The sequence below is a fragment of the Candoia aspera genome, chromosome 1 (assembly GCF_035149785.1).
Source record: "Candoia aspera isolate rCanAsp1 chromosome 1, rCanAsp1.hap2, whole genome shotgun sequence".
Taxonomy (NCBI): domain Eukaryota; kingdom Metazoa; phylum Chordata; class Lepidosauria; order Squamata; family Boidae; genus Candoia; species Candoia aspera.
In genome coordinates, this window is record NC_086153.1 from 38688871 (window position 1) to 39779520 (window position 1090650).

At 40.3% G+C, this 1090650-nt stretch overlaps 21 protein-coding genes and 1 long non-coding RNA gene across 54 annotated transcripts; 16 read left to right on the forward strand and 6 right to left on the reverse strand.

Annotated features, from left to right (window-relative positions):
• The first annotated feature begins 4210 nt into the window (after positions 1-4210).
• Positions 4211-199560, forward strand: ZC3H6 (zinc finger CCCH-type containing 6). Of its 3 annotated transcripts, XM_063302280.1 has the most exons (13): positions 4211-4898; positions 13242-13425; positions 14093-14215; positions 16049-16280; positions 20955-21067; positions 21915-22034; positions 22706-22817; positions 27016-27125; positions 28623-28876; positions 30493-30962; positions 32484-32726; positions 33662-35166; positions 199549-199560. In XM_063302280.1, exons 1-12 carry the CDS (start codon positions 4807-4809, stop codon positions 35158-35160), a joined length of 3552 nt encoding a protein of 1183 aa, XP_063158350.1. In that variant the 5' UTR covers positions 4211-4806; the 3' UTR covers positions 35161-35166; positions 199549-199560. The 3 variants fall into 3 exon arrangements, with proteins under 3 accessions (XP_063158350.1, XP_063158342.1, XP_063158356.1); XM_063302272.1 differs by lacking the exon at positions 199549-199560 and having other exon boundaries at positions 33662-35993; XM_063302286.1 differs by lacking the exon at positions 199549-199560 and having other exon boundaries at positions 21918-22034; positions 33662-35993.
• TTL (tubulin tyrosine ligase) lies at positions 63894-82911 on the forward strand. The gene is made up of 7 exons (XM_063302242.1): positions 63894-64669; positions 72881-72959; positions 76390-76622; positions 77621-77756; positions 78035-78304; positions 79514-79657; positions 82608-82911. The coding sequence occupies exons 1-7, from the start codon at positions 64513-64515 to the stop codon at positions 82720-82722; spliced, it is 1134 nt and encodes a 377-aa protein (XP_063158312.1). The 5' UTR covers positions 63894-64512; the 3' UTR covers positions 82723-82911.
• POLR1B (RNA polymerase I subunit B) lies at positions 93589-116204 on the forward strand. The gene is made up of 15 exons (XM_063302253.1): positions 93589-93817; positions 94996-95163; positions 95835-95981; positions 96497-96629; positions 98036-98172; positions 98733-98956; positions 100530-100701; positions 102313-102484; positions 104017-104298; positions 105513-105646; positions 105979-106149; positions 107486-107642; positions 111798-111994; positions 112690-112937; positions 114212-116204. The coding sequence occupies exons 1-15, from the start codon at positions 93641-93643 to the stop codon at positions 115089-115091; spliced, it is 3399 nt and encodes a 1132-aa protein (XP_063158323.1). The 5' UTR covers positions 93589-93640; the 3' UTR covers positions 115092-116204.
• On the forward strand, positions 127816-130077 carry PTCRA (pre T cell antigen receptor alpha). Its single transcript, XM_063291044.1, has 4 exons — positions 127816-127897; positions 128184-128507; positions 129069-129110; positions 129938-130077. Exons 1-4 carry the CDS (start codon positions 127816-127818, stop codon positions 130075-130077), a joined length of 588 nt encoding a protein of 195 aa, XP_063147114.1.
• Positions 139072-146716, forward strand: CNPY3 (canopy FGF signaling regulator 3). The gene is made up of 6 exons (XM_063302261.1): positions 139072-139280; positions 140882-141005; positions 141312-141408; positions 142030-142152; positions 144250-144367; positions 146064-146716. Exons 1-6 carry the CDS (start codon positions 139160-139162, stop codon positions 146291-146293), a joined length of 813 nt encoding a protein of 270 aa, XP_063158331.1. The 5' UTR covers positions 139072-139159; the 3' UTR covers positions 146294-146716.
• On the forward strand, positions 160530-172585 carry GNMT (glycine N-methyltransferase). The gene is made up of 6 exons (XM_063302322.1): positions 160530-160863; positions 164941-165068; positions 168733-168846; positions 169645-169787; positions 171317-171438; positions 172301-172585. The coding sequence occupies exons 1-6, from the start codon at positions 160658-160660 to the stop codon at positions 172470-172472; spliced, it is 885 nt and encodes a 294-aa protein (XP_063158392.1). The 5' UTR covers positions 160530-160657; the 3' UTR covers positions 172473-172585.
• Positions 174235-204027, reverse strand: PEX6 (peroxisomal biogenesis factor 6). 5 transcript variants are annotated; one of them, XM_063302295.1, is made up of 17 exons: positions 202936-203966; positions 199872-200035; positions 198876-198959; positions 198427-198529; positions 197666-197802; positions 193396-193507; positions 191100-191308; positions 189417-189609; positions 188528-188604; positions 187485-187617; positions 186562-186767; positions 186421-186482; positions 179939-180047; positions 177072-177188; positions 176270-176347; positions 175679-175818; positions 174235-174714 (listed from the first exon to the last, which is right to left on the reverse strand). In XM_063302295.1, the coding sequence occupies exons 1-17, from the start codon at positions 203851-203853 to the stop codon at positions 174605-174607; spliced, it is 2952 nt and encodes a 983-aa protein (XP_063158365.1). In that variant the 5' UTR covers positions 203854-203966; the 3' UTR covers positions 174235-174604. The 5 variants fall into 5 exon arrangements, 3 of the variants coding, with proteins under 3 accessions (XP_063158365.1, XP_063158370.1, XP_063158377.1); XM_063302300.1 differs by lacking the exon at positions 174235-174714 and having other exon boundaries at positions 175688-175818; positions 177076-177188; positions 202936-204010; XR_010067893.1 differs by lacking the exons at positions 174235-174714; positions 175679-175818; positions 179939-180047 and having other exon boundaries at positions 202936-204026.
• A 5201-nt stretch (positions 204028-209228) lies between these two features.
• Positions 209229-714931, reverse strand: LOC134496728 (cullin-9-like). 4 transcript variants are annotated; one of them, XM_063302446.1, is made up of 31 exons: positions 714716-714931; positions 711008-711616; positions 709279-709433; positions 708171-708680; positions 707684-707819; positions 704338-704522; positions 703195-703570; positions 702112-702307; positions 700722-700929; positions 699891-700084; positions 699368-699576; positions 698834-699059; positions 697181-697286; positions 696182-696409; positions 695698-695788; positions 695421-695592; positions 694923-695028; positions 691172-691267; positions 690861-691036; positions 690400-690533; positions 690107-690289; positions 683141-683256; positions 682403-682585; positions 677718-677875; positions 677127-677358; positions 676801-676972; positions 675815-675960; positions 674332-674440; positions 673910-674106; positions 672077-673826; positions 209229-209243 (listed from the first exon to the last, which is right to left on the reverse strand). In XM_063302446.1, the coding sequence occupies exons 2-30, from the start codon at positions 711597-711599 to the stop codon at positions 673542-673544; spliced, it is 5877 nt and encodes a 1958-aa protein (XP_063158516.1). In that variant the 5' UTR covers positions 711600-711616; positions 714716-714931; the 3' UTR covers positions 209229-209243; positions 672077-673541. The 4 variants fall into 4 exon arrangements, with proteins under 4 accessions (XP_063158516.1, XP_063158509.1, XP_063158524.1 ...); XM_063302439.1 differs by lacking the exon at positions 714716-714931 and having other exon boundaries at positions 711008-711758; XM_063302454.1 differs by lacking the exons at positions 209229-209243; positions 672077-673826; positions 714716-714931 and having other exon boundaries at positions 674086-674106; positions 674332-674385; positions 711008-711763.
• On the forward strand, positions 224020-278792 carry PPP2R5D (protein phosphatase 2 regulatory subunit B'delta). Of its 6 annotated transcripts, none has more exons than XR_010067895.1 (16): positions 224020-224136; positions 227825-227911; positions 243187-243391; positions 244879-245078; positions 247057-247167; positions 249749-249841; positions 250969-251099; positions 252194-252253; positions 252520-252628; positions 256619-256672; positions 262029-262199; positions 263084-263211; positions 263711-263812; positions 268022-268084; positions 272315-272387; positions 273810-273828. XR_010067895.1 is itself a non-coding variant. In XM_063302330.1 (16 exons), the coding sequence occupies exons 1-16, from the start codon at positions 224110-224112 to the stop codon at positions 275806-275808; spliced, it is 1806 nt and encodes a 601-aa protein (XP_063158400.1). In that variant the 5' UTR covers positions 224020-224109; the 3' UTR covers positions 275809-278792. The 6 variants fall into 6 exon arrangements, 4 of the variants coding, with proteins under 4 accessions (XP_063158400.1, XP_063158406.1, XP_063158426.1 ...); XR_010067896.1 differs by lacking the exon at positions 273810-273828 and adding an exon at positions 268793-269064; XM_063302330.1 differs by lacking the exon at positions 268022-268084 and adding an exon at positions 275671-278792 and having other exon boundaries at positions 273810-273926.
• MEA1 (male-enhanced antigen 1) lies at positions 277127-282683 on the reverse strand. 2 transcript variants are annotated; one of them, XM_063302373.1, is made up of 4 exons: positions 282566-282683; positions 280599-280881; positions 280378-280483; positions 277127-279230 (listed from the first exon to the last, which is right to left on the reverse strand). In XM_063302373.1, exons 2-4 carry the CDS (start codon positions 280869-280871, stop codon positions 279067-279069), a joined length of 543 nt encoding a protein of 180 aa, XP_063158443.1. In that variant the 5' UTR covers positions 280872-280881; positions 282566-282683; the 3' UTR covers positions 277127-279066. The 2 variants fall into 2 exon arrangements, with proteins under 2 accessions (XP_063158443.1, XP_063158436.1); XM_063302366.1 differs by lacking the exon at positions 282566-282683 and adding an exon at positions 282494-282534.
• Positions 284184-643120, forward strand: KLHDC3 (kelch domain containing 3). Of its 6 annotated transcripts, XR_010067900.1 has the most exons (12): positions 284195-284323; positions 307139-307393; positions 317725-317901; positions 321803-321918; positions 323485-323556; positions 323735-323948; positions 324216-324302; positions 328811-328919; positions 346247-346320; positions 346500-346578; positions 347941-348665; positions 643111-643120. XR_010067900.1 is itself a non-coding variant. In XM_063302570.1 (11 exons), the coding sequence occupies exons 2-11, from the start codon at positions 307240-307242 to the stop codon at positions 348005-348007; spliced, it is 1149 nt and encodes a 382-aa protein (XP_063158640.1). In that variant the 5' UTR covers positions 284184-284271; positions 307139-307239; the 3' UTR covers positions 348008-349319. The 6 variants fall into 6 exon arrangements, 5 of the variants coding, with proteins under 5 accessions (XP_063158640.1, XP_063158613.1, XP_063158606.1 ...); XM_063302570.1 differs by lacking the exon at positions 643111-643120 and having other exon boundaries at positions 284184-284271; positions 347941-349319; XM_063302543.1 differs by lacking the exon at positions 643111-643120 and having other exon boundaries at positions 284195-284724; positions 347941-349319.
• On the forward strand, positions 365020-391184 carry LOC134506553 (neuronal PAS domain-containing protein 4-like). Its single transcript, XM_063317187.1, has 8 exons — positions 365020-365129; positions 372803-372969; positions 379588-379748; positions 380179-380284; positions 384159-384411; positions 386999-387108; positions 388431-388569; positions 390221-391184. The coding sequence occupies exons 1-8, from the start codon at positions 365020-365022 to the stop codon at positions 391182-391184; spliced, it is 2010 nt and encodes a 669-aa protein (XP_063173257.1).
• On the forward strand, positions 393811-434342 carry RRP36 (ribosomal RNA processing 36). 2 transcript variants are annotated; one of them, XM_063302580.1, is made up of 9 exons: positions 393811-393974; positions 396525-396989; positions 417427-417565; positions 429152-429218; positions 429531-429635; positions 429718-429792; positions 429961-430078; positions 430926-432075; positions 432734-434342. In XM_063302580.1, exons 2-8 carry the CDS (start codon positions 396557-396559, stop codon positions 431063-431065), a joined length of 1077 nt encoding a protein of 358 aa, XP_063158650.1. In that variant the 5' UTR covers positions 393811-393974; positions 396525-396556; the 3' UTR covers positions 431066-432075; positions 432734-434342. The 2 variants fall into 2 exon arrangements, with proteins under 2 accessions (XP_063158650.1, XP_063158657.1); XM_063302587.1 differs by having other exon boundaries at positions 396529-396989.
• On the reverse strand, positions 475038-476812 carry LOC134487849 (transmembrane protein 121-like). Its single transcript, XM_063289942.1, has one exon. It carries the CDS (start codon positions 476810-476812, stop codon positions 475865-475867), a length of 948 nt encoding a protein of 315 aa, XP_063146012.1. The 3' UTR covers positions 475038-475864.
• Positions 515577-670787, forward strand: LOC134496759 (phosphofurin acidic cluster sorting protein 2-like). 4 transcript variants are annotated; one of them, XM_063302473.1, is made up of 25 exons: positions 515577-515870; positions 616379-616466; positions 635783-635872; positions 636308-636433; positions 636625-636787; positions 643471-643562; positions 644773-644853; positions 645213-645272; positions 648803-648954; positions 651823-651916; positions 652426-652497; positions 654012-654139; positions 654669-654801; positions 655022-655126; positions 657714-657820; positions 658191-658345; positions 658621-658731; positions 658852-658954; positions 662560-662592; positions 663240-663282; positions 663790-663832; positions 666205-666346; positions 667734-667957; positions 668166-668279; positions 668664-670787. In XM_063302473.1, exons 1-25 carry the CDS (start codon positions 515674-515676, stop codon positions 668777-668779), a joined length of 2772 nt encoding a protein of 923 aa, XP_063158543.1. In that variant the 5' UTR covers positions 515577-515673; the 3' UTR covers positions 668780-670787. The 4 variants fall into 4 exon arrangements, with proteins under 4 accessions (XP_063158543.1, XP_063158549.1, XP_063158555.1 ...); XM_063302479.1 differs by lacking the exon at positions 662560-662592; XM_063302485.1 differs by lacking the exon at positions 652426-652497.
• A 2143-nt stretch (positions 714932-717074) lies between the features above and the next one.
• Positions 717075-728629, reverse strand: MRPL2 (mitochondrial ribosomal protein L2). Of its 2 annotated transcripts, none has more exons than XM_063302605.1 (8): positions 728433-728629; positions 727602-727690; positions 726649-726814; positions 723640-723781; positions 722841-722956; positions 719319-719429; positions 718147-718220; positions 717075-717343 (listed from the first exon to the last, which is right to left on the reverse strand). In XM_063302605.1, the coding sequence occupies exons 2-8, from the start codon at positions 727668-727670 to the stop codon at positions 717131-717133; spliced, it is 891 nt and encodes a 296-aa protein (XP_063158675.1). In that variant the 5' UTR covers positions 727671-727690; positions 728433-728629; the 3' UTR covers positions 717075-717130. The 2 variants fall into 2 exon arrangements, with proteins under 2 accessions (XP_063158675.1, XP_063158667.1); XM_063302597.1 differs by having other exon boundaries at positions 727602-727693; positions 728433-728627.
• Positions 728630-729774: 1145 nt separating this feature from the next.
• Positions 729775-795141, forward strand: KLC4 (kinesin light chain 4). 5 transcript variants are annotated; one of them, XM_063302510.1, is made up of 17 exons: positions 729775-729900; positions 757316-757405; positions 758597-758861; positions 759948-760178; positions 760524-760602; positions 760802-761027; positions 761261-761348; positions 761946-762047; positions 762349-762522; positions 762641-762740; positions 763295-763347; positions 773566-773633; positions 775339-775447; positions 777476-777634; positions 791911-792035; positions 792827-792884; positions 794254-795141. In XM_063302510.1, the coding sequence occupies exons 3-17, from the start codon at positions 758613-758615 to the stop codon at positions 794329-794331; spliced, it is 1899 nt and encodes a 632-aa protein (XP_063158580.1). In that variant the 5' UTR covers positions 729775-729900; positions 757316-757405; positions 758597-758612; the 3' UTR covers positions 794332-795141. The 5 variants fall into 5 exon arrangements, 3 of the variants coding, with proteins under 3 accessions (XP_063158580.1, XP_063158574.1, XP_063158588.1); XM_063302504.1 differs by having other exon boundaries at positions 729808-729951; XM_063302518.1 differs by having other exon boundaries at positions 729808-729951; positions 777476-777607.
• Positions 795142-796566: 1425 nt separating this feature from the next.
• LOC134496669 (heme-binding protein 1-like) lies at positions 796567-808522 on the forward strand. Of its 2 annotated transcripts, none has more exons than XM_063302389.1 (6): positions 796567-796612; positions 800468-800638; positions 803549-803634; positions 806462-806603; positions 806738-806921; positions 807274-808522. In XM_063302389.1, the coding sequence occupies exons 2-6, from the start codon at positions 800494-800496 to the stop codon at positions 807446-807448; spliced, it is 732 nt and encodes a 243-aa protein (XP_063158459.1). In that variant the 5' UTR covers positions 796567-796612; positions 800468-800493; the 3' UTR covers positions 807449-808522. The 2 variants fall into 2 exon arrangements, with proteins under 2 accessions (XP_063158459.1, XP_063158452.1); XM_063302382.1 differs by lacking the exon at positions 796567-796612 and adding an exon at positions 796783-797204.
• Positions 808523-814929: 6407 nt separating this feature from the next.
• PTK7 (protein tyrosine kinase 7 (inactive)) lies at positions 814930-921143 on the forward strand. Its single transcript, XM_063302399.1, has 20 exons — positions 814930-815089; positions 893230-893523; positions 895677-895779; positions 896171-896361; positions 897300-897450; positions 897869-897999; positions 898254-898523; positions 898897-899030; positions 900903-901038; positions 901582-901701; positions 902100-902249; positions 902714-902864; positions 904974-905101; positions 905531-905734; positions 908195-908350; positions 910502-910734; positions 915104-915184; positions 915983-916134; positions 916234-916412; positions 918816-921143. Exons 1-20 carry the CDS (start codon positions 815041-815043, stop codon positions 918974-918976), a joined length of 3174 nt encoding a protein of 1057 aa, XP_063158469.1. The 5' UTR covers positions 814930-815040; the 3' UTR covers positions 918977-921143.
• On the reverse strand, positions 893445-900907 carry LOC134496696 (uncharacterized). The gene is made up of 4 exons (XR_010067897.1): positions 899846-900907; positions 898321-898484; positions 894414-894618; positions 893445-893568 (listed from the first exon to the last, which is right to left on the reverse strand). It is a non-coding gene; the product is annotated as an uncharacterized LOC134496696 (long non-coding RNA).
• A 26196-nt stretch (positions 921144-947339) lies between the features above and the next one.
• On the forward strand, positions 947340-1019742 carry SRF (serum response factor). Of its 3 annotated transcripts, none has more exons than XM_063302428.1 (7): positions 947340-948036; positions 972049-972315; positions 999111-999372; positions 1011225-1011344; positions 1013865-1014056; positions 1015087-1015163; positions 1015804-1019742. In XM_063302428.1, exons 1-7 carry the CDS (start codon positions 947509-947511, stop codon positions 1015897-1015899), a joined length of 1542 nt encoding a protein of 513 aa, XP_063158498.1. In that variant the 5' UTR covers positions 947340-947508; the 3' UTR covers positions 1015900-1019742. The 3 variants fall into 3 exon arrangements, with proteins under 3 accessions (XP_063158498.1, XP_063158484.1, XP_063158491.1); XM_063302414.1 differs by lacking the exon at positions 1015804-1019742 and adding an exon at positions 999998-1000186 and having other exon boundaries at positions 1015087-1015419; XM_063302421.1 differs by lacking the exon at positions 1015804-1019742 and adding an exon at positions 1000001-1000186 and having other exon boundaries at positions 1015087-1015419.
• A 3493-nt stretch (positions 1019743-1023235) lies between these two features.
• On the forward strand, positions 1023236-1083127 carry LOC134496897 (cullin-9-like). The gene is made up of 41 exons (XM_063302616.1): positions 1023236-1023311; positions 1027063-1027659; positions 1037164-1037318; positions 1038822-1039355; positions 1040550-1040688; positions 1041577-1041767; positions 1042410-1042782; positions 1042981-1043173; positions 1046041-1046248; positions 1047030-1047223; positions 1047573-1047781; positions 1048265-1048502; positions 1049429-1049534; positions 1050461-1050688; positions 1051133-1051223; positions 1051406-1051577; positions 1052370-1052475; positions 1053502-1053597; positions 1054268-1054443; positions 1055147-1055280; positions 1055378-1055563; positions 1056240-1056355; positions 1056900-1057082; positions 1057296-1057453; positions 1057765-1057999; positions 1058158-1058326; positions 1061042-1061187; positions 1061981-1062089; positions 1062524-1062720; positions 1062811-1063070; positions 1063163-1063526; positions 1064800-1064940; positions 1068445-1068609; positions 1068696-1068859; positions 1070823-1070916; positions 1071312-1071386; positions 1071818-1071928; positions 1074274-1074391; positions 1080804-1080937; positions 1081120-1081211; positions 1081632-1083127. The coding sequence occupies exons 2-41, from the start codon at positions 1027077-1027079 to the stop codon at positions 1081834-1081836; spliced, it is 7548 nt and encodes a 2515-aa protein (XP_063158686.1). The 5' UTR covers positions 1023236-1023311; positions 1027063-1027076; the 3' UTR covers positions 1081837-1083127.
• Positions 1083128-1090650: the final 7523 nt, after the last annotated feature.

The following is a 1090650-nucleotide window of genomic DNA, read 5'->3' on the forward strand; positions in this document are numbered from 1 at the left end:
GCGGACCCTGCCATAGCGCGGGAAAAATGCTAAGAAGAAGATATATCTGTATCTATATCTATAATAACATGATATCTAATTAGATCTAATTACAATATTTACACAGACAGATGTAGATATAAAATTAAAGAGCAAGCAATGTTGACCACTGCATTTTGAACCACTGAAATTTCTGAGTCCAGACAAGAAATAAGGGCATGAATTACCATCACTAAGTCCTCCAGCTCCAAGTAGGGCCACATCTGGCACACCAGCCACAGACTCTGCCAGTTGTTTAGGCAGTAGCCATGAGTCCCTTCCCAAGAGAAAGAGGACTGAATGCCACCAGAGAACTCAAAGGCTTCTGGCTGAACGGTAATTCAGTTTGGGGGTTTAGGTTCAATCATTTCATCCCATCCAGATTTTGACAGTCTCTAGTCATCTGGACAAAACCACCACTGCCTCTCTTACCCAGCCTGGGTCTCAATGTACAACTGGTATCATCTGTATTGATGACACCTTGCCCCAAACTAATAAATGATTTCTCCTACTCTGCCACACAGATGTTGAATACCATGGGGTGGGGGCACGCTGAGCCCTGCAGTACTTCATCCAGAAAGGAGCAGGGAGTTGAGCTTACCAAGTCTTCTAATATCATTCGGAACTGCCCACTCAGAACAGAGCAGAACCACTATTATACAGACCAATCCTAATAGATGGCCTAGAAAGATGCTACTGTATGGCTGATAGCACCAAAGGCCTTTGAGAGATCTAGAAGGATCAGGAGAGCCACAATTCCTTCATCCAGGTCTCAGTGAAGGTCACCCACAAAAGTGACCAATGTCATTTCAGTTCCATATCTGGTCTGAACTCTATCACTTGCGGTCCTATCAACATCTCCAAAACATTTCCTAAAGTAGCCTTTGTAAAGAAGATTCGAACTATGTGATTGAATCTTCTGACTGACCAGTTTAACAAGACACTAGTATCTATTCAGATGTTACCAATTAGAGCTGTGCAGCATTTCAGATTTGATTCCAAAAAAGTGCTTTTGACTGTGTAGTAGCATGTATGTAGCACCTTTCTTCAACTCTTTAAAGCAGCTACATTTTTTTCCTGGGATTACATGGCATCAGCAGAGGGTCAAGAGGCCTGGATAATGACATGAAATGATTGTATGGAAAGGGTCTTATTTATATGGAACTTCATTCTTTATTATCTCCGACAACCTGTGACATTACAGATCGGGCAAATGTATTATGGAGTGAAATGTCTTTAATGATATTTTTTTGGAGCACAATGCAGCCTGAATAATAATTAGAAGAAAAAATAAATAAAAGGATTGTACAGTGGGCAGATACAGCAACTAAAAGAATATACCAAATAAATGTACACTCCTTGTGAAACACAGCTTTTCTAATTAAAAAAGCTTTCATTGACTTCTGAAAGACTGTTAAAGAAGATTCTAATTTAGCTTTCTGAGGCAGGGTTCCACAGTTCAGATGTGGCCACTGTCTGCATCAATTGGACTCTACCACAGGTGATACAGCTTCTCCATGAGATATCAAGATGTTCAGATGTTAGAATTTGGATGAGCAACCACCATAAACCATAAATTGGGGGACCCTTCAAACAGTCACTCATGCCCTGGTCACCTCACAGCTTGACTACTTAAATGCACTCTACATGGAGCTGCCCTTGAAGATCACCCAGAAGCTTCAACTGGTCCAAAATGCAGAGGTATGAGCAGTGATGGGCATGCCATGGTATTCCCATGTAACACCTCTGCTTTGTGAGCTGCACTGGTTAACAGTTTGCTTCCAGGTGTGATTCAAGGTGCTAGTTGTTACCTATAAAGCCCTACATGGTACAGGGCCTGGTTACTTGAGGGAGTTACTTGAGTCTCCCAAAATATCTGCCCAGCCAATCTGTCAGAGTTGGCGCATTCCAGGTTCCTTTGATTAAACAATGCACGCATTGGGACCTCGGAAGCACAACTTCTCTGTAGCAGTGTCTTCCCTCTGGAATGAGATTCCCCTGAGAACAGTCCCCACCCTACTGGTGTTTTGAAGGGCACTGAAGACCTGGCTCTTCACCCAGGCCTTTGGCAAGGGTCATTGAAACCCTCTTTAGATTGTGGGAGTTGTTTTTCTTGTTCCCATCCAGTTTTGTAATTTCTGTCCTCCTTATTCTTTTTTTGTTTTTAAATGTTTTTAACTATTTGTAAACTGTCCAGAGTTGCTGGGAGTCAGGCAGCATATAAATTTAATAAATAAAATTAAAACGATCAGGACTATAGGCTAGACTGGAAAGTTAAAAAAAACATCCTGGAAGAAGACAATGGCAAATGCCAAAAAAATCATATGAAAGTGTTCATGAAGTCACCAGGGATTGAGTTTGCCTCAGAGATATAACCTTTACTAGATAAGCATGTACAGGTAGTCCTCGCTTAATGATCACAATTGGGACTGGATTTCTGGTTGCTAAGCGAAGCGGTCATTAAGCAAATCTGACCCGATTTTACGAGCTTTTTGGCAGTGGTTGTTAAGTGAATCACTGTGGGCAATAAGCAAACCACATGGTTGTTAAGCGAATCATGTAGTTCCCCATTGATTTTGCTTGCTGAAAGCTGGCCAGGAAGGTCAAAAATGGTGGTCACATGACCACAGGACACTGAGATGGTCATAAATGCGAACCAGTTGCCAAGCGCCCACATCGTGATCATGTGACCATGGGGACACTGCAACGGTGGTAAGTGTGAGGACCAGTTGTAAGTTTTTTTTCAGCACTGTCATAAGTCTGAACAGTCACTAAACGAATGGTTGTTAAGTAAGGATTACCTGTAGCACTTTTATAACCTGAGTTTTGAGTGGGCATTTACAGGTCTGAGAAGGCAAATTGCATACCCCTGCAGACATCACATGACAAATATACTGCTATGCTCAGAGCCAGGGTTTTATATACTTATCTCCCCCCACCGATACCCCATACCTTCTCTCCATCCTGTGCATGCCAGTTCTGTCTTGTGAACTGCAGGTAAGTTCCATGCCTTTGTGGTAGAAAAATTCAGGGTTTAGTCTGAGGTTACCTACATGGACATACATTTACACTGATCTATCTATCTATCTTAACACCATGAATATATATTGATTCTTGCCTCATGCAGTGAGTGCACTGACTTGTCTTGAGCCTCCTCCGATGGCTCTATATAAACTAGGGATGCCTGTTTTTTAGGATTTTAGGTTTAAGGCTGCACTTGGCCTTTGAATTACATGCCAGGAACCAAAAAGTAGCAATTTGGCCCTTAATAAGATTTATATTTTATTTCATTTTAATGTGGTTAAAATTAAATAGTTAGATTATTCTCCAGTCACATACTTAATAATCTGTCATTTCAAAAGTTACAATTTGGTACAACTTTTAGAGGACTAGGGGTTGAACTGAGTCAGAGGCCAAGCTGTGTACTTGTGATATAAAAATGTATAAAGTTGTGCATTCAAGTCTCAAGTTCAGCTACTGGTGACAGGATGGTCACAAAAATGTTGTTTACTTGACAGCAATACTGAGGAGTTTGCCCGTAGCTCCTTCCAAGGGTATTTTTTGTTTTCTCAGTCCAGCCTACAGCCCTGAGGTTTCCTAGTGGTCTCCATTCAAAGACTAACCAAGCTTCACCTGCTTAGCTCTTCCAAGTCAGCCAAGTTCTACTACTGAACGTTCTGCCCTGCTCTTTTCCGAACACCAGAGCGAACCCATTTCCCCTTTGTCTGTGGGGTCCTACCATTACTGAGCGTGAGTAAGAACTGATAATGAGCTAAGCAACTTGATGCTCCTAATCAGTTTCCCTGCTTTTCCGTGTCGAGCGCCGTTCCCTTCTCCTCCTCTCTCAAGCCCACGTCAAGGCGCCGCCGGGAAAAGCGCAAGAAGCTTTCGCGCGCCATCTCCTCAGAAAGCTATTGCGCCATCGCCGCGTGGGTGCGCGCGCCTTTCGCTTTCCTTTTTTTTTCCTAGCGCGCCCAACGGGCATCTTGCTCTCGGCGGCGTGAACCAATGGCGGGCGGGGAAGCCTGTCCGATGTCCGATGACGACAGCGAGGCACAGAAGAGCGCGCAACCAAACGCCGCATCGGTCACGGCAACCCGAAAGGTGCCAGGGAGAAGCTGGCTGTTGTTTTCCTTCCTAGCCTTCCTCGGTGCTTTGTGAGCGACTCCATCTGCCGCCATTTTGTGAGCGTGTCCAGCCTCCGCCCCCACCCCCCCATTCCGCGCGCGCCATTGGTCCCCCTTTTTTCCCGTCTTTCTCTCTCTCTCTAGTGGCGAGCGAGCGGGCGGGCGCCATGTTTGTAAGGAAGATATAACCAGAGCAGCTCATCTCTCCGGCCAACGTATTCCGTGTTCCTCCCTTCCGCTCTGCCTGTTTCTTCCTGCCGCCGCCTTCCTCCGTGGTCTGTGTGTACTGAACTCCTCCTCATAAGCTGCCTTTATCTCCCTTTTTTTTTTTTTGGTGAGGCGCAGGACAGCCTCCCCTTGAGTGGCCGTTAAAAAAAGTGCCTCTCTGTGTATATGTTGGTGTCCCCCCCCCCATTCAGTAAAACCGTGAGTGAAATCTCCGTTCGCCGCTGCACCGAGGGGACACCTCACGACGTCCAGCCCTGTAGACGCAGCGCTGCTGCTCCCCCGTTGAGTGTGTGTGTGTGTGTGCGCGCGCGAGTGCGCGCCGCCTCCACCTCTCCCAGCGCCCTACCACTGGCAGCAGCGTCCTGCCTTCCTCCCCTCTTCCTTCTCCTCCTCCTCCTCCTCCTCCTCCCTGCACACAGGCACAGCCAGCACAATGGCCTTTGAAAGCCTATTCTCCAAGCCCCCAAACCCAGTTCTTGACCAAAACATGCCCGACTCTGACAGGCAACATGCAGGGGACGAAAGGTCGAGTAACGTTCTTCTCTTTCTCTTTCTCTCTCTCCGCTTCTCAATGGTGATAATTAACAGTGATAATAACTAAGAATGATGGTATGCTATGTGATGATGATGATAATGGTGGTAATAACGATGTCTTAAATGTGCCTAGGTGGATTTAAGGAAAGAAAATGTCTGTAGCATTGTATGGGGGAAAGTCACCTTCAGACTGAGGTAGGGGTGGGTTTTTGTTTTTTTTTAAGTCTAGATACATGGATGTTTTTAAGGGTGGGTGATAACTTCAAGGTGCATTTTGCATGCATTTCTCTTTTTTACATTTCCTTTTTTTTACAAAATCATTTTTTCATAAAATGCACTTTACATTGGCTGTCTGTGTAATGTCACTGTTGTTCTTAATCCCCTGTCCCATTGCCATTTGAACTCCAAGACAGGCTGCATCCCCTCATATATGTAACATATGAAGCTGTATAACAATGTATACACCTTACACATTAACTGGAACTCTTTCTTTTATGTGTGTGTATATATGAAGTTTTATCAGATTTTCTCTTTGCCAGTTTACAATTCTAATTCCATAATCAAACAAACCAGAGACATTTGGCATTTTTCTGGTTTGAGGTCCTGCTCCTTCTCTCTCTCTCTTTCTCTTTTTCTGTGCAAACGTTTGTTTTCATACAGATATGGCTTCCTTCACTAATTTGTTTTTAAACATGTGGAAACCTGAAATTATTTCTCCAACATTCTCCAACATGTATGCAAAATCTTTACATCAAGGTTTGTAATGGTGGTCCCATTAACAGACAAGTCTGCCTATGGTCCCAGTGTCCCTCCACAAGTATGTACAATGCTGTTTTATCAAAGTAATACAAAACATTACATAATCCCTAATTCATGCAGCAACACAGTAAGTAGAATATAGCCTGTTCCCCTCTTCTGCAAACAGGAATACAAAAGAGAATGGAAATTCAAATGACTTGCCCATAGCTACAGTGAATCAGGTCTGGGCCTTGTATATCATGTCTTCAAATCAGCAGTTCTTCACTAACATAGTTATAGTGTTTTAAATTGTTGATATTTGAAAATGGATACTGTAGTTCAATATTGTTACTTTTAACAATGTTAGTCAACCTGAGCTGAGCTGTCCAGCAAGATATGCTTAGATTAAAAAAAAACAAAACAGTTTGTATGGTGTTAAATTAATAGAGCCAGAACAAATTATCCTATGACTTCCATGTTAAATTACAAAGTGTAATAATAAATACAAGATGCATGCAAGACATAACAGTGAAACTTATTTTTTTCTATAGAGATGAACAGATTTTTTAAAAAATAATTCATATAGTATATCAACATTGAGCAGCCAATCTAAATATGTTTAGATGATCTATTTAGATAAATGGAATTATACTAAATAGGCTGAGAAAGACACCCAAAGCTTAGAAATTGTATGGCTTTGCAAAATAACAGCTCCTAAGGAAATTATTTCTGTTAACCATGAAAAATGCATTAATGCTTTCTTATACTCTTTCCTTTTAACTTCCAAGATGTCTCTAATAAATGAAACATATTTTAGATGGATAACTTTAAAGTTGGAGTCATTTAATTATTTTTGACAGAATAACAGGCAAGAATCATACTTCCTTATTTTGAAGTGGTAAGCAGAGTATATTCTCTCTCTCTCCCTCTCTCTTTGCAAAAGTATTAGAAAAGTCATGAATCTCAAAACAGGTAGTGAAAGTCCACATTCAGCTATTTAAAATAGAATGAAATATCTTGTCCACTGACTTCCATGTAACATTTTGAAGGAAATAATAAAAGGGAATGGGCTCTTCCCAGAGAGCTCTCATTTTGTTTTGTTAAAATGACCTAAGAGACAGAGACCTCAATTATTTAACCTGTGGTGATGACCCATCTTAGTTCTTAAAGATCCAGCTGCCCATTCTCCTGTTCCATTTTTGCACTGACCATAACTAAATATAAAAGTCTGAAACTGCATTTCTTTACCATTTCTCTACTTGAGAATTCATAAACAAATAGAGTTAGTACACAAAGACTTAAATATAAATATAACTTATTCACATGTGTTTTATTATTCATGCTTATTTTATCACTAAGTATGTTAACATTAACTCAAATGCTTTTAATTTCCCATTTCATAATACACCTCCCAAAACATGCATACATATATCTTATCTTCTTAATATAAAATAACTTGGAATTTAAGATACAAATGAAATTCTATTAGCATCTCTTTTCACAAGAGTAGCATTAGCAATGACAACCTCAAGTATTTTATTCCAGAGAAGTTTATGATACCCAAGTCTTAGAATGTATCATTATAAAAATTTACAGCTACATTGGAATATTTGGTACTTCTGATAGTTGTCAAAGTTAAAACTAACTTCCTTTTTGAAAGTGAGTACACCACCAATTGCAAGAAGTATGCCACAACTGCATTTATAGTAAGTGGTAATTGGAATCAAGTTTTGCTGATCTGTTTACTATTTTTCATATATTTTATTTTATTTTTCAATAGTTGATTAAAAGTTTGGTTAAAGTGTGCAATTAAAAGTTTGGAAAGAGACTTTCTCACTTTGTTATGCATTACCACATTTTAGTTGCTTAGGTAAAATTTTTTATGTAGTTTCAAATGTCAGATATAAAACTTCATACTGTAGTTTTATGGAGTTCAGTTGAAATAATGGGAAAGCAAATATATTTTTGCATCTTCATTGTATTAGGTAGCTTCTGTTTATTTTTTAATCTTTACTTATTAATAGGATGATGTTAAAAATGAAGTTTTGGAAATTTATCTTCAAAGCAGTGTTATTCTCTCAAAGCAAGAGCATAAGATATACATTCTTGTTACACTGTTACTCTGTCTTTGTAGTATGGGTTTTTTTGGATATATCAGTATGGCAAAAGTATACTTTGTAATTTAAATATATAAAGTTCTTGTATGTCTAAATTGTAGATAAAAATTACATCAGTTAAGTTCCTGAGGCTAGCATATTGTTAAATATTTAACTATTAAATTACAGGCATAATTATAGCATCTTGCATTTTGAAAAGGTCATATTGTTTAACCTCGGTTATGAAGCTGGATATTCTATATATTAAACGCATCTGAATATTTATAGATTAAGAATCTCATGTAACTATAGCCTGAAAACTGCCAAATATGATTTCATGTATACGTTAGGGAGCTTATTGCATGGCTGAACAAAGTCACTTTTCTGAATACATCCTGTTTCTGCCAGCTGTGCCAATGTTTCCATTTGGCTGTGTTGCATTTCATTTTGTTTTTTCTTTGTTCTAAAGTTTCCACGGACCCTAGTTCTGTGTGCATTTTAGATCGGCCTTCTTCCACCTGGCATTCTCCAGAAGTATTTGATTACAAATCCCAGATGTTGATATGGAATTCTGGGAATTATAGTCCAACACATCTAGGCAATGCCAATTTGGGGAAGGCCAATTTAGGTGAGTATGTAGAGTAAAGGAATTAAACTTCAGTGTATTATTAAGACATAAACATTTGAAGTATGAAGTGTTCTATCATTGTAGCTTTAACTCTGTATTACTAGTTGGGAAATGAAGGATATCTGGGAGCTGGAGACCTTTGCTCTGAACATCATACTAGCTTTTGCTACAGATTCAGGAATCATTTACTAATGTGTGAGATATATGCCTAGTTTATTCAAACAGCAGTTAATAGATTTGTTTTTGGAGTACACTATTTCAAACTGTATGGCATGGTTACATTCTGCATGACCAGTTTGGTGCCTGTGGGTAACAGTGTACCTACTAACACATTTATGATGACTACCAAATTCCCTAACCCACTGATTTTTCTAAAATGCTATTTTAAATTTAAAAAATGAATGGTAGCAAATGTGGTAAAATACCAGCTGCAAACATACCTTGTATTTCTGGCAGTGCCTCAGGGCCCCACATAGACCTCCAAGGGCATTCTCAGAAAATAAAACGGTAGTGGCTACAGATCAATGTTTTATCTGTCTTTGGATGTCTTGTGATTGCTTTGTTTTTTTTAAAATATAATTTTTATTGAAGAATTTTTAACAAGATAAAAACAGTACAAATATTAGAAAAGAAACAAAGAAAATAAGTAAGAATAGTGAATAAGTAAGAAAGAAAATAGAAAAGATTATAAAGAAGCGGCTTCCAATCTTTTTGACAGCTGTGATAAACACATTTATATTTTACTCTCTCTCTCTAAGGTAACATCATAGTTTATTTCTTTCCATAAGCTTCCCTTTTTAATCTCCAAACCCATAAATCACAAGTTCATTTTTCTCTTTTTTTTCAGCAAAAAGTCCATAAGGCATTTCCAGTCACTGATAAATGTATTTGTTGATCTTTCTCTAATCAAACAAGTAAATTTTGCCATCTCTGCTAGTTCTTCATGTTCACCAACCATTCCTCCATTGTAGGTATGGAGGAAGTCTTTCCATTTTTGCTCATATAATAGTCTTGCAGCAGTAATCATACATAAAAGTAATTTCCATGGCTCTTTTCTAATTGACTGTCCATTAATCCTAGCAAGAAAAATTCAGGTTTCAGTTGAATTATATGTATTTGAACCCAGAAATTTCTGGCTGTTTTATAAGCCTACCAAGCATGATAAAATGACCCCTCATGTTGTCTACATTTCCAACATAAATTTGAAGTACCTTTATACATTCTAGACAATTTTTCTAGAGTCATTTATCAACATTTATCATTTTATAAAAGTTGTCTTTTAAGTTACAACTTAATGTAAATTTCAGTTCTTTTAACCACATATTTTCCTACTGTTCCATCAGTATATTTTGTCCATAGTTTTATTTTATCATACAGTCTTTCACTTGTTCTTCCATTTCAAATTTCAACAAAAGTTTATACATTTTAGCAATTACATATTCATCATTTGTACATAGTTCAACTTCAAATTCTGTCTTCTGCTGCTCAATTTCAAATGTCCTATTATCTACCTAAATCTCTTAACTGTTCATATGAAAATGATTGAAAATTAAATCCCTCTGCAGCCTATTGCTCTCTTGATTTCATTTTATATTCTCCATATTCTTACTCTAACAACTCTTGATAAGTTAACCGTTTTTCTTTACCTACTTTTTCTTTCCTGTAAAATGCTTTGTGTGCTGAGGCCCATAAAGGCATTTTCGGGCACAATCTGGGTTTATATCTGTTCCATATTCTCAATATGGCACTTCTAATACAATGATTCTTAAAATCTACATTATTACATTATTTATAACTTTATTGCACCATAGAAAACCATGCCATCCAAATCTCAGATCGTGCCTTTCTAATTCTAAAATTCTGTTATTTCTCAGCAAAACCCACTCTTTCATCCTGACTAAACATCAGGCTTTAAAATACAATTTCAAGTCAGGCAGCCCCAGTCCTCCTTGTTCCTTTGTATCTTGAAATATTTTATTTTTAACTCTTGGTTTTTTCCCTTGCCATACAAACTTAGATATATCTTTCTGCCATTGTTTAAATGGTACATCAGTTGTCCTAATAGGTATTGTTTGAAACAAAAACATCATTCTTGCCAAAATATTCATTTTTATCACAAAAACTCTCCCCAACAATGACAGTTGTAATTTCTCCCATCTTAACATATCCTTCTTGATTTCATTCCATGTCTTAACATAATTATTCTGGAATAACATACAATTTATGTTAGTCATAGTGATGACTGACTTTTTTCTCAATCATAAAACCAGTTTTTTCCATAGATTCTATTTGTTTTTCCATTTTCATATTCTTCGTTAACAACTTCATCTTATCACCAGGTTATCAGCAAACACCCATAATTTATGTGTTTCCCATTTAATCTTCATTCCAGCAATTCTCTCATCTCATCTTATATCTCTGTTCAATACTTGCAAAGCTAAAATAAATAGCAATGGTGACAAGGAGAATCCTTGTCTAGTTCCTTTCTGTATCTCACAGGATTTTGTTAATTCAATTATCTGTTCCTTTTGTGAGGTGCAAATCAATTTTTCCCATTTAATAAAATTCCTGCCAAAGTCCATATCTTCCAAAACGTTAAACAAAAAATCCAGTTCAAATTATCAAAGGCCTTTTCTGGATCAAGAAAAATCAGTGCTGCTTGCTTTCCATTATCCTGTTCTAAGTATTCCAAAATATCCAGTACCTTTCTAATATTGTCCCTCAGCTGTCTTTTAGGTAAAAAACCACATGGCTCTTCGTGAATAAAGTCCTGTAAAACCATCTTCATTCTCTCAGCTAAAATCATTGAGAATAACTTATAATCATTTTTTAGTAATGATATTGGGCAATAATTTTTTGGTGAAGTAAAGTCTTCACCACTTGTCCAAAAAAGTTGGGTGATCTCTGCATTATATTTGGTTTTATTTATTTATAAAATATATTAAATTGCCCTGTAACTCAAGGCAGTGTACAATACAAACAAAAAGAAAAGTTACAAATAAAATGAAAAGCAATACAATAAAAAGACAGCATTCAAGAAGGGCAGAGAATGCAAGGTAGAGCAGAAATATGTGAGAACTAAAAGACCTAAGAGACTGAAAACATTGGTTTCTGCCGAAGTATGATGTTGGAGGTGAACGTTTATGAGTGAGGATATTCCATAGCTACCAGGCTTCTGCTAAAAAAAAACCCTCTAGTATAGTGGCTTGTTCCAAGATAGCCAACCATTATATGCTATATGCTAGCATGAGAGCATTGGAGAAGACTTCTATGTAGTTTTTCATAATAAATGTTCCTTGTAGGAAATTGGCATGTCATGGAAAAGGCGAGTACAGAATCTTTTTCTAGGAATATGTAGTTTGCTTTATCCTTTTGCATGAAGATTTGTTCAGCTATGTGATCTCAACTTGCAGTCCAAAAACAAGTTCATAGCCTCATTTCCTATTTTCAGTTTCAGCCAATATTCAGAACAAATGGGCAGCTGTGTGTCCTTTAAAACATTTTAAATTTGTGGAGAACCCCCTTTTATGGTGTTTTTTTATTAAAAGGACATGTATAGGAGTAGGCTTAGCAATTTCACTAGCATATGAACTACATTTTTTTCAGTATTATAAGATGTCACTATCAGTTGTTGACAGTTTTGCTTAGGGACAAATAGGCAACATATTAAGCATAGCTAGGTACACTAAATCCAGTTTAAATCCCTTTTTCTAATATTTGCTTTATTGAGCAAGAGCCATAAGCCTTAAGAGAGTTTTAGGAGATTTTTCTGTCATTTTCAGACCAAAATGTTCCCTTAATACAATTTTAAAAGAATAAATTATAAACAGCCATGTTTTAATTTTCAAAAGACAAACAATTTAAAATTGATTGAGTCAGTTTGGTATAGTGGCTAAGGTGCTAGGTAGAAACCAGGAGACAGTCTTCTAGTCTTCCCTTAGGCATGAAAGTCAGTTGAGTGACTTTGGATCGGCCAAGCTCTTAGATTGTTGTGGGGAAAATCGGGAGCGGGAGCATTAAGTATATTCATTGTCTTGAACTGAGCAAAAATAAAATAAAATAATACATAGCTATAATTTATGTAAAGTAACCTTCAAACAAAGGAAAGAGAAACATGTAATAGCGTTATTTTAAATACCATTTGGCCCATTTAACTGGGTAAACAAATTATCAATTTATAATCTATAATATTTCATAATTATATATATATTGGCATATATTGTAATTATACAATTATGTTATAAAATGAATGGATAATTCATTTAGTTAATTTTTTTTTTACCTTTAGTATTTTTATTTGGTATATGTTTATAACAAATGCAGTACAAAGTCTCTTTTTGCCCCACAGCAGCTTTGTGATGTGGGACTGGGAGTGGAATAGAAGCTGGATCTCCCCGCATCTAGTCTCACAGTTTAATAACTGCACTACATTGTCTCTAAAAACATTTCTTCCAGGTTTTAAATCAGAATATCTTGCCCATCAAGCAGATGTTATAATGATTGTGCCACTGAGGAAGATCTAATTACTGATTTATAATGTTGGATTTTAGTGCTTTATTAGTTTTGTCTCTTTCTGCTTTCCTCTATTGGTTCATTAATATATTTTTATATAGAGATGGGTGCTTAGGAATTTTATAGTTCTGAACTACTTTGAGAATTAGTTATAAAGCAATATATATTTATTAAAATAATACTAAGACTGTTGCAATTGAAGTTGTATGGTCTTAGATACTGCTAGTTGCTAATTTATGCTGAGCATATTTAAACGCATGTCATTATTTTGACTAATAGACACATGAACATAAAATTTTGTACTGACTACTTGAATTTTCAAAATTCTTATTTTATCTAAACTATACCTTTCTTAAGCAGAGAGGATGGTGAACTTGAAGATGGTGAAATAGATGATGCTGGACTAGAAGAAGATAAGGAAGAAAAAGGCACAAAAGTTGAAGATAAACCTAAAAATGAAAAATCTCAAAGAAAATCACGAAAGAAGCGCAAAAAAGAAAAAGAGAAGAAAAAATCAAAAAGGAGAAGACGAGATAAACACAAGGTTTGAAGTGTTCTTCAACAAGCTATGCAGTTTATGTCTAAATAGTAAAGATTTTTCCATTTCACACAAAATGTAAAACTATACTGGAATGGCCTTGCATTAATTAGTTCACTAAATATTAAATCCTTGGAAATGTGAGGCTCCCTACAGACTACAAGGTAACCAAGAGAAGCAGTCCACTGAGCTATCATCACATGCTGCTTCTAACATTCTTACTCCCATGTGAACTGAAAGGTGTACTGGCAAGGCTCATTAAGTGTTCCAGTACTGTATAAAGCTATATGCACAACCTACCTTAATTGGTGATAAACTGGCCCTTATGCTAATTTGCCTTGTATAACCTAGCTTGCACTCATTTTTGTTCAGATATACTTGTCTGTAGCAATTTTAATCATACGCATAGACATGTACACACACACAAACACACACACACAACACTGTACAATCATACTACAGCATACCAGAGATGCTCCCGTAGTTTAATCATTTTTAATTAGCATCTATGCCTTGGAATATATTACTTTGAGAACATTGTTTTATTGTATTTTAAATTAGTATTTATGCTTGTTTTATTGTAAACCGCCCAGAGTTGCTCTTTGAGTGAGATAGGCGGTGACTAAATTTGAAATATAAATAAGTTGTATAAATGAAACTTCTTGCTTTGCAGCATAATTCACCTTCTAGTGATGACAGTTCTGACTATAGCATTGACTCTGATGCCGAACGTACAGAAAGATCTCATAAGAAAGGAGCTGGTTTCTATAGAGATTATGAGTCTTCATTCCTTCAGGTACAGCTTTCAAAATGAACTTCATTTTGTTTGTTTTTCCACAGTATTTAATAGGTACTTGATCTTACCCAGCTAGCGTCCATTTTTCTTAGAAGATGTGAATTATTCTTTGGAATTATATTGGATTAATTTAGACATATAACTGTACTATGTTGTTTTCAAAATATATAATTCCAGTTTCTGGTTTGTTACTTTTTTTTGTAATGTGGATATAAGGGGTATATGAAAGGATGTAGCCTATTTCAGGTAAATAAAATTCCCAGTCAAAATGAAACTATTTTTATTTCTGCCCTTTTCCCAATGGGTTTAAAAATCTTCCATTTAGTTCATACATTTTGAAAGGAAATTGATATCCCCTTGGATTTCTGATATCTCCACCATCTTACTTTTCATAATATTGAAAGGTATAGTGAAGCTGTAGATACATGTTGTCTAAATAAGCTTCCATGAATACTGTTCAGCTGCTTGCTGCACATGTATGATATTAATGTTAATATGACATAATAGATGAACTAGTCTGGTAAATCTCTCTTATGGAAAAAAGAGACATTTTAAAGCTTCTTACATTCCTCAGTTTACAAGGAATCTTTTTCCATTATTTACATAAAATAAGTTGGGTGGGACATATAGTTTCACTTGATTAGCCCAAGAAGATGCAGAATCATAAACTATTTCTTTAATATCTGACTAATTTTGGATGGAACTTGATTTAACATAGATTAATGAATTAAAATTAAAAGTGCAATAAGAGTTTGATTTCAACAAATTAATTTAATTGAGTGAAATCACTTCTATTTAACATTGTTAGCAATCACATGAAAGCTTAATATGGTTGAAAGTAATGTCAACATTTAAAAGAATTTAAAAAGGGAATCCAGAATGGTGGAAGGAAATTTTCCAGACAGTGTAGTGTAATATTGATCTTTTTCTTGTTTCTGGAATTCATCAAATTGGCTATTTTCCATGTAAAAAAAAAGAGGTGTAGCAGGGCTGAAGAAGAGATGGACATGGAAGAAAAGAAACATGAAAGTAGAATGCCTCCAGGAAAAGAAAGTACAAGTCTTGTATATGTATTAATCACCCACCAGAATGAGTGGAAAGAGGATATAAAGAAAAAGGATGTGAAAGCTGCTCGTACCAGAGCTGCTTGTATCCATAATCCTGTGATAGCTTGAAGCTTTAAAGTATTTTCTTTATTCTCTGCAGCTCTAATTTTACTGCAACAAAATGATGCACTAAAATTAATGTTCAATAAAGTCATGTAATTTTGGCCTCAAAATATTGACTCAAATCTGTTAAATCTGTGTCTCAGATGAGCTCTTAACTACTTTTAAGACTTTCTCATCCAGCTTAATTACTTGCATATATACAGTTGGCTTCATATGGAGACAGAGTTAGTGCTCTGCTTAAAAAAGTGCTCTCTGCTGTAACCCCTTTCACATGAATTATATATACAGTGTTGGGGGGAAAAAACATTGATTTTTAAAAAAGAGACATGTGGTAATCCAACTATACTCATTTTATCTTCGAATCTTTCAAGACCAGTATTTACCCATAATCAAATGAGCAGATATCTTACCTCAGTAACTGTCAATTTAGGGGTAATCGTGCACTAGAAACATTTTCCTCCTACTTTTGAAAATTTGTAGGAATAGTATAATAGTGATAGTATGTTTTTTAAAGTTATAGTAAAGAAAACATTAGTAGGGTAAATTCTATATATGCTGGTAATCCCAGGTAGAATCTTGATATGTCTTGTTACATCATATCTTAAGAGGTTTGTTTTTAATTAGTATCCTAATATGCTTCTAATTATCATTATGTTTTATCCAGCATGGACATATTTCAGGAAAATACACCCCTTCACAGAAGACACAGCATAATAAAAAATCAAAAAGCAAAGATTATGATAATTACAGTGATGATTTTGGCTACAATGAAGATGAAAAAGAAGGTTTTGCTGACCAGTTAAAGCAGTATAGGCAAGCTAAAGAAACTAATGATTTAGAAGCACCAATTTCAAAAGAACCAGGAAAAAAGCAAGGGATGAAAGGGATTCACAAAGGTAAGGCAGTAGTCAAAGAACAGTTAGATCTGAGTTGGTACATTCCTATGAAGAATGGTATAGTAACAGTGGAATATAGAGTCACATTTATTATTCCAGTATTTAATTATTAATCCATTAACAGTAAAACTGTCAATAATCACCTCACCGTTAACCATATCACCATTACATTTCGTGTAAGTTAATTATACTTTTATAGGTTCATTAGGCCTATGGCTTTTTTGTTCCAGTCTAGACTGCATTCCTATATCCAAAAAGGTTCACTCTGTTGGAAAGAATGGGAAATTTCAACATAAGAGAACACGGAAAACATAGTTATATTATTCCAGTATGACAATTACATGTTAATAAAAAGAGGAATTATATGTGCTAATGCTTTTCCCTCAAGTCCAGTTAATGTAATTTTTGTGTGTAAGCTTATTAATTTAGGAATGGCTAGTTTTATTACTTCCATTGATACATACTTTTTGATGTCTTTCAATGAAATGTATGCTTTTTCTTAAGAAAAAGAGAACTGCGCCCAGTTGAAGATCAGGTGTAAAGCAGAGAATTCCTTTATCTTTATTAAAAGAAAGGAAAAAGTGGTAGGAGTAGAAAAGTCCCTCTTCCATACAGTTCTTGAATTCAGTTCTGTGTGCAGGTTCCACATAAATTAAACATGGGTCATGGATCTGAAAAGATTGAAACTTTGGGGATTAAATGAATTGGCTTTGCAACTTCAGTCTCATTTGTAGCAGTTGGTTAAAGGATCTTGTGGTAAAGGATTCCAAACTGTTTCTCAGCTAATACTCAAAAGAAGCATATTAAAAGCACAATTATGTTTTTCCTACCCTGAAAATACTTGTTTTACTGTTTAACCAAATTTAAGTTGCCAGAACTTTGAAATTGGGAATGGACAACCTCTGTATTTTCAGAAAGCACTCTGTTTCTTAGATGGTAGTTTGATTACATTTAATTACATAGCTGGTAATCAAAACCCCTTCAAGTAGGCTCAGTGATAACATTAATTTGTTTATTTAGAACATATCTATTCCATTTTTCCTTGGTAGGATCCTCAGTAGCTCCCAATAAAAATACATAAACAAAAAGCAACAAACCAGTAGAGAATTACTAAAGTAGCAATAAAAATATTACAATAAAATAAAGAAAGATTATACATGGAGTGAGATTGTGTCCATCAAAATGAAATTATAAAGCTTAGATATAAGTTATCAAAAAGATATTCTTAATTCCAGCCATACAGATTGTGGAGTTGAGATGTACAAAGAATTCTCTGAGAATTATCTCAACATACAGGATTCATACAGAAGCAGTCCATTAAATATTCTGTCCATAAACCATTCAAGGCTCTAAAGGTCAGTAATGCCAGTACTTTTGATGAAATCCAGAAACAAATTAGAAACCAGTGTACCTATTTTAGCAAGGGAGTTTTACGCTCCATTTATGAAGCATTTGGTAGTAAATGAACTGCAGCCTCCTAGACCAGTTCATTGTCAAAGGCAGCTTTATATGAAGCACATTGCAGTAGCCCAGAAGTAATGTAATTAAAGCATATATTTGGCCAGATAAGCCCAACATTGCCACATAGCAGTAGATCTGTCTGTCTGTCTATAGATCAAATTTATATACCTGCCCATCTCATGGATATGACTCTGGGTGGCATACAATTGAAATAAAACAATTAAAAACAGAGCCTTAAAAACAAAGACATAAATATAAATGGGAGAATGAATGGGAAATGCGTTCAAGGTCCACCTACAATATAATCATTTCACAGGCTTCCTATTTCCATTGGATCCCCAACCCTGCTGACAAAACCATGCTTTAAGGGATTTCCAGAAACTCAGTAGGTCTGGGCCAATCTCACTAAAAGGCAGGTGCTACAGCGGAGAAGACTCATTCCTGGGTCCTGTCAGATGGAACTCCTTAGCAGATGGGATCTGTAACATCCTCCTGCCAGACCTGATGGGATGGGTAGATGTAACCAGGGAGAGGTGGTCCCTCAAAGGTCAAAACCAGCACCTTGAATTGAACTCAGAAGCAAACTGGCAACCAGTGCAGCTCATGGAGCAGAGGTATAATACGCAGTTCTAGGAGCTGACATAAACACACACTGCTGTATTTTGTACTAGTTGAAACTTCTGGATACTTTTCAAGGGCAGCTCCATGTAGTATGTGTTATAGTAGTTCATTCGGGAGGTAACCAGGGCACGAGTAACTGAGAGTAGAGCCTCCTGATCCAGGAACAGGCACAACTTGGCATACAACACAAAGTTATGCAAAGGCCCTCCTCGCCTTGACTGCCACCTGCTCTTCAAGTAGGAGTGATGAGTCCAGAAGAACCCCCAGATTGTGTACAGTGTCTGTTTGGGGCAGTGCAACCCCATCCAGCACCAAAGATGGTAAATTCTCAGATCCAGAAGGCCCCCAAACCTCAAGCCACTCAGTTTTGCCAGGGTTCATCTGAAGCCTTTTGTTTCTCATCCAGTCCCCCACAGCCTCCAGGCACCAAGACAGGAACCAGCCGTACCACTTAGTTCGCCAGGGGCAGAGACGTATAATTGGGTATCATCAGCATGCTGATGATACCTCACCCTGTGGCAACAGATGATCTCACCCAGTGGCTTCATGTAGATGAAGTGGAGAGAGTACTGAATCTGTGGAACCCCACATAGAAGGGACTGAGGATGGGACCTCTAACTCTGAATCAACACCAACTGGTGTCAGCTGGGGAGGAAGGGAGAGAACCAGCACAACAGAGTGCCAACCACTCCCACCCTAGGGAGCTGATCCAGAAGGATACCATGGTCGATGGTATTGAAGGCTGCCAAGAGGTCAAGTAGAGCCAAGAAGAAGGCACTATACTCATCCTGCTCCTGCCAGAGGTCATTCAAAAGCACGATCAATGCTGTTTCAGTCCCATGCCCAGGGCTGAATCCTGACTGAAAGGGGTCCAGATAATAGATATTCTGTTATGGGACATCCAGATCTGGGGACATAACATTTAAGTATGGAATAACTTAAAAAAATCTTTTTCTTATACACAGATTATAGGCAATATTTTGCAAATAGGGTCTAAACTTGCCACAAGTTGCCAAAATTAGTTAAATTGTTTTATGAACTGAATTTTGACCATTTTCCTAGTGACTTTCTGGTCCCACACATAGAGTCGTGCAAAGCAAGTCTTTTCAGGGCTGCCTTGACTCCAGTCACTCAAATGAAGTGGTGATTCAGCATGGAAAAATGAGGTGCTCAACCTTGATACCTCCAATTGAATTGTTGAGGCTGGCCACTTCACCTCATCTGAAATTTTTAGAAGGCCAGTTAAATGGCTGCTTCAGTATAACCTGGCAGCCCCGGTGGGATGATTAGAAGCAGGGTGCTGCTTTGCTTCGGAGAGCCATGTTGAAGGAGTGCTTCACTGAAGGCTTGTTCAGAATAAAAACCCCTAACACAATGCAAAACTCTTGTCTGTTATACATAAACTACAGTTTGTTCAGTAAATTATCTTTTTTAAAGTATCTCAAATTCAGAAACAATCTGTTATTTTATAATCTTAGAAATCTTTAAAAAGTCCTTTATAGAATTACCTTAAAACTGTTGTGCATGTGCTGGTAGCCTCCAGGCCTGATTATTGTAATGCACTGTATGTGGAGATACTTTTTGACTAGTTTTGAAATTTTATTTGGTACAGAAGTCGTCGGTCAGGTTGGTCTCTGGAAGACCACAAAGAAAATGTATTAACACTGCTGCTTAAAGCACTGCACTGTTTGCCAATTTGCTGGTTGTTACCTTTAAGACTGTACATGGGTTGGGCCAAGGCTATTAGAGAGAATGTCTTTTTCTAGATGAATTTCCACGGCTAGTGAGTTCATCTGAAAAGACTTGCCTACAGTTGCTGTAATCTATCTGCTGGCATTTGGGGTCAAGCCTTTTATGTTGCTGCCCCAATTCTTTGGAATGCAGTCCCTTGCAGAATTGAAGGATATACTGTAACATCCTTATTAATTTTCAAAAGGTCCTTAAGTCACCTTTTTGAACAGGCTTTTAACAGTTACATTAATGGTCAATTTTATCAGTGAATATTGTTTACTTCATATTTTAAATTGTTTTTAATTATTTTAAATTTGTTTTTACAGTGAACTGCCAAGACACTTTAAAGTTGGCAGTATATCAAGTTTAATGAATAATCACTACATAGAAAAGTATAAGTGGTGTCAGAATCCACGATCAAAGAACTGGTAGATTGTTTGATCGTGTTCTCTGCCAGTTTGAGCCAACACGTGTCAAGCACCAGAAAGAGTGGGAATTCAGTGAGAGTGAGAAAGCATAGTGTTTGGCCTAATGATGGGATTCAAGGTCGTATCAACTGGAGACATTTGGAAGTGGAATGCCGGACTGCTGGTGCAAAGGGGAAGGAATGTGGAGGGGGGGTTCTGGCTTGCCTGTTTTCTTTTAATTAGGTAGTTTGAGGGGAAATCTTTAGTTGTGGTTTTTCCTTTATTCTGTACACATCTTCAATAAATCTAAATTCTGCATTTTTCAATGGATGCATGAGTCAGGACATTATTGAGATAATTGTGTCAGATTCTTACAAGTGGTATGTATTATATAGTTTCTGTTCTGGACCATAATATCTATATTATATTCAGCCTGAAATATGTAATCTTTTAGGTGCTACACAAACAAGCAATAGTTATGGTATTGGCCGAGGGCGCAGCATGCAAAAGAAATTGAAGCGCAAAGACCGTGGAAGAGGAAGAGGAGTAAATAAAGGATCTGAGGAGGTAAGTGAAATGTAAATGGTTTATTGCATTAAAAGTGGTGGTTTTTCTTAAAGCTCAATATAAAACTGTACGGTGTGAAGTGCTTTACTTTGCCTTCAGTGGCCTTAGTAGTGCAACCTAAGATATCTGCTTTATGAAAGTAAGAGTAACATAACTAAAATAAATATTAACAGTCAGTGATAGCTGCATTTGCAAAATCAGAGTAATACAAATATAATCCTAGTGAACTTAATAGAAGGAAAATGTTGGTTGGAAAACAGCCAGTGGTTGAATTGTCACTTTCATATCCCTGCTACTTAAGACCAAAAAATAAAAAAAACTTCTCAGTCTTTATTGTGTTTTGATTTTCAAGATAGCTATTTATTGCTTGAGAGCCAGTCTGCTGTAGTGGTTAGGGCATCAGGAGACCGTGAGTTCTAGTCCCGCCTTAGGCACAAAGCCAGCTGGGTGATCTTGGGCTGGTCACTCTCTCTCAGCCCTAGGAAGGAGGCAATGGCAAACCACTTCTGAAAAACCTTGCCAAGAACACTGCAGGGACTTGAATCAGACGCAGTTGAACGGAGATAGCTAGCTAGCTAGCTCATAAAGTTGGGAACCTTCTGTTACAGCTGTACCCAAGATTGGTATCTTTTACAATAAGAATATTGTTCGTATGTATGTATGTATGTATGCATGCATGCATGCATGCATGGAAATTGTTTAGCCGTAAAAGATTTTGAGAAGTTCAAATAGATAATTTCTCTTGCCATTTGCTATAACTATAATTTCTCTTGCCATTTGCTATAACTATTCTGATTTTGAATGACATTTGAGGAATTACCACATTTAAATGGGGCATTTGTTTTAGCAGGAAATGAAGCCAGTAAAGAAATGGCCAACTATGAGTCAGGCATTCATAAACCAGCATACGGTGGAACACAAGGGAAAACAAATTTGTAAATATTTCTTAGAAGCCCGGTGTATTAAGGTGAATATATAATTGTACTTTTTTCTGTAAAGAGAGTAGGCAGTTTATAGATTTTATTCCAGCTTGTTCAGAGTTGAATTATTTATCACATCATTTTTACCCTGCCGAATCCATAAATTCTAGGTGGCTTACAATAATCAAAAACCAACTACAGTAAAAAAAAATAATTACATTAAAAATTATATCCAGCATTTATTAGATTTTTGGGAACTTTTCATGTATTCGGCATAAACAATACTAGAGAAAAAAATTAGAATATTACAGAGGTTGGTGCATCTGTTTTGTTTGGCCACAATATTTCTAAAATCTCACATGTGATCTCATATTTAGTATTGAACATACACAGCATTTATTCTACTAGTTAGCTCTTAGATATTTTTTCATAGTGCAGTGTTGCATCACTGAATACAGCTGCTTTAGCAGTTTTATCAATATGTGAATACAGAGACTGTTGATAGAATCTGTGCAATTGTATTATGACAGTGAAGTCCTCGTTTCATATCCTTTGTGTCATTTATGATTCATTTTATCTTTTTGGTGTAAAATTAATTTTTAATTTTCTTTGACATGTGGAGGGAAAATAAAAAAACAAAGAATAGTATTTTGCCATTGTATATTCAGCATGAAATGTAAAAAGTCACTATTGAAACTGATATCTCTTTATGTTACAGGGAGACCAGTGTAAATTTGATCATGATGCAGAAATAGAAAAGAAAAAGGAAATCTGCAAATTTTACATTCAGGGTTATTGTTCCAAAGGAGAAAACTGCATTTACATGCATAATATCCTTTAACAAAAACATTTCAGTGATATTGTGATCAAAGCTATAGCACTTAAAATACTCCATTTAAAATAGCATATAGATGTTCCTAACAACTATAGGCTTTACATCTTACATTTAATGTAAATTAGATAGCAGTCTTAGGAATTTATTCTTTATAATTTATAACAAATTTTTAGAAAGATACACCAGATTAAAGATACAAAAAACAAAGTAGAAAAAACAATTAATAATAAAACATAAGTAAAAGCATTATGGAAAAACTTTTTTGTGGTGCATTCTCCCCTTCCCTTTTATTTATTTCCCTAACTACTAACCACTGCTTAAATTCACTTAAACTTCTGTTATGAATATACACTGTCAGTATTGCCACTGCTGCATATTCTCCAATTTTAGTATCCTAGCTTTGTATTGTTGGCAAAGTTTTTTTCCAATGTTATGCCAAATTTGTTCTTACAGCAAGTATTTTAATAAATTTGTCAGCATGTATTTTAATCAATTGTTATATTTTTCATGAAAGTTTGCTAGAATCAGACTTAATAGAAATGTTTGTGGTTTTAGTTCAAAATTTATTTTTAGAACTTTCTGAATATTTGATGTATTCCTTTCCAGTACTTTTGAATTTTTCACATGACCATCACATATGATAAAATGTTTCTTTGTTGTGACATTTCTAACATTCGTTGTTATATGATTTGTCTGTCTTGGTAATTATTGACAGAGTTATATACCATCTGTTAAACATATCATTTTTCTCTTAAATTGTAGCTTGGAGTAAATTTTATTGATTTTTTTCCATAGCTCTTCCCATTGTTGTCCTGTGATTTCTTCTTTGAAAATTTGCATCTACTTTATCATATAATTTTTGATTTATTCCATCTCCAGGTCATATTTCAGTAACAATCTATATATATCCTAGCAGGTGATCTTAATTTTGTATAAGTGTTTCAAATTTCATCATCTTTCTAAAGGTTCCTCCTTTTTTAAGATCACATGTTCTTCTATTAGCAATTTGTAAATACGTCAATGATACTAGATTTCTACCTTCATTTAGCAGTTCTTTTTGTGTCTTTAGTCTGTTTACTGAGTCTGCATGTACCATATTGGTATATGTGATTAAATCTTTCTTGCTATAATGACTATAATTACCTCTGAAATAAAAGGCATTTAACTCAAAAGTCACCAGACTTATTCTCAGAAGATTCCGTATTTTTAGCAAACTTTGTCTTACAATCCCTGGGACGCGGTGGCACTGCGGCTTAAACCGCTGAGCTGTCGATCGGAAGGTCGGCGGTTCGAAACCGCGCGGTGGGGTGAGCTCCCGTTGTTAATCCCAGCTCCTGCTCACCTAGCAGTTCGAAAACATGCAAATGTGAGTAGATCAATAGGTACCGCTTCGGCGGGAAGGTAACGGCGTTCCGAGTCGTCATGCTGGCCACATGACCCGGAAGTGTCTATGACAACGCCGGCTCCAAGGCTTAGAAACGGAGATGAGCACCGCCCCCTAGAGTCGGATTCGACTGGACTTTATGTCAAGGGAAACCTTTACCTTTACTGTCTTACAATATGTCCTTCAAGTTCTTCTTTTGTTTCTTTGTAGCATAAATACCTATTAAGTTAGCTCCTTCTATGATTGATGTTTTGCTCTTTGAGGATTTTACTCATTCTGTTATCCATGATAGACAACTTGCATGATAATCTAATTTAAGTATAGGAAATGCAAACCTGCGTCTTCCTTTTGAGTCTTGCAAAATTTTGAATCTTACCCTGATTTTTTCCTGCCCCATATAAATCTGTTGATTATTCTTTGCAAATCTGCAAGCTTTTGTCTGAGATTGGAATTGATTCCATTTATAGTAGGAAGTTCATCTTGGGTAGTATATTCATTTTTACTGTCTCAATAAATCCTAAACATGAAAGTTTTAGATTTTTCCACCTATCAATATCTTGTTTTATTTCCTTCCATAATTTATAATAATTGTTCTGAAATACGTCTTTATTGTATCCTTTCAGATAAAATCCCAAATGTTTGCTGGGTTTTTTGTTACCTTGCAACTAGTCCCTTTTTTCCCAAAGTTGTCTATTTCTGGGGTTAAATATCTTGTTATTATCTTTGTTTTCTTTATATTAATTTTGTAATGAGATAATTCACCAATCTTTGATTGTTTTCATCAGTGGTTTTATAGAGCTCTGTGGTTGCATAATATTTAACATTACAGTGTCTGCATAACATTTCATCTTATATTCCTCTCCTTGAATTTTGATTCCAAATATTTGTTTGTCATTCCAAATCTTGTCCACCAAAACTTCTGAAGAGTAAGAGAGTGGACACCCCTGCATTGTACTCTTTCTTATTGGAAAATGTATGGTGTGTGTTCCATTTGCTATCATGGCTGCTGTTTGATGTTAATATATACTCTGTATCCAAATTTTAAATTCTTCTCCTGGATTCATTTTATTTAGAATGGCTAATAAAAAAGGCCATTCCGGATTATCAAAAGACTTTTCTATTATTATTGCCACCTTCTTTTACTTGTTATTGATATATTCTGATGTATTTATTATAAATCTGTTGTCCTGCATCTTCCTCTTAGGAATGTAACCTGTTTGATCTGTATGTATTATTTCAGAAATGCCCTTTGTCTGACATTCATCCAGTACTGTGCTGAATATCTTAAAATCAACATTCAGTAGAGAAATTGGTCTGGATGACTGAAGTTTCGCCAGATCATTCCCCTCTTTGTAGATCAAGGTTATGTTTGCTTCTTCCCATGTCTTCAATAATGTGTTTGTCTCTTTAATTCCATGCATTGTCCTTAGTAATAGCTCCAACAGTTCTTTCCTTCTCTTTTCTAATTTGATATGCCCCCCACAAAAAAATCCTGGTTTATTTGCATTCTCAAAATGATTTCATTTAACGTGTTTTATCTTCTTTTAGAGCTTTTCCATTTCTAGTAAGTCTAATTGTTGTTTAGCTTAGTTTTATTTAATTCTCTTAATACCTGTGGTTTTGGATTAGTTTTATGAATTTGTTCTAGTTTTATTTTTTCTTCTCATTTGTACTTTCCTTCTGTTATATTCTTTTCTGTTTTTATGCAACCCTTATAAGAATTCCTTTCATATAAGCTTTATTTGTCTTCTACATGGTTGTCTCTGACATCCCTGGAGTTGTATTTGTTAAAAAAAAAGTTTTTTCTTTGCAATTCTGTAGTATATCTTCTTGGAGTAACAGCCTATCAGTGATCCTCCATTTAAAAGTAGTTTTTAAGCTCCATTTAAAATATGCTTTTTCTCCTTTTTCTCCATTTAAAAAGTAGTTTTCTCCTTGAAACCATGTTATTAAAATTGGTTTGTGATCCATATTTGTCATTGGAAAATTACTTCCAAACAATCATTTGCTCCACTGTCATAGTTCTCTATGATTCATTGGCATTCACAGAGGCAGTTCATTGGCAAATAGTATGATTAAAGCCCACAAGTCACTCCTTTAAGCAAACAGTGTAATTATTCCAAGTCCAAATCAGACTTCTGTATCAGCTCAACAGAATCTATATTCCAATTCTCTATTCCAATTCTCCACTTACTTCCAACTCCAAAGCTCATTCCAACTAAAAAAAAAAAACTTTATACATTGGTGACAGTTTTCAAATCAGCTTTGGTGACACAAAGCCTTTTTCTGCTTCATTTAAATCCCCCCTTTTCTCAATATGGTGCAGGAGCAGTTAGGATGATTAAGAAAGTTGTAGTTAAAAAGGCCAGTACAGGAAAGCAATAATCCAGTGGTTAGTTCTTGCAAAAGTTTTTCTAATGGTTCTGCTAGTATAGAGGAGGGAGGGGAGGGAGAAGTAAAGTAAATAAAATTACCTTTGGGTGGTCAGCTTAAAAAAAAAATGCTTCTGTTGGATGTTAGTGGTGTTGGATGTTTCCAAGCAAAGGTGCAGCTTAAGGGGGTCCAAGGCTCTCCGGCCACACTTTCTTAGCTAAACTCCTGGATAAAATACCTTGGAGTTAAGGAAAAGTATCCCAAATCACAAAGCAGGACAGAAAAGACTTCTCTTGGCAAGCTGCCATAGCTCTGCCTCAGGAATTTATTCTTAAGCATATGTTACAATAAACCTTCTTAAGAAGGTAATACCAAATGATGGGAATTCCACTAGCATTACGTATGATCTTGTTTAGATTCCTTAATATTTGTTCACATGAATTTCCTTGCAAGTTCTATCATACAGGAGCAAAATGCTACCATGGTGACAAATGTAAGTTTTCTCATGATCCTCTAACTAAAGAGACAAAAGAGCTGCTTGATAAGGTAAGTAATGCTATCCAAATCAAACTTCGTATTTCAATTATAAGTGGTTATTTCATTTTTTAAAATAAAAAATGCTTCCAGTTTTCCAAGAAAGCTAGATAAGTTTTTGAGAGTCAGTTGCACATGAGATGCACCTAAACTATTGTGAAAAACAGGACTATTTTTTGTTCTTCCTGTGAACTGTTTGCTACAAAGCAAGAATAACAGTTTATATATTTTGGTGGAAGATGCTGTGCTTTGCCTTAAACTCTTATATATTTAATGAGACTACAATCATTCAGGAAGTCTAATGTGTTCCAAAGACTTCTGCTTTTCCATCACAAGTCAGATACGTAATGAAAGAAGACAGAGTCCTATTGTGACTTTCTAAAACAAAATCATAATGTCCTTCAGTTATTATTTTTTGTCTTTTGTAACATGTGAGCGTGTGTATGTTAAAGCAATCTACAGTCCTGTATGTGAGTTCATGTATGCATATAAAATGGAGGATGTGTGACAAACAGATCTGTAACTGGAAGGGACCTAGGATGTTTGTCTGTGCAGAGGTAATCCTCTTGCAGAAAGCAGACTTGCTTATGGTTGTTTGCTTGTGCCCATTGACTGAAGAGCAAAACATATTCATGTTCAGTTGAACTTGGGGTGAGGAGGAGTGGTGTGCATTCAGCAGGTTATTCCTTTGCTTTGCCTCCAGCTTTAGGGGGAAAAAACTATTTTGGCTTTGTGATGTTTACCAGAGTATGGCTCTACTCTTGCCAGGTCAAGAATGATGAGTGAAATTGTTGAATTCTACTCAAATAGGAAATTACTTGAAATACTTGTTTTCTGATGAAACACTCTGTTCCTCCACAGTTTTGGAACATTTTCTTAGTTGAATACTGGCAGTACTGAGAATTTGGATGGTGGTCTGTAGAGTCAAGTTTGAGAAAGGGATGGAAATCTCTAGCCTGCAAAACTTCTTCATAAAGTCATGTGCTCATTTCCTTCCCCCCTTGCCCAATCATTTTCATTTGGGAAAAGTACAGGGCAGGCAGTAGCTAAATAACTGTTTGTTTGAAAATATTCCCAGCAGAAATTATTCTTAAATGCCTCTACTCAGCTTCCCTTGGGTCTACCTCCAAAGCATCTGGATGACATAGGGAGAGGCAGAATTTGTACTTTGTCCCTTGCCATATATAATTTAACTCATGGGCCCAGTACTGTTCTGTACTCCAGTTTAGGCTAAATGATGCCTGTACGTTTGTTAAATGTTCATACATAGGGATTCTGAAGAATGATTCCAAATTACTTTAATAAGTGCTAATGTTTTAATGTTGTTGGATGTCCTGCATTTTTGTTTTGAAGGCATCTGTTTCGAAGTATTCTTATTTAATATGACCTATATAGAGTAGGTATTACAGATTTCAGTAAGTGCTTTTGCTATGAAGTTCTAGAATAGCTGCCAGAATTACCCAGCTGAAGCCCATATAACCTGATTATATTCCAATGTGGTGTTTTTAGGTACTGAATACTGAAGATGAGCCTCAGAATGATGATGAAAAAGAAGTGGAAGAACTTAGGAAACGTGGCATAGTTCCTCTTCCAAAGCCACCTCCAGGAGTTGGACTTTTGCCCACCCCACCAGAGCCATATTCATTTATGGAGGAAGATGCAGAAAACTTTCAGGATCCCTCTGGAGAATTCAAGAAAATTCCATCTCTCTTTGAAATCGTTGTGAAACCGACTGTGGATTTAGCACATAAAATTGGGAAAACGTAAGTCTAGGAATTTTTAAAACTGTACATTAAGTTTTAATGAGAAAATGAAGTTCAGAAAATTGATGGTTTTAAAGGAACCTTACAGTAAATGAATTCAGAATGGATCACAGAACATAGCTAGGATAGCTCTTCTTTTTGCTGTCTATTTCTCCTCTCTCGTTTTGGTATATCTGTACAAATATATGAATCTCTTTTATTGATCTTTTATTTATTGCCAGATTGGGAAAAAGGACGCAAGTGCACGTAGAATAATACAAACAGTGCTTCAACTAAGTTCAGTAATGCATTCTTTGCTCACTTTCCTTGTGGTTCTGCTTTTTAAACTTTGCTTTCTGGCTACTGTTTGGTTATTGACTGTTTTAAAGAACAAGATAATAGCAAATACAGTAGCCATTAAATATATCATATTGATGAACAGGTATAGTTTGCTACCTTGTACTCAGCTAGGATAACAGATACTTTACTAATGTCAGTAACAATCTGAAAAGCTACATGAAATACTTAAAATAATCGTGCCAAACAAGTTTATAATTGCTTTTGTTATAAACGACTTGACGGCAACTAACAACAACGTGTCTAATCGAAAAATGAGACCTATAAAAACTTCATTCAATAATTGCCTGCCTATTTGAATTTAAAACCTGGCCTGTATTTAAAATCTGATTGCATTTTGTTGAAATCCTATGGAGACATTAAATAGACGGTTGGTTATCTAATAAAATTTCATTTTAAATAATTTTTGCAGCTCTCTTACTATGATAACATCCGTGTGGTGCTTATAGTATCATAATATCCACAGCACCCGTAGATTATGCCCATTGATGTCCAACTTTTATTTTAAAAATTAAACTCAGAGTGCTTGAAATCTCATTGTATCTGTGTTTACACACTTCTTATTTAAATTTTTGTCTTTTTACCCATTGGTGCCTGTCATTTGACAAGGTGGCTGACCCCTATCTTATATGTCAGCAGGAGTTTATAAAGGGATTCAATTTTACTATTTTACACAATTACGAACCTGCAGTTTTTACCTATATTGTTTTGTTCTGAAACAATAAATGCTTTCTATTCTTTTTATTGGCTTTTTAAACATTTGAAGACTATGAGATGCTATTATCAAATTTATTTACTAGTACTAGAAGCCATAAGAGCCAGTTTGGTGCAGTGGTTAAGGCACTAGGTTAGAAACTGGGAGAGCGTGATTTCTAGTCCCACCTTAGGCACAAAGCCAGCTTGGTGACCTCGGGCCAGTCACTCTCTCTCAGCCCTAGGAAGCAGGCAGTGGCAAACCACTTCTGGAAGAAAAAAAAAACCTTGCCAAGAAAACTGCAGGGATTTGTCCAGGCAGTCGCCAAGAATTGGACATGATTGAATGGTAAAAAAAAAAAGAAGCCATAGTAGTAAAAATGATTATACACTAGAGTAATCTAGTATGAAATTAAAGAAAACATATTGAATAGTAGTAATCTCCTTTAAAAATACCTAATTTTGGGAAGATAGTATACATTACCATTCCTAGATATTTTTTTTTTACCATTAGTACTACTTGTCAACTGTGGTCTAATTTTAATATTTGTACAGAAATGTACTTGACCTAGCTTTCTTTTTTACAGTCCACCAGCATTCTATAATAGTACATCACCACCTGGACCAGAGTTTGAAGGAAATGATCCACACATGTATAACACAGAATCAAGCCCAGGACATAATGGACCAGCAGGGCACCCAGCTTCTCCTGGTCATCCCTGTATTGGTCCAGTGGTGCCACATAGTCCACCTTTGCAGCCAGTTCCTGCAGGATACTTAGGACCACAGGGTCAAGCCAGCGGACCTATGCATGGAAATCAGGGTGGCCCACCTTTAACACCACCTGGTGTGTCATACAACTGTGCAGTTGCTCAAGAACATATGGCAAACATGCCCAGAGACAATCACTGCCCACCTGGTCCACCATATCAGCACATTCCTGGTGAACGGCAGCCAAATCCTGCATATGAGACTCTTCAGAATCCAGCTAACTTCTATGACAACTATTATTCACATCAGGCTGTGCATAATTTCCAGACAACCAATAATGCTAGTGGTAAGTTTTAATTTGTTTTTAGATTTTTTTATCCTACCTTTATTCATATGGGTATTTCTGATGGTAGGGAAAGAATATCCACATATTTGACTACTTACAAGTCTCTCTGCAATCAGGAACCCTGCCTTGCTAAGCTTCAGTTGTAGGAAAATCTGTAAGTGAATGTAGCTTAAACACACTTACTAAACCTCTGCAGATTGTGGGAACTCCATATATCAAGATTAGTAGATAAGTTTAAAAGTTCAGCAGTTTGGAGTGAATGGTTGCAGAGGGCTCTTGTCTTAATCCTTAATCAAAGATTTATATTCATTCATTCATTCAATTTGTCTCCTCCCATCGGGGGACTGGGCGGTTATATGTAAGTGTTTTCAAAATGCAAATACTTTATAATAGGGAATATTATGGAACCAAAGGTGTGGTACTTATTTATGTACTCAACATTGGAACAGTTTCATCCCTTTCTAGAACTCTTGTTAATCGGATTTGGAACATCCTGGATAAGTGTAAAGCATGTATTATACACTCACTTGTAAAAAAAATTGTGTGTGTGTGTGTGTATTTATCTATCTGTCTGTCTGTCTGTCTTCAAGTCATTCTTGACTCCTGGCTTGGACAAGTGGCTTGCCACTGCCTTCTTCCTCGGTCTGAGAGAGTTACTGATCCAAAGCTGGCTTTATTCCTAGGGCAAAATATAGAACTCATGGTCTCCTGGTTTTTAGCCTGTTGCCTTAAACCACTACACCAAACTAGATCTCATATTATGTATACATTTATATTTTCCTATAGGAGTATATTGCAATGATTCATTTCCATTCAGGAGCCTATCATTTCTGCCTCAGCAAGTAAAAACGTTAGTCACCAACTCCTCATGCTGCAGGCTATGCATTGGCCTTTCTTAAATGCTTGGAGTGCCTCAGAGCAGCAGCATGCAGAACTTGCCTGCTTCCCCCAGCCCAATGGAAGGGGATGTATGCCTGCTTGGGTGCTGCTACTTTGAATTGAAAAGTTGGTAAGAAGGGGAGTGGTGATAGCTTAGGAATCACTCCTTGAAGACAACCTGAATTTCAGTTCTCCCCCACTGGGCCTTTCCTGTATCAGAGCAAAAAAAAAAAAAAGTTCAACTTGGTTCAGAGTACTCTAAATGCCTTTCCTGCATTGCTGCCAAGGAACCACAAGCTATCCTCAGTTTTGGAGGAACTGTCATACAACTGTTGAGACAGTTCCTATCCACACCTACACATTTGGGGAAAAGACTGGTTGGTTGTCAGATATACTGTGGGTACCATGCTAATCATGAGGAGTGGAATTGTTAAACCTTTATGTATAGAATAAAGATGGGCCCTAAATCTGCTCCATTATCTCTCATAATCATCAGCCATTGAGAATTAATTCTGTACAGCCTCGCCTCTAGTTTCACTTTGGTTATGTTTTTGGCTACTTGATTTTTTGGAGGGTTTATTAAATGATATTAAGTAACTTCTGAAGTTTCATAATAAACACTATTTGTAATACTTAATGCAGATGCTACATGGCAAGGAGAATTTACAGAACACCAGTCTTACATGAATTCTTCAGATTCACATAACAGTGGAAATGAATATGAATCAGATTGTGCTACTACAGCAGGGCACAATTCGGCGATGAATGTACCTGATTTCCTTCCTGCAATGCAGAAAGCCCTTTTTGTAAGGCTCAGTCAAAAACATCAAGATGATGGAGAACAGATGAGCAATCAGTGTCAAAGGTCACTGAGTCGAGAAGAAGGTATTTTCAGATTGTGCATTGTCAAATACAATTTTGTATGTTGTATTTTGTATGTTGTTTCTTTTTTATTATTTTTATTAAGATCACCATTTATATACTTCATAATCAACTCCCAGTTGGTCCAAGAAGAGAGGGTTCTGTGGCTGAATCTCTTATGAACAGCATGCACATACCTGCTACAGAACAGTCATACAGAAAGACTGACTGGTTCCCCCTCACATATTGGCATAACATTGAGCTACATTTTTTCTGCTTCTGTAGTCCACCCAAACAATATAAACTGAACTGGACTGTAGCAGGATAAAACTGTGTCCTCAGTAATGCTGGCAGCTCTTCTTGAGGTCAAGTGAATGCTGAATTTCTATTCAGATTTCATTACCCAATACAGAGAGTTCTGTGACTGAAAGACTAGTGGTTGATACCATAAATGATTCCTTTGCTCTATGAACAATTTTGCTAATAGCTAACAACAATTTTTACATTCAGAGTATAACTATGTAATTCCTCCCAAATATAAATTGCCTGAAATTTTACAGGATTTTGGTGATCTCAAGACCTTAGTGATGTTTTAATTATTTTTTAAACTTAGGATTATGCAGGCACTGTTCTGGATTTCTTATGTGCTCTTCTGAGCATCTCAAGAGTGCTTAAAACCCAGACTAAGATATTATCTGAGCAATTATACAACCCCAATGTTTTTAAAAGTGTTTAACTTTTTGGAGTTGAATTTTGCTAATTACAAGATAAGAGACTACACAGGCATAAAACTAAACCATTTATCTTCTTTTCATACTGTATTTGTCATTCTAATAGAAACTCAAAATTCCATAATAGTGCCTTGCAACTTTTATTCATATCAAATGATGGAATCTTATTTTAGACAATATATAAGCATGCTCCTGAGGTTTATTTGGTGATCTCCTTTTTCCTTCTAGATGATAATGTACATTGGTACTCTAGTAGTGAAGAAGAAGAAGGAAGCAGTGTTAAATCCATACTGAAGACCTTAAAAAAACAAAGTGAAACATTTCGAAATCAGCAGTCAGCTGATCAGCAACTGCGTGTTATGCCGGTTGACCCAAGACTTGCTAAGGAACGTGGTTCAGGAAACCATGCTGTTGATCCAAGACTCAGATCAGCTTCAAAATCAAATGCTAGGAAATCATCAGAATCTGGAGTCTCGGACCCAAGGCTTGCACGAGATCCGAGAACCTTAAAGGGTAATGAAAGCAGTCATGGAAGCTCCTCTACTAGTGGAGCAAAACTGGAGGGGCATTATCCACACCCTGTTGTCAAGATCATGCAGAAAGGACTGGATGAAGATGATGAAGATGTTGAAAGGGAGTTAAGAGAGAGAGCCTTTCTCATACCATTGGAACCTCTTCCTGGAGTAACATTACGAGATCCACGATCTCAGCTTAGACAGTTCAGCCATATTAAAATGGACATTGTTCTTAGCAAACCCAATTTTGCTAAGCATATTGTATGGGCTCCTGAAGACTTACTCCCAGTACCTTTGCCAAAACCAGATCCAGTATCTTCAATCAACTTACCCCTTCCTCCACTTATAGCTGACCAGAGATTTAATCAATTAAGGAATAGCAAAAGTGATTCTGCTCCAGGTACAGTTCCATCTGATCCACGACTAGCAGCAAAAGCAAAAAATAATACAAATTTAGCAAACAGAAGTGGATCTTTGGAGCACTCTACAGATTTGCATCCTGGTAATATAAGCAAACTAGGAGATCCTCGCTTACAAAAATCCACTGACCCCAGGCTCCATAGACTGTCCAGTACAGACTCCCATCATGGAATAGTGAAGGACCTTTTGCCTTCAAAAACTGATCCCAGGTTAGCCAAATCCAGCACTAGTACACCCCAGTCCTCAGAAGCTGCAATCTTCCAGTCTGAATCAGATGCATTGCCTCCATATGCACCTAAGTTGTCATCTGCAAGTGCCAAACTAGGCACCTCTAGTTCAATAATAAGTGGCATTAGTTTGTATGACCCAAGAAATCATACTGCATTGGATTCTTCTCCAGTTAATTCAGGAGAGAATGGAGAGAACCAGAAAAAGGGTATTTTGAAAAACACTAGCCAGAATGAAGTAACCCCCTCAGAAGAACAGCTGCCTCAAAAAGGATCCCTGCATGTAGAAAAACATGTGGAAGCATTTGGAGAAACCAATTCAGAGAAAGTAGCTAATGTCAACAAATCTCAGGCTAAACACTCCAGTGCTGCTCCAGCAGTGCACAACCTTCCCATCCAAGCTTTATCAGGGTTAATCAGACCACAGTACAGTGATCAGAGGCAGGTAAGGCAGCCTGGGCAGATCACTCAAGCACTAGAAAGTGATCCAAATGGGGAATCAGATGACAAATCACTGAAAGATGTTTTCAAGACTTTTGACCCGACTGCTTCACCTTTTTGTTAGCTAATTGTTAAGACTTTTTACCATTGTGAATAATGCCGGTTTCTGCAGTTTTGTAACTGGTTTACCTCTATGCTTTATTTATTTTTAAATTATAACCAGAAATACTTTGGGGCTGCTATTTTCAGAACCACATGCAGTAATACAGTATACTATAGTGTTTGCCAATTTGGTATTTTCTATATAAGTTTCCCATTTCAGGGATATGAATCATTGATCCGTTTAAATAAAAAAGTATATCATGTTAGATCTGAAAGAAGCACTTTCATTGTAAATTATCATTAAGGGATTCAATTCAAAGACTTGTATATGTGTAATGTGTCTTTTCAAAATCAACATTTTATGTTTGCCACTTTTGTATGATTGTACAGTTTCAAGCAATATAATGTACATTACTATGCGAAACATTATTTAAGATGACAATTATCGAATCTTCTTAAGCCTAACTTGCTAAGCATTTGACACAGGGCAATGTTTTTTACTCATGAAACTAATATTCTTAGCCTAAAAGATACTGTATTACATACTGAGGAGCTGAAAAAAACTTTTTAAAGTATTTTATTCTATGCTGTATATATAAAAAAGGCAAAGGACATAACTGAAACATTATTGTTAAAATAGAAAACACCTAGGTTGTCTATAAAATGTATTTACTTTTTCATGTATACACTATTCTCTATTTGTGTTATGTCACATTGTGGTGTTCATGTATTCAATGTATTTTTGTATTCAGCTGCTTAATTTGTATTGCTTTTTTGTATTGATGTAATGACAGTAACATGTATTCATGTGTCTGGCATTTTTAACAAATTAAAAGAGTGAAATCTCTGACTTTCCATGGGCTCATGTGGTTTCCTTAGATATGTGATTTCATGAACAGAAAATTTTATGACTTTCTACTGTAACTCTGACCGCTGTGTTGCCAACTACCTCTGGTGAAGACCATTTTAGATAGCCTTCTGCCCAAAATATTCCAGCTGACCATTTATTTTGTGTTACGAAAATCAAAAGCTTCACTTTTGCAAGTCACCAGAGGGCAGCAGAAAGTAACTGGGGCAACTGATTGAGGGGGAAAAGTTTACTAAGCAAACTGAATAAATGTTGTGTGGGGTGGGTTAACCTCCAAATGCTAAACATTGAGGTGCAGGCATTAGAATTATGAGCAATGGGAAATCTGTAGAAGCCTCTTACGCTGCTGTCTCACCCAACCAGGAGTGTCAGGGTTAACACCTCCCCCATCAACAATAAAATTGTGGGTGTGATCAGGCAACTGAAGCTCCTCCCCCTTTTAACACAAGTGCAATTGATTCCCACCCCCATCAGACACCCCTGCACTCAGTCTTACTGGCAGCTGTTGGATGAGGAGAATAATCAAGCCCGTAGAAAGGATTAATGTTTTGAGCTATTATCTCTGTATTTAAAAAAAAAACACTAAGGTGACACTGTTAGCTAAGTCATGAGCATATCACTTAACAGCTACATTCAGACCTTTTGAAGTATTCTCCAGGACATCTGTCTCCTGGGGTCTTAGGCACATAATACTATCTTTAAATTATTCTCTAAAGCAAAGACTGTATTTTACTAAAACAAATCTATTAAAGGTTAAAACAAGCTGATTTTTATGTTAGTTTAGCTTAGCATTCCTGTTATGCTACTATCAAGGCTTATAACAATATTTACTTGCCAGATCCATCTGAAACACAAAGAGAAAATTAGCTGTCCATTTCAAATAGATGAATGGCCTCTGTATAAGTCCTTTTTAATATTTTCTCAGGGATGACATACACTACATGGAAAGTAACCTAAAATAATATCTTCATTCCCAAATCAAAATGTTGGAGGCTAAGCAAACCAGGTATGATTAGCATAGGGAAATACAAATACTGTAGGCTAGATGGGGTTGACAAACATCCTGGAAAGAATGCAAGTCGTAAACCAAGAGATTGTCAAAAGGTGAAGAAACTGAAGAAAGCGAACTGGATATCAGAAAAAAATGTGGAAATTGCCGAGAAGAGAAGCCAGAGTCAACAAAAATCTCAGGAAATCAAACAGTTTCAGAGAACTGTTAGAAGAGATAAGCGGTATTACAACAACATATGTAAAGACATCTAAGATGGAAACACATGGAAAAACAAGGAAAGTCTTTCAAAAGATCTCTGAACTTGGAGGTTAAAGGGTTAGGGTTTAAGGTATGTTAGCTAATGGACAGATAGTAACCAATTCAAAGGAGATCAAAGAAAGATGGAAGGAATATACTGAAATATAATAGAGATGTCAACATCCAAGTACCTTAGAAGATACTCCCTACTTAAACTGTACTACTAGAAAATGAGGTTAGATCAGCACTCCAGTCATTACCAAATTGGAAGGCTACAGGAACTGATGGAATATCCACAGAAATAGTGCAAGAAACAGAAGAATGAATAAATGTTCTAGCCAAGGTATGGCAGCAATTCTGGAGAACGAAGCAGTGGCCAACAGATTGGAAGAGGTCAATCTACATTCCAATACCAAAAAAAAAAAGAACCCCAGAGTGTGCAAACTATTGTACAATATCTTTAATTTCACATGCTAGCAAAGTAATGCTTAGGATCATCAGATTAGAGCCCTACATGGAAAAAGAGATGCCAGATGTTCAATCTGGCTTTAGAAAAGGCCAAGGAACACAAGTCATTATTTCTGATGCATGCTGGATAATTGCAAAAGCCAAAGGAGACCAAAAAGAAGTCAGTATGTGGCTTCATTGATTAAAGAAAGGCCTTCAGTTGTGTCAATCACACCAAACTATGGAATGTTCACAGAAAAATGGGAATCCCAGAACATCTCATTGCCCTCATGAGAAACTTCTATACAGGTCAGGAAGCCACAGTATGGATAGAACATGGTGAGATAGACTGGCTCCAGGTTGGCAAAGGAGTGAGACAAGGCTGTATACTCTCTCTTATTTATTCAGCCTATATGCTGGTTAAGGGAAGCTGAACTGGAAGAAGATGAGCATGGATTTAAAACTAGAGGAAGAAACATCAATATCCTGCACTGTGCTGATGACTACTCTACTAGCCAAAAATGCAAAGGATCTGCAAGGTCTAGCAATAAAAGTCAAGGAGCACAGTGAAAAAAATGGGACTAACATTAAATATAAAGAAGAACAAACTAATGAGAACAGATAAAACAATCAGCCTTGGGACTGATAATGAAGATACTGAAGTGATGGATAGCTACTGCTTTTAGGATCAACAATCAACAGTAAAGGAACGAGCAGTCAAGAAATACACCACAGACTAGCACTTGGTAGAGCAGCCATGAAGGCCCTGGAGAAGATATTCAGATGCTGTGATGTGTCTAAACCTACAAAGATCAGAATCATGCAAGCAATGATATTCCTGGAGACACTCTATGGAAGCGAAAGCAAGTGCAGACAAAAATAAGTGATCCTAAAGGCTATGGAAAGCAGAAAGCATATTGTATCTGGAAACCCATTCCTTCAACTACAGTTCTCCTTTAGGATCATAGAGGTGAAAGTGGGCTGGGCCACAGTCCTGTTTGTGGAGTCCCAACTCATCTTTGTCTGAGTTCAACCTTTCCTTGGCCCCATGCCAACGAAGACTCTTCCTCCATTGGCTGCAAAATGCAGTTATATTTGATTCTTCTGTATCAGGGGATGGGTGCTGCAAACCCTGAAGGAGGGGAAAACCAGAAAAATGTTATGCAATCTTACTAAAACAGTTTGTGGCAAAATGCTTTAGAATTATACTATCCCCTTAGAAAATGTCCCATCAAAATACTTCACCATCTAAGATGGGACACAAAAACGAAGGTTCAGAAAACCGATCAAGACTCCAGAAGAAGCTACAGGGGGATACTTACCTGGCAGGGGAGATACTTTGATCATGAAGAATAGCTACAGGGGAGATTTTGATCACTGCAGCAGTACTGTGGGAAGGGGAGAAGTTAACTCATTGTCTTCTAGCCCTGAAGTCCCCCTCCAGCTCCAAACCTCCTTGTATTTCTTTCTGAAGAATTCCTATTATCTATTTATTTAATTTATAGCCTGTATGTCCTCCAAAGACACAAAGTGGCATACATGGCTCTACTTCTTCCTCTGATTTGATACCAAAACATGTGAGTAAGGGTGAGTTAGGTTGAGAGGTGGTGGCAGTGTTCACTTGGCAAGCTTACGCCACGGTTACTGTACCACAAACCATCTACTGGACTGCACTGTTTACAGTGCAATGGATCTACATTCGTAGGAAATAACATCTGGAATATTATTTATATTAAAGACGGGGCCCAAACATACAATGGAACATTTATGGCACCCCTGTTCAGAGGGTTTTATGGACAAGCATCTGTTTACAGAACTTTAGTAAGTTTGAGTCAGTACTCTGGTGGGACACTATTTTATTTGTAGAACCAATGCACACAAACATTTGCCTAATGGATGGGGCTGAAGGTTGTTAAATTAGTAGCATTTATTCTGCCATGTGATAAGCATTCCAGTCACCCAAACAGTGAAGTAAAAGAGCAATAACTGAGACAGAAAGTTTGCAAATCATGGAATAGCACAAGGAATCATGTTTGCAAATTATGGAATAGCACATACAATTAAGGAAGTAAAGAAACTGGGTTGTCTTTTAGAAGAAATAGCAAATGACACTGTACAAGCTATTAGGGACATAGATAAAGAGGTTACTGCCATTAGATAGATGAGCCACAAAAACACACTTTTTACTAAACTACATATTGGCAGCAAAGAGAGGTGTTTGTGTCCTAGTAAAACAAAAATAATGTACCCTTATTCCTGATGCTATTAAATGTTCATGAAGTTCAGCATGAAACAGGATAGAAAGAAGAGACTTGTCAAAAGATCCTATCTGTGTACACAATCCTCTGTCATGCACTCTGTTTTCTCCAACATCCCTTGCATTATCTGGCTAGTATCACAAAGCTTGGTAAGTATGTAGTGTGGCTTAAATAACTAATCAGGAAAGCTAAGAGGTTAATAGATATTCTCTCTGTGTTCTCATTACTGCATAAACCCCCAAAGTTCACATCTGAAATAGCAGGATGGATATGTAAGCATGTACACACATTGGTGCACCAGATCTGGTCTGCAGCAATCCAAGCAAGTTCCGTTTTGGTACCTCTTTGCTGCCATATAGTGGTATCCCTAACCCTAAATAGAAATGGAGTAGACACAGATAAAAGCCTGTCAGGTTGGAAGTTAGACATTTATACTAGCCTTTCCCAATCTGGCAGCCTCCAAATGTGTTAGATTGCAAGTGCAATCCTGGGGAATTCTGATAATTGCAGTTACCAGAATTAGGGGGTGCCAAGTATGGAAGATTCATTTGGACTTTCAAGTTCTTATTAAGACTTGCTACATAATACATTCTAAAGAATACAGCATCTTACTTACTTTGACACAAGCTGCTTCTGCTGCCACAAACATTTGAAGAACTCCCTGGATCAGATTTTGAGCATTGCTTACAAGGTGTTCTGCAGATGACCTGCAGCTACCTGTTGATGCAATTACCCTTGGAAGTAAAGAGAGAAAACATTATGCAATGCCCAAAGGACAAAATAAGTGTAACCAGAAAAAAAAATAGATTTGGTTACAGGAATCTTGATAACTAAATACTTTCACTTTTAGAACACAATATATCTTTGAGTTTGTTAGGGAAAAGCTTTCTTTATTCTTTTGGTAATAACCCTTTGGTGAACAGAAGAGCTAGCTAGCTGCTTCCAGATAATAGAAGTCTGTGCAGATGTTCTGAAGTTCCCATGTTTTCCAGACCTCCCTTTTCTTTCCCAGGCACTGAGAAGATCACAACACCAGTATTTATTCAGCACACACAACTAAAATAGTCTAATGAGGATTGAGCATGCTCAACTATGCTCAACTGATTGGGTGGGGCACAGAATAAAGGAAAATTGAGTTTGCTGGAAATAGGCTGACTGGCTAGAAACTTTTTCTGTAAGTTTCACACTGCAATTATTTTATTGAAGGCCTCACTTATGAGTTGAATTCAAATTTGGTCATGAATTGAGCACTGAAATCTATGGGGCTTAAGTTAAATTATGACTAATTTAAGTATCACTAATTTCAGTTTAACTATTCTAAGAGTAATTTAAAATAATAATTATTCATGATATTATTAATCTGAAACCAGATTAAGTTAGTTGAACTAAAATCTTACTTTTTTTTTCATATCAGAAGCACCTACCAAGGCACTTCTGTATTGAAAGGATTTGCCAGTGACATCACCGTTGCCCAGGTGACACCTGAGGGGGCTCCTTTCATGTCCCTGTTATTTTCCCACCAAAGTGGTACCTATTCATCTACTTGCATTTGCATGCTTTCAAACTGCTAGGTTAGCAAGAGCTGGGACAAGTTGATGGGAGCTCACTCCGTCACACGGCTCATGCTCTCGGGTTTTGAACTGCCGAGCTGCCGACCTTAATGGTCCTCTGACTCAGCGTCTTAACCACTGAGCCATTGCAGCCCTTATTAAAGCTTACTTAAATCAATGGGACAAATCAGATGTTTAACTTAAATTACTTTAAGTTCAGTGAAAATTATGTGTAACTAACAGTCTGGATCCAAGATAATCTAATGATATTTTTTGGCTGCCTTTAGAAAGTCAGCACTTATTTAACTTCATTGACACAAATAAAAAATAGAGAGTGGTGGTACAGATCTCCAATACCACTTCTGCCTGCACCATTCAATGCCTTCCACATTCTTGGATTACAACTCACATATTCTCCAATTATTAGCCATGATGGCCTGGGCTGATGAGGGTTATTTTGAGTTATAGGTTATACTAGAGATATGCAAGTAACTTGGCACTAGAAGGGAAAAAAATAAGGATATAATTCAAGTTGTTTCATCTTGTGTGTGGCAGGGGGGGGAAATATTTCAAAAATCTAGTTACCGGGTGATGATGCTTAGTTGATAGTTAATTGTTTCGGTTTTCTCCAAGGCACACAGCAGTTCACTTGCACATCTTTCATCTAAGCAATTCTTTGCAATTATGCCAGCAAATTTCACAAGTGCTTCCCCTCCAGAAATAACCTGTATAGCAGCGGCAATGACTTGGTCTTTGGTCTAAGTCAAAAGCAGTAAAAAAACAAACAGAAGTGAATGAAAATCATCTTACTCTCCATTAATACATTCCTACCCTTCATCTGAAGAATTCAAGCCTGTGGCCTGAAGCCAGTTTACACAACTGGTACACTCCAATGGTACACTTTCTGATCATGTGGCAAGGATACTGCATTCCTCTGTCATTAAAAAAACAACTTCCTGCATCTAGAAAGATAGGAGACCAAGAAGAAGACTAGGCTGAACTGTTCTTGATATGAAAGGCAACAGAAGAAACCATGTAGCTACCATACAAAAGCTTAGTGAAGTCTGAAAAGAAAAATGGATACATATAAAGAAAGAAGAGGTCACCAAAGAAGAGCATGTTGGAGGTCCCAGCAAATCAGCATGCCTCATTAGCATGTGGATGAGTTCATTCTAGGATGCAATTCTCTACATGCTTCTGGAGGAAGCTGTTTGTTGTCCCTCCCACATTTCCTTAGTCCTCCACCATCTGGGAAGGGAGCATGCGGCCGCTGCTCCTTCCATCCTGGGTGCCATGCATGGCCTGGAGTCAGGAGGTTCCCCCTTTCTGCATGCAGCCTTTAGCTAATTCAGTTTAGGGAAAGAAAATGTCCCAATGCCCCGTTTTTGTCTCAAGGAAATATGGTCAGCCTATGTAATGATTAAGATGCTGCTGAACTGGAAACTGGGAGTCTACAAAGTCTAGTCCTCCCTTATGCAGCAAAGCCAGCTGGGTGACTTTAGGACACTCTCTCTCAGCCCAATTCACTTTACAGGGTTGTTGTTGTGGGGAAAATAGGAGAAAGGAGCATTATGCATGCTGCCTTGAGTTGTACAAAAAAAAGTGGGATATAAGCAAATAAACAGCCTGCCATTGTAGAAGCAATGTCTGAATGATCTGAGATGGTAATGAACGCTAACAACAAAAGGTATTTCAGGTATCTTTAAAATAAAAGACTTTGTATTTCAGCTGCTCAATGAAGACATCAAAATGTTAACAGATAAAAAGATGGAATTATTCAGTTCCTATCCTGGCTCAGTGTTCCACTATGAAGTACGAAAAACAGGATGAAGAGGTAGCATGATGAATACCAATTAACTTTGAATGAGTTTTAATCTCAAGTGCCATATGAATTGCAACCTAGCATACTGAAGGATGGTGATGATGTGCCCAAACCTTTGTTGCCTTTAAAAAATCCTGGAGAATCAGTAATGTACCAGATGACTAGAGAAGGACAAGCATTGTTCTGATCTTCAGAAATGGGTAAAAGGAGGGTCCAGGAATTACCGACCAGTCATTCTTCCCAATACATGGGAAGATTCTAGAGCAGATCACAAAACAATTGAACTGTAAGTAATTTGAAAAGAATGAAGTGATTCAGTAAGTCATTATGAACTTATTAAGAATGTTTCCATGGCTGGGAAAACAGTGCAGGTTTCCAACCACCTCTCCCGTAAGTCTTCAGGATCTACATACCATCCTGCTTTGGTGTAGCTCTTTGGTAGGTACTTGACACATCTTCCAGGAGTGCCTCACCTGGCATCTTCTTCCAAACTCTGGTGGGTGAAAAAGTCCTACCCAATGGTACCATCTTATTAATAATGGAGAGGTAAAGATAAGTAAATAGAATTCCTATAATGCAACCTTCTGGCCCCTGTAGCATAAAGCTGAGGCAATGTGACTAGTGGGCTCAGCTGTTTTCTCCCCCCTTGGGAAACAAATCAACCTTGCTAAAGATAAATGATAAACCCTAAGCTTTACTAAAATTAATAACAGCTATAGGCTAGATCAGTGTTTCTTAAAGTGTGGTCTGAGGATCCCTGGGGGTCCTCCAAGACCCTCTCAGGGGTCCACAAAATCAAAATTATTTGCCAGATATTGAAGACATTTGCAAATACTTAAAACAATGTCACTCTTCTCATTGTTTTTTATTTGTTAAAAATATATTTTCATGAAAAATATTTTATTTCTGTTAATATCTAATGGGTTTAATATTGTTATTTTTACATGATTCAATAAATAACCGCCCAGAGTCCCTCTTCTGGGGGAGATGGGCGGTAACAAAATTTGAATAATAAATAAAATAATAAATAAATAAGTATTCTATGAAATACCTGGCAACATGACCATGGAAGTGTCTACGGACAAACGCCGGCTCTTTGGCTTTGAAACGGAGATGAGCACCGCCCCCTAGAGTCGGACACGACTGGACTTAATGTCAAGGGAAACCTTTACCCTTACCTATTCTATGAATGTGTCAATTTTAATTTTTAATACAGTAAATATCAATAAATATAACCCATACAAACAAAAGGTCTTTTGGGGCCCTCCATAATTTTTAAAAGTGGGAAAGGGTCTTCAGACCAAAAAATTGTAGAAACCCTGGGCTAGATGAAGTTCAATTGGGAAAGCAATACATGCAATGCTTTTGGCAGACCACAGGATGGTGCTGGTCCACCATATTTAGTGACCATGGGAAAGAAACCACCTAGAAGAAATTAATAAAGAGAAAAGAAAATACTGAACTCAGTCTGACATTACACAGAATGCCTTATTTGAACAGAAAAAATAGGAATAAGAGAGAATAAAGTTTCTAACATGTTTTTAAAAACGAAATTAAAAATTTAACCTAGACTCCTGGTTAGATTTTACCCATCTCTACTGAAATAACCTGAATCCTGAAGTTGGGCCACCTGCTTCTTTTTCCCTGGATCTTCTACCCAGCTCCTTGGGGCAATTCCAGCTATTTCTCAGAGGTGTGGGGAAGCTGCTACACCCATCTTCTTGCTCCATGTCCTTGGACTTCTGCTCTGTTTTCTAAAAGGACCCCAGATCCCTTCTTCTGGCAAAGAGGAAGGATTTGAGGGAATCTGATTCTTTATGAGAATAGTAAGAGTCTGGTAGACTAACATATTTTATTTAAAGGTGTAAGCTTTCATTAGCTACAGCTCACTTCACGAGATGCATTAGATGATGATGAAGCAAGTGGTTGCTCACAAAAACTTAGGCTTTGAATAAAACTCGTTACTCTAAAAAAAGTGCTACCAGATTCCTTCTAATTTTTGGCTACCCTAGGCTAACACAGCTATCCTCCTATGATGATTCCATTTGCGCTGATGCTTGATCACACCTGAGAGAAAATACTGATTCTGAGACAGTATGACGGGTTTCCAGGCAGGCTTTGAGGGTGAAAGTGGAGCTGGGGGCTTGCCTGCCTACTTCCTACAATCATTCTATTCTGGGGGGGCAAATAACAGTTGACTGCTATAAACATCAGATATCTTAACCTTAGCAAAGCAGCTGACAAAGTGCATTATTTTGTTGTGAATAGAAAAGCAGGCCTGTATGAGTGAATGGCAGTTAACGGGATACCTAGCTTACAAATTGTTTCAAAACATGCTTATCAATTTGCCAAACAAGGGATGTTTCACATAGGGTGCCAAAGGGTTCAGTCCAAGGCTCTACATTCTTCAACATTTTCATTAATGATTTAGGTGAAGTGGTGAAAATTCTTGTCATATCGCTGATGATCCAAGCACTCCCTCCTCCTGCGTTCCCCACAACCACCACTCTAGGAAGTAGGTCGGGCTGAAAGTGGCTGGCTCAAAGCCACCCAATGAGCTTCCATGGCTGAGAGTGAACATGAATCGGTCTCCCTAGCCCCACATCCAGTGCTTCAGCCACCATGTCACTGGGGTTCAGCGCTCCAGCAGGCTAGCATTGATTATCTCACAAACATTTTGTTTTATTTACAAAAAAGTAAAGACGCCTTCAGGTTCAGCTTCATTCCTGTTGACTGCAAGGACACATCCATGCAGTTTTTGTTGCAACAATATGGAGGTGGTTTGCCATGGCCTTTTTTCCAGGATGTTTTTTTCTTACTTCTACTTTAGCCTTCTGCTTTGGAATTCCCCGCTGATCTCCATTTATATATGAACCAGGCTTGACCCTGCTTAGTATCCAAGGTTGGCCTGATGTAAATCTGCTGAGACTTTGTATATCTAAGAAGACTTAAATCATTCTGGGATATTCATGCACCAGCTCTTCTTGGAGCTGCTCACTGGGCACAGGGCAAATAGAGTTGCCATGCATCTTTCCTGGACTATGTCCTCATTGTGCTTTTCAGCCCTGAAGAGGCTAGGCTTGGAGAATTTCTGCCCTGTCAATATTAGCGGTGGCAGGCAACATGGACATCATCTTATGTCCTGCACCTAAAAGCATGGGCCCCAACCCAGTTTAGAAGGCAGAATGAAATGGTTCAACTATTTAAAGAAATAACCGGCTCAAAGATAGCAAGAAAAAGCAAAACCGATGTGAGTTCCACATGGGCTTGGGATTTGTTTTGTTTTAAAATATGGGGCTTTTCCAGTTGTTTGTAAAGAGGGGGAAAAAACTGTGGAGAAAGTAGACAAAATGGAATCAATTTTATACTCATTATAAAAATGTTGTGGCTGTGGCTGAAGGGGATTTTTTCCATTCTTCCAATCATTCCCTTCTCCTTTGGTATCCTATCTTTACCAGAAGCCAGAGGACAAGGAATGCCCAGTTTGCAAGAGACTCTGTGTTGTTTATTCGTTTAGTCGCTTCCGACTCTTCGTGACTTCATGGACCAGCCCACGCCAGAGCTTCCTGTCAGTCGTCAACACCCCCAGCTCCCCCAGGGACGAGTCCATCACCTCTAGAATATCATCCATCCATCTTGCCCTTGGTCGGCCCCTCTTCCTTTTGCCTTCCACTCTCCCTAGCATCAGCATCTTCTCCAGGGTGTCCTATCTTCTCATTATGTGGCCAAAGTATTTCAGTTTTGCCTTGAATATCATTCCCTCAAGTGAGCAGTCTGGCTTGATTTCCTGGAGGATGGATTGGTTTGATCTTCTTGCAGTCCAAGGCACTCTCAGAATTTTCCTCCAACACCACAGTTCAAAAGCATCGATCTTCCTTCACTCAGCCTTCCTTATGGTCCAGCTCTCGCAGCCATATGTTACTACAGGGAACACCATTGCTTTAACTATGCGGGCCTTTGTTGTCAGTGTGATGTCTCTGCTCTTAACTATTTTATTGAGATTTGTCATTGCTCTTCTTCCAAGGATTAAGCGTCTTCTGATTTCCTGACTGCAGTCAGCATCTGCAGTAATCTTTGCACCTAGGAATACAAAGTCTTTCACTGCTTCTACATTTTCTCCCTCTATTTGCCACTTATCAATCAAGCTGGTTGCCATAATCTTGGTTTTTTTGAGGTTTAGCTGCAAACCAGCTTTTGCACTTTCTTCTTTCACCTTCATCATAAGGCTCCTCAGTTCCTCTTCACTTTCAGCCATCAAAGTGGTATCATCTGCATATCTGAGATTGTTAATGTTTCTTCCAGAGATTTTAACTCCAGCCTTGGATTCCTCAAGGCCAGCTTGTTGCATGATGTGTTCTGCGTACAAGTTGAATAGGTAGGGTGAGAGTATACAGCCCTGCCGTACTCCTTTCCCAATCTTAAACCAGTCCGTTGTTCCGTGGTCTGTTCTTACTGTTGCTACTTGGTCGTTATACAGATTCTTCAGGAGGCATACAAGATGACTTGGTATCCCCATACCACTAAGAACTTGCCACAATTTGTTATGGTCCACACAGTCAAAGGCTTTAGAATAGTCAATAAAACAGAAATAGATCTTTTTCTGAAACTCCCTGGCTTTTTCCATTATCCAGCGGATATTGGCAATTTGGTCTCTAGTTCCTCTGCCTTTTCTAAACCCAGCTTGTACATCTGGCAATTCTCGCTCCATGAACTGCTGAAGTCTACCTTGAAGGATCTTGAGCATTACCTTACTGGCATGTGAAATGAGTGCCACTGTTCGATAGTTTGAACATTCTTTAGTGTTTCCCTTTTTTGGTATGGGGATATAAGTTGATTTTTTCCAGTCTGACGGCCATTCTTGTGTTTTCCAAATTTGCTGGCATATAGCATGCATTACCTTGACAGCATCATCTTGCAAGATTTTGAACAGTTCAGCTGGGATGCCGTCGTCTCCTGCTGCCTTGTTATTAGCAATGCTTCTTAAGGCCCACTCAACCTCACTCTTCAGGATGTCTGGCTCTAGCTCACCGACCACACCGTCAAAGCTATCCCCGATATTGTTATCCTTCCTATATAGGTCTTCTGTATATTCTTGCCACCTTTTCTTGATCTCTTCTTCTTCTGTTAGGTCCTTGCCATCTTTGTTTTTGATCATACCCATTTTTGCCTGGAATTTACCTCCAATGTTTCTAATTTTCTGGAAGAGGTCTCTTGTCCTTCCTATTCTATTGTCTTCTTCCACTTCCGCGCATTGCTTGTTTAAAAATAATTCCTGATCTCTTCTGGCTAACCTCTGGAATTTTGCATTTAATTGGGCATATCTCCCCCTATCACTGTTGCCTTTTGCTTTCCTTCTTTCTTGGGCTACTTCTAGTGTCTCAGCAGACAGCCATTTTGCCTTCTTGGTTTTCTCTTTCTTTGGGATGTATTTTGTTGCCGCCTCCTGAACAATGCTGCGAACTTCTGTCCATAGTTCTTCCGGGACCCTATCTACTAAGTCCAGTCCCTTAAATCTATTCTTCACCTCCACTGCATATTCCTTAGGAATATTAGTGAGCTCATATCTAGCTGATCTGTGGGTCTTCCCTAATCTCTTTAGTCTGATCCTAAATTGTGCAAGAAGAAGTTCGTGATCTGAACTACAGTCAGCTCCAGGCCTTGTTTTTACCGACTGTACAGATGTCCGCCACCTTTGGCTGCAAAGGATGTAATCAATCTGATTTCGGTGTTGTCCATCTGGTGAAGTCCATGTATAAAGCCGTTTCTTAGGTTGTTGGAAGGGAGTGTTTGTTATGCAGAGTGAATTGTCTTGGCAAAATTCTATCAGCCTATGTCCTGCTTCATTTTGTTCTCCCAGGCCATGCTTACCTGTAATTCCAGGTGTCATTTGACTGCCCACCTTAGCATTCCAGTCTCCCGTGATGAAAATAACATCTCTTTTAGGCGTGTTGTCCAGTAGGTGCTGCAGATCCTCATAGAACTGCTCTACTTCAGCTTCTTCAGCATTTGTGGTTGGGGCGTATATTTGGATCACTGTGATGTTAGATGGCTTGCCCTGAATTCGAATTGAGATCATTCTGTTGTTTTTTGGGTTGTATCCAAGCACTGCTTTAGCCACTTTACTATTAATTATGAAGGCTACTCCATTTCTTCTGTGGTCCTCTTGTCCGCAGTAGTAGATCTGGTGGTCATTTGATGTGAAGTGGCCCATTCCAGTCCATTTCAGTTCACTGACACCCAGAATGTCTATCTTTAATCTTGACATCTCACCAATAACCACATCCAATTTGCCCTGGCTCATAGATCTTACATTCCAGGTTCCAATGGTGTGTTGATCCTTAGAACATCGGATTCGCCATTCACCACCAGCACCGTCGGCCGCTAGCCGTCCTTTCGGCTTTGAGCTAGCTGCGTCATCATGTCTGGGGCTAGTTGAGCTCATCCTCTGTTCCTCCCCAGTAGCATTTTGACCATCTTCCGACCTGGGGGTCTCATCTTCCGATGGTATACCGACATATCTCTGGTTGTACTGATCCATTTAGTTTTCACGGCAAGAATACTGGGGTGGGTTGCCATTACCTTCCCCAGGGATCGCATTTAGTCTGACCTCTCTGTCATGACCTTCCCGTCTTGGGTGGCCCTTCACGGTTTAGCTCATGGCATCACTGAGGTGCTCAAGCTCCAGCACCATGACAAGGTAACGATCCTTTGCTGAAGGCAAGAGACTCTAGGACAGTGTTTTTCCCAACCTTGGCATCTTAAAGATGTGTGGACTTCAACTCCCAGAATTCCCCAGGCAGCAAACTGAAACAAAAATATAATGATTTCCCCAACACATTCCCTTTCATGCAAAACTGTTAAAGAGGAAATACCATGATTGGCCCTTTCCTTTTTAGAAACTGGGCCATGTATGACACCTGAATTCTCATTTTCTCAGTTATTTGTGAAATAGGACAGGCATGGTTCTCCAAGTCTCCCAGTGAGGAGGTTGGATTGGCTCTCAAGCTGCATTCAGAGTGACCCGGCTGGAAACCACTTGGAAGATCTTCCCAATTCTGTGGAGATAACAAAACAGTTCACTCACCTCTCAAGCTCCAGGATCTCCATATGCTAACAAAAAGGTTTATGCTATGAGGCAAACCCCGACCCCAACACGGCAACCTCCAGAAATTATGGTAGCATGCCTGCAATTTGGCCATGCTACCTGAGAACTGCTGACATTATCAGGATTGCGAGGCCCCAAGCAAGGGCCCTAAGACATCATGTGTGCACACTGCCTCTCAGTGCCTCTCCTCCCTAGTTCTGCTGCTGCACTCCAGCAAAACATAGACAGTAAGAGAGGGAGAACAGATAGGCCACCAGTTACGAGGCTAACATCAAAAGCAGATTAGTTGGTCTTACAGAGTTGCATGTTTCAAAGAGTGATCAAAATCCAGTCAAAAGCCCCCCACCCCAAGCAGTACCAAATATGAAAGCTCTATGCTAGAGGTATAATTAGAGTTCAGGCAAGAGTCAAGAAGTCCAGTATCTCCCCCAGATATTCTCAGATTCAGTTGTGCTCAGGATTGTTTCCATATTGGTCTTATCTGTTTCTCACCATGTTTCCCTATACAACCAATGAAGAAAACTATGAAATGCAAATGGGCAGAATCATCACTCTTGTTTTACACCTATAGTTCCTATCTTTATAATCTCTGAGCCTCCCAGAATTGTTGAAATCTGGTGACAAACTGCCACATAATCATGGTAAGGTTTTGTTGTTGCTTTTTGGTTAAAGCAAGTAAAATAGCTGCCCCAAACCTCTAATGTTTAGTAATCCTGTTTTGTTTGTTTTTTTAAAGAAAAATCATAAACATCGTTTTAAAAGGGTTGAAAATTCTGTTCTTGCCCATTCCAGTGGTATTAGTGTCACTGCTATGCCCCCTGTAATTCTCAGCACTCCAAAAAGATAATAATTAAAAACATCAGCATCCACTATTAAACCTAATGATTCAAAAATCGTGAAAAGTGCATTGTGACCTCACAGTGTAAATTCTGCCCTTCTATAACTGTCTTCATACTAAACACAAGGATATAAGTCACAAGATTTTGCCACACTCCCTCCGTGGTTGTCTATAATCTAAAACAAAGGTCTAGTTTTAGGAAAAGAGGTCAATATTACCATGGTAAGTTTGTTGCTGGCAGAAAAAAATCCTTCTCCAGTCTTGATGGCTTTGTGTTCTGGGGATGAGACATTCTGAAGCCATGTGCAATCTTCTTCCTTCAGTGATGAAGGCTGGCTTGAATAAATATGTTCCTCATCATTTTGCAAGCACCTTCTAACAATGTGCAGAACTGTTTCACTGATGCCCTTCATGGACTGAAGCTGTCTCACAAGATAACCAGCTTTAGCAGACCACTCATACAGAAGACTATCTACCAGGTGATGCTCCTGGTCTAGTTGGCTGTGGAATTGTCCAGCTCGTCCCATAATTTCATCAGTAAGGACAAGAAGGTTGCCTGCAGTGGTGAGTAAATTCTTTCTAAAGTTGGATGGCTCCTTCAGTGCATCCCGGATGACCTTGTCCACCATTTGGATATTTGCCTTGAGAGAGGCTGCCTTTCCTCCAAAGGTCTCCTTTTGGATGAGATCATTGTTACTTCCAGTGCCATGGGGTATCAGTTGGCTTAATCTGACAACATTCTGGATGCTGCTCAAGTATTCTCCATTGAGTCCATTCAGTTGAAGCAAGACGGCTTTGGCTGTTACAGCAAGTTTTCTTTGAAGAAGCTCAAAATGAACCAACAAATTGGGGGCAGCTATTGGAGAGACTGCCAGAGCATTTGCAATTTGAATCAGAGATTCTGTCAATATTTTGATCTGTTCTGTTTGAGATGGAATCTCATTCTCAGTACCTTGTCCAGCACACAACAGAAATGACAATTTAGCAGCTTCCTGTATTCTAAGGGAATTTTCGGACACTGCTGCCAGAGCACTCGGCAAGCGAAGCTGGTATTTCATTTTAGTTTGTAACTCTCCTAAGGCCAACACATCTCTTCCTATAAACTGATCTACAATATTTAACAATGCTTGGATGGTGACAGACCATAGAATGCAGTTTGCATCAAAACTCTCCTGTTTAATTAAGTCAGGGTGAGATTTATTAATATCCAGTGCTTTTTCAAGCAGGTGTTTTGTCCTGGCTTGTACACAAGTGAACTTAGTTTGAACTCGCAGGAAAATTTCCTGAAGGCTGGGATGCTCGGGGAACAATTTTCTGCTATCTGGATGGATGACTTTGCCAATTAACTGAACAACAGTCTCTAAAATCTCCATGCTCTCATCAAAACTTTGGATATTGTCATGAGAATTAGATGAAGGCATAAAGCAAATTAACTGCTTTGCCAGCCTGTACCAAGAACTTACAACAAAAGTCAGACTGTGCTTTGTCTCATCAATCTTCTCAGAAAGCAAGATAGCTGTCTGCAGCAGTTGCTCTGAGTTGAGAACAAGGTTTGCCTCCACCTCTCTAGCTAATCCAATAAAACAAGGGATTAAAGCTACTATTTCTTTGTAATGCAACAGTTTATCAGACATAGGTGACCCAACAATTCTTAAGGCTTCTTTAGCTGCCTCAATACAACAGTTGGCAAGCTCCAGCAACTCAGCACAAAGGCCATTCAGACGTATGGCATCATGTATTCTTATTGCTGTTGTGAGCTCACTAATCAGTGGGTGTAAATCAACTCTTCCAACTGCATCTTCCAGAAATAAAATACTTCTGGGAAATTGAGAAGGACAAAAGGCTGGAATAAATTTGTCCAAAGACTCTACCAGCGATTCTGAATTGTTTGGGCTACTTTGTTTTATGACACTTTGTGTACTAAACTCTATAGGATCCTGTGAAGCAAGGACATGTGGAAAGTCTCTGGAAATATTGTAATTACGGACACCATCCCGAAGCGGACTGAAAATATCTGGGTGATTACATTCATCTAGCCCCTTTTGGACATCGCAAGCAAACTCCACCAATTCCTTTGCCTTCTTAGAATATTCTTCTTTAGCTTGCAGATTAGTCATTCTGGCCATACACCAATTTATGGTAACTTCTGTCTGTTGTACACCATTTTTCAGTTGTTTAATTAAAACCAAGAGTCCATTCCGGAAAATGGGATCTCTGGCTTTGTCCACATGTCTACTACTAAACTCAACTATCTGTGTTGCTTGTCTGCACAGTCTAGATGTATGCCAAAAAAAGTGTTCCAAGTGCTGCATATCTAAAGCTTTTTCACTCGCCTCTTTGTGTCTCACCATCTCCTGAACAGAAGCATCAAGGAATTCATGCAAGTCAAGTACTTTGTCCAAACACATCATCAGACTTTCTGCTGTGCTTGACCATATTTGAGACAAGAAGTTTAATTTTTTAGACACATCACTATTTCCTGGAAAAAGGCTCATTTCACTCAGGAGAGCAGGAACTGTGGCAAGAAGTCTATTAAACTGGTCTATACACTGTTCAATGTCTTCAACAATTTCCCTTTCAGTGCATGTAACAAGAATCAAATTGGCTGCTTTAAGCATCTGTGTGGAATGGCCAAAGAATGTGGTAATCAAAGGCTTCAATTTTCTTAGGAGGCCTCCCTTTCCAACATGAGAACATGGTTCTACAGCAGCTTCCATGAGTCTTTTCATGGGGCCTTTAATATCAGCCAGATTGTCCAAAATCTGATAGATAACAGCAGAACGTACTACTTGATTAAGATGTTCCGATTTGGTTTTCATGGCAAAACATTCCTCCTTTATATTTTCCTTTGGAAAGCCATCAAATGTACTTACATCCATGGCAATCACTTTTCTAAATTTCAGTAGATGATGACAAAGTTGGATTAGCTCTTGCTTTAGAGTTGCTCTTGATGAATCAGCAAACAGCATGCAATAGAAAATTAGAACTTCTACAAGGAAGCTTAATTTATCTTCACGAAGATCAATTGGCTGTGGACTAGTTATAAGGCCCAGAAATTGATGCAAATGCTGAGAGAAGAGGCCATACCTTTCATGCAGTTTTTTTGTTCTTCCTATGTTGCTCTGCAACAGGTATATCAGTTTTCTTACATTGCTTTTTGCTAAGTCAAAAATATAGTTTTTTGATAAGTTCATTTGCTGTTCATGGGAATACTGAAGATGACTGACTTTTGCTGTGAATAACATAGCAACGCTGTTTTTGAGGATCTGCAGGGTTTGAGCTAAATGTTTCCGATGCAAAGATTCTTTAAGATCCCAAAGGAGCCTTTCTGTCAGATTGGTGAGTAACAGCAGAGCCTCTGAAAAAGGGTGAAAAGCACTTAGCACTGCTGATACATCTTCAGCAGAGTCCAGCATTAGCAGGCAGTCTAATAGCCAATGAGCAGCTTGGATTATCCGCCTGATGGTGGCATCATCTTGTGCCTGGAGAACCTTGAAAATTAAATTTTAAAACAAAATAGTAACATCAGCATTTGTTCAAAACAAGTCTCATCTTTCAATGGTCAAGATTACTGCAATAGTTTATTTGGCAATGTTCCCAATGCTTTTATCCTAATGCATCAACAGTGTCATTTAGGGCCTTTCTCCCCGGCTAAGTTAAAATGCCATCCACCTATCTTTGAGTCGTTTGCTGCCCCCCTGCCAATTCCTATCGTGCCTCTGATTATAAGGATGCAGTGCATGATAGACAAAGTGATTGGTTGATTCCACCATTCATCGCACACACCCCCAGTGGAAAAAACATCCATCTTTCATAGCAGCCCAGCAGGAATGAGGCAAGTCTAACTGTAGGACTGTCCGTCATCACTAGGCATCTTCCTGGGCTCGTCTTCCTCTTCCATCCTATTCTGCTATAATGCTACCTGAATAAAGATTTTAAAAATCAGATCAGTCATGAATGAGGCTTGGCCACTTTCATTTGTGATTTCTCTGCCCTTCCTTTCCATCCTTTATGTAACCCAGAAATGCTAACTTCTAGATGCCTCTGTGTTCTGTTTAGGAGGCAGCTGGGGGGTGGGGGTGGGGTGGGGGTGGGGTGGGAGTGCCCTATCATCCTACTATTATGTTATTTCACCTTGTTCTAATCCTGAAAGGGCAACACAATTAAAACACTTAGGAATATAAGCAGCCTAGTGATATTGCAAAAGGGACGCGGTGGCGCTGCGGGTTAAACCGCTGAGCTGTCGATCGGAAGGTCGGCGGTTCGAAACCGCGGGGCGGGGTGAGCTCCCGTTGCTCGTCCCAGCTCCTGCACACCAAGCAGTTCGAAAACATGCAAATGTGAGTAGATTAATTGGTACCGCTTCGGCGGGAAGGCAACGGCGTTCCGTGAGTCATGCTGGCCACATGACCCGGAAGTGTCCTATGGACAACGCCGGCTCCAAGGCTTTGAAACGGAGATGAGCACCGCCCCCTAGAGTCGGACACGACTGGACTTTACGTCAAGGGAAACCTTTACCTTTACCTAGTGATATTGCACAATTCTGACAGACCACCATTTAAATTTACCTGCTGCCAATTGTTTCCATCTTTCTGCAGAAAATGTAAAATGCTGACATCTTTGTAACATATTGCAAGATAATAAAGAAAGTGGAGTCTTCTCTGAAGAACAAATTTTCACAATTGATAAAAGAGAACAATAATCCTGCTTTCCCTTTCTATAGTGCATTCAAAGCAGATAACAAACTCCCTTGATGTTAATATCATTAAAGGAAGAGAATCTGAAAACCTTCCTATAATCCAGTAAATCATTAAGTAATATACAAGTAGAACTACTTTCTCTGTACACATACAGTCCACATGCTAGTACTATCAACCCCACTAAGTAGAGAGCAAACCAAGAAATCAACTCCACGAGAAGTCTAAAACTACTTTTATTGAGATCAGCTATAATAACAGAATCTTGCAAGTCTGATTGTATTGTACTTCTTCCTCCTTTTTATGGTTAAGTAAATTAGGGAGGTGTCTGAGCCACTTCCAAACATAATCTCCATTGTGGCCTTAAAATATCTTTCATCCCCCCATCGTCCTGGCAACAGATCTTGTATATCTCCATCAAGGTCATCTTCCTTAATCTCGATAACTACTACTACGACTAATAAAAACATGGCTGCATTGCCACATCAGGAAGATATGGGTGCAGTACATATGCACACATTCCAGTGGAGATTATTAGATCAGTACAGGTACTGCATGACATCTATGCAATGAGTTGTCAACTTCTCAACTGGGTTCTGAGGTTATGTTTTTGGCAGGAATTTTGGATTTTCAACAATTACCAAGTAAAGATCTTTGTTGCATGGAGATAATTATTGCTATAACTGGAAAGTATTCCTACTCTCCAAGAATCTATGGAGCCCCATAGATTCTCTTTCTACTCCATAACTCCCCTCTCACCCCTCAAGCTGAGATAACAGAATGAGGTCCCTGAGATAATGCTCTTTTGGATCCAACAAATATCAATTGATAGCCAAGGATTTTCTGCTTATGTATTCTAGCAGAAGCTAGGCATAAGTAATAGGTAGAGATTATTTATTTGTCTTCTTCGTGGTGTGGAATGTACTGGCAGAACACTACTGTATCATCATTTCTGAACTGCTACAGATCTAGCCATCGTTAAAAGCATACAGATGAGTGCGGGGGAGATGGGTGGTCATAAAAATATGATAAAGATAGATAGATAGATAGATAGATAGATAGATAGATAGATAGATAGATAGATAGATAGATGAAGACTTGACAGCCTATACGTATGTGAGGTTTTGCCGTTTTCAGTAGCTTAAATACCCATTCTGAGACATAAAGCAAAGAGAGTAGATAGTACAGCAGAAATCAGCAATGTTCTACTTTTTTTCTATCAAAAGCTTCAGAAGCAACTGAACAGAAGGCAAGGAAGATCTTACTTTAGCAACAAGCTTTCATAAATGCTCTGTATATCCCTGACTAGCTGCTATGCCAAACATGCAAAACTATGCTTCAACAGATAGAAATAAGTTTAGTGTACTTTTATGGTTCCCACAAGAATCCTTTTGGCAGATACAGCCAGTTCCTCTATAGAGCTGCAAGCATCGTGTTGAATGAGAAGCTTCTGAACACCAAGAAGGATGTTTTTCCCTGATATCAGGAGAGTCTGAGCTGCTGGCACCATCTCCCTCTCCAGGACCTCATCACCAGATTCTTCAGCCAGTCTAGAAGGAGACAAAAGATGTGGCACTCAGCTCAGTTAATGGGTGCTGGTACTGTAAATGAAACCGGTCTTTGAGGTCATGTGCACATGCCACATACAACATTGTTGTGCACAGCTCCCTTTTGAGTTGCAAACCTACATTTCCTTCCTGTAATATACAAATTACTTGATGGTTAGACTGAGCCCAAATTTCACATTAAACAGCTTCTATTTTAAAATAAATATTACCTTCTGGCAATACAGCCAAGTTCTTCAGTAGCTTTGGCTAATTCTTCTGCAGTTGTCTCTAAATTGGCAAACGCTTCATGGGTAATTTCTCTCTGCTCAATTGCTATTATTAAATTGTAAAGTTCAGCAATCATGGGCAAAATAATTCGCTGTGTGGATTTGGTATAAACAATAGCACTGATGTCATACAGGGAAAAGCATTCTATTGCTTCTGTTTTGGAAATAAAAAACACAATTATCTGAGTTATATTTATTAAATAAATACACTTAAATATTATGATACATAAAATTATAAAGTTCTGAAGGATATTTCAGAGGCAAGCTCTTACAAAAGACCATAATAGAAGCAAGTCTATACTTTTTGTATCCAATCCCCACAGATATCTCAATTTTAGCCAGCTCTAATTTTTAAACTTCCTAATTCTTTGTCTGATGCTACTGGCATTTCTCTCAACAGTGGTGGATGTGACACCCCAAAGGAGGAAGACAAATCTTCATAAGGCAGTTAAATCCAAGCTGTACAAAAATCTATTGAAAAGCCATTCAAAACAAATCTAATTAGCCAAATTGGTAATAGCAATGAGTGTTAAAAGTTGATACTCCTGTAGATCAAATAATCTCAAAAATCTTTTTTAAAAAAGGAAAGCCAGTAATGAATTGCTTTTGCACTATAGACACTGTGAATGGATAGCACTGTTTTGGCTAGATCAGCAACATCTCTTACACGAGAACATCATAAATAGAAAGAATAACAAAACATGTAGTGCTATTTACTATACTCTAGCTAACAAAGGCTATCAATAATATCATAAACAATTTTGAAAATTAGAGAGCTGAAAAGGATGTCTCTTCAATTGCATGTCTTCTGACATGCTTTGCAAAAGAAAGTGCTTTTAAAGTTGCTTATCACACAGGAATTAGCAATTATTTCCTAGGATCATCTCAAATATTCTTCATTTGCCAAACATATTTTAAAATCTAACTATACACATCAAGAAACTCTAATGGACCCAGGGAAAAATCTGCATGTTTATTTTAATTATTTATGCAATTTATCTACCACCTCAGTGCAAATGGTATGTAGGCAATTTTCAGAAATTAAAACAGACTTTCCATTGAGGAGATTCTCTCCATTTCCAGGCTTAAATTCTTCTCCCGCCAATACCAGGCTTCCCCCAAAGTTCCCTACCAGATAATATATCTAGCAGTTTCCCCACTTTTGTAGACCTACCATCTCCCCTTCTAATGTTACTTTTCCATCTTGGAAGCAGCTCTGGCTATCAGGGAGATGCCCAGCTCAGACCCATGAAGCTGCAATCCTACATGGGGATAAATCTTACTGAATCCAGTGGAACTGATTTCTGGATAGATACACACATTGGAGTAAGCATATGTTACACTGCCAGTTAAAAAGGCTGTTCTTAGATATATGAGGCATTTCTTAACTAACATTTTGATCCCTGTCTATATACATGTCCTACCAATTCTCTACTTTACCGGTCTTTGCCATCTTCTCCCCATGTGTCATTCCTTGGAGCATAAAAATTTTTCCAGTCTTGCAGTCCATTAATTAGAAAGCACGGCCTGGAAAGAAAATGAAATAACACACTTGGAGCAAGGGAGGAAAAAAAGGATGAAAAGGAACTGGAGTATAAGAATAGACAAAAAGAGACTCTAAAAGCTGCTTTCTTCCTCACCCAAAGAGCAGTAAGTTCAGATTACTATCAGGATGGAGGTCAGGAGAGCTCAGTGAACACATACTTTGCAAATAGAAAGTCCAAGTTCAGTCCCTGATATTTCTAGGACAGTTTTCTAAAGACTTGTTTAATGTGAAGAATTCTCTCCTTGACAATGTGGAGAGGTTTTGCCAGTCAGAGATGACAAAACTGGACCAGATAGATAAATATTCTGATCAAGTATTGGGCAACTTCCTCCAAATAGATATATTCCATTTTCTTGATCTATGAGAACACTTAAAAATAAGGTTCAGATCAGCCTGAAATACAAAGACTCATAGACTGCTGAACCATGGATTCATTTTGTAATTCTCTTTTCAGCATGAAAAGTAAAAATGATAAGCCAGATTGTCTTCCTTTTCAAGGAACCATTCAGATAGACACCAGCTCAAGGGAGATGCCTGCAACAGAGAAAAAGAGTGAGACAATAATTTCCTTTGCTACTTAAGGTGGGTTCTGGTAGGTTCTGAGCATGCACTTTTCATTGATACATGCAACATGAGAGGTCAGCTTTTATAAATAATTTACATAGGCTTATTTACTAGTAATAGGAGCCCTCAGAAGATGAGATGCGGTAAATTTCCAAATCCCAAATGATCAGTCAGTCATAACTGTGGTAGAAATAACCCATGTTTACTATTAAAATCCACACACACAAACACCCACAAGGAATAGAGAAAAAGAGGCAATAAGCTTTGAATCACATAGTGATGGCCTGGTGTGTAGATTGTTCCATATTATATCTGATGTTCAGCAGGAGAAGGGCCTGAACAATGGGCAAAGTGTTGGTTAAAAACTTTAAGCTTTAGAACTCTATACCAACAGTTGAGAAATTAGCAGGGGAAAACAGAAATCAATATTGCTGTAATGACTGCAACACTCTATCACCATTAAATCCAATTCATACATAAATACAGTAGAAATCTCTTTAATGGAAGAAGCGTACAGAATGGCAGAAAAGTTGCAAATGAAGGTTCCCATGTATTCCCTAACTTAAACAGTCCAATGAGTGCATGATTCCCCCTCCCTCGCTCTGGTATGCAACCCCCCTCTCCCCAGTTCATGCCAGTCTCTTGACTCCCTGCAGGTGTCTTCAACGGCTCAGCCAGTTGACCTTGGGCATGAGAGATAGTCCAAACATGATGTATTCTCACTCCTGAATGTTCCCCCTCCCACTCTACCAACTCACAAGTCTTGACACGTGTTGACTTCATTCATGCATGCAAGTCCAATCAGATGTTCTGGGAACATTTGATCAGGGAGCATGACAATTGCACCCTTTCATGTATTGTAGACTCCTTGGTGCTCTCTGAGCTTGATTGTTTGCTTGCAGATGTTTCATTACCCAACTAGATAACATCATCAGTGCTTTTGAGGGTGAGGTTTGCTTCCTGTTTATACACAGCAGCTTGCCTTGCCAATTTGGTGGGGGTAGTGGGTTGAGTGGTCAGACACTTTTTTGATAAAGTTGTGTGGGTATCCATTTTGTTGGAAGATGCTGTACAGATGATCTGTTTCCTTCTTCTGGTGTTTCGGGTTGCTGCAGTGTGTTTGTGCTTGTCTGACTAATGTTCTTACACAACTCATGTGGGAGGTTGGATTGTTACTTTGGTAATAGAACATTTGGTTTAAGTAGGTAAGTAAGTAATAATGTTTATTCGGTCAATGACCAGCAACATAAAATTAATAAAAATAACAAATAAAATCGAAATAAGTGAAATGAGTACAATTATATATAGACAACTGGGAACATTTGGTTAGTGTGGGTTACTTTTTGATAGACTTGTGTTTCTAATTTGCCGTTGTTTCCTCTGTTGATGAGGATATCCAGGAAAGGTAGTTGTTGTTTTCTTCTTCCCTTGTGAGTTGTATTCCTTTGAAGGTGTTGATTGTTTCATGTGTCTTCTCTAGTTGTTTCTTTTTTATTATGATGAAGGTGTCATCTACATACTGGATCCATGCTTTTGGCTGCATGTGTGGGAGCGCTATAGTTTTTAGACGCTGCATTACGGTCTCTGCTATGAGCCCTGAGAGTGGAGATCCCACGGGTGTTCCTCTGATCTGTTGGTCTATTTGTCCATCGAACTGAAAGTAGGTAGTGAGGCAGAGGTTGATGAGCTCCATTATCCTGGGTATTTTGATCATAGCGTATTATTCATGTAAGCAAAGATACTACAAGATGGGAAACTCATCTGTTCTTTGTATACCATGGTCTGAACACTCAACTTTTTCTGTATCTTAAGAAACTTTTCACGATCAAGAGTCCCCTATTAGGGAATTTGAATTCCACACACTCATTTAAGTAAAATAATTTAAATATTACTCATTTAATTGTAGAACGAGAGCCAGTTTGGTGTAGTGGTTAAGGCACTGGGCTAGAAACTGGGAGACTGTGAGTTCTAATCCCACCTTAGACATGAAGCCAGCTGGGTGACTGTCATGTTCATTGTTCCAATGTACTGAATACATCGTAACGTTTCGCATGTCAATTTCCTGATCCGTGTCTCACGTTTGCTGGGAGGAGATTTTCCGCCGTGCCAGGCTGTAATCTCCTTACTGTAACTGAGGAATGTATGTTTGGGTTATTGCATGTGTTCAAGGTTACTTTCTCAGGCCGATGTGTGATGGTTGCCAACACCTGGGAGGGGGTGGTTGCTAAGTGGGAGCTAGGGCGGGATCGGGTTTGAAGCGAGGGTTTTTAGTTTGTATTTGGCGCGCTTTTGCTCATTCCCAGCTTTCTTTGTATTTGCACACTATTCTTTCAATAAACCAGTTTTCCTTAAGCACCTCCGTGTGAGACTGAGTCTGTTAGAATAGGCAACCCTTGGGCCACTCACTCTCTCTCAGCCCTAGGAAGGAGGCAATGGGAAGCCACTTCTGAAAAACCTTGCCAAGAAAACTGCAGGCAGTCTCTGAGAATTGGACACGATTGTACAGTTTTTAAAAAATTGTATCGCATAACATGAATATGTAAAACTAGTTTTGCTTAGTACATAAGAGATGCATGCTTTGTGTTGCCTTCCTTCCTTCCTTTTTTTTTTTTGCATATAACAAACATCTTTAATTTTTAAAAACCTAGAAGAGCCCTGCTAGGTCAGACCAAATACTTCTTTAGTCAAGCACTACATTCCTTCAGCAGCCACCAAGGAAGCCCACAAGCAGGACAGAAGTAATAGCCTCCACCACTATTGGTACCCTGAAATTCTTACTAACAGATACACTGCCTTCGATCCTGGAGGCACACCACAGTGCCAACTTTTTGCAGTGGGTAAAAGTGTTTGTATCTTTGTTTTGGAGAAAAAGTGTTTATGTGGTTGTTCAGAGTCAACCCCAACTTGATGGCATATGATCAATCAAGATCAGTCTCCCTCTGTCAACAGCCAAAGACCCCAGGAGGCAGTGGTAGGGATAGGATGTCACTGGAGAAGATGGGGACAGAATTTTAAAAATTTGGTCCTGTTCCCTTTCCTCATTATTTTTTAAAAAATTAAATTAGCTGCATTAAAGCCTATCAGAGGCTTAGCATAGCTATTTTTGTCCCTGAAAAAAAGTTGAAAATCGCGCGGTCATCCTTGCCAGCTTGAAACAAATCGAAGTGGCACATTTTCTGGGGAAAAAAAGGCACACGAGCCATGGCATCCCTCTGAACCACCTATGGCAGCAGTGCTTTGAAGGGAAGCTAGCCTTCTATTTGCCTAACGCCCTTTAAAGCCGCCCTAGCAGCTGGTGCTCGTCCGCGCATTAACAATGGAGGCACGAAGGCAGACTCCCATAAAGTCCCTTTGCAGCCGAGCTTTACTGGTTGCCTCGCCTTCCCTCTTTCTAATATCCTGGGGGGAGACGGGGGGGGGGGCTTCCAGTTATGTCTCCATCGTAACTCCCAGGCCACACCCATCACTGTAGTGGGATGAAAGAGGAGGACGGGCACTCCCCGTGCCTTTTCTCTGCGCTCCAGGCATACGTTTAAGCATCTCCTTTGCTCCGTTCCCCACCAACTCTAATCGAAACCCAGCAACCCTGGGCCAGTCGGGTCTTTGCTCTTTTTTACGAGGATCCGAAAGAGCCCATGATCCGGGCCAGACTGCTGCAAGATTCCTTCGGCTTGCTGAGGGTCCCCTTCTTCGTGTGCTTCTTCCCCTCTGAATGCGGGTGGTGGTGGTGTGATGGGCCGGGCAGCAAAACTCAAAACCTCCTGCTCCACGTTATTGGATGCCGGATAGAGTGTAAGTATTTTTCGTTAAAACCAGCCTAATGCAGGCCGTCACGCTTCCATCCTGCCTGAAACCGGATAGGTTCAGAATCGACCGCGCGCAAAGCCTCCGGTGAGCTAAGCGGGCGGCCGGCCAGGGGGCGCAGCTCGACTATTCGTTTTACGTTGCGAAGCAGCCGCCGAAGCTCGGTCCCTGTTGGACCCGCCTCTTTCTGCGCTCAGCGGCGCTGGCCCAGCTGGGGAGGAGTCGACATGGCAATGGGCGAGGCGCTGCCCCCAGAGGAGCGAGGGAGCCCGACCGAGAGGCGGTTGCCCGCCTGCAACAAGCGGAGCCGAAAGTTTGGGCTTGTCAGCGTCCGCCGGATGATGGGGGAGCTGGAGGGATTCGACGGGAGCTGTTCTGCACCAGCCACCGCTTCTGGATGCTGAGCCGCCGCGTCGTCAGCATGCCGGCAGCGCTGCAGGAAGTGCTTGGGAGTTCATGCGAGGAGCCTCCGCTCTGAGGCCGTGCTCGCCAAGCGGCTTTCCTTCTGGCGCGGCTCTCGGAGGAATCGGGCCGATAGCGACACTTTCTTCTTCCGCCCGGGGACGCAGCTGCCGGGCTCACCGGAGTAGCCGGCAGCCCGCGACGCCTCGCCAACCCCAGCTGCAAAGGAGCGCCTCCTTAGGCGATGCCCGTTTTAGGTTCCCCTGAAACCAGCCGAGAGACGTCGGCTTGCGTGAATGGGTGGGATTTATGCCTTTTTGATTAGGGGTTTCAGGCTCGATCTTCCAAGCGGCCGGTGGCTTTTTCATAAGGATAGCCCTACGGTTAAAGATGTACACGTTTGTGGTGCGAGATGAGAACAGCAGCGTCTATGCTGAAGTCTCTAAAATTCTCCTCGCCACTGGACAATGGAAGCGACTCAAAAGAGACAATCCCAGATTCAACCTCATGTTGGGCGAGAGAAACAGGCTGCCTTTTGGGAGACTGGGTAAGCAAGCCGCACGCGCGAACCAGGGCACGCCCGGGCGGGCGGACGCAAAGCAGGAGCACAACCCTTCTGCGGAGCTCGCCGGGAAGAAGGGGGGTCCTGGCCTTTTCGAAGCCCCGCCGCCCGATCGGCCTCCAAGCCCCGCTGGTCTGTATGCGGCGGCTGAAGTTTGGAAGCGCTGGCGAGAGGGGGGCGGTGGGGAACGTTTGCCAAAGCGGGGTCTGCAGATGTTAGGAGGGGGGTGTTGTCTGCTGCAACACGGGAGTGACTTCGCCCTTAGCAAGCCAGTGAGACTAGCTGGATGCCAGGTTGTGAAAAGGGTGGATGTATATCTGTCTGGGTCAGAGAGTATTGCAAGGAAATAATACAGGTACTGAGGTGTTTTTTTGCATTTCTTGTTTGAACCGGGGTAGAATCATCTGTTAGCATTCTTATTGATATTTTTATTTTTGAACAATATATTTATTCTCCAGGAAAACATATCTGAAATTAAAATAAAATTATACTAATATAGTTTCTACAGCTTTCATAACAATTGATGCTGTATTTAAGTCTGTGTTACTGATTTTTTCCAGTTTGAGTGCAACTCCACTCCTCTGCATTCTACCTAGCCACGATTCGGATGCTCATCATGTATTTAACATTTGCTGACTCCTTTTGGCATTGAAAAAAAATACCTTTTTTGCTTTTGCACTAATATTTTATGTTGCTCACCAATAGCAAACTATTGAGCATGATTGTGTCAAATGTCAGGCATCCAGCTCTCTGTCTTCAAGTTGGTTTGAACTGGGTGCAGGGTATATTTAAATGGCCCACAGACTGGGTTCTCTATGAGTTCTGAATTTTAAAGACTGGATATATTTGTTGAAATGATTCATAACGAAAGGAAAGGGGAAAAATTCTGAGCATAAGTATTTCCAGTTTCCATAACCTGTTGAGAATATCATGGTATGCACAGACACAATGATCATTATATATTTACTCAAAGACTGCAGTCCTCATTCACTTGGGAGTAAGCTCCAGGAATCTCCAATGGGATTTGGCTTTGAGTAGATGCATGTAGTAATGTGCTATGTGCCTCTGTTGGATTGTGACTGGGGCCAGTGTTATGAATATTCTATAGTGGATTTTTACAGTGATTTTTATTTTCCACTCTGGGGAAATCTTTGGGAAATATTAACAATTATTCAATAAAAAAAAGCAGTTACTGTAATTCGTATAAAAAAGCAACAGACTTATTTAACTTGGCATCTGCCACTCCAACTCCCTAAATTCTCAGTATGGCATAAAACTTTGAATTGAATTGTTCAAAGTTACTGGTTCACTTACATGGACGCTAGTCCAAATTTCAGTGGAAGAAAATGGATCCTGAAAATTTTCTCTTGCTATAAGTTAGAGTATTGTTATTTTCTTCAAGTGGGCTATTTTAGAATGCTGTTCATGGAATCTGCATTAGTCTTTCAAAAGCACAGAAGAAGAATAGCTTGCTTCTGTATAGGGGCTTCTTATATTATTGTGATGTTAGACAGTCACAACAGTCATTCCAGCTACTGTTAAATGCATTCATGTTTCACTGGCATCAGAAGGAGAGATTCAGTCCTTGGCTGGACTCAGAAGCTGAGTAGGACTGAGCCTGGTCAGAACCTGGGTGATACCTCTACAGAATTCTAGGGCCATAGGCCAGACTGAAGTCCCCAAAACCACCACCACCACCCCGCCAAGGCAGTGGCAAACCACTTCCATACTGTTGCCAAGAAGATGACTTGCTTATTCCACGTAGGCACAAGGAATTGAGTTCAATTTGAAAGAGGTTTTGCCTTTACATTTATATGCATAATTAACCTGGAGGTCCCATTGGATGTAGTCTTCTTACATAACTAAAGATAAGTCAGTTGATTGGCATGGCTTCTAAGCACTGTAAATAAATATAAATGAAGTATAAGCTTTATTTATATACAAATTAAAATTGATTATTCAAGAAATTAGGGCAGTTCCTAAGAGAGGGGCTGGGCATCCCTCCTCTGAATGTGTTTAAAGCACTGTTTCTCAACCTTGGCAACTTGAAGAGGTGTGAACTTCATCTCCCAGAATTGCCCAGCCAGCTTGGTTTAGAGATTGGACAACTATCTGTCAGAGATGCTTTAATTTGGATTCTTGCATGGAGTAGCAGATTCTTTCAGTTCTACAGTGGTGTGACTTGCTGAATGTTGAAAATGACCTGTAATGACTGGAACAGGTGGACCAAGTCCTGTGAGTATGTTTAGCTAAGGACATTACAACTCAAGGGAATAGCATGGCCATTTTCAATTAAACACTAGAGCAAATCTGCCCTGTTTTGCTCCTCCAGACTTCCCCAAGTTTGTGTCCTCCTCATATGTGAATGGACTACAACTCCAGTCTTGCTCACTGATAATGATGTGACTGTTCCTCAAAACATCTCAAGAGCACCAGTTTGGGGAAGCATGCTCCAGAGGGTGGGATCTGAACCAATAGACTGATACTTAGTCAAACATCCTTTTTAAAATATTTGGGGAAAAAGTCCTGATAGTCTGTTGCACTGTCAAACAGCTTCTGCTATTTCTGAAGATGGTGGATTCTTCTTGTTAAACCCTTTAAGCACAGGTTGGATGATCATGGATGCTGTAATACTGGATTTTTTACATTGCAGGGGATTGAACAGGACAGCTTCTGAAGTTTCTTCCAGTTCTTCTAGGGTGGAGTAAAACTAAAATTAAAAAGTGTAAAAGTGCTTTGTGTACTGAAGGTGTAAGTTAAGACTAACCTATTCTAGCCTGTAATAACAAGGGGGCAGGGGAGCTCGAGTTTTTTAATTCTGTGGGGAAAATTAGAGGAGGAAGCAAACTGTCCTAGAAAATGCAAAGTATTGCAAGAACCAGCATGAAAGTCACGAATCACACCCAGAGTCCTGCTTTAAAGCAACAAAGGAGATTTGTGGTACCTCAAGGACTAACCGATCTCTAGAACTGTTTTTTACCTTTAGTTCCTGAAACATGATTCATTACATTTGGGTTAGAAAGATATAACTGATTAATTGTTTTCATGCAACTTATAGATTTCTATTCCATATAGGCACACCTCTTGTTTTTCAAACACTGTTCTTGTGGAGTGTGTTTAGCGTGGTTTAACACTAGTATTTCTCTGCAGCCCTTGGGTTCGTTGACAGAAGAACAGTTCCTCTTTCCTCCTGTTCTAGTAAACAGAACATATCTATTCAGAACAGACCTGGCTGTGTGGATGTTACATTGCAGCCATAATTTATATACTGAATTGGAACCTGCCTAAGCAAACCAAACAAGACCCTTTGATCCACCTGTTGAAAGAAGGGGCAGAATCATGGAAACTGCCTTGGGGTATTGTGCCCGTGTGAGACTTCTGCGTTGCTCTGCTCCCTTGCAGGCACCCCTTCTCTAGGAGTATCTACTCTGTGATTTGCACCTGCCGTATATCTTAGCCATGATTTCAAAAAGGGTAAACATTACATTTCCTCCTATTTTTGAAGTTGGAATGAAGTAGACTGGTAACGGATTGGACTCTACCACCGTAGTCAGCCTCTCTGTCTCCCCAGGCCAGTATGTTGCCTGGAAATAGGAATTATAGTCCAAAACATCTGGAGGACATCAAACTGGAATAGGCTGCTAAGTGATGCTAGCAGTTGTTTAATTTAGAATAGGATGGTTGCTCCAGCAAATGCCAGGCTGCATAATGTCAGAAACATTCTGAATGTGTAACAGGTATGGGCTTTTTTGTGCTGAAGGCCATTATTCAGTGTTGGGAGTATATGAGTAGGCAAAGTAAGATGCTACAGTGGAAAGTTTAATGTTAAGAAAAGCATGCTTATTGAAGGGAGGTATTTACTATACAGGAGTAAAATTAGCTAAAGTTAGCAAATTATTAACCACCTTTGCAGCAGAAGGTGAAATCTTGTGGAACATTTATGCTACAAATTATTTTTTGATAGTATAATTTTTTGTGTGGCTCCTTTGTCTTACAGTCCTAGGTCTATGTGGCCCAAAACTGGAACTACTCCAATTTCTGGGCCAGGAAGGATATCTGTGTTAGTCTCTGGCAATAAAAACAATTCCCTTTTTTTCTGACATGTATCTACTCTATCTACTGTTAATGATACCTAGGCTGGAGATAGAGAGAGAGAGAGATTTCTTCGGAAATTGATTTCTCTTTTAAATACAGCAGCCCCGCTAGCAAGGAACTAGTTAGGCTCCACTACTACGGGGCTTTTGCTGAGTGTTATCCTGTGCCTGGTAACAGTTTTGTCTCTTCCCCAAAGTCTGCCTCGACATTAAAACAAAACAAAACTTGAGGATAATGGGCTTGGAAGCCCTCACTAGCGGAGCAATTAGCAGGCTGCCTGATACTGAAGAAACAATTACAGGCAGTGACTTCTGGTTCAGGTCGACTTTGCTACTCCTGATCTAGGTTTCTCTTGATCTGGGAGGAAAAAAAAAAGATTAATCTTGCTTAAGAGATAAGAAGGGACTGGCATAGGCATAATGCTTAATGATTTTCTTAATTAAGACCTTTATGTAATATATGCAGAGTTCTGGGTTTGAAGCAGAAATACATGAACATGGCACTGTTTTGCAACTCCTTAAACATGGGATCACACCACAGCTGTGGAGGGCCAAGGGCAGCTTGTCATCTTGGCAAAAGGTAGGCTGCTTTGAGGAGTTGCTAACAGATGCTCTGTGAATGCTGCATGTGCTCCACAGCAGCTTTGTGCCCTCAGATTCAGAGCACTTCCCAGCCATAATACTGATACTTTACCACTGCTTAACCCAGTACGTTGCCCCACATGTTTTAGGACTGCAGTTCCCAGAATTCCTAGCCAGCATAGCTAAGTCTAACAAGTGGTTAGGCCACAAGATTTTGTGAGGCCAAGCTGGCTGCAGATTTGTGAAAATGTTCCAGTGTATCTGGAGACTACCAGGTTGGAAAAGCTGGCCAGGAGGGTTTTGACAGATCAACAAATAAACAGTTTTTTTATCCATTATGAAAACTTGAAGAAAAATCTTAGTCAACTGGAGAAGGCATGGCAAGGTAATGAAATTATTAAAAGCAAAGTCCAAGCAGCTAGCCAGAAGAATTGAGACCAAAGCCATTAGGACGGGATTAAGCAACATGAGTCAGCAGTGGGAGAGGACTGTTTAAAAGACGAATGGCCTGCGTTAGCAGAAGCTTTCGGTCCATCAGCATCGTAGGCAGGGAGCAAGTGATGAAATTGCATTTTGAGGTCATGATACCAACCTTGTGACTTACATACTTGTCTCTAACGTTAAGACACAAGTAGGAAAGGATGGAGATTGTGTCCTGACGTCGCTGCATGGATGTCATCTTTTTTTATACAATTGTGGTTATCTGTTGGTGTCCACATTTCAGGAATGGCACTGGTTTTACTAGTCTCTGACTAAGGGCTCAGATGTCGATGCACTTTGTCCAGGTCTGAATACCCAGTTAGAAAGAGACGATCGCTACTTTGGGGTTTTCCAGACATCATTCATTCATGCCCAGTTCCAAACAAGGAGTATTAATGCTTCACGATACCTTTATGTAATGGAAGTGAGAGACATTTATGGGAAGGAGGGGGAGATTGGGTTGCAGGATAGGTAAGACTGGTCTTTTAAAAAGAGAGCAGGGTTCTAGCACTGTAAAAGTGGAATTACAACCTCCAGGAAGTAAAAACCTAGAAAATATAAACCTGAAGAAGAATAACAATCTTTTAGGGATTTTTGGAATGACAAGCAAAATATTTCGACTGCAATGATTTATTTCTTCTGCTTTAAGAAAAAGATGAATAGTTGTAGTTTTCCCTGTCTTAATTGACAAACCCTAGTCTTTGCTTCTAAGATTTCAATTCACCAGAATTGATTAAGAAAGCAAAACAAAATAAAAGCTCTCTGGCAGGAATATGGTGTATCCTTCTGAAGAATACCAGGCTCTAGTGTTGCTGTGTTTTAGGTGAAGTTTAGACAAATAATAATTACTTTTATCAACTGAATTTACTATACATTTTTAAAATTTTTCTTACAGAATGGAACTCTAAACTCTGGAAACATGGGATCTCTTAGTTTTGGCAATCTGATAAATTGGCAGAAATAAAGAGAGAAGAAACCATCAAGATAATGAAACCAAAGTATATATTCTGGTCTTAGACTTCCTGCATATTCACATTTTTTAGAAAAAGCTAAGAAAAAAAGAAAAATCAGAAAACTTTCTGCATAAAGGGGTTGTTTTTACATATTATATATTGAATATCTTTTTCTGATTTATGACTGTTATTATCAGTTTTGGTTTCTTTTGAGACTTTAGATTTATTCCCTCAGTATATTTCTGATTCTGAAGCTGTACATTGCTTGGACTGAGAAAGTTTCTTTACTCTTTTATATGTTATCTGTATATGGGAACTGTAATGCTCTGATTCAGTAGTTAAAAGTCTTGTTATTGCAAATTAATAGAAAATATGGAGGAGGGGAATAAAGGAGAGCAATACATGGGACTCTTGTCTTACTGCAATCATTATTCTAAAAGAAAATATATGTACAAAATTTTTAATGTTTCCAATTTTTTGGAAAAAAAAAAGGTATCGAGGTGGGAATCTCTCTCTCTCTCTCTCTGATTACATTCTCTCTTTACTCCCAACTTTAATTTTATGTGCTGGCAAGATTACACCACTTATATATCTGGGCAGGTTCCCCTGAAATTCTGTAGCCTTCAAGATTTTATTTGCTCATTAACTGTTTCTCTGTGTTACATTACTATTCTAATGTCTCTCTTAATATCTGGTGCAGCTGAGTCCTTCCTTCACTGATCAAAAGGGCTAGGACAGCTACAGTTTGGGCTTACTGGATTATATTTTTTAAATTTGTTAAGCACCAACTCTTCCATTCTCTCAATACCCATTGTTTCCATTCCAGGAAAAGATTTTTGCTCACTGGTTCTCTAGTATCTTTGGGGAGACAAAAATGTGATCCTCTTCACTCTTCTTAATTAATGGTGACAATACTTGTTAAGTACATTTGACAAAGGAGTCTAAACATTAGAATATTTCCCTAATATTGTCAAGTTCTTCAAGCAGCCCCACCAAAACATACTGGTATTCAACAAAGGTGGGCAAGCCTGAATCCAGTTAAACCTAGACCTAAATCAAAACATGTCATGTAACATGCTCAGAGCAACTTCTCTGCAAGAGACCGACTGGTTCTTGTTTGTGTTTTGAGAGTGCTTTGCAGGATGTGCTCACTGAAAGTTCATCTGAGGTTGGTCAAAAGATTCCTCCCTTCCTGAAAGACTTGCTGATGAATGCTTCAGACAATTCAGGCTTTTCCATAAAATAACTCCCTTCACACAATAAGATGCCTAAGTTCAGTGTGATTGTGTTGCTTGCTAGAGACTTCCAGCATCGATTAGTACAACCCAGGGATCTTATAAAAAAAAAATCGTTCTGTCTGTCTTCCTCATCCTCTGGCCTGCCAAAAGCTCACCAGGGCAGGTCTTCCCAACATTTGTTGTTGGATCCCCCATATTTCAAGCTGCCAGGGACTGAACATGTGATGTTGCTGCACGCAAAGCAGGTTGTCTTCTACTGAAGTATGTCCCCACCCAATATATAGTTTTACACTTTTAAAAGCGTTTAAGCTCTCTCGCAGGCCGTAAGATTAAAGCAGCCTGAACGCAAGTTGGAAACTATTCAAACAGAATATCTGTTCTTTCTAGGAAGTCTTCACATGGTTTTGTGAATCTGGAGCTAGGTGGAGATACTTCTCAACCTTGGTCACTTTAAGACATGTGAACTTCAACTCCCAGAATTCCCCAGCCAGCAAGGCTGGCTGGGGAATTCTGGGAGTTGAAGTTCACATGTCTTAAAGTGGCCAAGGTTGAGAATACTGCTTTATATACACTGTTTACATACTGTTATTTATTAGCCCATGCATAATTGTGGGGAGATTTCTTAATCATCTTCCAACAATATGTATTTAAATCAAATATATACAAGACTCATACATAAACAAAGTTGCTGATATTTAAAATTTGGCAGTGAACAACTCCTTTTTTGTTTTTAAAAATATGGAGATTAATAGTGGTGTTATCTGTGTAAATGCTTGTCTAATTACAAAAAAAAGCATTTCCAGAATACAAACAACATGGATATAAAAATTCTTCTTCCTGTTTTTATAGGACATGAACCTGGACTTACGCAGTTGGTGAACTACTACAGAGGAGCTGATAAACTTTGTCGAAAAGCTTCTTTAGTGAGGTAAGATACTTTTGTTTGCTTGTTTATATGTAACAGTGGGATCCATGCCGCCTTTTGTCAATCTCCTGAAGTTGTGTCTGCATCAACACATTCAGTGGCATGTTACTGGTTAATCACTGCAACTGTTTTAGGTGTGGCGAAGAGCATTTGCATTTCAAATGTTCATCCAAAAAAAAAAAGGAAAAAATGGTGAATACAAACAAGTGGCAAAAGATGGTATGTTTCTTATCTGTAGAAATAGAGAGATTGTGGGTCTTAATACACGATTGTTCAGCATAAATGTAGACAAAATTGAGTGTTGTGTCCTCCATCTTAGTAAAAGGGTGGTGGATGTTTGTTGGATTTCAGGAGTGCAACTCATTTGTGCTTGCTGCTTTGTTCCTCTGTATATAGTTAGCTTTATTTAAATGTCTGGTCACAGTTTTTGGAGCAAATCCCTTGGAATTACCCTCTAGGTTATCTTCTCAGTGTTGCCACTGACAGTCTATTGTTCCTGCTACCTTATGACTTCAGAGGGCATTTCCTCATTTTCAGATATGGATGCTCAATAATTACTTTCAGGGCACAGATCTTGGGGACATGGAATGAGTTTTGAATGAAATTTACTACCTTCTCTTCATTTTCCCTAATAGTAGCAAAACAAATACTTTCCCTGAAGGTACAGCCTTCCTTCAACTTTTAAGGCTATGAAATGCTAAGTATCTTTTTTTTTAATGTATCAATAAATAATATGACCAGAGGCATCACTTTATGATTCTCTCAGGATTGTGCATGACAGTCCACTCTCGTTCAGTGAAAAGGAGGGCTTGTTTTAATGAGTAATACACATTTGGATTATGTCTGACCTTTATGCTCTGTTGATTTACATATACTAAAAACCCTTAAGGGTATGAAATTCATTAAGCTCAGGTTGGCTCTGACCTTTCATGAAACATAAAATAAAATGCTTGTGGGTTTTGCCAAAGTTTTATTGTCTTTTAAGATTCATTTAGGAATCTTGCAAAACATATAGCAAATTTGCCCTTTGGTTATTAGAAATGTTAACTGGCACAACTAGAATATCTTCCTCCTTAAACTGTTAGTAAACTTGATCCCAAACCAGTCTTCCCCAGCCAATTGTTTGTAGAGTATTTGGTGCTCCCCAAGTAAATTAGGACTACAGTTTTGATGCTGCCTGGGATTTTTTTTTATAAACACTTTTTATTAAAGAGTTTTGCAATGCTAAAAGATAATACAAACCAAAATCAGAAATAAAAGAATAGGAAAAAAAGGAATAGGAAGTGAAAAAAAGAAAAGAAAAAGAGAAAAAGAGAAGAGAAGAGAAGATGAGAAGACAAGAGAGATAGAAAAAAAAGAATATTTAAAGAAGCAACTCTTGATCTTCCCTGCAATAAGTACAGGCAAATTAAGTTCCCTACCCCATGAGAAATTAAATACATGGTTCACTTCTTCCTATACCCCCCTCCCCATCCATTAACAGGTCCAAAAATTGTTGTCATTTCAGTCCAAATGTTGGCAAAAAGTCCATATGCAGAATTTTATAAAAATATTCCATATTTTAACCCTAGTTTGTTTGTTTATTTATTATTTAAATTTATATCACCACCCATCTCCCCCCAATGGGGGACTCTGGGCAGTTAATCTAATAATTAGATTAATCAAATAAGTCAACTTTAAATTCCTTTCTTTTGCTTCTAACAATCTTAATCTTTAGTTCATCAAGTTACTGTCATAGGATTGAATCTCCATGCACACTTTCTTTCTCCCATCTCAAAGATTTCTTTCAAGGTTTTAGAAACCTTCTTTTGTAAATCCAAAAATAAGTCCTTGCCCAGGTCCTTTTTCATCTCTTGATTTGTCATTTCTATTTCCACTCTGTCATCTCTATCTTATAATCCTCAATTTCTATATTTTCCAGTATTTCTCCATCAGCTAGGATTTGTATCCCGTCTTCATCCTGTCTATCCATAAATTCTTCCATATTTTTGTCATATCTTCTTTATAATCTTCAAGAAATACATTTACAAATACAGAGATTATTGCTATCAGATTTGTTATAAGTTTCTCACCCAGTTCTTCAAAAATCCTTTGAAATGTCTCAAGTATCATACCTTTATTTTTCATTTTACAGATTTCACTTTTCTTTTTCTTGCCCAGAACTTTAGTCGCCTCTAGTGGCCCATTACTATATTTATGAAGTCTCAGGTTTCATTATTACTTTACTTTGTTTTCAACTTTCAACCAATGGTCTCTTTCCTGATAGACTAAACAATTTATATTCCCATGGAAATGTTGTTTTGTTTACTCAGTTTTTTAAAATTCTTAGCAAAAGTCCCAATATTCCAAAATTGTCTGGTCCCTTAATCCATTTAAAACTTTCTTAAATTAAATTCTTATATAGCTTTTTGCCATTTGTTTTAGATTCTTTAAGTCCTTTAAGTTGCTAGTTAGCTTTTCTTCTATTTTGGGATGGAATTTTACCCACTAGGTAGTTTTCAAATTTGTTGTTTGGAAGTTCTCTTTTAACTGTAAAATAATTGTAGATCCAAAGGTGGTTAGAACATGAGGTGATTGAACCCAGTGTTCTTAAAGGCTCTGCCGCAGTTGAGAGCTTGATGGCTTCCTTTCTCCCAGTGCTCAGGCCCACGGGATGACTGCTAACCTGCGGTTTCCTCTCAAGGAACAACCGTCCAGAGCACAAGTGGGAACAATCTCTCATCCTTTTCTTTATCCAGAGGGGTTCTGTTGGACTGAGCCTGCTGCCGGCCCATCAGTCATCACTGTAGCTTTGTGTCCACTCTTTCTGAGACATCTATTTTACCATTTTCTTCATCCAGAAGTCTATTTGATGCTGCCTGGGAATTTTGGAAGTTACATGCCCAACATATTTGGAGAGTGCCAAATTGGGTGGGGAAGGCTATCCCAGAATTATCAAGGCATTTGATTGATGATAGTGCTTGTTAAACTGTGCAGGTCATTATCACCTTAGGATAGCTTTACAGCAATAGGATTAGAATGTATTTCATATGGGATAAGATTTTCAATACTTACTACCTTACCCCCAAGATCAGGATCAGCATGTCCATGAATTGCTTGCAATCACGACAGTTGCTCCAATTCATTTGGATTGTCAGCACCTGATCATTCGAGCATTCACACATACACAGTCAAGAGGCTGGGTCTCTTTTAACTGTTTAATGGAGCGTAATGAACGGTACAGAAGGCAAGCTGCGAATAAAGATTTCCCGCTCAAACCTAATTTAAAACTACTTCCCCTTAGTTAGTCCCCTTTCCCACAAAACATGTCACTCCCCAACTGAATTGGAGACACTTGGTGGCAATGTGAAAGATGTTTAAATACAATATGTCTTCTAAGACTACAGCTTACAATCAACAAGACCAGCTAAGATCTCCCTCTCTTTCTCTGTAGATTAATCAAGACAAGTCCTGAATTGGTGGAGTCTTGCACATGGTTTCCAGAATCCTATGTGATTTATCCAACCAATTTGAAGACACCAGTAGCTCCAGCAGAGAACGGGCTTCATCACCTGATAAACAACTCAAGAACAGATGAAAGGGAAGTCTTCTTGTCATCCTATCAGAAGAGGAAAGAGAGTGGAGAAGGAAATGTGTGGATAGCCAAATCTTCAGCAGGAGCCAAAGGTTAACTTCTTGCAAAGACTTTGAAATTCATTACTTTTATTTGTGTAGCTTTTTATTTATCCAAGAAAAGCTAGGGAGCCATGGAGTATAAAAAACTGGTTTATTAATTGAAAAGGTCCCCTGTTCTAATTCCAATCACTGGCTATTCAATCACTGGCTGGCTTTGATCAAGCCACATTCTCCTGGGCTCCATGGGTGGGTTTGTACTTTGTGCTAAGCCACAATATGATGTGTTTGTTTTGTACCTAGTGTGTTGGTCTGAACTCAGCTGTGTATTTAGTCAATCAAAGTTTTGGGCTTATTGGGATACCATTGTGGCTTATTGGACAAGCCATGGGTAAAATAAAGCATGGTATAGTGTGATATGCAAAGTCAGACAGAATTGTGTGCTGCGAGGCAGGCAAAGATTTGATTAAAATTGTTAGAGAACATTAACAGAATCTGGAAAAAGTCTGGTACTAAAGTCAGCCTAAAGTGGCTCCCTTTCCTGAGGTCAAATGTTGTGTGGTAGCTTCCTTTGACCTGGTGTCCTGCAGATCTGTTGAGACCACAGCTCCACTGAGAAAGATAGCTGTGTGAGAAAAGAAGTCTGCAGGCCTGCTTTTGGGGGCCCAGCACCCGCAGCCAAAGCTTTACTACTGTACCTGGGCCCAGAAAACTGCTGGAGATGCCTAGGAGTACTTTGAATGCAAAATGCTTACTTTCCTTTTGGCTGAGAAGTTAGCTGGGGCAAGCTGCCAAGTCTAGCCATTTTATGGGCACATTTTATAGAGTCTGTGTATCAGCAACTGTGGTTATGGTGCTTCATATACAGCTTGGTAGAATTTCTTTTGGCGGCCTCCATGGCTCTCTTCCATATCCAAGTTTATAGGTTAAACTCCAAAATATTAAACTCTGTATTTTGAATTATAATTCTAAGACTGCTAAGGATGAAGCAGCGTTGTTACTTTATTTTAGTGATCTTCCTGTCCAACTTCTTATCTGTTTTTTTGGACTAGGTGAAGGAATTCTTATTTCTTCAGAGGCTACTGAACTTCTGGACTTCATAGATAATCAAGGACAAGTGCATGTGATTCAAAAATATCTGGAGAAGCCTATGCTCTTAGAACCAGGTCATCGCAAATTTGATATTAGGTAACAATTTCCTTTTTTAAAAACTATTTTGCATCTAAGGTGCTTCTCATTAATTTTCTGTCAATTTAGATCTGTTTAGTAGCATTTCAGAGGCAGTGGATATATGTATTTTTATTGTTTTTTTTTTAGTTTGAGGTAAATATTGATTTTTTTATTCACTTTAATTTCCCCACATTGTCGAATATTTATTATTAAATCTGATTCTTCTGATTTGGAATCTTGATACCTGATTTTTTTTTTAAAAAGACTATATAATGTGTCTTTTTTCTAACTTTTAGAAGTTGGGTCCTAGTGGATCACCAGTATAGTATCTACCTCTACAGAGAAGGCGTTCTACGGACCTCTTCAGAATCTTACAACAGTGCTAATTTCCTTGACAAAACCTGTCATTTGACCAATCACTGCATACAGAAGGAATATTCTAAAAACTATGGGAGATATGAAGAAGGGAATGAAATGTTTTTTGAAGAGTTTAATCAATATCTGATGAATGCTTTGAACATTACTTTGGAAAATACAATCTTACTGCAAGTCAAAAATATAATAAGGTAATGCATTTGTCTTTTATTTTCATCCCAGCCGACCTCCAGGAAGCAAAAGCCAGCGTTCTTTGCACTGTTGTTATTCATATTTTATCTGCACTATAACAACCTGGGAGAAGAGGCTAGGAGGACCTGTATGGCCAAAGACATCAAATGTGCTCTCTATGGCTGTGTGAAGTCTCCCTTGGAATTTGAATTGTGAATGCATCTGAGTGTGGGGAAAAGGGACAGGAACTTTACACACACACACACACAGTTTTTCTCTATTTACAATGGTATTTAATCTATACAGGGGCCTTAGCTGCTTTTTACAGAGTCTTATCTGTTTACCTCCCTCCCTCTTCCTTGACACACACAGTATTAGCAGTGCCTGCTACACAAAAACAACTCTAGGAATACCTAACAACTTCTTCCTCCATTATATAATGTTTCTGCCCTTTTGTTTGTTTATAGCTATAAGGCAGGTTTAATTAGACACAAAGCTTCTTGGTGTCTACTTTATACTGAGCCTGCTTTCCATAAAAAAAACTTTAATGTGCATCATTAGGATGACTTACATCATTCTAAGTCCATCACCCTGCCACAGAATGCTGCTTGCAAAAGTTTTAGCTAAAAAGTGGAAAGTTTAAACATTTCATTCTGAATTCCTAAAATAAAACTCAATTTGTTTGTAGCAAGTTCTAGACAATTCTAGAAGGGAAATTAAGCTACCTTAACTATCTGCATAAAGAAAACTCTCCATTGACAGTTTCATTGTAAGTTAAAGTTTTGTCTAATTTTGGACAGTGTAGACTTTAGGTGTTGAATATAAAATCATTTAAAATCCAACTTGTTGGGCTCCAGATATGCTGGACCTCAACTTCAATAATTTCCCATCACCTTGGCTAGTACAGTTATATGGAGTGAAATCCAAAACACCTGGTAAACACCTGGTTGGGGAAAGCTGCTGTAAATACTAAACTGTTCATATAACATAGTGAGTCAAAACTAAACAAACCACATTAAGGATTTAATGCAATGTCTGAACTCATCCAATGAGTAAGTTCTGCCACCTAATCCTTCTCAGTGCCTTAACTGTTGTTTTAGGCAAAGATATTCAGTATTTAGTTGGCATTTGTTTCTAGTACCCTGAGAATTTGATTTAATGTATTATAGGTGTTGGACAGATCATAATTTAAAACAATTCAGTGAAGGGGTGTTCCATTCTATTCACAGAAGCTGCCTTATGTGTATAGAACCTGCTATCAGCACCAAACATCTTCATTATCAGAGTTTCCAGCTCTTTGGTTTTGATTTCATGGTGGATGAAGATTTGAAGGTTTGGCTAATTGAAGTCAATGGTGCTCCTGCATGTGCCCAGTAAGCATCATTCTAAACTTCCCCATGAATATGTGAATAGTGCAATAATGTCTTCCTTGAAGTTTTTGGTGAAACTGTTTTGAACTGATAAAGCTGTCCATAGCCAGTGTTTGTATAGATGGACCATAGATGTTAACTTTTCTTCCTTTCCCTCTGGGCTGGCATTTAATTTATTTATTTATTTATTTGATTGATTGATTTATATAGCTGCCCATCTCACATTTGTGACTCTAGGCAGCTTACAAAATTAAAACATAAACAATACCAAAAAAACGCAAAATAAAATAACCATACAAGCATAAAAAAGTTAAAAACAAAACAATTTTAAAACCATACAATACAGTCAGTGGGAGAGCAGTACAGCCATTTCACTGTTGTACTACTCTGCACCACTATATGATCCCTAGGCCAGATGGCAAAGCCATGTCTTCAGGCCTTTCTGGAAGGCCGTCAGTCAATGTTGCATTCTTACACAACTGCCAGGGTCACAGTGTTACAGCCTGGCCCACAACGCATGCCCACCTTAGGTATTTCTTCCTCCCTTAGCACATCTGTTTTTTTTCTTGCCTGGTGCTCCAAGCAGCCCTGATTGGTTGGCTCTAGATGCCTTACAATCCCCGAATATTTTTTGTGTTGGGAATATTGTGAGATGCCTAGCAGGAGGCAAGATCCATTGGCCTGGTTGTTGCTTCTGTTCATTCTAGATAAGGCCATCAAGAAAGGAGGTAGCCAACTGGGCAACCCTCTGCCTGGACTATCCTAAACTATTCCTCCTCACTTCTAGGGAATAGGTAAGGTGAGGAAATCAGATCACATTGAAACTATATGGTAGACGGTAATAATTTAGGGGATCTACATGGTTTGTGCTTTCTTATGCTTGTTTTATGCTCAATAGTATGAAAAATGGGCAACAGAAGAGCTTTGGCTAAGGAATACATGGGAAGAACCTCTCTGTCACAAGCTATTTATGTAGGAAGGGGCCTTTTATCTACTGGTTCAACTTACCCTAGGACTGATGTACAGCTACTTCTCAGGGTGTTGTGGCAGAGAGATATTTTCCTGCCCTGCACTGTCAGATTGATGCTTGTGTCTTCTGAATATACAAAATAATTATCTACCATTGTTCTTAGAATCACTTCTTAGAGCAGAGGAAAATGAATGCAAGGCTGGCTGAGTTTGAGCTACTTACAGAAATCTGGATAAAGACTTATGGGACAGCAAATGATCTTCATCTGTGGCATCTACATGAATGGATGCCTTCCTTTTGTTTCCAGAATCTGCTTTTAGATCTTTTCCTGCTGGGAATATTTGCAGGCAGAAGCACAAAGGAGGCCACAACTGTTGTATACTGACAAAAGAGAAATTCAGTGTAATTCTTTGAAATGCAAAAGGATCAATTCAAAAAGACTCCTCCAGTGATATGATTTATCATTCCCTTCTCAAGTTTCCCCTACTTCACTGGAAAACTAATTGAAAGCTGTTCTTGCCTTCCCCTGTCACAGAAGGAAAGTGGACGAAAGAGGCTATGAACAACCACTAACCCTCTTTTGTGCCAAAGAGCTCAATTGGGATCTAAAGACAGTTGCATTTCGTGTCTGTCTGTACTAGCCCCAGATGCTATTTTCAGCAAGATTATCATGAAAACAAATGGCCCAGTGATAAAGAACACGAGTCTTGATGAATTCCTAGATCCCTGGCCAGCTTGTCTCTCCACCTGCTGTCTGTGCATGTGTTTAATACCCCTTCTGGGATGGTTGTTGACATTCATTTTGGATCCTTGCAAGTGTTTGACTGGGATCCTGAAAATTCTGCTCCTCCCAACACAATATCATCACAGGATAAAATTTTCATCTTTCAGTGGAAACATACAAACTTTATTCTGAGCCTAATTTAGATCAGTTGACAGATTATAAAAATCATAATGAAATTAAATGTAAGCTGGGCTCTCAGCCATGATATTGTCCCTTGCGGCTGAATTAGTTTATTACTAACACAGTGTAATATAAAAACAGATTTTTTTAAAAAAAATCAGGATATAGATAACAGTGGAAGGGGCTTTATCAATCTCTTACAATAATAGGCTGTTCCAAATTTTAACTGCTGCAACATTCCAGTGTCCATAGGATTTTTGGGATTTTCCTCTCCAGTAGTGAAGAGGGAGTCCAACATGAGTGTCTTCTTGCTGTCACCTTTGTTAATTTCCAAGCCCAGCTACTCCCAACTTAGAAAGTTTGACTCATTGTGGAGCTTGAGGGTCTGCTGGATTCTACACCCTCTTAGTGCTTACTGATTATGTGCCATCAAGGTGATGTCAACTCTTAATGACCACATAGATGGATCTTCTTCAGATGGCTGGTCTCCAACAGGGCCCTTCAGGTCTCCCAGTGGTATACCCATCACCACTATAATCAGGTCCAAATGCCTTGCCATGTAAATCATTCCCCTGCAAGGAAAGTGTTTTTGAAAAAGCCAAGATGAAGATAAATACAAATGTGTCTAACTTAACTTGTGTCCTGTTGGCAGAAGTCCAGCACACATTGGATTCCTTGGAGCCCCTGCCACCAGAGGCCTCCAAGGACAGGTATTGGGTAGCCCTGTCTCTGGCTCTGCTATTTATGAGGTGGTGAAAAATAAAGTAACAAATGTGCTTGAGTCAGAACCACAGAAGCAATGATCTAACAGTTGGGATCTATTCTTGTCTTCTGGGAGAGGTTAATTCCTGTCTCCTGTGGAAGAAAAGAACCCCACACATAAAATCTACATCTGTTCTAGCTGTCAGGAAGAAATGTGGAAGCTTCTAAGCAGGATCAAAATCGGTAAGATGATGCTCCTTGTGAAATCAGTTTGTTGATGGGGCCAAGAGTGCAGTTATTCTAGATCAGTGTTTGAAACTTTAATCAGTATTTTAAATGTGTAATTTTAATAATGTTTTCCACCTTTTGGTTTTTAGGAAACTTTATGCAGAGCTTTGTCAAGGTATAGTGGATGTAGCCATTTCTTGCATCTTTCCTCTGAATGACACCATTCAAAAGCAGAGCCAACGATCTGTATTTATAAAGTTGTGATGACTGAGATAAAATGAACACACGGGGAAGCTGCCGCCTGTTTGAATCCAGGGAAGACCAAGAAACACTGCATCTGCACATCATGCCAAAAAAAAAGAAGGGAAAAAGTGGCATAATTTTTTAATTTCAGAAGAGGAACATTTCCAAGGAAAGCCCCAGATGAACCAAAAAGCTCTCATCAACTCCAAATGTTTTAAAACATTGTTTCAATAACAAATCCTGTAACCGAAGCCTTTATGTTTGAGGACAACATAATCATTTTTTAAATATAAGCAAAATCAGGGGTATGATCAAGTTTGTCTTCACCTTTTTCCTTCTAATTTAATAAATTATTTTAGCAATTGCAAGTATCAGTATACTTGAGAGGCTGAAGGTTTTTTCACCAAGAGTTTTGGATTTTTTCTTTCTTTACCTGCTGCCGTTCTAGTGCCTTAGCTTTGTTCCCAACAACTTTCCTAATTTGCTTTGTTTGTACAGTGTTGCTTTTAAACTAAAACAAAAAAGCTGCCCTGTTTTGTGTGGCATAAAATTTATTGAATATCTTTGCCTTTATACATATATTTGTGTGTTCATTTTTTTTTTAAAAAAATGTTCTTTGCCAGAAATTAACTGCAGGAGACTGCAATATCCTTTTTCCTTCTGACAAGCTGGCTCAATTGCAAAATCCTATTTTTTTTTCAAAAAAAAAATCCCTTTGCTTGTCTTTTTACCTTATGGAAATGTTTCTGAGATACTAAAATGGAAGCTTTTAAAGGCCCTTAAGCCTTTCCTTGTTTAGCGAATATTGATTGGATTCAGGCATTGCGATGCGTCATGATGTGTGAATTCACCCAGTATGGCATCATAATACATGAAAGCAAGGCCATTATGTTTTGTTCAACAAACCATGCTTAAAATCTTGGGTTAAGTAAGCATAGCCATTGTACCTCAGTTCACTGGTCTTAGCAAAACAATGTTTGGTTGTTGGAGTCCACATTATTCCATCTCTTTCTATCATTTGTGAATTGTTGTTTCCTTATTTGGTTTGTCCAGTCTGGGTAAATCACATCCATGGTAACTGAGTCCAAATCATAACTGAAAACCCAGTTCAAACCATGTGGAAGAAGCAAACTGGAACTACAGCAGATCATAGTTCGAGGGAAGGTCATTCATGTCTCCCAAATGAGTGTAGGGCATTATTTTGTCCAAGGCCTGTATTTCTTCAGCATTAAGTAACCCCAAAATAATGCAGTTAAGTTCATGTATTGAACTAAGCTATAGTTTGTGGCTAAATCAGAATTAGTTGGTTTGCATAAGCTAAGTCAAATGAAACAAGCTACATAATGGCTTAGCATATTTTAATGGAAAGCCACTCTGAATGCTTTGTCTTATTGGAAAAGTGGCATATAACACTAATAGTACCATGCATGAACCCATCATGTGTGAACAGTCAACAAGTGGAGACACTTCACTTAGAATCAGCATTTCTCCCCTAGAGAAAAAGGGTATGTAAAAGGAGAATGGCTAGATCTAGGCAACTTGCTATCAGTCCACAGGAAGTGAATGGAGTCTGGCCAGACATCACTCATGTCTTCATTTCATTGGCCCTCTTCTAATATTAGGGCTGTCCTAGATAAGCAAACTTAACAGTCAGCAAGAATACACTCAGTGATGCAACATAATTGACTTTTTAATCTCTGATACTGCAAAATATTCTCTCTCAGTATTAAAATAGAGCTTTCCCAAAGCTATTTCATAATTTCTGACATCCGTAAATCAAGCAGTCTCTTTATCATAATGAGAAGATTGCTTCTCATTATCGCTCTGAGATAGTTTGTGTATTCACAAAAAGCATGCAATCCACTGACATTCCCATCCCCAAATTAACAAGTTTATTTTAGGGTGTAATTTATAGTATAAAAAAGTTAACTGTCTCCTTTCAAGAGTGCTAGTTTCAGTCTTAAATATAACAAGTTAGGCCAAGTGCAATGGAAAAAAACATGCTAAAACATTTAAGGCAAGAATTTGCTTAATATTCAGAAAGGTAGGCAAAATAGTTCAGATTTCATGTGTAGTCTTAACCGTCCACTGCCACGATTCCTTGGGGAAAATGGGGTGTAACAATATAGCTAATACTGTACTGTAAATGGTCTACAGTGTATTTTAGTGTCTTCAGAATGTGTAGCAGAAGAGGAGACACAGACTGCAGATGTGTACCCTGAACTTATATGTACGTACTTATAAATAAGTTCAGTTATTTGAAACTTACTTTATCTACAGGTACTTAGGATCATAGCCTTATGCTGAAAATTCAGGAAGCCACAACACACTTTGTTAATATTTCTTGTTAAGATCATTATAGATGTTATATAAATTACACTGTCATTCTAGATATCATTGCATGTTGCATGCTAATGTAATAGTTTAGGTCAAAGTTGTGGGACAGTTTTATAACTTAGGAAAATGAAATGAAATTAGTCATTTAGCAGGGGAACAATGTGCATAACCTGGCAAATGTAGACCACCCAGTTAGAAGTCTTGCTTCTACTGAAGTCAGAAGAGGAAGATTGACTGGATAACAATATTGGGGATTGTTGGATGGGAGTTGCAGTATTACTACTAGTAATGATTACATTCATAGGATATAAATCCTATTGTACTCAGACTGACTCAGATTGGATGGGAGTTAACACTACTACTACTATGTACATTCATAGAGTATAAATTCTGTTGTACTTGTATTGACTAACACAGGCTCATGCTTTAAATCAGCAGTCGTATGCCTAGGAAGATAGAAGAAATTCTAGTTAAACCCATTAGGTTTTAAAACCAAGGAATCAGGATGGTAAATCTGATTAATTATAATAGAGTGAGAAAAATCTTTACACACAGGAGAATATGGTCCTGGATCAAATTCATGGAGAGCCACACAGCAGGCAGGGTAGAGGCAAGGAATGGGCAGGACCAAGGAAAAAACTGTTTAGGTAGGGACACTCATACTCTCTCTGATCCTTTCAACTTTCTCTTTTATCTAACTCTCCCATTATGTGGGGAAAGGTGCTTCTCAAAGCTCTGAGCAGATCCCTTGCACAGATCTTCAGAAATTAGGCCAAAAATAGTCAGTCTGTTCCTTCCTGTAGGGATGATTGGTAAGGAATTGCAGGAACATTAAACTAAAAATTGGTAACAGTTACAGAAAAAAACAGGTCTTGAATACAAGGCTTTTGACTGACGAGCTTGCAAGTCTGTACTCTTAATATAATGAAATGATGTTCGCTAATACAAATTATGAGCAATGCTTGCAAATGTATCTCGTAAGGGATGGGATTACCCAAGACTTTTGCTTAAGTCACAACAATTTTTTTTCAGCTGAAGATGTTTGCTTTGCCATGTTCATTTGACATTAAGAGAATCCATAACTTTTGGATGCCATAGCAAACGAAATAGCTGTTACAATGTCCTGAGTTTTTATGCAATGTCCTAAGTTTTCCAGGTAAGGTTAGTTTGAGAACTGATGTCTTGAGGCACATCCTTTCAGCTGCTCAGTTCTTGTTTACAATTATTAACTGTATTGGCATCCAAGTGTCTTTAGGACATGCCTCACTTTATTTTTATGTAGTAATGTTGAAATGTTAGTGTTTCTGGGTTTTTTTTAAATAATACACTTTTCTATTTATTGTAACCACACTGCCACATCTGTTTCCATTATGATTTTCCCCTTATTAATTTTTATAGTGTTATTTCAGTGGCTAAGGAGGCAGGATGTAACTGTCAGTAAAACTAAGATTGTATTATGTATTATTTGCATTCAGTCCTTTCATAGGCAAAAAAATTACAGTGCAATGTTATTTTTTCAAATAATAGTTGAATAATCTGTCACTGGGTTGATCCAAGTAGACAGTTTACAGTTATACAATTGAATTTACATGGCAATGGGATACATTTTTTAAAAAAGTGGGTAATAGAGATTTGGATGTTGGAAGTTCTGCCAATTTACATTGCCCTGAAACTTCCTTTACATGTGCATGTATAAATTAAGGCAGCAAGTAAAATATTAAGAAAAAAAAGAAGCTATACAGGATAACTTTGTACAAGAATTCACAGATGCAGAATTTACTTTTAACTTTCAGGCTCAATGTTTAGTATTGTACGTATTTCGGAAAGCCTTGTATAGGAATATTAAGATAGCACACATGATTTTTTAAAACAAAACCTCTTAAAAGGGCTGTATTCCACCATAAGCAATTATCTGTATGGCCTTCTCTGATATCGGGTATATATTTTACACTGTATCTGATTTGTGCATCTTTCATAATGTGATGGAATCATGCATGCTGATGTTCATTAGGCAGTCAAAATCCACCGGCTAGTAGATTTATTCCAACAGAATTTGGGAACTGGGGATCTTCAATCCTTCAAAGCAGTTAGTAGTAAAAGCACTAAACTATAAATACTCATATAGTCAGTACATTTGTTCCATAAAGTGATTGAAGTTTTGAATATTAAATACTGGCAAAAATATTATCTTAAATAGGAGTTTGTTAATGAATGAATAAATGAATGAACCTGACTTTTTCTATAGCAAACGTTTAAAAAATGAGATTTTGTGTTATGTCCAACTGTTGATGTACAGTATCCCTTCAGATATTTTGGTAATGCATTGACGATGATGAGAACAGGAATTCTGGATACAGCAGTTGAGGAAGACTCCTTGAGAGCCATGTACAGCTGCCAATCAAATAAAAAAATACATAAATACATAAGCCCCAACCATTTCATGAATAAAGCATTACTGGTAAGCTGATATATCTATGCCTTTTCAAGTTAATACCTGTTATTTCTATCTTTTAAATACAGCTGCCCTGCAAGGTTTGTTAATGCCACCTGCTTTTATTTAAATCTACTTTATGTGGCTGGAAGCAGTGTTCCGTGATGGGTGCTTTGATGAAAGAGTTGAAAAGATTTGCTCCAATAGTATTTGACCAGAATGCAGCTCAGTGTCCGCATAATGAGTTCTGTAAAATTTGTTGAGGCCGCTTCCCACAGAGCTCTCCTCTCCGAAGACAAGCCACTGAGTTGCCATGAAGCACCAGTGTTTTGCAGAGGATTTGATAACATATATTAAAAAGAGTGAAACAGATCATTTCAGTCATTTTGGAGATGTTTCAAGGTCAACACACTTCCCAAATAGTTGAAACAAGTGTTTTAGATTTGTGTAAAAAAAAAAAAGTTTTGCACACTGAAATGATTCAGCTTTTTGAACTTACACTATTCTTTTGAGCAATTAATTGCATGACAATGTATTTAGCTGCTGGAGCAAGGGGCTCAGTGGGCACAGACATCGATTTATGCAGTGGGACTTTCACCCCCACCCCCGTGGGGCCCTCCAGATCTGCTCTACAGATTCCCTCATCCCCATAGAGGAAATTGGGAGGGGGGAAGGCACTTGGGAACTTGCATGGAAGGGAGGACCAGTAGTTAAAAATAAAATATCCTCCCGATGCAAATAGGATGGTGACACTGAAAAATAATGTATTTTTAAAATTACAAAAAATACATATGGCACCAAACTGCAATTCTATGGATGTCTATTTAGAATAGTCCCCCTTTTAGCTCCCTGAGTCTTTCTTCAAAAATAAGCATGCATAGGACTGAACTGTCACTCACAGGATGACACCAGATTTGTTTCCACTAATTACCTATTTTGACCTGGTTTTGTTTTGTTTAACAATGTATCTGGGGTCCCCCAACTGAAGTCTGCAGATGGAAGAGACTCTGAAAAAGAATGGCCACAGAGAGAAAATAGGAAAGGCTATTATACGAAGGTAGCTTTCTAAGTACTTTTCTCACCATCCTTTCTTAATAATGACTCAGCCTTCAATAAATCTAGCAGGCAGAAATTCTACTGGTGTAGCTTTCCAGGCTAGAAACCAGGAATGTGAGTTCTAATCCTGCCTTGGCACAAAGCCACCTGGCTGACCTTGGGCCACTCACTGTCTCTCAGCCCTAGGAAGCAGGCAGGGGCAAACCGCTCCCCAAATCTTGCCAAGAAAACTGCAGGGACTAGTCCAGGTAGTTGCCAAGAGTCAAGACTGACTCAAAGGCACACACATGCACACCAAAGCTTTCCCTTAGAGTAGATCACCTACTGGATTTCTATCTTTTTTGTACATGTATACCCTGCCTTTCCTTTAGGACCTCAAGGTGGCATATGCATCACCCTCTTCTCCCCATCAAAACAACTCTGAGATAGATTGGGCTAAGAGTGCATCACGGCCCCAAGTCACTCAGCTTCTATGGTTTGGGACAGATTTGAACCAACATCTCCCTGATCCTAGTGCAAAAACTTACCACTACATCACACTGTTACGGACCTGATGAAGGTATAGCTCCTCTCTGATGAATCAAACAGCAAATATTTAAAATAATAACCTCTCCTAGAATGTGGCAGAAACCAGCAAATATAAAGCCTTCCTTTCCTCCTCAGGATTTTTTCCACCCTTTTTTTTCGTGGTGAATTATTTTAACTAACTGGAGACAGTATTAGGCTCAGCTCTACAACCACTCCCCTAACTTTCTTCTTAGAGGTTAAGGTAGAGGAGAATCATTGTATGTGTCTGACAGGCAAGATGCTGTAAAGTTAAGAATATTAAATGAATATAAATATGAATGTACTTATTCAATGTTTAGGTTTTCTACTGATGAAGACATAATTAAACTTTACTATAACAGTAAAATACTGTTTTATTTGTAGGAAAGTGCTGGTTTAAAATTACAATACTGTAGCTATGCCAACAACTATAAAATATATTGTAACTATAATTTTAGAGGATGGCATACAGACCATTACAAACACGTCCATGCTGTTTCTGACCCCAAACCAAATTAACTCTGTGGTCAGGCCTCCATATTACACTGTTTGAAAATCTTCAGGACTGAACACACACTCTCTAAAGTTACATCATACTGATTTTTTTGTCTGTCTTCAGAAAGTTAAAGTGTGATTGTGTATGTTTGTGTCTGATGGAATATGACTGTAAGCAGTGCATGTACTGCTGATACTTATACTCAAACCTCTCTTAAATGAATTAAAAATATAAAATCTGATCTTATTTGTGAACCATATATATGCGTGCATGCATGCCTCAATAAAGATGCATTAGAATATATGAAAGCATGGGTACATACATCTAAACATATTGCTTTTTAAGCACATTATTTAGTCCTTCTAAAAACTTAGCTGTATGTTCTATTATTGTATTACTTTTTTAAATGGATGGGGCAATGCCACAAAGTGCACAGTAGAAATGTGATTATCTCTATATACAGTAATTACCTTCCTTTGATCCTGCACAATCTGTATTAGGTCAACAGCTGATACTTTCAAACTAAGCTGTCATTTATATTTTCTTAAAAACTGAGATTCTGCTTGGCATTCATATAAAGTCTCTGAACACTAATTTGATTTAAACTGCCTCCTTCCATCCTTCTTCCTTGCCTATACTTTATCTATATATTATTTACCCTGTTCTTAACAGAAATTTTCAATAAATGGTTCTGCCTACATCCCATATTAAGCTATGAAAAAAAATTCTATTGAATAATTTTACTCTGGCTTTGGTTTTATAACTCACAGGCATTCTTTTGCTTATTTAGCTGGCAAGTTTGAAAATTACTTCAGTTCTAGCATTCAACACAATATGCATTAGATAATACTAGGGATTTTACTCATTTATAAATAAAATAAATATTCATTGAGTCAGGCAGCCTTATAAATATTTATATAAGATTTATAAGGCCACCCAACTCCATGGCAACCCTGGGTGGCTTACAACAATAAAAACATACAAAACTCATATAACAAAAGATAAAAAATGCATGTCCGTACAAGAAAAGCATCCATCTCAACATAGATAATCCAGTAAGAGACTCACCACCTAACCTAACCCAAGATCTGGGGGGAAATCCATATTTTTAAATACTTTTTAAATGAGGGGAGCATAGGAACCTACAGATCTCTGGGGGATGTTGGAACCCAGAGCATGCCAACTCTTTCCAATTCAATCTGACAGAGATGACTGAATATAGGCAGTTCCTCAGATGCCACAAAGAGCTTCAAAGGTGATAACCAGCACCTTGAATTGCACCTGGAAGCTAAAGGGCAAACAGTATAGCTCATGAAGCAGAGGTTTTACATGGGCATACTGTGGCAGACTCATTACTGCCGATGCTGCTGCCTCCTGGACCAGCTGCAGTTTCTGAATGGCCTTCAAGGGCAGCCCCCTGTACAGCACATTGGAATTATCCAATGCAAGGCAATCAGTGCATGAGCAACTGTCCGGAGGGCCTCCCAGTCCAGCAGTGGGTGCAGCTGGTGCAAATGATGGATTTATGAGAAGGTCTTCCTAGCCCCAGCTGCCACCTGCTCTTTGAGCAAGAGTTCTGAGTCTAGGAAAAACCCCAGATTGTGCACCAGACCTGAATGGGGAAGTGTTACCTCCTCCAGGACTAAAAGTGGAAATCTCAGGATTGGGTGGCCCAAATACTAACAGTTATTTGATATTGGTAGGCTTGTTCCTCCCTATCCAGACCATCAGAGCCTCCAGAAATTATGACAAGATCTTGACAGAATCACTTGGTTGGCCTGAGGTTGAGATAATACAGCTGGACACCATCAGCATATTGATAATACCTGACTGTCAGCCCTTTGAGATCAGTCAAGTCAGGAAAAATACACGTGAACTATTGGAGCCAGTTTGGTCTAGTGGTTAAGGTAACAGGCTAGAAACCAGGAGACTGTGAGTTCTAGTCCCACCTCAGGCATGAAAGCCAGCTGGGTGACCTTGGGCCAGTCAGCCACTCTCAGTCCAACTCACCTCACAGGGTGGTGGTTGTGGGGAAAATAGGAGGAGGAAGGAGTATTAGGTATGTTCACCACCTTGAGTTATTTATAAAAAAAATAATAAAGGCAGGATAGAAAATAAATAAATAAACTCTATTGTTAAAGGGTATAACAACAAAATTTGGGAAGCCTGACAGAGATTCTCACTCCCTCTTATATCAAAGAGAATCAAGGTGGAACAACCTTGAATTTCTTTCTCATTTCTTCCCCCATTTCAGGGCTAAGCTGGTGTTTACATAAAGGCTCATTCAAGGCTACCTCAATACTTTACACTGATCCTAAATTGATGGATGACCATACCCAGGGCTTCATCTAGATGTTAAGCAGGAGGGGCAAAAGCAGGAGCTCACACATCAGGGGCTTCAGCTTAGATCCCCCCTGCACATTGACTGGAAAAGCTCACAGAGAAAGGAGAGATTCTCCAGGACAGTGCCCCCCCCATGTCTACTCCTTCTGGGTGGTCAAGAGGGATACTGTGGCCATGGTATCAAAAGCCATTGAGAGATCAAGGAAAACCAGTATGGTGGCATTACCCTCATCCTGGCTTCACCAGAGGTCATTAACAAGCACAATCAATGCTATCTCCATAATATGCCCCAATCTGAGACCTAACTCAGATGATGATGATCTGAAAAGAGTCTAGATAATCCTAAAATGGGTAGGTTGGAAACCAGATGAACTGTTGGGTCCAGTGATGACTTCTTAAGAAAGGGGTGCACTTCAAGGCATCCCCTCTCTCAAGGGAGTTGACAAAACTGCATGAACTCAACCACACATCACCTCCCAGGCAGGCTTCACCCACCATGAGGCCCATGATTCCCAGTACACAGGTGGTTGGATTCACCGTCCCAATGATCCTCTCCACTTTCGCAGAGTGGCAGGTTATTGAACGCTCTTGTTTTGTAGCTTCTAACATGTAAGTCACAATAGTAGATGGATTATAGTTTTGTATGGGCGCTTTTTCTTTCCTACATTTATACCCCTCACACTGTTCCCTTTCAGGATAAGCAACATTATCCAGAGCACAGAAAAGGAGTAAGACATAATAAGCCGAAGGAATTGAACACATGAGGCAAGAAAAAGAAAAGGAAACATAGCTACAACCACCACCTTTCGCTCTATTTTCAATGCCTTTCTATCATACCAACCTTGCTGGCTTTCCTTGCATCCACGTCCCACTTAATTCCTTTATTCTCTATCTGGCTATAAGGTGTTCTACGAAAGCCTGTCTTTCTTACATTTTGGAATGTATGTTTTTTTCTCCATATTTGTTTTTCTCAGTAAAATATTGGACTGGTTTTTGTCCTGAAGGCAAACCAGAGCTCCCTGTGGTCCCCAAAAGCCTTTCTTTGTGCTACCTGGGACTCTCCAGCTATGCTGCCAAATCAGAAGAATCACTTTTTGCTACTTAAAGCAGGAAACACAGGGAAGCGATCAGGTTAGCCTAAAATATACAACTCACAGTTAAAAAAGAAAAGGAAACCTCGTCCCCCTCTCCCTTCATGACGCTGTGCCACAAGTTAAAAGTATGAACGTCCAGCTGTCAGGAAAAAAAAGTGTCTTTCATTATATTACTAATTCAGGTCGTAATTTAATGTCCCACCCTAAATGTGACTTCCTCCCCTCACAACTCCATTATTTGAAAGAAAAAAAGTTTTGCCAATGCAAATTAAGTCTAAAGGTTTGACTCCTAATTTTCCCATCATCATGCTAAATTGATATTTACTGCACCATAGAAGCTGATTTTCTAAAAACTGCAGCTTCCCCACAGTTCTTCTCCACTTTGCAAAAGTAAACAACCCGGCAGCAGATCGAATTCTACGGCAGCAAAAGCGGAGCCTTTACAAATCATTTCCCATCTCACGGATAGAGGAAGAGTGAGCGCATTGCATTCTGGAAGCAGAAGGCCCTTCTCGCTTGCTTGGAACCTACCAACTACAAGTTCCAGCAAGCTTTGGGGGAATGGGAAGGAAAATATGCCTATGTCTGTCTTCCGGTAAAAGGAAAGTTCACATGGTTGATCGCTCATGAAGAAGCATGGATGCTGCGTGCAAATGGAGGAATTTGCCTAGCGGCCCCAGCCTCAAGCATCTTACAGCGCCGGACTACGGCCTGCCCAGAGAGCAACAGCGGCCTGCCCTGCAGGATCTTGCACGGGCTCATATTGAGTCATTCAACTATTCTGTGAGCGAAGGGCTGATCCGGGCCGTGCAGGTGAGGAAGGCGGAGAGGGAGGGAGAAAAAACATTGTTGTGAGGTGGGAAGAGAATTAAGGCGAGGGGATCGAAAAAGGAGGTGGGATGGAAAATAATGTAAAAGTCAAGCTTTTCCTTGTAAAGAAGAAGGCACCTCATCCCCTCTGGAGATTCCTTCTCAACAAATGGAGACACGAATAATGCTTAGAAGAAAGAGGTACTGTGTGTGATGGAGTAATCTTTTGGTTAAAATCAGCTAAAAGTAAACACCAGCGCATCTTCACTGTATTTATCAGATCTCTTTAACAGGCTGGTTGTAAATCAAAACCAAAATATGGAGGGAAAGGAATTTTTGGTACAATTTCTAGAAAGGTGTCATGCTAGAGTTTAAGAGCCCTCAACATGCTATGATGTTTTGCTGCATTTTGTTCTTAGGGCTGGAAGAGGAGGTATAAAAAAATGAAGATTTTTTTTTTTTGTAAAAAATAGCTTTATTCACATTCTTGTCTATGTTCTTTCCTCTAATTTTTGGCTGTTAATTCTGTTGGTTAGCATCAGCATAAGAGAGGGCTGTTTGATGCATTAGCAAACATAACCAAGCTCTTACACAGCAACCTTCTCCTTTTATGAAACAGCATGCAGTAGCATAAATATTATATTTGAACATGTAGAGATGCTTTTCCTCTATGAGAACATATTTATTGTAGTCATTTATCAGGTTTAGAGTAAGGTATGGTAGATGTCACACAAATGAAATCTTCACCATTTCTTTTGTTGTTTAATCTCACTCTTTAGCTGAAAAGGGCTCCCTCTGTGGCTTTCAAACCCACCTAATTTAAAAGGCTTGAGACAAAGAAAAGGGTAGTGAGGGAAGAAGGGGGAAAAAAAAGAAAGCATCAGTGCCAGTTCTTAATGTTATAAGTTCACCTGTAGGTAGCCTGTTGGAGACAAGGTTACAATTCAGGAAAGACCAAAGATGGGTGGTCTCTCAGAAGAGCCCTCTGCTTTGTTGCCTGACAGAATGGCTGCTGCAAGTTGACAGCTTAGAAAGTGAAAAGCACTTGTGCATTGAAACTATGTTGTCTAATAGCCCAGCAGATACAGCCACAAAAAGATCTTTCCTGTGGAGGGTAGAGTTCTTAGGTCCTTTCTAATTCTAATCAGCATAAGATAAACCTCTGCTCTTTTTTTTTTTAGGACATTCCTCCCTTGGAGTTTGCTTTCAGGAATGATCGGATTACTTTGGCCTTTTCAGGGGCCACCATCAGCCCTCCTATGGTACCAAAAGGGAGTATATGTAAAGAGCTGAAAGTTTACCCAGCAGAATGTCGGGCACGTAGAAGTACCTACCGTGGGAAACTGACTGTAAGTAGAGGAAGAAAATATTACTTCAAAGTGTTTTAGAACTTTGCTTAAAACATTGAACTGGAATCTGGGGTTGTCCAATGAAGTGAAATGATGGCAGGTTCAGGAACTACTTGTTACCACAAGATGTAATTAAGGTCACCCAATTTAAAACCCCAGTTTCTAGTAGTAGTAGCAGCAGTAGAAGAAGAAGAAGAATCGTGGTGATTCTATACCTGGTGTATTTAAAAGATAAGGCTGTTTGTTATGAAGGCTATTATTTCCACTAACATAAATAGTAAGCATTTTGATTCTAGGCGCTGGAGAATATAATTTGGATGCACCTTCTCTCTGACAGATAAAGTGAAAACTCTTATGGGTCCTAATCATTTTTCAGCTAGCTATACTCACAGGCTCTCCATTTGCACTGCAAGTAACTATTGTTTTATTTTTATCTGGATTTCTGAACAATATTCACATAATTAGTGTGTTAATAATAAGCATAATCAGTTAGTGTGTATGTACTATATAACATGTAAAAGTTTTATATATAGTATAAGTACATGTTCGTTAGACATTTTTTGTTACTAGATTTTATAGAATAGTTTTTTCTTTGAGTAGAGATCCCAGTATTCCTTCAAAATTATTTTGTTCAATTTTTTCTTAAAATCACTATTTTTCCCCCTGTATAGGCTGATGTCAGCTGGTCAGTGAATGGAATTCCAAAAGGACTTATTAAGCAGGCCCTTGGGAATGTTCCAATTATGGTGAAATCTAAATTTTGTAATCTCCATGGTCTTTCTCCCAAAGCACTTATCCAACACCATGAAGAAGAAGAGGTATTATTTAATTTGGTTGGTTTGGTTTTGCATCTGTGTGAAGCAAAAAATATCTTGTGTTATTTCAGTGGATTTTAGACATCCATTTCACATGGGACTCCTCTGAGATTTTCTTTTTTTCTCTTGGGAAATAAGGTCCATTTATTTTTCTGAATATATATAATTACTATTTGATGGTGATGGATTACTAAATATTCTTTGATACAAGAGCTGTATCAGATTTTAAACTGGAAAAGCTAACAATAATGACAATTCAACACTGAAAATACAAAAAAAAAAAAACAGAGAAACTTAAGGAAATATTGCAGTAGTAATCCTTTAAATTGCTTGCTTTTCTGTACCTAACGTGTTGAATATACTGTATGTAAAAAGATAGGGCTTTTGAAAAATAAAGTTTCAAAAATTTCATTTTTTTTTTCAAAACTCCTTTTTTGGTTAATCAGCTGAAATAATTGATCCTTTTTTGTCTGACAGCTCAGCTTAAGACTAATTAGCATTTCTTACTCTCTTGGCAGGAAATGGGTGGTTATTTCATAATTAATGGAATAGAAAAAGTGATAAGAATGATGATCATGCCTCGGCGCAACTTTCCTCTTGCAATGATAAAACCAAAATGGAAATCTAGAGGCCCCGGGTACACACAGTATGGTAAACTTTGACTTATAAATGGTCTATGTTTGCACCGGTTTACTATTTCTCTTGGTGGAAGTTAGATATTTTAGGTACACAGTATGCTACAGTTTTGTTTCTGATTTGATTTGGTCTGTAATATTTTGTTTTGGACATTTTTTAATCTGAACTGTGACAAAAAGTCTGGTGAATACTGTATTGTGATTGTGTCAGGTATTTATATTGCCTGCACTTCCCTAATTATGCATACCCCATGTGCAAAAAATCCACCATTCACAGGTTTTGGCTCAATCCTGAGAGCACACTAAAGATTGCCCCCAAAGTATAACTTTAGACTGGCTTCATACACAGTGCTAAACATGTAGTTTACAAACTACAGTGGCGAGATTTAAACAACTCCAAAGTGAAACAAATCACACCATGGCTTAGTGTGTCCTTTGACCCATGCCACTGTGAGATAGAAGGGCAAAATTATTGAATAGATGGGAGAAAATCATATTAAACTGTATCTAACTTTAAATGATAATCTTAAATTAAATGTGCTTTTGACCACACCCACTATTTTCCCAGTCCTCATCCCTTTTTGGAGACTGATCCTCAGACAGGCTTTTGGATTGAAAATTCTAGCATGCCCCTGATGTCTGTCTCACACCAGTTCCTTGTGTTTGCCTTACAGATAGTCCTCAGGTTACAACCACTTGTTCAGCAACCATTCAAAGTTACAGTGGTGCTGAATGAGGGGAACTTATGATCAATCCTCTAAATTGTGGCCGTTGCAGTGTCCTGCTATCACATGATTGCCATTTGCGACCTTCCCTGCCAGCTTTCCCCAAGCAAAGTCAATGGGAAAGCCAGCAGGAGGTTGCAAGTTGCTCCTTCAAGTTGCTCCCACTCCCTCTGTGTTTCCTCCCAAGGAGCATGGAGCATGGAGATCTCATACTCTGTAGCACCTGACTGCCCATATTCTGTAGCACTGGCACGTGGCACCCACCCACACTCTTTCGTACCCACCCACCTGTAGCTCTGGCCTACTTGCCTGGTACACAGTTTTGGCATCTCTTCCCATGTCACAGTCACATGAGGTCCTCGCTTAATGACGGCAACAGGGACTGCTGGGATTGCTGTCACTGAGTGATGTGGTCATGTGACATTTATGACCACTTCACTTAGCGACAGAAATTCTGGTCCCAATTGCCATTGTAACCTGAGGACTACCTGTACTTCTGTGCAGCAACTTGATGCATTCAGCAAAAGGAAGGCCTGGTATCCCTACTATCAAATGGCACATTTAAATTCCCAGGGCTGGTTGGGGTTTCTGGGAAGCATAGGTCCAATACATCTGTAGGGCATAAGTCTGGAGAAAGCAACTTTGGTAGTAATATGGAGCAATAATATTAAGATGTGTATCTTTTGATGGTGTTTAGGGGTCTCAATACACTGTGTTAGAGATGAGCATACAGCTGTTAACATGACCTTACACTACCTTGATAGTGGTTCAGTGATGATGAACTTCATCTATCAGAAGGAGCTGTTCTTTATCCCACTGGGATTTCTTCTTAAGGTATTGCCATTGTACTCTGTTCTCAGGGAGCTATGATTTTCAGAAGTATAAGATGTGGGGTAATAACTTTGCTTGCAAGACCATAATAAGAATTAGTTCCATGCAGTTCAGCAGCAGCTTGAAAGCAATAAAGAAAAAACAGGCAGACTTTTTTTCCTTAGGAGGCTGCATAGGGCCCTTTTGTATACAAAGTAGCTGGAGTAAACAGTTATTCACAAGCTTATGACTTTGGCCTGGTTCAATTGTAAAAATCAAATCTTGAATTGGCTGACCAGGCTAATATAACGTATATCTCGAACACAATTCAGTGGCAGAGAAACTACTGTTAGATAATTCCTGTCTGCAGAGGTGAGGTTCTATTTCTGGAAGGTATTAACCTTCTCCAAATTATTATGAGTATATAGTATCAAATTATATAAGTCAGAATACAGTAAGATGTCTCCAGCATGACATAGATTAAAGATATGAACATAATAACTCCAGTAAATGATTTTACAAAGTCTCTATTAATCATGTTCCAAAGCATCTAAAAATCCCTACTTTTTATTTTTCTGCCCCAGGCATTAGTTAGTTTCTCAGACTTTCAGATTTTCCAAGAACTGATTAAAGGGAAAGAAGAGGATACTTTTTATAAGAATTGTGTCTCTCAAATGCTGAGGCTGGTAACAGAGGATGGCTGTGTGACCCAGAAGCAAGTGCTGATCTTCTTGGGGCAACGCTTCAGAGTAAAATTGAACCTTCCTGACTGGTATTCTAATGAGCGGATTGGAGAGTTCCTTTTCAAGTATGTGCAATTGAAGCTTTTTTCTTGTAACCGGTTTAGGATCACACTGAGTCCAAGCCTGCACTGTGGTGTGGCTATGGAAATTATCAATGTTGTTTTAAGCATTTCCTAATAGAACCATAGTTTCTATGTCATGGGAAGTACCACCTTTTTATTTGGTTCATCTAAAGTATTGTGTTGAGTTCTCAGTGTCATGCTTTAAGAAGGGTATAAATCATCAGGAACAGATTCAGAAAGCAATTATGGTTGGAGGCCCTATGAGGAAAGGGCCAGCTATATTTGGCCTGGAGGAACTAGATACGTTTGGCTTGAGAAGGGAAGCTAGACAATAATCACGACTGCATGGCTAAAATATATAAGTCTTCTTATATAAGAGGGCAAATATGTATTTCCCTAAAATAAAGACTGAGAAAAACTAATCTCTCTTTAAAATAGAATTGCTATCTTAGAGTCACATGAGTGTTTTCTGTCAAATTGTCCTGGGGTGGGGAGAATAATTAAATTCAGGGTCATATTTCTCTTGGGTTAATAATAGTTCTTCCCTGTTACCTACAGAGGTAGGACTATGTATGATTTGCTTAAATGAATGCTAGAACAAACTTCTTGGCAGAATTAGTGGAACAAAATTGTTTGGAAATTCTCTTGTTGGTCCTTTTGTCATTAAGTACTGCTTAAAATGTAGGCAGAGCCCACATATCAACAAAACACTGCTGCAAGCAAATGTAAATTTATCCTTCCAGTGTTGTATAATATGTCTCATGGCTTCATCTAATGACAAGGAATCCATAGCTCTTGATATAATGGTAGATTCCATAAATGTGGAATGTCACTGAGAAGAACATGTGCATCTGGGTTTTCTGACTATTCTAGGTGGATTACAAGGCCACCACTAACTCTCAACAGATGGCAGCACCTGCCTAGTCTTGGAAATTGAATTGGATGGATGACCTCCAGGGAATATTGAGGCTGTAGGTTAAACAGGGAAATCAAAAAAACATCCAGAAGAAGGCTGTAGCATATTACTTATGTACTGTTGCCAAGAAAACATGATATCTCCTTGAAGTCTCTAGAAATTGAGTTTGAGTTGAAGGAAACTTTGAAATTCCACCCTTTTAATAGCTAATCCAAGTTCTCCTTAGTAACCTCAATTCCAAATTAAAGCCTAATGCATTTGAGGTAGAAACAGTTTTTCGTATTATGTCAATCAAATCTGTAAGAAATCTAGTACTTTTGAGACATTTTGGCCCTCAAATCTCTAGCCCATGTGACCAGAAGTAAGGGATTGTGGGAATTATAGTCAAAAACTTCTGGAGGATGTTGGTTACCTTCTTCTGCATTAATATACTGGATTTGTTCCAATAAAAAAGATTCCTAGGAAAACTTATTTTAGGGTACCTACTGATTTGTTTTTTCTTAATCCAGATTGTACAGCAGGGTGGCCAGTGAATGGGAATGTGGAATGTCACTGAGAAGAACATGTGCATCTGGGTTTTCTGACTGTTTTAATTTGATTGGGAAGATGATTAAGGCAATTCAGAGGGTGATTTCTTCTTGTTGTTAATTGTTCCTATAGCCAGTGCATCTGCATACATTTAAAAACGAAAGCTGAGAAATTCTACTTGCTTTGTCTCATGGCACGAAAGCTTTTTACTTTAGCCAAAGAGGGCTGCATGGAGGACAATCCTGACAGCTTAATGAATCAAGAGGTGCTCACCTCAGGGCAACTTTACCTCATGTTTTTAAAGGTAATACTTGGAAATTTGTCTTCTCCTCCCCCTTTTCCCTTCTCCTTACACACAAACATGGGTATACACACATGAAAACACACTATGTACAGAGAGAAATCCACTGCTGGATTCTTATACTGTGTCAATATGATTCATCTGATTTTAGGATTACCACATCTGAACCATCATTTTCGTTTGTAAACCATAGTTTACAGTAGGTCAGGAACTACAGTCAGCCTTCTGGTCTTTTGAAGAGTTGCACAAGGCCATCTGGTGATGTGACACTGTCTCAAGGGCATGGCTGAAACTTTTGAGCTTCTTGATTACCAAATTTTGAGTGAGTGTAAGGTTTGGAATGGGAATGGGAGGCCTTTGGGAAGTAAATCACTTCTATTCCTGTCCTTAAAATCTGAAAATCACTTGAAATTATGCTACCAAAACTCTGCCATTTTAATGGCATGATCTTGGAGTGCAAATGGGCTGCTGGGGTATGAATCCAACCATTGCCTTCCATGTAATAATCACCCAATATCTGTTGTGAGACACATGCAAGTACCCCTTTTGTGATTCCACTGCTTTCCCCCAGATTTAATGGAATATGAAAGTGCTTAATTTCCTTAGATAAAATGACCACAAATTAGATCAGTCCACAGTAAGAATAGTGCCTCTTATGCCAGGAAATTTGGTATCAGCACAAGGTGGGAGCCTGGTTATTTGACTATTTTTGTAGATTCTTCACCTGTCAGTCTATATTTGTGCTGATTTCAGATGGCTCTTCTGCTGTGCATTCTCCATTTTTACAGATGAAAGTCCAGATTATTCCTGCAAACAATCCAGATTCACAAGGAGAAGGCCAAACAACAAAACCAGAGTCACTGATTGATTGATTCCAGTGCTGTAGGAATGGCATTTATATTGGATGATTCAAGGATTTCTTTACTAGTATAGATACTCCTGCTTTATAAAACAGCAGGAGAGTCCTTAATATTCAAGTGCCTTTGTTTCAAGTGGGCACCACATTTCTTTAAAACCCTGGGAAGCCGCATGAGTTGCCATATGTCACCTTCTACATTTTCCTTAGCATTGCTTGGATCAATGTCTAGAAGCTGTCAATATGCAGATTCTTTCTGGGCTTGAACCTGCAACCTTTCCTCTTCTTTATATAAGGAGTCCTGCTCAATAGGCATGATGAATCCATGTCTTTGTACTACATTCCTGCCATTTAGTGTTGCAACTCCATCCTTGGCTTGCTGCAAACCCCACTGGTGTTCTGTCTGTAGCATTAAGCCATGGATTAATTTGCTATAAGCCAATGACAAAATGGCAGCACTTGAGGAAGTTGAGCACCCAAAAAAGTTGAGTCCCAGAATCTTACACATGCCTGTTTGGGTTCAGTCAAAGCATGTTTTGACCCTACATTTCAAATATATTAAGGGACTAAATTACTGTTAATAGACATTTTTAAATGTTCTTAATTTACCTAATGCTTCTTGTAGTCTAGCCTTAAATATCTATACTTGATCAAATTTATTGAAATTCCCATTTATTTGTATATACTGTACCCCATATGGTAACATAGTAGGTGTTTATCTTAAAGCCCCTCTGTCTTATTTTCATCGTGTTTTTCAGGAGAAGATGGAAACTTGGCTGCAGTCTGTTAAACTAGCCTTAGACAAGAAAGCTCAGAAGTCAAATATAACTATTACTCCAGAAAACATGATAAAGATTCTTGGAATGGGAGTAGATCTTACTAGGATGCTTGAATATCTCCTGGCAACTGGTAATCTGCGCTCAAAGACAGGTAAGATTGTCTGCAACCTAATTATGCACCTGGCTTTGCTTCTAGCTAAATTGGTACAGTATTACACTCCTAAAGGGCCATGAACTACTTAACTGAATTATTGAATAAAATTAAATGTGCTGCACAAATCCAGAGTTGTATGAAAAGGCATATTCAGAAAAGAATAACTTTCATTTTTTTGTGATATATATGTATTGGGTCTCCTCTGCTCTAGCCTAAAAGCAGAGGTCATAGTCGGAGTTCATAACAGAGTTACACTGAATTCTTAACTTCATTTCTCTGTTTAATCCAGTGATGCAGATTGCAAAATTGCCAAAACAGAAACATTTCCAGCTCAGCAGAGACATTGCTAGAACTTACCCCATAGTGTATTAGGGATGTTGTGCACATATACCACACCTCCTGGTGACTTCTTAAAAAAGCATCTTTTCCTGGTTTTGTATTGATGGATTGATTATGTGCCATCAAGTTGGTGTAGGCTCTTAGAAACCACAGAGTAACTGCATAGTCCCAGGAAAATACTTGTTTCAATTAAGAAGGTACATGGCTGCCATGCACTACCAGGAAAAGATGCACCTTTTTCAAGAAAGCAATTTTGGCTTCATATGTAAATTGCAGCACATTCCTTGTGTATATGTGAATCTTTTGGCTAGTTCTCTGTAGGTATTTTTGTGTAAATCACAAGAAAAACCTAGTCAGCTTGTTCACATGTCCCACTGTATCTTAATATGGCTTAAGAGCACAGAAACTGTGTGCTCATTATTGTGCCTAGCTCCTCCCATGAGTAGCTGCAGCCAGCAAGCTATGAAGAGTGAAATCCACAGTTTGTTTAACATGATTTTGTTCTCTGTCTTGTTCCAAGGCCCTACGAATGGGTAGATGTTTGTGGTGAGATTTCCATGTCCTCTAGCTTTTCTCCCTCTAACACCTAGAAAAACCGGTCCAATAATACAGAATAAAAATAACAAAAATCATGCAGATCTGTATATACATGAACTCATTTTTTGTTCTCAAGTTTTGATGACTTGAATGCTGAATCTTAAATTTTCTTAGGATGAAAATGCTGAATCTTAAATTTTCTTAGGATGTGTAGACTAAAACCTATATCATAAGCTTAAATCTTTGGGTTTTGCTTGTCATATTCCAAAGTGTAAAGAGGCTTTTTTCTGTGTGTGACTCTGGTTGTGTTTTGGGGCCTCTTCTTAGCCAAGCCTCTTCTGAAATTACATTTCTGTGACCAGTCAGCAATTCAGAGTCAAAAAAGAGATCAGGGAATCCACACGATGCCTACAAGAGCTCTTGCTCTTTTCTGACCACTTGAATCCTAGTGTTCTGATCTCCCTATCTAAAATCTGAAATTCTAACACTTGCCAAGTGTCCGAGAAATACATATGCAGCTAGAGCTGAGTGTTTGGCAAACTCTGTTCATGATGATAGCACCAAACTGCTGCTGTTAGCAAACAACTGCTCTAAGTACAGAATTGAAGAAGATCATATTTCCCTTTCTCCACCCCCCACCCCCACTTTCCAAGGTCTGGGCATGCTGCAAGGGTCAGGTCTGTGTGTGATAGCAGACAAGCTGAACTTCTTCCGCTACCTCTCCCACTTCCGCTGTGTGCACAGAGGAGCTGCTTTTCTTAAGATGAGAACCACGACGGTGCGCAAGCTCTTACCAGAGTCCTGGGGCTTCCTCTGTCCCGTCCACACACCGGATGGTGAGCCTTGTGGCTTGATGAACCATATGACAGCCCCCTGTGAAATCGTAACCCAGACTTTCCACACTGTATCTCCGCTACCATTGCTTTGCTCTTTAGGTGAGTGTTCATCATTTGGGATGGTCAGAAGAATGCTTTCCTGGAAAGCCAGTCTCAGATTAGGATGATTACTCTTGCAGAGCTATAATTTCTGTGCATGTAGAAATGTTTATACGGCAGTAGTTTATTCATTGGATTTGAAGGATCTTAACATTCCCTGGAAGATGTTTCAGAGTCTTCAGATCAATAACAATACTCCAACAATCAGTCGTTCCTCATAAAATACAACTGCATTTTAATAGTTTTATAGAAACATCCTGTAGATCATGCTGAGACAGCCAGGAGCAGCCAAAGTAGCCATGTGAGTCTGGCACAACTCCAGTAACAATTCAGAGAGAAGCACCTCTTGTGCGCTTGTGCACATTCCACCGCAATTATTCTAAAGGATTTGCAGAGCCCTATTTGCAAGCAGATTATGTCTGGCCTATGTAGTTAAAAATAAGGGTGAGAGAAAAATTAATTAAGAGGCAGCCACAAAGCTAGGTAGACCAGGCATTTTTCATACATTCACCTACAACCTGAAATATGCATTTACTGATCTTAATTAAGTCTTTTCCAGAGGAGGAGATGAGGCAGATAATGAGATTTTCACCAACTTGTTTAGTGTGTTTATGGTTACATTGGGGCTTTGCATACATTAGGTTCAAATACAACATTTTGGTGGCTTTCATTGGTTTTCAGATTTCCCAATCTTTTTACACAAAAGAGAAATTCTACTATTGTCTTCCATACACTTGTATTGGCACTTCCACCCATAATAAGGGTTCCTTGATCAAAGCAAATCCCATCAGTGTCTTTTACCTAATGGCCATGCTGGGGAATTTTAGGAGTTGTAGTCTCACCGCGCAGCGGGGTGAGCTCCCGTTGTTAATCCCAGCTCCTGCTCACCTAGCAGTTCGAAAACATGCAAAATGTGAGTAGATCAATAGGTACCGCTTCGGCGGGAAGGTAACGGCGTTCCGTGAGTCATGCTGGCCACATGACCCGGAAAATGTCTACGGACAACGCCGGCTCTAAGGCTTAGAAACGGAGATGAGCACCGCCCCCTAGAGTCGGACACGACTGGACTTTACGTCAAGGGAAACCTTTACCTTTACCTTTAGTCCCAGAATACCAGTCAGAAGATGTTAAAATGGACTCCACTAACATTCTAGGGAGTGTGTACAGTTGTTCATGATAACATGTTAACCATTGCCATGCAACTGGTTCCATAGGTGTTACTCCAGTTGATGGTGTACCAAGCCAACCTTATACTGAATGTTATCCAGTTACATTAGATGGAGCAGTGGTGGGCTGGATAGAGAAGGCTCAGGCTCCTGATCTTGTGGAGACTTTCAGGCGCTTCAAGGTGAGTCATCTTTGCTTAACTGCAGTGTATATCTCAGCTCCACACTCTTGGAAAATTGTGGCATTTCAACGATTAGGTGATTGCCACCCATGATTGCCATACAGAATTAGATGATTTTCCAGCTACATCTCTGCCTCCTTCAAACATCATAGCTCGTAGCTTAACGTTAAGCCTCTTTATCTCTCTCCTTCCTCCCTTTTAATTTTCTTTAAATCTTGACCCTACAAGGCTTATCATTATTACTTTGTGAATTAGTTTAAACTCTAGCTATTTCCTCTTTCTGCTGAAGGATATAAAAATAAATCATTTTGAGTCTTGATATCTGCTAACAGGCACTGCAAGAAAAGAAAATTCCAGGTTGGACAGAAGTGGTCCTTATTCCGATGACAGGGAAACCCAGTCTCTACCCAGGACTTTTTATTTTCACTACCCCTTGTAGGATGATGCGTCCTGTACAAAACTTGGCTTTGGGGAAAGAAGAATGGATTGGTACAATGGAACAGGTAACACTCCCTAATATTTATAATAAAGCATCATCTAATCCAAGACATTACTTTATTGTATTTCAGCAGTTGGAAACTCTTTCAGATGTGAGGCCCCATCCTGCAATCTGATATGATGTTGAGAGGTGTAATGGAGTGTCTCCCAGACTGTGGGAACACAAGTGAGTTAAGGGAGGAAACAGCTGTTACAGAAGCGATTCTTGCATCCAGGGGAGGTAGGAAAGATGAGAAAGAGATGCAGGATAGCTCTGCCTAAATTACACAAGGTATACATTGTGTGGGAGAATGACTTTGGTAGGCTTTCAGAATTATCCTACATTATCCTGTTAGCAATAAAGGTCTTTCCAGAAATCCAGGTAGTTCTTTTTCCTGACCTTGCCAGACTCTCAACTTGACAGGGGGTACCAAAACAAAAATAAATTAAAAGTGGCCAAAGTCTTGTAAGATTGCCAAATCTTACATGATCTCAACAGCTTTAGCTCTTGCTTTTTTTTCCCATTAATGTTACAAGCTTTTGCAGTTTCAGTTGGTGATGTTGTGAGCTTTGGGTTTTTTTAAAAGAAAATTACTTAACTTGGGGGATGTGTAGTCTACTATTCGGGAGTGTTGGGGAGATCCTGGAAGTGTGATTCTGACCACTGGTATATTTGATCAGTAATAGCCTAGCTGGGTAGTTGAACCCTTTTTCTTATGATTGTGACAGACCAGTGTGCTCACTTAATCTCAGATTTCTGTGTTTTCAAAGATCACTAGCTCATGAATAAAGCATGTTTTGCTTGCAAAGTGTTCTGTTGTCCCCCTCACCCCTGCAGTTCTCCATTCAGGCTTGAAAAGTATCTTGCCTGAACCCCTGCAGAGCTGGATCAGTCAGTATACATAATACTGAGCAGCACCCAATGTTTCTTTCACAGTTTTCTGGGATTTTTTAGAACAAATTGTTACAGAACTGCAGTTGATAACAGCATCATTAATGATGCTCTTGAATTTTGTCCAAGGCATATTGGCTGCATATCTAAGGCCATTAATTCTGGTTGCTGCTATTTATAATTTTGTCGCTCTAAATGTTGGATACTTCAGTTTGGGGAATATGCTTCTGGGAAATAAAATATGAGAAGTGTGATTCCATTATCATGAACATTAAACTCTGATATCAAGTGCGTTGAGAATAATGGCCTTTTGGATTTTGCATATTAAGACTGAATTTGTCTTCAATGCACTGTTAAAATTTACTGGGTTAGCTTTGCAGAATGATTATTCTTGTAATAATAGGATCTGGAACTGGAAGTTCAGTGGGTTGGATAGTTTTTGAAAGTGATGTAAATTGGGCTTCCCTCAGGTATTCATGAACATTGCAGTGTCCAAGGATGAAATTGAACCTGGGTTGACCACTCACCAGGAGCTTTTTCCCTATAGCATGCTAAGTGTGGTAGCATGTTTCATTCCCTTCTCTGATCACAACCAAAGTCCAAGAAATATGTACCAGTGTCAGATGGGTAAGTATTTACTGTTTCCTAATTATACAATAGTTCAATCATTCTATCATGCATCTTTGTAGTCAAGAAATGTCTACATCTGTGCACAGGAGAACAAAGGGCTTCAAAGGAGCTTCCAAGTTTTGCAGCACCATTAAAAAATGAGGAGGAGAATCTAAACTAGGGATGCCCCAGGATAACACTGGAACATGCTGAGTGGCAGGGAATGAGGGGAAGAGATAGAATATTGGTAGCATGAACAGAACAGAGAATCTTAGAAAAATGTGTCGCTGATTACTTTAAATAGGAATATTTTATGCTGCACTGTTTTGTTGCATGTCACCTTTTTGTAAATGTTGCTGTTGTACTTTGATTCTTTGTTCTTCCTGATTCTATTTATATACTATATTTATATACTATATTTACCCAAAAGGAAGATTAGAGGGTTTTTTCCCAGTAATAATTACCTTGACATGTATTTATTATTTATTTATTTATTTACTAATATTTATACCCAGCTCCAGAGAGTCCTTGTGGCTAACATTCAAATAAATACTCATAAAAATACACTAGTTATCATAACATAAATGTAACAAAAATAATATAAAACAAGAAAAATACCTGATGGTTAAAAACAATCTGTACTGCAGCTTTTAATCTTCAAAAGTTCTCTTACGGCTACTCTATGAGAAGATAGAAAGGAGTATCTAGACCATAGGGATTTCAACAGAAAGCAAAATCCACAGGGATAGAGCAGCTATTAAAATGGCCAATTTCCAGATTCACCTCGCTTTGATTTGTTTGACGGGGAAACTCGGTGCATTCATTCATGGATAGATCCAATAGGATGGGTAGATTCCTTCTGGAGCAGACAGACCTATAGGCCTAACCTTGAATTAATTGTACCTAGAAGCAATCTGGCAACCAATGCAGCACTTGTAATATTGGTGTAACACTAACCCACAAGCTTATGGGCTGCTGCATTTTACTTCAGTTGAAGTTTCTAAGTAGTGTTCAAGGGCAGTCCTAAGTACCATGCATTACAGTAGTCCAACTTCAGAATAATACAGGTGTAAGTGACTGTGAGTTACCTGGTCTAAAAGGCTGGGCAAAGAACACCCCAGCCATAATTTCTATCTGGCTGTTCTAGCTGGAGACGTGAGCCCAGGAGGACCCCCAGTTACAGACCTTCTTCAGGGTTAGGGTTAATTTACATAGAGGCTACCAGATATTCAGGCAGTTTCTGGACAGACACACTGTCTTGGTGAGATTTAATGTTAGCCTATTTCATCTTATCCATGTCGTAACAGCCTTCATTCATTCAGCCTTTCTCTCCAGGTTGGAATGTCCAAATTGTTTCCTATCAGAATCAGGAAGGAGATGTATGACTAGGTATCAAATGCATATTGATTAAACTTCACCCCAAACCAGGGGCATCCACGGGGGGAGGGGGTGTCAATAATGTTAAAATGGCAGATGTTACCTGATAATTGAAGCCCTGCCCCTTTTTACACGTGTGATATGTGCAAAACATATTCAAAAGGCGTGGAGCTCTGATTGCCCAGGCATGCATGCCATTTTGATGTCACAAAATGCCTGCTGTTTTGCCACAGACACTCCTGCCCCTAGAAGTTTCATATAGGTGTTAAATAACATGGGAGTGATCTTAAAGTCCTATGGCACATAATCTGTTTCCTGCAGGACTCTGTGTAACTGCAGCCCAACCAATTTCTCTCAAAACCTTTTCTTAAATAGGGAGGTTGGAAGCTGGGTGGCTAACATGACTTAACACAGACTTTTTGAGTGGGGGTCACCCACCACATTTTTCACGTTGTCAAGCACCACCCCCTTTCTCAAAGAGGCATTGGTCATCTCTGAAATCCAACAGTTCACCCCCTCTCTGGCTTCTCAAAGGGCTAGATGGGGCAAGGAGCCAACATGCCAGTGAGTGAGCACATTTCACAGAGGACCCGGAGACATATTTAGCCAAACTTCACTGCAGCCTGAGGGAAGATCATGCAGCCTGCATTGCCCAGAAGGACGTGTGTCACCTTAAATAGAGTTGTTGGATGACATTCCACGGATGCAATAAGAACAGAGATGCCCTGAGGCATTGCTGACCTTGTGTCCTCAGAGATGCCAGATTTGTTCTGCCACTGTTGTGGGAGGCTTCCTGCTTCATCTCCCTGAGCTCCTGGATAAACCATGGGGCTCCTCAGGATCTGCAGACTGAGAGGCTTCTTAGGCTAAGGCTCATCTTACATCTGGAGAACAGACATACACTCTTTAAGGCAGGGTTCCTCAACCTTGGCAACTCTAAGCTGTGCGGACTTCAACTCCCAGAATTCCCCAGCCAGTTTAGCTGGCTGAGGAATTCTTGGAGTTGAAGTCCGCACAGCTTAGAGTTGCCAAGGTTGAGGAACCCTGCTTTAAGGGAGCAGAGAAGCCATTTGTCTCACTGAGAGAGGGAACACGAACAAAAGGGTGTGTCTGTGGATGGGGAACCTCTTCTGTCCTTGGATTCCATATCTATTTTTCTGGAAACCTTTTTCTCAGTAAGGCAGGATCAACAAGTGACTTTCTCCCTCTCGTGCCTGATTGCAGATACTTGTCCTTTTGTTGTTGTTGTTGTTCTGGCTCTGCCATTTTGGAAATAAGATTTCAGACTAGTAGGTATGTGTGTGTCTCCACTATAGGAAGAAGGCAGTCCTAGAGCCAGTTTTGTCTAGTGGTTAAGGTGCTGGGCTAGAAACCAGGAGAGTGTGAGTTCTAGTCCCGCCTTAGGCACAAAAGCCGGCTGGGTGACCTTGGGCCAGTCACTCCCTCTCAGCCCAACTCACCTCACAGGGTTGCTGTTGTGGGGAAAATAGGAGGAGGAAGGCGTATTAGGTATGTTCGCCGCCTTGAGTTATTTATAAAATAGTAATAATAAAGGTGTGATAGAAAATAAATAATAAATAAATAAATAAATAAATAATAAATTTACAAGTTGGGAAGTTGGGCCCAGAGAAGATTTTTATCTGTGTTTGTAATTTTTTTTTTTTTTCTGTCTACTCTTCTCTTTGGGGAGAGATCATCTTAAATTCAGGATCTTTGGTGTAACTGTGAAGGATAGTGTCCAATAGTAGGATACAAGGGTGCTCCCTTGCCCCTTTTTCTCCTAGCAAGCAAGTTTTGTAAAATCAATTCACTTCTCCATCATAAAATTGCATGCATTTTGTTCAGTGCAGACAGAAGTAACTAATTTATTCTGTTCACTACATTTGGTGTTTAATCTACTTAAAATTAGATAGTTTCACTAGACACTGTGATCCAGACATTATGACTGGCCAGCCTGGCAGAGTCTAGACATGTTTGTAGAGCTTCTCTCATGTGCTAACTGCATGGCTAGTATGAAGCAGACTTAACGCAACTCTTTCGAGTGGGAAGGGTAGCCAATGGCTGCTTCTTCAGTGTGTTAGTAGTGTTTGTCTGAATGCTCCTATACTCCCATAATAGTTGCCTGCTGCTTTTCTTCATTCTTTTATTCCTTCACCACCCCTAGGACAACTTACAGGGGAAGAATGGTGAGCAAAGCATGTAGTTCCTTTAAATGGCTCTTGACAAGATGGAAGAGAAACAGTGGGCAAGAAGATTAATCTCTGTCAACTTTATTTTTACATATTGGACATGTAGCACTGAAGTTACATTGACTACAGTATATTCTTTCTAAAAATGGAAAGGAGGAGAAGGGAGTAAATCTTCAGTGAGAGAGGAGGAAGAAACTTGAGCTGGGAAATTTGGACTGCTCACAGAACAAATTCTTACATTTAAAGATTTAAAATAAAATGAAAATATATGGATTTATATCATTCATTATAAAATATCTTTGTCTGTCTATCAAATGTAGGAAGCTACCCTCCACCAGGGCAGGATATTGCCTGTCTCTTCTGATCAGCAAACACTCTGTGGTCTCAAACAGAGAAGGTCTTTTTCCATAGCCTACCGTCTGCTGTTTAATGGTAGACTGTTACCATTTAAGTGCTGAAACATGAGTTCTGCCACCAAGTTATGGCCATTCCCTTAATGAAAGTTGCAAGACATTTTGAATACATTTTCTCATCTGACTGTAGATTATCATTCTATTTTTTTTATTTCCTCTTCCCTCTTCTACCCCTGCCCCCCTCCGGCTCCCAGGTAAGCAGACAATGGGTTTTCCACTTCTGACCTTCCCATATCGATCTGATGACAAACTGTATCGGCTTCAGACTCCTCAAAGCCCATTAGTTCGGCCATCCATATATGATTATTACAACATGGACTCTTATCCCATCGGTACAAATGCAGTTGTTGCTGTGATCTCCTATAGTGGTTATGATATGGAAGATGCAATGGTAAGGCCATAATACAATGGAGATGGATAGGAGCAAACTTCCATAGTATTTTTCTCTTTCTGTACCTGTGAAAAATCATATGAAAAATAAGATAAACTTGATTTTCCCAATAATGAACTTAATCTCTGTGGTGAAAATATTTCTACCTCATTAAGTGGGAATGGGAAGTCATTCTTTGTAGAAAGCACCTGGCAAGCACTTTCCTGAAAGGAGTTGCATAAATCAGCGTCATTGCTCAAAAAAATATCACATATTGGTCTATGTTCACTATAATGTATCCCACGCTAAAAGATGGTTTTAAAGCTCAAAACCAACAATTTTCATTTAACTTGGAAATGTTAACCTTAACATTTAATTTAAGCATAAATCTAAGACATTGAAGTTCTACCTGTCACCATACAAGTCAGACCCAGTGCTTGGGATATCTTTTGAGAGTCAGATAGCAATTTCAGGCACTTTGAAATCCAAGCAGCAAAATGGGTGTGTTGTGCTACTGGCTGTGCCCTTCCCATGCTGGAAGTGGTAACCATTCAACACATTTGGAGGTCAAAAAATTGGAGGAGGATTAAGGTTTGTAGAAACTGAGGAAGTCTGAAAGTGACTATTGCCATGTTTCCCATAAATTGGAAAACAAGATCATTTGTACTTACACAGGCATTGCCTCTTTTACTCAGTGTGAATGTGTATCCCTTTAGATCCTGAGCAAGTCTTCTTGGGAGAGAGGATTTGGACATGGGAGCATCTACAAGACAGAACGCATTGACCTTGCAGAGAAAGTAAAGCAAGGAGAAGACAATCTAGTATTTGGGATTGGGCATGATAAACCTGTGCAGAGTTTGGACCCCGATGGCCTGCCCTACATTGGAGCCAGACTTCAATATGGAGATCCTTACTATAGCTATGTGAATCTCAATACAGGGGAAAGCTTTGTGACCTACCATAAGTAAGTGCTGGTTGTTGCTGTTTCAGCATTGTTTCCAACAGGAAAACTGGAAATTTGAAAATTTTTGGATCAGATCCCTGTCCCATCTAGTCCAACAGTCTGTTCTTACAGTGGTCAGCCAATGCACAAGATAACTCACTTGTCTCTTAGCAGATGGCCTTCAGAGGCAGTCACATTACCATCAAAGCTAATAGCCATTGATCTCCAATGGGTAGCTTGCCTATATAAACAACTCAAAAACATTGTGCACAGAAGGAAAAGTATGTGATGAAACCGCTTCCTCCAGGATGTGCAAGTTGTTACCCATTTTGCCAGTGATGTTGAGAAAGTGGCCTTAGAAAGGAAGCACCACCTCCCTTTTAGATCATGCAGACATGCAAACATGTCCACCCTATGAAAACAGTTGTTTCTGCCTTGGAGAGAGCTTTTTTTGTTTTCATCATCACTTCTTGTAAATCTGTAGTGAATACAATACCTCAACCAGCTTTAAAATTCCTCAGTAGCTTGATAAAAGTACTTTCAGTGTTTAATTTTGCGCATATAGAAACAAAATGTTTGTGACCAAACCATGACTAGATCCAATTGAGAATTGCCAAGCTCTGAGGCCAGAAACAGGAAGCTGTTGCTTGTGTAGCTGGCAGCATACTTGGCCATTAGTGGAGTCTTGCCTCTCGGATATGATCATGCCACTATAAATGCAATGAAAAGGAAGAGAAGTGAGGTGCGCGCACCTTGGAAGCCATGGCACATGTCCTAGTGCCTGGACTCTAGGGTTAGGTAACTTTTTGTCATTTGTATTTTGAAATGTTACCCACGTTAGATTTTGGGTCCAGCTAACCCAGTCTCATCTGTGTTAGCAGATGACAGCAGCTCTTCAGAGTCATAGATAAGGTCACTTTCAAGAGAAATGATCCTTTTGGATTGAAAGTCCAACAGTTGGATCTGTAATATTTTGGCATGTAAAAACCATGCTCTAGTACTAAACTATTGTCTTTATAGAGACAAATAATTCTCCTTTTCCACAAATACTTTCTTCTGTGTGCAAAAAAAAAAACTGGCTGAAAACAATTACAGTTAGTCCTTGTTTACTGACCACAATTGGGAGTGGCAACTCTGTCACTAAGCAAAGTGGTCGTTAAGCAAGACAGCACATGATCACCATGGACTTACAGCCTCTGGTGGTGATTTAAACTCTTTCTTTAAGCTCTTCTGGTGGTGATTTAAACTCTTTCTTTAAGCTCTTCTGGTGATTTAAACTCTTTCCTTTTTTCCAGGAATAAAGAAATCTGCATTGTAGACAACATCAAAGTGTGCAGTAATGATACTGGAACTGGACGATTCAAGTGTGTGTGTATCACTTTCAGAGTCCCCCGGAATCCAACAATTGGGGACAAATTTGCCAGCCGTCATGGACAGAAAGGCATCTTGAGCCGATTGTGGCCAGCTGAAGACATGCCATTTACCGAAAGTGGAATGGTGCCGGACATCCTCTTCAACCCTCATGGCTTTCCGTCCCGAATGACCATTGGCATGCTGATTGAGAGCATGGCAGGAAAATCTGCCTCACTCCATGGACTCTGTCACGACGCAACCCCGTTTACATTTTCTGAAGAGAATTCCGCTGTGGAGTACTTTGGCAAGTTGCTAAAGGCTGCTGGCTATAATTACTATGGGACGGAGAGGATGTACAGTGGGGTGTCTGGAGTAGAGCTTGAAGCAGACATTTTCATTGGTCTTGTGTACTACCAACGTTTGAGACACATGGTCTCTGACAAATTTCAGGTGAGGACTACAGGGGCCCGAGATAAAGTCACCAACCAGCCCATTGGAGGAAGGAATGTTCAGGGTGGCATCCGCTTTGGGGAGATGGAGCGGGATGCTTTGTTGGCTCACGGGACGTCCTTTTTGCTGCACGATCGCCTCTTCAACTGCTCCGATCGTTCAGTGGCCCACGTGTGTGTTGACTGTGGTAGTCTCCTCTCACCTCTCTTGAAAGCCCCACCAACCTGGTCCACCACTCGTACCCGGCAGTACGTTTGCACCTCTTGTGACCAAAGCAACACCATTGAAACAATCGCCGTCCCTTACGTCTTCCGCTGCTTTGTGGCAGAATTGGCTGCCATTAATGTCAAAGTGAAGCTTGATGTAAAGTAATAATGGCAACCTGAGCTGTCCTTTCCTAACTCTGTGGAAGTTGTTATAAAAGGGCCTATTAATTTGTGTAGTGCTATAAGACTAGACTAACATATATTTAAAAACAAGGTGGCACTCAGCATGTTATCTACAAAAAAATCAGACATTAGAGATATCTGGAATTACTTAATAGGCTAAATAGCACGAGTCTTGGGGCTTTCTAAAATGATTGAATGCTAATTTCATTTAAGGTGCTCAACCTGTCTCAGATCAGAAAGCCCAATAATTTTTCTTTCACTCCTGGGGTTTACAATTGCCCTTGACAACAGAGGCTGCAAAGAAAGAGTATAAAAGCTGGACATTCAGGAGCTTTTGCCATAGAAAATAGGCAGATGCTGGATGCCCTCTGCCATTTCAGTATTTAATAGCTGTCTATATTGTTTAAGCAGAACATCATTTTGACTGCAGTTTAATAGCACTGAGAAGTGATGTCAAGGAAAGTGCTATAAAGGCACTGTTTTCTTTTTTCTTCTCTCCCCATTCCCCTTCACTGACTTCAAAATACAGTTGAGGGCTGCAGCTGCCACCTTGAATTAAAGATTAAAGGAGTTATGACAGATTTTTGTTTATATTTAATAGGTAATCCAGAAAGTTTATTGTCGTATTTTCTCCTTTCATTTTGAGGGGAGATGGCTGCACTATCTGCTGTGTTGTTATTTTTATCAGTTTGACACTGGCTACACCTACCAGTCCTGAGCTGCATTCTTGTTTTTGTAATCTGTGTCATGCACCTGGCAAGATGCCATGATTCAAAAGTGGCTTAGGAATGGAGTAATTCTTGTTTTACTCTTCCTACTTACCTGACATTGTTCACAGTGTAGGAGCAGAAGTAAAACTGTGGTTCTTGTTCATATGATTTTTCTCTATTAAATTACTTGATTTTTTTTTAGAACATTGCTGGAATGTTGCCTATTTTGATCATAAAACTACAGAAAAAAATATTTGTACTCTGGGAAAAAGACTCAGCTTTTTAAAAATAAAATGTTAAGTTAAACCTTCTTTGGATACTGATTTTGGTGGATTTCATTCTAGGCTAATTTTTAAAGTACTGTTAAGGCTTTTGACCAGATGAATAAATTTATGACTTCAAGCATATTTATTGGACATTAGGTATAACATAGTTCTGTTACATTTCCCCTAGGGTACCTGAGCCTGGCATATGCATAAAAAGTATGCTGTACACAAAACCAAAAGGTAGAAACCAAAGGATTCAAAGAATAACATGATTGGCAAGCAATTTGTCTTCCTTGGTGGGAATGTGATTAAAATGGAATTGTTGGTCTGATTTGTACGAAGTCAGAAATTGAATATTGTCTTCTGATTGCTTCAGTGATACTGTCTGCTTTTGGCATCTGAAGCAATGTAAAATTGGCTGTCTCAAGCCTCCCAATTCCAGCACACACATTTGGACATTAGTCCTGTCATCTGTGGTAAAGTAACAGTGAAGGCAACCATTTTCAGTTACCAGATCCCACAGTCTTAACTTCATTAAGAATCACCCAGTTTCTTCTCATCTTTTGTAGCCTGAATCACAGCTGTTGAGTAACATTAGAATGGCTGCAGCTTTCATCCTTATGGAAAGTGTGGTGTAGAATACTGTTACCCACCCTGATCTTCTTTTGTGACCTTTTGCATGGCGCATGTAAATCACACATTTAAAAGATGAAGACCGATGCAGTCTTATACATAAAGTTTTTCCCCCTTAATGTACAAAGAGCATACCTTAAACGTACAGTAAAACCTTCGAGGGGGAAAACATGGCAGACTAAGCAGCTGTGTCCGCGGGCTCTGCGGGCAGGGCTGGCAACGCAAGCTTCTCGGGGGGCTTGAAAGGGTTTTGCCTGCCGCCCAGAGCCTTTTCATGTGATGGAAAAGCTCAGAAACACCCCATCTGTGCTCCGAAACGCCGTCTCGCAGCCGGAAAGCTGCAGCACTGGTGGCCACCCGGTAAGAGGCGGCGGGGGATGGGGGATCCCATCGCTTCCACGCTGTGATTGCAGCCCCAACGGGACAGTAAGTCCGAGCCCCCCCCCCAAACCACCCAGCTTAGATATCTCTTCCCAAGCTCACGTACACCAGGAGAGGCTCCCAACACCAAGAAGAAACGGAATCTGGCCGGGCTGCCCCCCAAACGCGGCAGCACCGTCCAGGGCTTGAGGAATGGCTTTGGGGCAGTTCTCGCCCGGGCCCGCAGCGGCGACGGCGGCCAAAGCAAGCTGAAGCTTAGCTGAGCTTGGAAAATCATAATTCCCCATGCCTGGACAATATAGTTCAACTCCTCTTTAGAAAGAGAGTACGAAGGGAGAAGCGGAGCGGGCGGGCCCGCACCCTGATCCAACCCAGCCGCTGCTCCGTGCGAATCTCGCTCGCCTCGCCCTGGTTACTCGGCCCTGCTGGCCGCCCCGGCGGCCCCTAACAGCTGCCAAGCCGGAGGACCGGTGGAAGGGAGACCCCGGGAGGGATTGTCAGCAACGCTTTGAAACCTAACTGTAGAGCCCTCGAACCTGGTTCTGTGCTTTATGTCTTGGGCAACAAGAACCAAAAGCTGAACTGTGGATTTTTTTTTTAGCAACAAAAGACTGTATGTTTCTCTGGATTGAACTGGCAGTATCTTTACTGTTTTATTGCTTCATTGCTTCCTTTTGGGAGCTGCTTTGTCGGAACTCCAACAGCTGTCGTGAGAAAAGAAGTGTTGTTGTCTTTTGCTTAATGAGTTAACTGGACACCTCACCCAAACACCTCTAGTGGGGAGACTTCAGTCTTGAGTATTCTTCCGCTGACTTTGAGATTTGGTATATTAGCCAGCTCCACCCACGTGAGGCAACTAATTATGGCTTCCAGGAGATTAACTTATCATAGTTCAGATGATGGAGATCTGGTGAGAAACATGGTAGAGGAAATTTCTAATACCTTTAAATAAGCCTTTGATGCTTTTGAGAAGAACATGGAAAATAGATATTTGGGCTTCGAGAGAAAGATGGAAAGTAAATATTCTGACTTCGAGAGAAATATTGAACATAAATGGAAAAAGCTTCTAGAGAGATGAAACAAGTGACAGATCTAGTGGAGGTGTTAAAGAGAAGATGGATAATACTGAGGAAGAGAAACAGCTTGATAAATTGGCTCTCTTAGAACTTAGGGATATGAATTTTTGCTGGAGACTGAGAGGAGTTCCAGAGGAGAAAGGGGAGAATATAGTTGGAAAGATCATACAGGCTCTGGCATAACTATTGGAGTGAGAGGATAGAATTGGATAAAGTTTTCTGCATTAACTCCAGATAAGCAGCTACAAATAAAAAACCAAGGGATATCTTGGTTCATTTTGCTAGAAAGAAATGAGAGACCAGGTCTGGCAAACTCACTCTGGATCAAGATTAAATATTGACAATGTGAATATAAGTGTTCTGAAAGAGATGCCTGCAAGGATTTTGAAGAAGAGAAAAGACTATGCTTTTTTAACAGGGATTCTGAAAAAGAATAAAATTGTTTTTCAGTGGGAAAGATTGGAAGGTGTAAGTTTTATGTTCCAACAGCAAAGACTTAGATTTGTTGGAAGTCCTGGCAAATCCAGCATGCCTCATTAGCATGTGAATTAGCATGTAAATTGAGTTGTCCCACAATGCAACTCTGAGGAAGCTGTTTGTTGCCATTCTCACTTCCTCTCGCTCTCTTTCCCCTTCTTCCACCCAGGGAGAAGCAAGCATGCTGCTCTGCTCTCCATTCATCAGGGCCATGTCTCTCTTGGGTTTGATGGACCAACAGCTTGAAAAGCAACATGGAACTCTGTTCTTATATATGATAGCAGCAAGACTCTTATATGCTCAAAGATGGAAGGTTGTACAAATTCCCTCAATGGAGGACTGGATGATTAAGTTGATGGAATTGGCGCAAATGGCTAAGCTGACAGCATTGATAAGAGAAAACACTAACTAGATTCGTTTCCAACTGGAACCTGCGCTTGGACTATTCATTTGTAATGCAAAAGAATGAAGTCTTGATTCTAGGTTCTGATGATTGGTTTGATTTTAGAGATACAGTGTTACTAAATTTTTAATTAATAGTAAGAGAATAACTTTTAAGTACTTTTATACCCGTGCTGGAAAAGGTCAGAAGCCACTGGTCTGATATGCCTTTTTGCTTACTCCTGTTTCTTAGATTTGTATTCTGTCAGTCTTATGTTCTACATTATGTGTCTTAATTATATCTTGAACTATTACTAATTAATAAAAAAAAATTAAAAATACAGTAAAACCTTGATGTAACAGACTCCCATTTAGTGGACTTTGGGTGCGCAGCTTTTGATTGCACTTTACCCCCAAGTAACAGACCAAGGCTATTGTGTGGGAAAGCAGTCCTGACAATAGTTGTGCCTTGGGTGGTTTTGGTAAAGGAATGTAGAGGTCATCTTGGAAGAGAGGAAGTTTTAAGGAAGTGAAACAGCAACTCTGTCCTGGGAAAGTGGAAAGCATGTGAAAGAAACTCAAAATAGCCCTGCCTTGATTCTGGTATAAAGTGGAGCCAATGTGCATTCAAGATTGTTGTTATACCTTATCATAAGAAAGTAAGATTCCTGGAATTACTGTGGTATCTGTTTCCTGACCCAGCTTTCCTCAAAACTGCCAGTTTCAAAGAGATTTTCACTTATTCATGAAACCCAAATTCACTAACACATTCCATTTTGCTCACCCCTTTGTGTTCCCCATGTAGTAGGAGATAGGCGGTAAGAGAAAGATGTCCAAGCCCTACATCGCTGCCCATCTTCTTCCTCTGGAACAAAGTGGAATGAGAATAGCATAGAAATATAAATTGGTACGTGCATCAAAAATTCAGTGAATGCATCCTTGTGCTGATGCATTTTAAGCAAAGGAGGGAGAATGCAATAAGCTTTCCCTGTTCTCATCTAACCACAGGAACACTTCTACTTCTCAAAGCTACTTAAGTTTCTAAATCATGTTTGTAAAGGATAATCAGCAACTGTAAGAGCCAGGTGCCAACCAGCCCACTGTAGCCTCTTTAACAAACTATGGTTTAACTAATCATTATTGTGGTGTTTGAACACAGCCATTATATTGCTTAGAGTAGAAAACTTGAGAGTATGTTACCCAGAAATTACATCAACACCACCAGTGTTCAAATTTGCATTTAAAAAAAATTCAAAGTAATCTGCTGCAGAGCAGCATATGGAGAACAGAAACCACACAGTGTCATTGACAAAATAAATGGATAAATAATCACAACAGAAGGCAGAACTTAGCCAACTTTGACTGATACTGAAAGAGCTAAGCGGGTTTGGACCTCATGCAGGTCACCAGGAAATTGCATGGCTGTTAGTCTAGGCTAGGAATTTTTTTTAAAAAGCCTAAAGGCTGAACACAATAGCAAACTGCTTTCATCCCGTTGCCAAGGAAACTACATGGGCATGTCCATGCAGTCACTAAGGAACAGGACTTTAACCCAGTGTTTCTCAACCTTGGCTACTTTAAGGTGTGTAGACTTCAACTCTCAGGATTCCCCATGCTGGCTGGGGAATTCTGGGAGTTGAAATCCACACATCTTAAAGTAGCCAAGGTTGAGAAACACTGCTCTAACCTGTAAGTACAGGAAGAGAAAATGCTTCATGTATGGCAAATGGATGGAGCACATGGCCATTATGATTCTGTCCTAAAGTTCTTTCACCAGTCTTGTAATCATTCAAGATGTTACTGCACCCAACGTTCAAACTTCTGTTTAGGAAGAGTACCATTTGTTTTCTAAAATGCTTTAAGCGACATGGGTTTAATAATATGAATTCTTGAAGAAGCTGCTGTTCAAATAGGAAAGTTTTTCTCCCCTAATCATAAAATTTGCATTTTGGTTTTCCTGTAAAAGAAAAGTAAAGCAGACATGGCAATATTTAGGATGGGTTCATGTAACACACTAATTCAAAGCCAAACAATAGCTTAGTATCTAACATTTAAAGCCAGTTTATAAACTATGGTTTGTTGCCTAGCATTTTGTACAAACCCAACCAGCTACAGGTTAATCATTAACCTATAGTTAGGCAAAGCATGACTTAGTGCAATATGTAAACTAGGTTTTATAATGAGGACCAACTTTGCATCTCATTAGCAGGCTCTGCATAATGATAACATGCATCAACAGAGGAAAACAAGTTTGGGGAAATAAAAACTTGCCTTGCCAACAATCTGCGTTTTACATGTAGCCACTTTAGTAGTACAGCATCAACAGCAGGTGCATTTCCACAAGTTGTGGCACATGGCTTTTGGTTAAACTGCAGCGCACAGCAATTCAGGTGCGCATTTTATTGCCCTTTGAGTGCTACCAGCACAGGCTGACTTTGTGGCTTAAGAAATGTTAACAGACTGTTTTAGGGTTTTCTGTGACTCTCTCTGCATACCTTGCCAATTTTTAATTTAAGCTGACACTTCTTTTTAAAAATGCCTTATAGACAATGTCTGAAAAAAATCAATTATATATATTAGCCATCCCCAAACTGGTGCTGTCTAGTGGAGATTTTGGGAACTATAGTCCATTACATTGAGAAGGTACCCCATTGGGAAGGGCTGAATTAACCATAAAGAGGCTTGATGGTGATGGTTCCAAATGCATCTGAGTTTCATTTTCTCTCTTCAAGTAAAAGTTGTTATCCAGACACTCCTTAATGAATCATGGGTTAACAAATCACAGTGAAAGATCATTTCAATTTCACCACATCATTTGAACCCAGGCAAGTGACAAATCATAACTGACCTTGGCAACATCAAAAAACTAAGCAGGTTCAGAGGTATGGAAAATTGTTTTTATAAATGAAAACTACTGGCAAGATTATTATATGCACAAAAATGGAAACTCTGAAATACCCATCAGGGAGGAATGGCTGGTGAAGATGACAGAATTAGCAGAGAGGGCAAAATTGACTTGTTTGATTAGAAAAAGGACATTTGTTAGTGACTGGAAACCCCTTATAGACTTTTTGCTGAAAAAAGAAAAAAATGAACTTGTGATTTATGGGTTTGATGATTAGAAAGAGTAGACAATGGAAAGAAGGAAATTATGTTGTAACCTTAGAGCGAGAGGGTAAAATATAAATGCACTTGTAACTATTAAGACCAGAAGCTGCTTCTTTATAACTTTTTATTTTCTTTCTCTTTTCTATTTCTTTCTTTGCACTTTTTTCACTTATTACTTTTATTTCCTTACTTTTCTCTTTCAAAATTTGTATTGTTTCTCCTTTAAAAATTTCTTTAATAATTTTTTTTATGGACACACACACTAAGCAGGTCCCAGTCCTGAGACTATATGTTCATAGCATTCTCCTCATCTGTAAACCTTTATTTGAAAGTGTATGAGGCAAGGACAGGAAATCTACTGGCTGTTGTGCTTCAGCTCCTGCTGGACCCAGGCAACATAATAAATGCTCAAGAAGGTTGGGAATACTGGTTGGGCTCGATCTGGCAGGCCACGCATTCTCTACTGTTGCTATCAATATGTCTTGTATTTTAAGGCCAAGCAAAACCCAAATTATATTTACAGATTGTTTAATTCTATACATTTCAATAATATCCATAGTATTTTACTCTCACAATAGCCATATGAAGTATTTAGACCAGCATTTCTCAACCTCAGCAACTTTCAGATATAATTCCCAGAATCCTCCAGCCAGCATGACTGGCAGGGAAATTCTGGAGGTTGAAGTCCACACATCTGAAAGTTACTGAGGTTGAGAAATGCTGATTTAGACTGTAAGTTTAATACTTGCACAAGATGCCAGAAACTGGTTTTCTCTAGCTCTAATTCAACATTATTTATTTATTTAATCTTATTTTATTTTTATCCCAACTTTATTATTTTTATAAATAACTCAAGGCGGTGAACATACCTAATACTCCTTCCTCCTCCTATTTTCCCCACAACAGCAACCCTGTGAGGTGAGTTCAGCTGAGAGAGTGACTGGCCCAGTCCTGGATCATCTTTACATTCTACTCTGAAAACCAAGTACATCTTGTATCTGGGTTCTCTGTATAAGTGGAATTCTTACTTTACTGGGATTTGCATTGTTTTCAGAGTGTGAATGAAATGTGTCCTTTAAAAAAAAAATCCTTGGAAAGCTAAACATTGCCAGTATAAACAATAAAAACCTCTAAAAATTTGCTGTGAAAAATTCTTCCCTTCTAAAATTGTTAAAAGGAAGGAAAATGTTAGACAGTGGACTAATTTAATGGACTTCAGTGAACACAGAAACTATTAAGAATCTAAGACTAGCAGCCCATTTTCAGTTCAGAAGAATGTCAGCTTTTAAAAAGTCCTGATATTTTTTTCTAGTAGCAATCACCTGAACATTAGTGGATACTATTTGCAGAAATTTCCAATGTATGGCTGAGATCACACACTGCAGTATAGCATGGCTTGTTTCAGCTTATTCAGTGGTTGTTGAGTAAGTCACAATGGTTAAGTGTGCAAAACATATTTAGCCATATACCAGGGATAGACAACATTTTCTAGGATAAGGATTTGAATGCAAAGTTCACTCACCAAAAATAGTGGATGAGGCCAACATAAAAACTAAATTAGATGTCATTTACAATTAAACAAAAAGTAAATATAGTTCATATGGTTATTCTCCAATCATATTTAATAATATACCCATTTTGTCACATTAAAAATAGCTTTTCATAATAACTTTGGGAAATTGCTAGGGCTGCACCCAATGTTTTCAAGACCATATACAGCTTTGTGGCCTCAGGTTAGGCATTTCTAAAATAAGCCATGGTCTGTGAAATAACAATAGTTTGCTTCACACATCACACTAAGCCAAAACCAAAGAAACCACATTACGATTAAGTGGGAAATTTGAACTAGGCTAAGAGTGGGAATTTTTAGGTTCCTTGCCTCACCTATATCTAACGAAAGAACACAAACACATACATCTATGAACAGATAGAGATACTGCGGATATATAGAGAGATCTCATATCACAGAAGTCATCTTTGGATATTGGATTTCATGGAAACAAACTTTTATTTTTTTAACAGTACACTCAATTTAGCATATTTATTTAACATCCAGTAAGAGTGTTAAATCTCCCATTCAACTTTCCAGCTCCATAAATTTCTATTTGTCACGTTTTTCTCTCCCAAGGCTTGGGTTTCTGAGTCATCTGAGATGGTGTTGGGCTCCCATTTGTGGCAGAGATATTGAGCTTCTGGAGTCCAGGGATGTCCTGCCCAGCCTGGATCAGGTGAAGGATTTCTGAAAATGAAACCGAGGTATCTGGAGCAGGAGGTGGGTCAGCAGAGACACTCAGCATCTCTTCCTTTCTATCACTGGCTGCCCTGGGAAATGCACTTACTGTCTCTGTTAGGGCAGACTCCATTCTTGGGGGCACTCTGCAAATTGGTTGCTAATCCACAACACGGATCACCCGGTTATCAGTGGAAAAGAGGAAACCTCAGGCGCGTGCCTAAACACGGGGAGAGAGATGGGAGAATCACCTTGGCCCGTTATCAGCCTCCTACCCTCAACCCTGAGAATGAACGGGCACCCGGGAGAAGGCTGTTTCCCCAGTGGTCCCCGGGCTCTGGCGTGGATCACTCCGTCAGCTCCAGGGGCTCCTTTACTGCACATCTGGAGGGTCATACACGTATCAATCCTCGGCGGCTTTTCCCGTAATTCGTGGGAAGCGGGGCAGAGGACTTGACCGGCCACCCTTTTTGATCGCTTTGGTTTGATGGTTCGAAAGAGGAGCGGCTCCACGGACGTTCAGGCTGAACATGCCGTGTACCATTTCCTTCAGAGACCCCCCACGCCCGTGAATAGCGTGTTTACTGCAAAGCACGTCCCCACGGAGCTCGTACCGCGGCACTTCCTAAAAGCCCGGGGACCTCAAAGGGACAGAGAAACCATCCTGTTGCCCTATAGCTCCCAGCATCGGCCAGGTCTTTCCGTCCAATCTGACCAGAAGCAACGCACGCTCCGCCTTACCCACGCCAGAGAGGCTCCAGGAAAAACGACCTTCAACGCCAAACCTTTCCCCAAAGCGGAATCTCGCCCATTTGCCCGTCTCCTCCTGGCTTCCCGGAAGTTACCATTAAGGCGGCCGAGGGGGGAAAGGTAGGACGGGCAGTACCAAGATCTATCTATTCGCGGGGAGATACCACAATCTGGAACTGAGCGCTAATCGGTTCTGAGTCTCTTTCATTAACGAGAAACCCGGTTTTCTTTCCTCTGATGGTCCCATGGCACAGGTAGAAATCAAAGCGTACCAGGCCAGCCTTTGGAAAACATAATAAATGTTTCCGGGGGTCTACCGTATCTGGATTTTAGGCAGCCCAGATCTAATATTCATAAATTTAACTCAGTGTTTTTCAAACTTGGCAACTTTAAGAAGTGTGGACTTCAACTCCCAGAATTCCCCAGCCAGCTGGCTGGGGAATTCTGGGAGTTGAAGTCCACATATCTTAAAGTTGCCAAGTTTGAAAAAAACTGAGTTAAACTATATAAGCACAAGGAGAGTTTACACTTCATATAAATTTCCAGAGGGGTAGCCTGGTGTGGAAAGGCAAGTGGGATCAGGCCTGGTTAGATCTTGGATAAGAGATCAAGACAAGTAACCAAGTTGCAGGCATGAAAAAATTGCAGAAAGTATCCCAGAAGGCAGCAGTGGCAAACTCCTTCCACCTTTTCTGAGATGGTTATCTGAATTTTTGCAGCTCAGATCAGGGATCCCTAAACTACATGGTATATTTATTTGTTTGTTTGTTTGTTTGTTTGTTTTTCAAATTTTGCCACTGCCCATCTCCCCCCAGAAAAGGGACTCTGGGCAGTTTACAATAAAGCTAACAAGTTAAGAACAATAAAACCATAAATAGTATATAAAATGTAAATACAAATACAAATACAACATATAAATATAAAAAAATAAAAAATGTGAACCATATTCATTTTGTATTGTTTGTATGGTCGCTTTATTTATTTATTTATAGTACTGTTTATGTTTTAATTATAAACCTCCCAGAGTCCTGAATGTGAGAGGGGCAGCTATATAAATTGAATGAATGAATGAATAAATCATGAAGTCACAAGTAGGAGAGCTGACTTGGCTTTAGTTCTATCTGAGTTAGTTGTTTGCAAAAGCCACGAAGAATATTGTGGCATTTCAAAGATTAATGCATTAATGGATCACAGACCACACCATTAGATGCATAGATCATACTGACACAGGATAACTATAAATACACAGCCATTGTTGGAAATGGATTGGTCAAAGACAGTGAGAATTACCTAAGGCATGGCCATTGACAAAGCTGGTTGCTGTCTATAGTCTTCCCTGTATTTATGACTCCCCCCATTGCCTATTTCAAGACAATATTTCTTGAAACAAATGAAGTTGCGTCTGATTCATGAAAGTTCGTCAGTCTTAAGGAATTACAAGACCTGATCCAATTGTCTTCCTTATTTCTCCCAATAGGTGTTACTGACAAGTTCTAAAAGCTGTGAGATGCTAATCACACTTTGCCTTTTAAAAAAAGGGTATGTATTTATATCCTGAAGAATCAGGATCGGAACAGCATTGACGCTTTTGAACTTTGGTATTGGAGAAGATTCCTGAGAGTACTGTGGGCAGCCAAGAAAAGAAACCAATTGATCATCAAATAAATCAACACCAAGTTCTCACTTGAGGCACAAATGACAAGGCTCAAATTATCCTACTTTGGACACATTATGCAAATATCTAGCTCTCTGGAAAAGACTAATGCTAGGAAATGTCATGTTCGCCGTTTCAATGTCTTTGATGCATCGTAACGTTTCGCATGTCATTAATTGGATGCGTGTTTTCATCTCTCTGGGGAGGATGGGAACAGTTATCTTTTGGCTTTGCTTTGGAATGTATTTGTATTATCTACTGCGCTCAAGGTTACTTTCCCAGGCTAGCAACTCTGACGATTGCTAGCACCTGTGCCGGGCGGGGCTGTTACGAGGGAGGCGGGATACGTTTGCACCAAGGGTTTAAGTTTGTATTTGGCGCGCTTTTGCTCATTCTCAGCTTTCTTTGTATTTGTCTTTAGTTCCCTAATAAATCAGATTTCATTCAGCAGCCTCTTGTGAGTCTGAGTATTTGGGCTAGGGCAATCATTACAGGAAAGGTGAAAGGACAGAGAAGAGAACGACCAGTGGCAAGATGGATGGACTCAGTTACAGTGGCGATGAGTGTACAGTTGGAAGACTTGAAAGACCAGGTTAGGGACAGATTGCCATGGAGAAAGTCTATCTATGTGGTCGCTAAGAGTCAAAAATGACTTGATAGTACATAACCAATCAATATATATATATACAGCCCAGAAGCAGTTTGAGATGGGCAGCTATATAAATGGTTAAAATAAATAAATTACATATACACGTATATACTGTACGTACATATCACATCTGTTCATGCTTCAGGTACATTTACTTTTTCATAGTAGCACCAAACCTGTTTGTGGCAATAGCAATACAAACAATTCAAACAGGCCATTGTGAAAAATTAAAAAGGAGAGTGACTTAAAAAAAACCTTGGCTGTTTTGTCAAGCAGCTGTGCAGCCGTTAGCAATGGGAAAGGAAAACAGTGGTCAGAAAGGAAGAAGTACTACAGTTGAGTTTGTCAGTTACAACCACACATTTTCAGAAGCATTCCTGTTCCTTGAAATGATGCTGTGGGCTCTCCATGTGAACTTGGCCCGGAGGCCACTTGGGCATCTGTTGATCATTGCAGCTCTTCAGCTTCTGACATGTGAGTAAAATTTCCAGAACTTATTTGGAAAAAGAAAAGAAACAACTGGAAAAGCATGGGGGAGTTACATAAATAAGACAACTGTGTTAGAAAGACGTGTAAAATTCTGAGAATGAAACAAAGTGACTGCACAAGGGGAGGGGAGGGAACTACATTTTTATGGAAAAAGTAACAAAGAGATAAATCCCAGGGAAGCTCCAAAAACAATAACAATCTCAAGAATGCCCTATTATTTCCATAGGAAAAAAAGTCCTCCAAACTAATAATAAACCATTTCTTTGGATAGCAGGTCACTACTCCTTGGGTTTATTTTCAACCCTGGCACCACCACTCTATCTGGAAGTAAATGGTGAGAGAAAGACCCTGATCGTCTGTTTGGTGAATGACTTCTTGGAGGACTCACTGGGAGTCATTTGGTTTTCCAATGGAAACGGGAGCATGTTGGAATCTTATACTTATGGTATTTGCAAGGAAGAAGATGGCTCTTTCAGCACAATCTCTCAGATTTCCATCTCCAGCAAGGAATTTGAATCATGGAATATTGTCATTTGCTCTGTTGCACAAAACCAAACCTCAAGAATATGGAGCACTACCTCTCTACCGATCTCTGGTATTTATCCAAGGGGGAGGGAGAAAATATTGAAGTGTAAAAAATGACCTTAAATTATTATATCGTGGCTAGGTTCATAAACTGCATTAACTCTGGCTTACTTAACTATGGTTTATTAAATAAAGCAGAGTTGGCTAGGTTAACAAGACATGCTGAGCCATAACGTTATGGTTTACAAACCATAATGCTTGAATCCACAAAACACATTAAGCCAAAACCAAAAACTCTAGGGCTTAGCTTCTCAAACTAAAATAATAGTCTGTACACACTGGAGTTGAGCAGGCAAGAAATAAATATCCCACTTATGTCTAATAACTACAGTGGTGCTTAAAAGTTTGTGAACCCTTCTGAATTTTCAGTATTTCTGCATAAATATTACCTAAAATGTGATCTGTTCTTCACACAAGTCCTAAAAACTAGATAAAGACAACCTAATTAAAAATGAGTCAAAACCATTATTCTTGTTCATTAACTTAACTGAAGAAATTAATAACTTGGAAACTTTAAGGATTCAAGAAAATAATAATGTTTTCATACTAATGATTGATTTTTTTTTTACAGAAGAACATATGGATGATCCATGCCTGGATGAAAGTCAAGGAGGTGAAAGCAGAATATTTCCTTATTTTCTAAGTAGTTCCATGCTAAGCATCTACAGGGGAATTACTGTTTCATTCAATCACTTCTTATGGGCCACTCATTTCATCGTTGTCATTGTGCTCTTTCTATCTTTTCTCAGACAACAGAAAGGATCATTCCAAATTATTTATGAGGTTTAACTCACAGAATGTTGTCAAAATGTTGCATGTTTGAATACTAGATTTATGTTTACATTAAAATAATGATTTCTATGTGACTAAAATGGATGAAGAAGCAGATTGAAATAATATTTATGTTTTGCCAATCAACGGAGCAATGACTTGTAAAACTATAGGGACACATGTTTACTGTTAAATTCATCCCAGTTCTGAACTTGTAGTTTAAAGTAAGTTCAAAGATATAGCTAATAAAAACACAGAATATATCATTTGGGAATATCAGGACTAGACATATTTAAGAAATGAATTGTGAAAAGTGAAAGGTCCCCTGTGCAAGCATCGAGTCATGTCTGACCCTTTGGGGGGCCGCCGCTTTCACGACGTTTTCTTGGCAGACTATGGCGGGGTGGTTTGCCATTGCCTTCCCCAGTCGTCACCTTCCCCAGCAAGCTGGGTACTCATTTTACCGACCTCAGAAGGGTGGAAGGCTGAGTCGACCTGAGCTGGCTACCTAAGAGAGAATCCAGCTTCCGCCAGGATCGAACTTGGGTCGTGGGGAGACTTTCAGCTGCAATACTGCTGCCTACCACTCTGCGCCACTCGAGACTTTAAGAAAATGAGTATTTGCTGCAAATTTTGCTCTGTAACACTATTTTTGTTTGCTTTTTGAAGCAGTGGAAGACAAGATATTGTCCACTGAACTTCTGCATAACCGCACACAAGAACTACATCTTCTGGCCATCAGAACTTTGCTGTTCAAGTTCCTCATGTTTAATGTACTGATGACCTGCTGCATCCTTTACAAGACGTAAGCAAAACTGTAGGTTATTTGTTATCATAAGCTCAAATTATAAAAAGCAAAGATGAAAAAAGCTGCTAATACTTTTTTAAAAAAAAATATGAAATGCTTCAAGGAATCTGGAACAGACTGCCTCAAACAGTGATGGACTGATCTTATTTAGAAATTGAACATCCATTTATTAGATATGCCATGGATGCAGCACAAGGTAGACTACGTGGCCCTTGAAGTCACCTCCAGTCCTATCATTTTGTGATATGATGTCCATTCAGAATTCCAGGATCATAAGAAAGTATCCTGGTTCCAGTTATTAACTCCCAGATTCCAGCAATTGGATGATGAAGGCAGCCTTTGACTGAACTGTAAATCAGTGGGATCTCTGCCTTTGGTAGCTTCAAGAGACATCAGACTGATTCCATGTTGCTGCTTAATCATCATCAGGATTAACATAAAGCTTATCTGCTTATAAAAATTTAAAACATGCTATCTTAATGATTTATTGAACAATTCATTAATGATTCATTAAAGCATCATCATCTTTTTTCAGGCTTGTGTGGAAGCCTGAAAAAAGATGAGTATGCCTTAAGGCAGTGTTTCTCAATCTCAGCAACTTTGGACTTCAACTCCCAGAATTCCCCAGTCAGCATCCCTCTTTCTCCTGTTCCTGGGTTGCCTTAGTCCCCTGTGGTAGAGATGGCTGCTTTCTTCATTGGTGTTTTTTTCCCTCTCATTAAAGGCTTTGTTGTCCTTGCTTGGAGTGTTTTTCTTTACATGAGCCATTTTGTGGGGAGCATCCTGGGAGTTGGGGGAAAGGAGGAGTGGAATGCCTTTTGATTCTCCTACTGGCAGCTTATCTTCTGCCTTTTATGTACGTGTAGGGCAGTGTTTCTCAACCTTGGCAACTTTAAGACGTGTGGACTTCAAGTCCCAGAATTCCCCAACCAGTTCTGTCCAGGGAATTCTGGGAGTTGAAGTCCACATGTCTTAAAGTTGCCAGGGTTGAGAAACACTGCTGTGGGGGGAAGGGAGGAAAACAGGGGTTGCCAGAAAGTATCCCTAGATTTGAGTATTATATGTGTGAGGGGATTAGTGGGAAGGGAACTGCTGAAAGGAAAAATGACAGCAGGAAGAAGCTGTTGGAATAAGAACAGAACAGAATATAACTTTATTGATTAGTAAATTGACCATATCAATAGGTTGGACATCAGCCACTTTAACATAAAATATAGAATGTAATACCATAAAACAGATAAAATACAGTAAGATAAGATAAAATGTACTATGTTAAGATAAAATACGATAAAACACAGTAGGGTAAAATAGAGATAAAATAGTAAGATAAAAATGCAAGATATAATAAAACAAGTAATAAAATACAAAAAAATGTGACTTTAGGTGAGTTCATCACCTTTACATACCACCCCAATGTGTTCTATAAATTGTGTTCTCAGTTGGACAGCCCTAACTATAAACTTAACAGTTCTGTTGACCACATATGTACAGTATTTGTGCCTTGGAGAAAATAACACAGTCTTTTGTTGCAGTCCCAGTATGTGGTTCTGTCAAGTAATGTCTGGAGGTGCTGTGCCCTTGCTGGGGCATATAGTTGGCAATTAAATAAGATGTGTGCGATATCTTCTATTTCAGATGCTCTGCAAACACATGTTCTCTCTAGGTAAGGCACTTGGTGGAATCGTCCGTATTTAACCATAGAATCTAGCTGCTCAAATCTTGCTCTAGTAAGAGCTATCCTATGGTATTGAGTCAGGCCCATTGTCAGATATTTTTCTATTTGAAAAGACAGTTTATTCTTAGCCAGCCATCTCATCAATCTAATGTGCGCAAGTGACTCAACATCAGTTTGGGCGTTAACATCCAAGACTCTTTGTTTGAATATTGCCTTGGCCTGATCTCCGGCTGAAAGTAAATATTGTGGTGAAAAGCCGAGGTGTGCGATAGTTTGGAGGAGTTGATTGATCCATGTGATGGGTTGAGGGGTGCCCATCTGTTCTTCAAGGCACATTTTTGGTAGTCTATCATGTTCCATTGGGAGAATCCTCCACCAGTAGTTGAAGACTTTGGTTACTGACAGACTGTGAATGGAATGGGTGCCTGTTTCAGTTCTTACTGCTGCTGCGGGTGTATTCCTGTCAGTCCCCGGAATAGTTCTTAAAAAGCGTGCTTGATTTTGTTCGAGTAAGGAAGCCTTTGATAGGCCCCATATTTCGGCACCATATGTTAGCACTGGTACGATTTTTGCCTTGTGGACCTTCAAAATGGAGAGCAGAGAGCAAGGGTGGCTGTAACTAAGTAGTTTGATTAGCATTTTAGAACTTGCTGTGGCCTTTGTAGAACTTCGCTTGTAATGATTAACCCAGGGCCCTGTACCTGTATGCTGGAATAAGAGAAGTTGTATGTTTTTGTGTGGATCAGGACTTGGAACACTGCTAGTCTTCTTTTCTCCTCTCTATTTTTCTCCCTCCCCCTCACTACTATTGCCTCTCTGGCCAATGGGGAAGGGGCTGGTGATGTTAAAGACCCCTTTCCAGCATTAGCCTAGTGCAAGGGCTCATGAGATTCCAGGCATTTCCTGGAGAAAGTGGATGGAAGTTCCATATTCACAACACCTGACTTCTGACCCAGCTAGTATGATAGGATGCTGCCAGATACACCAGTAAAGATAAGTTGACAAGGAAGTGACAAATTGTAGCACTTGTACTGTGGCAATATGACAAATGAGGAGTTACAAAAGTGAACCAAGGCCAGGCATCTCCAGGTTAGAGTGTAGTAACCCTAAAGCTTACACCTGTATTAACTGCATAATAGTGACCTGAACTGTGGCATAGGGAGATCCCCAGCTTGAAAATTATTGGGCCACAAGCATATGTGATGGCCTGGAACAACCCTCTCTTTTGTCTTTTGATTTTCCCCAACTGCAGTATCCAAGGTACTAATGCTAATGTATTCACACAACACAATGGACCCCAAAATAGCTAATCACATTTGAATCTAGCAGGCTGTGCAGATCCAAGCAATATGGTTAGATCACAATTCAGTGTCTTATATGAAGCCAGTAAATTTGATTAATTAAATCAGTGATGGCTAGATTAATTGTGAGCAAGCATCTTGCACAAATATAGCACCCTACATCCTTCCAAATTACCTCAGGTTTAACTTCCGCTAAACCCAGCCAGCATGGTCAGTGATGAGTGAAACAGGACCTGCAATTCAGGAACATATGAAGGGCCACAGGTTGCCCATTTCTATAAGGTTTTATAAAGACTTTATGAGGTTCTTGCACTTAATGTTTAATACAAAAGTATGGTTATCTTCTGAGTTATCATCAAGTGATGAGAGACTGACAACTCAGTCCTACGTATGTTTATATTAAAGGCCCACCGAGGCAATTATTCCTTCTCATTAAATATGTTGGATAATTACTCCTAGTCACTCCATATAGCAAGATCAAGGCAAGCATGCACACCACATAGTTCAGCTAGCAAAAAATAAAGTTTGAAGTTTATTTATTAAACATCAACAAGCCACAAAAGAGCTGGCAAAATGGGACAAAGGCAGGCAAAAGCACAGAGAGAGATGGACAACAGGTAAGGGTTTACTTTATTTATATATTTATATATCTATCTACATCTAAGTATCAAAAGGCACAGAACCTTCCAGAGTCACAGGAAAAAATATTGTGGGAAATAAGAAAGGACAGTCCCAAAGGGAGTTTGTTGTTGTTTATTTGTTTAGTCGCTTCTGACTCTTCGTGACTTCATGGACCAGCCCATGCCAGAGCTTCCTGTCAGTCGTCAACACCCCCAGCTCCCCCAGGGACAAGTCCGTCACCTCTAGAGTATCATCCATCCATCTTGCCCTTGGTCGGCCCCTCTTCCTTTTGCCCTCCATTCTCCCTAGCATCAGCATCTTCTCCAGGGTGTCCTGTCTTCTCATTATGTGGCCAAAGTATTTCAGTTTTGCCTTTAATATCATTCCCTCAAGTGAGCAGTCTGGCTTTATTTCCTGGAGGATGGACTGGTTTGATCTTCTGGCAGTCCAAGGCACTCTCAGAATTTTCCTCCAACACCACAGTTCAAAAGGATCGATCTTCCTTCGCTCAGCCTTCCTTATGGTCCAGCTCTCGCAGCCATATGTTACTACGGGAACACCATTGCTTTAACTATGCGGACCTTTGTTGTCAGTGTGATGTCTCTGCTCTTAACTATTTTATCGCGATTTGTCATTGCTCTTCTCCCAAGGATTAAGCGTCTTCTGATTTCCTGACTGCAGTCAGCATCTGCAGTAATCTTCCCAAAGGGAGTAGCCTTTAGTTATTCCAGTTTTACATCATGGTAGTAGAAGAGGGATGGAAAGTAGGACACCAGGTGATCCTTACTGTATTCTGCAGAATGAAAGAAACAATTTGGTGGATGAGGATGATGGAATTGTAGTTTTAGGGTTAATTTGAAGAAGGCAGCAGAAACCAGCTGCCCTAATTGCCCTAACCCATTTGCTCTGAGCAATTCAGAGGCTAATAGATAAAACTGCAGCACTTCCTGAGTGCATCCCCTTATCAGCTAGGTGCAAGCAGAGAAAGTCAGTAAGCTCCCCACAAGCTGAAGCAGGAAGTGGTCAGTTGTGCATGCAAGGGGAACAGATAGATAGCAGCTGGCTCATATTTCTCCCCAGCAACAGTGAAAGTACCCACCTTTTGTGAGTGTTTTGCCAACCCAAGGGTGTGAATAATTATTGTTTGCCAATATTCATGTCTTCAGCAAAGGATCGTTACCTTGTCGTGGTGCTGGAGCTTGAGCACCTCAATGATGCCATGAGCTAAACCGTGAAGGGCCACCCAAGACGGGAAGGTCATGACAGAGAGGTCAGACTAAATGCGATCCCTGGGGAAGGTAATGGCAACCCACCCCAGTATTCTTGCTGTGAGGAAGCCAGGAAGCTCTGGCGTGGGCTGGTCCATGAAGTCACGAAGAGTCGGAAGCGACTAAACGAATAAACAACAACAAAACCACAAATGCTGAAGAAGCTGAAGTAGAGCAGTTCTATGAGGATCTGCAGCACCTACTGGACAACACACCTAAAAGAGATGTTATTTTCATCACAGGAGACTGGAATGCTAAGGTGGGCAGTCAAATGACACCTGGAATTACAGGTAAGTATGGCCTGGGAGAACAAAACGAAGCAGGACATAGGCTGATAGAATTTTGCCAAGACAACTCAATGTGCATAACAAACACTCTCTTCCAACAACCTAAGAGACGGCTTTATACATGGACTTCACCAGATGGACAACACCGAAATCAGATTGACTACATCCTTTGCAGCCAAAGGTGGCGGACATCTGTACAGTCGGTAAAAACAAGACCTGGAGCTGACTGTAGTTCCGATCACGAACTTCTCTTGCACAATTTAGGATCAGACTAAAGAGATTAGGGAAGACCCACAGATCAGCTAGATATGAGCTCACTAATATTCCTAAGGAATATGCAGTGGAGGTGAAGAACAGATTTAAGGGACTGGACTTAGCAGATAGGGTCCCGGAAGAACTATGGACAGAAGTTCGCCACATTGTTCAGGAGGCGGCAACAAAATACATCCCAAAGAAAGAGAAAACCAAGAAGGCAAAATGGCTGTCTGCTGAGACACTAGAAGTAGCCCAAGAAAGAAGGAAAGCAAAAGGCAACAGTGATAGGGGGAGATATGCCCAATTAAATGCAAAATTCCAGAGGTTAGCCAGAAGAGATAAGGAATTATTTTTAAACAAGCAATGCGTGGAAGTGGAAGAAGACAATAGAATAGGAAGGACAAGAGACCTCTTCCAGAAAATTAGAAACATCGGAGGTAAATTCCAGGCAAAAATGGGTATGATCAAAAACAAAGATGGCAAGGACCTAACAGAAGAAAAAGAGATCAAGAAAAGGTGGCAAGAATATACAGAAGACCTGTATAGGAAGGATAACAATATCAGGGATAGCTTTGACAGTGTGGTCAGTGAGCTAGAGCCAGACATCCTGAAGAGTGAGGTTGAGTGGGCCTTAAGAAGCATTGCTAATAACAAGGCAGCAGGAGACGACGGCATCCCAGCTGAACTGTTCAAAATCTTGCAAGATGATGCTGTCAAGGTAATGCATGCTATATGCCAGCAAATTTGGAAAACACAAGAATGGCCATCAGATTGGAAAAAATCAACTTATATCCCCATACCAAAAAAGGGAAACACTAAAGAATGTTCAAACTATCGAACAGTGGCACTCATTTCACATGCCAGTAAGGTAATGCTCAAGATCCTGCAGGGTAGACTTCAGCAGTTCATGGAGCGAGAATTGCCAGATGTACAAGCTGGGTTTAGAAAAGGCAGAGGAACTAGAGACCAAATTGCCAATATCCGCTGGATAATGGAAAAAGCCAGGGAGTTTCAGAAAAAGATCTATTTCTGTTTTATTGACTATTCTAAAGCCTTTGACTGTGTGGACCATAACAAATTGTGGCAAGTTCTTAGTGGTATGGGGATACCAAGTCATCTTGTATGCCTCCTGAAGAATCTGTATAACGACCAAGTAGCAACAGTAAGAACAGACCACAGAACAACAGACTGGTTTAAGATTGGGAAAGGAGTATGGCAGGGCTGTATACTCTCACCCTACCTATTCAACTTGTATGCAAACACATCATGCGACGTGCTGGGCTTGAGGAATCCAAGGCTGGAGTTAAAATCTCTGGAAGGAACATTAACAATCTCAGATATGCAGATGATACCACTTTGATGGCTGAAAGTGAAGAGGAACTGAGGAGCCTTATGATGAAGGTGAAAGAAGAAAGTGCAAAAGCTGGCTTGCAGCTAAACCTCAAAAAAACCAAGATTATGGCAACCAGCTTGATTGATAACTGGCAAATAGAGGGAGAAAATGTAGAAGCAGTGAAAGACTTTGTATTCCTAGGTGCGAAGATTACTGCAGATGCTGACTTCAGTCAGGAAATCAGAAGACGCTTAATCCTTGGGAGAAGAGCAATGACAAATCTCGATAAAATAGTTAAGAGCAGAGACATCACACTGACAACAAAGGTCCGCATAGTTAAAGCAATGGTGTTCCCCGTAGTAACATATGGCTGCGAGAGCTGGACCATAAGGAAGGCTGAGAGAAGGAAGATCGATGCTTTTGAACTGTGGTGTTGGAGGAAAATTCTGAGAGTGCCTTGGACTGCCAGAAGATCAAACCAGTCCATCCTCAAGGAAATAAAGCCAGACTGCTCACTTGAGGGAACGATATTAAAGGCAAAACTGAAATACTTTGGCCACATAATGAGAAGACAGGACACCCTGGAGAAGATGCTGATGCTAGGGAGAGTGGAGGGCAAAAGGAAGAGGGGCCGACCAAGGGCAAGGTGGATGGATGATATTCTAGAGATGACGGACTCGTCCCTGGGGGAGCTGGGGGTGTTGACGACCGACAGGAAGCTCTGGCGTGGGCTGGTCCATGAAGTCACGAAGAGTCGGAAGCGACTAAACGAATAAACAACAACAACAATATTCATGTACCTCTTTGTTCTACACATGTATAAAAGTTGTATTGATTTGCAAGCTTGGCGCACTTATGGAACTAAAGTCATAGGTGCCCTTTCTTCTGCAGAATAAACCTATAAAAAAGATTCCTGTCTTGCATGTTAATTGGTGAAGAATGTCAGGTTTTAAAGAACCCAGAGTTCCTGGGACAACAAGGATGAGGTATTAGAATGAAATTATGCAATACCATCTTATCCCTAGAAACTTTTCTCTCCCCAGAAACAAAGGGCCACAATTTTTAGATGTGTAGTTTTAAGTAGCGTGAGGACTTCAAGGTAGGGGGAGGAATTATTAAATCTTCTCCCACTTACAGCCATACTGATCAAACTGAATGTTGAAGCTGCTATTAAGAAAGGTGGAAGGAAAGAGAAGAAGAGGATGACCAGAAGCAAGGTGAGTATACAGTTAGTGGCAATGGGACACTGTTGGAAGAGCTAAGGACCAGGCTAGGGACAGATCATCATGAAGAATATCTATGTGGTTGCTAAGAGTGGACAACTTGAGGGCACATAATCAATCAAGGTTGCAATCATATACAAATTTATCTAAGAATAAGCGGCATTGCTTAGTGGGATGTACTACTAACCGTTGCATTCTTGTAAATGAGCTTTCCCAAACTGTACTTCAACTTCCAAATACCGCTATCCAGCAGAGGCAATGAATTGCGGGAACTGGTCCTACATATTTCAAGGGGGCCCATTTGCAGAAGGCTAAGTAGAATGAGACAAAATGTCTACGGCAGCTCCTGCTGAACACCAGCAAGAGAGCGCAAACGGTAATCTTCTTCTGCTCTTGCTTTTGTACTACCAGGAAATAACAATTTCAAAATATTTTGGCCAATCTTGAATATTGTTTTGATTTGGAGGGATAGAGTGCCATTTCATATTCAGTCTCAGCAACAAAATGTCTCAGGCCTATTTCCAAACATGGTACCTGCCAGATGAGCTCAACTACAACTCAGAAGTATAGGATTTTCAGGCCAACCTAGTTGGAAGCTCGAAGCTGGGGAAGGCCCACCTATCCCACTTATTTATTTATTCATTCATTCATTCTTTGAAGAAAAGGGAAATCTGAATAATACAAACAAAGCACGCCGAACTTCACTACTGTACTGTATTAGTCAACCTGCCCTGGACCCAATCAGGAAGGAGCACTTCCCTCCACCCCCGTCTTTTGTAACGAATGGGGTGAGCGTAACAAACAGGGAGGAAGTCGGTCAAGCCAATCAGAGAGTAATGAGGGCAGCACTTCAAGAGGAGAAGGAGGTGGGAGAAAGCACGTTTTCCGCCGTTCTTATTGGGGGAATGAGAGAACTCTGAGTCTTCGATTGGCTGGCAACTGAAGCAATGCGAGCCGTCTGTTGGAACATGCCACGATTATGGCCGCAATTGGTTGGTACGTTTGGTTGTTATAGTTACATTAGAAGAGGAAAATCCCGGAAGCGGAGGGGGGATCGTGAGTGTCCGTGCGTGCGGCTTTTGGGGCTGTAGCAGCGTGGCAACCTTACGGGAGGCCCCCGATGGCTTCGTGGGTTCCGAGCGTCGGTGCTTTATTGGCCTTGCTTCTTGTTCCGGCTCCTGGGCTGTGGGGAGCCGTCGCTGAGGACAGCGACGGGGTGAAGCTGCCCAGTAAATGCGAAGGTGAGCTTGGATTCAGGAGTACGGAGTGAGGGGCGCTGGTGGGAACTGGAGGGAGTGGATGGAAAGTGGTGGAAGTACTCTACTCTCAGCTCGGTAGCGGTAGTAGTTTAAAAAAGGGCTTAGACAAGGAAAAATCGTTTTACAGCAGGCCCAGCCATCAGGATGATATAAATGCACCGTGAACTGTTTTATATGTCTTCAAGTATATTCCCAGAATGAGTGGAGCATCGATTTTGTCGTACTAGGAAGATTTAAAATGCTCCAATATTCTTGTAGGTGAAAACATGTTTGCTGTTCCAAGTTTGGAAATAAAGTAATATACTAATCTCTGGCAGTACCAGATCAGTAGCTTCTCCTAACTGCAAGGTATTTTAAAATTGTAATAATGAAAGGAAAGAAACAGAAATCCAGGTGACATATAGTGAGATAATAGATTTATGGGGTGGGGCAGGCAGCAAAATAGTAGGGAGCAGTTGTGTTTAGAAACTCGCAATATGTGATAATGTTTATGCATTTCTAATGTAGTCACGTTACAGTCCAAAGTTATTTTGAGGGTTTAAAATAAATGTTTTTAATCTGGGAATGATGGGAGAACATCCTCATCACTATGTTCTTTATATTGCAGCCTATTATCTGCTTGGAGTGTTTAAGACCAGGCAGGATACAAATGTTGGAAAATAAAATAAGTTAACCGCTATAGCGAGCTGTATGATAACCACAAACAGACTATTTTTCAGTGGGGGCTGGGGAATTTATTATTCATAATAGTAACAGAATAGAAAAAAGGATCTGAAATGTATTGTCACTAAAAATGGGGCCAGATGAGTAAATGAGAAAAGAGGAACAGAAAGAAATATGAACGCTAGTTGTCGATTTGTAAGGTTTCTGAAGTAGCCAGCATTGCAGTGTAAAGGAAACAAACTGCATTTAGATTGAGAAAATGTGAGTTCAGCAAAGCTAGTTGTGTGGGCTTACTGCAACAGAGAATATATGTTTTATTTAATATTTTGTTTTATTTAAATGATTTCTGTGGATGCCCAACTTGCAAAAAGTGTGGCTCTGGAAGCAATGTAAATATAATTGGAATGTATAGAATAAAGAAACAAGCCAAAATCGTAACAGCTAGATCCACAGTTGGGGCACACCAACATATACTCCACCTCACAGGACAAGCTCATCCAATGCCAAGCCTTTCTGAAGGTTACCAGAGTTAAGGCCAGTTGAATCTCAGAGGGAGATCATTGCACAGGGCAGGCACCATAACCAAGAAGGCATGTTATTTAGAGTATTCTAGAGGAAGCATGAGATAAAATTTTTAGTGAAATAGGTTTCCAGTGAGTATTGGAGTATTGTTTGTTTAGTACTCAGTGTGTATGTGAATATTTTTATTTTCATTATATCCCTGCATAACGAGTCATTAATAAGTTTTGCGAATGGAGTAGTGAGGCCACTGGATTGCTTTCCAATACGTTCTTTGCTATAAGGAAGGTGGAAATTAGCCTATTTCATAGAGGCTAATTGTATTGCAACACTTGTAATATAGTGGATCAACAGGCACCATTTGCCAGTTACTAACTGTTTTGAGTTTTGGCTGTTTTTAGTTTGCAAGTATGTTGCTTTGGAACTGAAGTCTTCCTTCGATGAAACGGGCAAGACCAAGGAGGTGATTGACACAAAGTATGGCTTTCTGGATGGCAAGGAGTCCAAAATCAAGTACACAAAATCGTAAGTGGAACAAGGTTGTTGAGAGATGCAAAACTTCTTTATCTTGGCTAGTTCCTCAGTAAGTAGGCATTTCCAGAGGTGTGCTGAAAATGGATTGGAGTGTTAGTGAAGTGCTAAAACAAGAACTATGAACTAAAGTGCCATAGCACTGGCAGAGAAAAAACTGGGAAGTAACAAATGGATGATTCAACCTGGCCATCTGTCCTTCCCTGTAATTAAAACAAGCTGAATTTTCATTTTCATAAGTTGAAATAGTGGACACCCAGAGACGTGTTTTAACTTGCCAGCATTATTTTCTGTCTGCAGGGACATTCGGCTGATTGAGGTGCAAGAAAACATCTGCAAGAGGCTTTTGGAGTACAATTTGCACAAAGAGAGACCTGGAAGCAACAGATTTGCAAAGGTTTGTAATGTCTCACATTTCTTCTGTTTCTAGCATTTATTGCATCTATATACTACTAAAACTCTCCTGTTAGTCTGTGTGTAACCTTTAACTGGGCGAAATGGTGCATCATAAGCCAACAGTTTTTGAACCAAGGTACCTCAAATGGGCTAACTTACAGAATGCATCCAAAATCCAGGACCCATGACTCTCATGGAAATGAAATTTGGCAAATGTTATAAAACATTTTATGACATCAAATTATTATAAATCATTTGATGACATAATACAAAATGTCATAAAACATTTCCTGTGGTCAACTCCTGAGGTTTGACTGTGCTGTACAGTTCAATATGAACAACATGGGCTGTTTTCAAGCCAGATACATCTCGAATATCTCCCTGAATTTTTAAGAACTTTTCCAGTTAAGGCAGTACATTAGAAGCTCTGCCATTGTTGAAGGCATTGAGGAATCTGGTAAGGAAGTATCTCTGAAACAATGACCCAACGGGTCACAGGTTGTCTAGTAATTTCTACAAGCATTAACTTGTGTTACTGGTTTTCCTTGTTCCTGTTCCTCACTTTCCTTTCACTGTCTTGATTTTTTCAAATTATACTCTTTATTCACTCTTGTTATTTCAGGGTATGTCTGAGACATTTGAAACTCTTCATAACTTGGTGCACAAAGGAGTAAAAGTGGTGATGGATATCCCATATGAGCTATGGAATGAAACCTCTGCAGAAGTGGCTGATCTTAAGAAGCAGGTATGGTGGTGGAAGGAGCTTCATATTTGTAGTATTAAAAATAATTTCTGATAGTACTTGTCCAGTTCCAAATGACAGAAGCTCCTGGTTGATGAAACTCAGTGATGGGTAACTTTGCCTGGGGATTTCCCTTTCTCTGTATTTACTGTTTTTAGCCTTCAAGGCCTGCAGGGACATGGAGCGGGTGGGACCTACCTTTTTTCCAGTTTGGAGGGTTGGGGCTTTAATTCACACAAGAATGAGTGAGGCTGAATGTGTGTTTATACCTTAAGTCATTTCTAAAAATTATAACATCAATAATTGCTATTCTGCCTCAAAATTTCAGTGTGACATAATCCGGGGAGGCTCTGAGGGGCCCAAAAAAGAAGTTTCAAAATGGTCAGTTACTTTTAAAATTTAATGAAGCATCTCATTAGCTAAAATTTATATTAAACTGAATAATTAGGAAGCATTTAAAGAAATGGTTTTGGAGGGAGACTGCTGAAGCTTCAGTGGCATAGCAGGTCTTGACTCTTGACTCTGCCAATTGCCATTTGGGAAAAAATATATAAATGTATCTTTGTAGGGATTTGGGGGCTTCTGGGGATGGGGAATTTCAAACTAAGAATCGGTAGCATAAGGCTTGAGTCATAGAGGGAAGTCAGTCTGGGTATGGTCTTTTTTCAAAGGTCTGCACCACTGAGGAGGGGTATAGTCTGCTTTGTGCAGTCAGGCTGGAAGGCACATGATAATAGAACTTCCTGGAGCAAAGTAGATCTAGATCTAGTCAGAGCCTGGATGGGAGGTTATCCAGAAATCCTTTGTGCAATGCCCTTGGCTTTGTAATGGGGAAAAATATAATCAATAAAATCTGCCGTATTGCTACCATCACAAAGCAAGGACCTATTTAAAGTAGTATTTTCATTTTCTAGAATTGCTTCTCACTGTTTTCCCCAAATAAGCATCTTGTCTCCTGTTTGTTATTTATTCTCAGTATAAAAACAACATTCAGTGTCCCCAGTTGTGCAAACTCAGTGCGTTTAGCATATATTAATGCTAGTTTACTAGCTATATAAAGAGATATGCAGAGTATTTCTAATTTGTTTTAAAATATTGTTTCCCTGTTTTTCCACCCATTAGGACCCACAAGGCAACAAAACACTGTGCAGTACTGTATTAAAAATATGATAAAACTCTTGAGGCCATTCAGTAAATTCAAGGCAGAAGGTTCAAAATAGTGACTTACCACAAACAGAAGAAGCTCTCTCTCCAAGTAATGTTATAAGAACAAAAGCAGTGAAAAACAAAGAGTCAGCAGTCACTTTACTATATCTCTTGCCTCAAAATGCTCTCCTAATGTATGTGAGCTATCTTTTGCCCACACTCCATTTTTCAGAGGCCAGGAGGGCAATTTTGAGACAGTATTCTAAAAGTTAGGTGCTGCTACTTAAAAGATCCTGTCATAAGTAGGCACCTGTACATGTCAAATAGTGGAGGGAGTCTTGGCAGGTAATTTAAGTGAAAAGAGGGACTCAGGGCAGTTCCTGAGGTGTTCGAATTCCATACCCCTTGGGCCTTTACTGGTCAAAATGGCATTTGTAATTGAGTGTGAAACCTATCAGAAGCCAACAGCATAAAGCCAGAGTAATGTCCCTCCAGCTTCTAAGACAATGTTTCTCAACCTTGGCAGCTTGAAGATGTGTGGGCTTCAACTCCCAGAATTCCCCAGCCAGCAAGGCTGGCTGGGGAATTCTGGGAGTTGAAGCCCACACATCTTCAAGCTGCCAAGGTTGAGAACACTGTTCTAAGATGTCACAGGATGTTAGCCCTCTTTTTTAGATTCAGCTTTGCAAAAAAAGGGTAGCTTTTTAAAATAAAAAAATATAAACCTAAAATACTGAAAATGTCATTTTTCCACATCTTTCCCCTCTGTAATTTTTAACACTGTTTCTGTTGTTCTGTCGTGTCTGGATTCGGAGGCGCTTGAATAGCTATTTTATAACTGAAATGAAATTATCGCCAGGCGTGAATGGATGTGGTGTGAAGCCTTGGGTTTGTAGCTTTCTCTGGAGAGTCATACTGTAATGATTTGGGTTTCTCTCTCCCTTTGTCTGCTAGTGTGAGACAATGGTGGAAGAATATGAAGATGTGATTGAAGATTGGTATAAAAACCATCAACAGGAAGACATTTCCCAGTTTCTCTGTGCAAATCATGTATTGAAAGGAAAGGACACCAGTGAGTTTCCCTTTCATGGAATTGATTGATGTGGGTGGCTAGGATCCAGGGGTGCATGTGCAGTGCAGCCCCGCCCCACCCCCCAGTTTGGGAAGCATGTTTTTCTGTTTGGGAAGCATGTTTTTCTGTGCAGTGTCAGACTCTGCATAGGGGGCAGGATGAAATCAGAAATGAAAATAGCTGGGAGTAGTAATCTTTTCTCTCTCTGCTTTCACTTCCTGCCCTGTTGTTGCTTAAAAAAAAAAAGGGCAGATGCTCCTTGCCAGATGCTGCTTACAGAACACTTAAATTTAGGCCAGACATCATACAGTATCTGTTTAAGTCCCGTGTGACTTTTAAATAATACACTGGATTCCATGGATAGCTCTCTTTCTGTCTCAGAAAAGAGAGCAAAACTGGGAACAAAATATTTTCTCACCAAAACGTTTTGCTGAGTTCAGCCGTTAAAATAACTGGGTAGTCAGACCTGCCTAGGCTCATCATGGGAACTCCATTCCTTAACTTAATGGAAGGGTTCTTGTTAGGAAACAAGACAGAAACATAGAGATAGACCCCTGCTCCTTCTGCTGTATTTTCTGAAGAAAAATGTGATGCCTGGTTTCTCTTGCTACGTGTGAGAACCTGTGGCTTATTTAGTTTTAGTTTAGCTGGCCATTTTTTAAATTCAATGCACTATAATTAAAATAAACCATGACTTAGATTTGGCTAGCCACTAGAGTTCTGATGTTTGTTAATCAGATTAATTAGAATAGATAAATGGCTTCTCTCCAGACCCTTATGAAGCAACATATTAAAAAGAATTATTACCTTTAAAGGCCAGCTGTGGCTGACAGCTGCTGCGCTTTTTTTGCTGAGCGAAAACTTGTAAGAGGTAAATTATTTAAAGATAATAATTCTCACTTTCAAAAAAAATTCTTGCTTCCTTCATGCCTGAGAAGGGTAGAATGTCTCTTCATTGAAAGCTGGTTTTATTCATAGGTAGATTTGATTAATTAACAGGAAGAGGTGACTTAATCAGGATGTAATCATAATAAAATAGTTTCATTTGTAAATAATGCAAAGTTGTGCTATGGTTAGCACTAACCCAGTGTTTCTCAACCGTGGCAACTTTAAGCATGGCTGGCTGGGGAATTCTGGGAGTTGAAGTCCACCCATCTTAAAGTTGCCAAGGTTGAGAAACACTGCGCTAACCATTGATAAGAAGTGTCCCTTTGATCTGCTCACCAGGATTGACAGCATTTGCTAGTCCTGTCTTTCTGAGGTGTCACTTCACTACAGCCCTGTGAAATATTAACCTGGAATCAACTGGAAGATGCAGCTCAACTGGAAGATGCAGTTGAGCTGCTGACTACCTAGTCTATGTGGCTTGCCTTTTGAAATTGAGTCTGCTGCCCTCGTTGATTCCCTGTCCCATCCCTTTTGGCTTTGACTTGCTGGACAGCACTGATGAAGGGAGAGTTAGAAATAAAAAGGAAAGCATAAATGAAGACAATCTGATCCTGTGGCAGTTCATTTTTCCTGCCATATTCCTGGATGACCCAGCAGCCCCTGGTCTCAGAAACTGGTAATTTAACCTGAATGGAAACTCCAGCGTATGAACTTTGGGAGAGAGAACAATAGTGATGTTTAATTCAGGATAGAGGGAAGTGGCAGCTTGGCGATATCTTAGGATCTGGTTCTATCCTTGTTTTTCTAGGCTGCCTGGCAGAGGTGTGGACTGGAAAGAAAGGAGACATGGCAAGTGCAGGGCAGAAGACCAAGAAAAAGGAAGGCAAGGCAAAAAGGCCTTCAAAGAATAAAAAAAGCCCCAATGCTGATCAAGAAGCAGAAAACATGCAACCAGGTTTGGTAGAGACACCTGGTCAGACTGAAGAGGAAGATGTTCAGAAGCTGGCTTCACTTTCACACAGCACAGATGAACTGTAGGTTCTTCAAAGGCACGTTTCACCCACACCTGTCTTGTGGGCTTGCAAGCTTGTATTTGGACCAATGAGAATTGCTTTAGCCCATCGGAGTTGCAAGAAGATCCATACTGTTGTGAAGGGGAAGTGCAAAGATGGGCAACGATCATAGTTGCTTGAAACTGAATTCTTCAGTATTACTACATCTCAGCCAAGGCAAGGTACAGGAAGCCAGCTTGTCCCTTGTATTCTTTGATGAACAGTCAAAGTGAAAGTGCAGTGGAAGATGCAGTTGAGCTGCTGACTACCTAGTCTGTGTGGCTTGCCTTTTGAAATTGAGTCTGCTGCCCTCGTTGATTCCCTATCCCATCCCTTTTGGCTTTGACTTGCTGGACAGCACTGATGAAGGGAGAGTTAGAAATAAAAAGGAAAGCATAAATGAAGACAATCTGATCCTGTGGCAGTTCATTTTTCCTGCCATATTCCTGGATCTGGCTGTAATCTTACAGGTCTCTGACTTGTACATTCTATTAGCTAACTCTTTGGGAGATGCATTTAGTACAATCCTTTCTTATTATGCAGATCATTGTGTTTGGGGGGAAGTGAGGATGAAGGTTCTGTCGGCATAAAGGGCACCATGTTTCTGTTCTGCTTGCTTGCTTGCTTTTTCTTTCTTAAAGTTCTTACAGTAAGGGATCAGCTCTGCAGCCTTTTCAGTTAGAGGAGCATTTACAGATGTCAGTGTTGATGCTACCAATGCCTAAAAAATCATTTGTGGACATAAACATGCTATCATTTTCTGAAGTCCTAGAAAGAATAAAAATGTAGGGTTTTTTTTTTTTTGGCATAGTTTGTGCTTCATTTAGTTCCTGCACTGACCCTCCATATCTGTGCCAGAGAATGCACATATTATCTCTGGTGTTTGGAGCGATGTAACACTGTTACTTCAAGGGATTGAAAGGAATGAGATAAATAGCCAAGGACCTCCAGGTGCAAAGTGATCAGCTAAGGACCATTTGCAGATTGAGGGCACGTGCTTGTTCCACGTATGAATCATTTATGAGTTTTGTTGTTTAACTTTTATTGGACAAAGCATATTTGCAGACTTGCTGAAAAGCAGTATAAAATAAAGATGGTGTCCTATAAGAACAGTTGTCTCTGACTTGTTTCACACATTATACTAAGCCATAAAGTGATTTGTATACCATTGTTTATGGCTTAGATGGTTGTGTAAACAAACTATTGTTTGTTTAATAAATATTTAATAAGCACACATGATTTAGCACAATGTGTGAATCTAGCCAACGTCTGCAAGTTTTATTATGAAATTCCTTTGCCATGACTTGAAAAGAATTGCTGAAATGCCAAAGTTAGGTAACCATTTCCTTAAGCCTGGAATGGACACCTGGATGTAGCTGCCTGGCTTTTCCATTTCCTGCTTACATCATTTTTCATGTTCCTCTCATGCTTCCAGTAGGACAAAGCTGGCATGTGGTTTGTGATAAGATACAACAGAGGAGGGTGAGCAAAATGGCAAGAGGGTTTTGCAAACTTCTATTTCATTTCAGAACTTCCTTTTTCAGAAAAGACCCTCTCACTAAGAAAAGACTGCCAGCCTTTAAAAAAGGAAGTTGGATTAAAGTTCATTTTCTTTATAAGAGTTTTAAAGTACCCTAGCTAGACTTTCCTGCAATTCAGAGCACTTCCTTTTAGAATTCCCTCATTAGGGATGGCTGCTATATTTATGAGCTGCAAAATCCAGACAACCTCTAGATGGCAGCAGATATAAAAAACTTGTGTAACACTTTGCCTTGACTTACAACCACAATAGGGACTGGAAAATTTGTCATTAAGTGGTGAAGTCGTTAAGTGAGGCATGTGACTGCACCCTATTTCATGACATTTTTGTGGCAGTCATTAAGTGACTCACTGGTTGTTAAGTAAACTATGTCATTAAGTGAATCACATGGTTCCTCATTGATTTTGCTTGTCAGAAGCTGACTGGGAATGTCACAAATGGCAATCACTTGACCCGTCGTAAATTCATGCCGGTTGCCAAACACCCGAATTTTGATCACGTGACCGCGGGGATGCTGCAATGGTCATAAATGTGAGGACCGGTCATAAGTCACTTTTCTCAGCACTGTTGTAACTTCAGTTGCTGAATGAATGGTTGTAAGTCAAGGACTGCTTGTATTCTGGTGATCATCTAGATTTTTGCAGCCCAGATCTAGTAGTCCTATATTTACAGGAGCTTTTTACCATTTCACACTATAGTAAGAGAAATTGCTTTTTTCTCTTTGTACCTTCCAGGCATCTGAAGTATTTTTAATACTGTTTATACATTTTTTTTCCCGTTCCTTCCAGGGCAAGTGTGCTGCAATCTGACTTGTGCGACTACCTTCTTATGTCCTGATGCAGAAATAATGGCCTTTTAATGTACAGGAGTTTGGGTGTCTGCATTCCTCTTTATCTACCCTGGACTGAGTTTTTCAATCCCTGAATATTTTCTGTCATGTGGCATTTCAAAAAGAGCTTCAGAGAGACTGTGGTTATTAAAATCATTGTCAGTTATGTTACTGAGATTGCTTGGCCTAGCTAGGTGGTAGCATCTAACCAATGCCGGTCAATCAGAAGGTCAGATCTGGCTAGTACTTGGATGCAGGAACATCTGGAAAGTCCAATGCTGCATGTTAGACTGCATAGTTGAAAAAAAAAATCCTGGAAGAATTCAGTGGCAAACCATTTCTATATTGTGAAGAAAACTGCATGGATCAGTCCATAGAAGTCACCCAAGTCGGACTCTAGTTGAAGGAGTCTACTTTTTTTTGTTTGCTCCTCCAGGGTTAAAGGTCTTTCTGGATTTTATTCAGATCTTAGCTGAGTTACTGTGGAGATCTTTGCTCCTCTCTGTCTGTGAAGAGCAGGCTTCCACTAGATGACAGTTTACCAGGGCAAGACACATCACCGTTCCTTTCTCTCCCACAGTATTTTCAGCTCAGTTCTGTTCAGTGTGAAGAATGAATTCTATGTGTGAAGGGTGAGGAAGTAAGCAAGTGAGTACGGGGATGTAAATTTTATTACTAAGGGAAGGGGCACTGGAGAATCTTAGGCTGTAATATTTCTTCCCCCCAAGAGGTTTTTTCCCCCCCCTTTTAGGTGTGAACACTGTTCATTTGAGAGGATAGAGGAAATTAGATGCAATAAAATTGGGGTTTTTTAAAAGCATTTTAACTATGTTTTAGTTTTCAGGAGATTTATGTTAAGATGCCTCTTGAGAGGTCTATAAAGGGAAAGATGGAAAGAAAGAGAAAAAGAGAAAAAGAATGACTAGTAGCAAGGTGATAGATTCAGTTACAGCAGCAATGGGTGCACCACTGGAAGACTTGGGACAGGTTGGAGAATATCTGTGTGGTCACGCACCAAGAGTCAACACTGACTTGATGGTGGTTCATCATCATCTGGCTGACATTTTTCCACTTTGTAATAACAAAATGTTAGGAAGGAAAAGATCCAGCATTCCCTTGGGGTCTACAAACAAAATGGCAACAAGAAAATTATCGAACTGATTACAGGTAGTCCTCGCTTAGCAACCACTTGTTCAGCAGTTCAAAGTTATGACAGCGCTGAATGAGGAGACTTAAGCTGGTCCTTGAAGTTGTGGCCGTTGCAGCATCCCTGCAGTCATGTGATCACAATTCAGGTGCTTGGCAACTGGTGTGCAACTACAAAGGTCACAGCATCCTATGGTCACGCAATTGCCATTTGCAACCTTCACTGCTGGCTTCAATAAGCAAAGTCAGTGGGGAAACTGGCAGAAAGTTGCAAGTAGTGGTCGTGTGACATTGCACTTAATGACCACAATTGGTCGTTAAGCAGAACTGTTGTGAGTTGGCACGGTCAGGTGATTTTTTTTGCTTTACAACCGTGTTGCTTAGCGGTGGAGTTCCTGGTCCCAATTACAGTCATTAACTGAAGACTATCTGTATTTTTAAATGGTTGCACAATTAAAGACAAGTACGTTTTCTAAAGAGAGCCAGTCTGATGTAGTGGTTAAGGCACTGGGCTAGAAACTGGGAGACTGAGTTCTCAAAGCCAGGTGGGTGACTCTGGGCCAGTCACATTCTCTTAGTCCTAGAAAGCAGGCAATAGCAAACCACTTCTGGCAGTCACCAGGAGTCAACAATGACTTTAAAGCGTGCACACACCAAATTTTTTCCTCTCAATGTATTCTATTTTCATTCTTTTTTCTGTCTCAAGCAATAATGGTTATATTGGTCTAAATAGAACACCAAACAAAATCTGGGTTTGGGTAATGCTTTTATTGTACCAAACAAAATGAAACAAAACTTGTAAGCTTTTGAATTCTCCAGAGATACTACCAAAAATATATTTTCATGTCCTGCTTTTTATTTTCATACGTTTACTTTTGTCAATGAATCAGTGTAAAGTATGTTTTCTATGATCACTGTCTTTACTGGATTGATTCTTTTTCAGTGTGAAATCCCATGTTTGGTTTTCCCACTGATTTTCAGTGTGTTATAGCTGCATTGGAGTTTTCTTCAGTATCAGTAAACTTAAGCGGAGTTCAGATGGAGTCTGAAGAAAACCTACACTTCTTACATTCCCTAACTCTTCAAGCTCAGTTCTGCATAACAAGATTTTCTAAGTACAGACATGCATCTAATACATAATACCAACAAAATTCCAAGATGGCTTGGTAGAATATCTAATTTTATATAGATTAGATGCCCAAAAGACAGCACTGTGGTTGCACATTGTCTCATGATGGAAAATTCACAATTTGAAGGTGATGTTCTAAACATAAAATTTGCTTTTGAAAAATACCTAGAAAAAGGCTGATCATCTGTAGGCATAGACAGTTAAGCAATGACAAGAAAAAATATGTGACTAGGGACATACATAACAACTGCATGGTTAAAGCAATGGTGTTCCCCGTAGTAACATATGGCTGTGAGAGCTGGACCATAAGGAAGGCTGAGAGAAGGAAGATGCTTTTGAACTGTGGTGTTGGAGGAAAATTCTGAGAGTGCCTTGGACTGCAAGAAGATCAAACCAGTCCATCCTCCAGGAAATAAAGCCAGACTGCTCACTTGAGGGAATGATATTAAAGGCCAAACTGAAATACTTTGGCCACATAATGAGAAGACAGGACACCCTGGAGAAGATGCTGATGCTGGGGAGAGTGGAAGGCAAAAGGAAGAGGGGCCGACCAAGGGCAAGGTGGATGGATGATATTCTAGAGGTGACGGACTCGTCCCTGAGGAAGCTGGGGGTGTTGACGACCGACAGGAAGCTCTGGCGTGGGCTGGTCCATGAAGTCACGAAGAGTCGGAAGCGACTGAACGAATAAACAACAACAGGGACATACAGTAGAGGTAAAAATATGCATAGAACATGCTGTTCTGTACTCCCCATTACAAAAGTATATCAAAAGTGAGATTCCTGTGCCATTTCCATGAGCAATGCAAATTACTTGCATGTTCAATTACAGAGACAATAAGGAAAATCTGCTATTGCACTTTAATATGAATAAAGATATAGAAATATCTTGCAGTTGCAGCTGACTTTGCACTCAGCCATGCAGCTCCTCTATTGGCAATTGCTGCACACTAATCCATCATTGATGTGCAGCAGTCTTTGGAAATGTTACACCTCTCTTGGCAGTGTTCATACTAACTTGTTTGCTGCTATATCATCTTACAGGCTCCCTTTGGTGGACTTGCTAAACAACCTTCCTTGACGATAGAAGACATTAAAAAGTTTTTCTTTCTGTATAGCAGAATGAGAATTATATTGAATGAATCGATTTGTGTACACAGCAGATACTAGTAAACACTGAGTTTCAGTTAGAGTGGCTTTCTGACAGATTTTTAAAACTTCTCTGCTACACCTGAACAGAGCACTTGTTTTATGCGTTCTGAAATCTGAATATAAAAGCTTGTGGTAATGGATAATGTTGGCGGGATGTGCCTGGACAAAGCTTCAGTGTCTGATGATTCAGAAACTTGCACGACATCAACACTAAGACGGTAGAAGCCAAATGTCTCCTTGAGCTGGGATAGCCCAGCCAAGATTAGTTTGTTTGTTGCCTTGAATTTATGGTTCTGTTCCTACTTTACAGTATGATAAACTTCCCCAACTTTGCATTCTCCAAGTGTGTTGGACAAAATTGTTAAGATCCCCTCAGCACATGGGCTGGGGATGATGAGAGTTGAAATCTGGGGAAGGAGTAGATTGGATGAGTTAGCACTACCAAGATAGTTTCAACCACATTGCTTTTTTTCCTTTTATTGTAATGTTATAAATCTTGATACCTTGTATTATTTCAGTGCCGATTTCAATGCAATAATATTTGTGTAATATGATTATAAATTAAGAACATACCATTATTTAGAAAGTTTAAAGTATTAAAAGTAATAAGAAAAATGTAAACGTTCTATCAATATTAGTAGCATTTTAGGATGTCAGTATTGCACATTGCTTTGTTTACGACCCTGCGTTTGGAGAGAGAACTGTTTCCCCATTATAAACAAACTTCTCCCCCTTGCAGCTATTTGCATTTTTTTTCCTGGAGGAATATAATACAAACATGGAAACTGGAACTTTCTCAGATCTGTTTCACACAGTGATGAATGAGACAGGAATAAAGCAATCTACCATCCAAATTAAATCTACCTGTGGTGGATTTCGGCTCTGCCGCTAGTTCTCAGGACAGAGGGAGCGCATTCCAAGGAGATAAGAGGACTCACAGTTCAGACAACATTGGGGGGAAAGTAAAGAAGTTCAGGGTGGCCCCACCCTAGAGTCTCCCAGGTTATTTCCCCTTAGTTAGGGTAGCTTTAGTCTGGCAAGATTTTGTCTGTATAGTTAGAGCAAATAAAGAACTGGAGTTTGAAATACACTGACTCATTGTTCTTGGGCTGGCCCTGACACTACCAGACCTAGGCTGCAAAAATTGGGATATCCACTATTGGCAGCAAAGATATACAAAAATGCTAATTCTTTGCTGTCATCTAATAGTTATCTGGATTTTTGCAGCCCAGGTCTGGGAGTCCTAGTCTGAATGAAGAGAAGTGAATAGAAAGCATGATATTGCCATGGCTGTATCTTAATGTGATAGGTCTCCAGGTTGGATCTATAAACAAAAATGGAGACTTGTTACCCAAATGAACACTTGCATTTTGTTAATCACTGCTCACCACATCTCTCTCTCTCTCTCTCTCTCTCTCTCTCTAATCTATCAATATCTATCGATCATCAATATCGATCATCTATCAATATCTATCCTCTATCCCCCCACTCTTAATTTCTATAGCCACCCGTCTACCAATGGAACTCTGGACCATGAACAAAAGATAAAACATCTTGAACTGATTAAAATCAGTTGAAAGAACCAAGCCAAGGCCACTTACCAACATGTCCCCACATACATATACTAGGATCCATTAACATCCCAGTCTCAACACCTGTGGGAAAAGTCAGGTCTTCATGGCCTTCCAGAAGGCCAACGGTCCAGGCCATCCAAATCTCCAGGGAGAGATTGTTCTGTAAGGCAGGCACCATGATAGGCATGCTTCCTAGGATCCACCAGATGTCATTGCTTCACCAAGGGAACCAGTCTTTGGACCACTCTGCTGCATCTAGTGGGATGGCCAGAATTCATCAGGGACAGGCAGTTTCATAAATAGCCTGGCCCATGCCATGTAGGGCTTTAAAACCAGCTCCTTGAATTGCACCCAGAAGCCTACTGGGAGCCAGTACAGCTCATGAAGCAACAGTGTTCTATGGGTGTACCATGGTGCACCCAATAATGCACCTGCCATTGCATTCTGGACCAGCTGAAGTTTCTGAATGCTCTTCAAGGGCATCCCCATGTCGAGTGAATTGCAATAGTCCAATCTGGAGGTGATTAGGGCATGAATGACTTCAAGCAGTGCCTTCTAATCTAGGAACAGGTCCAATGACTCATAAGATACATTTGTGCAAAGGTCCTCCTAGCCATTGCTGTCACCTGCTCTTTGAGCAAGAATCACAATTCCATTAGTACCCTCAGATTGCACACCAACTCTGTCTGGGATAATGTAACCCCTTCCATAGTTAACAATGGAAGATCACTAGATATGTGGTCCCTAAAACCCACAGCCACTCAATCTTGTCAGGGTTGAGCTTAAGCCTGTTCTCCCCCTCCAGACTCTCACAGATTCCAGGCACCTGAAAAGCACCTTGAGAGCATCACTTGTATGGACCAGTATGGAGATGTATAGCTGATGATATTTGACAGAACAGTTTCATGTTGATGTTAAAAGGGGATGGGTTAAAAGAGAGTTGAGCTCTGTGGCATCCTGCAAAGCAGAGACCTAGAGTTAGACTTCTCCCCCTCACCAACATCAAGTGGAACCAGAGCTGGAGGGAAAAGAAGAACCACTGAAGAACAGACTCCCATGCCCAATCTCCTCAATCAGTCCAGAAGGATACCATGATCAGTGGAACTGAAGGCCACAATTCCCATCCCAATCCTACCCAAGGTCATCTACAAGCATGATTAATGCCATCATGGTACTACAACCTGGCCTGAAGCCTGACTGCAATGGGTCCAGATAATCTGCTTCCTCTAGGTCCCTTAGGAGTTACAAGCCTACCACCTCTTAACAATTTTCCCCCCAAAGGACTAGAGAAGGACAAAAATTATGCCCTACTGCTGGGCCCTGCTGGCCTCTTAAGGAAGGGACAGACCCTCCCACAAGGAGGCATTCATCATAATCCAGGATGTCACTTTTTCCATATAATTTTTATTAGAAATTTTTACGTAAGTAAAAGATAAACACAAAAATATATAAAGAGAAATTAAGAAAAAGACAAAATATAAAAGCAAAAGTGCAAGAAAGAATAGATAGAAAAAGAAAAAAAGAAAAAGATATATAAAGAAGTTACTTCCAATCTTCTTTACAGCAGTTACAAACAAACTTATTATCTCTCTTCCCTCTTTAAGATTACATTACATGGTTCCCTTCTTTCCATATTCAACCCTTTTTAATCAACAAATCCGTAAATTACCAATTTGGTTTTTTTTTTCATTTTCAGCAAAAAGTCCATAATACATTTCCAGTCTTTTATGAAAGTACTTATTGCTTTACCCCTTATCAAACAGGTCAATTCTGCCATTTTTGCAAATCCCGCTATCTTCACAATCCACTCCTCCATTGTGGGTATTTCAGTATTTTTCCATCTTTGTGCATATTCATTTATTTTTTATTTTTTATTTAAATTTATATCACCGCCCATCTCCCCCAATGGGGGACTCTGGGCGGTTTACAATAAAATAATGATAAAACCATGTCCACCTAAGTTACAGTCTAAAATGTAAATAGAATAATAAATATAAAATCCAAACGGAGATGGAACCACAATCAATAGGGGGTGCTATGGCGCCAGCCACCCCCAGGTGGACCTGTCACTCTCCCCATCCCAAGCAAGGCGGCAGAACCAGGTCCTCAATTTCTTCCGGAAGTCTGGGAGTGAGGAGACCTGGCTCAACTCCGGGGGCAAGATATTCCGAAGGGTGGGTGCCACTGCCTAGAAGGCTTGCCTCCTGGACCCCACTAGATGAAATGCTTTTACTGATGGGGTCTGTAGCATGCTGTCCGTAGCAGTATATAATAGTCTTGCTGCAGTTACCGTATACAAAACCAACCATAAGTCCCATTAAAAAAGTTCTGGTTTCATCTGAATATTAATCTTTAAAATTCTTTGTAACATCATGAGTATTTGTATCCAATTTTTTTTTGCTTTTTTGCAAGTCCACCAAGCATGGTAAAATGTCACTTCATGTTTTTCACATTTCCAACATTGATTAGAAGTACCTTTACACATTTTAGATAATTTCTCTGGTATCATATACCAACAGTACATTGTTTTATAAAAATTCTCTCTTAAATTATAACACAATGTGAATTTCAGTCCTTTTAGTCACATTCTCTCTCATTGGTCCTTCTGTATATTATGATTATTATTTTTAATCCATTCAGTTGTGTCCAATTCTCAGAGACTGCCTGGACAAGACCCTGCTGTTTTCTTGGCAAGGTTTTTCAGAAGTGGTTTGCCATTGCCTCCTTCCTAGGGCTGAGAGAGAGTGACTGGCCCAAGGTCACCCAGCTGGCTTTGTGCCTAAGGTGGGGCTAGAACACATGGTCTCCTGGTTTCTAGCCTGGAGCCTTAATCACTACACCACATTGTCTGTCCTATACAGTATATTAAAACTTAGCCCATTTTATCATGCACTCTTTCACTTCTTCTGTTTTAAATCTCTACAAAAGTTAAACATTTTAGCAATCACATGTTTATCATTTGTACATAAGACAATTTCAAATTCTGTCTTATGTTGCTCAATTCCAGTTACCTTTTTATCTATATTAAATCTCACTTGTGCATATGAAAACCACTGAAAGCAAAATCCCTCTGCAGTAAATTGTTCTCTTGATTTCATCTTAAGTTCTCCATGTTCCTGTACTAACAAGTCTTGATATGTTAACTATTTCTCTTTGCCTGCTGTTTCTTTTCTATAAAATGCTTCTTGAGCTGAAAACAAAAGAGGTATTTTCAGGCACAGCCTGGGTTTATATCTATTCCATATTCTTAATATGGCATTCCTAAGGATGTCACTTTTTCTAGTCAGAACCATCATCTGTGTTGTGCTGTTTTAATCATGATTTCTGGATTTCACAACCAATTTGTCCATGGCTGCTGAAAGACAAACATCTCCCTTATTTTCACTAAGGGGGATGTTGTCACTCAGTTTTGCCTCTCTCTCCTCTCTTTCTTGGTATAGTTTCACCTTGATCCCAAGCTTTTCATTCAAATATTAAACAAAATCCTTGATGCCAAAAGAACAAAGGTTGATGTTACAAAACAGTGAAAAGGCCCCCTGGCCTAAAAAACGTAGTGGGGGCATTGTTGCCATCCACTCGGCAGCAAGGTCAACATAAATCTGGGTTCAGCCGTAACGTGAACTCCACACATGGAGGGTACTGCTATATGTCTGTAATCAGACCCCATTCTCAGCCACAAATTAGCCATTCCAATGTGACTTAGTTTGTTGTGTGATCCCAGCCCATGTTTAGGTTTCATTTATTGGGTTCCAGATTATTACATTCAGTGAATAAAGTGTGGTTAAGATGACATGTAATGAACACGTGTGTATGTTAAGAACTGCACGTGTAATTTTGAATATGCAGCTTTTCTCAGACACTTCCAGAACAGGATTTCTGCACAGGCTGGATGAACTAATTCTACGCCCTTGGAACCAAATTGAAGCTGTGCCAGCCCAAACAAGTGAGCAAAGTCAGCAACCATGTCACTATATATATATATATATATATATATATATATATATATATAAGTGAGTTGCAACTGTGAGCAGTGATGCCAGCTGGTGCTTTTTTGCCGGAGTTTTTCCCCATGGGAGGTGCAGGTGTGGTCAACCTGTGGCCAGGATGCAAAACCAACCCCCTTATTTATTTTTATGATCCCCAGAATCTACTCTGATCTCACTGAGATGCACTGGATGTGTCTTTGGTGCTGCAGGCACGGACAGAAACTGCCCTCCTGTCCTACATCCTGCCTTCAGTGTGGATCATTTTCTGTTTCCATTTCCTAGCATTGAAATAAAGCCTAGTCAGTGTTTGCTTCTTTTCTTAAAAGGTAATAGCTTATTAATAACCAGGAATTCAGATGGATGGATGGATGGATGGATGGATGGATGGATGGATGGATGGATGGATGGATAGATAGATAGATAGATAGATAGATAGATAGATAGATATCCTTATTCTGTTTTGAGTCTCCTTAAATTTTCTTATTTTAAAAATAAAGGATTGCTGCATTACCTTTTTTTTGGAGGGGAGAATGGCTTGAGACTTTTTCAATATATTGCATCATTATTTTTCTGTGTACACTTGTACCTATAGCACATATTTCTTCTTGCTCTCTTGTCACAATCTATTGTTGTTGGCACTGCACTGTTGTATTGTTCCATTCATTTGGGAAACACACACACACACACACTGGTGGTGATGATAAACACTGTGCCCTGTGCTCTAGGCACCCTGGGTATTTCATGCATCATGGAACTCTAAACCCATAATAAGGATAATTAGGCAAGACGCTAAAGACAGAGGCATTTACCAGCCAGGGTTGTTCTGCATTTGGGAACTCCTAGGAAATAAAAGGGGATTGTGGCTCTAAACCAACCTTGCTGAGCATCTCCCCTGTTTTTTTTAAGTTAGTGTGGACAGGAAAAAGGTTGGGCAGAGGGAATCAGTGTATTTATTTATTTAACAAATAACTCTGGATAGTGACCCAAAAGTAAAACATCTTGAACTGATTAGAAATCAGCTAAGAGAATCAAGTTGAGGCCACTTAAGAGAATCAAGCTGAGGTAAAAACACCTTACCAATATGTCCCCCACATACTTGCTGGGATGCATGGGGGAAAAGCCAGGTCTTCACAGCCTTCAGGAAGGCCCAAACTGTTGGGGCTGTCTGAAACTCTGGGGGAAGTCTGTTCCATAAGGCAGGCCCTCTGACAGAGAAGTCACAGTTCCTAGGACCCACCAGGTGACACTGCTCCACTGAACAGATTTAGTGGGATGAGCAGAAACCACCAGGGATATACAGTCCGCCTTCCCTTAAGCTCACAGAGCTGAGAGATATGGATATTATACTATGCCATGCCCCTCTACTGGGTTTTACATAACTCTCTCTCTTATGGGGAGCAGGGGGAAAATCTCTATTTTTACACAGGGTATATTTTGTGTGGTGTTTTCAATTACACTGATCACCAATATAGTTGGCGTAACTAGGAGGCAGACACTACGCGACTGGTTTCATCCTATTTGGGACTCATCAGATGAGGACAGCAGACGTCACTCCATGAGGTTCAGACCTTCTGTGTGATGTGAGATCCATCTCTCTCTGCTCTGAGAGCTTAAGGGATGGTGGACTATATACACTGTTCTTATGGATTCTGTACAGCATATCAGTTCTGGCTACCTACCACTGGCAAGTTGCAAATAGGTCAAAACCAGTCCCATAGTGCCTGCCTCCTGGTAGTTAATGTAGCTGAAAAGACAGGGGAGAGGTGGTCCCACAAGTAACCTGGCCCCACACCATGTAGGGCTTTCAAAGTAATAACCAGCACCTTGAGGAGCACCCAGAAGCCTACTGGAACCAGTGCTGCTCATGAAGTAGCCTGCGGTTCATTTTATTAGAAGCAGGAATATTATCCTGAAAAAGTTAATTCATGCACACATCTATGAAAGTTATGTGTGTATTTTGAAGGGTTTGTTTCCAGATCTATTTTTAATCTGAACAACCAAAAATGTTTTGGATAAAGTATTTTAAAGGAGAGGATAAATACCTTTTCAAAAGCAGATGTGTGGAATCAAGTCTCTCCAAAATCTGGATGGCTCCCATGCTTATTACATTCAGAAAAAAAGCAGATGCAGCGTTTTCAGCAAACTCTTCGAACTGAATATAGTAACTATTGGCATTGTGGGGCAATGTTGTCACTTTGAGTTTTATTGAACTGTTCAGATATTATTTTTATTATATGATTTCAGTTTTAATAATGGAGTTGTGGATGGTTCTTATTATTTCTCAAACTCAGAGTTTGATAAGTAAGCAGTATTTAAACTTGGGAAGTAAATATCTATTTTACTAAAATATTTTAGCATTTCCACAACAGTCACTTTTGTGGAAGCACGAAAGCCAAATTTTAACATATAAACCACTACAATAAACCACATTTTAGAAGAAGCTGACAAAAGAGAAGAATTAATACCTAACAGTCCAGTTCTACCGGATTTGTCTTTAATTTAATAACTCTATGCATGTTTACTCAGCATTAGCCTATGGTGCGGTCTGTGACTCCAAGATAAGTATGCATAGCATTGCCAGCTTGCCTTCCAGCGCTGTTGGACTACAATTCCCATAATTCGTAGTCAGCAAGGCCAACACGAGGGGGACTCAGACCACCCAGCAGCCAGTAAGTTTGGGAAGACTGAGAGCCTTTAGGCGGCCTTGGATCAAGACCTTTGACTTCAGGAACGGTGGGAGGGCGGGGAGACGAGGAATTCCCCTCCGGCGGGCGGATGGGTGGGAGTGTCTGCTATCCCGCTCTTGGATTGGCCGGCTGAGCGGAGGGGCGGTGCCTGGTTGGGGTGAGCTCCTTTGGCGACCGGCTGCCGGCTCCCCTGCGGATCGTAATTGTCGGCAGCAGGAGCAGCCCCGGCAGCGGCGGCGGATCGAGACCCGTTGAGGGGATCCGAGCAGCAGCCACGCAGCCTGCGCCTTGAGCCGCCCGCCTCGCCATGGTGGACAGCATCTACCGAACTCGCTCGCTGGGCGTGGCAGCCGAGGGGCTCCCGGACCAGTATGCGGACGGCCGGGCGGCGCGCGTCTGGCAGCTGTACATTGGCGACACGCGGAGCCGCACGGCCGAGTACAAGAACTGGCTGGTGTCGCTGCTGCAAGGTCAGCGCTGCAAGACGGTGCTCGACGTGGCCTGCGGCACCGGGTGAGTCGCGGGGAGAAGTTGCTGGGCAGCTTCTCTGCCTTCTGGACGTCGGGAGTTTTTGTGGCAAACTTGCAAGTGGAGTCAGCTGGAAAGTATCCCCTAGCTGCGGTTCCGCGCTATTCTGAATCTTCACGCTGCCCCTCGACGACAGATATAATGCGCAGTAAACCCCCCCAGAGCTGCGGGCGACCGCACTTGCCTATTACCTGGCATTGATTGCACCCAAGGGTGATAGTGCTTGCCCACTTGAGAACGACCCCTTCCTGTTCCACGGGAAGAGGGGGAGACCTGCCTTTGGTCTTCCAGCTTCACTCACTTTTCTGTCTTCTTCGTGCTGGAAAGGACACACTTTCCCAAACTCCTGATCAGGCAGGGGCTCCAGTAAGACTTCTGTCACCCTTGGTATCTGAAAGAAGTGAGTCCAGACTCACGAGTGGAACTACAGGCAAGGGGATATAAACATCAAGGGCTTTTGTGGCACTCTGAGGCCTTAAGTTTTGCCATAACTTCCCTGGATTCTCTTCCACAAATGACTAAGGCTAGTTCCCAACCTAAGGCTGTCTTCAGATTAGGGACATATGATTGCATCATGCTGAGGCCTAATGATTAAAATGTCTATAGAAATGAACTGTTGGGGAGCGTCTTCTATATTTTTTTAAAATAATGCCTGCAACTATTACAGTATGTGGCATTTTAGCAGAAGCTTCTTCTCTTCTCATTACCTGTTTGTTTTCTACATACTGTACATATACAAGCAATATTTGCCTAAAATAGGAATATTTTGATGCACTTATTTTATTGACAAACAAATGTATTGTAATTTTAATGCCTAGTTAGAATGTACTTTTTAATCAGCTGCACTGGGGGAATGGACTGGTTTGCCCAAGATATTTTGCTGGCTGAGAAAGAGATTTCTGTTCCCTCCTCCAAGGCAAGAGGCATTTGGACACATGGAGAATCCCAAAAGCATTTCTGCTTTTCCCCATCCGTACTTGACTAATAAGTCAAATTACTAACGATTTGCTGCCCTTTCATGTCAGCTAAAATCAGCCGCCTGAGATAATTGCCTCAGCTTTGCCTAATGATAGGGCCTGCCATTGCAAGGGAAGAAAATGTAAACAGAATGTGAGTTGACTCCTGGACAAACAAGTGTCAGTAGGCCTGTGTCAAGGTGGGCAACTTGGAAGCCTACAACTTCTGGTAATACAGTGAAGTCACCTAAGATGAGCATACATTTGTTTCTGTTTCTTTTGGGGGGGTTAGATTTATGTGTTTAAATATGTGAAATAGTTGCATTACAAAAACTGAAAAGCAGGCACGACAAGCGCTACTGAATGTTGGCTATGCAGTCTGAGAATAGTTTGGAGGTTATAAAATGAGCAGTGGTGGGCACAAATATTGCTTATTGTAAGTTCCAAGGAAGATGGGGTCCTCTGCAGTGATAGTTCTGTCACTTCCCAACGGGATCCAAGCTGTTCAAAGTTTCTGGATGAGCAGGCAGGTGGTGGGATATGAGCAATAATAAATATTTTACTGGGGAGGGAGGATTGTGTCATCTCTGAAGGAGGCTATGGTGCACCTCCTACTCAAGAAGTTGCCTTTTCATTTTGGACTTGTCTCCACCCTTCCTTTTTAAGGAAAGATTGCTAAGAAAGCAGTGGCCCTGCAACTGCAGAGAATCCAAGAGGAAGCAGATTTGAACCCTTGGCAGTCAGATTTCAGGCCAGGATACAGCACTGAAACTGATCATGCTTGTGCAGTCATGGGAGGGGGGGGGGTCAACTTTGTCCTCCTTGATCTCTCAGTAGCTTTCAAAACTATCAACTATGGTATCTGTGTGGACCATTCCTAAGGGATTGGAATGGGGGGGCATTGTCTTGTAGTGCTCCTCTTCCTTCCTGAAGGGATAGTTCCAATCCATGTTGGTAAGAGAAGAGTGATCTGCCCCAAGGCTGCTGTTTTATGAAGTGCCTCAGGGGTCTCTCCTCTCTCCACTCCTTTTTAGTATCTACTACAAAAGCCACTGGGGGAAATAATCTGCTGACACATGGTTTGGTGTCATCCATATGCTGATGATAACCAGCTATACTTCTTGTCCCTGAGCCAAACAGGTGATATAATGGAAATTAATAAAATAAATGCATCAAAAGGGCTGACCCAGTGCTGTCAGGGTCTGGATGGGGAGAAACAGGCTCTAAATGAATTCCTTCAACATGGAGTGGCTTTGGTTTGTGGACCTGATGATTCCAGGGAAATTCCAACTCTAACTCTGAATGGGTGGTCTGCAGTTTGGGGGTTCTCCTAGACTCACAGTTACTGCTTGAAGAACAGATGGTAGATGTGGCTAGAAAGGTTTTGCACAGCTACATCTTGTGTGCCAGTTGCGACCATTCTTGGACCAGAAGATCCTGATCACAGTCACTCATGCCCTCATCACCTCCATTTGGAATGTGCTATATATAGAACTGCCCTTAAAGAGCATTTGGAGGTTACCGCTGGTACAGAACCTGACAGCCCAGATGTGATGGGTATGTCCTAATATTCTTGAATGACTGTACTGCTTCAGGAGCTTCATGGGTTGCCGTTTGGCTTCTGTATGCAATTCAAGATGCTGATTGTCACCTTTAACATCCTACATGATTCCAGACCTGGTTATCTGAGGGACCACCTTCTGTATCCATCAGACCATGCAACAAGATCAAATAGGGTCAACTTCTTCCAGATCCCATCCCTATGAGAATGTCACATGACAGGTGTGATGGGTATGTCCTAATATTCTTGAATGACTGTACTGCTTCAGGAGCTTCATGGGTTGCCGTTTGGCTTCTGTATGCAATTCAAGATGCTGATTGTCACCTTTAACATCCTACATGATTCCAGACCTGGTTATCTGAGGGACCACCTTCTGTATCCATCAGACCATGCAACAAGATCAAATAGGGTCAACTTCTTCCAGATCCCATCCCTATGAGAATGTCACATGACAGGGCCTTAAAGGATTTTTCATTAGTTACCCCACTCTTTGGAACCGCCTCCCAGTAGAGATCCGGTCAGCTTTATCCCTCTTAAACATCAAGAAAATGTTGAAGACCTATCTTTTCTGTTTGTCACAGTAGGAGGGTATACTGTAAGTGAAGGCAGGGTGGGAGGGCACATGACATTTGTATTATGTTTTTATCTTTTTTATTTTGTTGTTTTTTAAATGGGTAGTAGGGATTTTGGATTGTTTTATATTACCACTATTGCTTGAAGCCTTTTCAGGAATGGGCAACATACAAGCAAAGTAAAATAAACCAAACCATTTACCACTTCTTCTTGAAGTTGGGAGTATGTTCTTAAAATAATTCATTATAATCTGTCAATATTTTTAAGTATGGATATGGTTATATCTAGTGGATTTGGGTATGGATTTAAGTAATCACATTTATTTCAGATGTATATTAGATATTTGACACATTTCATCTCCATCATGGTGGGTATCAGTGTCCATTCCAGCTTTCTGAATGCTTTTCTATGGTGCATTTGCCTAGCCTGAGTTTGACCAGACTTGAAATTACACCTGCTTAACTCAGGCCTTCCTGATTCAGTTGACAGGGATTCAGCACAATTGTGGAATGCATGTGGTTATTTGCTGTGTTAATCCAGATGACCATTTTAAAAAGTAATAATGTGGTAAAGGGCTAGAGCTGAGGGGAATAAAAACAGAGGAATATTCCCACAAATACGCTTTCTGCTAATTGAACATACTCATCTTTGCTGTTTCAGGAGGGAGAAAATATTGAATTTCCCTTTCCCTCAGATTTTAAATGGATATGTGCAGGTATCATGTATTTAGATTTATTAAGAGACATATATGTGGGAGATATTGTGTATGGAGCCTTAAGAAAGAATTTTGATATAGTATACCAGCCATTGTCCTAACTTTCATGCATGACTTTTTTTCTCTACTACTAAAACAACTGCTAAACATAAGTGGAGGGGATTATTACATTGAATTAATCTAAAAAATAGTTTACTTCAGATCTCATCCCTCAAAGGGTACTTGGAAATCATTTTCTCTCTCCATTTCTGGTGCAGTGTGGATTCCATTATGCTGGTTGAAGAAGGATTTAGTGTCACCAGTGTAGATGCCAGTGACAAAATGCTCAAATACGCCCTGAAGGAGCGATGGAACCGTCGAAAAGAAGATGCCTTTGACCATTGGGGTACTCTAACTTTTGGATTAAGAATATCAACTGGTTCAGTTGCCTTTCCCAATCTGATGTACCCCAGAGATGTTGGATTATAACCTGAAGCATTGACAGGAGGTCATGTTAGGGGGTATAAAAATATATGGACCCTTGGGAGTCGCATACTCCCAACATACATTCCTCAGTTACAGTAAGGAGATTACAGCCTGGCACGGCTGAAAATCTCCTCCCAGCAAACGTGAGACACGGATCAGGAAATTGACATGCGAAACGTTACGATGTATTCAGTACATTGGAACGATGAACATGACACCACGCTTATTTTGTCACTTTTCTCACACCTATTGCCTCATACAGTTCATATGGGAACTATCTGTTCTTTTGGAACGATACTGTGTTGTGACTTCTTCAAACTTTTCCGTTTGGTACATTTCCACAAGCTGCATAAGTTGAATTCTTCCTGAACAAACCTTTCTACATTTTGGGCTTTCTTCACATATTCTACATCTTTCATACATGCCCAGTCACACAAATAATAGCATAAAGCTATACATTATCATAATATCTCATGATAATGATTGAGATTATACTGCAGTGACAATATACGTGCATTCAATTCAATTGATTTTATTACGGTCACTGACCAGTACAAACTTGCATTAATATAGTGATATATGGTTCATTAATCAGTGCAGTTGTACATACTACATTGATTAATGAACCATATATTGCTATATTAATGCAAGCTCTGGTCAGGACATAAATATCTCTACTATTTAATATTTCTCTGTATTGTGCTAGTTGGAGTCTGAAGCATTGACTTGGTCAGCATCTTAGCCCCATGTAAAAAATAGTTGTTCTTGTCCTGGGCCCTTACACTACTGAGGTTTGAATGCTTCCCACAATAGTATTTGAGCATCTTTTCCAGGCTATGTTTAAATCAGCAGTAAGTTTATGTCTTGACAAGAAGAGCATGATGAAATATGATCAGTGGTGTTGGAGCAACTGCCAGAATGCCAATACTATAATGTCCTCCCTGCTGACATATTTGGAGTAGAGGTGAAAGAGGTTCCTATATGGTATAGTGGGGAAAGGATGGTTCCTCATCCCAGTGAAGATTTTACAGATTTTCCTCTGGAATTTATATATCCTTTATACATTGAAAACAAGAATGGAAACTAATTTGGCCTTCTGAAAGTTGATTTACAAAATGGCGACTATCGCCTGTGTCCTTTGTAGCAGCCTTTCCCAAACTTTTGGAACTACTGTTACCAACATTTTCAGGCCATCTGGAGGGCACCAAGTTGGGGTAACTGCTTAATAATAATAGTAGGTGAAAAGAATAATAAAACACCTGACTCACAAATCGTTAAGCCTGCAAAAGGGCTTAAAAAAGGTTGATAGCCACCTCAATAGTCAGTCAGTCTATCTAGTTCAGTATTTGAACAGGAGAGTCCAACGTTGTCTATGCAACTCAGCAATTAGAGCTACAAAAGTATATTTAAAATAATCATTATCAAAAATTCTGCATACAAGTAAAATTCTATAACGTTAGCTTATTTCCATAATGTATTGGCTTGTAGCCATTGTGTTTCTTTGTGCTCCCTATTCCAGTTTCAGAGATTTCACCAGACATACAGTAGATGAAAGCCATTTATCCTGCTTTTGCTAACCTGGTGCCTTTTAGATGTATTAAACTACAGCTCCATGCCTATAGGTAGAAATTACGGAATTTGTAGCCCATATTTCGTTTTGTTTTTGTTTTTCTTGCCCCTAAGGCCTCAGTGATCTGAGTGGTATGGGGAAGGCCTGGTGTTGCTGTCATCACCATACAAATAAAAGCACTCAGACATCTAAATTTTGTTCAATAAGCTGCTATTTGTGACTCTAACAAAATCCACAACAGTACAAAATGCAAATAAGCACTTTGATGTTGATGACCTAAAGACTGACTTTGTAATATAATTGTAAAAGGATATCATTGTAAAATCTCTACGACACTGATTTAATAGCATTTTAACTTCTTTCTGCCAAGTTTTTCTATCTGAGCAGACATACACATGAAATCCATGTGGATTTTGTGCTCTGACAAGACTACGGATTGCTGAGAATATTCTGTCAATGAGAACATTTACACAAGTATGATTTTTCCTTAGAGTTGGAGCCCTGCTTCCACTGTATCTGCAAAAGACATACAGTACAATCAGATAGTTAACTATGTTGCTTAACATATTCCTCTAACAGCTCCCCATATAGCAAAATTTCGCACAAGCTTCTTTCCTGCCCTTTCCTTCAACTCAGGGAGCCCCACTGTCCTTGCCTCTTTGAAATCTGTCATACAGTGCTGTTGGTCTGACTGAATAACCCAGTGGTGAAGATGTCCTTTCTGCACCTTGTCAGATGTTCTTCCACCATACCCCAAGATTCCCTTCACCCATACGTACATGCATTTAAATCTGCTCAACAGATATCACTTATGTACCAATGGTTTAAGATTGGTTAGCTTGGTAAGCAGAAGATCCAGAACCATCTTAGAGGTGGCTCAAAAGGTGTGGAACTTCTGATACCCTTAAAGGCTTGCCTGGATGAGACAAGCATTTAAGGAACCCTTTAAAACTTGTGATTCAGAGGCTTATCTTTGTATGAAGCCATAGTCCCAAAAAACAGCTTGTAAATATTATAGTGTACATGAATTTCTCCTTGGCCATAATCTGGCAGCATTGGCTTCATTTCCAGCTTCTTGCCCGGTTTTAGGTGATTTTTCATAACTCAGTTTGGTTTATGGACTAACAGCACTTGCCATTCCCACTGGATCAGTCTCAGTCTACTGTAACCCAAAAATAATTAGGCCTCTTACTGCAACATAAGCAATACAGACTTACAGAATCTAATGAAAAACAATTAGCTCAAGGACAAGCCCAGGTCATTATTTCATTTATGATCCCAACAACAAAGCTGTGTGGTATTTGATGAAATTTGCAGAAGTGTCAAAGGTGTGAGTCCACAGAAGAATCTGAAAGTTGCACAGAAAAACCTGGATGGTGGTAGGAATTGGCCCACAGTGGTTACAAAGAACAGCTTTACAATGATCAGGAGAATCTCAGAATAGAAGCAGCCCCTGATCCAGAGGATTAAATACTATCACAGGTGCAAAAGTGCCCCTGGGACATTCACAAGCCCAACATGCTGTAGAAAGCTCAGTATTTCTTTCTTAGCCATTAAATCTAATAACAATAAGACTTCATGAAATAAGTTTTCCTTTGGTGGGAATGGAATGGAAGGGAGAAAGTGTAGAAGTGAGGGATTAACTTTTAACACCAGACAAGCTGTGTCATAATACAGACTTTTCTGCAGAGTCCCATTTTAAAAAGTGTGGGGTTAGCGTCAGACATTATGCTAAAGATATGGCTTGTTTTAACCCATAGTTTATTACATAAACTGCAACAGTTCAGTTCATACAACATACTAAACCACAAGCCATGGTGTTCAAGATACAATGGTAAAACCATATAGCACCACAAGTTTAGCATGTTACATGAACTAAGGTGGCAAGCTGGTAATATTCATTTCCATTTTGCATGGGAAACATAACACCCTTTCTTGCCTCGACAGATCAGGCATGATGAGGAAGCAGAGGTTAAATTAAATTAAGTGTATCCTGTGCTTCTCTGTTCTGCAGTAATTGAGGAGGCTAATTGGCTCACCTTGCCACAGGATCTACAGAAGCCTGGTGAAGGCTTTGATGCTGTCATCTGCTTAGGGAATTCTTTTGCCCATCTTCCAGATTTTAAAGGTGAGTGTCAAAAGATTGTTGTATAGAGGTCTTCTGTATTGTCAGTGCTATAGAAAGGGATTATCTGAGACTTTTTCTTAGTCCACACAGAGGTTTACTTTGACTTCAGAGAAACAAAAATACTTCCTAGCAGAAATAAGTAACTTATTTAAATATTAAACTAGAATTGTTGGTCTTTATGCTGTAACAAAATTTGTATTTTTTCACATAATTTGTTTACCTTCAAAAATCCTATTGAAAATTACATCAAATATTCTTCCTGGTATGGATACAACGGATAGAATGATAGGAGATATTTTAGTTTGCAGATTCTATCCAAATTTTGAGCAGTTTTTGACCCATTACATTTTGTATCTTTTTGCTCCAGGCTAGTGCTAGGAATTGATAATCTGAATTTATGAATTTGTATATTTGTATATTAAAAGAAATATTGAAGTTTACCAGATTCTAACTTTTCACAGCTAAAAAATGTGAAGAACAGATGATACAAGCCACATGAAGACATGCTCTCTATTGCCACAATGCTATCTAATTATTTTGGGCAAGGGCAGCTCCAGAAAACTTGTTTTGGGGGGCAAAGGGGTGGCTATAAGGGTAGTGGGGGGGTTGTTATATATCTTAAGTATAAATATTCCATTATCTGAGAGCACTAATACCCAGAATTTAGGTGGTGTTGCTTTGATAATCAAGCATAAAAATCTATGTCCAGGGTAGCTAGAGGTTCCTCTGGTTTGAAGGCAGAAAGCAATCTAAGGAGAACAGGAAGGAATTTAACTCAAAGTCTGTACCTACCCATAGGTGACCAGGGTGTTCATAAACAGGCTCTTAAGAATATTGCCAGCATGGTTCGTTCAGGTGGCATTCTTGTCATTGATCATCGTAATTATGACTACATCTTGGAAACAGGTTGTGCCCCTCCTGGGAAAAATATCTACTACAAGGTAATGCTAGAAATAAGCTTTGCCTAACCTTTTGTGACTGATGATAAAACATCTTAAAACAGCAAAAACACCTCTGTTTTTCTAGCTTCTCAGAATTATAACAGTACAATACCATTTTATAGTACAATACCACATATTTCAATGTGATCCTTTAAAAAAAAACCTACTTTTCATGTGGATATAAAGGAAATGTATCAAACAGAATCAGACAGTACCAAGTTACCTGACTGTTAAGGTATCTAAATAGAGATACCTAAATATTCATAATATTACAATAGAGATGGAGAAAGAAATCTGTCCCTGCGTTAGTCCCAGAGATTGTTATACCTGCTAATTCCTTTGCTATTTTTTCAGAGCTGGGTGGGAATAGATCAGTTAGCAGAGCATATACTTTACAGTCTCCATTTAAAAGGATTATGAACACTGACCTTTGTGACATTGAAGCATTGCTGCATCGGAGTAGATAGCACTGGAAAAGACACATAGGAAGCTGTCTCATATCAAGATGTACATAATGCTAATTAAATTGTTAGCTCATAGTTTTCTAGTCTCATATCCTTTCCAAACGTTGACATCATTACATATCAATACAGGCATACCTCAGAGATATTGTGGGTTCGGTTCCAAACCACCACAATAAAGCGAATATTGCAATAAAGCAAATCATATGAATTTTTTGGTTTCCCAGTGCATATAAAAGTTACCTTTACAATATATTGTAGTGTATTAAGTGTGCAATAGCATTATGTCTAAAAAAAACCACAATGTACATACCTTAATTAAAAAATACTTTATTATTAAAAAATGCTAATTATTATCTGAGCCTTCAGCGAGTTATAATCTCTTTGCTGGTGGAGGATCTTGTAAAATAAATGCAGTACCTGAAGTGCACAATAAAACAAGGTATGCCTGTATCTTACAAATGAAGCTACTCAGCTGAGAACATTATAGAGTTAAGTGTAGACAGCAAGATGATTAGAGTGCTCATGAACGCATGGATCTAATGGACAGTAAAAATCTCTCATCCCAGTCATGAGCTTTTGAGATTGGAATTAGACACTTGGCTCCAAGCATAGAATCTTAGCAGCTGAGGCTCTGATCCCTAACATAAGTCTCTTGTCAGTGCAAAAATCAAAACTGAAAATCTCCAGCCACCACTTTTCTATGGCAGCATTGTTCTGCTACTACTACAACACACATGTGCACACACATGGGACTTTTTTCTCCAGAGGGGATATTGGTGACAATAGCACAAAAATAGTTGAGCAATAAGTAATTAACTACCTACTGTATGGGCATTCAGTGCAGGGTGCGGGTTATGGTACAGCCAGAAGGAAGAGGAACTAGCAGTGTTACAATTTTTTTACTTGTGTCAAGCAGAATAGAAAGAAAAGTAGGTTTATATGACAGTAATGTTGGTTATGCATTCTGGGACTGGCTTAACACAGTGAACAAGCCACCGAAGAACAAATGCAGAAAAACATAAACACAGAGAGCTAGCTATTAATTCTCCTCCCCTTCTTTCCCAGAGTGATTTAACCAAGGATATTACTACCTCGGTTCTCCTTGTGAATAATAAACCAAATATGGTGACACTGGACTACACAGTGCAGGTCCCACATGAAGGCAGCGATGGAAATTCAGAGTTAAGGTATGTTCTCGGTGGAACCCATATTGTATCTCCACTTTATCTCCACTTTGGTAACCAGGGTTAGCACAGCTAACCATTTAGCATGGGGTCAGAGCAAACAGGTGTCCTGGATTTATTTATTTATATTTATATGATTTATATAGCTGCTCATCTCATACAAGTGACTCTGGGCATCTTATAAAGATTAAAACACAAAAAATCGGCCACATATAAATTCCCAGTGCCCAAGGATAAGCAATAACCCCACTCACATCAATAACAACAGAGCTCATCTACCCACCTGATCAAATGCCTGGGGAAACAGCTAGGTCTTTCAATGACGTAATGTTTACCTACCATACTGTACCTACCTACCCATGAGATCACCTCAGAGGCTTGCTCATCCCTAAGAACCATCAAATTAACAAGTATCAAAGACAGGGCCTCTTTACACTATTTTAACCCTATGAAACAGCACATGTACATTCAGTTTGGATCTTTTGGTGTGTAAGTTTATATTTTTTGATTTGTACTGATTTAAGGGGAGAGTAAGGTTCCCTCCATCCACTAATAATTATTAATAAAAACTATCCTGTTTTCATAATTAAAAATCATCTCAAAGTAGATTGAGTATTTTGATTTATATCAAAAGTATTTTGATTTATATCAGAGCTTTCTGACCAGAATCCCCAAAGGATCTTGCATTTCCATAAAAAATCTTGCATGCACGGACAAGTCAGTCTGCCTGAACTGGAAGTGATTTAAGTGGAAAGAGGGATTGGGAATAGCCAAGTTCAGTACATTAATTCTTACATTACTGTATTAATATATTCCCATGTTTCTGTTACTTAGCTATTAACACAATTTTTCTGTCTTTTACCAGTCAGTTCCGTCTCTCTTATTATCCTCATCGTCTGGAGCCTTTCACAGAACTATTGAAAAATGCATTTCAGGGCCTATGCGAACACACCGTCCTGGGGGACTTTAAGCCTTACACACCAGGCCAGCAGCCTGGCCCTTGCTATTTCATCCATGTAGTGAAGAAAACTGGCTGAGACCTCATCAACGGACTACTCTAGCAGTCATATGGGGTCTTTTCAGTGGGTGGCGAGGTGCAGAACATGTTCAAGCAAGAATAAACAGGCATAAGTACTACATGAACCGAAAAGAGATTTGGAAAATTCGTCTTCCCCAAGAATCCAGTCTAATTAATTCACTTGAGGATTGAAGAGCTCAGTGACATTGGAGGAAAGGAGGTGGAGATAAGATTGCTTTGCATCTCAATCTCAGTTGCATAGTTGGCTAAAGTGTACATTGTTCTCTCTTGGTCCTTTCTCCCTTCTTTTGCTGAAGATGCCCGAATCATGTGCATCTGTTAGACTATAGTGATTGTAGTGGTGGGTGTTTCTTCAAGGGCTGGGAAGAAAGGAAAGGGGGAAAAAAACCCTTATTTCATGCTTCATTGAGTCTGGGGAATCAGTGCCCCTTCAGATTAACCTGGACTATATTCCTTTTCCCTGCCTACTCCCTGCACTAGCTGGAGCTGATCAGGACAGAGTCTTAACAGTGTGAAAGGCATCCGCTTCCAACACCTTGTGAGATTCTTGGACCTCCTTATGTAGGAGAGTCTCTCTAATACGGAATTCTAAGGTACGCTTGTCATTGTGCAATCCCAGTTCATTTTATTGGGAACTTGCAGTCAAAAATTATCCTAAACATTGTGTCAAAAATTCTTCATAAAGTGTATTTTATATAATACTAAAGGTAGCACCCTTGTTAGCTCAGCAACTAACATATACCTATTTCTGATGTGTGCCCTTGGCCTTTAGAAACACCCACACCCTCTTCACGTAAACCTGCAGTGCTTCTGCCAATTTAGATAGTATTTCTATGTAATGATCATTCCCACCAACCAAGGGAAAGGGGTTAGATCACTATCAACGAAGATGTAATGGGGAGCTAGCCATTGTAGTGGAGGAGTTGCAGATACCATTACTAGAGTGCCACTGAATCCTAGAACTGGGCCTACTTTTGAAGTTTGGCTTTAACAGAGTAAACTGGCTTTTCTCATTACATCTATTTAAAGTTACTTTGGGAGGAGTAGAGTGAAGTTATTAAATTCTTCCTGTTCACAAAATAAACCAATAACATTTCTGGAGGCAGGGAGTGAATCTCCAAATAAATAAATTTCCCATCACAACAAATGGTAAGTTACCTTTTACCTGATGTGGGAAAAATAACTTCAAAATAAATCCACTTCCTGCCTTCACACTATTACTGTCCATTGTAGCAAGCATCTCTGCATGTTTCTATCTTTTGCTGCTGCACCTGTGGAACAGGGCCTAGAACAAAGAAATTTATTTTTACTACCCACTGATGCAAGAGCCTTTTTTTAAAAAAGTGCCATCATTAGCAACAGCAAAACCTTCATTTATTTTTGCACAGCTCTGTATTGATGGGAAGAGGTGGCAGAGAACTATGATTTCATTTTAGATTGACAGTTTCAATCTTAGCATATGTAGGGTTGCCTGAATTCCAAATTTCTTGCTCTGTGAATTTCCAGAAATGTAAAAGGTTAGAAAATTCTCAAAACTACCTCAAAGCAGAGAGGAGCCAGTATGTGAGCAAGACCAGCTGTAGAAAACGATCATATTTTATCAGTTGCTGCCCTAGACTGAGAGTACTTAAAATCTGAGTACTGCTGATTCTCTCTCCACTTCAGACCCAGAAAAGGACCGTACACACATAGACACACACCCTATTTCACATTTATGGAGAAATAATAGATTCTGTCTTAGTGAATTTCTGTTTTCCAGATAAAGCAATTCAGTCTTTATTTAGATATCTTTGAATACTTACAGCCATTTCCTTCAGAATTCAAGGGCTCAGGTTATTAGTGTCCCAAGATTTCCTGTCTGATGTTGACCATCTTATATAAGAAATGGCCCAAGCATGAATGAGGATTGATTTGCAACACAACCTATGCAGCTGAACATCAGTCTCAGTTCCATGGCTACAACTCATTTCTCTAACTCATCTGAATCCACCAGATGGTAACCAAATCATTGTTATTTCTTCAGCAGAAACAATGTTCTCATGCCAACTTTTATTCTGCATTTTTGGGGTTATAGGGACATTTCTTTCTCGGTCATGTTTATTTCAAATCAAGCAGCAAACTTCTGCTGAATCAATTGTATCTATGCAGCTCCATTTCAGAAACAGAAGGCTGTAACCTTGTTGCGGCTTGTATAAAATCATCCATGGTAAGAGTGAATTCTGATCTTTCTGTATCCAGACCTGGAGAAAGAGTAAAATGGTTCAAATCAAAATCCTTTTGGACATATCACATACTGCATGTCACCCCAGGACTGCTCCTGGCTAGGCAAGATGATAAAGAATATATATCTTAATTAAAAATATGTAAATAAATGTTGCTGGCTCAAATATTCTCCCTTTGCTCATGCTTAAGGTAGTTTATAGGTTTTGCCTCTTATCATATGTCTAATCCTCTCATCCCTTACACTGAACACAATATCATTTCACAGGCAACTTAGTATTTCCCTAAAGAAGCCAGTAGCCTTAAAGGATCAGTAAAACCTTAACCTGCAGCTCTGACAGTAACAGAAACTACATACAAGACGACGACAAGGGAAATAATAAATAAGCTACAGCCCAGAAATAAGGGATGCAAAACAACGTATTTGTTCTCCAAAGTGTGTTGCCTGCTTTTCCATGCCAGCCCATATGTGTAACAGGGACCCAATTACATGTTCTCCTAATTTCTATTAATAGTTTCCCAGCTTCTCTCACACATTTATTTGGAGATTAAATCCCAATCCAATTTTCTAGTCTACTATTCAACAGTGATTTGGTTTTTTTTTTTCTGGTTACAAAAGAACTATTTATTTGATTTATGTGTCTCACAGCCACGACTCTGGGCAGCATTATAACCAACAATTAGAACAATAATCCAAATAATAAAGGCTTGAGGTTGCAAAAAAAAACCCACATTCCAATTTATAATAAAACAACAGCCAGTGGAGTTTGGTCAACCTCCCAACCCATCCTCCGTGGGGAACAGCCAGTCTTTAATGCCTTGCAAAGGCTAGCAGGGTCAGAGCCATCTGGATCTCTATACTGAATGCAAGCCAGAGCTTGGCAAAATACTTGATCGAATTTTAATTTGTGTCTATTCATTTCCGTACATACAAGTTCTAAGTATAGCTGATCAGCATTTGAGCCATCCCGCTTGGCTCCTTACCTTCTTCTATCCATTCCACTTTTCTTCTGATAGCAAACATCATGGCGTCTGAGCAGAGCGCATACAAGTCTGCTCCTGTTAACTGTGCAGGGCATTTGTTTAGGATGCTAAGGAGACTCACTGATGGGTCCATCTTAAACCTGTCAGGAAAGGATATTGCCAAGGGTTTTAGTGTCATAGAAAAAGGACATGTCATTAGAATATAATCTTGAGAACTGTGGGCAGAAATATTCCATAAACCACAGGTTCAGATGTATAGCAAACATCTGGGGTTTATTTAAATATTGTGGTTTGCTTAATATAGAATGAGTTAAGCCCCATATGCCAGAGCAGGCAGGAAAGAACAATGAAGTTTAACACTTATTCACAATCCTCCAGAACAAGTTTTAGAGCATCATCTAAACATGGGTGATGTACATACTGATATAAAAATATATTGAGGACACAGTTATCCACTCAGCAGATTTATCTCTAACAGTTGAATATGCTGTTCGGTTACAATAATTACTAAAGATACACATTTTTTCTCAAGAACTGTAGTCTTCCTTTTGATACTGTTATACATTACAACACCCAGAAACAAGCACTTACTTTCTGGTGATGGCACTCAGTACTTGCAGCTGAGAATCTCGGTCTTCATTTATACCGACATAAACCAACTTATCAAATCTACCAGGGATACAAAAAATATTTTTTACAGTTTAAGTAAGGCACCGATCTTACATATAACATTCCCAGATCATACATTCACACCCAGCATCTGACAATTTGTCCCTACTTTGGTTTACTGGTTTTTATTCAAAATACTTAGAATAAGTACAACCTCATGTACTTCACCTCAATAAAATCTTTGCGTGTAGTAAACATTAATTACTATACTACAATAAGGTTTTCCATTTTCAATACTCTTCCAACATCCCAAATGAAGTCTTACAGATTCCTAAATTATATATTCTGATTACCTGCATCACCAAGTGTATTTATATATTGTGATATTATTTATTTATTTAACAAATTTATATATAGCCACCCTTCTATCAATGGAACTCTTAGAACTCCCAAAGTATCCCAGAGTTTACCTATTTTAAAAAAAACACCCACTATATTAGCTTTATTTATTTTATTAACACATCCCAAAAAAGTAGGCAAGGAAGAATAAATAATAAAAGAAACATCTAAATTTTTAGCCTCTTTGGGCAGCTAAGATGCTATGTTTGCAGATCTAAGGGGGCAGGAATATTATCCCAACCTTATAACTTGATGGAAGAAATAACGAAATCAAGTATAATGAAAGAGGCAAATTGAATACTATGCTAATCTAGCGCTATCCAAAATACTCTAGAAAGATACATATTATAATAGCAGACACAAGAGAAAATTGTGAACCTTATACCTGCCTGGCCGGAGTAAAGCTGAATCCAGCAGATCAGGTCTGTTTGTAGCTCCAATAACAAATACATCTCGAGAAGAATGAAGCCCATCCAGCTCTGCTAGTAATTGAGATACAACTCTATCAAGGGAAATATTTTAATATGCTGTCATCAATCTTTGTGGATTCAGTGAACTGGGTAACTCACTTAAAAGAGCAGATACACAATTATCTTATTTAGTTATGTACCCAGCCAAGTTCAAAATATCATAGTAGTAATAGCTGTATACTATGGAAACATAAAATAGCATGCCCTGAAAAGCAATTCATACAGGCAATAAATATTTATATAAAGCACTGTATACCACCTATTTAATATATATCAAGATATGGATACCCCCCCCAACTTTATCAAAAAGTGCTTGACCACCCAACCCACTACAACCCAACCAACAGAAGCTAGGATAAGGATAATTGCCATACATCAGAAGCATCTCAGAAACTACCAACAGACTGTTAGCACCAAACGGCATCACCGTAGCACATAAACCAACTAAAACTCTTCCAAACATCCTAAGTAACCCAAAACACCCAGTAGCCCAAGAAGAAAAAACAGAAGTTATCTACAACATACAGTGTAAGGACTGTAACGGCCACTATGTAGGACAGACAGGCAGAAGACTAGCAGAGCGCATCCACAAACACCAACTAGCAGTCAGAAGACATGATGAGAACTCCTTAATCTTACAACACATGGACAGACTTAACCATACTTTCAACTGGGAAACTGTGAGCATCCTAGACCAAGCCAAATCCAAAAAACTCTAGAGAATTCCTGGAAGCCTGGCACTCAGACAAAGCAGCCATCAACAGACACATAGAGGTAAACAACATTTACATATTATTCAAAAGAGACAATAGAAAAGCCAAAAGACCAGAACACCTCCCCACCAGCAATCAACACCCAGATATGCAAAGACTAACACTAGGATTAAGACCAGATGAACAATCAAACAGCACAATATACCCTAATCAAGGATTAACTCAATCAATCAACCAAGCAACAAATAACAGCCCAATCAAGGAACTCCCAAGAAGAGAACAACACCTCCACCAACACAAGCTGGACAAACCACAGTATATAAACAGAGAGCAAGGCCCACTCCTTCTTCGCACTGAAGATGTTGCCTAGTCTGGCAATGAAACGTCTGCAAGAAAACAACAAAGCTCAGAGAGCACCAAGGACTCCACAGTTCAACCCTGAGCTACAAATATTTGCTTGGATTGATATATCAAGATAGTTTACAAAGATACAATAGTAACTAAAGGTAACTAATATACAACAGTACAGATAGTCCTCACTTAACAAACCTAATCAGGACTGGAATTTCTGTTGCTAAGCAAAGTAGTCATTAGGTGAAACATCATGTGACTGCACCACTTAGCAATGGCAGTTCCAGTAGTCCAGTTCCAGCTGCAGTCATTAGGTGAGGACCTCATGCTTCTGCCCTGCATGAACTGCTGGCTCTGTCCTGCTGCCTCCCCCGCAGCTGGGCCTAGCAACCTCCTTTCAGCAGATGAGGCTCCACCACCCTACCATGCAGGCCACACCCAGCGCCTGGATCCCAGGCCAGCAGCAGGAGGAAGAAGACTGCAAAGGTCAGCTGGGGGTGGCGGGGGGCAGCAGTGGTAGGTGGTGGCAGTGGAGTGCAGGGTTGCCAAAAGGGCAGAGATGGGGGAGTTGGGTTGGTGGGGGGAGTTGAAGCGCACGCTGTGGTTGTACATGTGGGCCAGTTGCCCAGTGCCCGAATTTTCATCATGTGACTGCAGGGGCATTGCAGTGGCCGTAACTTCAAGGACCAGTCATAACTACCATTTGTTCAGTGCTGTCATAACTTTGAATGGTCACTGAATAAATGGTTATTAAGAGAGGCTACCTGTAAAATAAAGTGACTCTGCCAAGTCAGTACTCTGTGATCAAAAGAGGAGTGAAGGGCTGTAAAAAGTGGGTTCATTGGCTGCATATAGCCTTGGGACTTCAGGCTGCCTCTGTCCTGTATAATCTATTAACCTTCCTAGGAAACTATCCTAATCATCATCCCTGCATGAGGGCTTCCTTGTCTTGCAATGCTCACATTCTCTTTCAAACAGCAGCCAAGAATTAACCTACAATAATCTTAATGTTTGGAGGTGAATTCAGAAACTCTGGAGATCAACCTTTCTCTGCATTAGATACCCCAAAAGTTGTGACATGGGAACACAAAGTATAGTATTCTTACAAATGCCCAGGCTTAAGAATCCTTGTCAGGTATTACATTATATATATGGTGCACTAACAAATACCGATTAGAGAAAGTAAACTGATTCAGAATGCAGATGTCTAGCTATTAAAACTGGTTTCTGAAGAGCCAAACTTATTTCAGTGGAGCTTAAATATTTACAATAAGTTTTGTGAGACTTTCATCCTCTGCTGCTGAATTTGCTATTTGTTCTATTAAACAGACTACAATATAGATATTAACTGCAACTGCATTGGAGGCCAGCATTTGGTAGAAGAAAAGATTGTATTATATTCAATACATTTAAACACATTTTAACATGTTCACATAATCTAGAACCAAATCCTGGTATCCAAGTTCAGGCACATAAGAGATGTGCATAATGAAATAGATACCCCTGCTCTTTTAGCATGTACAATTAAGGGGCGGGGGGAAGCAAGGACCAGTTTTTATGGAATGCCTGCCAAGAACACTATACTGAGCATAGACAGGGAAATGTTTTAATGTTTGCACAGGGGGAGTCAGGGAGGCCACTTATAAAATCAGTATTGAGCTAATCAAAACAGGAAGCCAATACTTCAGCATTAAGAGCTGATGACAAGCACCACTCACCTGTCCATCACACCCCCTGAATCCCCACTTCGTCCGCGATTGGGGGCCAATGAATCAAGCTCATCAAAAAAGATAATGCAGGGAGCAGCTGCCCTAGCTCTGGCAAACACTGAGGAAAGAGACAGACAGTACTCAGATTGCACATTCACATTAAAGCCAGCAACATATATATTAATTACAAAAGATAAACTATTCTGCCCCCTAGGGAGAGATGCACATTAGGACACATGCTGCCATTATAAACACTGGAAGATCAGACTTCACCACAGAATGCCTGAAAAATGGAGCGACTTAATTTGTCTTCCTTCGAATGGCCTGCCCCAATAGGGTTCCAGAGAGAGTGTGGGATGTTCCCTGAAGATTTGCGGGGCAGTTCAGTGAAGACCCTAATCCCTGCCTGGAATGGGAAGGGGGCTGGGGCCTTGGATTGTATTGCTCCTATGTAGCCTCTCCCTATGCGCCAATCCTGGAGTGCGCCTTGGTTTATCAAGGGGTTCCAGGAGATGAAGAGCCAGAAGAAACACCTGGAGTACCACTGGAGGAAGACTTGAAGCGCGTCTGACTGGACATGGGTAAGAGCCATATTAGGGATTATCTCATGCAGATAAGGGTGGTGAAACATTAAGATTTCTCCACCCTTATTGCATCCACTAATAGTCATCCAGCAGCTCTGTTTAGGGTAACCCAGTGTCATGAGTACTGATGGCGAGCAGGAGGGGGCCCCTATTCAGGGTGGAAAACGCATGCTGAGGAATTAAGCAGCCATTCAAAGAGACACAGATCAGACCCGCCGTAACTTTCGGGGCTTATCTGTCTGGGTTTTTCCCACGCTTCTTCAGTTTGTTAGGATTGATGTCCTAACAGTCAGAAATCACGCTGAGACGAGGAGTAGGTCTCTAGTGTTTAGTACTGCTACATTAAACAGAATCCTAACAAACTGAAGAAGCGTGGGAAAACCCAGACAGATAAACTCCAAAAGTTATGGCAGGTCTGATCTGTGTCTCTTTGAATGGCTGCTTAATTCCTCAGTACTACGCATGCATTTTCCCCCCTGGATAGGGGCCCCCTCCTGCTCACCATCAGTACTCATGACACCCAGTCCCTATTGGGTAGAGAGGACCCCTTGGAAGATCTGTTGAGCCACTGTGAGGATTGTTCAGGCTATCTGATGGATAAAGTCACTCAGATTCACTCCTACTTGGACTTTGATTGGGCAGGGCAGGCTGGGGGGCATGGGGCATGGTCTGGGAATGTGATCTGGAATGGGTTTGAGCCAGTGACCCCCGAGGAAGTGGACAGGGTTCTCTGTGCTGTCAGTTCGGCCACCTGTTTACTGAATCTGGATCCCTCCTGGGTTGCAAAAATGGCCAGGAAGGTGACCCATGGTTGGGTCCAGGCCATGGTGTCAGCCTCTCTAAAGGAGGGGATGGTACCTCCTGCCTTGAAAGAGGCAATGGTGCATCCCCTCTTCAAGAGGCCATCCTTGGACCCAAAGGTCTTCAACAACTACCAACCAGTCTCCAACCTTCCCTTTGTGGGGAAGGTTGTTGAGAAGGTGGTTGGTCAGCAGCTGATGAGAACGTTTCCTAGAGGAAATGGATGATCTAAACCCATTTCAGTTGCATTTCAGGCCGGGATTTATTACTGAGACAGCCTTGATTGCACTTGTTGATAACCTGTGGCAGAGATGGGATGAAGGTGGTACATCCATCCTTGTGCTCCCTGATTTCTCAGCGGTTTTCAATACCACTGACCATGGTATCCTTCTGAGCCAGCTCTGTGGGTTGGTGATTGGTGGCACTAATTTATGGTGGTTTCTTTCTCCGGAGCCAGTTCCAGTCAGTGTTGGTTTTGGGGATGAGATCACTCCCTAGGCCCCTTTTGTGTGGGGTGCCCCAGGGTCCTACTCTCTCCTCCTTTTACATGAAACTGCTGGGTGAGGTCTTTTGCTGGTTTGGGGTTTGGAAGCATTGGTACACTGATTACATCCCAACTATATCTTTCAACCCCAGGCTGGCCAAGTGAGGCTGTCAAGGGTCTGTCCCAGTGCCTGGAGGCTGTGCAGGTTCGGAAGGGGAGGAACCGTCTCTGGCTGAATCCTACCAAGACCGGGTGGCTGTGGGTGTTTGGGCCACCAAGATCAGAGGATATTTCATCTTTGACTTTGGATAGGGTAGCACTTCCCCCTTCAAAGTTGGTGCACAATCTGGGGGGTCTTCCTGGACTCACAACTCCTGCATGAAGAGCAGGTAGCGGCTATCAGCAGGAAGGCCTTTACACAAATTTATCTGGTGCACCAGTTGTGCCCTTTACTAAATCAGGGTGTCATGAATAGCTCCTGGCCAGGTGCTATTCTGACATGGCGCCAGTGGAGAATGATTGTTAAACAACCCATAAACAGCAATAACCAGCAGACATGCCGACAGAGAAGAACCGATGGTGATTCAGCACCTTGGACCAACGGCACGCCGGTGAGTGAAATCAAACAGGAGAGGCGCGAGATGAGAGGCGCCACCAGATGAAAGGAACTTTTGGGAGGAGGGGGAAAACAAATGTATTTGTGCTGACAGTTAGAAACTGTGATCATTCGGATCTTTAGTTTGCTTGGGATCACTGCTAAATAAAATCCTTCTATCTATTCCTAACCAGTCTGGGTCAGAAGTGCTGATTATTGGCAAGGGATCAGGGCCATGACACAGGGGGCCTTTCAGACAGCACTCATGCCCTAGTCACCTCATAGCTTGACTACTGCAATGTGCTCTACATGGGAGCACCCAGGAGCTTCAACTGGTCCAAAACACAGTGGCAGGAGCAGTGATGGGCACACCTCCGTAAGCCCATGTAACACCTCTGCTTGGAGAGCTACATTGGTTGCCAGATTGCGTATGGGTGCATTTCAAGATGCTGATTGTTAGCTATAAAGCTGTACATGGCATAGGGCCTGGTTACTTGAGGGACTGCCTGTCTCCCATAGTATCTGCCTGGCCAATTCGATCTTGCAGCATTGGCATGTTCCAGGTTCCTTCAATTAAACAGTATCATATATCAGGACCCTGGAAGTGTGCCTTCTCTGTAGCAGCACCTGCCCTCTGGAATGAGGTTGCCCCTAAAATCCAGGTGGCTCTGGCTCCTCACCCAGGCCTTTGGCGAGGGAGAATGAGACTTCTCACTTCATTCCATCTGGTCTACCACACTTGGATCTTCTATCTTTTTAAAAATGTTTATTGTAACAAAATGAAATTTGATTGATGTGAAACGCCCAGAGCTGTTGGGAATTGGGCAGCATACAAGTTTAATAAATTATTAGTATTATTAAACAGCTGCTTGGAGGCAGGCAGACTAACTACAATGGTCACCATGTCTGCTCCACCACCTACTGTCCTCGCTGGGCATACTTTTCTTAAAGTTTTCTGTTCCCCTACTTAATACGTTTTGAAACCTAAAATGCAAGTTCTTGAAACTGGCCTTTTGCTAAAATGTTTGCACAGTATGACTATCTCTGGGAAGCATGAATATCCATTCTTTAATTCTAAATATTTTATGCCTCCTTTCCAGCAGAAGCTTTCCAGAATGGATCACAACCAAAGGTTAAAATAATCAGCATTGATAAATTAAAAAACAGATATTTGTTTCCTTGATTTATATCTTGCTTTTCCTTCAGGAGGTTGGCAGTGTACATAGTACTCCTTCCTCCAATTTTTCCCCACAACAACCCTGTGAAGTAGATTAAGCTGAGAGTGTGTGACTGGGCCAAAGTCACTCAGTGAACTTCCATGACTGAGGGTGAACTCAAACCCAGGTCTCCCCAGTTCTAGTCCAAAACTTTATCTGCTACCAAAACAGTCTGAAAGTGAAGAACGAAGAGAGTGGAACAATCCGTGTCATTTCATAGGCCTTGCCTGTAGGGCAGTGCAGCTACCTGGATTTGAGCTGGACATGTTATTCTGAGCGTAAGAAGGTACTGACACAGTACCATCAGCAACTTCTTAAAGAGGCTCTATTGTTTCTTGGGACCTCCTGAGCGATCCCAGGAAAATGTGTTTTTAATTAAAGAGGTGCTGATCAGTACTATGTGCACATCCCCACTTACTCTGAGTCACCTTCCCCCTTCAAATTCAGAACACTGCATAGCCCTATTGTGCATGTTGGAGAGGCTTCAGAATATAGCTAACCATTTGGAGACAGCCACAGTTAGAAGAAAACAGGACAAAACCTTCCCATATGTTATCCTACCTTCCAAAAAATAGTTATGGGTTAAACTGAATTTTGTAATTGATCAGTGTAATTATATAAACTATTTTATATAATTTTTCTTTCTGTATATTATTATAAATTCAGCACATGGTAAAAAAAAGTATCTACTTCCCTTTTCTCTTTTTACATTCCCTCCTAGCCTGGAATTAACTTCTGCCTTTAATTTTTTTTTTTTTTGCTCATATTGGATTGATTTCCTTATATTCCCAGACAGAGCTTTTACCCAGCTTTCATTCATGGCCACTGCCTCACCATGCTATAAACTCATCATGAGAATCATTTTCACTTCTTCACTGTCTTTCCTATGTGGCTGAGGATGGTTTACATTAAAACTTTAATTAAAAGACATAAAAGACATACAGGTAGTCCTCATCTAGTGACTGCCTTGTTTAGCGACCATTCACAGTTATAATGGTGATGAAAAAGTAAATTTACGACTAATCCTCACATTTACAACCTTTGCAGGTCTGTAAATCAAAGAAAAGCTGAAGTAAAATCATAAACACAGTTGTGGTTTCACTTAGTGGCTGCTTTGCTTAATGACCAAGTTGTCAGTCCCAGTTGTGGTTGCTAAACGAGGACTGCATGAGCAGATTAAAATCAACATAGAACTTATATTTGAAAAACATTTAAATTACTAAATATGATTCAAAGCCAGGCTGAAAAGCTGGACCGTCAAGGATTTCTTAAGGATTCTAAAGAAGATAGACTCCTGATACCTACAGAGAACATGTTTCACAACCTAGGAGCAAGGACTGAGAAGGTTTGGCCCACGTTACAACAGACAAGCTGGGAGAGTCCAAAGATGGACTCTCCTGACAATCTCAGTAAGCACTGGGGATACTGAAAAGAAAGGCATGTTCTCAGCTACTTAGGCCTGGGTTACCTGAAAGCATACCTTTCTTTGCAGTATCCCCATTTAGCACTTTAAAGGCAAATAATCAGTTTTGTATTTCAATAGGAAACCTATGAGGAGTCACTACAACTGAACAAGAATAAATATTGTTCTCTTTAAGCAGCCCTGGAGACCTAATCAGGCTGCCACATTTTGAACTAACTGAAGTTTCTGAACTACATACAAAGGCAGTATCATGTTCAACACATTACACCAATCTAGTTTCAAAGTTACCAGCTGATGCATTACGGTTTGCACCAATACCTTCCCTTGTGGGACCACTCCTTCCAGGTGGTTATGTCACATTATATAAGCTGTTAACTTCGGGTAGGATGATTTATTTGTTCATCAGGCAGACAAGTGGGGAGTTTCTGCAACTGGGTTATGTTTTTTCAGGGTTTTAAGTAAAGTACAGCCAACTATACTTACACTGTTAATCAATTTCCTTCTCTTGCCTTTTTTCCCAGTTTGTATTTGTTATTTTCTTCAAAGTACTCAAGAATATTCATCATTTTTTGGCTGACCATTCCAAAATTCTAACTTTTGCAACCAAGTTGTTTTTGGCTTTGGGATCTCCACTAAGAGGTAAGTCAAATGTTCTATATCCCATTCATTTCCAACCAAAAGGCTAACTGTATTGGTCTTAATCTGGTTCCATTCTGAATTGGTGCAATGAGATCAACCTTTTTTTACTATTCTCAGACTGCTCGTATTCTGCCATTGAGGCAGGAAAGGTGAGTAACCATTTTGAATTTGGGCCACAAAATCTATGAGACCATAGATTACACCATGTATGTATTTTCCCAGTCTCTCATAATGCACTCTGGGCCACCAACACTTATGCTTTCCAGTGTCCACCTCTCAAATTCTCTCTCCATGTCTTTTGGGCCCTTCATGCTCTTTATTTAGCAAATGATAAATTCTCATCTCATTCCTATCTCTATTACAGCCACTGGTGACCTGTATAGAGAGGTACACTAGCTAAGTGTTTTTTTCCTATAAAATAAAACATGTGTTGATTCGTCTTGGATAGATTTGAAATCTATTTCCCCATCTGAAGAAACTATTTTTTGACTTGCTGGAGTATAGTATATGACCTACTCTGTATGTAGCAAACTACTGGTAAAGAACCATGGTTCCAAAGTTTGGATATACAGTATGTACACACCAGCAAGATTATCTGCACGAATAAAAGCAGCAGCCACATAGACATGGACATTTTTTTCAGGTCTGAGTGATCTGCAAGAATTATACTTCCACTTTAGCCTAGCTATAAAGGAAGCTTTCCCACAGAGCTAAGCCCTCCAGGTAAACACTATGGCTTCACACTAACCTTCACGGACATTCTCTTCACTCTGCCCAACATACATGCTAATAAGTTCAGGACCCTTTACACTGAAATGAAAAAATACAGGGTTAGTTATTCCATATTTCAATCTCCAAACTCTCCTGACCCTTGTAGCACGATACCCACCTGAGGAAAGTCATGGTGCACTCTGTTGCTACTGCTTTAGCTAGCAATGTCTTCCCTGTTCCAGGAGGACCATAGAGCAGAAGGCCAGAGCGGTGAAGGCCTAAAGACAGTAGTTCTGGGTGTTCTAGTGGAAGCTGAATGGTGTCCAGGATCTCCTTTTTTACATTCTGAAGCCCTCCAATATCTTGCCAGAAAACAGAGGGAATCTGCAGGACACAACAGACTTAAAACCTGCCAATGCTATTACCCTATTCAGTATACCCAAACCAACAATTATCAAATGTTATGATGCCTTCCAAGACCGGAAGATACTATTTTTATTTCTAGAGAACCACAGCTATTGCACACTACCCTAATCTCTGACTCTGAAAGATGCCTCAAGATCCCCAAAGAGCGGTTTTCACATGAAATCTCTCATACTGTGGCTTTTATGTCCTATTCATTATTTTTAGCAGCACTTCTCTCATATCTCTACTTTATAAGGTAAAGGTAAAGGTTTCAGTCGTGTCCGACTCTAGGGGGCGGGGCTCATCTCCATTTCAAAGCCGAAGACCCAGCGTTTGTCCGTAGACACTTCCGTGGTCATGTGGCCGGCATGACTGAACGGAACGCCATTATCTGCCAGCCAAAGCGGTACCTATTAATCTACTATTTTATAGCAAATTGCCTATTTTTCCAGTAGTTATACACTGGAAAGTTTTATTTTTAAAATTTATGATTGACTATTGTATTGATTAAGCTGCTCTTTATGACTCTTTGCACCTATAACTCTGAAGTTTTATAAATATATTACTGAGAGCCCAGAAGAACTATAGTTTCTCTTTATTTTGAGATCTACTCCATTCATTGCAGTTATTCATCAAAACAGGATGGAATTTAAACTGTGGTATGTTCCTGAGCCTTGTACTTATTAAGAGTCATACCTTTGGGGCTCCCACTGCCTGTGAATGAGCATCATGCAGTTTATCTAGTGCAATACTGAAATCTTCTGCTAGAAGAGGGAAACCAGCAGCATAAAAATCATATTCTTCCTCCTCATTTGGTCCTTCTGGGAAGCTGGTGAAGAAGGAACAGAAAGTTTCACAATCCTAATGCTACCAAAAGATGATTGGACAGATCCAACAGTTCAAAACTCTACAACTGAATTCCAATGTTACTATACTGACATCACCTTATAGTCAAATAAAATACCATATTCATTGCAAGATACCAAACAGGCATAATATTATGGATGTGCAGAGCACTCAAAAGGTGTAATTGTCATAGCAAACTAGTGTGAGTCAAGCAATCTCCTCAAAGCAATGAAGCAGCCATGTCCCTAGAAGACTCAGTGCAGCTGAGCATATTTTTCTAGCTGTTTGAGTCTGCATCTGCATTTCCTGAAAATACTTCTATCAGACTGCCAGTGAAGTTGCTGGGCCACACACACACACACACACACTAAGCAGGAGAAAAATTCTGAAGCAACTAGAGGATTCTTCCTAAAGATGTGCTACTTTCTGCTTGAACAGGCATGCTTTGCTGACATTTACATTTTTTTGGAGTGCCCCTTTCAAATGCTCAGTAGTAAGTGAGCAGATATATAGCAGAAGGAGTTCTTCCCAAACTGAGTAACTGTATAAATGCTGTAACAGATCTAGGAACTATGGCTGCAAACAGGGATAAGAAACTGCAACAAGAAGAAAGTAGAAGTTTATTTACATGCTTTGAAAGGTAGCATGCTTTTACCCCCAAATATGCATTCAGTATAATGCTATCAAAGTTCGTCCAGTAAGATGTTAATGATAAAACCTGACATAAACAGGAAGTTAAATCTCTCCTTATTGCTGCAAAGAGCTTGAAAACTGATACCTCATTCATCCACACTCAGTTTAAATGTCACATTCCAATGTGTCAAACAAGAAAGATTTGCACTTGCAGTTACCACCTAAATGCTCAAAGACCAGAAAATATTTTATTCCAGTACCTTGAATTCTGCATCCTTGTACAGGCAGCGCGGCTGCTGTGGGAAAGTAAAGCACAGAAATCTCCTAGAACAAAGCCCTGAAAACATGGAATAAAATATTGGTGCAGCAAGTCCCATGACAAACAGACAAAGAATTCTGAAAGGAATGGGTGAAGAGACTTCATCCTCTACATAGAAAAAACAGTCTGTATGAATTGCTGTGTGAAAGCCAAAGCAAATAAAATCCTTCTCTCTCCATTTCCTTAACACATTGTGTGAGCATATCAATGAAGTGATAGAAGTAATACTTACAAAATATTGTTTGAGAGTACTTTTAAAAGAAGTAGTAAACAAGATGTCATTATGCAAGTCATTATTTCCCAGCCAACAAGGTCAAAGGTAAAATTCTGAAAGTTAAAATCCATACATCTGGATTGCACTCTTCTGGGGAAGGCTGCTTTCTTCATCACTCTTTCATGGAGAGCCATTTTTATGCAAATTTTTACAATTATGGATTCAGTTTATACGTTTATTTACAATCATTTGCAAGCCATCTCTTCTAGGAAATTATACTACCAATGGACAGAATGGACAGAAGATTGCCCTGAAGGCTATCTTCACCATTTTACAGAAAGGAGTAAGGACACATCTAGCCTTAAGGGGCAAGCTGTTTCAGAGGGAGGGGACTGCTACTGAGAATGTCATCCTCTGGGTCCTAACGCCTAATCTTTTTCAGGGTGGATACTCGGAGCTCTCCTTCCCTGCTTAATTGTATAGTGCAGGCAGATTCAACATGAAGATGGTCCTAAGGAGTTACATAACCAACCCATCCTATGGCATTCTGAGATCTCAAATCTAGATCCCCCTATTTCTTTGTCTCTTCTAGTTCACTGCATTCACAGTCACTCACCGCACTCTGCTGGGCTAGCTTGGTCAGGCTTACTTCTTTGCCCAGAGGAAAATTCTGTGTTAGCATACTAAGAATGGCTTTCCTCTGCTCTTCAGTTGGTGCTTCAATTTTCATCTCATGAAGGAATGCTGTCTGCACATCTGAAGGGACATCTGCAAGCCTGGTTGTTGTGCCTATCACCAGCACTGGATAACTGTTAAGAAACATACAAATGTGCTGTAAACATTTCATAGCTATAGTCAAAAGATAGGAAGGAAACACCTTGGACTAATTTATTTTATTCTGGTCATTTACATGATTTGTGGCATCATTTCTGTATTTATTAAAGACTACTATTTTAATCCAAATCAAATTCCAAATCAAATCAGACTCTTTTGGTCAGATTCAGATGACCAGACAGGAATCAGACTTTTCCAAAAAGTCTGAATCATAATCTTCCTGAAGCCTCATTAGGGATGCCGAATTGAAAAAACCTAGAGACTGTATTCTGCAAAAATGTATACATTTCTCTCCAGTGTTCCATATGAGGACAACTCCAAGATAGGGAAGGGGAGATAGAAAGGGTGTAATTGTATGCTCAATTCAATCCCTCATTGTCCTATTACATTTTCTGTTATTTTGATGCCAACTGAGTAAAACACAGTCAATCAACCTGTTTTTCATTCACTGTATCTCCAGAGTCTCTAGCTCAGAATTCCTTCTGAAATTTTATAGATTTATTACTAGAAATACAACAGTGCAATGTATCATTTTTATATAAATAATTCACAAAAAAGTAAGTTCTTTTTTGTTCTTAAAATCCCAAACTGGAAATTCTGCTTTTCCACAAGATCCCCTGAAGGTATGAAACTTGGCAGGCATAGTACTACCAGAATTATTGAGCCTGCACATTCCATCCAATTTCCAGTAAAGGAAATTATCAAGAATTTTATTTTTAAAAAATTTAAAAAATTTAAAGGTACTAGGTCCAAAATACAACCACTTTCTTGCTTGAACTTTGCTATTTTCTCAAGATGGACTACTCTCCTGAAAAGTTATCCAATTTTATCACATTGAAAAAAAAACCCAGCCAAAGATAGAGAGATCTGGATTTGGCCTCAGGTTGAAAAGAGAGCCTTCAAATCAGTTTGAGAAAAGGAAGATCATTTTCCAACTTTCTGAAACAAGCTTAATCTTGTGGTCTTTGTATACTCTTGGTTATTAGTAAGCTGCTGTGTTTTCTTCAGCATAAATGAAGGGTATTCATAAACTTCACCGGAACTGTCACGGGTTCTAAGAGACTTTGTTTAGCATCTCTTAGGACTGATTAGAAGGGAGAGAAATAGGCTGGCAATTCTATTATCCAACTGCCCATAACACACACAGCTTTCTACTAGGATTTCTGAAATATATGAAAGCAATCATTTACCTCCCCCATAGCGGATATATGTGCACTCTTGTTTACCATTCACAAAAATGAATTATACTAATGCCACCTATAAAGTATTTGTTTTATTCTCATTTTTACCATATTGCTAAAATTATTTTTTAAAGACTCTAGAGTTTTAAGAGCTATAACTATTAGCTAAATTAGAAGGCTGCTCTCTAGTAAAAATCTCCGTTTTCAACATTACTCTAAACTGTTAAATTCTTCTCAGTAGAACCATAATGATGGGAATCTTCTAGAGATGTAATAGTATATACCTAGTATTTGTCTCTCTTTCCAAGAGAAGTTGCCTTAATGCAAGAATGACCCTGGAGTCCTCCCCCAATCCATCACGTTCTCTTCCCAGCAGCTCTACATCTTTCATAAGCAGGACACAAGGACTATAGAGCTCAGCCTGTGAGAAGGCACTGTGTAGTTTTACTTCTGTAGATCCACTTGTATCACCACACAAAGCAACACAATCCACCTAGCATAAAGTCAGACAACAGAGATGAAGGCGCCAACCATGTAAAAATGAAGATAAAACTGCAACAGTGGAACAGTTTCTGTAAGTATAAAAACATTTGGACATTGAGATAATTCTACTGAGTAAAACTAATTATTTGTAAAATAAGATACCTCATTTATAAAATTAGCTGGTTCTCCATCTGCATATAGCTGGGCTATGCAAAACATTTCAATTATAACCATTTCAAGGATGAAACTTCACAAACCTTCCCATTTCATGGCAGACTGCTGTTTCAAGCATTTTGGAAATGTTTTGAACTTGAAACAAAGCTGTTTTGTGCTTGGGGCACTTCTAAGATGCTCGGAATAGCAGTTTCACGTTCAAAAATGAAAAATTCAGAAACTTTTGCAAAGTTTTGCACTCAGAACAGTTCAAACCAAAATGTTTTGCACATCCCTGGCATATAACAATCGTTCTCTCTCATACACAAACCACTCTCACAAACACAAGAACAGAAGTATGCATACATGTATTCCTTGTTTCCAGCATAAAAGAAGAAAAAAAAAACCAGGATGTAGATGTGGGAACGGGAAAGGATAGCTTAACTGGATAAAGAAGGAAGGAGGAAAGAAAACTGGATGCCAAGAAGAAGAGTTAACAGAGAGGGAATGGAAAGAAGGAAAAATCCTGGCAGGGCATTATAAAGAAAGGTAAAATTTTGCATGCAAACAGTGACAGGCAATGAAGCTAAAAAGTAAAACCTTTTTCCTGCATATAATATAAACAAATGAAGTGGAGGAAAGTGTTAGGCTGGGCTTGTTTAATGTGTGGCTAGCAAACTCTGGCTTTGCAAAAAAACTACCTAATCTCATTTTTGCCTTGGCATGACTTTATTAGTAAAAGATGAAAAATATATTATGATCTATCTAAATCCAAAAGAAACAGAAGAAAAAACAAAAAGGGGATTCATCTAGAATTTCCAACCTATTATTCTAATTTTCCATTCCTAACTGAAAGACATGACAGCTATTTTTCTTTTTATACTGTGCAATGCCACCATCTCTTGAAGTAAACTGATGGAGAAAAACAACGGGTTTCTGCTTCTTTAACAGTTATGGGAAGGAAGACACTTCTGGTGGTGGAAGCTATGATATATGGGAAAGAAATGTGGCACCAACTGAAATCTTATTTTGCATAGCCACTAAAGGAAATAACAGCCCTAACTCTCCCCTTCCATTTTTCTATATTCTTACAAAAAGTAAGCAGGAATAATGACAAAAATAGCATGCTTATCCATACTGTGAGAGAATCTACCAATTAAAAAAATCCATATTATAAAAGATCTTGAGGTAACTTTTAATTCTTAGGCTTCGTAACAGTGATTGCAGTGTTTTTTTTATCAGTATAAAACCAAGATTATAAATAAATGGGATTTTTGACAATAAAGCTTTCCTGAAAAGGAAAAAGTCACACTTGGAAGCAGCACAGAAAGCATTACAATACAGCATCATCAATTGGAAGAGAAAGGTATCTTGATCCAAAGGATTTGAAGGAGGCCCCCAAGAGCCCAGAATTGATTGTTTATTTGTGATTTTTTGGTTAAGGGCATCCCAGACATGAAGGCTTTTGAAGAGAAAGTAAAAATGGCCTCAGTGGCTTCTCTCAGCTTTGATTCTGTAAGAAAAGGAAATTCCTTTAAAAATGTCCCATTCCTTTGCAGTTTTCACCACCTGCACCATTTTCCTTCCAGAAAAGAAGCCCACATAGCAAGAGGCAAAAGACAAATGCATTAAGTGCTTAACTGAAAGGTTCTGCTGGAGCAGAGGCCAGGAATGTTTGGTCCCCTAGATGTTGCCAAACTACAACTTCTAGCAGTCTGTCAGAATGGTCAATGGTGAGAGATATTGGAACCTATAGTCCAGCAACGTCTGAAAGATACCCAGCAAGAACCAGGTGAAGAAAAACAGGGTTCAACCTCAGAGAGATGTACATAAATCACCCTTCTATTTACACTGCTCATGGATTGAAAAGCACATTTCTTTCTGAAGGTGCCAGAATGTTCTTTCAGGGCCTTATTCTGAATGTATTCAAGATTCTAAAACTACCTTGAAGAAATGGAGATTGAGACGGCTACAGGCAGCTCTGACAGCTGTCATTTTCCCCACACCGCTGGGTCCTGAAAGAAGAATGCTTCCAGATCCATTTAGCAGAGTGTCCCTGAAACATAGAAAATAATAGTTTCTTTAACTCATTTTGCCTCCCACTGCCCCACAAAAAAGGAAGGGGAAGAGGGAGACTGCAAGAACACACAATGGAGGGGCTTTAAGTGTTAATGAGAAATTTAATTCATCTTAAAGGAAAGAATCTGGAAAACACCACCTGTTTTCTCACCATGCTACATGCAAGGAAGCAATGGCAAGAGGTTTGATATTTTCACAGCATTTCCTATATACTAAACACTCCATTTAGGGTTATGATTTATAAATGGCACACATAAGTACTTTGCATAAATGGCACTGAAAGAACTTACTGCTTCATAGAGGGTAAAGCTTAGAAATTCAGAATCCCCGAATATCACAACAGATAACCACCAAAAGACTATTAACCACAAGCCCCACTGCCATGTTGATTGGTTGATTATGTGCCATCAAGCTGGTGTCTACTCTTAGCAGCTGCATAGATTTTCTCCACAAGGATCTATCCCCAAACCGTCCTTCAGGTCTTCCGATGGTGTACCTATCACCACTGTAATTGAGTCCATCCACTTTGCTGCTGGTCGTCCTCTTCTCTTTCTTTTCACCTTTCCCAGCATTATGAAATTCTCCAGAAAGATAGGTCTGGGGAAGTCCATCATCAAACAAATCAATCCAGAGGCATAAACGACCAGGCTCAAATTATCAAAAGTATGATAATTTGAGTCTGGTCATTTCTGCCTCTTGGTTGATTTGTTTGATGATGCATTTATTTGTTTTCTTGGCTATCCCTGTTATTCTCAAGAATCTTCTTCAATACCAAAGTTCAAAAGCATCCCTGCTCTTTCTATCCTGCTTCTTCAAAGTCCAACTTTTACTTCTATAGAGTGTCCCAGGGAAAACCATTGCCTGTACAATTCTGATTGTTGTAGGTACAAACATAACCCAGCATCTGAATATTTTTTCCTTCATGGCTGCTCTACAGTGTATTTCCTGAGTATGGGTTCTTTTACGGTTGATAGTAGATCCTAAAAGGCAGAAGCTGTCCATCACTTCAGTATCTTCATTATCAATTCTATGGCAAGTTGCTGTTCCTGTTGTCATTTGGTCCTCTTTGGTCTTCTTTATATTTAATCTTAATCCTATTTTTTCATCTTACTCCTTGACCTTCATTACTAGAACTTGCATATTATTTGTATTTTCAACTATCAGAATAGCATCATCATAGTAGCACAGGTTATTGATATTTCTTCTTCCAATTTTAAAACCACATTCATTTTCTTTCAATCCAGCTTCCCTCAATGTATCTTCAGCATACAGGATGATTAAAGTATACAACTTTGTCTCACTCTTTTCCTGATCTGGAATCCGTCTGTTTCACCGTATTCTGTCTGGATTGTGATTTCCTAGCCTGTGCATAACTTTTGCATGAGACAAAGAGATGTTCTAAGATTCCAATTTTTCTAAGCACATTACGCAATTTGACATGACTGACACAATCAAAGGTGTTTCTATACTCAATGAAGCATATATTGACATTTGACTTTCTCAGTTATCCAGAGTGCATCAACAATAATGTCCTTGGCTTCTTCTAAAACCAGCTTGAACATCTGGCATCTCCCTTCCACACAGGGCTCTAATCTGCAATGGATGATCCTAAGCATTACTTTACTAGCATGTGTAATTAAGGATATTGTACGATTGTTCACATACTCTGCTAAATCTCCTTTCTTTAGGATTGCTTGTAGACTGACCTCTTCCAATCTTATGGCCATTGTGACATTCTCCAGATTTGCTGACATAGTTTGGTTAGAACCTTTAAAAATTATTCTTCTGTTGCTTGCCATATTTCTGTAGATATTCCATCAATTCCTGCAGCTTTCCAATTTATTAATGACTGGAGTGCAAATCTAACTTAATCTTCTGGTAATAGAGGTTCTTGTAAGTAAGGAGTATCTTCTAAGGTATCTTGGATGTTGACATTTCTACTGTACAGTATTTCAGCATACTCCATCTTTGTTCAATCTTCCTGGAATGAGTTACCATTTGTACAACAGCATCCTTTAGCATACCATTTCAAGGTTGGAACCTCCTTCTGTGTTCAGAGATCTTTTGGAAGACTTGTTTTTCCATGTCTCTTCCATTGCTGATGTTTTGACAGATGTTCTTGTAATATTGCTTATTTTCTCTTCTAACAGCTTTCTGAAATTCTTTGTAAAGTTGCTTCCTGAAATCTTTGTCTTTCTTGGCTTTAGCTTCTCTTTTCTTCTTGGCAATTTCCATAGTTCGTTCTGATGTCGTTTGCTTTATTCTGTTGCTTGGTCTTTAGTAGTATCTTTTCACATGCATCCTTAACATTTTTAAATTTCATTCCACAGTTCCTTAGGTTCCCAATCAACAAGGCTCAGGACTTCAAAGTAATTCCTGATGTTCTCCTTGAAAATGATGAATATATGATCAAGATCGTATTGGGAAACACAGTTGGCTTTCTTTTTCCCCTTTAGCTTAACTTGGAACTTGCACATGAACAGTCTGATCTGTTTCATAGTCAGCCCCTGTAGAGTTATGACATCTCTGTTGTTATAACTACAGTAAGCTCTTCTACCTCCATAGCAATAAGATAGTCAATTTGATTTCTGTCAAATTGATTTCTGACATCCATGTATATATAACATCCTGTCCCACCCAATCATGCAGAGTGGGCATGCAGCGGACCCCATCTGCAAGAGAATTTCGCTTGGCGGGGTCCAGGAAGCAGGCCTTCTCTGCAATAGCTCCCACCCTGTGGAACATGCTGCCCCTGGAGGTGAGGTTAGCCCCATCACTGCTGGCCTTCTGGGGGAACCTGAAGACCTGGCTTTGCTGCCTCACTTGGGGCAGAGAGGGGAGTAGCTCCGCATGGGGATGGCTTGGTACCTTAGAGCACTCCTCCCACATTTGGACTGTATTAGATCCTCCTGCACTTGGATTTTATTCTTATTCTTATATTTATTTATTAAGGGTAGTTATATATTTATATATTGTATTTATATTTTATGCTTGTTGTTTTAATTGACTATTTTATTGTAAACCACCCAGAGTCCCTCCGGTGGGAGGAGATGGACGGGGACAAATTTGATAAATAAATAAACAAACATAAGCATCGTTTTGGTTGTTTGAAGAGTGTGTTAGCAATGAATAAATCAATGAATTGGCAGAGACTGATAAGTTGTTCTCCTGTTTCATTTTGGTTTCCTAGGCCATACAGTCTAACCACTGTTTTAGGAACAAGCAATTTAGTAGATGCAGGTATAAAATACCCACTTTGATTCCAGAAGTATCTTAAAATGGCTGCCACACTTCTCTGGTCTACTGAAGGGTCATATTTAATGTGCACTGTTTGGTGTGTAGAAACTTGAAAAATTACTCCATGGTACTTGAAGTAGCTGACCTGTTCTATTGGATGCTTATCTATGTGCCAGTTGTATTTTGGGGCATTATTAGAAAGTATAATATTTTGGGGATTTTTAAAAATAGTTTATAGGTAGCTGCCCTTCAATGCAAAATTGAGTACACTAAGGGCTTTTTAAGTCTGACTTGGTCAAAACGAAGACAGCTGCATCATCCACATATAGTAAAATAGGGAGATGTCTGTCTACTATTTTGGGAGCATGTAGATCACAGTCTCTCAAGTATTTGATCTGAGAGTTAATATAAATGCTAAATAAATGTGGACCCAAAATACAAACCTTCTCCCACCTTTCACTGATGTTATTGGATTGGCTAGCTGCCCATTGGCGCTATACCACACTCTAACTTTTGTTTGTTCATGTAGTTTGTAGATTAGTAATAGCAAGTGCCTATCCATGTTTGGACTGCTGGAATTTGTCCTGTAATTAGGATCCTGAAATGGTGTCAAAGGCTGCCTTAAAGTCTACAAAAGCTACGCAGTATGAAATAATCCCTTTGCTGTTAGCACTAAAATGATCATCCACCTCCAGCGTCTTTCCATATTGCTGCTACCCAATTAGGTACCTGCTTGCTTTACCTGGGCGCCTTGCATGACCTTCACACCTTGAATGATCTTGCTGGGATTATATACTCTTGGCATACGTTCCTGGCCTTCTTCACTCCCCCCCACCACCACAATGAGGCAGCATAGGACACTACTACATGGTAGAATTCAAATCTCCAGATGACTTACCTATTGTGTAAATGGGGGCCAAGGATGTCACAGAGCTGTTTCACTGCACTGCAAAGCCCAGCAGGAGACAAACTGTTCCAAAAACTACAGCCATTATGAGATGGAAAAGATGGAATAGCACTGTTCGTAGAACCAACCTACAAGATAAGGCAATAATACCAATTTTCTTAACCAGATTCATTAACAGAGGGAAACTACTTTGTGAACACCTTTGATGCTGACAGCCCTTCAATTTTAGCAAAAAGAAAAAAGAAATTGTTCCTAGTTTTGCTAAGAAGCAAAAAAAAAAAAGATGTATGTGTGTCAAACTTGTATATGAGTAAAAAGATATTCCACTGATAAGCATCGTATCTTTCTCAGGTTTTTATATCCAATATCATAGCCATTGTATGCTCTAAAAATAAGTGACATTTTTTGTCTAGGTCTGTATTTCTTGTGGGTAATCTACAGGGAGCCCTATGCTAGTAGTGGCAATGCTAAAGCCATTGTGGAGAGGAAGAGATGAAGTGAGGTTTTTTTTTTAACGGGATACTGCCCTTTCTTGTTCCCCTACTGTGCAAAATCCAGACACTCCTTGCAAGGACTTAAGTTTCCAAAGAAATGTTAAAATTAGGCAAAGAGCCACCCAAAATTAGTTGAGCACCATGGTTACTCATTTCTGTTTAGGTCTACTAATAAGAGCCATACATTTAATCACATTCAAAAGCTCTGATGTCAGTACTACAGTGAAATCTTTACTTAATATACTCTTATTGACTTACAAGGAACAAAGAAGTATTCTGAATGTCAGCTAAGTACCCCATACTTGGCTGTATTTCCTCTGCTGGTAATATCTTTTTCACCTTGAAGCAGAGCTCTGGCCATCTAAGGAAAGAGCAAATGAGTCAAAATTTGGAAACAAACGATTTTGTAATCATCAAGACATACTGTATAACTGGAATAATTAAATTTTGTGAGAGGTCAAGTTTTCAATTGCTTTGCAACTCTTCCTAATAGTCATCAAACTTCACTTATTACCACCATTATCATTTTCTGACTTGAAATATCTAATTCCTCAAATCATTGTAATGCACTAAAGTCTAGGATAACTTTCTAACATTCTAAGACAACTTTCCTGAGACACTATTTCAAAGCAATCCAAACTAATATTGTAGCTGGTACATAGTAGAGAGTAAGTAGCCCATTTAGCTTTTAACAGACAGTAACATACCTAATAAACTTAACTGAATTTTCTTCTAAGAACTCAGGATGCCCGACAGTTGGAAGACAGAGAATATCTTTCTCTTGTACAAGCCTGCAAAAAATATCTATAATGAAGAATTATTCCATAGACTTTGAATATAAGTCAACTCCTTCTCTCCCTCCCCTCCAAAAGGTTTGCCTTTTTTTGTATTCCTAGTGAATCTAAGACAGTCCCCTCATTTTAAAGATACATGACAAAAGTCTAGCCTTCTTTTCAGGTAAATACCCAAGAAAAAATAAAATAATCTGATATTGCAGTGGACTAAAAGAAATGTTTCAAATATTTCTATTTCTACTGAAGAAACAAGATATAGTATAATAACACCTTTAAATAAGTCAGTGACTATGTACTTCTCAAATATGGAATTATCTTTATTAGATTAAGATTTGCTATAGAAAAGTATCATCAATAGGAAAAACTTTTCTGCAGAGTGAAATATTGCTGCCTTTTAAATCTCATAATGAAATCAAGTTGTAACAAGGTACACAGGAAAAATAGAGGGAAAAACAAATAGAACCAGCAGTTTATATCCAATTTACAATATAGATCTTTGAAAAGAACTCTAAATAATGCTTTGGAATTAGCATTATTGGCTACTGAAAAAGGAAGAAATTTTGAGAAATTACTATAAGAAATAAAGGAGGTTTAGGACATGCATGTACAGACACACAAAACAGAGAAAACGTTTAATATTAGTATTGTCTCAGACAAGTCTGTAAAAAAATTTAACTACATAAACATGCTACTCAGTCAACTAAAGATTTATATTCTATACATCTTCAGAATCAAGTATTCTTGTTCAATAACTTATGAAGGAAACCAAACCACATTTTTCAAATATGGTACATGTACACTAAGTCCATACCCTGTTCAGTGTGCTTATTAATAAAAAATAACAAGATTACCCTTTTATCTCATAAAAGGGATCCAATGTCAACTCATTATCTTTACTAAAAGGCTAACCTGGGAGTTTGAAAGTGCCGAGAAAGAATTTGATCATAGATTCCTCTGGTGTTGTAGGTTGGTGAGGTCACAATTTCTATGTGTAGTTCCTTGGCAATGGGTGGCACAGATAACAAAGATCGACTTCCTTTTATTTCTTGCACACCAGCTGCTTCACCATATCTCTGTAGAGGACAAATAGCCATATTCTGCTTTAATTTTGCTATATATGCTTAAAAGCTAGGAGATTAAAGTAGTATTACTTTACAGCAACCTGCAAAATATCAATTCTATTCATATTCAAGCTTTATAATGATGGTAATTGTCTACTCCATTCCATTTTTCTAAGCCCTGGCAATTTATGATCCCCTCCTTGAAAAATAAAGGGCTTGGAACTTAACATCCTAAATGGTCCCTTTCAACTCTTCATTTCTAAGTTAATTATATTACTAACTTAAGATTACACAACTAACGAAATGGACTGTAGTCCATGAAATATGCTATTAATTTTTTAGCTTTCAAAATATCACAAGAAAGAAAATTGATCCTGCTACAGACAAAATATTGTATCCAAAGCTATGGTCATCCAGCAGAACAGAACCTACTGATAAAAGAGATTCCTATGCTCTCTCCTCCCTTTCCCCCACCCCACAGTTCTCATGTACCTCACCAACATGCTCTGGAGATTTGACAAACATGGGGGAAGCAAAGAGGAAAGGAAAGTCAAATTTTGTGAGCAGACTGGCTCCAGGACCTGAATTTATTTATTCTATTTTTTTACCTGCTGCAATCAAGGAATCTTGGTGGGTTATGAACTCAACAATAAAACATCCACAGTATAAATAATTTTGTATAACAATAAGTAAAATTGAAGAATAGATAAAATCATAGAACAATCAGTCAAGAGCAATAAAACATAGAAGAATGTTCTTTATCATTGCTACTTCTCTAAAAACTCTTCCAAAGCAAGTTTTCCCCCCTCCCTACTGCTATAGTTATGTCTTGTTACTTTTCAACTAGTCTTCTCCAATCTATGCTCTTGAGGTATCTGAATTATAACCTGCTATGATACTCACCCTTCAGCAAAGGATCATTACCTTGTCGTGGTGCTGGAGCTTGAGCACCTCAGTGATGCCATGAGCTAAACAGTGAAGGGCCACCCAAGACGGGAAGGTCATGACAGAGAGGTCAGACTAAATGCGATCCCTGGGGAAGGTAATGGCAACCCACCCCAGTATTCTTGCCGTGAAAACTAAATGGATCAGTACAACCAGAGATATGTCGGTATACCATCGGAAGATGAGACCCCCAGGTCGGAAGATGGTCAAAATGCTACTGGGGAGGAACAGAGGAGGAGTTCAGCTAGCCCCAGACGTGATGACACAGCTAGCTCAAAGCCGAAAGGACGGTTAGCGGCCAACGGTGCTGGTGGTGAACGGTGAATCCGATGTTCTAAGGATCAACACACCATTGGAACCTGGAATGTAAGATCTATGAGCCAGGGCAAATTGGATGTGGTTATTGGTGAGATGTCAAGATTAAAGATAGACATTTTGGGCGTCAGTGAACTGAAATGGACTGGAATGGGCCACTTCACATCAGATGACCACCAGATCTACTACTGTGGACAAGAGGACCACAGAAGAAATGGAGTAGCCTTCATAATTAATAGTAAAGTGGCTAAAGCAGAGCTTGGATACAATCCAAAAAACGACAGAATGGTCTCAATTCGAATTCAGGGCAAGCCCTCTAACATCACAGTGATCCAAATATACGCCCCAACCACAGATGCTGAAGAAGCTGAAGTAGAGCAGTTCTATGAGGATCTGCAGCACCTACTGGACAACACGCCTAAAAGAGATGTTATTTTCATCACGGGAGACTGGAATGCTAAGGTGGGCAGTCAAATGACACCTGGAATTACAGGTAAGCATGGCCTGGGAGAACAAAACGAAGCAAGACATAGGCTGATAGAATTTTGCCAAGACAACTCACTCTGCATAACAAACACTCTCTTCCAACAACCTAAGAGACGGCTTTATACATGGACTTCACCAGATGGACAACACCAAAATCAGATTGACTACATCCTTTGCAGCCAAAGGTGGCGGACATCTATACAGTCGGTAAAAACAAGACCTGGAACTGACTGTAGTTCCGATCACGAACTTCTTGCACAATTTAGGATCAGACTAAAGAGATTAGGGAAGACCCACAGATCAGCTAGAGATATGTATTTCTGAAATACTTTGGCCACATAATGAGAAGACAGGACACCCTGGGGAAGATGCTGATGCTAGGGAGAGTAGAAGGCAAAAGGAAGAGGGGCCGACCAAGGGCAAGGTGGATAGATGATATTCTAGAGGTGATGGACTCGTCCCTGGGGGAGCTGGGGGTGTTGACGACCGACAGGAAGCTCTGGTGTGGGCTGGTCCATGAAGTCACGAAGAGTCGGAAGCGAATGAACGAATAAGCAACAACAACTGGTAGTTAGCATGCTGGGAAGGGGGTTGCCAGAAAAAACCCATCAGAAACTGACTAGAGGAGAGGTTCCTAAACTTGATCCCATCACACCTCCCTTTGGTGTAATCTTAACATACACACCTCCCAATGAACAGTGAAAACAATACAATGAAACTTTGGGAAAGGTGGATTTATTATAACAATGTAACTAAAAGGTTCCTCACACCTCCCCTGGACTCTGTCTGCACCTCCCCCAAAAGAGGTACACCTCACAGTTTGGGAAACCCTGGACCACAGACAAACAAAACTATCCAGGTTTTGGAAATTGAGAAAAAGCTGCCAGGGTGTCTCTGGGATCCATTTATCTGATCTAAAACGCTCAGAGTCCCTCTTCTGGGGGGAGATGGGTGGTGGCAAAATTTGATTGATAGATAGATAGATAGATAGATAAATAAATAAATAAATAAATTCAGTGACTTCTCTTATGCTGCTCCAAACCAGTTAATCACATTATACTAGCCAGATCAATTGCCTAACCTGCTCTAAGGTGGAATTAATGTTCAAATCTACAACTCCACAGTTCTATTAAGTGTTTGCAGTCCTATTCCTCAGCAACGCCCACCTGTATTTTCAGGAGGCTCCCTTCCAAAGGATCGCAGGAGAGGTTGAAAGCCAAACTGGCAGGAATCAGTGCATTCTTACTCAGAAACACGTCCGCAGTTGTAGTTTGGTGATGCCCGTCCTCGTTTTCTCGATGCGGGAAATACCACCGCGGCCTGAGAACTTGCACAGACGCCAAGTGGTGGGCCTCGCTCCTCGGGAAGCCTCCCTCGCGCCTCCACAGTACCACCCATTCCCCTTGGAAGAGACCCAGGCTGTGCAAGCAGCCAGGGGTCACCCAGAGAGACTGGCTTCCCCCGGTGTCTCCTCCCCACAACGCAGGGTGGCCCCGCTCCGCCCTCACGAGCCGCTCCTCGCCGCGCGCCCACTCAGAAACCAGAGGCGTCGGCAGGTCCCTCTGGTGCCGGCTCTCCACGCCGCTTCGCAATTCAGTCAAAGCCAAGCGAGTCCCGATGCCCAACAGCCCCTGGAGAGCCGGTCGGCTCTCCAATACGCGTAGCCCCGAGCCAGGCAAGATCTCCCCGCGCCGTACGAGGATGCTGGAGCTCGAGCCGGCCCACGGTCGAGGAGCCCGCCCTGCGGCTCCCGCCGCGGCTGCCCCCAACAGCACCCAGCCGAGCAGCGGCGTCCTCCGCACCGGCCAGACCCTCACGGTCCTGCCCGCGACCAGTCCCAGCCGCCTCAGGAAGGCCCGGGTCAGCCACAGCTCTGGTGCTGCGGCGGGTTCGGCCTCCAGCAGCGCCGCGCACAAGAGTATCGGCTGCAACTTAGTCCCTGCCGGCCGCACGGCCAACACTAGCACGCCGCTCGGGCCGGCCGTCGCCCACTCTCCCTTGGCCGGAGCCACCAGCAACCCCGTGGCCGGTGGCAGGTCCTGGGGAAGGGGCTCGTCCAGGCTCCGAAGCACCGCCACCGCCATGGAAAGGCAGCAGCGTAAAGTCCTAGAGAACAAGACACGAGAGAAGCTTCACTCCGGCGCCATGGAGAAAGACGCAAAGCACGCAGCATTCCAAGCACTTCCGGTCTGAAGCCAACCGGTTTTCCCACTCCGGCGCCCAACTGGAAAGTAGATCGGCGTGAGAACGAAAAGATGCCAACGGCTAGAGCGGTGCCGTAGCCAGCAGCGTAGATTAGAGAAAGGAAAAAAAGAAGAGATGTGGTAGTTTATAACTTCCGGGTAAATTTGGACTTCTTAAAGTCTTCTCTCCACTGAAAATAGGTCCTTAGGTCTCAATGCAGAACAAGAAAAAGAAAAGAATTTTAGCAGCAGGCTTAGCAAACAAACCTTAGCTGCAAAGTCAAGTATTACTTGCTTCTTTTTCTTATTTACATGGCGTTTCACGTGGAAAATGTGGAATTTTCCTCTTAGGACTTAAGTCTGTGAAGCAGAAGTTCGGTAACATTAAAATCCTGGGTTTCCCAATTGTTTTTCTGTGGTTAACTTTCACTTCTTCTCTTAAACCCCCCCCCCCCCGAGATTTGGACAGTTCCCATCCTGATGGTATTCAGGATGGCTTTAAGGACGTGGTGGTTCTCCCAGGCCTTGGGGTAGGGTAGGTAGGAACGCCCCCCCTTATTAAAAATGATTGCTATGTTTTGTTTTTGGGTTGATGTTGTTTTCTGGACTGCCATTATGCTATTTCATTTATTGCATTTTTATTTATGTTATGTTATGTTATGTTATATTTGTATTCTGTTTTATATTGTAAGCTGCCCAGAGTTGTTCTGGGGTTGTTGTTGTTGTTTATTCGTTTAGTCGCTTCCGACTCTTCGTGACTTCATGGACCAGCCCACTCCAGAGCTTTCTGTCAGTCGTCAACACCCCCAGCTCCCCCAGGGACGAGTCCGTCACCTCTAGAATATCATCCATCCACCTTGCCCTTGGTCGGCCCCTCTTCCTTTTGCCCTCCACTCTCCCTAGCATCAGCATCTTCCCCAGGGTGTCCTGTCTTCTCATTATGTGGCCAAAGTATTTCAGAAATACATATCTCTAGCTGATCTGTGGGTCTTCCCTAATCTCTTTAGTCTGATCCTAAATTGTGCAAGAAGAAGTTCGTGATCGGAACTACAGTCAGTTCCAGGTCTTGTTTTTACCGACTGTATAGATGTCCGCCACCTTTGGCTGCAAACGATGTAGTCAATCTGATTTTGGTGTTGTCCATCTGGTGAAGTCCATGTATAAAGCCGTCTCTTAGGTTGTTGGAAGAGAGTGTTTGTTATGCAGAGTGAGTTGTCTTGGCAAAATTCTATCAGCCTATGTCCTGCTTCGTTTTGTTCTCCCAGGCCATGCTTACCTGTAATTCCAGGTGTCATTTGACTGCCCACCTTAGCATTCCAGTCTCCCGTGATGAAAATAACGTCTCTTTTAGGTGTGTTGTCCAGTAGGTGCTGCAGATCCTCATAGAACTGCTCTACTTCAGCTTCTTCAGCATCTGTGGTTGGGGCGTATATTTGGATCACTGTGATGTTAGATGGCTTGCCCTGAATTCAAATTGAGATCATTCTATCATTTTTTGGATTGTATCCAAGCACTGCTTTAGCCACTTTACTATTAATTATGAAGGCTACTCCATTTCTTCTGTGGTCCTCTTGTCCACAGTAGTAGATCTGGTGGTCATCTGATGTGAAGTGGCCCATTCCAGTCCATTTCAGTTCACTGACGCCCAAAATGTCTATCTTTAATCTTGACATCTCACCAATAACCACATCCAATTTGCCCTGGCTCATAGATTTTACATTCCAGGTTCCAATGGTGTGTTGATCCTTAGAACATCGGATTCACCGTTCACCACCAGCACCGTCGGCCGCTAACAGTCCTTTCGGCTTTGAGCTAGCTGTGTCATCACGTCTGGGGCTAGCTGAACTCCTCCTCTGTTCCTCCCCAGTAGCATTTTGACCATCTTCCGACCTGGGGGTCTCATCTTCCGATGGTATACCGACATATCTCTGGTTGTACTGATCCATTTAGTTTTCACGGCAAGAATACTGGGGTGGGTTGCCATTACCTTCCCCAGGGATCGCATTTAGTCTGACCTCTCTGTCATGACCTTCCCGTCTTGGGTGGCCCTTCACTGTTTAGCTCATGGCATCATTGAGGTGCTTAAGCTCCAGCACCACGACAAGGTAATGATCCTTTGCTGAAGGTTCTGGAGTTAGGCAGCACTAAAATCAATCAAACAAATAAATGGAAAATTAGGAAGTGTGAGTTGAATACTACAGATCTATTGGGACAGTACATTTAGAAAATATAAAGATGTGTTCATTTTTACAACAAAATGTTGGCACATTACGCTAATTTGTAGGATTGCAACAGACTAAGACAGGATGCCTCTGAAAATGGTTGCATTATTGTTCATTGCTGTTTTAGGTAAGCTTAATCTTTCATGCATCAAAACTCTCCTTGTGGTGAGATGTTTCCGGTTCATCATGATACATCTCCTCAATTGTGAAAACTAGAGTATTCAGAAAGGGGTGTTTGAAAAACTCATGATGTAAAGTAACTTCAGCATGAAACTGAAGCTGAACTCCACTTTGGCTGTTGTAAATTATTCTATCACCAGAACTTTCTGTGGCTGAAGAAATGGTTAACAAAATGAATTGTCCTCATTCATGGGGGGGAAATTACTTTGACACTGCTTATTGGCTGATGAATATCCAAGAACACGTGTTTCCCGCTCTTCTTCCTAGGCAAAGATATAGACGCTTTTTCAGGGAATTTATAAATAACAAACCTCAGTTGGTCACATGAGCATGTCTCCCGAAAATGTGGGCAGAGAAGCAATTTAAGAAGGAAAATACTGTTCTCCAGTACAGGAATAATGGTTTTTAAATCTTGGGCCAAAAATTAGATTAGAATCATGTCAACAGGAATCATTGAGGTTACATGACGCTCTAGTGCTGATTTATTTATTTATTTATCATATGGCAGCACATCATACATATTACAAATATATTATATTAAAAATGGGTATATAGAAAATATACATCAGTCATAAGGCAATTTTAACTAAAAACAAACATTAAGATTACAAATACAGTCTTTTGCAGCATCAGTTACCATCAGGAAATCAAAGTTCCCGTCGTAGGCTCTAGTCTTACATTCCTGTATTATGTGTTTAACAGTTTGCCTGTCAGCCCCACAGTCACACCTTGGAGATGGTATCTTACCCCCATTTACATAAGGAATCTGCACACCTGCCATGATTAGTGTGCACTCTATTGATAGCTGACCATATTCTGCGTGGCTGATAAAAAGCAGGAGGCTTCGTTGTAATACAGGGTGGGTCTTGACAATGCTGGGGGCAGGCTTTTTGCCAAGATTGCCTCCAGGAATCAAGGAGATGAAAATTTTTTATAGCCGATTCCCTGGCAGTAGCCATAGGTGGATGCCTAGATCGCAATCTGTTTATTCCTAATTTCGCTATATCACCATGTATGGGGAGCTCAGGGTTATCAGGTATCCTTCTATATTCTCAGAGAAGAGCATTCTTCTGCCAGAGGTCTGGAGGAGGGATATGGCTCAAGATGGGCAGCCATTGGGTAGGAGTGGACCTAATGGTTCCACTAATAATCCGCATCGTACTGTTGAGTTGTATGTCTACTTTGTTCACATGCGCACTATTGAGCCACACCAGAGCGCAATATTCCACAGTTGAATAGACCAGCGCTAGAGCTGAAGCACGCAGCATGTCAGCAGAAGAACCCCATGTAGTACTGTATAGCTTATGAAGAATATTAATTCTAGTTCTCAGTTTAGTTGCGCTATTTTCTAAGTGCTTCTTATAAGTAAGCGTCCTGTCTAGGATTACCTTAAGATATTTTGGGTGTGTATTATGTTGGAGTCAAGTGCCTTCAAACTGAATATTAAGTTGTCTATTCGCCAACCTGTTACATAGGTGGAAGTACGCTATTTCTGTCTTCGCAGGGTTTGGTTGCAATCTCCATTACTAATACTAGTAATAGTGGTAGTTATTTGTTCATGCACTTATAACTAAGTGCAGTAGAAAATGTTAACATACAAGATCAGCAGTTTGGGGCAATAGCACACTATGTTCCAATGTGAAATTGTGTCTTAAAAAAATAGAGTTTTCATAACCTGAATGGCTCACAGCATTTAAAAAGCACTTGGCAGCTATATCCAGATAACAGTAAGAATTTTGCATTAAGAGCTGATACTTAGCCAACTTCACGGAGACATTTTAAACTCCTTTTTAAATCTTGGTAGATCAAATTCCAGGGGCAAATCGGGTGGAAATTGGTTCCAAAGAGTGCTATAGATGGGAAGAAGCTCTCAGCCATAATATAGCTATTTTGTACAAGGAAGTCTCAGTCAGCTATGGCTAGAAAACTGAGTCAAGAGCACAGGGATGTGAACCACAAATAGATTTTCCAAATAGCTCTGTTTGCATGGCCCAAAGAGTCAGCACAACAATTTAAACTAATATATTTTACAAAGCCCCAAGCCAGTATAGGGATTGATGAAAGAGGGAAGTACACATAGTTTGGATCAATTGTATCTTCACAAGTTCAGTGTGGCACATGGCAGTATCCTGCCTCCAGAACACAGATCTTTGAGGAAAACTGGTCAAAGTTCCAGAATGTTTTCTTGGAAAGTATGGGTCTTCCTGCTTGTAAACTTTGCACCCATGTAGCTTCTGGTTGCGTAAAGGTCTAATACTTCTCACAATTAATTCTGGTGCTTGATTCTGGTGCTCAGAGGCAACCTCTGAACAACCCCAACTTCCAAGCTGGGAGTGGTGCCTAACAAAGGCATGCTGACTGTGGAGGTCACTGGGGATTGTCCACAGGCAACAGTCCATCAATACTGTTACATATTCCAACAGCAAAGCAAGTGTGACATCTCACTGTATTTCGTGCTCACAAGAAACATGCTCTTCAGGATAACAATCAGGATTCCCAACATAACACTGATGCCAGCTGCTAATCTTGCCTTGGTGTAGAGAAAGATGTGTTGGGGAAGAGGGAGCAGGAAAATATATGGTACCCATGGCAGCCTATGTTTAGGAGCATGGAGATAACCTTGAGGAAGAAATGCGTAAACAGTTAAGTAAAGATCAACATAGCCTTGGGAAAGAACAAGGGGTGAGAAAGAAAGTCAAGATAAACCTGCCTTGATTCTCTTTGATATAAGAGCAGGCAAATTCAGTCAGGCTTTCAAAATTCTGTTATTATATCCTATAACAATAGTGTTTCAGTAGTCTCTTTAGTGTGTTTCCTGACCTGGCCTACCCTGAAGGGCTGACTGCCTGAATAGGAGTATGTGTTCTCATCAGCCTCCAAAGGACGGGTCTGGGGATCTGGCAGGAAATTAGCCATTATTCCAATGAGTGCTCAGGAACTGAGTCCCAACTGAAGAAGAGGGCAAGAAGAGCTCAGTTATAAAAACCAGCCATGGTGATTGGTTACCAGGATCATAGACGTGGGGATGTGATCCAAGCCATATTCAGAATGCTTAAAACAGCACCACTTCTATTGATTTCATGTCTAATAGCTCAGAGATGCCAGATAATCAAGCAATCACTCTTAGGCAAAACCATTCTATGAGCTCTATTGAAGTAGTTGTAGACTGTCTGCATTCTGGCCAGGAAATAATCCATCAGTCAAAGGAGTTCAGTAGGCAACTGGACCAACACAATCCATATGGAAGAGTGCATTGGCAAGGGTCTCCTGTCATGACCCCGTTGCAAGGCACAAAGAGCCTCACAATGTGGATCATGATCATTAAGAAAAAGAGGAAGCAGATAATAAAATCAACGCTTAAACCAAGTACCCAAAGCACCCACACCCATGGACTCATATGCAGATGAATAGAAGGACTTCAGATAAGCAGCGATAACCCGCACCTGGTGCCCTGGAGGACACACCTGAACCAAGAGGACAAGGACAGCAACCGGGAAAACACCCACACAGCCATCAAGAAACCCATCAAGGGGAATGGGGACAATGGAGGGTGGAGAAGCACGGGACCCCGCAAGAGGGGTATAAACAGGACACCTCACCACCACACCCCCATTCCCGTTTTTCTCTCTGTCAGTACCGTTTCAATAAACCGGAAATCCTTAATCCCTATTAAGTGAGTCCGTGTCTTATTCGGAACGAGGCTGGCCCTGACATAAAAACAGGAATCCACAAAAATTTTTTTACCTAGCACCAATCCAACCAGCTTGTGAGGGACCCAGCTAGGTATGAAGAACCACGGAGCACGGCAACGCAACCACTCGGCACCCGGCGGAGAAGCTCCCCTCCCCTTGGGAGGGATGTGCCTGAGGTCCCGGCGGCGCAACGCCCAGGTAAGTATGGGATCCAGCTCAGAGGAAGAGGAGTGGGGGGGGGAACACCCAGGTGTCCCGTGGCCAGCGGGCCGTGGCGCGCGAGATGGGATCCCCTCTAGGTTCGCCCGAGACCCTGGCGGGACCGAAGGACGGACCGTCATCCACGACGGCCGGAGGCGAGAGCAAGTGGAGAGCCGAGCGCACCAGCGGGAGTCTGCAGATGGCGGCGAGGCTGGACGCACTGGAGGAGGGGGTGCAAGCGATACGGCTGCTGCTCCAGCAGCTGACAGCAGCACAGGAACCCTGCGGTGGCAGCATTGCGGAGGCACACCTGGACGAGAGACGGCGGGACGACCTCGCAGGCGGCGGCGGCTACGGCGGAGCCCGGTCCAAGGAGCCCACCCGACGACTGGAGGCGCACCCGGACAAGAGGCAGAGCGACGACCCAGCGGACGGCGGCGGCTACGGCGGAGCCCGGTTCCAAGAGGCCACCAGATGGACAACTTCCCACCCTCCCACCCTGTCGATGAGACAACCTACTTGCGAGGAGACCCAGCGAGAGACGACACTGACACCGCCAGACGCCTGGAGCCGATTCGACCCGCACCAGCCCCCACGCAGCACGCTGCACGGCCCAGATGTGACCTGGAGCCAGGCCAGAATGGCAGCCAAGGACTTTGGCATAAAGTTTGACGGGGACCCCTCGAAACTCTCCTTTTTCTTGACAAATGCGAGATACTACCTCGAAGAATGGGGTCCCTGTTTCAGGACCGAAAGGGGCAAAGTCAATGCCCTCGCCATAAAATATTTTTTATTACCGCATAAGGATACGGGAGGGGGATGAGTGGAAAACGGCCTTCAACTGCCCATTGGGGTCGTTTCAATACAAGGTGCTACTGTCATGAGTAAGGATGGCGAGCAGGGGGCTCCCACCCAGACTGTCAAGCGCATGCGTAGCACTGAGGAACTGTTCAGCCATTCAAAGAGACACAGATCGGGACCGCCTTAACCTTTGGGGGTTATATGGCTGGGTTTTCCCACACTTCCTCAGTTTGTTAGGATTCTTGTTAAGTACTACTAATAAATATTAGAGACCAAGTCATTGTCTCAGTGTGTTTCCTGGTAATCAGGACAGCTACCTTTTGGACTGGCAGGGGCACCGGGTGTATTCATGCAATTAATCAATGAGGTCCTGCGTGACCACCTTTTTAAGGGGGTGCTGGTTTACCTTGATGATGTGCTAATATACACTGAAACAGAGCGTGAGCACGAACGGTTGTTAAGGGAAGTGCTCAAGAAACTTCGCAAGGCAGAGCTGTTTGCCAAGCTCTCCAAGTGCGAGTTTCACAAACAACAAATTGACTATTTAGGGTACAGGATTTCGGAAAAGGGGATTGAAATGGACCCGAGCAAGGTCCAAGCAATACTGGCATGGGAGCGCCCACGCACGAGGAGACAACTTCAAAGTTCCCTCGGATTCACGAATTTTTACCAGGGGTTCATCCTGGGGCTGGCAGAGATTGTACTGCCCCTGACCAACCTCCTAAAGACCAAGGGTTTGGGGGACACTCGCAAATCGAGAAACCCGGGGGTGGTGCTAAACTGGACAGCTGACTGTCAAACGGTGTTCGAGAAACTAAAAAACCTGTTTACAGCTGAGCCAGTATTACAACATCCCGACCCCACCAAGCCTTTCATGGTGCAGGTAGACGCCTCCGACTTCTCCATCGGAGCTCTCCTGCTACAAAGGGACTCTGACAACCAGCTGAAACCCTGCGCGTACCTTTCCCGCAAATTCTCCGAAACGGAGTGGAGATGGCACGTATGGGAAAAGGAGGCGTTCGCAGTGAAAGCAGCTCTGGAAACGTGGAGGCACCTTGGAAGGGGCAGCCTTCCCCTTTGAGGTCTGGACAGACCACAAGAACCTGGAGGCTCTCAGCACGCCTAAACGCCTCAGCCCGAAGCAGGTGCGCTGGGCACAGTTCTTCAGCCGGTTCAATTTCACGCTGAAATTTATACCGGGTAGGAAGAACTTCCTGGCGGATGCCCTCTCCCGACAGCCACAGGACGACACGCAAGCCTCAGACATTGTGGGGACGGTATGGACCAACAAACAACTGGGCTGCCCAGCTGTCATGCGCAGCCAGACAAGAAATCAACGCACGCCAACACGAACACCAGAAAACGAACGAAGCCGCCGTTCAATTTCACCCAACTGGCAACAAAGACTCGCACAAGCACTACAAACAGATACATGGTTGCAAAACAACTGACACCATGTATCTATCAAGGACAACCTAGCCTGGAAAGAGAAAGTCTTGTACGTGCCAGAGTCATTGCGGGGGGAAGTTTTAAACAGCTCACACAATGACAAGACTGCGGGGCATTTTGGGTTCGTAAAAACCCTACATCTAACAAGATGGCAATTTTGGTGGCCAACCCTGAGAAAAGACATTAAAGACTACGTAGCCACTTGCCCCACATGTGCCACCTCCAAATGGAAGGGGGGGAAACCTCAAGGGCTGCTGCAGCCAGTAGCCAGCCCCTCTCGCCCCTGGGAAGAAATTTCCATGGATTTTATTGTAGACTTCCCACCCAGCCAAAGGAAAACAGTCATCTGGGTGGTAAAAGACTACTTTTCAAAACAGGCACACTTTATTCTTTGCGCAACCATCCCCACCGCGCAACAGCTGGCACGCCTGTTCCTGACACACATATACAGGATCCACGGAGCCCCCTGTCTGTTGGTGAGCGATAGGGGCACACAGTTCACGTCAAAATTTTGGAGGGAATTTTTAAAACTCATTGGCACCAAAACAGGCTCTGTCAACGGCGTGGCATCCACACACAGATGGATCTACGGAGATCCTAAACTCAACCCTTGAACAATTCCTGAGGGCATTCATAAATTACCAACAAGACAACTGGGTGGACCTACTACCTTTTGCAGAGGTAGCCTATAACAATGCAGTACACCAGAGCATGGGCTACACCCCATTTAAGGTGGTCTACGGAAGGGACTTTGTACCGATCCCAGAACTACCTCAACCAGATGCCCCACCCTGCTCACCAAACGACTGGGCGGCACAACTGGCGACAACATGGCCAATCATCCAAACAGCCCTCACAGACGCACAAACCATGTACAAGAAATTTGCAGACAATCACAGGGCAGAGGAACCAAACTACAAAGTGGGAGATAGGGTCTACCTCTCCACTAAGTTCATAAAAACCTCACAACCCTCGAAGAAACTGGCACCGAAATTCATCGGACCCTTCAAAATCACAGAAGTAATCAATCCGGTGACATTCAAACTGGAACTGCCACACAATCTACGACGGATCCATCCGGTATTCCACTGTGCCTTGCTGAAACCAACAAGCCCATCCAAATGGCACACGGAAGACCCACTGCCCCCACCCATCATGATAGATAAACAACAGCATTTTGAGGTACAGGAGATACTGGACTCAAGAAGGCAAAGGGGTACTCTACAATACCTCATTAAATGGAAGCATTTCCCACACCCAGAGTGGGTCCAGGCACAACACGTCTTAGCAAAACAACTGACTAGACGTTTCCACGAGGAATACCCAGGGAAACCAGCACCCTAAAGACATCTTCGGGGGGCAGCATGTCATGACCCCGTTGCAAGGCACAAAGAGCCTCACAATGTGGATCATGATCATTAAGAAAAAGAGGAAGCAGATAATCAAATCAACGCTTAAACCAAGCACCCAAAGCACCCACACCCATGGACTCATATGCAGATGAATAGAAGGACTTCAGATAAGCAGCGATAACCCGCACCTGGTGCCCTGGAGGACACACCTGAACCAAGAGGACAAGGACAGCAACCAGGAAAACACCCACACAGCCATCAAGAAACCCATCAAGGGGAATGGGGACAATGGAGGGTGGAGAAGCATGGGACCCCGCAAGAGGGGTATAAACAGGACACCTCACCACCGCACCCCCATTCCCGTTTTTCTCTCTGTCAGTACCGTTTCAATAAACCGGAAATCCTTAATCCCTATTAAGTGAGTCCGTGTCTTATTCGGAATGAGGCTGGCCCTGACATCTCCTCAGCCAGATTAATTGCTTGGTAAATACATGTAGTAGGATTCACTGCAAAGAAAGGGAATAAGGGAGCATAAAAGAACAAGTGGCCCCAACATCCCAAATCCATACAGCTTCCAGGGTCTTCTCCCCAATGCCAGATGTATGCCATTTCATGCCATACATGGGAAATCTTCATTTCCATATTTGGGACCACCAATTTGGCATGGGATAACTAGGTAGCTATTAGCTGAGCCTCTTGTGGGAGGGAACCATGACATCTGGGAATATCTCTAGTGCTCTACAACTGACAACCAGCATTCATATGGGATGCATGAAAGAGGAACGTCCTTTCAAATACCCATCCATCCTAGACACCACACTGCCCATGCACCCTTATAATTGATTAGCACATGTGAGACAGGCTGGCCTTGGGGGTTTGCAACATGCATAATACAATCATTTTCTAGCCACCCAACTACACTGTTATGTAGCTGCTGAGCTGCTGAACTGCCTGTGTATCCTTATTTGGATGAAAGCCATAATGGAGACCACAAAGCACACTGAAATCCATCAAGCGAAATGACAGCTGCTACTGTAATGCAAGCCAATAAGAGGAAGCTTGCCATAGCAAGCAATAGCATCCAACGAGGTGATAGTGCGCAGTATTAGTGGGATCAAAGCATTTTAGAGAACCGTAAGTATGTTCCAATGATTGCCAACATACTGTTGTCATGGTACTTAATATTCATGAGAATACACATCACAGAAAAACAGGAATGTCCTCTTCCTAGATCTAGTGATACCCATGAATATATTAAGGTATATCAGAAAGTCAAATATGTGTCTCTTTATCTGATGCTATGTGAGGCATTCATATGTACGCCTAATGAAGCTTCATTCTAATGACATCAGGAAAATCCCTATGTATTTATCACTTTCATTATGAAACAAGACAAATTGTGGGGCTGTATGGTATTTCCCCTCTGCCTAGCATTCCTTCATTTGCCCTCTTTCTCATAGCAGTGACTATACACTGTTCTGGACTTTAGCACACATGCCTAGGATGCAATTAATAACAATTATTAATGCACTTTTACCAAGGTTTGTACTGATCAAAAGCAAAACACAATAGTTACAAAATTCTGTCCAGTAAAATTAGTTAACAACTTTACAACCAACTGGTAAAACCAGTAGTTATAACCAAAGCAAATAAAACCAAACACAACAACCATACATATTTAAAAGAACATTCTTCAGAGCACACATCCATTTATAACCAATATAAAACAAATATACTGTATATGAAAATTACAATCTTAATGAGAGTAGGGTGAAGTAACCTGGCTCTGCACTAACTCAGAGTCAAATAAAAAGGTCTTTTAAATGCCATCAAACTTTTACCAAGGTGAAGAGAGGAAGGAACTGATTTTAGAATCACAGGGACAGATTCCTAAAGCCCAGAGTCTGGTACCACAAGCCTGGAATGGAGAACAAAAAAAAGAGGAATGCAAGAAATGAGCAAGGGAGTAGGGAGTAATCAGACAGATTGTGTGTGTGTGTATAGAAAATTCTAAACACAAGGACCAACAGTTTGAATTGGGCTCTAGCTTGAATAAAGAACTAGTGAAGAGGCCCGTGTTGTATAGTGTGGAAGGTCCAGAACAGCTCAGATAATGCTATTCAGGACTAAGATAAAGAGAGGAGACTATTGCAACAATATAAGTGTGAAACAGCCAAACTATGCATCAATAACGCCACAGTTTCCTGTAAAAAAACCCCAAACACTCATCAAATGAAAATCTGCAAACCTCTCTGTAAGATCAGTAAATAGGCACATCAGCTAATCATCAATAAAAGCTCTGAGGCTGTGGGCAAAGGAAATTGGGATGGTCTTGGAGCCCTAGAGACAAATAAGGGAAACACAACAGAGAATGGGAAAGACAATTAGGCTGAAACACAACGATCTCCATCTTACCCATTTTAAACCTGAGGCAATGAGAGGACATCCACATAAAACACTAATGAGACATTCTGTCATAGCTGACTAAGCATCATCATCACAGACCGCAACAGACTTGGTATCATCAGTGTTAGCAGTGGTATTCTCTGATCATGAATCAGAGAATAAAAGCGAAAGATATAAAGGGTAAATAAAATAGAACCTAGAACTGATTTCTGAGGGACACCTTATAAGGGGAATTTCCCATGATTGTAATCTGCCATGTAATATTATTAAAGAATGAGAAAACAAAAAACACTTGAATCAATTGAGCACTCAGCCAGGGATTGTAACTGTAACCTACACAGCCATATCTAGCAGTCAAATGTATCAAAAAGGATCGGCGCTGATCTAAGAACTTGCCCACCAGATTACAGTTCAGAACTCAAGAAAAGTGCTGTTTCAGTTGATTGACCTGCCTGCCTGATATGGCTCAGGAAGGCCATTGGAAGACAAATAAGGAATCACTTATAAGAACTGGATAAAAAAGGTAGCAGAGATACAGGATACTTAAAAGAAGTGTGGGAAATTGCCAGTGGAGTAAGAAAAAAAAATCCCTCAGTTTTGTCCCTTTGGGGAGATAGTTCAAGAAGTCAGGGGAATTTGGATTGGAGAGGCAGCCTTTGTAGTAGAAAAGTCAGTTAAGGTATTTGGTTGAAAGCCTGCTGCAGTAAATATTGTTCAGGCCCTCCATCTTTTGCTCTGCAATGGGCAAAAGGGGTTTAGCCATCCAGCTACAATCTTTGTATGTTCCTGCATGTATTTTCTTTATAATATACCATGCTGCTGCTGACCTCATTATAGTAGTGGCAAGAGTGTCACTGTATAGTGCAAGAGGTATGGACATGAACTGGCAATTCCCAGTATGTCTTGGAATTTCCGTTGCATGCAAATCTCCCATGTTTTGTCCATAGCCTTTATGGAAGCTGTCACCAGAACCTTGGTTAGCTGCAGATTGTTGACTTTGGTTATTATGGAGCTATGCATAGTTTTCTAGGGGTCAGAGGCCCCACCTGACTGATTTTAGGCTCATACATCTGCAGGTACACATGGTGAAGATTCTCTCTCAAGATGCCCCAGGACGCATTTATCAGCCCCATTGGAGAACTACTGATTTTGTTGGTACTTAACAGGCTAAAAGCAAAAGATATACAGAAGCATCAGTTACAGTACAAGAAAATAGAAACCCAACCATTAGTGGGATGCCAGCTAATTTGGCCAAGACAGGGATTGGCACAAGACTGTGCAAAGTAGATGCACTGTGGTACATTCCTGATTCTTTTGATTACTATTCCACACAATTTAGCAGGGGCTCTTGACCTGACTTCACCTCATAATTTCCTTTTTATCTTCTCATTCTTTGGTAGATCCTCTGACCCTAATATCTGCTGATTGTTCTGCAGCTTGGACCTCTGGGAGATATTTCCTTGGCCCCATCCAAGAATGCCAGAAACAATGAAAAGGCCAGGCCAAATCATAATAACCCACTCCTACAATGGACTATATCATCCAATGTGACCTTCTTTCTCTACATCTCTGAGAATGCAGTACCTTTTTGATCATGCTAGCCATAGGAATGTCTTTATTTAAGCCAGGGTCACAGAGGTTGATCTGTCTTACCTACTCCTATGTTGCTCCTTCAGTATCTGGACAATCTATGAGTGATATATACTGTCCTTATCTGAGCTCTCAGACTACAGAGATAGAGCTGTTATGAATGTCATACCCTCATATTAGAAGTTGTATCTCAGAGGGGAGACTTTGTTGTTTATTCGTTTAGTCGCTTCCAACTCTTCGTGACTTCATGCACCAGCCCACGCCAGAGCTTCCTGTCGGTTGTCAACACCCCCAGCTCCCCCAGGGACGAGTCCGTCACCTCTAGAATATCATCCATCCACCTTCCCCTTGGTCGGCCCCTCTTCCTTTTGCCCTCCACTCTCCCTAGCATCAGCATCTTCTCCAGGGTGTCCTGTCTTCTCATTATGTGGCCAAAGTATTTCAGTTTTGCCTTTAATATCATTCCCTCAAGTGAGCAGTCTGGCTTTCTTTCCTGGAGGATGGACTGGTTTGATCTTCTTGCAGTCCAAGGCACTCTCAGAATTTTCCTCCAACACCACAGTTCAAAGGCATCTATCTTCCTTCTCTCAGCCTTCCTTATGGTCCAGCTCTTGCAGCCATATGTTACTACGGGGAACACCATTGCTTTAACTATGCGGACCTTTGTTGTCAGTGTGATGTCTCTGCTCTTAACTATTTTATCGAGATTGGTCATTGCTCTTCTCCCAAGGATTAAGCATCTTCTGATTTCCTGACTGCAGTCAGCATCTGCAGTAATCTTCGCACCTAGAAATACAAAGTCTTTCACTGCTTCTACATTTTCTCCCTGTATTTGCCAGTTATCAATCAAGCTGGTTGCCATAATCTTGGCTTTTTGAGGTTTAGCTGCAAGCCAGCTTTTGCACTTTCTTCTTTCACCTTCATCATAAGGCTCCTCAGTTCCTCTTCGCTTTCAGCCATCAAAGTGGTATCATCTGCATATCTGAGATTGTTAATGCTTCTTCCAGCGATTTTAACTCCAGCCTTGGATTCCTCAAGCCCAGCACGTCGCATGATGTGTTCTGCATACAAGTTGAATAGGTAGGGTGAGAGTATACAGCCCTGCCCTACTCCTTTCCCAATCTTAAACCGGTCCGTTGTTCTGTGGTCTGTTCTTACTGTTGCTACTTGGTCATTATACAGATTCTTCAGGAGGCATACAAGATGACTTGGTATCCCCATACCAAGAACTTAAGAACTTGCCACAATTTGTTATGGTCCACACAGTCAAAGGCTTTAGAATAGTCAATAAAACAGAAATAGATGTTTTTCTGAAACTCCCTGGCTTTTTCCATTATCCAGTGGATATTGGCAATTTGGTCCCTAGTTCCTCTGCCTTTTCTAAACCCAGCTTGTACATCTGGCAATTCTCGCTCCATGAATTGCTGAAGTCTACCTTGCAGGATCTTGAGCATTACCTTACTGGCATGTGAAATGAGTGCCACCGTTCGATAGTTTGAACATTCTTTAGTGTTTCCCTTTTTTGGTATGGGGATATGAGTTGATTTTTTCCAGTCTGATGGCCATTCTTGTGTTTTCCAAATTTGCTGGCATATAGCATGCATTACCTTGACAGCATCATCTCGCAAGATTTTGAACAGTTCAGCTGGGATGTCGTCATCTCCTGCTGCCTTGTTATTAGCAGTGCTTCTTAAGGCCCATTCAACCTCACTCTTCAGGATGTCTGGCTCTAGCTCACTGACCACACCGTCAAAGCTATCCCTGATATTGTTATCCTTCCTATACAGGTCTTCTGTATATTCTTGCCACCTTTTCTTGATCTGTTCTTCTTCTGTTAGGTCCTTGCCATCTTTGTTTTTGATCATACCCACTTTTGCCTGGAATTTACCTCCAATGTTTCTAATTTTCTGGAAGAGGTCTCTTGTCCTTCCTATTCTATTGTCTTCTTCCACTTCCATGAATTGCTTGTTTAAAAATAATTCCTTATCTCTTCTGGCTAACCTCTGGAATTTTGCATTTAATTGGGCATATCTCCCCCTATCACTGTTGCCTTTTGCTTTCCTTCTTTCTTGGGCTACTTCTAGTGTCTCAGCAGACAGCCATTTTGCCTTCTTGGTTTTCTCTTTCTTTGGGATGTATTTTGTTGCCGCCTCCTGAACAATGTGGCGAACTTCTGTCCATAGTTCTTCTGGGACCCTGTCTACTAAGTCCAGTCCCTTAAATCTATCCTTCACCTCCACTGCATATTCCTTAGGAATATTAGTGAGCTCATATCTAGCTGATCTGTGGGTCTTCCCTAATCTCTTTAGTCTGATCCTAAATTGTGCAAGAAGAAGTTCATGATCGGAACTACAGTCAGCTCCAGGTCTTGTTTTTACCGACTGTATAGTTGTCTGCCACCTTTGGCTGCAAAGGATGTAGTCAATCTGATTTCGGTGTTGTCCATCTGGTGAAGTCCATGAGACTATTCAGTATATATTCCTGTGGTTTTATAAATTACATGACCACCAGGAGGCAGTGTATGACTAGTTTGTCCTTATTGGGACTCATCTGATGCACATGTATCATTGTTAGCTTTAGATCTTATATGGTTCAAACATCTCTACTATACTGGAAATTGAACTTTTGGGTCCATTTTGCCTTATACATTGCATCTAGCTTTATGAGCTATGACAGCCCTCATTGTCCAAGTCTATTGTGGTGGTCAAGTAATGTCTACAATCACAGGAATATATACTGAAATCGTCCCTCCATGGGATCATGGAGTCATGGAATATGTAGTATGAGGGCATGGCCTAGATAACAGCTCTATCTCTCTAGTGAGAGCGATCAGACAAGGAAGGTGTATCTCAGTCGTATATTGTTCATATAATCCCCTTTCTACAAACCTTGACAACTAAGGCTGTTATAGCTCATAAAGCTAGGTGCATTTTATAAAGCACAATGGCCCAAGAATTCAATTTCCAGTAGAGGGTTTGCACCATATGAGGTCTAATATTAATTATAATGGTTGAGTCATAATAAAGATGTAACTGGTCATATACTGCTGTCTGGTGGTCAAGTAATGTGTAAAACTACAGGAATATATATTTCAGCATCTGGGGAGTCTTATTCTGGGGCTGGTCATCTAAGGCACTAGCAGAAGGGTTCTTTCTTCCTCAGCTTTGTCCTCAATGCTCAGAATCTATGGCATCTCTGACAGAATACTGCAGTGTACCAGGTGGCTGGTAAATCCAAATCTTGGAACCTGGAGACTTTTCTTATAGTACCAGTCAAAGCGAATTCTTATAGTTTTGTGTGCCTCCTTTGGAGCAGTATAGTGTTCTAGATCAGATGGTTCAGGGGGCTCATCAAATGGATAATCAGAGTCAGTGTAGGAATATATTTTCATATCATCCCCATCTAACATGTTGTCACATCTCAGTCTCATTACTACCCTTTAGCACTTCATTCTTCTGTCCTAAGGAATCCTACCTTCTACTTTCCCAACTGTGTAATTCCCCAAAAACATAAAGTGAAAGAGTTGCTACCATCAGCTCTTACTAGAATGTGAAAGATTAAGCTGAACAACTATCCAAGGAATGAAGACTACTTATATACAATTGTTCTTGAAAGAACTGTGGACCTCAGCCAGAGCCATTTAGGTATTCTATGGCTTGCTGGTCTATGCACACTCCACTCTCTGCTCCATTTATTATTGCTACTCCGTACATCATGTTCAGTCTTGGCAAGAAGCAACATTTGTCAATTTTGCTTCCCAAGCACAGTGATTTTAAGTTGGCAGAAAAGCTATAACAGTTATGCCAAATTGGAGGAAAAGAGGAAAAACTCACTAGCAGACAAGCTTCTTAAGAGTCTGTCACTAGTGGCACATAAAATTCTACCTCCAGTTGCGATGACATATCAGGATCAATGTCCCAGACAGCAAGAGAAAACCCCTTTCTCTCATTCCCCTTCTCCCATCAGTTTGAGAGGATTTGAGAATCCCTTTGCTGGTTCAATTCTACAGCCAGATTTAAACAGATTATTCTGTTCAATCACTTATAGTATGTTTGAAAATGATGCTCAAGGACTGATCTTTGTGCCCATTCTTACAACATCCATCCAGGTATCTCTGTGATGTTCAAAATCTGTGCAGGAAATGTATTTGTTATAGTACTGGAGTAATATTACTGTTGATGATCGTAACATTTTTGTGGATTTATCTTGTCAAATAGCTATTAATTTGTCCTATGAATCCTTTCAAACTGGCATTATATACATGTGTTCTGGTGTATTAAATATAGAATGCACAGTAAGGAAACAATCTTTAAATCTGTCGCATCTGTTTATCTTGAACCTATCAAGAAAAAAAGCCGTAGTCCTATGTACTTTTAGTTTGAAGTAAATTCAGCTGAACTCAGTATGGTTAACATCTGAGGTTACAAGCATAAACTGCACATTCTCGTTTAATTTTAGGGGAAAGGGAAAATAGTTTTTTTGTTTTTTCCAAGACTGTAATATTTATACATCTTCACAATGTTTCTTCCCAAACTACTTAGCCCTTGAATTTAATATTTCAATTTCATATCTTTCATTATAATTTTCTTAGCGACAAATTTAAAAACTTACTAACCTTTTTTCTAAGTTTGTGTAATACTTTGAACTACAATGGCCTCAATTCACATGATATGCTGGCTACCAAAAAGAGAAAGGATGTCTAGAAATGTTGTGTGGAGGCTGATGCTAGGTTTGTAATTGATTGTATTGCATGAAAAGAGTCACTGACTAGCTTGGTAAAATCCTGATTAATGTGGAACAGTTATGATTACAGTTATTAACCAGGTAACAGGCTAGAACCAGGAGACTGAGAGTTAGAGTCCTTAGGCATGAAAGCCGGCTGGGTGACCTTGGGCCAGTCACTCTCTCTCAGCCCAACTCACCTCACAGGGTGGTTGTTGTGGGGAAAAGAGGAGGAAGGAGTATTAGGCATGTTCGCTGTCTTGAGTTATTTATACAAATAATGAAGGAGGGATAGAAAATAAATAAATAATAATTTGGTTACACATCACATATAATCTGTATGGTTTGCAACTGAAGCTTTTTCAGTAAATAATAATGATTAATCAAATCATACTTTACATAATGTGTGAATCATTCTTGCAAATGTAGACACACTTTTTCCTTAACAGCCCAATTCTATGTCATTTTATATTGTCTTTTCTCAAATAAGATGAGGATGAGATCTACAATTCCAGCTAGGGGTGCTTAGAATTTCAGCCTTGTTTTCATTTTCAACCTAATAATATTAGGTCTAATGCAAACCAAGCCATGTGTAAATCCAACCTGGATGAAGTTTATTAAACCCTATACCAAGAAACAGTGAAAAAAAATTGACTCACTTTTACTGGGTGTGGTATAATCTAGTTAATTTCTTTCTTATAAAACTCCATAAAATTTAAAACTGCTTCATTCTAATTTGATTGTAGTCTGCATAATATAATTTTAATTCTCAGCATTATATCAGAGATTACCTTTAGAATACTTTTGTTTTCATATTTTTGGGAAATTTTTGTACCTGATTTGCATAGTGTCAACAAATGAAATTTTTAAAAATTTTATTTTTGGTTACCAAATTCAAAAAAAAAAATCAAAACACCTCAAAGCCATGTGATAAATAAGAACATATGTTAATGTCCATTATTTATTTTTTTAAATGCAAGCAAAATTAACTGCAATGCAGGTGTCATTCCTCCGTGTAGCTTCCTGATAAATTTCGCCGTGTAATTTTCTCTATAGGGCTGATTCTCCTTGACAGTAACACAGAAAACCCTGCGTTACATTGTACCGAAAATCCCTTATTTCACAAATGATTCCCACATTTCACGCGCCCCTTCCAACTTCTTTGAAGCAGGAATGGCCACCCAGATGCATATTCTGGCAACCCCAGCACAGCCCAAAGCCGCCAAGCATTTTGCGCGCCCCACCCCCCAGTCACAATCTCTTTGCAAACTGGCAAAACCTCTCCCATTCCCTCCCGCCTGTCTCCTGTCCTTCAAAAAACGCTAAGATCAGCACCAATTGGGAAATTCGGCGTGGTTACCTCTGGCCAATGAGATAGAAGTGACAAATCAGTTGTCAGGCGGGTTTGGGGGAGCAGGCCCAATCGGGACGATCCGCCACTCCTGCGCAGAGGGAGGCGGCGGCAGTGAGGGCGACCGAGAGAGGAGGCCGAGCCGGCGGGAGAGGCCGAGCGGGTCAGCTCGTAGTTCTTTAAGATCCGGGATGCCCTACAAGCTGAAGAAAGAGAAGGTGAGGGGAGCAAGCGGGTGTGCCGGGAAGATGCTCTGTTAGAAAGACGAAAATGCCGTAGTGCAGAAACATGTCCGGGCCTGGCAGCGACCGAGCTCGGGGCCTCCGCCGGGAGAGGAGCCTCCCCACCCGTGCGTCAGGGACTGAAGCCGCAGGCTGGTAGGGCGGGTACAGGGGCTGCTGCAGCACTTGTATCTGCAAGAGTCATAGCCCTTTCGGGCGACGCAGGATCCGTGTCGTGCAACAGCTACAGGAAGCGATCAAGACACACCTGCGTGCAGGCAGACCTCGGTTTGCCACATACAAACATCGCCGGGCGCGCTCATACAGACACACGCAGCGCAGACAATGCACTTTAGATTACCTCCGGCAAAGGCCGCTGGTGGTGGGTTGTACGACGCGATTAGAGGGAAAGCTGGTTTAGACGTCGACAATTTCGTGCGCTCTCACAGGAATTTCCAGAGGAAAGGCGAGTTGGAGTTGTGTGTTTCAGTGGCCTACTCATAAATAAAAAGGCTGTGAATGTACCTGCATTGTGGAATGGAAAATGCCGGCATCCGAATGGTTACAGCTCAAGACTAAGATGTGCAGGATACAGAAGCGAGGGGCGGGGGGGGGGGGCGACTGCACGATGCATAGACAATCGCGGGGGTGGGGGAGAGAGGAGGGTTAGTTGCGGAAAGCAGGAGAGAGGGGTTAGTGGAGACTGCCCCTGTGAAGACCATGCTACAAGAGTGAAAAACAAAACAACCCAACAGTCTCAGTTTGGTAGTATAGATTTTAACATGCACATATTTGAAGAAGAACCCAAGTGTTCTTTGTTAGGTTACATAGGCGTGTATCCACTATTCTTCCCCGTTCATGCTGATTTTTGTATGCAGATGGACACTGCCACATAGGCCTTACATACAACTGCATGCAGTATACTGTAGACCTAAAGACAGACTGCCCTCCTATCCAGCATTCCACTTAGGTATAAAGTTGTTGAACACATTGGATCTGTTGTTGCCATTCTCACTAGATTGTGCAGTAGCTAAGATAAATTTAGACAAAACTGTGTACCTGTTTCAAAAACATTGCTAAGCAAGCAGTTGGAGATTAAATTCAAGGCCTATGCATATGGATGCAGACATAATTCTCCAATGGTGAATGTACTTGAATAGTATATACAAATTACAAGTGTGTAGACAATGCTTATACATTCCTAAGTTTGTGTGTTTGAGAGAGGAGCACTTCGAACAAATGTTTGATAGGATTTTTGTGTCAGCACGGATTTTGTATGCCATACGCGCAGATGAAGCATACATTGTGTAGATACTGAGGATACTGGGGCACAGTAGAGTATGTATGTTAAATGGGCATATCTACAAGATCATGTCATTGACATTGCTTATTCAGGTGTGCATAGCTGCAAGCAAATGGTAGACTTCGCTTCTTTAGGCTGCAGAAATCCACAGAAAGTGCACCAGCAAGAGTCAGGAGTATAGGCAGAGATCTGATCAAATAATAAAAATGGCACACCAATAATGCACATATCAATGGAATGGAAGTTTATATCTGTGTGCAATTCATGAATGCATATGCATTACATGGCAGAAATATATGTGTCAGTTTGTTTATTTATTTATCGAATTTTATCACCACCCATCTCCCCCCACACGGAGGGACTCTGGGCGGTTAGTTGCAGAGAAGAGGTGGCCCCTGTGGAGTACACAGTCATGCTGAGTCTAAGACTCAGGAATATAGCATGTCCAGTAATGGAAATGCTCATGCTTTGCTTGCAGAAGATTTCAGGTTCACGTCCTGGTTCTGTCTAGAGCTAACGATAGTGCTGTCTAGGTTGTAAAAATCTGGATGAGTCCTAGATGGCAACAAAGTATCTCCTTAAGTTATCTAGTGGTCATCTGGATTTTTGTATTCTAGCTGAGAAAGATAGGTGTTTAAAACCTGGGAAACTGTTTCTTAACAGTGCAGAGCAGTGTTCCTCAACCTCAGCAACTTTAATGTGTGTGGACTTCATTTCCCAGAATTCCCCAGCCAGCCATGCTGGCTGGGGAATTCTGGGAGTTGAAGTCAACACACCTTAAGGGTTGCTAAGGTTGAGAAACACTGGTGTAGACACTATTAAGCTACAGGCATCAGTAGTCTGAGCTGGCAACAACTGCTTTCTGCAACCTCCTATTTACCTTTGTTTTGCTTTGTAAAACATAAATTCAAACTGTTCTGACATTACTGAAAGTGCTTTGAGTGCTAAATGGCTATTTCAACTTCAAAGTAGGTTGGAACAGTTCTGGGAGGATTGGAAAAGCTTGTTTCAAACTTCAAACAGGTATTTCGAGCTTAAAACATTTTGCATATCTTTAGTCTTGACACATTTACTTTGCTCTACACTCAGTTGACTTCCGTGAGGCTTATGTCTGAGAAGACATGTGTAGGATTCATCTGCCAGTATGTTGTGTGTATTCTGGGGTTTTCTTCCTTCTGCTTCTTATATTTTTCTCTTCTAAATATATTTCTAAGTACCAACTTTGTAAGCTTTTGAACAGTCCTAACAAAATCTGTTAGAGAAGATTGTTATAGACCAAGGGAGGAATTCTCAATTGTAGTTAAGGGGAAAAGACACAATTTAGTGTGCCTGAATAACATACATGCACTTTAATACACCACTAGGGTATGTTCTAATCTGTGATGTGAAACACAATTTTTGGAACATTCAGAATTTTTGAACAAATTAACATTTCCTGTACTATACATTATTAGAATTGTGGTCTTGCTATAGGTGATAGGTTAAAAATAATTAAGTCATTAAAAAAAATACATCTGACTGACATAGTCATAGTTTTTGAGTACCTAAAGGAAACTTATTTTTTGCCTTTGCTTGGAATGGTGTTAGTTATACTTTGCTTTTTTTTTATTGTCATAAAAGTAGAAGTATCTTCAGTTTCTGCACACCCACCACTACCAGTAGTAGCTATTCTTGTGTTGTATTTCTTCAGTTTATATTATTGCTCCTTTCATTGCATTGCTCTCTTTGGTAGCAAAACCCATAAAGTCTCTTCTGACATGTTGAAGTCTTAACAGATTTATTATAGACTAAATTTTTGTGGACTGCAGTTTACTTCAAAATATACATCTATTATGTATGTTATGGACTTAGGGGTGACCAAACTTTATAAATTTGTCAATCTTTAAAGTGCCACAAATCTCTCACCCCCTGTTTCTCTCTTTCTCTCTCTCTCTCTCTCCCTCTTTTTTTTTTTTTTTTGCTGTCCAGGAAAATACAACTTATCCCACTGCAAAATATTAGTTAGATTTACTTGTCTTGGCAGAGCCACAGCAGAGACTCAACAGTTTATTCTAAACTACAGCCAAACAGGCACTTTCCCGGGGTGGGGTAGAGGGCAGAGCTTACAAAATTGGGTGACCATTCTAAAAGGAGAAGAATCAATCATTCTGGGGAACTGCCCGGACAGTGCTTTGCTTTGCACAGATCTTTCTCTTATACTGGGAAGAGGATTTCAAACTGCACAAGCTTGTGCAATATGGTATAGCAGTTTTATTTATAGGAAAGTGTCTGTCTTTCACTTGCATGATACCCATTTTGAGGACAGTTTTGTGGATCACTGCATCTAAATATGCTTTTCCAGTTCTGTGTTTGTATCTTTTGTTTCTTTTACCTTTCTTCTAGGAGCCTCCAAAATCTACTAAAAGCACTACAAAGGCCAGCAGCAGCAGTGGAAAGGATGGAGGCAACGCAACAGAGAATTCAGAAGAGGTATGAGTCGTAAATGACTCGATGGCAACCAACAACAACAACAAATGCATTTAATTAATGCGTTTTGCATTTTCTAATTATTGTCTGAGTTCTGCAAATTTACCCTCTTATTTAAGGATCAACCATGTTTGTTAGGATAAAAATGGACAGAACTTGGCTATATTTCCACAGCATGCTTACCTGTGATTAAGGTAATTGTAGAGTGCTTATACCAAATTTCTCAGTTTATATTACACTCTGAACCATAAACTAATCACACTGGCTCAGTTTGCATAGGACACTAAATGACGCACTCTTTGGTCTCATGTTATGCAAACCCAGCCTCTGATTAGGGTGGGGAATTGATTGAGAGAATGAAAATGACAACTAACCATTTTCTTAGAGTTTTGTCTTGATAAGGTTCTAAACTACCTCTCCCTAAGTTAATGCTCTTTAGAATTGTTTGATTACAATACCCATAATCCCCAGCTTCCTGGGTATGGTGAGAATTGGTGTGGAGTTCTTGGTGCCCTCTGAGCCTTGTTTTATTGCAGACGTTTCATTGCCAGACTAGGCAACATCTTCAGTGAATAGAATTGGTGTCTATTACAGTTGGAAGTACTACAGTATAGCGAAAAAAAGCCAACAAAGAGACTTGTGATAAACAAGCATCCTAAATTCTCATTCTGGTTGTAGAATCAGGCTTCTGGCAACATGTAGCCCTTGGCTTAAAATACAAAGCGGTTTGCAAGCAGACATTTGAGACCCTGATCGAGTGTGTTCTCTCTCTCAGCAGCCTATTGAAGTGGGGGGAGTGGGAGGCTGAGAAGGGTAAACCCTAACCGCCCAGAGTCCCCTGTTGGGGGAGATGGGTGGTGATATAAATTTAAATAAGAAAGAAAGAAAGAGGAGGTGGTAAAGAGATCTTCCCATCTGCTTTTGGCATTATTGTCTTCGGAGTGCTACCCTTGAAGGGAAAATCATTTCCCATCCGGTTTTAGGGTGGAGCTTTGATTATACTGGAGATATGAGCCAGGGAGATCCATGTAAAATTCACTTTTTTCTGTCTTAAAGACGTAAACATTTAAGCTCTAGAATAAACTTCATCAGGTGTGCAAAATGTCCTCAGATAGTCCTGGGTACATCAAGGAATTCTAGGAAAAGTGTGGCCAAACCACTGATAAATACCATAATTTTCTCATAATGTTTTAGTTGCAGCAGATCAGTTATGCCAAGAAAAATAGCTTAAATGATGGACGTTTTTTACTTGGATGGAAGAGGGGAATTGCTAAATACATGACTGAAGAACAATCACATTAACTACATTTAATTTAAATTAATTTAAATATAAATAAAATAAAATTTAGCTTCTGTCCTAGCCAACACCTCTACTTATTGGTCTACGGTATGGCTACATAGATTGTATAACCCTGTGCTAGATTGATTATTGTTTTTGAATTAAAGCAAAAAATGACTCCGATATTCACATAGCCAGCTAAAAATGCCACTGTTTTAATGCTTTTAATGCTGTTTCTAGAATTAAAGTTTTATTGTATGTCATCTGAACATGTGTTAAGCAGTTGGGAGATTCTGTATAACTCTGAGCCTTGAGTGAATTTTAGTAGGAAAATTGTTTCTGTCTTGTGATAGAATTGGCATAAAGTAGTGTGGGTAATGGTTAATTATGATTTTAGCTTTTTGTGCATGTCTGGAGAAGTATTTAAAAAGTTCTGATGATGAAATATAAATACAGGATTTTATCACTAAAGTTCTTGGAATTTGATGATGGGGGAAATCATTATTTAAATGTCTGGGATTTCTTTTTTCTTAGTGTTTTGGTCAGCAAATTACAAACATTAGCAAGTAGTCTTTTGGCTGAAAATAGTTACTGTAGCAAATAGGCTGAAGAAGCTAAGAACTGTCATTTTGTCATGTAATGTTAGAATTAAATTGTCTCTAATGAAAAGAATTATACTTGGCTACTTTTAAGAGGTATACAATTTGTATAGTTTATAGTTCATAAAAGAAAAAGGATCTATAGAATATGAATATAAAACTAGTCCCATCTTTTAACATATTATTACATCTAGATCATATAGAAACATATTACTACCATCTTCTCATTTTTAGAATATGAAGACATTTCAAAAATTGATAAAGAATACATCTCTTGAATCTACTCTTTAACATTAAGAGTGTAATTTTTTCTATCTATGTAGGGTAATTCTCTTTGCCAAACTCCAGGCTTGATAAAGTCAGACTTTTTCATAAAATGTTAAATGCCATATTTTCAGAATACTGTATAATTCAGCTTTATACACTTAACATACTACTGTAGTTACTTTATCAGAACCTATGTAAGGATAACTGTAATGAAGTACCATTATGTACTACATTGCTCCTTATAAAGCTATGGTATTTTCTGTAATTTGTCTTATATTTTAGATGTACGGATTCTATCTTTGATTATTACTGAGTCACAGCTATTCAGAGAGGAGTTGCACCCATTATTTTCTGCAACTAGAGGTTCATTGTTTATGGTGTAGGGTATTTAAAGTTTTCAGATCTGTCCTCCAGAACTTTTTATCTTACAGTTGTTACTGTATGAAATCTGTTATATATAGATAGTTGGGTTTTTCAGGTGTAATAATCTTGCTAGCATACTCTCACCTTAATGCAAATGATTGGAGCAGAAATGGAGCTGCTTGTAGTTTACAGGCAATTTATATGAAGAAAAAAGTAAGTTCTTCAATCTGTATGAACCATGCAAAAGTCAGAACATTTTTGTGTAATTTATTCTGTTATGCATAGTTTCTTACAGTTTTGTTAGTAAGAGTGGCCAAGTCTGTTTGTTCTTTTTTGATACAGACACACACACACACACACATAATTCTTATTAAGAATTTTGATTTTAATAGTAAAATCTAATACAAATTAAAAGAAAGGAGAATAGAGATAAAGTAAAAAGTACAAGAAAGAAAAAGAAAAGTGAGACTATAATAAAGAGAAAAATATATAAAGAAGTGACTTCCAACCTTCATCACAACAAGTATAAACAAATTTGGTAGCTCTTCACCCTTTCTAAAGTTACAAACATTTATCTCTTCATCCCATATCCTATCTCTTACCTATAAACAAATCCATAAAATAGCATCTTTTCAGTCCTGGTGTCAGCAGAAAGTCCATAAAGGGTAGCCAGAAGTAACAACATACTTGTTTTAATCTTGATCAAATAAACCAACTTTATATTCCTTCCTTTTTTCTTCTAACAGTCTTAATCTTTAATTCATTCAAATATTATCGTAGAATTTAATTTCTCTTCATTTCTTCTTTTTCCCATTGCAGGGATTCTTCAAGGCTTTAACAAGCCTCTTTTGTAAATCCAATAGGAAAAAATTATCCAGGTCACTCTCTTGGTTTGTCATTTGTATTTACCTTTTAAATTTTAAAACCTCAGCAAGTTTCTTTTGTAGATCCAATGAAACATCCTTTTCTAAGTCATTCTCTTGGCCTGTCAGTTGTAAATCCACTTTCGATACCATCTCTATTTTGTCAGATAAAATTCGTTCTACATCTGTCATTTCTTCAATAACATCTTTTAGACATAATCTATCCACAGAAGCGGATATCATTACTGACATTGTTGATATGTGGCTACTATTTTCTGATCCCGTTCTTTAAAAGTCTCCTTCAATATTTTTGTTGTTACAATATTTTGCATCATTTTACAGGCCTGTATATCTTTCCTCTATCTAAACTCTTTAGTCCCCTCTAGTTTTTGAAATTATGAAATTACATATCTTTGTTACAGTATGTCTTCTAAAAACCAAAACAGGATCTATTTTTCACAAGAAACAGTTTGTTCTTTATAATTAATTCCAAAATCTTTTTATAAATCTTATTGCTGTTTATTTCAGATTGTTTAAATTCTTAAGCTTATGATTAAGATTTGGGTTGAAGGCAGACTCACCTGGTGCTTTCAAACATGCCATTCTGAAGGTCTCTAATAACTTATAAGTAGTTAATGAGCAATTTCTTAAAGTGATTAGAAAGTGAGGTTTGTGAACTTAGTGTCTTTTAAAAGTCTTTGCTGTGGTTGCAAGCAAGATGGCTAATCTTATCATCTCCTGGCGCTCGAACCTGTGAAAAACCACTGTCTTGCCATCTCCTTGCAAGGAGCAGCTGTCTGGAGTACATGTGGGCAATCTCCCATCCTCTCCTTATCCAGGGAGGTTCCAAGGGACTGGTCTACTCACTGGTTCTTAGGTCTTTGCCACAGTTGTGGGCTCCACTTTCACAGAGTCATTTTCAGTTTGACATACCTCCCCTGGAAGCCAAAGTCTGTTTCTTCTAAATGAAAGCTCTAGTTCTCTTTGCACCTGAATTCTGTCTGATGGTGCTTTCTGTGGATCTTCTGCAATCCTGAGGCACTGAAGGCCAAGAAGATTTGTGTTGGCTCAAGCAGTGGTTGAAAGAAGTTGTTACCTCTGCTTAGAAACCCAGCATTATGTGAAGTTGCCTTATACCATCAGACCATGCGAGTTTAGTGTTCTGGACCAAATATGGCTCAGCAACAGAATCTATATTTCAGTTGTACGAGCTACAGATACTAGCCTCCTTTGATTGTGACCGTGAAGAGCTTTATCTGTTAGTGTACAGAAAAAAGAGCTAGAGAAATAAATTACCTAACCTGTGAATGACAGTGGTGGTTCAGGACAATTGAAAAATACTTATTTCCACAGTGCCAATTTAGATTGTTTTAAAAGAGGAGTTGAGAGAGGACCAGGCTGTCAGTGACAAGCAATTTTAATGGCAGCATACCTTAAGTCCATGTTTCCCAAACTGTATGTAGAGATGCTCCAGGGTGCCACAGCAAACTCACAGGGATGCCATGGGATGTTTTAAATTTTCAAGGGAAACACAGTGATACTTGACATCTGTTGGAAGCTGCATGAACTACTAGCTTTGTATCACTGTGGGTCCTTTGAAAATTTAAAATATCCTGTGGCACCCAGTTTCATGGCGCCCACAGGGAATTGTGAAAAAATTACTGAGACATTAAGGGCACTATGAACTGAGGAAGTTTGGGAACCTCTGCCTTAAGTGCTAGGGAGCAAATGGGAGAGTATAATTGCTGTACTGTCTATGGTTGTGAATTTCTTTAAGGCATTTCATTAACTGCTAGGGCCACAGAATCCAGCAGGCCTCTTTCATGTTCTTAATCTGGTGTAAAGAAGGCTCTTCTGTTCCCACACTGAAAAGTATTCAGTGAAGAAAAGGTGTAACAGTACAATGATAAAGTAATCTCAGAATGCTTTGAATTTTGGCTGCTTTTTTCCCCCAAGAGAATGAATTATGAGTTTAGAAGGGTACATGTGGCAGCAAAAACACTTGGCCTTACAGCTTGCCACTGAGTGCATGAAATTGGTTCTGCTGATGAAAAGCAGCCAATGCTTGAAATGGTTTGGAATAATTTTCTTCCCTTGCTATTGGAATACTACATATACTAGTGTCTTTATTTGTTTGGCTGGCTGCAGAAAATAGCACAAGCAAGGAAAGAAAGCGCAGAAATCTTAGAGTAATTCCAGGGCAGCCTTTCCCACTTGGTTCCTCCAGATATGTTTGGACGACTCTATAATTCCCAGCCAGCATGGCTGCTGGTTCTGGGAAGTGGTAAGGAAGGCAGCAAAGACAACCTGGTAGCTGAGGTAGAGATGTAAATTGCAATTAGCTCCACGTGGCTTGAGATAGCTGTTGTTCAACATTAACACTAACACAGGCTTGCTTTATGCAGCACACTGTGGTTTGCCTAACCATAATTTGTTCACAAAACTGCAATTTGCTATGTTCATACTGCATTCCAAACTAAAAGTCATTGTTCACAAGCTACAGTGCATGGGATTGAATAACACATTAAACCAAAACAAACCAGCTACATTTTGGTTTAGTGAGATACGTAAGCCTAACAATTGTCTAGTACTACTTGGATACTACCTTATATTTTAAATAAAACAAAATACTTCCCTGTACTTCCAGAGCATGTATGGGGGAAGGCTAGGCTAGAGTCTTATCTTTTTGCCATGAATTTTCTGTTGACCAAATTATTGCTGATTGCTTTGCACTGGCTTCTGGGTAGATCAACCCTGGGAAACTCATTTGTTTTTAGGGCAAGTACAGCTAAGGAGAATTCTTCACAGTAGAAAAGAAAGCATGGCTTTTAAAAGCAGGTATAAAAAGAACAGCGGATAAAGGCCCAAAGGCAAGAGTAAGGGAGAATGGTGAAAAGGAAGTGAAGAGATCAAAGGCAACTTCAGGAGCCAACATTGATAACAAGGCCTTGTTTGTCTTGAACCCCATAAGTGAGAGCAAGATGCTGGTAAAATGTAAAGCCATAGAAGGACGAATCCAGTCTTTGCCAGAAGAACAGCCATTTCTTACTGAGTTGCCAGCCACTGCATTCACAGTGCAGTTTTTATTTAATCCGTTTATATGGGGTTGGGAATCTTCATCATTTCATTGTACCTCCTTTCCTTAGCAGTGTACAGCAAGGAATATACCCAAACAGAAGTGCTGATTATGTTTCTTGAGTTTCATTTTCTGTTAAAAAGAAATAGTTTTCCTATTCATAAGCTAGCAATAAAGATGGCATAGGAAATGCCCTCCCGTGTACAAAGCATTGAAGGATACCTTACCTTCTTTACCTGTATAAATTGGGCAGCCTGTAGCCCCAAAGGCACTTGTGAGCCTTTGCCTAATTTCAGAAGGCCTCTGTAAGAAATCAGTTTTGAAGCCTGTGAGAGCTATTTCTCCTTGCCCTGAAATCTGCTCTTTAGAAGTGAAAGAAGGAGGTACCAAAAATCGGCATCTCTAACCACGTTTGGCTCTATCTGCACCTCCTGCTTGCTTCAGTCCTATTTGTACTACAATCCTCAACAGATTATGTCCAAGAAGTGTGGCCTTTGGCAAAAAAAAAAGTTGCACAATTCTGATTTAAAATATAAATGAGTCTAGAATTCAGAGGCTGTTTATCAGTTATTTTATCCTGAAATTCCACAACTATCTTAATTCCTTCCTCTGTTCAGTTTAGGATGCTTTCCCAAACTTAGTTGTATTGTTAGGTGACCTAACATAAAACAAGCAGTATTACATATTTTGAGTATCTTAAAAACCAGCTTATTCATTATATAACATAAAATATGTATTTTACTATAAAACACAATCGAATTGAATTTTCCATTCAGTCGTATCCAACCCTTGGTGATTCCATAAGCCAGCTCTCTCCATGATTTCTGATCTTGTACAGCTTCTTTCAGCTGCTTTATATTTTGGCCTGTGTCTGCTTTGATTACACAATACACACATACATATGCCATTATAACCCATACAGTTGAATATTGTTAATCATCATCCCCTACATACACCTCTCTGAAACTCTGGGAGTAGAGCAGCATAAAAATGTTAATAAAAAAGTAAATATTTTTATATAGTTGTTATTTTTTATTCTCCACAACTTCCAGTTTTTGTATGATAGGAGATCCTTATGGGAAAAAAAAGGGGGAGGGTTGTTTTCCTTCCCTACTTGTCTTGATAAGGAAAGGTTTTTTTTTCCAATTTTCTCCCCTGCTGTGGCCCCAACAAAACCCATCTTCCCCTCTTGCAGCTGCTATCAACTGTGGGAAAGAGCTTTCCTTAGTTCCATTGAAATGGACTGATTATGAGGAAGAGAACGAGTGAGGGAAAGGGAATCAGCATGATGGAATGCTTGAAGCTGGGAGACTTAGGTTCAAGTCACCCTCAGTCATGGAAGGCCAGTAGGTGAGTTGGTGCCAGTCCCAACACACAGGGTTGTTGTGAAGAAAAATTGTAAGAGAGAGTGCTATGTATTTCACCCTGTCCTTACAGAGGAAATGTGGGAAAGAACTCTTAACAACTAATTAAATAAAAAAGAGATGAACTATTTCACATAAGCAGTTTATCCTGATTAGAATCACTCCTTTTGTCTGCCTGTTAGTGTGTGTTCCTTTTTAAAGAGAAAGTGGTAGGAGTATACACTGTTTTTGGCAACACCTATAGTTTTGGTTCAGAAGAGGCCATCCCTTCTGTTTCTTCTATTTCTTCTATTTTAGGACAGGGGATATTTAGCCAACAAACTTTGCACAAGTGTATTTCTGAGGGAAGTACAATAATTTACATGAAAACACTTCTTAATATTCTGAACATCTCTTAACAAAATCATATATCCAAATATACAGACTGTGATTCTATCAGAAATTTTTCTGGTGGGGCCATATTAGTAGTGATATTCTAGGTATTAACTGTTTAACATTTTGACTACTTAGACCAATACAGTGTTTCTCTAACTTTTTAATGCACTTTGTTCAAGTTTCTGGAAAGGATTAGTTGAAAAGTGGCACAAGACCTTTTTGGATTTATAATGAATTAGCTGTGGTGAATCTTGTTAATATGCAGTGGGCAGCCTGTAGACTGGCAAGCTGCCTTATTGTCCTTGGAGAGAGGAGTGAGTGTTATGCAGGAGAAAAAGGGGGTATATGCCATCAATTTCCTAATGTCACTGGAAAGCATCGTTTTGTCTCGGTTGTTTCCCACAGTATTTTCTAGTCCAGGGTATATTTTCCCCACTTTTTCTTATATCTATTCTTCATTCTAGTCCCTACCACGTGGACCCTATGATGACTTCTCTGCTCTCCATTGTGGGAGTGTATACAAGCTTATAGGGAGAGCTGCTTCTGTTTGAAGTTTCTTTATTGTAGTGCTTTGAATTAGCCAGCAAGTTGCTAAGGGATGGATTTGCAAGGAAAAAAATGAAGTCAGAGCCATTGGCATAATTCCAGTTGATGCTTTGTCAGCCTTGGTCACTGAGCTTCTGTTGCAAAATGAGGGCAGCATTTGGGAACAGGTCCCAGTTGGAATTCTTTTCCATTTGGTGCTAGCTTTTTTTCTCTATCCTCAGTTTCCATGTGTCTGTCAATTTCAGCCTTTTCTTTTACTGATGTAATTGTTATGCCAAGTCCACTTTAATTCCCTTGATTTGCCAGAATTTAGAAAAAGTTGTGTGGCAGGCATATTCATACTTGCATAGAGTTTCTTCTGACAATTCTCTTACATCATTTTATTAGTTTATGCCTTGGTCTTAAAGACTTGAACTGAAAAAGAAATAACAATCTACTCCAGAATTCTTCCAAAAAACCCCAAATAGATACTCACAGCCTGGACAATGTCTATATAATATGGGAACATGAGACCCACAGGTGAGAAGGTGTCCAGCAAGCTGCTGTGGAAGAGCATAGGGCAGTTACAAATGACACTGTTATATATGATGTGGTTGATGTGACTGGGCTGATTTGCCCAAAGGCAAAAGGAAATATGCTGCTGTAAATATATACTTGCTATTGATACATGGAAGGTCAGAACCATATCAGAGCAAAAATGCCAAGACTGAACGCTGACATTCTAGGAATCAGTGAACTCAAATGGGTCACTTCACATCAGAAGAACATCTACTGTGGACAAGAAAATTATGGAAGGAACAGAGTAGGTGTCACGATTAATAAAGGAGTGCTAGAGTCAATGACAGAATGATTTTGATTTGAGCCCAAGGCAAGCCTTTTGGTATAATAGTAATCCAAGTCTATGTTCTAACTGCAGATGAAACTGATGCTGAACAGTTCTATGCCAATTTGTGGTATCAAAAGAAAACATAATACTCGTAGGCAACAAAAATGCTAACTTTGAAAGCAAAATAACACCTGGGATAACTGGAAAATGTGGTCTTGGTACATGAAATGAAGCAGGTGACAGAGTAATAGAGTTCTGCCAGGATAATTCAGTATTTATACCAAGTGCATTTTTCCAACAACATCAGAGATGACTTTACACATGGACCATTACTAGAAGGACAATGCTGAAATCAGATTGACTCTTTACTTTGCAAGCAAAAATAGAGAATCTCTATTCAGACAACAAAACCAAGACCTGGTGCTGACTGCAGCTCAGATAATGAGCTTCCTGAAAAATTCCAGCTGAAACTAAAGGAAGCAAACAAATTGAGAAACCAACAAGATACAATCTCAGCAGTATTCCACATGAGTAAACAGATCTAATGGACTGGATCCAATAAACAGAATGCCTGAAGAACTTTGGACTATAATTCATGTTATCATTAAAGAGGAAGCAAAAGAAGGTGCTGCTAACATGTTGAAAACAGCAGAGGAAAGGCAAAAAATCAAAATAAAACCCAGCAGCGATAGAGTCGCTTTTCTGTGAGATGGACGGCTATACAAATTTAATTAATAAAAATAAATAAAATTTACCAAACCAAATGCTGAATTCCATAGTAGAGCAAGAAGAGTCAAGAAGATACATCTAAATAAGCCATGCAGAGCGAATGAGGACAGCAGTCAAATGGGAAGGACAAGAGATTTAGATGAGAAAATTTTAGAAATCAGCAAGTCTTTTATATAGAGATGCACTAATAAAAGACAAAGTCAACAAAAATCTAATGGAGAAAAAAATTACATAGAGGTGGCATGAATCCATCAAGGAACTGTACAACACACACACCCCTCACACACATACCCCATCACTAGTATGCATGAAGATATGTTTCAAGTACCTAACAGCAGAATACAGGTAGTCCTCATTTAGCGACCACAGTTGGGACCAGCAACTCCATCACTAAGCGAAGCTGTTGCTTAGTGGGAAATCAAGGGACTGCAACTGTTTTCCAACTCGAAACTGACAAGACTAATCAGTTTCACACCTTAGGCTTTTGTTTTCCTCCTAACTACTCCCCTCCCCTTTGGAATGCTCGCCCTGGAGCTGGGATAATTAACAAAAAGGGGATTAATGTTTGTATGTACATTATTTGGAGAGGAACGGATTACAGGAGAGTAAGCAGGCACACAATAGCAAATACACATCAAAAGCAATGCGCTAGCGCGGGCAGCCATGAGCACGCTACACAAATGGCCCGGTGTATTCCCCATTGTGTACCTGCTTACTCCCTTGTAATCCCTTCCAATCTCTCCACTCTTCAAGGGGGGGAAATGGGTCAGGCACAGGAGAGACTGCCTACGGAAATTTCTTGTTTTTTCCTTCCGCCCTTGCAGATTGCAGAGATTGGCGAGGAAGGGATTACAAGAGAGTAAGCAGGCACACAATGGGGAATACATCGGGCTGTTTGCATAGCATGTTTGCATCTGTTGGCTCCAGCTCATTGCTTTCAATGTGTATTCTCCATTGTGTGCCTGTTTACTCTCCTGTAACCCTTCCTTTCCAATCTCTCTGCTCTGCAAGGTGGGGAGGACAACAGATTAGGCTCAGGACAATGCATACTGACTGTAATGGCGATCACATGTCTGAGGGACAACACTGTCATAACTTCGAACAGTTGCTGAACGAGGACTACCTGTACAACCCAGAAAGAATGATTCACAATTACTCTTATTAGTTAGCTTTATTGTCAAGAAAGTAAGGGGTTTATATACAGAATTTTAGAAACCAAATAAGCCAAAACTCTGGCATTCATTTATTAGTGAATTAATTAAGAACCTGATAGCTGTTTGAACTCTTTTTCCTAGAATATGAGACTGAAGGACTAACCATTCTTTTCCCAAATAAGACACTGAAACTTCTATCTGCTTACCTTTATTAATGTTTTAAGATATTCCCATTTATTTCCTGGTCCCATTCAGTCCCAGAGATCTCTCTTATGGTATTATGACTGAGCTAGAATCAGGTGTTTTAGAAAATGAAATTAAGTGAGCCCAAGAAAATATTGCTATTGAGAAAGTTGCAGAAGTTTATGGAATTCCAGCAGAACTGTTTAAGGTCTTGCAAAACGTTGCTGTTGGTGCTGCTTGTAGTTTGTAAGCAGGAATGGAAAACACAGCGGTGGCCAGAGGGCTAGAAAAAGATCAATCTATATTCTAGTACCAAAAAGGCAGTAATAAAGTATGCTCAAACTACTGAACTATTGCATTTACCTCATATGCTAGTAAGATAATGCTGTAAGTTTTAGAGTCCAGATTTCAACAATATATATATCAAGAACTACCAGAGGTACAAGCTGGATTCAGAAGTGGCATATCACCCAGGATCACATTGCAGACCATCTGATGGGTAATGGAAAAGGCAAGAGAACTCCAAAACACACTTCTTTGTGCTTTATTGATCATACTAAATGTTGGACTGTATAGAAAACACCAAATTGTAACAGCACTTTAAAACATGGTTGCATATTACTACTCATCTGCATACCAAACAATTTATATTCTCACCAGACAGCAACAGTTAGAACAGAATATGGAGCGACTCAGTGGTTTAAACTTGGGAAAGAAGTGTGTCAAGGTTATACAGTGTCATACCTATTTAGTTTATATGCAGAACATACCTGAGAAATGCTGGACGAGAAGATCAGAAGTAGGAATTAAAATTGGTGGTAGTAGTACTAAACCTCAGATATGCTGTTGATACCATTTTGGTGGCTGTGGGGAAAACTTAAGGAATCACTTACAGAAGGTGAAAGATGGATGTGCAAAAGCTGCTGTGATGCTCTGTAATAATAATAATTTTTAAAAGCCAATTTTCTGTCAACTACTAGTGCCAATCCAGTGGAAATTGGTGAAGAAGTAGTATAGTGGAAGTAATACTAAAAAATCTATAGGGATGATGACTTTAACCATGAAATAAAGATACCAGCTACTTGGCATAAAGACTGCGACAAATCAAGACAAAACATTAAAGTATAGAGAAATCATAGTGCCAACAAAGTTACTATTATCAAGGCCATGGTCTTCTCAGTTGTAACATATGTCTGCAAAAGTTGGACAATCAGAAAGGCAGTCTGACCAATCAGAAAGGCAGTTGGACAATCAGAAAGACAATCAGAAATGAAGAAAAATCAGTGCCTTTGATCTGTGGTGCTGGAGAAAACCTGAGAATATCTTGGACAGTAAGAAGAACAAACCATTCAGTGCTGGATGCAGTAAAATCTAAACTGCTATGTTGGTGGTAGAGTAGCAGCTGTATGTACCCAAGGTCCAGGGTTCAGTCCTGGACATTTTCACATAGGGCTGGGAATTTGTGGCTGAGACTTAGGAAACCTAATGGCAGTCAGTATAGGGATAAAGCTAGATAGATTTGTGATCTTGTACAGAGCCTTTCTTTAACGCTGGAGGAACCCTTGAAATATTTCTCAGGCCTTGAGGAACCCCTGCACATTCAGGCTCAAATACAGGCCAGAAGTTACAAAATTATTATTTGTTTCAGGTGTAGGCCTGTATACGTGCATTAACAGCGTACTTAAACTAAAAATAAAGAATGAAACGTACCTCTTTAACGTGAAGTTGCCTGAATTTGAAATATTTTTTTAAATAAATCGTGATCTCCCAGGGAACCCCTTGTGACCTATCGCGGAACACTGGGGTTCCACAGAACCCTGGTTGAGAAACTCTGTTCTACAGTATAAGATAGCTTCCTATATGGAGTTTGATCAACTGTGCTCTCACTATGATGTCAGACACTGCTTTGCAATTCGGCCTTTATAATTCCTTGGACCTTCAACGGGAAAATCTTTCTTATTCTCTGGGTAGCTACTTGGATTTTTATTCGCACTTCTGGCAGCTGACAATTCCTAAAGCAAAAAGAAATTTAAGATTTATGCTTTCTGTGCAACACAGTTTTCTTTTTTTTCCCACTGTATCTTCTCTTGTCTGTGTCATTTGATATGAAATTAATCTCTCAGATAGGAGACTACTTATTAATAATCAGCAAGGATGAACTTAAACTCATCATGGCTGAGTCATACATGGGATGCTTGCCACTGTGCTTCTGCTATTTTGATGACTTTCAGTTGCATGCATGACTTGTTGCCGTTTGAAATCACTGTATTTGAACTGATCTGGAGCAATATGAATGTTCTTTCTATAACAATCTGGTAGTTCGTTCATACGTGCAATTCAAATTCTGTTTTACTGCCCTGCCTTGTTCCAAAGCTGGTAACTGTGATTTTTGGGTTTGGGCAGGATAAGAATTTATGGTTAATTAGAATACATACAGTATAATCAGAATGAAAACAAAGGTGATTTTTGTGTGAAAATCACTGGTGAGTTGGATTTTACTACAGATCACAAATTCCTTGATTGACCCCTGGACGGTTCCTATGTTTTTCACATAGATCTGCCTACCTGAGCTGTAGTTTTGCACCTCTCACAATTGTAGTATAAAACAAAGCAGGTTGGGAAATGATTCTTTGATTTAGAGTTTTTCTGGTATGATTGCTTGAACTATGAAAGAAGGATGAAGGATCAGTACATACTGTATATACAGAAGATATACTTAATAATACCAATACTGTCTGGACTGGGCCTCTCTGGGTGTTGTTGTCTTCTAGATAGTAATAATACTGAGCACTTTTGGTGTTGGTAAAATCAGTACCATATTGTAGGTACCGTATCTATCTAAAATTAAAACAACTCCAAAATTGACCTCTCCTCAAAGGAAGAATAGATAGGAAAGATACATATAAATACAATTCCAGCTGAAGCGAGTCCTGGAGATTCCCACCTTTTAGTAAATGTCTGTGTGAGAGAGACAGTTGTATATGTGCTCATAAATGTATTTTTTCTCTATATATCTGTTAGAAACCACACTAAAAATTGGCAGCACTAGGGCAAAAAAATAATAACTGATGGTTAAATGTAATTATCAGTATATTCTTAACAGGTTAAGAATACAGTAACAACATATAACAAGAACATAATTTAAATATATCCTCCCAAGGAATAATCATACTAAGATAGCTTAGCTGCTAGTTTGTGGGGTGGATCCCAATTCTCAAATCAGACTCCCAATGGCTTCCTGCAGAAACCAAGTTTTAATGGTTTTCCTAAATGCCAACAGGGTTGGTGTGGTGTAATCCTGGGGGAGTACTGTTATACAGAAGGGGAACAGTAATTGAAAAGGCCCATCCTCATGTCTGCAGGTGATAATGCTCTTTTAGAGGGGGGACCTGAAGCGAACCATCCCCTCCAGATTTATTTATCAGCAGTAGGTAACTCTAAAGGGTACTATTTCCAAGATACTGTGTTAGGATTTTCCAGTGGATCATTCCCCAGAAGATTTAATTCCAGGCTTTGGACCCCAAATGGCTACTACTAGAAATTCCACAAAGTAAATATTTTTGAAATCCTAGTGATATAATTTGGATAGATTTTTTTGAAAATCTACAGATCACAATAAAGCCTGTTTTTGTGCATTCTGTATTCTTTCTTCAGATCCAGCAGCAGCAGCAGCAGCAGCAGCAGCAGCAGCAGCAGACCTCAAATAAGCGTCCCAGCAACAGTACCCCTCCACCAACCCAGCTGAATAAGATCAAGTATTCAGGGGGACCTCAGATTGTAAAGAAGGAGCGACGACAAAGTTCCTCTCGTTTCAACTTAAGCAAAAATCGGGAGCTTCAGAAGCTTCCTGCCCTTAAAGGTGAGAACAGATTTTGGAGTCCCTGGGCTAGCCATGAGTTGTTAGGAAGATTTCTGCAGAGAGACAGATGGCTTTAACAACCATACTAGTTTGAGTGGTTGCAGTACAGAAGGGGAAATACCTTTAAGTCTGGCAAGATATCACACTGCATTGTATTGCATTAAATTTTTGAGTGATCTGTCATTTAGAAGATATAAATAATTGTAGTTATTCTCTCACGAGGTTAAGGAATTTACAAGCAGAGCATGGATGAGATAATTGGTTTAAATTAAGGTTTAAGGTTTAAATCCCCACTTAATAATGCAGCTTACTGGATGATTTGAGGTCAAACTTTCTTAGTCTATTCTTGTCACAAAGTTATGAGAATAAAATGAAGGGAGACTTCCTATATGCACCACCTCAGGCTCCTAGAGAAAAGGATGGTCATAAATAAACCATGTTATGGATTAGCCATATTCCATACTCAGCACAAGTTGTTTCTGCATATTTGCTGAGAAGTAAGGCAGTAAAATGTGTGAAATGTTTGGATGTCAGAGGCATTTTGTCTTGGCAAATCCCTGGGAATCTGAATGCAGAGGACAGTAAGGCCCTGTACTCAGTTGCCTCCTGCCCTGGGATGCCATATGGGATTTTGTATTTGCAGGGCATCATATTCCCAAACAGGAGAAAGACTGTGATGCCTGGTTGTATAAAACTCAAGAAATACTTCTTAGTGGTAATGAATACATTGATTGTGTTAGACCACATAGCTCACAGGAGCACACACAGATTGCTTAGTATTTTGTTTGTGCTCGTAGTGCAGAACCTGGGTGACTGGGTCTGTAACATCTGGTTGTAAGTTCTGTGTCTTCTGCAAGTAGAATTTCCTTGCCATGAGCTCATTTGGTTTATCCAAAAGGTCATCTTCACAGCCAAAGCACTGAGTGCATGCCATCATTATCTGATGCTTATGGAAGAAATCAAAAGTAGTAATGCTTCAATTATTTGTTAAAATTTAAGGTGTGGTTCTGAAGGAAAATAATGGAGGATAGGGAAATGAATTGAAAGAGAGCTATTGAAAAGAGAATTGTGGACTAGACAGATGCAGTATTGAACTGACCTAGGAGAATAGTTCTTTTTGTGAGAAATGGTACAGATAAGTGATACATTTAATATTTGAAGCACTACAGTTGTTTTATCTGCTCTTGCTACTATTAGCTTATATTTCAGGGCTATTTAGCCTGTTTTTCAAGAGAGGGGCTGGGTCTAGGAGAGAATAACTTGCCTTAAATTCCCACATGGTTGATAACTGGAGAGCAGTTTGAGCATTTTACTCATCATAACAGTAGTGTCAGTGAGCTATGGAGAGCAGAAGAGACCTTTTAATGGTACAAGGAAGGAAAAGAAAAACCGTTATGTGGTCTATTTGGATATTGGTGTCCAGCAGATGAACAGCAAAAGACTTAGAGCAGAAAGGAAACATTTTTGCCTTTTGTCTTCTCCCTCAGATGCTCCTCCTCATGAACGGGAAGAGCTCTTCATACAGAAGCTACGACAGTGCTGTGTCCTCTTTGACTTTGTCTCTGATCCTCTCAGTGACTTGAAATTCAAAGAGGTCAAGCGAGCAGGACTCAATGAAATGGTGGAATACATTACTCATAATCGGGATGTTGTCACAGAAGCCATTTATCCTGAAGCAGTTATTATGGTAAGATTGATCTACTTCTGGGTGTTGCTCCCAGTAAAGCACTTAAAATGGGATGGGCAACTTTTTTGCAGCCTGGGGATACCACTGTGCCTTTGGGTTCTACCTAGGAGGCTATAGAGGGCATGGCTGGAATGTCATGATATCTCCATAGTGAGTGGGAGTAAGACAGGCTGGTTTTTAAAGAGCAAAATGGATGCCTTAAACCATTGTACAGGTTAAGATTTCAGCTCTTAAAAAAAGAACCAAAGTACTGAAAAAAAATCCTTCACTCATGGAGCTTGTAGAAGGCTATATGTGATTAATAGAGCTTGAATCGTCTGCTTCTGGCTTAAAGCACCAAAAAACTGGAAGAGATGCAATGAAAGGTGATAAGGATGATCAAGGGACTGGAAATTAAGTCTCATAAGAACAAACTAAGGGAACTGGGTATACTTAGTTTTGAGAAGAAATATAATAACATGCAATAATAACTTGGGAATATAACAACATTTTCCAAGATCTTGAAGGGATGTTACTCAGAAGGAGGTCAAGACCTGTTCTCTGTCATCCCAAATCACAGGACAATGATCTTAAATTACAGGAAGGTGGTTATCAGTTGAAAAAGAAAAAAAATCCTAACAATACCAATTCAACAGGGGGAAGTAATGAACTGCCCTTTTCTGGATGTGTTCAAGCAGAAGCTGAACAGCCCTCTGTTGGGGATGTTTTAGTTTGGATTCCTACACTAAAAAGGGAGATGTTGATGGCCTAATGGCCCTTTCCTCTTTCAGTTCTATGTAGCCCAAGAAACTGTGTTCTGATGGTTTATTTTAGTCCTTTTTATCAGGCTTTTAAAAATCTAAAACATGGAAAGGAGATGAGGCTGTGAGCTCTAGATTCCCCTTTTCTACCTCTGACTTCTCTGTCAGTGGTATTGCAGCCATATTTGGTTGAATGAGGTAATACTGCTTCATATGATTGAGAATCATGAAGCTTGTGTCCACAGTCACATAAAGCTGTTGCAGTTCCACTTCATACCTTTCTTGTTGAGACAAAGAGGTGAGTGGCTATGGCTAGAGCTAATGTCTCGGATGTTATGGGGATTGCTGGCGAAGAAGGTGGGGGCCCTTTCTGGGGGAAAGGCGCATGCTCAGTGTAGAATCTCTTGGGCTCCCAGCCAAGAAAATCAGATAGGAACCACCTTAGTGTTCTGGAGTTTTTCAGTAGAGTTTGCTAGTTCTGTTTCAGTTTAGCAGGATTCTGTCTATTAGAGTAGAACAATAAATAACTAGAGTTCAGTTCCTGTCTCAGTGTGGTTCTTTGCTCTATATCCTGACACTGGCTCCCTATTATGGTTAAAATGTGGTTAAAGCTGGCTTCTGAATAACATATCTGAAGGAGTGTCATGGAGGAGTTGGAGAGAGCAAGCACCTGGATGTAAATCAATTGGCTAGACAATATTAGTCAATTCCTTGATAGGCTGAACGTGATGGGCATTAATAGCATGAGGTATGGGTACACAGTAATATCTATTTAGACATCAGCAAATCATGGAATACTGAGGAGAATGTTTCTCATTACAAATCTACAGGGTTTTGTATTTTTTATGAGGCTCTCCTCTTCCTGGAACTGGGATGAGGGTGTGCCTCTGGAGAAAGTTAATATTTGGTTTTTTTTTAATCCATTCATTGTGTCCAATTCCTGGAGACTGCGTGGACAAGCCCCTGCAGTTTTCTTGGCAAGGTTTTTCAGAAGTGGTTTGCCATTGCCTCCTTCCTAGGGCTGAGAGAGAGTGGCTGGCTCAAGGTTACCCAGCTGGCTTTGTGCCTAAGGCGGGACTAGAACTCACAGTCTCCCGGTTTCTAGCCTGGTGCCTTAATCACTACACCAAACTGGCTCTTAATATTCGGTTAATAGTTTCCTAATAAGGTGGGGGGGTTGCACTGAGCCATTGAGTCAGTCTGCAGAAACCTCTCAAATTTATTATCACATTTCTCAGTTTTCAGTGAATCTCTTCCGGACACTTCCACCATCATCTAACCCTACAGGAGCAGAATTTGATCCTGAGGAAGATGAGCCTACACTAGAAGCTGCTTGGCCACATCTCCAGGTAATAAAACAGTATTTTGCCATGTTACTCTCTTCTGTCCACTAATGGAAAAGTTAAAAAATGACTTAAGCTGGAAATTTGATGTTTAGAAAAGTTGCTAGATGATATGAATTTAGACCACAGTGGTCAGTCTGAAGATTTCATCATATTGCTGTCTCCCACCCAAATGTTTTGGGTTTTTTGCCCAGGGACAGCCAACTTTTTCAATATGTTTATGCCCATTTATTTGAGTTCAGCTGTTTGCCTACAGAAGGTTATCCACCTTGATTTAGACCATGACCTACCTACCTGCTTCTCCTTGGAGCAGCTGAGAACTATCTTAGATATGAAACTGTGCAGTTTTTTCCATCACACGTGGTGTGGCCATTAATTTAGATAGTTCTAAAAGGATACTAAAAATGTTCATGGAGGATAGAGCTGATTTTCACCAAAAGGCAGACGTGCCTGCTTACATGTGTCTTAATTAGACAAGAAACTTCTACGCATCTGTGGGACTCTTTGCATGGTGTGGCAAATGAACAAAAGCCCTCACCTTGTGACTAACTGTAACTCACCATGTCCATTAGGGCAGCTCACCCTGCCACAGCAGGAGAGAAAAAAGCACTTGGCTAACTCATACTTATAAGCAAAACTGGAGTTGACATGGAGTTGCCACTAAAACGAATATAATGCAGTCTTTAATTATTGAACTAGGCTCCTTCTGTAATGAATTGCTTAATTATTTTATTTTTTATTCAGTTTGGATCTGCCTAACTTCAAACGACTAGGCAACTAATTAGTGTTTTGATCTGATTCAGTGTATAACACACTTTTCTGCTCTGGTGAACACTCAAGCCTAATAAAATTTAAAACATAACAATAGAAAAAGTTAAAAATCTGAATTAAAATTAGCAGTAATAGAAATATTAAAATTGTTTAACAGTTACACTTTTACCAACTTGTTAAAAGTTTGGTGTTATGTCTGTTGTCCAGTGAGCTGAAAAATGAAATATAAAAGCTTTCCCTGGAGACACTTAACTCCTCTTTCTTATACCAGTCAGCAATGATAATTCTCTAGTACTTCGTATTTGCTTTCTTTTTTTAAAAAAAAAATCTTTTTCACAGTAGTGTCTTATCATCCTTAATTGGTCTTGCCTCTCATTAAACATCTATTTTATTATTCTGAATAAAAGTACACAGTTGTGAAAAAGCATTCTTCTTGATTTTTTTGATACCTCTTTACCAAACTTAATGTTTTTATTCTTTCTTTAAGATGTACATCTAATAAAACATATGTTTGCTGCTGTAAAAAACAAGTTTTTTTAAAAAAAACAAATCTTGTTATAACAAATATTACTTACTGAATGTATAAAGCTGCTAAAACAAGACAATCTGGATGGCATGCAGAGTTAAAACCCTGTCTAAAAATGCAACTACAAAATCAGACAGACATATAAAATGCATTGGAGGAAAAATACAGATAAGTCCCAGCTCCCCATCATCCCGCCAGCCAGGATCACAAATTACAGAGATGCTGTAGAAATTACAAGTTATAATACAAATTGTAGGGATGCTCCAACCTCTTTTTTATGGCTCTTGGATCTACTTTCTAATAATGATTGCTGAAGATTTTTAGGACTTAATCCTAAATCAGCTAAATTCACTCACACAAACTGGGGGGGGGGGAAGGGATGCCCTGCCTGTGTATGTGATTCAGCTTTACTCATTTTTACTAAATCACCCAACCCGCTGCAGTTCCCTCCCCACTCAAAAATTGCCCAGCCCTGCTTGAGAGGAGTGGAGGAAATGCTTCAGTGATTGCCATAAGAACCAGTCACTCAATACTGTACTGTACTGTACTTCTGGTTGTAGAGGGAGGTAGAATTGTGATTGTCACAAAAACTGGTTAAGCAGTACATAGCTTTGTTTCTTCTAGAAAGATAATTGTATTTCTGGGGTTTAATTCAGACTAGAAAGTGTATATCTGCTCCAAATGGAGAAGTGTGACTCCATAATGGACTAACATTATATACATACATCTTCAGCCTAAATCAACAGACCTTCTTAGGCACAAGCCACTCCTGCTTTGGCATTTGTGTGGGGAAGGGTTTGCATTTGCAGATTCAGTTATCTTTGTACCATAGAAACACAGCTCTCAGGGCTTCTACTAGAGAGAATGAGCACCCATTGGTATGAAGTGGAATAAGGCTTCTAGACTGAATCCAAAATTATGCCAGATACATTTGGGTGGGTCCTAGTACCCAAACTTTGATTTCTGTATCTTGTTTTGCAAATTGTGAAAAATTGATGCCAAACAGCAAGTCCCCAGCTGCCCTTGGCTGATCTCAAAAAGCCAAGTAGGGACAGACTTTGTTAATGCTTAGATGGGAGACCACCAGGAAATCTCAAGGCTATAAAGCTAGACTGGGAAGTTGAGAAAATATCCTAGAAGAAAACAGCAAATCTCTTCAGCACTGTTGCCAAGAAAACAAAACAGATGCCTTCAAGAAGTACTCACGAGTCAAACTTGACTTGAAAGAACTTTACCTTTTTCTGTAATAATACTGTAAATAATCCTTTTTCTGTCTCATTCCTTTTTTAGCTGGTATATGAATTCTTTCTGAGGTTCTTGGAGTCTCCAGACTTTCAACCGAACATAGCCAAGAAATACATTGACCAGAAGTTTGTATTGTCAGTAAGTAGTCATTGCTTCCTTCTTCCTCCTTGCTTTTAGCCCCACTTTATTTTGTACCTGAGTTGAAAGAGAAGTGGTGGGAGGGTGCAGAAGAGCAGGCCTAAACCTCTCTTGGGAACCCAGAGATCCTGTAGCAGATAACTTTCTGATCGTACTGCTGAGTTGCTTATTTTTCATTTTAGCAGTAGTTACCATACAAAGAAATGTAGGTCCTGCATGTTTTTTCTTTTCTTCTTTTGTACTTTGCTTTACAGGATAGTTTATGTACTGTTACATAATATGATTGTAATATGTACTGTATTATTATTATTATTATTATGAAATTAAACTTGTATGCTGCCCAGTGCTCAGTGACTCTGGATGGTTCACAGCAAAGAAATTACAATAAAATCAATAAAAAATAAAAAATAAAAGTGTGTAATTTTTCTTGTTAAATTAACTCACTCCCCCCTCAGAATAAAGTGATTGAATATATTTTAAATTTTACCAAAACACATAGTTTAAATAAACAGAATAATTACCAACAAAAGTATGTGTATTTTTTTAAACATGTGTGAAAGTATATTATAATTAAAAATTCAAGGGAATTGGACGAAAATGAAAATCCTGCTTTCCTGTCAAATAAATAAGTAAGCTCAATGAAAGAACAAAAACTTCCTAGTGCTGCAAGTCTTCTATACATTTGTCTTTCCAGAGGACAAGTAAGTGTAGGTTGTTTGTGAGAATATAATTGTGAAATTACATAAAAGTATTATTACATTAAAAAAACTTTATTTTAATTGTCTGGGCTGTTCATGAATGAAAATAGATGAGTTCCTTGTCATATGAAAAGAGCAAAGCAAACTACAGATACAAAATACTTCTTGATGTAGTATTTTTCCATTTGTGATCCATCAGAGTTTTAAATCAAGTTGCAGTGTGCATTATTGGAGTCCTTTGGAACATCACAGCCTTGTGTGCTGGGTAGTTTAGGAATCTTCATGGCTAAAGATGTTGCTGTCTCCTTGCACTGACATCTTCCAGCTGTGCTTATATCCAGACTGTTAACATAGAACAAGACCAGCACAAGCTGAGCAATCTGGAATAGGTTGGGATAAAATAGATTTTATTCAATCCTCCTCCTGCAGCTGCTGGATTTATTTGATAGCGAAGATCCCAGAGAACGAGACTTTCTGAAGACAATTTTGCATAGGATTTATGGGAAGTTTTTGGGCCTCCGAGCATATATAAGAAGGCAAATCAACAACATATTTTATAGGTAAGTAGTAGTAATAGATAATAATTTACTAAGTGGATGAGACATCTATCTTGAATTGGGGGGTGAGTTGAATTTATTTGGGATCCTGAATAATTCTTTAGCTCCATTAGTTAAATGAGGAGGTGAAAAACTATTGAATAAGCTGCTCTCGGGCAGTGATAAGCAAGCTGAAATTCCCATAGCCCTTTGCCATTGGGTATTCTGGCTTTGCCTAGAAGATCAGTTCTAACTCATCTGAGGGCACAGGTTACTTATTCCTAGAGAAATGTGGTAATATAATTTTTTAAATGGGATGTTTTTTAAAACTACTGACAGCAGCCAGGAATGGTGCAGTCTAGTTTGTGGGAAATGGTTTGGGCAAAATAATTTTAAATTGGATACAGAATCATAGACTAAATAACTCTTTTGTCTTGGGGTAAGATTACAAGAGCCCCTGGATTTTTAGTTAATTCTCCCTTATTTATATACTGTCTTTCTGTTCAGCTTGTCATTCTTACGTGAGATCTTACCAATTTTCAGTCATAGGAGTGAGGAGCTCTTGAGCCATCTTATATGATCATGTGATAGGACCCAGACTGGAAGACATTGCTGGGTTTTGCCCTAAAGTTATGCACCCATCTTTCCTGTAAGGTCTTTTGTCAGAGCAGATAACTGAAAAAAGTGTCACTTATGAAGCATCTACTTAAAAGAATCTCTAAATCATAGCTGCAAATGAAAATCTTCAAAGTAGTTGGGCAGAACCTGACAGAAGAGTGAGGAGCAGGGCTAGATTCCTATCAATTAGACTTCAGCTTTTCAGAGTTTAGTGCATTTCCTATCCCTCCACCTGATTCTTCTTTGCTGCCCCTTCTAACACCAAGTCCCTAAGTCTTCTTCTAGTCTTAATTCCTTGTCTAAACATAAACATGTCCTTCTTTACCCCTGCATTGGAAACAGAAGGAAGTCAGCAGATGTCTGCACATATGCTTATCTTTATATAATTTGGGTTTTCTGTGCCAGAAAATGGGAATCTTTCTGTAATGCAAAGTACATATCACCTGTCTTCATGAAACTAGCTTTTTAGTAGCCTAACACATGCCTTCTCTACATTCCAGGTTTATTTATGAGACAGAACATCACAATGGGATTGCAGAATTGCTAGAGATTTTAGGGAGGTAAGATAATTCCCTGTTACTCTATTTTTATCAGTAGGAGGCTGCCAGGCAGTCAGGTGAGTTTTCCATTTTTCATGCTGCAAGGGTATGTCCCTCCTGCACACTATAAATTATGCCACTGAGTTCTTGGGGAGTTGTGCAGATATTTCCTGTAGGATATCCTGATGATCTAGCAACAGCAAGGTGGGGTTGGGAACAGCTGTGTATACATAAATATACACAGGAGCACACAGGCCCTTGATAATTATTATTCTTTCCTTTCTCAGTATAATCAATGGATTTGCTTTGCCCTTGAAGGAAGAGCACAAAATGTTCCTCATCCGGGTCTTGCTACCATTACACAAAGTGAAATCTTTGAGTGTCTACCACCCTCAGGTAAGAAGTTCATTCTGATAACATGTAGTACATTCTGTAAGTGTCCTGAAATCACAGGCAGATTTGGTCCTGTTGGTCTGACTTTAAATTTTAGAAGCATTGCTTCTAAACTTTATGGACTTTCTGTAGGGTAGCAGTTTGCAGTTCTGTCCATAATACCTGCTTTTGTTTTCTCAGTACACTTTCCTAGGTTCTCCAGTTGGCTTGTCAACTCCTAATGTTATTTCAATTAGTGTGATTATATTAGAAATGTAGGATGAGACCTGTTGGATTAGACCAAAGGCCTATATAATGTGCTATGTTGCTTCCCATTAAGAAAACACGAGCATTCATTCTGAAGATCCCATATAACCTTGATAACTAGTAGCTACTTTTATCTTTGCCCTTCATGGATTTATTTAACCTTTTTTGGACATGTAAGTCAATGTCTGTCACTCTGACACTGGATTCTATAGTTTGGATGCAGACCTGATCTTTAGTAAACAGAAGAGCTCTGTCTGCAAAAATGACCAAGATCAAGTGGTATTTCCCCTGAAGGTGGGAGGCAATGATTTTCTTTGATCCTTCAATGTTAGTTACTTCTCAGCTGTTCTAGAGGGTCCTCAAACATTCTAAGATAACTTTTGTTGGGGATGGTGGAGACTGATCTACATCAGATCTGTGGTCTATTAATCATACTGTATACATTGTATACAAACCTATACCTGGGTTAACAGATGGTTAGCAGTGAAATTAAATAAATAATTAACACAAGGCCAATCATGGAAGAGGTTTTTTTTTAAAAAAAAAAAGATCTCTCAGTTTTATTTGTTGAATAGGGAGGAACAGAAACCATAGGCTTAGCTGGTCTGCTGCAAATCAGCCAGAGGCCTAACAGTTGATTGCAGTCTTCCATTGACTATGTCTGGTCCTGGAGATGCTTTCATTTGACTTGAAAGTACATATGAACAGGGTTCAAATTTCAAGCTAAGTCATGGTGTGATTAATAATGGTACAGTGAATAAACTGTCATTGGCTTGGGTTCACATAACATGCAAGACTAAAATCAACAAAATCATATTGTGGCTTAGTGTGCTATATAAATTGGATTAACTAGTATGATCCTATTTTTTTTAATTATTATTTATTTAATGTGATAACTGGCAACTACCAAAATATTTTTGCTTTTTATAATCTAAAATCAAGATATTGCAATCAGTTAACAGACCAGTTAAAACAAATAAGTAGAAATGGTTATTAAAGTTAACAATTTAAAACTTACATGCAAATACTTGTTTTAAGAACCTTTTATAAAGGCTAATAAAAGATGTGAAGTCCCTCAGCTCTATAGGGAGTGCATCCTACAGAGCTGGAGTAACATTACAGAAGGCTTAATCCGAAATCACTGCCAGATGAGTTCATGGCAACTGTGGGCAAGCCTCCTCAGATTATCTCAGTAAGATTCTTACAGAAGGAGGTGTTCTCTCAAATATTTTGCGTCTAAGCTATGTAGGGCTTTAAAAGTAATGACCAGTTCTTTGCATTTTGCCCAGGAATAAATTGGCACCAGTGCAGTACTTTAAACACAAGTGTAATATGGTCTTTTTGCATTCTTTCTGAGACCAACCTGGCTGCTGAATTTGGTACCAAGTGAAATTTCTGGACAAGTTGCAAAGATAGTCCCATGTAGTCCTATTATTATAGTCAAATGGAGATTACTAGTGAATGCAATTTTCAGGTTAACTTCCAAAAAGGGATTCAGGTATATCAACTGAAACTGGTAAGGGAACTCCTGGCTGTTTCCTCTGTCTGGGAAACAACAGGGAGACTGAGATTCATATACCGCTTCCCTGGCTTGCTGTGCTACAGAATACCCATTAGAAAAAGCTAGGCCCACCTGCCTTCTCAGCCAAGTCCTTATTATATGATCTCTGTTTTATTTTGGATTGGCCTGGCCTTACAGAGAAGCAAGACCAGATTCTTTATGGCTGGAACCACATCTAGTACCTTAGAGCTGAGAAGACTATGATATGGTTTAGTTTAATTTAACAATTTGGCTGCCCAATTCCACAAGACTCTGGGCAGTTTATAACTTTAAAACAAGAAACAGTAATAAAAGAACATAGTCCATAGACATCTGGGGAAAAACATTACCGATAAAACATTCTACGAGAGCTCAGTGCTTACCCTACTCAAGGCCTGGGAGAATAACCTGGTTTTCAGCAATTTCCTTAACATCAACAGGATGGGAGTCTTATGGCTCTCTGGGGGAATGCTGTTCCAGTAAGCAGGTTCCATAATGGAGAAGGTAGACTTCCAGGATACTACTAGATGACATTGTTTGATTAAAGGGACCTGGAGGATGCCACTCTATCTGATCTTACAGGATGGGTAGAAACTATTGGAGATAACACAATTGCTCAGATGACAGGCCCTATGCTATGAAGGGCTTTTGCAACTGAAACCAAATGGTAATCAGTGCAGTTTCAGGAGCAGTGATATCCTATTACTGCCCATGTTGCCACATTTTAGACCATCTGTAGCTTCCAAGTGAACTTCAAGGACAGCCCAATGTAGAGTGCATTGCAATAGTCCATATATGACTAAGATGTGAGTGACTGTTTGGAGGGCCTTGTGAGCCAAGAATGAATGTAATTGATGTACAAGTAGTCTTCACTTAACAATGGTAATTGAGCCTGGAATTTCCATCACTAAGCCATGCAGTTGTAAAGTGAGATGGCATCACTTAGTGACAGCAATCCTGGCAATTCCCCTTGCCATCGTTAAGTGAATTTTACCCGTTGTTAGCCTGAGCACCCACCCCAATCCAAGCCATTCCGGGCTTGGTTCCTCCTAGCCCTGAACACTGCCTTTAACTCCCCTTGCCTATCTCCCCCCCCATCTTTGCCATTTTGGAAGCCCTGCACCCTGCCTTGTGGGATGGCAAGCCCAGTCACATGAGGCCACCCGTCCCAGCTGCACAAGGCCACCATAGCAAGCTTCAGCCTCCCCAACCTGCATTCCTTCACCCAGCTGCCTCCTCTCTCAGTTCCCTGCATGTACCTTTTGCCTCTTTCGCCCAGCCGCAGGCGAAGCAGAAGCGCCTGGCTGCCTTTGCTGAGTCCTCTTCAGATCAAGCTTCTCCAGGGAACATTTCCTCCACGTGGCTCCCTTCAGAACGCTGTCTTCGGAAGCTTATACTATCTTCTCAGAGCCTTTGGAGCTCTGAGCTCTCCAAAGGCTCTGAGAAGATAGTATAAGCTTCCCAAGGCTGAAACATAAGGCCTCAGCGAAACTGCCCACCTAGTCCTCTGGGAAAACCCCAAGTTCCCTACGAACTCAAGAGGGTCTGTAAGTTATTAAGGGTGGGCCAGTCTAATTGACCCTCTCTGATTAAACTCTGTCTGGTAAGCTGCAACACGTATGTTTCTATAGTACTCTGTAGACTCGTCCACCCACCATATCATCCTTTTGAACCACTGTCCACCTCATTGGCCAAACATTTAATTAGTTCCCAGATAATCTATCTAAATGCCAAAACCATTCTTAATACAAAACTGTCAACTCTCTAATTGCTTATCCAGCTGGCCGTAAATGCAGCCCTTCTCAGTTGGTGGGTGGCTCGATAAATGTCCTCAGAACCCTCAGCTGCTTCTGAGCTGGCAAGCAATGAGGCTTCTACCTCAAGGCTCAGCAGGCTGCAGTCCCAAGTGGTGGGGGAGCAAGGAGCAGAAGTAAAGATAGGGAAATTTCTCTCAGCTGCTTCTCTAGTGCTTCCCATTGCAGCTCCTGCTTTCTTCTTCTGGATAATTTTTACACAGAAATGAGTCCAGAAAAATGTATATAGAATCACAGCCTTAGTGGGCTAGGGGACATATGGTTGCTAAGGGCAGATTTAATTTGCAGTTTAACCCCCAAAATAATAAATAGCCTAGATTTATACCCCAATACTTACCATGTTAGCGCTGGCCAGTCATTTCCATACTTGATAATACTGTGTTCTTTCTGCAGTTGGCATATTGTGTGGTGCAGTTCTTGGAAAAAGACAGCGGTCTGACTGAACCGGTAAGCATTGCTTCGTGATTGTGTCATGCTGAGATGGTTCTAATGTTACTCTTTGTAGGACTGCTTTTCATGCATATTCAGGAAAACACAATTCAGAGCAGTTTATATAAATTAATTTTAAAATATTTTTATTCCCATTTATTGAATAATGGAATGGAACACTTTGGAGAAGGGCATGATGATATGGTCTACTTTTATTGGTGCTCAGTTCCATTCCACACCCAACTCGTACTGCTGGTAGAAATTTTAAAGCCCTAAGCCAGTGTTTCTCAACCTTGGCAACTTTAAGATGTGTGGACTTCAACTCCCAGAATTCCTCAGCCAGCAACACTCCAATTCTGGGAGTTGAAGTCCACACATCTTAAAATTGCCGAGGTTAAGAAACACTGCCCTAAGCAGCTTAGGTCCAAGATGATTGAAGTTCTTGCTTTGCTCTTATCTAACTTTGCCAAACTATTGTCATCTTTTTAGGGGTATCTTGCTTCATGCCCAATTTCAGTGCAAAATTGATGGATATGTGTGCAGGTCTTTTCTACTACAAAGCTTTGCTTCTTGAAGTCACTCTCTTGGGAGGTTTGTCTGCTCCTCTACAGATTTATGAAAACAATAAAACGAACACTTGACATATAATTATCTGTGTTGTTTGGCTTAGTGGCTCTACATCTGCTGTTTTGTTAGGGTATTTTTTTTGAATTTTTGCTAATCTTTAATCATTTGATGTCACTGTTTTTAATGTGTTGCTCTTTAGGGATTCTAAGTGTATGAGACAGAAAAACAGCATAAATTCTGTACATAGTTAAATTAGTTCTTTGAAGATCAGGCAAAAGTTAACTTTTTCAAAATTATAAATTAATAGCCGAGTAGCAAATTCATGCACAATTACATTCCATTTCTGATGAAGAATAATGGGCTGGGGAAGTACTAAATTAGACACCTGGAGAATTTCTGTCAGAGCAGAAAATACTAGGTTACATAGATCCATTTTTTTAATGCTGAGGTATTCTGCTTGTCATAGGGCAAGCTACTGATGATCCATGCTGAGATATGCTGAGATAAATTCTATTCCTATATAGCTTGATATGTTTGTCTACAAAGTTGCTGAACTTCATAGCATAAAATAAATTGAAATCTTTTTTATTCTCAGACTGTTGTCTCTAATTTAAAACTTCAAAAGTTAGCTGATAAAAAGGAATGAGGCTTAGCCATTATTTATACTTTTCATGTAAGTATGAGAGAAGAGGGAGGGCAAACAAGTGTTTGCTAATGAAGTTCAGTAGGAGGAAGAGGCAAGAAAGAGTAACTAGAGAGTGTGACCTGAGGGATTGTGTACTCAGATATGAGAGTGAAAAAGACTTCTGATTAGTTCCTGATAGGAAGTGTTGTGAACTGAAGCTGATGACTGCGTGTTGTGGATGACTACTTCCTGCTGAATAAACTATGTAGCAGATTGTAGGAGAACTGAAAGACAACCAGATTCCAGGGAGACAGCTCACTGAATGGATGATCAGAGAGAATCAATAGATTCTAAATAGGAATCTTTAACTAATTTCCCTTCTAGTTACCAGTACTTCCTTGATTAACCTGAAAGCTAGAAAGGAACAAGAAGACTAGTGAAGGTGGTACATTCCCCCTTTGCTGGATGTATTCAAACTGAGGTTAGACAGCCAACCAAGAAGGATGCTTTAATTTGGATTTCCGATCTGAGCAGGAGGTTGTACTTTATAGCCAAAATGGCCCCTACCAACTCCATGATTCTATAAATCTGGAAAGGTTAATAATACAAAGGCACTAAACTCTGTCCTTTCTTTGCTCACAGTGTAACACATTTTGTAGAAGTCTCATAAATACTTGAGACTTAGGGCACAATGTCCTCTTTGAAGAAACTTAAGATTGTCTTAATTGACATTTGGTCCAGCCTTAAATGCAGACCTCTGTGAGAATCCAGCCTGCCTCTGACTCAGAAATCAAACCTCTTTCTGAGTCAGAGGAGGAAACAGAAACTTACCAGACTGAAACCGGGAAAGCAAAACCTGGGGATGAGTCAGCAGTGCGGGAAGAGTCAAAGGCGCTGATTGGCCAAGACTCGGGGGAGGATTTGAATCCTCCAATCAGCGCGTGCCAACAACGGGCAGAAAAGCGTGCGAAGGAGAAGGCAACCCGATTGGCTGAAGAAGGGTCCAGGCACGCAAAGGATTGGCATAAAAGGCAGACGTGTGAAAAGCAAGCTGCTGGAGACAACCAATGCTACAAGCCTGCAGCTTCCGCAGAAGAGTCCTTACTGGCATCTGTTACTGAAGAGGAATCAGTGCCAGCGTTCTCCACGGAAGAGGACTTAAATCCTGCTTCTGCTGCTACCCAGGATCTTCTCCTTGCGGAACCTAGCAACCTCAGTCTTGTGTCCAGCTTTGGATCTTCGCATTCACCTTGTGCGCGTTCCAGGTGTGTTCCTTGCCCCATTTTGAGATTTCAGCCGTGTTCAGAGTCTCCATTCCAGCCTTGTCATGCCTCCAGCTTGCAATCTCGCCCCAAGCCTTCGGTGCAGCCTTGCAACATTTCTAGACCACCGCTTAGCTCCAGGTCTCCCGTGCAGCTTCAGTGTGCCTTCAACCTCCAGTCTCTCAGGGAATCTTTGGTCCAGTCCAGCCGCGTTTTGGGTGCTTGACCTTGTTCTGGAGTTTCACACCTATCTAGTTGCAAACCCAAATTGTTGCCTAGTCCAGGGCTTCTAGCCGAGTGCAGCCTTGCTCCGAGTCCTCAGCCTTGCTTCGAGTCTTCAGTTCCCAGTATCCAGTCCAGCCTGAGTCATCAAGTCCAGTCCAGCCTGATCCTTAGATCCCAGAAGTGTCCAGTGTTCTGGTGCCAGCCTAATTCAAGTGGTGTTCTAGCTTGAGATCTTTTGTCTTCAGCTTCAGTAGTGTCTCGCACTTCCAGCTTCTCCCAGCCTTCAAGTCTCCGTGAGAGAGTCCTGCTCCACTGCCTTGCTGCCGTCTCCTCCTGCAATCTTGCCAGTTTCCTTGTTGCTGCCCAGTTGGGTTTAATTGAAATCAGTTCTTCTTGATTCTAAGGACTTATTTATTGTAAATAGTTATTTAATAAAGAGTATTTTTGATATTTAATCTGCCTAGCCACCTCTAAGTCTGAATAGGACAACCTCAAGTTAAAGGTACTTTGAGAACTCAAAGGTACTTTAGTGTTGCGAATCAGAGTAATTAGATCAGAATATTGTCTTTAGATTACTGAATTTGTCCATTGTACTGTTAATGTTAATTGAGCAACTGAAAATTGATATTTGGAGGAAAGCGTGCAGTAATTTGTCTTGTTTTGAATTGTGCTAAATGTATGACTGCTTTTTTATTATTAAATTTGTGTCATGTGAGTAATTTATTCTGCAGTTTTACTAACACCAAGTTCGGAGTAAAAGATAATGGCAAATTATTTTTATAAGTTGTTATACTTCTCACAGGGTTATAAACATGTTGCAGAATGATTAGGTGAATAGTCAACTGCTTTTTAACCAGTTTCTTATTTAAATAAATTTATGAGATCAATATGTATTTCCACAGCCTTAATATACATTGAGTTTTGGAGGTGTACAGAAAATGATGAGAACCTAGCATATGTTAATTGAACGCTACTAGTAATTGTTGATAGAAAGTCTCTGTGTTTTTGTCTATTAAAGAATGAATAGATAATTCTTAGGGTATCATAGTGTCCACAGTATCTCTCCACTGTCTGCCAAACTACTTTTCCACCTGGCTTTTTTTTTAAGAATTCAAATTATTACCAGAGAAATGGCATGCTGAAAATAATACACCTACCTCTAGCATCATCTTAATTTGCAAGGGTGTCTAGGCCTTGTATATCCAGTAAGCATTTTTAAACAATAACAGTGGTGCGTAGAAACAGATATTCTAGAGGTGACGGATTCGTCCCTGGGGGAGCTGGGGGTGTTGACGACCGACAGGAAGCTCTGGCGTGGGCTGGTCCATGAAGTCATGAAGAGTCGGAGGCGACTAAACGAATAAACAACAACAATAGAAACAGACCTCTGTTTTGTCTCTACCTCTCCACGTTCCCTCTCTTTGGCAAGCCAGAGCAGTAGAGGCAATGGAGAATAACCTCACAAGTTTGCCTTTTGATAAATATTACTGGTTGTGTCCACACAGAATTATAATTTTGAAATAGCATTTATGCTGTTTAGTTCAAGGTGATTTTTGTTTTTTTTAATTTGTTTTTGTAGACTATAGTTCAAAGCTTATGGCCTATGTTACTGAAATGTGAGTGTAGGATTGGAAATGAAAGAAAGGATGCAATTTATGTTTGCTGTTACTTCTTGCACCAAGGAGTGGTTTAGTGTTACATCTAAATGCACACATATAGATTGGACTAGTCATAAATCTGTGCCTTAAAGCATATTCTTCATCAATAAAATCTATATCTGTATTAATTTTGCAAAGAAAATATACATTTTTCCTAATTAATTTCTTTTTTAAAACTAATTGTTCTTCCAAAGAAGCAATATTAACAGGACTAAATTTGGAGGATCCAATATTTGAAGGAGAAGGTAGAATATACTAGGATGGGAAGAAATTTGGAATCTTTTCATGAAATAATAGACATAGATTAAGATAGGTGCTGGCTGCAGTGTAATAAAACATGACTTGCTGAAGGTAATAAAAAGTGAAATTACTGTGAATGCCAAGCTGCCTTAGGAAAGCTGCTGTATCCTGTTTCTAGCCCCCATTTCAGTCTTCAAATGGAGATTATAATATGGTGAGCTGGCAGGTTGCTATAAAAGTTTAAGGTGACAATGAAAATGTTAAAAACCCAATATAAATGGTTATTATTATTACAGTGTTGTTGTTGTTATTTAGATTTTTATCCCACCTTCTCTTTCTCTCTCTCTCAAAGCGGTAAACATACTTAATGCTCCTGCCCTCTATTTCCCCACAATAATCACCATGTGAGGTGGGTTGTGCTGAGAGAGAGTGACTGGCCCAGGGTCACCAAACCGGCTTTCATGCCTAAGGCAGGCCTAGAACTCACAGTCTCCTGGTTTCCAGGCCAGCACCTTAACCACTACACCAAACTGGCTTTAAATGGCAATTAATATTAAGAGCTTTAAAAAAAAATAAGGGAAAGAAGTAGAGGTTAAAAATCTTATTCTGTCCATAAGTTACACACACACACACACACACACACACAGAGGTATATGGGAGGCAGAAGTGTTCTATGTATTGTATATATTATGTACCATGCTATATGGGATGCATAATGTTGTAAAGATTTCTCCAAAATTAAAGGCTACTAGACTACATAATCAGTTGTGCATAATCTGCTTACTTAACTCTTTCAGGTGATAATGGGGTTACTAAAATTTTGGCCCAAAACACACAGCCCCAAGGAAGTTATGTTTCTGAATGAGCTGGAAGAAATATTAGATGTCATTGAGCCCTCTGAGTTCGTGAAAGTTATGGAACCTCTGTTCAGACAGTTGGCCAAGTGTGTCTCTAGTCCACACTTCCAGGTAGGTTAAAAACTAGGGGAGATGACAGCAGGTTTTAGTATCTGTACTTGGGCAGAAGACAATTCTGATTTTTCCAAGCATGTTGGCAAATAAAGTAGTCCTGCAATAAGAATAAGTGATAAAGTTACAAAGTTTGCCTTTTTGATCAAGTAAGGCCAGACGTACGAATCTCAGTCCAGTGAACCACTGTTGATTCTACTAGAATTAATGTGGCGTCCACATGCTCTTATCTGCCTTTCTTTGCACACTATGGTGCAAACTTTGGCTTGATATTCTGGTTTGTTGTCAAATGAAAACACGCTTTCCCAATTTAACAACATGCTGTGGTTTGCTAAATGCCAAATGCCTTGCCATGCACACACAAAAAAAAGAAAGGAGGAGCATTAATGAAAATGAATAATTCTGCCAATGCCTTTTCATAATAAGGCATATATTTCTACCAATACATTTCATAATAGGGAATACATTTTCTACCATAGTTAATGTAAGGGGATTCCAAAGAAAAGTTCTTTGGGATGCCAGAGATTTATATCAGCACTTGAATAATTTTTCTCCTTTCCATTACCCTAGGGGAGTAGGAAGAACATCTAGGACTGCTATATATTACAAAAAACATTACTTTTGAATGGAAGAAAACTGTTTCCCACTCACCATAGTTTCCTATTCTGATTTGTTCAAAAAATGGAGTTTCAGCTGTAAGCCAAGTTAACAAAATCTCACATATTCCAGATGAATTTTAATTTTTTAAGTATCCACTAGCTAATCAAATATTTGAAAATAACAAATTCTTGTGCCCAGCTCATAATGTGCAACATTAAGAAATTTAAAAATATCTACTCTGTTTATTCTGTTTTAATTAAGTCTGTTTTTCATTATTTATGCAGGTGGCAGAGAGGGCATTGTATTATTGGAATAATGAATATATCATGAGTTTGATCAGTGATAATGCAGCCAAAATCCTCCCTATCATGTTTCCAGCACTCTACAAAAATTCCAAAAGTCATTGGAACAAGTAGGTATTTCATTGTGCCTTGGGATGAGTGAAATTTCAAATTAAGGATATCAAGCTTGTTCTTCTATCAAGAGTTATTGATGATATGCTGATAATATTGCTATATTTAGTTTATGCTCATACATTTTCATCATGGGAGGAAATAGAGAAGGGTATCAGTGGCAGTTATTGGAAATACGCAAGTAAATTCAAACAGTTACGCTGCCTGTGCCCTGTTTGCATAACTGCAGCTTTTTTTCTTGGGTTAATGGGATGTGAGTGAATGCATGAACACTAGCTTTGGAGGTAATTTTTTTTTTCTTCAGTACTGAGAGTTTTAAATGTTTTCTCTCTGGATGTCTTTGGAATAGCTATTTGACTGATTAAATAAATATGTAGGTATAGGTGCCAGGAATTTAGAGCGTGGAACATTCTGTTTTCCTCAGGGGGTGGTTTTCATCTCTGCCAAGGTGTTTTGGAGACATTTTAAATAATTTATCATAATTTCTGTCTTCTGCAGGACAATCCATGGGTTGATCTACAATGCGTTGAAGCTGTTTATGGAGATGAACCAGAAGCTATTTGATGATTGCACACAGCAGTACAAGGCAGAGAAGCAGAAGTAAGTATTTTTGCTGAGTAGTAGCTAGATAGTAGCCAATCCTGTGAGCACTGAGATTCTCCTGCTTGAGATAACAGTTAATAATCAGAATGAAAAAGCTACACCAATCTGCTTAAAACTCTCTGCAAGTAAGCATGCCACTTATTCTTATGGAAGAGGAAATAAGATGGGCTGGAACAAAATACAGATCAAGAAGCCAATAATTAAAATGTTTGAGAAATGTAATCAGTGATAAGTTGTGGCAAAGTGGGCTGTTTGGAAATAAAAGAAGCTACTAAAGACTTTTGTAAAAGAAAATATAGGTTTTTATAGGTTTTTTTTTTTTAACATAGGTCTCCTCAACTATAAAACTAATTTTAAAAATCTCAAAGTATTGTTAAACAGCAGCATAATGCCTTATATTGGCTATAATTCCACTTGAACAATGTCCATATTAATACCTTAAATCAATTTCAAAGTGGTACTACCAAAATATCATTTAAAAAGTGCTGTCCAGAAGAATTAGTTCGTTGGCCCTCTTGGAAAACCTGTAAAATGAAAATCCCTTTGCAGATCAATAAGAAAGGCATTCTACAGTGAGTACTACCATTGAGATGGCCTTGTCTTTCATAACTGCCATCCTGATTGATCTTTATAATGGGCCTTCACACACAGCTTCAAGATCAAATATGTAGATGGAAGATTGTTTAAACATTCAATGTATTTATATGTACATGAATGTCGTTTTCCAATAATATGATCCCAAATCATTTGGGGCTTTCTAAAAACAGTCAGCAGCTATTTCAGTAAGGCTTGGAAACACCCTTGTTCCATATCCCTTCTCCCCTTCAACAGCTGAACAGCTGCATTTTTCCCCAGTTGGACTTCCCTAATTCTCTTCAAAAGCAGCACCATGTAAAGCGCGTTTCAGTGGCCTAGTTTGCATGTCATCAGTGCCTAAGTAATGGAGATGGATTTAGCTCATCTAGATATAGTTGCAGTTGGCTTACTGATTGAAGCCATTGAAAGGTAACTTTCCAACAATGACACCTGTACTTCAAAGCACTGTGTGCGGGACATCTGGAGGCAGTTTTGGAGTTGAGGAAATAGCATGTAAATGTTTTAAAAAATAGAGTCCTGAGGCACCCTGTGAATCAGAGGTGCATATGTCCTCAAAAAACTTAGCATCAGGTCTTAAAAACCTCCAGAAATAGTTATCAATATTTTATAATGTGACATATAGTGAAAATTCTTAGCAGTATGATAGGAGACTAATCATATTTACCATATTTACTTTCACTTTAAAGGTAACTGAAAATTAAGCAAAACAAACCTAGTTTATATTCCGGAGCGCATATCCTAACACATCACTCAAAGGCCGAGTAAGGCCTTTGATTAAAAAAAAAAGTTGTGCACCTTTGCCACAGGCAGAAGGTCATGGAAATGGAATAGATATTTCCCAGCATTGCCTTTTATGACCATTTCTCCAGGAAGGACAGAAAACCGGCTTCTTCGGCTGAGCCTGTTATGGTAGTACAGAAAATATTTCTGATGGTTTGGAAAGCCAGTGAAAAAAACCAGTAGGATTATAATCCATCTGAGTGAGCAGGTAGGGAGAACAAACAGGAGCTGGTGTGAGAGTTCAGTTTAGGAAAGAAGACAGGAGGAGCTGAGGAGAGTACTGCTGATGGCTCATCGTGTGTGATTAGAATATTACTTCTGCTGAGCTAGTTGAGGCAGCTTCAGGGAACATAAAGAAGCCAGTTTCCAGAGAGTGGGCTTACTGATCAAGCAAATAGATGTTTGGTGGGGAAGGCACCCAAGAAACCCCATGTTTTCTCTTGAAAGCGACTAGGGACAGCATGTGGGCATTTTATGGATCATTGTACAGAGGATTCCACAAAAGCAAGATTTTTTTTCCCTTTTGTTCATCTGAGGAATATAGGAGATGGAGAGAACTACATTCTGCAGGGAGTGTGCTTTTTTTGTTGCGTGTGTGCAGGCTTGTTGCCCTCATGGGAGAGAAGGTGAACAGGCTAGAGGTGAACCTGTCCACCCTTCAGTTATCAGGGAAGAGGAAACATTTCTGGATTAAACAAAAGAAGTGCTTGCAGGAGGACAGAGAGATGGAGGAATATGCCTCAAGGAAACCAAGCTTGTCTAGAAGTATTTTTTTCCTTGGAGTTTCAGAGTAGATTCCACAGTCTCTCTGTTGCTGCCACTTCAGGACCCATGGATCAAGAGTAGCTGCCACAAGCCACAGAGACAGGAAAAGGACCTTATAAGCTCTTCAAAGGGAATGATTCCTGTCTCTGCCTTGAACAAGTGGGGGGGAGGAGGAGGAGAACTGGGGACTCCTTGCTAAGAGGGATGAAAACAGCAGTCTGATAATCTGTCAAGAGATGTGTGCAGCCTTCCTGAGGCTCAAATTTGGGATGGTACGGAAAGGCTTCCAAGTTCCTTTTTGTGGGAAACATGAAGCCAGATCCTGCAGAGGACTGCAAACAGGCAGGAGAAAGAAGGAGCTGTGGCCACAGGTGATATTTTCTTTAGTCCTTCCTGTCAAAGGAAATGGCTCAGGAAGAGAGAGAAGAATTTTGGAAACGGGCTGTGCAGATGGTTTCAACAGGAATAGTTTGGATCCTTTGATCATAGGATGGATTTCTGCTGTGAGATGGGCTGTGCCTCATCAGAGCTAGGAAGAACGTGTTTGGAAGGTACCTTATAACCCTGATCCAAAGGTCTTTAAACTGAATTCTGTGGGGGATCAAGGGGAGAGCCCAGAAATAGTTTTGACACCAAGTACTGGGAATGTACTGAGAGGTGTGTGCTCATTGTGAAGGCATCCAATAATGCGTGCATAAATACAGGAAAGAATAGGTTAAGGTATATGACCCAAGGTTTCCAGTATCTCTGTACGAATTCACAGAGTATGGGGAACAAACAGAAAGAACTATTAATGTTAACCCAGGAAGGCAAATATTTAGTAGGAATTACTGAAACCTAGTGCTATGAAGGGAATACATCGATTGAGAGGAATAAGCCACACAACAGGGGAGAGGAGGCATTATGTGAACGAAGTGCACACATGTGCAGAGATACAAAAAAAATGAGCATGAGGGTCCAGTCAGGAGTACTGATAAAGAATACAAAGAAGAGAAAACAACAAGGCAGCACTTGTGGGAATTGCTATAGATCACCACGCCAGACAGAAGATGTGGGTAATGTTCTCTTGAGCCATGTTGCTGAACTTTCAGGGGGGAGGTAATAATAAGAAACTACCCAGATGTCTTTTGGAAAACAAACCCAGCCAAGATTGTGAGATCCCAATGTTTTCTCAGTGGTCTTGCTGACCGTTTCATTTTCCAGAAGGTTGAAGAGATAGAGGGATCTCTCCTAGACCTGAACCTAACCAATAGAGAAAACCCAGTTGAAGAGGTGAAGCAGTGGAAACGCTAATTTTCAGGAGGACGTGACCAATCACCTTAGTTTCAAAATGCCATGAAAAAGGAAGTGGGAATGTAGGCTAATTTCAGTAATCTTGGAGATCTATTAGCAGGATCCCATGGACAGAAATCATCAGGGCAAAGGGAGGGTTTGGGGCTTCTCAAAAAGAAAATACTGGAATACAGTTGTACGCCATTATATTGAGAAAAAACATGTGGATTCATAGGAAGGTTTTGATTTTGCCAAAAGTTTAAAAGGACAGGTATAGGAAATGGAATATAGGTGCAAGAATGTAGGTATGTGAGAATGACCTTAGGAGGTAGAAGGAAAAGCCACAGCCAGGGGAATGGCCGGATAAGAGGCAGCTTAGCCCGCAGAAGGAATGTGGGCATGGCAAATGTCACAGAAGGGACCGTCTCTAGTTTCTTGGGCTGTAAAGGCAATGGAGGAGAAATGTACTTTGAGTTGCAAGATTCTGTTAATGTAACCTTACAATAAAGTAGAATAAGTTCATCTGGGCGTGCTTCCTGTCTGGACTACCTTGCAAGGCTGGCAAAGGACCAAGAAGGCATACCAGCAAGTAGCTAATATCTACAGAAAGGCTAAGGCACAAAAGGAACATAGGTTTGCAAGTTGAAAGTAACAACATGACTTATTTGGCTATGTCAGTAGAAAAAGGAAAGGGTGGGCCCACTGCTTGGAGAAGATGGCAGGATGGTAACAAATGATGGGGAGAAGGCAGAGCTCCTCAATTCCTCCTTTGCTTTGGTCTTTTTCTCAAAGGGGAACTGTATTCAAATGGACCTAAGCAGAACAGTTGACACAAGGAGGGAGTGGCAACCCAAGGTAAGTAAAGAGATAGTTAGGGAGCACCTGACTAACATGAATGAGTTTGTTTCCAGGACCTGATTAATTCCATGTGAGAGTCTTAAAGGAGCTTGTGGATGTTATCTTGGAACTCCTTTTTGTGATGTTTGAGACATCATAGAGAATGAGTGCAGTGCCAGTGGATTGGAGAAGGGCAAAGAGGACATGGGTATCTATTAACCAATCAGCTTGTCATTAGTACTAGGCAAAACTCTGTAATAGTTTATAAATAGTCAATTTGTGAGCATTTGGCAAAAAAGGTATTGTTTTGCTGTAGCCACCATGGATTTACCAAGGACAAGTAACGTCAAACCAATCTGATCTCCTTTTTTAAATAGAGTGACTAATTTAGTTGACCATAGGAATGCAGTGGACATAGTGTATCTTGGCTTCAGGGTCTCTCATGGAATACTAGTAGAGAAAATAAATGAGGATAGAACAGAATATTGTATGGATACAAAGATGGTTGAACAATCGTACTCAATGAGTGTACCTCAGGGTCTTGACAAACTGGAAAGAGATGTTGAGTGGCATACTATAGGGTTCTTTTCTAGGCCTTATACTATTCAATATATTTATAAATGACTTGGATCAAATATGTGGACAACACAAAGCTAGGGGACAGCAAACACTTTAGAGAACAATGTGAGGATTCAGGACTTATCTTTGTTTTTTGTTGGTCAAAAGCCACATTTAGAATATTTAATCCAGTTGTGAACACATTTTAGGAAGGACATTGACACATTGGAACATGGCCAGAAGAGAACAGCCAAGATGACAAGGGGCTGAAAGGAAAAAACTTATGAGAAATGTAGCTGAAATGCTGAAATATCTGAAGAGCTGCCATGCAGAGGATGGGGTAGACTTCTGTAATGTTTTCTAGAAGTCAAGTCAAGAAACAGAGGTTTTAAGTTACAAGGAAGCAGATTTCAGTTGAACATCAGGAAAATTCCTTAATGGTAAGAGTTGTTCAGCAATGGAACAGACTGCCTTGTGAGGCGGTAGATTCCACTGGAAGTACTGTACAAAAGCTGGATGGCCATCTGTTGGGCATGGTGTGGTAGTAGACGCATTCACTGGAGATGAGATTGGACTAGATGATCTCCAAGGTTACTCTGAACCTTTACATTCTATGAATCTAATACTAGTTTGCCAGTGTAAATCATATTGTAGTATTACCATGGCAATCTCCATATACACTGCGTGTACAATTATTAGGCAAGTTGTATTTTTGAGGATGAATTTCATTATTGAACAACTACAGTGCTCTCGGTCAATCCAAAATGTTAATAAACCTCAAACCTGAATATATAAGAAAGTAAAAGTGAGGTTTTGGCTTTCTTAGGAGCATATCTATGAGTGCACAATTATTGGACAACTATTAGTGTGCAGAATTATTATGCAACTAAATGAAAAACGAAAATTCCCCCATCTCACTCGTTTATTTTCATCTGTTAAAGTGAGAATAATAAACAACTCAAAATTTACAAACAAACATTTCTGACATTTCAAACAAAAAATCAGTGACCAATATAGCCACCCTTCTTTGCAATAACAATCATAAGCCTTCCTATTCATGGAGTCTGTCAGATTCTTGATCTGTTGACAATCAACTTTTTGTGCAGCAGCAACCACAGCCTCCCAGACCCCGTCAGAGAGGTGTACTGTTTTCCTGCACTGTAAATCTCCCGTTTGAGAAGGGCCCACAAGTTTTGAATAGGGTTTAGGTCAGGTGAGGAAAGGGGCCATGTCATTATTCTTTCATCATTGAGGCCTTTACTGGCTAGCCACGCAGTGGAGTACTTCGATGCATGCGATGGAGCATTGTCCTGCAAAGACATCATGGTCTTCTTGAAAGATGCAGACTTTTTCCTGTACCACTGCTTGAAGAAAGTGTCTTCTAAAAACTGGCAGTAGGTTTGGGAGTTGATTTTGAGTCCATCTTCAACCCGAAAAGGTCCAGCTAGCTCATCTTTAATGATACCAGCCCATACCAGTACCCTCCTTCCACCTTGCTGGCATCTGAGTCAAAGTGGAGCTCTGTGCCCGTTACCGATCCATCCACGGGCCCATCCATCTGGTCCGTCAAGAGTCACTCTCATCTCATCAGTCCATAAAACCTTTGAAAAATCTGTCTTCAGATATTTCTTGGTCCTGTTTTGCCGTTTCAACTTAGGTGTCTTGTTCAGTGGTGGTCGAGTTTCAGCCTTCCTTACCTTGGCCATGTCTCTGAGCACTGAACACCTTGTACTTCTGGGCACTCCAGGTAGGTTGCAGTTCTGGAATATGACAGCACTGGAGGATAATGGGTTCCTGGTAGCTTCACATTTGATTCTTCTCAGATCTTTGACAGTTAATTTGCATCTTTTTTTTCTCAACACGTTTCTTGCGACCCTATTGACTATTTGCAACAAGAGGTTTGATGGTTCTGTGGTCACGCCCCAATATCTTAGCAATTTCAAAAGTGCTCCATCCCTCTGAAAGAATTTTTACAATTTTTGACCTTTCAGAGTCAGTTAAATCTCTCTTTTGGCCCATTTTGCCTGAGGAAAAGAAGCTGCCTAATAATTATGCACACCTTGATATAGGGTGTTGATCTCCTTAGGCCACACCCTCCCTCATTACACAAATACACATCACCTGATACGCTTATATCCAATAAGCATTCAGGTTTATACAGCTTGGAGGTGGAAAATATGCATAAAAATGATGATATGGTCAAAATACTCACTTGCCTAATAATTGTGCACACAGTGTAAGAACAGGCTGGAAATTGTATGAAGTCAATTGGAATATTACTTGCCTTCCAAGTCCACCTGGATTGTATCCCATGGTGGCTTTGCACACATGGAAATCTTACATGCATAAGGTGTGACAGTTTTCATTGCTTCATATTCCACATGTTTTGGCAGGGTTCCTCAATCATCAGAAGCAGCTTTGGGGGGTGGGTTTGAGTAAGAGGGATAGGGAAAGAGTAGGTGCCTCACTTTGCAGAAGTGGAAATTCATGCTAGTATTATTAAGTCACCAATAGGTAGCAAGCATTTAATTCTGTGCAACCCTTCTTCTGAGACTGCCCACGTTGAGAAGCATAAACTGAAAATCCAGGAATGGTTCTTGGGAATAAGAAATACAGCAGTCTTCAATCAGCAGTTTAAAAACCATTTAAAAGTTTGTTATATTTACTGTAGAATACATTTTTGGGCTAATTTTTACTTCCAAGTATACATTTAAATTTATGGATTTAATAGCTTCATGGTCCTTGGCTTGCTCAGTTCCATAAAACTACCATATCCATATGAGCATTTGATCTGTGAGGTTTTAAGAAATCTGGGATAAGATTTCAAGAGGGTAACCTAAAGATGAGAGTTAGGGGTTAATGTCTCTCACATGATGAAGATTTGAGTCAATAGGATTGGGTGAAATGAGTTAACTGCTTTCGTAGGGAGGGTGGGAGTGATTGTGGCCACTCTGAAACCTGGGATTAGAGAACAGAGTAGGAAAAGATGTTACTTTATGAAATACTGGACAACCCATGACCTGTTGGGTCGTCACTTAGAGATATTTCCTTACCAGATTCCTCAATACCTGCAACAATGGCAGAGCTTCTAATGTACTGGAAAAGTTCTTAAAAATTCAGGGAGACGTTCAGAGATGTATCTGCCTTGAAAGTAGCCCATGTTGAATGTATAGCACAGTCAAACATCAGGAGTTGACCGCAGGAAATGTTTTATGACATTTTGCATTATGTCATAAAATGTTTTATGGTAATTTTTATAAATTTAAATACAAATTTTTATATTTTATAAAATGTCCTGTAAAATTGGCCAAATTTTTATTCCATGAAAGTCATGGGTCCCAGATTTTGGACGCATTCTGTAAGTTAGCCCACTTGAGGTGCCTTGGTTCAAAAATGGTTGGCCTGTGACACACCGTTTTGCCCAGTTGAAGGTTACAAGTATTAAACAGACACCAGAGTTTTAGTAGTATTTAGATGTGGTAAGGATTTTACCTTTTTCTAAGCCATCTATCTATGGGGGGGAGGGAAAAGGGAGAGAAAGAGATTCTTAGATTCGAATCCTGTATAACATGGGATATTCTAACGCTTTTTCAGGCTTTGTTTTTAGAATGGTGTAACATGGTCTGAGCTCTAGAGAAAGGACAGACTAGAAATTTAAATACAAAAAAGTAAATTTCTTTCCATCTTCAGAGGGCGGTTCAGATTGAAGGAAAGAGAAGAGATGTGGCACAAGATTGAGGAGTTAGCTCGCCAGAACCCTCAGGTAATGGTTGTTATGATCAGTACATGATGGGAGGTTTGGAAATACCCTCACATTCCTCTGTTTTTTAGGTAATAAAGCCAACTACTCTTACTATACAGAAACAACTCTGTGTTTCATTTGGGGGGAATGCTGAACTAAAATCTGACTGTGGCTTTAGCGTGTGGTGCAAGAAGCGTTACTGTCAGCTTCTGTTTCCTGTGTATAAAATTGGAGCGTAAAGATCAAATGGTGGTAATAGGGGTCACGTCTTCATCTGATGGGGTTTTGAAAGTCATGAGCATGCATCTAAAACACCAACTAAACTTAATCTAGTTTTTCTGGGCAATACAAGTACCCATCTTAGCTCTTTTTATTCATTTAAAACCTGGCACTAGATGAGTGTTTCATAAGTTTGGTAAGTTGCTACATCAAAGGAATAGGTGTGGGAAATTGCTGCTGAAGTCCACCTAGCTGAGTACTGTTTATGCTAACAGCATAAACGGATTTCTTAGGTGGAGTTTCTAGGGATAAAATCTGGAACAATTTCTACACGTATGCGATTTATCACTGACCTGTTGCTCTTCCCCAGAGTATTGAGCTATGAAAACAGCAGTTACTGCTACTTGTCTAGTTTCTGAAAAGGAGTTCATTTATATTGGGGTTTTTTTCCAAATTGCTGCTTCTCCATGTTTGACTATCACAGAATTGGAGCAATATATAGATGACACTCTATTACCTGAAAGGCAAGAATAGCCATCTTTATAGGAAAAACATATTTTAAGAAAAACTCAGCTCAGAATACACAGCTATGGAGTACCACGTTTCAAGTGGACCTTTTTAAAAATGTTTTTCATTATAAAGCCATATTAATGTTAAGAAATAGAAAATTGTAACAAGGATAATTTATAGTATTATTCTTGTATCGTTGTACCCTTTTATGTGGAATATATAATACACCCTCCAATGTTAATTCGTGTAGGAACTCAGACTTATTCATGCATTGATTCCTTTAATTCAAAGCCTTTTGGAATATTGAATAAAATCCAATTTTTGAATAGGTAACAGCTGCATAAATGTAAAGTAACAACTGTGTTGTTAGGTTTTTGCTATGATGGGATCTTTTTGATGTCTTGACACTGTAGACATGCTGCATTTCACTTTTCATTCTTTTGTTTAATTGGGATTCTAACACCAATGCGAGAAAAGAATGAATAATCAGTCCCCTTTACTGTAAGGGAATATGTGAAATAGGGATGAAAGTTTTCAGCAACTTTTAAATCCCCAAATCTATTTCACAAAGGGGACCATGAATTATAATTGAAAACATTAGTGTTATATCCTTTTTTCCTTTTGGGATCTGTGTATACGTGTAAACATTTGTTGTTCCAGTACTTGAGTTGCTGAGCTTGCATTCCCATTTTTCTGTGTGCTGTGTTCCTGCAGTACCCCATGTATTGCGCACCCCCACCTTTGCCTCCTGTTTATTGCATGGAGACGGAGACCCCCACTGCAGAGGACATACAGCTACTGAAGAAAACGATGGAAACAGAGGCTGTACAGGTGATTTAATTATATAAACCCGGTTGATCCGGAGCCTTTCTGTAGCATGTAGTTCCTGGTAAGCAGTTTCTCTTGAACAAACAAGCACATTTTGTTAGACCCTTACCTGGCTCAAAGGCAAGCTAGTCATAAATGATTGGCACATGGTTTCTCTGTGAAAAGGCAGAATGGGTGGAAAATAGCCCTTAATTCTCAAATGGCCTAGGAAATGGGTACAAGGATTTGGGGGCTTCCACAGCTTGAAATTGAAAGACGGTGGTTTTCAAAACATCCTACTGGATGTATTTCTAACTGCTGCAGGTTTAAAAACCAACTCAGAGTTTCTGAGCAGTGGACTAGCTGAAGCCCCCAAAAACAAAACACCCAGACACAAAACCTTTCCAGTGCATTCCTCTACCTGCATTCTTTTTAATGGTTTTATGACCGTGTTTTTGTTCGTTTTACATGGCTTTTTGGAAAGAAATATAACTATAGCATTTGAGATAGTCGTTACATAATTAATATTTCAACAAAAGTATTTGTCCTTCCTCATGGTGATGCTCCTTAAATTATGTAGATCAGTGACACAAATCCAGCGTTGATGCACTCCAAGTCAGTCATAATTATATTTGGCTTCTGAATGGGCAAAGTAGGGGTATCCACTGGGCTTAATACTGGCAGGGAGTATAACTTGCTGCTCCTCTGCTCCTACCTTCTCTACTTGCTCTGTTTCCTTTTACTTTTGCCCCTCAGCTAGCATACTGTCAGCTATTTTTCTCCTATCTGAATTTGTAACACCAAGTTTGCAAAACTCTTTGAAAAAGTTTGCACCATCTCTTCCCTATCAAGAGATTTTTAAAAAAAATTGCATGCCCACAGATTAAGTCATTTGTTGCCAGAGAAAACAAACAGAGTTCAGAAGTGGCAATCTCTAATAATATGAGTCAGAGGCAGAGTTCCCTTTCTTTTCTGTGACACCATGTTTTGGAGCCTTGGTGGTCCCATTTTGTAAAAGATAAGTTAAAACAACAACCACACAATATGTGATTATATTTAAATTTATCTACCAAGATCCTCTGACTGGTATTTCTGCTTGCTTCTTAGTTTCAGTGTTGCCCATTTGTAAAATAGAATGTTGTCTAGATTGTTTCCTTCATGTTGAATGTCATTATCATTGCTGTGTGTGTATATTGATCTATAACCATTGACTCAGCTTACTTTCTTCAATTATTAGCTTATTGCACACTTAGTGTTTAATTTCTGACTGTGGTGCTTCTGTAATTGTATTGTATGTGTGATGTTGTGCCTGGATGGTATTACTTGAAGGCTGGTGCCTTAAAAGGAAATGAAATAGCTAAATATATTAGGTCAGGGAAGTTTAATTGGTGGCCTTCCAAATATTGCTAGAGCATAGTTCCCATCATCTCTGATAATTATTGCCAGGGTTGGTAGGTGTTAAAATCCAACATCATGTGGAAGATCTCAGATTGTCCTGCCCTGCTTGCTTAATAATTTCTACATTCATTTTTATTTTTAAGAGTTGCAGACTTAGTGGCATCTGTCTATGTCATCATATGAAAACAGATATTGGGTACAGTGGGCAAGTAGGTGTTCTACAGACCTGGGAGCTGAACCTAATTAAACCCAACTTGGTCATGATTTAGTAAACTATATATAGTACTAAAGAGAAGAGGGCAAGATAACCCTTGGGAAAAGTTTGCACATCCTAAAAACTGTATTTAATTTGCTGCGTATTTGTGTTTAGATGTTGAAAGACATGAAGAAGGAGAAGGTTTTGCTGCGTCGGAAATCAGAGCTTCCTCAGGATGTCTACACCATAAAGGCTCTGGAAGCACACAAGAGAGCAGAAGAATTTCTCACCTCAAGCCAGGAGGCACTCTGACGGGCTGGGGAGCCCCTGGAGGGTGCGCAGAAATGCACTTTGTTCTAACATATAGCTAGGGAATGAACATGGTGACCTGTGCCTGTCCTCCACTCCATTCTCATTCTTTCAGGTTCAGTTTGATTTTACATTGTACCTCATATCCTACCACACTTTTACTTACTCCTGCTTTAAATCTTCCTAAGGCTGTGTTTTGTGTGCACATGTGATGGGAGCCTAGCAACCTGTGGGAATATCATTCCATTGCAAGGAACTTCCCAGTTCCTGATTTTGTAAAAAATTTTCTGCAGTCCCAGGACCAAAGCATTGAGAGTTCATCTGTTTATCAGTCATGCAGAGCGCTTGATTGATGTCCCCTTTCCACCTATAACACACAACCATGTGGTCTGCATAACAGAAACTTTATGTCCCATTGACTGAACAGGTCAGTACAGGCCAGTTTCCCTTGGGAATAATGTGTTATCTCCCCACCCCTCATTTAGAATAAATAGCTAATCTGATGGAGACTTCAGCTGCTTTTGGTCATTATGAGTAAGGGTGATAATTTTCATCCCACTCCCTGAAATTGTGTTTGCATTAGCAGTCATGCATAATTCCAGATCCAGTGATTTAGGTAATGCTTTCAATGACATGGTAGTTTTCACCTTCCAAACAAAGGCTTGCAGTTGATCTGTGTGCCTGGCAGCTATTGTGCAGCTGCTCTGTGAATGTGTTACTTGCCTTCTGTCTGTCTTTGTTAGAACTGGAGTGAGCGTAGCTGTTAAGCACATTTTACTAATGCCAACCTTCCTTTCAGCTGTTGGCTTTTAAGCTCCAGCAAATCCTGAATAGCTTTATGCATTTTGCATATCGAAAACCAGAGGAAAAATTAAATAAATAATACAGGAAACTCCAGTTTCCATTTACCAACTGAGCTAGTCTTTTCCAGTTAATCCCTCTCCCCATTGCTAAATTTCTACTCCCATAATCTCCCAGCCAGCATGATTTTATTAGTTTTCACTGTGTTTGTGTGGATTCCAGTTGTTCTAGCCCCAGCATTCCTCTGTTTGGGAAACTCAAGAAAAAAATGGAGCAGAAATTCACTTTAGGGAATACATAAATTTAGGGTATTGACGGATTTCTTTGAAGTATGGCTAGCCTGAACATAATAGTTCCATTTATTTAATAGCTTGTCATAGTTGAAAAGCTGCTGACTTAATTGAATCATGGGAATCACAGAAGGGAAAGCCTTCACTATCTTCTGCTTAAATATCCTGTGCTCTAGCTTTGAAATAATTGTTTCTAATGAGGTTTTTTTTTTCAGATTTTGGGGTTTATCCCTTTACAGCTCTTTTAGGGGCTCCATTACTGGGAAGCAGTGGAATATCAGAGAAGTAATGATTTTGAACTGGACTGCGAGCCTTTTCCCACCCCATTTCATATTCTTTGTTTAAATCTTTATGTGATGTAATTTTGTCTTGTCTACTTACTTATACCATTCTGTTTCCACTGTACCTTGAATAATTTGTCAAGTTTATTTGTAACATATTTCATCTCAATCTTCACCCATTTCACCTGTTCAGAGACATGTTTTAACTCTTAGAAAACTGAAATTAAAAAACAAGTGGACATTTGCCAATTTTCTATACTGATACTCATGCCGTAGGCTGGGTTCATATATCATGCTAAGCTATTATTTCTTTTAACCATGAATTGAATAAATTGCAGTGCCTGGGCTTACCCGTCATGCAAAGCCAAACAAATTGCAGTCTGACATATTCCTCAATACTCTTCTCTGTGGAATTCTTCATTTTTCCACCCCTACTAATAGTCCATCAGCATTCCATGGTCACTGAGCATGCTCAGTCTTCACTGGACTGTTTCTGGAGTTCTCACAAGCTTCTTTCCCTCCTGCAGAGCATTTTTATTTTGGCAACCCTTATTTTGTACATGGTAGTATTTTAACTACATGAGGACAGGCACTTAGAATTGAGACAGATGTTAGAATATATGATGATGCTAACCTCCACTGTCAGCTGCCAAAATACTTTCAGTATCTGTTGTTCAAGATGCTCTGTCTGGCTGTAGTTTCTCATACTAATAATGACATCTTTTAATCCCCTTGCAAGGTACCAGTTGAAGCAGTAAATGGAAGAAAATTAAACAGGGACTTACATTTGATTTGCAAGATGCCCCTGACAGTTCGGTGACAGAATCAAACAAAAATGAGGCCTTGCACATTCAGCCACTGGTCTTTCAAAGTGTGGTTTAGCTGTGGGAGGAACAAAAGTAAGCTTGGAGCTCTTCAACACCAAAATGTGATTGTCTGTTTAACTATTCCCCCTCAAGGTTGGGCTCTGTAAATGAGAAGGACCATAGGAGATTATCTTCCATTACCCACATGTATGCTACACAGCACTTTTGTGCCTGTTACAGTTTTGCATAGATGAAGCAGGGCTGTAATTGAGCATCATATGCTGTACACTTAGATGTAAATATAGGCTTTGTCTAATCTTTCTTTGGGATCAGGGAACTTGTGTTTGGGACCTAATATTAAAATTTAGTTCGCTGCCAATTCATTTGAGTGTCCTATGTATCTAAATATCAGAGAAGATGTATATGGAAGAGGTAAAAAAAAATCACACTTCAAGCCAAACGAGCACCTCAGCCACACAACTTCCAGTTATGCTCTACCTTAATCCAGCTCTACCTAAAACACTTGCGTTTGTCCCTATTTCAGCTTTTACCTTCCCTACTTTTTACATGGACAGGGTTGGAGCTGCCTCTTTCATGTCTTATATAGCCCTTCCCAAGAGGGGGAAAAAAGCAACTAAGTGATGCATTCACTCCCTGGACACAAGTATGAAGCTGCTTTACAATTCATTATGTACATATGGTGTACTTTATTTTCAGTAGAGTATTACATAGTATGACAGTGTTGGATTTTGTACAGATGTCCCTGTATGTACAGAACTAAATAAAATGGATCTCTTGAAAAGATGATACACTGGACTGCTCCTCATAAACAACACATGTCCAAAAGGCCTTTTTTCTCAGGATTAAGAAAACCGCCTCACCCGTGGTCACCACCACTAAGCATTTATAACTAAGTATCACAGACAACCGATGAATTATTTTCAGTTTTACCAGATGAATTGACGGGTTCAGTGCTAGAGAAAGATGAAATATCTACCCAACCCCTTTAGAGAAAGATAGCTTAAAGCAGAGTAGGTCTGGCTTAGCTGTTTTCTCTGTGGGCAAGGAGTTCACTGTGGCTCTTCATTTCCATTCTGGCTTAAAGGCATCCTGACTTCGTCTGTCTTGCAGTGTTCGTTGCACCATATCCTGCCACTGCTCATCGGATATCTCATTGGCCCATGCAGGGATGCTCAGTGTAGGCAGCTTGATTCCAGCCATAGTCCTTTTCACTAACTCCACATGTTCTAGCAGCAAAAGAAGGCAGAGGATGAGAAATAACCCCCAACAGTCCCAGAGATTTCTGTATTCATGTAGTTTTAATCTGAATGGATAATAGAGCAACTCACCCACAATGTCAAGCAAACAATAGTTTTGTTTTTACTTTACTATGCATCAACCATACATGGCTCAGTAACTGCACACCATCCTGAATGGAGTGTTTAAAGTTTTGTCATTCAACATAAAGAGGCTGGTTTAATAAGTAAAGTACTATGAAGAACTGGAAGACCAGAGATGGTTTCTGGTCCATAAATCTTGTCAAAGGGGAAGATCAAAATAGCTACACAGCACAAATAACCAGTCTTTTTTTTTTTTTGCATGCTACTGTTCTGAAAATAGTGTTTACTCTGCTAGTTACAATAGTATCAGACAGTTGCTACAAGATAATTTGAACAGCTGGAGATGAAGTGGCATAACAGACAGTTTGCTTACATTAAACCATATTGTGGTTGGGCTTAGGATAACATCCAATTCTAGGTCATGGCTGACCTTGTGTTTACGGCATATAGCAAGGGAAAGGGACTAATCTTCCTTATCCTGCTAATGGCTATGGCTTCCAGTGGGCCATTATGCCCTATAGTTTTATTTCCAAAGCAAACAAGTAGTAACAAATGGCTAGCCACCGCAAAAGTAGATGTGATATGAGCTGCATAGTGGTTTCACATAATGTTAAGCCATAGTTTATTTTTACTATTGGATAACCACAATTAGCTATGTTAATATACAATCCTAGACTACAATTTACAAAAAGCACGGCTGAGTTCGTAGACCACCCTAAGCTAAAACCAAGTAAACCACAGTATAGCTTAGCATGAAATGTTAAGTCTCTATATGCAAACATATCTACAGGATTAGGTAAGGAAAAATCAGGTTTACACCTGGACTAGTTCTAGACTGATAACATCTAAATTTAATAGAGGACTGTAGCGACAGATGGAGTAACTATCTTGGCTAGAGAGGAAAAAGTGACATTAAGAAAAGAATGTAGCTTTTTATATGCATAGAGATGAAACAATATAACATGGCAGACTATCTGCACTAAAGCTCTGGAATAAAGTTGTAAATATTCCTACAATCTACCAGGACACAAAGTTGGACATTTTGTTACACTACCTGGATCCATGGGGATTGAGTTGCGACTGCTTTGAGCTGTAAGTCCCTCCTCCTCTTCCTCATTATCACTGTCGATGGGTGGGTCAGGCAGATGCAGTCTCATTGCCTGCATATGATATACAGGACCATTAAAATTATTAAGCTAAAGGTAAAGACACATGCATTAATTTTCTCCTGGTAGCATCACTTCCCACATAATGTCTTAGGAACAAAATTGCCACCTGAAGTCGCTCATTGATGTCAAAGGCTGGCTCTGTGCTAGGTACTGTTAATTCATGTGTTGCTGGTCCCTGATCTGGTTCTTGGTTCAGTGGCTGATACACATAGCCATTATTGATACCCTCTTCCTCCTCCTCCTCCGGTTCTTCACTACTCCATTCCCCAACAGGATCAAGGATTCCATCAGATGGTTCTTGAAGCCCCAGCTCTTCATGCTCATTTGGACAGATCCTCTCTGGACCCATTCTCTGTGTAACTACTGGCTCTAAGGCCATGCAACTGGATCTGTACAGAAAAAAGGAACTTGATCTCAGCACCTGGCATTACAAAAGTAGTGAATGTGAAAAATGATTGGGAAAGACTGCAGAGAACCAAAAAAGAGATATCAGATTCCATTCTAAATAATTGCATATAATTAACATTGTGATTAAATACTACACGGGACAGTGGGTGTTTAGCATTCTTTTCAGAAACCCTGTGCTTCTGTCATTGATGAATCTTTCAGAAGATCAGCTATAGGGATAAGCCTCTCAGAGATACAGCTTGTTTACCATAGTTTCAATTCATAAACACAGAGGACTGGGGTGATTTACAAAATACAATTTTACTTTGTAAACTATGGCCATTTTTACACAAGCTATGCTATAGTGGTTTTTAACCATTGTTTATTAAACCACAATAGGCAAGGTTCACACAACATGTCAATGCAAAACCATATAAACCACATTATAGTTTCGTGCAGTATATGATTCTAGCCTCTAATAAAATCCAATAGTCCTGCCAAACCTGTGATACCATTCTCTTAAGCAAACTCTTTAGGAAGATTCTTCCTGCTGCTCAGAACATCAGTGGAAGGTTGGTTTTTCAGTTTGAAGTAATGTAACCATTACAGCTTATTTGGCTGTTAGTATTTCAAATTTCAATCTATGGGGAAATAAATTGTAATACATGCACATGAGTAGGGACAGAATAAAACCTGTCCTATTTTCTATGGTAACTGGAGTAGAATTAGCTTATGTCAATGTCTCCCAGTATATTCTATTTTCCTCTTCCATGTTAGAAAATAGCTGCAACTCATTCCTGGAGAAAAAAGGTGAAAACCCCCATATAAAAGGCATTGTGATTTGCATAAAATGGTCCTAGAACCTCAGCAGTGTGTAGCAAAACCCAAACAATTTGAAAATACTTTAATATAAAATTATTGCACAAAATATCCCACTAATTCAAAACAGCAAAATTCCTAGGTTCACCATATATTTTTTTATAAAATAGGCTTACAAAAAATTCATGTTTGGTTTTAATATGTTAGAAGACATAATTTTGTAATACATTAATACTTCTCCCCTTTACAAGATAAATATACCTTTTCCAAGCAAACTTGTTTAGCCTAAAATGGTAGAAATAGACCAAAGCCTATTTCTAGCAGCCAGTGGGACGTCCACAAGCACCATATAAAAAAAAAAAAAAACACCTAAAAATCCCCTGCCTGCCCTCAGAATAAAGACGCTGGACCAGCATCCAACTATTGACAGCCTCCTTCTCCACAAATCTTGTAACCTCTTTTAATACCCAAACCGATGGCCATCACTACAGCTTATAGCAGTTTCTTTAGCTTAACTACAGGTAGTTTGAAGTCATTTATTTGGATCTCCTCGAATTTAGCTTAACTGATGAGTCCGAATTCTTGTACTGTGGCAGAGGGAGAAAGCCACGCTACGTATCCATGAAACGTAGTTTTATTTCTCTCTATAGTTCCCTTTACTGGCCCTTTTTAACTTAATTAAAAAATCTAATCTACCTTTCACGGTTGTTCTAGAGATTAAAACAAGGTCATACATGAGAGAATATTCTTTATACTGAGAATTGTCCTCTACATTCCCATATCCCCAACGAAAACCTCCATTTCCGGCATCGCCTGCTCATCCCATTTCACGCTTTACCAATGGGCGACATAAAGACTCCCCTGCACCGGCTAGAAAGTGCTGTCAGTAATCACCATCATCACCACTACAAAATCCTCTTCCGTCCTCACCAAAACAAATTCCACTCGCTTGTTGTAAAAACCGAACCTAAAAAGTCTTCCGCAGCCCAACCCCCGGAAGCAAGGCACATCCGACCATTGAAGATGTCGTCATAGCTAAGCGCGACGGGAGGATTGGTAACTAAGACAACGCGGCGCCTTGCTGGGAGGAGGGTTGACAACGGCGTTCACCATGTCTGGTTCCGCCCGCTCACGATTACGTCCGTTCTTTTTTCTTTTTTGTAGTTTGCAGAAGTGCTTTGATAGGTACTGTGATCATTTCTGCAGAAAAGAAGAAAGAACATCCCCGTGAGCGGGGAGGAGTTAGGAGAAACCCATGCCAAACTGTTTCTCGAGATTACCTTGAAAAGGTGAATTATTAGCTCCCCATTTTCCTGACGAAAAGCATGAGGCTGGTGCTGCAAAACCTACTGTTCTCTTTAAAGGCACAAGAGGGGAAGCTTTATGCTTTAGCTGCCAGCTTTGGAGGCAGGAGACGTGCATCAGGCCACAAGACATAGTTGCTGATCATTTCTATAGGCTACATAAATTCCAAGTCTCATTTTTTTTGAACACTAATTAGCTATTACCATCCTATTTATCAAACAAACAAATAAAGTTGGCTTATTTTTCAGCTATCTTAAAAGTATAACCCTCTCAAAGTAGTTTACATAGCAAAAACAGCCTAATGCAACAAACAACAATCAATTTTAAAAAGCCCTAGTTGATAACATCCAGCCCAGAAGAAACTAAAATTAATGCCAAGCTTCCAAAATTTAAGGCCAGGGCCTATGTTCAACAACAATATATGGATATTATTATTACAAATTTTGTTAATAAGAGCAAATAAAAGAATCCCCATGCTTCTACTCTTACTTAGAACAAAATTAACTGTTTTTTAAAAAAACATTCTCTTTCACCAATTCTTAACCATATTTGTACAACAGATCCACTGTCTAATTTTGTGTGGTGTTTAAACTGTAAGATTGCATGATAAAGATTTCAAGCGCATATAGGCAAAACAATGCTTCTTCAGATGTGTGCATTGAAAAGATGGGATTCTCTTTCACCAATTCTTAACCATCGTATTTGTACAACAGATCCACTGTCTAATTTTGTGTGATCAATCCCCATTAAATGCCTGAACTACAAATATATAGAACCATAGTGTATAAATGGGAAAGGATCTTACAAATAATCTAGTTCAAACCCTGCACAGGAATCTACTAAAACATCTTAGACAAATCAGATGACTATCACTTCCCCTTCTCAAAGTATCAAAGGAAGGGGGAGGATCCAACACTTCTAGGCTAATTTTTCCATTGCTCAGCAATTTCATTGGTGGTTAAAGATAATCTTCATTCAATTATGGCAGTTGAAGAGCGATAAATGAATGGATCTTTTCAACCCGCACATCTGAAGGGAGAAACTTTTTTTTTCCTTATATGCGCTTGAAATCTTTATCGTGCAATCTTACACTTTAAACGTCGCGCAAAAGTAGAAGACTACATTTCCCAAGCTCCTTTAGGGAATGGGACAACCCCCGCGCTTACGCGCCGATGCTGAACTCAGGCTGGGCCTGGATGAGGGAGGGGGAGAGGGAGAGATTGAGTCGCCTGTGGAGAAAGCTGGACTTAGCCGGGCCGTTAGAGCAGGTGTGACCCTTAGGGGCCGCGGGTCGGCCCCGCTTCCCTCTCTCCCGGGCAGGTAATTCTGCTGAGGTAGCAGAGCAAGACTGGGCTCTTTCAGAGCCGCTGCTGAGGAGGACGCGGGTCAACCAGGGTTCTGCCGCGGGGCAGGTGGGCAAGACGCGCGTTGGTGGCGCTGGGCGTTGGAGGTGCAGTCAGAGAGCGTTGCTCCGCTGGACAGGATGTGAGAGCGGCCGAGTCAGTGGCTGGGATGGAGGTGGAGGCACGCCTCAAGGGAAAGAGAATAGTATGTATGCCGATATAGGAGGGAGACCAGACCACTGAGGGGTGTGACAGGACAGGAGCCCATTGTGAGCACAGAGAATCCCAGGCTAGTCTTAAAGGAGGCATCTTGGCCTTATTCTTCCTGGGGCCTTCCAGATGGGCTGGAGCTCCCAGTATGTGCCCCCAGGGTCGTTGGTGAGTCAGTATGAATTAATTGTTTTGTGTGCAGACTCACCCAAGACATTGTGCTGGCTGAGGTGGAGTACCAAAAACACCCCCTCCGTAAATCAAGGTATGCAGTACCCAACATCTGAATTATTTTGGTTTATGAAATAGAATATCTAGCAAATATTTACTTCATGGACACAAACACGCATACCCAAATAGGATAATATTAAAAGAAATCAGTTTGCTGGCCAGTGATGTCACCAATATGAGATGCCTGTGCATCTTTAATCATCTCTAAGGAATACATCTCTCCCAGATTCATGTGTAAAGTAGCTTTTTAAGGGATATTTGCTAAGAATGTATTTTCTGCACTGGAATGATTATGACTTTGGGGGACCTTTGAGTATTCAAAAAGGAGGTGTTCAAAAGGAATTGCCAACCTAACATTACCCTGAACACCAACATTCCTGATCAAGGCCATGCTGGTTGAGTTGGACCCTAAGGTATCTGGAGAATACCAAGCAGGAATCAAAACTCTGTGGCATCTGGAAGTCTTTCTGTTGTGATTTCCCCATTTCTGCCAGGATACGATCTTATACTCTTACTTTGTTTTTAGTAATGTTGTTTGCTGTGTTTTTAATTGTTTGTGTATTGAATATAGGACTATCAGTATCCATGGTACCAGTATACCCAGAATTTATAATCTATAAAAAATTGGGAACACAACAGAAGAGAATGGAATGAAGAGGGTAATGAGGGATATTTATGGGTAAATCATATATTGGTTATACATGCTTAGTCAGGAATGAGGATAAATCACAGTGTCAGTGTGGATGATACTCTGGATAAGTAGGCATTAAAAAGTGTACATAATCTCTGAGTAGAAACTTACTTTTCATCCATTGGCTCATGCTGGAAATAGGGATTTTTCTTCTTCTTCTGGATAGCAATACCTTTTTTGCTATTCATATTAAAAACTTCCTTGTACTGTTTTAATCCCAAATAACTAATTTGCTATTGCACTGTAGAATTCACAGAAATAGAAAATCTGCTCTTTTATGTGATAGCATGTATACACATAAATATTTTGTACATTCTCAGACAGAAGAGGTCTTCAAACCTTAATGTTTACGTATTCTTAAAAATTTTCTGAATATCTTTATTCCCAGAAATTTGAGATTTGGGAATGGGCTATCAAAGAGAAAGCAATACATATAGAATGTTTATATAACTGCAAATGCAGTTGAGTCAATATAAACATTTATTCTCAGTTTGCAATTTGAGAAAAGCCATGTAATAATGTATGTATGAATGACTGTTATATTCCTAACTGAAGCCAAATAGCATTTTATAAGAATATTTGCACTTTTTTCTCTTTCTCTTTAAATCTCAGCATAAACCTTATCTGTGGAAAACAAAACCCAAGAACAATATATTGGATTCCTTAGTTTGCTTTTGCTGGAGGTAGGATTCCTTGAAAGTTCTAATGGATCCTCCACCTAGCAGAAGGGAAAATACATTACTTTCACTAAATTCCACTGTCCCCTGAGACTTGTTCTGTTCCTTATAACCTGCTTTGGAGCTAATAAGAGCACTAATACATTTTTATTTCATGCTGTGTTGACCTATTGTACATAGTTTGTTTCTAGTTATGGGACTCTTGATTTTAGTATATTTGTATCTGGTTTTCCCTGCTGTCTGGTCTTATTGTGAGTTTGTGTGATACATTGTTGAAGGAAACCGCACTATAGTTGAAATATCAAACATCTTTATTCATCAGATTAGAGTGCGTTGCTGAGTTGGATTTGAGTGAGGAATTAGGGACAAAAAGTACTTTTGAAATGAAAATAATGTTTCTTTAAAAAGAAACCAAATGCATACATTTTTCCATTAAGAATTGTTGTACAAAGTAGTCACAGTTTTTCATTAAGAATTTTCAGTATAGAGATAAAATATCAGTTGAATGTACATGTCTCATATACAGGTAGTCCTCATTTAACAACCACTCATTCAGTGACCGTTTGAAATTATGATGGTGCTGAACAAGGGGAACTTATGACTGGTCCTTGTAGTTGCAGTCATTGCAGCATCCTGACAGTCATGTGATCGCAATTCAGGTGTTTAGCAACCAGCTCACAGTTACAGTATTGCAGCATCCCGCAGTCATGTGATTACCATTTGTGACCTTCCCTGCCGGCTTCTGCCAAGTCAATGGGGAAGCTGGCAACAGGTCTCAAATGGCATCCACGTGACCGTGGGATGCTGGAACCATGTGGGATTTGCCTAACAATGGCAACTGAAACTGCTAGAACTGCTGTAGTAAGTTGGCGTGGTGACATGACATTGCACTTTCCAACTGCATCACTTAGCGATGGAGTTCCTAGTCCCAATTACCGTTAGTAGGTGAGGACTAGCTGTAATAATGTACAGCAATATCTGAAGTATTGGGTATATTAAATCTGCTTTCTATGGAATGGTAGGTAGGTCTCAGAAATATTTATTTTTGACCTATGTTCAGTGCTGTCTATTGAAGAAAAATCAGGATCAGTAGTCTGAGATGTCAGTATATTGTCTATGATTGAATTTTACAAAATTATGGTATTTTGAAAAATTCTATTTTTGTTTAGTTTATGCCAGAAGGAATAATGGTAGATAATTTGTACTTTCTGTACACACAGTCAGCACAATATAAAGCTATCTCTTAAAGTTTCTGCAGTCCTATTACCTAGTTAAGCAAGATCATGATTATGTTGGTAGGATTGGAGTAAGTTTGAGGGCCATTTTATGAGGAGAGATGATGGCGAATTGACTTTAACCAAGGGCTTTTGGGTTTGTCTCACTGGCAATAGCTGCTTTTTTACAGCAGTTTGTTGTTCAGATAGTGATGTTTGTGGAGTTTCTAACCTGCTTCATTACTTCATTCCATTGAAAGTTTTGAGGTAAATTTATGCATCAAATATATATCCATTCAAGATTCCTGGGATCTTTGCTTTAAGGAGGAAACAACTCTGTATATGGAATAATAGCATAATTTGGGCTTTTCTGATAGAAACTTGGTATTCTGGTCATTGAATAAAACAAGTACAGGTAGTCCTTGGTTAACGGCTGCCCTGTTTAGTGACTATTCAAACAACGGTGCTGAAACAGTAGTTTTACAACTGGTCCTCAAACTTATGACAGTTGCAGCATCCTGCAGTGATGTGATCGCCATTTGCAAGTTTCACAGCCGGCTTCCAACAAACAAAATCAATGGAGAAGCCAGCAGTAAGTCCAATGTTGCAGTCACATGATGTTGCACTTAACGACTGCATTACTTAGTGATGGAATTTGATAGAATTTTCATCCTATCAAAGGATATCAGCAGCAGCTGATTCTAACGAGTTATGTGACTACTATTTTGAGAACCAACTGAAGTTTTTCTGTAATCTTTAAGAGCAGCCTCATATATAAGATTGCTGTAATTAAAACTTGATGTTCTGGTAGCTTTGGAAATTCCTGGGAAGTTCTAGAGCAGTGTTTTTCAAACCTGGCAACTTTAATATGTGTGGACTTCAACTCCCATTCTAGAGCATTCACTTACTTCTGATGTCAGAATGGCCATATAACATACAGAGAGAAGATGCCAAGAAAAGACAAAACCTGTAGTTCCAAAGCATATGTTAGTGTTGTTCAAGGAGGTTAAGTATTTGAGTGGTGGTTATTAGTTTTATTTATTTATTTATCAGTCAATCAAATTTATCACCGCCCATCTCCCAAAAGGGACTCTGGGTGGTTTACAGTAAAACATAAATAAGAAAAATATAAAACTGTAAAATACTATAATACATAATAAAATAAATATAAAAACCCCAATGGCTGAAAGTTCTCTGTGATTTGCAAGCAGAGCAGGGTCCTTCTAAGAAACTAACCATCCCCAGGAATGACTACTCTCTCTCCCGCCCCAGACATGATAACAGAATCAGGTCTTTAGTTGTTTCCTAAAGTCCAGGAGGGAGGGAGCCAATCTCACTTCCGGGGGAAGGATATTCCAAAGGGCAGGGGCTGTTGCAGAGAAGGCCCGCCTCCTGGACCCCGCCAGATGGGAGTTCTCTTACAGACAGGGTCCATAGCATGCCCTCTCTGCATGACCGGGAGGGATGGGTTGATATAATGGGGAGGAGACGGTCCCTTAGGTAGCCTGGACCCGTGCCATGTAGGGCTTTAAAGGTGATAACCAACACCTTGAATTGGACCTGGAAGCATACTGGCAACCAACACAGCTCACGGAGCAAAGGGGTGACATGTGCTGATCTTGGGATACCCAAGGTCACCCATGTGGCTGCATTTTGCACCATGTGTAGCTTCCGGATACTCTTCAAGGGTAGCCCCATGTAGAGCGCATTGCAGTAGTCTGTATAGGAGATATTAGATTTTTATCCTGCCTTTTAAAAATATATTTGATCAGTTCAGGGTGGGGAACATACCTAGAACTCCTGCCTCTTATTTTTCTCACAAAAATAACCCTGTGAGGTGGGTTGGACTGAGAGAGAGCGACTGGCCCAAAGTCACCCAGCCAGATTTCATGTCTAAGAGAGGCCTAGAATTCACAATCTCCTGGTTTCTAGACTAGCACCTTAACCATTACACCAAACTGACTCTCTCTTAGTTATTGCTTGTAATAGGAAGCTAGAATAAATTTATGAGATAAGAAGTGGCTGGATAGATTTGGTGAAGGCAGCATATGAGCATAGCTTTCTGTAAACCTTTTTGTTTTTATTTAGCTTATATAGCTGATGACTTGTATATGACCTTACCTTTAGTTTGCCTTTCTGCATCTGGCATTCTTATTAATGGGCCTCGACAGTTTCTATTTCTTGTGATAGGTCATTTTAGTTACTCCATCTCATTAAAGAGAGACATTGAATCAGAAAACACCTGTGTTGTGTTGTCATAAAATCTGTTACTCTTCAACTAGTGGCAAAAGGAGAGTAGAGGTACTTGCAAGGATAGAATATCCAGTAGTTACAGAGGAGGCCACATGACAGTAGCTGATCTGAGGTCCTGCTCTGAATGCAATATTGGCAGCATTTGGGGGGAAGTGAAGGGAGATTGCTTTACACTGACAATTTTGTGATGCAGTGGTTTCACTTTGCAATATGAATGGGCTACAGTAGCCAAACAATCACAAGTCAGGCTGTACAAACCTTCAGATGTGTTTCCAGTGTGTAAATGAGAAATACTGTATGTCTTACTATTTGATACAAGGAATGAGCTTGATTAATATATTAAGACGTGAAAAACTGTGGAGGGATCAGAGGCCATACTGCAGCCACCCAACATTTTGAGGCTTGCAGGAGGCTTTCTGAATTATGGGACACTATCTGAGGATACCACAAATGAGGTGCTAAAAGTAATGAATCACTTGCTCCTGTTGTATATGGATCTGCTAAAAAATTGCAACAATTGTTCTTTCATAGTAGATTTGAGCAGATGTGACAATATGCAAATGATTTTCAGAAGTCATCTTAAAACTTAATGGAAATAAAAAAGAAACATTCCATTTTTAGAGCTGTAATATAGTACTCTAATTCAAATATGTGGTGAGCCCATGGTGCCTACAATTCTGGTCACTGCACTAAAAGGGATATTATAGAATAAAAACAAAACAAGCCTTTATGGTTGGTTAGGGGTCTGGAATAGCTTCCCTATGAGGAAAATTATAGTAGTTGGAGCTCTTAGCTTGGAATGACAGAAGATGAGGTATGTAAAATCATGCATGGCATAGGTACTTTTGGTAAGAGAAGAACAGAATGCATAATTAAAACACTAGAATTTGTTGTCAACAATTCATGGAGGAGCAGGCTATCAGTGGCGCTAATATTGAAGGCTATTTACTGTCTCTTAAATCATAAGCAGCATGCCTTAAATGGATAGTTGACCATTGTATGGCACAATGCTGGATTAGATCTGCCTGTGGCCTGACCCAGGAAGACTGTTCTGATTTTATGAAAACAATAGCATGGAAGTAAGACCTGGTTTGTTTTTTCTCTCGAGTCTTTTAGATGTTCACAAATCTGCTGCCTTACTTTATAAGTGACTCATGCTAGCTAGCTGTCCAGAATTGTTAGAACTGAACCTCATCACAGATGGTCACTAATTAGGAAGATACTGGCTTCCATATCCTGCTGTCTTGGAATAATTAGCCAAAAGAATGAGTCAGGAGTCAGGAGTGCGAAAAGGGGTTGGATAGTTATACTTATGGATGTAATAGTGTCTTGGGTTGTGCCTAAAATAGAACAGTCAGTATGGACTGCTTCAACCTGTCCGGAGCTATTTTTAAATACTACTAATCCATGTGGTAAAACCACAACCTTTCAGGTTTTATATTTGGAAGAACTAAGACAACAGCATGGTAGGGAATTTATATATTATGGAATATAATTCAGAGATGGAGGGATTAGAAAAGTAGAGGTCTGTTACTGCTGTGAATTATTAATAGTATCAAAATTGTTTATCTCTTGCTGGTCTAAAATATAATAGAGCTTTTGGCATATATTAATTGCTAGAACTGAAGATTACATGCTTAGAACTTGCAGTGTTATTAAGAAGCCAGGCTGTTTAAGTTAGTGCTGCAAGGCTGGGCATACTTGTACTTTTGCAATGTATTATTTATTTTTACTTTGATTTCTTTTGTATCTTCTTAGAGCCCAAAAATCAGTTATAAAATGTAATGATCTCATGTTAAATTCGTTTTGTTTGGTTTTACTTATTTTGTAGAGCTGTTTTGCTTGTTTCTTTTAGTGCTACTTTTCTTCTCTATATCCCTGTGGACAAAATTTAGATTTTAAGCTCATTGAAACAGGTTCCTACAATCTTATACTTTTTAAAACATCAAGAATATTGTTACTATATGAATTGAGAAATGTGCTGAGCACCTCAGGTCTAAATAACATTCTAAATGTTGCAACAACCAAATTATGTTATGATATGAAGTTATGATTTGCATAGCTGAAAGCAGTTTTGGAAACTTTCGTACTCAAGCCTAAATACAGTTTAGACATTAAAGTAATTTTTCAAAGCTTTGATTACCATGAAACCAAAACTGATTTATTTGAAACATCACTTTCTCTTAGTTTAGCATGTAATTGAACATGGGATGTCTTTCAATTGAACATGTAATTGAGCATAATAATTAACATCTGTGTTTCCAGGTCAGCAAAATAATTTATTTAAATTGCCAAAATTCCGAATAATTTATAATATTGAGGCAGTACAGATATAAGAATAAGTGTATATTTCCTGATCACTTCCAGTTTTGATTAGGAAGGGCTAAACAAGTTTGGGAATGTCCTTTATGGCACTGTGGTTTACATAAGTTTACATCTGAGTATCTAATTACATCTGAAATTATTTTCCTAATAACCTATTATCTTGGCTTTATATTCTGGCATAGAAAGCAGTAAATCAAAGTTCTCAGATTGGGTATACAAATCACAGAGGTCCTTTGGCATGTTGAGCCTCTCCTACTTCTGGTTGGAACCAAGTGGAAGTTATAGGCAGCATGCATAAATGCGTAAGCTTGCTTGATCCTTATTCAGGGGAATTCTGGTTTATGTTGTGCTTGAACCAGGGCCGTAAGGACAAATAATTGTTTGCCGATTGTGTTCAAAAAGAAGAAAAGACAAAGAAGAAAAGAGAATGGCAGAGAAAATGTGTCCTGAGGGATTACATATTCAGATGTGATAGATGCAAAAGCAATCTGCTGAACAGCTGGTCATTTCAATTGTACATCTGGAGAGTTGCTCATTAACCATTGGGTGATTGAGGTGCACCTCTTCTAGAAGAATCCTGCTGAATAAAATTACCTTACTTTATTCCCTACATCTGGTTAATTGGTGAATACAGAGAGGAATGAACTCCTTCAGCAAGTGAAGATTTTCACAATAGTACAAGCTTGTAGAGGCTCTTGAAGAAAAGGTCAAAGAATTAAAGTAATGACACATTTGAGTAAGGATGAAGATTTATCACTTCAGAAACAGGAGGCACAACAGCTAAAACTGAGAGGAAGCAACCCTCCAGAAGAAGAGAATCAAAGAGCAAAACCTGTGCAAAAGTCACTAACAGAAGCAGATATTCTGTTCCATTGGAATTCAGAAATAGTTTTCAGACCTCACAGAATAAACAGGCTCTAAAACTTCAGGGAAGAAAAGAAGACACAGAAACAGCACAATATATCCCTGAAAGGCAGAGGAATGCAGCTGTTTCCTCCAATAAAATCAACAGAACAGTGGTGACTCACTACAACAAAGAATTGAAGGATGTGTGCTGACCAGACACTACAGCTTATGTATTCTGTCAGGTGCAAGGATCAGAGATGTGAGAGAACAATTTCTAAGACTTATCAAATCCAGTTGTAATTATGCCTTTCTGTAATCCACATGGAGGCAGATGATACTACAAAGCACTAACCCAAGCAAATAATTATAATGTTTGATGATCTTGGAAGGTAGCTTAAAATCCTAGGGGGTTTTGTATGATGTCATACAGCCTTGCAGTCCATTCAATAGAACTGTAAACAGACAAAAGAATACCACTGCACATATACTATCCATAGAAGAGAGATAGTTTTGAGGATCATGGGCTGTGTTATTTGGATAATGGACTGCCAACAAAAAATGTGCTTGGCCAGAATATGGAAACCTTAATCAGGATGACCTAAGCCCTGTGAGGGTTGAAGATGAATGCCCTGAAATGAGGACCTCAGATAAAGGGTTGCATACTATAGAAGGATTCAGGAGTGTTGCTGTAATATTATATTATACCAACCAAATCAAAATAGAAAGAACATTAGCTTATGAACATTGGCTTGGTCTTCATACAGAGGGTGGAAAGTGAATCTTTATAACACTTCCAGTGGTGCTTGTTCCTATTTTTCCAGATATTCAGGACATGTAGAAAGAAATTTAGCTCTACAACTTCTACTGTTCACCTCCTGAACAAAGGGCTTCACTCATGTAAAGGCTGAAGCTGGTGAGGTGGGAATCAGTAGTACTCAGACCATACAGAATCATGCTGTAAATATAGAACTAGAATATCTCAAGGTTGGGAAAAGAATATCCCAAAGTCTTTTGATTCAAAAAGACAGGAAGAAAAGGCTTAAGATTAAACCCTGGGACTGACTGATCTTAACTGAAGTCCAAACTGACAAGAAGAATTTAGAACACTTACAAACTTCTCACAGGCTTACATAGTGCCAGCTCAGCCAAACACATTTTTTCCTATTGTTATTGGTTGATGGCTAAGCTGTTAACTAATTTTATTGGAGCAAATTTTGAACTTTACCCCCCACCCCAAATCCAGACAGTGGACCTCTTGCAGGCCAGAATGAAAATTCCTTCCCTACTTGATCAAATGTATATTTAGCAAGAGCAGGATCCGTATGTATGGTCTCAGACAGATGACCTTAAGGACCCTTTCTTTTAATCTTCCTTTTCTTGGGTACTGGGAGAATGACTGGCTAAACATTCTTTCTTCATTGAGGGAAGAAGTCTTAAATGTGCCATGCCATGTTTGGGACATTTGAAATACCCATCATCTTCTCTATAAGGTGCCCTTTTATTTGCATTGATGTTAGAGCCTATGTGTCTACTTGCCAGACTTGTCCCAAGCCTCTCACCAATAAACCGATTGGATTCTTGTATCCCTCTCCTCTACCCATAGGGGATTTGGGACCCTATTTCCTCTTACTTTATTACTGACTTGATATGTGTCAAGGTTCTGGATACCATTCTGGTGGTAGTTGGTTTCTTTTCTATGAGGACTGATTACATTCCATGACAACCTTCCCTCTTTCTCCGAGGCAGTTATCTTTCAAATTTTCTGAAATCATTGCTTGCCCAGTCTTATTTCTGATGAAGGCCCAAATTCACAACATGTTTTTGGAAAGATACATTTCAGCTATTGTACATAAAGCTCCACCTTCCCTCTATTCATCATCATCTAACTAACCATAATTAGATGCTGAAACTGAGAGGACAGATGCCACCTTAGAGCAATAACTGTTGTATGTAAACTCCTAGCATCACAACTTCTAGCATGTAGCTTTTTCTTTATGGCTTAGATGTCACCATGCTTGTGGTGAAATGGTTTTTGGCTGTCTTCTTTTTCCTAAGAACTTCAAGCCATTCAGCAGCTCCTGGACCAAGAACTCCCACAAGAGCTTTTCTGACAATTTTCACCAAAATCACCCCCCACATTACTTTTGGAGACCACATCTGATTTTGTACCAGATTTCTGTCTTTCACACAACAGTCTAAAAGGCTGGATACCAAATACCATTTCCTGTAGTTGCACAGATCAAGCCTGTAGCCTTTTGTCTGCAGCTTCCAGTCTCATTGAAAATAACCAGTTTTCCAGTCTCTCCTGATCCTGGAATACCTCCATTGTCCTTTGAATACTTTTGCCCCACTATATCCCTTTAGTTGCAGAGAAGAAAGAATTGGAGATGGAATGTATTCTGGACTCCCATAACAGAAGGAATAGACTGGAATTTTTGATTCATTGGAAGAACTACCCAGATACTGAAAAATAATCAGGGGCAGCAGAGGATTTCTTGCTCCTTGCTTCCTTTGACAGTTCCATTTGCAGTACCCTCACAGGCCCAAATCATTTAACTAGCTGCATTTTTCAACTATTCTGAAGGAGAGAGACTGGTTTAGGGAAGGAGAACTTTCTATAACCACTGAAAAGAAAAAGATGGTAATTGCCCCACCTAATGTTGAGGGGAATAGTTCTAGAATGGGAGGAGCTTCTGATGAAGAAATACAACTGATGGACACCCCCCTCCTGCTGTCAGAAGAAAGAAGATCAGAGAAAAATCCCTCTGACTGCTGCTGGAGAAAAAACAGAAAATCCTTTCACTTCCTGACATTTCCAGGCAGGAAGAAACCTCATCAGCTTTGGACAGAGGAAAAACAATGGAAATTTATCCCCTTCCTGATAATCCCAAGACAATAGGAGGGAGTGGTAGAGAAGTTTGAAAGTGGGAGATTTTGTCAGTTCCAGCTGACAAAAAAATGAAAAGGGGGGAACCCTCTTGGAGGGGGAGGTGCATCTGGAACCTACAGATCCAGTTGAAGAGGGGAAGGAGAAATTAGGGGGGTAGTGGAAGGGCTAACGCTGATGAGACATGAAATAGTATTACTGAGATCATATAGAACTGTTGTATACACATGGAGTAGGTGCATTAAAATCTCAAGGCTGAGAAAATCAGAAGTCTGCTAACTTGAAAGGATGGCTTTCCTAAATATGTAAGTCCTTGACTTACATAGAAGTCCTTACATGTAAGTCCTTGGCTTACATAAAGGCTTACCTAAATATGTAAGTCCTTGGCAATTGTAGTGTAATGGTTGCCTATTCTAAAACACCATCAGACTCATAAGTAGGAATTCAAAGATATCTGATTTATTAAAGAATAGTATGCAGGATCACAGAGAAAGCTGAGAATGATGAAAGCGTGCCAAATTCCAACTAAAAACCCTCGGTGCAAATGAAATCCCTCCCCCCCCTAGAATCTTCTCAAATTCACAATCCCAGGCGCTCCTAACGGTTTCTGATGGTCTGCGGGAAAAGTCCTTGAGCAGAGAAAATAACCCAAACACATTCCATTGTACTGATTTCACATACAGAGCTTGGTACAAGGTCTCACAGCAGCTTCCTCCCAAACAGAAACGTGCGTCAGCGCCATGGCATGTGAAACGTTACAATGTATAAACTACATTGAATCAGTGAACATGACATGTAGTGTAATTAGTTCCTGAGTATGAGGTTTGAGTTTCTGGAATAATAGAAATTGATTGCTGTACCTGGTCTGAAATCTGGCAATTCGCAAATACACATATAGCATACATACCTACCCAACTCAAAGGGCTAGATTTCAGTTCCAGAAGAATCAAGGTAGAAAGCACAACATGCACAGTACGTCATTCTGTGTGATTGTTCCAAGTACTACAGTTCCCACTTTTAAAATTTCCAGCTAATATTCTTCTCATGTATACTGGTACTTAATCCGTTTGAGTGCTATTGCTTCATGTAGTTCATATGGGTATCATCTCTAGTTTTGAAAATCATCTTTGCTGAGTCCTCTTAGAAATCTCTCTTCTGATACTCTTCCACATCTTGCGTAAGCTGAGACCTTCAGATCAAACCCTTCTGCCTGTATGGCCTGCTTTGAGAGGATCTCATATATTCTATCTTTCTAATAATTTCTAATAAATACATGGCACCTGGTGTATGTGTGTATATGTAGAAATGTATATGTATGTAAAAATCAAACCGCTACAAATCAAAGTCTGATAAGTACATTGCAACACTAGTAGCAGTGTAGACAAGCTCAGAATATAGTAAATAAGATGAACTTCAACTCTTAGTACAGGAAGGAAAACATGATTTAATAGATATAATAGAGACCTTTTAGGATGAGTCTAATATAGATTCTACTAGACAACCAGTCATTGTTTCAGAGATATTTCCTTATCAGATTCCTCAATGCCTTCAACAGTGGCAGAGCTTCTAAAGTACTGCCTTCACAAGTTCTTAAAAATTCAGGGAGTATTCAGAGATGCATCTGCCTTGAAAATAGCCCATGTCATTCATATTGAACTGTATAGCACAGTCAAACATTAGGAGTTGACCACAGGAAATGTTTTCTGACATTTTGTATTATGTCATAAAATGTTTTATAAAATTTGCCAAATTTCTATTCCACAGAAGTCATGGGTCCTGGATTTTGGATGCATTCTGTAAGTTAGCCCATTTGAGGTAGCTTGGTTCAAAAATGGTTGCCCTCCAATGTACTGTTTTGCCCAGTTAAAGGTTACAGACACCAGAGTTTTTTAGTATATAGATATCTATATCTGTATATCGATAAATCTATCTCCTATGTGTATGTGTATGTGTATGTGTATGTGTATGTATATATGCATAAACTCTGTATAGTATATATTTATTTATTATTTATTATTCAAATTTAATAACCCCCCATATATAGCATAATATAGTAGTTGAAGGATACTGTTTGTTTAAAAGGAATAAAAGCAGTAGAAAGGAAAAGCACTTGCACTATTTGTGGATGATACTGCAGAGAATATCTGAGTTAAAATAAATGAAAGAACATGTAAATGCTATATTTGTTGATGTCTTTCTATTGCTTGCCCAACCAAGGAGAACATATGGATGATGCCTTTCAAAATTAACTAGCAGATACTTTAAAGAGGAATAGGGTACTAGTGATAGCAAACTTTACCCCCAAATCTGTTGGGGAACAGATTCTTCCAAGTGTGGTCCTTCCAGGAAATTCCTGACTTGTCTTGTTGAAAACTTTCTCATTCAGAGGATAGAAGAAGGCGTAGCATAGTATAGTTTATTATTGATCAGCCATTAAGCCATATCAAAATGCAGAATATAAAACATGGAACTTTAATAAGATCATATATAAAAATAGAATAAAAAACAAGTTAGATAAGAAAAAGAATAAAAATGCAAATCATATTTCTCAATCACCTCTACAGTTTACCCCAATCAGGCTCACATATGCAGATCCCAACTGAACTGTTTTATTCAAATGAAGGGCTGTATTATATGTAATTTTTGAATTCTGACTGCACATGAAATATGTTGTTTTAATATAAGAATAGGTAGCTTGTCTAAGATGTGGTGCTAGATACTTATCTCTTTCTTATACAATTGACATATGTGTATTATGAAGAGGATCAGCTATCACAAGAAAAGGCATAGTAGAAAAAGTGAAAGCAGACAGAACTTTGGCAAAAGTGACCATTTAATACTGGAGTTTTTACGGTAAGAAGAACTAAACCTGAAGGTAATCAAAGATATACCTTGGACTTCAAAAAAGTAGATTTTACTAATCTCAGGAACGATCTATGGCAGAAGAAACTTATGGAAAATGGAATTCAAGATTGTGGGAATTCCTAAAGAGATACTAAAAGCATAATTGCAAATAATTCCTTTTTTTTAAATTAAACTTTATTAAAATTTTAAAATAAACAGATAAAAGCTAACAAGAAATGAAAAAAGTAAAGTAGGAAAGCAAGGAGTATTAGGTATGTTAGCCACCTTGAGTTATTTATAAAAATAATAAAGGGATAGAAAATAACTAAATAAATAAAAATAGAAAAAAGAACAAAGTTAAAAGTGCAGAAAAAGAAAAGGAAAAGAAAGAAAGTACAGAAAAAGAATGACTTCCGATTTTCTTTGCTACAGGTAGAAGTATACATTTATATTAAACTCTTGCTCTAAGCTTACAATACAGCTTTCATTAATTTTGTTACCCATTGTTATTTTTAATGATCAAATCCAGAAATCATGATTTCATTTTTTTCTGTTTCATGCAAAAAGTGCAAAAGGGGTTTCCAAGTAAACAAATAATTCCAATTAGGAAGAAAATAGAAAAATAAGATATTCTGACTGCATAAAAACCCTAGTATGAATCTGAAAATGAAAAAGGAGATATATAATAAGTGGAAAGAGAGACAGTCACCAAGGAGGAATATATATAGGCAGCTTAAATTCGTATAGAAGCTAAGTCTATTGAAGGTGTTAGCAGCAAATATACCAATATACCAACTGATCAGGGAAGTTGAAAAAAGGGTATTAGATATTAGACAAAAAGAACCTAATTTGTCCCATTCTTCTTTGAAAATAGAATGTTGACCAGGCAACTGTGAAGTGTAGGGTTCAAGCATAAGCTTGATAGAAACCTAATCAGATTATCAACTGATTTTGAATGAGTTTAAATCTCTAGTGCCAGGTAAGCCTTAGTTTACTGTAGGAACTAGCTGATGATCTAGACCAGGGTATCTCAGCCAGAGTTCCTGGAACCCTAGGGTTCCACGAGAGGTTACTAAGGGTTTCCTGGGAGATCACGATTTATTTAAAAAATTATTTTAAAATTCAGGCAACTTCACATTAAAGAGGTAAGCTTCATTCTTTATTTTTTGTTTAAGAACACTGTTAATGCATATATACAGGCCTACACATGAAATGAATATAACAATTTTGTAACTTATGGCCTATATTTGAACCTGAATGTGCAGGAGTTCCCCAAGGCCAGAAAAATATTTCAAGGGTTCCTCCAGGATCAAAAGTTTGAGAAAGGCTGATCTAGACTATTACAATCTTTGGGAATGGGTAACCAGAAGACTGAAAATGTTGCCCCTATATTTAAAAAAGTGGGAGAGAAAGATTCGGGGAATTACCATCTGGGAATTCAGGTGATCTGTCTGTCTGTCTGTCTGTCTGTCTGTCTGTCTGTCTGTCTGTCTGTCTGTCTGTCTGTCTGTCTGTCTGTCTGTCTGTCTGTCTGTCTGTCTGTCTGTCTGTCTATCTATCTATCTATCTATCTATCTCACGATTTATAAGGCTGCCCAACTTGGACTATGTAACTCAGGGTGGCCTTCAAGATAAACACACAAATCACAAAGAAGAAGAAAAAACTAACAACAAACACACAATATATAAAATGTAAAATGGCAACCAAGCACACAACCAAACAAAATTGGTAACTGGATTGATTACAAAAAAGTATTTGACTCATTACTCTATAGATGAATTTTAACATGTTTAGAAAGTTTTGGAATTAATAAGAAAATTATACAGTTTTAAAGTAATGCAATAAAAAGAGGGGGGACAATATTGATGGCTAGCACAGAAGAACTTGAAGAAGCAAAATCAAAAGAAGAGTCTTGCTTTCATTGCTTTTATATGCAGCTGTGATTCCATTGATAATAATTTTGAATAAAATGCCATCAAATTAGGAATTATCCAAGCAGGGGACAAAAAGGCTACATTAAATCTAGATGATGATGATGATGATGATACTACACAGGTATTTTTGAGTGGACACAAGGTGAACTAGATTTCCTCCAAACTCCGTGGAGGAAATACCATAAAGGTGATTAACACTTGGGCAATTCCAGTCATTAGATACACAACTGGAATAGCGGACTGGACTCAAGCTGAACTAGGAGTCCTGGATAGGAAGACCAGAAAAATAATGACAATGAATCATGCCCTTCATCTATGCAGCCACGTTGACAGACTCTATTTATCAAAGAGCATAGGTGGGCATGGAATGTTGCAAGTACACCAGACAATTGAAGAAGAAAAAAGGGCATTGGAAGAATATCTGAAGGACAGTGAACAAGATGCACTGAAGCTACTATACCATGAAGGCTTACTGAATACTGAAGAGACCAATCTTGCCTACAGGAAAGACCAAATTAATAACAGAAAAGAGACATGGCAAGGCAAAGTATTACATGACCAGTGCACAAAAAACTAGCAGGCAAACCAGATAATAACAACACCTGACAATAGCTAAGAGCAGGAAAGTTGAAGAAAGAGACAGAGGGGCTCAAGACCATTTCTCATGGTGGCATTCCCTCCTTAAGGTGATACATTGGCTGTTTCAGTGCTAAATTATCTGGAAAGCCATGTATTTTGATCTACTCAAGAAGCTGAATTTTAATGTCTTGTATTTGTTGAGGGAGACGTTATTTATGTTTAAATAAATAAAGATGCTGGACAATTTTTGTCCAGTCTCCAACCTTCCCTTTTTGGAGAAGGTTATTGAGAAGGTAGTAGGCCTACAGCTTCAAAGAGCGTCGGAGGAAGTGGATTATCTGGACCTGGGTTTCAGGCTAGGATATAGTACCAAGATAGCATTTATCATGCTTGTGGATGACCTCTGGCAGACCTGGGATGGGAGTTGTGTGTCCATTCTGGCCCTACCTGATTTCTCAGCAGCTTTCAATACCATCAATTATGGTACCCTTCTGAGCCAGCTGAGGGGGTTGGGAGTGGTAAACACTGTTCTCCTCCTTCCTCCAACACTCCCAACACTGGTTCCAGTCAGTGTTGGTTGGAGGAAAAGGTCTAGCCCTAGGCCTCTGCCTTATGAGGTGCTCCAGGGCTCACTCATTCCATGCTCCTATTTAACATCTATATCAGGCGTGTCCAACCTGCGGCCCATGAGCTGCATGTGGCCCTGAACAGCTAGTAATGCGGCCCCCCAAAATCGTAAACTTTTAACATTATTTTGCGTTTTTTTTCATGACTTGATTGTGTGGTGCTTGAGCATGGACTGCGTAGGTAGAAAAAACGGAACGCTGTGTAGGGGAGGGGGCAGTGCAGTGCTAACGCCGCTGCCACCTGCTACACACGTCAGCTTGTGGCGACTTGGCATTATGTATAATATTTCAACATACCTACACGTGTTCTATGACAACAGGCATTTATTGTTAGTAAGTAGACATGTACGTTTTCTTATTTGACTATTAAAATTTGCTTTGTTTATTTGCCTACCTAACAATTTACAATGGGCTTGTTGTGTTATTTCTTAAAAAATATATTCATTCCTAAATAAATTTATTCCGGCATGGCTTCAATGTTGTTTCAACAGAAAACAGAAACCAAAAAAGAAAAGAAAAAAAAAATTGCAGATGAAGAAAGAGTATTTAATGAAACAGATGAGTACTTTTTTGTCGAGGCAAATACTAAGGCACTATGCTTAATTTGTAGGGAAAATGTGTCAGTTTTCAAAGACTACAATTTGAAAAGGCATTATATGGAAAAACATGCTGCCAAATTCGAAGCATATCAGGGAATTTGTCGTAAAGACAAATTAGCAAAACTGAAAAAAAGTCTGTCGTCTCAACAGTTTTTTTTTTAAAGTCACATCTCAAAAAGAATCTATTATAAAAACTAGTTATTTGGTAGCAAATCTGATTGCAAAAAAATCAAAACTATTTATCGATGGTGAGTTTATTAAGCAATGTATGGAAAGCGTGGCAGATATAATTTGTCCTGATAAAAAAAGCCCAATATAGTCTGCCAAGAAAACATCGCAAAAGCGGTGTTCCCCCAAAGGGTCAGACATGACTTGGTGCTTGCACAGGGAACCTTTCACCTTTCACTCACATTTTAGCTATACTTTGAAAACTAATAAAGTTCTTATTAAAAAAACCATACTGATGGTACTTAACCCCATGCCAATAGATGACCTCACCCAGCAGCTTCCTGTAGATCATGGGTGTCCAACCTTTTGGCTTCCCTGGGCCACACTGAGTGAAGAGGAATTGTCTTGGGCCACACATCAAATATACTGTATAATATAGTTAATGTATATAAGTAATAAAACTTCATTTATTTTAAACATTTTTTATTATAAAATTTTTAAAAAGAGGGCAACATAAAACTAGTGGGATATTTGACCTTGTTTTTGTGAAACTAATGCATCAATGTCTGGTTCGATGAAAGTGGTTGCAATTCTCGGTTCTCAAGGTGCTCGTCAGAAATTTTAATTCTAATTTTACTCTTCGTGTGCTTCATCCTTGAAAATAGTTGCTCACAAATGTACGTGCTGCCAAAAAGTGATGTCATGAATAAGGCGTGATTGTGAAGCGAGGGATGTTTTTCTCTGGGAAGATAGGTCTTATAAAAGTCCAGTAGAGAGACATGATCAAATTTTTGAGTTGAATGTCTGATTGCAACTGTATGCATTCCATTTGAAAATTCGGAGGTAGTGTAGTTATTTTGACTGAAAATGGAGTCGAAAATATACCAAAATATTGATGATTTTTCCGGAAATCTTGAAACCTGTTCTCAAATTCCTGTATCAAATCGAAAAGCAAGGCTGCATGTTTCTCACTGTTCACAGGACTGTGTTTAGCCAATGTATTAAAATATATAAAATTATTTTCCATAACTTGAGCTTGTCATATTTTAAGCTTCATTTCAAACGCTGTTATGGTTTGAAACATTGCAGTGATAAGTTGGTTCATGTCCTTCAAGCTGCAATAATTTCTTGTTCTTCAGAATTATCCATTCCTTCATCCAAAGCAAACAACAGGCATCAAAATACAATTTTAAATTAGGCAAACCCAAACCTCCTCGTTCTTTGGCATCTTGTAAAATTTATATTTAATTCTGGTTTCTTGCCTTGCCAAATGAATTTCAAAATATATTTCTGCCTTTGTTTAAATGGTAAATCTGTTGTCAAAATCGGTACGATCTGAAAAAGAAACAATCTCGTCTCTTCTAATGTCTCTGTTAAAAACTTTGAACACCAAAATAAAGAGCAGATGTGACAAAGGGCATCCTTGTCTTGTTCCTTTTTGTACATGACATGATTCAGTTAATTCATCGTTCACAATGATGCTTGCCTTTTGAGGTATATAAATTGACTTAATTCCCTGGATAAGATGTTCTCCAAAGTCCATAATTTCCAAGACTTTAAACATAAAACTCCAATTCAGATTATCAAAGGCTTTTTCTGCATCTAAGAAGATAAGAGCTGCCTGGTACTCATTATGATATTGCAGATTTTCTATGATGTCCAGAACAACTCTTACATTGTCTTTTAACTGTCTTTTAGGTAAAAATCCACATTGATCATGATGAACAAGTTCCTGTAGAATTTTCTTCATTCTTTCAGCCAGCACTGAAGCAAATATTTTATAGTCATTATTCAGGAATGAAATTGGTCTATAATTCTTAATTAAGGAAGGATCTTGTACTTCCTTTGGTGAAAGTGCAATGTTAGCTTCTTTCCATGAATCTGGCATTGGAGAACCTAACAAAATATTGTTCATCAGTCTTTTAAAAGGTAGAAGAATCTGATCCTCAAAACCTCTATAATGCAGATAAGCCCTCAGGTCCTGGTGCTTTTCCCAATTTAGTTCTTTTTATGGCTTCAACTATTTCAAAAGGAGTTATGAGACTCTTCAATATTAGTTTCTGTGACTGTGAAAGTTTTGGTAAGTCTTGTTTATTCAAATACTCATTTATCTTCTCCAAAGAGACTTCTTGTTTTTTATATAAATTAGAGAAAAAACTGTTGAATGCTTTTTTAATATTTTCATTGTCCAATAATTCCACATTTCCTTCTTGAATCTTTAGTATCATTTTCTTCTCATTTTCTTTCCTTAATTTATATGCTAACCATCTTCCTGGCTTATTAGCAAATTCAAAATGTCTCTGTTTAGCATATTTTAACTTCGTTTCAATTTCTTTCACAGTCAGCATTGACACTTGCTGATGTAATAACTTGAGTTGGTACACAATATTATTATCTGATTTTTTTTCTGTAACTTAGTTTCTTTCAACTTGATCTGGTCCAAAACCGTTTGTAACTTTTGTTGAGATACTTTCTTAAGACTATGATTATGATAGATAAAATGTTCCCTCATAAAAGTACCATCAATATGTTGATGATACTCGGTTGTACATCTCTTCCCTAGACCACCCACTTGATGCCATCAAGGTGCTGTCCTAATACCTGGATGCTGTATGGACCTGGGTGGGGAAGAATTGGCTTTGACTCAACCCTGACAAGACCAAGTGGCTATGGATTTTAGGGTTTGCCACCTTTAACTCTGGCTGGAGTGACACTCTCCCAGTCAGAGCTGGTGCACATTTTGAGAGTTCTCTTGGACTCACAGCTCCTGCTCAAAAAGCAGGTGGCAGCCGTGGCTAGGAAGATCTTTGCACAACTATATCTTGTGAGCCAGTTGTGCCCTTTCCTAGATTGGAGGTCACTCATGCCTTAGTCACCTCCCAATTGGACTATTGCAATGTGCTATACATGGGGCTGCCCTTGAAGAGCATTCAGAAGCTGTAACTGGTCCAGAATGTGGCAGCATGGATAGTTGTGGATGCACCACTGCTCTGTGAGCTGCACTGGCACCCAGTAGGCTTCCAGGTGCAACTCAAGGTGTTAGTTGTCACATTTAACGCCCTACATGACATGAGGCCAGGTTACTTGTGGGACTGCTTATCAATGATTTCTGCCCATCCAGTAGATCTGGCAGGGTGGGTATGCTCCAGCTCCCCTCAGTGAAAGAGTGTTGCTTGGTGGGGCCTTGGAAGCATATCTTCTCTGTCATGGCACCTGCTTTTTGGAGCAGCCTTCTCTAGGATGTGTAGATGGCCCCAACCCTGTCGGCTTTCAGAAAAGCAGTGGAGAACTGACTTTTCCCCTAGGCACTGGGGCCAGGATGTTGATGGAGCTGGCATGGGGTAGTTGATGGTGAATGTGACTTTTATTTATAGTTTTAAATTGATTTTTTTTAATGTATTGTGTTTTCATTCTGTTTGCCACTCAGAGTTCCTTCTGATAGATGGGCAGGTATATAAGCTTGTAAATAAATAAATAATGCTTCCTGCTATTTATCCAATGAGAGAAGAAATGGAAAAAAAACCCTTAATCCTCAGGTTAGAATATGTCAGTAGAAGAGATTTATTGGATAGCTCTAACGTTTATGTTTCCTGATTTTTAAAAAATCTCTAATGTACTTTTACATGGTCTGAACATACTATTAACCACAAGAATATTAGCTTTGAAAGCAGAAAATTTTAGGAAGCTTATGACTTGAGACATGTAGTTTTCTGGTTGGACTCCTAGTTCTGTTTTGAGGATGGGACTATGTATTTTAAGAAATAGTGATGCTGTCAGAAAAAGGCAAACCAATATTAAGTTCTGTATTTTCTTTGAAATGTATTTATTTATTTATTTAATTTATATGGATGTCCAACTTAACACTGTAACTCTGGGAGGCTAACATCAGGTTAAAAACAAGCAAACTAACTTCCCCCTAAGTCCAAAACACGAATGAAAAAACTAACACATCTGAGGCCAAACCCAGTCATTGTCTTAATCATTACAGGATGAATTTATCTAACTCCCTGACCCAGTGCCCAGAGGAATGTGTAGTAAAATCTATTATGTATCTTGATGCGATTATTTTGATGATTTTCCCATCAGTTTTAGCAGCAGCAAAATAATTCTTAGTTTTCCCATCGAAAAAAGAGAACTGTTTTCTATTTAAACATATGTACCCAATTATTATTTATAAACTTCCCTTAACTAATGCTACTATTAAGAATATATTGTATGAAAAAAATAAATTTGAGGAAGATAGTAGGAATTTCTCCTAAATTGCTAATAAATAGTGAAAACTTTTTTTCTGTTGTAGTTATAATAACATATTGCACATTTTCTGATTGACTATTCAGCCTTGATTGATTGACTGATTGATTATTTGCCATCAAGTCAGTGTTGACTCTTAGCGACCACATAGATAGATTTTCTCCATGTCAATTAGCCTGCTTCTGTGGTGTCTGTGTGGGGAGGTAAAGGATGACACATGTACCTTGATGTACATAATCATGTGTGATTATGGCATTGTATGTGTGTCACCATTTTGGTGTCATTACAATTTTTGGTATATGCTGCTACCTTGCGGTCTTAATTGTTTTTTTTTACTGACCCCAGTACTAATGAAACATATAATGTTCAAAGCAGTTATTTAAAATCTTACCTAGTGTGGCAAGTGCTGTATACAGATTCAGACTGAATTTTAAACATTCTGTTCTTTATCTGCAGATTTCTTTGGCTATGAGCTAATATGATTGGATAGCCTTATTGGCCCAAAAATCTAATGCCCCCACCGATAGTTTGGAGGGACTGAGCACTCACAAAAGGGAATGTTACGGTGGACAGTTCATTTAGAAGGTGGGCCCCGAAGAGTAAACCACGCTGCGGTGGCTGTTGGACACAAAGTATACTCTTTTGGTGGCTACTGTTCTGGTGAAGATTATGAGACTCTACGACAGATTGACGTTCATGTATTTAATGCAGGTACGTTGATGAATGCTAAGGCTTTGAGAAACGACATAATTATGTTTTATTTTTTAAAAATCAAATATATCTTTCTATGTTTATTGAATTTTAACTAATATTAGTTTAACGTATTACCATGTCAGGTAACCATCAAACATAAATAAGGTTACTGAGGATTTAAAAATACTCAATTATGGAGGTGAAGCAAAGGAATTTCTCATATTAAAATTTTACAATATTCCTTTTTGGTAAAATTATACCTGTTGGGGAACTTTTCACCTGTTTTAACAAAGAATGTGTGAAATGCTCTTTAGAATACCATGTTTTGGAGAAAGGTGGAGGTGCCAGGTTAATAGTACATTGCAGGTGATTTCAAGCTGCCCATTATTGACTCTTAATACTTTATGAACACTAGATAAAATGAAAGGTATCGATTTACTTGTTCTTCATTTGCCATTGTGAACTGTGTAATACATCAGCTAATATCTCAAGAAAATCAAAGCTCTCCTTACTGTTTATTTAGTAAGAAATCCTAGATAATTTCATAAGGGAATCCTATAGAGTGTTCACATTATTTATATAATCCTGAACTTCCTGAGTTCAGGATTATACACTGCATATACCTCCTAGTTGTTAGAATGCCAGCAACAGTATATTAGTTTGGAAGTTAATCTGTAGATTAGAGATTAGCTTGCATAGGATAGTGAGTATGTCTATATGGTAAAACTGGGCTTTGGTCACACCTATGGCATACTGGCCAAAATGTGTGAAAACTGACTGGTATCATGGAAAATGCTGCATGTGGCATGGGCACAACTAAAGATGGTAACTTAGTCCTCATTTTTTCTATCTTACTGTAAAGCAGTATGTGAAAGTCTCTGTTAACATTATGCCAGCAAAAGTCTTTAAATGGAAGAAGAGTAAATGGCAAAAAGCATGAATTAACAAGTGAAAGACAGGCAAGCAGATATGTTGTGTGTCTATGAAATTAAGAGAAAGGGGAGAATGCTGGAAGGAATGTTAGAGATCTGTATGAAAATGATAGTGTTATGTAAAAAAGTGAAATTGAAATGAATGCTCTAAATGTTGGCTAAGAAAAATAATTAAAAGGAAGTAATAAATGCTGTAAGAATGTTGAGAAATGGCAAGACTGCAGATGTAGACTGGGAAGTTAAAATTTAGATGTGATTTGTTTCTGGAGTACCTGTTTAACATGTGTGACAACTGCCCCTACTGTATATCTGACAGTTTGAAGAGCGCTGTTATTGTTGCTGGATACAAAGGGAAACTTAGGAAAAATGAATGCAAAAATGAAGAGGGATTCATTTGTTTAGTGTGCTTGGGGAGTTTAAGGAGAAGGTCCATGACTTGTAGCTCTTCCTGAATTCTTTGCTACAGCTAGATGGGCATGTAGCTGTCATGGCCAGGTGGGTCTTTGCTCAGCTTCAGGTGGTGTGCCAGTTATAGCTGTTCCTTTACAGAAAGCACTCACAACAGTAAGTCATGGTTTCCTCACTACCCAGTTGGACTACTTCAATGTGCTATACATGGGGTTCTACTTGTTAACTGGCACTACATGTACTTCACTTCCTGAAATAGTTGCAAATGTGTTTCCAGGTGCTGTTTAAATTCTATTTTTTAATATTTTAAAGCCCTATATGGCTTGACACTGAAGTATTTGCAGGCTTACCCCCTCCTGCTAGAATTGACACATCCAGTATATACATCCCAAGAAAAAATGCTTGAAATTCCACACTTTCAAGCAGTACTGGGGGCTGAGGCTAGGGCAGATATTTCTCTGTCATGCCCCCATGTTATAGAAAGCCTTGCCCTAGAAATTCGTGCTGAAGCAGCCTGCCAGAAATAATTGAGGAGCTCTTCAGATGTGGTTTGGTCATACAGAGAGAATGAAGTTGAAATTGCAAAACAAATATATTAAGAAATAATGAATGAGCTGTGAGGAAGGGAAAGACCAAAAAAATTATGGTTGGACAGGGATGATGAGATTCTCAGAAGAAGAGGTGAGAATTTTAAGTAAGGATGGTTTTCGAGGATAGAAAGATATAGAGAGGGTGTAGTGAATGGTATTGGTGTAAACTACTTTCACCTATGTTTTCTTTTTTTATGTCATGCCTTTAATTTTTTTTGGTGTACTATTTGTTACTTTTCTGCACTCTGCATAATGTTGCTTATCCCAAAAGGGAATAGCATAATGGGTATGTAAGTATATAGAACTATATATTTCATAGTCAATGTTAAATTTAGATTACATGGACGCTTCTTTCATTCTGTTCTTAAATTGAGTTATTACAATATTACAATAGATACCATATGAAAATAAGACAATTTGACACCCTCCAAACTAGTATTTTACTCTGTAGCAGTTATGTGATACCATGTGAACCATTATTTCTCTAAATCAGCTATCTTTTGTCTTTTGACACTTGTATTTCCTTGGGATTAATCTGAAGGAGAGCACATTGGTTAGCTACTTAGGCAAATAATGGTTGGGGGAAAAGGCAAAAGTATATGGAGCCACTATTCCCTCTCTTTCTAGTATCTCCCTTTTTTTTTCTTTTATTTAAACCTTTTTTGTCTTTCTTTCCCCATGCTCTCACCAAATCATTAGTGCCAGAGAATAATCTTGCAGTGGAGTTCTTGGTACTCTCTAAGCTTGGTTGTTTGCTTGCAGACATTTCATTACCCAACTAGGTAACATCATCAGTACACTGATGAAATGTTGCAAGCAAACAACCAAGCTCAGCACCAAGAACTCCACAATTCAACCTTGAGTTACACCATTCTCTTCTATTGGAATAATCTTGCAATTAATTAAAATTAATGTCATGAGTGCCGTTGAGCTGAAGTCATCAGCGCAATGGCACACATGACAATAGCAAGGAAATAGGTGAAGGGGCTCAAGATAAGTAGCCATCAACCCACAACGACTAACGGCCAACAAACAATAACTAAACGGATCACGGAGCACACCCAAGCCATCAGCGCCAATACATCGGAGATCGCCCAGCTGACAGCAATCACCAGAGGAATAGAAAACCTGATGATGGGCGACCCCGGAACCCCTCACCCACCGGCAGGGCAACGTATTGGACAAAGGGGGGTGACGTGACCGCGAGTGAGGGGGCGCTGACCGGCGCGGGGTATTTAAACCCCGCACCGGCGCGCTCCTGTCACTCTCAGCTTTTTTCTTCCGACGCTGTAACTGCGCTGTGAATAAATCAGAGCCTGATCCACGAACCAGTGTCTGAGTCTTATTCAGAGGCAGGCAGCGCATGACATAAAGCTGAGAGTCATAAACTCAGCCTCGCCGAGCCCCACCGGACGACAACGAGCCGCGGGAGGAGTAGACGGCGAGAAGACCAGCAAGATGAGGCCGGAGCGGCGCGGGCAAGGAGGGCGAGCCGCGCGGCAAGAGACAGAGGAGGACCAACCAAGGCCAGAGGCACCGCGGACTCCCGGAGCCATGGACGCCCACCCCACCCGACCCGGGCCTCAGCTCCAACCCCAAGGGGAGATGGCGACGGAGGCAACCCGACCGCGGGAGGGAGCAGCACGACTTCCGAAACCAGCGGAGGACCCCGCGCCCCACATCGCACCCCAGCAACGGGCGTGGAGCGACAGCCCAACGGCGGTCAACACGGAGGAGGACGATGGAGACACCCAGCAGACGGCGGAGGAAGCGGACCCGCGGCAGAGGGAGGAGGAACCCCGCCGGCAACCCACCCCCGAGGATGCGCCAGCGGAACCGGCCCCAGCGGCGGCGCGGGCTGTGGACGAGGAGGCACGAGCTGAACTCGCGGCCATGCGGGCTCAACTGACGGAACTCCGGACCATGCTCCAGTCGCTTATGCCCCCCGCGCCACCCAACGACGTCCCCGCACAGGCCCACACCCCGAGCGAAGCACCGAACCCCCACGGGCCAGCGGAGGGTCAGCAGACGGCACAGGCAGAGGACACCACAGACCGGGAAGCGAGAGGCAGGGCCGCGCAAAACGCCCGGGCCCCAAAGGACTTCCCCATCTTCTTCGATGGGACCCCCACGAAACTCTCGTTCTTTGTCACGAACGCTAGGGAGTTCATGGGGAGGCACGGACACTCCCACGACTCCGAGGCCGACAAGATCGCCGCCGTGGCGATCAAACTCCAAGACAGGGCGGCGGACTGGTACGTCCAACTGTACGAGTCCAGCTCCCCCGCCCTCGCCACCTTCCCTGCTTTCATCAATGAGATGAAAAACTACTTCGAAGACCCCCTAGCCAAAGTAAGGGCGAAAAGCGCACTCCAAAGACTTAAACAGGGCACACGCACGGTCCCTGACTACGCCCTGGAGTTCAAAGCCCTCGCGGGGAAGGTCAGCGACTGGTCCGAGACCACCCTGCTGGAAATGTTCAAAAGGGGGCTCAACCGCGACGTTCTCCAATGGGCCCTCTACCGCGACGACCCAGAAACGCTACACGGGTGGATCCACCTCGCGGGGAAAGCCGAACACGCGCACCGCACCTTCCTCATGACAACCACGGAAGACACAAACTATGCCGGAAAAAAGGTACCCGCACCACACGTGGGGATGGCCGGCCCCATATACCCAAAAAAGAAATTCAACCGGGAGCCCTGCGGGAGGTGTGGCAAATTAGGGCACAAGACGGTGGATTGCTTCGCCAACCGACCGCCGACCAGCGCGCCCAAACCCACCCCGAAAATTAGCCCCAAACCACTCAACCTGGGGCCGCCCCCTCACCGCCGAATGACCGTGGCCACAGCGACACCAGAGGAAGGCTGGGACGCTTACTGGGGGGAAGAGGATAACGCAGACCCCGAACAGCCGGCGGGAAAAGCTCCCCGCCTGCCCTGAAACGCGTGGCGAGGCAGGCGGTGGGACAGCAGCGCGGACCACCTCGACGGAACGACGAAAGCCCCGTAATAATGGCAGCAATCAAACTTTCTGCCGGCAACGGAGCCACCACGGCCGCGGCACTAGTGGACTCGGGGTGCTCAAAAAACCTCATCCACCCCGACCTAGTCGCCAAACTCGACCTCCGCTGCTTCCCCCTCCCCACGCCGCTGGCATTCCACCAGCTGGACGGCTCCACAGCGGGAGGGAAACCAGCCACGCTACAAACCGAGCCGGTCACCCTGCAAATGGGCACTCACACCGAGCGCACATCGTTCGTCGTCACGCACATCGGACGGCCCATTGCAGTCCTGGGGATGCCATGGCTCGCGACAAACAACCCGCGGATCAACTGGGAGACCCGCACCTTCACATTCGGCGACGGCGAGTATCGAGCACCAGTTCCAGCGGGCAGAACCAACCCCACTGTAGGACGAGCGGAGGCGACCACACAAGACAACGCCGCTACCACAGCAGACCTACCGGAACAATACGCCGACTTCTCCGAGGTCTTCGGAGAGGCAGAAGCTGACCAACTACCCCCCCACCGCAAGACGGATTGCCGGATCGACCTACTGCCCGACGTCCCCTTACCTAGACCAAAGATCTACTCGATGACCCCGAAGGAGATGGCAACCCTCCGGGAGTTCATCGATAAAAACCTTGACGGGATTCATAGAGCCAGCATGCTCACCGGTCGGAGCCCCCGTCTTATTCCGGGAGAAGAAAGACGGGACCCTACGGCTCTGCACCGACTACCGGGGCCTAAACGCGGCTTCCCTGTCCAACAAATACCCCTTACCCCTGGTGAAGGACATGCTCGCCCACCTGTCCACGGGCAAAGTCTTTTCCAAACTGGACCTTCGCGAGGCGTACTATCGCATCCGAATCAGGGAGGGGGACGAATGGAAGACGGCGTTCAACTGCCCCCTAGGCGCCTTCCAGTACAAAGTACTGCCCTTCGGACTCGCGGGGGCCCCTGGGGTGTTCATGCAGCTCATCAATGAGGTACTGCATGAACATCTGTTCAAAGGGGTCCTGGTCTACATCGACGACGTCCTTATTTACACAAAAACGCACGAGGAACATGTGACCCTAGTCAGGCAAGTCCTCGACAAGCTCAGAAGGGCGCAGCTCTATGCCAAGCCTACAAAGTGTGAGTTTCACAAAGAGCGCCTAGACTACCTGGGGTACCGAATCTCCGGGGACGGCATCGAAATGGACCCCGCAAAAGTCGAAGCGGTGCTAAACTGGGAGCGCCCCCGCAACAGACGCCAACTACAGAGCTTCCTCGGATTCGCGAATTTTTACAGGTCATTCGCCCAGGGGTTCGCAGAGATAGCCCTCCCCCTAACGGACCTCCTCAAAACCAAAGGGGTGGGGGACACCCGACGCGCCAAGAACCCAGGCACAGTGCTGAATTGGACTCCCGCGTGCCAGATCGCATTCAACAAGCTGAAAGCGCTGTTCACTACGGAGCCAATCCTCGCGCACCCGGACCCAGAACGGCCGTTCGTGGTCCAAGCCGACGCCTCAGACTTCTCCCTGGGAGCCATCCTGCTACAGAAAGACCCCACGGGACTCCTGAAACCATGCGCCTACCTGTCAAGGAAGTTCTCCGAGACAGAAAGGCGATGGCACGTCTGGGAGAAAGAAGCCTTCGCGGTGAAATCAGCGCTAGAGACATGGCGACACCTACTTGAGGGAGCCACCCAGCCATTCGAGGTCTGGACTGACCACCGGAACCTCGAGGCCCTACGAACGCCTAGACGCCTTAGCCCAAAACAGGTCCGATGGGCCCAATTCTTCAGCCGCTTTAATTTCCAGCTGAAGTTCATGCCGGGCAAAAAGAACTTCCTGGCCGACGCCCTCTCCCGACTGCCCCAAGACGAAGAGCCCGCCCCAGACACCATTGGGACGGTCCTACCCGCCTCGCAACTGGGGATGGCCGTGACCACCCGAAGCGGCGCGCGGAGGCAGCTCGACTCTACGGCGCAGCCGACGGCGGGACAACCGGCGACCGGAAGACGCCAACCGCAACTACCAGGGGGAATGCGCACGGACCTCACCACCGCCCTCAAAACCGACCCCTGGTTCCTGGCAAACCCCGACAAGGTAACTATGGCACAGGACCTGGCATGGGGGGAAGGCAGAATCTACGTCCCGGACTCGCAACGCCAGGCGATCTTGCACAGGTCACACGACGCCAAACAAGCGGGACACTTTGGGTTCCTCAAGACCCTACACCTAACACGGCGTCAATTCTGGTGGCCCGCGCTCAGGCGAGACGTAAAAGCCTACGTGGCGTCCTGCCCAACGTGCGCTAGGGCCAAACGGGCACCAGGCAAACCCGAGGGGCTATTACAACGGGTGGCAGAACCCTCCCGCCCATGGGAGGAAATCTCTATGGATTTTATAGTGGATCTCCCACCCAGCCAGAAGAAAACGGCCATTTGGGTGGTGAAGGACTACTTCTCAAAGCAGGCCCACTTCATCCCCTGCACGTCGGTCCCATCCTCACAACAGCTAGCCAAACTCTTCCTCATCCACGTGTACAGGCTACACGGATGTCCCGCATGTGTGGTGACCGACAGGGGCACACAGTTCACCTCCAAATTCTGGCGGGCCTTCCTAAAGCTGACGGGGACCCAACAGGCCCTATCTACGGCTTGGCACCCCCAGACGGACGGAGCCACAGAGGTTCTTAATGCCACCTTAGAGCAATTCATACGATCATATACTAACTACCACCAAGACGACTGGGCTGAACTGCTCCCGTTCGCCGAAGTCGCATACAACAACGCCGTCCACACGAGCACGGGGAAAACTCCGTTTGAAGTAGTCTCGGGGCGCGACTTCGTCCCCATACCGGAGCTACCTCAACCCCCGGAACCCCAGGTGGACGCTAGCGACTGGGGACGGAAGATCGCGGAAGCATGGCCAGTAATCACGGCGGCGCTGAAGGAGGCACAGGCAGCCTACAAAGAGCAGGCCGACAAGCACCGACGCCAACAACCGACGTTCCAAGCGGGGGATATGGCCTACCTATCCACCAAGTTCCTAAAGTCAACCCAACCCTCGAAAAAACTGGGGCCTAAGTACATCGGGCCGTTCCGAGTCACGCAAATAGTGAACCCGGTAGCAATACGCTTGGACCTGCCACACAACCTACAGAGACTCCACCCGGTGTTCCACACCAGCCTCCTGAAACCGGCAACCACCTCCCGATGGCACCCAAGCACGCCACAGCCCGCACCGGTGATGATCGACGGGCAACACCACTTCGAGATAAGGGACATTCTCGACTCCCGCAAGCAACGAGGAACTCTACACTATTTGGTCAGGTGGAAACACTTCCCCCACCCGGAATGGGTGGCGGCACACAACGTTAACGCGCCTGACCTAACCAGAGCATTTCACCGGGCATACCCCGACAAGCCACAACCAAGGTCAGCAAGCCAAAACCCCCCCCGCAGGCCCCCCCCGCCTCCCGTGCCCCAAGGGAAAGGGCCTCCCCAAGCCCGCGACTTGGGTGGACCTCCCCCCCGGGACTCACTCCCCCTGCCCCGGGCCCACGAGGTGATGACAAGCGTTCGCCAGCACCCTCCCCCCGCCCCCCCGGCCGCGGGGGAGTGGCAAGCAAGTCAACAGGGCAACCTGGGGGCAACGCCCAGGAGATACAACAAAGGCGACGCACTTTAAATTGGAAAAAAAGAAGGGCCCTACCTGGAGCTGATAAGCACCCGACCAGCCACGCCTCTCTCCTCGCCGAACTGAGCCAAACAAACAGGGTGTGGCTGGAGCATGCGCACGCCAGGACGGGACCCGGGCATGCGCACCATGGACACACCCTGGGAAGGCACGTGGTAGAGGGAGGAGCAAAGGGAGGGGCGACAACTACTCCGGCGGGAATTTCAAAAAAAAAAAAAAAAGTGCCGTTTGACAGCTCCACCGAGAAAAAAAAAAAAAAAAAAAAACCAGAAAACCGGGGGGGAGCACTATTCGGAAAGGGGGCAGTATGTCATGAGTGCCGTTGAGCTGAAGTCATCAGCGCAATGGCACACATGACAATAGCAAGGAAATAGGTGAAGGGGCTCAAGATAAGTAGCCATCAACCCACAACGACTAACGGCCAACAAACAATAACTAAACGGATCACGGAGCACACCCAAGCCATCAGCGCCAATACATCGGAGATCGCCCAGCTGACAGCAATCACCAGAGGAATAGAAAACCTGATGATGGGCGACCCCGGAACCCCTCACCCACCGGCAGGGCAACGTATTGGACAAAGGGGGGTGACGTGACCGCGAGTGAGGGGGCGCTGACCGGCGTGGGGTATTTAAACCCCGCACCGGCGCGCTCCTGTCACTCTCAGCTTTTTTCTTCCGACGCTGTAACTGCGCTGTGAATAAATCAGAGCCTGATCCACGAACCAGTGTCTGAGTCTTATTCAGAGGCAGGCAGCGCATGACAATTAATTCTTAAATTGCAACTCCTACTCTAGATGAACAGGGATTCTTTAACTTGGGGGGAAAAGTCAATTGAGTAAAGCCATGATAGAGCTATATGCACGGCATAGAGAAAGTGGATAGGAAAAGTTTTTCTTCCTTTTTCAAAACACTAGGACCTAATTGGAATGAAATTTAAAACAAACAAAAAGAAGTGCATAATTAACCTATGGAATTCATTATCATAAGACACTAACTTGGATGGTTTTATAAGAGGATTGGGTAAATTCATGGAGGGCAAGTCTTTCAAGGGCTATTGTCCTTTAAAACTCAATGGTATCTCTAGGCTAGGAGCAGCATGCCTCTAAATACCAGTTGCAGGGGAGGAGAGGGGTTCATCTCCAAGTCTTGCAAGCCTCCCAGAGGCATCTGGTTGGCTGCTGTGAGAAATAAAATGCCAGACTAAGATGGGCCTTGGCATAATTCAGCAGGGCTGCTCTTATATGAACATCTTGTGTGTTAGCTGAAGCTTAGTAACGGACTTACCACTTTTTTGCATTTTTCTTCTCTTTCTCCCTTTTTATTCCATATAACTATTTTTCTCATTTGGTCATTTACTACCCATATACCAATAGGAATTTATGTGGGAATATTGGATTCTTGTATGATTTGTACATTCAAGCAGCTGTCTTGTCCATTAATTTCTCCATGATTTATAACCAGTTGTTGTAGTGGGTAATGTGTTGGATTTAGATGAGGGAGACCCAAGTTCTGATCCATTCTTAACTACAAATGCTCACTGGATGACTTTGGGCCAGTCACTCTTTAGTCAATTTACTTCATAAGTTTGTTGTGGGGGGAAATGGAAGGAGTATGATGTATGTTGCCTTGAGGTCTTAAATGAAAAACAGGATATAAGTCAATTAAATAAATAAGACAGCCTAAGGCTTGTAGACAAGTAACTTTCTGGGCTTTTTTTCTGATAGTCTCTCTGCGCTGGACCAAGCTACCACCAGTGTGGACAAACAGCAGGGACCATGTGAGAGAAGTTCCTTACATGAGATATGGGCATTCTGCAGTGCTGATTGATGATACTATCTACATCTGGGGAGGCCGCAATGATACTGAGGGAGCCTGCAATGTATTATATGCCTTTGACGTCAGTAAGTGATGTTGTCCTGCTTCCATAATTTTCACTATCGTCTGCTTATAAATGTGAATGGGCAAGGAGGACAAACTTTTTGTGCCACTTATCTCTTACTGGTGTGATCTTGGTGGAGTAATGATGGCACATAGCTGCAGCCAGGATATCAAAGTGAATAAGTAGTGTGTGAAAACTGTAAATGAAAAATAAATGCCCAAGATGGATCTGTTAATTGTTAATAATTACTACATTTATTATGCTTTTAAACTGTAATGATATACTTTTAAATATTTATATTTTTACATATAAGCATTCCTAGATTCTATACCTAAGATACATTGATGTATTGCCCCACTAATAAATCATTATTACATGTATTAATTACTTCTAAATTAATCATGCATTTAAAGAAATATTTATTAAATAAGTAATGTAGCTGCTTTCCATTCTATTTCCTTTCTGTTCCTACTATAAAATCATCATTAACTTATTGAGGCAAGTAATAACATTATTCTCATCATTACTGAAATTATTTTTCCTTCTATTCTAAGCTAAAATCAGCATCATTAACAGTGAGGCTAATAATAATAATGATTATGATTCTCAACAGTAATGAGATAGAAACTATTGGGTGCCTAAAGTCACTTGAAATCAGTGCTGTGTTTTGCTATTAACTGCAGCTCTCTTTAGCTTGGCACAGTAGAATTCTCTGCCTCCACAATGTTAAATGTCTCTTTTTAGAAGCTCTAACAAACTGAGATTTCTGTGAAGACAGCAGCAAGTACACTGGATACAAATGGAGTAGCATGAGTTTGTGGAGGAAATGCACATGCTAATACATTCTTTGTATATATCAAGGGTGTGACTGGTACTGCCACAGTACCAGGAAGAGGATAGAGAAAAATGAGCAGATAAGATACATAAATATACAGTATGCTTAAAAGTTTGTGAACCCTCTTGATTTTCAATATTTCTGCATAAATATGACCTAAAACATGATCAGTTCTCCACCCAAGTCCTAAAACTAGATAAAGAGAACCCAGTTAAACAAATGAGTCAAAACGTTAAACTTGTTCATTTATTTATTGAGGAAATGATCCAAAGCTCTTTTCAGTTAAAGGGATAATTAGGGCCAGTTGTGTGGGTTCTCCATTAGACAGTGATGGCTGTTTTAGGACAGTACTGCTCTAAATACAAAAGATTTTGGCTCACCAGAACAACAGAGTTCTCACCACACAGATTATAGAAACACATCATGCCTGCTCATATAAAATTTCTGAAGACTTCTGTAAAAGGTCATTAATACTAACAATATGGAAAAACTTACAAAACCATTTCTAAAGTTCTGGGGTGCCACTGATTCAGAAAACAGAAAATATTTGGGACAATTATGAATATACTTGTCCAAAACTGCTGTCCTATCATAATCACTCTCTTGCCTTGGCTAAAGTCAGTGCTCAAAATTCAATAATCAGAAAAGCACTGGCCAAAAATGGCATTCATAGGAGAAAAAGAAGGTGAAAGCCATAGCCCTAAGAAGAACATTCATGCTCACCTCAAGTTTGCCAAAAAAGCACCTGAATGACTCTTCAGATTTCTGTAAGAATGTCCTATACAGAGATGAATCAAAAGTGGAACTTCTGAGGTGCCGTGGGTATTGGTTTGTCTAGTGGAAACCAGACACTGCATTCCTAATAAAAACCACATACAAATGGGCAAGCATAGAAGTAGTCATGTAGTGGTTTGGGGATACTTTGCTGCCTCAGGACCTAGTCTATTTGTCATCATTGAAAGGAGCATGAATTTTGCTTTGTATAAGAAAATTCTATAGGAAAACATCTAGTCATCACTCAGCTGAACCTGAAGTGCAGATGGGTCATGCAATAAGACAGTGATCCCAAACATACAAGCAAGTCCCCCACAGATCAGATGAAGAAGAACAAGATGAACTTTTTGGAATGGCCAAGTCAAACTCCAGACCTAACCCACAGAACAATTATCGCAGGATCTGAAATGAGCAGTTCATGCTGAGAATTCTCAAATGTTACTGAGTTAAAGCTATTTGCCATGGAGGAATGGGGCAAAATTCCTACATAGTGAAGCGGGAGACAATTACGAAGTATAAGAAACATTTGATTGCAGTTTTTGCAGCTAAAAGTGGTGCAGTAAGTTTCTGAATCTAAGGGGGCGTTATTTTTTTCACATTGGCACATTACATATTGGATGATTTAATGAAAGAAAGAAAACAAGCTCCAAACATTGGTGCTTTTTTTTCCACTCAGACTCCCTGTCTGTTTCAGTAAGATTCAAATGAAGCTCCCATAATATTAAAAATTCAGAAAAATCCAAAATAAGGCAAATACTTTTCACAGAACTAAGGTTAAACAAGTTATCTAAGCAAGGACATGTATGGGTTTTACAGAATAAAAAGAATCATACTGATGCTAGCAAATATATGTAAATTGTCTTAAGGAAAAACAAGCAAATGTGTACTAAGTTGATCTTGGCAGTTGGGTATATTGTCTAAAATGGGAGAGGCGAAAGCATCGAGGGATAAATATAAACAGAATTCAGTTAGAAAATTTGGGGTAGTTCTTTTGTAAATGTACTGAGTCTACTGGAGTGGGCTACCATAACAAATTTAATAAATAATAATAGTAATACTGAGATTAATGTGTAGTGATTTTAGAGTAGGCGTTTAGGGTATGAATAGATTCACTGTTACTAGTAGTATGGAGAAGATGTAAGGATAGTGAAAGAGATAGGAGTATAAGAGTGGTCATGGTGAGGAAATGTTATGTCAGATGCTGAATGAAGCAACAGTGAATAAAAAAGGTGCAGATACTTCTATTCTCCATTTTTTGTAGACAGCAGAAATAGTTATCCAAATAATTCTGCTATATATTACATTAGACCCTTACTAAGATAATGTTTACAAGCAATGTTGTAAAGCAACATAAGAACTGTCACTGTCCTAAATCCTAGGCAGCCTTGCACCATTTCCTATCATCCCTGGAAAGCAAATGTACTAAGACCACCATTCTTGAGGGAAGAGAAAAAAATATCCCATATGAGTCATTTCAGGCTAGACAAAGCCCTGAGCCTATTATGCACGGCATTGTCTTTTGCTGGCTTACAAATGCCATCTAGATTAGATGTCACAGCTCTTTTCAGTCTCTAGTTCCATCTGTTGCACTTGGTGAAGGTCCTTAGGGACCTCAACTGAATTTAGAAATCTAAATATGGCAGATACCCACATAGAGCAAGGCTTGCTTTCCCATTATGAACTTACATTGGGCTGGAGGACAAGTCCAATTAGTCTGGGTGAATAGCTATGGTTGAAAGCCAAGTTATGAGAGGCCCTTACTGTGGGATAGATTTTCTATAGGCCGCTTTGTTGCTGCTTTCTGGAACAAGACTTGAAACTGACTGCCAACTATGCTGAAGGAATTTCCTGCTTCTCTGGGGATTATCTCTGCTTTTGAGGGAGGGAAGGGGGTCCTTTCAGGACAGGTGTCATCTTAAAATTTACAACACTTTTCATTGCTGATGTTCTCAGAATTATGTCTAAAGGATACTTTTCATTGGTGGTGAAAAATACCTCTTCTCCATTTAGTCACTTTCCAAAAGGTTTCAAGCATCTCTGTGGTATAGTTTGTAATAGTAATCTATGATAACATAATAACAAACCCACACAACTAGTGGCTTTAGAGAATTTTTCATGAACTACTTAATAGCTTTGGCACACAGATTGTTTGGTGTGCTTTATACAGACAGACTTTAGAAAGAGAGATTGTACACTTTTAATGATTTTTCCCTCCAAGAGTTAGACCTTTTGTCGCACATTCCTGAGCATACCATTCTATGTCCACTAAAAATAGCTCATATCTATCTCCACTTTTGTTATCTTTACGTTTTAGGCACACACAAGTGGTTCACTCCAAAAGTTTCTGGAACGGTTCCAGGAGCAAGGGATGGACATTCAGCTTGTGTCTTGGGAAAGAGCATGTATATTTTTGGAGGATACGAGCAACTGGTAAGTTGTTCTAAGGTCTGTACCATTTATATGCAGATGTACCTGCTTTCAGTATTTAAATACATTTGTGAATTAAGTAAAAGCAGCTAAAAATTCTTGAGATGACCCAGTGTTTCCACATTCTTAAAATAATGCTAAATTGCTATTGTGATTTCTCACTGAATACAGTATGACTTATTTCAAAATGTGTAAGTCTGAATAAAATAGTCTATATCCTGGTTTGAAAGGCTAGCTATATTTTTGAGCTAAAGTCTGTTTGTTAGTATTTCTGCAAGCTGTTCCTAATACTGGTAAACAGATGAATGACAGTAATAATGGATAATGTATAATTGGTTTGTCTATTGACATTTCAGGCATCTTTGTCTTTACTGGTCAGACTATTGCAAATAAAACCTATTAGATCCTGTGATTATATCCAATATTAAGCTGATTAATATTAAGCAGTTTGGAGATGTTTAAACAGGTTGCGCACTGGTTTGGCCAGAACTAAAGATTATATGGAAAAATCCCTGAGGGCAAGGATACTTGCTGCGAATGCGGCAATAGTCAAACAACTACCCATCTTTTACAGTGCCCTTTGGGACCGACATGCACACAGAGTGACTTATTGATCAGAAACACCTCTGCCATCAATGTGGCCCGGCACTGGGCTACAGTTATATAAATTTTATATTTTTATTAAATGTTTTTAACTTTTTAACTTTTAATTAATACTTTCCCCCTTTCTATTTCCTGCATTTCTGACACTAAACAAGACGAGATTAAGCTGAAACCTAGCAGATAATCTGTTGTACCTTTCTGGTGTTTCTGATGATAGTATGATGGATTAGAGTTATGGCTAGGTTTAGCAATAGCATTAAAATTAAAACCATTTTCAATGAATCTGCAGAATTAGCCTACAGAATGGGGTGGTGTCCTGTGAAGAAGAGCACTGAAGCAAAATAGTAGTTTAGTATACTAATCTATAACCCCAAATACTTTGTCTTCTTTTCTGGTAATTCCAAATCCTACAAATTCATGCCAAGGACTGCCAAATGGTATGTTTTAAAGGTTGGTATTGATTCCTCTCAGGATATTTCGCTTGAGGCTTTTTCTTTTTTTTTGCCTAACTTAGCAACTGTTGATAAACAGTTCCCCTAAACTTGTACTACTGGGAGCAAGTTAGGTTTAGCATTATTATTTTAAAAGGCATTGATTTAGAGAAAGCATTCAGAGCTATGGGATATTACTGACAATGGGTTTAATTTCATTGCTTACTTTTTATGTTTGTAGAATGGAGATAGTTTTATGATGACAAGTAACTATGGCAAAGCCCATGCAGCTCATAATTCTGTATTCATTTTGAGATTTGGATAGTATGACTTCTGAACAGGTGCTTTGTTTTTTAACTCACTTCGTATAGTTCCCTGAATATATTCTAATTCCACAGGGAAATCTTGAAGAATTAAATTCAAGAGTTTTCCTGTCTAGGAACAAGGTAACAAATATCTCCTTAGGAATCCTAGATTCAGTTGGCAATTCTGGTTTTCATATGCCAGATAGTTTAATCACTGCTCTGTCTTTCAGGCTGATTGTTTTTCAAATGACATCCACAAACTTGATAGCAGCAACATGATGTGGAGTTTGATCTGCACGAAGGTCAGTATATATGTAAAGTGTGTATTTTTTGTTCATTATGTGATCCTGTTTCCTGTTTAACTTCCATCTGCTGTGGGTTGAAACCAACCAGATTGTGAACACCCAGATCCCATACCCTTCCATATCTCTTATTCCAAAAGTAACTTTTGACTTCCTCTAACAGGAATCTTTTTTTCAGGGCACACCAGCTCGATGGAGAGACTTCCATTCAGCCACAATAATTGGGACAAAGATGTATGTGTTTGGGGGAAGAGCAGATCGCTTTGGGCCATTCCATTCCAACAATGAGATTTATTGTAACCGAATCAAAGTATTTGACACAGACACAAACTCTTGGCTGGATTCTCCTCCCACTCCTCTTCTCCCTGAAGGCAGACGAAGCCATTCAGCATGTAAGTGTAACACTCCATAGAATATGTCTAACTGGTAGATCAAATATCTTCAGAAGGTCAAATACCGTTCTCTGTTTTTTCTGTCTATATTTTTCTGTCTTTCTAAAATCAATCTTGTGCATCTATTTATGGGGGGAACTGCCAAAAGCTCAATTGAACTGGAAAGTACAGTGAACAAAAAAAGAATCAGTTGTTTATCCCCAGGCTCTCTCTCCATCCGCACTCCTTTTGGAGTTATTCTGACCTGTCTTTTCTCTGATTCTACAGTTGGCTACAATGGAGAATTGTATATATTTGGTGGCTATAATGCACGCCTGAACAGACACTTCCATGATCTTTGGAAATTTGATCCAGGTATTAAGCTCCCTCCTATTATTGGTACTGTAGGAGATTTTAGGATACTCTTTTATGATCAGAATTGTAATTATGTACTGAGCATATTGTGTGTGCACAAAAATAGCTAGAGATTCCACCAGTATCAACTATTTATGATAAATATCTGGAGAACAATTCAAATTACTAGCTGATGTTATAGTTTATCATTCATATATGAGTCTTATTCCACAATGTTCACATTGTACTACTGTAGGAAGTACTACATCTGGGAACAACCAATCTGTAACATGTTCTAAGGATTTTTTGAATGTGCAGTAGGGATGTTTAAAAGAAAATCTATCAGGTTTTTCTTTTCTTTTCAAGTTAAATGATGTGAACTGTTAACATGGAATTTGCACAGATGGAAATTTGATTCACAGATTTTTGCTAGTATCTGTCTTTAGTTACCTCAAAAATTACTTACGAAAATTCATGTCTGAGAAAAATGTAGGAAAAGTATATACTGGGGTAGATACATAGAAAAATACATTAGAGAAAATTGTGTATGACAACTATTGTGGATTTGGGTGTGTGTTAAAAACTGGATTAAGATAAATGTGCAGATCCCAATTATGCATTATAATGGCACACAGATTGTGCAGTGAACAAGATTGCTTGTGACTGGTATTGTCTGCAAGGTGGTCAAAACAGGCTAGGTGGCAGTCACAGCATCACAGTCAAAGTCATGTGTGCAGTGTGAACACATATACCTATGACTGATAGAATCCAGGGCATACTGAGCGGCTGTAAATTCTTGTTGATTCTACTCCAGTAACAGCAATATCTGATCTTCCTGCTAGCTTGTAGAGCATGGGGTGTCCACATCAAGGATATTTCTGAATGGGTATCAGAACCGTGGAGGTCTAGGAATGATCAGGCAGCAGTTTCTTATGCAGTCTGTGCTTTTGATGGATAAATTAGCCGTATGAATTATGGGATTCTGATTCTACATTAAGAACATTTTATATGTGATTGTTCTGTTATGGCAGGGGGATAGCATCCACTGATAGTTTGAAGAAAGAGGGGGGATTCCAATTTTATCCAGGAAATAAGTTCTTAGTTGATAGCTTAATATTCCAGCGGTTCAGATTTTTGCAGGAACATATAGCTTCTTCCTTTTGTGAGGGCTGGAGTCCAAAACCAAGTTGTTCAGGGGATTATTTTTTTCACATGAAATTACATCCTCACATTTTTTCTGTGTACTTTAACCATGGAAACACTGCAATCCATGCTGAAGAGCCTTCTCAGTCTGAACAGAAGGACATAGCAGAGGCCTCTGTAATCATACTAAATCTTTAAGATGTCTTCTTTTTTCACTGAGGAACATTGACCATTCACTGACATTTAATGTATTAAAGAATTGAATAGTACGTGGAGATATAGTTTCAGATCCCTGCTTAGGCAGAGACTCAATAAATTAAGACTTGATGCTTCAGCTCATAATGCTACTCTTTAGCCTCAGTGGGTTGAATAAAAAATAGGACAGAAAAAGTGCCTTTCTGCTCTATGCATTTATTTTAAAGTTCCTGAATTCTGTTCTGAAAAGCATCTAGAAGCCTTTTGGATTTTTTTCCCCCTCGTGGCTGTTCTGCAACTCTCAATAGCTTTGGCTTTTCTCATGTCACAAGGGACATACACACTCAGACCTGGAGAGAGACAGAACAGGAGGATTAAATATTCCTGTTCTTCCCATTCTTCTCCCTATTTATCTAAATATGCATAGGTTTATTTGGTGTGCTCAAGGAGGAGGAAGACTCCAGCATCCTGAAAACAGTGAATGTTATTACTTAAAGTTGACCCAGCAATTTCAAATTATAGGTGAGCCAGTGAGTCAGAATATGGAAAACTGATCTGCGCTTTAGGATCTTCCTATCAGTAAAAAAGCCATGATGATTTATAATCCCAAGATATGTAATTTAAATAATTATACCACACTGTTCTATTTTTTCAAAGCTTTAAGTTCATAACAATCTCAGTACTGTATATGAAAGCCACTTAAAAATAATTGCATCAAAGAGCACAATCAACTGCCAAAAACTTAGGAAAATAAAACTTTTAGCTTAGTTAACATAGTAAACACCAAGCAAATATTGCTGAACTAGGAATTCTATAATGGAGGGGGCCACTGCATAAAAAGAAATCGTTACTTAATTTTTGAAGATATGTGAGAAGAGATACAAGAGTAGAATTAATATTTTGTTCATAATCTGTTTTTATTTAGTCAAAACATAGGCTGGTTTAGTGTCCTTAAAGTAGATTAATAACAGTGACATGGATAGATCTGTCAGCCGTAAGTCATTAAAAACAGTAAAAGAATTTTAGTGGATCAAGTTAAGGTCTTTCTAATGTAGTATCCTAAAACCCCAGTAGCCAGATTCTTTCATACCTTGCTTGTGAGCTTCTTGGGGGGGAAAACGGTTTTTCTGTTTCCTTTGTTCTCCTTTCCCTACCATATTCAAGAAATATTATCTTTGAACCTGAAAAAAAACCCAGTCATTTCCTTTAATAATGAAATCATTTGGTGGCTGCAGGCAAAATGAAGTACCAGCATATTCAGAGAGTCCCAAAGTTTGAAAAAATACCAAAAAAGGGGGAAAAAATAGGACAAGAAACCAACCCCAGCTCAAGGAAGAAAGAATGAGTTCAGTGGCCGTTGAATACTGTTTGTTGAGGGGGGGAAAAAACAGAAATGACTGACTGGAAGATTGAATAGAAACAGTATAGTACCCTATACAGCCTGCCTGCCTGCCTGCCTGCCTGCCTGCCTGCATTTCTTTCTCAAAATTTATTTCACGGTGTTATAATCCACCTCAATCCCAAAGGACTCTGGATAATATACAGCATCAAATAAACAAAAACCCAATAGCTTAATTCAGAATAAGAACCAGTTTGGTATAGTGGTTAAAGGCACTGCATTAGAAACCAAGAGACTGTGACTTCTAGTCCTTAGGCACAGCACAGGCTGGGTGACTTAGGGCTAGTCACACTCTCTCAAACCTAGAGAGAAGGCAGTAATGATGGTGTAGATTTGTCCAGGCAGTTGCCAGGGTTCAAGACTGGTCCAAGGTGCTGCTTCCCATCCAAAAAATCAGAACAGTATCACAAACCAAAAATAATCACAGAAAGCAAAGATTAAAATCCCAAAGGAACCACAAGATGAATACCTGCAGTCAGTCAGCCCATATCTTTCATGCTGTGTAAATCCTTCATTAGAAGTCCTCTGCCAACACATGGAAGTGAATATGAAGCACCTCTTTTTGGATCTTTAAAGTAGCTATGTGGAAATAAATTATTTGTATTTTATTACTTTTTTTGCTTGTCCCAACTCTTTGTGCAGTTTCGCAAGGGGGATTTCTAATTCAAATGTTTGATGAGAAGGAGAATGTTTTCCAGAGAATACCATCTACTGAGCTGTTTTCCTTCTATGCTATTATATTTACACAATCAATTTGCACATTTCTTCCTCAAATGAGAGTAGTAGGCTTTTCTGGCTTCTATACTTCATATAATTACCAAGAGGTGGCACTGTATCTACATGTATTCTTCAAGAAACTATATGCTGTAAGCCTATTTCTACAGATTGTTTTCAAAAGAAGCTATGTGGATTCTTATTTATGAATTCTCATTTACCCTCCAAAGCAATTGATGTTTCAAGGATCCTTATGTTGTAAAGATGCATTTAAAATGAATTCAGGGCTAAATGATTCAGGCCTAAATTATTTGGAATCTTTGAACTGCAGTATCTATGACTTCCCAAGGGAATTTATAAGTGTATACGCACGCTTACAGTACTTTACTTGAAGATATGTAATATAGTGTCTCTTAGTTCACACCAGCTTCTAAGAAACTGAAGGTGTGAAATTTGAACTCATTTTCTGAAGATGTTCAGCCCATACCAAGAATATACAACTGGAGGCTTTCATACATTGTTGAATCACAACTCCTAGCTGTGCCAAATACATAGCCAAAGCTGAGGGATGCTGTGAGCTGTCATTCAGTAAAATTTGGAGAGTCACATGTTCCTCATCTGGTGCCTATAAGGAAATATTTAATTTTGCAACTATAGCCTTAGAAACCATCTTAATAACCTATCTATGTTTGCTGCATTCTGATTTTGGGGAATAATTAGGTGCAAATAAACCATTTTTGTGGGGAAATATTTCTGGTGCTTGAAATTCTGAATCTTCTCACCATTATAAATTAGGAAGCCTCAAGGGAATGTATCTAACATCAATAAAGCTCACAAAGATAAAATACTACAATACTCTGTTTTCTGTGAAACTTACATGGTATCTGGAATGCAGCTGTTCCAAAATAATTTATTCTGATTAAGAAATAAGTAAGGAAATGAGTGGAAGATGCTGAAGGCATTGGCTTAGGTTCCATATATGACATAAACTCTGTACAACTTGAGATTGTCCCTTTGGCTTATCTGTAATAAGATACCTTTCAATATTTGTCTTACATGGTTTATATGTTTTCTCTAGTCTCTTTTACCTGGAAGAAAATTGAACCCAAAGGGAAAGGGCCATGTCCTCGCCGTAGACAGTGCTGCTGTAGGGTAGGGGACAAGATCATCCTCTTTGGAGGCACCAGGTAAATAATACTTCATATTGCCTTTATTAATGTTTTGTTTCCTCTGTAGATTTGAAAACAATGTTTCCTAGTCTTAAACAATATAATATTTGTGGGCTTTTTTCTATGAAGACCAAAAAGGCTGGATTATATAAATATTATTAATCATTCTAAAGCCTGTATTCAATCTCTATCATACATATTGCACTGGTTCTGAACCCCTAGATATCTTCTATATATGAACTTCTAAGCTATTATTTATCTGAAGTAGTTGTTCCTAATTTTGTACCCTCCAGATATTTTAGACTGTAATTTCCATCTTGAAATAGCTGAGGTGAATGGAAAGAGTTATCCACAGGATCAAGAGAACATTGCATTTAAGAAGGCTGTTTCCAGATGACTTCAGGAACCTGCTAGATGTCAATTTCAGTGGCTAATGATTTATGAAATAATAATTGTTCAAATGCCTCTGAGATCACTGAGGTTGTCACTGAGGTTCAGTGATAGAATATGTACCTATCCTGCTCAAAATCCATGGTTTATAGTCAAACCGAACTTTAAAAAAAATTTATTCGGATATAGCTTCATTCTATTAATCAGGTTCTTTGGAATATCTTACTTCTTAGTCTGCTGTCCTGTAGCATGTGTTGTCTTGCTTTTATGTGGGGCAATTTTTTTGGAGGGGGGAGGTTCAGTTATTCCCTAAAGTGCAATTATCATTAAACTATTGCATTACACAATATTTTACTTCTTCTACTAGTCAGAGCTAATATGAATGTCATACTAGAGATGAACTGCAGTTTTTAAAATCATTTGGTTATCTTCTGTCTCTAAATAGTGTCCCTAGCTTTGTCTTGAGTCCTTTCTTAGGCAAATAGCCAATTTCTTGAAGATGGTCTTCCTATGTTCAGCTCTCAGCTTAACCTTTTAAATGTCTCTTCATTCATGAATTTTATTGAAAAGGTCATGTAATCCCAAGTCATTCAACATGCTCTGAATGAGATAATGGGCCCTCCACATACATACTTGATGCTGCTCCTACATCAACAAACACCTGCCTTTCCCACATTGTGTGCTCATTTTGAGGGCTGAGCTAGCATTTCTGGTTCTGTGCTAGGGTATTTAAACTAGAGCAAAGATGGACTGTTTGTTTGTTATGTGCAAAGCTGGGGCTTGTGGCTACTCTGTTTTTTCTACTACTTTTTTTTTTTTTTTTGCTTTATCACACAGCCCATCCCCTGAATTCAGGCAAATCCTTGTTTAAAATTGCTTCAAGCTAATTATAGTAGAAAAAAAAATCAGGCAACCATTGACAAACCCAATTTTAATCCAATTAGTCAGTTTCTGCTTAGTTGCATGATCCCTGCTTAAAAACAAACTAAAGGTCTTGATTTTCCTGGTTTATATTATATCGTGTACTCCAAATTCTTGATTCAGTCTATCCAGTCTCTGGGTTCATCATTCTGTTCTCCCATGCACACATATCAAGAAACTATGTAACTGCGTATGTGTTTGTGTGTGCATGTATGTATGCACGAGTGTATGGTTAGAGTTATTGTGAAATCACCTGGTTGTAAAAATGCTACCATGTTATCTTTCCAGCACAGGGAGACCTTTTGATAGAAGCAGAAGGAATAACAACTTCACAAGAGGGTGGTTTCCTCCTGTAATTGCTTTTAATGTTTTTTGGGGAACAGCCATATTCATGTACTACATGCTGAAAATGGATGCTAGCAATTTATTTTCTTTTTCTTTGTATGCAGTGGGATCCAATGGATGGTTGTCAGTCTAAGAGATGTGGCACTTCAGGAGGCAAGACACAGTCCTTTTTATAAAATATCTTCTGTTCTTCGGTTAGAAATAGAACTGACTGGCTTATGGTTTCCTAATATTATTTTAGAGTTTTGGTTCAGTAGAATGTCAGTTTCAGAATGATGTATAAGGATGAGTGCTGGTCATGGAGTGAAAATGATGCTGTATGGAAGTTCCCTGTGTATGGGCCAGAATTACCTTTTTCTTTCTTTGCATTTCAAAAAACACTGATCCTTTCAAAATGAGATAAATTTTGCTTGTGGGTTTTCTAAAATTTTCTCATAACTTAGAAAAAATATTGCCATTTTCTGAATTACTAGCTTCTGAAATTTTCCTTTACAAATTTAGAGATGAAGATATTTCATAATGTTTAGCTGCAAGATGAGGTATAACATTTTGAATTATATCCAGCATTATGAACCACTCTCTAGATTTGGTGCAGTTTTTTAAAAATTAATTAATTAATTGTGCTTGCATATCGCCAGTACTTGCAAGTCATGGCGGTTTATACTAAGTCATTAAAATAATAGAATATAATTAAAACCATAAATAATAACATAAAACGAATGCTTACTCTTACTTAAAGAGTAAGCAGTTACAAATACAGTACACTGGTGCAGCAATCAAGCAACACTAATTGTTGAATACCTTGTGGAAAAGTTTTGTCTTGGCAGCTTTACAAAAGGATGCCAGGATTCGCACCAACTCAGTGTTCAGTGGGAAGGCTGTTCTACAAGGTCAAGTCCACCAAAGAGAAGCACCATCTCTGCCCCCCACCCCCATTTCTCACTCTTTGTATCTGGAGAACACTCAGCATCCCCAGCCAGAAATAATATACTGGATGGGTAATTTCTACCTCATTTCTAAGCCATGAAGGGCTCTAAATGCCAAAAACAGCATTTTGAATCCACCCAGAAACTTATTAAAAGCCAATGGAGCACCTGCAGTATATGTGTGGCTATAATCTTTCTCACTGTCAGCACATGGGAACTGCATTCTGCACTCTTTGCAGTTTTTAAGTAATCTTCAAGGCAGCAGTTCCACGTAAAGGGCATTGCAGTAGTCTTTCCTAGTGGTGATGACAGCATGAGTTTCTGTTACTAGAACCTCTTATTCCAGGGAGGGATGCAGCTGGCATACTAGCCACAGTTACCAAGGCTTCTTGCTGCAAGCTCGCTGCAATAGTTGTGACCAGGAGGACACCCAAATCACAGACCTGTTCCTTCATGGGGATTGCAACCCCATCCAGAGTTAAAACCAGAGCAGACAGAGTCAGATGCTTTCTGGACAAAGGGTATGCAGACTGTACCTTTGAAGATGCCAGCCACAGTTGCTGGCAATATGTCAGGAAATCTGTTCTCTAGACCACAGTCACTAAACCCCGAAGCCCAATGCTGCCTAACTTCATGCCATTTTAAAAAAGCAAAGAAAACTAGTTTACACCAACACCAATCACTTTATCTCTTTGTATATTGCTATCCTTGCAAACCATCCTTAATGTCCACTAGGATGATGTATCACTTCATACATGGCCCTTTGTTCTTGAAAATCATCTCTTGCTTTTTGAGGATCTAATCCACTCACGACTTTTCTCAATTTTCTCCTTCCTCTCAGCCCATTCATGTTATTTGTTTTTGCAGTTTTACCCTAATTTATTCTGTGTGATCAAACCACCTCACACTCATCATTCACTTTTGTATTCAATCATTCATTCAGCACTCAGTTGTTCTTGACCATATCACTTCTTGTTTTACTACAGCTTACATACCGCTTTTCCACTGCATTCATTGGACAGAAATACAGTCTTAAACACAGCCATTTTTTTGTTTTTTTGACAACAATCATTCCTTGCAACAGACCATATACAACCTACTACTTTTCTGCCATATTTTCACATCTTAAAGTTTCTCCATTCAGAGCAATGTTAAGATTTCAGTAAGTTTTCTACCAAGTTAAATTAGTTCATCTACCTTGCTCTAGGTTTTTGGCATTTATGAATTTTTGCAATTGCTCATTCCATTTTGCCTGTCAAACACAGCTTCCTTCCTTCCTCCCTTCCTTCCACCCACCCACCCTTACACATTTTAAGACGCATAATAACTCTGGGCAGCTCACAGTAGTGGTACAAAACCAAAAGACCTTAAAAAACAAGAAAAGCAAAAAAAAAAAAACACTAGTGCCACAACCATTCTCCTCTGATGCAGCCAACACTACCATCTTCAGGCTCCAACCTCACCCTATCCCAGCATTTGGGGGAAGAGCCAGCTCTTTACAGCATTTCAGAAGATTAAGAAGGTGAGGTCTCGCTGGATCTCAAGGGAAAGGGTGTTCCACAGAGAAAGGGCTGCTATGGAAAAGACAGACTTCATATGTCCCACTAGATGGCAACATTTAAGGCAGGCCCGCACAACATATGACTCACAGGCTGTATGAGGCCCTCCCCCAAGCAGCCTTGTGCAGCCTGGCAGGTTTTTAAAGAACTCTGTAAATTTAACGTTACCACTGCTGCCCCTAAAGACACACTGCAAGCACCTCCACTGCCTCCAAGCCTCACTGATGCCAACAGCTCCATTGCTTCCACCACTCTGCTAGATGCTGAAGAGCTGATTGGTGTGCCAGTTATTGGTGTACCAGCGGCCTGTGATTAATTTATCAGTGTGGCCCTTTCCCCTCTACAAGTTGTGCAGGCCTAGTTTAAGGGAAGGGACCTAGTTTTAAATACAGTAATTTTCAGTTCCATATTCCTTGTCAGATCCATTCTCCTCATTCAGTCTATGTAATATTCACTGCAAATCATTTGGGTTCTGCTGACAACAACTTGGCATGGTTTGTATATGAAAATGCATGTACATTCAAGTCCCCAAACAACACAGCTCTAACATCACAAGCATTCCTTGTACATTTATTCATATATTAAACAATCAAGGGGACATCACACATCCTTGTCTTACTTCCTGACAAGTCTTTCAAGACAGGCAAATTAAGGAAACCAGAACCACTGGGATTTCTGGAAAGATTTTTATTGCTAGTAGGTAACGTAACAGAATGTTGAAAACCTTCTAAAGCAGTTCTCCAGCTGAACCTATACCTAACGTGATTAAGGTGGAGTTACTCTTTAGCCTCTTTCCCTTCCCCTGGACTCAGGAATTTTACAGAAAAGATTGGCCCTGATGCCTCCTGTAATGGTCATGCTCCTTCTACCATGTTCCCAGGATCTTTTAGACATTCTATTATACTCCTTGATCAATGCTGAACCATTTGCTAAGCATTCTATTCTCATGCATGCTTAACTTCCATCATATATTGTTGTTAATTGCATTCAGCAACCAATGTTTTATTTATCTATCTATCAATAAGATTTTTTTCACCGCCCATCTCCCCCACACGGGGGACCCTGGGGGGTTCACAATAAAAACAATTTAAAATTTCAATAAAATCATAAATACTACCAATAATCAGTCAGTATAAAATGCAATAAAGTCCAAGCCACGGCAGATGTAATTCAAACCATGAAGGAACAAAACCTTCATGTATTAAGTATGTATTTAACTCAATACTTACCAAAACATTCCATAATTTAGGCCTTTTCGCTATCATATGCTTTCTCTAAATCAAAATGTAAAGTAAACTTTCTCCCTATCATACATTTATCAATTATCTGTTGAAAAGCAAAAACCTGATCTGTACCCCCCATATCTGGCATAAAGTTACACTGCACTTCCCACATTTTGCTCATTGCCATTTCTCATAATTTTTCAATCAGAAATCCACTGAACACTTTCCCAGGTTCAGTTAACTAACTGCTAAGTTTGCCTTTCCCAGGATTCCACTAATATCAGGCACAGAAATAGTCTTCACACATAGGTTAAACAAGTTGCAGAGCTATTGTGAAGCAAACTACATCCTTATTTTAATATCTCTCCAATTACACCATATACACCCCTAACTTACTATTTTTCAACATCCTTGTAGGACTTAGGACTTAATTTTCATCAATGTTAGTCATGCCAATGCCACATGTAGCATTCCCTATTCACAGTTAAGAACAGTACACTTTTGAAAATTTTGGCTAGTATGCCATAAGCACAGCCTGAGTCCAGTTCTATCCCACACATGTTCATGCTATTCTATACAATCTAGGATCTCAAACGTAGAGACTGCCTTGCAATCCAGGGTAATGTTGCCCACATCCACCCACTAGGAGATAAACACAGTGCTCTGAATCATGCTTGAGAAGACATACACAGACAGGAAAATCTCTACTTCATAAAAGTAAGATGCAAAATTCAGCATAAGTTTCTTCACCCAGTCCATATATTTTCTTTTACTCCTTACTTTAGAGTATGCAGTGAGATTTTAGCAAGAGCAATGATAATCCAAATCTCGTCTAAATGGTTACTTATTCCATTTTTTTTTTCATTTAGCTTTGAATTTTACCTCTTAATACTTCATTCTAACCTGGCACAAGGCAAACATTACCTCCTGGAAAATGAGAGGATCATTTTTCAAAGCACAAATGGGCAATGAAGATAAAGATATGCGGGAAAGGGAAGGTGGTGTTAACTTGCTAAAAAAGCTATGTGGGCTGCAGGGTGCTCATATGTAGTATAAACAGTGGATATCTGTATTCTTGTCTATTTCCTGTGTTGACATTTTTCTCTTTTTGGTGAATGCTGTTGCCTGCCTGGGGCTTTCCACAAAAGTTACACATTTCCCATCACTTTAAGGAATAGGTTTCATTCCAGCTGTAATGGAACCAATGAGTCTCATTCCAGCCATATTGTATGATATTCATGTGTGGTAGTGGAATAAGGTACTGCCTTTCAGATATACACATAGATCGTTTAAAAAAGCCCTAATTTGTACATCTTCCAAAGCAAGGGAAACAATTATTTTTTATTTTAATGATTAGGCAACCAGTCTACCAACAGCAGGTTCTTGACAGCAGTTTTCTTTATTGTTTCCTGCTGCACACTTTAGTCTCAGTCCTCAGAATTTGTGAGCAGAGGGAGGTGTGTTTCTTCTTTTTCAAAGAAAAGATGAACAGTTATTTCCACATTTACATCTGGCAGTCCATCTAGTCTAGGAAACATAATTGGGTCGCAAAGGGAAGTTTCCCTGCTTTTTTGCTCCCGCCTCAGATTTTATATAGGGATGCCAAGACAAGAAGCAATGGAAGCTAAGCTTATTGAAGACAGCAGCAGTCATTACAGTACTTGACATATATATTATATACACTATATGAATATAATGTAATATAATTATGTACAAAATACAAAACGTTGAGGTTTGAAAGGAAAAATATGGACAGGTGTTTTCTGATTTGTAGACTTATATACACATCTATCGTACAGTAAACAATTTAGAAAAACCCAATCAAAAAGCACTTTAGGCTTCATGGCTGTAACAGTGATTGTAAAATAGGGAATCCTAACTGAAAGACAGAGTTACCTTTGTCTTCATAACCAAAGTTTTATTTAATTGAAGCATCTAACTAGGAAGAATACTAGAGTTAGGAGATATTTATTAGTGGTGACTTCAGCAAGACATAGGTCAGCTGAAGTGGTCAAGATACTTACCAGCTGCTTAAAACTAGAATACTTGTGAGTGCAACAAAATTTTCCTTGCATAAAAGTTACTGATCATGAGCAGTATATATTCTAAGAGATCAGTGTAAAAGCTGCCTTGATTAGAAATTAATTTTTTTTAAAATCTGTGTGCTTGAAATTTGAAATATTTTAAGCAACAAAAAGGAATCATAAATCACTTGTTCTCTAAGACTTAAGCATCTGAAAGCTAAATTTAATAAACTTTTAAGAAACTGAAAAAAACTGTCCACTAATAAATTCAGTACAAAATGTAGGCCTTAGTTTGGATAATCATTTCAGGCTTTGTAGACTCTGGTTTATGAAACTGGAAATAAGTCCTGTGGCTGTGCACTCTTCTTTTCTCTTTCTCTTGTGTTCTAACCTCAACATGAAGTCTTTCATATTTATTATATCCAGACTAAGGAACTCTGGCTAAATAGCAGTTAACACAATAATATCCTGGTTTTCGAAGTTAGTTTCCTGATTACTTTTCCAATCTTCTTGTTTTATTTTTGTTTCATTCTGCTAGAAATGTTCCCAGGACAACTAACCTCCAAACAATGAGGGGAATCTCTGCCTACAGATTTACAGTCTTTCAAAAAGTTATAAAAGAAAAAAAAAGATGAGAAATAGGGGGGGGGGGAAAGTACAGATAAAGTTAAATATTAATTATTTTATAAAAACTATGGATACAGTTCAGTGAGAGAATCATGGAGAAAGGGTTCTTTCAGTAGAATTTCATATTTGAGAACTTTGGCTTTAGGCAAGCCCCAAGAGCCTTCACACCAGATTATGCAGTGGAAGAAATGGGACAGTATGTCCACTGGGTTTGCCTGTGGTTTATAAAGCTTCGAATGATCATCTAAACACAGTCATTATCTTGTCTCTCATCTAGTCTATCAAAAAATTTGAACTGCAGTCACAAGGAGCAGACAGGTACCAAGTGAATGATTTGGGACCATCTGAGACTGCAGGATTTCTGGCACTAAACAAGTAGATTTGGGCAGTTCTCTTCATGGGGTACTACCTGAAGACTCATCTGCAAGAGAATATAGAGTTTAGATGATGAAGCTTTTTGGAGTTTTTGGTTTTTAAGTAGAACGATGTTGCTACTACACACTTACTCAGTAACCTAACTGGAGTCATAGGACTAAAAGTTTCATAAGCTACAAAAATCAGTGTCTTTAGTACAAATGCTTAGCATCACTAGGTTCAAGATGTTCATAAAAACCGATTTTCAGAAACCTGAAATTAACAAACTAAATTGCTTTATCATTGCCCTGGGATGCCTGCTTCCTCTTCTATGGCATACTCTACTATTCAGGGTTGGAAGGAGGATATCTGATTTGATGGAATGATCCATTGATAACTATTCTTGTGAAATTGATTGTACATGTTATTTAGACCTTGTTAAATCATAAGAACAGAAAGAATTGGAAGGTTATCTGGTCAAATATCTATTCCTGAAGCACAGTTTCTACATATGACTCAATTAGCTCTTAGTATACCTTTTTCATGCATGCTGATTCACATTTAAGTGTGTGTGCATTGCTGTAATTAACAAAAGTATATTATTAATTATTAGTAATAGTGTATTAAATTAGATAAGAGCTGCTGCAAATTTGTAGACCTTGAAAAAAGTTTCTCACAAAGGAAGTGCTTCTGAGAAGTAGATCTGTGTAATAAATGCAACAACTAATTGTATCAGTTATATTAATTTACATGTATACTCTTAAGACGTATCTTCAGTGTAGCAAAGGCTAATCACATGTAAAATGTAGTTATATTAAATAGATTTTTCTTTAAATTATTTATTTCTTCATATGATTCTGCATAAATAATCACTCCATGAACTAGATCATTAAAGTATGTATATTATTGTCATAAACAAGAAGAATGAACTTCCAAATCTGTATTTCAGCTTCCTAACAAACTAATGATAGTTAGATGATGATGATGAAGAAGAAGAAGAGCAAAGAGATGGAAATAAGATACCTAGAAAAAGCGAATAGATGATATACTAGTAGATAGATAGGAGATAGAGATAGAATATTAGAATAATATAGAGATAGAATAATAGAATAATAGTTTCAAGAGCTTATTTTGATTACCACTATTGTTTTTCTGAATATAGATGTATATGACTGTTTCTGACCAATAAACCCATTTTTCATTGCATGCTACGATTTTCCATATCATTTGTTGATTTGATAGGACTGTTTATCGTGCAGTGAAGGATAAGTGGCTTAGAAGAAGGGGGTAGGGAGAGCTGGGCTCACTTCCTCTGAATAGCTATCAAGTAGGCTCTGGAGCTGGCTAGACTGATAAGATGTTTTCCAGGAAGTTGTTGTAAAAGAAGAGGTTCCTGTGTATTGTATTGTCCTGAAAGTGACAGGTCACCAGGAAGTGAGGGGCAAGAGCAAAAGCAACAGATAAAATTTCAGCATAGTGTAAGGATTAGAACACTAATGGAAGAATGACAGCCAGCTAGCCTTTAGATCCATTATAAAAACGGAACAGTAGCCTGCAAATAGGGAAAAAACTATCTCTGTGTTATTCAGAGTTAAAGAAGCCCTTATTTTTCTTCTTTTACACAGCCTGCATTTCACATCTAGTTTGCAGCCTGGTATGCCCACACATTTCTTTTGTTCAGTTAGTCTGAATAATCAGATATTGTAGAATTTAGAGATTTTAAGGCAGAAGAAAAACTTTCAAGATGTGTTTAACAGAAATAATAGTGGAACAAAAATGCAAAATGATTTTAGGAACTTATCTTCATCTCAGGGTGGGGAAAGTACTTTGCAGTGTTTTCTATTGGATTACAGCAGGGACAGATCCAAAATGCAGCAGGATCTACTAGTATATCTCTGTGTCAAAATATTTTAACCATTGCAAGTAAATTAATTTAAAGAAACTATTGTGGCTTCCATTGTTAAAATCAGTGATCAATATCCATTATTAATATTAATTAATTGAACACTTTGATTGACTCTCTGTGTGGCTCTGCTAGTCACTTTGAAAGTTTTGTCAGATTTAGAGTGATTCACATACAGATATGAGAGCCAGTCTGGTGTAGTGGTTAAAGTATCAGGCTAGAAACTGGGAGACTGTGAGTTCTAGTCCTGCCTTAGGCACAAGGCCATCTGGGTGTCCTTGGGCCAGTCAGTTTCTCTCAGCCCTAGGAAGGAGGCAATGGCAAGCCACTTCTGAAAAACCATGCCAAGAAATTGCAGGGTCTTGTCCAGGCAGTCTCTGAAAATTGGACACAATTGAATTGATAAAAAAAAAAAGTAGATACATAAATGTATATCTAGTATATGGCTCTTTTGATGCAATAAATAACTGAACTCACAACTCTCTATTCTGTACCTTGCTCTGATCAATAAACCCATGGTTCTCATGAAAGAACAAAAACAAAATAGAACTCATAATTTTGAAGTCTGCTTAAAACTGAGATGTATAGCATGTTGTCCAAAAGTAAAAAGTTAACACAAATCTGTGTGTCTCCTGCAGTCCCCATTATTAAATATAACTTCCATGAGTCTTGAAAAATATGTTTATACTTGTACAGAAACTTTTACTGAAGCCTTACCATACTTGATTTCTCTCTGGAAAAATTTAGAGAAGCCAAGCATCTCTAGCTCCCATCTTCCCATTTGCCAGCAAAAGAAAAAGCCCAGCATCACTGTAAAGGTTTACCATGTCCCTATGAAATGGATTATGTATTCACTTCTGAAACAGAAGATAAGTTTCCATAGAGATAATGGGAATTTCATTTTCAGGATATCAGTTTTACAGTATATGGAATATTAAGCAGCAAAAACATGGCTGAGGTACAAATGATATTGGTAAATGTGGATTATTAGAGGGCATGTTTAGCAGATTCTTCCAGATTGAATTCTGAATGTGATTGAGTTCAGAATGTGATCAAAATCTTTCCCATTTTTATAATGCTGTAAGTTAATTTGCCAAAAAAAAAAGGAATGATAGTTGACAATACAGTAACAACAAAAACCTGAATTCCAATTAATGTTGCATTCTTGCATTTACTGTCTATAAAATACTTTGCTGTTAGCCTCACAAACTATTATTCAGAACAACCATTGAGAAGCTTGCCTCAGTGTATGGCTGATAAGAATAGGTGCCCTAAAATATCCCTTCCTGAGGGCCATTCACCCACAAGGCCTGGTCTTGCTCTTCAGCAGTCATTTTAGCCTTGAACTCTAATATCTCTTAACCCTGAAAACTTGTCTGTAATATGCTAGAAACTGCCTTTTTCCCCCTCACAAAGATAAGAAATGCATTGCAGTTTCCTGATTTGTGGATATGAAGTAAGATTAGATTATGCTGGCTGGGAAGCTTCAAAATTGTGGTAGTATTTGAAAGGTTTTTCCTTGTGCACAAATAAATGACAGGCCTTTGCAACAGGTAATCAACTTTGTCAAAGCTGAAGCTATAGGGATATCGGAAATGCATTAGTATTATTATGTTCTTGCTTCTCAGGGTAGGAATGAATTAAAGCTTCTGTGCTTTCATTTTCTGGTAAAATAATGAGAATTCCCACGGATACATATCTCTTATCCAAGACCTAATACTGAGTAGTTCTATTAAAGTAAACATTTCTCTACCTTAAATTCAGACGTTAACTTTCAGTCCTGCAGTGCAGTTTCTAAATTGCTTAAAGAATCTGTAATATCATTTGTGGTCCAAAAGATCATTTGCCAATCTGTGCTAATATCAGTGCAGGCAGGCTATTTCTACAGTTGACTTATGTTCTGTTGCCCTCTTTCTTCAAGTTCTTGTTTAATCACTCACCCTAATTTAATTCAAGTCATGGGGGGTTTTTAGATTTTTTTATCTATTATTTTTATAAATAACTCAAGGCAGCAAACATATCTAATACTCCTTCCTCCTCCTATTTTCCCCACAACAACAACCCTGTGAGGTGAGTTGGGCTGTGAGAGAGTGACTAGCCCAAAGTCATCCAGCCAGTCAATTGCTCAATTGCTGTTGGAAGATTTTGTGTAAAACTCTTTCCTCTTTATGTCTTTAATTTTCTCTTATTCACCACTAGTTTGCTAATTATTTAAACCTCTCCTGCGATTCACCTCATTGCTTTCTTTTACATTCATTCTGTAGCATGGGCCTGTATTGTTCATGCATCAATAGACTCTCCTATTTCTTCCTTGTATCCTGCCTTGTTTTAATTAAGAGTTGGTGACTGAATGATAGTAGGATCTATTTCTTCTGAGACTGGTTCCAGGGGCCCCTGGAGAACTTAAAATGTGAGCATATTTTCTAATGTTATTGGATTTACATGAAAATATTCATTAAGCAATATATATTGCTGTTTGCTGAAGAAGTTAAGATTATAATGTATTGGGCATCAGAGTGCTATTTTGTATTTAAACACTGTTAAAAATCAAGAACTAAAGAGTAAAAATGTGTAGTACACTGGTGTTAAAGACTACCAGTGACATATTCAATACTATGTAAAGTATTAGATCCAGTGATACATGGAATGATTATCTAAAAATAATAGGTATGATCAATTCTTACACTGTAAGACCACTTTATTCAACAAACTTCATTATGTTGGACAATGTTATACTGAGCTGCAGAATCTCCTAACATCTGATCTCCTAACAAGAGGTCAGATGCTGCAATAAATTTCGCATAGCTTAGATCAATATGATCCAGGGTTGTTTTAGTCTCAGTTCCCAAATGCAATGCCTATAGGTACACATATGCCATCAAAAGTTTATTTGGTTTCCTTGTAAAAACTTGAGCTAATAAATGAAAGAATATGGCTATGGAAGATTTTTTTCCCCCCGTTCTCTGTTCTCCAGAAAAGATCCTGTTCATTGTGGCCTTTCATATACACCATCAATCTCCTTTTATTGAATGCTAATATTATCGAAAGGAAATCTTCCCTTCACTTCAGGATACTAGCTTATGAAATATAAAGTTAGGTTGAGGTGGAAGAAGAGCAACAGTGTGGGAAGAGGGAAGACAGAAACTGAACAGCCATACAGCAGAGCATGGCTCTAGACAGGAAAATAAGGATTGTTTTTCAGTTGCCCATATGTTGGTGGAAAAAAGAGAGATGGCAGCAGTAGATAAGGTGAACCCTTTTTCTTACTCTGTGTGAGATGTAGTGTTGCGTTAGGTTTCATTCACCTGTTTGATGGAACCTAGTACCGGCCTAGGAGGCCTCTCTCTTCTTTGCAAGCATAGATGAGATACCAATTTTGTATCTTGTGCCTTCATTTAATTTTTTTATTTAGAATCTATTTTGAAATATGCCACTTCTAGACAGCCACTATTTTGTGACCAGTTCCTACAACACTTTCTCAAAATCCACATGTGCCCAAAGTTCTAAAAAGGTTGGTGCCATCTTATATTGTCAATTGTATTTTTATCAATCTTCTTTAAAATTTTGTTTAAAAATTTAAACACGTCCATTGGAGTTGAGCAGCCTAATAATAATAATAATAATAATAATAATAGTATGCTTGCTTTGGCATAACAAGGGTGTTAGGTGCCATTGAGTCAGACTAAATCCTGTGTGGACAAATATCTTTAATATCAACCCGACCTGGGCAACAGCCCACAGTTAACTGCAGGGACATTCCAGTGATGCTCTTGATCCCATCCATCTATCTTATCCATTGTTTCCCTGTTCTTTACTTTCAAGATATAATGTGAAAATGTAAATTTGCTAGCTTTTGTTCAACATTATACACTGCTTGAAAGTGTTTTATTTTTATGAAAGCAAGAAAAACTTTTCTTTTTCACGATGCCTTGATTTAAATTAGATAGGTATGCCATATACAAAAAAAAAAATTGTTTTAGGAGCCAAATCTAGTCACTGGGTACTAATTGGACATCTTGACCAGAGACTAGCAGATTTTATAAGCAAACATGTTATTCATCAGGTAATTGTTGTTGTTACACTGAAGGTTATAAAAAGGATACCTGCAGTGCTATTTATTGTTTTCATTTATCCAGACTTGCAGCACACTCTAACCATGTGTCAGCCCCACTAGGTAGACCAGACCAACAAATCAACTCCACAGGAACATCAAAACTAACTTTATTGAGACAGGCAATAATAACAGACTCTTGCAAGTCTGATTGTGTTGTACTTCTTCCTGTTTCTTATAGTTCAGTGAATTAGGGAGGTGTCTGTCTGAGCTGCTTCCAAAAGTTATCCGGATATTCTGGGCTCACAGTGTTTTACCCCTTGTCACCTTGGCAATGCACCTTGCATATCTCCTTCAAGTTCATCTTCCTTACTCTCTACATCAGGCCAGGGGTGACAATGTATAATTGAGTATCAGTATATGGATGACTCCAATCCCTATGGCATCCCACAAAACAGTACCACCCAATTGGAACCACACACTGGAAAGGAGCAGAACCACTCTAAAACAGTGCTTCTGACCTGTACATGTGCTGCAGGCAATCTAGAAAGATACTGTGGTCAATGATATCAAAGGCTGCTGACCAGGAGGGATGCTCTAGCCCCACTAGAGCAACCAATGCTGTCTTGGGCCTGTGCTCAGGCCTGAAACCAGATTGAAAATTGTCTAGATAATCTACTTTGTAGGACATTTTGTGGCTGAACCCCTACCACAGGTTCAGCAACCTTTTTAGTGAAGGTTGGGACTTATTAAACTCAGTTGGATCCAAAGATAAACTCTTTAGGGATGGGGATGCACCACAGCCTCTTTCAAGTCTGAAGGTATAATCCCTTTCCAAAGGTGTTGATAGCCTCCCAGATATGGTATATATAGGATAAGAAGTGCAAATATTAGTGCTTTAAAGGAGAGTTTCACAAAATACATTTCCATACAGTTACTTAATATCAATTATGTATTTTTCCTAAAAGCCTTAAAGTTGATTAACTATAATTTAATGCAGTCTGGCTGTTCCTGAACCTTGAGCTTAGTGCAAGGCAACAAGAAAAAGAGCTGGCTGCTTTCTTTGCCTGAAATCCTGTTTTCTTAATTGCTTAACTCTTAAAAATACATATATTTAAAAAGTGTGCCTTGCATATTAAAAAGTGTGCCTTACATATTAAAGACTCTTGTTTTAGATCTGATTTGGGAATTTTTAAGAAACAATTTTCCTACACATAAATTAACTCTTTCAACATCAGAGAAGAAATTAGATGTCCCTGATGCTGGGGAGTAATCTAATATGATTCCTTCCCCTCCCCCCGACCTATAAGTTGGTAGCCTGCTAGGAGTCTCTGCGACCTTCTGTGATAATGAAATCTCCAGATGGTGCCAGAACATCCGGTCTTGCCTGTTGTGGGGGCAGTGAAGAAAGCTTTGTTTGTTTGCTAGGGTGGCAGAGAGGCTGGAGGAATCAAAGTAACTATGTAAGTGATTCTATAAACAGATGAAGTTATATATTTCTTTTTTCTGACATGCTTAGGCTTCTTTCTTAAACTATGGTTGGTGGATGCTCTGCCCTTGCTTTTTCTAGGCATTGTTTTGTGTCCATTTAGAAACCTATCATGAAAAATTATTACATAATTACTCCTAAATGAATAAGACAAAGCTTTCACCATGATATTAAGTCTAGTGATAAGAAAGCCAGTTTGGTGCAGTGGTTAAGGCATCAGGCTAGAAACCAGGAGACTGTGAGTACTAGTCCTGCCTTAGGCTCAAAGCCAGCTGGGTGACCTTGGGCCAGTCACACTCTCTCAGCCCTAGGAAGCAGGCAGTGGGAAACCACTTCTGAAAAACCTTGCCAAGAAAACTGCAGGTCTTGTCCAGGTAGTCTCCGAGAATCTGACACAATTGAACAGATTTTTTTAAAAATGACAAAGAACAGAGGAATTAAAATCTATCTGTAAAGCTAGAGTAGAGGAGATATCAATGGAAAGTTCACATATAGATGGTGGAAATAAAGGCTATGAACAAAGGCTCTGCAGGGCAAGATCTGTCTGTCTGTGAGTGAGCACCATGATGCTGATAGTTTTCCAAAATGTGGTTGTTGCACAGTAGGCACATGGCAGACAGTAAGGTGCAATATCTACTAGGGCCATGCAGTCTTCAAAAGGTGCTTCAGAGTATGCAGGAGCACAACATACCATCTGTCTGCAATATTTTGAAGCAGCTGCCTTTCCCCCAGGATTGTGCACTGTGTTTAGAAAAAGAGCAAGAGGCAGATATGTCAGACCTGCAGAAGAAGCAGGAAGTGCTAGGAAGGCCATGTTATATGGGTAACTAAAAGCAAAATAATGAAGGTCCCAGTGGCTGTTTCACATTTAGGTATTTTTATAGCCCATTGTCTGTGTGTCTAAATGTGCTGAAGGTCAAATCCTTAATTCATTCCTGTATTTATTCTTGCCTATTGATCCTTTGGGAGAGCAGAAATTGGGGCACCCTCTCCCATTCTTCCCTTGGGGAATTTTCTATTCTCTAGTCAATTTCACAAGCCAATTTTGTCAAATAATTAGATTTTGATCAGGTATAGTTGGTTTCAGAGTTCCATAAATAAAGCTGTTACTATCAAACTTTTAGTACTCAGTTACTATAAACATATAGAACTTCCAAGTGCCTGCAGGCCATAATTTCCCAAAAGAACTGTTATAAAGGCATTTTGAGGGATGAGATATATTGACAGGATTTAAAGCCCAGGTAATTCTTTCTAGGATCTCCTTTCTATGTCTGGAGATTCTCCAGTACTACATTTAATACTGTAACTTGATGTGGCTTGATCAGTACATTTTTCCTACTCCTACTTTTTTTCCTTTGGATTTTTAACAGTTCTGATGAAGACTTCTTGGGTATTCAGAACCTTGCAATTATTTAAAGATTCTAGTTGACCTAATAAAAGTATTAGCTTGAAATAGATTTTTACTTTTTTTCTCACAATCAACACAACTGTCTTCAATCTTGTGATTGACAAGATTCTTTTTGATTTCCACAGCCCATCTCCAGAAGAAGGCATGGGAGATGAATTTGACCTGATGGATCACTCAGACTTGTACATCTTAGACTTCAGTACGTGAACATTTTTTCATCATGTCATCCCTCATTTACTACTTTCTCTTGGTCAAACCTCTTGTTCTAATAAATGTCTGAGGTAGAGCTGACCTTGTCTCAGTGAAAAAGCTATCTGTAGCAGATTATTTAGTTTTTCTTTATTGCATCTCATATACTATGTATTATTCTTTCTTCAGGTCCCAGCTTAAAAACGCTGTGTAAGCTGGCAGTGATCCAGTACAATCTGGACCAGTCTTGCCTCCCTCATGATATCAGGTAAACTATTTGTCCTCATGGAGATATGTTCAGTATCTCTGACCACAGAGCCTTAAACAATGTAAGTAGCTGCCTTAGCCTAGTGTTGTGTACTCACTGACAGGCTCTCCAGAGTTTCTGACAGAAATCTTCAACATCTTTTTTTTACATTGGAAATTCCAGGGATCAAACTTGAGACTTAACATGTAAAGCACATATTCTGCCACTTGAACCACAGACATCCATGGGGAAGGGGAGCAACTGACTTTCATTGTGACTTCATGACACAAATTCCATAGCTGATATACATACTTACATCCAACAAAAGGTTGGGGTTTGCAGCTTGACACATCTCATCATTTTTTTGCCATCATGGTTTATAGAGGCTCTCTGTGCACTGAGCAGGGGTGTTTTTAGTGTTACCATTTCTCCGTCATTCAGTGGTAGTTGGAAAACCTTGCCTGTTGCTTTACTATGCTTGTACCTAAGTCATGGCTCCTGCTCAAGGAGCAGGTGGCAGCTGTGGCTAGGGGAGCCTTTGCACAGATTCATCTTGTGAGCCAGTTGCACCTCTTCCTGGACTGGGAGGCCTTGCTCATGGCACTCACACTCTAGTCACATCCCAGCTGATGTAGTGTAACGTGCTCTGCATGGGACTGCCCTTAAAGACCATCCAGAAGTTAAACTGGTCCAGAAGGTAGCAGCTCATGCAGTTTTAGGCACCCCATGGTTTGCCCATGTTACCCTGCTGCTGTGGGAGCTGCACTGGCTTCCAGTTTCTTTCTGGGTGCAATTCAAGGAGCTGATTCACTTTTAAAGCCCTGAATGGCAGAGGAGCAGGTTATTTGTGGGACTGCCTCTCCCTGAGGGCTTCAACTGCCCAGAGTCCCCTTTTCAGGAGAGATGGGCGGTGGTATAAATTTGAAATATAAATAAATAAATAAATCTGCCCATTCCACTAGGTCTGACAGGGTGGGTGCATTCCAGGTCCCTTCCCTTAAATGTTGCCATCTAGTAAGACCTAGGCAGCATGCTTTTTCAGTTATGGCCCTGCCCTTTGGAACATCCTTTCCCCTGAGATCAGGCAGGCCCGGACTCTCCCAGCCTTCAAAAAAGCCTTGAAGTTCTGGCTTTTCCCACAAGCCTTGAGATAGGGTGAGGCTGGACCCCAGTGAAGCTCTCAAGTTTTTTTCTGGATAGGTGGGGATGTTTTTTTTCTGGATAGGTGGGGATGTCCTTGAGGATGCCAGGATCAACTTTGTTGGTTTTTTCTATTTTTTTTTTTACTGTTTTTATTGTTTTACTATTGCTTGTGAGCCAGGGTGGCTATGCAAATCTTTTTAATAAATAAAATAAAATAAATCCAATCTGTTGTCTTTTCAGATGGGAGCTTTCAGCAATGACAACTAATAGCAACATCAGCCGCCCCATTTTCTCCTCCCATGGATAACTTGGTCTCACGCTCCCACTCCTGGCTGCCTTCAACCTCTTGCCTTGCCTGTCAACTACCGTCTTCCTCCCTGTGCATGAATGTTCAGCTTATTCAAAAAAGGAGCACTATTACACCACAAAGATTTCTTTACTGACTCATGTTGGGAGGGCTCCTTTTGCCTATCCCATTGCCACACTTGTTGCAGCTATAACTTTGCCAAAACCTTGATTTAAAGGCAGCATGCATGCAGAATCAGATAGTGCACACTGCAGCAGAGGACACCAGATGTCTGTTTGCCCTCATAGCTGAAGGTTGCAGCTGACAGCCATCTACTGGTTTGGTATCTTTTCATTTAATAGAGTCAGAAGAAATATAAATCTCAGGACTGCTGCAAGACCAGCATATACTTCATATACTACAGAGTCAAAGGTGAACAAAGCAAGGACTCATCAGAATTCAGCTTCTCTATGTCTCAGCAGTTTTGAGTGCGTAGCCCCCAGTATTAATTGAAGGGCTGAACTGGTGCCCTATCTTAAGCCATTTTCTTTGCTTCTCTGAGCACAGAAAAGCTTGCCTGGTCTTACACATTTCTGAGCTTGACCAGGCTTGTCTTCTGCAGTGGGCACCTGGGAGATCTCCATATGATACTTAGGCACTTGCCACCTTTGAGTCTTCAGTGGAAGAAGAGTAGGATGATGACTACCTGGCTAAGCAAGGAGGGGCATCCAACATCCTGTAAGACTGAATCAATTTTTTTTTCTGCCTGTTATGGAAGTATTCATCACAAGATCTGAAATGCTGTCAGCCAGTTTGATATGTACAAGCAGCAGCTCTGAATTTATAAATATCAGGGTGGGGGAAGAAAAACTGTGTCAGTACTTTATCTGGCTAGAGGGCAAGTGGTGGACTAATGCAGGGGGTATGAGGATTAGAGTCTGCATCCACAAATAAAGACTAAAATTGAAAAAATGGTATAAATTAGTGGCTAAGGACGTGAGCTGGAGTGTTATCAATTCAAATCTTGGTGTGGCCATGGACTTGCTAAACACTGCTGGGCAAGCCACACTTGGTCTCAGCCTCACATCAGAAATATAGGAGTAATGCTTTCCTGCCATACAGGAATATTGTAACAATTACAATATAAAATACTGTAAGTGAAATGTTTTGAATATTCAAAAGTGCTATATAAATGCTGCATATTTATTAAAATTGGGCTTCTTCATTACTCTTATTAAACAAGGCTTTCAGCCAGTCAGGGTAATTCAAGTGCCTTAAAATTGCTGAACTCCATCAGATTATTTAACCTGGTATTAAAACAACACAATATATTTATGTTTATCTTTTTGGGGTGTTTTTTTACTGTAAGAGTAATTTCATCCAGCCCAAAATCAACATTGTGTTTTGTGATGCATGAAAAAGATGGCGTTATATACACAACAGTCTAAGAAAAATAAAAGTTAAAATAGGTAGTGCAGTAAAATTATATACATAGTTTAGGTTTCTTACAAACACATGAATATTACAGAAAACATGGGTATGAATGAGGCCAACACAAAACCCAGTAACAGAGGCATTCTGGTGCAGATACAGCAATGTTCCTCAGTTTTTACTTCTAGAAAAAGTTTACGAGTTTACCACAATAAAAGAATAAGCTGTCATAGAAGTAGGCATCTCAGGATAATGTTTATATGATCTTAAAACACAGTGCAGCTCATTTGTCCAACTACCACTGATATCAGAACTAGACTTAAAGTTTATTACAACATGATAAAGAAAGGCTGATCCAGATACCCCCTTGATTTGCTCAGTTTTCTTTTACCATCTGTCTTTCATTCTTGAATGGACTTTGGTTAAATGAAAGCAGAATGCTTGTAGGCCTTTTTTTTTTCCTGGATCAATCCTTTGCTGTCTCACACAATTCTTAAAAAGCATTATCAATTGTTTCTTTCAGGTCTATAGTTGTAAGAAGAAACCTGATTTAGGAGATGCAGCAAACTTGGTGTGCAAGGCAGCCTGGAAATGCTTTTAACAGTCTTTTTTGAGCCAAGAAAATTAGAGTTTTTTCTGTGTTTGCCCAACACTAGACAGTTGAGTTAGGCTGGCAACACTTCAGTTACAGGAAACAAACTGCCTTTTATTTATTTTCTGTATTCCTATCTTCAGTTAGGCACATACTGTGCCCTTCCCAGCCAGCAATTATTTATTTTGTTTTTATTTTCAGCTGTCAATTTAAAAAAGGATGCATCTTTGTATTGGAGCAATTCTGAATTGAAATTAGCATATAAACAGAGTAAAATGCTTGTTTCAAAACACTGGCTACCTTCAGTAAATCACATTATTTCTCTCTGGTCCAACATAGCCATAATTGTGACTTGAGTAATTATTCCTCAAATTCAGGCAAAAGGACATACAGGGAATATTGTTATTTGCAGGCGAATTTTATGCTAATTATATGAAGTTATACTTGTGGACCAATTCTTTGTTTTTTATTCCACTTGGTACCCTGCAGATGTCTTTGGGACTGTAACTCCCCAAATTCCCAAACTGCATAATTGAGCATGTTTTCTGGGAATCCTTGTAGTCCCAATACAGTATGAGATTAAAGAAGGTTGCTCTAAGAATTCTCAGGTGCTTTATCAAACTACAGATCCCAACATTCACTTGAGAAAGAAGGATGGGAGTCTCTGTAGTAATATGTTAAAAATGAAGTGCCCAGCATTAAAAAAAGAAAAGCCAAAACCTATTTGGAAAGCAGTGCAAAATCAAATAAAACCAGTGTTTATTGAAAAGCAATGAAAGGCAGTGTTATAGAACCACAAGGAAAGTTGTCAGCAGGATTTAGAAAACAGCGCACATGCTCATAATTTGTTCCAGAATAAAGTTTTCACAAATTTAAAAGTAGAGTAACTTTGGAGACTTGTGAAAAAGGCTTGGGAGAGACAGTTTCCTTTTTTGGCTCTGCTAAAACAAGTTTATCACATATTCTTTAAAAAAGAAACAAAAACCTACAAAACTTGCTTGCCGGAGGTGAAAGTGGAAGGAGCATCAGAATGTTCTTTCCAGGAGGCCAGTGCTTCAAGCTGAGTGCATTTCTCCTGGGTGCTGCCTCACTGCACATTCTTGCAGATATGTGTGCATTATAACCTGCCCTGCCTTTGTGCAGTGCAGAACACTGATATGTCAACAGCACTGAAACAAAATTCATTTGCCAGTCTAGTTGCTTTCCTAAGTAGGCAGAGTTTTTTTTCCTTTTTCTTTCCTTTTTTCACACACAGAATAAAAATACTTTTTTAAAAATCGGTAAATGCTTACGTGGAAAACCTCTCCTGGGGCTGTCTAAACTGGAGAAGGCTACATCCTTCTTGGCAAAGTTGAAGAAGAGCTAAGCTACTCAACATACTCCTAATAAGCAGGAAGGTTTGTGCGCACTTTAACTGGCAATCCTTCCAATGCATGCAATTTTAAAGATCACTTTCCTAAAAGTTTTCAAGATATGTTCCTCACAGCTCTGATTAAAACATCCCAACTTGAAATACATTTCTCCTAGGTAGATAATTGAATCAGGATGGAAGAGGTTTGACTGGAATATTGTCCAGTCAAGTTACAGAACCCACAGCACTCTGAGATTCAGGCTATATGAGACCATCACAAATTATAATTCTAAGTGAAAATTAGATTTGCTGGTGCAAACTGGCACCCAACCCACATTTCAGTGTCAGGGCTTGGCCATGGAGTTTATGAAAAGATTATGAGAAAGAGCTGGGCTTTAATCACTATAGAAGCGCAACTTAGAATCAGTCCACTGACTGAAGAAATGCCTTGCAAGATGATGCTGTCAAGCTAATCCATGCTATATGCCAGCAAATTTGGAAAACACAAGAATGGCCATCAGATTGGAAAAAATCAACGTATATCCCCATACCAAAAAAGGGAAACACTAAAGAATGTTCAAACTATCGAACAGTGGCACTCATTTCACATGCCAGTAAGGTAATGCTCAAGATCCTGCAAGGTAGACTTCACCAATTCATGGAGCGAGAATTGCCAGATGTACAAGCTGGGTTTAGAAAAGGCAGAGGAACTAGGGACCAAATTGCCAATATCCGCTGGATAATGGAAAAAGCCAGGGAGTTTCAGAAAAACATCTATTTCTGTTTTATTGACTATTCTAAAGCCTTTGACTGTGTGGACCATAACAAATTGTGGCAAGTTCTCAGTGGTATGGGGATACCAAATCATCTTGTCTGCCTCCTGAAGAATCTGTATAACGACCAAGTAGCAACAGTAAGAACAGACCACGGAACAACGGACTGGTTTAAGATTGGGAAAGGAGTACGGCAGGGCTGTATACTCTCACCCTACCTATTCAACTTGTACGCAGAACACATCATGCGACATGCTGGGCTTGAGGAATCCAAGGCTGGAGTTAAAATCGCTGGAGGAAACATTAACAATCTCAGATATGCAGATGATACCACTTTGATGGCTGAAAGCGAAGAGGAACTGAGGAGCCTTATGATGAAGGTGAAAGAAGAAAGTGCAAAAGCTGGCTTGCAGCTAAACCTCAAAAAAACCAAGATTATGGCAACCAGCTTGATTGATAACTGGCAAATAGAGGGAGAAAATGTAGAAGCAGTGAAAGACTTTGTATCTCTAGGTGTGAAGATTACTGCAGATGCTGACTGCAGTCAGGAAATCAGAAGACGCTTAATCCTTGGGAGAAGAGCAATGACCAATCTCGATAAAATAGTTAAGAGCAGAGACATCACACTGACAACAAAGGTCCGCATAGTTAAAGCAATGGTGTTCCCCGTAGTACCATATGGCTGCGAGAGCTGGACCATAAGGAAGGCTGAGAGAAGGAAGATCGATGCTTTGGAACTGTGGTGTTGGAGGAAAATTCTGAGAGTGCCTTGGACTGCAAGAAGATCAAACCAGTCCATCCTCCAGGAAATAAAGCCAGACTGCTCACTTGAGGGAACAATATTAAAGGCAAAACTGAAATACTTTGGCCACATAATGAGAAGACAGGACACCCTGGAGAAGATGCTGATGCTAGGGAGAGTGGAGGGCAAAAGGAAGAGAGGCCGACCAAGGGCAAGGTGGATGGATGATATTCTAGAGGTGACGGATTCGTCCATGGGGGAGCTGGGGGTGTTGACGACCGACAGGAAGCTCTGGCGTGGGCTGGTCCATGAAGTCACAAAGAGTCGGAAGCGACTAAATGAATAAACAACAAAATCAGGGTGTCCAGTCCAGTGCTCTTATACAAATAGCAAACTTACTATCCAAGCATGGAACTTCATCGGGGCCCAGGCACCTTCATACGTTGGGAGATAGGAACAGGCACAGGAAATCCCCGAGTTGTTCCTTTGATTTATATTCCATGTTCTGCCAGAGGGTGCCTACAACAGCTCAAGTTTTGTAATAGATATCTTTGGGGAGGGAAGCCTAAAAGGGGAGGAATCCTCATAATAATCCTTTGAGGAATAAGCAGAATAAGTGATGGATACCTGTTGAGAGAAGAACAAGAGGCCCTTCGAATGGTCACTCATGCCCTGGTCATCTCCCATATAGACTACTGTAATGCGCTCTACATGGGGCTACCCTTGAAGAGTATCCAGAAGCTACAGCTGGTCCAAAATGCAGCTGCGCCGATGTTTTTAGGTGCTTCAAGATCAGCACATATAACTCCGCTGCTCCGCAAGCTGCATTGGGTGCCAGTTTGCTTCCGGGTTCAATTCAAGGTGTTGGTTATCACCTTTAAAGCCCTACATGGCATGAGGCCAGGCTACCTAAGGGACCGTCTCACCCCCCATCACATCAACCCGTCCCACCCGGTCATGCAGAGAGGGCATGCTATGGATCCTGTCTGCAAGAAAATTCCAACTGGCAGGGTCCAGGAGGCAAGCCTTCTCTGCGGTAGCTCCCGCCCTTTGGAACATCCTTCCCCCGGAAATATGGTTGGCCCCCTCTCTTCTGGACTTCAGAAAACAGCTGAAAACCTGGTTCTGTCATCATGCTTGGAGTGGGGAAAGGAAGAGCCATTCCTGGGGCTGGTTAGTTCCTAGCCCTGCAGGGACCAGCCTTATCCCTTATGGGCTGAATTGATCTGCCCTTATTTGGATTTTATTATATTTTATATTGTATTTTATGTTTACTAGAATATTAGTATTATTTATAATTTTATTGAATTTTAAATTGTTTTTACTGTGAACTGCCCAGGGTCCCCCATGTGGGGGAGATGGGTGGTGATAAAAAGCTGATAGATAGATAGATAGATAGATAGATAGATAGATAGATAGATAGATAGATAGATAGATAGATAGATAGATAGATAGATAAAGACCGAGGGGGGGGGATGCAATGGGAGGATCAAGGAGAAAGACAAGAATATGAGAATTTTTAAACACATTGAAGATTTTTTTAAAAAGCTATCTTACTACAATGTATTCTTGTAAAAGAAAAATATTGACTTCTCTGAACCTACCGCAAGTACTACCTGGGTGATCCCAAATTCTGACACAAAAAGGGGGGAAAGTTTTCACTTCCACCTTGCTGCCTCATTCTTAATTTCTTACCCCTCCACTGTTTTCATTTCCCCTGAGATCACCTTATAACTAAACTAAACCAAATGATAGGGGAACATCACTGAGGTTTTGAAAATTAGGATGGCAGGGAAATGTTTGTTGGAGGGAAAAAAAATAGGTATGAATACTAGCCATACCTAAATCTACAGTAGTCATAATCTTTTTTTAAAAAGTGGCACTCTATTAAGATAACAATGTTAATAAACCATAGAGTGAGAAGGGCATTGAGCCTAGGTCCACATTTGATGAAGGAAATCCAGAACTATAGATAGCAATCTAGCCTCTGAAAATATGATAGATTTTCTCCCTCCTCCACCTCTGGAACATGTGTCAATTTCGCTTACTGTAAAGAACCCAACTAAATGTTCACTCAAAAGCTATAAATTAAGCCCACTAGATTTAGGCTTGCCGTTTGGGGTAGCTGCCTCTAAGTTACTCCAGCTTCTCCTCAAAGAATTTATTTTCCATATTCTCTGCCCATCTGAATTAATTTCAAATTCTCTCTATATTAAGGATGGGCAGATTTCAGTCTTGTATAATCTCCTTTTTTACTAGAGTCCCAAAGATCACGAAATTCTTCGGTGGAGAAGATGTACCCAGAAACCTACCAGTAAGTCCCATTCCATCTTCTGCCCACTCCTGTTTTATATACTCCATAGTTCAGAACTGTACAAACAACTAGAAAAATGTTTGAAAAAATTTGAACTTCATTCAAACTAGTTTGAAAGAAGAATAAAGTGCAATGCTGATATTGCAGGATTTGAAAACTCCAGTTCTATTAATCAGCTTAGATTAAATTTTTCTCCAGCACATAATCCTACTCATTTAAGATATAATTCAAAGAGTCTTGTGCTCTGGGTGTATTTATCAAGAATAGTCTATAGATAGAACATGGCAATCTTCATGCTAACTTGTTGCCCATATGTTGCTTCTAGTTTGGGATATACCTTGTTATAGTTATTTATTACATTTATATCCTGCCACAATCTCACAATGCTCAGCAGCTTTTTTGTGTCAAGGTGAGATGCCCAAGTGTTACTGTATCTTTTGTCTAGAATATATGCCTATAAATATATATGGATATTAAGGCACCATGCAGTATTAGGTATTTCACAGACTGCAACTGATGAAGGAAATCTGAAAACCTCAAGTGCATATTGTAGGATTTTACTGTCTTTAAGCAAATGACAAATTATTGCTTGGGATTTTAAAGAGAGAAGGGCAGACTTTTGCAGATTAAATGAATGCAGCAGGCTCAGGATAGCTCCAGCAGTGCATAAATAGAGAAGCTCAGTTAATTATCCTATCTTTATTCTCATCTGCAAATTGTGGGGTAAGCAGCTGGTGAAGCTTCTCCTATGCTGATTTTTCTTAATGGGGTCTAAGAAACTTCTTTTAAATTAACATAATAACTGTTTTATGTGATCATACAGAGTTTTTTTTTAATGTGCCATTTGTAGCTGTGAAATAGAGTTGTTTTGTTGTTAATAGGTCCAGAAGAAAACATGACAAATGCAGCAAACATCTGAGACCTGTTAAGACTATGCTACACATTCAGTGTATCATTTTTTGGGCAATTGCTCTTTGAGTTCCTTCCTTGGCAGCTGTGTTATCAACCATGCTATTTGATATTGCTCCTTTCTCCTCAACCACATCACCAAACAGACAACCTGTTATCAAATAATATTTTGTCTTTCATATTTTTCAGATGTATTAACCATCTTCACACAACAATTATACTACCATTTTGTTGATTAATTTATTTCACTGTCTTCTCATTTTCGTATTTTTCTATAATGAGAGCTTGTTTACAGGGAAAAATATTGAGCTGCAAATTATCTAATGCTCATATAGACACACTGACCAGCATCATCCTACCATTCTCCAGCCTGGTGTCTTCCAAATGAGTTAAGAGAAAGGCTATCACTTCTATAATTCTCCTCTAGCAGAGTGTCCAGGACCAGCACAACTAACAAACTGGAAATTCTGGAAAATTCAGACCCAACATATCTGAAAAGGCCTAGAGTGGGCAGACTGCCCTCACCCAACGAAAAGCAAATGTGTACAGAAGAAGGTTGGATGCTCTTTATTTCCTACTGCTCATCTTGCCGGCACTTAACTGTCTGAGTCTGCATCTTTTGAAGAAGCACATCTTTATCTATGTTACTAGCTCTGCAGATAAAGGCCTTGATTCAGAGATGTATTTGCTGTAACTTTATATTGCTTTTGGACAAGTCCCTACCCTAGGGTATTTAATTTACTGTTATCTAGTTTGCAAAGCTATTCACCACATTAAAAACAGCATGGTTCATTAAAACCCATAAACTTAATGGAATCAAACATAGATCAACAGCAAGGGGAACAGTTTCCTCTGAATCAAGCTCAATTCCTGTAACTTCATGAACAGGTCCATGCAGTTTTCTAGGAAGAAATGGTTCAACTTCCAGGATGGTTTTCAACTTTCCAGGCTACTTCCCAACTTCTCACCCTTCAGCTCCAGTAGTCTCCAAGTATCAATCAGGCCTGATATGAGCAAACAAGGGTCTCATTTACAAAAATGACAGGGTAAAAATATTTTATCTGTTTCCTGCCTGGTCTGTAGAAAGAGGCAAATGTCAGCAGCAACAAGATTTCCTGTGAGGAGGAATTTCCTTCCAAACTATGGGGGTGACTACTGAGATGACTGTTCCTCAGAAATGAATCACCTATCCAAGAAAGAAAGATTCTGAGAAAAAATGTGCTAGTGTCTGAGCATAAAGCACATTACTCCTCTGAGGGAATGCACTCCCAAAGATATTCAGAAAATGTAGGCCTTTCACAGTTTAAAACAGGTTCTTAAATTGCATGGAAACATACAGATATCCAGTAAAATTGTTGGCATAATATTCTTCACCCACTAATCAAAATGCAAGCAGCAGCTTTTTGTACCAACTGAACCTTCAGTCTTCAATGGCATTCCCACATGGAGTGCATCACAAGGGTTACTAAGGAATTCACCCATGTTTATTTTTACTCCAAACAATAGCAGAATCCCAGGCTGCAATATATGTTTTTTTCTGTGCTTTTTGGAAATTCAGAGTCACAAAAAGTTTCCAGAAAGCAGAAGTAATGAGGGAGGTTTTTTTTTTAGCACAATATTCAAACATATCAGGTATTTATAACTCTTAGTCCTTCAAATAGGTAGGATTCAAAAGGTTCAACTCGCTTGGATAAAAGGAAAACAAAGAACCTTAGGGAATTATATCTTTGCTAGATTAGGGTCCTGCCTACTGCTCCCATAGAACTGCATTTCCCAGATATGCCTGGGCAGTGATATTTTATGAAATCAGTTTAATGCTGGATATCATATACAAGTTTCCCTTAAAGATGGGGTCTTTTTTTTTTTTAGTGAAGGTTGGATTCCTGTGGAGATAAAGTGTTGGAAACACATTCCAAAAGTGGAAGGAGTAAAACATGAAATATGTGAGGGTCAGATATTTTTCCTGATATTTCTCTCTTCCAAGAAGAAGGCTATCTGAAAGGTAAAGATAGCTGTTATCAGAGGTGTGAACTTTTGAAATTAGCCAATCCCTTGGGCTGCAGGTTACTCATCTCTGTCTTATATCATCGGGGGGTCAGATACTTTCCTGAGAGGAGTCAAATAATACAAGTTCAACCATTGCATCTTTATTCAAAAGACATCAAAGTAGTATTATACTCCAAAGAGAATCTGCCAGCCAGAGCAGAGGAATTGGGAGATGGAGGGGTGGGGTAGAAACAACACAGATAATGTATCATTGACAATAACTGTCATATATGATGAAAGTGATGGCCACTGCAGACTTAACTTCAGCAATATTGGTATCTAAATAAACAAAGAAGGAAATGTAGATTCTGACACAAGCACTAGGAAATAATACAGAGCCAATCAATAAAATTGCCTTCTTGCTTATCTATTGTTATTATATGGGTGGAGCTTTCCTCTTTAAAAAATTGTGTCAGTGTACCAATCTTAGATAGCTGCACTTGATTTTCAATTTCTCTGCTGCAATATTTCTTAAATCACAGGTTTGAATGGATTTGCACTTTACTGGATGCCTGATTTATACAGAATATTATGTCAGATGTGGATAGCCATAATAGCTGGATTCACAAATGTTAAGATAAAACATAAATCACACAAGCCATGTTATGATGTAATATGATGGGGGAACTCAGTCTGTGCAATAGACCTATTTGCCTTTTCTATGATGATTGCTTTTCATTGTCTGTCAGATGGCAAGATCTCAGCAGAAGGACATAAATTTTAAATTTCCCTTTTCAGATTCTCATTTTTATTGAGTCAGTGAATTAACTATCTATCCCTTCCTTCTGTCTCAGGTGCAGAAGAAACTTTGCTTTGAACGTATGTTAAGGACAATAAAAAATAAAACCTAGCCTATAAATAAATAAATTCATACGTTCTGTATTGAGCCTAAATTCAGTGCTCAAGATTCAGAACACAAAATATCAGTAACAGAGTAGAAAAAATATATAAAATAAGCTGAATGATTTCCATAGTTTGAAGATATAAGCCTTTCTTTGTACAGAATTTGGATTGAACAGAATATGGTTGATACATGATCCTAAAGTAGCAGGGGTGCATATGTGTGTATTTGGATGTTATCGCATATCAAAATCCTGTGTGGGGTCACAAGCAAAACAAGGTGCCAGTTAGTCTACAGAACTTGACTGGTACCTAAACTTTAATACCTAAGCATCACTGCAAGAAGTTAGATGCTACCCTGCTATATAACCAGCTGATCATGTAGTTAATACGAGGTCCAACTGATGACACAGGCTTAGCACAACTGAAAAACGAATTGCACAGTGTCAGCTTGTGCAATTTTCCTTATAGATATTAACACTTTATGATATTTCTCAACCACTAGCTGAACATGGAAATGGGTGGGTACGTGTTGTTGGTTACAGGGTTAAAATCTAATGGGAAGGGTCTAAGTGGGTGGGTCCAGGAAGTAGTAATTGCTCCTTTCAGTGAGAGAAGTAGGCTACCACCTTGCAGGAGACAGACACCTTCCTTGAACCCTGGGGCTTTGAATAATTATTACTCAGTTGCAAATAGTCCTTTCTTGAGCAAGACGCTTGAAACTGTGCTGACCATTTAGCTACAAGCATGCTTGGAAGAAGCCAATTAGCTAGAATATCTCCCCCTGGCTTTTCTCTGATCATAGTTCTCTTTCTACTGGGACAGAGATATGGGCAGTGCTACCACAGTGGCTTCTCTGGATCTCTGAACAGCCTTTGACGTTACTGCTTATAAGATATTGAAGGAACATCTCAATGGATTGGGAATTGGAAGCATAATATTATAGTGCTCTATTCCTACCTGTGGAACCACCACAATAAAGTAGTAGCAGGAGATCTGTTCAGTCCCCAGCTCTTAAATTAGGAGGGAATGTTCCTTTATGAAATACAGGCTACTTCCAGAATTTCTGGTCTTGAAAACCATGTATCCACAGTGTTTCCATCTTATCTAGGTTACACTTCAGTTTGCTGGCTTCATCTAGCACCACCTCAAGGCAACTGCTGAGCACGTGATCCTGATTCAGGTGGAAAGGAGAGACAGAACAGAGTATCATCTGTACACTTTGTCTACTTTAGTAGACTTTGTACTTCAGGCCTTCAGGTGATCATTCCCAGTGACTCTAGTGACGTTTTAAGCATGGCTGATTGTTTATTTAAGACTGTTACTGTTCTCTTTTAACCACTCTCGGGCCCCTTTGTGAGGGGGAGTGGAATTGAATAATAACAATAACAACAACTGTGACTCCATAATACATTGACTTGTCTACAGTTTCCAGTTCCCCACCCTGACCTAATCATTTTGATGCCTGAGGAAAAGGAGAAAACGGGACTCCTCCCTGTCCCACGTAGAGAAGCTGACCAGATGAGAATTAAGCCCTATTTCCACACTCACAATGGGAGAGCATCCGGCACCACCCTTGGAGATTGCAAGCTACTTTAAGGGATGCAGGGAAATTACATGGACCTGTCATCTGATCATTCTGCCCTCTAATATTTATCTCATCTCCCTCACAGCATCTATTGCCTGATGAAGCCATCTCATTCAGCTGTATGGTAGGCCCTGCCCTGATAATAGTATCGCCCTACTTTACAGGACTGTACTAAGGATTACAGAGACAGCACACATTAAAGGCTTTTCTAACAATCCAAAAATCTCAGTTGCTAAGTATATGATTTTACGCACCCTTCAGCTCTCTGTCTAGAAGAATACCTCAGAACCACCTCTTCTAGGGCCTCAGTGCCATCAGGTCACCATCACCAATCACATCACTGGGATTAGAGAGCAAAAAGTGACGATAATTCTCTTTCACAAGCAGCAGCTCTCCAAGCCACCCCATAACCCCAATTCCCTGCTGAGATAACAAGCCCCTTTTAAACAGCCAGGCCTTTTCTTTATTGCTTCCCCTATCAGTTTACAGGCACGCTGGGTGTGTGTGTTGGGGGGAAAGGATGCTATTTTTAGAAGCCTGTTTTCTAAAAATAGTCCAGAGATGTTTACAATTGCGTCACAAGAGGTAATTTTATCCCCTGTTTGGCCCCACGGCCCCTCTTTTTCCCCCTCCTCCCCCAGAGGGGTCATTATAAAAGAGGGAGCGACGGAGGATGTGGGGTCAGCAAGTTCAGACCCAGCCAGACAGCAAAGAGGTAAGAGATCCTTGGACTGAGGACAGGGTGGTGGTGCTGGTGGTGGTGGTAATACCTCAACATCAAAATATAAGGGTTTATCTATTATTATTATTATTATTATTATTATTATTATTATTATTATTATTATTTCAACAAGCCAAAAAATATTTTAAAATCCAAGTGTTTTAGGTGTTGGTTTCCTTGGCTCTTAATAACAGGATTTAGCCAGGTGATGGCAATCATTCTAGCTTCTGCCCTGCTCAGAGGCTGAATCCTGCAGCTCAAAAGCAGTTCAGACTCAGCAGGTCCACCCAGTGGCCAGCAAGAACATTGAAATGGTAGGATTCATTACTTAGCACCTTGGAAGTTCATAACTTGAATCCAAAAACCACATGGAAGGAGTAGACCGGGTGGCATTGCCTTCCTATTTATGCATCTGGAAGGAGGTTTGGCTGAATCAACACAAACAATCCCTTGGGTGGGCCAGGCTGCTGCTGCTGCTCCTGCTGTGGGGAATATCTTGGGCCACAGTTAATTTTTGAAATGGGAAATGCTGAGGCTCAAGTGTGTCTGGAAGTGGCATCTTTTGTTCTTTTCCCTAATCACAGATGGGCTCCCCACGATCACTTAAATGTAAAGATGTTCTTTATTACCTCTTCAAATGTTTTAGGGCTGACTTTTGGATTGAAAGCAGTGGTACTGCTGAGCCATAGCACAGATTAACACTGCTCTTGGATGGTGGAGTGTCTCAGAAATAGGTACTCACTTTACCTAAGATTTCTACATATATTCCTTGCAAGAAAGACTCTTTTTTTCCACACCTCCCAAGAGTTCAGTGTCCTCTCCCAAACTCCCCAGGTAGCCTCTTGTTTTTGAAGCTTGATGTAAGGTTCTGAAATATGAATCTGATTGGAGCTCCCCCCACCCCATTACCCAAGCAGAGAGAATCCTAGAAATCTGAGAATTGCCTATTCCCTTAAAAGACTGGTACCCACTAACTGGCCACTTAAAATTTGATGTTGGTATCAACACAACATAATAAGAACTTGAAATTCATTTTTAAAAAAACAGAAACAGTGGTTATGGGGGGAAAACTGTCAATCAGTATGGAAGAATTATGCAGAAACTGTTTATATTAAATCCTGAAATAGTAAGCCACAAAGGCCAAACAAGACATAACGCTAAAATGCCAGTTTGGGTTTTATATTTAATGTTTATATAGCTGATCATAAAGTGTACAACCGAAGTTGCAGTTTAGCGAGCTCCTGTTTGGGTACCAATCTACCAGCCTTGCCCTTTTTCGCACTGTCCATTCCTTTACCTTGATGGCTTTTCTATCCAACCCCGCTCAAACATCAGAATTCTCCAAAGTCATGGTACCTGTCTCTTATGCAGGAATGGAGCCATTTCATATATACTGTACAAACAACACAGAGAGAATGAGTTTGCAATTAGCTGAGGGCAGGCAAGGAGAAGTATTAACTCTCCAGAGACACATACACACACACCCCAATGTGATCATTACAAATACTGCTCACCTGCTGCTGGTATTTATCCCTTGAGGGATGAGGATCTCATTGGTAACTATGAACATTGCAGTTCAGTAGTTTTAATAATAGCCATAATATTTATTTGTAGCGGCATAACAGCCAACCAATTCAAAGACAATTAAAATATCAGAATGTCAGTGGCAACCAGTAAATACAAATCATTGCACAGTACAATTACAGAAACGTAACAGTCTCACAGTCACCAAAACAGCAAAACCAGTTAAACATGAAATGTCATATCGTACCTAAACTGCTAATAAGAGAGCTGAATTAAAGAATCTAAGTGGAATAATTTTACAAGAGCCTTTATTAACCTGTTGTGTTGGGACTGTAAGTTCTGGATTCCCATCCACTATGCTGGGCTAAAAATTTCCCTGGTATTAATCCCAATATACCTGGGAGCAACAGGTTGGAGAAGGTTTATACAGTCTTTAAGTACTTAAATCCAGCAGGATTTATAATTGATAATTTGGTCTTGATATAGGGAAATTAAACGAAGAGGAAACAGTATATTCAATTTGAATCAGTTATATAAGATACATAAATCCCCCTCCTGACTTATGGTTCTGAGTCAGATGAGTATATTTAACTAATAGTTTGGAGAGCATCTGTCCATCACAATGTATGATTTACCATCTATATTCTCCATGACTACAAATCTTTTCCCACTCGAACTGCTCTAATTCTGCCTCATACCTCTTTCAATGTTCATCACACTAACAAAAGGTTTCTCTGTGTTGAGGGGGACCTAGGAGAAGCACACTAACCATGGCCTCTCCCCCTGTGTTGCCCTAGACATAGAGGTCAACCCAGTGTCCTGGAGAATCTGCGATCTGTAGGGATGGCGCCTCGCCTTCCTGGAAATTGTCATCTTTAGTTCTGGATGGGGCCGCACTGCCCCAGACAGACTCAGTGCGTAATCTGGGGGTTCTCCTAGACTCACAACTCCTGCTCGAAGAGCAGGTGGCAGTTGTGGCCAGGAGGGCCTTTGCGCAACTTCGGGTTGTGCGCCAGTTACACCCATTCCTGGAACAGGAAGACCTCCGAACAGTCACTCACACCCTGGTCATCTCCCATATAGACTACTGCAATGCACTCTGCATGGGGCTACCCTTGAAGAGTATCCGGAAGCTTCAGCTGGTGCAGAACGCAGCCGCACGGGCCATTTTTGGTGCCCCTAGGTTGGCACATATATCACCTTTGCTTCGCGAGCTGCACTGGGTGCCAGTTTGCTTCCGGGTCCAATTCAAGGTGTTGGTTATCACCTTTACAGCCCTACATGGCATAGGGCCAGGTTACCTGAGGGACCATCTCATCCCCATTACATTGGCCCGCCCCACCCGATCATCCAGAGAGGGCATGGATAAGAGAATTTCATCTGGCAGGGTCCAGGAAACGCACCTTCTCTGCAGTGGCCCCCGCCCTTTGGAACATCTTGCCCCTGGAGGTGAGGCAGGCCCCTTCACTCCTGACCTTCCGGAAGGCCCTGAAGACTTGGTTCTGCCGTCTCGCCTGGGGTGGGGAAGCGGGTAACCATTCTTGGGGGTGGCTTGCATCCTAGAGGCCCTCCCACCAACTTGGAATTTTATACCTCTTGGATTTTATATTCATTTATTGCATTTTATAATAATTGTAATGGGTCTGGTTTTATGAGATTTCAACATTTCTGATTGGAGATTGGTTTTATTGTAAACCGCCCAGAGTCCCTCTTTTGGGGGAGATGGGCAGTAATTAAATTTGAATAATAAATAAATAAATTCTCCATTTGAATCAGGATCCTAGAAAATTGGGGTCTTCGGCACATTGGAAGTTCTTCACTCCTCTGCATGTGCTTAGCAAAGCAGTGGGCAAGGGTGGGCAGCTACCACCTGTCCTGCTCTTCTTAAACTTGGGTCTACTGTTGCTGATTTTCCAAATGTCGGGGGGGTGGAACAGCTTTTTATCCTCTTCCCAGAATGGCTTGATGGATAATCTTTGTTAACTGGGCACCATCTAGATGTGTTGGACTACAGTTGCAATTCTCCCTAGCTAGTGGTCATACCAGTGGATAGGTGAGAGGAGGATTCCAGGTTAGGGGAGGTTGGGCATTTGACTGCATACAGAATTTGAAATATTATTCCAGCCTTGAAGAATGTGGCTCCCTCTTGGACAGTCTGATCACTCTCATTTGTTTCAATAATTTCTGTCCTTTTGCAGAACTATGACCATCTTGTGTGAAAACTGCAGCAAGCCAGTCAGAAGGCGAGAACGCCAGGTCTCTGCTCCTATATCTGTCTCCAGGAGGAAGCTCTGTACCCCAAGGCCTTTCAGGTCAGAGAGATGATCTTGCTGTCCTTTCTTCCTACTCTGGTTTAGAAGAGGGGAAAGTTGTTGGTTGCAGGATCCCCAGCAGTGTCCAATTACTGTGCTTTGGACACAATGGAGTCAGTATGACCACAATGAATCTGGAGCTATTACAATGTACTGTTTCCAAGGGCTATGGTTTGCAATGGTTCCGTAGTCTGTCAATCCAAAACAGAGCCATTGTGTTGCTAAGTGGATAGTTAAAACATCTCCATTGTTTCGGGTACCAGTTTACCCACAGAACCATCATTTTCATTTATATCTTAAAATCATCTTCAGACACCCTACTCTTCAATGTTTTCATTACTCCTCTTAATTAGAGGAGGCTGTCTTTTTCAATCATGGGAACAGCCTTTGTAAAATATTCCCCAATGCTATCCTTTTGCCAAGATCACCAGCCACTCTGGGTTTGTGGAGCTTGAGGTCCATCACATCTGGAGGGCACAAAGCAGTTGTTCCATTACCCTACCTCTGACTTCAATTTTTTTTTACCTCTTTTTTGGAGTCTGTGTGTTTTCACAGTTAAGTGAATATATTTCCACTTACCTAGATTTTTTTCCCTTAATAATTCCATTAAGAGTAGCATCTCCATTTAAAAAAAAACCTGTTTCATTTTTTCGTGCTATAAGTTTTATTTATTTTTTTCCATACTTGCCATTACTTTTGGCATATATGATATCATATCCTTTAAAAACATTTTTATCATCATGTATTGTAAATTACCCAAAGAATTTTCTTATCAGGGAACATTCAAATGCCATAAAATACTGACTATGTGCCATCAACTTGATGTCAGCTCTTTGTGACTACATAGATGGCCATTTCTTAGGATGAGTCATAAATTATATATAAGTTAAAATATATTTTAAATCAGCTTGTTAAATGCAATTATCTGAATCATCCTTGCTTTTGGAGAACCATGAACTTCCAATGTTGCAGAATTAATGCAGGCAAAGTATTGCTATCGGGAAAATTAGCATGCACACCACCTGGAGATGCTTCAGTAATTTTCATTAAGCCTAGTCAGGTTCCTAGATGGTCAGCAACTTCTTTAAATAACTAAAAAAAATTAGGGCTTTAAAGATCAACCTGAGTTCTGTAAAATGAACATTAGCAGCCTGTGCAACTGATGGACAAGTATGAGACCAGAATTACTGGACTCTGAAGTGGTACCATTCTGTACCAACTGTAATTTCTGGGCTCTTTTTGAAGGGCGTTTCCTTGCTGAGAACATTGTTATAATCTAATTTAGACTACAGAAATAGACATACATCCCAAGATAGCAAACACTGGCTTAAAACAGGCATTCGGATCTCTGTGAGGAAAACAGGGAAATTCCACTGCTAAGATGAAGACAAAGAATACTTCATCAATCCTGCATGTATCACATGAAGTTAAACTGTTTTTTCCTATTTGATCTAATATTTTGTTCTATGGGGATGTGTGGAAATATAATAACTTAATCAATTAGCCAAGCGGCTGAGGTGCAGCCCTGGCAGTGAGTCCCACTAAATGCAGTAGGACTTACTTCAAAGTAAACCTGCATAGGATTGTGCTAGAAGCGTCTCTTCTTTCCAAACCAGCACCCTGTTGTTGCTAGGATTACTTCAGTGGCCAGATTTTTATGCCCACTGAGTAAACACTGCTCATAACAGCTTTATAGGATTAGCACAGCTGTTCCAGAGTGCCTGCAAATCAATTGCTTCCTCTTCTGAGACAAGGAGGCAGGCTGAGCACTGAATGCCAGAAGCAGAGCAGAGACTCAGTTATACCTGGTTCTGTCACCTCACCTGGGGCAGGAAGTAATCACACCTGGAGATGGTTAGCACCCTAAAATGGCCCCTTTAGATACACATGAATGATATTCCAACTATTATCGTCATCTGGATTTCATATTGTATTTATGCTTAATATTATATTTATATTTATTTATGGTATTTTAATGCTTTTATCTTTGTTGTAAACCACCTGGAGTCCCCCCTTCGGGGGGAGATGGACGGTGGCTAAATTTAATAAATAAAAAATAAATACCAATCAAAGTGGTATTTGTAGCTCAGGGTTGAACTGTGGAGTCCTTGGTGCTCTCTGAGCCTTGTTGTTTTCTTGCAGACGTTTCATTGCCAGACTAGGCAACATCTTCAGTGCGAACTTCGCACTGAAGATGTTGCCTAGTCTGGCAATGAAACGTCTGCAAGAAAACAACAAGGCTCAGAGAGCACCAAGGACGCCACAAAAAATAAATGAAATAATGGCTTCCGCCCTTAGCAAGCCAGGCCTGCCACTGGCAGAGGGACATCAGCAGGCCGAGGTTGGCTTGGGGTTGCTAACTGATGACTACATGTGATGCCAAATGTTTGTAGGGCTGGCCTGAAGCTGTGAGTTTGTCTGCCTACAGATAGGTAGATTCACTGCGTATTAATGAAACATTTCAGATCGATCTGTATGGTTAGCCTAACAAGATCTCTCCAGTTGGTTCAAGAACTGGCAGGATAACTAACTTTTGGATATGGTTCTGTGGCAAAGAGGCTGTTCAGAGCTGATGCTGACCTTCTTGAAAAGGCATACTTAAACAGCTGTGACCAAAAAGAGGGTTGTGCCATATAGAAATATATTTAAATATAGGAAGCTTTGAGTGCTTTTTAAGAAGAAAAGTTAGATCAGACTAATTTAAACAGTCAGAGAAGCTACACAATAGTCTGTTTCTAGTTCATCCCCAGTTCCCATCAAGCCAGGATAGCTAAGAGCACTGTAACATGAAGAGGGTCTTGGGACCCACAGGAATGGAACTGGGAGAATGCAGTTGCCCTATAAGCTGTGGGTTGCCATGGGAAAAGGTTATGGTCTGAAATAGGTAGTGCGGAGGCAAACATGGGACTGGTCAGACCTCTAGTGACTACTAGAGGGAATATCCTCAGGGTAGAAAGTTGACTGGCCAATCAGAATTCTGAGTTTTGGTTATTATCCTCATCAAAAATTATTTTTAAAGCACCTCAAATACATGAAGTTCTGGATATCCATGAAGGAGCAGAGGCACCTGCCTGCAGGCTTGTGACAACAATAATTTGCAGCCTGATCCATACCCCAGCAAGGACTTGGATTAACTTAGTGGTGCACAATCAGCACTTTGCCTTAAATACAGCTGGATTTAGGCTCCCCACATTTTTTATTTAATTTAAAAAACTGGCTGGAAAGCTGAGGTGACTGTGCCTTACAAGTTCTTTGCCTCCAATCCCTTGTGCAAATTAATGGCTGCATGATGGTTGTCATGGGAACATTACCTACAATGGTGTGTTGCATACTAAGTTTCCACACTGTATGGTCCGTATTGGGCAACACCAAATCCTCTCAAATCAGTCTGCTCCTTTTCTTCTTTCCCAGACTCTCTGCTGCTGTTGTTCCTTTATTGATCACCATTTTCTAAGGTCTTTTTAGAGTTCCCTTACAAAGAGAAATTGCAAAATACTGAAGCAGAGAAAGTCATGAAATAAAAAACATTGGCTTTCTGAAAACCCAGTGCTAGCTTACACCTGGAGGAAAGCTGTTTCCTCAACTGAATTGAGGATGACCAGATTTTTATTTATTTTGTATGGCATAGCAAAATACAGCATTATTTCATAAAAGTTTACAGGACAATATATAAAATGTGTATAAAATATAAAACATTGGGACAGTAGATTATTTTAAAAACACGCGATATGAATAATGAGTAAAATTATGAATAGAATTAAGTTATGTATGAGCAGTTACTAGAGTGGCTAAGCCTATGGCTGAATATCTAGATCCTGACCAGATAACAATAGAGATAGACAGACAGGCCTCCTATGCTTTTAGTCTTCATATACAGTAGATGAAAGTTAGGGAGCAGATGATGCCCTTTTTCTCAGCCCTGTGTGAAAGCTGCACACAATTGTCCTGGTCAGGGGCTCCTTTATGTCTAGTTCCCTCTTTGTCATACTCATTTCACACCAACTGCCATTCTGCAGTTCCAGCTTGACCAGTTTTCCAGCTATTAGATGAAGTAGAGCAAATGACATTGCCAAGAGAATCCTATAGTACCCATTGCCTTGATTCCTAATTTGCCAAAACCTCAATAACACCAGGCAAATTGCCTGGCTTCATATATCACACTAAGCCAAAAAAATATTTTTTATTGTAGCTTACTGTATGACAAGCATGCTCTGGCAACATTTTGAGGTTTTTTTTCCTATGTTCCCTTAATGCTGCACTTTAGCTTCCCCTCCCCACAAAATTAGATCAACCCACAAGCTGCTGGCTTACTGCAAGCTATTAAAAACAGAGCTATTTTGAAGAGCCTCTGAGATATGAATTAATGCCAACAGTTTATAGATCTGTTTGTGTAAGGGTTGATTTACTTGACTTTTTGTTTTTGTTTTATTTTGTGTTTTATTGCATATTGATGGATGTATTGTAAACCTCTGAGGATATTTCTGTTTGCAGCAGGTATAAATCCAATAATAAATAAATACTGCCTTCATGTCAGACCCAGCCTGAGTGAGACAGCCCTGTGTCATTCTTTGGTGTGCTGCTCTTAAAGTAGTATTCCCCCCACCCCGCTTACTCTGTCATTTCTTGAGGACAGCCTGAAGATGTGCAAATCTGCTAGCCTTTGTCAGTCATTAGCTTGGAATGAAGTCGGATGACTACAGCAAGAAACCAAAGCAGCAGAGGTGGGATAGGGATCAGCAGTGGGGACAGAAAATTTCATGCTGATACTGTTTTCCACAGACTCAAGGATGGGAGGAAAGCAATTCAAACCCTTTAATTCCCTTCTTCCGCTGGACTCATCTTCATCTGCTCTTCCCCACATCCAGGCTGGAACCCAGAAAGACTGAATGACTTGTTAGCTGTGTTCACATGACATGCTGAACCATAACTCAGGCAAGCCCATTTAGCCTGACCCGCTATGCTTTTGGAACTCAGCCTGTGGGGTTAACGCATGATCCAATGCACAAACCCTGACAACTGGGCAAATTGAGTAAATTGTGTTAACTATGGAGTATGTCATGCAAGCGCAGTCAATAAGAATCATACGGGGAGAACTTTGCCAAAGCATCCACTGCAGCAGCTGCTTGGGGAAGAGGAGATATGAGTCCACGCATCATGCTAAGTTATGTGCTTTCTTTGGTGTTGGCTTATTGTGTTTATGAATCCAGCTAACAATAGTGCATTTAGCCTATTAGGGCTAAATAAGCCCCAAATGACACATGAACCCCATCTGTAACTCAAGAATTTAAGAGCCTTGCTAGCTTTGATTAAAAGCTTGCATAGACTAAAAACCTGCCTGTCCTGTTTCCCGCAACAGCCCTCTGGATGGGAAGTAATAGGGCGACAAAGGCTGGATGAACAACTCAGGAGGGCCTAAATGATCTAGATGCTAATGCTGGAGCTGTGGCAAGGATTCTTTGGTGAGAAAGATGAGTGGCGGTTAGCTCTGGCTGAGCTGGCGTGCTCTGTCCCCTCACTGAACTGAAACCTTGTCCCAGGAAAATGTGCAGCTACTTTAAGGAGTTGCTCCTAGGCGCTGTGTTTGCACTGCCTTGTGTTCTGAAGCCCCTTGTGAACAGCCCTAATAAACATCACAACTGATGCCCACTGATGAAATCCTTTTTTCATGAATTTATCAAATCCCTTTTTATACCCATAGTGACCACAACTACATCTTGCAGCAGCAAATCCCATACTACTTCATTTTGTCTGCTCAGACTTTCTCTCCGCTTCATTGGAGGACTTCATGGAAACCAGTCACTGGGCAGGATCTGCACTGCTAGTCCTCAAGATCTCCTCAGATCATGGGATACCCCTCTGTATTAAAAGGGGCTTGCCAGTGAACACTAAACTTCACTGACATTTTGTGAGCTCACTAGAAATGCTTAATCAGGACACAGGGCAATTTACAGGCAAAGAAGGTCAGTCTCAAAGAATAGATGTCTTATTACCATACAGAAGTGAAGTACTGAAGAAAGCTTTGAAAGCTCTGTGCTGAACCTGCTGCAATTTGATACATGTTTACTTTAGAGTAAGCCCTATATAATGTAAGGGGAGCTATTTCTGAGTAAAACATGCACTAGATTCTGCTGTTAGGATATCGGTAAGGAAGACTTTCACACTTTTAAGTGAACAGAATATTTCTTTTAAAAAAACCTTTTCATCAGTTACAGGATAGGAGAGTTATAATTAACATTCTGGTTTCATTTGTGAAAGCTGAATGACTTGCTCAAGGCCATGCAGCAAGCTGATCACAGCTAAGTTGTATTGAGGGTTCTCAGACTAAGGAACATTTCAAATGTTAGTGAGTCCCTTGAGGACGCTGTTGAAAAGCTCTTGTATGTGGCAGTTACTGCACAGAGGATACAATCGTTAAAAGCTGTTTCCTACCTGAGTAGGTCTAATCATGGGTAAGGCTTCATACTACCCGGGAACAGAAACACATGCTAATGGCATAGCCAATCTCTGAAACGGCTTGGTCCCAAATGTTTCAGAATGATGGTTGCCATTGTTTCATTGGCCATCCAGGCTGGGGCTAATGGGCCTTGGCTATAGAGAGAGAGCTGCTGGCATCCTCCAACATTTTGATCCTGGGTCCCCATTCTACATTTTGCATACCCTAACCTTTTCCTCAGCTAGTGCTGGCCATCTATTTGACAGATACCTATGAACATTCTTAGCATGCCTGATTCTGCTCTGATTTATAGCTTGACTGTGATTAAATTAACTGAGGTAAGTTAATTTCAAGTATTACTTCCAGGCTACCCTTATCATTAGGTACAATGATACAGACACAAGTGGCTGATGATAGCAACCAAGGAATAGTATGTGCCGTGTGACCTGCCTTCTACTACATAATCCAGCCTGCTGTTTCCTAAGGCAGTGGATTTTGTTTGCTTGTTCAGATTGAAATGCTAGGAAACTGAACACATGGGAAGGTTGCAAATGGGCGAGGGAGGGCAAATAAAAGCCTTGCCTGGTCAAAATAAACATAGACATTCCTCTTGAAAGCTCTTCCCAGCTCATGAAGACTTGGGTGTGCATGTACACATAGGCTCTCCTCTTTTCCCATTACCTTTCCAGTCTCTTTTTGATGATTCAACTCACCCAGCTGGAAAAAAAAATGGAACAAGGTGTCACTGAAAGATGACAACATAGTCTTGAGGTGGGAAAGATGCTTTTGGAATTTTCCCCCTTAATTCCCACAGAAAAATATGGTCATGTGAAAGCTATTTTGCCATGTAAATTGCCATTCATAAGATTAGTGAATCATCATGTCACTGCAAAGGGGAAACCCATAGTGAAGAATGGAATAATGTCCAAAATAAATAAATGTGCTTCTTACCTTGGAACTCTGCACAAGACTGTAATGTGAAAACCGCAGAGGCTGACTATGTGTAAATCAGACTCTCTAATCCAGTGTTTGTCAACCTCAGCAACTTTAAGATGTGTGGACTTCTGCATGTGCAAGCTAGCATGTGGAATTCTGGGAATTGAAGTCCACACATCTTAAAGTTGCTGAGGTTGACAAACATTGCTCTAATCTACCGGCAGTATCAAGAAACATATTTTGAAGGGGTAGAAATAAGAGAGGAACGGATGTGTAGCTGGCTCATACCTTTGTACTCTTGCAGATCAACAAAAGGTGCCTCCAAGGCTCGTCGGGATCAGATCAATGTTGAGCTGCAGACTCTTCGCTCTCTCCTGCCTATCTCAGAGCAAGAGAAGGAACAACTTTCATATCTCCACACCATGGCTCTGGTCTGCTTCCACATACGAGAAACTCAAGTTTTTCCTTCTGGTAAAAAACCAAGTCTCTTGCTCTAACTTTTCTAATGAATGTCAGCTTTAGCCATAATCAAATCATATTTCCCTAAGCATCAAGTGACCTTTGTATAAAAGCTGGATCAACTGCAGGAAGAAACACAAATATTCAATATGGATCATACACCATATTATATTCTACAGTTTTTCACATATATTGAGATGTGACCAGCTGCCGCAGAAGCAGTTTACCAGCCTGTACTCAGAAACATAGCTAAGATTGTGAAGGGTTCATGTGTTGATTTTGTTTGGGGTAGGGGAAGAGTAGTAGTGACTATCTGTGTGAATGCACTTCAGAAATTACAGGTAAGTAAAGAAGTCTTTACTGTTCCTGAAAATAGGAAGTGGTGAGTCATCACTTCCCTTCAAGCCATGACTATTACCATGTGACATCCTCCCAGTTCTGCTTGCTGAAAATTTGAATCCATCCCATCTCCTGCAGAACTTAGATCTGTATTTGAAAATTTCCACCCACAGACATGGAAAACAAGGGAAATGCTGAGAGATTTGTAGTCAAATGCACTGCTGACCAATCCAGGTTTGCTTCATATGTACCTTGTAGGTTCCCTAAGATGTATGTGGTTTGTTTTCTCTTGGATTCACACAATGTGTGAATCCAGCCATTGTGTTTATAAACCACAGTTTATGATTTAGCATTATATATAAATCATCATGGCTTATTTAGCCAACCTTAGTTAAAGCATACTATGATTTAGTGTAATATCCATTCCCAATATTTAGAGCAACTGGGGAGGATATTGCTATGACTGCAAGATGCCACAGCCAGGGGACAACTGTTCATCCTATACCTCCAGAGGAAAGGATACAAACAGTTTCCTCTGGAGCTTCCCAAGCCCCATGGCATCTCTCTATAGGCCCTGCTTAGATGAGCACAGTCCTTGCATATGGAAAGTACCTAAGACACTTAACTCCTTTTCACTTCTGTTGCCAGGACAGGTGTCCTTCCACTTTTGGGGTGTGTGGGGTTTGTTTGTTTTTTTTGGTATCTAAATGCAAGAATATGCATTTATCCCTCTTGAACTTTATCTAAGCCCTGTCAAAATCAGGCCGATTCTTGATTCTACCATCTCTTGTAGTTCTCCTAGATCACCAATTTGATAAGCATTTGATTCATAATTCACACCATGTCTTTGATCATTCTGCCCCCAAATGCCTGTAAGTCTGCAGGTTACTTCAGAATGTCTAATTTTTCCTGTCTAGAACAGATTGCCCCAAGGATAGTAACAGCTGTGACCAATCTACAGCACAGTCATTTGACTCCTATCTTATTAGCCATTCTGGGAGTGCAGCCTGATCCAAAGAGAGCCCAGAGTACTGTGCCTGCATTAGATGTCCTGGGATCTAATTACTCAGATGGGATCAATAGGGATCAACATCTATCTACGCTAGCTAAGCTAACATCCCTTTTTATCTTTTGATTCCTTATGATTTACTGTCATTTTATCATAACTGATAACTGAAGCAACCTGCAGTTGTTTTGGGCTGAGAGGATTTGTATTTCTACTGTATTGTGAATCAAATCCCCTCCCTTTATACTTTGTCACTGCTATATAACAATACAATTCATCTGGACATTATGGAAACCTTAGTAGTGGCATCTGCCCGGAGGGGGAGAGAGCGGGTGTCCCCGCTGACAGGATGGTGGACACTGTATCACGACCTAAGCTCTCCTTTGCATGCATGACACCAACATACCATCTTGTCTGTTTTTACTCTGTACCTCCTCTGCCCTTCTATGGACACTTCTGTCCTCTAAATCTGTTGGTGGAGGGATCTGCACCTATCTGTGGGGTTTTCCTCACAACATGTGAGGTTAACTTCAACAATTGTTGTAGCATTGATTTTATTGTAAGCTGCCCAGAGTCCCTCTTTTGGGGGAGATGGGTGGTAATAAAATTTTAATAATAATAATAATAATAATAATAATAATTTGCTTCATTCCAGAGGGTAACCTTAGGATTGGATGTTTATGACTGTGGGGAGGATCAGCCTGCAGCCTCTGGGTTGCATGCATGTCCTCCCGAGTCTTCTGCAATTCTCTGAGGCCCCATTCCACACCTCACAATGCTTCACTGAGTTTTGGTGGCCCAGTTTACTCCCTGAAGTCAGCCTGTAACAAACAGACTACATAGCATTTCAGCCTGAAAGTAGGAAATGAAAGAGGGAGAGATTTTTTAATGATGATCATCATCATCTCATCCCTCTTTTGGGGGAGATGGGTGGTAATTAAATTTGAATAATAAATAAATAAATAAATCTCCACTTTTACAACATAGCTCCACCTACTTTTACATCTGAATGCAGGTTTTGGCTGCAAAACCAAATGAAGTGCAACCTTCGGTGAGTAACACGGTTCCCTACCTCACTACTTTCCTTTGGAGGGTTTAAAACTCTTCCTGTATATTTTTCAGGCCAGCATTTGCTATTCCAAAGAGATGAACATTTGTAGTGTTTTCATCATTATTTTTTATTTTTTTAAGCCCGCCATTCAAAGATTACATGTACATCTACTGATTATAGGTTTGCACTTGCGATTTTAATATACATGTGTGTATATACAGTATGTATGTATGATCAGGAAATGAAAGTAGAGAAAAGAGTTTCTGTATGCTCCCATCCTTCAAATAATGGAGCTCCAGTCTGATCCCCATGTCTCACCAATGGCTGGTGCTGTTTAAAAAAAACTTCAGTGCATTCCAAACATAGATCTACATTGTGTCTAATTTGCACCCTTATTTGTGCTTAAGGGAAGCATAGAACAGGCCATAAAGAGCAGCCATGCTATATGCAACAGCTGGCTTTATCAACTCCTACATATTTTCCATCATGCTCTTGCCTCCCCAAAGGTGTCTTTTACCTGCAGACCTCTTCCTGTTTTCCCTTTTATTTTAATTTTTTTTCTTTTGAGGATCAGAGCATAAACTAGCATGCCCTTGATTGCATTTTGAATTCTTCTGGTATCTATATTTTTGCAATACCTTTAGATAACAAGGGAAAGTGAAAGACACAGTGACCTTCATATTCTGTCATAATTACTGTATGTTCAGAGATGGACAGATTCTGTTTTGCTCAGTGCATTTCCTGAAATATGTTTCTTTCCAATCTATAATATGAGGAAAGAGCTCATTTGGCAGAAACAAGCCAGACTTACATCAGTTTCACTACAACTGATCCTGTGGGAGAGAAATTCACTGTTACAGTCTCAATGAGTAAGACTGATTAAGTAGCAGGCTGGGAAGGAGGCTTGAGATACAGTTTAATGGACTAAATGCCACTCTACATGCTACATTTGTACTCTACACTCCAACTATGTTTGCAGCTGTTAAAAAAAAGTGGCTATGAAACAATAATGTTCTGCCATCATTACAGTTTTTCAATGGGAATTTATACACCAGAAGAATGTCTTGATGGCCAGGGATGGAGTGGGAGATACACTTTTGTTGCTTTCTTTGTGGAGTGGGAACAAGGGGACTTTAATTACTCCTAGAACTGCTGTAGCTCAGGATCCAAAGCACTGGCTCAATGACCAACTTGAGGAAGCCCTTGTGATGTTCCCTGCCTATTCTCAGTGTTCCATGCTTGGCAGGAATGTAGATATTTAGGCAATTGACTTCAAACACTTGGAGGGATTAGGGAGTTGAAATTATGCTCTGTGGACATCTCTGAGTTATTTTCAGCTTGCTTATTTTAAAGCAGTCCCACCTACTGGTAGATAAGCCTAACCAAATACAAAAGAGATTTATTCTGAGTAAACTGTAAACTTTTCTGCATACAGAACCTGCAATACATTTGGAGAGCACCACATTAGGGAAAGCTGATCGATAGGAATCAAAGGTTTTGGAATGGCATTCATCTGTTGTTCCAAAGGCTCAAGATAAGTGACTAGGATGTCAAGGAAGGAGAATGACTTTCTTTGAAAGGCTTGCACTTAGTTTAAACCAGTGTTTCTCAACCTCAGCAACTTTAAGATGTGTGGCCTTCAACTCCCAGAATTTCCCCTTAAACAAAGCAGAAGGGAGAAAGCAGCAAGGTGGACTTGAGGAAAGATAGCAATTATTCTTTCACAGGATTTCTACAACATTCTTTATTCTACAACATTATTCTTTATTCTTTATTTCTATTTATAGTATTTTTTACTGTATTTTACTTTTTGTATTATTGTGATGGTTTTAATCGATTGTTGTAAACCGCCCAGAGGCCTCCGACCGGAGATGATGGGCAGGGATAAATTAAATAGATAGATAGATAAATAAATAAATAAACATGCTAAGCTAAAATGCAATTAGTTAATTTATGGTGCAATGTGGTGGTACAAGATCAGGCAATTGGCTTAATTCAGTAAGCTGTAGTTCAGTTGACCATGAATAAGTGATAGGTGTCATGAGTACTGATGGTGAGCAGGAGGGAGTCCCTATCCAGGGGGGAAACACATGCGTAGTACTGAGGAGTTAAGCAGCCATTCAGAGAGACACAGATCAGACCCGCCTTAACTTCTGGGGTTTATCTGTCTGGGTTTTTCCCACACTTCTTCAGTTTGTTAGGATTTTCTGTCTAATGTAGCAGTAATAAAACACTAGAGACCTATTCCTTGTCTCAGTGTGGTTCCTGACTGTTAGGACAATAGGTGAACATTTGCCTTGCATTCCAACTAACTTAAAGACAGTGTCTTCCTAATACTTCTTCCAAGATCCTTCCATAAAGCCTTTTTGATAAAATCCACACCAAATCTCCTACTAACTCTGTATTATAAACCTGAAGAAATACTTATCTTGGTCAACCCAATTTTCTCCCTTTGCAATGATTCCTATTCTGCATAATGAGGCTTAAGAGGAAGACCCTATTTTCCAAATTGCAAGCACTATTAAAGAAATGTCAGCTTTGAATCTTTTTTCCAAGTACAGCTGAACAACTTCGAAGGTTTCCAGACTCACCTCTGCCATCCTGCACTGACTCTCAATGTATGGAAAATTATGATGGGATAAGTCTGGATGGATCTGTCGATGAAGATTCTCAGTCATCCAGGTGGAATTCTCTGTAGGTTGAGTCATGGCAACTGGATTTCTTTCTTTTTGGTTGAAACGTTTCGCTGCTTCTCCAAGCAGCTTCTTCAGACTGAAGAAGCTGCTTGGACAAGCAGCAAAACGTTTCAACCAAAAAGAAAGAAATCCAGTTGCCATGATTCAACCTACAGAGTCTGAACGGATCTGTTTCCCATTTCATTTTTAGATAAGACACATTAATTGTATCTTTATTTAGGGTAGCCCTACTCTTCACAAAACAGTGTGATTCTCTGGGCTGCTATATCTGGGATGCAAAAATCCCCCAAGCCACTAGCTGGCAGCAAAGAACCAGTGTCTTTGCATCTCTTTGGTGCCATTTAGTGGGCATACCAATGTTTGCAGTTCAGATATGACAGCCCTAGCAGATGCCTGCTTTTACATGCATTTTCTTCCAAAAGCAGATAAAGTATGAATGATCCAGCTACACATTTTAATGTCCACGTACACACAATGGGGAACCTATGTACAAACAGAATCCCAAGTATATTATCAAGACTTCAGGCCTGAAGTAATTTCAGATACGGGGGGGCTCTTGACATCTGCCCCAAGAACTTGCCCCCCACCTGATATGGTGGCCCCTTCCTTAAGTTCCACTATCATGTGAGCAAATACTTTCTGTTAAACAAGGAAACTTTTGTACTAACATGGAGCTCTGCTACAAAGAGACCAGAGAGGAACTGTGCAGAAATTAAAGTGGCAGAAAACAATGACAGTTTTCTGGGTTCCTGCATTGGGCACAAGAGCTCAGGGAGAATCACCAGGCCAGAGGCCTCCGCAAGGGGCTCAAGGGAGGCAAATGACAAAATGAACATTGTGCCACTGCAATGCAAGTTCTGCCCATTTGTAGTGCCATGTCACACACATCTTTGAAAGGGGAGGGATATATGATGCTTGTTTTGTCATTTTGAAAAAAGCATCAGATCCTGCAGATGCTTATACACCAGGCCTAGATGGCTATTGCTGGTGTTTGGAGTTGGTAAAAAGCCCAGCCTTGAGCCCTCCTCACTTTCAGCTGGTTTGCAACTGCCTGCTGAGGCCACCATTTCTCTACTGTATGCTTTCTGGCTGGAGGCTCCATAGCAGTTATGTTGCTGTGTAAATGCAGACTAAACTATAAAGTCATTTGTTTGCTTTTGACTCAGTTTAATATGTAAAACTATTCAGTTTGGTATGTAAATCTATTCATTGCTTTTTAATCAGCCACAGTCAACTGGGACTGCAGATCACAGTAACTAATAAATCCAGGTTTATAAATTACAATGCCTGGGTTCATACAACATGCTAGGCCAAAGCAAACCATCTTATGGCCTAGTTTACTGTAGTGTGAACTCAAAATGCCCTACTCAACAAACCACAATTAGTAAATCATGGTTTTGTATGATGTGTGAACCCTACTCTTTTTAAAGTAGGCTACTGACACAAAGATAGGCAGGAAATCACTGCTTTGTTCAAGGTACAGTTTTATCCGAGGATGCCAGCAGAACCCATCATGTACCACTCTCTTGTTTTCTCAGGCTCACATCAAATGACACCCAAGGAACCACCTTTTGCTGCTGCTGCTGCTGCAGATCCAGAACTGGTGCATTCGCTCTCAGGGTTCATTCTAGCTCTCACCGCAAAGGGCAAACTGGCCTATATCTCTGAGAATGTACTGCATTTCCTTGGGTTTTCTGTGGTAAGCACCAAAATTACAGAGGATGAGGCACCCCAATAGGCCTTGTACTCTGCATGGACTTCAGCGATTAGACTTGGCAGGAATATAATGGAAGTTTCCATTCTGCTGCTAGTCCATGCAGTGTAATAGTAGTTTAAGAATGAACGTAAGATCCTTTCTAGCCCAGCTGCTCAATATTCTTTTAAACACGAACAGGTTGGTTTTCTGCCTGCAAACTATGTTCACCATTGTTAGCAACCATGAAACGTTAGAGTACCATTTGCTTACAAACCCTGAAGCTTTTGTTGGAACCCTGTAGGACCCAAATATCTTTCTAAAATTGCCTAACTTCCAGGTCCACATTTGCAGAATGAAACAGCACTCATTCCTAACCTATTCCTAGGGCTAAAGATCATTGCAAATAAGATGTTTTATCATATATTTTTCCCAGGTAGAACTCCTAGCACAAGGCAACTCCGTCTTCGACCTCCTGAACAGCACAGCCAGCCGGATCATGCAAGAGCAGCTCTGCTTTGCCCATCAGCATCCAGGCACTGGTGAGGACAAGAAAGGGTTGGAAAAAGGTCTTTCCGGCTAGTGGGGTAACTGATCCTTTTTCCAAGATAGCAAGTTTTTCCACATTACTGAGTTAAAGTGCTCTCCATCATCTCTTCAGCTGGCAAAAAACAATGCTGGCGTAAAATTTGCTGCCCATTGCCAATCTGTATGCTGCTTCTGCTGCATCAATTCTGAGTCTCAATTTGCATGTTACACTAATAATATGGTCTGTATAATTTTGGCTTAGCCCCGGAGTTCCCAAACTGTGGGTGTTGGCAGGGCCGCAACTAGGATCTGTGTCACCTGGGGCAAACATGGACTCTGCACCCATTTTGGCAGCCCCCGAGCACTCGTTTTGGCGCCCCACCAGTGTGGCGCCTGAGGCACATGCCCCCCCTAGTTGCGGCCCTGGGTGTTTGAACCTTTCCAGGGGGTTGCAAGCAGCTTAAGGATGAGCTACTAACTCACACTGACCTTTGCTCCCTTCTGTGCTTTTGCAAGACAATTGTAGGCCTGCCCAGAGTAAGTGGAAATACGTTTTGATAGTTCTCCTGCCTCGCCTGTAGAGGCAAAGCTGGAATGCTGTTAAAGCTTACTCCGAGCATCACTCTTTGTTTGCCAGCACAAGCCAACAGTGGGCAGTTGTGGTACCAAAAAATTTAAGAATACTGTATGTGTTATCAGGTTTCAAATATAATTATTAACCTGTCCAACTTTAATCCCAGAGAAATCAATAGTTTTATCTGTGGTGGGGACAGGGCTGGCTCTAGGCTAAGGCTGAGTAGGCACTTTTGGCCAAGGGTGCCAAAACCAATACCACCTGTCCTTCTGAATCATTCTAAAAATGCAACTCTTTGCATTGCTGGGAGGTGCCACCATCAGCTGATATAGTCCAGGAGCGCCATATACCCTTGAGCCAGCACTGGGTTGGGATGCAAGTTTGTTTGTTTCTTTATTTATTTATCAAATTTCTCTGCCGCCCATCTCGTACACAGTGACTCTGGGCAGCTTACAGATAATAAATAGCAGTCAGTAAAAACAATACGATATAAAATCAGTACCATATAAATATACTTAAATAGCAATAAAAATATGAAAATACCAGATATAAAATGAAATTCAAGGTGGAAATCAGATTTTGTACTTGGCACAATCACCATACCAGCCACCCCCAAGAATGGCTATTCCCCCTCCCATCCCAAGTGAGGTGGCATAGCCATGTTTTCACTCCCTTCTGGAAGGCTGGAAGAGTGGGGGCTTGTCTTACTTCCGGGGGTAAGCTGTTCCACAGGGCAGGTGCCACAGCAGAAAAGGCCCTCCTCCTGGACCCTGCCGATTGGCAGTCCCTCATGGACAGGGTCCGTAGCATGCCCTCTCTACCTGACCGGGTGAGACAGGTCAATGTGATGGGGGTGAGGCAGTTCCTCAGGTAACCTGGACCCATGCCATGTAGGGCTTTAAAGGTGATAACCAACACCTTGAATTGGACCCAGAAGTAAACTGGTATCCAATGCAGCTCACACAGCAATGGTGTTATATGTGCCCTCCTTGGGGCCACCAAGACTGCCTGCGCAGCCACATTCTGGGCCAGCTGCAGCTTCCAGATACTCTTCAAGGGTAGCCCCATGTAGAGCGCATTACAGTAGTCTATGTATTATAAGTAGTCTCCTTATCATATTAGGAGGTTGTGATACCACAAAATTTGAGAACCCCTGGCTTAGTGTATTGTATGAGTCCAACCAAGTGAGCTTTATTCAATCAACTGGCTAAACAAACTGTATCCTTAACTTTGGTTTGAAGATGCCTCATTAACTATTCCTTAAGGACACATCTATTGGATGCAGCTTCCTCTCCTCCCCAGCCCACAGCAGAATACAGCTATCTTGAGTTTTTCTGATGTGATATGGAAATAATCTTTTCTACCTTCTGTGGTAGAATGTGTCAATGAAGGGGGAGGTGATGTGATGGACTACAGTAATGTAGCTGGTTCTCAGGAAGGAAGGAGCACATTCCAAGGAGGGGGGCGAGATAAGAGAAAACACAGTCCAGAGTTGGAATGTGGGAAGACTAAGAGATTCAGCCTAGCCACGTCCTACAGCCGTCCAGGTTATTTCCCCTTAGGTTGGGTAGAGTAGCTTTAGTCTGGCAAGATTCTGCCTATATGGTGTAATAAGTTTGGCTGGAGTGATTGTTTTATTTATTTATTTATTTATTTATTTATTTATTTATTTGATTGATTGATTGATTGATTGATTGATTGATTGATTGATTTCTATAGCCGCCCATCTCAGCGATTGTTGTTCTTGGGCTGGGCCTGACATCTTCTCCCAACACCAGTGTTGCTTTATGCATGATTAATGTTACCTCTGCAGTGATCAGGGTGATGAAGAGGCAGGGATTGGAATCTGCCCAGTTCCTTTTGACTGCTTTTGGCTGCTGTGGACACACCCACTTCTCTCCCATTCACTCCATGGCCATTTTGGTTTGTGCTGCTAGAAGACATGACATGACATGACATCAGGAGCAACAGCATCAAGATTGCTTGAGAAAGTGGTAGACCAGAACCGCTCTAGAGCCAACTCCCTATCTGTTGGGCATTTACAGATCTAGTGAATGGGTTGCACCAGAAGCTGTACTTGTATTAAAAGGTACTGACAGATGGCTAAACATGCCATTCTAGCCATCTATCAAAACTGGCCTCCTCAGCCCCAGCCCTGTTAGGTGAGCAAAATGGTGGATATTTTTCCTAGAGGCTGAGAAAACTTCTGATGGTTATACCTTAATGTTTCTACAATAAACTATTATTCCTGGTGTGTAAATCCAGTCTACACGTAATCATAGGTGGCTGCAGGAGGAGCAGATATTTAAATGAGGTTGTGGTCTTGTGCAAAGGAAGAGGAGAAATCTGCTCAATTTTATCTATTCTTGGTATTCTCCCACTCAGAAACTGTACTTCCCTATTTTTGTTTTACCTGTAGCAGTGTTTCTCAACCTTGCAAAGCTGGCTGGGGAATTCTGGGAGTTGAAGTCCACACATCTTCAAGTTGCCAAGGTTGAGAAACACTGACCTATAGAGAAAAATATATGGGTATCAGCATTCCAGTATGTTTTAGAAAGGGGAGATTTCAACTGCTGGGCAATAAGAAAACATCTTAAATGTTTTTACAATGTATTATGTTATATACAAGCAATAATATAAAAAGCAAAATCTTAAAAAGACCCTGTAAATATCTTGCAGTATTTTTCCCCTTAAGTTACTACTATAGTTCAAAAAATGTTAATCCTTGGCTTCATTTTTTTGCTTCCTTAAAAAAAGTTATGCTAATTTGCAGCATAATCTCATCCAGAGTCATATACTGTATATGAGATGGGTGGTTGTATAAATTTGAATAATAAAATAAATAAATAATCTAAAATCACAAAAGCTTGAAGCGACACCCTTCTGTAATTATTTTTTCTAATCTAGGCCAACAATCTGAATGCACCATTTTCCTTGGAAAAATGTGTAATAGGTACAGTATTAAGAGGTTGGGCCAGCAACCAGAATAATAAAGACTAGGTAAAATGAGATGCATAGAATTAGAGTAAATTTGAACGCTAATTAGAAAAAATATCATAACCTGCTCTTGCGCTCCTTAAGCAGCTTGATGTTTAGAAATGTTGTCAGCCATGAAAGTGAGAGAAAAGGTTCAGTTCATACATTATGCTAAGTTGTGACTTGTTTATTGAATAGTCTATGATTGAGTTCACACAACACATTAAACCAAAACTAAACAGATCACATTACAGTTTACATAATTACACTTTATCCTGCACTGCAAATTTCAATCTGACTTTAAGGTGCAAGTATTCTTCTCTTTTTTACTACTGCAGAAATTGAGTTCATCACTGAAATGTGTACCTCAAGAGCCTTTCGGGTTAAGTATGGAAGGAACCGTCCAATAGTCATACGGGGCAGATTTCTCCCGCTTGACACACAGTTGACTTCCACCTCTCCTGTGTTGACTTTTGTTGCTTTCTGTGCTCCCGTCCCTCATGTGTTTGAAGAAGGGGACAATACTTCCCAGAACTCCACTTTCCAGACCCAGCATACATTGGATATGAAGATTGCTGAGATGACTGAAAAGTAAGGAAAAAAATTTTTTCCTGTATCTTCCTGGAGATGATGTGGATAAAATGAGCAAATGACCAGAAGAGGGAAATCTGCCCTATGTTTTAACTTGCATTCATTTAGCAGGTAAAGTTTTTTGTAGCATGAAGACCTGGTAATACACGATCACAAATTGTTAAATGTTGTCATGCACTGCCTACTGCTGAGTAAAGCACAGACACTGGTTCAGTTGAAGCAGGTTCTGTTTTATTCATCACGTAGTGTCAGTTGTAGAAAAAAGCTGAGAGTGACAGGAGCGCGCCGGTGCGGGGTTTAAATACCCCGCGCCGGTCAGCGCCCCCTCACTCAGGGTTACGTCATCCCCCCTTTGTCCAACATGCTGTCTTGCTGGTAGGTGAGGGGTTGCGAGGCCCCGCTGGTGCTCCGGGATCGCCCATCATCGGTTTCCTTATTCATCCGGTGATTGCTGTCAGCTGGGTGATCTCCGTTGCGCTAGTGCTAACAGCTTGGGTGTGCCTCGCGATCCGCTTAGCCTTTGTCTCTTCTTCTTCCTTCTTTGTGAGCTGATGGCTGCTTATCTTGAGCCCCTTCCCCTGCTTCCTCGTTATTGTCATGTGTGCCATTGCGCTGATGTCTTCAGCTCAACGGCACTCATGACAAATGTGGACTTCCAGTGAAGACACTGGCAGCTTGAGCTGGTTTTTTCCGCTGTCTGCGGACTGACCTATCAAAGTGGCTTTTTTTCTTGGGCTCAGGCAGGCTTCCTTGGAGCCCAAAAGCATTCTCCGGATTAAGGAGAACCCTATGTGTTCTCCGGATGGCTGGTCACAGTCAGAAGACCGCAAAATGGCATTTCACGATTGACTGGTAAGTGATCAGCTGGGAAGCGGGACCATCTTCTTCCCATGCTGCTCTGAAGCTAAAACAGATCTTAAAGCTGCCCACCCATTAGCACTATGTTTGTTTTGTTTGAATTTTACCAAAGAGAGGCTTTCTACAACAAAGAAATGCGGAATCTCTTGGTGACTCTCATTATTTTTGGAAATTATTAACTTGGTAATTTGGCTTTTTGTATATAATTTGTTAAATTGAGATTTAAAGAATTTTATTTTTTTATTTTTTTTAAATTAAACTGATTTTTGAGGAATATAAAACTTTCTCTTCACTGAATCTGCAGATTGGAGTTCTGATCTATTTGGTTTCATTTTCCTATGGGAATTCTGTTTGTTATTACTTTTTATTTTCCTGATTGGTTACACCAGAGATAAAAAGGCTGGAGTGTGTTCAGTTACAGCATCAATGACTTTACCTTCCTGAGGCACTAGAGGGCGCCATAATCTATCTAACTGTTAAGAAATATGGAGGAAATTAATTTGATATTTAAAGATCTCTACAATGCTGTTATTCAAGTCCTGGAGCATTTCTCAGAATTTGTGGAGTCCAGATTGTCACAAGAATTGGGAGAAACTGATAAGGCTCAAAACTACCTTAAGAGTAAAGTGGTTTCTCCAAAGAAAAAGATGAAAATTGATGACTTATGTTTAAATAGTCGAAGGAAAACTGAGTTGTCGAAAGTTGAAGACAGGAAGATTGTGTTGCCACCACACCATGATCAAGAAAGAGAATTAAATTCTAGAGGCTGGAAGATTTTGGACCAATATTTGGGCTTTTTAAAGCAGGTTGTAGAATTTGAAATTGACAAGAAGAAAGCTCTGTACATAATACTGAGATATGTAAATACCTTGATTTACTTTGAAGTGGGATAATTGTATAAATGTGTTTATCGGGACATTTCTTAAAGGTTTGGATAAATGGTTATGCTGTTTTGAAAATTCCTACATTTTTGGTAAATGCTTAGGTTATTGTTTAGATGTGGTTATCAGGATGGTTTTTTAAGGGTTTAGATAAATGTTTATGGTGTTTGGATAATTCTTATGTTTTTGGTTAATGTTAGTTTAGTTGGCAGATGGGAGCAAGTTATAGTGAAGAAGGATAGTGTTGGCTACTATATTAAGTTCCAAATTATGTTTGAAGGGTTTTATGTTTTTCTTTAATTAGGAGGGTAAATTTGTTTTAGAAGGGAATGTAATAATGAGAATTTAAATGCTTTATAGAAATAATGTTTATTATAATATGAATTGGAGTAAGAGATTGATATTGATTTATGTATATCTTTGTTATAGAAAGTTGGAAGTCACTTTGTAGTAGTTTGTTTTGTCTTTTTTCACACCTTTTTAGTTCTGTTTCTGTTTCTTTGTAGGCTTCTTTGTTTCAATCTTTTCAGTTTTTATGTATATTTTGAAAATGCTTTAATAAAGTTTTCTAAAAAAACAAATTGTTAAATGCATAGAAGCAAGGCTAAATACAGTAAAAAGTTGGCAATTCTATTCTGAATAATAGCTTTTCTAACAATAAATATACATACAATGCTTATCTATCATAATTGCCCATTTCACAACAGAAGTATCACAAGGATATTATTTATTAAATCAATGTTTCTCAACCTTGGCAATTTGAAGATGTGTGGACTCCCAGAATTCCCCAGCCAGCCATGAGAAACACTGTATTAAATTATTTGATATGTGTTCTTTTCCCAATTCAGTGTTATTTACCACCTTGGTTATAAGAAAGAAGAATTAGTCGGTCAGTCTTGGTATTCTCTCCTGCATCCTGAAGATACTGGAAGGGGTGCAGAGATGCACAGAAACCTGAGTGAGTACTGCATCTGGAATGGACTACTACAGTATCTTTCATTGGAGTCTGGCGAAGGACCGAGTGCACATTTAATTTGTAACCCACCCAGAAATTTCTGCTATATCATAAGTCTTTCCAATGAGCAGCTTATAGGAGTTCTTTTCACATGGGCCATTACAAATCCCATTATTCCTAATCATTCATCATATTATCTGAAGACAGTAGAAACTGTCGTTCAATAACATATTCTTTCTTAATATTGAAACTATTGGAAAAGGTCCCTTTATTCTCTTCATTACATTTTTCAACCACCTAGAAAACACATCTGTTACAAATAAATAGTCACAATCTTGGTGGATACAAATTAAAAGCATGTGTATGAGACCAATAAAATAGTAGTAATGTAACAGGTCATATAAAAACAGAATAAAGCCAGCGGTGCAATAGTACATAATAAAACCAGCAAACTTTCTCCATCAGGCATCTTCAAGTATATTGGACTCCCATCATATATAGCCAGGATGGTCAGCCATATAGTCAAGGATTTTGGGTAGTTTTAATTCAACCTCCACATTCTGAAGGATTGCTTTAGGCCAGTGTTTCTCAACCTTGGCATCTTTAAGATGTGTGGACTTAAATTCCCAGAATTCAGCTCCCAGAAGCCTGGCTGAGGAATTCTGGGAGCTGAAGTCCACACATCTTAAAGTTGCCAAGGTTGAGAAACACTCCTTTAGTCTCTACCCTCAAACTGTCCCTTTCATAATTGTTAGGTTTGTAAATGTCTGGTTGCTGCTTCCATCTCTGCCATGTCTCTCTAGTGTAAGTGTTAAGTCCTTCACAACATTTCTACATTCTGCTCAGCATTTGGGGTGATAGTGATATGATCTACATGTTAAATTACATTAGTAACCTTATTAACATGGATTGGGATATAACAAAATGATAATTCCTGATACAAATTACAAGTCATGCTGTCCAAATAATCTTATGCATAAATCAACCTCAGTGCATTTATATGTGGACTTTCTATGACTGGCTTGCTTTGCTGAGTTGTTATAATGATTTCGGGGAAAAAATGAACTTAGAGAAAGGAATATCTCAATGCTATGTATCATCACTGCAGTCATACCAAATTCCAACCCAAGTGTGATTTGGAAGTGTTAGCAGACATGCATTTAGGATCTATAGTTAAGTCAATAAACACCTTTTGAAATCTTTGTGAATATAGAAAAATGGAAGATTTCACTTAATCTAGGCTCCTTTGTTCTTGTTATTCAGGTTCACCTTGCTACATTTAGACTGCTTATCTGGGAATTCATTTCTCATGTTTACAGTTTCAGTGCAGAGTTCTGGGAAACACGATCAGCATGTAATCATACGTTTACGCTGCAAGGACCTGAGCTGGATCTGGGTGCAAATCACTGCAGTGAGGGAGAATGGAAAAGGAAAGCTGATCACTTGCATAAATCACATCCTCAGGTAAAAACACTGACAACTTAAGTAATGTTTGAGGGTATTTCCAGACTAGGACTGAGTTCACATGTCATGCTAAACCATAATGTGGTTTGTTTCATTTGTGGTTTGAATGTTGTATAACATTCAAACACATGTGCCATGTGGACTACTGTTAGATGTTTAGCGTGAAATGACTATACTGCATTCCCTATTTCTGGGGCCTTTGCATCATATTATCCAATCATTGTCATCCTCTGTATCCCCCATGGTTTGTTGAATAAACCACAACTGACTAGTTTCACACATTTGTGTAAAGTCTTAAACCATGATTTACAAAGCAATAGCTGGCTTCACTAAGCTATAATCACAAACCACATTATGGCTTAGCAAGATGTAGAGACCTAGGCACCATTTGTAATTCATGGTTTTGTGTTTAGCATAAAGTTTGAATCTGTCACTTCAACAAACTACAGAGGTCCAGGATGACAATATTTGAATGACAAGGTGATATACTTCTAAATTCCCCACTAGAGCATTTGCTCCTTTCCTGATCCTTTTCATTTTCAGGTCTGCTGGAAGAAGGCAGCTGGCATGAAAGGGATGGGAGGTAAGAAGGAATGGATGAAATAAGCTATGGCTCTGTTGAGGAAAGTAAAAACATTTATGATTTCTGGTCTGCAATCAGAAATGACTACTTAGTGGCATCCAATCTAACACAGAAATGCATGCTACCACAAATGCCATTATTAGCTGTGTGGAACATTTTTACAATGGAAAGGTTGGATAAAATAACTTGAAGTAATTTTCTCAAGTGTCTGTGAAAGCAAGATAAATGCTATCTAAGTCAAAGAGAAGCACATTAAGCAGCTCTGTCTACAGAAGTTCTCCAAATCATACTCTATATTGAAACTAGCACCAAAAAAGTCATTTTTATCTATGGCGCCATTGCCCATATTAATTAACTGAAAAAAATGAGGTAGACACTAGGGGAAAATGCATATAAATTATGCAGGAAAACCTTAAAGTCTCCTTTGAATCCAGATAGGATCTGTGATGACTTCATGGACACATATACAGAGTTCCCAGTGTAGCTTACAACCGTGCAATTTCATGGTGGTTTCCCATCTAAGTATTAACCAAATCCAACCCTCTTTAGTTTTCTAAGATCAGTCAGATTCTGCTAGGTGGCATACAAACTAGGGCATGGCCAGCCATCAGAACGCTTTCTAAGGTAGATTAGGCTTTCTCAGCCTGATGTTCTTCAAGCAGGCTTGAACTACAATTTCTAGAACTCCCAGTTAATTGTCCCTACACAATTATAATTGCTGAAGGAACTGTCAAATCAGATCAAAATCTTCTCTGCAAGTGATGCTTGAATTTAATTTTCAAGCTCCTCTATGTTTCTCCTGACACATTTCTTATGTTTCCAATCTGAATTAGCTTAAGTCTTACATTGGTTTTACAAATGGCTTCTTTTACTCCCTGCACTGCATTAATAATGTCCATAATGGTATTTGGGGCATCTGCTGTGAAAATGCCCTGAAGCTTGTAGTTCACTGTTTTCTTATATATGATAAATAAAAGCTACATTTAGCTTGACTGCCAAGGCCTGTGACTCTGTTTGTGTGATTCCCAGTGATTGCTCTACTCCATGGAACTGTTTATATTTTCACAGGGACAAAGAAGCTCTCTATATCCAGAACCAAGACCTCTCACCCAGAGTTGTTTCTCCAGCTTCCACAAAACAAAGCTATTGTTCTGGAAAAAGACTGCAGCAGTTGAAGCCAAATGAAGTCAACGTTTTCCTCCAAGAGGCAGGGGCAGCCAGGGAAGGGGCACGTGAATATTCCCCTTCTCAACTTCCAGGGGCTTCTAATATAAAAATGCTTCCTGCTCCTCTTCAGCCTCCATTTCCAATCAGTATGACTGTCCCTAGCATGAAGACTGAATCTGTCAGCCTGCGATTGTCTCAAGAAACCCAATTTCCCTTTTTCCCTCCTGAAGGGCACACAAATCTCTCCTGCCCAGAAAGAGAGGGTAGGATGACCTCTTTCAGCCCTGGTGGTTTCTGCTCCCCAGAAGACACATTATCTTCCCACAGCAGCTTTTCTGTGGACTCTTCTCCTTTACTTGAAGAAAGGCCATCTACAGGATTGTTCCCAACAACGAACGTGAGCCCTGATTCAGATAGATGGACTATCAGTATGCTGGCTGATCAAATCCACTCCCTGGCTGAAATCTTCTCTCAATACACAAAGCAAAGATCTCAGGAATCTCTTGGCATTCACTGGCCTGGGCATCCTGCTGAGGCTGTCCCTCTAGTGGCAAGACAGGATTTGGGGGCTAATGGAGCCACTGACTTTTCAGAAGAAATCTCTGTAGATGAAGGAATCATCACCAGTATTTTAAACAACTTCCTAGATCATGATGTCCAGAACCAAGCCACTTTTGAACAGAGACTACCAGGCCATTTTCACATATCAAATACCCAGTTGCAGCTTTCTATGTACCAGACTCCCCTACCAGAAGCAACTCCTTTGCCTTTCCCTGTATCATCTGATTCCTATCTGTCTGATTCCCAGTGGGATGGAAAATTCCATAACATGTATCAGCAAGGTACAGCTCCCCTTTTATCATAGTAGTACCATTTGAAATCAATACACCCATTGAAGTTAGTATGATCCTGCACAGACGTTGTCATGTTTGACTTATGGTAGCATCAGATTTGCTGTTTTTAGATTGACCACACTGTGCACACCGACACATATATTCTCTCTCTCTCTTCACACACCCACACCCACACACACACACCCATCACACTGTTTTCGTTTGGGGTAAACTCTGTTATACAAAATGTAGAAAAGGAATAAGTGATAATAAGTCAACAAAATTAAAGTTCTAAGAGAACAGAATTTATCACTATTCACTGAAGCATAACATACAACTATTACAAGTCAGTGGATTCCTACTTTTTTACACACTCGCAACAATCAACATGTCACCAGTTCATACTTTCTAATATATATACTAGCACTTTCATTCTTAAATTAAATCCACACCATCAACTTTCCTGCAGTTTACCTATTTTTCTTTCATTTCATTAATTCATGTTCTTTATCACTTATTTCTCTTACATCCCAAGTCAGAATCCTCCATACGCCATGCTCTTCACCAGATAGGCCCATAGATATTGATCTCCACTGCCCATCATAGTTTTGGTCAATAGAGTCTTTCATATAATGCTTTTAGTAAGATAAAGTGCAGACTGGGTTCCCAGTCAGAATCAGAACCATTCCACATGGAGCATTTCCTGCTAATAATGACAGTACCGGGCAGTTTTGGTCTATTTATCACAAACATGGTCACATTGCTCTAGATACTGTTGCCTGCATCTCATGAACTTGGGGTTATATGCAATGTATGTAAATGATGCACATCCAGGATGCCGAGCACCCAATTTCTGTGATCTGTAAATCATGGTTTATACCAGGAAATGGGCAACCTGAGGCCTAGGGTTGCAGGCAGCCCATGAGCCCCCCCCCCTTTTTTTGCATTCCTTGGAACAATTTATTATCACAGTTGCCCAAAACTAGTATCATTTCTGGCATTCTATTCTGGAAAACTCCAAAAACTATAGTTTAAGCCGGAAAATATGGTTAACACAATTCATAAACAAACAAAACCCAAAAATTTCCCCTCCAAAAATCCTAGATCTGCTCATTTTGTACAAATCACCATAAATCTGCAGATATATTTATAAAGCCAGTCTTGGGTGATTGTTTATCTCACCCAGCAACCTGTCACCTTCATTTGTTCCCATCTGAAAATCTGACAAGATCCCAAAAAAAAAAGTAAGAACAGCACAGAATTATTCTAAGGTGAATTCTTATTATCAAAGGTTATGAGTCTTTGGGTCCGGTAGGATATAAATGATGTGTGAAAATAAGTATATACATTGGAAAAGAGCCCCCACCCCTGCCATTCCTGGAGAAGGCAAGTGCATTGTAGGTTTTTTTAAAAATCTGTTTTATCATGTCCAATTCTCAGAGACTGCCTGGACAAGTCCCTGCAGTTTTCTTAGCAAGGGTTTTCAGGTGGTTTGCCATTGCCTCCTTCCTAGGGCTGAAAGAAAGTGACTGGCCCAAGGTCACCCAGCTGGTTTTGTGCCTCAAGCAGGACTAGAACTCATGCCTCATGCCTTAACCACTACACCAAACTGGCTCTTCATTGTAGTTAGGTGCTGTCAAATAGATAAATATTGATTGGGTTCACACAATACGGTTGGCTACAATGTGGTTGACTAGCTTGGAGCTGTGTGTATTCCAAGATGAGGTCTGTCAAACGACAATTCTTGAAAGAACACAGCAGCCTCTCCTCAGAGGGACTGCCATGGTACTCTACTGCAGCAAAACCCACAAGAGCTTATGACACGTTAATACTCAGCCAGGATAGTTGTCCTGTAAGATTTTGTTGCAAGCAAGTTGCACCTTTGGTCATGCAAGTAATTCAGGGTTGATTTTTAGAAATAAGATAACTCAGTACAAAGGATTTTGTTGCAACAGTGCCCCTAAGGCATGCTTGAGGGGAAAATTAGGGACCCATAGGAATACTCCACCCAATCATGCCTCAACCTCAAGCTTGAAAGGGACCGTCATAGAATTAAATCCCTGTGAACTGTCAGGTAACCTAGCAAGCACTATCGCGTGTCATTTTCTATTCTTCTTCCACACCACAGGCGTCCTATCGGAGGAAGCCCCCCTGTCCTGCTGACCCTTCGGTGTCCCAGCGATTGCGAACCAGCGGTGCGCCCCTTCCAACACGACTTAGGTCCAGCTGATTTCAGTTGACGTGATTAGAAACAAATCAGTGATCGTGGCACACGTTTACAACTTAGTGGAAGGGAGCTGTCTGGCACTGGGGAAGGATGGGAGGGAACTGGTATCAAATCAAGCCACTGATAGCCGAAAGACCCCAATTCCGGAAGGGCAAGCTGAAATCACTTTGGCTATCCACTCCTGAGAGCGAACAGCCGACGGTGGATCTTATTGCATGGCTTTCCTGCGGGGGAGCGGGCTCACCCTGTTCTTTGTAAATAAAGGCATTAAAACCTTCCCGAGCTCTTTGTTTACTCGGGTGACCCAAGAGGAAGGCGGGGCGGGCCTGGGGTGCTCTGGCGCCGTTCGGGAAGCTCCTACCGCTCTACCCATTGGGAAGCGTGATCTCCATGCGCGCACGCGCAACTGACTGACTCACATGCCCCGCCCTTTGTGACTTCCGCAAGCCCAGCCCCACTCGTGTTGTTGCCAGGAAACGGAAAGGACCTGTGGCGGCGTGACCTGCAAGCAGGCCGGGGAGATCGTGGAGGCAGGCCGGGGAGAGGGACAGAGTGCTGTCGTGTGGGGATGAGCGTGGCAGCCCGTCACAGGCAGGTAGAATCGTGTTTGACAGTCCCCTCGATTGTTCGCATATACTTTTGTAGATACTGCCTCTCCCGGTAGGCGACTCGAATTCCTCTTGAACGGATACCGCTCCTCACTTTGTTACAGGAATAACATGTGAGAAAGGACAGAGGAACAGAATTTGAGGCATTCAAAAATGGCTGCCTAATAATTAGGAATTGTTATTTTGCCTATCACAGGCCTGATAGAATTGCTAGTTAGCCAAGATCTAAGGCAGTACAATGAAGCTTCCACATTCAGGGGCAGTATGGCTTTGAATTTTGGATGATAGGGAAGGAAATAACAGATTGCTGGTGGTTTCACAGGGGCAGCCATAAAGTATTTTTAAATGTTTTTTCAGTATCTCATGAAATATTGCCCCTTACACGAAACTCTTAACTTCCAGTAGATATTTCTTCTATATGCCTTATCAGTTCTTAACTGATTTAAAAAAACCCTCTACATGAAACCACTAATGAAGGGTTGCCTGTTCCCTCATGGTTTTAGTGAAGCAGTGGCCTGGTTCCCTGTTTGCTCCAGCCATTTAACAGAATCACGAAGAGGAAAACAACGCCAAGTGCTGCTTCTACAGTTTCCCACATTATGTGAACGATCTGAAAAGGAGGCCCTTTGTAATCAGAGCTCCTACATGTTAGAAAAACTCCGTCCATGACAGACTGCCATGTTTTTATAGGCACCAACTCTGGGCCCTTGCATGCTAGAGTCACAAGTAATGTTTAAAATTCATTTCTGTTGTGAAATATGCACATTTAATTCTGCCTGGCAGAAAGAGTATTTTAAAAGAAATTGTAAGGCACCTCTTTCTGTTATAAGGGGGGAAGAAATTTTGTGCTATCTAAATGTTTTGGACTTCAGCGCTTTTTAGTTCCAGCTAGCAAAGGATTGTAGAAGTTGTAATCCAAAACATCTGGATGATGCCAAGATGCTTGCCTTGTTTTACTTGCTTAAAACGTATCTCCTGGAACTTGGTATGAAACATCAGTATAAAAGGCTGGGTGCTGCTGCTACCTTTACTTCATTTCTGAGCAATTAAAGAAGATCCATGCCTATACAGCCTAACTCCATCAGAATCAGTCCTACAGAGAATTGCAGAAAATTCTAACCTATCCCAGAAGCAATACATGAGCAGCATTTCCAATCCACTTGATATAGTTACCAAATTACGACATTCTGTTAAGGTGCTCTAAAATACAACACAATAACATGTTGATGCTTTTCTTCAGTGATTAGCTCTTGTATCTGATAATTGGCAGTATCCTGCTCTTGAGTATTGACAAAACCTCTTAGATCTGTAGACTAGCCATAGATTTGTCTGTTCACATTGAATTACTCTCAGACTGCCTAATTAATACACTTTTAGCAGCAGTTCAAATGGATCATGGTGGGAAATAGACTATTGGACTATACAGATTAGATTTTTTTTCTTGCAGAACTAAAGTTAGAGAAATAGATGGTAATAGCTTAGGAAGGATTCATGGACAGCTAAGAAAGGACTGGATTTGTTTTTTGAATCTTTTTACTTATAGTTCCCTCTCCCTATTTTAGTAAATGTAACTGAATTTAACACCATAAAGGAACTATTAAATCACTTGATGCAAGAACTCCTGGGTTCCTACTATTTTTTTATAGGATTGAACAGCTGAACATTATATGGCAGTCTCATAGCATATAACACTTACCTTTTAGACCTCTTTCTGACTCTAGCAAGTAAGATTACGCTGTGATCCCTGAGCTGAACTTAGGCTGAGTAAGTTAGAACTTTGGAAGAATTTAATAAGCAGCTTCCTTGAAGCCCACACTGGTTATATTGTTCAAACGGTAACTCCATATAACTTTTCAGTTTAGAACACAATGGAAGCATTACTCATCTCTCCAACTTCGTAATGTTCCAAATAGCAGATGGCATCCATACTTGAAATATAATCTATAGGAATCTGAAGTGCAGCTAGATGTCTCTCTGATGATATATAATAGAATAAAAGAGAAAAATTGATACCTGCTTTCTGTAACAAAATGAAAATCCTAATGCCACAATTCTTTCTTTAGATAGTGGGAAATGATACATGCTAGCTGGGCAAATAATTCAACAAGATATTTTTCCCACTAGTGGAACAACTCCTATATGTGCTCCTCAAAACAGCCACTTCATTAGCTATTCTGCTGGAAGTGTCTTCTAGGCATGCACATGAATAACCCAGAAGACCTTGGAAGGGCTTCTTAAGTAATTGCAGTGATGCTTTGAACAGCTACAGTGGCTTCTTACTGTTTCAGGAGCAGACCTGAAGGGTACTTCACAAACAAAACAGGTTGTCAACTGAGTTACAGGGCCATAATTCCTTCTCATAGAAGTAAGATAAGCTCCCAGTTTATTAACCATTTTAGTGCAGCTGTTTTTGGCCCTGGAACGTGCATAAGATGATTTGCAAATTGAGAAACATAATTAGGCAGACAGTCCCATTTTCTCTAATTGAATTATAATGGGATGGAGGCTAATAGTAGTTTCTTCTTTACTTGAACTAGTGAGTTGAAGCATCCAAATTACCATAAGCCTTATGAAGCAGCTGCGTGAGAATAAAGCTGGGGGCCATCCCCAAAAGAAGAATTCCCCCTCTGGTAAGGACAGTAGGACCCCAACAGTACAGACTCCAGATGACAGTGGGCAGATCAATATATTAAATCAAAAACTCTTGGCCCAAAAACGACCTCTGCAAGGTTTGAGCAGCATGGGAGGTGGTGCTGCAGGAAGTGTTGATGATGCCAAAAGACCTAAGCTCTTGCCTGAAGTGAGTTCACCTAGCCAAGAATCTGAAGAGGAGTCAGATGACAGTGATTATGAGAGAGTGGAGAGTGATAATGATGTCAGTGATGATACAGAGAGCGATGAAGATGATGAGGATGAAACTGGCAGCAATGCATCAGAAAGTAGTGATGAAGACCCTGAAGAAACGGCAGGCCAGCCTTCTTCAAGGCCTGATTTAACAAAAGGTAAACATTGATGCCTAGAAAAATGCAATAAATTGTGCATCTCTGTGTCACTGATCAGCAGTTCTGAGCTTTTCTTCTAAACAATCTTGGGATCATGTCAGTGAACATGAACAATGAACGCTATGTGTTTCATTTCAGTTGTCCTTCTGAAACTGTTCTCTTGATTGCTAGCTTTCTTACATAACTGCCTTCTGTTATAACTGTCACTTCCTTTGCTAGCATCGGCAGGGGTATCCTTTCTGTATGACATACTGACATGCTGCACATCTGTACATGATGTTGCAAAGATACAAAGAAATTAGGATAACCAACATCTTATTTCAGTCTCTGATGAAATGTTTCTAATCAAAATGAAATAATAACGGCTCATAAAAATATGGAACAACTAGCTTAAATTGTTGTATATATGTTGAATAATAAGTGTGTCCAGACTTCTTTCCAGGAATAAACTCAGTATTCCCTACAACAAGGCTGATCACTATTCTGTTGCAGATTAGAAGGCAAGGGAAAGGACATTTAGAAGATAATGGCTTGTGTAATAACATTGAGCGGGTTTCTTGTTGAAATGAGATTTTTGAATTGGAAATTTCCAGATTCACATACTTAGCCATTGCCCTCCACTGTTTTTCAGTTGGGGCAAAGTCAACAGTGGTAGAAAATTTGTCAATTTATTTTTCCTTGCATTATTATGATAGTAGATTAAATAAACTAAAGGAATCAATACTGAATTAATACCTACATACATACATTCCCAGCATGCTATTCCTTGTGAGGTAAGCAACTTTATACAAAGTGCAGAAAAAGAGAAGTAGTAAGCAAAAGAAATTAATGGCAGAAGATAAAATAATTAATACATTTTTAAAAGTCTGAAATATTATTCTGGTGCTTATTTGTTCTATATTGAAGTAGCCATATGAAATCATTTGCCCCTGGTCACAGACAGGAAAATAAGTGATGCTCCTTGATAACCTCCTTTCCCCATATTATTGCTTGTTGAAAATTCAAAGCCTGATGAATAAAACAGGATTGGGAAATTAGCATTGGTGCTGAAAATGAGCATTTTTTTCATGGGTCACATTGCTGCAGTAAGTATCTGAATCTTACAATAAATCAGTTTAGTTACTACATAAAAGCCAACTTTGCCTCTTGATAATTGTGTATATTTTTTTTCATTGTCAGGTCAGTTGAGAATTAACTGCAGTATATACTCCTAAATATATGCTTCAGCTTTCAGCCAAAACTAGTGTATAGTCTCCTCCACAGAATGAGCTTATTAGAGCATTGTGGAACTGTCGGCAAGAAGCAGCCTGGAGCATTAATAAAGAACAAATGGAGCACGCTTTTCCATCTTGAAAAACCCTTCCTAAGTGTAATAAGCAATGTGAGGCGGTGTTCATAAAAGTACTTGGGTGAGACTTCCTAAGGCAGGGTTTAAGTTGGCATTTGAATTCTTGTTTTGATGTCAAAAAAGATTAGACTGTGATGAAATCCAGCTGATCAGAATCTGACCTGACTCTCTTTCAAAGCAGTGAGATGAGATGAGAAGACCTGCAATTTAAATACATTCAAATTATGTTTGATGTTGATTCATGTTGTTTTCATTGTTTTGGAGTTATGCAGCCATGTTTTTATAATTATTGCAAAAGCCAGAAATCTATTCAAATGAGAATTGAGATTCTTTTTATGCTAATAGGTTACCAACATATGCAGAGTCTAAGAAAAATCTACTTTCCTCCAAGTTCTTAATTTTAAAAAATGCTAGCTGTCAATGTTGAGAAGTAATGATTTTACCTGAATTAAATATGACTACTATAAACAAAGACCAATTATAAATAGAAATATAGTTAATTGGGAAGGTGTCTAATAAGTTTAGTAGAGACATAGATTAAGTTTCATTTAGCATAATAAAAGAACTAATGAAATTCAGATATGACAATAGAAGGTGGTGGAAAAACAATTAGTTGTCATGAATAATAGTAATAGTTGCTATATGGTGGCACAGAACATCGCCATGGCAAAGGATTCTGTTGCAAGGAATACAGTAAATTATTAGGAACAAATTAATTTTAAATACCAATAATTTAATTTCAGACATTGATCAGTGACAAAGAGGTCTGGTGAGAGGTTTATACAGTGAATTGGTATAAAACATATGCTTTTGTTTATCCCTTTTATAGATACAGAACATGTGAAAAACAATTTTTGGTTGAAAAAGGTAGAGGGACTTTTAAGCACCCTATATCATGTGTGATATATGACCAAAAAGAAAAATGGAATCAGTCTCCTGGCTCAGAGTCTAAAATGTATCATTCTGTGACTGAGAGGGGAGTATAGAAGTCGTGAAAGAAGGGAAAAACTAAAATGGTTACACGTGTTAAAACTGGAGGAGTGAAGCAATGAAGTATAAGAGTTGGTTGTTATCTGTTTGTGTGAGCTTGCGCCTTCATTTTTTTTTAAATACAATTTTTATTAAAGATTTTTTAAAAAGGAAGATAAAAACTAATACGAACTAATATAAGGTAAGAAAAAAAAGAAATCAAAGAGAAACCTAAAAGTGCAAGAAAGGGGGAAAAAGTCAAAGAGAAATAGAAAAGAAAGAAAAAAGATACAGCAATTATAAGTACAATTATAAATTTACCTCTTACTCTATTTTATTTGTTTGTTTATTTAGCAAATTTATATAGCCGCCATCTCACCAAAAAAGCAACTCTGGGCCATCCTCAACAATCGTTACAACATAACTTTCCTTTCTATAATATATCCTGTCTAATCATCAAAACCATAAATCATAAGTTCTTTTTTTCTGTTTCATGCAAAAAGTCAGCGATAAATGTAGATATTGTCTTTTCTCTGATCAAAGAAGTCAATTAAGCCATCTCATCAAGTTCCATCATCTTCACCAACCATTCCTCCATTGTCGGTAGTGCCGAACCTTTCCATCCTTGTGCATACAGTAATCTCACTGCAGTTACCATGTACAAAAACAAAGTTCCATAACTTTTTTCCAACTGTTTGTCCATCAATCCTAAAAGAAAAACTTCTGGTCTCAATTGTATATTAATCTTTAAAATCCTCTGAATTAGTGTTTGTTTATTTGAATCCAATATTTTCTAGCTTTTTTACACATCCACCAAGCATGATAAAATGTCCCTTCTTGTTCACATTTCCAACATAAATTTGAAGTTCCTTTATACATTCTAGGCAATTTCTCTGGTGACACATACCAACAGTACATCATTTTACATTCTTAAATTCTCTTTTATCTATAATCTTAAATCTTAAATTCCCTTTAAGATTAGAACATAGTGTACATTTCAGTCCTTTCAGCCACATATTTTCCCATTGTTCCATCTGTATATTATAACCAAAAAATTTAGCCCACTTTATCATACATTCTTTCACTTGTTCTTCTGTTCCAAATTTCAATAAAAGTTTATACATTTTAGCAATTACAGGTTCATCCTTTGTATACAATTCTATTTCAAACTCAGTCTTACAGTGTTCAAAACCATAAATTCTTTTGTCTAATTTAAATCTTTATAATAATAATAAATAACTGACAACTATATCCCTCTGCCACCAGTTCCTCTTTTGATTTTATTTTACACTCCCCTTGACAAAATTCTAGTACCTCACAATAAGTTAGCCATTTGTGTTTGCCTATTATTTCTTGTCTATAAAATGCTTCTTGTGCTGAGAGCCACAAAGGTGTTTTCAGGCACAACCTGGGTTTGTATCTATTCCATATTCTCAATATGGCATGTCTAACATGATGGTTTTTAAAATCACATTAACCTTAACTTTATTGTACCACAAATATCTATGCCGCTGAAATCTCAGGTCATGTCCTTCTAACTCTAAAAGTCTTCTATGTCTCAGCAACACCCACTCTTTCATCCAAACCAAACAGTCAGCTATAAAGTACAATTTCAAATCAGGTGAACCTAATCCTCCTGTTTCCTTTGCATCTTGTAACACCTTATATTTAACTTGTGGGAAAAAACTCGTGGAATATTCCCCTGCCACACAAATTTAGATATATCCTTCTGCCATTGTTTAAATGGTGCCTTAGTTGTCAAAACAGGTATTGTCTGAAACAAAAACATCAGTCTAGGCAAGACATTCATTTTTATCACAGAAATTCTCCCCAGCAGTGACAGTTGTAGTTTCTCCCATCTTAACATGTCTTTTTTAAGTTCATTCCATGTCTTAGCATAGTTAAATTTTGAAATAACATACAATTCATATATGTCATAGTGATAACCCAGATATTTTACCGTCTCAGTCTTAAAACCCATTTTATTCAGTTCTGTTTGATCTTCTATTTTCGTATTTTTGTTAACATCTTCGTATTCGGTTTATTAATCTTGAAACCTGCTAATGCACCAAAGTCTTTTAATTTGCTCATTAATATTTCAGTTGCTGCATTGAGCCTTCTAGAGGACATGGCACTTTGGGTAGTGAATTGGAGGGGCACATCTTGTACTCCCCAAATGATTTTGTACAGTCCTAATAAATATGCGATTATTTTGTACTAAATTTGAAGATTTTAGCATATTCCTACTTGTTGCATCTGCTGTTTTGAACTTTCAGATTTCTGTTGCTACTTTCCCTGGGGAACTGCCTGTTATCATACTTTCACTTCTGTAAACACTTCTCAGAATTTTTCTATTGTCTCCCACTTTTGCTGATTAAGTACCTAGTGGGTGCCATAATCTACTGTGTGAGACGTGGAGGATTTCAGTCAGACTCTTGGATTTTCATCAAGACCTTAAACAGATTGTTTTGATTCCTGTCAAGTTTTTATGCAAGGCGTTCAGGACATTGTGGAAAACATGAGGTCTAATGTGTCATCTGGTTGGTGATGTTGTGGAAGAAACTGAAGAGCTTAACAGCGACAGAAATGTTTCTTCTAATAGCAAGATCGGGGCTTCTGTTGAAATGCTAGATGAAGATTGGATAGTCGAGTTGAAGAAATTAAAGGGACAGATCGAGTTGCAAGTCATAAGTGAAATTGATTTTCTGACTGAATGTTATGGAAAAGATGGGGTTAATATGTATGGGAGGCTTCTGTTGAGAAGTCATAGTTTTTAAGGGGGGCAGTTGGGCTGTTTGATTTTTTTTTTATGAAAAAAGCTCTGTGTATTGTGGGGATATGTAAATGCTCTGGTTTAGTTTGAAGTGGGGTAAGTGTTTAAGAATATTTGGATTGCTTCTAGGGCTTGTTTGACTTCATACATCTTTAATGATTTGGATTAAGATTAATAAGGTATAATAATAAATGCTTGGTTCTAGGCTTAATATGATTAAGATTATTATAATTGTATTATAAATTATAATGGCAGACAATTTATATGCTTTTTAGTTTGATTTTTATTATGTAGACAGAAATGTATAGAATAGTAGTAGGAAGGAAATAATTAAATGAATGTTACCTTTGGGGAGGAGTTGATTAGGAGATATATATATATATATATATATATATATATATATATATATATATAGTTTTTCTTTTAATATAAAGGGATGAAGCAAATATATTTAGTGATTTTTATAATGTGCCAACAGAATGATTTATAGAAATAATGTGATTTTGGTTTAATATAGAGTAAGGGAATGATTATGGAAAATTTGTTGTATATTCTTGCTGTTAAAAGTCGGAAGTCACCTCTTCTTGTAATTGCTAAAAAAAAAAAAAATTCTCTTGTGTTTTCACACTTTTTAAGTTTTTTTTCTTTTTGTAGTTTTTTTCTTTTTTGTACTTCTTATCTTTGTCTTAAATCTAATAAGATGGTTATAAAAATAGTTTGTAGGAAAGCCGCTGGTGGGGAGAAAATGAAAGAAGGCAAAATGAAAGCAAGGAAGAATATGAGATAGTTTACATTCTTTTAATAAAATACATTAAAATAGAAAATGTGTCACAGTTGACTGCAACCTAATAGCTTGCATAAAATTGCTATGCATTAGAAATTGTCACAGCAAGTCAGACTAAGAATCCATCTGAGTACTGTCCTTTTTTTTTGCACCTAAGGGCTATCTCATCCGTGATTTCTGAGTTAGAAAATGTTTGTGCATAACCTTTCTGATCCACATACTTGCAAGAAGAAAAAAGTTGCACTACAGTATAACTGCTGGCCTTTTTTAATAGGAAGCAAAGCAAAATGCCTGCCTGTTCAGCAGGATTTTCTATAATGTTGTGTATGCTCTGTCAAAAGCTTGATATAGATATAGATATTGATGGAAATATTCAATTGTTGGATTCATGTAATTTGTTTCTAGAGCTAGTTGTGCAAAATGTGTATGTTCTGCACATGTTGGAAATACATCCACAGTTGTATTGATGTATGCAAATATTCTAGGTGTGTTTGAAAGCTTCTTGGGAACTCTTTTGTATGAACTCTAAACAGCTTGGGATCTGAATATCTGCCATAAGAATTTCTTCTATCATTGAAATGTGAAACAAGAGTGCTTTTTGGAGTCCTTGCCTTCAAAAAAAAAACAAAAAACAGATTGGGACCACAAAGGAGACCTTTACATTGATTACTCCTCTTTGGAATATTTTAACAGACAAAAGAGGGATGTATTATCCTAGATTAACATTTAGTAAGAGTTTAAATTTTTAACTATTAATTTTTCTTCTTAGTTTCATTAGTTCTTTTGTTACTGTTACTATTTGGCTATTAATCTCCCTTTAAAGCTTAATTACTGGCTTTGTTTAGTAGTATATATGTTTTGTTTGTGAATTTATTATGATTTTGTGGATTTTTCTGCAATTTTTCTGTATATTGACCTCCATTGAGGTCCTAACATAGATAAAATAATAGCTTAGCAGTAGAAATTATAGCCATGAAGAAAGGGCAAAGGACGTAGGAAAAAGAGAATAAACTACAGTTCTTGAGCTCCTCCTTTTAGGGGGAGATGGGCGGTGATAGAAATGTGAATAATAAATAAAAGATAGAAGAATGAGTCAGCCATGTTTGGACTTTTTAAATGTCTTAGGGTGCTGGCTTTTTCCCCAGATAATTGGTGGGTAACAGTCTATATCTCTGTTAGTATGATTAAGCTGCATAATTTTACCTGCACTCAGCTTATGTACCTAATATTGCAAAGTGTCAATAAACCTCTGGTGGTCTTCTTCTAAATGGAACCAAACCTAAATGAATGCTGAACCTCTGTAACTCCTCAGCACTTGGAGAAAAGTCACAATACAACCATGGTAATCATAATGGTTTTTAAATAAAAGTGGGAGCTGTTTTTTAAAAATTTCCAATTTTGAAAAGCAACACAGAAATGTTTAGGATTGGATTCAGAGAAATGCTCTTTTGTATCCTGGGTGTTCCTTAAGTCCTTCAGGAAGTTTTATCTAAAGGTCAGGGTAGCCTTCAGAATGGCATGTGTTTATTCTGGAGTGGATGTGGTGGTGGGGTTGCGATGAAGGGAAGGAATGGTCACAGACAGATGAAGGTTCACCTGAATTTGAAACATTCCTTCATGTCATAGTCTACCCCATTTGTTGGAGCCCACCATATCATGGAAGAAGCTTTTTGGAGGGCTGCCAAGGAAAGGAAGGAACAGGAAAGACAGTTTCTACTAGCATTTCTGTGGATCCAGCTCATAAACATTAAGGAACACAGTGATGTGGTACTTACCAATTTTGCGGCTGATGCTGGGTGCAGTTTATTCATGAGTCTGATAATGGCTTTTCTAAGGGATTTGTTTATGGTTCATAACTAATTTTTTGCCCAAATACTTCTGAATTTGCCTTCTGCTGTAATAATAAATTGGAGTGCTCAGCGTCCTCTTTTTCTTTCCATTTATTTTCTGAAACTTTCATTTCCTCTAAGCTAAACAATTCTGTCTTCCCACATGTGTACCATCATTTGTCTTTTTCCTATTTTAATTAGTTTTAAACAGAGAAACTTGAATGGAAGATCAGCCTGAGAAACATACCATTTATTTATATAATGGCACAGGATTTTATTTTCCTTTCCCGTTTTTTTTAAGATTAAAATAATGTATAGCTGCATTATAACTGGACTACTATAAACTCCTAATCTTTTCCTTGAATTGTCATAGATAATTTAGCATCTATTAACTTTACAGAGCTTCAGATTCTTCCCTTTGTTTATAATTCTGAATATGCCAGCATTATTTCTAACATAGTGCACTGTTTTCTATTCATGTCATTTGGTTAGTTCCTATGAGCATTCCTCATGTCTGGAGTTTTTGATTGACTGATTGATATACGCTGTCAAGTTGATGTCCACTCTCAGTGGCCACATTGATAGATGTTCTCCAGGATGATCTGTCCCCAGTCTGGTCCTTCAGGTCTCTCAATTTCTTAGCTTTCCATGGTGTTCTCAAGAGTCTTCGACATCAGAGTTCCAAAGCATCAGTGTTCTTTCTAACTTCTTCAAACTCCAGCTTTCACTTCCATAGAGTACCATGGGGAAAACCATTGCCTGATTCTGATCTTTATAGGTATAGCCATATCATGGCATCTTAATATCTTTTTCAAGGCTTTCATTGCTACCCGCCTAAGTGCTAGTTTGTGGCAAATTTTTGGGTTGCTGGTTCCTTTACTGTTGATAGTAAAAGAGCCATAAGAAAGATTGATAAAATTTAAACCAAGGATGTAGGTGTGTGTGTGTGTGTGTGGCTTGAGTTTTAGAGTTTGTAATTGCTGGTCTTCATACAAACAAGGTTTATTTTAGTATTTGTCTAGCTTATCAAGAGCTGTATCCCTGAATCTCTGCCTATGAGGCTTCTAGTTCCATATCAGTGTGGATAAATACTGACTGGATTTTTCCTTTGGGGTATTTATATATTGGTTTTCAACATACTATTCTCAAGGTGGTTTAAAAGGAGGAAAATTTATGAACATTTTCCAGTAAAATCATTGACTGTGGGTAGGCTTTTACATCTATATGTTCTACCCTCAAACAAAGGAACAGATTCCTTCACCTTATCTGGGATGCCTGCTCTGGTTCTGTCTATCTTGGAGGGTTTCCCTTCCTTGTACACAATCTGGTCAACAAGACTAGATTAAGAAGAACATTGGAGATTGATTGACCTGGTTAAAAAGGCAGGACTGTTTTTATCCCATGAGGAAGAACTTGTTGGATTCATCTTCCCTTTTTGTCATACAAGAAGCCATCCAAGCAAATTTCTTCCCCCTTCCATCCATAGCTTCCTATCTAGGAATGGAATAGATAATAGTTTTGGTAGAATTGTTCCTGTCTTGCTGTTATTTAATTTCTTCTGATCTGTAACCCCTATATAAGTGCAAACACATATGGTTGTAGAAAGGCACCAATTCCCTCTCTTGGAAATGGTGGGAGCCCAAAAGCCATGAAAGTAAGAGACCAGAGTAGGCCTCTGCCATTTGACATACAGTACTGTGCAAAAGTTTTAGGCAGGTGTGAAAAAATGCTGTAAAGTAAGAATGCTTTCACATATATATATATTGTAATTGTTTATGTTTAACAATTTACAAAATGCAAAGTGAGCAAACAAGATAAATCTAAATCAAATCAATATTTGGTGTGACTACCCTTTTCCTTCAAAACAGCATCAATTCTTACACATGCACACTTTGTACACTTGCACAAAGTCAGGGATCTTGTAGGGGTAGAGTCAGGTGTAGGAATAACGAATTATACCAAGCAGGCACTAATGATCATCAATACATATGTAGGTTGAAACACAGTCATTAACTGAAACAGGAACAGCTGTGTAGGAGGCTTAAAACTGGGTGAGGAACAGCTAAACTCTGCTACTAAGGTGAGGTTGTGGAAGACGGTTTCATGTCACAGGTCATACACCATGGCAAGACTGAGCACAGCAACAAGACACAAGGTAGTTATACTGCATCAGCAAGGTCTCTCCCAGGCACAAGTTTCAAAGCAGACTGGGGTTTCAAGATGTGCTGTTCAAGCTCTTTTGAAGAAGCACAAAGAAATGGGTAACATTGAGGACCGTAGACAAGTGGTTGGCCAAGGAAACTTAGTGCAGCAGATAAAAGACACATCATGCTTACTTCCCTTTGACATCGGAAGATGTCCAGCAATGCCATCAGCACAGAACTGGCGGAAACTACTGGGACCCAGGGATCCAGAGAAGTCTGGCCAGAAGTGGTCTTCATGGAAGAATTGTGGCCAAAAAGCCATATCTCCAACATGGAAACAAGGCTAAGCGACTCAACTATGCCCGAAAACATAGGAACTAGGGTGCAGAAAAATGGCAGCAGGTGCTCTGGACTGGTGAGTCAAAATTTGAAATATTTGCCTGTTGCAGGAGGCAGTTTGTTCACCGAAGGGCTGGAGAGCGGTAGAATAAGGAGTGTCTGCAGGCAACAGTGAAGCATGGTGGAGGTTCCTTGCAAGTTTGGGGCTGCATTTCTGCAAATGGAGTTGGAGATTTGGTCAGGATCAGTTGTGTCCTCAATGCTGAAAAATACAGGCAGATACTTATCCATCATGCCATACCATCAGGGAGGCGTGTGATTGGCCCCAACTTTATTCTGCAGCAGGACAACGACCCTAAACATACAGCCAATGTCATTAAGAACTATCTTCAGCATAAAGAAGACCAAGGAGTCCTGGAAGTGATAGTTTGGCCCCCATGGAGCCCTGATTTCAACATCATTGAGTCTGTCTGGGATTACTTGAAGAGACAGAAGGATTTGAGGCAGCCTACATCCACAGGAGATCTGTGGTTCTTCAAGATGTTTGGAACAACCTACCTGCCGAGTTCCTTCAAAAACTGTGCAAGTGTACCTAGAAGAATTGATGCTGTTTTGAAGGCAAAGGGTGGTCACACCAAATATTGATTTGATTTGGATTTCTCTTCTGTTCGCTCACTTCGCATTTTGTAAATTGAGAAACATAAACAATTACAATATATACTTTTGAAAGCATTCTTACTTTACCGCATTTTTTCACACCTGCCTAAAACTTTTGCACAGTACTTGTACAAATATAGAATCCAAATGTATGTGAGATACAATAATCAAAACCTATCTATTTACAGCAGCCATGGGTGTTGATAGTATCATCTAGCTATGCTTACTTTAATAGTAGCATGAAAGAAATTTACATTCTGATTTACTGCTATCTAATGGTGCAGACACTTTTGATTTCATAGTTATATTAAAGCTTGTATGCGAATGGTTCAGAATGATGTCTTTGAACAGTAGATGACGTTAGGAAGCGTTACACTGTTTACATTTCTCAAACTATCTTTTAGTTGGCAACTTCATTATCAATCTGACATTTTCAATCTACCTCTCTACTTAGTTGAGTTTATTGTAGCAATAAGAATGTGTAATATAAATCATTTTGCTGTGATTGCTCCCCAAGGAATTGGAATAAATATAGTTGTATTTTAGAGTTTAGTATTAACAGAGGTTCATATGAGTTATTCTATAGTACATAGAGTAGTTAGAGGATGTTTATAGATATATAATAGTGATTTCAAATATAAGGTGGCATTTATCTGTCGGTTAATTTACATATACTGGAAATGCTGAATGGGCTAATCCAGTAGAAATTGGGGAAACTTTGGTATTTCTCAGGGATCTTCTTCCTACATGGCCAAATATAGAAGTAATCAGTAATTCTTAGGCTCTTTAGAGAAACAGGAACCAAGGTGTGCTGCTGGAGATTGTCATCATTAGCACCCATAGCAATGATACTAAACCAAAAGTACAAGCTGCTCCTACAAAATTTCTGAAATACTTGTGGCAAAGATTGGTGCCAAGCTGTGGCATTGTATTCCTTCTGATTTATAGATTGTTTTTGGAGAGTACTGGTATAATATTTTTCTATATCTATAGTAGTCTTGGCAATTATTTTGCTTTGGATGCAACATGGTCTCTATAATAACTGAGGGTTATTACAGAGTAATATATATTTTGTTATTAGTTACCATTGTATTCACTCTGATTCAACATTTATAAGAACTTAAAATTAATAATTGGGTTTGACATAGGAAGCAAAAACCAAGGAAGCTGTGAGAGTGGTTATTATTTAGAGCAAGGATAGAAAAATGTTCAGTCAAGCATGTTGATGACAAGTAGAATTCACTAGTTAGCTGCATAAAAATAGATTGATTTATTTTAGTTTGTAAATGACAAACCTTAGACTCCCATTTTTTTTACTTAAAAACAAGATAAATGTCCAGAAGGAAGGAATATGACACATAAAGATTTCCTTTCTCTTCTCTTCAGTCCATCCTTTTTGAGCAGAATGGTTGATTTGATGGGCTATTGGTTTGAGCCAATATGGCCAATTCCTTGTTGAGATTGAAATTAAGTGTATAATTTGTCCTACATTTGCAGAAGCTTTGCACCAAAAGTTTCTGCAAATGTTCTTCACTTTCTGTATAGCACACTTCAAGGAAACAATGATAATTCCAAAATTTTACTGCCAAGAAGGATTTGATGTTACTGCTGTCTTTAAATGTATAATGTTCATATAGTATATTTCACAAAGAAAGCAAGGGAAGCGCAGATGGAGCAAGGGAAGGCGAAAATACACACTTTAAGCTTCAAGTCTAATTATAATCAAACCTCTTTTTCTTCTTCCAAAATTCCCCTTTTCTGCAAAGCCAGAGCTTTCACCATCAACCCCGCTGAAACAAAGCCAAATATATTTGTGTGCATAATATACATGTGGGTGATTGGTAAGTGATTCCACATTAAAATTGCATTCTGTCCAGATTACTGGATTTCAATTCTATTTTAGGCATCCTTGTCACTTTCTAGAATGTCTAATCAATTAAGTGCATTGTATACCAGCTAAGTTAGTTTAGGAGCCATCCTGATATTCTTCAAGATTGGAGCATAGTTCATTGGGATGGTGTCTCTCCCAAGTAGCCATGAAATAGAGACTTTTGCTACTCGGTAGAAGATCAAGGAAAATCTAGACAAATTATTAAAGTGCAGATTCATCCCACTGACAACAAACGTTCATACTGTTGAGACTATGGCTTTTCCAGATGTAACATATGGCTTTGAGAGCTGGATCATCAGAAAGGCTGAAAAAGAAAACTGAATTGTGGGGTGTGAGAAAATTGTTGATAATACCTTGGATCATAGAAACAGATAATTCAACACTGGATGAAGCCAGATTGCTCACTAGAAGCACTAAAAGGTGAGAAATAATAATAATAATAATAATAATAATAATAATAATAGTTGTTTATTCGTTTAGTCGCTTCCGACTCTTCGTGACTTCATGGACCAGCCCACGCCAGAGCTTCCTGTCAGTCGTCAACACCCCCAGCTCCCCCAGGGACGAGTCCGTCACCTCTAGAATATCATCCATCCATCTTGCCCTTGGTCGGCCCCTCTTCCTTTTGCCTTCCACTCTCCCTAGCATCAGCATCTTCTCCAGGGTGTCCTGTCTAATAATAATAATAATAGCAGCAGTCTGAAGGCTTTTTTGCTTATTATTAAGGCTAAAGCTTAGATCTTTTGCACACATAATACAAAGGCAAGAGAAAAGGCCCTTATGCCTGGAAAATTAAAGGCAACTGAAAAAAGGCCAACAGAAGACAGTCTGGTTAAATACTATCACTGCTGACAAGGTATAAACATTTAGGAAGGAACTCAAGTAGTTACTGGCAGACAATTGTGGCAAAATGATATCCATTGGATCACAAAGAGCTAGAAGTATCTGAATAATTAAATCAGGCTTTGTCAACCTTTTGACCCTGGAGGAACCCTTAAAATATTTTTCAGGCTTCCAGGAACCCCTGCACATTCAGGCTCAAATATAGGCCAGTAGTTGCAAAATTGTTATATTTCATCCATAGGTAAAGGTAAAGGTTTCCCTTGACATTAAGTCCAGTTGTGTCCAACTCTAGGGGGCGGTGCTCATCTCCATTTCAAAGCTGAAGAGCTGGCATTTGTCCGTAGACACTTCCGTGGTCATGTGGCTGGCATGACTAAATGGAACGCTGTTACCTGCCCACCGAAGCAGTACCTATTAATCTACTCACATTTGCATGTTTTCGAACTGCTAGGTTAGCAGGAGCTGGGACTAGCAATGGGAGCTCACCCCGTCACGCGGATTTGAACTGCCGACCTTCCAATCGGCAAGCTCAGCAGCTCAGCAGTTTAACCCGCAGCACCACTGCTGGCGCTTCATGCGTAGGCCTGTATATGTGCATTAACAGTATATATGCATTCACATTTCATGCGTAGGCCTGTATATATGCATTAACAGTATATATGCATTAACATTTCATGTGTAGGCCTGTATGTATGCATTAACAATGTTCTTAAACAAATAATAAAGAATGAAACTTACCTCTATAATGTGAAGTTGCCCAAATTTGAAACAATTTTTTAAATAAATTGTGATCTCCCAGGGAACCCCTAGTGGCCTCTCGCAGAACCCTGGTTGAGAAACCCTAAACTAAATAATTTGGTATATTGTTTTCTGCTACAGAAATTAATGTTACCATAGAAATTGAGTACTTCCTTAAGTATTGGCAGGGTGAAGAGGTCGAACTTAATTGTCCTCAGTTTGGGTGTTAACAGCTGCATTGCCTGGGGGAAGGCAGCTTGCCTAGACTTGTTTTAGTTTCTGTTTCCTTTCTACACACAGCCTCCTCTCAGTTCTCTCTGAGCACATGTGAATGCACAGCTTGAAAGGGATGTTTTTCTGCTTTCTGTGAATACATTTATTTTTGTAGAAATGCCTGGTGTGTGTCATTTTTCTGATCTCTTGGGCCAAACGTTTGCCGGCACACTCTGACAATAATAACAACAAATATCTCTTAGTTACTCTCAGCCCTATGAGGTAGACCATATCATAAAACCAACTCCACAGGAAGATAGAACTATACTTTATTAAGATAGGCTATAATAACAGAACCTTGTATGCCTGGACTGTGCTTCACCTGCCCTCCCTCTTATACCCCAGTGAATGAGTGAGGAGCTTGCATGAGTTTCTTCTGAATACAGGTAGTCCTGGACTGTCTTGGACAGCAACTGAAGTTACGACTGTGATGAAAAAGTAACTTTGTGACTAATGCCCGCATTTACGACCTTCACAGCATCTCAGTCACATGTTAGCCATTACAGTCAGTCAGTATGCATTGTCCTGTGCCTGACCCATTTTTTTTTCTGTTTTCCCTCCTCCTAGAACAGAGATTGCTTAAACAAGCCATCTCTTCCTGAGTTTCTTTTCTCTGTGGTCCCTAAAAAGTGCTAACCACAAGTTAACAAGCTCAGTTCTGTGACCTTAATTAGTTGATCTGAACCCTCAGGCTGGCTCCCAGCTATGGCCTGAAATTGACAAGACCCGAATCAGTTTTACTCTGAAGGCTTTTTTGCCTCCTAAGTGGCTTGCAGCTCACAGCTGCCAATGTGCTAGGCAAACAATCAGCTGCAGCGCATTCCTTTCGATGTGCATTCTCCATTGTGAGCCTGCTTACTCTCTTGTAGTCCCTTCCTTTCCAATAACTGTAAATGCAAACATTAATTCCCTTCTTGCTAATTATCCCAATACCTGGGTGAGCATTCCAAAGGGCAGGGAGTGGGGAAAAAGCACTATAAGATTTGCCCTTTTACCTGGCTTCTTCGTGAATTCTGGAAACCTTCCCTGCTGTTTGGACTCACCCACCTCCTTGGGGTCGTATCCTTCTGACACTGTAAAGCAAAGGAAAGCTGAAGTAAAATCGTAAGCACAGTCACAGTCATGTGATTTTTCACTTAGCTACCTCTTTGCTTAAGGACCAAGTTGCCAGTCCCAATTTTGGTTCCTAAAGGACGACTGCCTGTACTATATTGTTCCCCAGGACTTAAGGAATGTTTCAGACCTCTTTGCTTAAGTAACGGTTCTTGCCTATTTCCCTCAAGGATCTCTCTGGCTATAGTTATGAAAGTAAAAGCTGTAGCTGCTTTTTTTTTTTAAAGAAACTCATATTCTTCCATAAACAAAGTATCTTTTATTCTAAGGTTATATTAGTCAAATATGTATTAATGGAAATTTAAAATCTGCTAAAAGTGTAATTTTGAGTAACAAGTCCTCAAAATTCATGGCAGAACAAGAAATAAGTGATGCAGAAGGATCTTTAAATTTTTTTGGTGACTGTCTTTTAATAACCATACTGCAATTATTAATTATTATGTTCCTGCTAAGGATTTTCCAGATATATTGCATAAAATTTTGAACATCTTTTTCTTTCACCTGTAAATGGATAATTATGACTGGAGCCTTTAATCAGGATTTGGATTACAATACTGTTCCACCTAAATCTAATGCAAGCTTATATGTTGTATACGATGACTTTTAAATTCTTTCAACAACAGTATAGCTTCTTTCAGCTCCACATCAAAGTTGTTTTTGATCAGATTGTGTTCTGGAATCCTAAACTGAGTAGATTAATCAATGTGAAATAAGCAACTGTTGCTTTATCTGATCATGCCCCAGTAACATTATCAGTTACCTCAACATACATCCATTTCTAATAAAACAGATGCAATGTGAATTTGAAGAATTTTTATAGCTAGATACTATGCAAATTTATTGACTGTTTGGAACACCTTTAAGGCAAATATGTGTTTGGTTGCATTCTTGCGTATACTTTATGGAAAAATGAAAATAACAAACATTTTTAAAAGGTTAAGGAACTTCTGAGCACATAAGCAAGATAATATCCACCACAGTTTTATAAAGCTTTTGTGACTGCTGAATACAAACTTAGTTCCCTCTATACAGTTGAAACAGACTATTAATTGAATTGTATAAAAGAAAGATATTGGGAGTGAGATGAAAACGTAACAAATTACCAGCCTGTCATCTGAAACACTAGCAACAGTGTAAATCATGTCTATTATTAAGAATATACAAGTAAAAGTATATGATTGTGGCTTAATAAAACAATAGGGTTTTTTTACTTTTATTCTCTGTTGTATAATACTGAGTCAAATGCAACTAGAGAAAAAAATAAATGTTTATATAATATAGTTCTTCCTTAGATAACATATAACTAGCTACTTATTTAATTACATCTTTATCTTTGCAAGAGAAAAATTGCTATTAAATCTATGAAAACAGGAAAAGTTTCTGATACAGATGGTTATCCCACTGAGTGGCATAAAATATACATTGAGGTCTTTGCTCAATCAAACTGGAAGTCTGAAATGATGCCTTTTTAAACAAAGTCTTTCCAGCGTCTTTCAGCAAGACTTGTATAATTAATTTTTAAAGTTGGTAAAGATCCTGATGGTTGTATAAGTTACTATCCAATCACCCTGTTAAATATTGATACTAAAATATTGACAGTAACTCTGGTATGTAGACTACAGATACTATATTTAATTATCCATCTTGCACAATCTGGCTTATCAGATGCTTGGAGGCATATTCTAGATGCACATTCAGAAAACTTAAAAGGAGTGGTGGTCTCTTTGATTGCAGGCAAGGCCTTTGATATGGTTCAGTGGAGGTTTTTTTTTTTTAAGAAATATGGAATTTCTTCTTGTCAATTGGAGAAATTTATGTTACTCTATTGCTAGGGATATTACAAATGGACTTATTTCTTTGTCTGTTAATGTACTTCATTAGTTTATTAAAAAGTCCTTTATCTCCTTTTTATTTTGGAACAATTGGCCAGTCTTATTAACCAGTTACAGTAAATTTTAATAGCATAAAAATGTAAGAATACTGTTCAAAATAGCTGTAAAATAATGAGTGAGATGTACCACGAATGAAATACTGTTTGCCAGTGGAGCAGTCTTTCCTATGTCCAAATCAACAAATATTTCTGAATAATAAGTGAGAGCTAACTAAATTAAAGCAGCATTTTCTATTGTGGGAACTGTCTTCCCCTAAACCCAGATTAAAAAACAAACATCCAAACAATGTGAAAGAGAGTTAACTAGCACAAAGCATTATTTTGTTTTGGTTCCTAGCTCAAATCTTTTGGAGGCTCCTTCCAATCACAGATGCCAGGCACTGCTGCACTGAGATGTTCAGTTCCCTTGCTCAGTGCATGAAGCTGGAAGCTGACTATTTCGGACCTTCTTCTCTTCTCTACTCTTCTCTCTCTCTCTTTCCTCATTTAGAAAGAAGAGTCATGTTCTGTTTAAACTACTTTTGCGTTCCACTCGTTGAAAAACACTCCCTTAGAATACTTCTAATGCATAAGTCTATAGCAGTGTGGAAAATGTGAACTAAGTAATCCCTTGAAATGTGAGTAGTCAAATATAAAAAGTTTTGAGGTATTGGAGTGTCTAACTTCAAAACTCTGCTCTTAAGCCTCAGGTGAAGGGAAGTGCTTGCAGTATAATGAACATGGAGAAGCTCTGAATATGTTTTGGTTTTTGTTGCCTGAACTGTGTCACATTTCAACAACATTTACTGCAAAGTAACCCTGAGCCCTTTCTAGTACTAGTACTACATGCAAATATAAGGAAAAAGGAGTCCCATTCTGAAAGGTTAGAATAATTATAGAGCACAAACCTTGCACCTTGTCTTTTTCTGTTCAATTTTCTGTTGTTAGAAAAGTGCTGTTCAAATACGTCACAGGAAAGACATACTAATTATAGCTGGTTTGCAAGTATTAAATGACGATAAGAGCCCTTCTAGCTGAAGAAGGAAGAAACCAAATTTTTAAAGAGCAAATCCAATTTGTAATCCAGAGATGCCATAGGTCTCTTTTACATATGGGAAGCAGTGTTTTTACATACAGGAAGATCACAAATTGGCTTTTTTAGTTAACAAAATAATCTTGAATGGCAAGAAGTGGGAAATAAAATTACTTTGATTCTACAAAAATCTGCCAGTTGATATAGATAGCACTTGGCAAAACAGGCAGTGGTCTGATTCATTGTAATTTATCTTTATTCTTTGATCCAAAGTATATCATCAGCTCTAGTTGTTGATTTCAGCAGAATATATATATATCCATCCTGACTAAGAGTTACCATTTCACATTTCACAGAAAAGTTAGAAAATATGAGTTAAAACGTCACTCAGGAGTGGAGGCAGGGTAGATAGGCCATCAAATCCAACTCTCTGCTCAAGGTAGGAAACTCAGAAAAATATTTAAAATTTTTGCCACATCTGCGTATCAGGATATATGAATGGTTCCCACTGTAATTAGAAATTGTATGTCACCTTAATCAGCTCTTTTTTTCTTTGTCTGAAAGAGGAATTAACCAAAGTTCTGTAGTAAATATAGTTAACTCACATATCTAATTGGTGCCATAATAGTAATCACAAGCATTGGAATTAGCTTAGGAAAAGTAAGATATCTTTTTCTTCTGAAACACCACCACATAAACAATGAAAGCTTTTTCATTATTTTAACCTTCAAGGCAAGTTATAAATCCCATAAACAGGTAAGACAAATCATAGAGAAGGCTTAAAATGTGTAAAATAATAATAATAAAAAAAAACTTTAAAAAAGAATACTTTAACAGTTATCAAAAGACCAGATGAACAGAATATACTTGATTTGGCACCTAAGGGCTAAATATCACATACTTTTTTTTACAAAAATGATTCACTTGACTAATTTAAAAACAATCTGCCTTGAGATTGTCATCCAATTTCCTGCTGATTTCTAGTCATTACTGTTATTTACTTCCAGGGGTGCTGGAGGGAAATCATAGTAGCCAGGGAAATACTTTTTGTTGTAAAAAGTTTTGCATGAAGTAAGCAAATATAGTTATGGAGTGAGCTCTCTAGTCAGGGCACATGACTGGTTTTATTCAGACGACACAAGTTCTTTTGGTGCTATCTTGTTGTATAAATATTACAACTCTGTGCATAGAACTGCTCATCTGGCTCTGACATGAATGGGAAAGTTCCCTCTGACAGGCCTTGTGCATAGATGTAATCTTGCTTGCATTTCCCAGCCACATGACAGAGGATAGCAGACAATCAGCTTGTATTTTAAAGAAACTGCCGGACTAAAGGCATTTTGTGTACATTGTATGGATTAGACCAATGGAGAGAAATCACTGGTGGAAAACAAAGAGAAAGGGAGGATTCTCCTGATGATTGTCATGACCACTTGAGTGATCACTGTGTACTTGTATATCTGGAGAACACAGAAGGTGCATTTTTTCTGTTTCTGTTTTCCTCATTTTATCAAGCCATCTTTATTTTCTGTTTCTGTTGCTTGTAGTTTTTATGCAGATGGATTGTTTTTATTCTTTTGTAATTATGTTGATTTGGTTTTATTCTTTACTTAAGCTGTCAAGAGTCTCTGGATTGCAGTGGGATAGAAATGTAGAAAGTAAGTATGTCAATCAGCCTCCCCAGCATAAGTATCCTAGGCAGCATGGTCATTGCTGAAAATTCCATATGTTAAATCAATACATCTGAGAGTGCTTAGGTTGCAGAAGACTGATGTAAATATTCACATACTTCAATTTATGTCTGGGTATCTTTGTGTTTTCCTTTTCCTCAAGAATTGTCTTCAATGTCTTTTGAGGAGCTATTACAAATGAGGAAGCAAGTTGGGATGAAGGTTTATCAGCAGATGTCATCTAAGAAAAGAGTACCAGATGTCACAAAAACAAAAAAGAGGCAGTGTTTGAGCAAAAACAGGTAAACTCAATTTCTGCTATGTATCTCCAAAGTCTCCTTTACATTACTGTGAAGTCTATAATAGTGTACATGCTGACTTGACCCTAAGCTTTGTTGAACATACTTGGGATTGCATTGTACGTCATGCTTCTGCTTAGTGCAGAGCTTAAGAATTTTAAATTTACCTCTCAGGAATTATACAAGTAGGATACATTCAGCCTAGAAAAGAGTGTACCAGGATGGTGGTTGGCTTTCTCAGCTAGTTGGAACCTGTCCATCTGGCAGTCTGCTCTTAATGCCTTTTTCTGACCTGATCTAACAAATTTTTATCTTGTTTCTGAGCAGATCTGATCTTCCTTATGTGGCTGGTTGGCCATATTTGGATTCATGGTCCTCATGCTTTGGTGCATTTTGTAAATGTTGTTGATGCGATCAATAATTTAGACATTAAATTAGACAAGAATGGAAATGGATCACTTGGTCCCTCTTTGAACATCTCCCCAAAGCTCTGCACATTTGCTGTGTGTCATTAGCCTTTGTTCATGGCCTTGAAGCCAGGTATCAATCCACATAAATCTATCCAAGGTGATGTGATCTTATACTTCAGTTCTGTCTCATCCATTTCCAAATTTCAACATGAAACTTCTCTACTGATTTCTTTCAGTAGAGGCAGGGCATCCTGTAGTGAGTTTCTCCTCACTTGTTCCAGAGGCAGGGCTTAGATTAGATCTAACATTGCTTCCAATGAGAAAGAATAGCTCAGTCCCCAGTTCTTACCTTGTCCTGCTCCAAAAGTATGAAAGCCTATTTACTCTGCCAGGAACTCCCTCAATCTAGGTGGATCTCCCCTTTTTTCTTTTGTATCTTCTACACAGACCTAGACTAGGGGCAATAGGCCCAGCAGGGTCATGGACAATTCATGGATATGGTCCTCTCTTGTGGCTGGGACTGAGCCAACTGGCTAGCCTCGAGTGGCACATTAATGTGCCCTTTTGTCTCATTGCCATGCTCTCAGGAGACTACAATTGTCAGATCAGCAGCTATAAGCTACATGATACTTGCAACTAAGGTCAAGACTCAGGCCACCATCACAGGGGGAAGAATCAAACTAGAACAGCTACTCCTAAGGTGGGGAGTATACATTACATATGGCCCAGGTACTTCCCTTCAGGACCAGTCAGATAGGGAGGAGTGGGATTTGTCCCTGGATGAGGAAAAAGACGAGAAACCAATTCCCAAATCCATTAGGTTTCTCCACAAAGCAGAACTCCCCCAGCTGCTTAGTAAAGTCTGCAAGACTCTAGGACTGAAGGAACCAGAATGCCCAAGCCCTACAAATGCCCTGTTGGGCCCGTTGGTAGCGGTGGTATCCCAGTAGCTATTAACTCTATCTTATGCCTTCCATTCCCTGACACCTTTAACAAAATCCTCAAAGCAGAATGAAAGCTTCTCAGAGCAATGAGGGAATGGAAATTCCTCAATACCCAAGCTTAACACCTTCTCATAGGTAGCCCTAGACCTGCTTGAGACTTCTTAGTGGATACTCACAGGAATTCTGCAGTGAAGTACACACAAGGTTTCAGCTGGGGCTTTTCTTGCCATGTTCATCTTCACTAAGGCCTCTATCCTATGGGGCAAACAGCTATCCCAACTCATCCCTCCAGAAGATAGGGAGCTCAAGTAGGGCATGAACAAGCTAGCGAAGTCTCTGCCTTCATGGCAGATGCTAGCGGGAACAGTGTTCAGTTCTCAGCCAGAGGCACTACAGCTAACATAACAGTTTAAGACAGCTGTAGCTGATGAACTGGAAAATACTCTAAATTAAAATCAGTCTTCATATCAGGCCCATTCAAGGGTGGCAAACTATTCAGACAGGCCCTAAATAATGTCCTAATTGAGACTAAGAATTAAAAGAAAGCTATGCTCTTAACCAACAAAAAATATGAAGCCAAAACCAGCAGGAATCAGTCTGCACCAAATAACTCTTTCAGCCTTACAGTACCCAAGAAAGATAATCGAGCCACAAGGAATATGTGAGGTTTCAGTCCGCTTCTGACTCCGAAAATGAAATTTATCCGGAGTCAGAAGGGGAAAACGAAACTCATCAGGAGGGACTCAGAGAAGCTGAACCAGGAAGTGACTCAGCAGAGCAGGAGAAATTGCAGGCGCAGATTGGTCAAACTCCGGAGGCGGATTTGGACTCTCCAGTCAGCTCTCGAGACAGGAGAGCAGAGAAGCGCGCGAATCAGAGAGAAAAGGCGTGGAAAGGATCACCTTAAAAGGCAGACACGCCTTGCTTCCAGTCCTCAGCCTTGCTTGGATTCTCCAGTCCAGTCCAATCTTGTTTCCAGAGATCAGCGTTGCCTTGACTCTCCAGTCCAGTCCAGCCTAGCCTCCAGAGCCAAGCCTTGTCTAAGGGTTCCAGTCCAGTCTTGCTTAGCCTCCATGTTCTAGTCTGATCCTAGCTGTGTGCTAGTCTACGGGACCTTGCCTCCAGCTTCTGCCTTGCCATGCAAACTAGCATCACCAAGTCTGACAGCTTTGATCAGAGAGTTAGCTGAATTCTGTCTTGCTGTTCTGCCTCAGTCTGACTCTGCAGCCTTGTCTTTTCATCCGCCCTTGCCTGGGTGGTCTTGACTGAGATTGCTTGCTTATTTATTCACAGACTTTACTGTTGTAAATAGTTGTTTTAAATAAAAAGCTTGATAATATTTCTGTCTGGCCGCCTCATAGTCTGAACAGGACAATACAGATCATCCTGGTGGACCAAATCCCCAAACAAGTTGCAACAGCTTTAACCCCAGTGCTGTGGGAATACCTTTTCTCATTACAAAATGGGAAGTACAAACAAACAGCCTCCATATGTGTGGGAGACTAATGGAATTCACCCATCAGTAGACCCATATCACATGAAATGCATGGATCTTAAAGAGGGCTACACCATAGAATTCACCAGCCCTCAGATTACTTCACCCTATCTTCCAGGTCACCAAAGGGACCAAGTACTGTTTAACTTTAAAGGTTTAATTGTCCATGAGAGGAACATAGAATGGCACAAGATCTTGGAGCTGGAGTAAGTGAACTGCCACATCAAATGCCACAAGTTCCAGATGGAAACCCTGAGATAAAATACAGAGTGTTTCCAGGAAAAGATGCTGTGGACTTACAGGAGGCCTACACATAGGGAATCAACCCATTCCACAGCATGTTCCTGAGATTCAAATATTAGGACACCCGTTTTTTTTCAAGGCCTTTCCCTTCAGCCTGTTTCAGCTCCCAGAGTATTCACAAAGATGATGGTGACTGTTGTAGGCCAGATCCCTGGAAATACACATATACTCCTACCTCTATAACCTGCTGATCAAATTATCATTGATTATTCAAAGGATGTCCAGATCCTGGTGCAGACACTCAAGGAGCTGGGCTTTTTGATCAACAGACTAGAGCGTCCTTCAGTCAGCATCTGAACTACACCCATTTGGTCTTTGTTCTGGACAACAAGCTGAAAAAGCTTAATTTCCCTGCAAAGGAGAGAGAAGAGATCATCCAGCTTCTAGTGGTATCAGTTCTTCAGACCAGTCATCTAGAGATCTCGTTTTTTGGCAGTAGAGAGCTAGATGATCACCTGCATAGACTCAGTACCGTGGGCAACAATGCACTTTTGTGCGTTCCAGTGGATGCTCCTCCCCCTCAGAATCTAACAATCTAAAGACCCCACAGATGCGTTGCAAACCCAGTGAAGCTGAGGAGTTCCCTTATGTAGACCCTAACCAGGGGGAGTTCTTCAGCAAAGGATCGTTACCTTGTCATGGTGCTGGAGCTTGAGCACCTCAATGATGCCATGAGCTAAACCGTGAAGGGCCACCCAAGACGGGAAGGTCATGACAGAGAGGTCAGACTAAATGCGATCCCTGGGGAAGGTAATGGCAACCCACCCCAGTATTCTTGCCGTGAAAACTAAATGGATCAGTACAACCAGAGATATGTCGGTATACCATCGGAAGATGAGACCCCCAGGTCGGAAGATGGTCAAAATGCTACTGGGGAGGAACAGAGGATGAGCTCAACTAGCCCCAGACGTGATGACGCAGCTAGCTCAAAGCCGAAAGGATGGCTAGCGGCCGACGGTGCTGGTGGTGAACGGCGAATCCGATGTTCTAAGGATCAACGCACCATTGGAACCTGGAATGTAAGATCTATGAGCCAGGGCAAATTGGATGTGGTTATTGGTGAGATGTCAAGATTAAAGATAGACATTCTGGGCGTCAGTGAACTGAAATGGACTGGAATGGGCCACTTCACATCAAATGACCACCAGATCTACTACTGTGGACAAGAGGACCACAGAAGAAATGGAGTAGCCTTCATAATTAATAGTAAAGTGGCTAAAGCAGTGCTTGGATACAACCCAAAAAATGACAGAATGATCTCAATTTGAATTCAGGGCAAGCCATCTAACATCACAGTGATCCAAATATATGCCCCAACCACAGATGCTGAAGAAGCTGAAGTAGAGCAGTTCTATGAGGATCTGCAGCACCTACTGGACAACACGCCTAAAAGAGATGTTATTTTCATCACAGGAGACTGGAATGCTAAGGTGGGCAGTCAAATGACACCTGGAATTACAGGTAAGATGGCCTGGGAGAATAAAACGAAGCAGGACATAGGCTGATAGAATTTTGCCAAGACAACTCACTCTGCATAACAAACACTCTCTTCCAGCAACCTAAGAGACGGCTTTATACATGGACTTCCCCAGATGGACAACACCGAAATCAGATTGACTACATCCTTTGCAGCCAAAGGTGGTAGACATCTATACAGTCGGTAAAAACAAGACCTGGAGCTGACTGTAGTTCCGATCACGAACTTCTTCGTGCTCAATTTAGGATCAGACTAAAGCGATTAGGGAAGACCCACAGATCAGCTAGATATGAGCTCACTAATATTCCTAAGGAATATGCAGTGGAGGTGAAGAATAGATTTAAGGGACTGGACTTAGTAGATAGGGTCCCGGAAGAACTATGGACAGAAGTCTGCAACATTGTTCAAGAGGCGGCAACAAAATACATCCCAAAGAAAGAGAAAACCAAGAAGGCAAAATGGCTGTCTGCTGAGACACTAGAAGTAGCCCAAGAAAGAAGGAAAGCAAAAGGCAACAGTGATAGGGGGAGATATGCCCAATTAAATGCAAAATTCCAGAGGTTAGCCAGAAGAGATAAGGAATTATTTTTAAACAAGCAATGCGTGGAAGTGGAAGAAGACAATAGAATAGGAAGGACAAGAGACCTCTTCCAGAAAATTAGAACCATCGGAGGTAAATTCCAGGCAAAAATGGGTATGATCAAAAACAAAGATGGCAAGGACCTAACAGAAGAAGAAGAGATCAAGAAAAGGTGGCAAGAATATACAGAAGACCTGTATAGGAAGGATAACAATATCGGGGATAGCTTTGACGGTGTGGTCAGTGAGCTAGAGCCAGACATCCTGAAGAGTGAGGTTGAATGGGCCTTAAGAAGCATTGCTAATAGCAAGGCAGCAGGAGATGACGGCATCCCAGCTGAACTGTTCAAAATCTTGCAAGATGATGCTGTCAAGGTAATGCATGCTATATGCCAGCAAATTTGGAAAACACAAGAATGGCCATCAGATTGGAAAAAATCAACTTATATCCCCATACCAAAAAAGGGAAACACTAAAGAATGTTCAAACTATCGAACAGTGGCACTCATTTCACATGCCAGTAAGGTAATGCTCAAGATCCTGCAAGGTAGACTTCAGCAATTCATGGAGCGAGAATTGCCAGATGTACAAGCTGGGTTTAGAAAAGGCAGAGGAACTCGGGACCAAATTGCCAATATCCGCTGGATAATGGAAAAAGCCAGGGAGTTTCAGAAAAACATCTATTTCTGTTTTATTGACTATTCTAAAACCTTTGACTGTGTGGACCATAACAAATTGTGGCAAGTTCTTAGTGGTATGCGGATACCAAGTCATCTTGTCTGCCTCCTGAAGAATCTGTATAACGACCAAGTAGCAACAGTAAGAACAGAACACGGAACAACGGACCGGTTTAAGATTGGGAAAGGAGTATGGCAGGGCTGTATACTCTCACCCTATCTATTCAACTTGTACGCAGAACACATCATGCGACATGCTGGGCTTGAGGAATCCAAGGCTGGAGTTAAAATCGCTGGAAGAAACATTAACGATCTCAGATATGCAGATGATACCACTTTGATGGCTGAAAGTGAAGAGGAACTGAGGAGCCTTATGATGAAGGTGAAAGAAGAAAGTGCAAAAGCTGGCTTGCAGCTAAACCTCAAAAAAACCAAGATTATGGCAACCAGCTTGATTGATAACTGGCAAATAGAGGGAGAAAATGTAGAAGCAGTGAAAGACTTTGTATTTCTAGGTGCGAAGATTACTGCAGATGCTGACTGCAGTCAGGAAATCAGAAGACGCTTAATCCTTGGGAGAAGAGCAATGACCAATCTCGATAAAATAGTTAAGAGCAGAGACATCACACTGACAACAAAGGTCCGCATAGTTAAAGCAATGGTGTTCCCCATAGTAACATATGGCTGCGAGAGCTGGACCATAAGGAAGGCTGAGAGAAGGAAGATCGATCCTTTGGAACTGTGGTGTTGGAGGAAAATTCTGAGAGTGCCTTGGACTGCAAGAAGATCAAACCAGTCCATCCTCCAGGAAAGAAAGCCAGACTGCTCACTTGAGGGAATGATATTAAAGGCGAAACTGAAATACTTTGGCCACATCATGAGAAGACAGGACACCCTGGAGAAGATGCTGATGCTAGGGAGAGTGGAGGGCAAAAGGAAGAGGGGCCGACCAAGGGCAAGGTGGATGGATGATATTCTAGAGGTGACGGACTCGTCCCTGGGGGAGCTGGGGGTGTTGACGACTGACAGGAAGCTCTGGCGTGGGCTGGTCCATGAAGTCACGAAGAGTCGGAAGCGACTAAACGAATAAACAACAACAACCAAGGGGAGTTACATGCATTTCTCTCATCAGTTCCAACTCACCAACTTCAGCCTCTATTACCCTTAGTCCTGGCCTTCAGACAGGTGGGCCTTGCCAAGGGATTACATCAGGCAGTCTCCACAGACAGCCCTCTTTTCAATGATAGCACTTGAGAACCAAAAGCCTGATAGCAGGAGACTCCCAAGAGGGACTTCCTGATAAGACCATCAACCATTCACCAGTATTTATCATGGGACTTCCAGTGCTTCAAGCTCTAACTTAAGCGCTATTTGAACTTCTGTGCGAAGTACAGGCAGTCCTTGTTTAGCTACTGCCTCGTTTAGCGACCATTCACAGTTACAACAGTAATGAAAAAGTAACTTTATGACCAGTCCTCACATTTACCAACTTCACAGATCTGAAAAGCAAAGGAAAGCTGAAGTAAGATCATGAGCACAGCTGCAGTTTCACATAGCGCAAGTCCACAGTCCAGTTGGTTCATCTTCCTTACCTGCCCATGTAAAACCAATGTTTTCTGTTTCTTACTTGTGCTTGAGCTTAATTTCAAAACTTGTGCCATAAGAAGAAACAACATCAGCAGCACCAGCATTTGTTTTGCTTTTTCTATTTTCACCTTTTTCTGTACTACCTGGAAATCTACTAGTTTTTAACCAATTATCCATATCTGGAAAAATATGTATTAGGCCTACTCAAGAAAACTCAAAATAAAAATAATATAAATATAATGAAGGGTAAATACTTACTTGTTTATCCTGTTGTTATTTTTTATCAACTCAAGGCAGTGTACAAACTTAATGCTCCCACCTATTTTCCCCACAACAGCAACCTTGTAAAGTGAGTTGGCATGAGAGAGAGTGACTGGCTCAAAGTCTAAGGGAGGACTAGAACTCATAGTCTCCTGGTTTCTGGCCCAGCACTTTAGCCACTGCACCAATCTGGCTCATCCAGTATCTAGGATGGGTGTTTATGGCATGGATTTTTTCCACTGTGAATGTCTGGCTGAAGCCACTAAAGCATCCATCTTCCTCTTGCCTGCCTGCCTTTGTAAACACAATTCTTATATGCTTGCTCTGGAGTACGTCCCACTCCAAAAGGATTTGAGGCACACAGACTGCAGCCAAGAAATGCAATCCCAAGTTTCTTTAGAGTATACTTTTAAGTAGATGTGCACAGGATGCCACCTTGATGATTAAGCAGGCCTCTTGCAGACACACACATGCATACACACAAATATGGTCTGCAAAATGGAAAGTGAAGAGGGAGGGAGTCACCAAAATCGCTCTTGTGTAGCTATGTAAGTTAGAAACTTCTGCATTTCTAGCTCTCTCTGCCCTTTAGAAAACATGGGCTGGTGGGGAAAAGGTTTGCTGGAGTTCGGAGGCAGGCAAGAAGTTCAATTTTGTGCTTGTGCAGGTGAGAGAGAAGACTCAAGTGGTAGTGAAGGAAAGGCAGCCAGAACCTCCTTCACCGACCACTTGCAAATGATGGTGATGACAAACACTGATGACATGGAGCCAATGAGAGGAGAAGAGCAGATGTTTGTGTGTCCAACATCAGTGAGTTTGAGAGTTTTTTCCCCCCTTATTCCCTCTGGGAACACATTCAAATCCTTATGGAACCCTAGGATTCCGTGGAACCCAGTTTGAAAAAACCTTCCCTAGAGGATGCCCAGTCTCTGCTGTTAAGAAAGGATTTTCACATTAAGTCCAATGTGCTGCTATCCTCTGTGACTTAATGCCTTACTAAGGATGCCTCCTTTACACAAATGCATATTTTCTTGGTACTGTGCAAGTCCAGGAGAAGTTCTGGCTTCTTTAAGGGTTTGGCAGCAGGTGCTGCAAACATTTTATCAGTGCCAAAGCTTTCCTCCTAAATGTAAGGAAGTCACATTTACCTGTCTTGAATCTTGAGGGAAAATATTGCAGTTTATATAATTGTGTCACTCAAAGACTTCAGTGTAATGTTTGCTGCAAAAAAATAATTACTTAAATGAATATGAATTCTGATCTAAACATGTAGGCTAGGGGATCACATTAAAAAATAAATCTCTGCCTAAACATGACAATGCAAACTTCTATCAAAGGAGTCACTTCTGTTTGAAATTTTCATCCCTTGCCAGTATTGAGCAGTGTCCCCATAATGAGTTACAGTCTTTGCCCTTCACTTCTGAGAAAAATGAAATCTTCTCAAAAGATAATCAATGCAGATAGAAAGAAAAAGGAATGATGAAAGCATGTAATTAGATGCAAGTCTGAATGTTTTTATTAGTGTTTTTTCTGTTCAATACACTGTATAAATTAATTTGCCATACAGATTGGAATCACTGAAATACAGTCAGCCTATTAGAATCCACCTACACCAATAGAATTAAAATATTTTCTTCAATTCTCATATTTATAAGCTATTATTCTATATATTAGCAGAACAACTAAAGAATATGTGAATGCAGTGGAACCTAAAACTATAGGGCAAGACCAAGAAGGAGTCTGTGGTGTCTACAGAACTTCTCCTTGTAGGAAAGTAATGGAGTTGAAATGATCCCTTGCTTCAGTCCCCCATTTTCCTTGCCCAAGGAGATGTTGCTGAGGGCCAGATATACACAGTCTCTATATGCTTCCAGGGAAGCATCTGAGTATGAATCTTCAGTCAGTTGAGACATTCAGCTAAGGAGAGCATAAAAGTTCACTTTGCTTTCCTTTGATAGGGAGCAGTGGAAGACAGGATTTGATTTGGCGGGATGCATTGGTCATCAGAGCTCATTTTTCCCCTCCAAAGTATCCTTTAAGTCATGGTTGCACATTCTGATGCTTCAGGGGCTGCATTTCGTCTCCTCAAAACTTAGGTGGGACACCCAGAGACATCAAAACATTATTATCAAATTCTATTTTTAATATATCAGAAGGAGAAAATAGTTAAGTGTAGAGAAATCATATTAATTGTATTTAAGTAAATCTAAATGTAAGTAAAGTGAAGTCCTAATCTGATTACCAATTTTGCAGTGTGCCATTCAAGGGCCTAAAAACTGTCTGGGAAGTTCATTGCATTGTTTGGGTTGTGGGTTAGTAAAGGTGACCAGAATTTATTATATAGTAAGTTTGTAGGGTATGTAAGTTTATTGTATAGTAAGTTTGTAAAGCCACTAGAATTTATTATATAGAACACATGCTTAAATTTACACATGTAGTTTATGTGATGAAGCTACTTTTAATCAACAGTGATAACAAATTAAGGATCCATGTCCTTATTTCTCAAGACAACATAGTCTTGTGATATGAATGAAAAAAGAAAAATTAAAATGGTTTCCCTTCTGACAGTGAGAGGGAAATTAAAATTCAGCAGACTGATTGCATTTCCTCTATCATCTCAAAAAAGGTTTGAGATTTTGGTAGGTTGTGTGCATGCATTTGATTGTAATGATTAATCAATAATTGGTTAAAAGGAAGAGTATTCATCAACTGAAATACTGTAGTCTGTTGATATGTAGCAAGAAATTTAGAAAACTGATACACATACTTTGAATATGCAGCTACTCTAAGAGAATTACTACCAGAATTGTAACTATAAGTATAACCGATAATATCTTCTGAAGCTAGTGAGCCTCTTGTTCTCAAATGTAAAATATTAAACTTTTCTCTTTAATCTCTCCTCTTAGAATTTTAAGGTGCTGGGCATATGCTTCCTTTATAACTACATTTTATTTATTTAAAACATGTTTGTCCTGCTCTTTAGTAAAAAGGGCTCTAGATCAAGACAAAACAAGGCACTCCATGCCTTTAGATTTAAAAATTAAGGTTCAACAGAGAAAGGGAGAAGAGATGGAAAGGACAGAAGAAAACAAGAAATCCTTAAGGTTGTGAAGTTCTTATAATGACCAGCAGGAAAGGAAGAGTACTGCTCATGGTTCAAACATCTAGATTTGTCAGTCTTTTAAGAAGTAACCTTGAAGAGCCAGTCTTCCTGGAAATGGCTGTAATAAGTATAGCCAGAGTTATTAGCCTTATGTCTTGCAGTCTTAATCTTCAGTTACTGGATTCTGCGAGTGTCTCCTTCCTGCAAGGTTCAGGAAATTCCAGCTGACAACCCATGGACTAGATGCCTTGTAGGGCAATTTGTTTCAAAGGTCTCTATGAAGGAGAAGATAGGCTCAGTTGATGAGAAGTGCTTTCAGTACTGTGCATGCGGTAGGTTCTAAAAGAATATTGAAGGATATAGTTTGATCCCTTTATTAGTCATGGAGTAGTGCCAGCTTTGCCTAAGCTAGAAGCTTCTTTGCAAAGCACAGCTGTGTGAGCTTGGAGGAAGCCGTCTGGGCTATTAGGCTACACCAGGCCACAGAGCAACAGAACAATTCTTATCAGGTCAAATCACAGCTGCCTCTGTGAAACACATTGCTAGAGAAGCCTGTATACTTTGGTTGTTCAGTCCTTCTAAGGCCTAATGAATGGAAGAAGTTTGACTTACAAAAAACAACTACAAACATATATTCTGTGCCCTGATGGCATCCACTGATACTTCTTATGTACTGTATTCAGAGAAGTAGTTTTGAGAATCAAGCCACCAAATATACAAAATTCCATGATTGTTTTTTTTCCTGTTCTGCAGACCTATGGAAACTTCAGCCAAAAAGCCAGTACCTTTTTTGCGGCAAGTAGTACCTGTTAAGAAAAAGGTGGGTACCCTTGTGTTTGAACACAAAAAAGAGATCCTTGTGGGTAGAAAAGAAAGAGTGATAAAAATCCTGGGGGAATATTTGCGTATTTGAGCACTGAAAATTATTTGGAAGAAATGAATAGAATAAATTTGGCTTCAATATTTGAGAAGTCTCTTAGTTTGAAAAGCAAAATGCTGAAGAAGATGAACTGAGGGAAGGGAATTTGGCCAAAATGGTACTGTGCTCACAAAACATGGGCTTCCTAGAACACAAAACTGTTTTCTGGCTTTGCTGAGATGCTAGTACTTGATCCCATTTCCTCCTCTATAGGTGTCCCGAGACCCTCGTTTTGATGACCTCTCTGGGGAATATAAACCAGAAGTGTTTGAAAAAACATATAATTTCTTGAATGATCTGAGGAAGGAGGAAAAAGAGGTAATGATGTAACAGTGCCCTGTGCTTCTTCCTTCAGAATGAAAAGATATCCCTAGAGAGTCAGCGCTTTCCTATTTTGCAGGTTATTCAGAAGCAACTGAAGAAAAGCCAAAATGTGGAAGAGCAGAACAAATTGCAGCAACTCCTTAAGCGAATGGTGAGTTGGTGCCCAAGAGAATTTTAGCAGCCAGTTTACCCTTATGAGATGCAGGCAACAAGCAGACACATAGCTATAGACATCATTGGTCATAAAACTATCAGGCAAATGAAATTGGGGAGCGGAGAAATGCAACATCTTTGTTTCTTGCCCTTCTTTGCTTCTTAGACACAACAGGAAGAAGCACAGAAAAAACGCCAGAAGGAGAGAGAAAATTCCCTGGCATTCAAGAAGCAGCAAAGAGAGTTGGCCAAGCAAGGAAAGAAGCCTTTCTTCCCAAAGAAATGTAAGTTTTTCCCACTTAGGACAATAACTGCTCTACTGGACCTTGACCTTAATATGGTCCCCTTCCTATATCAGTAGTAAATATTAGGAGACCTGTTTGTGATAGCTAATTAATTTGTAGAAATTAGAGAATGGGGCCCTTATTGGTGTCTGTCTTGGACAGAACACAAAGGATTCGTTGTCATCAAGTCAGCTGAGCCCTTGATGGCACCTGTTAAAATGACTGGGGAAGTGGCGGTACCGCTTCTGTTTCTGCTCCAAACAGTATATGAGTGTGGCATCTAACATGCCTGCACTAGCACCATTTACTTTCTCTAAATTACTGAATTATTCTCTAAATTATTGAATGAGGGGTGGTTTTGTTAGGCTTATGAGAAGTTTAGGATAACCACTGCCAGTGTCCTAACCGTCAGGAATCATGCTGAGATGAGGAATAGGTCTCTAGTGTTTATTGCTGCTACATAAGACAGAAAATCCTAACAAACTGAAGAAGCGGGGGAAAAACCCAGACAGATAAACCCCAAAAGTTAAGGCGGGTCTGATCTGTGTCTCTCGGAATGGCTGCTTAATTCCTCAGTACTACGCATGCGTTTTCCCCCCTGGATAGCGGCCCCCTCCTGCTCGCCATCAGTACTCATGACAGCAAGTACTTGTGAGTTTTTATATGTTATTTTTATAGCAACTAGTTAGTAATATCTGGGTGTATGGAACCATGTTGAAAGATTATGTTGACGGGCGAAAATAGTGAATGGGAGATCAAGCATAAGTTATATGCTTGATAATTGCTTGGGGTGTTATGAACACTTATGACTTGAATTAAGACCTCCATCACTTCTTGACATCAACAGCTGAAATGCAGCAATTGGAACTTGCTGAGAAATACAAAGAGCTGAAGAAAAGTGGGAAGCTGGAGAGCTTCCTGAACAAGAAGAGGAAAAGGAATGCTGCTAAGGACAAAAGGAGACTCCCTTTTAGGAAGAATGTCTAATATCTGGCTACCTCCCAAAGGAAAGAAAGAAGACCCACACACAGACTCAAGCTTTGCCAGTTATGCAGGTGACTCTGTGAAAGATGACCTCTTCTGCTTTAAGTCAGGCAGCGACTGAATAGTGAGGAACCATCCAACAGTCCGAGATACTCTGCCAAGTAATTTATGTCCACTGAAAAAATGATTGTTGAGCAAAATTAAATTATGTTGTTCCAATTTCACAAGCACCTCTTAAACTTTCAAAAAGGAATCTTTTTAGAGATTAAATTTTCTGCTGTTTTTTTCTTCTTTTCCTTCCAGGGCACAGTGTAATAGGTCCCTATCAATCTGATTTCTGTCCTCGCTGCTTCTTCCAAAACTGGCCTTCCTCCTTCTAGTCTATTTTTTCTACTATGTGCAGGCTCAGCATTCACCCACCTTCTTTCAGAATTGCCTTCCTGGAGAGCACTCGTGCCTTCCTGCAGCTACCCATTAGTCCTGCTTGATTGTGATTCCAGCTGTTTTCTTTGCAGAGCACAATAACTGATGCTTAACAGAATTTCCCAATAAGCAGCTGTCCTGCGCTAGGTAGAACTTTCTGTAAAGCATAATTTGCAGTATAGCAGATGGAAGAATCACAAAAAGCATAGTGAATTCTATTTTTAAAAGCGCATATATATCTTTTCCAGCTTTTCAAACTTTGGTTAGGGACAGCTGCTTTCTTTTGTAATATGAATGTATATACCTTTATCACTGAAGTGGACTATGAGCAGTTTTTTACAAAATTTGTGTAAGCATACTTATTGCAGAGTTTTATTACAATACAAAATTGGCAATTTTCATTTTGACTGTGTTTGCTGGATCACCAATTAGCATCATTGTTTCACTGGGTGTATTTAAAAATAAATTTATTATTTTAATAACGTAAATATTTTATTTGTTGGTAAAGAATACAGGAACAGGTATATAGAAGGCATAAAGAGCGGATTCTTGTTGTACTTGCACTTTCAAACGTTTTGACTCGTAATAAGGTAATCTGATTCTTTGTTGTTGTTTATTCATTCAGTCGCTTCTGACTCTTCGTGACTTCATGGACCAGCCCAAGCCAGAGCTTCCTGTTGGTCATCAACAGCCCCAGCTCCCCCAGGGACGAGTCCGTCACCTCTAGAATATCATCCATCCACCTTGCCCTTGGTCGGCCCCTCTTCCTTTTGCCCTCCACTCTCCCTAGCATCAGCATCTTCTCCAGGGTGTCCTGTCTTCTCATTATGTGGCCAAAGTATTTCAGTTTTGCCTTTAATATCGTTCCCTCAAGTGAGCAGTCTGGCTTTATTTCCTGGAGGATGGACTGGTTTGATCTTCTTGCAGTCCAAGGCACTCTCAGAATTTTCCTCCAACACCACAGTTCCAAAGCATCTATCTTCCTTCTCTCAGCCTTCCTTATGGTCCAGCTCTCGCAGCCATATGTTACTACGGGGAACACCATTGCTTTAACTATGCGGACCTTTGTTGTCAGTGTGATGTCTCTGCTCTTGACTATTTTATCGAGATTGGTCATTGCTCTTCTCCCAAGGATTAAGCGTCTTCTGATTTCCTGACTGCGGTCAGCATCTGCAGTAATCTTCGCACCTAGAAATACAAAGTCTTTCACTGCTTCTACATTTTCTCCCTGTATTTGCCAGTTATCAGTCAAGCTGATCCTTATATGGATCATATTACTGTATTTTATATAATGCTAGTAAAATATCGTTATGGACATACTGGCTATCAGAGCACTGCTCCTGACAGCTAGAAGTTCTTACAAACCTTTCCTTTAAAATATAAATCCATATCATTTTAGAGTTGTAAGGAACTTCAGAAATAATTCATTCCATAATTTGGCAGAAAATAGATTAGAATCAGGAAGTTCATTCTGCAGTTTGCATTAGATCAGCAAGGCTTTCCAATTCCTAACTGTCTAACAATCAAAAGAACCAAGAGCCCTCTCTTCTTAGACTAGGCAGCTAAAACAAAGTTGGATGAAAAGCTAGAAGTAGTTTTTTTCCCATAGGCTGGGCATGCACTTAGGAGCATTCTGTTTTTAATTTTCAAGATTATTTTCACTCAGGCAAGCAACTATTCTGCATTTAGCTCTGGTTAGAATATTTTGACAACTAGTAGAAAACATGAAACAAACCTAGTATTTGCTCATACCTGTCCTAGTGCGACTGTTACTAAATGCAGATATTTTGTAACTACAGCAAACAGGAATCAACTGTCTCCCAAAGCAGCTTGTTTCATTGTTGATAATTTGTAATTCAAAGTTTTTCTGAATATTATGCTGAAATCTGCTTTGCCATTTGTAGCTGTCAGTATTTAAACAGCCGATTAGTCTCCTCCATCTTCTGCTTGGCATCCTATCATATACATGAAAATAGCTAGTATCTTCTTGTCTTGATGCTAAATAAATCCAGTTTTTCAAACATTCCCTAAATATTTCAGTGTACTATTTGGTTACACTCTAGTTTGTTGGTGTGCTTTTAAAAACACGGGACCCAGAAATGGACATGATGCCATAGATGTGGTTTGGCCAGCAGAGAATATTGTGGAAGAGCTGCCTTGCAGGATTTGAGTAAGTTTTATCTACTGCACATTCTGCTTCTCACAATGGTCATCAAGATAGTACTGAAAAGCCAGCAATCTATAATGCAAGATTTTGCTCCTTCCATTGCTCCTCAGCAGTTTCCTCCAACCATGGGTTTTGTGATTTTGCCACCCGTTGCACAGAATTTTATATCAAGGGACTGATTTTGTACCCAATAACCAGTGTGAGATTCGCCTTAGGTAGTCACAAAACTCCAACAAAATTTATAAATCACATGTATGTACTGAGCAAATGTCATTGCTGTTACTTTCTCAGGATGCTAGGAAGGTGTGCCTAATAGGGAGAAATTTGAAGTACTGCTATCTGCATTTGTTCAGCTGCTCTGTTCCACAACGTGGAACCTAGGATGTCCCCCCAAAAGCTGTGCACTGCTGAATTGTGAAATGTATTTACACTTCTGTAAATCTGTTTCACAGTCAGCAGCACACATGGTTAACGGTGCTATTATCAGGACAGTATAGTGGTTAACGGTATAATTATCAGTTACAGTGGGTTTGGCTTTAAAGAAGCCTGCTAGGAAGAGTATTGATTGAGAGTGGTGGTATTGATTCTTGTAGTTGGCACTGATACATGTCTTAAAGATTGATATCCTTTTGGCTTATATAAAATGATGAATTAATTTGTGGGTCAATAAATAATTGATAAATCTTCATAGCAGTATCTCATAATCAAAAGTTTTACTGCTTTTGAGTGTTTTAGGTGTGGTTAGTCATGGCACATGCTGTCTCTCTTTCTTGAACTTTCCCTGCCCTACACAACTGAGGCCTGTTATAAGCTTTGTCTGGTTAACAGGGATCTAGGCACTGCATCCTCCTTCATCTTTCTTGTAGACTGACTGAAATGCATTCGAACTCTAGGACCAGCTAAAGCACTAAAACAGGATAGTCAGTCCCTATAGGGAGGCATCTAAATGTATCCTTACAAGGAAAACAGAGATGCCAGGTTGGTTTGTTGCTACAGTATTTTTCTTCCCACAGCCAGATTTCTCTTCTGGGTATATTTTCAAAGTTCATGAGGAGTTTTACATAATGGGCTGAGTATGCTAGAATAAAATTAGCTGTTTTGGTATGTGCTCATGGAAATGAATGACCCAGATACAGAGAAGAAAGTTTCTTAAATCTGTGGAAATCATAAGTGATGAAAACGATTGGGAACCATAAAAAGCAATGAGAAGTAACAACCTTTGTGCCTGGGGAAAAGAGGTAGGTAGGAAGAGAGGGATGTGCTAAATATATCTGCTGCATATTGCAAGAAAAAGGGAAGCAGTAGTATAGTAAATTAAATGTAGAGATTCAGACTTGATTCCATTCTAGCTGGGCGCTGAGAAAACTCTTAATAATTTACATTATTTTCTTCCAAGTTTGTCAAGTTTGAATGGATGCCAGTTCAATTATCTTGGAGCTTAACTAAAGGCTTAAAATTGGAGTTTAGACAGCCAGTAGTCTGAAAAATGAAGCAAGGCTTTCTCCATTCATTATAAAAAGCAACTTCACAAGTCCTCTGCAAGTTGATTTATTTCTTTATTTTTGAAATTTATTCGTCACCTTATAGCTAATAACTCTCAAGGTACCATTCAATTTTAAAAATTAAATGAAACCTGTGGAAATTATCAAGATACCTTAAAAATCAAAGAAAATGAAGAGCAGCAAAGGGGAAAAAAAGCTCAGTTACTTAAAAATAGGAGCTTTTATATTTCCTTGCAAAGTACCTTTCAAACCACATTTTAATGTGGTTTCTTCTATTGCATCCAGTCCCCTTATAGCCCTTGAAGAATATACTGAGATTTAACTTCCCTGGATTTGAACAGCTTCCCAGAGGCATGCTTTGGGCTTTCATTCTTCTAACAGGGTAAGTCTTCCATTTCTCCCAGATTGTCACAAAGACCATCACTGTTTTGTCCATTCTCTAGGAAGCACAAGTGGAATAGGATGGGAGAAATAAAACTAGGCGGCTCACAACAATCAGTAAAAACAAGGATAAAAGCAAAACCACCCTTCCCCCAGGCACCAGACTAAACAACTTCCCAACTCAATCTCCATCCTACCCCAACATCTGGGGGAAGAGCCAGGTCTTCATGGCCTTCTGGAAGGCTGAAAGGATAGGGATCCCTCAGATCTCCGGTGGGAGGCTTCAGTTCTTAGGCCACAGCAAAGTCATCCTCTTTCATAACAAGATAGGGCTCCATTGCTGTGGAGAAGGGCATATGTATTAACCCCATGCATGTACTAATTCTAATATTTATTTATTTATTATTCAAATTTTGCTACCGCCCATCTCCCCCAAAAGGGGGACTCATATATAATATACCTCATTTTGGCCAGCTAGTAGGGTAAAAATAGGACTTGTCTAATTGGGATGCCACAGTACAGCCTTCTTCAACCTGGTGCCCCCCAGATGAATGAGGAGTACAAAGCTCAGAATTCCTAAGGCAGCATGGCCATTTTCTGGAAGGTGGGATTTTGGTACTCCCATCACCTTTGAGGTGTGCCAGATTTGGGAAAGGCTGAACTATGTATTACACACCAGTTAGGAGAAGATCTATCTGTTGATCATTTTCATAGCTGGAAAAGAAGGCTATTTGAAGATTGTAGTCCCAACACATATAGAGGGAAGGTTTCTCTTCAATTTAGCTGGCAGAACATACACTTGGAAAGCTGTATAGACATGTACTATGTCAGAATTGCATAATTATTGTGGCTTGAGGGCACAATCCCCCAAATCTTGAAACCCTGGCCCTGCCCACCTACATTGGGTCACCATATCAGTGCCCTTCCCTGCAGGCTCCGACTTTTTTTTTTTTTAAGAATGCCTACCCTTGGTCTAAATAAATTACACAATTTTGAATCTCTAAGGAGCCTAGCTAGATGGCAGCACCTACCCATCCTTGCTTAATCTTAAAAGCTGAGTGGGGCAAGCCCTGGTTAGTACTTGGACGGAAGCCACCAAAAATACCAAGGCTATAGGCTAGATTGTGAAGTCAAAAATCATCCTGAAAGAATATAATGGCAAATTTTAAGAAACCACACAAGCATTCCTTGAAGTCACCAGAAGTTGAGCATAACTTGAAGGAGTCTTTTATTTTATACTAAAGGAAGCAAGGATTATGTTTACACGATTGGCAGTCTTTTATAAGGGGAAAATGTTTAGTTTCTAAAACCAAGGGACAGGGTTGAATGAAGACTTGCATCCTTCAACCAGATATGACCATATAGCTGTAGGTATACTTCCTGAGGGGTGGATTTTGACATTTGAAACATGGCAGGATCAGAAACTTACACAAAAAAAGCCTTCTGGGAAGTGGGTTGTTGTTTCTAGCAGTCCAGGAAGGGTAGAAATAAGAAGTACAAACTCTGATCTCTTATTATACAGAGACCCTGGGATGTGTGAAGTGCTGCCTGAATTCACAGAGGATACATGATAGACAATACATGTTGTATGGGGAAATCTAGGCCATTATGCCAGCTACACTAGATAAGAGACAAATTTTATACTCTAGTATTTCTCATTTGAGTTTTTGTTTTTTCTTCTCACCCAGCTCTAATTTCTGGCTTTCTTATCAGAGGCATGACAGTTATTGAGAAGGTTTTCCTCATAATGGTAACTCATATGGAACATAAAAATTAAAGACAATATGATTTATTGCATCCTACTTAATCTGGGTGCCCTCCAGGTGTGTGGAACAACTCCTGCCATGCAGCATGGGCACTGGCTGAAAATTCAGGGCATGTTGTGGTGTCCATGTAAGGCTGTTCTGTTATGTGGGACTCTCTGTCTCCCAGCAGTCAGACACAGTGGTGTGAATTCTTCCTGCCTGAAGGTCTTGACTTCACACAGTGAGTTTGTCTTCATATTTTCCCTGCTGAAGTATCTCTTCATTTTCCGTTTTGTGCCTGCCAAAATATGGTGGCCCTACTGTCTCTTGAGTTGACATTAAGTGTGCATTATTCTCATTTCACCCCACTGTTTCTATACCTTTGAGCCTGGGATCAGACCATTGTACCATAGCTGTCAGAACTTTTCAGCTTTCAACACTTGGTAATACCCAAATCGTATATTTTTTTAAAAAAACAAACATGTTCTTAGATTAAATGCTTGCGTAACCCTGGCTTCAGAAACAATGTTTTCTAAAAAGCTGCCCTCATTGGAAGATTTGTGATGTCCTAAGAGAGTGCAACCACAGTACTTTGCTTTAGTTTTGCTCTACCACCTGGTGGAGTTGATGAAGCTGTAATTTGCTGAAATAGTTCATTTTCTCCCACGTGTTCCTTACCCATGCACAGAAAGCCTCTTTGGATACCCTGTTTCCCGATCTTGGCCACTCTAAGAGGTATGGACTTCAACTCCCAGAATTCCCCAGCTAGCCTGGCTGGGAATTCTGGGAGTTGAAGTCCACACCTCTTAAAGTGGCCAAGATTGGGAAACACTGCCCTAAGAGATGAAGTGGCTCTTCTCTGCCTAAAAGGAAACTTCCTGCCAGTTGCCTGACATTTTATTCTGTGTCTGTCAGTCCCTCTGTGGGGCTAAGTGTCTGTTTTGGGTTCATTACTGAGTCTGTTTGAAATTCCAACAAGCCATAATCAGCTTTGATCATTGCCTGGTCATGTCTGCCTGTTCCAAGGACTCACCATGGGCTTTCATTTACGTATGGTGCCAAAGCCCCCCACCAATGGCAACCTCTGCCTGATAGAAAGAAGTTATAAACACTGAATCTCTCATCCTTGAACTAGCTCAGCCTTGGGGCTGAGGCCAAACCATAGGCTATAGACAAAACAGTGAAGCCCCAGACCTGCATCTGGGAAAAAATCAGTCTAGGGGCTGAGTGTGTCCCCAACAACTTCCAAGTTATCAATGCTTTGTGGGCTCTACCCACTTCTCTTTGTTAAGAGATAAGGTCCCCGCCTCAGATTATGCTTGCCATGCAGATGCCACCTGGAAGGAATATGAACAAGATCTCCTAAACATGCCACCATCTTGTCTTTCCAAAAAAAATGGGATAATCTTAGTGCAATTAAGAGCCAAAGGATTAGCTTCCTCAGTTGCTGGTTAGGTGGCCAGCTGACTGTGATGGAGGTTTTTGACAAGGATGCTGGGTCTGGTCATTACATTACCCAGGCAGAGAGTGGTTTCCACCCTCCACAGCATCTCTTGGTGGTTCTACTGACAAGCTGACAAACCAACGGTGCTAGGCAGCAGCAAAATGGAGCTGCATTGCAGGGACAGCATATCTTTGTAGTATGACAGGTGAAGTCACAGAGCAAGATGACTTTGAGGCCAAGCAGGTTGAGGCACTTGACCTCCTCAGATTGAACTGGTGGTTGGCAAGCTGACACCAACTTCCTTCTACCTTCTCTGTGTAAGCTCCCCTTACTGCATATCACCACCTGTGTGCTTTAGACCCCACCTCCAAGCCAAGAGAAAAAAATTGGGGCCAATCTCAGTCGGTCAGTCAGTCAGTCAACCAGTCAGCAAACCAAACAGAGGAACATTCAACAGCTGGAACAGCAGCAGCCACTACTGGAGACCAATTCCAATAGGCTCTGGAATGTGTCAAAAAGAACAGAAATACAGTATATCTCGTCCACTGTACTTAATAAATACGTGCGACTTTTCAGAGTTCATTGCTGTGAATATGTAGGGTTCCATGTCTGTAAAACGGGTGCATGTTTACCTCTTTCATATTGTGTGTGTGTGTGTGTGTGTAATATACATGTATTTTAGTATGTATGTGTAAAATACATATTTTTAATCCATTCAGTCGTGTCAGATTTTCAGAGGCTGCCTGGACAAGTCCCTGCAGTGTTCTTGGCAAGGTTTTTCAGAAGTGGTTTGCCCTTGCCTGCTTCCTAGGGCTAGCAGAGGGACTGGCCCAAGGTTACCCAGTTGGCTTTGTGCCTAAGGTGGGACTAGAATTCAGTCTCCCGGTTTCTAGCCTGGTGCCTTAACCACTACACCGAACTGGCACTCTCACTCTCATTCTCACAATTTAATGGGTGGGTTGATAGTGCTCCCTGTCAATTAAATTCTGCAAATCCTTTTAGCTCCTGCTTTGTGCTTGCAACAGATGTAACACAGATTGTGTTAACTGATCTGGGTTGGCTTGATATCATGTGTGAACAATGTTATCTGGTGGCAGATGTACTAACTGCCTTCCCAAACAATCAGATGTGGTGGTGGTATTTCAAGAATTGGCAGTTGTACAATTTCAGGCCACGCCGTAGATTGCCTACATTTTTCTATCTCTACAGAAAAATGTTGCACTACCATAGTCTCTGCAAAAACTAACAACCTAAGATGGAACAGACAGTTGTGAAGGGACTTGCTCTGAGTATACATGATGCAGGCAGGTCTGTCTGGGAGGGAGACCACCTGAGAATCCACCATTGAGTTACTTCAGTGTTTTTCAAACTAGGCAACTTTAAGACACATGGACTTCAACTCCCAGAATTCCCCAGCCAGCATGCTGGCTGGGGAATTCTGGGAGTTGAAGTCCACACATCTTAAAGTTGCCTAGTTTGAAAAACACTGAGTTATATTATGGAAGAAAGACCAATGAACATTGTGGTACTGTATGTACAAATTATGGGCATAGAATGGTGAAAATGGAGGAGCAGATGATATAGAATAGGGCTCAGTCAAAAAATAGGCAGTATTCAACAAATCCCATCTTCATTATGGCCTTGAAAAAGAAACAAGCAATTGTCTGTCAATTCCAGCTAGAAGCTTTTTCTTCTAATGCCAGAATCTTCTCAGGCTCGATGCTTTTGTTCTTGCTGGAAGGCACTTTTTTCACCAAAAGGCTAGTCTTCCTTCAGCTGCAAATACAACAGCTGGGGTGATTAATAAAGAGCAATTTCATTAACTAATTAACCAAACATAGCTATTTTGTGCCCACATGATGCACATGGGGAGAAGGAGGCTCCCTCGCTGCAAACCACAGCAAACAGTTTGCTGCTGCTTTTTTCCACCCTTCCCAGCAATCTTGGCAACAATTGCACAGTGAGGCTGGTCCAGAGAATAGTGATTGACAGGGCTGTGATTAGCAGAGATGGGATCCCTCATTAGCTAATCAGCTTTCTCACTGCTTTGTCAGAGTTTAATGACTAGCTGCCCTGGGAAGGCAGATACGGTGCTTTGCATTCTGCTCAGGAGCCGGGAGTAGCATGGGAGGGGCGGGGGTGCACTAATTGGCAAGATGAATGAGTCTCATGTGGCCAGGCCCTTTGCACCTGCTGCTCAGGCTGGGGCTGCCTTTTCTTCCCTGTTCCAGTCTTGAGCAGCAATGGCAGCTAATGGAAAGGAATTGCCCCATAAATCAATCATTTGTGCTACTGCGGCATCAATCTTGAGACAGGTCAGATCCCTTTAGAAGGTAAAGATCTCCATCTTGTTGGAAGAGATGGCTATATTAAAGAAAGGGTTATCCGGCCTGCTGGTGATGGAATGTCCATGGAAACCTACAAGGAGGTTGTTTTTCAGGAATTTTGGAGTACCAAAAAGTCCTGGGACACCAGCAGGAGAAGAATTTGTAGGCAATTTTTCCAATGTTATTTTTCAAATATTTATGAGTCTCCCCTCAGCTTGAAAGGCAACTGAGGGTACATACTATATTAAAGCACAGCTACAAATTCATTCTCAACCAGCTAAAATCTACTTATAAGGTTGAATATGATTCATAAAAATGCATGGATGTTACTCAGGTACTCAGCACGATTCCAAGCTGAATGTGCAAACAGTTTCCAATGAAAAATGTGCTGGCGCTGATGTGAAAGTTCTAAACCGTTGTGTTTATGCGGTGGGTCGTTCACACACCGAAGATACAAAAGTCACACTGTATGCTATACTGTAGTCCACAGCATGTACATGTAAACCTGTAAAGAATTAGGGTTTCAACCAGACGCCTGACTTATATATGATTGGTTTTTAGTCAGGATGATTTTAGAAATGGATGTATTTCTTGCAATTGAAGAAGCTTTAAAATAAATCTCCTGCATTTAATTCTTGCCTTCTCCAGGTGTAGCTGGGGAAGATTCTTGCCTGAACCCTGGTAAGTTATTGTGGTTATTGTAGATGGAACTGATTTAAATGGGTCAGTAATGTAATTTGGAGCGTAGCAAGTTCTTGTGTTTCAAAAGGCAATTTTAAATATGGATAAATTGACGTGAATGTACTATTTTTTCTTATCTTGGTTTCAAATGTTAATGAATGGATAATCTGAAAATTGCATGTAAGTTAATTAATATGCAAATTACCACCTCTTTCTCCCCCCCACATGTCCTGTGATAGATGTGTTAGTTATCACCCAGAACGATCACAGAACCTGGATACACAACTTCCTTGACCATAGTTAGCCCTTGGTTCAGATACTGTTGGACCAGGTTGAGGAACTGGACAGAGCCCCAGCCCCATAAATAAAAGGAAGTTAGACCTTACTAATTTCTGGAAAGATGGTGGAGACAGCAGAAGCCGTGGACAGGCATTCCTCATAGTTATATGGTTGTATGGCATTTTAGAAGGATGTCTGGGTCAGCCTTTACTGGATTGAGGCTGGACTTGGTGTTGGACCTGTTCGGGCTGTTTGGGCTCTGTGCCTGGGAGGACGGGCCACGTTTGCTGTGCTAAACAGGCTTGCTGCGCCAACCGCGTTTGCCACACTTGTGGGCCTGGCAGCAATTGTGGAGACAACCCCTCTGTTTGCTGTGTGCTCTTCACTGCTGGCATCTCTCCCCCCATGGACTTTTTTCATTAGTGGGGTGTGTTGGAGGGATGGTTGGGGGGCTTTGGTTGGCTGCTGGGCCAGCCAGGCTGGTGTTTTTCTGGCCAGTGGCAGTGGAGGACTGGGCATCTCTTGCAGCTGGTTGAAGACGCTGAGGGATTCCAGTCGCATCTTGATGACGGAGGTTCTCTGCCTGCTGCAAGACTCTGTGATCCTGACAGCTGCTGCCAGGAGCTGCATCCTGGCAGCTCTCCATCTGAGAGGCCAAACAGGATGCTGGGACTCCAGAGGTGCTGGTGGTTAGGTGGGGGGGATAACAGTGGAGTGGCAGGCTACTGTGAACCTGCCCTTCCCATGGAGGCCATTCTGCCTTCTCTTCTGTTAGTCCCAGAGAGAAAGAAGACAACACAGCGATTATTGACCACTTTGGCATGGATTCCAGCTACCGGCTAGGTTGCCTATGACTGTGAACTGTGAGTTTCCCATTGAAGACTGATTGGGGTGAGACTGGGTGAGAGCCAAAGGAGGGGATTGATGGAGCTGGGGTGAATGGAAAGGGTGCCCTTGACCAGTTGGTGAGAGTGGCAGGGAAGAGGTGCCTGCAAGTGAGAGAGTGTTTGTGTGTTCATGTGTGGAGTGGGGGAGATGGTCACTGGGTACCCTGATGGTGCTGAGAGCTAGTGAAACTAAAGTGCCCTGCGGTGCTTGGCTTCCCCTCCCTGGGATGGATGGAGTTGTGGACAGTGGGAGGTCCCTGGCCTTGGGAATTGGGGGGCCTGCATTGGGAGATGGCGCTGCCTTTTGGGGGATGGGGGCAGGCCAAAGTATTATGGCAGTGATTGGCACAGGGAGATATCTTGGGAGACGGGGCGGGCCGTTCTCTGGGAATGTGGGGCCAATGTCTTATACCAGTTTCACATTCCAGCTCCTTGGTCTCACCCCCTGTACCCAGTCAGTAAATCTTCAGAGGCCCTGGCTTTCAGCTGCTGCTTCTAAATGCCAGGTTGGTCTGTAATAAGGCCTCCCTCATTTGCAATTTAATCATTACTGAGAGGGCCAACCTGGCACGTATTACCAAGACCTGGCTAGGTCTGGAGTGGGAGTGGCCCTTTTGGAGATATGCCCAGCTGGGTTTTGGGTGTAGCGACAGCCAAGAACCCAGGGCAGAGGTAGAGGTGTGATGATCATCATCTGGGAATCTCTTATGGCTTTCAGGGTGCTGTACCACAGGTTTACCAGATGTGAGACCCTGTTCCTTAAGTTGGGCTCTAGGGATCAGTTGGGTTTGTTGCTGTTGTACTAGACTTCCTGCTGCATAGCAACCTCCCTGCCTGAACTCCTTGACTCCATTGGTTGGCAGTGGAGTTCCCCAGACTTATGGTCTCGGGGAACTTTAATCTGCCTTCTCTAGAAGTGGGGTCTGAGGCAGCTCAGGAGTTCATGGCCACCATGACAGCCATGGGCCTACCCCAGGTCATCCAACATGGGACAGTGGTCACACACTGGGTCTGGTGTTACTGTTGGAGCAGTGGCTATGTGATCTGAAATTGGGGGAGCTTTTGGTGTCCCCCTTGTCATGGTCAGATCATGCCCTGATTACCATGGGATTCTCTAGCACTACTATCCGCTGCAGGGAGGCTGGACCCATTAGATTGGTCCACCCAGCGACTGATAGACCCAGATGGGTTTCAGAGAGAGTTGGGGGCTGTTCCTGCTGGTCTGCTTCATAGTCCATTTGAAGCCTCAGTCGCCACTTGGAATAGGAAGGCAGCTGAGGCTGTGGAGCAGATCGCACCTATGCAACCTCTCCCCTCTCTTGGATCCTGGCACTCCTCATGGTTCATGGAAGAGTTAAGGGAGATGAAATGAGAGAAGAAATGCCTAGAGCAGGCATGTCCAACCCACGGCCCTGAACAGCTAATAATGCAGCCCCCCAAAATCGTAAACTTTTAACATTATTTTGCTATTTTTTTCGTGACTTGTTCGCACGGTGCTCGAGCGCAGACTGCGTAGGTAGAAACAATGGAATGCTGTGTAGGGGAGGCAGCAGTGCAGTGTTAACGCCGCCACCGCCCGCTACATGCATCAGCTTGTGGCGACTTGGCATTATATATAATATTTCAACCTACCTACACGTGTTCTGTGATGACAGGCATTTATTGTTATTATTATTAAGCAGACATGTAAGTTTTCTTATTTGATTATTAAACTTTGCTTTGTTTATTTGCCTACCTAACAATTTACGATAGGCTTGTTGTTATTTCTTTAAAAATATATTTATTCCTAAATAAATTTATTCAAGCATGGCTTCAACGCCGTTTCAACAGAAAATAGAACCCAAAAAAGAAAAGAAAAATCACAGATGTAGGAAGAGTATTCAGTGAAAAATGGACAGATGAGTACTTTTTTGTCAAGACAAATACTAAGGCACTATGCTAATTTGTAGAGAAAATGTGTCAGTTTTCAAAGACTACAATTTGAAAAAGCATTATATGGAAAAACATGCTGCCAAATTTGAAGCGTATCAAGGAATTTGTCGTAAAGACAAATTAGTGGAACTGAAAAAAAGTCAGTCATCTCAACAATTTTTTTAAAAGTCACAACTCAAAAGGACTTATAAAAGCTAGTTATTTGGTAGCAAATCTGATTGCAAAAAAATCAGAACCATTTACCGATGGTGAGTTTATTAAGCAATATATGGAAAGCATGGCAGATATAATTTGTCCTGATAAAAAAAGTGATTTTTCTAAAATCAGTTTTTCTCACCAGACTACAGCCAGGCAAATTGAAGAAACAGGAAAATCTATCAAAAGAGGTTTGAACAGTAAAGCTGCTAATTTCAAATTTTATGCTTTGGTGATGGATGAAAGTACTGATGCTACAGAAATGGCTCAACTTGCCATTTTTATTAGAGGTATTGATAACGAATATACAGTCACTGAAGAAATGGTTTCTTTGGTGCCATTAAAAGACACAACTAAATTTCTTGATTTGTACAAAGCAGTAAAAATGACATTAAAGTGATTTTCTTTAACCATTGCCAACATATCTGGTATATCTACTGATGACACCCTGGTGATGGTTGGTAAAAGTGAAGGTCTTACAAAATTGATAGAAGATGATGCAAGTGCCACCAGCAATTCAGGTTTGATGAAGTATCACTGCATTCTACATCAAGAAAATTTATGCGCGAAAGCTTTAAAAATTGATAATGTAATGCAAATTGTCATCAAAGCAGTGAATTTCATAAGGGCCAAGGGACTGAATCATCACCAATTCCAGGAGTTCCTTAAAAGTATGGATGCTGATTATGGGGACATCATTTACTTTTCTGAAGTATGGTGGCTAAGTCAAAGTAAAATGCTGAAAAGATTTTATGATTTGCAAAATGAAATCAAGTTATTTATGGAATCAAAAAGAAAATTTGTGCTAGAACTTGAAGATGAAAAATGGCTCAGAGATTTAGCATTTTTGGTGGATTTTACCGCTCATTTAAATGAGTTAAACATGCGTCTTCAAGGTGAAAACCAACTTATCACTGCAATGTTTCAGACCATAACAGCGTTTGAAATGAAACTTAAAGTATGGCAAGCTTAAGTTATGGAAAATAATTTTTATACATTTTAGTAGGTTGGCCAAACACAGTCCTGTGAACAGTGAAAAATATGCAGCCTTGCTTTTCAGTTTGATACAGGAATTTGAGAACAGGTTTCAAGATTTCCAGAAAAATCATCAATATTTTGGTATATTTTCAACTCCATTTTCAGTCAAAATAACTACATTGCCTCCGAATTTTCAAATGGAATGCATAGAGTTGCAATCAGACATTCAACTCAAAGAAAAATTTGATCATGTCTCTCTACTGGACTTTTATAGGACCTATCTTCCCAGAGAAAAATACCCCTCGCTTCACAATCACGCCTTATTCATGATATCGCTTTTTGGCAGCACGTACATTTGTGAGCAACTATTTTCAAGGATGAAGCACACGAAGAGTAAAATTAGGATTAAAATTTCTGACAAGGACTTGAGAACTCACTGAGAACTGCAACCACTTTCATAGAACCAGACACTGATGCATTGTTGTTGTTTATTCGTTTAGTCGCTTCCGACTCTTCGTGACTTCATGGACCAGCCCACGCCAGAGCTTCCTGTCGGTCGTCAACACCCCCAGCTCCCCCAGGGACGAGTCCGTCACCTCTAGAATATCATCCATCCACCTTGCCCTTGGTCGGCCCCTCTTCCTTTTGCCTTCCACTCTCCCTAGCATCAGCATCTTCTCCAGGGTGTCCTGTCTTCTCATTATGTGGCCAAAGTATTTCAGTTTTGCCTTTAATATCATTCCCTCAAGTGAGCAGTCTGGCTTTATTTCCTGGAGGATGGACTGGTTGGATCTTCTTGCAGTCCAAGGCACTCTCAGAATTTTCCTCCAACACCACAGTTCAAAAGCATCGATCTTCCTTCGCTCAGCCTTCCTTATGGTCCAGCTCTCGCAGCCATATGTTACTACTGGGAACACCATTGCTTTAACTATGCGGGCCTTTGTTGTCAGTGTGATGTCTCTGCTCTTAACTATTTTATCGAGATTTGTCATCGCTCTTCTTCCAAGGATTAAGCGTCTTCTGATTTCCTGACTGCAGTCAGCATCTGCAGTAATCTTTGCACCTAGGAATACAAAGTCTTTCACTGCTTCTACATTTTCTCCCTCTATTTGCCAGTTATCAATCAAGCTGGTTGCCATAATCTTGGTTTTTTTGAGGTTTAGCTGCAAGCCAGCTTTTGCACTTTCTTCTTTCACCTTCATCATAAGGCTCCTCAGTTCCTCTTCACTTTCAGCCATCAAAGTGGTATCATCTGCATATCTGAGATTGTTAATGTTTCTTCCAGAGATTTTAACTCCAGCCTTGGATTCCTCAAGGCCAGCTTGTCGCATGATGTGTTCTGCATACAAGTTGAATAGGTAGGGTGAGAGTATACAGCCCTGCCGTACTCCTTTCCCAATCTTAAACCAGTCCGTTGTTCCGTGGTCTGTTCTTACTGTTGCTACTTGGTCGTTATACAGATTCTTCAGGAGGCATACAAGATGACTTGGTATCCCCATACCACTAAGAACTTGCCACAATTTGTTATGGTCCACACAGTCAAAGGCTTTAGAATAGTCAATAAAACAGAAATAGATGTTTTTCTGAAACTCCCTGGCTTTTTCCATTATCCAGCGGATATTGGCAATTTGGTCTCTATCGCCTTTTCTAAACCCAGCTTGTACATCTGGCAATTCTCGCTCCATGAACTGCTGAAGTCTACCTTGCAGGATCTTGAGCATTACCTTACTGGCATGTGAAATGAGTGCCACTGTTCGATAGTTTGAACATTCTTTAGTGTTTCCCTTTTTTGGTATGGGGATATAAGTTGATTTTTTCCAGTCTGATGGCCATTCTTGTGTTTTCCAAATTTGCTGGCATATAGCATGCATTACCTTGACAGCATCATCTTGCAAGATTTTGAACAGTTCAGCTGGGATGCCGTCGTCTCCTGTTGCCTTGTTATTAGCAATGCTTCTTAAGGCCCACTCAACCTCACTCTTCAGGATGTCTGGCTCTAGCTCACCGACCACACCGTCAAAGCTATCCCCGATATTGTTATCCTTCCTATACAGGTTTTCTGTATATTCTTGCCACCTTTTCTTGATCTCTTCTTCTTCTGTTAGGTCCTTGCCATCTTTGTTTTTGATCATACCCATTTTTGCCTGGAATTTACCTCCAATGTTTCTAATTTTCTGGAAGAGGTCTCTTGTCCTTCCTATTCTATTGTCTTCTTCCACTTCCGCGCATTGCTTGTTTAAAAATAATTCCTTATCTCTTCTGGCTAACCTCTGGAATTTTGCATTTAATTGGGCATATCTCCCCCTATCACTGTTGCCTTTTGCTTTCCTTCTTTCTTGGGCTACTTCTAGTGTCTCAGCAGACAGCCATTTTGCCTTCTTGGTTTTCTCTTTCTTTGGGATGTATTTTGTTGCCGCCTCCTGAACAATGCTGCCAACTTCTGTCCAGAGTTCTTCCGGGACCCTATCTACTAAGTCCAGTCCCTTAAATCTATTCTTCACCTCCACTGCATATTCCTTAGGAATATTAGTGAGCTCATATCTAGCTGATCTGTGGGTCTTCCCTAATCTCTTTAGTCTGATCCTAAATTGTGCAAGAAGAAGTTCGTGATCTGAACTACAGTCAGCTCCAGGCCTTGTTTTTACCGACTGTACAGATGTCCGCCACCTTTGGCTGCAAAGGATGTAATCAATCTGATTTCGGTGTTGTCCATCTGGTGAAGTCCATGTATAAAGCCGTCTCTTAGGTTGTTGGAAGAGAGTGTTTGTTATGCAGAGTGAATTGTCTTGGCAAAATTCTATCAGCCTGTGTCCTGCTTCGTTTTGTTCTCCCAGGCCATACTTACCTGTAATTCGAGGTGTCATTTGACTGTCCACCTTAGCATTCCAGTCTCCTGTGATGAAAATAACATCTCTTTTAGGCGTGTTGTCCAGTAGGTGCTGCAGATCCTCATAGAACTGCTCTACTTCAGCTTCTTCAGCATTTGTGGTTGGGGCGTATATTTGGATCACTGTGATGTTAGATGGCTTGCCCTGAATTCGAATTGAGATCATTCTGTCGTTTTTTGGGTTGTATCCAAGCACTGCTTTAGCCACTTTACTATTAATTATGAAGGCTACTCCATTTCTTCTGTCGTCCTCTTGTCCGCAGTAGTAGATCTGGTGGTCATTTGATGTGAAGTGGCCCATTCCAGTCCATTTCAGTTCACTGACGCCCAGAATGTCTATCTTTAATCTTGACATCTCACCAATAACCACATCCAATTTGCCCTGGCTCATAGATCTTACATTCCAGGTTCCAATGGTGTGTTGATCCTTAGAACATCGGATTCGCCGTTCACCACCAGCACCGTCGGCCGCTAGCCGTCCTTTCGGCTTTGAGCTAGCTGCGTCATCACGTCTGGGGCTAGTTGAGCTCATCCTCTGTTCCTCCCCAGTAGTATTTTGACCATCTTCCGACCTGGGGGTCTCATCTTCCGATGGTATACCGACATATCTCTGGTTGTACTGATCCATTTAGTTTTCACGGCAAGAATACTGAGGTGGGTTGCCATTACCTTCCCCAGGGATCGCATTTAGTCTGACCTCTCTGTCATGACCTTCCCGTCTTGGGTGGCCCTTCACGGTTTAGCTCATGGCATCATTGAGGTGCTCAAGCTCCAGCACCACGACAAGGTAACGATCCTTTGCTGAAGCACTGATGCATTAGTTTCACAAAAACAAGGTCAAATATCCCACTAGTTTTATGTTGCCCTCTTTTTAAAAATGTTATAATAAAAATGTAAAAAAATAAATGAAGTTATATTACTTATATACATTAACTATATTATATATTTTATGTGTGGCCCAAGACAATTCCTCTTCACTCAATGTGGCCCAGGGAAACCAAAAGCTGGGACACCCATGGTCTAGAGCATTGCTGGCATTCAACAGGGGGCAAACTCAACACAGGTTACAGCATCTGTACTTCTCCGCCCTAATTGTGTCTGTGAATAGCCATCCCATGGCCCTGTTTCAGGTGACACGTGCCCTCTTGGGTAGAGGGGACTCAGAGAACCCCCTGCAGGGGCATGTGAAAGAATTTGTTCAGCATCTGTCAGACACTCAGATTCATTCACAGATGCTGGCTTTGCTGCGGGGCTGGGGAAGATGTCTGGGGAGGAGTTTTGCCTGATTATTTGGGAATGGTTTGAACCTGTTGGGCTTGAGGAAGTAGACAGGGTCCTTAGGACTGTGAGCTCAGCTATCTGCTCTTTGGATCCATGCCTCTCCTGGCTTGTTAAAGCAGCCCAGGGGGTGTAATGTGAGTGGGTTCTAGTGGTGGTGAATTATTCTTTGTGTGAGGTTGTTGTTCCTTTGCCTCTTAAGGAAGTCTTGGTTTGCCCCCTCCTCAAGAAGCCATCACTAAACCCCACATACTGGACAATTTTCACCCAGTATTTAACCTCCCCTTTTTGAGGAATGTGGTTGAGAAGATGGTTGTGCAACAGCTTCAGAGAACCTTGGATGAAGCAGATTAACTGGATCCCTTTCAGTCAGAATTCAGACCCAGATATGGGATGGAAACAGCATTGGTCATGCTTTTGGATGACCTCTAGTGAGGGTGGGATGGGGGTTGTGCATCTATCCTCGCCCTACTTGACCTTTCTTCAGCTTTCAAAACAGCTGACCATGGTATCCTTCTGGACTGACTTAGAGAATTGGGGGTGGGAGGCACTATGTTGTGCTGGTTCACCTCCTTTTTCTGGGATCAATTCCAGTGGGTGGTGATTGGGGAGGGGGAGAGATCCCACCCTTGGCCCCTATTGTGTGGGGTGCTGCAGGGTTCAGTGCTCTCTCTGCTCCTATTCAACGCTTACATGAAGCCGCTGGGTGAGCTCATCTGTCACCATGGAGTGAGGTATCATCAGTGTCCTGATGATACCCAATTATACATCTCTGCCTCTGGAGAATTAAGCAATGCTGCGGACGTCTTATCCTGGTGCCTGGAGGCTGTGTGGGTCTGGATGGGGAACAGGCTTCAGCTGAACTCTGGCAAGACTGAGTGGCTTTGGATTTGGGAGCCTGCTTGTTCTAGGACTATGCCATCTTTGATGCTGGATAGAGTTGCACTGCCCTAAACAGACCCAGTGCGCAATCTGGAGTCCTCCTGGACTCATGACTCCTGCTTGAAGAGCAGGTGGCAGTCATGGCTCGGAGGGTCTTTGCACAACTTTGTATTGTGCACTAGATCCTAGATCAGGGGGCTCTGCTCACGGTCACTTACACCCTAGTCACCTCCTGATTTGACTACTGTAATGCGCTCTACATGGGGCTACCTTTGAAGAGTATCCAGAAGCTTCAGCTGGTACAACATTTGGCTCCACCTACTTAGGGGAATTCTGAGGAATGTGAAAGGGAGGCACCCCTTTCTTGGAGAATAGACTTGATGGAGGCCAAGAAAGAAATATGTTGCAAGTATAAAGTTACCAAACTAGTACTATAATTAGTTTCCTTAAGGATTTCTTAGAGGCAATCCATGTCTAATAATAATAATAATAATAATAATAATAATAATAATAATAATAATAATAGGGGCCGCAGTGGCTCAGTGGTTAAGGCGCTGAGTCAGAGGACCATTAAGGTCGGCAGATCGGCAGTTTGAAACCCAAGAGCGTGAGCAGTGTGATGGTGTGAGCTCCTGTCAACTTGTCCCAGCTCCTGCTAACCTAGCAGTTCGAAAGCATGCAAATGCAAGTAGATAAATAGGTACCACTTCAGTGGGAAAATAACAGGGACATGAAAGGAACCCCCTCCAGCATCCCCTGGGCAACAGTGACATCACCAGTTATTATTAACTGTTTTATAGTTGTATGCCACTCAGAGTTAGTTTGCGTGAGATGGGCGTCCATAAAAATTTGATAGATAGATAGATAGATAAATAAATAAATGATTGCAGATAATATAATTACTGCATTGAGCACACAAGGCTTGCTCCCCCGCTTCCCAGTCCTTCAGTCCTCCGATCTAGAGAGGAATTAATAATGTTCAAACCCATTCAACATTTGGATGAAAACATGGTCCTCCTGGTGATTGTCTTGGCAGGAGATGTGCACGCAGCAGAAGCTCCAGAGAGAAATACATTGGCAGTGTACGACAGCAGGAAGACTTAATCTACTCAAAGCAGTAGATGACTGATTTGGTAACAAGATTAAAGGATAGGGATGACATTTGCCTGGCAGCTTTGAATCGACTCAACAAGAACAAAATATTTCAAATAAACACTGGAATTAAAGCAAGAAATACAGAAGCAGCAAAGAAGGCGGCAATCTTCTTATTGCTGCTCAACAATCTGCCCCTCTGGATGCATTTGGCTGTTCTGAACCAGCAGAATCTGGCTCCTGTCTCTCCTCAACAGCCTGAGATGTGAATTAGCAGAAAAATCCAGGACATAATGTCTGTGAGGGGAGGGGGTTGTTGGGGGGTCAAGGCAGGCTTTTAATCCTAGACGATCCAAGATGCTACTCCAACCTTCTTCGGAGAAACTTAGGCCTGATTGCTTTAGTCCACAGGCCAGTATCTCCTTACCCCATTGAGTGAGTCTACTTGGCCACTGCTTGCTGACAATCACATGGTACTGGCATGCCTTTGTAGGCTGACAATCACTGGCATGCTAATAATAATCCACCTGCATGAATTGACACGTGTAGCAGGTATATTTCACCTGGTGTGGAAGTCATGGAATGTTCATCACTTCTGCCCAGGGTAGAAAATATTTATTTATTTATTTATTTATTTATTTATTTATCATTCATTCATTCATTCATTCATTCATTCATTCATTCAAGCCATTGCCCATCTCCCCCCAAGGGGGACTCTGGGCAGTTTACAACAAAGATAAAAACATTAAAATACTCTAATAAATATAAATTCAAATATGACATAAACATAAATACAATATAAAATCCAGATGATGGTAGCAGTTAGAATATCATTCAAGTGTATCTAAAGGGGCCATTTAAGGTGCTAACCATCTCCAGGTGTTATTACTTCCCTTCCCACCCCAAGCAAGGTGGCAGAACCAAGTCTTCAATTGTTTCTGGAAGGCCGCAAGAGATGGAATCTGTCTTACCTCTGGAGGAAGAGTGTTCCAGAGGGTGGGTGCCACTGCAGAGAAGGCCCGCCTCCTGGACCCCGCCAGATGGAATTCTTACAGACGGGGTCCGTAACATGCCCCCTCTGCATGATCAGGTGAGACAGGTTGATGCATGGGGGTGAGATTTATACTTATCGAGCAATAAATAAATACCATATATACTTGTGGATAAGCCAAGAATTTTAGGTTCAAAAATACACCCCCAAAATTGGGTTTGGCTTATCCATGAATAGACTTATCTGCAAGTATATACAGGTAATACTTTTTTAAAGTACCTGTATATACTCACAGGTAAGCCCATCCACAGATAAGCCAACCGTCAAATTTTTAACCAAAATATCATGAAAAATGCACCACCCATGGATAAGCCAATTGTGAAAATTAAAACATACGAAAATTTCGGGGGTTGGTTTTTGTACAGTGGTGCATTTTTCATGGTGTTTTGATTAAAGATTTGAGGGTCAGCTTATCGTTGGATGGCCTTATCCACAAGTACATAAGGTATATACATATGTAGAAATGAAAATTTCTGCACAAATACAAGGGCAGAAAAGGATTATCCATAAGGTTGCTGCCCGGGTAGACTGCAAGAGAAGTGAACATGCTTGAATCATCATGCCTATTTAATCAAGGTGCCACTCAAGTAAATGGTGGGCAGCTTTTCTCTCATCTTGGATACGTCTGTACACTCCAGCAGCCTTTGGGTTTCTTGAATACTTTATATGCCACCAGGGTCACTAGGAGTTGGGTGGCATATAAATTTAATACCTTGTCCTTATTATGGTTGATTGCACAGTCAGTCAGATGACTGGATTTGTCATTTTTGTCCACCTATCGAGCCCTTCCCAAGGACCTGGGATAGGCAGATGTTGTTGTTTGATGTTGATAAAAGTATCGTCACAGGATGTAAGCTGTTCCAAGTAAAGCTGCCTTTTGCAATTGACTGATGATGATTTTGTCAATGCTGATGGCGTTCAAGTGGTGCTCCAGATGTTTTGGAATTACACCCAAGGCACCTATTACTATTTTTGCTTCTTTTGCCACAGTCATTCTACTTCTATTTCCAGGTCTTGCATTTTGTCATTTTCTTCCATTCTTTCTCTTTTATTCTGCTGTCTTCAGCTATTGCGATGCCCAATATCCAGACTTCTTTGTCTTTCTTATCAACAATCTGGGGTGTTGTGTGGCAGATGCTTGTCTGTTTGAATTCTAAAGTCCCAGAGCACTTTAGCTTCTTCATTTTCTATTACTTTGCCTATTTTGTGGTCCCACCAGTTCTTGATGGCAGGCAAGGGGTATTTCTTGCAGATATTCCAAAGCACCATTGTTGCTACTTTGTCATGCTGTTGTTTGTAGTCAGTCTGTGTGATCTTCTTGCAACAGCTAACTAGGTGGTCCAATGTTTGTTCAGCAACTTTGCAGATGTGGCATTTGCTATCTGTTGCTGTCTTCTCAAGTCTGGCTTTATATGCATTTGTTCTTAAGGCTTGGTCTTGTGCCTCCTCCTCCTCCTCCACCAGGCTCATAAGAAAATAGAGGTTTGGGCTGCAGTTGCCAAGGCAGCACCCTATGCAAAGAGGTTGTATCCTTCTACCGTTTCAACCTAGCTAATTCCCAAGAAGCAGTGAATCCCAGAAGATCACTGTATTTCCTTTCCCTCTATCTATCTTGTCAGGCTAATGCAGGAGGAATCAGGCTGCCCCAATGGATCATACCTGACTGGGGCCATTGATCCTGCTTACCAGGCTTCAGCGTTCTGAATGCCAGAGCATTAAGTCTGTAATCAGTGAAATTAACAGCAATGAAAAAAAGAGAATGTCTGTGCTGGTTCCAAGTGCTGCTCCTAGGCACCAGGGCTTAAGAAGCAACTGGTAGGTTCCATCCCATTGTAGGAACTTCAGCAAAGGCTGTTAGCACATGTCTGACTCCCCTTTCTCAGACTATGTTGCTCTCTAACGAGAAAGCATGCCAGTGCTACAAAAAGAGCATCTTGGTTGGGCCTCAGTAGACAACTTCTCTACAACACAATCTTGCCAGTCACATGAGTTTGCGCAGCAATTCAGATGAAGCACATCTGGAACAGGGCAATGACCAAAGTACCAGCGCAAGGGCACTGATGCTTCCAAGACAGAGGAGGCTGAGCACTTCTAGCCAGCCTCTGCAAATTGGGGGAATCATAGAGCGACAATTGTGAACTTTGTTAGGGGTCTTACCAGCTTTCTCCCACAATTTGAGCATTTTGTCCTTTTCTGCAAGTGCTGGGAGTTTTATGCCAGATCTTCGGAACTCTTCTCCCCGAGATCAAGCTGTTACTAAGCTTTTACAGTTAGGTGGACAAGTCAAGTACAGTCGGAGGTATTGGCCACAACCTGACAGCATCCCAGCAACACCGTCACCTGTAGCTTACACAACAGGGCGCAATATAACTAAGGCCTTACTACTGCTTGGACAAAAGGGTGACTGATGATGGCTTTGGATCAAACTGCAGCTGTGTGGCCTCGCCCTGCCCATGGATCCTGAAGAACTCCTGGTTTTCAGAGAAATCCTGGGAGATAAAGCCACAGAAGAGACACCCAGAGCTTTGCTGGAGGAAGAAGGATGAATCTGACTGAACACAGGTAAGCGCCTTTACTAAGGACGCCCTCATGGCGATAACAGCAGTGAAACTTTGTTTGTTTATCTATTTCAAAATGTATACGGCTGCTTAACTCTACAGTGACTGTGGGCAGCATACAGTAAAAACAGCTATAAAATACAATTAAAAAACCCCAAACTCCAGGAGAAGGACAACCATAAAAAAACAATTATTTCTCCATTCTTATCACATTCACAGACTGCTGCCTGCCAGCCCTGAGGAAAGGGGGTTAGAGGGAAGGGAAGGGGGTCAGAGGGACACCTGCAAGGCCACCAGGAATATTCTGGGCATCTGATGGATAAAGACACTTAGGTCTGCTCTGAGCTAGAGTCCAGCTATGCAAGTTCAGTGGAGCTGACTGAAGCAGGGTCTTGCCTGGTTATGTGGAAGACTTTGAGCTTGCTGCTCCTGAGGAAGTGGATAGGATCCTCAGGGCTGTTAGTTCACCCACCTGTGTTTTAGATCTCAGTCCCTTCCGGCTGCTTAAGATCTCCTGAGAAATGACATGCACCTGGGTCCAGGTGGTGGTGAATTCATCCTTGAGTGGGGAGTGGTCCTACCTGTGCTGAAGGAAGCAGTGGTCCACTCCTCCTCAAGAAACCATCCCAGCAGTAGCAGACAACTTTCATCCTGTTTCTAACCTCCCCTTTTTAGGGAAGGTTGTTAAGAAGTTGGTCAGGCTGCATCTTCAGAGGGCCCTGGAGGAAACTGGTTATCCGGACCACTGTCAGTTAATATCCAGACCTGGTTACAGTACCAAGACTGACTGTACTTGTTGATGACATCTGGAGGTCTGGCATAGTGGCGATGCCATCCTGGCATCACTGCCATCCTGGCTTTTCCTGATTTCTCAACAACTCTGATATCATAGACTATCCTTCTGGATTGCACAAGGGATTGGGAGGCAGTGTGTTGGGGTGGTTTTCTTCCTTCCTCTGGGTTGGTTCCAGTTTGTGATGCGGGGAAGAACCCCTGCTTTGTGGGGTTCCATATGGCTCTACTCTTTCATCAACATGCTGATTATATCCAATTATACATCTCTATCCTGGGCTGATCTAGGTGCTCTTGAAATGTCTGGAAGCTATAGGCACCTGGATGGGAAAGAACAGGCTCAGGCTCAACCCCACAAGACCAAGTAACTGTGGGGTTTGGGGCCTCCTGGATTTGAGGATTCTTTGATTCTGAATAGGGTAGCACTTCCACAGACAGAGCTGGAGTGCAATTTGGGGGTCCCCCTAGATTCTTGGCTCCCACTTGAGGAGCAGGTAGTAGCCATGGCTAGGAGAGTCTTTCCACAAATCCACCTTCTGCTCTCATTGTGTCTGTTCCTAGACCAGGAAGCCTTACTCACTGTCATTCATGCTTCAGTGTCTTCCTATCTGGATTATTACAGTGTGTTCTGCATAAGGCTACCCATGAAGAGCATTCAGAAGCTACAGCTTGGCCAGAATGCAGAGGCATGGCTAGTAATGGACTTGCCTTTGTACACTCATGTAACATCTCTGCTTGGCAAGCTGCATGGGCTCCCAAGGTATATGTGTACTAAGTGTATATTGCCATATTGGCTGAATCAACACATTTTTCTCCTTCCAACTGATATATGAAATGAAAGGATTGTGGAAATTGAGCATACATACATAGGAATGAGTTTGCAGTATAGTAGTTCCATAATTTCCAACCAGCCTCACCAGCTTGATATTTTCAAACATATCAGTCTACAAGGTTATCATTTCCAGCTAGCAAGTCAATAGAATGTTAACTGGGGATACTGGGAGATCTAGTGCAATACCTCAGGAAAGTGTCAGGATAGAAATTAACTCAATAATCTTTACAACCACACTGTAAAGTAGGCTGGCATTATTTGAGCAAGTGCCACTATTTCAGAGAACTTCCTGAGCACAGTTACGGTGCCAAAAGAATTATGTGCCCTTCAGGCCAGTAATTATACTTTAGAGTTCATTGTAGTTCAACTGGCAGCAGTTAAACTTCCTGGTCTAATTGTTTGTGATAGTTTAAGTACAAGTGGCTCAGATGGCACTTGACAGTAACACATTTGTGTCAGCCGATGCTTCTCCAAAAGTGCTGTCTGTACAGGAGCCAAGTATTTTACGCAGCCCAGAAGACAAACATACCTTGAATTTACCTGTCTATATGCACACACGTATGTCCTAAGTACTGTAGCTCTGCTTTGATCCGATTAGTTCTCATAATCCATTTTTCTCCATCTTACTGGTACAGAGAAGACTTTACTTATTAGGAGTTGTCTTCTTTTAATTATCTTCCAAAAAGTGAGAAAACATTTGGCTTGGGTGAACAAGGAATTGTAGAGCTTCAGCCACACAGGCATCTCTCATTTTTGTAGATGTGCATACTCTCCTTGAATATAGCACAGGCCACTGAAATTATCTGAATTTTAACAACCTGAGATTCTCCTGATGTCTGTGTTAGCACCCTAGTTGAGCATACCCTGCAGAGGATCTATCTTATTCCTTGTGGCCCTTTTGATAATTTGTTCTTTTAAAGTGATTTTGTCACACAGATTCCACACCCTGCAACTAACGCTGTTTCCATCCACTACCCATGCCAGACTGAAAGGGACCTGGGTAATCCACTTCCTCAAAGGTATTCTGTAGCTGACTTCTCACCACCTTCTCTCCAGCCTTCTCTAAATACTGGACTTTCAAGGACTAGGAAAGTAGCTACTCAGGTTTGTCCACTCACAAGAACAGGATGGTCTGATTGCAGGGATTTGGAATTGGGCTTTGATTGGGCGTATGTGTGTGCATCTAGACAGACTGAACTAGTGAATCTCCCTCACAGCATGTGTAATGCTGCTTGTTAACACCAAGCTTTTTTTTTTTACATTATAAACGGTCCTGTGCTATTCTGTCTCTGCCTTTCCTATATACATTTCTAGGCTACAAAAGAGAGGGGAAAAAAGGTGGGTCTCAATACTGTACAGTCTAAACATGTTCTTTCTGGTACCAATTGTTTAAATTGGGCCATCAGTCCTTGGTTGCATTTGCCCCCCATCCTCCCCATGCAGAGCCCATACATCTGGGCCTCCCAGCCAGGGAACCATCAATTCCAATCTTCCTTAGCTTCCCAATTCCAGGACTTCCCTTGGGCCTTGACTTTAAGCTCTTCTCATTCCACATCACTCATAGGAACTGGATCTCCTCAGCTGTCTAGAAGCTAGGCCAGGACTCTGCAGAACCAGAAGGAGTACCAGATGCTGCCCTATGCTGGAGGGACCTGGGGTGGACTGCGTGGAGTGATCTAACTGGCCCCCTACTTGTGTGCAGCCAGTCATTAAAGGGAGCTGGTAGCATCAAACGCCTGCAGTAATTTAGCATTGTGCATTAACCCTGGCCATACAAGGGGGAGAGTACTCCATAAATTGTTTTGCCTGTCAGCTGACTTGTGTCTGCAGGCAGCTCTTTGCCCTGTTCCCTGGAAGGGAGCCAGCAGCAGCAAGAGCAGCGATTTCACAGGGATCCCTTTTGTGCCAATACAGCAGGGAGTGGCAGAAGTCTACTAGGGAGAAGACACAGTATGCAGAATACATGCTAGGTAGACCACCAATGCCATCCTAATATTTTGCACACAAGAATAGGGATGCACATGCCTAAATACCTCAATTCTCAAACCAGAGACTACTGCCCAACCATTCACCAACTGCACACTGTCAAAGGTTATACTTCACCTCCCATTTTTGTTTATTCTAAATGTCATCTGGTGTCTACTGATTTTAAAGCCAAGTGCATGTTTTGTTAATTTGATTGATATCACCCTCCTCCCTGAAAAAAACCCTACACTATTCTATGTAGTGAACATCAAAATATTTTTCAGCTGCTGCAGTGTGAAATGGTCAATTGACTGCTCCTCCTGCTCTCGTATTTATATGCCTGCATTTTATGCAGATGTGTATGAGAACTGGGATCCAGCCATCTGATCTCGCAGCTTAGAAATCTGAGATCCTGTAATAGGGTCAAGATCACAGATAAATGAAAACTAGCAGCCCACATTAAAATATGAATTGAGGCAATTCTGAAAAGGTGAAAAGGGTTGGTATTTAAAGGAGTCTAATAGGAATAAACACAGAATGCACCTTGAAAGAGAGACAGTGTGGTAGTGATGCAGGGTTTCATGTCTGGCATGGGTGGGGATACCCTCTTTCGTTTCTCTTACACATTCTCCCTGCCAACCCCTTCTCTTTTTCTCCCTTCTTTTCCCTTCCTCCCCACCCAGCAGGTTACTGAAAGAAGGACCGATCATGTCTGCCAGAAGTCTGAACAGATTACTGCAGAGGACTTTTGAAATTAGGCCAAGGGACCTGTGAAAGGACTCCATGAGTCCTGTGGCTGTGGGTTGCACATGCCACAGTAAGTTGTGTATCTGTGTTGTACACACACACAGGTGGAGATCTTCGGGGAGAAACAAATACAAACCGTCTGTGCAGCTCATGAAAGTGGACATGGTTTCATTCTGTGATTGTCAAGGGTGGCTACAGAAGTCTGACTCAGGGCCGCAACTAGCGGCGGGCAACCAGGGCACGTGCCCCGGGCGCGGTGCTGGGGGGGCGCCAAAATAGGCATGGAATCCATGTTTGCCCCAGGTGACGCAGACCCTAGTTGCGGCCCTGGCCTGACTCCTGGTATCTGCAGCTAGAACTGAAGCCTAACTTTGTAATTTCCTATCACTACCATCAAGGATCCCTGGAAATTGGAATTCAGTGAGGCAAGCAAGAAACACTATCAGAAAACAACAATTAATCCAGTATTAAAACTGGTGTGTGGTTAGAGTGCAAATGAACCCCAGATCTTTGTACAGGGGGCAGGGCGTTAAAGCCGTGCCATCAGATTTTTTAAAATCAGTCTATTCACTGAGCCATTGAATCATTCATCAATTATCTTTCAATAAAATGGACAAATAATGCCATTTTGTAATACAAAAAGAAACATGGTGTTACAATTTAATTAACAAATGCCCCCACATTCAGATATTAGACGTATCTATTAATGTTTTCATTCTGTGTCAGAGTTTCAAATAACCTTTCCCCACCAGATTGGTGAATGTGCCCTTATCTTGCGCAGCTATTTATCTTTTTAAAATGCCTACATCCATTACTGAAGCCATAGTTAATGAATCTATCCATTAAAGCTTGCAGCCCTTTATGGGAGACATTGCCTCGTCTTGGAGACGCATGAAGTCAAGTAGGGGATAGATATTCCAACTGCAAAGAACCAGCAGCCCTTCAGGTTAGGAAGCTGTCAGTGTTGTTTTTTCTCATTTTTCTAACCCTGAGTTCATTTTGTACATTTCTGCATCCGGTTGCCATTTTAAACAATCCACATGAGCATTTATACAGATGCTTCCAATAGGTGCAATTTTGCAAGCCATCTCCTAATAATGATTTTTGTAAATAATTTCTATTAATATGTCTTTTACAGACTTACTTCTGATGATTTTTAAATAGCGTGAACCAAATTAGTTTTTCCCTGTCCTCATTTTTCTTGTTGTCAAATAACATTTCACATAGCTAATAGGAGTTGGGCATCTAAGGATAACTGAATGGTCATTCTAAAATAAATTAAAATAATTTATTTAAATTGTTTTAGACCCCACACTTAGGAAATTCAGTGAAGTGGTCTTCTTTCCAGGATTCACTTACAAGCTTTTTATATTAACTGTGTGTGTGTGTGTGTGTATTTTATCTGTTCAGTTGTGTCCAATTCTCAGAGACTGCCTGGACAAGTCCCTGCAGTTTTCTTGGCAAGTTTTTTGGAAGTGGTTTGCCATTGCCTCCTTCCTAGGGCTGAGAGAGAGTGACTGGCCCAAGGTCACCCAGCTAGTTACATGCCTAAGACGGAACTAGAACTCACAGTCTCCCAGTTTCTAGCCTGATGCCTTAACCACTACACCAAACTGGCTCATGTGTGTTTGTGTGTGTGCGCATGTGCATGCACGCATGCACACACACACACACACAGTTTACTAAGTGTAGCTCAGAAGAGAGCTTCAGTCCAATAAGCATTGCAAACTGGATTGGATAAGGATGAGTTCCATCTTTCTTCAAGTCCATTGTGGCTCTGTGGTGGGAAAAGGGAGCAGAAGGTGAAATGTAGACTTCTGTGTAGGTCTTACAAACACATGATGAGAGGGCTTCCGGTGGGAATGGTGGACTAAACAGCTGCGCCCGCTGGTTGGTGGGTGGAGTGGACAGTGCGGTAGTTTTTTTCGGGCTCAGGAAGGCTTTCCTGAAGCCCAAAAATGTTCTCCAGATTAAGGAGAATACTTGGAATCATCCCAGTTGCCCTCAGGAAAGTTGTTTATAGCCAGAAGATCACAACATTTTGCGGATGATGGGTAAGAACAACCTAGAGGCGGGGATTTTATCACTTTCCAAACCATGCCATAGCCTTAAAGGGACACTAAGACCGGCCACCCCATTTCTAGATCACCAATCTGCACTTTTTTTAAGTGTATGTACCCCAAGAGAAGCTTTTTACAGTGAGGAGAAGCTGGTTCTCTTAGTGCTTAACATTATTTTTGGGACTAAAATTCTTTTAAGTTTTGGATTTTTGTTTTCCTTCCAAAGGAAATTCTAAAGATTGAGAGTAAACAATTGCCTTCCTGTTATTATTTTTGTGTTAAATTTGAAGATATTGGCATTTTCCTACATGTTGAATTGGCTGATTTGAACCTTCAGCTTTCTGTTCACTTTCCCTTGAGAACAGTCTGCTATTCACTCTCACTTTAAGTAAACAACTTTTGAATATCTTCACTGATTAAGCTCTTAGGGGGTGCCATAATCTACTGCGTGAGACATGGAGGAATTCAAACAGATACTTTCTGACCTTCACCAGGACCTTAAACAGATTCCTTCTGACTTCTATCAAACTTTTATGCAAGACATCCAGGACATTGTGGAAAATATACCATCCTGTTGAGGATGTGGAGGATGAAACTGAGGAATTTGGGAGTGATAGAAAGGTTTTTCTTAAGACTGAGATTGGGATTTTTATCGAGATGCTGGGTGAAGACTGGAAAATGGAGTTGGGGAAATCCAAGGGAGAGAGTGATCTGCATGATACAAGTATTGGTCCCTGGTGGAATGCCATGAAAAGAACCTGGAATTTTTGAGGGGGGCAGTTAGGTTGTTTTATTTTCTTAAGAGGAAAACTCTGTATACATTGTGGGGATATGTAAATGCTCTGGTTTATTTTGAAGTTGGATAAGGGTTGAAGAATGTTCATTTGGTTTGCTTTAAGGATTTGACTGGTGCTATTTGCCTTTAAAGATTTGGATTCACTGCTTTGAATATTGAGATGGTTATAACTGTTGTATTATTATGTATAATAGCAGAAAATTTATGTGCTTTTAAATCTGATTCTTATTATAGTAGACAGAAATGTATAGAATAGTGGTAGGAAGTGAATAATTAAATAAGTTTTATCTTTTGGAGGGAAGAAAGATGTTCAAGAGGTTTATACGAATTTTCTTTTTTTTTCTCATTTTAATATAAGGGGGAGGAGTAACTGTATTTAGTGATTTTTATTATGTGTTAAAGTGGAACAACTCCTAGAAATAATGTGGTGTTTTGGTTTAATATACAGTAAGAGATTGACTATGGAATTTTGTATATCCTTGCTGTTAAAAGTTAGAAGCCACACCTTTCTGTAAATTAAAAAAAAATTCCCTTGTGTTTCTGCACTTTTGTAGTTATTTTTTCTTTCTTTGTAGTTTGTAGTTTGTTGTTTTTTGTAGTTTTTAGTCTTTTCTTGAAATTTAATAAAATTTATTACAAAAAACAAACACATGACGGGGGAACTATGAAAGGGTTGGTCTCTTAAACAAAAAAGCATTTCTAATCTGACAAATGGATGTGTCTATACTGAGTTTCCATACCAAAAACAAGTATACTGTGGATCGCTTTGTCTCCTGTTATGCTCTAGCAGAACCCAATTCTGCTTTCCCAATTCAAGTATCGGGGAGAGGGGTTGAATTAGCACGTTCAAGTAGTGGTGCAAGACTTTTGCCTTTCGTACATACTTATAATAGCCTCCAGTGCAGACTGTCTCTCATGGGTTTCTGAGGGTGAAACTATGGGTGGACTTCAACTCCCAGAATTCCCTAGCCAGCATGGCTGGCTGGGGAATTCTGGGAGTTCAACTCTACCCATCTTACACTTGGCAAGGTTGAGAAACACTGGTCTGCACCAAAGGCTCTTTCTTTGGGAGTAGGTCTCATGCTTTTTTTCACCATGTAATTTGGAAGCCAACCCCCTGATTGAATCTATGACCCTTGGCATTACAACCTGCAGATCTGCTTCACTTCCCCACCAGTCTTGAGAAAAGTTCAAGTGATTTGCTGTGGTTTGCAGCACAGTGCCACTGGAAGTTTAAGCTTAATAACATTTGACCTCAGGGCATGAGTAAACTTGCTGGTGGGTGCAGCTGGATCCACAGCTCTGTTGAGCAGGGCTTAGATTTAAGCTTTCCACATTCGCTTCACCTCAGCTGCCCTGACACTAGTTTAAATAAAAGGACCCTGACTTTTTTGGGATGGAACATGATTTGCATGAGGGACCTCTCTGAATGCGAAGCTTTATTAAAAGGTGGGTGGAATGCTGACAGGACACATCAGTTTGAATGGCCTGGATGGGGCTTGGCATCTTCCTCTTACATTGCCGGTTTTGGCTAATTCATGCAGGAAGACAGGGAGGACTTGCATGTAACTTTTGTTTGCTTTGCAGAGCCTTGGCTGCATCACTTTTCAGTGGCATCTGCTCGCACAACCAGCAGCCAGTAATTCAAACATGCAGCAAGTGAATGGAGTTCAGATGATAGCAGCCTTGCCCAGCACAGGATGGTGTTTTCACAATAACAGTTCCTAGAGGTTTATGTTCCAGCCACAGAAATGTATGCCTTAACTGTCTCATATCATAATTTCACTGGTCACCACACATTGGGTTTATCCAATATCTGACTTTTTGCATTTTAGCTGTAGTATTAAATCCCCAGTTACCTCCATCCCAGCAGCAAGCAGTGGTGGCCAGAAGGCAATTCTAGCCCTGTTACTGTCCCCAGCATCAGCATCTGTATCTTTTCATGTGCCTCTTAACTTTCCTTTAAAGCAGTGTGATACCCAGGCTAGCATGGCAGAAGGGCTGAAAAAGGGGCCAGTATGAGAACTGAAATTGAATAGTTGGAGAACAGAGACTGGAGCAGCCTGTTAGTGGGTGCCTCTGAAAAGCTTCTTTGCTTTTTGTGAAGGATGGGGGTGAAACTAGCAAGGAAGCAGCTTCTTGGTCTTTTGTTTTGACTCATATTGGTGTCAATAGAAGAGAGTATCTGTAGCTCAGGGTTGAACTGTGGTGTCCTTGGTGCTCTCTGAGCTTGGTTGTTTGCTTGCAGACATTTCATTACCCAACTAGGTAACATCATCAGTGCCCTGTGCACTAGTTACCTAGTTGGGTAATGAAATGTCTGCAAGCAAACAACCAAGTTCAGAGAGCACCAAGGACTCCATAGTACTGGTGTTCTTGCAAAATTCTCTTCCCTGCAAACTGAGACCATGGGTGTTAGACTTTCAGTATGGTAGGGAGGTCAACTTTTTCTGGCAGTGGAGAGGTCCTTAGTATTGGGTCTTCTGTGAGCAGAATAATAATGGAGACAAGTGGATGTACCTTTATCTCTTTTGAGGAGGCACTTTGGGAGAGGTCTAACACATTAAACCTATTTTAAGACCTAATGGAGCTTTGAGTAGGAATCAATCAATTTTCCACAAATCTGGCAAAAGGGGTTTCGGAAGCCCCAAAATATTTAGTAGCCACCTGAGGAGGAGTTCTGGAGCCTCAGGCTACTAACCTTTGCAGTCTGGCATTGAGACCTGGGCAGAAGATATTCTGACACTCATTAATAGCGACATCAGTAACACAACTCCCCAAAATACCAATGACACATGCTCTGGACAGCCACAGGTCAGAAAGCTCTGCAAAATATTGCTAGGGATGGAATGTGGATGGTTTTTTACCAGTGGAAATTTTATTGCCCTTTGAGCACAGAGGCAATGTGGTATCTAATCTCCAGGGAGGGCAATATTTTAGGGGTGGGGAGCTGAAACTCCCTCCCAATCTTCCAGAGGGCTGTAGAAGGCCCAGTGATGTCACCAAAAGGAGCAAGGCTGATTTTCTGGGCCTCTTTGCAGGGAGGGAGATTCAAGGTGGGAATGGAAGTGGCAGGCATCTGGGAACATGAGTGTTTCTTTGAGAGAAGCCAATATGTGAACTGTGGACTTGTCATACTATTAATGAAATCATAGGGTTTTGTAAGGCTGGGGTAAACAGCATGGCACAAGCTGGACTTGGGAGCACTAAGAGACTGAAGAGAAAACCAGTAAAAAAAGGCTTGTCCCCAGTGACAACTGAGAGGTGTTTTTAAAATGTTCTGAAAAAATTCCCAGCTAATGGAGGTGTTTTTTTTTTTCATAAACATGAGATACATTTCAGCATTGGGAAAAAAAGTTTGTCTGCAATGTAAATATTATAGCAGAGGGATTCAGACATATAGCATATAGCAGAAGTTAATTTGCATGAGTGTTGATTCATGTTTCTGTGTTTATCAGACCAGTGAGCAGTTAAGCTCTAGCAGCTGTTCACTAAACAGAGCCAGTGAAGATAAGTTCCAGCCAAGAGTAGACAACTGGGTGTTCTCCAGAAGTTTTGGACTTCAGTTTCCATTGGCCACAGCAGCTTGGCCTATGACAAGAGAGCTATAATCCTCAATTTCTGGAGATACCTAAATTGCCTGCCCGTCCCCCCAGCCTTACAGTAAGATACTAAGATACTAAGCTGAGATGACTGAATGAGCCATTTGTAGTTCTGTAGACAAGTGTATAATCCAGTAGTTCTTCTTGAGTCATAGGAAGCTCTGAGTTATACTCTCAGCGTTAATTGCAAAAGGAGGAAGAGATACGTTTAGGATTAGATTTAGGTTCATTGGTACTAGTTACTGGCAGTAATCCATTAAATTTGGGACTACCTGTCAAATGAAAGGAAGTAAGTATCTGTATCAATCATCTAGAGCTGGACCATAGGGAAGGCTGAGAGAAGGAAGATAGATGCTTTGGAATTGTGATGTTGGAGGAAAATTCTGAGTGCCTTGGACTGCAAGAAGACCAAACCAGTCCATACTCCAGGAAATAAAGCCAGACTGCTCACTTGAGGGAATATTAAAGGCAAAACTGAAATACTTCGGCCACATAATGAGAAGACAGGACACCCTGGAGAAGATGCTGATGCTAGGGAGAGTGGAAGGCAAAAGGAAGAGGGGCCGACCAAGGGCAAGATGGATGGATGATATTCTAGAGGTGACAGACACCCTGGGGGAGCTGGGGCTGGTGGGACAGGAAGATCTGGCGTGGGCTGGTCCATGAAGTCACAAAGAGTCGGAAGCGACTAAATGAATAAACAACATCAATCATCTTCCTTTTTCTGTTTTCACCCCCTTTCTTTTTTGTTTATTAAATTTACAGTAAACATGCATTGACTAGGTTTATGCAACAGGCTAAGCCAATTGTCCCCAACCTGTGGTCGAAGTATTATTGGTAGTCCATGAGAATATGTCAGGGGTCCTTGGTGTAGGTGCCAAAATAAAAGCCCCAAACCTGGGAGATTGCTACATGTGACAAGATTTTGATATTCTTGCCCAAATGGAGATGCCAATATTTCATGAGGTTTGAAAATCTTGTGAGATCTTAGCATTAAACATTTATAATGCAGTTTCCTCAGGTTGGAAATTTATATTCTTATGATTTGTAAAATGCTACATTATGATAAAAGGAGAAGGGTTGAGATACAGTAGTTGCAGCAGATATGAACATTTACTAAATCCATGGTCCAACAAGCAGATGGTGGAACATCTGCATCTGGGAGCATCTGTGCTTTGTGCACAGTCTAAAAAGAACCTTGGAAAACAGGCCTGCAAGAGGTTTTTGCCTGAAACATGGAGACACTATTTCTCATGGCAGACACCACTGGAATCAATGACACTAACATGGCTTTCCCAACCTTTCAAATTAGCTAGAACATGTTATTTGTTATCATTATATCATTATCCGTTAGCCATAAGCCATAAGCCATGCTGGCTGGAGATGATGGGATCTGAAGGATACCAAGATAGGGAAGTCTGGACTAATTATCTGGTTTTGATAAAAGGCCACTTTTTATATTTACAAGCTATACTTGATGCCCTTCAGAAATCACCCAATAAGAATAACATCTTGCTCAAGAAATCTAGAATGACACTTGCCTTATCAAGGGTAATGTTTTAATATTAAAAATGCATGTTTATGGGATGCCTCTTGCACTAAAGGGGCCATAGTACTAGATTCACTTTTCTTTGCATTTGACTCTTCCATCCAACAGAAGTCCAACATAAATAGTAGGCAGTGTGCAGCAATAAGTTTTTCACGCCCTGGAATTGCTAATTCCTCACAGGCATGAGTCATACACTCAAAACCATTGTTTGGTCTCTGAAGTCATGATATCTAACTCAACAAATACTGCAGATACTCACCACTCTCTTAATTACTTTCTGTTTCTAAAGACTTTAGATAGTTTTCTCATGTTTTCAAGATTGTCTTCAATGAGGATTCTAACATGGTCCTAAGATTCACTGCAGCCTTATTTAATTACTCATGATGGAAGTGACCAAGTTCCTGGTGGGACGAGGTGGATTATAGGGGAATTGTCTTGTGATGTGTGTGAGGGGGGAGGGGGAGTTTGGATATGTGTACCTGGGCCTGGGAAGCATAGCAGAGAGGGGTGGGAAGGGGGGAGCTGAGGAGACAGGCACAGCCATCTTGATGGTGATGGACAGAGGGAGATATGGCGGAAATCTGAGATGGGCCATACTTGGGGATACTGGGCCTGCTGCTTGAAAGCAGTCCCGCTGTCTGGTCCTTGGCTTCTACCCTCAGTGCCTGGCAACTGGATCTTCGGTGACCCTGGTTACTTGAGGGACCACCTGCTCCCATTGTATCTGCCTGGCCACTTCAATCTTGCAGGTTTGATGCACTCCGGGTTCCTTTGATTAAACAATGTCATCTTTTGGGACCCTGGAAGCATACCTTCTCTGTAGCAGCACCTGCCCTCTCTAACTAGATTCCCCCAAGATATGGATGGTCCCCACTCTGGTGTTATTCAGAAGAGCCTTGAAGACCTGGTTCTTCACCCAGGCCTTTGGTGAGGGAGAGTCAGACCCCTTGCTTCATTCCAAGCGTTTTGTCATTCTTGACATCTTTTATTGATTTTACTGTAATTTCTTTGATTGTTGTGAGCCACGCAGGGTTGTTGGGAGTCAGGTGGCATACAGATAGTCCTCGACTTATGACATTGGGACTGTAACTTCCATCACTAAGCAATGTGGTTGTTAAGTGAGTTGCGCCCAATTTTACCTTTTTTGCCACAGTCATTAAGCAAATCTGGCTTCCCCCATTGAATTCGCTTTTTGGAAGCCAGTTGGGAAGGTCACAAATGGTGATCACGTGACCCTGGAACACTGCAACCATCATAAATACATGCTGGTTGCCAAGCACCTGAATTTTGATCACATGACCACAGGGATGCTGCGACGGTTGTAAGTGCGAGGACAAGTTGCAAGTCACTTTTCAGCACTGTTGTAACTTTGAACACTCATTAAATGAATGGTCGTAAATTGAGGACTACATGTACATGTTTAATATATTATAATTATTATTATTATTTCTTCTTAGGCTTTATTTGGGAAACTGAAAATATGGAGTTATTCTTAATCAATTTATCTTCAAGTAATTTCATACCTTTTGGCTACAACTATTGGATCTAGCCTATAAAATAGTGATTTTCAACCTTTTTCATCTCATGGCACACATTCCAGGCAGGACTTCCAGCTCATGAAACACCTGCATGCCTGTGCCACAAAAATGTACCACGACACAGTAGTTGAAAACCACTGCTTTAGAAAATCAGTAGATGGCAGCAAATTCTAGCTCTTTGCTGCCATCTAATAGTCTTCTCTTCAGCAAAGGATCGTTACCTTGTCGTGGTGCTGGAGCTTGAGCACCTCAATGATGCCATGAGCTAAACTGTGAAGGGCCACCCAAGACGGGAAGGTCATGACAGAGAGGTCAGACTAAATGAGATTCCTGGGGAAGGTAATGGCAACCCACCCCAGTATTCTTGCCGTGAAAACTAAATGGATCAGAACAACCAGAGATATGTCGGTATACCATTGGAAGATGAGACTCCCAGGTCAGAAGATGGTCAAAATGCTACTGGGGAGGAACAGAGGATGAGTTCAACTAGCCCCAGACGTGATGACGCAGCTAGCTCAAAGCCGAAAGGACGGCTAGCGGCCAACGGTGCTGGTGGTGAATGGCGAATCCCATGTTCTAAGGAATAACACACCATTGGAACCTGGAATGTAAGATCTATGAGCCAGGGCAAATTGGATGTGGTTATTGGTGAGATGTCAAGATTAAAGATAGACATTTTAGGCGTCAGTGAACTGAAATGGACTGGAATGGGTCACTTCACATCAAATGACCACCAGATCTACTACTGTGGACAAGAGGACCACAGAAGAAATGGAGTAGCCTTCATAATTAATAGTAAAGTGGCTAAAGCAGTGCTTGGATACAATTAAAAAAATGATAGAATGATCTCAATTCAAATTCAGGGCAAGCCATCTAACATCACAGTGATCCAAATATACGCCCCAACCACAGATGCTGAAGAAGCTGAAGTAGAGCAGTTCTATGAGGATCTGCAGCACCTACTGGACAACATGCCTAAAAGAGACGTTATTTTCATCACGGGAGACTGGAATGCTAAGGTGGGCAGTCAAATGACACCTGGAATTACAGGTAAGCAGGGCCTGGGAGAACAAAATAAAGCAGGACATAGGCTGATAGAATTTTGCCAAGACAACTCACTCTGCATAACAAACACTCTCTTCCAACAACCTAAGAGACGGCTTTATACATGGACTTCACCAGATGGACAAAACCGAAATCAGATTGACTACATCCTTTGCAGCCAAAGGTGGTAGACACCTATACAGTCGGTAAAAACAAGACCTGGAGCTGACTGTAGTTAGATCACGAACTTCTTCTTGCACAATTTAGGATCAGACTAAAGAGATTAGGGAAGACCCACAGATCAGCTAGATATGAGCTCACTAATATTCCTAAGGAATATGCAGTGGAGGTGAAGAATAGATTTAAGGGACTGGACTTAGTAGATAGGGTCCCGGAAGAACTATGGACAGAAGTTCGCAACATTGTTCAGGAGGCGGCAACAAAATACATCCAAATACAAATTCTCATGGAGGGAGAATTGCCAGATGTACAAGCTGGGTTTAGAAAAGGCAGAGGAACTAGGGACCAAATTGCCAATATCCGCTGGATCATGGAAAAAGCCAGGGAGTTTCAGAAAAACATCTCTTTCTGTTTTATTGACTATTCTAAAGCCTTTGACTGTGTGGACCATAACAAATTGTGGCAAGTTCTTAGCGGTATGGGGATACCAAGTCATCTTGTATGCCCCCTGAAGAATCTGTATAACGACCAAGTAGCAACAGTAAGAACAGATCACGGAACAATGGACTGGTTTAAGATTGGGAAAGGAGTACGGCAGGGCTGTATACTCTCACCCTACCTATTCAACTTGTACGCAGAACACATCATGCGACATGTTGGGCTTGAGGAATCCAAGGCTGGAGTTAGAATCACTGGAAGAAACATTAACGATCTCAGATATGCAGATGATACCACTTTGATGGCTGAAAGCGAAGAAGAACTGAGGAGCATTATGATGAAGGTGAAAGAAGAAAGTGCAAAAGCTGGCTTGCAGCTAAACCTCAAAAAAACCAAGATTATGGCAACCAGCTTGATTGATAACTGGCAAATACAGGGAGAAAATGTAGAAGCAGTGAAAGACTTTGTATTTCTAGGTGCGAAGATTACTGCAGATGCTGACTGCAGTCAGGAAATCAGAAGACGCTTAATCCTTGGGAGAAGAGCAATGACCAATCTCGATAAAATAGTTAAGAGCAGAGACATCACACTGACAACAAAGGTCCACATAGTTAAAGCAATGGTGTTCCCCGTGGTAACATATGGCTGCGAGAGCTGGACCATAAGGAAGGCTGAGAGAAGGAAGATAGATCCTTTGGAACTGTGGTGTTGGAGGAAAATTCTGAGAGTGCCTTGGACTGCAAGAAGATCAAACCAGTCCATCCTCCAGGAAATAAAGCCAGACTGCTCACTTGAGGGAACGATATTAAAGGCAAAACTTTGGCCACATAATGAGAAGACAGGACACCCTGGAGAAGATGCTGATGCTAGGGAGAGTGGAGGGCAAAAGGAAGAGGAGCCGACCAAGGGCAAAGTGGATGGATGATATTCTAGAGGTGATGGATTCGTCCCTGGGGGAGCTGGGGGTGTTGATGACTGACAGGAAGCTCTGGCGTGGGCTGGTCCATGAAGTCACGAAGAGTCGGAAGCGACTAAACGAATCAACAACAATAGTCTGCTGGAGCTCAGCAATGCAGATTTGGTAAACTCATTTTTGGCTCTCATTTTTTTCCCCTTACCCATTGTTCTCCTTTCTTTCAAATATATAATTTATTTAAAGGCATAAAAAATAAAGTCCTATCTTATAATATGAAACCAAAAAGTGTGGGGAGGAAGATTACAGATTTTGACCAGCTAGTTCAAAATTTCTTATCTCTTTCCCCAAAAAGGTTAATGGAAAAAGTGACAAAACTTTTCAGAAAACAAGACACACAGCAGTCAAAAATTTAACAGCTTGCATGTCATGTTGGGTTTTCATAAGCTAGATCTCTTAGATGCAGTTTTCTAGTTTAGGTGTGCATTTGTGCATATGCGTTTATTAAAAACAGTCTGTGAGTTTTGTTTTTATTTATGATTTCTGGTTTTTGGCATATGACCATCTGAAAATGTCTCCAAATCTTCTATTCAAAAGCTGAGTAAAGATTTGTATTTAGAAGGAAAAGGAAGTAAGCTGTATTCCAGTTAATTAAACTTCTGACTACAAATCCTGTGAAATATGTATGTGGGAGTAAATGCTACTGACCTGAGTGGGAGTTCCTTAAGAGTAAGCTGCAAGACACATGGGGCGTTTGCTGAACAGAAAGCTTCTTAGAAACCTCTTATCAGGGGCAAAATAAGTTTCTCATGTCTAACTGTAAGCTGTAAATGATTTATAAAAATCTGCTAGACTTCTTTTTGAAGATGAATTGCTAGCCCAATGTTTCTCAACCTTGGCAACCCTTAAGGTGTGTGGACTTCAACTCCCAGAAGTTGAAGGAATTCTGGGAGTTGAAGTCCACACATCTTAAAGTTGCCAAGGTGGAGAAGCACTGGGCTGGACTGCATTAAGAATTCCATTGAAGAAAGCAAGAAGAATAGACAGTCCTTCTTTGGTTTGCTCTCTATTTATTTATATTTATTTATAGTGCAGCTTAACACTCTAAAATGGTAGAACTGGAAATACTTGCTCAAATGTTCCCCTGCAAATAAATCAAGTATATTTTCAATACCCTCTCCCTTTCCTTTGGCTTTAATTGGCAAAATAAAGATAATTAATCCCCTCTCCTACTTCTTAGTCCAGGAGTTCCTAAAATATGGGTCCTAGAGGATACCCCCTCCTAGAGATTCATGAGAACATTTGAGGGGAATTGCAGTTGCTCCTGCTCTGTCTGGACACAGGCAGCCTTTACTGAGCTGCTGGTGCTGGGTAGGTTAGTCTAGGCCAGGTTTCTCAACCTGGGCCACTTTAAGATGTGTGGACCAGTGGCCCAGGTTGAAAAACCCTGGCCTAGACTAACCTACCCAGCGCCAGCAGCAGGAATCCTGGGAGTTGCAGTCCCCACATCTTAAAGTGGCCCAGGTTGAGAAACCCTGGTCTAGGCTGTACATAGGATTCAGGTCCTGGGGCCCCCCTTCAATGGTCTTTGCACAAAGTCTGTCAAAGGAGAGCCCTGGGCCTGGAGTGTATTTTAACTGTGATTTAGCTTTGGGTGTCAAAGGCTGGCTTCAACACACACAGAGGAGGAGCCTATCAGAGCAGTATTCAGGAGCAGAGCATTAGACCACTTCATTCATGATTTTAGGGGATCATAGTGGTGCCATAAAGTTGGAGACCCTCAGCCTTAGCCCTCATGTACTGTTCCAACACTTAACTTTAGCTTCTCTTTCAGTATCTTTAAAACCCGGGTACTTAGCAAACACCCCTGCTCATGTTCTGGCCCTACTCAAGGAAGAGAAAGGCTCTTCCCCAGAGTGGGAAGCAGCTCAGCTGCTATTCTTGGGCTCTTCTCAGCTTTGTATTATAAAAACAAAAGCGGCCTGGCAACCTCAGTTTCTGCAAAAAGCCCTCATTCAGCAGAAAGTACCCATTTCCAACAGGGCTCAGCAAGTTCCCTGGCAGTCTATTCAGTGAGGAAGAAGAGAGGAAAAGGGTGGGGAGAGCTTGAAAGAAGACAAAGATTTGCCCCAGAGATGTGTCCTCCCCAGAGCATTCTTCTGGGAGTTCAGCCCTTGGTAGGAAAGTGGCTGTCACCAGTGGACAAGGCAAATCCTTGAATGTTTGTGGAAAGGCCATTTGAACAAAGGCAGCTCACCCTGTAGGAGAGGGAGGAAGGTGTAACCGTCAACATTCTCTCCGATCTCACAATTGAAAGGATTCCTGGCCTGGAGGCAGGTAGGGAGTTACTATAGTGTGGGCTATTATGGAGGATGAGGCCCATTGTGGATTTTTGTTACAGTAAATCTATAAAACCCTAAACATTCAGAGAAATTGCCTTGTAAGTAAAAACTCAACAGGATCCAGGTGAAAGCACAAAAATTAGAAGAAAAGGTACAGAATTCTTGTCTGTCATACCCCTCCCCAGGGATGCAATAAAGCTGAATACTCTTGCATCTGGAAAAGGAGATCACCCTGGCAATTTTTTGTCTCTTTATTCTTCCTGTCTGGCCACATCTAGAGCAGTTTCTACACAATTACTGCAACACAGTCAGGGTGACAATATTGCTTGACAAGCATGGCTGCACCTGCTGCTCCATGATTCAGTAAGAAAACATTTTCAACTCCAATCCCAACAAATTTTCAATGTATAGTTTGAAACCATGCCTTAAGTGGCTTTTCAGAGGAGGTTCAACAACACAGGACCTGAGATAACTAAGTGGGTGGTATTTTGTGTCTTTCTCTCCTCTTGGTTTCCTGTAACCAGACCTTTTTATCCTCTGAGACAGCATCAAGCATAAACACTGACCTGATCACTGAAAGATGTGGCAAGGCACCTGCACAGGGAAATGGGACAAACCTCCAAGCTTGGTCTTCATTTTATTGAAAGAGAAAAGTATCCATGAAAAAGAAGCATGGGGGAAAAGGATCACAAGCCAGCATGTTTCCACAGGAGAGAGAACATGTCCCTGGAACCACTGCACACCTGGGCAGCCCACCCCCCAAAAATTAAGTAGGCAGGCAACAGATGCAGCATCTTTCAACCATCCCAGAAAGGAAGGTCACATTTTGAATTTTTATGCCCAGTAGGTGCAAAAAAGATGCTTTCCTGATATTCACAGATCTATTCTATGCAACAGAGTTGGCCATACGCCCAAACAGCTTTCATTACAGAATGACTGACTACAGGAAAGGCACAGGAGGGAATTAATCACTTGCTGCTGACTCCTGTCCACTGGCAGATTATTGATTCAGTGGCTCATTCTCCTTCCCCAGAGATCTGCCCATCAGTTTCTATGGCTTGCTAGCTTGCTCCTTGGCAGTAGGGCTGGGTTCTGTTCTGGATCATTCCTGAAATGACCTTATTTCAACCGAGGTCACTGTTAGCAGTATATCTGTGTAAAAAAGGAAGGAGGGGGAGCACTCACTGATAAACTTTCAAGATGGACCAGTACTGGCTTGGTGGGGCCTGATACATTTGGTTCCTCTTTGCTTTTGATCTTAATGATCACAGACATAAGGTGTTCCTTGCCACATGGCATGTGGATGCACAACTTGTCATGTATTTTCCTGGGCCAATTCCTCAGGGCAGGGAGTCTGGTTCTGGGGTTTCAGTAGATGCATGACAGGCTGCGGTTGGGAAGAAAGATTATGTTGTGAGTCTACTGTGCCAGGTCCTGCTGCTGTGTGATACAAATGTTTCTTGTACTGCACAAACATGCAGACCTTAAGAACAATGGCCAGCACGTTCTTCCCCATGAAGATACTAGAGACACGAATGTCCCGGAAGAATAACATGTTGCTTCCTCTGATGAAAATGGTGGTGATATTGATTGTAAGCATGCTCAGCATTGGGTAGAGCATCATGCGGTGTGGCACAATGCTAATTCCTTGCATACTAATTTCACACAGTGACACACAAGGCAGAATCAAGAGCAGGATATAGCAGTAGAAGAACATCAGACCTTCAGCCCAGATGGGTAGCCCTTTCTTTTGAGGCTCCCAGAGATTGGCCTGGATATCCAGCACATCCAGCATGTCGACAATGACCCAGAAAAGACGATTGCGAAGATCCTCCTTTTTCTTGAACGTCCTGACATACTCCATATGCTCTGTAGCCACCAAAAGCACATAGAGGGCTGGGATGCAGATTGACAGCAGAAGGGTCAATGCTTTGCGGGCCATGAGGTCCAAACTTTTCCTGTCAGCCTTATAGTTCTGATAAATGAAGTAGACTTTGATTTCCAGCACAAAGACATACAGGAACCAAAGGATCATGGCATAGCCTCGCTTAGCAGTCCTCACTTCAGCCCCAACCCAAACAGCAACATACCTGAGCACCACCAGGAAGCATATGTCTCCAACTGAGACCATGATGCAAATAGCCAATTTCCTGGAACCCTGGTTCTGTTCCACCAGATAAGCATCCATCAGCACCATGCTGCTCATGATGAGTGTAGTGGATAGGCAGACATGGGGCTTGTTAATTGGAGGGGGAGGAACCATTCTGAAACAAAGAACAAACAGCACACATATTATTAGTCCAACAGACAGAATTTCTGTGCAGCCATGGCCCTTCTGTACGCTCATTCTTAGTACTGTGTATTTTACAGCTTCGGGGGGTGGGGGTGTTGACTAACTGTATCTCTTCATCTAATATCCCTATGGTTGAACAATGCACATTAATCTGTTCTTAGTTCCCAAGGAAACTGTATAGATATAACATTCAAGCAGTGGAAACCAAACATGGACCTTTAATTCAAGCTGTGATGAATGTGCTAAACACACATTCTATGCAAAAATTTCAGATATGGGCATAGTAGTACCATGCCTTCCGCACTTAGAAAAAAATTATTGCAAGTTTCCCTTTCCCTCTGTGAAACATGGAAAAAACATGGTCATCATTGATTTTCCTTCCATCACATAACCAGTAACTATATTCACGAAGTATCCCTCTGGACAAATTTTGGGGATTCCAGGGGGAAAGACATCAGTGAAAATGGTCTGATCCCTTTCCTAACCACCATCCAGGAGTAGAGTTTCACCGAGAGGCCACTCTCTCCAGTAGAGCTTTAATGGTGATCCAAATATTTGATTTTAAATAAAAACATATCCTAGTGAGGGATGGTTCCCTGATTGATATTATATTTTACAGAGATTTTGCAGAATCAATACCATCCCTTTCTCAAGTTGTCAGCATGGGTTGTTAATTCTATTGTGGCCTCAAAAATGTGCCTCACAGAACAGCTAATGAATAAAATCCCAGTCCCTATGTTACATGTGCTCCTGCTTTGGCTCATTCACATACTCACAGCCTGTTGAGGCACGCAGATCTTCAAAACCCCCCTTGCTTTCTACCTGGGTTCTCCAGATAGGTGCAGCTAGAGCAGACAGACACACAGCCCTGGTCAACAGCTGGAAAATAATTAGGGACACACATACATCACTTCCGACTGAACACTGAGGCAAATCAGGTTCTTTGGAATACACGGAGACCCAGTGAATTTAAGGTAACAGCAAAACTTTACTGGTTACAATGTACACTTGCTCTTTTTCACATATACACCCAATCATCCACACTTACCCACGTCCTTTTCAACTAGGCTGCCAGGCACTAGCTAGAGGGATGGAAGCTGCCAAGTCTGGATCCAAAGATGACTCAAGGAGTGGGTGGGCTTCAGGATCAATTTTTATCCCCAAAAGTTTTGCTTTGTTGATTAGCTGGGATTGGGTTTTTTTCCATGTGCTCAGGCCCAGCTTCCTTTGACTGGTTCAGGTGACATTTTTTCCTTTGTTTCCTTAGCTACTTGTTTCTTTCTTATCTACCTACCCGAAGGGATCTTTTAGACAAGGTTCCTGGCTTTTTGTCCTCTCCACCTGCTTCATCTTTAGTTATGGCAGTTTCAGCTAGTCTCACACCTATCTACCATCATGTGCTTGAGCACTGTAGCCAAATATTGGGAAGAGACTGAAAATGAATTAAAGGGCAGGAAGAAGTCCAACAACTCTAAACTAGATCAAGCACTAGAACAGCTTTTCCTAACCAGCTGTCATCCAAATGTGCCAGATTAGGTATTCCAGAATCACCAGATAAGCTACATGCCCAACATGCAGCTGAGCCACTCCCTTGTTCTTGTTTACTATAGGCATATGGGGTCTGGATTCAGACTGGGTCTATAGTAGGTGCTAAGATCTTTCCACTCTCAAGCATCTCACTTCCAGAATTCTGTGGCAAAAACTTGGACTATCTAACAAATTTCAAAATAAGAATGATCTCCTAGAGGTAAATTTTTAAAAGCACTGATACAAACCAAATCTGGCCAGCAGTGCCGTTTAGCAAAAAAGAAAATAACCTAATGGCTTTTTCTATATTTCATATAGAAGTTGGATTGTGAGCCACTGAAAAATGGGAATGGGATCCCTTATTTCCTGCTATTTTCATGTGTTGGGTTAAGCCATAATGTGGTCTGTTTGGTTTTGGCTTAATGTATTGTGTGAACCCAGTTGCCGTAGTTCAAACACAATTGTCTATGTCTTAGTGTTATGTGTGAACCCAACCACTTGCAGCTTAATCAACAAATCATACTTAAACAAAGCCCAAATCCAGTCACTGAGCTAAATGACTTCTGAAATGGAGACATATTGAAAAACAGCTTGTTAGACTATATTCCCATATAGTCTATATAGACTATATTCCCCAGGCAGTGACTACTGTTTCCTGGGCCTCGGTCTCACAGGTCTATTGATTCCATGTACTACTGGGAGTGTTGGGACACTTAGGCTGGTGCTAAAGTAATCTTCAGAAGGCTTGCAAGCTCTTGCTGTTTTGAGGGACTCTTGTGCCAAAGTAACATCAACAGCAAGAGGGAAAAGCTGAGGACATATCATAATGCTTCTCAACCTTGGCAACTTGAAGATGTGTGGATTTCAACTCCCAGAATTCCCCAACCAGCATGGGTGGGAAGTCCACACATCTTCAAGTTGCCAAGGTTGAGTAACACTGCCATATCATAATGATGATCACCTGAGCAGGGAATGAGATGCCATTGAATGGAAAACAAAGGGAATGAAGAAGACCAGACTCTGCAATTGAAGTAAAGATGGAACAGGAATGCAGATTTAAAAACAAGGGTATCAGGTAGCTCAGCTTGCAGGCAGTTATTGTCCTGATTACCCGGAAACACACTGAGGCGAGGACTTGGTCTCTAATATTTATTAGTAGTACTTAACAAGAATCCTAACAAACTGAGAAAGCGTGGGAAAACCCAGCCATATAAACCCCAAAGGTTAAGGCGGTCCCGATCTGTGTCTCTTTGAATGGCTGAACAGTTCCTCAGTGCTACGCATGCGCTTGACAGTCTGGGTGAGAGCCCCCTGCTCGCCATCCTTACTCATGACAGTTATTCAGCCTCTTCCATGACATTGTGTGGCCCTGAGTTTCTCTTCCAACGCAGTTGACAGGAGACTAGGGACCTGTTATACTGCTTGCATCCAACCCACCCTCCTCCCCGAGCTGTCTTGCTGATGAGATCTGAACCCTTGTCTTTCTGTTTGTGGTTCTGCTTTCTCACACCAACAGAGCTCAGCTATTTGTCATGCCATACAAAGCCCTAAGCTGCACAGACTCTGTACAAGCCCCCACCTGCTCCTACATGTAACTGTCTGCTGGCTAAGATCTAGCAGAGATACCCTCTTAAGGCTGCTGCATCTGCTGGAAATCTGCTACGTGGTGACTCAAATGAAAGTGCTCAGGACACAGCTGTGCATGGAATTCCCTCCTTGTTCTGTTATAGTTGGCCACAAGCCTTTTAAGCTGAAAACATACCTCTGCCTCCAGTTTCTGGTTAAACTAGTGTTGCTTTCCCTTTCTGGTCTGGTATTCCTATCCCATGCCTTAGAGCAGTGCTTCTCAACCTTGGCAACATGAAGATGTGTGGACTTTGTCTCCCAGAATTCCCCAGCCAGCATGGGTGAGAGTTGAAGTCCACACATCTTCAAGTTGCCAAGGTTGAGAAACACTGCCTCAGAGCCCTGAAAGCAATAGAAGATATCAAACTTGCTTTTTAGAATTTTATTTTTGTTTTAATTGTTTTAAGTTATTATCACTTAACAGCAATGCTGGTATTTGTTTTTAAGGATCTGTACTGTGCTTTTGAATTGTAATGTTATTTAAGTGTAATGTCATTTAAACTTAAGCTGAATTAAATTAAATTCAGTACACCCAAATTATTCCTCTCTGCGTGTTTAATAGTTTTTCCTCCTGTCACCTTCAGAATTATATTACTTTTGGAGGGACTCCAGAGCCAGGGCCAAGAGGTAGGGGCAGGCATTGCTCACCTCTGGTGAAAAGAATAGAGCTCATCCATTCCAATTTAGAAATGGTTGGACGGAGGCTGTGGGGTGTTCTGTTTGGCCATTAGACAGCTGGTTTTTAGGTTGAACAGCACCACATTTTAAGGAACATCATTCTATCTCATTACTGTGAAGTGACCCAGGGTTTGAAGCAGATGTCTTGCACATACAAATCTAAATTGACATCTTCACCCTACTGGCTCAGTGATACAATAGAATTAGTTTTGTATAGCTCAAGAATGGATAATAATAGTTAATGGAATCCATTTATCTGTGTATGAAGACATGAATGGTAAATCAGTAGATAAACCCATGAAAGATCTCATTCATTTCTCTGAAACTGGATACAAATTAGTGAATGATCCAACCAGTGTTCAGCACTTTTAATAAATCCTGTTTATTTTAAAGGGAAAGATTTATAAGTGCTTCACTTTGGCTAGCTTCCATCTACATATAGATGATATACATCATTAAAAACTGAGTTTGCTGTATCTCTTCTCTACACACTTGCACAGAGAGGCAATTTTAGTAAATATATTACTTTGATATTGCCTTGTGAACTCTTTTGCAAAAGCCAAGTTACTCTAGGAAATGTTAAGTATATTCTATTTATACAGTGATTTATGAGCGATCCAAATACCCTTAATTTTATTTTATAAAAAAAATGGATATTTTGTGTTTCTGATAGATATGTACATTCAGGGAAGCTAATAACTTTCAAAAACAGTACAAAATTAAATCATTCAAATGAAGAACAAAGAAGACAAAAGAAACATTGTAGATTAGTCCTGCATCTCCCATGGTTAGTTTTGGCTTGGACTGTTTTCCAAATGGAATCAATGAAGTTTATAGCTGTCATGTTCACTGTTTCAATGTGCATTGTACATCGTAACGTTTCACATGCCATGGTGCTGATGCGCGTTTCTGTTGGGAGGGAGCTGCTGTGAAACCTTGTGCCAAGCTCTGTATCTATGTTCATTTCAATGGAATGTGTTTGGGTTATGTGCTCTGTTCAAGAACTTTTCCCGCAGACCATCAGAAGCTGTTAGGAGCACCTGGGATTGTGAGCCTGGGAAGATTCTACAGGGGGAGGGATCTCGTTTGTACCGAGGGGTTTTTAGTTTGCTTTTGGCGCGCTTTTTCCATTCTCAGCTTTCTTTGTGAACCTGTATACTATTCTTAAATAAATCAGATATCTTTGTGAATCTGCTTATGAGTCTGATGGTGTTTTAGAGTAGGCATTCATTACATAAAGCTGAGAATCCAAAAAGTTATACCGTTAGCTCCTACCAAGAAAAGTTCTTGTGAGGGAAAATAGTTAACGATGGCTGAGTCCAAGCTCATGACCGGGGGACTTGAGGAAACGACTGGCTTCATGGCCGAGTCAACGGTTAAGAGTGGAGAACTGAGCCTCACCCCAGAACCCTCAGGTTTCCGGCAGGATTCGAGTTCCAGCCCTGCGGTCGAGGAATCCGACGATGGAAGAGAACCAGAGCAGCCGTCACCCAACAAATCACCTGCAGAGTTGATCACCTGGGATACAGTGGGAGAATTGCATCGGTTCCCGCTGACCCCAGATGTAGAGTTTACCACGGTGTCAATGGAGAGACAGCCTAACACGCGAGGGAGGGAGGAATCTCAAACCCCTGAAAGGCTAAGAGTGGTAGAGGCAAAATTAGAATCGATGGAGTACATGCTAAGAACCTTGTATCCATCCTGGGGGGGGGGGCGGGGGGCAGCCAAGGCGCGAAGGAGATTCCAGCTCCGCGCAATCATCCCCCACCCCCCCACCGGACCGCCGGTGGAGCAGGGACGAAGACGGCTCCGGGATGAATCCCCACTCCACAGAGTTCAACCACCAGTGCCCCCACCCCGTGGAGGGAGAAATACGGTAACCTGGGGCCCAACCACTCAAGCAGCAGCTGATTCAGCTCCAACAGGAGTGGGGGTGAAAGACTTTTCCGTTAAGTTTGATGGGGATCTAACCAAGTTATCTTTCTTCCTCACTAATGCTAAAAGTTACATGAGGCAGTTTGGACCATAATTCCCTTCTGAAGAGGCTAAAATAACGGCCATTGCCACCAAGTTGAAGGGACGAGCAGCTGACTGGTATGTTCAATTAAGTGAGGCTGACTCCCCTGAGCTTCAGCACTTTGAAGACTTCATGGGGGCGTTAAAGCTGCATTTTGAGGATCTTCTAGCCAGGGCAAGAGCTAAAAAGGCATTGAAGGATCTTACCCAGGGGCAACTGTCTGTAGCTGATTACGCCCTGGAATTTAGGGCTTTAGCTGGGAAAATCCCCGACTGGTCGCAGTCAACCTTAATAGAACGGTTTAAAGAGGGGCTCAACCAGGATGTCCTGCAGTGGGCGTTGGGTAGAGACGACCCAGAGACATTGCACGGATGGATCTGTCTGGCCGGCAAGGCTGAGCACGCTCAGCAGACCTTCATGCAAACCAAACGACCAGAAAAACAACCAGCCACCATGAGGGGACCCTGAAGTGCTGCGACTGCTGCCCGGCCAGGCTATAGAGCCTGGGAAGAGGAGAGAGATCGACGCTATGCGAGGGGTCAGTGTCTCCGATGCGGAAAGGAAGGGCATCGAGCAACTGATTGCCCAAGATCCAAGACTGCAGATTGAGCGGGCAAGCTGCCGGCCAAATTGCCACCCCCTCGCAGAGGATGACAGCAGCAAAGGGAGCAGCCAACGCTAAGGAAGTAGCCTACTTCTTGGGAGAGGCTGAAGATGACTCTAAGGAGCCGGCGGGAAATGCCAGCCACCTGCCATGAAGGGCGCCTGCAGGCAGGTGGAGGAGGATGGGTGCGAGGATGCTATGGTGAGTGCTGACTGTCCCACTTTAGCAGTAAAAGTGAAATTGAGTTCCTGCACAAAGACTACAGAAGTCTGGGCTTTGGTTGACTCTGGGTGCTCCAGGTGTCTGATTCACCCTGATCTGGTGGCTGCTTTGGACCTGCCTAACTATCCCCTCCAGCAGCCTTTGATCTTTACACAGTTGGATGGTTCAACGGCGGGGGGGGGGGGGGGCAACCCATTTCACTGTAACTGTCACGATGCAAATGGGCAGCCACCGTGAGTCTTTAAAATTTGTAGTGGCACCTGTTGGCAATCCCCTGGTAATTCTGGGGATTCCCTGGTTGACCTATTGAAGCCCATATATAAACTGGGAACACAGAACTCTGACTTTTAAGGATGGGTTTTACCAAGCCCCTACAGCGGAGAGAGCTTCACGTGTGGGGGTTGAAAGGGCTGCAATTGCCACGCCGCGCCCTAGTTCGGCACATTTAGAAGGCTTGCCCGATCGATACCAAGACTTTGCAGACGTCTTTGGGGAAATGGAAGCAGATCAGCTACCCCCCCCCCATAAAAAAACTGTGCAATAGAGTTGGTTCCCAACGCTCAATTGCCCAAGCCGAAAATTTATCCAATGACTCAGAAAGAGCTTGAGGCATTGCGGGACTTTATTGACAAAAATCCGTCAAGGGGGTTTATTGAACCTGCAAATTCCCCAGTTGGAGCCCCTGTGCTTTTCCGGGAAAAGAAGGATGGCACGCTTCGACTCTGTATGGACTATCAAGGGTTAAATTCCGTTTCTATCTGCAACAAATATCCTCTGCCACTAATGAAAGACATGTTAGCCCATTTGTCAAAGGGCAAGATTTTTTCCAAGCTCGACTTTCGTGAAGCCTATTTTTGCATCCGCATACGAGCTGGAGATGAGTGGAAAACTGCTTTTAATTGCCCATTGGGTTCATTTCAGTACAAAGTCCTCCCTTTTGGGTTAGCAGGGGCACCCGGAGTCTTCATACAATTGATTAATGAATTGTTACATGATCATTTGTTTAAAGGGGTCCTGATTTATTTAGACGATGTCCTCATTTACACTGAAACTGAGGAGGAACACGAACGCCTCCTCAAACAGATGTTAAGCAAGCTTAGAGATGCCAAACTCTCTGCCAAGCTTCCCAAATGTGAACTTCATAAAACCCAGCTTGACTATCTGGGCTATAGGGTATCTGACAAAGGCATTGAGATGGACCCTGAAAAAATTCAGGCGATTTTAAGTTGGGAACACCCCCACACCCAGAGGCAATTACAAAGTTTCTTAGGGTTCAGTAATTATTATCGGCAGTTTATCCAGGGATTTGCTGAGATTGCTTTGCCCCTTACTGACTTACTATGTACCAAGGGTTTGGGGGAGACACACAAGGTGAAAAATCCTGGGGCAGTGCTGAATTGGACACCTGAATGCCAGGCAGCATTCGAAAAGTTAAAAACCCTCTTCACTGCTGAGCCTATTTTACAGCACCCCGATCCTGAACACCCCTTTGTCGTCCAAGTTGATGCTTCTGACTCCTCAACTGGGGCTATATTGTTACAGAGATTCTGAAAATCACTTAAAACCCTGCGCTTATCTGTCCAGAAAATTTTCTGAAACTGAACGCTGGTGGCATGTTTGGGAAAAAGAGGCTTTTGCTGTAAAAGCTGCTTTGGAAGCCTGGCGTCACCTCCTGGAAGGTGCTAAATGCCCTTTCGAGGTTTGGACTGATCACAGGAATTTGGAAGCCCTCCGCACCCCCTGGCGTCCCTAAACAAATTCGCTGGGCTCAATTTTTCAGTCGCTTTAACTTCCAGTTAAAATTTATTCCGGGAAAGAAAAACTTTCTGGCCGATGCCTTGTCACGTTTGCCTCAGGACTCTGACCACGTGGCAGATGTGGTTGGGACTGTTCTCACTGAACCACAACTGGGCTTAGTTGCTGTCACCCAGAGCCAGACCCGTGCGCAGGCAACCCTGCCCCCAGCCCAGTCTGGGAAGCGGAAAATGCAAGTTCCTTGTCAATTACAAAAGGACTTTCTCCAGGCACTGAAATCTGACACTTGGTTGCTAGCTAATAGAGACACAGTTTCTTTTGAAAACGGTCTGGCGTGGGTGGAACACCACCTTTATGTGCCTGAAACTTTGAGGACTGATGTTTTGCAGCGTTCCCATGATGACAAACTTGCTGGACACTTTGGTTTTGTCAAAACCTTACATTTGGTTCACCATCAATTTTGGTGGCCAACCTTAAGGCGTGATGTAAAACACTATGTTGCTTCCTGTCCTGTTTGTGCCATGTCAAAATGAAAAGGGGGGAAACCACAGGGGCTTCTGCAGCCAGTGGCCAGCCCATCCCATCCCTGGGAGGAGATTTCTATGGATTTCATTGTGGACCTACCTCCCAGTCAGAAGAAAACTGTCATTTGGGTTGTAAAAGATTTTTTCTCCAAACAAGCACATTTCATTCCATGTGCATCCATCCCGTCGGCCCTGCAATTGGCCCACCTATTTCTCGTCCACATCTACTGTCTCCACGGTAGCCCCTCCCATTTAGTCAGTGACCATGGGACACAGTTTACTTCCCAGTTTTGGAAATCATTTTTAAAATTGATTGGCACCAAACAGGCGTTGTCCACATCGTCGCATCCTGAGACTGACGGATCTACAGAGGTTTTGAACTCTACCCTTGAACAATTCCTTAGGTCATAGATAAATTACCATCAGGACAATTGGGTGGACTTGTTGCCCTTTGCTGAGGTGGCTTACAACAATGCTGTCCATCAGAGCACTGGGCAGACCCCTTTTCATGTGGTTTCTGGTCACGACTTTGTTCCCATCCCTGAGCTGCCGCAGACCCCTCCCCAGTCCTGTTCTGCCTCCGACTGGGCTGTTCAGCTGGCTGATTCCTGGCCGGTGATTCAGCAGGCTTTGGCTGATGCCCAGGCTGCTTACAAGTTCCAAGCCGATAAACGTCGTTCTGTGCAACACGATTTCAAAATTGGGGATCAAGTTTATCTTTCTACCAAATTCATCAAGTCCCCACAGCCCTCGAAAAAGCTTGCTCCCAAGTTCATTGGTCCTTTCCCTATTGTTGGTCTTATCAATCCAGTTACTGTTAAGTTGGACCTGCCTCACAATTTGAAATGTTTGCACCCTGTTTTCCATTGCAGCCTGCTCAAGCCTGTCCACCACTCTTCCCGCTGGCATCCCCCACCTCCTTCTCCTGCTCCGATCATGATTGACGGGCAACAGCACTTTGAAGTCAAGGAGGTCGTTGATTCTCGCAGGCTTCGGGGCTCCCTCCAGTACCTGATCCGCTGGAAGCACTTTCCTCATCCTGAATGGGTGCCTGCTCACCACGTTAAAATGCTCCTGATTTAGTTAACCATTTCCATTTAGCTTACCCTTTGAAGCCCGCTTAGTGTTTTTTTGGGGGGGGCAGTATGTCATGTTCACTGTTTCAATATGCATTGTACATCGTAACGTTTCACATGCCATGGTGCTGACGCGCATTTCTGTTGGGAGGGAGCTGCTGTGAAACCTTGTGCCAAGCTCTGTATCTATGTTCATTTCAAATGGAATGTGTTTGGGTTATGTGCTCTGCTCAAGGACTTTTCCCGTGGACCATCAGAACCCGTTAGGAGCACCTGGGATTGTGAGCCTGGGAAGATTCTACAGGGGGAGGGATCTCGTTTGTACCAAGGGGTTTTTAGTTTGCTTTTGGCATGCTTTTTCCATTCTCAGCTTTCTTTGTGAACCTGTATACTATTCTCTAATAAATCAGATATCTTTGTGAATCTGCTTATGAGTCTGATGGTGTTTTAGAGTAGGCATTCATTACAATAGCTCATTGTGATATGTGAGCCCAGTTAATTGTGGTTTCCTATAACTTAATCAGGAAACCAATTAAGTAACCCATGACTTAGCACTACTTTCTGCAAGCAGGGGTCCTCCAAAGTTCGGATACAGTTCTCAGAACCGACCATGCCTTAGAGCAGTGTTTCTCAACCTTGGCAACATGAAGATGTGTGGACTTTGACTCCCAGAATTGCCTTGGGATTCTGGGAATTGCATTTCCAACATAGGGAAAGTGTGTAGAGAATGCCAGGCAGGTTTAGTGTGATGTGATAAGCCTTGCTTAAGGGTGCCCTGTGATTTCTTCAGTCCGTTTAGATAAAAACTCAGTCTCATGCAGTGCAATTTATATATGGTTGGGGAGTATATGCCCCACAGGAGATAGGGGAGCCTATGACAGGGTATATGTGCATAGGATGAGCCTACTGATCACTAAATAGGGCCACCCCTCAGGACTCGTAGTTATATAGTAGCAATTGGGCTACGATCTTTGAACGAAGAATTGAGGATTTGCTCAGTGTTACACTTGAGAAGACAGCTCATGGCATTCAGAACTGCAGATGTGGGAAGCTGTGAGAACTACCAAAAAGAAAGAAAAATATGAATAATGAAGTTGCACCATGGATATAGAAACAACATATTATGTGAAAAAAATGGTATTGCTTTTACCAAATGATGATTCTGTATCTTGGACCCATCTTTCTTTGTTGCAGGCTTAATTTTCCAAAAAGAAGGAAATGAAACAGCTGAGACTACAGACAATGGCAGAAGACAGCAAAGCACATACAAATGGAACTGGGATTGAGACTGCTGGAAGCCTGACTGGGGAGAAAAATGCCAGATGAAGAAAGGGTCACTTAAAATGTGATGTTTTTCTTCCATGCTTACATGCAAGAAAAATACATGCAAAACCTGTACATAAATTCTTTTCATATTCTGACCACTGATCTTTCCTATGATTAATCCTCACTGCTGTTTATATAAATCCATAGAGAAAGTTGCCAGAAACCCCAAGTAAAAGCAAGAATTTATGCTTCTTTCATGTGTAACTGGTTTTTAAGAGCAACTTGTTAGGTAGTACTGTATCACAACATTAAGTAGGAAGCTATAAAATACTGTCACAGGCCCTGACCTTATGTAGTTGAGCTAATATGCTTCTCTAGCTCAGAGACAGGCCTAGGTTAATTAGTTCTAAAGGAGATATGCAGACCAACGTTGCCCCATGTATTTACAAACAGGTTAAGATGGCTTGTAACTGGAATAGAGGCTAAATACAGCTCATATAGTCCAGAGTAGTGGGGTTCCTTCAAAGCATCCCACATAAAAGGAGCAGTCCTTCAATTGCACAGACCCTCTGCAGACCTCTCTGCTCCCTAGTCTGCTCTACCGGTTGAGTCTCTAGGACAGGGTTTATGAATTCAGGACTATGTGAAAGAACCATTTATTCAGAAAAGGACAAGCTTGGAAGGAAGTAAAGAATCAGAAAAATGTATCATAATGTATATATTTTGCAAAGTTATGGAGCAAAGGCCAAAAAAGAAGGGAAAGGCAGCTGGAAGTGACAAAATACTTGCTTTGAAAGAGTCGCACCCTAGAAAGTGAATCCTCTTTGGCTTCACAAGGGCTATTCTGGCATATGACCCAACGCGATGAGGTACATTATAAGCTACAAAGCAAGACTTTTGCTTCTTAAAAAATCAGCTTCCTTTGATTTAGAAGGAAGTGGCAGCAGAAAACCATGCAATTTAGAACCAAGAGACTTTGATTAAAATTTGAACTTTGGAACCATAATTTATGCCATGGAAAGAGGCTACATTAAAAAAAAATCTGATTTGAGCAATCAGTCTGGGACTCCAGAAGCTCCTCGGGTAGATGCTAAATGGGATGAAGCCTTTTGATAAAAAACAAGGGACATAATGTTTTTAGGGGTCTTAAATCTAATGTCAGACTGTCTGGATTCCATTAAACCTGAGCCAAGAGAAAATTAAGCCTCCAACAAAGGAAGATGGGTCCAGGATACAGTATCATCATTTGGTAAAAGCAATACTATTTTTTCACATAATATGTTGTTTCTATATCCATGGTACAACTCCATTATTCATATTTATTAGATTAATAACACTGTGATTAGATTAAGAATGTACTATATGGGATTAGGAATGTGCGGGATGTGAATGTAGAACAGCCACCGTAAAATATTTCTCCCAAATGATCAGTGAATCTTGCTTGTCACTGGTGACACTGAAACTGCTGTCTGTCACATATTGCTTTCACATTGTCCTTCTGATGGTAAATCAAGTAGCCTGTTCTAGTTTATTAAAGCAATGTCACTCAAACGTAACTAAGAAATGTATGTAGAAAATTTTACTGGGGATCCCAGACAAGTAGGAAGAGACAAGTGCTAATTTTAATAAGTGATGTATTTTTAAGCATTTCTTTCCTACATTTGCATCAAAAGGTCTTCTTTTGGCTGTGATCACCCAACATGCAAAACCATAGTTTGCTTTACTATAATTTATAAAATAAACCATAACTGATTGAGTCCACAGAACACAATAAATTATAAAGCACAATCTATAATCTGGATTCATACATTAGGTTTAAATGAACACAACTGCAGAGCAGGAAATCACCCAGAAGCTGGGCTGAATGTTACATCACTACAGGGATCAATATTTAGAGCCAAATTTCCATCCTCCTATGTGGAGCACATACTTGATCATGGGCCAATCCATACATAGAGTTCTACTAAGCAATACACCAAGCATCAAAATTTTTTGCCTGTCTGTTGCTTCCCTGGCACAGTTCAGAGTATTAGTTTTAACCTTTAAAGCCCATCAACAGCTTAGGATTTGATCTTCTGAGAGACCCCATAGTTCAGAATGAACACAGCTGGGCATTAAGTGCAGAGGGGCTCACTTTCTGAGGTCTGTTTGTTCAGCATATAGGAGAAGAGCTTCTTCTATATTGGCTCACACCCATGGGCATCTGGAGGGGCAAGGGAAAAGTGACATCATACGCATCATAATGCAGCTGATATAAATGTCATGATGACATCATGATTGGTATGACATTGTAATGGCTTACAGCAGTTGCCTATGCTCACAGAAAAGGAGACAAGACTTCCTTCTTCAACTATGCCTTTTTAATCTGAGTTAGCTTTAATACCAGTTGTAATTGTTTCAATGACATTTTAACTCTGGTTGTGTTTTGTATTGTTACCTGCCTTGATTGCCCTGTGGACAGAAAGGCAGGATATAAATAAAATAAATCTCTACGCACATATCAATCTAGCTTAACTCACAGGAAATAGGGATGGTTTGCATTACATATGCTGAGGCAATGTACCACTCCCTTCTTCATCTGTCCTAAAACCTGAAATTTAGCAGTGTAGAGATGTCATAGCTTCTATCTATCTATCTATCTATCTATCTATCTATCATCTATCTATCTATCTATCTATCTATCTATCTATCTATTTAATAAATTTATTCACCACCCATCTCTCCCCTATGGGGGGACTCTGGGTGGCTTACAATAAAACAAGATTAAAATTCAAAACCATTACAATACAAAATACAGTAAACATACAGATATAATCTTTTCTTATATAGGAAGCAGAGTAGGCACTTTCCTTTGGAGGAGGCATTCTGACTATTATGATGCAAAAATCCAATTTAGATTGATTTCCCAGAACATTACTGTACAGTTGCCACAGAGATCCCATGAGCAACATGGCATGTCTGTCTTGTAATTCCCCCAAACTGATCAAGATTTATCCTGATGCCCACCCAGAATTCCCATGCAGGATGCTATTCTTCCTGCTACCCAACAAGGCAGAAACGAGATCCACTCACCAGCCAGCTCCTTGCAATCCTATAAATATGCTTATCTGTAAATCAGATGGCAAAACTTCAGCCATAGAACGGGATCCACTAAACAGATTATTACCTATCCTGAAACATGGCAATAATACTGTAAACAAAATAGGATACTTCTTCACCTTTTTCTTCTTAATTTTCTGTGTCTTATGCTTAGCTCTAGTTCAAGGACTTAATGTTAGAGGTTTTAATTGAGTCCAAGCAAAAGTATGTTAACCAAAAGGCAATGTTGCAAGCAAAGAGCAAGTATTCCATCTTTCTATCCAGACCTCACCTCTTCTTTCAGTAGCCAGCAGCACGTGCTCCACACACACACACACACACTCAGTTCCCCACATATCAGAACTCATTCATGCCTTTTTTATTTTTGAGGTTGAGCTGACCCTTCAAATGAATGATGGCTGTCCAGTCCACCTGCTGAACATGGATCACCTTTTGCTGTTCAATGCCAACTTGAGACTTCGGAGGTTTGGAGGAGCATTTGTGAAAGAGTATGGAAAAAGAGATGCATCAGCCTCCACTTCGCTCATGATGGAGAGACAGTCATTTGTCCATCTGCAGCAGAGCAGAAAGTTAAGCAGGGTGGCTACCCTTTGGGTCATGTGCAAAAAGACTTGGATTGCTGCATTTTTTTCACAAGAGGCTTCCTGGCTGTGGACAATGGAACTTATAGTCTAGCGCACCTGGAAAGTGCCAGTTCAAGAAAAGTGTTTTATACAACCTATCTTTTCCTGCACACCTTATTAAACATTTTGAGCGTGCATATGTGTGAGAGATGCCTGTCTAGATAGACATAATAGTATTATCAATGCTATTCAGAGGTAAAAGTAGGAAGGCTGTGCCTGGTTCTTTCATGTTTTCTTATTTTATCCCAGTCCAGGTATGTAAGATAGATGGGAGAAGGCACTTAGAATATTGGTGAAATTTCTCATCAGTCACAGTTAGACCATAAACATTTTAGTAAATATAGTATCAGTGAATACTGATACTGACTGGGTGTCAGTATTCCCATGAGAATGCTGGCTATCTCAGGATAATTCTGTCAGTCCTTGGGCTCTGCATATGCACACAATCATATTTTCCCCGCCTTTGGGACACATACAAGTAAATGTGGACAACTACATCTCAGTGATTGCCAACATTCAGAAGAGTGTCTAAGTTTTCAGTAGGTCACAATATTTGCCCAGGATCGTAAAGATTCATGAGCAAATGGCACGTTTTCTGAAGGTTCACACTTTCACCCTAACATATTTGTATCCAGCCACCCATTCACTGCAGCATCAGGCCATTCATCAGTTTGTTCCTTGGCTGCTTTCCAAAGAAATCCAAGAGCTAAAACAAAATCAGAGCTCGTTTATGATTTTAGACGAGGAGGAGGAGGAGGAGGAGGTGGACAATATTACCTAGTGCTGGTCTTGCCTCGGGACTTTTCTCCGGCTCTGAACAGGGAAGGTTCAGTGCTGAAAGACGGAAGAATCTTGAAGCGATCCAGCCAGTTAATCAACTGAGTTAGGAACGAGAGCGAGATCCCTGGCAGAGCGAGGCCGCCCTTCGCAGCCAATGAACGCTCAGCAAGTTCTGCGCGTGGATTCCAGCCCGGCTAGCTGCTCCCAGTCCTGGAGAGCCAGCTGCGCCGCCGCCAGCCCGGCCTCTCACGCCCGGAGCTCCTCGGGCTGACTCTTGCGAGGGACCACCGACGTGCTAATCGCTACGGTTAGATGCAAATTCTCCCTCCGCGCCGCCTCCACGTGCCCTTCGCGCCCCGCCTGGCTCGCTCGTGGACGTCCCGCACTCCGGCTGCTTCCCGCCGCTCCAGGGGGCTCCCTTCCGGCTGCTTTAGCGTAGACCGTTGCCGGGAGCGCTCCGCGCCGCTCGGCTTGCCGCTTCTCCCCCCAGATGCCTCCTCGCTGGTATAAGCGACGAGCAGACGTTGGCCCGGAGCCCAGCAGCACCATCCCCCGCGATGCGAGCTGGGCAGGCAACCTCTCTTTCCCGCGGGAAGCGAAGGTCAAGAGCGATTCCCGCAAGCGGCGGTGGCTCACGGGTTTTGCAGTTCCTCCATCCTCGAGCGCGGAACGTTCGGGCAGGGGGGAGGGTGAAAACTGTGAAAAAGCGGCACCCGCACCCGCACACACATACACACCGGCACACAAAAGTCCTCGAGGTACCCGAGGAGAGCAGGACTTTGACACCGCCCTGCTCTGGTCAAGCCTCCCCTTCGTTCTCCGGCTCTCGCCCGGCTCGGATCGCAAGTGGCCAGCCGCTCCCCCGACGGGGGGTCCAGCCGCGCGAGCTGCGGCTGGGGGCGGGAGCTCCCTGCCCCTGGCTGGGAAGCGTGCAGCGGCGGTGGCTGCTTCTGCAGTCTGGCAAGCGAGTGGCTCTGCGAGGCTGGGAGCGCTGCTGAGATCAAGTGCGCCTCTGTACTGAGCTGAGCGAAGCAGTGAATTAAAGTGAGTTAGTCAGGCGGCAGGTTGGCAGCATGGCCGCTCCCTCCAGAGAGCGAGACGGACGGAGGCAGGAAAGAAGGAAGAAAGGAGCGGACAGCGGAGGGGGATTAATTGGGCTAATCGAGTGTTTGTCACGCCGAGAAGCCTTACGGGAGGAGGAGGAGGAGGAGGAGGCTACTCCGGGACAGTCCCGGGGGGATGTGCCGTCGCTTGCTGTTGTGCAAACCCAGAGTTAAAATTCCAGACGAGGGCAGCCATCTATGTGCGCTCCTGCTCAAACCTCCTTCGTTCTCATTCCAGAAAGTGTTCCGCATCCCACATTCTCCACCTATTTAGATGCTTTGCCAGCAAAAGCCAGAAAACAGGCAAATCAAAGGATGTGCTTGGCATAATTCCGAATCTCCTAATTTTTGAGCGGAACGTATCTTTAGGCCTTGTATAATTGTCCTCCCTCATGCGCACGCACGAACGCATGGACAGACAGACAGACAGACAGACACACACACACACACACACACACACAAATATACGTAAGCAAATGAAATTTCACTAGCTACAGTTAATATACTTTCAAGCTCTTTTCTGCAGCCAGAATTGCTTTAGAAAGATAATAGATACACACAAAAACATAACAGGCAAGATTCTCAGAAAGATTGTTGTGCCCCAGCTCCAAATTTCCACGATTGGCATTGCAATTTATCAGCTCTGGTGAGGGAAAGGTGGATGAATGCAGACAGAGAGATAATGCCAATTAGTAAGATTTAACCACTGCCTTCTTATGTAGGCTGCTGGAGATTAGCCACTTAGTGACACTGTGTCCCTAAGAAAAATATCACATCACTGATCCTTTAAGAAAATAATCTTTTTTAAAAATTCTTAAAAATCTTTTTAACAATAAAGATTAAAAAATCTTTATTTACCCTCCGCCCAATAAACAAAAGCACAAGAACATTATAAAAATATAAAGATGAGTAGAAGATTATACAAATCCAAGTAAAACAATATAAATCCACCAGAAAAGTATATAAAGATATAAGCTTTATATAATTTATTTATACATGATATAAAGAAATCTTATTTTGTATTTTAAACTTGAGATACTGCTCCTGTGGAATTTTTGACAAGTCATATGTAAGAAGCCCAAGAATATACAGTATTTGCTTTTTGGTAGAAATTGTGACCTTTTCCTTGCTGCTCAAGAATTTCAGGCTTATTGGTATCCTATCATCTAGCTATTACAAATTTAGCTACTATTGAAAGGTAGACGATCAAATCCCATCAGTTTCCAAGATGTTTGGACATTGCACTAAGCATGGTTTGTTAAGCAAGCCACAACTGACTAGATTTGTCCATTGTGTTCAGCCAAAACTAAACAAACACAATTATGACTTACAGAAATGCGGGAATATAGCCAGTGATTTAAACAATTAACAAATCACAAGTATAGAGAGTACATATTCTGAAACATAAACTCCCTCAGAAGTGATGGGATCCTGGTGGCATAATCTAAACTTGCCTTTATATCTTGTTTGTGCATATCAACCACTTGCTCACAATTCAAAACCTGTTCTCTGATGTTATCACATATAGAGACAATGGGGTGTTTTCTTTAAGTTTGTGCTGTGCATCCTTATCCCATTGTACCCCTCTGTATGTGTGTGTGTGTGTGAGAGAGAGAGAGAGAGAAAGAGAGAGAAATCTATCTATCTCCATCCATCCATCCATCCATCCATCCATCTATCCCATAGTTGAGGAAGACATATACCACCCATAGGGGTGAGAAGAGAATTTTGATAAGATAGACAATAGATAGATAGACAGACAGACAGATGATAGATGATATACGTAGATATAGATACCGTATAGATATAGACAGGAAACTATGCCTGAAATTCCTTCCCATTGAAGTTACATTTTTCTTCAAATTACCCTCCAGTTTCCCCCTCCCTGCATTTTATTAAACTTTGGGATTAACTCCAACAAGCTGAATTTATGTCCCATCAAGCCGAAAACTGACTACTAATCATAAACAACTGTTTCTGCTATCAGCTCAAGGCTAGAGAAACAAGGAAATGGTTAAAGAGTTGCCAGAATTTCTATGTGACTTATATGCTGCATTATGCCTGGTATATATATTTCAGACTACACCAGCCTGGATTAATCATTTATTTCTCATCTGCAACTGGGAGGAAGCTGAAATATATGTATTTACATTTCTTTATGGGTCCTGCCTTTCTTTTTCCTCTTTCCTTTTCATCTTTTAGCCTGTCAAAATTTATACTTTAAACCTAGGGGAGATCAAATTCCATAAAATATGAAAGGCCTTGACAGCACTTTATATGTAAACCAAAGCATTTTAACCATGACGTATACTACCTGTGGAGGATACCCCAGACCTCTACATCTTGATGTCCTTCTGTATCAAGCACAATGAAGGACCAGTGATGTGCAATGGATTCCTAAACGTGCTTCATTCTTAATGTGCTTTGCAAAGAGTTTTTATTTGTTTGTTTTTTGTGCTGTTATCTCTTCTTTATATTGTCTATCCATGTGGCTTTTTCATAAAATAAAACCTAGAGTTCTCACTCAAGGCACAAATGACCAGGCTCAAGTTATCATATTTTGGATATTATGCAAAGACCCAGCAGTCTTGAGAAGTCTGTAATGCTGGGGAAGGTGGAAGGAAAGCAAAAAAAAAGATGACCAGAGCAAGGAGGGTTACAGCTAGGCTTAGGATGCACTGGTGGAAGGTCTGAAGAACGAGAAAAATCTGTCTATGTGGTTACTAAAAGTCGACACTGACGTGGCACATAATCATCACTTCTGCATTCCCATTCTTGCATGTGTCTCTTACTATTTGCTTTTCAGGGAAGCTGACTCCTTCCATGTCTCCATCTTATAGATTGCACACTTCAGCAACCTATATGTTACATCAGTGGGCTGGGTTTATCTTCCTCTGGGTCAGCTTGTGATCCCAGTGGGTTGTGTGCAGCAGGGCTGTATTTAGCCACACATTTTCCTTTTAAGTACAGAAAGAGGTAAGTGTCCAAAAACAAAATTGGTAATGGATTTCAGATTCAGGTGCCAGATTTCACAAGATTTGGGACTGGACATAGTTGTTCTAGAATCAGAGGAGACTGAGTATAGTTTCCTTTCAAAGTAATCAAATAACAAGCTTAAGAGTGAAAGGTCTTTGTAGAAATGGTGGGTGGCTACAGTCCAATAATTTGGTTGGAAGTGTCCCCATTCCCACTATGAAAAGGCAAAAGACAAAGTGAAGTGCTAGCATGACGGGAGGTATAGGGTGGATAGTGGAGAATAACCTCATTAATTTGCCTCCTGGTGAATGGATGCTTTTGTCTTGTGCTATGGAGTAGCAAGTTTGTAAGAGTGCCTGTGACATGCTCTTCAAATTCTGCATGTGTCCACTGGCCTCCAATAGATTGGCTACTCCTGATGTCAGGCATGCAGCTGAGCATGCTGGCTCTAACCCAATATTCCCCTACCCACATTCTCTGACCTTTTCAGATTTTTCACTGGGAAGCTATGCAGGAGAGCTATACTTTCATTCATGTGAACATGATATAATTTCCTGTGTGATCACAGAGTCAAGGGCTTAAGGTATCCTGTGTATCCTCCTGGCCAGTACATTTAACCCTATATAGTGTTCAGAAATCCTGGATGGAGGCTAATCTGTAATATAAGATGTACCAAAGCTACATTTCAAGGCCATCTATAAGTTTACTCTTTTAACACACTTAATACTGGTTAGATAACCATCATCATCCTGGCATGTCAAAATAATGAAACTATAAACAGCACTAAATATCTCAGGAAACATATGCTCCCATGGTATTGTGAATGGTGGGGCAGGGACTTTGAAAGGGGAGAATCGAAGGAGATTCTGATATGCCAGCCTTCTGACTTCTAAGTCTGGATGAAGAAAACAGCCTCATTTAACATCTGCAGAGGATGATTGTGAGGCATATTAAAAGTTTGCACCCTTTTTCCTTCTGCCAAATAGTTCTCTGTAAATGTCCTTCCTGTCATTGCATTCGTCTCTGGACTAGCTCTACCATTAGGGAGCAGATTCAGCCTTCATTGTCTGTGAGCTGTTAGAAGGCAGAGCTGGGGTGTCACACTGCCTGACTCGTGTTACCTAAATCAGGCTGCCAGCTAGCCTTAAAAGATACTGTCCTGTTGCTGCTGTTCAACTAAGATCTAATGGAACAAGAGAAAGGAGGTGACATCCTTCATTTCAGTCACCCAAAGTCTTGGGCTGCCAAGAAGGTCACCCAAAGTCTTGGGTACTGAGAAAGCCCTCTCCTCTGCAGGTCTTCTGCTTGGGCTAGGGCATGAAGCAGGCCCATCCCACTCATATGATGAGTGAATGATTAGATTCATTTGAGAGGATACCGTGTTTTTCTATATTAGTAGTCCCATAAAGTTCTATGATTTGGGGCTGGACCAGACCAGTTCCAGGAGGTATGAGCCACATCCCTTATCCATAATCTCCTAATAGGGGACAGGAGCCATGGTGCTACAAGGAGTGCCACGTGGTCATAATGCCCCATGTCTAGGACACTGGAACCTAATGCTGGAAAGGCAGTCAAATACAGCACTAAACAGTGTAGAGGTGCTGGTATTTGACCAAGGAACTCACATGCTGATGCTAAGTATAATCTCAAAATAATCCTCTCCTGGCGAGTCACACAGCTACACCAGCCTATTCCATGCAGAACAGGACCAGCACCTGACTCAGCAAATCTAAAGAATTCAAATCAGAATTTAAGTGACTGAGGTAGAAAATCAAATGATTTTCTCCCTCTCGTAGATGTTTTTAAAAAATAGTCTTATGGCACCTTGAAGACCAACCAATTTATTTTCTCAGAAGCATTTGGGAAATATATGCATATAACGTGTAGTGTGGGTGGGATGGATGGATGGATGGATAGATGGATGGTTGGATGGAGATACACACACACACACACACAGTTTTGTTGCAACAGCCTAATGCAGTTATGTTTCTGTAAACTGTTTTAAAAGTTAGTGATGCATGAAATAACTGGCAATTTGGCTGCCCTTTAATGGCACCTGAAAATTGCTAACTGAAGCAGGCACTATCAGTACTGCAGATAATGATGGGGCTAATCTTGTTCTTAAGAGCCGGAGAACTTCCTTTTGTCATGTTCCCATCCCAATGCAGGCAGTGCATGTCACAGGATAACAGAAAGCTGCAACCAAAGTGGCCACTGGGTGTCACTGAGTCTCTACAACAGGCTCTGGATTAATAGGGGTGCACTTGTGTGCAGGAAGGAGATATTGCAAGTCCTGGAATTCACTCCTCGCTTGGCTTGAGCTCTGCATTTGTGAAGCGTCCCCAAGGAATACCCATCAATGGACATTTCCATGACTTCTGGCCTTCCTTTCAAATCTTTAGCATACTACTTTGATGCAGGGAGCATTTCTGCTGGGTGAGGAAAAAGAAAAGAGGAGATTGCTGTTCACCTGCACATCTTATCTTATTTGAACATGAGCTAATTTATAAAGCTTTCCAGCAAGTAAAATATTTACTTAGCAAAATCATAGCCATGGATCTGACAATAAAGTCACTGCTGACATTTGGGAGACACTAAAAAAATCCAGGAGTCTTTGCTGGAATGCATTATTTTGTTTGTTGGAGGAAAATATGGTTTAGAGATGCTAAGGAAGATCTATAACCAGATCAGTTGGTTCTTGCTATTGAAGCTGTTGAAACTTTATGAATCAAACATGTACCTTCTCTCTACTGCTATTTTCTGAAATACTGCAAGAGGTGTGGAATTCTGATGACCTCTTTATTCATACAACTGAAATTGAATTGCCCAAATATGGGTGGTAAAGACAGTAGAGAACAGGTATCTATTATCTTTAATAGCTGTACAGGAGAGAGAACCTTAACAAAAACAGCTTTATTTTCTCTCCTCAGTGCTACCCCTTAGCAAGCTGTCCAAAGCACTGTTAGTTATTTCTTATATATTTCAAGAATTTCATAGATTCTTTCCTTCTAGAACATCAAATACATTCTTCAAGCAATCCATTGAAAGTGCACTTCCCCATGAATGCATTTATTTTGTCCTATGATTAAAGGGCAGTTGCACAAGCAACATAACACAACACAAAGGAAGCTTCTGGAGAGCATATCAAGTATGGTGAAGGTAGAAGAGAATTTAGACTAGAGATCCCTAGAGGCTTGAGAGGATTAGCTGAGCCATATAATCCCCCCACCCTGCCAGGATCAATTTCTGAAAGGATCACAACATGAGCTGAGATAATTGTATTATTTTGACCTTGTCATTTGGGTTCATGCTTCCTTTGAATTTTAAACTCAGAGTATTGGCAAAAAGGCAGTACTATATGCAGTAAAGATAACATCTGATCAGAGATGGAAAGACTTCTGGTTGTGGGAGGGTTTTTTTTCCCCCCAGAACAGTACATTGAATTCAATATGTCTATGCTAAGCTATTGGACTCAACATTTCAGTTCTAAGTAGGGCTGGATCTGGAGTCAATCTGATGTTACAAGGATCTAACAATCTTTCCATAATCTACTACTGCCTTCCTGATATGAGGGACTTGAGGATCTGTAAGCCATAACCAGCACAGTTATACTGACAAGGAATTTAGGAGGTGGTCCAACACACTGGGGGAGCCTCAGATTAGAACTGGGCTGATTTTGTTACACCTAGGTTTTTGGCATACATCTCAGGCAGTGTCTCATCCATTTTTTATGCTTGTAACCCAGATTTTTCATTGACTTGAACCACTATTATTATGTGAATTTTATTTTATTGTTTTAAATTAAGCATGGCCCCAATGTTGTGAAGGTTCTCAGACTATCCTTAGTTCAAAAAGCTTTCCATTGACTCTATGGCAGCTCAACAGAGAATAATAGACGCTTCTTGAGGGTTTAGTCTGACATATAAGGACCCCTTGCCGTGGATATCCTGACAATCTTTGCTGTTGATTAGACAAACACAGCTAGATACTTCTAGGCTTGGGTCCCTGATGAGAAGTAGAATCATCTGCTTCTTAGTAATATAACCCAGTGTTTCTCAGCCTCAGCAAGTTTAAGATGTAAGGACTTCAATTCCTAGAATTCTACATGCTGGCTGGGGAATTCTGGGAGTTGAAGTCTACACATCTTAAACTTGCTTAGGCTGAGAAAAACTGATACTGTGTAATGCATAAAGAATTCCTTGCTAGAGGTGCTGAGGTAGAACATGAAGTTGTTTCTAGTGCTGAGGTTAGTGCTTTGGGAGTTCCACACCTGTACGTATTTTGGGGTGGCACATAGAATGGGAACTCTTTATGGACCCATATGCCTCCCATTTGGAAGCAATTTATTTCAGAAAAGACCTGCTTAGACAGACATGGTTTCTCATCAGACATGAGAGAACATGCAAGAGAGGACTGAGAAATTAAACAACATACTGCTACTGTTATTTATATACATGCAAATACAGAATGCCCCACACATAGATAAAACTTAGAGAAATATGGGAGAAGTCCTGGGAATAGATATGTAGGATATCTAATATTAAAATGATCCTTATGAGGTCCTGTTTGGAATAAATATTAGAGTCTCAGCTGGTAGTTAGAAAGAACAGGACTATTTTTCTATAGCCCTCTCTCTCTGGAATTCTCAAACTAGGCCAGACATGCCCTCGGGCAGAATGAGATGGCCATCTCACGCAAGGGACACTGGCAGTGTAAAGGGGGCAGAATCAAGCCATCCTTGGTTGTTCCTATTGGACTTCCTTCTGAGGCCCATCTGCTCTGCTGGAGGACTGAGGATAGAGCTCTGCACCATATAAGCAAAGCTGCTGCCCTCAGGTGCAGTTCTGGTTCCGGGCCAATTCCCAGTTTGGAAGTAAAATTAAGCTGTACTTAGAATGGGAGGAGGCTTGTCTTGAGGTACTCCTAAATACATTCTTTTTAATAGATTTATATTTATATTAAATATAATTAATATTTTATATTTATATTAAATATAAAAATGAATACAAATTTAAAAAGAAAAGAATAAAAAGAAAAAAATAGAAAGTGCAGAAAAGAAAAAAATAGAAAGAAAAATAGAAAAGAAAGAAAAAGTAAGAATATGGTAAAGAAAAATAAAAGAAATATGTAAAGAAATGACTTCTCCCTTCGTCACAAGTATAAACAATTTTAGTAACTCATTAAAGGTAAAGGTAAAGGTTTCCCTTGACATTAAGTCCAGTCGTGTCCGACTCTAGGGGGCGGTGCTCATCTCCGTTTCAAAGCCGAAGAGCTGGCGTTTGTCCGTAGACACTTCCATGGTCATGTGGCCGGCATGACTACACGGAACGCCGTTACCTGCCCGCCGAAGCGGTACCTATTAATCTACTCACATTTGCATGTTTTCGAACTGCTAGGTTGGCAGGAGCTGGGACTAGCAACGGGAGCTCACCCCGTCACGTGGATTCGAACCGCCGACCTTCCGATTGGCAAGCTCAGCAGCTCAGCGGTTTAACCCGCAGCGCCACTGCTCATTACCCTCTCTTAAAATACAACAAATGATCTCTTCTTCCCATATCCCATTTCTTATCTATAAACAAATCCTTAAAGCCTCATTGTTCAGTCCTGATCAGCAAAAGTCCATTCAGGGTTACCAGAGATAACAACATATCTATTTTAACCTTGATCAAATAAACCAACTTTATATTGCTTCCTTTTACTTTTAACAATCTTGATCTTTAGTCCCTTCAAATAATGTCTTAGAACTTGATTTCTTTTCCTTTTTTCCTTATCCCTTCAAACAAAATTCTTCAATGCTTTAACAAGTCTCTTTTGTAAATCCAATATAGGAAATTTATCCAGGTCACTCTTGTGGTTTGTTATTTGTATATCCCTTTTAATTATTAAGACATCAGCCAGTTTTATTTGTCTGTCCAGTGTAGCATCTTTTTCTACATCATTCATATCGCCTGTCATTTTTAAATCCACTTTCAGATCAGTCTGAGTCTTGTCCAGTAAAACTTGTTCCATAACATCTCCTAAACACAGTCTATCTATAGAGGCAGACAGACTTAAAATTAACACCTGGGTCCATTGTTCAAAAATATCCTTCAATACATCCAATTTTAAAATATTTTGCTCCATTCTGTATTAGCAAGTCAAATTTAAGTGTTCTTTTCTTTTAATTGTAATCTTTTTTATAGTAAATTTTATTAAGTTTCAAGAGAAGAATAAAAACTACAGAAAAGCAAAAAAACTACAAAGAAAAAAAAACTTAAAAGGTGCGGAAAGAAAGAAAAGCCAGGAATCGAGATGAATGGAAAGCGAGTTGTGACCAGCAGGACTCTGTCTGGCAACAATCTGGTCAATTGAGGTGATTGAGGTGATAATAAGAATCAAATTAAAAAGGACATTTGTCTGCTATAATACTTAATAATGCAATTTTAATAATCCCAATCTTAATAAACCCAAAAGGCAAAGACAATTCAAAACAGTAATTCCATATCTTTAAAAGCAAATAACATCAATCAAATCCTTAAAGCAAATCAGATAAACATTCTCTAACCCTAATACAACAGTTTTAATCATTTTAATCTTAATAAACCCAAAAATCAAAGACAATTCAAAACAGTAAATCCAAATCTTTAAAGGCAAAGAGCATCAATCAAATCCTTAAAGCAAACCAGATAAACATTCTTCAACCCTTATCCCACTTCAAAATAAACCAGAGCTGTTACATATCCCCACAATGTGCACAGAGCTTTTCTCTTGAAAGAATCAAACAGCCCAACTGCCCCCCTCAAAGATTCCGGTTTCTTTTCACGGCATTCCACCAGAAGATCAATTTTACTTATGGCTTGCAGATTACTCTTTCCCTTAGATTTCTCCAACTCCACTATCAAATCTTCATCCAGCATCTTGATAAAAATCCCAATTTCAGTCTTTAAAAAAACCCCTTTCTATCGCTCTTAAATTCCTCAATTTCTTCCACCACATCCCTGTATGCCTATTCAAAATCACATCCCTGTATGCCTATTCAAAATCACCATCAGACTCACACAGGGCTTTCATGGATATCTGATTTAATAATGCATAGTATGCAGTATCACAAGCAAAGCTGAGAATAGTAAAAGCATGGGATGTCTCCCAATAAATCTCCAAGCAACTCCCAATCCCTCCCCCCAAAGTCAGTACAATTCCATGCCCCAGGTACCCCTAACAGTTCCTGCTGGTCTGCGGGAAATGTCCTTGGCAAGGTGAGATAACCCAAACATGCATTCCTCATTCTTCACTCCTCGCATTGCAGCCTGGTACAAGAAACAGGAGCAGCCCCCTCCTGTACAGCAACTCGTGTCAGCCCCATGGCATGGGAACCCATTACGATGTTTTTCAGGAACATTGGAACAGTAACCATGACAATCCCCTACCTGATGGCACATTATAGATCTCATATTTTCCACAATGTCATGGATATCTTGCATAAAAGCTTGATAGAAGTCAGAAGAGATCTGTTTAAAATCTTAGTGGAAGTCAGAGAAAGTCTGTATAAAATCCTCCATGTCTCACGCAGTAGATTATGGTGCCCCCTAGAATCTTAACCAGTGAAAGCTGAAGCTATGAAAGAGTTCCAAAGTGTGTTTACATAAAGTGAAAGTGAGATAGCAGACAGTTCTCAAGAGAAAGTTAAAACCAAAAGCTGAAGGTTCAAATCAGCTGATTCAACGTGTAGGAAAATGCTAATATCTTCAAATTCAATACAAAAATAATAACAGGAAGACAATTGTTTACACTCAATCCTCCTTTATATTTGGAAAGAAAACAAAATCCAAAACTTAAAAAAAAATGTAAAAGGTAATCCCAAAAATAACATTAAGCACCAAGAGAACCAGCTTCTCCTCATTGTAGAAAGCCTCTCTTGGGGTACATATACTTAAAATAAAAAATAAAAATTGGTGATTTAGAAATGGGGTGGCTGGTCTTAGTGTCCCTTTAAGGCTACAACACAGCTTGGAAAGTGATGAAATTTCCACCTCCCAGCTGGCTCTTACCAGTCAAAGGCGAAATGATGTTTGCGATCTTCTGGCTGCAAGCAGCCATCCGGAGGACAGATGGGATGATTCCAGGTATTCTCCTTGATCCAGAGAACATTTCTGGGTTTAGGAAAACCTGCCTGAGCCCAAAAATATTTATCGCATTGTCAGCTCCACCCGCTGAACCCACGGGCACAGTCATTCAGTCTGCCATTCCCACCAGAAGTCCCTCTTTTAATTGTAATCTTTAGTTCATTCTGGTTCCCTCTGGTGTCCAACCTTCAAAGTCTTATCCTATCTTTTTTTTTTAAAGAAAATTCAGAACAAAAGCATTTTCCCACAGGAAGGATTCTTATAATTAATTCCAACATCTTATTTCAAATACATCTGAATCTCATTTCAAATACATCTGGACCCTTAGTCTGTTTGAAACTATCCAAAATCAAAGTTTTAATCACCCTTTTGCTGTTCATTCCAAAATATATTTTTAAGTCCTTAAATTTCTTTCGCTAAGGATTGAAGGAAACTCACACAGTGCTTTAAAACTTGTCAATCCAGAGGTTTCTAATAGCTGAAAAGCAGTTAACAAGCAATATCCAGAAGTGATTGGAAAACGAAGTATACAAACCCAGTGTCCTTTCTGAAGGTGCCAACCATGGGTTGAGCAACATAATCCTGCTGGAGACTGCTGTCTCGTGGTCTCCTCACAAGGAGCAGCTGAATGGAGCACTTGTGGGCAATCTCAAGTCCTCTCTTTGTCTGGAGAGGAATTACGAGGAACCAGTCCATTTGCCGGATCTACATTCCGCCACCATCATCAGCTCCATTTGTAGTGGAGCCGTCTTCAGTTTGCTATTTCTTCCCCTAAAGTCCCTAAATAAATCTTATATGACCTGTTTCTTTCCACATCTTCATAAGGGTAGTTAAAACTTACACAAAAAATAAATCAGAAAACATTTAGGGTACTTGGTTGAATTGTTCCAAACTATTTTTAAAATTTCTGCTAAACTGCTTTGTATCCATTCATCTTTTCTGGTTGGAATTAATAACTTTAGCTGTAGTGCTTGCATGCCACAAATGTACCTTATAGACACTTTCCGTGTCTTTACTCCCTACCAGCCACCACTTTTTCCTCTTGCAGGAATGTTTTTAAAGTTATTGGTAGAGTTATCATTCTTCCGACTACAGCTTGTATTTGAGGGTGAAATATTTCTGGCCATTTGTGGCCTTAACCCCCTCAAGAAAGGGCCAAAAAACCCAAAAAGACATCAGCTTACATATATGATATATGTGAGTGCATGTCTGTTCACGCACACACACAAATTCTTATATTGAATTCCAAACTTTTAAATAAACAGAGTCGCCTTGTGTGAGATGGGTGGCCATATAAATGTGAGCAATAAACAAACAAACAAATAAAAATGATATGGAAACAGTCTGTCATTGGTTTCTGCCCTGATGCTTTTCCAGCTTCTCAGTTTAGCCAATGGCCCTGGGATTCCCTGGTGAAAGAGAACCAAAGTATGAATTTCGATAGTGCTGAGAACTGTGTCAAAGTAGCCTCTGTGCCTGCCTAGTCTGCTGTCCATGTTCTTATTATTAAAGGACAGTTTCAAGCCCCTGCTTTTCTTTCTTCTTATAGTTCTAGATTTTTACATTTGGACATGGACTAGACAGCCCTTCAAAAAGAACAGCCTTCTGCAGTGTATTGCCTTCTACCTAAGCTGGAACTATAACTCCCAGAATTCCTTTCTGCAACGTTGGCTGGAAATTCTAGTACATATCTAGAGAAAACTATATTGGGGAAGGCTGGAATAGGATGCCTTAAAATAAAATAGGGAACTGCCCTCTGAAAGCCCTTCAGATAGAGGACTCTCAAATAGGACACACAGCCACTCCAGTTGGATGTAGCTATAACTTTCAAATGAGTGTATAAAAATACATGGACATGTAAGCACACTGGAGCGCACTGCATGGTGTTTCACACTGGTGAGGCTTATTTTGAACTTATTTCCCAGTATGTGTTTAATATGAACATTTGAAGAGACTTGCTGGCTGACACCAAGTGCTTCGTTAGTGTTCAGTATTTCACTTTGGCCAATCACAGGCAGAACCCAGAAGCTATAATTTTCCAGCTACTGGGATTCACAGGCAGATAGCTCATTAGCCAACCGTTAAGTAATCTGTAGCCACCTAGGACAGCAAGGGCTTGGGTACCTATGTGTAACATCTCTTCAACCCCCTACCCCACAGGAATCGTGTGCTGTATTCATTTTTGTTAAAGGCATGACAATTCTTATTGCAAAAAAAGAAAAAAGAAAAGAACAGCACACCATAACGAAGCAAACCTTTATTGATCTGCAAGGAAGGTTTATTTTTATGATTCCTACTTCAACTGGCCAAGTTTGTTTGAGCTGAGAAGTGTAAAGTGGCTTACCTGTATATTGATAAGTAAGTTTGAAAACAAAGTAATTTCCCAATAACAAATTCTATCTGTAATGTAGAGCACTATTAATTTCCTTCTTGGCTGTGTGGAGGGGAAGCCCCTAAAGGATTCATTACAGCCCCCCTTTTCTTCCATGCATCATAATATGCCAGACATTATTTGCTATGGAAAATTCAGGATCTTCACTAATATGGAGGTTCAGCTGCCCTGCTCTTTTTCGGCTGTCAGAACAGATTACTCGTAATAAGAATCTCCCATTTGTTCCAGGGTTAATTGAGCATTGTTTCATTACTTGTTCCAAAATTTGCATGTGCTCACACACATATGTATGATACATATGAAACAATATATATTTTTCTAATACTGCATATAGCACCTTTATCTTAATGAGCCTTTGAGATGTGGCTGCTATGCAGACTTTCATAGCAAGGAGAAATTCATGAAATGTGTCTTGTTGAGGTGGTGGGAGATTTCTTGATTTTCTCCTAATTTTTCTCTCTGGAATCAACCTCCAAGGAGAAATTATGAGAAGCTTAGGATATATTTCTAAAATATTGATTTGATATTCAGTTATAAGAGCTGCACTTAGGTAAGTTTCAACTGTAGATTTAATGGTGTTTTGACTTTTGTTGCTTTTGGGGATTCCTGGAAAAGCAGCAAGTCCAGTAATTTTGCATGTGACCAGCTGTACCCTTTGGAATTCACAACTCCAAAGTTCTATGTTCTCTTGCTTTTCCCAGGATTTAAACTATGAGCTGGCTCCAAACTGCTTCTTTGATCCTCTTTTATAGCTTGAGGGTGCCAACCTAAACAGACGTTGATTGTTTATTGGTATCTCATTACAGAGACTGGACAGGGATTATTGAGGAAAGGAACATTATCATCTTCTTACAACAATCTGGCCAAAATCACAGCAAGTACGCTCATCCTATAGGAGACATATGTACAAAATGTAGAAAACAACTTGATACTTAGGAGCAGAAAATAAGAGTAAAAACAAAGAAACGTATATTGTAAGCAGTGCCAAAGGAACTGCTGCAAAGGAAAAGGAGGTCATTTAATTAATTGGTTGGTTAATTGGTAGGATTCTATATTTGCTGTTTTTTTAAAAAAATAAGCAATGTTGGAAGTGTTTTAAAATATTTTCTTACAATCAGTGAATAAAAACTAGAAAAGATAAGGGATCACAGCAAAAATAAATATACAAAAGTAACTGTCACTTTCAGTGTAATAATTAGAATACAATGTAAATGGGGTTGAACCTTTTTTAGTTTTCCATTTTAGCTTCATTCAGCAATTTCAGCAAATTATTGATGTATTATGGACATAGCTTCTATAGGTCACAGAATCTGCTCCTTATCTCATGGTTGCTGTACAAGTGCCTGATCACTGGCCTTTACTCTAGTTTCCCCGAAAGCACTGCTCAACTCTCCTCTAATGCAGCTTAGAAATTATTCCTATTTAAAGTTTTTATGAGTAATTTGCTCTAGGTGCAATATTTCTGCAGTGAGCAAGTATCTTTTTATTAAATTAGAACTGATATGATAGTTTCATATTTTCAAAAGCTCATTGCAAGCAATTATTAAATAGTAGATCATGCTAGATTTTAGGCTGAAGGAATCTACATTCTACATTAACCACAGAATCACTGCATGATCCTTAGAAACATTAGTTTATCAAATTCTGCAGCAGGAAAAGGAGATCAAGATTAAAAACAATGCAAAACTCAATCAGGGCTCCACTCAGAGAATTATGGAATCTGGGGGGCTTCTGAAAATGCTTTGAGGAAGTTTCTGGCTGCTAGAGCAGATGATCTGATTGAGGGCTTAATGTCACTATGGAATGCTGAGGCAAGATTATGTGCTATCAAGTTGTTTTCAACTCCTAGTGACCACATAGATAGATTTTTTTCCATGACAATCTATTCCTAAACTGTTCTTTCAAGTCTCCCAAGGATGCACTCATCACCACTGTAAATGAGTCCATCCACCTTGCTGCTGGTTGTCCTCTTCTTCTCTTTTGAGGCAAGATGTTCCATCACCATAATTGTCCCCAGGTGTGAGGACTAGAATGGGCAAAGGCAGAGGAACTTTAGATCAGAAATGTCCATTGCAGTAATAATGTAGAGACATCAATTGCTCCTCCTACAAGAAATGACAGTTTTCATTGCTACACACACACACACACACAAACACACACAATTTGAGTCTTAGAATTTGCAGTTACTGGTTTCCTGCTCTAATTACAGCTTTTCAAATATGCATAATAAAAATTAGCTTATCAAAATCTGTGTCCTTCAATTTCTGCCTGCAAGCCCTGTAGTTCAAGTCCTGTTCTGGGTGGTGAAGCCTGACACTGAGCCATTGTAGAAGCTGATGGTCTGTGTTTTTCTGTGATGCTTTGGGAGATGAACTGTCAGCTGATGGCTGGGGCATGCTTAGAGCATCCTGGCTGTGAGAGTGACTGAACAGGCTGTAGTGCCTATTGTGTGGCAGCAAATGCAGAAAAGAGCTTTTACTTTCCTTCACTGCTGCATTCTCAAAAACCACCTGTGAGCTTTTCAAAATGGTTCAAGGCTTCCTGGCTCCAAGAATGGGTTAATATAGCACCATGAAACTCCCTGCTACATTTTAGGAAGTGATTAGGTGTCTACTTCTAAAAATGCATCCCCAAGAACCAAAGGTTTATGACTGATCACAAGTATACCCTTGTGAGCAAGGGAGCAAATAAACAATAAGAGAATACCTTGATGCAAACTCATAGATTGAATTTAACCTCATAGGTTGCAAATTCATTAAAATTAGCAAGGCTCTTTTAAAAGAGGGTGTATATGTATACTTAGCAAAGAGTACAAAACATAAAGCTAGGACAAAGGCATATACAGTATTGCTGTACATTTTTGTCCCAACCTTCCATTTATAAGGTCTAGTGCATTACTTCTTCAGCAAAGGATCGTTACCTTGTTGTGGTGCTGGAGCCTGAGCACCTCAATGATTCCATGAGCTAAACCATGAAGGGCCACCCAAGACGGGAAGGTCATGACAGAGAGGTCAGACTAAATGCGATCCCTGGGGAAGGTAATGGCAACACACCCCAGTATTCTTGCTGTGAAAACTAAATTGATCAGTACAACCAGATATGTTGGTATACCATCGGAAGATGAGACCCCCAAGTCGGAAGATGGTCAAAATGTTACTGGGGAGGAACAGAGGATGAGTTCAACTAGCCCCAGACGTGATGACGCAGCTAGCTCAAAGCCGAAAGGATGGCTAGCAGCCGACGGTGCTGGTGGTGAACGGTGAATCCAATGTTCTAAGGATCAACACACCACTGGAACCTGGAATGTAAGATCTATGAGCCAGGGCAAATTGGATGTGGTTATTGGTGAGATGTCAAGATTAAAGATAGACATTCTGGGTGTCAGTGAACTGAAATGGACTGGAATGGGCCACTTCACATCAAATGACCACCAGATCTACTACTGTGGACAAGAGGACCACAGAAGAAATGGAGTAGCCTTCATAATTAATAGTAAAGTGGCTAAAGCAGTGCTCGGATACAATCCAAAAAATGATAGAATGATCTCAATTCAAATTCAGAGCAAGCCATCTAACATCACAGTGATCCAAACATACGCCCCAACCACAGAGTGCCTTTGGACTGCAAGAAGATCAAACCAGTCCATCCTCCAGGAAATAAAGCCAGACTGCTCACTCGTGGGAATGATATTAAAGGCAAAACTGAAATACTTTGGCCACATAATGAGAAGACAGGACACCCTGGAGAAGATGCTGATGCTAGGGAGAGTGGAAGGCAAAAGGAAGAGGGGCCGACCAAGGGCAAGATGGATGGATGATATTCTAGAGGTGATGGACTCATCCCTGGGGGAGCTGGGGGTGTTGACGACTGACAGGAAACTCTGGCGTGGGCTGGTCCATGAAGTCACGAAGAGTCGAAAGCAACTAAACGAATGAACAACAACAAGTGCATTACTTAACAATGAGAAAAGACCAGATTACATCAGAGACTCTTCTTCTGTGTTTATGATAATTTCTCCTGTATTTTTTGTTCTAATAATCGCTTTGTTTTCCCAGCAGTCCAAATAATTATTTTTAGTTTAACATCCTTTTTACTCTGCAGCAAGTATTTTTAAAAACATACTGGCATTTGACGATACGTATTTATACTTTGCCTGTAGACTGGAGTAAAACAATCTTGAGGTTTCAGAAGTGTGACTTATAGTGGCGTTTACAGTAGTCAGAATTTGTACAATTTTTAGGTGCCAATGAGAAATACCAGAAATATTTTTGGATATTATCTTGGATATTGATTAACTTGGATATTGATTAAAAGAAGGCTTTGAGGTTTATTATTAAATGTCAGAGTTTTTAAATTATTTTGCTGGATCTTTTCTGTTAAGAATTGTCAAAAAGTAATATCCACCACATTTCTGATATGTGTTGCAATGTTTAGAGAAACACATATGCACACCTATTGCGCTGTGTTGTATAGAACCTCTTCCTTTTTCATTTGATGGCTGGGTTAGTATGGCTACCTTTATCCAGGTACCTCAATGTTTGTGGCATTGTAGAACTTACTGAACCATAAACTGACCCTGTGGGCTGAACTTGCAGAACATGCTAGGCTAAAAGTGTGGCTGGCTAGTTTGTGGTTCAGCAGACCGCGTGCACACACACAGTATAAGGGAGTCAAACCCTGCCTGCAGAGATTGACTGAGCTACTGGGCCTTGCAGATTAGGAGGAATCTTGTACGGTTATTTTCATCACATGGATGTTTTGCAGGTTGGGATGCAGGAAAGGACATTGGACATACCTGCTATTCTCCAAATCCACTGCTCCCCCTCCATATGTGGCTGGGTTGGTGTCATTGCTGCTCAGCCGTGATTGATAGTCCTGGAAGTGATTGCAGGTAGGAGATTTTTTAATTATCAATTTATTGGGCTTATCAGGGCAAGGCCTTCAGATAGCTGTGTATGTGGCTTGGGATTATTCCCCTGCAAGTCCTACTTTGCTACCTCATTGTGGTGGCGATGGGACGTTCCTGGGAAGGATGAGCAAAGATATAGTGCAAAGATGATGAGCCATTCAGGTCAGATGGAAGAGCTGAGGATTTTGGGGGGTACGAATATTGTTGTTATTATTAATATGCCTTTGAATCAGTCTTGACTCCTGACAACTACATGGACAAGCCCATACAGTTTTCTTGACAACATTTTCAGAAGTAATTTGTCATTGTTTCTTCCTAGGGCTGAGAGAGAGTGACTTGCCCAAAGCCACCCAGCTGGCGTTATGCCTACAGTAGGACTAGAACCAGTCTCCTGGTTTCTAGCACAATTACTTTTAACAACTACACCAATCTGGCTATCAATGGTAATAGATTATGCAGCTAGATTAAAGCCTTCAGAATATCTAGTTGCTGATATTGCCATGCAAGAGAAGAAAATCCAAAAATGCAAAGATAGAATCTCACAGGGAACATGGAATGTAAGAAACATGAACATGGAAAAGCTCAATGCACTGTAGTTAAAGATGAGTCAATTACACATTGACATCTTAGGCATCAGCGCATTGAAAGAGACTGTAATTGGACACTTTCAATCAGAAGATCATACTATTTGCTACTCAAGACATGAAAAACAAATAAAGGATAGTGTTGTTTTCATAGTCAGAAAGAATATAGCAAAGTGTACTTGGCTACAATGCAGTCAGTGATCAAATAATATCCATTAGACTTTTTTGGTATAATATGGGGCAGAGAGAAAGTCTAACAGGCTTTCAAGATTATTGTCAATCCTTCAAGGTAGGCAGGTCAGGAAACGAGCATGGCAGGGATTCCAGGAATGTTCTTTATTGCTGTAGGGTAGGGCATGGAGACAGAACAAGTAAAAACTTGTATGGTAAAGTGGATGTAAAATTTTAAAGAAAAAAATATAATACAACTATATGAGGATTTATTTATTTATTTATTTATTTTTCAAATTTCTATCACCGCCCATCTCTCCCAAAAGGGGACTCTGGGCGGTTTACAATAAAATCAGAATTAAAACATATAAATTACAATATAAATAGACCAATAAATAAAGATAAAATAGATATAAAATCCAAGTGGTGAAGATCTTATTTGTTGGGGAGAGATCTATGATACTAGCCACCCCCAAGATGAACTGGTGCCCCTCCCACCCCGATTTATGGGAAAACTCAAAATTGGTACAAAATATTTTACAAATGGTATATAAATCTGACAATAATTGCAAAAATACATAAATTATATAATAAAAATGTTGGAAATGTTGAGATACAGAAGGAACATTTTATCTTATGTGGTGGTCAATCAAAAAACGCAAAAATCCTGGAAAGGAATGCAGCATTATTCAAGAAAAAAGTTTAAACAAAGTTTGAATTAAAACCTCATTTTTCTCTACTAGGAATTGTTCCAGAACATATAAATAAGAAATATCACAATTTATTAAGATATATGCTGATGGCCATGAGGAAAAATTTGGTCTAACATTGCAAAAGAGACACTTTGCTGACAATATCAAATTGGGAAACCACACTTGGGGAATACGCAGCAATGGCAAAAATAACAGTATACCTCCAGAACATAAATTGGACCAAGTTTAAGCAAGAACGGCTCCCCTATATATGATATGTCACACAACAAGACAAACTTGGACACTTAGAATAGAATTTTAAATTGACTGTAATTAGAAACAATTTCAGTGTTTATAAAAATATTGATATAATCATCAGTTGGGTACAATGGGAGGAAATTTAAAATTATGTAGTTTCCCAATATTGTTTTTACTGATTTTTCTCTTTTTTATTTATTTTTATTTCCTTTTTACTTTTTCCCCTTCTTTTTCTTTTCCCTTTACATGATCACATGCATACCATACTTTATAGAGATTTCTTTATAGAGTTTTATAGAGATTTCAAGTTATTTCTCAAGATGACATAATGAACTTAGTTCTAGACATTTAATTAATTAATTAATTTTAAATTTTATAATTGTAAATCCTTTATTTACTTTTTATTTATTTATTTTCTTTATGCACAACATCTCTTTCCTTCTTTTTTATGTATCTCTTTCTTTTTTGTCCTTTAAATGTTTTAATAAATAAATTATAACCCCCCAAAAATCAATAATGCTAGGAAAGGTGGAAGGAATAAGAAAAAAAGAGGATGCCTAGCAGCAAGTTGGATGGATTCAGTTACAGCGGTTATGGGTGCAAGGTTAGACCACCTGAAAAGCCATGTTGGGAACAGATTGGGAGAAAATCTATCTATGTGGTCGCTAAGAGTCAACACTGACTTTATGGCACATAATCAACCAATTAATAAGAATACCATTTAAAGGTAAGCAATATATATGCCCAGCTGTCCACACTTACTTTGGAAATGAGTGCATATTTAGCTTACATAGGAATGCTAAAATGCAGTGTCAAGCCCCAGCTTGCCTCAATGCTGATAGTTAGGGCTAAGGGACCTGGGCAACAAAAATCTGGATGACCACAAGATGGCAGCAAAAGAGATATTCTTGGTCACCAGTATTTTTGCAACCTCTAACATCTGGGGAATTCTGGGAGCTGAAGTCCACACAACTTAAAGTAGCTGAGGTTGAGAAATACTGCTCTGATGTCCTTCTTTGATACTGGGCCTGCTTTCTTTTGCCCATTACCTGCCATTCCTTGAAAGGTCATTTAGAGGTGTGACAAACTATAAAGCCAATCTAAGCGACAAGGCTCAGACAGCACCAAGGACTCCACAACTATAAAGCCCTAGATTTCATCTCCAGGCCCAGCCCTAGGTGCTCCATTGGATACGTGGGAGAGTGCATGTTTGTCTCTCATTTCTCTAACCTTGGGGAATTTTCCTCCACAACTTTGGAGATGAGCAAATAACCTTTTCGTCCTGCAGCAGTTCTAATACCATTCCCACGTGCAATTTGTAATCAGGGTTGTTCTGGCCATAGTGCCATCTTACTCCACCGTTTCCATACATGCTTGCTTATTGATCTGAAAATCCTACAATACACAATAATCGTCGTGTTTTTTTTTAAATCTAGACAATCAACACAGCCACAACAGGGACAAAATCATGAAGAATGCTTTTATTAGTAGCTTTTTCTTTATTGGGTAAACCATTTGTCACTCATGTTCTTTCCAATCCTTAAAGTCTGTTTCCCCTCCCTATTTAAATTCTTCTTTCCCAAGACCTCGCCTGGTCAAGCCTTCCCCTTTTCAAAGCCTGCCCCTCGCGTCGGAATTGGTTGATGCTGTGGAAACAGTTTCTCCCCTCCACGCTGGTTGGCGTACCGGCACGGCAAGGTTTGCCTCCGTCATTCCCGATTGGCTGGCCCGTTAGGGCCCCGCCCCGCCCGTGCTGTGAGGAGGGGATCGGGGCTGGGCTGAGGGTCCCGGCCGCCCCCTACCTTCCCTCCCACCGCACCCAGTTTAGGTTCCAGGGTAGCGGCGCGATGGCGGCGACGGCGACGACAGCGGGCTCGTTGGGGTCCGGGTCAGGGCCCGGGGGGGCGGCCAGTAATGCCTTCCCCCCGACGGGTACTTGCGCGGCGGCGTCGGGGGTCTCTGGGGGGCTCGGGCCGGTCCCGGTGCCCATGAACCTCTTCGCCACCTGGGAAATCGACCGCTCAGCGCCCAGCTGCGTGCCCAGGTAAGATGGGCGGGATCCAGCCGGGGTCTTCGCTTCAGGGAGGGATGGATGTGCAGTGCGGGGTCCGGGAAGGGGGCGGTTACAGAGGAGAACCCGGCCCGTGGTGGGCTTCGCGGGGGGATGAACGTGGTATGGAGGCGTGGCGCGGTGCGGCGCTGACATAACGGGGTGCTGGCAAGCGGGTGGAGGGAAATGGGGAGGGCGTCATCGTGGTGCTCCGTGGGATAGGTAGGAAGCATAGATGCAGATGTGGACTGGGTGGGGTGGATTATATATCAGTATGCGCGATGTGAACTCTGGGGCACACCTCCAGGGCTTTCTTTAAAAAAAAAACCCACAAAAATCCATGCATCAATGGAAGAAGAATGTGCATCTTGTACATGCACAATGGAAAGCAGAGGCTTCCTTCTGATTTTTTGAGGATCTTCAGGAAGTTTGGGTAGGGATGGATCTCTGTCTAGGAGGGCAGTGCCCTGGGTTATTACAGCCTTCCCCACAGCTTAGTGTGTTCCATACATGCTAGACTTCCCCATCTGTCGATGATGGGAAATGAAGTTTAGCACATCTGGAAAGAACACTCTATGTGGGAAGTGGGTAGTTTTGGTATTTCCAATCAGTTGTCTTTTTCTTGAAGAGAATTAGAAATTCTTGCCTTGGGTTCCAATGAATGTGAGAAAATCCTGACTCTAAATTGGTGGGCTGATGGATCCCACTGAATGGCAATATTTGGCTCACAGCTGTTTATTCCAAAGGTAAAACAACAGTGTGGATGAGCAGTTGGGCTTTGTGATAGTCCGTTGGATCTTGGCTTATAATTCTTAACTCCTTGTCAGAGCAGCTGTCCAGGAAAGTGGTACCAGTTAGTGACATTTTAAGGGTTTGGGGTATAAAAAGCTTGCCTGGAATAGAGGGATATTTGGAAGATACCTCTTATATTCAGTATTGATCCCTAATTCCTACATTTTTCCTAATGCTTCCCTAGTAATCCTCTGCTATAAGTTGGCTTTTCCTAACTTTTATGCAAGACTATTAGATACTCTTGCTCCAGGGAACGCAAACTGCTAATGAACATCAGTGTAAATTAGCGGGGGGGGGAGGGGAGATGATATCACTGCATAACACCCATCTGTTCATATAGTTAATTTTGCCCAGCATATTCTATTTTTTTTGCATTAGTTTCCAGGGCTTGTGCCCACCTCTTTGTGCCTCCTTGTTGATATGAAGAAGGCCCTGATGTTGATAAAGTTGGCTGCTTATAAAAGAAAATGTTTGTATAAATGTTGCTTGTTCAGTTTGCCATAAAGATAAAACATGACAACTATATACTGGCCTTCTCCAGTGAAGGTTCAGCAAAATGAGGTTTACCTGAGCATGTTAACATAAAAAGGCCTTTTCTTAGACACACCTAATTCTGCATTAGGGGACAAGGCTGTTTGGAGTTCTTGTCAGGTTGCTTGGCCATTTGCTTGAGAGACAGCAACTGTTGTAACTGTTCTGAGAGCAGCTGTATGCACACTGGAGATCCATTTGGATGATTAGCATTATTTCATGATGTTAAAATTGCATAGCTACAAGCCTGCCTACTATATTCATTGTAAGAGGGTCATAAAGTGGACAAGGTGCTCCTGACTATAGAGGAAGCAGCCTTGTATATCATCAGCTAGAAAAGCAGAACCCTGTGTTCCTCTTGGACTGGTACATACCAGCTGGCTATCTTTAATGATACACAGAATTTTTCATCTTCTGTATTAACTAGAAATGTCTTTGGAGGATACAAATGACATAACATGAAGAATGTTGTATATAATAATTGGTTGCATAAACTAATTTGCTGAGACGGGGATGGGTGGGAAAGGAAAGGACTAAATGGGTAAACAAGTGCTCATGTAAATGCAGAAGAGGGTAGGCTACTAAGGCAAGCTGCTGCTGAAAAGGTTTATGCATCCATGGGCTCTGTGTCATTCCATGGCAACTGATGGCAACTGTCTCTAAGCAAGAGAAATCATGACTTGGAATCTTGCTTCTAATAGCAATATGTTATACTCTTGACTTTTGCTTTTCAGCCAGTGTGTCCTCTTTTGCAGGGTTTTCTTTTTTAAAAAGGAAATAGGCACTTCTTCTTTTTTATTAATGCATTATTTGCTTTGATACGGAAGAGACTTAAAGTCATAAAAAGTAGAAGAAAATCAAGAAGGTAACCGTCTAAAGCTTAGTTATTCAGTGCTGCTACAGATTCTTTAAACTTCTCAAGCTTCTGGGAAAGATGTGAAGTTCTTTATGTAGATTAACTTAGCCCAGTTTTGGACATCTTGCAGGAGATTTATTTACATGCATGTACTCTTTAAATAATATTTGAGTTTGTATATTATTCCCTAGTCTTGATGTTTATAAGTTATGCTTTCATTAGCAGATCTGGAAGGTGTGTGTTTGAACCGTTGTTGTAGGTTTCAGTGAACAGTTTGCAGTGGTCTATAATTGGTGACATAGCTGTTCCCGTTTATACAGTAGTTGGCTTGTTTGGTAGGTAAACATGTGTCACAACTTTGAAGGGAGGTGCTAAATCTGTATGCCCATTGTCTTGTCTGAATATATTTTTGTTCTTTGTGGGTATGAGAGCCTTCACCAACCTGATATCCTCCAAATACATTGGGATTACAGGAATCTAGATGTCATCAGAGTGGAAGGCCAGCCTGAGAACTGGATCTGCTATTGCAGAAGATTGAAGACATTGTTTACCAGTAAGCTGGTGCCTAAGCAGCTGACCTCTTACAATGTGTCCTCTTTTTGTTGTTGTTGAAAGATACAATGATCAGTTGCTTTGAATTGTATGTGGGAACAGATTCCTTTTTATCGTGGTTGGTAAATGAGTCTTTTCTTGCTTTGTTGGGTCTTTCTGTCCAAACTTTTGTGATCAAATTATTTTTGTTTGTTTTGTTTTTATCAGGTGCTATTTCAGGGCTTCAAATTAACACAAACTGTGATGTTTGAAATACTGATATATTGGAGCACTTCAGGTTGCTTAGAAACAGGAGAGAAAGAAGATCAAGAAAGAGTAGGGAGTGTCATTTTTCAGAGAAGGCAGTGTTTCCTGCAGTCCAAGACAAAGCCAGTATTAAATAGCCTGTTGAGATGATCCAAAGACCATGAAGGAAGACATCTTCATTCACCCTTGCACAAGCTTGAAAGCACATTCTTCCATCTTTTCTTCAGCTCTCCCATTTCTCCTCTCTAAAAATTCAGGACTGGAATTGTTACTTAAACTTTTGCAGAGGAATTCAGAAGAGGAAAGAGCTGTGTTGAGAATTCAAATGGAGAGGACAGAGATTTAGCCAGAAATCCCCTTTATATTGTAGGCCACATAAATATGGTTGTAGACTAATAAAAATTTGGGAACGTGAATGAAGGGGACTTGGGTGGGAAAGGGTCTGTTGTTTTGAGGCTGTTCACAAATGAGAATGTGACACTGTTAATCTAGTCTTGTATTATATACTGCTGTAATTTCCCAGAGCCCTGCTATCTAATCCTTTATCTGGACAGTTTGGAGACTCTCCTGAGTCTTTTCAACCTGGGCATTTTCTTGTTGCTATAGAATGATCCAGAATTATGGATGGATGGAGCTGGTCATTTATAGTCTATGTGAGTTTTCAGTGTGTTCTCTCATTAGCCCTGTTCTGGTATTAATTTATGTTGTTTTATTAAAAAAAACTCTGACAATTCAAAGACATTAATGTATAAAACTGAAAACCACATCACATCATTTGGAGAAATGTTGAATTGCTAGGATAATTGTGTTCTAATGTGCATAGTTAGGAATGTGTGGGCTACATTAGTGTGCTTTCAAATGAGGACCTAATTAAATTCCTTTTTTGCCTGTAGCTCATATGATATATAGCTAGTCAAAAGGATCATTGGAAGTAGAATAATATTTAATGACTAGTACTAGAGAAGGTTCCAAAACATTACTCTAAAGTTCCTTTATAGAAAGATGGATGAGCAAATGCTGAAATCTCAAATTGGATTCATTATTGTTTTAGCTTAATGTAGAAAGCAATATATATTATTTGTAAGAATAAGGATAAGTTTGTTCAATTTTCACTTTAACATGAATTTATCTAATTTGTATCTGTCCATCCAATGTGTAAACTAAAGCACAATTATCCTTCACATTTTATCATGTTTTTGTATTTCATGGTACAGTTTTCCAGCATAAAAAGTGCAGCAAATCCTTATGGTGAGAGTACCACACATTTGCAAAAGCAATATCAAAAATACTACAACAAATTGCAAGGGGAAATGCTTTATATTATGATAAATGTGTAAAAAATACAAACAATTTTGTGACCATTTCAAAACCAAGTAAATGTTTAAAGAGCATGAATTAATGAATGAAATGAAGAAAAAATATGTTTGTGTTTGTGAATTTAAGAGAAGGATTAATAGATCTGAATTAAGATGGACTGCTCTTGAGTGGAGTTGATGAATTTATGAAGAGAAGTCGAGATGTAGATTTAATTATGAATGAAAGGACTAAAATGTATGTCAGAAAGTAAGTATTGGTATAATCTAGGTTATCGGTGCAAAGGAAACTGGGAAACAATAAATTGGTGTTAGTTACATGTTATCCTCAGGTGAATAGTGATAATGGAAAAAAACAGATGGGTTGGGGGAAAAGTGTGCACTTTTTGAATGAATGCAAGGGGACATGAATGGATGGGTGGGAATGAGAGTACAAGGAAAGTGATTGAGCCCTTTGAAGACCAAAGAATTAATGAGAATGGAAATTGATGAGTATCTGCTTAGAAAAAGGATTGTCTCTTTCAAACACATGGTTTAAACATAGGTCTGTGAATGTGTACACATGGCAAAGGAATGAATTTAAATCCAAATGCAAGATTAATTTGATAGTTTATCATGAAAAATTTAGAGAATTAGTGAAGGATGCAAGCATGATGAGAGGTTCTGAATGTGAGGCAGACTATTTCTTGGTAGTGTCATGAGTGGATTTTGGGAAAAATGGACTGGGGAGAAAAGGAAAGAAGTAGAAAAAAAGTGAAAGTAGACGGACTACAGAAAGAGAAGGTAAAAGTCCTATGTGAAAAAATTACAGAAGACAGATTAATCTCAAAATAGAATGAATGGGACATAAAAAAGAGGATTTGGAAACTTCTTGGAAAAGGTGAAAAGAACTTGTAACAATGTAACAGAGGTGTGTTAAGTTATGCTAATGGGAACTATATAAAAGGATGCTTGATGGAGTGATGAAATGAAAAAGGTTGTGGATGAGGAAAAATGAATATAAACGAATTATTGCTGTAGAAAAGGTGAAAGAAAGATGTTGGCTAATGCGTATAGAGAGACAAAACATAGCTGCAAAGAATGTAGTCAAAGCAAGGAATAGTTAAGATTAAAAGAGGCAGAGAAAACACTGATTTTGATGAAAACAAAAATTGTTTGATGGAAAATTTATTTTGATGGAAACAAATTGAAGAGGGTAAACAAGGACTCTCCTGCAGAATGAGTGGAATTATGAATAAAGATGAATACATAATTTTGGATGAAATTGAAGTGAATGAATGCTGGAAGGAGTGTTACATAGATTTGTATTGGAATGATAGTGATATTTTGAAAAGTGAAATTGAAATGAATGCTATGAATGTCAATGTCCAAGAAGATACTGATTAAAAGCAGTCATAAATGCTATGAAAGTGATAAGGCTACAGGTACACATGGTTTAACTGAAGAAATGCTAAAATATGGATGTAGTTTTCTTATAGAATAGCCATGAAACTTGTTCAGTGTGTGGGAACATTGAATCTGTGTCTGAGAAGTTGAAGAATGCCATTATTGTTCCCTGTACAAATTGAAAGGCAGCAAGAATGAATGCAATAATTACAGTGGGGTTAGTTTGTTAAGTATGCCTGGGAAGGTGTTTGGCAGGCTTCTTATGGAAAGAGCACAAGAAATGACAATGAGCAAAATTGAGGAAAACAGTGCTGTTTTAGATGTGGGAGGTGGAGGGTGGGAGACTGTAGATCAGATTTTTGCTCTTCCATATATCATTGAGACAACTGTGAGTGTAATACGTGAAAGTTGGGTATGTCAGGAGAAATATTAAATGCCATATGAGATACCCATGTGTCTGTGATAAAAGAAGAACCATGGTTCAGAATGGATGGATGCTGAATTAATGCAAACAGAATGGAAAAAATTAGTGAGCTGATAGCATTATGTAGATGGATTGATGAGATCCTCAGAAAGAACAGGCAAACGTAAATGAAGCAGTGTATAGACATGGTGAAAGAAAAAAGTACTTTGCCAGGATAGACATGTATGAGGTATAATGAAATGTATAAACTAGTTTTAACTATGTTTTTTTTTAAATATTGTGCCTTTGATTTCTTAGATTTAGTATTTAGCCCAGAGTCACTGAGAATTGGGTGGCATACAAATTTAATTATTATTTATTACTCCTTTTCTGTGCTGTGCATAACATTGCTTATCCCAAAAGGGAATAGAGTGATACATACGTAAGTGTAATTTCGTATTTCAGATTATAGTTCTCATCAGTTTTGATAGAATCTTCACTTGAACTTCAGCACTGAATAGTTTTCTGGTGGCAACAGGTAAGAGAGGTGTATCTGTGTTACTTCGAATAGTAACTACTCCTGAGGAAGATTTTTTAAATAATCAATTCTTATGTGTACATATGGGCAATGGATGGCTAGGTGGTTATAATTAGTTTGCTCATTTTTTTTTGAGTCTGGTGACTTCGTGTTTTTGCTGCTAGAACATTCTTGACCTAGATTCAAATTCAGGGGTTGCTGGAGTTCCTTTGTTTGTAAGCTCTCTTACTGGTGTCCCTGGAATATTTTTCTAAATACAACTCATATTCCAAGCTCGGCTTGTGAGTGTGTCTTGGAGAGTACAAATATCAAGCTCACCTGAACACGTTAAGTAGAGAAAGAAGGAAGGGGTTTGGCCAGAATTCAGTACTGTTTGTAGAACTATAATTCCAAGGCCCAACATGGCCAAATACTATTTGGTCCTTATCTGAATGGTTGTACCACTGTTGCCAATTAATGCAGAGAATGTTCAGATGAACCAATGGTAGTATTTGATATATTGCAATTTATTGTGTTCTGTTGAATGGGTTCACATGATGTACTAAACTACAGTGTGACTTTCTTGTCTTTTACATGATGGGTCTGTGAATAAACTATTGCCTTTTTTAGGGAAGTAATCCATACTTTGATTAAACTATTGACTTGGTATTATGTCCAGAGTACCTAGTCCTTCTGTGGTTTTCTGGCTTATTCTGCTTTGTTTTTAATCTTCTGCCCAAGATACTGAGGAATTCGCAGAATTTCAAGTCAAGAGCACCTAAACAAAAGGAGGGAAAACAAACTAGGAATTAGCAAGCAATCCATGAATCCTTTGCTTGCTTACAAAACTGACTTAGGCTAGTTTCTAATTTGTTCAACACACTGTGATTAAACAAGCCATGCTTAAAGTGTTGCTCTGGAAGGAATCAGCTGTCATCAAAGTTGTTGCAAAACTTTGGCCATTTGTCTTTCAAGATCATACATATGCCTTAAATTAAATGCATATAGATTTTCCCCCGAATAATTGTCTATGCAGGTGAGGGATGGATCAGCTTATATTTGTTAAGAATGTAAGTAAAAGCTACTGCAAGTGAAGTAACATGAACTGCAAATGGCTGGTGACATACTTATGGCAAAGATTGGGTGCCTTTGAAGATTAACCCAATTATTTACTGCTGCTAGGGAAGGGCTGTTTACCTGGTGAATTTAACTCTTTTTGTAATGTCTAAACAGAGCTTCCCTTCCTACTGCAGCAGTTGTTTCCATTTGTTCTTCCTTGTTGCTATTTCTGCTGGAAAGAGTGGGTTAAATGTATGTATTGGTTTACTTGTTTCTACTTTTTTGGTATGTGGCTTCTGAAAGAGAAAAAGTCACACATGCACATATGGGCATTACAGTACTGTACAGGTACAGTACACACATTCCTTGAGGGAGGGGTAAATCTCAAGGACTGTTTTTCTCTGTCATTGACAACCCAAAGTGGATAAATTAAGGAAGCTGGGCATTGCATAGGATTTTTGTTTGGTTTTTTTTTCTTGTATTCTTTTTTGGGAGACTTCCTAAATTCAGGGTTTTCTTCTTTCTGGGTAAAAATGGTAGTACAGTTAAGTACTATTATTGGCTACTGTATCAGTTTCAGATCCACTAAATGGCAGTGTAGCTTTCTGCTTGCTCCCCAAATATCTCCTTTTCAGTTCCTATTTCTGGTATTTATTGTTTCTAGTCCTTCATTTTCTTCTCATCTTGTCCAGAATATGGAGAATGAGTATTAAAGTAAATGTCTGGCAATAAAGAGAAGAACTCACTTTAATTTTAAAGCATACTAAAAGCAGGTGATCTGACACATTAACATGTCAGATGTGGATCAAAGTGATTGGTGACTGGATTATTACTTTTAAGTATAAAGGCAGAGGGCTGTTTAAAAATCTATTGTATTTTAGTTAGCTATCACACACTGTCACACTTCATGAGTTGGCATATCCTGTATTGAAGAAAACTCATAGGCTAAGTAATATGATTGGTCTTTATAGACAAATATGATTCCCATGTTTTGTATGGTCATTTTACAGGTGGAGTATCATTAAATATAGTGAGGAATAGATGTAAGAAACACCACTGTGATATCACACCAAAGGATGTTATATTTAATTTCAGGAAATTATTCGAAGAACATGAATGCTTGTATAGTTAGAAACTAGAGTGGTTAACTTAGATGCAATTTCCAGTCGTTGTGTAGCCAGCTTGTTGGATGACCACATGTGGGGTTTGAATGCTGGGGACTGTACTGTGAGAAGTGGATGGAGTCTGGACAAAAAATTAGGTGAAACTGAGGAAAAATAAACTTGATTACATTAAAATGAAAGTTGATAGTATTATTCCCTATGTATTTAATCCTTGGGAGAAGAGCAATGACAAATCTCAATAAAATAGTTAAGAGCAGAGACATCACACTGACAACAAAGGCCCGCATAGTTAAAGCAATGGTGTTCCCTGTAGTAACATATGGCTGCGAGAGCTGGACCATAAGGAAGGCTGAGCGAAGGAAGATCGATGCTTTTGAGCTGTGGTGTTGGAGGAAAATTCTGAGAGTGCCTTGGACTGCAAGAAGATCGAACCAGTCCATCCTCCAGGAAATCAAGCCAGACTGCTCACTTGAGGGAATGATATTAAAGGCAAAACTGAAATACTTTGGCCACATAATGAGAAGACAGGACACCCTGGAGAAGATGCTGATGCTAGGGAGAGTGGAAGGCAAAAGGAAGAGGGGCCGACCAAGGGCAAGGTGGATGGATGATATTCTAGAGGTGACGGACTCGTCCCTGGGGGAGCTGGGGATGTTGACGACCGACAGGAAGCTCTGGCGTGGGCTGGTCCATGAAGTCACGAAGAGTCGGAAGCGACTAAACGAATAAACAACAATTTAGTAATTTTCCCTTTCTATCAAATGAAAGGTTACAGTGCAGTGGTAATTTTGGCAGGGGCTCTAGGAGCTATACAAAAAGTTTTGGGGGACTGCATGTGGCCCAGAGGTTTCAGATTATATACATCCTAACTTTACAGCATTATTTTGAAGGCAAAAAAGGAGGGGATTCCTTCCTGAAGTTTTAGAAATAAATTACTTTTTTTAAAAAAAGCACTGGATCCCAGCATGTTAAAAGAAAATATTGCTGAGAAAGGCAGTTGGAAAAACGTTATCTTTCTCTAACATGTTTGTATTCCTCCATTCTTTCCTCTCCCCCACCCCCAAAAGTCAAAGTACTGTGCCTGGTAGTTGTGAGTAGATTTGAGTAAGACATTTGAATGGAGATTCAAACCCAACTCTTACTAGACACAAAACTCAAAATACAAAACTCTTAAAATACTTGAGATACAGTATTTTAAAACAGAGTTATGTTGCAAGGAATAAATATTTCAAAAATTAAGAAGTAAAGAACAGAAAGCTGCAAGAATATATTGTGACCATAAGCAGAAAGTTCTGCTGACTGTGATGTTGAAAAGCAGAAATTAAGTCTTTAGGTCCTTTTAACAGTGCTTGTGGGTGGGAGGGAATGTTGAGGATCAAGCTATCTCATGTGAGATGAGGGGGATTATATTAACATGACTTCGTTGTTTCATTGAGTATTCTTCTGAAAGACATTAAAAACTTCATTTTCAGAAATGAGCACAAAGGAAGGAGGCGGGTGGATGCCAGGAAACTATGAATCTGTGTGAATTGTTTTTTTGATCATATGAATCAACCTCTTTTGTAGAATCAAGTTTTTTAAAAATAGACTGAAATCCCATCTAAACTTATACTTTTTGTCCCTGTCCTTCATCCTACATAAAAGGTGTCCATCCAATAAAATTTTCCAGTCTCCTAGGTTAACCCACAGAACTCCAATCTTTTTGGGCCAATGAACAAGTTGAATGTCATTGCAAAGTGATGCTGTGGGGTAATGCTAATTTACAAAATAGCTGCTGTGGCACCTGCAGCCATTTGCAAAATGCCTAGTACTCATTTCACAGAAAAACAAAGTGATAGTAGAAAGCACTTAATTAGCCCAAGACCCTGAACAAAGAGCAGAACTGGAGTCTGAGACCCAAAACAGAAAGAATGCATTTGAATTCACGTTTCTCTTGCTTATATAAGCAAGCATTTTTTGCTACACTTCCCAGCACAAAATCCACTCATGTTAATTATTTTTTCTTCCAGGATTACAGTCTTCCAGAACACTCCCTTGATACCCCCCCCTTTTTTAAACTTTCTTACGTAGCTAGCATCTAGCATTTTAATGTTGTCTGCAGCAGGACTGGCTTCTTTTTTCTTCATGGCCAGTATGAAAAAGCAGCCTACAAGCCTTTTCACTAAGCTAATCAGAAGAAGCAAAAAAGAAGCTGGTGACCTTACCAGCTTGATGGTGTTTGGAGTTATTTACAAAGCAGTGTTAAACAAAGAATAATGGCACCAAAAAGCCTTTGGAAAAAAATAAAATATCAAAATGTATCTTCAGTCAAAAAATGTATGGCATTAGAGGAGTTATTATTGGAAGAGATGAATATTTGAAACAGCATTTTTCCCTCTCTTTATTGGATCACAACGCACAAGACAAGTATGGCTGTTTGACTATGGAAAGACAGTGAGCACGTTGGATCTTTCAGAAGGATTTTACTCCTATTAAATTTGTGTTCTTATTTTTATACTGGTAGTTCTTTAGTTTGTAGGATTGTAACAGTAAGTAAAATGTATATTTAGAATTATTTCAGTCCAGCTTTAGGATTTGGAACAGAAACTGTCTTGGTCTTTCTGGGAGATGTCTTCAGTGAGAGAGGGGAAGTGCATGCTTTCTGATTCTCTTTGGCCTATCAATAGCTTTCATCTGTCAAGGTATTCCTCTGGACTAATTGTTTGAGCTGGGAGTGAAGAGCACAGGTTTATTTAATGTACTGCTTCCGTGGGGAGGTATTGGAAGATGATAGCTTTGCTTCATGATAGTTGTGTCTTAGAGTTCCTCGAGACTCTAATTTATCTTCCATACTATTTAACATCTACATGAAACCACAGTGGGGGAATATACAGGGACATGTGCTGAGTTGTCATCAATATGAGGATGAAATTCAGATTTATCCCTCCTTTCATTAAATGAAGCAATGGATATCCTGGAGTGATACTTAAATACATTGGGGATTTGTAGAAATCCAATAAATTGAAGAAAAAAAATTAAACTCTCCAGATAAGTGATATTCTTGAAGGACTGCACTTACCTTAAAAGACCAGGAATGGTATTTAGGTGCTTCTGTATGCATCACTGTCACAGGAGGCATGGGGGCCTTGGTGACTAGGACTGTATTTTTATCAACTTGATATACTAGCAGCAACAGTATATCAGTATATTTCTGAACAGGGATAACCAGACTGACATAGCTTGTTGTACATGCTTTGGCAAGCTCTCAGTTGCATTACTGTAATCCTTGTATGTGCAGCTACCACAGAAGATAATATAGAAACTAGTTCAGAAGGGAACTGTAAAGATAAAACTGTCAGTTTGTTTCCTGATTTGATTCTGATTCTAAATCCATTCTCAAGGAACGCCTTCCCCTTTATGAACCTTCCTAGGCTCCTGTCATGAAATGAGGTGAATGACTTAAAGGGATGTAGGATTTTTCAGTGGTGAGGACCATTTATGAATGCCCTCCACAAAGGAGGCATACCATGATACCTTTTCAACATTAGGCAGAGACATTCCTCATCTGTTCAGGATTTCTGTAATTTTATACTCAGTTTGATTTCAGGTGAGATAATAGAGTTTATATTTTGTGTGTGTGTATGTATAACATAGAATTGTTTTCACTGGGGATTTAGAATGTTTTTAGCAATTTTGTAATTCTCCCAGAGAACTGATTATTCAGGTGAAGAGAGGAGGAAGATGCTTTATTATGCATATTACTGAATTACTAGGTTCATATTTTGCTTTAAGCTATTTTTTGCTGAATAGGCCCCTGGCCAAATTCATATATAATGCTAAGTCATAAATCATGATTTAAGTATCACATTAGCAAGTTCACACAACATTCCTAAGTAAAAAAATAAATCACAGTATGGCTTTACATAATGTGTAATCTCAGCTAATGAATCTTGGATTATGTACTATAGCTATGAATACTTTCAAATGTCTCCTTGGCAGCCCAATTTGCATTTTCTCTCTGTAGTATTTGATTTAAGTAAGTTTTCAAAGCACTAAGGTGTTAACATATTGGAAGACATTCTTTGCAGAAACAAATGCTTTTCTGTGAAATTTGCCGATAATGCGGAATTACAATATAAGCAAAGGCAAGGCAGTTCCATTATAAATAAAGAAATCTTAATGGGTTTCTCAGAGTTCTTGTGAACTCCACTTCTTCCTCACATTGCAGTTTGATCAACAGTTATATAGTATACTTGCATATGGAATCCTGGTTTTGCTAATAGTTTTGTCACTTTGCTCATACTTTACTCAGCTGTTTTTTTTCCTTCTAAATGACACATGCATATTTTTATTAATTCATCACCTTATTAATTAGTTTTGGTAATACCTATTTATTAAGATATACTCTGATTATGTGGGAGGAAGAGCCTTCTTAATAACATAAGGAACAGCCAATTTGTGCCTTTGATAGTCAATTTCTGCTTCAAAGTCACAGCTTAGTTTGTTCCAAAGTTAGTTTAGTTTGCACTTTCACTCTGAAGGAGAAAAGTGCATTTGTTTTCGATGTACATGGCTTTAATGTGGCAAGAGTACTTCCAAATTAATCCTACTCCTCTCCATTTTTTGCCTTCATCTTCACTTAAAAGGGAGGAAAGAAGCCTCATCCACTTTTATGCTTGTTTGTGTGCTGGATGTAACACTTGATATTTTGGACTTCAGTATTTAACAAGTCCTAGCATGAGATGGTCTTTTAAAAGACAGTGCACTTCACCCCCAGAGGCCCTGAAGAACTGGGAGTCACCCACTTGGAAAAGGTCAGTTAGCTCATCCATTCCAGGGCTGTGCAGGGTGTGTATTGTGAACTAATCATGTATCCCAGCCATGAAATGTAAGCCTTTACAGCAGTAGCCAAAAAGAACTGCTTGTCAAAGTTCTACTGTGTCTGTAGTTTGAAAGGGCCCTTGCTCCCACACAGCTGAATGAGGTGGATAACTGTGGGTGCCTTCTGCACCCTCAGTGGACTGACTTGGCCCAGGGAAAAGATTCCCAGCTCTTTTTCTCTAGACAGACTGATTCTCCCAGGCTGCAACTCTTGTCTTTTTAATAGAAAGCTTAGTTTATCTAATTTTATTTTAAAGCAGAAGTGGACAAGTAGTAATCTTGGACCACGTACAGCTCTTGTAATGTTCAGTGTACTGTGTGAACAGTTCAGACATCCAGCAAGAATGATAATTGCTCACCTCTCCCCCACATCAGGCTGCTGGGGAAGGATGTGATTCTAGCCCTGATTGCTCTTTGCCTCCACCAGCTAAATTACCTCCTGAACCACAGGCAGCGCGCTTTAACTAACAGCTGTTGAGGAGTGCTATTACCCTCCTGTTCCTCTTTATGAGCTTCCCAAATACCATGTGTGATTCAGAATTCTGAACCAGGTGAGCATTTGGTTTGATCCAGCAGGAGATCTTATGTTCATTCAGAAAGACAAAAAGTATAGATGAAGCCAACATAATTTATTATGCATTTATTTTTATTCTGCTATTCAACTTGAAAGGCTCTCAAAGCAGTTTTGTAGATTAATAAACATGATCCACCAGACACATAGATTTAAATAACCCAAGAGGAAAAAGAAATAAGAAAAGGAAACAGGGAAACTTGAGGACAAATATTTAGTTTTAAGGTTATTATAACCAGCTGAGATAGAAATACATTGTTCACAGTTCTGAAACAGGCCCCTGAGAAATAACTTGGCAATCCGGTCTTCCTAAAAATTTGCTGGACCTTGCAGATTGAGTTCTTGGCTTTAGAATAATCGAAATTTCAATTCTTCACCACTGAGCTCAACCCACTGCTTTAGGAATGAAAGTTAAAGCATACCTGATAGGCAGCTGTCTGCCCTTCAGTTGCACACATCCAGTGAAGGGAAGCATTGTATTATGCCTTGGACTGTTATTTTTCATTTTGTTATCTTCAGCCTATTCTCTCATATGTTAAGGTCAAGGAGTTTTATGTCATGTATAAAATAGATAAGTATTTTCTTCTCTTCATTTTTAATTGAAATGTTGAAGAGTACATACAGGGCCAAGTCTAAACTTTGTGACACTTCACTGGATATTTCCTTTCAGTTTGGTGAAAGTCTGTGATGAGCAGTCTGTTGATGAGTACACTTTTTGAGCCTGCTATGTATCCCCTTGATGGTTATGCTCTCCAGCCCACACTGAATTCCTTGCCAATTAGAATGTCACAAAGAATTTTGTCAGTGCTTTATAGAAATAAAGATATATATACAGGTAGTCTTCACTTACCGACCGGCCACTTAAAGGCTGTTCAGTTATGATGGTACCCCAAAAGTAGATTTCTGACTGGGGCCCGCAATTACAACCCTCACAAGGCCTCTGCAATCACATGACCCAGATTTGGCCATCCTGGAAGTGGCAGCCATTTTGGGTCACGTGACCACCCTTTGGTACCAGGAAGTCCTTCAGGCTTACAACACTGGATTTCTGAGGCAGCAGGCCCGGTCATGTGGTCGCACTACTTCCTGTGATTTAGCAGCCGGCAGGGGGAGTCTTGTGCATGCCTTACTGTACAGGAAAGGTAAGTATTTTTTCCATACAGTACTGTATTGACTTATGCTTGCTTTTAACTTTTTCTCTGTTTTTGTTTAACTTAAGTAGAGATTTGGATGGTGGCATGCATGTTCCATCCTCTGCTTGTCTAATTTTTAATTATATTTAACAATACTGAATGCTGGTTTACTGTTTTTAAAACAGTTGTTTATTCCAAAGGTTTCCTTCCTTTACAGTATTTAGAAGCAGAATGCAGCAACTACAAACTGCTGTATCTACTGCTTTTTTACTGCTGTGTGGTAAACATTTTATTTACTGTAGTGTCTTAGTCTTAATGGCTGTTGCTGATCTAGGAGATTTGTTTTATTTCATTTTATTTTTACTATACTGTATTTGCTTAATTTTTATTTTAATTTCTTTTATTTTAATTTCTTTTCCAATACCTTGGAAATACTGTACTAGTACTGTACGTGCAAAATAATGTTGGGAATCTTCAACTGCTTTCTCTGCTTTCTCTCTTCAACAGCTGGAGTCCCATCTGCTTTCTGTGTTTTCCAACAGCAGCAGAGGACCAAATACTGTATTGCATTTATTTTTTTCCCCAAAACACAGTAGCCCTGTATTTGGTCCTCTGCTGCTGTTGGAAAACACAGAGAAAGCAGGTGGGAATGTGTTGACAACTCCCATCAATCTTCCTCTTTTACAATATTTTTGTACTCTTTATATTTTAAAGAGAAGTCAAAGTATTGGAAAAGAAATCAAAATAAGATAAATTATTTTATTTTTATTTACAGTACTGTAATACACATTGTGCATTACACACATTGCATGTCTGGCAATGATTTCTGTGTGAGAGAGAAAATGACTGGGTCATGCTGATGGCACAGACCCAACCTAAGGATAAAATGCTGGTGAAGCAGGACTGTATGTATTGTCTATCTCTTCTCTAAACTCCTGATTTTCAACATTGCAAACTATGTATGAAGTTTTTATCCCTTCCAATGAACCATGCCTTGTCCCTACAAACAAACTATATATAGAGTCTGGCCTTAACAGTTCATTCTCTCCAATTATCAATACTGTAATCAGATTCAGTCTTGCACATGCTGTACACTAAGGAAAAACATCTTTTGGTACCCCTCACCCACGCATCAATATATGAATGCTACCATAAAGGGGGAACAGCCAGGTACTGTATATAAATCTGATTTTTTAAATAAAAATCAGATGTATATACAGTACTGTACAGTAACAAAAGCTGTAGAGTTTACTACAGCAGGAAAAGTTACTGTACAGTACTGTACATTTAAACCTGTTTAGTACGGTACTGTAGAACAAAGATTCCAATGAAGACCTTACAGTAAAAGACTTTAATAATCAACCAGCAATATTAGTTGAAAATAACAGTAATATTAACTGAAAATAATAATACTATAGCCATGGAAGCATTTCCATAGTAATGTTTTATTGGAAAACATGACTGTCACACTCGGCTCCCACAGTACTGCAAAGTAACTCCTGGGTTGCTTGACAACCCCAGGAAACCACAAGCCCCAATCTTGAATCACTTAATGACCACTGTGACTCACTTAACAACCACAGTAAAAAAAGATAATTAAAAACTAGTCTGGACTCACTTAACAACTGTTATGACTTACAACTGAAAATCTGGGCTCAATTATGGTCATTAAATGAAGACTACCTGTATACCATTTCTACAATCTATTAAAAGTTGTCCAATCAAAAACTAAGATCAGGTTAGCCTGGCAACACTTGTTCTTGACAAATCCATGCTCCTTCTGGTAATCTTGACATTTTTTTCAGAGTTCTTACAGTTTGGTTGCTTTATAATCTGCTTTAGAATATTTCTAGGTATTCATTTCAGACTGACTATTCTGTAATGTTGAAGGCCTTCCTTTTTTCCTGTTTTAGAATTTAGGGATATGATTTGTCTTCCTCCAGTCATCTGGCATTTAACCTGTTCTCCAAGATTTCTGAGAGGTGATAGTTTACTCAGACCAGTAGGTAGTGTCTTCAAGATAGTAGGATGCAGTTTGTGTGGCCCTGGAGATAGAAACCTGTTCAACATAATTAAATCTTCCCTGATTCCATGTTTCTGTCAGTCCCAAACTTCAATTCTTTTTCTTTGTTTTATTCTGTTCTTCCCAACTGTATATATTATTGGGGATGACTGAGATGGAATGGGAATTACATTTGCTGTTAGAATTTTGCTGCATTTGAGCAGCTAGTATACTGATTCTTTTCAACATACCTGAAGAAGCCTTTTTTTATCATCATTCTGCGCCAAATTCAGTTCATTGTGAGGTTTAACTTTTCTGATACCCCCTCCATCAGAATGGAGTCTGGCTTGGATTTGGAGGAGGGGGATTTGGCCATTGGGGCCAACAAAGAAGGCGGGAGAATTGAAACAGAGAAGCAAGAAAATTTAGGGTTGCTGATAGGTGAAAACCAAGAGGTGGGTTTGCCACCGCCTATCAGCGCTAGAGAAAGGAGGGCAGAAAAGCGCGCCTGACAGAAGGAAGCCTGATTGGTTCCCGTTTGGAAATGGCGGGAAGAGAACCAGATAAAAAGGTGTCAGAAAGAGGAATGAGTTGTTGGAGACAATTGTTCTTCTCAACTGTCACTGGCTTTGGATTCGCACCTGGAGAATTCTGCCTCTGCTAGTCCTGTCACGCCCGAGGAAACTTCTTGTCCTGGCCTTGAAGCTTCACTGAATCACCACACAGCTAGTAACCTGGATTCCAGCCCAGCCGAGATTTCCACGCCGGATCTAGCTTCCGCTGACTCCCACCTTGTTGCCATGCCGCTTGCCGCTGCTGACTCCTGCCTTGCTGCCGTGCCGCTTACCACCTCTCACTCCTGCCTTGCCACTAGCTGCCTCGGACTCCTGCCTGACCGCCACGCTGCTTGATGACGCTGGACCTAGTCTCGCTGCTGTGCTGCCTACCACTGACTGATCCACACCTCACCGCCGCACTGCTTGAAACAGCTGAACCTTGCCTCACCACCATGTTGTCTGCCGCCGCTTGCCCTGCCTTGTTGCTGCCCTGCTTGTCGGGTTCTCACCTTGCCTTGCGGATGCACTGATTCCTGCTGTCGGACCTTGCCACGTGGTGCCAGCAGTTCTTGTTCTGCATTGTCCTGTTAACGTTGTTGTGCCATTGCATTCTTACTGACTTACTGGGTTTAGACCTTGTTAGTCTTCTTTCACAGCTAAAGTAATGCTGAGTTAACCTGCCACGAGTGTTGTGTAAACTGAAGTATTTGTAAATACAATTGTGAAAAACTCTCTTGTGTCAGACCTCCGGTGAACCAGGATACCCTCTGCAATTCTGGACATATATATATACACACACACACACTTCCTTGGTCACCCTCTTTTTATCCCCTACATATATCTTTCGTTTTTCTATCTTCCCTTTTTTTCTCTGTATGATTGTTGGCAATTGTGCTTTTAGTTTTTTCTTTTTTTAGGTACTGTAACCCAGCTTGAGCTCCTTTGCCCATTAGCTTCTCCTGCCTCCATGAGTGGTATCCTACTTACTGCTGTGAGGATACTAAAATCTAATCTTTTGAAGTCTCAGGTTCATATTTAACTCCGTTCAGCTTTTCTTCAGCATTACATGGTCATGTTCCCCCAGTTTTTCTGCTACCTCCATTTTATCAAGTAAGTCTTCCCTGGTATGTTGAATTAAATTAAGGATAATTGATTTTCTTGTGCTTTTCTTTACTCTCTGGTGGACAAAAGCGTTGGCAAAGTAAATCAGGAATTTCCTGGGAGAACCATGCTTGGCAGAGTTTATCATAGATATTGGGGCAATTAAGTCTTCCCCATTGCTATTACAAGCCCCTTTAAAAGATTCTCAGTTTGTTTTCAGAAGACATCATATACCTAATCACTTGAATAAAATGAGCTGTGGTAGACCCCACCAGCAGAAGTCAGTGATTCTCTATGGTGGCCCGTATCCTGTAAAACAACTTCCCCACCCTCCCAGAACCAAATGATGCTTTCCCTCCCACTACTTTATTTAGGAAGGCAATGAAAGTGGAACTGTTCAGGAGAGCTTTTAATGGTTAGATCTTATTGTTGAGAGACACCTCTGTTAGTATAATTCTGCTAATTTAAGATACTGTTTTGTGGGTTTTTTTCCAGGGTTTTATTAAATGTTTGATGCTGTTCACTGGGAATCCAGTAGGAATGCAGCAACAGAAAAATATATTAAATAAACAACTTAGGATGTTGACTAAAGCCACAGTTTTTCGCTGTGTGGTTTAATAGGCCACATAATAGCAACTTTCTCACTTCCTTCCATACTGCATAAATCTTCATCTCAGTTCCTTACTTTAGGGCATGCTACACCAGGTATTCCTTTACAGCCTGCAATTATTTTTAATTTATCAGTGTAGTCTTTCTCCTCTACAAGTTGTGCAGGCCTGCTTTAGGGTCATTCCCAACCCCTGTAGATCGTGATTAAAGCCTCGTTGATCAAATTCATTATGCTTGGGTCAAAAATGTTTTTGCTAGTTCTCATTGGAAGCAACCTATATTATACAAATGGTTCATCACTGAGATAACTCAGAACTGCTGAAACATAGTTGGAGTTTGCTTGCTTCTCATCAGCCTTGCTGCTGCAAGTAAGGCCAAAGAGACCAAGTGAAATTAGCAGTATCTCCTGAGGAGATGGTTCTCTTGTTCTTTATAAGGCAGTATAGCTGGTAGAAATAGCAACAAGTAGAGATGGTAGTGCCTGTTACTTCTCTCCTTTGCAAGGCAGTTGGTTCAAGCAGCCTTCCACAATGGTGTCAAAGACAACTTGCTTGCAATTTGAGGAACTGAAGTTCAAAACCACAGGAGATCTCCAGGCTGGGGAAGGCTGGCTCAAGGTATTTACCATCTCTTCTTCCTATTATGTCCCAGTGCACAGTGCTAACAGGCCTTTTGTAGCACACTGGCAATTACCTTTGTGATACATTAATATTTTATGTTAACTGTTTGAGAAATGAGACAAAAAAGAAATTTCAAGCTTTGACTTTAAAAATTAAATTGTAATCATAAAAGTAATTGGCAGAATTGATTGATGATCTGAGCCTCATACAATAAACTTGATTGTAAAACTCTTAAATGGCTAGATGTTTGTTTTAGAACTAGAAAAGAAGAGATGAACTTTATCTTTAATTACAGAGTTGCTATCACACCTCTTGTAAAAATGCACGACAGCTTTAATTAATGGCTGTAAAATTAAGTTCTTGGAGTTAGGGATTTCCAGGAGTGGAACAGTGAGTGTAGTGAGAGAAAACCTTGTGGAAGCTACTATTCCTTGGAAGTGCTTCAACAGTGATTATTGTAAAGTGCCTGGCAGTTTAACTTAGTAATAAATAAATTATAGGATTCATGAATCCAGGCAAGAAAGCCTGTCCTTAATAGTAGAATTGCTAAGAGCAAATTATAGGTTGAATACCTTTTTGTAGCTCTTGTTTGATGAATATAGGAATGCTAAAAAGATGCAAATACATTTTTGATGATAGAGATAGATTCAGTTTATGACTTGAGATATAACTAATTCATAAGTTATAGTTGGTGTATTGTTCTTGTTGTTTGTGACTGTTTTATATGTATTGTTTTTATTTGTAAGCCACCCAGAGTCGTCAAGGAGTTGGGTGGCCTCAACATTTGATAGGTAAAGAAAAATAAGAATGCAGATTATGTTACAGTCCACAGTAGCTTGTTTTCTCCTATTAAAAACTAGCAATGATGAAGAAGATGAAGCAGCTGCATGCTGCTTCTTTTGCCTGTTGCTGTTGTCCTGCTTGGACAGGACAGGTGAACTGAGACCTTTCAAATGTTGCTGAACCACTATCCTAGCAGCAAATGTGGCCAATGGAGAATGATCCAAAGGGCTGACCTTTGGAAGTAGAATGGATGTATCAGCTTAGTTTCTTATGGCATTACAGCCATAGATTACATCTAGATCAGAGGGGCAGCCCAAAAAGTCTCATGCAGCTCCCATCACACCCCATTTAAGATCTCAGTAGCCCTAGATTATGCTGCTGAAATTTGGGGCATTTTGGGGGGTTCTGGTGGGTTTTATGGATAGGAAAGATAGCAGTCTGACTCTCAGAAGCCTCCCATTCTCATGCCTGCCCTTAAAAAATGGGGAATTTCAACAATGCAAATTCTCATTATCTGCATTTTTCATACTATAGCTGGTTTTATATATCTCTTTCATATTCCTCCTTATCTTGACTCCAGACAACAAAGTTCCAGACACTGTAGACTTTCTCATCATTTTTTCTGCTTTTAAATCATCATCGCGTTCATCATCCTGCCAGTCTGTTTCTAGGCTCACATCAAGTGTCGGTGATGAATGTCTTTGGCCCAGAGTATTCCTGTTGTTACCTGCCCAGGCATTTTGGTTATCCCCTGAAGCCATCCTCTTAGTGCCCCTTCCAGCTGATGGTAGGTGGATAGCTACAAGGAATATGTGCTTAATTATGGAGCCTCATTTATGGCACGCCTTCCCCATGAGTCTTTCCTAGTACCATGGTGATGTTTCTTGATGTCAAGTTAAGACATTCTCCTTCTCCCATGATTTTTTATGATGGTGTTTATGTTTTTATTCTTTCCTGTACTATTTACACAACTAGTAATTGTTTTTCATTATTACCTTTACTACTGCTTTGAATGTTTTAAAAAGCTTTAGAATATACTTAGGGAATTATGGCTGCTAGGTACATTAGAAATATTGCTGCTACTAATATAGTTGCAATTTTTAAAACATGTCATGAATGCTCTCACAAAATGACCCCCATAGTGGGCATGGCCAGTCACAACATATTCATTTACCAAAGGCATATGTTTGGTCTAGTGAGAGCCAGTCTGGTCTAGTGGTTAAGGCAACGGGCTAGAAACCAGGAGACTGAGAGTTCTAGTCCCGCCTTAGGCATGAAAGAGAGCTGAGCTGAGAAAGAGGCTGGTGACCTCTCTCTCTCAGCCCAACCGGCCTCATAGGGTGGTTGTTGTGGGGAAAATAGGAGGAGGAAGGAGTATTAGGTATGTTCACCGCCTTGAGTTATTTATAAAAATGATAAAGGCGGGATAGAAAATAAAGAAATAAATAAGTGCTCAGAGATAATCTGGCTCTGCTGGTGGGATCCTACTACATTTTTAGCAATTCTTTAACTTACACAATTACTCATACTTCCAGTTTTCTTCTAATGTTAAATGAAGCTCAGTATAATTGTACAGATCCAAAGAAGATATAAGCATGGATATAATTTGAAAATAATGTTAGTGCCAGAGGAAAAATATTTGCAGCTGTCCACATTTTTAGTTCTAGGTAAGAGGCTTAAAAGGGGAGTTCTTGGTGCTCTCTGAGGTTGGTTCTTTGCTTGCAGACACTTCATTACCCGACTAGGTAACATCAGTCCTGGCGAGTATGGGATTTGCTCTCTGTTTATATACAGTAGCTTGCCCTGCCAGTGTTGGTTTTCTCTTTGGAAGTTCCTTGATTAGGGTATTGTTTTCTGCCTGATTGTTTGTCTGGTGTTAATCCCTGTTTATCTGGGTGTAGGCTGCTGGAGAGGGTGTGTGCTGGTCTTTTTGTTTTTTTCTTAGCTTTTTTCTTGTCTCTTTTGAATGGTGTGTAAATGTGGTTTATTTCTATGTGTCTATTGATGGCTGATTTGTCTGAGTGCCAAGCTTCCAGGAATTGCCTAGCGTTTTTGGAGTTAGCTTGGTCTAGGTATATAAACAGGAAGCAACCCCCACACTTGCTAGCACTGATGATGTTACCTAGTCAGGTAATAAAATGTCTGCAAGCAAACAACCAAGCTCAGAGAGCACCAAGGACTCCACAGTTCAGCCCTGAGCTACATATCAGAATTATGGTGCACCCGTTTTTAATGCAAATATTGGCTATCCCTGAAGTAGGAGATTTTTAGCTACTGCACAAGTAAGGGGTAGGCTATCGTTTTGGTGCGTTTAACATTTTTTGGAGTGGCTGAAGGCTACAGTGTGAGAGAGGATGACCCAAAATGGGTAGAGGTGGCAGTGCAAACTGGGTAGAAGTGGGCTGTACATGAAATGTTCTCTCTCCCCCTCTCCAAGATTGGTGTCATGGTCATCGTTTCAATGTGCATTGTACATCGTAACGTTTCGCATGCCAAGGCGCTGACGCGCGTTTCTGGTTGAGAGGGAGCTGCTGGGAAACCTTGTACCAAGTTCTCTATCTGTGTTTGTTAAGATGGAATGTGTTTGGGTTATCTTTTCTGTTCAAGGTCGTTTTCCCCGTTGATCAGCAGAAGCTGTTAGGAGCACCTGGGATTGTGAATCTGAGACGATGGTAAGGGGGTGGGACTTCATTTGTATCGGGGGTTATTTAGTTTGGTATAGGCGCGCTTTTTCCCATTCTCAGCTTTCTTTGTGTTTGCATTCTATTTTATAATAAACCAGATTTTATTTAGCTTTGCTTCATGAGTCTGAGATTCTTTATGGAATAGGCATTCATTACAATTGGGCTTTGGTGCTTAGTTCTTTTCCATTTTCCTAGCCAATTCTAGGAATTAGGGAAGGGTATTACTGCGTTTTCTACCTAAAATCAGTGTGAAACTATGTCAGTGATCTTCAGCACCAAAATTAGGCAGTGGGGTTAGAGCAGTGTTTCTCAACTTGGCAACTTCTCAACTTCCCCAGCCGTGCTGTCTGGGGAATTCTGGGGGTTGAAGTCCACACACCTTAAAGTTGCCAAGGTTGAGAAACACTGGGTTAGACCTCCAGGAGTTTAAAAACTGTGTTTAGGGGGAGGTGAGCTTGTGGGCTCCATGCTGCCCATGCCGGTCCTGGTGGAGAAGCTACTAAAGGTTGGTTTAAAATTAGCTATTGAGAATCAGCAGGCTTTAAGAATTGTTCTTGTAGTTGGAAGACAGACTTGTACCTATATGCAGATTTTTCCTATTACTAATCGAGACTGCTATCAGGCACAGATGGAAGAAACGAAGCTGTAGCTCTTTGCTTGGCCTAGCTAGGGAAGAAAATGCCAGAAACTTTTGAGGACTGTATGTCAGCTAGTTAATGATGATAATCCATCTGGCCTATATCTAGCTTTGCCTCAAAGTTTATAGCATTGTTGGATGCAGTACTGGGAATATTTTCATGCTCCATGAATGATTTGATTTCATAGTGGGACTGTTTAGGGCTCATTCATATACTGCCGTAGGGGTCAGGATGTATATGTGATAGGAGATGGAAATCACGGAGGAGGAGGTTTGTATTTGCCTGTCATTTTGTTTTGTTTCTTGTTGTTCTGTATGGGGGAGGTGCATTTGGATGCCGTGGTTGTTTTGCACTCATCGGTATCTGCGGCACTTGGGGTTTCTTGGAGCAATGTGGAGTTACTCCTGTAGCTGTTGGGATCCTGCTAGTGAGAGGAGTGATAGGCAACAGGAGCAAGAGGAGAGGAGCTTCAGCAAGATTGAGAGGCAGAGCTTGGAGTCCTCACAGGCCTTGAAGATCGCCTTGGCATTGCCACCAGAGTTGGTGGAGCTTTGGACCAGTGAGACCGGCAGACCAGTGATATTCCAGTCACTGTGCCTAGCATGGCTGGAGCTGTTGAAAGTCACTGGGGGCCTGTCCTCAAATGGGGTACTGCTGCAGAGGTCAGCAAGGGGTGGAGGATGTCATGGTGGTAGCTGGATATGACATCATCCCTGGACCAACTGGATGTGGTGGGGCTGCCAGTTGAAAGGATGGCAGAGATGACAGGGCTGCTGATTGGTGTGGCAAGTATGACTGCTGGCAGGACTGGTGGCTAATAAGGCAAGGCTATCTCTGGCAGGACTGGTGGCCAGATAAGGCCTAGTATTGATATGGACTTGACAGTGGGCCTTCTTTTGTCCCCTTGGAGCTTTGGTGGAGACGGTTTAACTGGTGTCCCCTGGGGTGCTTTTGGTCCAAGGTTGAGGAGATGGGGTGGTGCCTTGAACAGGAGCAGAGGGGAGTTGGGGTGCTATTAGCGCAAAGCTGGGGGTGCTTAGTCCAGCTAGAGGTTTTCTTTATTCTGGGGAGGTCTCTGGCAACTCTGACTTGCTTTCCTGGGGGCTGGGTTTTGGGACATCACCCTGTTGCAGACTCTCCCTCGGACCCTGGGTTTTGAGCCTTCATTATCTGACCAGTAGTCTGGACTTATAATTATCTGCCTAACCAGGAGGGGCAGGACTATAGAAGCTCCCTTACAGGACCAGACACCTTGCCACTGAAGAATGCCGGGAACAAAATAGGTGGTGGGGGGTTGAGAGCCTTGGAAGGGGCCAGGCTAGTGCAGTGTTTGTGTTGGTATTGGGTGTTTGCTCTGTTTTCTTTGGGTGGGGTAATTCTTTGGCTGTGGAGAGGTATGAGTGTTTGAATGGGAGGGAACTGGGAAGAGATCAGAAGGCAGGCATGGTTATCAAAACTCTGACAGTCAGGGGTAGATATGGCAGGAATTTGAGAGCAGACCTCACTAGGAGATGCCAGGAATGCTGTTTGATCCCAACATCTGGCCCTCAGGATTCTCTGTCAGTAGCAGGTAACTGAAGCCTTGGTGGCCCTGGGTTGCTTTTAAATACCAGGTTGGTATATAAATAAATCTGCCTTCATCCATGATCTTATTGTGGATGAAGGTGCTGACCTGGCTTGTATTACTGAGACCTGGGTGAGCCCAGAGAGGTGTATGTCCTTCCTGGAAATGTGTGCAACTGGGTTTTGCATCTGTGACCCCAGTGGAGGGGGAGGGCTATTACCCATGAATTATAAAGGGCTTTCAGAGGCTCTGCTTCATAGATAACTGGATGTGAAACCTTTTGTCTGAAGTTGGGCCTTTGGGAACTGTTGCGACTACTGCATTTCTACCGCCTTGCCTGCTGCACAGCATCATCCCTGCTTGAGCTGCTGGATTCCGTTGTTGGGTTGGCAGTGGAGTCCCTGAGGATGACTTTTTTGTAGGCAACTTTAATCTGCTTTCTGGGGATATTGAGTCTGGAGTGGCTGTAGGGACCTATGAGTATGAGGATGATTTATTAAATTTATATGCTGTCTGTCTCCCGCCGACTCATGGATGACCTTGGAGAAACCATCTAGAAGCCATTAAGATTCTGTTACTATAGCATATCTTGAAAGTACTGTTCTAGACTTCCTATGGAGTTTTCCTGATCTGGTCTACCTTGTTGGGCTGGCCTGGCTCAGGAGTTCATGGCCTCCATATCCTGTCCCAAGTAATTGAAGGCCCACCACATTCCAGGGGTCACACAGTAGATCTAGTTTTTGTCTCAGGATAGTTGCAGTATGCTTTGGTATTGGAAGATATCACCATCAGTCCATTGCCATTGACAGATCACTCTGGTTGCCCTCTGGCTCGCTGGTCCCATCTGCTGCGTGAGGAAGTAGGGCTGTCCAGTTGGTTTGCCCCAGGCAATAGATGGAACTAGTTGAGTTCCAAAGGGAGCTCAGGGTTATCCCTGAGGATCTGGTGGGCAGCTTGCCTGAGACCTTGGTTTCAGCCTGGAATAGGCAGATGTCTGAGGCCTTGGACTGGATTGTTCTTCTGCAGCCTTTCTCTGTGTGCCAATCCCAGGGTGCACCTTGATTCTCTGAGGAGCTCCAGGAGATAGAGTGCCAGAAGGGATGCCTAGACCACTGCTTGAGGAAGACAAAGAGCAAATTGGACTGGACACGAGTAAGAGCCCATATTTGGGTCTACATCATGGTGGCCCAATTGCTGCCCATTAGTCTTGTTTAGAGTGGTCCATTCCCTGCTGGGGAGGGACGAGTCCTGGGAATAACTACAGGGCTGTGGTGAAGGGCATTCATGCTACCTGCCCAACAAAATCACTTGGATTTGCTTGGAGTTGGAGTCTAACTGGGCAGGTCCACATGAGTTATCTGGGGCACAGTTTTGTGATGTTATCATGATTGAGTTTGATTCTCTGACTAATGAAGTGTAGTTATGTTTGTTAGATCCAGACCTCTCCTAGACTGCTATGGTGGCCAAAGAAGTGATTGGTGGTTCAGTCTATGGGACTCTTTGAGGGAGGGGGTGGTCCCACCAGCCTTGAAGGGGATGATTGTGCACCCTCTTCTCAAAAGCCATCACTGGACTGTTCTATTTTGGACAGTTACTGTCCAGTCTCCAACCTTCTGTTTGCAGGGAAGGTTGTTGAGAAGGTGGCTGGACAACAGTTGCAAAGGGTCTTGGAGGAAGTGGATTATCTGGATCTATTTTAGTTGGGTTTCAGGCCAACTGTGATAACATTAGTTGTACTTGTTGAAGTTCTTTGGTGGAGCCCAAATGGGGTGGCGGGGAAAGGAAAGTATTTTAACTGTCTATTTTTATCTTTTTCTGCATATTTTAGCTCCGTAATGCCCTTTTGGATATTAAAACTGCAAACAATATTCCAGATGTGGCCAAGTTATTGATATGTATAATACAAACAGTTCTAGTTTTAGCCCTTTTCCTAAGAGATTGTAGCATGAAATTTGCATTTCATAGCTGTTGCACTCTGTATTCATATCTTGGCTGAGCTATTCACCAGGTCCTTAAGATCTTTTTTCTGATTATCACAAGCTCAGACTTGATCACTGTATAGGCTAATTTGAGATTTGTGGATATGTGTGTGAGAATGATCAACATGATTAACTTCATACTTAATTATATTTAATTACGCTTGTCATTACAGTATGTTGTTGATTTTCCTATTTTGGAGAGAATAATCTTCCATAGTTTGCAGACTTCTTTACTTTCCATGAGCCTAAATAATGTGGTATTGTCTCCATTCTTGGCCATCATAAGATCTCTTATGAATGAGGCTTCCATGTGAGGACCTATGGTGGGTTAGATGTCCCTGGGAGCATCTCCGCAAGCAGGGACAGTTCCGCAGTGAAGATCAGCAGCCAGGCAGCAAGTTCTGGCTGACAAAATTTTCTTATTTTTTCTGAAAGACATAGCTCTTTTTCAAGAATAGATAGAATTTGTATCTCTAAGACTAGTTACTAATGTTCATAAAGTGGAGATATTACCAAAGACTTTCTGAGACCACAATTCAGTGAGTTTAACTTTTAAAAGGAAAAGTGGCTCTTTTAGATGGAGATTGACTGAGATGTTGTTGCAAAAGGAAACGGTAGCGGAGGATTGCAAAAAGAATTTTTTGCAGAATCATCTTAATAAAGGCACAAAAGTAAGAATGGTTTGGGATGCGAGCAAGGCCTTTATAAGAGGATATTTTATACAATGTAACAGTGAATTAAAAAAGATAAGGCAAGAGAAAATACAAGGAATTTTGGATGAGATTTAAAAAAAAGAGTTAAAAAAATCCCCAGAAAGGGCAACTGTTAACTTACCAAATTAAGCTTCTACAGAGGCAATTATTTATGTTAACAGTGAGAGAGATGGAAATAAAGATGAATTATGCAAAACAAAGAAATTTTGAATGTACAAATAAACTGGGGAAATGGTTGGCATATATGTTGAGAAGTGGATGGATTTTTTTTATTGAGAGACTCTTATTTTTCTTGTACTATTAAAAAAAAAAGCAAATAAATAGAAAATTTATTTAACTGTTTTGTGATAAACATTTTAACATATTTCTAGCTTTAAGGGGAGGAATTTCCAAAAAATAGAATACGGAGGAGCAGCTGTTGGCACCCTGAAAGCCTTGTTCTTGTTTCAAGAGAACTGTAAAGTGGTAGAGAACAGTTTCAAAAGCTCGTGCTGCTTGGTCATGTTAGCTCATTGGCACATTTTGCTGTTGCATATGGAAACAATGGCTGAGTCATTTAGCAAGCGGTACCTCATCACAGCAGGTTAGCACTCCAAGCTGGCAAACATCATTCCAGGCCCTCCAGTACAATTGTCTGTACTGGGGAAAGGGCAAGTTACTTGTTGAGTCATGGAAATCACTGCCAAGTAATCAATTTTGCTAAATTTCCCTTCAGAAAGTAAAACAAATGGGGGCATGAGATTCGAAAACAGATAAAGGAGCTGAATGTTAGTACTGTAGGTTTGTGAAAATGGAAGATGAATAGCAAATAGCAAAGAGGCAGAATCAAATATTGTAGGTTGGAGAGTAGGGGTAGGGGACTTTATTCCCCACCCCACCCCAAAATACAGAGTCCATTTTACTTCAGGAGCAGTTTCTGAGAAAAGCTTTGAATAACAACATACAGAGACCCAGTCCTTGAAAAAAGAATTGCTGACTAACCTTTCCCCTGATTGCCAGCCTGCATTTAGTTCTAATTAAAATCTGGAACTATTTAATATGCAAACACCTTAAGGTTATGATGTTTTTAGGGGTCTCTCTCTTGAATTCCTGGTTGTTTTTTAAAAAGCTTACACATTTCTTCAGTTGTTTGTCTTGCTGATGTAGGAAGGCAAAGCTATTTTATTTTTATTGCGGTTTTCCTTGGGATGTTTTAAGCTGCTTCACATCCCTCACAGTAGCTTTTACTCTGAATTAAATGCAAATTTTACCTTTGGTATATGCACTTTCATGTTGGTTTAGTGTTGAATCTCCTGTGAAAATAGTGGAGCATGCTTTTAATTCAGGTGTGGGCAGACTTGAGGATTCTGCACTCTACTTTATGTTTAACTAGCACCCCAAGATACGCTGGCTGGTCCCAAGGAGTTTTACTGTGGCTCAATGGGGCAGGCCAGTTGCAGTACTTAGCATTTTAAAGGGTAAAAAAGGTACCTCTGAGCAAAGGCTTTGTTCAGAAATCTGATTTTCATTTCAACACTAAGCTTTCAATTATTACATTTACACATCCATTTTTTACCCCAAGGTTTTCTTTGTTTAATTACTCAGAGATATAAGTAGACAGACTTTTGGAAATTAGGAAGTCTTGTTTTCATGAGAGTCATCCTACTTTTGGACCCCTTCCTTCCTTTTGCCCACCTCTGCCCTAGTAGATCTAATTTTTTAAATTAATTTTTATTAAAGACATTTTTACAGAATAAAAACAATACAAATTAAAAAAAAGGAAAGTAGAGAAAAGTGATAGGTAAATAAGAAAGAAAAGAAAGAGAAAGAAAAGAGAAAAAAGATATAAAGGAGTGGCTTCCGATCTTCTTTACAGCAGTTATAAATGCATTTATATTTTATACTCTCTCTCTAAGGTTACATTACGGCTCCCTTCTTTCCATATTCTACCCTTTCTAATCATCAAACCCATAAATCACAAGTTCATTTTTTTCCTTTTTCAGCAAAAAGTCCATAAAGGGTTTCCAGTCACAGCCAAATGTAGTTATTGGCTCTTCCCTAATCAAACAAGTCAATTTTGCCATCTCCACAAATTCTGTCGCCTTCACCAACCATTCCTTCATTGTAGGTATTTCAGAGTCTTTCCATCTTTGTGCATAAAGTATAATAATCTTGCTGCACTTACCATGTACAAAAACAATCTTCCATAAGGCTTTTCTAGTTGTCTGTCCATTAGTCCCAGCAAGAATAGATCTAAAGATGTTTGACGCTGGAAATATTTTATTTCCTGAAGGACAGTCACCATACTTGTAGCAAGCAAAAGGAGAATGGTGGCACCTTAAAAACTATTACAGTGGTTAGTCATTTCTTGCAGTTTTGCCTTGTGCATTCTGTCTGTTGACCAATAGCGTGTTTCATTTCTTTTCCATTCTTCCACTCCAGTTATTTGGCAATGGTGACTGTGTGAGCTTGGCAACGTTGAAACTGCCTATTTGTGTGATTGAATCAAGGTGCCAATCCAGTGCCAAAAGTAGTGGTGTTCCAGATTTTATTCAGTACAAAATTGGCATACAGGATTGGATTTAGGTTAATGTTTAGGCCATAGTAAAAAAAGGCAATTTGTGTCATACATAAAGATTAGCAAATTTATTATGGAATAAACTTTCATGTACTGTTTACTTGATCAGATTCAGTAATCTAATTGGCTGTTCCGCCATACATTGATGTAGAATGAGACCCTGATTAACCAGTAAGTTTAAATAGCAACAGAATGTATGAACTACAATCTTGTGAAAATTCTGTGCAATATGTCAAATAAACAGTGTGACCGCAACAGCAGTAATTGATGATTATACATTATTTATGTATTTAGAGCATTTAGAGTGCCCAGTAATAAAATTCTTATTATTTGCAGTAATAAAATATTAACAAACAAAGCCATAAAATCAAATATAAAATATAACAGCTTGGCAGCAGAATAAAATCAATGCTGTCAGACTTTTAATAGTGCAAGAAATAAGCAGAATTTAAAAATTTCTAGAAAAACTTAAAGGGAATATTTATTTCAAAAATACTGGAATATTTTTTTTAGAACCTGGGACATAAATCTTCACTGATGCTGAAAAGACCCCACACAAGTGCACTGTACAGTGATTCTCAATCAGTGCTCCATGGAATACTAGTGATCTGAAGAGGTCCACCAAGTGGCCCACCGTGCATTCACTAAAGCCATCTGGGCCAGGCCAGAGCCAACTCACTGATTCAGCCCCACCTCCCTGTGATCACTATTGGTCATTTGGTTCATGAAAAAAGATTAGCAGCTGAAAACTGGTTAATTAAAGAGTGCAAATAATAATCTAAGTGGCAAAGTGAATGTTAAAATTCAAAAACTTGACAATAGAGAAGTGACCAGCATTGAGTCCACATGCACTGCATTAAATGGAATTTTGATCTCTCTTATGCAACCCAAAAGAAAAGTATGAACAGGAAATGTGACATATCTAAAAATGGTATTTCATTGGTCTGTTAAGATCCATTCACTCCTAGCCCCTGAAGATTCTTATTGAAGAACATTTTTGACCAGTAAGTTTGTGCTAAGAGTTGCTGTTTATGGCAATGCGGTACATAAAATAATGCAAGTGGTAAATAAATACATAATTTTGAATTAAACTTGGTACTAAATGTACTTAAAGATAAAAATATAGGGAGGGTGTGATCGTTTACGTGGGTGGGCCCCTCATTTCTTGAATGTTTATTTAGTGACCCACAATTGCAGAAAGATTGAGAAACGCTGGCTTACTAAGCACTCTGGAGAGGGCATTCTATCACTTTAAAAAATCCTCTTTCCAGCGCTATATGTCACAATGCAATTGGCACAGGCACCCCCAGAAGATGATTCTAAGTAGTACACATGGTGACACTTAAATTAACTGCTCTGTGCCATATAAAACTTTAAAATTTAAATCCAACAGTATGAACTGGCTTGGAAATGTTTGCAGTTAACTATCTTGGAGCTCCCAAATAACAATCTCATATTCTTTGCTGAAGTAACTGCAGTTACTAGACAGTTTTCTAGTAACTGCACTTTCCAAAAGCAGGTTCGCTAAGGTGCTTTTAGTTTAGCCAAATGAGAGCTTATGGTTGCTTTTGGCTTTAGTCTATGGTAAGCAAAGTCAGCTAAAGAGACCTCTGGTGATTCTAGCACCAGCTATTTTGGATTCAACAATTCTGGATCAAAGAGCCTCCTCAGACTGCAAGTTTAGTGGAAGTTAATATATCCAGGAAACACTGAGTACTGCTCTTTTAGCAGACAAGTTATGAGTAGTAACTTTATCTTATATAGGTTGGTTTTCAAATTTACTGATGGTAATCCTGTTCATTTTATGTTCAATCACCCTCTTGTCTACATTATATTCCAACTGACCTGGATGGTACCAGGTTGGGAATATTGGTCCTCTTTTTCTCTTTTAGCTCCAGCCTGAGCATTTGCAAACACTGCTAGTATATTGGTGGCTGCTGATGTTTCTAGAGATAGCTGTTTCTACCAGTGAGATTTGGGTTAATTATCACACTGGTGTTTTACAGAAGCAGTGGTCAAAAGCTCAAGAGTCATTAGCATCAAATGCATACGGTTGGGTTCTCTGTGGTCCTGCAGGGCTTAATGCAGACAAAAATTGAAGGTCACACTTCACCACTTGATGCATAGGGGAATACAGAGTTGGAAGTAAGTGAGAGGTTTTCCAGAATTTATCCACAGCTTCAGAATGGTGCCCTTACCTGTTTTGTATAGGGGTCATGCTTAAGCAGTGATAAAGGGGGCTCAGCAAGGTTAAAAGCCAGCCCTGGAATACCAGTGTTGTCTGAGCATCATAGGGACTTGGGAAGCATACTAATCCTTGCCAGGTTGTTCTATCTTTTGCTCTCCCTTTGTCTATTTTTAAATTATCTTTATAATTCTAACTGTTTGCAAAATAGTCTGAACTTCCTGAATGTGCATATCACATCTCCTTTAAGGCAACAGGCACTGGGGGAGTACAATGCACTTGGTTACCAGGATTTTAATTTTATATTTCACAATGCTTAGAATTGGACTGATGAATTGAAGGTGGAGAGTGTGCAAAATAAAGAGGGGATTGGTTTTTTGTGAGAGGCTAACAATGTGCTGGGAAGTACAGGTGGGAAATTGGTATTTGAAAGCAATTATTTGCTAGGGTTAATTTAGCCCAGACCTAACTTACATTGACATGCTTTCCTTTTACTTTCTTGAGTAAGCTTCCATGACAGGTGGGATAATAGGTAAAGATCTCTGCTTCAAACCATCAGTGTGTTTTCTAGGGATGTATCTGACATATACTCCTAGGAAGATTTGGAGATTTCCCAAAACACATCATTCAAAAAGATTGGCATGCAGCTAGGCCAAGTGGAAGGTGTGTAGTGTCCACCTTTGGGTTCAGCTGAGGTAGTCCTTCAGACTGTGGCTCCAAAAATTAATCACAAGCTCATGAATTCTCTCCCTTGCTATAATGTATAGCCTCATTTCTTGAATTTGAAGGCTACACTTTAGCTCTGATATTTGCAACTCACTGTGGCTTCCTTTTTTTGTTAACCATCAGCATTGGTGTTCATTCTGATTTGCAGAAGTCATGACAAACTGAGATAGTTGCTGACAAGGAAATAATAGGGGGATGTGAAATGCCTGTTACACTTGTTTGATTTTCCAAAGATACTTTTTACAAGCTGAGATTTGCTCTTTTTCATTTTCTTGCAAGTGATAGTTGCTGCACCAGTCAGGGCAGTGATGCATAGTGGATGGGACTATCTTTTTCTGGGCTTTATGGGAGTTTAACTCTTTACTCTGAGTGGCATACAAGGATTAAAAAACAACAACAAAGCAAAGCCCAAGAATAAGCAATAACTCTACTCCAAAAAGCCTACATCAACAACAGCAGAGCTCTTCTAACCTCCTGACCCAAATGCCTGGAGAAACAGCGAGGTTGTCACTGCCTTAGAAAAGGCTAAGAGGGTTGGGGCCATCTGAATCTCCAGGGGGATGCTGCTCCATAGGGCAGGTGCTGCCATTGAGAAGGCACAAATCCAAGGACCAACAAGATAACACTGTCTGATAGAAAGGCTAAGATTAAATATAAAGAAAACTAAACTAATGACGTGAGAGCCAGTTTGGTGTAGTGGTTAAGGCATCAGGCTAGAAACTGGGAGACCGTGAGTTCTAGTTCTGCCTTAGGCACAAAGCCAGCTGGATGACCTTGGGCCAGTCACACACACTCAGCCCTAGGAAGGAGGCAATGGCAGACCACTTCTGAAAAACCTTGCCAAGAAAACTGCAGGGACTGGTTTTCTTGGAGACGGGCAATCTCCAAGAATCAGACACGATTGAATGGATTAAAAAAAACAACTAATGACAACAGGTACAGTAACCAGCCTTAGAATTTGACAGTGAAGACACTGAAGTGGTGGACAGCTGCTGCTTTTTAGGATGAACTATCAACAGTAAAGGATCCAACATTCAATAAATAAGCCACAGATTAGTATTTGTAGAGTAGCAATGAAGGCCTTGAAAAAAATATTCAGATGTTGTGACGTGTCTCTACCTATGAAGATCAGAATCATGCAGGCAATGGTTTTCCCTATGACAGGCTATCGAAGTGAAAGTTGGACTTTGAAGAAACAGGACAGAAAGATAATGATGCTTTTGAATGTTGGTATTGGAGAAGACGCAATATCATGGATAGCCAAGAAAAGAAACCAATAGATCATAGAATAAATCTTATCTAGAGTTCTCACTTGAGGCTCAAATGACCAGGCTTAACTTACAATATTTTCAACAAATTACTCAAAGATCACTTAAATCTGTAATTCTGGGAAAGGTGGAAGAAGGAGAAAAAGAAGATGACTAGCAGCAAGTGTTTCATTCCCGGCATGGGACTGAAACAGCATTGGCCACACTTGTGGATGACCTCTGGTGGGAGTTGGAGGGGGTGGTACAACTATCCTTGCTCCTTATCTCTCAGCAGCCTTCAATATAATAGATCATGATATCATTCTGGACTGGCTCTGGGAGTGGGAGGTACAGTTTTGCACTGGTTTTCTTCCTTTCTTCAGGGTTATTTCCAGTTAGTGTTGATAGGTGGGGAGAGATCTAGCCCATGGCCCCTTCCTTGTGGGATCCCTCAAACCTCAATGCTTTCACATTTAACATCTACATTAAGATGCTGCATGAGGTCATCTGTCAACCCGGGGTAAAGTATCAGTATGCTAATGATACCCAGGTTTACATCTTTGCCCTGGGCTGACCAAATGATGCTGTTTCTGTCTCTGTGTCTGGAGATTGTGGGGGTCTAGATGGGGGAGAACAGGTTTCAACTTAATCCTGGCAAGACTGAGTGGCTGTGGGTTTGGGGGTCCCCTGGATCTAGGGTTTTTCCATCTTTGGTTCTGGATGTGTTGAACTACCCCAGACAGAACCAGTATGCAATTTGGGGGTCCCCGTGGACTCACAAATCCTGCAGTGGTTTACTGCAATGTGCTTTACATGGGTCTCCCCCTGAGGACAATCCAGAAGCTGCAACTAGTTCAGAATGCAGCAGTGCGGACAGTTATGAGCACACCTCCATATGCTCATGTTAAACCTCTGCTCTGCAAGCTACACTGGCTCCCAGTGTGCATCTAGGTGGAATTCAGGTTGCTGGTTTTCACCTATAAAGCCCTCTGTGGCATGGAGATGGGTTATTTATGGGATAGCCTCTTTCTGGTTGTTTCTACCTGACCCACTAGGTCTGACAGGAGGGGCACACTTTGGTCCCTTCAGTTGAAGAATGTCATCTTGTGGGACTTTTTCTGTCATGGAAACTGCCTTCTGGAATATGATACCCCCCTGATTGGCCCTAACCCTGCTGGCCTTTCAAAAAGTGCTGAAGATCTAGATGTGCTCCAGGGCCTGGGGGTCGGGAGGTTAGATGGCCCAGAGAGGTTTCTGTCTATTGTTTTGCTAATATTATTGTTTATTGTTTTAATCTATTGTTAGCTGTCCAGAGTTGCATTTGCGAGATGGGCGGCCATATAAATTGATTTAATAAATAAATAAAAATAAAGGTGGATGGACTCAAACAGTGGTGGTGGTAAGTGCCCACTGGAAGATCTGAAAGATGAAGTTGGAGACAGATCGTCTTGAGGAAAATCTATATTAGTAGTTCTTCAGGGGGCGGGGGGGGAGGAATTACCACCAAGGGGGTAATTTGGGCATATCCTTGGGGTAATGGAGCAATTTGTAATTGCTTGTTTGTGAGTTGAAGATTCAGTTTGGGACTGCTGCTGCTGAGATGCTTGTGTAAAACAACAGTCTGGGTTTTTTTGTGGTGGGGGGTAATGACAATATTCAAGACCGGAAAAGGGGGTAATCAGGTCAAACAATTTAAGAACCACTGATCTATGTGGTTGCTAAGAGCCTACAGCAAATTAATAGCACATATCTGTTTAAGATGTATGCATGCTAAGTGGTTTATAAAACAAAACATATTAGTTTCTACATAAATAATTATTCTGTTGAATCTTTTATTCCCAATCTGGTATCTTCTGCCCTCTAGATGTAGTGGACTGCAATCCCCATTTTCCCTTACCAAAATGCTAGAGTTGGGGAAAGCTATTTGATAGTATAGGGCCAAAGACCTGTTTAAAAAGGCCTACATAGCTTTTACAATCTGGAATTATCTGGTTAAACTCATCGGGGTTAAATCTATGAGTCAAGTAATTTGTTTGCTTTGTATATATTGGCTGATATTATTCAAATCACTTCCTTAGATATAGTGAGGTGAACCTAAGCCTAATGGAATCAATGTGCTTAAGACTTTTGCATTTGCAAAAACTCATAAGATTATACATGGACCCAGTCCTTTGATTTTATTTCTGAATTGCCTCAATTATGCTTGGCCTGTAAATGCTATTGCTTGTATAGGAGAGAGAGACCCGCATTTGGTAGAAGAACAATGGATTTTTCGAATCTACACTGAAGTCAAAGAAGCTTCAAAACAGCTGAATATAGACTGTAATATGCAGGGGGATGGTGGAAGCAAATGGGAAGAGGAATGGAACAGTGTACTGTAGTATTTTTCAAACTTGGCAATTTTAAGATGCTAAGATGCTGGCTGGGGAATTCTGGGAGTTGAAGTCCTCACTTCTTAAAGTTGCCAAGTTTGAAAAACACTGGTGTACCGGAAAAGAGGGGTATATATAACTTACTGAATTTTGTTGTAGTTTCTATTCCTACATATGGGTATGTATAGAGAGATACAGATACAGATACCACTTGATGTTAAAAATCAGATGCTAGCTTTGCCACTCCATCCTTAGTTTGTCAAAAGGCAGAATCTGACCTGGTAGATGACATTTCTTTAATTAAATCCAGCATCCTTATTTTCCCCATAGGGCCTATACTTAAACTATATTGCTAAATTATACATATTTGGGCAGTTAAGTTGGTGAGCTCAATTTCAGTGTATCACTTTTATTGAAGACTTGCTATATTGAACCTGCTGGGTGCATGTATGTGGCCCCTCCACTGACCTGTAAACCCTTCCCTACTTCAGAATTGTCCTACCTGCTCACCCCTAATGATACTGCTGCCTACTATTAAATGATCAGGTTGGTAATACGAATTTATAGTCTCTCCGCTCTCTTCATGCTGAATATAAGCATTATTTTGTTTGTTCATTGCAGTTTAACCTAATGCCAAAATGATAGAATCCTTGGCACCAGTTAACTTCAAAGCAAAGGATACTTCAGTGATAAGCAGCCAATACGGAGAAGATCCTCTGATTAGTTTTTCCCTGATAAAGAAGCCAGGAGAACAGCATCTTCTTAGAACATGGAGAAATGGGTGTAGGAGAGGTGCTGCTTCAAGGTTTTGGGGTCCATAACCATTAAGAATTTTAACACTAGGCACCAGCACCTTGAATTAAGTAGTGTAATTGAATAAATGAACAACCATTCTACTCCATTATAGGTATTAGATTTCTCCTTTAAAGGTCTGTAAATAAAACTATGCCACTTTTGACCAAATAATCCCAGTTTTGCAGTTAGCCCCATCTACATGTACCAACTATTCTCTCTCATACAAACCACTCTGTCACACAGAAATGCAAGCACACACAAACACACACAAACTCCCCTTTTTCTAGCAGGATCAGAAAAAAGAAAAATCAGGATGGAGCAAAGAAAGAAGGCTAATATTCAGAGACAACCAGACTTTGCAGCAGTGATGCCTGCAGCCATTTGCATTTACTGCTCAGTCCTTTATTTGCAGCACTTACTTTGTTTTTCATCAGTGAATGTAATGAATGTAAGAGCCCTCCCCTTTCAATACATAGCTAATTATTTCAGCAGAAAAAACTGATGCCATGGCTCCATTGTGCCATAATGTGCTCTATGCAATATCTGAGGATTATCTGTGAAAACAGAGATATCAATGAGATTGGGACAGATTGTTTGACCTTTCCAATGCAGTCAGCAGTATCTTCCCCCCAAGGGTGGACTAGATTCTGTGGGAAACCAGAACATGTGATTCCTCTTCATGTTCAGTACTTAAACTGCCTGGAATTTGCTTTGTGGCAAACCAGTTGCTCAGCAACTGTGTCTGTGCATAAAGGTACCTTAGCTGGGGTATCAAGACACTTACTCTATATCAACTGCATTGACGTAAAACAGTCCAAACATTGAGGGAAATGGGCACAATTAAGATTATTTAAAGATTCGTTAGAGAAAATGTTTGCAGAGAGTTTGTTGAAGTTGATTGGCTGCTTTGGAGCACCCACAGCTTTAAGTATGATGTAATCTTGCAGCCTTCTGCTTGTTAAGGAAAAAGCTTCACAACAATACTAATCACACATCTATTATTTTAAATAAAATGCACAAGGTTTCATCTATACGTATCAGAAAAAAGCAGGGAGGGTGGTGGGGAGAGCTGAAGAAATATTTCTAGGCTTGCGAACTCTAGCCTGTTTGTAACCTTAGCTTGAGGTATGAGCAGCATTGAGAGGAGCAGTTCTTCGCTTCTAAATAGGAAATCCATGTGGTGTCTTCCTTGGGCACGCGGTATCCTTCAAAATCTTTCCTCCTGACAGTCTCTGTAGCCATGTACTGCTCTGAACGGGATGCCCCAGTTTATGTGTAAACATTAAATATATACTGTTTGAATCCTTCAGCCTGTAAATTGAGAGTAATAGAAGCCTGCGGTTGAATTGCAAAGTTGGAAGACTGGCAAACTGACCAAGGGCACCTTGGTGTGAAAACAGGGTAGAATAGCTTTTTCTTTCCAGATCCCTCCTACAATTTTGGCAAGGTGTATGAATGGATGGATGGATCAAAATTTGGGAGAGGCTGGAGAAGTGAGTGGAATGCTGATGAAGCTTACACTGATTTTTGGAATCATGTGCATGTTTCTCCTCCTGACACAGCAAAATGAATGGCTTTTAAAAAAAAACCCTAAATATCTAAGCTCTATTTCCCTTGCCTTGTTCTGTGCTGAGGCCAATTTATCCTTTTTTTTCTCCTCGTACCACATGACGCTCTCACCAAGGAGTCTTGCACAACTTTGGACTCTTTATTCTGGTATTTTGTTTTGCATCCCCTTTATTTTGGCTATTTTAAACTCTGTTTTCTCTGTGTAGTGATATTTTTATGGATAAGCTGTGTGTTATTTTGATCAGCGCCAGTGAAACTGGCTTCAACCTACAAAACTGGTCTGATAACCTTTCTTCACCTTGGAAAGAGTAGGGAACAGCTCTGCCAAAAAAAAAAGGATTTTTTTAAATCTGTCGACTGTTGACCAGGATTGATGCTCAGCTATTTGATAAATATATACATACTATTTTAAAGCACTCCTACAGAATCTGCAGCTACAATTAACTGCACATTTTATATTAACTTATTTGGAAAAGCAGTTCTATGAAACTATGCAAAATGAGATTTTTGCTGTCCCAAAAGCTGGGGGGCGGGGGGGAAGCAGTGTCTCAGAGGGAGAGTGACTCGTCAGCAACTCATCCAGAGTTTCTGAAATGTGATTTAGGGTTGAGGCAGCATTTAATCAGTCATTCTTGGCAGCTTTCCTTCTCCCATAGAAAGACTTCTTTTCTTTCTTTTTTCCTTGCTCAGTTTTCCTTCCCCTTCCTAATTCTTTTATTAAAGAAAAAAAAAAAGGATTTTTTCCTCTAAATCCCTTCCAGGTAGTGTCGTCTTTATTTTCTTGCTCTTGTTCAAGGTTGTCAGTAAGTTCATGCACGAAGTTACTTAGGGGTAAATCACACTGATTTAAGGTAAGTGGACATGGAGGGTACCAGGCAGGCAAGACAAGAAGAAAAAGATATGCTCAGATGATGATCGAGGTGGTGTAAGAGGGATGCCATAACTTTTATGTCCAACTACAGAGAAGTAGAGAATGCTTTCTGGTGAGCTGGAAAAGAGGAGAGCATATGGTAGGAAAGTAGAAGAAAACAGTAAGTTCTGCTACTTTTGAAGTTGCCAGTAAGGAGAACAAGACACAGGAAAGACAAGATAGCACAAAAACTCTCACAAGAGGGCTACCTGAGAGACTGTAGAAACATCAGTAATAAAGCACATTGATTTCCCTCTCTGGTGAAGTAAGTGGCAGAAAGTGAAATGTTTTCAATGGATCTACAGAATAACCTGCAGGTGTAGAGTAACCCTCCCTTTGATACAATAATATAGACCCGTGTTGGGTATGTGCATGCACACACACACACAGAGTTTGCAATTACTTTCCATTATTGATGCTGTACAAGCAATTTTATTTTTTGGGGGGGGTGCCTTTGAGTCAGCTAGGACAAGTCCTAGCAGTTTTCTTGGCAAGTGGTTTGGGGAGTGGTTTGCCATTGCCTGTTTCCTAGGGCAGAGAGAGAGAGACTGGCCCAAGGTCACCCAGCTGGCTTTGTGCTTAAGGCAGGACTAGAACTAACAGCCTCCAGGTTTCTAGCTTGGTGCCTTAACCACTACACCGAACTGGCTCATACAAGCAATAAATGGCACCATCTCCTAGAAAATGCTAGAGCTTCCCTTATATAGTCTTAAAACCACTGTTAACTTCTTATATAGTTGTAGTACTACACCCTTGCATTTACATAGTGTCTCCAGAGAGACACTATACAGAAAGAATACTGTATCATCTTCTTTAACATGTGCCATTCAGAAATTGCATTGTCAATTACCCATGCAGAGCAGTGATGTCTTTTGTTTCAGAGACAGGGCCTATAGTATAGATTATGTTCGGAACTCCATTGTTCTGCTTCCTGACATAGTTTACTTACTAGTACCTCAGTAGCCTATTGTAATAGGTTTGCAAGGTGTTGAAGGTAAATGCTATAATTATTGAGTTTTTGGGAATGCCATTTGGTTAGAATTTACTGTATATCAGTTTTTAATTACTGCCACCCAAGGAATTGGACAAGACATTGTGGAGGTTAGTTCAATTATTTGTGCTTCAGACCTTTCTCTTTTGTGACTGAAGATCTGTTAGATCTAATGGGCTGTGTCCAGAGAATAATCAGTGCCTATTTCATTAATGAGTTATACCTACCACCTTGAACTAGGTGGTGCTGCAATCTCTCTTGAAAAGGCCCTCACTGGAGATTTTGGATAATTACCATGCAGTTGAAAATATTTCTTTTTCGGGGGAAGAGGTTAGGGTGTTAATTGTAAGTGTTCTTGAAAGAAATTGATTATCCTGAACAGTTGCAATCTGTATATAATAAGCAAACACCTTTGCTTTACTTTATGATCTTTACCAAGAAACAGGAGTGCTACCATGCTGATTCTCCTAGATCTCTCAGTGGCCTTTATCCATATTGACCAGGGACAATCGCTAGAATAGCTTGGTTGGGTAAGAACCAGAGGCACTTCATTAGGGTGGTTCTATTATTAACAGCAAGGGTCCCACTAGAGAACAGAAGTGTGAGTTTTATATTTAGTCCCTGGGTGCTTGCATTGTGCAGTACAATAGGTTATAGTCTTTCTCCTCCATTGTTCAATATGTACACAAAGCTGCTTGGATCAGTCACTGGAGATTTGTAAGTATGCAGATGTCATTCAACTCTTGCTCCTTTCTACCTGGATTAGGAGAGACTATCTACATGCCTAACAGTTGCAAAGTCACCAAGGGCAAAGCAAGACAGATTTTGTCAGACTTTTCAAAATCTTGTGTTTACTAAGTCATAATCTGAAGAACATCTGGAAGCTACAGCCGATCCAAAATGCAGTAGTGCAAGCAGTGGCAGGTGCTTCCCATTATGCCCATGTGTCATTGCTGTTACACGAGCTGCACTAGTTATGTTAGCTTCCAGGTGCAATTCAAGGTGCTAGTTGTTACCCATCAAGCTTTTCATGGTATAGGAGCTGGTCATTTGAGGGATTGCCTGTCTCCAGTAGTTTTCGTGTATTCTGGCAGAGTGGGTGCGCTCCAGGTCCCATCAATTAAATATTGTCATCTTATGGGACCGAGGAAGTGTACCTTTTCTGTCATAGCCCCTGCCCTCTAGAACAGCATTCCTCAGAGATCCTATTCTCCTTGGTTTCCAGAAGTCTCTTAAAATCTGGCTGTGTTCTCAAGCCTGGGGTTAGGGTGACTATGGAGCCCTTGTTTAGTTTTTCTTGCTTATTGAAGTGTTGTTTCGGTCCAGGTTTTTAGTTGTGTTTTTATCATATGTATTGGACTTATTGTACACTGTCCAGAATTTTCTTGGAGTTCGGTGGTCTTAACAAATCCAATAAAATAAATAATTTGATTTAATTTTGCCTTAGCTGAATGTGTGACTTCAGCTTCTGTGCAAAATTTATGGTAGAGGTAGGAAATAGGGAGGCCTTTTGTGACCACAGGCAGGTTGAGAGACTGAGTTGCAACCCCTGACACTGAAGTAATTGCTACTTCTGGCCTATTGTTTATCAGTAGGTGTCTGTGTGGAGGGAGAAGGGCAGCTAGTTTGCTTGATAAAAACAGTAGCTTTAATATTTATTTATTTTATATAGCTTTAATAAGCTATGCTTTCTAAATATGTAAAAAGAGTGTTTTGAATGTCCAAACACCTACACACTGCCATTGTCGCTTTTCAAGTTGAAATACAAGCTTCATCAATTACTGTGCATATACAGTACGTCCAGATCTAAGATTTTTCTCATGTGTCTAATCCTACTGTAAATGTTACATTGCTATTGCAATTGGCAAGTAGATTTTTTGAGGGTGCTTTTCTCTGTCTTTATTAGTGTAACGTGGATCTGAGGTGAATGATCCCCAGGTTACAAGAAAAGAAAAGATTATATAGTAGTCTACATTCCTAAACTCAAAGTAAACTACTCTGAGAATTCTTTTAATGGGAAAAAGTATAGAAATATTTTACACACATACATACCTTTTGATGAGGACAGCCTTTTTCTGCCTGTTTTTGATCAGTCCCCACTTGCTCATTCTTCAGCTGAAGGTCGGCTGTTCTCTAGTGTAGAGAAGGTCTGGTTCTACAGTACCGTTACAAAGAGTGAGGTAAGTGCCTTAGGTATGGAATATGTGGAGGAGCAGGAAATGGTGGCAAGGAATTATTGAACAGAACTATGTGTGCTACATGACCTGGCTTGTGTAGCCCAAATTGTTTTGTCAGTATGAAGAAATTATTCATCTGTCAGTCCAGTTAACTTCTGTAGCATTTTTATTGGTGAAATCATCCTCTCTTTTGTCTCAGGCAATGCAAAATGAATCTAGAGGTTAGGTAAACTTCGTGCTCAGGTACACTTAAGGTACCTGCAGATACCTCTCTTGGGTCTTATCAGGATTATGTTCACCTGACTTGAATTTTCTTCTTAGGTTCTTTTTGTTTTTCAAAGATGATTGTGTGGAGAAGGGAGGAAAGCTAACATGCTACAACGCAACACAATAGTTTCTAGCATGCTCTTTATAAAGATGCATCTGGGGCCCGTATAAGCTCTATAAATATTCTTTAAAAAATATTAAATGGCAAGTGGCTACAGCTATATGGAATGGAAGAATTCATCCAGAGGAGCTTGAGCAGACAGGGAAGGGACCGTCCTCATTGCCTTGTCTTCCAATAAACGGGTGTTTTGTGATTTGGCAGGCCACTCTATGGCAGCTTTTTTGTGAGAGCACCTACAACATACTCTCAACATTTCGAATGCACTGCCAATCCCAACAAATTGCCTTTTCTTTCAAAGTGTCAGACTATTGTCCATTTAGTGTAGTACTGCCTAGTGTAACTGGCAGTAACACTTCAAGACATTTCCCATTTCCACTACAGGATTTTCCCAGAGATGGTACCCCAATTTCTTTTTAGCTAAAGTTTTTCAATAATTGTATGCTGAGATTTTCTGCATACAACACTGCTGCTAACCAAAGATTAGCTAACTATTCAGCCAGCAAGTACTTTATTTGGTGTGCAGGTCTTTGAATTTGCTTGCAACATTGTTTTTGACCTTCGGGTGGGAAATATACTAGGAGTCTTCATTCTGATTTTATTCCAAAAAAAAAATCACAGGGCACCTTAAGACGTATCATTTTTTCAAGGAGATATTGCTTGCTGGTAGAATAATGCTGCCTTCCTACCTGTGTCCCACTGGTAAAGCTGTTAATGTTTTATGAATTAGGGTTCTGGAGGTTTATTTTATTTTATTTTTTATTTTATTGCAGTGCACTGAAAACTAGACCCTAAATGCAGAAGACATTATTTCTATCTTTCAGAGCGTAGTGAATTTCTGTATGAACTGTAATTATGCAGATGTGCAGCATAGTATTTCAGCCATGCTATGGAGTGATTCAGAACATGTACAAATATTCCCATTTGACCATTATTATGTGTAACATAAATTTTTTATATGTATTTTAAAGCGTATTATGTTGTCCTTGCCTATGAAGGCTGGTTGCCTTAGAAACCATATATATGGTAATTAGAGCAACTAGACATAATTGTACAAAAAATAAGGAAAGCAAAAATGAATCTGCCTGCACATATTCTGAAATAAATTTTAGATAAGTTGGTTATTGAAAAAGAAGTGCAAAAAAAATCATAATCTGTTTCTGTATCTACCACCCCAGTTGCCCATTCCAAATCTTCTACAGTTAGAAATCACTTATTCCCAAATCAGGCTACAATTACTTGTTCTACTTACCAGATATTTTTGGCAGCCATTTTTTAAATTTGAGGATCCATTATATTACCCTCAGCATTTTTAAAAAAACACAGTGTTTTTGTATTAATAGGTAGAAAACCTTTTTGTGTCCATGTCTGTTAGTACATATGAGAGTCTGCCTTCTTACATGTGCATGCATGAACTTTAATGGGCAATTATGAATAGGCAAGAAAAGAAACAAAGGGATTCAAAACAGATCAGTCCAGAGCTCTCACCTGAGGCACAAATGACCAGATTCAAATTATCATATTTTGGGCACATTATTCAAAGACCCAGCTCCCTTGAGAAATCTTTAATGCTGGGAAAGGTGGAAGGAACTGAAGAAGAGGATGACCAGCAGCAGGGTGGGTAGACCAATTACAGTGGTGATGGATTGCACCATTAGAAATCCTGAACAACCAGGCTGAGGACAGATCATCCTGGAGAAAGTGTCTGTTGCTAAGAGTCAACACCAACCTGAAGGTACATAATCAAAATGCACAGAAGGGAAAAGTAACTGAGTAACAATGTTGGAGAGTTTCCTGCCACCACTAATGTCTATTGGTATGGCACTATTTAGAAAACTGAAATTTGGGGGGATGCTGATTATTCTCTGCTAAAGATCTGATACACAGACATATCCAATCTAGAACTGTGGCTAGGGAATACAGGTAGTCCTTGAGTTACGACTGCATTTGGGACTGGGATTGCTGTCACTAAATGATGTGGTTGTAAAGCATGATGTCATGTGACTGCATCGCTTAGCCATGGCAATCCAGGTAGTCCTGGTTGTCATAGTAACCCAAGACCCATGGGTTGTTAAGCGGGAAGTGGAGGGAGTCCCAGGGATGGAGTGCAGGGATGCCACAGGAGGATGTGGAGGCCTGGCACAGGCTGTACAAGACTCGGGGGGTGATGCTTGGTGCAGCATGCGCTCAGAAAGGGGGAATGAAGGTGCAGGTGCATGCGATTGCAGGGAGGCCGGGGAAAGAGGGCGTGGGGTGTGTCCATGTGTGCGATAGCAGGGAGGCTGTGGAAGGAGGGTGCAGGGTGTGTGTGATCACAGGGAGGCCAGGGAAAGAGGGCACAGGGTGCGTGTGTGCAATTGCAGGAAGGCCATGGAAAGAGGGTGCGGGGTGTCTGCAAGCAAGGGGGGGAAGGAGGGCACAGTGCGTGTGAATGAAAGGCTGGGATGGGGGGAGACTTACCCCAGTGACTTGTGACCTTCCATGCCAGCTTCCCATTGACTTTGCGTGGGGGAAACCGGCAGGGAAGGTCGCAAATGGCAATCATGTGACTGTGGGACGCTGCAACTGGTCATAAGTGCAAGCTGGTTGCCAGGCACCCGAATTCAGCACTGTCGTAACTTTGATCAGTCGCTGAATGAATGGTCATAACTCGAGTATCTGTACTCTTCTAGGGTGACTGGGTTAGTATTACACTGGTTTAGGTCAATGGTGCACTTACAGGTATGTTTTACAGATAGGATGTGATATAGTTTTTCTCTAGAGCTTCTTGACTGTTTTGTAAAGTGCAGATATGGAAAACTTTGTTTTACTGAAGCGATGGGTATGGTGAAGAAAACCATTCTGAATAAACATATTAACAGTTGTGGGCAGATTGGAAATATGTTAAGCAGTGGTATCTCTGAACTTGAAGTTTGAAACATACGAAATGGGTATAATCTCCTTAAATCTGTGTAGACCTTTCCCCTCTCCCACATTCCTCCACCACCCAGCCACTTATCCAAAAAAGAAATGCTATATCATTCTCAGCCACTCTGATTGAAAAATACATAGCTAGTGTTGGTCATGTATCTTTCCATGAACTGAGATCACATACTGCAAACTTTCTTCAGTTACTTCTGTCCTCTGAGGTAAAGATTCCACTTCCCTCTCCCCATCCCTATATTGATAGATCCATCTCAGTGGCCCACACAGGGAAGGCCTGAATTTGTCCCCACCACTGGCTAGACTTTTGATCTACAGAGCTGCAGGAATTGCAATAGAAATTTATTTTTTATTGTCATTGTTGTAGATAATCGACATCGTATTTTACTGTTGTTTTTAAATAAATATTATAATATTAATTATTGCCTTTTATTACTACGGTAATAGAAAAATGATATAGCAGAAACAGCACATTTCCTAAAATATGTGTGTGTGTGTGTAGTTTGGGGTGGGATGAGGGGAAGGGCTTGCTTGCATATAGCGCTTCTAAAGAACGCACCCCTGTTTGAAGTAAATCTGAGTTCCTTAATTCAACATGAAGGCACCTCCGGCAGCTGTTTCATGTTTCTTCTCACTGAAATCTCAGATGATTTTCAGTGGTAATTCCTAGCGTTGTTGGGCCAAACACACTGTGTAGTTTTTCCATCTTTTCCTCTCAACAGATGTTCTCTGGTAAGAGGGTAGGGAAAGAGGAAGGATTGATATGAAAACACAGGGTTGTTACAAATGAAAGTTGATACCAAGCCTGGACAACCTGTAAAATTCTATGAACGGGATAGAATAATAAAGGCTTATCTGGAAATGTCCCTAGAATATGTGAATACATACCTGTGCGTTGATGATGAAATAGATTTAGTAATAACAGTTGTAAGTAAGAGCCTGAAGATACAGTTTTGAGTAGTTTTGAGACATATCTACGTAGCCTGGCCTACACAGCTACATTGCATAGGACATTCCAGACTACATTATGCCTCTAAAGTCATGTGAAAAAGTAAGTATACCCCACTGAAAATTTTGACTTTTTCAATATATTTCAACATAAAGATATTTGATCTTCATTTCAACAATATTGATAAAGGGTATATAATTGTCCTGACTAAGCAAAGACCATGCCAAGGCGAGAAAGTCTCTAGTGTTTTATTTACTGCTATTGTAGACAGAAAATCCTACCAAGCTGAAGAAGTGTGGAAAAACCCAGATAAACCCCAAAACTCAAGGCGGGTCTGTTCTGGGTTTCTTTGAATGACAGCTCAAAGTCTCTAAACTATGCATGTGTTTTCCCCCCTGGATAGGGGCCTCCTCCTGCTCACCATCCGTACTCATGACGATAATATAACAAATATCATGTACCACTTACATTTTGTAGCCCGTTGTGTAATTTAAATAAACATAAATGCAAATTTCACATGTGGAAAAAATAACTACATTCCTACATTTCTCAGTACCTCAAATTCCTAGAATTAGGATCAGGTGCACCAGATGCAAATGATTAGAGCATCATTAGAGAGGATCTGGGAGGAACCTATCTTATTGAAACCTCAGGCATTTAGCTTGATTTGCTCTTTGTTCTTGAAGTATGTAGTATGACCATCCCTAGATTGAAAGAGCTCTCTGAGGCCTTCAGAAAGAAGACTATAAAAGCCTCTGAGTCTGGAAGGGATTTAAAAAGATAGCCAAACAATTGGTCATCAATCATTCCACTGTTCGGAAGATCATCTACAAGTGGAGAATTTTTCAAACAACCACCAACTTGCCCAGGCCAGGCTGTCCCAGCAAGACCAGCCCAAGAGCAGAACTCAAGATGCTGAAAGAAGTCTCTAAGAACCCCAGAATTTCATCATGTCACCTACAGGTAGCTCTCACCACTATTGAAGTCAAAGCACATGAGTTAACCATTAGAAAGAAGCTGCACAGATTAGATCTACAAGGGAGTGTGCCAGGAAGAAACTCTGCTGTCCAGAAAGAACATCAGGGCAAGACTAAAGTTTGCTCTTGAACACCTAGGCAAAGACCAGGACTTCTGGAAGAATGTGCTCTGGGCAAATGAGGCAAAGGCAGAGTTATTTGGCCACATGTTTGGCAAAAACCCAAGACAGCATTTCTTCAGAAGAACCTGATAGCAACTGTAAAGCACAGTGGTGGAAATGCTATGGTTTTGAGCTGCTTTGCTGCATCAGGGCCTGGGCAGCTCACCGTCATAGAACCCTATGAATTCTTCTTTGTACCAGATGGTGCTTGAAGATAATGTGACACTGAAAGTGGAACTTGCAACATGACAATGACCCTAAACATTCCATAAATCCACCAATGAAGGGCTGGAAAAAAAATAATAAATGGAGGGTTCTGGAATGACCAAGTCAAAGCTCAGATCTAAATCCCACTGAGATGTTTTATGGTAGTTTGAAATGGGCTGTACATGCAAGAAGCCCCTCAAACATCTCATAGCTGAAAAATTCTGCATGGAGGAGTAGAAAAAATCCTCGTTGATCTCAGAGACTGGTAGACAGAAATGCCTACTTGAGGTTATTTCTGCCAAAGGGGGCAATACTAGGGTGTACTTACTTTTTCCACAGAAGGAAATGGTATATCTGTTACTTTTTTGTTGAATACATTATTGCAAAGACAATTTTTCAGGGTTTTTTTTTTGTTCAGTTATATCACCTCCATCTTTATATACTGTTTGAATTAAAATATTGATGTGTCCACGTGTGTTAAAAATGAAAAAAAAATTACATGGGGAGTACTTTTTCGCATGACTGTATTTGGAAAAAGCGCGGCACACTTGCTGTATCTCTTTCTGAATTCAGTCAAAATCCAATTGTGTTCCTGACCCAATTACTACCTGTAGCAGTTCTTCAAGACTTAACCATGGCCTGTGGTTGACTTTTTTTCCCCTTTTGCTACAATGCTGTTCTTAATGCACTTTTGCTTGAAACTGTTCTATCTGTTGTTCACTCCCTAGGTAAACTGTGTGTACAGCTATTTTTTGTTGATTGAATTTTGCTTTGATTGTTTTATCACATAAAATCTGAGGAGGCTACTTCAGATTATTTTTCTTTTTTTTCCTGTAACTTTGGCTAATATAGGAAGCATGATTGTTCATTTTTCCTAGCTGTCCTTCTCCTAAGGTTTGGACCAAGACAAGATGCAGCATTCTGGCGACTTTTCCATTTCATAACTTTTATCTTGTTTCATCCAACATTCCTCAGGTGGAGCCCTGTAGAGGTGTTGGAACACTACCATCTCCAGTGGCCATGTTAGCCCAGGATTATGGAAATTATAGTCCAGTGCATTTGCGGGTCCATATTGGGGAAGGATGCATTAGATGGTCAAATGTCCAATCTTTCTCCTTTTATCCCTTCTGATTTTTGATTTTCAAGACAGAGTGGACGATTTTTAATCTTTCTGCTATTAGAAACCTCCTGATTTGCCATACCTAACAGATGGAAATGTTCATCTCCATATAATGGAAACCTTCAATTATGGAGTATTTGCAAATCAAGTATTTATTAGAACATGATCTAGCTGAGTAGCCATTATATGCATGCAAAACTCATAATACATCAACACTTCATAAAATTCTGCAAGCTGTATTGAGGCAGGCAACATAGTGCCACATAGTTACTGTTATTTTGGGCATGCACATCAGATGCTAAGTGTACACCTAAAATAGAACACAAATTTAATCTGTGTATGTTTCATTAGTGCATACTGTTCAGGGAAGTTTGGTTGTAACTCGTTGGTGTTGCTTGATTTCAAACAATATTTGATAGGAAAGTTGAGTTTCATTTTCTATGTAGAAACGGGCATTTCTTAGCAAGTGGTAAGCCTCCCTGAAGAGTTAAAACTACAAACACCCTGTAGTTCTTATATCCTTTCATCCCTGCAAAACCATATGGATTGTTTTAATTCGTTTGAAAATAGCCCCCTCCCTCCAGTTGTAATATATAACTGTTAGGGTCATTTGAGGTTATTTTCTGTTTTTATTACTTAGGTTACTCTCAGTAGAAAGTTGAGGGCTGAGGTTTTGTGCAATATTTTATAGAGAGTGCACAAATTATTAGTGTTACGTTTTACCACTGGCAAAGAGCCAGCCCAGGTGGCATAAGAGTTGTCCTTACCCAAGAAACTAGATAAGGAATTAAGCCATCTCCTGTCTGAGTTAGCACAGTATGATCGTCATAGCTCTATGAATTAGAAAAGGCAAGTGTTTCGTTATAAATGTTCTCAACTGGTATTTATCAGCTTGCCTGGGATGGCTTTTTTAATGCATTGATTTGTTTTATGTTGGTTTCTTGAACTTCTGACACTGATCTGCTACTAATGTTAACTGCAAAGCAAGACAAAATGAACTTGACAATGCAGAGCTGCTCTTTGACAGAGATGCTGCACTGATTTGCAGGAAGCCATGCTGAACGCAAGCGTCAGCCATTGCAATGTTGGTGTATGCTGTCAGCTAGAAATAACCACAGAGGCAGCAGCTTTTTCCCCAGACTCTGATAGGAGCATATGTTTCACTGGGAGGAAGAGTGGTGACAGATGTCAAAAGATTGCAGTGGAGATATTTGTTTTCTGAGGCTCTGGTGTGTTTCCATGAAGAAATGATGCTGTGTATTGAGAGGGCAAATGTGCCATATAGTATAGCATCTTGAAAGAGAATGCTGTTTCCACCTAGTCATTCTGATCTGATGAAATAGTGTCTTTTATACAGCTGCTGAGAATCATGAATCACCTGAATTGTTAGAAAGAGGTGCCTTTTTATGGAATAGCATTCTGTTTTATATCTTGGACCTGCTCCTAGACTGCCTATGTGTTGCATTTTTTAAAACAATATGGGTAATTGGATTGGAAAAGACCTATTTTTCTTTGCATTAGATCCTAGAGATTCACCGCTATATTAGGTAATACTGAACTATGTGGATCAATCACTTTCTTTTGAGATCTCTTGGTCATATCCATATTTTGGGAAGTCCCCTATACCTTTTTGGTGTTCGTATAAAAATACTACAGCAAGCTGTTTTCTTCTCAGACCTTACAGTGTAACTGTAGTATTACTGTTAACCAGGTCAGGCTATAAATACTGAGGCATACATACATACATACCTACATACATACTGTGACAGGGAAAAGATCCTTTTGGAGATAAGTTCAATGTCAGATTTAATGGTATCTGAGCCTGCTCAGAGTATGTTTATGAAGTCCTGTCTGAAAAATAAATAAAGGTGAGTTCTCCGTGTTTAGATATGACATAGCATGTTATCCTTAGGGATATAGTGTGGCATTTTGCAAAGCAACGTGCTCTTGCTTCTGCCTTCTAAAATCAGTCTGGCTTGTTTAGCAGTTCTCTACCCTTCTGGGTGTAATTCCAAGTGGTGGTATTGACTTACAAAAACTGTAAGTAGATTATAGTCAGGGTGCTATAAGGATAATCTCCTCCCATTAGTTTATTGAGTTTATCCTAAGCTGATCTCATTTTCAAAAGTAAGACAGAGGTTTATCAGATATAAGACCTTCTTGGTGGTGGCCCCACAATGTAAAATAGTTATCCTAGTTCTTGCATCCGTTCTTTCTTTGTTTCTAAAACTGTTGTATTTGAAAGAGCTTTTAATAACTACAAGCTAAAATTAAAACTAAAAAGCTAATAAATAAAGCTAAAATTATTGTATTTGGAAGCGCTTTTAATAACAGGTTCCTGAGGTTCCATTACATGTTTTGGGATTTATGTGCATGGAAGGAGGGAATGAAGAAAGAGAAGGAAATTTTTGTAAGATTTTTCTAATACGATGTTTCTTCCTGATTTGTAGACAAATTATAGAATAATAACACTGAAATCTTTACAGATTTAGTCTTCTCACACCATTTCAGCCATTTTTAAAATGACGGTTACTACTATCAGGGGCATTTCAATTTGCTGATGCCTGAGATGTCGCGGTGTAATTGATTCCTTTAATCTTTCAGTGTGTTGAGCTTTCCCATGTTCATGCTTCTTACATTTCATCTTCCTGCTGTAATTCTGTCTTTGCAGCTTCAGATGTTCTTTTCCTGTATGGTAACATCAGCAACTAGCTGTCCTGAAGTCTTTAATCTAGTCACGTCATAAACGCTATTCGTATTCTGAAAGATCCGCTGCTCTTCCTTAGTAGCATGTTGAATGCCACCCACCTGAGGGGCCCATCGTTTGGCACTATATCATCAATCACTTTATATTGTCTATCCATGTGGTTTTCTTGATAAAATATAGAAGTGATTTAACATTGCCTTCTTCATGCAATATCAAACGATGCCTTTGCTGTTGTCACTAAAGTGACTCTTTGCCTTCAGCATCTTCAGTATTGTTACTGCCCAATATAGGTGCCTGCTTGGTTTAGCTGGGCAGCTGGAATGACCTTCATGCCTTGAGTGACCCTGCTGGGAATAAATACTCTTGGCATACACGCCCAATGTTCTTCACTCATCCCTCCCAGGAACATCCCCCTGCCATGATGAGGCAGCAGAGCAGGACTTGGGGGATTATTTTTAATTTTTTTTTTAATTAATAGAAATGGAAGTGGAAATGCTCAAAACAGTAACCAAAAGAATCACTTTTATTTACTTAGGCATTAGAAACAGTTGGATGTATAGTGTTCCTTTCTAGAAAAAGGCAGAGATGAGTTGTGTGGGGAGTGGGGAAGAGGAAACATTCTGAAGGGCTGGAGGGAATAGCAAGGAGCAACTTCATAGGTTTGCCTTCTGATAAATGGGAGGTTTTCATGACTGACCATATCCATCATAGGAATAATCAAACTATCCTGTTTGAACAAAATATGTTATCAAAATTTCAAATGTTCTTCCTGGTCCTCAAAATATAGGGGCCCTGCAGAATGAAGTCATTCTTCAGGGTTAGATTGGCATTTACTTGCTTATTTTTCTTCGTTTGATAGCCAGATTCATATTTCAGAATAATTGGCAGAGAAGAAGGAGGAAATTATATTGGTGGGTTGAAAAGGCTAAAGAACAATAGCCACAAGGGGAAAAATGACCACTGGGAAATCTTTCCTTATTTATTTATACCACCTTGAGGGTGTTTATGGTTTGGTGTGTACATGCCATGTCAGCTATTGGACTGCATTCTTCTCAGGTTTGACTGGGTTCTGTAAGAGAAGTTTATAACCCTCAGATCCCTTTTGGAAAATTTTACTGCTTTATCCATCAATATTATTTTTGCATTTTATGTTACTATTTTAAAGTTTATATTACCCAGATTGCTAATTTTAATCTCTTTTTTTTTTGCAGCACATGTATAGCCTGAGCAAGCATCTTATTATTCCTGGCTTTTAATATTGTTTTTAGCTAAAATTCTTTGTATGTGTTTCTGTCATGAGTCAGGACAGTTTCTCCTAACTACCCTGATATCGGCAATTTAGTTTTGGATATTTGCATACTGATTCACTTGTGCTGGTTAATGTCTGCAATAAAGTTTTTCAGTTTCAACTTATTCACATATTTGAAAGGTTTCCTCACAACCATTAGCAGTGGTGAAAATATTGTTTCCTAAGCAAGACATTTCTTAAGCAGGACATTTGTGGGTGTCAAGCTCTTTGTGGCAGATGACCTCTCTCTCTCTTCCAAAATTTAAACATCCTCCTTAGGAAAAGGCTGGGTAATAGCTCTGTTCAGCGTCTGAATAATGGTACAAAATCCTATGAAGACAAATAAAAGTCAGTATAATGTAGATCTGTAAATGATGGATCTTTGATACAAGCTTTTGAATTGCTTATGTATGGTTATATACTACAACATTGTACAGTATTTTGTTTTCAGCAATATTTTTAGAAAAAGATCTAGATATTCTTGTAGGCAATTTAATATACCTTATTATCTAGCTGTATATTTCTTGTCATAAGAAAGAGATGGGAAGAAAATAATGTGCTTTTATGAATTTATTGATCCTTGATTGGTATCTTCCAAGTGCTTAGAGTCAACAAGAGAGAGTCTGTTGTTTATTCGTTTAGTCGCTTCCGACTCTTCGTGACTTCATGGACCAGCCCACGCCAGAGCTTCCTGTCGGTCGTCAACACCCCCAGCTCCCCCAGGGACGAGTCCGTCACCTCTAGAATATCATCCATCCATCTTGCCCTTGGTCGGCCCCTCTTCCTTTTGCCTTCCACTCTCCCTAGCATCAGCATCTTCTCCAGGGTGTCCTGTCTTCTCATTATGTGGCCAAAGTATTTCAGTTTTGCCTTTAATATCATTCCCTCAAGTGAGCAGTCTGGCTTTATTTCCTGGAGGATGGACTGGTTGGATCTTCTTGCAGTCCAAGGCACTCTCAGAATTTTCCTCCAACACCACAGTTCAAAAGCATCGATCTTCCTTCGCTCAGCCTTCCTTATGGTCCAGCTCTCGCAGCCATATGTTACTACAGGGAACACCATTGCTTTAACTATGCGGGCCTTTGTTGTCAGTGTGATGTCTCTGCTCTTAACTATTTTATCGAGATTTGTCATTGCTCTTCTCCCAAGGATTAAGCGTCTTCTGATTTCCTGACTGCAGTCAGCATCTGCAGTAATCTTGGCACCTAGAAATACAAAGTCTTTCACTGCTTCTACATTTTCTCCCTCTATTTGCCAGTTATCAATCAAGCTGGTTGCCATAATCTTGGTTTTTTTGAGGTTTAGCTGCAAACCAGCTTTTGCACTTTCTTCTTTCACCTTCATCATAAGGCTCCTCAGTTCGTCTTCGCTTTCAGCCATCAAAGTGGTATCATCTGCATATCTGAGATTGTTAATGTTTCTTCCAGAGATTTTAACTCCAGCCTTGGATTCCTCAAGGCCAGCTTGTCGCATGATGTGTTCTGCATACAAGTTGAATAGGTAGGGTGAGAGTATACAGCCCTGCCGTACTCCTTTCCCAATCTTAAACCAGTCTGTTGTTCCGTGGTCTGTTCTTACTGTTGCTACTTGGTCGTTATACAGATTCTTCAGGAGGCATACAAGATGACTTGGTATCCCCATACCACTAAGAACGTGCCACAATTTGTTATGGTCCACACAGTCAAAGGCTTTAGAATAGTCAATAAAACAGAAATAGATGTTTTTCTGAAACTCCCTGGCTTTTTCCATTATCCAGCGGATATTGGCAATTTGGTCTCTAGTTCCTCTGCCTTTTCTAAACCCAGCTTGTACATCTGGCAATTCTCGCTCCATGAACTGCTGAAGTCTACCTTGCAGGATCTTGAGCATTACCTTACTGGCATGTGAAATGAGTGCCACTGTTCGATAGTTTGAACATTCTTTAGTGTTTCCCTTTTTTGGTATGGGGATATAAGTTGATTTTTTCCAGTCTGATGGCCATTCTTGTGTTTTCCAAATTTGCTGGCATATAGCATGCATTACCTTGACAGCATCATCTTGCAAGATTTTGAACAGTTCAGCTGGGATGCCGTCGTCTCCTGTTGCCTTGTTATTAGCAATGCTTCTTAAGGCCCACTCAACCTCACTCTTCAGGATGTCTGGCTCTAGCTCACCGACCACACTGTCAAAGCTATCCCCGATATTGTTATCCTTCCTATACAGGTCTTCTGTATATTCTTGCCACCTTTTCTTGATCTCTTCTTCTTCTGTTAGGTCCTTGCCATCTTTGTTTTTGATCATACCCATTTTGGCCTGGAATTTGCCTCCAATGTTTCTAATTTTCTGGAAGAGGTCTCTTGTCCTTCCTATTCTATTGTCTTCTTCCACTTCCATGCATTGCTTGTTTAAAAATAATTCCTTATCTCTTCTGGCTAACCTCTGGAATTTTGCATTTAATTGGGCATATCTCCCCCTATCACTGTTGCCTTTTGCTTTCCTTCTTTCTTGGGCTACTTCTAGTGTCTCAGCAGACAGCCATTTTGCCTTCTTGGTTTTCTCTTTCTTTGGGATGTATTTTGTTGCCGCCTCCTGAACAATGCTGCCAACTTCTGTCCAGAGTTCTTCCGGGACCCTGTCTACTAAGTCCAGTCCCTTAAAGCGATTCTTAACCTCCACTGCATATTCCTTAGGAATCTTAGTGAGCTCATATCTAGCTGATCTGTGGGTCTTCCCTAATCTCTTTAGTCTGATCCTAAATTGTGCAAGAAGAAGTTCGTGATCTGAACTACAGTCAGCTCCAGGCCTTGTTTTTACCGACTGTACAGATGTCCGCCACCTTTGGCTGCAAAGGATGTAATCAATCTGATTTCGGTGTTGTCCATCTGGTGAAGTCCATGTATAAAGCCGTCTCTTAGGTTGTTGGAAGAGAGTGTTTGTTATGCAGAGTGAGTTGTCTTGGCAAAATTCTATCAGCCTGTGTCCTGCTTCGTTTTGTTCTCCCAGGCCATGCTTACCTGTAATTCCAGGTGTCATTTGACTGCCCACCTTAGCATTCCAGTCTCCTGTGATGAAAATAACATCTCTTTTAGGCGTGTTGTCCAGTAGGTGCTGCAGATCCTCATAGAACTGCTCTACTTCAGCTTCTTCAGCATTTGTGGTTGGGGCGTATATTTGGATCACTGTGATGTTAGATGGCTTGCCCTGAATTCGAATTGAGATCATTCTGTCGTTTTTGGGGTTGTATCCAAGCACTGCTTTAGCCACTTTACTATTAATTATGAAGGCTACTCCATTTCTTCTGTGGTCCTCTTGTCCGCAGTAGTAGATCTGGTGGTCATTTGATGTGAAGTGGCCCATTCCAGTCCATTTCAGTTCACTGACGCCCAGAATGTCTATCTTTAATCTTGACATCTCACCAATAACCACATCCAATTTGCCCTGGCTCATAGATCTTACATTCCAGGTTCCGATGGTGTGTTGATCCTTAGAACATCGGATTCGCCGTTCACCACCAGCACCGTCGGCCGCTAGCCGTCCTTTCGGCTTTGAGCTAGCTGCGTCATCACGTCTGGGGCTAGTTGAGCTCATCCTCTGTTCCTCCCCAGTAGCATTTTGACCATCTTCCGACCTGGGGGTCTCATCTTCCGATGGTATACCGACATATCTCTGGTTGTACTGATCCATTTAGTTTTCACGGCAAGAATACTGAGGTGGGTTGCCATTACCTTCCCCAGGGATCGCATTTAGTCTGACCTCTCTGTCATGACCTTCCCGTCTTGGGTGGCCCTTCACGGTTTAGCTCATGGCATCATTGAGGTGCTCAAGCTCCAGCACCACGACAAGGTAACGATCCTTTGCTGAAGAAGAGAGAGTCTAACATACCTATAATCTGCCAGTTACTTTCTTTCCTCCTTGTTTTGAAAGGGCAACAAAATGATGAAAGGCCCAAATAAGCTGTTCTGTGATGTGGAATTGTTCAAATTGCAGAGGAAGCTAACAAAGGGAGACAGGAGTATTTAATGCAAAAATGGCATCAAGAAGGCAAATTGGGAGTGTTTTCTGGTATCTGCCCATTAATGCAAGAGCAAGAAGACAAAATAAACTTGGGAGTTAGTGGATCCCAAATAAGTGAAATAATGACACACTGTGCAGTGTCTTCATTAGCAATTTTTTTTTTGCTGAGTTGTCACTGATGTCAAGGACTTAATAAGGATCAATGTCTACACAGGCATTTCAGTTAATGCAAATAGGTTTTGTAACTACATGTAAGGTATCTATAAGATAAAAAAAGTAAGTTAATTTTGAATTGGGGAGGTTCTGCCTTCAAATACGTTTCAAAGCTTTACTGGAAAAATTAGGACCAGTCATCAGAACATCTGTATTATAGTCACTGTCCAGAATAGGACCAGTCATCATCTCTATGACTAATCTGCCTCACAGAGTGGTTATGGAAGAAAATGATACGAACAAATAAAATTAAGGGCTTTGAATGAAGCATTCATGGCTGCTTGGTGATAACTTTATGTTACAGGGGTTTGTCCTACAATTGGAACAAAAAGTTGTGGTGCAGTACAAATCTGGACTATTTAGATGGGAATTTGACTATTCCAGAATTCTGCTGTAGTGCCAATAGAAGCTTTTATTTGTAGCTTTTAAATATCCTCTTTCTAAAAATGACAAGTCATTCCCCCACCCCTGCTCCTATTAGTTAGGTTCTATTGGAAACCATTGAACTCTCTGCCAAATGTTAAGTCTTCTGAACACAAGATACTAATTTAAAAACCATAAAACCCAGGCCAAACAGAGAAACAAACAAGAACTTTGATTCTCTCTGAACAAAATTTAGGACTCCTTGGCTTCCCATACCTAACAGACAAATCCTTGATGCTGCAAAGATATTTTTAGAACTAAAAGTTTATGTGGGGGGGTTGAGCCCTATGCTTTGCTTCCAATTGCCAGAAAACAAAACATGGAAAAGAGGAAGGAAGAAGATGCCCTTGACTGCTGTGGGCTGGTAAGAGTAGATGCTTGGGGAGGGCTAGTGGTGATCCAGCTTGTGGGGAAAAGAGTGGTAAGATTGGAGTAGAGAGATGCCAATGAGGGGAGAAAAGAGATGAGGCTAGGATATGTTGTTGTTGTTGTTAGTTGCCGTCGAGTCGTTTACAACTCATGGCAACCCTATGAATAACAGAACGAAATGCTGTTCCGTCTTGCGCCATATGCCTGACTGTTCCATTGTTTGCATCCATTGTTGCGGTAATTGTATCAATCCATCTCATTGAAGGTCTTCCTCTTTTCCGCTGGCCCTCGACTTTACCAAACATGATGTCCTTTTCAAGCGATCGGTCTTTCCTGACAATGTGCCCAAAGTATGAGAGTCTAACCCTAGTTATCTTCACCTCTAGCGAACATTCTGGTTATATTTCTTCTAAAACTGATTTGTTTGTTCTTCTGGCAGTCCATGGTATTTTCAGTAATCTTCTCCAACACCACAATTTGAATGCATAAATTCTTCTACCTTCCTTTTTTAATGTCCAGCTGTTACAGGCATATGTGGCAATTGAGAAGATCATGGCGTGAGTCAGACGCACCTTTGTTTTTAAACTGACATCTTTACTTCTGAAAACTTTAGATAGGTCTTTGATGGCAGATTTTCCCAGCATGATACGTCATTTGATTTCTTGATTACTGCTTCCCTTGGCATTGATCGTTGATCTGAGTAGACTGAAATTGTTGATGCCTTCAATTTCTTCTCCATTTATTGTGACATTGTTTATGGGTCCATTTGTGAGTATCTTCATCTTCTTCACATTCAGGTGTAGTCCATATTGCTGACTACAGTCTTTGGTCTTCGTCAGCAAGTACTTCAAGTCTTCTTCACTTCCAGCAAGCAAAGTTGTATCATCTGCATATTGCAGGTCGTTAATGAGTCTTCCACCAATTCTGTTACCCCGTTCTTCTTCATACAATCCTGCTTCTCGAATTATTTGTTCAGTGTACACATTGAATAAGTAGGGTGAAAGTATAGAACCTTGCCACACACCTTTTCCAATTTTGAACCACTTGGTATCACCGTTTTCTGTTCTAACGACTGCCTCTTGATCCGTGTACAGGTTCCGCATGAGTAGAATTAAGTGCTCTGGAATTCCCATTCTTTGTAATATTAACCATAACTTGTTATGGTCCACACAGTCAAACACCTTTGCATAATCAATGAAGCAGAGGTAAACATCTTTCTGGTATTTACATTCAGCCAAGATCCATCTGACATCAGCAATGATATCTTTCGTACCACATCCTCTTCTAAGTCCAGCTTGGACTTCTGGTAGTTCTCTGTCGATGTAAGGCTGCAAACATTGTTGAATTATTTTCAGCAAAATTTTGCTAGCATGTGAAATTAATGAAATTGTTCAGTAATTTCCACATTCTGTTTAATCTCCTTTCTTTGGAATGGGCATGAATATGGATCTCTTCCAGTCAGTTGGCCAGGTCATTGTCTTCCAAACTTCTTGACATAGAAGAGTAAGTGCTTCCACTGCTGCATCTGATTGTTAAAATAACTCAATTGGTAATCCATCAATTCCTGGAGCCTTGTTTTTAGCCAATGCCTTCAGTGCAGCTTGAACTTCTTCCTTCAGTACCGATGGTTCTTGATCATATTCTACCTTCTTAAATAGCTGAACATCAACTAACTCTTTTTTATACAGTGATTCTGTATATTCCTTTCATCTTCTCTTAATACCAGCTGTGTCATTTAATGTATTGCCCATAGAATCTTTAAGGATAGCAACTTGGGGCTCAAATTTTCTGTTCAACTCTTTCAGCTTGAGAAATGCTGATCATGTTCTTCCTCTTTGATTTTCTAACTCTAGGTCTTTGCATATTTCATCATAATATTTTTCCTTATCTTTTCGAGCTGCCCTTTGAAATTTTCTATTTCTATTACTTCATTCTTTTTTCCATTAGCTTTAGCTACTCGGTGTTTAAAAGCAAGTTCCAGAGTCTCATCAGAGGCTAGGATATAGAGAACTGTAAAAAAGGGTGTGATTATCTAGACATGTAGAATAATTCACTAAGAAAAAGAATGAGAAGGGGATCTTTATATATTCAGTTCTTTGTAGCTTGTTGGTTGGCTTTCCTTGTTTGAGTAATTTGAAGTATTTAATGTGTAAATATTTTTTGGGGTGGGGTTGCCATGCAAGTCTACCTTTCCATTTTAATATGCTGAATGAGGAAGATTATGGCTGAGCTTTAAATTAACCACCTTCTCCTTTTGTCTGCCCTTTCCTAGTGTGCAGCAGAGCTGATACAGGAATTTGGCAGACAAAAGAATGTGGAGGGGCTATCTAGAAGAAGCTGTCACCTCTTCTTCTCCAAAGTTCCAATGAAAAAGGAAGTCTCTTGCATTGTAGTCTAACAACTTTGTGTGCACTGTGTTTTGATTGTGACAGTATGACTGGAATGTCTTGGTTTGTGGTGTGATCTTGCCTCTTTGTGATCTCGATAGTCATTTAATTACATCTGATTCTTGCCTTGACTTATAGCAATTTCTCTTTCACATCTTATGACTTAATAGGGAAAGGAAGTCTGTGTGTTTACTGGCTTTATCTATTTCCCTTTGCTTGTCATGTCAATCCTCTGCTACAACTTTAATATGGCTGTTTTGTTTTGTGTACATTGTACATCCAAAGGTCATTTAAGAAGGGGAATGAGTGTGACTGTATGTTTAAAAAGAAATGAGTACAGTATAAAATTCTCGTTAATTGGAAATCTGGTATAACAGAAGAGTCTCAAGAAGCACTGACAAACAGATGGCACCATGCTGCTACTAAGTACTTGTCAGATTCATCCTGTTCTTTCTAGTGCTTCCGCCTTAGGGTCCTTTAGCACTGCTGAGCTTTGGTTTTCCACAGTTGACTGGAAGCAGCATGAAAATGGTAATGTCACGTATCTTCTGATATAATCCTGTATTGTCCAGCTGTACCCTTCCCTATGGCCAAAATGAATCTATAATATTTCTTTGCTAGTTGGCCACATTCAACAGAGGTTCATCTGCAGTGTTAATTAAGTGTACTTCTTGCAGAATTCTCCTGTGTAGGTTTTCAGGTTTAGTGTAGTTGGTAAATTAGTCATAATTTGCCCCTTATTGAGAAGGAAGCTGTAATAAACACTGGTTTCATTTTTTTTTTATTTCTCTTGAACAGTAAAAGAGTGCTAAAAGGGCAAAAGATCTGGGATGGGAATAGGCAATTTGTTTACTTCTGCTGGCATTTACAGCTTCTTTCTCTGCTATTCTTCCCTACATCACATTTTAGTTTCTGAATTCCCCAGGTTAGGAATATGCCCACCCGTACATTCTGATTATGCTGTAATATAAATAATCAGCTATAAACATTCTGATTTTATAGCTGCTGCAAGCAAAATATCTTGAGTGTTACAAACACTGTGGAAATTTATTTGGGTCAATAATCTGACTATTATTGCACAGGATTATTAAGAACATGAATATCTGTTGGTCTGTCCCACAGAGAAAAATGTTGTGAGACTAAAATATTATTCAATTGTTTGGAGAAATTAACTCTGAAAGTTTGTTAGAAACTTTCTGTAATTAAAATGTTGGGGAAGGGAAGGGAAGGGAAGGGAAGGAAGAAATCAAATGGCTGTACAAAGCAATTAAAAGAGATGCTTCATAACACATGGGAATGTGAACAAACCACTTCCTTCAAATTGTTTGTAGCAGCTGCTGCTTTTGGAAGGCTTGCATGGCTGCTGGGATAGTTTTTGAAGCAGCTGTGTGAGTCTTCCAAAAGACGTAGCTGCTTTAACCATTCAAATAAAGGGTCTCTGTTCATACCTGCAAACACTGTGAAGCACAGCTCTACTAAATAACTCATTATTCTACAGTTAACCATCAAGATAGTTATATAGATTATTATAAAACAACATTTACAGGTATAGGAAGCATCATACACTTGACTTCATTTGATGCATCTTAAAGCAGTTTTAGATTATGAATACTCAAGAGTTTCCATGCAGATCAGATACCTCTCTGTTTTCACAAATCTTAACAGCAGGCAACAACTAGTCCTTGGACTACAAACCACCACCCCCTGGTTTTTTTTCTTCCAACAAGCATCCTATATTTTATTTATAATATATCTGGCGATCTAATATTTTTTTTCTCACAAGTCACTGAAAGTGAAAAGGATAAGATACAATATCAAAACTGTGGAAAGCAGCATGAAAATAATTACTTTTGGCTAGAGGAAAGCATGAATGTGATGCTTTGATAATGCAGATACACAATAAAAGGAGGTTCATTGTTGAGAAGCCCAGATTATAAAAACAGAACATGAATTGTTCAAAAACTTTGGCAAATTCTATCAGATGGAAGTCTTCTACAGAAAGTAGAGCCTGCAGATCCTTTCAGTCCAGAGAAGGAGCATTCCCCTCCGCCTGTTACTGGTGGGCTGATTGTATATTTCAAAGAGAAATGTCTTGTGAGAATCCAAAGGATACAGATTCATTAACAGAACCCTCAGGTTCTCTAGCAGGCCGTCTCTCAGTTAAATGCAACTCTAACCAAGTCTTTGCTGTGGCATCCCTACTTTGAACATCATAACTTATTTCCTTGAGATTTGCTCTAGATATTAGGAATTCTGGCTATGTCTGGCCATCTGTTTCCTGGGTGGGTTCACCTAAATTGGAAAGGGATTAATATAGCATCCTGTAGATGGATGGGTGAAGTTGTTTCTAAATGGAGATATTGCAGCCACTATATCAGCCTCAGTTCACTGCAGTGTATAAATAATACTGTGACTAACAGTGACATTTAGTTCCTTCTTCATCTGTCTGGTGATATAACAGGGATTCCCAACTAGGGCCAGAAGGCTTATGTGGAATTGTTGAGAATCTACATGTCACACACTCTGTGTGTGTGTGTGTGTGTGAGAAAGAGACAGAGAGAGAGAGAGAGAGAGAGAGACTGTTTCCAAAATGGCAGCCTCAACCACTTAAAATCCATATACTAGAAGGCAAACTTCTGAGGTTGCTCCTTGCTACCCGCTTCAGCATTCCAGATCTCATTTCCACCTCTGAGCCTATTATTGGCTTTTGGCTTTTGGCTTTTCTCTGGGCAGGAGGGCACATTTCTAAACAATATATTATGCTGCATTCATCTACCATCCTTGAAAATAAAAATAATGCTACAGACTTTCCAACGTGGCCACTTCCTTTTTTTTAATTAAAGGGTTCTATAAAAAATTAAAGGAAGGGGAGGCAGGGAAGAATGTAGGTGCCAAGGGTGGTATTTGCAAGTGTGTGAGTGACCGGAAGCACCACACTGGAGACTTCAGCAATATAAAATGGCTCTGGGCTAAGGCTTAGATTGGGCACTAGGGACCAGGATTAGCAAAAAAATGGTTTTACTGCAGGCCTACTTGCATTGTTATTCAAAGTCTTGGGTTTTCATTATAAACTTGTGAAATCAGCAGTTCCACTGCTAGTCTCATGCTGTTTTTCAGATTGCTATTGTGTATTCCTTACCTATTTAATATTTCTTAATTGCTGATAATATTTGTAGGTGCTATGCATGAAAATTGAATTTAGCCAGTATGATACAGATATATATAGAGAGGCAGGGGGGTGGTAGCAGCCTTTCCTAATTTGATACCAATTCCAGATGTATTGAATTACCATGCTTATCATTGATGTGTGATGGGTGTAGAAAGAAAAAAACTACCACTGACTGAGATGATGGGAATTGTAGCCCAATGGCTCTGGATTATATGGAAAGAAAGAGGATAAGTGCAGCCTTGCCAAAAGTTCTTCCAACTTTGAGATGTTACAGCTTGGCTACATAGTGAGTAGACCATGACATCATTCTGGACTACTATCTAAATCAGGGTTGGGAAATCTTCTGTAGTCCATCATGGATGGTCCAAGCTCCTCTATCTTTGATTATTGGTAATCTCAAAGTAGCAGATATTAACTGAGATGAAATAGATGTTGATCAGTATCATTGGCTTTATCTTCTCCCAATGCTCTCAGTGGAGTTGAGATTCTGATTCTTTGCAGCTAAAACAGCGATCAATCAAGATCCCTTGAGAGGCAATATTTACCCTTTACAGTTCAGCCTTGCTGGGTTGAAGAGGGGTCATCTGCTTTTCTTCATGCCATGACTATCAGTTGTCATTGTATGGCCTTAGTATCCAAAAAAGTTGAGCTCCCCAGTATAAATGAATTTGAATTACATTATATAAAATGCCTTTAGGAATGAACTTTATTCCTACTAGTTTTAGTTATGTATGCTAAGTTGATGCATTTGCCTCTTGGATAAAATCTTGTGTGGTCATTCTTGCTACAAAGAGGTGATTGGAAATGGCAAGTCTACTGTTCCAGATGCTTGGGCATGGAATTTAGCTCATCAGTTTTGCTGTACAACATTAGTTTTTGAAATGTAGTTACTGTTATATGGGTTTTGTGCCCTCTGCTCATCAGAGAAGAATTCTGGATATACATGCAAAACCTAAACTGTATAAAATCCTAAAATAGCTTGGACCCAGTCTGTCTCTAAAGTATCACTTCCATCTATATAAACTTGGCAGTTCACCTACATCAAGTTTGAATTATTCTTTCTGGGTTTTCCCTCCTAGAGTGGTGTTTTCCCCACCCCCATCAAGAGCCAGTTTGGTCTAGTGATTAAGGCACCGGGCTAGAAACCAGGAGGCTGTGAGTTCTAGTCCCGCCTTAGGCATGAAAGCCAGCTGGGTGACCTTGGGCCAGACACACTCTCTCAGCCCAACCCACCCAAAGGGTTGTTGTTGTGGGGAAAATAGGAGGAGGAAGGAGTATTAGGTATGTTCCCCACCTTCAGTTATTTATAAAAATAATAAAGGTAGGATATTAAATAAATAATAAATAAATAAAATAAACGATTAAATCACCAAAATAATACATTGGGGATTATACATAATGCAGTTAAATCATTTAATTGCATTATGTTCTTATATGCATATAAATGCCAAAATACTAAATAAGTACCAAAAGTATTGGAATGGCTAGGAAGATCATGCAGGACTCTTCTGAACTTCTGGCTGTACAGGTTGGGATCCACTGATTCATGATGGGTATTGTAGCAAACTTCAAAGAAGGTGAGTGAAGATGTGCTGCATAACCATTTTTTATATCATTTCCAGTTGCTAGAAAGGTAACACACAGTTGGCTGTTCTCCTTGAGCTTTTCTGAGTGTGTGGATAAAATTGGTTGAGAAATTTTTTAGAAGTTTCCTGGAGATAGAGGGCCCTAACTAATCTCTCAAGTCTACTCCTGTCTTAGGGGAAATTACTCTTAAGTGTCAGCTGTTCTCTGAAGTGGTGTGCCCAGAAATCTCTGAATGCTTTACCCTGTTCTTTCCTTTTTCTAGGCAGCTTGATTTTGCTTTTGCAAGTTGGAGAAACGTTTTTTCTTTATCGTGAATATAAAAATGTTCAGATCATACTTTTAATTGTTACCCTTTTTCTAAACATGTATGTCTATGGTTTCAGAAACCTAACACATCTTAATATGTATTATATTGTCCACAGAATTTTATTTTTGATTTCTAGTCATATATAAACTTTAGGGTAGGTGTTCTTTGCCTTGCCTATTCATAAATACGTGTTTTCTCTAACATGAAATATCGTATCCAAGGTCTTTTGGTGAGTGGTTAAGAAAGAATTATCAAGCAAAAGAATGGTCTGGTATTCAGTTCCTGAACACTGGATTAATGATACACTTTATAATTGGATAATGAAGCTGCATTTGTGTAATGAGAGTAGGGAACTAACACAAAATCCTCTGAAACTGCATCAAATCCAGTTTAATGTTTGGGATGGGGATAGACAATATGATGGTTAATTCACAGTAGGAAAACTTGCTTTCCAAGGCCACACCTTTAATATTTTTGGGCCTCTAAAGGCTGTAGAAAGAATGGCTATTGACATCATCATGTCAACAGAGTGGGCAGGGTCCAAATTTTGCAGAAGCTGAATTCACCTATTTTCGTTTCACCCTCCATGGGAACATCAGTCCAGTTTTGAAAGGGTTAGTGGGCTTTCCGGGTGAAAGTCTGGCCTCACTCACACGGGATACTTTGGAAGTACAAAAGTGTGCTGTAGGGCTGCATGCTGTCTGTTGGCTCAAGCTTTCCCATCTCTGCTTTAATGGATATAAAAACATTAATCGTATACTTCAGATTGTCTGTAGGAAATGAATACTGTTTAGAAGGTGAATGCTTTTTCTAACTTTGGAGATGAATAAAAGCAATTTAGAAAGCAGCTCTGAATCAGTTACTATGCAATGCTATCCATTCTCTTCAGTGACTATACCCATCATTTCAAGCCTTCAGAATGTTGCTTTGCAACTTGAATGAACAAGCCTTTTAAAACCATCCAAATCTAGCCAGAGCAGCAATATGTACATAGCTTAAAAGCCTTTGTCTGTTCTGAATAAACAGCCATTCCAGTGTTTTTGTTTTTTTCCTATCACAAAAAATTCAAAGAAGTTCCATCTCAAATACATGGCTTCTTTTAAACCCGATGGTGATTTTTGTTCTGCTCACTGTGTTAAGCAATAAAATCTGCCATCTCCTCTGGGCCTGGAGTCAAGAGACTACTAGTATGGCCTCTGAATATAATATTGATGGGGGTTGTACACACATTTGCATGCCTATAAAGGTCTTTTTTAAAATTCTAAGTTTGTTTATGTGCAAACATGCTCTGTGGCTTAATCCTTGCTGTGGTTAAAGCAGTATAAGAGACAGGTTTTGACCATTGCCTGTTGTAAGTAAATTAATGATTATACTTGATTCACATTTGTTCTGGTGCTAAGGACAATTTGTGAATCAAAATATTATGTTCCTGGGCTGACCTAATGGTATATTTTAAAATAGATAAATGTTACCTGCTTTTAAGTTTCTAGGGGGCCTTATTAACTGCTACTTTCGCTAATTCTGTTTTTGGTTGGTCCTGGAAACACCAGTGGAAAATGGTCAAATACTTTGATTCTATATCTCTATCGCCTGATATATTGGGCATTCATGGAAAGGCTACAAACACCTACTTCAGTATTTCTGTTTTTATTCCTAACCAGTATTGAGTTGTATAGGCTTTTCTCCCAGTAGAGGTAGACTATAGGGAAGCTTATTAGAATTCAGATGATGTAGTTTTCTTTTGGCAAAGTAGGTCAGGGAAATACATCTGCCTGTCTGGCTAGTGGGGGTGGATTTGATGAAGGTTAGGGCACAGTCAACATATCTACTGTCCATTTGTTTATGGAAGTCACAGCTGCTTTAAGTACAAACTGAGAGAGCTGGGGGATAAGGTCTATAGACTGATACACTATTGCCTGTGTAAACTTCCTACTTCAGTTCCCTGAGAAGCAAGTTGTAGCATGGTTTTTATTTTATTTGATTAGTCTATTGGTCAGTCTAATTCACTCTTGACTATGGGCAGCTCTCTAAGGACAAAAGCCCTGCTTCCTCAGATTGTGGGAACTGAGTCTGCAAGTGACAATATGGAAAACAAATATTATACCATGGAGCACTGCTCTTCTTCACATTAGAATACGTGGACATGGGTTGGGTATGCCTTTGAAAGTTCCTCTTCTTTCTTGTTCTGTAGCATCCTGATGTATGAATACAAAAGTAGATAGGGAACCTTTGGCCCTCCAAAAATTGATGAACTGTAATTCCCATTAATCATTAAATACTGATCATGCTGTCTGTGGCTTTTGATGACAGTTATAGTCCAGTAGCATCTGGAGTACTACAGGGTCTGTACTTTTGATTTAAGAATGTTCTGAATTAACTTTCAGTAAGAATGCAACCATGCTTAGGAGAACTATACTTTTGGTCGGCCCTTTTTTAACAATTCCTGCAAAACAGTAGAGTACGTGTTTCTATCTTTCAAACACTTGAGAAACTAATGAACATTTCATTGTACCAAGGGTAATTATATGGGGTCAAAGAACATAAGGGTTCAAAGTCTGGGGGTAGAAGGGTTGTTGTTGTTTATTCGTTTAGTCGCTTCCGACTCTTCGTGACTTCATGGACCAGCCCACGCCAGAGCTTCCTGTCGGTCGTCAACTCCCCCAGCTCCCCCAGGGACAAATCCATCAACTCTAGAATATCATCTATCCATTTTGCCCTTGGTCGGCCCCTCTTCCTTTTGCCTTCCACTCTCCCTAGCATCAGCATCTTCTCCAGGGTGTCCTGTCTTCTCATTATGTGGCCAAAGTATTTCAGTTTTCCCTTTAATATCATTCCCGCAAGTGAGGAGTCTGGCTTTATTTCCTGGAGGATGGACTGGTTTGATCTTCTTGCAGTCCAAGGCACTCTCAGAATTTTCCTCCAACACCACAGTTCCAAAGCATCTATCTTCCTTCTCTCAGCCTTCCTTATGGTCCAGCTCTCGCAGCCATATGTTACTACGGGGAACACCATTGCTTTAACCACGCGGACCTTTGTTGTCAATGTGATGTCTCTGCTCTTAACTACTTTATCGAGATTTGTCATTGCTCTTCTCCCAAGGATTAAGCGTCTTCTGATTTCCTGACTGCAGTCAGCATCTGCAGTAATCTTCGCACCTAGAAATACAAAGTCTTTCACTGCCTCTACGTTTTCTCCCTCTATTTGCCAGTTATCAATCAAGCTGGTTGCCATAATCTTGGTTTTTTTGAGGTTTAGCTGCAAGCCAGCTTTTGCACTTACTTCTTTCACCTTCATCATAAGTCTCCTCAGTTCCTCTTTGCTTTCAGCCATCAAAGTGGTATCATCTGCATATCTGAGATTGTTAATGTTTCTTCCAGCGATTTTAACCCCAGCCTTGGGTTCCTCAAGCCCAACATGTCGCGTGATGTGTTCTGCGTACAAGTTGAATAGGTAGGGTGAGAGTATACAGCCCTGCTGTACTCCTTTCCCAATCTTAAACCAGTCCGTTGTTCCGTGATGTGTTCTTACTGTTGCTACTTGGTCGTTATACAGATTCTTCAGGAGGCAGACAAGATGACTTGGTATCCCCATACCACTAAGAACTTGCCACAATTTGTTATGGTCCACACAGTCAAAGGCTTTAGAATAGTCAATAAAACAGAAATAGATGTTTTTCTGAAACTCCCTGGCTTTTTCCATTATCCAGTGGATATTGGCCATTTGGTCCCTAGTTCCTCTGCCTTTTCTATAACCAGCTTGTACATCTGGCAATTCTCGCTCCATGAATTGCTGAAGTCTACCTTGCAGGATCTTGAGCATTACCTTACTGGCATGTGAAATGAGTGCCACTGTTCGATAGTTTGAACATTCTCTAGTGTTTCCCTTTTTTGGTATGGGGATATAAATTGATTTTTTCCAGTCTGATGGCCATTCTTGTGTTTTCCAAATTTGCTGGCATATAGCATGCATTACCTTGACAGCAGCATCTTGCAAGAGGGGGTAGAAGGGACTGGTATGAATATAGCTCAGTGAGTAATTTTCAGATTTTACAAGGTTCCAGTAAGGCTTGGAGATAAAGCGCCAGCTCCTTTGCGACTTGACTGTTGGTCTGAGGAAGGAAACTGCAGGCAGTTTGTATTATACGTACCATGATTCTGATGTAATGCCCAGTGCATTAAAACTTGCTTTCCTCAGCACACACTGGAATGATTTTAGAACCTATTCAAACTTACCCAGCTTTGTTTTTTGAAATAGCTCCAGTTTTATGCCAAAGAACGTTTTAACAACCTGCTTCCATTCTGTGCAGAAATGGCCTTTAGTATCTTTTGTGTTAATTCTGTTGTACAGTTGAATACGCAAAAGCATCAAGAGATCATAGTGTCCACATTAAAAAAAGCAGGCTGTTAAATCCCATGTTCAATTTTGGGGTAGTATGTTAATATCTTTTGGGCTATCCGAACATATGTAAATTACTTTACTTGCTGCATCTAACTAAATACATTGACAGGTGAGTCTGTATGCATCTGTCTGTCTGTCTTTCATGATCATGGTATTTCCCCTGCCAGCTAAGTATGTTTTCCTTTCATGCAGGAAAAAATGCTTGCTGGATGCTTTCTGGGATTTATGCTAATGAAAATATGCATCTCTAAGAGAAGATAACATTTAGCTTATAGGTATTATTATTTGTATATTTGCATTTGAATATGAAGGCCCACGTGGATCAGAAGTCATTGTGCTGTCTTTTTAACAAAAAATTGTCTTAACACGTACAGAAAGAAATAGAATAATACAAAATGTAAAAAAAAAAAAGGAAAATATGTAAAAAAACCACCAAAAATACAGCTAGCCAACTTAACAAAACAACCAAAAAGAACCAAAAAGAAAACAGAAAAGGGAGAAACTGTCTGTCTGTCTATCTACATCTGTAGATTTGTAGATCTCTGACTCTACCTTAGGGGGAAAAGTTAAATGATTCTACAATATAGCATTACAAAATACAAAATCTATGCCAGAAAAAAACATATTGAGGCATTTTTGGATTAGTAGATAAAATTGTCTTTTCAAAATCAAGAAGTTGCACATCTCTTGAATCTAGTCTTTACTATCAGGAATATTACTACTTTTCCAATTTCTCAAAATAATTCTGTTAGCAACACCCCAGGCCTTATAATAACCATAACTCCTCTGGACTGTCTAAAGGATCAGCTATGCTAACTGCTATCTAAGCATTTCAAACCTTGGCTTTAAAACTGGTAATAAAGAAATCTGTCTGTGTCAACAAAGTGACAGACACATGCTGGCTGGAGTATTCTGGGAGTTGAAGTCCACACATCCTGAAGTTGCCAAGTTTGAGAAACATTGCTCTAAACACATTTGAAAACTAATCCCATCTAGGCAGCATCCATCAGCAGATGTTGGGCATTACCTGTTACTCTTCCCTTTTTAGAAACAGACCTCTGCTGGCAAAAGCCCAGAAGTAAAATGTTTAGTTAACTTGTTTAATACAGACATTATAGCATTCAGATGATATCCCTCATACTGTGATAAGAGTTTTCAGGAGATAATGCAGTCTCCTTTAGTTCAAAAAAGTCTCATGGGCTTTTTCTGATGCCAACACCTAATTTGACATAATTTGCATAGGCAAAAATCAGTTTGCATTAGAACATTCTCATATGTCATAGAACAATGAGGGATTACTTTTTGTATCAGTGATTATACTTCTAATACTTTTTTCAACAACCAAGGGCCACGTTGGGAAGGCCACTCCACAGGACCAGCTTTATTTTAGTAGCTTTTAACTATTCTGTATTTTTGCACAATACATTTTTTGAGGAAGCCCTAGTGCCAGAAATGATATAACTGCTACTGTGATTAATTGTAAGTTTTAACTGCTATCATACATTTTAGTAGTTTTTATTGTGTATTTATATTATGGCTAGATCTGTCGGTATCATACACTGCTTGGGATTGGGTTCATGTAACTCATATGAATCTCATAAAAAAACCCTTCATATAGGAATCTCATACCCATATACAACCTTGTCATAGTCAGCAAGCACATAGATTGGCTGAAGAGTGGTTGAAGGAAAGGCTTGGAGAGGTGAAATTTAAATTTGCAGCTTTCCCCACTTACTGTGCAACTGATTAGGAACTTGGTGATCTGATAATCCAGGAAGATTTTCTCATTCTGGATCACTAGTTGGCTTTATTGCTTTCCTTTGCACTCAGTCATTTCTTCAGAGTGCAAAGAAAACTTATGATCCAGCAGATTTCCCTTCCTGTTTAGTTTCCAATTGGGGAAAGACAAAAGAAGTCTAAGGAAATTGCTTCTTCAGAGCCTTCCAAAATTTTTTGAGGTTCTGACTCCCAACTTCCAGCTTCCTTTTCTTTTTAACTTTCTCTGAAAGATAAAGCTTAGGAAAGGGGCATTCACTGGGGACTTTATGTGCCTGGGTGGGAAGACCTGATGGAAGTTTCCCATAATATCTTAGGGATTCTGAGACACATTCAACAAAGGCAAAACACTGTAAGACTTGGGCTAGTCTTGTTGGACAGCACTAGTGTGTTGAGTAAATTGTCCATGATCAAGAATATACTGCTTGCGTTCCTGCAGAAATGTGAAGGAAAATATATCTTTTATCTTCTCTTTGAGCAACAGGATACATTTGAAGATCCCCATGGGCTTAATGGATAACAGTTGACAACAGTGTGGTAAAACAAAGTATTCCTGAGATATCTGTAGATTAGAGGAGCAGGAGTGCAGAGATTATGAGATTAATTTAAGGTCAAATGCACTACCATATCATGGGAGAAAATCTGACCTAGTTTCCCAGAGGGCTGAGTGTCTCTCTTGTCTTTCTTTTATAAAGAACCGGTAGCATCCCACTAATTTCTCTATGCTGTTTGTGTGAAGATCAACATCACTAATGTTAATTAAGGGTTATGTTTTGGAAGTCGGCCTTTGGATAACACCTAGTTGTTTACCTTTCTTCACTGCCATTTTGAGAGGGCCCAGAAATTACATTTTTTATTTTCATCATTAATGGTTTGTTTTTAGTTTTGTTCTAATATTATTTGTTAAAAATAGTGAAATACAAAAGAAAAGAGTCTACATTAAAAAGTTGTTATATAGTGAACAAAAAACCCTAAATATGTTATAGTGATTAAATAAACTAAATGTAGCCCCCCTGCAAAAAAAACTAAATAGAAAGTTTCATATAATAAATATAAATACCTGTATGGAATTATTTAATCTTATCATGAAATCAAAACCAAATAGCAACATAGTGTGCCATCTTCTCATTTTTAGAATACACAGATTTTCAAAAATAGGCAAGTCATATCTCTAGGAAATTCCTTAAATCAAAACAAAGAAAATTCAGGAGAGTGACTTTGTTATGTAGGATTGTGTACGTTATATAGGATTTCCTGCCATACCCCAGGTTGTATTTCATGTTTTTAAATATCTGGGCCCATTGATTTTCCAAAACTGAATATTCCAATCCTTCCTTCCTTTGAATGTTTAATTGATGCTAAATTTCACTTCTCCTTTTAATACCTTATAAAATTGAATGATTGGTTTCTGTTCAAGAGCAGCATCTCTGAAAGCAATTAAAATTCCAGGTGTCTCAGAGGCTGCTAAAGCATCTGGGCTATTCTGTTTAATATATGTTTCAGTTATATATGTATATTGCCAACTGCATATTGAAGGTAAGTCAAACTCAGAACACAATTTCTCAGAAATCAGCTGATTTAAACTATTAATCCTTCATTTAGCCCAAGAATCCGAATAGAGGCTTATTTTAGTTGAGCTTTTTAAGAGTGAGAAAAAACGAATAATCCTGAATTTATTTGAGCAATAAAGTTATTACTCCCATTTTAAAAAACAACAACATAAAGCGGGGATGCTATATTGCTGAAGACCACCCGGGATGTTCTGGGTTGGAACTCAGGACTCCAGATCTAGTGCTGTCTATGAGGCACACTAGTGTCAAGTGTATGTTTGTGACAATATAATTGTTTAAAACCAGGAGTTAATAATTTGGATCTGTACCTTAAGAGTTTAAAAAACAAATCTTCGTGCAAATAAATTATTACTTGTAATAAAATGTCAAAGTTCCCTAGGTACACTTCCTGGGATACAGAATTTCTATCCTATTTTTTTCTTGCTTCAGAATAGCTCTCCTATTCCTTGAGATATTAACCACTTTTTATCATTCCCTCAAATTCTAATGGAGTCTCTCCAGGCTATTGAATTATGTCAGCACCCCCTCCCCTGAAATGTCAGATAAGCTTAAATCATGGTTTCCCTTTAAAGATAATTTTTTCTTTAACTGTCCCAGACACTTGCCTTCTACCAGTGTGGTTGCAGGTTGGAATCACAACTTTATGAGGTCAAGTACCATTTCATTTTACACTGCTAGTGGTACAGGAGTCTGCTTAGGAGATGATTACAGCAGTGGAAATTAAATAGGAAAGGTTTAAAAGTGAATTTTGTTTTGCTCTGTAGCTGATGTCTGTAATGAAACCATAGCTGAGAGGGTCAAAGCAGGACTGAGAGTGAGCTGATGAAAAAGATTATCATTCTTGATGAATAGCCAGCATTGTGTGCACACACCCAGAGTGCACAGTTGCTTGTAAAGAATCCATTGTAATTGCTTGTGAAGAATGCAGCCTCTGTCTATTTTCAGGCTTTTGCTAGCTAAGAAATGCTGGTCTGTGGAGCCTACTTTTTTGGAGGGAAAAATTATAGTTTGGTGCTTTGTTTTGGTTTTTCAAGGCACGAAACCAATCCATTTGCTTTTCTAATTGTGGATTCTTGATTTCTGATTTGCTTGTTAGTTGGGCAGTATTTCAATAGCAGAAGCAAATCTAGTGAATTCTGGGTTTAGCCATAAGGCTTCAAGGGGAGGACTTTGATTTGGAAAGGAGAAGGGTATTTAGTTATTTGTCCGCTTCTTTTTCCTGCACTTTGTGATTGTATCTTCTCCCCTCCAGCTTTGATTTTTAGGCAAATCTATGTTCTTACTGGAAGATAGGATAAAAGTGCTACACTAGTCATCCTATATTTATTTCTTCAATACATTTATACCTTACTTTTTTTCTCTAAAAAGCTTAAGGTAGCATGCTCTAATCCCTATTTTGTCCTTGCAGCCCTTCTGCAATTTAAATTAAGATGGGAGTGGTATTGCTCCAAGAGAAAAACACCATTGTTCAATGGTATAGCTCATGTATTGCATGCAAAAGATCCCAGGTAAATGCTAAGTGGAGTTGTAGCTCAGAAACTTTGTTTAGAGAAAGCTGTTATTAGGTCCATAAAGTATTAATATCTGTCATCTGACTTGATCAAAATCATGGTACTGTCTACCACATGTTGTCCAGCAGTCTTTGCTGTGGTTTGAACTAGGATCTCTCCAGTCCTGACCCGAACACACTAATGCTCATCTCATCCAAATGCTTTTGCCCCTGTATTTTCAACTATGCAGTGGCATCTGGATTCCCAGACCAAGGTTTATTGCCTTGTTCTGCCTGGGGTGAATATCTCTCCACTTCCAATCTGTTTACTTTAACCAAGTGCTGGGTATTTTGCACTTTTGCCTTTCTTTTTCTCCTCTAAACTAGAGGTGGCATCTTAGGACATGAGATCCGTTTTTGTGGCCCCTAGATCCACTAGGATGACATCCCTGCTAATGCATTCTGCTAAAGTTCTTATCAGTAATAGTTCATCCAGAATCAAACATGATTGACACTTCATTTCTAATATATGTGCAGGCCAAATATTCTTTGGTTCTTCAGAGTTATAAAAAGATGTTTTCTAAAACTATCACTAACTTTGATTCAAGTCTTATTGTTGCTGCTTCTAACTAAAAGTTGATTTGCAGTTGATTGAATGTAGTAAGCTCCTCTCTAGCAGCACGGAATGTAGTTCAAATCACCTTAATACAGATTTTCTTCAGTCTTGCCATTTTTTGTGCCACAGAAAATGGTATGGCCCTTGCTTCCTTTGAAAGTATGGCAGTGGAATATTACATTGGTTGGAAGCTTCTGTCGTGCCAGACTTCAGTAGTGTTCCTCTCCCAAACAAGGAAGATGGTGGAAAGGCCTGTGGACTTGCCAGCCTAGAATTCTGGGAGTTGTAACCTCAACACATCTGGTAGACACTTAAGTTGGTAAAGCTTTAAGAAAAGGGTTTCCTGGGCATCTCCTTGTTGTAAGAAAGCCAATAAGGATAAGACCTCTAAATTGCATATATTGGACTAAGGCCAATTAAGCATCAACATAAGTTTCCATCAGCAGTATTCATAATAACATTGAAAATCTTCATAAGGTACCACATGGCTTTTTTTGTGTGTGTGTGTGTGAAAAAGGAATTTTTTTTGGGTAAAAAAATGTCTTTTCAAAGGCAGAATTTCTGCCTTGCTATCAGGCTGAGCTGTAAATTGTTCTAGGGACATCTGTGGTGATGGTCACTGGTGGGTGCAACCAGGTGATTGAAGCCCCATCTCTTTTACATACATGCAATGTGTGCAATGCATAAAAAAGGGGTGGGGCTTTGATAATCCAGTCAGACCCACCATTCTGAAGCCAGTGACCATCACTGCAGATGTTCTTGATTGTTATTTCTGAGGCCTCAATAGTCAGAACTGAAAGCTGCATAGGAATATACCAGAACCAAGAACAGTGTGTTGCTCAGCTAAGGTTCTAGTCCCCAAAGCAGTAGAATAGTGGGATCTGTTCTTTTACTGCAAAATAGCCTTTTCTTCTGTGAGTAAAGGCTCCACTGTCAGCAAACTTGAAAAATGTTATTGTGCCTCAGTTTCCCAACAGTTGTTTCTAAGCCATCTTTCAACATAAGTTTCTGTGGGTGGTATGCATAATGATATCAAAAATCTCATGTAAATCCTGTTAGCAGTGATAAAATAAATAGAAATTGTAAAATTAACAGCAAAACAATCTCTTTCCAAGTGTCTGCCAGAATAAATTATGTCTTAACCTGCTTTGAAAAAAATGGGGAAGAAGACAAATGATCTTTTCATAGAGGAGCATTCCATAAATACTATGGCAGTCCTGACCCCTTCACTACTATAGACTGTTGAATCAGGCAGAAGATCTGTATAGTTCTCTCTTGGACCAGATGACTGAACTTTCAGGGAGGAGGAACATTGGGAACTTCCAGCATAAGTTAGGCATGGTCATGTGACTTTCCACTTTATGATCACTTAGCTTAGTGACAGAGTTCCCGGTCCTAATTGTGGTCGGTAAGTGAGGACTGCATGTAATAGAGAAAGAGAAATTGGAGGGGACTTCCAGTGAGAACATGGCAAACTAGACATTCCTGAAGGAGTGGGGACAGCATTAGGGCTGAGATCAGCAGCCTGATGGTGGATCCTGGCCAGCGAAATCTTTCTGGAGAAAGGAAAGATCGTGAGATCACCCACATGTACTCTGGACAGCTGCTCCTTGCAAGTAAACTGCAGGAACTGAGATTTTTGCAGTCACCTTGTGAGTCGAGCAGTTGGGAGTCGAGGGATTCCAACTAAGCTCACAGTCATAATGTAGCCTATATGGACATTTCTTAATCACCTTTGGAATTACTTTTTTTTATTGCTTTTCAAATATTAAGAACCTTCGGAACAGAGTTTTATGGTATACACTGGGTAAGTTTCCTTCAAGCCTTAGTGAAATAAGTTTTTAAGTATGAGTTTAAGGACTTAGGATTTTTTTTTCTTGGAATAAACAGCAAAGGGTGATTAGAGTGTTGATTTTAGAAAGTTAGAAATAGACTAAGGGTCCAGATGGATTTGAAATAAGATTTTTAAATTAATTATAAGAATCCTTCCCATGGGAAACTGTCATACTGAATTTAAAAACATGATAGGATGGGACTTTAAAGTTTGGCCACTAGAGGGAATCAGAAGGACCTAATATAACAATTAAAAGAGAAGAATTCTTAAATTTGATTTACTAATACAGAATGGAGCAAAATATTTTAACATTGGACATATTGAAGGATATTTTTGAACAATGGAGCCAGAAGTTAATTTTAAGAGTGTCTGCCTCTATAGATAGACTGTGTTTAAAAGATGTTATTGAAGAACAAGTTTTACCGAACAAGACTGAAATTGATTTGAAAGTGGATTTAAAAATGACAGGCTACAAGAATGATATGGAAAAAGATGATATACTGGATATACAAATGAAACTGGCTGATGTCTTAATAATTAAAAGAGACATACAAATAACAAACCAGAAGACTGACTTGGATAACTTCCCTATATTGGATTTGCAAAGGAGACTTGTTAAAGTTTTGAAGGATTTTGTGAGAAGGGACAAAGAAAAAATGAAAAGAAATCAAGTTTTAGGACAGATTAAAGGGATTAAAGATTAAGATTGTTAAAACTAAAGGACAGGAATACTAAGTTGGTTTATTTGATCAAGGTTAAAATAGATGATGTTATTTCTGATAACCCTTAATGGACTTTTGCTGACCAAGATTGAATGACAGGGATTTAAGGTTTTGTTTATAGATAAGAGATGGGATATGGGAGGAAGAGATCATTTGTTGTATTTTAAGAGAATGTGATAAGTTATAAAATTGTTTATACTTGTTGTGATGAAGGGGAAAGCCATTTCTTTTTATATTTCTCTTCTTTTTCTTTGCTATATTCTTATTTTTTCTTTCTTTTCTATTTATCTTTCTATTTTTTTCTTTTCTGCACTTTTCCTTTTTTTTACTCTTTTTTAGTTTGTATTAGTTTGTGTTGTCTTTTTAATTGTAGCATTCAATAAAATTATTATTAAAAAAAAGAAATTGGAGAATAGTTATATTTACACACTAGATTCCATCAAAGTCAATTTCAAGAAGCTTAAAAAATTACTAGACAAGATTCTGTGGATAGAAGGCCTCAGGTCAAAGGGAGTGCAGGACACTTGGGAATTTCTAAAAGCTGAAATGCAATTAGAAATGCAATTGTACACTATTCCAGTGAGAAAAAAATGAGCAGTTTATGAAGCAATTCTAAATGCATAGGGAATTGTTGACTGAGCTAATGGCTATAAGGAACATATATGGGAAATGGGTGTATAATTACCAAAGGAGTGGACTAATAAATGGCTAAAACCAGCAGAAAATCAGAAAGGCTAAAGGAACTTAGGCTCACAAAGGAAGCTAAAATCAACAAAAATATTTTTTTTCTTATTACGTCAGGAGTAAAAGGAAGAAAATGGAAGGGCTGGGCATGTTTGCCTCAGTCTTCTCTCCAAGTGGGAAATTGTGTTCAGATGGACTTTAGCAGAGCAATTGCCATAGGAAGGGAATGGTAACCTGAGTGAAATAAAGAGTTGTTTAGGGAACACTTGGCTTTACAAGAACAAGTTTAAGTTTCCAGGACTAGATCAAGTACATCCAAGAATCTTGATGGAGCTTGTAGATGTCATCTCCAACTCTATTCTGGTGTCTTTGAAAAATCATGAAGCATAGATACAATGCCATAGGATGGGAGAAGGGCAAATGTTGTTCCTATCTTCAGAAAGAGGAAAAAAGAAAATGCAGACTATTACAAACTGGTCAACTTGACATTGTTCCTTGGGAAAATTCTGCAATAGATTATTAAGCATTTGTTTACAAGCATGTAAGAAATGATGTCTTGTTTGTCAGGATTCACATGACTTACCAAGAATAATTTGTGCCAAACCACCTGTTATGCTCCCCAATCAGATGTCCCCAGAACATCTGATTGGACTTGCATGCGTGAATGGACTTGACACATGTTGGGATTTGTGGGTCAGTAGAGTTGGGAGGGGGAATATGCCAAGAGTGTGAAAACATCTTGTTTGGACTATCCCTGGTATCCAAGGTCAAGCTACTGAGCCGTTGGAGACATCTGCGTGGAGTTGAGCTGACTGGCACAAAGAGGGGGGCTGCATGCCTGAGAGAAGGAGGGGTCTTGTACTCATTGGGTCGCTTAACTTGGGGAAAATGCGGGAACTTTCATTCGCAACTTCTTCACTGGTCTGCGTGCTACTTTCCATTAAAGAGATTTCTACTAAAATCATGTATGAATTGAACTTAATGGTAAATTGAGTAACACAGTCATTATACCACCCTTATTTCCTTTTTTAATAGAATGATTGGTTTACTGACCATGCAAACATGGTAGATATAGTATATTAGATAGTGTTTTTATTCTAATCTATTAATTATTAATGGAGTAGTCAGGATTATTTTAAAATGTGCAGTGTCCTAACAATAAAAAAACCTCACTATTTTAACAGCTTAGTACAGGTAGTCCTCATTTAGCAACTGACTTGTTTAGTGACCATTTGCAGTTACGATGGTGATGAAAAAGTAACTTTGCGACCAATCCTCGCATTTACAACCTTCATAGGTCGGTAAAGCAAAGGAAAGCTGAAGTAAGATGGTAAGCACAGGCATGGTTTCACTTAGTGATCGCTTCACTTAATGACTGAGTTGCTGGGCCCATTTGTGGTTGCTAAACAAGGACTACCTGCAGCTTAATTTTTAGTATCTATCTTACCTACAATCTATCAATTAATTTCTATTTTAAATATTTTAGATCTTTTCCCTATTTTAGTATTTGCATTTTTATTCTGTGTTAGTTGGGATGTAGCATAGTATGCGTAAACTGTTCAGAAATGTTATTTTTATCTTCCTATGAACTCTCTAACTCTTCACAAAACCATGAATAATTTAATTTAAAAAGATAAACTACATTCATCCATTTAACAGTATATCAATGATCCATGACTGCAAATCAGGTGTAAATTTCTCCTTCTGGTATTGTATAACAGTTCTTTTAGTCAGCCATCATGTTCCCCAAATTCAAAATTCATGATGTCTTCATAGATTCCAAATATTAGGCAGAGGCAACAAGAGCTTACATATCTTTAACCCACGGTGATCAATCTAGGGTTATATTCTGTCAATTTCCATCCAGAATCTAACAAGTCCAAACCTTGTATTCCAACCAGGTCTCAGTTAAAGCTATGAAATCATATTTGCCTCCTATATTAAGAAGTTCAGGCTATCTTGTTCATATCTTGTTTTCTGAGTGTTGTTATATAGACACTGAAGGCTGTGAATTTTACAACCACTGGTTTTTCTGATTTTTCCATGTGCAGGTTAAGAGGCTGCTTTGTAATAACAACCCCGTAGCTTTCTGTAGTGCAAAATGTTTTATTTGAGGTGCTTCTGGGTTTTTGTCTCAAATCCCTATAAGATTCAATTTAAAGTATTCCTGATCAAATTCGCCATGAATTAATAAAACCCATTTTTACCAATCCTTATGAAGGGCTACCCATTGTGTGGTAGTACTCCATTATCCAGATAATTCAGACCATGGTCCCAGAAATCAAATCATTTTTTTGTTTAAGTATTTATTTATTCAATTTATATGGCCATCCATCTCATGATTCTGGGCAGCTAACAAGTGTTAAAATATAAAGCATTAAAAAAGAGAAGAACAAAAAACCACATATAGAAACAGCAGCCGTGGTAAAAACAACCACCAATCACAAGTTAACATAGCCAATGTACAGGCTCTGCTCCACTTCCTGACTCCCTTTCTTATCAACACCATTAGCACAACCAGTTATACCTTCAGTATTCTTTCCCTTTTTGGCCCTCTCCCATGGATTGCAAGGCTGAATGAAAGCACCGCTTGAGCCCCTGGCGTTTTGAGTTTGATTCTGCAAATCACATGCCTGGAATTAGGCTTTTTTCAAATTGTCATATAGCATTTGTCATCACATTTGAAATTTCCCATCCATGGGCTAGACAAACAAGCTGACTTCCAAAGGGCCATATGTGTTTTTTAGTTCCTTCTGATTCAGCTGACATTCTCCCAGAGCTATATTTTAAGCTATTCTTCATGTAATCCATTTGCTTTTTGAGAGCATGATTTTACATTGATAGCAGGACTGTAGCTCCTTGCATTGTTCTGTCCTTATTATTTCTATGCTTGGTGCTGTGCTTCCTAACCCACCATACTTCAGTGAGCCTTCTGCTGCCCTCCTTCTCCCACCATGACTTGCTGACTAAAGCTAGAGAGCCTCATTAATATATTCAAGGGTGTTTAAATGCTAGCTTTTGTTACCTTGTATCTATGAAAAGCATGGGGGGGGGTTATATCCTGTAGCTCAGTTGGGTGGTTATGTTGCCATTTTGTCTATGAAATGTCACTGAGAATAGACTGAACTGAGAACTTAAGATGAGTTTTTATAACCTAAAAGTTGTATCAGTATAAACAAAGACCCTTAGTTCAACACAGGAGATCAAAGGTTTCCTTAGGGCAATCACTATGTTTTAAGAGCATCCCTCTTTCCTGTTTCTCTAGAGGTTGGAATGTTCTCCTTGCACCCTCCCCAATTCTCATCTGACCTTATTTTCTTGCAAGAGCTAAACAGCCGCAAGAGTTCCTTAGCATTAGCCTAGCGAAAGGAGTCAAAGGTTTTTGTTTTTTTTTAATTTTTCGAGGGTGAAAGCATCTCTCTATCGGAATTGCTTCCCCAGTGACACTGGTGGCATTGTATAAACAGCAGGATCCCCTTGTATTTGGTACCGTTTTCTTTCTTCTCTAGGTAAGTGCACAAGTTGAGAATAATGAGAAAGAGTCTTTGTCCTTGAGTGCTTAGATATATGAAAAATGAACACTGTGCCAGAAATCTGGCTTCTGATCAGAAAGACCTCCATTCGCTTTGTGTGAGTGTGTGTTAGGTAGGCTGAGCTATGACATGAAATGGTTCCATTAGATTTAGTAAAAGCTGAATCAGCTCAGAGTGCTGATTAGATATGACCATGAAGGCTGCTTTGTTGGCAGAGTGCTAGAAAGCCTTTGGCCCAGGAGAGATCAGAAAAGTCACACACCAGGCATTTCTATAAAAAAAAATTTATTTACAGAAAGCAAAACATATTTAAAGGCTTCTGCATTCTCATAGGCTCTCAGTGAGAGCTGCTTAACTCTCTACATGCCTACACAGAATGGAAACTGAAACTAAAACAAGTCCAGGCAAGTTCTTCTCCCCCCCAGTGCAACAATTAACAACTGGAAAGGGGACAATTAAATTCAACCTCTTCACCCGGCCAAAATGATTAGTTACCACAGTAACCTTAATCTGTAGTAGAAAACATATTAACATGCTTAACCAGCAGTCATCTGTATCACTTCAACTCAAAGTTGCTCCCAGCTGGGTGGCTGCCATCTTTAACTTCTGCAAGGGTTCCAGCTAAAACACATTTTCTCCCTTGAGATAATTACCTCTGGTCATGTGGGGATCCGACCAACCTTGATGACATGAAATACTTCTGACAAGTGAAGCTGTAAGACCTTTGTAATAAATAATTTAACTTCTCCCAGTGGACAGTACTGAACGTTGGCTTTAACACTGATTGTTTTTGCCTCATCTGTACCACCTTGTAGACTTGTTGGTGCCTCAAGCCCTTTGGGGATGCTGTCATCTTGGACAAAATTTCTCCTTGCCTGAAAACATTTTTTTAAAGGCAGAAAGTTAGAATATAAAAGAAATAAAAAACAGTATAATAAATTTGACTAAGGATGGACATTTGTTTGGTTTGCATGTTATTAAAAATTGACCACATTAATATTTTCTGAGTTCAGAACAAAACAGTGATCTTTTTTGCCCATCTTTAATTTGGAGATGCAGTTCTCCAATCAGATAATATATAAAAATGCATAATAACAATAGTAGTAGTGGTGGTAGTAGTAATAATAATAATGGACTTCCAGCGGGAATGGCATTTTGAACAGCATCTCTTTGTGAATTAGCTTCACAAGTAGACCTGGCAGCATGGCATTTTAGGGCTCAGGCAGGATCCCTTGGAGCCCAAAAGTGTTCCCTGGATAAAGGTCTTCAGACTGAGGATCTGTGCTTTTTTTTTTTAATAAAACTTTATTATTTTCAGAGTATAGTTAAGATACAAAAAAGAAAATATAGAATAGATAGAAAACAGAGCTAAAGAAAAAAGAAAAAACTATAAAAGTGTCAGTAGAAAGAAAACAGAAACAGTAACTTCTGACTTTCTCCAATACAGATACAGATAAATTTACAAATCTAATCTTTTACAATTAATCTATCATAACATTATTTCTATTACAACAGACCATTTAATCACTAAAACCCAAAGTCAAAACATCATTTTTTTCTATTACAAGCAAGTACTCCAAAAGTGGTAGCCATGTAGATATAAATCCAGAAACAATGTTCTCTTATTAAAACTGTTAATTTAGCCATTTGAGCCAAATCCATTAATTTAAGAATCCAATCTTCAACCATAGGTATTTGTGGATCCTTCCATCGTTGTGCATATAAAAGTCTTGCAGCCATAATCATGTATAACAAGCAGTAAACAACAGCCTAATCAAGAAACTACCAAGGAGAGAACAACATTCCCACCAACACTGTCAGGGCAGACTAAATATACTGTATATATAGTTAAATATATGACTCCACATTTCAGTCCTAAGCTCTAGATATTCTCTTTGATTGGTCATTACTTTCCCTTCCTCTTTTCTTTGTGTGTGTTCTTTATATTTATGTCCCTCTAGTTTTAGAAGGGCAGTTAAGAAAGATAATTAAGTCAGATCTTTAAAAATGATTTCAGTCATGTCTATATAAACCATGTTTTGACATGTTTTTATTTTTTTTGAACTCTTGGGTTTTTTTAAAAAAAAATCTGTTTTTTTCATATGATAAGCTACCTTGAACACTATATGAAAGGATATGAATTCTACATATGAATTAAAGCATATATTCTTGTTAGTATTTGAGTAGTAATTTTCCTGAATATTGGTGTTTAAATGTAATCAAAGCAGAAGTTGTACATAAGTATTTACTTCCAGTTGTTCCATTGGGTTCAGTGGGACAGTTTCTGAGTTGGCAATCTTAGGATTGGTTGGTGGATGTGTACATAGTGAAGTCATTTAGTGATGTCAGTGTTTTTTTTTAAAACTCAATAGATTATATGATTGGGAGCAGTGATTTTCTACAAGTGCTTAGATGAGTTTGACCTGTTCTGCCTCTTGTTGCCTGGCTTCTGTTTTCCATAGTCCCCCATAAAAAAGGAAATAATAATTTGATGCTGTGTCAAATGAAGCCATATATAATTAGCTATCTGCAGGCTCAATAAAAGAGACCCTCTCCACCAAACTAATGATTTTGGGGAGGGAGGAGAATATACACTTGTCTCGTTTCATGTCAGAAATGCAGGAAATAGAAAGGGGGAAAGTATTAATTAAAATTTTAAAAGATAAAAACATTTAATAAAAATATAAAATTTATATTACTCTAGCCCAATGCCAGGCCTCATTGATGGCAGAGGTGTTTCTGATCAATAAGTCACTCTGTGTGCATGTCGGTCCCAAAGGGCACTGTAAAAGATGGGTAGTTGTTTGAATATTGCTGTATTCGCAGCAAGTATCCTTGCCCTCAGGGAGAAACCCCCATTTTTCCATATAATCTTTGGTTCTGGCCAAACCAGTGCGCAATCTGTTTAAACATCTCCAAACTGTCCACTCCTCCTCCAAATCTCCAGGCAACTCCTCAAGCGTTTCTATCCAATTACGAAGATGTTTTACTTGGGATTTCCATCTTTTTAATCATTCTGTTTGAGGTATAGTAGCAATCTCCTCAGCGTGGTCTAAGAAGTTCCTTCTTGACTTCAGTCTTTTTGTAGGAGGTACTTGGCCAAATAATGGGTGTGCTGGATCATTTCCATATTCCACACCTTGTGCCACACTCCTTCTAATGCCTGGAAGGGCTATTCCCGCCAAGATACATAATTTATCAAGTGGAGTGGGGCATAAACATCCAGTAACAATGTGGCATGTGTCACTAAGCGCCCTATCCACCTGCGTAGAGTGGCCCCAAACGGGGCAGGCATACTCTCCCACCGAGTAGCACAATGCAAGGGTGGCTGTGTGTAGAGTAGTAGGTTGAGCACCCCAAGTAGTACCAGCCAGCTTCCTGAGAAGATCATTACGGGTGGAATCTTTTGCTTTAAGTTGCAACGATGTCTTTTAAAGGTTAATGCTTGTTCCAGTGTTACACTGAGGTAACATGGCGTCTCACAATGTGCCAGACTCACTCCATCCCAGATAACAGCAAGCCTACGTCTGGCCTTCCTATTTTTGAGGTGGAATGCACAGACACTAGTTTTTGACGGGTTAGGTTTTAGTCCATTCTCGCTATAATATTCAGACATATTCTTAAGAGCCAGAATGAGCTTGTCTTCCACTTCCTCGAAGTTAATTCCCTGAGCGGTAAGTGCAAAATCATCAGCATAAATGAAGGACAATGTATCAGGACCAACGGGTTAATCATTAGCATATATATTGAATAACGGGGGGCAAGGACATTCCCCTGTGGGAGACCATGCTGCTGAACTCTCCACCAGCTCTTTTTTCCCTGGGATTCATCGAAGAATCATCAGTTCTCGAGTATTGCCTCAATGCAATTAGTTAAAGTAAGATCATGTGTAATATTATATAATTTCAAGAGAAGCTTCCTATGATTAACTCTGTCATAAGCTGCAGATAAATCGACAAAAGCAGCTCCTGTGATTAAGCCTAATTGAAAACCATCCTCTATATGCTGGACAAGATTAAGTATCTGGCCTGTGCAGGACTTACCCAGCTGAAAACCAGCTTGCTGGGGGACAAACAGTTCAATAGCAGGAAGCATTCTGTTTAGAAGAACTCTCTCATAGAGTTTAAAAAGATGGCAAAGGAGGGAAACTGGACGAAAATTCTTTGGGTCATTCTGTTCTTTTCCAGGTTTCAAAAGTGCAGTAACCCAGGCTTTCCTCCAGATCTTCAGGATACGATTTGAGGCCACACATACATTAAAAAGTGACAGCAACCTTTGGTTAGCGAAATCCCCAAAGTTTTTTATTTGTTCAACATGAATATCATCCAATCCTGCAGCTTTTCCATTCTTCATATCTCAAATTGCTGTTTCCAGTTCTTCTCTGTCAAAGGGTGAGGTCAGAGCGCTGGCCTCCCCTTCCATTGCCCTTGGAGGCCTGCATTTCTTAAGTCTCTCCTTAACCCTGCCGTTTAACAACAGCTGATGAGCTATTTGGTTTGCTGTAATGTTCTTATATTGGCACGAATTAGTTGGATCTTTATTCAGGTGCTTTAAGAGTTTCCAACCCTTCTGGCTATTCTTGGTCAAATCAATTGATTTCAGGGTGGCCTTCCATTTTTCCCTCCAGGATTCTGCGAGGAGTAGCATTATATTATCACCAGCTTCAATTGTTTCTTCAGAGAATGGGTTTTCATTAAACATTCTAACATATTTATTACGATGAGGCATAATATCTGGAGAAAGCCCCAGTACAAAGTGGGTTCAGCACCCTCTCAGGATGGATTGTCTGGACGCGTGGCTTACAGCTTTAACAAAAAGATCATAGTTTTCTGGTATTGGTTTAATATTTTGCAATTCAGAATCAAGTACATCGGAGAAATCCCTCCAATTCGCTTTTTTGAAGTTAAAGCAACACCGAAACGGAACAATTATTGGCGTAATAACAGAATGCCCCTCGCATATTAATGGTCTGTACTGCGAGTGAGGGATTGGATCCCAGACCCTCTTCGTGTATTGGTTGCTAAGACTGTTACTCACAAATTGTTGTTACTCACATCAGGGTTGTACCCTCTTCTCTACCTATCACTATTAAAAAAGTCTGGGAGTTTGGCATCGTGGATTAGAGTAAAGGCATTATTAGTCTCCAGCCACAACTCCACCTCTTGCACATCGCTGTTCGTTTCGCCATATCCCCTATTACTCCGATGTCTTTGAAAATGAGTAATTTTGTTATCACTATCCAAACCTGCCTAGCAGTTTACAAGAATCAGGTCATAATTTATCCTTCATAAAAAATATCCTGGAATGGGATAGAGAGGTAACACAACAATGTTAATACAACCAACAGGAAAGCATTAAATGTTGGGGGCGCTGAATTGCTTCTAACTGCCCTGGTGTGGAAGTGGGAGTGGGAGTGGGAGTGGTGCATGTTGCATTTCTCAAAGAAAGCTATTCCATTTTTAGAATGCCATCAAGAGAACACTGATAAAACAATGTATTTCGTCTCGTGGTGGGATGATAAATTGAACTGTACTTCATTCCAGATGCAAAGTGTGGCAGGCAGATTTTTTTGTAAGTTGAGTTTTGTCTCAGTTTTTGCAACCAGTCTGTGTCATAATCAACCAGGCTTTGTTAGAGCACAACCCTCTATAATGCAAATCCCCTGAACCAAAGAAAGATCTGTTTGCTGTGTTTGGCATTTTTGAAAAAAAAATTCCAGGCCATTTCACACAAGTGTCAATCTTTCTAAATACAAATGCAGCTGAGGGGCACCCTGACTACTGGGGTTCCATTATTACTCAAGTGTCTCTAAGATTGCCATATGGCTCTGTTTCTAGGAGCAATGTGCATTCTCGACTTGGATACAAATGAAGCCAGGTATGAGTTACAGGGGAAATAACATCACTGCTGTAAAAAAAGGGAAAACATGATCTTAAACTGAATGTTTGGGTATCTAATCTCAGGAGTTTGCCAGGCTTCTTCTTACTATTTGCCTGCCATGAAATTCATTTTATAGCACATTTGTGTGGGTCTATGTGTGTTCTGAAGTGACGGACGCGTCCCTGGGGGAGCTGGGGGTGTTGACGACCGACAGGAAGCTCTGGCGTGGGCTGGTCCATGAAGTCATGAAGAGTCGGAAGTGACTAAACGAATAAACAACAAATGTGTGTCCTGACTCTTTTTCTTCTACCTATTCTTCGTATAAAAAAATAAATAAATGAAGGGAATGGGTGAAGATATATTAATGGGGTTTAAAGAACTTTATTACTGTCTTCTGTAATTATTCAACAACAGTTCATCTTTCTACATAAATATTCTTATTAGATTGAAGCTGACCAAGTATTGAATTTATTCTCATGGGAAAGTGGAAGGCAAAAGGAAGAGGGGCCAACCAAGGGCAAGATGGATAGATGATATTCTAGAGGTGACGGACTCGTCCCTGGGGGTGCTGACGACCGACAGGAAGCTCTGGTGTGGGCTGGTCCATGAAGTCACGAAGAGTCAGAAATGACTGAATGAATAAACAACAACATTTTCACAGTTCTCCAGTAATTAGAAGTGTATGAATGTGTATTATTTATAAAATGTTATAAAAGATACTATATCAGTGGTATAAATGCTACAGTGATTCTTTGATCCCTCAACTCAAGAAACACATATGTGCAGTTTTGTCTGCAGTCATTTCCAAAACAGGCAGGTTATTTCATAAACATGTTTCAAACTTCCTATTCCTAAAACATTCCAGCACAGGGATTAACAAGCAACCTATTGTTGAATAACATATATTACAAATTACATATGTGCACGTGGTCAGGTTCAAATGGCGAAAAATCCTTATTTTCGATCCATATGTTGACCAGCAACATGGTCTAATTTGAAGTCTTTTGCAGGTGATCAGACATTGGCAGGTGCAGTCTCTCCTTTTCTTGCAGTTTTCTGTACAAAAATCAAGAGGGAGAGGATGAAGGACAGAGAAAACACAATTCAGAGGTGGGTGGCTAAATAAATCAATATAATAAAAGAGACAGTCTTGCTCATTACTGCATGTAGCCCCAGACAGGTAACCCTGAGACTGCACCTTATCCCATGTCTTAAATTCTATACTTTATATGATTTCTATGCATACATTTTGTATATGTGCATTGTACATAGGAGTGAAACATGTATAGAAGTCATAGCAGAATTAGGACAGTTTCTGATCTCTAGTGCAGTAATTGATGGTAGATAATCTTTGATTTTTTGTTTTACTTTTCTTAATGTACCTAATTAATACTGTAATTTATTTGCAAAACCAAGTTTCCTCAGCTTTCACAACAATGTGTGGTCCCCCTTGATTTTTTTAAATATATTAATGAATAAATGTATAATGAATGCTTGTGATAACATTTACAGGTGTGTTGGTTGGGTATGTAATTATGCATGTGAGATATGTAGCTGATGAAATATTGTTGGCTGAGAACCTGCATTATTGGCAGCAGATGTTATATATGAAAAAAATGAGTGTGGAATGAAAATTAATATATCAAAGGCAAAGTTGTGTTTGACAAGGAAAATGGGCTAAACGCTTGCAAGTTATATATAAATGGTGAATAAATAGAGCAAGTAGATGAATTAAACTGTTGAGAGGTCAACAGTTTAAAGAATACAAGGCAATGTCAAATTCAGTGTATGGATGTGGTGAAAGGAAGGATGGTTTGCAAGGGTAGAAAGGTATCGTGAATGGTGTTGGTGTATTCTAGGTTTAGTTGATTTCCTTTTCTCATCTCCTGACTTCAATTACTTTTGCTCACTGTTTTCACTCTTATTGTGCACTTTGCATAACTCTTTTTACCCCAAAATGGAATAGTGTGATGGATGTGCATGGTTGGATCATAGTTGGAAGGGCTGGGATGACAGGAGCTAGTAGCCAGAAAGCTAGAGAGAACCTTATATAAAAGCTGCCACCCAAGGTCTTCAAGAGACTGGCCAAATATTTATGTATTTGTTTGTTTGTTTAGTTTGCTCCACACCACCACCAGATCCCAGGCACAATGTAAAAACCAGGTCTTCAGGACCTTCCGAAAGGCCAGTAGGGTCAGGGCCAGTCTCACCTCAGTGGGGGTGATGTTCCAAAAGGTGGGTACTGCGGCAGAAAAAGCTTTCCTCCTTGGTCCCATCATCTTTAAGTCGCACAATCTGTTTATAGTTCTCCTCCATAAGACAGCACTAGTAGAAAATAGCTGCTTTATGGAAAAGATAACTAAATGACTAAACTGCTTCTTTGGTGACGTATGTTTGATATGGGTGAACAATAACAGTGGAAAATAAGTCAACTTTAACGTTTAAGGCTCCATTCTTGTTTGCAGTAAAGTCTAACCAAGTCATGTCTGAGAATCACCTGCCAAGTCCAGCCAAAAGTGAATTAAGTGTCCAGTATCTAGAGAATTGAGATTTATGCTGAACTCTGTTATAAAGCCTGACAGTAGTATTCTTTTCCCATCTTCAAGCGGAGAAGCCAAAGATATATCTCAGTTCTTTTCTATTTGCATGATGCATAAGGGTTCACTAGTCATGAAATCAGTGACATTTTACTCTTTTGCATCAGCTGTATCTTTTTCAATGTGCTGTATTCTGAAGGTTTTTAAAAAGGTGCAGTCTGCTTCTTATCCTAGAGCCTTGTGTGGCGCAGAGTGGTAGGCGTCAGTATTGCAACTGAAACTCTCTCCACGACCTGAGTTCAATCCCAGCGGAAGCTGGATTCTTGGGTAGCCGGCTCAGGTCACTCAGCCTTCCATCCTTCCGAGGTTCATAAAATGAGTACCCAGCTTGCTGGGGAAGGTGATGACTGGGGAAGGCAGTGGCAAACCACCCCGCTATAGTCGGCCAAGAAAACATTGCGAAAGCAGCATTTTTTTTTTAAGCTATCTCTACAAATTTGCCACCAAACAACACAGGCCACAATTTTGTTTACATTCTTGTACTATCTTAGAGTGAAGAATCACTTTGAGACGGTATCTTGGGTCTCTAGTGTTTGTTGTCCTACTCTAGTAGACAGAAAATCCTGCCAAACTGAAAGACTGTGGGAAACCCACACAGATAAACCCAAAACTCAAGGCAGGTCTGCTCTGAGTTTCTTCGAAGGAAAGTTCAAAGCCTCTAAACTATGCATGCGTTTTTCCCCCTGGAAATACGGGGCCCCCTCCTGCTCACCATCAGTACTCATGACATCTCTTCCCAGAACAATTAAAGAAGCAAATGCTACAGATTTATAAAATTATGAACTCTATGGACAGAGAAGAATGCTGTGCTCCTCCTCTTGTGATATTTGAACAAGAGGTCACCCAAATAAATTGATTGGCAGAGGACATAAAGTATAATTAACTGATGGAATCCTCCACTGTAGATGTTGAAATTATTAATGGACTAGATGGCTTTTAAACAGATAAATTAATGGATGTCTGGGTGTAAACTGTATTGGAAGCTCATTTGTCATGGCTTTATTCAACCTGGAAACAACCACTTATTTTGGATTCAGCCCCATGTTCTCTTAACCATTTGAAGACTTGGCCTGATGGGATCTGTATATCTCAGAATCTAGAAAGACCTCTAGGATGAGGAAAGGAGCTTTAGTGTTGACCCAGCATTAGAATCTTGTGTTTATAGGAAAATAAACCCCATACACGGTCATAGAAGGTTAATATTATTTATAAGTTCCTTAACATATTCAGTAAAAAATACATACTAAACTTTGCTTGTAGATCAGCATATCCCACATCATCACAGAATATCCAAGTTGTGCAGCAGTTCATTTCAAAGGTCAAACTCAACGACGGTTTTTTCATCCGTAAATCAGCGTATAACAAAAGTGGTTCACCTTTGGCAACCTTCAGTAGCACATGCAGAGTCCAAATTCTTACATGCTAGATTCCTAGATTTTTATCAAGTAGCATATGTTTTTTCACTGAGGTGTAAGATTATGTTGGCAACAAATCAGCTTGTTATTGCAATAAGATAGTTGACGTTAAAGCACAAAGCCATATACACTAAGACAGCCTTTCTTACCTAGTGTCCTCCTGATACAGGTAGATTACAACTTCCAAAATTCCCTGCCAGCATGCTGGTTTGGAATTCTAAGTATAAAAATCCCCTTACATTTGAAAGAGACCAAATAGTTGTTCAAAGCATGGTTTTTGTGTTTACCAGATCCTGGGAATATAAATAATGGAACACAGTTGTTGCAATCCTGTCCTACTTATGAATATCCTGGAGAATTTTAGGTGGCCATTGTTGGAATAAATATATCTTAATCTGCTCAAGCCAAGCTCTTCTTATAATTTTTGTTCTTCTATGGGAGACTTTTTGGCCTGCTTTCCAGAGCAGCAGATTGGTTTGTGTATCTGACAATAGGTTTATTAAATATATTAGTAATTAAAATAAGAATACAATAAACATGCATTGAATAAGAATGTGCTAATTATGAAATTAATGCAACTACATCAAAAGTACCGGAAGGAAATGCACAGCATTATCCAAAAACCTTTTTAAACGAAGTTTGAATTGAAATCTTGGTTTTTTCCTACTAGGAATTGTTTTAGAACAAATAAATTTTAAAAAATCACAATTTACTAAGATATATGCTGACAGCTGTGAGGACGAATTAGGCTCAAAACTGGAAAAGATACACTTTGCCAACAATATCAGTCTGGGAAACCAAACTTGGGGAATATGCAGCAATGGCAAAATGAACAGAATTTTATTTATTTATTTGTTCAATACACACACACACACACACAGAATATACATATACATCCAGAATGTTAGACTAAATTTAAGCAACAGTGGTTCCCCTATATACAATATGTCACACAAGAAGGTAACCCACACATTTAGAGTAGTTTTTAAGGGGGAAATAATTGTTGTAAAGACAGAAATTAGAAGCAATTTCAGTGTTTATAAATACTTTGATGCAGTCATCTATCAGGGACAATGGGAGGGAATTTAGAACTATGTGGTTTCTTAATATTCTTATTTTTTAATTTATCCATCAAATTTATATGGCCATCCATCTCACAAACAAGTGACTCTGGGCGGCATACAACAACACTAAAAACAATATATAAAAACTATTATTATTATTAAAAACTTTAAAAGACTTTAAAAAAACCCAAGGCTAACAGAGTACAGATATTAGGCTAAGAGCAGATGTTAATAACAATGGAGCCACCTCAGTATCTCATGGGTCCCCTGGGATCTCCAGGCCTGATGGCACAACCAGGTTTTGCAGGACTTCCAGAAAATCAACAGGGATGAAGCCAACCTCACTTTGGGGGGGGGGGGATGTTCCATAAAGTGGGCACCACAACAGAGAAGGCCCATCAAATGTAGCTCCCTAGCTGACGGGACCTGTAACAAGCCCTTTCTGCTGGATTTGCCTCTTGACCTATTGCGTGTTCTCTTTTTTATTTAATTTTTAGTTATTTGTAATATTTATTTATTTTTAATATTTCCCCCCTTTTCTTTCCCTTCACATGATTAGATGCATCTCTTTTTAGAATAATGACAAACAGTGGTGATATCAATATAAATATCATGTTTAGAGTTTTTTATAGAGATTTTTAATTATTTAAGATGACATAATGAGCCTAGTCCTGCACAATTAATTAATTAATTAATTTTAATATAGTGATGATAACTGTAAATCATTTGTTTATTTACAGATATTCTATTCTTTATCTACTTTGTCTTTTTTCTTTTTTTCTTCTATTTATTCTGTTCCTTAAATGTTTTAACAAATAAATTGTTAATCTTAAAGAAAAAAAAATGAAGAGTTCCACTCCTGAAACATACTGTTGTAAAAGCTTGTTATCTATCTATCTATCTATCTATCTATCTATCTATCTATCATTTGAATCCTGAATGCAGTGTTAATTCTGTAAATGGTGTAAATTTTCTGTAATACTAATCTGTGCATTTTGGTATTTCTGATACATTCCAGTATTGCTTATTGTCATTTAAAAGCTGGCAATAAAGCTAACATGAATTAGAATCTATAGATTCCATTGCTTTGTTCAAAAAACAGGTAAGAATGTCTGATAACTTTATTTTCTGGATATTGCATAAAACATTTCCCCCAAATAATATGTTATATGCATGCGACCGAAGAAGGAAATCTGCTTTAAGTTTATGACTTTTCCTGCAATATAATACTGATCATTATGATTTTTATTCAGTTCGTATTGTGATAAATTTGACTGATACTCTTTTAAACTTGTCTCCAGAGATAGGTTGAGTAGATTATGGAAAATCTAGGTCTGACATTAACCATTCTTCTTCTTTAAAGCTGCACTTGCTAGAACTGGGGGCAGGGGTTATCCACTGAAGCTTAATAATGGGACAAGCAGGACAGATAAAAATTTGTATAATTTTTGTGACCATTTCCCCCAGCATTTAAAGCATGTTTCCTAATACATATATTTCCATCCCCCAGCATCTTCTTTCATATAGTGGAAATTTGTACACAATTTCTGGTAATACAAATATATGTTGGTATACTTTACAAGTTGTGAAAAGCACATGTTTCAGTATAACAGTGTATCCTAGTTCACATGTTCATTTGGAGTGCTGACTGGATAAGTTTGTGTTGTTGTAGTTGTGATTGAAATAAGGAAGAATAATATGGAATCCCTAAATAGGCATCAGGGTCATATGGGGAATAATGGCAGACCAATGCAGAGGGAAGATGAGGGGGAGGATTCGGTTATTTAATATTCTGCTTCATGAGCTTTCCAAAGGCGTGTTATTAAGTAACTAAGGTAGACCTTTATTCTGATCCAGTAGGGTGCTCATGTCATTACAGTTTGTGGCTCTAAACTACCCCCATAAGAAATTTTAAACTTTTTTTCAGGGGTGGGTAAATGTGACATACCATATACTCAGTTCCTGAGTTTCTTTTCCTAATGTTGGCACTGAGTGCTGCCATTCAGTGCAGTTGATGTGGTTTCTCTCTCTCTCTCTCTCTCTGCCCCCACCCCCAGGCCCCTTTTCCCTGGGCATTCCTTCTGGTTTGCCTTTGGTAAGTCGAATGCAGAGCATCTTGGAAGGAGGAGGAATGCCCAGTTCTTGGAAATGTCCAGACAGGCTGACTTGGCTATAAGGAAACGTAACTGGAGCTGTCATTGCCTCAGCCGAACTTGAGGGATGCTTAGCAGCTTAGCCGGTTTCTTTTGCAAGCCTATTTTAAACCTTTCGGTTATTTCCACTAAGGGGAATTCAGGCTGCTGGTGAGAAAGCTGGATGGGCTGATTACTTAGGCGATTTTGGCTTGTGGCTCCATTCTTTCTTGCTTGCTTTCGGGATGGCTAGTCCTGGGAGTACTGCCAGGAAATCTGCTGGTTCCTTAGAATTTAGGTACTTCCATTATGCTGGAAATAGTTAGCTTGGATTGCAGGAAGTGGGTGTTCTACATGGTCACAATTAGGGCTACAGCAATAAAGGAGGGTGGGCTGAGAGGTGGCTGAGTGCAGAACCTTGAATGCCAGATTCCGCTTAGCTCAGCTTAGCAGTCACTGGCAATGTGTTTCCTCACTCTTACAGGATCTGCTGGAATTTGTTGAATTTGTTACATTTTCCTTTTTTTTTTCAGATTTCACATTCTTTACCTAGTTATATACCTTGTCTGTTACTGATAAACCATTTTTGAGAGAGACAGTGAAAGAGAAAGAAGACCTCATGCACAGATTCCCAGAAGAGCTGACTCCACTGACTGTCAATTCCTTCCTGCCATCTAGTATGATATGAAGTGGCTAAAGGCAGGAAACTGGTGCCACCTAGAGGACATTGCAAGCTACCGAAATGGGCCTGCAATCCATTGGATCTGGATAAAGCTCTATGCTGAAATAGGTTGGGGTGATGGAAGCCATGGAGGCAGTTAGATCTGGGTTTCTCAATCAGGGCCATTAGAGGTCACTAGGGATTCCCTGGGAGATCACAATTTATTTAAAAAATTATTTCAAATTCAGGCAACTTCACATTAAAGAGGCACATAATTTAAGCATGATATTGATCATTCCACTGAACCATCTACTTTCCAATCTAATCTGCAGCCCTGGAGTTACTGGATGATCCCCATCCAAACCTTAACCAGGGCTAAATCTGCTCTTCCTCAGAAATTAGCCATGGTTCAGCTAGATGCACTGCGGATTTTTTATCCAGAAGGTAAATGTTTGGGGAATTGTAAATGTGTACAATGTGTTGCTGTAGAAAGCAATCTTTAGCACTATGCCAGCTGAATTCTTGGAATGCTTCAATGGCAAGTATCCTCTAAGCAATCAAAAAGGTGTTGAGTGGCTATTCCATCAAGGAGCTCCTAGGAGTGAAGGTTTGTTTTCTTTGAAAATTTAGTATAGGAAACCAGATCTTTTTGCTGAATAGTTGCCATTCTGCTGCATAATTGGCTAGCAGGAGAAACCTTTCACTCTCCATTTTCCACTTTCTGAACAGAAGGATAGTGTCACCCTTCTTGTAAGAAGCCCATCGTGAGGTAGTTGAGTAGTCATCAAGCACCATCTGAGAACATCTACAATGGTAGAAGCAAGCCCAAGCTGCTTGATCCTAGTATTTAACCCCTCAGTCCAAATAAGTCCTGGAGTTGGTGGCAGGCCTTAGGTCAGTCCTGGCGGGGGCTGGGTGGGGAGGGAGGAACACAAAGGACACAGAATTCCATGCAAACCACAGCAGTACCCCCAAATCCCTCTCAACAAAGTGTAGGACTGCTTGAAGTAGTTTGATTTCTAAAAACCTGCATGCTTTTTGGTCAGCCTTTACAGTATACCTGCATAGATAGCTAGACTTTTATGATACACAATTAAAGTATCTGTCTCTCTCTCACAGTTTCTTTTTGATAATGGAAAGGTGGTAGAAGATTCACAAGTCGGTATAGAATAGTTAATATATGTACTGCCAATGCAACTGGAAAAAAAATGAGTCAAGGCTGACCCAGATTTTGTACAAAGGTTTGATTTTGTGAGCTTTATGAATGATACTAAAAATGTTCAGAAATCAGTTTTTTGCATGTTTCTGCTGGGCTTGTGAAGGGAGAAAACTATAGCAAACTGTACACTCCATTCTGAGGTCTGCACATAAATCTTTTTTGATGCATTATCAGTTATGTATGATCCTTTTTCTGGGAAAAAAATCACTTAAACTCTGCTCTAAAAGTAAATTGATACTTTTAGAGGAAAAAGGTGCTCCAAAATTCTATTTTCAAAACAATGATGCTGAAGGAATTTCTTGGAAATAACAGTTGTAACAAACTGGATTTGTTGATATACTTCTGGTATTTCACTGGGTGAGAGTTGGAACCTCAGAAAAATATTGACAATCTCTGTAATGTTTCATTCCTGACTTCATGGAATGTGGGTGGATTGGGAGAGAATTGGGCCATAAGGAGCTGCTTTGTTAATAAAAACTGCAAAAGGTAGTAGCCAGTATTTTTTACTAGGCTTTTTACTAGAGAGGAATTGGATGTGTTTTCCTGCTGACTGCAGAGGAGGGGAAGTGTTCACCTTCATGGCATGTGGAATGCAAGATTCCAGCCTCTTAGAAGGCTAATAATAATAATAATAATAATGCTTTTTCGAACCTCTGTCAGCATTCCATAAACCAAGTGGACTGACTGAGAAAGGGGGATTTGTGTTCCTCCTCCTCCATTCCTCTGCTTAGTATTCCTGGTTGAATGATGAGTAACGGTTGTTTAAACACCAGGCTGCATTCAGTGCTAGTAAACTGATTCAGAAACTAGGCTGAGGGGACCAAATCAGAAGTAATGGGGTTCACTGAGTAGGATGATTTGGGTGAATAGAGATTATTTATTTGTTTGTTTATTTATTTATTTATTTTTATCCCGCCTTTATTATTTTTATAAATAACTCAAGGCGGCGAACATACCTAATACTCCTTCCTCCTCCTATTTTCCCCACAACAACCACCCTGTGAGGTGATCTGGGCTGAGAGATAGTGACTGGCCCAAGGTCACCCAGCCAGCTTTCATGTCTAAGGTGGGACTAGAACTCAAAGCCTCCTGGTTTCTAGCCCAGCACCTTAACCACTAGACCAAACTGGCTCAACTCAAGCTCAATCTATTTCTCTGCTGTTTCATACCATACTACTTTATTTATGTATTATTTATTATTACTTTGGGTGTTATTTACTACCCAGAGTAGTAAATAAGCAAGAAGAAAAATCCTTTGTGTTACTTTAAGGGCAGGGATACTGCAAAAGTTGTAAGGAAATTCCCCTAATCAATGAAGTGTCTCTGTACAGAGCTGGCACTGGTTTCCTTTTGGGCAGGGATTTCTCCTCTGTGTGCTTTGCAACTCCCTGTCATAGCGTAATCTTCTTAATCCTGCTTTAGCTCTATTAATTTTCCTTCTTTCCTCTTTTTCTTATCCGCTTTCTCTGTGGTGCATGAATCCAGAAGTTCCTGGGCCAGACGAGCAACTCAGGCCCCGCTGTGGTCAGCCAATATCCTGGGCTGCCTCCAGAGCATCTTGTATCATGCAGCAGGGGCCCTGGGATGGTGGTGCCTGAATGTATCCCATTCTCTCTGTCTTACAGGCTGTGCAGCCTTCGCCTGAAAAAGCTGACGGTGCTGCGGGAACTAGACAAGGAGCTTAGCTCTGTGCTCATTGCTGTGAAGATCCAGGTAAGCTGCTGATCTTCTGTATTCACCTACCTTTGGGAAGGCCCGCTGGGTTCTAGCTCTCAGAGATGCTTTACTTTGCTGTACGATTGCTGTTGTCTCATTATTGTCACATGTTTGTGTTTTCCACAAACTGGCATTGCCTCTGGAGGGAGGGACCACCTTTACTGCCTCTGCAAAAGCATCTTGCTCTTTAGAAGATAGCCATTTGGTGTATAGAAATGTATATTGCTATATAATAGTAATATTACACAGGAATGAGTCTTCATTCATGTATATAAATCTTCACATAAGATTATAAGCTTCCCAATAGTTTTGTGTATTTGCTCAATATATGAGAAAAAGATCTCAGTAAAGGCCACATGCTTTTGTCCTAAACAGTGAACCTGGAGAAGGATTTTCTGACTAATTAAAAAGGATGTCTCTTTCCTCATGGGTGATGATCAGCCATCCCTAGTAAAGATACGGTCTGGGTCACATATTGTATTCGATCATGTTTTTTTAGCCACGGTTTACTGAGCTGATCCCAATTAGTTGGATTCTAAAAGCACATTGTGCCATTAGGTAGCTTGTTTAGTTTTGGCTTAGTATGCTGTTTGTCTTGTTTTTCAGTTGTTCTAGAGGAGGTCCAGCTTCCTTTCCCAAGCTTCTGACAAATAAGACTAATAATTAAATGCAACAGAAATAGAAACTGGCAGGTCTGTGCAACCTGCATCTGTTTCTGAACTTAGGCTAGGATTCTCCATTCTGAAATGCATCTTATATTGTTTTCTTGTTGGACTATAAGAACTGTGGTCGTCTTTCTGGTAACAACTCCAGAATACAATCGCCCGCTCTTGTACTTGCCTCAGTAGAATACTAGGGGACCCTTACATTAGGTCAAGAGTCTGTCTCATAAATTAAACTGCTGAGGGTTTTAAATAAAACATTTGCCCATTACACGGGAGCTTTCAGAAATGCTGCCAAACTTCAGCACTCTCAGATTTTTTTGGATACTTTCCATGTGAGGATTTTTAATGTGCTTTTCTTTCCTTTGAGCATCATAACATTCTAGGAGTAAAAAAAATCCCGATGCACATTAAAATAATGTATGAATACAGTTGTGCCACTAACCACTTCATTGCTAGTAGCACTTTGGAAGCCTTTGATAGCTTACACACAATGTAGCTACGCACAAAAGAGGAATACTATTTTAATACATCCTTTTTGCAGAAGGCATTTAATTATAACTTTTCTAAATGTGGGCTATTAAAAAAAATCTGGAGCTATTTTGCCCATTGCATTTAAAACTGAATTGCATGAATGAGCAGACTTGGCTAAAAATACATGCACCATGTAGGATTAGAATTCCAAGAAGTCATCATTGGTTCTATTGAGTGTTCATTTGTTGGCTACTATTTTTAGAAAATGATTGGTGGGGGCATGGATCTGTCTAAAACTGTGAAGAGGGTCAGGGTGGGGATTGATGGATTGATGGAGAAACATCCGCAATAGAACTTAGAGTGGCTGTGCCCTTCCTGTGCTCTGGTCAGTTGTTGGAAAAGCTGCTGATGCCACTAAAAGCAGGCTGAGGAAGAAGCAGAGAGCTTTGCATTGTGTCTAGGCAGCCATTAGGATTTAAATCCAGGATTAAGAGTTGAAGCTGCTGTTTTTAATGTTGCTCTTTGCAAGCATGTCAGGGGTGATCTACACAGTACAGTTGTCAGATGGGACTGGCAAGAGAGACAACAGGCAGGATGCATTGAACTGTAGCCCATGTGGATATTCCCCCAACTTGATGGAGGAATACAGTGCCACTCCCTGAAATTCTTACTATGGTATAGATCAGTGTTTCTCAACAAGCTATTTGCTAAATCTAACCTTCCCTAAGCTGAGAATTGCATTCTTTAAAGCTAGATTTAATATTCTTCCATCTGCACTTCTTCAAGGCAGGTATAGTAAAATCCTTATAGCTGAGCGTATCTGCCCATGTCATGAAGAAGTCGAAACCATCTCACACATACTGTTACACTGTAAATTTTTATAGGGACATTAGGTCAGTCTACATTTTGCCTCTAACAGATAAATTCCCCAGGAATCCAGATAATTTTTACGTGAACCATCTTCTTCAGGATCTAAAACCATACATTACGTCTGCAGTAGCCAAATTTTGTGTTGCCACAATGAAAATAAGACAAAACCGGCTAAAAAAGTAATTCCTTCGTTTTAAATATTACTTTTAAATTGTAATATCTTAATAAATGGTTAGGGGATATATATTTTTATTTTTTGTTTTATACTTATTAATGTTTTAGACTCATACTACCTGGCTAACAAATGTATTAATATAGTAATAGAGGAGTGAATGCTATATTACTATGTGATCTATTTTATTAATTGGTAGTATATTATTGTACTTCTTTGTTTTACTTTGTTTTTCTCCTTTTAAATTTTGCTGGTCATTGACTGAATAAATATTATTGTATTGTTATTGTTTCTCAACCTTACCAAGTTTAAGTTGTGTGGCCTTCAACTCCATGCTGGCTGGGGAACTCTGGAGGTTGAAGGCCACACAACTTAAACTTGCTAAAGTTGAGAAACGCTGGTGTAGATTCTTTGGAAGCCTTACTTGCTCTGATACAGGCTGCATGTAAGCTTTGGCCCAATGAGCTACTCCTTTAAGCTCCACTGTAGCCTCCCCCAATTTGGCTCCCTCCAGTTGTGCTGGGCAGTAACTTGGGCATTAAGGGGATTACTGTCTAACATACCTGGAGGGTGCCAAGTTGGGGAAGGCTGCTTTGCTGCCTTCCTGAAGAGTTTAAAGCAGGGTTTCTTAACCAGGGTTCTGTGGAACCCCAGGGTTCCATGAGAGGTCACTGGGGGTTCCCTGGGAGATCACGATTTATTTGAAAAATTATTTCAAATTCGGGCAACTTCACATTAAAGAGGTAAGTTTCATTCTTTAATTTTAGTTTAAGAACACTGTTAGTGCATATCTACAGGCCTACACATGAAACGACTATAATAATTTTGTAACTTCTGGCCTATATCTGAGCCTGAATGTGCAGGGGTTCCCCAAGGCCTGAAAAATATTTCAAGGGTTCCTCCAGGGTCAAAAGGTTGAGAAAGTGCCAAATACCAAACAGCTTTGGCCTGAAACAGAGCTCTTCTGTCAGTATAAGCCCTTGTCCTGGGGGCCTGGCACACATTGGGTGGTAGAATATAAACTAACAAAATACAGAGATGACTCTGACTTGGGGGAAATTATCTTTGGGATTCCTCTCGTTTTACATTACCTGCCATTCCTTACCATGATGGAATCTCTCAGGCACTCTATAGAGCAGGTAGCCCAATGCCTGTCAGTTTGAGAACCACAACAGGCTGCATTGCATTACAGACACCATGCTTCCGCAGTGGTTTGAGTCAAGACTTGTTTATTGGGGGGTGAAAAGGCCTACTGTCAGCCCTTCGAGGTAGTCCAGACAAGAAACCAAAACCATGAGTACCAATATTTATTGTAAGGTTACAGTAACAGAATCTTGAAAGTCGAAAGCACTTCTCCCCTCTTGCCTTTACTTCCAGAGAACTAGGGACGGTCCCTTCTGAGATGCTTTCCAAGCCCCCATTCCTTCTTTGGGCTGAGATATCTTTTTTTCCCCCACCTTTGTCTAGGCTGTGGCTCTTCCTCCTGTCTCCCAAGGTTATTCTCACAGCCTATTACACCTACTCACTTGGGGGGAGTCTGGGAGCCACAAAGGGGATGTTTGTGGGCTGCATCTGGTTCCTCAGCTGCACTCATTGCATCCCCGCAATAAAGACTCAATAGCGAGGCAGCAAAATGTTGGGAGGAGCTGTATAAGACACAGTTGCCACCCCACTTCTCTGTTCTTGTCTGCACAGAGTTTTCAGGCAACATAAGAATGAAGGGAAACAATGCTTAGTTGATGCTGAGAATGAGAAATGGTATTTGAACAACGGTAAGATTGCATGTGGAAATATACCACTTTAATTGTGCAGACAAGCAGTGTTTAAATCAAAGAGCAGTCTAAGAAGACAGCTTATTATCTGCCACATTAAATTCTGAGATTTTAGTTCAGAACAAATCAGTTAATCTCTGAAGTAACTGTTGTAGCTGTGTGTTTTTTCTCTTCCATTAATATAGTTGGTTGTTTTTTTCAAATCCCATTAGAACAGATGGGATGTGACATGTAGCCTTATATGGCTTGGATTTTCATTATTTCAAAAAAGCAGTGGCTTTCTTGTGAAACTCAGAAGACTCTCGTTTTGTTCTGTTTTCATCCCTAGAGTCTAATTTGTCAGTAGTTAAAATCGTGTTTTTTTATGTGAGTTGCTTATATCATTTTTCATCCTAGAGTACAACAGTTCTTGTGCTTTAATGCAGTAAACAAGGACATATTTTCCCTACCTTTTTGTGTACATCTCAGATGATTGTCTGGGTTTAAAGGAATCCTTCCAAACTTGTGTTTTAAAGAAGAAAGCATGTACCTCAGAGAGCAATATTTTTGAAGATATTTTAGTACCTGAAACACTGAATGAAAATCACTGTGTGATTTTAGGAGAATGTTGTGTTTGTGGGAGCTATTTGCCATTCAAACACAAGGCAGACTAGAACCAAAACAATCCAGATGGAAATACTTTTTTGAATAGAATGAGTTAAACCTATGTGACAGCAATCCCCTAATGCCAGCTTAAACTTGCAACTGTGGTTTGGAATGTAGCAAGAATTGGTTGGTATGTGGGTAAAATGGTCTATCCTGTGTGTATAGATGTCTGACCCACCAAGCTTATCCAGTAAGTTCTGTCACCTAGCAGGGATTTGAACCAAGGTACCTACCTTCCTAGTCCCAACACATTTTAACCAGTGTCCCATAGAGGTTCTCTCTGCTTACCATTATATAAGCATACCTGGCTCAACTGAGTCTTTCAGCTGTGCATAAGAAATGCCTGTAGCCATCAATATGTCAATCTGCATTTACTGCTTTGCAGTATAAGCTTTTTCATTACCCAGAGCAATGGTGCTTGGCTTTCTCAATATCTTTTCCTCTCTTCCTCATTCCATAATCTTTAAGAGAACTTGCCACAATTCTCAGACTTCAGTCTTTCTCCTGCAATGCTGCTGCAGTGCTGCAAGTTTCTCTTTATTTGGTACAACTATATTCCTCTTTTCTTCCATTTGTAAAATGTAAGCTGCCATCTATCATCTATGGGGTTCCCAGACAGTTTCTCGACCTGGTATGACTGCACTCATACCTCTAGCTTCAGGAAAGTAGCTGCATCATCTTCCTTCAGGCCGTGGCCTTGGACAGCATTGTCATTCCTTAAATCAATTCTCATAATAGGGAGAGACACCTTCCTATTTCTTTTCAGGTGGATGCAAAATCATCTCATTTTTGTTTTCGAAGGATGTAGAGCTATCCCTGCAAAAAGTCACTTTTTTGGAGCTGGAGGAAATAGGTACTTGGATAGACAGCTTCTTTTTTTCCAATAAATGAAGCCTTCAAAACCAGCAAAATCTTTGCCATGGCTGAAAAAAAAGAAGTTATCTGAAATGCATCATTCTTGGGTAAAGTGATAGAGAAGTAAGGGACTTGCTGCTCCAGATACATCTGGATAAAACTGATTTTCTAGACTCATTTCAATTAAGGTTACATCCAGAATATGGCACTTGAAATTACTTTAGCAATCTTGGTGGATGACTTATATCACAAACTAAATGAGATGGAGTGTGACCCTGCTAGTTCGCTTTGATCTTTCAGTAGCTTTCAATACTGTTATGCTTGTATCATGGTAGCCTTCTGGTAGGGTTGGGCCTTGGGGCAATTTTGCAATGCCTCTAGTTTTTCCTGTCAGGAAGTGCCCAGAAAATAGAGCTGAAAGTCTGCTGCCCAAACCTAAGACATTGTAGAGAGCCTTGAAAGACAGGAGGAAGAACCACTACCAAGGCAAGGTTCAAACAAGTGTGGCTTAAGTCCATACCAAGAAACTAATTTGAGAAAATATCTCAGACAGGCCCCTCCCTAATTCACATGAAGTTAAAGTGAGGGAGGAGGGAAGCACATTCAGAACTGCAAGATTTTTTACAGTAGTTTTTCCAATAAAAGTAATTTTAGAACTATATGGTATTGGTTTTTTAGTCCGGTCTACCTTATGGGGATGACATTCATTGTTTTATGATGATCCTCAGGATTCTGACTTATCTCCTATGCTGAAACATATGCTCAAACTTATGTTATTACGGGGTTTGGAGTAGGATGCCATCAGTGTGTTTAATAATTTAATAATTTATTAAATTGATATGCGCCTGACTCCCAGCAAAATTAAATTAAATCCAAACAAAGCAGTGGTGCTGTTAATAAGGAGAAAGCTGAACTCTGAGACTGAGGTGTAGTCTGAATGGGGCTGCACTCTCCCAGAAAGAACAGTTGGATGTGCCCTTTGGCCCCTAACTCTCACTAGCTTTGCGGGTGGTGGTTGTGGTGAAGAGCAGTCCTTCCAAGCCAGTCAGACTTAGCAACAGTTTTCCACATTTGTGTACAGTCCACCCCAACTCCTTCATTGTGTCTTATGTGTGATTGTGCTTGAAAAGTATCTAGAAATTGTAATTGTCCAGGCTGCTGACAGGTGCAAGGTATAGGAACCATTAAAGCCTGTGTTGAAATCTCTGTGCTGGCTGTCATTTGCCTTTCAGCTACAGTTTAAGATGCTGGTGTTAACCTAAGCCCCAAACAGCTTAGGACCTCCTATCTGTGGGAACGCCTCTCCTGCTCTGAAACTGCCTGGTTACTTGGATCAGAAGGAGAGGCCCTTCTGAAGATGCCCCCTTGCCAGAAGCTTGATGGTGGGGTATATGAGAAAAGGCTGCCTTCCGCGTAGCACCTAGCTATGATATGTGCCCCTGAGGAGACACAATTAGCTACCACAACGCTGGCTCTTCGACCATGAAATGGAGATGAGCACCGCCCCCTGGTGTCAGACACAACTAAATGGGAACCTTTACCTTTACTTCTCAGTAACGAGGAAATATTTCTTATTTATTAATTATAAGGATTTATTTTTAATGTTGGTTTTTGTTTTAAGTGGAATAAATCCATTATGTTTTATATTCTGCGTTTTAAGCTGTTGAAATGTTGAAATAAACAGAAAGGCAGGTTATAAATTCAGAGGAAGGGAAGGGAATAATTACAGAGGCCTTAGAACAAAAACAATTTGTTAACTCAATTTGTGGGAGACTGTTTAGGTGTCATAACCAGCTGTTAAAAGAATGAGATAATACACCCAGGAAACAAAGGAAGAATTAAAAAAGGGGGGGGTTAACATGAGCTACTATGCTCAAAATTGTGTATCTAATTCATGTTGAGAAACCTGAGATAGTCAATTTTATGTAATAGGACCCCTGCCAAAATATTGATATTCCAAATGCCAACTCACCCAATCAGATCAGGGTGTTAGATACAAAATGTTGCACACTGCAAGGCAGTTACGCCTTAGCATCATACACACATTTCTTACAACCCAGCATGTATCTGTCATAGCACTGAAAATAACCTGAAGTATTTCTGCAACCCTGGATGATGCTTTTTGCATTTTTGGTGGCTTGCAGCCAGGTTTTTAGGTTTGCAGCAAATCCATCCTTCTACCTCTAAAAGCTAAAAAAATCGCAACTGGGCAGCACCAGCTTTGATTCTAACATAATTAATATGTTATGAATGCTGTAAATATATTGCTTTTGATTTATTGGTTTGAAGCATGTTTTAAGCAGTGAGTTTGGAAATCGGACTTTTGATGGGACAATTGTTTGTAGTCACTTCTGTATTATTTAATACGTGCATGTTACATTGAGAAGCATTTAACTGTGAAAAATCGAGACTGCCACAAATGAAAGGACAGCATTCCTGGGCAATTCTTCCTTGTAATAAGAATTTCAGCAGGATTGTAATCTTCATGGGATTTTTCTTGTAGTGCAGATCTTCTCCTGTGAGCATTCTAAATATTGTGGCAAGGTATTAATTTCAGCATTCCTGTTGATGTTTTAGGATTGTATTGCAGCAAGGTTGTTTGCTCATTTGTTTTCAGCAAGGGTTGGCTTATTCATATATTTATTATCACTTTTTGCACCAAGTAATTTCACTGGGTAAGCTGCTTCTTCCTACCTGTTCAAATTGTTCATTTTGACATATAGAACAACTGATTGCAAAACCAAATTAACGGCTACATACAGGTGCTCATGCATTCACTGACCAGTCTCTTTGAATGACTAGATATGATTTTACTACTACTAACAGAAACTCCCAAACAATTCTCTTCATGTAGTTAGATTGGTTGTCACACCTTTCTGCTTTCTTATGTCTTCAGTTCCAATGTTGCTTGAGTCAGTTACAAAGTGATGCTTCAGACTGAAGCCAAAGTTAAATACTTCTTTTTAAGGACAAGTGCTTCACTGCTGAAAACCAACTCTTGAAATGTCTATGTTTGCATAGTTGTCTGAGGAATGGACAAATTAGGAAAGTATTTCTTGAAATTGCGGTGGCTTAATCTTTTTTGTTACAGGTCAAATCATCATGTTAATCCTTACCGTAATATTTTAAAAAATAATTATCTAACTTATTCTGGCATGAATTGTACCAGGGGTTTCATTAATCCAGAGCTGTGATCTTAATATTTTGATGTCTGGTATTGGAGGAAGTAGCATAGAGTTCAGAATAAAATTGAGGGAAGTGAAAAGCCAAATATTAAAAATTGAGGCATAGATAATACCTTACTGGATATAGTTCTGCGTGTGTGTCTGTGTGTCTGTGTGTTGTTACATTCTTAAGTAGAGGATAAATAATCCATATTTGTAATGGCAGCCAGCAGGCTGTGTTTTACTTTTATTGGTGCTAAATCTGGGGTGACAAATTACTTTCTGAAGCTGGATTCTTCTTCTCTGCAGGTGTCAGGATAAAAATAAAAGTAATCACTTACCAAGACTCCTAGATCTGTGACAAGACTGTTAGAAGTTTATTGCAACCGGAACATAATGGGGCATTTCAGTTAGATTAATGCTCATTTTCTTCCTGGAATGCAGTGTAGTCAACACAGATTAAAGAAAGCCAAATATTCTTTACATTAATTTTTCTAAAAGTTGTTTCCAAGTAATATCAGCTTTCATTGATGTTGGCAGAGCACCTCCCTCTGGAACAGTTAGGCTGCACCACTGATGGCTTTTAAGAAGAAAAACAACCTAACCGTGCCATATTATCCTTCACTTCTGGGCCAGTAGTTCAGGGTTTAAGCTGCAAGCCCAGCTGAATTGCTGTTCTTTACTTGCTTTTTTTAATATCTAATTTCTGGCATTACTTTCTCTACTTTTTACCTATATTTGCAAAACCCTTTTTTATTTGTCTAAGTGGGACAGAGGAAGAGAGATAAAGTTTATAAAATTTAGGACCACTAGAGGTCTGAAGATGATTGCTAAAGCTCTAAATGAATCTGCATGATCATGGATTCATAGTAAATTGAGATAAGAACCAAAACTGGGTGTAATACTGGACATCCAGTCCTCCAGGATGATGTTCTCAGAAGTTAGGCATGCCAATTTTTTTCTGCTGAATACCTCTCTAATAGCTTCAGTAACTGCTCACATAATGTCACTCTCCCAGCTACTGGCAAAGTCTTTAGCCAGAACTTGGTTCAATGACCCTGTCTCCATACTCATCCTTTCCTGCATCTTTCTAGGATTAGCTAAGTGTCTGCTTACTCAACCACTCCAGTCAGGAAGGAAGGGCTAAGTAGTTCCTTCTTCTAGAAGCAACTAGTTTTCTTGCTTACCTGTTGCAGAGGGGGATGATTTTTCAGGGTCAAAGAATGCCCTCCTTGAGGTTCTGAGAACAGAAATTCACAGTAAGAAAATTATTTCTTCCTTTCCCCCTTTATCAGTTCCTTTTGGGAGAATGTGTATAAGTCAGCACTAAAGGAAATTGTAGTCAGCAAGGATTAGAATTTAAAACAGACTTCAATGTGCAAAAACTTACGACATAATTAGTGGGTTAAATAGTTAAAATACCACAACATTGACCTGCTTTTAATTTTACAATATGTTTCCCTGTCAAATGAACATAAAATTGGCTAAGTCATTGAGGAATAGGGTTTTATGAGTAAGTGGGCCTTCTTTAGTGGCAGAGTAACTGAGACATTTGATTTGTGTAAAAGAATGGCAGTAACTTAATAATTCTTAGAAATGAAGATCAAAGGATCCATACCCAGAAATATGGGACATCAAATATATCTTCAGGAGACTGAGTTCTATAGTAAATGCTTACACAGCACAAGTTAAGAGCTGTCAAGATAACTAGTATTCACAAATCCCTCTCAATTCTGCTTGGAAGCAGTCTTTGAAATAGCTTATCAGTCTTCCTTATGCAAATGGAGAGCTGAGATAGAAGAATAGTTGATTGCATGAGGCTGCTCAGCAGGTTTTTAATAGATTGACTTTTAAATGCATCCTTTCTAGATCTTGATCTAACACTTCAGCCAGGCAGATACTGTTACTTACAAGATATGTGGTCATACACTAGTGTAGGCCTTGTAGCAAGAGATAAGACTCTTCCTTCTTTCAGCACCCCCTTGTTTGCCACACACTTCTCACTCATGATTTCTGGCAAGCTATTTCTTCTGTGTAAGGGGCTCAGCATTATTGCATGTTATGTCTGTCTGTTCATTCCAGCCCATCCCAAATTAGACTTGATGTGAATATTTGTTCTTTTCCTTTGTTCCTTTTGGCTTGTCTTTTATCTGGATTATGCAGAATGTGTACCAGAGGGATGCTTGTTGTTGTTTATTCGTTTAGTCGCTTCCGACTCTTCGTGACTTCATGGACCAGCCCACGCCAGAGCTTCCTGTCGGTCGTCAACATCCCCAGCTCCCCCAGGGACGAGTCCGTCACCTCTAGAATATCATCCATCCATCTTGCCCTTGGTCGGCCCCTCTTCCTTTTGCCTTCCACTCTCCCTAGCATCAGCATCTTCTCCAGGGTGTCCTGTCTTCTCATTATGTGGCCAAAGTATTTCAGTTTGGCCTTGAATATCATTCCCTCAAGTGAGCAGTCTGGCTTTATTTCCTGGAGGATGGACTGGTTTGATCTTCTTGCAGTCCAAGGCACTCTCAGAATTTTCCTCCAACACCACAGTTCAAAAGCATCGATCTTCCTTCGCTCAGCCTTCCTTATGGTCCAGCTCTCGCAGCCATATGTTACTACAGGGAACACCATTGCTTTAACTATGCGGGCCTTTGTTGTCAGTGTGATGTCTCTGCTCTTAACTATTTTATCGAGATTTGTCATTGCTCTTCTCCCAAGGATTAAGCGTCTTCTGATTTCCTGACTGCAGTCAGCATCTGCAGTAATCTTTGCACCTAGGAATACAAAGTCTTTCACTGCTTCTACATTTTCTCCCTCTATTTGCCAGTTATCAATCAAGCTGGTTGCCATAATCTTGGTTTTTTTGAGGTTTAGCTGCAAGCCAGCTTTTGCACTTTCTTCTTTCACCTTCATCATAAGGCTCCTCAGTTCCTCTTCACTTTCAGCCATCAAAGTGGTATCATCTGCATATCTGAGATTGTTAATGTTTCTTCCAGAGATTTTAACTCCAGCCTTGGATTCCTCAAGACCAGCTTGTCGCATGATGTGTTCTGCATACAAGTTGAATAGGTAGGGTGAGAGTATACAGCCCTGCCGTACTCCTTTCCCAATCTTAAACCAGTCCGTTGTTCCGTGGTCTGTTCTTACTGTTGCTACTTGGTCGTTATACAGATTCTTCAGGAGGCATACAAGATGACTTGGTATCCCCATACCACTAAGAACTTGCCACAATTTGTTATGGTCCACACAGTCAAAGGCTTTAGAATAGTCAATAAAACAGAAATAGATGTTTTTCTGAAACTCCAGCGGATATTGGCAATTTGGTCTCTAGTTCCTCTGCCTTTTCTAAACCCAGCCTGTACATCTGGCAATTCTCGCTCCATGAACTGCTGAAGTCTACCTTGCAGGATCTTGAGCATTACCTTACTGGCATGTGAAATGAGTGCCACTGTTCGATAGTTTGAACATTCTTTAGTGTTTCCCTTTTTTGGTATGGGGATATAAGTTGATTTTTTCCAATCTGATGGCCATTCTTGTGTTTTCCAAATTTGCTGGCATATAGCATGCATTACCTTGACAGCATCATCTTGCAAGATTTTGAACAGTTCAGCTGGGATGCCGTCTTCTCCTGCTGCCTTGTTATTAGCAATGCTTCTTAAGGCCCACTCAACCTCACTCTTCAGGATGTCTGGCTCTAGCTCACTGACCACACTGTCAAAGCTATCCCCGATATTGTTATCCTTCCTATACAGGTCTTCTGTATATTCTTGCCACCTTTTCTTGATCTCTTCTTCTTCTGTTAGGTCCTTGCCATCTTTGTTTTTGATCATACCCATTTTTGCCTGGAATTTACCTCCAATGTTTCTAATTTTCTGGAAGAGGTCTCTTGTCCTTCCTATTCTATTGTCTTCTTCCACTTCCGCGCATTGCTTGTTTAAACATAATTCCTTATCTCTTCTGGCTAACCTCTGGAATTTTGCATTTAATTGGGCATATCTCCCCCTATCGCTGTTGCCTTTTGCTTTCCTTCTTTCTTGGGCTACTTCTAGTGTCTCAGCAGACAGCCATTTTGCCTTCTTGGTTTTCTCTTTCTTTGGGATGTATTTTGTTGCCGCCTCCTGAACAATGCTGCCAACTTCTGTCCAGAGTTCTTCCGGGACCCTATCTACTAAGTCCAGTCCCTTAAATCTATTCTTCACCTCCACTGCATATTCCTGAGGAATATTAGTGAGCTCATATCTAGCTGATCTGTGGGTCTTCCCTAATCTCTTTAGTCTGATCCTAAATTGTGCAAGAAGAAGTTCATGGTCTGAACTACAGTCAGCTCCAGGCCTAGTTTTTACCGACTGTACAGATGTCCGCCACCTTTGGCTGCAAAGGATGTAATCAATCTGATTTCGGTGTTGTCCATCTGGTGAAGTCCATGTGTAAAGCCGTCTCTTAGGTTGTTGGAAGAGGGATGCTGCTCATATTTATACCATAAATTAAGACCTATATTCTGCTACGCTTGTTCTATCAACTTTCTGAGATTTTGGAGAAGCTGCAAGTCATTGCCTAGTAGAGGCAGTGGGACATTATTTATGACTTGGAATTTGCTCCACACACATTTTATTGGAATAGTTTAGACTAGAGTTCGGCTCAGGAAAGGGGGTACTTTGGTGAGGGTTGCCCCTCCCAGCCTCTCTGTCCCACACAGTGCTCCAGGTTATCAGCTCTATGTCCTGCAGGCTGCAAGCATTCTGAACATACATCTTGGCCTCAAGATGGAAAGATTATGCTTGCTGCATGTTGCCAAGAAGATCCCCACAGCTCCCCTTTGAGGAGAGAAAATGTTCTGTCATTTTAAAGTCCAGACAGAGAGAGAGGAGAGAGATTTCCAGGAAAAGGAGAGGACAGGTTGGGAACCAAGGTTGGAGAGAACTGTTTCAGAAATTATTGTATCTGACTGAAATCCTTAGGGATCATTTGGACGAGGGATCCAGGAATAATTGAGAGAGAGGGCATCACCTTGGGAAGGATACATAAAAAGGTCTAGTTAGTAATATTTCATAGGAGTAATTTTATTTTGGAATATATGTCATTATTTAAGCTTTATGATCTCTGATATAGCTTGTCCTGGATATTTACATTCCCTGTACCTGCTCAGTAAATTGTGCATGTTTGTAATGCAATCTGGCACCTCTTTGCATCAGAGATGCTTTTATATTATTAGCAGATCTGTCACCTTGTATCTTATCTTCTCTTTTGTAGTTTTCTGTGGGAGATTCCTTTAAAATGCTGAACATGGTTTTAATAGCACTTTATTTTTATCTCCTTGCCATAGAATGTTTTTACTTGTGGCTACTTAATGCTGAACAGGGATTTTTGCATCTTCTTCTTTCCTTTCCTTTTTTTAAAAATATAGTAATTTCAATTATCACTCGTCAGATGTAGCTGTCTTAAAGCTTTAAGAGCCAGGAGGTAGCACTGTAGAATTTATTTCATTTTTATCATCTTTTGTTCCTTTGTACTTGCCAGTAAGGCCATGGACTCTGGGGTCCTTATCTGCCTCACATGCCAGGACTGGGGGGAGGATGCTAGATAAAGTCGGTTTTTCAGGAGGCTAAGTAGAAGTAGCAATATCTATCAAGCAGCTACATCAAAGCAAGGCCAGCGTGTGTAAAACCCAGAAGACCTTAGGGGAGGAGGGTTGAGATCTCCCTCTAGCCTTTCTTTTTGCCATATAATGGTTATCCAGAATTTTGCAAATTGGACTTCATCATTTTAGATTACTGTTGGAGTCATATGTGTATCCCTACATGTAAGAAACCTTCTGTATGCAAATTTTATATTATGGGGATCGTGTCTAATTAGATTTTCAGAGACCTGGGCTGAGTTCTTACAAGGTGCACTGCTGGTGTTTCCTTAAAGGTTTACTAGATGATAGCCAGACTACCTGTCAGCATGTGGCAATTTAATTATGCCAGCTGTTACCTGTATAGTGGTACACTGTTGCAACCACTACCCCGTACCAATTTCATTATGGCAATATTGGAGGTAGGCCTGCTTTGCTGTGTCATGTGCTGAATACTGAGGGCATAAACCTATGTATGCAGTTTCCCACATCTTTGGCTGAAGTATTACTCTCCATGTGCTGTGCTATGTGCTTTTTTTGAATGTGTTGCTCTAATTCAGAGTGAGCCAAAGTAGCACTATGGTTTTGTGGCAATCAAGAAAAATATGCCTGGGAGGTGTTAAGGAGGAGATGACATCTCCTGTATAGAGGGCTACGTGAAACGTGGAGTATGTTGGCAGATTGCTGGGAAAGCCTTTAGCCCAGGAGAGATCAGAAAAGTCACACACCAGGCATTTCTATAAAAATAATTTTATTTACAGAAAGCAAAACATCTTTAAAGGCTTCTGCATTCTTGCAGGCCCTCAGTGAGAGCTGCTTAACTCAACTCTACATGCCTACACAGAAGAGAAAAAGAAACTAAAACAAGTCCAAGCAAGTTCCTTCCCCCCAGGTGCAAAAATTAACATTCGAAAAGGGGACAGTTGAATTCAACCTCTGCACCCGGCCAAAATGATTAATTACCATAGTAACTTTAATCTGCAGTAGAAAACATTAACACTCCCCTTTTTATACTACAGAATAAGATGCAAACCAATTTGCTTTGACAACTCTGTCTTTCCATTCACATTATTTTAACATTATCTCCCCTTCGGTTTAACAGAAAGCTATCATCCTTCTTCCTGTGTATTTCCAAACCTAGGTAATTTGTCACAATTCCAAGGGCTTTTAATATGAAATGGCTTTTCATGCAGGCTTCAAAATCAAGCCTTTGTTTTTCTGTTGATGTGAACAGCAGCAAATCATCAACATAAATGCACAGATACATACAGTCTTGTTTGTCTTTCTTCATATATACACATGGATCTGCTTTTCCTTTTTCAAAACCAAAATTCTGCAGTTTTTCATCTCATTTTTGGTTCCAGGATCTAGCAGCTTGTTTTAACCCATAGATTGACTTCTGCAGTTCAGACTAGATTCTCCCCTTTTTCATAGCCAGGGGGTTGCTGCATGTATAATTTGTAGTCTAAAACACCATAGAGAAATGCAGTTTGAATGTCATAGTGGTGAACTGACATTCCTTTGAGTGCAGCAATTTTTAACAGTAATCTAATTGATTCACCTTTAGTAACTGGTGCAAAAGTCTTGTCAAAGTCTAAATCTTTCCTTTGAGCGAACCCTTTTGCAACTAACCTTGCTTTATATTTTTGGATTTTGCCATCAGCATCCCTTTTCAGTTTGAAAACCCACCTACAACCCAGACAGCGTTCATTGGGAGGTAGATTTACCAGTTTCCATGTTCTATTTTCTTTCAAGGATGCTAGTTCCTGTAGCATGGCAGAATGCCAATTTTGTGCAATCTCAGGTGGTAAAGCATTCACTTGTTCTAAAGACTCAGGTTCTGTGAATATGTGAAAAGCCTTTACTGTTTCAGCCTGAAAACGTGATGGAGGAACGCCTTTATTTCTGATCTCTCTTTTCTCTCTGGGTTTTACTGGGCTGTTTACTGGGCCCATAACCTGTTGGCAGATTGCTGGGAAAGCCTTTAGCCCAGGAGAGATCAGAAAAGTCACACATCAGGCATTTCTATAAAAATAATTTTATTTACAGAAAGCAAAACAACTTTAAAGGCTTCTGCATTCTTGCAGGCCCTCAGTGAGAGCTGCTTAACTCAACTCTACATGCCTACACAGAAGAGAAAAAGAAACTAAAACAAGTCCAAGCAAGTTCCTTCCCCCCAGGTGCAAAAATTAACATTCGAAAAGGGGACAGTTGAATTCAACCTCTGCACCCGGCCAAAATGATTAGTTACCATAGTAACTTTAATCTGTAGTAGAAAACATTAACAGAGTATATCTGGATGGCTGCCCAGAACACCTGAGCTGAAGGTTATCCTTCTAGGTTCGAGGTTCTTTTAACCATTAGGTTAAAAGTGTTCTATGTGTTAGCATAGAAGCAACAAATAAACAAAAACCACAGATGGGCTGACTTCAGTCCTGGGTGGCCCTTTTTTAAAGCATTCATACTCAATGGGGCTCTTTTTTTCTTGTGTGATGCTTCTAGCTCTGAAAAGTGGTATCTTTTGGGAACTTGCTTTGATCACTTTCAGTAAATTAATATTTTAAAACTGATCTAAAAGGTGCTACCGATATAATTCTCAGAGTCCTAGCCAGTTTGGTCTAGTGGTTAAGGCCCCAGCTAGAAACCAGGAGTCTGAGAGTTCTAGTCCTGCCTTAGGCATGAAAGCCGGCTGGGTGACCTTGGGCCAGTCACACACACACAGCCCAGCTCACCTCACAGGGTTGCTGTTGTGGGGAAAATAGGAGGAGGAAGGAGTATTAGGTATGTTTGCCGCCTTGAGTTATTTATAAAAATAATAAGGTGGGATAGCAAACAAACAAACGTGTGAGAGTTATTAAAACCATCCTGAAACCTTATGAAGGTTAATCCTTTTCCCTCCCTGAAGTGGGCCATGTTGCAGTTAATCCTGCTGGAATTATGCCTCTCATCATATAGTATTTGTGACAGAATCTTTATTCCAGTGTAACTTAATGAGGCAAGGTGAGCAGGTGATGGGGCCTCATTACTTTTTCCTAACCTTATCGTTGGCCATAAAGGGAACTTCTCTGCAGTATGGAAAAGTTTCTTCTGGTTCTGTTGAAAAGGAGATAGGGAAATGTTCTTGAGAACATCTTGCCAGCCAAAGTAGTAGGGTAGTATGTTAGTACCAGGCAAACTTCCCTTTCCCTCTCATGGTCCCCTCTAACTTCCAGATTAAGGGCACAGTTAGAGGGGAGTGTCAATAGGCGTGGATAAATGTATACTGTACCACAGATTCCATCATTACTAACTGTTGGTCATTCTGGTTGGGGGTGATGGAAGTTGGAGTCCAACAACTTGTAGAGAGCTACGTGTTCCCTCTCCTTTTTTTAGAGGGAGTACTAAGCCTAAGACTTGGGATCTTGCCTCTGTTTCTGCTCATCAGTGTCAGGATGTGCATGGAAGTAGAGGATGAGGAAAATTGGGAGCCCTGTGATTATAGGTAATGAAATGGGGAGAGTAGGTGGCAGCAATTATAAACCAAAATGATGTAAAACAATTATAGTTTCTATTCATAAAGCAGTCTTAATAATGTAAACATTAGGCAGCAGAAAGCTAATTAACTCCCGTAGTGGGATAAAGGGTCATTAACTTGATTCAGGCCACTAATGATAGAATCAGATTTCTTGATTAGTTGTGATTCAGTGGTTTAGTTGTGGAGTCACCTTTTCAAAGTTTTTTTAATCTTCCAAATGCCACTTTAAAGGCAGTAGCAGTTTTCTTGGGAAGTTGAAATATTTTCCCACTTGATTTGGAACATTGCCATTTCTGCTGCTGGATCTGTATTTTGTTTATTGTTTTGTTTAAAAGTAATGGTTTGGTGTTGAGTGCCGAATGCCATTGCTAACCAATAAGAGGACATGTTGCATTGGAAGATGAACAGGAAACAACCTTTGACATTGGTGATGACATTATTAGATCTCGTAGTGCTGTTGCCCAAATACTTGTAAAAGCATCTAGATTTATTGCACAGTCTGGTCCTGTTGTAGGCGTGTGTCTTTATTTTGTTGCCTGTTGTTAGCTGATTTAGGTTAGGAGGGTGGTCTGCTGGCAGGAAGAAGCCTTCTGATTTGTAGAGGGAAGCATCCTTGTTTTTCTGTAGTTTTCAATGTAAGCCATGGATAAAAACAAATTATATTTTGTCACATTTTCTTCTAGGTCTGACTCATAATAGATTACTTCTGGGTACCAATGTGCCATTACTGATTTGTTGGAGTGATTTGTTTTTTAGTGCTACATTTCACAAAACTTCCATTTGCATATGTTTATTTATCTGTGATCTTTAAATATCCAGCATCCTCCTTTGCCTGCAAAATGCCCAATCTGACTAAAATGTTTAGCCCGGAGCAGTTTAAAGTTGCAGTCATGAGAAAGGAGGCTATATAATTTGATGAAATAACTAACTAACTAAAGTGAGCCACCATTTAGCCACTTGACTTCTTTATTCTCCAGAAAAATTCAGTGGAAATAAAAGGTAGCAGGGAGACTATCTGAAAGTTAAAAAAAAAGTGGTAGATCCTTTACCACAGTAATGGGAGGAGGAAGTGGAGAAACTGGTTTAAGATGGTGCAGGCTAGGAGGCAACCCAGCTTGGAGAAAGAGAAAGGGAACGTGGGGCTAGACTAGAGAAGGCTTCAGAGAACAGCAAGATGGGTAAGGGAAACCCAGGCAGAGAAATATGGCAGCAGGACTTCTGTTCTGTATTAAGAAAGGAAATTCCTGAAAAAGAGAGGGAAATTAATGACTTCTAAGCTATGTCTGTGATTTAGTATCTCATTCTGCACCTCTAATTGTTAGCAAGTTACTTAGCCTCCCTAGCTTGGTTTTCTGTGAATAGGTCTATTTGTGAATGATTGCAGCTCCCAATAAGCAATTTAACTTACTAGGTTCTATATGTAATGCAAGTATGAGTGTGTGTATATGTGTGTGGCATGTGTAGGGGCATGTATGTATCTCTAACTGATCTACCTACTGACATGTATGTATTATATTGTTGTTTGTGATAACTAAATTGAGGCAATGTTGCAGTGATTGTTCCTGGACTTGTTACAGGGCTCAAAAAGAGTCTTGAGATCCAATGAATATGTTCTACCACCTGGAGGCTTGATGGAGACTGATCTGGAATTAACATTCTCACTGCAGGTAATTTTAACTTTCTTGGGCAGAACCAAAGATAATTGTTTCTTAGTAAAAGATTTCTTTGCCTATTCTGAATAGAATGTGTATTTAAGAATAGTTCTAGTAACTATATTATGAGTTGTTGAACAGTGTTTGTCTTCTTATTTGTAGCATACGATCGGTATTCTTAAAGCACAATCCTTGGTATATTTATTCTAAAGTAAACCCCACAGTCTTCAAAGGGACTTACTTTCCTAATTAGTTTATTTTGAGCACAGCTTAAGGCTATTTTCCAATCACATATGTGCTGTGGTGATAAGATGAAGCATAAATGAAGGATATATGGAGGCTGCTTGAGAGATCTGGTTTGTTCCTTTTTTTTACCTCTCTGTGGATGTTTCACCAGAAGCACCCCAAAAATGGTCATTTATGTGAATATCTTGTCTTCTTTTTTTACAGTATCCACATTTCCTGAAAAGAGATGGTAACAAGCTGCAGATCATGCTGCAGCGCAGAAAGCGGTACAAGAATCGAACTATTCTGGGTTACAAGACTCTGGCAGTGGGCATCATTAACATGGCTGAGGTAAAGGAAACTGCAGAAAAATTGTAACACACCTTCAGTCATCCAGGAACTGATGGAGAATAGGAGACACTTATTCAGGGTGTAGTGTTAGGACCAGAACATAATCCTGGATGCTTTGTACCTTGTCCTAGAAAAGCACGGAAGGGCATCAGTCTATGCCAAAGGCCTCTTGTATTGTATCTTCTACTCAGGTCATGCAGCACCCAACAGATGGAGGGCAACTCCTGAGCCTTCACAGCAACATCAAGGATGTGAGCATCCGGGTGGCTGAAATCAGCATCTACTCACTCTCTAGTCAACCTATTGATCATGAAGATGGAAATGTCCCCTCTGGTCCCAAAATCAAGGCTTCTGGTAAGGTTTTATTTGTGGAGCTTTACCTTGCAGAGTTTAGTTGAGCCCCAAATACTCAGACTCACAAGAGGATGCTAAATGAAATCTGATTTATTAGAGTACTAAAAGCAAATACAGAGAAAGCTGAGAATGAGCAAAAGCGCGCCAAATACAAACTTAAACCCTTGCTTCAAACGTATCCCGCCTCCCTCGTAACAGCCCCGCCCGGCACAGGTGCTAGCAATCGTCAGAGTTGCTAGCCTGGGAAAGTAACCTTGAGCGCAGTAGATAACACAAACACATTCCAAAGCAAAGCCAAAATATAATCGTTCCCATCCTCCCTAGACAAATGAAACACGCATCCAATTAATGACATGCGAAACGTTACGATGCATCAAATACATTGAAACGGCGCACATGACATACCGCCCTCCTAAAATACCCCTAGGGACCTGGTTTCGAGGGATAAGCGGAGTGGAAACGGGCCACCAGAACCGGGGAAGCTACATCTGTTGCAGCGACCCACTCAGGATGAGGGAAATGCTTCCAACGAACTAAATATTGCAAAGTATTGCGAAGGCGTCTAGAGTCCAAAATTTCTTTAACTTCAAAGTGTTGCTGACCATCAATCATGATGGGGGTGGGAGGTGGAGGTTGCCGATGCCAGCGATCAGAAGGAATAGTCGGTTTGAGTAAGCTGCAATGAAAAACAGGGTGTAAGCGTTTAAGGTTATGAGGCAAATCAAGTTTAAAAGTCACAGGGTTAATCTGAGCGATAATTGGGAAAGGACCCACAAACTTAGGCGCAAGTTTCTTTGAAGGTTGTGATGACTTGATAAACTTGGTAGAAAGGTACACTGAGTCCCCAACTTGGAATGCAGGTTGGGGGGCCCGCTTCCGATCAGCATACAATTTATAATCCGCTTGAGCATCAGCCAATGCATTTTGAATCATTGGCCAAGAGTCAGCCAGTTGTGTTGACCAATCATCTGTAGTGACTGCACCTGCAGGAGGTTGTGGGAGATCAGTGATAGGGACAAAGTCTTTACCCTGAGCTACCCGAAACGGGGTCTGCCCAGTGCTTTGATGCACTGCATTGTTGTAAGCCACTTCAGCAAATGGTAGAAGGTCTACCCAATTGTCCTGCTGATAATTCACAAAAGCGCGCAGGTACTGCTCTAGAGTAGAGTTAACCGCCTCAGTGGCCCCGTTCGTTTGAGGATGCCAAGCCGTGGAGAGGGCTTGCTTCGTGCCTAACAGCTTGAGAAACGCCCGCCAAAACTGCGAGGTAAATTGTGTACCTCTGTCCGAAATCAAGCGGGAGGGACATCCGTGTAGCCTGTACACGTGTACAAGGAACAGGCGGGCTAATTGACGCGCTGACGGAATGGACACGCAGGGGATAAAGTGGGCTTGTTTGGAGAAATAATCTTTGACCACCCAAATGACCGTTTTGCGTTGGCTGGGTGGTAGCTCTACAATAAAATCCATGGAGATTTCTTCCCAAGGGGAAGAGGGGGCTGCTACCGGCTGCAGCAGCCCTTGGGGCTTGCCCACCTTGCGCTTGGACATTGCACAAACAGTGCAGGAAGCAATGTAGTCTTTGACATCTTTACGTAATGTGGGCCACCAGAATTGCCTCTGAACGAGGTGCAAGGTTTTTACAAACCCGAAGTGACCTGCGAGTTTGTCATCGTGTGAACGTGTTAACACATCTTTTCGGAGGCTTTCAGGAACGTAGAGGCGGTCGGACTTCCAAGCGAAGCCTCTGTCAAAAGTAACATTGTCTTTATTCGCAAGCAACCAAGTATCCGTTTTCAATTCTTTTAAAAACTTTTGTTGCAATTGGGAGGGAATTGACAAAGGGCTTGGCTGAGCAGCGCTTGTGGTGGGCGGTTGTTGCGCGCGCGTTTGGCTTCGCGTCACAGCTTGCATGCCCAATTGGGGCGCCGACCATAGGGTGCTTACCACATCTGGCGCCGCCCCAGAGTCTTGAGGTTGCCTTGACAAGGCATCAGCCAAGAAGTTCTTTTTCCCTGGAATAAATTTGAACTGAAAATTGAATCGATTGAAAAATTGAGCCCAACGAACCTGTTTAGGGCTCAGTTTCCGAGGGGTACTAAGTGCCTCCAAGTTTTTATGATCAGTCCATACCTCAAAGGGGTGATTAGCCCCTTCCAACAGATGCCGCCAAGCTTCTAATGCAGCTTTCACTGCAAACGCCTCCTTTTCCCAAACATGCCAACGCCTCTCAGTTTCAGAGAACTTGCGGGATAGATAAGCACAGGGCTTGAGGCATCCTGCCTCGTCTTTTTGCATCAACAATGCGCCAATAGAATAATCGGAGGCATCTGCCTGTACAACAAAAGGCTTTGAGGGATCAGGGTGTTGTAAAATGGGCTCTTTGACGAAAGCTGCTTTCAGCCGCTCAAACGCCGTTTGACAAGCAGGCGTCCACCTCAACAACGCTCCGGGATTCTTGACTCTCCTAGTATCTCCCACCCCTTTTGTTCGAAGCAGGTCCGTTAGGGGCAAGGCAATCTCAGCGAACCCCCTTATGAATAATCTGTAGTAGTTGCTGAACCCCAAGAAACTTTGAAGTTGCCTGCGGGTACGGGGACTCTCCCAGTCCATGATAGCCTGCACCTTGGCAGGGTCCATTTCTATACCTTTATCAGAAATCCTATACCCCAAGTAGTCAATTTGGGTCTGATGAAAGGCACATTTGGACAGCTTTGCATACAATTCAGCAGATCTGAGTTTACACAAGACTTTCTTTACCAGAGCTACATGCTCTTTCATGGTTTCCGTATAAATCAATACATCATCCAAATACACCAGTACACCTTTAAACAGATGTTCATGCAAAACTTCATTGATTAATTGCATAAATACCCCAGGGGCCCCAGCCAACCCAAACGGCAACACCTTATACTGGAAGGCTCCCAACGGGCAATTGAATGCAGTTTTCCACTCATCACCCTCCTTGATTCGTACACGATAGTAGGCTTCTCTTAAATCCAGTTTAGAGAAGATCTTGCCTTTGGCCAGATGTGACAACATGTCCTTTATCAATGGCAAGGGATATTTGTTGGAAATTGAGACGGCATTTAATCCGCGGAAATCCGTACAAAGTCTCAATGTCCCATCCTTTTTTGGGCGGAAAAGAACCGGCGCCCCCACGGGTGAATTCGCCGGCTCAATGAATCCGCGCGCCAAATTTTTGTCCACAAATTCCCTCAACAGAGTCAGTTCCTTTTGCGTCATGGAATAAATTTTTGGTTTAGGCAATTGAGTGTTGGGCAGCAGTTCTATGGCACAGTCCGTCTTTCGATGGGGGGGCAACTGGTCAGCTTCCTTTTCACCGAATACATCAGCAAACATCCTGTACTCGGCCGGCAAGCCCTCCAGAGGAGAGGCCGGGTAAGGCGGAGTCGCAGCTGCCGCAACCCCCACCATCTCCTCTGGGGCACCCTTCCCCTCTGCCGCTTGATAAAACCCATCCCTAAATGTGATGGTCCGGTAGACCCAGTTTATTTGGGGGTTTTGCTGCACCAACCAGGGTACCCCCAACACCACCAATGGGCCCCCTACGGGAGCCACGACAAAAGACAACCCTTCCTGGTGACTGCCCAGTTGCAAGGCTACCCGCCCTGTAAAATGGGTGACCGGTTTGCCCCCTGCCATGGACCCATCCAATTGAGTAAATGCGATGGGTCTTTGTAGGGGAAAAGTGGGGAGCTCCAAAGCCGCCACCACGTCGGGGTGCATCAGACACCGGGAACACCCCGAATCAATCATGGCCCATACTTCCACCGTCTTGACTTGGGAACCCAATTTCAATTTCACCATGAGTATGCGGTAAGTGCCACTCACCGCTGGAGGCTCGCGCCCGTCCTCTACCACCTGCCCAGCGGCGCCCTTTAGAGCAGGTGGCTGGCGTTTCCCGCCGGTTGCGGGATTTCGGTCTCCCCTTCAATTTCGTAGAACATCACATCGTCTCCCTCGGTCTCAGCCACCGCAGCTTTCTGTTTCCTCGGCAACGCAGGGGACTTCGCCGGCGGTTTTCCGGGCCGTTCCTCCACCTTTGCCTTCGGGCATGCTGCCACTCGATGCCCCTCCTTACCACATCTCAGGCACAATCCTTTGGCGTACCGCTTCTCACGCTCCTCGTCCCAGGGTCGTTGTCCCGGTTTTCCCCCGGTGGTCGATGTGCGGCTGGGCTTCATCTCCCGCCCCGACTTGGCGGTCTTCCGCTGGGCAAAGACCTCTTGGGCATGTTCAGCCCTTCCTGCTAGCAGGATCCACTCATACAGCGTGTATGGGTCGTCCCTCCCCAGGGACCAGCGCAGCACCTCGGTATTCAAGCCATCTTTGAAGAGCTCGATAATGGTTGCTTGGGACCAGTCATCCACCTTCCCAGCTAGCGCTTTAAACTCCAAAGCATAATCGGCCACTGATCGGGACCCCTGCTTGAGTTCCTTCAGGGCTCGCTTTGCTCTTTCCTTTGCTAAGGGGTCCTCGAAGTGTTGCTTCAACGCCCAGAGGAACTCCTCGAGATTTTCCAGTTCAGGCGCTTCCGACTGGCACATCTGGACATACCAGTCTGCCGCCCTCCCCTTCAGTTTGGTGGCAATGGTGATGATTCTTGCCTTTTCCGATTGGAAAACCGCCCCCCATTCCTCCATATAAGCTTTCGCATTCGTCAGGAAGAACGAGAGTTTGGTCGGGTCCCCATCAAACTTGACAGGGAAGTCTCGCATGCCGCCTCCCGCCGGGCTGCGCCCCACCACCGGTGCTGCTGCGGCTGGTGCTTCCCTGACTCGGAGCGGCACGGGGCCCCGGGGCGATCGCCCGGGCGATGCTGCGATTTCCATCTGGACCGACTGGTCCCCTTCGCGCCTCCGCACCACCCGTCGCCGTTCCGGGGTCAGCCCCTGGGAGGAAGGGGTTGAATGCCTCTGGCTGGATTCTTCCCGGAGCTCTCGCATCGAGGTTACATCCAAGCTCAGCTGTTTCAGAATAGCCTCCAACGAATCCATTTTCGACTCCAGCACTCTGATTCGATCCGGAGTGGGTGAGCCCTCCGTTGGCTGCACCTGCACCACGTTGGGGGATAAGGGGTATCTCTGCCTCCAGGATGGGCCCCCCGCTGCTGTGGCATCTCCTCGGGTCTCATCCCAGGTGAGCAGCTCGCCCGGAGAATTCACGGTGGTCTCCGGGGCCGTTTTCAGCCCCCCGGCTTCGCTCTCCGACCCGGAGCTCGCCTCCTCTCTGATGGCGGACAGCTCCCCTCCTTGGGACGGTCGGCCGGACGGCCTCACGGTCGAGTCCGGTTCCCCTTCCTCCATCATCACGATTTCGGGTTCGGTCATCGCGGGCTCTCTCCCTCACAAGTTAGACGCTTGTCTTCCTTGGACAGGGGCCAGCGGAGTTAGGAACTGAGATTCTCAGCTTTATGTAATGATTGCCCTAGCCCCAAATACTCAGACTCACAAGAGGATGCTAAATGAAATCTGATTTATTAGAGTACTAAAAGCAAATACAGAGAAAGCTGAGAATGAGCAAAAGCGCGCCAAATACAAACTTAAACCCTTGCTTCAAACGTATCCCGCCTCCCTCGTAACAGCCCCGCCCGGCACAGGTGCTAGCAATCGTCAGAGTTGCTAGCCTGGGAAAGTAACCTTGAGCGCAGTAGATAACACAAACACATTCCAAAGCAAAGCCAAAATATAATCGTTCCCATCCTCCCTAGACAAATGAAACACGCATCCAATTAATGACATGCGAAACGTTACGATGCATCAAATACATTGAAACGGCGCACATGACAGTGCTTCTCTATTTGCCCAAAATCCTTTGGTCAGGTCTGATTACATAGTTGTTCTGTCCTGAAATATTTTCTTTTCTCCTGTCAATCCACTATAATATTAGTGATCCTTCTCCTAATGTGTGTCTAAATGGTGGCATACACTCTCCAAAGTCATGATTACCACCAGTTTGAATAGCTTCAAAGAGGAATCAGGTAAATTATGGCTATAGGTTACCTTTGTTATCAGAGACAGGAAGCATTTCAGTAGCACTTGCTGGGGAACACAGGCAGAAGGGAGGGAGCCAAACAATACCTTGAAAAATTACTGTAAATAATGTGTAGACTATAGCTCAGATTAAAATAAGAACTCTAAAACACAAATTTGGGATGTGGCACAAGTCCACGTATGAAATTGTCCAGAAATGGTTTCCAAATAAGATTAAATTGTACATCACATTTACTTTTTAGATACAAAATTATTCTAGACATCAAGGCATAATCTCACAGTTTAATTCACCATTCACCCATAGAGGAGATCAGAGATCTTTTCCAATAAAGAGCATATAAAATCCTTGCAGCTGTTATATATAATGTTATATATAATGTCAGTTCAGTGTATTTTGAAGAAATGTATGGTTTAGTGAAGTTTAATAAAAATATCTCAGGTTGAAACGGGATTACAACTTTCAAAATTTGTTCTGTTCTGTTCTGAGATGAATTGGCATTATGTTCTGTTGTGTTCTGTCTCTCTTCTTCATGAACCCTTGCAGTTTCTTTCTGCCATTTGCTTGTAGCCTTTCATGTGAAAATCTAGTGCCTTGTTGCTGTATTTTCTTCCATTCTCCTATATCAGTCCATGAGTGGCCATGGTAGCCATCTTTTTCCATTCTAGATCGTTCCCCAGATATTGATAACTACTCTGAAGAAGAAGAAGACAGCTTTTCCTCTGAGCAGGAAGCCAGTGATGATGCAGTACAGGGCCAGGTACTTACCTACCTACTTGCCTTCCTACCTACCTTTCTTATAAGACATGAGTTCAAAAACTGGGTATTTTTCAAGTGTTGTTGAGTTACAAAAGCCTCAATCCATGGGGATGATGAGACTTGGTCTTCAACAACATTTAGAGGGCCATTGACTCCCCACTCTTACTTAAAGAAATTAGGAGAAAGTATATATGGTTTCTTTTTGGGGCTACCCTTTCCAGCTGTCAAGGAAGGGGGATGTTTCAGTGCTATGTACTATGTACATCAGTTGCAACTCTCTTTCCTCCCACTTCAGCAGCTAATCTGTACTCAGTCCCTGTGGTTTATAGAATGGATTACCCTAGAGAGAGAGAATACAATTGATTAAAAGTATGACTAGTAGAAGGTAAGAGAGAGCCCCAACCTGTGAGATTTGTGATGCAATGGATTTTTGTCCTACAGTTCAAATAGAGGCATGTAATAAACGAATAATCAGCTATCTTTTCTTTCCTTCTCCTTCACTTAACACAAACAGGAGGCTTGTTTCATTGTGGATGGATGTCTGGGAGAGAGATGAAAGCTATTAAGAGAGAAAAATAAGGTTCTAGCATCAGAGGTGACTCTATTGAGATATATTGTCAGAGAACATCTGGAACAACACTGCTAAAATAGTTCTAGTGGATCATACACATTCCTTAGACCCAGAATATGCTGATTTTTAAAACATACATTCTGAGATAGTCCCCATCTCAACTTTCTACTCAGAACTCATCATTCATTAGTCATGGCATCTCTGCTTGTTGCAGAAAATTCAAAGTTGTGTTTTGAGAAGCATTCTCTTTTCTAACTCTATGACAGTCAGGCCCCTTAAACCCCATTGTTACTTCTTGGAACAGGAAGCTTGACCTTCGCCTAAAATGCACCAGCTTTCCCTTAGGTGATTGACAAACTGTCCTTTGGGGTATATCAGGAGATAGCAGTACCTGCCTGTCCTTGTTTGAAGTCAGAGGCTTGACAGGATTGGATCTGATTTGTACTTGGATGGGAGACCAACTAGAAATATCAGAACTATAAGCTAGTTGGGAAGTTGAAAACAATCCAGGAAGAAATCAACAGCAAGCTTACCCAGGTTATGGCTATGTTTGGGTAATCATCAAAAGTTGAGCAAAACTCAAGTTCTGGGGGAGTGTGCCGTGCAGCACTACAAATCCTTGAACTCTATTTCTATTCAGGATTTATATGACGAAGAGGACGAAATGAGGAAGCCAAAGAAAGCCAGGCGGAAAATGATCCGAACTACATCAATGACCCGAGTAAAGTCATCCCTTTTATATTTTTCAAAACAGGAGATTCTTGGGGGTGGATTTCTGTGGTGGATGTCGACCATCACTGCTCCTAGAACTAGTAGAGGTTAGCTTCTGAGGAAGAAGCTGGCAGTGATGCTACTATTCAGATCGGATTGCTCATCCTCTCCCTTTGGAAATTTGGGTCTGGGCTGCTGATAGATGTTCTTGGCTTCTGTCTTTGGGCAATATTTTAGTTCTCCTAGGGAAAAAATGGCAAAATGGGCCAAGGACAGGGTGTGTTTGTAGTCCAGCTAGAGGGAGGTGGCAAGGGAAGCCTCTGCCCTATTACTAAAATTTGTTTCCTCTCAACTTCCTTTTCATTTTAGCAACCAAACTTCAAGCAGAAATTTGTTGCCTTGCTGAAGAGGTTTAAAGTGACTGATGAGGTAAGTAAATGGATGTCTAATAGATGCGATGCCAGACTATTTTCCCTCTTCCCTCAGCATTTTTTTAAACATTTTTATGGAATATTTTAAAAAGGGAAAAAAATCAAAAGCCAAAAGAAGAGGGGGGAAAAGCACAAAGTGAATAAACAGGAGATTTACATCTATCTTAAGATGGATGTACTTGATCTTAGCCAAAAGGCTGAGAAGCAAGTATTAGTGACAGTAATAAGTACAATATGAAATAAAAGTTAAAGTGAAAAATTACAGTCTTATTACATGTCTTAAATGTTAACATTTTATGTTAAGAGAAATCCAAATTTTGTATAGGACACAAGCCCGTAAGTAGAAATATAATCCCAAAAACACTCTCCATCTTAAATTCAATTCTGTGTCAGATTTATTTTTTCAACTATAAGGTTATTTTAGACCTACATGCTACCACAATATAATTGTTTATTCTTCCACTGAATGAATTGTATGTATGTCTCAGAGTAGAGCATGGAGTCTCTTAGCAGCTGTTAGTATGTACAGCTAGTTGTATATAATTTGTAGAAATATAGTTTAATCATATTTAATAGAAATTCCCCTGCAATTTCTGTGCAGGATCAACTTCTGCAGAAACTGTAACTGGCACTGTGTGGCCAAAGTGCTTGCATGGCCCCACCTGTAATGGTTGCCTATTCTAAAACACCATCAGACTCATGAGTATGAATTCAAAGATATCTGATTTATTAAATAATAGTATGCAGGATCACAGAGAAAGCTGAGAATGATGAAAGCGTGCCAAATTCCAACTAAAAACCCTCGGTGCAAATGAAATCCCTCCCCCCGTAGAATCTTCTCAAGTTCACAATCCCAGGTGCTCCTAACGGTTTCTGATGGTCTGCGGGAAAAGTCCTTGAGCAGAGAAAATAACCCAAACACATTCCATTGTACTGATTTCACATACAGAGCTTGGCACAAGGTCTCACAGCAGCTCCCTCCCAAACAGAAACGCGCGTCAGCGCCATGGCATGTGAAACGTTACGTTGTATAAACTACATTGAATCAGTGAACATGACACCACCAGGAATACAGTAGAACCCAACCAAAGGGATCCCTGCATTTGCTAGCTCTAATTGAACTAGTAAAACATGAGCTTTGGTTGTATCAAATGCAGCAACCAGTAGACTGGGAGAAACCTGTGGCCTTCAGATGTTGCAGGCTGCAGCTTCCATCTTTGATCATGCTGACTGGAGCTGATATAAGTTGGAATCTATCAGTCCTGGAGGGCCACAGATTTCTCCACCCCCAGTCTGAATGTACTATGGGGATTTTTCAGTGCACTAATTTCCACTTCATTCTTCATGCACAAGAAGGTTAAGTCTCCTCCCATCCTTGAAGGGTGCTGTTGCTTGTTATTTCCACCTGTGGTCTTTTTTTCCCTAGGTTAATAACCTTTTACTGTCTTCATTTAGCATTCACAGTTTGCCCCAACAATAATAGCTGTTAGTGCCATCAACATGCTGTTTTAATACCTTCTCCTACAGACCTCCCAAAATAAAAGGATTTTTTTGCCAAACCTCCGAGTGGCCAAAGTGCTGTCCCTTATTATAGTATTTATTATCCTTTCTGTTTTGATTTCTGTGCTGACTTCAGGTAATCAAACCTGAAGGGTTTGATTGATTAAAAGTGTTGACAGATGTCATTGGGACTCCTGTCTTGGTTTCGTTGGTTTCATAACAGCTGGCAGCACTGGATGTGGGTTGCAACCTGAGAAAGGGAAAGCATGTAGCATAATTATTTGGTTATTGGTGATTCTGTAATTTGGGTTTAATTAATTTAGTTTTGCCTGATGCTGCAGAGTGGAAAGCAGATCCTCTGCTTTGGTTATCAGGATAAAACTTTGATCCTGTGGGACTTATTTCCAGTGCCTTCAGGCTTTTCAGGGGGAGGGAACATCTCCTTCTCCCCAACCTGATGGCCTGGTTTGGGCTTCTGCATGCAGTCGTTTTCTCTGTGTCTCTATTTTACAAGTATCTCCAGTGTGGAGACTTGGCAGAGGATGTTGAATTGAGTAGCTTTTGTGGGGCTCCCTCAGAGTCAGTGATGTTTTATTATATAGCATGATTGCTTGTGCTTAGCTATTACAGGATTGATCAGTAATGTTTTCAAAATATAGAGGATGTCAAAGACATTTCTAAGATTAATAATATACTTAGGGCACAAGCTATTTCTTCCTTCTTCTTTAAAAGCTTCTAGAGAAGTATAGCTAAGTTAGTATTTTGCAGCGAAACCAAGAATTCTGCGGCACTTTCAAGATTTTCTCATGAGTTTTTATAGAGTCCTTACATAATCCACTGTATTAGTTGCTCTGCAGAGACTTGTTGCCATTCCTGCCCTAATTTCCCAAATTTGTAAAAAAATATAGTCTATCCCTTGATGAGTGGCCTCCTATAGCCTCTGAATGATCAGGAAACCCAAGTTGCGGCCCACAGTCCTTCAAAAATTGTCCATTTCTGTTTCAAGATTATTAATTTGAGAGAGTTAAAAAGTATTCCAATGACTCTAAAGTTAGGTACATGCACTCTTTCTCTCTTTTTCTCCAACAACCTTCATCTCTTGATTGCTGTAACCTCAAGTGATGCAGGATAAATGAAACATTACTTGAGAGGGATGAAGATATGTAAGATAGCCCTGAATTGCCAAATAGGCTATAAATGAAGTGTCTTATATATAAGTCCAGGAATTCTCCTTTATTAAATAAGGGGCATAACCATTTGTAATGAAGCTGTCTTTGATCCTCTTCATCTTTTAAAAGACATGCTAATTTTGGATCAGGTGGTCCATTTGGTAGAACAGTTCTTGTGATGTGGGTTTTCCATATTGAGAATTGGGGTGAGGTTGAGTTACATTGGCCAAAGATAACCTTCCCTTTCTCACTTCTGTCACTTCTGTCCTTCCTCATAAAAGGAGTATGGCCTCATAAATGAGAATACAGTATTATTCCCCTGCCTTGTACTATTCAAATTGTTGGGTTAATGTGGGTGTTTGTACTCTATTCTGTGAATTAAAGTTCTCCTTCTTCAGACAAAAGAACAAGCCTCTGAATGGCAGCAGCTGTTAGTCTGTTGACAATACAGGCCTTTTGTGATGTTGTTTCCTATTGGTCTTTGCTTATTTAATTTCATTCTTAGAAATGTATAAATTTATTTTCTTTTTGTAATAAACATTAACTTTCTGTTTTTCCCCATGTGTTTCTAGGATACATCAAAGCTATAATGCTGCTATAAGAACCACATACATGCCAATTTAAAAGAACAAAACAGTTGTATAACATCCATTTAAAATGACTTTATAGTGGTCAATTTTAATGGCTCAGATATAATCATATTTAGCCTAGTGTATCAACAAGGAAAGTTTTAATCTTTTGTGATGGTGTTTTATAGGTAATAAAAAATAGAAAAAAGAAAATACAATCTAACCGATGAAATAAGTAAAGATTATGCTGTTGTATCGTCTTCTTCCCCACCTTGGTTTGGGATCTCCAGGTTTTGGATTCTGACCCAGTGGATCAGGCCCAAGAAGTGGAAGAGGACCTGGGTCTACTGTATGATAGCCTTGAGGAATGCAACAATAGTGACAGTGGCCCTGAGATAGAGGATAACGAGAGTGTTCACAGCACTCCTAAACCAACCTTGAGGTAAGAGTTCAGATGAAAAGGTACTGAGTCTGGTTTTATGCACTGTGGCAGGGAATATTTATCCTGCAAAGATTTCCTTTGAATTTCACAATCTCTCAATACTGTCCCCAAAATTCAGGTAACTCCATACCCAGCCCCTGTACAGGAATCCTTTGCATGTCAACACCAAAGCAAGGCTTAGTCCCAGAGAGTTGTATTTGGAACTGCAGCCTTAGCTTTCCTTTCACCTCATGCAGCTGGGCTGTTGACTTGCAAGACACAGCTTCTGCATTTGTGATTCATTTGCTGGAAAAAGGGAGACTTGGGATCATAAAGTAATTTGGTGATAGATGCTGATAGCTTGAGGCTAACCTTAAATGTGACAGGTTAATAAAGAGCCCTGCATAAGCCACAACAGACCAGCAGGGACTGATGGAATAGCCCAGCTCCTCTGTGGCAATTGTGCTGAGTCTGCCTTGTAAATGACAGGGGTAAAACAGAGGCAGGTAGCAAGGTTGTATCTTAGAGCTTGCCCGAGGAAACCGTGGACTGTCTCTTTTGGTGTCTATTTTCACATGGTTTTTCTTTCAGGGGGGTAGGCTTCCTATTTTAGTAATATTTAGGGGGATTTAGTGGCAATCTGAGAGAATAAGTCTATAGTTAATCTATATCTCTTAGTTCTCATCATTGGGAAAAGTGCAATGGACAACCAGAACATCGATGGAATTGAATATTTTCTTACCAAGAAAGGATAAGCAGACTTTTCTGACTTGGTGCTTTACAGATGGGTTCAACTGTAACTCCTATGCTTGCAAGTTGTAGTCCAGCATATTCAGAGGGTTGCTTGCTCTCTAGTCTCTTTGCCATCTTTACTGCCCTCGTCTGGGCTATGAAGTGGAACCCTCTTTTTTTTTAGCTGGTAGATAGTTGTGGGGGGTTTACCCTGCCATTGAACTTTTTCGGAATATCTGGCTGGTTGCTTACAAAATATGAAGCAGGACTGTTACTTCCTTGGAGCTGCCACAGTGGTGCCATGCCTGTTTATCTCAAGGCAGCAAATATTCTTGAAAAGTTCCTCCTTGTTGCTGGAGCTCAAATCTGTACAACTTCCTGTAAAATAGTTTCCTTAGTGGTAGATAAATTGCTAGGAATGTTCCTGTCTGTATCAAATTTGAAGCAAAGATAACGGAGGTACATAGTGCACATCTCAGATGACCAGGTAAATGGCCTTGCAAGTTAGCCCACAAAGAAGTTTTTGTTTGTCCTGTAAGTTTGAAAATGTTCTGCAGTTCATCAATGACTTGAAAAAAGGGGGGCCTCCCTTTCTATCCTTTTCTGTTGAGGAAACTTCACTATCTACCAGTACACAATACCCTAATCAGGGAACTATTAACTCAGTCAATCAACCAAGCAGCAGACAACAGCCTAATCAAGGAACTCCCAAGGAGAGAACTACACCCCCACCAACACAAGCAGGGCAACCACTGTATACAAACAGAGAGCAAGGCCCACTCCCTGTTCGCACTGAAGATGTTGCCTAGTCTGGCAGTGAAACGTCTGCAAGAAAACAACCAGGCTCAGAGAGTACCAAGGACTCCACAGTTCAGCCCTGAGCTGTGGATATTCTCTTCAATTGGGACTTCACTATCTGTTCTGTGCAGATAATAGGGAGTGCCTTTTTATAAACCCATGGACTGGACTTTTTAGTATCTGAGATGGCAGTTTATGAAGATATCCTTGAAATTACCTCCAACAGAGATCTGCTTGCTTGGATGTTTCCATCTTTGAAGAACTTTCAGTCTGATATGAATGAGTTAGTCAGGTGGCTCAATGTTAGAAACACATGGGGGTTGCCAATTGATGGTTCTTCTCCTTACAGTAGATTAGTTTTCTTTTGTTTTACACTAAGATTGGTCTGTCAGTAGAGCTTGTCTTGAGGTTTTAGCCTTTTGCATATATTCTCTGGCATATGCATAGAATTAAAAGGAGTTGTAGAGACATACATGCATAGGCATGCACATGCCAAGTGCAAAATCTTTGTGTGTATAATGTGAAATCTGAAAAGAAAAATCTTAGCTCATTTGGGTGATTCCACCATGTGTAGGCAGTATCTATGCTCACTGGATACTTTATACTGCTCCTTTTCCAATATTTGTACTGGATATGCAAGGTCTTTGCAAAGAATCATGTACTCTGAGTTTTTGCAGGTAGATTGAGTATACATCCATATCTCCAAACTCTATTTACCATAAAGTATATGGAGACCATACCTTCTGATGGAAATAAAGAAAGTCTTACCTAATCCCAGCAATACATCTAACGCTGTACAAAAGCCAGGAATTGGACCAATCTGCAGTATAGAACCTGTCCCTTGGTTGTGTTGTTGGTGCACATCTGTTACAAAATGAAGTTGCAAGCCTGAGCCAAAGCAAACTCACTTCGCTTCTCTTCCTATGATTTCTGAGTTACCTTTCAGTTTTGCAATTGATTTTTTCCAGCCATTTCAAAGCTAACCTGGACAATAGCTGTCCTCATTCTTCTGCAGATTCAGTTACTTGAAGGGAGAATCTAGTTGGTTGGGGAGAATATATTTGTTCTAGCTGGAAGTAGCAATGCTTTGCTTTGTTATATTCCTTCTCTGTTAAAAGTGTCATTAAAAAAAACCCTTTGCTCACAAGGATCGCCCTCCCTCCCTTCCCCTATCTTTTTTGTGTTGCTGTAAGACCAGGGCTTTGGTGATGGGTTTGCTTGAGGTGCTCCACGGGGACAGAGAATGGGGAGGAATTCAAGCTTGGGTTATGGTGACTTCACTTCTCCCTCATTTCTCTTTCTGTCTGTCTGTCTGTCTGTCTGTCTCTCTGTCTGTCTGTCTGTCTGTTTCTTCTGCAGGCGCTTCTTTGAGGGCGTCTCTCACTCTGGTTCCCAGACTGAGATCAGCAGTCTGCACGGCCAAAAAGGGCAGGAGCGAGAGTCGGGCAGCCCTGTGAGTTGTTAATCCCTTCCTTCCTTCCTTCCTTCCTTCCTTCCTTCCTTCCTTCCTTCCTTCCTTCCTTCCTTCCTTCCTTCCTTCCTTCTTTCTTGTCTGCCCATTCAGAAACCTCTGTGCTTTGATAACAATTCCTGCTACACACATTTCGTTTTCCTTCTTCTGTCTTTCCTTAATGAGCTTCCTTTTTCCAATGTAGAAGAAGTGGGATAGGAGCAAGCCAACCAAACTTACTTAGCTGGGCCCCCTGGGCTCCTGCAATGCCAAAATGAAAGGGACGGTGGCTATTTTCCCTCTACAACCTCTCCTGTGGCCCTTGGATCTGTTTCCAATATTCTGGACAATGAGAAAGCACAATGTATTTTGGTGTGTGCCTGTCCTTCCTGTGTCTGGATCAGCCCCATTTTTGCTCCTTTCCTGAGGCTGCTTGGATCCAAAATTGCCACTACTCATCCATTTTCTTCTTCCCTCCCCCATGCCTGCTTGCTCTCTGCCCACTCTCCTAGGGAGAAGCAGAGAAGTGGAAAGTGGGTATCCCACGCACCCAAGATGAGGCTGCTGTGGAAAATGCAGCTATGGTGAGTCCTCTCCTTTCCTGGCTGTTTTATGAAGTTTTTGCCACCCTATCTGATCTGGGAGTTTGTCCAAATGAGCAAATGGCTGTCTTCGTGTTGCTCATCTGATCCCAGTTGTCAATGGCTGTCACGTTGACATTTATTCTGAACAAATAATAGGTATTCCATTGGGAACAGAACAGTCTTAGGGTCCAGTTTTCCAAATATTGCACATTTGAGTGTTCCTAAGGTAAAGAAAACCTGCCATTTTCAGGAATACTTCCTGCTACAGAGATTCTGGGATGGTTGGCACTTGCTGTGTTGATGTGCCCAACCCTTGCCTTGAGACTCTTGAGACTCATGGGGTCCAGCCATATCTGGTCACACAACAGCAGTGTTTTCTGCTTTGACCCATCAGAAACCCATTTGCTCACAACAAAGAGATCCTTTCCCTGGGTGATTTGTTATATTGTTTTTCACGGACTCAGAACAGCCAGGTGGATGGGGGCTAGACAAGCTATTTGGAGAATTTTTAGAGCAGTAAATTGGGAGCCATTCATAAGCTAAGCATCTGTAAGTGGTTGGTGTGAGCATCTTCCTGCTTCAGTCTGTTCTAATGTCTGTGTGAGCAGCATCTTTAGAGGTGGTGGGAGAAAATGACTCAAGAAGCCTTTGAGATACATTGACAATGTTTGGGGAAATTCTGGCATTAATCTTAGTGTATCAATGCTAGATACACTAGCATTATGTACTAGTAATCCACTCAGTGTATTCTGGGTACTACTCCCCAATACTACATTCACATGAAGAACAGTACCATGTGCTTTCTTCTACTGTATAAACATCCACAGTCTCTGTGGATACTGATAAAAGATTGGAGATCCTGCTGACATTTCTACATACTGGAGTAGTGGTGGAAAGGATGAAGGGAACAATGTTAGGAGTGAAGTTTTGCAAACCCAATGGTGCACATAGCTCTGTTTGGTTGATACTCTGTTCTCATCGGCTGCATACTGCTTGGCAGTTCACTTGGTGATTCATCCCACCACCTCGGTGCACAGTGGAAGCACATATTCTTTATAGGTAGCTTTGCAGTCACAGTCGAGGATTTTCTCCCCACCTTCTAGAATCTTGTAAACATATTTGGCTCTTTTTTGAAAGTATGGAACAACTCATAATTCATACCTTCCTGTTAGCATTCTTTCTGCTTCTGTCTGTTTGGCTGAGGTGAATTTACAAAGGTGGCCCTAATGATGTAGCGGTGTGGGTAGAAATGTGCATCAGTGATTTGAGGAGATGGAAGAGGTTGAAGAGGGACTTCTGTTCTTTGGTTGGGGAGCCAACATGGTATTAAAAACAGCTGAGTTTTTAGAGTAAGGTGGGGAAAAGACATGCCAGTGAAGCCAATCCATGTGACATTCTTCTGGAGCTCCAAAACAAAACACATCTACCAACAAACTTTCCAGTGCTTTCTGTGCATCATCATCATCTCTTTGGTTATTGGGTGTGTTGGAAATATAATAACCACATGATCTCAGGAGCTGGAGGCAAACGATTCCTGTCCAGGAGGAGCAGCTGAGACGGTGTTGAAGGAGAGCAGCATGGACAGGCTTGCCCAACTGAGCAATATAAGCAAGCCGGAGTTCCCAGCCACTGTTTCCCCCAGGTAAGAAAGGCCTCATCTGCAGTGGGCAGCTGATCTCGCGTGGGTAGCAGCTATGTTGGCCATGCAGAGGAAGCTTTTTAGAGTATAAAGAAGGTTATTCCTATGTGGGGCCAAGATTCAGGTAGAACCCCCAAGTCTGCTGTGGCTCAGGCATGGCCTCTTGGCCTAAGGTTCCTTGAGGGTAGTTAAATTCTTCAAAAACCTAAGCTATCTTCCCAGATATCCTTTCAGCCCTATATTGGCATATAAACATTGAAGCATAGATGGTGGTGCACTTGGTTGATCTTTATAGACTTTGACACACAATATTGTTTCACAGTGTCCACTTAATCCCTGTTGCAAATGTGAACATCTTAGCCTCCCTCCCCCTCTTCTGTCTCTATCTCAGGGTCCCAATAGCTGTTGATGACTTAGAAGCTCTGGCTGCTCATGGCATCTGCTCAATAGCCCAGCAGAGTCCTTCTTTGGGCATCTGAGGCCTGGCTATCCTCCTGCAGATCTGTGCTGATACCTGCTGTTTTTCTTTCAGCAAAGCTGAGAACAAGCAACTGTGGCGACCACGCAGTATGTCTGTCAAGGATAGACAAAACTCCAAGAGCCACAGTGACCGAACTGGCAGCCTGGACAGTGAGGGCTCCCCAGATTCCCGGCAGAACAGCCAGGTTAGGCAGTGATGGGCAGGGATGGTGGCTTGCAGGGAGAGGAAGGCTGTTTCCTGGGGAGGGAATGAATTGCCTAAAATGGGAAGTGGGGAAAGCCAAATCAAAACAATGGAGGCATTTGCAGCTTTCCTAAGACAGCCAGTGTCTCTCCTATCTTTATGGTCTTTGATGATGCAGGGAATGGAGCTGTTCTGAACATGGCTTTGCTTTGCTGCTGCAGGTGCCCCGGAAATCTGTGTATGATCAGCTGAACCAGATCTTGGTCTCAGATGAGCAGCTGCCTGAGAGCATCATCCTGGTGAACATCACAGAGTGGCAAGGCCAGGTGAGGAGCCCTGGGGCAGCTGATTGCACAAAGATTGCATTTAACCCAACCCTCTGCTGCCAAAAGTGAAGGGGAACTTGTGAAAAGTAGTTCATGATTTTACAGAGCAGATTGGCCAAAAAAGAAATAGAAGACATATCAGCAATTAAATGTACAAAGGAGTATACACAGATCAGATGTGTAAATACCTCCACAGGTGAATGAATTACATGATATGAAATGGGCATAAATGTAAGGCAATGTAATAGTCTAAGCATGATGAACATTCACGTAAATTCTTCATAGTTTGTTTATTGTTTCATTTGTATCTCCCTCCCTCTAAACCTAAAAGATGTCCACTTAACTGGAGCAAAAGACTCTCTGGCCTGCCTCCTTGTTTTCTACCCTGGGCTTTTGATCTTTCTGGGAACCCTCCAAGCAGGACATGAGAGTAACAGCCTGCCATCCAGTGACATAAGAGCTCCCTGATTTGGGAGGTGGCATGTCACCATCCCTGATCAGGAGCCATTGGTAGCCTTATCCCACATAAATTATTCACAGTCCTTCAAGCTCTCCAGCTTTGTGCCTACCATTACATGTTGTGGTAAAGAATTCCACAGGTAAACCAGGTGCTGGGTGAAGATCTGCTTTTAACTCTCTGAAATTTACTACTATTGGCCTCTCTGAATGACCCTCATTTTTAGTGGTAAAGATTGTTCTATCTGCCTTCTCTGGGCTGGTTTTTGGCACTGGAGAACTGTGCAGTCTTGTCGGTAGAAGATGCTCAGGGGAGTTCCAGTTCCCAAGAGTAAACACCTTGCCAATGCCAGGCCCCCAAATCCAAGTCACTTGAAGCACTGGCAGAATCTCCACATTCGTCATCCTCCAGCAGCATTATTCATTTCTGGTCCCACTTTTAAAATGCTGGTAATTAAAACTGCCCCAGGAGGGCAACCCATGTGCTGCATGTAGTCCTAAATAATTTTTTGTGCCTCCCCCACAACCCCCCCCAAATTGCACAACAGCACGGAGGGCGCTACACCCATTTTAGCCAAAGGCCCTTTGAAACACCAGCAGTGTTGTAACAGAAGATGGTGGGAGCCATTCAGATCTTGGGGAGAGCCTCATTCCAGAGGGCAGGCACTGCTACAGAGAAGCGCGCTTCTGGGTCCCAATTGCATTTTTTGCTCGAAGGCATCTGGAGTGTGCCAACCCTGCTGGATCAAAGAAGCCAATCAAATACTAGGGGAGACAGGCAGTCCCTAGCTGGACCCCAAGCTTATAGATAATGACCAGCACCTTGAATCACACCCAGAAGCAAACTGGCAACCAGTGCAGTTTGTGGAGCAGAGGTATCACACAAGCATACTGAGGCATGCCCATCACTGCCTGTGGCCCTCATCTGGACCAGTGGAACTTTTGGGTGGTCTTCAGGGGCAGCCCCATCTACAGCACATTGCAATAGTCAAGCCACAAGGTGACCAGGACATGAGTGGCTGTCTGAGGAGCCACCCAATTGCCTCTTTTATAGAGATTTTTTTTCCCTTCTTTAGTCCCATTAGTAAAGGGTTTCTGTATAGCCCTTCATCTTCTGTTACACCATTTGCCTCTATTAGAGTTCTTTTTTTATTGATAACTTTAAATTTGGGCAGTGAACACATCTTCTCGTGGCTGGGCTTGGTCTGGCCATGTCATCACCTCCAGATCTCCTTGCAAAAGTTCAGTGCTCTTTTCCAGCAACTAGAAGAGTGTCTTCCAGACTGGGAGTCTTTTCACCCAGCATTCCAGCTCATACAAACATTTTAGCCACATCCACACCATCTTCTTGGCAGCTACAAAGAAGTGGTTTGATATGGCTGTCTTCTGAGTTTGATTTTGAGCTTCCTTCTTGTAGGTTGGTTGCCTTTCCTCACGCCTGCCCTCTATTCTGTTGACCATTACCTTTATCCACCCCTTCCAACCTCATCTGTTAAGACCTTATTCTCCCTCCAGTGTCATTCTTGAGATCACTGAAGCTACTGAATCTCCCACTGTATCAAGATGTTAATCTCTTGGGAGATACTTTCTCTTTGGATAACCACTTGTTGGCTTTACTCTTTTGAATTTTAAATGGTCTGAGAAGACTTTTTTTAAAAAATACATGTGGCGCTTTATATTGTTTAATCGTTGGGTAGTTTACAATAAAACACGCTAAACATATAATTTGAATAAAAACATATATAATGATCTCAAATCAAATGCAAAAAGAGAATGCCATGCCAACTAGGCAGCAGCAAGGTGGTCATTCAAAATCTAAATCAATATGAATTAAAAGACAATTAAAAATGTTGATTTTGTAATGCTTTTATATTCTGGCTTTACTAATGTTTGTCATACTGGGTGTTACGGTTTTGATATGCCTTGTCTTGTGACAATTTTGCCCTGAAAAGCATCACACCAGGTTTGAAGATAAATCCCGAGTAAGCCCTCCTTGTAGCCTGTTAGCTCAGAAATAGATCTCCTCCCATTCAAACCACAGAGCCAAGAACAGGGGGAGAACTTTGAGACCAGAGATGCTGCATATCTGTTTCAGCTGCTTTTCTCTGTGTTTCTTGTTTTATATTGGCAGTACCTGTGTGATCAGCTCCAAGAACACAAGCAACCCATGGTCTCCACCTGCTCCATGGCAGATGTTCAGGCTGCCTTCAATACAATTGTTTCTCGCATTCAGAGATAGTGAGTATAATCAGGCGGGCCATAACGAACCAGGTTCTGAGTGGTTTCTCAGGCTAACCATGTGCCCGAGAACTTTGGTGCTTGGTTATGCAGGGCATGCAGCCACCCTGGTTGCACCTTCAGAGATGGAATTCCTTTTCGTTCAGCCCAGCTTTCCACAACCCAGGTAGTGAAACACATTGCTCTCCCAGGTAGTGAAACACAGCTTCCCATTACCTCCAACCCAGGTGGTTGTTGGCTAGTTAGGAAGGCTAGGGCCTTCCAATGGGGAGTAAACTAGATGGAGTGCTTGCAGTGGGTAATGTGGGTTTGGTGTTGCTCTACTGGATTTGCACCCTTCAAACTTCTCAGAATTTCTCTTCCTCCACAGCTGTAACTGTAATTCCCACATGCCTCCCCCAGTGAAAGTGGCTGTGGCAGGGGATCAGAGCTATCTGAGCATCGTCCTGCGCTTTTTTGTGGAGCAGCTAGCCAGCAAGACTCCTGATTGGCTCAACTACCTCCGTTTTCTTGTGGTGCCCTTGGGTAAGAGTCTTGCCCACTGGTGCCAGTTCTGAAAAGCCATGGCATATTCTAAACCAGGGTAGCCTGCCTTCCTTTTTGGTTAGTGTGCAAGAGCAGCCATCCCACCCAGGAAAAGAAAACATGGGCTAGAGAAATATGGAGGTGAGGCAATTTGCTATTCATGCATGTTTGCTCAGACCTTTGGCTCAACTTTGTAAGGAGAGGATAAGGAAATTATTTTGTCTATGTCCTCCACCTTTTCTTCCCTTTGTTTAAATGCTCTGTATCATTCCCAGGCTCTCACCCCCTGGCCAAATACCTTGGTTCTGTAGATAATAGATACAGCACCCTGTTCCTGGATGCAGCCTGGAGAGAGCTCTTTAGCAGAGTTGAAGCCCCTAGTTCAGGTAAGAGCTAGAATTGGCTGGAGCAATACAGACCAGTAATGGGATATCTGGTCTAAGGAGCTGTTGGGCCTCACTGGTGTTCTATGTGGTCTCCAACCCGCTCTGTCCATCTTTTTCCAGATACTGTAGACATCCCTGGCCGGGTTGCTCAGTTCATCACAGGTGCCAATGTATCTCACCAGCTGCCCATATCAGAGGCCATGTTGACCTACAAGCAGAAGAGGTAGGAGGGCTTGCAGTCTTCCATCTCTCCTTCCTTTCTCTCTCTAATGGGCTTCATTAAGTAACAGAATTACTTATTTGAACCCACATAATATGGAGCCCACCTCTTATGGTGCATGGCTGCATCCCCAAATACCTTGGGGTATAGGAGAGTGCTATGCTGGGCTGGGCAGTGAGGCCTGATAAGGGGAGGAAAACTGTGGTTCGTTTTCTGCCATTTTGAAATAGGACACAGACAATACATAGTGTAATGCTTTAAAATAGGCCTTATGTCATTAAAAACAAAACAATCTCTATGATGCTTCCAAACCAGAAAAAACTGTACTTGCCTATATGTGTGACACAGTTCTATCTACTTTACATCATTGGCCCACCCATTATGGCCTGACTCCTTGCCCCAAAATACCAAGTCATCCTTCTGGGAACACCAGGCAGTTGCTGCTCCCCCTACTTTAAATGACCTCTTCTCCATGTGTTTCCAGGGAACATAATCAGGTTTTGCATTCAGCTCCTGAAGGACAGGGCAGCAGGGGGAAAGCAAAACTGATGGGCAGTTTTTGCCTCTGTGGGTGGAGAAGAACCTCTTGCCCCAGAATAAAGGCTGGTCTGAGTAGTAGTTTTGGGAATTGCAAGTGCTGTTTCTGTGCTTCCTCCCCCCACAGTTCAGGCCCCACTGTTCTCTGCTTTTCCCTGCAGCCAAGGGGGACTGGCACACAGTATGTATGGCTGGCTTGCTGCACTCAATGGGGAAGCTTCTGGGGAGGTCGGGAAAGGACTCTGCGTTTTGCTGGGACATTCCTGCACTGAGGAAAGCTGTGCCCCCCCCCCCGCAGACTAGTTATTGAGTTGGAGGCATGGTGACATTTTCATTTCTGTAAAGTTTCCTTCACTGACATTTAATTTTAAACACAATTAAAAAGGAACTTGCATGCGGCAAAGCAAAGCACCAGCCTTCAAAATCATCTTTATTTTCAAGGATGCATTCAGCTTCCACGTAGGTCCCATAAATGTTTTCACAGACTAGCAACGCAGGCCTTTATTTTAGATCTGCCCAGCAAAAAGACAAAGATAAGTTGCTCGTGAGTATCCTGGAAGGCTAGGGAGGGTAGCAGGGGGTGACCTTACCAGTTTGCTTTCTGGTCAATTGGTGTTTTCTATCTGACAGTCTCTCCTGTAGCAGTTTTCCCTCAAATGTCCCACCAGTCCCCAGATGCTGAGGATACCTGCTCTAAATTAACCTCTGCTGATTTGCTCTGATGAGCAATTCTGTGCTAAAGCCCCACTGCTAGAATGGCATGTGCCACGAAATGAAAACTTTCCAAGGCACTGAGAGAGGATGGGGAGAAGGGTGGGCAGGGCTGTGGGTCATAAAGAACTTACTTACCTAATAATCCGGACACATGGCAGTTGTGAATACAAGAACTGTGACGAGGTGGCTTCCTGCCCCCATTGCCATGTACAGGACTTGCCTCATGGTATTGCTTTGTTGGCATTTGCAGTGGTGGCTTCTGCCCAGAACCTGGACGGCATGTACAGTAGGTGATGTGTCTTCAGCTAGCTTGCCACCCACAGGCTGCAACATAACACGCACATGCATTCCCCAGAATGACTTCATTGCTTGTTGTTGTGAAAATAGATCTAGAGATGCCAGCATTAAAAATGAGTCTGGAGATGAGCTTTGCATTGCGGGGTCTGCAGTTACCGTGAAGATGGACAGCCTGCGGGCTAAAGATGGCTCCTGAACCTCCTTTTGGGGGCTCTTGGAGATCCCCAGAATATGTCATCAAAATTTAGCAATGAGTTCATGTAGCATAATTTTTAATTATGAAAAACAACAAAAGAGGTGCTTTAAGCCTCTGGTAGACTTGAATGAACCTATTGTACTTCTTTTTAAAAAGCTATTAAAAATTCCCCTCTGGTGATACCGTATCACTGTATGTCCCCCGTGGCTTTGACTGTCAAAGATGAAAAAAAAAACAAGATGGTGCTATGTGATTCCAGGAAATCACCACTCAGGTAATTGAAGGCAGGGAGACCAAACTCTGAATAGGAGGGCAAGGGCCACACATATTTTTAAAAATTCTCTATTATTAAAGTACACCAGTATTAAAGCTAAGAGTTAAAATGATGAAATGTTGACATTCTCTAATACTAAGCAGAGTGTACAGAGTTTTGAGTAAATTGTCTCTAGCATCTTTTTTCCCCCTAAACTTCCCGAAAACCAGGATAGAGTCTTGCCCCTCTTCCAAAGAGCACAGGAGGCAGACAGAACTTGTCTGTGGCCTTAGTATACCATTTGGCTGGCTGCTGGCCTTCACACAATCGCATTTCTTCTGGTGGTTCCTGGACAACCTTTCCTCAGAGAGCGCATGTCCTCTGTTAACAGATCTCACCTTGCAATGCAGAGCCATGGGGAAGCATGAGGTGTGGCGTTGGGTGCACATTCAGTTAAGTGTGGGGTCAGAACCCGACCAACATCCCAGTTGAGCAGAGCATCTCCTTCAGTGGAGTGTTTGCAATGTGTGGAGTTCCAGGACTCTTCAGATACCCTGTTGTTGTGGGGAAAAAATAATTAAAAAGAACTTAATAGCAATGGCAAGGATTCGCAGTCTTTCCGTGTCTGGTATTTGAATGGAGAGGACGTGAGCATTCATACCAAATGAAGATGACTAGATCTGTGAGAGCATCGACGTTACAATAGGACAAAAGGAATGGGGAGGGACCGTAGCAGACATTGGCATGTCTGTCTTTGGCTGTGGCCCATGCCAGGCAGGGGACCCTCTGCTGATGACAAAAAAGGGCCTCTGTTAGGCAGTAAACACGTTTTTTTTCTAAACGGTTCTGTTGAATTCACTGGTGGCAGTGGGTTTGCTAGGTAGAACATTTATGTAAAGTATGTTCTTTAATCTTTGAAGGGGTGGACCTCTTCTTCTAGTTTGGTACCCTCACCCCGACCCCAGCAACCCTCTCTCTCTCTCCCTCTCTCTTGTCTTGTCTGAATTCTGCCAGCTTTTGGTTTCCCCCTGCCTTATGAGTGTGATTAAAACAACCTGTTCAGAGAGAATCAGCCTTTGGCCCCTGGGTTGCTCTCTGGAAATGGGCAGGGTCCCAGGAGAGGTGATCCATCAAGGCTGTCATGTCCAAGGCCCCACCAAATGTGGAGCCAGTGCTGGTACCAATGTGTTGTTGGACAGCTCTCTTTTCTAAAATACCCGGAGAAATTTTGTCAGCAGCTGCAACGTAAATGCTGCAAAGTACAGTAAGTATGCCGTGTGGGAAATCATTGGATGCATCCAAGATGCTCCTGTTCATCCTCATGAATTTGGGAGCTGTCTTCTGCCAAACGCTAGCCAGGCACACCTTGGAAAGATGTCCTTGGGAAGAAACGCTGTGCTTTCTAATCACTAATGCCAGGGCCGTGATGGGTCACCCTGGGCCTTTCTTCTCTCCCCCGCTCCCCCCCACATTGAGTACGACATAGCACTGGTTGGCCCAGCCTTGCCAGGGGAGACGGGTGCTGTGTGTTTTCTCCCAGCGCCAGTGTCTAACTGCTTGTATTCCAGTAGTGCTTACGCCTCTCCCTCTTCTTGGTTTTTGGCATTCAAGGAAAAGAAGCCTCTATTTTGATTTTTATATCAGGTATTGGACTGTGGCTTGCTGCAGTGTTGCCTTTCTTCTCCATGTCCGTCCGTCTCATCTCTTTGTCTAGGAACAGAATGAGTGCCTCCCCTGCCTGCCTTGCCTGCGGCCAGGCTGCTGGCTGCCCCGGTTGCATGTGAGAACCCCCCCCCCCATGGAAGTCGCAGGGGGGAAGCTGGCCTCTCCCCCTTCCTCTTGAGTCTCCTCCGCATCTGCCCCTTTGCCCTCCCTCCCACCTTTCCTGCGCACTGTGATCCTGTGCTCAGCATTGGGGTTGCGCGTGGGGAAGTTTGCTACGCTATGTGAGAGCGAGGGGACCATCCCGCTTCCTTCCACCTTCCCGAGAAAGAGACACCCTTGCTTGCCTCCGTGACAGCTGCTTGTTTATTACATCCGGCTTTTGCTGGGGTTGCCTGGCCAAATCTTGGAGCCAGCCCACTCCTCCCACAGCCGCCCTTTCTGCTTGTGTCCAGCGGCACTGCAAGGGGAGTGGGCAGAGCAGTTCCACAGTGGTTGGGAATGTGACCAGCCAAGGACGATGAGAGGCACAGCTTGGGCGGTGAGCTCCACTTCACAGGTGGCCTTTGCAGGTAGAGGACTCTGTAGGGGGCTTGCCATTTGTAATTGCCTCTGTTCCATTTTTACAGCCCAGATGAGGATTCCTGCCAGAAATTTGTGCCGTTTGTTGGGGTAAGTGCTGTTGGAGTGCATCAGCCATAACTGCTAGAGCAGTGTTTCTCAACCTTGGGAACTTTGTGTTGACTTCAACTCCCAGAATTCCCCAGCTAGTTGAAGTCCACACATCTTAAAGTTCCCAAGGTTGAGGAACACTGTGCTAGAGGAATGCTAACATGTTCTTTGTTTCCTTGAGATGTCTGCAAGGGAAATTGAATGTGTTTGCCTTGCAGGAAGCCAGGTACTATATGAAGGGGTCTTTTGCAAGGCAGCTCTTCTCTGTGAAGCTGTGGGTGGGCCTATCTGGGGTGTCTGCAGTGTGGTCCAAAAAGTCAAGATGGCAGTTAGATGGTGTGATCAAATCTCTGTCTGCGACATACAAAAAACAGGCAGCCTTTGTGACTTTTTGAACCTCATCTTGCAGACCTGCCCGCCTCCCACCCCCCAGGACTATCTGTCAGGGTAGCAGAATATTGGCTGTTGGAATTCCTTGGTTTTGATCAATTTTTTCCTTTCACACAGGTGGTGAAGGTGGGACTTGTGGAGCAGTCCTTCAGCACTTCAGGTGAGAGGTGGGCACAGATGGTGGTAAGAGTTGGGCCCTTGAGGCAGCAGCCCAGCTCTGTTTTCACACCTGCTTTGTGTCCTGCAAGGATTCAACCAGGCCACATTTGGGATAATTCTGGGGCAGAGAACTGAAGTCACAGTATAGCAACCTGCCTCATTCCAACAACTATAACCTCTCTTGGGTTTGCATATCATTGAGGCCTAGGGTCATGAGAACAGCAACAAAAACAGGTGATGCAAAATGAATCAATGAATGATCAAACTTCAGAAGAGTCATGGCAGTTCTCACATTTGGTTGTATTGAAATTTGGGGAGCCTCTCTTTGAACCCACTTGTCCTTTTCAACCTTTTCCTGAAGCCATTAGGGTTTTAAATTGGGGAGAGTTAGGACCCCACCTCCCTGTCCTCACATCCTGTCTATTCCACTCCTCAACTACCATTTAGCTGGGAAGACTGGAGAGGAGTTGTTATGGCTGCATCTGTTGCTTCATTTGATTCTTGGATCTGCTGAAAGCTATAGTCATGTTCAGGCAAATGTGATTATCTCTCTTCTTCAGACTACTAAACCCATCATACAAGATTGAGGAGAGACAAGGTGGATGGAACAGAAAAATGTAGGAAATGGGCCAGTGTTCCTCTACCTTATTTTTGGCATTCACGCAAACACATGAACAGGGCTGCTAAGGTGAAAGAAACTAGCATACCTTCAACTCCCCAAATTCTCAGCAAAGAATTTTCTAGCTGACAGGGAATTTTAAGTCCATACATTTCAAGAAAGTTCTTTGCTGAGAATTTGGGGAGTTGAAGTCCAAACATCTGGCCCTGCTTCCTCTCAGTCTCCAGTACAGGACTGTGCTAGCTTGTGAAAAGTGCTCTCCCATTAAACGGAGAGTGCAGTATGTGAGCCCAGTCATTGTTTACCATGCTTAATCATGGCCACCAGTGATGAAAAGACACTATTCAAGGAGGCCTAAAGACACTGCCCCCACCCTGGAGCAGTTGCCCTCTTTCTCAGGGGGCAGATAGTTCTGAATGCTCTCCAAAAAGAGAAGCTTCACCCACTTTCCCCATTTATGGCATGCAGAAACAGCTTCATGTTTTAATTATTGTACTTTTATTGCTTTTATTGTCCTACAGGTGATGGTTTTACTGTTAATTGTTTTATCAGATTGTTTTTACTGAATATTGTTTTATTCTTTTGTACACCTGAGGTCCTTTGAGAGGAAGAGAGATACAGTGGTTCTTGTTGTTACTATCTTAAAAGAGGTTGTCCTATGACCTGTCTGAAATGTAGATGAAGAGAAGAGGTATTATGCTGTTGGAGAATAAGTGCTGTTTTGGCACTCTCATTTGTCTTTGGGAAAACTTGAAAAGCCAAGCGTGTATTGTCACCTAGAAAAATTGAATGCCTCTCCCTGCAAGGCACACTTCCTTCTGTTAAAGGAATGGGAATCAAATAATAACACTTGGTAGTTATTGTGGCTCTGGGGCAGAGGCACAGCCAATTTATTTGTTCACCACATATTTTACCAAGAGATTGTGCTGAAAACAATTGTTCAAATACAAATATCGCTGTATCAAATGTATCCGATTACATGAATTCAATTGCAGTTCATTTGAAAAATACCAAGTTTTAGCATAAAATAAATCATGCACATTAATCATGTCTAATAATAATAGCATATTCAATAGTTCCTATCTGGATACACCAAACAGAAAAAGACAGAAAAATGAAGCATAGAAATTGGAAGTGCTTCATTTTTTTCAACCAGGAAGAGATTCATTGGAACCTCATGCCCTGAAACCACAGGAGATGCTCAACTTGGAACTCCCCTTCAAGCTAACTAGGCAGCAGAACATCAGGAGACTTTAGATGCAAAGCTGCTTTGGTTCCAGGTGTGAGGAAAAGCAAATAAGACACCAACACCATGCCATGGTTTCTTTTGCCAAATTGGCTGGGAACATGCCACATGCTGTCGTAAAACTGTTTTCAAAACACAGTGGCTGGGTTCACACAATAGACTAAGCCAGTGTTTCTCAATCTTGGCAACTTTAAGATGTGTGGACTTCAGCTCCCAGAGTTCCCTAGCCAACATGGACACTGGATTAACCGAAAATCACACAACCACATTATGACTTAGCTTGTGTGCAAACCTAGCTAGTGCCTCTCTCTTCTCCTTGTTCCTTCCAGCAGCAGCTACCTTATGAGGTTGGGTAGGGCAAGGCATATGAAACAGTTAAGCTCTGATAGTAGGCAGAAATCTCCTTTGCCCCTCATTGCTTCATTCCAGACAGCCACGCTTTTCCCCAAGTGCTCTGGGTAGACAGGAGACATATTATAATCAGGAACTTTCTCCCAATTTTCCCTAGTTGATTCTGATGATGCTACCATCTGCTCCACCTCCCTGCTGAGCTCATCATCTCCATCTGGTGGAGGGATTCCTTATACCAAGGAAGCCGCAGGAACCCCTCCGCCCTCTCCCTCTGTCAGCAGTGGGCTCTCAGGAGCTGGGTAAGCACCTTTCAATTTTATCAGCATTTACATTATGGGCATTTTGCTCTGTAATACTAATAACTGGGCAGAGTCCTTTAGTTTAGCATTTTTAGGTTAGTGCAATTTCTTTGGCTAGCAGGCTGCACTGGGACTTGTGTAATATGACCGGGTTGATGCTCCCAAAATGGGAAGGACCAGGATCCGATTTTGGTGGGGGCAGGAAGAAGTGAGATGAATACTGTTAGCCTCTACAAGTCTTAAAGCACCAATTCCACCACTTACCCTCTTCTGCAGCCCCCCCAAACCAAAAAAAAAAGTTGAGAGGAGCAGATTCAACCCCACCCACTCTAAGGAAGCCCAGGAAATTGCAAAAGGAGTGTTGGTGGATATGAGCTGCACATTTTGCACTCCTGGGCTAGTTCAGTTCTCCCAAGAAGATTGAATGATTTGAAGGCATCATGACAGAAGGCAGAGAGCAAAAGTAGGTGCTTATCCAGTGAGCTTATTCTCACACTGTAGACATGCCAGCGGTAAAGGACTGCAGCTGGTCCCTCTGGACCAGGGTTTCTCAACCAAGGTTCCACAAGAAGTCACTAGGGGTTCCCTGGGAGATCACAATTTTTTGGAAAAATTATTTCAAATTTGGGCAACTTCACATTAAAGAGATACGTTTCATTCTTTATTTTTTGTTTAAGAACACTGTTAGTGCATATCTACAGGTCTACACAGGAAATAATAATTTTGTAACTTATGGCCTATATTTGAACCTGAATGTGCAGAGGTTCCCCAAGGCCTGAAAAGTATTTCAAGGGTTCCTCCAGGGTCAGAAGGTTGGGAAAGGCTGCTCTGGATGGTATCTCTGTGCAGCTGGCACAGAGCCTTCTGCCAGAAGGTACAGAAGTCTTTGTTTGGGAACCACAGCAATATTGGCACAGGAATGTGGTTCCATGGGAAAAGAGTGTCTATTGAGAAAAGACAACTATTGCATGGCTGGAGGCCCTAAGAGGAAGGAAATAATATCAAAGACTGGCTGCAGTGACCCTGGGCTGTAAAGCAGCTATATGAAAAATAAAAGAGGGGAAGTCATCCTATTTGTACAGGTACGTGTAGAGCAGAATCCCGTGATGTAGGCTGGCTGTACCATTTCAGAGTACAAGTGAGTTACACATTTTCATTTTTGCTAAGAGGAAAAACTCTGTCCTGTAAAAACCAAAAGCAAACATTAACATTTAGCATATGAGAGATCAGAATAGAACTCTTCAAAATTCAGATAAACCTTTTAATGGCAGTATGTGATCTCTTCTTCTCTTACAGGCTGGCATGGTACAATGCCATCTACTCCTGCCGAGTGCATAACTTAATTCAGATGGTTTTTGTTATAACTTTGTTTTTTCTCTTCTTTCAGCAATTTGAGCCCTGGTGTGGAGGTGATGGGTCTGCAGGTAGACTACTGGACAGCTCAGGGGCCAGAGAAGAGAAAAGAGGCTGAAAAGCGGGAGATAGGCATCAAGAACACCCTGAAAAGCAACTTCCGCTCCCTGCAGGTCAGCCGCATCCCTAGTCCAGGGGAGCTCACCCCACCCAACACGATGGCCATGACTGTGGTCACCAAGGAGAAAAACAAAAAAGGTAACCAATCGTCTTAGAAGCCTTTTTTTCAGGCTGCCTCAGCTTGTTTGCCTTTAGTCACCCTGAGTTCCCTGTGGGTATGCATTGATACAATTAATAATCAAAAACTGCTTGTGGTTTGACATGGTCTCTGGAATTAGCAACTTTGCCCATTAATGGCTTAACTGCAGTTTGGATTTAGCTCGAGTCTTGCTCTTTTTCTTGGTAGTAATGTTCCTGAGTAAGAAACCTAAGGAGAAGGATTTGGAACCCAAAAGCCAAGTGATTGAAGGGATCACCCGCCTGATCTGCACAGCCAAGCATCAAAACACCATGTTGCGTGGTAAGTGGGTCAACTCAAAGTGTTTCCAAGTTGGGACCTATCATGGCAGAATGGTCCTTCTAATTGACCAGGCCAGAGCACAGGTCTCCACATGGGTCTGCCAAGGCTCTACACTGGCTCTCCCCAATCTGGTGATCTCCAGGTGAGCTTCAGTCTCCATATATCTGAAGGATGTCAAATTGGGAAGATTTCTTCTTGAAGATTACTTCACCAAAGAGCTAGGGTTAAATTCCTTCACCAGCACCACCATGCAGTTTGTTGCTTATATAATATGGCTCTTTTCTCATTTTGCACATACCCCAGAGCTTGACCTAGACATTTGAAACACTTTCTCCTGCCTCTACTGCTCCCAGAATGAATTATGTTCCATCATCTTTCTTGCAGTTTGTATTGATGGTGTGGAGTGGAATGATGTGAAGTTTTTCCAGCTGGCTGCACAGTGGCCAACACACGTCAAGCATTTCCCGATCGGCATCTTTGGCTACTCAAAGAGTGTGTGATACAAAACAAGCAGTATGGAAGAGTCCGGGCTCTGCCAGATAGAGCAGAGGAGGGAGCATCCACTTCCTTTGCTTCTGAAGACTGACTGCCCATCCCAGAGCCCAACACTGGCAAGGGCTCTACTTGCTCCATTTGTTCTGTGCAGGGAGCATCCCGATTTGCTTTATGTCTCACCCATGAGTTTTTTAGTTTAACGTGAACTTGGGTTGTAGGAAAGGGAAGGAAGACAGACGCGCACACAAAAACACAGAAATGACTTTTCAACACAAATTCTTGAGACTAGAATATCAGGCCTGTCTTCTTTGTTCATGTGACATCAGGAATGAAAGAGGCTGAGCAGGGTTGAATTGCTTCCCAAGTTGCTTGTGGAAGGTGGGACAGAGTTCCTTTCCATGCCTTGTCTAGCTGGCTTGGGCAAGAAATGGGAAGGCAGGTCCTCTTTAACTTGCTGCTACCTTGTAAATCTCTAGTGGGGAAAGAAATGTGTGTTAACACCCCTCTCCTAAAATTGCTTAGCCAGGCTTGCCCAGAAGTGTTCTGGACTAGTTGACCTCTGCCCACAAGTGCCACTTGGCAGTCATCTTTCTCAGAATTCACCGAGGGCTCCTGGGTCTTGGCATCTTGTAGTTTTTTTTAACATGAAGCCGCTTTCCCCTGTCTCTCCTCTTATTTGAGTGGACCTGGCATTGTCTGACTTCTCACACCATTGGGATGTATCAAAAACAAGAATAAGGGGATGACAACTGAGACAAGCATGATTTCTGGATCTGCTCCAGAAGCTGCTTGAGAGGAGGTGGCATATGAGCCATTTTGTGTTGTTCCTACCCTGTTCCAACTGTTCTTAAGGAAGCAGACAGAGGAATCGTTTTTTCCATTCATCAGCTGTGAGCACAACAGAAGGAGGCGGCATATAACTGAACTTCAGCAAGGAGAAAATGGTCCAGGCTGTGCCATGAACCAGCAGGAAAGAGTACTCTTTCACAGCAAAATAAAGGGAAGAATCACAGAATGGCTGGTTCTGAATGAACACCCTTCCAAGGAAATAGAGGAGCAACCTTTGCTAAGCAGTATTGGGGAGGGGAAGATGGAATGGGGCAGGTAGGCTTAAGCTCTTCTCCAGAGTAAGAAAATGTATCCTGAGAGATGGGGTTAGGCCATTTTCCCAACAGAAGTATTTTAGCTATGCGTAAATGTTGCATATTTGTTTTCTTTGCCTGTACCACGCTGCTATGCCCTGCTGTATAGGTAAGGTCAAGTACTAATATTTAAAGCTCATGGAAGTGGTGGGGCAGGCTAGGCCCCTCCCACCTCCATTCAGATGAAGAAAAAAGGTGCTCTTGTGTGATGGAACCAGCTTACGAATCAGTACACTCCATTTATAGCCAGTATGAGTGCTCCCTTCCCCCTTTCCCCAGATCAGCACTTTGCCTGAACAGGTCTCAGGGTAGTTACTAGATCCACAAGTTGCGACAAGTTCCACCTTCGCTGTGTTGTGGTAATAGATCTATAGCACTGGCAGACTGATGAAGCTGGCAAGTATGAGAGCCACTGGCAATGTCAGGTGCAACAATGCGCAGGGTGGGAGAGTCATAGGACTTTAAAATTGCTTAGATTGATCAGGAGAGATTGAACAAGTGAGTATGCGAAAATACAGCAAGTGTCAGAAGGCAGCTACTAGTGCCTCCTTTCCTTCCCTAGCTAGAGTCACAAATGTCCCCATCCATTCTCTTATCCCTAAATCATGCAGGCTCCAGAGGCCAGGACCTCGACCTTGCTGGAGCTTGTGTCACTAGAACTGCCAAACCAACGTCCCCTGCCTTGAAAGTGTATCCTACCGAACTTAAGAGACCTAAACTGTGGTATTGCGCCTGCCTGGCGAATGCAGCTGCTCGTGGTTGGGAGAGCAGGGATGGTGGGTAAATCCCATTTTTTACAAGATTCTATTTTTGTTAATGTAAGGTTGCTTTCTGGATTAATTTTAATAAATTAATGCTGGTACCATTGTGATTGAGAGCATCAACTTGATTTTATTCTGTTTGGAATTCCAGTTTGTTTTTCTTTGCGATTTAGAGGCTCAAGGCATCAGCCAAAGAACTTCACAAGTTAAGAGGTCTTTAGACTTAGATTTGCTTGAATACTTGAAGGGGTTTTTTTTTTTTTGAAATACACTCTAAAAGGTATGGAGAATTTAAGAAACAGACATGAAAGGGAGTCAACCTGAAGAAAATAGAACAATTCAACTAGCAGCTTCAGTTAAACAAGTCTATATCCACCTACTGTGCCTATGCAGACATCCCTATTCAACGACTGGGAATACAGTAAAAGAATATGGTCTGCTACTCTAGCAGCTCCGGGCAGAAGTCCCATTGTATTTCCTTGTCTGCTTCTTTTTGAACCAGGATGACATAATCTTTTTGAAGGCACACACAGCATTTAGTCTTGAACTGACACGTTGGAATGACATGCCAAGATGTTGGCAGGATCAGAATAAGAACTGTGTTTAAGTTATATACAGTTAATGTGGCCACTTCCCATGTTTTAACAAATATTCTCTACCTTTAAAATTATAGTTCAGCAGCAGTTTTTGAATGGACTCTTTACAAGCAGAAGCAAAGGCTTTTCATGAGGCCCTGTGGACTCAGAATTACATACTCTGTTTTAGATCTATAAAATCATCCAACATCACTGGGAGTCAGGCAGCATATAAATTTAATAAATAATATATTTAAGTTTTGCACAATAATAGTGAAAAGTAATCATTGCATCAAGAGTGGACAATCTGTGGCTATGAGGATGCATAGTATCCTCAGCCTCTTCATAATCATACTGTCATCAAGCTGCTGGGAATAGCAGGCTGACTTTCTTGGCAGTGAGGCAGAGAGAGAGAGAGAGGGGGGGGGGGAAAAACAAGGATGTAGCAGAACTTCCATGTCCGATCTTCTTTTGAGTGTTCTAGTTAGGGCCAAATGATTGTAGCCCTCCATGAGGAAAAATATAGCCTATTCCTGCACAAAACACATACTTAGAAGTATATAATTTTATCATTACTCCTGTAAAAAAAAAAATACAGTAAGGTAATAAAACCTCTATTTAAATCTCACCCCTTGCAAGAATACAATTTGGGGGCGGTGAGCAGGGGAGGTAGGAACTGCTTTGAAGGAAAGCATACTTTTTTTAAAAAATCAAAAATCCTGAGAGGATTTTGCACTAAAACTTCATATTCCCCAATTCCATTACTTGTAGTCCCTTCTTATGCCTGATCCTATTCTGTGATGAAACTGCATATTGCTAAAAACCAGTTCCAAAGGAAAAAGACAATTGAGTAGGAAGAGATCTAATATGAAAAAGCTCTGTGCTGGCTGCACAAGAATTAGCCACACCTGAGCAGCTGTAAGTTGCTTTCCACAAACGTTAAATTCTTGCAGTTGTACTTCCACCATCTAAAGGATTCTCTTTCCATTCCCTGCTTGCGGAAAATGGAGGCATGTACAAAAGGCCTCCTGGAACATAGAAAGTAAAGCAGTTCCTATTTGTTTTTAATTTGTTAAAGGTGGAAGAGAGCCAGAATCACTTGTTCATGCTAAATCATGCAGCACTCTGCCTGTGATTCAAAAAGCCATATTCTTTTTGTCTTTATTTGGAACTTGGCAATTGATACAGTTCCAAAATTTTAGATACCGTAAGAAAAAAACTGAAGTGGAAGGCAGTTGCACTAGGCAACAAGTAGATCAAAGTATAAACCATGGAAATGGCAGCATCAGAAATACTCCATCTCTCATTTTTGTATTTCAAGCAATCTGCTGCTGTAGTGTGAAAAAGTAAAAAGCCCCCACCCGATTCTTCCTCATAGTGAAATAAGCAACTACTTGCTCATAACGTGCAAAATGCAAGTAGGTAAATCATGTGAAGTTGTATGCTACAGATAGGTTTGTAAGCTCCGAATAGAAATAAATTTCTTAGTTTCAAGGTTAAAGAAATGGAAAAGGTGCCTGATTTTTCACTTTGATCTACAGCTTCCTTTCATCCAATCTTTATCAAATAACTCTTATTAGGCAGGGATACAAGAGACTAAATAAACATAAGGGAAAACCAAGCTGGTAACAGAAATGCTAAGGACTTGTTCTTTACAAAAGACTGAAGGCTGTCTTTTGCTAAATAAATGAATGTGGATTACAAAATAACACAGTCCTTGTTTTGCAGTAGAAAAGAACTGCTAATAGATGGGAAAAGTTTATCCCTTAAGGCCAGAGCCATGCATCAAAGACTCTAAAAGAGGAGGATGGACACCAACCATCCATCATATAATGAAGGGGATTTCACTACATTCTGTGGCAACATGACAGTCTGGAAATAGGCAGATGCACGTGGCGGGGTGGGGGAGGGGGAGAATGTTCTGAACTGTCTGGTTTTAGAATCCAGCCACCTTGCTCAAGTTGTATAGAAAAGAATGTGCTGACTTACTACTCAGGTTATGTCCCCCAACTGCGGCCAGGCAGTGGAAGAATAGAGCCAGTTGTTTTCAGTAAGAAAAAAAACAAACATTACTGGAAAACTGCTCTGTGCAACAGCTTGGTCAGTTCCTCTTTCAAGCTTTTAATGTTGGAGCATTCTGTTCTACTTAGAAAAAACAAGTAGGAAGAACAAGAACTATACAAGAGGCTCCCCACTGCCATAGTAACCGGAAACTAGTGCTTTTAAAAGCAAGAGCAGCCTTCAGTCTTACCTGCCTAGGTTGTCACACACACACACCAGGAGCCAATTTTATCTAAATGTAGAAAATGTCTGTTTCTTCTCCATACAAGGCATACTGGGCACCTTTTTGATCTGTACAGTCTGAAATACTACCTGAGGCTGGTTCTTTGGCAGAGCTGGGGTTGGCGTATCTACAGATACATACTGTAAAAGTTGTGGAAGGTTTTCCTGGCGTTGGACAAAACCCTGATTTAGCAAATACAAGATACAGGACAGAACATCAGCACTGCTGCAGACGTTCCTCAAGACGTTTGAAGGCGAGCCACATTTCTGTTTGTGGGAGGCACTGATCACCTGGGAGAGGCAAAAAGGATGAATGGAATTACTTGGATTACCAGCTGGGCTGAGCAAAAGGGTTGAGTCCCTATAACCTATACCTTAAACACCAGGCTGTCGATATGTATTTCTTTCTCCTCCTTCAGAATCTGGATGAGGAGGCAGCAGATGAAGTCCCTTTTCTTCTCCAAAGCATGGCATGCTTTTTCTTCCACATTCAGGTGCATCGGTTCGGGCAAGAGCCACAGGCGCTGACCAGACACCTGACCTAGGGCCTCCTCATTCAGTCCTAAAGTACCTAGCAGTCAAAGAAGACTGGGCCTTAGAGAAGCAAAGACATGTTGGCCTTCCTGAATTCAGTCGCCTCTGTCATACCTAGCTAGAAAACTCTCGTTTCATAATTGAAGCTGGTAAACCAAGTGCTCCATGGGAGCAGCCCAAAGTCAAGATTCCACCCAACTTACTATGGTAATTTTCCAAAAGGACAAAATCATCACTCAACAGAATATTCCTCCTTACTCACTCTGCCTCTGGGTGAGGATCCCATTCTCCTTTGTCAGAGGTTTCAGTGCGTGACCTAGGAAGACAGGGGAGAGACCTGTGACTTCTAATAGCGTCTCCACAGAAACTTCCTGAAACCAATAGAAGGAAAAATAAGGTTGAGTATGCAAGGAGAGAGGAGAATGCTATGACATCTAGTCTTTAGACCCACTCTGAGAAAGTTTGTAAGTGCAATGAAATTCCCACTTCCAAGACTCTAATCAGTGCAGTAAACTACAGACAAGAGGAAGAGATCCTGGCAGAAGGATTCCCAGCATAGAGCGTACAGAATCAGTCCAGCCTCACCTTCAAAAATAACACCCAGTTCAGAGTAACACTTTTAAACTTCAAACTGCAGATCATTCTGAGATTGTAAGATGGTAGAACATTTCAGGAATAGACAAACTCTCAATGAAACTGGTTTTGTAAATCTAAACATTTTTAATTAATTTGGGGAGCAAATATCTGCTGCTGTAAAATAAGAGAAGCCAGAAGCCAGTTCCAGCCTGAATCAGGCAAACCGCCTGGCTGAATACAAGTTGATGAACAAAGGCCACTGATTCAATGCTTTGCTGGTACTTCCCACCATTCAGGGAAAGAACTTCCTTCTCTCATAAAAAGGAGAAACTACATTTATCTCCATAACAGAGGAACTGCCTCAAACTGAAGTATATCCAGAGTCAATTTACAACTGTGTCTTTTGTGTGTGCGTATAACTCTTGGTGACTGCCTGGACTAGTCCCTGCAGTTTTATTGGCAACATTTAGTTTGTCGTTGCCTTCTTCCTACAGCTGAGAGAGAGTGACTGGCCCAAGGTCACCCAGTTTCTGGCTTGGTGCCTTAACCACTACACCAAACTGGCTCTCATAACTGTATCCTAGTGCACAAAAAATTCTTGGGATTTGCAAAGATCCATTTCCATGTTCAGAGGGTGATTAAAAAAACAAAGAATGTTTTCCCTTCCACAAGCCAAAGAAAGGGAGTGGGGGAGTGGGGAACAGGGAGATACTTTAGTTCATATTTTGCCTAAAAAGATTCATTCTCTGGCATCTCCAGTTAAGACAAGACAAACTCAAGAGTGTCAAGCACACCAGGGCTAATGGACCAGTGGTAATGCTTAGATTAAAGCATTTCTAGGGCGACAGAGCCGTAGGAAAAAGAAGGCAAGGGCAACTGCTTCTGAAAAATGCAGGGGGCAGTTGCCAGGAGTCAAAAATTACTTGAAGGTCCAACTTGAAGGTCCAACTTTCAATCTGTATGTGACATATTATTCTACTTTCTAGTTTCTATACTTCAACTAAGAAATATGTAAATATTTTAACATGTTGCTATTACATGTATTTGCAATTTATTTGTATTCTCATATTGTGGTGCACAAATTTGTACTTGGTTTGGGAAAAGCTGCCTAAAACAATTTTTTTTCCACACATGCCATTTCAGAAATTAGAGGAAACAATGGTCAGGACCTCAGCACTGTTGAAGCACAGAAGAATGTACATTTGCAGGGTGGACACCTGCAGGATGCAGCCCTGGTACTCCAGCTCTGCACGGCCCAACCAAGTCCACTGTAAGCGCGGTGGCTTTGTATGCTCCAACCCACAGCAGCTTTGACCTGCAAGAGATGAAGAGCTCGGTCACAGAGAAACACTGGCAAGATTGCCAATGCCTGCATATTGAAATAGCTCATCAAGAATAGAAGTCCAACCATTCTAATCTTTGACATAGTTCATCTCAATCTTACGCTCAAATAGTTTCATGCACATGTGTAGCTTTCAGCTTTCACGTGTAGCTGGGCAATTTCATGCACGTGTGTAGCTTTCAAGCGATCAAAGGGCTAGGCCAGGGGTCCCCAATCTTTTGAATCAATTGGCACATTTGGAATTTTGAGCCCATGTTATGAACACAATGTGGAAAAAAAAGCACTAAGCTGCAGCCATCCTCCATTTAATATTCTAAGAATATGAAAAAGACATAATTTGAAATAAAGGCCTAAATAATAATAATAATAATGTCTGCATGGTGTGCAAACTTCCCCTTTTCTTTAATTAAGAACATTTTTAAAAAATGAAATTAGGGCAGAGAATTCAGCAGGTGCAAAGCAATGTGCCGGCAGGCACACTACGACCCTACACTGCCATGCTGGGGACTCGGGCTAGGCCATTCCCTGCCCTTCACAGTAACTGGATATCATAATGCTGGTGTTGGATCCAGACAGAACCAAATCTGATATTTGCTTTTTAATTAGCTACTGTACTCCTGAAATCATACAACTGGCTAGCATTTCCATACAAGATAAATCTTTAAGATTGCATCTCTAAAAATCTGCCCCAGCTCACGGTCATTTCTCTATCAGCTCTGGGTGAAGTGATATTGGTTTACTCACTATCAACTAAGCCAGAGAGAAACAGGAGGGACCTGACTAAACGTGGGCTCAGGACAGTTCCATACTCACTCTGAATGTAGAAGTCTGCAAACTTGCTTAGGTGCTGACTGAGGCAGGATGGGAGAAACCTGATAGGCTCTTCCAGGTAGCAAAGTGGAGGGATGGTCCAACAGAAGGGAGACAAGGCCAATACCTTCACCTCCGCCTCTTCCTCCTGGGAGAATGGCTTCTCCTGCATCATCTGGGAGCAAAACAGATCCAGTATCAGGCTTATGGTTTTTGGAGGACAACAGAATATTCTAGACAGCAACAATTGGAAAAAAAGGTGTGAGAGGGAAAAAATGCCTTGACTTCAGAGATTCTAGCTCTAGCAGAAGTATTCATTTTCTGCTCACCTCTCCCTCTCCCTCTTCTTTGTCTCTTCCATGTTGATCAACATCCAGCAAATGCTTGTCAAGCTGCTGGAGCTGAAAAAGGTGGAACTCCTGCTGCTGCTGCTCCAGCTCACTCAAGTTCTTCAGCATCTGCTGAGGGTAATGGCTGGGGAAGCAGAGCCCAATACGCTCTACCACGGCGGACTCCAGCCATGTATTGCCCTGAGACAGAAGACGTTCTCCTAGATAGTATCTGAAAGACAAGGAACTCTGAGTGAAATTAAAGAGTGAAATTTCACTCTGAGTGAAATTAAAGACAGCTCTCCCATCAGCCCACACTCATCCCCATACCTCCACTGACACCCCCCACAAGAGCTATAGGCCTGTTTAGTTCATACGCAAGAGCCAGACCGCCCCGTCCCCTGGTCCCATTATCCCTCAGAACAAAGCCTGGTACAGTTCTGCACTTTTTTTGTTGAGGATGGTTTCATCCAGACTGAAGGGCTTCACCAGTGTTGCCCAAGAATTGCAGCCTGAGATCTGTCTCCTTTGTTTGCAGATGCAGCAAATTCTTATTTCCTTTCCTTTCTTCCTGTCTACAAAAATCCTCACCGATAGAAATGTTCAAAGATGTTGGCCAATTCCAATTCTGCCAGGAAACTGATGGGCTCAAGGTTCTGTTGCAAGTGTTGTACGTTCTCTACATTAGCCGAATCTGTCCAGCTGTCTCGGATTGACAGGTCAATGTATCGGGCAAACTTCTCGCTCACCTGAGGTCATAGAAAAGGAGGTGCCAGATAACCCATGGAAAAGGAGATGCTCTATGGCACCCTCCATGAAAAGGGGGGATTGGGGGAAGGAATGTCACCCTCTCAACTAGTAGAAATAGCTCCAGGATCACTTCAAAAAGAAACATCAGCATGTCTTTTGCCATTTAAGGGACTCAGCTAGCATTATAAGGTCCAAGGCCATGAAATAAAACAGCACTAGAAGCTGAAACTGCCAAAATAGTAATTAATGAGTAGCTCTGGCAGTAGAAATTTGCAACAGAGGTCTAGATTGATGACTCACCGTCACTTCCTTTGCATTGGAAGGTTCAAAGGCAGGGATGCACATGTGGATTTTGAATGCTATGCCAGGGATTGCAATCCAAAAAGTAAAACCTAAGTTTGATTTCATGTACATTATACTTACATTTAATTAAAATGAAATATAGCCAATGAGACGCATTCCATTCTTATATTTAATACAGTTTCCTTTGTGTCACATTAAAAGTTACAATTTAATTATGACAGAGCAAGCATCACCTGCACCATTTCATTTGGATGGAAGTACTAATCAAAACAAATATAGAAAAACTTCAAGAAAAAGCACTTGGTCACACAATTCTTAGAAGCAGAATCTGACAGCTAATTTTACAGAACGCATCCTACATTTGATATAACTCTGATATCTGATGATCCTGTATCAGTGGAACTCAGGGCAAGAAAGAACTATAAAATGAGGTATCTTCAAAGTACAAAAATGCTTGATTCTTACATAGGCAGAAGTCTGAAAAATCACAGAAAGGTGTTAAAGAGCCAGTTTGGTCTAGTGGTTAAGGCAATGGGCTAGAAACCAGGAGGCTGTGAGTTCTAGTCCGGCCTTAGGCATGAAAGCCGGCTGGGTGACCTTGGGCCAGCCACTCTCTCTCAGCCCAACTCACCTCACCTCACAGGGTTGCTGTTGTGGGGAACACAAGGAGGAAGGAGCATTAGGTATGTTCGCCGCCTTGAGTTATTTATAAAAATAATAAAGGCGGCATAAAAATTAAATAAAAATTAAAACGAAGACAATGAACAGATATTGGGAGTATCATTTTATTTACATAAAATTATCTCTGGAAAATATAAACTGATAAAGATTTTATATTTTATATTTAAGAGCTACTGTTTTTATTGTATTTTAATCTGTATTTATTTTAGTTTTATTGTAAACCGCCCAGAGTCCCTCTTTTGAGGGAGATGGGTGGTGATGAAATCTGAAATATAAATAAACAAACAAACAAATTAAAATTGAATCAAGAATATCTTAGGGAGAAAAATGGTGTTATCTCAAGCTATCTACTCATAAAAGTTTAATGAGCATGAGATATGAAAAATTAAGCAAATATGAGATTGGGAAGACTATAAAATAGAAAGTCATGCTGAAACCACTTTGCTGTCCTAAATTAGCAGCTCAACTACTTATTTATGTGTGGTTCAGAAAGACTTGCAGTATTTAGCAAATAATTTATATGCCTTATAAAGAAGCATGCTAGTTATATGCAAGCATAGTGCCATTCAAAAAAAAAACTTGTAAATTTCTCAAATTATTTTTCTTGTTTTATCCTATACTAGAATTGTGTTTCATTAAATCATTTTGTCTCACAGAATATGGGCCACTTCTCATCAAATGACCACCAGATCTACTACTGTGGACAAGAGGACCACAGAAGAAATGGAGTAGCCTTCATAATTAATAGTAAAGTGGCTAAAGCAGTGCTTGGATACAATCCAAAACACGATAGAATGATCTCAATTCGAATTCAGGGCAAGCCATCTAACATCACAGTGATCCAAATATACGCCCCAACCACAGATGCTGAAGAAGCTGAAGTAGAGCAGTTCTATGAGGATCTGCAGCACCTACTGGACAACACGCCTAAAAGAGATGTTATTTTCAGCACGGGAGACTGGAATGCTAAGGTGGGCAGTCAGATGACACCTGGAATTACAGGTAAGCATGGCCTGGGAGAACAAAACAAAGCAGGACATAGGCTGATAGAATTTTGCCAAGACAACTCACTCTGCATAACACTCTCTTCCAACAACCGAAGAGACGGCTTTATACATGGACTTCACCAGATGGACAACACCGAAATCAGATTGACTACATCCTTTGCAGCCAAAGGTGGCGGACATCTATACAGTCGGTAAAAACAAGACCTGGAGCTGGCTGTAGTTCAGATCACGAACTTCTTATTGCACAATTTAGGGTCAGACTAAAGAGATTAGGGAAGACCCACAGATCAGCTAGATATGAGCTCACTAATATTCCTAAGGAATATGCAGTGGAGGTGAAGAATAGATTTAAGGGACTGGTCTTAGTAGATAGGGTCCCGGAAGAACTACGGACAGAAGTTAGAAACATGGTTCAGGAGGCGGCAACAAAATACATCCCAAAGAGAGAGAAAACCAAGAAGGCAAAGTGGCTGTCTACTGAGACACTAGAAGTAGCCCAAGAAAGAAGGAAAGCAAAAGGCAACAGCGATAGGGGGAGATATGCCCAATTAAATGCAAAATTCCAGAGGTTAGCCAGAAGAGACAAGGAATTATTTTTAAACAAGCAATGCGCGGAAGTGGAAGAAGACAATAGAATAGGAAGGACAAGAGACCTCTTCCAGAAAATTAGAAACATCGGAGGTAAATTCCAGGCCAAAATGGGTATGATCAAAAATAAAGATGGCAAGGACCTAACAGAAGAAGAAGAGATCAAGACAAGGTGGCAAGAATATACAGAAGACCTGTATAGGAAGGATAACAATATCGGGGCTAGCTTTGACGGTGTGGTCGGTGAGCTAGAGCCAGACATCCTGAAGAGTGAGGTTGAATGGGCCCTAAGAAGCATTGCTAATAACAAGGCAGCAGGAGACAACAGCATCCCAGCTGAACTGTTCAAAATCTTGCAAGATGATGCTGTCAAGATAATGCATGCTATATGCCAGCAAATTTGGAAAACACAAGAATGGCCGTCAGACTGGAAAAAATCAACTTATATCCCCATACCAAAAAAGGGAAACACTAAAGAATGTTCAAACTATCGAACAGTGGCCCTCATTTCACATGCCAGTAAGGTAATGCTCAAGATCCTGCAAGGTAGACTTCAGCAATTCATGGAGCGAGAATTGCCAGATGTACAAGCTGGGTTTAGAAAAGGCAGAGGAACTAGGGACCAAATTGCCAATATCCGCTGGATAATGGAAAAAGCCAGGGGTTTCAGAAAAACATCTATTTCTGTTTTATTGACTATTCTAAAGCCTTTGACTGTGTGGACCATAACAAATTGTGGCAAGTTCTTAGTGGTATGCGGATACCAAGTCATCTTGTCTGCCTCCTGAAGAATCTGTATAATGACCAAGTAGCAACAGTAAGAACAGACCACGGAACAACGGACTGGTTTAAGATTGGGAAAGGAGTACGGCAGGGCTGTATACTCTCACCCTACCTATTCAACTTGTACGCAGAACACATCATGCGACATGCTGGGCTTGAGGAATCCAAGGCTGGAGTTAAAATTGCTGGAAGAAACATTAACAATCTCAGATATGCAGATATACCACTTTGATGGCTGAAAGCGAAGAGGAACTGAGGAGCCTTATGATGAAGGTGAAAGAAGTAAGTGCAAAAGCTGGCTTGCAGCTAAACCTCAAAAAAACCAAGATTATGGCAACCAGCTTGATTGATAACTGGCAAATAGAGGGAGAAAATGTAGAGGCAGTGAAAGACTTTGTATTTCTAGGTGCGAAGATTACTGCAGATGCTGACTGCAGTCAGGAAATCAGAAGACGCTTAATCCTTGGGAGAACAGCAATGACCAATCTCGATAAAATAGTTAAGAGCAGAGACATCACACTGACAACAAAGGTCCGCATAGTTAAAGCAATGGTGTTCCCCGTAGTAACATATGGCTGCGAGAGCTGGACCATAGGGAAGGCTGAGAGAAGGAAGATCGATGCTTTGGAACTGTGGTGTTGGAGGAAAATTCTGAGAGTGCCTTGGACTGCAAGAAGATCAAACCAGTCCATCCTCCAGGAAATAAAGCCAGACTGCTCACTTGAGGGAATGATATTAAAGGCAAAACTGAAATACTTTGGCCACATAATGAGAAGACAGGACACCCTGGAGAAGATGCTGATGCTAGGGAGAGTGGAGGGCAAAAGGAAGAGGGGCCGACCAAAGGCAAGGTGGATGGATATTCTAGAGGTGACAGACTCATCCCTGGGGGAGCTAGGGGTGTTGACGACCGACAGGAAGCTCTGGCGTGGGCCGGTCCATGAAGTCACGAAGAGTCGGAAGTGACTAAACGAATAAACAACAACAACTTTGTGTTTAAGGCGACAGAGAAATATAGGTGTTCAGGAAGGTTTGACAGTGTATTTACAATCCTAAGTATATCCTGTAATTTTTTGCAGGGAGCAGATCTGGCCTTGGGAGTCAGGTTTCATACCTCCATTCTAGGGAGACATCTTAGTCCCCAACCATCCATCCCTTACTCACATGGACTGCTGTCAAGAAGGGGAGCTGCAACAAGCCTTCAGAGAAGCCATGGCGCAAGGCCAACAAGAAGGACATCTTCTGCCCAAACAGCTCCTCCATGGCAATACGGAGGCGCCGGTAGATGCTACAGTATTGCTCCACAAAGTCAGAGGCCTGCCAGGAGGACTTCAAGAACTGTTTCACCTGGAACAGACACACATGCAATATTTTAAAATCATAATCTTTATATCTGATTCAGTGGGGCCATACTCAAGGTAGCCTTTTGCAGTGCCAAGTCTTTTTTCATGCAAGACAGATTTTTCACAGCTGACTGCTATTTTGGGGTGTTTTACCTACATATCCAATTGTCTGTCTGTCTGTCTGTCACCACCCCAGAGACCAAAGGAATGCACTGGGTTTTCATTTCACAATAAGAACAAAACCACCTAACTTAGTGGGCAACAAAGCCAAAGCAGACACACTCTTTTCCTCTGAGAGTTGGGTGTCAAATCAGCCTTTCTTTGAAGTCTCTGGAGTCCTGATTTAGAGTTCTCAGAACTCCTTAACTTTCAACAGCACACACACACACACCATAAAAAAATATGAAAGATGCATCAGTTGATAGACTGTATTAGATAATGTCAGCACAAAGCCCCAACAGTTTGCATCAGCAGATACAAAAGCCCTGTACCACATCACCCTACTTGATACACAGAGTCGCACTCCTGTTTCTGGACACACTCTTTCAGCCACCCTTACCTGCTGCTGCACAACATCTTTCCAGCACTGTGTGATGCCTGTCAAACTGGTAGATTTCTTCACTGTCACCTTTACCACTCCTGATCTCAACTCCTTGTTCTTGGCATTCTTCTTATCTGCAAAGGGAAATTTACACAGCATTTACAAAGGCTTCTGGGAGAGAGAGGCAACAGAGTCCCAAGTACCAGTCTCCACTTTTCTGAGTCCTTTAAAGTTTTCCTCTAATCAAGAATGCCCTGCTACCCACCCACCCCGGTCCTTCTCTGAAGAGATCCTGCAACAACAAGCCACCTGTTTTTGTTTTGCCACTATGTGTCATGCGCTGCCTACCTCTGAATAACGTTCAGACACTGGTTTGCAAAGCAGGCTCTGGTTTATTTCAGGGTAGGTACAACGTTGGTAGAAAAAAGCTGAGAGTGACAGGAGCGCGCCGGTGCGGGGTTTAAATACCCCGCGCCGGTCAGCGCCCCCTCGCTCTCGGTCACGTCACCCCCCTTTGTCCCATGCGTTGCCCTGCCATTGGTTGAGGGTTTCCAGGATCGCCCATCCTCAGGTTTTCATTCTTCTGCTGATTGCTTTCAGCTGGGCGATCCCCGTTGTATTGCCGCTGATGGCTTGGGTGGCTCCGTGATCCGTTTAGCTATTGTTTGTTAGCCGTTAGTCGTTGTGGGTTGATGGCTACTTAACTTGTACCCCTTCACCTATTTCCTTGTCATTGTCATGAGTGCCATTGCGCTGATGACTTTAGCTCAACGGCACTCATGACATACTGCCCCCTTTCCGAATAGTGTTCTCCCCCGGGTTTCTGGGTTTTCCCCATAGAGCTGTCAAAAGGCCCTTTTTTTTTTTTTTTTTTTTTTTTTCAAAGTTCCCGCCGGAGTAGTTGTCGCCCCTCCCTTTGCTCCTCCCTCTACCACGTGCCTTCCCAGGGTGTGTCCATGGTGCGCACGCTCGGGTTCTGACCTGGCGTGCGCATGCTCCAGCCACACCCTGTTTGTTTGGCTCAGTTCGGCGAGGCGAGAGGCGTGGCTGGTCGGGTGCTTCTCAGCTCCAGGTAGGGCCCTTCTTTTCTTATTTAGAGTGCGTCGCCTTTGTTGTGTCTCTTGGGCGTTGCCCCCAGGTTGCCCTGTTGACTTGCTTGCCACTCCCCCGCGGCCGGGGGGCGGGGGGAGGGTGCTGGCGATCGTTTGTCACCACCCCGTGGGCCCGGGGCGGGGGGAGTGAGTCCCGGGGGGGGGAAGGTCCACCCAAGTCGCGGGCTTGGGGGGGGCCCTTTCCCTTGGGGCACGGGAGGCGGGGGGAGGCCTGCGGGGGGGGGGTTGGTTTTGCTGACCTTGGTTGCGGTTTGTCGGGGTATGCCCGGTGAAATGCTCTGGTCAGGTCAGGCGCGTTAACGTTGTGCGCCGCCACCCATTCCGGGTGGGGGAAGTGTTTCCACCTGACCAGATAGTGTAGGGTTCCTCGTTGCTTGCGGGAGTCGAGGATGTCCCTTATCTCGAAGTGGTGTTGCCCGTCGATCATGAGCGGTGCGGGCTGTGGCGTGCTTGGGTGCCATCGGGAGGTGGTTGCCGGTTTTAGGAGGCTGGTGTGGAACACCGGGTGGAGCCTCCGGAGGTTGTGTGGCAGGTCCAGGCGTATTGCTACCGGGTTCACTATTTGCGTGACTCGGAACGGCCCGATGTACTTAGGCCCCAGTTTTTTCGAGGGTTGGGTTGACTTTAGGAACTTGGTGGAGAGATAGGCCATATCCCCCGCCTGGAACGTCGGTTGTAGGCGCCGGTGCTTGTCGGCCTGCTCTTTGTAAGCAGCCTGTGCCTCCTTTAGCGCCGCCGTGATTACTGGCCATGCTTCCGCGATCTTCCGTCCCCAGTCGCTGGCGTCCACCTGGGGTTCCGGGGGTTGAGGTAGCTCCGGGATGGGGACGAAGTCGCGCCCCGAGACTACTTCGAACGGGGTTTTCCCCGTGCTCGTGTGGACGGCGTTATTGTATGCGACTTCGGCGAACGGGAGCAGTTCAGCCCAGTCGTCTTGGTGGTAGTTCGTATATGATCGTATAAATTGCTCTAAGGTGGCATTAAGAACCTCAGTGGCTCCGTCCGTCTGCGGATGCCAAGCCGTAGATAGGGCCTGTTGGGTCCCCGTCAGCTTCAGGAAGGCCCGCCAGAATTTGGAGGTGAACTGTGTGCCCCTGTCGGTCACCACACGTGCGGGACATCCGTGTAGCCTGTACACGTGGATGAGGAAGAGTTTGGCTAGTTGTTGTGAGGATGGGACCGACGTGCAGGGGATGAAGTGGGCCTGCTTTGAGAAGTAGTCCTTCACCACCCAAATAGCCGTTTTCTTCTGGCTGGGTGGGAGGTCCACTATAAAATCCATAGAGATTTCCTCCCATGGGCGGGAGGGTTCTGCCACCCGTTGCAGTAGCCCCGCGGGTTTGCCTGGTGCCCGTTTGGCCCTAGCGCACGTTGGGCAGGACGCCACGTAGGTTTTTACGTCCCGCCTGAGCGCGGGCCACCAGAATTGGCGCCGTGTGAGGTGTAGGGTCTTGAGGAACCCAAAGTGTCCCGCTTGCTTGGCGTCGTGTGACCTATGCAAGATCGCCTGGCGTTGCGAGTCCGGGACGTAGATTCTGCCTTCCCCCCATGCTAGGTCTTGCGCCATCGTTACCTTGTCGGGGTTTGCCAGGAACCAGGGGTCGGTTTTGAGGGCGGCGGCGAGGTCCTTGCGCATTCCCCCTGGTAGTTGCGGTTGGCTTCTTTCCGTCGCCGGTTGTCCCGCCGTCGGCTGCGCCGTAGCGTCGAGCTGCCTCCGTGCGCCGCTTCGGGTGGTCACGGCCATCCCCAGTTGCGAGGCGGATAGGACCGTCCCAATGGTGTCTGGGGCGGGCTCTTCGTCTTGGGGCAGCCGGGAGAGGGCGTCGGCCAGGAAGTTCTTCTTGCCCGGCATGAACTTCAGTTGGAAATCAAAGCGGCTGAAGAATTGGGCCCATCGGACCTGTTTTGGGCTAAGGCGTCTAGGCGTTCGTAGGGCCTCGAGGTTCCGGTGGTCCGTCCAGACCTCGAATGGTTGGGTGGCTCCCTCGAGTAGGTGTCGCCACGTCTCTAGTGCCGATTTCACCGCGAAGGCTTCTTTCTCCCAGACGTGCCATCGCCTCTCTGTCTCGGAGAACTTCCTTGACAGGTAGGCGCATGGTTTCAGGAGCCCCGTGGAGTCTTTTTGTAGCAGGATGGCTCCCAGGGAGAAGTCTGAGGCGTCGGCTTGGACCACGAACGGCCGTTCTGGGTCCGGGTGCGCGAGGATTGGCTCCGTCGTGAACAGCGCTTTCAGCTTGTCGAATGCGGTCTGGCACGCGGGAGTCCAATTCAGCACTGTGCCTGGGTTCTTGGCGCGTCGGGTGTCCCCCACCCCTTTGGTTTTGAGGAGGTCCGTTAAGGGGAGGGCTATCTCAGCGAACCCCCGGGCGAATGACCTGTAGAAATTCGCGAATCCCAGGAAGCTCTGTAGTTGCCGTCTGTTGCGGGGCCGCTCCCAGTTTAGCACCGCTTCGACTTTTGCGGGGTCCATTTCGATGCCGTCCCCGGAGATTCGATACCCCAAATAGTCTAGGCGCTCTTTGTGAAACTCGCACTTTGTAGGCTTTGCATAGAGCTGCGCCCTTCTGAGCTTGTCGAGGACTTGCCTGACTAAGGTTACGTGTTCCTCGTGCGTTTTTGTGTAAATGAGGACGTCGTCGATGTAGACCAGGACCCCTTTAAACAGATGTTCATGCAGTACCTCATTGATGAGCTGCATGAACACCCCAGGGGCCCCCGCGAGTCCGAAGGGCAGTACCTTGTACTGGAACGCGCCTAGGGGGCAGTTAAACGCCGTCTTCCATTCGTCCCCCTCCCTGATTCGGATGCGATAGTACGCCTCGCGAAGGTCCAATTTGGAAAAGACTTTGCCCGTGGACAGGTGGGCGAGCATGTCCTTCACCAGGGGTAAGGGGTATTTGTTGGACAGGGAAGCCGCGTTTAGGCCCCGGTAGTCGGTGCAGAGCCGTAGGGTCCCGTCTTTCTTCTCCCGGAATAAGACGGGGGCTCCGACCGGTGAGCATGCTGGCTCTATGAATCCCCTGTCTAGGTTTTTATCGATGAACTCCCGGAGGGTTGCCATCTCCTTCGGGGTCATCGAATAAATCTTTGGTCTAGGTAAGGGGACGTCGGGCAGTAGGTCAATCCGGCAATCCGTCTTGCGGTGGGGGGGTAGTTGGTCGGCTTCTGCCTCTCCGAAGACTTCGGAGAAGTCGGCGTATTGTTCTGGTAGGTCTGCTGTGGTAGCGGCATTGTCTTGTGTGGTCGCCTCCGCTCGTCCTACCGTGGGGTTGCTTTTGCCAGCTGGTACTGGTGCTCGATACTCGCCGTCGCCGAATGTGAAGGTGCGGGTCGCCCAGTTGATCCGCGGGTTGTTTTTCGCGAGCCATGGCATCCCCAGGACTGCAATGGGCCGTCCGATGGGCGTGACTACGAACGCTGTGCGCTCGGTGTGAGTGCCCATTTGCAGGGTGACCGGCTCGGTTTGTAGCGTGGCTGGTTTCCCTCCCGCTGTAGAGCCGTCCAGCTGGTGGAATGCCAGCGGCGTGGGGAGGGGGAAGCAGCGGAGGTCGAGTTTGGCGACTAGGTCGGGGTGGATGAGGTTTTTTGAGCACCCCGAGTCCACTAGTGCCGCGGCCGTGGTGGCTCCGTTGCCGGCAGAGAGTTGAATTGCTGCCAATATTACGGAGCTTTTGTCGTTTCGTTGAGGTGGTCCGCGTTGTTGTCCCACCGCCTGCCTCGCCACGCGTCTCAGAGCAAGCGGGGAGCATTTCCCGCCGGCTGGTCGGGGTCGGTATTGTCCTCTTCCCCCCAGTAAGCGTCCCAGCCCTCTTCCGGTGTCGCTGTGGCCACGGTCATTCGGCGGTGAGGGGGCGGCCCCGGGTTGGGTGGTTTGGGGCTAATTTTCGGGGCGGGCTTGGGCGCGCTGGTCGGCGGTCGGTTGGCGAAGCAATCCGCCGTCTTGTGCCCTAATTTGCCACACCTCCCGCAGGGCTCCCGGTTGAACTTCTTTTTTGGGTATATGGGGCCGGCCATCCCCCCGTGTGGTGCTGGTACCTTTTTCCCGACATAGTTTGTGTCTTCCGTGGTTGTCATCAGGAAGGTGCGGTGCGCGTGTTCGGCTTTCCCCGCGAGGTGGATCCACCCGTGTAACGTTTCTGGGTCGTCGCGGTAGAGGGCCCATTGGAGAACGTCGCGGTTGAGCCCCCTTTTGAAGATTTCCAGCAGGGTGGTCTCAGACCAGTCGCAGACCTTTCCCGCGAGGGCTTTGAACTCCAGGGCGTAGTCAGGGACCGTGCGTGTGCCCTGTTTAAGTCTCTGGAGTGCGCTTTTCGCCCGTACTTTAGCTAGGGGGTCTTCGAAGTAGGTTTTCATCTCTTTGATGAAAGCAGGGAAGGTGGCGAGGGCGGGGGAGCTGGACTCGTACAGTTGGACGTACCAGTCCGCCGCCCTGTCTTGGAGTTTGATCGCCACGGCGGCGATCTTGTCGGCCTCGGAGTCATAGGAGTGTCCGTGCCTCCCCATGAACTCCCTAGCGTTGGTCACGAAAAACGAGAGTTTTGAGGGGGTCCCATCGAAGAAGATGGGGAAGTCCTTTGGGGCCCGGGCGTTTTGTGCGGCCCCGCCTCTCGCTTCCCGGGGTGTGGTGTCGGCCGCCTGTGCCGTCTGCTGGCTCTCCGCTGGCCCGTGTGGGTTCGGTGCTTCGCTCGGGGTGTGGGCTTGTGCGGGGACGTCATTGGGTGGCGCGGGGGGCATGAGCGCCTGGAGCATGGTCCGGAGTTCCGTCAGCTGAGCCTGCATGGCCGCGAGTTCAGCTCGTGCCTCCTCGTCCACAGCCCGCGCCGCCGCTGGGGCCGGTTCCGTTGGCGCGTCCTCGGGGGTGGGTTGCCGGTGGGGTTCATCGTCCCTCCGCCGCGGGTCCGCTTCCTCCTCCGTCTGATGGGTGTCTCCGTCGTCCTCCTCCGTGTCGAGCATCGTGGGGCTGTCGCTCCACGCCCGTTGCTGGGGTGCGATGTGGGGCGCGGGGTCCTCCGCTGGTTTCGGAAGTCGTGCTGCTCCCTCCCGCGGTCGGGTTGCCTCCGTCGCCATCTCCCCTTGGGGTTGGAGCTGAGGCTCGGGTCGGGTGGGGTGGGCGTCCATGGCTCCGGGAGTCCGCGGTGCCTCTGGCCTCGGTCGGTCCTCCTCTGTCTCTTGCCGCGCGGCTCGCCCTCCTTGCCCACGTCGTTCCGGCCTCATCTTGCTGGTCTTCTCGCCGTCTACTCCTCCCGCGGCTCGTTGTCGTCCGGTGGGGCTCGGCGAGGCTGAGTTTATGACTCTCAGCTTTATGTCATGCGCTGCCTACCTCTGAATAACGTTCAGACACTGGTTTGCAAAGCAGGCTCTGGTTTATTTCAGGGTAGGTACAACGTTGGTAGAAAAAAGCTGAGAGTGACAGGAGCGCGCCGGTGCGGGGTTTAAATACCCCGCGCCGGTCAGCGCCCCCTCGCTCTCGGTCACGTCACCCCCCTTTGTCCCATGCGTTGCCCTGCCATTGGTTGAGGGTTTCCAGGATCGCCCATCCTCAGGTTTTCATTCTTCTGCTGATTGCTTTCAGCTGGGCGATCCCCGTTGTATTGCCGCTGATGGCTTGGGTGGCTCCGTGATCCGTTTAGCTATTGTTTGTTAGCCGTTAGTCGTTGTGGGTTGATGGCTACTTAACTTGTACCCCTTCACCTATTTCCTTGTCATTGTCATGAGTGCCATTGCGCTGATGACTTTAGCTCAACGGCACTCATGACACTATGACTATACAACATATTCAAGGAAACCTCAACTTTGTTATCATCCCTTTCTCAGCTCCATGAAGATGATCTGCCCATTTTACACTTTATTTGCCCCATGGGAGAGCACTCACTGCATTTAATAGGAGATTTCAGCTCTTCGGGCTCAGGGCCACTGGGGTCCACATGCACCAGCAGATGGCTCAGATGCCGAACTCGGGAATTGAAGATAATCTGGCTTGTGGTATTCTGGGCTGCCTCTAGATTTTCCAAGTATTGGCTTAGGAGCCAAGACATAGGACTGATACCACTGGGGTCTGGAAAGCCAGAAAAAGGAAAAAACAGTCAACAGGGTTGCTGAGAAAAAGGAAGGATGGATAAGTCTGCAAAGGCTGCCAAGATTTGTGCTAGGAGGGAGAGCACACACCAGGAGAAGTGATTCTCTGCACCAAGGGGGTGATCAGGGCCTCCCAACAGGTCTTGCCCAGTGCTTGGGCAGCTTTGTCATCCGGAAGGAAGCGACTGGCAAATAGTTGCTCGTGGCACAAGGCACTGTTCAACCTGCAATGGGAAAGGGGTGCAGACTGAGCTTTTTATTTTGGGAATACCCCCAAGAATAGATAGATGCACATAGATTCAGTAAGGCAAGTAAAAGTGGTATGATGAGGGAGGACAGGAGTTTGGACGATGTGTTAGATATTAATAAACAGGATGAGGAGATAAAAAAGGTATCTTGAGAATAGTGACTCTCTGCCACTACAGCAGGGATAATCCCTGCCCTTTGCAGTTTGTAATCTAGGAAAGTGCTCTGAGACAGACTCCCTACTGATCCCCAGGCCACCTCCCCACCTCCAAAGGACAACAGAGTTCCATTAGGAAAGGCCTGACCTGTTGAAAAGTTGCAGCAACTGTGTCTGATCTGCTGAAATTTCTCGGCACCAAGTGCGCGCTTTGGTAGCGTAGAAGAGGTGTGTGCGCCGGCACAGCTGCTCCCTGAAGATGGGCCAGAAGGTGGGCTTGGGGCCCAGCACTTCGATGCCACGCACACGTGTGTCAATGCCGCCCTGTGGACAACACATGGCACCGCTCTAGCTCGGACTCCGCTGACCTGGCATACTCCATGTGCGTCACACCTGCTTCCTTCCCAACTAGACCAGTTGCTCTCACTGTTGGAATAGAGGGAAAGCACACCTACCTACCTGCTGGCAACGCTTGATCTTGATTTGAATGATAGGCCAGAAGCAGGTCATGTTCTCCAAGAGGATCACTCTGGTAGATGAAGGTGGGACACTGACCTGTGTGGAGAGAAGAGGAAGGACATCAATTGTGTTATGAAAATTTGATGATGATATTGTCAGGATGTAGCATCCTGCCAGTGTGTATGATGGGTTTTGTAGTCTTTGTTTTTAGAATTGCATTAGCATGTTTGCTTGTAGTGGCAGCTTAGGAATGTTGATTGGAATTGCTGAGATGGCTGGGATAGCTCCAAGGTCAGCTAGCTGGCATTATCAGGGCTTGTTAGAGTGGATTGTAGCTGGGAGTGAAAAAGGATGGAAGAGAGAATTCAGCAATTAAGGAAGGGCTGGCACAGAGGGGGCAGGGCTGGGATTTTTGTAACAAGCAATCACGTGGACTTTTCCTTAGTCTGATCTGTAACTTGGACTGATCATCTGTATTAATAAAGTTCTCTTCTACCTCATCTGATGGTGTGCAATTGAGAGACTCTGGGAACCAGTTCATCACAGATACGGTGAAAACCCCTATTCTTCAGATAGAAAAAAAGAAAAAGAATCTAACTCCTAAATGAAATGGAGTGAAGCAAAATGTCCATTCACAAAGGCCTTTGACAAACAGGCCTTTCAGAGTAAAAAAAAAAAAAAAAAGGCAGCTTCTGTGATAGAAACTGAAGACTGCAAAAGTCTGAGGTTTAGAATGGTCCAGTATCTGCGGCAAAACACAGCTCTATAACCACAACATTTTGAGCATGTCCCAGTGTATCTGAATATCCCCAGTAAGGTATAGTTAAACAAAAGTTCAAGGCCATAGAAATGCAAGCTGACCAATCATCAATGAACTGAATGCTTTCTGTATAGAATTTAAAAGCATTCATATAAATTATGTCTAAATGAATTACATCTGAATTAAGCGAGCAGTGAGGTGGGCAAGTTTGCTGCTGATATCAAATTATTTATCTGAAGGAACAGTGAAAAAATCCAAACTCCAGGCTCTTCAAAGTTAGGACGCAGGCTTTAAAATAGCAAATGTGATTCCATGTGTCCGACTTCACACCAGGACGTAGCAATGAATCCCAGCTCTCCAAACTCTGAAGCCCTTAGTCAGCAGTTGGTTCCTCTGGGCAGAAGACTCTCGGTCAGGACTTGACTGGATTAAAATCTATCCTACGGACTGGAATAAGCATTACACACAACATATAATTTGCTCTCTGTGGTGCAAGGACATCAGAGTTTATCTATACTGTATGTCTGTCCTCCAGAGTTTAAACCAGTGTTTCTTAACCTTGGCAACTTGAAGATGTGTGGACTTCCCCATGCTGGCTGAGGAATTCTGGGAGCTGAAGTCCACACATCTTCAAGTTGCCAAGGCTGAGACTGGTTTAAACTGTAGACATTTTTCCTGCCCTCACAAAGTTAAAGGATATTTGGTTGTGGTGCAGCTGGCCTTGGGAGACAGCAGAACTGTTTTACAGCCTGGTTCTCTCTAGCCTGGAAACAGCTGATTCTTGCTTTCTCCCATCTCAGCCCTTACATGGTGTGAACAATGGCTAAGCATTCTAGCATTATATAGCTACTGATGATATCTGAATTAGTGGTTAATATCCAAGAATGGCACCTTGAGATAGAGTGAGTAGTTTAATGGCAACATCAATTCAGTGCACATAAAAGCAAATCCTGTGCTGGAAATAATCAAAACTATAACTGCCAATATATGATGTCTCTCTGTAAGTGCCTAATCTAAATACCCTTAAAAACTCCCCTGATCTTATCACCCTGAAGGGTGTAATACACAAAGAGTAACTAAAATGATAAATGAACTAGGAAGGAAGGGGACAACTTATTAAAAATATTAGGTGAAGCACAAAAATTGAGACAACTAACACCACATATACTCAAACTCAGGATCATCATTCTAAATGATTCAGGACAGACAAAAGGGAGGATTCACACAAGAAATTGCTACTGCCGGATGCTTTTGAAAGGGGATTAGACAAATGTACTGAGGATAAAGCTATCAACAGCTGCCAGTAACAAAGGCAGCAGCAATATGGTTTTTACCAGTTGCTGGGAAACATGAACTGAAAGATGCTGGGCTTTTACATCCTGCTTGTTGGCTTTCCACTGGCAGCCAGTTGGCCATTCAGGACACGGTAGGCCTTTGATCCAGCAGGACTCTGTTCACACTTCCTGTTAATCTCTCAGGGTATGTTTAAAACAGCTAAATAGATTCCTTTATGCCATTAAGCCTCACCAGCAAAGCCAAGGTTCTTGTTTCTAAGAACAATGAATCACTCACAGTAATCACTAACTTGCAGTAGAAGGAAAAAAAGCTGTGCCACGGAAAAGCAGCTGGAGGGTAGGGAGGTCCACCTGGAGAAACAGAAGGAGGGTTTCTCACAGCTTTCCCTGTTCTCCATGTACATAGATGGAGAAATCATCACCTGATACTTCTATATTCAGAGGAAAATATATTCTCACTTCAGCACCTTCATATACATGTTCTCTTTGTTTCTCCTTCCCCTATATGGCTAGAAAACCTATACTTCAAGTGAGTTGTTAGCTTTAATTATGGTTTGTTGACTAAGCCTTAATAACTGACTTTATATATTGCATAAAGAATAAATCATGGTTTGGCATACCATCTGGGGTTACACAACAAACCAAGACAAAGCTAAATGAATCATACTGGAACATAGCATCACAAATGAAGTCAGCATAGGTGTTATAAGTGGCTACACAACTCTGACAATCGTTTTGTGGTTGTGTAGCCACAAAATGCCAGATGTTTTCATGAGACAAAGACACTAGAAATCTTTCATCTACCAAGGCAATGGTTCTCCATTATCTGCTATTTGTTCCTGTTAAATGGTTGGTAGGTTGGACCGGGATTCGGAACATACAGATTCAGATTTCCACATTATCTTTAATAGGTGACTTCTGGCAAGTTGCTTTTATCAGTTTAAACTACTACAGAGTTATGCCTTCCGTCTTGGATGTAAAATTTAATTTAATTTAATTTAATTTAATTTAAGAACAGGACAGGACAGGACAGGACTGGACTGGACTGGACTGGACTGGATTGGACTGGACTGGATTGGATTGGATTCTGCCTGACTCTGGTGGCTCACAGTTTAAAACAAACAACAGTATACAAAATGTAATATATAAAATATTCCAAAAAAAAAAAAAAACCAGCCATCCAGACAACACACACTAAATCCAAAAGCCCAACTGACAAATGGCTACATCGGCCCTACCCAAGGCCTGGGAGAACAACCAGTTTTTCAAAGCTTTCTGGAACACCATCAGAATGGGGGGAGTCACATGAATCTCTGAGAGCATTCCAGAGCACAGGTACCATGACAGAGATGGCTTGTGCCCCGGGGTCCCAATAAATGACACTGTTTTATCAAAGGGACCCATAGCACCCAACTCTGCTAGCTCTTACTGGACAGGCAGAAGTCATGGGAGATAGTGGTCCCTCAAACACTCTGGATATAACATGATGCAGTGGTAATACAGGCTATATGGGATATTGATGTAATGAATGAATGACTGAATCTGGACGCTTCTGCAAGCTTCATGCAAGAACTATAGTCCTTCTCCTGAAAAGTATTCCTCATAGTGGGAATCCTTGCAAGGCAGGATGAAGAGCTTTGTGCTCTTCCCTCCAGCCATGGAAGTCTCGGTTATTGGGGAAGTCCACAGGACTGACCATATTGAGCTTGGTGCTGATGCTGGAAGTGCTCTCTCCTGCCATGACTATAATCCGGGCTGGCATGTAGCTGGAATCCTCGCTGGCCACCAGTAGTGACATCTGCCTGTACAAGCCAAGAATAGCAGTTTCAGGGTAGGAACCAAGCCCCTGCTAAGAAGCCAATCTTTCCTACAACATAAAGGCACACCTGTCTTATTCCGTAAGAGCCACCCCATTCACACAGGCCTGGCTGAACAAGAAAGCCAGAATTCCACTTGGCATCTGACCCATAACGATGTTTCTGTTGATCCCCAAAGGACCTATTAGATACTTCCGGTAAGGAAATAAGAACTTATTTTTTTGTACTCTTTCCTCTTAGGGGACACAGGCAATATGCAGAAATGCTATTCCCTTATTATGCCCATAAGCTACAGGGGTAGAAAAAAACCCTTTGCTCATCAAAGGCCAAAATCTCCTTGCCCCAAAGCCCTCTTCCTGGCTCATGCATACACTCACTGGATTATCACACCACGATGGATGTAAACATTGATGTAGTGGGAGCCAGTGCTGCCATTTGACTCCCAGTAGGTTTTGACATTTCCATCCACTAACTTGTTGGCCTGTTGAGAATTGGAGGAGACTTCTACTTTCTCCCAACACTTGTCTTCCTTCACTTCAGTGCTGCAGCCTGTGCACAAAAGAAAATATTGAAGAAATCTAGGATGGGCACAAGCTGGAAGGGCCTCTGAAGTAATGAGTTATCTGAAACTCCCAATACTAATAATATGCTCACCATGACAAAGATAATGCAGAAATACATCAAAAAACGGGACACTGATAGGCTGATGGCTATGCCTGTGTTCTTCTATCTGACCTAGAACCATCTGTAAAGTGTGTTGGAGAAGAGACAAAAGAAAAAAAAAGGCAAGGTATAAAGTTATGTTGGCCAAACAATACAGCAGAGTTACGTTGGAAAAAAGAAATCCAAATTAAGACTGAGAGGCAGGGCTTTCCTCAATTGTTGGACTTTCAGAAATATTGGACTTCACATCCCATTATTCCCAGCCAGCACTACCAATGGTCACAGTGCCTGAGTATAGGAGTTGTAATCTGATCTATGTGAAGAGTTTATAGTTAGATAAGGCTATCTAGAGGCACTGTGGGATTGCTTTAGATTTCCTTTGGGTAAAAATAAATCTGAGTGCCAGGTTACCAAGAAGTTCTGATCCTCAGCCTGCTCCCTTTAGACAATACCCTCCAAAGAAAAAAAGATTCACCTGGATGCAGCCAGCCAGGATGCTGGCTGTCATCTTCTGATAGAGGCTCACTGGCTTCTCACAGTTATTCATGAGGTCCCTCAGTTCTGTCACTTGAGGGAAGCTGGAGCTGTGTTTCTCCAAGACTTTGGTCAAGGCTTCCTTAATGCCAGAAGAGCACATTGCAACAGCACAGTCCTTGTTGAGGATGGCCAGACGGTGCAAGAATTTAATGAACTCTTGAACAATCTGCAGACACAAAGTGGTAGTATGTCCAGTTAGTCCCTGGAGGCTTTCTGTGTGGTTTTAGTGCCTCTTTCCCCAACTCATTCCACTATTTCCCACTGCCAGCCTTGCTTCTTGGGGAATGAGCTAGTTCTGAATGTGCTGTTCTCTACATGTTGGGCCCACTGTCACTCAGGAAAGAAATCCTTCTAAGCAAAGGTAGGGAACCTCTGGCCTGGCACAAGTTGCTGCTTTTCAATGTCCAGCAGGCATGATGGGAGCTTTAGTTTGAGATTTTACAAGCTCCAGATTCCATTCTAAAGAGAAATTCATTAAAAGGAGATTTTAAGAAAACAAGGTGCCAGAATTTGGGGTAAGATAATTCTTTCTGCATTTTATAAAAATATATGTGCAGTTCTTGTCTGACTTTTACACTCCATCTAATTAAAAAAAAAATCTCTCTCAGTTTTCTTTAACAATTGCCAGAGCTGCAACCATAAATCTTAACAAAAACCCATTTAAAATATAAAAGCTGTGCAGGAGCAAAACAGAAGCAGAAAAGCAACTTCAGCAATAAATACAATATAAACAAACAAAGAGTACTAGTTTTCAGCCTATTAAGAAAATCACTGTTTGCAAAAGATTTGGACAAAGAAAATGCAGGGTGGACCACTTCTTTGGTGAAAAAACCTGTGTGCAAATGCTTGGAATGACAAGCATATAATGGTCTAGCTATGAGACAGGACCAAATGTCTGGATTCTTGTTAGCCCTCCCTTAGATTTCCCTTGTCCTACCTCTCGATCGTTTATGTGGCTGTTTATGGAAGACAAGCAAGGTTCAATGCATTTATGCCAGGGTACTACATCCTTCCATGAACTATCCAAACACTTGTTCAAAAGCCTAGATCAAAAAAGAAAAGCAGCTTCTTTAAGAAAAAGCAAAGGTACTTTGAAAATACATATTAAAACAAAAGTGACTGATTCTTGTACTAATCTCTAATTGAAAGGTCTAGCAGTCTTGCAGCCACCAAGAGCCAGTCTGGTGCAGTGGTTAAGGCACCAGACTAGAAAGCAGGAGACACGCGGGCTCTAGTCCTGCCTTGGGCATGAAAGCCGGCTAGGTAACTTTGGGCCAGTCATCCAACTCACCTCCCAGGGTTGTTACTGGGGGGAAAATAGGAGGAGGAAGGAGTATTAGGTATGTTCCTCGCTTTGAGTTATTTATAAAAATAATAGAGATGGGATAAAAAGATCTTTTAAAAAAGCATTTTTCTGTCTCCTGAAGTTTTAACTTTCTTTATATTCATATTGAATTGGACATTTCTGCACCACTCTTCAGAACTGTAGAAGAAGGTGGAAAAACCAAAATTCAGCCAAAATTCAGTAGTAGTTTCCATATTATTCCAAAAGATTAATTTGCTTTATTCATGTTCTAAAATGGTTTGCATTTTGTAAAAGTCACCCTCACCTTATTTGCATGATGGAAGAAGCATAAACTCTCCTGATCAATACAGGAAAGAGTTTGGTTATTCCTTCTGTATGTTTAAATTGCAGCCTAAATCAGAGAACTGTCAGTTCATTTGGAAAAACCCAAGAGACAGCATAATTAATTTACCAAGTAACATAATTCTGAATGTGGTCACTGGCAAATGACCATACCAGACAATATCAACCATGCAACATCTCAAGTGGAGTATTGGCTTGGAGTGGTTTGCAATACAATATGAATGAACTACAACTAATATTGAGGATAGTAGATGTTCATTTTCTAATAAAAAACATTGGGAGTAGGTAAAGATTGCATTAAGTGCATACTATTTGTAACAGGTACCTACTCCAGACCACAAATTTGACCAATTATATACAAATCCACCATCCTATTTCTCCATTGGAGCAACAACTCAACAACCCTATGACATGTTAAAGATATAGTTTTGTTAGTACCTGTAAGTATAAGAAAATTATCAAATACTTAAAAGTCCCTTAGTCCTTGACTTAGTTCATATATAAAACACCAGTCTGGGTCTCTAAAGACTGTCAACTGGCCTTTCTCCAGTACTAGCATCTTATGTCCTAAGAATCCTAATAGTCCAGCCTTTAATTTCAACCAGCATAGCCAGTGGACAAAGGTGTGGGAGTTGTAGTCCAACATCTGCAAGGCAACACGCCACCTCCCTTTCTGAAGAAAATTGTCAGGGTGAGAACAGTAGACTAGAGGGAATTTAAGATGTCCTGTACTGAAAGGAGAACTACCTGTGTTGGTGTTGTTGGACTACAATTATTGTTAGATTACAACTTCCATAATCTTTCACCTCTGGCTGTACTGGTTGACCTAATGAGATCCAATAGCTAGAGGACCATTTATTGCTCACTTCATCTCTAGGAATTCCAAATATGAATGCATAAATTTAAAACATATACTTTACTACTGATTAACAGGAGCCTTACCTTAACATTCCCAGTTGTATCTCTTTTTCAGATTCCTGCTGTGTCAAGTTTTTGAGAATAAGCACATTTACCAGAAACTCATGACTAGTTTCCTCAAAGGCGGCACCTTTGTCACAGAGGCAGCGTTGCAGCACCACTGCCATCTCCTTCCAAACACTGTTTTTGTGCAGATTACTCAGTAGCTTTGTGATGTTAATGTCCTGAAGATTAAAGAAGGCTGCAGAGTCTGGTTGGGGAGGGAAAACATGGGGGAGGGCATAACTGAAATGCTTCCTGACCCAGAATCTTTATTTTGGAGAAATAAAATATCTGGGGGGGAATCTCATTCACTTCTCTGACCAAAATCCCTAGAAGTACCCCCCAATAGTAGCGATGTTTGTTATCCCTTCTGGAGAGATGTACTAAATCTGTGAAAAGGGAAATGACAACCTGTCAATCACAATGGTCTTCAGAATACAAGGAAGGAGAGTGCAGATATCTCAACACCTATAGTTCCTGGGAAGGGTTTACACTAAAGACCAAGGCGTTTCATACCTGCATTCTCTTTGCTCAGTGGCAGCTTATGTTCAGACAGATGGGTGAGCATGTTCTGAGCCAGGATTTTGTCTGAGCTTTGGCCCAAGCGGCAGACGTTCTGAAGGGCACAACGAAGATCAGAGTTTCCTAGTTGCTGTGCCAGGGCCTTATCATAGTCGATCAACTTGCTGAGCACCAGAAGTCCATCCTGAACTGCTGCTGAGGCTCTGGTAAAGAAGGGTAAGGATTAATGCTGGATCCTAAAGCAACCCTTGCTGAGGCAAAAGCAGATGAACAGAAAGTAGAAGTGAGCATAGTAAATATGAAACCAGAACAATCATTTTCCAGCCCATGAAGGCTAATCATTTAGACAGGAGCCAATATAGAACTGCTAGACTGATTTTGTGGCAAAGGAAGACTTGAGTCCTTGCCCCAGAAGCTCAGCAGAAACAAAGTTACATCTCCTCCATAGTCCTGAGTGCCCTTTAGCTGCCATACAATTATACCTCTTTGTTTCACCAAGATTCTCACTTGAGCTTACCCAGGTGTGCCCAACATCTTCTCAACTGCAGCAGGGATGACACATAGTAAGTTGCCAATGTCCTTGCTAGAAGCAGAACCAGTGCTGACCAAGATCTCTTGCATTGTCTGGAAACCTGAGTTGCCCAGAGGTTGGAGCTTCCCACAGGCACTTGGTAGCTTATAGTTCTCAGCATCCAATAGCATCTTCAGTACCTGGGAGTCAAATACAGCAGCTCAACAGCAAGAAAGAAAAGGGAACAGGATATAGATTGGGATCCAAATCTCCAACAGTTCTCTTCACTCAGAAAAAGCAGAGCAGATGCAGTTACCATTTCACCCTGTATACTCATACGCTTGGAAGTTATTAGTTTCCAATAAGGGCACTATCAAATCTGAACGGTCCAAGGAAAGATGCTGTCTGGGGTTTCCTCATGGCAAAAAAAGACACAGTAGCAATGATTGCTGATCACATGCTGCAGTTCAGATACCTTTGCAGCCTTGATCTGGACTCTGAGACCAGACCTAGCAACTCCACAAGGGACAGTGTTTTTCAGAGGAGGCCCCGTGTCTGAAAGTCCCTCCCTGGAGATTTGATTCAAATCTCCCATGTGTGTGTTTTCAATGAGACAAAACAATAAGATTTGTTTCTCCTTTTTAATATTTTATGTTTTATGCTTCTTTTGATTGCTGCTCAATTTTTAATTGCTTATTTAATTGCATTGTTTTAAACTGCTGATTGTAAGTTGCCCTGTGACTATGTTATTCTGAAAAGGTAAAAATGTTTTAAAGAAAGAAATAAGCAAGCATCTCCCAGCAACATGATTCCAAGGAATCTCTACATCCTACTTACTGCTAGGCCAGCCTGCTGCACCAGCACAGACGTGGAGTTCTCCTTCATGCAGTGCAGCACACAATGCAGCCCACCTTTGGATGCAATGAGCATCTGCCAGTCATATTTTGCCATGAGCATATACAGCACCTGTAGCCCAAATACTGTAAGCAGGGTTTCCTTTACATGGTGGCTCAGCAGGTCCACTAATATCTTCACAATTTTCTCCCTGCAGACAGCAAAAGAGGCAAGCCCTCAAATGAGTGTCTCTTGAAGATTAGCTGACAAACCACATAAGACTAGAGATGAGAAGACCCAGCAAATAAACTGGAAAAATTTAGGGGGGGGGGAAACATGTTTATCCATCACATGCTAATACCTTTCCAAGTGCTTTCAGATATTAAACTACTAGATTGTAAAATATTTTCTTTTTGAAAAATGACTTCTAAAAAATGACTTAGAGACTGCTGATGTTCAGTTCATAGTGGTGCAGAACAGGGCATTCTCTGTTACAATGACTAGAATATGGAACAATCTGCCCATTTGGATTAAGTAAGATTCCATAGTCTAGGAAGCTTTCACCATCTTAAAGACTTACTTATTTCACCAGGCATTTCCCTGATGTCCCACTACTTAATCACCAGCTATTTTTAGAAATCAATGTTATTTATTAAATTATATAATGGTTGTGTCGTAAGTGCTGAGATTTGATAAAATGAAAAACTGTATATAGTTTTTTTAAAAAATAAGTGTATTGGATAAAAAGTTCTGAACGTACAATATTTAATCTATATAAACTAATATATTTTCATAACAAATCTGATTTATGATTTAATTCTTACTCACTGATATTTTGTTGCAAAATCATCCATCCAGCTAAATTCGTAAATTTAGGATTCAATCATATTTTAAATTTAATATTCCAATTATGATCTTGTGAACAAACCAAATTATACATAATACAAAAGATGAGTTCTGTTTTGTAAAAGGCATTTTAAAAATTATTTCAAGTTTTTCAAAAATTGTTTGTTTTTAAGAAGAAAAATGGGTTTCAAAGGTTCCAGAATTGTACATATCTGCCTACAGAACAACTTTTTGAGCCTGAACAAAAATATGCCAAGCTGTATGTAAGGATCAATGGAAGAAAAATGCACTAAATGAAAACATGCTGATATCTGTGTTTGCATTCAGCATCACCACCACGGATCTTACATTTTATTTATTTAGAATTCAATTCATTCTGATTTTTCAACAAGACAAGGGATGCGTATCTTCTTTTTGACATCATTTTGGCTATGGTATGTCATTGTAATAGGAAATTACTTAAGGGCTGCATATAATAGCTCTTGATATTCTTCCCCATGTTCAATACATGCCATAAAGATAACAGGACCTAACGAAAAAAGCTAACCTAATGGCAAATTCACACTCTGCTGTGGCAATCTGTTTCCCTTGCCCAGGTTCCTCTTCCTCCAAAATCTTGGTGATGAATTTAAGACCAGCCATCTGCAACTCAATGTCACAACTGGACTTCTGGATCATCTCCATGGCACCTTCCAGCTGCTCCAAGGTGCTTCTCTTTCCGGCCACCTTCACACTGCAGAAAGCTGATCAACAGATCTATTAGCACAACAGCTCTGCAATCAGCGTCATCAATATATCCTCCTCATACTTATTTGCTCTTCACCTAATCAACTATAGTGCAAATCCCCTTATTTTAGCCTTTTCTTAGCAATTCTTTCTCTCTTCCTTGGATATAACAATCTACACCAACAATTATTAGTGAGAACTAAGACAATAGGTCTGAATTTTATTTATTTATTTTCTATCCCGCTTTATTATTTTTATAAATAACTCCAGGCAGCAAACATACCTAATACTCCTTCCTCCTATTTTCCCCACAACGACCCTGTGAGGTGAGTTGGGCTGAGAGAGAGTGACTGCCCCAAGGTCACCCAGCTGGCTTTCATGCCTAAGGCAGGACTAGAATTCCCAGTCTCCTGGTTTCTAGCCTGTTGCCTTAATGCCAAACAATCTTTCCAATTTCAAAAGTTAATTTAAAAATTAGGTGGTGACCTCCTGAGGAGGCGGCATACCATCACCTCTTTCAGTGTTGGCAGGACCACCTCTTCTCTCAAAGAGGTGGATACCACTGCATGGACCCATCCCTCGGTCACCTCCTGGGTCACCTTAACAACCCAGGAGGGGCAGGTTCTAACAGACAGGTGGGTGCACTAACAGACTGGAGGATTTTGCCCACTTCCTTGGGTGTCACAGAAGCAAACTGCATCCAGATAACCTCACAAGACTGTATCCTGGGCAACTCAGTTGGACTTACCCAGTCAGAGTCCAAATCTAAATGAATCTGAGTGACTTCATCCTCCAAATAGCATGAATATTTCTCACCATGGCTCTGCAGATGATCCTGCAGCTCTCCAACCCCCCCAACAGGGAGTGGGTCACTCTAAACAGGGTGATGCTGCCTGGTGCTTACCTTTGACTTTCTCATCCAATGTGTCTGGGAATAAAAGCCCTTCTATTTTGAGAAATTTGTTAATCCGCCGTCTGTCACTTTCCTTTGCTGCAAATAGAGTTGGAGAAGACACTCTGTCAGGAAGTATATCTTCCTTTGGTTTTTTTGACTTCATGGCTTCAGAAAGGTCATCATAGCTTGCAGAGAGCAGGTTTGCATTTGGGCAGTTCTGCTCTGTATCTTCCTTGCTGAAGAAATATTTGAAATAGACGTGGGAGTTCTGCAGGTCAATTTGAGTGGTGCTCTGACAATCCTTATTCAGGAACTGTAGTATTTTCTGAGCCAACTCTACTGAAACAGACATCTGGATCAGATCCTCTTCATTTAGGCTTGACAGCTTGAAATGCAGAGAAAATAAAAGCACAGAGTTCCTACTGCAGTTTATTACCAGGGTTATCTAGAACCACACCAAAAGCCCACAAAATCAGAAGACTGGGAGAATTCACTGATCCAGCTTTGAAACTTGACACTTGAGTCTAGAGCACCTTACACCAGATGAGGCTGTTGTGCCATCTTCCTCATTAGAAATCATCTGACCAAAGTTATCTATGATTTGGTAATTTGGATGACTGTAGGGGTGGGCAACCTAATATCACCAGATGTTTTGAACTTCAATTCCTGTTATCGATCAAGTTGTTAACCCTTAACCAATGCAGTGTTCACAGATCTGCTTTGAAGGTGGAATGAAAACTGCAGCTTTAGAAAATTCAATACTATATGCAAATAATATGGAGCTGGTGTCTTAAATCAGCTTCACTGACTCTGGATCTATCTGCATAGTTTGCTCTGGGGCTTATCTTTAATCTTAATCTTTCTGACAGAGGGTAATCCAAGGCATTCGTGAGGATAAATGCTTTTCAGATATGATGCCTTCAACTTTGTAATATAATTTTTTTTTTTACAAAGTTAGGAAATAATGCAGCCTAGACAGTGCAAGAATTCTCACATCACACTAAGCAACTGGGAATGGTTAAAGAATATAAAAGGAGCACTTTGGGGATTTAGGACATATCTGTCCTACTAAATAGTAACAGAATAGAGAAACATTTGCTTATTCCTGCTTGAAATCCCTTTCTGATGGATTGATTCTTCCCTGTTCCTTACCTTCTGATTCTGCTCAATGAAATGAACAACTTCTTGATGCTTCTGGAGTTCTAGCTTGTTAATGAAGAAAAGTAGCTCCCACCATTCAGCCTGACTTAGAGTCCCAAAGTCCTTATTCAAATGATCCATAAGGCATGGTAAAGAGTACAATCCTTTGAGCGGTTTGCGGTACCTTGTCTGGTTAACTGGAACAGAGAAAAAAAATGACTAAGAGGTGCTATATAATTTCCTGGGAGACACTCATGTTAAATAGTGCCATCAAAGCAGAAATCTCATAATAGGACCTTCTGCCACATGTTAACAGGCAACTTAATTCTACAGCTACTGCAGCTCAAACTCATACATCTCTACTCAAAAGTAAGCCCCATTATATTCAATTTGATTTATTTCTTCAGAAGTATGGGATTACTCTGTTAATGTACAATTAGAGGAGTAACTAAGGAAATAATGAGAAATGAGAAACCAACATAAAAATGTATTAAATATATTCATATTTTAATAATCAATCACCTAAATGAATTCAACTGAGCATACCCCATCTAATTACAAAAAAAAATCAAATACTAAATAGATCAAATGTGTGTATCCTAAACAGATTAAAAAGTGAACATATAAAAATACATACATTGTTAAATAAGTTGATAATGAACTTTGTCTACATTAGGCAAGTTCATTGGACTTAATACTTAAGTCCAAACTACTCCCCAAAGTTACTAATACTGCGCCATTAACCTTCTGGTCAGTATTAAATTAACTTTATTGTGTCAGCTCAGACAAACAATATACATTTTCTCATCTCTGCTGGGAATGGAGGCTGGGAAGAGCATGGGACTAAGATTTCCTCACAGCTTCAGATAAAAGTGTGGAATTCCGAGGAAAAAAGGGAGAACCAGAAAGAAAAGCAAAATATTCTTTTGCTTCAGAAAGCCTGCTGTGTTGGTGCTATGTTAAGACATATTGTTTATCTTTATATACAGGTAGTCTTCACTTACTAACTGGCTGCTTAAAGGCCGTTCAAAGTTACAATGGTACCCCAAAAGTAGATTTTGGACTGGGGCCTGAAATTATGACCCTCACAAGGCCTCAGCGATCACATGACCCGGATTCGGCCATCCAGGAAGCAGCAGCCATTTTGGGTCACATGACTGCCCTTTGGTTCCAGGAAGTCCTCCAGGCTTACCAGGCTGGATTTCTGAGGCAGCAGGCCCGGTCACGTGGTTGCACTACTTCCTGTGAGTTAGCAGCTGGCAGAGGGAGCCTTGTACATGCCTTACTGTACAGGAAAGGTAAGTATTTTTTCCATGCAGTACTGTACTTATGCTTGCCTTTAATTTTTTCCCAGTTTTTGTTTAACTTAAGTAGAGATTTGTAATGGTGGCATGCATGTTCCATCCTCTGCCTGTCTAATTTTTAATTATATTTAACAATACTGAATGCTGGTTTACTGTCTTTAAAACAGTTGTTTTATAAAAATCAGATTTATATACAGTACTGTACAGTAACAAAAGCTGCAGAGGTTACTACAGCAGGAAAAAAAAGTTACAATACTATCTAGTACCTTTATACCTGTTTAGTACTGTACCGTAGAACAAAGATTCCAATGAAGACCTTTCAACCACTAATATTAGTTGAAAATAACAGTAATATTAACTGAAAATACTACTACTGTAGGCACAAAAGCATTTCCATAGTCATGTTTTGGTGGAAAACATATGACTATCACACTCTCTCCTCCCCCCAGTACTGCAAAGTAACTCCTAGTTCGCTTAACAACTGTGCCATTCACCTAACAACCGAAGGAAACCACAAGCCCCGATCTTGAGTCACTTAATGACTGCTGTGACTCGCTTAACAACCGTGGTAAGAGGTTGTAAAAATGAGTCTGGACTCACTTAACAACCGTTATGACTTACAACTGAAAATCTGGGCTCAATTGTGGTCTTTAAGTGAAGACTACCTGTATAAAATTGAAAATTCTGTTTAAAAGATTTATTTATTTATTTATCTATCTATCAATCAAATTTTATCACTGCCCATCTCCCCCCAAGGAGATTCTATTTTGCTGTTACTCATTTCTTTTGAGTTTGATCTGTTTCCTAAGGAAGGGCTGACATCTTCTCATTATACAGCTACAAGCATCATGTCCAGATGGCTGTGATGGGGAAACTGTTCCATCTTTAAAAATTACTTTTTACTTGGCAGAAAGACAATGCAAAGTGTGAAAGCCCTATCCCCCTCACACACCAGAATGAGGTGTGAGGATGCCAGGTAAAGCGTCCCCTGGAAGACAGGAAATGGCAACAGAAATGAGCTGCTGCTCCAAAGCAGAAGGTGGAGCCAGGAAGGGACAATCCAGAGGGGAACAAGGAAAGGAGGTTTGAGACCTCCAGTTTTCTACTTTAGGGTAGAATTGAATGCTTTAATGTACCCATATCACACACATTTTTTGCAAAGTCTGGATAAGCTGAGTTAGCAGTATTGCATTCATACAAAGGATGCTTGGACTCAAACACTTAACTGTTTCCCTTCAGAGTTGAAAACAGCTTTGAATCTAAGGCTTGAGTAATTCAGCCCCCATGAAACCATCCCTGATGCTACAGAACTCAGGGCTGCTTCCCATAACATTTTAGTACACCAGCCCAGGAATCAGAATTATATAAACTCTGTATCAGTTGCAAACTCTATCCAAGAGCTATATGCAAAAAGGGAAGAAAGAACCTACAGTTTAAGCACAATTTGACAGTTAAGTATATTCCCCACATCCCATCCCATCCCAAGCAGCATCTCTCTGTATCTGATTCTAATGAGTCCCGTCCAGTAACAAGGGTTCTAAATGCCTTGTGTTTGTGAGAAGAGGTTTGCTCAAGGGCCAAGACTGATTGTAGCCAAATTCTTAGCTTCTTCCTCACCTTCAAATATATTGGCTGTGCACTTCCACCTGCTCAGAATTAGGCAAGAGAAGTACAGGGACAAAAGAAGCTGATCTAATTCAATAGTGTTTACTTGAACTGGCAGCAGCTCTTCAAGACTTAAAGTATAGAAAACTCAGTCCTATCACCTGTAACCTGCCCCTTTTTTAATTTGGCACATATATACTGAACCTGGCACTTGCTGCATGCAAAACATGAGTTCTATCACTAAACCATGGCCCTTCCCAATAATAGAGGACTGACAAAAAACATTATTTCAGCATTTCATCTGCTTAAACAGCAAGGTAAGAGCTGAGAAAACTGAAATCAGCCTATAGGCTTGGCATAAACAGCAAAACTGAAGCTCCAAAGCAGAGAACACCCCAAAGTCCTGGCAACTTAGTGGAAGTGCATCTAAAAGCCCAGCAGGGCCTTACCTGTGTTTTGTCTCAGAAGCTCTCTAAGACTTGATACCTTTTCCTGGGCTTTCTGCTCTGCGTTTCTTGATGAACCAACAATCTCAATCATGTGCCAATGCACCCAGTATGTACGGCCCAGAGACTCCCAATAAACCTGGAAAATTATAGAGGTATAAGGGGACATGAATCTGAAAATTACTGCATTGTTTTCAAGGTGCTTACAGATCACTTGCCTTATGATCTGGTCTAGACTCATGAACCCCACAACACACAAGAATTCTTCTCCTGTAAACAAGGGCTAATGATTTGGCAGAAAATGCTGTGTATACCAAGTATCAACCACACCACAAGCCTTCTCTGGATACAGATGTAATTCTTGTGCCAATCTAGGAAGCACAATAGTTTGAGAAACTCAATAGGATTCTTAAAAATAAAATCTTAGCATCACTCCTTCACTATCGTATCATCACCAGGATGTCCCTACCCTGCTCACACTCAATAGTACCTGCACAGGTGGTGTGCCATTATTGCTCTGAAGAAACTCGCCCTCATCTCCTGCACCAACTTTCTCATAGTCCTCCAGCATACGCACATGCATGCCACGTGCCAACTTCTCTCGCACATATTCCACGTAGCTGTTGCGACTAGGAAAGGCTGAGCGCAACTTGAAAGCACCATTTTCTTTCTGGGGCAGCTCTGCAGCTGATGGGATGGTGACGCAGGCTGGCATTTGGGGCTGGAAGATTGACTGAAGTTGCCATTTCTTTTGTCTGAGTGAGCGAAGCTCTTGGTTCTGATTCCACCCCATAACCTGGATCAGCTCTGAAATGAGGTGGGCCATAGCCATGCTGAAGTCAAATTCACATTGCATTCTTTTCTTTCTCTTGGAATCTGCACTGGAGGGCATGAAATGCTCCTGCTCCTCTCCACACTCTGTGATGTTGTTGAGTTTGTCCATAAGAGAAGTAGCACATAGATAACGCTTTACTAGAGAAAACAGCAGTTTCCCTGGAATCTGAAACAGGGAAGAAGACCATATCTGTTGCCAATAATTGGCTATTCCCTCAAGGCAGCATAGCTTATAGCTCTCCCCATAAAAACTCTCACCTTTCAAAATGTATCTGATATACTCCTGAGTTCTGGTGGCTTTCCTATCAAATGTCATCACGGCTTGTACAGTCTTTTCACCCCTCCATTTATTATCTTTGCTCACTACAATTTTGGGACAACACATAGGATATAGCAAAATCCTGTTCTCCTTTTAGTACTCCAGCTGCAGCTATTTGACATCAACAAGGTGTTAGCAGCAAAAAGAAGTGCCAGCCATTTATTTTCTATCAGAGTATGGCAACTAGTCATCATAGATAATGACAAATAGTAGATAAAATTGTGTCATTTCTTAATGCAAAACTGAGTTAGTTAGCCATATTAAGCTTGCCAATGGAAAGGCGATATGCACAGCTTCTAAACTTATCCCCAGCTGCTGATGATTACATTCTCGCAATGTCTTCACAACTAACTCAGAATTCTTCATAATTCATGTTTTAAATTGAAAATGCCTCATCAATCAAGAAGGTCACACTCCTTTGCCAAAACCTTTTGTCAGTCAGTACCTGAGGAAGAGGAATCCCCTCAAAGGATATGCAATGCTCTTCAGAGGATGTTGTTTCTGCAAACAGCTCAAGAAGGGTATAGCGACTATCAAAGTCCATGTGCTGTTCAATACCATCCTGCTGGCTCAGGGACAGGAGAACGTAGGCTCTGCTTCCTAAAAACAGAAAAACTGGTATCGTTCTTTCTTTACACTGTTCCCTGACAGTTTTAAGAATCTAATCCCACAGCACGATGGAAGCCACTTTCTTTTTAACTCACAAGGAGGTATCAGTTAATCTATGAACAAAGCCTCACACTACAAACAAATTTAAATAAAATGACCTGCAATTTAGGAACACTGGAGGTATTGGTCAGCACCTGGATCACTGCCATTTCCTTATCAGCACACAGCTTTGGTAATTCTGTTCAAGCAATGGAGGCACTTTTATCTGCACCTTCTGCAGATTCAAGAGGCTGTCAGGGATATGAACAATTAATGCTGTTGACTCAGTAACTCCTTGGGAAGATGCTTCTGACCAAGTTGCCTGCGCAGAGACCTAGTAGTCTTATACCCAAGGCTACTAGTAGTCTTGCACAGTTCCCATGCCCCAGTAAAACAGCAGCTCAGCTTGTTCTGTAAGAAATACAAACCAAGGGTGAACCACTATTTTCACTGAAGCATGGGAAACATTAATTCAGAAATGCTAAAGAAAAAGTTCCCCCGCTCCCTTCCTCAGGAGTCCGAGCATTTCAAGCACTTAGAAACCTGCCTGCCATGTTCATCGTTCCAATGTTTCCATGTACATCGTAACGTCTCGCATGCCATGGTGCTGATGCACGTTCCGGTTGGGAGGGAGCTGCTGGGAGACCTTGTACCAGGCTTTCTATCTCTATTCAGGGGGATGGAATGTGTTCAAGGTCCTTTTTGCCTGTTGATTAGCAGAACTCGTTAGGAGCACCTGGGATGGGGGATTTGAAACAGTTGAACGAGGGGGAGGGATTTTACTCAAGCCGAGGGTTTTTAGTTTGTATTTGGCGCGCTTTTGCTCATTCTCAGCTTTCTTTGTACTTGCATACTATTCATAAATAAACCACATTTTATTCAAGCTCCCGCTTGTGAGTCTGAGATTAATTTAGGATAGGCAACCATTACACTGCCCAAACCTAAAAATAATCTACAGCATGGCAAATGGGCAATCCTTTACATCAGAACAGAAGTATACAATTTATTGAACGGTTTAAAAAAGACAAAGACATCATGTTTTTCCCCATATATGAGGAAATTTATAACATTCATAAACTTGTACTTGTAATGTTTATAACGATTAAGAATGCTTTACTTGCTCTGAACCAAACAGAAGTTTTTTTTAAAAATTAAACTTTGTAGAATTTGAATCTGAATTGATTACCACCTTTTAGTTTATAAACATATCATATCTGAAAACTCTGAGGTACGTTCATCAAGTATAAATTAACTTTTAATAGACAACAGTTACTCAATATTTGCCCTAATGGCTCAATCACCTCTTTGAAGTATTCATCGCCATCTAACCAGGCAAGATTTCTGATTCTATTAAGGATGGGAGTGGAGGTCTATTCAAATCACTAAGAATAATGGGTTAGCACTGACTTAGGAAACTTTCTGTATTTCTGAATGTGACTTTCAGTTAAGCATATCTACTTGTAATACCTAAGGCAGGAATTTTGTATTAGTTGTGGGCATCTCCTAAGAAGCTCTCAAACTCATACCTGCATCATGACAAGCCAAAGCTCTCAGCATCTTCCCAGCACTGCAACGGATGTGTTTCTCCTCATTACACAGCATCTTCATCAGTAGAGTAAGGGCCCCAGTCTCCTTGAAGATGGTCATCAATGAGCCAATACTGGCATAAGCACTAAGTATATGGATGGTGTTCAGTATGGATGACTGTGAAACAGGAGTGCTTTCTAGTTGCCAGGAAGCTCGCTGTACCAGGTTCCTGACATCAGCTTTCATCTCCACAAGACAGGCTTCATCCAAAGTGTCTTCAGGAGGGAATATGTTAGACACATTCTGTTCCACCAGTTGTTCCTTGGGCTTCCTCTTGCCTAGCAATGCTGGACAGTTGGCATATATATCCTTTGCAGACATCCACATCAAGATGGTCTGCTTTTTGCCCTCAGCTGAAGAGGATTCAACACTGTTTCCTTTACCATTATCCAAGCTGAGGATGTTCCAGCGGATCAAGTATTCAGTACAGCCATTGTGACCACAGCGCTGCCGAATTAACTCCTCAGGACAGGCCTGAAGTTTGGGTCCAAGATGCACTAGCACATCCCCACTTTGCCTTTTAATCCCCATGACAGGGAATGAATCTGCTGGTATGGTAAAAGGCAGATTATGTCATGAACGAAAACCAAAAAGACTTTCAGTCTAAGAGCCCTCAGGAGAAAAATGCAGGAATACCTGTTGTGGGGTAACTACAGACTGCTATAAGAAAACTTCCCCAGCAAAGGGAAGGTTCATCAAGTTTGACAAACGGTAATAATCTCTGCTGGAATTAGGACTGACCTATCCATTAGGTACAATAGAGACAGTGCCTAGGGCCACAAAAAGGTTTGTTTTTTATTGTAAAGAATAAAAATGAAGTAGAATTTATTTATTTTCATGCTTTTTAATAAATAACAGGCAAGACGTACACACAATTTGAACAACCAGTATTTTATAGGTATAGCATGAATGGTAAAATTTAGTAACTTCAATGAGACACAACAGACATAATTAATTGGAAACAACTGATTATTATTACAAACTAATATTATTAGTTTATTAATTTATTATTAGGGATTAATTATTTACTATTCCCTACTTCTCCATAAAAACATGAAGAAAATATTGAAAATCATAAAGCACATAATTTTTAATACAATTGTTTTTATGGAAGGAGGAGCCACAAAAGCAAAAACTGCCTAGGGTCCATAAAAGTCATAATGCGACGCTGGCTGGAACCACTTTCCAGCATGTGCTAACTTAGCTCACATAGCTTTTATTATTAGCTGTCCTTTAAAAAAAACTTCTGCAGGGTTAATACATTTAGGAAACCATATTTGCAAATGTAGGTATTAGAATATAGCTTGTGCTTTTTTTAAAAAAAATCCATTGATATGGAATATGGCTAACATGTTCTAGCCAAACATATTTTGAGAAGAGTTATAGATTTCTATCAAGATCTAATGACTATTCTTCAGAAGTACAGGAAATTTTTGATTTGATGAACACCTCACACTGGATACATAAACATGTCCTAAGCACAGATTTAAGCTGTGCAAAAACATACCCCAAAGTAAAATTCATAAATATCTACTACTGCTTCCTCATTCTAAATTGACTTTTGTGCAGCCTGAGACCTTTTCTGAATCTAGCACACCCTAATCCAATCTTGCCCTGTCTGGTGCTTTCCAAGCGTTTTGTACTACAGCTACTATCATCTTTACAGGCTAGTTGTTATACAAAACATCTGGAAGACATCAAATTGGGGAATACTACACTAATCTGAGCCTCTATAACATCTTCTCCACTTCATCTCAGTTCTGAGATTTAAAAAGAAACCAAAAAATAACTTCCAGTCTGAGATTTGTAATAATGCTAGACAATGGATTTCTATAGCCCTGCTTTCCTTTCTCTTTTACATTCAGAAATGAAGAATTCCGGTTAGTGAGAAATGTTGCTCATTACTTTGAGATGTGTTCATTAATCCAAATAAAGAGGTATAATCCCCATTGCTTGGAGGTCTTTTTTTTAATGGATCACTAAGTCTAAGTACAGTTTTCAGATAAAGTTGAGATTGGATCTACACAGCAGCCATTCAAATGGTTGCAATTTCAATGATATAGATAAATCAGAAACTGGTTGACAGGATATGAACAGTGTATTTCAATACTGTCTTTCAAGTAGAATCAAATATTATTAGATCTTAATCAAGAAATCAGCGAATGCAAAAACCAAATTTAGCTTTTTGATGGGCAATTCAGTGAGAAAACTAGGAGGTAAGAGTTCACAAGTGTGAGAGTCTGGAGCTGAGCTGGCATGGAACTTTTTAGTGCGGTTTTTCAAATTTCTTGTTTTTAGAAAACAAGATATAAATTGTGATATAAATTTAATAAAATAAATAAAATTTTGTCAACCCTCCATTCTGGTATGGGTGCAGGGGATCTGGAGTTGTTGCAGGGTGCTGTCCAACCTATTAGTGATCAAGACCCAGATATGGGTGACACACAAGCCTGAAATAATATTAGCACCATTTTTAATGTTGTTTAAAACAGATGGCATAAAAGGATGCCCAAATACAAGGTAAAAGCTTGGTATTCTCTTTAACAGTGCAGAAGAGAGGACTCTGGCAGAAAACAGCTTTCTTTACAGTACCTGTAGATGACAGATTCTCTTTTACAGTACAACAGACATTTATAATAAAGCAATTATGCATCCAGATACCAAAAGGACAAGCTAAAAGAATGGACACACACAGCCAAAAAAAAGAGCACCTTCAGTATCAGTAGCTGTAGCTCTGCTGGGTCTAAAAGACTATAAAATTTCTTTCTTTATAAAACCTGATTTGGAAAAGTTACGATGTGCACTTTAAGATGACCAACAAACACTGCATTTCTTCTAAGGTTCAGCAATTATTATTGATGCAATTTATACAATCCCTGTATCTAATTTTAACTAGAAAGGTCAGTCTGTGAAAATTTATGGGCACTTCACATTATCTGATATTATGCAAAATGCTATTTAGAGCCTTTCCCAGTGTAGTCCTGCCCAGGCTTGTGGGACTGACACTTCCATCATCCATGCTGGGATATGCTGTAGAGGACACCACAAAGCCTAGTCCCAAGATATCTTCTAATTAAAAAGCATGAAAATGTGTGATTTCCTGAGCAGTAATCTTATTTATCTGTGCAGCATTAACATGTTTTTTTACATGATAAGATTCTGGGGACCAGCAATTCTTAAGGCTGAGTTCACACAACATGGTAGCTTATGCTAAAATAATGTTGGGTGGTTCAACAGCTCCGCATGCAGATGGTCGGGTTGCCTGGACTGATGCCAAGGACACTCCCAAGCATCCAGGGCGCCAGATAAGTTTCTTTCAGTTGCGGCTGAATATAAGGGGGAAGGAGCACCGCTACTGCTCGCCCCGTTTCCTCTTGATAACTCCCCCCCCGCCTTGGTTTATTTTTTCCTTGCTCGAGGCGCCGACCGCCTCGCGCCCAAGCAGCCTCGCCCGGCGGCCCGAAGAACTGAGCTCCGGCCAAGGCCAGGTTCGAGTCTATCGGCAGGAGAAAAAGGGGAGCCTGGGGGCGGAGCTTAGGGGCGCGTCCTTTCCGGAACGAACAAGGGAACCCGCGGGATTCTCTTCCACCGGAAACGGGAGGTATCCGCACAAGAGCAGGGCCTCAAAGCCTCGGGATTAAGCCTACCTTATACGCGGCTCCAAAATTTAGTAGTAAAAACAGCAAACCGTCGGCAAACCTTGCTTAGCAACTCCCACTTATTTATCCAGCCCAGTCGCTGCCTCATCCCTTCCGCTTGTTCTGCGCATGTTTCTTACTACTGAAACAATTACGGGTCCTCCGATAGGACACAGTTATTCTACAATCGCTTTGGAAGGTGGGCAGTTGAACCCAGGCGCTTGGAAAGAGATTGAGGGAAGAATACTGCATCGTCTTTTATTTCTTTCCAAATTAACTAGTTTGCGTTTGAGCAGGAACTCCTGCATACTAAATGTAACTAATGATGTAAATGCACTTCTATCGAAATGGACAGTGTGTTCAGTGCCCATCCCAAGAACAGGCAAGGTAACCGTATTTTATTTTAGTAAAAGTACACGTTACTAATTTCTAATGAAGCTTTTAAAAACAAAAACAAAGCCGAGGGAGGAGAAAACTTAGTATGTGAATCCAAAGAGGTAGCCATGGCATCAAGATTAATCCAATTTTTATCACATTAGATTTTGTGGATCATAGTTCATTTTACCAGATGCGTGGCATAAGCATAATCCTGAAAGAACTATATATGCAGCTGTTGTGAGGAAGGTCGAATAGTGAAAGGAGAACTAAGACAGATTAGATAGCATTAGCAACCATTAAGAAAGCAGTGAAGTGTAGGTAAATTCTCCTTTCGTGTCACACTCTGTTCCTGGTGATTTTCTGGACTTACCTATGGAAGTGGGTTGCCACTGCCTTTTTCTGTGATACTTTTTGACATTCCAGTCTAGACCTGATATTTCCTGGTGATTTCCCATCAAGTACAAGCCAGATCTAACTCTGCTTATTTTGGAAATCAACCACAATCAGCTAGGAGCTGCCACCTAGCTGTGCTACAAAATAATAGTTTGCTGTAATTATTGAAACACTTGAACTTTGCACCCAGCACTCATTTCAAAAACTTACAAAAGTCACTCAAGCACTACATCGTTACAAACACAAGGCAGTAATATGGTCCAGTATGTACTCAGACATGTTATGCGCTTGAGATTTGAAATCATGTTCTGGGATGATGGGAGGCTGCTTGCAGATGATGGGGCTTGTAGTTTAACACATCTGGAGGGTACCAGTTTCAGGAAATGCTCTACACCATACTGTAGTATATTAATGCATTATGAAGATGTCCCCACTGATTGATCTAAACATTATAGTGTTGGTAATACTGTACAAGTACAGAAGGCCAGCTGGAAATCCAAATGGACCCTAGAAATAGTATCCTCTATCCGTCCTTTTCCACTAGTGGGCTCTGATGAGCTTACCTACTAATGGCAGCAAACAATACAGTGCAGAATCTATCATTTTAACTTCCCAACAATGCTCTGGAACAGCTTTTCCCAACCAAATGTCCTTCTGATTAATTGGATTACAACTCCCAGGACATGCTGGCAGGAAACACTGGACATCCATTCAGTTAAAGAACATCCAGAGTCATTGAGAGTTGGGCAGCATACAACTTTAATAAATTATTATTAGGTTAAGGAAAATTTTTCTAGGGAAGCATTATATGGGGGAGATTGGGGGAAATTAAGGGGACATTCAGAATAAAGTTTATTGGGAGCATCAGCAGCTCCCCAAAAACCCTGCATACAAATACTGGCTCACATACAGTAAGTTCATTATTTTTAATTCTTAATTTACAAAATGAGAAATGCAAGTGCCTACCACTCTCATTTTGTTCTGGAAATGCTACCACATAATTCTAGATTAAAGGAAACTATTGAGAAGTTTCAGTTTGTTGAAAGGTTGTAGGAAGCATTATTTCAGAAGCATTAAGTCCACTAGCCAATTGGGGAGAGTCATTGTTTATATAAAATATATTTGCTGTTATATCTGTATTTATTCAAACTATTGAGAGTTATTTTCTTTATAAATCTGACAACTTGTGGCCAGTTTAATGGGAAAGTACAAAAAGCCATAAAACAGCAGAACCATTTTTTCCTAAACTGGGCAAGATACTTTCTTTTCTCTGTAGAAGTAGAGTTAAATTGTTTCTCAATAATTGGAAAGGATTAACTCTTTAGTATCACATTAATATAGACAGTCCCATAATCAAATTGAAAGAGTTTGAATTCCCCTGGAACTATGTTAGACATCAGATTAAGGTACACGTTAATTAACTATTTGTTCCTAGAGAGCTAGGCAAGTCTAAAAACAATTTAAAAGCCTTAAGCTCACTAATTCTACATAGGGTTGGATTGTAACTGTACCAGCCTCATACTCAAGTAAGCTGGTTTCTCAAGGGATTTAACTGATACCAAAAGGGGAAAAAAAGGAAAAGAGTAGCTTAGCCAAGTTTGCAAGTGAGAATAGACTTTATTTAACAGAATTCTAGAGAGCTACTGACTAGCATCAGCCCTGTGCAGCTGGCACTGGTAGGTTCACATAACTTTTTATCTCTGGGAGGGGCTTGATCTTGCGTCCAGCCCATCCCCCTTTGCGCTGCCATAAACCACTATTTGGCCGTTTTCCTAGCCACCGGTTCCGACCAGCTTTCCCAAGATTCTGTTGGTTGTGCTCAACATTAGAAACACGGCCCACTGTAGCCATGCACGTTTCCAGCACCTGTAAGAGTAAAGGAGGAAGCAGAATATTCCAGATATTTGTAGGCACCAGACAAAATTACTCTGTTCTTTGTGCTTTCAATAGCTTTTAAATGTTCAGGATCATAGGAGAGAGAGGAGGATCATCTTGAGGCCCACTCCAGCTGAACTATCCCCTTCTACCTCACAGTCATCTTTTTTTAGATTTTTTATCCCACCTTTATTATTGTTTTGTAAATAACTCAAGGTGGCAAACATACCTAATACTCTTTCCTCCTCCTATTTTCCCCACAACAACAATCCTATGAGGTGAGTTGGGCTGAGAGAGAATGACCAGCCCTAAGTCAACCAGCTCTCTTTCATGCCTAAGGTGGGACTAGAACTCTCCGTCTCCTGGTTTCTAGCCTGGTGCCTTAACCACTAGACCAAACATTCTCCCTGTGAGAAGCAATCTGGTAACTTGTTGTATGTATAATCATATCATCATTCTCTTGAGTTCTAAAGGCTAATTCTGAACAATCTGATTTAACACAAAAATATTCACTTGATGACCCCACATAAATTTCCTCGCTAGCAGCATCTGCATTGGGGCAAGGGAGGCAGAGTGATACAAGCAGCATTGCAGGATCACAACACAAGCCCTGCCCCTTTTTGACATGTGTTGCAATGTCAGGCACAGCTTGCAGGGTAGCACTGTTTTTGTCATTCTGATGAAAGCAGCAGAAGCCTGCAGATGGTGCTGTTCCCCATCAAGACAATTCTCAGGTGTCAAAGGAGGCTTAGCATTCTATCTTCACTAATATTCCCAAACCCTAAAGGGCTTACCTGCATTTGCCTCTTGGAGGGCAACTGTATAATGGCTGTTCCATTCACTTTCCTCAGAATTACCCCGCAGGTGCCTAAAACAGTAGAAAGTGTCGGCAGGACTGCAGTGTTCTGACTGAACACCACACTGAATGAGATCAGCAGAGAAACCACCTGACCACAGTCTTCAATCTATTCCAATAGAAACATAAATCTAGGATCTGCTGCAGGCCAGTTGCGCCTAATGTGATATCCTAAAGCTGCACTGGCAGCCACCATACAAAGGTAGTATCTGACTTTGGGTTTGAGGTTGGAATCATTTCTTAATCACCAGTATCCAGTCCACTGTGTTGAATATGAATACATTTGGGTGACAGTCTGAAACTAGACTGAACACAGCACCAAATTAATGCTCTCACTGCATGCAGTGAACCTCTATTAAATATCATCTCTTAGCTTCCAGCATTATCATCAGCATAGATTTACAATCTAAAACAAATTCTGAAGATCATGTTCTACACCTAATTTTGAACACATTTGACCCTCTTTTTAATTGACATAATTAGAATGACTGCTAAGAGTGCTGATTGTAACTCTGGTGACTGTGTAAAGATTCCAAATTAATTGAAGAAAAAGATTTAGGAAGGATTCAGGCCAATCTGCTGACAAAGACTTTCTCCTGTCCCACTCTGGAATATGTGGTATTTTTTATTAACTCTTAGGCATCTAAGCCAAGAGTTAAGCTAAGAAAGTATGGTTGAAGGATCTTTGACTACCCTAGGTTGCATTTTGCCATCTAGCACCCACACACATGCAGTTTTGCTTGTTTTCTTCCAAGGCTGGCTGCTCAACTCCCAACACAGTAAAAGTAACTCTTATTTAAACATAAATTGCTATGTAGGGAGAATAATACATCTCTGAAAACACTTTTAGTATTCTGAATGTAGCTTTTAAAAGCAATATACAAATACTAATTGTATTAAATGACCTTCAGAACACCCCTCTAAAAAGAAGTCAAAGGAGGGAAGGAGATGTTGTATGCTACTTTGGAAAGCAGACTTAAATCATAAAACATCAACAGTTTTGGTAAACTGGACTGGGAAGAAGCCAAAGACTCCCAAACTGCTTTGATTCTGATGGCCCAGATTTGCCTTGTCCTTCCAAACTGTTGCTGGCTTCCATTGGATCCTGACCTGCTGCTCGGATGTACTGTGCTCCTTTCCCAGGATGACTCTCCAAGTTATTTATTAGGGTTCCAAGTGGTAAAGCTCCAACTGGATAAGCATCCCCATCATTAGCAGAGACTGAAAGACAAAAAATAAGGGCATTGAATAACAACAAATAAACGTGGTGGAAGACTAGAAAAGTGTAGTACACCAAGGAAAATAAACAAAAACTGCAAAATATCAAAAGAAGGAATGGACTTAGCTCCCATGCATGATCCAAAAAACTTCTGTGCACATTTTGAAGGAGAGATGTATATTTTAGGCTCAAATGGACAATCCTAAATAAGAGTTAGATAGGCTAACTTGATTTTTAAAAAGGGTCATATTTAATACTTCCCAATTGAAAATGTCTGCTTTGGTCTACAGTGGAGTCCTTGGTGCTCTCTGAGCTTGGTTGTTTGTGTGCAGACATTTCATCACCCAACTAGGTAGCATCAGCAGTGCAAGTGAGTGTGGGGTTTGCTTCCTGTTTACATACAGTAGCTTGCCGTGCCAATTTTGGTGGGGGTGTGGTTTTCTCACAGAACACACGAAGGTGTTTACAACCACCATCAAGACTACATCTCTAAGACAAGCTGAAAAAAGGAAAACAAAACTCCAAACCAAACTCCTCAAGCTAAACCTCAGAAGCAAAGAAGTACCTGAACCCGAATGGGTAGTTAACATATCCAGCCACCCACTATCTGCCACAGTACACAATATCCTTCAGAAAGGTCTCAGCTGTAACATAGAGAATTCTAATCAGTTAAATTCTTTTCAGCCTTGGAAGCAGCGTTTAAAACCACAGGATTTCCCACAGAGATCCAAGAAAACATAAGGCAGGCGTCATACCACAGACCAGAAGAACACAGAAACAGAACCAATTCAGAGCAGAGGACAGAGAAGCCCTCAAAAACCTAAAGAAGGACCAAACCATCACCATCCTCCCAGCAGACAAAGACATACCATGGTCATCATGGACAGAATACAACACATACATAAAGCCAAAGAGCTACTGGAGGACAAAGAAAACTACATCCCAGTAAACACCAACCCAAAACAGAAACTGAACAACCAGATCAAGAGAACCCTCAGTGTGTAATGATTGCCTTATCCCAACGAAGTCAGTCTCACCAGGGATTAGTGAATAAAACTGATTTATTGAAAGGATAGTATGCAAATACGAAGAAAGCTGAGAATAAGCAAAAGCGCGCCAAATACAAACTAAAAACCCTCGCCTCCAAGCCGATCCCGCCCCTCACCCCAGCATCGCAACCACCCCCTCCCAGCGTTGGCAAGCGTCACACATCTGCCTGGGAAAGTAACCTTGAATACATGTCATAACCCAAACACACATTCCTTCAGGGCAGCACAGAGATAACACCCTGGCAGGGCTGGAATTCCCCACCCCGCAGATGATAGACACGGATCAGAAACATGACATGCGAAACGTTACGATGTATGCAAACCATTGGAACGATGAACATGACACAGTGACCTAACCAAGAAAGGTCAGATCACAAAAGAAGAACAGTAGCAGGTGAAGAGCAGTGGACCTGTCCTCCCACACTTCTACAGATGCCCAAAAATACACAAGCCCAACATACCACTTCATCCAATTATATCATTACCAGGGACCTCAACTTAAAACATAGCCAAAGAACTCACAAAAAAGCTTGGACATCGCACAGAGGGGAGCAAATATTCCATCAATTCCCTACTACAGTGCCTCCATAAAATCAAAGACCTAAAAACAGAAGAAGTTGAAATTATGGTTTAATTTGATGTCACAGCACTCTTCACATCCATAGATCTAGAACTAGCAAAAGAATCAATTGCAGCAGTGCTACACAACACACCTGACCTAGCCAAATTCACTATGATCGAAATATCCAGAATCCTGGACCTCATCGACCTCTGCCTCACTACCTACTTTCAGTTCGATGGACAAATAGACCAACAAATCAGAGGAACACCCGTGGAATCACCACTCTTAGGACTCATAGCAGAGACCGTAATGCAGCGTCTAAAAACTATAGCACTCCTAAACATACAACTAAAAGTATGGATCCGGTATGTAGACGACACCTTTGTCGTAATAAAAAAGAAACAACTAGCGAAGACACACGAAACAACACCTTCAAAGGAATAAAACTCACAAGGGAAGAAGAAAACAACAACACCCTACCTATCCTGGATATCCTCATCAGCAGAAGAAACGACAGCAAATTAGAAACTCAAGTTTATCAAAACACAACCCACACTAATCAAGTGCTCCATTACCAAAGTAACAACCCAACCTCCCACAAGAGGGGTTGTGTTAGAATATTATTCTTATCAAGGACAAAGGCACTGCAACAACCTGGAACACCAGAAAAAAGAAACAGACTGCCTGTACCACATCTTCCAACAAAAATGGATACCCATGTAACTTTCTCAAAAAGTGCCTGATCACTCAACCCACTACAGCACAACCAATACAAGCTGTGAAAAGGATAACCCATCAAAAACATCTCAGAAACAACTAACATACTGTTACAATCAAACAGCATCACTATAGCATACAAACCAACTAAAGCCCTCCAAAACATCTTAAGCAAACCAAAAGACCCAGTAGCCCAAGAAGAAAAAACAGGAGTCATCTACAACATACAATGTAAGGACTGTAACAGCCACTATGTAGGACAGACAGGCAGAAGACTAGCAGAGCGCATCCATGAACACCAACTAGCACTCAAAAGACACAATGAAAATTCCTTAATCTCTCAACACATGGACAAACTCAACCACAGTTCCAAGTGGGAAACTGTTAGCATCTTAGACCAAGCCAAATCCAAAAATGCTAGGTAATTCCTGGAAGCTTGGCATTCAGACAGACAAATCAGCCATCAATAGACACATAGAGATAAACCCCATTTAACACTATTCAAAAGAGACAATAAAAAAGCGAAGAAGGAAACAGACCAGAACACATCCTCTCCAGCAGCCAACACCAGAATAACCAGAGATTAACACCAGACCAACAATCAGGCAGAAAACAATAGCATAATCAAGGAACTACCAAGGAGAAAAGCATATCCCCACCAACACTGGCAGGGCAAGTTACTATAAATAAATAGGGTGCAAACCCTACACTCACCAGCACTGATGATGTTACCTAGTTAGGTAATGGACTGTCTGCAAGCAAACAAGCTCAGAGAGCACCAAGGACTCCACAGGTCAACCCTGAGCTACATATATTCTCTTCTATTGGTCTATAGCATCAGTCCTGAGAAAAGTAGATTTTAGCCAATTCTTCAATCGTATACTGACAATCAGCTTGCAATGTGATGCCAAAAGCCTGTCTCAGAACAAACTCTTCTTTGCTTGTAGCTTTAGGTTGCCATATAAGATAATCATAATAAATTGGGAGTATCTTTGTAACATTTTAAAGAAAGTAATATATCTTGAAACCCAGCCACTCCCAACCAGCCTTTCTTTAGTAGCTTAAGTAGCATATCAAATATTTACCTGTCATCCTTTCTATTTTTCCTGAAGTTTTGATGATGTCACCAGCCACCATGTTTTCAGTTGCAATGATCCAGCGTTTCCGCTTCCCTCCAGCCACTAGAGCTACGTGACCTGTTCTTCAATAGAGAACAAACAAAATCAATAAAAGATGGACAGCTCAGTGTACTGGCCTCACTCAGAATAAAGCAAGCAGGGCCAGAGAGATAATGCCAAAACATTTTGTTGTACTACTGTTCAGAGATGGAAATCTCCTATCAGCATTCTGGGCCAATCAAGCAGATTGCTTAGTTCTCAGTGGGATTTTGGAGGGGCAGCTGGTGCCCAATCCCAGTTACATCAAGATCTTTGATTTATATAGGCTGCTCTGACTTCTATTCCCGAAGACAATGAAAACTAACTTCTTGATGTGAACCAGGGAATGACCTACTTAGACAATACAAGAGTGGTCTCTCCCTGTTTTAAAACTACACATGTCTTCCACCAGCTGCCTTTTCCTGATGGTCCATTTCATATTTTTTTTTAGTTCTTTTTCTTCACAACGATCAGTTACCACCCCAAAGTTACTTAGCAAGCTCAGTCTTGATAGGGTTCTTTTGGGGGGGGGGATTAACTTTTCTCCAGGACTTTCCCATGCTAATAGTTCTATATATTTTTAAGAATATCAAGTTTGTTCAGAGTCTACAGATACCTCCCTTATGTTTGGTTGTTGCTGTCAAGCAATAGCACTTACAAAACTAAGATGAAATTGAAACTCAAGAAATATTCAACCTGCTTGTCAACCCAACTGTCTGTCACTTACCTACATGGATCGTATCGGACCAAAATCACTTTCTCCTCAAATGGACCAGGCTCTGCTGGATCTGGATAATGCAGTCTTTGGAAATCAATCATACGGTAGCACTGCTTTCTTCCTCCTCCAATTCCATGCACACGGATACGACCTTGTGGTAGAAGCAGGACTTATTAACCATCATATATTGCATTGAAACACTATAGTCCAGTTGGCAAGTTTTTCATTTTAAAAAATGCTACAAATCTCAAAAGATAGTCAAATCAGAATTCAGTGTTCTTATCACTGAGCTCTCATAAGATTTAGCAATTTTGCAGGAATTTAGCATTTTTACTTTAAATTAACACATTTAATTAATTTGAGGAACCTATAGATGCCACCCATGAGGGTTTCTGGGCACCATGTTGCCAATCCCTGCTGCAATCAAATAAATGATTAAAAAAAACCAATCTCAGAAGACTGTCTAGCAGCTCCCCTACTTCTATGAAAGTTGGTAAAAATTATAGAGACTAAAGATAAAGCCCAAAATATGTATTGTTTTTGTGTTTTAAAAGGAATGTTTTTGCTTTCCAATTGATACTAATTTGGAGAAAAAGATGAGGAACAAAAAAGCCCAAATTATTATTTGGGACTTGCTTACCTACAATAGATCCAAGACATAATTTTAAAACTACTACACCCATTCCTTGTTTAGCAACTATGTCGGTTAGCAATCATTTGCAAATACGATGGTAATAAAAAATCATTTTCTGACCAATGCATGCATTTACGATCAAATTTTATGCACCTGACAACAATGCACAGTGGAGTGAGAGTAACATTGGTGTAGCTGTACAAGAAAACTTTATCTGAATGAGACAGCAGCAACCAGTGATCTTCACAGTCTCTCTCTCTTTCTCTGTCATATGTTCACTTAACAACCATTTTGCTTCACGACCAGGTTGTTGGAACAGAACTCAGTCACTACACAAGGAATGGTTATACATAAACAACTGACATAAAAATAATTAATTACATTCATTTATATAGACACCCAACCAACATGTGACTCAGGGCAAAGTACACAAACAGTACACTTCCAGGTTCAGTTCAAAGTGCTGGTGATGACCCCTAAAGCTGTTCATGGAGTAGGACTGGGTTATTTGAGGGACTGCCTCTCCCTGGTTACACCTACCCATCCCATTACGTCTGGCAGAAGGGGCATGCTCTGGCTCCCATCTACTAGGGAAGACAATCTGGCAGAGCCCAGGCAGAGAGCCTTTTCTGTTGTTGCACTCACTCTTTGGAACATCATCCCCCAGAGGTCAGATTGTCTTTGACCCTACTGGCTCTTCATAAGGCCTTAAAGATGTGGCTTTTCCACTGGGCTCCATGTGTGCAGTAGCCTGTACAGTGATTGCGTGTTGTTGACTTTTTTTTTTTAACCTTAGCCGTGGGTTGTGTTACATGGTTTTTATATAGCTTTTTATATTTTATATTGTGTATCCTGTTTTTTATACTGTTTTTAATTGTAAGCCACCCAGAGACATGTATCTGAGATGGGTGGCTCTGTAAATTGAAATAAATAAATAAATTCAATTAAAAACCCATCTATTGTTGAAGACTTTTTTGCTTTGCCAGATAAATAAGAGTTTTTATGTGGCTGAATATTATTTGACCAGCTGAATCTTCCTCATTTTCACATTATTCTTTTATTATGAAGTGATACTTTCCAACAGTTGACTGTAAACTGTTCTCATGCATATGCACTAGAAGGGTGAAATCTAAATCTTGAAATAAATGAAAATAGAATGCTCTATATGAATTCTAAACACAACCTTGATATCACAATAAAGCTACACAATGGACTCATGAAAACACTGTTATACAGGAAATTTACAGATCACCATGCATACCTACATGCTTCCAGCTTCCATCTCAAACACACCACCAAATCTATCAACTACTGTATAGCCAGACTGTATGCTACAACTACATGTGTTCTGACCCACTTGACAGAGATGCTCAACTGATAGAATTAAACCAAGCATTCAGGAGGCTGAACTACTCACCTAATGAGATCTATAGACAAATCAATAGAATTGGATCAATTCTCAGGGAGGATTTATTAAAAAACAGGCCACAACCCCACCCCATCCGAATTCCAATGGATGTCAGCTACAGTTTACAGCTCAAGCCACTCACATACATTATTAATAAGCTACAACCAATACCTGAAAATGAGACGGTATTTTCTCAGGCATTGGATAACAGGTCCATACAGATAACCACCCAAACTGAAGCAGATTCTCATGTGGAACAAGAAATAACATAACAATGATGCTAATATGGGAACAAGACCCTGCAACAAACCCAGATCTCTACTTTGCCCCCATATTTACATCAACAGCACATCACAAATCCCAACCACTTCACACACACAATTAGAGACCCCTTCACATGCTTTTCTTCTAATGTGACATATACCATGATCTGTCAGCAAAGCCCTTCTGGTTTTGATGAAGGACAAACAGGCCATACTTTGCAGAAAATAACAGCTAGACATCAAGACTCAAAACAAGGACAAAGTATTATTAGATCATTTTAAACTTCTAGGACACTCCATTACAGATATTAAGTATGATGCCCAGAGTCACTTGTGAGATGGGCAGCTATATATTTGAAAAATAAATTAAATAAATAAAGTAGACATTTTGGATAAAAGAAATTTCACCAGGACAATCATTCAAGAGATTGCTGAACTCACATACAACAGAAGGTTTCAGGATATCTCAAAAAGGTCTCAAGAAACACAATGGATTTTTTACACATTACAATTGTTAATTGATACGATATATGTAATCTGTTTCACATACAATCTGCATCAGCATAACAATGGTATCTTCTGTCCTCCCCTCCTTTCCCTCCTCCCTCATCCCAGTTTAAATCCTGCAACAATCTAGTCACTCCATTGCATCTGATGAAGTGAGCTTTATCTGACAAAACCCTATGGAGACAAGGTTGCAGTTCAAAACATACCTGTGTGATCTCGACCTCCTGTCTTTGTTTTGGGAATGGGTTTAATGGTATATTTTGTCCTGCATTTCCACAGACGATCTCTGGGTAACACAGCGGTAGAAGTACTGATTTCACAATATGCACTGAGATGGCTAACAAGACAAAGAGGCCTGGGAGATACAGGTATCTAGGAAAGGTAGAAAAAGCAAGCAGCAGGACATTATGAATGGAATATTTTTAATTACAGGTGAGTAACTGGATATAACATGGGCCAAAAGTTTTCATCCTTCTGTTGTCTAATGTGTTCTAGAAATGAGACCTTGAAATACAGTGACAATTTAGCAGTAAAGTTCTACAACATTTTGGTATTATATGTTAAAAATGAAGCCATTTTTGCAGGTTTCCTGCAAAACACAGGATCAAGCTGCTTCCTCTAAAAATTCATGGCACATAATAAGCAGGAACATCCAAAGTTAAAAAAGCTAGGATCAAAATAGATTTTATTATTGAAAACACAAACTCAAACTAAAAATATTCACTGTACTTATATGTTTGAATCACAGGTATTTATTTTACATTAGAGAAGGAAAGGCACTTGCAAATGTTTAGAAAAATTTGCACGCACTGCTAGGTAAACAGAATATCTAAAAAATGGATCTAACTGAAAGACTGTGCCTTGAAAGTTCAAACTTAATTTAGGCCTTCATATGCAGAAAAATAATTAAGGTGATATAAGGTCCACTAAGTAATTCTACTTAGAGAGAATAAAGGCAGAATAAAAGGATAGTATTAAGTTTACATCCCACCTTTTCTCCATAAGCTCAAAGCAGCTTTTATGGCTGCCTTGAGCTCATGTGCAAGTTACATTGGACAGAAAGAGATATTTTCCTGGAAGAAGAGCACATTAGTGTAAGAAGATGCAGAATCCTGCATGATTTATAATCCATTTGGCTAAAACAGCAAAGTCAACATACCTGTGAAAGATGAGGACTTGAAGACAGCAGCAGGGAACCAAAGGTCCGGATCAAGTTTGATATTGCCATTAGGAATAACTACTTGCTCCCTGCTGCAGACAGAAATAAGAGAATGACTATTGACTAATACATACATTTTAACAGTTTCATTCATAAGCAATCTATGTCTTCAGTTCCTTCCACGTATTCATGATCTTCACACAATCAGACCACTTCTATTCAGTTCTATCGCAGTCTTCGCCTTTTCTCTTAGTTTAACGCATAACACATAGACAGCTGGAAGTAGATAGGATTGTTAATGAACGCACTCACGAAGAATTGCAGCATTAGTATATAAGCAGGGGAAAATTCTTATATTTTTAGTATTTCTGTTTCTGACAGATTGCTGTACAGGACAACTGCAGAGGAAGGACTGCATTCTACTTTTAGGAGGCAGAAGACCTGAAATAAGTTTTTATTTAGCGGGGCTTATTCTTAAATAACTTTGCACATGATAGCAGTCATATTTGTAAAAACACATTTTGCTGCCATCTTTCTCACTTTATTTAGGAACGTCTACTAATAGATCTTCGATCTTAAGGGCTCAGGAGTGAGTCCCACTGATCTTGTATTAATTTCCCCTTCTCCCCTAAAACCATGCACAGAATGAGATAGGCCAAGACAGGGTTGCAACTTGAAAATGTTATACAGCAGCCTCTTTTTAGATTCAGAAGGGATATTCCTAAAATAATATTCTTCCGGCAGGAAAATACTTCTTTAGAGCGATTACGCCTTCGAGCCCGATGAAGCTCTAGAAACAGAAGAGACTTCTCCCGATCCGTCTTCACTTACCCCGACTCGCACTTCACGGCGCAGCCATCTCACGTCTCATTCTACGTCCCTCAAACGGGAGCATGCGCACTCTGACCCGGAAGAAGAATATGAAGAAGCAGAGAGCTCTGCCTACCTATCTGGTTTTCGTGTAGAATTTATAGACGGGGAGATGATGGATTCAGGCTTTCGCAAGCTTGGTCCCCAGATGTCGTTGGGTCGTAATTCTTACCTTCCCGGCCAGGGAGAACAATAGGCGGAAAAGTTGGAACCGAAGTCCCACTTTGAGAAGAGCTGCTTTATCTTTTCCTACTATTACCATACATAAGACTCACTACCTGTTTCCCCGCCCCCGCCCCCGCCGAACGCACTTCCAATAAATCTCGATGTAAAATGGATTTTTGTCTTGTTCAAATATGTTTACTTGGGAAAGAAAGATTGCGGCATAATCTTCTGGCGACCTACCCAGAACTGTTCCATTTATTAGAGCTTATTTGCTTGGACTGCACGCAGACCACGCAGGACTGCAGCCGTGGATTTATTATTATTTTTTTGGTCCTCCGGCGCGGAGTTCCTCTGCCTTTAAAAGCGTTTCGCGGGCAGGATTTTCGGAAATGAAGTTTTCGGTCTCCTATGTCGGGAACACCCTCGCTTAATTTGTTACGATTAAAAGACATCGTAACCCATTGGAAAGGAGCAAAGGAAAGATGGTTCTTGGCAGATGATCGCTTGACAATATGATCCGTGGTCGAAGCAAGATTTCATTCGCACCCGCTCTGGCTCCTTTGGCAGTAAAGTTGATGCCTAATTTTTTTTTTTTAAAGCGGCCAATTCTCTTTTTCCCCCTGAACCAACTTTAAGGCCAGGAGCAGGGCGCTACCGGAGATGGGCTGAAAAAACCCGCGCGATCACTAGATGGCAGCAAAGCGATTCAGCAAACTCTAATGCTTTGCTACTCAACGAGTCGTATGGATTTTTTGCAGGCCGGAGCGGCTAACCCGAATCACAGACCTCGTTGCTAACCTTGATAAAAGACGGTTTCAAAGTCTATCCATGTGGTCGCTAAGAGTCGACGAGTTGATGGTCCATAATCAATCAGTCAGTCTGTCAAAGTCTAGCTCAGTGTTTTTCAACCTTGGCAACTTTAAGATGTGTGGACTTGGCTGGGTGAGGAATTCTGGGAGTTGAAGTCCACACATCTTAAAGTTGCCAAGGTTGAAGAAAACTAGCTTGTTGCATCACCAACTCCTCTCATCTCCACCCCTTAAAGGGAAAAACAGTTTTCCAGGTGCATTTTGGAAAGCAGCCTGCCCTCGGGAGGCGGCCATATTGGATTTAAAGGAGCTGCGGCAAAACAGGGAGGAGCCAGAGTGGGAACTGTTTTCTTCTTTCAGGAGAGGCCGAAGCGGCTTGGCGTGACTGGGAAAATCTTAAGCGCATGCGCGCTTCCTCCTCCATCCTCTGCTCAAGAGACCCGAAGGAGCCGCAGGTAGGAGCTTCGCCGTGCCCATCCTTCTCTCCTAGGGAGACGGGGATCGTGGTGAGTTGTCCTCGTGGAAAGCGCCCATCTTGGCCCGAAAAGCAGCTAGCCTGTCTGACAGCGGAGCATAACGTCAGTTAGAGAGGTTGTGGTGGTTGAGGGGGCCTCCGGAGTCCTCCCCCCGGGGAGGGGCCGGTGATTATTTCTGGAGAGAGAAAAACTACATGTCAAAAGCCGAAACTGGCTGAAAATAGCGGTTTCTGCATAGGCGTTTATGTAATTTTACATCCTGGCGTCAATTGTTTTATGGGAGTAAATACTATTTAAGTGGCTGGGCTAGTCTATCTGCATTTGGAAACCCTCCTCTTCATTCTTACAGCAGAATGAGGAGCACCCTGGATTTTTACCCTGATAGCTGAAATTGGATGACGTAGTGAATCCTGGTATACATTTAGCCTGGAGGCACATCATGTGTCAGATCCTGCCTTTTCTATCCCTTTCCACATGCGCACAATCCCTGTGGCCAACTCCTTATTTGTGGTTCAGTTGTCGGCGTGTCTCCTTCTGCAAGGGTGTGTCTCTGCACTGCTGGGACAGCAAAAGGCAAGGCTCCAGGCTATGAGGCAGGTGCCCAGGCTTTCTGCTGACAGCGGTTGCCTAGTGTGTCAGAGAGGAGGGAGGAGGCGGGGAGACTGTCTTCTCTACTTCCTGACACTTCTGGGAATGTGACTCAAGACAGCTGCTACTAAGATAGGTCCCAGGTTCCTTTGGAAATGTAGGACAAGGGTGATGCACCTTCTAATATCACAGTCCTTTATCCTCTTGCAATACTGTATGTGTTAAACCTCTGGGCTCCAGCAGTGAATTTGTTTGGAATTAGTCTATTCCAATGTTTTTGTTGGAATATTTCCCACCAAATTTGCCCGGTAAAAGTGGGTTTTGCACTGTAAAAGTCTTTGGAACCAGTGATAAAATGGTGGGTTAGTGATCATTACTTTGGAAGTAGTAACTTCAAGCTCTCCTTGTTTAAGTGTCTTCCCTCCCTGATTCTCTTCTTTGATGCAAGAGAACTCTTTAATGCATCTGTTGTGTTTTCATAGCTAGGATGTTGTAAAATGAATCCTCTGATGCAATATTTTGTAACTCTGTTACCATTTCTTATTTCCTTTGTACAAAGATTTCAGGACTATGTGATAATCTTTTGTTTTTAACTCAATTGCCACCTAAAATGTATACACTTCTGTTACATTTCACCCTTTTGTTAATCATTCAGATGATTGAAATTTTGATCTTTCAAACCACCATTAGGAGGAGCTGGCATGTGTATGCTTAATTGCAAAGTCCCTTGTGTATGTGGCACTTTCTATTTATAATCATGATGCTCTTGTCTTTGTGTGGCTATGGGCTGTGCCATCGTGCAGAATGGAAATTTGATGAATTCTTTCATGCTAAAACTTTAGGTATGCCCTTTAAAAAAAATAATTATTTTCAGTTGTAATCATATCCAGAGTTAGATGTGTGTAGTTTATATTACATATGAGTGAAGTATTTCATCTTTTGAAGCAGTCCTTTTTTATGAGATATAATATCAAAACAAGAGAAACTTCTGCTTGATTGATGTTAACCACAGTTTTTTGGTGCATTTAACAGGAGATAGAAGTGCTGATGATTATCAGTTTTGCCATCTGATCTAGAGTTGTCTCCCAACTCCAGCTGGCTAGATACTTCTGGTACATTAATCTGACTCATTCCTCTGTGTAGGTTCTATCTTGCTACCATGTTATTATTTCCAGCCCTTCTAGAAATTGACTTTCAAGTATATTGGCCTATAATTCCAATAGTGTGCATGTAATGATGGAAATGAAATGATGGTAATTAGAAACCAGTACTACTAGAGAGCAGCAAGGAAGTACTCTAATGCATCTTACTTTTTCTGAAGATAGAGCCAAAAGGGATACAGAAACGAACTTGTGTAATATTCTTATAGTCTTAGAGGATAGAAAGTTTTGATGTATTTACATTTGAAGAAAGAAACATATAAGTTAGGTTACCTAAGCGTTACTCTACTTATCTTGGCTTGCTTCAAAGGAAAGAAATAAAGATAAGTAACCTTTGATTTTTAAAATAAACACTGGTATTGCGAAATATTGATTATTGCTAAGGCTGCAGTTCATAGCATAGCCAGTTAGTAGCAGGAAGGATTATAATAATTTCAAAAATATTTTTAAAATGCCAATTTTAATGTGTTAAACAACTTGTTAAAAATGGATATAGCTCAAAATATATAATCACAAATATAACTTCTAATTATATTCTGTTTAGCTTGCTAATACTGAAATGAGAAATAAGTTAACAGATGTGGTAACTGATCTCTTTCTCAAAGTAAAAAAGCAAAGACAGTGAAGAGAGAATTTCAGGTAATTAAATAGTATAAGCTCATAATAGTTGTTCACCTGCATTTCATTACAAAAATATATTTTAAAGAATAAAAACAATTTAACTGGATTTGGTGCAACTCCTAATGACTACAAGTGTTTATCTGCTTGCTTGGTACTACAATCATCATTACATTTTTGATACAAATTTATATTAAAATTTTGACTGAATAATAGCTTTATTGGTATGTATTTCCTAAAATTATAACATATATTTCTCTGAATGCTGATGAATACATACTCAGATTATACCTAACAAGAAGGTGCTTTGAGTAGTAATTATAATTATAAAATCTTCTTGACTAGTGATTAAACCATGATTTAATAATTACATTGAGCCTTAGTTTTGACCTCAAATCTTTCAGGGTTCTTTTAATTACTTATTCAGAAGTAAGTCTAGAAATGTTCAAGGGGATTAGTGTTATCTGCTGAGCAGATATATATAGGACTGCAACTATAGACTAAATTATAGCGGTCCAATGAATCAGCAGTCTGCAAGAACTAAAGCAGATTCAATGGGGCAGTAACCCTAATCCAGGGTTTCTCAACCAGGGTTCTATGGAATCCTAGGGTTCCGCGAGAGGTCACTAGGAGTTCCCTGGTTGATCACAAATTATTTAAAAAATTATTTCAAATTCAGGCAACTTCACATTAAAGAGGTAAGTTTCATTCTTTATTTTTAGTTTGAGAACACTGTTAATGTATATATACAGGCCTACACATGAAACGAATATAATTTTGTAACTTCTGGCCTATATTTGATCCTGAATGGTCAGGGGTTCCCCAAGGCCTGAAAAATATTTCAAGGGTTCCTCCAGGGTCAAAAAGTTGAGAAAGACTTCCCTAATCCCAGGAAATAGATATGAGTGTTATATACTGTACATTTGCTAAGTGTTGATATACAGTACCTAGGAAGACACAAATAACAATACAGATAACTTATTTGTACAATACAGATAACTTATTAAAACTAATTTACAGTATCATTTAAGCTGAAGGCTTAGGCTCTACAATTGCAAACTAAAATCATACAGATAATACACATTGAGACAATTCCCATCCAGGTCCTCAAATCGAGGAAACAAACCTTGACTAAGTTTCAAAAGGATGCTTGTATATCCAATAATAGCCCATCCAAATATATTGTTCCAACAGCAAATGCTCACAGAACAAATACCAATAAAAGCATACCTGTGTTCTGGTCTCCTCCTCTCTGTCAAAGCATTCATGCTGTACCAATGCTTCTGATCATTTAAAAATAATAATGGTAATGGTTAGCATTGAACATATATAAGATAAGTGATTTCTTTTTCTGATGAATAGAATTTGTGGGCCAAATTACTGGAAGTTCCACTTTTGTACCTCATTCAGCCTTCCTCAACTTTTTGACCCTGGAGAAACCCTTGAAATATTTTTCAGGCCTTGGGGAACCCCTGCACATTCAGGCTCAAATATAGGCCAGAAGTTACAAACTTATTATATTTGTTTCATGTGTAGGCCTGTAGATATGCACTAACAGTGTTCTTAAACTAAAAATAGAATGAAACTTACCTTTTTAATGTGAAGTTGCCTGAATTTGAAATAATTTTAAAAATAAATCATGATCTTCCAGGGAACCCCTAGTGACCTCTTGTGGAACCCTAGGGTTCCACGGAACTCTGGTTGAGACACCCTGATCTAGTTAATTTCCAGCATTTTACAAGAAAAAGGAAACACAGAAGCATGGGAACATTCTAAAGGTGCAAGTTAGTAGAAAGAAGCAATATAAAATGAAAAGAAATATTGAATAAAAGATAAAACTACTTTCAAGAGGATGAAATATAGTCTAGCTGGCATACTTTTGACAAAACTTGTATAATATTAAAACCTTAAGCCCTTAAGGAAGTGTTGAAGTTGGAACCAAAGCACAGCCAGGGTCATCAGGAGATTGGGGAGGTATAGATTCATTAGGAGAGGCCAAAGTCAAGACAAGGAAAGGAATATGGTCATGCTCATCAGAAAGTAAATAATAAATCACAATCCATAGATTAGGGCTTTCTAATAGGGAAAATTGTGACTCACACTTAATCAGTAGCTTTTTAAGAAATCTGAAACACAAATCCTTGCTCATGGCTTATAAGTAAATGTAGTTGCCATAAAGAAAAAATATATATAGATTATCCTATGAATTGTAGAGAAGGACCAAGATAGAATGATGGTGTCCCTTCTCATTTCATGCATAAAACCCATTTGGGCTATAGCAGCAGTTACTGTTCTTCAGTGCTGATGAGATAATGGACTGTACTATACTTTAGGATAGTTTGTGAGGAGCAAAACAAACCATGTGGCACAGTTGTCTCCTCTGACACCTTGATGCTATCTTCTAGAATGTGACACCCAAGGAGCTCTCTCATCATTTTCTCCATAACTTACTGTTCTCTAGGTTATCAGTGGACAGTTGCCTGAGCTGTAAGGCAATTGATTTTGGCATTGAGGGCCAGTCCAGTGGATTAGGAACAGACTCAAAACATTCAGATTTCAGAAAGAATTGAAGTTACTAAAGAATGTGTTCCTCCAAGGGCCCACATTGGGACCATTGTACACTTTATTCATAAATAAATTGGAGTAAGGAGTGAGATACCAAAAGTTGTGGGTGATACTGACTTACAATGGTCAAACTTCAAACAACTCTGTAAATAGTTAACAGAATGCCAAATATTATAATATTGAATTTTGATTTGGGAATTATTCTGGGTAATTCACTGAAAACTTACAGTAGCTCTCGTTGCTTCACTAGCAAGAAACACAATATTGGGAATTGTTCTGAAGGGGACTAAAATAAAATTGTAATGATAATTTCATGTAACTGCTTTGGCCATATTACCCAAATACCTTTAATTAATGAATAAAACTAAATTTCAGTCACGGAATCATTGAATCACATGGCTGAAATAACAGTGTAGGTTACACATCAGAGACTTTGTTTTGCTGCATTATTTTAATGTGTTATTTGAACCTTGCCTACTATAAATGATTGAATTTCAGCAAACCACAGCTTTTCATAATGTAGATGCTGGAGTACAGTCCTCAAACAGCACAGTTCAGCACATCAGGAAGGCATTAGGTTGGAGAAGATCGGCCTTGGGAAATTTAAGTACTTTAATATAAAAAAACCCAGCTTCAGTCTGCTAGTTAAATTGTTGCACAAGCACAAAACGTTGGGCTGCTATAAATTCATGTTTCCCAAAGCTCAGGGGGCCAACCTTCCCAAGGAGCTTTGGAGAGTTGCTATAGAAAGGCCAAAATGAGACTGAATAAGAAGAGATCTTACAATAGGAAATGGGTGGGGGAGGATGGAACAGAGGAAAATCTCACACTTTCTAAAGGCTTCAGTATGCCACCAAATAAACAGTAGACTGATTTGGGAAAAGTGTATTTGCACTCACCATCTTTGCACAGAAGATTCTTATTTGGGGTGAGTAGAAGCGGGGTGATTAATGCATTAATTTGCAGGTTAAGCATGCTGATTGGGTGTTCACTCTTGGGATGTTTTCTCCTTAGGCAGAATTTCTTTCTTTTGATCCAGAGAATTCCTGTCATAACCCAAAAGCTGCCTATACAAAGGAAGCTATTCGAGTGATTTAAGCATTGCTTTATATTCTACCATTCATTCCATTGCAATTTCTTTACTGGAATTAGGAAGAAGACAGCTAGTTGACCGTCGTTCAAAGAATTAGATTTCTCTTAAGATGCTGTTATGAAATGAAATGTACAGCAAATAATTCCAAGAGGTCTGTGGAATAATTGATTTTAGATGCACATTTCTAGGTTTTAAATTTTAGGCAATTTTTAAAATTAGTACTGTAAAGATAAAAATTAGTGTTTGTTATTATAAAGCAATACATATCTATGCAAGATCAGTTTGATTACAGTTCACATTGGGAATTTAGAAATAGTTATCATAGTTTTTTCTTCCTCTCAAGTGTAATTCTTAGCAGTAATTCACTATCCAAATATTTGAGAATAGCAGCTGTCTCTGTCTTAAAGAATAACACAGAGAAAATAGAGACCATAATGTGGGATTAATTTTTCAGCTTGCAGCTCTAATATTCATTCTGTTTTTAGATTCTAAGAAAGCTGTGAAATGATGTATTTATTTAGTATCTTTTATAACATTAAAGCAGTGCAGAAAGAAGATTAAAAGATGATCTGATGGCTTCCAAAATGTTTAGAAAAAGTGTGAGCAATTAAAGCGGTAACTTCAAACAGAAGGAGTAGCAGCCATTTCTTGTTGGTATAGATAGGGAGAATTACTAGAAATGCCAACTAGATGTCAAGTCTGCAAAGTTGGAAGGGTATCTCCAACTAATTTATAAAGAACTCTGCACTATTTTTTATGGGTAATATTCAAGATGACATGGCACTTAATGTATGTGTACATATATATTTTCATCAGACTGACAGTGGCTGATAGAATGAAACAAAAGATTTAAAAAAAGAATTGCTGAAGGATGACTGAGTAGCAGTTTTACTGGACAACAGCAGTGTTTCAAGATGTCCAGACTACTGTGTCTAGTATGATTAGCTACTTAATTAGCCTATATTTGCATTAGGTGTTGCCGACCATTCACCAGCAGCATGGCATGGCCTTGCAGTGCCTTCACATCCAGGCAGGTGGTAGGATTTCCTTGTGGCTCTTATTCAGCAGCATCCTATCTCATCTACCACTGCTGATGTACTAGGCCTAGGCTGCTGTTCTTCCAGCTAATTTCTTTTCTTCCTTTTTTGTACTTCATATGGCTCTTCCAAACAGTAGCAGTCTGTTTGTCTTTTAGAATTTATACATTGGCTCTCTAGGGCTTCTATGGTCTATTATTTAACTAGCTTGGAGGAGAAACAGGCAATTTAAATGAGACCTGTATCAGTATATGTCCTAACTGCAGCGAAATCACTGTTTCCCCTTCATGTGATGCTGGCTGTTAATTGCTGCAGGGTGCTGTGGATGGATCATTGTGCAGTAATCTTGTGCTGTTATCTTCTGCATTGCATATTTGAGCATACTGTATCTTTATTTATGTGAATAAAATTTTCTCAGATTACTATTAAAGCTGTTTTCCCAATGGTATAACTACTTCACAGCCAAAGGCTTGCAATTTCTTATGTTTTAATAGGAATTGTTGGGGCAGGTTGATTTGATGCTGATAACATGTGGATGTCTATTCCTGCCTAACAACAGCGCTACTATTCTTCTTGCAGAGTAGAGACTTATCTTCTGTATTAAGCTGTGGAGACCTGCACAGTCAGCATGAATAATTAAGTGTGGAAAATGGGCAACACAAAAACAAACAATAAAATATCCCCTTTGTACTTTTGAGGGATTTGCCTGATCAGACTGACCTACTGAAACAGTCTCCCCTGTTCTGAACTTGTCTTGCAAGATTTAACAGAGGAACTTAAGGTTTTTTCCATGTCTAAAAGCCTCTTCAGATTGCCTACCTAATCCAATGTTAGGCAATCTCAGTGTTTCTCAACCTTGACAGCTGTAAGATGTGTGGACTTCAATACCCAGAATTCCCCAACCAGCATGCTAGCTGGGGAATTCTGGGCATTGAAATCCACACCTTAATGTCACCAAGGTTGAGAAACACTGGGCTCTTTTTCTCCATCTAGTATGGCAGCTGAGTTTGTAAGAGGGAAAGGAGGAAAACAAATCCTTGTTCTCTGGGGAGCACCATGTTGCTTGGTTGAGGAGTAAATGTTGTTTCTACAGGCTTTCCCTCTATCTCTTTAGAGCATCATTTGGGCCTTTTGAAAGTGCAGATGGCCTGCTGCATTCTTAAAACAGATTGCAAAGGAAAGCTTAGCACTATGCAATATACAAAACTTGAGAGGAACAGACATGCTGTAATTGTATCTTTGCATCTGATGTTTTTATTGATACACACACACACACACACACACACACACTGTATCTTTATTATTTATTTCAAAGAATAGTTAAAATACAAAAGATAGAAACCAGAAAAGATAGAATACTGAGCTAAAGAAAAAACTATTAAAAGTACAGAAATAAATGGATAGAAAAGAATACATAAAGAGTGACTTCAGACTTTCTACATCAAAGTTATAAGTAAAAAAAATCAATCTCTTACTCCAATTTTAACTATGGTAAACATTATGTCTATAACCCATTTCAACTTACAATACAACAGTCCCATCTAACACAATCCCCCCCCCCACATTTAAAAACATAAAAAAGAAACTTTCAGACACAGTTTTTCATCAAAAAGAAATAACTAAATATTGTCCCTCCTCCCTATAATTTTTAATCCTTGCTGCCGGCTGCAACTAACAAAAAGTAACCTGACCCTATCTTATTACTAACACATATAAAAGAAAAACAACTTTATTAATATCCTTTTAACCAAAATAAGAGTAGCATTCAGAGAACAGAAACATTAATCTTAACCCTTAAACAGCCATCCTGATAAAAATATATCTTATTACTGACACATGTAAAAAAATTAAAAAGTAGCTTTGTTAATATCCTTTTACCAAAAGTAAGAGTGGCATCCAGAAAACAGAAACATTAATCTTAACCCTTAAAAAGCCATTGTAGCCAAAATATTTAAAATTTATCCCACTTCAGTGTAAACCAAAGCATTTACATATCTCAACATTGTACAGAGAGCTTTCTTCTTTTGCACCACCAATTTATCATCCCACCTTAAAATGTCCAAATTTTCTTCTGAGACCATCCAATGTTTAAAACCAAGTTCTGTCTCTTCATATTTCAAGTCTTTCCCACTTCTCTTTTTTAGTCCAATTCTCTCTTTCCTTCAAATTGCAACAGCTCAATCTTTTCTAATTTTCTTTTTAATTCCAAGTCCTTAATCCCTATCTTCTTCTTTAGAAAACCAACTTTGTACTTCGGGTATTTCACATCATTATCAGTTTTCTCCAATTGTTGGCACAGTTCAATATCCAAAACTTCTGAAAGATGATCCAAAACCTGTGTGACTTTAAGGTAAAGCTCATCAAAAATCAGTTTAATTTCTTCCATGTCTCACCACAGTAGATTATAGTGCCCTCTAGTAACTCGGGAAAGTGAACTCCATTCAAAAGACTAGTTTCATTTTTCAGCAAAAGTGTCATCCGACATATTATTTACAGAAGTAATCTAATCAGCATACTGGAAAGTAATAACAAAGACAGTTTCCCAGGGGAAACCCTAACCCTAACATATTAAAAAACATATTAAAACCCCTAACCCTAACATATTAAAAAACATATTAAAAACTAGAAAAACAGTAATCTTGACTTTTGATGTTATATTTTATATATATATATATATATATATATATATACTCTGTGTGTGTGTGTGTGTGTGTGTATAAAAAACCAAATTTCTAAATTAAAAAAAAATAATGAAAGAGGTTCAGCTTTTCTTTGCTATAAAAAGCCTCTCTTAGGTAACGAATAAGCAAAGGGGTTTTCAAACTTTTTTAAGCTGCAGAACCTGTTAGTTAAAAAAAAAACCCTGATTAAATAAAGTTCTAGTGATAGAAAATGGGCTAAGTTGGAACTTTTTTGGGGGGGCCTTACAGAACCCCATCAAGTTCTCCTAAGGTTTTCCTAGGCTTCCACAGAACACAGTTTGAAAAACCCTGATATAGAGCATAAAAAAGAAATGTCAGAAAAATTAAAGGCATGAGAGATTAAAAAGTAAACCTAGCTAAACTAGTTTACATCAACAATATTACTATATTTCTCCATTCCTTTTTGTGTCCTTGCTTTTACCACATGCATAAACTACTTTATAGAGAGAGAGAGAGAGCCCAAGCGTGAGCCAGTTTGGTCTAGTGGTTAAGGTGCTGGGCTAGAAACCAGGAGGCTGTGAGTTCCAGTGCCACCTCAGGCATGAAAGCCAGCTGGGTGACCTTGGGCCAGTCACTGTCTCTCAGCCCAAGCCACCTCACAGAGATGTTGTGGGGAAAATAGGAGGAGGAAGGAGTATTAGGTACATTTGCCACCTTGAGTTATTTATAAAAATAAGAAAGATGGGATAAAAAATAAAATAATTTTTTTTAAAAAAAATTGTTTAAATGTCTCACCTGTTTCTTTTTGAGTATCACGTCAGTAACATCCAAATACTATTTTCTTGATTTTCCCCTTCTTCTTGACATCTTCAGTGTTCTTTCTTATATTTGTTTTTGTCAGACCCAGCCCAAGAACAACTAAGAGTCAGTCCATTCAAACTCCAGTTCTTTATTTGCTCACACACTATAGGCAGAATCTTGCCAGACTAAAGCTACTCTATCTAACCTAAGGAAAAATAACCTGAGAGACTAGGGCGGGGCTATCTTGAACCTCTTCGTATACCCACCATTGCCTCCTGGACTGTGCCTCCCCTTGTGTCCTCCAGCTCCTTGGAATATGCTCCTCCTTCCTGAGAACCAGCGGCACCGCTGAAATCTACCATATCACCCCCCCCTTCAGAGACACATTCCATAACAGTTTTACAACCTGATCCTCATTCATTCTTTTTAGATGATCAGCTCAAAGTATTTTTTGTACTGATTACTCACTTCTGTAATCAATCCACATTTGTTCTTGATCCTGTCTTTTCTTGTTTTACCACACAGACACATTCCCACATCATTCAATTCACTTTTACATTTCCTGTGGCATACCCAAAGCTTTCTTCACTTTTCTTTTCTTTTGACAGACATTCATTTCTTGCGATAGAATGAATATTGCCCTTTCTACTAACATCTTTAGTGAACATTCTACTATGGTGTAGAAATTTATGTACTTGCTCTAGGATTTTGCCACTTAGATATAATTTGCAATCATTCACTGCATTTCCCCTGTCAGACATGATTACCTTCATCTCTGATACATTAGTTTTTAGATCCATACTCCATGTTGCATCCTACAACCTATCTAATGCTAACTGCAAATCATTTAGGATCTTAGCCAAGAAAATAGCATCTTTGGCATATAAAAGTATATGTGCATTTATGTTCCCAAACAGCCCACCTGTAAGGTTACCACAAACATTCCTTATAGTTTTTTAATAAACACATTAAATAATCAAGAGGACATCACACATTCTTCTTTTATTCTCTTAGTGTTGAACCATTTGTGAGAAAAGACAATCACTTGTTTATTGCTGACTGGAAACCCCTTAAGGACTTTTTGTGTAAAACAGAAAAAAATGAACTTATGATCTATGGTTTTGATTATTAGATAGGATAGATTATAGAAGGAAGAGAGTCATAATGTAACTTTAGAGAAAGAGGTAAATTTACAATTGTACTTATAACTGCTGTAAAGAAGATTGGAAGCTACTTCTTTATATCTTTTTTCCTTTTTTCTATTTTTCTTCTACCTTTTTTCTTTTCTTTTAGCACTTTAGCTTTCTCTTTTATTTCTTTTCTTTTTTCTTTCTTATTCTATTTTAGTTTGTATTAATTTTTACTCTTGTTTTTAAAACTGTCAATAAAGTTATATTTCAGGCCAGAATATGGGGCAGAACCTGCATTGGTCGCACTTATGGATAATCTCTGGTGGGAGCGGGATGGAGGCAGTGCATCCATCCTTGCTCTCCTTGACCTCTCAGCGGCTTTCAATACCATCGACCATGCTATCCTTTTGGGACGGCTCAGGGAGTTGGGGGTGGGCGGCATAGTTCTGCGCTGGTTCACCTCCTTCCTCCAGGGCCGGTCCCAGTCAGTGGTGATAGGAGAGGAGAGATTCAACCCTCGACCCTCCATTGTGGGGTGCCGCAGGGTTCGGTTCTCTCTCCTCTCTTGTTTAACATCTACATGAAACCACTGGGTGAGATCATCCGTTACCACGGGTTGAGGTATCATCAGTATGCTGATGATACCCAATTATACATCTCTATCCCGGGTGAGGTAAGTGATGCAGTGACTGCCCTTTCTCGGTGCCTGGAGGCTGTGGGGGTCTGGATGGGGAACAACAGGCTTCAACTGAACCCTGGTAAGACGGAGTGGCTGTGGATTGATGGTGCTTCATCTTCCGAGAAACTGTCATCCTTAGTTCTGGATGGGATGGCACTGCCCCAGGCAGACTCAGTGTGTAATCTGGTGGTTCTCCTGGACTCACGACTCCTGCTTGAAGAGCAGGTGGCAGTCATGGCCAGGAGGGATGTTGCGCAACTTTGGGTTGTGCACCAGTTACGCCCGTTCCTGGATCGTGAAGCCCTCCGAACAGTCACTCATGCCCTGGTTATCTCCCATATAGACTACTGCAATGCGCTGTACATGGGGCTACCCTTGAAGAGTATCCAGAAGCTTCAGCTGGTCCAGAATGCAGCCGTGTGGGCTATTTTTGGTGCCCCTAGGTCGGCACATATAACACCGTTGCTGCGCAAGCTGCACTGGGTGCCAGTTTGCTTCCGGGTCCAATTCAAGGTGTTGGTTATTACCTTTAAAGCCCTACATGGCATGGGGCCAGGTTACCTGAGGGACCGTCTCATCCCCATTACATCGGCCCTCCCCACCCGATCATCCAGAGAGGGCATGTTGTGTACCCCGTCCATAAGAGAATTTCATCTGGCAGGGTCCAGGAAACTGGCCTTCTCTGTGGTGGCCCCCGCTCTTTGGAATATCTTTCCCCCGAAGGTGAGGCAGGCCCCTTCACTCCTGACCTTCTGGAAGGCCCTGAAAACCTGGTTCTGCCATCTCGCCTGGGGCGGGAAAGTGAATAACCATTCTTGGGGGTGGCTCGCACCCTAGAGTCCCTCCCACCAGCCTGGATTTTATATCTTTCTTGGATTTTATTTATTTATTGTATTTTATGATAACTGTTTTATGTGATTGTAATGTTTATGTTTTGTCCTGGATTTTATTGTAAACCGCCCAGAGTCCCTCTTTTGAGGGAGATGGGTGGTGGCTAAATTTAGAGAGAGAGAGAGAGAGAGAGAGAGAGAAATAAATAAATAAATAAATACAAATATTTCAAAGAAGTGTTGAACCATTTGCTAAGCATTCCATTTATTCTCACTCATGTTTTACGTCCATGATATACTCTTCTTATTGCATTGAGCAACAACCTTCAGTTCTATATTTGCAAAAAAATTCCTATTCAAGCCTGTTCACTTTCTCATATCCATTCATTAAATTAAAACATGTACAATAAACTTACTTTCTTATGCTCATATACTTTTCAGTAACTTGCTGATAAAGAGCAAAATCTCTTCTGAACAACCCCCACCTGGTATATAGGTAAACTTCACGTCTCAAACATTGCTGATTGTCACTTCTCAAATCTTTTCGATTAGAATTCTGTCAAACACCTTCCCAGGTGCAGTTCACAAACTAATCCTCCTGTAACTTTACTATTTTATTTATTTATTTGTTTGCTTGTTTGTTAATCAAATTTAGCCACCGCCCATCTCCCCCAAAAGAGGGACTCTGGGTGGTTTACAATAAAATCAAGCACGAAATATAAACATTAAAATCTCATAAAAACAGTTATTATAAAATACAGTAAATAAATATAGAACCCAAGGTAAAGGTAAAGGTTTCCCTTGACGTAAAGTCCAGTCGAATCCGACTCTAGGGGGCGGTGCTCATCTCCGTTTCTAAGCCTTGGAGCCGGCGTTGTCATAGACACTTCCGGGTCATGTGGCCAGCATGACGACTCGGAACGCCGTTACCTTCCCGCCGAAGCGGTACCTATTGATCTACTCACATTTGCATGTTTTCGAACTGCTAGGTGAGCAGGAGCTGGGATTAACAACGGGAGCTCACCCCGCTGCGTACAGTAAATAAATATAGAACCCAAGAAAGGTATAAAATCCAGGCTGGTGGGAGGGACTCTAGGGTGCGAGCCACCCCCAAAAATGGTTATTCACTTTCCCGCCCCAGGCGAGATGGCAGAACCAAGTCTTCAGGGCCTTCTGGAAGGTCAGGAGTGAAGGGGCCTGCCTCACCTCTGGGGGCAAGATGTTCCAGAGGGTGGGGGCCACCACAGAGAAGGCCAGTTTCCTGGACCCCGCCAGATGAAATTCTCTTATGGACGGGGTCCGCAACATGCCATGATCGGATGGGGCGGGCCAATGTAATGGGGATGAGACGGTCCCTCAGGTAACCTGGCCCCATTATTCTTGTTATGTTTTCAATTCTGTGAGAACAATAACAGCGTTCTGCCAATAGCCAAGCACATAAGTGGTCTTCACACACAGAGACATTAAATAAGTTACACAGCTACTCCATAAGCAAGCCACATCTATATATTAGCATTTTTCCAGCCACACCATTTATATCTTCAGCCTTACCATTTTTCAACATTCCCATTACATATAAAGACATGCTTTAAAATATTTTTCTTGGACACTAATATTTATAGCATTTATTTCAATTCCATTCCAATATATCACTTTCATTTCCATACAAATCTGTAAAATATTCCTTTCCCTTTCTCTCTTTTTACTTGTTTCAATTTAATCCCAACTAAGTTCAACACTTTTATTTTAATTCCATTCATTCAGGCTGGAGACTCTGTACTGAGGAGTCTTTTTTACCTTTCCAAAACATTTTTTAAAATTTCTATCAAAATCACTCTGCATTTTCTTGAAAAGAGGCAATCTTAAATGTTTGTTGCTCTCTTTGACTCATGTTTTTTCCCACTGTCTTTTTCACACTATATACATCCAGTGTCTTTCCTTTATCTGCTTTTTTTTCAGCAGTTATTCTCTTGTGCAGTCCTTGGTGTTCTCTGAGCTTGGTTGTTTGCTTGAGACATTGCATTACTGATTAGGTAACATCACCAGTGCTAGTGAGTGTGGTGTTTGCTCCCTATTTATATACAGTAGCTTGCCATGTTGGTGGGGGTGTGGTTTTCTACTTAGTAGTTCCTTGAACAGGGTATAATTTTCTGCTTGTTTGTCTGGTGTTAATCCCTGCTTATCTAGGTGTTGCCTGCTGGAGGGGATGTGTTCTGGTCTTTTTTGTTTTTACTTCTTAGCTTTTTGTTGTCTCTTGAATGGTGTGTAAATATGGTTTATTTCTATGTGTCTGTTAATGGCTAATTTGTCTGAATGCCAAGCTTCCAGGAATTCCCTAGCATTTTGGGATTTGGCTTGGTCTAGGATGCTCATAATTGCCCGGTTGAAACTATGGTTGAGTCTGTCCATGTGTTGTGAAATTAAGGAGTTTTCATTGTGTCTTCTAACTGCTAGTTGGTGTTCGTGGATGCGCTCTGCTAGTCTTCTGTCTGTCTGTCCTACATAATGGCTGTTACAGTCCTTAAGTGTCCCTTTTCATACCTTGCATTAATCTAATTCTACAAGCTTCTTTGGCACTCTGTAATATAATTCTTTATATCAGTATCTAAATACTTTCATGTTCTTACATCCACTTTCCATTTATTCTGTTAGGTGTTTATTCTCTAATTTTCACATACAAGACTCATACTTTCTCTTTCTGGGGCCATTCTACCCTCACTCTCCTTTTCTTCCACTTTTGTTTTCTTTCATGTCCATTTTCCTCTATTCTTCATTCTGCCACATGTTCAGAACCATTCATCGCTAATTCTTTTTTATTTTTTTTAAGTTTTTCATAGCTAAATGATAAATACAGAAATATATAAAGAAAAGAAAGAAAAAAGAAAAAGAAAAGGTGCAGAAAAAAATGCAGTTAAAGGGGGGGGGAGAAAAAATAGTTAAAGAAGCAACTCCCATGCTTCTTTACAGCAGTTACAAACTCATTATCCCTCCTTAACAGTACAATAATCCCTTCAGCCCCTTATTCAATCTTTTTTCAGTCATCAAATCCAGAAACCACCATTTTACTTTTTTCCATTTTCAGCAAAAAAAAGTCCATACAAGGTTTCCGATCTTTTTAAAAAGTACTTATTGTCTTGTCCCTGACCAAAGAGGACAGTTTTGCCATCTCTGCTAGTTCTGTCATCTTCACAATCCATTCCTCCATTGTGGGTATTTCAGTATTTCTCCATCTTTGTACATATAATAATCTTGCTGCAGTTACCATATATAAAATCAATCTTCCATAAGTCTTTCCTAATTGACTATCCATAAGTCCCAATAAAACGAATTTTGGTTTCATCTCAATATTAATCTTCAAAATTCTTTGTATTTGAAACAAATATGTATTTGTTTCCTTTTTTTTTTTTTTTTGCTTTTTCACAAGTCCATTATGCATAGTAAAATGTCCCTTCATGTTTTTCGTTTCACATGTTTTTCATTTCATTTCATTTCATTTCCAGCATTGACTAGAAATACCTTTATATGTCTTAGATAATTTCTCTGGTGTCATATACCAGTGGTACATCAATATGTAAAAGCTCTCTTAAATTATAACACAATGTGAATTTCAGTCACTTTATCCATATTCTTTCCCATTGATCCATCTGTATATTATAACCAAAATTCTTAATCCATTTTATCATGCAATCTTTAACTTGTTCCCCTTGTTTCAAATTTCAACAAAAGTTCAGACATTTTTGCAATCAGATGTTCATCATTTGTACACAGTTCATTTTCAAATTATGTTGTCCAATCCCTGTTATCTTTTTATCTACTGTATATTAAATCTTTCTCTTAATTGTGCATATGAAAACCATTGAAAACTAAATCCCTCTGTAGTTAATTGTTCTCTTGACTTCATCTTGAGCTGCCCATCTTCCTGTATTAATAAGTCTTGATACATTAACCATTTTTCTTTGTCTGCTGTTTCTTTTCTATAAAATACTTCCTGTGCTGAGACCAGTAAAAGTATTTTTGGACACAACCTGGGTTTATATTTACTCCATATCCTTAACATGGCTCTTCTCACATAATGATTTTTGAAATCTACATTAACTTTATTGTTGACCCATTTCTTAGCTCAGCTTGATATTGTGTTTGTCAAGAGGAACACACCGAAATCTGAATGTAAACATCATAATTAACATATACCCTGCTTTGCTGCCAGTTCATCTCCTTCCATTCCCATCAAGCACCCTTAATATCAGGGCTGTGCAGAGATTCAGATTCAAAGGGCAAAATGTTATTTGGCGTATATGTTGATGTGCACGCAGAATCTGTAGGAACACTTTAACCAAATGTCTTTTCCCAAGTTGCTTGGCAGTTGTGGGGAAATACTGCTCAGTCCAAGGAAAAGGTTTGTCTGCTTGAAGGTGTTCCTGACTGCTGTGATAAGGCAGCACATGTGTGCTCCAAATCACATTTTGCCCTTTGAATCCAGTTCTCTATGCAGCCCTACTTAGTATTTTTGTAATAAGTGTTAATTGTTATATATAACTGAAGAGTCTGTTTAGCTGAAAAGTAGGTTATAAAATAAATATCATAATATTTATTGTTATACTGAAAAAGTAGGATAGTGCTGCAATTTCTGATAGATCCTAGGTACCACTAACTTGGGTGTTAACTGGAGGACAGTTATACATAGTGATTCAGGATTTTAGAGGAATATAGCTTTGACCAGCTTGTACTTACGTGCTACGTTAGCTTTTCTTTTCCACGTGCTATCAGCCAACATTATTTAAATTTTAATATCCCTTCATGTTACCACCTGCAGTTCAGCATGCAGCTAGCTAGAGAAAACTAAAATGCAATAGCAGTTGGGTGTGGTTGGAATTAAGCCATCTTTGACATGGGAGACCAGAGTTAATATTTACCCAGCAGTAGAGTAAAAGCCTTGTTTTTCCTCTTAAATCATATAACCAACAAACAAGTCTGCCTTACACTTGGATTTTATAGTAACTTATTCACTACTTGGAGCAAAGCCTAGCTCTACCTTCATCCTCTTTAAAGCTTTGGTTCTGCTCTTACCTCATTGGGGGCAAAGATATATTAGAACTCTGCATATCTGCCTTCCTTTGAAGGAAGGTAAGGTATATTATATGTTGAAGAAAGACCGCAGTAGAAGACTGGTGTGTGTGTATCTTGGCATGCCTTCAGAATTGAGGCTGAGGTTTTATGGATTTCTTTTCTTTTTTAGTTCATGGTTTGGCAAGAGAAATAAGGGAAGATAAGACCTTGATTTATATGCTAAAAAGACAGAAGATCTCATGATAAAGGCAAAACAATGGTTAGAAGCAGGTTGAGATTGCATTGCAATTAAAAAGACTTTATTTGCTGTTTGTTTGTTTAATTTTTATCCTGCCTTTATTATTACTGTAATACCTGGAAGACAGCATATAATGTTCCCATACAACCACAAGGAACCTAGCAGAGTAACTAGAAACCATAAAAAATAGAACATAAAACCTATAGTATGACTATAACTAAAAAAAGGCTAGAAGTAATAGCAACATCTCTTCTAAACCATGCACAAAAGATTAGCAGCAAATTCAGCTTCTGGAAATCGTTCTGGCAAGGACCATTCTTGCAAGGATGTTATCCTTAAAAGCCTGTTCCTTTTTTCAAATCTCAGTGGTCCAAGGAGCAGATCTTCATCTGAAATTCAAAATGTTCAAGAAAATTCATATGAAAGGTCTCTTTTCTACCTGTTTAGTTTTTAGATATTGAACAGAAGCTGAATTTGCTTGCAAGCTTATTCATCCTGCAATCTTCAGGTGCAGTCAATTCAGATTCCATGAAAATCAATGGAAATTACTTTTGCATAAGTGCATTTGGAATTGGAAAGGTGATATGTTAATGCTGCATTTCCCCTGTCTCATTTTAGGTGAGTGATGGTTACTTTTGTATAGGATTGCACAATAAGCTCCAAGATTCCTTGCCCATCTTCTTACTACTAATTTATGTACCTTATCTTTTCTCTAAGGAACAAAATGGCTCCCATGATCTGTTTCTTAAATAAGCAATGGTTGGCATATTGTAAAATAGCCTGTTTGGGCAACTGAGTTATAAGAAAAGTCATATACTTGTAAACAATGTCCAAACAATTTGAAGCCTCTGGTCAGGAAGAGGAGGTGTTGGTAGTGAGGAAAACTGGTCATTTGTTCATATCAAATAGAAATTAAAGCGTGTAGACTCCTTTATGAATATTGCCCAAATAAGAGATTGCCTGTGGTCAATTAGGGCTCAAGTTTAGATCTTTCTCTGATCTATAGAATTTTCCCCACTGTTTAGTTGGAAGTGTAGTCCAGCCATCTTTGAACTGACAGAAAACATACAATATCCAGGGATGAAGTTTGCTGTCTCATTGCTGATCATTATCCTGTCTTTGTTGCCTCTGTTTCAAGTCACTGTAGTCACCTCAGTTCCCCCAGATAATGGATGACAAAGCCTAATGACACCGCCTTGGATAAATGTTACTTTAACATAGGAAAAGCTAAAGACAATTTAAGTGTGTCTCACTTAACAGATGGGAATAAGATGAATGCCACATAATGAGGACATATCAGGAAAAAGATGTGGCCAGGGCATGTTTATATTGTGGTTAGGTGCAGGTAGGGAAAGACTTTATATGTCAAGGAACAAATAATTATGCTGACGAAGTATTTTGTAAGTTGTATCCAAACAGCCCTGGAAGGCATCAGGTGGGGGAAGCTGCTATAAACAAAGGCTGATTACAATCCCCGGTGGATCCCTGATAGGTTGCTGCTTCTACTCTAAGTACTTGCTCAGTACTGAGATTTTTGATGAATGGGGCATTCAATAATATGCTGAAGTGGGCTTTGAAGAAATGTAACAGGTCTGCTGGAGCAAAGGAAAATAATTGTGAAGAGGCAAGGGTGAACTTGATGGCAGATGCAGGATGGGCAGTATGAAAGGATGCTGATTTCTGCTCCTTAGTTTTCCTTCCTTTCCTAGAGATCAGTACCTCTGATATTTATTTATCTGGGTTTATATGGAAGCATCCACTGTCTCTTGGCAGTCTGACTTCATCTTTTTCCTGCTGCTGTTGGTGCTGCAGTAGGTGAATCACCATCTGGATAGTAATTCTGCCTCTGGTGGGGAGGGAACTCAGATCAGCAATTGCTGCCCTGTTGTTTCTCTCTGTTTTATAAATATCTATTACCTTGCAGTTTCTGGAGCATCATTTTGTCCAAGGATGCTTTTATGGAAAACCAGGTCTGACATACTGTAAGTTGCTCTTTTGGGTAGAGATTTCACCATCAGGAGCTATTGGACAAAGATAAGTGGCCATCCATTCTTTTTGACAGAGAGCTACGGTTTTGCATACTTTTATAGTCAGAGCAAATGGAGCCCTTTGCAGGAATCAAAAGGTGGAACAGATAATGGGAGAAGAAGAGCATGCAGACTGGTTTTCTTGTAGCTTCATTAGTAGATAAGGGATTGTATTAGTAGCACCTCAGGACAAGGCAAAAGGGGGCAGCACTGTAAAAAACAAATTGGTAAGAGGCAAAACTTGCTTTATACTAGGATGTGCAGACATGACTAGCAATGGTAGAAAATGGTCTTGCATTAAATAGCGTTTGCTAGCTTTATGCTATCTGTTTTAAAACATTGGTCCACTTATGGTTGCTGCTTTGCTTATCTTCCTGGGACAATACAACTTGTTTCAGTTCTATGGGTTCCAAGTTTCATTGGGACCTAGAACTATAATATCTGCTTCTGAGGAGTGCAACGTACAAAGTCTGAAAGTACAAACCTCCCACCCTCTCTGTTTACCACTTGAGTAGTTAGGGCGGGTCTGTCCTAACAGTCAGGAATCACGCTGAGACAAGGAATAGGTCTCTAGTGTTTATTACTGCTACATAAGACAGAAAATCCTAACAAACTGAAGAAGCGGGGGGAAATCCAGACAAACCCCAAAAGTTAAGGTGGGTCTGATCTGTGTCTCTTTGAATGGCTGCTTCATTCCTCAGTGCTACGCATGCATTTTCCCCCCTGGATAGAGGCCCCCTCCTGCTCGCCATCAGTACTCATGACAGGGTCCTTCCTAAATTTCTTTCTCTGGCTGTTACTCTGTTGCAGGCTCCTTTCTCTTTTATCTGATTGTTCCCTAGGTGGCATCTCTTCCCCCATCTTCCAAGGTCACCCTCACATTCCATCACAAATACTCAGTCCTTTAATACTTAGTTCAGGCAAAAGTCTATTAGTTTGTAAAGTGACATACAACCTTTGCCTCCTTCCAGAAGTTCTTACACTTGTTGGGATGAGGTGCTGTCTCAGCATAGTAGTTCTTCTAGTTGCTACTGAGTTCCTTGTAAAGCTCCAAGCTGGTCTCCCACCAGGATATGCTGCTCACCATAACTTGTGGTCCTGGCAGTTGACTGATAGTCAACTGATAGCTGCCAATCTCCAGACATCGCCTCCACTTCCCCGTCTGTATGCTGTTTGATTATCACCTTTCCTTCTACACACACCTCCCCACTCCGTCTTAGCATTTGCTTTGATAAGCAAATAGCCTGGGTGGGCTGAGGCCACTTCTGGACTTCACCTGGTCCTTGAAAATGCCAGGATGTGGCTCAATTATCACAGGCAGCTGGTATGGCTTTGATGCTTGTGACTAAAGGAGTGAGTGAGTGAGTGAAAGAAAGAGAAAGAAAGAAAGAAAATGAGGGAAATGGGGTGAGAAGTGTTTCTTTCTGGCTGCAGCTACTTTTCCCAACTACACTCCCTCACAGTGATAATATTTAGCCGGTTTACCAGCTACCTAGTTGTTTATTACTTATAGTTTTATACCATCCAGCTCAAGATGACTCCTGGCAATTTATAGTTAAAATCAATAAACAAAATTCAAAATATAAATAAATATAAATAAAATAAAATAACTACGTCAAAATCCAACATATGACAGTTACAGTTTCTAGCACATAGAATTTACATAGTTGCCCAATTGTCAACAACCCCCACAACATTAATCCTCAAATGCCTGTTCAAACAAGATGGTCTTAACTGCCATGCAGAAGGATGTACCTCTGGGACAGGCTGTTCTTAAGCATGGGACTCATCACAGAGGATTGCCTTTGAGTTCATGTTCCCCTGAATTCTCACAGGAACAGGATGCTCACCATATCCTCCCTACATAAAGGCACAGACCAGGCATATTCTACCTGGCAGAGGTGGTCTATAAGGCACCCTGGAAATGAGCTTTATAGGCCCAAATCAGCATTTGCTTGGACTTCAAGGCCTATTGGCATCCATTGGAGTGACTAGAAAATAGGTGTTAGCTGGCAAAGCAGTTCTTAACCTGTTAGCATGTTGGCTACCTCATTCTGTACTAACTATAATTTCCAACTCGTTTTCAGAGGTACCTCCATGTAAAGTGCATTCCAACAGTCTAAACATGTGGTAATCAGGGCATGAATTACAGTTACCAAGGCTTCCTAGTCCAGATAGGGCAGCAGCTGGCTCACCAGCAGGCAAAGACCCTCCAGGACATAGCTTCCACCTGTTTATCCAGCAAGAATGTAAGTCCAAGGGGACTCCCAGATTGAAGACCTGTTCTGTCAGGGTGTAGCAACAATGTTCAGAGCTAACACCAGGACCTGTCACAAAGTGATGGTGTTTCTGGACAAACAGTTGGCTGACCTTGCAAAATAAACTAAGACAGAGGATCCCTTGGCTCTCCTATTTCCTGAGATGATAATTCCCCTCTGTATATGGATAGATGAAAATAAAGGAAATCTCAAGAGCTTTGCACACTAATTTAGTGTATATACACTACTATTTCTCTATTTTATCTTGTTGATTCTTCTTCCCTTACGAACATATGTGTAGAAATATGGATGGAGGACATATATTTTTATAGAGCTGCTTCAACAACTGTGAGCATAGCTTTTCTCCTTTCCATAACTATGACTTAGTCCTGGGAATTGATAGCCCAAGGGTGCAGAGCTAAATTGGAATTCAAATAACCTTTATTGAAACATGTATAGACTAGCTTATTATTTAAACAGGATCAGCAAACATTTTGTAGCTATGACTAGACGATTGCCGCAATAGTGGTGTGATAAAAAGCCTATTTTAATCATGGATTCATGATTCAATGAATGTCATGTGTATCCAGGTCCTTCATTTAAATTATCAGTGAGCCTTACAAGAAAATACTTTAAAAATAAATACATTACAATTAGCTAAAATAATAAAATTATAAGACTAACTTAAAACAATGTAATGAATTAAAATAGTTCTTAAAGCCCAGATAATCTGTTATTTGCCTTTTATATTTTATACTTTTGATATTTGAAGGTCAAACTCTAACCAAGCAGCCTGTATCATGCACAGCACAAAATACTAATTTGCTATCTCTAGTCTAATATTTAATAGAACACCTTACAAACAGTGGCGGGAAACAATTTCAGTTCAGCTTGCTGTTAATGTTTTCTTACTTTAAGCAGTTCATGTGGTGGGGGGCATCTCATAGGTTTGGTAGTGAATGCAGCTCATATTCTGCTTATGATCACTCCTGGATCAAAACTTCAACAGGATTTAAGGGGAAAGGTATGGATTGGACTCCCACTCTTTCACATGCACATACATATTCACACCAAATGCTATCTTCTATAAGGAATAAAGCAAAACTTTTATAATCTTGAGATTTAGGGTTAAGGGTGTAGTGTTATCTTTTTTCAAACTATATAAAAGAGAAGGGAGAATTCACTGGTTTTCAGTTTCTGATGCAGCATGCTTCTGAGACTTCAAGATAGATTGCTAAAAGCAAATGCTGGGAGAGGAAAATTCCCATCAAGTCAAATCTAACAAGCTAATATTTTGATGCTGATGTTTTAACACATTGACAGCAGGATATGAAATTATTTGAGCAAACTTTGTTAGACTTTTCTACTCCTGCCTACTCTTACCAGCTTAGCTGGAGCCTGACTAATCATTACATTAAATGGATGTAAGCATCTTGCATTAAGCATTCAAAGTCTTTAAACATGGTCTGAAAAAAATACCTCCCTCAGACACATACAAAGTACACCAGACATGTACACACTCTGACATTAGTCTGTAAGCATAGCTAGCATTTTCTACTGAACCTTCAGAGGTATATGAGAGAGTCCATTTCTAGAGCTTCACGCTACCATAAAGCTTTGTGTCTTGCACTTCATCTTTTGTGTTATTGAAAGAGTGAAAAATTTCTGCTAATGTTTTTGGAAGGTATTTATAATTAACTGCATTTTTTCAGCAATGGTGTGAGTGAGCTGAGTCTTACAATATCTTCCCAAATTGAGGGATAGCAGGAATTCGCTTGAAAATAAAATATTGCATAAAATGGAGTGGAGGGGGATACAGTAACCGCAGCCGAGTGCTACTTACCCTGTCCCTTATCCTTTTCTATTGCCAGTAACTACACACAGAGAGCCAGTTTGGTGTGCTGTGATGGTTAAGGCACCAGGCTAGAAACCGGAAGACCATCGGTTCTAGTCCCATCTTAGGCACAAAGCCAGCAGGGTGACTCTCTCTCAACCCTAGGAAGAAGGCAATGGCAAAACCACTTCCAAAATCTTGCTAAGAAAACTGCAGGGACTTGTCAAGGCAGTCACCAGGAGTCAAGACTGACTCAAAGGCACAAAAGAACTATAAGGCAGGCATATGTTCTCATGTTGTGCGAGAGCTAGTTTTCAAATGGTCAGAGGAAAACAAACTGATGTCAAATCTATCTTTTGCAAAACAGATGCATAGAAATCAGGCCTTCCACCCTAAGAGAGGGCCCTCTAGCCTGTTAGATAGCTCAGGCAGGAGGAAGAGGTGCAAAAGTATAAATTTGATTTCCCTGTAAGTAGAACTTGCTTTTGATACACAACTTTGGCTGGAATTTGAGTAGTGTAGAAGGGAAATAAATAAATAAAGGGACCTTAGCTTTTCTGCAATAAATTACTTATCAGAACTTCCTGAATTCTTTTGTGCCTGTTTTGTTTTAATCCAGCCTTCAATGGGAGAAGCCTAACTTGTTGGAATACCCATAGTAGAGAAAGTTGTATCAGAATAAGGAATGTTTCCGAAAATTTGTTACAAATATTTGGGTAGATCTTCATGTGTATTTAGGGAGGGAATCTTACTTTTTTCTTCTTCTTCTTTTGTACATCATTCTGCAACATTCTGGTTTTTTCCTATTATTTTATGATGATCCTACCTTATATTGTAAAGTTATTAGTTCCTGCTACTTTTATTGCCTTTTCTAAGACAGATCCAAAGGTTAGAAAAAGCTGGAAACATGAGATTTCCAGATCTCCTCATAAGAACTAATGGTGAGCAAGTATTAGGAGGGGAAATAGAAAAAACTGACAATGTCGATGTCTGTATATTTAGAATCTTAAGCAAAATGTGGGAGCAGGTTGCAGACATTCAGATTAGGCTCTGCTAGGAGGAAGAAAAAACTATAAAGTGACTGATTCCCTATTTTTAAAATATGAAGTGGTAATATAGTGCCCATGGATACCTGCATTGACACCAGGTCAAAGGCTTATACCTTTATTTTTTTTACTGTTTCCCACCCAATGGAATGTTGAAAATAAATTGTGCGAAGGGCGTCAGGACTCTGCCCATCTGGCAGGAAAACTCTCCCAAACCTGGACAGAATGGGACCAAATCTGGTGTGGCAGGAGAAGCCAAGAGAAGAAAATTTGAGTTTGAAAATGGGCTAGATCCAATCAGGGTCTGAGGAGAGAAAAAATCCAGAAAAAAATTCCCAGAACATCCCTATGGGAGGGTCATTTGGGCAGCAGCTTGGAATGCTGCTGACTGCTTCATTCTTAAACACCCTTCCCTCCTGGTCATGTGACCCAGAATACAGCTTCTCTTAAGGGGTTGGAAAGAATTCCAGAAGCCATGCTCTGCATGCTTTCCCTACCTTGTTTAGAATTTCTGATTTATTGTAAAGGTAGTCAGCCTTACAAAATAGCACTAAACTCCAGCATAATTTTCAGTTACAAAAATAGGCTGCCCACAGGCTTCCTTAGTATTCTTAGAAAATAAACATGGTGCATGATTGACACCCAGTGCTGTGTTTGGTTGTGAAAAAAAAATGAAGTATGCTGGGGTTTTAGAAAACATTATGTGGGAAGAGCAGCTAGATGGGATATTGAGAAGGAAAACTTCAGCAGTTTGTCTTTTGGAAGATGTCTGTTTTGTGATTGCCCATGGCAGCATGCATTTTTGGAATGCGCAAATCCCTCCCCCACCAGTCCAATGACAGCTAATTTAGGAAAGTGCCATATCCTCAAAATCCAAATGTGTTCACAGCAGCCCACTAAGATTGCCTGTCATTGCTCTAAAATAACAGATTCAGCTGTTACTTCAAATTTTGTTCTGTGTAGTACATGGAAGGTTCCCAGGGAACTTACTGTAGTATCATTGACTGGGTACCTGCAACACTCTGAACCACAAATCGCCAGGCTAACAAAGTACAGTTTCTGTGTTCTTATAACAAGCTGTTTCTAAACAAATAAACCATATTAACGCTTAACATAATTGCTTAGTTTTCAATTCCATTTTAGCCTGCTTTAGTTTGTTGCACAAATCCCCTCAGTATTTCTCTTTCATCAAAGAAAGGATTTTCTCTTCTTTCCTCAAAATGTCCTACACATTTATTTGTGTGCAGCCACCAACAAAGCCATCTCACACCTTTGGTTATCCTGCTGCCCTGGCTCCTTTCTCTCTCTGCTGAAGCCAAAACACTCTCTCTCTCTCTCTCTCTCTCTCTCTCTCTCGCTCTCGCTCTCTCTGACACACGCACACACACACACGCATGCGCACACACACACACCTTTTTTCCTCTTGGGGAAAAAAACCTGAGCAGCTCCATCCTCTTTTTGACTTCCTTATAGAACTGTTCCTGTCCTCTTCTGTGCCCTGCCTGCTCCTCAGCTGGGTGGCGTGGAAGTGGACCTGGTTTGAGACACCTTCAGAGCAGCAGGCACACTGCTAAGGGGCTCCCATTATCCTGATGTGGGTTGGGTTTGTTGTTGTTGAGGGGGATTTTCTGTTGGTCCCTCCCACCAGGGGGAGGTGGCTGTTGCCTAGCAAAGAGCCCAGAACACGCAGAGGTGGGACTACCAGAGAACAAAGGCAGATCTGCTGATATCTTCCTCTTTCTTCTCCTTTTCTCTCCTGTACTGGTTGGGCTGTGTAATAGCTTGGCCTGCCGCCAGCGGATCACGTGACCCCAGGTTGTCCCCTTTGTATCTGCAGCAACGGGGCAGACCGCTCCAGCTGCTGTTATGAGGTAAGTCACTTGCTAAAACATGTAGGTGCTTTGTGTGTTGGAGGGGGGAAGGTGTTTCTTTGGGGTGTGGATGAATCAGAAAACCTGAGGTCTGTACTGTATTGTTGCTGTGCATCTTGCTATTTATCTTTCACTGAACCAGGCAATGGCTTGGCAGAGGAAAAGAAATCTGATTGTGTGATTTCAATAACAAGGAGAAGGGTTGAGATTGAGCAACACTTTTCCCTGCAGGGTTTGTAATCCTCCCCTTTGAATTTTCATTTGCAAACTTTCTTTGCAGTTCTGAATAAATACATATGTTGTATTGTGTGTGTGTGAACGTTTGCCAGCTTTTATTTGTTGAACAGTATGTTTCCAGCTTGATTCCTTGCCCCATTCTCCTTCCAGCTTGCTTTAGATTTCAAGTATATATAAATAGTAGAGTTAAATATGCTCTCACGTGGATGAACAGTTCAAAAAACCCTGTTATTTTATCATAAGACCTAACCATTACGTGTTTTCCAAACATGTTAATAAAGATGCATGTTAATGACAGTCTAGAATTGGAAGTAGGAACATTTTAGTTCGAAGCATGTTGAACAATTAACTATCACAAACCCTAACACTAAGCATTTGTCCCCAAATCTCCCCCTATTTAGAGAGTAATGGTCCTGCTTGGAATTTTTGCCTGTGGAGTAGAATTCAGGATTTCCCACCCCAGAGAGAAGTTTTCTAATGTAGAGATTGCAAACAAAAAGAAAAGTTTTCTCTGTAATTTTTATTACTTTACTGGAACCATTCATTCCTATTCCTGTTTGTTAGTTCTGGATCTCTGTAATCTCTGGAAAGGAAGTCTGATTCCTACAGTTCCTCTTGTTTTTAAATGACAGTTAAATCAGCCTTCTTGATTCCTGGGGCTATGGGGGCGGTGGGAGAATGTCAGTTTTGACGCAGGTGCCATCATTACCACCATCTGCTCTTCCCAGCGACATACTGTGCTCCATATTGCCTCTTTTTTTTTTTTTTACAAGGATGTGCAGTCTTCAGGTATGGTGGGAATTTTCTTCTTTCCCACTTTTCAAATGAAAAGGTTAAATGGGAACAAGTTCTTTGTCCATAATATCACTTTGTTGACTTAATCTTTCAGATTCTATCTGTCTAAGTAAGCCTGTGGTCTCTACTAACCCTTTCTTTTTCCTTCCTTGAATGGAGGTAATACTGAAAGATTATGTCCACTATGGTGTACCCCAGGGAGGAGAAAATGGACAAGCTAAGCCAAGAAGAGATTATCTCTAACACCAAGCTGGTGATGCAAGGGCTAGAGGCCCTTAAGAATGAGCATAACTCCATCTTGCACAGCCTGCTGGAGACTATCAAGTGCCTGAAGAAGGATGAAGAAGCCAATCTAGTACATGAGAAAGCCAACCTGCTGCGCAAGTCAGTGGAGATGATTGAGCTGGGACTTGGAGAAGCTCAGGTGAGCTACAGTTTGTACATGAATCAAACCGAAGCAACCAAATATAGACAATAGTACATAAGGATTAAAATATGTTGCCTAGGACAATGATTAATAGGCATGCTTACTAAGTAAAGACAGTTATATGTATACCATTCTTCTATGAAGTGCAAAACAGTCAAACCACTATGCGTAGAACGTGTTGGCGAATACTGTATTTTCTTAGTGCCAGTTTTTAGCTTTATGATTGTATGGATAGAATTGAAACCTGTGTACAGGAATTGAAACTTGGTTATGAGGGCAGGGGACTTAGGTTTCCACTTCTTGTCCACCTACCCAAGCACTAGCTCCTTTTCCCTTTTGATTTAGGAAACGTGGAATAAATTGTGCAAAATGGCACCCTAAAGAGGCCCCCGTGTATTTATGGATTTAAATTAAGAACTTTTAGTATCACCATCCTGGATTTTATATTTTATATTTATATTTAAGAGGTACTGTTTTTATTGTATTTTAATCTGTATTTAGTTTTAGTTTTATTGTAAACCTCCCAGGGTCCCTCTTTTGAGGGAGGTGGATGGTGACGAAATGTGAAATATTAAATAAATAAATAAGCAAATATATGTGTCTGTTCAAACTAAGGACATCAGTATGTCAGTGGTTTAGCTTTTACAAATGCAGATAGTAGGCAAATGTAGTATATGTCTCAGCTTTAGCCAGCCATGCACAACCCTAGGCATACAAAGCTGATATGAATGAGATGAAGTATCAAATAATATTTGTTGTTCCTTTTCCTCCCCTTCTCTTTGGCAACATTGTTCTTCTCTTCTTTTTTCCAAACAAAAGATTGGAAGAGACATCCAAGACAGAGTATGTTGTGCAACACTGGATAACGGCCCAAACTCTTACATTATTCTGTAGGGCTAAAAAAACTATTCTTTATTCAATTCTACCTTTGGCTTATTCCAAGACCATAGGAAATGTTCTCACTATATTTTTCCTATAGGTCTTGGAATTCTCTTTGGTGTTTTTTTTCCCTCTGAGATTGGGAAGTTTGACGAAAGAACCGTCTCTCAAGGCAGGCATTTCTCCCTTCTTCTCTTGGGCCAGGTCATGATGGCTCTGTCAAACCACCTGAATGCTGTGGAGTCCGAAAAGCAGAAATTGCGGGCCCAGGTGCGCAGGCTATGCCAGGAGAACCAGTGGCTACGAGATGAACTAGCAAACACTCAGCAGAAGCTGCAGCACAGTGAACAAACTGTGGCACAGCTTGAAGAAGAAAAGAAACATTTGGAGTTCATGAACCAGCTGAAGAAATATGATGAAGACGTATCCCCATCGGTGAGAATCTACAGGGTAGAGCGCCTGTGCTTACTGGAAGCTTCCTCACACAAAATAAGCTAGTAATAGTCAGCCTTCTCAAAGTTCCTAATAGTATCTGCCACATTGAGTTTGCCTCCACTGGGCATGACAGGGACAGGTTACCTACCGTTGTAACTGGTGGAAGTTATTTTTCTGGGAAAGAGAACATTTTAATGAATTTGCATCAGTGAAAAGGGTTGAGAATAAGAACCTTGCAGTAGTAATGCATTATGATCTCTCTCTTTCTCTCTCTCTTTCTCTCTCTCTTACTTTCTTTCTTTCTTTCTCTCTTTCTTTTGGTGCTTTTCCATATCAACATTTCAGGAGGAGAAGGAAGGCGATTCCACAAAGGATTCTTTGGATGACTTGTTTCCAAATGAGGAAGAAGATCAGGGACAAGGATGTAAGTTTCGTTCTTCCACTCTTCTTATGGGGAGAGCAGAGCAGATGAACTGCTTTTGAACTTGTCTTCTGCCAAATATTCTACCTGACTGAAAAATTAAGCACACAAAGGAGTGACAATTCTTACCTGTATAAATATATTATAAATATAGCATTGCAAGCTGTGCTTCTTTGTTTATTTGTGTGGTATGTGTTTGCAGTGCCTCATCAACACAGCAGTGCCGTAGCAGCTGCTCAGCAAGGCGGTTATGAGATCCCAGCACGCTTGCGTACACTACATAATCTGGTGATCCAATATGCATCACAGGGACGCTACGAGGTGGCTGTGCCTCTTTGCAAGCAGGCCCTGGAGGATTTGGAGAAGACTTCAGGACATGATCACCCTGATGTGGCCACCATGCTCAACATCTTGGCCTTAGTATATAGGTGAGACTAGAGAAATAGAAGGTACCTGCTTCTTGTGGATATGGAACAGCATCTCAAGAATGGAAATGAAAGAGGGAGTGTGGGGGAACTCAGTGTAGCAAACCTCCACTGTGGAAACCTTTATTAAGGAAGGAGATGTTATGTCTATGCAATGTAATCTCCCTACTTTTGTGTCATGTTTATATAAATTATTGTTCTTCTACTTTTAAACTGTATCTAACATTTTGTTGCAGGGATCAAAATAAATATAAAGAGGCAGCTCACCTGTTGAATGACGCATTGTCTATTAGAGAGAAAACTCTTGGCAAAGACCACCCTGCAGTAAGTTTTTTTTTTTTTTACTTTAAGAAGGAAGAAATGTCTGAATAGATAGAAACTGAGCTGCCTGATCAGCTCTTCTGAATCCCTGGCTAATGCAGCTTTTAGCCATGGTAACTGAGGATGATGGGAATAATATATCTCTAGGACACCAGACTGGAGAAAACTGTTTCTGTGCACAGACACAAATACAGACAGATACACACACACACACTAAACTTTATAAATAAATAAAAGAGATAAATAAAAAGCTTCTAGGAAGGGAATCTGGCCAAGCATTAATGGAGTATATCTGTCTGTAAAAGGCATTAATGCACAGCATTAAGAAAGAAAAGAGAAAGAATGAAGAAATACCTCTGACTTTTCACTGGGATGGAGCAAACTGAATCAAAACTCTTAACTGTCTGCAGCTTTGTTTTCTGAACAGTAAGACAACATTTGGCAAACAGCTTTATAAGGAAATCCAAGCGTGATACTGGCCAATGCTGCCAGCTATAACAAATTAGCTTTCTAAGGAATATCACTTTTTGTGTGTGTGTGTGTGTGTGTGTGTTTTGATTCTTCCTTGGTTCTCATGCAGTTGTACCCATGTCTCTGCAGGTTGCTGCAACCCTAAATAATCTGGCTGTTCTCTATGGCAAAAGAGGGAAATACAAGGAGGCAGAACCATTATGCAAGCGTGCGCTGGAAATCCGGGAAAAGGTATCTATTTCTTTCAGAAGCTTGAAGGAGGAAGGGTTAGACTATGGGGCCACTAACTAGTGAGGGTGTACAGCAACTTTCACTGCTAGCGATTTCTACAATAAGATGCCTGTTTCAGAAAAGGAGAATATTTTGGATAAACTACATCCATAAAGAGGCTAATGGGGAATAATATGTCAAGGAAGCCATGTATACAAAATTGAAGTTTCTAGTGATATTCCATGATGCAGTTTCCCCAGGAAAAAAAGTTTTGCAGAATTCCCAGAACTTTATAATCTATTCTTGTCTGCTTCATTTTCAGGTTCTAGGCAAAGATCACCCTGATGTCGCCAAACAGTTAAATAACTTGGCTTTACTATGCCAGAATCAGGGCAAGTATGAAGAGGTAGAATATTACTATCGCCGAGCACTGGAGATCTACGAATCCCGCCTAGGGCCTGATGATCCAAATGTTGCTAAAACAAAGAACAATCTGGTGGGTCCATTTGCTGATGTGAGAACTGTGGAGGCAAATGATTATCTGAGATGAGGGGTGACTGGCTATGAAATGCGATTTTGCTGCTTTTGTAACAATATGCCTTGTACTCTGCCAGGCCTCCTGCTACCTGAAACAAGCCAAATACAAGGATGCAGAGACCCTGTACAAGGAAATTCTCACCCGTGCCCACGTGAAGGAATTTGGCACTGTTGATGGTATGTACAACAAAGAACAAGGAGGCACCATGTGCAAAGAGATCAAGTCTTAGAAGGAGATTGAGACCTTTAAATTATCCTTAAATTAATTAACATTAATTAAATGTTAATTATGAAGGGTCCTTTGATATTCCATAATTGTTGTTAGGATAGATGTGTGTGGGAAAGAGAGCTTCTTGGAAGAAAGTTGGGATAGGTATTCATAAAGAAATGAACTACTTACCTGTCCTGTTTTGGGTACATGGAAATAGCACTGTGTTTCTGGATTTGATCAAGAGCCTATTTTTCCTTTTGACACATTTTGATAAGAAAATGATACACAATCTGTTAAGACTTTTCATTAGTGGTGAAGTTTACACTGCCTAATCTCTTATAGACTGTTTAACAAATCTTTGTTTGTTTGTTTGTTTGTTTGTTTAAAGCCAAGGAGAAAGAGACCTAAAATTATATCGGTATATTTTCTTCCTGATCATAATATAATGGAGGGTTCCTCTGAAAATACCACTATTATGCATGTAGAGACATTCCCCCCTCTTCTTATCTTTTCTCTACAGATGAACACAAGCCTATATGGATGCATGCAGAAGAAAGGGAGAAAATGAGCAAGGTGAGGGTGAGAGTGGTGCCATAACAGGCATTGCAGTGCCAACCTAAACCATCAAGCCACTGAAAGAACTCCTGAATGGTGATTGGGAATAGGTTTTAGGTCAGAAAAAAGCTAACTGGAAAGAGAGACACAATAGTCATATAGTAAAATTATGCATAGTGTAGAGAGCAAAAACCCTCTCTCAAAGCACACAAGAGCCCAGGGTTATCCAGTTAAGCTGAATAGATACAAGACAGATAAAATAATCACCTCTTCCTATTGTGCTTAGGTAATCTTGCTGTGAGAGTCCCAATTCCAATGGGATAGTAGAACTCTCTCTTTTAAATGGGGTCACAGGTATGCCTTTTGTCTGCTTCAGTTGATATGCCAACCGCATCCCTTCCTGGGAGAAAACTAGCACAGTGGTCAGATTGATCTATGGAAGAACTCTCCAAGATACCGTATTACCCTTGTGGCAGAAGCATTGCACAGGCTGCCAGTTTATTTCCAAGTGAAATATTAAATGCTGGTTGTTACTTTTAAAGTCCTATGTAGCTTGTGTCTAGGCTACTGGGGAGAATGCTCCTTTTCTATAGGATTCCCCATCCTCCAAGAAATCATCAGTTGCCATGGATGAGTTTGATGGCTAATCTTTTCAGTAGCCATTCCAGGTCTTTGGAATGTACTGCCTGATAAGTAGAAGAACCTACCATCTTTGGTTTTTTTTAAAGGTCTCAGAACTACATTTTAAACATGTAAAAATTTATTTATATTTAATAACTAAATATAGAGTGTCATAAGAGAGTGTTGATAATCAGCACAATGGGATGGTTTTTGAAAAGACTACACTAATTTATGGGGAAAGTAGCCATTAGTGACAATAGATGTATGTTACCCTCAGGATCAGAGGCCCTAGGCCTTAATACCAGTTCTTGGGAAGCAAAAGCATAGAGATAGTATTCTCCTTTTCCTTTTTGTGGAGGTATTCTCATAGGCATCAGATTGTGGGAACTAATTACTGTGCTATATAGGCCTTCGATCTGAACTAAGATGGTTTTTCCTATTTTTTCAAGGTTCTATGGTGTGAACTGGTTTGTCTTACTGTTCCTGTGCCTTGCATATTTTCTCTTTGTTGTAGTGGATTCCTTAGGACATGCTGGAGAATGGACGATGGAGGGATTTCAGCAGGGTCTGGGCCACAGACATTTCAGAACCAGAATGCTAAAGCTTGCTGTTTTGAAGGGCCATTTGGCTGATCAGGAAAAAATAGTTGCTTGAGCCCCAAATCCATGATAAGAGGAATGGGAAGAAGTTACAGTCTTCTACGTCACTACTACTTCCTCCTGAGCACCCACTTCTTTAGACTTCCCAGATTTAGAAAAGTCAATTATTAGTATTTCCCTAGATTGGGAGGAGAGAAGGATAAGTCGAAAAGCCTCTGCATACTAGAGGTACAACAAATCCAAAGTCCTCGGGTTCGAGCTTTTGGTGTAGTGAATAATGACACCTAGCTTTTTTGGAAAATCTATACAATCTGTAATCCATTACTAAAAATATGGCAGAAATATGGTAAACTTCTGGGACATTTTGGACTAAGGTGCTGAATACATCATAGCAGTTCACAAGCAGGATGGCTTCATTCTCTGATGCTATCTAGTGGAAGCTATTGGAGTTTCTATTTTGTTCATCTAAGCTAGTGACTGATACCTATTTCCAATTGTAGAGAATAGATACCTATTTTCTTGAGTTTTAGTACTTTAGCTAGTTTCCCAAATCATTGCTATAGCTGTAACTGCTACAAGGAATTAGCTATTCCTTGTAATTAGCTGTTTATCCTATTGCTATCCATATGTTAAATGCCCTTCTGTGAAATAGGTTGTTCAAAAGGGTGAAAAGGACTGCATATGAATGTGCGCGCTTGTGTGAAGTGGTACTAGTTAAAATGTGTCAGCTGTTCTTAATTTCTGCCTGTCAGTGAATTATTACTACTCTCATTGGGTACATCTGCTGACTTGGATACAAAAGCTGACTGTACCCATGAAATCATGCTGAGAAGTCTCTGAAATTAAGAACCCTTCTTGAAAGATTGTTAGTTGTTAATTGGTTTTCCCTGAATTATGAGTAGAAAAAGACCTCGCTCTTCATCTCTGGCATGTGTGAGAATTTTCCTGATACCAAAAAATGGTACCTTTAAATCAGAAACTTTATCCTGAGTCCAAGGGACTGGTTTGGGCGCCTTTGATTGTGTTGTGTGATTTTATACATTTGTCATTTTGTACTAGCAAGCATCAATTTATCTTCTAATCATTTTAAACTCAGGTACTTTTGCTTCTACCAAACTTTTATCTCTTTCAATTTTTCAAACTCATGGAAAAAATACCTACATGAAACATGGTATCGACACCTTCCTCCTGAATAGGATTTGCAATTGTATGTCATCCAGAAAGCAAATTGGGTGACTTGATACGGAGAGGAATCTGGTATCCTAAATTCAGAACTCAAATGACCCGATCCCTTCTGATTCCTTCCAATGTCTTCTTCCCTGTGGTGCCTTTTCTCTGATTTCCCAATAATTCTGCTAGACTGTGGAGAAAAAGGCCCTATTGTAGATTTTTACTCTTCCTTAACTTGGCAAATAGGTTAGTCACTGAGGCCAATTAAGGGAGCAAATATGATTGCTAGTTCCATTGTTATGACTAGTAACTGCCTATCAGGCCTATCCATTTAGCTCATTGTTGTCTGTTCTGATTGGCAATGACTCTCCAGAGCAGTGTTTCTCAACCTTGTGTGGACTTCAACTCCCGCTGGCTGGGGAATTGTAGGAGCTGAAGTTCCACACATCTTCAAGCTGCCAAGGTTGAGAAACACTGCTCCAGAGTCTTGGGCTGACAGAAGTCTTTCCCATCAATTGTTACTTTTAATAGATACATCCGGGGTTGCATCTGCAGAGCATGTGCTCTGCCACTGTGCTTAGATCCTTCTGTAGATAGCAATGTAATCCATATAAAAAAGGGAAGACCTGTGCCTGTAGAGCACATCATCTATGATTCATGACTCTGCCTTTTTACTAGTGCATGTCTACCCTTCCTATGTTACAGTATTTATCAGTAGGATTATGCAACACTTTGAACTAAATTGTGAAGAGTTGCTTTGGAAGCCTCCTTGCAAGAGCTGCATGATCCTCAAAAAAAGGCAAGGCAGCCCTTATGAGCGCAGAAGTTAAGATTTATAAGCAGCAGACTCACTGCCTGTCAAAAGTGAATATAGGTTCTCAGTTGTTGAAGCTTAGCAAATGCCAAATAAATCCATCCTTGGAAAAAGGTAACAAATGAAGAAGATTTAGCAATTAGAGGAAGAACTTCAGTTAGATTTATGATTTTCAAGTATTTATCTTGCTTTGTAGAAAATATTTCTGAATAATATTTAGGGAAAGCTAGACAAAGCAATGCAAAGTATTCAGAGTTTGATACTCATCCATTTGTCTACATAAATCAGTACCCCTGTGTGATGTAAACAACGAACCTTCCAGCTAATAACTTTTTTTTAACAGCTAAATTATAACACTTTTCCTTAAATGCAGAAGTGAGCCGGAGCACTCCAGCATGACAACACAAAAGATATTTCCAAGCAGTGGAGAGAAATTAGATTATATGTTGTTACTGGAATAACAGAGTTTCACTTTAGTAATGTACTTATTAAGCTTCCATTGTCTTGAATGTCTTCTCCCACTAGACTACTTGATTTTTTTTGTTTCTTTTTCATGCTATTAAAAGGCATAAAAACCATCTTACTAGAGCATTGCTTTTTTCACATGCTTTGTCACATTTAATCCATATAGCCTAGTAATGTCATAGATATGATGCAGTTCCAAACAGAACTAAATTCCATCAAACACAGTGGAATTTAGTTCCACATAAGTGTGAAGGGATTGGATTTCTGTTCATTGCCTGTGGGAAATTGGGGATTGTAGAAATAGAATAAAGATGGCTGGTTACCATTCCTCTTGGGATGTTACACAAATAAACCTGTGGGTTTTTAAAATTATATTTTTATTAAGCTTTAAAAAAACAGGAAAAAAGATAAAAGAGGAGAAAATAAAGAAAAAACATGTAGTAAATAAACAAAATTTACAAGTATCAGAGAATTAGGGTTTTTTTTTCAAAATTTCATTAACTGGTTTTAAATAACTGAATATATTATATTGTTTTGAAAACTTCAAGTTCTTTTGTAATCCAACAATATATAAATATCAACAGCAGCAGTCAACATAGTGCAAATCATAAAGCAAGATTAAAAATTAGAGGAAATATTATCCAAGTTACCAAAGATCTATTTTGATTTAAGAACTCATTTAGAGCTAGAATATTAACACTTTGTTGAGAGAAACCCAATTTCAGATGTGAAAGCCCATATGTAGAATTATATATAGTATGGTTTCCAAGCTGAGTGAAATTCTCAGATTTATTTTTGAGATTACAAAGTTATTTTGGACATAGAAGCACATTCTCACAACTTATTTAGCCATTCTTCTGTAGAGGAAATTGTATGTATTTTCTAGTAGGAAGTATAGAGTACCCTTGCAGCAGTTACCATGTACAATGCAAGTTCTGATTACTTTGTAATCAGAAATATAAGGTTTAGTGATATTTAATTTAAAAAAATAGGTTGAAAGGAAAAAGCTTTTAGAATTTGTTTCATTCTGGTATAAATCATTCACCAAAACTGTTGAGCTTTACAACATTGCCACCAAATATGAAAAAAATGATCTGACCAGGCTGTTACATTTCCAATACTTTTTAGAGAATGAGCTGTCCGTCTTAGCAATCAGGACTAGAATAACGTAGCAGCGGTAAAATGTCCTATACCAATTTCTCTAAGTATAGTATTCAATCTAATGTTTTTTTTTCCCACTGGAATTTCCATCGTTGCATATAAATTACTGTATCTAGATTCTGCATCCATTTAATCATACAGTCTTTAATTTGCTCAGTTTCTGAGTCATGTATAAATAGCACTTTTTGGAGATACCTGCACTCCTTGCATTTATAATCTTGGAAGATTGTTGGTATTGTGAAGCCACTGAGAGGAAAAACAGAAATCAACAGGAGAGAAAAATTATCTGTATTGCAAACAATGTATGGGCGTCAGCTCCTTGCCCTCTCTGTAAACAATGTTCTGGCCTTGCCTAAGCCCGGCCTTTGTCCCAAGTCAGCAATGAATAAGGCTGAGTATTGTTGAAAACTGTAGTTCTCCTTCCTCAAGTGACAATTTCCTTTCCTTCCAGTCCATCCTGGAACTGCCCTAATAGCACATATCAGGCTGCAAATCTATCTTGGTGTCCTGTGCAGAAGTATACAGGCACTGATCAGCCATTACCACTATAGAGCTTGGCCTACACAGGAGTGGCTGAAAATCAAGTTACTTTATGTGGGAAAGCTGTGAGAACCTATTTAAATTGTGTGAATATAAAAAATGTTCATCTGTCATCATACATAATCAAAATATCTGATTCTGGATAGAATATTTTGCCTGTCCTGAAGACTCAGAAAACAGCAAAGTGAAACATATATAGAGTTAACTGCAGACTTTCAAAAAGAATAAAACATGACACAATAAAGATGACTTCTTTGTTGTTTATTCGTTTAGTCGCTTCCGACTCCTTGTGACTTCATGGACCAGCCCACGCCAGAGCTTCCTGTCGGTCATCAACACCCCCAGCTCCCCCAGGGACGAGTCTGTCACCTCTAGAATATCATCCATCCATCTTGCCCTTGGTCGGCCTCTCTTCCTTTTGCCTTCCACTCTCCCTAGCATCAGCATCTTCTCCAGGGTGTCCTGTCTTCTCATTATGTGGCCAAAGTATTTCAGTTTTGCCTTTAATATCGTTCCCTCAAGTGAGCAGTCTGGCTTTATTTCCTGGAGGATGGACTGGTTTGATCTTCTTGCAGTCCAAGGCACTCTCAGAATTTTCCTCCAACACCACAGTTCCAAAGCATCTATCTTCCTTCTCTCAGCCTTCCTTATGGTCCAGCTCTCGCAGCCATATGTTACTACGGGGAACACCATTGCTTTAACTATGCGTACCTTTGTTGTCAGTGTGATGTCTCTGCTCTTAACTATTTTATCGAGATTTGTCATTGTTCTTCTCCCAAGGATTAAGCGTCTTCTGATTTCCTGACTGCAGTCAGCATCTGCAGTAATCTTCGCACCTAGAAATATAAAGTCTTTCACTGCTTCTACATTTTCTCCCTCTATTTGCCAGTTATCAATCAAGCTGGTTGCCATAATCTTGGTTTTTTTGAGGTTTAGCTGCAAGCCAGCTTTTGCACTTTCTTCTTTCACCTTCATCATAAGGCTCCTCAGTTCCTCTTCGCTTTCAGCCATCAAAGTGGTATCATCTGCATATCTGAGATTGTTAATGTTTCTTCCAGCGATTTTAACCCCAGCCTTGGATTCCTCAAGCCCAGCACGTCGCATGATGTGTTCTGCATACAAGTTGAATAGGTAGGGTGAGAGTATACAGCCCTGCCGTACTCCTTTCCCAATCTTAAACCAGTCCGTTGTTCCGTGGTCTGTTCTTACCGTTGCTACTTGGTCGTTATACAGGTTCTTCAGGAGGCAGACAACTTGACTTGGTATCCCCATACCACTAAGACCTTGCCACAATTTGTTATGGTCCACACAGTCAAAGGCTTTAGAATAGTCAATAAAACAGAAATAGATGTTTTTCTGAAACTCCCTGACTTTTTCCATTATCCAGCGGATATTGGCAATTTGGTCCCTAGTTCCTCTGCCTTTTCTAAACCCAGCTTGTACATCTGGCAATTCTCGCTCCATGAATTGCTGAAGTCTACCTTGCAGGATCTTGAGCATTACCTTACTGGCATGTGAAATGAGTGCCACTGTTTGATAGTTTGAACATTCTTTAGTGTTTCCCTTTTTTGGTATGGGGATATAAGTTGATTTTTTCCAGTCTGATGGCCATTCTTGTGTTTTCCAAATTTGCTGGCATATAGCATGCATTACCTTGACAGCATCATCTTGCAAGATTTTGAACAGTTCAGCTGGGATGCAGTCGTCTCCTGCTGCCTTGTTATTAGCAATGCTTCTTAAGGCCCATTCAACCTCACTCTTCAGAATGTCTGGCTCTAGCTCACTGACCACACCGTCAAAGCTATCCCCAATATTGTTATCCTTCCTATACAGGTCTTCTGTATATTCTTGCCACCTTGTCTTGATCTCTTCTTCTTCTGTTAGGTCCTTGCCATCTTTGCTTTTGATCATGCCCATTTTTGCCTGGAATTTACCTCCAATGTTTCTAATTTTCTGGAAGAGGTCTCTTGTCCGTTCTGTTCTATTGTCTTCTTTCACTTCCATGCATTGCTTGTTTAAAAATAATTCATCTCTTCTGGCTAACCTCTGGAATTTTGCATTTAATTGGGCATATCTCCCCCTATCACTGTTGCCTTTTGCTTTCTTTCTTGGGCTACTTCTAGTGTCTCAGCAGACAGCCATTTTGCCTTCTTGGTTTTCTCTTTCTTTGGGATATATTTTGTTGCTGCCTCCTGAACCATGTTTCTAACTTCTGTCCGTAGTTCTTCCGGGACCCTATCTACTAAGACCAGTCCCTTAAATCTATTCTTCACCTCCACTGCATATTCCTTAGGAATATTAGTGAGCTCATATCTAGCTGATCTGTGGGTCTTCCCTAATCTCTTTAGTCTGACCCTAAATTGTGCAATAAGAAGTTCGTGATCTGAATTTCAGTCAGCTCCAGGTCTTGTTTTTACTGACTGTATAGATGTCCGCCACCTTTGGCTGCAAAGGATGTAGTCAATCTGATTTCTGTGTTGTCCATCTGGTGAAGTCCATGTTTAAAGCCGTCTCTTAGGCTGTTGGAAGAGAGTGTTTTTTATGCAGAGTGAGTTGTCTTGGCAAAATTCTATCAGCCTATGTCCTGCTTCATTTTGTTCTCCCAGGCCATGCTTACCTGTAATTCCAGGTGTCATTTGACTGCCCACCTTAGCATTCCAGTCTCCCGTGCTGAAAATAACATCTCTTTTAGGCGTGTTGTCCAGTAGGTGCTGCAGATCCTCATAGAACTGCTCTGCTTCAGCATCTGTGGTTGGGGTGTATGTTTGGATCACTGTGATGTTAGATGGCTTGCCCTGAATTCAAATTGAGATCATTCTGTCGTTTTTTGGATTGTATCCAAGTACTGCTTTAGCCACTTTAGTATTAATTATGAAGGCTACTCCATTTCTTCTGTGGTCCTCTTGTCCACAGTAGTAGATCTGGTGGTCATTTGATGTGAAGTGGCCCATTCCAGTCCATTTCAGTTCACTGACGCCCAAAATGTCTATCTTTAATCTTGACATCTCACCAATAACCACATCCAATTTGCCCTGGCTCATAGATCTTACATTCCAGGTTCCAATGGTTTGTTGACCCTTAGGACATCAGATTCGCTGTTCACCAGCACCGTCGGCCGCTAGCCGTCCTTTCGGCTTTGAGCTAGCTGCGTCATCACGTCTGGGGCTAGTTGAACTCATCCTCTGTTCCTCCCCAGTAGCATTTTGACCATCTTCCGACCTGGGGGTCTCATCTTCCGATGGTATACTGACATATCTCTGGTTGTACTGATCCATTTAGTTTTCACGGCAAGAATACTGGGGTGGGTTGCCATTACCTTCCCCAGGGATCACATTTAGTCTGACCTCTCTGTCATGACCTTCCCGTCTTAGGTGGCCCTTCACAATTTAGCTCATGGCATCATTGAGGCGCTCAAGCTCCAGCACCACAACAAGGTAACGATCCTTTGCTGAAGAAAGATGACTTCTACTCATCGTTAAATATTTTCTTTGTCCCTGCAAGGAGGAGGACATACTATGAACTATCTGGTTCCTGTTCCTATTGGGCTTATAACAGGGCAGGGTTCAAAAATGGAATCTGACATCTAGGCTTGCTGGCAAAACCTGGTTACATTTACCAAATATGTGAATGTCAATGTTAGAGTACATACAGTACATTACATAACATCCCAAATCCAGGCCCTGTCAACAGCTGTGCTAGATAGAAGCATATGGCAGCTTCCTGTGTTTCTAACTTATCTCCCCAATACATTTGACATGTTTTTCAGCATTACTCTAACAGGCTTATAACCATCCAGTTATTGGGGAATCGCCTCGTCTGAGGGCATTTTAAAAATCAAAGCTGTAAGCTATGGAATTAATGACTGAATTGGAGTCCTTGGCTGGGTTATTCAAAAAAAGCTAAGGGTACAAAACCTGTCAGTGATTTAGGCACAGTTACAGTTGAAAGTTGTTGCATGACAGGAGTGTTATGGCCAGAGTTCACACTTGCATGCAGTTGTATGCGTCTTTAACCTAAACTCCCACAAGTTTCTCAACCAACTGGATACGTCTGTGGTTGAGCAGAAAATATTCTCTTGGAATGTTTTTGTATGCAGAAGCTGAGAGAACTATCTTTGTTTTAAGCAATTTATGCCACACAGTTTACTAATTTAGGGGGGGGGGGAAACTCTTCTTTAGACAGTATCTCTGCTCTCCAGTGCACTCCTATAACAAAGGAGCTTAATGATCACATTCTTTGTAAACTCAGAGTGCAACAGATACTTATTTTTAACTTTGCAGGTCTGTTTTCATCACTGGAATTTTGCTACAAATCATTATTTGTAGTATCTATTTAAATCCTGCCATGCTGTCCTTGGGAGAATGCTTTCCATGCCATTTGGCACTGAGCTTCCTGAGAGCTTTTGCTATGGAGCACTAAGTATGTCAGGAAGATGTTCCTTATCTATTCAGTCAGGTCATAGGAGAACTAATCTGCAGATAACTGTTTTTTCTTCTGGGATCAAGGTGGAGTCCAGCCTTAGGGCATTTTTATACTATCATGCTTATACAAGTCTATCAGAATGATCCCCAACCTGATGCCTTCCATATGTGTCAGACTTCAGTTCCCATTACTGCCACCCATGCTGGCTTTGGAATATGAAAGGGGAAGTCCAGCACAACAGAGGGCTCTAGATAAGGAAAGGCTGCTCTTTACAGTTGGGAAACATGCCTGTAGAAGAGCCCATATTGCTACCAAGTGCTAAACAAGCGTGTAATTGTTTTTATTCCTCCCATGCATGCCAAGAGGAACAGATACTCTCGCTCTTGGGTGCTAGTGCTTTGATTGTTCTAAGAAATCTTCCCCTGTTGCCAAATTCTCTTCCAGAGTAAACATGGAGAAAATATCCCCTATGCAGAGTATGGTGGCTGGTACAAGGCCTGCAAGGTCAGCAGGTAAGGTGTGGTGTTTGCTCATATTTCTAAATTCTCTTTTATGTTATTCTGGTTCTTGTGGAGGTTATAGAGTCCTTTGTGAATTCCACATTTGTTCAGTAAAGTAATGTGCAAAGGCAATATGAAATGTGAAGGCAGAGGGAAAATAGCTATAGGTTGGTGAGGATGGGAAAGCTCTATACGCTTTGTGTTGCAGATCCTTGGGAGAGATGACAGAGGGTGCCCAGTAAAGCTGCTTTATAGAGCAGCCTCCATCTTCCCCACCCTCTTTCAGGTGCTACCTGTCTGGTATATACCCTCTCTGGTGTGCACGTGTGCACAGATTTAAATCCTTCTCATACACAGCAGGGAGAGAGATTGAACTGCTTCGTAAGACCATTTGAATCAAGAGAACCCTGGGTTCAGAAGGAGTGCAAAAAAACTCTTAGGACAATGCTGCATGCAGAATGACAGCGCTCGCTCCTACTTCATATCCTGCCCCTCCTACACCCTACTGCAATGTTTCTCAACCTTGGCAATTTTAAGTTGTGTGGACTTCCACTCCCAGAATTCCTCAGCCAGCCAGGAATTCCCCAAGAATTCTGGGAGTTGACGTCCATACATCTTAAAATTGCCAAGGTTGAGAAACGCTGCCCTACTGACTAGCCAGGATACTGGGGGTGGGTGGGAGTGGGATGTTAATATAGGACTGTTGCCGTCTTGTGTATAAAGAAAATGAAAAAAATTATCTCTCATTTGGGATGGAGCTCCTTCCTACTTCTTCCCATGCATCTTCTATACACTGCCAATAGGTCAGATTGCTTTTGGTTTTGTTTGATTTACATTCCTGTGACTAGAAAAACAAAACAAAAAGAATATGAAAACTCTGCTCTGTGACAACCAAGTGCCTCTTGCAGCCCAAGCTAAAATGAATGTAGAGGGCAGTGCCCAGTATCTAAACAGTGGGGGGGGGTGCCCACAGAAGTCTTAAGTAATCAGTGGGAGCTCAGAAGATCCCCACCTGACCCATCATAAATCGTACCATCAGTGAAGTGTTATAGATTGTCCATATGGCAAGACTGGTGTCAGGATGGGAGGGAATCTGCCAGTTCTACACTAGAAAATCTAAATATAACTTTAGGTTGTCCCCACAGTAGGCTGGGGATGTGATGGAGCTGTATCATAATGGGATGTCCCTTAAGAACAGTTATCAAATCACCTTTGTTCCATGGAAGCAGGATGTGAGGCTGAGGTCTGCAACAAGTAAGAATTGCCATTGTTAGTTTACTAGCTCAGAAGGCTATTGGGCCCAGATTGGGCTGTTACTGTCCTTACCTCCTAGCATCCATGTCCTGGGGCAGCCAATTCATTCTTCCTAATAGCAGGTTTGGCCATTAAAAGGCGCACTATAGGCAATGCAGCGAGCACATGGCCCCGTCAGGAATATCTTAAGCCAAATGTGTCTTCCTGGGATTTTGCATCAGCTGCAAGGGCAGCTGTATGAGTGTAGGAAAAGATGCCGCTGCTGTAGTATCCTACATGCATGCTCACACACATTCTGAATCACATTTTGCCCTTAATGCAAATAATGTAATTGTAGGGTCTCTATACACAGGAAGATTCATTCATCTAAGACAGCTTGGGCTCTAGTGATCAAGTTACTGCGAAGGTAAAAATTAATTTTAGGTTAATTTCAGTTTTGCATTTTTTCTTGTATGCCTCGCAGCCCCACAGTGAACACTACCCTGCGGAACCTGGGTGCATTATACAGACGTCAGGGCAAACTGGAGGCTGCGGAAACTTTAGAAGAGTGTGCGCTGCGTTCCAGGAGACAGGTAGGGCCAGTACTGACCCAAAACAATTGCTGGTGTTATGCAAGATGGAGAACAGGTAGTCTTCCAGATAAAAGTTTTTTATCCTTAATTTAAGGGAAACTCCAGGGAAAAAGAAATAAAAGTTATGTTCATCTATACATACAATCTTATATCAGACATGGAAGTTAGATTAGCCCTGATTGTAGCCACCTTTCAGAGCAGTTGAAAACAGTTGTTCCAAGGAGCATTTGGAATTTGGCGCCTATTTTTCTGGATTGATTTTTCAGATATTTGTTTTGTGTGTTTTAAAAAATCTTACCGGACCTTGGATATATTTTTTTTGTTTGTTAGCCGGCTCAGGTTGACTTAGCCTTCTATCCTTCCGAGGTTGGTAAAATGAGTACCCAGCTCACTGGGGGAAAGGTAATTACAACTGGGGAAGGCAATGGCAAACCACCCCACTCTATGGTCTGCCAAGAAAACATTTGCGAAAACGGCATCCCCCAAGGAGTCAGAAAATGACTCAGGGACCTTTCTTTCTTCCTTATTTGTATTCTTGTGAAACTGCCAAGAGTCCTATGGGAATCCAGCAGGGTAGAAATGTAATAAATACATAAATAAAAACTGATTGATTCGGATTTGCATGGTATCTCAAAAGTATAGATCTAGGATCCTGAAGTACTGGTGAAATTGTAACTACTATTAGAGATTTCCATGATAATAACAACTGTGGTGTGGTTAAATGTAGTTGGTGTGATTTTTTTTTCCTGGAAAGTTGCAACTGCTTAATTTTGTGCAATTCTTCCCTTTAGTCAGCAAAAGTCACAGAGCATGGGGAAATTAGACAGAACTGTTTGCTGAGTGGGGTTTTTTTGGAAAGTTTTGGCTAGTCCAAAAGAAACACCAGGCCAGGTGGCAAAAATATAGCCTGCTAACTGGTTTACACTGAATTTGAGAGAAGCCTTTTTTCTTTGTTTTCTACCCCATTCTCCAAACTTTGAGCAATTTATAATAAATAAAATGAGAATAAAAAGTAAAACAAGGATAGCATAAAACACCACAAAATAAGGAATCTTCTAACTCTCATACCCTAAAAACAACAGGAGCAATTAAGAACCCCAAAATAAAACACTAAGGTCCTAAGCTTCAAATGCCCAGCAAAATAAAACATATCTCTGGTGGATATGATATGAAGAGCCTCATTGGTACTGTAATGTTATTCTACTGCAGCTGGTTAGATAATATCTATTGGTCTTCTTGATGGTCATTTCCTGTATTTCCAAGATATCAGATGGACTCAGTATATTCCAAGTGGTATTTTCTGAAGTGGAATTCTTAATGTACAAGAATCAGTATTATGAGAACCCTATTTTCCATTTTTATTTTTTCAAAGCAAACTCTTATTTTTTGAAGCAAATTTCTACATACCGAGAAGGTTAAAACAAATTTCTACACATGACCTTCTCAATGGATTAAATAGGTTTAGTAAGCCCAGATATGTACAAGCTTCACATATAGCCAAAGACTGCCCCTTTTTTTTGCTTCACTCTTCTCTCTACATGGGGAAAGAAGCCTCAGTTAACCATGACTACCTGTTAACAGCTTCCAAAACAAGCCAGGAATCAACTTAATTTTAAACCATGTTTTCCAATGGCCCTTTTTTGGAAGCTACTGTTATTTCTCAGTTTGGACATAACAGTCAGTGGTAACAACTGCATCTTCTGGTTCACTTGCTTTACCAATAGAAGAGAACTTCTATAAACACGTGCCTTAAAAAGGGAGTACTAAAACAAGATAAAAGCAGCTATATGCAAGTGCCCGTAACTTGGAGGTACTTTAATCCTTCCTTGTTAAACTAGGATTTAATTAGGCAACATTTCCTTAAAGAACTGTGGCCCTTCTCACTGCAGAATATTCATTACTCCATGATGACCAGGAAATAGACTGTACCTTTTGTTCTTTAGAAACTCTCAGGAAATCTTCTTTGCTTTCTTGCCAAGATCAAGCCCAGACTATTGTTGCTTTTTTATTGTTGTTTTTCCCTTGCAGGGTATTGACCCCATTAACCAGACTAAGGTGGTGGAAATTCTGAAAGAGGGTGATGGCTCTGAGAGGAGGAGGAGCCGAGACGCCCTGGGGGGCAGCATCAAATATGAGAATACCACAGATGGTAATGAGGAAGTGAGTATGGGCGTGGAATGGAATGGGGTAAGTACAAGTCCACCATCAAGAGCCACCTAATGTAGCCGAGAGAGACAGGGGGCAGTAACTCCCTGACTTCTGTGCTTCTGTGCTGCCCCCTGGCATCTCAGGAAGCTGATAGCCTGTCGTGGCATGCCCACCTTCATTCATTCTTCTGCATGATTTCTGCCCATTCCTCTTATTGCCACTTAGCTAGAATCAGGAAAGGTCCTGCCTTGTTTCTCTGTGGTTTTTTTTCCAGCCATTCAGAAGTGCTGAGTATTTAGAAGATGATGATGACAAAGAAAGAACAAAAGCAACTAATCTTAGGCACTTTGGTCTTCCATACTAAGATTCCACAGTACTGTTCTCCCTCTTTCTGCTGCAGGGAATGGGGAGGAAATGATATCGCTTCTCTTCCCAGGAGATAACTTTGCTGTCTGAGGAAGTACCTAGAGGAGTTTGGCCTGGGTTATAGTTAGGGGGATACGTTAGGAAAACGGTGCGGGGGTAGGGGCAGCAGTGTTTGCACCTGTATGCATGAATGGTTGAAGGATATTGAGAAGGGGTAGAATGAATGTGTCAAGCTCATTTTTTCAAAATAGCCAAAGGTTACATATATCTTATTCATATACTCATTGATACATAAGCTTTTCTGCATTTGTTACAGGAGAGCATGTGTTAGATAGGTGTCACTCTCCTCTGGCCTTCTTCCTCTTTGCTGCCCTTTCTAGTGCAATAATTAGCTTGTTTCACTATAGCAAAATGTTGCAAAACTGAGTGAGGAAGACCATTGAGCTGGCTCAGGAACATATCACAAAAAGTTCTCAGTCCTTGAAAAATAATTGTCTCACTTCCGGTGTCACAATATTACATCCAGTTCATGAATGATAAAGCCAGGTTTTGATAGATAAAATCAACCTGTATAAAATTAGTCTTTGATGAAAAACTTATCAAATTTGTTTTCCATTTCTCTCTCCCAAAGTCTGTTCTGTCAAAGTTCAGTGATGGACATTTTGATTTGGGCTTTGGAATCAAAAACCTGAGTTGTGAGGAAAGAGCAGGCATTTACCACATATTACCTCTTTTGATATGTTTGTTTTTTTCCAGGCTTTGTTCTAAAATAGATTGAGCAGCAAATAATTTGGTCTCAATTAATGGTGGGAAGGTACTGACCATTCATTGTTTCTGTGCTTTGGTCATACTAACATACACTTGCTTCATTGCTCTTTAACTCTTCACACTCTACTCTACTGATCCCTTGTCTGCATGTGCTTCTCCATTCCCCATCTATCACAAGCAAATTGCCATGACAGCCAATCAGCATCTAGGTGTCTTGCAGTCTTGATTGTGGATTGTACCTAGCAGGAATACATTAAAAAAAATTTGCTGGAGAGAACACCTGAGCCTCCTAGAATTGTGCAAAATAGCAATATATGACATAACAGACCCTAAATCCTTATCCTTTGCTTCCTTTCCAATAAGAATGAAAACCTATGTGATATATTAACATCCAGCTGAATGAACCTCTTTTAGTTTTGTCCTTATTCCAAGATCTTTAAAAACATTTAAATGCAGGTATATAGTATTTTCTTCTTTCAATTCATTTTTCTGGTAAATAGTTTTTAAAAATAGCATGTAGTCCATGACAGTATCATAGGTACTGGTGAGACTATAGGTGTTAGTAGTTATCTTCCACAGCTGTAAAACTGCAGAACCAATTTTTTTTTAATTTGACCCAGGATACACAAAACATACAATTTATATATAATGTGTGGATAACAGTTTTCAACCACTCTCTTCTTTTTCTTAAATGTTACATTTCTTGAATCTGATTAGTGTCCCTCACCTGTCTTGATCAGTTCATTCATTTTAGTTATTCTATGCCTGGAAAACAAAAGGATTGTCTGCATCCATCTTTTATAGTTTGCTTTTTCCAGGATTTAGGGTGGACTTCATCCCTAGTGAAAAAAGCAAGTACTTTCAGATGGTAGTTTCCTCGTTACTTCAATGCTGTGTGTCCATACTACATCCCGTGTTCCTGGCCATTTCATTTGCTGCAGAGGCTATAATCTCGTTCCAGGAATCCTCCTCTCTTTGAAATAATTTTGCTTAGATGACAGTTGAGCCTTAAAGGATGCCAAAGCCATAGATCTGCTAGAATATTCCCTCTAGAAAATGAAAGGGTGACACTGTCTCATGAGAGATATCTATGCTATATTATGGCCTGCAACATCTAAAAATGATATGCTGTCTTTTCCAGACAAGGCATAAATATGAGCTTAAACTGTCACCCAGATTCTCCCAAGTCTTCAAGAAGAACTGAAACAGATTCTTAACTGCCACGTGTCTTCTGCTAATCCAATGATTTTCAAACCATGTTTAGAAAAACTTGAGTTTTTTTGAAAGCTTATCAAGGGACTTCACAGAGATGATAAAACTGCCTGAAAGACATCATTCTCACTCCTTCCAGTCACCCCTTAAAATGCATTCTCTGTAGTCACACTCTTAATTGGCATGGAGAAATGCTGAGATCCTATAGAACTGCCCAGTGAATTGAGTATTTCCTAGAATGTTCAACATCAGCAGAAGTTATACCGAAGATCATGAGTCAGTGTGGAAATGGCTCTCTATCATTACAGCTCAGTACAGTTTTCAATATAGGAATTCTTGAACCCTGACTTACTTTTCCCATCAGTCAGTGATATTTAACATGTAAATACATTAGTTTGACCATCAGGGTGTAGGTTTGAATTTAATATAAATCTTAATCTCTCACTTGTTTGCCCTTTCTCTTCCTTGTACAGTTAGATGTACACTTATGAAGCTCTTATATTGGCATCCTAATAACTCTTCCCAGCTGCTCTAAATTTCACTGACTTTAAAAAGGCCCTAGCTAAAACTACAGGATTCTACCAACCCATGTCTATATTTTCCAGCAGCCTCAGAGGCGGACTGTAATGCAATAAATAGAGTATATGGCATGCAGGTGTAGGCCACAACTCTTGATGTATATCTACAAAGAGTTCCTCTTGCCCTAGTTTGACATCTTACCCCACATGAAAGATCCTACTATACTAATGAAGATGCCATTTGCCAAGAAGCAAGTGATAATTTTTACTGCCAGTTTCCCGTCCCCAGCTTCATTTTGCTAATGAATACTTATGGTTGGGGTGGGGGGAGGTCTGTTTTGCTTTGTTTCGGAGTAGGTTGCTCTTTCAGGAAGAAGAAAGCAAGCCTTACAACCTAAGCAATGACTGTAGCTAGGAGAAAGGCTCCATTTCTGTTGCTAACTAAATCTTCACATAAAAATAAGCAGAACATAAAGGAGGGAAGCAAATAAATTCTGTGACCTTATCCATTAAACATTTATGTTAATAGCCAGCTTTTCATGCACTGTATTTTTCCAGTTTTCATGTCTGTTTGAGTTAAAATGTTAAGAAACAGTGGCTTCTCAGGATCTTGGATTGGAACTGCAGCAGTGGGAGATAATTGATTGTCTCCCAATAACTGCTCTGGAAGATTATTTTTATTTAGAAAATAGTCCCAAGAGAAAATGTTAATTAACACCTTTTCCTGTGCTGTATTCTCAGTTTGAACATGGGAACCCACCCAACTCATATTTCACTAGCATTTTAAGGTGACCTGAATCTGGATTGTACTATCTTTGAGAACTAGACGTAAGGCACACTCTACACGTGCATCAAGACGACGTAGGACTGTTTCAGATTGTTGGTGTAGAGGAATCTTCTTCTTTTCATTCCTCTGCTGAGGATCCCCTGATGAATCCTCTGATTCTTCTCCTCCTTCAGGCATTTGAAAGTCTAATTCGGCCATTCGTTGTCTGAAGCAGCAAAATGCTTTTTCATAGTGCTGCTTGTGTAGAGTATGCCTCTGGGGTTCTTTTTCTTGCTTGAATACAATTTTTTCTATGCCAAATTATCCATTTTAGCTGCTGAGATTGTGGAGGTGGGTTCTTTTCTGAGAAATAGGATTTTATCCTTTTATTATTTGCCACTAATTTTCTTTCTTTTCTCTTCTACCTCCCTCCATACCATATTAGATTGGTTGAAGCAGTGGGACCATGGAATAAATGAAGGAGACTTCCTCTATATGGCCATGCTATGCATTGGACATTTTAATTAAATGGGTCTAATTCTTTCCCAAAAATTGTGCTGGTCAAATAGTGGTGTTTCTACCCAAAAGCATGACTAAGCAAAGCTTGTATTTTGAAATTTTCAAAGCATTTTTCACATTAGCTAAAGGGATTTGTATATTCCCTGTTAAGATCTTCTGTGTGACTTCCCACCCCTCCATAATTCTTTGACCTCCTTGTCCATACTGTTAACATATAGCTCTATTCCCTCCCTGTCGCTCATCAGGATACTGTGCATCCTCACTACGGCCTTGTAAATTGTGTCTTTCTCCTCTCTGTGCACTAGGCTTAAATGCCTCCTGAGACTTCTCCCCCCTCCCTTCCAACACAATCACCTGGATGCTTGTGCAGCTTCTTTCGACTTTTTCTTCCAAACCATCCCCCTCCTTCCACTGCTCCTGCTTTCCTCGGCAAAGACTCCACACCCGTCCCCCAACCAACCTTCCATCCCAAGTGAGCACCAAGGAGCACAGCAGAAGAATACTCAACTGACTGCACACCGCTCTACTACAGCACCAACCAGCAAGAGAACAGGAAGACACTCTACGAGGTTGCCTTTCCCCACTTCCTTTGTCTGCCAGAACAGGACTTTTTCAGGATTCCTTGTGGCTTCCTCTGTTCTCTTTCCTGTACCTTAACTGGGGGGGGAGGGAGGGGAGTGATGTCTGAGAGCAACCTTGTTCCCTATTCTGGGTACTATACATTCACAATTGCTCATCTTCCTATTCCTTGCCTTCACATTTCGCTGCCTCCATTTGAACAATTCCCCTGCTCCTGATCTTTCATGCTGCTTCCCTTTTCTTTCTCTTGCTTCCATGGCAAAGAGTATGGAATTAAAAGATAGAAACAAACAGCCTAATATCTTTCCCCCCACTCCTATCTTTAAATTGTAGAGAAGGATAAATGGGATGAATAAATCATGCTTTTAACTGTTGGATGGTTTGAATGCCCATTGTTGCTATTATACAAGCTTGGTTTCTACCTTATGCAGCATCTAGTCCAGAGATCCATGAAGAAAGATATGGAAACAGCTCATTGGTATTCTCTAATATCTGAAGCCCTTTAGCTTCAGGATGTAAAAGATTAGAGACAAAAGCTTGAGCTGTACCTTCTCTCTAAAACCTTACTTTCACAGAAATGAAAATAGGATAAACAAAGGCATTCAAAATGGAAAGACAACAATAGCAGAAGGTGGCATTAAGAGAGTGTTTATGTTAAGTGTTTGTCTGATTAATCCCAGTCTGCACTTGCTTTGCCTGTTGCACTTCAGGATGCTTGCATTTCACAAGAAAATGCTTCTCTAATAGTACAGTCTTGGGGATACTTTTCTCCCACAGTTCCTTTCTCATAGAAGGAACAATAATTGCTGAAAAAGATGGCCTGACTATCACTTTTTCCTTATCACTCTGGCTACAGAGCAAGATGAATGGGATTGTTGATGGATTTTCATCTCTGAATTTATTCTCATTAATGTAAATTTTTAATAATGCATTGCATGTGTGGTCCCAGCCAAATGCCACAAAGCAAGCACATAGAAGATTGGTGTGTAAAATGGTAACGTAGCACTATAGCTGCTGCTTATTTAGAAGCATGTCAAGTGAGCAGAAAAGAAAGGAATTTGCACACCCTGTACAAGAATGATGAAGCAAGGAGTCTTGCATGCAAGAACAAGGAGCAGAGACAGTAGAAGGCAGAAGTTTTAAAGTGGGAGTAAGTTGGCCCACTGAGACTGAACGCTGGAGGAATTTAACAGAGGGAGAAAGGCTTTAGTAGAAGTGGTTTTTCAATATAGTGCCATCCTGTTTGTGTTTTCTTAGAAATCAGTCCAACTTCATTCAATTCTGTTTCCTCCCAGATGTCTAGGATTACCACCCTGGTAGAAGCCATCTTTAAACGCATGAGCATGTTGCCATGTAGTGAGCTAAGATAGGGGCTCTGGGCAGGGAGAAAAAGGGTGATTCCCTCAGGAATTGGGCTACAATATTTTTTTTCAGGGTGGGGATATGATTCCAGAATACAAATGGGATACATTGATCTGAAAGGGAGAAAAAAACCTGATAATATCCCAATCTGAAGAGAGTTGTGACATGTCCTGTATAGCAAAATAGGAAAGCAAAGGTTTTAGAGATCTGGGGCTATATTGAAAGAAGCCTTCTCCTTCACCCAGAGAAAACTGGATGTTGGGATTTTTTTAGGCTAGGAATCTAGTTTCTAAGATAGTTTCTTTATTATTACATTGGTGTTAAATATATGGTTCTTTCATTTCTGAGGGATAGCCTGATGCTTTGATCCATCTCCTGGGCAAGCAGATCTGAGGGAAGATTTCCTTTCAGCCTACTGGCTGATCATCGTTTTAGGTTGTGTGCATGTGACAGGGGGAGGGGGTTAATGTAGTTTAATATCTTTGTGAATACAGCTGGTTTCTGAAAGTAAGAAAAGATTAGATAGGTTTACAAATTAGGCTAGGCATTAGATAAACTTACGCAGTCTTGGAAACTGTGAGTGCTGGGAAGTGGAAAGGAATAAAAGTATGGCATGATCACTTTGTGTGGCTCTTTTTGAAGTAGCCATGCCTGCCTCTTGCTGGAGGAGCACCAAACCAAACCATTCATTCAACCCAGCAGGGTTGTACTCAGGTGGAGCTTTGCCACAGGGCAATTCAAAATGTCTTTTATGCAGCTCCTTTGGGAAGTCTTGGGCAGCTGTGGTGGAACCTTTGCTTTTGGCCACATGCTTCAGGAAAGGAGCTGTTTATGCATGCCTGAAGCAGGGCAGCTTCTGCTTTCCATTATGGCTGAGATGGGCAATAAGGGTGATCTGTTTGGTTGCTAAAAACCTCTTGTCCTACTTTCACTGGCTGTTATGGTTCTGCCCTGCCCAAGAAGGGAAGGTGTCTGATGATCCAATGAAGAAGCCCCTGGAGGTAGAGCTAAGTGCTGCTCTTGCATCCTTCCCATAAAATGCTACCAGCTCTCTTTCCAGCTCTACATTCTGTGTTACACTGGGCTATCTGCAAGTCTTTTCATCGCACTGTCTAGGAGGGCTGAAACTCCGTGTTCTACTCTCTGCCTTTGAGACATACGTGGTGCTTTCCTTGTTGCTGTGAATTAATTTACCTCTGATTAAAGGCAGAAGGACCTGAACCTTTGCTTCCTTGTGCCTCTTTTCCATATGCTGTCTTTGTTTTTTGAAAAAAAATCCATTTCTTTCCATCAAACACAAATATTTACACCACCATACACTACAAATAATCTGGATTTTTTTCCCCTTCACGTTCACTGGAAGGGCAGAAGACAGGTGTCCGTGTGTGTTTGTGCTTAAAATATGAATGCTCTGTATTGCAGTGGTGCAGAGAGATGAACCTCCCTTACAAGAGAGTGGTTGCTTATGTTGAGTAGCCTTGCATTTAATCACTTTATAAACCTGAAGGGGAAAACAGAAATTTAAAAAAGATGGGATTTTTGAAAGATGTATCTGTGTAGGGTGTTTTTGGGGTCTGAGAATCTAGTCCTCTAGGAGAAAATGCTGCTAAACAGCACTTCAAGAGACAATAGCATAAATTTTCTACATATCCATCTTGCCTTTCTGAAGTCCAAGTGTGTTGGACTTGAACTTCCTGGATCCTTAGGTAATCTATGACTAGGCTTGCTGTGGCTCCTGGGAGTGGACCTCCAATACATTTGGAGGGTATCAGATTCAGGAAGCTGACTGTATTGCATCCCCACGCTTCCAGAACGTCGTCTTCTGCTTCTTCCCAGAGCATAGCAAATCCTAGCAGTAACGCTTAGCCTAATGCTTTTTTTCTCCTAGCTATGTAATTGAAAGTGCATTTATAATTGGGAAATTATGTAAAAATAAAACTTCTAAAATAGGCAAATTCATGTTGCCTGACAGGAAGAAAGAAAATACTCTATCCCATAAAAGCATGTTTTAATGTTTCATGCTATTCATGAATTGCCTTGATCAATAAACAGTTAGTACCTGATTTTTCCTAAAAGCCGAAAGTGACAGAATGTGACAGAAAAGCCTTGCGTATTACTTGATATGTCTTTATTTGAAAATAATAATGAAATAATGGATGCAGCGATATTCAAGTTTTTGAGTTTCAGTGAACTTTGCATTGGATACAGCTAGAAGTTAGGGAATCTCAGGTGTTTATAGTAAGCTTGACTACCAAGAAAGCCACAGTTTGATATTCTCTTCCTGACAATAAGCTCTACTGAATTCAGTGGGATTTATTTTCAAATAGACATGTACGCAATTGTGCTTTAGAGAATTTGCATTACTGGTGTAATTTATTGTTTTCTAACCAGTCACTTAGTCACCCACAGACAATTTTGAAAATATTAATAAGCAACCTTTTATAAAGGACATGAATACACTGGCATTATACTTGTAGGAATAATATAGATTAATTGTACTTCACAGGCACAATCTTATACTCAGCCTTACCCAACCTAGTTCTCTCCAGATGTTCTGGGGCCACAGCACATGGAGGGCACCAAGTTTGTGAAAACTAGTATATATTTATTTCTCAAATTAATACCATTGCAGCTTTAGGTCAGATTTAATGAGTAAAAGACTATGGTAATCTATAATTGCAGCTAGCACCAATATTGTAAAAGGCTGAAATGAAAAGATGTACGCCTAATCTCTGTAATTAAGAGATTTGTATGTAAAAGCCAGATATATCTTTTTCTTGCAGAACGCCTGGCTTCTTCCATAATGTAAACTGCAGTAGATCAGCTATTTTCTGTAAACCTGAGATGTGCTACAATCAAGTTAAACATAAATGGTGGAAAACTAGATAAAGTAGATGAATTTCTGCACTTTGATAGAATTGTTATTAAATATGGGAAACTTAAGTGGAGAAATTTTAAGACATGTAAATGGATGTAGAAAAGTAGGTAGCGTGTGGTCTGTTGCAAGGAATGAAGGTTTGCCGAAAGAAGCAAAAATAATTGTGTATCACAGTGTGCTTCTGCCCACTTCATTATATGGAAGTGAGTTAGGTATGTTAGGAGAAACATTTAAGTTGAATACAGTGGGGATAGCTGTATAAGATTTGTACTGTAAAACAAGAAAAGCTAGAGTCAGTGAATGCTGAGTGAAAGCGGATTCACTTACTCAACAGTGAGTAACCAGTATGAAGGAAGTACGTTGAGGTGGTTTGATCATATGGAGAATGATTATTGAATTACAAATCAAATATATGAAGGAAGAGTGAATGGGCCAAGAGGAAGGGGAAATCCAAGAAATTAGTGGTTGTATGGACTTGATAATTTAATTTAATTCAATTGATTTCTTTTGTGTGATTCCCTCATACAATTTTGACTGAGGATTTTGGATATGTAGTCAACACATCCGGAGAGTATTAAGTTGGGAAAGTTGTCCTTGAACTGTTTTGCATGAACCAACTTTGTGCTTTTAATCTGTCAGTGTGCTTCAGGACTGATCTATATCTTATTTTAGGATCATGATATCTATACAACAACAGGTTGCCTTTATATCCACAATCCCTGTTGTGCAATCACTTTAGACCACAAATCAGTCCAATCAGAGTTGCTAAAAATATGATTCAAAAGCAAAATTGTATCTTTATTAAGTGATAGACATCATTACCCAAGCTCACATATATAATCTTTGTATGATAATAAGTGATGGAAGCAGGTAGGCTGACAAGATTGAAACACAATTGCTATTTTCCATGACCTCTTCCTTCACAGTCTTCTCAAAACAGATAGCTTGCCAGTGAAAGTTGCACCTAGGTTAATTTTCATAAGAGAGTGGGCAAGGCTTCAGAAGTCTCTATCATCCTGAATGAAGCATCTGTTCTCTGCAGTAAAGCACCTCACTTTTCTTTTGGAGTCCTACTTGCCACAATTTTTATGTCTTGATATGTACATACTGTACTGTCATTCTGATATGGCAAGAACATCTATTTCAACTGGGGAGGATGAAATCAATCCAAATAAAAGTGAATCATATTTTTTTGTAATACAACAAATACCACCTGTAGCCTTTCATCATCTGTTCTGTTGAACAAGTCTCTTACACATTTTGGGGAGGCGAAGGTGCCTTCAAGTCAGTTTTTAACTCCTGGCAACTGCCTGGACTAGTCCCTGCAGTTTTCTTGGCAAAGTTTTTCAGAAGTGGTTTGCTAGTGCCTCCTTCCTAGGGCTGAGAGAAAGTGACTGGCCCAAGGCCACCCAGCTGGCTTCGTGCCTAAGGCAGGACTAGAACTCACGGTCTCCTGGTCCCCAGCTGCCTTAACCACTACACCATACTGGCTCTCTCTACATATTGGCAGCAAAAATTAAAAATATTCCAGGGCAGGTCAAAAGGTAAAGATGCCCTCAAAAGTGAAGCTTGATTCACAGGGACCATATGGAGATACCTTTGTAGAAATCATTTTCTTGGCACTTTTTTTTCTCTATGCTGCTCCTTTGCATCCAAAACAATGGAGAACATTTAGAAAACATTATTTTGACATGTAGAGTCATTAAGGCTATACAGTACTCAGTAAGGCTACTGCTCATCTCTGTAGAACTTTTCCCCAAATATCTAGAATCCAGGTGTCAAACCAATGTTTTCAGAAGGAAAGGATTTCACAACTCCAATTCTTGTTTTACATGTTTGCATACTGGGGTATCCTACCCCTCAAAACAGTAAGAGCCACTAATATCTGTAAAAGATGTATAGTTGGTATGAAATACTGAGCCTGCTCAAAAATGCAAAAATATTTGAATTCTTCCAATGTAATAAATTGTTGAGGAATAAAGACCTCATCTAAATCACAAACACACAGCTTAGCTATGATTAGTTATACAGCCAGGTAATTGGTTCACCAAAGTATCAACTTTTAGCCAGGAAGAGTTATTCTGTATAGGATGCATTCAAGTAGCAAATGTATCCTATAAGCTGGGTGGAGTATCTGTAAAGATATTTTTTTCCTCCAAGCACAAACTATAATTCTGCCCAACCTTTTTTTTTTTTATCGTATGGCATAGCAGTTCGGTGTTCATGCTGCTTTTTCTTGCTGGGAAATCTGTGTGCCTTTTTAGATGAAACAACAACACAGTTTAAATAGATCGCACTGTCACTATGAATTCCATGGCCAAGTTTATACACTGTGCTAAACCATGGTTGGCTAAGTAAACCACAGACTGGGACTGGGCTCATACATTTAGATATGGGATGATATGCGAGCCTAGCCAATGTCACAACTCTCAGGAGCTTCCCTTTGAAGGGATAACTACATAGGGTTGTTGAGGCCTATTATTAGTTGCTGCTGGAATTCCAACAGGATCCAACATGAACCTGGCAACTAGAAGTCATCAGAATAGTTTCCTACCAGAGCAGCAGTCTTATAATCTGGTGCTCTCCCCATATTCTGGACCAGCATTGCTGGGTGGGGTGTTCTGGGAGTTGAAGTCCACACATCTTAAAATGGCTAAGATTGAGAAGCACTGTTCTGGACTGTTACTTCCATTACCCATGTCCAAGATCAATTTGCTAACTGGTGTGATAGGAGTTATAGTTTAGCATAGCTGGAGAGTGCTGAGTTAAGAATGACTGTTGGAACACTGTACCAAATTGAAAAGGTTCAAGTCACCTGGGCCTAATCACAGCATTATTGCTAGTGCTCATTATCACCATGTAAGCCTACTGGAGTCCATATAATAGAAGATCTTCACACTGAAATTTCCCCCAGCTGCTTACATGTGTTAACTCTTACATTGTATACTGCTACACATACGATACGTCACAAGGAATCACTGGCCTTTTAGATGTTGCTGAACGACAACTCCCAGCATTCTTTATGCTTGACTCATACCATATGATGAGGTGGGCTTGAGTTGTAGAGTTTAAAAGATTATGTGAAGCCAATTATCTCTAATATGAATCTATAATATCATTCTCCAAAGTCTCGGCCAATGACCATGAATTTGTGGTTTCTCAACATCTGGAGAACATAAAGTCAGGAAAGTGAACTGTAAAAGAATAGTGGCCGCAATGTATCTGCCAGCCCATAGCCTTCTGCATGACCAAGACAAACAACCAAGAACAGGACTGATGTGGCATATTTGCTTTCTAAAATTCAAAAGAGGGAAATACGTTTTAGAAGCCTTTCCCTTCCCCCACTATTCTAGTGTACAAAAGAATCCCTTCATCCTGAAAGGATGTTTTTGTTTTGAGAAGAGATACTATTTTCACTTCAGGACTTGGAGGCTGTGATTGATTTAGCTTAATAAGGGTGCAATATCAGGATTAGAGAAGGATTGGACAACTTCTCTTCATAAGGCAGGAGTGGATAGTCTTATGGGACTGATGGGTACATTGCATTTTGAAAGCATGTGTCCTTTGTGCTTGTGTTCTCACAAAACATGTCTGCCACAAGCATCTTTCCAGGAGAAGCAAGCAAGTGAAGGTGCTCCCATCTCTCTCTTACCCTGCCTTCCATGCTCCTTATCACACAGCTTACATTTGATTTTTGTCTGGAGTAGAATCAAGTGTACTCTGATTTTTACTTTCCTGAAATATAGTACCTATATGTGCTCAGAGGCATTCTTAGAAATAAAGTTGAAGCTGAAAGCTGATACTTTGCAACTCATTTAGCTTCCCATGTAATTTACTTTTAATTAAAAATCAGGACCAGGAGCCTCATAGGCACCAAGGAGAAATCCATATGCATACTGGTATTCACAGAAATGAGATTGCCCATTCTTGACGTGAAGTGTAAGAAGCCTCTTAGGAAAGGACAGAAACTTCATCTTCCCTCAGCTGGAAATCTAGTTTCTTACACTGAAAAGACCTAGAATACTTCCTCCCTGTCGTTTCCATTATGAGATGCATGAGTTCAACCTTCATGAAACCACAGAGAAACAAAGACAAACGAAATGTATAGTATATGATATAGAAAAGTAATATAAAAGTGAGAATTATGTTGGATCTGACAAAATCTAATCTGGCATTCTATTTCTTATATTCCTGATTATCCATACTAAGTAAAATTTGGGGGATGAGCCCAACAGTTGCTTCCTGATTGTGTTCCCTAGCAACTAATGTTGCCCAGTAATGATCGTAATATATAACATAATGACTCATAGCCATTGACAGCCTTCTTCTCTGGTAAATCCCTTGGAAAGCGACTTAAAACAACATAACATACTGTTTTTCATTATAAGGTGTTGGAATATTTTCTAGCAACCATTAGATGCCAGCAAAACAACGAAACAGAAAACCAATAATTAGAGATAGAGAAACAATTTTTTTATAACATGGAGCAGATAAAAACTTTCCAGATATAATGATTCTATCCTTTTAAATTAAAACTCTCACAGTAGTAGTTGTGATCAATGAGAAGACAACAGACCTAGATTAAGGCTGTTTGATTTAAGTTAAAACTTGCTGGATGTAGCATCTGACTTGGAATTTGGGTGTCTGAAAATCACAAATTTCTGGAGAGGGATATGAATTTTGTCTCACTATAGATAGACCTTGAATTTTTGTGACCTGGTCATTACTTTAAGAAACCTCTCACATACATACATGTATACAAACATTTATTTCTTTATTGACCTCCATTTCCTCTTCCTCCAGGATGCATTTATATTAATAGACGCATATAAATACGTAACTCGCTCCCCTACAGACATATGGGGTTGTGGGAGAAGCCTCTTTAAAAGAGCATATTATGTAGTATACAAAACTGAAGACCATATTATCTATCTGGTAAAGTCAAGGGAGAAAATCTTGAGCTAATTGTATTATTTCAGATGGTTGGAAGAAATCACATTTTAAAAAATATTGTTCCCAGGAGAAAAATTCAACACAAAATTGCAAGAGAAAAAACAGGATTGCACTCTTTCTCCATTGGTTTTGAATGGAGGGACTTTTCATGGGGAAGCAATGAAAAGTGCATTTCCCACTTACAACCTAAAATAGATACAGTCATGCCTGATGTATAAACTAATTCAGGGTTTAATGAAACAGAGAGAGGTATACCTGTACTTGATTGGTAGGGTTGCTTCCTATGTGTGTGTGTTTTTTTTAATCAGTATATTGCTGTTACTAGGAATTCTATACTCTGGAATACCAGGACTTCATCCACCATCTCTTGTCATGTTTTTATCTTCCTTTCCAGGATGGTACTGGTGCTCTCCAACGCACTGGTTCACTAGGAAAGATTCGAGATGTGCTAAGAAGAAGCAGTGAAATTCTGGTCAAGAAACTTCAAGGGAATGGCCCATTAGAACCACGGAATACTAAGTAGGAGGCACTTCTTGGGCTCACGCGTATCTAATTGCTGCCTGTCAGACCTGCCCCTTCCCTTCCCATACTGATCTCCTTTAACATTTAATTGGGGATAAAAACAATGTTTATTTTCTATTTAATTTATTTGTGTGACACATAATCTAACAATTCTAGATGGTCTATATCATAATTGAGGGTAGGCTGACTGCAGTGCTTTTACTTTTATGTTGCACAAGAATGTTTTAGATTTATTAAGCAAGGAGGCATTCCTGAAATTTCTCAATGTGTTCTTGCTTAAAAACATTACATGATGAGACTACAAACTGCATATTTCAATTTTTTTTTCCCAGAATGGTGATACCATTCTATAGGAAATAGAGTTCTACTACTTGGTTCCCATTTGCCATTGTTTAAGGTAGCTTTTTCCAACCTGATATACTTTAGATGGATTAGATTACAATACTTCCATCATTACAATCATCCCAACTAGCATGTCTATTGACAAAACTTCCTATTTCTCTAAGCCTTTTCTGGTAAGCTGATGCTAGCTAATGAATCATTATATTTTCATTCATTTCAAGTATTAGTATGTAAAGATGCAAATCCAAATCCTGATTGATACAAACAAGATATGCATCTTCAGCTTTAGACACAAAATCTTGAATACTCCCTCCTAGTTTTTTCCTTGACTAAAACATAAGTTTCCTATGTATGATTTTTCACTTATTTAATATTAATCTGGACCAAAGAAAAAAGTAGATCTGGAGACAGTGCAATAAAAAAAAACTTTCTCCCTATTTTATTAGCATGAAACGAGCTGTTTCGCTGAACTACCTGAATAAATCCTGTGAGGATACCTTCCAGGTAAGAGCATTGATTGCCTTATTTCCAAAATAGCAGTAACAATCAGTGATTAATACTTCTTGCATTACTGTCCTGCTAAACCCAGAATGAGAAGGATTGGGAAGAAAATGGATGTGCAAGGGAGACATGCTCAATTAAGGGCTGGATGAAAAGCTTTCAATATGGTTTCTGGTCATGAAAGTTTCTCCATATAATTTGGCTTGATGCTCCCCATATCCAGATCGAATTACAAAATGAATGTATTTGTGGACCAATTTCCTAGTGAATGTTTCTGAGATGGTAATCATAGTAGCTTGAAAAACTGCCATCGTCCTCAAAAGGGCAGTTATTGTCGTTATCTGGATTAAGCAAGGGCTTGGCATAATGCTATGAGGAATATGTAGAATAAAACATGAAGTGTGCATACATAAGACTGTATAGTATAAAGCTCTACAGTACAGACTGTACAGTATAAAACTGAAGTGTGCATACATAAGACTCTATTCATGGAAGAAACAGAAAGTTTACTGTCTCAAAGATTCATATCTTTTTTCAAATCTTTTCAAATCCTTTCTGGACTACTGCAACATGGTTTCCAGGGGCTGCCCTTGAAGACCATCCAGAAATAAAACTGGTCCAGAATGTTGTGGCACAAACAGATTTAGGCACCCCATGGTTCACCCATGTTACACCACTGCTGTTTCTTTCCTGGTGTGATTCAAGGTGGTAGTTACCACCTTTGAAGCCATGAATGGCACAGGGCCAAATTATTTGCAGTACCACCTCCCCCTGAGGGTCCCACTAGAGTGGCTGTGCTCCAGGTCCCTTCCCTTAAATGTTGCCATCTAGTGGGATCTAGACAATGTGCCTTCTTGGTAGTCGCCCCTGTCCTTTGGAACACCCTCCCTCCTGATATCTAACAGACCCTTACCTTCCTGGCCTTCTGAAAAACCTTAAAAGACTTAGCTTTTCCCACAAGTGTTGGGGTAACGTGAGGCTGGAGCAAGAAAAGTTCCTTGTGGATATGTGGGAATGTTATGGCTGGGGGCGCTGGAGGTTTTTAGGGTTTATGTTTTCTACTGTTTTTTATTGTTTTTACTATTGTTTGTGAGCCACCCAGGGTTATGTTGTGTAAGATGGGTGGCTATATAATTTTTTAAAATAAACAAACAAACCTAATTCAGGGTAGATGGAACTTAATTGTGAGGCAAGGAATTTTTTCCTTCCCCATCTTTGTGAGATACAGGTTTTACATCTTGAGGTCTAATATGCTTTGCTGGATATAGATAAATTTGAGTATGCATCAGATCTTTTTAAATGCACAATGGGAGATACAGACTTGTGCAGATTGACAGATGCAAGTTCATGAAAAAGGGGATTTGTTTTTCAGGGCTCCCAACATCTTCGAGCTGAGAGTAGAGGCTTCAGTGCAAGCAGTGTGGATCTTTCCTCTCACACCTCCAACTGAGTCTACCTGTGTTGCCATCTCAGATATTGCCTGCTTCTCTTATTATTTGGCTATTTCAGTTGCAACCTCTTCACAAGTTACCACTTTCTCGTGCTGATGTAGCTACTGTGTTGATAGAGCTCCCGTCCCTGGATGGTACTAACCAATGTGGAGCCACTACTGGATGAGATGAGGAAGCTCTCTTCAGTGATTTGTTGTGAACTTTGCAGCTTGGCTGAATGCACTTTCCAAGTTGTGTTTCGATGATTGCACAGAATGTGCTCCAAGAGCTCTTACTTGAAGTACTGGCTCTCTGAAGTACAAAGTCTTGGCTCTCCCTTAACAAGAGCTACATTTCCGCTACATAGTACTGCTGGGAAAAGTTCATCTCCAGCAGGGCTCTCATGCTTATTCCTTCAGTGCCTACCTCTAGGCGTGACTTTGATAGATTCTAGTTGCATTTATTCTTGCATTCTAATGACCCTTATCTCCCTCCTGCAGCCTTTTATGATGAAGGCCTTCCCAAATCAGAATCCTAACTCCTGGCCTTCTGAAGCAGACAGGAAGTTGGCTAGTTCTGCTTTGTGGGGAACTACTTTGTGTAAGGGACAAAGTTGGAGTATGAAGACAGACATATAGACCCTACAGAGATTGAGTATGTGTTCACACTCCAGTCTACAAGCCCTGTCCCCACCTTGGACTAATTGGCAGTGTCTGTCTTCAAAAGAATAACGGTAGCACAGAACAATGGAAACTGCCCCTGGACATATGCTACCCATGATTCACTTCTGATTGTTGTTTTAATTTAATAAAATGATCACAAGAAACAAACTTGCCAAGTGTTTCCAGTTCATTCATTTGTCTTGGATTTCTATCTTTATTGAGCAACAGCTATGACAATAGAACAAAGGGAAAGAGCAGTACTGAACACACAAAAACTGTCGTATTTGTAGTAGAGGGAGATGGGTGCACATTGCCACTTCCTTACTGAGAAGAGCAAGAATAAAAATCTGTACTTTTGAACACAAGTCATAACTGTATTTACATGAGAGTGACTGGGTGACTTTGAGCCCCTCTCTCAGCCTAACTCACCTCACAGGATTGTTGTGGGAAAAACAGGAGGCAGGATTATCAGGTATGTTTGCTGCCTTGAGTTGACCAAAATATATATAGAAAGGTGGAATAAAAATCTAGATGATGATGATGATGCTCACCCATGGTTAAAATTAGCTTATCTGAGTCATAAAACTGTGAATGACCACTAGATGGCCATGTGGCACCACTTTGTGCCATCTGGCAGTGGTCTGAATTTTTTGCAACCCAGTCATGAGTTAAACTGGTTAACCAGTTTTCTGGGTTTGCATGATACATTGCTACACAGCCTGCTTTTACATATTAGGCTAAAATGTAGTTGTGGTTCGTTTTGTGTCTGTGTGTTTTAAGGGGAGGCTAATACAAATAAAAGTCATGGTTTCTGCCAGAACCTTGGACCTTGCCTACTGCCAAAGAATACTAGGCAGTTACAGTATTGAGGCAGGTCTTTGCGGTATTGTGCTGAGTTGTGCTAACAAAAGTCCCTACAGCCAAATAAAAATTGGGTTAGGCATCGCTGTTTAACAAGCAGATACCGCCAGAAACAGATACAGCAAGAACTCAATAGATTAACGCTTCGTTAACTGATGAGTCTCCACAATGGAGAAAATCTTCATCGAGTTACAATAAAATAGAGAATATTCAAAGCACCACAAACTAAGCAGCTATATTAACGTTTTTGTAGGACGGGGTAGAAGTGTAGCTGCCGAAGTCTTTTTTAGCAGCTACAGATCCATTTGATTTTACTGCCTGCTCTGAAGCACCCTCTGAAAATTATAGGAGGAAATCCGTTTAAAAAAACACGCCGCTCTTTTTCCCCACTGCACTTTATATTTTAGATTCTGTGTTTACTTGACAACACTGCAACCCAAAGGAATCCAGAACACACTGCGTTCCAGTAATTCCTTAAATTCTTCGTCGTTTTTGATGCAAGAAATTAAAACGGCTGCCCTTCTGGCCACGATTCCTATTTCACGAGCCTGCCCCTGCCCTCGGAGATTTCCATCACAACCACAACGAGCCGCACCGCCCGAAACAAAAGGAACAGGCGGAAGCCCGGAGCTTCAATCCACCCGGGCGTGACGGCATCGGGCGCGCGCCCCCGCCCGTTTCGAGCGTGTCCTCCTTGGTCTTCCGACCCTATTTCCTTCCCTCTCCGCCGACGCAGGTGGAATCCATTCCGGATCAGAAAAGGCGCCGGAAGTGCCAGGTAACCGTCCCTTCCTCCTCTTTTCCCTATCCCAGTAGAAGAGCGGAACCCCGACGCCGTCTCCTCTTCTCTTGGACGCTGGGCGCGCTCCCTCCTTGAGCGGGGCCGGGGCCGGGGCGGGGCCTCTGTGCTGAATGATGTCAGGTTCCTCTTCCTGGTCGGCCGTAGCCCTCGTCCTTGGCAGGGATCCCCATGGCACCCAACTCCCAGGTCCCCCGAGGCGCTTTCTAGAGGTGTTGGCTTTCCTCAGAGTCGTCTCTGCGTCAGTATCTCGCCGTGCCCGCGCCCAAATCTGTCCTCTGGGGGCCGACCGGTGCCTCTCTAAGCCTTCCCTTGGCCCCCTCCCTGCCCCGCGATTAAAGGCGCCTTCTGCATCTGGCGTTGCAGTACTGTCTGTCGGAACAGTCCGTCTTGTCGCCTCCGTCGAGGAACCGTGGCTTAAAAGAAACGCTTACCGACACCTCCCTTTTCTGCGTGTGAGCGCAGACCGGCAGGAGCAAATCCATAAGGCGCAGCTTCCCCATCACTCAGTCTGCTAGCCTTTTACCTGTTGAAACTGTTACACAGGAGGTAACCAATTAAAAGGAAAAAGGTACCTGTTTTTATCTTGCACAACGTTGCCGCCGTGATATTCGCCAATATTCTAAGAGTGCATATAAAAATGAACTGTAAAAGGCAAATTGATAGTTGGTAGTAATTATAATTAAAATATCACTGATGAATATATCACATTGAGAATAACCCTATATAATTATGAAGCTCTATTTCACTATGGTAGAATTTTTTGAAAGTCTTCCTAATGTCCAAAACTTGTTGTTTATATAAAAATATTTTTTATACAATTCTTTTGGAAATTATCTTAAACAGTCAACAATAAAATGTTTATCTATTCTTAGGTCAGTACGATAGGAAACAACAGAAAGTAATATGACATAGGAAATTTCAAAGGGAGGTTCTTCTAAGATCTTTGCTAAAGTTGAGCCTAAAAACATTACTTTGATATGAATTAGCAATAAATTGTTCCCCAAAGGAAGTGAATGACAAGATGATAGTAATCATACGTGTGCTGTAATAATTCTGAGGGGTTTAAAATAATGCACAAGAGATAATGCTCATGATGAGTAAATATAGTTTCAGGATCAAATGCAACTTTTCTCTGAAAATCATTTCTATGGCACAACAGCTTATCATAGCTATTGCCTTCATGCCAGTTTGGTCTAGTGGTTAAGGTGCAGGGCTAGAAACCAGGAGACTGTGAATTCTAGTCCTGTCTTAGGCATGAAAGCCGGCTGGGTGACCTTGGGCCAGTCACTCTCTCTCAGCCAAACTCACCTGGGAAAATAGGAAGAGGAAGGAGTATTAGGTCTGTTCACCGCCTTGAGTTATTTATAAAAATAACAAAGGCAGGATAAAAATAAATAAATAAATAAAATGTTTTGCTCATCAACTTGCCAGAGAAATCTGGCTAGCCTTTGTGTGGCAAGAATTAATTGGACTAGATCCAACAAAACTCTTATGTTCCTAACCAATTCATGAATACTGCTGGTTTATTATGTGTTGACAGATTTTATTTATATATTGACAGATTATATTTAAAAAGTAATTGTATTATAGTATCTCCAATCTGCATGCATTTTATGTATTTATCATATATGCATATATACATATTTTTCATTCATTCATTCATTCTGCAGCTTATATTCTCTTAAGGCTGTGACTCCTAAACTGGGAGAGTGGCTCTAGCAGGTCCCAGGAACAACATCAGAGCTCTCTGTCCAGAAGAGTGCAGTGCTAGGAACAGCTAAGATACTGCACAGAACCCTCAAACTCGCAGGCCTCTGGTAGAGGACCCAAGGTTGAGGAAGACACATACCACCCATAGGGGTGAGAAGGGAATTTATACACACACAGACACAGACACACATATTAAAATAGATGGTGTTGGACTAGGAGGCCCAGGTTGAAATTCACAGTTGATGGTAAAGCTCATTAAATGACTTTGGATCAGTCATTATCTCACCAGAGATGAAATAGGGTGGCAAGACTTGTGTGCACTAATTTCATGGAGGAAGGCAGAATATAAGTATAACAATGAGAAATGTTTCACAACCACATGAAAAATCATATAATTCTAGAATGAAAGGGTGAAAGATGATTTGGAGATCATCTAGTCTGACCTTCGCTCAGTGCAGGATTCCAGTACTACAGCATCCCCAACAGTGGCTGTTCAACCTTTGTTTAAACATCTTCAGCAACCAAAGCAATAATTTCCATTGTTGAACAGCTCTTACTGTTACAGTTTTTTCCATGATATCCAACCAAACTAACTACCTGTTTCTTGTCCTGTCTTCTACATTATAGCCCCTCAGACACTTGGAAAACAGTTATCATGTTTCCACACTTGTCTTTTCCAGGCTAAATTTACCCAGTGCCTCAACCATCAGCTTCCTTCCTTCCTTCCTTCCTTCCTTCCTTCCTTCCTTCCTTCCTTCCTTCCTTCCTTCCTTCCTTCCTTCCTTCCTTCCTGTTTATTAGCTATCCAACTCCAATGGCCTCTGGCCGCATACAAAACTGGAAAATCAATAAAAACAGATAAAACGTTAAACTAAACAGGCAGCCCAGACTAAAACAATCTTACAAACAACAAAAATAAAACAAAATAGGGCCCCCAGAAATACAATAATACATTGATATATCAACTCCAGGCCCAGGATTAAGCGGGGTTTAAGAGCTTTCTCTTACACATTTAAAATATTTATATTGCTGCCCATAGTATGCAACATTTATTCTCACAAACAACAATATAAACCAACATATAAAAGCATAAAAACCAACACAGAAACTCCTGGCATCCCCAACACAACACATCTCCACACATCCACAAGCTACTTTACTGTGCTCCAGCCTCACACTACCCCAATGCTTGTGGGAAATGCCAGGTCTTCAAAGTTTTTTGGTAGGTTAGAGGCCTGCTGGATCTCAGCGGGAAGGGCGTTCCTTGCAGGCCCCCTATACCGTGGTTGTTTTCCTCTGGACACACACCAGTTGGTCAGTGTCCTTCCTAAAATGCAGTGTTAAGAACAATATTTTAGGTGCAGTCTGGCCAATGCAGAATAGAGCAAAGCAGTGATTTCTCTTGATTTTGATACTATACTTTTGTTTATGTAGCCTGAGATTGTATGTGGTTTTGTGGTTTGGTTCATGTTCTGTTTGTGATCCAGTGGGACACACATCCTTTCTGCATGTATTGCTGTCCAGTAGGATCCCTGGATTATATACTCACACCCTTGATTTTTCCAAATCAAATGCAGGACTTTGTCCTTGTTGAAATTCATCTTGTGGCTTGTGCCCATTGTTGTAGTTTGACAAGAACCACCTGAATTTTGAAAGTATCCTCAAAGGTTGCTATTCTCTCTTATCATTGTATCATCTGCAAATTAGATAATATATTTTCTAATCCCTCATTGAAATCATTTATAAATATGTTGAACAGGATGGTGCCTAGAAAATGGAGGAGGCACATGATATCTTTCGCTTATTTTGTGTTTAAGTTAAACCAGAAGATTGAATAGAAGGCTGTCTGGGTTCCTAAGATTTTGAAGACATTCATTTATCCTATGTGCCTTAGCTTTCCTACAGTATGACATTTACAGTAGTTTCTCTTCTGTTTTTTAAAAAGTGTTTCTGTATTAATCTCTGTTTTCCAATACCATCATAGCACCTTGAAATGTCACAATCACAGGCAAGGAAGAGGTGGCCTTCCATACTGTGTTTCTTCTACAGATGATATGGAACCATTATTCTGCTATCATGAACAACTCATGGAATATAATTTATACTGTGTTTTTTTTGCAGAAGCTGAGATGTTGGCTTGACTGAAGATGGCTTGTATTACACTTGAAGAACTAAATGAAATGGATTATGAGGTCCAGGATGAAGAACAAGAACAAGATGAAACGGAACAAAATAGGCTGTTTTCTCTGTGGGAAACAGTAGCCAACACTCATCAAGTGATGCTTCCTCAAGGCAAAAAATTGCATCTAACTTTTTATTATCTGCATATTGATATACTGTACTTGCAAAGTAGAGAGGGGGTAGAACTTTTTCATCTACAGGGCAAAGTCAATTTGTTTAAAAGATTTGATATTGATTTAAATTTATTTATTTACAGTGTTTTATCCCAATCACTACTAAAAGATACCCAGAATAACTAACAAAAATAGTAAATAACACAATTAAAATACATTCATTTAAAGCCATGATCAATAATGTATAATTAATCCAAAGGTATTACAAAATTACAAAATCAAAAATAGACTTGGGAAAAACCAAGCATTAACATTAAACCTGAAAACACAAACATTGAGCTTTAAGGAATTCCACAAAATAGGAATAGCCCTTGAAAAGTCCCAGTGAGTTTGTCAGGTCCATAAAGAAAAGAAAAGCCAATATCTGTGCAAGTGTAGTATTCAGGACATCTCAAGAGTGTCAAGGTGGTATTGCAAGTGATCCCTAAATGGATTATATGGAAAAGGTTCTTAGCCTGTTGGTATAGAACCAAGCCTTGAAGAAGGTTCCACTAAGTAGACCAGTAATCTGGAAGAACATGCTACAGCTTTGTAGATAGTTTGCAGCAGAAGGTGCTGAATGTGGTTACTAGGCCAGTAAGACCTAATTTCAAAGACTCAGACACCACTGTGTCCTCCGCAATATCAAACTGGTAGGGGAAGTAGCACTGGTAAGCCACACGGTAGCACAAAAATATCCAGCAGAGTTCTAATTGAGTCTGAAGGGTATGGGCTTAAGTAGGTGCAGTGTTGATGAGATAGACTGGTTCTGGAAATGGATGCAATACTGCTCCTTAAATCAGGAATGTTTTGGGTTTCAAGAAAGCCTGGAATGTGGCAATGCTGCAATGAAACTGTCATGTTACCAAAGCCATGCTTCTGTACCTTCATAGATCCTTCATGCTATGAAAAAGAAGAAAAACCAGTTTTCTGTATTCTGGAGAGGCAATCCTATGCTTTTCTCTAACCTGAGTTTCTGCAGGAAGTATATGAAGTATAGATACGTTGGATTCTACATGAGCTGCAGTGATATTTTGCCTCTGAGCATCTGGTCTTCAGTGTCCTGCTGCTGCTCAATTACACTGCTCGCCATCCTGAGACAATGCAGTTCATACTCATATCTTGAAATCACTATTTTGCTGCCCAGCACCACCACCTTGATCTAACTGATGGACCAAGGTGATAGCAACTTTCAAGTCATACTACATTTGCCACACCTTCAGGATGGTACAAGATCTCATGGAAGTGAGCCCAAGCTTTCAGAAATGTTAAATATATTTATTATGATCTAGGGATGAAATGAACTCATCAAACAATCTTCCACGATTATTGGACGCCCTCCCCAAATGTTTAAAAGGGACCCACGTCACAGGGTTGTTGTTGTGGGGAAAATCGGAGGAGGAAGGAGTATTAGGTATGTTCACTGCCTTGAGTTATTTATATAAAAAAAAGGTGGGATAAAAATAAATACCAGATTTTGGTGCTGTAAAAATTTGAGGGTTCTCTGACTTACAGTATATGATTTGATCCTATTCTGCTATACCTCTCTTTTGGTTTCACGTTTAAAGATTAAAAAGATGTGTTTTTTGTTGATTTTTGAAATATCTTTATATTGTAAAAATGAAAAGATCTCAGTAGTTTATGTTTCTGTATGTTATAGGACTGAGCTAATGGTATATTAATACAATATGCTATATGGGTCTTACCTTTTTCTTTTTTCCTCCTTTCATTTTAATTATAAATATTTTTAATCATATTACCACTAATTTTTGTTAGTTCATCTCACTACAATCTGTTAAATTATTTAAAAAAACCCAGTAATCTCATCTCTTTACATCAGCAAATGCTGGAGGAACTCCAGTATTGCATACTGCATTGTAGGTAGTCATTTCTTCATCTGCTGTGGTGGTTTCCTCAATAACTGATAAACTGCAGTGGATCCCCAACTTTGCATGCACTGTTCATAGAGAGGGTCTGGAAGACTTCCAAGTCACATGAGGTGGAAGGATTCCCTCAATCCCAGCAGGGGGAGCTGATGGAGGAAGAATTGGAAGAGATCTTCCCCTTCAACAGCAAGTTGCTGTCTGAGATCGTGCAGCTGGGGAATGTCTTGGTGGCAGAGTGTTTGCATTTGGTTCTCTGATGAGTACAACAGCAGTTCAAAAGGCAAATGCAGGCTGCTTTGCAACCCTATAAAGCAGGATTAAGTCAGCTACTTTAAAATCGTAGTTATACCTATCAGTATATCTGTGGAGTCATCATCAGAAAACAACATTGGTACTAAATGCCTTATACTGTATTCTTATTTACCTGTATTGTGCTTAGCTGTAAGCACTAAACACTGTGAACTAAACACTAAAAATTGCTACTTTACTACTACTAATTTTTATGACTTTGAAAAGGGAAAGGATTTTGATTTTTTGCTGCTGCAGACCAGAGACTGAAGAGAAATAGAGTGCTGTGAACTCTAGGATGGAACAAAGGAACTCCAATGTTTCTTTATTTTGACTTTTGCTGTTGCTAACTCCAGCACTGGGGTAAAGAAGAGTGGATAATCTGAGATGACCGAAGTCCAGCATCCTTATTTCTACTCCCCCCTATTTTTAGCAATTTTTTTGTCTCCAGAACCTAACACCACCCCCATCACCTCCAATTCGGATAGACTCAAGGTCTCAACCACACCTTTGTTATGCATGGTTGGAAGCTGAAACCCCTCAAATACAGAAGGCCACCTGTGCACTACTTTTCACAGTGGGCTATCCACAATAAATGAAAAGCATTTTAAGTAAAAGTTTATTTAGAAATGCAGATCTCTACAAATGTTTTCATCTTTAAAGTTAACTTTTCCCAATTTACTCTGTTTCAATAGACATGGCAGGTCCAATAGTGCAGATTACTCGCCATAGCCACATGCGAGAGCCTGTGCCCTACACTATTTTATCACAGCATGAGAAAGTGAGCACTCATATTCATGTAAATGTTTATTGCCTAACAGGCATAGAGTGCTGTTCTTGAATAATGTAATATATGTATATAGTTGATTGTCATATTTTTGTGATGGATTGAAGAACTGTAGACAGAATAAAATTGTGCAATGTTCCTGGTTCTGTTAAGTATCCATGATTTCGCCCAAACTATAGTTTTATCCATCATTAAGTTTCTACCAAATTTGTCCTTTGGATGTGATATTGCGGATGAAGCCTATTACATCTCTACTCAAAAGTAAACCTCATCATCTTCAGTAAAACTGTACAGGATTGCAGCCTCAATTGCCCACCATACAGATTATTCCAGGGTAAGGCAGCCTAATATCTTCCAAATCCTGTCAGGCAGCTTGGCCAATAGAAAAGATTTATTAAGGCTGTAGCCCAAAGGATGGTGGGTAGGAGCTGCATTATACCCTTTCCCAGCAATCCTTTTTTTTTACTCTGTTTACCTCTTCAGTTTTAGTGATGGGGATGTTCTTAAAATGTATTTTTAGCCTGTGTTAACTTTGTTTCTGCTCATTTATATAAAGAACATGCAGTGCCTTTTGGGATTCTTCTGGACCAGGGTCAGTGTAGATTGCTGACAACCATGTCTTCCTCGGAAACTTAGATTTTTTTTTTAATGGAATAATGAAAAATTAAAAAGTCGTCTCTACTTCTAGATGCTTGGCACGCAGTAGGTTTAGATTTGTAGATTTATAGTATTTGCATGGGGGTTTTGTTGTTTGTTTCTGCTTTTTCTAAGGACAGTATATATATGGTGTTGAATTGCTAAGATAAATATTAATTTTTAGTGAAGAAATGATACCTATTTCACAAAGTCTAATTTGGATTTCTGGCACAAAGTTTAGCATGTTGGGACTTTAAGAGTATTTTCTAATATCCTTGGTTTAGTCTTTCAGTTCAGTGCAGATGTAATAAACCAGCTCTGATTATTATGAGAATGAGCAGTGGTGACCCTCAAGGTTTTACTGTTTCTTCTTTCCATTCATTTGCAGGCCAGTAGAAGAAGTCAAAAACAGACATTTATATCTTGAGATTAGCTGTCAACTTTGCAGCAAGTTGTGGTTTGCTCAGATTATAGTTTGCTTCAGACAGAATTCCAAACCAGGATCAAATAATAGTTGTCATTTCATCTAAATTGATCTTGAATGTCCATTACTCCAGTCTTCAAACTTCGGCATCAGCTATAAGACTGGCATTTGTTAGACTAGCAATATAGTAAACTAATGCATAAATGTGTTTTTCTTTTATCCCTTTTTGTTTTGTTTCTCCTGAAGAAAATGAAGAGATTGGAAGGAGTTAAACTACAATGAAATATTTTCTTATAGAATCATGTATTCAATAAGACAAAGTGCTCATATTTTGATATCATTTATTGCTCTCAACCCCCCCCCCCCCGGTTTTCCTAATGACTTGGGTTAGGAAAGCTTTGCATAGAGGACTAATAAATGAAAGAGTAAAAAAGATTATACTGATTAAAGCTGCCAATTACTGTTTAATAATCTGATTCTAGTATTTATTTTAACGCTGATTTCAACTTTTAACTTGATACAAGATACTTTAACATGTAGATTTATATCAATGTCATTTCAATTTTTTTCTTGTCAATTTTACAGTGCTTGTAAATGTTTTTATATCTTGCTTTATCTATATTTTTTCTTCTATTTCTGATAATAATAATTTATTAAAGTTGCAGGCTTCCCAATTCTCAATGACTTTGGGTGGCTCACAACAGTCAAACAAAGAAAGTAGAATAAAATCAATAAAAGATAAAGATAAAAGATGGCAAGCACAATGAAATGAGGGTATCACTCTCCCTCGCCGAAGGCCTAGGTGAAGAGCCAGATCTTCACAGCTCTTCTAAACAACAGCAGAGGGGGGGCCATCCAGATCTGGGGGGAACCTCATTCCAGAGGGCAGGCACTTCTATAGAGAAGGTGTGCTTCCAGGGTTCTGAGAGAGAACATTGTTTTATCAAAGGAACTATTTAAATACAAAAAATTATATTTGTAGATGTAAGAGTAAAAATCTTGTCTCAATATGAACAAACCTTTGGTTTTCAGAATCAAATGTCTATCAAGAGGATAAAATCAAATGTCTATCAAGAGGATAAAAGTGAAGTCTTAGAAAAAAACAGGAACTGCTGATAGTCATGATAGCTCAGAAAATAAATCTGATTAGATGACATTTAAAGGCAAAACTTCTATGCGATGATCCTGTTGGCCTTTTCCTATTATCTTCTGTTCTTTTTCTAAAAATGTGAATGTCTTGAGTCTAAGGTCAAAACTATAACTCTGTTGTACCATTACTTTGATGGTTTCTTCAGACTTCAATATGGCAACTTAGCCTGCAAAAGGAATGTGGGCATGGCAAACATCTCAGAAGGGACCCTCCCTAGTTTCTTGGCTGTAAAGGTGATGGGGGAGAAATGTACTTTCAGACTTAGAAGATTGATGTCAGCCTTGTGAGGTAGTCCAGACAGGAAGCACGACCAGATGGGCTAATTCTACTTCATTATAAGGTTACATTAATAGAATCTTGTAAAGTGTACTGGAATATCAGCATTACTTATAGTTAAATATTTCCCCAAATTTCTATTTTTTCTTTTAATAAATGTGAAAAAGCTTTTATTCACATAACTTCAACATTTCCAGAAATTTTATATCACTTATAAAGACATCAAATTTGACTCCAAAAATATAATTATCCAGATTTAAAAACTCATAAATGTTGTTACACTGTTGATATTTCTTTCCCTGGCAGTAAATCACTTCTCTTCCTTCTTGATTCAGTGTGAGGAAACAACATATGAGGAACGTCTATACCCAGCTGGAAAATGGGCATGCATCACCAAAGGAGAACCCAAGTATGAGCAGAGCATGTCAATGGGTTTCATGAAACTTATAAGATATATCTGCAAAGAGAATTCTCTAGGTACATGCTGGCAGGTGCAATGGGGAGACGTAGAAGCTTACATGACCAGGATTAATGGAGTTTGGAAAAACCAGGAATGGATTTCCCTAGGTTTACCTTTCATAACTGTTATTTCTCCCTGTATTTTTATCCAGGTCGGCACCTGGGAATGACAGTGCCAGTGATCAGTGAGATCCACCTGAATAAGGAGGGTACTGAATTGGTCCAAAAAGTCATCACTGCTTATTATCTTCCTCAGGAATTTCAGCTTAATCCTCCTTTCCCCATGGACCCAGAAATCCAAATCCTAGAAAGATCACCACTTCAGGTTATCACCAGGTGGGTCCTGATGGACTTGGCCAATGTTTTACATGCCAACAGCCTTTTAAGTAGAGCAGGAATGATGAATGCCTCTCATTCTAGATAGGAGAAAGAGTATGCCTGACTGGTAAGATGATGTCTAAGTAAAAAAAAAATGCCTCTATTTATATAATGGTGAAGGGAAAGGACCTTGTGGAGAAATTGGCTGTTTGTTAGGCCAGTTATTCCCATATTTTAAAAAAGATTAGGAGCTATGCACTGATTGATAGATAGGTGGATGAGTAGGTGAGTGATGGTAGATGGGAGGGAAGCAAGATGTTAAACGTAAGATGTTTATGGGTAATTATATTATTGTTAACTTTCTGTAAAGGGAGTTTTATGGGCCAGCTACTGAGGAGACCATCCTGCAAGAGATTCACTTTCTTTGGGAGTTATTGGGCTCTACAGATAAAGTGCTCCATGAAACATACTTGGTGGCTGCATACCAGAACCCTAGTGTACCCAATCGTTGCAATGAGATATGGTTTATCCGGGGAACAGACTGAAAGCATCATGAATTTCTGACAAGATTATAATCCACTGAATCCAGTTTAGATGGCAGTTCTAGCCTGAAGGAGATGAATGCACTTCCCAACGTATTCTAGGACTGATGACCCACTCCTTTTCTTTGGGGACACTAAGAAGCTGGGTTCCGTCCTGTGATTTCAGAATTAAGAGAAAAACAAGAACATGGAAAGGTAGTATGGCTTTCTAATGTCCCCTGATGGAGTTGGCACTGGAAGAACCTGTGGATATCTGTTTCAGTGACATTGACATTTGTCCATGCACAGTTGAGTTAAAATGCATCAGGAATTGTAACTCTTCAGCAATCCACTTCTGGTATTTTAAAGGTCCTGAATTCACCTGGAAATGAATTTGAAGTGCCAGTCTGTAGCTGGATGGGACACAGGTCATAGCTTTAGTTACTTCGAGAGAGAGAATTTCATTTCTGTGCAAGAGGCCATCCCTTTTAGCCATGTATATGAGATGCTTCTAGTCAGCTCTGTTCCTTCATGGTGACATGGAGTAACTTCTGAGTTAATCTGAGTATATTCTAGAAAACCCTTGCCAGGGACAATGGCCTTGAAGGAGATCAGGAAAATCCACTTTCGTAGCATACGTACCCTCCTTTTTTCATAAGAGCGGTATCACCTGTCCCTCTGGGACCTATCCCCCAACTGGATTTGTATCTATGGATGCTTCCAGACTGTTGACTACCACTTTCATCTTTCCCTCCTTAATAGATGTTTTTCTAGTAAGAAAAATAAATGGAGGCAACAGTGGAAAAATATAGGACACTTATCAATGGAAAATGGGATTATATGGACTCCTTTTTATTCTCTTAATGAAGCAAGGTAATTGCACAATAAAAGCCTTATCTAGAAGCATCCCATCTTTTCTTGATCAAGCAGGCCTATGGCACAGTATTCATTGAGTGAGCCATATATTTGCAAGTTATAATTGGCAGCATTGTTGCATTGTGCGTTGGTTGGTTGGTTTCATGGTCAAGAAATTGCTGTCTTCTCTGAAGCAGGATGATGGCACAGAGCAAATGTGAAATAAAATCTAGCTCAAACCTCTCTGATGCTTTTTATTGACTTACGTGACATCTGATTTTGGTGATGGTTTGGCATCATTTCTTGAAAGACCAGTCCAGGAATAGTTGATATCTAAAGAACAAATGATAAGCATGCTTGTTCAAAACAGGAAAGCTAATTTCAGTACTGTGACTGTCTTCCCTTCTTAAACTACTGTGCTTCTGGAAAATACTGAATTATCACCAGAATGTTTCTTGACTTCTTACATATGTCCAGCGGAAATCAGTTGAGATCTGACTAGATATAGTCGAACTCTATCTGCAAGAGTGATAAAATGTGCTATACATTCTGTTCACCTACAGGCAGAATCAGTTCACTGTAGCTACTGATCTGTGTAACTTCCCATTCCATAACCCCTCAAATGCAATTTACAGTACTTCACTCAGTGGTAAAACGGTATGTATTACATTTTTTAGAAACTAGAATGTTGACTTTAGATACACAGAGATTCACAGTTGCAGAAATTAGTAGATGTTCCATCACCTTCATTCCATTTGGTTTAATACTGTGCAGCTACAATCAGCAATATCTAGAATATCTTCAATAATAAAGTATCCTGTGCTTGTCTGGCTATTGTATACCATGGATTTAATAGAACCCTTGATCATTTTGACATTTATAATAAAAGAGCAAAGCTCTCAAGTTTTTAAAAAACTGTTTTAGAAGTACAGTGCTTACCAATTTTATAGATACTAACTTCTCAGTGGTCTTTTAGGGGCTGATCAGGCACTTCTGAGAAAATGCTTTTGTTTAAATGACGAGTAATCAAAGATCTAACAGGAACAGAAAAGGAGACAGAGTAAAAAAACCAAGCATTTTACAGACGCATAAAGGGAGCAGCAAGATACATTATGGGGTTGTACTGCATGTGACAATGCATACAGAATGCAGAAAGGAATTAAATTATTTTGATATATTGGCAATTAGCTAACATGCTTAGCAGAAACAATGAAATAATCCAAGATTTGTTTGATTGTTTATTTTAAATGAGTAAAGTATGTGGATTACTTCAACATTTTTAGTTTTGTGGGTTTAGATAAGTGTTAATGGAGGAATTATTTGGGTACGTATGATTTACTAAACTATAAACTAATTACAAGGATTGGGTTTGCAAAACATACTAGGCTAAAGTGAGTTTGACTAATTTGGGGTTCAGTGTGGCATGCAAACAACATATATGGGAGAAAAACCCATAATTCATTTCACCATTTTGAGATCAGCAGTTAGGAGTAAAAAAAATAATGATGCAATTAAGTATAACTACATATTCAATGGCAGCTGGAACAAGTCTGTATAGTGAAGTGCAGGATTAAAACATTTGAAATAAATCCACCTCATGCTATAACTGAAACCAGTCCAAGATGTGTCTGATTACTTTGAATTTGTGAACAGTCCTCTGGCTCTAGGTCATTTGTACCTCTCTTCTCACTGGCTGCAATCCTAAACTTATTTCTATCTTATTTTAAGCCCATTAAACTAGAATTCTTTTAAAACGTTTGAGTTGTACATCCTTTTCTTTCTGTAGAGCTTTGATTTCCACTATCAGTGATAGTTTCCTAACCATAGCGCAGAGCACCAAATCTAGGAAACAGAATGATATATAGTAGGTATTTAACCATCTATGATTAGCTATGTACTTAGGAGTATTTTAAAAGGCTACTACCATCAGGAGAAACTCAGCATCTTCATATGACCATCTAGTAAATCCACAGGGGAAAAAAACCTGTTCAGCCTATAAAGTGCCATTATTTCTTATTTACACGTTATAAGATCTTATTAAGGATAGCTGTAAATTTGCTCTTTATTATGGGAAAGAGATGTGAAGGGATTCAACAGTAATTTTCTAGTTTTCAACGTATTAGTGTGAAATTCTAAATTCCTGTGTTCTGGAAGGACAAGGAATCAAGAATTTGGCTTGTGAGGCATTGATTCTAACTTCACCCTTGCATTGTACCCTTATCTCTATTTCAACATAGCATTACAGGGGAAGGTAGAAGAAAAAGTATTACTGATGGCTTCTGTTACTAAAATAGTAACTTAAGGGGAAAAATGAAGATCACCCATTGTATTAAAACCTTGGAATGAAAACATAGCTTTTGCAAGAAATTTTGACTTTCACAGTGAATTATTTGTCTCTTGAGAGGCAAAAGAATAAACAACTGTTAGCAGCAAGTTACATTATATTACCTAACATAGAGAACAGAATGCTTATATAGGATTACAGTGATCTGGTTTAGTGTATGAAATTATTCCAATCCATAGCAGACATACCTGAGGACAGAACTAATATGAACAAGAATTAAGTAATAGAACTTAAGAAATACAGAGTTGACCAAGGTGCCTTTGAAACTCTTAAAAGTTCTTTAAAAGTTGGGCTTTTAATTCCCATCATTACCAAATATAGCAGTAAGGCCAGGATGACTGGCTGATGGTTGTTGCAGTATAAACCACCTGGAGGACTTGAACTGCAGAAGGCTGCTTAGCCCAGAGGTCTTCAAACTGTGTTCCATGGAGCCCTAAGGTTCTATAGGAACTTGATGCAGTTGGGTGAGAGACTAAGGACAAAAAAAAAAGTTCACTCCCACATAGCCAATCTTCTATCACTACAACTTGGCCTCTTCGATCAGGGTTTCTAGGATTTTTTTTTTAATTAACAGGTTCCTCTGCCTGAAAAGAGCTGAAAACTCCTGCTTTAGACCACCCTTAGTTCTGTGTACCTTTGCAAGAAGGGCCTTTACAACAATTGCTCTGAGATCAAGAAACCATTTCTCCTTTTTATATAGGATTATATAGTTACTAGCTACTAAGTAACATAAAAGAAGCCAAATATTTTATAGCTAGTAGCAATCTGGGATGATATTGCATTGATTCCCCTCTACTAAGAGAGCATTCATTCCACAGAAAGATTCTTTCCACAAGCACTAAGTTCAATTTTTCCAGTTTGAGAAAGATAGAAAAAATATTAAACAGCCACTAATTTATTGGATAATCGTATTGATTATATAATTTGTTTTTGCTTACAGTTTTATGGTACAGTATGACAAATTTAAAATAATTACACAGTTAATGTGAATTTGCACATGGTACTAGTTGCTTCTTTTCAACAGGGAATGATAATCCTTAGATAGGAACATTAAAATACACAGTTGTATCCTACTTCTGTTAACTATCACCATCAGATGTAAATTTAATAAATAAGTAAAGCTATGTTCATATGCACTTTATAACAGAAAAAGAAATAGCAATTTACAAATTTGTAAGCAAATTACTCTTTATTCTACAATTTTCCAAAGCAGCATGTGAACTCCCTGGGGTAACAAAGGCCATTTACTACATGGTAAGTATTTTGTGAGAACACGAACAAGGGTTATAATCTTTATTGCCTCTTCCCTCTTTGCAAGCCTGTAAAGGAAATAGGGTTGTCACCAGTCCTGCTGTTCTCAGCTTGAGATAATAAAGAAATGAAACAGGACACAGAGCCCTTTGATGTTCCTGCCCAAGTGATCAGAGGGGGAAACTTTTGGGGGCCTGGAGGATAGTGCCTTTCATGATTTTAGCAGTTTCTTGTTAAGTGTCCTCAGAGCAGGAGACTGCAATGTCATGTAGCAGGCTAAACAATCCACCATACAGGTGTGACATGAATGTTGTAAATACTGTTTTAAACAACTGAGTTAATTATTTCAGACTATAATCAGATGCCTTGATTAAATTCCAGTTTTCATAAATCTCAAATCTGTTCCAGATTTGAACAATCAGTAAATACACTGTGTAGGGTAAGATGGTACATATTCATTAACTGGATATCCTGGCATAGCATGTCATAAGAACACTATCTATAAATTGGCCCACCAACAGTTACACTTTACTAATGTTGAATAGCTTGTAAATATTTGGAATCCTTGCTATAGAAGAATAAAACTGTATGGACTAGAGAAACTGTTGACAGTGTTAATAGCATTACTTATCAGATGATTGAGAGGAAATTAAAATGATTTTATTACTTCCTCAAGAGCTTGTAGTTTCCTTCTCCAAAGGAGCTGCTTTCCTTAATCCCTGCTATAAAAACTAGACCTAAAGTCTGTTTTTTTCAAATAGTGGTTACACATGGGTAGTTCCCTTTTTTCTCAAGTAGCTAGTTCCATGTGAATAGCTTCTAGTACCAATCAGAAGTCATTGCACAGTTTTTATCCTTTTTTTTCCCTTGGCATGAAAAAGACATAGAATTGGAAATGTTATAGGAAAATTAAAACTGAGATTGTCTTTGGACTCTCTATAAAATTAATAGGTAGCATGATTCCCTAATGAAAGCTTAATCCGGAAGCACTCAATGTCTCAGCAATTTGTTTAAGTGATTATTCCTCAATCTGTTACTTGTGAAGTATGGGTCTATTGGACTTGAAAGTATCTGCATTCCCTCAAGGTTATCTAAGGGGTTCATATATATAAAACCAATTTTGGTGTTTTTCGCAGCATTATTCCTAAGCATGTTGATATTCTATTTAAGCCACTGAATAAACAATTATGATACAACTCGCATTCTTTGATATAATTCTCACACAGGTTATTTATTTACATTCCCTGATCTTGAAACTTCCCATCAAAAGCAATCATGCAGGTTAAAGCTATATAAGTGTACAATTTTTTTTCCCTCGTGGTAGAAAAATAATTGTTTTGTGCTAATCCCAAACTAGAACTGCCAAGACATTAAACCTCAATAGTTTTATCATTAGGGTTCCCCCTCAAAAAATGTATATTCCTGCAACATTTATAAACTATCCTTGAAATTAACTCTGTCCATATTTATTTCAAAAGACTGCTCAATATTTCTGATAGTAATAGAATGGTGTCACTAAGAAAGGGCTGAAACTAACTTGTAATATAATCAAACAAGAACAAATCTACAATTTTATTTAGTCACATAAAAATCTATGTACATTAGTGAGCCATTTATTTGCATCACCTCACAGAAAAGTTTTCAGCATCCATTATCAAAACCACTTTTTCAGGTACGTATGGTGTATTAAAAATTAAGTCTTGTAAGACTGTTGAAACGCATAATTTTCTAATCACAGATTGATTTTGCACATGCTTAATTTAATTAATTTAATCATGGCTTTTTGAATAAACTGCAAAAGGTTAGGTTCACACCACATGCCAGACCAAAACCAGATAAACCACATTATGGCTTAGTTTGATGTATAATCCTACCCACTGAACGAGACTGCTAAATTTGGAATGAACAGAAATAAGGCTGCCTCATGAATAAACTAATGGGAAGAGATAAAGAGTTAGAGGGTGACAACTAGAAGGCATCCTTATGCATATTGATTCATAAGGAACAAATTATCCAGAAAAAAAAAGTCTTGTGGCAACTTAAAAACTAACACATTTATTGTGACATAAATGTTTGCAGATGCAGTCCAATTCATCAACTGCATGGAGTAGAATCTTGAAAGCAAAGTGTGCATGTATACCTACATTCATACATGTATACATCTACTATGTGCCCAGAATGGAGTTCTTTGATGTCAAAGTCAGTAACATTAGTCAGCAATGATTCTTAGTGACCAGAGAGATTTTCTCCAGGAGGATCTGTCCCCAACGTGGTCCTTCAGGTCTTCCCATGGTGCATCCATTGCCACTGTAACTGAATACATCCCCTTTGCTGCTGGTCATTTTCTTCTTCTCTTTCATTCCATCTTTTCCAGCATGAGAGCCTTCTCCAGGGGTCTTCACATAATGTGCCCAAAGTAAGGTAATTTGAGCCTGGTCATTAGTGCCTCAGGTGATAACTGTGGCTTTGTTCAGTGATCCATTTGTCTCTTTTCTTGACTATCCAGGAATTCTCAGGAATCTTCTCCAACACCAAAGTTCAAACGCGTCAATACTCTATCCTGCTTCTTCAAATCTTTAAATCTATGTAAATAAATAATGAGGGTGGGGAGGCTATAGCTGCTAGAAATAGTGAGATTAAGACGAAATGAACAGAAGAAAATCTAGACCGAGCCTTCCAACACTAAATGTACTGCAATTTACTCTATCGGATTGCAATCTACCATTAACTAAGCTGAAGCAACTGTTCTTGGGACGGTCTAGGACATTCCGGGGAAGCTTTCCTTTGAGGTAAAAAAACACTCGCATCAGGTTTCCCGTCTTCAGAGCCTGCCAAATCCAGTCAGCAGAGGTCGCCCGCCAACAGGACAGGTAACTGGGGAGGAGAGGGGAAATAAGTAGGGGCTCATGGTCGGGCAAATAGGTTCCGGCCTGCCTTTGCTGGAGCGGGATCCTCCTGGCCGGAAGCTCCACCTTGTCCCGGGTGTGCGGTGGGGTGGGAGGGGACGGGAGGGGAGGGGAGGGGAGGGGAGGGGCTGGCTTAGGCGGCTGGGCCGGCCTGGGCTGAGAGGTTTCTGGAGCTTTTTCTGAACAGCATGGAGTGAAAGCTGGTGCCAAGGCCGGAGCTGGCCGGGCGCAGCCGAAAAGGAGACCAGACCGGTGCAGAGATGGCCGCGGAGATGGCGAGGGGAGTCCTATTGCTGCTGCTGCTGCTTGGTGAGTGCGAGGCGAAGAGTCCATAACTGGCCCTTTGGCTCGTCCTCGCTTGTTCGCCCGCCCGGCCGCCCGCCTTGCGAGTCCAAACCGGGCGTCCCGCGCGGGGTTTCTTTTCCTTCCAGTTTGTTCGGTGTCAGGAGAACGGGGGAGCCCCGTTTTATGCTTCGGTCTGGAGGCAGATGGGGGTGCGAGGAGAATTTTGGGGAGAACGAAAAAGTCGGTCCTTGCTGTGCCTCTCGAGGGGTGTGGATGCATTTTCTTCGAGGGGCTGAGGCGCACTCGCGTACCGTCGTCCAGCGGGCCGTGAGGGAGCTTGGGTTGCTCTTTTGGGCGGCATTAGAAAGTAGGAGCTCTGCAGCTCTGGATGTGTTTAAAAAAAACATCGCGTTAGCACGATTACGAGTAACCACCACCTTTGAAGGGGTTCCTTTGTGTCCGCTCGAGATGCTTGAGGGAGCTGGGAAGTGGATGCCGAGAGTCGGTGTCTCTCTTTCCCGCTCTCCCCCCCGCAGCCATTTGGTGCCAAGACCCAATCAAGCCCCTTTGCGTCCATAAATGATTTCTTTCCATCGTTGGCCGCCGCCGCTGCCACAACAGTTAACGTCTCCCGCTTTTCTCCTCCCCTGTTTCGTTAGACCAAGCCCAGCAATTGCTCGGTGCCATTCAGACTGAACAGCGGGATCTTTCTCAAGCTGGCAGGCAGGCAACATTTCTTCTAGCTCACTCTAACGTGCTGGCTTGAAACTGCTCCAAGAAGGGCGAGAAAGGGGTGGCTGGAAGAATGAGTAAAATACATGCAGTGCCTTTCTTTTTAATAATCAAGCTCTAGTGGTGTCTTCAGAGAAATTTAAGATTCTTTTCTTGATTCTGATAATCTTTCTGCTGCTGCTGCTTCTGAGTGGTCTTGATAAATAATTATAAGGTTACATAAAGTAATCTTTGTTACTGGACAAGCCTGTATGTGTTCTTTTACAAACAATTTTGAGTTAAAATTGCAGCTGTATTGGATGCATTTTCCTTAGTAAGAGTTCTCAGGATTCTGAACTTTTGCCTATGTCTTGTTCTAAACCACTGCCATTAATAAATTTAAGCTACTAAAGCAGTTGTGACAACTTTTGGTGTAACTTAAATCTTCATGATGCATGCTTAATTTGAGAATATATCCTGGAATTAAATTAACATAGATCCATATATGGTGGAATCAAATTGTCTTGGATGAGAAACTTTGCATGATTAATTAATGGACTTCTTTGTTTAAACCTTTGCAGAGGAGAGTAGAGGAGATTTCTTTAATTCAGCCTTCAGTAAAGCCTCCCATTGATTAATTAGAAGTAAAAATTAGTTATATTATGTTGGGTTAGTATTATATTTATGAAGGTAATGAAATTTTTGGCACATTTGTGATCTAATGTTGACAGAAGATTGTGAATTTGAATATGAGTGAAATCTTGGAATATTTTACTCACATAGATAGGGGGTATTATGCCAGATAAGTAGCTGGCATGTTGTGTATCTGAATTGCCTTTGCTCTATGCAGTTTCTTGATTCTTAATATTCTTGATTCTTATCAGAGGAAGGCCTTGCAGCAGTTTTGATCTTGGAGATAATCAACTTAACTGAGAGCTGCTTCACATGTTAAAGAATTATCTGGTGCAGTACTTAGGTCCTATAGTATGCAAGATAAGGCAAATAAACTCTTAATATTGTTAATTCTGTCCTCTAAGGAGCGATAAAACTTTATTATCATATATTGTGCTACTGCTCAGAGAAATTTGCATTGTTGGTACACGTGTCAAAATGTTGGATTCTAGTAGTCAAGATTATTTTTAATTCTTTATCAATGAGGAATGCTTTCTACCAGTATATCCTAAATAATGATACAAAAGAACATGGTTTCCTGTTGTGTTTAATGTTTAATATACTCTTAAAGTTTCATGTCCTAATATATCTTTGATTTCAGTGTGAAATATTTACTCACTAGATACAGTGGAAGATGTTGTGAAATTTAAACCGATACTGTATTGACATTTCTATGAAGGTTTTTGTGAATGCATGTTATATTTAAATTTTTAAAGATTTTTCATCAGTAGATTATTTGGATTTCAAGAATTCACCTTAATAAGTAACCTTATTGAGGGCAAATGAAGTATTTTGTGGGTTGAAAAGGAAGGCATTTTGAGGGAAATTAGATTTCAATCATAAACTGGGTTCATACATTCTGCTAAGCTATGGTTTGTTTTTACCCATGTTCTGGTAAATTAGTCTCAGCTGACTGAGTTTTCATAGTATGTTTAAGTATAGTGTATGGAATAAATTGCTATTAGGTAGCAAAATGCTATAAGCCATAAAATGATAAACCATTACAAACTATAGCAGCCAGGTTCTCACAACAAATGCCCAAACCAGACAATTACTTCATTGAACATCCTGTCCCAGAAAATCCTTATAATCCCAACATTTCGGTCATGATACTGGCTTTCAAATTACTGATGTAAATGCAAATTTTTATTTTTGTTCACTAATTTCTGCATCTTTATATACTTCTGTCAATTTTTATTAATTTTCTTCTGAAATGAAACAAAATATTTAAATCTTGGCTTTAGCCTATAATTGATATTTGAGAGAAAAGCAAAGCCTGCTTCCTTCAATTGAGTTTATAAATTTATAAGGTCAGCTAACATCTAATTAATTTTAATAATGTATTAGTGATTTTGAGTATTTTAGAGTATAGAGTATAAATTCATGATGCTTCTTGACTTACAAATATTATTATTTATCCATTCAGAGACTATGATATCTCATTTTAGGACTGCTGCTTCCATAACATTATATTCCTTCCTTGCCTGTCATAGCCATTTAGTACATTGTTACCTCTGGAACTGCAGGCAGTGTTATGATTACATCAACCCACTACCCCTTAATTCAGAGAATGAGATGAAGTTCAGTATCCTCTTGCAGCTCTTTTGGTTGAGGAAATATATTGTCTTTGGGGTTTTTTTTAAATGTCCTTCTATCTGTATGTATAGAAGTGTATGTAATACATCTGTTTCATAAAGGCTATATGGATATCAAGTGAGCAATAATAAGAATAATTTCAGACTATTTAACAAAACTATTTTATAATATGACAAAGATGGGTAATAGACTACAGTTTGTATTAAGGATTATGTTAAATTTGTGGAAAGAACATTAAAGCAGGTTGGAATTAGAGATTTGTAGAACTTCGTCCTATTGAAATCAAATGTCATAGACCTCAGCGGAAACTAAATAAAATCCAGGGATCTGATGGATTAAAATGTTGGCCTTATTGAGTAGAAGAGATCATATAGTACAACAACAGTATGTCTGAAACTAATTAAATGCATGTGGCCTATAGAACAAGTTTCCCTGAGAGTGAATTTTGTCCATCAAGCACACAGAACATTTGTTTAAGAAAGTGTTAATTGCTGTCTCTATGCTTTAGGACTTATTATCTGTATTTGCTGGAAATACAGATAATGTGCCATGGAGCTGAACACATGACATTTCTAAAGTACTTAAATATTAAGCTATTCCTCAAAAGAGATGCCAAGGGCAAGTAGGTACAAGAATAACCCATGAAAGAAGACAAGAAATGCATTAAAATAAAGCAGGTGTGATTAGTTTAAATTATAGGGCGGCAGTGTGGGCATGCTGGATGGAATGGCAGAAACCTTTGAAATAAGGTAGCTGTTAAATTATGAAAACAGCCTTTGTGCTACCTTTACACTAGATGTAATATCCATAGCAGTGTTTCTCAACCTTGGCAGCTTGAAGATGTGTGGACTTCAATTCCCAGAATCCCCCAGGAGCATAGCTGGCTAGGGAATTCTGGGAGCTGAAGTCCCCACATCTTAAAGCTGCCAAGGTTGAGAAACACTGATCTATATAGGGTAGCGTAGCCAGATCTCAGTCCTAATGTCCCTAGTCTGCTGTGGCATATTGTATTTTGCTCTGCAGCATTGTTCGTATGAGTGTAAATTCAAAGACAGTGCTTTCTAGAGGTTCTTTAGATTGAATGCAATGAATGATTCCCCCCTGTGCCTATAGTATTATTGATTTGTCTTTCTTTTTGATCATACTGTAGGTTTTTACTTTGTTTTATGGTTTTATTATGTGAATTGCCAGAATCACTTTGGAATCCAGCAGTAAAAAATATAATAAACAAGTAAAATTAGGAAATGGCCCTCACTCTTAAGCAATCTATTTTATATGTACTTTATATATTGTGATAGAGCTGTTTAGATATTATAGCCTATAGTTTTTGACAACAGTAATAGACAGTGAAGTTGAATTAATGAAGGAATGTTGAAGATCACTGATGATACTGATGAAGTTAGAGTTCATATATTTCTTTGATATTCTTATGGTTAAATATAATTGAATATAACTCCATATTGTTACTACATAAAACTACTGATTGCATACTAATGTTCTCAACCTAATTCTCTAATGAAGAAGGGGCTGTACTAATTGTGAAGGCAGCCATATGAAGTTTTGAACAAAGGCTATATTATAAGTGGAGGGAAGCCTAATCCTCCCCTCTTCACAGGGTAATAGTACTGAGCAATATTATTACTATTATTATTGAAATCCTTTTTGTGACTTTGGAGAAAAAGGTGTAATATCATAAAGGATATTCTTCTCTTATTTAAAAAAAATGGTGTTTATGGGCTTACTTGTAAATTATTTAGGTAACACTTCTTGTCCTTTCTCTGCCTCCTCTATAAATCATGAGTAGCTCAACATATGAATCTGGATCAATGTGTGCTGTGTTTCAAAAGAAAAACACTATATACTTCAAAGTAAAGCAACTGATTCCTGTTTTTGTAGGACTTATCAAAACAATGCTTAATTTGTTTTATGTGCTTTCAGACAAAAAGAAACCAATCTGAGACCAAAACTAAAATCTGTTCTTTTTTCATTTTGTGACCATATCTTGGATTCCACAACATATAGTTCCTCGTCTAAAATCAGGTTTGCCATGTAAATTGCATGATCATTCTCCATACAAATCCTTACTTCTGAATGATAATATTGTGAACAGACTTGACATTTTTCGTAAAGGAAAAAAATGCTATTCCTGTTAAATTTCTCTCTATGTTAAATCCAAGGGTCTCCCTCATTATTGCCTTCAGTCCCATCCACTCCACAGTCTTCTGGCTTAAGTGATCAAAGTATTCTTGGCTTTAAAAGCTAACACACCTGCTAAGTTAATGGAGCAATATCAGAAAGATAATTTCCACGATAAATACCGCATGTTCTTTAAAACACACACATCTTAACACAGAATTATTACCCTTTAGTATATGCTTGTAAATGCAGAATCCTCTCCCAGATTCAACAGTGTAGATATTTTTCATTGTGGGAACACAACATTTTTATGAATTATTGTTGCAATACAAAATAAAAATCCATGTAGAGCTATATTTTCAGTGAAGGTTTTTCCTTTGCTTAAAGGCTTTGGGTAAGAACCATAAGATTTTGAATAATCTTTGATTTAAAAAAAATTCCTACTACTATCCTAAGAATTACTAACTTACATTTCTCTAAAATGTTCTCAATCCTATTTTCCTTGAGTGTAAAAATACTTTGTGGTTTGATTCATTGGGAAATTCTCAAAGATCTGGTTTACACTTAATAATTAGCCATAATGGATAGAATCACACATTATAAAAGAAACCCAAATATTAGGGCTATGCAGAACTTAATATGTGGAGGCAAAAGGATGCTTTGGAGCTCATGAGGATAGTAACATAGCACTTGAGTGCAATTTATTAAAGCAGTTACGTCTTTTCTTTGGACCATGTGGTTGGTCCTGGGGAAAGAAAAGCTTGGTTTATGGAGTTGCACACAAGTGCTACATTTGTATACTTGTGTTCTCTCAGCCATATTTTTGACATGAATCTGAATTGCTGCATTGTTCCAACATACATACATACATAATATAAATATTATATATAATATTATATATAATATCATTCACAGAGCCATCTTCAGTTCTCCATACCTCCCCCAGAAGTCCCCTAACAAACATATTTTAACTAAGCCTGGGTTTTAATCAATGTGGGTGCATGCCCTTTTTTCCTTTCAAATCTCTTAGATGCCACAAAACTCTCATTGTTATGTTTACCTAGGGAACTTCAAAGAATATTTTCTCTCCTGTTTATCCATAGAATTAAAGATTAAATCTAAACATCCCAAGTCACCCAGAGGTTATGCAACTGTTTGTTTCCGTAGCTGAGTAAAGAATTGCTAGTGGACAAGTGTTATATGCAAGATTACTTGTCTATGAGCAATTCCTCATTTAACTCAAACTTGCATAGCCCAAGCTAAAGTATGCCAATTAGTGCCAATCAGGTGTTTGTTATAGGGAATGGGGAAAAAGTTAATCTTATTTTCCAAACAGCAGATAGCTGCTCTTGCATACTGTATATCTAACTAGGACTATTTGTATGTACAGTATTTCTTGACTATTTTAGTAGCATGTACATTTAACTCCGGTTTTTGAAATATTGTGCTGTGGTTATGTGATGGCAGCACCTTGGTAATTTTGTCTGGGCTCAGAGGCTAGTATTTGGATGGAATATTTTCAGAAATATCAGGACAATGGGCAAGACAAGTAAAAACATCCTAGAATAAAGCATAAGCAAATCTTTTCCATAGAACTGCCAAGGAAACAACATGAACATACCTTATTCATGAAATCACCAGGAGTTGAGATTGACTTGAAAAAGACCTTAACTTACATGTATTTAATGATTGTGTTGCCATAGCATTTTATTGCTCCTTTTATAACAGCCAGGATTCAGAAAGTACTATATGTAATACTTGTTAATAATGGGATGCATCTCCTGAAAATTACTGAGATTTACCTTAGTCATGACTAGCATTTCACATGAATCAGGGTTCTGTCCTCTCTCCTTTCCTATTTAACATCTACATGAAACCGCTGGGCGAGATCATCTGTCACCACTGGATGAGGTATCATCAGTATGCTGATGATACTCAATTGTATATCTCCATCCCAGGTGAGGTAAGTGATGCTGTGACTGCCCTCTCTCGGTGCCTGGGGGCTGTGGGGGTCTGGATGGGGAACAACAGGCTTCGGCTGAACCCTGGTAAGACGGAGTGGCTGTGGGTTAAGGGTTCCTCCGTATCCGGGACTTTGTCATCTTTAGTTCTGGATGGGGTTGCACTGCCCCAGATAGACCCAGTGCGTAATCTGGGTCATGGACTCATGGCTCCTGCTGGAAGAGCAGGTGGCAGCCGTGGCCGGAAGGGCCTTTGCACAGCTTCGTGTTGTGCACCAGTTGCGCCCTTTCCTGGATCGGGAAGCCCTTCGGACGGTTGCTCATGCCCTTGTTATCTCCCATATAGACTACTGCAATGCGCTCTACATGGGGCTACCCTTGAAGAGTATCCAGAAGCTTCAGCTGGTCCAGAATGCGGCCGCGCAGGCTATTTTTGGCGCCCCTAGAAGGGCGCACATAACACCTTTGCTACGTGAGCTGCATTGGATACCAGTTTGCTTCTGGGTCCAATTCAAGGTGTTGGTTATCACCTTTAAAGCCCCACATGGCATGGGACCGGGTTACCTGAGGGACCGCCACTTCCCTGTATCATCAGTCCGTCCCACCCGCTCATGCAGAGAGGGCATGCTGCGGACACCGTCAATAAGAGAATTCTATCTGGCGGGGTCCAGGAGGCGGGCCTTCTTGGCAGTAGCGCCCGCCCTTTGGAACATCTTGCCCCCGGAGGTGAGATTAGCCCCATCGCTCCTTGCCTTCTGGAGGAAGTTGAAGACCTGGCTCTGCCACCGGGCTTGGGGCAGGCAGGAGAATCGACATACTTGGGGTTGGCTGGTGCCTTGAAGTGCCCCTCCTACATGATGGTTGAAGGGATCATAGCCATCTGGATTTTATGAGCTGGGGTAGTTAAGAAATCGTTTTGCTTTTAATGGGATTTTATTGGAATTTTATCTTGTATTTATTTGAGTTTTTATTGTATATTTATTCTGTGTTGTAACCTGCCCAGAGTCCCTCCTGTCGGAGGAGATGGGCGGTGACAAATTTGATAAATCATGTGCAAGTTAACTTGGTCTGGACTCAATTTTTAATTCATTTTTGAACTGATTTTGCTGCCTGGTTACTGCTATGTCAATGACTTGCGGATTTGATTTTAGATAAATATTTTACATAGAATTATTCCATAATTTTTATATTAAAGTTTATGTCTTCTGCTTTTTTAAAAAAAATGATCTATTTGGAATAACTAAGACTAAATGCTTTTCATTGAATAGAGGTTTTGCTACAAGTATTGCCCTTCGGCAAAGGATCGTTACCTTGTCGTGGTGCTGGAGCTTGAGCACCTCAATGATGCCATGAGCTAAACCGTGAAGGGCCACCCAAGACGGGAAGGTCATGACAGAGAGGTCAGACTAAATGCGATCCCTGGGGAAGGTAATGGCAACCCACCCCAGTATTCTTGCCGTGAAAACTAAATGGATCAGTACAACCAGAGATATGTCGGTATACCATCGGAAGATGAGACCCCCAGGTCGGGAGATGGTCAAAATGCTACTGGGGAGGAACAGAGGATGAGTTCAACTAGCCCCAGACGTGATGACGCAGCTAGCTCAAAGCCGAAAGGACGGCTAGCGGCCAACGGTGCTGGTGGTGAATGGTGAATCCGATGTTCTAAGGATCAACACACCATTGGAACCTGGAATGTAAGATCTATGAGCCAGGGCAAATTGGATGTGGTTATTGGTGAGATGTCAAGATTAAAGATAGACATTTTGGGCGTCAGTGAACTGAAATGGACTGGAATGGGCCACTTCACATCAAATGACCACCAGATCTACTACTGTGGACAAGAGGACCACAGAAGAAATGGAGTAGCCTTCATAATTAATAGTAAAGTGGCTAAAGCAGTGCTTGGATACAACCCAAAAAACGACAGAATGATCTCAATTCGAATTCAGGGCAAGCCATCTAACATCACAGTGATCCAAATATACGCCCCAACCACAAATGCTGAAGAAGCTGAAGTAGAGCAGTTCTATGAGGATCTGCAGCACCTACTGGACAACACGCCTAAAAGAGATGTTATTTTCATCACAGGAGACTGGAATGCTAAGGTGGGCAGTCAAATGACACCTCGAATTACAGGTAAGTATGGCCTGGGAGAACAAAATGAAGCAGGACATAGGCTGATAGAATTTTGCCAAGACAATTCACTCTGCATAACAAACACTCTCTTCCAACAACCTAAGAGACGGCTTTATACATGGACTTCACCAGATGGACAACACCGAAATCAGATTGATTACATCCTTTGCAGCCAAAGGTGGCGGACATCTGTACAGTCGGTAAAAACAAGGCCTGGAGCTGACTGTAGTTCAGATCACGAACTTCTTCTTGCACAATTTAGGATCAGACTAAAGAGATTAGGGAAGACCCACAGATCAGCTAGATATGAGCTCACTAATATTCCTAAGGAATATGCAGTGGAGGTGAAGAATAGATATAAGGGACTGGACTTAGTAGATAGGGTCCCGGAAGAACTCTGGACAGAAGTTGGCAGCATTGTTCAGGAGGCGGCAACAAAATACATCCCAAAGAAAGAAAAAACCAAGAAGGCAAAATGGCTGTCTGCTGAGACACTAGAAGTAGCCCAAGAAAGAAGGAAAGCAAAAGGCAACAGTGATAGGGGGAGATATGCCCAATTAAATGCAAAATTCCAGAGGTTAGCCAGAAGAGATAAGGAATTATTTTTAAACAAGCAATGCGCGGAAGTGGAAGAAGACAATAGAATAGGAAGGACAAGAGACCTCTTCCAGAAAATTAGAAACATCGGAGGTAAATTCCAGGCCAAAATGGGTATGATCAAAAACAAAGATGGCAAGGACCTAACAGAAGAAGAAGAGATCAAGAAAAGGTGGCAAGAATATACAGAAGACCTGTATAGGAAGGATAACAATATCAGGGATAGCTTTGATGGTGTGGTCAGTGCGCTAGAGCCAGACATCCTGAAGATTGAGGTTGAGTGGGCCTTAAGAAGCATTGCTAATAACAAGGCAGCAGGAGACGATGGCATCCCAGCTGAACTGTTCAAAATCTTGCAAGATGATGCTGTCAAGGTAATGCATGCTGTATGCCAGCAAATTTGGAAAACACAAGAATGGCCATCAGATTGGAAAAAATCAACCTATATCCCCATACCAAAAAAGGGAAACACTAAAGAATGTTCAAACTATCGAACAGTGGCACTCATTTCACATGCCAGTAAAGTAATGCTCAAGATCCTGCAAGGTAGACTTCAGCAGTTCATGGAGCGAGAATTGCCAGATGTACAAGCTGGGTTTAGAAAAGGCAGAGGAACTAGAGACCAAATTGCCAATATCCGCTGGATAATGGAAAAAGCCAGGGAGTTTCAGAAAAACATCTATTTCTGTTTTATTGACTATTCTAAAGCCTTTGACTGTGTGGACCATAACAAATTGTGGCAAGTTCTTAGCAGTATGGGGATACCAAGTCATCTTGTATGCCTCCTGAAGAATCTGTATAATGACCAAGTAGCAACAGTAAGAACAGACCACGGAACAACGGACTGGTTTAAGATTGGGAAAGGAGTACGGCAGGGCTGTATACTCTCACCCTACCTATTCAACTTGTATGCAGAACACATCATGCGACAAGCTGGGCTTGAGGAATCCAAGGCTGGGGTTAAAATCGCTGGAAGAAACATTAACAATCTCAGATATGCAGATGATACCACTTTGATGGCTGAAAGCAAAGAGGAACTGAGGAGCCTTATGATGAAGGTGAAAGAAGAAAGTGCAAAAGCTGGCTTGCAGCTAAACCTCAAAAACACCAAGATTATGGCAACCAGCTTGATTGATAACTGGCAAATAGAGGGAGAAAATGTAGAAGCAGTGAAAGACTTTGTATTCCTAGGTGCAAAGATTACTGCAGATGCTGACTGCAGTCAGGAAATCAGAAGACGCTTAATCCTTGGGAAAAGAGCAATGACAAATCTCGATAAAATAGTTAAGAGCAGAGACATCACACTGACAACAAAGGCCCGCATAGTTAAAGCAATGGTGTTCCCAGTAGTAACATATGGCTGCGAGAGCTGGACCATAAGGAAGGCTGAGCGAAGGAAGATCGATGCTTTTGAACTGTGGTGTTGGAGGAAAATTCTGAGAGTGCCTTGGACTGCAAGAAGATCCAACCAGTCCATCCTCCAGGAAATAAAGCCAGACTGCTCACTTGAGGGAATGATATTAAAGGCAAAACTGAAATACTTTGGCCACATAATGAGAAGACAGGACACCCTGGAGAAGATGCTGATGCTAGGGAGAGTGGAAGGCAAAAGGAAGAGGGGCCGACCAAGGGCAAGATGGATGGATGATATTCTAGAGGTGACGGACTCGTCCCTGGGGGAGCTGGGGGTGTTGACGACCGACAGGAAGCTCTGGCGTGGGCTGGTCCATGAAGAGACGGAAGCGACTAAACCAATAAACAACAACAAGTATTGCCATTTTCATCAATTATATAATTATGCAAATGACATAAATAGACACAAACAATGTAAATTCATACTTAACTGACAATTTTTCCCTGAATGATTCATTAACTTGAGGTTTTACTACATTGCTTTTTATTTTAAATAAGTATAGCCTTTTCTTTGTGCTTTTCCTACAGAATTTGGTTTTCTTTCTATGTGATACTCTTGATGACAGCAGAAAGAACTAAATGAATGCTAAAACCTGACTCTTATAATGCATTTGACAGCAGCTACCCTGCAGAAGCTTAATTAATAGGAAAGTGGTGATCCTATGTTCATTTTCAAAAGTGTTAGTCTGTGTTTCTATTGGCTACATGCTACAAGGAAGGATTTTTTTTCCTCTCCACATCTAATTGTAATCTAAGATACTCATTTCTCATACTTTGCCTTAGTGTTATTAGACCCTGTAATGGCTGTAGTAGTTCTTGGCCAGATTGGTGTTTCAGCCTTGAATTAAAATGCCTACCAGTATTCATAAATGTTTAAACCAGCCTTTCTAAACATGATGCTCTCCAGGTATGTTAAACTACAATTCCCAGAATTCCCAGCCAGCATTTTTTAAATGCATATACCATTTACTTATACAGTACTCTGTCTTGCACAATACTGCATATTTGATATGCTAATTAACACAAATCTTGTTTTGAAAAGCATTCAACTGGAATATATTTTCTAATATGTACTGTTGAATTAAAATGTTTGTCTCTTTCAATTCTGTTTACCCCCAAAAGCTAAACATTAGTAATGCTCAATGTGTCTGCAAGAGTGGCTTTATGTGCCTGAAGAAACAATATTCAGAACTGTAGTTCTGCTTCTTCTTATCTGAAAACTTGCTTGGCTCTCTTGCTATTTGGCTGAAAAAAAACCTAATGAAATCTTGTGTTTAATTAGCTGTTTCAATATCAGACTACAGTTGTGGGAAAAAGAAAGTACACCCTCTTTGAGTTCTGTGGTTTTACGTATCAGGACTATTGAATCATAGAGTGTACTTACTTTTTCACGCGTGGCGTCTCCATTTTGGCTTTATTTTTGTAAGATGAATAATGACACGGTATAACGTGCCATGTGTTGTTGTTCATCTGAGGTTGTATTTACCTAATTTTAAGACCTGCTAAGGACCAGATGATTTTTATTATTCCTGATACGTAAAACCATAGAACTCAGAGAGGGTGTACTTTCTTTTTCCCATGACTGTAGCTAGGCAAAATCATGAGAAAGAATATGTAGGGGGCACAATAATTTTGCTGCAGTGCATCCCAGAGTGATTGTTACCTAACTAAAATAACTTCCTTTTATTCCTCAGTACTCAGAATATGGGAAGAGTCAGAAGAAATCTTGTTAATTTTTCTTTAAGATTTCATAATCCACTTACAAGCAGTTTTTATTTCATTCTATACTGGATATTATTTTTCCCCAAGGAAGCATCTTGTAATCCCTATTGAGGAATTTTTATTGTGCTAAAGATATTCATATAAAATATTTGTTGTTGTTTATTCGTTTAGTCGCTTCCGACTCTTCGTGACTTCATGGACCAGCCCACGCCAGAGCTTCCTGTCGGTCGTCAACACCCCCAGCTCCCCCAGGGACGAGTCCGTCACCTCTAGAATATCATCCATCCACCTTGCCCTTGGTCGGCCCCTCTTCCTTTTCCCCTCCACTCTCCCCAGCATCAGCATCTTCTCCAGGGTGTCCTGTCTTCTCAATATAAAATATTAGATACTGCAAAAAATAAATTAGTTGCATGTCATTCCCATTATCCATTTACTTTAAACATGACAAATTTGCCTCACCGAATTACTAGGATTGAATTCTACCAATTCTGGATCCAATCCATTATGGCATATCCTTTATTTTACTATATTTTATTTTTTTAAAAATGTTGCTCTTCAAAATAATTTTCCCAGGAAAGTTTATAAGTTTTTAAAATTATAATTCAAACTTTCCCAGAGTAAGCCTCTATCTAATTGATGGTTTAAAACATAAGGTATATAAATGAGGGATGCGGTGGCGCTGCGGGTTAAACCGCTGAGCTGCTGAGCTTGCCGATCGGAAGGTCGGTGGTTCGAATCCACGTGGCGGGGTGAGCGCCCGTTGCTAGTCCCAGCTCCTGCCAACCTAGCAGTTCGAAAACATGCAAATGTGAGTAGATTAATAGGTACTGCTTTGGCGGGCAGGTAATGGTGTTCTGTTTAGTCATGCCGGCCACATGACCATGGAAGTGTCTACGGACAAATGCCGGCTCTTCGGCTTTGAAATGGAGATGAGCACCGCCCCCTAGAGTCGGACATGACTGGACTTAATGTCAAGGGAAACCTTTACCTTTACCTATAGAAATGAAAGGAGAGACAACAAAAATTAGTTAATTAACATTCTTACTTAATTAGTGAAGTGTATTTGCCTGTAGCTGGAAAAATAAAAAGTATCAAGCATACCTTAAGAGAGAAGGCATTCCAAAGCTGGGAGTCACCACTGTGAAGGACCACTCCTGAGAAGCCATTTGCTGCATCTCAGTATGAGAAGCCTTCAGTGATAATCTATGGGAATGGGGTAGTGACATATGGGAAAAAGCAGTCCTTCAGATAACTCACAGTATAAAGGGCTTTACATCTTAACATGTTGAATTGGGGCTGGAGGTGAACTGGGAGCCAGCCAAGATCATGTAAAACTTAAAAAAAAATATTTTTCCTGCTGTATTTTGTACTGACTGAAATTACCAGACTGATTTTAAGAATAGACTTGCCTATAACAGATCGTAGGTTGTTGCAAGCCTCTAGGATCACTATGTAAGAGAGCAGCCATGTAAGTTATTTAAATAAAATAAATAAATCTAGGTTAAAGTTTCCACATTTGGATTACACAAGGCTATCTGTATTCAAATAGGGTTATAGCCGATGCATCAGTGTAAACTGATAAAAGATACCATATATACTCACAGATGAGCCAAGAATTTTAGGTGCAAAAATACACCCAAAAATTGGGTTTGGCTTATCCATGGATGGGCTTATCTGTGCGTATATACAGTAGTACTTTTTAAAAGTACCTGTATTTCCCATATATACTCACAGATAAACCCATCCATGGATAAGCAGAGCCTCAAATTTTTAAATAAAACACTGTGAAAAATGCAGGTTGGCTTATCCGCGGGTGGCACATTTTTCATGGTACTTTGGTTAAAAATTGAAGGGTTGGCTTATCTGTGGATGGGCCACAAATATATACAGTACTTCAATTTACAGGGGATGCTTTTATTTTTAATGACAGAGATGTATTTAGAAGCACTCCTAAGCTATGAACTTGATCTTTCAGCAGAAGCTAGTCCTTTCCAGAACAGGTTGTTCCATTTATCTGGACAGAAAAACAAAACCACCATATCAGAACTTCTGCCTTTTGTGGAATAAACTTAGTTTATTGGCTCCCATCCAAATTAATTATCCTTAACCATGCATTGATTACATTCTTCTATCACATCTCATCAGTATATTGAGTATATCTCACATAAGTGAATTAGAGATTTAATATGCACATTGAATGCATGGGGATAGAATAGAATTCAATGGAATCCTGCAGCATAAATGCAGTGATGTTAAACCAAAATCTCATAGCTTAGCTATCCAAGTCTGAGTGGAACCACCACAAAACTCTTACATTCTTATATCCATAGTTAAGTCACATAGCCTTTCCAGAAGGACATCATGGTTAACTGCATCAAAAGACCCAAAAGAATCATGGGGATTATATCCCCCCTCCTCTGTCTTGCAACTATAGTTCCATAGAATATCAAAGGCAATTTTAATGCCTAAACCCCAGTGGTAATGGCTCTAGAAAATCTGTTACACCCTAGCTATCTGGACCTGATCAGTTATTACTTTTTCAAGTTTATTTCCTACAGAATGATGATAGGCAGTAGCATATAATGATGGAGATGTTCTGAAGACAAGAGTCCATTACTTCCCCCTTAATGGGACCACTGACCACCTTCTTTCTGTTAGATATCCTAAACCACAAAGGGTAAGCAAACTGGTGGCTTGCAGAATTGTGCTAAATCTTCTGTACACATGATTATGCCTTAAAATGGGTGGGTAGCCCTGGCACTCCATTTGTGTCTCCTGAAGTACTCTGAGATCATACTGCCAAAATTCAATTGCAAAATATTTGAATTTGGGTACTGTGATTTTTCAGTTAAAAACAGAAGAATAAAATGAAAGGCCTCTGTGAGGTAAAATGCTCCCATTTGTAATCCTTAACCCACCTCACTCCCTCCCGCAAAAAAAAATTGGCCCTAGCTCTTCCAGTGATTTTACTTTGTTTCTAGAACACTTTATGTAGTATTTATTGGGAAGTTACTGGTCACCCTTAACCAAAAAATGTATGCGATCCAAAAGAATTTGCCAAGACTGCTCTAAAGACTATACTGCCAAAAACTCTGAAAAGTCATGATGAATACAATTGATTTAGTACTCATAAAATCTTGCCATATCCTAGCTCTGTTAAGATGTTCCACAGGGCAAGAACAGAAGAACACTGCATTCTTTTAGTATCTGCTGGATTATATTGAGAGAATGCAATGGTGAAGAAGAAAAAACACATTTTTGCTTCTGTCACTGCTATAAGCAAAAGCAAAGTTCCCTTTAAGTTGAGTTCAACTCTTGGCAACTTCATGGTGGTGGCCAGATCATTTTTTAAAAAATAAATGGAGGTGTTTCTGTACAAGTAGTCCTTGCTTAATGACCACAGTTGAGACTGGCAACTCCATCACCAAGCAATGTGGTCATTGAGAGAGACATCATGTGACCATAGCAGGCTTACGACCTTGCTTCCTCTGCGGTTGTTAAGCTCGAGATCATGCGACCATGACTTGTGATTTTACTGCTGGCTTCTCCATTGACTTTGCTTGTCAGAAGCTGGCTGTGAAGTGCGCAGATGGCAGTCACATGACCATGGGGTACTATGACAGTCATAACCACCTGTAAGTTTCAGTGTCCAAATCTCGATCACATGACTGCAGGGGAACCCTGCAACAGTTGTGTGAAGACTGGTCATAAAGTTACTTTTTCAGTGCTTTCGTAACTTCAGACAGTTGCTAACCAAGGCAGTTGTACGTGAGGACAACCTGTATTTCTTTCAGGATATTTTTCAAGTTCCTAGTCTGGCCAACAGCCCTGGAATTTCCTGCTAGTCTTCCATCCAGTCAGTAGCCCAGACCTGACTCTTAGCTGATCTGATCTGATTTTTTAAAAAAAACTAAGTGCTGTTACCTACCTAACCTCACCACAAAGTAGGCTCATAATAGCTCTTAATTCTATGTAGTCAGATTCAAAATAGGCCTTCTCCAATTGCTTTCCAGCCATCTCTCAACTTGCTTAATTACTGTTAACTGCAAAATGGGAGAAGATACTAGCAGTGAGCTTAACTGCCTGGATCATTTTTATTCTATCCAATTGACTTTTACAAGAGTCCAGGATTCCTCTCAACTACTTTAAGGTCATTATTTACAAAATCCCCCTCCCTGCAGAAAGGAATAGTTGTTGCAAATTAAATCTCAAAGGGAAGTATTCAGTCCAGGATAGAGCAATAGATGTGTAATCTCTCAGATTGAGTCAGACTGATACAAATTGAGTTAGGCTCATAGTTAACATGTAATCCTGTGCTTACTGTAATGAATTTACTGTTTTTGTATTTTATCTATTATATGTATTCGTGGACACATCTGTTACTGTTCATGTAAATGCTTGCTTAGAGGATGCTAGAGAGGAAGACAGCTGCATATATAAACAAGAATTGGCAGTAGATTACTACCATAATGACTTGTTTGGAGTGTGTCAGTAGCCATCTGTGTATTGTAGAGCTTTGGACAAAAAGAAGGAATGTTTATCTGTTTCCTAGTACAGCATAACTCTTCCCTCCTAATTTCCAGTAGGAAACTGATGGTTGATCATATATTTTGAAGCATCAGAAGGATAATAGAGAATATAGGCTAAGTGACTGAACATCAAACCCATATTAACTTTCTTACTGTTGCAACTTTTAAGAACTATACCAGACTGAGAGAGATAGTGGCATAAGACAGGTTGTTTCCTGCCTTCTTGATGTCCAATTCCTGCATTCAATGGACTCTGTCTCATTTAGTTTATGTATTAATGGTTGATAAATAATAGCATTGTATTATTGCTGTGTTTCACAGATCAATTTTATAATGACCTTAAAAAATTGTGATGCATTATTGAAGTACATTTATGTTTTAAAATATTAATATGTTTATTGTGATGTATTTTTATGTTGTAGCTATTTTTTGTTTGCTGCTTTTTCATTTAAATGGAAAAGCAGCAAACAAGTCAAAAACAATAGGGATTTGCTTAATTAAAAGCTGAGAAGACTTCTGTAACAGAAAGGCAGGATATAGGAAGAAGAAAAGAAATGCAGAAGGAAGGAGAGGGGAGGGTCAATTTAAGGTAATGGTATTCTATTTTTAATTACGAGCATGAACAGACACACTTTAGAAAAGTGAGGGGCTAAATATATTGGCCTCAGAAAAGTTGTTTGGCCTTTCGGTCACCCTCTTTTTTTCAGCAGCAGCCATTCTATGTATTGTAAAGTGAGTATGGAAAGTGAAGAAGCAACATGCAACATACAGTGGGATGTTTAGGAGCGTATGAACTTTTTCAGATATGCTTTTCTTTATGAAACTGCTTTTTAAACTGTCTTTCTTTTCACCAGGTGGGGTTTGTTTATTTTTAATTAAAGTTATTTCCAGGGTGGAAATTCAGGGAGGAGAGGGATTTAGCTTACCATTATCTGTTTCACTGTGTTTAAACTTTTATTTAATGAGTGTATTCTTTATTATTCAAGTATTAATCACACATCAGTTCAATTGTGTGTTAATCCAATTAGTGATGAATGATTGATGACAAATAGGAAGTGTCTGTAATTCAGGTGTGCAAGATGGCCACTATACAACTCTTGCCTTTTTCTTGCTTCCCCATCACTAATGGTATGGGTGGATGTAGTAATCCTAACTTTGCTTGGCCTTACTTGTTTTTAGGTTAGGGTTAGCTATTGTGAAATAATTAATAGAATTAAGCTATTCATTTAATTCAAATACAGTAGGAATGTTTGTAGACTACCTCTGTGCTGTGAACAGTTCAAAATAATTTTGACTGCAAATGTATGCAACAAATATAGTTATAGAAACTTGTTTCAGACAAATGTGTTGCAGGACACTGTATCACAGACATTCAGGATATGAGTATTTGAGGACTGATTATGCTGGGTAATCTTTAATAAAGTGAAGCATTTGTTACTGCTGTTTTTTATTTTCAGTGGCAATTGTTTATTTTTTTACTGTCATTATGGTTGCACTTCTAGAATTTTCCCCCTGCAGCAAGAGATGGAAGCTGAGTGATATAGACAAAGGAATTGTTCAATGGAGCTATGAGCTGTATATCCCAATCAATGCTAAAAAGAGCTTCAATTAGATAATATCTAACTATAGGTCATTTTCTTCCTCTTTTCCCAGCTGTATTTTGCCTTTTGCTCTTAACTAACAAAATATTCTACAGCCACTGTTATTAACATAAACCATCTGCATCCTAAAAATGCAATATGGCAATGCTTTCTAATGTGTTAAACGTGGTAAATAACAGGTGCACATTACAGAAGTTTCATGGCTGGTAAAATAGGGCACTGCTGGGAGAGCAGCAGTATCCTTTAATAGAGAATTGAAGAATTCATTAATGCAAAGATAGGCAAATGGATACCTCTCAATTTATCACTGATGCTTTGTTATGCTTCCTGGGACTTGTAAGAGCTGTAATCCCCAAGTATATATTATATATATATTAGATTGCCTTTCCCTTCTCTTTGTATGTACATGATTGAGGACAGAATTGGGAGGATGGATGGATAGATTTTCATTGATGAAAAGTTGCCCATTTAAAATAGGCTTTTTTCAGTATTTTTAAAAACTCTTATATCAAACACAACATGTTCTCTTGAAAGTCTTAAAACATTTAGAAGGATGATTTAGAACTGAAATCAGTGAATACTTTTGGCACTCCTTGTGGCATATAATTCCTTTCTGTTTCATAAAGAATTGACCATAAAGATAATTCATTGGTGGCAGTACATTACCTTAAATTACAGTATGTATACACCGACCTTTCTAGATTGTATTGGTGAGATTGCAGGTAAATTGGTGCATTTTACATATATTACCAACTTTGGTGGCAATTCTCCATTAATAATTAATGTTTGTGAAATACTTTTAAAGAAATATGGAAACTCACCCAACATTCCTTGACAATAAATACTGTTACTGGTTTACTGTCTATTTTTTTCTGTATATAATTTATACAAAATAAGCTCCTGTTTTACTCCATTTAGTTTTCTAGTGTTTTGTGATAATAAAATGTATCTTTGGAGCAGTGTAAACATGTTCTGTTAATTTTTCAACTGAAGCAGAGAGCTTTGAATACCCTGCAGTTAGAGTGTTTGTTCATATTTGCTCACAATTCCTTATATTAATGACTTTTTTAAAAATTCTGTACTAATGTCATTTTGGATTGAAGTACTGAATATGGACAATTAATATTTATGTATTTGTTATAAAAACCCATTTCTTTTTTTCTTTACTTTCCCTTTTAAATTTTTAAAATGTTGTTCTGATGTCTTAAATGACCTTGATCACCTTGACTGACCAGACTGTCGCCGGGCAGAGTCCTGCTGGTCGCAGCTTGCTTTCCATTCATCTCGAATCCTGGCTTTCCTTCTCCAGGTTCAGCCAAAGTCCTTGACTGTTGTGTCTCCCCATCTCTTTGGTGGTCGGCCGATAGGTCTTTTGGGGGTTGGCCTATCCGTCTTAAATAAAAACATTTAAAATAGTGACCATTATATTTTGCAGTGTTGGTTGTTCCTCTGTTATTCTTTAGCTGTCTATTCCAGTGCTGGATTAAAGTATTTTCTAATAGGAAATAACATCTATCTCACTGTTTCAACTGAGATTCATTGGATCTCTGCATTGTAACTGCTGTGTGTTTTGTGATGTACATTTTCTTACGAGCAAGATGCTAGGTCCTTGTTGTGCCCAGTCCTTATTATGGTTGTATTAAAACAGAGCTCTCTCCCCCCTCCGTGCACGTAAAAGTATTGGGTCACAATACTTCACATGGAGCTAGTTGAATGCATTCTCGTGTTACTTGGCAAGTTTCTCTGTATTTAGAAATGTTCAGTTGTTAAAGTTCAGCCCCTACATATTACTAAACTCACTAAAATATTCAAGGTATGAAAAGAGTAGTCTGATTTTTGAAAAGAGGGTACTTCTTAATCTAGGAATTCTTTATTGTGTTTTTCTTCTCTAAGCATTATTGTTAGTTACCAACTCTTTTTTTCTCTAAAGTCTGCCTTAAATACTTAAATTGGTCTGGGTATGTGGGTGTATGTATGTGGTATAATGTCTGGAGTGCAGTACTTAGCATGACAGGTTTAAATGTTCTTGATTTCTAGCTCCTCTTAAGACACTTTTGTATTTTGTATGATGCCTTATTGCTAATTTGAGGAATAAAATGAGGGCTGCTATCTCACATAAGACCATCTTCCCTTCTGTGGGAAATAAAAAAATGCAAATTAAATGCAGTGTTTGTTTTCATGGAAGAAAAGCAATTTTGCTATTTGTGTGAATATATCATTTGTAGAGTTACTTGTTTTATTGCAAGCAATTTTGGAGTCTATTGCACATAATAATTTATTAAACTTGTATGCCACCCAACTCTCAACAACTCTATGTGGGTCACAACAATCAAGCAAAGAAATTACAATAAAATCAGTAAAACATAATAAAGATAAAAGCAAGTGCAATGAAAAGAGGGGTCTCACTCTCCCTTGCCAAAGGCCTGGGTGAACAGCCAGGTCTTCATGGCTCTTCTGAACAACAGCAGAGTGGGGGCCATCCGGCTCTGGGAGTATAACCTTGTTCCAGAGGGCAGGTGCCACTATAGAGAAGGCATGCTTCCAAAGTCCTGAAAAATGACATTGATTAATCGAAGGAACCCAGAGTGCACCAACCCTGCAGGATTGAATTGTCCTGGAAGTTGTTACGGGAGATAGGCAGTCCCTCATGCCATGTAGGGCTTTATAGGTAACTACCAGGGCTTTATAGGTAACAACTGAATCATACCCATTAGTTAATCAGACCAGGTAGTGTTGGTTTAGTTGCCTGATACCATTTTTCATAAAATGGCTTTGGATGCTACTAAGTGTACAGAAACGCTATTTTAGAGAACCTTCCCTATCAAGACATATGGAAACAATATCATATTCCTGTATATTAATATCATTTGTAGATTTTATTAACTCTAGTCATAACTATAGGCTTTAAATTTTTAGAGGTGATAATTGGTTATGGAAGTCCTCCTATTACCAATTATTACTTTTAATATGTTAAGCAGCATCAATCATTTATGCTAATACTGTAAAGTGGCATAAAGGCATATTAGTGACAATGTTCTAGCTTTCAGCTAAATATCAGAACTATGGTATAGTTGAAGAGATTGATGTTCTGTTTCCCAGTACCTCACAGGTCTCTCCTGCTTTTTTCCCCCTTCATCACAAGTAGTACCCCCACCTTATCCCAGTATTTAATGGTTTTCGAATGTCTGTTAAATTGCATACAGTACTTACATAGGGCTGTCAGTTTATTAAAGAAATCTTAATAGCATGAGCTATAGTTTATCACATTATTGGATCAGACTACTGAAATGAAAGACCCACTGATTTGAAGAAGCCTTCCTTGAAAGAAAACATCTTTGTGCACAGTGGTACATTATGCCTGCGTGGGGCCTTAAGGTAAAGGTAAAGGTTTCCCTTGACATTAAGTCCAGTCGTGTCTGACTCTAGGGGGCGGTGCTCATCTCCGTTTCAAAGCCGAAGGGCCGGCGTTTGTCTGTAGACACTTCTGTGGTCATGTGGCCAGCATGACAGTCACAGAACGCTGTGGGGCCTTAGGCAAAATAAAATTTAGGAGCCTCCAAAGTTTTGACGCAAAAAAAATTGATGTAGAACCACAGGGGATAACAGGGTGTCTTATAACAAAGCTATTTATAGAAAAATAATGAGTATTTTCAAATTTATTATGTTTCAAATATTAAACATACAGGAAATAAACACAATAATTACAATAATTGCACTTTTCATGCTTTTTGTGATGAATTATGTATGAATGATTTTTTTGGTAACATTTTCAATATATGTTATAGCTAGATTACTTAATTTGCTTTGTCGTAGTGCTAGTGTATGTATATGAGCATTCAATCTCTATTAATAAATTAATGTAATAAGAGTTAAAGCATTTTGCTTCATCTTCAATCAGTAAAAGTAACTCATATGAATTCCTAGCCCAAAGTTTTGCATGCTTTTTTAAAAATTAAAAAAAATATAAAAATTAATATTTTTACAAACAATACTGTTCATATTTTTAAAAGTATGTACTTACATGATTATAGAAGACACCAAATCACAGTAAATCACATAGAAATATAATTCTGTCACTTTTTTCATGAGTACTGATGGTGAGCAGGAGGGGCCCCCTATCCAGGGGGAAAAACGTATGTGTAGTTTAGAGGCTTCAAACTTTCCTTCAAAGAAACTCAGAGCAGACCCGCCTTTTGGGTTTATCTGTGTGGGTTTCCCATCCTCTTTCAGTTTGGCAGGATTCTATCTACTAGAGCATTCATTAAACACTAGACACCAACTTACTGTCTTAGCGTGGTACTTTGCTCTCAGTTAGCACAACTTTATGGGCATAAAGTAAAGGTAAAGGTTTCCCTTGACGTAAAGTCCAGTCGAATCCGACTCTAGGGGGCGGTGCTCATCTCCGTTTCTAAGCCTTGGAGCCGGCGTTGTCCATAGGACACTTCCGGGTCATGTGGCCAGCATGACTCACGGAACGCTGTTACCTTCCCGCCGAAGCGGTACCTATTGATCTACTCACATTTGCATGTTTTCGAACTGCTAGGTGAGCAGGAGCTGGGATTAACAACGGGAGCTCACCCCGCTGCGCGGTTTCGAACCACCGACCTTCCGATCGACAGCTCAGCGGTTTAACCCGCAGCGCCACCGCGTCCCTATTATGGGCATAGATATATAATATTTTGTATGTACAGTAGAGACATGGGGACATGGTGGCGCTGTGGGTTAAACTGCTGAGCTGCTGAGCTTGCCGGTCAGAAGGTGGCTTGAATCCGTGTGACAGGGCAAGCCCCCATTGCTAGTCCCAGCTCCTGCCAACCTAGCAGTTCGAAAACATGCAAATGTGAGTAGATTAATAGGTACCGCTTCGGCAGGCAGGTAATGGCGTTCCGTTTAGTCATGCCGGCCACATGACCACGGAAGTGTCTACGGACAAACGCCAGCTCTTCGGCTTTGAAACGGAGATGAGCACCGCCCCCTAGAGTCAGACACAACTGGACTTAATGTCAAGGGAAACCTTTACCCTACAGTAGAGACACCAGTATGGTTTTGCAGTTAGACTCCCCTTTTTGTATGAACAAAATGGTATGGTCTGATTACACGTGCAGTTGAATCTTCTACTGGTCATTGGGTTGTTAAAAATTCAAATAATTGTGGAACATTCAGGGGCAGAGTTGGCATGCATACAGGGAGACCATGCTAACTTGAGGCCCCAGAAGTTGCTTCTGGAAATCCCTGTTGACTTGGGAAAGCTGGAGACACCCATCAGAAGCTTGTGTGTGGCCAGACAAAGATGCTGGAACAACAGAACCAGTTTTCTGAAAATATGATTTTGGGGTCCCTCTTTTTGGGGGTCCCTAGGCAAAAGTCTAATTTGTCCATGGTATAACACACCACTGTTTGTGCATTGCATGATCACATAGCATATGAAGACTTCATTACAAACAGCAAAAAATTCAGTATTTCTATATTTTGGTTAGACTTTTCTACTCAGTAAAGTATTTTCTTGGAGTATATAATTTAAAAGTGTTCTGAGTTGAAAATGTTTCTACAGCAAATCAATTTTTGTCATAGAAATGTAGGCCTGCAAAAAAACTGCTTAAAATGAGTCAGTAGGGATAATAAGGCTTATTGTACCTTGAACAGCAGTTCTCTTTAAAAAGACATAAAAGGAACTTCCAGAAAGGTAACTACTGTATGATATATTGAATGAATTTCCTGTTACTTAGCTGGCTTGCCATTATGATTCCCAAGATGAAAGCCCAAGGTTATCAGGTTTAGGCTGGCATAAGTAAACAGTCTACTTAATAACTAGTGAGTAAACATTTCCAATTCTTTAAATACCTGCTCTTGATACTGGAATACAAACTATTTCATTTTAAGACATGAAATGTGAGTTTCATGTGCATAAAAATATAAAAAGTATTAATTTAGTTATAGAAAGTTCTCTTACAGATATATTCTATGAGAAAGCTGATGTTGTGGCAGACTTTTTTTTTTTTTTAGAAAAATTCCACTGGATATATATGTAATATTGATGTTGAAAGTGTATGCACGCTTGGGAGAAAGCTTCACTGAATTTTCTGGGACTAATTTCTCAGTCAAGATTCCTAGAACTAAGTCATAAGTATTTGATAGAGTTATGCTTTCTTTTTTTAATAAAATGTTTAATTCAAAGGCATTAGACTATTACAAATCAAATATGATCAGATTTATTTTGGTGTAGTAGTTAAGGCATCAGGCTAGAAACTGGGAGACCGTGAGTTCTAGTCCCGCCTTAGGCACAAAGCCAGTTGGGTGACCTTGGGCCAGTCACTCACTCTCAGCCCTAGGAAGGAGGCAATGGCAAACCACTTCTGAAAAACCTTGCCAAGAAAATTGCAGGGACTTGTCCAGGTAGTCTCCGAGAATCAGACACGATTGAATGGATTAGAAAACAACACACATGTGTGTCTGCATAACCTGCTTTACCTAATCTATTGAAAGGTGGGTAGATTAATCTTTTCCCCTCTGTCTGCAAGTTTTCTTGATGCAGCTTTAGTCTAGGGTGAGAGGAATGGGCTTACTGTGGTTTATCAAGAGGCTACCTCCCTGATTAGATGCCCTGTCCAACAGTAATTTTTATTACCTATTGTTACTGTAACAAAAAATTTCCTCAGGCAAGCACAGAGTGTCTTTCCCCTTCCACTGAATGTGTTGGCTCTTGTCATTTTATCATCTTGGGAATACTTGGGTACATCTAAGCCTGCCTTGAATTGGGATGTAAGTCACCATAATTTTTGGCATTCTTACTTGCCAGGGTGAGAAAAACAATATTCCTGCTGTGTTCATGAATGGTTTTGTAGAAGATTGAGAATTGTGTTAGTGTAGTGCTTTTCCCAGTGCCTCCTGACCTAAGATGAGAGGATGAATGTAGGAATGATACTGAGATTTATGGCAGTAATTTTCATAAGCCCAGGCTGCATAGATATAATTAGGGATTTAGAAAATTGTAATCTAAAACATGCTGCAGCAAGTGGCAGAACCTAGGCATAGTCTCAAAAAGGCTAAGCAGGGCTAGACATGACTAGTGCTTGGACCAATCCCAGTCTAAACAGGGAAGTTAGGGGGGAAAAAAAACACCCTGAAGAAGACAACAGAAAAAAGACTAAATGCAAATTTATTTATTTTACTATAAGCCATAACAATCAGAATAAAAGGATCAACAGGCTATCATGCATACCAAATCACATTAAAGCTAAGATACCATTTTGCTGATCATGTCCAAAACTTAAAAGTTACAAATTTACAAAATTACTAACACATAATTATACTAAGCCTAATTATGCAGAAAATTAAACAAAATTGTGCAGAATATTAATTGGACAATGGCAGATTACTTCAGTACTGTTGCCAAGAAAGCCAAGCATCACACTTAACTCGAGGGAACATTTTTCTTAGTCTAAAACATTTGGAAGGTACCATGTGCTTATTCCTACTCAGGAACATGTTTCTCAGTCATCATCACTGTGATGCGGTCAACTGCAAATTGAGCTGTAAGCAATGTACAATTGGATACCTCACTTTGTAAATATTAAATAAAGTGTGCTATGTTTATTAACTAGATTTTTCAGTTGGAATTAAAATCTATAACCCAGTTAGCAGTGAGGGATTGCTGTAGCGACCTTTCCTTTGCTTGATGATGCTTCAGTAAGCCCTGTGGCTGTTAGATTATTAATATGTTTTTGTAACTGTTTCAATAAGAAATATTTACCAGTATGGAAAACACTTCTTTAAAATGATCTTAATCCTAGAATCATATTTAGGCTCAATAAGGAGAGGTTTTTAGAGTCACCCTTATGGGTTTTAGTCACTCCTTTTCAATGAATTTTTCAAGCTGAAATCTATAAAGACTTGTTATTTTTATTGTTTCCATGTTATATAAGTAAGCTACTGAAAGTTGAGTATAGTATACGTTTTGAAGTATCTAAGAAATTCCCCCTCACACAGAACTGCTAATGAAATAGCTCCATGTTTCCTAAATTAAAAGATGGGATTAGAGCAAATTATCCTTGTATTCACATAGAGCAGATCCTCTTATTTTCTTCAGTGGGAATATGCCTCTCAGTTGGTATTTGCTCAAGCTAGGTTTATTGGCTGCTGCATCAGCCCATTACCTGCTGATGGAAAAAGTTGAAAGGGAGAATTTCCTTGCCCTCAAATTCCTTGTGGATAATTCCTTTTTCTCCTTTCCTTTGGGAACTGAGTATATGTTTTAGAAATAACTTTGTACTTTAAAAAACAGGGCTATGCAAATAGAGGTTCTTTGGAATGCATCAAGAGGATTTTTTTTCACCAAGAAGCAGCTCTGCATGCAAGTATGTGCAGACATAGCTGGGATCAGCTTCCATAGCCACTGCTTGAGCCAAGAAGTCATGTCTCTCTTAACAGTTCAGAAAGAGATACTTTTTACATGTTTCTTGTTCATTCCAAAGCATCTTTTTCAAAGGATTTGTACAGCTCTGTAAAAATGACCCAACTTTCAAACAAGGAAGCAACTTGTTCTCTCTGAGTTGATCCTTTCTCTGCTCTGAGACCCTTTCTTGGCTCTAAGACACACACTTCCTTCCCTAAGGGCTCTGTGCAGGTAGATATTATGCAGGTTAAACAAGTGCTTAATTGACTATATGAAGCTATCATCTGTAGTAATTGAAAAGTTCAACAGAATCTAGAGAGGGTGGATTTTCCCATACAGTGCTGCAAGCAGGTAATGTTAGAATCTGGCCTTTATGGACTTACAGAGGCTCCTTATTGATAACTATGCATATTTCTTCAATTACAAAACCTGCAGCAATCATTCTGCTGTTAGTTCCATGCTTTACAACTGCCTCTACCCTCCAAACATATTGGAGGAAAATTACAACAACAAAATCTCTTTTGTAAATACTGATTAAACAAAAACAGAGCATATGTACTTTCACATTTAGATTAATTAGTTTGCTTTCCCTTAATGGTAAGCACATTTATATGGAAATATGCATTATTTCAGAGTAAAGGATAGTAAACATTTAAAATAAAAGTAATATTTGTAGTCAGACACTTGCCTAACAGCATTTTTTGGCTATAAAATGTATTTTTTAAAAGATGCTGTGGTAAGTGGTGCCAGGTCTGTTGGGCTCTAGTATGGCCATGTCAGTCGAGATGGCAATGTTTTTTGCCTTAATCATCTTTAGCTCCCACCACCTTACTTTACTGGGATGGTCACTAGAAATGCCCCTGGACTGTGGGACCCTGAACAGAAGCTCCCAACATCTAATGCTACATCATTGTTCTGGTATAGTTGGTAAGATTGGTGAAAGATTTCAAAAGGAACATGGCTTCTTATTTGTGAGTGAACACTTTGATGTCATCTTAATCTGCTGGGAAAGAATTAGCTGTAGAATATAAGAAACATGTAGGATAGTTTTATTCTCATAAGGTATGGTAAATACATTACTGTTTTCAGTGCTGCTTGCATTCCCTTTTTCTATGATTTTTTTTTAATTGTGTAAAAGGCAGCATCTTAAAAATCTCAATTTGTCAATGAAAAGCATTACAGGGCTAGAATATAATAGCAATCTATAAGACATCAGTGCAGAATATTTACTGAGAAGATATAGTGATAACAAAGTTTTTATTTCTACTGGACTTAATAATGTCTGATTATCTCTGTATAATGACCTATACATTAAATCCTGATAGTATCAAAATTCACTCCATGGTTCAGTGATAAAAAAAAAATGAACAAAATAGATACAGCAAATTTAAATGCTGTTTTAAAGGAGTATCTGATATAAGCCTACTGCAGATTGCACTTTTGCACAAGCCGGATTATTGTATTTATATTTGTGAGACACTTTTGTTCTCACAGCAACAAATATTTACATAAACAAAAAGAGAATAATGGTCTTCAGTTTCAAGAAAAAAGATGCAGGTTAAATCTTAAGAGAAACTTTATAACAGAACAGTTACTGGGCTGTGAATACATTATTGGATGTGTTCAAATAGAAGCTAGGCAGCTATTTGTTGGTGATGCTTTAATTTGAGTTAGTGTTGAGCAAGCAGTTGGACTTAGTGGAACTGAATGGCCTTTTCCATCTCTGTTTCATTAAATATATAAACATACAATGAAGCAAACATTAGAAATCAATAAATAAAAAGAAACAAGCATAATTATACCAACAACTGAAACAAACATAGCAGCAGTTATATAAAATTGTATGTTAACTGCTGCCTATTGAAATAATACAAGTTCTGTTTTATCAGTATTAATTTGACAGCTGCAATAAAATGTTACATTATTAAAACAATACAACCTAAAAAGGCCTGGAATAAATTTTAAGAACTTTCATGCTAAAGTATACCATTGTATACGCTAAACAGGCATCCCATGGGAGAACATTCCATAATTGTGGGACTGTTATATTAAAGAGAGGCTTAAGAATCTCTGTTAACAATGTTAATATGTAGGCATGTGCATTGACTTTTTGTGCAAAAAGGATGTTCTCAATTGCCAGTGTAAGGACTGTGTGGAAAAATGGTTCACAGAAACTATGCTAGATTATCTGATGAAGTTAATTGGTGTATAAAAGGGGAAAGCAAAATATTACAGAATTTGATCTGTAGAAATCCCTGTTACTTAAACTCCCTTTTAAAAATATAATTATATAAAGGTATAAAGAAAAAAATAATACAAAACAAGTTTAAAAGATTATAAAAATAGATAACACCTATTAAAACAAATGTAAAGAGTAAAATACATGCAGATAGCCAATAAATTTAAAAATATCATTACTAATATGTTCTAGTCCATCATTAAAAGTCTATAATACTTTAAGACTTTTCATATCCATTTTTAAATCAAAGCATGTATCTATTAAACTTTAAGGGTACTTTGCTAAGCCAGTTGATGTCATTAAAGAAAAAAGGGAGAAAGAAAAACTGTAGGTGATAAACAATAAATTAAGACAACACTGTAAATTATATGTAGAGTCTATGTCAAGTTAGAATATAAACTCTAAAACTCAAATTTTGGGTGTGGTACAATTCCATGTATAAAATTATAGTCTAAAAATGGTTTCCAAATAGAATTGAGTTCTACTTCAGATTTGCTTTTCAAATATGAAGTTATTCTAGACATTATAGTGCACTCCCACAATTTAGTTAGCCATTCTTCCAAAGAGGCAATCAAATTAAAACTTCACTTTAATTGACTCTTTCCTCCTAGCTGGCTGATGTTATTGCTGGCCATTTTCTCTTGCAGCACACATTATATTGTTCAGTTGATTGATTTTTTTTTATTTTTAAACAAATGTTTCAGAAAGTACTTAGTTGTTTTTTATTATGCAAATGGATTTTAATATTTTTGGGGTGGAAGGGGTAAGAAATGAAGCAGTGTTTGGAATAGAATCCTATAATGAATAATGCATGAATATGGCCAAACCCAACAGCAGTTCTGGAGTTGATCACCAATTTTGTGGCTTTTAATGCAAACTAACCTGCATATTTATATTATCCAATGCATATCTAAATTGTGCTCTCTCCCCTCTAGCTACATCCCTATAAATAATTGATCAGCCAAGTTCTGTATTACAACTACATGTACTTTACTGTTCCCTATTTGGGAAGATAGATCTGTAAGCGCAGAAAAAAGAATTCCCTCGGGCCCTTTATTTTCCTACAAGAACAATGCTGTTCTTAAACTCAGTATACTCCAAACGGTTTTGAAATACTCACGTTTGTCTTGTAAAACATACTGTGCTAGGTCCAACTGACAATCCTACATTAACTCAGAACACCCACTGATTGGAAAAGTGTATTTCTTTCATTCATTCATTCATTCATTCATTCATTCATTCATTCATTCATTCAGCCGCCCATCTCACATACAGGTAGTCCTTGACTTACGACCACAATTAGGGTCGGAATTTCCATTGTAAGTTGTTGTCGAGTCACTACTTGATTGGACCCGATTTTACTACCATTTTTACGGCAGCTGTTAAGCAAATCACAGGTCATTAAGTGAATCACCATGGTCATTAAGCGAATCTAGCTTCCTCAATGGGCACTTTTTGCCAGAAAACGGTAAAAACGTTGCAAAACACTACAATCAATAGTAAATGCGAGCCTGTAGCCAAGCACCAAAATGCGATTATGTGACCATGGGGGGTGGTACAACATTTTGCGATGCTCAGAAGTGCTTTACAGGATGTAAAGCATCCATTCCGAGGACGACATAACTTCGGACCGTCGTTAAATGGATGATTGTAAGTTGAGGACTACCTGTATGTGACTCTGGGTGGCATTCAATAAAAACAGACCATAAAAAACAAACATTAAAAATTACACCATAATAAAAGCTATTATACAAAATAATAAAAACATTAATATTAAATAAAAAGACTAGGAGAGAGTATCTTGGTATTAGTACATTGAAGCCATCTCACCAGTTCCCCATTTCCCTGAGTTCCGCAAGCCTGACTTTCAGAATTTTTTTAGACTCTGCTGATATAAGCTGACTCAGAGGAAATTATGAGAGAAGAGTGTGTGTGTGTGTGTGTGCGCGCGCGCGCTTTTGGTGACAATGATGAATCCAATACTCTCTCAAGCTATGTATCTGATCTTTCAGGTGATAGCAGCCCATTAAAAAAAAAGTTGAACACAAACCACCTCTCCCCAATAATGGTATAATTTTCATTTTCATTTTATGCTATCTTTTGGTTTCCAGAATGATTAATATCAAAATCAAAATGATGCAGATCAAAAGAAAAAGTTAAAAATCAAACATAATATATTGAAACAAGTAAAACTCAGTTTAAAATGGCTGTGAGAATTTAAAAACTAGCTTGCATTAAGATAGCCAAGCTGGGACTGAAAGCTGTTTTAAGAAAGCCCTATAAATGAAGCACCAATGCTAACCTCCCAGAGTCACTCTTTGAGTGAGATGGGCGGTGACTAAATTCGAAATATAAATAAATAAATAAATAAATAACAAAACATCAGAACGTTGTTGTTACTGCTATTGTTGGATTTATATCCTGCTTTTCTTCCCAGAGAGCACTCAAGAGAACTACTGATGACAGGAACAGCAATAAAGGAAGCAATATTATAAACTCTTGGGCTTCCCATTGCTATTGCAACTAAAGACACAAGAACAAAAATTCATGTGTTGACTTGGGAACTTAGTATCACAAGAGCATCTGAGAATAGTGGTAAGAATGTGTGTCCTGAGAGCCAGGATAAAATGAATGTAGGCCTGGGCAGCAAGTTACCCCCAAAGAGAGAACACCAAAGAGGATTATTACTTTTGTTATTAAAAAAGGACTCTTCTCTGTTAGCATCAATTTACTGTGGTATTTGGATTAAAAAATGAGCTTGCTATTCACAATGTTGCTGATAGGAAATTTGGAATGAGAAACTCATAGATAATTGCAGAAAAGAGTATTGAAAGTTATGAAATTCATTGATTGGCAGTACAGAATTACATCAATATTGTCAATGAAATAGACATTTGAATAAGATGAGTATTTGGATCAGATTGCCCCTCTGTAGACTATATGATCATGGATTCCGTAGAGCTCCCTGGTTTACAGAGGAACTCCAAGAGATGAAACAATGCAAGAGATGCCTAGAATGCCACTGGAAGAAGACAAAAGAGCAAATTTGACCGGGCCCAAGTAGAAGGCTTTCTTAGGACTAACCTTGTGGTGATAAGAGCAGCAAAGTGAATTTACTTTTCTGCTCTTATTGCATCTGCAGATAGCTGGCCAGTAGCCATGTTTCGGGTGACTGGGTCTTTCTGGGTATGGAGGAGCCTGGGGTGCCCTTGCTGGGCTGCTGTGAGGACTATTCTAGTTGCTCAGATCCTCTCTGAATTAGACTCTGGCTGGGCAGGTCCTATAGAAGTGATTGAGGCACAATCTTGCCCAGTTATCTGGGAAGAGTTTCAGCTAGTTAATACTGAGAAAGTGGACAGGGACCTTGGTGCTGTGAGCCCTGCTGCCTGTATTCTGGATCCACATCCCTCCTGGTTGGTCAAGGCCTCCCAGGACGTGGCATGTGATTCGGCCCAAGTGGTAGTAAATGCCTCTATGTCGAAAGAGTGGTTCCACCTGTCCTGAAGGAGGCAGTGGTCTGTCTCCTCTTCAAGAGGCCACTTTTGGGTCGTATAGTGTTAGATAACTTTCATCCAGTCTCCAACCTTCCTGTTTTAGGGAAGGTGATAAACTGGTAGGCAGTCAGCTTCAAAGGGCCTTGGAGGAAGTGGATTATCTAGACCCTTTTCAGTTGGAGCTCAAGCTGGGTTATAGTAGTGAGATGGCATTGGAGGACCCAGGACAGGGATGGTGCATCCACCCTGACTCCTCTGGATCTCTCAGCAGCTTTTGATACCATTGATTATGGTATCCTTCTGGACCAGCTTATGGAGTTGGGAGTGGAGGCGGAACTATTTTGTGGTGGTTCTCCTCTTTCTTCCAGAGCCAGTTCTGGTAGGTGTTAGTGGGGGAAAGAGATCTAGCCCTAGGCCCCTCTTACATGGGAGGCTTTAGGGCTTGGCTCTCTCTCTACTCCTATTTAACATCTAAATGAAACTGCCAGGTGATGTCATTCATTGGCATGGGGTGAAATATCAATATGCTTATGATACTTATGATATATATTTCCATCACTTGCATGACAATGGGAAATATTAGCCTGCAAGTCAGCCTCAGCAAGTGGCTTTGGGTTTTAGAGCTCCCTGGATTTGGAGATTTGTTATTGTTAACTCTTGATGGAGAAACACTTCCCTGGACAGATTTGGTGCATAGCTTGGGAGCCTTCTTGAACTCATAGTTCCTGCTTGAAGAGCAGATGGCAGCCATGTCTAGAGGGTGTTTTGCACAAATGTATCTTGTATGCCAATTGCACCTTTTCCTGGCCTGGAAACTCTTCTCACGGTCACTCATGCTTAATCACTTCCTGAGTGGACTACTGGAATGCACTGTACATGGGCCTGCCCTTCAAAAGTATTCAGAAGCTCCAGCTGGCCCAGAATGCAGTGGCACACACAGTTCTGGACACACTAAGGCTCCCAGTATGCTTCTGGGTATGATACAAGGTGCTAGATATCCCTTTTCAAGCCCTGCATGTCACAGGGCTAGGTTATTTGTTGGATGCCTCTCCCCAAGGGTTCTGCCATCGCACCAAATCCAACAGGATGGGTACACTTCAGTTCCCTTCTGTTAAACAGTGTTATCTGGTGGGATATAGGAGATGTGCCTTCTCTGTCGTGGCACCTGTTCTATTTTCAGCCCCACTAGATAGACACGATCAGGAAATCAACTCCACAGGAAGGCTAAAAATACTTTAATTGAGATTGGCACTAATAACAGAATCTTGTACGTCTGATTGTGCTGTACCTCCTGCCCAGTGAATGAGGACGGTGTCTGCCTGAGCTGCTTCTGAATATTTTCTTGCTTCTCTGGACTTAAAAAAAATTTGATCCTCTTTTGCCTAGATAATGGGTCTTGCATATTTCCATCAAGGTCATCTTCCTTACTCTCTACACCAATGGAACAGTATCCCTCCTGAGCCCTTGAGGCCCCCTGACCCTTCTGGCTTTCTGGAAAACTGTGAAGACCTGGCTGTTTCCCTAGGTGCTGGGCCAGAATGTTAGCTGAGCCTAATATAGGTGGAGATGGGTTGTGAGGTTGTTACAGTGCCTCAGCTATTGTATCATATTTTTTTTAAAATCCAAACTTTGGATTTGTGTTTTGACGTTTTATTATATATTTCTTGTGAACTGTTGTTGGGCACTCGGGATATGTATTTAAGATGGGAGGCCATATGTATTAATAAATATTTTATAGGCTGAATAATTCGTTGTCATGTTATTTCTCTGATCATAGAATATTGTAGAATCTATTGGTTGAAGATTACTACCACTGCTATAGCTGTATTAATTCAGGACATGTTGATTATAGTTCCTATTTCATTCCACTGTTCAGCCTCAGTTACAGTGGTGATTTATTTACTTTCCCTTTGGGCTGAAGTTGCTTCTTATAAATACCAGGACATGAGACAGCAAATTGGAAGTTGTTCATAGTGTCTGACATATTAAAGAAGAAAATGCCTATCTGTGTAACCGAGAACTGATTTAATGAAAGGGAGGTGTAAATCTTTCTCATACGAGTCCAGCAAGATATTAAGAGCAGCATTAGATACTGCTTGAGACAAAATGTGTAGTGTGTCGATGCTCTATAAGATGCACTCCGTCTATAAAATCTCCATCTAGCAGTCATGAAGGTGAGATGACCTTGATAGGTGTTAGGTGTTTAATCAAAACACTATCACCAGGGCAAACTTTGTGTAAAAGCATCCATAATATCCTTTGAAATTTCAGAACATGACTACTGGCTCAGAAAAGTTGTGGATTACTGTTAAGTTCCATCAGCTGCAATGATCAAAAATCAGTTTAACTCTGCCTTTTTTTCCAGTGGGTGGGAAAACACACTGAAAACACTTCCAAACAAAGCACCAAGCTTCAGTCATTTATCATTTTGTTTTCTAAGAGTGCCTATAGAGTCTATGGAACATTGCTGGAAATATATAACAGGACTGATGCTGGCACTTTATTTTGCGGAATGCTAGCTACCTGTTCATTTTTTAATTTTTTTTTTTAAAAAAAAATAAGGTGTAATAGTCTGGCCAAGGAAAGTGTTGTTGGGTACACTGGTTCCCCATCCCACCAAATCCAACAGGATGGGTACGCTTCAATTCCGTTCTGTTAAACAATGTTATCTGGCGGGATATAGGAGATGTGCCTTCTCTGTCATGGTGCCTGCCATGTCATGTTGGGAACCCAGGCCTTAAAACCTGAGTGGAGAAAACAGTGCTTCCCTTTGAATTTAACACAGCTTTTCTGGTAAGAATACCAAGCCATAATCTACTTACTGGAGCTTCTGGAAGATGAATAATTTAAGATAGGTGAATTCATTTGGCTTGATCTTATTTGGCAGCAATTCATCTGAAATCCAGTAAGCACAGTGAAGGCAGTTCACAACAGAAACTGTTAATTCTGCTAAGTCTACTTGACTGTTCTAACAGATACGGTTTCAACTTCTGTTCTTTATGGTCATAGCCTATTATTTCACTCAGGACTGTGATTTTGGTCAGAGTGTAATCTAAAAGTGTTGTCTACATGGTAAGAAATTGCTGTGTGGGTGTTTAGATCGGCAGTGAAATGGAAGTACAACCCTTATTTTATTTAATTCTTCTAACTGCCATTCAGGAGATTCTTCTAAATTCCATTAATCAAATGCGATTGACCTTGTGGCCAATTCATTATTAAAGTTCCCAAATGGAATTTTCAGAATTAGGAAAATTCTTCAAATTCCTAGGCTTCACCATCAAATCATCCTATGACTAAGATTCGCCATTCTCACAAGCTCAAATTATAGAGTGCCTATACCATTCCCTGAGCTCATGTATATTGGAAGACAAACAAGTGTGCAGCAAGAAACTGAATATGAGATAGAGGTTAGGACTGAGCTTCAAATATAAGCACCTCAAAATGGCTATTTCACAAAAGGCAAGTTCCATAATAGACCGCAACAGAACCATTTTACATAACATTCTACAATATCCACCACCAGTATGGAAAGAAAAACCATATAAACACAACATTCTACATCGGAATGGGTAATCTGTGGCCCAGGGCTGCACATGGCCTTCAAATCCCTTTTGGCTGCCCTCAGAGTCCCCTTAGGTCCCAGTTATCAAAACCTGAAAGGCACAGGTTCTTACCATCTTGAGGTAGAACTGATAAATGTACCATCAGCCCCACCCCTTCCAAATATATGAAATAGATGTATTACACCCAAGAAAATGAAGACCCCTCCCCATATCCTCTAAAGAGCCACTCTCACTCACATGTGGGATTTAAATCCATACATTTTGCTGCCTTCCCAAAATGTTAAGAGCACCATTTGGCTGCCAAAGGGTTGCCCTCTCCATTCTCTGAACATATAAAATCAGGAAAATGCACACACTTGATCTCATCCTAACACATGCAAATGTTCAGGCCTCACTTATCCCCTTCACCACCGATCCTTAACCCTCCTCTCAAATTTAAATTATAATTGGTTATAATTGCATGATTACTCTTCAAATGAAAGAACAGTCCTTTAGCCACTCACCATTTTTATTATCTAAAAATGTCCCTGGAACTCATATAGGACTGAGACATTGTTAGAAGTAAAGGTGGTCCCTGAAGTTGGCACATTGCTATGTGGCATGCTGTCTTTCCAGATGCTTTTTAAAAATCATCATCATCGAATGTAGTAAAAACTACTGGGACTATCAAGTTGAGAAGGTTTTGGAAAATGAGAAGGTTTTATGGGACTTTAAGATCCAAACAGACAGGCATCTTGTTCATAACATGCCTGATATAGCAGTTATTGAAAAGAAGAAAGTCTGGTTCATTGGTGTTGCTATAATGGGTGATGCTAGGATTGAGGAAAAACAATTGGAAAAAATTACAAAATACCGGGACTTGCAGATCAAAGTTGCAGATCTATGGGAAAAGAAATCCGTTGTTATACCAATTGTGATTGGAGCTCTCAGAGCAATATCTAAAGGACTCCCTCGATATCTGGAAATACTGAACTTATCAGACCAGAACACCCTAATTTTACAAAAACCTGCTTGGAACTGTCTGTATTCTTAGATGCTACCTTAATCTTAGGTCCTTGGTTAGGACTTGAATTATTAAGTTTCCAGCAGTCTTACATTGTGAATCTAACTGTCGATTACCCACAAATAATAATAATAATAATAATAATAATAATAATATAACCAGGGAAAGAGGAACTGGTAAGCATCAAGGGAGATGTTCATAAATTCACTGCTGCCTCTGGGTGGCATGTTGGGACCTTAGCCCTATACAGTTGCTGTGGCAAATGTTACTGCTGTATAACTTGCAAAAAGGTCCTTGGTTATGAACTTTGGCAGTTCACTACCTTTAGACTAAGCCTTCTTAGAGTGTTGTATGACCAGAATACTCTCAGCTGCTTTTAAGGAATGGTAGGTTACAAATGTAAACAGAACAGAACAAAGTTGTATATCTTTGTTAGGGTATATTTCCCTTTATTATATGGTGTTCTTATCTCTGAAATTCAAAAGCAAATTATTTCTAGCTTTTTAAGTGCATTGTCATAGTCTGGTTTATTGAACATACAGCCTTACTTTGGTATAACTGGTTTTTCCAATAATATGTTCTAAATGAAGCCTTTCTGGTATATCTCTTTCTACTTGTCTGTTTAAAACAAATATGAGGATTGATTTTATAACATGGTAGAACCACTCCTAGCATTGTTCAACTTTATTTTCAGTTTTCCATTTATTAGATTTCTAAAATGAGAAAGAAATAAAGAAATGAAGGAAAAATGTATGCCAAAAGGGTCTTAAATGGCTATAACAAGCTTAGAAGAATGTATCACTATATTTATTTATTTATTTATTTATTTATTTATTAACTTTATCTGACCGCCCATCTCCCCCAATGGGGGACTCTGGGCGGTTTACAGTAAATAGCATTAAAACATAGCCAGATAAAAATATACATAAAAACAAATGCAAAATCCAAGTGGAGATGCATCACTAAGCAGTGCTATGGCGCCAGCCATCCCCAGGTGGAGCTATCACTCTCCCCCTCCCAAGCAAGGCGGCAGAACCAGGTCTTAAGTTTCTTCCGGAAGTCCGAGAGTGAGGAAATCTGTCTCAACTCCGGGGGCAAGATGTTCCAAAGGGCAGGCGCCACTGCAGAGAAGGCTTGCCTCCTGGACCCCGCTAGATGAAATTCCTTTGCTGATGGGGTCCGTAGCATGCCCTCCCTGCCTGACCGGGTGGGACGGGTCAATGTTATGGGAACGAGACAGTCCCTCAGGTACCCTGGTCCCATGCCATGTAGGGCTTTAAAGGTGATAACCAACACCTTGAATTGGACCTGGAAGCAAACTGGTACCCAATGCAGCTCGCGTAACAGTGGTGTCACATGAGCTGATTTTACAGCCCCAATAACTGTCCGCGCAGCCGCGTTCTGGACCAGCTGAAGCTTCTGAATACTTTTCAAGGGTAGCCCCATGTAGAGCGCATTGCAGTAGTCTATATGGGAGATCACAAGGGCATGAGTGACTGTTCGGAGGGCATCTCAGTCCAGGAATGGGCGTAGCTGGCACACCACCCGAAGTTGTGCAAAGGCCCTCCTGGCCGCGACTGCCACCTGCTCTTCGAGCAGGAGTTGCGAGTCCAGCAGGACCCCCAGGTTCCACACTGGTTCCGAATGGGGCAGTGCCACCCCATCCAGAACCAAAGATGACAACTTCCTGGAACCCGAGGAGCCATCAATCCATAGCCACTCTGTCTTACCAGGGTTCAGTTGAAGCCTGTTGTTCCCCATCCAGGCCCCCACAGCCCCCAGGCACCTGGAAAGGGTGGAGACCGCATCACTTACTTCACCTGGGATGGAGATATATAACTGGGTATCATCAGCATATTGATGATACCTCATCCCATGGTGACGGATGATCTCATTCAGCGGTTTCATGTAGATGTTAAATAGGAGAGGAGAGAGTACCGAACCCTGCGGCACCCCACAATGGAGGGGTCGAGGGCCGGATCTCTCCTCTCCTATCACCACCGATTGGGAACGGCCCTGGAGGAAGGAGATGAACCAGCGCAAAACGACACCACCCACCCCTAACCCCCTGAGCCACCCCAGAAGGATACCATGGTCGATGGTATTGAAAGCTGCTGAGAGGTCCAAGGGAGCCAGGATGGATGCACTCCCTCCATCCCGCCCCCACCAGAGATCATCCATAAGTGTGACCAATGCAGTCTCCGTCCCATATCCTGGCCTGAAACCTGACTGAAAGGGGTCCAGATAATCCGTTTCTTCCAAAATTCTCTGGAGCTGCAACGCAACCACTTTCTCAACCACCTTTCCCAAAAAGGGAAGGTGGGAGTTAGGGCGAAAATTGCCCAGTATAGTAGGGTCCAAGGATGGCTTCTTGAGGAGGGAGTATACCAGCGCCTCCTTAAAGGCAGCCGGAAACACCCCCTCCCTCAAGGATGCATTAACCATCGCCTGGACCCAACCACAAGTCACTTCCCAGGCTGATTTTATCAGCCAGGAAGGGCATGGGTCAAGCTGACATGTGGTTGCATTCACAGTCCGGAGAATCCTGTCCATTTCCTCAGGCCCAACAGAATCAAACTGTTCCCAGATAACAGGGTAAGTACATTCCCCTGGCATCTCCCCAGACTCTGCTTCATGCTTAGAGTCCAACTTAGAATGGATCTGAGTGATTTTATCCTGCAGATGCTGTGAAAACTCTTCCGAATGGCCTTCTAGGTGGGTCCCTGGATCTACCTGACCCAGAAGAGATCAAGCGATCTTAAGCAAGGCCGTCGGACAGCATTCTGCGAATGCAATAAGAGCGGAGAAATATTCACATTTCGCCGCTCTTACCGCCACAAGGTAGGCCTTAATAGTGGCTCTAGCTTGTGTTCGGTCAGATTCAGTCTTCATCTTCCTCCAGCAACACTCCAGACGTCTCTTAACCCTCTTCAAAACCCTCAACTCCTCCGTAAACGGGGAGTGACGGGTTGAGCGAGGCCAGAGAGGACGCACAGGCACGATCCTGTCCAAGGCCCCGGCCCTATTCCAGGCCATGGCCAGGACCTCCGCTGGACCGTGCAGCAGGCCCTCAGGAATAACCCCCAGCTCCCTCTGAAACCCTACCGGGTCCTTCAGTCGCCGGGGCGGACCAATTGAATGGGTCCAGCCTCCCTGCAGAGCGGGGTGGCACAATAAAATCTCAGGGTCACCAGGGTGTGGTCTGACCATGACAATGGGGACAGATCTAACTCTCCCCTCAGTTCACATTGCCACTGCTCCGACAAGAAAACTAAGTCCGGGGTGTGACCACTGTCTTGAGTCGGGTCCTGGATAATCTGGGACAGGCCCATGGCTGCCATGGTAGCCATGAACTCCCGGGCCATCTCCGAGGCACGTCCCAGGGATGGCAGATTGAAGTCCCCAAGAACCATAAGCCTGGGGAACTCCACTGCCAACCCCAAGATGGCCTCCAGCAGCTTGGGCAGGGAGGTTGCTACGCAGCAGGGAGGCTGGTACAGCAGCAACACCCCCAACTGTTCTCAGGATCCCAGCTTGAAAAACAGGGTCTCACAACCGGCCACTTGCGGAGCAGGGCCCCTGAAGGCCACTAGAGATTCTCTGATGACAACTGCCACCCCGCCTCCCCTGCCCTGGTGTCTCGGCTGGTGCCACACTTGAAACCCAGCTGGGCACATCTTGGAGAGGGCTACACCCCCTTCCAAGCCCAGCCAGGTCTCGGTGATACACGCCAGGTCTGCCCCCTCCTCTGTGATTAAATCACATATGAGGGGGGCCTTGTTGTTCGCTGACCTGGCGTTAAGGAGCAGCAGCCAAAGACCAGGGCCCGCGAGGGTCTGTCGTCCAGGTCCTGGGTATGACCCTGGAGGGCCGGAACACGCCACCGGTAATAAACAGCAGGGGCGTCTTCCCCGATGATTTACTTTGATTTGCTTTTCTAATATAGTGATTCTTATTCAAGGAGAATTTTAAGATTGGAAAAATCTGACATAAGAGAAGGAACATATCGAAAACATGTTTTTTATTGCTAATCAGTGCATTAAAACATGGAAAAAGAAAGAAGCTGGGACAAACTAATCCAAGAAACTAATCCAAGTTTCTTCTAGCATTTCTCTTATTATCCTTTAACATTGTGGAAAAGAGAATGAACCACTCATGATGGAGAGAAAAGATAATTTTTATAGCCAGAGAATATATTGTTTTCAATACTGGAAAAAGTCATTATGTAGATATTTTTTAAAATAATATTCTTTTAATTTAGACAAGAGGGAGAAAATTTCTAAAGAGCTCAGCCAAACTGGAGACCCCCATTAAAAAGAATTTCAGTGCTAGTTGGCCTTAATCTCCCTGTAAATCTGACAGAATCATATTGTGTTCCCTCAAGCACAGAAAGGCAGAATACAGATGGGACACTTGCCAGTCAAATCTCTGATATTATGCACTTGAACTGTGATTCCAATATTTTGGGTAGTTGGCAGCTTTATCACATTCAGGTTTGTTAGTTGAACAAGAGTCTCAGGAGATTTGATAATTTCTGTGAGCATATTTTCTTTTTCTTATGCAAGCCTATTCATCTGTTAAATTTTTACTGCCAGACAATATGAACAAACATTTCAATTAACTATTCTTCATCCATTACTGTTACCTTTACATTGTAGGAGGAGAGCATCACTGGTTGTCACCTACTGAGTATCCCTGGTTGTCACCAACAGAACACCGCTAGTTATCACCTACAGCACACAGCTCAAGCCCTCAAACACATTATTAATAAGTTGCAGTTTATAATGGACAACGACATAATGCTTTCTCGGGCACTGGGTGGCAGGTTCATATTTGTACACAGCCACCCAACCTGAAGGAGATTCTCACAAGCGCAAGAAGCAGTAGAACAATGATGCTGTGATACATAGGATGCATGTGATACATGGGAACAAGACCTTACAATATACTCAGGTGTCCGCTTTGCCCCCACATCACAGGCTACAGTAACTTTACAAACAAGTTTAGAGGCACTTTCACATGCTCTTTCTCCAGTGTGACATATGCCATCATCTGCCAGCAGTCCCTCTCTGAATACAGGTAGTCCTTGAGTTACGACAGCAATTGAGTTTGGAATTTCTGTCAGTAAGCGATGCAGTCCCCATTGTTGTTGTTGAGCGAGAAACATAGGTTGTTAAGGGAGCACCTCGTTGCAACTTCCTGCCAACTTCCAACAACCGAAGTCAGTGGGGAAGCCGGCAGGAAGTCGCAAGTCCCAGGTGGCTCACAAGCAGGCCAGCAGGCAGGTTAGTGGCTGCTGCCAGGAGGGAGAGGGAGCGAGGGGGTGTGCAGGTGGTCAGGGAAGTGTAGCGCGAGTGCGGCGAGGCTTGGGGTAGCTGCTGCCAGATGGGAGAGGGTGCGTGAGTGGTGGAGAGGTGTGGCATGAGCATGGTGTGGCTTGCGGTGGCTGCTGCTGGGTGGGCGAGGGTGTGCAAGTGGTGAGGGAGGTGTGACGTGAGTGCAGCAGGGCTTAGGGTGGCTGCTGCTGGATAGGAGAGGGTGCATGAGAGGTGGGGGAGGCACAGTATGAGCACAGCAGGGTTTGGGATGGCTGCTGCTGGGTGGGAGAGGGTGCGCAAATGGCCAGGGAGGGTGTCAAGTGGCTGAGGAGGCGTGGTGCAAGTGCAGCAAGGCTTGGGGTGGGTGTGCGGGTGGGGGAGGCTTAGCAACCTTAACTTGTGACCTTCTCTGCTGGCTTCCCTATTGATTTTGCTTGTGGGAAGCCAGCAGGGAAGGCCGCAAATCACAATCAGGTGACTCTGGGAAGCTGCAACTGTCACAAGTGCAAGCCAGTTCCCAAGCACCCAGATCGTGATAACATGACCATGGGGGGTGCTGGGATGTCTGGAAGTTTGAGGACCAGTCATTACCACTACTTGTTCAGCACCGTCATAACTTTGAACGGTTGCTGAATGAGTGGTTAACCAAGGACTACCTGTACGTAGGACTAAATGGGACATACTTTGTGTGAAAGAATAGATACATTTAAAATCAAGACTCAGCACAAGAACATAGTAATATCAGAGCATTTTAATCTTTAAGGCACTCCATTGCAGATCTGTAAGTAACCATTTTGGAAAAAGGACACTTCACCAGCACAACTGAGTGAGAGACTGATGAATTCACATACCTCAAGAGCTTTTAGGCTATTTTAGAAGATCTCAGCAAACACAATTGGTTTTTAACATATTACAGTTGTTAATTGTTAAGGTACTTTTCCATTGCCCTGTTATCACATCAAAGGTTGTAAGAAGGTCTTTATAACCTCTCCAGTATCTTATTTATCCAGAGACTCAGGGACTCATAAAAGCAAATGGAGATTTATAACTGTTATTGATTGATATGAAATACTTTATTGCAGTCATTAACCAGCAATTGTTATTGATCATTTTCTGAACTAAAAGCATCACTCATACATACCTTCCTACATATATACACACACACCCAACGTATGTATTGCTGGCAAAGTTGGAGTTCCAGAAGGAGGGAATTTACCATGCATGGTACTTCATTCTGTATGAAGACTCTAAAGTACCACAGTTCCATCCACTATTATAAATTCCAACAAGGATTAGATACTATTATCTTTATTGAAAGGTTACATTAAACAAAATCTTTCAAAACTGAAAATATTTCTTGCCTCTTCTCTTTTTAGTCTCCAGAAAAGTAGGGAAGGTCCCTTCTGAAATGTTTCCCATGCTTTTCTCCCACCTGCAGATTGACATACCTCTTATTAGACTGTTGCCTAGGCTGCAGGTCTTCCTCCTGTCTCCCGAGGTCATTCCCACATACCATCACATCTACCTCCTCCTCCTCCTCATAGTTTAGTGAATTAGAGAGGTATCTGTGTGAGCTGCTTCCAAGTGTTATCTGGATGTTCTGGATGTAAAAAATGCTTTAGCCCCTTGGCCGTGGCAATGAGTCTGCATACCTCCATCAAGGTTATTTTCCTTACTCTCTACACAGGCCTGCTTTGAGAGGATCTCATGTACTTTATCTTTCATAGATGTCCATTTATATATTCATACAAATACATGGCACAATATTTAAGAGAGTTATATAGTAACATAATAATATGGTCACATTAGGATTTTTAGGAATTCAAAAATTTTGCATAGTTTTTGAATCACTGGTTCTATTTTTAACACTTGTCATTACTAGAACATTAATGCTAATAATAAGTATTAGATAGTAGAATGGAATGCTGCTGCTGCAAAAATATGAATCTATCAATATACCTTAGCAGTGTGCTCAACTACTAAAACTAATCTTGAAGGATCAAACCATTTTTTTCTTGCTTAAGAGTAATTTTTTAAAAACTATTGACATTTCTTGAATTTTGCTTATTTTGAAAGAACACTACTTCTTCTGCCTGAGTACACTGGACAGATTGTATTAGTAATATAATTAATTTCTCCTCCTGGTGCAAATGTCACCTCCTACCTTGAATTTTTGGAGCAAGGGTTCCTATGTAAGCAGATGAAAAATTGCTTGCAGGGACAATAAGCAAATAAATTAAAAGCATCCAAGAAAACCTAAACAGTGAACAAATTGTAGATATGCTTAACTCTGGCAGTTCCTAAGTAAAACTTTCATGTTTCTACTTTTTAAAAATCTTACTTATATCTTGTATTTTCAATAGAAATACTGGATAACAGTAATAAAATGCAGAATCATAGTTAAAACATAAATAAAACATATCAATAAAAAAAACCCTGCTTTATCACTTAGAAACCAAAGCCAGGCTGATTCAAATATCTTTGCCTGCCAGCAGAAGGACATCAGGAATGTAATTAGGCGGTTTTCCTTTCACAAGGCAGCCTAGGAGAAGTTGCTAAAAACAAGGCCTTCCTGCTGTGGTTCTGTCTTGCATTCCTGCAGTGGTTCTCTAGCAGTGGTGGTAGGGGGTGGGGGGAGAGAGAGAGAGACAGAGAATGACTTTTGCCAAGAAACTTAAAATAGGGATTGGAAAAACCATTCATGCACAAATAGGGAACAACTGATTTTGGATAGCCTGTGCCTGAACCAAAATATGTGTTTCAGATGTTTTGGACCACGCATGGAATGGAATTGGGCTGTTTTGTTTTAGGCCTAGACCTAAATGAGCATGTTCTAGACAGAAGAGATGTGGGGGTGGGGGGAGAGCAGGAAAAAGCCAAGCACATAAGCGGTGATGGCTCAGAGGAAACAGGAGAAAAGGACAGGTGCTGAGAAGATCAGGGGTGGGGAAGTGGGGTGGCAGGCCAGTGGCTGGGATATACTTCACTGGTTGCTGCTAAGGGAAAGAGGGAAGAGGGAGTGACATGTACCAGCCTTCCCCTCTTCGTCCTGTAAAATCACTTGGGGACACTTCAAGATTTTGCTTTGTCCCAAACTCAGAAGACCCAAAACATTACAGATTATCTGAGTTAAAATGGCCAGCAGAACTTCAAGAACACAGTTCTTGTTTCAAAACAAAACATGTTTTATGCATAAGCCTATGGGAGAATAGTCTTGCTACAAAGGAAAGTACATGTATTTGTTTCTAAACCTGTGGTAAAAATTCCTGATTTCCATAAACTTCATTTCCTATGTAGAGGTACTTGCCATTATTGTCATAGTAGTTGAAGATCTGCTAATAGAAGTAAGTTCAGAAATGAAGAATGAATGAAGCAAACTTCTAGTATTGATGAAACAGGAAAATGAAAGAAGGAAAGAAAAAAAATAATGGATATACTTAAATGAAATAATGTAAACTTTTTTGTACCTACTCTTCAATGTCTATAACTTATGATAAAATGGGGGTGATTTGGGGCTTATGTTTTACTTCTGTGCTTGAAACAACAAATTGCTGTAACAGCTGCATTGCAAGGAAATCCTTTGAAGTGACTTGTCTGAAAAGGTATGCAGCATAAAGGGTTTTAAAAATGCCTTGAAAGCCCCTAAACAGCAAGAAAGAAGGCTGAAAGAGAACAAAATCGGCTGAAGTATTTAAAGCAGAATTTTAACACTGCAATCCTGTGTTCCTTAAGAACAACACAGTTCCACAGACCAATTTGAAGAGAAGCTTAAGAACACTTATGCTGTCTGCATTGTGATGGAATAATGAACAACAGAGCTCACATGCTGACTAGGGGGTCTTGTAGGAATATTTTCCTGGGCAGTTGATTCTTATGGATGCTATTGTAATGAGTGCTTCAACACTTTCCCAGATGACCACTGTATGCTGCAATCCCTGTGCATTTTTTGAAAAACTCTAGAAGTGGTTTAGTAACTCCAGATGGCTTATATCCTCCTCACAGAACTCCTTATCCACACAAAGTACAGTGGATACCTCCAGTGTATCTACTCTTGCAGCTGTACAATATTTTTACTTGAGAAGATCTTGATTTACCAGTTCCCAGGAGCACAATTTTCTTAGATATCTCAGGTATTGAAAATCTGAATATAAATACTCTAATTAGTGTTTTTATTTGATTTGTGCTTATACTTAAACACAGTAGAAACCTATTTTTCCCCCCACAGTAACAACCCTGTGGGGTAGGTTGGACTGAGAGTGACTGGTTCAAGTCACCCAGTTAAGTTGTTCTCTGGTTCTAATTTAACAATATTTTAATACATATTAATAAAATACTAATACTAACATTTTTCCATGGTTTAGATTATGGCAAAGCATAGTTCTCAAAAGTTAGTTTGATAGACTTCAGAAAAAGTTTCCAGATGTTGAATTTGATTAGAATAGGTCAGCTGTATATGCAAAAAAACTCATGTGTTTACAATATTTCAATATGCCTGGATCTTTGAAATAATTTATTGCATGCTTACATAGTTCTTGAGGGCTTTGTAAACTAGAAACCACACAGATTAGAAAAGAAAACATGTTAAACATTGATATTTATGTATGCATTTTTTCTTTTGTAATCTAATTAGTGATTACTATATAGCAAAATACATTCTCATTGTTAGATCTAGTGGCTGCAATCCAAGTATCTTGTTTAGATTCATCCAAAGTCTGCTTAGTAGATTTTTCTTCATTTCCTCCCTCTATTTTATTAGAACCCTTATTCATTTACTTATTTAAATAATTTATATAGGTGCCCATCTCACAACCCAGACTCTGAGCAGCAAACAGAGGATAAAACCCAAAACAACATAGTGTAAACATCCAATAACAATAATAATTACAGCATTTTTATATGTCTGTTTATTTTTTTGTTTATTTACTTAACAACACTTATAATCTGCCCCAATCCCAGAGAGTCTGGATGTTGTACAGCGACAATATAAACCAAAGCAAAAAAACCAACATCACAATAAAAGCATAATGAGGAACCAGAAATAAATTCAAGACGAGTTCTTGCAGTAAATCATCTGAGCCAAAGACTCACTGGAATAGAACTGCTTTGTTTTTGCAGCATCAGCAAAGTGGAGGCTGAATGTACTTCTGTGGGAGGGTGTTCCACAAAGTGGAGGCTCTCACTGTCAGCCCTTCAAGGTAGGCTGGGGCACGAAACAGACACCACAAAGACTTGGAATTCTGTCGTTGTAGGCTACAATAGCAGTCTTGAAAGCCTGACAGTTTCCCTCTGTTCCCTCCCCCCAAAATCATGGCAGAGTAATGTTGAGCTTCTTTCTCACCTCCTCCTCTTTCTCAAGCTGAACTGATGTTTACTTACCTGCTCTTGCATTCCTTCTTCAAATTTTCTTCATACTCTTCTACAAAAAAGACGGTAAGCCTTTTCTCCTACAGAAAAGGCTTAGCATCTGGCCTGCACTCCATGTACTTTGAAAGGAGGGAAGGTTTTCAGCAAGCAATCTCTAAATAACTGGACTAGATGAGCAGATTTGGTTTTGGCAAACTGTTGCCTGATATAACTAGACTAGATGTGTCCTTACTCATGACAGATGAGCAGATTTGGTTTTGGCAAACTGTTGCCTGATATATCCCAATACTATGACATTTAGAGTTTTAAAACTAGTGACTAGCACTAGAAGAAAGTAGCATTAACTCACCTCCATATAGTTGACAAGAGAGCTACATGGACATGAAGTTACCTGGAAGTTCAGGAAGGTATTATTCCACCCTCTGGAATGAGGTTCCCCCTGAAATTCAAATGGCTCTCACCCTACTGGTATTTCGAAGGGCCTTAAAGACCTGGCTCTTTGCCCAGTTCTTTGGAGAGGATGACTGATGCCCCTTCCTTCCTTTCTGTTCTTTTCTGAGTTTATTTTCTTTGCCATCGTCGTTCTTCTGTCTTCCGCTGCTTTTTTGTGTGTTTTTTTATTATTCTTTGTTTTTAAATGTTTTAATGATTGTAATCCTCCCAGAGTCACTGAGGGTTGGGCAGGATATAGATGCTATGATGATTATGAAGTTTGGATTAGTAAGATGTGTGAACCTGGTCACTACATGAATATCTCTGCCACAGTTTTTTAATACATATTTTGACCATTTCTGGTGGACTTGATCTCTTTTATATATTCTTTCCTCCAGACCTTCCTTTCTAAGCCCTTTTACTTCTCTTTGTTTTTGCTGTGTCATAACACTATTCTTTCTATCCTACCTTTCTTAACTATTTCTGATTACCTCATTCTTCTTTTGTGCTGAGTAGTTCAATAATTAACAAGGCTTTCTGGTTGCCTCAGTTATCTTCGACTAAGTAGTTCAGTCAATTGCTGGTGGAAATTTCCATCACTAAAATACAATAAATAGGTATAGTATAATTAGATTAAATGAATAGTTTAGAACTAAATTTACAGCTGGTAACTAGGTTTTCATGTTACAGCAAAATAGATCTGTAAGGATTTGTCTTCAATAAAACACAAATTTGATGCAAAATCAGTGCATGCATTCAAGTCATACAAGATAATGGAATTGCTATATTCAGATTTTTCCATAATTGGGTGGTTATTTCCCCACACTATTTTAAATAATGTGGGCCTTCCACAACCTGGTGTTCTCCAGATCTATAAGACTACAGTTTCCAGAAATACTTGACAACATTCTTGAGGAATCTGGGACATGTAATTCAATCTATCTGGACAGCTCCAGTTTAAACAGGGCTGATACAAGTTTCCAAAAAGGGAAAATTTTTAAAACATATTGAGTGCATATATCAGGAGACATTCCTAATAGAATGAGATCTGCATTTGATTGCCTAGCAGAATAGTTATTTCTAATTTCAATACAGTTGACAATAAAAGTTATAGATGCTTAACACATAACACTGCATATGTGTTACATTATATACTTAATTGTGCTACAACTGTATTGTAGAATATACTACAGTGATTTGTAGTTTGTATGATCGTTTGTAGAATTCTTTATTATATGACTGTGAATTTGCAAGTATTCCAACCCATTCTGACCAAGGCAAATCATTCTAAACAGTTCAAACAATTACTGGATATTAGTGATCACAAACTTCTCTGAACTCCTTTTGCTTAAAACTTCATGCCATCTACAAAAGCTGTAGCATTAATGAGATGTTTGTCCAATCCAATTGTTTCAGTGTTTCCAATTATAGCTTATAATTTCCACTTAGCTTTGAGCAGTAATTTAACAAATTCTGCTGCCGCTGCTGCTTTATGGAGATAATTCAGTATGTTTGCAGCCTACTACTTTGGAGTATCAGAATTTTGTGTAAGAGCAAGTCTAGTTGACAGTTCATTCTCTGCAGAGTTAGCTGAGTTTAGTCTTTCCTCACAGATCTCTGAAACTCAGATGAGGATAGAAGAAATCTCCTGATCTTTCTACTCTTAGCTTGAAGCTTGCAATGGACCAAAAAACAAACACCCTTGCCTTCAACAATTTAGAGCTCTGCGCTGAAGCTTGCTATAGCTTTGTGACTGGGAAGCACAGAGCCAGAATTAATGCCAAGGTTCACAGAGAGAGAGAGAGAGAGCTGCCTTTGTTCACCTCCCCCATCCTCAGTATTTCCAGATTCAGAGAAGACAGGTCCCTTTCTTAACAATAGAAAGGGATTCATATGAGGATGAAATTGTTAAACCCTGTGGGATTTGAAGAAAGCTTATTTTAGTGTGTTTTGCTAATAATTAAGCAAGAGAGTAAGACAGGAAGCCCACAGCTATATTCTATTCAGAAGTTAATCTGCACTTAAAGAGCTTCCTCTGGTAGAGTTAGTCCTGTGTCTCTCAGGATTATTTATCCTGACCAGCAATGGCTTTCCAAATCTTGGGATTATTTCCAGTACTTTTGCTGCATAATAGTCAGCATGGGCTCTTTTTATAGCTTTGATGCATATACTGCACCAGCATTCCCACTGCTTCCTTGTTTACTTCTAGTCTTAGTCTGGAAGGGGATCTACTGAATCAAGGCATACCTGGGAATGAGGTTGCTTGTGAGGTAAAGCTTATCCAAATGGTTAAGTTAGAGTGGCCGTAATTTTTTATCAGCTCTTTTACTGGAGCGTATCCCAGCATAACAGAAAATAAAATAAATGTAACTGCTTATTGTGCAGCTGGAGATCATAGACTATGTATTAGATTTTACTTCCAACCATTTTAATAAATTATGAAAAATATTTTTTAAAAATCCTGCCTTTGTTAATAGTGAAGCAGGCTCTTCTAACAGTTTGTTGAAAGATAGATTCTAAATCTTCCTCTTTTTCTTTAAGGCCAACAAATGGAAATAAAGAGAAAAATCCTCTATAATGAAATAACAGCCAAGTTTTTCAAGTTGTAGATCCTGCTATTACATGAAAGCTGTTTTTCTAGCAGTCAAACATACTTCTGCTAACTACTTCAAACTGGACAAATATTTGAAAATTGGGATTTGTAAGAAAGGCAAAGAGAAAAAATATCAATCAGAAGGGTGCTTCAGGAAATATCTGCAAGGATTGCTTTTTAAAAGCTGGATGTTGGATATACAAAAAAACTTTAATAAGAATAAATGAGAAGTGATGGGTAGTTCTAAGACCTTGTGAAACTTAATTTAAATGTTTAGCCAGAGTTTGTACCACATCTCTATTACATATTCAAAAATATATATAACTTCTGTTGCTTCTCCTCTGTACTGAATATAAAAAAACTTGCCTCTCATAGTGGTAGACTGATACAACATGAAATACTTTGATATTAAGGGGATGGCTAAAGAAAGTGTGTTCATCAAAGTTAAGCAGTCAATAATCGGCTCCTGTTGTGAGATATACCATTCTAATTTAACTGCTATTTGATTAGCAGAAGTACATGAAAGTGCTTTATGTACTTAGGGATATTTTTGTCTTTACTAAGTGACCTCTGAGCTTTTCCAGGTTCTTGTTCTTTGTGCCACTGTCAAATGTCTCTGACTGCCACTTAGGACTATATGTGTGATAACATCAAAGAATTCATTAATAATATTCCAGTTGTTAGAAAATGTTTCCATCTTCTCTGGAATGATATAACCATTTGAACCATTTCCGAATTTGTACTAGCCAATTAATAACCAATTAAGACCTTTGAAATTGTTGGATAGCATAGCAAAAGGATATAGCATTTCTTCTATTTCCTTCATGCATATTTGCCTAAATAAATGATCTGACTCAAAAGTGATTATTAAATTGTGCCTTCTTGGTTAAATATATGTAAAATAGCAGGAATCAAGTTTAAGTGAAAGGATATTTTACCTTTACGCATCCCTACCTTTTTAAAAAAATTGGTTTTAGAACTGCTTGTAAAATTCATAACAAATTCTATTACAGGAGTGGGAGCAAAGCGTAAGGTTCTATTCTAGAAGATGATATATTTCATAGGGAGACCAAAAATTTCTACTACTAATCTCATTTCATGAGTTTAAGTCAGATTACACTGTAAACTGTGTATTTATACACAGTATTTATAGCAGTAATTTTGACATATAAAGATGTATAAAGACTGAGGATTTTAATTTTGTTCTGACTTTGTTTTTCTTGGTATAAGAATTTTCAGGAAACTTTTACAACTATATATTGAATGTATTTGTTTTCGTGTATGTGAAAGATCTACAGAGAAGGTTTAAAAATCACACTTCCAAGTTTGATTATTTGAGAGGTTTTCTACATTTATTTCATTAAAATATTTTAAACAGTTTTACAGGTTATTGAATGTTTCTTTGGCAAAGGCTTGTGATATTTTCATTGTAAAATTACCATACTTTCAGGCTTATCATTTTGTTTATATCCTAGCTTTGGTCCTTCAGGAACAACTTTCAGAATTCATATCCTCTTTGGGCTTAACTTGAAAGTTGTTATTTGATCAAATCGTGCAAATGTTTGAATTCTTGTTTGTATGGAGAACATATCTGCACTTAGTTTTTATGATCTTAAAATGAGGTTAATAACAATCTCCTCCACAAACCTTTATGTATATTGGACACCTAGGAGAAGGTTTAATAATGGATATTTATATCATCTTGCTATTGGAAATAGCACATGGTATAGGCTTATTGTTGCCTTATTTTGGTAATTATCAGATTGTTAATATGACTCTGTATCAATAACTGAATGTTAAAGTTGTATACGTTCTTAGCTATGACTTTAATATTTGGAATCTATCAAGGCATAAAGACCTTTGGATTTTTGAAGTACAAGTGCTGGCTTAAAAAAAACAACTTTCAAGCAATTTGGTCAAAGCCTTTGTTCTGTGTGTAATTTTTCAGACTTCTTTTTTCCTTTTCCCTTTTTATTGTCATGATACTTAATTTTGGGGTACTATTACATGCTTGCTTCTTTTGTGTTCTATTAGTAACAAGAATTTTGATTTTTTCAGCAAGTTCTGTAAAAACCAGAAGGTAAAATGAGAAGTTTAAACATTCCAAAGGTACATGGAAATACTGTATAGCCTAAACATATTAACAAATGCTTAAAAAGGCAGATTTTTAAAATCGTGTTTGTTTGGGGAGTTTGGCAGAGTTTTCAATCAGACTGAATGTTTGTTTTTATCTCTGCAGTATGTGGAGGCAAATGATTCAGTTCTGCTTGCTGATTGTGAAATTATAGTGTATAAATTATTTAGCTGTGAAGTATTTCAATGTACTTCTGAGCTTTGGAGGAAAAAATGCAGCAGGATACCTTGGAAGCCTGCTGGCAAAAAGAATTCATTGACTAATTCAAACCAATGTATAAATTCAGTCTCTGATTCACCCCATTGCTTTTTGGCCCATATTCCCAGGTCAGAATGCTGCAGAGGTGGTAGTAATTTCAACTACCAGGGTCCTCTCCTATACTGTTTTTAATAGTAGCTTTTGTTTTGTTCTCTTCTGTAATTCCCAACATCTATAGTGAAGACATAAAGATCAGAGATCCAAGTTATACATATGGTGTTGCCCACTTGTACTAAAGAGTAAAGATGATTGTACTTTATACAGGTAGTCTTCACTTAACGACCACAATTGAGCCCAGATTTTCGGTTGTAAGTCATAATAGTTGTTAAGTGAGTCCAGACTCGTTTTACAACCTGTTTTTACCACAGTTAAGCGAGTCACAGCGGTCATTAAGTGATTCAAGATCTGGGCTTGTGGTTTCCTTTGGTTGTTAAGTGAACAGTGTGGTTGTTAAGTGAACCAGGAATTACTTTGCAGTACTGTGGGAGTGATAGTCATATGTTTTCCACCAAAATATGACTACGTTAATGCTTCTGTGGCTACAATAGTATTATTTTCAGTTAATTTTACTGTTATTTTCAACTAATATTACTGGTTGATTATTAAAAACTTTTACACTAAGGTCTTCATTGGAATCTTTGTTCTACAGTATAGTACTAAACAGGTTTAAAGGTACAGTACTGTACAGTACTGTAACTTCTTTTCCTGCTGTAGTAAACGCTGCAGCTTTTGTTACTATATAGTACTGTACAGTACTGTATATAAATCTAATATTTATTTATTTCTCACATTTCTGTACTGCCCATCTTGCAAGCAACTCTGATTTTTATAAAACAACTTTTAAAAACAGTAAACCAGCATTCAGTATTGTTAAATATAATTAAAATTAAACAGGCAGAGGATGGAACATGCATGCCACCATCCAAATCTCTACTTAAGTTAAACAAAAACTGGGGGAAAATTAAAGGCAAGCATAAGTCAATACAGCACTTATTTTTCCTGTATGGTAAGGCCCACACAAGGCTCCCTCTGCCAGCTTCTAAATCACTAGAAGTAGTGCAACCACGTGACCAGGCCTGCTGCCTCAGACATCCAGCGTCATAAGCCTGGAGGAGTTCCTGGTACCAAAGGAGTGACCCAAAATGGCCGCCTCTTCCGGGATGGCCGAATCCGGGTCACATGATTGTGGAGGCCTTGTGAGGGTCATAATTTCAGCCCCAGTCGGAAATCTACTTTTGGGGTACCATCATAACATGAAACGGCTGGTCAGTAAGTGAAGGCTACCTGTAATTGCATGATGTTTGTGTAACACAGTGTCAGAGCAAAAAGAGCCACCACTGTATTCTATTAGCTTCTCACCAGCTCAGGGCTTGTTACTTTATAACATGTGTACTAGGTATAAGCAACATCTGAAAGTAATATGTTCTTTTTGGACTAGTTTTTATTGGTTAGGTAAAGCAAGGGTTTTACCTCTTTCTCCTCTTGGCTTTATCATGTAACTTTTAGTAAAGTTAATATTGTATCCTGAATCTACAAAATAGAAGAGAAATATTTCTAAACACACATGATTTGGGTTCTAAGTTACATTAGTGTTTAATTCTGAATTTGCAAAATGTTTTTAAAATTATTTAACTCCTTGTCAATTGTACTCCGGTGATGGTTTGATAAACCAATAGAGAAGTTCTCACAGAAGCTTGGTGCAACAGTAATACATTTATTTGGCAATTGATTCTTCTGTTTATCATGTTTGGCAGTTTCCTTCCCAAGAAACATTATAGATAAGGTTGATCATTGCAGAGACAACAAGGAACCCTACGTGGATTGTCTTGTGGGAATAGCTACATTCTCCAACTCTGTCTGTTAGGAAGTTGCTGAGACAAAAATAATCCAATTGCTTCAAGATGTGGTCACTGCAAAAATGAGCTTTACTGCCTTGGCCTCTGCTTCTGTCCTGAAACAGATTAACCACAGTTGTTCATCAGCTTGCTAATAGGATGGAAGATACTGCACTGTCAGCCAAAACTGAGAAACTCCTTTAACCTTAGTAATTTTAAGGAATTTAAGAGAGCCTTATTTACAGATTAAGGCATTTTCCCCCATTGTAGAGGAGTATGGAGATGGGCTTGAAGAAAATATGCCACAACTTTTAGGAAAACATGAACTTAGCCTGGAATGAACTAGGAAGACGTGAGAAAGAAACTCAAGTTTGCCTCACCTTGACTCTCTTTGGTATAATACATTTAATAAAATGAATGAGGGAGGGAGGAAAAGAGAAATGCTTTTAGGCTTTCACAATTCTGCTATTATGGCCTGTATCGCCTACTGTAGAGTTGGTGTCTGTTTCCTGACTTAGTCTACTTTGAAGGGCTGACATTCAGTCTGATGCTCTTGTCATGCATTGAATTATAATCACTGTTCACCCAGCCCCCACCAGCAAGAACTTAAGATTGCTGGAGATGATGAGAAGTTCTATTCCAGTATAGCTATTGGGCAGAAGTTTTGGGAAGACTGAATTAAGATTCAGGGATAAAGAGAAACTGATGCAATGAAACAAACTGAATTTGAATCATAGCAAGGCAAAGTTGTTATTTGTCCAGAAACTCTTTAGGTGGCAACACTGGCTCTGGACAGGGTCACATCGCCCTGAAGTAGGCCTGTGATTTAGTGGTTCTCTTGGACTCACAGTTTCTAGCTGAATAGCAGGTAAAGGTCATGTTCAGACAGCCTTTTCCAGCTTTGGCTGATGTATCAGTTGCAACTCTTTTGGAGTAGGAGGTGCTGCTGACAGTTACTCATGCTTTCATTACCTTGAGTGAGATTGGATTACAGTTAGTCCCACTATACTTGGGACTGCCTTAGAGGATTACCTGGAAACTTCAGTTTTTGCAGAACATGGCGGCCTGCATGTTGGCAAGTGAGAGACATAGCAGGGTTACACTATATTGTCGTCACTGTGTTGGTTGCCACTGTCCTTCTGAGTACAATTCTGGATTTTGGTTTTGGCCTATGAAGCAGTATATGTTTTGGGTCTGTATTACCTGTGGGACCTGCTTTTCCAAATGGAGTCTGCCTGCTCTTTCGATCTGCCAGAGAAGTGATGCTTCAAGTCCCTCTCCTCTGGATATAAAAGGGGCATATGCTCAAAAGTAGACTTTTTCTGTGGTAGCTTGATATTTTGGAACATTCTACCCCCAAAGTCTGGATGGTCCCCATTTAGTTAATCACATGTAAAATAAGAGGCCCAATTTATGAAAATTATAACCCCCCATCTGCCTATTACACCCGTTCTCTCATATACAAATGATTCTCTCATAGAAAATACAAATTAGACATACATTTCTCTTGCTTCTAGCAAAAAGAGCAAGCAAAAACCAAAACAAAACAGGACAAGATGAGGTAAGAGAAGGGGAAGGAAAGAGAAGAACAATGCTGGATGGAAATGAGGGGGGAAGAGGAAACAGTGAATGAAAAATAAGAGGTATTGTCTAGGGTTTTTTTTCCCAGAAAAGGTTACAATTCAGGGATGCTACAGCCATTTGCTATAGCATCTTGTTTTTCTCTGAATAAAAGGACCTCCCCCACCATTCTTAGGCAATTACTAGTTGTGCTTAAAGCTGTTAGGTTTATATCATGGGGAAACCCATGTTATCATTTAGAAAGTATGTGAGGTGAGAAATTCTGATGTATTGAAAAAGTAGGTTTGTTTTGCTCTTCTGCAGTAGATAAGTACATAGATGGAATTGCACAGAAAGCAGGGATCATGAAGATAGCCTAGTGTGGGAGGGTGAGTTTCCCTGATGGACACAGGATTATGTAATGGTCTCAAGGCTAAAGGGCTCTGTGTGTGTGCCAAAACCAGATTCAGTGCCATATAGATACCAAGAAACCTTATGCCTGAGTAAAACACCTGGATGAAAGCATGTCTGCCTTATAACTGAAAATATATAAAAGGCAGAAATGTTAAGCAACAGAAATAAGTGTTGGACATTCCTGGAATTGTTTCTGTATGGTGTGGACTAAACATACTATGGGTGTGAAGGAAAAGATGAAGGCAGAATCTGTATTTGGAGACTCAACAGGATGAAGCAGTTCTAGGGGGAGAACTACTGAGCAGATTGGCTGGTGGAAAAGGCTGCAGCTTTTGGAGGACAGACCAGACATCAGTGAGAATAGCTTGACAAAGGTGGCAGAATACAAGAAAGCCAGGAAAGAGAGTTACTTTTCCCTCTTCCGAATCCTACCTCCCCACAAAGGCTATGTTTGACCCCAGAGGTGCTGAGAGAAGCTATGTGAATGGGGGAGGGAGTAAAACAGATAAGGGACACTAAATTGTCTGTAAAGAACTGTATATGCACAGCTTGTTTAGCCAAGGCCACTTTATCTATTAGAAATACACACAAATTACTTATCTAAAAGTACAGCAATAAACACTCTGATTCAGAGAAGACTTAACATGTGTTTCTGGAAAGTTGCTGTTGCTGTTTCCCATCCAATGACTGGGTGCTTTTCAGACATTGCCTTACTCAAACTGGATGTCTTTATACCAAATGCTGGGTTATTCATTCCCAGGGCTTTTTTCCCCCTCTTTAGAAGCTGAAGTCATAATGTCACAGTTGTGAAAATCTCAGTTGTGAAGATTAAAGCCATCTATATTCCTGTCATAGAAATCTTAACTTTTAGGAAATTTATGATTTTTATGACAGGATTACAGATGGCTTTAATTTTAAAGGGAATATTAACATAATTCTGATAGGTGTTTTGTTTTGATTGGTTATAAAATCATAGAATAAAAAGATTGGAGATCATCTGGTCCATCTACTGCAGGAATCTACTACTACAGCATCCATCGAAAAGATGGCCCATCCAGCCTGTGTTTAAACACCTTAAAAGAAGGAAAATGCATAACCTCCCTCTTGAGCATCTCTTACTGTTATGAACTTTTTCTTGCTGTCCAATCAAAATCGATTTTATTGTCATTAAACCCATTGTTTCTTGCCCTGTCTTCTGAATCAGTTCTTCCCTGCCTTCTATTGATAGCTGATGTTCAGATACTTGAAGACATCTATCATGTCTCCTGAACAGTCTTTCCTTCTCTAGGTTAAACATACCCAGCACTTCCAAGATTTCTTTCTAAGTATTTCCTTCTAGGTCCCTTATGGTGATGGTTCTCCTCTGGAAATTTTCTAGTTTGTTATGACTATTATTACATTACCATCATAAAGACTGGCTTTGTTTTGCATAATGTGCTGGTAAAAGCAATTAGATATAATTTTAATCTATACTAAGAGATTTCTTTGTAAATAAGATGCAGAACAAATGGATCCCAATTTATTACATAGCTCATTTATTACATTCATATATTGTCATGGAGAAAATTTATGAAGTTACTAAGAGTTGACACTGACTTGATGGCATATAATCAATCAGTCAATCAATATCAGCTCTATCATGACCTCCGAACATGAATCTTTTTGAAAGGTTGAGGAAAAGAAAGCTATATGGAGCCTTGGTAGGGTTGCTTGCCTGAAATTTATTCAGGAATTAAGGGGCAAATCTCTATCTCCTATTTTTTGTGAGCCCACAATCCAAACACATAACTTCTGCCAAGAGGCAGAGAAACACAGAATCAAAAAACAAGTTCAAGCCTTTAAAGTCAAGTTTCTTGAAAGAAAATGGTTATTTGGGAGTCATAAATTTGTGCAGAGCAGACCATATCTGAACAACATGACATTGGTCAGTGGTGACAATATTGGAATTAGTCTTTGTCATCCATTCCCGTAAAGGTAAGTAAGGTGGCTGAGGACAAATGGTTATGGATACCCAACCTACTTCAATATAACAGCATCCTGTATCAGCTGCCAGTTTGACATCCTATAAAAATGTTAATTTAAATTTATAAACCAAGTACAAGAAAAGAAACCACACAATAAAATATCAAACAGCATTAAAATTGATGACAAAAATGCAGTTTTAATGCATGACAATGCAGAAAAAAAGTATTTGCCAATTGCTGAAATGAGTAAGTACTGTATAGAGAAGGCCAAGGAGAATGACAGGGACATTGGAAATTAAGGCTTATGAGAAAAGACTGAGGTGATTGTATATAGACTGTAAAGACTGGTTCTCTATTGTCCTAGAGTGCAGGGTATAGAATAGTGGTCTTAAGTTACTGGAAATGTTAGGAAAAACTTTAACAATAAGCAGTTCAGCAACAAAACCAATTACCAAGAGTGATAGTTGATACTCTTTCATTGGACATTTTCAAACAGATGCTGTTGGAGATGCTTTAATTTAAATTTAAATCCTTGCAATGAGCAGGGTATTAGGCAACTCTTTAAATTCCTGAGCTACAAATATTGTAGTTACATAAACCTGAGCTACAAATATTCTCTTCAATTAGTATCATAATTCCTCTTCCAACTTGATTATGTGGGAGCAGAGCTCTCTTACATTGGTAAGAAGAGAGTTCCACACAGTGCTTCTTCTGCAAAACCCCATCTTGAGTCACAGCATCTTGCCTCCCCAGTGAAACATACAACAGTGCTGTTTGTGCCATGTGGGAGGTGGATGTTTATTGGGGTGAGGTATGCTGTCTAGAGCTGCTGGAGGCACTGACTGTATGGGTAAAAGTACTCCAAGAACTCAGTTATCCCATGGGTCTGTGTGTGCGCGCGCACGTATTTCTGGTTTATTATATGGTTAGAACTGTCTAACCCAGGGATGGGCCAGTATGAGTTGGGGGAAGAGAGGATCTCTGGGGATTTGGGGGCAGGCCAGAACATTTCTGGGATGATAGGAAAGGGAGGTATGGCAGGAGACTGGGGGTGGGCCGTGGGCCTGTCCCAGGTCATTGAGGGCCTAATGCATGACGGTGGTCTGGTTTACTTGTCGGAGCAGTGGTAATGTGATCTGGAACTGGGGGAGACTTCTATTACTCCCCTGTCATAGTCAGATCACTCTCTGGTAGTTCTGAAGTTCTCTCATGCTGTCCCTCACAGCAGAGAGACTGGACCTATTCAGTCAGTCTGCCCCAGGTGACTAAAGGATGGTATTGGGTTCCAGAGAGACTTTGGGGTTCTTCCTGATGGTCTGCTGCACAGCCTGCCTTAAGTCTTGGTCACTGCAATTTGGGGGTTCTCTTGGACTTACCCTTCTGTTCTTAGGAGAAAAAGGAAAGCAATGAGGAGAATTTCAGGATTGCTTGGGGCAGGAATGGGCAAGGCTTCCCATCCTTTCCAGTAGCCACACTTAATATCACAGTCTTCCCACAGTAGGAAAGCCAGTCATTGGGATTGGGGGATGATGTACTGGGAGCATGCTAGAAGACCTGATATTGGGCTGGGGCTGAAAATATCAACAGAAATTAATAAAACTAATTTAATCACACAGTACTAAGAAGCTGCAATTTTACTTACCTCTTAGTCAAATGAGATTTTTGAGATTTTTAAAGTGATCTTACAGATAAAAAGCAAAATAATTGTCCTTTTTAAAAAGTTGGCTTATAACTTAGCTTGGTTGAATATAAGGGTAGAATTTCAGTTACACAATTTCCCAAATCTGCATGTCTGCCTATGGTGCTTTTCACAGAAAACACTGGAGAATTGCCACTTTTAAATATTATAACATATGTGACATTAATTGTAGTGATTTGAGTATCCTACATTGTTAAGCCTGGTTTGTTTTAATAGCAGAATCTCAATGCAAGTGTGCATTGTTACAAACATTGCAGCAGTGGGCTTAAATTTCCTGGAGCTTCAAACCCAGTGTTAAAATCTGGTACTTCTCAATGCATACTGAGGCTGTACAATACTTTGAAAAGTGCATCAGGGTGTTCATGTAGGATTTGCTGCACCTCATTGAAGTAGCTACCTCTGCAGCTGTAGCTCAGTCCTGGGAAAAGATATGCTCGGTTTAAAGAGTTGCAGGCAGATGCTCTGTGCATACCCCCCCACTCTTGAAATACTCTTTTACCTTTGAATCTTAAGTGCTGCTAGCCATAATACATTTTTTACAGCATGTTTTGCAAACTGCATCAAGGAAAGTGGAAAGTGAGCCCATGACCTAAAGAACTGCATACAAGGGGCCATGTTTTATTTCAGAGATGGGTTGAGAAAGAAAAATGTTTTTATTAGAGGTTTGCACACTTCATTGCTTATGTAAGCAGTATGAACACAGGTATGGTCCTGTTACACTGAACTGGGTATAATTTGTGGTAAGGCAGGAAATAAGTATTTGTAACCATTTTTTCCTGGCTTCCAAAAGCAGAGAAAAGGTTTGTTCTGTTCAGATAAAACTTGTGCGTGCAAGCTCTAATGCATTTGGTAGCAGTCTTTCTGCATGACCCTTTTCTGCTGTTTCATCCTCCACCTACCCTGGCTCCAGGCAATACCCTGAAATAATTTACAGAGCTACTTTGATGAGCCTGAAAAAATACTTTGCTGTTTAATGAGATGTGTAGCTTGTGCCTATCCTAGTTAATTAAGCCAGAATTTGATCATCTAAATACAATCACTGTCTTTGAAAATCCTTTTGGTTACAGTGTAGTATGTTTCCTGACCATCTAGTTTGTTTCCCTGCAAAATATGGGATTTTAAAATTTTGCTGTAGGCCAGTGGTTTTCCAACTTAAGCAAACTCTTCACATATTACCTCACCTAGCAAGGAAACATTCTTGGATGTAAAATCAGGTTATGAAGGTAAAGGTCAGAACTGTAAAGTCTTGGTGTTGCTTGAAGTAGAAAGGGTGTCCCAGCATCTTTTCTGCAAACTTGGAAAACTTCTACTTCTGATCTTCTCATTAAGAAATCTCTGAGAAACTTTTGAGGAATTATGACATTCTCCGAACATAATTTTAGTACTCTTACAGTAAAAAGAACCCTTCAATCCAATCATTTCTGTTTCTTGTAAGATTAAAGTTAGATATTTGATTCTGTGATGTTCTACTGTCCAGAAAAAGACATATGAAAGCTTGCACATTTTTTTTCGAATTTCATATTTACAATTCTAGTTCATGATTTTCCATTTGAAGTTAATTTAAACTTATGTTTTATTTCCTCTTTTGAGATTGAATATGTATGTAGGACTTCCTTGGTAATTTTCTTTGAATGCAAAAACTGATCACAGCATTTTAAAATTTAAATCACATATAAAATGGAATGTGGCCCAGAAAATTTAGTAAAAGATTATTTATTTCAAAATTTGGGCTTCCTTTTAAGAAATGATACATTCATTAAAAGGAACCAAAAAGGTACAGTTTGGAGCAAATACAATTCCTTGATGAAACAGGGAGCTTATTTATTAAATTATTCTAATATAGTATATAAATATATCATATACAAGAGAAGGCATATCTTCTACCAATCTACCAGAATGTTTGCAGGTTAAATAGTAGGCTCAGATACACTTGTACATCCTGGTAATGTGCAAAGCAACATTTATTGCAGTGATACTGGCTGTTTATCGCCCATTATTTTTAATCTTTTTATTATATTAGATGGCAAACATTTGTTGCATTAAAATTAGTATAGAAATTGATATGCTGCACTGCTTTTTTCACATGTGTATCTTAATATAGGGACATGTGTTTCCCTTTGCTGCATAGTCTTGAGATACTTAGGCAGCCTTTGTTGTTTAGGCAGCAGCTGCTATGAATTGATGGCTAAACAGGGCATCATTGTAAGTTATTATTATGGGTGAACAACAGTTGATGATGGAAACTGCCTGTGGCATTCTTCTGCAACCACTATAAGAAAATAAGATATGTCTTTAGGTTGGGAAAAATTAAATATAAGAAACATTGACTAACAGTCTGGGATTTTGAGTTTGCGTAAGGTGATTTGGCATGTGGTTGGAATCATTCATTGCCCTGGACAGTTCTTGCTAAAGGATTTTTTTGCCAGAATTGTTTGGGGTACCATATCTGTTCCCGTGTTCTAAATGTAATGCACCATAATGAAGTTCATATGGGTGGGGCTGATAAAGCCTTCTCTCGGGCAAGAGTTTGTGTTAGATAACTTTCTCCAGTCTTATGTCCTTTAGATGTGTTGGGTAAACTGAAAATTCTGGCAGCTATATTCCAATACATCTGGTGGAGTCAAGATTACACAAGGCTGCATTAGACCCCTCAAATAATTAAGTCTTATTTAAACAAAATACTGATAATGAAATACTATGCATATTTACTTTGGAAGTAAATCCTACTTATTCCACTGTAACTTACTTCTGAGTAAATACAAAAGGATTTACAGACAAAAAAATCAAGTATACTTTTCATTCTGATCTAATTTTGAAAAAATTCTGAGTTTAGTCTTACATATTCCAGGTTTTACAAGAATTAAACTCTTCCATCATATTACAAAGTTATCTTATTTTTTCAACCTTTTTGGTGGTAAATATATAATTCAGTTTTCCATTTGAAGATAAACTAGAAAACATGATAATGGAAAGACTTTGTGATACTGATGGGCTTGTTATTTTTCCCTTTATTGAGCATACATCAAGGCACTTTGTATACATACAGTAAATATTTGATTTATGTCTACTTGGTCAATTAGTGTAAGCAGGTTGTCTAGGATCACTGTGATGTCTGAACCTCTCTCAAGAAAGGAATGAAATTGCCATCCTCAGTAGGAAAGTATTAGAATACGTAATTTAATGTTACCTTGCAAAGTTGAATGAACATGACTTTTCATGAGTTTTCCAGATTCTTACAGAATTCTATTAATTGTTAACAATTAAGGCAGTAAGTCCAGGGACGCGGTGGCGCTGCGGGTTAAACCGCTGAGCTGTCGATCGGAAGGTCGGCGGTTCGAAACCGCGCAGCGGGGTGAGCTCCTGTTGTTAATCCCAGCTCCTGCTCACCTAGCAGTTCGAAAACATGCAAATGTGAGTAGATCAATAGGTACCGCTTCGGCGGGAAGGTAACGGCGTTCCGAGTCGTCATGCTGGCCACATGACCCGGAAGTGTCTATGACAACGCCGGCTCCAAGGCTTAGAAACGGAGATGAGCACCGCCCCCTAGAGTCGGATTCGACTGGACTTTACGTCAAGGGAAACCTTTACCTTTACTAAGGCAGTAAGTCTAGTAAGTTGTACATCTGTGTTTTTAATGCTTTGCTACCCACGATCAGGAAAGTTTGCAGTTCCTAAAATGAGATATACGTATTAATAAATTAGGCCTGAAAATAGGATAACTCCTTTCAACCCCCCCCTCCCCTCCTGCTGGCATTTCGAAGGGCCTTGAAGACCTGGCCCTTCTCCCAAGCCTTTTGGATTGTGTGTGTTTCTTTTCCTTCCCCATCCAGTGTTTGGTCATCCTTGCCATCTTTACTCTTCATTTTTGTCTATTGTTGTATTTAATTTTCTTGTTTTTAATGTTTTTATTTGTAACTACCCAGGTTCATTGGGAGTAGGCAGCATATAAATTTAATGTTAACTAAATAAATATATCCAACAATTAATCTGAATTTTTCATTTCCCTTCTCTAGATAATAAAGTATCCACGGTTGTCAAATTTTCAGATTTCTACACATTCACTGTATAGTTGAATGATGAGTCCACCTAGGAAAGTAACCTTTGATAGGTTTATATTCCATTAATTAATAGCAGGAGTTCCTTTTAGATTAGTACACGTTAGCTGACTGGAGTAAAATCTGGTTTTCTAATGTTTCAAAACTGAAGGCTGTGACTATCATTACAGGAAACATTTCTCATTCTGCGTCAGCTATACAGAGATGTGAAGCATCTGGTGAGTGTCTTACTATTTAGGTTTCATTTCTCTGTTTATGGTCCCCAGTCATTTTGACCCTATACCAAATGTAGTGGAATATATTCCTTACGTATAATATTACATATTTGTTTATTTGTTCAGTCGCTTCCAACTCTTCGTGACTTCATGGACCAGCCCACGCCAGAGCTTTCTGTCAGTCGTCAACACCCCCAGCTCCCCCAGGGACGGGTCCGTCACCTCTAGAATATCATCCATCCATCTTGCCCTTGGTCAGCCCCTCTTCCTTTTGCCCTCCACTCTCCCTAGCATCAGCATCTTCTCCAGGGTGTCCTGTCTTCTCATTATGTGGCCAAAGTATTTCAGTTTTGCCTTTCATATCATTCCCTCAAGTGAGCAGTCTGGCTTTATTTCTTGGAATATGGACTGGTTTGATCTTCTTGCAGTCCAAGGCACTCTCAGAATTTTCCTCCAACACCACAGTTCCAAAGCATCTATCTTCCTTCTCTCAACCGTCCCTATGGTCCAGCTCTCGCAGCCATATGTTACTACGGGGAACACCATTGCTTGATCTATGCGGACCTTTGTTGTCAGTGTGATGTCTCTGCTCTTAACTATTTTATCGAGATTTGTCATTGCTCTCCTCCCAAGAATTAAACATCTTCTGATTTCCTGACTGCAGTCAGCGCCTGCAGTAATCTTTGCACCTAGAAATACAAAGTCTTTCACTGCGTCTACATTTTCTCCCTCTATTTGCCAGTTATTAATCAAGCTGGTTGCCATAATCTTGGGTTTTTTGAGGTTTAACTGCAACCCAGCTTTTGCACTTCCTTCTTTCACCTTGGTCATGAGGCTCTTCAGTTCCTCCTTGCTTTCAGCCATCAAAGTGGTGTCATCTGCATATCCGAGATTGTTAATGTTTCTTCCAGCAATTTTAACCCCAGCCTTGGATTCCTCAAGCCCAGCACGTTGCATGATGTGTTCTGCGTACAAGTTGAATAGGTAGGGTGAGAGTATACAGCCCTGCTGTACTCCTTTCCCAATCTTAAACCAGTCTGTTGTTCCGTGGTCTGTTCTTACCGTTGCTACTTGGTGGTTATACAGATTCCTCAGGAGGCAGACAAGTTGACTTGGTATCCCCATACCACCAAGAACTTGCCACAATTTGTTATGATCCACACAGTCAAAGGCTTCAGAATAGTCAATAAACCAGAAATAGATGTTTTTCTGAAACTCCCTGGCTTTTTCCATTATCCAGTGGATATTGGCAATTTGGTCCCTAGTTCCCCTGCCTTTTCTAACCCAGCTTGTACATCTGGCAATTCTCGCTCCATGAATTGCTGAAGTCTACCTTGCAGGATCTTGAGCATTACCTTACTGGCATGTGAAATGAGTGCCACTGTTCGATAGTTTGAACATTCTTTAGTGTTTCTCTTTTTTGATATGGGGATATAAGTTGATTTTTTCCAATTTGATGGCCATTCTTGTGTTTTCCAAATTTGCTGGCATATGGCATTCATCACCTTGACAGCATCATCTTGCAAGATTTTGAACAGTTCAGCTGGGATACCGTCATCTCCTGCTGCCTTGTTGTTAGCAATGCTTCATAAGGCCCAATCAAGGATGTCTGGCTCTAACTCACTGACTACACTGTCAAAGCTATTCCCAATATTATTATTCTTTCTATACAGGTCTTCCATATATTCTTGCCACCTTTTCTTGATCTCTTCTTCTTCTGTTAGGTCCTTGCCATCTTTGTTTTTGATCATACCCATTTTTGCCTGGAATTTACCTCCAATGTTTCTAATTTTCTGGAAGAGGTCTCTTGTCCACTGTGTTCTATTGTCTTCTTCCACTTCCACGCACTGCTTGTTTAAAAATAGATCCTTATCTCTTCTGGCTAACCTCTGGAATTTTGCATTTAATTGGGCATTTCTCCCCCTATCACTGTTGCCTTTTGCTTTCCTTCTTTCTTGGGCCACTTCTAGTGTCTCAGCAGACAGCCATTTTGCCTTCTTGGATTTCTTTTTCTTTGGGATGTATTTTGTTGCCACCTCCTGAACAATGTTGCAAACTTCTGTCCATAGTTCTTCCGGGACCCTATCTACTAAGTCCAGTCCCTTAAATCTATTCTTCACCTCCACTGCATATTCCTTAGGAATATTAGTGAGCTCATATCTAGCTGATCTGTGGGTCTTCCCTAATCGCTTTAGTCTGATCCTAAATTGTGCAATAAGAAGTTCGTGATCTGAACTACAGTCAGCTCCAGGTCTTGTTTTTACCGACTGTATAGATGTCCGCCACCTTTGGCTACAAAGGATGTAGTCAATCTGATTTCGGTGTTGTCCATCTAGTGAAGTCCATATATAAAGCCGTCTCTTAGTTTGTTGGAAGAGAGTGTTTGTTATGCAGAGTGAGTTGTCTTGGCAAAATTCTATCAGCCTATGTCCTGCTTCATTTTGTTATCCCAAGCCATGCTTACCTGTAATTCCAGGTGTCATTTGACTACCCACCTTAGCATTCCAGTCTCCTGTGATGAAAATAACATCTCTTTTAGGTGTGTTGTCCAGTAGGTACTGCAGATCCTCATAGAACTGATCCACTTCAGCTTCTTCAGCATCTGTGGTGGGGTGTATATTTGGATTGCTGTCTTGTTAAACTGCTTACCCTGAATTCAAATTGAGATCATTCTGTCATTTTTTGGATTGTATCCCAGCACTGCTTTAGCCACTTTACTATTAATTATGAAGGCTACTCCATTTCTTCTGTGGTGCTCTTGTCCACAGTAGTAGATCTGGTGGTCATTTGATGTGAAGTGGCCCATTCCAGTCCATTTCAGTTCACTGACGCCCAAAATGTCTGTTTTCAATCTTGACATCTCACCAATAACAACATCCAATTTGCCCTAGCTCATAGATCTTACATTCCAGGTTCCAATGGTGTGTTGATCCTTAGAACATCAGATTCGCCGTTCACCACCAGCACCGTTGGCCGTTAGCCATCCTTTCGGGTTTGAGCTAGCTGTGTCATCACATCTGGGGCTAGTTGAACGTATCCTCTGTTCCTCCCCAGTAGCATTTTGACCATCTCCCGACCTGGGAGTCTCATCTTCTGATGGTATACCAACATATCTCTGGTTGTACTGATCCATTTAGTTTTCACGGCAAGAATACTGGGGGTGGGTTGCCATCACATTCCCCAGGAATCATATTTAGTTTGACCTTTTTGTCATGACCTTCCCATCTTGGGTGGCTCTTCACGGTTTGGTTCATGGCATCATTGAGGTGCTCAAGCTCCAGCACCACGACAAGGTAATGATCCTTTGTTGGAGAATATTACATGTTACATATAATATAATATATGAAGTCATCAGTATTAACAAATCTTTTGTAGGCATGAAACCCACTTATCTATTTTGTAAATATCAGAACTTAATAAATGAAGTGTCCGTATTGAGACAAATAATCTGGGAGAACTTACTGTAGGAAACTTGGGCAAAACGTACACAAGCAAAATTATTCAGTTAACCTCTACTGCCTCATTTTTCATCTCTTTGGAGTAATATTTTGATACCTCCTTCCAGGAGGTATAAACAAAATGTAAAATCTCCTTTTGAATGTAGTTCAGATGGAATGAAGCATTTTTAAACTCAGATGTTCCTGGGGAAAAGGAAGATAAACTGTACATTGGAAAAATTTATACTGCAATTTGCAGAAATACCGTCACTTCATAAAGTAATTAGTTACACAGTGGTAAATATTTTTACTATCCGGCAGAGGCAAGCTAATGCAGGGGAATCAGACAGGAAGACAAATAGTAAAAAACATTAATTGTCAAATTTGTAACTTTAGCAGCAGCAAAAATACTGGTGAAAGGAATTCGGTAAAATACATGAAGTGAAGTAAAAGATCAGAACAATTAATCTTAGGCCCATCTTCCACTTTGAAATTTCTCAAGCAGAGTAAATGGAAGTAGAAACGTAGTTTTCATTCATGACAATGACTTTCAGATAAGTAATAGTTAAAGAAATGTGATTTTTGCAAACATGTCTATCTGTATAAAAGAACATATTTGTATACATACACCAAGCACATTTTTAGATTTGAGATTGGTTGATTGATGTTTATTTATATTTAGCCCAGCAAATAAAAGCTATAACAACAGCTTAAAACAATATAAAAACATGTATATTAAGAATTGATGGCAGTGCGGTTATCTTCAGCCCTACTGATACTAGGATGCTGAGAACTGGCAGTGAACATTGTAGCCACCCAAAGTCATGATAGATTGGGCAGCTTTTAAATTCCATAAATCCCATTAATAAATACTGAACCAGTCAGTGCTCCCACTAGTCAACAAATAGGAGATTGTGAAATTACCATGCTATCACTGCCTGTGCTATAGCTATAGCAACTTCTGGAGTAAAAAAGTATGTTGCCCTGGCTTCATACAGAAAAGGGGAAAAATAAATTGCCAGCCTTCCTCCCTCCCCCATATTCTCAGTATATACTGGGTGCATTTAGCTGTCTTACAAAGGACCTGAGTTGTAGGTATGAATTAAAAGACAAGCTGTCTGACTGTCAAGACATTTTTCTTCCTTCATTTGCTTTCTTATTTAAAGCTATAATAATGGAATGACACCTTAGTCTTGCAGCCAGGTGCTTTTCCCAGTGGTAGCAACCATGGCTGTAGGCTTTGGTGCAGAGTCTTTGTATAAAGTCAGGAGGGCAATGCCTTGCTGGAGCCCAAAGGCAGGGCAAGGAAAGAACTTGGAGTTTAAATGGCAGAAGGGAGAGTGAGGCAAGAGTCCCACAAATGCTCCAGGATCACAGATTGTGAAAGAGAAGTCTTGCCATTTTAGCTTTACCACAGCTGAACTAGAAGAAAATTTGGCTCAACTTCCCAAGGTAGACCACTTTATGGGAAGATGAGATGTGATGCTGATCTGGATTGGCACAAATGTGATAGTGGAGAGACTATTGAAAATGCTGTGGTTATCAAATGATTGATACATTGAACTATCCGTGTCTTGGGGAGAAAGGTACATGCACATCAGATGCGTATATCCACTTTGAAATGAAAAATGAGTCTAAAGAAATCAGACAGCTGCAAGATAGAAGATTCTGACTGCTTGTCAGTTCCCAGAATGAAAGTGGAGAGGAGGAAAAGAGTTAATTGCTGATCTTCACCAGCTGTTATGAAGATCTGCATACTCAGCGTTTGTGACTCTGACAGAATACATTAAATTGCTTTCACACACTTCCCATCTTCTCTATGTTTAGAATTTCAGAGCCTTTAGTATTCACAGATGGGCTTACTAACAACAAACAGAACCATTTGCTGTAACAAGCCATGGAACATTAGCAGTAGTGCATGGTTCCTAGATGTTATATTTTCCTCTTTAAAAATGGTGAATGCTTTATGTATATGCCTCTTAGCATCTGTCTCCTATCTGACTGATCTTGAAATTCCAAGCTGCTTTGACCCTGTTCCACATGAGTGCTCATTCCTGGGGACTGAATTAGATAAAGAGCCACAACTGTTGAATTGCCCTTTGTTTCCCTTTCTACAGCCAGTGTGTAATCTGAGGAGTATAAAAAAATTCAGCTATTTGTAGATTCTGGCTTGGGAGTACTAGTAATGAAATCTCCTAAGCTGGAAGCTAGTCCATTCTAGCTAGGTGCACCCTGAAACAATTTCCACTTGGGGTTGAGAGTAAGCATGCGGTTTCAGTACTAGTCACATGATCCAGTTGATCTCTTTATCAGCAGCCTGACCAGAAGTTGCACCTACGATGTTCAGGTGCAAGCTATGCAACCTCTGTTTCCTGCCATTCATTGTCATTGATCTTTTTTCTGTCTCTCTTCCAGCTGCAGTCACTCATTGATACAACTGGAAACATGCCCAAATCCATTCTGCTGACAAATGCCCTATATGCCAGGGGAGGGCTAATGCCATTTTAAATGGTTCACTGAGATAAGATTGATGGTAGCTTATCACTGGGTTATTTGACAGTTTAAACATGGATAATTATCCAGCTTTCAGATCAGGAAGGGATCTGTGTTGCTTAAGAGTAGAAACTTTGATTTCATTTATAACATAAGAATGCTGGCCTTCTGTAAGGTGTTGAAAACCTGGCTCTTCCATCAGACCTTGGGCCAGGGCATTAGATGAGCCCATTCTCTAAGGGCTGAGAGAATAACTGTAGTTGGCTTCATATGTGCTTGTTTTTCTTTTTTCTTTGTTTTCTTTTTTTAATTATTTTTTAATCTGATGCTCCCCCTACTCGAATGGCAATTGCAAGTTGGGCAGTGATACAGATTGATTAAATAAATTAATTTATGGGTGTTCTGTAAATAAGAATAAGAAAATAGTGAAATTCCCCCAGACTTAATTCCTAATACATGCAGAAGCTCAAACTACTGTTAGTCTCCAAAGGCAGTTTTGGCTTAAAAGTTGGCAACATACCATTTTTCTGGTAGTTATTAACTATCTGATTAAAAATGGATTTTGATCCTTTAAAAGCAGGGTCCATGGTAAAAAAAAAAGAAAAAGAAATCACCAATCCCACCCCCCTACCCTTTTCTCCATGCTTGCACTTTGAAACATGTAAGAATTATGCTTTTTCTAACTTATCTCCCTCTTCATGTGCACTATTGTCTGTGGAAGCTACAACTTAATTCCATCTCATCTTCTGCAGATTGAGTGCATGGAGGGGTGGGCAGGGGTTACAGGTGATTGCTATCAAGGCTGTTTTACCAGTCACAAGAAGGCAGACATGCTTATACTATAGTATTTGCGGTGCAAAAGCCTCAGAATACTGTGGCATCTTAAAGACTAAGGTGTATATTGTTCACAAGCTCTTATATAGTAAGTATGTTTGCTAGTCTTTAAGGTGCCTCAAGACTCTGAGGCTTTTGGATCCAAAACTAACATGGTTATCCTTTAGAAATTGTTAACATAGTTTGGATAGCACATATATGACCCCTGCCCCCCTCCCCAACTAATACACACTTTGCAGAACATATGGCAGGGCAGAATTTGGCCTTACTGGCATGAGGAAAGAACAAAATAAACCTTAGCCAAAGAAGCTGAGGTAGCCAATACTTTATAAAGCTAAGAAATACAGAGTAGAGCTATAATTTAAGAAGGATGGTTCAGGTTTGAGAGACAGTGTTTAAGGGTGTATTCTTAACTATATTCTGGGTGAATATAACTAATGTAGGCATCCAAGCTGGCTGAGATACCAGCTTCTGAGTAAAAAGAGAAATTTCCATTAATCTGTTGTTTCCCAAGAAAGCAGTTCTAGGCAAAAATAGATGGTATCCTTTTAGTGATCCCAAATGTTTAATCAGATAATCTTACTTGTCTGGGGTTGTATAGTGCTAATGATATGGAGATGAATACAAAGAAAAACTTTAACTCTTACTTTCTTAAAAACATGTGTGGTTTTTTAATCCAACAGAGAAACACAAAACTATTACTGTACTCACACCTGATTTATATCAGTTTCTTGACTACCAGTTATCTTTCTTCAAAGAGTGTTTATATGTACAAAAATATCACCCTTTCACTCTTTTTTGTAACCATCTTCTAACATTAAACAGAGTAGATCATATAGGTAGACCCAAAATATTTTTGTCAGTAGAAACAAACCTTTTGAAACCTGCAGAATTAGCAGTTTGAAGAGCCAGGTGGTGATTCTTGAGAGCATTCTGGCTACTTTAGAAAAGCATTGTGAGTTTACAACTTGCAGATCTAGTTTCTTCTGTGGCTCTGAAATCCATTGTAAATTAATTGTCCACTTTAATGCAATAAAGATAAGAACCTCTTTTACCTTAATTTGAGGTTCAGTTAATACAACAAATGCATCATCATTATTTAATTTATGCAAAAAAAATCCTAAAGCCTTTTGTAAGGTTTATACTGTACATTATCTCAGGGATTCAGATTCTTTAATAATATAACATCTCTATTTTCAGGAAAACTTATCACTGTTGATAGGAAATGGGCTTTCTTCCACATTAGTACAGGTAGACTTCACTTAGTGACCAAAAGTGGGACCGGCAGATCTGTCGTTAAGCGAAGCAGTTGCTAAGTGGGAAATCATGCGACTGCACTTTCCTTTTCCCCACTCCCCTGCAGTTTGGAATGTTCACCCTGGCACTGGGATAATTAAGAGGAAGAGAATTAATGTTTGCATTTACATTCGTTGGAGAGGAAGGGATAACAAGAGAGTAAGCAGGCCCACAACACATTGAAAGCAATGCACTGGCGCCAGCAACCACAGGCATGCTATGTAAACAGTCCTGTGTGTTCCTCATTGTGTGCCTGCTTACTCTCTTGTAATCCCTCCTCTCTGCTCTGCAAGCGGGGGGGGGGGGAGAAAGAAATACAACAGGTCAGGCACAGGTCAATACATACTGACTGTGATGGCAATCATGTGACTGAGGAACGGGTGCTGTGAAGGTTGTAAATGCAGGCATTGGTTCTAAAGTAATTTTTTTAGCACCATTGTAACTTTGAACAGTTGCTGAACGAGGCAGTCAGTAGGCGAGGACTACCTGTACTGCCATTGTATGGTGACTGGGTTTAGGGCCTCGCAATGATACAACTCCCTTGCACTGTTTATTTACTACCTTGCTTTACCTTTTGAAAACTTTATTTCTGTTAGCCCTAGAGAAAGAGTCACTCCTTTGCTGCATCATTCAAACCAAGGGAACTCTCTGAATCTTCAACAAGCAAAACAAAAAATAAAACCAAAGTTGCCATTCTCCTGCTTTCCAGCTCTTCCAACAATGTCTGTTCTTTTTCATAGACTTATTTAAATGATTGAAGCCTGTGTAGGTCTTCTCTTTAACAGTGTTGCACACACATCCTCTTAATTTCGAAATTTTAAATCTCGTATCTGTTTTGCATTCTGCTTTTGGTGTTGGCATGTGAAAAGATGCTTGGCAAAATTTCTCCCCAAACACATAACATCCTGTCTTGTGCACATTGAAGTTTTAACTTCTAAAAATATGTTTTTTGTAAAATAATTAACACTGTAATGAATGCATACTATATTGATCAAATCAGACAGCTTCAAACTTGCGTTTTCCAGATGAGCATCCCAGTGAGCATGTATATTAAATTTGTATATGTGAGTGAACGTAAACACATTTGATTTATTTATTTGTAAGCATTGTCTGTGTGTATATATATCCATGTATGTATATGGTCATGGAAGTAAATAGTAAATTAAAATAAAAAGTATACATTTGTCAAACCTGCTACATTGGATTCCAAATAATTTAGAACATCAGACTTCTTTTATTTAGAATTTTCTGGAACACCCCATTGTTGAGTAAAAGACAAATCTGTTTCCTCCCTTTTGCAAACCTTTTGCAAAAGGGAGGAAGTGCAGTTGTCTTTTACTGTGTAGGATTATCTGAATAAGCCTTTGGATTCTCTTTGTGAATGTCAGAGACGACAAGTGGAGATGCTAGGCTATAAATCTGTAATCTACCAAGCATAAGAAAATGATCAACAACCCAGCTATTGTGCCTTAGCCTTACAGCTTAAGCTTTGTAAAGGTTCCTGCTGCTGGGTCTGGCATTTGTTCAGTTTTGGTGCCCTGGTGATCATAAACATTTTAGGGTATTGTTAAGGTATATACGTAACAGTAAAACTCTTCTTTCTGTATCAGATTGTTGCATTTTAAATGTACAAATTAGAATACAATGTATGAATGTCATGTTATAGCAATATGTTGTATATCATCCTAGGAAGTTAATGCGCATACCCTGCATTGCAGAAGATTAGCCTTCACAATATCCTTCTGGATTGCTGTGGTTTGGGAGTTGGTGTACTGTGCTACAGTGGTTCTCCTTTCTCAATGGCCAGTTCCAGTCAGTGAGGGGCCATGGACACAACTTCTGCCCCTCCTGTTGTTAAACAGAGGCAGAATGAAACCGTTGGGTGAGGTCATTCAGGGTCCAGTATCATCAATGTGCAAATCATACCCAGTTGTACTTCTAGATCTCAGGCCAGCTAACTGATGCCATCTGTGTCCTGTACTAGTGCCTGGAGGCTGTGTGGGCCTGGATGGAAGGAACACTCAGGTTCAGTCTTGCCAAAGTGGCTATGGGTTTTTAGGCCCCCTGGATCTGATGACTTAGATGGGGTTTCACTTCCCAATCTGGATATCCTCCTAGACTCACTGCTCTTGCTCAAAGAGCAGGTGGCAGCTGTGGCCAAGAGGGCCTTTGCATAGCTTCATTTGTGCCAGTTGCACCCATTCCTGGATCAGGTAGTAGTCTTCCAGACAATCACTGATGCCCTAGTCACGTCATTGTTGGATTGTTACAATATGTTGTATGTGGATCTGTCCTTGAAGACCACTCGGAAGCTACTACTGGTCCAGAACATAGTGGTACAAGCAGTGTTGGGCATGCCTCATTATGCCATGTAAGACTGCTACTCCACGAGCTACAGTGGTTGCCAGTAAACTTCCAGGTACAATTTAAGATGCTGGCTATCATCTATAAAGTCATTCTTGGCATAGGATCAGGTTATTTGAAAGACAATCTACCTCCCATGGTCTCTGCCTGTCCAGTAAGATTAGGCAGAGTTGGTGTACTTCAGATTCCCTCAATTAAACAATGTCATCTCTCTCTCTCACAATACCTGCCCTCTGGATTGATATCCACTTTGACAAAGTTTCAGAAGTCTTTAAGAACTTGGCTGTACTCCCGGGCCTTAGGGTAGGGTGTTTGTGGAACCCTGATTGGTTGGCTGATGTGTGCTTCATCCAGATACTTAGATTCTTTTTATTTTTCTGTTTTAAGCGTAACCCACCCAGAGTTGCTCTGAAGCTGAGAAGGTTCTAAATAAATAAATAAAGCTTTGTGTTAAATTGTTCCTTTTCTGAGCTTCAGTGTTGTTTATGAGTTCTAGATCCACGCCTTTTTTTCATAAGCTGGTCCTCCACCTAAATACTAGGCAAGTTATCCAGTCATCTAAATATATTTTGAGTGGAGTCCTTGGTGCTCTCTGAGCCTTGTTGTTTTCTTGCAGACGTTTCATTGCCATCAAACAGCACAATACACCCTAATCAAGGAACTATTAACTCAGGCAGTCAACCAAGCAGCTAACAACAGCCCAATCAAAGAACTCCCAAGGAGAGAACAACACCCCTACCAACACCAGGAGGGCAAGCCATGGTATATAAACTGAGAGCAAGGCCCACTCCCTCTTTGCACTGAAGATGTTGCCTAGTCTGGCAATGAAACGTCTGCAAGAAAACAAGGCTCAGAGAGCACCAAGGACTCCACAGTTCAACCCTGAGCTACAAATATTTGCTTCGATTGGTATATTTTGAGTGTCCAGAAAGTGCCGGTGACTTGATGACTGAACACTGCTGGGACCTTTCGTTTGACTCTTTAACAGATTAGCTTAATTTTCAAAACAGTAGCATAACATTTTCAAATGAACTTTGCATTTCAAGGCAAGAAAAGCTTATTGGTGATGAGCATTACAGTTATTTTTTTATAGAAACTTTATTAATTTCAAAATACAAATAAAATATATAAAGATAGAAAAAGATTAAAGAAAGAAGAAACAATGAAGAAACAAACTTAAAAGTGCAGAAATAAAAAGAAATATAGGAAAAGGAGTGACTTTTGACCTTCAGTACAGATACAAAAAAAAATTATATTTTCTTCTTACTCTAGTACATTAACAATAGTACACATTATTTCTATATTCTTATAAAATCCTAATCGTCAAATCCCAAAATCAAAACTTCAGTTTCAAGCAAAAAGTCCAAAAGTGGTTTCCAAGTAGAAGCAAAGCTAGACAAAGTATTTTCTTTAATCAGTGTAGTCAGTTTCGCCATCTCTGCCAATTCCATTAATTTCACCATCCATTCTTCCACTGTAGGAATTTGTGGTTCCCCCTTTGTGCATACAAAAGTCTTGCTGCTGCTACCATATATAAAAACAAAGTCCCAAATTTTCTTTCAAACTTATAAGTCTTGAGTGCTATCTCACCCAGTGTCTATGGGAAACCAAAAATTCTGTGTCCAATAAGCATCTTCTAACTGCTCTGTGTTTGGTTTAACAGAGAGGAAGAAGGCTTGGGGAACTTTGTAGATGCAGAATTAGAATATAATTACATTTTTAAAATGATTCCTATAAGCTAAAACCTGTTGATGTATTGGCCCAGTGTCTGGAGGCTGTTTGGGTTTGAATGGAGATGAATAGACTTTGGCTTTTTTTGAGCATTTTGTAATCCAGAGTCTTGTGGAGTGGGTAGCCTTATTAAACTGAAGGAATAAATTTCAGTTTTATTTATTTAATCCTAAGGATTAAAATTTGGTATTTTATTATTATTGCTGGGATTATTGTTGGGATTCTGATAACCATACAAGGCTGATTTAATACATCTTAAGATATGTGCAGTTTTAATTAAGTTGTTCTTCCTTTGTAACTTTTTTTCCCCTAGTAATGTGATGGGTCCCATTTTCTCCTGTTTTCTGTTTGAAAATACGCTTAGGGCCAGATGGTAATCTTTTTCTTTTGCTCTTTCCAGCTGTTGGTGCTCAAGCAAAGATATCCTTCACTAAAGAGCCGTATTCTCAGGATGCCTTGCATGGTCGCAGTGCCATTTTGCGCTGTGAAGTGAAAGAGCCTAGAGACACCGAATTTGAGTGGTTACAGAATGGGGTACCTATTCAGGACACTGAACGGCGTTTCAAGGAAGGGAGTAACCTTCAGTTTGCATCTGTTGATCGTCAGCAAGATAGTGGGAACTTCCAGTGTGTTGCCAGGAATGTAGTTACTGGAGAAGAAGCTCGGACAACAAATGCATCTTTCAACATAAAATGTGAGCACCATATTTGTTACTAACATACTCTGATGTTCCATCCAGCTGTCAAAATGAAAATGGAGAGAGAAGGGAAGAGATACAACAAATGTGTTCCTTAAATAAGCCAACTTGGCTTCTGCGACAAATGGGCTCATGCACCAGGGAGCATTGGTTAATCATAGCTCTCTAGTGTGTGCATATGAAGAATAATGATTTGGGTGGATAACCCAAATCCTTTTGTGGTAAAACTTGAAAGGGGCTTTGTTCATTGAGAGTATAGTCTATTCACCATTCCATAGTCGATGTCCATTCTTACTAATGCAGTTTGTTGACTTTATTAAACTAAAACAATGCTAATAAAGTACAAATGTAAAGTTTAATACATTTCAGATGTTATTAAACTGTATAGCTTAAATTAACAGGATAACCATTAACATAACTGTAATTAATATGCAATTTAAAAAGACAAAAAGATGGAACCCATAAAGTAAAAGGAGAGATTGCATGAAAATTTATATTCGTGGACAGAAAAACTCAAGGAAATTTGACCAGATTGCTTGAATCTGTTTCCTTTTACTTATATTGAAACTGTGTTCTTTCTCAAACTAGTTCTAATGTTGATTAAAAATAATGTAAAATATGGTGTAAGAAAAAGGGGCTTCCCATTTTTTGGCCTGGAATTTTTTTTTCCTCTGTAGGCTAGCCAAAAAGTTTTTTCTTATTGTGCACTGCTGATTATAGCTGCGTAGCTAGTTGCAAACTGACTTACATGCTCTAGATATTCTGAATGCTAGATCTTTATTAAATAATTGTGGAGCTGGAGTTCTTTTATGTATATTACAAGCATACTTAATGTGTACTTATATTCATTATTGTATTAATGAAGTAGGTACAAAAAATATGCTTACCTTATAGCTAGGGAAAGAAAAATTGGAGAAACTGATATTCCTCCTCAAGTCAGCAAAAAATGTTATAAAAGAATGGATCTTCTGTCCTGGCCCAGAATTTGGTCAGAAGAAGCACATTAAAGTAACCTTGATGAGGATGGACGTATCTTAATTCAATCAGAGCCTGGATGCTGCCTGACAGCTTTCAGCTACTGAAGGAAAGAGTCTGTAGATAAAATATATAGATGTCATAGGCTACAACTGCAGAACTTTCTCAGTGGCAAGCATTTATTTAAAATACTGCAGCACTTTTTAGATTTTAAAATAATGTTGTTTATGGCTTTATTTTCAGCAATGCAGAGTATCTGAAAACCAAGGTCATAACTTGGGTTGAGTCACCTCTTTGAGTCAGATCACTGTTATGTCTACTGTTAATTCCATTCTTTGTTTAGGGGGATCCAGGCTAAAAAAGAATCATGGGAGATTTTCAAAGAGCCAGATGTAAGCAAGTGAGGCAGTTCTGCATCTGGCTTGTCAGTTGGGTTTAGCACTCCAGGTATAAATCCTCTATCTGGCACAGTTAACACTTTCCTTTCTCTGCTCTTTTCTTCCCAGCCCCTTAATTCTTAATTCTTCAGAACAGTAAGGAACATGGCAACCTAATTAATGGCGAGCTGTGCTTTTGAAGTATCATCCCATAGATTATATAATAGCTTTCACCAGCTATCTCTGTTTCATAGTGTGACAGGAGAAAGTCAGTTTTGGGAATGTCCCAGGACTCAGGTGATTATCCCCCCAAAAGAGCAACGACTACTCCTGCCAAATGCATTTATAAATATAGGCACTGCCAACAGACTAAAGCTCATCCCATCTCTCACTATGCTAGGGCAATGTACATTATTTTTGTCTAGTATATGGTTAATTCCTCTTCTGTTGTCTTGATGGTTTTCTGTTTGCAAATGTTAACAGGAAAGGTTGTATTTTATCTGATGCCTTCTCTGTAAGGATTTCTTTAATAGTTACATAAATCTTGCTGTTCATACTTTTATGTAAAGCTATAGATAGGCAAGAACGTTACCATTTATATAAGCAAGAGTGATACAAGTTACTGCAAAACAAATAATTTACTTGATTGTGCTTTCTCAGTGCTAGGCATGTGCAGTCATGCCAAGGTGGAAACAATTTTGTACTTCTACAGTGACTGATGATTTCCAAAATATACAGAGGGACTGAGGTCTCAAAGTGAATAATTTTACTTCCTGTTCTTACTATATTTTTTGATAGGGATTGAAACAGGAAAAATTGTCTTGAAGAATCCAGCCACAGTGGAGGATATACAAAGTTCTGCCCCAGTAACGTTGCATTGTCATATTGATGGGCACCCACGGTAAGGAGTCACTAATTTGGATTCATGCTTATTTTGGCTAACTTTTCCTCCTCCCTTCACTAAAGTAACCTTTCTCTTCCAATAAACTCTGAAACACTTAGAAGAGTTGAGTAGTGCAATCCTGAACTTGAAAAAGGAGGCAGTAGCATTGCTGATGCCTGAATGTTCTTTGCTGATGTGAAGATGATACAGGCTGGGCATACATAAGGTTATTGATTTTTGGCACAACGTTTTCTAAAAGTTTTCTTCTAAATCTATGAATTTGCATTAAAATATCCACATCCAGATCACATATTTTGGTACAAAGAAGCTGATGGTACATTTATTAGTTTTTTCCTAAGTAATTTCTCTTTTCGTGATTCTTAGCTTTTAAGCTGTCTGTGTTTCATAGACCAACAAGTCAGTGGTTCCGAGATGGTACCCAAATTGTAGATGATCGTACAAATTACTCAGTCAATAACAAGGAACGGACATTGACCTTCAAGAGTGCCAGCCCAGATGATAATGGCATTTATTATTGTTGTGCTCGGAATGCTGTGGGCTTTGTATGCAGCAGAAACAACTTCACTCTCAGTATTATAGGTAAATGGCATTTGTGCTTTTACAAATTTCTGATCTTGGAAAAAGTCTTAAGTGTTTTAGTGTTGGATGTGCTTCGTGCTGGCAATCTGTTGACTCCAGCAGGTTCTGCCTGGGACTGTTCCCTTCAGTTTAGTCTCTCACCTCTTCTATCACCCCTTAGTGCTCTTTTGGCTGCAAGGAAGGCTGGAATTCCAACTTCTGCAGCCATTTTTTTCTCTTTTTTAAATGGATTAGTCAACTGGCTAGCTTAGAGAGCTTGACACCATGAAACTGACCAGTCTCTTTCTGGATTAACCATGCAGTTAAAATTGTAATGGAAACCCAGCTCTTGTATTTCTGTAGCCTGTGTGTTTGGGAATTCCCTTCCCAGTGGCTGCTTTTCCCAGGCTTCTTGCTTCCTTTTCTCACAGCTCCCACACCAATCCACACAACTGAATCCTTTTTTCAAACTTTAGCTCTTCATCAGCTTTTATCCACTAGTTGCATGTTAGCTGATTCCTAGTTTCAAGGAAATTATTATTATTATTATTATTATTATTATTCACTCAACTCTACAACAGGAAGGGGAAAAATGCAATGCAGAGAGTAACTAGTGTTGTGCATGCCAGACAGAGGAAGTTTTTCAATGCAGGATGACATTGGGCAAGGCAGAAATGTCAGCCAAGGGAATTACTGATCTCAGCTCTTAGAATGTTGTGTATTAAAGCTATATGGACAGGAGTATAGCATAGATCTGTTCCATGTGCATGGTAAGGGCATGCTCTGGAGGCAACAAGATTAAGGGTAGCTTAGTTTTCTTCTGGATCTGGGGTGGGAAGGGAACATGGCAAAGCAGCCATGGAAATGTGGCTTTACTTTCCATGGAAGGGAGAATGTTGATTTGAAAGAGAGAATCCAGGTAATGAACTGATTTCTCATGTTTCTTTTCCCTAATGAAGATGAAAGCTTTCCCCACCCAGTGATTGTTCCTGAGAACCAAATTGTCAATAAAAATGAAGAGGTTATGTTCCATTGCAAGTTCCAGGCTGTGCCACCTCCCACTCAGGAATGGCTATTTGAAGATGATTCGCCTGTTCAAAATCGGAGCAGGTAAGTAGCCAATCAAAAGTAGAAAGCTGTGGGGGTAGAAGGTCACATGGCAGGTATATTTTCCTGAAATGAAGATGAATTCCTATTATTGTTTGGTACTAGTCAATGATCTGCCATGCTGCTCTTTGATACTATGGGGAATGCTTTTGGAATTGGCTCAACCGTTGATTTTTCAGTCACATTACATTTTGCAGAAAGGTGAACCTACTGCTGGCCAGAGTGGTTTCTGGTTCTTAAAAATTACTCAGCATTGCCTGTTTATAACTTTATCACCAGTCAGTTCTTTTCAGCAGTAAATACTGTGGTGAAGGTTGTCAGAATAGTGAATAGTATTACTGTTTGGAGCCATCCATTACTGCTTGTAAGTATCTCTTCATTGTGTCAGCTCAATACATCTTTTCTCCGTGTTCTTTCAAAGGACCATCATATTTTCCAATGGCTCTTTACTAGTAACTCAGGTGAAACCACGCAGTGTTGGAGTCTATAAATGTGTTGGCCGTGGACAGAAAGGAAAACCCGTAATCCTGGAGGCAACCCTACAACTGGCAGGTATGAGCTTGTATCTCACAATGACTTTGTGAGTTTGGTAAGTTTTGGAGTGAAGGTTCTTAGCGTTACCATAATTTTAGGTTGGAAGGAGTTGGCTACCTGGAAACTTGGATATCCTGCAAATGATAAATTGTTTGATATTTTTCATATTCAAATATGTAACTAAAGCTTACCTGAACACATTTCACCCAAAACACATATCAAAATTGGTTCCAGGTTAATGAATTCCAAAATGTACATTCTGTTTTTTCCAGAAATTGAAGATTTCTCCCAAGTGTTTGACCCCAAAATTTTCATAGCCAATAAAGAACAACGTGTAACCTGTGTGGCTCCTCGTGGGATCCCTGAACCCCGTATCTGGTGGGAGAGAAACAATGTTCATATCCCCACTACTGGCAGAGTTCACCAAGAAGCAGGGGACCTTGTCTTCACCACTATTGTGGAAAAGGATGCCGGAATATATACCTGCCATGCAGTGAACAAGGCTGGAGAAAAAAAACAAGATATTTCCATTACAGTAGCAAGTAAGCTGGTTCCATTATGTATATGTTGAGAGAACAGAAGGAGCAGTGAGTTTTCAGTATCATTCTGAGTTCAGATGGTAGTTAAAGAGAAGGAAAACTTCACTCTAAAACTTTTGATGAGAACTTGGCAATCAGAGATGTGACTTGGTTCTCACAGCTAAATGAACCTAGTGCTACCACTTAAATTTATGGTCTTTATTATGTCATTCTATCAAGATAGCCTTTGACTTTTTTGATGAAACAAATGATATGGGTCTTATGTAACCTCTTCAGCAAGCCCATATAGGATGGCATATGATGCATACCAGAATCTTCTGTTATTACATCAACTCTGATTGGTAACCACCTTTCTTTTACTCTTCTCTCTTCCCAGCAATGCCAGAATGGGTGGAAAAGCCCAAGGACAGTCAACTAGAAGAGAGTAAACCAGGATACCTTCATTGTCTCAGTAAAGCCTCTCTGAAGCCCACTGTGAACTGGTTTCGTAATGGCATCCCTATTTCAGAGGTAAATTATCAAAGGATCTTTTAGCGATGGCAAACCTTTTGGGCATGGCGTGTCAAAAATTTGGAAAATGCCTAACTTGACTTTGCTGTCACCCCTCCCAAACAACGATGACAACAAAAGCTTTGCATGAAGCCAACAAATGCATGCCCCATCACTCAAAGGCAGCCCTTTGCCCCAAGGCGCGCCCTTTCATACAAATTGCAAGTGGGCAGGGCAGCAGGGGTCTCGGAGGTGGCGAGGACGACTGTGGCTGGGACTGGGCTGGGGTGGCTGCAGCTTCCTGGGGTGTGGCAGTTGTTGTCAGGTGTTGGTGAATGCTGGTGTGACACCCAAAGCTTCATGGCATGTCATCTTTGACACATATGTCATAGGTTCAGCATCACTGGTCTGGTGGAACAGATTGTCTAGTCATTTTGCGGCTTAATCTCCTATATTCCTTTTTGTTATAGTTTAAGGCACTTCAGGCTTCCTGTCCTACCAACATAGTTCTCTTGGATGCTTGTTTTATACTGAGTATGACTTTCCTTTCTATAGCTCTAATTTGTTTTACATTCTCTTGATTTAACACTTTATTTCTCTGTTTCAACATTGGGCTATGCTTTTCTCTAAAACACTCTCTATTTCTAGTGTTCCATTAACTTTCACATGAACCCTCCCTCCTAGGAGGAGTGTGCCTCCTCCTAATCTTTCTCAGCTGTAGTTCTCTCAGAATGCCCAGTGATGGCTTGTAGGTTGAGCCTTGCTTCAAGGAGTTTATTTGAAGGAGAGTTATGACAGTAGACAGGGCTTGTCTGAAGATGCCTATCTAGCTGTACCTGTTCCTTGGAGCATCCTCCAGTCCAAAGAAGAGCTTCTCATCCTGGTTCACTGGTGCTTTCCCAAGACAGAAAGTCCTTCTGCTGATGAAGTTGATGGAGAATAAATAACAAGAGAGTTGCTCCTGATTTTCGCTCCTGTTTTTTTCCTTGCTCAGATAAAATGAAAAGAGAATTCTGGGAAAATAGAACAACTTATAAACATGAAACCTATCAGACCATGTATGCATATATCTAGGACTGTATTTATGTTAGGATACATTCAAGTGCTGTTGTTTGGGAAGGGGTCTCCGTGTACCCACAAGAAAGCCAGCCCACACACATATTTCAGTATTACCAATCAAGAAAAATTCACTAGTGGTGTGGCCCCATTCAGAGTTTCCATTCTCTCTCTCTCACACACATACTCATGTAAACAAGTGTGTGGTCTTGCAGTTAACAGCGGAATACGTCCTGTGGTTTTACAGATCAGATTCCACTGGCTTAATCCCATTATGCAATTAAAACCCTTTCATAAAACTGTAACAAAAGGGAAATGAATTTAAGCATCTGACATAGTGCTTAAAAAGTGTTCTTTGGAAGTCTCCATTTTAATCCTCTTCTTTTTCTGTGTATAAGATACATCTGGAAATGGAGTCTTATTTTTGCAGGCAAGAACCAACGAGAACCTAATTGCAAAGGGAGGAGTGTGCTTGGTAGGAGTCAGGCACTTATGAAGGCACTTTTTAATATTGTTTCTGGTCAAAAGATTTTAGACAGGATTAATACTAATTAACCTATAAAGCAAGTTTTCTGTGTTGCACATTTTATGTGCCAATATAAAGATTTGGTATTTGAGGGTGAGGGTGGTAGTCTTTTAATTATTTAAAATGCTTTTGCATTCTCTTTTGTGAGATGGCTGAAAGCTGTTTTAAATCAACAATCAGCTACAGTCTCCTACCCACAAGAAATGATTTGAGCATATAACTTTCACAAAAGCACTTTGGAATTGTGTTGTTCTTGATGTGGAGCTGAATGTAGTCTTGCTTTATGTCTTCACAATTTTCATCCTGGACAGGATTCCCGCTTTGAAATTGCTGAGAATGGGACACTACGTATTAACAATGTGGAAGTGTATGATGGCACAGTGTTCAAGTGTGTAAGCAGCACTCCAGCAGGAAGTATTGAAGAACAAGCTCGTGTGCATGTTCTGGGTATGTGCTAATGATAAGGCCTTGGTTTATTGCATGTAAGATTATGTGTGTGTGTGTTAATTAGTTTAACCCCAAACCATATAACATGAAAACATGTGCAATATATAAATCTAAAATACGAAATATCAGAAGACAACCAAGCACCATAACAAAACAACCAAAAGGGAACTCCTTTCAACCAGACCCTTATGGTTGGGGGGAAAGCTCTTAATGACTTTCCTAATGACAATCAGAGTTGGGGCCTGTCATATATTATGAGGGAGATTGTTCCAGAGAACAGGGGCAACCACAGAAAAGGCATGATTCCTAGGTCCCATAAAACGACAGGGTTTAAAAGAAGGGACCTGGAATGTGTGGGATTGTTTGTCTTTTGTATTCCTGGTGCTGCCTTGAGAATGAGAGTCTTTGTAGACCTTCAAACTCCTCTTGGCTATAGTTACATCTCTGTGATCCACAGAAAGAAGATTTTCTTGCAGAAAATTTAGGAAAGTATTATGTAGATGCTGTCTCTTTAAGCCTCTGACAAATGCAATTTCATTTCAGAAAAGCTGAAGTTTACTCCTCCTCCTCAACCTCTGCAATGTGTGGAATTTGATAAAGAAGTCACTGTTTCCTGCTCTGCTACAGGGCGAGAAAAACCTGCAATCCATTGGATTAAAACCGGTACAATCTAAAAATTGAAGGTTGTGGATGGGGGTGCAAGTTACACAACTTTTGCTTTTTGCATGATATACCAATAGATTTAATTACAAGAGGCATCTTTAACTTCTGCTGTGGAAAGCAGTCTAGTGCCATTCTCTTTTAGATATGCCTTTTGTCTTTTATTACTGTTGTTTTGAAATAAAATACTTTCAATATCTATTCTGTGAAACTAAAATTCCCCAGCATACCCCTCTCCAACCTGGTATTCTGCTGATTGGGAATTGGGTGAGTTGCAATCTAAAGTATTTGGAGGGCACTGGATTAAGTAAACCTTCTCAAGTCCCCGCCTCCTATTTAGTGCTAGGCTGCTACTCTGCTACTTATGATCCAGTTTTGAATTATCTTTTTGCTCCTGCCAGATGGGAGAAATCTGCCAGCTTCGGTCAGTGACAATTCTGGAAACCTACACTTTCATAAAGTGACACGAAGTGATGCTGGAAACTACACTTGTATTGCTTCCAATGGTCCACAGGGAGAGATCAGAGCAACAATTCAGCTTACAGTGGCAGGTAAACATTGGGTGACAGAACATCGTGTACTGCTAGCATGATTAGAAATATGAGTGACCAATTTGACTCTCTGCAGGTCTCTGTAGGATCTTCAGTCCATTTATTTCTCTTCATATTACCATAATGCATGCAGGTAGCGTATGCTCACTCTGTAAATGAAATGTTCCTGTCTCTAGATGCTAAGCGAATGTTTGTAGTACTGTTAAGGCACCTCAGGTGATGGAATACATGGGGAATGTCTTGGATGAAGAACATCTTTGTGAGATTTGACAATAAAATGTGGAAAAATGGTTTTCTCGCCTGCTTTTTATTATTGCTGCTATTTGATAATATAATGGGTATTACAGTCTCTGCCAGCTTGATGTTTGAGCCTGATGTTCTCCAGAGACAGCCGGTCTCCTCAATTGTACCAAGGAACACCAGAATCTAAGTGGTGTGCAAATGGTTTCTTTTTCTCTTTTTAGTGTTTATAAGCTTTAAATTGAGGCCAGATGACACAACAGTATATCCAGGACACACAGCCATGTTCCAGTGCCAAGCAGAGGGTGACCCATTGCCACAAATCCAGTGGAAAGGAAAGGATAGGATTCTGGATCATGATGAATTTTCACCCAGGTATGGCTCCCTTACTTAAAATGTATATGAATAAGTAAGTGTCTGAGTGTGCGTGTACACACATACATACATATTACTTCAGGATACTATTGGAAACTGAAAAGAGTTATTTTTGGAGCCAGGGTCAGCTGTCAGTGTTCTGCAAGATTATAGCATTTGCCTTTTGCTCTAGTGGAAGCTTCATACTTTTATTTTAAACACATGTCTTCAGTATATACTTGCACAGAGTTGGAGATGCTCTGCTGAAATGCCAGATCTTGGCAACAAGAACAGGTCACAACTTAAACAGGTGTCAAACACAGATTTATTTCCAAACTTAAATCTGTTGCACTTTTTTCTGATTTCTTCTGTACTTTATTTCTGTCAAAAATTGGAAGTGTGGGTTGACTTATGGGAAAATGGAGCAAATATGTGCACTGACTGCAAAGTAGAATGCATGAGGTATATATTATTAGAGTCTCATGGAATCTCAGTCAGTATCATGGATTGCCATCAGAGATGGCCATCTTCAGCCATTAGGACTAAAAAAACCATCATTTTAAGAAAAAGGGGGAGATGGCTTGGAATGTCTGGATTCTATATAAAGGCTATTATACAGTTTTGAAAAGTAAGATTGCAGCACTGTGCAGGTATGTGTATATATATATATATATCCATTATATGTTGTGTATGTTTGTGTGTATACACACAATACAGCTACATGATTTAGCGTGTAAAAGTTCCAGCTTTCACATTGTTCTTTAGATGTTTTACTTGAAAAAATGAAGACAGTGGCTGGAGAAACCAGGCTATTCAGTGGAAAAATAGAATTAGAATCAGTGATATAAAATATATGCAAAAATTTGAATTAATGGATTATATGCAAGTGGCAGAAATAAATGCATAAATACTTGTAAAGCAACCTGTAATATCCTTGAAATTCTTACACAATGGCAGCAGTCTGTATGAAATGTAAGTTCTATAAATAAGACCTCATAAAGAGGGCCATAGAGAATTTATTTCAGTAAGAGAAGCTAAGCAGCAGCCATAAGAACACCCTAGTAAACTACATTGTCATTGCCACAGTATCTTTGTCTATTAATTCTCTCTCTTTCCTATCTTTATCATATATATTGCTCTTGAACCGCTGTACTTTTAAGGAGGCTCTTTCCTCCATTTTAGTCACCTTCAGGCCTTTTACATCTCCTGCTTGCGGTTCCTTCTCCACCTTGTGTTTTGTGGAAAAAGCGCCTTCTCTAGCTTGTGGCACAACCCTCCCCAGAAACTCACACAATAGATGAACAATAAAGGGATCATCTCATTGCTATGACATGTATGCAGCCATAACTAGCATTTACAGTTGATTAAACAGTCAGGCAGATGCTTCTTGAGCATGCCTCAAAGCACTGCATCATGGATGTGTTAACACAGAAAAAGACAACATCTGCCTCACGTGCCTTATCCTTTCAGCCCTAAAGTTCAGCCTTTGTTGCTCCAAAATAATCTCTGGTGGTTGAAGTTTTGTACCTAAAACTTTGGAGAGCACATAAAATTTAAATGGTAACCATTGTGCAAAATAAATCATGTTTGTGTGACAGTTTGAAGGATTGGAGTGTTGTAGAATAGTTTTGATCCATTGTTTGGACACAGAGTTGGAGCTCAAGATTTTAAGTTACATGTAGAGTTAGAAAAGAATTAAAAATGTAGAAGTAATTTAGTTTTCAAACTGATGAGGCTTCTTTAAAGAAACCCTAGATTTTCACTATCCTGTGTCAAAAATGTCATACAAGTGGTCACATCCCTTGGGAATCTTGAGAGAAAAAGCTGAGAAATTTTACTGGATTGTTTTTCTTTTTATTCTGAAACACAAGAAACTACTGCAGTTAGGCTATTGGTTATCATTGTCCTCTCCTTTTAAATATGTTTTTGGAAGAATTCTCATTTATTAACTCAGAAAATGTAACTGGCTGCTGCATTTTGCTTTAGAAAGGAATGATTAGTGGCAGGGAGGCATATTTGGGAAAGATGGGCTTGCCTAGCATGTATCAACTGAAGTCACTGGTAGGCAGGACAATAGTTTAATTGCATGATCTTTCCCTATCCTCTGCTTGCTTTTATATTTTTTTGCAGGATCCAAATTATGACCAATGGCTCTCTAGTAATATATGATGTCACCACTGAGGATTCTGGCAAGTATACCTGCATTGCTGGCAACAGTTGCAACATCAAGCACCATGAGGCCTTTCTCCACGTTGTTGGTAAGGCTTATCCGTTTGATGGTGATCAGGCTGTCTTGTGTTAATGCAAGAAGGTGGCTTTTGTGTCATGAGTTCTGCATCTCACTGGCTCTTGTAGAAATGAGTCAGAATTTTCTGTACCTACATATTGTGGGTTTAGCATAGTACTGTTACCCATTGTGGAAGTTGGCCAGGGTATTATATAAGGCAAGCTGAAATTTAATTATATCTAACAGTTCTCCTAATTATTCAAAAATAAGAAGCTCCCAGATTTTATCCTGTGTTTATATTTGGCTCAGAGAGTTGATGGAGAGACAATTACTGAGCTATTTTTATACATTCTAAGAAGTTAAAAACATGTCTGGTTGTGATGTATTGTATACTTAATCAGCCGATATATTGCAATAATTTGGTGGCACATCTCATGTAAGGTTGGCATCTTATTTCCAGATAAGCCAGTTACCAAACAAGAGGATGCACCCAACAGCCACACTCCCTATAAAATGATTCAGACCATAGGGCTATCTGTTGGTGCTGCAGTAGCATATATAATAATTGTGTTGGGCCTCATGTTCTACTGCAAGAAGAGGAGGAAAGCAAAGAGATTGAAGAAGCAGCCAGAAGGTGAAGAACCAGAGATGGAATGCCTGAATGGTAAGTTTTAGGATCTTTTTCATGCTTTGAGCAGAATAGGTCTTTCATTCAACTTAGGTTTGGGGGATAAAAGCTGAATTATTTGGGGTGTGTTTATTATGAAGATAAGGAGTCAAATAGACAGATCGAGTAATGCAATTCTGTGGATTAAATTAACATATTGCATGGTCTAGAGAAAATGTTGGAGGTTCTTAAAGATGAGATATTGCTATCATATTCACCTAAAGTCAGGAAGCAGCTGATGCCACTTTTTAAAAAGGGGAAGGTACCAAGAACTTCCATACCAGTTAGGTTAACACTTGTTGTTCTGAGTAAAATGGTAGATGATTAAAGACAAAATAGTCAAGAAATCGTTAAACAAAAATCAGGATGGCTTCTGCAAAAGGAAGTTCCTTATCACCAATTATTTTTGTAGAATGTCAACAAGGATGTGGATAAAAACAATTTGGTAGGAATTGTAGAGTATATGTTGAGCTGCTGAAGTCTCATTAAAAGCTTTAATGAGAATTTAAACTATGGGATATAAATTCTGTTGTGACTGGTAAATGAATAAAGATTAGGAAACACAAAGTAAGAATTGGTAAACTGCACAATGGAGGAGAGTAAAAAAGTAGGTCCCCTTAGGAATTCATTCAAAAACATAACTGGCCTGATTAGTGCAGAAGTGACCATGTCTGTAAATGGAACTAGATTACTTAGAATGATGAAAATTCAAGAATATCAAAAACTGGAAGTTTGTGATAAAATACTATCAGCAAGTTAAAGTGATGTACATTGGGGCAAAAATCCTGGCTATAGATACTCATGTAGCGGAATCTGAATTCATTTTGTAATTAGACTGTTTTTGGAGGAAAAGGAAGCAGGAAGCTTAGATTTTAAAAATTGTTGCTGGCTGGTTGGTTGATTGATTTGGGGCCTGAAAGTAACTGCTCCAAAAACCCTAAGACTTCTCTTTTGGGTTCTAAGCCTTAATGATACACGATTGGTTTAAAGGTTGTGGTAAGGAGTTTAAAACAATAATTAAAAGGAAACTGATTGAACTGGATAAGGAGTATCCTAAACACATGTGAGTCTCCATTCATCCCAGTCATATTTTATATGGTTTTAGAGCAGTTTAATATCCAGATGAAATAGAATTTGGACCAGTTTATAGACCTGCTAATTTGTAGTAGATCAGCCCCAGATTTCCCAGGTTCCATTATGAAAATAACTGGTTTCCAGAGACTTCTTTTGTAAATTGTCTTCCTAGGAGACACATGGTATTCAAAATAAATTAAGAATAGCTTTAAATTGTTTTATTTGCAGGACAGGACATAATTTAAAGTACCATAATACTGATGGGGGGGTCCCCTGAAATTATCCTTCAGTTTGGGGAAGTCAAAGAAAATAATGTTGCTCTATAGATAGATGACTGGCTGGTTTTTCTTGATCAGTTCTCCAGCCTTTAAGATATTTTAGATGTCCCTCCAATCTTTCTTGTACAAGGCTAACTTGAGTCATTTGCCCTCTGAGATTCCAAGGGCTGTCCAGAATATTCTGTTAGTTCATCACTGCTAACAGCAGTAACTACCTGCTACCTCTGTTACTAAGAAATTGTTGCAAAATTCTGACCTGACTACTGAAGGTTTATGAAATAGCCACAAGAGGTCTCCAGCAGGAGCTGCAAGTGATAAAACAATAGCAGTGGAGACTAATCAGATTTCAAGGATGCACTTAATGGGCACCCTGAATTGAATGTTTAGATGGCCCTCTAGTGACCACAGTTAACTGCTGTTAAGAATAGTAGTTCTGGTAGTTCTGCCAATAAATAAATCTTTATCTACCTTGTTGCTCCAAAATTATTTAGAGGATTTTTAATATAACTGTTAATTATTCTCTTTTAAGTTTGTTGCTTGCTTTTTTTTGGTTACACTTTCAGCCTATACTGTAGAAAGTAGCTATATCACCCAAACCATATTTATGGTGTTTATAAAGATTAAGATGAACTTTTGTGGATGACAGCCTCTTTCATCAGACTTGTGAAATGAACTGAGGAACTAGTGGCTATATCCACTTCTGGCATCCAGGATGGTGGTAGTGGTGGAAGATTTAAAGAATGAAGCAGTGGGGTAGGCAACCTGGTGCCTGTAGGTACCAGTGTGCCCCCAGGCACCTCCCATGCTCCCTGCTAGACTTCTGTTCTCTTTGACCTTTCAGTTGAATTAAAAATAAAGAGGAAGCTTGCGTCCTGGAAAACAAAGCAGTAGCCACTAGCATAATTATTTATAGGAATATTTTAGGATCCACAAATATCAGGTTTCTCTGAAATCTGTCTTAGCTTTTAGCATCCTACATTTTACAATCAGTACTTTGTTTCAGGAGGATCATTAGCATGGAGCTTTTAAATTCCAAATGTATGACACATCCTGCTAGGATTTTGGCTTAACACTTTTTAAGAAAAAAAAAACCATTTCCTTTCAGGGGGCACTTTGCTGCAAAATGGGCAGACTACTGCTGAGATCCAAGAAGAAGTGGCTCTGACAAATATTGGCAGCAGCTCTGCAGTCAACAAGAGGCACAGTACTAGTGAGAAAATGCACTTCTCTCGGTCTAGCCTGAAGACAATCACTCCTCTGGGTATGCTGCATAGCAGTCATTCTACTTCATATTTGCTTGCAGTACACATTCTGACCTCTTCTCCTGTTCCCAGCTCTCCAGAATGTATCATGATCTTAAGTGAGGTCCTTCTGCATGGCTTTTCTCCCACTCCTCTAATTTTTATATTCTTTCCATCATCATTTTGTAACACTCTTATGTCTGTCATAGTTCTGTGACTTTTATACAATTATTTACATTTATATGCAAATGAAATCAATTGTTCTGAAGCAAGATGGCCTTGAAGGGACATGCTTTCCTATATGAGACAAAAGGGAAAATGCCTTCTGATGTGCTTACTGTCTGAAGACTTTCAATTTGTATTAAAAACCTCTAGTTACTTCAAGGTTTTTTTTTCACTGATTACCTATTTATTTTTATTTTGCATATATCAGGCAACTTTTGGAAAGTGTCTGTCTTGTAAGCAATTAAGTATTGAGTTATCTAAATAAAGCGACAGAGAAGAGCAAACAGAGAAGTAATATGTAGTAATTTAAGTTGTACATAAATTACACACTGGAAGTTATGCCAAAGATATCATGGAAGAGATGGCTTCTGAGAAAAAAATTAAAGATGTATAATGGGTGGTACCACCCAAATATTCTAAGATGCCATTTCAAACATTCAGGACGCTAAAGGAGAAAAGGCAGAAGGCAGCCAACTTTGGTGGCAGAATTTTTGCTTTTGTTTCTTGCTGAAATAAGGCTTAACATGTAAATGTTCATCTTTAAATACCTCCCCCCACCCCACAAATAACCAATGCTTGCTGAGAATTAGTATTCCCATTCATCACCAAACACTCTGGTCACATTGATTCATTCTATTTCAGATTCTTACAGTCTGATTCTACTTCAGTGATTGCAGCCAAATACTGTTTTATAATTTGCACAATACACCATAATTTTTCTTCAAACATTTCCTATATCTTTTCAGTTTGGAAATATTTCAAATGCAGCTATCCATTTAGTCACTACTTTATATCGTTGTTATTACATCCTTACTGTCAATTGATTCTGATTTCTGTATTATTTTCATTATTAGCTGCCAGAGTCATTTTAACAATACAGATAAATAGTCACTATAATTGGACTCTAACTTTTAATTTGAAACCATAATTGCTTATGTTTTATTTTTTCTTACATATTACATCACTACATTTTTTCTAGATAAGGCCCCAGGCTAGAAACCAGGAAAGTGTGAGTTCTAATCCTACTTTAGGCATGAAAGCCGGCTGGGTGACCTTGGGCCAGCCACTCTCTCTCAGCCCAACCCACCTCACAGGGTTGTTGTTGTGGGGAAAATGGGAGGAGGAAGGAGTATTTGGTATGTTTACCACCTTGAGTTATAAAAATAATAAAGGTGGGATAGAAAATAAATAAATAAATATAATAATAATTAATTACAATTTTTCCACGGATTTTAGTGTTATAATGGTTCTATATTTTAGATTGGTAATTTTACTAATCTAGTTTTCTAAATAATCATTTCATTACCTTTTATAAATTGTATAATGCCTTACTAAATTAATTTTTATGCCCAAATTCTTAAACTTACAATTTTGCCTGTATTGTTATATGATTTTATAGCTTGTTTTACTCTAGTCAATTTCTGTGCTATATAGGCTTCATTGTTATTCATGGAATTAAATGTGGCTCTTTTGTTTTGTTTTGTTTTGTTTATTTATTGATTTAAATTTATATCACCGCCCATATCCCCCCAAGATTGCTGGTCAATGACCAAAATAAAATGACTGACCGACCAACATTTCTATTTATCTTAGTAACATCACTAGATACACCTCTTGCAGCCCTCAGAAACCAAAAGCAATTTAAAAGGCTGCACTTTTCCTTAAAGCATCAAGTGTGTAGCCTGTGGATTCTCCTAGGTCCATTTTTGTCATTAGAGACACAAATGTCCTTGTGTCATCAAAAACTATCTATGGCCCTACTGGATAAATGGGGGGAGGTGGATATCTGCACCACATTCTCTCAGCCAACTCTGAAGTTTTTTTGGAAGCTGATAGCCTCAAATTTAACCAGGGTTTTCAACAATATCTAAATGTGTATTGTATTGTACTGTACTGTATCCTGTGTCTATTATAGAGATAATTAGCAAGCTGTTCTCTTTTTCTAGGGAAAGGTGAATTTGGAGATGTCTTCTTGGCTAAGGCAAAAGGCATTGAGGACAATGACACTGAAGTTCTTGTTCTAGTCAAGAGTCTTCAGTCAAGGGATGAACAGTTACAGTTGGCCTTCAGGCAGGAATTTGAGATGTTTGGCAAACTGAACCACAGCAATGTGGTGCGATTGCTTGGCCTATGCCGGGAAGCTGAGCCTCACTATATGATCTTGGAGTATGTAGATCTGGTAAGAAGTCTAATAAAATATTCAACTGCTTTATGTGTGGGGATTTTTGTTTGTTTTTAAACAACATGTATGCAAGTTTGAAACTGGGCCCTCAAGAAGTGCTCTGTGATGGCCCCAGTACCAGGATCTTAACTTGAGAAATTCTCCAGACAGTCCATTAGGAAGCTTAAAGAATTAATTTATTAAAATCTGATTACACAGGATAGTTGCAAAGCTCTGAATTACGTTTTGGTGCCAAAGCATTCAGATTAAATAATTCTCTCTGACATAGTTTCTCCTCCCTATCACAAGCAAGTCTGTTCTCACGCCTGATCTTCCCCCTCCCAGTTCCTTAGACTTAATTAGAGTCCAGGTGTCTTATCAGCCTGTCCTTGGCTCCAATGGCTTGTGAAGGAATGTGATTAACAATCTTCTCTGTCTGCAAAGCTACAAAAGCTGACACAGGTTTGCTCTTGCCTTGGTTGATGCGTGTAGCAATAGTTTCATGGCAGGCGTGCAAAGCGAGCCTGACATTCCGCCCCTCTAGGAAGAAAAATCACCCTACATGGAAGAAAAGTACAGCGCCAACCCTGCAAAGTAGAACAGAAAGAATATGTGAGAAGTAATAGTGTAAGGGTAGAATTATTTAGGCATATTGGGGAAACGTGCATGAAAAGAACAAGTCAAATCTGGTTCTCGAACGTGGCAACTGTTAACCCATTAGCTGTCACTTCTAGGGAAGGTTTTCCACTGAATGAGGCACTAGAGTTGGCCACAGTGTCTGCGGGCATCCAAAATCACTTGAATATCAAAATGCTGTTCCCCGTCAATCATGATGGGATTTGGAGGGGGGGAGGTCAGATGCCAATGATCCGAGTCATGAACAGATTTGAGTAGACTGCAATGGAGAACTGGATGAACACGTTGCATATTTTTAGGGAGCTGCAGTTGCACAGTGACTGGATTAATGACTTTGGTAATAGGGAAGGGGCTGATGAACTTAGGACTCAGTTTCTTTAAGGGTTGCGTAGATTTCAGATGTTTCATGGAGAGGTAAACTTTTTGCCCAACAGATAGGTCCCATTCTGGGGTGCGTTTGCGATCTGCAAACCTTTTATAAGTGTCTTTAGCATCCTGCAAAGTTTGGAGCATCACGGGCCAATTACTAAGAATACGTTTGGTCCATTCATCAGCCATTAGTGGTTTGTCCATATTTTGAGGTAATTCTGGAATAGGAACAAATTCTGCCCATATACAGTGTGAAATGGGGAAAATCTAGTACTCTGGTGGATAGAGTTATTATAAGCAACCTCAGCAAAAAGAAGCAAGTCAACCCAATCGTCTTGTTGGTGACTAGGATAACATTGGAGATATTGTTCAAGTACAGCATTCAAACGTTTGGTTGCCCCATCCATTTGAGGATGAAAGGCAGAGCTTAGCGCTTGCTCCGCCCCTATGAGCTTAAGAAAAGCTTTCCAAAATTTAGAGGTGAACTGGGACCCATTGTCAGAAATGTCATGTGAGGGGATGCTGTGTAGGCGATAGATGTGTTGTATGAAAAGCTTGGCCAGCTGAGGCACAGTGGGTAATCCCGCACAGGGGATGAAATGTGCTTGTTTGGAAAATAAATCAGTTACAACACAGATAACAGTCTTCTTTTTGCTCTCGGGTAATTCTACAATGAAATCCATGGCAATTTGGTCCCAAGGCTGGGTGAGGTTGGCTACATTTTGCAATAGTCCGGTGGCTTTACCCACTTTACATTTGGAGGTAGCACAAGTAGGACAGGTAGAGACATAATCCTGCACGTCTTTCCTAAAAGACAGCCACCAAAATTGCCTGCGAATTCAATGTAGTGTCTTTACAAATCCAGAGTGGCCAGCCAGTTTGGAATCATGGCAGTGCTCCAGAATTTTCTTGCGTAAAGTGTCAGGAACATAAATTTGGGCTCCATGCCACCAAATTCCATTGTGCTCCATGAGAGTACTTTTGTTTTGTGCCAGCCACGTATCTTGTTGCTGGGCAACAATCAGCTCCTGTTGCAAGTCAGTTGGAGGAGTAGGCATGGAATCAGGCTTGGCGCTTCTAGTTACTGCAACTAGTCCCAGCGGTAAGGGAATGACAGAGTCCACAATCTCCTCCCTTTCACTGTTGTGCTGGGGTTGGTGGGATAAGGCATCTGCCAAGAAATTTTTTCCCCCTGGAAGTTATTTTAAAGTAAAATTGAAGTGGCTGAAAAATTGTGCCCAACAGACTTGTTTGGGATTCAATTTTCTGGGAGATTGGAGTGCTTGGAGATTTTTATGATCTGTCCAAACCTCAAATGGATGAGGGGCTCCTTCTAATAAGTAGCACCAAGTTAAGAACGTGTAGCAGACAGCAAAAGCTTCCTTCTCCCAGACATGCCAGCACCTTTCAGTGTCAGTGAACTTGCATGAAATGTACATGCAGGGACATAATGCCCCATGGTTGTCTTCTTGTAATAAAACACAACCAATTGCCATGTCAGAAGCATCAGCTTGGAAGACGAGAGGCAAGGAAGGGTCAGGATTTTTAAAATAGGCTCTGCTGTGAACAGGGCTTTGAGATGATTGAAAGCTTGTTGGCATTCGGCTGTCCAGTTTGGCACTGCCCCGGGCTTCTTAGCTTTTTTTTCGTTCCCCTTTCATTTTCAACAAATCAGGGGAGGAGTTGGGCAAAATTTGAAATAAACTGTTGATAAAAATTTGCGAACCCGAGGGAACTTTGTAACTGCCTTCTTGTCTTAGCCTGGGAAGTGCCCAAAACATCCCGTACCTTGGCAGGGTCCATTTCTATGCCTTTATTAGAAATTCTGTACCTCAAGTAGTCTGACTGTTGTTTATGGAATTCACATTTAGAAAGTTTAGCGTACAACTGAGCTTTTAGCAGTCTCTTTGAGACTTCCCTGACCAATTTTACATGGTCCATCATGTTGTCACTATAGATTATCATTGAGGTACACAAACATGCCTTTATATAGAAAATTGTGCAGAACTTTATTTATTAAGTGCATGAAGACCCCAGGGCCACCCCATGACCTGAACAGCATCACAAGGTACTCAAAAGCCCCAAAGGGGCAATTAAAAGCAGTTTTCCATTCATCTCCCTCTCTTATGCGCACACAAAAGTAGGCTTCCTGTAAGTCCAACTTTGTGAAAATTTTCCCTTTTGATAAGTGGGCTACCATGTCTTTCATCAGAGGGAGAGGGTATTTATTAGAAGTACAAATGGCATTGAGACCCCTATAGTCAGTACATAATCTTAGAGGTCCATCTTTCTTGGTGTGAAACAAGACCAGCCATGGGAGAAGTGGTGGGTTGGATGAATCCTCGCTTCAAATGTTTGTCAATGAACTTCCGCAAGGCTGCCATCTCTTTAAGAATCATAGAATATAGCTTAGGTTTAAGCAGTGAGGGACTTTATTTGCTGACAAGAGAAGACCTGGTGATTGAAATAAGTGCCATGATGGATACAGAGATCTTGAGTAAAGCTGGTTAGATAGCAGAACTGTGTCTGCTGTGGCTGATAAACTGATTATACTTTTTTTCTACTTACTTTGGAGACAAAAGTCAGCAGTTTATATGGAAATTCCACCCCATTAGATTGGAGGCTGAAGAAGCTGGTTACTGGAAGGGGACCTCCACATCAAATAGATTATTTATTTATTGTTTATATATTTATTTCTCAATTTCCGTGAATTCACTCAGGCAGTTTACAGCAAAAACATAAAACATCCATGATAAGAAACAATAAAACATCTACAGTAACATGTCACAAACCGATACAACATTTAAACATCCATGGTGGGTTTAGAAACATGTATTTTAAACATTTAAGACATGAACCACTAACAAAAAACATGGTGGTATCCATGCTCTAGGGAATATTCAGTTGTTTCCTGATTGTTGGCCTGGGTGTCAGGGTGGATAGGGGAAGCCTGATGACTCTGTGGCCCAGTTTCAGAAAGAGGTGTTTACACCCAGAAATCTCCAAATCAGGATCCTTGGTGATGAGTACAGGGTCTTTAACTATGAATGCTGCCCTATTCCCCCAAACTCAGCCCTGGCTTTGAAGTTGCTGATGAACCCAAAATCTGGGAGGGGCAGATCTCTAATAGGGTGACATTGTCCTCACCCAGCTGGGTCTTCGTAATGCATGCTAGGTCTGACTGTTGATCCACTACTAAATAATTTATGAACATGGTCTTATTGCAGATAAACCTGGTATTTATTATCAGCACCTTGAAATTGCTTTATATGTGATCAGAAGAGAATAAGAAATTTGTAAAATGAATTTGATTTGGTCAGTCTTTCTGTCTCAGTATACTTTTGAATAGTTCTGAAGTTCTGCTTGGTTTCCTTTCTGCTAGGGAGATCTGAAGCAATTCCTGAGGATTTCCAGGACTAAAGATGAGAACCTCAAGCCCCAACCCATTAGCACAAAACAGAAGGTAAAGTGGTACAACTGGAGAATTAGCAGTATCTCAATGTGAAGAAGGCTCTAACTATGGAGAAAGGAGCGAGTTAGTTTCAAAGAGCCAATAATTATATCATCCAACTTGGTGTGGCATTCAGGCTACTATTCAGGTGTCTTATCTTCCAATGTTGTTGATAGTTATTTAAAAAAGGCCTGCATGTTGAATTTTTCTACAGAATGTTGTTTGCAGGTAGATTCTGGCTAATTTTAGATCACAAATGGACAATTTGCAGGCCATTGTGGCTCTTGATGATCTGTTCTACAGCCATCTACCAGTGACCTTTCGATGGATGGATGGATGGATGGATGGATGGATGGATGGATGGAAAAGATTTGTATGGCTGCCCATTTAACTCTTGTCAGGTCACAACAATAATAAAATTACAAACCATAAAAACCATATTAGAAAACATAAAACATAATCAGTGGCAGAGGACAATTCATTCCTAACAGTCAGAATAACATTTGGGGGAATCTTGGGCTGCAGTAGATGGAACTAGTTTTTTTCTTGGTTTAGAGACAAATTACTGCCTCAGAATGGCGAGAAATTGTGCCACCAGCTTTCAGCAATATTGGTCAGAGGAGGCTCCAGGGGCTACTTGTAGCAATAGGGTAACAGACTACTCATTCCTGTTCTAAGAAATTTTGCAGGATAGGAAATGACAACTAATAACTACCTGTCCTTTATTCTTCCTCCTCCAGGCCAGTTCAGAGAACACTCAGCTTCAGTTAGGATGCTTACCTATGCCTTTATGTATCTGGTGTTTTTCAGTTATCTTTCTGTTGCCAAGTGGCACTGGGGATGGAACATCTCTCCAATAGCAGGTTTGTTCACAAAGACTTGGCGGCTCGGAACTGCCTGGTCAGTGCACAAAGGCAGGTGAAGGTGGCAAACCTAAGTCTCAGCAAGGATGTTTACAACAGGTAAGATTGTTGTGGATCCCTCTTAGTAGATACTCCAAAGGCAATGTTTGGGAGGTTTGGGGCTGAGCTGATTTATCCTTTGCTTCTCTGTGCTCACAGCGAATACTATCACTACCACCAAGCCTGGATTCCACTTCGTTGGATGCCCCCTGAAGCCGTCTTGGAGGATGAATTATCCACAAAATCTGACGTGTGGTCCTTCGGGGTCGTCATGTGGGAGATATTTATGTTGGGGGAATTGCCATATTCGTCATTGGTGAATGAAGATGTGTTAGCAGGTATAGGTACCCTTATCAAGTCTATTTCCTTGCCTAGTGAAATGTACATAGTCTGAAACTACCACTGGACTGTTGGAAAACAGCTTCTTTACTGAATAGCTAGCCTACTAGGGAGGGAGGGAGGTGTTCAGTCTGCAGGTGAAGCTGGTGTCAGAGAATGATCAAGGCTGCAACACTAAGTTGACTGAGTTATTAATAAAAATGCTTGAATCAATCGAATACATTTGATTAATTAGTCTTTCAATTCTTATTTTTAATATAAATGCTTATTAAGAACTGCAAATAAGAAAAGAAAAAAACCCTGAAAGTTGCAGCCATGGTCTGAGGTGACATTCCTTCCTGAATATGGGAGAAGAGCAGTGCCTTCTCTGAGATGATGCCTACTTCCACATTTGCTTACATCTTCTATAAAAAATACTGCCTTGTTTCCTTATACCCATTTCTTCTCTCAGCTACACATGTAATCAGGGTAATAGCCCTCATAATTATACTTACAACCTGCAGCTTTAATTAGGTATCATTAGCATACTTTCAAGTCCGAGTCTTATTTTTATAACTTGTTTTTATAAGAAAATAATCTTATTTTTGTATAAAATAGATTCTTTGATGATAAATTTTGTTGCCTGTGTTACATGATACATTTTTATGTGTAAAACAATTTTAGCCCTGAGAGGATTAGTCTTTATTTTTAAAAAAGGAAAAGTACAGCTGGTCTTAATTGGGACAAGGAAAGCTAAAAATATATATAATTCCAACTGCAAATGTTCACTGTTTTGCTCATAGAATATTCCAATTTGTAACATATTCCATATACGTAACACCCAAATTTTCTTTATTCACATTTCAAAAGTCAAGCCCAGCTTAGCCAAATACCTTAACTTCATGTTATTTTTTCCCACCAGGATCAGTTTTGTGTGTTTGGGAGGTGCTGCAGCAGTGCATGTGATCTTACCCACACGTACCCTAGAATAAGGCCAAGTGGTGAAATAAAACATCTTTTAGTATGGAAAGTGACTTAACAATCAAATAAAAGGCACACATAATATTGTACAATAAGAAATGGAGCTACAGATCAGGAAGTTCCTAATTCTAATTCAGCTTTTGCCGTAAACTCACTGGGTGATCTTTGTCAAGACCCTTTCTCCCCCTCCTCTCACATCCCATCAGCAGCCTATACTATTTGTAATTGGGGGGGGTATTATAGCAAGATAACATGTATGTAAATTATTTACGAAAATTCAAAAGTACTGTTGAAGCGTTAAATATTGTAGAATAGATATTACTGGATCTCTTTGACAGTGTTCAATAATCTGATGTCAAAGGGAGAGTTAGGAGAAAAAAAAGACAGCCAGAGGAAAAAGTTGAACTGTTACAAGCCTCTATCTTCATCAGTTTGTCACTTGAGAATGCTGGTACAGATCTACAGCTGATCAATAAACAAATCTGTGAAAGCTCTGTATTGTTGCCAAAGCAAGGAAGCAAGTGGTACATATCCATACTGAATTATTTGTATGTCGTATTAAAGAAAAGAGTTGGTTTGTGTCCTTGTTTCAAGGCATTAAAGATTGCAATAATTAGGAATTAAGTACTCCCGAATCAGGCCATGGAAGCCATTAATGTTACTCAAAAATTGTTTATGTAATCCACTATGAATGACAAAAAAGTCTGGACAGTATAAAAAACTAATAAATATATTAGATATCTCTATCTATCTATCTATCTATCTATATCTATCTATCTATCTATATCTGTCTGTCTGTCTGTCTGTCTATCCATCTATCCATCTATCTATAAAAAATTCAAGTACTATCCAACCTGAAACTAAAGCAAAATGTAATAGCTACTTGTCTGTGGGAACTGTTTCCTATAGGTGAAAACCAGTACCTTCTTGTGGAAGAGTAGGGATTTTTCCTATGGTTGGAAGAACTGAAATCTGACTCAGCTTGGAAAAAGGCTGATGTGCAACTCCTGCAGCTGTGCCCACCATTTATCTTGGCTCTTAATACTGGTGAAGGAAACAAGCTCAGCTTACTGGACAATTGTGTGGCTGCTGTACTTATTTCAGCCATCTCTTAAATACCGTTTCAGCCAGGATGGAGAAAGGGGGAGGATGAATGGGATGGCATTGGAAGAGAGAGTTGGCTGACAGATAGTTCAGTTCCTGTTATCAATTCGATTTGACAAGCCTTCCAAAATAACACAGCAGATCTATTATACAGAAGATGGAAATTTTAAAACTCAAAAATTATTGCAGGACCTAAACTACTGCTTGAATGCAAATAATTAGGAGCCATACTATTCCTGAAAAGCTCATAGCTTGGCTGCTATAGTACGTGCATCCTAGAGAAAACTGGGGTGGCAATCTTCCCTTTCTTACCCTCTGCTTTCTTTTTCTGTGTTTAGGTTTACAGTCTGGGAAGATGAAGCTTCCCCATCCAGAGGGTTGTCCCTCCAAATGTTACAAGGTGATGCAGTGCTGTTGGGCTCTAAGCCCAAAGGACCGCCCATCTTTCAGTGAGATTGCTAACATGCTTGGAGAAAGCCCATCAGAAAGCAAAGCCTAAGCCGGAAATGCCAGCCCTGTTCAGAGGTTGGGCTGGGCGGAAATCTCGTTTTGGTGTTTTGACTGTTACAGATTCTCAGTGGCACCTAACAGAACCAAAAGGGACCAAGAATTTTTACACTAGTGGACAAAGACTGTGGATGTTTTCTTGATCTGAGAAGTCTTCACCAGGCTCTGTCCTCTGTGCCTGGCCAGGTTGCATTCCTCCAGGGTCTACCTCTGACATCCACAGGACTAGTTTAAAACATCTTAGAGATGAAGGGAATGCTGGGAGCTACCATCATAGGATAACTTCACAACGAAAGCCTATAGCAAGTTTTTGGAACTTCTCTGTCTTGGCACATTTAACCTTTTATTTACTTTTCAAAACCCTTCACAGAAAAGCACAGACAGGTTCCTTTTGGGAAAGGATCTTCGTTTGGGGGTGGGGAGGGCACACGCAGAAAAATCCATGCTGCTCAGTCGTTAATATTGTTTGGCGGGAGGCATTAAGATGGCAACAGGAAAGAAAAACTAGCCTTGACAACAAGGCCTGTTGTTGCTTCTATAATTTTTGCAGTACCTGGACAGATTTACTTTGTGAAGCAGCCAAAAGCAGAGCTATGTACAATAGCAGCCCCTTCCTAAGCTAACCTGATTTCTGATCCTGCAATCTTTTCTCACTTGACTTGAATCAGAAAAGTCTGGACTGCAATTATTTTCATCTTGAAAAAATCCTGTGACTTTTCCTTGATCATATCCCTGCAAAAGGAAGCAGCCTTTGGGAGAAGCATTCACTGCACAGATCTACGAGGTTCCTTTCCCAGGCCACCATATACTATCTTTTTAAGGCAAGGAGGAACCTGCATATTTATTAAGCAATACTTTATTTCTCCTCCTGTTACTGTCAGTCTGCCAGGCCTTCTGCCACCTCCCTGCATACCAGAAAAGAGCAACAAACACTTAAGTGCCTGGCATATGAAGGAGATTTTCATTAGCTTTCCTGATTATCTAATGCCGCTTTTTATATGATTATTTGGGGCAATGTTTGTTTTTCTTACTTTTTTAAAGAAATGTTGACACCTTGCAGCCTAAGTACTTCTTTTATATATATAAATATATATTTTACTGGAACTGCAGCCTACCTAGAGTCAATGTAGCTTCAGTTTGCTTGAGCAGAAGGGTAGAACAGCCAAGAGTTTTTTTTTTAATAAAATACACTGCTTGAAATAAAGAGTCCCTCTCAAAAAAATTTAAAATAAATTGTAATCTGTGTTTCTTTTCTTCTTCTGTTTCTCTAGATGAATAAAACCATCTAGAAAGGAATTTTCTTGGGATTGTGGGACACAAATGCTATCATATCAAGTTTGCGTGTACAGTCATAAATAGAACAATTTTTCTTCATACCCTTTTGAAATGCTTTTAATCATTGAATTTATCTCATTTTGTTTTCATTGGGTTGATTCATGCATAATGCTGTGTCATAATGAATAGAAAACAACCCAAGCCTATTATGGCTAAACATTTGTGAACTGAGCAATTATTGCTAGACGGTTAAATTTGAGTCTTCGGTCCAGACCATGATACTCTTGAGATATAGCATAGGAGTTTCTTCACCTGGCATATTCTCCCAATCCTGATTTGATGATTTAATATTCAGCAGGAGCCTTCCAAGTCCTCCAAAGACAGGTTGATTCCATTACATTTCTTTCCCAGTACATCACCCAGTACATCTTACAAACTCAGACATCATTTGTTTGAACTTGAGAGCTGTGGTCTAAAAAATCAGCTTTTTGTTTTGCATTTAATAACTTGGAGATAAGCTGCACAGCACTGAATACTATATTGCATAAAAATAATGTCACAGAATTGAATTCTTCAATGAAGTAAAAATTGGAAGCAAGCACAAGTGAGACAACCAACTCCTATGCTTTTTCTGTTGCGGTGCCAAAAGTATTTGTGAATTATGCTAAACCTTGAGGTATGATAAGGCCAATTCACATGCAAAATGACTTTAGCCATTGTCTGTTAGTGAAGTATATCTATACGGTGACCATATTTTCTTAGAAAAAATAAAGGACAAATCTGAAAAAGGAGCAAATCTGAAAGAAGTTCATAAGAATAAAAAAATCAATTGTTTATGTTTATGACTTTGCTTTGCAAAGGAAAATTCAAGAGCAAAACTGAGAAAAACTTACAAAAATGCATATTCTAATAAAAATATCTAAAATCAAACAGTATATGTAAATTTATTTCAAAAAGACAATTCAATTTTCGTATCTTTCACATGAATGTGAAAGGCTGTGTATTATGTGGCACCATTTGTACATTAAAAGTTAAATGACCGGAATAAATGACAAAGGTGAGTTTTTGAAAAATAAATACAGGTGGTCCTTGATTTATGACTATTCATTTGGCAACCAAAGTTACAACAGTTACTTACAACCAGTCCTTGCATTTACAACTGTTGCGTTGACCCTGCAGTTGTGTGATCAAAATTCAGGTGCTTGGCAACTGGCATGTATTTATGATGGTTGTGGCATCCCGGGGTTATGTGATCACCATTTGTAACCTTCCCAGCCAGCTTCTGGCAAGCAGTCAATGAGGAAAGCCAGATTCGCTTAACAACATGGTGATCTGCTTAACGACCACAGCAAAAAGTCATAAAATCAGGCGTGACTCACTTAATGACCACTTCTCTTAGTGATGGAAGTTCCGGTCCCAATTGTGTTAGTAAGTCGAGGACTATCTGTAAATCTAAAGGACAGCTTTCTGAAATAAAGGACTGTCCTTTATAATAAAGGGCATATGGTCACTGTAAATATCTAGGAACTGTATTTCAGAATAAAACAAAAAGCAAGTAGGTTATAAACTTGTCATTTTTGAAAATTACTCAGCAGGACTGCAGAAGAAGTTCCTATTTATTTTTATTTATCAAACTATCACCACCCATCTCCCTCCCAAGGAGGGACTCTGGGTGGTTTACAATAAAAACAAAATTAAAATTCAGGACAATTAAAATACAATAAATACAATAGAAATAATGTGATGGAATCTAAATGGCTGAGAGTTATATGCTGTGTTACCATCTAAAAGCATGTAAGAACACACTGGAACACACCCAATGTCCATTAGAATAAAAGAAATGGCTGTTAGAGGATCTCTGTTAATCAGATTCCTTCAGCACTTTGTAGTCCCTGACTAACAGCATGCACATGATTCTGCTCTTGCACAGACCTTTCAAGAACCTAAACCGAAGATTGCAGCCCTTTGGAGTCTTATGCTCAAAGCTCAATTCCCTGTCATCTCTTTTTCAACCATGGCAGCAGCCATTTCCGGGTTTTCTTTGAGTGATACTATTTTCTCTTTTGCGTTGCTGTTATTTATTTCACTATTCCATCCTCAAGCACACAGCCTGCTGTGTTACAAGGTGCTGGCCTTTTTTAAAGGCACACACAAACATGGGGAAAAATGATCCACTGTGAATGGCTAAAACTGGTATCTTCTAAGTAGAGAATCAAGACTGAAAAAAAATCCATCAGTTGAGCCCAACTGTCAGTTGCAAGAATTTACATTAAAGCAGGCATCCTATTTAAACAAATCCAATGAAAGGGGATTTATCACGTGCCTCTGTAATCAAACTACTTTTGCCATAAGAATTTTTTATAATATTCAGTCAAAAGCTGCCTGTTTCTCACATCCGTTATTTTGTGTCCTGCACTCTGTATTGATAGACAAGGGGTCTTCACTTCAGTACCTGAAGAATGCTGTTTTATTTCCCAACTGTTTTCTCAAGGTTAAGCATGCCCTGATCCTTCAATCTTCTTCACTGTTTTTTTCTACTTCTAGTTTGTTGAAAGCGTGTACCCAAACCTGTGCACATACCCGAGGTGGGTTCCAATCAGTGCAGGATAAAGTAGGACAAGGCTGCTACTAATGCAGACTACAATTGTATTTGCCTTTTTGGCAGCCATATCACTGCTGACTCACTCAGTTTGGAATCAACTATTACTCTATTTTTTTTTTCACAGATTCAGTTGCCAAGAAAGATAATTCTACATCCTATACCTGTGCATTTGATTTCTCTTTCCAAAGTCCCCGTTTTGCATTTGTCTCTGTTAAATTTCAGCCTGTTATTTTCAACCAATTTCTCTAGACCATCAGGATTATTTTGAAGGTTTTCCTGTCTCCTAGAGTATTTCCTATCCCTTCCAATTTTGTATCTGAAAATGTGATGAACATTCCCTCTTCCTCCTTATCCACTTCTTTAATAAAAATACTGAACTGTACAAAGCCCAGGGTAACACCTGATGCCTCATTTTGATGAGCAACTTTTGATGAGCACTCTGTTTTCATTTAATTCTCATACAGTCTAGTCTGTACTTACCTACTTACCAATGTCCCTAGCACTCTGAGAATACGGTAGACATAATGTACCTTGATTACAGCAAAGCATTAGACAATTCACTAAGTATCTCACCCAATCTGAAAAGTGAAATCTGGAATAAAAAACATTCTTAAGCAAATTTTCCGCCATTGCTGAATCACTTGAGCCAGTGATGGGGAACTTTCTGAGGTCTCCATTACCTTAATCAGAGCCATTTAGGTCCTCATTCCAGCAAGAGGCAAGACCAGAATTGGAAATGGACCATAGATAAGTGACTCTTGTTTGACACATAATTATGACAATAAATATTTGCATATAGGCATTTTCCTTCTCCAACTTCCCATGAGGCTTTCATGAGAAGGGCAAAGTAGAATCAAGTAAAATTGATCTGTGTGGGCTATGTAAGAAAGTGTATTCTTGCAAGACTCTGGACAGCATAATTTTTGAAGTTCTGCAGGCTATCCCTGACTACAGATGAAGCAAATTTAGGTATATTTAGTTTGATCCTCTTCTTAGGGGAGACACATGGAATAATGCAGAGCACTATTACTCTGATCAATATCTGGGTTGAATGTTTTAATCTCTTCTACAGAATCTATCCTATTTGTTTGTTTGATCGATTGATATATATGGCAGCCCATCTCAAATACACAATTCTGGGTGGCTGAATTTGCAGTCATGTACAAAAATATCCATGTCTGTACTGGTTCTTAGAATTTTCCTAAGTATTCGTGTGAAAACAGCTACACTGGTAGGAGAAGAGAATTAGAAATCTTTTTTAAAAATACAGTGACAGATTGTTCGCTGGAGTGTACTTTCTACAAACATAAGCAGTAAATTTTTTTAAGTGTCTAACATAGGTTCCACACATTCAAAGAAAATGCCACCATAATTTGTTTGGTTGATTGTTACAGAAAATAGAATAATGCCAAGCAGAACAGAAATAAAACTTAAGAGATCCATACTTTAAAATAAAGCTTATTTTTTTTTCTTTCTTTCTTTTGGAATGGAAAGTTCCTCTAAGTTTTACTCAGACTACCTTTTGGCTTTTTAAAATGTAACGTAATTACTTAGGTGCTCTCAGGGTATAATGCATTTGGGAGGGATTTGCTTGATTCACCACTTGAGGGCACCTTGCCTATTCAAGTTCTCTCAATTAGCAGAAGCTCCAGATATGCATCATATTAGAACAAAATGTGGATTAATCTTTTTCTGGAATTGGACCCAACTTCAAAATTAACTTTGGAAGAGATTAAGAATTGTACAATGAATAAAATACTCGTTGATTACTTGGCAGTGCCAACCCACAACCTAGTTTATTTGTTATATATTACTAAATCCAAAGCAGCACTTCTGGAACATTCTCCAATGAAGCTGGAGGTTATTGCTTCATCCACTGGCTCTCCTTTGGAAGCCCAAATCTTAATTGCAGTGTTGCATACTTGGAACCCTGTTCAATTAAGTGGCTCTGATACACAGTATCAGAAGGTATATGACTATTTCTTATTTTGTTCTTAAATCAGTGTGTCTCTTTCCTGAGTTTATTGTTGCTTTACCTCATCTGATTTTCTGCTTTCTTTACCAAGAGAATGTTTTCAACATTCTGCAAGTTATCTCTTCCATCCAAAAGACTACTTAGAATATGTGTCATCATTCTATGTCATCACTACTGTGCTGAGAGGAAAGGATGGCTTCCAGATGACAGAGAGTTAGCTTTTTAGAAGATAAAGCCATTTTTAAATTCTTTGGCAGTGAGCGTAAGTTTCACTGTGGCCTCACTACTATACGGCCAACATGACCCAGCTGTGTCCAGCCTTGAGCAACTGATTCTGACTGTGTACTGAGTCAATGTTTTCTATGCATGGTTCATCACTCCTCTAGAACAGAGCTTTCCAAACTGTGTGTCACGACATGTTAATGTGTCAGCTGCAGTGTGTGTGTCGCGTGGTCGAGGGATCATACAGGTACTGAGCATGTGCAGTATTTGTAATCGGGTCAAAACTGTTGGAATTATCAGGGGTCAACTCAGCATTGTCTCACAAGCATAGTAACGGGGTTTCTCTGGTAGATGTGTCTCTATTGTGCTTGTGGGATGTCAGTGGGTCACCTGATTTCCTCTTCCTCCTTCTTCATGGGCTTGGGGATTAGCAATCTTCATTACCTTGTAGGCAGACCTGCAAGCAGGAGCTGCAGGATGTAGCTCTTGCCCTATAGAAAGTGTCTACAAAGAACCAGTGATGATTAAATGCTTTCTGCTATGAACCTACCTGTATCCAGATCTACTGGATAAAAGTAAGCTGTCTCTAATTTTCTTCATCTAACTACTATGTGAAGATTGAATTTATTTCTGAACGTAATTAAGCTTAATGTGCAAGTTCCTTTTTTGGTTCATGCTTCTACTCTGCAAGATTGCTGTTAGCTGCTTGGAGTTCTTTTATTAACCTTTAAAAAACTCCATCAGAAACAGCTGATTCCGCATGACTTCCAGTGCTGTGGCCGCACCTGCAGTGTGTTAGTGTGTCACCAACATGACAAGTTTGGAAAGTTCGGCTCTAGAGTCTGTTTCTGGTTCATCTCCACAGCTCAGATCCTTTCAGCATATATAACTGTCTTTACCTTTACACTTCTTTATACTGAATTGCATTTACTGTTTTAATGCCATTTTTCCAGCTTGAAGGATTCTTTTGCAGCTCTTCACCATCCTCTTATTTTAATAAATCTAAATAATTTTTGATGAATAAAGTTGATGACTTAATTCCTCATCTACAACTACAGACTATTTATGAGGTTAAAAGCACCAGTCCCGGGCTTCCAGTTGGGAATGTCAGACTGAACAGCAGTGCCCACAGGCGAAGCAGTGGAGCTGACAATGCGGGAATTTTTGGGGGGCTCCGACAGGTTTTCCTGAAGCCCAGAAACATTCTCTGGATAAAGGAGAACTACTGGAATCATCCCATTTGTCCTCTAGACAGCTGCTTGTAGCCAGAAGATCGCAAACAGCATTTCACTTTTGACTGGTAACAGCTTTTAGCTGGGAGGCGGGGCCATAATCGTTTTCCAAGCCATGCTGTAGCCTTAAAGGGAAACTATGACCGGCCACCCCATTTTTAAATAACAAATTTTTATGTTTTTTTTAAGTTTGCATAGCCTAAGAGAGTGTCCTAACAGTCAGGAACCATGCTGAGACGAGGAATAAGTCTCTAGTGTTTTATTACTGCTCCAGTAGATAGAAAATCCTAACAAACTGAAGAAGCGTGGGAAAAACCCAGACAAACCCCAAAAGTCAAGGCAGGTCTGTTCTGTGTCTCTTTGAATGACTGCTCAATTCCTCACTACTACGCATACGTTTTCCCCCCTGGATAGGGGCCCCCTCCTGCTCACCATCAGCGCTCATGACAGAGAGGCTTTCTACAGCAAGGAGAAGCTGGCTTTCTTGGTGCTTATCATTATTTTTGGGATTATTTTTTAAACATTATTTTTTAAGTTTTGGACTTTTTCCTTCCAAATACAAAGGAGGATTGAGATAAAAATTGTCTTCCTGTTATTATTTTTGTATTAAATTCATATTAGCATTTCCCTACATGCTGATTTGAACCTTCAGCTTTCTGTTTCTACTTTCCCTTGGGAACTGTCTGCTTATCTCACTTTTGCTTGTGTAATACATTTCGGAACTTCCGTATCTTCGACTTTCGCTGGTTAAGCTCCTAGGGGGTGCCATAATCTACTGCATGAGACATGGAAGATTTTAAACAGACTTTTTTCCTGACTTCCATCAAGATTTTTTCTGACTTCCATCAAGATTTTAAACAGCTTTTATGCAACATATTCAGGACATCGTGGAAAATGTGAGATCTAAAATGTCCTATCAGGTTGGGGATGTGGTGGATGAAATTGAGGAATTCAACAGTGATAGAAATGTTTCTTCTAAGAGTGAGATTGGGATTTCTATTGAGATGCTGGATGAAGACTGGATAGTGGAGTTGGAGAAGTTTAAGGGAGAGAGAGATCTGCAAATAAGTGAAATTGGCTTCCATGTGGAATGCCATGAAAAAGAAGGGGTCATTATGTATGGGAGGTTTTTTGAGGAGAAGCTGGAATTTTTGAGAGGGGTGGTTGGGCTGTTTGATTTTTCCAAGAGAAAAACTCCGTGCACATTGAGGGGATATGTAAATGTTCTGGTTTATTTTGAAGTGGGATAAGGATTAAAGAATGTTTATCTGGTTTGCTTTAAGGGTTTGACTGATGGTAACTATTAAGTATAACAGCAGACAATTTATGTGCTTTTCAATTTGATTTTTATTATAGTAGATGGAAATGTATAGAATAGTAGTAGGAAGGGAATAATTAAATATGTGTTTATCTTCTGGGGGGAAGTTGTTTAGGAGGTCTATTTGAATTTTTTTTTTAATACAAGGGGAGAAGTAACTGTACTTAGTAATTTTTATTATGTGCTAAAGTGGAATGACCTATAGAAATAATGTGGTTTTGGTTTAATATAGAATAAGAGATTGATTCTGGACATTTCTGTATATACTTGCTGTTAAAAGTCAGAAGCCACATTTTTTTGTAATTTTGAAAAAAAAAGTATCTTGTGTTTTCATACCTTTTTAGTTTCTTTTTTTTTCGTAGCTTTTATCTTTGTCTTGAAACTTAATAAAATTTTATTTAAAAAAAGCACCAGTCCCAATAAAGATCTTTAGGGGACAATTCTGTTTACACCCATTCTTTGTAAGGATCAAATCATTTATTCATACTCTGCTTTCTGTACTTTACCCAGTTATCAATCCATAAGAGAACCTTTCCTTTTATCCCACAACTGTTAATTTTGCTCAGGAGTTTTCAGTGAAGAATTCTGTCAAACACCTTTTGAAAGCTCAGGTAAACAGTTGTTACAAGGTCACCTCTAGTTTCATGCTTGTTGACAGCTTGAAAGAACTCTTGGTGGGAAGTCTTTTTACAGAAGCACTGTTGAATCCCCACCAGCAAGACTGGCCCCAGGTGCTCAATGTTTTAATGTTAGTAATATTTTCCACCAATTTAACTGGAATACATATTAAGCTAGCTAGAGTATATGCCACTGATGGCAATTACTTGGGACCTCAGGCTGAGAGAAAATGGAGATTGGTGCAGTGTCATACTGGATCAACTCCTCTCTCCCATATAACAGTTTTGACCATCAGAAGATGATTAAAGAAATGGTTCCTGTGCAGTTTAAGAAAAAATGTATAATCAGGCACATCACCAGATATATTTATGCTCGTATGTAAAGGAATCAAGGGCTCTCCAGATTAAACACTAGATCTTCCGTTTTCTTGAACACAAATATTCAACAGTTCAACATAACTTCTTATTGGTTTTAGCTGTTCGACAGGCCAATACACCTGAGGTTTCTAGTGCAGCAGGGGAACACAGAAGTTACAAAAATAATCACACTAGAATGCCAATAAACAAAAACCCACCTAAGGGTTCTATAAAGCCCAATTTAAATAAATACGTTTTGACACCTTTTCTATGTACAATTGAAAGAGAATAATTATGGTTCTTGAAAGGAGGGCATTCCATTGCTTGGAAATGACACGGGGCAAAACATTTTATATAGGTCATCTTCATTTAGCGACCACAATTAGGACCAGCAAGTCAGTTATTAACGAAATAGTCACTAAGTGAAACCATGACTGTGCTTATGATCTTGCTTCAGCTTTCCTTTGCTTTACAGATCTGCGAGGGCCATAAAGGCAAGGATTGGTCGCAAAGCTACTTTTTGTAACTGCAAATGGTCGCTAAACGAGCAGTCGCTAAACGAGGCCTACTGTATGGATTTTGCAAGTAGTGGTACCCTCAGAAATAGTTCCGAATGCATATCTTAGTAACAAGAGAGTCACAGTGAGACAGGTCATCCTTTAGATGGCCCGCACCTAAGCTCCATTCATCCCTTCCAGTATCATCTGGAAATTCCACCCCACTTCGTAAAACAAAAACAAAAAACATTAAACCCTAAAAACTGCTGAATGTGCATAGCCTGTTCTGGTGATTTGAAACACTGACTTGGCCTTGTCCTGGCCACAGATATGCCTCATGCATATTCTAAAGATCACCCCATGGCTCTTCCAAGCCCAGGCAGAAGCACATTGGTAGTCTGAGACATTGCTATGGGAGCAAGGGTCTCACAAGAGAGGGTGGTCAAGATGGCAGCCACACCTCCAGGGTTTAATAAGATAGTTGTGGCCACCATCTTGACTTTTTCATCTCCTCCCTTAAGACACTCCTGTGTGGGAGCCCAACAAAACTGCCCCTGCCTTGCTCTAGCAATACTGTTACAGCAGAGAGTGAAAATTGGGGAGTAACATTTATTTTACAAGCCAAACATTAGCCAGTTAATTACAGAAGCATACACAAATAAATGAAGTGGGTTGTATCCATGTGTATGCAGTTGCTTTTTGCAGCTTCCAACAAATGGAACATAGTGTGTTAAAAGCTGTAGTTTCTTGACTACTTAATGAAGCAAATACTAAAGCAGGTATTTTCAAAGCTGCTCTTGTGTGTTGGCCTGACTGGCTGAAACCACAATTCTTTGTAGGAGATGATAGACACAGACAGACAGACAGATGACAGAGATGATAGAGAGACAGATGGATAGATATAGATAGATGGATGATAGATAGATAGATGATAGATGATGGATATAGATATATAGATTGATGATAGATATAGGTAGATAGAAGATAGATGATAGATAGATGATAGAGTGGTTGTTAGCAGTGTTAAAGTACCGCAGGGAGGCCTGAGTTCAAATTATCACTCAGCCACCAAGTTCAGTGGATCCAGTCTTTTATTTCCTCTTTCTCCTTTCCTTATATTCTCCACGCAATGCTATAGTGAAAAAGTTTCCCCATCCCACTGCACAAATCCTGAAGCTCATATCTGGTCACCTGTGAAGATATTGAATTAAGTATCCATTTTTCTTCTTCTTTCGTATCCAGATCAAACCTTAAGCTGCCAATATGACGCCACCTTCTTGGCTTTGTCATTGGCCAAAAACAAGTCATTTTCAGTGCACACTATTGGTAACGATCGGCAAGTCAGCAGGTGGACTGAATTCTGTCTCTCTCCACACTCACATAGCGTGTTATTATCCGTCAGCAACCCCCCACTTGAGCATATTAGTCTTGCACTGAGGCACTCCAACCCTCAACCTATTCAGCGTCCTCTAAATAACATAAGGGAGGTCAAATCCCTCAGCTGTATTCTCCTCTGGGACTATTCCTTGGTCAGTGATTTTTCTCCTCCGTCTTCCAACTCGGTTTTGCTCTTGCCTGCCCTCAAGAGTGTTCGTTCTTGCCATGAAACTCTTCCCAGATTTTAGTTGACGAGTTTGAGGCTCATACCCATCCAGAGGGTGCTGGGAATCCTCCTCTTGTTTTGATGGTATTGCACCACCAATCTTGGGTGGTGCAATACCAACAAGTGGGTTCATTTTCTCAACTGGTGTAGGTCTAAGACATCCTGTCACTATTCGTACTGCTTCATTTATGGCGATGTCAACTTGTTTTGCGTGTGTAGATGCACTCCATCCTGGAGCAGCATACTCTGCTGCAGCGACACTCAAGGCCAAAGCTGATGTTCGTAATGTCGATGGCCGGGCTCCCCATGTGTAATTTGTCAATTTCCTAGTAATGTCTTTCCTCGCACTAACCTTGGCCTTAATATTCAGGCAGTGCTGTTTAAAGGAAAGTGTTCAATCAAGTGTCACACCAAGATACTTCAGCGTTGGACGATTCTGTAATCGGTTCCTTTGCCATGTAACATTCAGTTTAGGCCCGGTGTATCGATCTTGAAGATGGAAAGTGCATTTTTCTAATTTAGTCAAACCCTATGATTGCCAAGGTGTGTCAGGGCCTTTTCAAACTGTGTAATTCAAATATTATTTTGAACAAGCAGGGATAGAGATTCCAAGAGAAGACATGAACAGAGCAAAGAAGCTAGAAGTTCTATCAACAAACACTTACATTTACAGTTCAACCAGATGGGTGTGATATACCAAAAATGGCAAAAAATAGGAGGGAATGAGATGCACAAGAGCAGAAGATGCCTGAAGGCAAGGAGTAACTTTGTGAAGGTTTCAACACCGTTTTGCAAATTAATTGAGCAGCAAGACTTATCAACTGTTTTGCTTGCCTGAACTGTCAGCCAGCTTAACCTGAGGCAGATTTCCTTCCCAACCCGAACTGCAGTAATTAGAGTTAGTCTGTGGTAGCTAAAATAAACAAAACAAGACAACTTTAAGTGGCTGCTGATGTGGGATAGAAATACGGTTATTGTGTAGCTCTATGACAAGACAAGAGAAGAAATGAAGGGTCTGTATGCCTAACCAGAGACTCAATTGCAGTATCCCCAAGCTTTTTTTTTTCAACTTAATCCTATTAAATACTTCTGATTCTAATTATTTTCAGCTCCCCATCTTTGAGAAGAATAGAGCTTACAGCAACTGGGAGGCAATCCAACTTGAGCTAATGGTGAGAGGAGCAAAATCTTCCCCAGAAGCCTATTCCCCTTGCTAAAATTGGTGGCCCAGCAGTTCTGTTTGAGCCATTCTGAAGGTTCTAGATGGTTGAAGCTCTTGAGAAGACACCCTTCATACTGTATGTTTCCTTCTTCCAAGCAAAAGGGGATGAAAAGCAATTCCTCCCTGTCTCCTCCTGCCATCAAACACCAGTGCAAAGAGGCCTCCCCTCATGGCAGCTCAAGCCTTTGCAGTGTTCAGTACATGAGGCCTTTGGGTGGGGCTCATCTGTGAACTATCTTTCTGAACATGCTAGTTTCATTCACTGAGCATGCCCAACAATTGGAAAATGTATCTGATATTAGTATGTCTAATGAAACAGAGCAAGGCAAGGTCTTTGCCCTACTTTGGGGCAATGAATTATTAAATGGACGAAGATGAACTCTGTCAGTTGATTATGCACTGAGTGAAGACGTACTTCTTTTTGCCTGTCTGAACCAACTGTGTAAACTCCACTGTCAAACACTATGGGATGAAGGTCAGTGTTGGAGTGACTTGACCTGCAACAGTCTGCTATGGATTGAAGATGTGGAACCTAAATCCAAGAACAGTTAATTTTTTTTTTCACTAGGCACAGTTAGAACAAAAGGATTGGAAATCTTGAGGAAATCATACTTCTGTATAGCTATGTTTAATCTCTGGGTGGGCAACATTTACTACAGTATTTAATTCACGATATACATAAATTATATTTATTTCCATCATTTTAATATGACCAGTTAAATGTACAGGTTATTGGGGGGTGGGAACATAAAAGGTAAAAATATACCAGGAATCAATATTTTTTTAGATACTGCGGCCCCTGTGCAATTATAAATGTCAAAATAGGTAAATACATAAATATGCAATCCCAGTCTTGAGATACTTTGTTCAGATAGTGGCAACCTTGTTCCTGAAATCTCATAAGGCGTCAGGGCTTTTGTCTAAAATTCTATAAGATTTCAGCACTCTTGCCTGAAATCAATTGAAAATGTTAAAATTTTATGAGATTTAGCAATCTTGTGAGATTTCAGCCATAAATAAAATTAAATATTATTGCATTTGGAGATCCTTCAGACTCAAAATGCATTAGTAATATGGATGCTATGAACACCATGCCCACCATTTTGCCACCCCTAAAATACACCATTTAAAAGCAAATAAAATTGTACAAAATTAAAACCAACAGAGAAAACACTAGTACCCCAAACCTAGAACTTACTAAAGCAAAAAGCTTTTCCACTGGCACCAGAGAGATCTCAATAGAGACATCAGGGAGTCACTACACCTGAAAAAGTCCTTTCCTTAACCACAACATCTGATTTCTTTTGGGGTGGAGAAATGCCTCTAAAAATGCTCTGAATGTCTGAGCAGGTTTATACAGAAGGAGGCTAACTGGTTAAAACTTTATGATGGTCAATAATCAGTTAATCAAATACACTTCAGTTACATGAGCAAGAAACATCTAAAAACAAATATTTGCCCATTAAATATGGTTTCTACAAGAAATGATGCATAAATTGCACATGCTAATCATACTAATGGATAAAGATTTTAAATGCAGTGATTTATCTGATGGCATAGTTTGCAGACAACTTTGCAAAACTGTCCCCTCTATTGATGATGTCTGTGTTATGAGCCAGTAATTGGCATAGAATAAATCTGAATGTCCTAGAAACTTTTCCAGGAGATATAGTAATTTTTTCCATGTCATGATAAAAAGGCAATACAAAAACATACATTCAAGAGATCAGAATGCTTTCGTATTATGTTCGGAGTAGAATATTGTAGCACATTTCCATTTTAAAACTGCTATGAGAGGGCATCTGTCATGTTCGCCGTTTCAATGTCTTTGATGCATCGTAACGTTTCGCATGTCATTAATTGGATGCGTGTTTCATCTCTCTGGGGAGGATGGGAACAGTTATCTTTTGGCTTTGCTTTGGAATGTATTTGTATTATCTACTGCGCTCAAGGTTACTTTCCCAGCATCAAATCATACTAATGAAAATGCTCTCATATTTAAGGAATTAAAAGAATTGTATTATGTCTATGATTTCCTCCTTCCCTCCTGCTTTTCTTTTCTTGTCATCCTTTCACCTAATAAATTAAATCTGGATAATTTATTCCACAGATAATATATACACTATTTTGAATGAACGATTGTGTCATCAAACAGAAGATAATGTTGTTTTGGGAGAAGTTTTCCCACCTATATTTAATAATAGAAAGGATGCTACAAGACACAAACCCATGATGACAAGATAGTTATATTGATCTTTGTAACTAACCCACATATTATGAATGGCTAAACTGTTTATAAAGTGGAAGCAGATCAGATACAACCAGCCATAAAAAAGATGTATGATGGAAAGACTAAGGATTCATCTACATGACAAAGTCAATTATTTGTAATATTGTTACCTAAGAATGGTAAAAAAATCAGAAGGAGCCTGGTAGTACCTTTTCCAACTAACAGTTTTTATTGGATTCCTTATCAGAATATAATAATGCATCATTGTGAACTGCAGTTCACAAAAAGCTTATGCTTTTAAATAAAATTTGCTAGTCAGAAAAGGGACTACCAGACTCCTCCTGATCTTTTACCACCATAGACTAACATAGCTCTCCTCCTACAATGTCTAAGAATGGTAGTAGTTGTAGATTTAAGATTTCTAGCTTGGATTTGCAAAGGGATTGACTGATTGACTTGATGGCCTAATCAGCTTGTTTCAATCCTATGACAGCTGTCAGAGCCTGGTGTTGTAGGCTTGGAGGATGCATCCACAGGGGAAACAGATTCTTAACCCCACCTCATCATCCTGTATATACCCCAATTCTGCTTCAGTTATTTTGGAAGACCTCAGGAGCAGATTTGGGGCATGGGTAATGTAGAAGGAAAGACACATAAAAGTTCTACCACGCAAGTATAAGCAAGCAGATTTAGCTCTGGAATCATCCCTATATTCCCCAGGTGTAGAATTGGCAGAAGGATGAAATTTCTCCAAATCCTTTCAATTTTAAAACATCTGCAAAAAAGCAAACAGGCAGCATAACTCACACCACGCCTTAAGTTTTGCACTGCAGTTCATTTGTTAGTTTTATATACCATTAACAAACATGGTGATTGCTTTTACTGTTTTAAACTTGTACTTAATATTCGGATAAATGACAATGTCTAAATTTCCCTAATTTCCAGGGAAGGAGATCTTAAAAAGACACTTTGAAGGTTTCAGCAGGGCTTGTTCCAAGTTATGGACTATAATTCTCTCATGATGTTCACCTGCAAAAGGTGAATATACTTCTCTAGTAATGTTGAAGTATATTCACCTTTTGTATTCAATATCAAGAATTATTTTGTTTATTCGTTCAGTCGCTTCCGACTCTTCGTGACTTCATGCACCAGCCCACGCCAGAGCTTCCTGTCGGTCGTCAACACCCCCAGCTCCCCCAGGGATGAATCTGTCACCTCTAGAATGTCATCTATCCATCTTGCCCTTGGTCGGCCCCTCTTCCTTTTGCCTTCCACTCTCCCTAGCATCAGCATCTTCTCCAGGGTGTCCTGTCTTCTCATTATGTCGCCAAAGTATTTCAGTTTCGCCTTTAATATCATTCCCTCAAGTGAGCAGTCTGGCTTTATTTCCTGGAGGATGGACTGGTTTGATCTTCTGGCAGTCCAAGGCACTCTCAGAATTTTCCTCCAACACCACAGTTCCAAAGCATCTATCTTCCTTCCCTCAGCCTTCCTTATGGTCCAGCTCTCGCAGCCATATGTTACTACAGGGAACACCATTGCTTTAACTATGCGGACCTTTGCTGTCAGCGTGATGTCTCTGCTCTTAACTATTTTATCGAGATTTGTCATTGCTCTTCTCCCAAGGATTAAGCGTCTTCTGATTTCCTGACTGCAGTCAGCATCTGCAGTAATCTTCGCACCTAGAAATACAAAGTCTTTCACTGCCTCTACGTTTTCTCCCTCTATTTGCCAGTTATCAATCAAGCTGGTTGCCATAATCTTGGTGTTTTTGAGGTTTAGCTGCAAGCCAGCTTTTGCACTTTCTTCTTTCACCTTCATCATAAGGCTCCTCAGTTCCTCTTTGCTTTCAGCCATCAAAATGGTATCATCTGCATATCTGAGATTGTTAATGTTTCTTCCAGCGATTTTAACTTCAGCCTTGGATTCCTCAAGCCCAGCACGTTGCATGATGTGTTCTGCGTACAAGTTGAATAAGTAGGGTGAGATTATACAGCCCTACCGTACTCCTTTCCCAATCTTAAACCGGTCCGTTGTTCCGTGTTCTGTTCTTACTGTTGCTACTTGGTCGTTATACAGATTCTTCAGGAGGCATACAAGATGACTTGGTATCCGCATACCACTAAGAACTTGCCACAGTTTGTTATGGTCCACACAGTCAAAGGCTTCAGAATAGTCAATAAAACAGAAATAGATGTTTTTCTGAAACTCCCTGGCTTTTTCCATTATCCAGCGGATATTGGCAATTTGGTCCCTAGTTCCTCTGCCTTTTCTAAACCCAGCTTGTACATCTGGCAATTCTCGCTCCATGAATTGCTGAAGTCTACCTTGCAGGCTCTTGAGCATTACCTTACTGGCATGTGAAATGAGTGCCGCTGTTCGATAGTTTGAACATTCTTTAGTGTTTCCCTTTTTTGGTATGGGGATATAAGTTGATTTTTTCCAGTCTGATGGCCATTCTTGTGTTTTCCAAATTTGCTGGCATATAGCATGCATTACCTTGACAGCATCATCTCGCAAGATTTTGAACAGTTCAGCTGGGATGCCATCGTCTCCTGCTGCCTTGTTATTAGCAATGCTTCTTAAGGCCCATTCAACCTCACTCTTCAGGATGTCTGGCTCCAGCTCACTGACCACACTGTCAAAGCTATCTGTAATGGTTGCCTAATCCCAAATACTCAGTCTCACAAGCCAGGGCTTAAAGATAACTGATTTATTAAAGGAATAGTATGCAAATACAGAGAAAGCTGAGAATGAGCAAAAGCGCACCAAATACAAACTTAAAAGCCTTGCTTCCAACCCAGTCCCGCCCCGAGCGCTCGTTAGCAACCACCCCCTCCCAGGTGCTAGCAACCGTTACATCTGCCTGGGAAAGTAACCTTGAACAGAGTTGCAAACCCAAACATACATTCCAAAGTAGCAAAATAAAGAACACAGCAATAATGGAAAATACCAGGAAACGTTCAAGCATGTAATACACGGATTAAAGGTTTGACATGTGAAACGTTACGATGTTAACAGAACATCGAAACAGTGAACATGACATATCGCCCCCCTAAAAAAAAATGCTAAGGAGCCGGCTTGTCCGGATAGGCAGAGTGAAAACGAGCAACAAGGTCGGGAGAGCGAACATCGTGACCAGAAACCCATTCAGGATGAGGAAAATGTTTCCAACGGATGAGATACTGCAAAGTGGAGCGCTGACGGCGTGAGTCAAGGATTTCCTTGACTTCGAAGTGTTGTTGGTTATCGATCATGATGGGAGGTGGTGGGGTCGGCTGGGGATGCCAGCGGTCCGACTGCAGGTACGGTTTGAGTAAGCTGCAATGGAAAACAGGATGCAAACGTTTAAGATTATGGGGCAGATCAAGTTTGAAAGTTACAGGGTTAATTTGTGCAATAATAGGGAAAGGACCAACAAACTTAGGACCAAGTTTTTTCGAGGGTTGTGGTGATTTGATGAATTTTGTGGATAGATAGACTTTATCCCCCACAGCAAACGTAGGTTGGGGGGAGCGTTTAGCATCTGCATGTCTTTTATAGGTGGTTTGGGCATGGCAAAGGGCTCGTTGAATGTTTTGCCATGAGTCTGTTAGAGTTTCAGCCCAGTCAGTGAGAGAGGCTGGCAGTGATTGTGGATGCGGGAGTTCGGGTATCGGGACGAACTCACGGCCAAAGACAGTTTTAAAAGGAACTTGTCCAGTGCTTTGATGTACGGCGTTGTTATAGGCAACTTCAGCAAATGGGAGCAGGTCCACCCAGTTGTCCTGTTGATAATTGACGAATGCCCGCAGATATTGTTCTAGTGTTGAATTAACAGCCTCAGTAGATCCATCCGTCTCCGGATGCCACGCAGTGGAGAGGGCTTGTTCAGTGCCAATCAGTTTTAAAAATGCCCGCCAAAACTGTGACGTAAATTGTGAGCCTCTGTCACTCACCAAACGGGCAGGGATTCCGTGAAGGCGGTACACGTGTACGAGGAATAGGCGTGCCAGCTGTTGCGCGGTGGGGATGGAAGCGCATGGGATAAAATGCGCTTGTTTTGAGAAAAAGTCCTTTACCACCCAAATGACTGTTTTTCGTTGACTGGGTGGGAGGTCGACAATAAAATCCATGGATATGTCCTGCCATGGGTAGGAAGGGGTTGCCACAGGTTGCAGAAAGCCTTGAGGCTTGCCAGTTTTGCGCTTGGTTGTTGCGCACACAGGGCAAGCGGCCACATAAGCTTTAAGGTCCTTCAGAAGAGTTGGCCACCAGAATTGACGTCTGATGAGGTGAAGGGTTTTAAGGTACCCAAAATGTCCAGCCAACTTATCGTCATGGCAGCGCTGGAGGATCGTCTTTCGTAAAGCCTCAGGGACATACAGATGATCGTTTCGCCAGGCAAAGTCCTCAGTAAAAGTTACAGTGTTTAAGTTCGCCTGTAACCAAGTGTCAGATTTCAGGTGGAAAAGCAACTGTTGTTTCAAGTCTGATGGAATTGGCAAACGCGCCGGATGGGAGGGAGGCGGAGCGGTCTGGCGTTGAGCCTGTTGCGCTCGCGTCTGACTGCGTGTTACAACTGCCAAACTCAATTGCTTTTCAGTCCATACAGTACCCTGCACCGTTGGCCCAGGGCCAGCATCTTGGGGTCTGCGTGATAAAGCATCTGCTAAAAAGTTTTTCCTGCCTGGTATAAACTTGAGTGTGAAATCAAAGCGACTGAAAAATTCAGCCCATCGAAGTTGTTTGGGGCTGAGTTTTCGACTGGTGCTTAATGCTTCTAGGTTCTTATGATCAGTCCACACTTCGAAAGGGTGGGAAGCCCCTTCTAATAAGTGACGCCAGGTTTCCAGGGCTGTTTTGACAGCAAACGCCTCTTTTTCCCAAACATGCCACCTTCTCTCTGTTTCTGTGAACTTGCGAGAGAGGTAGGCACAAGGTTTTAAAGTGGCAGATTGGTCTGCTTGAAGCAGAAGTGCTCCGATGGAGAAATCAGAGGCATCAACCTGCACTACGAAAGGTTTAGTTGGGTCAGGATGCTGCAAAATAGGTTCAGTGGTGAAAATCTGTTTGAGTGCATCGAATGCTTGTTGGCAGGCTGGGGTCCATTTAAGGAGCGCTCCTGGGTTCTTTGAATGTCGCGTATCCCCTGAGCTTTAGTTTTTAATAGTTCAGTAAGGGGAAGGGCAGTTTCAGCAAAATTTTGGGCAAATGCCTATAGAAGTTGGCAAATCCAAGGAAACTTTGTAATTGCCGCCTGGTACGGGGAGGTTCCCATGCCAAAATGGCTTCAACCTTGGCAGGGTCCATCTCAATGCCCTTTGCTGAAATTCTATATCCCAGGTAATCAATTTGTGATTGATGGAAGGCACATTTAGACAGTTTCGCATACAACTCTGCTTTTCTCAGTTTAGCAAGCACTTGACGCACCAAGTGAATATGTTCTGCCATGGTTTCAGTATAAATCAATACATCATCCAAATACACTAATACCCCTTTAAATAGGTGGTCATGCAAGACCTCATTGATGAGTTGCATAAAAACCCCAGGTGCCCCAGACAAACCAAAAGGCAACACGTTGTATTGGAAAGCCCCGAGAGGACAGTTAAACGCTGTTTTCCACTCATCCCCTTCCCTTATGCGAATGCGAAAATAGGCTTCCCTTAAATCTAATTTTGAGAAGATTTTGCCTCTGGCCAGATGTGATAACATATCTTTGATGAGGGGTAAAGGATATTTATTTAATATTGATACTGCATTGAGCCCGCGGAAATCGGTACATAGTCTCAAAGAACCATCCTTTTTTGGTCTAAAGAGAACAGGTGCCCCCACCGGGGAGTTTGCTGGCTCAATGAAACCCCTAGCTAGGTTTTTGTCAATGAATTCCCTCAGTGTAGCCAGCTCTTTAGGAGACATGGCATAGATTTTTGGGTGAGGTAATTTCGCATTGGGCAGAAATTCAATGGCACAGTCTGTCTTTCGGTGAGGCGGTAAGCGATCTGCTTCCTTCTCTCCAAACACATCTGCAAAATCTTGGTATTGCTTGGGCAGTCCTTCTAGGGGTTCAAGTGTTTGTCCAGTGGTGGTAGCCACCCGTCCACCCTCAATGTCCTCCAATAAGTCTTTTTCTGGTGCTTTATAAAATCCATCAGCAAACGTTACAGTTCTATGCAGCCAGTTGATAAAAGGGTTTTGTTGTACGAACCAAGGCATTCCCAAAATGACTAAAGGACCCCCCACTGGAGCTATGACAAAAGGTAATTTCTCCCAATGGGTACCCATTTGCAAAGCCACCAGTCCTGTGGAGTGGGTGACCGCTTTTCCCCCAGCCATAGTTCTGTCCAATTGCGTGAAGATCATTGGCCGTTGCAAAGGGAACGTGGGCAGTTCTAAGGCAGCTACAACATCGGGATGCATTAGCGAATGTGAACAACCCGAATCTAGCATAGCCCAGACTTCCACAGTTTTGGTTCTAGATCCCAATTTCACTTTGACAGTCAGTGTAGGAAAATTCCCACTCACCGAATCGTGGTCGCGCCCGGTTCCTTCCACCTGCCCAATGGCGCCCTTCAGAGCAGGTGGTAGCCTTTTCCCGCCAGCTGGTCGAACTGTAATTCCTCCTCCTCTTCCCCAAATGGGAGGTCTGAAGGGTCGACTTCTGCGCAGGCAGCCCTCATCTTACGCGGTAATGATGGCGATTTTCCCGACGATTTCCCTGGCCGTTCCTCCGGTCTGCATTTCGGGCACGAAGTGGCACAATGCCCTTCCTTCCCGCATCTCAGGCATTGACCTTTCGCAAATTGTCATTCTCTTTCTTCCTCCCAACTTTTCGTTTTAGGGCGGGTTGAAAATCCCATGGCATGAGCCCCTTTACTTGCTCTGCCCTGCTTCAGTTCCTTGCTATGGGCGAACGTTTCTAGAGCTTTTTCCGCGCTGCCTGCCAACTGTATCCACCCATACGTTTTGGGATCGTCCCGACACAAAGCCCACCGGAGGACTTCCGTCTCCAGTCCTTGTTTAAACATTTCCACTAAAGTTGACTGGGACCAATCCTCCACCTTCCCCGCCAGGGCTTTAAATTCCAAAGCGTAGTCTGCGACGGAGAGGGTTCCCTGATAAAGTTTTTTCAGTGCCCTTTTCGCTCTCTCTTGGGCCAAGGGGTCTTCAAAATGCTGTTTTAGTGCCCACAGAAACTCATCAAAGTCCTCTAACTCCGTAGCTTCTGTTTGGCATAACTGCACATACCAATCCGCTGCCCGCCCCTTTAGCTTGTTGGCAATAATATTAATTTTACCCTGTTCCAAACGAAAACTTCGCCCCCAATCTTCCATATAATGTCTAGCATTAGTAATGAAAAAAGATAGCTTGGTAGGGTCGCCATCAAACTTTACCCCAAACGGTGGAAGGGTTCTTATCGGCTCCACCGGCTGTGATGGCTCCGCAAACGTCAACGCACGTCAAGCCCCCAGTGGTGGCCGATCCCTGGTTGCTCTCGACTCCCTTCCCCTCGATTGTCGGGAAGCCCGAGTCCTACTTCTTCCCCTGAGTGACGGGGACCTCTCTCTCGGGTGAGCCAGTTGGGTGGGGTCTTCCTCCCAATCTTCCTGCAGGGACCCCGACCCTCTGGGCATATCCTTCAGGAGGGCCACTATCATGTCCATTTTATCCTCTATTGCTTTCATGCGGGCAGGGGTGACAGACTCTTCTAAGGGTCCAGTGGTCACTACCACCCTCGGTGATAAGGGGATTTCATGTTCCCAGGATGGCTGTGGTGATTCCCTCCCCGTTCTTGCTTCCACCTCGGGTTGGAGTTCACCCCTTGTAGCACCCTGCACCGCCAACAATAGATCATCCAATTGGACATCCCGCTTATCTTGACGTGCTGCCCTTTGGGCTCGCGAACTCGGAGCCACCAGGGTCTTTGTCGAGTCCGGCTCCTCTTCGCTCCCATCACTCTCGCGTAGTTGAGGTTCTGTCATTGCTAGCGCTCCCCTTTACCCAAACTTGGATGGGGCTAGCGGAAGATGATATAAATGATTCTCAGCTTTATGTAATGGTTGCCTAATCCCAAATACTCAGTCTCACAAGCCAGGTCTTAAAGATAACTGATTTATTAAAGGAATAGTATGCAAATACAGAGAAAGCTGAGAATGAGCAAAAGCGCGCCAAATACAAACTTAAAAGCCTTGCTTCCAACCCAGTCCCGCCCCGAGCACTCGTTAGCAACCACCCCCTCCCAGGTGGTAGCAACCGTTACATCTGCCTGGGAAAGTAACCTTGAACAGAGTTGCAAACCCAAACATACATTCCAAAGTAGCAAAATAAAGAACACAGCAATAATGGAAAATACCAGGAAACGTTCAAGCATGTAATACACGGATTAAAGGTTTGACATGTGAAACGTTACGATGTTAACAGAACATTGAAATGGTGAACATGACACTATCCCTGATATTGTTATCCTTCCTATACAGGTCTTCTGTATATTCTTGCCACCTTTTCTTGATCTCTTCTTCTTCTGTTAGGTCCTTGCCATCTTTGTTTTTGATCATACCCATTTTTGCCTGGAATTTACCTCTGATGTTTCTAATTTTCTGGAAGAGGTCTCTTATCCTTCCTATTCTATTGTCTTCTTCCACTTCCGTGCATTGCTTGTTTAAAAATAATTCCTTATCTCTTCTGGCTAACCTCTGGAATTTTGCATTTAACTGGGCATATCTCCCCCTATCACTGTTGCCTTTTGCTTTCCTTCTTTCTTGGGCCACTTCTAGTGTCTCAGCAGACAGCCATTTTGCCTTCTTGGTTTTCTCTTTCTTTGGGATGTATTTTGTTGCCGCCTCCTGAACAATGTTGTGAACTTCTGTCCAGAGTTCTTCCGGGACCCTATCTACTAAGTCCAGTCCCTTAAATCTACTCTTCTGCATATTCCTTAGGAATATTAGTGAGCTCCTATCTAGCTGATCTGTGAGTCTTCCCTAATCTCTTTAGTCTGATCCTAAATTGTGCAATAAGAAGTTCGTGATCTGAACTACAGTCAGCTCCAGGTCTTGTTTTTACCAACTGTATAGATGCCCGCCACCTTTGGCTGCAAAGGATGTAGTCAATCTGATTTTGGTGTTGTCCATCTGGTGAAGTCCATGTATAAAGCCGTCTCTTAGGTTGTTGGAAGAGAGTGTTTGTCATGCAGAGTGAGTTGTCTTGGCAAAATTCTATCAGCCTATGTCCTGCTTCGTTTTGTTCTCCCGGGCCATGCTTACCTGTAATTCCAGGTGTCATTTGACCGCCCACCTTAGCATTCCAGTCTCCCGTGATGAAAATAACGTCTCTTTTAGGCGTGTTGTCCAGTGGGTGATGCAGATCCTCATAGAACTGATCTACTTCAGCTTCTTCAGCATCTGTGGTTGGGGCATATATTTGGATCACTGTGATCTTAGATGGCTTGCCCTGAATTCGAATTGAGATCATTCTGTTGTTTTTTGGATTGTATCCAAGCACTGCTTTAGCCACTTTACTATTAATTATGAAGGCTACTCCATTTCTTCTGTGGTGCTCTTGTCCACAGTAGTAGATCTGGTGGTCATCTGATGTGAAGTGGCCCATTCCAGTCCATTTCAGTTCACTGACGCCCAAAATGTCTATCTTTAATCTTCACATCTCACCAATAACCACATCCAATTTGCCCTGGCTCATAGATCTTACATTCCAGGTTCCAGTGGTGTGTTGATCCTTAGAACATTGGATTCGCCATTCGCCACCAGCACCGTCGGCCGCTAGCCATCCTTTCGGCTTTGAGCTAGCTGTGTCATCACGTCTGGGGCTAGTTGAACTCATCCTCTGTTCCTCCCCAGTAGCATTTTGACCACCTTCCGACCTGGGGGTCTCATTTTCCGATGCTATACCGACATATCTCTGGTTGTACCGATCCATTTAGTTTTCACGGCAAGAATACTGGGGTGGGTTGCCGTTACCTTCCCTAGGGATCATTTTTAGTCTGACCTCTCTGTCATGACCTTCCTGTCTTGGGTGGCCCTTCACGGTTTAGCTCACGGCATCATTGAGGTGCTCAAGCTCCAGCACCATGACAAGGTAGCGAACCTTTGCTGAAGAAGAGAGAATTATAGTCAATAGTAATATTGCATATTATTGATGTGTTAATGCTCATGGTAGTCCATTTCTCTCCGTGGCTTTAGTTGCATGATGCATCTTGCAAAAATATTCAGCTGTTGAGAAGCACCATTTTTACCTTCCACTACACAACTCTTTAATTGAGGCTTCAAAGTCACTAGTTTTATTCTGACACATTTACCTATGATTAATTGAACCTGGTTTATGGAATTAACCCAACTGTAGATATTTACATACAGAACACTGTGAACCAAAAAGTGTTAGATTAACATGTTTTTGGCTAATTGTGGTTCTGTATGTCACACAAATGCCACCCCTATGTCATTTAAAAGTTGAAGCAGCTGCATGCTTTATGGTTCTTGTAAGCCACATTATTCAAATAAACATGATCTATTAAACCTGTTAAAATTTGAAGGACACAGTAAGTCTGAATAACAAATGGATTTGCAGTAGTGGAGATGGGTAAAAATGGCATCATGGGCACATATACTAACTGGGGTTTCTTGTTGAACGTGCTTTGCAAACATAGCCCAGAAGCAAATAGACTCCTTACAGTACAGAGTAAAATGCCCAATTGATTAGGGTCAGCCACCAGACATAAAATAATGAGCTGGCAAAAGGCAAGTTGTGGTAAGTGGGCTAGATTTGGGCTGGGAAAATCTGAGTTCATATCCATGAAACAGCATCATGTCCATTGATCAGCTTCAGGCCATTCACTGTCCTGTTTATTTCCCCTGGTTATAATGAATGTAAAATAATGCACTCTCTTGGGAGCTAAGGGACGCGGTGGCGCTGCGGGTTAAACCGCTGAGCTGTCGATCGGAAGGTCGGCGGTTCGAAACCGCGCGGCGGGGTGAGCGCCCGTTGCTCGTCCCAGCTCCTGCACACCAAGCAGTTCGAAAACATGCAAATGTGAGTAGATTAATTGGTACCGCTTTGGCGGGAAGGTAACGGCGTTCCGTGAGTCGTGCTGGCCACATGACCCGGAAGTGTCTATGACAATGCCGGCTCCAAGGCTTTGAAACGGAGATGAGCACCGCCCCCTAGAGTCGGACACGACTGGACTTTACGTCAAGGGAAACCTTTACCTTTACCTGGGAGCTAACTTCTCTGCCTCTTCAGAAAAAGGGTCCTCTAGAGCAGTGTTTCTCAACCTCAGCAACTTTAAGACGTGTGGCCTTCAACGACCAGAATTTCCCAGCCATACATAGTTGGGGAATTCTGGGAGTTGACATCCACACATCTTAAAGTTACTGAGGTTGAGAAACACTGCTCTAAATGTTCCCTTTCAGCCAGGTCTTTTGCACTGGTCAATTATTACTTTAGGAGTTACCTGTCAAAAATGCAACTGTTTTTGGTTTTGTATTCTGTTCTTAACCAGTTTGATTGTGCAACTGCAGGATAGAAGCCCCATACCTAGACCGCAGCTTGCTTTTTACAATCCTGATAAGGTTCAGCTTCAACTGATATTACCAGCTTGTAGGCCAATTGTACTGATTTCCCAGGTACTTTTAATGTAAAAAAGAGATACCAGCAGGTCAGAAGACAATGAAGGGCTCTTCTCAAGTAAATGAATAGAGCAGTGTTTCTCAAACTTGGCAACTTTAAGATGGGTGGACTTCAACTCCTAGAATTCCCCAGCCAGTCATGCTGGCTGGGGAATTCTGGGAGTTGAAGTCCACCCATCTTAAAGTTGCTAAGGTTGAGAAACACTGGAATAGTTTGCAGCAAAATCTGAAGCAGATTGCTTAGACAGAAGCAGCAGCTCCTCTTTTTAACAGCAGAGGAACCAACGGCAGGCAAGGGCCGGAGAGGGAAGTGCAGTCCCACATCCCTCCGCCGACTGGCAAGAGAAAGGCTGTATCAGAAACAGAAGATTGTGCCAGTATATAAATGGGAGAAAGGAATACACACGAGGCACACCAAATGTCCAGTGCTAGCAGTTTTCATCTCCATCAGGAGGAACCGGCATTCTGTAAAAGTGATGGGGCGCCACAGACCCAAATCTCTCTGAAATAATCTGCGTTGCAACAAAAGTAGCTCCAAACAACATATTGTTGCGCGCGCGGCCGGGGCCCTCCCCACCCCCCGGAGCTGGTGCGCTTTCTATCAAAAAGGAGCCGGCGCTTCGGCACCGCTACGAGCACAGGAAGCGGGGGGAGGGGGTGAGCGGACTCGCCCCCTGACCGAGCTCGTAACTGAACTGAAACTTATCGCCGTGCATGGGTCGCTCTGCATTTCCTCTGTTTCCCCCTAAATCGAGCCGAACAGGCACGCACCCCCGAAATAACTCGAGCACGTGGGCCTCCAAAGACAGAAGCGACCCACCCGGAGGGGCGAGAGACAGATCTGAGCTAAGACTCCCTTCCTGCCAAAGGTTTGGGCTCACCCCTCTCGGATGGGGTCGTTGGCACCTAACTTCCGCGCGCGCCGCCGATCCTTGGCGCTTCCTTCCTTTCCTTTCCAATCGGAGGGTGAACCGTCGAATTTCCGGGAATGCCGCATTCCTGCTCTTTGCAAGTCCCAGAATCCGTCCCGGCTTTTCCAGGTTTGACGCAAACTTAGGGCTCATCGGTCCGACGGTCTCTCAGCTGTTGGCTCCGAGTTTTTTCGAGCCTTCCCCAACCTGGAGGAGCCCCCCCAGAGGTGTCGGACTGCAATCCCTATAACCCCGGGCCGGCCAATAACGGCTCTCTCTGGAGAAAATGAAGGGCGATAGGTTGGAGAAAGCTGGGTCTTTTCTGTTCTGTTGCTCAATCGGCGTACTGGATCTCTTCCTTCCTCCCCCACCGGTACTGAATATTTAGAATCTCTCTCTTGAACCAGCGCGACTCTCTCCCTTTAAGAGCTGCGCCTCGGGGTGACGTCTCAACGAACGCAGCTCTTTTGGAATGTATGCAAATGATCCCTTATGTCTTCGACCAACGAGAACCCTAGCCTGGTCCCCTGCAGCCAACGGCGTCCAGGCGCTGCTAGGGGGCGGCCAATAGATGCAAAGCGCCGGCTCTCACCATATAAGGAGCGTCCTCGCCATAAAAGGCAACATTGTATCGCTTTATATGGGGGGAAGATAGCGGGGGGGGAGGGGGTGCCCCGGGCCGGTGCGGATCCTGAGTCCGGTGTGAGCAAGCGGATAGGAAGGCGGGCGGAGGCTGGGTACAGGGAAGGGGGCCGGGCCGGAGCAGCCGGCGCCCGGGCCCATGGCAGGGCCGGTCTGACCCGACGCGTTAGCCCCACTTGGAAGGAAGAGGTGGCGGCACCGGCACTATGTTACCCAGCCAGGCCGGGGCCGGGAACGGCGCTGCCGCCTTGGCCCGGAGTACGGTCATGGGCATGGCGCGGACCTCCTCCGGGCGGCCGGGTGCCGGGCTTCCCCGTGGGGCGAATGGCAGCGGTGCTGCTGCAGGAGTCCGCGGGCCCGGCAACGGGACAGGCCCGCCTAGCGGGCAGGGGACGATCGGTAGTCGCTTCGAGCGAGACCGGGATGTAGGCGCGGCGGCGGCGGGCAGCGGCAGCGAAGGCGATTCGGACTCGGCCGAAGATGAGGAGTTGGTGGGCGATCGCCGCGGCATTAAGCGGACTTTAGGTGACATGGAACTGGGGGTGGTGGGGGGGACGGAGGCGTTGACCGCGGCGGCAGCGGCCGGGGGTTACGGCGGAGTGAGCGGGGCCGTGAGTGGCGCCAAGCCTGGCAAGAAGACCCGCGGTCGCGTCAAGATCAAGATGGAATTTATCGACAACAAGCTGCGGCGCTACACCACGTTCAGCAAGAGGAAGACGGGCATTATGAAGAAGGTACCGCGGTTCGGGCGTGGGGGACGGGCCACCTTCCAGGATCGTCGTTCAGGGGTGGCCGGAGACGGCGATCGTAATCAATCCTGGGGCTCTGAAAGGAGGGGAGGTGTTTTCAGTGCAAAAAAAGGTGCTGGAGCTCAAAGCTGTTTCCTGGTCGCCAGTCCCAAACGCGGAGTGTAGGTGAACAGCGTTTCTGGGATGGGAGAACGCTCTTAACACGCTTAGAGGAACCGTTCTTAACTCCACGTGTTCTCACGCGTCCTGACATTTCCACCAGCAGCAGCAAGCGTCGAGTTGCTTGTCCAGTGCAGCACTGTCGCTACCTCTAACCGAAGGATCGGGCTGGTATTGATACCGGAAGGGGTGACAGGCACAGGCCTACCTATCAGCCGCTCTCGCACCGGAAAGGCACGCCCCATTCCGGCCCAGATTCAGCTCGAGGCAGCCCCTTGGGGAGCGACCTTTAGTTTAAATACTGCAAAAAGGCGATAAGGGTGAAACGCGGCACTAGGGTATCCCTAGGCGAAAGGTTGGTCTCGGCTCCGATTTGAGCCTGTCCATTGTCATACCCCGCACAGAGCCGAGCTCTCTCCTCACCTCTCTGCGTTCAATCCGGGAAACTTGGGCAGCGCTCTCCAAACACAGCTATAGCGACCTGATTCCATTGAAATTAATGGATGTGCTTCTTTCTGAGTTTTAAGGGGGAGGATCTGGCTGTGGAACTGTCAATCTGCAGGATGGGAGTGAATGATAAGCATGTGCCCAAACCAGGGCCTTCTCTGGTTCCTTAACATACTTAGCTTATCATCTAGAATTTCTCTGGATTAATTTTGAAGATGACATTGGTAAGACTTGTACCCTTGTTTTGTTCAAAGGGCTCTGCTCTCCGATCAGAGTGCATAGGATTGCAACTAAGGAGTTGAAGTTGCAGTGGGCTCCACTTACTGTAGTTCATGCTTCTGTCAGGATGTCTGTATTGGAGGAACTGTAAGACTACAAGTGGTGTTAAAACCAACAGCAATGCTAGCTTTCTCTGACAAGCATTGTAATATTTCAGGTTGTCACTGTTAGACTTAAAGCAGGGCAGTTAATAGGCTCTGTGCTCCACTAACCATAGTGTTGAACTCCAGAATAATTGCAAAACAAACTCTGTAAAAAAAATCAAAGTAGCATAAGAAACAATGTGCTAAATGTTTGTACTGTGTGTCCAGCTTGATGGAAAATAGTTTTTTAAAGAAGTATATATTGTTGGAACTGGATAAAACTAACATTTAGTTGACTTCGTTTGTTTGTTTTGGTTGGCCAACTAGTCACCTGTTTAAAACTTTCAAAACTTTAAAAAAACCTTTCAAACATGAACTTGGGCCTCCTGGATGTTTTGGGCTATAATCCCCATTACTTCCAGCCAGTATGTCCAACATGAAGTTCAAGGAATCGGTGACTTCTAGATATGCTGGACTATAACTTAGTGATGGCTGTACTAACATTTCTGAAGTTAATGTTATAAATTTCAGCATGGACACTGAAGGATGTTGACAGCCTCTGGCAAGAGCCCGCCTGGCCCAGACCTTTGCTAGATATGAGCCCTGCTGAGCCTGCTCTGTGCCAGTAATAGCATAAAAAGGGCTGTGTGTGCACATGCGTCTCTGTATGCATCCCCCAGCAGAATACAGCTAACTGTAATTCTGGGTGCAATTTTAATAAATTTATTTTAATAAATAAATTAGGTATGAAAGCCGGCTGGGTGACTTTGGGCCAGTCACTTTCTCTCAGCCCAACTCACCTCACAGGGTTGTTGTTGTGGGGAAAATAGGAGGAGGAAGGAGTGTTAGGTATGTTCGCCGCCTTGAGTTATTGGTAAAAAAATAATAAAGGTGGGATTAAAAAAAATCTAAAAAAATTTATCCTGGAGATTTAGTGTCTGATGCTTAGTCTGGGCTGCTGGGCATTCCTTACTTATACATTTTGGCTTTACTGTTTATAGTGTTTTGGACACTATACTTTACTTTCTTTAAAATAAGAATGTATGATCTAGGGAGGTCCTAAGTTTCTGTTGCTATGTAAATCTGATTCCTTATTCAGCTCAGGTGTCATTGATCTTGGCTTCACACAGTATGCTAAGCCATTGTTTTTAATTTATTTATCTTTCTATCTATCAAATTTATCACCGCCCATCTCCCTCACAAGGAGGGACTCTGGGCAGTTAACCCCTAAAAAAATAGTTTGCTTCATTAGGGGTTTTTAAACCACAGTTGGCTGAATTAACTTAATCCCAAGTGGCACAATAATACCAAGACTAAAACTGTTGTTTACAAATCACAATGGCTGAATTTTTATTACATCCTAAATTAAAACCAAATAAAATCATGTTATAGCTTGATGGGTTGGTGAAAGAAGCTAGTATCTTGTATTGTCAGAGGGTCACTTCCAGTTCATACCATGGCTTCTACCTTTCTTAGAATCTGGAAAGAGACCTTGACACTTTGACTACATCACTGGATGGAGTGGGGCTCCAGTGACCAACATGGAGGTACTCATTCTCTCTGAGCTAGGCTAACCCTCGTTTCCCCAATGCGGTGCCCTCTCAGGACATCTGAAAATTATTTGGTTGGGGAAGTCTGGGTTAGCCTATGTTAGGAGGCAGTGAAAAAAGTAGCCCCACGTTGTGGTGTTGCTGGTCTAAAACAGCACAGAAGGTGTGCATATACAGAAGCACCTATTAGGTCATGAACTTGCATATGCTTTTTGCCTGCAGCCTGACTGAAGAAAGAGCGCAAATTTGTAAAGACTTGATGCTTTCTTGCCAGGATGAAGGGAAGGCAAAAATGTCCCTTCCCGGGCTGCACTGAATGACCAACAACTGGGAGATCGCATGCTGTTGATTAATTTAGCCTTCCAACATACTTGGGCAGTTTTATTTTAAAAGCCAAAACAGTTTCCAGAGCAACTGAAAATGATTAGATATAGCTAAGACCCTGTCTGCAAGTTTATAATCTAAAAGACAAAGGAGAGAAGGAAAAGAAAATGCAGGCATTTGTTCTTAAAGTTTCCGTTCTTATTGGAGAAGACTCAAAACTGTTTACAGAGTCAAATGGAATGGCTGCTGTCAAGGTGGCGAGAGCCACAGGCAGCTGATGGAATAAACCAGAGGAATACAAAATAGTGTACAATTTTCGCCCCTGCTCTAAAATGGCTGGGCTCTAGTTTGGTGCAGGGGGTTGTACTTAACATTTTGGGGTGAGGCGAAGGGCTGCAGTTGATGGCAGAGTAACACAAGGGTGGGGCGGGGTGGTGTGTGTTGGCAGGACAGGGATTTTCTGTTTTTTCCCTAGGTTAGAGCAGAATCTTGCAGGGGTGTGGATCTTTGTTTTGAAAGTATTAAGCCTAATTCAAGTCTTACGTTTTCTACCTTGAAATGTTGAAAAATCAAGGCTGTTAGTTTTCAAGAAACCGTAAAAAAGGAGGTTGCAGTATCTTCTTGGCTTTAAAAATACTCTATTCAAATAATCCTGCTGCTATTGCTAAATTTAGGTGGCTTAAACTTAAAACACAAGACTCCTTAACTACGAGGCTCCTGGATTCCATAAAAAACACAGATACTGGTCCATAGACTCCTAATCTGAATTTCCAGAGAGCATGCCCTGGGTATAACTTTAACAGGATCTCCATGAAAAAGTAGTACTGGCTAGGAAGTGCTTGAGCTTCTTTGTCCTTCTTTTTCATGTTAAGTCACCCAGAGCCAACAAATGGAAGGGTGGCTCAGCTGATGGCACTCCTGGGTGACCTTGCCTTAGCTCCGAGGCTAAGCAGGGTCAGGCAAAATTAGTTCTTGGCTTGGCGACTACCAGGGAATACCAAGGCTGTTCCTTAGACTGGGAAGTTGGGAACCATCTTGGAAGGAAGGCCATGGCAACCTACTTCTGTACTCTGGCCAAGAAAAGTGCATAATGTGTCCGTAAAGTCATCAGGAAGTGAACGTGACTCAGAGGAGACTTTTCCTTTTTATACAGCCATCATCTGGCAAATTTATTTATTTATTATTTATTATTATTCAAATTTAATTACCACCCATCTCCCCCAAAAGAGGGACTCTGGGCGGTTTACAATAAAAGCAAACTTTGGCCATAAACGTTAAAATCTCATAAAAATCAAACACATTACAATTATAAAATGCAATAAATAAATATAAAATCCAAGAGGCTATAAAATTCCAAGCTGGTGTGAGGGGCTCTAGGGTGCGAGCCAAACTGTAGAAATCACATTGGATTTCAGCAGAAAAGGAATGGTTTACTTGAATAGAGCTGCATAACAATACTGGGTGATCTGTCTGGCATGTTCACATTATCAATTAACTTTTCTGTAGTGAGTTTGTAGTTATTTATCCTGAAGAAGCAATGCTTTGGATTGGGGCCATGGTCTACATGCAGATTTTTCAGTACCATTCAAGACTACATTTTCCAGGATTCGATGAGGGGTGATCTGTTCAAAAACTGGTTTTATGTTTGTGTTATAAGTGTGCCCTAAGTTGCTATGGATGTGCACTTGATTTAGTTGTGCCTGCTTAGGAAACAGTAACAAGTACATAAAAGTGGATAATATATTTGCCTAAAATATGCAAGTACTACAGTCTGGATCTCAGTATGTGTATACTGTAGTTTTTCTCCCTCTCTCACACACATATACATTCACATAGCTATCAGGCTATTTCTTTTTAGGGTAAACAACATTATGCAAGGCACAGAAAAAGAATGAGAAATAGTGGACAACAGAAGTTAAAGGCAGGAAATTAAAAAGAAATCTAACTTTAGTTTATATTTATACCATTTGTTATATCTCTCCATATCTTTTTGTCTTTGCAAATCATCCCTGCTTCTACTATGACCACACATTGCTTTGTACATTGCCTTTTGTTCCTTAAACTGTTCTCTTTTTTTAAGATGCCATCAACTCAATCAAGCCATGATTTTTTGCGCCTTCCTTTTCCTCATATTTTTCTCTCTTTCTGTATGACCCAACCACCTCGACATACTTCTGTCCATCTGGTTGCTATTTTTTGTATAATGTAAACTCAGCAACCCATCCATTTTTGATCCAATCTCTTCTTATTTAACCATACACGATCCTTAAGTAACCCATTCCCACTATGCTCAACTTTAGATTTCTCTTATATTCCATCGCCAGCTTCACTGCCCATAATGTGGGCAGAAGCATCTCTTACACCCAACATTTTCACTTCCTTTGACAAACATGTGCTCCTTCCTGTAACACATAAAACTACCTTGGTACAAGCATTTGCATGTCTTGCAGTTTCTCTTATGTGTGTATGACCTAGTTGGTGGAATATAAGAAGTCTTAGCTTACGAGTTTGCATGTAAGAAGTCTTAGCTTACGAGTTTGGGTCAAACTGAGCTTTGGTTTCACTTGTGACATACTAACCAAAATAGGCCCCAAATTACCAATACTTTCTTAAGGCTAGTACAAATTGCAGCATGTGGCACAGGTACAACTACGGCTGATAATCTAGTCTGCTCTTCTCTAAAATGCATTATGCATGTTTCTTTCATATAAATATAGCTGAAGAATAAGGCCAAGCCGGTATTCAATGTCACGTTTCAAGAGTGCGCAAATAGTTGTATCTCAGGAACAATCACTCCCCTTCTGTCAGATATAGGAGTTTTGTTTTAATGGAAAGATTTTGTGGTCTTATACAGAAATTCAGTTTTTTGTCCTTCTTTATCCCCTCTATAAACAAAAAAGGAAAGAAAAAACTGTTACTATATAAACACACAGAGTGCAAAATTTTGTGTAATTGATGTACACCTGTCTGTCCAAGTGGCATTTAAGCCATGAACAGTTCCAAAACTTTATTCCAAATACTTCCTTGAAAAAAAATCCATCTCATGTATTTTAACTGCTCTGAGACAATTTCTGTTGGCAATTAGTTTTGTAGAATTGCAAGTGTGATAATATTTTATGGGCATTCTCACAAAATTGCTGCTGGGAGAGGCTTCCCATTCACAAAATGACTGCCATGGAGGATGTTTCTAGTTACAAAATACTAATTTACCTGGATGCTACCTGGTGCCCCTCTGTCAGATTTCTCTAGCAACAGTTGGGAGGGAGAACAGGAGAGGAGCAGTAAGGATGAAGAATAAAGCAGTCACTACATGAAATACAAAACTGGATGGTGGCATGACTTGGGGGAGGATGTTTAATACTGTAAATGGGGTATCATCATCACATATGAGCTACTCCCCACCCAGAAGATCCAGATTGAAAGCCTAAACCAGCCTTCTGCCTGGTGTCATTCTAATGTCCTGGAATCCAATTCCTATCAATCACAGCCAGCCATAATTGGCTGGAAATGATGGGAGCAATCAATGAACATTGGCTGTGGCTGGATCACAAAAATGGTAATAGTAGCTGAGCTCAGTGGGAGAAAAGGATGCTGAAGAAGGGTGATCTAAGTGAATAGGTGTGAGCAGATATATTGGAAGCTGTTCCAAGTTCAAGCAATTGCTGGGACACAATATGAGGGTTCTAGTCCCGCCTTAGGCACGAAAGCCAGCTGGGTGACCTTGGGCCAGTCACTCCCTTTCAGCCCAACTCACCTCACAGGGTTGTTGTTGTGGGGAAAATAGCAGGAGGAAGGAGTATTAGGTATGTTCGCCGCCTTGAGTTATTTATAAAAATAATAAAGGCAGGACAAAAAATTAAATAAAATCTTTAACTTATGAACTGTGCTCTTTACTATGACCTGTTTCAGACATAATAAGGTAATACATTATTGTATTGTATTGTATCTCAGTGTGCCAGTTCCTTCCTTTCTCTGAGCCAGAAATATACTGTTTCCAAAATGGGAACAAACGAGTGTTGAACCATGGTTTGATTTATAATCCTGGATTATTCAAATTTGGATAATCACAGTTTCTTATTATGGGTGTAAGGCAGCAGTTCTCAAACATTTTGGCCTCAGGACCACTTTACCTTCTTAAAAATTATTGAGGCCCCCAAAGAACTTTGGTTTATGTGGGTTACATCTGTTGATATTTACTGTATTAGAAAATTAAAACTGAGAAATTTAAAAATATTTATTTGACTTTGCAGACCCCCTGAAAGGCTCTTGGGGGGCCCTGACCACACTGAGAACTGCTGGTGTAAGGGAATCTAGGGTGGGAATTAAGAGCATTTGCTGCAAATCATGATGATGCATATGCAGTTATGTTATCTGACAAATACTGCCCTTACGTACTTACATCCTAACCAGCATTGCAGCATTTGCATGGTGTTGTGGTCAATAACATTGACCCATCCCACCCTGTCATGCAGAGAGAGCATGCTGTGGATCCCATCAGCAAGGGAGTTTCACCTGGCAGGATCCAGGAGGCGAGCCTTCTCTGCAGTGGGGCCACCCTTTGGAGCATTCTGCCCCCCCCCCCGAGGTGAGGCAGGCCCCTTCGCTCCCGACCTTTGGGAAGGGCTTGAAGACCTGGTTCTGCCACCTCACCTAGGATGGGAAGGGCAATAGCTCTTCCTGGGGGTGGCTGGTGACTTAGAGTTCTCCCTACCGAATGGAAATTTCCCACTTGGATTTTATATTTATATTTATTATTTTAGTGTGGTAGATTTGGTCATTTTAGGTGTTGAGGTTTTAATGGAGTACTTTATTGTAAACTGCCCAGAGTCCCCCTCTTTGGGGTGAGATGGGTGGTAATAGAAATTTGAATAATAAATAAGTACATGTAGTCATTTGACCCCCTGGACATATTTTTGGCCCCCACGTTAGGAACTCTTGAACTAAGGTTATTCGTTCTCATCCAGTGCATTGCAGACTCCAGGCCATTAACATGAAATTCCCAAGACAGTTAATACATTCTGGTGAAATATTGCAAAATGGGAACTGGACTGTTCTTTTCACCTAGCATTTGGCTTTCACCCTTTGCTTCTTTTAAAAAAACTGATTAAACTGCAGGATTTGGACTGGTACCATTGGACAAATGTATTGTGTGATTGCAGATCCCCATAGGTTATTGCCATTTGAGAAATTGCTTAACAGCCGGACTTGCTTTCCCCATGTTGATGGTGTGAAATGAAGACCATGGCAGCTGTTTGTCTCTGGGACAAAATTGAACAGCTTCTTTTTTCCCCCTCAGCTGTCCTGCTTTCTGGGTATATTGCTAGAGCTCCCAGTTCTTTGTAGTGTGTTGCACACAGTTTAGCTAAATAAGAATGAAGAAGAGTGAGGTTCTTGGATGGGAAGCTCTCTGTATAAAACTCTACCCAGCATCTTGGGGAACAGTGTAAGATGCTATCAAGCAGCTGTAGGGAGGCAGCATTGCAAGACAGGACAGCTGCAGTCTCTTGCAGCTGGTGGAGTTGGCTTTCTAGAAGTTATTGATCATTGCTTAAGTTCAGCAATGGGATCACTGAGTGCTAAGAGGTTGCAGTTAAATCCAGAAAAGTTTTACATGAAAGAGCAGCTTTGTGGGATGCTTTTTGATCTTACCTTTCTCAGGATCTCCAGGTGGCAGCAGCTGTGAGGAGGGAATTTGTATAAAGGTTCCAGAGAAGCAGTGATGATCATTTCTGAACCATTTGGATCTTGCATCCCTTACTCAAAGGCCTTGTTATGTCATAGTTCAGTTACTATAATATGATCCAGGTGGAGCTGTCCTTGAAGAATACCTAGAATGCAGCATCTAAGCCTCTAACCCCTGCTGGCTGGAGAATTCTGGGAGTTGAAGTCCACACACCTTAAAGTTCCCATGGTTGAGAAACACTGCTCTAATCAATACACAATATTGGGATTACAGGCCTGTATTGAACGTTCTGCACTGGATGCCAGTTGCTTTCCAGAGCAATTCAAAGTGTGGATTGTAATCATTAAACCTATAATTGTCCAAAGACCTGAGCATTTTAAGGGCCTCCTTCGGATAAACCTGTCAAGATGCTAAAATCTGTAGAAGAAGTCTTTAAAAGCTTTATTGATTTCTGTTTTAATAGTCTCTAATTTCAGTGCCTGTTTTAGTGCCTTCTGGATAGCTTCAAGTCTATGGAAGGTACTTTTCTAGTACTTACGTGTAGTCCCACTACTCTCACCTTTAGGGAAAAAAAGACATGATGTTCCTGTTTAGTCAGGACTTTAAAGTCTACTTAATGATTATTTTTGCTGTTGTTTTGTGTTTTGTCTGTATTTTATTTTGTTTTGCTTTCTAACCACCTTGAACACCTGGGGTAGAAAGATAAATACAAAATAAATAGGTTCAGATTACTTGGAAACTGCAATTGGCTGCTTGTATCAATGAGGGGTGAACTTGCTCAGCTTGCAACATCTTAAGTCAAACACAGTTTAGCTGCCATACTGAGCCTAATTAAAACTCCTATGCATAGAATGCCTGGGATTGGCAGAAGTGGAAGTTTCTTGAGCACCCGGCAGGCTGTATTACACATTGGTTGGGCTGTCTTTGGGGTATGCCAAAGCATTCTCATTCTCATCTGCTTGAATTACCCAAATCCAGTGTTGCTGCATCTCTAGTAAGGTCATTTTATGGATTCCTTGAAATGGCTAGATTCAGGTATTTGTGTGGCTGCAAAATGCAAACTTAGAGCACCTTGGCTAAAAGTCCATGGTATCCAGGATTCTTAGGTGCTGAAAGGGAAAAGGGGATACCTCGTTGCACTACGGAACATGGTGAAGGGTCCCCTGGGTATGCATGTTGCTGCATTGATTTGAATGCATGGGTGGGCATGCACGCACATGCCCTTTGCTCTTAAAAATGTGGCTATATGGCCCTTAGCAGCCATTCTAGAAGGACATGTTCTTCTGAGACAGCCAGCTTTGCTAGGCAGCCATGTGGATTTAGTTTTTACTAGTTCGTTCTACTATAGGCATCCCATTCTTGGCTTAGCTCACCTTGCTTGTCCTTCCTTTGTGACCTGCTGTGACATTTTGCTAGAAGAGTCTGCAGCAGTGCTTGAAAGCTAGGCTTTAACATTCTTCAAGTAGGTGGCAGATGTGCATTTTAAAAACTCAGCCTCATGAAATAATGCTGGCAAGTTTTCAAAGTATCTTGAACTAATGATTGATTTTCTGTTGCTCAGGGTCCTTAAGGTATCCAACTTGATGCCTTGGCTACTAAGCTGTTTACCAAAAACATTGGCAATAACTATTGGCTTTTGGCTGAGCATCTCTTGCTTAGTTTTGAGGACTTTCATCTCTGTTGTAGGTTGAATATAGTTTTGCAAAATTTCTGGCTAGATACTTCTTCATGAACTTAAGCCAGGTCACACACCTGAAAGCTGGACTTCTGGCTGCTGTTTTGCTTTCCTTTTTCCATTTTATTCATTGACAGCAGAAGCTGCCTGCTTGAAGTTCTCGAAATGATCTGAGTGCTTTGGCTAGAGACAAGTGGTTCTGCGTATACAGGGATGAATGACAACGTAGTGATGGTTGGTGTGCATTTGCCTCATTCTTTATGCAAAAACACAACACTTGCTTTTGCACTGACATATTCTCACCCAGCTTATTTTGGTCCAGCCATGGCAGGCTATTTTGCATTTCAGCCTTAAGTGGTCTAGTGAAAAATATGGACAGAGAAAGCTTTGAATTTTGAAGACTAAGTGTATCTGTGATAATCAACTTCATTTGATAAATATACCAAAATTATTACTATTTTACTTGCTTGTGGGAAACTGGCTAAGGAAGAGTGGAGAGTCCCATCTCTGCTTCTCTAGTTGGTTGCCTTTTTCTGATCAGATTGGAGGACGGGGCTTCCTTTCTCTGTCTGTTTCTGTGATGGTTACAGAAGAGGTACGGAGCGCCCCAACAAGACTCATGATGCCAGCCCACCCACCTGCGCATGTCATGTCATAAGCTCACCTGCATGTTGCTTATGGCTCCTCGTGAGTGCTTAAGGCAGGAGTGTGAAAAATCCAGCATCTATTTTGCAATATGTGGTGCCAAATAGTTGCTCCCTTTTTGGGGTGTATGGGATGAAATGGGTGCCTTAAGCCTCTACAAGGCTTACAGACCTATTTTACCCCTAAACCTCCCCCCCAAGTCCACCAAAATTGTACCCCACACATTTTGGGAGCATAGCTGTTGATGTGCCCTGTGGTCCTTGAGTCACCAGAGGTTGTTAACTTCCCGCATGCGTTCATATTTCCTGCTATAATGCTGCTATTTAAAAGCGATCTGTAGTCACGAGGGCTAAATCCAATCTTCTTCGTTTGTCTCACACTCTTAGGGGCGGGGTGGTACCTGGAAGTTTCTCAGCAGCATCTACTGCTGCTGGCTACTGTTGGAAGTGGACTGCTGGAGTAGTTGGTTCTTTAGTGTTTTCCAGCAGGGCTGCATGTGAGTCTTTTAATCCAGGCTGTGCAGTGACAGGTGAAATTTTCTGAACAGGAAGATATGCCAATTAACCACTAGATGTATTGCTTTCCTGCTCTCTGACCTTGTCTGCTTCCTTTTGTTGAATGATGGTCCGTGTGAGCTGTCAGTTGTAGTCTGTTTCTGTGTTCCTCCTGTCAGTCGCTTTGGTCACAGGACAAAAGAGCCACAGTAAATGATTTGGATGAGAGCAAAGCTCTTGTGAAATTCAGAGAAGGTCATTGTTGGATGGTGCTTGATGCTTGTTATCTTTGTTGATCGTGGTGCTGGGGAGTGTAGCTCTTTGTATGGGATGTGCATGACCTAAGCAGAAGAAGAGGAGGAGTGGCTGGGTTCACACATAGCACTAAAAGATAATGCAGCTCATTTGATTTTTGGCATAATATGATGTGTGAATCCAGATATTGTAGGTGTAAACTCAGGTTTATGGCTCAGAACAGGGTTTGCCAACTTTTCCAGCCAATTATTTATAAAAGTCAGAATCTTGTCAATCTCGTGAAACTTTGGCAATCACACTCTTGATATCCCATCTAAGAATGTCAAAATCATGCATTCTTGCCTGAAACCTTGTGAAATCTTACATAAGAACACTAAAACTTTTCAAGAATTGGCAGTCCTGTGAGATTTTGCCATATATATTAAAAGTGTTCATACTTTGCAAATGGTTTGGAAGAAATGTTTCAAACCTCATTTGAGCATAGCAGCTCTCTGCTGTTCATTAAAGCAGCCACTTTTTCAGGCCTCTGTGTGAGCCTAAAAAATATGCTTTAAGAGTAGTTAATATAGGAAGTGACTGTTTAAAGGTATCAGGACATTAGAATGTCCTGTACTGTACTGCGCTATTGATCCTTGGCGTATTGTTATGTCTAAATCTGTTGTTTGTTCAGTAAACTATGGCTAAAACAAGCCATGGTTTATTGGATTTGGGAACCTTGCATATTTCAAATAGTTGAGTGATTCACAGTTGGATTTCTGATTAATTGATTTGGGAAGTAATGAAGTTTAGAAGATTGCAGCTGACTGCAAGCTAATCAGGACAAAGTAGATAAAAAGAGAGAAGCAAATGGCTGGGGAAGAAGCAGAGAATCAAGATTTAATTTATATTTGGAAGCTGGAATAAGTGGAATAATAAAAAGTCTTTCTGAGCATGTACAAAATAACATTTCCTCACTTCTGTGTAGTTATAACCAGCCTTGCACAATTTTAGGGGGAAGAATTGCATGCAAGATCACAGGCAGTGACAACCTTCAGATATGTTTGAATTACAATTCCCAGAATTCCCAGCTCACATGGTCATCAGTCATGCTGATTGGGAATACTGTAACAGTTGCAGTGCATTTGGAGGAGTCCAGTTTGGAGAAGGAAGGGCTGTCACAGTTTACCAGCCCAGAATTTCTGTTTAGATGCAATATTTGGAGAAAATTTGAATATAATCTGGCAGATAATCTGAATGGGAGTTAGTACTTTTTCCCCTTTGTCCTTGATAACAAATGTACTTATTGGAAGTGGTTGTGGCCAAGCACATCTACACACACATATATAAGTTTGAATCATTTTTGCTAATACGTGAGGGTGTGGTTACAAAAGGCATGATTTACTAGAAATCAGCATGAGAATGTATAAAGAACAAGTCTTGCTAGAATAGTTCTTACTTCATATTTTCATTGGGCAACTTCCTTAGATTGTGGGCATGCTACAGATATAATACATTTTGATTTTAGTAAAGCATTTGACAAAGTAGCCTGTCACATTCTGATCAGCATTATGTTGGATAGGCTGAGTGGCACATCTAGTTTGTACATCCAAAGATGGTTTAAAACTGTACCTAACATGGTCTTTGATGTTTTCTTATCAAACTGGAATGAGGAACAAAGGAGGGAGTCACATGGTTTGGTCTGGAAACTGGTATTTTTCAGCAGTTTTATTAATGACTTGGACAGAGAAGTGGAGGTAATGCTTATCAAACTTGTAGATGGCACTGAGTGGGTGGGATAGTTAATATGGTTGCAGACAGAACAAACTTCAAAATGATTAGGGAAGTGGGCTGAAAGTAACAGCCTGAAATTTAAACAGGATATTTTTACCCTGTTTGTTATGTTGTAAGCCCGTTTGGAGTTGGGTGGCAGCTAAATCGATCAATTAAATAAATAAATGAGACAAATGCACACTTTTCTACTTAGGAAAAATAAATAAAATGTATATGTACAAGATAGATATCTGGCTTGGTAAAAGAATATATGAAAAGAATCTTGTAATTGTGCTTAATTACAGACTGAATCTGAGCCAGTCATGCGTTACAGCTAGCAAAAGACAAAATCAATTTTATATTGCGTATTTAGAACTGTGGTTTCCAAATCATGGAAAGTACTTCCCCATTATATTCTGCTTTGAACAGAACTCACCTCAAATCCTATATCTAGTTCTAGGCATCAACTTGAAGACAGATTTTGAGAACTGAAGCAGGTGACAAGTAGGCAACAAGGGGGACTAGAAACTAATGCTTATGAAGTGAGATGGGTATTACTAGAGGGGTATAGCTTTGAGAAAAGATAGTTGGAAAAAGATGTCACACAGAAAGCCAAGATCTATATGGTATCTTCCCACAATTCAGGACAAGACAAAGAACTTACAGGAAGGTAAATTCCACTGAATGCTTTTAAAAGACTAACTATAAGAACAGTTTGACAGTGGATCCGATTAGCAACAGAAGGGAATTAGTTCTATTTTTCTGGATTAATTCAAAGGCCCCCAATATGACAAGCCCTCAGTACTACTATGCTGCTTCATCCGAGCAGGGGTGTGTGTTCCTTGGAGGGATGAGCAAAAAACATTGGGCGTGTATGCCAAGGGTATATATTCCCAGCAGGGTCACCCAAGGCGTGTAGGTCATCCCAGCTGCCCAGCTAAAGCAAGCAGACACTTATATTGAGTAGCAGCAATATAGAAAGATGCTGGAGGCAGATGATCACTTTAATGACAATGGCAAAGGCATCAATTCATTCCATACAGGAGAAAGCAATAGTAAATAATTCTTACATTTTTACCAAGAAAACCACATGGATAGAAAATATAAAATGATCGACAATATAGTGCTGGACAATGGGCTCCTCAGGTTGGATGGAACTCAATATGCTACTGAGAAAGAGCTGAGGATCTTTTGGAGTTCTAATGGTGTTTATGACATGGCTAGATTAAAGACTTCAGGCTGTCTAGTTACTGATGTTGGCATACAGGAAAAGAAAATCCAAAGCTGCAAAAGCAGAATTACAATAGGAACATGGAACATAAGAAGCGTGAATATGGAAGAGCTCAACACAGTGAAAGATGAAATGAAACGAATACAGATTAACATTTTAGGCATCAGTGAATTGAAATGGACTGAGATTGGACACTTTCAGTCAGAAGATCACACTGTTTATTATTCAGGACATGAAAACCAAGAAGGAACGGCATTGCTTTTATAGTTAGGAACGGTATAGCAAGAACAGTACTTGGCTACAATGCAATCAATGACCTAAATAAATAAATAAATAAATAAGACTTCATGGACAACCTTTTAATATGACAATCATTCGAGTTTATGTGCCAACCATTGATGCAGAAAAGGAGGTCGATGAGTTTTATGATCAAGTTCAATTTGAAATTGACAGAATATGCAAGTAAGATGTGCTATTTGTGATTGGAGACTGAAATGCCAAAATTGGAATCATAAAAGAGGAAAATTAGTTGGATTGTATGGCTTAGGAATTTGAAATGAAGACTTCTGGTGGGGACATGGTGGACTGAACAGCTGTGCCTGTGGGCTCAGTGGGCAGAACTGACAACGTGGCAGTTTTTTTGGGCTCAGGCAGGTTTTTCCTGAAGCCCAGGAGTGTTTTTCCAGAAAAAGGAAAACACCTAGAATCACCCCATCTGTCCTTCGGACGGCTGCTTGCAGCCAGAAGATTGCAAACAGCATTCGCTTTCGACTGGTAAGAGCTAGCCAGGAGGCTGGGACGTCACCATTTTCCAAGCCAAGCTGTAGCCTTAAAGGGATACTAAGACTGGCCACCCCATTTCTAAATCACCCAATTTATATTTCTTGTAAGTACGCGTACCCTAAGAGAGGCTTTCTACAGCCCGGAGAAGTTGGCTCTCTTGGTGCTCATCGTTATTTTTGGGGTTAATTTTTTAAAAAACTTCTTCTAAATTTTGGACTTTGTTTTCTCTCCAAATACTAAGTAGGATTGAGAGTAAATAACTGTCTCCCTGTTATTATTTTTGTACTAAATTTGGAAGTATTAGCATTTTCCTACATGTTGAATTGTCTGTTTTGAACTTTCAGTTTTCTGCTTGTACTTTCCCTGGGGAACTGTCTGCTATCTCACTTCCACATGTGTAAATACATTCTGGAACTCTTTCATATCTTTGACTTTCACTGGTTAAGCTCCTAGGGGGCACCATAATCTACTGCATTGAGACATGGAGGATTTTAAACAAACTTTCTCTGACTTCCACCAAGATTTTAAACAGATTCTTTCTGACTCCTACCAAGTTTTTACGTAAAACATTCAGGACATTGTGGAAAATATGAGGTCTAAAATGTGTCATCTGGTTGGGGATGTCATGGATGAAACTGAGGAATTTAATAGTGACAGAAATGTCTCTTCTAAGAGTGAGATCGGGATTTCTATTGAAATGCTGGATGAAGATTGGATAGCTGAGTTGGAGAAATTTAAGGGAGAGAGCGAGTTGCAAGCCACAAGTGAAATTGATCTTCTGGTGGAATGCCATGGAAAAGAAGCAGTTATTATGTATGGGAGGTCTCTTGAAGAGTAGTTGGTGTTTTTGAGGGGGGCAGTTGGGCTGTTTGATTTTTTCAAGAGAAAAGCTCTGTGCACATTGTGGGGATATGTAAATGTTTTGGTTTATTTTGAAGTGGGATAAGGGTTGAAGAATATTTATCTGGATTGCTTTTAGGGTTTGGCTGGGGGGGAAGTTGATTAAGAGGTTTATATGTATTTTTTTATTTTAATATAAGGGGGGGAGTAACTGTATTTAGTGATTTTTACAATGTGTCAATGGAATGATTTGTAGAAATAATGTGATTTTGGTTTAATATAGAGTAAGGGACTGATTATGGAAATTTTTGTATATCCTTGCTGTTAAAAGTTGGAAGTCACCTCTTTTTGTAACTTTGGAAAAAAATTCTCTTGTGTTTCTACACTTTTTTAGTTTTTTCTCTTGTTTGTTTGTAGTTTTTTTTGTTTTTCTGTAGCTTTTATCTTTCTTTGAAACTTAATAAAATTCTTATTAAAAAAATGGAAATTGAAATGAAGCGGGAGACCAACTTACAATTTCTGCCACTGCAATGATTTCAACCTCGAATTGGTATGCTAAAGGACTCCAGTGGTCAGATAGTAACCAATTCAAAGGGGATCCAACAACGATGGAAGGACTATACTGAAACACTTACAGTAGAGATGTCAACATCCAAGATACCTTAGAAGATATTTGCTACTTACAAGAATCTCTAATACTAGAAGATGAAGTTAGATCAGCACTCTGGTTATTAACAAGTTGGAAGGCTACAGAAACTGATGGAATACTCACTGAAATATGGCAAACAACATAAGAAGAATCACTAAAGGTTGATTCTAACCAGGCTATGCCAACAAATCTGGAGAATGACACAGTGGCCAAAAAGAAAAAAAAAGAAAAGAAAAGGAGACTTAACAGAGTGTGCAAACTATCTTATAATATCTTGAATGGCAAAGCAGTGCTGGGAGTCTCATCTCTTTCTGCATTCCGAAGGGTAACAGATTTGTTGATGTGCATCTATCTTTTCAGCCCTTTAGAAATGGTTCCAAAACTATGAGTGTGCAAAAGATTCCATCACAGGCTCTTTGACCCTGAGCAGGCCATTCCCAAGTGTTCAGAAAATGGTCTAAGCCCAAAATGTACATTCTAAGTATTCTAGAAAGGGTTGGACACATCAAATCACTTCTGGAATAGGGTTGGACACATCAAATCACTTTGGAATGATGTATTCTAGGGACCGACCACTTTAGGAGTATTCAGAACAGCCCTTCTGAGGATAGAACAGTCCATTTTGGGATCAAAACATTTTCTAATGGAACATTCACAAGATAACTTCATAGTTGTGTCAAATCCACTGTTTATATTTCAGAGTAATTGTGGCTTCACCGAAACACCAGTGAGACTAGTGGGATGCACGCTTTTATGTGCATATGCACATATGTCCTTATACTCATTTACTCATTTACACATAGACACATATGTATAGTAGCTTCCTCAATGTCTATAAAGTTTTTGGCTTCATCTAAAAGTGGAGCACTCTGGGTAGAGCATTGCTGCCTGAGTGAGGTACCCCTTTCCCTAAGTTCTGCCAATTTCTCCCTTTTACTGTGGGCTCTAGAACCGCATTCCAATGGTTCTGGGCAATGCTTCAATGCACTAGTTTGGGTTTTTAGAGTAGGAGGGTGAAATTCTAGTCATGTTGCTTTTGGATCAGAATTGCTATCTTTTCTTAGCCTTGGTATATTTACATCTGTGTATTTTGCATCCTTTCTGATACAGGAAACTTTTGATATCAGGCAACTTGGGTCAGCAAGTTCTTTTTAATTTTTTTTATTTAAAGGGAGTCAGCTAGATGTAGAGAAGGAACAAAGATAAGAGATAATCTGAATGAAGAAGGGGAACAGAAGATTCATTTCCTGCCTTCTCATCCTTCCTTATGTAAAATTTGTATCTTATTCTTTCTCGTTTTAAGTTTTATCCACTTCAACCTAAGCTTCAAGCATTGTACTTCTGCATCACATCCAGATCTTGTGTGCTGTGCTTTAAATATTTAATGGAAATAGGTAAACTGATAATTTGGAAAGGATGTGAATATGTCAGCTTAGAACAATCTCATGTTTTGGAGTACAAATGTTGGGTTTAAAAGTGAAATCTGAATTACTAGTCCTCAGATGCTTTGGCATACCCTGTTTCTTGGAGCAGATGCTTAGGTGAGCCTGATAGGAGACAATGTACAGTTTGGTAAAACTGCATTGTGCTTTGGTTTGTACAATGTTGTCTTAGAGGGGAAGTGAACAAACCAAGAGCACTATCTGAGGCTTAAGAGATAAGAGCGTTGTACAACAGCCTATACTTATTTATTTCTGCTATATTTTTGTTTTGTTTTTTGTATCTAGTGCATGTCAAGGCTGTTTAAGGTTCTTAAGGTTCTTTCCCATCTGCATAGCTTCAGCAAGCTGCTGCTCCATGTTCCTTCAGACCATGTTCTGTGAAATAGGGGAGGCATTGTAGCTAGGTGGAAGAACCCATAGTTAGCACAAGAAAGATCCCTCTTCCAATCTCTCTCATCTGTAGGTACATTAGAGAAAGGCCCATTTGCTGCTGCCAGTCAGTGTTGATAATATTAGTTGTTGGTTTGACATTGACCTTGCATTGTTCCTCTGACATTTGTCATGAGAATTGCCACAGTTAGAGTATGTTTAGCCTGGAGAAGACACAAGGGGGGCATGATAGGGTCGCTGACTTCAAATACTTGAAGGATTGTCAGATAGATGATGAAGGAAATCTATTTTGCTTGGCTTAAGGTATGATGGGGCTTGATTCAAATGACTAGAAAAGAGTTTTCCACTGAAGTTTAAGAAGAATGTCTTGATGGTGCACTTGTTTGAGAGTGGAATAAACTATCTCAAAAGGTAGCAAGCTCTTTTCCCTTAGAGAATTTTGGATGGTGTAGATGGCCACCTATCACTGTTCTCAGCCAGCAGATTTTCAGCATGTAGGATTATAAAGCTTTTGAAATCCCTTCCAAAGGTCTGTTGCCTCTATATCTTGCTTTGTGAGTTTGCAAAAACTTATGGCTGGATGCCATTATTTTGGAAATAAGGTACTGTTCTTTGTGGCATCTTGGGCAATTCTGCAGGGATAGTTCTTTATGATTAAAATCCAGTATGTTCTGAGATTTCTAGCTGCCCATTGCTCAATTAACTGTTTCCTCAGACATTTACACTGATTTGCACTGAAGCCAACAGATTACATCTTTTGTCCAGATTGGAAAGGGACTATGCCAGGATTTGTTCAATATGACCTAGCTCAGTGCCCCCCAGGATGGGAATTGTCCATCATAACTACTAATCAAAATGTAGTTTAGCTTTGCAGTTTTGTGCTATGAAAAACCTATATAGCCACCTCCTTGTTCCCTGTAGTTTCTGTGTTTTATGTTAGTAAATATTCATATAACATTCACAATTCTATGGTTTCGTTTGTAATTGCATTACTTGTTTTCTTTTGTTAACAATGGTTTAATCAATCTGATGGTAGTTAAAATCCACTGCAGTCCTGAAGAACTGTGGATAGTGTACAATAACAAATATCAACCTAGATAAAAGATAAAAAAGAGAAAGGACATCACAATAAATCTCCATCAGAAACAAAGCATAAACCCAAGAGAGCCATGATAATCAAATTGGAAGATACTGTAGAGGTCATCTAGTCCAACCCATGTTCAGTGTGGGATCCAGTACAGCAGTGTTTCTTAAACTTTTTGCTCTCAGAACCCCTTCCTATTTTTAAAAATTACGGAGGACCCCAAAAGAATTTTTGTTTGTTTGGGTTATATTTATCAATATTTACCATATTAAAAATTAAAATTGACACATTTGTAGAATATTTATTTATTGAATAATGTAAAAATAACAATATTAAACCCATTAGTTATTAACATAAAATATTTTTCATGAAAAAACCCTATATTTTTAACAAATTAAAAACAATTATGATAAGAGTGACATTGTTTTAAATTTTTGCAAATATCTTCAATATTTGGTAAATAATTTTGATTTTGTGGACCCCTGAGAGGATTTTGGGGGACCTCCAAGGATCCTCAGACCACACATTAAGAAAGATTGCACTACAGCATCTTTGACAGGTGGACATACAGTCTCTGAAGACCTCAAGTAAAGGTGAACTCACCATGTCATGTGGCAGCTAGTTCCACTGGCTGATAACTTGTACGGTCAGGATGTTCCTCCTGAGGTCTAGTCTGAACTTCCTTCCTTGTAGTTTTATTTCTCTGGTTTTGGTCCTGCCCTCTGGAGCAATAGAGATAAGTCCATTCCCTCTTCTATATGACAGCCTTTCATATATTTGAAGTCTGCCATCTTATCTCCCCTTAATTGCCTTTTCTGTAGGCTAAACATACTCCTGTCCTTTAACTGTTCTTCACCGAGTTTGATTTCCAAACACTACACCATCTTGGTAATCCTTCTCTAAGCTTACTCCTATCTGTCATGGTCCCTTTTGAACTGTGGTGCCCAGATGAGGACGACGTAGCCCAAATGGGGTCTGACCATGGCAGACCAGAGAAGAAAAAATTATTTCCCATGATCTGGACTTTGTGTTTCTGTTAAGGGATCCTAAGACAGCATTTGCCTTTTTAGCAGGCACATCACATCTGGTTCATGTTTAACTTTTGGTTGACAAGGACACCCAGATCCTTTTCACAGATAGTGCTGCCAAACTAGGTCCCCCCACCATCCTGTACTTGTGTCTTACATCGGCTGCCATGTCCAGGGCACTTTTGCAAACACAGCCTGGTGAAAAAACATTCATGACCACCCACCTCATATTCCAAATCCCTTCATGTAGCCTAAGAGCTGTGCCCCCAGTCAACATTCTGCTACCCTCAGGATGTGCCTAATCCTCTAATCATTCCTGGGAAATCCAGGCTGGCTAGTTGACAATGAAGTCTCCGTTAAACATTAACACTCGGTGATAATTCTTCAGCCTGTCTTTCTGCCTCTTCTGTCTACCCAGGGAAAAGAGGAAATATAGTTCAGTAGCAGAGCACATAGGTTGCATGTAGAATATCCATCCTCTGTTTCAAAAGGCTCTGGGCCAGAACTCCTGGATTGTGGTCGTTGGTCTGAATAACAGTGCTGCGCTGGGTGGACCAGTAATTTGGCCTAGTATATATGACAGTGTCCGTGTTGTACATTGTCACGCACTGGAAAGGTCTCATGCCTACTCTCCCATCTTTTTTGGCCCACAAGGCCATGCAAGGTTATTAACAGTTACATTACATGATGATAAAATTTCAGCGGCACTTACACTTGAAGGCAAAAGCAGAATTATATTTTCAATTGAGGTTCAAAGAAGCAAAAGTATAAGGTAGAAAGCAACATAAAGACCAGGTTTCCAGAAAGCAAAGAGAGCTTGGATTGTCATGGAATTTATGTCAGCACTGTGCTACATTGAGGTAGGGCCTTAAATGCTGGAGCTCCTAGCTTCCTCGGGAGCATGCAAGACCTCCTCAGTTCTGATTACAAGAGCCAGGCTGCATATGCCTGAGTAGACCATCCCATCCAAAGTGCTTCCTTGTGCAGCCAAGCACTACTCCATCTGTCTGTTCTTTGGCTTTCCACACAGAGACTGGCTAGGTGGTTGGACCCTCTCTTTTGATGTGTGTATTTCCGAGAATAGTGTTTGTAGTAGAGGAATATGCCTTTTCTCAACACTGGGGCTTGGCTTTTCAGCATTAGATGTAGTAGGTGCCTCATCACATACTCTTGCCTCATCTGAAGCCCATGCATAAATTAGGGGCATGGCATCCAATTGGCTTTGCACTTTGAAGAACTATTTGGAGAGGAACAAGACAGGCAGGTAATGTCTTGAAGAAATTGGCAAACTTGGGTTAGTGGAGCCAGAGGGATAAGGGTGGAGGGTGTAGCAAACATTGTAGATAAAGAGAGAGCACAACATTGCCAGATGGCTGATAAGTTGCAGGACTTGTGGAAGACGTGGAAAGATGGGAATATATATTCATGCCTTATCAAAATGGAATCTTTCAGACTTAGAGGCTACCCATTTAACTTGCATGTTTTAGCTTCGAACTTTGTTTCTTCTTTACCCTGTGTCCTCAGTCACCCTCCTCCAAGTAACTTTCTTGTCAGGTTGCTCAGTTGCTACTCTTGTCTTCAACATAGTGTATGCTCTATTTTTAATATTTTCTTTTTCTGTCGTCCGATTTCCAGGAATGCATCTCTGTCTTAACTGTTCGTTCTGGAAATGGAAAATAGAGCCAAGTTTGCTATAATCAAGCAGACCTTTCCCAGGTTATGCAGTTGCATTAGATTTGTATTACTGTCATACCTTGCTGATAGAAGGCAGAGGAAGGTAAAAGTTGTTGGGAAATGTAGTCCAACGCAACTGAAAGGAACCAGGTTGGGAATGATCTACAGGAACTTCAGATGTAGATTTGTGCTTTGGTATGCTGGCCACCCCAGTTTTTAATTGTATGCAGTTAGTAATTATTAATGTCTTCTGAGCCACCAAATCTGGTTTCAACTCTCTGGGTCAGTATTCTGTACAAAACTCAGAATGATGGCCTTCGGATTACATTAAACTTGACATAAAGCTTTATCTAGTGCCTCCCATTGGATAGTTTCCTGAAAGATAATTGTTGTTGTTTTACCTGAAGACCAATAAGAAACCTTGTGGTGCTTTAGGCTAATACATTTGTTAATGTGCAAGCTTTTGAGGCTTGTAGTTGACTTCATTGGCAGTGTGATCTGGAGCCCTGTGGGCCACAGACTAGGGACTGGAGAGGCCACATTGCAGGCTCTGGCTTATGGCTTAGCATACAAACTCTGTCCATTACAGTGCCTGTAATGAACCAAGAAGGAACAAAGCAAAGTTAACACGCCATGTGAACCATGCCACTATATATTTAAACCTAGAATTGTGAAGTGGCATTTTCTGATTGCAAGTGGAAGGAAGTATGCTTGCGAATTACAGCTATGAATTTCTGTTCATAACAGTGGTGAGAAGAAGTATACAAGCTAGGCAGTTGTCTCCCTCCTGAAACATAAGGGCTGTATGTTTTCAGTGTTTTCACATGTCCCTTACAACTCAAAGAGTTTGCTCTTTTAAGTGTAAATAAAGTCTCCTAGGAGTCAAGGTCAACTCTTAAGTGGCTACATGGACATTTCCATATAGTTTTCTTGGCAGCAATACAGAAGTGGTTTCTAGTTATTGTTCTCCAGGTTGTTGTTGTTTGACTTTCCAGTCTAGCCTGTAGCCTTGCTTTTTTCTCATGGTCTTTCATCCACATACTAACCAGGTTTGACTCTGCTCAGGTCTCTGACATTCAGCCAAGGTCAGCTAGTGCTGCACCAAGCAGAGCAATACAGTAGGAAAGCTGTAACTTATCTAGTACTACAGAAACAATAGCAGTAGATTCTGACATCATTTAATTATTTTTTTAAAGTATCATGGAATAAAACCTAAGAGATGGTCATGTTGGTTGAAATCATGCATCGTTCTCAACCATGGTTTGCTTTAACTATGCCTTCTTGAATTATCCAGAATGGCTAGACTCACATATGGCACTAAACCACAAATCACATATGGCTGGGTTATCCAAGGGCTTAGTCCAAGCACATACAAACTGCATTGTGGTTTATATAATCCATAATCCACCCAAAAGCATATCTCATGTTGTGAGATAAATCTAGTTGTGCTCCCTCTTCTTACTAGTGACATTTTTTGGAAGTTTGTTCCTGACTTCGGCTTTCCTTCACCATCTTTCTCTCTTGTCACTCCAGGCCTATGAACTTTCCACCCTTACGGGTACTCAAGTTTTGCTACTTGTGGCCAGTGAGACAGGCCACGTCTACACTTTTGCCACGCGGAAGCTGCAGCCGATGATCACCAGTGAGACGGGGAAGGCGCTGATCCAGACATGCTTGAATTCTCCTGACTCCCCTCCTCGGTCGGACCCAACCAGCGATCAGCGCATGAGTGCTACAGGCTTTGAGGAAACGGACCTTACGTATCAGGTGTCTGAGTCAGACAGCAGTGGAGAAACAAAGGTACCCTCATCCCTGGTTTCTACCTTGGTGGAAATATCTTGGCAGTCTTTAGGGAGGGAAAGAGCTGCTAAGCATTGCTGCTGTCTGCATGTGCTTTAATGCACTAGGCCTGCAAGGCCTTGGCCTCTGCGTAGCACCAGATTAACTGCAAGAAGCAATTTGTTTCCTTCACTGCTTTGCACAGCATGGGGACTGAAGTCTAGCAGTGTAAAAGTTAACTCCTGTAACACACCTTTGCATGGTTAGCTTTAGGAAGAAAAAAACTGGGGTGCTCTGGGGATTTCTGTGCAGTAGATGAAGAGCTGTTAGGGCCTGGATTCTGCTGTCAGGCTTTGCTTTGGGGAGCAGCGGCACCCCCTGATCTCCAACAGCCCTCTCTGCACGAAGGGAGGTGTTGCGCAGCTTCAGCCAGGGGCAGGTTTGGCAGGGAAAGGCTGAGGCTGACCGTGAGGGCTTTGATTGCTCAGACTCCTCTAGTATTACTTCTCTGGGGAGGCTGTTCTCCCTTCCCTGGGACTGGAGTGGCTGGGCTGGATGTCTGCCGAAGTGAAGTGGGAGCAGCCAGTGTCTTGCCTTGCCCTGATGGCAGCAGCAGTGCTGGGCTGGGCCGGGCTGGGCTGGGCTGGGTGGTACGTGGCAGGTGCTCTTCACCTTCCTGCCAGGACCTCCTGGAGCAGCTCTGGTTTTGGGTTATCTCTGCCTGGGCGTCTCTGTGCTCCCGCTCATTGATAAAAATTGGATTCGGCCTCCGTGGCCATATAAGGCCTGGTTTCCTTCCCTGGAGTCCCTGGCTGGGCCCCTCACATTCCTTATAAGCTGCAGCTGTCTCTTGCTTGGTGCTGTTTTGGAAGGGGGCAGGGAGGACAGGGGAATCGAAACACTTGGCTGAACAGTCTATTCCTTCTTTTTCTCTGAGCGTCCAGCCAAATGCTCTGCTAGCTTAACTCATTACTTTCTCCCCAGCAGCTGGAGCATCACTAGAGAAGTGGGGGACCGTGTGTGTGTGTGTGTGTGTGTGTGTGTGTCTTGGCAGGAGAGAGGAGTTGTTTTGTTATCTCCAAGATGGAGAAAAGTTGTATGTGGCTTTCCTTCAAAACCAGTCTTAAAATTTCAGGGGTCTTCATACCCATTAAATTATCTCAGTAAATCCTTGTCACAAAGTTGTTTGCTACCTCAAAGGTGATCTAGCCCAAGCCTGCCAATGCCAACAGTCATGTTATCCCACTTTGCAAGCTAAAGAGGCAGCATTTTGCCTGAGCCCACATGATGAATTCTACGTTCTTTGCTAGCGCTTCAGAGTTTGACCCTCTTTCCCAGGCTTTATTGCTGTGGCCAGCAGCAGCTCTCCATGTAGAGGTCATTCCCATGGCCTGCTACCTGACTCTTAGCAAGAGATGCCAGAGGCTGAACCCAGGAACTTCAGAATGCAAAATATCTGCTCTGCCCTCAAGCCATGATCCTCTCCTTCAAACCTTAAAATCTTTTCTTACTCTCAGCAGGCATGTAGGCAGGAGATAGGAAATGAAACTCCTCTAATAGCTTATTCAGATCCCACACAGCTGTCTGTCTTGGCCTGAGACAGTTGGCAGTTGTATTATGCAAATGATTCCTCTAAAAACCAGCCTCACCTTATACTGCCTCCCAGGCCTGTTCAAGAGAGACCCCTTCATCTTTTTAGTGTATATAAACGTCATTTTAAGGCTTCTCCAACTAGATATCATATGTCCTACATACTCTGTTTTTTGGTATGAAGAAAACAGATATGAATAATTAATCTCTGCAGATTGTTTTTTTTTAATGGAGACTTTGTCATTGGTGCATTATTTGCAGTGGGTGTTTAGCAGCAGTGTAGAATCTCCAATTCTTTTGTTTGTTCTTGAAGCACAGCATTAAAGTTGGTAGCATGTTGCGGCCTACCTCAGAATCTCTGCTTTTCAGATGCAATGCAAGAAAAGAACACAGCCTCCTTCCCCAGTATCACAGTCCTCTCTATCTTGGTTCAAAGGCCAGGCCAGTATTTTAGAAAATGGATATCCACCTACGTACCTACCTACCTACTTTGATGTGCTGCCAAATTTGAGTATTTAGGATCTTTTCTTTCCCATCTCCTTACTATAGTGCCACAGCTTGAACCTGTGCTCCTTTTTCAGAGCTTTGTTTTATGATTAATGGCAGCATCTGAGGTTTCGGATCCAAACAATTTTGGGACAAACATGATGGGTCCAGAAGTCCATTTTCCTCCTGGTCTATGATACTTTTTAAACAGAGGTGTTAGGAAATGAACTTATAACCTCAGACACTCATTTAATATATTTTTTCAATCAGTACTTACTATGAGCATTAGAGATGGTTTGAGGTCAAATTTCAGCTGTACTGGATGACAGTTATGAATTTTATAGTCCAACTGGAAGGCTCAGTATTGGGGGAGGCTTCTGGGAAAAGACAACTTGCATGTGTTATTCATAAGTTCCATCCCTTTTCATCAGCAGCAGCCGTGATTTGGGGACTGAAGATAGGGGTGAAGAGTCAATTTGAAGAAGAACCAAACAGGTCATGCTTTCTGAGGAATGAGAAAACTGGTGTTAGCAAAGAAGATCCTGACCTAAATTATACTGCAAGTAACACACATTTAAGGATAATGTATATTACTTGCAGTATGTCTGGATGATGGATAACTCCCTTTTGGAGGATGGTGGGCCACTGGAAATACAGAGAAGGATGTAACCATTTAAACCTGAGTGAGGAAGACTCATGTCCCTTCTAAGAACAGGTGGGTGGGATTTTGTCTTAGCTTATGTCATTATGAGTTCACATGGATCCCGCCTCTCCTTCCAGAATCGACCAGTTGGGCAAGAGTGCACCACTTGCCATGGAAACATTTTTCAACTAGTCATATTCTGGCACACAAAATAACATAGCAACAAAAGCCTGCAACTTGGCAACAGGCAGTGCCTGCTAAAATATAAAAGGTAAAGAGGGCAAGTAGAAAGTGAATGGGAAGTCTTTGGAGCCTGAAAACTAACTTGCAGGTTGATTGGATCGGGAGATGAGAATGTGATAGAGTATCTTTCTGTCACTGTTAATACACCTTGTTTTAGATTAAGGTGGATAAAATGGCTTTTTTGAATATTGTTAAGATACAACTCTAGTCCCTCATCACTGGTCATGCTAATGATGCTGGGAGTGGTTATTTAGCAGCATTGGAGAGCCATTGATTCCTTTTAACTGTCTTCAAAAGCCAGAAAGTTAAAAGATGAGTAGGGAAGTCTAGGGGTAATTTGACGTCTAGTCAGACCTGGACTTTATGAACCCTCTTTCTCAATTTTCATAGAGTGAGTTTTTGCATTATAGAAGGCGAGTGAAGTGAGAAATGGTGACCAAAATAATATGATGAAAGTTGCTAAACATTACTGAGCATGAGGTAGAATGCAGCTTCATCATCGACATTCCTTTTTGCATTTTTAAAATCAGAAATCCCTTCGACCCAAGCCTCACTACTCTTCCATTATAGCGTGTTTGAGATGAAAGTGGCTTTATGAGTATGTACCTCATCTGCGAAGTGACAGTGAGATGTATTTGAAGAAAACTTTCTCTGATCCTGGAGAAAGCAATTTCCCCACAGTGCCTCCTGAGAGGAAGAGAGGAAGGGGTGAAGTACAGAGAGACTCTTTTAGTACATTTCCTCCATTTTCCTCACAACTTCTTACTTTTCCTATTTTTTTTCCCATATTACATGCCTAAATAGTATAGGACTAACATTAAAACATATACATACATATTAAGCATTGTACAAGGAGTATTAGATACGTAAAAATAACGTGGCCAAAACATAATGTTATACCCCAAATTGCTGTGCACTTGTGTTCTACAAATGAAGGCAGCTTTGAGTTTCGCTTGTCTCAGGCAAGAGAAACTTCAGGGTAATATTTCTCAACTGCCCTCTAATGTGATAGATCTTGACTCTCATAATCTCTACCTGTCATGGGATTATGAGCATTGAAGACCATTTTATTTGGAAGATACCAGATTGGAGAAGGCCATTCTAAGCCTTTCCCCCCTTCCATTAGGAGTCTTAATACTGCATTTTGGAGGGAATGAAAAGTTACAAGACTAATTCTCATAGTAACTTGGCTAGTCAAAACAGATATGTGAAAACAAATGGCTGAGAAATGGGCCTCATACATTCTTTTTTCTAAACTTTCTAAGACAACTTTTCTTACTTGAGGTCTATCAGATCAGAAGGGCATGACCGTAATGTCAACTGCAAATTATGTAGCCATTTTTAATACTTCATACTGATCATATCAACATAGGCGTTTCTGATTGTCTTGATTATCTGCCTAAATCCGGACCTTGGGATTTTTGCAAAACTTAAACATTTTTTCACAAGGGGTATAGAGGTAGTAGGGAAAAGGAAGTTTGGTTCATTAGCAAGCAACCTGTTTTCCAGCAAAGTCAATTTCCCTTAGATTCTCAGGTACATCTTAAGCACAAATGTGCTGCTTTGCATGAGCATTCAAATAATGAGTTTCTTGTTTCTGTCTGTCTGTCTGTCTGTCTGTCTGTCTGTCTGTCTGTCTGTCTGTCTGTCTGTCTATCTATCTATCTATCTATCTGCATATTTCCCAGATGTGGTGAACTGCATCCTAATATTTTTGAATTTTAGGTAACTATTACTGTGAATAGAGAAAGTAGTAAGTATTACTGGACTGAGAGGGGAATTTTACAATTTATAGAATTTGGATGCAGTTGATACTGGGGAAAAAGACTTAACTAGTTATTGAAATTCTGAAGGTTTACTAAGAGCTAAGAAATATAGTTTTATAAAGAGAAAGCACTGCATATAACTGTATAAGAAAACTTATTTTTTTTATAGTAAAGAGAATAGTTTTTGTTGTATAGCAGAATGAGACTCTTCAGATTTCTAGTAATCCTGGCCAGCTTGGACTGTTTATCTTGGAATTGCCTGAGGTGTGATAGTGCCTGAAGTAAAAATACTTCAATCGTCTCCTGCTAGATGAAGTCGGAGGGCATGGCATAGTCTACCAAGATGTGTTTCTAACAGAAAATGCAAACAAAATCCCCAATTTTAGAAACCTCAGCTCCTGTTCCTAATTCTATATCAGCAAACGTTGAGATGACTATTTTTCCCCAAGTCCCATTTCATTTACTGTATGTGAGATACTAACAGCCTTAGCTTTCCAGCTGAGAGAAAAAATACTCCTGTATTTGTTCACTCCTTCATACATTCCTGCTGGTATGCATCCTGTTCTTAGTAGCTCCTCCAATATAAGAGCTGTTTCCAACAGGGTAATTGTTTTGACAGTGTGGAAACTTTGTATAGATTATTGGGTTGTTTTGGAGTGAGTGGAAAAGCATACATGTGGACATGCTAGCAAGTCATCATTGGCTACTGGTTTTAAATACAAACAGAGAAGACCCTTGTGCTGACCTTAGTTGGGACTCTTTACTTCTGTGGTGTCTTCTGTGTGACATTTGTAAATATTATATCATTAAAATGATTTTCAGTTAGCAAAATCAAAATATCTGAAGCAAGCGTACCTAAAATAAAATTAGATGGTAGTCAACTAATCCATCTACTTTTTTTTTTAGTAAATAGTGGAGTGAGGAATTGCTAGCTTGCTGCCCGCATACCAAAATTAGTTCTCAGAGTAAGTTTATGATCACTGATGGACCTAAAATTTACGCATATAGTTGGAAGGCAACACAAAGGTCATCTAATCTAGTCTCTTGCACTGCCACGTATCTAGTGTTACAGCATTCCTAATATAGCTATCCAGACTTTGCTTTAAAACCTTTAATGATTATGACTCTTCCACTTTCTAAAACAGTCTGTTCCCTTCTCAGACAATTAATACTCTAATTTCTTTCTAATGTTTAGCTGAATCCTTTTTCTTGTAATTTGCTGGTATGTAATCCTTTGCTTTGAAGTAATGATTCCATCATGTGTGTAACTATCCTTCAAGTAAATGATATAATATCTTTTGTAATGGTCTCATCTTTAAGTGAAACATACCAATTCTGTCAAGCTTTCTTCATAAGGGTTGGCCAGAAAGTACCTTGTCATCTTTGCCTCTACACTGTGGATTATTTTGTAATTTGTCAGTCTTGTTCCTAAACTAAACATAGTGTTCCAAGCAGTGAAAAGCAGAATAACATGATAACGTAACATTTCATGGTTGAAATGCAGTCCTTCTCTTGATTTAGCCTACAGTTGTGCAGAGAAAATAAATCAGTGTTTCTAGGGAAAGAGAGAACACTTAGACTGGAAAAGCAGACATTTTATATTATAACACTGTGTCTCTTTCAGACTGATTTATAATATTCTGGTTGTGCCAAACAGTATCCAAATTTGTACAAGTTGTGCTAGTTAGCATTGTTTTTAAAGGTTTTAAAGGGGACAGATAGTGCATCAATGTATACTTCCAGTTGGCAAACTGTTACTTGGAGAATTAAGGTTCCTGGGAATATGTCTGTGCTTGTTATTTCTACATGGGAGAGTTGAACCATTTTCAGTTCTTTGCGAATAAGAGATCTTCTGTCCAACAAGGCCAAGGATGAGAGCGAAGCTTGTTAGTTCTCATCTATTTTGAATTGATGCCCATCATTTTTTGCCCACAGTTAATGAATTAACTGTGGGGAAAAAGGTATTTTACAGGAAATGTATATGCTCCTACCAGTTCCCTGCTTGGTGCCCATAACTGACTGTTACCCATAACTTGGTGCCCATAACTGACTTGGTGCCCATAACTGTCTAATGTAGCTTTTCCAACTTGGTGCCCCCAGAGGTTTTGTGACAACAACTTCGGAATTGCTAGCTAACATGACAGTGAAAACACCTGAGAATTTTGGGAACTGCAGTCTCATTTATCTGAAGAACACCAAGTTGGAGAAATGTTGGGTTTATGGTAGCAGCAAGAAGAAAAGAGAAGATTCTGGGGTCTCCATATGGATTATTGAAAGTAAAGTGCAACATATCTAGGGGACCCAGATTGGGGTAGAATGCTACAAATTACCTTTTAAATATGTGGGTGGTAGAATTAATATGCTTTATTTAATTTTTATTAAATAAAAGCTAAAATGCGTTTAGTGCTTTCAGGGAGCAGGACAACAACTGTATGTCTAATTAAATATATTGAATAAAGTGACTGGGTTCACATATTGAATTAAAGTCTATTGTATGATAATTTCGAGCAATACTGTTCATACAAAACCAGATGAACCACGTTATAGTTTACTATAATGTGTGAACAAAATCACTGTGAACCCATGTTCAAAGAAAATCAATTTCAGATTTAAACTTAGATATAAAAGGCTGATATGGAGACATTAGGTCATTCTTTTCATCTCAGCCTCATTTACCTGATGGGATTGTTACAGCAAGAAAGGCAGAGAATTCTGTGAATATTTATCCTGAACTACTTAGAGGGAATGTGCAATAGGAGATAGAAACATGTAAAAGAACTAAGTCAAATGAACAGGGAGTCAAATAGAGCTAAAACATGAGAACTGCATCATGCTAAAAAGTGGAAGCTTAAACCATCTGTCCTAGGGACTGTGAAGCCTTGTTTCCTCTCATACAAATATTCTCCAGTACCATAGGGTTTGTAAATTGTACACTTTTGTGGCCAGGTACCTTCTCTCCTCCATTTCTGACTCTTGGTCCACAGCTGTTAAGCTTCAGATCCCATCATTCTTGTCTCCAAGTCATTCTGCTTTGGCATGACTGAAAATGTTGTACAAAACAGCTGAGAATTCTTGGTGAGGAAATGTGTGGCTCTTCAAACAGCAGTTGGAGAAGGCCAGGCTGTGGTTTGAATTTGGGTTTATGTTGCAATGTTGGATTTGGCTACCACCAGCTTCAGGATCTCCAAATACAGATACCCCTAAGAGGTATGGATGCTTGGTGAATACTGATAGGTAACTTGCTGGCAAAACTGTTCTTCCTGCTTTTTGCTCAGCTGTTTCATGTGAGGAATTGATCTGTGTCTTCTCTTTGCTCTGGTTGATGATAGCATGAAAGGAGGCTTTCATTTTTGTGCCTGTGACAGCCGCACTTCATAGAAACTAGAAAGAGGCTGGTTGGATTCTTCCTGGGATGGTTGTTTTTCTAGTAGGATATTTTTTAGATGGGGAAGCATTTAAAAACAACCTCCCACTTGTTGCTTGAAGTGGTCCAATGCATCTGGCCTGGGTTCAGACAGCTGGTACCCAACTGCATACTAGCCTTAGACATAGAGGTTCCATGTATTTTATGATGGATATGGCAATATATGATAGACCTGCAGTAAGTAAGCAGTATGAAGTTAATTCTGTTCATCCTGTGTGCTAGCCAAGGTTTTCCAGTGAATGACATTTCATCTCCTTCCCTAGTTTTCTGATTTGGTTTCAAAAAGTTAGTGTCCTAACAGCCAGGAACCATGCTGAGACAAGGAACTGGTCTCTAATGTTTTATTGCTTGTACATAACAGGAATCCTAACAAACTGAAGAAGCGTGGGAAAAACCCAGACATATAAACCCCAAAGGTTAAGGCGGTCCCGATCTGTGTCTCTTTGAATGGCTGCCCAATTCCTCAGTGCTACGCATGCGCTTAACAGTCTGGATGGGAGCCCCCTGCTCGCGATCCTTACTCATGACAGTTAGCCTGAATTCTATGCTGCTTAGGTTTGCTCAGTTGTCCTTGTACTATTTTAGGTGTCTTCTCCAAAGTTTCCTCCCTAAGGATTTTGATGTTTCTACAAACCTGGAGGTTTCCCCAGACTTGTGGCTACCTCTTTTGTGCTCATGGCAGTGTTTTTAACAACATAAAGTAAGCATTTGGAAAATGAGTATGCTATTTCTGTATATTATCAGTGTTCCCCAGCTTAATGTCCTCCAGATGTGTTGGGATTGCAGCTCTCAGAGTTGCCCCCACACATTTGGTGGAGGATGCCAGATTAGAGGAGACCTGGAATCCAAGATGTAACTTCCATGGTTAGAGTACAGCTCCTTCATTTGGATGTGGGGGAGGAAATTTAGCATGCCTGATAAATTGCGTGAATAATACTAATGCTTCAGGACAAGAGCCACTATGTACTACGTTGCTTCCTCCCACTGTCCTGTGTGTTCTGGTAATACTTCACAGGGAATATTAAACATCCCTTCTGGAAAAATAACCCTGAACAGATCTGTACCTGGCAAGATCTTATGCATGGTTGGTTAAAACAGTGGTCAGAGCCTGGATCTTTATTCTGAAGTCTCTAGGATGAAAATATTCCAGATCAGTCTTGCTTTAGGATTGTCTTGAGGGTTCTAACCTTAAAGATGCTACTTTTGGAGCAGTAAGAGTCTTGTGGCCAGGTGGTTGCTCATTCCAGGAGTTTGTGAGATAGACTTTAGAGCTTGGCAGGGGTATGAGATGGTACCTTGGATGGGTAAGTCTTTTTCTTGTCCCACTGACCCTTCTGGTGGCATGCAAGGCTGTTGCATGTCTAGGTTGCTACTCATCTCCTGGCAAATAGAGCAGCTGCAGAGCTTCTCTCTTGAGATGTGGGCTGAAATGTTTTGTGGTGGGTGTGAGAGAGCCCAAATCCATTCAGGTGGTGGGGCACTGCCTCAAATTGCCCCATCATCTTATCCCTTTTCTCCATAGCTGTTTCTCTTGCCTCATTTTTTTCCCACCTAAGTACCTTCATGTGTTTATGGAGTCTCTGCTAGGGCATTGCACACCTTTCATGGGCATCTATCTGAGCACCCTGCCAGGAATTTCAGAAGAAAATAAGAAATCCTAAGTAGGAGGGAATATAGTAGTCAGATTCCTGCTGGTTTGTAGGCCTGCCTCAGTTCTGTCCATGGAAGATGCAGGGCAAAGGGATCAGAGATCCTTTAGATAATTTCTCTTTATTCATTCATTCCTCCTGTAATGTCATTTATTTTAATTCTTTTTTCTTTTATTTTCTTCTCCTTTACATTAACATATCAAATCAAATTTTTATTACAAAGACCAGCATAAGGAGAGTGGGGTACAGTCATTAAAAGCATAGAAAATACATTAAAATCTAATATAAAAAGCTAAAAAGAGAGAAAACAACAACAATAAGACAAAGGGGAAAAAAGACAAAAAACAGCAATCAACACACATACTATACACTACACACACACATGCCTTTGAAATCTTGAAAAGATCAACAGTTTTAAGCTTTAGAATTAGCTGGACTAATTGGGGGCATTACATGGAATTTGGACACTTGGTTCCAAGGTTTGGGGATTGGAACCAATCAAATGGCTTCCCATAAAACTGCACGACCTGGGAACTGACCCAGATGTAGCTGGCAGTGCACAAAATTTGCATTGAAGCATGTTCTGTGTGCCATGGAAATGTTTGAGAGGTGCTGCTTCTTCCCACCCTGTCATTATTCATATGCGCTTAGCATGTGTACATTGTCATAGCCCCCATCTAATACATGTGCATGGGTCAGTGCCCACGTTAAGAGAGGGGGCAAACCTGTTGAACTCCGATGAGTTCCAGTCAGCATGATAAGCCTTTAGCCTTTCCTTGTGCAGTGCCTAAATGGGTGAGCCCTTTTCAGCAGTCTCCATAGAAAGGCCATATCTTATGTGGCTAAGATATCTATGTGTATCTTAGCCACATAGATGATAAATGGAAGAAAAAATTACATAGGCTTGCCAGAACTCATTAGAGTCTATTGAATTGTGGGCAGTTGTTTAAATACTGTTTTATGCCTTTAAGTGAGAAAATCTATGTATATACAGTATATATACATGTTCATAGAGTAAATGCCTATTCTTGCCCTTTCTCTAAGACAGGCAGTTGTCCTCCCTGTTAAGTTGATGGTCTGTCTGTGGTGGGTAACCATGGTAGGATGTATGGAATGTAAAGAACAAGACAGCTATCATGTTGTAACTATGCTTGACCTTTAGCCTACTGAATTAAAAGGAATAACTACAATTGCTGATAGTAAAATAAGAAAACTGGAAAACTGCTAATGAGAAAAAGGAACAGATAGTATGTTTTTCCCTTCTGTGGCAGGATGGAGAAGTGGTATGTTTTATCTATATATGGATGAGAAGGGGGCAGAGGGGACAACAATGTGTCCAAATTGGATTGGTGGAAACTTGTATATAAAAGAATATATATATTTGTATATAAAAGAACCATGTACTTTGGCTTGTTCGGGGTCTCTCTTCTTTGGAAGGGGCATCGTATTTTGTACTAAGAATATTATTATTAATATAATAATATTAATATTATTGTACTAAGAATATTATTGGCTCTCCAGGTCCAGTGGACCTATTCACAGATCCAGGCTACTGCACCCCGCCCAGGGCTAGGAGAAAGGCCTGTGACCTCTGAGGCTAGAAAAGCAAGGGGCCTGGTCATCTGATCAATCCAGATTTGTCTTTAACAAACCGGCACCCCAGATGGGACTCTTCTGTCTCACTAAGACCACATCTGCAGTTGGCCACTGGAATATATTGTGCTCTCTTTGCAACTCTGATCACTCCTGAACCAACAACAGAACAGTATGGTAAGAGTCCCTTGCTTTGCTCAGTATAGACTGTTTTGGGGCTCTGTGTAGGGAATTTACATCTAGGCCATGACTCTGGTCTAGCTCTTTGATAGTGTTGGTGAACATGGGTCAGAGAGGTCGCTAAGGCAGTTCCAGTTTCCTCTCTATCCTGGATGGTGTGTCACATTAAAGAAATTCCTGCGAATGTGGGCCTCTCTACCACCAATTTAAAATTATCGAGCAATACACTATGGCATAGCATGACTAATGAGAAGCCCAAATTAGAATGGTCCTCAAAAGGTTCTTTTGATGAAAATAAATTAAGGTACAATAGCTCAGAGGGTTCCTTGAACCCTTTTCTATCTTGTGCAAATGGATTACTTACTGGTATTTGTGGGGAAAAGGGACTGCGCAGAAAAAAACAAAATGGATTGTCGTCCTTGTATCCTGTCTCTGAGCTTTGTCAACTACTTCTTCAGCGGCTGATGACTCATGGTATTCTCATGTTTCTCTTCCAGTACTGCCTCTTGTTGCATCAGAAGCTCCAGTCTACCTTGTATTCATTCTCAAACCCCTAGTCTCAAGGTCCCGTTTGAGCCTATCCTATCCTGGGTCCTAACAGCCAAGGGACTCAACAGGAATAGTCAAGTGTGCCCTTTGCAGTCGCTGATACTATGTTATGGCAACAGAACACCCCATGCCTCCGTGATCACATCATCAGACTATATTGGTGATTTAGCACCATTTTTCTGACTCACAATCCTACTTGGGTGGATGTTAATCAGCTTTTAGATGCTCTCTTGACTGAAGAAGAAAAGTCAAGGTTTTAGCTCAAATGACTATACAGGAGGGTAATAATCCTGCCCAACCATGGCTTCTTGAAGACCTCAAGTGGGATTAATGCAACCCAGATGGAACACAATCAGCTGACACTATACCACTCTGCCCTTTAGGAGGGAATGCAAACCTCTTTACCATTGCAGTAGTAAATTGGTCACAGGTCTGTCTGTAGATGAACATCCTAATGATTTTCACTGCTGTCTTCTAAAGGCGCTGCATTTCTGTGGTGGGATCCATCTGGAAAACCTCTTCATAACCTTGCTAGTGAGGGGGTATTTGGAAAAAAATTATCTCCTAACATTCAAAATTATTTTTTCAAATATTCTCCTGGAGAGCAAGCAAAGGTTCTCTCTAAAATCTGTCTATTGCCATCTGTGTGTTTAATGGCTGTGAAAAAACAGCAAAGGGAGACTGAGAAATTTGCTTCTGTGATGGCAGCCTTGGTGAACTTGCCTCATCCTGCTTGGGGACAGTGGGGGGAGCATGCCAATCAATGCCTTGGTGCACTTCTCGCCCTGTTCTGGGTAGCAGATGTTGCAATTATTGTCATCAGCCTGACATTGGAAGTGAGAGTGTTCTCTGCAGCCCCACCTGATCTATACCAACAATATAAACAACAATTGAGCAGGAACCAGCAACAGTCTTGCTGGACTCCTGATTTGGTTGCAGTGCAGGAATTCACTCTCTTAGATTGACTACTTGGAGATAACTTCCTAGGTAAGTCCTTGCCTTTGTCCTGTCTTCCCCTACTTTCAGTCTTTTTGTGAATGGACACTCATACGAATGCTTTGATAATGCTGGTGCAGCTCATTCTACTCTATAGGCTCTTCCTGATGTCTTATCCACCTCCTCTGTGACTGTGCAGGGAGTGGAGAGGCATCCTTTTGTTTTACAAAGGAGTTTTCCTGATCCTATCTTTTGGTCCACTAACTACACAGCATCCTTTTCTTCCATCCCCCTCTCATTGTCCCACTAACTACTGGGTTGGGATTTGCTATCCAAATTGTCTACCTGTATGGGTAGTCCTCGCTTAATGATGGTAATTGGGAGCAGAATTTCCATCACCAATGTGGTTGTAAAGCATGATGTCACGTGACGCATCGCTTAGTAATGGTAATCCTGGCAGTCCCCTCTCCCACATTGCTGTCATTAAGTGAGGACCACAGGTCATTAAGTGACACATGGCAGGGGAGGGGGTGCTGTGGCGCAGCGTGTGTGCAGGCAGGTGCTATGGAGTGTGGGTGGGGAGTTGCTGTGGGTGCACATACACTATGGAGTATGAGATCAGCATCAGAAAAGCAGCGGGAGCGACTTGCGGTCTTCCCTGCTGGCTTCACCATTGACTTTGCTTGCGGGAAGCCAGCAGGGAAGGTTGCAAATGTGATCATGTGACCGCAGGATGCTGTAGCCGTCATAAGTGTGAGCCGATAGCCAAGTGCCTGAATTGTGATAACGTGACCATGGGGGGTGGTGCAATGGCCAGAACTTTGAATGGTTGCTGAATGAGTGGTTGTTAACCAAGGACTACCTGTATTAAATACTTCAAATGGTCTTATTTTAACTCTGCCCTCTGATCATAGCTTCCTTGTGTAAGACAGCTCTCCTTCTTTTGAATCTGAGTTTGACCAAGCTCTGAATACCCCACCTTCTTCATGCGCATCTTCACCTGCAGATGCGGGGTTGTTTCTCTCAGCACAGCTGGTGAGAATTTCTGTGAAGCCTGGGAGGCCACCCTCTGTATTACAATATCAGCTCTCCACTGAAGTGGAGGAAGGTGTTTCACCAATGATCAAGTCTCTCCTAGAAAATGGAACGCTTGTCCCTATTAGATCCCTTTGCAGTACTCCTATCCTCCCTGTCAAGAAGCCTGAATGGGAAAGCATCTGTTCTGCTTACTGTTTTGTTCAGGATTTGCATCTCGTCAATGAATATATTGTTCCATTGCACCCTGGCGGTCTCAGACCCAGCTACAATTCTCACTTCCATCCCATTTTTGCTTCTTTGGTTTCTGGGGTTGATTGGTGTGCTGTTTTCTTCACTCTTCATCCTGCTTCTCAGTACCTCTTTGCTTTTGCTTAGAAGGGCCCTCAATACACTTGGAGTTCTCTCGCCCAGGGCTTGGTTGATAGCCCTACTTTGTTTTATCAAATTCTGATCTGAATGCTTTCTCTCTCCCTTGTGGTTCCTGGTTTCTGCAGTATGCAGATGATATTCTTCTGTGTTCAGTGGACAAAGACTCACCTGCAGGTGTCCTGACTTAATCAAAAAACCACGCTGAGACAAGAAATTAGTTTCTAGTGTTTATTAACTGCTCTAGTAGTCAGAAAATCCTACCAAACTGAAGGAGCGTGGGAAACCCAGACAGATAAACCCCAAAACTCAAGGCGGTTCTCTTCTGAGTTTCTTTGGAGGACAGTTCAAAACCTCTAAACTTGTTGTTGTTGTTTATTCGTTCAGTCGCTTCCGACTCTTCATGACTTCATGGACCAGCCCACACCAGAGCTTCCTGTTGGTCGTCAAGACCCCCAGCTCCCCCAGGGACGAGTCCGTCACCTCTAGAATATCATCCATCCACCTTCCCCTTGGTCGGCCCCTCTTCCTTTTGCCTTCCACTCTCCCTAGCATCAGCACCTTCTCCAGGGTGTCCTGTCTTCTCATTATGTGGCCAAAGTATTTCAGTTTTGCCTTTCATATCGTTCCCTCAAGTGAGCAGTCTGGCTTTATTTCCTGGAGGATGGACTGCTTTGATCTTCTTGCAGTCCTCTCAGAATTTTCCTCCAACACCACAGTTCCAAAGCATCTATCTTCCTTCCCTCAGCCTTCCTTATGGTCCAGCTCTCACAGCCATATGTTACTATGGGGAACACCATTGCTTGATCTATGCGGACCTTTGTCGTCAGTGTGATGTCTCTGCTCTTAACTATTTTATCGAGATTTGTCATTGCTCTTCTCCCAAGGATTAAGCGTCTTCTGATTTCCTGACTGCAGTCAGCATCTGCAGTAATCTTTGCACCTAGAAATACAAAGTCTTTTACTGCTTCTATGTTTTCTCCCTCTATTTGCCAGTTATCAATCAAGCTGGTTGCCATAATCTTGGTTTTCTTGAGGTTTAGCTGCAAGCCAGCTTTTGCACTTTCTTCTTTCACCTTCATCATAAGGCTCCTCAGTTCCTCTTTGCTTTCAGCCATCGAAGTGGTATCATCTGCATATCTGAGATTGTTAATGTTTCCTCCAGCGATTTTAACTCCAGCCTTGAGTTCCTCAAGCCCAGCATGTCGCATGATGTGTTCTGCATACAAGCTGAATAGGTAGGGTGAGATTATACAGCCCTGCTGTACTCCTTTCCCAATCTTAAACCGGTCCGTTGTTCCGTGGTCTGTTCTTACTGTTGCTACTTGGTCGTTATACAGGTTCTTCAGGAGGCAGACAAGATGACTTGGTATCCCCACACCACTAAGAACTTGCCACAATTTGTTATGGTCCACACAGTCAAAGGCTTTAGAATAGTCAATAAAACAGAAATAGATGCTTTTCTGAAACTCCCTGGCTTTTTCCATTATCCAGTGGATATTGGCAATTTGGTCCCTAGTTCCTCTGCCTTTTCTAAACCCAGCTTGTACATCTGGCAATTCTCGCTCCATGAATTGCTGAAGTCTACCTTGCAGGATCTTGAGCATTACCTTACTGACATGTGAAATGAGTGCCACTGTTCAATAGTTTGAACATTCTTTAGTGTTTCCCTTTTTTGGTATGGGGATATAAGTTGATTTTTTCCAGTCTGATGGCCATTCTTGTGTTTTCCAAATTTGCTGGCATATAGCATGCATTACCTTGACAGCATCATCTCGCAAGATTTTGAACAGTTCAGCTGGGATGCCATCGTCTCCTGCTGCCTGGTTAACAGCAATGCTTCTTAGGGCCCATTCAACCTCACTCTTCAGGATGTCTGGCTCTAGCTCACTAACCACACCGTCAAAGCTATCCCTGATATTGTTATCCTTCCTATATAGGTCTTCTGTATATTCTTGCCACCTTTTCTTGATCTCTTCTTCTTCTGTTAGGTCCTTGCCATCTTTGTTTTTGATCATACCCATTTTTGCCTGGAATTTACCTCCGATGTTTCTAATTTTCTGGAAGAGGTCTCTTGTCCTTCCTATTCTATTGTCTTCTTCCACTTCCGCGCATTGCTTGTTTAAAAATAGATCCTTATCTCTTCTGGCTAACCTCTGGAATTTTGCATTTAACTGGGCATTTCTCCCCCTATCACTGTTGCCTTTTGCTTTCCTTCTTTCTTGGGCCACTTCTAGTGTCTGAGCAGACAGCCATTTTGCCTTCTTGGTTTTCCCTTTCTTTGGGATGTATTTTGTTGCCGCCTCCTGAACAATGTTGCGAACTTCTGTCCATAGTTCTTCTGGGACCCTATCCACTAAGTCCAGTCCCTTAAATCTATCCTTCACCTCCACTGCATATTCCTTAGGAATATTAGTGAGCTCATATCTAGCTGATCTGTGAGTCTTCCCTAATCTCTTTAGTCTGATCCTAAATTGTGCAATAAGAAGTTCGTGATCGGAACTACAGTCAGCTCCAGGTCTTGTTTTTACCGACTGTATAGATGTCCACCACCTTTGGCTGCAAAGGATGTAGTCAATCTGATTTCGGTGTTGTCCATCTGGTGAAGTCCATGTATAAAGCCGTCTCTTAGGTTGTTGGAAGAGAGTGTTTGTTATGCAGAGTGAGTTGTCTTGGCAAAATTCTATCAGCCTATGTCCTGCTTCGTTTTGTTCTCCCAGGCCATGCTTACCTGTAATTCCAGGTGTCATTTGACTGCCCACCTTAGCATTCCAGTCTCCTGTGATGAAAATAACATCTCTTTTATGCGTGTTTTCCAGTAGGTGCTGCAGATCCTCATAGAACTGATCTACTTCAGCTTCTTCAGCATCTGTGGTTGGGGCATATATTTGGATCACTGTGATCTTAGAGGCTTGCCCTGAATTCGAATTGAGACCATTCTATCGTTTTTTGTATTGTATCCAAGCACTGCTTTAGCCACTTTACTATTAATTATGAAGGCTACTCCATTTCTTCTGTGGTCCTCTTGTCCACAGTAGTAGATCTGGTGGTCATTTGATGTGAAGTGGCCCATTCCAGTTCACTGATGCCCAAAATGTCTATCTTTAATCTTGACATCTCACCAATAAGCCTCTAAACTACACATGTTTTCCCCCCAGGATAGGGGCCCCCTCCTGCTCACCATCCGTACTCATGACAGCAGGATTCCTTAGCCCTGCTGATGTTTTTGGCTGAACATGGACACAAGGTTTCTAAGTCTATACTCCAGTTTTGTCTTCTTGGCCACATTCTGTTATGAAAATTCCTACAACCAAGAAACAGATCCAGGATGTTTTTTTTTTAGGAGTGGTGAGTTTTTGTTGTACATGGATCTCTAATTTTTCCACCCCGTCTCAACTCTTGGCTGACATGGACCACAATTCCCAACCCTGTTCCTTAGTCTGAGGAAGAGAATTCCTGTCCTAACAGCCAGGAAACACGCTGAGACAAGGAACTGGTCTCTAATGTTTTATTGCTTGTACATAACAGGAATCCTAACAAACTGAAGAAGCGTGGGAAAACCCCAGCCATATAAACCCCGCAGGTTAAGGCGGCCCCGATCTGTGTCTCTTTGAATGGCTGCCCAATTCCTCAGTGCTACGCATGCGCTTAACAGTCTGGATGGGAGCCCCCTGCTCGCCATCCTTACTCATGACAATTCCTCTTCCTTTGCCTTGAAGCAAGGTCTGTCACCTGCACCAGCATTTACATTCCCCAGCTATTCTAAATCCTTTCCACTCCATTGTCATGCTTAGCAGGGCATTGCCTCAGGGGTACTAACTCAGCTTATGGGTCCTGGGCAATGGCCTGTGGATTACTCTTCTTTGAAACCTGATCTGGTAGCAGCTGGATACCCCTAGTGCTTGCAATGGCTGGCAGCTGCTGCTCTTTTGCTGGAGTGTGCTCAAGACATTCTTTTGGGCCACTCCATGACCTTGCTAGTTCCACAAGCAACTGAGACTTTGCTGCTTTCTCAAAAGACCCAACATCTCTCTGCTCAGTTTTTATCTCAGTATGAGAAACTTCTGCTGTCTGCTGCTAATGTGACTTAAGTGCTATCAGACTTTAAATACCGTTAAGTTGTTGCTTCTCCCTACTGAAGGCTTTCCTTGTGATTGTGGGGCAGTAGTAAGCACTGTTTCTGCTCCTGGTCCTGACCTCATTGAAGTCCCACTACCGTCACCTGACTGGGAGCTATTTACTGATGGGTCATCTGTTTTATGAGGCTAGTTGACAGTGCTCTGGCTACTCTGCTGTCACCACAACTTTTGTGATAGAAGCTCACGCTATTGCCCCAACCATTTCTGCTCAGGTTACAGAGCTTATGGCTCTGACTTGCATTTGTACCCTAGTGGCAGGCTCTTCAGTGACTATCTACACTGACTCCAATTTGCCTTTGGCGTTTGTTCAGATTTGGAAACAGAAGGGTTTCCCTCTTCTGGATATTCCATTGCTAACACAGCTGCAGCTTCCCTGTTGCAGTTTCTGTTTCCTCTTGTTGAGCCCATGGCAAGGACATCCAATCATTACCATAAGGCAACAATTTGGCTTACACTGCAGCCAAAGATGCTGCTCTTTCTGGTTTTTTTGTTTCCCCTCTCAGCCTTTTTGCTCTTGAAGTTTTGGCCTTTTCTTCTCCAGTCTGTCCTTTTTCAGGGACAATTCCTTCTGTTTCCTGAACATACTACTTGGAAACACTTGGGGGTTTCCCCTTCTGATGGCATTTGATGGGCCTCTGATGGATCACTCATGTGCCCCCAAATATTTCTTTATCACCTTGCCCAGCTTCTCCACTCTCATGGTCATCTGGGCAAAGGGAGGATTGCGCTGCAAATTTCAAAACGTTGGTGTGTCTCGGGGCTAAAGCAAGTTGTACAGCGAGTGGTCGACAGCTGTGGGGTATGTGCAGAATTCAGCCTACACCCTGTCTAACTGCTGCCAGCAGCACTTCCCCTTAGATGTATGGACCATTCCAATCTTGGCAACTTGATTTCATGGATATGCCTCCTTGCAGGGTATATTGCCACCTACTGACTGTAATATGCACCTATTCAAAGGGGTCTGAAGCATTTCCTACTTTCATGGCTGATGTAATAGCAGTAGTAAAGTACTTATGAAAGAGGTCATTCCAAGATATGGCTGCCCTTCCATCTTGAGAGTGACTGTGGTCTACAATTTACTGGCCAATTTAAAAAAAACGTATCCAAGGCTTTGGGGATCAAGAAGAAGCTCCATGCTCCTTATCACCAAGAATCTAGTGGACTGATGGAGAGATCAAATGACTATATAAAGACTCAATTGGCCAAACTGTGTACTGAAATGGGATTAAATTGGGTAGAGTGCCTGCCATGTGCTGTCATATTTATGTAGCCATCACAGCCAAATAATGGACCTCTTTATTTGGTAGGCCCTTGCCAGTACATGTGATGCACCCTGAAGCTTACACCTCAATGCTGGGAGGTGATAAACTTCAGACTTTTTATAACATACCCTCCAGAATTTCACAACCCAGCCTGTACCTCTCGATAACCCTGTGTACTCCATCCAACCAGGTGTTTGGGTTCTGCTCAAGAGACACTGGCGCAAGACCTGTCTGGAACCAAGGTGGGAAGGTGTATACCTTGTTCTGCTTGCCACCAAGACTGTAGTAAATATGCAAGGGAAAGAGGTCTGATACCATTGCACCCAAGTGAAAAGGACAACCTTGCTAGCAGGAGAGGAGCAACGTAAGGTTGATATCAGCAATTCAACCCTAGAAAAAGCTGACAGCCAGACACCCATTAGTTGTAGAAACCAGAACAATGTGGGAAACCCTTCTGTCAATTCAAAACAAGCCTCTCCTGTATTTGCATCCGCATAGTGACCAACAGCTGCAACTACAGATGCTGGAACCACCTCACATTGGGGGAGATGGGCGGTGACATAAATTTAATAAATAAAATAAATTAAGGCAGAATCAGTGATTAGTAACATCATTATAATTTTGTGTCTAATTTTATTGTTAGTAATTATTGCTAACATGGTTCCTTAAGGTATTTGCTTTGGGGTATAATTAATCTGCGAACTTCTGATCATGCGAACTATAGTATACAAATTGGTTTTTCTCATAAATTGGTGGACTGCTGGGAAAGGATGGAAACTAGATGCCTTTTCCACCCATGATGTTAATAGCCTGCCAAGTGATTGCTAGGCAGGCAAACCTTTCTGATTGCTAGTTGTGCAACAAATTATCAGTATATCTGTCAGACCAGTATAGGGCAGTACCTGACAGACCATTTATAGCAGTTCCTCTGGATTATTTTCAAAGAGGTAATCCAAGGTTCTTCCTCAATTCATAAATTACATCTTCGTAATAGTACCCATGGGAGATTCTCTGTTCTATATCAAGATGCTCCTGTAACCCATTTAAGAAAGGTCAGTGCTGCTGCTCTGTTTTTGGATGAAAGGATTTGTAGAATTGAGGAATAGGCAATGCCAGGTGACATTAATCCTAAATGAAACCTATGAGGTGTGGGAGCTCCTGGAAAGAACTAATAGTGCTCTAGTCACAGAAGGCACACATAACGTATCTGTAGGATAACTTCAGGTAACTGTACCATTTGTATAGAGGAGCAGGGAGGGATATTATGTCACCAACCTTGTAAAGAACTTCAAATGGGCCGTAAGGTATGTTATGAAAACTCAGAATTATATGGACCAGACAAATTAACAAACATAAGTAACTCAGTTTCAACAGTTAGATCCCAAGTATTGTGTTCACACAAATGAGTCTTTTTGTCTGGACAGCATGGGAGAGATGCAGGACATGTTGCAGCTGATGGTGTAAGGGTATGTGGTAACCTCCATATAGTAGCTCTCCTCCAAGTCTGAAATTGTCACAGTATACAAGGTGGAGAGCCAGGCTGCACCTGCAACCTGTTCAGCCTGGAATATTTTTTTGTCTGCAGACTGAGAAAGGTATGTATGTATGTATGTATGTATGTATGTATGTATTTTCTATCCTGCCTTCATTGTTATTTTTTTTTATATTCAAGGCAGTGAACATACCTAATACTCCTTCCTCCTCCTATTTTCCCCACAACAACAACCCTGTGAGGTGAGTTGGGCTGAGAGAGAGTGACTGGCCCAAAGTCACCCAGCCGGCTTTCATGCCTAAGGTGGGACTAGAACTCTCAGTCTCCTGGTTTCTAGCCCATCACCTTAACCACTAGATTATGCTTGCTCTCTATAAGGTATATATACCTCTATAAGGTATATAGCTGTACCATCTGGCTGGAAAGGAACATTCACTCTAGGATATTACTCTTGATATGTACATAAGAAGGAATCTAACTAGCAATGAGGTATTGCTTTTGGGAAGCTGGGCTCCTCTGCCTTGCAAGAGGAGGAACCTTGAGGATTCTGATGGCTCATAAAACCTTTTAATTGAAGGAAATACCTGGAAGGTAAGAGAATCGGCACGGCAGTACTTTGGATGTGGGGTATTGCAGACTTGCAGCAGGCTTCTAAAAATATTCCTAAAGTACTAGAAAAGGCCTACAATTCCTCCTCATTGGCAATTGCAAACCCACAGAGTGAAGTACGGTCTTTAGCTCAGGTAATGTTACAACACTGCAACGCTTTGGATGTCCTCCCTGCTACCCAGAATGGAACTTATGCCTAATCAAAGAGCATTGTTGTGTGTATGTCAACAAATCAGGAGAGGTTGAATTGAATGTCCAGAAGATTAAAAAAAAAAGTCGGCTGTTAAGTTCTGTTATCAGTTAGGAAACTCAACTTAAGGGTCGCTCCCATGAAATTGGAATTGGGATAAATCTCGGATAACCTCCTGGCTTCCATCCCTAGGTTGATTGTGCCAACTGGTAGTTGTTCTCATTGCAATTATAACATTTATTTTTGTGTTCTTTGGTTTTCTGCAGTGCTGCTGTTCTCTATATATTCACTGATCCTCCTTTGTCCCCAGATTCACCCAATCAAATTGGTTCAAGCCGGTTAGGACCTGATAAGAATGGATGGCTCTGAGGGAGGGAACTTCCTGAAGCCAAAGGTGTGGGGTGTGTGTGTAAGGGATGAATAGCAAGTGAAAAACAAGACAGCTGTCATAATGTAACTATGCTTGATCTTTAGCCTACTCATTTAAAGAGGAAGTTCAATCGCTGATAGTTCAATCACTGATAAGGTGCTGATGATTGGAAAAGAATAATGGACAGACATGGTAGGATGGAGGAGGGGATAAAGGGGACAACTGTGCGTCCAAAGCAGATTGGTGGAAACTTGTATAAATTACTGTGTACTTTGGCTTCTTCAGGTTCTCTCTTCTTTGGAGGGGACACCCTTTTCTAGCACTAAGAAAATAAAGCTTGCTGTGCCATACTTGGTCTGGTCCATTGGCTCTCCAGGTCCAGTGGACCCATTGTCAGATCCAGGCTAGCTGCATCCTGCCTAGGGCTAGGAGAAATCCTGTGACCCCTGAGGTTAGGAAACCAAGGGGCCTGGTCATGTGGCTGGTCTGGCTTTGTCCTTAACAATAGGTCTGTCCTCTGTGATGAGCAGGAGGCTGCAGCTGAGATAATGGAAAGTTAATTTGCTCAACTATGCACCACTATCACATGCTCATCCTAATTCCATCTACACAGTTCTTGGTGCCAGGGCTGGAGAGGAGGGGAGGGGTAGGCAACTGCTGGCTGGCTCTCCCCTTCTCTTCTCCCCTGTTCCTCCCCCCCCCCCCCGCCTTCCATGCAGCAGGAAGGGTGTTCTGGATTTGTTGTCTGCCTTTCCTTTTTTAGATGTTAGTTGAGCTGTGAATTCCTTGTTTTTGGCAATGTGTCAGGTCAGGAGCCTGGACAAGCACATGGGAGTGCCTGCCGGCTAGATCTACATAGTGCCGGTTGCAGTGGGGGGGTGGGGGTGGTGGCAGCGAGAACACTGACAACATAAAGACATTAACTCTTTCCAGACACATAAGATATTGCAGACTACCAAGTTCAAACAGAAATAGCCATACCAGTTCCAGAAGATAGCATTTTCTTCAGTTAAATGATTCTTTAAAAACTTGATTACTGTGTGTGTGTGTGTTGAAAAAGCAAATAATGACCAAAAACAACCCCACCTTTTTATCAAGAGGCTAAACCAGAATAGGACTATGCAAGTGAAATATGCTTGATTCCCAGTGGCTGGAACTGTCCTGAAGAACAGAACTGCCCTCCACTCAAAATTATCCCTTTATCTTTCTCACATAAGCAGATGGTTATTTTTTCACTCATATAGGGACTTGTCAGATAACTTCTCTTGGGAATGTTGTTATAAGGTGGCTGCAAGCCTGATTTGAACCGAGAACACTAGGCAAACTTGCAGAGAGGGGGAAGTTTATGTTCATGTATTTTGAGCGCAAAAAACCACTGGTGCACCATGCCTCCTGCCCAGCCTTTGCTGTATAGAAGCATCACTGGCCTTCCTATAGTTCATTTTGGCCATACAGACAATGGCTTGGTAGTCCCTAGTTTTCAAAATTATATATTTAATTAGATTTCTAACCTCGCTTTAGAATCACAGAATTGGAAGAGGGCACTGAGACCATCAAGTCCGTAGCAGGATGTGACATGATCTGAATGCATATTAAGTTGGACTGTAGAGGCATGCTGAATACCCTTCTGGTGTATTGACCATTGTGCTGCCCAGTTGGCTCCCTCTCTGGCCTCCTGGATCTGGTTTCCAGGCTGGAATTACCAGTTTTTGGTGTTGGATGATTTCATAATTTTGGTGTAGGTCTGGAAAAGCCATAGAGCTCACTATCTCCATGATAATGATGGCGTGCCCCAAGTAATCTCTGACCCAACACACGTAGGTGGTCATATGCCAGATCTCTGTTCAACTGAATATGCAGGGCATTACATCTACTCTTTTATTATGGTCAGATCACTTCCTAATCCAACTGCCACCCAGGATCTCACAGGATAGGACCTGTTTAGAAGGTCCATCTCAAGCATCCAATGGATCCAGAGAGTTTCCAAAGGGTTCTTGAAGAAATTGCCCCCAGGTGATCTCTTTCCCCCATAAGAGTTGCTCTGCAAATCTTTGGAAGACTTAGGATATGACCTAGCAGTTTAAACCACAGTAACATGGTTCACATGTTATGCTAAGTCATGGTTTGCTTAAGCATTGTTTGTTGAATATGCTACAGTTTGCTGAGTTTGTACATAGTCCACGAAGCCTTATAGATATGCTAAATCAACATTGCAATTAGATTTATATGGAAAATCACTGATGGCAAAAAAACCCAACATTGTCCTTTTTATTCCTTTACATTCAGTTTATACACTTACATATTGATCAACTTGAATTAATGATATATAAGCAAATGAATAAACAAGAAACTCAGAGCAAAATCAAAGCGTAAGTTTGAAGACCAAGCTCTGATTCTACAGAAACCAGATTTGTTGCTAATCTTAGAAGTGGAGTAACCCAGATCATTGGAGATACCAAAACTGTCCATGAAAATATGAACATTTTCAAGGTTTGAAAATGTTAATATCTTATAGAAGCTGAGCAAGTAAATTAGAAGTGAAATATGGGAATAGGGAAAAAAAGTTGCTTGCAAGGTAGTATTTGGCAGGCAGAAGAAAAAAAGTAAGGTCAGGAGGAAAATGGAAAAGTATGTTTGTTTTCAAATTTCGCCCTTTACAGCATGGCATGGGGAACTTATAGTATGGGGAATAGCATGGGGACGTTACAGTATGGCATGGGGAAGCAGAGGGTTGTTCTCTAGATTGTATGAGAAAGCTTGGAGGAGAAACTGAAAGGAAAAAAAGGAGACCCTGAGAGGCAATTCCAAGTTTACAGGGCAGCAAAAGACAGGGCTTGTGGGGTGGGGGTGGGGGCCAGAAACCTATGGAGAGTGGTGGTGTGGAGAAGGAATTATCGTGGACAGGATATCTGGAGATGTAAGTGCAGAGAGGTATGAACAGGGACTTTGTGCTGGTTTCTTGAGCAGACAGGAAGCTAGTGTATGGATTTAAGGAATGGGTGTCATATAACCAGGGTTGTGCAAATGATTTTAGCAGCAGAATACTGGATAACTGTCAAGTGATTAGGGCAAGACATTGAGAGACCAAAGGGAAAGGATTGTATCATCTGAAAGAGACCTGCACCAAATAGATCTTGACTTCTGCTGTATCAGGTTCTGGATACCATAATTTAAGAAGGATTCAGACAACTTGAAAAGGATTAAGAGAAGGGCAACAAATATTATCGAAAGATCAGAAATAAGTTTCTTTGACAAGAGTTTGAGATAAATGGGTATGTTTAGCCCTGAGGGGGAAAAAAAGGACTCAAGGGGGATGCGAGAACACTTGCCAGTTATCTGAAGTGGTGTCATATAAAAGGCCCTACATTGTTCCTAGAAGACGGGACATGGAATCATGGACTTAAGTTATAGGAAGCAAGTTCCAGTGAAATGTTAAGAAAAAAAAACATTCCCTGGTCAAGGCCCTTACTGCCACTTCACTAGCCACTGAGTCTCAGATTTAGCATAACTTTGGCCTGCCTGAAATTGTTGCTTGGGCCTTTTGCTGCCTACCCAAGAACGTGTTTTGCCAGTTACTTAGGCTGCTGAATGGACTCAACCATTGTGAGATACTAAGGGAGAATGAGTACTCTTGGTTTAGAATGGGGAGAAGAGAGAACAGTGATCCTCCAGTTGTTTTTTGGATACCATTGTAATCTGTCAAATCCATAATAGCAGAGTATGGCCAGGGACATGGAATTTCATTAATATGTCTTAATGTCAAAGAATAAGGGGTTAGGATCCTGGCTCTTGGAAACTGAATCAATAAAACTCCTGCCTTATTTATGAGTGAATTCATTAGGATAGGGTCTCTGTGAGTTATTTGAATCTCTTTTTCCAGGATATGAAACTGAAGGGGTGATTGCCTTTTTCCCTGATAAGCCTGGCACTGAAATCTTCATCTGCCATTAGTAATGTTTTGAAATTCTTTTCAGCCACAGGGAGTTCTCTTATGGCTGGCTAGGGAATTCTGGGAGTTGAAATCCACACACCTTAAAGATGCCAAGTTTGAAAAAAACTGATTTATACCAATAGCATGGCAGTGGTCAGAGGTGATGGGAATTGCATCAACCATGTGTGGAGGAGCATGGTTTCCACTCCTCTGGTTTTGAGAGCTTTTTGACATACACATCTTACCTTTTACTTTTAGATGTGGATTCTGCCAGATAGCAAGAAGGGGAAAGGCTGTATTTGGCTCTGGGTAGCATGTTCAGTTTGGGCTTGGCTCTTCCTACTTGCCCTTCTTTTGCAGGACTCACTGAAGCCAGCATTCACTGTCACCAACCTCCCAGGGACGACATCCACCATCCAGACAGCACCCACGACATCCACATCCATGCAGGCCGGCAGTGGGCCCTCGTTCCCCATTACTAACTACTTAGCACCAGTCTCCGCCAGCGTCAGCCCCAATGCAGTCACCAGTGCCAACGGGACAGTGCTGAAAACCACTGGAACCAGCTCAGTGGCCTCTGGAGGACTAATGCAGATACCTACCGGCTTTACCCTCATGTCAGGTCAGTTTCTCTTTTGCCAATTGAGCATTTTTGCAATCCATGCTGATTCCTCTGCAGTTACACTGAACACATTAGACCTCAGCCCTCCTTTGGCTTGTGAGAGGCTGGAATGGGAATGCCGAAACTGCATTCTCTTGTATATCATGGTTTCAGAAAGGAGTGTGGCTGAGGCCAGGGTAAGGACTAGTCAAGGGGCAGGTTCTGCCAGGAGAACAGGAAGTTTTAAGGAAACTGTAGTGTTGCTGTCTCTGCTGCCAGCCTGCTCGTTCCCTTGGGGAAATGGAAAGTCCCACTGTGACATTTCTGATTGTGAGAATTGTAGGGTTTGGAACTGGGACATGGAGCTGGGTCAGCGCCTTCCCTCCTCTTCCTCCCATGAAAGATGTATGGCAGCCTCCCTCAACCAGACACTCCTTAGCTGTTTTGGAGCTCCAGCTTCCAGAACTCCACGTTAACTTGGAATTCTGGAACTCATAGTCATGACACAACTGGAAGGCACAAGGTTGGAGAAGGCTGCATATGATGATAACTGGGAGGAGAGATTAACAAAAAACTAAGAGGGAATGAAGGAGATTTTAAAAACAGCTGGCCCTGATAAAAAGCCTTTTTTTCTCCCTCCTTCCAGCAGGTGCTCCACTCCCTCCCGGGACCCCTACCATTCCTCTCAATCAGTTACAGCCGCACTCGCTGGCCCTCTCCAGCCAGCAGGGCCAGGCGGCGGCGGTCGTAGGCATACCTGGACAGCTGCAGCAGGCACAACAGACAGTCTTCCGATTTCCAGCTACAGCCGGAGGGCAGATTGTGTCTCTGACAGGTCAGCCGCACTTGCATTGCTGCTTGCACATGGCAGGTTGGTGGGAATGCACGTTTCCAGGGCAGCTGGTTGACCTGTCTGGGGTTGAACTGTCTTACGTTTCTGGGAGGCTCCTCCTAAGAGCAATGATAGAAAATTGGGAAGAGTCAGCTGCTCAGTCCAAATGGAGGTGTGCTAAGGCAGGAATGGAAACAGAAGGTGCAAAAGCTGCTGTTTTGTCAGCTGAGTGTGAGTGATAACTTATTTTAGGAGGAATAAAGACAGATATGACTAATAACTGGCAATATATTCCCCCAAATGGAAGGCAAACTCTTTCAAAGGTAGTCCTAAGAACCTGACACCCAGCTGAGTCTGCTCATTCTAAGTCTGCAGTCTTAGGACCGTGGCTGCCACCTTCATGGCTTTAACATCTAACCATTTTCCTTCCTTTCTCACTACCTTTTAAAATGATTTGAACTATTTTATTGTCCAATCAACAGACATCCACCTCCTTTTTTTTTACTATCAAGTCTGATTACTTGTTCTTGAGAAATTCAAAAGCCTGCTTTATTTGGTGGTTTTTAATCTTAATGGAAGTATTGCTTAAATTTGTATGTTTTTTCTGCTATTGTAGGAAATAGTTCTTGATCTTTTATTTTCCATAATTTCAAATTGTGATGACAACTGAAGGCACTCAACTGTGGACAGCTTTTGAAGCTTATATGCATGTCTTTAGCATTCAAACCCTTGACTGAAGACATGTTCTGGCTTGTGAAGGGGAAGTCTAGATTGAAGAATTGAGATACTGTATAGGAAACTCTATTGAGGGTGGAGACTCTTTCTCCTGATGATGCCAGGATGGGGAAATGATGGAGTGTCTTCAGGCAGATTGATTGATTGATTGATTTACTGTAACCTATGACTGTCCTCTCTGGGATAGCTGATACAAGGTTATTAATATGAAATGTTTTCTTCTCTGATGCCATGTCATAATGTTCTAGGATGTTAGTCTGTTGTGACAGTTAACTATATTTAGGAGTATAATTTCTTTAAAATTTAAGCGTGCTGCTCTTGTGATGGTGCAAATTCTGTTGAGTACCTTTTTGCTTTGGGGAGTGATGTTTCTAGGGCAATGCAGGAAGACAAAGGAATATTGGTGGGAGAAGTTTCCAGCTCTGCTAATCTGAGTTGTGATTGGTGAAGTCAAACAAGGTAAATGCTTACTCTGAAAGAGCAGTGAGAGAGAGAGGGAGAGAGAGAGAGCCCACATGCACTATTGCAAGTGATGTAGTAGAAAGTAATCACTAGGCGGAAAGCTGTCAGAATATGAAACTTAGGAAAGGAAGAGATTTGGGGGAAAGCTAGCAAGAAGGCCTTTGCAACCATGTTTGCTCAATAAATAGCACAAACTGTTGATTAATGTTTCTGGCTGGCCCTTTCTAGCTCTCATAAGGGGCTTGGTTTTCTTAAAACTTGAAACCATATGCTGGAAGTATCACAGAACTTCAGCTTTTATTCAAAAGCAAATTGTTGGATGGTAGCAAATGGGGTAGCAAAGGCAATGGGGAAGATTTAAAGTGCTTATAGTGTGATAAATGGTCTGTTGATGTAGATATTTATTGTGATTCTCTGTACTTCATCAGTTGCTAAAGTTCTGGAACTTGAGGGAAACTTGCAATCCCTCTGGCAGCCTTTAGTGTGAGAGGGAGGCTCGGCCTCTCTTTTTCAGAACATCCCCCCCAAATCCTGCCTGCAATATCAGATACGGTGGACTCAGGACCAGTTCTCAGTTATGAATTGTTGTGCATTTTTAACATGTTTGTGCAAAATTTATTTAATTATTTATCTAATTTGTCACCGCCCTTCTCCTCCCACCAGAGAGACTCTGGGTGATTTACGACAAAATGGTCAGTAAAACAATAAATACAGAATTAGATGTACAGGTGAGCTACAATCAACTCTCTAGGTTTTCAACAGAAACACCCCAAAACAGTACTTCTGCTACTATATTGTACTTCCATTACAGCACTGTATTCTCTGGATAATAGAGAAGTGTTCCAGAATTGTCTTTAATATAAATAAGATATAATCATACAATTACAATATATAAAAATGCTCTATATAAAATAACTAATATAAAATAACAAATAACTAATACATATAGATAAAAATAGGGGACGTGGTGGCGCTGCGGGTTAAACCGCTGAGCTGTCGATCGGAAGGTCGGCGGTTCGAAACCGCGCGGCGGGGTGAGCTCCCGTTGCTCGTCCCAGCTCCTGCACACCAAGCAGTTCGAAAACATGCAAATGTGAGTAGATTAATTGGTACCGCTTCGGCGGGAAGGTAACGGCGTTCCGTGTCGTCATGCTGGCCACATGACCCGGAAGTGTCCCTAGGGACAACGCCGGCTCTAAGGCTTAGAAACGGAGATGAGCACCGCCCCCTAGAGTCGGACACGACTGGACTTTACGTCAAGGGAAACCTTTACCTTTACCTATAGATAAAAATAAAGTCCAGATGGCTATGATCCAATTCAGTCCTTGCATTGGAGGAGCATTTTAGGGCACTAGCCATCCCCAGGCATGACATGTTGCCTTCTCCTCCTGCCCATCAGTAATGGGTAATGAATCCATGCTTTGTTTGGTTGATTGCATTTTTAACATAAGGTTGCAGTTTACACTGTATGGAAATGTCATCCCCAGATTTTTCTTCCCTTCCTGCAGGTCTTCCTGAAGACTAGTATATCAAAATTGACTTCTGTGTTCTCCACAGGATTTGGGGTGGGGCAGAGGTTTAGGTGATGTATACCAAATTGACATGGTAGTAAAATGGGAAGAATGTTCCCTCTCCTTTTTGGAAAATCCTCTTGGAATGGGAGTAGGCATTGAATATGGCCCTTATCTGAGAATCCTTGCCATTAAATTGGCACAAATGAATTATTCGGCCTGCTGCAAAACTTACTTCTGAGCTGCAAAGCATGTTTTGAGGATGGAGGTTAATTGGTTACTTACGCTGGAGTCTTTACCTGGCATTTAAATTAAATGACCCAAATAGATCGGTCTGTCTCTCTTTCTTTAGTGTTTTGGGGGAGAGTCTTGCCATGTGGACTCCTGTGGTTGTAGCATGACCTGGCTGAGGCAAAAATAATTTGGCAGGATCAGAAGCAAGGTCTTGCTCTCTTGGCTGGTGTTTCAGAACCCCAGACAACCTCCATCACTACAAAAATCTTGGGGTGAGAATGTAAGGGAGTAACTGACAGGGTGCACCCATTGAGGTTTGTTTAGTTTATTGAATAACTGCAGTATGTTGAATTCATACATCATCCCAAGCGCTTAATTTATAAACCATAGTGGCTAGGTTCATACAAGATATAAAGCCACAATGAATTAGATAATGTTGCAGCTTAATGCAGCGTATAAATGACACAAGGTTTAGAGTAGTGCTTCCCGAACGTTTTCCTTCATTACCCAAAGCCCCTTATAAGAAAGTCCTTTTTACCCAATATAGGTAAAATGCTTTAAGTCAATTTAAATCTCCCTGTTGTGATTGGGTAATGGGTTAGTATGTCATTACCCAAAGAAAAAACACTTTTATCCAATTTTGGTTAATTTACCCAGGGTTGGGAAGCACTGGTTTGGAGAGTAGTGTAAGCTTTTGTTAGCCCCAGGCTTCCTCTCTTCCCAGTCAGAAGAATGGCAAGCTACTATGGAATGAAATCTGTTAAGAAAAAGGATATGTGCTACTACAATACCTGTTGGAAGCCATTTCTGTTTAACAATGATAAAGGCACATGAGTATAAAGAAAGCATAAGAAAAGCCAAGCCAGTATAAGGTAAGTCGGTCGTCTACCTAAAGAAGGTGGGATTTTGTTATTTCACCTTAGCTGTGATGTCCCATTTCAGGAGTACTTTTCTATAGAGAACCTTCCGTACCGTAAACATGGATGTGCTTTTACTGTAGGATGCATTCTGGTACATGGGAAGTTAACAGAACCAGAACTATATACAGTTCATTCCTATCAATAGGAACTTAGATATATTCACCTACTGGGGGGAAAAAACCTCTGACTCTAATCCCTTTGCTAAAGCTTCCACCCCTGGAGGGCAGGATGAAGATTTTAAAGAATCTAATACTAAATAAGTGTTGCTAATATAAAGAATGAAACTACATTTCAAATATTTGGGGGAGAAAAAAAGCTACCAAGACTTAGCTATTACAGCAGCCTCTTTACCATATGTTCTGGGCAGGGGAGAGAGACATGCCATTAAAAAAAAACGGGCAAAGTAAGATGGCTTTTATGATACATCACAAAACCGGGAAAGGGATTCTAACGTCTTACCTTTTTTTAAAGTTTTTCAGGCTAGGGATGCTTCTATCACATTCTGTCCTGAATATACTCCCACTGATTCTTAGAAGATTGTGGAATCTGGAATAGAATCTTCTCTGACTATACCAGTGTTTCTCAACCTCAGCCACTTTAAGTTGGGTGGACTTGCATGGCTGGCTGGGGAATTCTGGGAGTTGAAGTCCATCCAACTTAAAGTGGCTGAGGTTGCGAAACACTGGACTATGCTAATATTGTCTCAGCTTTGAGCATATAAAGCATAAAATAGTTTAAAGAAAGAAAGAACAATGAACTAGATGTTACAGGAGATAGCTTAGGAAATAACTACAACAGCAGGGACATTAATTGTGTATTTCAGACTTACTCTGAACAACGTTGAGTACGGGCCAAAAAACTGATCAGACTCTTTTGCTCCATCAGAATATCAGAGCTAAAATGAAAAGCACTGTCTGCCAGGCCGTACATGCAGCAGGGGAGAAGGCATTTATTAAGGCCTCTGGAAGACTGATCTGAGTACATGGCAGGTTAAAAATGTTCTGTATGTAAGGGATGGGGAATCCCAAAGGCCTAACTCATGCCCCAGCTGGCCTTCCCTGCTGCTGAATTTTGTGAGAACCCTGCACCCAAACCTCAGGCCACCTTTCCACTATTGCTGATTGCCGCTCTTCCTTCATTAATTGCCCTTCCCCTTTTGGTTATTCTGGTGTGTGCATGTGTATTTATGTACTGATATTTTAACTACAGGGAGAACCCGTAATCTGCCGCCTCTAGAGACGGGGTGGCCACCATCACACTAAGTGGAACGTAGAGCTGAGAAGGACCTTGGAGACTGTTCAGTTCAGTACTGGGAGCCTGATCTTTCATGTGTTCACTATTTGATTCTTATCCCACCCTACCTCTGGTCTATTCAGCTGTGTACTTAAGACAAGAAATAGTAATTAATATACCAAATGGGGGGGGGAAATAAAAAAATAATAACGTTGATACTAAAGTTAATTAAGAAAGTGCTTATGAAAGAGATGTGTCTTTACAGATTTTCTAAGTAGAGAGGAAATAGGGTTTGAAAGCAAGCAATGCTTGACTGAGTGTTTTCCGTAGCCTGGGAGCAGCTCAGGAGAAGTCCTCTCTTGAAGATCGTAATGTTCCTTTGTTACAATTTGTAGCAGGCACAGCACTACAATCGGCGATGAAGGATTCCACTTATGAAAAGCCACAGATACTCCATTCCTGATCTAGTCCAGCTGAGTGCAGGATCAGCACAGATATAGTTATATGCCTCCCGCAAAGAAGTACCCACTACTTTCTGATATGATTTGTTTCATGAATGAAAATATTTTACTACAGGGAGGTTTCTCCTAAGGTAAAGCAACCCCGCCCGTCCAAATTGAGGTTGACTCCAGTGGTTTTTTTGGCAACAATTTGGGGGGGCGGGTTGCCATTGCCCTTTCTGGATTTATTTATTTTTATTTCTCAATCTAATCTACACATGGTGTAGTGGTGGTGGTCTCTTATCCAAGTACTAATCAGATCTGACCCTGTTTAGCTCTTTCAAGATTTGCCAAGGTCAGCCAAGTGCTGCCACCTGGTGTGGTTTTTCTCCCAATCTTTACCAGAATTTGCTTCCCTACAATTTTCATTCTTTGGGCTTCCCTTTGGAGCTCCAGAAAAAAAGGAGTAGTGCGATGATGCTTGGGTTGCCATGTAACTAGAATTTTTGGATGATCTATTTCCTGTTCAGTTAGCACTGTTGCAGGGTGTAGGGTCAGCTTATTTCTGCTACAAGCTGAGGCTGAAGTCCTGATAGGAGACATAAAGATTTCTCCTGATACCCAGACTTTTAAACTCGTCATTTTATCCAGTCCTTTTAGTACATGTAGACTTTTATGTCACTGCTTGTATTTTTATAACGTTTATATACATATATAGGAAGACACCCAGAACTGTTTGGAAGTGACATTACATTTGCAAGAAAACAAAGAAAGCAATCTAATGTCTTATAGAATTTTATCCATCATAGACAACACTGAATAGATTTATGTATTTGTTTGTTTATAAGCTTTATATCCTGCCTATGGAGGCTCAGGGCAGCATACATTTATTATTTTATTTATTTATTTATTTTCTATCCCGCCTTTATTATTTTTATAAATAACTCAAGGCAGCGAACATACCTAATACTCCTTCCTCCTCCTACTTTCCCCACAACAGCAACCCTGTGAGGTGGATTGGGCTGAGAGAGAGTGATTGGCCCAAGGTCACCCAGCTGGCTTTCATGCCTAAGGCAGGACTAGAACTCACAGTCTCCTGGTTTCTAGCCCAGAGCCTTAACCACTATAATGTTCCTTCCTCCTGTTTTGCCCCACCAAAACAATCCCGTGAGGTAGGTTGGATTGAGAGCATGACTGGCCCAGAATGAGCTTCCATAGCAGAGGGTGGACTAGAATCTGGGTCTCTTCACTCCTATTCCAACCCCTTAACCTTGTACCACACTGGCTCTTATCCCACATTAGTTAATGTTGTTGCCATCACAGCTGCTGCATTTTTCAACATTGGTCTGCCTTCCTAAAACTTTGGCAGGATGTGAAATGTTAAATTTACAGCGGTGCTTAAAAGTTTGTGAGCCCTTTTGAAATTTCAGTATTTTTGCATAAATACAATGTAAAATGTGATCTATTCTCCACAAAAGTCCCAAAACTAGATAGAGAGAACTCTAATTTCTCCTTCAAATGAACTGATAATCCTAGAGGTTCACATACTTTTCCACACACAAATATGTAACTTTGGTTCATTTTGCTTAAATAAATGAACAAGTATAATGTTTCTAACTCATTGGTTGGCTTCTGTTTATACCATTTTGTCAGAACAATTGAAACTGATTGCTTTAAAGGGTCTGAATAAATAACATATTCTTTTATCTGACACTTGTAAAGAAAATAAATTAGGCATTGCTTTAGTCTCTTTGGGAAGTGAATTCAGATATGGTGGCAAGAACAAAATAAGGCATCAGAAAGTATCTGGCTTTGTACGATAACACTCACCTTAAATCTAGGTTAACAAAACACAATTGCTGAACTCACATAATGTATTATGCCTGAAGAAATAAACCATATTAACGTTTAATGTGATGACCTGGTTTACATAACATGCCAAGACAATGGTTGGGTTCCCACAGCATGCTGAATCACAAACAATCCAGTCCTATTTTAGCCTAGTTTAATGTGTGATGCAAAGCAAACCACAGAGGAATTTAGAACAGTTTGCAGAAGTATCCTTCCTTTTGTCCTCTTCCTGACATAGAACATCTTTAAGGGCCACCAAAGCAATCTTGGAGATAATTTTTAGATATAAACTCAGTTGAAATGAATCCAGGTTATTAATTATAACCATGGAGAAGCCACTTGCTTGAGTAAAGTTGTGGCCAGTTGGCATAGCTGTGAGGATCCAAAGATTTCTGCTTTATGAGTGGCTGTGTCATTGCCTATTTCAGGTTGCAGAAGGGTAGCCTTGTAAATTGCTGCAAAAATACCAAAGCTGGGTTTTGCACATTGTGCTTAAGTATAATATGCGTGGTTTCAAGTTAGTGTCTTATGTGAACCCAGCCATTATTCAATAAATCATGGTTAATATAATCATGCTTTGAGTCTACTCAAAGTGACTTGGCATCTGCCAGCCTATTTCATTTATTACAGTTAATGTTTTCATTACTTTCATGCACTAGAATGAAGTGGACTGTAGCTCAGAGAAAGTATTTAAGATGTCACAAGATTCTGTTGTTTTCACTTCATTCGGTAATGGGGCCACTTCTTAGAAAGAGGCTTTTTTATTTGCTGGAACCAGCCAATCAAACTTACCTTGCTAGGTAAAAACCAGGAAGGACAGCACCTGAAGAAGCCATACTTCTCCCCCTATCAGTATCCTCATGCCCAGTAACTGAAATCATCCAGCAGGCGACTCAGTGCTTTGACTGTGTTCATGGACAGTGCTGAACAAAAACATCATCCCTTTTGCATTTCCTTGGATGGGATGCCTTTTATGAAATGATGAAATCATTGTGGAACTGGTGTGTGGGTGTGCATGTGCCTTCAAGTCAGCATTGACTCCTGGCAACTGCCTGGACAAGTCCCTGCATGCCCTCCCATCTTCTTGACAAGATTTGGGGAGTGGTTTGCCATTGCTTTCTTCCTAGGGCTGAGCGAAAGCGACTGGCTCAACATCACCCAGCTGGCTTTGTGCCTTAGGCGGGATTAGAACTCAGAGTCTCCTGGTTTCTAGTCTGGTGCCTTAACCACTCGACCAGACTGGCTCTCCTGGTAGCCCAGGAGAAAACAAATTGGTACCTTACAGATTTTGGACTATAGTTCTTCATAAGCCCTTGTCAGTATAGCCAGTGATTATGGATTATGGGAGATGTGGTTAAATAATCTGAAGAGTTCTCAAATTGCTTATTGTTGGTATTAGTTTCTATTTATGGAAGATCAGTTCATGGTTCTGGCAATGAAATCAGATTGTACAAAATTCCAGAAGGTTTTGCTGGAAAATGCAAGTTGTATTCTTTTACTAAGCTTTGTAATGAGTCATATGAGGTGGGCAGTGTCTACTAAATTTGTTCTGTATAAGGTTTTCTTCTTCCCAAGATGGTTTTTCAACTTCCAAATCTAGCTCCTGCTCTGGGATTTCCTTGCAGTCTCCTATCATGCTAACCACAGCTGACACTACTTAGTTTTTCAAGATCATCCAAAGTTAACGAGGTGCTGCCGCCAGATTGGTCTATTATTTTCATACAAGATGCCTGAAATTTGAATACAGTAGTTTTTAAGCTAACTCTTACCTTTATATGGTTCTATGATTATACCTTTTGTGATTTGCTGATATTTGTGCACTGTAGGAGGCATCCAGTTGACAGTGTTATTTGTATTTGCCAGATTCTTTTTTTTTTAAAGGGGAGAAAAAGTAAGAGAAAAAGAAAGAGTTTGTCTTTAAGGCTATTTCACAGTTTGATAATACTGGTATGGAAAGGCTACAGTGGATGGGAGACCTGGACTAAAATATGTAAAAATAGAAGGTAAATAGAAAGGATATGATCAAGTAGCCAGAGACTTAAAGACTTAAACCTAGAGACTTAGATCTGCATGTTCCATCCAATATGGTTGGTGGAAAAGAGCAGAAACCCATCCATGTCATGGGAGCAACAGCTAACCAAATGCTTTACTAGGAGGCCCCTTTCTCTTGGCCTCATACTTTGCTGCTTACGCATACATTGTTTTGGTTGCTGGTGGACAGAGGGAATCCTTTTGGATAGGTGGGGGGGAATAAATATTCATTTAGCTATATTCTGTGTTCTGAATGGATAAGAAAAGGATGAGAAAGTGCTGATGCAAAAGAATGAGGCTCTGTTACCATATTCCACTTTTGGCTTCTTCCTGTAACTGGTAGGAGCAGAATAAACATTACAGAATGAAGAAATGTAGAAATATTTTATTAACTCTACAATGCATTGTTACATTTTGCAGGTTGGTCATATTTTAATTTGTGTGAATATTGCTTCCTCACATGAATATAATTAATCTAGGGTTAGCATATTACATACATGTGCACACACACACACACAGAGCCACACATATACATGCATTATGGAATTAATGGTACAAAGAAATTCATGGAAGGAATTATTCATTGCAGCCAAATGGATCCTTTCTATTCATCAGTACTACAGCTTTTGAAATCTGAATTGCTGAGGAGCAAAAGATGACGGCTTTCTGTATACTTAGCTGGTTGGTTTTCCTGAACATCTGGTTGAGCGCTTTGGGTACAGTTGTTATGTTGCCTGGTGCTTGCCAGAAGTGTCCTGGCTAAAATCCTCAGCCAGAAAAGTCATTAGCCATGTTTGCTGGGACCTGGAAGTTATAGTTAGTGGTAGTTTTAGATCCAATATTTCTAGAGGGCATCAAGTTGGGAAAAATCTTCCCTTTTAGGGGATCCTTGATATATTTATTAGATTTATTTCCCACCTTTTGTTCAGAAGCTTAAGATAGCATATATAATGCTTCCTCTTCCCATCTTGTTCCACAACAACAACCCAATGAGGTAGCTGTGGCTGACTGAGTCTATCCCAAACTTATCCAGTGAACTTCCATGGCTGAGGGTTGACTTGAACCTCGGTCTCCCTGCTGCCAGTCCAGTTTCTTAAGTGCTACATCATGCTGGTGTGTTTCTCAAGTTACGTTTTTTTAAAAGAATATTAGCTTTCCTTGTATCTCATTGCATGTATGGTTTATGATTATTTTTTTTAAAACTGCTTTTTCTTGCTTGTTTGCTTTGTGATGATTTTAAGATCAATTTTGGATATATCCATATTTCTTGGAAATGTTTTATGTTGCCTACTTACTAGATACTGCATTATCCTAAATTACAAAAGCCATCACTTCTTACATATTGTGCTTTATTTTAAATCTAGAAACTCCTACAATTCATCATATTTACCTTGTCTTATTTAATTCTTCCCCCATTGGCTTCTAACTTCTGACACTGCTGTGGTTAAAGGCAATATCGTTTGAACAATTCCTTAAAACCAACTTTGAAGAAGCTGCTATAACAAAGTGGAGGGATAACATGTTGCTGTAATTGTTTTGAAAAAGCATCCCACATATCTTGTCAACCAAAGTCAAGGGATTCACGCAGCAGCAGATACTAAGAGCAGCCTGTCTTGCTTCCCAGGTGGTGCAGTGGCTCAACAGGTTCCTGTGCAAGCCATCCAGGTGCACCAGGCCCCCCAGCAGACGTCTCCCACAAGCGACAGCAGCACTGACCTCGCACAGACTTCTTCCAGTGGGACAGGTAGGCATCCACTAACCACCCCAACTCTCGATCTGCACCTGTGGGCCAGGAGCATTCCAAGGTTGTCCACTAGGACTCAGCACCAAGAAGCCCGATACTCTAACAGTGGTGTGATTTTCTGCTGATTTTCTGCAGAAAATTTTAGAGATGAAATGAGCAAAGCCTCCAGTAGACTAGCACATGTATAGAAGTTTTAAAACAATTTCTGTGCCTCCCCCCCCCAAAGCAAAACCTCTGTGAGTTGGATCAAAACTGCCCTGGTTTCAATCTCATTTGGTCAGTTCAAATGCATGCTCAAGACAATATGTCATCAGTCATTCCTATTTCTTGGGAAGATTCTCTTGTAATATTCATCTTTTGTTCATCTCCATCTGAAGAACTGCGTGTAAAAGGAGGACCAGACTTGCTTGCTTTTGGGGCAAAGGGCAGATCTATAACCAGTGAGTCAAGATTTCAAGGTAGCAGTTGTTTGCTCAAATTTAGGAAAAAACATCTAATATGGTTTGATGATGAGACCTGGGAAATGAATGGCTCTCCTTTGCTTGAGGCTGAATAGCAGTTATCCTGGTTATTGTAGTTGCTGCATCTCTTCCAATTCTTTAATAATATGGTATTTTTTCCCTGCTCCTTGGGAGACAGTAGGGGTACTCTACTGAGATGTGTTGTTTTATCTTCTTGCTTCTTACAGTAATAAGAACTTATTCTACATTTTTCTTGTCTTGGGCCAAAGTTTATCATTGTCCATGAGGTTACACGATCTTCTCTGAGGTCAGCAGTTCCTTGTGCAGTTAGTGCTGATAAGTCAGCAAAAGTGAGCAAAAGTATAATGAGAATACAACTTTAGTGCCATCTAGTGGAACTAGTAAAATATATATTCCAAAAATATTTCTGTTATGTTTCTATAAATGAAAAGTTGTAAGGATAAATGAAGTGATTTCCAAATCAACCAATTCCTATCTCTGAATTCTTACACGGTATGGTGGCAAGCCCTGGTACTAGAAAGTTACTTTGCAAGGATAAATAAGGTAGTCTTGTGTCAAACTTGATTCCTGGTGACTTCATGGATGCTTGTGTAGTTTTCATAGCAACACCATGGAAGTGGTTTGTCATTGTCTTCCAGTATGACATTTGGGTAGTGTTTTTTTAAATTTTTCAGTGTAGTCTATAGCCCACAGGTTTCTAGTGGTCTCCCATCCAATATTAATTAGGTCCAGCCAAGATCAGACCATCTCAGTTGCCTGGTGATCATTAGGGTTTTTCTTTATCTGGTACAGATCACAGACACAAAGACTGAATTTGGTTTTTTCCCCCTACAAAAGTTGTTTTATTACACAAAATTAAAGCCCATTTCTTACTTCTAATCTTAATGCTAATTCTTTGCTTGTTTCTATTTTCTTACCTGTCTTAATCTAGAGCAGTACTTCTCAACCTCAGCAACTATGAGAGGTATGGACTTCAACTCCCAGAATTCCCTAGCCGGTTTGCTGGCTGGGGAATTCTGGGAGTTGAAGTCCATACCTCTTAAAGTTGCTGAGGTTGAGAAACACTGATCTAGAGTCTTCCTGTTCCTATAAGTGTACAACTACTTCTATCATTTAATCTATGAATGTTTATCTCTATGTTCCTACTGCTATGTTGGTAGCATTATTTCCTATCTTAATTGTTTTCTAGCTTTTTAAATTTTTCTTATTTTTTCCAGGCCTTCAGCTCTTGTAGCCAGTCTCAGTCCTTTTGGGTGTGAAACCCACTTTCACACCTCTATAGACTTGTGAACGGGGCTTTTCTCTCCCCGCAGCACTCACAGTCCTCTCTCCCAAGGCTTATTGTTTCTTTCCCTGTGCTGTTTGTGTGAGATTTCCCCCCCCCCCCTTCTCTGCTGTCTTCCTGACTTGATTCCTTTTTTGCCACACACATACTTGATTTCTGGTCTGTTTTATGGGATAAACTCTCCAATTAAGAAGAGGGTGGGGCTGTTTTAACCCTACTTTCTGGGCAGCACCAAAGCTCTGGATCTCAGGAGAGGGAAGGGGAAATTCCTGCTCACTCTGGCTGGTGGGTTCATTCTTCCACAATTACACCTTTGTAAACACATACTGTATATTTTACACATTCATACTTTGTTTTTAGATACAATTTTCTATCCAAGCCTAAAAAATAATAACATATAGGAGTCTTCTTTTTAAAAATAACTTTTGGTTCCATTAAAAGCTAGCTTCACCCCTGCCCCACCCCCCAAAAAAGGAAAAGAGATCTGATCCGGGAATATGAAGGAACATCCTGATTTTCAGACCTACATCAGAACCTCTCAAATATATTGAGCAATTGTAGAATCTATCTTCTGGCACACGCTGGGAAGCCTTTGGACAATTCTGTAGTTTCCTGGTAGTTGGACTCGGTCTGTGACAAATGTACATGACAAATTTGTACTGGCTCAGAGATCCCCTTGAGTAGGTTGTTGAATATACATACACATACACAAGTATATGTACTTCAGTTGTGTCTTTTCTTTTGTTTTGCCAGTGACCCTGCCGGCTACGATCATGACTTCATCTGTGCCAACCACTGTGGGAGGCCACATGATGTACCCCAGTTCTCATGCAGTGATGTATGCTCCTACATCGGGCCTCACGGATGGTGGGCTTGCGGTTCTCAATGCCTTCTCCCAGGCCTCATCAGCAATGCAGGTTTCACATGGGCAGGTCCAGGATCAGGGTAAGACTGGACTCAGATAAGTTTGATTTTCGAACAGCCACACACTGATGTTCGAACAGCCATTCACTGCTTACTGTGGTGTATGCTCACCTGATTTCTCTTTATCTAGAATACAGATACGTAGGCATAAAGCATCATTTGGATCTCAAGCAGGCAAGGTGTTTCCAGCTCAGCATGGGTACCTCGCTGTATCTGTCAGCGGCTCTTTAAGCAACCCATGCCTTTTCCTGGGCTTGCACAGCAGCTAAAATGTGACAATCAAAAGTAGAAACAAGGAAGGAAGATAAAAGGAGAACATCAAGAAAGAGGATGCATTTATTTCAGATAGCCTGCTACAGCTTAAGTGTTAGGCAGCAAGGCCAGGAGAAGCATTTGATTGAGACCTCCTTGTCCTGTTTACGGTGGTCAGTGGGTCACAATGGCTCCCCGCCCCAATGTTTGCAAAAAAAACAACAACCCTGAGACCCAAAGAGGAGGTGCTGGTCATTGCATAGGCTGCCAGGATATACATTAAAGGGGGTGAGGGTAAACCAAAATAGACTTCAGGGTCTATTCTCTCAGTGAAGGCTTTAATAATTGTTAATGCTAAGCCATATATTGTATGTGCCATGAATGCAATTGCCATGTTTGTTGTGAATGTGAAAGGGGTTAGGTTCACACAATGTGCTAAGGCATGAATTATTTAAACTTGGTATATTGAATTAATTCCAATTGGCTGGATCCACCCAATATGCAACACTAGAAATCATGCTTTATAAACCACAGTGGTTGGGATCACAGAACAGATTAAGCTTAAAAACAAAAAAAGCCAATCATATTATGGTATACCATCATATGTGAACCCAGCTTATCTATAGACTATTTTTATTGTTGTTTGTAAAACCATGGCTTGCTTTTAATGAGTTGTCTTGTTTTGATGGCAATGGTTCATTTTTTAAATTTCCTACTATAATTATGCCTGCATCTTTCTAGAGCAATTGTGGCTAATTTTGGAGAAAGACTAGTATACATCTGTCACTTTATCTGGCAGGTGGAGTCCCTCAGGTATTCCTGACAGCTCCGTCAGGAACGGTTCAGATCCCAGTCTCAGCTGTTCAGCTTCACCAGGTAGGTACAAAAAACCTTGTATATTTTTTTTCAACATTTACCCTGAGACTTCAGTCAAAATTTTATTGAAAATAGGATAAACTTCCAGGGGAAAGTATGGTATAAGAATTAATTTTAATTGTGCTTATAATTATTTTGTAGCTTCTGATATTTTTTCCTTCCTGTTGTTCATCATACCAGTATTCAAAAGAAAAGGCTTAAGCTGTAGAATTCAGAAGCAGTTTGAACCACTTTTATCCACGTTTAGTTGTTCAAGAGATGAGCATTTCAAACTTCATGTCCCATTCCCAGAAGCGTTGTGAGCAGAATTTCATTGAGAACATGTGACTGCTAGCTGGAGCTTCTCAGTTTACTAAGAGCAACCCCAGTCAAAATCTACTGAACCTGTGAGCTTGCATGGCATGTGATGCCCAGTGAAAATATAAACATGGCTTTTTGGCATCAATATTTTGAGTGTCATTGCCTTTTGCTAATTTTGATGCATACAGCAAGGTTTCATACGCCTTGAAAGGTAGCTCTGAAACGTGTTAAGTGAGGAAAGTAAGCTGGGATTGCACCTTTATGACACCCAGGAGTGGAAGACTATTTTGTGCCTGCCCGCAAGAGACCGTTCCTTTCATTGGTTCTTTTCTCTCTGCAGATGGCTGTTATTGGCCCGCAGTCCAGCAGCACTGCCAACTTGACAGAGCTGCAGGTGGTCAACTTGGAGACACCACATAGTTCGAAGAGTGACTGAGCAACTCTGGGAGGGACCTGGGGAGGGGAAGAAGTGTGTACCCAGCACCCCAACATGAAGCAGCCGCCGCCGCCACCACCACCTCCAGCTTTATGCTGCATCTGGCCCTGGATCTATGGCGCTCCTCAAGCTGCACGAGGATCTCAGCAGTCCCTATTTTTGTATGGACTCCATCACTTATTTATTGTTGCCTTTTACACGTTTTCTTCTCACACTTTACACTGACACCCCCACACACAAACACACCCATAGAAGTACATAGATGCATATTAAAAGTGGCTGCAAGGCCAGCAGCAGGAAGCTGAGCCTGGGCTGTAGGGGGACTTTGTTACATTTGAACACTGCATTTACTGTTCTTTTTCTTTGTTGTTTTGTTTTCCTCCTTGTTCCAGCCAAAGAAACTTTCTCTCATAAGTGGGAGAATTTGCTCTGCCATGTATGAAACCTTCCCCCTGTTTTCATTGCCAGGGAGGGAGCTTTTTTCTCTCTCTGCCTTGCTGCCTCTGATACATAAGAATGTCCATGAATGTCCCTAGTTTGCAACCTCTGGGCAGAGCAATTGAGGCTGTGGGAAGAAGCTGCAGTCCAGACGAGCATGAAGCTGTTCTGAAAAAGGTAGTCGCTTTTCAGTCATAGGCCTGATATCTTTAAACACTCACACACAATGCTGGGACAGTCACCTCTCTTTCCCCTCCCCCATTCCAGTTCAGGTCACCTCTTGGCTGCAGCTTTGTGCCTTCAAGCAATCCATGATGCATTGTGGGTTGGCTTGCCTTTATTCTTGGCTGGCAAAGAGAGGGTTCTTCCCGTTGGCATTCCAACTGGGGCTATGAGACATTGGGCAAGAAGAGGGCAGGAAGCTGAGCATCTTGGACTCCCTTTTATCCTTAAAGCGTTCCTCCCTCAGAATCTTTTTTTGTTGGATAGGAACTGACTTGGAGCAGCTTCTTGCCCATTTAGTCTGGCTGTACATGGATCTTACAGCCAAAAAGAATTGTTTACCCTCTTTTCTTGAAACACACTCAGCAACTTATAAGCCCAGTAGCAGACTTCGCTTTGTGTGATGCTTGAGTTTTGCTGATTTTTTCTTCCTGAGGAGGAAGAGCTACAGTCATGTTATTATTATTATTTTAATTTTGGAAGGTATAAAGCAGCCTTCCCCAACTGGTGCTCCCCAATATGTTTTGGGTTCCAAACTCCACATCCACTAGCTTTTGGCAATGCTGGGAATTGTCGACTAAAAGATTGGAAAAGGACTAGGTTGATGAAGGCTAGTGCTAAGGAATGAAGTTGGAAACAAATAAGGGTCTTTTAAGAAAAAAGTATTTAAACTTGACTCAGCAGGCCTTCCCAAGGCAACTGCATCCATGGATGAAACACCACCAGTCCAGAATGCAATAATGTAAGATAGCCTATGACATTTTTTGCTTCTCAGATAGCCCTGGAAATGAGATGGTATGTTGCTCCACCATCATGAAGCATGTTTGGCCTGCACCTGTGAGACCTGGCCATCTCAGAGTTCTTAGCCTGGGACTGGAGAGATGGGATGGGGCAAGCTTAACCATAAAGCATTCGTGATAAAGGCTCTGCCCATGTCTTTGTGAAGCCACTGCTGTGTCCATGATCTTTAGAGGATTTTTTGTGACGCTTCAAACAGGAGGTTCTGGAATGAACAAATGTAACACATTTAAAAGGGGAAGCTGCAAGACTGCTAGTCTGTAATGGAGAATGGGAGGAGATGCAGGACAGAGAGGAAGGGCTGTGTTGTCGGATCATTTGCTTGCACACAATCATGCATTTCATTCAGCCCAGAGCAGGTCAGTGGTTCTTATAACCCCCCCACCTCCCAAAGGGCCAGCTTTGGATTAAGGAGGCTGCAGACTTTTAGAGAAAGAAAGCAGCTACTGTAACTCCTTTCTTTCTTTTTTTAATTAAAAGACAAAAGAAGCCTTGAAAAAAAAAGACTTTATTTTTCTAAGTGTTAAACTCAGTATTTATGTAATTCTTAAAGGAATTAAAGTCTGGCTCCTGTACAGTTTTCATGGGGTTTGTAGTTTGGGGTGGGGGGAAATGGGCCATGGGGCAGGGATGAAAAAAGGAGAAGAAAGGGGCCTTTTTAATTTGTATTGTAATATTCTGAAATTGTTTCCATGAACATTAGCGTTTAAACTCGTCTCTGTCTCTACCACTTGAGTCACGCTTTGGTGGAAAGGTTGCACCAATGGGGAGTGGAGGGCTTATAACAAGTGTGCAAGAAGTACCGCCTGGGAGCCACATGCAGCTGCATCAGCATTCCCTTTGTAGTGCCAGAGTCACACAGAATAGGTGGAACCAAAATTTTAGGCCCTTTGTCTGGCCTTGGGGCAAAATGGAAGTCTTTAGCCCTGTGGATGCTTGGGGAATCCATTTGCCATCTTAAAACCTTGCACCCCATCCTAAAACAGGCCATGCACCTTCTACTTTGGGGTGCGGACATCAAGCCATACTGAATTTGTGTGCTACTTTCCTTTTTCCTTTTGTTTGCAACTTCAGCTCAGATGGCTACATTATGGAAATGAAGCCCAAGCTCCCTCATACCTGCCCTATGTTTGATTCAGAGAGAAAGTTAGTGTAACTTGTTTAAAACCTTCCCTGACAGGTTACTTTTTAGACTTTTTTTTATTTGTTTTAAATGTCAGAAAACATTGAAAGGTGTTATTTCCCCAACTAGTTGCAGTCTGAAAGGATGTGGCCTATACAGTTTTTGCTTATCGCAACCAATCTGAATTTACTGGTTTCTCTCCGGCACTAACTTCAGTAATGAGGTTTCCAAAAGTGGTGCAAAGTATCTCCTTGTTTTAACCCTCATTCCTTTTTAGGTAAATACAGATCTTTTTTTATCTTAAGCTGGGGATGATCTATGTTTATCCACCAAGTCATGAGAATTTTACTCCCCCCCCCCTTCATCTCTTCATTAGATCAGTGGCATGAGAAAGACAGGCAGGCGTGGCAGGTAGAAAATGACTCTCCTCTGCCTCCTGCCTCAGAAGAGGTACACTTTATGGCAAAAAGTTTGCTTAGTTAGCTGTCTTCTCCCGTTGTCAGCAATAATGGGAAAAAATTATTTATATTCAGTGTTGCCTGTCCACTGATGAAAACGTTTGTCAGCAGAATAAATCCTCAACAACCCTGTTTTCTCCCCAGTTCTGATATGGAGGATTGAAGGATTTGTCTCTCAAATGGAACTTTACCTATACATTGGTAGCTGTTCTTCTGTATGTAGAGTTTTTCCCCAAGAGGGCATGTCTTCTTTATCTTTATCCCAAGCAACTTCTATTATTAAGAAGTTGCTTGGGATAAAGGCACATCTGCAAAACAGTAATTCTCAAATCATGTTGCTAATTCAAAAATCCTCTGCTAAGAGAGACAAGCAGCTAAACTCAAGAACAGTATCTATTTTTCTGATTTTGATTCTGTACTAATTTCCTGATTGGGGATTTGACACTTGATACTCATCCTTCACCTGAAGGAAGTTCTCCCTCCTATAAAAAAGCACCTGCAGGTTAAACGCTAATGTTGCATGTGATTAAAGTGTTGAATTGTAAGAACACTTATCAGGGATGAAATGGCATTTATTGTGTGGTGACATTTTTAGTTCACTTTACAGATTGTTTTTGGATTTTTTGTGTGTACGTGTGTGTGTGCGTGTATGTGTGTGTGTGTGTGAGTGGCTGTGTGTGTGGTTTGTTAATTTCCAGGGTTGTGTTTCTGGAAGGGTGTGACAGTAATCGCAGTACTATGTACAGAGCTTTCTTTTGTATTAAAGAAATAATCTTTCAATAAATGTATCATTTTGTGCACAAACTTTTGTGTCTTCAGTGATGCTTCTGTGCAATAACTGCAATGAGGCCTCTGGAAGTGTGCCAGAGGAGAAATATTTATTATTTTAACAAATTTGTACACTGCCCATCTCACTATGCAAGTTACTCTGGGCGGCTTACAAATAAAAGGTCATAAAAACCACTAAAGTACAAAGAATACGAAGTTAAAAGAGAAAAGCTAAAAGGCAGGGAGAGTATCTTTAAACCACCAACCACCTCCAGGGATGACTACCTCTATTGGATCCTGAAGCCAGATGGCAAACCCAGGTCTTAACACTTTTCTGGAAAGCCAAAAGAATGGGGGCCAACTTCACCTCAGGGGGCAAGACATTCCACAGGGCAGGAGCAACAGCAGGAAAGGCTCTCCTCCTAGACATATGATAAATAATTGAAGATTGGAAACAAGTAACTGCAATACCCATGTTGTTTTCTTGGCAAGAATGTAGATGTGGTTCACTATTACCCAGGGATGTTTTTCAGCCTCCCACTTCTACAGCCTTGGTGACAGCCCTTCAAGATAGATCAAGTCACGAAATAGACACCATAAGAACTAATGGAATTCTATGATTCAACAGAATCTTGAAAGCTTGGTAGTGTTTCCTTCTGCCCCTTGTTAAAGCAAAAACGAATCAAGGCAGGGTTATCATGAGTTTCTTTTTCACTCCCTCTTCCTTTCCAGATCTGTTGATATTCTTGCATTTCTTCAGGTTTAGCTATGTACTCCTCCACACCATCTCCTGGGTCAGATTCATCCTCCTCTCCTGTACATGAAGAAGACACTGCCAAGTTGCTATGGGAACCAACTACACACTTCCCTACCCCCACCCCCAGGTCATCAGAGGAATTTTGCTACACAGAGCTGGAAAATCCCCCCTCCCTGTCCATTGATAGCAGTGGCAGATTACAGGAATGGAGTGTGTGCGGGAATTTCAGATAAAACCAATGTACAAGACATGGACTGTGGATATCTGTTGCACTCTCCCATGACCTTTCAGATTCAGGGTAGTGAATCAGATATTCAAAACATCTCCTCCAGAATACATTCTACTTCATATTATTCTTCCCTGTCCATCAGGATGGGGGTGGTGTGAGGGTAAGGAACAGTTTTAGAATGCAAAGGGCATGGGGGCTTCTTATGAACAAGCAGTGCCTGATGGAAGACCAGATGAATCCTCATAGAAGCAGGCAATTGCAAATGAAAGGCCACTTGCTGAATTAATTTGCTAGGTAACAAAAGGAGTCAATAAGCTTGGAGTCCAGATTTTTAGATGGACAGGTGGAAGATAAAACCTCAGTGGAAAGCCACACCAAATCCCCCCCTACAATCTTGATGCTCTCTTGCTTTATGTGTCTGTGGCCTGCTTGTATGCAGCTTTTTTGGCAAATCTACTGTTCCTTTAAGATAAGCAACCTGTCTCTCCACAGAAAGTCCAAGGCACAAAGAACAACAAAGGCTGGAGTTGTGGAAGGCAAAATGCAGGGGTGGTAGCTATAGGCTGCCTGAAAGGAGACATACCTATGGAGCAATATAGAGTTGTTATACCCAAATTCTGCAAGAGGCAACAATTCAGTTGTCTTGCTGACAAGAGATTCAGCATGTCAAATACTGTTCCAGTATTTCATTCATCCTCTCCATTTGCCCAAGTATTACTGGAAAGCTATTAGTGTAGGGTATATAATAACAGAATCTAAAAAAGCTGATAATTTCCCTCTGCCCCCTCTTATACCAAAGAGAATGAAAGCAGGCTTATCTTGAGGTTCATTCTCACCCCCTCTTCCTTCCTGGGGCTAAGTTGACATTTACCTAACCATTTTTGCATTCCTTCTTCAAGATTAGCTCCTTATTCCTTTACACTTGGGGTTTTCTGGTGGGCTCTCATCTGTGTAGGAATCAGAGTCACTTTGTTTAGCTTTTACTATAACAACTAAGATTGGCTAGATGCTATCACCTGCTATAACTTCAGTTTGGAAATGAGAGGTGTAAAGCAAAACCAAATGCCTCCCCATTTTCTCATTTGGGGGACAGGTGCAAATAATGCTTTAGGGTGATAAATATTTTAAAAATTCTATCTCTCCTCCTCCCACATTCTAAATGGTACAATCCATCCTGCCTCACTACATCTAGCATCTAACTGCAACCTCATTCTGATGCAGAGGAGATTATAATTCCTGAGAAATTACCTTGCGCTTATTCAAAAAACACCTGGAATAAGAAAAAGTGGGTAGGGGTTGGGCCCACTTTCAATGTTACTGTCTCCTTGGCCACATCTCCAGGCATCATATTCTTTGAATGCATGAAAGGGATTAATGCTTCGGCATTCTGTGCCAGGTAGAACAGGGGAGACAACAAAATTGAGGATGCAAAAATCTAAGTAGTAGAAATTATGAAAGGTTTATGCAAGACCATGTTATGTTGAGAAATGTGTCTACTGGTCAACACATATATAGAAATGAAAACATTTGCTAGAGAATTAGTAGATGGAGAAAATTCCTTTCCCAGGAAATTTTCTCTGATTAATGGAGTTCCCAAAGGGAAATCTTCCCATCAGGACAATAAATGCTATAGGTTGGCCAGACGTAAAAGAGAACAAAGTTCCTTTGTCTTTATAATTAGATAGAAAAACAAGTCCCAATAAACATAGCTTGCCATATAAGCTGAAACTGCCATTCTATACACCTAGAAAATGCACAGGAGCCTTTTTTATAATAAATGATGGAAAGAGATAAGTACTTAGGAATTCTTGACAACAGCATTTAGTAGCAATGACTTTGGTTCATCCAAGCGAGTTGAAAGATAAAGCAAGGATAAAGGACACAAAAAACTAGAGTGATTTTCATTTCCCTCTTTTATTTATAACAATGGATTGGGATTCTTCTGTTAAGCCCTGGCAATACCATTTAATACATTACAGCCAGAGAAAGGAAAAGTTCATACTGTACTTCTTGTTCTTCATATTTTCCACTTTCTCTGCAATCTAGGAAACTGCTTTAAAATAAATATTCTCAGCTGTCAATTTATATGCATATTGGTTATTATATGTTATGAACTTTTTAGTTCAAAGGTTCCATATTTTATACTATGACATGATTAACTACAACGCAATGTTCCAATAATGTAGTTATTTTGTGTCGGTACTGCGTTTACTTGCAGTAATGGCATAATTAATAAAACAGCTACTGCAAACTATCAACCACATGGCCTTCTTCAGCAGGAACTGCCACTCACGACAGGCGCGCACGCTTCTCTCAGGCCGTGCGTCACTGAAGCAACAGTAGTCCGAGAGAGAGCGATGAAGTCGCTTCGTGGAAGAAATGACTCACCAGGACCAACTTTCCTCTTTCTTCCATCCCGCCACTTTAACGTCTTCCAAAATGTCCTTCGCAAGGATCCGTAGAACGGCCGACAGAAAAAAGTCTAAAGAGTCGGATCCGTGCGCGCACAGGGCTGTTGCGCATGCGTTCTAATCACCCGGAACTTGCGGAGCGGCTGAAGTGGCCGGGAGAAGGAGCAGGCGGAGGAGGGAGAGGCGCGCTGCTGCCTTCAGCAGTTGGGTAGGTAGCGGGGTCGTACCAACAATGGCTCCCTTTCCTTCCCCGGTTTTCATTTCTTCCCGCTGCTTGCTTCTGAGATGGTCTCCGCTCGGCGACCTTCAGGATTAGGCAAACAGCAGTTTCTCGCTGTGTAGCTGAAGGTGGTAGTGGTCCTTTCCCGTCTCTCGCTTTTTCCGCCCCCTTCCTTCCTTCCCTCCCCCATTAAAGGAAGGGTGTGTGAAAACGGAGCTGAAGTATTGCTCGCGCGGAGAAAGCTTAACAGTTTTCCCCTGATAACGAGCGCGGGCTGGGGTTTTCTCTGAATAAAGGAGTAAAAAGGGAGCATGCTGAAGGTTTCCTCTGAAAACGAAAGAGCAAAACAGTTTTTTTTTAAACTATACACATTTTCCTGCTTCATCTAATGAGTCAGAATCTATTTCCTATATTGCATGCCCACGTTGTCTCTACTGTTAATCTGGAAAACACTTCTAGCAAGAGTTGGGCATGCTGATATTGATTAGGACTTCCTTAAAGTTTTTCAGTTGGATGAAGATTTTAAGAACAAAAAGGCATAATCAACTAACATCTGGACTGAAATAAAAATGATTGTGGCATTTTTGAGAGCTTTGAAAGGAAGAACAATTTCCATTAGTACCCAATTTTTTAATATGAAAGCTTTCCAATTACCACTGGACCTGGAGGGAAAGGAAGGAGAAGAAAGCTGTGTTACAATATTACTGATGTAAAAACAGAGTAAGAACGGAAAAAAATGCATCCCTGCTCATCCCTGTGTTCATCCAATTTTTTTCTGTTAGTGTTCCAGTAGAATCAATATGTATTTGCATATTTGATTCCTGATACAATTTGTAATAAAAAACCCGGCTATCAACGGTTGTGACTAACAGGTGGTTTTTTTTTTTTCATAATCTAGCTCTGTTTACCAGGTCAGAGGTAGAAAAAGGATGAATACATGCTGCATAAAGATTCATAGAAAGGTTTTCCATTCACTTTGGTATCAGATGACATAAAGCACTGATTGAATGAGCTAAAGTATTTTCTGAATCCAGGCTACTGTGAGTGGAGAATATGGTTTATTTTATTCCAGGCCTTGAGTCTTTGTAAACTATATTTCTTAAATAATTTGCTGTACTATTCAAATGAATAGAGCAATAGTTGGCAGGGTCTGTTTTCTCCCCTTTCTTGTAGGTGGGCATCCTTATGCTATTTGTCCATCCCTGAGGAATCTAATCCATTGCATTAATATGTGAAAATAAGGCAGTCAGCCATGAAGCCAGCCAGTTTGAGAAGGGTTTAAATACTTCTGCTGGTAATATATTTTCCCCTGTGTTTTAGCCCCTGCCTGTTTAATAATCCTTTTAATTCTCTCTACTGCAACCGGGCGCCACTCTGTTGCTATTTTCAACAACTCCAGTTTCCCCTGTTCTTGAATATTCTCCATCCAATCTACAAAGATTTACTGAAAGTGCAAAACACATCTAGCAAGGATAATCTCTTCTTAAATTAGGTTTCAAGCTTCCCTAGGTCCCAAAACCTGTTTTCATTTAGTTTATCACATGCTGTCTCTCTCATTCCTGCCAGTGATAAACTTTGTATTCCTGCTTTTTTAAATAGTATTTCATAAACTCAGTTTTGTCTACCATCTCCAACACCAAGAGTGCCTTACTGAGAACCTTTGCTTTGCTTAAGAATTAATCAGGTCTCTCTTGGTCAAACTAAATCTCTCAATTGACTTTCAAAATTTGAACTAGTTTACCCAAATGGAGTTTAAATCATTGAGTACCTGCTCATAGATATCCCTAAAGTAATGAGATGCCAAGGGAGTAGTTCTCCAATGCATCATCCTTCTGTTTTGTAATATGTATTGTACTGTAAGAATAACCATCTCTGTACATTTCATTTTTTCTGATATTATCTTATTCCTTCTATTGTTTGATTCACATGGTATTCCAAATTCCTGATTCTTTCTAAGCTGCAGGACTTACTTGTTTGATTTCTTTAGTCACCCATCTCAGTAAGAGACTGTTAAGGGAAGGTGATCACCCTCTGTTGAAGCTCAAACTTCAAAGCACTGGACTGTGGGGATAAAAGTATGGGATATGAATTTGCAGTACAGAATTTGCTTTCCGGTCTTATGAACTACCATGCCCAATGGCTCTCTCCAGGCTTTAAGGAGCACAAGTCTGAGTTATATGTTCCAGTGCTGATGGAAGTCCTTATTTCTTCTTATATGTTAATCTGTTCTCCATATTAAGTGCCACTTCTTCATTAAGTTTAGTGCTGAATAGAATAGAGAGCCAGTTTGATCTAGTTGTTAAGGTGCAGGGCTGGAAACCAGGAGACTGTGAACTCTAGTTCTGCCTTAGGCATGAAAGCCGGCTGGGGCCAGTCACTCTCTCTCAGCCCAACTCACCTCACAGGGTTGTTGTGGGAAAAATAGGAGGAGGAAGGAGTATTAGGTATGTTCGCTGCCTTGAGTTATTTATAAAAATAATAAAGGTGGGATATAAATAAATAAATAAATAAATAAATAATCCCCTCTGTCAGCTGGAACCATCCAACAAATACTATAGCAGTATACTTTTTTTCCCTTCATGCTCTATAATTGTGGTATGTCTTTGTCTATCAGAGTGGCAGAAGACAAAATCTAAAATTTAACTGTCTGAAAAAGTGGTTGTTAAACTGACTCAATCACCCCTTTTCCCAGTCTTAAATAATGTCATTATCTCCACAAAAAACAAAACAAACCACTGTTGTTTTACACAAATGTCTCGGCAGCAGCAGTCTCAAATTGGATCCTAGACTCCCAATTAAGCAATTACAAATTGCTCCATTAGCCCTAGGATATACCCAAATTACCCCCTTGAAGAAATTACCCCAGTTTAAAAACCACTGCTCTAAAATGAAGCCAGAGTAAAACCAAGAAAACAGTCATGCAGTGCAGTATCCTGAGAACTTCCAAACTGCTCTTCATTTTTCCTCCTGGGGATGTCGAGGCAGGGGTCTGCTAAACTTTAATATCTGTATTTTGAGTTTTCCTTTCCTTTAAGGGTTTATTTTTCGGTCCTTTTCTTAAGTACCAAGTCACTGTTGTTAAATTCCACTTGTCTTGGTTGACTCAGCAGTGAAAGTAAATTAGTACATATTCTGTGACCTCTGTGGAGATAGCAGAAGAAGTAGAGTAAAACTCCCTCAAATAAAAAGGGCAATGGGAGGAATCCAGGCTACATCAAAATTAGAAAAGTAAAAGAGCTCCTATTCCTCAACTCCCTCAATGCTATTTTATTGGAAGTTCTCAAGTTTACCTTCAACTTTTGAAGTTGCTATATATTTTCTAATAATAACAACCTAAAATTAAATTGGAAGGAAGTAACAGTGTGATTTCTGAGTGAGGGTAACAGTTGCTGATTATAATCAACATTTGATTATGACAAATGTTTCTTAGAAAAATGATTGAATGCAAAATTGCTTGTCACTCTGGAGCTCCAGGACAGAGACTTAAAAAATCTCCTCAATTTATTTAGAGCAAAATGTTTTTTGCTCTAAACTTTTATATAGTTTGAAAAATCTGGTAGATAATGTCTATTTAATCAGAAGGGATGCCTCTGAAGTGGTTTGCAGCAAAGTTACTTGTGCATTTGAAACAGATCAATGCTTCTGAATATGTCAAGTGAATGCTAATTATTTGGAGATTCCTTACCTGATTTTCTGGGTACTTCTCAAGAGCCTGACTTCTTACACTTTTTTTTCATAGATGTATTTTCCATCATGGTGGGTGAAAGAAGGAATGGAAACCTTGGGCCAAAACTACAAGCCTATCCTGAGGAGCTAATCCGCCAACGTCGTGGACATGATGGACATACTGAATATCTGATTCGCTGGAGCATCCTTAGTTTGGATGACAATGTAGAAAATACCACCCATGCTGCTTCAACTGAGAACAAAATGGATAACATTCTTATGTGGATGTCAGCAGAAGAAGTTTATGCTAATTGCCCCACACTCTTGGGTAAGAGGAAGCCTGAGGGGCAACGAGTAAAGGAGGAAAAGTCACCTAGCACATTTCCACCTGATGTCACAGTGGATGAAGCTTCCCTGCACGAAATGAAGGCTGATGTCAGGAACCTGGTACAGCGTGCTAATCGACAGATGGCCAGGACAAGTGGTCCAGAGTCCTCCATCCTTAATACTGTCCATGTGCTCAGTGCTTATGCCAGCATTGGCTCATTGACAGGGGTCTTTAAGGAAACAGGTGCTCTGGATCTGTTGATGAAGATGTTATGTAATGAGGAGAAGCAAATACGTCGTAGTGCAGGCAAGATGCTGAGAGCTTTGGCTTCTCATGATGCAGGTGAGGTTGCCTGTTGAGGTATGGTGTGAGCTTTCCTGGTGTAACTGTTTATGAGTCTTATTGTCATATTTGAGAGATACCGCAAGGCATATTATCCTGGGGAGAATCAAGACTTTTCCTACTTAGCATATCTTTCCACTCTGCTAATAAACAGGTTCAAAAATTTATCCTTTATAGCACCAAAGAAACAGTACAGAGCAACTGTCAGTGAGTTCTTTGCTGCTATCTGCTCTGTTAGGATTTTTGGTTTTTTTCTGTTGTTGTTGCTTTCAAGTCAGTCTTGACTTCTGGCAACTGCCTGGACAAGTCTCTGCAGTTTTCTTGCCAAGATTTTCAGAAGTGGTTTGTCCTTGCTTCCTTCCTAAGGCTGAGAGAGAGTGCTTGGCTCAAGGTCACCCAGCTGGCTTTGTGCCTTAGGCAGGACTAGAACTCATGGTCTCCCAGTTTCTAGCCTGATGCCTTAACCACTACACCAAACTGGCTTCTTGCTCTGTAAGTAGTTCACTGCAAAAGCTTTCAACTAACTCAGGTTCACTTTTTCCTTTCTTTTTATCACTTTTCTTTTTTTACCTTTACTTTACCTTTTATCCAGTCTTTCTTCCTTGTGGGGACTGCCATGCCCCTGAAAGTCCTGGAAATCCCTTATTTTTCCTGGACCCATCTGCAGACTTCTGAGGTGGTTGTGACTGGCATTTTAGAAGTTGGCTGTTCAAGCAGTATCCACCTGAGTGGCTCCCCTCCCATTCAGTCCAGAGACCATCTTCAGAGATAATGCAGAATGTTAAAACCATCTGTGCTACTTTAAGACAGTCTTTGGAGTGTTTCCCTCAACTCTCCTAAGTCCTAAAACCTCTAATTCTTTATTCCACTCATTTCTTAGCATCTGCATATCCAATTGATAACAAATATCTATAAAAATTAGTAGTAGGTTTTTTAGTTTTAAAGGATTTAACAAGTTGTTCTAATATCTCAGGTATCTCAGAAGCTGAAAATGCTGCTGTCCAAACTATGTTGTTAACAAATGTTGTAGCTGTAAATATTGCCATTTTGATAAAAGACACAAGATATTTGTCTTTTAACACAGTGTATGTTAAAAATGCATCATCTTCTATCAGTTGGTCCAAAGTCAATGTCCCTGCTTCCAACCAATTTTTCCATATCACCATCTTTTTCCCAATTTTTATAGTTGGGTTTCCCCATAAAGTCAGTTTAGCATGGGGAAAGGGGTTGAATCTTTTTTTTTATTAGATAATTACATTTCATAATTTTCTAACTGACATAGTTGTTTCCAGCGATACTAGAGTTCTAGTATATTTTGATCCTAATGCTGTCCATCCAACCAAAGGTGCTATATATGTATATTCCAAAGTTGCCCAGATCAGTTAATTAACACCAATTGTTGGCTTTCAGGATTTAATACTTGACAATAGGTAACCATGATGATATAGCTCCAGATTTGGAAAAACAAATCCTCCCTCATTAATTGGTAATTGCATTTTCCGTAAAGATACTCTTGGAATTGAAGAACCCCGTAGAAATTTTCTAAACAAAGAATTTATCTTCTGAAAATATTTTCCAGATACATGAACTGGAATTCCTCTCAGAATATAAATGAATCTGGGAATAATATTCATTGTGAGAGCATTCACAACGGGTGAGGTTTAATGACTCCCATCTCTCAATATCTGTAGAAACCTGTCTATATACTTTATTTATATTACATGTTATTGAGTTATATTTTTTGGTATACACAAACTTAGATATTTAGTGGATTCGGTACAAATACAGAATTGATGTTCCTTAAATGGATGGGTAACCAAATTTAGGACTGCAGACTTAATGGTCAATACAAATCTGAATTTATTATATTTCTTGGGCAGAGCTGAGCTGTAAACACTGCCATGTGAAGATAACCTGTAGCTCAAGTCTTGGGAGAAGTACATGCCAAATCCAAGTCAGTACTAGCCTCCATTACCTTTATGGGTGGCAGATCTTTTGCTGAATCATTAGACAAAGTCTTGGTTAAAATCAAGGACCAAAAAAAGGCTTCTGGCCACCTCCAACAGGATGGAAGATTGGCATTGTTCAGGGACTGACAGAATCATATAGCTGTAATATGCAATCGATGTCATCTTCTCCAACTTCCTCCTTGCTGTAGGATCCACTAGAATTTCACATCCTGGCTTCAGCAGAGGGGGTGAATGCCCATGCAACTGGCAAGCAAAATGCAGGTGCAGTGCAAGTGATTGCATGTGAGGCTTACTGAAGTTCTAGGGAGCAAGCACACGCTGAGAGGAGAGCTTGGTAAAAGATGCAGTGATGGGGAAGCAAGGACGGCTGGGAGGAAAAAGGCTGATGCGGGCAGTTGGAGTGGTACATTTGCAGTGAGGCTTGTGAAGGCATTAGGTGAGGAAGAAGCACGAGGAGGGTATGAGTGTAGGCAGAAAGAGAGAACAGGAGTGGAGTTGGGAAGTAGAATGAAGAGTGTGTATGTGCACAACAGCGTATTGGAGGCTCAAGAGGAGATGTAAGCTGGGTCAGTCAGTGCGTAATCAGAAAACATGCAATGCCTTGAAAAGTGCAAAGAACCCTTGGTCAAAGACTTGGACAAAATGCAGCATGGTCAAAAATGTAGCAGGATCAAGAAAACACAGGATATGAAGCCGCACACTGAAGTTGCTTCCAGCAATAGGAGGCAGCCTCTGTGCAGTTTAAATCCTTTCCCTTCCGAGCATGCACAGCTGAAGCTACACTTGCTCAATGGCTGCCAATAATGAGGTGCCACAATTGCTTACAGAGTCAGAGACTTGTCACTTACTTGCAAGGTGCTTACTTTGATGGGGTACAGGACTCTCAGCCGGGGGGTGGTATTTCTTCCCCACATCTTGGTACCCATGTTGGCCAAAGAGAACAGTAGTGGTTGAGGAGGGATCTGAAGAGGCATCAGGGTTGGCAGAGGAAGGATCTGCCATTGCTGAATCTGCAGCCGCAATACCTGGTGGGATTTGATCCACTCATGTCTTAGAGCCCAGCCCTGAGGCCATGACACAGAGCATCTCAGACAGTTGACCATCCAGACTTTGTTTGAAGACCTCTAGTAAAAAGAATTCACTACTTCCTATACAGCCTGTTTCTCTGACTGACAGCTTGTACAATCAGGATATTCCTCCTGGTATCTAGCCTGAACCTCCTTCCTTATAGTTTTAATCCATTGGTTCTGGTCCTGCCCTCTTCTCTGTAAGAACCCTTCATATGTTTTAAGTCTGCTATCATATCTCCTCTTAGTTATCTTTCCTGTAGTGTAAATGTACCTAGAGCCTTTAACCATTCCTCATAGGACTTGCTTTCCAGACTCTTTACCATCTTGGTACGCCCTCTTTAATTTTGCTCTGTTGCTGTCCTTTTCAAACTGGTGCCCAGAACTGGTTACAGTACTCCAAATTGTCTCTGACCAGAGCACAGCGGAGTGGAACAATTAGTTCCCATGATCTGGATTTTGAATTCTGAATCTTCTCTTTCTCATCTAAAGCATTAGCCACCCTTTCTAGTTTTATGTCATCTGCAGACTTTTTAAGTGTCCCTTCAACTCCCTGATCCAAGTCATTGATACAGGGTGTTGAATAATATAGGGCCCATTTGCATTCCACTTAATATTTCTTTCTAAGCTGAAGTTGAGCCATTAATAAGCACTCTTTGGTGCAGTCATTTAGCCAGCAATGAGTCCATCTAACAGGAGTATCATCTATTCCATGTTTTATTTCTTTATGAAGGAATTCTGATCTTCCAAGATTCTGAAACTCTACATAGAGAGCTCAAATTCATCTCCTGGGTTAACTCTACCTTCCACAGGATACAATATCTCTGCCTTTTTTCTTTTTGCCTGCCAGGATTCCCAACCAGAAGCAGTGAAATGCAGGATGCCTTAAGAACCAGCAAACTTTACTTCAAGAAGACCAAGAACTGTCAACTGTCTCTTTGTTCCCTTCCAGCAAACCTCTTTTGATTAAAATATATTCCCCACAACAGTTGCCAAAAAATCTACTGCTATAAAGCTCCATCTCTTCTTGCCCTGTTGGGTATCATAGCTCACTCAGTTAAGAGTACAGGCCCCTTGACTGCCATTTTCACTGACACTTTGCTGAACAATATATGCAGGGAGTATGCATGTTGCACTGTTTCTTTCTTCACAGGGCATAACAAATTCACAGATCTCATCTGAGCCTTCCTTTAGCAGTAGTACCTCATCCATAAGTCTGCTCAGTAAGGAGTTCCCACCCTATTATACGCCAACTAAGGGTACTTCTACCCACAGTAGAAAAACAGATTGTTTGACTTACTAAGAATTTTTCCCCATTTCCCTTAGTTTTATGCTAAATGGAGAACCATGATTCTAATATCGGTGTTTTACACTTACTCTCTAAATAATTTAGGAAGTTTCTCTCTACTGAAATCTGCAAAAAAAATTCTTTAATTCTGCCTACCAGAACAGTAAAAAAGAGAACCCAGCAAAAATTGTTAGCTTAATGTTTAATTACTTAGAAAGTATGTTGTAATTCTTAATCTTAAATGTAGATTCTACAACTACAATCCATGTTTGAGTACTCCAATGCAATTTAATGCCACTTGTTGGAATTAATGGAAAGAGTTAATCATGACTAAGTCCTTTTGAGTCCAAAGTCTATTCTATGAATAATTAAGGGCTGCTCCCAGATTGGCTCGGTGCTGATGTGATTACTGTACACACTTTTGGGCAACAGATTATTCATTTCCACCTTAGCAGTGATATAGAAATAATAGTTACAAACTGCTGGAACTTGAAGGCAACAGTTTCTCATTGGTGGGAAAATCTTGCTTCATTTCCATTAACAGGTTTTTCCCTCATGTCACCATGGCACTCTTTCAGCAGTCTTTATAGGTGAGTAGGGCATCTTTGCAGCCCCATTCATGGTGTTCAGTCATTTTTAGAAATTACTATGAAAATAAATGCAACATGAAGTTAGAATAGAGAATTGGCGGGGAATAGAATATGGTGGAGAGTAGAGGTGATAGCGGAAATAGAAGGAAACAATATGTTATGCCTGGCTTATTAGTATAAAAAGATAAGTCTGCTAGAAAACCTTGATTTAAGTAAACTTTTATTCATATTCTGTAAATACTTGCATATAAGCTCATTTGTGGATAAGCCAACCCTCTAATTTTTAACCAAAATTCTGACTTCAGAACAGCCTCCACAAGAAACTTTCCTGATGCCCACTTGATTAATGTTTCTGAATTAGGTTAAAAGCTAGTTATTTTACTAACGTTTATAGTTAGCTAATGACCACTATTAAATACATTATCTTGGCCTTTGATTTTTATTGATATGTTAATATTTAATTGTTTGTTTTAAAGTTGCTTATTTGCCCTTGAACACATACACATGGAATAAAGATAATAGACATTCCTATTGACAGTATGTCTACCTTTGTTTCTTTAATAATTTTCCATTAAGAACAAGAAACTCAAAGGAGGACACTGACATATAAATTGTGGTGAGAGAAAAATTGATACTTTTAATCATTCCAGAACTGTAAAAAGGAACACAACATAACTTAAACAGGAAGAGCTACTATAGAATTTATAGCAGTTTGTTCATTGCTATAATGTGCAAGTTATAACCTATTAATTCTAAATTGTAGGAGAGTCAATGGGTGTGAAATATGACTCCAGGAATATTGCAAGGGTGTGCAGATATGTAACTGGTAACGTAGGAGATAGATTGTAGAATTTTTAAAGAATCTCTAAGGCACTTTCCCCCAAGTAAATTAGTGCTACAAGTTTTAAGCAGTATGTTTAAGCAGTAAGGTACCGCATAGCATAAGAAATGTTTTCTGTATGCATTTGAGTAGTCTAAGACTTTGAGGTGACTATTATTTTTGTATAAGTTAATTCCTTGCTGTTTAGGGTTAAAAAAATCTTGAGTTCAAAAAATTACCTAGAGTGGGAACTAGTTTAAAAAGTATTCTTCTCTGGAATGCACAATTTACATCATTTCTCTGTGTCATGGACTGGGTGACCCTTTTGATGCCAGGTGGATTACTAAAATGAGCATGAGCGGGTAAATCCCAAGTTGGACTTGGATCAGAGAAATTGTGTTCAACACTTTAATGATCCCATTTAGCCTTAGCAAGTTTTACATATTTAGTTCTTCATTTGAATTTTTCTTAAGAAAGAAAACTGTCTTGTGTTTGCTTAGGCCAGTGGTTCATTTAGTCTGGTGCAACTTATTATTATATTTTTATCCTGCCATATTTATATTTATATAACTATGAACGTATTGGTACTCCTGCCTCCTATTTTCTCCACAACAACAACCCTGTGAGGTGGATTGGGCTGAGAGAGAGGGACTGGCCCAAAGTCACCCAGCCAGCTTTCATGCCTAAGGGAGGCTTAGAACTTACAGTTTCCTGGTTTCTAGGCCAGCACCTTAACCAGTGGCTCTCTATTAATAGTCAGTTGCATTGTTTGTTGTTGATTCGTTCAGTCGCTTCCGACTCTTCATGACTTCATGGACCAGCCCACGCCAGAGCTTCCTGTCAGCCGTCAACACCCCCAGCTCCCCCAGGGACGAATCCATCACCTCTAGAATATCATCCATCCACCTTGCCCTTGGTCGGCCCCTCTTCCTTTTGCCCTCCACTCTCCCTAGCATCAGCACCTTCTCCAGGGTGTCCTGTCTTCTCATTATGTGGCCAAAGTATTTCAGTTTTGCCTTTCATATCGTTCCCTCAAGTGAGCAGTCTGGCTTTATTTCCTGGAGGATGGACTGGTTGGATCTTCTTGCAGTCCAAGGCACTCTCCGAATGCAATCTCAGTTGCATTCTAGGAGCCCATAAAGAAGTATTTTTCAATGTTGCTTCATGAATTGTAATTGCATATGCCTTGACTCTTATATATACGGTATGTCTAAGCTTTGTTCTTTCTCAGTACTATAATAAACAGTTATGCTTAAGACTGATGAAGACAACAGTCACCATGATTCAGAAAAATATGTGTAGTTTGATGCCACAGTAGATCATGGGGGGCAACTTAGTGCACTTCTGATGTTTTGGACTATTATTCCTTGCCGTACTTGCTGGCTGAGACTTATGACAATGTTTGTGAGAACTGACACCTTGAGCCCCAATAATGACCTGACTCATGCACAATTGGAATATGCAGAATTCAGATTAATTAAGAGTAGTGTACAGATCAGAAGCTGCAATTGAAGATTCCCGCCTAAACTCCCTCATTAAAAATGAGCAGACACCCTGCTCCCCCCCTTACATCTCTTCCTACCTCATTTCAACAGTTAGGCACTGTTGAAAAGAGTGGCCGGCTGACTTGGCATCATGGCTACCCTTGTAAATTTCCCTAAGTAGAGTTTCTGGAACATAGATCTTTCCTCCTGACCATCACAGTCCATCCCTCTCCTGCAAGGCAGTTTTATTTTCCTGCAGCCAAGTGTCGTTTTGTAGCTCTCGGCTCAGCGCTTGTTTTAAATCAGCCGGAGCTGCTGCTTTCTCTCACTTTCTCTGACTGAGTGACAACAGCCAGCCCTAGCTGCTGCTTTGGAAACACTGTATCCACCACCTCATCTCTATGGCTATTATGTTGTGGTAAGCGGGACAGAGCGTCGGCCAGAAAATTCTTTCCCCCAGGCAATTACTTCAAATTGAAATGGCTAAAGAACTGAGCCCAGCAAATCTGCTTTGCACTCAATTTCCTCTGAGTTTTTAACGCCTCCAAATTTTTATGGTCAGTCCAAACCTCAAAAGGCTCTGAAGCCCCTTCCAATAAATGTCTCCATGTTAGCAAAGCCCACCGCACAGCAAATGCCTCCTTTTCCCACGTGCCACCTGCGTTCGGTCTCAGTGAACTTTCGCGACAAATAGGCAAACGGGTGCAACTTTTGAATGAGTTTCATGTCCACCATTTCTCCTTAAGTTTCTGGGGAAAAAGACCTTGAAAATCAATGTTCTACTTTCATTCAGCGTTATACAGTGGAGAGAGTTAGCAACAGTTCATGTTGTAAGCTTTGCCAGACTGTCTTTTTATAGATCTTTCAAAAATTTCCGAGGGAGTCAGTTTTAAAATCTGCATTAAATATTCAAAAATTAGTATTTATGACCAACTGCAGAAGAAAAAATAAATTCAAAACAATTTTGTTTTTCCAAGTGTTTATTGTATGTCCTTGATCACCGTATTTTCAAAAAAATTGTTATACTGACCCACTATCCCAGTGGGGTAGAGAAACTAGATCATCAGGCTCCTCCTATTTGCTGATCTTCGCTAGAACAGCTGCTCTCATTTGCCACTTCAGCATCCTCTTGGACTTAGTGTCACATTTGGATCTGAGGTTCAAGCCAAAACTGACTCCTCATGTCATTTGCCTTTTAACTGCTGTGCTAATAAAAAGAGGGAGCGTATTTACATTGAAAGCTGGATGGAAAAAATTATTGCTCATTTCTATCACAGTTCTACAGCTTATCTCTGCAGAAAAGTGTTTAGTCTCTTTTCTACCTATCAAGACCCAACTATGTTTTTAACTCCCATACTTTGATTTTGAACATTAAAAAAACAACTAGAAGGTGCAGCCAGGGCCTTTTTTCACGCACCAGGCTTCTTTTGCAAAAGAAGGCCTTGGGTGAGGCGCGAATGGAGGCCCCAGCTGGCAGGCAAATAGAGACCTTGGGCGGGGTACAAGAGAAGACCCAGCTGCGCCGGTGTGAAAGAAGGACCCAGCATGCACAGTAGTGGTGCGTGGTGTGGGTCCGGTGGCAGGGCCAGGTGGTGGGGGCATCTGTCGGCAGCAGGTAGGTGGGCAGCCAAAATGTGGTGGTAAATGCGGGTGGGCCTGAGTGTCATGTTCAGTGATTCAATGTAGTTTATACATCGTAACGTTTCACATGCCATGGCGCTGACGCGCGTTTCTGTTTGGGAGGGAGCTGCTAGGCTTTTTCTACAAACCACAGCGCACTGTGTCTTTTGGTCTTGCTATTTTAGCTATGAAGAAGATATTGGAGCTATTAAGTTTCCCAGTTCAAGTAACAAGTTAATCTCCTCTTAGGGTATTAGCCACCTCTGATTTCATCTATGGGGGAAATAAGTTTGAGCTCTTGAAATTAGGAAAATAAGTTTGCAAACATGAGACTAGTATATTTGAAATGGTATTATGATATTATTATGGTATTAAGTTGTATTATGGTGTGACTTTAAGAGGAACTTGCAATGCTACATGTCTTAGTCACCAACTCTAGCTGAAATATTAATTGTGAAAAAGTAGGATGTCTACCATGAATATTAATCTACCAAGTTCATGTAAATTACTTTACCTGTACGTATGGTATACCTGCAGTTCTCTGGTATGTTACACATTTTAATATATGTCTATAGCTGAATAGATTTTCAGGGTGCAAAATAGGTAATCTTGGAGAAATGAAATTTGGTGAAGGATGATATTAAGCATAACTATTTTGATTTCAGGAAGTCGCGCTTATGTTCTTTTGTCCCTGAGCCAGCAAGATGGTATTGAACAGCACATGGATTTTGACAGTCGTTATACTCTTTTGGAGCTTTTTGCTGAGACTACATCCTCTGAAGAGCACTGTATGTCCTTTGAAGGGATCCATCTTCCTCAGGTACCAGTTGATCGGGTTGGCATTGATATGGGCATTAATTTCTTCTTTGAAGAGATGTATGCAAAATACAAGGCTGTATATGAGTGTCTCATGAGAGAAGGATGGTCTAAAATCAAAGTTGGGGAAATAACATTCATGAGATGATTGTGCACCGGTTGCACCTGTTTCTGAACTAGAAGCCCTACTCACTATCACTCATGTCTTTGTCACTTCCCAACTGGATTACTGCAAAATGCTCTACGTAGGGCTGTCCTTGAAAAATACTCAGAAGCTTCAGTGGCATAGACAGTTTTGGGTACACAGGGTTTTCCTGGGTTACATTATTGTTGTAGATGCAGCACTGGCTCTCAGTATGCTTCAGTCTGCAATTCAAGGTGGTAATCACCTTTAAAGCATGGCTAGGCATTTGTGGGATTGCCTTTCTCTGAGAGTCTTTGCCCATCCCACTAGATCTGACAGGATGGGTGCACTCCAGGTCCCCTCGTTTAAACAGTGCTATCTTGTGGGACTAAGGACTGTGCCTTTTCTGTTGTGGCACCTGCCCTATGTAACAGCCTCCCTCCTGAGATTCAGAGGGCTTTCTGGAAGGCTGGGTGGACCTGGATTTTCTCTGGGCACCAAGCCCTATAGGTGTGGTTTGTGTGGGTGAGTTTGTTATATGGTGCCTAAGTTATTGTATTTTGATTATTTTAATTCTGTGTTTTTGTTTGATTTATAGAGGTTTTATTATATTGATTTTGTTGACTGTTGTTAGCCATGTAGAGTTCATAGGGGTGGCCATATAATTTTTTTTCAAATAAATATATAAATAGTGTGGAGGTTGGAGTTGATGCTTTGAAAATGGCTATGCACTTACTGGAAACTGATATGTGATACAGAATGAACCTGGGACTGTCAATTTGGTGCTATACAGATGTTTTATAGTACAGGTAGTTCTTGCTTACCAACAGTAATTAGGACTGGGAACTCTGTTGCTAAGCGATTCGCACCAACCTATGGCAGCAGTTCCAGCAGTCCCAGTTGCCGTCATTGGGTGAATCCCACGTGATCACAGCATCCCGTGGTCAGGTGATCACCATTTGCTACCTCCTGCCAGCTTCCCTATTGACTTTGTTTGTTGGAAGCTGGCAGTGAAGGTCACAAATGGCAATCATGTGACCACGGGACACTGCAACATTGTAATTGTGAGCAGGTTGCTGAGCTCCCAAATTGTGATCACGTGACCATGGAGATGCTGTGACAGCTGCAACTACGAGGACCCACTGAAGGTCCCCCTTGTTCAGCATCATTGTAACTTTGGTCTCTGAATGAGTGGATGTTAAATGAGGACTGTATAACTTCACACAGAATTTGCTAAGCTGTCTGATGGGAAATGATCCAAAATAGTTGGAGGTAATTCCATTACCTAACCCTTTCTTGGGATCTAGCTATACAGCTCACTGGGATATAGTTGGTAAAACGTAATTGTTTAGCTACTGGTATGATAAACTGTATTTGTTTCAGATTCCAGGGAAGCTGCTGTTTTCTCTAGTGAAGCGTTATCTGTGTGTTACTTCCCTCATGGACAAGTTAAACAGCACCACAGAACTGGTAGGGGAACATCAGGACTCTTCAGCCCCCAGTTCAACCTTTGGGGAAAAGAGCCGGGTACAACGGGAGTTTGATTTCAGCATGGCCATGGCTAACCTAATTTCAGAGCTAGTCCGGGTCATGGGCTGGGATCGCAGCCAAGAAAGGGAACTTCTGTCTCTGACAAATGCGCAGCCTCGAATTATTCGATCCATCTTCCAGCCCAAGGGTTCCACTTGTACTGCTGTTCAGGTGCCTTTAGTAACTTCAAACCCTTCACCAAGAAAAAAGCAAGGACAACCATTTTTGACCCTGTCAGATTTTTCCAGTCGCAGCAGCTATGTTGAGTATGTGCAAGAGAATCTTAAGCCAGGAATGACTGTGCGGATGTTGGAAGAATACGAGGAGATTGATGCTGGGGATGAGGGTGAATTTCGTCAGAGCAATAGTGGAATGCCTCCTGTACAGGTAGGTTGAGGGGTAGAACTTTCTTTAAATTCCTCCTGTGGCTGGGTAGTTTGGATTTGGTAATAGTATTTGGTATAAAAGTTAACTAACTTTTTAAAAAAACCTCTTAATTGTTACAGTAAGCATCCAGGTGCAATTCAAGGTGCTGGTTGTTGCCTATAAAGCCCTTCATTGCATAGGGCTCGGCTATTTGCAGCACATTTGTCTCTTCTTGTCCCGTAAGATCCAAAAGAGGAGGCATGATCAGGTCCCATCTTTAAAGCTGTGTCATCTGATAGGACCTAGGAGGTGTGCATTCTCTGTCACAGTGCTTACCCTCTGGAATAGTATCTCCCTGGAAATACAAGTTGCCCTGCCTCTGCTGTTCTTTTTAATAGGACTTGAAGAGCCCTTGGCTTTTCCTCCAAGCCCTGAGTTAGGAATGTGTCCCTCAGCAAAATCATGTTAGAGTTGTCTAGTTCCTTGGTTACTGCTATCTGTTTTGTTTTATTGGGTTTAGTTTTTAACCTATATGCTGCCTAGAGCTGTTATGAGCCTGGTGGCTTTTATAAATACATAATAATGAGAAAGCTGGATCATCAAAAACTGCTGAATGAAGAAAAATGGATGCCTTTGAATTGTGGTGCCAGAGAAAATTGTTGGGAATACCTTAAACCACAAGAAGTATAAATCATTCACTACTGGATGAGGTAAAGCAAAACTGATTACTAGACTCACTAATAGTGAGGCTAAAGTGTGAATAGTTTGTGTACATAATACAAAGGCAAGAATCATTGGAGAAGACCCTGATACTTGGAAAAATTGAAGGCAATTGGAAAAGAGTTTGACCGAGACAAGGTGGGTAGATATCATCACTGAGCTTACAAGAACTGAAAGAGGCAATTACTGACAGAAAGTCTTGGCAAAGTAATGTCCATTGAGTTATGAGAATTTGGAAGCAACTGAACAACCATGTGGTAGAAATAAGATAATCTACCTTTCCCAAAGTTGGTGCCCTCCAGATGTGTGAGATTTGCAGTATGGCTTGCTGATTCTAAAGAACTGATCTAGTCTATTTTGATCATTAACATAAATGAAATTATAAGTACTTCTGTCTCCTACATGCTAGGCAGTGTGTTTCTTTATTTCAGGGCTTTGTGGCATGGAGTATTTGAGGGAACAGATGGCTTTAACTATCTGTTTGTTGTTTCACAGGTTTTGTGGCAGTCCACTGGCCGGACCTATTGGGTGCACTGGCACATGATAGAAATTATTGGCTCTGGGGAGCAAAATGAAGAGGATGCTGCACAAGAAAAAGTATCTAGTTTAACGGAGAACCTGAAACTGCCCACAGGTGAGATTAGAGGCACTTACAAATACTTATGATTACATGTAATTCCAGTTTGTATTTTTGCACGTTATGAATTCGTCATTGTTGCTTTTTTTACTTCTTTCAACTAGTGGAATAATAACTTTTAAATGGGCTTACAGAGAGAAACAAGTTTGCTTGACTGATGTTACACTTTAGGCTAGATTGTAGCTAACTATTAGGATTAAAAACTAAGAAGATATTTTCATATCTTAGTTCTGCAGCCTTATCCATTGTTATCTGAAGAAATGAAATATGGTCAAATGCTGAAAGTTGAATAGTAACAGCTACTTTGTGCCTTACATTTTTCACTGTATTATTTTCTCCACACTGCATTAGAGATGGATTTGTATGCACTAAGTAACAGGAAAGTGTGAAATACTCCTTGGGAAACTAATCATTGTAACTTTTACACTGAGAATACATTGTGTGTGTTTGTGTGCTTGTGCAGAATAGGGGTGCATGTTTAGTCCAAAAACACATTCTTCTGCAGCTAAATAATTTTTTGCTTACAGGAAACTTGCATATCAGGACTAAGCATATTTTCTATAGAATTCTAGAGACTCTACAAGTGAGAAGTTCCTGAGGAAGAATCATGCTAACAAAATAGTTGCAATCTTCATCCATTCCTTCTTCCCTGATTTACCTTATGCTCCCTCCAAATTTGTTCTGATGAGTTGGAGGGCCTGCTTGAGTGATGGAAATGCTGGTATTGGGGACTGCAAAGGAGAAGGGGGAAGAGCAAATATCACCTCTCCTTTTGAAGGGATGGGAGCTGTTCCAAATGTTATCCTGTTTTCTCAAGCTACATGCAAGTGGCAGACAAGTCTCTGAGTTAAGAAGTTTGTTTTTGCTTTCTTTCTCTGCCTGCAGCTACTCAGACATTCTACTGCAAACCTCTTGGGGGACTTTACTGCTTGCCATACCTAATGGATCACCTAAATGAGAATTCTGGGATGTTGAGCCGGGCAGAATGGTGGGAGCTACTTTTTTTCATTAAAAAGCTAGAACAACATGAACAACAGGAATTTATTCAGTTCATCCAGAAGAATCATGAAGAACAGGTAAATGAAACAAATTTAATTTGGGAAGAAGAGAACAGAGGAAGAAACAGGCATCTGTGTAGGAAAAATGAAATGGCACCTCCAACAATTCCTGTTTTTTAGACCATTAAGAAATGTGAGCTGGCAGTCAGGAAGAGCAGCTCCTGTGTTCTTTTCGTAATACAGGCATAAGCAACCAGTGAGCTGCTTGTGGCCCCCTAGAATCCCATTTAGGATTGTACTGCTGAAAGTCAGAATCAGAATGGCCAACTTCCTGTGGAACAATTTTGCAAATAAAGAGTTAGAATGCACTGTTTTACAAGGGGTGGGAGTTAAGTGTAGGAATGGTAATAGTTTGCCTTCCAGAGGCCTGCCACTACCATTCTAACCAATAAACTAAAAAACAGTCTGAAAAGATTTTTCCATACCCTTTCAAGTGATTCTTCTACATAATTGAATGACCTCCTGTGACTCTACGTAGGGTTGAGAGGCTTAGAGACAGCCCCCAACTGCTCAAAAGTTGCCCTTTACTTCCCTGCCCTAATATATGGATGGGTCCATTGGAGAAACAGGCTCTTTTATCCTCTTACAGCTGTGACTGGATTTGAGAAGCACCATGTATTTAGAGACTTCTGCTTACTGAATTGTTTTTTGCATTTTAAGCTGTTGGAACTAGATGAAGAGGGCCTGATTCAGCTGTCAATATCAATAGAGTTGGCTCGGAAACTCTTGCCACTCTTAAGCAAATACTGTCAAGGCTGCACCCAAAATGACTTGCAGAACTCCCACATCTATCTCAAATATACCTTCGGCAAGGGAGGGACAGAGCAAGGCTGCCAAAGTGTGGACATGGCCTCTACAAAAGATAGTGGCCTTTCCGAAGCCATGGTTTCCAAAAAACCAAAGGAGTCACTCTCTGCTGAAGTGTCTTCTCCAGTGCCATCCATGACAGAGAAGACTGACACACAGCTGATTAATGAACTTCTTGAAGTAGAAGGACTTTCCTTCCCAGACATACTAGATGAAAAAGCCAAAGGTAAATGCCAAAAATACATGTCTGTTTTGAGCTCCTTTTAGGCCAAATAATTGCAGGAAAAAAGATTCAGAAACTAGTTTGCTGGATGTAGGGCTGTAACGGAAAAGAAGAAGAGTAAAAGTATAACTAAACAAAATTTTCAAAATTGGGTGGTTGCTAAGAGACTATTGTACTCATCTGTCCTTTGTCACTGATCAGCTTTCTACAGTGTGAAGGTGTCAGGAAAGAGGAACTCCTTGGAGAAGCTTGCAGATATTGTAGACATAATACAGAAATCTAGTTCTGAGGTTGCACTGCAGATGGCTGGACTCAGATTCATTATCAAGATCTTGGAAGATGAACCTGGTCAAGAAAGACAAATAATTAAAGTAGAAGGTGGATCCTCAATCAGGTCAGTTCTCCTCTTTCAACATGCAATCGTTATAGTAGGCCTGTAGTTCCATGGAAACATAAATGGGATCTTGTGGACTGAAAAGCAATTCATTATTATGAATTATTATTATTATTATTATTATTATTATTATTGACAGGGTTCTCTGTGCTATTAGCTCGGCCACCTGTGTGCTGGATCCAGGCCCCTCCTGGATCATGAAAATGGGAAAGTTTGGGGGAAGGTTGTGAAAGTGGTTGGACTGCAGCTGCAGAGAACCCTGGAGGAAACAAATTATCTAGACCTGTTTCAGTTGGATTTCAGACTGAGATTTAGTATGGAGACATCCTGGTTGCTCTTGTAGTTGGCCTGTGGCAGAGCTGGAATGGAAGAGGTGCATCCACCCTTGTGCTCCTTGATCTCTCAGTGACTTTCAATACTGTTGACCATGGTATCCTTTTGGATTGATGGCAGGGTTGGACCTTCTTCCCTCCCTCCCTCCCTCCCTCCCTTCCCAGTTCCAGCCAGTGTTTGTTGGGAGAGAGGAATCATTCTGTAAGCCCTTCATCTATAAGGTGCTGCAGGGTTCGACTCTCTATCCCTTCCTGTTCAGCATTTACATGGAACCAATGGGTGAGGTCATCCACTGGTTTGGAGTTCAGAATATGAGAGAGACAGGAAGAAAGAGAGGATGGATGACTGCACAAGCCTAAGGCTTGGTCATGTAATTGTTTTGAAATTGTGCATTGCAGTTTCCACATCAGGCTTGACATCTTTTGTAGTGCAGATAGTCCTCATTTAATGACCACTCATTCAGCAACTGTTCAAACTTACGATGGTGCTAAACAAGTAGTACTTACGGTCCTCGTACTTACGTCAGTCATGGCGTCCCCACGGTCATGTGATCACCATTTGTGGCCTTCTTTGCCAGCTTCCTACAAGCAAAGTCAATGAGGAAGCCAGCAGGAGGTTGCAAATGGTGACAATATGACGTCTTTGCTTAATGACCCATGGTGGTTCACATAATGATGGCAACTGGAAGTGCCAGAATTTCCATCACTAAGTGGCATGGTCATGTGACATCGTGCTTTACAACCATGTTGCTTAGCATCCGAAATTCTGGTCCCAATTTCCGTTGTTAAGTGAGGACTACCTGTACATAAGCTTGGAAGGAAAAAACAGGCTATCGGCAGTAGGAAGATTAAATATGGAGCTGGATTTTGACCAACAGTACGTGGAAATGCGTAAGTGGGTTGACTGCACTGCTTTAATACTGTGAAATTAATTTTAAAAAACCACAACCATTCAGGACATTTTTATTAATAATTTGTAATAATTGTAATTTTGTAATAATTTGTAATAATTTATTAATAAATTGTAATTAATAATTTGTAAACTAAGTAAACTGACTTTGAAGTATCTCACTGTATTTTTTTTCTTTCAATCTTTTCTTAATCTTCTCAAGAAATGTAATGCTGGCTGGATTCATATAATGTGTTAAATTAAAACTAATAAATCCCTTTATGGATTAGTGTGATGCTTAAGCCTAGCTTTCTGGTTATAAATTATTATTTATTACTTTTCTATTTGCCTAATAATCAAAGTTTTCTGGATTGTGAGATTACTTAAAATCTAATGACTTACTGTGTTATGTGAACAGAGGCTTTTGTTGACTGTTCAGTTGACTATGGTTAAATATATGAACCAGATTATCACCATTTCTCTGAAGACTACATTTGAAGTTTATGTTCTAGTATATATTCTTTGTGTGACAGTTTGGCAAATTTGTATTTTAAAGTTTTCAGACAACCAGGACCTGGAGGTACTTCCATATTCCTGTTTAGTGAACACTAGTTATTATAGATTCAGTTCAAAATTAGCATTTCACGCTGACTTTTATTAATTGTTGTGCATGCATGATTATAAGATATTGTCTTTGCATTTGAAAAAAAATAAAGTGCCTAATGAAACTAAATCAATTATTGAGTCCTAGATGTTTCTTCTCTAATGACTTTTATACATGATCAGTATTTAGAGACATGTTTCATTTTATGTTTATAGAAATATTTTATATTTCAACAATAAATTGATGCCAGCTGAATCCAAATTAATAAATTAGGGATGTGGATATCTCATTTTGCTCACCATTTTTTTTCTGATTATTTTTTTCTGATTTTTTCTGATTATCCACATAATAGATTATTCTTGGTCCTTCCATTTAATAAGAATGGTGTTGTTGTGTCAGTGTTCATTCTTTGGAGCCAAGACTTCATTGTGCAAGGAGTGGTTTCTTTAAAGAAGCTTTCTTCAAAGAAGTGCTTGCCCTAACCCTTCCCCAATTTTAGTTTAACACACCCCTCCCCCCCAACATGGTTCAAATGTCACTGGTTCTTACTCTGCATTGGTTGACAGAAGATGCTTTGGAACCTCTGATTGGACATTTGTTGACTATTAATGTACTCTGTCTTTTCTTGATGGTTCTGGAGGAGAGGCCTATACTCCCTCCCATAAGGAGCATTGGATGATGTACCTTGAGGTTTCCCTTGGCTTTAAGTTCCTATCTGTTTAAACAAGCACATGCACAGACACTGTATGTACACTCCTTGACAGTTGAGCAGTATGAATATATAAGTATAGATAAGTAGAGCATAAGATTTATTGGTTACATGTTTTAACAGAAATATGTTTGTACATGTAATCTTCTGAATTTGCAGTGGCCTTCTCTCTATTGAGGTCCACTAGCTTCCCTGGTTTGTTTTCATCTAAGGCCTTCTATTAACCCTTTTACTTACCTTAGGAAAAACTTCTAGAAGGAGCAACTTGGACTGTATTTGCTCAGCCATTTGTCATGAGAAAACTATAGATTAAAAAGCTTCTGTTGTCCTCAGAGAGAAGATGGTGAAGATGCTGGTGGAACTGCTCAGTAACCAACTGAAGGAGAAATTGTTGATGGTGACAGCATTAAGACTGCTTTATGTGTTAATGGCGAAGTATGATTGGCGAGTCCTTTTTGCCACAGAAGGCGGGGTGCGTGCTGTGCTGGGCTGCATGCAGGAGTATTCCACTTCAGCATTGGTACAGCAGGCTGGCTTGGCAGTAAGTTGAATGTACAAATGACAGAATGATGATGATAGGAGTTTGATATGTGTGTGTGTGTGTTTTAGAAGAATTTGTAGGTCCTGCATAGTTAACTCTTAATGGAAGTAACGTATATGTTAAGCAATAGTCAATACATTTAACGTAACAGAGCAAATAAATATGCTCAGAAATTAGAACTATTATAAGATTGTCATAAGAATTGTTAACATTTATCATGTTTTTTATATCATTATCATGTTCTGTCTTCATAATATGATAATATGTCTTAATCCCACATAAATGTAACTGTCTTAACATGAAATTCGGTTTGTTTGAATTGGCTTTCAAGCTAAAGTATGGCTCCCAGTGAGTGGTTACTGGGGCACAGAAATGTGTCAGACATCTTCTCCAGCATGAGAATACCCTGGAAGCAGCATAGGGGTGAGTTAACTTCAGACCTTCCAAGGTCCTAAAAATAGCAAGCAAAAACCACCCCCACTGATCCACTATTAAAAGGGAGCCTATGGATAACCAGAAGTAGAAAGTGATATAGAAGAATAAGAAAATAAAGCATGCTTGGGCAATCCTTTCCAATATAGTGGAGAGATAAACCTTAAGTACAAAATAAGAAAATGAAAGAAGTTAGTGTGCTTGAATAGTTCAGAAGCTGTTGTTTTTATGAGGCTGAACAAGAATTCAAAGGGCTGAAGTATAAAGTGGATGCTGATGAAATATTGTGACAAAGGGAATCAGTTACTTATTTCTGATCTTCACTTAGTTTCTGCTTTTGTTTTTCTAGGCATTAAAAGTATTGGTGGGTGCTGGGAATTGCGAGCTACTTGGTACCAGTGGGAAGTCATACCCTCTGAATCATTCGGATGCCCAAATGATGCGGGAAATTTTTGCCAGCATTGGTTCTGCTTCCAACAAAGAATCTGATAATTTACTATGTGTAATTCGGGTTGCTATTGAGAAGATGTTGGCTACACGTGGGTAAGGTGAAAATGGAATCTTGACCAAATAAAGGAGCATAACTAGATTAAAGGCATTAACATTGAATGAAGTTAAGGAGGGGATAAGAATCCACTTTTTTTCCTCTTACAGGGAGAATTCAGTTGATATCTCATTTTGATAGTTTCCTGTCCTCTACCCTGAGATTGGAGGCAATCTGACAGGCTTTTTAACAGCATTAATGTTATTTCAGAACACACAATCATTTCTTAGAACTGAATAGGATTATTAATTGCCTAGTGTTGGAAAATTATGCATTCCAGTCATTTTTCCTTGCTCATCCTTCTGCATTGCCTCAGTTGCTTATGCCAATCATTCTTCCTTTCCTCAGAGCCTCATCAGCAGTGCAGAATGGGCTGTTGGTGTTAAACATGCTGATCAACAATCACAAGGGCCTGGCAGAACAGTTGGGAAGCTGTGACCTCCACTCAGTCTTGCAGAGTTGCTGCCAAACAGGCCAGAGCTCCAACGAGATGTTGGCTCGTATAGTGCTCAATCGTTTGGCTGAGCATAAATTGCCATTGAGCCAGGAGAATGCAGGTACAGATTGCTTTAAGTTCAAGTTTCTGATCTTTACTCCTTTTTACATTTTACATTGTAAGTGTGGAATGGTTTGTTTTATTTACAGCAGACTTTGCTTCGTGATATGCATGGAATGCCCTATTTCCTTATTTTGAAGACCTAATAAGGTTTACCTCTCCATTATGTTGGAAAGGATTGCCCAATCATGCTTTATTTTCTTATTCTTCTATATCACTTTCTATTTCTGGTTATCCATAGGCTTCCTTCTAATAGCAAATCACTGGGGATGGTTCTTGCTTGCTATTTTTAGGATCTTGGAAGGTTAGAAGTTAACTATTCCCTGTGCTCCTTCCAGGGATCTTCTCCTGCTGGAGAAGATGCCCTGCTCCAATGACCACGTACTGGCGGCATGGTTAGCAGCTAAGTTTTTTTCCCCATGGCCTATTTCAGGAAATGCTGTTTTGACATAGAGAGAGATCTTCTCTCCCTTTTTCTATCCAGAATCTGAAGCCTCCTTTGTGTTCAAAGATATGGATGTACCAACCCTGCTGAGAAACCTCCATGAAACCAGCTTTTCAAAAGATGTGGTGCTAGCACTGGAGCACTGCCTTTGTGATGAGGGTGTCTACCCTGAGGGAAATGGAACTGACTTTTTGCCAGATCATGAGCACTTCTTGCTGCTGCTGAAAACCCTAGAACAGTTGGGAGCTGAGAAGACTGTCCAGATGGGCATGCTGAGGTAGAATGCTGTTGTATTTTACCATCATGGAATGCGGAAGTATGCTTTTAGAAGAGTATTTGGATTCAGAGAAAGTGAAGTGGTTTGAGTGGTGGTTTTTCTTAAGGTGGGACATCTCACTCTTCTGGATAGGTTAGTACGGAAGCTCAGGTGGTAGGGAATTTATCAGTAAATAATGTAATTTGCTGACCTGTATCACTACAAGTCTGTCTTGGTACACAGAAATGACTTGGGACCTGGGTATACCCTAAACTTAGTAAATAGAACACTTCAGGAAAGTAGTTGAAATGGGAATAACTTATTGTTTTGAGTTTTGGGGCTCTGTGCTTTACAGAAAACCATGTGGGGCAATTACTTGTATTCTTTTCTTTTTCTGTCTATCACTATCATAGAGGCTTAGAATTCTGGGAGTTGCAGTCCCAAAACATACAGAGGGCATTGAGATGGGTGAAACTGCTGTAGTCTTTCAGACTGTACGTGAAAGAACTGAACTACAGCACAGAAGCTTATAAGCCACTCTGTGATTAGAATCATAAAAATGAAGTTTTGGTATATTTGGCACCAGACAGTTTTGGAAATATGTTTCTTGCTAGAGCTAGGCCTGTAGAGAACATGACTTGTAAAGGTATCTTCATCCTAAGTGGTACTTGAGCATCTTAAATTGGTGAGAAAAAGAATTGTACTCTTTTTGCAATAGGGGCATTTTAGAAAGGAAATTTGTATCATGCATTTCTAGCTTAAAAATGTGCTCCAGAGAGCTAACAGTGAAATAGAGAAACAGATATATACAATAAAAATCTGATTTTTATTGCATATTTTTAATATAATTAAAACAGTTCAAACAGCTTAAGAGACTGATCTCAAAGACTGCTGTTGTTCTTAAACTGAATTCTGTATCTATAATAAGTATCTTCTCTTCTTTGCAGGATTTTGAATAAGTTTTTGGATAGTTCTCAAGAGGATGCATTGCCCTGGCACGAGTGCATTGAGCCTTGTCTGTCCTCAATGAGTGCCCACAGTAGTGAACGGGAGGTGAGGAATTAATTGCAACATAAATTGAAAAAGAGAAATTAATGAAAGGCATTTGAAGATGATATGGGAAATATTAGTGAGCATGTTGATCAAACTGCAGATTCTTAACTTGAACCAAATGCAGTTGACAAAAAGCATTTTTCATCCCTGCTGGCAAATGTATATGACTGGTGTTATATTTGGATTGAAAATCAGATAGAATTGATTCAAGAGGTCAAAAGCATGTAAGTATATTTGCAAGTATAGAACAGGTATAGAACAGGCACAGCTAAGTTCTTTCTCATCGGTCTAATTTGCTGATTGAGGTTCCCCATCAGATCCATAGTTTAGATAGGCCCTGTCTTTGTCTTGAAAGCATGCCTCCCTTTCCAAGAGTGACAAGCTCTTTCCAGTCTCTACTTGAAACACTTTCAGAATGGTCAAATTAACTTGGTTCATACTCAGAACTGGTCAAATTTGATACCCTTAGGAAAAACTAATCTTTAATCAGCAATTGATTAAAGATAAGAACTTCTCCCTATGCCTGCAGAGATTTTAAATAGGATCTACAGATGTTACTTGAACGTTAAATTTTTGTTGTGGGTAAAATGTATGCCTGGAGTTTGTGGTGTTTTTATATGTGGGAAGAGAAAAAACAGAGACTGCTTGCTACATTCGCTGAAAGCATGTGACCCACAGCATTCTTGAAAAGGGTTAAAATGCCCATTGGGCTGAAACAGGTCTGCTATATGGATTGATCAGCTGTTCCTGAAAATACATTGAAGAGGGGCTATAATAACCTAGAAAATATGTCTGGTGATGGGGAATAAAGGCGATTGATACAGATGGAAAGGAGAACTGACTTGTGAAAAATCAGTCAGAGTATTTGTGAAGAACTGTTTCTCTACACACTTCCCACTGAGATTTTGTTACATTTCTGTTAACAGGTTGTGCAGGAGTTCATCCGTTTCCTGCATCGTTTAGCTACTACCAACAAAGACTGTGCTGTTGTGATGTGTCGGGTAGGCACAAAGGAAGCTCTGACCAAAGCTATGGACAAGCACAACTCCAACCTGTTGTTGGTGACGGAGCTGCGGGACCTTGTGACTGATTGTGAGAAATATGCTAGCCTTTATAAGAAGATGACAACCAGTATCTTGGCTGGTTGCATTCAGGTGACTCTTACCTTTCCAGATTGTATGTGTTAAGGTAGCTGGCTTAGGGACAGGCAGGCAATGAGTATTAATGGACTGGCCAGATAATCTGTAATAAATAAGAGCAGAGCAAACAGTCAAGGGATAAGCTTGGCAGAAAATGTCTTTCTTGAGATTGTGGGATTCTGTTCTCTGTTCATACAGGGATGAGCAACTTTCCTGACCCTCATGCGAGTTTATTGCTTGTGTGCATGTGCGTGTGCGTGTGGAGAGAGGGAGGGAGGGAGGGAGAGAGTATGATTCAGTACTGTATACAGATGGTAATAGGACAAAAATGGTTAGTAAATTCTGTTCAGTTGACAGTTTGCATTACAAAATCGGTAGATTCCAGAATAAATGCTTCTCTCTAAGTCTTAAGTTTTATTAACGTATTTGTTTATTCTGCTATCTATCTTGTTTGTACAGATGGTTCTGGGGCAGATAGAGGAACATAGGCGAAGTCACCAGCCTATTACTATCCCCTTTTTCGATGTTTTCTTGCGCAACCTTTGCCAAGGTAAGTGACCTATGCCTTTTGGAAGAGAACCTAAAAATTGGAGAATTCATGCACAGATCTACTCGTAGAAGAACTAATCTATCTGCCTGCCTGCCTGCCTGCCTGCCTGCCTGCCTGCCTGCCTGCCTGCCTGCCTACCTACCTACCTACCTACCTACCTACCTATCTATCTATCTATCTAGGTTCTAATGTAGAGGTGAAGGAAGACAAGTGTTGGGAGAGGATAGAAGTCTCTTCCAATCCACATAGAGCCAGCAAACTGACAGACAAAAACCCAAAGACCTATTGGGAGTCTAATGGTAGCACAGGTTCCCATTACATCAATATCTTCATGCACCGTGGAGTCATAGTCAGGTGAGTCTCAGTGGAGGCAACTGGAATTTGTCTAGCCAACTGGGTTTGGGGGTTTCTAGGCAGCAGAATAAGGGCAAGCTTAAATGCTGCTTTATGATTAAATGTGAACTCAGCAGATAGTTGATCAAAGTCATGACATTATATGCAAGTTTTTCAGTTATTAGGAATTCTTCGTTAGGCAAAATGGTAAATAAAGCAAAAGCAGGGAAGGGAGGAGGAAAGAAAAGGGGCAGATAAGTCTGTATTTAATTACAGTATGGTGGATTTGTGAGAATAGGCAGCAGTTGTGCAAATCAGATATCAGGTGATGAAATAATTTCAGACTGCCAATATTCTCATAGTGGCTTTTGAGATGAAAAAACAAACAAAATTTTTGTTCTCTTCCCCTTGTTTTTGGGACTGGTCAAGGGTCCCTGGTCTAGGGACTGTCTTTTATTTTGACTGAAAAAGAGCTCTGTTTGCAAAAATGCAAGATCGTACATTTGATTTTTAAATGGGCTAGTAAAAGTATTGCCCTGATTTGGATTAGTTACATTTGGGGTGTGGTGTCTGCATTTGTGCATATGTGTGTGTGCATGTCAGTGTCTATGTTTATGTCTATGTAGTCAGTTATTCTTTGAGACAGAAGAGAGAGGAATAGAATTGGGACTATTTCTTATATCAGTCATGCATGAAATATTTTCAGCTACCCAGGCTACCCATGAGACTTTATCTCATGCTTTAGTGAGTATGCTAGGATGCATCCAAAGTCTAACATAAATACAAGAAAGCACTTTTCTTTTTTTGCTGCAGGCAGATGACTTTAATAGTAGCTAGTGAAGATTCCAGCTATATGCCAGCTCGGATTGTTGTGATGGGAGGAGAGAACACTTCTAGCATCACTACTGAGCTCAATACTGTGAGTGCTTCATTTTTTTCTCTAAAGCTGGTCTGCTTTTAGAAGTCTTCAGTAAGGAAGGTTTTCTACTGTATTGCTGAGATATAGTCATGGTTCATAGATCTTCTACAAAGAGTATGCATTTGTTTTGAGCTCTCCTTCCTTGATTTGATACTCAGTTGGAAACCTGCCATTTCTCAAAATATCTGTGCTCCATTCTCTCTGGTACAGTTTAATTAATTTATTCTACTGTATTTAGGCGCCACCCAACTCCAAATGACTCTTGGTGGCTCACAATGTAACAAAAAATATAAAATACAATAACAATTAAAAATAAAACCAGAAAACAAATTAAGTAAAAATCATATAAACAAGATGGTGATTCTGACCCACAACAAAACCCACAAGGGGCTCTAACCACCCTAGCCCAAGGTCTGGGAGAAAAGACAGGTCTTCAAGGCCCTCCAGAATGCTGTCAGGGTGGGAACCACTCCGATTGCAGGGTAAATTTCATTCCAAAGGGCAGGTGCCATGACGGTGAAGGTGCACTGCCTGGGTCCTGAATTGAAGGGACCTGAAGCGTTGTTGGTTTATATCAGCCAGGCAGACACCCTGAGAGACAGATGGTCCCTCAAAGAACTGGGCCCTATGCCATGTAGGGCTTTATAGGTCCTAACCAGCACGTTGAATTACACCCGGAAGCAGACTGGTAACCAGTGAAGCTTATAGAGCAGAACTGTCATGTGGTCATACCAAGGCACACCCATCACTGCCTGTGCCTCTGCATTCTGGACCAATTGAAGCTTCCAAATGTTCTTCAGGGACAGCCCTCTGTAGAGTGCATTGCAATAATTGAGCTGTGAGGTGACTAGGCCATTATTTAATCTTCCTACTATGTGGCTGAGAAAAGCATTACATTAGTTCATTACATCTGTAGAAAGCATAGAAAAATACTTGATTTGTGGTTTTTTTCTGCACAAAAAGGCAGATTGCTGTCTCCATTTGCATTTCTGTATCCTGGTGAGACTTTGGCTCCTTTTCTAACAGGTGAATGTCCTACCTACAGCTAACAGGGTAGTTCTTCTGGAGAATATGGTCCGCTTCTGGCCAATTATACAGATCAAAATTAAGCGCTGTCAACAGGCAAGTCTGAATTTTTAATCCTGAAGCAAAGCAAAGACTAAAGAGCTGTGTGTGACTATCCCAATAGCTTTTGAAACATTCTTGTAAATCTGTTATCAAAACAGATCTTTCTTCAGATTAGTGGGGCTTTTCATAAGTGTTTCATTTTCCAAGCAGTAATTTGACACATTATAGTTTAAATCTGGGAAAATAGTATGATTCTTACAGAAAATAGATTCATTGGCTATATGGATTATAATTGCATGAATGCCTGAGAAGATATAAGTGGTAAAGTTTACTATACAGTATGATGAATGACAAATTCTTTTCAGCTTAATCACATTTTGTTAACCACTCATTTATGCTGCATTTTTGTATGGAATTTTACTTACTTTGGTTTTTCTTTGAAAACATTAGACTTCTGGTGTTCCTTTATTGCACAATTCATATATAAGAAAGCTGGTTTTGAAAGCATAATAGTGGCTTTCCTACAAAAGAAAGTAATTGCAATTTTCTAATTGATAGAATACTGGTTTTTGCTAGTAATATGAGAAGCATTGTCCAGCTATAAAAAATGAATGCCCTGCAAATTAAATGCAAAAATCTTTGGAAGGAACCTGCATATTAGACAGGGAGTTACTTGACAATATGAAAAGTATTCCCTTGTTGGAGAAAGCTATGTTATTTACAGGGCGGCATTGACACACGGGTGCGTGGCATTGAGGTGCTGGGTCCCAAGCCCACCTTCTGGCCCATCTTCAGAGAGCAGCTGTGCCGGCGTACATACCTCTTCTACACCACCAAGGCACACACTTGGTGCCAGGAAATCTTAGAAGATCGGATGCAGCTGCTGCAGCTTTTCAACAGGTCAGGCCATATCTGATAGAATTCTTTTGTCCTTTTCTCAGGGCTGCAGATGGGGAGAAGTCCTAGGGATCAGGGTCTGCCCCAGAGCTGTTTTTGCAAATCATAGAGATGATCACCGCTGTAGGCCAATATTCCTAAGATACCCGTGTTTCTACTCATCACTATGTGTCAGCCTTCAAGGTGGACCAGACTAGGATGTCAGAGTTATGAATGCTGCTGTTTTTTATAATGTTATGGTAACAGAATCTTGTAAGTCAGAATACACTTCCCACCTCCCTCCCTTTATCTTCGTGGGAACTAGGGAAGATCATGTCTGAGATACTTTCTCAAATTACATTTCTGTCCTGGGCTCAGATTTCATTTATCTGACCTTTGCTTCTTTGCGGCTCTTCCTCCTGTTCCTCAAGGTTATTTCTACCGCCCATCACAATATGTATTATTATATAGATTAGATTAGATCAGATCAGATCAGATCAGATCAGATCAGATCAGATTTGTATGGCTGCCTAGCTCAACTAAGTGACTCTGGGCAGCTCACAACAGATAACAGATGTATCATGTTATCCAAGCTTCTGCCTCCTCCCCATATTCCTTTTCTTTACATTATGGAATGTATTTGTTCCTATCCAAATAAATTGGATAGGATTTAATTTGATTTGTTTCTTTTTCAAAATAAACAGGCTGCACCTCTTTCCTATTGCAGATTGAACAGTGCCTTGCGCCACGAGCAAGTATTTGCCAATTGCTTCCTTCCTGATGATGAGGCTGCCCAGGCTCTAGGCAAGACCTGTTGGGAGGCCCTGATCACCCCCTTGGTGCAGAGTATCACCTCTCCAGGTACTGGGTGTTTTCTAACACAGGTCTTTTGATAATCAGACTTGCCCATCCCTTCCTTTTCCAAGCTGATGTGTTAACTGTCTGTCTCTCTTTCCAGACTCTAGTGGCATCAGCCCTATGTCATGGCTGCTAACTCAATACTTGGAAAATTTGGAGGCAGCCCGGAATTCCATGAGCCGAGCTTCCATCTTCAATTCCCGTGTTCGGCGTCTTAGCCACCTGTTGGTGCATGTGGATTGTACTGGCCCTGAACCTGAGGAGCTGAAGCCTCCTGTTAAATCCAGTGAGTGTCCTCCCTTTGGGCAAATAAGCTGCAAAAGGGGCAAGTCCTTCTTCCAGAATCGAAAGAATGGTAACAAAAGGGGACCCCTTGGATATATTATATGGTCATACCGAGAAGAACAAATGTAATCTGTGAGACTGTATTGTAAAGATTGATGGCATGCAGTTCTTGACTGGGGAAAAATTCTAAAGGACTTGGGAAGCTGGAGACAGATACTTGGGGACTCTACTAGCTCTCAATCCAGAAAGTTTCCTTGCTACAATCTGTGAGAGGAAATAATATAAAATATTGCTTCATGTTTCATCTTCCTTTCTTTCTATTTCAAATTTAATAGGATGCAAAGAATAGGTGAAAACTAGTATCTTTGGAGAGACTGTTGCTTTTCCCAATCAAGAAAAATGCTCCATTTCTAATATCCTGGATATACTCAGAAAATTTGAAATCATGTAGTGTCTAAAAACCCACTTTTCTAATTATCCTTGGGACAATTTTAAAGGTGAAGCTGAATGTCCATTCGTTGTGCAATTGTATGGGGCAGACTTTTTGGGAAACAGTAGTATAATTCCACCTGTTCAGGAGAGTCAATTTATCAGATGCTTTAAAGATCACTGTTGTGTCATACCAAAAACTAGTGATTTGTAATGCTCTGTGATGTTGTGTAACATGCACTTTGCAGATGGGAAGAATGGTAAGAACAAGGAGTCAAGCTCAGGAGTTGTAAAGCCAGCAGTGAATAAACCCAGCTGTGTGACAGGCATCACCCAATGCTGGAAAGACGTAGTACAGCAGCAGGTAAGGATGGCTGAAAGGTGGTGTCCAACAACAGGAGAGTGACTGCATGCATGAAGCAGGGAATCATGATGTTAATGCAATCTATTGCGTCTGAGAGCTTCTGTCATAAGCTATTAACCAGTTCATTATTGATACTTCTTTATGGTTTATGTTACAAGTTAAGGAGTCTTAGAGAATTGTATCAGGAGCTCTGAAGCTTCAGAGAGAGGTTGATGTGAAATCAAGCTTTCAGCTGAAAAGAGTGTGTCTGTTCCAACTTTGTTATCTGCTAAGCTAGGTAGAGTTTATTTTTATTGTGAAATTCCCAGCACATGATTGGGCTCCCTAGGTTGTTTTCAGTTAAATAAACAGAAAGTTATATAAAATATTTATGTAGAACATCTTGAATATTGCAAAATTGCAATTAGGCATGAAAATTGCCTTGAATCCAATGGAGACTTTGCACTAAAAAGCCTTCCTTAACAAAACTTCTTCAGGTGATGTCCCATTGAGCCAAATAAAAAGGTTATGACCTTGAAATGTTGCCTGTGCTTCTGTTGTCCAGGTGAAATGTTTCTTGGAGTCCTCCTGGCAGAACCCTGACTTTGTGGAACGATATTGCAGCACCTACCAGCGCCTCCGTACTGCCATGGAGGAGCTTTTTGGACAGCAGATCTCCTTCATGCTGGCCTTATGCCACGGTTTCTCTGGAGCCTTGTTGCAGCTCTCCTTCCTGACGGCCATGCACGTAAGTCAGAGATCAAGTAGGCATTTCCATAAAACAGAGATGTACAACCTGAGGCCTCAGGTCCAGATCTGTTCTCTAAAATATTTGAATGTGGCTACCTGAGACTTCCAAAATTAGTTATTGAATTGTAATTTTTAATGTGACAGAAAGAAAAATAAGTTAAATAAATGATTAGCAAATATCATGCTAACTAACATATTAACCTGACTTCAGGTGAGTGAGCAGTTTGCCCGTTACATTGACTGGTGGATCCAAAAGAGCTGGGCAGATTCGGGTAATGTGGAGACACTTCAATGCCTACAGCAGAGCCTGGAGCCCATCCTCTTCCTAGCAGACCTGGAGTTGGCCAACACTTTTGAGCGATTCTACCGGTGAGGCTTTTGTGGAGAGGAAGAAGGAAGGGAAGGATGAGTATACTACTTTTACTAACAGAGTAGACAGGTCTCAGGCAGGAAGCTTTTTGGCAGTAGTGGTGAAGCATCTTGCTGGTCCTTCAGTCTGGATGAAGGAGTCCTCAAAAACATAAATATGGCTCTGAGTTTTGTTTTGAGGAGTAGTTTGAAGGGGCCTGGCTCCTTCTTAGGAGCCAAGTAAGCCTAGATCTCCAGGGATACTGTGGGGACTGTGAAAACAAATGTGGCTGATGGATGACCCTTGTCTTTAATTTCCCCTTGAACTCCAGATACTACCTAGGAGACCGTCTTCTGTCTCAAGGGAAGACATGGATGGAATCTGCTGTAGTGGAGCACATTGGGATCTGCTTCCCCAACCGTTTCCCACAGCAGATGCTGAAGAACTTGAGTGAGCTGGAGGAGCAGCAGCAACAGTTTCATCTTTTCCAGTTGCAGCAGCTGGACAAGTATCTGCTGGAACTAGATCAGCATGGAAATCATGAAGAGGAGGAGGAAGAAGGCGAGGTAAGCAGGGGGGGAAAAAATCAAATAGATCTAAAGCTAAAGTAATTCTCTGAAGCAAAGGCTTTTTTGCCCTCTCACATCTCTTTTGTCTGGTTGATGCTGCCTAAAATGTCCTGCTGTCAGCCACAAAACTGATACTAGATTTGTTTTGCTCCCAGATGATGGAGAAGCCTTTTTCTCAGGAGGAAGAGGCAGAAGTGAAGGTATTGGCTTTGTCTCCACGCTGTTGGACGATCTCTCCCCTCTGCTACCTGGAAGACCCTGCCAGATTTTTTCCATCCTCCCTCAGCCAGCAGCTGAGAAAGTTTGCAGACTTTTATACCCAGAGTGAGTATGAGACTGCCCTGAGTTCAAATTGGTGAGGAAGGGGTGTTCCTGATACTGTAGGTCCCACTGCTTCCTGGTGTAGTTGTCGGTAAGCAAATAAGAACATTTCACCCAGAGACTTTATAATCAGGAAGGGTTCGCAAATCTGGAAACTAGTAGTTTCAGGTTTCTGCTGAAGAAATTCTGAAAAATAGCAAGTCTTTCAGTAGATTTTTAGAGAGGCCAAGATTTATTATCTCTGGAAGAACTGACCAATTATAGGACTAAGGAACACAGTAAAAGTAAAATAAAGGTAAAGGTTCCTGTTTAGACATGTCCGACACTAGGGGGTGGTGCTCATCTCCGTTTCATGGCCAAAGAGCCAGTGTTGTCCGAGGACATTTCCGCAGTTGTGGCCAGCATGACTGTCAGGGAACGCTGTTACCTTCCCACCGAGGCAGTACCGAAGCATTTGCATGCTTTCGAATTGCTTGGTTGGCAAGAGCTGGGGCAAGTGCGGGAGCTCACTGTGCCACGCAGCACTTGGGTCTCGAAACGCCGAACTTGCAACCTTCTGGTCGACAAGCCTGGTGTCTTAACCACTGAGCCACCGCCCCCCCAAAAGGAACACAGTAGCTAATTAAAAAGGAAAAATCAGATTTGGTTAATGTAAATCTAGCCTAGTACTGCAATTTCCAGTTCTTATGAAGTGCAAAGAGTTGTCTAGACTCTAAATTTCCAATATGGCTAAGCTCACGGGAATACTGCTTGGCATTTGCCAAGCTTTGTGCCTACCTCATTTTATTGTTTTAGATTAGAAATGGTTGCAGATTTTAAAAAATGAATAGGAAACTGGTGAGTCGCAAAGCTGTGCATCATTCTTAGGCATAATATTTGCCTAAGAATAATAATATTTCTAGTTCCAAAAGGATCCTAGTGGTATTCATTGAAAAAGAAATGGTGGATGGCTGCAGCCAAATTCTTTGCTACCATTTTATGACAATGACAATAACATGCTTTCAGGATTCCATATGTGCCAATTGGTTCCAAAAAATCGGGTACACCCTAATCTCTTTGATCTCTTGAAAAATAGGTAGCCAAGATTTTATGAAATAACTGATTGAATTATAAGATGTAAACGATTGGGATCATTTGATTTTTACTGCAAATGAACCATTTTGATAATGCAGGATATGCTGACTTTCTCTTTATTCCTTTCTTTGTCCGATGTATATCTGCATGCATGCACATATACATCCTACATACCCATCATAGTATTCCCTTTCAAGGTAAGCAGCATTATGTAAAGTACAGAAAGCAGTAAGAAAAATTAATAGCAAAAGAAATTATGCATGAAAGAAGAAAAAGAGAAGACACTACACTACTCGACAATACTTCTCCATACCTTTTTATATTTTAAACTATTCTTGCTTCCAATATATCCCTTCACTGCTTCATACATGGTTTTTTGTATATTTTAGTTTTCTCACTTCTTTTTGAGAATCTTGTCAGACTCCATCCAACAATAGCTCTCTCAGGTTTCTCCTTTTTCTTGACATAGTCTTTCTTCATGTATCTGTTTTGCATTCAGTCCTCATTCATTCTCTCACTGTGACCAAAACACCTCACTGTACATTTTCATACTGTCACTCAGTCTGCATTCAGTCCCCATTCATTCAACACCCGCTCATTCTTAACACTATCTCTTATTGTTTACTGCACAAACTCCTTAAATAATCTGTTCTCACTTCATTTAACTGATTTTTGTTTTTCCAGACATACCCACTTCTGTATAACAAAGTGGGCAAAACCAGTTTTCAACTTAGCCCATGGTCATTGATTTTGACATTCGTTCCTCACAAGAGACCACTATCTTTCTGCCCGTATTTTGCATGTCTTAAACTTCTCTTATTCCTGTCATTTTCCCATATTTAGAAAACATTCTACAAAGGTACATACATTCATCTACTTGCTACAGTTTTTCATTATTTATGTGTAAATGAGGTAATCATTCATGTTATTCTGGGTCAGTCATTCTCTCAGCCCAGCCTACCTCACAGAGTTGTTATTGCAGGGAAAATAAGAGGTGAAAGCATTATGCAAATACAACCTCCTTTAGCTGTACAGAATAAAGGCAGGATGTAAATCTAATCATCATTATCTAGAACCTCTGTTGCAAGCCAACATACTGTTGCCTACATCCCTTCAGTTAGTAGGCATATGCAACATACTGACATGTACTCAGGATGCCAGTGATCCTGAAGATGATTTAATTAATTTAATTTAATAGATTAGTAAAGCTGCCCAATTCAGAATGGGTTGTGTACAACATTAGAATCAGATAAAAAACAATAATTATCAAAAGATGAAGCAACACAGAAGGCTTGGCATTTCACCACAACAAGGGTACTGTTGTGGATCCCACCATCATATTGTCTCAAGGCCTGAGAGAAAAAAACAGGTGTTTTGGGATTTTTAGAATAGGGTCAGGATGGGGACCATACGAATCTCAAGGAGAATGCTGTTCCAGAGGGCAGGACTAGTGATAGTGAAGGTATGCTTCCTGGGTCCCATCAGATGATGTTGCTTTATTGGCTTATGTGATTGTTGTTGCTGTCTTAAAAAGGAAAGTTTGCAGTCTCTAAGGAATTGCCCTGCCTGGAACTGAGGGCTTATAGAAATGTTTTGTTAAGCTTTCAGTGTATTCCTCCCTGACTATCTCTTCATCTCTTTTAGGTAGGAGCCACTTCGGGCTGGAGCATACAAAGCCACAGCGTTTACAATGGACGTGGTTGGGCCATGCTGAGCTACAGTACCAGGGCTGCATCCTGCAGGTGTCCACCCTGCAAATGTACATTCTTCTGTGCTTCAACCATACCGAGGTCCTGACTGCCTTCATTCACATTTCCTGCTTTAGTTTTATTGACATTGATTGTGCCAGGAATTGAATAGTGGTAGACAAAACTATTCACCCTCTCCATTCCCTCTCCCTGTTTCTGGCTTGTGGAAGGGAAAGCATTATATCAAAAAGTGGAAATGAATCCTTGCATATCCCAAGGATTTGTTTTGTACTGGGGCATCAGTGATAGGAAATTGACTCTGGACATGCTCTGTTTGGAGGCAATTTCTGTATTGCGCAGATATGTATAATTTGCTCATTTCATATGGTAAGGATGTTCTCTCCCTGACTAGGTTGAGTGTGGTAGCATAACGTTGGATCAACGGCTTTTGTTTATCAGCTTGTGTTCAGCCAGATGGTTTGCCTGATTTAGGCTGGAGGTGGCTTAGGGGTTCTGTGGTCTCTTGTTTAAGCTGCAGACATTTGTACAGAATCCCTTTCAATGAGACAGTGCCTCTTCTGAAAAAAAGAAAGAAAGTAGTATCCTGAAATTTTCTGCAGTGTTATAATCTCAGTATGACCTGAAGTTTGAAACTAGAAATGTTACTCTGAATGGGATGGTTGTGCTGCACTGTACTGGAAATTTGTCAGGAGCTGTTCCCCTTGTCAGCAGCAGGCATCCCTGTAAATGGGTTAGAGTCTCAGAATGGAAGAGTTACTGAATTTGCAGTATTTTTCACAGTAGGGTCTGAAGACTAGATGTTACAGCTTTCTTCTCTGTGTCCCTTTCTTTATATATTCAACTTTATTTTTATTTTCATTTTCATTGGTTATAGGAAGTTTCTGTGGATACATTATTAGAAGTCACAGGTCTTTCTCCTGTCCTCCTAAGTCATGCACTGAAACCTCTGACAAAGGAGAATGGGATCCTCACCCAGAGGCAGAGTAAGTAGAGAAGACATTCCTGTAAAAGGAGAGGGGATACTGACAGTGCGTGAAGTTGACCTGATAAATTGGATGGGATTGTGATTTTAATTTGTCTGCACATTAGATTTATATCCCACCTTTCTTCTGGGAGCTTAGTGAGGTATACTTTGCACTTTTTCTCTCAGTTTTTCCTCATGTGGCTGAAAGATAATAGCTAGTCCAAAGTTACCCAGTGAGCTTGCACAGCTGAGAGTGGACTCAAACCTGGGTCTTTCAGTCTTAACCTAACCTCTTCACAAAAGAAACATTAAATACGCTTTTAGCTGATTTCATGGATTGCTTTGTTTGCCAACTTTGATGATGAAGCTAAAAAGAACTTTACCAGTCAGGTATCACAGAACACAGCTGAAATATCTTAGCTCCTCTCAGTCCCTGTCTTCTTTGATTGCTAGGTATTTTGAGGCTGAATGAGGGGGCACCAGGCCAGGAGTCCAGTCAGCGCCTGTGGCTCTTGCCCAAACAGATGTATTTGAACGTGGAGGAAAATGAGGGCTGTGCTCTAGAGAAGAAGAGGAATACCATTTGCTGTCTCCTTGTCCAGATCTTGAAGGAGGAGAAAGAGATGCATATTGACAACCTGGTATTCAAGGTATGGAATGCAGGGACTTAAGGCCCTTGCTGAGCTCAGCTGGCAGCCAAAAGGAAGATCAGTTCTGTTCATTCTTTCTACCCTGTTCAGGTGATTGATGCCTGCCAGAAACGAGAGTCTGGCTGTACCCAGAAATTTTTGAACTTTTGCTGCAGTAGCACAGATGTCCTCTCTTGCATCCTGCATCTGCTGAGCCAGGGTTACATCCAACGCCAGGAGGACAACCCACATATCCTGGAGTACATCTCAGCAGAGCCCACCACACCTCACCGGGGCCAAGCTCAGCTTACTTTTCAAAACATTACTTGCCAAAAACAAAAGTCTCCTTCTGGGATAGATACAACCAACAGGTAATGTTTTATTTTAATGTGCTGTGCATATACAGTAGTAGAGTGAAAACCAGTCCTTTGTTGTTGTTCTTGATAAGGCTTTTTCTTGTCAGATTGGATACCTTTGGCCTTGGCACAGAACAGGTTCTGATGGAGACGGTGCTCTTGCCTATGGGACGCACCATGAGTCAAGAAGAGGTTGAGCTGCTGATGACCCAAACAGTGGAGAAGGTGTCAGATACGCTAAGCACGACTGCAGATATAGCTCAGCATCTGCTCATACACTGTAAGTGGAATGTGGATGTTCTGATTCAGCGCTACACAGAAGACCAAGACTTGCTGCTGTTTTCCTCAGGGCTGCAAGTGCGAAACCCTCAGCCGCCTTCAAGCCCTGTCACCCACTGTCCAGTGTGTGTGAATCTGCTGAGCGAAGTGGACAATCTGCCTGTTCTCTGTTGCATGCACTACTGCTGTAAGGTAAGAGCTTCCTTTATTATTCTGATAACAGGTATTTAGGCAGGGAAAAAAAAACAAATTTGCTTTCACTCTGTCACATTAGTAGTGTGTTAGAGAAGATGAAGATATGTATCCTTGATTTTTTTTTTTTGAAACATACAGGTAGTCCTTGACTTAAGATCATTCATTCAGTGACTGTTTGAAGTTACGACAGCACTAAATGAATGGTGGTTACGACTGGTCCTTGGAGTTCTGGTGTCCCAGCACCCTATGATCATGTGATAGCAATCTGGATGCTTGGCAACCCATTAGCACTTATGACCAGTTGCCAAGTGCCTTGAAGTCACACAATTGCCATTTGCAATCTTCCTTGCCAGCTTTTCCAGAAAGTCAAAGGGGAAGCCAGCAGGGAAGATTGCAAGTCACTGGGGTAAGTCTCCCCCACCCACACACCCTCCCCCAGCCCCTCTACACTTTTGCCATGCCAGCCACTTGCGCACCCTCGCCAACCCGCAGCCCCGCACACCTTCCCCAACCCACGCAGGCCCTCTCGCACACCCTGCCCAAGCTGAGCAGCACCTCTCACACCCCCCCACTCACCCTCCCCGACCTGCAAGGCACCTCTTGTGTACTTCCATGCACCCTCCCTGACCCACGTGGCACCTCTCGCGCACCCTCCCTGACCCACGTGGCACCTCTCGCGCGCCCCCATGCACCCTTCCCAACCTGTGAAGTGCCTCTTGCACACACTTATGCACCCTCCCCGACCCACATGGTGCCTCTTGCACAAACTCCCTGACCCTCTCCCACACCTCTGCCCACCTCCTCACTCCTTCCCTCCATCTGGCAGCAGCCACTTGCCTGCCAGCCTGGGACTTGCAGCTTCCTGCCAACCTCCCCACTGAAGCTGGCAGGAAGTTGCCTCGCCTAACGACCATGGGAGTCATTAATGACAGCAACTGGGACTGCAGGGATTGCTGTTGCTAAGTGATGTGGTTGTGCTTTACGACCGCATCGCTTAATGATGGAAATTCTGGTCTCAATTGCCATCGTAAGTCGAGGACTACCTGTATCTTGTATTTCATTCATCCCTAGATTGCTCTGGACTTCATGTTCATATCTGTGAAAGAATATTGTCAATTTTTTGACATCCCTATCCCCAAATTATTAATGGCATTGTCTCTTGCAAATGATTTTGTGTATGATAAACTGCAGTTGAAATAGTCCATATTTCTTCCTCTTCCTCTTCCTCTTCCTCTTCCTTCATTTTTATTTTTATTTTTTTCTTAACTAGTCCTGCTGGAATGAATACTTGACTACTCGGATTGAACAAAACCTGATTCTGAATTGCACATGTCCCATTTCTGATTGCCCTGCGCAGCCCACTACTGACTTTATCCGCTCTATCATTTCCTCCAAAGAGGTCATTGCCAAGGTAAACAGGGTAGTTGTAAAACGCACGCTTAGCTGATTGAAAAACTGACCAGTCACCTCCAGAAAGGAATTTTGTTCTTAAGAGCAGATACTTGTTTTATCTTGAAGCCTGAGAGTTGTCCTAGAAGGTTAAGCTGTTATAGTAATCCATTATTCTAGGTATGGTAAAACATACATTAATTAATAGAGACTATTGCTGTATATGACTATATGACACTAAAGATGTTGCCTAGTTGGGCAATGAAATGTCTGCAAGAAAACAACCAGGCTCAGAGAGCACCAAGAACTTCACGGTTTTTTTTAAAATCTCAATTTTCCTAAAATAACTGGAGCAGTTTGCTCAGCAGATGTCTCCTCTCCTTGTACAATGAGCATTGAAGTAATCTAAAGAGTGCTTGGTCAAATTTTTGTAGAGAGCCAGATATATGAAACAAAGTGGAATTTTTTTTAATCCATATATACTGGTTTTTATATACTGTTTTACTTTTCTTTCTCTTTTGTATGTTATAGTAAAATAAATTAAAAAGAGATCTAGATATAATCCCTAAAAAAGTATTACTGCAGGGTGTGTGTGTGTGTGTGTGTGTGTGTGTGTGTATGAAAAAGAGTTCTTCTGTATACATTTTTTGGTGCAAAGAATAGCTGAGTATTTCATTTTGTTTACATTTGGTAAATGAATAATTTGCTTATTTTGCATTGTTCTATTGAGGGAAGGAGAGCCAGTTTGGTCTAGTGGTTAAGGTGCCAGGCTAGAAACCGGGAGGCCGTGAGTTCTAGTCCTGCCTTAGGCATGAGAGCCGGCTGGGTGACTTTGGGCCAGTCTCTCTTTCTCAGGAAGCAGGCAATGGCAAACCACTCCCCAAATCTTGTCAAGAAAACTGTAGGACTTGTCCAGGCAGACTCTGAGAATCGGACATAATTGAATGGATTAAAAAAAATTGAGGGAAAGTGTTACAAGAAACCTGCCAAGCATACGTACACTCTTGTAGTACTGGTACTTTGCTAGGGCTGCAAAATCCTCTATGTTCCCAACCCTTTAAATGCTGAAAACATGCTTTTGAGGACAGAGAAAATGCTTACAATCTCAGGTTATTCAGAGATCTAACGTATTTCAATAGTTATAGGTCAACAAATAAAACTTTTCAAAATTAAACAATGATTGGAAATTTAAAATGATTAGAATTATGTTAGACAAGGTAAATGACTTCTGAGGAAAATGCCAAATAGTTATCTTAATCATCACTGTTATATTAGCTTTAGCTGTCCTTTAGAATTTGATTTTTTTAAAACTTCAAACAAATTTAAGAAGTGTGGCACCAGTGCTCTTTGTCTAAGAGCTAAACCTGTAATCTGGGAAGGAACAGAACTAATGATGGTTTGTCAAAATTTTGGAATTGATAACTAATCTCTGAAATAATTTGAGGTATAGAAATAAATAAAATGCTATCAGGCTTTGGATGTCCATGGAAAACACATTTATTTTATTAGTAGCTATAAGCTAAATAACTCAGGGAGGCAAAAAATAGGAATGAGAAAGGAAATTGAATTATAGAGTGGACTACTGTATATTTTTTAGTGGGACTTTGTTCTTGTACTACTGTTTGGGGAGCTGTAAAAACTATTTTATACTGTATGCACTTAAAAGGAAGATGAATACCCCCTTCTCCATAATTTATCTTTAAAACTGGAGGGTCATTTTAGATTTACTGAAAATGTACTAATGGAAGCAGACAATATTGTTTTGGCTATAAACACATGAACTCACTAAACGTATTATAGGAACTGAGTCCAGTCTCTAGATTGATTCTATTCTATTCCATTCCATTCCATTCCTAATTCTATGCCTAATTCTATGCCTAATCATAGAATTATCATTTTAAAAATTATTCTGATTGGAGCATGTCATTAATTTTATTGATTTCTCTGTATTTCTATATACTATATTATCAAGGGAATCTTATTTAATTTCTGATTAAGATTTTTGTAGTTAGAAGCATATTACCAAATAATATTTGGTTTTAGTTGGTTTCAAACAACTCTTGAAATTATAATTACTATTACCTAGTAATTAGTGGGACAATACAACTGGTTATTCTACCTGTATGTTTAATTACATATGACCAATAATCCCACAAGGTAACAAGACAATGCCTAGAACACCCAAGGAGGGCTGTGAATCAGCTGTGCTGAAATTTTGATTCATTATTAATTTTGATTCAAAGCTTTGAAGCTTTGATTCTAAGGGATGATTTGCCAGTGAATGAGGTACCACTTTGAATAATTTGCAAAACATCTATACTATTCCTTTCCAAAGGAATAGTATAGATGCTAAATAATAAACTATATGATACCTTAGATTGTATAGTTCCTGGTTGGACTATTGCAATGTGCTCTACATGGGGCTGCCCTTGAAGATACAACTGAGTCCAGAATGTGGCAGCTCACACAGTACTGGATACCCCTCAGTTCACCTATGGTTACTGTATGAGCTGCACTGGCTCCCAGATTCTTTCCTGGTGCAATTCAAGGCCCTGGTTACTACTTGTAAAGGCATACATGGCACATGGCCAGGTTATTTGCAGGGCCACCTCTCCCTGAGGGTACCTGCATGCTTCACCAGGCTAGACAGGGTGGGTTTGCTCTGGGTCCTGTCCCTTAAAGGTTGCCATCTAATGAATCCTAGAAAGCATGTTTTTCCTGTGGACCATCCTTCCCTCTGGGACTGTCCTGTGGACCATCCTTCCCTCTGGGATCTGACAGGCTCCTACCCTTTTAGCCCTCTGGAAAGCCATAAAGGGTTGGCTGTTCCCCTAAGTGCTGGGATAGGGTGAGGTTGGAGCCTGAGGATTGTATGGTTTGATGGATTGGGGATTGTGGGTCAGGTCCCTGGTTTTCTTGTCTTTTGTTTTACTATTGCTGTGAGCCACCCAGAGTTGTGTTTTGTGATATACAGACATAATCACCTGAGGTATTTCCTCAGTTTAATGTGCCTCAGTACAGTGGACCTGGACTGTAGTGGACATAATCTGTCTGTACATGTACACGAAGGTCCCTTAATTAATTAATTAATTAATTAATTAATTAAACATTCTAATTGGTTTTGCTGATTGTTTCATTCATAACATCATTTTATCCACCTATCCTCATCAGAAAATGATGAAACTTAACATAATGCTTAATTGAGAAAAGTATTGTATTGTATTGTATTGTATTGTATTGTATTGTATTGTATTGTATTGTATTATAATTTGGAAGAGATAAGTCTCCTCTCAGTAAACCCTTAGTTAATAAGGTGGTTTATTTTTGCATACAACATTAATAAATATTCTGCTACTTTCTTTTAGGATTGAAATATTATCTTAAATAGATTAATCTTTAAAAAAATAACCTGTTGAAAACCTGCTTCTTTTGTTTAGAGGTTTATAACATACCTATAACACAAATGTGTCCCAGATGCTTTTTAATGAGAACTCCAAAACTAACAATTGTGCATTTTTCTATGCAGTATGAGAAAGCCCTTCTAAGAGGTTACGTTGAATGCTGTTCAAACCTAACTTGGTGCACCAACCCTCAGGGCTGTGATCAGATCCTCTGCAAGGAAGGCCTTGGCTGTGGAGAAGCCTGTTCAAAGTGCTCTTGGATCTCCTGCTTCAGCTGCAATTTTCCTGAAGTAAGGTTAACATGAAGCTTGGAGGCAGGGTGCTCTCTCTTTTTAGAACTATTTACCACATAGCTCAGTCTCTGGATTCCTCACAGGCTCACTATCCTGCCAGCTGCAGTCACATGTCTCAATGGATGGATGATGGTGGTTTCTATGAAGGAATGACGGTAGAAGCCCAGAGCAAGCACCTGGCCAAACTCATATCCAAACGCTGCCCCAGCTGCCAAGCTCAAATAGAGAAAAATGAGGGCTGTCTGCAGTGAGTAAGCTTTTGAGTACATTTTGGTATAAAGAGCAAAAATATATATACAAGCAAATTTCAGTAGTTCATGGCTTGTTTGACAGATTGGATTATTTGTAGTCGTGGAAGATTGCTGTCTGATCTACTATGTCTTCCCTTTCAAAGGCACAGATGATTTGTGTCTTCCTCACTCTGGAGGCAAGAGGATGCAAGACAAAGTAATAACTGATTTGATCAGCTTTCCTTAACCTGGTGCCCTTTAAATGTGTTGGGACTATGGTACCTAAACCATTCTGCTGTTTTGGGGCATTTTCCTTAAGTAGTTTGGATAGTATCAATCCTATCTCCTTTGTCAGCTGAGGGACAGTTTAGCATTCTTCTGCCCATTTTAATTATGAGTTGATGTATGGATGTTGTTATTATTGCTAACAGAAGTGGAAAACTTGATTTGATGGAGAGAATGGCTTCTTCCTTACTCAGTGAATGGGCAATGTGGGCTCAACGTTTGCAGTCATAGACACTCTTCATGTAATCTCAGTCACACAGAGGGAATATAATCCAAACAGGGCTTGAGGAATGTCTATCATTTTATTTTGTGTTTTCACTGAGCATGATTAGATATGATGTCACAGAAAGAGCATCACCCGAATCTTGCTATTTATCATGTTTTGGAAGAGAAAGCATTCTCTAGCATTTGCTTTTATGTTTATTGTTACAGCAGTGTTTCTTCCCTTTCCCGTTTTAATACTGTGGTTCCACTCTGTATGGCTTTTCATGATTTATTTATTTATTTGATCAATTTATATGGCCACCCATTTCACATACATGACTCTGAGCAGTGCACAAAGTTAAAAACACAAAACAATACAATAAAAATATCAAAAAACAAAACAGTAAATATAAAAAACATTAAAAACAATAAAAACCATTAAAAGCCATTATCCTACCCCCATAATCTGCAGGAGAGCAGACTCCGTTTCCTAGCGATACAGCCACTTTGCAAGCTCCATACCCATGTTACCAGATCCCCCGGCACAATGTAAAAGCCATGTCTTCAGGGCTTCCAGAACGCCAATAGGGTCAGGGCCATTCTCACCTCATGGGGGATGATTTTCCAGAGGGTGGGTGCTGTGGCAGAAAAAGCTGTCCTCCTGGGTCCCATCAGATGACATTTCTTTGTAGATGGGACCCAGAGCATGCCCTGCCCTTCCTGCTAGACCTGATGGGACAGGTAGATGTGACTGGGGACAGGTGGTCCCTCAATAACCCAGCAGCAGAGGGTTGACACTATCCATATAACCTTTTGGTATCATATCCTTATTCCTATCCACAACTTTTTTTTCCATATTTCTTTTGCTTTCTGAATGCTATTCAGAATTTATTTATTGTTTTAAAAATTCAAAACTAGCATTTTTACATCAAATGTTAGCAGAAGTATTTGACGTTTAGTAGTCAGAAATAAAAGTGAACAATTTATGCTGGAATACATTTGGCAGCACACTGTGAACATTGCTTGAAAAGTGTTTATGATGTATCAGTTGTCCTGTCTTTTTTGGAACAGAAATAGAGGTTTAGGTAGTGGGGCGTATAGATTGGAATTCAACTAGTGCTAGTCCCAGCAGGCTTTTAACCCATGAAGACTGGATAATTGTGCATAGGAAGGGTTAATGTACAATCACAATAATAAGTAGATTGATAATTGTGGATTTCATCAGAATTGCTGATATGGATTCTTGAAATACTGAAAGTAGGTTAGCTCCCCCTGCATGGAGTTGTGTATTGCTTTTAGTATATACTGTAAGTTATTCTTAGCTACTATCTAAATACTAGTGATTTGGTTATAATTTTCACTCATTAGCGTGTACTTAGCCAAAACAGCCCTAGAGTTACTTTTGCTGTTCACTATTTCACATTAATGATCTGAAGAATGAAGTTGCTGGCCATTTCTTGAACTAATTGCCCTCATTCCTGTTATGTGCAGTATGACTTGTGCCAAATGTAACCATGGATTTTGTTGGCGTTGCCTGAAACCTTGGAAACCAACCCATAAGGATTATTACAACTGCTCTGCCATGGTGAGTGTTATATGCAAAAGACAAGAAACTTTTCTGATACAGGAATTTTTTTTTTCTAAGGAAATATAAGTAGTAGTATGATCTTTTTAGTGTAAGCAAGTCAAGGTATTTTTTAATTTATCCAGGCATTTGGTAGATAGCACTGCTTCTGTTTTTTAGAGTTAACTTCCTGATTGGCTGGCTTGCTTGCTTGCTTGCTTACTTATTGGGCTTATATGCTGTTTGAATAATTACCAGCTCTGTTGTGTTTTAAAAGTATAATTACATTGTAATTTTGGGCTTTTTTTCAAATGTATGTATAGAATCCACTTCGTATGAAGTGTGGTCTAAGAAATTTCAAAATAAATAATGCTTGCTGTTACTTTGGATAACTGCATTCTGTTTCTCTCCTTCAGGTAAGCAAAGCAGCTCGACAGGAAAAGCGTTTCCAAGACTATAATGAAAGGTGCATTTTTCAACATCAAGCAAGGGTGAGGATCACTGTTCTTCGGTTGAACCTGCATCTTAACAATGTACTTTTATGCATTGGTCATCTTAGAATGTTTGGCTATAAACCATTCTAGTGACTGAGAGGAGTAATATGCCATCACCCCATCCAGTGAAAAGGCGATTTAGAAAGGTTGATTGCTATGCTTCAAAACCAATAAACTGAAATTAAACCTTACTACCAGAAGAGAAAATGCCTTTCCCACATAGTTTCTGCATTTTAGCAGGAAAGTAGGGCTCCTGCCGTTTTTCATTTTGTTGTAAATACTCTGCAAGTGACCCTCCCCAACTTCGTTTTATTCAATGTTACTCTAGAAGTTTTATATACGTAAAGGGACAATAGATACTTTTCTGGAGTAATGTAGAAAGTAAAAGTAGACATCAGGAAAACTGATGTAATTCTTTGCAATTTCAGGAATTTGCTATGAACTTACGAAATAGAGTTTCCACTGTCAGTGATGTGCCACAGATTCGGACATTGACATTTGTTGTGGATGCCTGCAAAGTGCTGGAACAGGCACGAAAAGTAAGTCCCATCTCTCAATGTATGCGACTTTTTTCTCTGGCATTGTTCTCTTCTTTTCAGTTCTGCTTTTTTTATTTTATGCCTTTTATGGCACCACAAAGGGAGTAGAAAGTATAACAGAGGAGATCTACAACATGTGCATAGAACTGTATTTGTCAGCAGGTGAATGAAAGGGTAGAAGTAAAAGGGTTTGAAAAAAAATTGGAATGGGGGAATAGTGTAGAATTAAGAGGCTAAAATGTTATTGCAACATGACATTCAGTAAAATGCAGAATAATAAGGTATTTGTGGACACTTTCATTCTATTCAAAGCCTAAATAGTATTTTGTCAAATTTACACTCAAAGCATAGTAATCATGGACGTGTCCTGATTTATTCTGAAATAATCAGCCATGGCTTCAATTTGAGATATGATTTTCTCTCTTAATTCTTTCAAGATTATTTCTCTGTGAACTTCTAAATCCTCCTTCCTTCCTTCCTTCCTTCCTTCCTTCCTTCCTTCCTTCCTTCCTTCCACAGTTCATCTCAGTGAAGTTTTAAAACGAAATGCTATGACACCACATCTTCCACATAAGACCCAGTGCTCTAAGTGTGCTCTCTCCAAAGATTTACATAAGGACATTACTATATTACTTGTTGTGTTTTCAGTTCTCGTCCTAATAATTCCAGCCTTGGAATATGCCTGTGTTAAAATTTTCACTGAACTATCAACAAAAATTCCAAGATCCTTTCCTAATCAGTCACTGCCTGCTCAGTTCCCATTAATGTCTGTATGACATTCAGATTTTTTTGTGCCGAGATGTATTACTCTGTTCTTGCTTACATTGACTTGTATTTATCATTTTAAGGCCAATTGTCTAGATTGGAGAGGGTTTTTTTGGAACTCTTTGAAATTCATTTTTTATTTTATTACTTGGAATAACTTAGTGAAACATCAGATTTGGCTTTCTCATTCCTTACTTCTAAGACCTATTGTTGATTAAAAAATTAAAATGTAGCAGTTCCAACATTAGCTGGAACTAATCTGAAGATCTTTCCGATGTGAAGGTTGTCCATTTATTCCTACTCTATTTCCTGTCCAGTTATCATTACAACATCTGTCATCTTATGGCATAGATTTTTTTAAAGAATTTTATTAAATTTGAAAAAAAAAAAAGATAAAAACTACAAAAAGAAAAACTAAAAAAGTGTGAAAAGAGAATTTTGAAGATTGCATAAAGAAGTGACTTCTGACTTTCAACAAAAATATACAGCAATTTCCATAATCGGCAAAAAACTCCCACAAAACAGATCCCCTTCTTTCCCATAACATTCCCTCAGAAAAGCAACTCCCTTTGTAATTTGCAGTTCAGACAGTCGCTTTAACCCCTTCAGCACCAAAATGTAATCTTCGCCTGGCCTTATTTCAACCTTGCTGTCAGTAGAAACATCTCCATCCTTGCCAAAATCTTCATCTTCTTTCATAACGTCTTCAGCCAGATGACACACTTTAGAAATAATATCTTCCCCAATGTCCCGAATATTCTGCAGAATAGCCTGACAGAAATCTGAAAAGCTCTCTTTGAAGGTCTGCTTAAACTCACAATGGGACTCTGAAAGTCTCCTTGAAATCCTCCATGTTTCAGGCAGTAGATTATGGCACCCCCTAGATACTTGACTCATGAAGATAGGAGTTAATGTTAATGGAAAACTTCCGAATGAAATTGACACAAAAGAAAGTATGCTAACATGCTAACAAGCAACTCCCAAAGAAAGTGAAAGCAGAAAGCTGAAAATTCAAAACAGATTCAACGTGTAGGAAAATATTAAATGCTTCAAATTCAATTCATGTTCTACAGTGTCCTTATGATACAGAAAATGCATTTCTTCAGATGATACCTTAGAAGAATCTGTATTGACTTTCAACAAAAACTCTCCAGAATGCTCTTTCGTTCTTAAATTAGTTTTTCTTTGAATTTTTGCTAGAAAGCCTTTGACATTCTATGGATGTTCCATAATTATGATTATAATAGAAATAATATAAAAATGTGGACATTTAACCTAGCATTATCTCTCCAATCCCACCCTCAAGCACCTATGCTTTAAATTTCAGTTATAAAATATTCTTTTTCTCCCCTGCTCGAAGTAGGAAGATGGGACTATGTTCTAACTAGCTTCTTCCAACTACATGATTCTATTATTCTCTTCTACTCTGCCATGGTACCTACTTTCCAAATCTGCCACAGAGGAGCAGAGTAGAGGGAATGAGAGATCATTACCTTCTCTCTCTGCTCCTGGCAGAATCATTGGAGAGATTCTAACTGAAATCTGTTATTTATATGCATTGTGATGTGTGATTGTTTCAGGTCCTGGCGTATTCCTGTGTCTACAGCTACTATAACCAAGACACGGAGAAAATGGATATAATGGAACAACAATCTGAGAATCTGGAGCTGCATACTAATGCTTTGCAGATCCTTTTGGGTGAGCCATGCAAAAAACTGTCCTTACTTTAAGACAGGTTTAGAGAATACTGGCAATATTCATAATATGGAAAGCATCAACTAGTATAATAGTATCTCCTTATTGCTGCCAATACAGATCACCTATGCCTGCAAGTTTTTCAAAATGCTGAGACAATTGTAATTACTGTGACCTGATTATTCCTTCCATACTTTTTTTTTTGGTTATCTTCATTGTGGTAGCCAGGAAGTCTTGTGTTTTATTCAATAAATGGTAAAGACTGAGGAAAGTGGACATATGGATTATTTATGGATAAATTCTTAGTATCCAAACTAGAAAAACTGGGATAATTTGGAATTTAATTATTTTGCATTGTTCTTCTAAATTGATCTAAAATTCATTACAAGTGAAATAGAATGAAAACTTCCTTGCCAGCAATCAACGCCCAGATATGCAGAAATCAACACTAGGATTGACACCAGATGAATAATCAAACAGCACAATACACCCTAATCAAGGTACTGTTAACTCAGGCAATCAATCAAGCAGCAAACAACAACCCAATCAAGGAACTCCCAAGAAGAGAACAACACCTCCACCAGCACAAGCAGGGCAAGCCAGGGTATATAAACTGAGAGCAAGGCCCACTCCCTCTTTGCACTGAAGATGTTGCCTAGTCTGGCAATGAAACATCTGCAAGAAAACAACAAGGCTCAGAGAGCACCAAGGACTCCACAATGAAAACTCTGTTTGCAACTTAAGCCAGTTTTGCTGATTCACCTTTACCCTTTAGATTGTTATTATATAGGCTGCAGCTTTAACTTTTTAAAAAAATAGTGAAATACCAAAAAAAGTCTACATCACAACAAAGAAAAGGATAAATAGTGTTTATACAGTTAAGAAAAAAAATGGTATTATAGTGATTAGAGGTTAAAATAACTTTATCAAAAAGTACCTCACCACCCAACCCACTACAACCCAACCAATGGAAACTATGAAAAGGATAACACTGCCATACTTCAGAAACATCTCAGAAACCACCAACAGACTGTTACAACCACATGGCATCACTGTAGCACATAAACCAACTAAAACTCTGCAAAACATATTAAGCAACCCAAAAGACCCAATAGCCCAAGAAGAAAAAAACAGGAGTTATTTACAACATACAATGCAAAGACTGTAATAGCCACTATGTAGGACAAACAGGCCAAAGACTAGCAGAGTGCATCCACGAACACCAACTAGCAGTCAGAAGACACAATGAGAACTCCTTAATCTCACAACACATGCACAGACTCAACCATAGTTTCAACTGGGAAACTGTGAGCATCCTAGACCAAACCAAATCCAAAAAACGCTAGAGAATTCCTGGAAGCCTGGCACTCAGACAAAGCAGCCATCAACAAACACATAGAGGTATACAACATTTACATACCATTCAAAAGAGACAGAAAAGCCAAAAGACCAGTACACTCCCTTGCCAGCAATCAACACCTAGATATGCAAAAATCAACACTAGGATTAACACCAGACGAACCATCAAACAGCACAATATACCCTAATCAAGGAACTATTAACTCAGGCAATCAACCAAGCAGCAAACAACAGCCCAATCAAGGAACTCCCAAGGAGAGAACAACACCCGTACCAACACAAGCAGGGCAAGCCACAGTATATAAACTGAGAGCAAGGCCCACTCCCTCTTTGCACTGAAGATGTTGCCTAGTCTGACATTGAAACATCTGCAAGAAAACAACAAGGCTCAGAGAGCACCAAGGACGCCACGGTTAAAATAAACTAAATTTGACAAAATAAAAACTAATAGGAAAGACATCCATGTCATAACTATAAATAAATAATTGTAGATAATAAATATTTTCAGTCATTAAGCTTATTAAATCTAGACCTTATAGCAATATAGTGTGTCATCATCTCATTAGAACACATTCAAAATTAGTTAAACTCATATCCTGGATCCATTCCTTAATATTAGGAAAGTAAGTTTCTTTCCAATTCCATAACATTATCCTCTTTGCTGTATCCTAGGTTGAATAGACCTACAGCTCTTAGTTTTTTTACAAAAATGTATTGCAGTTTTCTAAAAGACATACACAGAAAAACAATATTGAAAAACAACAAAACAAAAGAGAAAGGGTAATATCTAACAAATTAGTTATAAAGTAGTAATATCAAAACAAAAAAAAAAGAAAAGGTTAAGCAGATAAACAGAAAAAAGAACCCTCCCAAATTAATATACTAAATTAATACAAATCACCTAAATATATCACTCAATCATATAATTACAATATATAAAATTGTGCATAGGAATTCATCTTTTCTTGAAAAATATGAAATTATGCTAAAGGGAAAACATACAATTTTTTTAATTAGTAGAAAAAAGCCATTTCAAAAATAGATAAATTACACATTTCTTTTTTTCATAAGAATTTTATTAGGTTTCAAGCAAAGATAAAAGCTACAGAAAAACAAAAATCTACAAAGAAAAAAACCTTAAAAAGTGAGAAAACAAGAGAATTTTTTTTTCAGTTACAAAGAAGTGTGACTTCCAACTTTTAACAGCGAGGATATACAAAAATTTTCCATAGTCAATCCCTTACTCTATATTAAACCAAAACCACAGTATTACTATAAATCATTCCACATTGGCACATTATAAAAATCATTAAGTACCGTTTCTCCCTCCCCTTATATTAAAAGAACAAAAAGAAAAAAGAAAAAATCATATAAACCTCCTAAACAACTTCCCCCTCCCCAAAGATAACATCTATTTAATTATTCTCTTCCTACTACTATTCTATACATTTCTGTCTACTATAATAAAAATCAAACTAAAAAGCACATAAATTGTCTGCCTTTATACTTAGTAATATGACAATTTTAATGATCTTAATCTTAATAAACATGAAACCCTCCAAGTAGACATTTTTTATACCTTATTCTTAATCCAAATCATTAAAGATAAATGAAATCAGCCAAACCTTAAAAATGATCCAGATAAATATCCTTTAACCCTTATCCCGCTTCAAAATAAACCAGAGCATTTACATATCCCCACAATGTACGCAGAGCTTTTTTCTTTAAAAGATCAAACAGCCCAAATGCCCCCCTCAAAAACTCTGACTTCTCTTCAGGAAACCTCCTATACATAATAGCCCCTTCTTTTTCCTGGCATTCCACCAGAAAATCAGTTTCACTTATGGCTTGCAACTTGCTCTCTCGCTTAAATTTCTCCAACTCAACTATCCAATCTTCATCCAGCATTTCAATAGAAATCCCAATCTCACTCTTAGAAGAGACATTTATGTCACTGTTAAAATCCTCAGTTTCATCCACAATATCTCCAACCAGATGACACATTTTAGACCTCATATTTTCCACAATGTCCTGAATGCCTTGCATAAAAACTTGGTAGGAGTCAGAAAGAATCTGTTTAAAATCTTGGTGGAAGTCAGAGAAAGCCTGTTTAAAATCCTCCATGTCTCACGCAGTAGATTATGGCACCCCCTAGGAGCTTAACCAGCGAAAATCGAAGGTATGAAAGAATTCCGGAATGTGTTTACACAAGTGAAGGTGAGATATGCAGACAGTTCCCAAGGGAAAGTAGAAACAGAAAGCTGAGGGTTCAAATCAGCCAATTCAACGTGTAGGAAAATGCTAGTATCTTTGAATTTAGTACAAAAACAATAACAGGGAGACAATTATTTACTCTCAATCCTCCTTAATATTTGGAGGGAAAACAAGGTCCAAAACTTAAAAAGATTTTTTTAAAAAAATTAATCGCAAAGATAACAATAAGCACCAAGAAAGCCAGCTTCCCTTTCCCGTAGAAAGCCTCTCTTAGGGTATGCGTACTTAAAAGAAATATAAATTGGGTGATTTAGAAATGGGGTGGCCGGTCTTAGTGTCCCTTTAAGGCTACAGTGCAGCTTGGAAAATGGTGATGTCCTCACCTCCCAGCTGCCTCTTACCAGTTGAACTCCTGGGCTTCAAGAAAACCTGCCTGGGCCCGAAAAAACTTGCTGCATTGTCAGCTCCGCCTGCTGAGCTTGCAGGTACTGCTGTTCAGTGCGCCATGTCCCTACCAGAAGTCAATAAATTACACATTTCTTGAATCTAGTCTTGATGTCTGGGATAATGGCATTTTTCCAGTCGCTCAATATAATTCTCTTACCTATTCCCCATGGCCGGTATAATCAGTACTCCTCAAAAATGCCTAGGTTCCACAATTTTAGAATATAATTCAAAATAATACTGACATCTTTAACCTGGAAATACCTACCTAGACATCTGCTTATATATTTTACAATAATCTTCCAAAAAGAAACCAAATTTGGACATGACTGAATCATATGGTTAATTTAACCTCAAATTTCTTAAATTGCCAGCAGAAAAGTTCCACAGTTCATCCTTTCTGATACATCTTTTAGGGAGATTCAAAATAATTTCAATGTTAAGTCCAAAGAAGCAAACATAACATTTAAAAGAAACTTGTATATATTGAAGTTCCATTATTGGGTATTCAAAATCTTTATTCAGCCATAAATATTATTAATTTGACTCATTTGTGATATAATTTTGAAGTTTTAATTTCAGAAAGATGATGGCATCTCAGGCGTCTTTAAGGTAGCTAAAGGAACTGGTCCATACTGAGAAATCAGAACAGGCCTAAATTGTTAATATTGCCACTGTTGTGTATTAAAGCAAGGAAAATTCAATTTGTAGTTGCTGAGCCAACAGAGCAGTTAATATCTTAGTATCTGTATAAATTAATGAAATTAATTAGTCACCTCCCTGTTGGAGGTTTTAAAATCAGTGTTACATAAGCCTTATAAAAAGACAAAGGGAGTGGGGACTTTCTCATTTTTCATCAATTGAATTGTCTCCAATATCGCTTGTAATTTCAAAAGTGCTTCCAAAATATCCACATAGTCATGTTTGTATGTATGTATGTATATCCTGCCTTATTTTTTACAAATAACTCAAGGTGGGAAACATACCTAATACTCCTTCCTCCTCCTATTTTCCCGACAACAACATGTGATGTGGGTTGGGCTGAGAGAGTGACTGGCCCAAAGTCACCCAGCCAGTTTTTATGCCTAAAGTGGGACTAGAATTCATGGTCTCCCAGTTTCTAGCCTGCCTTAACCACTAAACCAAATGGTTGAATATCAATCTCTGTCAAAATATTACTCATTTGCTGAACATCTATGACATCAAACATGTATAAATGCTTATAAAATTGAAAGGATTGTAAATTAATGGATTTAGTATCTGTGAGGTCCAATCCTTCATTTGTTGATTATATTTTGTTGTTTCACTTGTTTAACCAAGGTACTAATAATTTACCTAGTTTTTCACCAGATTCCCATTATTTTAACTTTAAATCCATTATTCTACCTTTAATCACTTCAAAGAGAATTCAACTTGATCAGCACAGAAATTCTCCAACAGTAATTCAGTCAGACTTACAATGCATTCTTAAGTCTGCTCTGTAGGGTTCCTTGCATATGCTGATAAATATATTTATTAATCATTTTGTCTTTGTTGTACATTGCTCAGAGTCATTTGTTGTGATGTGAGATGGGCAGCTATATAAATTATGTAACATACATAAATTTCCATACAGGTGTAGCCATTCTTTACATATAATTCCTCCCCTTTTTATTCTGTTTGTTTCCTTTTAACAAATTATGTTTCCAGTACTTTCAATTAGGAGTTCAATCCCACCAAGTTTCAGTAATGATGTTATATTTGCTACCCTGTAATATGACTTCAGATCCCCCCATTTGTTCCCATACCTTGAGCATTGGTGTACAGATGGCTGAGCCCTTTAGTGCTGCCCTTTTGCATTTGCCTACTGCGTCTCCTGGTGCATTCCTGAGCAATCAAATATCTTCAAACAAAGAATAATAAATTATGCTTCATTTCCTAAAGATTCTTGAACCATTTATTTATACATTTATTAAATAAAATAATTTAATTTGACCCTGGTAGCCAAAGTAGATGAAAAATTCCATATTTTTAAGAATATAATTCAACATCACATTGAGACCTTTATAAAATGTATAAGATTATAGGATTTATAATCCTGAGATTATATTAATTTATGTATTTAAGCTAAAACAAGGCTATAACAGAACAACACCAAATAATATGAGTTAAAATAACTTTAACATTCTTTAAATAACTTTAAAATAACTTTAACATTCCTTATATCACCAACGTAGATTTTTATCATCCATCCCTTTTTAAACATAATTTGAGAAGTACAATAACTATTACAAAGTAATATTTCTGATAATTGATTTCATTTTATATGATATTTATTTCATGTTCTTTTTATATTTGGACCCATTTGTTCATCAGTACTTGGGCTGCAGTTTGAAATTTGATCTGCTTTTTTTTCCAGAAGAGATGTTGTTGCACTGCCAAGATCTTGCCTCTTCCATCCGGTTGCTCAAAGCAGAGCATTTTAATACCGGTTTAGAGTTGGTTCGCAGGATCCAAGAACGGCTCCTGTCAATTCTGCATCATGCTACTCAGGTAACAACTGCCTAGGCAGGATATAAATGGTAGTAAATTTATGTTTGCCAATTTAGTACTGCAGCAAGAGGAAATGTGTGAATATAATTAAATCTAGATTCTTAATGGTTCCATTTTCTTTAGGAGGGTGATCTCTGCCACCAGCACCTTGCTATATCCTTTCAATCTTTATTTTGTTGCAGGATTTCAGAGTGGGATTCCAGACCCGACAAAGCTCTGAACAGGGGGAGATTAAGTTATCCAATGTACCTAATGTCACTTCTGCTTATAAAGAGTAAGTTTTATTTTGGGGATGATGTGAACAGTAAGGCCATGATGAACCAGGTTTCATGTTTCTGGTGTAGGGTTTCTCAACCTTGGTAACTTTAAGATGTGTGGGCTTCAACTCCCAGAATTCCCCAGCCAGCCATGTATGAATGCCTATCCATTCTTAGCCATCTTTATTTCACTAGTTCCTTGCTAAAAATCAGTAGAAATTCATACTACTGAATTTTAGCAGCAAAGTCCTGGGAGGCTCTGGGGACTACAAAAAATATGGTTTGGGGACCACCAATAGCTAATTGAAAAATTTCTGATGGGGAAAGTCCTTATTAGCTCATTTCAAGTATATTGGGATGACAGTCTTGCTTGGCTCAAGAAGAATTTGGAGGACTACTGTAATACGAAAGTGAACTGACAATTTGTTTCTGCACAGGCTGGTTTTTGATGAAGGATCTGATTCACCTGATACAGATGATGGGGGCAAAGAGGAAGATGAGGATGAAGATGAGTATGTTCCAGAGTGGCAAGAGGAGTATGATGATGAAGATCTTGATGATGATATTTCCTATGATGATGAATCAGAGAATCTAGAGAGAGATTCCTTTTTTTTTGAAGATGAAGATGAACCATATGATTAGGGTTCGCCTTCAGACTCCCCAAATTCACCAACGAATTCTGGAGAAGAGGAACCTTCAGGCAACCTTGTCCCTACTACTTTCTGCGTCTATCATTGTCAAAAACAGCAGGGAGATGATTTCAGTCAAGCGGGAGTCAATTATATAATCGTTTACAATGAAGGACACTTTCTCTTTGAGATAGATACCTTGTGGCTGTTGGTAAAATTCACTGTGCCTGATTACATATGAAGTTCATTAGCCAAACAAACAAAGGTGGGCAGTGAGGCTGCAGGACTGCAAGCTTTCTTGGGGAATAAGACAAGGCTCCAGTCTAGAAAAAAGTCTGACCATTGCCTCAACTCCAATGTAGGCTTCAATTTTAAAAGAGCACTATATATCATCAGTGAAAGTTTGCACATCATCCCTTCCCATATTCCCTGTACCTTATTGCCCACTGGCTACTATTATGCAGAAGTTTTATTTGACAAATCTATTTGAGTTTATTATTTTGCCCAGTACTGACTTAAAATTCTAGAACATAATAGCAATACAGCCTTATTTATGAGTGCCAGTTCAGTCAGTTTTGTTCTCCAGTAGTAAATACATGGAAGCCCTAATATGTGTGTCTGTGTGTGTATGTACCCATACATGCAATGTCTCTAAGGGGCCTCTTGTCTGCCGGAGCAATTCTCATTTCCATTCTAGCACAGGTCCAAAACTATGAATGGAGATTTTAATTTCATTTCAATATAACTTGTTCTGTAAGATTCAGTGCACAGGGACAATGGTACTCACTAATTAGTGAAAAGCCAACTTAGGTCACTGAATGTGTGTGAATCACTTGAATTGCATCTCAGCATCTGGGCTAAGATTGTGTGAGTGTGTCTTTGTGTACATGCGTGCATTTGCACGCTTGCATAGAATGTTTGCCTATGAATGTTGATAAAGCTGCTTTTTTTTTAAACAAACCCAAATTCAGTTAAAATGCCCTGCTCTGGCCCTGCTGGATAAATCTGTAGGTTGCCAATGTTCTGAACTGAAATGGTTTTGTATTTTGTATGGAACTCTTTCATGAAGAGATTTTTTTCTTTAGTGTTCCTTTGCCATTTGGAATGCATTCTGCGATGGGAATTCCGCAGGATGTAGAGGTTCAGAGGGTTCATATGTATAATATAAACACATATATAAATATGTGTGTGTGTGTATGCAGGAGCTAAAATTGTTCAGAGTATTATGCTTTATCTTTTCTTGAAAATGAAAAAAGACAAATTATACAACTTCTGTTTATGAAATAAACTGGTTTTCTTCTGTTGCTCTTTTTATATGCTTTTCTTTGATTCTACTTCCCACACTTTTGCTATCCTTGTTTTGTAGGGCTGAAAAATGTTAAATAAGGATGGGAAATTCGTTGCTGGGAGAAGCCCCATGTAATCTTGGGAGTTGTTAAAGGAAACATTTGCCATGATACCATTTTCTCAGTTTCTCCAGCCCAGCCCAATTCTAATACTTTATGGTGTACAGAGAACAGGAGAACAATGTGCAATGTCACAATATCCATCTTTATATTCTAGATTAAAACAAGTATGGGGTGTAATGGTATGTGGGAATGACCTTGTGAGACAGAAGGAATTGCTGCAGACTAGATAACCATCATGCAAAAGGTATCAGTCCACAGAAGCAGAGTGAATGTGGGAAGCATTTCAGAAGGGACCCTCCCTAGTTTTCTGGAGAGTAAAAGGAAAGGAGGGGAGGAATACATTCAGACTTGTAAGATTCTGTTAATGTAACCTTACAATAAAGATAGAGCTAGTATTCATTGTTGTGCTTCTTGTCTGGACTATCTCTAAGGGCTAACATGGGTTACACATAATATCTAATTTGATCCAAAATCATTATTTTTTAAGAAAAAGCATAGTCTCCAAAGTGGAAACAATTGTGCAATAGTGGGTATCTATCAGTTATGAAAACTTATGAATATATATTTTGTTTATTTTAATTGTGGATATTGAAGTTTAAGTGTTTTTAATTTGAGATCGTCTTCATGCAACATTTCTGTTCTCTGCTTTTATATATGCCATAGCTTTAAATTCACTGTGCCAGCAAATGTACCCATTAGTGTCATTTACTTTGTCTGTGTATCACTTGCAAGCTCTCAAGGAGAGAAAGTGTAAGTGATAGCTAGCACATGTTTTTGAAATATTTCAGAGAAATGTATATATAGCTTGTGCATATATAAAAAATTAGGCATTGTAAAGCTGCTCTTGGTTACCTCTCCCCTCCAAAAAAAATAGATATACAGGATATTGGGAGCTGGGCATAAACATTTGTTTTGAACTAACAAATCAGATAATACATTTCAAACTACCAACACTGATGAAACTTTGAGAGTAATTGGCTAGATTTACACATCATACTGAGCCATAGTTTGTTAAATGATGGTTGACTAAGACACACTTAAGGTTTTACACACCTTACAAAACCGTAAACCATATTTACAAGCCACAATGCCTGGGTTCACATACTGCTCTAACATAAATAAGCTACATTAACTTTGGTACAATGTATGAACTCAGCCCCTTAATTGCTTGGATGAATACTATTGTTCTGCTGAAAACCAGAAATACCACCCCACCGTAGAAAAATGATGCCCACAAAATACCCTTAAAGATAATGATGGTTCACGAATATCCTAATTTGGCCATCTGTGAAGAGGAAGCTAAGCTTACCTGCTAAGACAAGACCTTGGGCTTAAATACCATCACTTCGGGGTCTGGGGCTTGGAATTTGGAGGCATGCAGATCTGAAACTATTTGCTGGCTAGGCCAGTAACTGGAAGAAGATACCAGAGTAATTTCTTGTCTCATCTGAACAGTATGATTTGAGATGTATGGATCCATTAACAAAGATACTTTGAATGGCATGTGAAATGTACTAGCAATGATACCAAGAAGGCACATATGAAAAAATACCTTCTATTGAGAGCCCAGTCCTGGAGAAGATAATGGATGCATAGATGTGTCTTGTTAATTGGAAGGAGAGGAGCAATCATCACCCATCACAGGGAAAGCAATAGACTTCCACCCCTTGGGAAAAGCCCATTTTGCAGTGATGTAGCCAATCTTTACAATCAACAATGGACTTAATGGATGCCCATATGCCCACTGTGCCCAAACCTTGCATTTGCCCAGTCCTATGGCTGTGTGGCTGCATACTACAAACAGTAACATTAGTAGAGTGAGATGGATGCTAGAAGATTAAAGAACAAAAGACCTCGCTCTGCCACAGAACATGGGGATCCAATAGTTGTATGCAGTCCTGGGGATGGTTGGTGGGTTGAGTATGCTCTCTCTGTCTTTTTAACTTGTATATTTTTTGTAAGTTTTTAAAATTCTTTTTTACTTGTAAGCTGCCTAGAGTCACTTAAACAGTGAGATGGGCAGCGTATAAAATGAATGAATGAATGAATGATTTTTTTTGTAGAGTCCCTCCAAATTTAATAGTTATTTCAACAGGCATCGTTAATAGATAATCTATCCCAGCCCCACCCCCCAAAAAAACACATTGGCAAACAAGTTCCATATTGCTGTCAAGAAAACTACTTGGAGTATCTGTGAAGTTACCTGGAGTTGACCTTATTTTATTTTACCTGGGGGATGAGAAGGGGAACAACCCAGGTTGCAAGACAATGCAAAATGGGCATATGCAGAGAAGGAGGTGTTTTCACTACCTCCATCCAAGAGATGGGGCAGGGTAAAATTTAAGAAATTACAACTGTAAGATCTGAGGTAGCTGGGATCAATGAAAATATTTGTCCATGTTTGAATGCACAGCTAATTAAATGTATTCCATACCTAGGAGCTATTGTGTGTGTATGTTTCCTGCACTGTATTCTAGATTCAGTAATTTAAAGAAAAGAATGTGTTAGTAAACTTGGTCTCAAAGAATGCCTGCTTCCTATGCATGAATGAATCAAATTCATATGCAAGAAAAACCCATGAAGGTAAGACTTAGATGAGTTCATACAAGCAGATGGTGATGCTGCAGAATGTTGGTCTGTTAAGGTGGTCAAACTTGCCAGGTTGGACCAACAAGCTTCACAAGGTTACATTGGGAATACAAAAGGCAGGTGACCTGAGGACAAAAGATGCAATTACCTCAGTGCCTTGCATGTAGAAAAGAGAACTAATGTCTTTGTCCCTTGTTCTATGGCAAGCAAGCTAATTCAAATAGGAAAAAGTTGTGTACATTGTCCACCTGATGCTGAGACATTTTTAGGAGACATGAATGAGAAGAGAGTGAATAGCAGAGCCTCAAACATTTGGCATACACTGTTCCTGATTAAAAACAGTCAAGAGGAAGGTGGGCACTGCGTCATTCTTGCCACTTTTTCCAAAAAAATCTCAAGCCTGCTTTGAAGTTGTGTTACATGTTTTGCTTCATAACTCTAATGAGTGGCAACACGTTGTTCAAAAGATACTTGGTTAAGTGTATGATCACAAGAATAAAAGTGTAATTTGTAACCTTTTAAGGCTGTTTCTTACATAAATATGAAGAGTTGATTACCCATTTTTTGTTTTATTAAAGTCCTTAAATGTAATAATATCTGGAATAGTTCTTTTTAAAGCAAACTATGATTCAGACTTACAAGAAATGCAGTTAATCCATATGTATAAACTTAGAATAATTTACTTTACCTGTTTTTATGAGATTTTAATGTTTATATTTAGAGCCTGATTTTATTGTAAACCATCCAGAGTCCCTCTTTTGGGGGAGATGGGCGGTAACTAAATTTGAATGATAAATAAATATACTGTATTCATTGCTCAGTGACCTTCCCTTTTGTTAAAAATGACACAAAGTAAAATCTTCTAGCCTGTGTCAGAATTTTCCATAATTTCATAGCTAGTTAAAAACTATTTACCTGTGTTTTAACATGGATTTAATATGATTTTAGCCTTTCCCCTTTTTATGTTGTTATAAATCTTGATACATCATATTGTTTCAATACAGTGATGTTTATGCAATATTAATTAAAAATTATTGACATTCTATTATTTAGATAACAGAGTATTGGAAACAGAAAAGAGAAATAAGTATTCTATCAATATTAATTACAATTTAGGATGTTCATATTACAAGCGTGTGTGTGTCTGACATGCATGTTAATAAAAGGGAAAAAAGCAAATTTAACAAGAATTAAAATACCAAAAATAGAAAAGGAAAAGGAAAAGGAAAAAAAAACTATTGGGTTTCTGACTTCCCCTTTTTATACATCTGCTAATTTATAATATTTGTAGACATTTAGACCCTCTTAGAAGGCAGATTGTAAATGTTTATATTTGCTATGCTGCATGATGTGTGTATGGGAACTATTTTGCTTAAATTTGGTTAAACTTCAGTTGTATACATACATTGTTAGTTTTAGCATTGGTGCATATTCTCCAAGTTTGAGTTCCCAATCCGATATTGTCAGAACTGTATCTTTTTTTCCAATGTTGAGCAGAATTTATTCTCACAGCTGTAAGCATACATCTCATTAAATTATGATATTTCTTGTTGATTTTTCTGAGATTATATTTAGTAAGGAAAGTTGTGGTTTCATTTCAAATTAAAATTCCAAAATTTTCTGTATTATGGAGGTCTTTCAAGTACTTTGGGTTTTTTTTTTACATGCCTATCACATTTGGTAAAAAGTTTCTTCTGCTTCATTGCATTTCCACATTTATTACTGTATGATTTGTCTATCTTAGTTTTTATTGATGGAGTTGTATACCATCTGTACCAATTGATGGAGTTGTATACCATCTGTACCAATTTTCCTTTAAGTTTTAACTTAAGGTAAATGTTATAGATTTAGTCCACAATTCTTCCCATTGTTGTGTTGAAACTGTTTCTTTAAAATTTAGCATCCATTTGTCATACAGTTTTTTTGTTTGTTCTGTCTCTGTATCACATCTAGGTAAAAGTTTATATACGTACCCTAATACATGGTGTTGGTTTTGTATGAGTGTTTCATATTCTGTATTTTTTCTTAATATTCCTTCTTCCTTCTTGACTGATTTTATCCTTCCAGCAATTTGTAACTACATCAACCATGGTATATTCCAGCCTTCACTACATAGTTCTTGCTGTGGTTTTAATCTGCTTGTAGAGTCTGAGTAAACCATATCTGCGTATGTAATTACATTTTTCTTGCTGTAATTTTCTCCAACATGAAAAGCAATTGAGGGAGAAGCTAGAGCTGAAATTGTTGGGCTTATTATTCCTTTTGTAGAATTCCATATTTTATAAAAACTGCCTAATAATATGTCCTTTTAAATTTTTATCCTCCTTTTTATCTCTATCCCATAAGCATCTGTGAAGTCCATTGGCCGAGTTGGCCAATGAACTTCACAGATGCTTTGTTTTTTTTTACTTTTTAATTTTTTTTGCACATTTCCTTGATTGTCTTTTGTTACCCAGTTTTACCACAGAATTATTATATTATTATATAATTTCCATAATTAAAATATAAATTAATGAATATATTTATTGCTTTAAGTGCATTTAATAATGATGAATGAGTTATAAAAATACTTGATGGATAAAATAGGGAAATAGGTTAAAAGAAACTTTTGTTTCATAGGTCATCTCAGCAGCAAAATGCCTAGGAGTGGGTTGATGAAGTATTAGTGCAAGGTCACGTGCTGGAGCGGTAAGTTTTCCAGTTATCACAGGGCGATCACACCTGGTCAACAGTCTAGACGGGAGCAAAGAAATACAGAAAATCCCATTTTGTGATGGTTCTGATTTTTGCAGCCCAGACATATTAGCTCTAATTATCTTAAAATGTACCCAGAAGCCTTGGAATGTTTGAAGGGTTCAGAGCGGTGCACAGTACGACGCGAGACACTTCATGTAACGGCACATGCACCGTTGGGAAGAAGCACTGTTGTAGCGCTTGGCGGCGTGGAAGCCACCGGAGGTCCCGGAGGAAGCCGGCAAGATGGGGCGGGGCGGGGCGGCGCTGCGGAGGCTGGATCTGATGTCAGGCGCGGCGGTGCCCGCTGCTGCTTCTGCGCGCAGTGCATTGTGGGCGAATCCCGCTAGCAGAGCCGCCGCCTCCTCCTCCTCCCTTCTGCCGCCGCGGACCCATCCCGAGGCCGGTGCGGGAGGGGGGGAGGATGCTCCCGGGGCGGCCCCCACAGGAGGAGGCAGCTTGCCAGACGGTCCCAGGCAGGGCAGGGAGCTACGCGCCGGTGCCGCACTGACTGAGGGCAGCTGGTAGAGGATGCACCACCCTCACCAACGGCTGCGGCAAGGACCAGGTGAGCGCCGAGGGAGGGGCTGGCCGGCCCGCAGATTGGGGGATTTCGAGGCGGGACCGCGGTCCCACTACCCCCTTAATCAAACACTTGGGGGAGCGGGGAGGGGGCTGGGGCCCAGGAGGTAGGGCCGTGCTACCCCTCCTCTGAAGTGTGGCCTAGTGGTGCATTTTGGGAGTTGTAGTTCTTCTCTCCCCTTGGAGGGCGGGGGAGGCAGCCTCAGCGTGGCGGGGATCTAAGTTCCCAGGATGCCTCGGGGCGGAATTGACGATATGTTTAGCCAGTCGTGAATCGGAGCAGCCTCTGGGTGGTGGAAGCGAGTGGCAAAAGCAGGAGGCGAGTTTGGACAAACTGCAGTGCAGGCAGAGTGGGGAGGTGAAGGGCGGGGCTTCTCAAGGGCGGCCCTCGTGGTTTACCTGAGAGACGGGGGGCGGGACTCCGATGGTTGACTTTTATCGCCTCAGGGAGCCACTGGGGCGAGGATGGAAGTAACGGATGTGTCTGGGCATCTTTTAGCCATGATGGATGTAGAGGGAGAACATGAGTCATTGAATGGTCTGAGTTGGAATCTTCCCGGAGCAGCTCAGGCAAAGAAGCCATGCAAAGTTTTTATATGGAAGATGTGCCTCTTCCAAGGAAGTGGAGCTGTATTTTTTTCTCAGTGGCTTTTGAAATTTGCAGGCACTCCAGAAATGACAGGGCCTCTGCTTTTGGAAAGCCTACATTAACTTTATGAAAGGAAGAAAGTGGTGATGATCAGACCGCTGTATGTACACTTCTGCCTCCTCAACTCTGCTTATCCCTTAGATATTACTGTAGAAGCATGAAGCACATGTGCCTCTCTATGTCATTTAAAACATAAACTGTCATGAGTACTGATGGTGAGCAGGAGGGGGCCTCTATCCAGGGGGGAAAACGCATGCGTAGTACTGAGGAGTTAAGCAGCCATTCAAAGAGACACAGATCAGACCCGCCTTAACCTTTGGGGTTTATCTGTCTGGGTTTTTCCCACACTTCTTCAGTTCGTTAGGATTTTCTGTCTAATGTAGCAGTAATAAAGCACTAGAGACCTATCCCTTGTCTCAGCGTGGTTCCTGGCTGTTAGGACATAAACTATCCTTTGGATTTGTCAGTAGGCGCATCTTTTAAAAATTATTATTCCTAGACAGTGACACAGACTGGTGTTTTAAATAAATGTTAAATGCAATGGAAAGACTAGATATGATTGAATTTTGCAAAAAGGCTTGGATTAGGAAATTATGGAGAAGTGTTAAATGGTAAACCTGCTTAGATATGGCACCTCCCCCCCAATTCCTTTTTAAGGAGGAGGGATGCAGACATGAGAAAAGGTGACAAAAAGGCTTTACAACTTGAGCTGAATAGATAGCACAGTTCAGTCTGGGATAAAACTTCTGATTATCTGACAACATAAAACTTTTATGCAGCAATCATGCATTAGTCTCAGGTTCCTCATTCTTTTAGATTGATGTTCTGCACTTGCAAATGAGAACTTAATCTTTTATTAATTCTT

What these genes read in the sequence shown, in the direction of transcription:
- LOC134496897 (XM_063302616.1), top strand. Translation starts at nt 1,027,077, where the DNA reads ATGGTGGGTGAAAGAAGGAATGGAAACCTTGGGCCAAAACTACAAGCC. An exon ending in TACAGCAGGCTGGCTTGGCA is followed by an intron (nt 1,046,249 to 1,047,029) that starts GTAAGTTGAATG and finishes TTGTTTTTCTAG; the next exon opens with GCATTAAAAGTATTGGTGGG. An exon ending in ATTGAGCCAGGAGAATGCAG is followed by an intron (nt 1,047,782 to 1,048,264) that starts GTACAGATTGCT and finishes TTTTCTATCCAG; the next exon opens with AATCTGAAGCCTCCTTTGTG.
- GNMT (XM_063302322.1), top strand. Translation starts at nt 160,658, where the DNA reads ATGGTGGACAGCATCTACCGAACTCGCTCGCTGGGCGTGGCAGCCGAG. An exon ending in GACGTGGCCTGCGGCACCGG is followed by an intron (nt 160,864 to 164,940) that starts GTGAGTCGCGGG and finishes TTTCTGGTGCAG; the next exon opens with TGTGGATTCCATTATGCTGG. An exon ending in AGATGCCTTTGACCATTGGG is followed by an intron (nt 165,069 to 168,732) that starts GTACTCTAACTT and finishes TCTGTTCTGCAG; the next exon opens with TAATTGAGGAGGCTAATTGG.
- CNPY3 (XM_063302261.1), top strand. Translation starts at nt 139,160, where the DNA reads ATGGCTTCGTGGGTTCCGAGCGTCGGTGCTTTATTGGCCTTGCTTCTT. An exon ending in GCTGCCCAGTAAATGCGAAG is followed by an intron (nt 139,281 to 140,881) that starts GTGAGCTTGGAT and finishes GGCTGTTTTTAG; the next exon opens with TTTGCAAGTATGTTGCTTTG. An exon ending in GAAGCAACAGATTTGCAAAG is followed by an intron (nt 141,409 to 142,029) that starts GTTTGTAATGTC and finishes TTGTTATTTCAG; the next exon opens with GGTATGTCTGAGACATTTGA.
- LOC134496669 (XM_063302389.1), top strand. Translation starts at nt 800,494, where the DNA reads ATGGCTTGTATTACACTTGAAGAACTAAATGAAATGGATTATGAGGTC. An exon ending in TTTTATCACAGCATGAGAAA is followed by an intron (nt 803,635 to 806,461) that starts GTGAGCACTCAT and finishes TTCTTGATTCAG; the next exon opens with TGTGAGGAAACAACATATGA. An exon ending in CTGCAAAGAGAATTCTCTAG is followed by an intron (nt 806,604 to 806,737) that starts GTACATGCTGGC and finishes ATTTTTATCCAG; the next exon opens with GTCGGCACCTGGGAATGACA.
- LOC134496759 (XM_063302473.1), top strand. Translation starts at nt 515,674, where the DNA reads ATGGCGGCGACGGCGACGACAGCGGGCTCGTTGGGGTCCGGGTCAGGG. An exon ending in GCATCATTAACATGGCTGAG is followed by an intron (nt 636,434 to 636,624) that starts GTAAAGGAAACT and finishes TCTTCTACTCAG; the next exon opens with GTCATGCAGCACCCAACAGA. An exon ending in TTTTCTTGTGGTGCCCTTGG is followed by an intron (nt 658,346 to 658,620) that starts GTAAGAGTCTTG and finishes TATCATTCCCAG; the next exon opens with GCTCTCACCCCCTGGCCAAA.
- PTK7 (XM_063302399.1), top strand. Translation starts at nt 815,041, where the DNA reads ATGGCCGCGGAGATGGCGAGGGGAGTCCTATTGCTGCTGCTGCTGCTT. An exon ending in ATGGCATCCCTATTTCAGAG is followed by an intron (nt 899,031 to 900,902) that starts GTAAATTATCAA and finishes CATCCTGGACAG; the next exon opens with GATTCCCGCTTTGAAATTGC. An exon ending in AGCTCGTGTGCATGTTCTGG is followed by an intron (nt 901,039 to 901,581) that starts GTATGTGCTAAT and finishes ATTTCATTTCAG; the next exon opens with AAAAGCTGAAGTTTACTCCT.
- TTL (XM_063302242.1), top strand. Translation starts at nt 64,513, where the DNA reads ATGTACACGTTTGTGGTGCGAGATGAGAACAGCAGCGTCTATGCTGAA. An exon ending in CGAAAAGCTTCTTTAGTGAG is followed by an intron (nt 72,960 to 76,389) that starts GTAAGATACTTT and finishes CTTTCTCTGTAG; the next exon opens with ATTAATCAAGACAAGTCCTG. An exon ending in CATCGCAAATTTGATATTAG is followed by an intron (nt 77,757 to 78,034) that starts GTAACAATTTCC and finishes TCTAACTTTTAG; the next exon opens with AAGTTGGGTCCTAGTGGATC.
- LOC134496728 (XM_063302446.1), bottom strand. Translation starts at nt 711,599, where the DNA reads ATGGGGATTAAAAGGCAAAGTGGGGATGTGCTAGTGCATCTTGGACCC. An exon ending in AGGGGATTCCTCTTCCTCAG is followed by an intron (nt 708,681 to 709,278) that starts GTACTGACTGAC and finishes TCCCTGTTTCAG; the next exon opens with ATTCCAGGGAAACTGCTGTT. An exon ending in TGCAGACTTCTACATTCAGA is followed by an intron (nt 675,961 to 676,800) that starts GTGAGTATGGAA and finishes CATCTCTTGCAG; the next exon opens with GTCAAAGCTGCTGTGGGTTG.
- MEA1 (XM_063302366.1), bottom strand. Translation starts at nt 282,519, where the DNA reads ATGAGCAGGCGATGCCGGAAATGGAG. An exon ending in AGGCGATGCCGGAAATGGAG is followed by an intron (nt 280,882 to 282,493) that starts GTTTTCGTTGGG and finishes TTTTCTGTACAG; the next exon opens with ATCCAGTTGCATGGCCTTAG. An exon ending in ACATCAATGAGCGACTTCAG is followed by an intron (nt 280,484 to 280,598) that starts GTGGCAATTTTG and finishes TATCATATGCAG; the next exon opens with GCAATGAGACTGCATCTGCC.
- KLHDC3 (XM_063302570.1), top strand. Translation starts at nt 307,240, where the DNA reads ATGTTACGGTGGACAGTTCATTTAGAAGGTGGGCCCCGAAGAGTAAAC. An exon ending in TTGGAGGATACGAGCAACTG is followed by an intron (nt 321,919 to 323,484) that starts GTAAGTTGTTCT and finishes TCTGTCTTTCAG; the next exon opens with GCTGATTGTTTTTCAAATGA. An exon ending in TCTTTGGAAATTTGATCCAG is followed by an intron (nt 324,303 to 328,810) that starts GTATTAAGCTCC and finishes TGTTTTCTCTAG; the next exon opens with TCTCTTTTACCTGGAAGAAA.
- PEX6 (XM_063302295.1), bottom strand. Translation starts at nt 203,853, where the DNA reads ATGGCGGTGGCGGTGCTTCGGAGCCTGGACGAGCCCCTTCCCCAGGAC. An exon ending in GAAAGAGAGACAAATACTAG is followed by an intron (nt 189,610 to 191,099) that starts GTATATACTATT and finishes GTTTCTTAACAG; the next exon opens with TTATCCAGTGCTGGTGATAG. An exon ending in ACAAGGATGCAGAATTCAAG is followed by an intron (nt 187,618 to 188,527) that starts GTACTGGAATAA and finishes CTTCTTCACCAG; the next exon opens with CTTCCCAGAAGGACCAAATG.
- PTCRA (XM_063291044.1), top strand. Translation starts at nt 127,816, where the DNA reads ATGCTGTGGGCTCTCCATGTGAACTTGGCCCGGAGGCCACTTGGGCAT. An exon ending in AGCTCTTCAGCTTCTGACAT is followed by an intron (nt 127,898 to 128,183) that starts GTGAGTAAAATT and finishes TTCTTTGGATAG; the next exon opens with CAGGTCACTACTCCTTGGGT. An exon ending in TACCTCTCTACCGATCTCTG is followed by an intron (nt 128,508 to 129,068) that starts GTATTTATCCAA and finishes TTTTTTTTACAG; the next exon opens with AAGAACATATGGATGATCCA.
- ZC3H6 (XM_063302280.1), top strand. Translation starts at nt 4,807, where the DNA reads ATGGCCTTTGAAAGCCTATTCTCCAAGCCCCCAAACCCAGTTCTTGAC. An exon ending in AAACTGCATTTACATGCATA is followed by an intron (nt 22,818 to 27,015) that starts ATATCCTTTAAC and finishes ATATTTGTTCAC; the next exon opens with ATGAATTTCCTTGCAAGTTC. An exon ending in GTCACTGAGTCGAGAAGAAG is followed by an intron (nt 32,727 to 33,661) that starts GTATTTTCAGAT and finishes TTTTCCTTCTAG; the next exon opens with ATGATAATGTACATTGGTAC.
- LOC134487849 (XM_063289942.1), bottom strand. Translation starts at nt 476,812, where the DNA reads ATGGTTCCTCCCCCTCCAATTAACAAGCCCCATGTCTGCCTATCCACT.
- LOC134506553 (XM_063317187.1), top strand. Translation starts at nt 365,020, where the DNA reads ATGACCATCTTGTGTGAAAACTGCAGCAAGCCAGTCAGAAGGCGAGAA. An exon ending in TGTACCCCAAGGCCTTTCAG is followed by an intron (nt 365,130 to 372,802) that starts GTCAGAGAGATG and finishes GTACTCTTGCAG; the next exon opens with ATCAACAAAAGGTGCCTCCA. An exon ending in ATTGCTGAGATGACTGAAAA is followed by an intron (nt 384,412 to 386,998) that starts GTAAGGAAAAAA and finishes TTCCCAATTCAG; the next exon opens with TGTTATTTACCACCTTGGTT.
- POLR1B (XM_063302253.1), top strand. Translation starts at nt 93,641, where the DNA reads ATGGATGCTGCGTGCAAATGGAGGAATTTGCCTAGCGGCCCCAGCCTC. An exon ending in CCTACCGTGGGAAACTGACT is followed by an intron (nt 95,164 to 95,834) that starts GTAAGTAGAGGA and finishes CCCCCTGTATAG; the next exon opens with GCTGATGTCAGCTGGTCAGT. An exon ending in GGATTGGTACAATGGAACAG is followed by an intron (nt 106,150 to 107,485) that starts GTAACACTCCCT and finishes GGCTTCCCTCAG; the next exon opens with GTATTCATGAACATTGCAGT.
- RRP36 (XM_063302580.1), top strand. Translation starts at nt 396,557, where the DNA reads ATGAAGCAGCTGCGTGAGAATAAAGCTGGGGGCCATCCCCAAAAGAAG. An exon ending in TAGTACCTGTTAAGAAAAAG is followed by an intron (nt 429,219 to 429,530) that starts GTGGGTACCCTT and finishes CCTCCTCTATAG; the next exon opens with GTGTCCCGAGACCCTCGTTT. An exon ending in TGAGGAAGGAGGAAAAAGAG is followed by an intron (nt 429,636 to 429,717) that starts GTAATGATGTAA and finishes CCTATTTTGCAG; the next exon opens with GTTATTCAGAAGCAACTGAA.
- MRPL2 (XM_063302605.1), bottom strand. Translation starts at nt 727,670, where the DNA reads ATGGCAATATCAAACTTGATCCGGACCTTTGGTTCCCTGCTGCTGTCT. An exon ending in GTCCGATACGATCCATGTAG is followed by an intron (nt 722,957 to 723,639) that starts GTAAGTGACAGA and finishes TCTCTATTGAAG; the next exon opens with AACAGGTCACGTAGCTCTAG. An exon ending in CCTCCAAGAGGCAAATGCAG is followed by an intron (nt 717,344 to 718,146) that starts GTAAGCCCTTTA and finishes TTACTCTTACAG; the next exon opens with GTGCTGGAAACGTGCATGGC.
- PPP2R5D (XM_063302330.1), top strand. Translation starts at nt 224,110, where the DNA reads ATGCCCTACAAGCTGAAGAAAGAGAAG. An exon ending in TCCAAAAGTCATTGGAACAA is followed by an intron (nt 263,212 to 263,710) that starts GTAGGTATTTCA and finishes TGTCTTCTGCAG; the next exon opens with GACAATCCATGGGTTGATCT. An exon ending in TGGAAACAGAGGCTGTACAG is followed by an intron (nt 273,927 to 275,670) that starts GTGATTTAATTA and finishes ATTTGTGTTTAG; the next exon opens with ATGTTGAAAGACATGAAGAA.
- SRF (XM_063302414.1), top strand. Translation starts at nt 947,509, where the DNA reads ATGTTACCCAGCCAGGCCGGGGCCGGGAACGGCGCTGCCGCCTTGGCC. An exon ending in ACAGCAGTGGAGAAACAAAG is followed by an intron (nt 972,316 to 999,110) that starts GTACCCTCATCC and finishes CTTCTTTTGCAG; the next exon opens with GACTCACTGAAGCCAGCATT. An exon ending in CGGCTTTACCCTCATGTCAG is followed by an intron (nt 999,373 to 999,997) that starts GTCAGTTTCTCT and finishes CCCTCCTTCCAG; the next exon opens with CAGGTGCTCCACTCCCTCCC.
- KLC4 (XM_063302510.1), top strand. Translation starts at nt 758,613, where the DNA reads ATGTCCACTATGGTGTACCCCAGGGAGGAGAAAATGGACAAGCTAAGC. An exon ending in TTGGCAAAGACCACCCTGCA is followed by an intron (nt 761,349 to 761,945) that starts GTAAGTTTTTTT and finishes ATGTCTCTGCAG; the next exon opens with GTTGCTGCAACCCTAAATAA. An exon ending in CGCTGCGTTCCAGGAGACAG is followed by an intron (nt 775,448 to 777,475) that starts GTAGGGCCAGTA and finishes TTTCCCTTGCAG; the next exon opens with GGTATTGACCCCATTAACCA.